This window comes from Heterocephalus glaber, unplaced genomic scaffold, assembly GCF_053883595.1.
Source record: "Heterocephalus glaber isolate CG9 unplaced genomic scaffold, H.glaber_assembly_v1.0 deba00001442, whole genome shotgun sequence".
NCBI lineage: Eukaryota > Metazoa > Chordata > Mammalia > Rodentia > Bathyergidae > Heterocephalus > Heterocephalus glaber.
In genome coordinates, this window is record NW_028258296.1 from 10201973 (window position 1) to 11355405 (window position 1153433).

At 36.6% G+C, this 1153433-nt stretch overlaps 7 protein-coding genes, 2 long non-coding RNA genes and 2 pseudogenes across 28 annotated transcripts; 4 read left to right on the forward strand and 7 right to left on the reverse strand.

Annotated features, from left to right (window-relative positions):
- Positions 1-136682: 136682 nt before the first annotated feature.
- On the reverse strand, positions 136683-136850 carry LOC147827589 (U2 spliceosomal RNA; annotated as a pseudogene).
- Positions 136851-227309: 90459 nt separating this feature from the next.
- On the reverse strand, positions 227310-367047 carry Lrriq3 (leucine rich repeats and IQ motif containing 3). The gene is given in 11 exon segments (XM_087212910.1): positions 227310-227846; positions 235997-236190; positions 236193-236716; positions 277387-277431; positions 277434-277510; positions 315480-315484; positions 322948-323090; positions 340349-340499; positions 358652-358975; positions 359510-362704; positions 366873-367047. Coding segments are annotated over 10 exon segments (1857 nt in total). The 5' UTR covers positions 359759-362704; positions 366873-367047; the 3' UTR covers positions 227310-227701.
- Positions 367048-367073: 26 nt separating this feature from the next.
- On the forward strand, positions 367074-697098 carry Tnni3k (TNNI3 interacting kinase). Its single transcript, XM_087212909.1, is given in 30 exon segments — positions 367074-367238; positions 368537-368704; positions 370066-370158; positions 404195-404303; positions 421250-421335; positions 422460-422557; positions 438556-438666; positions 508806-508904; positions 513211-513349; positions 519361-519505; positions 519582-519686; positions 523367-523461; positions 524134-524283; positions 536979-537063; positions 537637-537695; positions 538630-538722; positions 538802-538859; positions 538985-539185; positions 539909-540013; positions 597623-597675; positions 597957-598009; positions 602088-602100; positions 602103-602216; positions 613264-613376; positions 642963-643022; positions 645485-645572; positions 645575-645653; positions 692885-692964; positions 695061-695117; positions 696282-697098. Coding segments are annotated over 30 exon segments (2868 nt in total). The 5' UTR covers positions 367074-367156; the 3' UTR covers positions 696359-697098.
- On the reverse strand, positions 455126-456364 carry LOC106009129 (la-related protein 1B-like; annotated as a pseudogene).
- On the reverse strand, positions 618259-637024 carry Lrrc53 (leucine rich repeat containing 53). Its single transcript, XM_013071055.2, is given in 6 exon segments — positions 618259-618763; positions 618766-620928; positions 623528-624040; positions 632827-633639; positions 635901-636014; positions 637000-637024. Coding segments are annotated over 6 exon segments (3813 nt in total). The 3' UTR covers positions 618259-618578.
- A 5028-nt stretch (positions 697099-702126) lies between the features above and the next one.
- Positions 702127-710967, forward strand: LOC147827590 (uncharacterized). Its single transcript, XR_015451920.1, has 3 exons — positions 702127-702605; positions 704081-704139; positions 704756-710967. It is a non-coding gene; the product is annotated as an uncharacterized LOC147827590 (long non-coding RNA).
- Positions 710968-713979: 3012 nt separating this feature from the next.
- Erich3 (glutamate rich 3) lies at positions 713980-819964 on the reverse strand. Of its 8 annotated transcripts, XM_087212907.1 has the most exons (16): positions 800790-806397; positions 800317-800502; positions 798619-798712; positions 796108-796233; positions 791493-791564; positions 789726-789854; positions 779224-779382; positions 774190-774408; positions 764085-764265; positions 756011-756197; positions 749066-749349; positions 744401-744637; positions 735926-736375; positions 722042-722167; positions 716321-718688; positions 713980-715592 (listed from the first exon to the last, which is right to left on the reverse strand). In XM_087212907.1, the coding sequence occupies exons 4-15, from the start codon at positions 796180-796182 to the stop codon at positions 716356-716358; spliced, it is 4452 nt and encodes a 1483-aa protein (XP_087069033.1). In that variant the 5' UTR covers positions 796183-796233; positions 798619-798712; positions 800317-800502; positions 800790-806397; the 3' UTR covers positions 713980-715592; positions 716321-716355. The 8 variants fall into 8 exon arrangements, with proteins under 8 accessions (XP_087069033.1, XP_004841632.4, XP_012926412.2 ...); XM_004841575.4 differs by lacking the exons at positions 800317-800502; positions 800790-806397 and adding an exon at positions 819588-819932; XM_013070958.3 differs by lacking the exons at positions 800317-800502; positions 800790-806397 and adding an exon at positions 819145-819379.
- LOC147827591 (uncharacterized) lies at positions 814824-819473 on the forward strand. The gene is made up of 3 exons (XR_015451921.1): positions 814824-815030; positions 819025-819104; positions 819349-819473. It is a non-coding gene; the product is annotated as an uncharacterized LOC147827591 (long non-coding RNA).
- Positions 819965-853012: 33048 nt separating the features above from the next.
- Positions 853013-875765, reverse strand: Cryz (crystallin zeta). Of its 2 annotated transcripts, none has more exons than XM_004841435.3 (9): positions 875578-875765; positions 870883-871006; positions 869448-869600; positions 866421-866584; positions 863145-863196; positions 858264-858413; positions 854706-854807; positions 854517-854612; positions 853013-854098 (listed from the first exon to the last, which is right to left on the reverse strand). In XM_004841435.3, exons 2-9 carry the CDS (start codon positions 870991-870993, stop codon positions 853937-853939), a joined length of 990 nt encoding a protein of 329 aa, XP_004841492.1. In that variant the 5' UTR covers positions 870994-871006; positions 875578-875765; the 3' UTR covers positions 853013-853936. The 2 variants fall into 2 exon arrangements, with proteins under 2 accessions (XP_004841492.1, XP_087069038.1); XM_087212912.1 differs by lacking the exon at positions 875578-875765 and adding an exon at positions 874314-874449.
- On the forward strand, positions 875001-893513 carry Tyw3 (tRNA-yW synthesizing protein 3 homolog). 2 transcript variants are annotated; one of them, XM_004841437.3, is made up of 6 exons: positions 875001-875958; positions 878795-878875; positions 881610-881708; positions 882963-883034; positions 885165-885298; positions 893036-893513. In XM_004841437.3, the coding sequence occupies exons 1-6, from the start codon at positions 875272-875274 to the stop codon at positions 893253-893255; spliced, it is 1293 nt and encodes a 430-aa protein (XP_004841494.2). In that variant the 5' UTR covers positions 875001-875271; the 3' UTR covers positions 893256-893513. The 2 variants fall into 2 exon arrangements, with proteins under 2 accessions (XP_004841494.2, XP_004841495.2); XM_004841438.3 differs by lacking the exon at positions 881610-881708.
- Positions 893514-986951: 93438 nt separating this feature from the next.
- LOC147827592 (uncharacterized) lies at positions 986952-1135363 on the reverse strand. 11 transcript variants are annotated; one of them, XM_087212914.1, is made up of 5 exons: positions 1134973-1135363; positions 1069110-1069248; positions 1049334-1049440; positions 1047143-1047224; positions 1035617-1040757 (listed from the first exon to the last, which is right to left on the reverse strand). In XM_087212914.1, the coding sequence occupies exons 1-5, from the start codon at positions 1135007-1135009 to the stop codon at positions 1040754-1040756; spliced, it is 369 nt and encodes a 122-aa protein (XP_087069040.1). In that variant the 5' UTR covers positions 1135010-1135363; the 3' UTR covers positions 1035617-1040753. The 11 variants fall into 11 exon arrangements, 4 of the variants coding, with proteins under 4 accessions (XP_087069040.1, XP_087069039.1, XP_087069042.1 ...); XM_087212913.1 differs by having other exon boundaries at positions 1035617-1040776; XR_015451924.1 differs by having other exon boundaries at positions 1035620-1040776; positions 1049334-1049471.
- Positions 1135364-1153433: the final 18070 nt, after the last annotated feature.

Consider the following 1153433-nt stretch of genomic DNA (forward strand, 5'->3'; position numbering starts at 1 on the left):
AGATTGAAGAAAGATGTATGGTAGTTACAGAATAATACTAATTTAAATGAAACTACAAGTGTTTTTTTCCAACTTTGAAAACTAATAGGTATGGAAACACCTGCATATCAGTATATCATTATTTTAATTATCAAAGAGTACAAAAACAAAAAAATGACATGAATGTAAGGGGACATAGCTTGCTTATGTTTTCTAATTCCCCCGGAATATGATCAATGTACCCATAGTGAGCGAGAAACCTCATTAGGAGGTTAAGAAGCCTAAGCCTAAATCCAGAAATCAGCTGCTTTTTATGTCATTAAATTTATGACTAGCCGAGTCAGTGCTTGGAACTGACTTGCTACTGCGTAAGAGATTGATTGGGGGTCACACTTATGTATATCCCTGTTATAATTTTATTTCAAGTTTACAATGAGTTTGCCCATCTCTTACAACAAATATAAATAGAATTAGAAAACAGAATTTGAATCTCTAAGGAAATAGAAATAACATAGATGATTATAACATACCAGATTCCACTCAAGAAGAAATCAAGTAGCTCCATCACTTATTAAAATTTACCACACCCAAGAAGTTTTATATGCGACTGTACCAAACATTCAAGGAATTGACAAATTGGGGGGGGGGGGGTACTGGAGACAGAACTTGGGACCTTGCACCTTGTGAGCCAGGTACCAGAACCACTGAGCTAAATCCCCAGCCCTGGAATTGACAATTTTGATCTTTACAAATTGTTCCAAAGAAAAGAAGAAATAATTTTTCCCACTTTGTAATGATATTGCGATATTGTTATCATATTCAGAATACACATAAAGGGAAATATTACTGACCAATTTCACTCATGAATATAGATACTAAATTCTAAGTATAATGTGAAATAATAAAGCAAATATAAAACTTAGCAATATAAAGATTCTTTTCATGATACCTAACAATTAGTCACTAAGGAATAAAGATAATATAGATTATATAAGATCATTTTAGGGAAAATTAAATTAAATGAAAATTTTAAAAGAAAATCCAATTAAATGAGTATCTATGACACCCTCATGGATTAGATGAGTCAATATTATAGGTATCTGACTCATTCAAAAATATAAGACCAGTCAACCTGTTATAATGTCAATGTTCCAACAGAAGGTTTGGGCAAATTGTAATGTGAATTTGAATAATTATATAAAAAATAAGTGTTAAGACACTGTTAAAAAAGAACAATGTAATGACTTTTACATGGTTTGACATTTTATTTTGAAGCTATTATAAATTGTGCTATTAGAAAAGTAGTAATCTACTAGATAAAAAGAGCTAATAGAGAAACATATCCATATACATATGGCATCTTAACAAATGAAGTTGAAAAAGATAAAAAAAAGAAAGCTAAATACTTTGAGATCAGAATTCCAAAAATTCATGTGAGTGGTAAAAGAGTAATTAGACATAAACAAATATATGACAGCTAAGAAATGAATGGAGTTGATTACAATAAGCACATTTAGGATGTGAATTGTCTTTTGGAGGTATGAACGTAATTCAGTAAACCAGGCAACCCAAATCTCCACTTGACTTTTTGCTGTGTAAACGAAGTCAGAAAGACATTTTAGAGAAAGAGGGATGTTAGGCGTCATTGACCTTTTCTCAGGGAAGGAAGTAGTGATATTTTCAAGAACTATTGTAACATCAAACAGGTCACTTCGAAGGAAGGTCACATTTCTTATTGAAAAGGAAGAAATAAAAACACCACTGAGAAGTTAATATTTTGTCTAGATAATTTAAAATCTTACACAGAAAACAAAAGCCACAAAGCTATTAAGGAGCCATTATCCTTTTTATCCCCCAAGCTGCAGTACTATATCACATCATATTAGCATAGCATTATGTGGAAAAATGCATCTATCATCATTGATATTTTGGGCTAAGAGCTCCCTACCATAATAAAAGGTCACCTGAACTTCCAGGAGAGAGTCTCTTGGATCAAGCTCAGCCACACCCTGTCAATTATAAGTATTATGAGCTCATCATTAGTTTTTAAAGGTAAAGCTGTATGCTCTAGTCTGTAATAACAAAGAATGATTTTTCTGAATCTCTTAAGCATGGCCTTGTCAAGGAATGAACATGCAAAACTGACCTTATCAGAGAGGTGAAATACAACTCCAATTAAAATTACACTGGGGAGGGAGTATGGGGGGATCTCAAACTGAACACGTATGCCTCCCAGATAAGAAATGCTGCCATATGCTACAGCATCTTTATTCTCATTCCACTATTGCAGGGATCAACAAAACATCCTTAGAAATCACTTCAGTTAGCATGGATGCCACTATTGAGGTTAGATTAATTAAACTGATAAATCCCAAGCATGGATCAAAAACATCTAGTAACATGAAAGAAGTCAAAATATGAGTCATGCAGTGTTGTCAAGGAGTTCCTCAAAGCTCCCACCAGCCCAATATGATTACAAAATCTACAATTTTGAAGAAGAAAAAGACTGAATGCTACACAAGTATAAATTGTTGATCTGGCACTCTTGAGAAATGTGGCTGAATCTTTTGTATTCAAAGAAGAGTGTATCCTGTCCAAGGCACAATGGACAGTGTATCTAGGTGAATTGGATGATTTCCCTTTACTATCCAAATTAGTAACAAACGACATTAGGTTTTAATGACAAGGGCTCAGAGCTTTCTTCCTTGAGTGTCATATCAGTAAATTAGCATGTCTAGGAGCAATGACCAAAGGATCTGGAGACAAGGAGGTTTTAAATTAGGTCTGCACTGAGGAATTAATTCATGTTCTCTTGGAGCAAAATTCACTTGGAAAGTAAAATGGAAATCTCAAGATCTATTCTTCTAAACTATGAGTCAAAAGAAAAAATACAGAATGACAGCTGCTGGTTGGAGTTGATGGGAAAGGGGAAAGATGAAACGAAAAGGTAAGGGAATTGCAATGGGAGAGAGAAGGAGCAGCTGAATGTTCCATAAGGTCCTGCCTGGGGGAGAAATGTCTGTTCCACAGCCCACAAAGCAGAAATGTAACTGCAAGGGGAGCCGTCAACTGCATGAAAATCAATATGGGCTCAAAGACTGGCTCGTTTCATTTCCATAGCCTAACCTCTTTTCAAAGGTCTACTGGACAATTGTTTTCTCAAAGTTTCCCTGGGAGGTTTATCTGGCAGTAACTTGTGTACTTGGAGAGTGAGCAGAGAATCAGTTTTCCCGAGCCAAGAGCAACCTTCAAAGCCACTTAGCCCAGGCCCAGGATTCTGTCAAGGTCACAGACCATGGAAATGCTGTTCATTCCTGAGCTAACAAGTTACACACATTTTGTTTACAGAATTATTTCAAAAGACTAGAGAATTATCACAAAAGTAGAGAAATGGCCTTGTATATGATACAACCACCTCTCCAGAAATCACTATATTTATAGCTGATTTTTACTTTGGGAAAGGCTTCCTATTATCCTTCCATCCCTGCTTAAAATGAGATACTTGGGATCTAGGAAAAAAAAAAAACCCACTAGCAATGCTCTGGCTCCAGGAATAAATGATATCCAGGATGTAATTAGCACAAATCTGCACCCAGGAGATGGCAAGACTGAGAGAAGAGAAAAAAGTACCCATGTTCAAATGATGACTTTTAGAACAATTTTCTTTTCCAGCCACATTTTACTCTAATGACCATGCTAATCTTGTCTTGATTAGTGTGACCATGAAAATAATTATCATTTATATGTAATTTTAAATCTTAAAAGCCTGTGTTAAAATGTTCTTTCCTGTTACAGGATATGCAATATTGACTAGAATAATGATCTCATTATGGTGCTTCTGATTTTTTTTTCTGAAGATTATAAATGTAGACCTTATAACATACTCAAGCACTAATATTAGCACATGGACTATGGATTCAATCTTTAATGTGTCTTTCTGATAATTCACATAAAAAGTTTAATTTATATATATTTTGGTGTGATATATGGGAGATATTTCTATAAGATATGTGTATCAGAAAAAATTTACATTTATTCTAATCTCAGAATTTCTTTTCGTATATTACTTTCTGGAGTCAAAAATACAAAAGGCAATTATACTTGAGTACTTGTTAACTCTTTTGCCTTGAGGATATTTTTAAAATGTGCTTGTTCTCACAAAATAATTATGTGAATAGATTTGCTTCTATTTTCTAACCAAATATATTTATGAGTGTTAAAGCCTTAGAATTACATTACCAATAGATTCTTTTGAAACACTGAAACTATTGACAGATATTAATGTCACAAAATACATGCAATGAAAAATAGGACAATAGACATTTCAGTGAGAATTAGTTTGTATGGATTTTAGAATGTTATATTCCAAAAAAGTTATGGCTTTGTGAAATCCTGAAAATAAAAGTATACAAAATTTCAGCCGGGAAGCCAACTGACAAACATTCTTGAGTCTTAATGAAGAAGATCTAAACTAACTTTTACATCTGAAAACAAAACACTTTTGGAGACTATAATAACTGAGAAATTTATGAGAGGTTACCCATTCCCATGATAAGAATGTGTCTCAGAGATGTTTTGTTGGGGTTGAAGAGAAGGATACCTAAAAAATATGTCATGTTTTAGGCTGCTGAGTAATTTGATCTAAAGGAAATTCAGAAGTCTTCAAAGAATGCTCAGAATAAATCCTTCTGACCTTGTCTTATTTATCTCCATCTTACTGGGGAAAGGTTTTTTTTTTTTAGTTAATGTTCCCTTAATAACCTGACTAAATTTTTTAAAATAACACAGTGGTCTTTTTTCTGCTTCTGTCTGAATTTTCATTCAGCAGAGAAAACCAAAAAATATGTCACAGCGAGAAAGGCTAAAGTGAGTCAACATACCTGGATAGACTTTTGTCCCACATTATTGTCTTCTATTTCAGTCCAACAGAGAATCTTTTGCAAACCACTGTTCTTTGGGCCAAGTAGCCTTTGGCTCAGGCCCCTGTGTGTTCTCCAAGCCCATTGAGCTTCCCTACAAATAACTGCAAACAAAAACTGCATTCCACATTCTCCATCTCTTATAAAACAAAGATACGGAGGTTTCTGAATCTTGCTGGGCTGTTGGGTGATTACACCATGTAGGCAATAAGTTTATATATCTTGTCTCTAGTTAATATTTTTTTTGTTTTTTTTCATTAAGTTTATTGGTACATTTTAGATATACAATACAGTTACGTTCATCATTGGGATCTTGTACTTCTACATGATATATCTTGGTTTTTATTTTTCCCCATTCCCCTGTCCTCCCTTCACCACCTCTACCCTTCTCTATAGACAAAGACTTTGTTTCCATTTCTTCCTTTTCTCATATTTTTTCTTTTCCCTTCTTTCCTTTCCCCTCCCTCTCCCACTTCCCCTGCTCCTTTAGACCTTATCTTCCTATTTCACAATATCAGTTATACATTTTGATCCTTATTTACCCTTTTAGTTTTTCACACCAGAGAAACTATTTGGTATTTACATGTGTGTGTCCTATTTATTTCACTTAAGAGTATGGCCTCAATGTGCATCCACTTAGGTATAAATGTCTCTAGTTTCTCATTCTTAATGGCTGAGTAGTATCCCATTTTATAAAATTAATATTTTTGTGTGAATCTTCAGAGAGTGAAGGGGGATATTTTCCTTCATCCTTATGGTACTCAGATGCTTCTGTCCAAATAATACATCTTTATGAAATTATAAGAGAACTGATATACAAAATAACTAAGTTTCTAGGTGTTCTGAAAACACTTTTGTCAATTTATATTTTCTAAAATGAGGTTTAGGGCACAACAAAATGCTTCTCTCTTGTGAAAAAGTAGTGTGCGGATGCTAAGAATACCAGATGTCTCTTCCAGTTATAAAGAGACAGATTACTTTTATGGCTGAGGACAGACAGGTTGAGTTGTGGTTTCCAAAATGGAAAGACTCATTTGAGGCCCATCAGATATATTGTTTCTAGGAGCCCATAATGGAGGGTTATTTGTTTAATTGTTTTGGATATAGAGTCTGGGAAGATATTTTTATCAAGTTGTCTAGTTACTTTATTGTAAGAGATAAAGATGATTTCTAGTAGGTCATAAAGTGCAGCTGAAAATGGTGAAAGTCAAAGTCAGAGGTAAGCCTTCATTCTGCTGTCTCCTATCTACGTTTATGTATGGATATTACTGTGACCTTACAAACCTCATTTTCCTCGTCTATAATATAAGTAATCTTTGAGAATCAAGTGAGATGCAGAAAATACAAAGTAACAGTAAGTAGAAATTCATGAAATACTAATTCTGATTGAATATCTACCTAGCATATAGGAGATTAAAATTATTAAATACATATGATAATATAGATGTTAAGTTAGATATGTCAGCAAAATCATTCATGCCTTCACTTATTTACTGATCTTTTAGGGAAAGAGTATAGTATTTGATTAAAAATTCAATCTCTAGTCTCAAACACATTAGGTTCATAGAAGAGCCTGCCAGTTCCTATTTTATAGTATTGGAAGAATTGCACGATCTCTCTGTAATTTAATTTCTCTATCTATAGAATTAGGAAGCTAATAACATCTTACTCTTTAAGATTAGCATGAAGATATATTAAGGTAGAATATGTAAAATATTTATTACAGTATGTGAAGTACATGATAAGTAATCTATTATTATTTTGTATCAAGTACTATGAAGGATGATGGCAAACAAAAACATATTTTATGTATACCTATGGTCAGGTAATCTTACATTTACAGAGTTACAATTTCAATAGTGCCATTATGAAAAGCTACAGACAGTTTCGAGACTCCACAAAAGGCATAACTGACCTACTCTCTGTCCCGCATGGAGCACAAGGAAGGAAGTTCTGTGAGGCTCTGATATTTTAAAAAAGAAAGAACAGAGGTAAGTGGAACAAAAGAATGTTACAAGAGAGAGAAGGCAATAGATAGAAAATCCATGAGCAGCTATAGACACTGGTGATTCTTCACTGTATAATAAAATTCATATGATTACACAATGGAAGGTTGATGTAGTGTAAAACTGAATAACTCTAGAGCACAAAGCATGAGCTCTTGAGGCCTTTAGAGGGTGTGTAAAATCATTTTTATAATGCAAAGGAAGCAGAAGTGGCTTCATTGGATTCAAATTATAATAGATTATGTAGATTAGAATTAATAATTCAAATTATTTTATCAAACAAGAATTATAACAAATTACATATGGAAAATATATGTGAGAATTAGCGATAAAAGTAAAAGATTAAGAATTATAAATTGGTATATATATACAACAAATATAAAGCAAATTGTGCAAAAATGTCAAAATTTGAAAGAAAAGTAGACTGCTAGCGTAATGTACTTCTCACAAACATGAAAAAATCAGGTGTACAGAAGCAGCTAGCAAACTTAATCTGACATATAAAAATGTACATAAAATTTAAAAATATTTTCAAGTGTATACAAAACATTAACAAAACTTAATGTATGTGACATAAGAAATCCTTAATAAAATTAAAAGGATTCTCTGTAGTCAGACAGGTGTCCATAAACAAAGGATAACTAGAAAGTAATATAATTTTAAATAATAAATGAATCAAAGTCATAAAAACATTTAATAGTGTTGTAATTAAAAAATAGCAAAACATACAAAACTATGATATAATAAACCTATGTATATGAGAACCTCTGTATTCTAAAATGCATATGTTTTAGAAAAAAAGGCTTATAACTAATGATATAATACTCATTTATTGATATAAGAAAAAAGCTAACTAAACCCAAATAATGTAGAATAACAAATATAATAAGAACAAGAGCAAAAATTAATAAAATTAAAAATAAATTGTAAAATAGGAAGATCAATTGAAAGTTGTTTGACTTCAGAATACTATGGCACAAAACTCAGAAGATTAATCAAATGAAAAGAGACAAGTGACATATTACCTATTTCAAAAATTAAAAATAATATTATTACAGGTTTTAACAAATACTAAAAATAAGATACCATGATCCAATGTGCAAACTTCTTGAAATGTACATTAATCAGCTTCTTATCACTGGCACACAATACCTGACACCCACAATTTAAAGGAGGAGAGGTTTAGTTTGGTTCATGGTTTCAGTGGATTCAGTCCATGGTTGACTTTTTCCAAGGCAAGAACAGCATTGCGAAAGGGTATGGTGGACCAATGCTACCCACTTTTTTACAGCCAGGAACCAGAGTCCAAGGGAATAGCACAAGACAGAAGAGGCCAAGGGGCAAATATAGACCCCAAGCTCACTGAGCAGTGACTGAGCCAGACACACCCACAGATATGCTTTAGTAATCTCCAGGTCTCAAGCCAATCAAATGAACAATTGAGCTTAACCGTCTAAAAACCTTTATCAGATGGAGTGATTGCATGGAAAACACAAACTTTCATACCTGAAATAAGAAATCAAAAATAAGAATACTCATACATTTATGAGAGAGGGGGATAGTCTCAAATTAAAAAGAAAAATAATGTCAAAGTTTAGAGGAAAAGTGGAGGAATTCTCATACACTGCTGGGGAAAGGACAGCCATTTTTAACCACGTGGGAAAAGTGGCAATATTTAGTGAAATTTGACACACACATACTCTGTGATGTGTCAGTTCACCCTTGTGTTTATACACAAACACTACATCAATTAATATAACATAAGACATGTATGTAGCAGTATGTAACAACCTGAAACTAAAAATAACTCATGATATCATTCTACAGAATGGATGCTCCCCTCGACTGACTTTTCTCAGCTTAAAGCAGCTAGATTCAATCTTAACCCATTGTCCCCTAAGGGCAGTTATGGATATCCCTTCAGATGGAGGAATATTACAGATAGCTAAGTTAGATAGAAATTAATATACAGTCAGAGAGAGACTGGGCCCTCAAGGAAGTCAGCACAAAAATGAAGACATCAAAGTTATAGCTGGAGGCAAATCTGAAGAAAACCAGGCCTCAGGACAGAGATCCAATAGCCAGACTGCATCCCTCCCTAGAGATACAGGGCAATTTGAGATTATGCTGTGATTAGCATCACCTGGCCCAGTTGGCCCTGCAGGCATCAGACACATAGACAGATAATCAGAACACTGAGACCGATACTACTCTCCCTTTCCACAACTGCCTTTGTCCTTTCCATATATGCTTGCTACATGACTTGTTTCCCCAATGGATTAATACTAGCTAAAGAGCTATGCTTCTAATCCTACTGGTTGATTACAGTTTGACCCACATTGTACATACACTGTGATTTCCTTGTATCAATTACCCTTGACAAAGGTCATCAGTGGCCACCCACTCAGGACTCCTCCTGGAAATCTGAGAGCTATTTGTTTTTTCCTCATTTCCAATAAAACACTCCTAACTTCCTCCTTTGGTGTTCAACTTCATTCCTCAATGTTGTGAGGCCACGAACTCGGTATATCTGATATGTAACAGCCTGAGCATTATTATGGTACTGAATTGTTATATTACTAGCTAAATATGAACAAAAGCAAGGTCAATGACATAACAAGCATTCTCAAATACAAAAATAAATATATAAACTCATTGTAAGATATGTGTGCAAGTGCAAGTATATGCAAAAGAATTTCATACTACCATTTAACATCTCCAAACTGGAAATAAAGATAGGTCCATTAATGATGGAATCAATAAATATACTCTAGTACATTCATGCAGTGAAACATTATACAGCAACACGTATAAAAACTATCATTATAGGCAATATTATGAATAGATTCTGAAAATGCAGTGGCCACAATGGAATCTAGACTTCTGGTTTCATGTGTATACAAAGACATGTATATTCAAAGGAATGTATGATTTTAGGAAACAAAACAGTGTTCCTTTGAGGTGGCATCACACCCTATAAGAAGCTGAAAATGTTCTATTTCTTAACCTGGATCCTATTTACATGGCTAAGTTTACTCTCTGAAAATCTGTTCAACTTATAATTCCTGCACTTTTCTGTACATAAGGAGAGAGAGAGGAGGGTGCTGAAATCCCTATGACAGAGCATGTCAGCTGCAGAAAACTGAAGTGATCATCTCTCTGTCTCTGTGTGTTACGTCCTAGGATAATCTAGATCAAGCAGATTCAGCAATAAAAGGACATGATGTTTCTTGAAGAAAGTTTTATTAAGCCGGTGAATAGATTTATTTCATTGTTGTATCAGTGGAGGTCTATGCAGAAAAATAAATCCCTCATGATCTTTCAAGAGAAATTTAAATGGAGTACTACCCAGCCATAAAGAACGAGAAACTAGAGACATTTATAGCAAAATGGATGCACGTGGACATTATACTCTTAAGGGAAATAAATAGGACACAAGTGTGTAAATAGCGAATAGTTTCTCTGGTGTGAGAAGCTGAAAGTGTAAATGAGGATCAAAATATATAATATATTGAGTTACAGAAAGTAAAGGTCCAAAGGGGAAGGGGAAGTAGGAGGAGTAGGGGAAAGGAAAGAAAGGAAAGGAATAAATATGAGGAAAGGAAAACAAGGAAACAAAGTCTTTGTAAATAGGGAGGGTGGAGGGGTGGAAGGGTGGGCAAGAGAATGGGGAATAAAATAAGAACCAAGATACATCATGTAAAGGTACAAATTCCCAATGATGAATGTAACTGTATTGTATACCTAAAATGTACCAATAACCTTAATGAATTTAAAAAAGAGAGAGAGATCGGTTTCACAAATGATAGAACAGTATGAGAACCACAGCGGTGAAGAACTCCCACCATAAGAACAAGACAGGACAAGGAACTAGATACGTGATTTCTCTGCTCATCAACACTCCTCTATCAATCTTAGGCCATAGCCTCAGTGAAAACCAAAAGGAACGTAAGAATTGCAAATGGAGTCTCTTTTAATCTAACAGAATGCAGTAGAAGAGAGAGATATGACTCTGAAAACACACAAGGAATTAATTAACATCCACAACCCAATCTAATTTGATTTTTATGATTAAAGACATAGAGCAACAATGGAGTAAAGTCTGAAAGTCAGTTTACTCTAAACATGCCTACCTCTGGTGGGATTCCAGGCAGGAGAGGACAAGAAGGAAGTCTTTAAAATCCTTAGTGATTTGATGGAGACATAGTAGAGCAACAGCACAACTGTGGAGTTTCCAATCTGGCTCTTCAGCTCCCAAGTCATAAACATTTTCCAAGCCTTAATTTTTTAATTCACAAATTCCAGCTAATATTCACCTTACAGAACATATACAAATAATAAAGCAGATAATAAATATAAAGATTAGCACAATATCTCAAATAAAGGAAATAATATTGATGGTGTATATCATTGTTATAAATGTTATCAAACAATAAATAGTAGTTCAAAAAATGATCTCAATTAAATCTTAATCTTTCTCTTCCATATTTGACAGTACAGTACTTACCATAATTTATTAAACCTAGACACCATCTAATGAAAGACATAACATTATTTTAAGAACCTCTAAGAAAGAAAAATACTCAAGTAATGGCAAAACAATATCTCTTTTTTCCTCATTTGAATTGTGTTTCACTCCATACAGTCAGCAGGACATTTCAAAGAAATTGTCATTTGATACCTTACATCGTCCTATACAGTGCATGAAGTGGTCATCTAACCTCTTGCTCTTTTGGAATTTTTCATTGTCAATTTCTCCTGCTCCCTTTCGTTTTATTATTGTGCTCGGCAATCTTCATGGGTGTATCCCAGTCAAGACGTGTAATACAACCTCATCTGTTTATCCGTCTCCCTTTCTTGAGCACTATAAAGCAGTCATATGTTGCTTTGAAAAAATGTATAATCATGGTCATTTCTCTAAGACAAATATTTCAACCATATCAACTTACTGTCACTGAGCTGTTCCTAAAATGTTTGGTATACAATATTAAATTTTGTTAAAATGCTGAATCACTGTGGAAACTTCTGAAGATTATTTTAATTTAAAACTAAATTCCAAATAATTTGTGATTTAAAAATGAGTAAATTCAACATATTTGATAACAATATGAATAAACATATCCAAGCTCATGCTCCATTCATAGCTGCTATTGGATCTGCAGCAAGTACAGTATGAGGGAGATTATCAAATGCTTCCCAATTTTACCTATAAGTCTCAGCATCTATAAAATACAGTTACGTTTATGTAGGCACTGAGAGCAAGTCTGAAGATATAAGACAATGAGAAATTAAAGAAAAGCATCAGGAATATAATTTTCCATAAAAAAAGGTCTGTTTTTCATAGATAGTAATTGATGGTATACATCCAAGAGTTTATCAGAACCTAGAACCTACTTTTAGTGCCGGGGATTTAGCTCAGCGGTTCTGCCACCTGCCTCGCAAGCGCAAGGTCCCGAGTTCGATCCCTGGTACCAAAAAACAAAACAAAACAAAACAAAATCCAGTGTCCTCAATATAAGCTAGAACCTATTTTCAATATTATCTACTGTACATTTATAATTACACTGAATCAGAGAACTAACAAATAGAACTTTTATAGATCATTTTGTTCAGAATAGCAATTTATTGGTGTCAAAATTTTGGTTGAAAAGCTGTGTTACAGCACAGCTGAGATTGATAATTGTTTAAATGCCCTCTTTTAAGGGCATAGTCTTTGTCTTTAAAAATTAAAGAAAAAGGAACACAGCACTTCATCACTATTTGCTCAGTAGCAGTGAACAGACATAACAATTCCAAAATTAAACATAATGTGTGCATAAAAAATATCATTATCAAGGCAAAGAACATCTAAGATGTGTGGAGAAATGTGATGACTCTTGGAATTAGTAATATGTTGCTAATAACACTTAATATAGCATTACAATACATTTTTTTCATTTCCTTTATAGTCCTAGTTAAGCCATTCAATACCCCTGATAGATGAATCAGTGCATTTATCTTGGGCTTATGCAGGAAGGAAAAATCTCAGTAATTAGCTATTTTGAGGAGACCACAGATATACACTGGTAGAGATAAAATTTAAAAAGAAGCATGTGGCCTATATCTGAGTTTGATTCACCCTGACCCAGGGTGACATTAACCTGAAGTTCTTGCAGTCCCACTGTAGCCAGTTGTAGCCACTGCCTGACAGATACTAATTGAGGAAGATATAATAATAAATCAACCTGAAGCAAAGAATGAACTTTTATGATTCACAATGGAAAGTGAATCAGTGGGGGTTGGTGTTAGCAAAGGCCAGAATGTTGTATCTAAAGCCAGAAGCACAGTGATAAGGAAACACAATAGCATTTAGGAGCATAAGAATCTAATGAGGATGGAAATTTAATGCCTTGGGAATTTCTAGACATATCTAAAAAGTTATTAAGTATCTAACAACTAAGAAGGTTGAATGAGGCTTGTTGAATATGTCTAATAAGAGTGGCCTTATGCAATAGTGTTCTTATTCACATTAGAAATGATTTGTTTAGTGGAAAACCACACTCCTGCTTAGACAAGACTCCTGCTTAGACCTGACTGCTCTCTGTTTTTCAAAAATTTCTGTTTGGTTCATTCTGTCCATTTGTCTACTTCATTCACACGCATCACACTTAAATTGCAGGTAGAACTACTAGCTAATGCATAAAATATGTATATTTCACTTAACACAAAATCATCTGCATTTCAATTACTAGTATGGCGATTAATAAGATAGTCTGTCATAATCAAAACCCTGTGAAAAAACAAAAATGAATACAGGTAAGGTATCCATCTCCAAAGGGGCATACAGACTAGTAAGGAAATTGCATCTATAAATATCTAATCATAATAAAGGCAGAATAAAGTCAGCGCTAAGTAGAAGTTAAAATACTGTACTGTAGCAATCAGAGAGGGGATGATTAATTGCAATTGGAGAGATCAGTGTCAGTGACAGCCTCGCTCCAGAGATGGCATTTAAGTCTTTTTTGAAGGATTTCAATAAATAATGTAGGGAAGATGATTTCAAGCTGAGAGCCTGCATGGGTAAAGGCAAGGAACCTTGAAAGTGTGTGTTATTTTTGGAAAAGGAGGAGGAGTAAGTTACAAGGAAGAATAATATGTTTCTACTTGTTTGAGCTTCTGATGTGTTGGCTGGTTATTTTCAATTGGCTTCATGTTTTTTATTCTACTTATGTGTGTTTAAATGTAAATTGTGATTATTTGTCCCTTTTGCTAAAGTCTATTCTCTTTTTGCAGTGTTTTTTTCTAATGATAGTCATGCAATATGTTCCATTCCACATTTTCCTCTACAATGTGATGTTGCCATACCTTGAACAAGTGGTGGAATCTGTTTTCCCTCTTTTTCTCCCCAGGTGAACTCAAGTCTTGTTGGAACCCATACAATGCGAGAGAAGCAACGCTGAATGACTGCTGGGAATAAGTCAGAAGAGATCATACACTTTCTGACTGGTTGGCTCAAAGAGTCCCATAACAGCCCTCTTGGAACCCTGCAGACAGGCGATAAGAATCACAGGAGATGTGGAAGATACATGTAGGTACTCAGGTGACAATGCCATGAGATCCTAGCCTGAGTGACCCCAGCCCAGGTACCAGACACGAGGCTGGAAAAGCCACTGTGGAACTCAATCTTCCAGTTTAAGCTGCTTCAGCCTTCCCCTCCTCAGTCTTCCCCGCTAAGACATTGTGTAGCAGAAGGTAGCTTTTTTAAAAAATTCTTTTATTGGTACATTTTTGTTATACAATACGTTTTCATTTATCATTGAGTGCTTGTACCTAAACATGATGTATCTTAGTTCATATTTTTCCCCCTTTACATGTGTAGCTTTTCTTGCTGTATTCTTTTTTGTGTTAGTGTACACTGTGAGCACACTAAAATTGCTATTGTGTCTTTATGTCCCCAAATTGGGAGTGCTTAGTTATGAAACAATAATAACTGAAACACTTTTCCTTCCTAAGGAAATTCCATCTAAGACATTGTTGTCCATTACTCTAAGAATTCCACAGCTTCCCTTCTAGATAGGGGCATAAGACAAAGTTCTAACCAAAGAAATGTGAGCTCAGATGATGTGTGACTTTTAAAGTCCATCTGGTAACATCTTTCAGCTGACTGCTACATACTCATGGTTGCTCCTAAACCAAACTAAAACCATGAAATAAAAATAATGTCCTTCGGGGCAAAAGAGAAACAAAATAACAAAAGCTTGTGACAGTGACTATTCCTCTATTGTTAAGTAAAAAAATACATTGTTTGAGAGCTCTTTGTTATAACATCCTAAGATTACATTGTAAAGGTTACTTCATTTTCACTTTCAAAATAGAGACTGAAACGCAATAAAAGCTACAACATGAAAATGTGAGATAACTGGTTTAATCAGCTTGTTGTGAACATTGTATCTCTGCATTATATGGAAAGACATCAAAAGGGCAAAAGGTTTGTAGAGTTTATGTTTGACCGTCTATTCTCTTAAGCAGAGCCTTGATCTGACCCCAAACCATTTTGAAAATTAGTTCAGTCAGAAGATAGACAAAGGAGTTTTATTTCCAGTGACATTAAGAACTTGCTACCCATTTTCAATTTTAAGATAATAATGTAGAAATTATTCTCTTTCCTCTTTCCACATAAGGTGAAGACAAACAGAACCAAAAGTTACATTAATAAAAACAGGAACATTTGTAAAATATGAAACAACATTTATTGAGGCTGAAAAGAATGATTATAAAATAGATAGCAAAGAAAAGTCAACTCTGTGGACAGCTCATTTGTGATCCCAGTGATGTGAAGAGTAGAATTGGCTTCAATAAGAAGGAAGACAACTGGAAATCATGACATATTTGGGAAGTTGGAGAAACAGTATTACAGGAATGCAGATGATATAAGAACTGGAAACTCGAGAATAATCTGAAAATTGTTTGTGGAACATCAACTCTTTGTTCTCTACCCCAATCTCCAGGAATTAAGGCACCACCCAACCCTAAGATATACCAGATGCATTAAGCCACAGCTATCTGGACTCTTGCTACTTCAGAATCAGCCCTCACTGCTACCTTTATTAGTTGTACTGTTTTATTGGTAGAATTTTTTGAATTTTCCATGTAAAGGAACACATCTTCTGTGAATAAGGATAGTTTGGTTTCTTCCTTTGCTATATCCCTTTTATACTATTCTCTACCTGATTGCTCTGTCTGAAGTTTCAAGTATAGTACTGTGTTGATCAGGAGGGGTGAGAGTAGGCATCCTTTTTTTGTGTGATTTTGGAGGAAATTATTGTTTTCAATATTTTAATATGACATTGGTAATAGCTTTGTCCTAAAGGATTTTATCAGATTGACATAGTTCTTCCTTTATCTGTTTTCTTCAGAGTTTTCATCACCAGTGGATGTTGGATTTTTTTCAAAGATGTTTTCTCCAGTTATTGAAATGATCATGTTATTTTTGTTCTTGCTTCTGTTTTTCTGATGTATTACATTTATTGATTTGCATATGTTGAACCATACTTGCATCCCTGGGATGAAGCCTACTTGGTCGTAATGTATAATATTGTCAATGATTTGTTACACTCTGTTTGCCAGGATTTTGTTGAGGATGTTTATATCAATGTTCATGAAAGAGGTTGGTCTGTTGTTTTCTTTTTCAGTTGAGTCTTTGTCTGGCTTTAGATTCAGAGTACTGCTAGCTTCCAGGAATGAGTTAGAAGTACTCTTTCACTTTTAATTTCATTAAAGAGTGTGAGAAATATTGGTGTTAGATATACCCCAAAATTCTTGTAGAACTCAGTTGTAAATTAAACAAAATTTTGAGAGTAAAATATTTTAAATTAATGTTTCTTATGCAGACACAAGAATATAACACATTTACAAAAAGAGAATGTGAGAAAATACAATTAGAAGCCTGGGGATTTAGCTCAGTGGTTCCACTGCCGGCCTTCCAAGCACAAGGTCCCAAGTTTGATCCCTGGTACCCGCGCCCCCAGAAAAGAAGAAAGAACTTTCAAAAGTTAGAAATATGCTAGTTAATCTTTTAATTTTTTTTTAGTTTTAAAATTTTAAGTGATTTTTTCCCAAAAGAAATAATTACAAAATAAAACTAATTGTAACACAAGGCAGAAAAAAGAAAAAAGAGACAAAAGAAAGAAACATAATGAATCAACGTAGTATAGTCAGTGATTGACTGTGTACTTCATTATGAGTTATCACCAAAAACCACAGAGAAGAAATTGCCGAGAATCAGCACACAAGTATTTATGTTAAAATATGAGGGCCCTATATAGAAAAGAACTCTCAATATCCAACGCAATAAATTTTGGATGACCTATAAAAAGGTGAACCATCATGGATGCCATAACACCAAGTAAAAGAAGAATCTATAGCTTCTTATGAGAAAAAAATAATTACATATAAAGGAATAAGAATCACAATGACTTTGTACCTCCCAAAAGAAACTAGAAAATTTATTTTCAAGATAACACTGCATAACAATGTAAATAAGCAATGATATTTCAGAGTGAAATAAAAACAAATTTAGATGTTCAAAGCCTCAAAAAGTTATTTTCCATGTAGCCTTTATTAGGAAACTAGTAGGACAGAAGAAAGAATTCAAGCATAGAAGAAATTAGGTCAAGTTGGAAAAGGAAATAGAGGTGCTAACAGACAACAGCTGAGAAGAAAATTCTCAGGACACAAGCAGAGGGAAGTTTTATACACTAGTACTGATAAAGGACCTTTCCTGATTGCAATAGGCCAGAGAACTGCAGGAGGGAGGGCTCTAAGGCAAAAATACTAACCAATCAGTATGTAACTGTCTTGACTGTACTATAGGAGGTAATTCATGGAAATGAGAATGAATAAAGGAAGTTTTGCTCAGATGTTTAAGGACCAACAAGCAACTAAATATAATACAATTACTAAACCTTGGAAAACAAAAATTTCTGCTAGAAAGAAATATAGTTAAATTATATGATATGGCTTGTATGTAGATGTTTCCCCAAAGCTTCATGCAGTCAAAGGTGGGGCCTTGTGGAGGTGGCTGGATCTGGGGTGTGTGATGCTGGGATCAAAGATGTGATGTTGGGATTGATTCATGGTGCAATGCTAGGATTAAGGGTGTCCCAGCCTGGGTATGAGAGCTATCCACCCTAAGGATGGTAGCCTGGATAGGATACAAGGGATGGAAAAAGGGTCTCTGTTTGTCGCTTATTGTTTGCTGTTTGCTGTCTCACTGCCTGTCATGAACTGTTTCTCTTCTTCAATTCCCTACTGCCGTGTCTTCCTGTGTTGTAGCCAGCCAAATTTGTACTGAAATCAGAAATAAACTTTTATTTCTTTAATTTGGGGTGTTGGGTATTTTGTCTCAGCATGGAGAAAGCACATATTTTTGTTTTTTTGTTTGTTTGTTTGTTTGTTTGAGGTAGGGTCTCATTATGCAGTTCAGGCTGGCCTTGAATTCACGGTGTAACCCAGGCTGGCCTCAAACTCTTGGGATCATCGTTCCTCAGCCTCCCACGTGCTGGCATTACAGTTGTGTGTCAGAAGCCATTCTACGTAATTTTGGGAAAAAATTATTTCATAATTAAATTATGATTAGGGCTGTATGAGACCTAGTCTTCTTGCTTGTCGGTGAGCTATGGCATGCTGAAACATAACTCCATTTGCCTTCAGTCACAGCTGAGGCTTCAATAGTCTTGTGATGGCTTTGATGCTCAAGGCCAAGGTTACATCAGCTGAAGACATCCTGGTTCTTTCAGAACCAAGTAGTAATACAAAAAGAGAAAGGTTTCACCTGGGGAGAGACAAACTCCTCATCAGTATAACTCATTATACCTATGTTGTAAGAATATTTTTGCTCATCTTACTGTCCTAATCAACATAAACTCCTTATCAACCTAAGATCCTCAACATCATAGGATTGCCACCACCCTCATCTGATACTTCCTCTCATTATAAGATCCTAATCAATTTAGGATTATCGCTGCCCACTGAGTCATCTGATTCTCCCTATGAAGTCAATAAATAGCAGCAAGCTCAAAGTGCCTTTCTTTGCAGTCTGGAGCAGCACTGATCAAGCTGAAGACCAAGCCTTTTCTCCAAGTCTCATTTCCTGTCTTTATTCCCTAATTTACCTTGTGCTATCCTGGCTCATAGGAGGCCAGGACCTACTGCAGGGGTTCTGGCAACTTCCACTTTCCCATTCCCTATAGGTGTGCAGCACTATGCCCATCTCAAAACCTGTATCTCAATCCAGTATGTTTATTAGTACATGTTTGCAGTACATAAGGGTGACATTCATTGTAGGGAGTTAGTACATGTACATTATACATCTTAATATTTTAAAAATTATTTAGCATAGAAATTATTTATAGTTAAAGGTTTAATTGAAAATTTGAAAATTAAAATTTGTTTTGTAAAATAGCTAACTAAAACATCCCATGAAAGGAAGTGTATATTTGTCAAATCTGTTCCAGCCCCAAATTCAAATCTTCATTGAATTTATGTATCTGTCATATACACACATGTGCGTGCACACACACACACACACACACACACAATGGAGAATGGAATAACTGATAATTAAGAGGAAGACTGGATCACTGAGAAGCACCTGGAAGTTTTAATGTATATAGATTTAACAGTAGTGGCAACTGGCTTCTAATCTTTGGAACTCTTTTTTTCAACAGTTGGTATCTCCTTCCTCACCTCTTGATTTAGATCTAGTCTTACAACTTGCAATTGCAGATCAAATCTGTGGGAAAAATGCTATTTCAGGGAAAAAAAGGTGGGAAGGGAAGGAAGGAGTGAAAGAATTAGAATAAAGAATAGAAAAAGACAAGAAATAGAACTGGGCATGATGGCATATGCCTGTAATCCCAGCACTCAGGAGGCTGAGGCAGGCAGATCGCTGAGAGATAGAGGTCAGCCTGGGATACTTAGTGAGTTAAGAGCCAGCCTGAACTACAAAGGGAGACCTTCCCTCAAAAAAAAAAAAAAAAAAAATATATATATATATATATATATATATAAAAGAGAGACAGGAAATGCAAGTATAGATGGCCATTAATTAGAAATGTTCCAAGAAAGATCTGTAACATGTAACAGAATATCCAGATCTGATTCCAAGTTTAAAAAGTAATTTACAAAGTTATTAATAGGCAAACAGAATATATTTAATAGTAATTTAATTCAATTAAAAATAACCTTAAATTTTACATACATAGATCTCTAATTTCTTGAAGCCAAATTCAAGGATTAATGACTTAATAGGTATTACTAGCAGGAAGAAAAAAACACATTAAAGTGCAATATTTTATTAATTGAAATATCTATTTAAACATACAATTAGGCATTGTTTACTTTTTCAATATTATGATACAGTCAGGCTTTTGAATCTAATTAAGTTTCCACTCCTATGTGATTCACCTTGAGCCATCTGAAATTACATGTAGAAGCATGTAAATTTTTCATAACTTCTGCTCACAAAGTAACTTTTTTGCAAATTTAAATTAATATAATTTCAAAGTCTATTAAGAAAAAATAGTGCTTACTTAAAACAACACTTGGAATTATATTTATAGGTTTTAAACATCATATATTTTATGTGCTGGAAATTTAAACCCCTACTCTTAAAATTCACTTCTTAAGTCTAAGTGAATAGAAAACAGTTGGAGAAATACATACCTAATTATTAACAGTAGCTACCTTGAAAGAATAAAAGTGGAGTAGATCTAGGGGTTGACTAGGTTTTCATTCTTCTTTTATAATTTTTACATTTATATCATTATACACTTTTAGAGTATTATGTGTTTTATATTGTTTAAATATACTTTTATAATACACTTGAAATATTTTACACATAATTTTTTCATGAAGTTAAATTATTAAGGAGAAGGAAATTACACTTCATATATAGAAAGGGAAAATATAATTTGGAATACCTGGTGTTACCATAGACAATAACAGACACACACATTGCTAAGAAATTTAAAAGAGGGGAAAATGTTTGATTTGTTATAGATGGTACCTCTTTAGACCATAAGCAAAAGTACAATTAACTCTTTTATGCTATAAAATAAACAAATTTTAAAACTTTTAAAAGCCTAAAGAGGAAAACAAATCAGTATGTAGAGGTACATTATAATAAATTTAAGAAAGGATACAGACTAACAACAGGCACTATTATTTATCACTCTTCATAGGGTCATGAAATAATAGAGTCAATATGTTGAATATTTTGTAAATTTACCAATTTTCTTTGCCTCCTTTGCTAGAAATATTGAATGACTGGAAGATTTTCCCCAAGGAACTTCTCACACTGTAGATTTTTCCCCTAGCCTGTCCAAGTCTTCTCCCTTCCACCAGCCAAGAATGGGAGGGATGCACTGTAAGCCCTGCCAGGAGCTGTTTCCAATTTAATTGATGGTGCCTCAGTGGTCACAGCATACTGCAAGGGCCTGGGAAAATGAGTTCAGGAAGAGGAGGACACAGCTATGATTAGCACTGAATTATTTTGCCACAATAACCAAATGGAATATGGGCCAGGGATCTGATACAGTGCCCTCCAGGAGAGGAAGCATTTTCCCTCCTGGATTTGCTCTTCCTTCTGTGTTATGATGTGGATGGAAATTAGAGAACTTGCTGAACTGTATGATGAACTCTATTCATTTTACTTTCAGAGCATTACTGTTATCATATCTATCATAAAGTTTTTAATGTTTGGGTTTATAAGCCAAGTTCTAAGTAACATACAAATGTAGTTATAAGACTTTGCTATGAAGAGTTTCTTTAATGACTACATAATTATGCTAGAGAGAAGACTATCCCCTATGCATATCGAGATTTACAAAGTACCTTTCTTAACATAAGGCAAGACAGATGATCTCATTCTCATGTGGTATCAGTATAAAGTCTTTGACAATAAGCAGACACATGTATTATAAAGAAATCAAATTTTAGTACATATCATTTAATACATTATTTTGATCGTATTTGGCTTAAAATGAGGTTATAGAATAGATTTAAAAGAATAATAAAAATAGGAAGGGATATTCCCAGGTGAGGTTTAGATAATCAGGCTTTTCCTACAATATTTTGAATGTTTTTCTTTCCAAAACTAGCACACAGATGTGTGTGTGTGAGAGAGAGAGAGAGAGAATATACCTGGATGTAGGAGCATATGGATGACAATGGTCTTTATGGGAATGATAATGCTATAGCCCAAGCTGTTGTCTAGATCTATTCATTGAAGAGATTTGGGGGAAAGATGGCTTTGGCTGTGCTTCCCCTTGGAAAGCCCAGTAGGTCTGTGTCTCTATCCAAGCCTGGAAGAGGGTATATCTAAGCAAATCAAGCAGAGCATCATGACTCAGCAGACAAGTGGGTCTGAACTGAGTGTACTTTTCCTGGTTCCTGTGCAGAATAAACAGAATACAGACTTTCATGTATATACCAAACCTCCACTGCTGGTGGGAGTGTAGACTGGTGCAACCACTATGGAAATCAGTATGGAGATATGTCAAAGAACTAGAATTGGAGGTCCCATCTGACCCAGCTATTCCCTTTCTGTGTAACTTCCCAAAAGAATTAAAAGAATCATACCACAGTGATATATGTGCACCCATGTTCATAGTGGCCCAGTTTGTAATAGCTAAAACTGTAAATAGCCCAATTGCTCATCAACCGGAGACTGGATAAAGGAAATGTTTTTTTTTTTTTTATAAAACGGAGTACTACTCAGCCATAAAGAATGAGAAATTAGAGGCATTTATACCTAAATGGATGCACATTGAGGTGATACTCTTAAGTGAAATAAATAGGACACACACGTGTAAATACCATATAGTTTCTCTGATGTGAGAAACTGAAAGTGTAAATAAGGACTAAAAGGTATAATAGATAATGTGAAATAGGAAGAAAAGGGACAAAGGGGAAGGGGAAGTAGGAGGGGTAGGGGAAAGGAAAGAAGGGAATGGATCTAATATGAGAAAATAAAAAAATGGAAACAAAGTCTTTATAAATAAAAAGTGGTGGAGGGGTTGAAAGGAGGGAAGGGGAATGGGGAAAAATAAGAACACAGATATGTAAAGGTGCAAATTTCCAATGATGAATGTCATTATTTTGTATACCTAAAATATATCAATAAAATTACTTTTAAAAAAAAGAAAGAAAGCATGAAGTTTTACGTGTGGCTGAAAGCTCACAGAAGGGCCTATACTGAGGGCCTAGTGAGGACAGAAGTGAAGGTCACCACAGACATTCTGCATCAGAAACATACACATGCTACATCCAGAGTTTTGGAAGGATCCAAACACTAGCCAAACATTCAGGAGGGACTGCCATTTTAAAAGTTCTCCAAGAGATTGTAATGGACAGTCTAACATGAGAATCACCGAGAGGGAAAACTTGATAGCAGTTAGGAAAAGTTTCCAAATTGAAGAGCTTTGGGCATTGTGCTTTCATATGCAATACAATTAATTTTCATGCTAATGTCTAGGGCAGATTATTATTATTTCACTGATGATATGATCAAACCTTAAATAACTTGACACCTTGGACAGAAAGATGGGGTTCAAAATGATCCTCATTGAATATTCAACATTTTTTCATTTAATGTGCTCTATTATAGCTATTATTTTCTGTACTTTTTATTCTTGTATAGCCTACATAATTTATGGAATGCTTCTTTTAGCTAGTAATTCTGAGAGAAGCCTTACAGAACGTCATCTATCCATTCTAGTGCCGCATCCCCCTCCAGAATTATAAGTGGTTATGCAGCTGAGGAAACGATATAACATTAGAGGTACTTGAGGTTACATGTCCCAAACCTCCACTGGTTTGAAAGAGAATCATAAAACACAACGTTACCATTATTCTTAAGGAACTTCCTGGGCAAAGGATTTCCGTGGTTTAACAGGAGATTTTTCTTCTGGCAGATTAGTTTAAAAACATTTTACCACTACCTTTACCTAAAGGATAATACAATCTGGATTGAGTGAGACATAATTAAGTTAAGCCAAGATTTATGGAGATACCACCAATGTACAAAGTGTCATTACTGAAGTCAAGAAGTGCATAGTCTTTTGGAGAAAAGCTAAACATAACAATGATCATTAATCATTATGTGTCAGATACTCATCCAGGCACTTTGCATATAAAGTTTAATTGTTACTCAGAGAAACATTACAAATAAGGAAACTGAGGAAACAGACGTTAAATCACTTGCCTATAATCACACAGATAATAAATCGCAAAGCCTGGATATAATATGATTCATATCAAGAAAGAAGCCATAGAGCTGAACATGTTTATCTCTTATTTAAAGCAAAGGACAGAGAAAGCTTTAAAAAGAAGAAATCAACACATGAGAACATGCCATTTGAAGCTTAAATGAGAATTCGTCAGACAAATCAAAGAGCAAACAAAATCTGACATAATATACAATGTGTCTTGCATATCTGATACAACTTATTCTATATAATTAGTAATTCACCCTCAAGATCAATTATTTAATCATTAAGATGTCACGATAAAATCAAACACATACTTGGCACTTGACTATATCATTTTAAAGGGTACATTTGGTTTTGAGTGAGTTGGGGAGTGGTAGGAAAATTTCTGGATTAGGCACAACCATGTTTTTCAATAAACATTACCTTAGTAATGGACCAAAGGTACCAGGGAGGAGTTTGAGAGCAACTGCAAGTCTACAGACCCATTAGGGTTCTAATTTGCAGGAAAGATTTTCAGTTTTTGTTCCTGGCAAAGAAAAAGTGTGGTGAGTCCAACCTAAGACATAATCTGGATTTTAAACATATTGTCCTGCTCGCACTATCTGTCTACCTCATATATAGCATTTAGCAAATGACATTGCACTCATTTATTTGTTTAATGCTTTTGCCCACCAAACTGCAAACTACTACAGAGCAAAGAATCCCATTCCACAGCTTTGTATACTATTTCAGCCACCTAATAGGCCCTCACTATATGGTGGTTAAACTAAGAAAGAATCTACTTACTAATAGCAAACACCATCCCAAACTGAAATGACAGCCTATTAACCTAGCTCAAAACACCAAATCACTCTCATTTCTGGGACCTGTTCGCATTTCTATAGTGACTTGAATCAGGATGTGGTGGTAGATGCCAAAAGAGCCAGATGTACTTCTCTATCTGTTTTCCTTAGGCTCTTTAGGCATATGGCTCTTACCATTCCTATAATGAGACTTTAGGTTTAAGAGTCGTAAGTCCCTCATTCCCAGAATGCATAGCCCAGACACAGAGCCCAGGCTATTGTTTTCCAAAGATGATTTGGCTCTGGATCATGGTGCGATGAATTTATTATGTACAGCAGCAGACACGGTGCTTTTTAAAAAGCATAGTGCTAGAAACAGAAGTCCATTTATTTTTTTAAAAAGTCAAAACTTTGACAATTAACTCTAAATACCATCAGAGTAAATTATCATCAAGTATAAGTCATTTTACCTTTAAATAACAGCACAGAGCAAATCTACTCTAGAGAACAGTTTTTTACTCTTTGACAATACTAAAAATAACCTGAGAAAACTGATCTAATTTTCTTGCTGAAATATAATAACATATGAATGTTGGAAGACAGCATTGACTAATTGAATGGCTAAGCCTAAGTAAAATTTCCAAGAGTAGATGAGCTAATAATGATGGCATTAAAATGTACTAATCTTTGCAGTATATTTTGAAGTTCACATAGCATTGAAAATGACAAGCTTATTGTGTTGTCCAGAGAAATAGTCCAGCATAGGGAAACTTTGCCCCTGAGCTTTTTATAACAATGCACTCTAAACTCACAGGACCTTCTTCTATTTTTATGTGGAAACTCAGGTTTGCTTAATTTTATGACATTAAATTATTCATTAGTATAGAAATTTCTCCACCATCTATCATACTCTAGTAAGTCTAATTACATTAACATTTTCTAATTTACAATGAAAGCACTAAAAGTGAAGAACTTCTTTTACTTACAGCACTGTTATACATAAAAATACAGGTAGTAAATATGTATAATACCATGAAAAAGAAATGCTATATGTGAAACAAAAGTAAAAAGCGTTGTAACTAAGCTCTTACTTCCTTTGAAAGAGTCTATTAAATTTACATTACTAAGGCATGATGTGCCAACACTGATGAAGTTGGGGCACTGACCAATTATATCCAGGAAACTAAGAATAAAATCAAAACACATCAGTGAATGCAAAGCCTCGAGAATAAACACAAAATCTCTATCACGGTATGAAATTGAATCTTTTGATATGTCACTGAATTTCTTACTGGCTGGCTTTTCTTTCCCGCAGTCAAATATATTTAAATACTTCATTGAATGGAAAGTACTATTTACTACATTTTAGAGAAAGAAAACTAAAACTTCCATGTCAAAAGCACTTCTCTGTACTTTACCTCTCTTTGTCTAATTTTTCTAAATAATTTAGAAAACCCCTCCTTCATTGAGAACATGCACCATCTTTAATTATTAAATTCAAAGAGGTCAAAAATTGATTATGTGTTGTGTTATGGCTTGTGTTTAAATGTTCCTCCAAAGCCTCATTCAGTCATAGATGAGGCTTTTTGTTTTCAGAGTGGCTGAATCTAAAGTGTGTGATGCTGGAATTGATTCATGGTGCAATCCCAAATCCGGGGGCACTAGTTCTAGTCTGCAGGTAAAGTAAGATATTCATGAGGTAGAGAAAATCTGAAGAAAGTAAAGAGATTAATTTTTTTAAATGCCACAAAATTCATACCAATTTTGACTGTGTAATAATTTTAGCCAACAGTAATTTGAAAGATGAAATTACCTTGGTTAAAATCAGGTAAATTTTCATACAAACAGAAGTTCAAACCAGGGGAATGTCTTAAACCATATGTATATATGTACATAAGTATTTTGAGGGCATGACCATTATAAATTAATAATATAATATAAGTGATGATTCTTTGATATCCTTAGTTTGAATGAATACTTTCTAAGAATGTCATCAAAATAATAATAAATTGGCAATTAAATATAAATATATATGATTATTTTTATGCATTATTAAATACAGAAAAACAGAAACCATCTAAATATCTTGGAACAACTAAAATTGCTTTTAAACTTAACAAGAAAATTCACAGCTAATGGTAAGAGAAATGTAAGTTTTTAAATGAATCATATAAAAGAAAGTTTGGTAAGTTAGCAGAAGTTATGATTGAATAATAATAATATAAATAATTTAATTTTGCTTTTTGTAGCTTTACATACTTTCTATATATTCTAAAGTTATTTTGTAATAAAATTTACAAAGGTCTAAATTTTCACAGGTCTGCCATGACCCCCAAAGAAATAGTTTTCTTCCCATAAGAAAGTATCATTTTATCTAAAATTCTCTAATTTAGGTACATGCATATCTTTCTCTGTGGGAAGGCATTCTAGAGTTTTCTATATTTTCCAACTATTTTAGACAGAATCATTTCAGTTTCCACTAATTAAGAAATTAAAATTAATTTATGAGTATTATGGGATTATGAATGTTATCCTAGTCTTTAGGGGTGAACTTTGAACATTAAGGAGAAGACGTAGAGAAAAGAAATAATTGGGACATCTTATGTTTGTTGCGATTTTACTCTTCAAGAAACATATTAGCAAAAGAATAGGGACAAATGATAAATAGCTTCGATATAATGAAAAATAGTCATTGTTGAGTTTGACTAGATGATAAAGCTGTGCCACACTCCATCTTTTAGAAGAGACAATGAGAAGGGCTTATAAGTGAGCCACTTATATCCTTCAGTTCCAAAAAAAGTCAAGCTACAGCTAACAAGCTCCAACAATGTGTCTGATGTGGGCACAGGGGGAAAACATCATTCACTGGCTTAAAATTATCAGAAATAAATATGTTGTAATTGTAATTATGTAAATGCAACTGTGAGAATTAAGGGCTAAAGGAGCAATTCACAAAATTAAACACGAATAAGCAATTTTTTGAATCCCCTTTAGTTTGACAATGAACAATCCAGTGGAATTTAAAATGTAGATATCATCCCATCCCCAGGGAAGGTTTCTGTCATTCTAAAAGACCTAAAGTCTTATGAATCTGTTTGTTTCTGTCCAATTTTGGTTCAATTAGTCTGGAGCTGTTACTAATCCAATTGTGTATGTGACCTGGCTAGAGTGGACAGCATAATAGAGCTGTAGCTGTTTTGACAATGCCATTTTCTCTGATACGTTCCAGTTATGCAGTTATTCATAGTTCACGTATGATTATATGCAGAGTTCTCCTTGGTTTGGTAATAATTCATCCTGTTTATGAATCCAGGGAAATAAAAGTCACCTTGTGATCCTTTTGTTGCCATAGTCACACTTTATGTACTTTTTAGCACTCTCAAACACATCACATTCCACTTCATGAACATCTAAACTAAGAATGTTTTTTGAGGAATAAAAAATTTTAACTCATAAAACCAAAGGGTGACCCACAGGAGATAGGTTTTGAAGAATCTACTTCAATGTAATCTTCTAGTAACAGGCACAATACCAGTGTGAGTTTTAATCAAAGCTGGTGAAGCTGATATAAAGTACTTTTGTGCTCTAGCCTTTCCTAATCTACAATCAGATATCATTCACATTTCACCTCCCAGCTATGCTCCAGACACACTAAGCTTCTTGCAATTCTTCATGTCCATATGCTGTCTTTGGCACATTGTTATTTTTGCTTTTTCTCTCAATAGTCATGATCTTTTCCTCTTTGTTTCCCCCCACTTAACCCTAAACTTCCTCTGAGTGAATCTACCTAGCTACTAATACTGTGCTTAGGTTGTAGAATGAATAGGTGCCCCATTCAAATGTAAAATTTGAACATACACAGAGATCTTTGGCATTACACTTTCTTAGAAAATTTAGTTGGTTCAGTGATGTTTCTCTATGTAAATAATGCAATATTCTTATCCAGTACTGACCAGGGACAACCTACCCTGGAATAGTCACTGATAGAATTGGAAAAGTCAGACAATTTGATACATGGTAAAATTACAGAAACTCTGGAAAACAGAAAAAGAATTTTTTAAACTTTCTGTTTTCTGTTAAGCTTGTTGAGCATAAATTTTTCAGAACAATTTAAAATCGCTGTTACTAGTCACTTCCTTAACATTAAAACTATGAGACACTCTGTAGATCAGCTATCCAGGGAAACAAACATAACTGGGAAAAAATTGTTTTTTAAAAAAACAAAGTCTCTGAAAAATTTCCTAATGACATGTAGCAAATTAAGACACATGATCAAGAAAATCTGCTAAATCTCAATGAGAATAGCAGTAAAAATCTGCTATACTTCAACCATTACCTGCTCCCTCCTTTCTTTTCTCATTTTGCTGCTCATATTACAGAGTTCTTATCCTGGGGTACAAATTTTCAAGATCCTCAGCTTGAAGTAGTGAGTCAGATATTTTAACTGGAGAAAGAGTCTTGCCCTAAGAAGTAAGAGCACTTGAGTTTTCCCCAAAGGAACTGACTTCATTTGGAATGGAGTGTGGGAAATATAAAGACAAAGGGTACACTCAAAAACAATCTTGATTTTGGTGTCAAGTGACTAAGAGGGGGCTCTCGGCCCCTATTTAGCCATGAGGCAGCTAGTTTACCAGAATGAGCCAAGAGAAAAAGATAACTAAGGAGCATTTTCTAGAGTCATAGCTGACCTCAAATGGTGGCCTTAAAAACTAACATAGCAAGGAAGCCAGAACTTAATTAATCAGATCAGACTGTGGAGAAATGTATGCCTCAAGGCACTGTCAAAAATTTAAAACATGAACACAGATAATCAGATGGTAACTAAAGCCTAATGATGAGTACAATGCCGGTGGAGACATTCATCTAAACAAATGAGGGAAAGAACTATGATCCAAATGCACAAGGGTCCCCCTTTACAAAGTGATGTCAGAGGCCTCACACTGTGAAAAATGGATTTCACCAAAATAATCTAGAACTGTAAGCAAATAACAACTACAAGGAAGATAACAGCAAGGAAGGTAAATAAACAATGTTTCCTAACAGGTATAATTAATTAAAATATAGAAATCCAAAGACAAAGACAGTCTGAAAAGCTGCAGTAAAGTACTTGTTATATACAAAGGAACTCCAATGAAATTAATGCCTAATGGCTCGCAGACCCCAGCCAAAGGCCCAAGAAGACACCAGCAGCTCAGTACCATATTCCCCAGCCAGAAGCCCACCCAGACAACAGTGAGCCAGGTATGCGGGGCCCAGCCAGGGCCATGCTCAGACACCAGTGGCTTGGGCATGCAGGCCCCAGCCAAAGGCCTGCCTAGAAAACACCTGCAGAGGCATGCAGGCCCCAGCCAGAGGCCTACCCAGGTACCATCAATAAGGGTAAGCAGACACCAGCCAGAAGCCCACCTGGACAACAGCCCATGCAGGGGATCCAGAAGGCAATCATTTTGAACCCAGGTAGTGGTGCAGTGGTAAGCAGCAGAGAGAAGGCCTCTCTGAGGCTTTTTGAGAATTGAAGCCCACTAGGAGTGCAAATAGTCACCTCAATAAAGGCACAGCAGACTACATTGGTTGAAATGAGAAGGCACCTAAACAAGTCTCAAAACCAGACTTCCAGATCACCAAAGGCAACCCCAAGGGGGCAATGAGATGGAACAATCTGAAGCTCAACCACATGGACTCCCTGAACTGCCAACAAAAGAGAATCTGGGGAAAAAAAATCAGAAATAATTTCTCAGATAACAACAGAGACTGTGACCATAGCAAAAGACATGATTAATAACTCTAGAGCAGACACAGATTTAAAAAAAAAATAGAGGATCTGAGGAACATGATGGAATCTCTGCATATGAAACAAATGGAATCCATAAAACAGATGCAAACAGATATCTAGCAGATTAAAAACTCTATTGAAAGTTTACACAGTAGAATGAGCCAAAGTGAGGACAGAATATCTGATATAGAAGACAGGATTGCAATTAGTGACCAGAAAAAGAAAGATTTCTTAAAAATAGCAAGGGACCATGAGAAATCAATCCAGCAGCTGCTAGATGATGCAAAGAAGAATAAAATAAGACTGATCAGAGTCAATGAAGAAACAGGAGATAGTGTAAACAACATAAAAAACTTTTGACAGAAGTAATGGCAGAAAACTTCCCAAGCAGGGGAAAAGAATTGACATATAAATAAGTGAGGCATATAGAACTCCAACTAACTGTGATAAAAAAAAAAAAATCTACACCAAGCATATAATAGTCAACATTCCAGAAACCCAACAGAACAAAATAACAAAAGCAGTTAAAGAAACATCACATACAAAGGAAAACCCACCAGAATCACAGTAGACTTCTCAAAACAAACCCTCAAGTCAGGGCTGGAGACTTAGCTCAGTGGCACCACACCTGCCTGGTAAGTGCAAGGTCCTGAGTTCAACCCCAGTACCAAAAAAAAAAAAAAAATGCCCTGAAGTCAAGAAGACTCCGGAGTGAAGTATTTAAAGCCCTAAAAGAAAACAACCTCCAACCTTGATGTACCCTGCAAAACTATCTTTCAAAATCAAAGGAGAAATAAGATATTTTTATGACAAAGAACAACTGAACTTCATCGATACCAAACCAGCACTCCAAAAAATTTTAAATATCCTAGGAAAAGACAATAAGGGTCACAAACCCACAAAGCCCAGCAGAAAGAATCCTTCAGGCAAGACAAGAAATTAAATGCAAAGGGAGAGAATCCAGCTACAGAAAAAGGTCATGGCAAGGATAAGTCAATACACATCAGTTATAACCATAAATATTAATGGTTTCAATTCACCAATCAAATAGACTGACAGAATGGGTCAAAAGCAAGATCCAACAATATACTGCATATGAGAAACACATTTAATTCAAAAAGAAACTTATACACTGAAAGTTAAAGGGTGTAAAACAATACTCCATGAGACAAGAAACTGAAAAAAAGCAGGAGTAGCTATCTTATTTCCAGATACAATGGTTCTCAAACCAACACTGATAAGGAGAGACAAAAAAGATCACTATATCCTTGTAAAGGCAACAATCCAAGAGGAAGAGATGACAATCATAAATATATATGCACCAAATACAAGTAGACCCAACTATATAAAACAAATATTAACTGACAAAAGTCAAGTAAGAACTAATACAATATCCCTTTGTCATAAATAGATAGATCAAATAGACAAAAAATAAACAACAAAATACTAGAACTCAAACTCTTGAACAAATGAATGTAACAGATGTTTACAGAGTGTTCCATCCCACAAAATCAGAATACATATTCTTTTCAGATGCATATGGATCATTCTTCAAAATAGATCACATATTTGCTTATAGAATATGTTTAAGTAAATGCAAAGGATTTGAAGTTATCTCCTGTATATTATCAGATCATAGTGTGATGAAAATGGAGATCAATAACAAAAGAAACCACAAGAATTTCACAAACACATGGAAATTGAACAACATGCTCCAGAACAATTAAGGGGTAACAGAGGAAATTAAAGAAGAAATCAGACAATTTCTACAATTAAATGACAATCTTGATACAACACATCAGAATTTATGGGACACAATGAAAACAGTTTAACAAAGGAAATTCATAGCAGTAAATACTCGCATTAGGAAAATAGAGTGAGCTCAAATAAACAACCTAATACTGAACCTCAAGAGTCTAGAAAAAGAAGAGCAGGATAAACCCAAAGTTCATAGAAGGGAGGAAATTATAAAGATCAGAGCAGAAATTAGTGCAATGGAGACTAAGAGAATGATACAAAAAAGTCAATGAAGAAAGTGTTGGTTCTTTGAAAGAATAAGTAAAATTGACAAAATCCTTAGCCAACCTTATCAAAAAAAAAAGAAAGAAAATGTCTAAACCCATGCAATTAGAAATAAAAAATGTGAAATTATAGTAGCCCCAGTAGAAATCCAGAAGATCATCAATACCTACTTTGAAAACCTATATGTCAATAAGATGGAAAACACAGAAGAAATGGACAGATTTCTAGATACATGTGAATTACTAAAGTTGAAGGAAAAAGATACAAAAATTCTAAACAACTGAATATCAATCAATGAAATTGAAAATATAATTAAAAACTGATCAACTAAGACAAGCCTGGGTCCTGGTGGCTTCACTGTTGAATTCTATAAGACATTTAGAGTAGAACTATTGCCACTACTGTTTAAACACTTCAATGAATTTGAAAGGGAAGCAATACTCCCAAATTTATTCCTGGAAGCAAGCCTCACCTTGATTCCAAAAACTGAGAAAGACCCAATTGAAAAAGAGAACTATAGGCCAATCTTTCTAATGAACATAAATGCCAAAATCCACAATAAGTTACTGGCAAACAGAATGCAGAAGATCATCAAGAAGGTCATACACCCTGACCAAGTGGGATTTATGCCAGGGAAGCAGGGATGGTTTGACATATGAAAACAATAAATGTAATACACTATATTAACAGACCCAAGGACAAAAACCATATAATCATCTCAATAGATGCAGAAAAAACATGTGACAAAATCCAACACCGATTTATAATAAGAACTATATTGAAAATTTGAATAGACAGTTTCTACCTCAACCTGATAAAAGCCATCTATTAAAAATCAACAGCCAATATCATACTAATTGGTCAAAAACTGAAATCCTTCATGCTAAAATCAGGAACAAGACAAGGATGCCCACTCTCACCACTCCTCTTCAGTATAGTTCTGGAAACATTAGCCATTGCAATTAGACAAGAGAAAGAAATAAAAGAATAAAGATAGGAAATAAAGAAGTTAAATTGTCACTATTTGCAGATGACATGAAACTCTATACAGAGTTTCAAGAACTCCAAGAACTCCAAAAAAGGCCTTGTAGACTTAATAACCACATTCAGTACAGTAGCTGGATATAAGGTCAACACTCAAAAATCAATAGCCTTCTTGTACACAAACAACAGACTCACTGAGAGAGGAACTGGGAAAAGAACTCCTTTCACAATAGCATCCAAAAAATGAAATACTTAGAAATCAACCTGACAAAAGAAATCAAAGACCTCTACTCTGAAAACTATAGCACTTTGTAAAAAAGAGATCAAACAGGATATCAGACAATGGAAAAACACCCTTGGTCCTGGATAGGAAGAGCCAATATAGTGAAAATGGTCATACTTCCAAAACTTCTATACAGATTCAATGCAATCCCAATTGAAATTCCAACAGCACACCTCACAGAGCTTGAGAAAACTATCCAAAAATTCAGTTGGAATAAGGAGAGACCTAGAATAGCAAAAGTAAGTCTAGGCAACAAAGACAAGGTAGGGGATATCACAATCCCGAACTTGAAACTACTACAAATCTACTGTGATAAAAACAGCATGGTACTGGAAAAGAAACAGACCTGAGGATCTGTGGAATAGATTAGAAGATGCAGAAACAACTCCAGAAATACTCAGCCACCTCATCTATGACAAAGGAGCTCAACACACTCACTAGAAAAAAGATAGCCTCTTTAATAAATGGTGCTGGAAACATTGGGTTTCAACTTTCAAAAGATTAAAACTAGATCTGTAGCTCTCACCATGCGCTAAACTAAAATTGAAATGGATCAAAGATCTAAATATCAAAATAGAAACATTAAACTAGCTGGAAGAGAGCTTAGGTAGAACTCTTGAAGTCAATGGTGTGGGTGAAGATTTCATGAACAAAACCTCAGTCACACGTGAACTAGCACAAAGTATCAACAACTGGGATTTCATCTTAATAAAAAGTTTATGCACAGCAAGAGAAACCACCAACAACAGAGCTAAGAGACAACCCACAATGTGGAAAGAAATTTTTTACCAGCTGTTCCTCAGACAAAGGTCTACTATCTAGAATCTATAAAGAACTTTAAAAAAAAGTCAGACCTCCCAAATTTAAAGACCCAATCCAAAAATGGACATCTGAAATGATCAGAAATTTCTGAAAGAAGTAGAAATAGCAAATAAACATATAAAAAATGTCCAACATCACTGGTCATTCAAGACATACAAATGAAAACAATGCTGAGATTCCACTTCACTCCAGAAACAATGGCTGCTATCAAGAAATAAATGAATAACAAATGCTGGTGGGGATATGGGGAAAAGGAAATCTTCTTCACTGTTGGTGGGAGTGTAGACTGGTGCAACCACTGTGCATATCAGTATGGAGATACCTCAAAAATCTAGGATTAGAGGTCCCATTAGACCCAGCTGTTCCCCTGTTGGGTATCTTCCCAAAAGAATTAAAGGAATCATGCTGCAGATACATATATATATCCATGTTTATAGCGGCTCAGTTTGTAATAGCTAAAACTTGGAAACAGCCTAATTGCCTAGACTGGAGAAAGAAGATGTGGGTTTTTCCTTTTTATAAAATGAAGTACTACTCGGACACAAAGAATGAGAAATTAGAGGCATTTATACCTAAATGGATGCACATTGAAGCGATACTCTTAAGTAAAATAAGTAGGACACACGTGTAAATATCAAATAGTTTCTCTGGTGTGTGAAACTGAAAGTGTAAATAAGGATCAAAATGTATAATAGATAATGTGAAATAGGAAGAAAAGGTCCAAAGTGGAGGTGGGAGGAGTTGGGAAAAGGAAAGAAGGGAAAGGAATAAAAATAAGAAAAGGAAAAAATTGAAACCAATTCTTTGCAAATAGAGAGGGATGGAGGAGTTGAAGGGAGGGCAGGGAATGGGGGAAAAAAATAAGAACCAACATACATCATGTAAAGGTACAAATTCTCAGTGATGAATGTCATCATATTGTATACCTAAAATGTACCAATAAATTTAATTTTAAAAAATTTAAAAAAATTTTTAAATTAATGCCTAATTTCTAATCAAAAACACTGGAAGCCAGAAGACAAAGGGATAGAATTTTCAAAGTACTGGATAAAATTAACACAGAATATCACATTCATCAAAAACTGCTTTAAAAGATAAAGACAGAAATAACTTTCTTAAGTAAATAAAAATTGCAAGAATTCACCTCTAGAAGTCATGCCTTAAAATAAATATTTAAGAAAAATTTTAAGGTTGAAAACCAATAAACTAAGAAATAATTACACATATACATAAATACAGAGAGTACAAATATAAACATGTGCCTATTGGTAACTTTTTCTCTTAAATTATTTAGTAATTTTATAATAACTTGTATATAATGATCTTGTATATTGATATGGGATAATAGTATGTAGAAATTTGGAATTAGTATAATGAGGAAATAGATTCTTGGGCTGGGGATGTAGCTCAGTGGTGCTCCACCTGCCTAGCAAGCACAAGGTCCTGAGTTTGATCCCCGGTACTAGAAAAAAAAAAAGGTCCTGACAAGCAAACTATATATACTGAACACTAAAGTATGCTGAAAAAATAACACAGAGTATAAAGAATAACATTGCAAGTAAGTTAAAGTGTTATTCATTAGAAAGTGTTCACTTAATAAATAAGAAAAAAGATAAAACTTTTTAAAAAGCATGAGACATTAGCAGCAAAAGTAAAATGGCAGATGAAAATCTAACTATATGGACAAAGCATTAAATGAAAATGTCTTTCAAAAGCCACCCTAAAGGCAGATTATAATATTGAATAACAAAGAAGACTCAATTTATTTATAGTCCACACTTTGCATTCAAAAATAGAAATAGGTTGAAAGTAAAGAAATTGAAAAGATATATCATGTAAAGAACAATAAAAAAAACTGGTGTGCCTCTTCTAATATATGAAAAAATAGACTAAAATTTTAATAGACCTAATGAGGAACATACAAAGTGATAAATGTTTCAATTCATAAAGAAGGTATAGTATAATTATAAAAACACATACAAATAATAATAATCATGCCCCAAGATACCAGAGGAAAAATTCGACAAAAGCAGAAAGAAAGTAGATCATTTATAATAATTGGACATAACTATTCTCAGTTTAAATGAACTATATAACACCCAGGCGGAAGATGAAAATAAAAACCACGAACAACACCCTAAACCAAATATATCTAAAAACTACAGAAAACTCTACTTAATACAATACAAATTTTTTCTCAAGTGACACAAAATATTTTTCATATTCTTCAGGATTGATTGTTTAGTGGTCATAAAACAAATCTCAATAGTGACTTTTATCCTTATTCAAAATGGATCAAAAATATAAATGGAAGTGGGCTGATGATTTAGCTCAGTGGTTTCACTGCCTGCTGTGCAAGAGCAAGGATCCGAGTTTGATCCTTGGTACAAAAAAAAAAAAAAAAAAAAAAAAAATTGAAAAATATAAATGGAAGAGCTAAAACTGTAAAACTCTTAGAAGAAAATATAAGTGTAAACTTAATGTCTTCAGATTAGATGGGTGCAAGTTTCTTTACACAAATTTGTAAAGAAAAAACTTAATTCAAGTTCAAATTTGAAATAGTTCCTTTTAGGACATTATTAAGACAGTTAAAAGACAATCACAAAAAAGGAAAAATATTTGTATATGATATATATATATACACAATATACAATATTTTATATGATATATATAATTACATATGTATTTATTAAGTAATTATATATGAACTAGGTAAAGAATTTTCAAAATAAAATGGTGAAAAAAAACTAACCAAATGAAAAATTTAGGAAGGATCTAAATAGACATTTCTCCAAAGAAGATAAACAAATGGCCAGAAAAGACATTAATATAATCTTGCCTCATGCAAACACAAATGAAATAGCACTCCACACTTATGAGAATGGCTATGTAAGAAAAGACAGACACACACAAAAAGGAGACAATAGCAAATTTTGGTAAAATTCTTGAGAAACAGGAATCCTCATGCATTTCCATTGAAGTTGATTTGAAATATTTAATTTGGTAGTTTGTCAAATTTTAAGCATAGTTCTTCTTTTAACCAGTTCCATTCATAGATATATACCTAAAAGAATTGAAAGTTTTATCTACCCAAAAACTTGCACAAAATGTCCAACAACATAGCATTATTCATAATGGTCAAAGTGTAGAAATAACTTAAATACCTATCAAATGATGAATGAATAAAGTGTGTTATATCTTATCAATTAAATAACTCTTCATTAGTGAGAGTAATGAAATAGTGTACTGCTTCACAGAAAAGGAAACAATAAAACTTATAGAATAAAAGAAGATAAACCTTGTGGAATGGGAGAAAATATTTTCAACCCCAATGATAAGGGGCTAACAATATTCAAAATAACTCAATAATAAGAAAACAAGTAGCCCAAATTTTTTTAAAAAGGGCAAAGGATCTTAATAAACATTGTTTGAAAAAAAAGGATATGAATAGCTAATAGGTATATGAAAGAATGGTCAATGTCACTGACTTAAGGAAAATGCAAACTAAAACCATATCACTTCACATCTGTTAGGCTCTATCAAAGGATAACATGGTGTTAATGAGGATGTGGAGAAAAGGGAAGCCCTCTCCCCTGTCAGTGGAGATGTAAGTTTTGTCAGTCATTATAGACAAAAGCATAGAAGTACTTCAAAAATTAAAAAAAGAACTATTATGTAAATCAGCCTCCTACTTTACTTCAAGCTACAAAGTAGCCCTTCCTTCTCCTCGGGTAGTATATTCCAAGATTCAGAGTGGATGCCTAAAACCATGGATAGGACTGAATCTTAAAATTTAATGTCTTTTCTACCTTAACTAAATGTTTACATACTGTGGTCATAACTTTTACAATTTGAAGTGCAACAGCAAATCTAACATAATTTTCTTTTTTGTACTTCACAATTTCATACCTAAAAGATTTGTTCTTATCATAGATCTTAGCAATGTTAGCATGATGTTTTCTTTCCTTATTAAGAACTTTCATCTTTTCACTGAAAGGAAGCATTTTATAGCTTCTCTTTGACACTTTTGATATACCCATATTGCAAGTATCACTATTCTTGAGCTTGAGCACTATTTCATATTTTCAAAATGTGTTTGACTCCTGTAATTGGCACTGAAAAGTAAACTTACAGATGAAGGAGGGCCACTGTATATTCAAAGGAAATGAAACCTGTTTGTTCAAGAGATATTGGCCCTCTTATATCCACTGCAGCATTGTACACAATAGCCAAGATGAGAAGTAAACCTATGCATTCATCCATAAGATGTATGGATAAAAAAATAGGTAAATGAATAAAGAAATACAGACTTAAAAAGAAAAAAATTTATCATTTGAATAACATGGATGAACCTGGAAAATATCATGCTAAATGAAGTAAGCCAGAGAAAGACAAATACTGCATGCTGTAATTTATGTATGGATATGAAAACATCAAATCCATACAGCCAGAGTGGAATGATGGTTACCAAGGGCAGGATGGACAGCACAGGTGGACAGAGGAGAGATGCAAAGATGCTGGGTAAAAGGCACAAAGCCTCAGAAAGGATGAATAGATTTTGGAGATCTACTATTTGAATAGTGACTATAATCAATAACAATAATGCATTGTACACTTGAAACATTTTTAATCCTTCAAATATAGTATCAGTTGTGCTGCATATGTTCATTAGCTTCATTTATTATCTCACAGTACATACTTATATCAAAATACAACATCATATGCTGTAAATATGTAAATTATTAATTGTCCATTTTTATGAATGAAACTGGGAAGATGGAAACAAACTAAATGTACAATGGGAGACTAGATTTTAAAAAAATATGGTACAGTACTTCTGTACAATGGAACACTATTTAACAATAAACAGAAATGGACTACTAATAATGTAACCATTTGAGTGAATCTGAAAAAAATATTATGTTCAGAGAAAGAATTCAAAACAAAAGATTCCACATTCTACTGGTGACCTCTGCAGTAGGCTCTAGTCTCCTGCTCAGTGTACAAAGCAGGCCTGAAAAAAACCCTAAAAGACAGAACTAAGAGAGATAGAAAGTGGGGCACCAGGATGACAAATGCTGGTGCAACCAACAAAGGAACTGGTCTGTCCAACCCTCTGATTTTTATTGGTAATCAATTGGAGTAAATGTGAGCTATGTGCAAGGGCAACACTACATGAGAAAATGAGCATTTGTGCAGTTTCTATGGAAATTAATGTAAATAAGGCTCCTGAAGGACAAGACAAAGCATTATCAAATTAGGAACAGAATAGACAAAAATATGTGGTTGTAATTAGAACATTGTCCTTCTAGCAATAAGGTTTTAGTTGTGGGAATGGAAATTGGGTGCAAGTTACACGGACCTCAGCACATAGGCTTTGGCTGGACTTGTTTCTCAAAAGCCAATTGTGGGATCAACTCTTCACAGCCTGCACTGCTTAGAGCCTGCTTTAAGGATAATCAATATTGCAGTCCCCTGTACATTCTATAATCCCATTTTTGTGAAGTACAAGAGTGACTGAAAGTACATAATAGAAAAAATTTTAAGTGTTGTCTCTAGTGAGGAAAGGCAAAGAATGAAAAGGGACACTAGGTGACATTCTAAAATGAAAATGCTCTACGTTGAAAATGGTGTATTGGTTCATGTGTACATACTTTGTCAAAACTCATTGAGCTTTACGTGTAAGATCTTTGGATTTTACTATATAATTACATGAAAATATATTTTAATGAAGATAAAATTATGTAAGTAGACAAAGTAAGCAAAATAGACTAACAAAAGGAAGAAAGTATTGAGACATGCTACAGTAAAGTTGAATCGTGAAAACTTGCAGGGAGAGTTGGGAGTCCCAAGCACCTACACATTGCATGACTCCATTTTATATGAAATATCCAAAATAGGTAAATATAACTAGATGGAAAATAAATTAGTGGTAGTTTAGAGGTGAGAGTAGGAAATTGAGGGGATTAATGTGATTGCCAAAGTATCTTTCTGAGTTGATAAACATCTTAAGTTTGATTGTGATGAGAGCTGGACAATATGTGAATATACCAGAAACCATTGAATTGTACACTTTAAGTGATGAATTTTGTGATATGTGAATTATATCTCAATAAAGATATTGTACTTTTTAAAATAACTATTTACTCATAGACATATGTGCAATAGCAGAATTATCTCCCAGCATATTAATAGCAAAACCACAGAGATAACTGTGATTACTGAAGAGATGGAATTTGACATTGTTATCAGTGTGTACAGAGACACCACCGTGTACTTTTTAACAAGCAACTTGGCATGTTCTCAATTTGCACTGGATATTTTGACAGAATGTACAAGAATCACTGTGTGAAGCACTGGATGATTGGGGGGAAGTTTTTCTTTTTCAAGGTAACTTCATTACTATTTATTAGCTAGAGGTCTGAGAGACTGGTTCTAGCAGCTTCCACAGATATCCTTTCATAACCATTGTTTTGTGTTTGTTGAATGACCTTCTGTTTTACCTACTCATTCGCCAAGCTGACTCTGTATTCATAAAATTAATTTAAGACTGGAAAGAAAGTTTTCAGGAAAAGTAGGTGCTCAACAGAATTCATAAATCATGAAAATTTGTTTACTCACAAATACTGTTTCTAAGTGAAAACTAATTTATTTAATTAACTATTAGAGTAGTATTTTGGAAATGTAAGAAAACCAAAAATGATTAAATAATCTGTATGAAAGTTGGATACTATATTTTTAATATACATAAGAAGGCTGGGGATTTAGCTCAGTGGTTCCGCCACCTGCCTCACAAGCGAGGTACCAAGTTCAATTCCTCATACCAAAAAAAAAAAAAAAAGTACCTAAGAAACAGTTTATTGAAAAGATTTAATTTTAATTACATAAACTATTCAGGTTAAATAATATCCCTGTAAAATAATGAAAACCAGATGGAAATAATATTTTACTTTATATCACTTTGTGTCATTTAACTAAAAAAAAATTCTACGAATATGAGTTTTTTAGTATCTCTGAGGGACACTTTTGAACAAATAAGTATTATAAATTATTTGAAAATGCAATCCTTCCATATATATTTACTGTAAGTATATAAGTGATTTTTGTTTATAAATCACCAAATGTGAGTAATTACTTTGAGGAGTGAAATTACCTACTTTTCTTAAACATTTTACCTCAAATTTATATATTTAATATATTGAGTTTTATTTTGTGCTTACATAATTCTTATAAATATAAAATTTAAATTTATGATATAATCAATCACTAGTTTTCTTTAAAAATGCTAATATTTTTATATAAATTTAGGAAAATGTTGCCCCATTATAAAATATAAAATTAGATTGGTCAACAACAGATTTTAAATTGAAATGATTATTCTAACCTATTCTAAACTTTATTTTTAATTTTCATATTTGTTTCATTTCTTGTTATTATTAAAAGATACTGAGATAATTCCTTGCATCCATACATCATGCATTGATCATATGGCTATCTTTCTTCCACATTTTTGCTCGCCTTTTCTCTCCCCTGTTCCCTTTCCACTCCCTGTAATCCTCTCCTATGTTCAGGATGAATTATTTTCCTTTTGTTGTTTTTATATTGTTGTTTTGTTTCTTTTTGTCATCTATAGTATAGTTATTCTTATATTGTGATTTTATTTGCTTTGAATATCATTTTATGACCTTTCAATTTTAGTCTGTGTGTGGTTTACTGGTAACTTTTTGTAGGAAAGTTGGGTATTGTTTTGTAATTTCTTTATCCAATCTGTACCTTTTAATTAGAGAATTAAGATAATTTGCATTCATAGTTATTAATAAAAGATATGGACTTGTGTCCATTACTTTCTTGATTTTCTTCTAGTTGCTTTGAATATTTTCTGTTCAATTCTTCATCTCTTATTCATCTTGTGGTTTTGATGGTTTATTACATTGATAATGTATGAAAAATTTACCATATTTCCCCTGTGTACCTGTGCTTCCGGTGGAATTTATACTTTCACATGTTACATTATCATGATGGTATTTATCTCTTTTCCACTTTAGAATATAGGGCTCCTTTAAGTATCTTTAGTAAAGCTAATTTAGTGGTTATAAATTCCCTTAATATTTAGCTATTTAGGAAGGTCTTTATTTCTCTTTCAATTCTGAAGGATAGCCTTGTTAGTATGTCAATTTTTGTTGGGAGTTACTTACTTTTAGGAGTTCAAATACATCATTGTGTGTCCTCCTGGCCCTCCTAACCTATCTGATGTGATATTTTCTGTTACTCCAATGAAGTTTCCCTTAAATATGATGTTGTAATTTTCTCTTGCAGATTTTAAATTTCTTTGTCTTTGTCTTTACTTTTGAAAGATTGACACTGCGTAATATGTCAAGGTGATGATCATTTCTCACGATATCTATTTGGAGTTCTACAGATCTTCTCCTCTACAATGTTCATGTGTTTCTCCCTCCACCAAAAAAAGGACAGCTTTCTGCTGTTATATCATTCAGTGGGATTTTATTCCCTTAATCTTTTTTTTATCCTCTTTGAGGATGCTGAATATGCAGAGTTTTATTCTTTTAATGATGTCCCAAATATCTTCTATTTTCTCTTTTCTCATTATTTTTATGTTTGTCTGAATGTGATAACTTGAAACATCTGCCTTCAAGCTCCAGTAGTTTTTCATATTCTTAGGCTAGTCTGTACTTGAAATTTACTGAATTTTAAATATAAACAATGGATTTCTTGTTTCCAAGATTTCTGATTGGTTCTGTTTTGAAAATCTCTTTTTTATGAATTTTTCATTCCTATGCTGGATTGCCTTCCAAATTTCATTGAACTCTTAATCTATATTCTCTTGAATCTTATTGAGCCTTTCAAAAATCATTCTTTTGACTTTTTTATCAGATACTTCATTCACTTTGGTATCTTGGAAGCTATTACTAAAGAATTATGATCTTTAAGAAGTGTCATATTGACTTGTATCATATTTCTTGTATTTTAATGTTGAGATTTGTACATCTTTTGGAAAGTGTATCTTTACTAGTTTTACAGATGATCTTCTTAGTAAGCAGCTTTCTTCTGAAGATGTACCTTGGATTATTCATTTGTAATGTTGAGTTTATTTCTAGCTGGGCACTATAGGGTAATCTCCCTATAGCTTCAGCTGTAATTATACTGTGCTGTACAAAGATGGGAAAATTCTGGTTGTTCATGTGGGTATTTTATAGACCCCAGACTATGGAAGGTATACCCTGTATAGTTATCCTTACAATAGGAATGATGGTCCCTATTGATTGAAGAGTCTTTTCTCAATCACTGTTAATACTGGCTCTTTTAAAGGTTTTTTGGTGGCTGTTAAGCAGTGGTGAGGGGCTTGAAACTCATCTCCTCTGATTAGAAACCAGTGCACATCTAGGTTTTCAAAAGGAGAGGCAGCAGCAGGAATAACAGCATCCGCTCTGACACTCACAGCCTCATCAGTGGTGCATTTTCAGACATGGTACAGTGGCAGCTAATGCAGTGGACTTGCATAGCTGGTCACAGTAAAAGTTGTGTTGCTCCTCTCTGCTGCTATTTGCTGCACTCCCACTTATGAATAAGATCTTAGTCTCCCCCTAGCTTCACATGAAGCAACAGCCATGAGCTTTTCTCCCTCCAGTTCTTTCAGTGGTAATGAGCCAGGTATTAAACAGGAGTGGGCCATGACTGGATCTAGGTGAAATTCTTTTCATCTCTGATGCTCTTAGAAGCAAACAAGAGCAGAATGTGGCCACTGCTAGGCAAAGTTCTGCTCCAGACTCTTTTAGGCTGTGTTCTGGAGGCAGGCCTACCACCCCAACTCATAAGTATTGCTGAAGCCTGCCCCAGTGTGCTTCTCTGACTGGGGAGCCATGGGACCTTCAAAGGTTTTTGTTTTTTTATGTCTTCTTAGACAGAAGCATGTATGCCACACTGGGAGAGGGTTGGCAGTGACCTGGTGGCAACTACCCTCAGTACTCATGCCTGTAGGAAACCACATACAACTAGGCATGACCCTAGACTCAGAGACCAGGCTCCTCAATCCTCTGGTTCTCAGGGTGGGGCTGTCCACTCCCCTTTGCATCTCTACACCCATTCCCACAGCATAGCACTCTCAGTATGTTTGCGTCAACCCACTGAGCCAAGTCTGACTCATAGGAAGCTACCTGTGGAGAAGTCCAATGGAATATCTATGGGATCCCAGACATGGGACTGTCCAGAGACTTGTAAACACTAGAATAGTCAAAATTCTGATGATACATACCTTCTCGAGAGGGTTTTAGCTGCATCATTCTGGAGGTTCACTGGGAGATGAAGCGAATTCTTTTCCACAGCTAGACTAATGTAAAGATTTTAGAGCTGGCGATTTAGCTCAGTGGTTTTGCCGCCTGCTGCACAAGTGCAAGGACCCGAGTTCAATCCCCAGTACCAAAAAAAAAAAAAAAAAAAAAAGATTTCAGCCCTCTTATCCATTTAGGCTAAAAACTTGCATGGATCATAAAACTTTTCAGTAGCTAGGGTTGCCACTATCTGCATTGATAGAGTTTTCTGAGACTCTGTTATCTTTAAAACCCCATAGGAAAGAGAGTCCACTTGCCCAAGCTAAGTAGTTGAAGTGGCAATTGCTGGAGTACTTTGTTTCTTTTGTTCTGCTGCTGTTCCAGTTCTCTGGTGCTTTCAAGGTCTCTGCTTTTCTACTGTTGAATTCCAGTACCGCTTCACAGTAACTCCCCTCACTGTGGAGCTATACAACAACTGCTTTGGTAGTTCTTTATGAAGGATCAGGGAAGTGCTGGATGCCTTTATCCACTCTCTTGCTGCCCTTTGTTAATGTCTCTAAATTGTCCAGTTATACTCTTGTTTTTCATTAAGTTTATTGGTACATTTTAAGTATACAACACAGTCACCTTCATCATTGGGATCTTGTACCTGTACATGATATAACTTGGTTCTTAATTTTTCCCCATTCCCCGGCCCTCCCTTCAACCCCTCCACTCTTCCCTATTTACAAAGACTTTGCTTCCATTTTTTTGCTTTTCTCATAATTTTTTCCTTTCCCTTCATTCCTTTCCCCTACCCCTCCCACTTCCCCTACCTCTTTAGACCTTTAAGGATCAAAATGTCCAGTTATACTCTTACAATGCCAAAGCTTTATAATGTTACATGTAATCAAAATACAAAATATGCATGTATTATTTCCAAATAAAACATAAATACTATGACTTTATTTTACCATTCAAAATTTAATTTGAAATCTTCTCAAGAGTATGTATAATCATTCCCCAAAGACACAGTTATGTGTCTCTTAGCATCGGTGGTTAAATCATACAATTTATGGGTTTGTACCTTAACATATTTGAAGTTCTCTTCTCCATAAGCTGAAACCTCATGTCAATCAGAGATTTAGACTTGGAGATATTAGTTGGTACAGAAATTCAAGGCTATATTTTTTACTACAGTAACAGATAAATAGGATCATATTCTAGCCTCAGTATGCCATTATGTCCTTCAATAGGATGGTGTCACAATCCACATCAGTGAAACAAAACATATATATTATCTAATTCTCAAGCATGATTTAAATACTTAATCCACTTCACAGTTCCATTCCTTGACTGGATCCAAAAATAATCTAATTGCTGTTTGATCTCTTACTGAATTATTTTTATAAACTTCTGCCAAGGAAAAGCAAGATATTTAAATAATACCCCATGTGATTCTGAATGTCTTTTGTGGCTCATTTATCTTTACAATTTTAGTATTAAAAGATGTCATAACTATGGGTTTTTCCTGTATTTTCTACATTATTACAATCCATTTTTCATTCATTCAACAAATCTGCAAGAAACATCTAACTCCCAAATGATTATCATACTGTGCTCTAATTATATATTCACATGTTGACTCCTAGTGTAGTCATTAGTTTTGGTCAATTTGCAACATGCATGATCACAGACACTGAATGTGTGGAAAAATTAATATTAATCATCACATGTTATATATGGTAAGTACTTTGCTTCCCTTACTCTTTTAGAATCTTTCCCTTTCATGAAACAGAAACAGTAACCTCAGTGACAACACAACTATATTTGTTTTATTAATAAATCTCTAATTTTTAAATAAACATTCTAGAAATTTTTTGGTCTTTTTTTTTTTTGGTCACTGCTTTTTATTACATGGTGATAAAATACATGCAACTTTTACCATCTTAATCACTTCTAAGTGTACATTCCAGTAGAATTAAATATATTCCTGATATGCAACCATCACTATCATCCATCTCCAAATACTTTTCATCTTGCAAAACTCAAAATATATACCCAAGAAAAAATAAAGAACCATGCCTCCAATCTACTTGCAACCCTGGAAACAACCATTCTACTTTCTACCTTTACGGTTTTGGCTACTCTTCATATAGCTTTTGAGCAAAATTATTTAGTATTTGTCTTTTAATGATTGGTTCTTTTACTTAATATAATGCCTAAAGTATGAGTTCAAAGGTGAGTTATGACTTTTATTTCAAGGGATATCCATTCTTCTCTGCTCAGAAATCTTCATTGACTCCTCAATGCCTACAGCTTATTTCAAATTTTGAAATGTAAGGTAAGCAAACAAGACGGAACAGTTGTTTACAAGTTGATGTTTCAAAAGTCTTACCAACAAAACCTTCCCTTGCTGCCTAAATTGGTCCTCTGGTTATTAACTTATGAATGTTCATGCTACTTCTCTGCCTTGAATGGTGCTCCATCTCCACCAATTTAAATTGTGATTCAAGTATAAAATACACCATAAGATGTTATCTCTTCCTAATTTACCATATTCTTTCCTCTCTGAGAATCCCCGTTGGCACTGTACACCTTAATAGCATTCTTCCTAATTTGTCTTATACCTATGTGCTTTCCTGTGGATGATCTCTACTGTTCCACATTTGTTTATGTTTTATTAATTTCTGGAGATTTCAGGAGACCTCTTCCCCAGAGTGCCTTGAATGCCATGATACTCAATAAGTATTTTTAAATAAATAATCTGAATTTCCCTCTTGGAACAACAATTTTGGCATGTACTTCAAATCTATCCATCAACTTAATGAAAAATAGTTATAGCAAAACCAATTAGTCTAATGTACTCTATGTTGGCCTCTCAATATAGGTTGAATCCCATCAGTATGGAACTAACCAAGTGACATGAGGAAGGAAAGAAAGATAGAGAATTAAGTTTATATAAGCACAGACTGTATTCCATGCAGAATGCTCTCCTTTTTACTCATGAACTAACTTGGTTTATAGATTAAAAGATAAATAAAAGAGAGGTTAAGTAAGCTGGTTAAGTAAGCTAGTTTTTCATAGCTAGTAAATAAGTCAACATAAGACACTGGCATATGTCACTCAAAGGCCATGAGTTTTATTCTTTGCTTTGTTTTATTTCTTTCTCTTTTTCCTCCTTATCCTCTTTTTCCTTTATCCTTTATCACAAATACCACCTACAAGAGTTTTCATGTGGATATTTAAAGTAAAACACAATACAAAAAATATCAGAGCTTTTAAAAAGGTAAGGATTAGTAAACATTATTGGTAATTCTCCATTAAAAACTGGCGTGACCAAAGTTGTGGTTTACTTCTATTAAAGTGCTTTGATTATTTTCAATTCCATGCATTTGACACAATTCACTAGAAATAGGAAAAAATATCAATGTAGAGGGTAAATACCTTTCCCAAGGCTGTTATTGGCTTACTTAATGTCAGCATGAATATGAGTAGTGATTGTCTCTGCTTTGTTATCCTAATGAAAATAAATTTCACCAAAATAACTAACAAAGGACAAGGTAATAAAATTCTGAATATTACCTAGCTTATAAGTACTTGAAAGTCAGGAGAAAGTATGCTGAGTACTGTGCTGCACCTCATTTAAAAAATGCACACAAATCCTCTCTTCCACAAAATACTCAAGTAGTTGAGCTCATGTACTGTGACCATAACAGAAGAAAAACACTTGCTCTATTCTCTTAAGTGGCATGGCATCTAGCAACTACTTGGAATGTAAATGCAAGTATCTCACAAGCATAGCTCAGTGCATTGGAAGTGGATCCACTTCCTGAGTTTTCATTTGGAGTTATGGTACACTCTCTTCCACACTTTGCTTCCTGAGTCAGTGAAGCAGGAGGCTAACTTAAAACTATAGTGAGAAATATTTTAGCTGTGATAGAAACAATGTCTGTCCTTCTGCTCCATGCTTGCTCCAGAAATCCCTTAGAGCTCAATGTGTTTTAAATGTAATAGAGATTCAGCAAGCAGCTGGTATATACCACTCAATACATGACACAAACTTCCTGTGCCTTCCAGTGAGGCAGCTGTTTTCTGACTCCACAAGAATTCTAAAATAAATTGAAGGAAAACAAAAATGTTGAGGATTATTATATAGAATGAATATGTGAAGCAATAAAATTCAAAGAAGTGTAGAGACTACAGAAAGTATCCTCAAAACATTAAGAGAGAGACAAGAAAACAGCATTAAAAAACAGAAACATAGAGTAAGCATATGACTTGTATATATATTTGTTTATGAGGTATATGTTATTAGATATATTTGTACATCTTTTAAAAAAAGATTTTGTGCCCAGTGCCTAGCCTTATGCCAGATATTTAACAAATACTCAGTAAACACTGAGTAACTATTCCACCATGCAGTATCCTAAGCATTACTTCTGTGCTTGTATCAAATTTGTGTAACCAAGTTATATAAAGGTGATCCAGTCTAATACATTTTCATACCTTTCAATGAGATTTTGAGTATAACCTACTTGAAATCTATGTGAGAGTATAATTATACCTTGGAAAATTTTTCTTTTTTCATAGACTCATTCAAAAAGAAGTGTTCTTCAAAAAACTCATTTCTAAATGAAAACAGAAAACATGACAAATAACTCTGTACTCTATTTTTATATGTATATTTTGTTTAACCAATCCTTTCTTTTGCTAGATACTACTATTCACCCCACAAGGAGAGAACTGAGGCTTAGAAAAATTAAATAATTTACTGAAGTTAAAAAAAAATGAGCTTTAAAATCCATTTTTTTTTCTGGTTCCAAAACCCATGCTCTTACCATTACATCATACACTGTAGAGATGACATCTTATAAAATGAGATGCAGCGACTCTAAGTCATGAGAAACTGCCCCTAGTAGCCGAGTCTTAACAGAATATTAATTTTCCTTGATGTCTTCCCTATTTTAAAGTGTCAATACTCATAGAGCGATTTATAAAATGTTACAAAAAATTGGTGCAAGAAATTTGCAGCATACTCTCTAGCCAGTATAAATTATATCTTATCTAGCTTTCATTTAAGGGTATGCAACACAGTGAATTTTTCAAAAATAACTACACAAAGATATAGATAAGTACTCGATAAGTAAACTAAAGATATATCCCTTTCAACATGCCAGATGTTGATATATCTGCATTAAGATGGGGACCTATTTTCTTCTCCTTAAACCTTAAACCTGGGTGGAATTTTCTAACTTTCTCAATCAAGAGAATGTGGTATAAATAATGCTATCCAACTTCCAAGCTCAAATTTAAAATGGCAATAATAGTCATCTTGCTTTAGCAGAATGTTTAGCATAAAATCTTCCCAATTTTTCGGAGGAAATCCAGTCATATAGAGAAGTATGCTGAACAGCACTTCAATCCATGTCATCAACCAACATCAACGACCAAGCCTGTAGGAGAGAACAACCCTCGGAGGACTGTAACCCTCGGCATATAGTTCTTCTGGCTGACTCTCCATATCACACGTGAGGGACAAGCTATTCTTACTAGGCTGTGCCAAAATTTCTGACCCATACCATCCATTACAGAAAAGTGACTGTCATGGTTTTAAACAACTAATATTCGGGTATAATTTGTTATAGAAAAATTTAGAAGAAAAATAAAATTTATTTCAAAATATATTTTTTACAAATAGAATCTGATCATGAGCTAGTACATATTCAGACGCCTCTCAAATGTTTCTTGATACATCAACCGAACTTACATTTTCACCTGGGTAATCAAAGTGTGCTCTATAACCAAACTATGGAAATGGGAAGCATTTCATAGAACATTGGCTCTTTGGTCAGACTATCTAGATTCAAAGCATAGCTTCACCACTAATGAGCTGGGTGACCTTGAAAAGTTTGATTCACTTCTATATGCATCACATTTCTTCATCTATAAAGTGGGAATGGTAGTGATACCTCCAGTTACTACTGCAGTTCAAAACCTCTATTATAGCCACAAATTACTTCCATCTGAGAAAGTATAATTTTTAAAGTACTACACAGTTCTACAGAGTAAAGTAAATAATTGGAGAAAATATAATTTGAAAATGTCTGTATTCTCTTTTATTTCCACACAATGACTTTTCATGGCTAGAAAGCTAACAATTTATTAAAACTGGTTTTGTAAAGTTTAGATAGTAAAGTGCAAAAGCAATTAGCACCAAATGCCTGTTAAAATGGGGTAGAACACATACCTTTGTTTACAATCTATTGAAAGTCCACCGAAAGGACAGTAAAATCACTTGCGCACTCACTGCATAAGAACAGAGAGAATGGGAGACAACAGCATGGTGGCCAAGAAACCCCCCTCTCTGGTCGCCTACAGTGCATAGATAGCCTACAGAGCGCCAGCGCAATGGCCTCACCCTGAAATCCACCACTGCTCTCATCTGCAAGCCACATTTCCCACAAGCTGCTAAGTTGCTCCTGGCCAAAGAGTGATCTTTCCAGCTCACTGAGGTTCATAAGGCCATGAGAGATGCAATAAGATGACTGAAGGATAACTTTGGCTAGATCATTGCCAACAAATTTGCAGAATAGTTTTGCGTTGCAGGGTTAAGATTCTTTCATTTGATTTTCCTTTCCTTTCTCTTTTGAAACTATGAGGCCAGCATTAACGGTCTCCTAGCTCTCCCAGCCTCCTTCATATCCCTGCTCATTTTCCTCATAGTCATTTCTGATGAGGGACAATGCATTGCTGACATGTCTAAACCCATTTCTGTGTCTTCTGCTCAGATGATTTCACACTCACACCAGCAGCAACAAAGTTCCAAAGCTTTGAAAGAAAAAGGGCTATGGAGTGTTATCTCACTGAGTGAAGTTAGGAAGTCTAAAGCACCAAGGCCTGCACGGGAATGGAAAAGAAACAGGACTGATCAAGGCACATGCCATGGTATGTGCACCAACGGGGACAGACCTGTGGGGAGACAGTGTTTAGGGACTGTCTGAAGCAGGGGTACAGGTGGAGAGAGAGACTAAGAGGACTTTGGAACCCATGTCCCATCTCTCCTACTTGTAGCCAGAGAAATACCTCCTCTTCCCAGAGGAGAGAATGTGTGTGAGGCACTGAATTAAAAATGAAGGGGTGAAGATATTTTAGCAGTCATCTTTGTTTACTATTTTGAAATGGAATAATAGCATTGTTATGGACTTAGTGTTTGCAGCATCCCCTCTCCAAATCCGTATGTTCAAACCCTAACCACCAAGGTGACAGTGGGAGGAGCTACAGCCTTCCTGAGGTCATGGCCCTCAGTGTGTGGCCCTTACAGGAAGAGACTGGAGAGCTCACTCTCTCTCACCTTCCCTCTCACTACCACCAGGAGGTCGGGTGAGGATACTATGCCTTCTGTAGCTCAGGAGGAGAGACCTCACTAGACGAAAGCAGGCTGTTAGCACCTTGACCTGGGACTTTCAGTATCCAGAACAGTAAGAAATAAATATCTATTGTTTAAATCACTAGCTCTATTATATTCTGTTAAAGCAGCTTGTACCTAAGACTAGGGAAAGGTTTTCCAGCTAGAAGAGAGAAGGGGAGGGAGAAAGGAGGAAAAGAGAGGGGAAGAAAAGAAAGGTAAGAAGGAAAGGAGGGAGAGAGGGAGAAAGGCAGGCAGGCAGGAAGGAGGGAAGGAAGGAAGGAAGGAAGGAAGGAAGGAAGGAAGGAAGAAAGAAAGGAGAAGAGGGAGGAACGGAGAGAAAGAGGAAAGACCCTGTTGAAATACTAAGAATGGCAGATTTAACACATAAAAATACAAGACATTCAGTAAAATCTGAATTTCAAATAAACAGCAATCTTTTCATTTAATAATTTCCATGTAGTATTTGGGGTATACTTCAACTAAAAAGAGTTGTCATTTATCTGAAATTCAAATTTAACTCAGAATTCTATAATGTATCCGCAATCCTATGAGAGAATACCACTGAAAATTTTCACAGCATGAAAATTAAAGAGAAGATCTTAAAATTTTCCAGGATGAAATTTGAAAGAATTGAGGATAGGAAAACATTTTCAAAAAGCAACCACAAAAGAAACACAAAACTTGAGCAATATCTTTAAAATTGTGTGGAAAAAATTGTCACCCTAGGATTCTATGCTCTCACAGGTTGAGTTAGGACAGATATTTGTAGACGTATGGAATCTCACAAGTTTACCTCTTGTAGCCATAATGATATAATCTGAACGATGATCTAAAAAATTATGGGATAATTCACTTCTTATTGAAGTGAGAAAGCAAAATTGAAATTGGCAGGAAGCTCCGGGACAGAGTCTGGTACAGTGTCATATTCAGCCCCTCAGGGCTCCAGTGCCCTTTTTACTGGCACTCCAGTAAAACTTTTCTGCACAACCAATAGGATTTTGTAGAAATGATCAAATATCATATAAAAAATTAGGATATCTGAAGTCACATTGCTTTTTATAATCCCATATCACCATGTGCATGCTGTGGGGCTGGCCAGCTGTTGTGCCTTGAGGACACAGAATGTCTGTGTGGCACAAAATTGAAGAGCCTCATAAGTGAGAGTTATAAGTGAAGGCAAAAAGGGAACCTGTAATGGGATCATCAGCCTCAGCCAAAGCTTCAAATGGCACAGGTCCAATTTGACTCCAACTTCCTGAGAGACCTCAAGCCCAAACCCATGGGCCATATGCTCTAAACAGCCTAATGCTCAGAAATTGTGGGATAATAAATGACTGTTCTCTTAAGCCACTAACTTTTGGGGTAATCTTTTACAAAGTAATAGTTAACAAATATATGAGATAACAGGGAAAAATCTTAGTCTTCTATACTGGAAAGTCAAAATAAGTAAAATAGACCTTATTTTTTAATTAAAAATTTAGTGTAAATACAGAAACATCTATAATATTACAAAGTAATTTTATTTGTAGAGCAGTACTCTAAATTTGGGGAAGGTGACAACTATTGGTTTTATTACAATTCTTTTTATAATCTACTTGTTAAACAAATTCTATATATGTAGCACAATAGTAAATATTTAAATTAATTTACTGTGTGTTTAAAATTTAATTTTGTTAAATTTATTGGTTCTCACTAGTGTAAAAGCTAACAAGAAATCACAGAAAACAATGAAGTGATAATGATCAAATCATTTTTCAAGCTATGTATCTGACCCAAAGTGCATATTCATACTTGCTAAATATTATGACTCTCTTTCCTTTAACATTATTATGCATTTTTCATTATCCAATTTAAAGGGAGAGGAAGAAAGAGTTGAATTCAGAAAGATCTGAGTTGGACAATCTTTAAAATTTGTTTTAAAACACTCTATATTATCAAGTGGTCCATTTGTTTTCCAGTTTGGGATCTCTGAGGTCACTTTCCCCTCCACCAGTATAGATAATTTAGTGGACTTCAAGTCTGGTGGACCGAAGCAGTAGAAACCTAACAGAATGAAGTATTATCTCTGTCTCTGGATCCTGGCCAAACCATGAGCAGGTCCCATGCCTTCCTACTGAGCAGGAAGGCTTACAGGCTGGTGTAGATAACGAAATAAAAATTCCATCATTCATTTGCAAAGTGACTCCCCTACTACTATTTTAATATTAATAATAATAATATGACTTTCAAGGCCCATAGTTGGAACATTGCACTCCCAAGGCAGTTTATAGACTGATCTCAGAGGTAAACAGTGTACTCTTTGGCATGCAGTGTAATTTAAGAATACTGAATCAATACTTCTGTTCATCAATACTTCTGTCCTCTCCTATCTAACAATATCTCCAATATTTCATTATTAAAAGGTGTATTAATGAGGAAGATTGTTCAAAGCTTTTTTTAATAAATTGTGTATAATACTTGGAGGGTTAGTACTTTACGACAAGAGCCTTCAAACTTCAAAATTGCATGACCACTGCTGAAGAGAGAAGAAACTAATGGTAAAGTACTGACTGGCACAGTGGAAGAGATTTTAAAATAACTGTTTTGGAAATATGAAGGGTGGTGGAGAGAGCTTTTCAAAAACACAGAAAATCAACCATTACTCCATGTTGAATTTTAAATAAATCTTTGGTATGAGTGCAATCATTTCCCATCCTCCAAGACAAGTTTCCCAGTTAATTTAACTATATAATCAGGTTTAGATATTGTGAAAAAATGTTCAGTATTAGTTGGAAGATCAGAAACTGATTGAAAACCTAGGAAACACACACATAGAACATTGATGTCATGCCATGGTTAAGAACCATCTCCCAGTACCATTCATAGCTGCCCACTGATCAATCCTACTTTTTAAAAAATGCTTCACAGCTCTGGAAGGTAAAGCAAATAATCTAAGAAAATTTCATAATTTGAGAATACCTGTGTTTGCTCTCTTCCTTCATTGACTCTTCTCACTTGGAAGTTAACAACAGTGCTGGGACTCCAGCTCTCTTAAAATGCTACAGGTGCCCCTTGCATGAGACAGTCTGAGCTGGTTTACCTGTTCTGGCTCCAGTGCTCAAATAATATGATCTCTCAGGGTCACAACTGTCATTGTTTATCTCCTGGGGATCTTTCTCTCTTGCCCCTGCAGAATACCAGTCTAAGAATTCTCCTGAATAGTATATTTGAGGTGATGAATGCTACCACCAAGTTTCATATTTACCTTCAAATTCCTTAAAGGTTCATTTTTATTCTCCTGACCCAAGAATCACCCAAACAAGAAGATGGGGATTAGGGCTTTTCTCACTTAGATACTTTTCTCCACCCTCTCCCTTATTCCTCTACTCCCCAACACTTCTTTCTATTTGTTCTGTTTTGTTTTGAGACAGGGTCTTGTTATGCAGCCCGGACTAGCCTCAAACTTGTGGCAATCTTTCTGCCTCAGTCTCCCAAGAGCTGTGATTATAGGTGTGAGAAAACACACCATGCCCTACAATTCTTTAAATACTTAAGAGGGTAGAGTGTTGGAAGAGAAGAGAGGCACATTCTCTTAAAATGAACCCACTGTTAAGTCACTAGGATATTAGTTCATATCTTCTTGAGAAAGAACTTACAGAAGGATGCTTAGAGTATAGAGTCTAACTAATAGATTGATTGTGAACAAATAAACTTTTCCAAAGCTTAGTTTTTGTATCAGTAAGGGTCATAAGCTTAATGATCTCAAACAACTCTCTTAACTCCTTAAATATTTTTGTTCCAGGATTTTGTCCCAAAATTGAACCAAATGTCTGGCTATGTCCTATCTCTGTTGTACCTTTCTGGGACATATTTTGGAAAGTTGAACCCTAAGGAATTACAGTGCAATGGGTCAATATGGGTTGTTGCCCCCCAGAAAGTTGGTTACCAGTAGAAAATTCAGCCCCCAGGCTGTCAACTTTCAGTAAGTCTTATTGAACATTATGAATTTATACTTACATTATTATTCTTACAACAATCTATGTACCTACTTAGAAACGTATCTTTCTTTTGGTCATTATTATCTCTCCATTTTCTTGCCTCCATATTTCTTTCATTCTTTGTTCTTATTTTTGTGTATGGGATGTCCACATATGATGCTTTTGATGTTTCCTAGTTAGTACACTCAATAACATAGCAATAAGCATTCATTTTTACTCAAGACACTACAGCTTGGCTTTGTAGTTCTTCTGGTCATAGATGGGCTAACTCGTTGGTCAGCTGAGGATGAAGAAATGTTTCTGGTATGTGACCTGGGCTCCCTGGTGTGTTTGAGCCAAGCTAGGTTGTTTTCAGTGTGGTGGTAAGAATTGAAAAAGCAAGTAGAGTCATGCCAGCTCTCTGAAGGGCTGGTGCAAGAACTGGCATATCATCACTTCCTTGCCTTTTATTGTCAGAGCAAGTCTCAAGGACAGCACAGATACTGCATGTAGGCAAATAAAGACTTTCACTTCTAATAGGAGCTTTAGGATCACTGACAGGGGAGTAGATTCAGGGAGATAACAAATTGAGTCTATATATCTCATCAATCTGTAATATTTATTTAGTTACCTTTAAAAAAAAATAAATACATAAGAGTCCACCAATGAAAGAAAACCTTGGACTTTGTCAACAACTGAGCCCTGCAAACATTATTTCCCCATCACCCCATCACCCAACTTCCCCTCTCCCCAGTCTAAACTAACCTTGGCTACCTTGCTCATCATTCTCTTGCTTTTATTTTCACATGTTCTTATCACATATGTAAATTTACTTTTAGATTGCTCTTAATTTCTTCAGCTGTGTCATGCAATGTTTAATCTTCCAGAATTTTTTCACTTATTATTATGTTGATATATATATACATATGTAGGTATACATTTATATGTTTGAATGTCACTGTAACACATTCATTTCAATTGCTACATAATAATCCAATGCATGACTTCATTTCACTTTTTTTTTGTTTTTGGAAGTTTCCCATAAAATAATAATTAATTTCTGTAAATAACCCATTATCATCAGTGTTCTTCTGTAAAATATGACCTTGCATAAAGTCTTTCAACCAAATAGTATCTGATTTTCTCAACAATTGGTGTATAATACTCTTTTACTCTCTCCAGAAACACTGACAAAATCTCAGATGCAAAGAGGCTGCTATTGCATCACTCTCTCTTACTAAAACAACAACAATAAAAGGTAAAACAAATTTCTAAGCTATTTAGTCATTTTAACACTGGGTTTTCTTTTGTTAGAAAACATTGAGGCTACTTTTGTAATTTCTGTTTCCTAATCTGTGGTTTCTGGCTTAACTAGCTGGGTCTTTTTAATGAACCCCACTCTATGGAAACCTTATAGTTTATAGGTTCTGTATTTGCATACAACTATGAGCTGCTGTTTCTGAAACAGCAGGCATTAAAGAACAGTTCTAATCTTCTGATAATTTGGAACAGATCTGGAATGGCAATGGACCTTGCGCCTTAGTTGTCTGAATGTACAGGATTCGCAGTCTCCTCTACTAAGCAAGTGCTCTGCCACTGAGCTACAATCCCAGCCCATGGTCTTCACCACTAAAGCGCTCATCTTACTAATTTTGGTTGTGCAATAAGGTCCTGCCAGGCTTTTAGATCAAATTGATTAGCATTTCTCTCAGACTCATTATGTTAAGTGAGACCTTGCAGGCTGTCATATTGGCTATCATAGTAGAAAGTAGGATCTATCCTGCTTTGCTTTGTCCTTTTTACTCCTCCCAAATTACTGTATTTATAGAAACAAAACATGCTATATTCATGGGACACCACTCTTTACCTACTTTTTACTGAGCCTGTTGTGTTCCACCTTCCTGGAGGAACATGCTACTTTTCTAATTACAATTTTACACTGATGATAGTCCGTATACAGTTAGGAGGGAGGGAAGAAAAGAGATTTGTTGAGATTCAAGGAGCACCTCTAGGTAGACTGTATAGAAATGGGCAAGTTCACAGCTGTGTCAGTCAGGACTCTCCAGAGAAATGAAACCAGTGGAATATATGTAGATACATTGAGAAGGAAACATATTTCAGGATTTGGGAACATGATTATGGAATCTATCACAGGTAATCTGCAAGCTAGAGAACAGGAAATAGGGTAAAATAATTGAGTCAGAATTCAGAGGGGTGAAAACCAAGAGTTTTGTTGTCCAAGGACAGAACATTAACTCTCAGATTAAAAAAGATGGGGAGAATTAAAGAGATGAAAAGAACTAAACCTTTTTTGTTCATTTGGAAGGAACCACAATGAGTTGAATGATGCCTGCCCAATTTGTGGAAGATGGATGGTCTAGTGATTCGAATACCAATCTCTTTTAGAAATACCCTCATGGGCACAAACAGAAATAAAGTTTAAATAGTAATTTGGGCATCCTTTTCCCAGTCAAGATGAGCCATAAAATTAACCATCACAGGGGCATAGAGCTGAAAATTCCAGGCCGTGGCCTATTCAGGCAGTGTCCAGATATATGAATTCCAGCAAGACACTTACCACTAGATTTTGCAGGTAATCTGCATTAAATGAGATGAGGTTGAACATGATGACATCTTCTTCCCTGTTTTAAAAGATACTGTGGCTACTACAGTCTAGCTAGCCTTCCTCTGACATGTGAACATGAAATGCTCAAGACCCAGTAGGAAATTCTTTTAATTATTTTGCTTTATTTAATTTATGCTTCTCACCCACAGCCTTTATTTCACATAGCCCTTCTCCTAGCTAATTCTTACTCATCTACGAGAACTCAGTTCAAAGCCACTTTCTCAGGAGTAATTTCTCTTCTCACTTCACCCATGTGCCCACATAGTGCCTCACACTTTACCACCATTGTATGCATTATACTCGTGGTTAAATAATCTCTTGTTTTATGTCAGTCTCCTCTGCTAAAATTTAAGCTGAAAACAGTGAACACATCTATCCATATTAATTTTGGGGCTTTGTGCATAATAAATATGAGATACATGCTCATAGAATTAAGTATAAGAAATACATATAATAAAAAACTTCATTTAAAACTTAAGGAGGTTTACAGAGTTCCAAGTGTCTGTACTCTTTTCAATATGAATCTCTGGTGATCATTAAATTCTGTTTCAATTGAAAAGAAATGGTCATGTATTGCACTGAAAACTTTAAAAAGTGTTAAGAAAAGATCAAAGAACAGGAAAGTGTAAAAGACAAAGGGATATAAAAGATCTAAAGGAAGCCCTTGGAAAATCACTAAAAGTTGAATGCTTATGCCAATGCAGACTTCAATTGCTCTCAGCAAAGAGAAGATACTAATTAGTAGAATAATCTTTGTATCCCAGTTTGAAATACTACTGATTGCTTTCCTCCAGTGCTATGCCAAGCCTCAGTGGTTTGAAAGATTAATTGACAGCCTGTGAAAGCCAACTAGCCAATTAACAGTTGCATGTCACCTAAGTGGCCTGTAACATGTATGTTCATATTGTTTAGGTAGTTAGGTCTGATGCCTAGGTAGCTAGTTTATACTTGTTCTGCTTATTTCTGGGTCTCCCACATATATTTTTTCTATTGTGTAGACTGTTAAGTGTGTGTCAATAGCATCTCATAGCTAATTTGTAAAGAATAATATATTTACTTTTGATGTTTAATACTGAAATCCTTACCTATACCAATCAAAATTGCTACACTTCAATAAGTACTTTATCATTTTCTTACAAATAACATACATTTTCTACATAATTTCGTGTCTAAATTTTATTTTTTGGTGAGCTTAAAAGGAAGATTAATTTGTAACACTTACTTATCAGAGAGTTCTATGAAATGGAACAAAACAAGAGATCTCAAAGTACTTCCTTTAAAGGAACAAAATCATAGATCATTCTAGCTGAAGGATCAGAAAAAGTTAAAGATTTGTTTTGAGTTTAGAACAATTTTCTTGTCATAGACACAATTAATCTCTGACTGATCTAATATCTTTTTTTTCATAGTTACCAGGAGCTGAAAAACAAAATTACATTTCAAATCTACTAAATTCAAAATAATTACTAGTAAATATTTTGGAGATTGACTTCTCCCCTCTTTATTTTGCCATCTGCATTTTTGTTTGTGGCCCTAATTCATTATCTTACTTATATTCTTTTAATAAATTTATCACTGAGTTTGCCCTAAAATCCTTTGGAGGAAAATAAATAGGTAAATAAATAAGTAAGTTGCAAATGCAAAATTGTTTTCTACAAGTAAATGCCCTCATTCTACATTAAAAAGCACTAAAGCACAGGGCAAACTCATCTGTTTCACAAATCCTATTTCCTCTGCTTTCCAATTTTAGGCAAAAGAAATATTCTGAGCTTTTAAAAGGTCCCAGGACATGAAATAGTCATATGCAAATAACCATTGTAGTTGTTACTTTCAATATGTCAAAATATTAGATTTACATCTCTCTGTGGATATCAGCATTTTAAAAAGAGGAATGACATTCCTGATTTCATTCTGTCAAGGCGTTTAAAGTCAGCAGTCCCACATTGCTCTCTAATCACTCAGCAGAGAAGAGGGCTTAGCTATGCAGGCACAGACTGCAATCCCTTGTTTCTCTTCCTGAAATTCACTGCATATAGAAATACCGGGGAGGCATAGCATTGCCAACCATGACAAGCTTCTCTGAGAGATTTATTGTCTTCATGCAATTAAAGGAGCTGGGTATCAACCTCCATATCCATAGTGGTTTTACCTGGCAGCCACCATGTTTACCTTAAATCTTTCTGTTGCATACTGTTTGCCCTTGCAGCTCTTTCCCTCTGGAGCAATGTGCCTTAGCTGATTGGAATAGCAGAACTCTATCTTCTGTTTCTAAGAATTAATTTGTCTCTCTATTGCCACTCTAATCACTGCCATGTACAATAACTTCTGAAACGTGTCCAAGGATCACAGCAGAGGGAAAGGGCACACCCACAGCCTTGTGGGTGGGTATAAAGGAAAGCACATCTGGGACCTACCTGCCTCTACCTCTGGCCAGGAGGTTCAGTCTCAGGTTTAAATCCTGTGGGTCTTGGTTTTCTCACTTGTTAAAGTAAAAGAGTTGGTGTGCAGTAGGAGCCAATTTTACTGTGCCTATCTATTCAATAGGAATCTTGTTAACATGCAGTTCTTGATTCCATAGATCTGGGGATGGGGTCCAAAGATTCTACATTTGTAAAATCTGATGGTGCTGACCCAAGAAGCATGTTTAAAGAACAAGGGAAAAAAATCATAAAAATTATTTAAATTCAATAACTGACCTAATTTAAAGAAAACACAAATACATAAAATAACTTCTAATATCACTATTGAAAGAAATCTACTTTTTAATTCATGTTATATTTTGGGGGATATTTAACTGAATTTGGTCTTAAACCTTTCCTCTTTTTTATAACTCCTTTGTGCTGAGGAAAGAATAGAACTGGTGTGAAATTAATATCATGCACTATATGTTTATCTCTGGTATGTCCTGCAGATGATGAAATTGGGTATCAGAGTGACCATGTGCAAAAAGCTGGCTTCAAATTCAAATCTTCTAAAAGTGAAATTTCTTAAGTCCTCTGTCTAAAAACTGATACACTAGAGCACTTTGTCCTTGAAGGGCCATGGAACCACCTATGATGCTGCTTTTATCTGAAGCACTGTGCATCCTTGCTGTTGTGAACAATCAGAACAGCTATCATATTCAGAAATGAGGTTTTGAAAACCCATGTACAGGAAAATCTAGGGAGGCAAAAATGCTCTGGTGAGCTATGGACTTTCAAAACTGCCCTCCCCAGAAATGCCTCTGGGAAATAAAGATGCAAGGCCCTCCAAGGGCTCATCTCAGATACATTTGAGACTAGGAAAATATTCCAGAAGCAATTATGGGGGCAGACTTGAGGCCAGCTCTTTATAGCATCTACGCTTTTAGCTCTTATCTATCTTAAGTAGATAACATAGTACAACTAGGACTATGAGACCATTCTGCCTCTACTCACCTGAATCTGAGCAATACCCTAGGGCAAGCCCCCTTGACTTTGTTCTAAGGACCACTACCTACCCAAATGCAGATATAAAAATAACAAAGACCCCTGGAAATTTCTAAAATTCCATGCCAGCCCACCAAGTGCATGTTGGGCCTGCTGGCATGAGCTACAGTGACCTTCCTTCACTTGGAACCTTTTAAAGGTTCACATGCATGGACTGTATCTCCTGCCTCCAATTATAACCAAGTGAAATATGGGAAAGGACACACATAGTCCATACAACTGAGATGACTCAGCATCCTGTCAATCATGTTGTTAATCATGCTCTGAAAGACCCAATGGGAGGTGCACTATAGGGGAACACACATTTTAGATCTTTAAGTTCAGTTTATTCCCTGTTCATGCCATTCTCCTCCCTGTCCATGACATTTTTGTTTCCACTCATGTGATTTTACTTTTATGCAGGCATGAACCCTTGTGCTTTGAATGTACTTTCCTCCATTAATTTCTTTAAACTTAGCTGCTTTGGAATTACCCTTGTGTGTAGCATCCAATTCTTTGTTCTTTGGACAAAAGAACCTGAAAACCTGTCTGAGCCCCATCATCCACGGTACCAATCATACAACCACTTCTACATATGAGTGAAAACTTATTTCTATAAATATTACTTGGAAAAAATTAAAATCATTATTCATTATTTGATGAACTATTCTTTAGGAAAAAATTAAAATCATTATTCATTGTTTGATGAACTATTCTTTATTTTAAGATCATATATAAAGATAAGCAACTAAATTTCTTCTGGTTAATAACAGATGAAGCTATAAAACCATGTGATAAATTGTTCATATGATATGTTCAGTGTAAGGTTGTTATCGGATGTAAAACTCCACTATTCCAGCACTATTCTTGTGGTAACCCCTACTTGTTCTTCTAGATATCAGTCTCACGCTATTTCATCAGCCTTATCAAATAAACTGATGTCTCACAACTTCTGAAGTCATAAAACCTGTGTGAATTTATGTAAAATGCAAGAAATGAAATCTTCTTTTTCTACTCTTTCAATTATTCATTTAACAAAAAACTTAATGAGCATAGCTATGCATCAGACAATGTACTAGGTAGTAGAAAAATGAGTCTTGCATTTATTGCTTACAAAGTGCTATGGCATATATCTCATTTAATCCTCATGATAAAGATTAATCAATACTCATGATAAGGATGCTAATATACTCTTTTGACAGATGACATATCAGTTTATTGAGGAAAGTGGTTTATTAAAAGATTGATTGCTCCATACTGGCATAATATAAAGTCTAATCATATCTTCTAAACCAGATCTTTGCTCTTAGTCTGTATATTATTTCTGCTTCTCATATTTTATTTGGTAAAATTATGACATCTAATGACACTTTTGCCAACCACACTTTTCTCTGTAACTTCTGAGTTATATAGAAACTTGTCTTAAAAAAAGAAGTGGTACTAGCAGTCTGGACCAGTCCACTTTTTCTTGGAGCTATGAAACCTGAGCCAAGTCCAGGGCCTCCATATTCTCTTCATTTTATGTGCCTCATACCATATAAGAATACATTCCAGAAAAGACAGTGTGTTCTTTGGGTGGCATATTAACTTCTTTGCTAGCAAAGCCTGCTCAAGCTTGTGATTCTTCCCTGACTATTATGGGTACTCTGTATTAAATGGTGCAGAGCAGTGCAAATCAGTACAAGTAGCCTAGACCACTCATGGGCATTTTCAGAAAATATTATGTAAATTTCTAGTAAGATAATTTATACAGCTTTAAAAACTGTAGAGCTAGCTTTACCAATCTAGTTCTCCTATTGCTTTTCCCAGAAAAGCTGAGCACAGAAAGTCCTATTGGAAACCAACAACATTCATCGTAGCATCATCCTGGCACAATCAGCTGCATAAAAGGTGGAAGGTAGTATCTTCAAGGGAACATGACCTTCCCCATTGAGTATGAAGCCCCAGTTACATTGATTTAATATCACAGAGGGCAAGCACAGTCAATATTTAATGGAATTTTCTGCTGTCCAAGACATTACCTTGGCATAATACCTCTTCTATGTCTCAGTAATTTAAAACCTGAATAGGTATTTATTGAATGCCTACTAAGTGTCAGGAAATATGCTATGCTTCAGTAAGAACAGGGAAAGTAATAGCCATAAAAGAAGATAAAATAGTAACTAAATGAATCAGAATATGTGAAAATACTTGGTGAATGAGAAAGTCATGAAAACATAAGAAACTATGTCTTCCAAAGCTTTATTTTCTTAAGCCCAGAAGGAAATATAATTTAGCATATTAACATATACCTTATTAAAGAAAAAATATTTCAAGTCATATGAGCCAAAGGCATATTATCTACACTTCCACCTACCTGGAGTCTCTATAGTTTTAGATATTATCTTGAAGAACATCTCATCTGATATATGCTACAATATTTTTGTAGAATGTGATCTATTTAATGAATCTTTGAATGCAAGGTAGTTTTCAGGAGTAGCACTCAATATGACAAAGCAAATGCAAACTGGATCTAATAGCTAAAGACTTTTTGACTTCTTAAGATGTTCAATTGAACATTTAAAAGGTTTAGTCTCATATCAGTTCTAGAAAGCCCCCCTGGGGCAGGCTTAAGTAACTATGCCATTAGGCACTCAACTGCAAATTGCCTATTAAGTCTGACTGAAACTGTAAAATTGCTTTTCACAATGCAAATTAATGTAAATAAGAACAATTGGTTACACATATCACAGGCTATCAAATTGTCCACAGATGATGCATATCTCTCCTCCACCCTCTGAATTAGCATTACTTTAAAGTCATATTTAGCACATCTTTAACAGGCTTGGTGTCCCTGTGATAAATTTCACAAATTTATTATAAGCAATACATGTGTCCTATGTATGTTATCTATTATATAGAATATAAACCTCTTTTATTTATGTTTGGGGGTGTTTATTTTCAGGTCCACTGGATATACTAAAACAAATCCATTTAGCTTCAGCTCTTAGGTTAGACTAGTGTCACTGAGTTCCTAAACATTATTAAAACATTTATCTTTTTTAATGAATGCACTAGAAGTATAATAACCATTTTTATAAGATTATAAAAATGGTATGGCTCCTTTCATATTCTGCATAAAGGAACCTTATTACTATCATATTTATTATTTTGGAAATTTGAAAATTACTTAAACTTTTAAAACTGTAGCTTTCATATCTATTAAATGAAATGTACTGATACATGAGTACAAGGAATCTAAGGGATTAAACATAACACTGAGTATTGAGGTTTTAAGGTACTTATGAACAATTCTCCTTTATTCCCAGACTAAATTTAAGACAAATTAAGATTCAGACAAAGAGAAATAAAAATACTATTATTAAAAGACTACCTTAAAACAAATCTAGTCTTGCAGCTCCTGATTGGCTTTAATCATGATTTTAGAATCAATCAGAAGCTTGGTCCAAATATGGTTTGGGATACTCCAATGTGCATCCTTGGAAACAAGCTTTTATATCAAGTAAAGACAAACGAACTATAAATTATTGCCTTAGAGGAGAAAGATTCTATGTTAATTCCTTCATGGTTTCTGATTGGTATGGCACTGTGAGACCATAATATTAAGTGAAATAAATCACACACATGAGCTTAAATATCACATGGTTTCTGCTATACGAGAAATCCAAAATAAAATAAGGAGTAAAATAGAGATAATAGTAAGTAAGGAGATAGATTTTTCTCAAATGGGGAAGCTATAAAGAAGTAGAGAGGGGGTGGATGGGAAGGGATAAAGAAAGAATTAAGATGTGTTATATACATGTAACCACTCTGCTCAAGAAATGTGATCATTATGTTCTCCAAAAACACTCTAATAGAAAAGAAAAATTTGAAAAATAAAATAAATAACTAAATAGTCAGAACCACAACAGTCTAATGGCCTCCTGGTTGGGAGTTTTTAACTGTATTTTTTATTTCTGATAAAGTTATAGTTATAGTCTCTTTAATAAGTGGTGCTGGGAAAACTAGTTATCACATGCAGAAGATTGAATATAGGGGGGGCCTGTCTCTCACTATGTACTAAATTAAAATCAAAATGGATCAAAGTTCTAAATATTAAAAGAGAAACAATCTACTGGAATATAAAATAGGTAGAAACTCTTAAAAACATAATCATAGGCAGTGTTTTCTAAACAGAAACCCAGTAGTATAGGAAATAGAATGAAGAACAAACAAAGGGAATCATATCAAATTAAAAAGCTTCTGCAGAGTAAAAGAAACAACCAATAATGTGAAGAAAAGATATACAGAATGGAAAAACATTTTGCCAGCTTTTCCTTAGACAGAAATATAATATCTAAATATATAAAGAACTCAAAAAAAATTAGACTGTTGTGGGATTTTGAGAGATGGAGAGACCAATGGGTGAAACAGGAGAATTTATTTTTTAGGTGTTCACTGGCTCAGTGGACCCCTATCCGAAGGTTGAGCCCCAAACAAAGGAAGGGCTGTTGTTCCTTCAGGCTTCAGCCATGCATAGACTAGTCAGCTTCTGGGGTGTCACATAGGATCAGCTGGTTTGGATGATCTGGATCCTAATGACTGATCCACTTGTCTTGACCACCCAGTTTTAGCCAGCTGTGCTGGATCTAAAGCACAGTTTATGCAACTTTCACAGCAGTGGGAGTGGACAGGATTACAGAATGGGGCCCATCCATGTGGGTTCCAAGGTGGTTGGTTTCCATTTTTTAAAAAATTTTCATTAAGTTTATTGGTACATTTTAGGTATAAAATACAGTTATATTCCTCATTGGGATCTTGTACCTTTACGTAGTGTATCTTAGTTCTTATTTTTTTCCACATTTCCCTGGCCTCCCTTCACCCCCTCCACTCTTCCCTATTTACAAAGACTTTGTTTCAATTTTTCCCTTTTCTCATGTTTTTTTAATTTCCCTTCTTTACTTTTCCCTACCCCTCCCACTTCCCCTACTCCTTTAGACATTTACTTCCTATTTCACGTTATCAATTGTACCATTTGAACCTTATTTACATTTTTACTTTTTTGCACTAGAGAAACTATTTGATATTTACGCATGTGATTTCTATTTACTTCACTTAAGAGTATCGCCTCAATGCTCATCCATTTATCTATAAATTTCTCTAGCTTCCCATTCTTTATGACTGAGTAGTACTCCATTCTATAAAAAAAAAACCCATATCTTCTTTATCCAATCACCAGTTGATGGGCATTTGGGTTGTTTCCAAGTTTTAGATGTAACAAACTGTGCTGCTATTAACATGGGTGTGCATATGTTGCTGTGGTATGATTTGTTTAAATCTTTTGGAAAGATACCCAGCAGAGGGATAGCTGAGTCAAATGGGACCTGTAATTCTAGATTTTTAAGGTATCTCCATATTGATTTCCACAGTGGTTGCACCAGTCTGCACTCCCACCAACAAAGGAGAAGGGTTCCTTTCTCCCTACAGCCCCACCAACATTTGTTATTGGTTGATTTCTTGATAGCAGCCATTCTTTCTGGGGTGAGGTGGGATCTCTGTATTGTTTTCATTTGCATCTCTCGAATGACCAGTGATGTTGAACATTTTTTCATGTTTATTTGCTGCTTTTAATTGTTTGTCTGAGAAATGTCTGTTCATTTCGGACACTCATTTGTAAATCAGGTCTTTATATTTGGGGGGCCTGATTTTTTTGAGTTCTTTATATATGCGAGATAGTAGACCTTTGTCTGAGGAACAGCTTCAAAAATTTTTTTCCACATTGTATGTTGTCTCTTAGCTCTTTTCATGGTTTCTCTTGCAGTGCAGAAGCTTTTTAATAAGATGAGATCCCAGTTGTTGATTATTTGTGCTAGTTCCTGTGCTACTGAGGATTTGTTAATAAAATATTTTCCTATGCCAATGTCTTCAAGAGTTCTACCTAACTTATCTTCCAGAAAGTTCAGTGTTTCTGTTTTAATATTTAGATCTTTAATCCACTTCAATTTTAGTTTAGTGGTTGGTTAAAGGTAGGGGTCTAGTTTTAATCTTTGGCAAGTTGAAATCCAGTTTTTCCAACACCATTTATTAAAGAAGCTATCTTTCCTCCAATGAAGATGGTTGGCTCCTTTGTCAAAGACAAGGTAGCTGAGTATGTCTAGAGTTGTTTCTGTATCTTGTAATCTATTCCACTGGTCCTCAGGTCTGTTTCTTTGCCAGTACCTTGTTGTTTTTATCACAGTGGCTTTGTAGTATAGCTTCAAGTTGGGGATTGTGATACCCTCTGTCATGTCTCTGTTGCCTAGAATTCCTTTTTCTACTATAGGTGGCTTTTGGTTCCAAATAAATTTTTGGATTGTTTTCTCTAGTTCTATTAAATATATTGTTGGCATTTCAATTGGCATTGCATTAAATCTATATAGCAATTTTGGAAATATGGCCATTTTCACTATATTGGTTTTTCCTACCCAGGGACAAAGGATGGCCTTCCATTTTCATATATCCTCTTTGATCTCTCTTTTCAGAGTGCTATAGTTTTCAGTGTAGAGGTCTTTTGTCTCTGTTAGATTGATTCCTAGATATTTCATTTTTTGGATGCTACTTTGAAAGGAATTGTTTCCTTAATTTCTCTCTCAGTGAGTCTGTTATTTGTGTACAAGAAGGGTATTGATTTTTGAATGTTTCTCTTGTGCCCAGCTACCCTACTGAATCTTTCAATTAAGTCTAGAAGTCTTTTGGCAGAAATTTTTCTGTCTTCTATGTAGAGTATCATATCATCAGCAAATAATGACAGTTTAAATTCTTCCTTTCCTATCTTTATTCATTTTCTTTCTTTCTCTTTTCTAATTGCTGTGGCTAATGTTTCCAGAACTATATTGAACAGGAGTGGTGATAATGGACATACTTATCTTATTCCTGATTTTAGCATGAAAGTTTTCAGGTTTTGACCATTTAGTATGATGTTGGCTGTTGGTTTTTCATTGATAGCCTTAATCAGGTTGAGATAAAGACCTTCTATTCCAATTTTCTGCAGGGTTTTTATCATGAATGGGTGTTGGATTTTGTCAAATGATTTTTCTGCATCTATTGAGATGATCATATGGTTTTTGTCCTTGGCTCTGTTAATATAGTGTATTACATTTATTGATTACATATGTTGAACTATCCTTGCATCCTTGGGATAAATCTGACTTGGTCAGGTTGTATGATCTTCTTGATGACCCTCTGTATTCTGTTTGCCAGTATCTTGTTGAGGATTTTTGCATGTGTGTTCATTAGGGAAATTGGCCTGTAGTTGGGTCTTTCCCTGGTTTTGGAATCAAAGTCACACTTGCTTCCAGGAATGAATTTGGAAGTATTGCTTCCTTTTCAATTTCACTGATGAGTTTAAAGAGTAATGACGATAGTTCTTCTTTAAATATCTTGTAGAAATTAGCAGTGAAGCCATCAGGACCTGGGCTTTTTTTGTTGGTCAACTTTTTACTACACTTTCAATTTCACTCACTGTAATTGGGGTGTTTAGAATTTTTATATCTTCTTCATTTAACCTTGGCAATTTGTATGTATCTAGGAATCTGTCGATTTCTTCTGTGTTTTCCATTTTATTAGAGTACAGGTTCTCAAAGTAGGTATTGATGATCCTCTGGATTTCTGCTGGATCTGTGACTTCCCCTTTTTCTTTCTTAAGTGCATGTGTTTGAGCCTTTTCTTTCCTGTTTTTGATCAGGTTGGCTAACGGTTTATTGAATTTATTTATTCTTTCAAAAAACCAACTCTGATTTGTTGATTTTTTTGTATCATTCTCTTAGTCTCCATTGTATTGATTTCTCCTCTTATCTTTATAATTTCCTCCCTTTTATGAAATTTGGGTTTGTCTTGCTCTTCTCTTTCTAGGAGTTTAAGATTTAGCATTAGATTGTTTAATTGATCTCGCTCTGTTTTCCAAATATGGGCCTTTACTGCTATGAATTTCGCTCATAGAACTGGTTTCATTGTGTCTCATAGATTCCTGGATGTTGTATTGGCATTATCATTTATTTGTAGAAACTGTCTAAATGCTCCTTTAATTTACTCTGTGAACCATTGGTTGTTTAGAAGAGTTTATTTCAATTTCCATGTGTTTGTGAAGTTCTTGCAGTTTCTTATGCTATTGATCTCCCATTTAATTGCACTATGGTCTGCTAATATACAGGGGAAAACTTCAATTCTTTTGCATTTACTTAAACTTGTTCTATGAACTAGCATGTGGTCTATTTTGGAGAATAACCCCTGTGCAGCTGAAAAGAATGTGTATTTTGATTTTGTGGAGTGGAACACTCTGTAGACATCTATTAAATCCATTTCTTCAAAAGCTTGGTTCAGTTCTATTATTTTGTTGTTGATTTTTTGTCTAGATGTTCTGTCTATTTTTCACAGTGGGATATTGAAGTCCCCCACTATAATTTTATTAGTGCTTATTTGGTTTTTCATGTCCATTAATATTTGCTTTGTGTAGTTGGGGGCATTTGTATTTGGTGCATATATATTTATAATAGTCATCCCTTCCTCTTGGATTGTTCCCTTTACAAAGATGCAGTGGCCTTCTTTGTCTCTCTTAATTAGTTTTTGTTTGAAATCTACTTTGTCCACAAATAAGATGGAAACCCCTGCTTTTTTCTGGGCTCCTTTCACATGGAGAACTGTTTTCCATCCTTTTACTTTCAGTCTATGAATTTCTTTGTGAAGCATGTGGGTTTCTTGTATGTAGCATATTATTGGATTTTCCTTTTTAATCTATTCTGCCAGTCTATTTCTTTTGATTGGTGAGTTGAGGCCATTAACATTGATGTTTATAACTGATATATATTGGCTTATCCTTCTCATGTTATTCTCTTATTGTTGGCTCCCCCCCCCCCTTTCCCTTTAGTTTCGTGCCTTGCCTGGTGGCTTCCCTCTGTTGGGCTTCATGGAGTTGTGATCTTTATTGTCTTTTTTCCAGGATATTGTTTAGAATTGTTTGGATTGCTGGTTTCGTATTCATGAAATTTCTCAGGTGTTCTTTGTCCTGGAAGTATCTTATTTCCCCATCAATTTTGAAAGATAGTTTTGCAGGATACATCACTCTAGGTTGGAGGTTTTTTTCTTTAGTGCTTGAAATACCTCACTCCAGGCTCTTCTGGACTTGAGGATTTGTGTTGAAAAGTCTTCTGTGATTCTGATGGGCTTCCCTTTGTATGTGATTTGTTTCTTTTCTCTAACTGCTTGTAGGATTTTGTTCTTCTGTTGGGTTTCAGGGATCTTGATTATTATATGTCTAGGTGTAGATTTTTTTGATCATGGCTAGTTGGAGTCCTATATGCCTCACTCATCTGTATGTCAAATTCTTTTACTCTGTTTGGGAAGTTTTCTGTCATTAATTCTGTGAGCAGTTTTTTTTTTTTTATGTCATTTGTACTTTCTCCTGATTTTCCGTGGATTCCTACCAGTCTTATATTATTCTTCTTTGCGTCATCAAGGAGCTGCTGGATCGATTTCCCATGGTCCCTTACTCTTTTTAAGAGATCTCTCTTTTCATGGTCACTGACTGCAATTCTGACTTGTATACCTGATATTCTGTCTTCACATTTGCTCATTCTGCTGCAAATGCTTTCAATAGAGTTTTTAATCTCCTGGATATCTGTTTGAATCTGTTTCATGGATTCCATTTCTTTCCTATGTTGAGTGTTTGTGGTTTCCATTTCTTTCCTATGATGGGCATTCATGGTTTTCATCATGGTCCTGAGCTTATCTTTTTTTAAAAAATCTGTTTCTGTTCTAGAGTCTCTAAACATGTCTATCATTCTGCTCACCACCTCTGTGGTTATCTGGGAAATTATTTCTGTTTTGAATTTTTCTAGAGCTTCATTCATCTCTTTTGTTATTTCCTGTGCCATCAGTGCAGGGTGTCCAGATAATTGATTATCAGAATTTTTCACCTCGTTTTCCCCAGCATTTCCCTTTGGTGAGCTGGTAGCCTGATTTTGTGCCTTGCTTAGGTGTCTTCTCATTTCTATTTTTGGTGTTGGTACTGTTTTTGGTTCACTTCCTTGGTTGATACTTCAATATTGCTTATTGTAAGTATCTTTGTTGCTTGTATTTGGAACCTTTATGGAATGATTGTTTCTCAGAAGTGTCTTTCAGTTAGATCTGGAATTTGGGTTTTGAGTCTCTAGTGACTTTTAGGCTATCTCGTTTTCAGTATAACAGGAAAGACAACTGATTAGATCAATCACAACACCTAAGCCCAAGTGATACAACCAGCAACAACAATAACATCAGCACAGTTTAGAAAATGACAATTTGTAGTAGTTATCAATGTATCAATTTTAAACCTGTGAACTAAATCAAAGTCATGGACCAGCCTAAAATATGTCTATAGTGAATAAACTCTTCAATATAACAACTTTACCCTTTGGAATGGGAGCTTAGAAGGAGTTGGGGAAGGAAGGATGGATAGGTATGATAGGGAAAGATTAGAAGTATGGCCAGAGGGCACAGAAATATCACAGAAACTCTAGGAAGGTGTTGAAGAGAAGACAGAATGAAAGAACAAACACAAGAACAGAAAAACCTAGTAGCTATAGGGAGGCTAGAAATTGTATTCACTTTTAAAACTAATGACAATCAAGAGTAGGAAAAAGAGAAGAAAAAGTATGGAAAAAAAAGAAATTTGAATTAGGATAGGAACAGGAATAAAAATTGAGAGAAATGTAGAACAAGGTGGGAGGGAGAGAGTGAGAGAGAAAGAAAAGAAAAAAAAGGAAAATAATTTGAAATGAGAAAAGAAAAGAATAGACAAAAATTAGAAAAAATATTAAAAATAAGAGAAAAAGTTACTTTGAAAATAAAACTTAAAAAATAAAAATAAAGGGCCTCCTTCAGGGTTTCTCTCTGCTGTCACTATAGTTGCTATAGACTATAGACAGCATGATCAGGAATGTGCAGATGTAAGTCAGTTAGTGTCAGCAAGCCACCAGCTGTCCCCTGAGGTTCAGGCTGATTTCTGCCTGCAAGGCCCAAGTTGAGATCTCTGACCTCCTGCTGGATTGAACTCTGCAAGTTTCTACTTCAGGTTCCCCTGAAGATAGTCCAGGTTCTGATGGGAGGTGGTGATCCCTCCAACTTACCAAGTACGGTGGTCTGGTGTGCCTTTATTGCAGAGATTCTCTTCACTTTTCCAGTGGGCTTCAATTTTCATCTTTCTCTTGTTCACTTCTGTTTTTTCTTCTGGAGCTCAGATCAATGTCCTTTCTGATCCACTGCCTCTCTGTGGTGTGGATCCAAGTTCTGGCTTGGCCCAGTGGCCTGAGGTAGGCTGGGGTGCTGAGCTGGTGCCCAAGTGGCTCTGTTGGTCTGCACCAAAGGGGCAGGGCCACCTTTTTGCCCACTCACTACACAGGACCTTTGCTCTGGATTCCAGTTTTTGACAAGTCCCTGAGATTGAAGGGGTATATTGGGTCTATCAAACTTATGGGAATTTTTTTCTTGTATTTCTAGCTATGAATATCTTCATGGCTATTCTCAAAGCCTGGCTATTCTCAAAGTCTTTTTTAGGGTCAATTTCCCTAGTTCACAGAGATTACCCTTGATTTGACCTATGATTGAGGGTGGTCAGCTAAACAAGATCTCACAAGGGGAATATCCAATTTGTTTGGTGGTTGTGCACTGGACTCAAAGTAAGATCATGGGTAGGACTTGATTCCATCTTAATTTTTTCTTTTAGGCAATATTTTTTAGCAGTTGTTTGTGTCTGATTTATGTGCTCTATCTTTCCTGAGCTCTGTGGCTCACAGGCTGTGTGTAATTTCTATTTTATCTTTGCCATTTGCATGAGTCCCTGAACTATCTCTGCTATGACTGCTGGTCTGTTATCTGACCCTAAGATTGAGGCAGTCCAAATCTTGGAACAATGTCTCTTAACAATACCCTTGTCACTTTTTGTGCTTTTTCTGTTGAAGTGTGGTAGGCCTCAACCCATCCTGAAAAGACAAACACGAGTATATACCAATAGCCTCTCAGGCAAGGCTGTTCAGTGAAGTCAAAATCAAGTTTTCACAAGAGGCAGTTCCCATTTCTTAGATTCCTGCAGGCCAAGTAGGCCCTTGTCATGGGGGTATTTTGAAGACAAGTTAGGCATTATTCACAAATAGTTTGTGTGATGACAGTGAGAACATAGAAATGAAAGTATACCAATATCTCTAGTGCCGTTTTCACATGTGAGATCCTTGGTGGACTTGTTTTATAAACTTGGGGCTCAATTCTTTGGGAATGGCCAGTCTCCCATCAGAAAACTTTTACTATTCACCCTTTATATATTTCCTAGGTTTCTAGGTAAACCAAGAGTTTTTACCTGAGGAGTAGCTCGGAGTCTCAGAGGTGGTTCTGGGATGAGGAGCATGACACAAGTCCCTCTTTTGGGTTGTGGGGTTATCATAGGAGACTGTTTTGCTTCTCTGTTTGCCTTTAGGTTTCCTCAGGTTTCTAACATTCCAGTCCATTGATGTCCCCTGTACTGTATAACAGCCACCTTTTTCCAGGCCTGTACAGCATCCAGGATTTGTAAAATTTCTGTTTTGCACTTTATCTCTTTTCTCTCAGGCATTAATGCCCTTTCTCCTTATACATAATTCCATGTACATGCAGCATAACAAAGGCATATTTGGAATCAGTGTAGCCATTGGCCTTTTCATCTTCTGCTAGCAAAAAGGCCCTTGTTAAAACTATTAACTCTATCTTTTGGGCTGAGGTCCCAGAAGGCAGAGGCTGAGCTTCCACCAGAGTCTAGCATCATCACTACATACCCTGGCCAGTGGACCCCTTCTAATATGAAATTGCTTTCATCTGTGAAGTATTCTACATATCATCTCCAAGGGGGCAGTATGTGAGATCTCCCCGGGTTGAGAACACTTTGTCCTCCATTTCTACACAGTCATGAAGGAAGGTTCCTGGTTCAACTGGGAGCCAAGTAGCTAGGTTAAGAGTGTTTATTGACTGTAGAGTTATGCAGGGATTTTTGCATAGGAGCTCCTTGAGTTTAATAACCAATGGTGCATTCTCTTGTCTGTTAAAGTTATAACTGAATGTGGACTCAAATGGTCAGTTGTTGTCCCAAATTTAGTTTATCATCCTCTTGCATCAGCAGGGCAGTGGGGCAGTGGCAGCAGTTCCTAAAGCATGGAGGCCATCTCAGTGCCACAGAGTCTAATTGTTTTGAAAAGTATGTCACTGGGTGATATCAGGATCCTATGACTTGAGTTAGGATTCCTATGGCCATTCTCTTTGGTTTGTGGACACACATGAAGAAAGGCTTGGTTATATCTGGCATTCTTAAGACAGGGGCCTGAGTCAGGGCTTCTTTGATTTGTTTAAATGCCCTTTCTTGGTCAGTTTCCCAGAGGAGAAGCTCTCTATCCCTGCTTTAGAAGCTTCATTTAAGGGCTTAGGTATAAGTGAAAAATTTGAGATTCAGAAATGACAGAATCCTGCTGCTCACCCCCCCCCCAACTATCTTATTTGGCATCAGTAGATTGGAATTGGGAGGGAACAGAAAGCTTGTTTCTGTTCAATACCCAGCTGGTGTTCCCCTTGTGTCACTACAAAGGCTAAAGATCCGACTTTTGGTTGGCAGATCTGAGCCTTTTCTTGGACACTTTATATCCAGCCTTTTAAAATATATGAAGAAGGTCTTTAGTTCCTTGATAGCAGTTCACACAAGTTGAAACTGCCAGAAGGAGATCATCTACATAATGTAGCAAGGTGTGATTTTCCTCTGGTGTGGTGAAGGCTTTGAGGTTGGTGGCCAGCACCTCTCTAAAGATCATAGGAGAGTTCTTAAATCCTTGGGGAAGACTAGTCCTGTTCTTTTATGCCCATGACAGGATCCACCCATTGAAATGTAAAGATGGGCTGACTGATTGGTGCAAGACAGAGACAGAAAAAGACATCTTCTAAGTCCAACCAAATAAACCAGACAGCACTTGCCAAATGAGTCACATTGATGTGTACAGATTTGGTACTGTTGGGTGAATGATCTCAGTGACCTGATTCACAGAATGCAAGTCCTGTACTGGTTTATATTTATTAGTTCCTAGGTTGCATGCTAGAAAAAGTGGGTATTCCAAGATGACAGGCATCAAGCCAAGATTCCATGTTCTAGGAGCCATTGTAAATGTCTTTGAATGCTTCCTATGGCTTTCTCAGTGAGGGGATACTGGTGGACTTGTACTGGAGTTGTTCCTAGCTTTAGTTCTAATATCACTGACATCAGATTTAAAGCTAGCACTGGTTAGTTATCTTTGGCCTATACCTCAGGAATCTCATGTGCCAGCCCATGTAGCTCATCTGTTCCCAGCTTTTTTGACCCATCTGAATACAGTCTCTATTCTTTAGCTTGAGGGAGGGTAAGGGTTAACATGATGGCCTCTGAATGAATCAGACTTAGAGTCATATTTTGCTGCATCTCAAAGGCAATTTGTTCCTTTATTTTCTGGAAAAAGACTTCCTAGCAAGTGAACCAGGCAATTTGGAAGATTCAGAAATTCATATCTTGCCTAGTCTTCATAATTTTCAGTTCCTTCCAGTCTGATGAGGATGGTGCCTGGCTTCTTTTGGTGGTTGTAGCCTTTAGCAAGTGTTTTCCCTGATTTGCAATTGTCATTTCCTCCTTTATCATTTTCTGGGCATTTGTTTTTCCAATGCCCTCTTTTGTTGCACCAGGCACATTGATCCCGTGCTAGCTTTGGTTGATATTTGGCTCCTGGCCCTGTCTGGCTCTTTCCCTGAATGTGTCCACACCCCCACACTTTTGAGACTTTTGTTTTTCCCATGAGTCCTGCTACCAACAGGTCTGCCTTCTTTTTGAGGCTCTGTTCAGCTTTCCATTTGGCCTCCTGGTCAAGATTTTCATACACTTTGGTAGCCACCTCTAAAAGCTAGGTCATATTCATGCTGACAAAGCCCTCTATTTCTGTAGATTTTACCAGATGTCTCCCTGAGTGTGTCCCACAAAAGCTGCATTTATCATATAGTGATTTTCAGGACCCTCGGACTAAATGGGATGTAGAGCTGGAATGCCTCACAGAGCTTCTCATAAAATTGGCTGGGACTTTCACCAGTTCCCTGGAGTATTTCTGAGATCTTTCCCATATTTATTGCTGTTTTTTTTAACCCTCCTTTAAAACTTGTAAGAGAGTTTCTCTGTACCTCTGCAAGTGCTATAATTAAGCTACATGGTTTGGATCTCATTGAGGGTCTACTTCAGAGAATTGGTCCCGAGTATAGGTTTGAACATTCTGTATACCTCCTGGGGCATTGTTTTCCAACCAGTGGAGAGCTGCTTGAGTCACTCTTCAGCACTCCTCAGTGTTAAACAGCATCGGGAGAAGCTGTCTGCAATCTGGCCAGGACAGATTATGGATCTGGATGATAGATTGCATCAAATCTATAAGGGCCGGGGCTTCTCTGTGTAGGAGGGAGTATAGGATTTCCAGTTATGGAGGTCAATGGTTGAGAAAGGCTTACAGATAAAGCTCCATTGTCCTTCTTGGATTTGACCATCCATATCATAATAAATGGGCCACCTAGTTTCTGTAAGGGACATCTCTAAAGCCCTCACATGGCCTGATCAGTAGTAGCTCCTTTGGATCACTTGGGGTTTCCCCAGTTTCATCCTGGGGTTATGGTTCCTACTTTTCTTTCTGGAGTAGTATTTGGGACTCACTGTCATTTGACCCTATTTTCCTGTAGGCTGCCCTTGGCAAGGAGAGGTAGATTGAAGTCTGGGGGGAAGGCCTCTACCTCTTCTGATGACTTTTGTAGAACCAGTTTTTTTCTGCCTTTCCTTTGCTCCTAAGGCTGATTTCTCTTTTCCTTTCACCTTAGGCTCAGTTTGGGCCACAAGTGTTTTGCAGTATGCCACCAGACCAGTCTGTAACCATGTAGGTTGAGGGGTTGAGTCTGGACTATATTCAACCATAAGTAAATGTAGGGAAATTAGTGTGAGTATCCTGGCTGTTCTCCATTCCCATTCATCACTTGGTGTGCATGCCTGATTGTTTTTCTATCTATTGAGACTTTGGCTGGCTATCTAACATCAAAAGAGGGCCATTCAACTTTACAAAGAGTTCTTAACCTCTGCAGGGACAGCTTTATCCCATATAAGTATATCTCATCTATGTAATAACAAAATGTTTATTTAATGTGAAACCAATAGATGATTATATTTTTCCTTGGGTGTTAAAGGCCAAGTAACATTGATGGAGTGGGAAATTGAGATCTCGGAAGGAGTAACTGATAGAGTCAGGGCCATAACTCCCCTAGTACTTTTGAATAACAAGGAGTTTTTAGAAGGAACAGCCAGGACTCCATCAATCCAATAAGCAAACGTGTATAATTTTTTTGATAAATTACTCCACAAACTTTTCTTTGACATATGTGAGCTTTCTAGTTTTGCCATTAACTCTCCTTTTTATCTTTTTATCAGGGCAAATTTCTATCATAAAAATCACATCATATCAAAAGTATATATCTTATATTTATAGCCTTTTTAATTTATATTTTTTCCATCCCAATTCTTATAAACCTCATAACAAACTTGGCTGCAGCTGTTGAATTTTAAATTGACCTTCTCTCCCTTTTTTTTCTTTTGGTCTCAGAGTGTTACATTTTGAATTTGACTGGCTGTCAACAGACTCTTAACTAACCTTGAATCAGTGCTCTTATCTTAAACCAGCAGAGAACAGAGAAAAGAGCAAGTTAACCCTGTAATGGTGGTTGAAGAATTTACAATGTACAAGAAATGTTTCAAGCATATCAATTAAACAATAATACAAACTCTAATTGGAAGCCAATATAAATTTAGCAGTTAGCCATGATTTGTAACCTGGTCCCTCCCTTGTCCAGGAGAACTTTCCTCAAGGAAAAGAGTGATCGAGATCTCTTTGGTCCTTTTTTTATTTTTTTTGGTCTTTGGGGAAATGGAAGATTTTTTAACATCTTTTGGTACCTTTTAATTAATTTTTGAATTGAGGATAGCATAAAGCTGGTCTTTAACATGCATTTAATGGAGTGGGTTTCAATGCTTTCTCTCCCATTTCCTCCCATTATGGTGGAAATCACTTTCTCAATTCCTTTTGCTTCATATTGATTAAAGCATCCTTCTGGTAGGAGTTTTCAGGCACTGCTTAGTAGTTGGATGATTTGTATAAGCCTGAACTTAGACCCCACAACATACCTACTGTTTGCGGGTTGCCTCCATAAACTTTATATGGATTGCCCCTGTTCTGTTCAGCCCCATACTTTCTTGGAGTGTAAAGTCTATGCTAAGAGACCTGTGGCTCCACACACATCACTCTGCTAATTTACACACAATTGTACACCTCCCCTGCACCCTTTAAGAGCCACTCTTACTATGGGTCACTCCCACATTCCCAGCTTGGGGTTGTGTACTTGGTGCAAGTGGACTATTCAAGGCATCCTTTGTGAGACACTTTCACTGTGGGCCACTCCTGCATCCCCAGCTTAGAGCTGTAGGTTTTGTCTAACTAAATCAAAGTCAAATTAATCACTACACCCTAGGAGGTGATCAAGCTTTTCTTCCACCTTTGTGGAATGGGTCTTTCCTCTTCCTGGGCATCAGAACCTTACCATGGTCCTGTGTACACTGTTCCAGAACCGTCCTACAGCCCCTCAGGTTCCATTGTACTGACAAGAGAGCATACCAGGCTGCAAGACAATCAATTGTTTCTTCCAGTGTAGTCTCATCTGGTGGGCCCAGGGGTTTTAGGGTCTTCCCCAGGTAAGGTTCTGGAGCCTTCAGGGTCCAGGGAGATTGGGGTGTTCCCCAGCTAAGATCCTGGAGCCTGCAGGCAAAGGAGATAGCAAGCTTATCATCTCCAGTCCCATGGTGGTCATCAGGAAATGTTGCAGAATTTTAAGAGACAAGAGAGACCAATGGGTGAAAGAGAAGGATTTATTTTTTAGGTATACACCAGCTCATCAGACACCTATCCAAAGTCTGAGCCCTGAATGAAGGAAGGGCTCTAATTTTACACATTTTGTGAAGGAGGGTTTGACCTACCTAATGGCATGAAACTTGTAGGCAGGCAAATTTATAGGAGCTGAACAAGGCAATTAATCAAACAGTGATATTTTGCAGCTTAGCACATCTTGATGGTCTTGACTGGGTGAAAAGAAACAGGTTCTTGCTAAACAATAGGATGTTATGAGAACAGGAGATTATTAAACTTTACTTATAGGGACAAAGTTACTAATTTCATGTGTAATAGAACAAAAAATAACAGCCACAGGTAGGAGAAAAACTAAAAGGGAATTGCTTAGGTTGGGAAACCTTGTTTTTCCTTCTCTTTAGTTTTGTTTCAAGACCTCCCCAAACAAAAAAGCTAATCAAAAAAATGTGCAAGTGAAATGAAGAGATACTTCTCAGAAGTGCAAATAGCCAATAAATACATGAAAAAATGTTCAACATTGCTGTTTATTAGAGAAAGGCAAATTAAAACAACAGTGAGATTCTATCTTACCCCAGAAAGAATGGTCATCATCAAAAAATCAAACAATTACAAATCATTTTAAGGGTGCAGGGGAAAAAGGAACCCTTCTACATTGTTGGGAATCTAAACTAGTACAAAACCACTAAGGAAATCAATATGGAGATTTCTCAAAAAACTAAAAATAGAAATCCCATTTGATTCAGCTATTGTCCTCCTAGATATCAATCTTCCTGAAAGATTCAAAGACATCATATCACAGTGATACATACATATCCATGTTTATAACAGCACAATTCATAAGAAATAAATCTTGGAAGCAGTCTATATATCCATCAACAGATGAATGGATAAGGAAAATGTAGTATTTAGACACAACGGAGTACTAGTCTGCCTTTAAAAAACAATAAACTTGAGTCATTTGTAGGAAAATAGATGTACCTTGAGACCATGTTAAATGAAATAAATCAGACACAAAAGCATTTGTTAAGTACATGTACCCATTCCTCACAAGGAATACAATCATTATGTACTGAAAACATCTACTAATTTAAAAAAAGTTTTAGTCCATGTTGGCTGACTGGAAGGGAGAGATGCCACAGTGGAAGTGCCTGCCATAGAGAAAGCTGCTCACGTCATGGTGGCCAGAAAGCACAGACAGAAGGAAAGAGCTAGGTGACACCTGAATGGCCCACCTTTAAGCAAGCCCCTATATCAGTAAAAGCACAGTCAGACATTGAATTCACTCATTACTGGATGAATCCAAGATTCAGTAGAGGACCATCATGATCCAGTCATCTTCCAAAGGCCCAGCCTTTCTGTAAGAGTTTCACAGGACATTCTAAACCATAACATTCTGCCCCTGGCCCCTGGAAGATTCATACATATATTCATTCAAAATGTATTTAATCTCTCTTTAAGAGTCACCAAACTTTTACCAGTTCCAGCACTGCTGAAAAGTCCAAGTTCAAAGTCTTGTTTGAGACTCAGGGCAAACTCTTAGTTGTGAACCATTGAAATATTAAAAAGAAAATTAAATACTTCCAACATGGAATGGTTCAGGGTAAATATTCCAATTCCAAAAGAACACAAACAAACAAAAAGGAATGGGACCAATGCAAGACTGAAATTCAGAAGGGCAAACATTAAATTCTCTAGTTCCATATGCTGCACCTGGAGCAAGTTGTGAGCTCCAAAAGATTGGGTAGTCTGGTACCTACAGCACTGTCAGTGATGGCTCTCATGATCTTCCTCCTGGGGTCACAGGACATGGGCACAATGTTGACAAATTTTTGGTTAAATCATATATAATCTTGCATTCAATTGTCAATGATGTCTTTGTTTCTAGCTAAAACCTCCTCAGTCTGTCTTTTACCATCTGCATTTCTGTCCATATTCTGATCTTCTAAACTCCAACTAGAATCTCCCATGAAGCTCTACAACATTCTATGGTTTTTTCTAGCTTCCATCTCCAAGTCTTTCTAAACTTCTCCCATAAATCACTTCTGGAGAATTCAAAACCCAATGGTTAGTTACAGGAAAAACAATACCACTACTCTGGTATAAATATCTGTCTTAGTCACATTCTCATTCCTGAGACTTGACACCCAAATCTTGGAGGACAAGTTTATTTTGGTTCACACTCTCAGCACTTTCAGTCCAAAGGAAAAATGGCATGGTGGAAGAACATGCTGCAGTGGAAGGCTGCTAACATCATGGTGGTCAGGAAACAGAGAGTGAAGGGAGCGGTTGGGGAGGAAAGGTTATACCCTTCCAGATCACCCCCAAGTGACCTGTGTCTCACCAGGCTCCTCCACTTCTAAAGGCATACATACTCTGTTATTGAACACATAAGTGAATGACTCCTGTACTGTGTTGAGCTTTCATGATCCAATCGTGTTTCAAAACCTCCACCTCTGAGTACATGAAAATTTTGGTGGACATTCTGGGTCTAAACCATAACAGTTCAATACAATATGATATTGAATGGGAATGGGAAATTTACATTTGCATAACATTTCATATGGTAGTTTGTCATTCTATTTACTTTTGTTTATTGTTGTCAGTCTCTTACAGTGGCTATTTTATAAATTAGACTTTACCATAGATTTGTATGTATGGAAAAATATGCAGGATCTGATACTATTCCTTATTTTAGCCATCTACTTGGGATCTTGAAAAATTTCTCTTGCAGATAGACCACCAAGATATTGTAGTCTTAGTATGGAATGTGATTTGCTTTTCATTCTCTATTCTGTGTCTCTATTCAGATCCAGAACTGTATTGCTGGATTTGTTAGATTCTTCACACAACTGCCTTACATAATGCTGAATAACTAATTTGAAAATGCTTTTCATTTTTAAGCCAAATATTTTCTATCATATGCAAAACTAACAGTGCCTTCAGCTGTTTCTCATGATATGTAATTCTCATTACACATTTAATCTTATTTTCCTTCCCTCTGACATTTTAATATTAAACATATATTCTATTACTTTCTATGTTGTTTATAGGAATCATTTAATTTCAGTTCTAGAGATTTTAAACTAGACTCCTTTTATTAAAAGAGATTTTCTTTTTCCTTCATAAATCTATTTTTATAAAAATATAAATTGTAGGGCTGAGGATTTATCTTAGTGGCACTGTGTCTGCCTGGCAAGAGCAAGGTCCTAAGTTCAATTCCCAGTACTCCCCCCCAAAAAATATATGTATATATATATACATATATATATGTGTGTGTATATATATATGTATATATATATGCATATATATAAATTGTACAGATATAATAATGGCAAATCTAAGTAACTTCTTCATTCACCCCTCCTGTAGGGGAAAACAAATAATTTTCCATCTATCCTTCTAAGTTCTGAGGTAGAATCCCTGTAAATAAAAGCCAAATTAACAAGTGAAAAATAATTAGAAGTTTATAAACATGTACATCTATATAGGCATGGAACATAACTCAAGGAAAGTACAACTCTGACTTACATAGGATCTTCAACAAAGAACAATGGATTTGTAGAGAAATGTGATAATGAAAAAGGCCCATTAGACTGTGGAAGGAGCAAATTGTGGTAAGGTAAATATATGGGAAACTAACAGTAGAGAGTAGTTAGTACAACTTGTTATGTAGATTCACATGGTGTTTTCTCTAGATTAGTAAATGGTTAAAGTCATCTCTATTGATCAGCTTTTCTTCTAATAAAGAGGAGGAGGGAGACCTTTGTAAATGTCTTGCTTCTAGACAAGCAGAGGAAGGACAGAGAGATATTCTTGAATTTGCTTCTTAACTGCCTTCAGCTCAAAATGATGCATATGCTGAAGAAGGATGTTTTGGAGTTGCATACCCTGCCACCCTTCAATTTCATTTATTTATTTGTTTGTTTATTTATTTATATTTCAGGGTGGCCTTGAGCTCACAGTGAACCTCCTGCCTCAGCCTCCCAAGTGCTGGGATGACCACCATGCCTGGCTCACTCTTCAATCTTAAAAGACTCTAGAAATCTGCATTTAATCATAAGAGTGAAAAATATAATTGCTTTCAGCAAGTCAGAAGTTAGTGTCAAAGCCTAGGGCAGTTTACCAATAGATGAACACAAGATTATTTTAATCATAAAAAGTAAATCCATAAAAAAGTCTGAATCAGTCTTAATATAAAAATAGAAAGTGGTAATGTACCTTTTAATATTTGATTTTTAGAGAATTTTTTTAAAAATCATGAAATTTCTGAAAATTCTATATATCCTTCTGGATTATGTGTTCTTTGTCAGCAAGAAAGAGTAGCAAATATTATTACTCCTCCCTTCCACCATTTAGAGTGTTAGTAGGAGATTTTCAGCATATGCACGTCTGCCCCTAAAACAATTATTGGGAAACTAATGGTAGAGAGTAGTTAGTATAGCTTGTTGTGTGGATTTACCCACTGTTTTCTTCTTTCTCTCTCTTTTTTCGTCTTTCTTTTTTCATTCTTTAATTTTAAAATATTGTGCTGTTCAACGTTCATAACTCTGTCTTTTGTCTCAAGAAACCATAAGCTACTCAATAACCTGCCTTTAGCCAAGATAAAAGGAATTCAATGTTCACATGAGTTAAACCAGGTGGATAAATCTCATTAGTTCTTTTATGAAAAGTGCCCTACAGTCCTTGAGATGCACATTTCAAAGAGCAGTTTTCTGCACAGAAGCTTGTGATGTGTCAATGCCAGGTTATTTATTTACCATCATATTTCCTTGCTAAGGTAAAAGGTAAGCAAGGAAGGAAAGCAATTATCACAGTTTTTTTCCACTGGGGCCATCAATGCAGTGTGCCTCTGTGACACAGCCTGACATTTTTAATGAATTTCCAGGATTATGGACAACATTACTCATGCCCACATCTGTCACTCAAAGATAGGGATTTTCCTTCCCTTCTTGAGCAGAGATGCTAACATGCTGTGTACCAGTTAATGAGGATCTGATTTTTTAGTCTGGAATAGGACACTTTTATAATGTGTTTCCATGGAGCACATTGAGCAGACACTGAAGTATGATTCAGCCAGAGGTTGTTCCACATACAAGTGTAATAAAATTCAGTGGTTCATGCTTAGAGAGTTTCTTATTTGTCTGTAGATAAACCTGCATATATTGAGGAGTCAAAAGGATCGTAGTCAAATTTACCACTTTCTCCTTACAACTGCACTGCTTTGTCATGGATCCATTCATATTTGTCTGCTTCTCCATTTCTCTACTGACAGGAATTTCTGAAATATTGGTTTTGTTGAACTCTGGCTAAAATGCATAGCTGCCTAGGGTTGTTTATCAGTCTGTGCTGGTAGAATCAAGCTGGCCTCTAGAAGTCATACGTTGTTGGTGCCCTACTCAAAACTGACTTCAAGGAGTCTCCACTCACTGGGTTCTGTTATGAAAGACACAACAAAGATCCTAATGGGAAGGATACAAAGTGTAAGGAAACAGGAATGCAGGGTCTTCCGGGACTAGTCATTAGTGTAAATACTTGATATGGACTCAAGAATGAGTTATTCTAGAACTTCAGCCATTTAGGAAAACAACACAAGCTAAGGAAGAGCCATTCCTACAAGGATGCTCCTGGAGAAGCAGGTGGATGCAGCTTAGTTGGGAAATGAGCAGTTCGTAAGATTCATTGCAGTAGGTGAGCTGTGTCTGGGAAAATCCAAGCAATGGATAACATTAGCATCAGATGTGCAGCCCTGGCCAGTTTTGAAGCTCAGCCCATTCATAACAGGAGAATAGCCAAGTGCTGGAGCAATCACAGAAAATAAGATAGGGCTAGAAAAAGCCACGGAGGGTGTCCAATGTCAGTAAGTTGTCTGAGAGCAAGAAAGGGGCTTTAGTTTCAGTGGAAAATTTGAGTACTACATTCCAGAGTCAAGGCAGAAGTCTTAGTGAAGTCTTAGTGAAGTCTTCAAGAGTAAGACAGGAAAGGTTAAGGGGAGATTAGAAAAATGGGTTACATTTTAAATAAACTTCACCTTAAGCAAGATGATCAGTAAGCAAACAGATGTGAGGTTAAATGACTTTGGCAATGTGCGCTCTGCCCAGGTGCAGAAAGAGACAAACAGCAGGCTGTAATTTGAAGAGTCTACAGGTTCCTGAGACAGAATCAGGTCAAAGGCAGCCAAATTAGTGCCACATCCCTGCAGGTTGAGATGCCAATGATGTTAACATGTAGTCTACCATGATCAGTGCTGTTCAGAAGCTAAGAAAAGCTCGGTGTACAGGGGGAAGACATTAGCAGAACCAGTGGAGAATGAGTGAAAGAAGACGGGCTGATGGGAAATGAAGTCATCACATGACGCTTAGAAATAAATTCTAGTAAATTAGATCAACTCCAGTACCTCAAACATACACACTGTGCTACAACTGCTTTGAGAACAACAGAGATAAGAATGTGAAGTTTGATATATACTTGAAATTATATATGTATATATGTGTGTATGATTTCTAATACTCATTTTTAACATTTTTCTCAACAAAAATTTATGGACAGAAAATTTTGTGACTTTCTAAAGATCCTATAGCAGAACGATGATTTTATGTATTAGATGTCTTAAATTCTGGAGGGAAGCTACAAACTTCTACTTTCTAAAAAAGTACAAGCAAATAGAATATATGATGATAAAGCCACATATCAAACATAATAAAAAAGCTGCAGTTGTGCTTTCCACTACCATTTCAAACCCCAAACCTCCAGGTTCCAGCATATTTAAATGAAATGTCCTATAGACCTTTTATGTTGTAGGTTCTATTAAGGACCTTTTTTCCCAGAAGGTCCCTGGGGTGGTAATGGTGATTCAAAAAACCAGGAAGAAATTAGCCTAGTAGCCAGCATAAGATTGAAAATGTGATAATTTGTACTTGTAAGGTATTGAAGCATGGCTATAAGACCTGTTCTGGCACCAACAGTATCATAATAACTACTGTATGATGGCAGAATCTTGTCGTTGAAAGTCTGCAGCCTTGGAATGGACAAGCCCAGGCTGGTATGCTGGGCCTACTTCTTCTTAAGAACATCACATGTACTCTTAAGACTTACTTTTTCCACCCTTGTGATACATGTAAATTAGACCAGCTCAAAGTACTACTAGGAGGATTGAGATATTGTAAAGTATCAACCATCTAGTTGCTAGCTAGTAGTTATTTCATAAACATAATTCTTTTTCATTTTGTGAGCCTTTCATGAACATTACTTGAGGTTTTAAGTAGTGTATATATAGCAGGGATGTTCTGCAAGACCTGGAGCTCCGTTTAAAAGACTTCCAGGCTAGGATCTCCACCTAAAGGGTGAATTTTCTGGGAAAAGTTTTCTTGCACTCAGGGCTACCCCATATGGTTGTACAGTTGGTGCCCTGCAGACAATAGCACATTTGAAAGGGAGGCATTCGCATCATAGACCTCTTCCGTGTGTTTATTTATGACAATAATTTCCTGGCAGATGGCTGTGTTTTATTCCAGAAAAGTCGGTGTATCACAACAATTTTACAACAGATGGAAGTGAAGTGTCTTGAGGAATAGGTGTCTGTGATGTCCAAAGGTGCTTTATGTGTTAGCAAAGGCCTTACACCCTGCTTTGCCTGTTTTATTTTCTTTTCCATATTGGCTAAAATTAACAAAGCAGGGATTCATTTGGTTTGAACTATATAATCACTCTCTCTAAAAATATAAATATATAGATATACACATTTATTTTATGTTACACATACATTTATGTACACACATTTTAAATGTCTATTAAAATTATTAATTGAAACAATTTATTTAAAAGTATTTACTCTAAGTCACTCATATCTGCTGTTCTTATACTTCATGAAAGCTCTCTCAGGAGGCATGTCTCTGAGTCTCTGGAGATATATACTGTCTGTAGCTACCAAAACTGCTGCATATTCTAACAGATGGGAGGAAATGTAAGATGCTCTCGGGGGAATTGTCTTTCGGGTTTATTTGCCATAAAATCATACAGTGTGATAATTCTATTATAAGAGAGTAAAGGGTTCGGATCAATAATTCAACAAACCACATAGTACACAGTACCTTCATTAGAAATAGATTGGCATGATTAAGCTATAATTCAAAGATATATGCTAATTTTAGACTTTAAGAATACAATGTGTATTAGTTTACCACTTATCAAAATTATTTTGTATCTATTCTCATCAAAATACCATGAAACTCTTATCCATGAAACTACATGGTTGTTATTACAGTCAAATTATTATAGTCAACATCATAAATTATTATAGTCAAATTATTAAAGCCATAATTAAATATATGTTCCTAAACTACCATGGAGCATATAGTGTTACTTAAAAGTAGAATTAGATTAGTTAAGAATATATAAAGTGAACTTTAGGGAAATGATGAAAATGTTTTAAAAAGAAGTATCATGAATATGAATATGCCAACAGATGAGAGAAAATGAAATCTGAAATCATACAAAATGCTAACTTAAAACCCAAGAAGGCAAACAGCGGGAAGATTAAACAAGGAACAAATAATTCAGATGAAATACAATTATAAATAAGGTACTTTATTAACTACATCAGCAATCATTTTAAATGTGGATGGTGTAATTATACCAATTAAAAGATTAACTATAAAAATGAATAAAATATAATTACCTAAAAAACTATTGCCTATAAGAAACCCATTACACACACACACACACACACACACACACACATATTTGATGAAAAACCTGTATCACACACATCCAAACTATCCCAAATATTCTTACAACTCAGTAATGAGAAAACAAGCAGGCTCCCCCAAATGGGCAAAAGATCTGAATAGACATAGAAAATATATATGAAAAAGGCAACATAAAATAAACATATGAAAAGATGTTCAACATCACATGTCAGCAGAAAAGTGCAAATTAAAACCACAATGTGATTCAGGTAACATGTATTGAGTGGCAACAATCCAAAATATGGGCAGTGGCAAAGGCCAATGAGGAGGTGGAGTAACAGGACTTCTCATTCTTTGCTGCAGGAATGCAAATTGGCACAATCCTTTTGGAGGATAGTTTGACAATATCTTATAAAGCCAAACAGGATTAGCACATGACAGCAATAGTGCTCCTAGGTATTTATCCAAATCCATGGAAAATCTATGACCACACAAAAATCTGCACATGAAGTTTATTTCAGCTATATTTATAATCATCAAAAATCAAAAACAAGCATGATGTACTTAAAGAGGTGAAGGGACACTCAAACCGTGGTTCATGCAGACAACAGTATTTTTATTCAGCACTATAAAGAAATGAGCTACTGAGCCATGAAAAGACATGGATGAGCCTTAAATACACACCACTAAGTGCAATAAGCACCTGGAAAGGCAAGATTCCTATTATAAGATGCTCTGGAAAAATAGCATCATAGACACAATAAAAAGATTGTTGATTGCCAGTGTTTGGGAAGTTAGAAGGAGAAATGATAAATAGCCAGCAATACAACATTTTTTAATAGTGAAATTATTCTACACAAAACTGTAATATTGAAAATATAATGTTATATATTTGTCAAAATGGATGAAAATGTACTCTACAGTATAAACTCTAATGTGAACTACAGGCTTTAGTTAATAACAATGTATCAACATTGGCTTATTAACTGTAAACAGTGTACCACACTAATACAGGTTGTTAGTAGTAGGGGAAATTCTGAGAGGGAGGAGAAAACATATATGGAAACTCTGTACTTTCTGCAAAACTTTTCTATAATTATTTTAGTAAACCTAAAATGGTCCTGAGAAGCAAATTCCATTAAAAATTATAGTAGTTTTTATTTCAAAAATTATTTAATGTGTCTTTCACCTAGACTGTAGCATCATAAGGATATGAAGCTCAATAGGATATTCAGAGCTCAATAGTTTCTAAATTACTATCTTCTGAGTAGTGAAAATCCAAAATAGAATAGCGATATATTTTACCCTATCCAAGAAACACTAAATAAGAGTTCACTGATTCTATGATCTGAATATTTGTGACCCCCCCCCATCAAATGGTTATATCTACTCTGATTGGCAATAGTATAAAGAGGTGGGAAATAAGGCAGTTGATGAGATCCTAAGGGTTGTACCCTCATCAGTGGGACTAATGCACTTATAAAAGAGGGTAGAGAAGCTAAGCATGATGACACCCACCTGTCACCCCAGCACTCTTGTGGGCTGAATCAGGAGGGTTGCAAGTTCTAGGCTAGAGGGGACAATTTAGCAACTTAGCTAGAACCTGTCTCAAAAATGGGGGTGGAATGCACACTGTGCATACAGTTCAGTGAGAAAGCCTGGGTTTGACCTCCAGTACTGTAAAGATGGATGGATAGATAGATGGATAGATAGATAGATAGACAGACAGATAGATCAGAAAGACAGACAGATAAAAATAAAAGAGAGTGGAGGAACGTTTTTGGCTCTTTTCCCACATGAAGACTCGGCTAGAAGTCACATTGCCTTCTTCGCTGCAGAGCGACACCCTTCTCCAGACATTCCATCTGCTGGTCCCTTGACCTTGGACTCACCGGTCTCCAGAACTGGGGTCAATACATTTCTGTTGTTTATAAATTACTCAGTGTGAACTATTTTATTATTGTAGACTGGACAGACTTAGAGAACTGGGATACTCACGCTTACTATTTTTGAGGCCTCTTGGGAATATTTGAAATGCAGAATAGTATATTCTCCCCCAAATATTTACTAAATCTTACCTCAAGGTACTCACAAAGATGTTTATCAAAAATCATCCATGAAATCCATTCAGTTAGTGCTGTATGGAAGCTGAACATTGAATAAACTATATGAAGCTCAAATTCTTTGCATGTTATTTTTGATAGCTAAAGAGATGGTGGCTCTCATAGTCTAACCTTCCTGCTGAGATCCTTCTATCATTTTCTCTCTCACATCTCAGACCTATATCTGTCCTCAAAATTTCCTCAAAATCTTTATTTCACACCATCTTGAGATAATCATAAATTGGGCTTAGTGCCACATAATATCATAATTCCACTACTCTTTCATGCATCTTCTAATGAAAAGGAAAAAGTTGAAAAACTAGATTTTCTCCTACTTTTGCTTTCTTTCTACCTCTATAAATACCATCTCTTTCCCTGAATGGTTGTTGAATTATTTATTTTGTTATTGCTATTTTTTGTCACTCTTGAGGATGTGTTGCCTCACTGTGCTAGTCACTTTTCTGTTACTGGGACAGAATGCTTGTCATACACAATGTAAAGGCATAGAGGTTCATCTTGGCCCATGGCTTCATCTGTGGTGGCTGGCACCGAGGCAGAAGTATCGTGGTGCTAGGGCGTGGTGAAGGAAGGCTTCTCAATTCCTGGCCTTCAGGAAGCAAAGTAGGGGAAGATCCCAGAGAGGAAGGGACCAGGCTCCACATACAGGCTCCAAGACTATCTTCCTTGACCCATCCAGACACACCTAGAAATGAGTTTACTAATCTACACATGTCTTTATCCAGTCAAATTGAAAATGAAGATTAAATGTCACACTCATTCATGAAAAGCTTGTCCCTTCCCTCATTCTATGGCCACCTGTATCTCATACAGCATTTTACCCTCAGTGTGTGAGAGCAGTCAAGCTACAGTAATCTCCAGTTGTTTTGTACACACTTCAATATGTGTTACATTTATGTGTTTAACATGAATAACTACATGCAAATGGGAAAAATTCTGATTCTGTGCTGAAATGAAATCCTGACATTCACTAATTCTATCTTTTCCAAAAGTAAATCTGACTAAAATCATGTGAACTGATGATGAGAGGTCCTGTATTGTAGTCATGGATTTTTTCATTACTAATCTAATGGTCTCTCTCCAAACCACTCTGAAAATAGACTCTATCCCCTTACTTGGTGTAAGCATTACGTACCCTGGATGGAAACCAAGATTACTTTCATTGCCATTTTGCCTAAGGAGTTTCAGATGGAAGTGGGTCCTTTGAATCTTTCAATATCTTGTACTCACACTTAGTAACAATTGGAAATTGTGCTCTGGCATGATGCCGCTTCCTGGACAGGGGCAAGCTAGCTCCCACACTGGTGCAGTTTGCATTTTAGTGTATTTTGTAAATAAATTCTTAACAGATGGACACAGCAGCAGGAAGCCAACACCAGGGAGTCAGCAGGTGGACAGGAAAGCCAAAAATGGACTGGCACTGATGAGATTAACAAAACTAAAATATCTTGGGATTCACACATGCTGCCCACAGAATAAGTTGGCACTGATCAGATAGGCAAATTCAAATCAACCCTAAGCATGGAAAATTTCTATTACTCTCTCTATGAGGTACCAAGCCCCCCCACCCCCATGGTGACACCAAAGCTATCAATCCTTCGGAAGATATATTTTGTGCTTTTTCTTCCTTCGAAGTTGGTGTGCAGTGAGAAGGGGAGATATATTATAATTAGAAGGGATATCAAACTGTTCTTTATATAATTGCACTTGCCACAAAAGTAAGGAGGAAGGGAAAGAGAGACTATCAGTGAACTGTATAAATTATTGGCACAACTCCCAAAGGAGAGAAAGATTTCATTTCCACTGTAGGCACATCCCTTTCTGCTCGCCCACGTTGGCACTGTTCCCACAAAGGACAACGCTAACAGGTGATTTTGAATGTCGGCTGCTCTGCTCACACAAAGACGTTACTCTTATATTAACTACTTCCTCCCTGCACTAAAATGTGTCTCCCCTGTGGTCTCTAACCTCTGTCTTGGATTATACCATAGGTGTTATCTGGGGAGATAATACCTGGCAACATAAGCCTGATTCTGGCACAACATAGAGGACTAGGGAGCTGGCTGGGCACCTGTCCTGGTCAGACCCAGGGGTCTTTTAATGTGTCAAGCTTTCCCAAATCTCCATGAACTCATAGCTTCATTTGCAGATTCTTAACTACTTAATCGCATTGCTTAAATTTTTATGAGTTTTATAATAGGTGTAGCAAATCCTTGGAGTCAAGAGGGACTCTGATTTAAATTCTGACTTGGCTGTTACCTACCTATGAGATCATTGGAAAATTGCCTGGTATCTCAGGGCCTAACCTCACACACTTCTGAAATCAAGATTTTGAGAATTAACTGAGAACATGTAAGTAAAGAATATGGCTGAGCAATTGGCACACATTACTGAATGCCAGTATCCTTTAGTATCTTTCATCATTATCTTTATCAATTTCATTTTTATACTTAAAATTGAAGTAGGGTTAGTGTGAAGGCTCTGACTTTAAAATATTTCTTAAAGATCAGTGATATACCTGGGATATGAGATTTTAAAACCAGTCATAATGTAGTGAGGCTTCAAGGATGAGAAAGTGTAAAATAAGATTAATTAAAATTAGATTTGGAAGCTCATTAGATCTTGAAATCAAAAACAAAATCTATGAGGTTACAAGAAAGGAGGTGAACTCAAATTTAATCCAAATTGGTAATGACAATCAATTTAAATATAGTAGTATCCCAAGTTTACAACAAAGTGGGCTCAGAAATTCTCCATTTAAGATGATAAGTCCTGTTAAGAACCCAGACAGTGACCAGGATGATAGAAACAACAACCTACCTGGTCCCCGATTTCCACAATAAAAGCTGACAGACTGTAAGACCTCAAAGTTCATGGGCTTTCTTGATACCTTGGAGCCTCCAGGGCCTGAAGTTCTAACCATGAGCTCCTGCTCTCCCAGATGTAGCCCTAACAGAGTGGCAGAGGTCCCAGAACCCAGCCAGTTTCCATGTCAGCTGGATCAGCTGCATTTCACTGATCTTCTATCTAACCGATTTCACTTCCTAAACAGCCCATGAATTTGTAAAAACAAATCAGAACAATATCATGCCCCAACATGAACAAGGGATCACCCCAACCTCCTATTACCCTCTAGCCCATCTCTCACAACCTGTGCTTGCTCACCGTGTGGTACAGTTTAGCCCCTATGTGGCCCTGCATTGTGTGGTCCCTGCCTCCTAAACAGTGGGTGTCTGGCTAATTAGCCTCTGGAAAACTCAAGTGTCCAGTACTAGTGTTGTGTCTTGGGCCATTCACATAATCTTAGGATGAGGAAATCCCCTTCATCAATGAGATAAACAGAAGTTAGGTAGATTATCTACATAGTCAAGCAAATTGAATATTATCTTTTCTGTATGGAAATAAGAAGGTGAACAGAAAACTAAGTCCAGTTGACATAATTCACAGTAAAGGTTTGAAAAGAAAGGAGTGATATGTATTAGATTTGAGATACAAACACTTAGGAAAATACCAGACACAGTTTTCCTGGGTTGATCATCCTTTTGACATTTTGGTAGAAGTCTACATGAGAATGAGCAGCCCTCAATATCCACTTTGTACCTACCCATCCAAAATTGGACTCTCAGAGCTAAGGGTTACCTTTCAAGCCAGTGTTGCACCTATATATCACTCAGGAGGGAGAAGAAAATCTAGTTTTATTTCACATTTACTCCTATAAAAAGAAAAAAATATGTTAAAGGGAGAAATTTTAATTTTGTTATTTTCCTCTGGGTTCCCCAAAGCCTTAACCTCCCAGCTGAGCTATGACAGAATAGTGTTTGTGGTGGCCCAGTGGAAAGGTCTCCTTCTAGCTTTTCATAACTTTCATGTAACTACGGAAGTACAGAAATAAAGAGTGGCAGTGGAGGCTACATGTGGACCTTTAGGTGTGTTATGCACTGGTAATTTCAATATGTCCCATTTCTAAATGACCTCTTGAGTTGTAAATAGCACTAGATATACAAAGAATGATCTAAAAGTACAGTGGATGTTCATGTTTTAAAAATTATTATACTAAGACTAAGAGATCCATTGCCATTAATCACCTTCAAAATAGTCTGCCTCACCTTGAACACACTTATCACAGCCTTCGGAAGCAGTTCTGAAAGTCCTCCCTGTGAGTCTTTTTTTTTCCCCTTAAATTCTTTTATTGGTACATTTTAGGTATACAATACATTTACATTCATCATTGGGTGCTTGTACCTGTACATGCTGTATCTTGGTTCTTATTTTTTTCCCCATTACCTGTGCACCCTTCACCCCCTCCACCCTTCCCTATTTACATAGACTTTGTTTCCTTTTTTTTTTTCTTTTCTCATACTTTTTCCTTTCCCTTCTTTCCTTTCCCCTTCCCCTCCCACCATTCCTACCCCTGTGGACCTTTTTTTCCTATTTCAAATTTCTCAGACAAAGAAGTAAAAGCAGCAAATAAATATATGAAAAAATGTTAAACATCACTGGTCATTCAAGAGATCCAGATGAAAACAACACTGAGATTCCATCTCACCCCAGAAAGAATGGCTGCTATCAAGAGATCAACCAATGACAAATGCTGGTGGGGCTGTGGGGAGAAAGGAACCCTTCTCCATTATTGGTGGGAGTGCAGACTGATGCAACCACTGTGGAAATCAGTATGGAGATACCTCAAAGAACTAGGCCTAGAGGTCCCATTTGACCCAGCTATTTCCCTGATGGATATCTTCCCAAAAGAATTAAAAGAATCATACCACAGTGATATATGTGCACCCATGTTTAAAGCAGCATGGTTGGTAATAGGGAAAGCTTGGAAACAGCCCAAGTGCCCATCAACTGGAAACTGGATAAAGAAGATGTGTTTTTTTCATAAAACTGAGTACTACTCAGCCATAAAGAATGAGAAACTAGAGACATTTATAGCTAAATGGATGCATATTGAGGCCTTGTGAGTCTTTTTGCAAAGTATGATAAAAAAAATGTGGTGAATGCTACTATGGGTGCTGTCCAACAGAAAGGCAGGCTCATAAACCCATTTCCTTTGTCTTCATCCATTTTCTTAGCCAGATTTGGCACTGCATGATTCTGGATCTTCTCCAAACCCAAAGTGATCGATCATGAGAGGTAAAAATTTCTGTCAATTCAGGACATCAAAGCAGCCAGGACAGCATAACTAAAGACATTCAGACAGGAAGACTTCAGAACTGCTTCAGAAAGTGGCCAAATGATGGGTTAAATATGTTTGAAGCCAGGGGGAATATTTTGAAGGGGATTAAAAAAAATGCATCTTTTACTATGACTGTTTTTAAATTTTAGCTTACTGTATTTTTTGATCACACCACATGTGTTAATCTTAATTAAGGTAAATAACTTGACTTTTTACACCTCTGTACTCATTACTTAAAACACAGCTGTAAAAGATTTAGCTGAGGTGATTTTTTTCCCCCAATCTGTATTTATCAACATTCATGAAAAATCAGAGTATGATGAGACTTACAACACTTTTGACAAACATAGTAAAATTTTCCCTTAAAAGCTTTTCAGCATCCTAGGAATATTGTAGGATATGGGTTCTGGTTATTCCTAAGTGAAATATCTACATTATAGAGATAGCTAAGATGCATAATTATTGATTTGGATACTTCTGTCATGATTACAAAAGTTAAACAATAGGCAAACCAAGAATCAGAAACAGCAGTAGTAATTCAAACTATTTTACATGAAAGACATTTTGGCAATTGGTTTTTAGAAACAATATTCCAATCAAGAGATTCAGTTTTTTTAATATTAATTTAAACAATCTAAAGTTTTCCTTATTGAACTGATAAGTTTTTCCTATATTAAGGACCTTGAGAAAGGTATATTAAATTCATTCCCCTGAAGTGCCCGATGAAATGAGGATGGGAGTACCAGTGCTTCATTTAGGGGCTGATCCCAGAAAATATCGGTATGGTGCAGAAAATAAAACAAGGAAGAAAGGGAACCTAATAAAGGAGGCTATAGACTCAAATAAGTTACTACAGTGGGTAACAGGACTCCAGAGACTGAACTTTTGACTCAGAAATGGCAGAGAAAAGGTAGAGAATTACTTTCTCCAGTGATTTCAAGCCAGCCCAAACTGTTATGGGAGAGTGAACCCTATCCCTACCCGTCCTCTCAAGGTCTGAAATCTTGTGATTATATGATTGCTCATTATTAAAAATTGGCTGGTAATTGGTTTAACTCAGAGAGGTCAGTATGTGAAGGGGACTGTACACCCTCTGGATTTTATAGTAAAGAACAGTAGAGTTTTCCCAGTTAAGTCTTAGAAGGATATTTTCAAAAAATGTATAAATATTCTATGATAATTTTCATGATTGCTAATTAAGAGCTATCACCTGGCAGTATTCTGAAAGCTTGACAGGTATGGAGGTTTGGTAATGCTGGAAATGGGAAGCTCCCATGATGGATCCTGAATACCACACAAGCATGGATGGTACAGGGTTTCGTTATCCATTTTTAAACTCTGTGTTTTTGATACATAATCAGATATGGTTTTAGAAATGACTTAAAAGGAAAAAAATCATGCTTCATTTTAACAGCTTTTAATTGGAAAAAAATCATCCTATTACAAACAAATGGGCATCTGATTTAAATTGTGTGACTTTTTGAACATAATTTTACAAGAAATTAGTCACCAAGAATGCATATTTTAAATGGACTAGCTATAGCTAATTAGCCAACAGTGAAATTTTCTAAGTGATCAGTCTAATTACTGTCTTCCAAGATACAAAGATCAAACAGGTTTTTTTTTAATACTCCTAAGGTTTTTGAAAGAAGGGAATTTTCATCTTCAGAATAATTTATTTTTATAGTTAATTTAATGAAATAAAGCTTCTATTTTAACTGGGATGAGGAAAAGTACACAAAGAAGTAATCTGAATTAATAGAATCTCTCTCTCTCTCTCTCTCTCTCTCTCTCTCTCTCTCTCTTTATCTATCTGTCTTTGTATGCATGCATGTGCAGGATAGTCTAGAATTAAAACATGCACCAGCATATTGCAAAACAGCTTACAAAGATCTTCATTACTATTTTAGTTCAATCTTTTCATTTTGTAGAAGACGTTACCAAGGCTGAAGAGGTTCAGTGCTATAATCAATTTTGTATTGCTAAATATTCTGAGTTAGAATTTATTTACTTTTTATTGTATATACTTAAGTTGTACAATATGCTTTGATAAATATAGTGAAATCATTACCACAGTCAAGTAAATCAATATACCTATCATTTTGAATAGTTAGCTCTTTTGTGGTAAGAGCACCTAAAATCAATTGTTTTAGCAAATTTCCACTACCAAATATAATATTATTACCATAACATTCCTCTTATATTTAAAATCTCAAGATGTATTCAACCTACATATCTTCAACCTGGTATCCTTTTGTCTATATCTCCCTATTTTGTCTCCTATACCTGGTCAGTGGTAACCCCTGTTTTTATTCTCTATTTGACCTTTTAGAATGTGAAATCAGGTGTCCCATCTGTTATGCTAGGTAATTTTTTTCCTCAGTGCTTACCAGGGAAAGAAAACTATATGTTAAACTATTTTGGAAACATGTCAAACCTATCTCAATTGAAAAATAAGAGTGTGCAGTAAGAAAAAAAAAAAAAGAATGTGCAGTAAGATTGAAAATTAACATTTTCATCTTATTCCAACTCTGCCTTTACCTATAACCATTATCCTGTGAATCTATTGCAGAATAGCTTCAAGGAAGAAAATATCAAGGACAGGATGCTCATTGTTAAACCAAAGAGCTGTTCTTCAAGTTTCACACTAAACCAATATCTTTTCTAGGAATCCTACTCACGATCACCTTAGAAATAGGTCACAATATTAATATTTCAACTAAGGAAAATGAAATATTTGCAATACTAATGGTGTGAATAGTTTTTTCCATTATCTAGGAAATTTCCTGGCATCTTGTCTGAATAGAGGCCTATAACTATTTAAATTTGCTTTAAACTTAGGGCTGGGGATTTAGCTCAGTGGTTCCCTCGCTTGCCTTGCAAGCACAAGGACCCGAGTTTGATCCCTGGTACCAAAAAAAAAAAATTGCTTTAAAAAGAAATGATTGGGGGGGGGGGGAAGAAAACCTGGAGAACAATCCACAAAAAGCACTAATTTGCCTTGCGTGGAAAACTGCTTCTTCTCACTGTCTCCAGGAAAGAGTAAAGAACTGTAATCTATGATTGTGTTTTTATTTTCCTTGTAATTGTTTAAGTACTTCAACTTCACTTTTATGAGGCTGTGAGCTGTTCAGAATGTCTACTGTATCTTATTAATCTTTATATCTTTAGTGTCTAGCTTAATACCTCCTATGTAAAAGACAGTAAATGTTGGATAAGCCAATGAGTGAGAATCTGAGGGAGCTAGCAGTTGCAATAAAAACCTTAGCTGTGGAAATAGGAGTTAAAAAGGATAGACTCAGGCACTAAAGGAGATGGGAGAGAAACGGTGCACCAGAAGTAAAGGCTGAGAGAAGACATTGCAAATGAGAGGGGGAAAAAAGCCCAAAACCCTGTGAGAGCCAAAATAAAACAATAGTTCAACAGGTAATACAGTCTCACCATTTATATAGAGGGAAATGGTGGCTGTGAAAATTTTAAACTTTTATTGTACACTTTAAAAAATAAAATTCAGCAAATATCTATTAAGCACTTGTAAGGAAAAGAGGGGATATGCAGAGATGAAGAAAATAGAGATATCAGCCTTATAAAAGCCATCTAATGGATGACACAGAAAAAAAAAACACATACTCAGACAGTGTAGAAGAAGGGAACAGCATGATGGCAGGGCTCATGGTGGTGTCCTTACAGGAAGTTTTGTTTAAGTTGGGTCCTTACAGGTAGGCTTTTGAGAGTTCAGACATGGGAGTAAAGAAAGCTTTTCAGACATAAGGGCAACATGTACAAAAACACCCAGTTAAGAGAGAATGTTTCATGCTTCCAGGGAAATGAGCAGTCCTTGTAATACAAGTTGAGCTCTAACAAAGGCTTCTTGTCAGGAAGTAATAAGAGATAAAACTGAATTAGTGCTTGTGATACTAGTAGAAATCCAGTACCTCCTGAAGAGAAGTAATTTCACACGAATCAAATTCAGCATCCTTATCTTGATTCAAAGCCCATCTTTCATTTCCACTGAGGTTTGAATCCTTTGGCATATCTAATTTTAATAATTAAAAGACTCTTTGGACCACACGGCATCTAGTGTTCGTTTATAATTCATGAACTTGGAAAAGTTTTAATATTGTATGGATATGAATGAACCTACTAAAACAGGCTAACAAGCCATCTGCTTCATGACACGCACTTCCATAAATGTCATGAAACTTTATGTTACCATAAAATGTTGCAACAATGAAGGACCTTTCTGTGGAAGGAAAGTTCGCTAACAGGCATTTGCAGGATACTCTAGGCTTTGCTTGATCTTCCACATTACAGCTATAACAATAAATGCCCCTAATAGAGACAGAAAAACACTGGCCATAAACTTTCATAAGAGAAAACCTGATGCTTTGACCACAGTTTTGCTATTCCTTTTCCAACAAAAATGTGCTATTACCATCCAAGTGCCTATGTGATTTAGAGGGTCCCACCGGTCTTAAATCTCTTGTGTAGGAGAATAAGATAGTAAGCCACAGAAGGGGCTTATCTGTTTTCTGAGTAATGGATAAACACTGGATGTTTATTACTGTATTTGGGGGGTAATCTTAACTTTATTTATTTATTGATAACATTTTAATACTCTCTTTTGGCTGTGTAAATCTGATTAAGCTACATCCTGAAAGATTCCCCAAGGATGGAATATTTTATTTCCTACTTACAGGAAGGAGGATGTCAATGAACTCGCCTCACAATACAGCTGTGTGTTCAAAACCAATGAATGAGGCTGCAGCCTACTCTAGTTCCTGGTGTCAACCGTGTCTTTAGAGTGAATTAGGATTCTGTAGGTGCCAAGATTTTGCCTCAGCCTCTTTCCCATTATACGTGGCTTACATGGTCTAAAAAAACATTTCCAAACTTCACAAGTCTACGAATTCAGTTCCATGCGGTTTCAATGTCTTTCCTATTTACACATACACACAAGAGAGAAGTAACCAGTAAACAACAAATATGCCATGGAAAAGCAATTCTGCCATGGTTCAGGTTTTATGATCTAATAACGCTCAAATCCCAGCTTCCAGGATTCAGTGTACTGTATCAGCAATAATGAGTAAAACTACTGAAACTCATTAAAGAACTTACTAATCAGTACATTAATTGAGGCTATCTACTTCCCATTAGATGGAGACAAATTAAACAGGTTACAATGGCTCCCAGAAAACATCTGTGGAATGATGTCAAAATTAATGATAAATAAAATAGATCTCCCTTTGTGGTTGGTTTTTCACCCAGCTGCATCTAAAAACATGCTATCAAAGAAAACAGTTTATTATTTGTCAAATCAGAAGGAAATCCCCAAACCACTAATAGAATTTTTTCTTATAACCTTTTAATTAGAGGTAATCAGACCTTAAAATAGCTTCCTACTTCCACCACATGGAGAGAATTGGAAAAAATAATGATCCAAAGGGAAGAAATAAGACAAATCTATATGAAATTTATAAAGACAGCTAATAACCTTCAGAGTATTCTGTCTTCTGGCATAGATCAATATTGTCCTTACAAGGAAGCATTAGCTGTGTTTGTCAGGAACATTGCTTTCATCAAGGTTCTACTCTGGTGAAGCAGGTAACCCATGAAGGGCAACATAATGGAAAGCAGAGGAATAACATAACCACAGAGTGAGAGGGAACTCAAGTTATTCAATCATATTGGGGGGGCAGAGAGATTGCATGTGTGTATAAAAATGAAGCCATGAAATCAAACACCATCCATTGTGTGCATACCATATGACATGCTACTAAATCTGTCACCTTACTATTTAGAATCCATTGGTAGCTTTCCTTTGTTCTTAAAATAGTGTGTAAAAACCTTGATAGAAGACACAAGAGCCTGAATGAATTAACGTTGACTTTCTCTAGAAGCTTCGTTTTCTCTATTTGGTCCTTACCTTCAAATTTATATTTGGTTTTCTGCTTCTTAAGTATGTGTTGGTCCTCCTAGACTTCATGTTCTTTGCATATCATCCTATTCTTTCCTCCAAGGGTGCTCTTCATCCCATTGCTACTTTTACTGGATGATCCTTGTCACTAAACATTAACTTATAAGCCATTCCCCTATATGAATTCTAGACTGTAAATTAGATTTCCCCACCAAACACTCTTGCTGAAGTATGTAACTTTTGTAAATTTTCACATAATTCTGAATGGATTTCATGGATAAATATTGAGTAGTAAAATTCTTAAGATTAACAGCTCTGTATGAAGATTGATGGAAGTAGAACACAATATGCAAGTTTCTAGATTGGGTAACTGGCAGAGGGATGGTGCCACTCTTCAGGATAAGAAAGAGAAGACTGAGAAGAAAATTAAAGAGAAGGGAGGCAGAGTTCAAATTCTGTGCAACTTTGACTTAGTCTCATGGCCACTAGATTTCTGGCGGGTGGTGGTACATAAGGTAGGAAACAAAAGTCTCAGATGTAGATTGATATAGCTTTGGGAATCTTCACTTTTACATGGCAAATAACTCATGGAAAATATTAGTATTTCTAAAGAAGTCTGTGTAAAGGGAGAAGTAAAGAGAGGCTAGAATATAACACTAAAACTTGAATTTAAGGGAGAATATAGGGAAAGAAATGAAACTGAGAAGCAGGAGCCACAATAGTAAGAGAAAACCCAGGAAAGTTGGTGTCAAAAAAGGCGAAGAAATACTCTGCAAGAACAGGGAGTCAACAGTGCCAGACATGGCTCAAAGGTCCAGGACTTTTGGTGGACTAAAACTGGTATTTATTAACAGTGATAACCTTAGCAACAACAGTAAGATTAAAGTGCTAGGAGGAATGAATGACAGGAAAATAGGGAACGTGGTCGTCTCTGTCAAGAAATTTGTGAATAGAACACATTACATATAAACAGTATATGAGATGGAGATTTTGTTTGGTTTTGTGTGTGTGTTTGTGTGTGTGTGTGCATTTTATTGTGTAGCAATGAACGAATATTCTACTATTATATATTATGAAAAGGAACCCAGAAGGAAGCAAAGATGAAGCTATGTGAGAGAGAAGAAAAATTAGCAAAACGAGTCTTTTGAGAGGTATAAAGTGAGAGAGAAAAATTAGAAACCATATTTAGAAAAGGATGGAAAGATTTAAAAGCAGTTTAAAATGCACAGAGGAACTAGAGTGTAAAATTCTATGAATTCTTCAGCTGTATTAGGCACCTCAAATGTAAAGCCAAGATTATTTGGTTAATCAAGGTGTTTTTATTTGCAATGCATCAGCAAAATGCATTAAGAGTATTGAAAATATTGCTTGTACAGTCATAAAAGTAATGGCAAATTTAGGTCCAATTTAAATAAGAAAGGAAATAAAAATAGCAGTGGGGTGAGGAGAGTGGCAGGGAAAGAGGATTGAGACCAAAGGACTGAAAACTAAACAAGGAAGATGATCAGCAGTAACTTTTCTCCACTACTTGGAGGTTGGAAATTCAAGCAGTGAGTGGGGCATCTAAATTTAGGACTTTAAAAGGATGCTATTTCCAGATGCTGAGAAGCCTCCAAGTGTGAACCTGTGAATGAATGGATGGCAGGGTGTGGACATAATCATGCCTAAAAATGAGGAGCCCAAGAGCCCGAGAGCCCGATGTTCAAGATTCTCACTGAATGTTTCCAAATCTCCCAAGGTGATCACAAGACTATGGATTGGAGAATAGGTGACAAATAACTGAAAACTTCAGTAAATGTTTAAATTTTTTAAGAAGTTCAGTAAAATGACACACTGTCATTAATTTCCCACAAAACACTCCCCTATTTTCTCATACACTTTGGACTGTTCTGGCTGCTTTGATGCCTGAGTCAATTCAAAACATTTACCTCTCCTGGACATTTTGACTTTGGGGAAGAACCAGATGTCAGAAGGAGCTAGATCTGGTGGATAAGGCAGGTGATGCACCGTGATGCTTTTACAAGCCTGCCTTTCCTGTGGCTGGCACTCAGCAGCAGCAGTTAGTAGCGGTATTTTTCATCACACAGCATGAAGATAATCAAGAAAGAGAATTTCCAGAACTGCTTCAGAAAGTGGCAAGGCAATGGGACGAGTGTTGGGGAGGGGTGAGGGCAATGTGTCTTTTACTGTGATTGTTTTAAATTGGAATATTCACCATGTATCTCCATCGCACAGATGGACTAGCTGACTGTGTCTTGCTTAATGAACTGGTACAGTTCCGTAGTCAATACATCACAGTGAAACAGAGAGGCAGACTGTAGAAGAGACAACTTAAACTTCAAAGATATCTGAGAGTAATGGTCTCAATTTACCATTACTGAAGAAGAGACAACTGATCGTCAGCCTTGAAGTAAAAAGAATAAGAAGCCATAGTGCCTGTCCCATCCATCTTCCTCCACGCCGAAGTCACATACCAAATTCATGAAAGGAGTAAATAAACTGCCAACAATATTGAGATCAGTGGGTTTAAATACACAGCCTACAAGATAAATATGGCTCATAAATGCTTTTTGTTTTGTTTGCAAAATAGGATCTGATAATCTAATAAAAACTCTTGCACTTTTTCTTCTATCCTGGCAGTGAACAATCCCTATTTTATTACAGTGGACTTTCTTTCCACATGCGCATTGCATGTTTCCTCTGATAGGCATTTGAATATTAAGCCCCTGCTCCAGGGCCTTTGTTTATTTTTTCAAGAAGAAAAAGGGGAAAGTTTTCTGTTTGCTTCCATTCTCAGTTCTCCAAGGAGCTCTGAATATGGTGTTTTGTAGGCAACAAATCTTGCATGGGATGGCCAGTAACTTCTGTGTTAGTTAGGGATGGGACTAAGGTCATATAGTGCTCTGAGTTGAAAGCAAATTGGATATTCACCCATATGAAATAAGGAATAGGCTAAATAATTGCTTAGATAACAGGCAGATTCATGGCTTTCCTTGTAATTTTTAACTATTAGTACCAGGATACATTATATACTAAGAAGAAGAGGGAAAAGTACAGTTATAGTGAGACATTCTTAGAACGAAGAGAGGAGCACTAAGTTTTCATTGCTAGATGATATTCCAAACCAAAAATAAGGATAAATGTTTGATGCCTTAATTATGACACACACCCACACATACGCACGCACCAGGAATGGAAATAAAGTTAGCATCTGTAGAGATATCAGAAAATATCATGTCTTCCTCAAACACATCTACATTGAATGTGGTTTGTAAATAGAAAGAAAAAGCTTTCTTTTTTTAAGTAAAAATAATAATGCTAAAGCCAAAGAACGGGTTAAAGAGCAAAAGAATAGCAGACAGTACAGCCAACTCTGATAAATGATTACAAAGAAGAAATCTATAGCATTTATTTATTTATTCATTCAATAAATATTTACTCAGCATTATGCTAAGTAATGAAGCCTGGAAGCAAACAGAAGAAGCTAATATTCATATGGAGCTCATGGTCTTCCCTGAACTTTGTGTCATATTTCCAGCAACTTCATTCTTTATCATCTAAGAGTTAGATTGTAGAAATAGTTAAGTAACAGAAAAATAATACAGTGTGCACAGGCGCGCACACACACACACACACAAACACACAAAGAACATACAGAATAGAAACATCAACATACTATGTGGTTCATGGTCCAAAGACCTAACTAAGCCACCAAGCAAAAGCAAAAATGTGCATTCTGTTGAATAAATAGATAAATAAATTGATCCAAATTTGAAAGAGATGCAGAAGTGAGAAAACAGAATTGCATTTATTGTAATTTACCACATTTTATAACTATTACTCCATGAGTGCAGTAATAAAAATTGTGATTTAATATCATAATAAACAGACAAATTTGAGCTTTCAAAAGAATTCAGCAAAAAACTTTAGAATTAAAATGGGCTGTTTCATGTCTAAGATTAGAGGATACGTTTAAATAAGAAGGCTTTACTGCAGTTCATGAAACCTGAAAGAGGACTCAGGGAAATAATCTCTTTGGGTTTCCCATATAGTCCCTCAAAAATTCTTAGTGAAAAATGACCTTGTGTCAGGCCTGGTGGTGATCAGCCTTTCAAGAAAACAGAAAGGTCCTTCCAACATCAGAGAGCAGACTGTTTCCTCCACTTCCTCCCTGTGATCTGCTTAGATAGATGGAACATGGCGAAAGGCCCAGTCTATTCAAGTGCTTGATGGCCTACTAAATTGTTCACTAATATTTTTGACGCTGGTTCTATGAGCCTGTCACAGCAGTCATTTTTGTTACAGATTCCCTTCTGGCACTGCTCTCCCTTTGACAGTGAGTAGTATAAAAGGGCATTGAAATCAAGATTCGAAAACCCCTTTGGCTGAGGATAAAGGAACTTCCTGGGGGTTCTTGAGCACTCCCTTACGCAGCTGAATGAGAGGAAAGGAAGCAAATCCTGTTGATGGTCATTCAGAAGCAGCTAGATTGCTCTGCTGTGTGCCTTCCCTGTAGATCGCCAATTTACCATTATTGTTTAATTTTCACAGAGTACGACACCACGCAGTGTGGTGTACAGGGCCCCCTGAGCAGTTCAAGCCTTTGTGAGGAGATGATATGAAGGAGAGATATGTGACAGCGGAGGCTTCCTGGGCAGTAGTTTCACATTTGCCCAGCGATTTCTTTTGTTTATTGGTTAGCTTTATTTTATTTGGAAAGAAATATGGGGAAAGCAATTATTGCCACTAGAGGATGACTAGCATCCTAGGAGACAGTACTCTTCATTCTGAAAGGAGCAGGACCAGTTAAGAAGCTCTTCAAATAACACTTGAGAGCTAAACCAAGTGTTTCTTTCACTTGCTTGCATACATGCTTATTAGCTGTAGTGGTCTGTCTGGTGCCTTTTTGATTTGTGATTATTGACAGATTTCAAGCCCTGCAAATCCTTTCCCTTCTTGCCCACAACCACCCACATCGATAAGTCAGTTGTTCCTTCAGTTAGCACTGGCTGGAATTTGAAATCCCGAAAGCCCTACCTTATGAGAGGAAACCCTAATTGGGTCCACCTCTGGATGACCATAGAAACTCAAGTTGGTTGCTGGCCTCTGTTCTATGGAGCCATTTGTGAATCTGCTTAGGGGTCTCTCCTGCTTTCCCTAGAAAGCATCATAATGTCCTTATACCATGCTGCATATGGCATCGCTGGTATCCAACTCAACCAGATTTTCAGTGGAGAGTCCGTATCAATCTTGCAGTGACCACAATACTATGATAGGGGAATTACATTGATTCTAATATGGTAGCTGACAACCAAAAGTTAGAGCTGGCCTCTAAGGTCTTTCTTTCTAATAGCTTAAGGTACATGAGGAACAAAGAAGGGGCTAGAATAAGGCCCACATATTTCTACAGGTTCATGGGAGCTTTGAAACCTTGTTGCAAATCATAAGTAAACTTTCCTTTGGGAAATTACTGCTTCCATTTCTCCTTTGAATTTTCACAGAAAGAGAAAAGTTTTCAAAAACAAACAAAAACAAAACTATCAATGAAGCAAACACATTCTTCGCCTTCAGAGAGAGAATTCCATAAACATCTGAAGAAACAACATAGGGACAGTGGCAAAATATAAGTGAAATTCTCCTCAGTTTCGTGGGGTGATTATTTCTTGCCCTTTCTGTATTTAAACAAAAAATGGTTGATCTAGCTAGAATCTAAAAATATGTGGTGCTCCAGATTTCCAGAACACAAACTGCAGCATATAGTAAGGAGAGTGACTCCAAATACAGAGTAAGAAGCCAGAAGTTTCAGTTTCAGCTTTGCCAGTGACCATTCTCTGACTGACTTGGGGTTATTTACTTAACTAAACGTCAGTTTTTAGTGCGGTAAAAGGCAGGTAACACCACTATCCTAGCTGCCTCACCACTTTTTAAAAAATACACAATATATGCAGAAGTTCCTTGTAAAGTGTCCCCAGGCAGACAAATGGCCCATTATGGGAGGCCATTGTTTGATCCTGTTCAGAGTGCTGTAAGAAGACACTGTACTATTAATGAGGTATCTTAAAATCACAGGAATCTTTCACAGTCTGAAGACTGGGAAATCCAAGACACTGACAAGTTTACTGTCTGGTGAGGATCTGGCTTCCAGATTTCTGGCTCCCAGATGGTGCCTTTCAGCTACATTCTCACAGGAGAGGAGAGGCATGGGAGCTCTATGGGACCCCTTTTATTAGGCCCTCATCCCATTCTTGAGGGCTCTGCCTTCATGATCTAATCCCATCCCAAAGCCCCACCTCCTCCCCACCACATGGCTACTAGGCTTCCCTTATAAGAATTTGACACGAACCCAGAAGTTCAGACCAGGGAAGCCAAACTTCCAGCCCCAGAGAATCACTCAGGGTGCTGTGGATACTTTTGCAGAGAACATTGATTTCCATTGTAAGAAATTATAACCAACTTACTCTTCTGATTTTTAAATCTTTTGCACTTTAAAACAAATTGGAATGAGGGAAAGCTCTTTTGCTTCCTGTTATTCACATATGCTAGCACTTACTCCCCACTCACTATGTGCTTTGAGTGGTGCTTCATCTTGAACAAGCACAGGGACAATAAGGCAGAGCAGCAGTTGATAGCCTGATAGCGGAGGGAGAGAACGACTGTAATCACCAGTCACAAGAATTCAGAAATCTAGAGGGCTGTGAAATAAACTCTATATGCTTTGATTGGCCGTGGTTCATCCCAGTATGACATAAATGATCCTAGACAAACAGTGAAAATGTTTTAGAGGTCCAGTATATTTATTTAAATAGGCAAAAACATAGTATAACTTTGATTTTGGAAATTTGCCATTTAAAGTGTTGAATGTTTTGGTCCTAAACAGTTTAAAAATTAAACAACCCTTCTACTAATATCAGAAAAAGGATATTTATTAGATGGGCTTGATAACATAAAATGCTTAACTGTTAACTTTAAACTGCTTGTACTTATTTTATTGAGTTTACAGAGAGACACTCTAGTAATTCTATAGTGAGCAATTAAGTAATTTTATATTACCTACACATATATCTGTGCAAACTCTTACATATGCTTCTCTTATTTATGACAACCAGTAGGGAATGAACAAAATAAAGAATATTAAAGTAGTTGTGAAATGATAGCACAATATTTCAAGTAGCCATCATAATATTGTTCATATCATCTCCCATTCACTGCTCTCGCTACCTTCATACAATACTGCCATCTCCATAACTCCTAATAACCTTACTCTCTCGCTGCCTCCTCATTCTCTTCCCACCCGTTCCTTTCTCCACATCTATTCCTAAGGACAGAAATATGTACTCTTCCTATGTAAAGTTAATCTTGTTGCAGGTGCTCTTTGAAACTCCCTCATTTTGATGAATATGAGCTAGTCAGCCAGGCTGATGCAATAGAACAATCACTAGGTATTATTCACACATGCCCAGTGATCATTTTATTAATTGCCTGCAGGTGACTGGCTGGTCTTCACAGTAAGGCAAACCTTGGCTTGGCTATTTGAAATTGCAACGTCAGTTTGCCCAGCTAGTGCACATCAGCCAAAGGAGGGTGCAAGGGAAAAATGTATAGCTGCCTTTTATCCAAAGCTAGGGCATATGTATTATTACTGCTGTGATCCCTCAGATTCAGGACCATTTCTCTAGTTCCAAAAGCAGAGTGGCTATGCCATCTGTTTTGTCCCTGGAGTATTTTAATCCATGATCTTGGTCTCCCCTGCCTGGGAGTTAGGATCACTCCAGTGTGAACAGCATTTTGATGTCTCTGGGAAGACTCAGTCTTCTTGTGCCTCTCTTTGCCCATATGATTTGAGAATATTAACCCCTTCACACTGCAGCCGTGTGTGTGTGGTCTGAGGCTTCCTCTTGCTGACATCCTCTTCTCCGGGCAGTTGCTGCACTTTCAGGGACTTTGCTTAGGTGAGTAGGGAGAGAGGAGACCCCTTCCTCTTGGTAAGTGTACAGCTTCTGGAGGTCGCCCTGGCTCTGTGAAGTTGGAATCTTTCTGAACCAGATGAACAAGACATCACAGGGAAAGTGAAGCCAGGATCTGGAGAAAAACTGATTCCGGACTTTAAGTGTCACCCCTCTCCAAAGACAAATTTGGACTATTTTATGGATAAACTTATTTCCGTTGAATTTTGAAGCCTATTTGAGTTGGGCCATGGCCACTGGAAGCCAAAAGATTCCTGTTGGAGGTTTTTGTTTTCATGTCTCCTTATCCCTCTAGATGATGACATTTCAAAGCCAAAATCTGTGTCTTTAAAAGACTTCTATGTTTTATATCCAATACAGGCGGAATTAGAGGGCGATGCAGACAAGTACAGAGAACCTTGATGTTATTGAAAAGCTATGTAGCAGCAAAAAATATATTTAACACTAACTTTTCAAACTTTGGACTTGAAAATTCTCCGATGTAATATTGTTATGGCATTGAATAGACACGATTAGCGAATCCTGGAATATGAAGCTATCTAAATTTCTCCTTTTCTTCTCTTTTCTTTCCTTTCTTCCACTCTTCTCTGTTTCATCCCCCGGATGATTTTTTCTTTCTCTTTTCTTTCTTCCTTCCTTCCATCCTTCCTTCCTTGTCTTTGGAATGTGTACAGAAATGTTTTAATTATTACATTTCTTTTCTAAAACATAAAATTTAATGTGAAATCAATAAGAATAAATGTATAAGACAAATCAAAGGTAACTAGTTAGAGTATTACCAATTCACTTAGAGACTATCATCTACAGGGAATAAAGTATACACAAAATTCAAAACTAAAGAAATTGTTCAGCTATATTTAATAAAATATCATTACCAGGGTTTACTTGTTTCCAGGTTTATTTTTCAAAACCAGCCAGATTTTACAAAGGGTATCAAGCTACATTGGAAGCTCAGTTTCATATCCAAACAATGAAAATAACCACAGTTTTAGCAGATGTCACCGCTAGTTCAACAAAACAACTACAAATATATTGATAAAATGTGAAAATGAGTTAAATAATATGTTTATATATGTTCATATGTTTATATACAATATGTTCATATATTCCTGTGTATGTTTTTCAATTGTGTTTTTCTTTGATTATTTTTACATTAACATACAATTCCCTTTCATAAGTCTGTGAGGCTAGATCATTTAGAGAATTTAATTCTGGAGATTTCTGGGGACTGATACGTACCTATTGGAGATCTTTTTAGTGCAGGGAATTATGTGCCATAACAAAATCTACCATGTTGTTTCCCTGTAAATTTTCGGAGTCCAGGGAGTGAGAGAGTATGACTGCTTGCTTGTTTGTTTGGTTTTGTGGTACTGGGGGCTGAAGCCTGGGCCTTCCCAGTGAGCTACATTCCCAGTCTTTTTCATTTTTTATTTTGAGACCAAGTGTTCCTAAATCGCTAAGCTTCTCAGGCTGGGCCCAAACTGGTGATCCTCTTGCCTCAGGCTTCCAGAGTACTGAGAATACAGGTATACACCACCACAGCAAGACAGGTAACTGTTGTTAAATCTTTTGTCCCATGACAGTACAAAATATATGGCCCTCAACATTGCTGTGGCATTCTTCTGCTGTCTCTCAGCTGAGAGAGAAATAAATACATCCATTATCACAAGAATGAGGTCAAGGAACTTCTTGTGAGAAATAATGTTATAACTTATTTTATGGGAAAGTACAATTACCATGTTAAGAAATTCAAAAGGTTATGGAGATTGAACTCTTATGAGTAGACATTAAATGATGTTTATTCATTGAAATGCCAGGAAGTTTTGCAATTTTTAAAATAATTAAACACTGAAAGTTTAATACATTAAATTCACATAAGTAACTCTGAAATTAAAGCCAAGAGCACAAGAATGATTCATATGCCTTTTCTTTTTCTTCCTCACTTTTCTTTTTCCTGTTTTTTTTTTCAAAAGAGCGTAATTGGAAATTACCATCTACTCTTGAAAGTCATTTTGTGAATTCTTGTACACAAAATTTTATTTACGATCTTTGTCTCACCTTTTTCACTCCTCATGAGTTAGTGAAATTAAGAATTATAGAGAAAATCACAGTGTAAAAAAGGAGCTAACAATGACAAAGTTGTGAAACTTTCCATGCTGTATAAAATAATGAAATGTCTTAGACAATGCCCTCTCTTCCTGTTTTCCTGAGACTTTCCAGCCAATAAGGAAGCAAACTGTTGGCCTCTGTCAGACACCAGAAACTGTCTGAGACATTTCTACTTATTCCACTGAATGTGCCCAGCGACTTCAGAAAACAGCATTTTCTTCTCTTTATACAAAAAAGAGTGAGGCTTAATAAAAAAGTAAACAACATTCCCAAGGTCACAATGATAGGAAGTGACTGACCAGGGACTTAAACTCAGTTGTGCCTAGCTCAAAACCTGTTACTTAAAGGATTTGGCTCTTGGTTGACTGGGTTTTCAAGTAAGTATTGAAAATTGTACATCTACTGGCAGAAACTTGAAATCTGCTGTCGGAAACCACTTCCCAATGCAAAACTGTATCATTCTTCCCTTTCCTTGCTTAACAGACTATTTGATCTAATGATACATAGGTAGATATTTAAATGCATTACAATGTTAATACAGATGCAAAGTAAAAATGTTTCTGTGACTCTGGTATTCTCTTAAGTATTCCTGCAATAATGATAATAGTAAATGTTACTCTCTGGAGTTCTCTTTCAGTCAGACAAATAACAAACAGTTTGGGTTGGGAGTCATTAAGTATTATTTAAGCACTCGTCAAGACTCAGGAAGAAATCCAAACACTCTAGGGAATTGGTGAATGCCTCTGAATCAGGCCTTGTTTTAAGAATCAGAACATGAATGTGCAATGTAAATCAAGGGATAAATCTGTGCTAGGAATTATAAAACTATCAGCATATACAGGTAAAAAGGTGGGACATTGCTGTTTGATCTGACAGTCTGGATATATATGCTGTGAAAAGTTATTCTATTCCCGAATTCTTATTTAAAGTGAATCAACATTCGCAACAGGGCTATAATTAGAAAGAAGAGGTGGTATGGGGATGACCCAATTAAGATAAGTGGGAAGTCATAAATTGAAGTATAGAAACCACCAGTTTCCTTTATTAGAATCTGGAAAACAAAAACAGAAAGCAATATCTCTGCTAGTCTCCTGTGCTCGCACTGGATCAGATCTAGCAGGAGCACCGTATGAAAAATGGCCACAGCATACTTCATCACCTTCCTTAATTACTCTGAGATCTGCAGCAGCAAGAGCATCTCACATGGGTCCGTTTCATTTCTTCTTCACAATCCAGTGTGCAACCAGGTCTCTGTTAGTTAGAAAACAAATGAGCAGAACTGTAAACAAAAGTCACTAACAAGCAACGAAGGAAGTTACTTTGCCCCCGAGCCTTGCATCCAGAAGGACTCCTCTTTTCAAAAAATGAGCTCTAGACTTTTACATTCACAAGAAGGTTTCCCCCAGGTTCCCTGCATTAATGGCATGTGTAGGTTATAAGGGACTAGGGTGTCTCTTCTCTACTCGTATAATTAAAACACAGATCAGGCAAAGAGCCATGTGCCATGTGACCCCAATTGCTGTAACTAGATGGTACCACGGAAAAGTTAATTACAGTCCCTAAAACAATGTGGCATTTCATTTTGCATCCATGAATCATTCTCTGTCTTGTCTAGTCTCCTGAGATTCATTTTCATAGCAAACTAATCTTTAGAGTGTCAGACTGTGATTAGCGACACTGACACATTTTACAGATTGGGTCCTCGGTGTGGTGCTTACCCTATTGCTATAGAAAGTTTGGTAGAAATCTTGGCGATTATAATCTTGACATTAGGAAAATTGGCAGAAAATTTAAATATAGATCTTACAAAAAAGATTTGACCGAGATTTCATATCTAGAAGAGCTGAATTGTTATGAACAACCTATATAATTGAATAGAATATAACAGATGGGATGATGGCTCTTGAGGAAAAGACGGCCTTTACCTAGCACATTAACTTATATTTGCGTGTTTGTCAATTAATCACTTTTACATTTCAACATAGTATTTGAAAGGTCACAATGTAAGAAGAGGTTCTTGTCCTATTAGGTTTAAATATCAAATGCTCTGAATAATTTTAAAACATCCTTATCCTTAAAACAGGCAACATATTTTCTAAAGACACCTTAACCAAGAAGTATTATACACAAAAGGAGATTGTGAGAAAGAATCTGACGATTCAAGATGTCACAAAGGATACAGAGTAAGTAACAAAAATAGTGTTATAAATCTCTTTGCATCTCTTAGGAACGTTTGTGGTTTATATGACTGACTGTGCATTCAGGGACCCCCACCTCAAGCCCCTGTAATTTCTCTTAAGATTTTACTCTGCTAGCATGAACAACAAGCTAACAAAGAAACAATTGCCTTGGGTCTTCCTTTAGTCATCAGTTTTGTTCATCAGGCCCAGAAGATGACTTTTACATTTCAGCAAATAAAATGAGACCAGGCAGGAACACTTCAAGAAGTTCTTTCTTATTCCCTCTTTTCTCAAAAAGAAACTTGTAGCTATGGGAAGGAGTTTATGCTCAAGGCTACAATCAGGATGATGAGTTTCATGAGTTTGTGGAGAAAAGGGTAAAAGGGTGGTGTGGTTGTACTAACTTGAATTTTCAAATTGTGTCTTATTAGGAAGAAGCCTATATAGGTCACCATTGTTTATGACATCTTTGTATTAAAACATAAACTCCTAAAGAGCCTTTCCTATTTATCTTTGTGCACAAAAGTTACAGGCAATTAGCTGATCACAATAAAGACACAGATCTGGAATCTGTGGGCTAATCACCTAAGTCTCTTGCTAGGCATTAACATTGAAAAATTTTTTTAAAAAGGAATATTAACACATGATCATTGAAAGAAAACTGTCCCATTGGAAGGAAGCTGTACCCTTATGTACCAGTGCCTAAATTATGTGCAAAAGAAGTCAAGTCTCATGATGCTAACACCAATCCTCAGTAAAATCTACAGATATAAAAGTTGAGGAGTAAATTACAGGACTAATAAAGTTAACCTGGTAGAGTCCAAAATGGCATATGCAGCAGAGGAGAAAAGCAAACAGAAACAGTTCATGCTGTTATAATTGCTACAATTTCATTGGCAATTTAAATAAAATAATTCAAATTGCAGCAATTAACACACACACAGAATTCAAAGGATGGTGGGTGACCTCGCACAAAACACACCAAGGAATCAGCCCTCCTCCAAAGAATTAACCTTCATAAATCATTTGCATCCAGAGGACACCTGGCTTTATACTCTGCAAAGATTATCAGCACAGGAAAACCAAGGCCCCTGAACAAGAATGCCCATCAACAGCAAGCCCTGTCTCTGGGTTTATTTCATCCATATTAATGCACAGAGGTTGTCTGTGTTACATTCACAGACTCCCTGGCTGAAGGTGGGATTTTGCTTTTTCTACATGGGTGCATCTGTGGGGCTTAGGAGGAGCCCATCAGCAGGGGTGGTGGCTGCTGTGTTGCTGAGAAGTGAGTCTGGTTTACATTGGCAGAGAGTCCACTTTTACTTGACTGCAGGGTACAAGAGCATCTTGTCTGAGATTTAGGCCTGGATCAAGTGCTTTCTTTTCCAACACAGGAGAACACCGAAGCCACAAACTGTTATTTGTGATGTGGGGGAAATATGTTCAGTGTTTCTCCATTCACCTGAATTCAAATTTTAGACTTATTATGTGGGGCGCATTGAAAACCTTTTCTTTTATTAGGTCAGCTTTATGTAAGCATAGAACTGACAGAATCGAGAATGATGATTTGTGGTCAAAAAGTTTAAAAGTAACAGTTGGATGAGCCTAATGTGAGCAAGAGAGGACCTCTATTGTAACTTGTCTGAGGTCAGGATCCAGGGAGAAGGGAAACATTTAAACAAGTGCCCAAGACAAAGCATATTTACATTTAGAATATAAGCCCTTTTTAACTCCTTAAAAATAATCTTGGCTCTGGATACCACTATTTCAAGGTCATAATGCTCTTCTCTTTGCCTTTTCTGAGTTCACCTATAGATGTTTTACAATACAAAGGCACAGGAAATATTGAATTACAACTTGCCACTCATGTTTGCCCTAAAAGAACATTTTCCTACCGGTTCTGGGTTTGTGCATTATATGAGTAATTTACATTAGGTTGTTGTTTATTCAAAATCATATTTAAAATAAATTTCATGCTATGTTGAATTTGTGTGTGATGGTTATTATATCGCTGGCAATGGGAGAATGCAAGAATAGTTAATAATAATAATTGAGAAAGTATAACTGCATCAGCTGTGGAAATGATATTTGTGAGTTGGGATGAAACTATCCTTTTTTGCAATTTATTCATATAAGTAATGTACTCTCGAACAGGGACACTAATAAGCAAAATCATCTATTTTCACTATCATCTCCTCTCCTCTCCTCTCGGAAGACTATGGGAAGTACCAAGGGAAATACTATGAATGGCCATGGCTATACCCAGAAGGCTATGGCAGGATAAAATGGTGGGAGGTATAAAATAAAAATCAGAGAAGCCAGAAAAAGCATATATGCCTCACTTGTGAATAGTTTTTTAAAATGTAATTCAGCAAAAATAACAAAGTATTAGGAAACTGAAAAGGAAAAAAATTCAAAACTAAGAAACAAAATCAGAATTCTTGAATACAAAACATTTGTATGCAAATCAGTACAAATTAAAGCAAGTTCATTTTGAAAGAAGTATTCCTTAAAATGCTGCCAAAATCAGATTCTTAAATGGTTATCTGAACATTAGTTGAAACAGCTTAAATAGTGCATGCTCAGAAATAACAAATTTTAGTAACTTATTCCCAGAGTGACCTTTTTCAGGCCATAATAAATCATCCATCCATAGTGTCTTTTTCCATGAACCTTCTATTTTAAAAAGGCAAAAATGAAAGTACTGCAGAGAGGTGAGGCAGGCAGACTCCAATACAAAAACTAAAATTGGAACATGTAAGCAAAACTCTAACTCCATGTCCTGAAATTCATCTTTGGAGAAAGTGAGTGTCTTGTTGCCTCAACCACTACTTCCTCATGCACCTTGCTTCTTTCACCTCTGTAGCTAGGTGGAAATAGAAGAGCAGTCATTGTCCTTGCTGTTTGCATTCAAATGTTAGATAAGAGAAGAGAGTTTAAAGAAATGAACAAGATGATTACTAATGATTGTGTCCATCCCCTTGAAACAGTCGCTCAAGGTACTAATCTAGAATTGGAGTGTTCAGACTAAAAATATTCTGTAATAGTCTTATCTGAAAGTTCACTGTTGAAATACAAGTTATTATTATTAATGATAATAGTGACTTTATATCCTACCTCTTTTTAACCATAATTTGAATGTTACAGTCTCAAATTCTGTCTAAATTTTAAAGAAAAACAACTTTGGGAAAACCTAGAGCTTCGTTATAGTATTTCCTGCAGTTTATTCTAGCTTATTGTACATGTTGTTTACAAATTATGTGATCTTTATTTACGAGATTAAGTCATTTGCTTTTTAATCAAGAACAAAGATGGACCTGAGAAAGTTAAATACTTGATATGAATTTATATGAGAAATTTAGCTCATATGTATATATATATTTATATATATATATATAAAATCACAACACACAGTGTTGTAGTCAGCAGGATTTGACAAGAGAATACATTAAATACAAGACACATAGTTTATGAGATTATTTTATGATAATTACCCAAAGAGTCAAATGCAAAGGAGTGCAAGAGATTAACCACACACTAGAAGCCCAAAGGATTCAGCTGAGGGCCTAGATCCCAGCAGTTTCCCACAAGAGTGCAAGGGAATGTCCTTCTCGAGTCCAGCCAGTGGTCTGGAGCCCATGCTTGTCTGTATTGAGGATCTGCACCTGGAAGGCCCAAAGCCCAGTGGTGGAAGCCAGAAAACCTACGTCAGTGAGGCGAAGGATCTGTGCCACCAAGCTGAGGGATCCACATTGGAGCTAGGAAGTGATGCTCATGGTAAAGATCAGAGCTCTGCTGAAGAAAACAGCCACCATTCCCAGTAACAGTGAGGCCCTGAGCTCCTCCTCCGATTAGAACAGCCAAGTTCGCATCAGGAAAACCATCCGCAGCAAGCTTCTCCTAGAAAATCAACAGGCCCAGATCTTTCCCTCCAGTTCTCTTTTTATGGCTTTTGACAACAATCCTCAGGTGGATCCTCCATGCCCAGACCATGGTGATTCAGTTCAGCTGGGCATTACAAGTTGACCATTAGTCAGTCCACCACACACACATGGTTACAGTAATAAAGAAGAAAGGAAGCAAAAATAAAACAGAAATACAACAATATTCATACCTAATATGGATCTTACACAAAAAATAAAACCAAATTTCACATTTTTTATGAATGAGTAAATTTTAAAAGAAAGTAAATGATTCTTAAAATTACCAGGATGGAAATGGCCACCCTCTACTATCATTCTAAAATTAAAAAAATAAATGATGCCAAAAAGAAAATGAGGCAAATTTTATAGAGTTCTATAGCCTTACAATTTGATGTTATTCTTTGTTTTAAAAAATACAGAGTTCACCAAAAAATGTATACCTAATTCAGGAAAAGAAAACCTTGTATAAATATTTTAATACTAAATTTATTGAGACATCACAAGGTTAATACAAGTTATCTTTGGTCTCTACAATGACAAGAGGAGCTCAAAGTGGTGGCCATGGGCTTCCAGACATTTATTAGTACAGTTAACTGCTGCTTGGGTAACCTTGGTCACTGAGATTGCTGCACATGAATTTTCAATTTCTTCTCTAAGGGCTGGTGGTGTAGTGGGTTTTTTGCAACATATAACATCCTCTAGGGTCCCTTGTACAAGGGTAACAACGTCTGTTGAAAAAACATCACACTGTTTTTCTTTTCCTGAAGTCTGTATACATTTTTTGTTGGACTCTGTATATAGGTATATTGGAGTCTAAACAGAATTTAAACAAGCTTGAATGTAATGTTCAGCTTTCAAGAGTGCTTTTGTTGAAGGAATAATGAACACCAAACACTCCAAAGATAATGGAAGATCAGTAAATATCCAATACGAACAGTAAAAGGTCTTAAACTGAAATACTAATCTGCATCAACTTTACAAAACACTGCGGATGTTAAACTGCCATGTGAGAATTACCACGTAGACCACAAAAGACCACATAACCAAAGGAAGCTAATAATAAGTGATTCCTTGATATGTAGTTTTCTGATAGTATGCAGCACTGGAAAAGAATGAATGAGTTATATTCCAAGGCTTTTACTAGAAGCAAGTCTTTGCCTTGATCAGTCGTACTGTACGCCTTCAATGAAAGCAGAACAATATTTCTTAAAATGCATTTATGACAACCTGAACATTGAGGTGGGTGGGAAAGCCAAGCAAGGTTCTACATGAACTAGTTGCACTAGGAGAAATAGAGAGCGAAGAGGGCATTTTTCAATTTGACCAAAAAATCTACTACTGCTCAGAGAATAGTTAAGAAAACTAGACTAAAGAAGGTGTCAAAGTGGTAAAAGTAATCTTTAAGTAGCTGTGGGGAGAAATATCAGAGGACTTATAATAAAAATGTTCAGTAACTCACTGTATTTCTTGTTAAGATTTTATTTTTTTAAGGAATATACTTTAGAAACCCTCACATGAAATGAAAAAGTAGCTCTATTTCTTTTGAACAATGCATCTCTCAAAGCCTTACTTATGCATTATTTAACCTTGCCTTACTTGTTCATATAGTGAATAATGATTAGAGAATAACTTAAAAGGAAGAGTTAGAGTTCAATAAATTGTTCAGTACTTCATATATTAAAGTAAATCTAAAGAACAAATAGCTAACTTCAATTAAAAAAATAATATGAGATGTGTATATCAAATCAGCAGGATTTTGTTCCTATTTGAGCAGTATGTTTACAATGTTAAATTACCTTAATCTAACTACTTTAATCTGATTCCTTTTTCTATAGGCAACAAATAAAAGCGTTTTTTAATGCAAATGGTCAGGAGAATATTGTGCTTAAAAGCCAACAGTTAGGCGTTAGAATCCAGTAAAACTTTTACTGACTTGAGTTTAGCTGGCTAATGAATTCAAGTGAAATTGCTATGCATTATATTTTTTCCATTTTTATGGATGTCATGAGTCTCCGGATATCCAGGAATTATAATAACCAAGTTGTATGACTATGGAGCATTTAGATTGCATAATATGTCCAACATTTTAACAATCTTGCATGACGTATTATCACTTTATGATGTAGATGAAGGAAGAGTAAAAATTGGGTCAAAGGGAAGAGGAATGGATCATTCCAGTTCTACTGAACAAGAGAATTGTATTATTCAAAGAAGAATATAAATTAGTCGATTCCTAGTCAACTACTGAGCTCACTGAGATACAAAAGTAGTAAATTTACAAATAAAATTCCAGTAGATAAAGAGGAAGTGGGACTGATTATTGTGCTATACAAACAGCAATTGATTAAGTTAACTCTTGTATATTAAGCACTAGGAACGGATGTCTTAGTGACTTAGGATAGAAATGCAAGAGTGGTGGGAGTCAGAAACCAATGTTCAAGGTTATATACATTTTAATGATTGTAAGTCATGTAGCAAAAAGTGTCTACTGATAAGACATTGGTTTGTTGGATATAGGCTAAGAAGCAGAGCTGCTTTGTTCTATTTTGAACCAAACAGCAGGGATGTGTACATATATTTTTGTAACCACACACTGCTTTGTGGCTTGGGAATCTAACTGAAGGCATCGGGCATGCTACACAAGCACTGCTCTACCACTGAGATACACTCTGGCCCAGTGGTGGCGAACCTATGACATGCATGCCACAGTGGACATGCAGAGCCCTCTCTGTTGGCACATGAGCCAAGTTGCATCAGCCAAGGTTTGACAAATTATTGGCATGCATACAACAGCGAATTCCACATTAATTGTGCAAAAACATGCCAAATGCAAACTTTTACTTTTCAAAACAGTTGTTTGTATTATTGAAAGCTCTGTTAGTGTGTTTTTCTTCTTAAGATGAAATATGTTAATGTATGAGTTGTTTTTTCCTAAACTAAAATCTCAGTGTTCAGGTTTAATTGCAATGTTGGCATTCTGTGACAAGTAAGTGGGTTTTGGGTTGTAGTTTGGGCACTTGGCCTCTAAAAGATTCACCAACTAGGCCCTAGTCCTACTGTTTCTTCTTAATGATGAAAATGCAACTGGGTATTAACAATATGGTTATTATATTCTTCACTGAAGCACATGATTTTTTGAAAAATAATGGATTTAGCTATTTGTATTATACACCAGGCATTATTTTGCCAATAAAACAACCTTTGAGTAACGTGTGTGTGTATCCATGTTATTGGGGATTGAATTTCAGGGCCATCACACTGAGATATATCACCAGCCCCTTTTTATTTCTTTCTGAAATAAGGTCTTACCCAATCATTAACTCGCTCAAAAGTCTCATGTTATCTATTCACTTCTCACCTTCTTTATTGCTTCTATCATGGGCCAATATTTCACCTAAACTTATTTAAAAACTTACTCACTGGGCTCCTGGAATATGCTCTATGGTCTTTCCATTCATTCTCCATGATGCAACCAGAGTTCAGTTTTCCAAATTCAAATCTTATTGTGTCACCCCTCCTCCCATCACTGAGATCTTCCAATAGCTACCTGATGCATATAGCACTATCCTGGCCTGTAAGCCTCTCCATATTCTGCTCTGGCCTTCAGGCCCCAACTTGCATCATTGTTGTAGTTTGTGCTCCAGGCACACTGAGCATCACTGAATTTCTTGACCTCATCTGCTCTCTAGCTGGACAGGTCCTACTCTGTCTGGAATGCTCTTTCTGTTGTCCCCACTCTCTATTTGCATACTAATTTCCTCTTCTCTTTTTACAGTTCAATCGGAGCTTTACTTCCTCTAGTTATTAAATTCTGTCACAGATTGACATTCTTTTCTCCTAAAGCATCAATGTCAAAGTATCTTTACATGTGTTTTGAGTTTTAAGTTTTTGTTCATAAAATATAAAACACCACAGAAAAGAACACACACACACACAATGGACAGCTCAATAATTTATCACCAAGAGATCACTCATGTACCTACTAAACATCAGGTCAAATTTTATAAGAAGCAACTCATGCCTGTTCCCAAGCACTGCATATTTTTCATACATTTTAGAAGATTCTTAGCCATTCTCTCTTGTTTCCCTTGATAAATGATAAGCCTCATGGGACCAGGAGGAACATTGTTCTTCTAGTCATCATTGTATACCTGCACATAAAGTATTCCATAAATATATATTGATTTATCAACAGTTTTTCTGGGAAGCCTTCTCACTATGTCTTTTGTTAATCCTTCCCACTCTGGTTTTAATATTTTTCAACTTTGACTCTCTCTCTTCAGTCCTTTAAATACATTGTAGTTCTTAAAGCCCTGAAACCAGTTCTAATCCAAACCATGTGTCTGTGAGTGTATTCACAGGGTAGACATTTCAAAAGTATAGTAAAGTAATCAAACTAAATATTTGAAATGTTTTATACATACACATAGGTAGAATAGAGCAACGGTTTTCAAGGTGTTCTCAGGGAGCCCCTGGCTGCCATTTCTGGAGGGACTGAGGGTGCATACATGCCTGTATTTTGTGTTTCAACTGTCAGCTTGAGATCACAATTTCTTTAAAATGTATTGGGATAGAACTGCATTGTTTTTAAAATTTAAAACTTAAAAAATATCCAGTATTTGGGCTATGTTCCCAGGTCTCCATTCTCTTTTCAGTAGAACTGTTTCAGAAAGTTTGTGTGTACTCTGATCCAGAATTTGTACATCTCTAAGATTCTAGACTTTGATTGGAATAACCTCAGCTGTTTATAACCCAACAGACTAGCACAGTTAAAAAGTGTAAGAGGTGCATGAATGACAAAATGATTTTATGCATTACAGTCATTTTATGTCTTCTGGAATCACTTCTTCAAGGAAAAGGAACCATTAGCTGCAGCACATATGGTAGAGAGGCCTCCAAAAGCTGTTACAGAATAAATGAACAAACTCAACAAAAGAATATAAACCCTTGATCCACAAAAGTAAACACTTCAATGCTGCTTCACCAGTTTTAGTAAAGATAAGGTAAAATGACTGACATCTATATAATCATGTGAGTTAACATATTCACTCTAGCATATTTTACATCTATTTGTTTATCTCTGCATCAACAGCACTGAAAAATCTACCATTTGCTATCTGCTTAACTTTTGTGAGTGTAGGATAATTATAAGTGAATTAGGAAGTAATGAAAACATTAAGTGTTGTATAAAGATTACGACTCCAGTGCCTAGTAGGGCAATTAAATTTGATGTTTGTTACTCTGTCTCACAGTGAATAATGATATGGTTTCCTGCGTGATTATGTAAATAGCTGATTGATAACAATAGAGAAATGGTTATGAAGGAAAATTCTACTCATTATTAAATATGTGACTAAGCCATTCATTTTACAATTAAGGTGATTGGTAACAAATGCTATAATATGGTTCAGATGAGATCAATGTTGGATTCTAATAAGTGCGTCATACTAACTACTACTTTTATAATTCATTGAACTGTGAGAGGAATAAGAAATGAACATCATGAAGCACTAGTGATTGTAAGTTATAACATGATATCCAATGTATTTGCCTAAGACAATAAAATAAAATAAATCTTTCCAGAAAATAAAAATATACAAAGACCAGTACATTGTACAAATGCAGTCTAGAATCAAATAATACATATTATTAAGTTGATTTGTTTTGTTTTTTGTTTAGTTGTCCTGTTCTTAACTTTCTTTGCAGTAATAAATATTTTGGTAGATGAATAGTCCCTTTAAAACTTTAAACTTTATCAGATGTTTTATAATCAAAGGTCTGCTTTCATTTTTGCATTTGACTCAAGAGGGACAAAATGCCAATTGATGAAAGAGCCAAGAATGAAGCCTGTAAACAATGACAAATCAGTCTCTGAATCACATCTGGATCACTCAATAGGCTGGACAGATTATCTAGTAAGGGAATGAGCAAAGCAGAACACCAAATTTACTTTTTAAATATTTTTATGTTTTATACAGTTTGACTAGATGTAACAAGAAATATCAGACCTGTGTTAGACTGTTCTAAACTAATGACTTTATATTTTAATTACATCAGGTGGTGTGGAAGTCAGGGGGCAATGTAAGTGATTGATTGCCTTAAAAGTCTTAATAAAGTTCTGCCTCTAGGTGAAGATAAAAAGATGTCTTGGATTTGGAGGAATACAATAAACTCCACATGTGATAATGATGGAATAATACCTGAATTTTATAGTCTTTTAGAACAAGGTTGATGATAGCACAAATTATTTATTAGGATTGTACATACATACACAATCTCCATCTTAGAGCCTGGAGCTTTATTAAGAGGCAGGATTAGAAAACACAGTGGGAAGATATCTGATGGGTCATATATTACCCTGTTCCTTGGAATAAAATTTGGTACAATATTGTAAAGAAAAATATATTTCATTAAACTTCATTAGCTATTTTCTTAGTCTGTGATTTTTTGAATCATCATCCTTTTTCCATAGCTTTAGAATAGATTTCCTAAAGTCAGAAATAATCAGGTTCCCAAAGTTGGAAATTAAAAAGTATCATACTAAAATATCAGTCTGTAACTCTGGAAAATGTTTTACTATCAAAAGGCAAGATCTATAACAACTGCAAATCTTTTAAAAATTTTTTTCTTGCCACAATTATCCATCTGGCAAATGAGCTATAATTAGGTCATCATTTGGCAATGTGATTTCAATAGACAGAAATACTAATAACACAATGAGCCAAATTCTATAATCTAATATAATTCATTATCATTTCTCTTGCACTTCACTTGTGTTTTAAATGAGTCTCTTTGTTAATCCTTCAACATCTCTTTGGTGAAGATGAATAATACTGCATATTCCAAGTTGATAGACATGGTAACTGAAAATAAGTGCCAAGTAATTTATCCTGGGTCATACTGCCAATTTCTAAAAAGACCATATTATTTATATACTCTCTGATACCTTCTGACACAATTTATTCAACAAACATTTACTGGATAACTACCATGTATCATCACTGTATTGGCCATTATCAGCCATGAAGAAAATGAATAAGCACTTAAATGAGTTTCAAGAAAGTGAGAAAAATTTTTAAATAATTTTTAAAATAAAGTTCAAAAATTACCAAATTTTCTGGAGAGTAGGTATAGGCCGGAAACTCTTCATATGTTTCAAGAATATTGCTAAGTGACCGATTAGCTATGGGAATTCAAGAAGAAATAAGAGTCTAAAGCAATTTTCTTTTTAATTGAACTGACAATATAAGTGGTAGCCTTAACCAGTATGAGCGACTTATAAGAGTTATCAGGATAATTCCCATGATCCTCTGTTTTGTCTTATATCTAGATGTCCATTCAGAGCCTGATATGCTCATAAATGAGGCTTTCAGGATGACAGGGTCATGTATTTGCAATACCGAATTGATTTAGCAAGTTTTGGGTATGGGTGATAGATTTACTGAAGAAGAAAGACTCACCCTGGGTGTGGGTGGCTCCAACAAATAGCCTTGTAACCTGGATGCAATGAAAGGGAAAGCAAAAGGAAAGCTTTTGGCTCCTTTCTGCCATGCCATGAATTGTGTCTTCTCTGGGATGCCCCTCTGCCATGCCACCTGGCCTTGGACCCAGCCAACCAAAAACTGAAAACTCTACAAACTGTAAGCTAAAATAAACCTTTCCTTTCCTTGTGAGTGTTGGTTTTACTTTGTCCCAGCAACTAGAAAGTAACTAAGAAACCATCCCACACACCCAGACATGTGCTTTACTGATTCCCTAAGTGGCTCCCAAACCAATAAATTTAACAATTAAGCATACCATCAAATGCAAACCCTTGTCAACTTGACAGCCAAATAAATCTCCTTCAACGTGCATAGTCCGTCTTCAAATAAACACAATGATGAGATAATAATTCTGCCAGACATGATATAACTATCCCAAACACAACCCAATTTATAATTCCTTTCCCCAAGTCTCAACAATTCCAGCACATTTTCAAAAGTCCAAGGCAAAATCTCCTCTGAGACTGAAGGCAAACCCTTTTAGCTGTGCAACTTTGTGAATAAAAACCACTTTATATAATAATTGCAAGGTATAATGGTTATCATATTGCAAAAGGGAGGAATTAATAGATAGAAATAAATAGGACCAAAGAAAAACCAAAATCCAGAATAAAAAACAATTAGACTTACAGCTCTCTGTCCAGCATCCAGGACACACAATGGTGAGATACAAATTCCATGGGGCAGGCCAGGGATTTAGCTCAGTGGTTCTGCCGCCTGCCTCACAAATGCAAGGACCAGAGTTTGATCCCTGGTACAAAAAAAAAAAAAAAAAAAAAAAATTCCACTGGGCTCAGGCAGCCCTACCACTATGGCCTTGTTGGTTGCAGCCCACATGGCTTCTCTGGTAGTTTAGCTTTGCTCAAAGTTGACAGCTTTACTCTGCAAATATTCCATCTTCCTGGCATCTCCACCATTCTGGGTTCCCCACCTTTGGCATCATTTTCATAGTTTCATAAACTCTCTTCTCAGGGGCACATGGCCCATGCCTTCTTCTGAATTCTGGATGGAAGTTTCCATGATCCCACAACTACTACATTCTTCTTGTTGGTAAACATGGTTAACACCAGAGTGCTGTCAGCAGGTCATGGTCCAATAACTACAGTGGCCTCTGTCCCCCTAGCATGGTGATAAGAGTCCCAGGACAATAATTTCTTATGTAGTCCTTCTCCACCAGGGTTCCACAGGCTTTTACAAATAAAATATTTGGTATACTACAGCCTATGATGGCTTGGGTTTTGCTGATTCCTATGATATCCTTAAGGCATCTTTCTTTTTACCTTGTATAAATCACTTGGTTTCTTTTTAATGGCATCAATTTCTTCAGCAACCACACTTACCTTTGCCTCAACTTTATCAATGATTCCCTTAGGGTGACAATGCAAGTTTTTCAAAATTCTATTTATGAATTTTTTCCTTGATTCTCATTATAATTCTGACTTATAGTAGCCAGCAGCACACAAATCACATGTGAATATGAGGCTGCTTTGAAATTTCTTCAATCAGATCAATAGTCCACCACCCTTACTCTCAGCATTTCACAAATATCAGAACATGAGAAATATGTAGACAAATTTTTTGCCACAATTTAACATGTATGAACTGCTATCCATTTCCTAGTAGAATTCTCCTTCCCAACTGAAACCTCATGAGCCTGGCCTTTACTGTCCACATTCCTATTGGTATTCTGGTCTTCTGAGTTCCAACTACAATTACCCATCAATGTTTGCCTACAGCATTTTAGAGGTTGACTAGCCTATATCATTCATCCTTTCCAAAGCCTTCCCATAAATGAATCCCAAGGGCTTTAGATCTGCATGATCAAGTAGAGTCATAGCAATCACCTGACTCTCAGTACCAACTTTTTGTGTCTTTGTCAGCTTTCTTGTTGCTGGGAGAAAATACCTGACACCCATGGTTTAAAGGAGAGAGTTTTATTTGGTTAATGCTTTTAGAAGATTTAGTCTATGGTTAGCTTTCTCCAAGGCAGAAGCATCATGGTGAAAGGACATGACAGAGCAAAAATTCTTAGTTCTTGTCAACCAGGACACAGAGCAAAGAACACTGACAGAGTAGACAGTTTCAGGGGCCACATAGAGTACCCAAGCTCACATCTCTATTGCCAGGGATTTAGCTCAGTGGTTCTGTCTCCTGACTAGCAAGTGCAAGGTCCTGAGTTCGATCCCCGGTACCAAAACCAAAACAAACAAACAAACAAACATCTCTATTATCCACCTACACACACCCAAAACTGTGCTTTATTAATCTCCTGAGTGGCTCCCAAACCAAGCAAGTGGATAATTAAGATTAACTGTCACAAGATGTAGAAGAAAAATATGATTAATTCAATGTTATTCTATATTATAGTTCTGATTGTATGTCTGTAAGTGTATGTATGGAGATGTGTATCACATCCATATTCATACAGAAAAAGGAAGAGATTTGGACTCCCATGTATTGGGCATTTTTGAGTATTGGATTATATGCTTTTTACTTTACTATTTGAGCTTTCTTGTGTTTTCTGAATTTTCTGCAGTGGATTTTACTATTTCTAAAGTCTGAGATAATAAGCAATCATTATCACATAGAAATTATGACTAAAGCTGATGCCCAGTGTGGAAACTTCAAAGTACTGGAGATTCACAAATGTAGATAAAGTACCTTTCCAGAAGGAGGTGAAAATTATGTATTTAGGAAACTTTAAAAAAAATAAAATTTGAGTCTACTATTTTCAAAGGGTGATCAGCATATTTTAAAGGATCATGATATGGTCTAAAAATGTAGTCATATACTTTTCTTTGAATCTAAATTATTTCAACTAGAATTTTGTCAGAAGAGTCTGACAATACTGTGAAATATCAGGTGAAAATAAGATTGAGAATAAGTTAGTGACAGTTCAGTGTCCAATAGGCATTCATCTCCTCTGCTTTTCATGAAACTTGATATGTTAAAATTGATCTTTTTATACTATGAAATGTGATAATTCTTCGTCTTAGTTTGATCTTATCAGGCATCCTATATTTCTCCACTTGAAGACAAAAATAAAATATTCTCCCCCAATGGAAAAAAATAAAGAAAACTTGAGTAAAATAGAGAATAGGGAAAAGTAGCAACTGCTAAGTTTGGACATATAAATATGCAAATGTAATATATCCCAGGCTTTAACTCAGTTGATTTATTGGCCCTTCACAAAGATATTGCCAAATTTATGGCCCATTTTTCCCTGTCTTTCTAAAAAATTATTTTGTTTCTAATCACTGAAAGAAGACTATCTGCATCCTTGTAAATAAATGTGCCTGTGGTTTGCGAGATCTAGGCACATATGTTTCAAGCATAAATGTTTTCTACTGGGAACTCTATAGAAAACCTATTATCGAGAATTAGATGATTTCATGCCTCATAAGTTTAATACTAACTGGCAGAAGTCAAAAGGAATTAACTTTTTTGCAACTGTGTCACAACTCCAAATATTGTGCCAAACATTCTAGTTTTTCAAAATTGTCTGGGCAAGATAGTCTGTGTGAAGTCAATATGTGTACTGAACTCTTGATAATCCCTGTCACTGCTTTTATTTCTACTGTATCATTCTTAATGGAGGGCAGGGGAATGAGGAAAAAATAAGAACCAAGATATATCATGTAAAGGCACAAATTCCCAATGATGAATGTCATCGTATTGTATACATAAAAGGTACCAGTAAACTTAATGAATAAAAAACAATGTTAACCAAACATGTAGCCTTTTGTCTACAAAAGGTAAGCTACACTTCTAAAATTTCTCTCGTGCTTTTACATATATCCATTGTCTCAAAAATGACTTCACTGATACTGTCCTACACTTACCTCCATAAAAATACACATTTACCAAAGAAATAGAAATGTTATAGCTACAAAGACACAATCAGTTAAAGATATTTTTGAAAAATGTATTTCATTCATCAGAAATTGAGTGTTTGCAGTTAATTAAGCAAAGTTCAATGGCTAGTCTAATCATGTTAATGATAGAAATTAAATATAATAGGAATCCTCAGCCCCACATTCTAATTGTGTAACTGCATTCTGTATCTTTCCTTTATCTATAGGCAAGATTCAGGAAGTCCAGCCACATGGAATCCCCCCATGATACCCCTTAAGGTCATTGTTTAGTAGAGGTAATGACCTTTCCCTTATGTATAACTAAATGACCTGAAGACACCCTGTGACCAAACTGAAGTTTAAGTTCTGTTCTTAGAGGTCTTCAACCACTATAAACCTCGGCAGAGAGAACTATAGCAAATGCACTCAGCATGCAGCAATCCTTCACTCGTCATGAAGCAGGAGAAATAACCCTTCTCTCAGTTGAAAACTCAAAGGGAAGCCAAGATCTTTTTATGTTAGTGCAGTGATAGGAAAAGTATACAGTACCACTGTTCACTGAATGAGGAGTAATAAAGTTTTCCTGACCCCAGGAACATAGGAACTTGGTTCCTTCTCACTCTTAAGGAACAATAAACTTAAGAGTTTTCTCTTTCACATAGAGGAATTCATCTACCATTTCTTTAAATTAGTGCCACCTGCTGATCCTTACTATTTTTACTCAAGGCACAAAGTTACTATTAGATTTTACTTTCTAGAAAAACAGTAAACAACAGAGATCAGTGATCAGATTTAGAATAAGAGTAGTGTCTGTGTGTTTTGTTAAAATATGAAGTAAAACAGAAAATTTCATGTATCCAAATATAATTTCAAACAATGGAACTACTTTGCCCCTTATGGTGCCCATGGGAACTGCTTTTGCTCATTAACCATACTGGGAAAGATCAATTGCAACCTGTCACTTTGATAGAAGAAGGAACTGTGCATTGCACTGAAGGAAGTCCTCTCTTTAAAAAACATTCTAAATAGAAAATGCCACACACATGTATTGCACTTAAAATATTGTATTTTTAGTGGATGGATTTTGAGAATGGCTATATAATGATATCTAATGAATTGTAATCATTATCATAGATATACTCTTATAAAATAGAAGCTGTTTGGGGCTTTGGAGTAGTAGGAAGTGTTTGTGAAAACATTTTTTTTCTTGTAATTGGAATGTTATTTAGCTCTTTCTTACAGAGCAAGCTATCTGTGTGGAATGGTATTTAAAGGTAATGTTGGGTCTGCTCTGTTCTGGCTGTGCATATTTCCTGATGCCCTCTTCTTTTTTCTTAGATGTCATAAAAGGGCAAACTAAATATCCAGTGTTTTCATATTAAATGTCATTCATCGCATAGCTATATCTATGTGTTTAGTGTAAATCATTATTGGAAGAGGTCTTAGAAAGAAAATCTGGGAAGTCACTTATATGTGTTACTAAGACCAGAAGAAACCTAACATGTAATCCACACAGAGGGGAGCAAAGCTTGTACAAAGCATGATTTATGATATTTTACTCATTTTCTCTTTCCCTAAATTTGTGCTTAGATTTTTAAATGAGTTAGAACATTTACTTTTAAAAATCTATTCTTTTAAATTTCCTTCGTGAAAAACTATTGACAGCTCTCCATGAGGCAATGGATAATATTTGGAAAGACCAATTTGATGCTGGCCCTTTGATCTCTGAGTGGCGCATATTCCAGAAGGAGAGTTAATTATACATCTGACTCCCACTCACCCATTTGGCAGAATTTCATTTGATTTTTATTAAACATAAGACCTGAAAACATGAAATATAGCTTTATCTTTCATTCTTTTTTATCCACCAAGAAAGGAGAGTTTGGAAGCTAAAGTTGAAATTCTCAACTTCTTGTTCCTTCCTGCTTTAGAACCAATTTCTTCATTCGTAAAGGTAAATCATTTTTCTTCTGAATACTCTGAAGAAAGTAACCTTACTGGTATCTCCTCTTTCGCATTCTGCATCCCAGGTTATAGAGTGAAAACTATACCTGACAAAGGATTCTTATTACAAAGAACTCTCCCCAAACTGACATCAAGTGCATCACTTTATTATATTCTTGGGAAGTGGTAACCTTGGGTACAGTGATACCTGTGAGAAAAATCATAGTTCACAGTTAAAGTTCTTTCCTACTCTGAGAATTGAGTCACTCATTCAACAAATATTTAAAGGCAGCAAAATGGTTAAGAAATTCTTTAAATTTTCTGAAATACTTGAAACCTAGTATTGGTTTTGTTACCCTGTTTGTGTGTGACATTGGACAAGCCACTCAAAATCATTATGCTGTAGTTTCCTTATCTTTTAAAATGCTCGTGATAATAACAGCATTTTCTTTTTTTGATCTTTTTGCTTAAATTTTTTATTGGTACATTTTAGGTATACAATACGTTTACATTTATCATTGGGTGCTTGTACCTGTACTTGATGTATCTTGGTTCTTATTTTTTCCCCATTACCTGTGCTCCCTTCACCCCCTCCACCCTTCCCTATTTACATAGACTTTGTTTCCATTTTTTCCTTTTCTCATATTTTTTCCTTTCCCTTCTTTCCTTTCCTCCTCCCCATCCCTTTTGGACCTTTTGTTCCTATTTCAAATTATCAATTATTCATTTTAATCATTTAAATCCTTGTTTACACTATCAGTTTCTCACACTAGAGAAACTATTCGGTATTTACACATGTGTCCTACTTATTTTACTTAAGAGTATGGCCTCAATATGCATCTATTTAGCTATAAATGACTCTAGTTTTTCATTCTTTATGGCTGAGTAGTATTCCATTATATAAAAAAAACACATCTTCTTTATCCAGTTTCCAGTTGATGGGCACTTGGGCTGTTTCCAAGCTTTAGCTGTTACAAATTGTGCCACTATAAACATAGGTGCACATGTATCACTTTAGTGTGATTCTTTTAATTCTTTTGGGAAGATACCCAGCAGGGGATAGCTGGGTTAAATGGGACCTCTAGTTGTAGTTCTTTGAGGTATATCCATACTGATTTCCACAGTGGTTGCACCAGTCTACACTCCCACCAGCAATGGAGAAGGGTTCCTTTCTCCCCACAACCCTGCCAGCATTTGTTATTGGTTGATTTCTTGATAGTAGCCATTCTTTCTGGGGTGAGGTGGAATCTCAGCATTGTTTTCATCTGCATCTCTGGAATGACCAGTGATGTTGAACATTTTTTCATGCGTTTATTTGCTGCTTTTACTTCTTTGTCTGAGAAATGTCTGTTCATTTCAGATACCCATTTTTGAAGTAGGTCTTTGAATTTGGGAGGTCTGATTTTTTTTCAGTTCTTTATATATTCTAGACAGTAGTTCTTTGTCTGAGGTACTGCTGCTAAAATTTTTTTCCCACGTTGTAGGTTGTCTCCTAGCTCTGTTAAGTGGCTTCTTTTGCAGTGCAGAAGCTTTTTAATAAGATGAGATCCCAGGTGTTGATTTTTTGTGGTAGTTCCCATGCTACTGAGGTTTTGTTCATAAAGTCTTTTCTTATGCCAATGTCTTTATGAGTTCTACCTAACTTATCTTCCAGCAAGTTTAGTGTTTCTGTTTTAATATTTAGATCTTTAATCCACTTTGATCTTAGTTTAGTGCATGGTGATAGATATGGGTCTAGTTTTAATATTTGGCAGGTTGAAATCCAGTTTTTCCAACACATTTATTTAATAAGCTATCTTTCCTACAATTAAGGTGTTTGGCTCCTCTGTCAAAGATGAAGTGGCTGAGTATGTCTGGAGTTGTTTCTGCATCTTCTAATCTATTCCACTGATCCTTGGGTCTGTTTCTTTGCCAGTACCATGTGTTTTTATCACAGTAGCTTTGTAGTATAGTTTCAAGTTGGAAATTGTAATATCCCCTGCCGTATCTCTGTTGCCTAGAATTGCTTTTGCTATTCTAGGTCACTCTGGTTCCAAATGAATTTTTGGATTGTTTTCTCTAGTTCTGTGAAATATATTGTTGGAATTTCAATCGGCATTGCATTAAATATATATAGCAGTTTTGGAAGTATGGCCATTTTTACTATATTGGTTTTTCCTACCCAGGAACAAGGGATGTCTTTCCATTTTCTTATATCCTCTTCGATCTCTTTTCAGAGTGCTGTAGTTTTCATTGTAGAGGCCTTTTGGTTCCCTTGTTAGATTGGTTCCTAGATATTCCAGTTTTTTGGATGCTATTGTAAAAGGAATTGTTTCCTTAATTTCTCTCTCAATGAGTCTGCTATTTGTTTATAAGAAGGCTATTGTTTTTTGAGTGCTGATCATGTATCCAGCTACTCTACTGAATCTGTCAATTAAGTCTACAAGTCTTTTGGCGGAGTTTTTTGAGTCTTCTATGTAAAGTATCATATCATCAATAAATAATGAAACAAATGAAAAATAAAAATGAAAGGCCTCCTTCAGGGTATGTCCCTGCTGTCACAATAGACAACGTGGGCAGCAGTGTGCAGATATAAGTCAATAAGTCTAGGCAAGCCAGTAGCAGACCCCTGAGGTTCAGGCAGATTTCTGGCTGTAAGTCCCAAGTTGAGCTCCCTGTCCTCCTGTAGGGTTGAACTCTGCAAGGTTCTATTGCAGGTTCCAGCTGCCCTTCCCCTGAAGATAGTCCAGGTTCCAATGGGAAGTGATAATCCCTGGAGTTTACCAAGTATGGTGGTATGGTGTGTGTTTATTGCAGAGATTCTCTTCACTTTTCCAGTGGGCTTCAGTTTTCATCAGGGAGCGTGACAGAGACCCTCTCTCTGTTGTTCAGTTCTGCTCTATCTTCTGGAGCTCAGGACAATGGCCTTTATGACCCTCTTTGCCTCTGTAGTGTGGAACCAGGTAGCGGCACAGCCAGGAGGCCAGAGGTGTGTGTGGGGCGGGGGGGGGCTGCAGGCGCCCACGAAGTAAGCTGGTCGCCATGGGTGTGGCATGTAACAGCATTTTCTTAAGATTATCGGGAAGATCAAGTAAAATAATGCATGGAAAGCATTTACTCTGGTGCCAGGGACACAGGGAAAGAAGGGTAAATGTTTTCTCTGCACTGATTGGGTCACTGTGTCTTCCTCTATGAGTCCATAAGTACACAAGCTCCTGCTTCTAGAACAGTGGTGGTGAACCTTAGGGACAAATGCCCTAATTGCAGCCCAAAATCACTGATTCATTGTAAAGTGACAATGCTCCAATTAAACCTGAATATTGAAGTTTTAGTTTAGAAAAAACAACTCATACATTAGCATCTTTTGACTTAAAAGAAAAGCAAATAACACATGTGTCATAGGGTCACCACCATTGTTCTAGGAATTCATACTTTGGGGAGATTTGGACAAGAAACATGGAGAATAAAGTCATGGTGGACGAGCAGGCTGCTGTGGGAGCACAGAGAAGGCATGGAATTCTGGTCCAGAAAACTGAATAGTAACAGAGGATACATAAACAGAAATAGGAGGAAATCAGGTTAGATTTTTCAAAGGAGAAAGGCAGTAAGAGCTAATAGAAATGTCATAGTCATGTGCTCCCATTTACTGCAAGGATTTCTATCTATTCTTACAGTCTTGCAAGCTACAGTCCAGACCAGCCGTGGTGAACTTACCGCACAAGTGCCGCGGTCTCTGTCAGCACGTGAGCCAAGTCACCCCAGTGTCCACCAGCAGCTGAGCGCTGGGTAACAGCACACATGGGGCAGGGGTGGCACTTGCAATAAAGGTGTGTGCTTTAGGTTGCAGTTTGGGCACTGAGTCTCCAAAAGGTTCGTCGTCACTGGTCTACACATTAGCAATCATCCTTACCTACTCCTTCCTTTAAGAAAAGAGGGCAAGGCCTGGAGGTGGAGCTCAGGGGGAGAGCGCTTGGCTCACATGTAAGAGGCCAGTCCTGGATTCCATCCCCAGAGCCAAACTCAAAAAACAAAATGATACAAAAAATAAAAAACAAACAATAAACTCAGAGAACACATTTGACCCTTCCTCCTGGACCAAGCACAAAGATTTCTTAAAGACTGTCAGATCTGAGGATTAGGTGACAATTTTCTTCTCCTTGTATAATAATGACAGGATTGTTTTCAATTATATTATTAGTTATTGTCAATGAGGAAATTATAACAAATTTATTCACAAAACTATTAGTGTAGAGCTGTGAAAATATTCCTAAATATCCATAGCATCCTAAATATAACTCATCATTAAGGGTCTGTACTACTTGTTCTGTATGAAGCTCTCTATTTTGTTTTTCACAATTCCTCAGTCCTCATAGGCCTACTTATCTTTTCGGTTAACTTTCGCATGGTCTTAAAACATCTTTATTTTGATGTTCTATTTGTGCTTCATCTCTCTTCCATCAATGACACGTTTTTAATAGATATTTATTCTTATAGCCTGGATAATATTGAACACATCTATCTCTTGTTTTATGAATATATCCATTTTCTTATTACTCATTTAGATCCAGGCCAGGTAGTGCATGTTCTATTAGAAATTATGATTCAGATCCTAGACATTTCTCTTTTAATTCTCACTTTTGCTTCTAAAAAAAGTGTACATTTAAAGCTAAATTACCCAATACCCTTTGCCCTTGCCATACCTATACATATATATATATATATGCATATAATAAGATAAAACATGTTAAAATAATTATACTAATGCTAAGTTAAATATAAATCTGTTGTACACACTGTATTTATATTTGTATGTAGCCTTTGTAACCACACATTGTATACATACAAATCAGAATTAAATTGCATACAGAGTTATTTAGAACAGTTTTAGAAATTTTGAGGTAAAAACAGACCCATAGAAATTGCTCCTTAATACATTTCACTTGATCTTAGCCAAAAGGCCGAGAAGCGATCCTTAATACATTTCATAGCCAAGTACACTCCCATTTATACAGTGCATTGAAGTCTTCCTTTATCCTATTGTCTTGCACAGAAACTGGGAATTTTTTTCAAATCCCTCCATTCTGAACACCCCGGGTATTACAACTAACAATATTTGGTAATGTTAATACCTTAACAATTGAACAGTTTCCATCACTCTGCAGAATTACCAATGACCTTCCAAAACAAGTTTATCAGTACAAAATGCTGTAATTTTCCAGTCTACATTGAATAAAAGTAGTTATGTATAACAGGGACCTGGAACAGAATCTTATTCTGCCACCAGTTTCAGGTTTATATCTATCTCATTTGTTCATCAAACGCTTACATAGGTGCTGAACTGAAAATCAGTCCTTGAAAAAACTAATATCCTGCCCACTTAGTCCTTTAAGTTCTAGAGGAAAACATTATAATAAATGATATAAATATGTAAATGTGTTGGATAAGAAGGAGAATGTAAGAAATGTGGAGTGAGCTGGCTCATTGCTGAGGTGATATACAAGTAAGGAGGTGAAGGAGCAGAGAAGCTGAAACACGTGGGTACATAGGGAAAGAGCCTTCCGAGTTGAGGGAACAGCAAATGTAGAGGAGAAGAATTAGAGAGGGGTAGAAGGAAGCAGAAAGAGGGCTGAGGACTAGACAGACAGTAACAGAAGCCTCTTAGGGATATTTACTCAGAGTGAAATGGGAAGTTATTATGGTTTGAAGGTTTGTCCCCTCCAAAAATCTGTTGAAGTTTATTTGTTATTATAACCATATTAAGCAGTGTGATTTTTAAGATTTCATCCCTAGTAGCAGGCGAGTGGGTATGTTACCTCTGGAATAGGTTCACATTCATATTCTCTCTCTCTCTCTCCCTCCCTCCCTCTCCCTCTCTCTGGTTCTCGCCATATTAGTGCCTTTGATCTTGGACTTCACCACCTCCTGAACTGTGGGCCAATACATTTTTGCTATTCATAAAATAGTCAATCTGATATTTTGTTACAGCAGCACAAAATAAACTAACACTGAAGCCAAGTAGAGTGTTTTGGGTAGAGAAGCAACTCAGTCTTTCAGTTTGATAGAACCACTCTCCCTGTTCTGAATATGACAAATTTTGACAAGAACTCATCATGACCTATCATTACACACCCTATAATGTATTGACACTCAGAAACATGATGTTATCAAGACAGTATAAATAAGTAAAAGATTCAAATATTAAATATTTCAATATGAAAAACAAGGAAGTGAAATATAGATACCAAAAAGACTAAGAATTAATTACAAAACAACAACAAAAAAAGAGGGACAACTACTAGTGTGTGTTTGTGATCCTAGAAGCCATGAGTTTAATGAAGGGAGTATTTAGCCAATACTGCTAATGTGTCAGGTGAGATGCAGACTGAGAATTGAATACTGGATTTAGCAATTTAAACAGCATCCATGACTTCGTTTCAGTGGAGAAGCACAAGTAAAAAGCTTACATCATAGGTTCAAGGGGTAATGTGGGGGAAGTTGTATAAACAACTCCTAAGAACCATTATTATGTAAAGGGAAGATGAGAAGAAATGAGGAAGAAGTTGAGATTAAAATGGAGTTGAAAGAGTTTTTAATGTTGGAGGAATAACACATTCCATGCACATAGGAAAGATCCAACAGGGTATCAGGGAGAGGTGAAAAGAAATTAATACTCAAAAGAGAGAGGAAAACATGTGAGCAATTCCCTTAACTCAGGCAAGGGGATAAGAGGAATCTTCTCTGTAAGTGAAGGGGTGGCCTTTTCTCAGAGAACAGGTAGTTCAAGCACCATAATAGTAGGTTTATACAGATGGGAGGTTGGATGAAATGGTACAAGCTTGCTGAAACTCTCTTCTGGTTGAATAATTTTCACATTGAAATGGGAAGCAAGATCTTAAACTGATGCTGAGGATGCCGAAGTGTACATTAAGCCTGAGAAAAGTAAAAATTATATGAATAATTATCCAAGAGAGTTAAAGGGTGAATGAAGGAGGAAAGCCTAAGGTAACTATTAGGTGCATTAAAGGCTCACTTTAGAGTTGTGATTCTGAATTTAAAGTGAAAGCATTCAGTGAGGTTGTATGTTTTTCTACAGCAATATGGTGTTGTAGGGTAGCAATTTTCAATTAAGGAAGGTTGTAATTTTGATAAATGAATAGAATAAAGCAAGGAGTGGTAGGAGATTTGGGATTATATGAAAGAGAATGGTTATAGTGAGTTCATGATATTTAAACTTGAAACAGTATAGTCTGGATATGAGGAGAAAGGGGACAGGAAAAAATAATAAAATCAATGAGTTTAAGTCTCAATAATATAAAATGATTCCTGGAGTTGGAACACTAGAAAGAATTAACTTAAAATGTAAAAGATGATACACGGAGAGTGGAATCCTTGAAATTAAAGCCATGTTTTGATAAGGTCTAGGTTCTGCTCATGAGAGCAAGTAGCTGAGATAGGTGGAAAGTAGGATATGAAGGGAAAAATTCAAAGAAATGAAAGTCCAAAGTACTGAAAAGATAATGTGCATGGATAATTATATAATATATTAATATGTAATATAATATATATGCAATATATGTACATATAATATACATACAATAATATAAATATATAATTATATAAATATAATATATAATAAATAAAATAAATACAATATAAATTGTATATATGATATTATATATATGTATATATTCCAAATTATGGCAGAAGTAGTGTGAAAGAAAGTAATTAGTGAGCCTATGGGAATGTATTTGAGAAAGATGATTTAATGGAGGTATTGCAGTTGGTATAATTTATGGTATTTAACAGGGGAGGAATAAAACAGAAGCAGCTAAGAGAAAAAGGAGCAACTATACCCTCCAGCATGCCCCCAGTCCATGGGGTACAAGATTACTGGAGAAGAAAACTGGTCCTACTTGAACTGGCTTCAAGGGAAAAAATGTGTTCAGGTGAGAGATAAATTTCATGAAAAGAGAGTGAGAACAGAAATGATTTCTCTAATTATGCCGTGATTTGTAGAAGGCACAGAACACTGGCTTTGGGAGTTGAAAAGAACAGACATCAGAAATAGGTATGATCATTTCTTTGTGGACTGAGCTCTTGAGGAAGATGGAGAATGTCAGTTTTAGCTCATTAAAATTAAAATACCTTATAAACTGGATGTATGATAAACAAATTTCTGAAGGACAAGGTTTCAACAGTTCAGGCATCAGACTCTGTGAAGGGAACTTGACCTTTAGGTTGTGGGATTTTTAAGTTTTATAACAGGATAAACTAATTTTCCATTTTGTCATAATCAGGAGCATGAATCTAAACCTTATAGTAGGCAGAATTCTGACTTTCCACTTGTCTCTTGTACCTCCATTAACTTTTGATGAGTAGGTCCTCTCCCCTGATTGTACCAATGGATTTAGGAGATTCCCCTTTAGTAACAGAAAAACCATTTGGTATATCAGAGGCTTCCAAGTTTACTTATACACTTCTATACAAAAGAGAATTACTAGCTTTATGCGTTGGATATTCAGAAACCCAACTCTCTTATAGAAAGAAAACCAAGAAGATAGATTTTTGTATGCAATTAACCTCTCAGGCTGCACTTATAATTCAAAAATATAGGCTCTATATATTATACCCTGCCTTGGCCACTGATAAAATTTTTGGCTATGAGATCTATGACTATTTTATTGATGAACATTCTGTTGCTGGGACAAAATAACTGACACAAGCAACTTAAAAGAGGATAGAATTTTTTTGCCTCATTTCACAAGTTTCAATCCTTGGTTAACTGCAGCCAGGAAATAGAGCAGAGAGGATGAGCCAAGACAGCAAGATGCCAAAGACCAGATATAGTGACCAATGTCATGTACCCATTACCCATCCAAAAAGCGTGCATTACTAATGTCCTAGGCATCTCTTAAGTGACTCTAGATGATAACCATGATTAATCATCACTTTCCACAATGGTCAATTTGACACCCAAATACAACTCCTTAAACCCTACTTTTATCCAAGTGAAGACAATAGCAAGGTCATAATTGTGCCTACTGTGATGAAACTAAAGTACGTGACCTGAAAAGGAACTGGTTCCTCCCTAAAATCTCAGAAGAACCCAAATTGTTCAAAATTCTAAGTTTAAAATCTCCTCTGAGACTAGTAAAAATCAAAAACAAGTTGCAACTCCTGAGATATAATGTTACAAGGTCCAACCCAAAAAAGAGGAATATGGAGAGAGAAAAGAACTGATCAAAGCAAGGCTGAAACCTAGAACGGTAAACGTTAAATCTGATAGCTCTCTGGCCAGTATTCCAGGACATACACTAGTATAGTATAGGTTACAAAAGGCTCAAGCAACCTTTCCCCCAAGGGCTGGATGCAGCTCATAGGCTCTGAACACTACATGGAGCTTCCCTTAGGAGATGTTTCAAATTTCTGGCATCGCCATCTTCTTGAGGCCTCTCAGGGGTTCTGTGCAGGAAATTTAACCCTGTTACAAATGACCTGGTCTCTCAGGCTTTCCTTTGAAATCTGGGTGGAAGCATCTGTGACCCCATAACTCTTATATTCTTCATGCTTAGAAAATCAACATCACTTGGACAACACCAAGATCTGGGGCCTACAGGAGTAGTAACTGAGTTCCCTGGGACAAAAGCTGCAGTGACCTTGGAGTGTCTGGATAGCTCAATTTTTGGAAAAATTCTTTAGGCAGCCCCAAGTGAAGAGGGCATTCTTGGGTTCTCTTCTCTAACAAAAAGCTTTCAAAGGAGTTTACACTTTTACGTTCTTGGGTCTGTGATGGGTGGAATCTTTGTGATTTCTGAGATGCCTTTAAGGTATTTGTTATGTTTTAGATCCAAATTGTTCCCTCAAAGTCTCATATGTTTGGAAGATTAAGGATTATGGGGATGCTGTACTCATCAGTGGATTTATCCACTGGTGAGTTCAGAGGCCGAGTGTGCTGTTGCAATTTGAGGCCTTGCCAGAAGAGGCAGGTCATGGGAAGTGTGACCTGGAAGTATTTCCCTTTCTCCCTAGCCCCTCCATTCACTCTCTGCTTCCTGGCCACCATGATATGAGAAGCTTTCCTCAATCCAGGCCCTTCTACCATGCATGGGCTTCTGCCTCAGAGCCAGCTCATCAAGGACTGTAACTACAACCCAAAATAAATCTCTCCTTTAAATTGTGGATAATGGGTATATTGCCCTGCAAAAATAACGTGGCCAAGATAATATTTTCTTGTCTCAGTGCAATGTACTTAGTATCGTTTTACTGGTGCTAATCTTATCAGCAGCCATGATATCCGTAGCACAAAATTTATACACACTTCTCTTCCAGCCAAACTAAGGTTTTCCAATTCTTCTTTCTGTTTTTTGGTCCCAATTCTCAATATAGTTCTGCATAAAAGCAGCCAGCAGTACCCATACTACAGCCTGGATGTTGGGTTATCTTGAAATTTTCTCTGCAAGATCAACTAGCCTGTTGCTTGTAAACACAGCTTCATGGATAACTTCAGGACACAGATAAAATATAAACAAATTATTTGTCAGAATGTAATATGCATGACCTCTAGACTAATTCCCAATAGAGTCTTCATTCACATCTGAGACTGCATGAACACAATCCTTACTGTCCATATTCTTCACAACATTCTGATTTTTTGAGGATAAACCAGAATTACTCATTATGCTCTGCCTAAAACACCATAAATCTTCTATTATCTACATCTCCAAACTTTTTCAAACTCCTTGGGTTTGTCAGCTTTCCATAACTGGGACAAAATATCTGAAACACACAACTTAAAAGAGGTTTATTATGCTCACAGTCTCAGTCCATGTTTAGCTGGCTTCAGGCCAGAAACATCGTGGTGCAAGGCCATGGTGAAGGAAAGTTTCTCACACCACAGCAGCCAGGATGCAGAAAATGAGCCCAGAGCAATGGTCCCCAAGGTCATGCCCCCATGACTCACCCAGACACCCAGAAGGGTGCCTTCCTAATCTCCTAAGTGTCTCTCAAGCCAATTAAACTGAAAATTAAGCTAAATCATCACACCTTTATTCACTAATCTTGTTTGTAAGATCCTTGAGGATAATTAAGTAACAATAAAGCACATTTTGAGTAGTAGTTCTCTACTAGTCAAGAAGACAAAAGAGTACAAATTCAATAGGAGAAGAAATCCCTGGCACTTTTAATGAATGAATCTGTTACCTATGGGAGAAAAACTGATCTTTCTTATCATTGATTTTGATCTTTCTATAGGGTGACCATAAAGTTGTTCAAACCATCATATTTAAGAGTTAAAGAAAATGTTAGCGTGAAATACACTCTTGTTCAATGTGTGTAAAAGGAAACTATGAATGTGTAGTTACTCTACCCACATGTAATAAGTTTTCTTAACATATTTTTCCTTAGCTGGCCTTGAGATGACTGAGATGATTCTCAATGAGATGAGAAAAAAATTAACCATCTAAAACTATCCTGGCAAGCAATCCAGGCTCATCTGCTAACTCAAATTCAGATGGTCTCTTTGGGTATTTGGTCTGGGACAAATAGTGATTTTCTATTGTCACTGAAAATAGTTACATTCTACCCATGAATGAAACCAAGTGCAATACCATGGATTTCTGTTACTCCTGTACACACTCTGCAATCCAGAGATTAGACATGGGTCCCATGGAAAGGAGCTCTAGACAACTTTGAAAATCTGGGGTAATTGCTCTCAGGGTTCAGCACTTATGGATCTGATGCTGTCAGTGGAACCTATTAATACATATTAGAAAAGCAGTCTGTGAGAGATTTATTATAAATGGGTCAACCAGACAGAAGTTGTGGTTTCCATAGGTATTCCAGGTAGTTGACCAAGCTGATATTTGCAGGTGCAATGAAGTATAGAATGTGTTCTGAGTGAAGAATACATAAAAAATGTGTGTGGGGAAAGGGGGTACCTATCAAATTCCAAGGAGCTGAAGGCACTAAAAAAGATCTTAAAGGATAAGTTGAAAATTTATGAACACATGTGTTAAAGTAGGATGGCACTGTAGGTAGAAGGGATAAAATGAACAAGATACTTAAGAAGTACATGGAAATTCATAGAATAGCACAAATGCAATATGACTATCAATAATAGTGGTTATTACCCTTTATCAAGAGCCTCCTTTATGAGAATGACTATTAAAGTTTTCTAATATTCAACATGGACCAGACTCTGCACATTTTCTTTTTTGAAGAAATATGTGTTTGACTCCAGAATTCAGAAGAATTCTGCAGTTCTTTCTTTAAAGGAGTAGCATAAGACTTTTACATGGTACTTTACAAAGGGCATCTTTTATGAACCCTTTCAGGTGGTTCTCTGTCTCCTCAAAGTTTCCTAAACTAGGAAGCTACTATAATCCTTCTTGTTATTTATTGGCCGCTGTCTCATAATCATGATGCCCTGCATTCCAGACACAGGATGTCTTGAGTGAAGGTATCCATGTGACTCCTTCATGGTCTTGTCTGCTGATCCAGACTTCCAAAAACACTTCAGGACATTATGATTCCACTGTCCCCGAAGTGAAACACTTTCTCTTGGTGAGACAATAAAATGAATCTTGGAAATGTGGTTTTCATCTCTTACACTGTTCACCTGAGAGAAATGGTCCTTTATCTAAATTCTGAAGAGCAAGAATGAGTTCGTGAGTGTATAAAATATACAGAAGACCTGTTGTTTTAAAGGTTGAGTAAGGATAGGAGCAGGGTAGAAACATTATAATTGTCTATACTTTTATTCCTGTAATTAAGTGATGATGATAGATTACACCTATTGAACACTATGTGGTGGCCATTCTTTGTAGTTTCATTTCTTTTAATTTATTTAGTATTAAAAACAATTCCATGAGTTATATCCTACCCATTTTTACATGTGGAACAACTGAATTAAGATGGAGATAAGAAACTTTCCCAATACTGTACAGCTCATATGTGGTGGAGCTAGAAAAAGACTGATGCAGCCTTGGTCAGAGTCCTTCCTCTTAAGTATTTGGCTATCTCACTTCATCCTCAGAAGAATCCCAGGCAGTTAATACTGCCATCCCCGTTTTCATTTTTAGTCATGAGAAAAGTGAGCATGTTGAGATTCATTAACACGGGAAACATAGATATGAATGAGAGGGAGGATTCAAGGTCACTGTCTTCATTTCCAAAGCCTCTATGTTGTCGACTATATGTTTGTGTCTGACCAAAATTCATAGGTTGAATTCTAATTCCCAGGTGTGATATTTGGGATTCAATTAGGTCTGGAGGTTAGAGCCCTCCTGAATGGGTTTATTGCCCTTAGAAAAAAGAAATCCAATAACTGGCTTGCTGTCTTTTTGAGGTTGCAAGAGGTGAGCAGTCTGCCACTCAGAAGAGAGCCTTCACTAGAATTCAACTTTTCAGGAATCCTAATCTTGGATTTCCAGCTTTCAGAAATGTGAGAAATAAATTTCTTGTGTTTTTAAGCTGCCTAGCCTAGGATACTTTGTTATAGCACCTCGAACTAAGACATCAAATATCTCTGATCAGTCTGATGCTATGAACTAATGATCTGTGAACTATGCTCAGTTTAGGCTCCATGAGGAGAGGCATCTCTATTATCAATGTTTTCCAGGCATCGTGGAGACAAAGTAAGAATCACAATGCCCTCAACAGAGGGAAAGTGAAAAGAGTGAAGGGGAAAGGGATGAAAAAAGAATTAAGATGTGCTATTTATGTGTACCAACTCCTCACAATGCATATATTGCAAATGTGCTGATTAAGAAAAGATCAAAAAATAAATCTTCAAAATTGATAAAATGAAAAATACTCTTCAAGACTAAGTAGACCAGTATGGGGAAGGTGTATGAAGAAAGGCAGACTTCACATGTGCAAGCGCATTTTCATAGAGTTTTAGTTTAATCTAAATCTGAGGGCCATTAAAATATTTAATCAGAGAAATAAAATAATCAAGCTATGTTTCATAAAATTCTACACAAATAGGAAAAAGTATTAGTGTTGGTTCATGCTGATTTTTTGCATCCATGAATGAGACACTTGCTGTAATCTAATTTATGCAGCCTCAATGATTCTTGACCTGAAATAATTTGGAATTTTTCTGAAGCATGAATTTGAATCCCATGCTATATGAAGCCAGAATGTAAGAAACCTAGAGAAAGCCTGCAGTCTTTTGGGAAATATGGTCCAATTGTGTATCTCATAACAAGTTTCTATGATCTCAAAATTAGCACCTGCTCAAAAGCATCATAAGATTTTCATTGATTTTTTTCTTGGTTCTGATAGCTCTTAGAGATCCTTTTATATACCACAATTTAATCAGTCTTCTTATAATTATATATCTCAGAATAATAAAGGCATTTATTATTTGGATTGTACCTCATAATTTTCACATAATTTATACTTCCATTGTGCAATTTTTCCCTCATAATAATTTTGGATTAGGCAACTGTGGTACATGGTTTACTAAAGTAACATATGGAAAAGATAGGTGATCGATGTGAAATCAATGCCTAACTCAGAGCAAGCATTCAGTTTACCTTGGGATCATGGGGGTGTAAGACAAATGTATATCTTTACAGTGATGGTAGTTTTCAGTGTCCTTTTTTCAAAATTCATCAACTTGTACAATTTAAATGTACTCTACCCAATTTAAAGTTCAATGAATTTTGTTTTAGAAGGAATTCTATGATTCTTAAACTTAATCTGAAGATACTTGGTTTAAAATCTAATCTATTCTAACAGACACAGGTTCTATTCTAGGAACCCAGTTTTGGACTTTACCACAACTGAAGCAAAATAAGTAAAAAATGATTTTTCAAAATTCATCATTTTTAGCATATTAAATTAAATTTAAAAATTCTTCACAATAGTCCCATATTAGTTTTTCAGGGTAAACCTGACTCTGTTATCCATTTTCATTTCTTATTTCTACCTCCATTACTCAGGTACATAAACTTTCTTCTACTAAATATCTTCTGAATCAAGAGAGGGTCCTTGAACTTTGACTCATACCAGATTCTTCCTGGGGGAGCATCCTTCACTATCCATGTACATCCAAATTCTTTATACCCTCCTTTATCATTTGCATCTTTCTTATTACTATTTTAAAGACATTTCTGGTTACTTTGCTGTAGTGATCATTCCTTTTCTTAAATTGTACATTATGCATTAGTTTTTGTTAGTTGGGCACTTAGTTCTTTCCCTTAATTTCGTATCTATTGAGAGCTACCTATGTGCCAAGAATTTTGTAAATATATATATATATTTATATATCTTTTTATTGTTAAACTGTTTACATCATAAATCATTGTCTTATGAATAATGATATTTTAGTATGCCATTATACATGAAATAATGGACACCTACTATAGACTGCATATGACTCAAAGATTCTGAAAAGGGAACCAGAAACATGTAGGAGAGAGTTGAGGTGTAGCCAACTTTTTTAAACTTGATTTTCCACATCTGTAAATTGGAAATGTGCATTAATTATGATGTTCAGTTTTGAGAACCCAGTGAAGCAGTGTATTTGTAAATGCATTATAAATCATTGTGGACTTTCTGTAGCTATGGAATCCTGTGTAAATATTTCCTCAACTATTATTGCCTTCTTAGACGATCAGCATTTAATATTGTATTAAACATAACCACCCATGCACCAATATACTGATTCGTATATAATTGCCCTAGGTCAAAGCTGATACTCTATTATTCACAGAAAATTCATTCAATTTATATAGTAAATTTCTGATGCCACTAATCCCACTGATTCCAGACCCACTTGCAGGAATAGCTTAGCTAAAAAATATTAAAGGGGCTAGAACAAATTTTGACAACTGAGCACCTTCATTTTCCAGAAGTAAAGTTGAAATCTTGATCAAAGATTTTACCCCAGGCTGGCTACATATTCAACAACACTGCCATCTATTCACAAGTAATCAAAATGTTGACAGAGTGTGTGGAATGCTTTTGTGGTTCTTTTAAATCTACTTTTATAGATTATTAATAGATTATGAAGCAAATATATCACATTAATGATTTTGTTAAAGATAGTAACCTATAAGTAAAAACCTTCTTTTCTAATGTAATTTTATAAATATGTTTATCATAGATTTGCCTAATGTGTTCTCCTCTCGGGATACTTCAGAAGCTTGGCTATATATATATATATATATATATATATATATATACTGGGGATCGAACTCAGGACCTTGCACTTGCAAGGCAGGTGGCAGCACTGCTGAGCTAAATCCCCGCCCCATGCATGGTATTTTTTAAAGCAGCTTTCTGCTTTTAACCTATTTGATAATTTTCTCTTTTAAAATAAAATGGTCATATTTGAATTCACTAAGTGTTTACTTAGCTGTGGTCCTGTTCACCAGATACTTTCTTTAACGCTAATTCGAGCTTAGCATGTTGTTCAACTAATTCTCCTTTCACTCAGGCCAGTTTACTCAAAAACTGGGACAATAAAGAGAAGGAATGGGGCAACCTTGGATGCAAGAAGGGAATATGGTGGTAAATTCAGTAAATTGAGGCAAAATTACAATCTCCTAAATACTATTTTTTTTTGGTGTGCACCTAATAATCAGCCTAGCAAAATGCTAATACTTGGGTCCAAATAGCTAAACTTTAAGGTCCAATCTTTTCTCCATTAGACCCTGTTGATCAAACTTTACAATTGAAAAGGTCTGGTGCTGTCTGGCATCTTTCCATTTCCTAGAAAATGTTCAGCACAAGGCATCCAAATTAGATATTACTTTGATCAAACTGCCATTGAGCTCAATAAAAGGTTTCCTTCATGCTCTGTCATCCAGCAAAACAAAATAAGTATCAACAAAAAAAGGACTTGTGAAGAGAATATTAAGGAAGTGAAGTTGAAAATATTTTCTAAAAGCCTATTGCCTAAGATCCATGGAATGGTTCCTTAGAAATTTTCTGAGAGGGCAGGTGTCTATAGACTTGTGATTGAATTCATGTGCAAGCTGAAGTTATAGAACGAGGACATGCAGCTGAAATGGAAAACTGCAATACTTACTTTCAATATGAAATTGTTTCAGAGAGTCTTTCCCCTTTACACTGATGGAAAAAGCAACTTCAAGTCCCTCCTAGTAACCAATTTCTTCCAAGCTTCTAAAGCTAAAAATGACTGAATGAATTCCATTATACTTACACCTGGTGCCATTTTTACTAAAATGTTGTTATTTAACCAGGCCTCCATTATAATGAATTGAAACTTAAATTGTTTAGAACAAACATCTCATTTCCATACAAAATCTTGCAGTATCAGTTAGGACAACCTATGCTGCAATAAGTACCAACCCTCAAGTTGCAGTGGTTAAAGCAGCAAATGCTCACTTTGCACTCCCACCTAGTACATAAATGCCAAAAATCAGCTGCACCTCTGTTCCACGTTGCTGTTACTCTCGGACCTAGGCCAACAGAACGATTGTTATTTGGGCCATGACTCGTCATCATGGAAGACAGAAAGAGACTACAGAGGCTCTTAAATTGAAACTACCTTACATTGTTGGATTAAGGCTAATTTAAGGTTGTTTATTTTATCAACTTTCTCACCAACTTCTATTAATAAAAACACTTTCAGATTTTTAACTTACTCATATTAAATAATTTCTTCCCCAAACTGTACTTGTAAATACTTCTAGGACTATGTTTATCTCTAATAAGTCTTTTCTTGCTCTTTTACTTTTGCATTAGTGGTTTTTGCCTATGAAATATCTATCCACATTTACAGATTTGGGTCAAGTTCTCAGTTTTAATTTCTATGCAAGGAACAGATTTATGAAAACCTAGTAGTAAATATTTTTTCCTGAGACCAATCAGTTCAAAGTTCTTTCAATCTTCAAAACCAGTATGTCAGTCTCTTTAATACCAGTTCTAACCTGTGCCCTCCTCTCTGCCGTGATCAGCCTCAAGATGTCAAGATTTCCTAAAACTTCTAAATACACAAGTGAGACTTGAACTTTCTTCCTAATAATATTATGATTAAAAGATTAATATAGTTTTGAATCCTTTGAGATTAAAACAAGCATGGTTATAGAATTGATATGGTAGCAAAAAACAGTAGTAAAGTCAGAAATTCCATAATAGTGAGCTGAGCTTCTGAGCAGAATATGATTGGTAGGAAGTTAAAAGCCAAGTTCATCTGAAAATATATTTTTTATTCCAATATGTTCAAATTTTAAAAAAGTATTAAGTATCTTTTTTATCACATTTTTGGATAAAGAAAACAGCATAAGGCCACTGCTTCAAGGTAGCATGACCTCAGGTGGCCTCCATTCATTACTCAAAGCAACATCTACCAAGCTAGAGTAACTGATCCTAAGGAGATGACCGAGAGTTGGAAAGTCATAATATGGAGCCTAAAATCACACAGAAGAGAAGGGTCATGCCAGAAAGGCTGAATCAGTCAGCAAGGCTGCAGGGCAGCCTAGGCTCAAAAACAATAGACTAGGAAAACTTTAAGTTGCCAGTGTAATTAGAAAGACATAGCAGCAACATTAAGAACATTTTAGACAGCCTTCAATGGAACTAACATGTCATTACAATTGTGCTTAATGTTAAATAATACAGTGAACTAGTTAAAGGTTAGAGAATTTGGTAAGACAACATTCCACATTCTATAATTTTCTAAAAATAAGCTGACACAATGAAAAGAAGTGCTCAATAACTAAGACTAAGGATAAGAGGAAGTAGACAGGTTCAGAGATCAGGATGGCAAGGATTCATGATCCATTTTTCTAGAATATTACATTTCCTTGACACAGCTCCCTGGGTTAAGTGGCTTCCCCTGGATCAATAAACTGTGGTCAGTAACCCAAGCCCATGTAATCAAGAGGTAGAATCAGTTTGGGCTACATAATCCAAGAAGTGTCTACTATATTTTTAATGGCTAATGATTAAATACAAAAGTGAAAGTAAAAGCTCAAAACTGAAGCAGATAGTGTCAATTATATTAGCTCAGAACTTCTTAGATGACTGATGTGAAACTAGTGAATTTCCCTTATCTCCTTGGCATTTTTGGCATCTTGTTTTCTTTTATTACTTTGTGAATAAAGACAGACTACTGCACACATTTAAACTATTTGTTGTTGCATTGTCAGGTAGGACAATAATGATATCTGGATTCTCTGGATTACAACTCCTACAATACTAATGCATACAGAGGACTTAATAATTATTTGTTGGGTAATTTAATAAAAATAAATAAATGCTTTCTCTGGAAACTCATATTTACTAGAGATTTCTAGAATACAGTAGCCTTTCCCACTGTACATTTTAGGTCTAAATACAACCACCTCGAGACAACCTTGTGATAGCTGGCACAAAACAGAATAAAGGTTATTCTGTTAGATTCCCATTAGAGACTGGGATCTTTGTGTTTATGGATGAGAAAGCATATTGACTGGAGGAAAGTCAGGGTACCTTCCAAGATCCAATAGGTCTCCTGAGTCAGAGGCTGAGATGCTGATCTGTAGAGCAAATAGTCATTGGAAAGTCAATTGCATAACAGTTTTATCCCTTATTACTATATTTTCTTCAGCCTTGGGCTTTATTCTACAATGAATTCTGATAGAAAATCCAATAAGATTATTAGTTCTTTTTACTTTCTTTACATGGTGGTAGAGTATATTAGACTCTGTTCCTGTATTTTATCAGCAGCTGGCCCTCAGGCACAAAAACTTTTGCAGCACAACACAATAAACAGAGACCAGAGTAAACAAGGGCCTGTAGAGCACTTCCAGTACAAACTTAAAACCTCATAGCAAATTTATTAAGGATGCAAGGATCCTAAAGAAATTAAGCCACTTTTTGGCGGATTGAGGATAGCAGAGTTGAAATCAGATGGAACCGGAGCTGAGAGCCTGGGAAATTATCAATGGCTCGTAAACCTTGTCCTGACTAAAGGTCAAGGTTTTCCATCTGGAAGAATCCCTTCTTGTTAAATTTCTTACAAAAACTTGCTTAAATAACAGATTGTGACTCTAGGGATATACTTAAATTATTGAATGCATAGTGCTCATCTACAGTGAAGACAGTAATCAGCTACCTAAGTTGCTTCTATTGACCTTAGTATTGGTTTATTTGAGTGTCCTCAAAGTTAGTTCTCTCATAAGAGACAGAAGGTAGATATTTGTAGAACATAGAAGAATAGAATATTTCCCACTGGAGATAGTTTTAAAGGAGTTTCATGGTCATCTTTCATATGAGAATCTTAGAAACTTGGAAATGAACTGTGTTAGCTTATTAAAATCTTTGGAAATTTACACAATAAAGAAATTCAATTCATCTAGCATCATGCAAAAACACTTATTATGGAATCCTTTCCCATACAGGATACCTGGAGAAACATACTACATGGCTTGGATAACATCATTGTAGAGAATTAATAATGCAGATGTGATATTTCTGGAAGATACAATTGTCAAATAATCAGTGAGACACATTTTTAAGGCTAACAAATTTCAGGTGATACTCCTCCACCATCACTAAATCACCTTAGCAGTCTACTCATCCCTGTTTTGCTTAACCCCATCATCAGTCAGAGGACCAAAATCCCAATTGACCCTGTAGGGGTAGAAGTGAAGATAAGCAGTTTCAATAGCTTGTCTCAGAGCCTGAGAGAAAGAGAACGTATATGTTAACAGCAGCTCCATTGTAGCCTAGAAACACATGCTTTGCTCTTTAGGAAAGGAAAAGTGAAGTCCAAAAGGATGTGTGGTCCTATAAAGTACACTTGAAGTGCACAGCTGGTTCATCCAGCACATAACATAGAGAAAAATCTACAGTGAATAGAAAGAAGAAGAAGTATAGAAAAAGGAATGGAAGAAGAAGATGAGGAGGAGGAAGACACAAAGAAGTGGTTAGGAAAAGACAAAAAGATAACTCAGGCCCTCTGAGAAAACTTAAATCATCTTGACCTTAGAAGTAAGTGCAGATGATTTGGTTATTGAACATATGGAACATTAAAAAATATAATTTTCATTTGCTAGCATTGTTATGGGTCTGTTCACCCTAGGAGAGTTCAGTCCTGAAATTCATTAAGACTATGGAGGTTTTGGAATACTATCGAGGCTGAAAAAAGCACTTCCACCCTGTAGTGATAATGAGCCAGTAAGAAGGTTAATTTATAAGTGGGATCCGACTAACAAAAATGGTTCGAAGAAGGGCTTCTAGAGTCGTATATTTCTACCAAGCCATGTACAGATTCTGTGGTTTCCCATCTATAGAGTTAGATGTTCCACATATAGTTGAGTAATACCAAAACATTGCAGCATTATTCTAGATCACTTACAGTCAAACAGAATCTTACTCATTACCACAGATTATGTTCTATGTGGTAAAGAAATGAAAGAATATAGTTGGATTCAAATAATACAGACTATGATCTGAGAAATGATTTCTGCTGTGACCTATGTTCCCCTTCTGACCCTGACTTTAGTCACTTTAAGCAGAATTCAGGGGAGTCAGGGAGTACAAGGCTGCTAGCTGTTAGATTCCTGCATGCTAATTGTGACATTACAAAAATATCTTTTTTACAACCACATTATTGACTATACCATGATTTCTCTCAATTTAATAATTCAATCCATCACAAATTTCTTTTGCTTTATATTTAAAATATGTTATGCATACAGCATACTATTCTCTTGCTATATTTCTAATTCAAGTCATCATCATCTTTCTGGGATTGCTACAATAATTTCCCAAGTATTTTCTCATTCTATGTTTTCTTATCATTTTTATCTTCACAGTCCTTTCTGTGGAAAACAAAACCAAATTTGGTTTTAATATCATCATGTCTTTTCACGTTCTTTCAAAGGTATCTTACTATGATTAGAATATAATAAAATTTATAACCTAGAATTTATCTTGCTCTACCTGACTTCCGCTTATTTGGGTTCAGCTTCTACACTGTCCGACTTGGTCACTATACTCTAGCCACACTGGCCTTCACTTCTCTTCCGGAACACACCAAGTCAGTTCTCTTCCAAATCAGTAATCTTATTGATTCCACTCCCTAGATTGTTCTTATGTGCAGTTCGCTTTGTGGCTACCTTCTCGTCTTTTAGGTCCTAGTTCAAAATTTGTCTTTGCAGAGAGGTTTCCTTTGATCATCATCATCACATTAATTCCTATCACTCTCACTTACATTCCTTATGTATTTGTTTCAGGCTGCTCCATTAGAATGCAAGCTCCAGGACTATAGGGACCTTATCAGTTTGTTTGTCCCTGTATTTTCAGTTTTCAAATAGTTATTTACACAAGTTAGACACTCATAAGATGTTTCATAGATGAATGAATGAATGAAAATGTTATTTGTACTGAAGTCAAGTTCAGCTAAATCTTGCAACGAGAATTCTAAACTCTCCATGACTTTCAAATAGGACTGTGTTCTGATTTCTCTGTTGTCTCGTGCTAGCACGTGAGTGGTAGATACTTAGAAGTATTGAAGCCTCTATAAAGCCTAGGAGTCAGTGATACGCCATTGGATATCAAGAGAAGGAATTGTATCCAGGGGCAAAGAAAGTGTGTACTTACTGAAAGCACTTATCAAAGTGCCTTAAGGACACTTTAGATTATATATAGAATTATATTCTCTATAAGGCACTATTGTGCCAGATTATATTCACATTTCTATTTGCAAGTGGTAAAATTCATCTCAACAACAATTAATACCCTTCTCTGAACATCTGTGTAATCAACTGCTTCTACCACATATTATTTCCTTATTAACTAAAATGCTGCCATGCCAGGGAAATCATGTATAAATTTTCTTTAATACTTATAACCTTATAAGGTAGGTATTAGTGAAGATACATTTTACTGATGAGGAAACTGAGACTCTAAGAGTTATGTGATCTGACTTTAAATAGTTAAGGAATCAAATCCAGGTCTCCTTGACTGTAGAATCTCAGATCTTCATTGCTCTTAGAAGCACTTCCTTCGCAACAAATACAGTGTTCTCAAGGAATCATTTGAATACAGACTAGAACTAAGGTTCTTTCCTTATATCTACTACTTAGCTAGTTGCTAAAGATGAGATGAATTGTCATGGTTCTTTCCTCAGATTACTTATACTCTTAAATGATAAATCAGATTTATATACAAAAAGTGTTTCACAGTATGTACATACTATGATACTGATGAGATGCCTAAACTCCAAATTATAGCAGGCCAGGTGAAAATAGGAGTTTGGCATAATAGATACCTGGGTTAATTTTTCAAGGTGAATTCATCTTAAAACTTGAACCAGTTTCACATTTAAGAGCCAAGGTAAAGGAAGTAAAACACATCTGGATTGTGAGCTGAAGTTCTAGGCACCTAACATCATGAATATCTCAAATGCACATTCAAAATCTTGTGGAAGACCATATGCTCTTCCCAATATCTGTGAACTAATAGGGTCTTCCAAGTTCACACTCAGCTTAGAATTTTTATTTTCCTCCTCTTTCTGGTTTTTTGAAAGTATTTTCTTACCTTAGCTCTGACAGCTGACAAAACCTGAAATGTTTTGTCTTATTCTCATTCTCCTCTTCCACACATCAACACAAAGTAAATAACAGAAATAAAGTCTGCAGTGGACTTTTGCTGACATTTGGCAACTTATGGTGAAGAGGTTACACCATCACACTACCAAGAAAATAAATTTAAATCATATACAATGATTCTTGATATTCACAGTAGTCGTGTTCAGTAAAATCTGCACAAACAATACATTAACAATACTGAACCACTGCTCCTAGGGGAGGATAAAAAAGGTAACGTCCCTGCAAGCCACTAGTCACGACATTCCATAGCTCAAGTAATACATGACCTTGTTGTATGTCTTTTTAATGATACTTTATTTAATATATAGTTGATTCATTAACATTGCACTCAGTGTAACAGCAGTATAGCTAATGACTGACTTACACTTAGCTATGTTACATATTTTCTCTGTAAGTCACATCACAACCTTTTTATGATTCCAAACACAGGGCAGCATCTTAGCAGTATGCTTGGGGGACATTTTGAACAACAAAATTACAAGCAAACAGCAACAAAAAAGATAGGACCCTACCTATTTACCACACTTACATATTTACAGTGTAAAGGCTGAAGTAAGAAGGCAAAGAATCATCTTGTTCATTGACCTCAAAGTGAGACCATGATGCTCAAGGACTCATTTTGTTGCTGTTATTGTTGTTGTTTTGCTGTACTGCACATGTTTACATGTGCAAACATGAACACAAGCATTAATTGGGGGTTTACAAAGAAGTCCTAGTATGTGGGTAAATTCACAAATGTAAAATGCTCCCTCATTTAAGCATCATCTGTGTTAGACACCCCTTTAAGTAAAACTGCAAACAGCACATTCTTGCTGGCTTCTCCTAGCCTCAACCCCAACCATTTTACAAGCTTGCCGGTATATTTCACTTCCTTCAATTTCCCATCTATTTTCTGGCCTCATTTTCTCTGATTGCCATCTGTGATCTAAATTCTTATCAGCCTACTATGCGAAGCAATATGTCCAAAACCATCCTTCAAGATACACATCTAACAAATGATTACAAGAGCCAGCACTGACTGTAAGATTATGGTCTTTCCCACAACATATTGCTTCCTTTTGCTAGTGCTGCAGGAACAAAGTGCCACAAACTTAGTGGATTAGAACAAGACAAGCCGATCGTCTCATAGGTCTAGCTTCTAGAAGCCAGACTAGAGTTGGTAGAATTATGCTCCCTCCAAAAACTGCAGAAGAGAACTCTCCTTGTTTCTTCCTAGTTTGGGTGGCTTTCTGGTAATCCTTGTCATTGGATGATTTGTAGCTGCAGTACTTCAATTTCTGTACCTATTGTCACAAGGCATTTTCTCCAGGTGTATTCATGTGTGTGTGACACCAGTTTTATTAGCTTAAGGGGCCAACTACTCTAGTATGATTTAATCATAAATAATTTTATCTGTAACAACTGTTTTCCAAATAAAGTTAAATCTCGAGGGACTGGGGATTGGTACTTCAATATATCCTTTGAGGCAGGCAAAATTCAACCTATAACTTATATTACATTATAAGTTCAGCAGCAGTAGGGAGCATTATAATAGTACAAATTATACAAACATTCCTAACACCTGAATTCCAGATATGGCTTTAAATATCCCTCTTTCTCTCTCTAATACAATTATAATCATCACAACATTGCAATGTGACTCTTGGTACCTTGCTCAGTCTGTATAAACTGTAATCACTGTATCTTGAAAAGTGGCTTTAAAGATCACATGAGATAATATATATATGCTGCTTGGAATAATACTAGTATTTAGTAAGGACATAATGAATAGTATCTATTGGTCTTTAATAGCATAACATAAATATACACACATAATTCCATTTGTGTCTATGTATCTGCACATTTATATTTGTACATGTACTTATGAATTTGGCTAGAGTTTGCTCAAATTTCTGAGCAAATAATAAGCAGAATGTGAGACTAAAAGGTGAAACATTCTTTATCAATAAAAGAAGATTGCCGATGTTGCATCATTTGTGTTTAACATTGTTTTTCAAATTTGTTTTTAAATGTTTCAAGAGAATCAAGAATTTCCACCTTTACACCAACATGTGTCACAAATCAAGAAAGAATCTCTTGCCCCTTCCAAATGAGAAGCCAAAGGAATGGCTTTGAAGGGCATGGAATTAGTGCCCAAAGTCTTCCCCTAAAAGAAAGACAAAATTGTTCATTACCCACCTTCTAGTGGCCCAAGACACTGCAAGCTCTAGAGGCAACCAAAGCATTCTCAGAAAATCTACAGCGTCCCCAACTGACACACTTGACTACTATGCCTTTGATTTCCGTTGATCATTCAGTCAGCCTTGGAGAAGGCAGAAGATTACAACAAATATTCCTAGGGAAGCTAAAGGAAAAAAAATTCAGTAAAGTTGGAAGGGGAAGTGGAGATGAGAAGGTATGAACTTGTTCAAAGAAAAGAAAAAGAAATAGTTCAAGATAATAGCTATCTTGAAGCTGCCAATTTATTCTCCTTCCTTCCAGAGTCTCAGGTGTCTCTTCCTGCTTTTGGTCCCATAGAACAAACCTGTGTCTAGATTAACATCCCCCCACCTCGTACCTTCTTACACGAATTTCTGCTTTTGCAATTAGCGAGAGTTCACTGAGGTGAAACTTATACAGTACTTCCCACCTTTTTCTAGTCCCTTGGACAAGAGAGAAGAGTTATTGCCATGAGCCTGGAGAGAATCTTGCTGACCTCTGATAAAAGTTAACTGATGGGCTGCAGTGCTGCCTAGCATGTGTCAAGCCCTGGGTTCAATACCAAAGACTAAAAAAATGATCTGTTCAGCAGGGTTGATATATACATGACTGAACTACAATATTTTAGCATGTTAAGTATATGATTACTTCCGACCAAAAATGATTGAACTGACTTTGGCATTTTGTTTCCTCTCAAGTTTTAATAAAATATATACTCTCTTTAAAACAGCATTAATAAGCTGAGGTCAACCTTTATTTCAGTACAACACAAATGAAACTGCTTCCTGTGTGTCTATGATACATTTCTTTCTTCTTTCCTACAGTCTACTTGTTCAGTTCTCCTTCCTGCCAGAGGCTAAAATATCTTTAAAACTTGATCAAAGAACTATCCCAAGTTCTGGCATTTCACAATGACATCCACTCTAATGAGTTTCAGGTGTCGTATTTTTGTTAAAGTACAAATCTTATGTTCTGTTTATCACTGCTTTTTTTTTCAGTGACATTTAAGGTTTTCTAAAATTTTATGTCAGATTTGACACACTTTCCCTGGACCATTTAATCTTCATAGCACTCAGGAGCTGGTGTCTAAAGTGCTAAGAGCATATTCCATAGCAGATATGCCCATTCATTCATTCATATTTCAGTGTTTTGTCGAAAATTCTCTGAAGCCAATGTGTTGGAGAAGCACTGACCCTGCCTTCAAGAGGCTTACAATTTAGTAGAAAAACTAAGACATATACACCAATCAGTGCAGTTATCCTAGAAAACACAAGAATCTTAAGAGAGAGCACATAGAGGAGGAAGATATTCTCACTTCTTCATAAGCAGATGAGGCATTTTGAGAAAGGAAGAATTGGAACATGCTAAGGTAAAGGTGAAAACAGGGAAATACAGAAGATTTTCTTGGCTCTTAAAAAATAAAATAATAAATATTTTCTTTTAACTCCAGCTGAAAAATAAATCCCTTTTGTTTTCACCAATTGTGTTGGTTCTTTCAGTAACCCTGCATTGGTCAGTATAATCCATGTTAATTTTCCTTTGTTACTGGCCTTTCCCATCTTAATAAAAAAAACTTTCCACAGTCAGTGGCAAGGCATTGAGGTAACATAGCTCACCGCTTTACCAGAACTTGATCTGTTTTAAGGCATTTTAATTACTTGATAAACTTTCACAGTAAACAACGGTCTAATCTTCATATATCCTGACAATGAGTGTGTCCCAGTGAACAGAACCAATTGTGATCAAAATGTTTTCAGCAGAAGGGGTCACAAACCAAAAGAATGTCTTCCACCAAAGGAGATTTGTTTATACTCATAGTCTTGGGGGAAAATCTTTTAAGCACAGTAAGAACTCATCTCATCTGTTATTTCAGTTGTATATTGTTTCCAACTAATAAAATGTTACTGATATTTGATAAATTTGCATTGAATATCACCAGTAAGAAATCCAAGGAGGAGAAAGTTTCATTCTCAAAGTTTAATTTATATGAAACTAAATGCTGTTTCCTCATAAAATTTGTGACATTTGAAAGCAACCAAATGAATGAGCAGTTCCCTCCAAACTGAAGCAAATTCTGCCTTGGTTTATATGTAAACTCATGCAACTGCGAGTGTAGGATGAAGCTATTCAGTTCTCCATCCAACTAGGAAAAATATGGGAAACTGATATTTACTTCACATTTTCTTTGCTTTTGCCATCCTGTTTGAAAGAGAAGAATCATACATATGGATATACTCTTTATGTTAGCTAGTGAGTCTTTCCTTATAAATGCTTAATCCCTATCCCTTTTATCTGAGGCAGAAATAGAAAACAACCTCTTCACCGTTATGCTCTTCCAATTGATGTACTTACTGATGGAAGTCCATAAACTAGAAATGCAGAAATGAAAACGAGACAAGATTTGATCTTATGAAGGAAGCCAGGACTCCCTCCACTCCTAGAATTAGGAGAGGCTACTTATGACTTCAGCGGGTCAGTTCATAAATTCTGCAAGGTGAATGTTTTCATTTCAGCACACAGGGATGGTGATCCAGGAATGTAAAGTTTTACATGTGATTTACTACACAAAGTCACTCAGATAAAAGTACAAAAAGAGTAAACAGCCAGGCTTCAAGCCAGATGGAAACACTGTTTCTGGAATAAATAATTTTTTCCTAGTTCATGCAAAAGCATAGTCCTCTCATAAATTATGGTCCTCAAAAACTACATCTTCTGAAGTGAGCTGTCATTGCTAATTTCCACAGAGTATGGACAAGTATCAACTTAGAAATACCAAAGAAAATTATTTAACTTATTCTCCTAGGGGTAAATAGTACTGAATAGGGATTGAAAATAATATATGCATTTAAATTTTACTATGCACTCTGTTTACTAGGCACTTTGTTGGTTGCTTTCATGTAATTTCATTAAATCTTTTCATACACTTTAAAGAAGAGATGCAATTACAAAGAATCCTCTTGAACATCTTTTACCTAAAGGACACAGTAGATTAATTGACATAATCCACCCTTTGTGGAAACTGAATGAGTAACACTCATCACACAATGAGCACTTACAACCTTTGGGCTGCTCTTCAATACTAGAGTATTAAGAGTGTTAATTTCTCCAACTGAGGTTTAAGTTTAATAATACCAAGAATTAGCTAAGTTAGCTCTTCGTCTTAAAGTTTAGGGCTGAGTGTTTGGAAATTATGTAATTTATTTAAATATCTTAAAAATAAGAAAGAAATTCCTAAGGAAATTAAGTTGCTCTCTATAAACAGTAAGGAGACTATTTGGGGAGTCTAATGTGCATGCAAACTAAATTTAATTTATTTTTCATTATAAGTTTATGCAGTCACAATGTCTGCCTGATACCAAAACATATTACTATATATCCATTTTCTGGGTTTTAAAGACTTGCCACGTTTCTATATCAATTGATGCTTACTGTCTTAAAAATCTATTTTTATTACCAGTGATTATTAAAATTTTAAGAGAAGTATGCTGGAAAGTAGACTACAACTTTCAGAGAATAATGAATAACTTTCCGAGAAGCTCTAGGAATCATTGTAAAAAATTGGGAAATGTTGCAGAGAGAGATTATTTTACAAATGTCTAAGTTTTTAGTCATTGCTAAGATGGAACAATCACAGATAATAGATAATGAGTGTGGTTTATGAAAGGCCACGAGGAACTCCAGTCAGCAGAGTTAAATAAAATGAAATTTTTAAAAGTTTTATCAAAATATTGGAAAATTAATATATGTTTAAGTTATTGTTAGTTAAAATACATCACTTTTATGATTACCCACTTAAAATTATAAGACAACTTTCTACTGATAATTATTAGCATTATAGCGATGATAATTTTACTTTGCAGTTTGTTATGTAAGCTGCAAAAATTCTTAGTCAACAGATGACAGAATCAGGATTAGAACCTTTATCCCCACATTTATTTACTACCTATACCACCCTGAGCTACGCCTTAGGATCTTGACCATTTGACCTCTGCTCAGAATCCTGGTCTCGTCTATTGCCAGTCCATCACTCATGTTATGGTGTAGCTGCAATAACCTGCCTCGAGTTTCCCAAATGTTCGAATTTGTCCTCTTCTGGCTTCCAAGCCTTTGAGTTGTGAAATGGTCAATAATATTCTTTGGCTTTTATATTTTCTAGGAAACATCATTTATTCTCTAGCTTTCATATCCTAAAGCAGATGTTATTTCTTTTAGAAAAATATCTAAGCCTTCCCTTCCCTCAAGTTAGAAGGCCCTTTCAGAGCACCCTTAGTTGGGCTTTATGTAGCCTTCCTAAGAGCAGTTATTGCCTCTTTATTCATCCTCCTGGCTCAGCTCAGGCATGTGTTTTTCAAACTCAGAGACTGTGTGGTTCATTACTGTCTATACAGCATCACACGCAGTACATGGCCCATTATTGGTGATCAATACATATTTGATGAAAGATTTCAGGAAGGAAGATACTCTTGGAGGATTTTAGTCTTTGCTAGAGATAGCAGTATTACTATTTCACCAACATGAATTTTTAAAATGCCTGGCTGATACTGAAATATATGACTATATATCCATTTTTCTGGATTTTAAAGATTGTTCTATGTGTGTATATCTGTTGATGCTCACTTTCTTAAAAATCTACTTGTATCACCCATGATTAATGTATTAATATCTTAAAAGAAGTATGCTAGAAAATAGACTACAACTCTCAGAGAATAATTTTTATATAGCAAGTGTTTTCCAATTTTAGTTTCAGTACATGAATCACATTATTTCAAACTCTACTAATTAAAAGTGTAAAAAAAAATGTATAATTGCTCAGTCATAGACTAGGGTGAAATTTGCCTTGTGAATTTCAAATATAAAAAGTCAAGTTTTAAAGCCAAAGAACAGTATAATAAAAGGATTGCAGAGGAAATATTTATCTGATTTAAAAGAATTAGTTACAGCTCTTAGAATCATCTTTCTACATAAAAAATAATCAATAGTATAATTGTAATTCGTTGTCTTCTGTTTCTTAAAGCAAATTCCTCCATGTAATGCTTTTCTAACCTAAATTAGGTTACTTGAAAGTAATGAAGTTCATTTCTGGAGGTGTGATTTTAAATTTTAATTATTTAAAGTTGTTCTTTCATATATTTCAAGTAGTTCTCAGTCTTTTCTTTGCAACATACATGAAGAAATATAATTCATGTGGTCATTCATTTATTAATTCAATGAACACTTATTAAGAATCTACTATTTTCCAAGTCCTGATCTAAGCACTATAAATATAGCAAAGGACAAACTTGATCCACCTTGTCATGGAGCTTACATTCTAATGTAGACACCAAAAATAAATGAATAGTGAAAATCGAAGAAGTGACATTGCTATGATAAAAACAAGAGTGAGAAAAACCATGGAGTTATTTCAGGTAGAATCATCAAAAGTCATTTTCTGAGGAAGATATATTTAAAAGAAGACTGAGAATTAAGGCAGGCCCCACCATTTAAAGATCTGGGAAAAGCATTTCAGGAAAAAATAATAACTCCTCCAAGGTGGTTGGTAGTGGTAGTGAGTGCAGGGGAAGATAAGATGAGAAGTTAGAGAAAATGAGGATTGACTGATCACACAGAGCTGTGAAGATGAGAGTTTGAATTATATTCTAATAAAACTTGTGTGACTGGAGATTTTGAAGGACATGAGAGAATGTGATTTCAAAATTTCCTGTTTATACACTGTATGGGGAATGATTTATAAGGGACACAAGTAGAGAGGGAGAAACAAAATGGAAACACTGAAATCAGCAGAGAAACCATTTGAGATGTTACGACGAAACCAGAGAGAAGTGCTGGGGGTGAAAAGAGTGGACAGTTATAGGCATTTTGAAAGAAAAGTCTAGAACTTAGTGACTTTTTATATGTGATGTTGGACATGAAGAAAAGAGAGAAACAGAGACTGACTCTAGTGGTTTTCCGTTGCGCTACTAAGTGGTAATGACATTCACCTAGATAGGAGCAAGTAAGTTGGAATGGAGGGTCAAGAACTGTTTTGTTGTTTTTCTCAATCCTGTTGATTGAGATATTCCAAATAGATAAGCCACAGAGTTGGATCTGAGAGCACAATTGAGAGAGAAAATTGAGAAGAAAATACTAATAAGAGATTATAATAATCACCATCAGAGAGATTAAATTTACAGACACATAACTAGATGAAATTGTTTAATGGAAAAGAAGAAATTAAAAAAATAGCAAAGATTTTCAAAAATACACTGCAGATAACACTAATATTTAGAGGTTTAGCAAAGGCATTGCAGAGGGCAAAGGTGAAGCAGATGTAAATGGCTGGAGAAATTAAAAGCCCAAAGAATTTAGCATCATAGAAGCCACAAGAAGAAAAACTTTCTAAGGGAGAGTCATCTACTCTATTGAATGTTGAAATCAAGTAAAATGAGGAGAGAGATGGTCATGGACTTTTCCAAAACACAAGTTAATGGAGATCATGCTCTAAACTATTTCAGTAGAGCAGTAGCCACTGAAGCATGCTGAAGGCAACTTGAGATAAGCATGAAAAGCAAAGGATCAGAGAGTCCCTGAGTTACTCTGCCTACAAAATTTGTTGTAAAACATAAGAAGTAAAATGAGGATATAAATGAAAGGGGCATGACTTGAAAGAAGAAGTGGAAGGCTAGTGACATTGACATGTTTGAAAGTCGACAGTAGTGCACGGGTACTGGCAAAACAGGAGGACGGGGTTAATTTAAAAACTGGAATTCCTGAAAAAATGAGTGGCAACAGGGATCTGGGCACAGAGGAAGGGATAGCTTGTGAGCAGAGCCTGGCCATTGCAAGCATCATAACAGAAGAGAGGGTAAGAGTGTAAACAGATACAGAGGAACTGGTAGGACTGGTACTGAAAACAAGAACTATTCCCTTCTGATTGCGTCTATTTATTTTTTTCCATGAAGTATAAGGCAGTGTCATTCCTTAAGACTAAGGGTGGCAGAAGGGAGCAGGATATTTGAAGTAAGGGTAAAGTCATGAAAAAAGTAGTCACTCCCTACAGATGAAAAGAGATTGTGTTTTCCTACTAAGCAATATCAAGGATATATTTGAATCTTGTGAACATGAACTTAAAGTGCTGCACCTGTGACTTTTTCTTTTTCAAGAAAGTTCAGTTCCTTGAGACAGAAGTGGGCTTTGGCTGTACCAGTGTAACAGGGCCAAAGAACATGAAGATCTTCATAAGGGAGAAAATTTCTTGGAATGTGAAGGTATGATACAAAGAATCTTCATTAACAAGAGAGTATATACAGCTGTAATTTCTAGACTTTTGGGGTTTAGAGGCAAACTTTACTTTTTCTTTCTTTCTTTCTTTTCTTTCTTTCTTTCTCTTTCTTTTTTCTTTCTCATTTTGAAGAAAGATTTTTGCCCTTTCTCTTTCCAAGTAAAAACGCTTAAAAATAAACAAAACTTTCCATTTATTATCATCATCATCATTTTATAACTCAAAATAAAAGCTGAAGAATCATAACCTCAGAATAAAAATAAAAAATAAGAATGGAAGGACATAACCTCAGGATAAAAGACATCCTTTCAAATTGGATTTAATTAGATAAATTTAGTTTTCTGGAAATTTCAAAATATTGTTCTCACTTTCTTGTTTTATTATTGATGAGTCAAAATTTATTGCTGGACCAGCACAGGATCACTGACAAGCATTTGGAGTTCACTGGTACACTTGGATGTAGTCAAAAAGACACAATTCAGAGTCTTGGTTCCAACAGCTGTCAATCCTGCAATCTAGGAAAAGTGCATAGTTTTTGTGAACCTCTGCAGAATGAGATACTCATGTATACATTTCAATTATAACAACAACTTCAGAGAGTTTCTATGAATATCAAATTTGATCACATATCTAAAGCATCTTATATAATGCTTAGAATATATTAAGCATAGTTTTATTATAATATTTATTCCATTGTCCTCTGTACCCTCTCTGAAACTGTTATTAGTGGGTTTTTTTATAAGGTTTGTTGTCTTTAATTTAAAACAAAATCATCTTAAGTCAGGCATGGTACTGCACACCTTTCATCTCAGCACTCTGGGAGGCTGAGACAGGATGACCACAAGTTTGGGCCCCACGTGGGCAATTTAATGACTTAGCAAGACCATGTCTCAAAATTTTAAAAAAACAAAAAAGACTGGGGATGTAGCTCAGTGTGAAGATCCTGGGTTCAATCCCCAATAACAGAAAAAATATCATCTTAAATATTCCATTATGACATTTATCAATTTTGATGAAATAAGACAAGCTTCTATTGTTAAGACAAAAACTAGTAGTAAATAACATAGTATGCTTAGCTATTTTACATTTATATAATTAATATAAAGACTCAAAGTTAAATCTGAAAATGTTATCAATAACATGGCTCCCTTGTCTCGCAACCTTTCAGGACTCGCCCGTCCAATCTATTTAAGAAGTTTAGGGAGAGTTCTGAGAAATTGATTCAAAGAGAAGTTACTCTCTTTTAAGAAAGGAAAGGTTGCTTCTACACATAACCCAGGGAACACTCCCACAGAACCCACTCACAGAGGCTGGAGTTGCCTGCATGTGTGGCTTTTCTGAACACCAACAGCAACCAATGTATTTTCCAACAGCAACCAATTCTTCGATCCTCCAACACCAACTGAGTATCCACAACTCAGTTCAATCCTGATGCTAACCAGAGTTTGCAAAGACAAGACTCCTCCTTCTTCAGATGGCTACTTTAATATGGTGCCTAGATTACCCAGATTTCTGTCCAGCCAACTGGAAATTAGGGGCTTCCATCACCTCTTCTTCAAATTCAATAACTCACTAGATCAATGTAGAGAACTGAAGAAAACACTTTATGATCATTGATTTATTAAAATGGGTACAATTCAGAAGCAGCCATGTGGAAGAAAGGGACAGGACAAGGTACAGAGGAAGGAGCACAAAGCTTCATGCCCTCTCTGGACACACATCAACGTTTTCATCAACACTGGAAGCTCTCTGATCCCACTATTAATGGCAGATGTAGGTTACACATTACTTAATCATGATTAATTAGATCATGGGTCATTGGTGATTAACTCAATCTCCATCCCTCTCCTATCCCCAGAGATGGAGAAGGAGCAGAATGTTCTAACCATTTAATCATGTGTCTGAATTCCTGAAGACTCACGCCCTTGCTGAAGCTACTTGGCCACTCCCAAAAGTCACTTCATGAGCACAAAAGAGGCAGTAAATGGCAAGGATCATAGAAGCTTTGTGCCAGGAATGGGGTCAGAGGCCAAATAGTTATGATATCACATTTTAAGAAAGGGAAATTGGTACCTTACTCCAGTAAATACCCTAGTGATCTGCTCTCAGGCCACTTCCAGAAAGAAACAGATTTCTGGAAAACAGGCAAAAGCACTATGGTATGTTTTGTAACATTTACAAGATACTTTCTTAAGGAAAGGAGAGTGAGAATCAACACAGGTCATTTGATCACAGAAAATAGAGTTTATTCTTCAATGAGTATGATTCAATACACCATTTTTAGATGCCTATGAAGACAAATACTATGCTAGTAATGTTAGATACTTCAAAGAGAACCAAATTGCTGCTCTATTCAGGAATGTGCATTGTAATGGGGAGACAGCAAATGAGCAAATGGATATGTCACAGTTTCAGAGGTAAGTACTAAAACACACACACACAGAATAAAGAGATAAGTTGTTGAGGTTACAGGAAGGCTTCTTTTATAGAAGCCCTCACTGCGGAGCTGATATTTGAGTAGTTTTCAGGGGAATGTGGACCTAAACCAGAGGAAAATTGAGGGGACCTATTTTATTAGTTCTCAAAATAAGAATATTGATACATACAAATAACTAAAGAAAAAGTCAGGTTAGAATAATGATAGTCAAAAACAGTAGAAAGGTGTAAAGCAGAAAAAATTGGACAGTCTAATTATCTGATGAAGCATGACTTTTTTATATTTTACCCACAACCCTTAGTGTAGCAATCCAAACAAAAATGAAGCAAGCTCATCCAATTTTCTGATTTTCACACAGACTAATGGTTTACAAGAAGTTATTTTTTTATAAGATGCAGACTATATATCGTTTTTGAATCAATATGTGGAAATCAATGATCCAATGATGTCTAATGAAATTTGAGGGATGTAATGCTTCTCCCAGTTCTTTAAATGAGAAAGTTTGAATTATATGGATCAATAGACAACGATCCAAATTGCCCTTTCTGGCATGCAGTCTTTCTAGGCAGGAAGACATATCCAGCTACAGAACTAGGTTATTCAGGCACTTGGTAGAATCACTTTCTCATTTAAAAACCACAGAATGGTTTGCTTATCCATTTGTTATGACATTTCTCCTTTTTGACTTGTATTCAATTTTTGACTATTACTGTACAGCCTGCTACTTTAGAACAAAAGATTTACTCCTCACTCAGCGGGTAGTAGTAGGTACACATAATGATTTGCCTCATTTAAGCCTTCTCAAATTCAAATTTTAATAGAATATTAAAAAATAAAACAGTAAACATTGAGAGCTTTTACTTCAACATCTTCTTCCCCCTCCCGTTGCCTACCTGGGCCTCTAAAATCCTCAACAGTTATCTATCTGTTTGAATATCCTTTCAGTGTTTCTTTATGTAAATATAATGAAGTAAATAACTTTAAGCCCTTATTTTATCCAAGTTTTACACGAAGATAAATAGCCTGTATATTATTATGCTCTTAGATTTTTTTGGTTTTATTTAGTATGTTTTTTTTTATCAACAACTAAAGGAAACAACTTTATATTTCTATATAAATATACAGACATTCCATTGTGTGGCTATATGTCAGTTATTTTAACCTGAATTCAGTTAATAATTTTTCACTTAGGGACTGGGATGTAGCTCAGTGGTAGAACACTTGTCCAGCTTGTTCAAGGCCCCAGATAGGATACACAGCATCACAAGAGTAAGAAAATAAGTGTTAATAATTACTTTGTGCTTTGTGGTAGATAGAATTCTAAGATGACTACCAGTGAGGCATAACTTAGGCAACTCCCTGGGCTTTGAGAATGGGAGAAACCTGTGGTTTTTGACAGAAGAGAGGAAAGAAAGGCCAGGAACTCAGATATTTCACTGTAAGTTCTCTTGGAGCACTAATAATGAAGCTCACCCCTGCTGCAAATGTTACGAGATCCGCCCCTGGTGTTGTTGGACTGAGCAGAACCTCTGGCACACATGAGAAGCCAGTGCCATAGTTTTAGAAGGAGGATGGCAGATTATCTTACTGGACCCAAGTTGCCTGGGGCATTGGATTAGCTTCCCAGGTTTCCTAACAAAGTCCCACCAACTGGGTAATTTAAACAACAAAATGTTACTACCAGGGCAGAAGTCTAGCTCAGTGGTGCCAGCGCCTGCCTGGCAAGAACAAGGTCCTGAGTTCAATCCCCAGTTCTGCAAAAAAAAATAAATAAATAAAAGTCACTCCCTCACAGTTCCTGAGACTGGATGTTTAAAATTAAGGGGCAGCAGGGTTGGTGTCTTTTGAGGGCTGTGAGGGCGAATCTGCTCCATGTCTCTATCATGTCTCTTGGTCATCTCAGGAAAGGAGTTACTTGTTTTGCAGATGGTGTTCTCCCTGTCTACCCTCATTCCATGTCTATCTCTGGGTCCAAACTTCCCTTTATATAACCCCATGGGAATATGGAACAGGGCACACTCTAATTACCTCATCTTAACCTAATCATGTGGAAAGATCCTATTTGGACACAAGGTCACATTCACAGGTATTGGTAAGGACCTCAGTATTTTGGTGGCACCCAGTCCAACCCAAACTGGTCCTCTTCAGGGGCTTTTAAATAAACAACCATTGCCAGGTCTAATAAAAATGTAAAGGGATTTTAAAAAATCTTTTCTAACTTGACTATCTTAAAACTAAGATGAGAAAAGAAGGAAAAACAGAAACAAAGCTTTTGTAAATAAGGAAGGGTGGAAGGGAGGGAAGAGGAATGCAGAAAAAACAAGAACTAAGATATATCATGTACAGGTACAAATTCCCAATGATGAATGTGATCATAATGTACACCTAAAATGTACCAATAAAGCTAATTTTAAAAAACTAAGTCTTGTTTGATTTTTTAAAAAATACATTAAAAACACTACAAAGCTAAACTTTCCTAAGCCTCAGGCTCTTCACAATTCTTAAATAATAGCTTCAGCTTAAAAATGTACAGAGCCAAGTTTTCTCAAAAACAAAAGAAAACAAAACAAAATGAAAAACAAAAAACAAAAGCCTTTGACTCATCAAATTATTGTTGGAGAGAAAAATTAAACTAATTCAACTGCCAACCTGTCAACCACCAAGATACTAGAAAATAAAAAAGCTTAATTTTATTTCCTTTCCATTAGTTGAAATTTAGTTAGAATTTCAGAATGAAAGTAGACATGAAATCTTATGAGTCCTTTAGAGTTTAATGAGTTTTATTTCTTAAGTAAATCTTTAATGGAGGAAGCTAAGATCTTACAAGATTTTAAATGGAACAAAAAACAAAATCAAAAGCTAGTGATGGCCAGGTTGTAACCTTAGACATTAGTATGTCATCAGTTGTTACCATATGGCAGTGATTCATTTATTCCCCTGGTTGCAACTTTTGAGAACAGGCTTATATGGTGTGAAAAAATTAATGATTTATATGCTCTGGAATTAAATGTTTATCTGAGCCAACCTCATGAGTAAATTACTGTATTCTATATTCTCTTATGCCTTGCCATTTTTAATTTAACCTAATTTTGCCTTTTATTTTCCTTTTTGCAGGCTGATAGTGCCTTTCATAAAGATGAACATTGTAATTCAGACTTGAGGAGAAGAGTGGAAAAAGGAATGAGCTTGATCCAAATTCTGCTTTCTCTCTCTCGGTAACTATGATTCTACTCTTCTGTGCACCTGCAAAATATCTTTGCCTTTTTGTCTCTGTTTGTGAAAACAACAATTGATTTAAAGTCTAAAGCACCTTCTCATTCTCCTTTTCTTTCCTGCTTTCTCCCTGGGTTTCCCATTTCCACCCTTGTGTCTATGACCTCGGCACAGGAGCTAACAGTCAGCTGTGAAAACCAGGCTTATGGGATTGACTTTCATATTTAAAAATACTGTCCCAAGTTCCACTTTCATCTTTGAAAATGGAGTACCCTTAGGACTGCAAAAATTATCCCCATTTACCCAGCTCAGAAAAGGTATCCTATTGTTTTAGTCATTCACATTAATTTATTTCTTTTAACTTAAGCATGTTTATGGAGTATTGAAACAAAACAAGAAGAAAAATCAGATGGTTAGAATAAGCAATTGCCCAGATGGGACAAACAGAAGGTGAGATAACTGCTCACACATGTTATGCAGAGCATCAGCAGGGACCATGGACCTCATTTTATTCTTACTATATCCTTACTGTAGCCATAATATCAGATCACAGGAAAAGGAATTATGAACAGCCCCTTTTGGGGTCAGACTCTTCCAGGTGAGTAGCCTGAAGCCAAAGTTTTAGAAGGAGTGGCTGCTGTACTATCGCCCTAATTACCCCAGTATACATTCCCTCCAACTTCCTTTTAGTAATAAAACTGTGACAATGATTTGATGTCTAGAGACTACATTTCAAAATTTCCTTAATTAGGTCTCTATTGATGCCAATAAATTACCACAAATATATTAACTTAAAATAATGATCATTTTGTTTTCTCAGTTCTATTAATAAGGAAGTCCAAGAAGAGTAAGTAGTATCTCACAAAGCCACAACTGAGAGGATATCTGAGCTGAGCTCCTACCTGGATGCTGGAGAATACACTTCCTGTATTATTCAGGAAGTTGGCAAAATTTAGTTCCTTATGGTTGCTAAAATTGAGGTCTCTATTTTCTTGATACCTGACCATCTCATGTTCAAGCCAACTATGGCATGAATTGCCAACTTCTGTTTCTGCTGCTATCAGTGAAAGAGGTCTGCTTTGAAGAGCTCCTGTGATTACATTAGGCTCACCCAGCTACTCTAGGATAATTCTGTAGCTATGGACAAACCCAGGTAGAGTTTCAAAAGGCACTGTTAGCTTGATAATAATGTGAGTAGGGGTCTTGGTGGTGATTTCATGAGGGTGGCTTGTATAATATCTCAGTCTCTTTTATGTAAGAAGTCTAAAGGTAGAAAATGTGTATCATTAATATAAGTTCCTGAAAAGTGATGGATAACTATAGCACAATCAAAAGGTATCATAATAAAAAAGGATTTGTTCTAATACATTACAAAAATTGTCAAACTTACTCATTTCACATACAACATCAGTCCAAAAAGTTACTAAACAATTTACAGAAAAAGTATATACAACTGTGCATTCATAAAATAAGTAAAAATTTATTGACAATGTCCAATCAAGTAATAAATAGCTGTTGTCTATATTCAATAGCTACATTTTTCTCCAGCTTCTTCATTAGAAGCCATTCAATTACTATCATATTCCAATTGTTATTACCAATTGCTTTATGGCTCTGACTCCCATGAAATGTTAACTGATGTGTTTTCATATTTTAAAAATTTTAGTAAGTTACTTTAAAATTAACCTTCATAAACTACAGATGTTCTCAGAGTACCAACAAAATAAACTTAAATAGTATAATGTTTTAAGTCAATTGGAAATACAAATGATGGTTAGGAAATCACCTTTAATCCTGAAAGTCATTTTACATTACATTTTACTTTCATAATGGAAGTGGTTTGAACCACTAAAGTATGACTAATAATATGTTCCCCCATCCTGCAAAAATTAATAAATCAATAAATAAAATTTAGGGATTTAAAATTGTATAATTATATAATTTATTCTAATATGTTAATAAAACTGCTACTTTGTCACTTAATTCTCAAAAACTATAAAATAACTGTGGATAAATTAGGTTAGCGGTTTATTTTCCACAGACAAGCTATTTGTTATTTGTTCAATGGAGAAAGAAAACAATAAATATTAGCAGCACCATAGGAGATGAGCCCTTTGCCACCTGCATTGCTTTGCAAAGATTATTTAATATCTCTAAGCTTTTTGCCTCATCTAAGACATGGGGATGCAAGTACCTACTTCCCTGTTGATCTTTGAGGTTAAAGAGAAAATAATATATTTCATAAATCTTGAAATAGTAGCTACCCAGTCATCGTTTCTTCCCACTCTCTCCACACACTTGACCTTCAGAATGGAGAAGGTGGAAAGGGAAAGAAAAGACTTAGAAAGTGGAATTTTGTCAGAGTACAAGTTCATTGCCAGCTCCAACTATCGGAAACTGTGAAAGCTGGAATAGAACTCATATCTCTGGCCAAGCTTCATCCTGGTAATTGTCTTTCCTAAAGGAGAATATTATACCTAAGTTTGCCCATATCTTAGTTGTTTCTGTTATGTAACAAAAAAATACAAATGTAGTAATTTAAAACAACCTGAATTTATTATCTGATATGTGATATGATTATGTTAACATTTTTGTACTTGTATATATTCCCAGGATTTTTTTTTTCGGTACTTAAAAATAATATCCAAGTCACACTTTTACATTATGGTTAAAAATACAGTCTCCCTAAGTCAATTTGGTCAAATCCTAATTATTCAACTTTTGACAAATTATTATAAAGTTAAGAATTATTTTTATTTTAAAAATTCCATATATACAGTACATTCATATACATTGACATGTAGAATTATAGAAATGATAAGTAAGGTTCTTATCAGATTCAGATAAGGATTTCCACACAAAATATTTAGCCTAATGTTGAAATATATGAAGCATTATGTAAATATATTTTCACATAAATAATACTCTGGCATGTATATTTATTTCCTATTAGTATGGAAACATATTAGCATTTTTTGGCCATAAATTATACAAGTGAATTCTCTTTCAGTTCTGGAGGTCAGAAGTCCAAACTCAGTCTCAGTGGGCCAAAGACGGGCAGGAATGTTCCTTCTGGAAGTTCTCAGGGGAGAAACTGATTCCCTGCCTCTTTGAGTTTTTAGATACTGCCCTTATATCTTGACTTTTGGTTGCTTTCTTCCTCTCTAAACTGTAGAGTCTCCAAATTTCCCCTTTCTAACATCATTTTTGTTTCTACAAGCATATATACTTCTATATAGAGCAAGAAAAAAACAGTTGCACTTTCAATACTTTGTCTGAAAGACTTCTCAGCTAAATATTCAAGTTCACGTCTTACTAATTCCTAGAGAATAAGTTAGCTTCTTCCAAAATATAAAGGCATAATATAAAAGTTATAAAAATTCTCCTTCAAAATGGGGAAAATAGGAAAAATAAAGAAGTCACAGTTCTCAAGCACCTTTAAATCCAGGAAGCCCAACTCTGTTATATTTTAAACTGTTCTGAAGAACTAGCCAAACATCACCCGGGTGAGCCCTTGGCTTGTCTTCCAAGCACACATTTCTGATAGTGCGTCTCCTAATTCTGATATCCTTCACAATCTGGGTAAGTTGAGAATTTTCAAAATCATCAAGTACAAATTCCTTTTGCTCTTTACAGTTGTTGCCTCAAGTAGGCGCTTCCTCTCACACTTTACTAAAGCAGCAGGAAGAAATCAAGATTCACCTTAACACTTGGAAATCTCAACTATATATCTAAGTTTGTCGCTTATAAGTGTAAAATACCATGCAGGAAGCTTTCTGCCATACATACAGATGATTCCCTTTGCTCTAGTTTCTAATAATGTCATTTTATGAGATTTGAGGATTCTTTTGATTGTAAGATATACTGATACTGACATAGAGTACCAGAACTTTGTTATTTATATCTCCTAACAACAGAAGGCTGAAGGTAGACCCACCTGGAGGATGGTACTAAGGACAAGTAGTAGTAGCCTGGAGCTTTAAGGAGAAATATTTACATAGCAAGGGAGGTAAAGTTTACTAGGTTTCATGAGCTCTCTGTGGATTGGCTAACTGGATTCATTTCTCAAGCTGTCTGATATCTGGCTGGAAGGCAATTAGGACTGATGCATAGTGACCCAGAATGCAAGAGCTGTCAAGGGAAGTGCAGCTGGAGTGTGGACTTAATCAGCTCTTCAAAGGGGGAGAATTGGCCGGGCCTCAAAACTACATCAACACAGAAAGGGGGGGAAGGAGGTGGTAAAAGATGAGGTGGAGAGACCTGCCTATGTCACATATGTTGTCCTTGTCCCTTGGAGCCCTCATCAGCAATCTTTAACATCCAAATTTTTGCCAAACGTGTATTGAAGACAATCTAGATTTTTTAAAAAATTTTGCTTCTCAGAATTCTTCCACCTTCTACACATTATCTAATTGCAAATCTACATTTTTATGCAAGTTCATCCTAAAACTGTTTTGATTTTTTTCATTTAATGTACAGTAGACACCTCACCATAGTGGTGATATACATATATCTCCTTATTTTTTATATTCCATTATATGGCTTTGTCCTCATTTATTTCTAAATTCTTACTGATGGGCACCTTAGGTATTTCTTAGTGGTTTACTGCTTGAATATTTGTATAGCTATCATTTTTTTAAAAATTAGAGATCAGATGTCACCTAGGTTGGCCTCCAACTCCTGGGCTCAAGTGAAGCTCCTGCCCCAGCCTCCTCAGAAGCTGGGTCTACAGGTACAAGCCACCATGTGCAGGTGCCATGGTACCAGTTACTTACAGTCCTAAAACCTTTCAGGTTATTGAATACATCACAGCACTCAAGAATATCCTTTTTCTAGGTATTCTTTTCTATTCTTTAATAAGGTTTCAAATTTTGTCCCAAATTGTGAATATAATTTCTCAGATTTGTTTAGAAATACGTCAGTATTTTTGTTACTCACTGAAAATAGTATCTTTATTTCCATTTATTTTTACTGTTTCTCATCAGTCTAGAACACTCATTCCTGTGACAGCGTTACACCCAGTAACCTTGAGAACCCTCTTCTGTGTTTCAATAGATTGTTGAATTCTCCCTTTCCTTACAAATTGTATTATATTATTTACTTATTTTTATTAGTACATATTTGACATACTGATCTCACTCATCATCATAGAAAATTTGCACCTGTACATAATGCCTTAATTATTCCTTTTTCCCCACTCACTGCCCCTCCCTTCAATCCTTCTTGCTCATTAATCAAAGCTGTTTCCATTTTTCCCTTCCAGTCTTCTAAAATCCCTTTTCCCTTCCTTCCCTTCCTCCTCCCTCTTGTCCTCCCCATTTGAACATGTTCTTTCTACTTCCCAATATCTATCTTCTGTTTTGGTCCTTACTTACCCTGTGGGTTTCCTACACAAGAGAAACAATTTGATATCTAAACTTCTATGTCTGACTCATGTCACTTGAAGTTAAAGTCTCATGGAGCATTTATTTACCTAAAAATGATTCAAGGTTATCCTCCTTTATAGCAGAGTAGTACTCCACTCTATATAAATACCACATTCTCTTTTTTTTCCCCATTAAGTTTATCGGTACATTTTCAGTATACAAAACAGTTACACTCATCATTGGGATCTTGTACCATTACATGAGTATCTTGGTTCTTTTTTTTTTTCCTTCCCCTGCCCTCCCTTCACCCCCTCTACTCTTCCCTATTTGCAAAGACTTTGTTTCCATTTTTTTCCTTTTCTCATATTTTTTCTTTTCCCTTTTTTCCTTTCCCCTACCCCTCCCACTTCCCCTGCTCCTTTAGGCCTTTTCTTCCTGTTACACAATATCAATTATACATTTTTAAAATTACAATATTAAGATCTAGGAGACATTACCACAGATTTTACAGAATTTAAAAGGATATAGAAATCATATTACAAAAATCTTTTTTGAAATAAATTTGACAACTTCTAAGAAGTACCTTGGAAGACAAATTAATGAAACTAACTCTGGAGGAAATATAAAATTTGAATAGCACCTATTAAAGAAAGTATATTCCTAGCTTGAAAACCTACCTATATGACAATAGCAGGCTCATAAACATTTTAACTGATAAATTATATCAAACATTTAAAGCAGAAAAAAGAAGGAACGCTTCTCCCCTCATTTTAGGAACTCAACATTGTGCTAATACTAAAACTGGATAAAGATAATAGAAGAAATAAGTATGAACATAGATAGAAATTTGTTTAACAAAACAAACTATTAGAAGTCAGATCTGGCAGCATGTAGAAAGTGGTTTTGTTATAGGGATGGCAGTGTTGGTTCAGCATTGGAAGATCCACCCCCAAAAGCCATCATTTTAACAGAGGAAAGGAAAAAGCCATATGATCCTGTCCTTTTCTGTTGGAGAAAAATTATTGGACCAAATTCTACAGCTGTTCATGGTAAAAGCTATCAGGAGACTAGAAGTAGAACAGAACCTTCTCAACAGATTAAAGACATATACTCCATACCTCCAGCGAAAACGCCTTATATGAATGGAGAAGATACAATGCTTTCTCCTTAAGGTGGGGAACAAGGGCAGATATGCTTACTCTTCATCTGTCCATTAAACATTGAAACATAGCCCTAAACCAAATAGTGTGGCAATAAAATGACACAATTAGGATAGGATTGGCAAGGTAGATGCAAAATCTTTATGTGTAGACAAAATGATCATCTACAGAGAAAATACTAAGAAATCTCTAGGAGCCCCAAGAAATTGTATTTGAATTTAGCAAGATTAGAAAACACAAGTTATATTTAAAAATTCAGGTCTGTGTATAGTTGCTATAAATGAAGAATTGGATATTGAAATTTAAAAGTTATGTAGGAGTACAAAGGACCTACAAAAGTTAAAACAACAACAACAACAACAACAAAAAAAACAGTGTTGGAAGACATTTAGTACCTAATTTTAAGACTTCTTCTAAAGCTACACCAATCAAGGCAATGTTGGTGTAAGGAAATACATACAGATCATTGGAATAAAACAGAGAATCTAGAAATAGAACCACACATATATGGTCCACTGAGTTTTGAAAGATTATTTAACATTAACATTTTATAGAATATAAACTCAACTCAAGAGCCAAGGAAGAAATAGTGTTTTCAGCAAATGGCACTAGAACACTTGTTATCCGTATATAAAAAATTAACCTCAACCCTTTATTTCCATACATGAAAATAACTTGAAGGGATCTATGAACCTAAATATGAAAGCCTAAAAGTATAAAACTTTAAGAAGAAATTATAAGGGATAATATTTATGAATTCAGGGTAAGCAAGAACTACCTAGGATACAAAAGACATGATGTATAAAAGAAAAAAATTGATAAATGAGATTCCATCAAAATTTAGAACTTTAAATGACATCATTAAAATGAAAAGTAGTCCTTAAACAGACCATATTTACAATGCATATAACCTATTACAAGAATATATAAAGAACTCTTAGAACTCATTAATGGACAACCCAATTAAAAAGTAGACATAAGAAGATGATAAATAGCCAGTATAGCACAAGGAAAGGTGTGCAACTGTAGAATCACAAAAATACTAATCAGTACAATAACAAGATTGAATTATACACTCATTGGGGAGATGAAGTTAAAAGTTTTAAAAACCTTGTCATGACTTTTTCTTTTTGTTGGATTCTCTCCCTTTGTGTTTAATTTGTCAGGCCCAATGGATTCATTCTGCTGGGCTTCCTGGGGTTGTGATCCTCATTGTCTTTTCCTAGGGTATTGTCTAAAATTTTTTGGAGTGCTGGTTTGATATTCATGAAGTTCCTGAGGTGCTCTTTATCTTGAAAGTATCTTATTTCTCCATCAATTTTGAAAGATAGGGGTTTTTTTCCTTTTTTTAAAATTAATTTTATTGGTACATTTTATTGGTACACTTTAGGTATACAATTCATTTATATTTATCATTGGGTGTTTGTACCTATACATGATATATCTTGGTTCTTATATTTTTCCCCATTACCTGTGCACCCTTCACCCCCTCCACCCTTCCCTATTTACATAGATTTCATTTCCATATTTTTTTCTTTTCTCATAGTTTTTCCTTTCTCTCTTTTCCTTTCCCCTTCCCCTCCCTTCACTGCTTCGGGTCCCATTTGACCCAGCTATTCCTCTGCTAGGTATCTTCCCAAGAGAATTAAAAGAATCATACCACAGTAATATGTGTGCACCCATGTTCATAGTGGCACAGTTTGTAATAGCTAAAGCTTGGAAACAGCCCAAATGCCCATTAACTGGAAACTGGATAAAGAAAATGTGTTTGGTTTGTGTTTTGTGGGGTTTTTTATAAAATGGAGTACTACTCAGCCATAAAGAATGAAAAACTAGAGTCATTTATAGCCAAATGGATGCATATCAAGGCCATACTCTTAAGTGAAATAAATAGGACACACATGTGTAAATACCAAATAGTTTCACTAGTGTGAGAAAGTGATAGTGTGAGCAAGAGTTAAAATGATTAAAATTAATAATTGATAATTTGAAATAGGAAAAAACATTCAAAGTTGGAAGATAGTTTTGCAGGGTACATCAATCTAGGTTGGAGGCTGTTTTCCTTTAGGGCTTGAAATACATCACTCCAAGCTCTTCTTGCCTTGAGGGTTTGCATTGAGAAGTCTTCTGTGATTCTGATGGGTTTTCCTTTGTATGTGATTTGTTTCTTTTCTCTCACTGCTTGTAGAATTTTATTCGTCTGTTGGATTTCTGGAATCCTAACTATTATAAGCCAATGTGTAGATTTTTTTTGATCAAGGCTAGCTGGATTCCTATATGCCTCACTTATCTGTATGTCAAGTTCTTTTCCCCTCCTTGGGAAGTTTTCTGCCATCACTTCTGTGAACAGTTTTTTATGTCATCTCCACTCTCTCCTCTTTTTTCATTGACTCCAATGAGTCTTATGTTATTCTTCTTTGCATCGTCTAGCAGCTGCTGGATTGATTTCTTGTGTTCCTTTACAATTTTAAAGCAATTTTTCTCTTCCTGGTCACTAATTGCAATCTTATCTTCTATATGTGAAATTCTATCCTCACATTGGTTCATTTTGCTGCACAGACTTTCGATGAAGTTTTTAATCTCCTGGAAATCTGTTTGCATCTGTTTTATGGATTCCATTTGTTTCCTATGTTGGGATTCCATCATGTTCCTCAGATCCTCTAATTTTTTATCTGTGTCCTCTCTAAATTTATTAATCATGTCTTGCACCATGAGCACAATCTTTGCTGTTATCTGAGTAATTATTTCTGATTTCATTTTTCCCAGATCCTCTTTTGTTGCCAGTTCGGAGAGTCCAGGTGGTTGAGTATTAGATTGTTCCATCTTGTTTCCCTTTGGGGTTGCTGTAGGTGATCTGGAAGTCTGTTTTTGAGGCTTGTTTACGTGTCTTCTCATTTCCATGGTGGGGGGCGGGGGGATGCTTCTGGCACCCATGCAGATCACCTTCTCTGCCCTAGGAGCATGGGATGGTGGGGGGGGAGCTTCCTTCCAGGTTCTGGGACTGGCTCACCTTCTCTGCCTTAGGAGCTTGGGATGGCAGCAAGGGAGCTTCCTTCCAGGTGCTGGGACCGGCTGAGCTTCTCTGCCCTAGGAGCTTGGGATGGGAGTGGGGGAGCTTCCTTCTGGGTTCTGGGACCGGCTCACCTTCTCTGCCTTAGGAGCTTGGGATGGAGGCCGGGAAGCTCCCCACATTCTCTTTATCCATTCATTTGTTGACGGGCATATGAGCTGTTTCTATGACTTAATTATTTTAAATTGTGCTGCTATAAACATGGGTATACATATATCACTGCAGTATGACACTTTAGCTTTTTTGGGAAGACACCTAGAAGAGGCACAGCATGGTTAAATTAAACCTCTAGTTTTAAATTTTTTGATGAATCTTCATTCTGATTTCCAAAGTAGTTGTACCAATTTATGCTCCTACTAAGAATGGAGAAGGGTTACATTTCCCCCATAGGCTTGCCAGCATTTCTTATTTTTTGATTTCTTGATGAAATCCATGCTTTCTGGAGAGAGATGTAATCTCAGCAGGGTTTTAATTTTCCTCTCACAAATGACCAGTGATGCTGAACATTTTTCATATATTTATTTGCTGTCTGTACTTCTACTGAAGTGTCTATTCATTTCAGAAGCCCACTTTTGGGTTAGGTCTTTAGATGTGGAGGGGTCTGAGTTTTTAAAAATTATTTATATATTTTAGGTGTTAGTTCTTGGAGGAGTAGCTGATAAACTTTTTCCTCATTCTGTGGGTTAACTCTTCACTCTTTCTTTGGCTGTGCAAAAGCTTTTAAATTTGATATGACTCCAGTGTTGACTCTTTGTAGTATTTACGGTATGATTATGGTTTTGTTCATAAAGTCTTTGCCTACGCCCATCTTTTCTAGAGTTTCACCTATTCTATCTTCTGGCAGTTTAAGTGTTTCTGTTGTAGATCTTTGATCCATTTCAATTTTAGTTTAGTGCATGTGAGAGATATGGGTTTAGGTTCAATCCTTGGCATGTGGATAGCTAATTTTCTGAGCACCATTTATTAAAGAGGCTATCTTTCTTCCAGTGAAGATGTTTGGCCCCTTTGTCAAAGATAAGGTAGCTGAGTGTCCTTGGAGATGTTTCTAAATCTTCTATTCTGTTCCACTGATCCTCAGGTCTAGTTCTTTGCCAGCACCACACTGGTATTGTCACAGTAGCTTTGTAGTATAACTAACTTCAAATTGGGGATTGTGATGTCCCCTGCCTTGCCCTTGTTGCCCAGAATTATTTATGCTATTCTAGGTCTCTTCTAGTTCCATATGAATTTGAGGATTGTCTACTCTAATTCTGTGAGGAATGCTATTGGTATTTTGATTGGAATTACATTAAATCTGTATAATAGTTTTGGAGTATGGCCATTTTTATTATATTTGTTCTGCCTACCCAAGAACAGGGGAGGTCTTTCCATTTTCTGATATCCTCTTTTTTAATCTCCTCCACCCACAGTAGAAGCTATTGAATGTGCCTATCCCTCAGTTGTATGAATGCCAGTGGCTGACACAGCCTGTCCTCAGGGTTGGTCTTCAGTGACAGGAATTACCAAGAAGTGCCATTGAATTTTGCCTTTTCCCTCCAAGGGTGATCCATATCCAAGAGTTGATAAGACTCCCATGCATAAAGACAGAGAAAACTTTAATGCACTGTATACTGTGGAGTGCTTTCCAAGATCAGGTTGTAACTAAACTTAATAAAAATAGCATTTCTCAGTCATTTTTCCATTGTTGTTACCCTAAAGTTTCCCTTCTAATCATCTACCAGCATGAAATTTTTATAGCACATGCAGACCATCTTTCTGTTTATTTATATAATGAGACATTTGGAAGGATAAAAACAATTGTAATGTCATTTCATCTCCCTCAACAACTAATTTTCACCCCTTTGAGGTGATATTGCCCCATTGAAAATACACACAGTAAACTACTGTACATCTTTGCCTAATTTCTTTCTTTTCTCTGTTCTTCTCTCCCTCCCTGGCTTATAGTTTTCTCCTGAGATGGCTCTTCCTAAATAATTTGCACATAAATGCTCATCAGATGCTTTGCCTCTAGAGAACCCAACCTAAGCCACCTTTCAGTTTTGTCTAGCTACATGCTGTCTAGTTATTGTTACATAAATTTCATTTTAAAAAATTTTTAATTGTCTTTGTTGATTATTTCTGAGTATGGTTGTAAAAGATTTTTAAATAGATTTATCAAGGTTAAAATATGAATTGGAATGTGATGTTAGTTTCACTAAGCCTACAATAGAAGTTTAGACGAATGGACATTTTAACAACATTCAGCCTTCTCAAACAGATATATGTTACATTGTTTCATTTACTCAATTGTTCTTATTCTTTTATGTCCCTCAGTAAAGTATCATATGCATTTCTAACTACAGTTACTCCTAAATGTAATTCCTAAATTACTATTTTATTTTCTGATTGTTTATTGTTTCAAAGGAAGTATTGAGCATTTATACCTAATTTAAAGGATGTAATTAGGGAGAAAAACTCTGCATTTCATATCATCCCAAGACAAAGAGAATTGCTAACATTTTACAAGGAGCTAAAAACTTCAAAGTTAGTACAAAGCAGATTGAAATAAAATCAGTCAAAACATGAGTGTTCACTTAATGATTTTTATTTAACACAGGAGAGTACAAAGAAAAGCAAAAGACAATAAGGAATGAGATCACAGTAGTTCCTCATAGCAGTTCATAAGCTAAGCACATGTATAAGGTGTATAATGTTGTCTACCAACGAACAATGAGCAGGGCACAAAATTGCATTAAAAAAGAAATGCTCAAGGAAGGACCTGTAAATAATCATCTTTATGCAGCCTTAAGTGGGCCTTGTTAAATATAATACTGACTTTTGGAAGCCACTGTTTCTATCAATAATAATTTTATAGCGTCTTATTTTCTTTTATTAAATTTTTTAGAATCATCAAATCATAAAACTGTTGGAGCTGACAACTTAGAGACTTCCTAGTTTGCCTTCTTCATTACAATAATAAAGATGTTAAGCTGCAACTAGGTAAAATTAATTTCCCTGATTATTTCTCCTTTTCAGTTAGAGACAGGAGAATTCTATCAACCCAAGAAACCTAAGCCATTTTATAACAACTTTTTATTCCATGTCCAGTCAATGATTCCTAAAGTCTCACCAACCCACAGACAATGAGATAGTTCTGCTCATCACTTCCTGTATCACACCCTCTTTCCATCATTATTCCAGTGTACTTTCTGTCAGCCACTAATGGCACCAACTGCAGCAGAAAATACAGGCGTAAAACTGTTTGTGTCTGCACTGGGTTTCCAGTTATTTTTTATTTTGATCTATCTTCCATACATTTACTGGAGACTGTTTCACAAAACACAAATCTTCTGATTTCCCTTGCCTAAGAGTCCTCGGTAGCTTCCCATGGGATTAACATCAAGCCCATTAGCTTCACATGGCTTTTCCCTCCTCCATTTCAGGCCCATTTCTTGCTCATGGACCTGTTGGGTCCACCACCACTCAGACCTTGTTCGACAGGGGCACAGATGTACTAACTTTTGCCTAGGTATAATAGTATTGTTCATCCTGTAAACATTGAAAATGAGTCTTCCTTCTCTAGCACAGTTGGAGGAAGTGTGTGTCCTATGTCTGATCCTGAGTCACCCCTTAGGTTGTGGCTGCTATGTGAAATAGGATCCTCCCTATTGCTTTCAGCTGTAATTATGTCCTCATTCACTCTGTGGCTAGACATAACCTGATACTCCAGGATGCTTGGCTCCTCAATACAGCAATGCTACTGCAGGACTGGCTGCAGTGTAAGGTGATTCCTTTATGAACCCATCCCTTAAGTCTCCATAAGAATCCCAGAAAAGTATGTCAGTACAGACATTAGTGCAGTCCTGATAATTAGAATTGAAATAAATGTAAAGTAAATCTACATACTATGCCCAGTGGTTCTTAGTGTTAAGAAAAAAGAATTCTATTTTTTGTGCTTGTAAAAAGTTTTTATTAGTACATCTTGGCAGTAGATAACGATTATATTCATCATTTAAATTGGTGCATGTATAGAACACATTTCAATTCTTTTTCCCTGACTCTCCACTCCCTTAAAAAGTTTTTTGCCAATGTCAGATTCATTTATTTTATAAGTCTTTATCACATTATTTATTATAAATATAGAGTACCAGCTAGACTAACAGGCCAAAAAACATAAAAATCTTATAAGATAATTATATTAAATCAAGGTATTCTTTTAAATATCATACATGTTGGATTACAGTAACATTTTTCTCTTTTCCCATTGTCTATCTTTTATTTTATACTTTTTTTATATATTTGGCTTTTCATATAAGAAAATCCATGCAATATTACAGCCTTTGTGTCTGATTTATTTCACTTAACATTCAAGATGCATCCATTTTCCCTCATATGACTTGAGAAGGAAGCATTCCTTACTGCTTGGCTTTGAGATCTGCTTTCCCAACCTGAAGGATTCATCAGTCCCTTCCCTCTCTTTCCCCCACTCTACTTTCCAGGGTGAGCACCCCCACAGCGTTCACCTCCCAGTCCAGAAGAGATTAACGCATCCTTCACTGCGAGAGAGGTTCTAGCTTTATAACCATCACTAGGGCTTTGAGCAGTAGAACCTAGGCTGTGAGTACATCAGAAAACTCCAGGAAATACTTTAGCACATCATGTCTATTCTTTAAGATCTCCATGACAGTGTGAGGCACCGATGTCGCTCCCAAATCTTCCTATAGTTTTGGGGAAAATAACTATGAGAACACATATATACACACAAACACACATAAGCCCCTTAGGAAGACATCAGGAATTAATACTCTATAAAGTAAAACCGCTTTAAGGCACCTTTTTTTTTCTATAAGCAAAAAAGCCTGCTGTGTTTTTCCCTCGTCATAGTGTGTTTACAACTGAATATTTTAATGAAGAGCAAATTTGCCTTTTCTGTCTTTAGCCCCGTATAATGCCCAAAGGATTGTTGGATTTTTACTAAGGGAGGCATTAACACATCCTCGCAAAGCTCAGAACTACCCATATCTTGCTCCTATCTAGACATTAAAAACCCATGACTTGGACATATGAATGTTAGTCAGATTGCCCTTTTATTTACTTATTTTAGTTTTTGTTTTTTTTGAGACAGGGTCTCATTATGCAGCCCAGGCTGGCCTTGAACTCAAGGTGATCCTCCTGCCTCAGCCTCCCAAGAGCAGGGATTACAGCCATGTGCCATCACATCCAGCTTGTCCTTTCATTGAGATATTCTCACACATTTTCATGTGTTCTTTCTCTTGCTACTTCTAGTAAACTGAACTTCCTGCTCTGGGATGTCTTCTTTTATCCAATTGCACAGCCTTCTGTCCTCACCTGTGCACTTCCCACAATCGCCTCCGCTCACCTCTACTATAATTCATCACACATATTTCAGCTGTCTGTCTCTCCACCCTGTGCGGGCAGGGATTTTACTGTACTTATCTTTGACTTCTAATAAGTAGTCCTAGGAAGTGCTCAATATATGACTTCTAAATAAGTGAAAGAAGGATTAAATTCCCAAAGTGACACAAATTAATGCCAAATTAATGAAAAAACACAGAATTTATGACTTCTATCTAGTATTTCCACAATCACTATATAATTCAGCGTCCAAGCAGTGGTTAATTTAAAATTGGAGGTTTGACTTTAGCAATGTAATGAATTTTTCAAGTTTATCCCAACAATGTCAGAAATGTCACTATTTTACTCAAATGTGCTATAGCAATGAGCTGAAGCTTTCACGAGTCTAAAACAATGATCGGTTGCTCTGGCTACACCAGCTTCCCACTGTAGAAGTGGTGACTCAAGCATCTGGAGAACACCTTGCCCATTGAAAATTAGCTGCTATCCCTGTCTACTTTCCCTGTGTGCAGAATGTTATCATGGGAATTACAGCAAGAAGGTCTTTAGGGAGGAAACATTCACAGGCAGAAACCCTTTGATTTCAGTACCTCTGAGCACATAGCTGCGATCTAGGAACATAAAGCTAAATGAACATAAGGCCCTCCTTACAACTTTTGTGTTTTATTTCACAGGTGTCTGTACTTGGGAAACCATCTTAATCTGTAAGAGCCTCATGGCACCTACCTTGTAAAATGTTGGGGCCATTTAATAAAAGTTGACTTCCTGTACCTGAAACCACAGCCCTCCATAAGCAGTATAGAAGGAAAGCTTCTTTGAAATCCTAATATTAACAATGGGAGTTGAACTATTTCTTCATTCCCTCAGTTTAGTCCATAAACATTTTTCTCAAAGTTAGAAATTTCAAGTCATCACAGAAAGCTGAAATAATCAACTTTGTAAACTTTGAAAAACATACCTAAATGCATACTGAAAAGCAATGCTTAGAATTTAAAGAAAACACTGGAGGAGGTTTTGTCCATAAAAAGCAATAAAGAATTTGGGGAAATTAAACTCTTAAAGCAGGTATTATTTTTTCTAGACCAAATACAGTAGTCCTCCTGCCCATTATCTGCCATTTCACTTTCTGAAGTTTCAGTTTCCCACACTCTACTCTGATCCAAAAATAATATCTGTGTTGATTCAGGAGAGAGACCACAATCATGTAACTTTTATTATATTAGTGTTATAATTTATTATTGTTGTTAATATGTTCCTGTGCTCAATTTTTAAATTGAATTTTATCATAGGTATAGGAAGAGATCTTAGTACCTATTGGATTTGGTACTGCCCATGATTCAGACAGACTTCCATAGAGAATCTTGAAACCTCTCATATGGAGATAAGAGACTATTGTATGTAAACACCTAACAGTATTTTTAATATTCAACATATATTTAGTGATTTGTTCAACAAGCATTTATTAAGCATCCACTTTGGTTTATTACCTAAATTATTTAGATCAGAACCAAATCAATTTATCAAATTACTTCAGTAATTATAGAATGCTCTGCATTGGCTTTGCAGGAAGCCATTCGGCAGCGTTTCTTTTTACCTGTAACAGGTAGACTCTTTAAAGACCAGATCCTATTCATACCCATTGCTTGAATTCCCAGAAATATTTATGGAATAAATATAATAATCACTATAATGATAATCTTCCATCTCTTATATAAGATTTGCTTTTTTAAAGATCTAGGATGATGTTGAATTTTACCACAACTCAGTGATCTTGGAAAATAGTGATGTTAAAGAAATTCCCCATCGTTTGCATCCCAGAAAGTAGGTTACTACCAAGAAAAACTTTCCCCATATAACTTTCTTAAAACTCAGGAAGACTTTCCTTGCTTACCTATGACAAGGACAGACAAGATCCTTCAAATTCCCCGTCTGTGCCTCATTCATAACTAACTACTTTGCCTGCCCCCACTGACGACGGAGAACAAAATATTTATTAAGCAAACTTCGGTTCAATTTCTTTCTTTTTCCTAAGGCCTTGAACTTTGGACTACCAAGAGTTGGTGTACCATCCCTTAACACGAAAGGCTGAGAATTGGCTAGTCTCGGAGTTGAATTGTCCACATTTTCATCCCACTTCTTCATGCCTGCATTTTTCTAGCCTTGTTTACCTCTATTTACAAAAGAAAGAAACTCTTTTTTCAAATCTCTGAATATTTCAGGTCTCATGGTCTATTGCAATAGTCTCCTTTCCCCTACTACTATGGTGCTTTCCTCCCTTCACAAAGATCCTTTCTAATAATCTTTACCTAATCATGAATTTTTATTTTATAGTCACGTTAATAAAATTGATCCTCTGTCATACATACATAACATACAAATGTAAACAAAATCTCAAATATACTCAAACTGCGAATTTGTCATTTTGACTTCATTGAATGTGGTTTTCTGATTCACTGAAACAAAAATATTTAGTAACATTGAAGCTGAATAAAAGGAGATTTTAGAACTGATACCAAGCACTGATCCTTTGCAAATGAGAGTCCCGTGACTCTCTAGGGATTTGGGGAGTACTTCAGAAATATGCCTGCCCGAATGTTTAGGGGCTACTGTTTTAATTACACAAAGCCCCTTCGATACATCGAATATGTACTGCCATCTACTGGTGGATACTGCAAACTCAAATTAAAACAAATTGCACTTTCTTCTATGCAATATGTAAACAAATTTGTTGAAAAGATGGTCTTGTCAAATAACAGACCTAACAACAAATGTTTATGCTCTATATACATAATTTATTTATTAAGCTACCACGTTTAAATCCACTTTTGTCTCATATTTTCACAAAAACATTTTTAGACACTAAAATATTTTTAACTGACTTGGGGTTAAATATGTTAAAAAATTTGAACAAATCTAACTAGTGTATAATGTTGTATAAGACAGTATATCTTATAGTACTACACACATCCATATTAAATTTGTATTATAGTACCATATAATATAGAGTTTTCATGCACAAAGTGTAGGCTGCCAGCCAGTCGTACTTGTAGTATCTGAAAACTTAAGAGAAATGCAGAATTTCAGGGCTCATTCCAGATCTATTTAAAAATAATCTACATTTTGACAGGATCATAAATGATATATATTTACATTATATTAGAAGCACTGGTACAAAGTGTTCCATAGCATTCCATAGGTAAGAAAGAAAGCATTTGTCATGAGACCAAAAAAAAATAAAGAATAAAAAAAAGGAAAGTTCTCAATATTGCTATCATTTTTGTATATCAGTCTTTGTAAATAAGGAAGGGAGGAGGGATTGAAGGGAGGGCAGGGGAATGGGGAAAAAATAAGACCCAAGATACATCATGTAAAGGTACAAGATCCCAATGATGAATGTAACTGTATTTATTGTATACCTAAAATGTACCAATAAACTTAATGAAAAAAAATTTTAAAAATATTGCTCTCATTATCCCAGAATCACTTTTCACTTTTAAGTCTTTAAATGGACTTTATCATGCAATTAAAATATTTTGAATCACTGCAAGATAAACTGAAATGGTTATGAAACAAATTCTATCTCTGTAAAAGAAAGATAATTAAGAACAGTACCCTCTAGCTATATGTTAATATTATACATTTGTTCATATCAGGATTCATTTTTCTGTTTGACATCACAGATGAGACATTCCTAAGATTAATGACTAAGGCAGCTATGCCAGCAGCCTCTCTAGGAAGTCAAGGGATCATCTAGGGGAAGAGACACTGCAGAGTGGGAGCTGGGAGTGAGGTCGGTCTGGGTAGTGACTCACATGCACACACTCACATAGACGTATGTACACACCCAGAGAGAGACGACCCCCAACAGTAAGCTGACTGGCCACAGGAGCCAGACTTTAATACCCACTTGACCTTCTACACATTCGGGGACCATCTGTATGAGAAGGGGGTGTCACTGCCTGAAGAATTTGGCATATGCTCCAGATGGTTCAAACATGAAATGGAATGTAAATACAAGTATATATTCTACACAACAGAAAACACCATATCACTTTTTCACAAATTGCACATAACCCCATTTTCTTTGAAATTTACTAAAAGGTCCCTTCATTATAAATAGCACATAGCCAACTTTGCAATGTTACATGTGTGTTTAGGAATGTGCATTTCCTAGGTATTTGGTGCTCAGTAGAGAAATAAATGAAACTTACTAATTGTTAACTCTGTTACACATACCTTCATCTATATCATTATTGTGTATTTCTTTGCCTGAAAAATCTATTACTAAAAACACATTAATAGCTTCACTATAACAATGAATTAAATTTTTTCTTGTATCGGATTTCACTTCCTTTATTTTAAAACAATTTTACTAGACTGTTTATATTTCCTGAGAAATTTATTATTCTATAATTGTATTATTGTCATCATTCTTTTTTGTTAATAGATTTTATTTTATTTTATCCCATTCCCCCATCAAGCCCCCTCCCCTCCCTATGTACGGAAGCTTTGTTTCCAATTTTCCTTCTATTTTCACTTTTCTTGTCCCTTCCTTTCTTTCTTCCTTCCTCCTCCCTTGTTCCCCTTCCCATTTGAACACTTTCTTCCCATTTCCCAACATCTATTATATATTTCAGTCCTTATTTCCACTTTCAGTTTCTCACACCAGAGAAATAATGTAGTATTTAAATGTGTGTGTCTGATTTATTTCACTTAACGTTCATCCATTTAGCTATAAATGTCTCAAGTTTATCCTTCTCTATGGCTGAGTAGTCCTCCATTGAATAAAAAATCCAGTCACCAGTTGATGGGCACTTGGGCTGCTTCCAAGTTTTAGCTATTATGAACTGTGCCACTAGAAACATGGGTGCACATATATCGCTGTGGTAGGATTTTTTTAATTCTTTCAGGAAGATACCCAGCAGGGGAATAGCGGGGTCAAATGGGACTTCTAATCCTAGTTTCTTGAGAAATTCCCACACTGATTTCCATAGTTGTTGCTCCAGTCTGCACTCCCACCAGCAGTGGAGAAGGGTTCCTTTTTCCCCAAAGCCCCGCCAGCATTTGTTATTGGTTGATTTCTTGATAGCAGCCATTCTTTCTGGAGTGAGATGGACTCTCAGCGTTGTTTTAATTTGCATTTCACGAATGACCAGTGATGCTGAACATTTTTTCATATGTTTATTTGCCATTTCTAATTCTTCATCTAAGAAGTAAATTTTTATTTCAAATGCCCATTTTTGGATTGGGTTGGATTCATTTTAAATTGTATATGATTTAATACTAGGGTCACGGTAGCTTACGCCTGTATTCCCAGCATTCAGGAGGCTGAGGCAGGAGGATTGGCACAAGTTTGAGGCCAGCCTGGGCTACACAGTGAGTTCAAGACTAGCCCAAATTGTATAGCAAGACCCTGTCTCAAAACACATATATACACACACATATATATATGATATATATATATCATATATATCAACCAAATCAGGCTAAAACTTTATAGGTGAAGGGCCGAGATTTTCCAGGGCTACTATTTCTTCTGAGTAGTTGGCTATAAACTCAAAAGTTCCTACAACCACTCTTTAAGTTCCGTAATTCACCAGAACAAATCATAGGACTCACTGAACAAAACATTTCTATATTTACATCTACATTTACAGTTTTATTATGGCTAAAGGATACAAATTAGACGTGATACATTCAGTGAAAAAATGCTTAGGTTTCAAAAGCTTTGTATTTGTAACCCTTCCAGACTTTATCAGCCCCAAACTTTTACCATCTTTCTGGGATTATAGTACAATATTCAGATTGTTGCTGGCCACAGAAACTTCAGAGCTCAAAGTATTTATAAGGATTCAATCATATAAAAATGATTAGTTGAATCAGAGTGTACCTGATTCAATATTCAGCTGCTCCTCCCCTCTAGAGGAACCAAATTGGTATCAAAATTGATGATGGGCCTTTTCAGAGGGGTCAGACCCAACCTTAGACAACTCACTAGCATAAACTCTCTGCTCCCTGCCCCATCTCCTCATTAGCATGACCATCAGCTATAGGCTAACAGATCAACCATGCCAAAGACATTCAAAATTACTTGGAAAATTCAAAGGTTTAGAGATTACCTTCTAAAAGCTAGGATGAATGTTAGAATTTTGTTTAGATAAAGTTAATTCTTCACTACACAAATATTAACATTGAAACCCTAACTCTCGTCTGATTATGCTTTCCCCACAAAACATAAAATCAGATGGGAGAAATATCCAAATATTTAAATAATCCCATTAAATGTAAATGAATAAAACAGCAATAAATACAATTTCTCACATTGATATAAAATAATTCAGGTAATTTCTATTTATAAGAGACCTCAATTATATCAATATGTCAGTGATAAATACAAATTAAAGTTATAATGACATATCACTAGACAAATACCAGAAAAGGCAAAAGACCAATAATATCTAGAGTGTAATTTGTGGCACAACTTGAACTATCATACATTGCTAATGGGAGTGTAAATTTATTCGTTAACTTCTGATAAATGACAGCAATATGTACCTAAACTACATGTATGTATGAATTATACATACATGTATACAAATTATACAAATTCTACTTGTATTATACAAATTATACTTATAGCTATTTACAAAATAATCACATTTAACCAAAAACATGTACATGAATATTCACAACTCCTTTATTCCTAACAAGAAAAAAACTGGGAAAACCCCTACATCTATCAAAAGTTCAAATAGGTATTTTCACTGCAGTGATAATTACAAACTGAGATACAACAGCATGGCTGATTGAAATGATTCTGAAGGAAAAAGTCAGACACAAAATAGAAACCTTATATGAAACAAGAGGTTTAGAAGTTCAAGACCAGCCTGGGTAACTTAGTAACTTCTGAGACCTTGTCTCTGACTCTAAAAACAAAACAAAAAAAAAAATATTAAGAAATAGGGTTGGGGATGTAACTCAGTGCAAATGACCTGGTCCAGGTTCAATCTCTAGTACTGAAAAAAAAAAAAAAGATAAATTATACTGACAGTAATAAAAGCTTAATATGTAGAGCATGAGGAAGTTCTCTGGAATACTGGTCATCATGATCCTGGCTATAGTTACATGAATAATCATTTATATGCAATATAAATGCAGGGACATGAATTATTATCAGGCTGTGTACTTATGATATGTGCATTTCTGTACCTGTCCAACTTCAATGAAATTATTAAACCATAGGATGTAGAAAGAAATTTGTTTCTCAAAGAATGTCATTTCCAGCTTTCCTCGCCAGTCTGCTTTCAAGTCATTGACAGAAGTAGAACTACTAGTCAGGGTATTTGGGATTGGTGTGGGGGTGGTAAATGAACCCAGAACAAACTTGAGATCTTAACAAAAGTTAATGTAGGTGAACAAAGACAAATCAGTGCTCAGATTGAGAAAGAAGGGTGTAAAGGGATAAGGCATAGAAAGAGGAAATACATTTGAATATAAGAATCCTAAGAAAGAAAATTTAAAAACCCATCAAACCACTGCTCTGCTTTAGAATTCTGGGCACACTAAAATTTTAATAAAGCTTTATTCCCACAAGTCAATGAATATGAGAAAGACATGCTGAATACTGATTAAAAGTGAACTCATCTCGCATGATTAGACCAGAGCAATTACTGGGAAATAGTGACTGAGGAACACCAGTGTGACCTTCTTCTTCTGAAGTTCTCCAGCATCTATGTCCAACTGGAATTCTATGAGCATTGTTTTTGTGTCCAAAAATTTTTTAAGAACATAGTCATAGCTTAAGTTAATAATCTATAAAGACCCTATTTATAGTTAAGGTTATATTCACAGATATAGGAGGAGAGATTTCATCATTTGGAAAAACATATTTTAACCCAAAACACTAGTTCTCTACTAGTATTTTAATACTAATACTGTAATGTCCTTGAACTTTTGTATAAGAGTTCAAGACCAAACTCCTCTTCCTAACATTACCTTTGTCCTACCTTAATTGTTCAGATTGAGTACACATCATTCTTATACACAAATAACCACTTGTTCATTCTCTACTTTAGGCAGTTAGTAGTTATGTATTAGTCAACTTTCCTATTGCTGGAACCCACATCCAATACTACAATTTAAAGCAAGAAATGATTTATTTGGCTCCTGATTTGAGAGGTTTTAGTCCACTCTCAGCCAGCCCAAAGGCAGAAACATCATGGATGAATGACATTGCACAAGAAAAGGGTTCAGTTCATTGCACTTGAGAAGCAGAGGAAAGAGAAGAACGCTGGAGAGAAAAAAAGCCAGGGATAAGATATTGCCTCAAAGTCACACCTCCTTGATTGAACAACCAAGACATACACAGAAGTGTTCTTTACCAATTTCCTAGGTGGCTTCCAAGATAATGTAGTTGACAATTAAGCTTATCCATCACATTCCACCCCTTGTCAACTTGCCACTGAAAAATATATCCTTAAATCATACTTCATCACCAAACATAGACAATAACAAATTTGCAAGTTTGCCTAACATGATATAATTATCCTACTTACAATAAAAAATGCAATAATCTCTTCCCCTAAACTCTCAATAGTTCCAGCATTACTCAAAAATCTAAGTCCAAAGACTCTCAGATACTTAAGGTAAGCTATAAGTTATGAGCCTCTATAAAATTAAAAAAGCAATTTATATATTCCAGAAATACAGTGGTACAGGTTAAACATTTCCATCCCAAAGATAGAAATATGGTGATAGAAAAGAATTGGACTATAGCAAGACTAAAATCCATCAGGGTACACGTTAAGTTCTCTAGCTCTATGTCTGTGGCATTTGGGGAACATGACAGTTAGATATGAGTTCCAAAGAGCATGGTCAGTCCCACCTCTATGGCCTCCCTGGTTGCAGCCTACATGGCTAATTTTTTAGAATGGCTTTGCTCATGGCCTATGGCTATCCTTGGCAGATGTTCCACATTCGTGGGATCTCCAACTTCTGGGTCTTCATTGTACCTTTCACTTCATCCCTGCAGCTTCATGCCCCTACCTCCCAGGGTCACATTGCCTGACCTCCCAGATTTTACTTTGAAACTTAAATGGAATCTTCCATGAACCAACAACTCTTTCATTCTTCGTGGTTGTAAAACCAGCATCTCATGAATGACACCAAGATCTGCCATCAGCTCAAGGAGTAGCCAGGCCCCTTTGGATCAGGCCTGTAATGGCTTCTGAGAGTCTCTCTGGTTAATTACAGTGAAATGGAATCAATGCCCAAGGCAATCTTCACTAGTAGGATACCCACAGATTCTCTTCTCAAAAGAAAAGTACTCAGTTTTATACCTTTGAATCTGTGTTGGGTAGAGTCTTGTTGCCTCCTAAATTCTCCTTAAAGTATCTTTTTCACTTGTTTTTGTTCAGAGTACTTGGTATCTTTTTAATGGTGCCAATCTCCTTAGGAACCACTCTTCCATTGGCTCCAATTTTACATAGTGTTCTTTTGGGGCCGAAAATTATAAGTTTTTCAAAATTTTTACTCTACTTTTTGTTTCTGATTTCCATAAATTTGGTTAAAAATCACTTAGCAGTACCCATACTACAGCCTGAACACTGAGTTGCCTTGAAATTTCCTCCAACAAATCAATTACTCAACCAATTTAAATCCAACCTCCCATAAAGTCTCAAAACATGATTAAAATGAGGACAAATTCTTTTCCAGAATTTAACCTAAATGGCCTCCATTCTACATTCTCATAGTTATTCAAATCTGAAACTTCCTAAATATTGCCTTTGCAGTTTTAATTCCTATCAGCGTTCCTGTCTTCTGAGGTTCTGTCAGGATCTACTTATAGCATTCTAGGATTTCTCCAACGTCCAACTCTAAATATTTCCAAACTGCTTCCACAAACCTGTTTCAAATGTTTCTGAGCCATACGACCTGATATAGTCACAGCAATGATCACCTTTCTCTGGTACAAATTTTCTATACTAGTCAGTTTTCCTGCTGCTTTGAACAAATAGCAGACACTCACAGATTTCAAGGGAAATGGTTTATTTTTCTCATCTTTTCAGCCCACAATAAGCTGGCTCCAAGTCAAAAACATTGTGGTGGTAAGACATGGCATAACAATGGTGCTCTGTTCATCAACTGTTAAGCAGAGCACATGAAAAGAGCAACAGAAAAGGGGTTCAGAACCAGATATCAACCCCAATATTATATCTTCATGACTGAGACACATCCAGTAGTCAGTTTTACTAATCCCTAAGTGGCTCTCAAATTATTCAAGTTTACAATTAAGCTTAACCCTTACAAGTTGTTTCAATAGTTATTCATAAAATTTCTAGAAAAGCTTCACTTTCTAACATCAAAGATACCAAGAAATCCAAGTGTCCAGGTGTTCTGTGAAAGTACAGTTGTACACAAAAATCTCTGGATAAATATACACTACACAAAGTGGATGAGAGGTCCAAATTGGAAACTGGAATGTTAATGTCTCTTAAACTGTTGACCTCCTTCATCTCCACTTCATTACCTAAATTTAAACCTCACTATCTTCTTCCTGGATCATTTTAATAATTTCCTAATGCATTTCCTGTCTCTAATCTTACTTCTTTCAATCCATTCTCCACATTAGAGTCAGAATGATCTAAGTCAACCACTCTCCTCCTCAAAAACCCTAAATTATCTTTCAACTGCTCTCAAGATAATGTGCCATAGTTTGATAGTGCCTTTCAATCTTTATTTAAACGAATTCCAATTCTTTGAATTCACTTCGCTTTCTCTGTCCTTCAGGAAATCACTGCTGCTTTTGCTACTGCCTGGAATCTGCTTTCTACATCATCCCTAATTTCAAGTGGTTAATTCAGTTATGCCTTTAATTCTTTCACAAACTTTTCCAGAATCTCTAGCACCTAATTTATGTGCCACCAACCACAACCATCAAGCACTCCTGTAGTAATCAATACTTAACTTTTATTACAGCTTTTATCACTCTATTATAATTACATACATACTCTTTTTTCCTTTCAAAATTCCTTCAAGGCCAGTATCATGTGTTGTTTGGTTTACTGTTCTATTCTTAATGCTTAACACAGTTCCTTTCATATACTATTTAGTAAAGTTTTCTAAATGGATAAATTAATAAAATAATTTATTCAGAAAAAGATATATTTCGGTTGCTGAAAAATATTTTTTCCTTTATAGAATTGTCTTCAAAGTCATTTTAAAATATTGTTCCACTACTTTTAATACAATATGTTGCACGACAGTTATCAAATCTGAAGTAGTATTTTATGTAGGAAAATTCATGTTTGATTCCATCCAAATATGGTTAGTTGCTAATGTCCCCAAAGCACTTCGTTATACTGTGCCTAGAGTTAAAAGGCTTAGATGTCAAATGGGTATGACTAAAATAGATGTCTCTCTCAGGGGTATGCTTTTCCAGAACAAGAAATTCTTCTGTGATTTATTTAAGAACACAGAAATGCATGACACACAAGGAAAATGTGTGAAATACAACAGGTATTTGTGATATTAAAATATAGAAGTGAGGCTTTTGCTCACAAAATAGAGATCTTTTACTTTGCAAATATACACATTCACACACAAGTGTCCTCTCTTACTGCACAGAAAGGTGTAAAATTATATATTAAAAATACTATTTTTAAAGGATGTTATTCCCCTACCTTGCAAAACTGAATCATGCAACTGTATAGCTCTTCAGAATAATTTATGTCAGCTTTCAAGATTGAGCAAAATCAAACAAAAGCTAGCATTGTTTTGTAAAATAAAGAAGCACAAAGATGGTAATTTGGTGTCTTCCTGCAAATGAAGTGCCTATTTTGAAAGCTTCAGAGAAATAAAACATTATTATGAGCTATGCTTCTCCTTGTAACTATCCTCCAGGACAACTATCAAAACCATGTCCAGTCAAGGGGCTGACATAGTCTCAAATGGAAACTATAAATCTGGTGCCTGCACTCCATTAAGCTACCTCTGCAAATCACCATGTTGGAAGAGTGAACTATTGGAGGGAGAGAGGGGCCCTTGTTTACAGTCATTATTGACTAATTACAACATGATTGCTTAAGGACAAGCCAATTGTTTGCCGTATGCAGAAAAATATCAACAACAACAACAACAACAAACTCCTTTTTGGAAGAACTCAGCTTTCTTAGGGGATGAATTTCTCTTACTGCCTCTTCTCAGTAAATACGGTAAAAAAGATCCTGTTCTTCCATTGTTGGTGGAGGGAGAAAAGATTTAATTGAACACAACGTAATTACTATACCAGGTTTTAATTCTGTAATATATATATTTATGTATATATATGTATATATTAGTACAATTCAGAATAACTTATTCTGTACACAGCTAAAGTAAAATATTGGCCAATCAAAAATAAAGTTTCTTAGATTTGGGGTATGACTTTACAGTTGTGAAAACAGACATAAAAAATTAAGTCATTCAAATATCTCTTCTGGTTGCACTTACCAACTTTTTAATTTAATCTGAGTTTGTCATTGGGAAAGTTTAGGAGATTTAATGGCAATTGTTCTCTGGGATGTATACTCAATGCTTGATTAAACAAGTGAGTAGAGTATAAGATATAACAAAGAGAAGCAAACCTCCAAAGCATCCCCTTGCCTAAACCTCTCCAAACTAATTTTCCAAAGCAACTTCGCCATGAGTTGATGTGTTAATGAAGAAGAAAATGACCAAAATGTGAGTACTAATAATAAAAAACAAAAATCAGAAATCAAAACTCCACTATGTTTCCTGTGTTACTGAGTCTCAGAATAATCCTTTATGAGGGAGATTGGAGCTAGAAGGGAGAGGTGGGAAGATTACTGCAGAGTAAAATGAAAGCTAAAGTCTGTCCTTCCTGGGTATATGTTGTATATACACAAAGGTTTAATATATTATGAGGTGTACGCACAAAATAAATTAACAGACTTTAAAGAATAAAGGAAACAATTAGTGTCTGTAAATGTGAGAAGAAGCAGTAATTGATCAATCATTTTTAGCTCTTTGTAAAATATCCATGCCTGCAGATACAATACTAGCTACACAAATAGTGGTAAGACAGGAAATACTGTTACTACTTTCAAGAAACTATTCAGAGAAGAAATATTAAGTAAATTATTGCAACTAATTAGTTAACACTATGAAAAGTCTTTGAGGAAATAAAAAAATGCTATGAAAACACAAATCAAGAAAATGAGGGGGAAATGTTTAAATGGGAAGGATGCTTTGGGGAAGTACAATTTGAAGGTCACCAGGGGATAATTCAACCCACTACATCTTTCTCCAGTATGTTATATGCCATACATATGATATGTAAAGTCCTTGTGGTATGTGTACAGTATGATATTTTTTGATAATCAGATGGTTTATACAATGAAGGTTTGTTAAGTCATTCACAATTAACTATCATGGGAAATAGAAAGTGTTGCCATCTAAGAGAAGTCCTGAGAAGTTTTAGTAATAACAGAAGAGGAAACTGTTATTGCATCATTTTCTTGATAAGATTATTTAAAATAAATTAAAAATTGACACCATCATGTCAACTGAATACGAATGGTAAAAGGCTTAGCTCTAAATGACTTCCTAGTACTGTACAAGGATGGTAAAGATTGTATGGCAAGTTTATATCCTGTACAAATAAAACAGAGGGAGGGAGGGACAGAGACCTCACAATACTTGTTTTGGGATAAGATCTTACAACGAAATGCAAAAAGTGTTGGTTACAGATGATTATGGGATTACTAATTCGAGGACATGAAATCTCTGTTCCATAGTTTCCATTCTATGACTGCTATAGGCTAAACTAATGTCATCCTTTCATTAACTTTTATATCAATAAAAATCCTGAGCTGTATAAATCTAGTAGTATCATATGTATAGAGTATGTTAGTGAGTGGAATCAACTGGTAAAAAGTATCCATATAAAGCGCTATTTGTAACTGGGCAAGTGACTCGATGAGCAAGTTTATGTTTGGCCTTTTAGGAAGAAATCTAGGTGTCTTCCTAGGAAGTTGATGGTGACCATTGTTTCCATTGCAACAATAACAACTATCACTTATTAAATGCTATGTACTAAGGATTTTTTTATTCCTTAAGTTTATTGGTACATTTTAGGTAGATATTATGAGCACATTCATCATAGGGAATTTGTACTGGTACGTGATGTATCTTGGTTCTTATTTTTTCCCATTCCTCTTCCCTCCCTTCAATCCCTCCACCTCTTCCTATTTACAAAAGCTTAGTTTCCATTTTTCCTTCTTTTCTCATTTTTTGCTCTCCCTTCTCTTCCACTTCCCCTTCCCCTGTGAACGTTTTCTTCCTATTTCATAATATCTATTACACATTTCAGTCCTCATTTAAACTTTCAGTTTCTCATACCAGAGAAAAAAATTTGTATTTATATATTTGGCCTACTTATTCACTTAAGATTATGGTCTCAAGGTGCATCCACTGGCTATAAATGTCTGTAGAGTATCTTTCTTTACAACAGAGTAGTATTCCATTTAATAAAATAAAAACTTCTTTATCTAATCACCAGTTGATGGGCATTTGGGGCTGTTTTCAAGATTTAGCGATTACAAACTGTATATATGTGTGCATATATCATTGTGGTATGATGCTTTTAATTCTTTTAGGAAGATACCAAGAAGGGGAATAGCTGGGTCAAATGGAACCTCTAGTTTTAGTTTTTAGAGGAATCTCCACTCTGATTTCCACAGAGGTTTCACGAGTCTACACTCCCACCAACAGTGGAGAAGGGTTCCTTTTTCCCCACAGCCCCGCCGGCGTTTGTTATTGGTTGATTTCTTGACAGCAGCATTCTTTATAGAGTGAGATGGAATCTCAGCATTGTTTTCATTTGCTTCTCACATAAGACCAGTGATGCTGAATATTTTTCACATGTTTATTTGCTGCCTCTACTTCTTCGTCTGAGAAATGTCTGTTCATTTCAGACACCCATTTTGGATTGAGACTTTAAATTTGGAGGGTCTGATTTTTTTTGAGTTCTAAGGCAACTTTACCTTAGTATTAAAGCAATTTTACCTTCGTGAAATATTTAATGTACATTATCTCACTTAAATCATCCAACAATCTATAAGGAATGCAATAGTCAACTTATAAATGTGCAAAGATGTTCACTTACTGGCATTAAAACAACAGACCTTAAATCAGGCATGTCTTCCACACTCTGATCATGCACTTCAGAGAGACTGTCAGCAAATGCTGGATGTTATATTCAGCAAGTAGTGGACCAGGAATTGAACCCATCTTTCTATCTACTGTGCTACTATTGTCCAGCAGTTAATGGTGGTTATTCTTTAAAGTTCAGAGATCAAGAGAGGAAAGAAACCTGTGGAGGAAGAATCTGTATGTTGCTTTTCAAATCCCTAACAGCTGCAGAGCAACTTACCTGGTGCTTCTATCCATCACCTGCTTTGGAGAGATCCCCTGAAAGCTATGATCTGCAGGAGCTGATTTATCTTATCCCACACTGGATTTGAAAGTGGTTAAATATTAAAAGTCAAACTAAGAAGAAGCCTGAAAATATAATTTTTAGTCATTCATTGGATTCTATGGACATTTTAAAATATTTGCATGTTTTATTTCTCTTGTAAAGAGATACTATTCCACCAGTTCAATGATGATATACAGAGGTTGAAATAAATAAAATATAACTCAAGACACCAGATAGGTACAAAACTGAATCTTTCATGTATGTGTATATTTATTGAGGAGAAAAAAATATGTAATGAATGATGTAATACATTGTATTAGTACATAATCTTGGATTTAGTCACTCACGTTTGCTACCTCCAGATTTCTATTTTTCCTATTTTGCACAATTTTCAAAAAATTTAATTATTTATTCATAGAAAATATTTTGTATGTCATTAAAATTGAGAAAAATCTTAAATCTATATAGCATTGTGATGTTAGTTTTCCATTAGATACATACTTTCACATTTTATTCAGAAATCACTTGGAATTCTAAGTTAATACCTCTGCGGATATTTGGCTAATTATGACAAACACTTAAGACAAATGATACCTCTTCTAAATGATCTCATTGTGTACACAATGGAGAGAGAGCAATTGATCAGAAACACACCATTATTCAAGTTTCATAGAATTAGTGATTAGATTGTTGTTTTTTAAAAACTGTATAAAAATGTACTGTTGTGACTTTATAAAAATGAAAATTTCTATAGATATTTTGATAAATTTATGTAGAATAAAGTCATCTGAAAAATATTTCTGTGATAATTTCTAGCCTAGCTGTTTAGTTAAGATTAAAAGCAAATAATACAAATTATTTTTATGTTATTCAAGTGCTGCGTTTTCACACTTGAATTGATACAATTTACTTCATATTGTCCATCTGTTTTAGCTATTTTTCATAGTTGATCAACTCATTTCCAGTACAGAAAATACTTTTATCTCTTTTATTTTCCTCATTTCCAGCTTTGGAAACTTATAGCTTGTATGAGACAGAAATTGGAACAGCTGTGGCTGTTAACATTCAACAATTGTCAATTGTGTATACAGTATCAGCAGTGTGCACCGTGGAAAGATATAAGGAGATGGACACTTTGCTTTCGGTCTTAAAGGATATGCACTCATTAGACTCCACATAACATATATTTACTGAAGTATAATATGCCTTAGAGAACACATTACACATATTTGAGCTCAACTGCCAAATTAATTACTGGAATAAAATGTTCAAAAATACTCATTAAAATACCATTGTTAATAATGTTAGGAACAATAGATTTCACAAATGCCATAGAAGACCCAAGCATCCATAAAAATAACATGATAGTTAATTGTATATCTAGAATAGAATATCTAATAGTTCCAAGTCCTGGTGTTTTACGTGTATTTTTGCTTATTCCTCATGCAACTGTGCCTACAGGATTTATCCTCATTTTGCACTTTAACCAGGCTGGAGGAAACTGGGAGTTTATTCAGGTTATATAGCTAATAATATCAGAAGAATGATTGAAATAAAATCGTTTTTACTCCTAAGTCCAAGCTTTTCTCATTTCCCAGGGAGTCTCCCAAATTATCTAAAGGCATTTTCCTCTCTACTGAAAGTGCAGGCATTTACTAACTCAAAAAGCAAGTTTAGGGCCAGGGATTTAACTCACTGGTGCCACACCTGCCTTTAGCTCAGTGGATTTAGCTCAGTGGTGCCTTGCCAGTGAAAGGTCTTGAGTTCAATCCCTGGTACCACACATACGCGCATGCGCGCACACACACACACACACACACACACACACACAAAGCAAGTTTATTAGGTGCTTATTATACATCAGGTACTGTGGCATTTTGATCAGAAAATGGTAAGAGGACAGGTCTCTTCCCTCAAGGACATTATACTCTACGGAAAAAAGTTAATGGACAAATATGTCACTATGTGATAAAAATAATAATCCTTTGGTAGACACATAGTTTGAATATAATTTATCCCATTCTGTAGGTTGCCTCTTAACTCTGGATTGTCTCCTTTGATGTGCACAAGCTTGCTTTTATTTATTTATTTATTTATTTATTTATTTATTTATTTTTAATTTTTGTAATCTCATTTGTCTATTTTGGCTTTTTTCCTGAACTTTTGAAGTCTTATTAAAAATCACTGCCCATTCCAATGTCCAAAATCATTTCCTTATGTTTTCTTGTAGTAGTTTCATGGTTTCAGGTCTTACCTAAAGCCTAAGCCATGTTGAGTTGATTTTTGAAGCTGTTAAGAGACCGTGGTCTATTTTCATTCTTCTATATATGGATATTTAATTTTCCCAGTGTATTTACTGAAAGGATTGTTCTTTCTCCAGTGTATGCTTTTAGTGCTTTTCTGTTACATTTGTATTTGTGCCTCTTTTTATGCCAATATAATGCTATTTTTATTACTATGGCTTTGTAGTATATTTAGAAATCAAGTAGTATAATGTTTTCTACTTTGTTCATTTTACACAAGACAGTTTTGACTATTTGAGTTCTTTTTATTTATGTTGTTCTTCCATATAAGTTTTAGGATTTCCCTCTAAGTATTTGAAGAACATTATTGGTATTTGATATGGAGTTACATTGACTCTGTAGATTGCTTTGGATCATATAAACACTCTAACAATATTGATTCAGTTTATGAATACAAATGTTTTCCATTTCCTTTTCCTTCTTTTTAATTTCTTTCCACTTCTTTGGTTACATTTATTCCTAAGTACTTTAAAATCTTTCATAGGTATTGTATATGCATTTACTTCTTTGCTTTCTACATCAGAAAATTCACTTTGGCATATAGAAATGCTATTAATTTTTCTGTAACCCACAACTGTGATGAATTCATTTATTAGTTGTAATTTTTTTTGTGGAGTCTTTGGGGTTTTCTACATGTAAGGTCAAGTCATCTTTAAACAGTGACAATTTTGACCTCTTCCTTCCCAAGTTGAATGTCTTTCATTTCTTTCTTTTGCCTGATTTCTGAACCTAGGACTTTTAGCACTGTGTTAAATAAAAGTGATGGAAGTGAGCATCCTTTTCCTATTCTAGGTCTTATACAGAAAGCTTCAGCTTTTCTCCATGAGTATAGTCTTAGGTATGGACTTGTTATTTATTTGTTTAGATGAAGGGCAATGGAGGAGATGCATGTACATTTTATTAGTCCTTGATGTACCTAGCAAACCTTTAAGTGGAAATCCCTAGGAGATATTTCTGTATGATTCATTTGGGATGTATAAGATATTCTCTCTTACTGTCAATTCCGACTTCGTATATGTTTTTTAATATGGCCAAATTTATTTTTTAAATCCTTGAAAAGAAGAAGGATGTGGCCTTATAATCTCTTGAGTTCACTGCAGGGCAAGTACAATATATCACTTACAGTGTTTGCTCAGTAAGGATTTGTGTCTTGACAAATGAATTGATTGATTGCAATAGATTGGCATTGATAAACTCACTGAGGAAAGCTGGATAGTGTTCAACTGAGTTGACTTCACAACAGTTCAGTCTGGTAACAGTAGAAGGCCAGTAGTACACTGCACTTCCAAAAAACCTCTGCAGCAAAAATTTTTGATGTATATATACTAAATATTTAGCATCAGAGACACTATTACTTATGTATTTTTATGAACAAAGATTATGCCTTATTTTATCCCATGCATCTTTCATGGCACATTGTAGCTTAGTAGGTATTCAAAACATGTGTGTTGAGTAATGGTATGAATCACAATCATTTCATTAGGTCACAGTTCATATAATAAATTAAATTGTGAAAATCAATATTTAATAAGAGCAACATGAAAAATAGATAAAGTTTGTGTAATTTCTACTGTCCAATAATCACAGAGTTGCTTTGTTTGCTATCTTTCTGAGATATCTGAAGTTGGAGTCTGTTTCTTTACAACTGAGCAGTTCTGCTTCCATCTGGTAGTGATGCCAGATGGAGGAAAAGCAGAGAGACCAAGAGAGTAATGAAGCAACTCATCAAGTTGTTTGAAAGGCAAAAATATGTAGGAAAATCAAATCTGTTGAAATGTTCTTTCTAAAGAGCAACAGTTGTATGTTGTATCAGTAAAAAGTTTCTGGGAATAATAATAATTAAAAGAAAAAAATAAAAGAATAAGAAAAGCTGAGCAAAAAGCCTTAGTGATATGTAGGACATCCATTTTGGAGAACATCTTCTCTCCAGTATCTATGTGAACACCCTGGCAGCAAAGGGTATTCACACTTTGGGACCACAAGGGTGACATTAACTGCAATGGGAAGTACAGACTCCATTAGTGGAAACAGTTCCCCAAGGTTCTTATCTGGTGATGGGTCTGACACCATGAAATAAGGGGATAAGCAAATCTTTTTGAAGAAAAACCAGTATTAGAGAAGAATATTGGTTTCAATTTATAGGAGGAAAGGAAAAGTAAAATTAGATGAATTCTGCTAGATTTGCAGTTATTTAGAAAATAACATAGAAACAGAGGGATAAAAATGCATGGACATTTTATGACAGTGCTTGACTTCAGCCAGTGAGAATTTAGACAAAAATTCTTTCAGACAGTATTTTAATAAAATAAGCCATATTAAACAATTTACCATTAAAATATATTCTAGTAGCTGTGGATTTAGCTCAGTGGTTCTGCTACCCGCCTTGCAGGCGCAAGGTCCTGAGTTCGATCCCAGTACCAAAAAAACCAATTCTAGTAAAAGTAATTTTATTTAAATGTTAACTCATAAAGTTGCACACCAAAGATATAATATTGATAATTTTACAAATCAAGAAATATAGCAAAGGAAAATATATTTGAGAAACAACCAAAGCAGTGACTAAATCTATATATCATTCAAAACTAACAAATAAAATAGCAATGTGACAGTTAAATGATTGTGTCAACTTGAGTAAGAAATAGGCAAATAAATTGGATTAGCATAGCTCTGGGTATGAATTTGCCTTCTGTCTAAACTACCATCTATGGACTTCCAGACTGCCCTATCCACCATCATGGAATTCCATGCAGTATTGCCTCTGTCCAAGGAACATATTTTAGTGAGGCCATGGGCTCATACTCATGGAATTCACTGGCCTTACCATGTTCCTCACCATCTAGAAGCAGCTGAGTTGATAGAAAGGTGGAATGGCCTTTTGAAGATGGAGTCAGAGTGCCACCTAGGCAGAGCTGAAGCAAGGTTCTTCAGAAGGCTATAGATGCTTTGAAACATGATCCACTATACAGCACTGTGTCTCCTGTACCTAGGATTCATCAATCCAGAAATCAAGGAGTGGAAATGGGAATGATACCACTGGCCATTACCTTTAATGATCCACTAGCTAAATTTTTGCTTCCTGTTCCTATAAACTTATAGTCTACTGGCCTAGTACTCTTAGTTCCAGAGAGGGGAAGATTTATTCCAGGAAACACAGCAATGATTCTATTGAACTGGAAGTTAAGACTTTGCTCTGGTCATTTTGGTCTCCTCATGCCCCTGAGTAAAGAAGCTAAAAAGGGTGTTACCATGTTGCCAGGGGTGACTGACCCAGATTGTCAAGGGAAACTGGACTATTACTCCACAATGGAAAAAAGGAAAAATATACTTAGAGTTCAGGAGATCCCTTAGGGATCTTTCTATTACCATGCCCTATTACTAAGGTCAATGGGAAATTACAACAATCCAATCCAGCCAGGATGACAAATGGCCAGGAACTTTCAAGAATGAAGGTATAGATCATTTCACTAGGGAAAGAATCAAGACCTGTTGAGGTGCTTGCTGAAGGCCAAGGGAATGCAGAATCAGTAGTAGAAAAAGGTAGTTCTACATACCAGCCATAACCTTGTGATCAGTTATAGAAATGAGGACTGTAATTGTAACAGTTCTCTCCTAATATGGTTCTTGTGTAATATAATGTTGATAAACTTAATATTGTTTCTTAAGCATTGTTAAACCTATATTATAATGTTCAAGTTGTGAAATGTTAGAAGTAAGTATCACCCAAAGAAAATATGCCTTCCATTCTCAGGAGGGAATTAGTGTGTTTCCATTTGTATGCAGTGTAGTTCTAACATGGTAGGTGTAATTATGAACTTGTCTTTGTGTATGGAGACTAAGTATGGTTTAAGGAAATGTGTCTGGTTGTCAAGTTGATGGGTGGATTGTGATAGTTAATGGATTGTGTCAACTTGAACAAGAAACTCTCAATTAAATTGGATTAGCATAGTTCTGGGTGTGGTAGAAAGGATTTACTGAAGACAGAAGACCCACTCTGGGTGTGTCACCGACAAATAGGCTTGTCCCTTGAATAGAATAAAAGGGAAATGAAGAAAGAAGGCTCACTTCTGTTCTGTCAGAGGAGCTTCAGTCTTCACCTTCACTTTGAATGTCATCTCTTGGCTTCCAGTACAGATTCTTCACCCTTCCAGCACAGACCGTTCAGCCTTCCAATGCCAACCAATTAGCCTACTGATGTGGACTCGCATGGGACACTACAATGACCACTAGGGCTTCAACCTTTAACTATATCCTTCAATCTCCAGTGCACTTTCATTTGAGGAGACAGCTCCTGAGTGCCCTGCTCAAGAAGGGCATTGGATCCAAGAGATTCTTTTCCCCATGCTCAGTAATCCAGGAACTCAGAGGGCACTGAAGCCTTGATCTAAGGGCATCTGGCTACTGTTTGAGCTGGGGAAGACCTTTGTGTTGGTTTTACAGGCATGCCAGATGACAGAGCTACAGGTTACTGGAGTGTTCCACCCAGATTTCAGGAGAAGGCCTGGGAGACCAGGCAGTGTACCCCTAAAGGGCAGTGCATGAAGCTGCAGGAGTGCTCTGGAGGCCCCAGGAAGTTGGAGTTGTAGAAAACATGGAATCGCTGATGAGAAAATTATCAGGCAATGAGCAGAGCTACCCTAAGTGAGAAGCCATAAGGGATGCAACCAGTAATGTTATAGGGGCAGAACATCCCAAATCCTTTGCAGCTCACTTCTTGCCACAATCAGTCCTGAGTACTGGACATGGAACTACAGGACTTAATGTTTGCCATGCTGGGTTTTGGTCTTGCTTCAGTACCATCTCTTTTTGTTTCATTTATTCCTTTTGGAATGGGAATGTTTACCCTCTACTATTGTTTTCAAGGGATTCACAGCTGAGAGCTTGGCATGAGTCTCACAGGAGAAATCGGACTTGGACGTTTTAGCAATGCTAGAATTGTTCAGACTTCTGTGACTCTTAGGAAGACATAAACACATTTTGCATAATGAAATAGACATGCATTTTGGGGGGCCCTAAAAGTTTCACATTCAGAGATGGGGTCTGCTTGGAAGTGGCCAGTCACTGGGAGCATGACTGAAAAATGTATTCTTGTCACTGGCTCCTCCCTTCTTTGTCTATCTCAACTACCATGGGTTGAATAGTTTTGGGGTATTTTTTGTTTTTTGTTTTTTGGTACCAGGGATCGAACATGGGACCTTGAGCTTGCGAGTCAGGTGGTGGAACCACTGAGCTAAATACCCGGCCCAGGTTGAACAGTTTTTATCGGGCATGTCCTTCTGTCTTCTTGTTTCTACCTTGGTGCCATCTGGCTATAAAATGAAACTATAAACCAAGTAAATGTCTTCTCCTTCAAATTGTGGGTGTTGAGTATTTTGTTCCAGGAATTTAAAAGTGGGCTACTGAGCCACCTCCTTTCTATTATGTCTTCTTTCCTTTCGACAGCAACACTATATGCCACCTGGAGCAGACACTGAAGCCATAAAACACTGATGCCTTTCTCCATCTCTTTGGATGTGCAGTATCAGTAAGAAATAAAGTATCTTGGGCTAAGATAAACTTGACAATTTCAAGCTTTTAAGCCTTACGCGATCATTGTGAAAGAATGGAGGAAATGTTGGTATGAAATGTAGGAGCTTATAATACATCACTTTAAACATTCTTCACTGGATGTTTATTCTGTTTCTATGTTTATTAACATAGAAATTCTGTTTATTCTATAGATGCTATGTTTATTACTATAAAACATCAGATATTATACAAATACAACCATCCTGTTTGGGCCTGGCTAGTGACTTCCTTTACGCATAAGATGAAAAAATGATCTGCAACTCTTACAAATGATCTTCTTATGAGATTTTTCTTTTCTTTCTAAGAGACATCCAGCTTTTGTCTTTATAGTCATATTTACAGTAACAATAATGAGGCTTAAACTTCAATACTCTTCATTCCTTAACTTCATATTTGCAATTTCATATAATTTTTCTAAAAAAGGATCCTCCTGTTGAACAAGATTCAGGTCCCAAAAAAACCTTGATTCAGCCCTAACTTCTCTTATATAACTACATCTCATCCAGAACTATGTCTTAATTTTCTGTTTTTATCAGTTATCTTTCTTGTTCTCCAAAAATTAAACTCTGAAAATCTCTCTCTTTGTGGAATGGGAAATGATTGTGCATATCCCCCCCCGCCTTTAGGTTATTAGACCCAAGAGATACATCATTTCCTCGAATGGCTAAGCCACTGCTTTTGTTATTTTCAGTAGCTCTAATTTACACATGCAGACCAGCACCTGCATATTTATGTACACATGAAAACATATGTATACACATAGATTTATGAGCACATACAGATGGCACATTTTATGGTGTAGTTACTTTTCAGGTGCTAAGATAACCTAATAATAGAGCACTTTACCACATATGAAGTGGGCAATCACAGGTTTGTCTGGCTCAGGAAGTCTGGTTTATCTGAAAGGCTACATATTGTGCTTCAGGCAAGTTAGCTGAACAACTTTAGCCTTTACTGATGGCTCTTTTGAGACTAGAATTCTCTTGCCCTTCAAATGAAGGAAACCAACCTCTGAATGGTTACCAGGGAGCTTTGCTCTTTTCCAAAGTACTTCACTTCATGAGTCATGAGGCTGAAGTGGCAGAGGGATCCTGACACATTCTGCATTTTGCTGGGAGGAGGAAGTGGGAAGGGAGAGAGGAAACCAGGGAGAGTATGGTTAACAATTATGCATGCAGGTAGTGTGTTAGGAACTCTTTCCAAAGCGATGATAAAGTACTCCATTCTTTATTTAACTCTCATAATCACTCTTCTTCTTTATCTAAGGAGCCACATTTTTAGAAGAAGCAAAATTCTAAAATAAGTCAGCTTTCAAGTTTCATTTTTCCCCTTCTAAATGTTGAAAAGAAGGGAGAGTAGGAGGTTTTTAAAATTACTATAAATGGTGCTTTTAACCTAAAAGTTGATTTCTCAGCATTTGAGGAATAGTTGAGGTAGTTTATTCAAAAGAATTGGGCAGGGGAGCTTTTTTTTTGAAATTTCAGTGGCATTGAATGCTTACGGTTCAGTTTTATCAACCTATAAATATATTCATCAATCTATTGGCTCTTCACAGGACATAAAGTTTTAGTAAAAGTGAATATACATTTAAAGGGCAATACTTTGCTCCTGAAACCATTTCAGGGGGCAGCTAATATTTACAGGAAATTAAAAATATTCCTATTTCCTGACTTATTAATTGCTAGATATCTAATAATAAATAAAACACATGAAATACACATTCAAATGAGAAGAAAAAGTATAATCATATTTTTGCAATGTTATGTAATAAATATTATACTGGGAACATAAATAGAAGCAGTGTGAGAAAGCACAGAGCATACCCTTGGATTCTAGAAGATCAATCAAAAGTTCTTCAACAAGACTAGGGGATAATGGATCTCTACAGAGAGGAATTTGAGGGTTCTGATAGCCTGACAGCTGGAATATTAGGCCTGGGATCTCTGAGGGCAAGAGGATCCAGAAAGACAGAAAGTGGGCACAATCAGTATTTTTTTCTATTCAGTAATAAGGGTTTTTAACTTTATCTTATAATAGTGGAGACAAAACCAAAGTGTGGATTTGCATTTTAGAAAGATATGCAGCAGGGTAGATTTGAGGAAAGAAATAACAAAAGCTAAACTAGATATCGTCATCAGAGATTCATAGTAGAAGAGAATCAGAATTTTCAGCAATGAGATAAGAAGCTGGACAAAATATAGTTATTTAAGGAATGAAGCAGAGAAAGATGCCAGGGACTATATGCAAGATACATTGTGAAAGGAAAAAACGTGATAATAGTTCCAAGCATATTTTGTTTGAGTGCCATGTGGAACAAGCAAGTGAACATGTGCAGTGAATGGTTAGAAACACATCTGAAACTGAGGAGGGATTTTGTTATGTCTATTGCAAAACACCTGATGCCAAAGTCTACCCTTACATGGTAGGCTCTATATGAAGAATTGCATTTTAGCCTGCATAGACTGTTATAACAAAAACACCACTAAAAACAATAGAAACAATGTAAACAATGTAAACAATAGAAGTTTATATCTCATGCTTCTTGAGGCTAAATCCAATATCAAGGTGCTGGCAGATTTCCTGTCTTGTAATGCTCTGCTTCCGGGCTTATTGTGGGTGTTTCTGCTGTGTCCTCAAGTGGTAGGAAGACTGAAAAAACTCCCTAGGGTTTCTATTATAAAGGCACTAATGTCATTCCCAAGGGCTCCTCCCTCATGACCTATTGACCTCTCAAAGACACCATCTCTGGAAGCCATAACACTGGGGATTAATTTTCAGCATATGAATTTGAATGTGGTCACAAATATTTATTCTATAAACAGGACAACACCAACATTTAAGAAAAAAAGACAGGAGTAAATAAAAAAAGGTTAGGAAGGTTAAGGAAGGATTTGAAGAGCAATATCAAATGTTATTGAAATCAGGGTTGTAATATTTTGTCAGAGGGGAAAATTAATAATATCAAATGTTTCCAAAAATTCCAGAAATATAAGAGCAAAAGATGTTGTCGATTTAACAAGAGGAGGTTATTAGTGATTCTTTTGAAGGTCTTTTCACTGCATTGCCATAAGAGGGTATAGAAATCAGATTTTATAAGATTAATGAGTAAAATACAAGAACAATGTTCATGCATTTTAAAGATTTGAATAGACTGAGGAAGTATGGTTTAGAAGAGTGGGAATCAATGAAGGTAACACATAGGCAGGTAGAAAAACACACCAAAGAGGTAATAATCGTACAATCATTTCCATATACATATTTATTTTAAGGATGAAAAAACTACATACATATAGCTTTTGTGTTCTTTTTGGATGTACATTCTAAAAAAAGTCTCCTGATTCAGATCTTGCTGACTAGATTGCAGCCAAGTAACACATCACATCCTGGAAGACCACTGTGCAGTGCAGTACATCACCAGAGAGGGCCACAAAGAGAAAGATGGTGATACACATTTCTTGACCATAAGGACTCTATAACATAAATAAAGTGATTAAGCAGATAGAAAGATGTCTAGATATGAGACCTAAGGTAAGGTGAGTGCCATAGGACTCTATAGGTACAGTATCATGACTGACCTTCAATTTAACATGCCTTTAGATCAGGAGTATATGATGCATTCCCTTCCAATTTCCCATACAGTGGAAAAATCACAGCAGAGAAAATTATTAATAATAATAGCAAACACTTGTCTATGTCATACTATTGTGCCACCACTGTGATGGGGGCATCTTAGAGACTTACATTTAAAACCCTCATTATAGGTACAAATTCTTATACTCAAAGGGCAGATGATAAAGTAATGGGGACCTCTCCAACATTACCAGAAACTCCTGGAGTAGGCTCTAGTCTCCTGCTCAGTGTATGACACAAGCCTGAGAAAAAATCCCTAAATGACAGAACTAAGAGAGACAGAAATCAGGGAGCCAGGATGGCCAATGCCAGTGCAATCGACAAAGGCACTGGCCAGTTCAAGCCACTGATTTTTATTGGTAATCAACTGGGGTAAAGACGAGCTATGTGCAAGGGTGAAACTACATGCAAGGATGGGCAGTCATGTGGTTTCTATGGAAATTAATGTAAGCAAACTTCATAAAGACAAGACAAAGCATTCTCAAATTAGGAATAGAATAGACAAAATATATGGTTGTAATTAGAACACAAAAAAGTTTTAATTGTGGGAACAGAATTTGAGTGCAAGTTACTCTGACCTTGGCATGTAGGCTTTGGCTGGACTAACTTCTATAAACAAGCCACTTGTGGGGTTGTCTCTCCACAGCCTTCACTGCTTTAGGCATAAACAATATTGCAGTCTCCAGCAATAAAAATCAAACGTTTAGTGTGAACTTCAAGAAAATCAGCCAGTGATTTGGCTCAGTGGTTTCACTGCTTGCTGTGAAAGCACAAGGACCTGAGTTCGATCCCCACTACCAAAAAAAAAAGAAAATCATTTACAGAAAAGCCATAAGACTTATTGAGATGAATAAAATATATCACAATGCTTATTGTTACATGTAAGTTAGACACTACCACTGAGAGCAATGAAGACATGGTGCTCTCCTCCAGGCTGTATCTGTAAGAATTTTGTTCCAAGGCCCCCTCTGGATGCCAGAAACCAAGATCTGAATCCTATGTATATTAAAATTTTACCAATATATAAATACCTGTGAGAAAGTATAATTTATAAATTAAACACACTGAGAGATTAACAATAACCAAGAGTATAGAATGATTATAACAAAACACTGTAATAAAATTTATGTGAATATAGTATCTTTTTCAATATAACTTATTGTGCTTGTACCTTTTATTTTAAAAGGAGAACTTTATAGTTTCTCTCTCTGAATTGCCAGCATCACTACACTAATGCGTTAAGGCCATTCTTATGTAAAGTAAAGGTTTCTTGAATGCAAACATAATAATACTACAATTCCATGACAGCTGATCTGATAATTGAAATAGCTGCTAGGTGACTAATGGCCACATAGTGTATAGAGCAGGGATACTTTGGAAAAAGTGATGACTCACACGCCTGGCAGGACCCAAAAGATAAGCACAAGACTTTATTATGCTGCTCAGAATGATATGCAATTTAAATATTATACATTGTTTATTTTTGGTATTTTACATTTAATATTTTGGACTATGGTTGACTATGGTTAACTAAAATCCCCAAAAGCAAAATCATGAGTTAAAACATTTCCTATCCTCAATAGAAAGGTTGTTGGTAACTATATTTATCAGTGTTTATTAGAGAAGCACATTAACACAAGATATACAAATATATAGAATTTACAAGACTGACTCATAATGGCTGCTCACAGAGTCAAGTGTGGAAAAGTGCCAAAGGGCTATCTGTGCACTGGAGATCTGAAGGATCCAGGTGAAGGCCTGGAGCTCACTGTGAAGTCCCGTGTGAATCCATATCGGGAGGCCAGGAGGCCAAAAGGTCTGCAAAGGATGTCTGAAGCCTCTGTGCTGGAAGCCAGCAGAGGACGTCCAAGATGAAGGTGAAGACTGGAGCTCCTCTGCAGAAACAGAAGTGCGCCTTCCTTCTTGGTTTTCCTTTTATTCCATTCAGCTGGCAAGCCTATTGGTTGGTGTCGCTCACACTCACAGTGGGTCTTCTGTCTTCGATAAATCCTTTCAGCCTCATCCAGAACTGTGCTGATTCAATTTAGTTGGGCATTTCTTACTCAAATTGATACAATCAGTTAATTATCACAGTAACCCATGAGTCAAAAGAAACATATCCAGGGTCCAAGCTTGAAGCACAAACAGATAAAAAATTTAAAAATTAAAAAGGCAGCTATACAGCAGGAATTCAGGCTGAACAATTCCACAGTAATGCAAGTCTTTTGAGTTATTATCACTGGAAATTTGCTGCCATCACTATTGAACTCAACACCATAGTAAATGACCTCAAGTGTTAACAATGGTTACCTATGGGCCATGGAATTTTCATTACTACTAATTCCACTTGAAAATTTCAATATCTATTCTACTTTTTATAGTGATGTCACTTTTATAAATGAAATATAATATTTTAAACACTACACAGGGCCAGAAGTTGTAGACTACATCTAATAGGAAGGATGAGTCAAACTTTCATGAGGTATAGGCAAAACAGAATACATAATTTCATGATTTAATTTTAATGAGAGACAGGTAAAATAGGATACAAGTATAAAGCTTATTCAAAGAAATAATAACAGAAAACTTCCCAAATATAGAGAAGAGAAGAATAAAAATATTCAAGGGCAGGAAGATCAAAAGTTAGATTATCTAAGATTAATTTCAACCAAGTCTACCCCCAAAACACAGTGAAAACAAATTTTCAAAAGATGTCCATCAACAGGTGAATGGATAAGGAAAATGTGGCATTTATATACAATAAAGTACTATTCTGCCATAAAGAAGGATAAACTTAAGTCATTTGTAGGAAAATGGATGCACCTTGAGACCAAAATGTTAAATGAAACAATCAAACAGCTTAAGCATCACACGGTTCTCTAACACAAGAAACCCAAAATATAAATAAAGATCAAAATAAAATTTTAAAAAGGTAATAGAAAATAGGGAGATATATCTTGTATTAGTTACTTTCTCATTGCTGGGACAAAATATCCGACACCCACAAGTTAAAAGAGGAAAGGTTTATTTTAGTTCACAGTTTGTAGAGGTTTCAGTCCATGGTCACTTGGCTTCAAGGCAGGGCAGAGGGCATCACAGGGACGAAACAGTTCCAATAGTTGATGCTGTGGCAGGCAGGAGGCAGGGAGCAGCAAAGCCACAGCAATGAGCCTCACTTTCCCTTTTATTCCATCCAGGATATAAAATCCTTGGGTGGTGCAGCCACACCCAGGTGCGGCTTCCCATCATCCACTCCCAGGACTATGCTAAGCCAATCAGTGGGCTAATTTAATCCCCATACCCTAGATCCATATCCACACACCCTTAGTCCATATTCCCATGCCCTAGTTCCAGCCAGCTCTGCAAAGCCCCAGCTATGAGCACATGAGGCTTTAGGGGGACATCCAGACACAACCCATGACAGATCTTTTGCAAAGGGGAATGGGCTAAGAGATAGAGGGAAGGGGAAGGAAGAGGAGAGAAAGGGGATGAAAACGGATTTGGGATGTGTTATGTACAAGTACCAACTCCCCCCAAGGAGTGTGATCGTTATGTACTGCAAACAGGTACCAATAACAAAATTTTAAAAGAAGAAAGATGAGAATATTTCCAAGGCAACAAAACCTGCAAAGGTTAAAAAATAAATGATTACCTCAATAGACACAGAAATCATTTGATATAATTCATCATCTCCTTAGGACACAAACACTGAACAAATCTGATACGAAAGACATATTCCCCAACATAATAAAAGCAGTGTATAACAATCCCAAAACATCACACTGAATGATAAAAAATAAAGAGCTTAAAGCTTTCTCTATAAGTTTGGGAACAAAACAAGGTTATCTATCTTTCCACTCTTATTCAATATAGTACTGGAAGTACTAGCCAGAACAATCAAGTGGGAGAAAAAAATAAAGGCCATCCAAATTAGAAAGGAGAAAGTCAAATCATCACTGCTTGCAGATGTTATGATACTATATATTTAAAAAAACCCAAATTCCACCAAAAACAAATAGAATAAATGCAGAACTGCAGGATACAAACTCAACAGTTTCACTGTATCCTAAGTGTATATTATTTGAAATAGAAATCAAGAAAGCAATCTCACTTACAATAACCACAAAAGTAAATCAAAATACCTATGAATAAGTTTAACTAAAGGAGTAAAAATCTCTACAATGAAAATTATGAAACATTTATAAAATAACAAGGATAGAAGGAAAAGATGTTTCATATTCTTTGATTAGAAGAATCAACAGTGTTTATGTTCACACTACCTAAAACTATCTATGGATTCAATATAATCCCTACCAAAAATACTAATTTCATTTTTCACACAAATAAAAAAGAAACTCCTAAAAGTTATACAGAACCAAAACAAACAAACAACAAACCCAACTATAAAATGCAAAACTAAATAAAATGAATAAAACAAAAAATTGTTATATTACAAACTTCAAAATATTCTACAATGCTGTAGTTATAAAGACAGCATGGACTGTCATAAAAAGTAGGCACGTAGATTAATGAAACAGAATAGAAAGCTGGAGGAGAACTAATGCATCTATAGTCAACTGATACTTAACAAGGGTGATAAAATCACACATTACAGAAAGAATAGACTTTTCAATAAATGATGCTGGGAAAACTGTATATTTGCATGTAGAGAATGAAAGTAGATCCGTATTTCTTATCATCTATAAATCTCAACTCAAAATAGACTGACAACTTAAATGTAAGACCTGTCAATATGAAACTACAAGAAGACAACATGAGTGAATACTTTACATTATTGTAACGGGCAAAGATTTTTTGGAGAAGTCTTCAAAAACACAGGAAACAAAAGCAAAAATGATTAAGATTATGTCAAACGAAAGCTTCTGTGCAGCAAAGGAAACAATCATCAGAGTGAAGAGTCAGCTTACAGCACAAGAGAAAATATTTGCAAATGATACATTGTAAAGTGTTAACATCCTAAAAATACAAAGAGCTCAGCTCAATAGAAATGCATCCAATTTAAGAATGGGAGAGGAATTTAAATGGATATTTCTCAGAAGATGTACAAAGAGATATATGAAAAATGCTATATATAACTAATCATCAAAGAAATGTAAATCAAAACCACAAGGAGATACCACCTTATCCCAGTAAGGTGGGATTTTAGGTATGTATTGTTATCTTCTGCAATTCCAAGACCATTCCTCTTGACAGATAAATAAGAAACTTTAGAAAACATTTACTTCGAATAGAGTAGAAGGTCAAAGGTATCAATAAAGCACCAGGTGACTTTCAGGAGAAAGAGTCATTTCTCCAGAATTTGTGAAATCTCTTTTGTTCCTGTACCTAAGCAACATACTATGAATTAAGTGATAACCATGACATAGTAAGGTCCTCAGTGCTTTTCATAATTATCTCATTTGCAAATAAAGGAGCTGAAATTTATGTAGAGTGTAATAACTTTTTGTGTCACACATTAGTGAAACAGCAAAGGATTCAAACTCAGGTGCTTCTGAACTAAAGCCTATGCTTTTCATCATTGCTTTCTATTACTCCACAATCTCAGAGTCTGAGCTACTAGAGTGATGACTGGATTCACTCTTAGTTCAAAGGAAGGAAAACGCGAGGGACAGTTGATGACCTGTTTTAGGAGCTGCTGTTGCCGAAACACCTGGTGGTCTCCTGAGGACTGCACTCCTAAGTTGCAGTGACCAGTGAAACTCCAAAGGATACCCTAGGAAGAACCGAAAGAAACAGAAGTTTCTCTAGTAAAAATTTTTCGCTTCAGAGACAGAGTCACAGTATTTTATCTTTTTTATCTATTCAGAAGTCACAATATTTTATCTCTATGGCTTCAATCTAATTTTCCAAGCACTTCCTTTTTTAGTGTAATGAGTCACTGTATCTTTCTGTTAACTTCGACTGTAGGATGGCAGTTTCTTTTGTAAATCAATTTCATCTGGATATTATATACATATTGTTTTCGTGGTAACATTTTATAATACTTCAATATCATTAGTATGTTAAATGAAAGCATAGTAATCTACAACAAAATTCTTCAAGGTAGGTTTTTTAGCACAAAGAATGTTATAGTAGAAATTTATTCAATAAATTTGCTCCTTAAGATTTATATTGGAAGAGAGAAGGTTGTAAGATAGAACCTAGAACACTTTTATTAATAACATATAATAAATTGTAAGCCCAACCTTATACAAAAGGTTGGAAAACTATGAGTATGGGTCAAATATAGGTGGTAATCTGCTTCGAAAATATAATTTTATTACAACATAGCCACACTCATTTGTTTACATTGTATCTGTGGCTGCATTTGTCCTACAATAGCATACAGTAATTGAGTATTTCAATAGAGGCTGTATGGTCCACCAAGCCTAAAATATTTACTATCTAGTCCTCAGAGAAAAAGTTTGCCTGTCCTTGGACTGTACTACTGTGGACCTGCTTGTTCTTATTTTCATCTTCAATACTGGTTTCCTCTGTAAGCAGGAATGCCAACATCACACATGTTGAGTTTTTGTGATAGCATGATATATATTTCTGGTAACAAGATCTCCATTGATTCAATCACTGTTAACTGCTAGTCTAATGTAACTGTTGGAGTTGCAATGACCTTAATATAATTGGATTTTACTTTGTATTATGTAAAACATAAATCAAGTGTACTTGATCATACTCTGATCCACGAGTCCAGGTTCTTTCCTTCTACTGGCTACTGGCTTGGTGGTCTTTAAGACATTTCCCACAATGGCCAGAGTAAATGAAAGACCCTAGAGGACAGGACACAGAACACACCTGGAAGGGCTGCCATTACTTTTCCCAGAATCCGTCATTTAGAACTCAATGGTAGGCTTCAATTAATTGCAAGGGAAGGTGGTACATACAATCTGTGCCCTGAAGAAAGAGAAATTGGTGAAAAGCTAGCCAGACTCCATCAGAGATCTTCTGATAGAATTGATGGGGTGTAATATTTATTACGATGGTATGAGGTAGTTGAAAGGAGTAAAACATACTAAGATTTTAATACCAGAAACCTCGTAGATGGTTACACATCTATGAATGTTACAGAATACAGAAGAGGAAGCAAGATATGGGAGGATAGGAAAATAATAAGAATGTACAAATTAATTCTATTTTAAAATATGATTTTAAAAATATTTCAGACCTTTAAACCAGTGATTTCTAGCATGAATTTTGGAAATACAGGAGATATATTAGGACTGAAGATATAACCTAGAGATACAGAATTTGGATTATTAAAACATGAATAGTAAGTGGTAATAAATGACATGAGAATGACTTAGAACTGTACATAAATAAGAGATTAAAAACAGGAAAAAAGCATAAAGTGTAACACCTGCTTTAGTACAAAGTAATAGAGACACAAAGATGAGAAAAATATTCTTTGCTTTCAAGAAGCTCACTGTTGGGTCAAAAGTCAAGGAAATTTCTATTGAAACTTCTTGTGTGATAAAATCTATAGAAGATTTACAGAATGGAATCAGAATAGAGAAAGGCCAAGATACACGGAGTAAATGCACTGACTGAATGACTTATTTCAAATATATCATACCAATAAGCTTAGCATTCCTTGAGGTTCCTCTCAAATCTCACGTAAATAACGAATCAATTCTCTTAGAAGGAAACAGAAAAGTTGATTTCTGCCTCCACTACGGCATACTTACTTTTAATAAATGATTAATCTGTGGAAAACACTGTGCTGCTTTATTTATATGTTTTTTCTTATGTAAGCTTCATAACATCATCTGACATGGATTTTCATTTTCATGAAATTTCCAAAACATATGCGTTATTTCCAAAAACAGAATAGTAAACTGGAGTAACAGAGAGATTAGCTAACTCACTATGGCAAACTGAGGTCTGTCATGCTTTGTGTCACTGCACAGTATCCCCATTTGTATGTTTTTACAGGATAATCAGAAACACCAATATGACTTCCTCATTACTTAACAACTAATTAATAGAAAAGTGAGAGCTAGTGGCATGTATTTAAGTAGACACTGTTATTTACAGAAAATTGGGAAAATGACATGAACATCTGATTTTAGTCCAGCATAGAATCGCAAATGAATAATCAAAGTTGTGAAATATTCACTTTTTGGAAATTTATCATAAACTGATAAAACTAAAAAAAAATTAAAGTAAAAACAACATTAAATTATAAGTAATGATATTAAAGATAATTTTTGAATGGTATTAACTGTATTTTATGAATGAATGATATCACAACTATATGAAAGTGTATGTTCAAAAATTCAATGGATATTTAAATATTAAAAATGATTATAGTAAAAACACCTTGGCACTAATCTCCCCACAAAATACTAGCCCCTTACTTCAATCACACTTGTTCCATAACTCTTGCTACTTCCTGAAGGAGTTCTGGAAGTCCTCCTTCATGCTTTACATTGCACTATGCAGGCTTTCTCAATTCTTTATCATGAATTGATCCAAAACACTTAATTTCATGGTCATTGATTTTGTAGAAGAGTCAGAAGTTGCAGTGTCAGATTGAATGAAGTGGATGGTGTTTTTCCAAGTCTATGCTTCTGTTGGATGGCTCTTTTTTAAAAATTAATTTTATTTTATAGGCACCTTTTAGGTATAGAATATAATGACACTCATCATTGGAAATTTGCACCTTCATATCTTGGTTCTTATTTTTTCGCTTGCCCTGCCCTCCCTTCAACCCCTCCATCCCTCCCTATTTACAAAGACTGTCTTTCCATTTGTTTTCACTTTCTCATGTTAATTCCATTCCCTTCTTTCCTTTCCCCTACCCCTCCCATTCCCCTTCCCCTTTGCCCCTTTTCTTCCTATTTCACATTAGGTATTGTGCCTTATAGTGCTTATTTACACTTTCAGTTTCTCACACTAGAGAAACTACTCGGTATTTATACACGTGTGTCCTATTTATTTCACTTGACTATCACTTCAATGTGCATCCATTTAGCTATAAATGTCCTAGTTTCTCATTTTTTATGGCTGAGTAGTACTCCATTTTGTTAAAAAACACATTTTCTTTATCCAGTCTCCATTTGATGGGCATTTGGGCTGTTTCCAAGTTTTAGCTATTACAAACTGCGCTGCTATGAACATGGGTGCACATATATCGCTGTGGTATGATTCTTTTAATTCTTTGGGGAAGATCCCCAGCAGGGGAATAGCAGAGTCAAATGGGACTTCCAGTCCTAGTTCTTTGAGGTATCTCCATATTGATTTCCACAGTGGTTGCAACAGTCGACACTCCCACCAGTAGTGGGGCAGGGTTCCTCTTTCCCTACAGCCCTGCCAGCATTTGTTATTGGTTGATTTCATGATGGCAGCCATTCTTTCTGAAGTGAGGTGGAAATCTCAGGTTGTTTTATTTTTTTCTTAAGTTCTTTTATTGGTACATTTTAGGTATATAATTCATTTACATTTATCATTGGGTGTTTGTACCTGTACATGATGTGTCTTGATTCTTATTTTTTCCCCATTACCTGTGAGCCCTTCACCCTCTCCACCCATTCCTATTTACATAGACATCATTTCCATTTTTTTTCTTTCCTCATTATTTTTCCTTTTCAGAGTTGTATTCATTTTCATCTCAAATGATCAGTGATGTTGAACATTTTTTTCATATGTTCATATGTCCACTTGTCTGAGAAATATCTGTTCATTTCAGAGGCCCATTTTTGGATTGGGTCTTTAAATTTGGGAGGTCTGATCTTTTTAAATTCTTTATAGATTTCAGATAGTAGACTTTGTCTGAGGAAAAGCAGGTAAAGATGTTTTCCCACATTGTGGGTTGTCTCTTCACACTGCTGGTGGTTTCTCTTGCTGTGCAGAAGCCTTTTAATAAGAATAGATCCCACTTGTTGATTGTTTGTGCTAGTTCATGGGCAACTGAGGTTTTGTTCATAAAATATTTTCCTAAACCAATGTCTTCAAGAGTTCTACTAACCTCTGTTCCAACTGGTTCAGTGTTTCTGTTTTAATATTTAGATCTTTAATCCATTTCGATTTTAGTTTAGTGCATGGTGAGAGATATAGGTCTAGTTTTAATCTTTGGCAAGTTGAAACCCAGTTTTTCCAGGATCATTTATTAAAGAGGCTATCTTTCCTCCCAGTGAGGGAGTTTGGCTCTTTGTGAAAACTGAGGTGGCTGAGTATGTCTAGTTGATTTCTGGATCTTCTGTTTCTTTGCCAGTACCATGCTGTTTTTATCACAGTAGCTTTGTAATACAGTTGCAAGTTGGTACTTGTGATACCCTGTGCCATGGCTCTGTTACCTAGTATTGCTCTTGCTATTCTGGGTCTCTTCTTGTTCCAAATGAATTTTTGGATTGTTTTCTCAAGGTCCTTGAAGTATGCTTCTGGGATTTCAATTGGAATTGCACTGAATCTATATAGCAGTTTTGGAAGTAAGGTCATTTTCACTATGTTGATCCTTTCTACCCAGGAGCAGGGGATGTTTTTCCATTTTCTGGTATCATCTTCAATCTCCCTTTTCAGAGTGCTAAAATTTTCAGAAAAGAGGACTTTGATTTCTTTTGTTAGGTTGATTCCTAGGAATTTCAGTATTTTGGATGCTATTGTGAAAGAAATTGTTTGCCCTATTTCTGTCTCAGTGAGTCTGTTGTTCATGTAGAGGAAAGCTATTGATTTTTGTGTGTTGACATTGTATCCAGCTACTTTACTGAATTTGGTTATTAAGTTTGGAAGACTTTTCTTGGCATTCTCAGGGTCTTCTATATATATCATGTCATCTGCAAATAACGACAGTTTGACTTCTTCATTTCCTATCTTTATTCCTTTTATTTCTTTCTCTTGTCTAATTGCCCTGGCTAATGTTTCCAAAACTATATCGATCAAGAGTGGTGATAGTGGACATCCTAGTCTTGTTCCCAATTTTAATGTGAAGGATTTCAGTTTTTGACCATTTAGTATGATATTGGCTGTTGGTTTTTCATAGATGGCTTTTATCAGATTGAAGTAGAGACCATCTATTCCAATTTTTTGTAGAATTTTTATCATAAATGTGTGTTGGATTTTGTCAAATGCTTTTTCTGCATCTATTGAGATGATCATATGGTATTTGTCCTTGGCTCTATTGATATAGTGTATTACACTGATTGATTTGCATATGTTGAACCATCCCTGCATGCTTGGGATGAATCCTAGTTGGTAAGGGTGTATGATCTTCTTCATTCTATTCACCAGCATCTTATTAAGGATTTTTGCATCTATGTTCACTAGTGAGATTGGCTTACAGTTATCTTTTTCAGTTGGGTATTTCTCTGCTTTGAGGATCAAGGTTATGCTCTGGGAATAAGTTCGGGAATATTGGTTCTCTTTCAATTTCATTGAAGAATTTAAAGAGTAGTGGCAGTAGTTCCTCTCTAAATGTCTTGTAGAATTCAGCAGTGAAGTCATTAGGACCCAAGCTTTTCTTAGTAAGGTTTTAATTATGTTTTCAATTTCATTGATTGATATTGGGTCATTTAGAATTTTTAGGTCTTCTTTGTTCAACTTTGTTAATTCATACTTATCTAGGAATCTGTCCATTTCTTCTGTGTTTTCCATATTATTCGCCTATAGGTTCTTGAAGTAGGTATTGATGGTCCTCTGGATTTCTGCTGGGCCTGTTGTAATTTCACCCTTTTCATTCCTAATTGCATGGATTTGGGCCTTTTCTTTCCTTTTTCTGATAAGGTTAGCTAAGGGTTTGTCAATTTTGTTTATTATTTTGTTTTTGTTTTTGTTTTTGTTTTTTGTTTTTTGGTACCAGGGATCAAACTTGGGTCCTTGTGCTTGCGCAGCAGGTGGTGAAACCACTGAGCTAAATCCCCAGCCCCATTTTTGTTTATTCTTTTGAAGAACCAACCCTTGGCTTCACTAATTTTTGTGTTGTTCCCTTAGTCTCCATTGCATTGATTTATGCTCTGATCTTTATAATTTCCTCCCTTGTATGAGCTTTGGGTTTGTCCTGCTCTTCTTTTTCTAGAAGCTTGAGGTTCAGCATCAGGTTGTTTAATTGGGCTTGCTCTGTTTTTCTAATATGAGCATTCACTGCTATGAATTTCCCTTGTAAGATTGCTTTCATTGTGTCCCATAGATTCCAATATATTGTATTGTCATTGTCATTTAATTGTAGGAACTGTCTGATTTCTTCTTTAATTTCTTCTGTGACTCACTGGTTATTCAGAAGCATGTTGTACGATTTTCATGTGTGTATGAAATTCTTGTGGTTTCTTTTGCTATTGATCTCCAATTTCATCACACTAAGGTCTGATAATATACAGGGATAACATCAATTCCTTTGCACTTACTTAAACATGTTCTATGGGCAAGTATGTGGTCTATTTTGGAGAATGACCTGTGTGTGCAGCTAAAAAGAATGTGTATTCTGATTTGGTAGGGTGGAACACTCTGTAAACATCTGTTAAATTCATTTGTTCAAGAGTTTGATTGAGTTCTAGTATTTTGTTGCTTATTTTTTGTCTAGTTGATTTATCTATTTGTGACAGGTGGGTATTGAGGTCCCCCACTACTATTGTATTAGTGCTTATCTGATTTTTCATGTCCATTAATATTTGTTTTATATAGTTGGGTGCACTAGTGTTTGGTGCAAAAATATTTGTGATTGCTATGTCTTCCTCTTGGATTGTTCCCTTTACAAGGATGTAGTGTCCTTCTGTGTCTCTCTTAATCAGAGTTGGTTTGAAATCCACTTGATCTGCAAAGAGAATAGCTACTCCTGCTTCTTTCTGGGTTCCTGTCACATGGAATATTGTTTTCCACCCTTTAACTTTCAGTCTATGAGTTTCTTTTTGAATTGTGTTTCTGGTATGAATCATATTTTTGGATCTTGCTTCTTGACCCACTCTGCCAGTCTATTTCTTTTGAGTTGTGAATTGAGACCATTAACATTGAGGGTTATCACTGATACGTATTGACTCATCATTGTCATGACTTTTTTCTTTTTGTTGGATTCTCCCCCTTTGCATTTAATTTCTTGTTGCTCCCAATGGATTCATTCTGCTGAGTTTCCTGGGGTTGTGATCCTCATTGTCTTTTCCTAGGATATTGTCTAAAATTTTTTGGAGTGCTGGTTTGGTATTCATGAAGTTCCTAAGATGCTCTTTGTCATGAAAGTATCTTATTTCTCCATCAATTTTGAAAGATAGTTTTGCAGGGTACATCAGTCTGGTTTGGAGGCTGTTTTCCATTAGGACTTGGAATACATCACTCCAAACTCTTTTTGCCTTGACGGTTTGTATTGAGATATCCACTGTGATTCTGATGGGCTTTCCTTTGTATGTGATTTGTTTCTTTTCTCTGACTGCTTGTAGAACTTTGATCTTCTGTTGGATTTCTGGAATCTTAACAATTATGTCCCCATGTGTAGAGTTTTTTTGATCAAGGCTAGTTTGAGTCCTATATGCCTCACTTATCTGTATGTCAAGTTCTTTTCCCATGCTTGGAAAGTTTTCTGCCATTACTTCTGTGAACAGTTTTTTTTTTTTATGTCATCTGCACTCTCTCCTGTTTCATGGTTGACTCCAATCAGTCTTATGTTACTCTTCTTTGCATTGTCTAGCAGCTGCTGGATTGATTTCTCGTGGTCCCTTTGAAATTTTGAAGCAATTTTTCTTTTCCTCATCACTAATTGCAATCTTATTTTCTGTATCTGAAATTCTGTCCTCACATTGGGTCATTCTGCTGTGTCGACTTTCAATGGCATTTTTAGTCTCCTGGAAGTCTGTTTGCATCTGTTTTATGGATTCCATTTGTTTCCTACATTGGTATTCCATCATGTTCATCAGCTCCTCTTTAGATTTATTAGTCATGTCTTGCACTATGAGCACAATTGCTGCTGTTATCTGAGAAATTATTTCTGATTTCATTTTTTCCAGATCCTCTTTTGTTGGCAGTTCAGGGAGTCCAGGTGGTTGAGTATCAGAGTGTTCCATCTTATTTCCCTTTGGGGTTGCTGTAGGAGATCTGGAAGTCTGGTTCTGAGATGTGTTTATGTGTCTTCTCATTTTGACAGGGTTGGGGGGAGTGGGAGGGGTGCATGTGCTGCTGGCACACTTTCCTGGGAGCAGTGGTACAGCAGCCCAGATGCCTCCTCTGCACTGGGACAGGTGGTAAGGAGGCCCAGAAGCCTCCTCTGTGCTGGAAGCAGTGCTCCCTGGATGGCTCTTGTCAGAGATAGTCACTGTATTTTTTATCACACATGGTAATGACACTTACTAATGAGGACTTCCAGAACTGCTTCAGAAAGTGACAAGAATGATAGGATAAGTGTGTTCCAAGCAAGGAAAAGTATTTTGAAAGAGATTGGTGGTAGTATGTATTTTACTGTAATAAATTATTAAAATTTATATATTTGCTGTATACTTTGATCATACTGCCTATAAGAACAACTATTGAAAATTGACACAAATTCTATGTCATTTTAATAGTTCTGTAATTTTTCAAGTTCTCTACTGTCAGTATTAACTAAATCATTTCTGTGCGCTCTATGGTCACAATTACAAATTATATGGATTCTCATTTGTTTGTCTCATCTCTTCCTCCACATAGCTACAGTAAAAAGGCAAACACATCAAAGTCAATATACACAAATCTTACAATGTACAAAGGAGGTACTAAGACTGTTTACATAGTTTGGATTGTCTATATTTTTATAAAATCCTGAATCATTGATACAATGTTTAGATCTTTATTTTGAAAAAAATTGGAAATTATTTCAATAAAATAAACAAAATATAATTAAATATATGAGAGGCAATAAAAAGAATCCAAATACAAAGTGTCTCAAAAGTCAGAAATAGTGACAGATATTATTGTGTTACAGTTACCAGAAAAACTGAAAACAACTTACAAGTTGCTACATTGAGAGAAAATGAAAGAGAATATTAGCAGTATCTTTACAATACTGCCTGCAACAAATGAAATCAGTTTTACTTGATCTTTAGGAATCTGGATATATAAGTAATCTTTGGGGGACACTAAGTCAACAGGATTTAAGTTAAATTATGATCAACATAAGACATAATTATTCTTTATTTTTAGATTTAAACATAAATTCATATTGTCATGTAGAATATTTCCTGTAGAGTATTAATTTCTAGCCCTTCATTTAAAATAATTGCCAAAATTATAATTATATTGGTTCATTTTGTCATTCCATCAGGAATTTAAAGGCATTTGCTCTCACAGTTGCAACTTTTGTTTCAACATCTTGAAGTCTTTCACAGGTTTTTTGAAAAGCAATTATATCAAGAACAAACTTTTCTTCACAGTGTCTTTTATGTATTTCTTGAGTCCTGCAGGGGAAAAAGAAAGACAATGTGGTAATTTTAGAACACTGAAATCATGACAACTAAACTGTTAGTAATGACAATTGGATTTCATCAAAACACATATATAAATTATAAAATGAAATCCATTTATATTATCATATCTTTAAATAATATTCATATTGGACTAATATTTGTTAAGATTTCCATTGGCTAAAACTGAAAATTCTTACAAACCATCTGTTAGACTCCCCAAAAGCCATCTAACAGCCCATGTCATAATTTGTAGAACTTCTACTTAACCATCTCCAAATCCAAGCTTCTTCTAGGACACTGTTATGGAAAGAATGCACCTCCCCAAAATTCATGTTAAAACCATAGCCCCAGGACCTTAGATCACAACTGCATTTGGAGCTAGGGCTTCTCAGAGATTAGTAAGGTTAAACGAAATCCCATGGACAGGTTCTGATACAATATAATGTTTTCAGAAGTGTACCAGAGATCAGTGATGCACACTCACAGAAGAAAGGCCCTATGAGAACATAGCTAGAAGGCAGCTGCCTGCAACCCATGGGGACAAGACTCAAATCTTAGGGTTTAGTATAGGACTAAATGAGTTAATACTTTAAAAATTCTTAGAGGAATATTTAGCAATTCCTTTTATTGGGTGGATAACAATGATATTCATCAGAACAGGAAATGAAGGAAGGACAACCAGATGGGAGAAAAATTATAAGTCTCTTTGAGTAATGTTGATTTTCAAGAGTCTGGCTATCCATTCTTATGCCTAGGGAGCTTCACATAGGGAGCTTAACATAGCATAACATCTGTTAAGAGGTAAGAGTTAAGAGTTAAGAGTTAGTATAGCCATTCTTCTTATTTAAAATTCAGCTCTGAAGCTCACGGTATTTCAGATGATTCATATAAGCTCTCTCTGCCCATTTTCATCTTTAGGCAAAGGCAATCCAACTCACAAGGTTTAGTAAGAAGCTACTGAACTAACACTGTGAAAGACTAATACTCTGAAAACTAATACTCTTAAAGAATTGCCTAACATTTAATAATCATTCAATGAAAGATAGCTACTACTCTTACAAGTCTGGAGATCAATAATTTAGTCATCTCTGAACCTTTACTAAATTAGAAATCATGGCAAAAAAGAAGACACATACAATAAAGGGTATTAGTTAAGTATGGAGAGTTTATTTAATTAACCATCTCCACAAATAAAGATTATAAATTATGGATAAAATATAAAGAAAAAAACCTTAAAGGAATTTAAAAGTGAGACATACCCAGTAGTCAATTGTATTTCTACATACCAACAACAAACAGTTGGAAAAATGAAATCATATTACATTTTGAATATGAACAGAGAACCGTAAAATACTTCGAAATGAATTTAATAGAAGAAAAAATAAAGATATCCAAGGCCTGTACCTGAAGATAAGAAAATATTGCTGATGAAAATTTAAAAGACCTTAATCAGTGGACAATTATAGCATGCCAATATTATTAAGCTTTCAATTCTCCCCAAAGTGACACTTAGATTCAAAATAATGCCTATTTGTATGGCAAGAATGTTTTGGCAGAAATTAACATTTACATTTGTTTTAAATATATATATTACATTTTAAACTTATTTAATTTAGACCAATTCAGAATGCATTAAATTTAAGTGTTATGAATTTATTAAGTTGTAATTTGATATGGAAATGCAATGGAATTGCAAACCAAAGCAACCTAGCAACAACCAAAGCAAACTTGAATAAAGAAGGACAAAATTGAAATCTCCATTTTCCATGCATTTGTGTGACAAATTATCATAAATATGCTTGCTTACAACAACCCTATGTTATCTCATAGTTTCCATGGGTCAGGAGTCTGGGCATGGCATGCTCAGTTGAATTACATGCATAGCTCTCATAAGGTTAAAATCCAGCTGTTATCCATGGCTGTGGCTCCCAATCAGGTCTTGAGGCTCTCTTCCATGATCTCTGTCTTCAAAATTCATTTTCTTCTCATACATTTATGTGCACCTTCCATTTTCACATCAGTAAGTAATGTCAAATGCTTCTCAGACTTTGAATCTATCTGACTTTCTCTTTTGCTTCTGCATTTAAAGTGTAATATGATTACACACTGCCTACTTTGATAATCTAATAATCTCCCTATTTTAATGAGGCTTTACTGAAATCCTTCATTACATATGTAGAGTTCCCTTTTACCAGGACATTCACAGGTGTGGTGTCTCAACATATTAATAGTCCTAGAGATTAGAGTATGGTATCCACCTTCTTAGGAACCATTATTTTGACTAATACAGGTATCTCATATTATTTGATTATAAGGGCTACTAAGAGTACATAGAATATTACCTTTAATAATGGAAACCTAATCTTGAGATAGCAGTAAAGGAAGTTGTGATAAATTCATGAATTTATAGAATTTTATAGACATTGATATGGTAAATCCAGTGAATTCAAAATTGAAGGCCTAGAATTTCTTTGGGAAATGAAGTAGTATGCTGAGAATTAGAGGCCATATGTGCATTTTCATAGGAAGCTCTAGAGTTGGAGAAAGTTTGAAATTGCTCTTGTAGGTAGTGGGGACAAGTAGAAGTGACTAAGGGAACAGATAAAGTTGTAGGTCATAAAATTAATACCGGCATAAATCTACAAGTCAGTGATTTTTTTCTTGCCATTTTTAATCTGAATGAAGTGAAGACAGATAACTGGATTGTTCTAAGGTTAGAATTTGTGATGGAGGGGAGTTAGCATTGGAGATACAATGAGAAAAAGGACTGTAGTCACTGGACAGAATGGACAAAGCAATGTTTAAAGAATCCTGGAGCCTACACTAGAGACGAGAAGAAAATAAATGTATAACAGAGATTATTTAAGCAATGAATGTGATCACATATTTGAAGACTTTGTGGGTGAAAGTAAAGGAAGAAAATAGTTGAAAAGATAGATTTTAATCACAAATAAGTGTACAATTATTTAAGATTTGAGAAGTAGGGTGGTTCCATTTAATGAGAGGGTCTTTATGTGTTTATGTGAATGAGTTTGTTAATGTTAGATATGATAAAGATTGTAGAAATTCAATAAAGTGTCTGTGAGGCAATTGGGAGTGTAGTTCTCAAGCATCTGGAAGTTAACGATGATTATGGTGAAGGTTGGTTGCAGGAAAGCTTTATAAATAAGAATACAAAGGCCACAGTGAATAACGAAGGTAATATGAGATCAACTGGGACCAAACAAGTAGAAAATAATAAAACTGCATAACCACCTTATTTGCTAGACTTTTGTGTTAGCTAATTCACTACTTCAAAATGGAAACCCTGCTGTCCTGCCCTGAGTTGTGTCATCACTTTCTGGGGTGTGGCCAAGAACAGAATTGGGAAGCCCATGGCCAGTTTTTATCAGGTATAGAGACGCTTTCATTTCAGCCTCTTTAATTCATGCTTAAATAAGTCTGTGAATCATTTATCCACTTCCTAAATTAGACCTCTTTTTTTACCTTTCTCCTTTTTTTTCCCCTCCCTCATTCCACAGAGGGAGCAATATTTTCAGTGATGACTTCAGGAATTACTGAGATTCATCAAAATGCTCTCAGGTCAAGTGACTGATATATTAAGTGAAGACCAACAGCCTAAAAAAGTATCAGAACTGAATAAAAATGTTGAAGTTGATTTTTTTTTTGAGTCACAGTTCCTTTCTGCTTGTTAATATTCAATCTTTATTTAGAAACATTTAGAATAAAACTCAATAATATCTTTTGGGACATACTACTGATATAAGCAACACATTGTCTTATTCCTGTATGCTTTCAAGGATTGTATCTTTGCAGAAACTTACAAGAAAAGATAGTTAAGTTAGGTACACTGGGAAGATCATGTGACTGTATCTGGTTCAAATTAATTGCCAGTCATTCAATTTGCTGTCATAAAAATGAAACTGATTAAATAGACTTGTATTTTGATATACTAGACTAGCCTTCATTGCCTCTTCCAAAATAAATTTTTAATAAAATATAGAAAATTATTTCCAAAAGTTGCATATGCATGCATAAAGCATTTACTGAGAAAAATAACTGTAAATTTGTGGCAGAATAATATATTTTTCATACTTAAGAAAATACTTCTTATAACTATCAAAAGGCAAATGTGTTTTTCTTACTTAAAATTTTCCTAGCTGAGCATGTTGGTACAGGTCTGTAACAAGAGGCTGATACAGGAGCAAAGCAAGTTCAAGGCCAGCCTGGGCAACCTAGTGAGACCTTCTGTCAAACTGAAAAATGAAAACGTCCAGGAGTACTGTTCAGTGGTAGAGCATTTGCCTAGCGTGTCATAACCCCCAATTCAGTCTCCAGTCTCTCTCTCTCTCTCTCTCTCTCTCTCTCTCTCATACACACACACACATACACAAAAAAATTTATATATGTTAATCACAGTAATTAAGTTTTTAGAGAAATAGGAGGCCATAAAAGTCTCTAAGTATTTTAATATAAATCCTAAAAAATTATATACATGTATATTATAAAATATATACATATGCAATATGTGTAATAATATTATACCTATATAATTAGAAAGATGATGGACAGATGGGGCACTTAAAATATCACTATTGCAAAACTGTTGTTGATTAGCTTCAAAATATGAAGACGTGTGAAAGATTTTGAAAAAGTAAAAAGAAATTACTTGGTGTTCTGTCTAGCATATCATTCAGAACTCCCTATGCCTTTCAATCTCTTTCAGCTATTCTACTACCCTATACACTGAACAAACTGTGAATAATGTGATTCATTTTTAATAGAAATGTAAATACATCTTTTCTAGTGAGTATACAATTGATTATTTCCCAGTAGATATTGACTAGTTCTGCATATACTTCTAAATTTATTTTGGTATTCCTTATTTTCTACATATAGACATTTCTAAATTCTCATTTGGAGCAGTTGTGACATATTATGTTATTTTTCATTACTGGATTAAGCAAAAGTTTTGGGTGTGCACATATTATATTTGTATGTGTCACATATTTTATGTTCCTAAGTATATTCTTTTTTTAAAATTCTTTTATTGGTACATCTGAGGTATACAATATGTTTACATTTATCAACTGGTACTTGTACCTGTACATGGTGTATCTTGGTTCTTATTTTTTTTCCCCATTACCTGTGTGTCCTTCGCCCCCTCCACCCTTCCCTAAATATATTCTTTGACAACTAATGAAATTTAACTACATATAGATTGAGATATTTTGAGTCAATCATCTTTGAGTGTCTATCTCACTAAGTTTAGTTTAAATCAAAAAGTCTTCATCATAAAAAAGTAAGTTTTTTTGCATGTGTCTCAGACAAATTGTTCAGTTTGTTCTAGGGATTGTTTTCCCATCTGTTTATTGAAAAGAAGACTTCACGGTAGAATACATATTTAAAATTCACCATTTCTTTCTACAGGATTCCTAGTGGTCTTTACTCATGTGAAGTCCACTGAGACTTAGTGACTTTTTCTAATTGAGTTCAATTTGTTTCTCAAGGAATTACACTTTCAACTACTCTCCTGTATAATTCTTCTGCTACAGGTACAAAGATACTCATTACCTCCTTCTTCTCCTCACATTTTACCTATTCTAAACTTTCTAAATTTGCTCATTCTCTTCTCCCTGCCTGTAATAGTCTCTCAACATCCTGTACTTTCCCTAAATTTAATATATAATTGTACTTTTTCTTCTACTTTTTGTGAGAATTCTAATGTGTGCTCATGTTTGTCACTGACTGTGAGTTTTTAGAGGAGCAAGAATGTCATCCATCTTTGTATGGAGGGCAGGGGAGAAGTTAAGTCAATTTGCACTTGGATATTAAGTTAAGCTAGCTTTGTAGAAGTTTTGATGGAGTGCAGGAAATGCTATCCAAAAATATGGCACCTTAGCATATTGAGATTTTTAAGTTGAAGCAAACTGTGAAAACTATAGAAGCAAAAGATTTCTCTAAAGTTCTCCTGTCCCCTTCCTTCTAAAGACAATAATGTGATCGATTTCCTGTTCTGTACCTGGAGGGAAGTGAATGTTACACAAAGAGGGCAGAAAAAACATGAAAAACAAACCTTGCTAAGTTCTGCCCAGTCTATTACCATTTAGATCATCCATCTTCCTTGTCCAACCATATTTCAATTCAACAGTTCATTTATCATCAAAATTCTAGGCATAGTTTTCCCTAAACATCTGGCTCTTCATTTCTGAAGGTTTTCATGCTTTATAAAATTTTTGATTAAATAAATTTGTTATGTTTTTCTCTAGTGAATCTGTCTTTTGTTAAAGCAGTCTCAACCATGAACCTTGTGACAGGTGAGGAAGCAAATATTTTTTCCTTTCAGTTTTGTGTTACTTGCACTTATTATCTACGAGAAATTTTAATTCTCTCTTGATAATTTTTGTGTTATTGCTTGTATGATTATTTAACTCTGGTGGTCCTATTGCCTTATGCCTTACATTCTAGATTTTCCAATTCTGGGCCAAATGATCTCTATGGCGCCCTATTACATGTGATAGGAATCTTTAAAAGCTAAAAGGGAATCACTGCTCTAATTTAAGTAATCTGTGAACTGAAAATAAGTGCCCCTTGAGCAAAAGGCCAATTACCAGTAAGAGAAAGAAAAAAAAATATGAACAAGTTTATTGTCATGAAATACGCCATTGTGCCAAAATAGATAACTATTCCAATTACTAGTGAAGCTAGTTTCATAGCTTGGTTAATTATATTTTTATATAATTCATTTAATAATCTTAGCTGGGGATGTAGCTCAGTGGTAAAGGTGCTTGCTTAGTATTCACAAGGCCCTGGGTTTAATTCTCAGCACACACACACACACACACACACACACACACACACACACACAATCTTCATTATACAAACTCTGGAAAAATATGCACTGTTTCATTCTAGTAGCTAACATATGGAGAATAAATAAGAGAAAACACTCAAACTTCTCAGAGACTATAGTATGATTTAAATTAAGTTATACTTCACTATTACTAATTGGAATTTATATTTATTTTCCTTGATAAATATTTACTGAATTCATTAATTAAACACAGTGCTAGGCTCTGAAGTGGAAAGATGGACCAAATTATAAAGGACTTCACAAGCTAATTAACTATGATATACACTTTTTACTGACAGTTGTTAGACTTGAGATGATGAACATAAGGGTGAAATATAGCTGCCCGCAGCCAAGTATTGGCCAGTTGTAATGTGCTTCTTTCAAGGAAAGAATGCCTTTTCCTTCACATTTAATCACTGCTTACTCACTAATTTGAATACCCCAAAGCATTCTGATTTGCATAATATGTAAAATATAGACAACTTTAACGTGGTTGTCTAGTGTCCTAGCAGAGCACACATGTGAGGGAAAAGCCTTAGCAAATACAGAGATAAGAAAGCTGAAAGATGGATGGAGTGGAGACTCATTCTGTCTAGAGCAGAGTGCTGTTAGGTGAAGAGGGCAGAAACTGTACAGTAGAAAATTTAGAGTAAGATGATAGTAGAGTAGAGCATATTTTCTGAAATGCCACTTGGAGGAGATTAAATTTCATTCTTTTGGGAATTGCAAGCTATCAACATAGTTAAATAGGAAATGACACAATCAGAACTTTATTTAAAAACAGTTGAGGTCCATAGGTTAGCAAACAGATGTGTGATGAAGATTTGAGAATAGAGATAGGAATCTCACTTGGAAGGATAATGTGAACTCTTATATTAGGAGAGTTTGAATTGGAAGAAAAGAGATAATATTTTAAAAAGACCTATTTGAAACACTCCTTCTAGAAGGAATAAGATAGGAAAACACATTCGATTTCGGCACTGAGGGAGCCTGAATTGTAAAGGACCCAGGTTTCTGGCACTGATCAGAAGGCTAATGGTAATGCTAGGACGAGAACATCTAAATTAAGCTGGTTTTGAGCAGTGAGACTAAGAAGTGGAAGGAAGGAAGAATTACTGCCTAAGCTTTCATAATAAATTTGTGCGTTATTTCTCCTGTTTGTTTACATTGCCAAAGTAGAATGTAGCAGGCTACAACCAAAATACCGTTTATTAAAATTCAGTATTTGGTATGCAATATTCACATGTAATTGATGTAAAAGATTCTATCATATATAAACTGTGCTTACCTATATTCCTTCACCTGGTGACGTAAAATCTTTTGATATTTTTCTTCTTTAAGTTTTTCCTGAATCAGTTTTTTCTTTTTTAGGACAGTCTCATTCTGGTTCAATCTGTCGATTTTAACCATTCCTTTGAGCAAGAGGGTATGCTCATTATTTAAGTTTTGAATTAATAAGTGGTCTGCAGCCTTCTGGGTTTTTTTTGTTCTAGAAAAAGCATTCTTCTCTCTTTAACTTTTGCAAGATAGTTTAATCTTTCCTGCAAAACTTGCTGTAAACCTCTCTGAATTGTCTTGTTATGTCTTTCACTCATCTTCTGTGCAATACATTTTTTCTTGTTTAAATTTTCATCAGCAGTTAGGATAATTCTTTCTTGGGCAGCTTGTGCCCTGGCTACAGCTTTTACTTTTTCTTTATGGAGGTCCAGCTTCTTTTGTTCTACGTAATATTTATCTACATCATTAAGCATTTGGAATTTTATGCCAGGTCCCTGTGTAGAAAATATCTCTCTTCTCTTCCTCTCTGATACTGTGTGTTTTTTAATTAGTGGTTTTGGATGAATGATAGAAAATGGTTGGGTGAGGGCAGGAAAATAAACTTCTTGCTTCTCTTTCAATGCTTCAGCGTACTTCAGTGGACTTGAAGTGCATATGGGTAGTTTGAGTGCTGATATATTAAAACTGGTGTCCAATTCTTCATCCTCAATTTCATCTTTAGATTCCTGACCTACATAAGACAGCAGATAAACATAAAACATGAGCTACGCTTATTTTCTGCCCAAATTAGTTTGAAAGCTATATTAATAAAACTGATGAGAACCTGTTATTTACTTTACTAAACACCATTTTCCCCAAGTTCTTTTTCAACTTGAGACTTTGCAGAGGAAAATTACCATTAGAATTTTTTAAACACATAAATGCATTGAATCAGATTTCTATATTTTCTATATTATCTCTAATAATTATTTAATTTGCACTGACTCAATATTAGCATCTTCTCTTATACACAGTACTTACACATATTTTTCATATAGTTTGCTAAAATACGAACTAGGCAAATTCAACTGAGCAGAGTGTAACTCAGCCAAAAGCAATTCATTAATCAGCACCATCCCGAACCGAGGGAAGTTCAAGAGCTCCTGCTTCCTAGCAGAAAGTGCTTCTAGCAGAAAGCAGAAGTGATGTGTACAGAAGCAGCTTGATTGGTTATAGCTCTTTGTTTGCCTCACTTGGACATAGTCTGATCCAACTGAATGCCCCTGATTGAGTGAAGCTTGGTTGCTCTGATTGGAATGTGGCTTGGCTGTGTGTTACAAAAACACTACCCTTAAATAAGGCTTTAAGTTTGTTTACATACAAGTAAGATTGGCCGGTTATGTAAGAGATCAAGATATGACGCAGCTGGAGGCCACATTTGATTTAACAATCTAGTAATGTTTAACAAGAACATTGTAATTATAATCAATTTTATGTTATTTTCTTAACTCTTGTAGAAAATGATAGTTGCCATCAAATTGTTTTTTTGTCTTTGTTGAATAGACAAAGAAACTAGGAAAGGAAGGGAAAAGAGTTAAAAAGAGAACTGAAGGAAAAATGGAAATAGAGCTTTTGGAAATGGAAAAGCGAAGAGAGTTGGAGAGAGAAGGAAAAGATGGGAGGGGAAGGAGACAAAAACGAGTTAAGATATGTTATGTAAATGTACAAACTCCCCACAATAAATGTAATTATTACGTACGACAAACAAGTACTAATAAAAAAAGAAAAATCAAAAAATTGCACACTAGAAAGGACAAATTTTGTTTATAAACTACATCACCTTATAAAAGGGGATAAAAATAATTGCTTAAATTTGGCAGCAATATACTTTTTTATGATTTCTATCCATTGATTCAAGGTCTACCCTCATAGCACATGTGTGCCATTTTCTTCATAACAGCATTTGAAACAGCTCTCTGGTAACCTGGTTCAGTTCTCAGGGTGCCTAAGATTTTTTTAGGAGATCTACAAAGTTATTTTTATAGTTATACTGTCTTTATTTGCCCTTATCACTTTGTTGACATTTACACTGATGGTACAAAATAATTGTGATAAAACTCTTGGCATATTAGCATAAATAAAGGCAGTGGGGTGCCAATATTTATATCCTTCACCTCCATGCAAAGTTTAAAATAAAAAATTTCTAGTTTTACTTAAATAAAAAATAAAAAGAAGAAAAAAGGCAACCAAAAAAAAAAAAAAAAAAGAAAGAAAGAAACTAAATCTCTCACCCTACTCTAGGATTTTTTGTCCACTTTCCAGTAGAGTGTTAACAGAGTCACAGTGTATCATTTTCTTTTGTGGCAATTATGTTTGAGGTGAGATATATTTTGGGGTCTATTTCTTACCCTAGCCAGCATAAATAATACAGAAACTAAAATAATATTGTTATTCGTGTATTTATTTTTTGACAAACCAACTTACGAATTCAGGATTGGTTAGTAAATACAGATATAAAAAGACATAATCTTAGGAAAAATATTTCCCTTTGCTTTACCTACTAAAATTACCTCCCTGCCAACTCTAGTCTGTAAGGATTTTATCTTCTTTAATAGTAAATTCACTTATTGTCTTTATATGTCAAAATGGCAAATCATATGTTTGTGATTTTATGGAATTGTGTTGTAAACTGGCATTAGGAAGGAAGGAAATAGTCAAGAATTTTACTGAAAGCCAAAGTAGCTTCCACATCAGAAAAGTAAGCAAAGTCTGCAACAAAGCAGGAAAGAAAGCCAACAAAACAAAACAAAACAAAACAAAAAGCAATCCATTTGGTTACAAAGGCAAACCGTCAGAAATAAATACTGAAAGTTTGGGTCCAAGACAAGATGCTGGAAACCTTTATGTCAATTGAATATCATCTCACTAGTACTTCTGAAAGTCTTCAAATTTCCTTCTCTGCTTCAAGAACTTCTGGGTCAAGAAATTACTAGGTGCTGTAATATTTATCTCATTAAAATGTGATTCTAATTGTGTCACATCTTCTTTCTTTCTTTCTTTCTTGGTACTGGGGATTGAACTCGGGTCCTTGTGCTTGCGCAGCAGGCAGCGAAACCACTGAGCTAAATCCCCGGCCCTGTGTCACATCTTATATGTAAACAAAAGGAAACAAAACTTTCATGGTTCTTCATTTACAAGATGACTGATGGTTTCAACTTTTAGACTAGGGTTATATATTATTGGAAAAAAAGCTTTGTTTTCCCCTTATCCATAGATTACATCTTCTCATCATTCGGCCTTTGCATAGCTTCTGTTATGTTTTGTTCACTATATGTTTCCTTATTTATATCTTATCAAATTCTATCAATTCTGAAGGACTATTCATATGTCATTTTTTACATTAAGCAAGAACTGATTTTAAAATTTATACTGATTACTTCCCTGTTTAAATCTCTTTAGAGTTCACATTCCACTTATATTAAAGATGTAGTAGTTCTTAGCTATAGTATTAAGCTAGATATAAAGCTCCTTAAGACTTAGGACCTTCTTTGATCCTATACTGCTAGTCTCTGGCTTAGTATTTTACAAAGCATTTGCTTTATGGGGAAATACAGTTCAATAAAGAATGTATGCCCAGTGAGTATATTTGTTAGATGGATGCGTAGATAAATGGACAAGTAAATCTGGTAGTTAAGAATAATATTGCCTGAAGTATGTAAGAGCCACAATGGAGTCAACTTGACTGGGTCCAAAGACTATTTCTATCACCACGTGTTCTAGGGAAGTGATGTAATTATCTGGGCCTCAGTTTCCTGTAATTCATATAATAATATCTAACTTATAGAGTTCTTACTGTATTAAATGAGATAATAAAATGTAAAATGCCAGTGAAGTATGCTACATGAGTATTAAAACAGGGTCTGACAAAGAGTAAAATATACTGTAGTTACTTTTTCATTATATTCAATATGCAAAACAAGAGACTTCTCTCTTTAATTCCATCAAAAACACAGTGTTCAATGAGCCACATGATTTGATAAAGAGGAAAATACATTTTGTCACCTTCAACATTCACTGGAAATTAAAAAGCAAAATGTACAGGAGAAAATTCTCCATATGCATATTTTGTTTGAAGACTAGATAACATTTCTCCTTTTTTTGTTCAAAGAGGAGCCAACTGTTGAAAATGCTCTCCTCTTTCTATGACCAAATTTACAAACTTGCCTGTATGTTCATAAATCCCTTTCTAACCTGGTGAATAAAGGGAGCATTCTTTCTTTCAACAGAGATAAAATTCACCCTTTAAGTTTGGTCCTCTCCCCTCTTAACCTCCATATCCAGCAATGCTCCCATCACATCCACAGCCATACTCCTTCAGCTCGCTGCCCAGATACCATTCAAAGATTTTGTTCAATCTTAGATAAAACCATGGAGGGCATTATCTCTTTGCATGATCATAGTCCTTTTCTTCACCCTCTATGAACTTTTCAAATCAGAAATATATGTTACCTCTATTCTTCCCACTATACTATTTAAATGGTTCCATTAAAGGGTTTTGCCTTAGTGACTTTCTTATCGCTGAAACAAAATCCCCAACCCATGAGATTAAAAGGAGGTGAAATTTATTTTGGCTCACAGGTTCAGAAGTTTCAGTCTGAGTTCTGCAGTCTTAAACACAGACACAGCATTGTGGAAGGGCCTGGGCAGAGGACAGCTGCCCCTGTCATAATGGTCAGGAAGCAGAGAGAAGCATGTAACCAGCTAGGAGACCCTTCCAGGTCACCCCCAACAGCCTGCGGGTTCAAACCAGACCTCAGCCTGTGAGAGTTGTGGGTGCATCACCCCCATGATTCCATCACCTTCCAAAAAACTGCCAACAGGTGCATGAGGCCTTTGGGATACATTCTTGATCTAAACCATAACAGCTTTTATGATATTAAATACAAATGGAACTTTTTAATGTTTTAATATTGCTGAAAATCTCAGTGGCATTTTACTTCCTTGAGCATCTATCCTTCTTGGAACCCCCTTTTTACAGACTCTGTAATACCAACCTGTACTACTTTTTCTTCTACCTTTCAGATTGTTCCTTCCTACTTTTGTTTACAGTCACTCGTTTTCTACCAAATCTCTTCATGTTGGACTCCCTGAGGACTTGATACTAGGCCCCCTTTCGTCTCTCTCTGCTTTGTAAGTGAATATTGCTCACAGATATAAATGCTAATGTCTACACTGATAACCCTCAAATTTTTCATTTCTGTTTGCAAATCTTTTAGGTGTATTTTAAGCTTGGCACCTTACCAAGCTCTTTGCTGCCAAAAATCTATTCCCTCTAAATAAGCCCTTATTTCAGTAAATATTACTTAATTGTTTAGAGTCTCACTTAACCTTTATCAATATGCATTATAGATTTTACCTCCAATTGTAGATCAAATTAATTGATCTTTCTTCATCTCCTATTCTTGACTTCACCTCTTATTTTAACTGTATCACCTGCTTCTTAAGCAGTGTCTACATTTAACAACACATAAACAATTCATTGTTTACTTATAAAATGAAACCTTCCAAATCCTCATAACTGCATGTTTATATCCAAGATATGCATGAATTGTGGGGTAATTATCCAGAAAATTATTGACTGTCAGAATGACAAATGACAAAAATAAGGCCAACTCATTTGACTGCAGTTTTACAAATGAAAGTTGGATTTGACTTGGTTGAAAAAAATACTGGGTACTGTCTTGAACCATGGTCTTAAAAAATGAAAACTGTCCTCTCTCTCAACAGTTACATTCTAGTAAAGGAGGCAAAGTTAAAAAATTCAAAGTACTGTGGCAAATATTAAGATATATACAAGGAGCCATGAAGACACACACACACACACACACACACACACACACACACAAATTTATCCTAGCTTTGCCAGGATAGATTAATTATTCCGGCAGAGCTAGGAAGAAATGTTCTAGAAAAAGTGAACCAAGATGCTCTTTATCAAAGTTGAACTAGACTTTTCTGAGTTCTTTTTCTGCCAAGACCCTTGCCTTGGGCTCTATCCTTGGATCTATTTATTCCAATTTTAGCAAGAATTCTGCTAAAATCAGTTCAGTAAAAAATTGCTAGTCTTGCCATTTGATCAAATTCCTCACCTCCCAATCTCTACATCTTATCACCCTGGACAGTCTCACAACCATTTTGTAGAGTCATTCTTGCAAGAATCTCCCTTCTGTATAACGCTATTATCAAGTGGTGGTGGTTATTCAGTAGAGGAGAGTTTAGGCTCACCTCTAAATACAATAAAAATAAATGGTGATTTATAGCCAAGGGGCAGGGTGGGGGATCAGTGGATGAAAACTTACTGAGAGGAGTCCTCTCATCTAGGGTGATTCTTGATAGGTTGATTCCACTAAATTCTTGCTGAAGACAGGGGCAATAAGAAAGAGGGGGGTGCTGGGTGGATACAAGACAGCGAAGGAGGAAAACTGTGGGTAGTTTCATGTCTAATGTATACATAATAAATAGGCAAAACAAAAAAATTGGGGGTCATAGTTTCTGATCAATAAGTTCCTAGAGCAATCACTATTTGCAAAGGGAAGTGGTACATGTCCTTACTCAAGTTACCACAGGAAGTCCCAATCTACACCTGAGGTCCTAATGAAATTATTTACAGAGACTTCTTTCACTCTTAGAAGTGACATACTTCAGAAGACAAATTGTATTGTCACCTTGGCTACAGGCACATTGACCAACAGAGTACAAATAAGAGAATAACACTATTATTTTCATTGTTTTAAGGTAAGGATTCTAGTAGAATGTACAAGACTTGGTTGTTACATAATAAATGTTTTGGTAAAAACTTGGGTTGAGTTCTACAGCTCTATGGAAGTTGAGATCATGTCTGTTCTATTTATCACTCTATGCCAAACACTTGGAAGAATACCTAGTGCATGGTAGCCTTTCAATAAATACATGTCTAATGAACATTTTCTCTAAAGAAAGCTAGAACAGTTCAGGGGTATTCTTCAGTTTGGGTATTGAGAAACTGATAATAAACTTATACTTTCTTCTCAACTCCTTTCAATTTCCTTTCTATATTGTTAATATTTTCCACAATTCTTTTTGATAATCCTGCACTTCAAATAAAACAGTCATTACTTCTGAATAGTACTTAGGTACTTCTTATCTTTGGCTCCTGTTATCTCACTTGTTCAAGAGAGTCCAGTTTGCGTTACTATATAAAATAAGGCTATCCATCTTAAGATAAATGCTTTTACCATGAGCTAGAGATAACAAATGAAATTCTTTGTGTAAATGTCAATATTTATTTTAACATTGATAAATTATAAGTGAGATATTATTGACCCCTTTTCAGAAAAAATATCTAGACTTAAAGAAGTCAAGTCACTGGGATGTTGGAGTAAGCTTCAACTATCTGGACAAAATTAAACAAACTAACACGTGAGAACACCTAAGGATGAACAAAAGCAACTAGAGTTTAATGCTAAAATAAAAATATCAATACTCTTATAATACAATCCAAAGAATCACAACTTAACATTTGAGGGGCCCACACCCAAAAAATGTAATGTGGATGAATATTATACCACAAAGGGTGGTAAGATTAAGTGAATTACATGGTATTTAATTTCTACAGTTTATGTGAAGGGGTATGATAATAAGAATATGTAGACTGAGGACAGTTAAGGACTTATATAGTATGTCCTAGAGAAACAATATAATGCAAGGTGATTTAATTAAAACTCCAACAGATAAGTCAATCAAGATGGAGTATAAATAAAAATTTTAAATAACCTTTAAAAAGACAGAGAAAGAAACAGGAAGAAAACACCTGACATATAACAAAAGAGAACAGAAATCAAATAATACAATAGGAGACATGTAAAAATAATCAAAATAATCAATAATTAAGTGTTAATGCCATAAATATTCAATTAAAAGGAAAAGATTATGGAATAGATTGATTATTTATTTATTTATTTATTTTGGGGGATTGAACTTGGGACCTTGTGCTTTCGAGGCAGGCGGCGACATTGAGGTAAATCCCCAGTCCCTGGAATAGATTTTTTAAAAATCAAGATCCACTGAAGATTGCTGGTAGAGATATAATTTTAATTTAAAGACACAGAAACGTGGAAAGCAAGTTATGGGGAAAAAGTCCATGTAAACATTAAGCACACAATTCTGATAATAATATTTAATTGAAAATGTCTGAGAAAGAAGAAAATTCAATAAAGGATAAATTCATCAGGAAGAAATAACAATCATAATGTTCATGTGCCTTATAATGGAGACCACCTACGCATCAAATAAAATTGTCAGAATTAAAGAGAATTCTATAATTGGAGTAGACGATATTAATACTCACTTCTTAATAATTGATAGAAACAGTAAAAAAAAATAGTGGCATTGATTATCTCAGAAATACTAGTACATTCCTTAGTCTAATTGATATTTATAGAATCTAACACTATATAATGAAGAATGTGTAGTATTTTCAAATCTGTCATAATAAACTGATTTTTTTTATAATTAGGCCACATTCTAGAGTATAAAACAGATCTTAATAAAAGTGATAGAATTAAAATCATACTCATATGTTGTCAGATCAGAAATCAATAACAGCAAGATGTCTAAGAAAACTTCAAATATTTAAAAATTAAATAACATAATTCTAAATAATCTATGTAAGACAAATCACAAAGGGAATTTAAAACAAAAATTAAAGAATAATGAAAATACAATACATTAATACTGAAGGATTGTAGCAAAACAATACTCATAGTTTTAAATGCTTACTAAAACTAAATTGCTCAGATTCTTATAGGAAGTAGAAGCCAAAAGCTATGATTCACATTCAGCCTCATTTGGCCATACTATTAACTGTATCTTGTTCTGACTTTATAGTCCTAAATTTAAAATTTTTTCTTTTCACAAACTTCCTATTATCACTTAAGAGTAGTGTAATGGGCTGAATGTTTGTATCTTTCCCCAATTCATACGTTGCAATCTTAAGTGCATGATGATGATGTCAGGAAGGAGGGCCTTTGAGAAGTGATTAGGTAATGAAGATGGAGCCCTCATAAATGAGATTAGTCTCCTTATTAAAGAACCCTGAGAGGGAACTTGTGTCCCTACCACCATGGGATCAACACCAAAAGCTTAGACTATGAAAGTGAGTTCACCACAGATACCAAATTTTAAATTGCCTTGATCTTGAGCATTTACTACTGTAAGAAATAAATTTCTGTTGTATATAAGATATTCATTCATGGTGTTGTGTTACAGCACCCTAAATGAACTAAACATCTAGACACTTTTTATTTTCTGCTACAGCTAGCATAACATTCTACATTTAGATTTAAAATATTAACGTGAATACCTATACTCAAGCTATAATTTTATTGATATTTAAGGTATACAATATGATGTTTTGATATACATATACTATCACTCAATCTCTTTCTTACAAGACGGCTTTCTGCCCTGCCTGCACCAACCTAAATTCTGGATAAACTAATGGCCTAATCATTCTCCTCACTTATAGGTTTTGCAGTAAAAATTTGATGGAAATCTGTAAAATCCTGGAGCATATATTTAGGCTTCCTAGAGTTTCTGTCTCGCAAGCTGCCACTTTGATCAGCACAAATTCTCTTTTTTCTTACTTTTTCCTAGGTTTGTCTTGAGGGTAACCTTAACCTACATCACGACAGACCCATTTTCCCCTCTCCTTGGCCTCCATAACCACCATGGTACTCTTAGTTTCTATATATTTGATTTTTCTTAAAAAATACATAAATCATGCAATACATTTTTTTGTGTCTGGCTTATTTCACTGAGCACTTGGTCCTCCAGTTTCATTCATATCATCACAAAAGCCAGAACATCCTCCCTTTTTAAGGATGAATAATAAATTTAGTGTGTGCATGTGCACATTTGTCACAAATTTTTATCCATTCATCTATGACATGGGTCGTTCTTATTCTTAGCTATTTTGAATAACTTCAATGAACTTGAAAGTGTGGAAAGTATGAGGTGCAGTTTTCATTTACTTTGCATATAAAATACCTAGATGAGGAATTACTAAGTCACGATTCTATTTTTCGTTTCTGAGGACCCTACATACTGTTGTCCACATTCCCACTAAATGTGTACAAGGGTTCTATTTTCTCCATACCCTCACTTACATTTGCTATCTCTTATCTTTTTTATAATAATGGTTCTATAGGCATGAGGTGATTACATTTTCATTTACACTTTCCTGACACCAATTGTTATTTAATATATTTTCATATACATGTCATTTGTATACCTCTTTTGGAAAAATGTTTCTATCTTGGATCTTTGTCCATTTTTACTTGGGTTATTTGTATTTCTATGATCGAACTGTATTAGTCCCTATTTTTTAAAATTTTTGTTTTTATTAGTACATGTTTGCAGTACATAATGATCACATTCACTGTGAGAAGTTGGAATATGTACATAATGCATCTTAATTGTCTTTGCATCCCCTTCCTCATCTCCCTCTCCCTTCTCTCCTTTTTGTATAAGCAGTTTACAAATATTTCCCCCCATTATATAGGTTGCCTTTTCATTTTGTTGGTAATCTCCTTCGCATTACAGAAACTTTTAGTTTCATGTAGTTTCACCTGTTTAATTTTGCTTCTGTGGCCTGTGTTTTGTTGTCAAATAAAAAAAAATCATTGCTAAGATCAATGTCAAGATGCTTTCCCTTATGCTTTCTCTAAGAGCTTTATGGTTTCAGGTATAAGTCTTTTCTGTTTTGAGATGATAGTGATGGAATGTGAAAGGCAGGTGCTCTACCATTAAGCTGCATCCACAGCTCTATTTCTAAGTCTTTGATACACTTTGACTTGATTTTTGTGCATGCTATAAGGTAGAAGTCCAATTATTTTTTGCATGTGTACGAGTTATAGCCAGTATTCTGACTTCATTTACTAAACAACCTATTCTCTCTCCATTATTTACCTTTGGTGTCTTTGTCATTAGTTGCATATATATGTGGGGTTTTTTAGGGCTCTGTAATTTCCTGTTGGTTTATTTATATTTTATGGAAATAGAGCTTTAAAAATGTATTTTGTACTTTGAGATACTTTATCTCAAAGAAAATTTGTATTTAACATGGAAGGCCAAAAGTCCTACTACAAGATTGAGGCATAGAAGAGGGATTTACGTGAAAAATAATACAAAAGTAACACATACCTAAGAATAAATTGAATAAATAAGATAAAAGATCTCTTCAAAGAAAATTTAAAGCATTGATGAAAGCAGTTTGAAATATGTGATATGTAGGTCTTCTTCATCTAATTTATTTATTCTTCTATTTTACTCCTTTTTCTGAACAATTTTCATCTCTTTATTTTTCCCATGGCCTTTTGTTTTGTCTTTCCTATATTTTAGTCCATCAATAGCATCCAGTGTCTTTATTAGATCCCATTGGGAACATTATTGGCTAAAATAGTGATTGCATTAGTCTAGGAGATTGCAAAATAAACTTTCAATACTATTACAAAGTCTACATAGTTACCAGGTTTGTATTGGTGATGTCTTGTGCTTGCACCAGCAGCACATATACTAAATTGTATTGGCAATATTCTCCACAACACTTCTACATTAGAAACAAGACAAGAATAATAATCACACACGCCATGCATATACAAGCTCAAATCTGCAAAGTAGACTGGTGATATTATATATAAGCAACTTCTCTATGATTTGGAATGACCAATAACCAGCAAAGATTGTTCAATAACAAAAGGTCCCCCAATGGTATTTATATATTTGAATTAGGGAACTGACAACAAATATAGCTCCTGTGAAATGGGCTAAAGGTCACCTGTCCATATATACAAGGCAAGAAATACTATCGATGGCATCACCTTAGGATATGAAGGGCACTGACATAAAATAATGCAAACTGTCATGTCATGGTGCAAATAGAAAAGGAAAAAAGTGACATGGGGTCACTTGGTATTGCATCTCTGACCCAAACTTACAATGGGAAATTGTCTAGAAATACAGTGAGCATTATTTTCTAAACACTGCTTGACACTGCTGTGGAAATAGATTTTCACCTAACTCACTGAGTTTTATGAGAAAATAACATATACAATTCTATTCAACACTCTTCATTCATATAGTACCTTTTGGGATTTTTAAAAATTCACTACTGGAATTGTCAGCTTAGAAATAACAATTACTTGTCCATTTATTTAAACAGTAGTCCTAATATTGTAAGAAAATGAGATATTAAAGTAGCTTCTAATTGCATATGCAGGGTGAAAGAAGAGTAGGATGAAAAATCAAGTACACCTAGGTATACTCAAAAGCCCTTGATGAAATCCTTTACTGACCAGGAATCCTCTAACACTGACCATAAAAGCAATGATCCTTCCTATTTTTTAGCTTAAAAAATTAATACATTATAACTATTAAGCAAAAATCATAAAAATATGAAACCTCCCCATGTAAAAATCTCACTTGCTTTTTAATGTTTCTAACAAAAATAAAAAGGGAAAAGGGATCTGCCCATTAAACTTTCCTCAAGCAAAGTAACAAAGCCGTGAATTTTTATCATGACTACCAAAGAATTCTATCCAAAATCTGTTACAAGAAAACCTCAAGTCCCCCCTGCTTAGAAAGAGATACTCTGTTGCAAGAAACCCAATTGTATCTAACACATGCTCCTGCCTCTAAAAATTATATAGCGTTCAAACACACTCGGAAGATTTTCTGTCTCGTTCTTTCTTTTTTTCTCTTATTTTAATAAGGGGGTATAAAAGAATATATGTAAAATGATGAAATATTATTTAGTACTGTTTTGATAGATAGAAAAAGAATATCAAATAACCTTTTGATAAGTGTCTATGTTCAGCGTCAACTTTTTAACTGAACTCTTACTTTAAAAGTTCTAAATTGGGCTTATCTCACGAAACTGATCCTTCCTCTTAAATTGAGTTAACATCTAGAATGCAAATGATGAGAAAGGTTTCTGTATTTTCACCTCAACTTTCCTATTTTTAATAGTTCAGTTGAAATGTGCAGAAAACAAAAGAGATTGCAAAGCTTCATTTCAGCAACTTCAGTGCCCAGAGCAGTTACATGCTAAGTATTTCTAAAGAAATCCCTTTAAGTAATATTTACAAAATCAACGTCTAAAAGGTCCAGTTTATGACAAGTTTCAATGATATAAACTTCAACGTAAAAATAAAGAGAAGTCTCAGAAGCTTCACAGCACCTTCGGAGTATATATATAGTCAATTTTTTAATTTTTCATTTTTTGGTATCGGGGATCGAACTCGGGTCCTTGCTCTTGTGCAGCAGGCAGCGAAACCACTGAGCTAAATCCCCGGCTATACAGTCAATTTTAAAATACACATTTAGGTTCATAACTGTCACTGATAGTCATATTAGAGTTCACTTTCTCTTTTCTATCCCTAAATTATTTATTTTTATTTCATTTCAACTGTAACTCAGACTGATGCATTAATGACTTTTATTTTAATTTATTTTTAGATAATGTTCCTACTATATTTGAAACTACATGAGTATATATCCAGATTCAGGTCTCAAATTTCAATTTCAGTGTTTTATTAATGTAACAGATACTAATTACACCCAATGGCGGCTACTTAAAATTACATATGATCTCACTGATGAGCTAAATACCATCCAATTGCCTAAAATCAGTTTGATTCACTTATTAATCTATTAATTTATCTATGCTCCTCTCATCCATTCATGTTCTTAGTAGTTTGAAAAAATGTATGATTGATACTCAAGAGTAAAAAATTCAACACTTTTTATTCAAACTCTTTCCTAGTTTTCTTCTTCCTGTAAACTTTTTGTTTTTCTGATTTGAGAATCATTTGGTTTTTATGCATATAACTAATCCTACTTTAATAAAAATGTTCTCTTTGTTACAAATAGTAATTAGATTATAACAAATATATGGGAAGCATATATATATAATTAAATATAATTAAAAGAAATATAAATATCATGAAATATTTGCCATGTGTACTTCATTTTTCTAGGCAAATAACTCAAGGTAGTTGTGAAGAGATGCGTGGTCCCAGATTTCACTAAATTTCTAGTGGGAAAAAACAGATAATAAACTCATAAACAAGAAAATATCAAATAGTGCTGAGACCTCTGATGAGCATTAGTCAAGTTAAAATGTCACAAGAGCTTCTAATGATTAGACTGGATGAGCAGGGAAGACTTTTAAAGGGACATTTGAAGTCTGGATCAGAAAGACAAGAAGGAACTGGTGAGGACACAAGGAGGATGAATGTTCTATGAGGAGAGACAAGCTACTGTAAGGAGAAAAGGCAGCACCACTTTCAGCCTGCTAAGGAAGGATAAAGAGAAAGCAGTGAGGAACCCTAATCGAGACAAGAGAGCTGTTAGGTGCATTCAGGTCGGGACTGCAAGGCCCAAATTGTACAAAGAACTGTAGGTGACAGAAAAGAGTTGAGATCTCATTGTGAGATCCGGATCCATTTAAGTAGGGAAGTTATATGTTATGTGATTTTACCATGAAAAGAATAGATTTGAATGTGGACCATGAGAGTAGAAGAAGGGAGGCTGTGGTTCTTATACGCAATGGAGTACTACTCTGCCATAAAGAAAGATAAACTTGAGTCAATTGTGAGAAAATGGATGCACCTTGAAATCTTAATGTTAAGTGAAATAAATCAGATCCAAATTAAATACAGCATGGTTTCTCTTTTATGAGAAACCCACATTACAAACAGAGAGCCAAATAAAAGATAATAGGAAGTAGGAAGATAGATCTTTCTCAAAGGGGAAAGAGGATCAAGAGACAGGGGGAGGGAGAGGGAGGGGAGGGAACGGCACGATGAAATGAACTGACGTGTGTTAGGCGCATCCACAACGGCACACAAGGACTGTGGGTATCATGTACTGCAAACGTGTGCTGATAAAACTAAAACATTACACATGAATAAATTAGAATGAAGGGAGGCCATTTAAAAACTACTACAGAAGTTCAGATAAAATATGATGTCCAGTATAAAAGTGCTGAAATTGCAAAGATCTAGAAAGCTTTTGGATACATTTTACAGATAAAGTCATTAGAGCTTGCTAATAATAGATGACATAACTGATAAAAATAACACTCAAAATGGATGGTGGCCATTTGGTTGATGAACCAGTTGGACAATAATCCGATTTGCTAAGAAAAGAAAAACAGGATGAAAACAAGATTTGGTCAATAAGATTAAGTATTTTACATGCATTGCTGTTTTTCCAGTACTTAAGTTTCACATTCAAACACATAAATTAGTATTTCACTAATTCAATGTCATATGTCAATTCCTTATGGTTTAAAATTTTCATTAATAAAATATTGTTTTAAAATATTTTATTCCTAAAATGTCCTTTTGACTCAATAGTATTTATTTCCTTTTACATGATTACTAATACTTCTCAGGTAAAAAACTGAAGAAATTGTCACCACTGTATGTGTTTTATTAATAATGCCAGATGAAATTTAAAGGGAAAATCCTTATATTTCACCTATAATTTCTACAAACTGAACACAAGATAACACAATGATTTATTTTGAATATAATTTACCTATAAAAACAAATCTTTTTTTGTACCAGGTATTGAACTCGGATCCTTGGGCTTGCAAGGCAGGCGACAGAACCACTGAGCTAAATCCCCGGCCCTATAAAAACAAATCTTGGCTAAAATGCAATTCTCTTTTTTTTACACTCTTTATATCCTTATCTATTTAAAGAACAACACAACTGGATCATATAATAGTCCATTTATTTTCAGCTGTCTCAGCAGTTTTAACTGCCACATAAATCTTTTAGAAATCCAGAAACTATTCCCCTTTGCAGTCAACACTGCTCATTTGGTTTTTATAAATGTATTACAGATTCATGAACCATCTCCAAACAACGAATGGTCTAAACCTGTTTAAAATCAGGGCAGCTACAACCTGAATTTCAGAAAGAGTTGTGAAGCAGTTGCTGTCTTCAGAACACCTGCCTTTGGAACATCTTAGCACAGGCACATGGCCTTGTGGGGTATGCAGATTTTAAGGCAGCCTGGAGTTTGATGGAGCAGAGAATGGGGATGGGAAGCAGGAACAAAAGGAAATGTAAGGAAGAAAGCGGTGTCATCAATTTCTATCATGTTACCTGAGTTTGCTTGTTAGATATAAAAATGTCACTGACAATAGTGACATAGTTGCCACTTTCATCCTATTTCATTAGTAATAAGAAAAAGGGGATTGAGTGAAGCTCCCCAACCCCATTACACATGCACTCATACTGTGTAATAAATGTATTTAAATTATGACTCAAGATAGTAAAGAACAAAATTTACCAAAAATCTCACATTTCACATGGGACACAGTGATATCGGGAAATAATTACTGTAGTATACAAAGTTACAGAGCTGCAGAGAAATGATCTCTACCATTCAATATCATTAATCCATTTCTAAAAATTAGACATACTGTGAAAAAATTCTATTTTGGAGTTTGTCTACATTATACATGGCAAAACTGTAATGCAATACACATTAACCCCAAGCCCCATCCAATTTTCAAAATTAAAAATAAAGCCTCATAAACAGCAAAACAAAAACACAAATTTTAAGCACCTTTTATATTATTATGTAAATTTCTTTAACATTTGCTTTCTGATTATCAAATGATAAGGTTGCTTACAAACAGATGTTTCCATAGCAGTGATTTGTTCCTGTTGTTGGCAGCCACATCTCAGATAAACATCTCCATTTTTGCCATCTATCATGCTTTAAAACTGTTTACATGAGATTTTTTCAACATATTTATTGAGATATGCTTACTCTACAATAAAATTTACCATTAAATCATTACAGTGTTTTTCTTTACATAATGCAATGCTTCTTGTGTATAAACAAGGTTTTCCACCATAAGCATCGCCACAAACTAGATTTAGAACATTTTCATAACTTCTAAAAGAAATCTCCTACTCTAGAACTATATACCATCCTCTGTTTATCACCAGTTCCCCAACCTGACACAACTACTAACCTATTTCTGTCTCTATAGATTTGCATATTCTGGACAGTTCTTATTGGAATAATACAATATGTGAGTTTCATTATTCTAGGAAGCTAACTGCAGTTTTATCATTTCTGCCTTCTTTTGACTCTGCCTTTTATGTAGTAACCCTTTACCTACTCCATCCTGAATTTTATTTGTCTCATAATTTTAGATAGAAAAATATATTCAAACCAGTGCCATGTCTGTCCATACTCAGTATTTTAAAAAAATAAATACCATTTGAGCAAATGTTAGCTCACTTTTAAGATTAAACTTTGTACAGGTTCCTAAACTAACATGAATCATTCTCTTAATAATTATACTGTCTCCCTTTTATCAAGTTCATCTTCTTAGAATCATTATACATCAGTTCACTAATTTAAAGATCTGCATATCTCCATCCGATCTCTTGGGGCCAAGTTCATATATTTCACTGGGCCACTTTGACTACTCAGATATTAGTAGTCCAATGTCCACCAAAATCTTGCTGTGGGTCTGCTATTATGTTGTTTTTGAGCCATCAGGATGGACACCTATTGGGACCATTGGCTAATGGTTAGGTTTGAAAAACCAGGAGCAAAGTCACTTGGATTTCTGAAATGCCACATCTCAGCACATCAAAATATCATCTGAAGGTACAAATTGCCAATGATGAATGTCATCATATTGTATACCTAAAGTGTACTAATAAACTTAATGAATAAAAAAAGTAACTGTAAGCAAGTTAGTTAACACAATAGCCCACGTTATAGATTTGCAATTAAGTTACAGTAAAACAATTTTGGCCAGTAGGACAAATTTTTAAATTTAGGTTTCTTTTCAGTTACCAGTTTCACTCTGAGATATATAAATTCTCATTTCCCTGATATGGTAGACACTTCCAGTTTTCCAAAAGCCTTTCTCAACCTCACAAATTTTGTCTCAGAATCAAAGCACATTGCTGCAGGGAGAGATGCTATTAGAGTAGACTTGAACCAATATATATTTCCTATATTTATTTGATATAATATCCTTTATTTTTATTACACATTAATGATAGATACTTTCTTGATCTTTTCCATCTGAAATATACTTGATCTGCCCTTCTTTTTTGCTTCATAGTATCTATTACATCTGAGTGCTCTAAGATACGATAATTTCTAAATTGTAGAAATTTTACAGTTGATAATAATTCATCCCTTCAATTAATTTTTGGATTAAAGGAGATTCTTTAACAATTTATTTGTTGATTATTATTTTTGAATTTTTAAAATGGCATCTTTATTGCTATCTAATTCACATGCCTATATATGTATATATACAATGGTACCTCGGTTCACAAACTTTATTTGTTCTGCTGTTTTGGAAAAGATGGTCATGTTTGTGTTTGTGTGGGAAAGATGGCTGCAGTCTTGTTTGTTACCAGAGGCAGAGACTGAAAACAAAAACAAAATTTTGCCAAATGCTTCTGTTTGTGAACCAAACTGTTTTCAAACAAAGCGTTCATGAACCTAGGTACTACTGTACATATATATATGACAATAATATATATATATATATATATATAAAGAGTCCATAATCAAGACTCTTTTTTCCTCTTTTAATTGTCTAGGTACTATGTTAAAAAAAAAACATTGCATTGATCTAAATGTCTATCCTCATGCCAATTTCACATTGCCCTAATAATTACTGTAACTTTATAGTAAGTTTATACATCAGGAAGTGTTCTCAAACGTGATTTCTTTTTACCAAGACTGTTTTGGTCATTTGGAATCCATTGAATTCTATACATGGATTTTTTTATCAATAATTGTAACTTTTTTATTAGTACATGTTTTCAGTCTATGTAGTTTACAATCTCTTAGGAAGTACTTGCACATAACACAGTTTCTTTTTCTAACTCCCTTCCCCTTCCCTCCTGTCTCCCTCCTTCCTCTTCTAAATCCTCTTCCCCATTTTTCCTTCTTGTTGAATTCTATATGTGGATTTTAGGATTAATGTTTCCATTTCTGAAAAAAAAAATAATTTTTAGGCTTTTGATAGGAATCGCTTATCTCTAAGTTGCTGAGTAGCACTGCTGTTAATACTTTTAAGACAACCAGTTCAAGTACATGAGTATTTTCCATTTGTTTAGAAATCTCTTTAATTTCTTTCAGCAATTTTTTATTGTTGTTGCTAATTCTCAATGTAGAACTTTTGTACTTCTTTTGTTAAATTTATTCCTAAGTATTTTATCTTTTTGGTGTCACTATATATGAAATTATATCCTTAATTTCTTTTTGTTCATTCCTATCCTGTTATATAGCAATACAATGGATTTTAAGTATTGATCTTAAAATTTGCTGAATTTATTAGTTCTAAGAGCTTTCAGTGGATTGCCAAGATTTTCCATGTACGTCATTATATCTGCAAATAGAATTTTCATTCTTCCATAGCAATTAGGATATATTTTCTTGCTTAAGTGCAAAAGCAGAAGCTCCAATATAATGTTTAATAGAAGTAGCATAAATGAGTACCCCTGTTGAGTAAATAAGCATAGAAAGCATTTGGTCTCTCAATATCAAGCATAATGTTAGCTGAAGTTTTTTTGGTAGATGCTTTCTCTCAGAATAAAATATTTTCTTCTACTTTGAGTCTGTGGATCATGAAAAGATACTTGGATTTATCATTACCAGTGAATTTTCTCTACATCTACTGAGATGTTCATGTATTTCCCCATTCATTAAATGCGGTTTGTTACATTAATTTTTAGTAGTAAGTTGAGCTCGCATTTCTAGGACAAATTCAACTTAATCATAACTTATAATTCTTTGATTTATTGCAGGATTCAGATCACCAGTAGCGTCTTGAGGATTTTTGTGTGGATGTTCACAAGGGACATTAGACTTCAGACTCTTTCGTTGTCTGATTTTAGCATTAGGGTAATATTGTTGTCATAGAATGAGTTTCCAAGTGTTCCCTCATTCTCAGTCTCTTCCTCCTCTTTTTGAGCGTTTATAAAAAGTAGGTAAAATTCTTTAAGTGTTTGGTATAATTCACCAGTGCTATAGTTAATTAAATGATGGCCTCCAAAACATGTGGTTCTAATCACTGGAATCTATAAATGTTATTTTCTTTGGGAATACTATCTTTGCAAGTGTGATTAAGATCCTTAAAATTTCAGTGGTTTCGCCGCCTGCTGCGCAAGCGCAAGGACCCGAGTTCGATCCCAGGTACCAAAAAAAAAAAAAAAAAAAAAGATTCTTAAAATAACATACTCCTGAATTACCTGGAACTACACTAAAATCTGTCTTAAGTGTTCCTATTTTTGTAAAAGTTAGAAGGAGTTTATAAGCACACATAAAAGAAAAGGTAGTGTAAAGATGTAGGTAAACAGGTGATTCAGTCTCAAGCACGGGTAGGAACGTTGGGATCTATCAAAAACTCAAAGCAGCAATGAACAGACTCTTACTGATCTTCTGTAGGATGTGGTCATGTGGATGTCTTTATATCAGACCACTGGGAATGATTTTGAATTAATGGTTTCCAGAAAGCTGAGAGAATAATTTTCTGATGTCGTAAACTACCATGGTTTGTGGTAATTTTTATAGCAGTTACAGGAAACTAATACCACATGAGCCTGGGCATATTTTTGGTGAAAAAAAAAATCCAAATTATTAATTTATTTTGTTTGTTAATATGGTTGTTCGGATTTTCTATTTCTACTCAAATCAGTTTGGGTAGTTTGTTTATTTCGATGCATCTTTTTCATTTCATCTAACATTTAATTTGTTGGCATATTGTTCATTGTCTCCCACTATAGTCTATTTAAGTAGAGTTAGTAGTAATGCCCCTCTTTTCTCATTCTAGTAATTTGAATTCTCTCTCTCATACACACAATCTAAAGATCATCAATTTTATCAATCTCTCAAAGAAGAAGCTTGGTCCTGTTATTTCCTATATACAGTAATACTCAATGTACTCTTTCATTCATTTCTTCTGTGGCCTTCATTATCCATTCTATGCTTGTACTATGTTTAAATTTCTCCGCTTTTACTAGTCCTTAAATCTGAAGATTAGGTTATCTATTTTATATGCTTCTTCACTTTAAATATAGATGTTTACAGATACTAAAAATTCCTTTTTAGCATTGCTTTAGTGGAGCCCAATTTTTTTTTCTTTTGTTTCTATCTCATTATACTTTCCTTTTTATTGGTATATGTTTGTGATAAATAATATTTACATTTTCTTTGAGAAATCTATTTATCTTGATTATTTTCAATTCTTTTCAGCCCTACCCTCCTTTCTCCTTCCATACCACAATCCCCACTCTCATAACTGAAAAGTTTGTATCCTGTCATTTCTTCTTCTTCTTTTTTTTTTTTTTTTTTTTGGTGCCGGGGATGGAACTTAGATCCCTCCACTTGCGCAGCAGGCGGCGAAACCACTGAGCCAAATCCCCGGCCCATTTCTTCTTTATTTTACACTTCAGTTGGTTTATATTTCTGGCTTTTCATATGAGAAAAACAAGGAAGGATTTATCTTTCCATGTCTGACTTATTTCTTTTACCAATATGGTTTCAAGATCCACTCATTTTCCTACAAAGTAATCAATTTATTGGATTTTTAAATTGTTGTGGTTTATTTTGCTGCTGATTTCTAGTTTTATTCCACTATGACCCAATAGTATAAAATATTTTTAAATGTAACATGTTTACTTATTGGATATTTTAGTTGTTGTTAGTTCATTTCCAGATACTTCTAAATTTCAAAACTTCCTTCGCTTGCTGATTTCTATTTTAATTGCATTGTCCTAAGAGAAAATGCTTTGGATGTTTCCAGCCTTTTAAACATTGAGCCTTATTTCACACTTGTTCTGTGGTCTGTTTTACAAAACAGTTTATATACACTTAAGAAGAATGTGCATTCTGCTGTGGGGTAATTCACTATGTTCAGCTTTTCTTTTTAAGTGTTGGACAAGCCTTCTAGTTGCTGATAGATCTTCTGCCCAATTATTCTACATTTTATTAAAGAGATGGAGTAATAGAAATATTTAATTATTATGGTTGTATTTTTTATTTATGCCATCAGTTCTGTGATATTTTGCTTTTTGTCATTCCGTCTACCTCTAAGTGAACAGATGTTTACAGTTGTTATATAAACCTAAAATGGTGACTCTTTTATTATCAGAAAGTGTCCCCCCTATTTCTAGCAACATTTTTATTTTAAAGCCTATTAGACTGATATTAATATAATTGCTCCAGTTTTCTCATGATTACCGTTTGCCTGGTATTTTTTCTGTCATTTTACTTTCAATTTATAAAGAATTTTACATCTTAATTATATTTACTTTAGAAAATATTCATACGGGTGTTGCATTTTTAAAATACAATCTGTTAGCCTTTGCATTTTGATTAAACTGTATATTAATTCATATTTAATTTTATTTTGATATAATTGAATTTAATCTGCAATATTTTTGTTTCCTATATTTTTTATGTCTCTTCCCTTATAATCTCCTTTATTGCTTTTCATTTATATTAAGTAAATATTTAATATGGTATCATTTAAATTCTTTCAGTGTCTAACTACAGGTTGGTATTTTCTCAGCAGTTACTCAAGAGTTGGAAAAACTGCACATATTAATCTCATAAATTGTCTTCAGATTTATACTGATATAATTCTAGTAAAAAATAGAAACTAGGCTATTATCTACTTTTCTGCATCTACAAACATATATACAGTAATATAATGCATGTATGCATCATATATGTTATGTTAAACACCATGTTTTATGTAATGTATACATAAAATATTATATATAATTATAAAATATCTATAAAACTGTATAATGTATACATGTATATGTTAACCAAACAAAGAATATACTTTTATAGCCACTATTCTATAAAATCTGATGAAAGGAAAACAAATACATATTCATAGGGTTTATATATTAGCCTTCTTACTATTTCTGATTCTATTTCTTTCTGTGGATATGAATTATCATTTCATATCATTACCTTCTTCTAATATACACATATTCTACCTTTAACCCTGTGAGGTTTACTATTAAGTAAATTTCACTGTTACATTACAGGGTCAATAATATGATTATGTGTAAAGTTTCATTTAGTTCTTTTAAAGTTAGTATAAAGAAGAAAGGAGAGAGCCAGGGATTTAGCGCAGTGGTTTCGTCGCCCGCTGCGCAAGCGCAAGGACCCAAGTTCGATCCCCTGTACCAAAAAAAAAAAAAAAAAGGAGAAGGTCCAGGGGTTTAGCTCAGTGGCACCGCGCCTGCTTCGCAAGTGGAAGGTCCTGAGTTCAATCTCTGGTAGCGGGGGAAAAAAAATCGGGAAGAAGAAAGGAGAATATGTAATTCCGCTATCTTTTATAATTGCAATCTTCATTTCCTTACTGGTATTTCTTTTTTTCTTTTTTTTTTTTTGGCAGATTTGAAATACAGTTTCCTGTCGCTTGCTTTCAGCCTATGGAACTTCATTTCATATTGATTTAAAGCAAATCTTTTAGCTCTGACATCTTTTTGCTTTCATTATCTGGAACTACTGTTATTCGTTTCTGAAAGATAATTTTGCTGGGTTTAGTATTCTTCATTTTCAGTTTTCTTCTCTCTTTCAGTAATTTAAATATGTTATTCCAATACCTTCTAGGCTTACTTCTGATGAGCAGTGAGTTTCTAATCACATTGAGCTTCTCCTGTTTATGACCAGTGATTTTTCTCTTATTGATTTCAATATTGTTATTTTGTTTTAAATGTATTTATATTTGGAGGTAGAAATATATTTTTTGTATGAATATGGATGAAAGTTTCATATTTTAGGAAATTATCAATATGTATGAATGAAAAGGAGCAGAACAGCGTAGGCTTAGCTTGTGATATGTAGATTACTTTGGGTTACAAGTTTCTTCCTGTTTATTAAAACGTGTCATTTTCTGCTCACTGTATTCCAGGCTCTTGTTCCCAAGTTGTGACTTCTTTTGTTTCCTTTGCCTGGGTTACTCTTCCCTATAATGGATCTATTCATTTCACCATAGAATCAATGTTATTTCTTCATAGAAGGTCTTGCCTATAGCCATCTATAGAGAAAGCTTTGTTAGCTATTATACCCCATTATCCTTCCCTATGTTCTCTATCACATTTCTATGGTTGATTCAGGGCACTTGCCACCATTTAATATTACTCTGGTTGTTTATTTTCTGTTTTGAAATGTAAATCCCATGAAAGCAGAATTCATTCTGTATTCAGAATAGCTTGGCCAGCAGTTCTCAACTTTTTAACCCTAGGACCTATTTATAACCGTTGAAAACTGTTGAGAGAATTTTTGTGTGAATCATTTCTATCAATATATACTATATTATAAATTAAAATTATTTTAAACTGTTCATTTGGTACTAATAAACTCAATACATGTTAATATCAAAGTGATGACATCGTCATACATTATGCAGCCTCTGGGAAACTTTGCTTGTATATCTGAGAAAATGAGAGGGAAATTGACCACGGCTCAGAAGTGACACATTTATTTCAAGTCACAATCTACAACGCAGAAGTAAATCATACTGACCCAACCATATTTATGCTAGGAAATGGAAAGAAACAAAGCAAAACACTTATAATCAAAATCAGTGCTACAGATCACCAAAGATCCTTTGATTCCTTTTTCCTAAAATAAAATATTCTTGGAAAGAATACAAGTGAAACCCTATCAAGAGCAGAATCTCTAGATGTGTATATTCTCACTTAGTTTTGAATAAGTTTTTTATGCAGAGACATAAATGAAAAGACAAGCTACCTGCTGTCTACTCCACACATCCACATACATGCTGAATGCATAAAATTGGAATCAGGAAAGCCCAACTTCTAATGAGAATACAGGCTACATACATAGGGTATGAAGTTCCCCTAGAGTCAAGTATAAGTGCTTCCTAAATTAGTTTCTGATTCTGCCCTCCACGAGTAGTTTTTCTGTCTAATGCAGGTTTTCTTTTTTTTAAATTATTACCTTCCTTGGCTATATCCCAGGTGGAAGATTGGCAAATTGCCTGCCTTGAAAGCTTCAAAGGCTTCCTCTTTGTACTTCTTAGTGCTGAAGGTAAGAAACTCAAGCATGTACTCAAGTCTTGAATGGTCAAAAGTAATTTAGACTAAGATTCTCCAGTAATATGATTCCCTTAAAACTGTAGATATGGAACCACACACATTTAAGGAAAGCTGGGGAATGTAGAGAAACAAATAAAATAAAACAAGTAAAATATCTTGTAGGTACAAAATCATTGTCATAGTTCACCGGAGATTCTTTGATCCCTTTTCCTGATCATAGAACATTTGATCTAGTTTCTTCTGTCAGGTCCATGTACCAGTCATTGTTGTTGTTATTAGCTATTATTGTTAATTTTGGTTTTTGAGGCAGAATCTTGCTATGTAGTTCAGGCTGGCCTTAAACTCACTGTGTAGTCCTGGCTGGCCTCCCATTTGCAGCGATCCTCCTTCCTCAGCCTCCCAAGTGCTGCCCCAGGTCCCAAGTGCCAGTAATCGCACCCAAAATTCTTGGGGAATAGATGTAATAATCTAGTCTTTTATTTTTTTCTTTTCTTATTTTCTTTCCATAACTAACTCTAGAAATTTACTGCAAGTTACTCTGAAGCTACCAAGAATATGTGGGAAGTCCTCACACTTAATTTAAACTTAATGTTTTACTATTTGCAATTTTGAAGCAGCCAGCTTTTTCAAATGTGCAAGTCCTTGATTTTGGAACCCTCTGTTTTTCTTTATTTTGCCTTGCAAACTAGTTACTTTCTGAAGCTCTTCTTTTTTTCATAAAGTAACTTGTCAAACACAGTCAAATATAACCAACACAGGAAATCAATATTCTTTCTTCAACCTTCTTCCCTTAGAGCCATAAATTAGTAGGCTCATATTTGCCTGCCAAGTAATCCCAGGAAAATACTTCACGATTAAAGTACATTGAATTGGCAGCTTTTCAGCTTCTGATCCTACTTAATCATTTCCTACGACTGATTACATAGATGTGACCATATTGTAGGGGTCTTTTTTTGTTGATGTTATGGTACTAATTTTTTGTTAATGTTATGGTACTAATTTTTGTCAGCATAATGAGTCCTAACTTCCATCACGAATAAACCCTGAAATCTAAACAGCTTAGCCCAGGAAAGATGTATCTATTTTTCATCTAAGAACAATATGGGTCATGAGGACCCTGTGGCTATGTTAATGGAACATGTTTCCTTCCAGATAAGTACAAAGCAGAGAAAGAGAAAGATTCTTGTAATTGCTTTCACTGTGCAGTGGTTAAGTTTCACTTTCGCCTAAAGTCCAGTGGACTGACTGCGTTCGTAATTCCTAATTGAACAGGAAGCTGGGCATTGCAGGGGAGCACATGGAACACAGGCACTCGTGTTCAGAGTTTAAAAATGCATCCAAATTTTTCTAATTTGAATTTTACCTTTTTCCTCTTTGTTCTCGCCAGTAAAAATATTAAAATTAAAGCAGTCTGAACAATTATGTGCATATATATATATATATATATATATATATGTTTATTTGGTTTTTAAAATCTTGCAGCAAAGACTGCTAAGTTTAGATGCATGCGGAAGCTCTAATTGCTCAATTTAAGTAATTTAGTTGGTACTGTTTTATAACCTAGACTAAAATTCACTCATTCCAGCAAACGATTTAGGAGAATAGAGAAGGAAAAAGAACTGTTAAAATTCCGTAAAGACAAATGAGTTGAAAACAGCAAGATATGATAAACTGGATGAATTCAGAAGAATGTTGGAGGCAGAAAATATAATGTGTTTCAGTGGAAACCATAAAATCTCCTTTAGCTTCATTTCAGACTCCTAAGTGGACTTGGAGCGAGACAAAGTATGTAATGGAGGAAAATGACTGAAGATTGTATAAATCTGATCACAGGCACTTTGATATAATGACCCTCAAGTAATTAACCCTATGACCTTATATTCTGAATAGGAAATGTTCTCAGAAATGTCATTTATGTAACAGCTGGCACTTTCTGTAAAAGATTGAATTTACTTCTTGAAGACTGTATTTGAAACACAAGTGGTGTTTTGAAATAACCGTAGAGTTTTGATCCATCCTCCAACTATACTTATGACAGAATATTGAAAGCATTAACACAATATATATTTTTAAGGTCTTGTAAAATTTGTAGGTTTAATTTCTACCACTAAAAACACTTGCTTATGAAATAGAATAGCCATTCATGAAGCATATTACTTTTAAACTTCTGATCTAAAATTATTTATCATTATCACAAAGAAAAACTAAATTGCTTGCTTGGGCAAAGTCAAATAAAAACCAAAAGGAGTAACAGCTTTAGTATAAAGATGATTAATGTATCTTGTATTGCTAGATTACTAATTAATAAAACAAGCATTTTGGATACTATCTATAACAAAATCAATAGCATCTAAGCTATCATATATAATTGAACTAACAGATTTATTCAGCAATATAAATAAAATGACACCTATCCTTATTTAGAAGTTATAAGTAGGCACAAGAGGATTTCTTTTCATTTTATACTTTTACAATAATTCTGCTTAAATGTGCAATATCATCCTTACACAAAGAGATGAGCACGATGAAGGTAGAAGTTTTTAGCCCTTGTTTTACTGATGGACTCTGAATGCTTAAAAGTAATAAAATACTTCTGCAGTAATAAATTAGAATTTAGTAAAAAGACAACTAAGTGTACCAAAATACTCTCTAAATTTAAAAGTATATTGGAAGAACAGGAGGAAGGGGTTAAAGTAGCTGGAAAGTGATCTATTCATTTTATTTGTAAGGTAGAAGCCCCTTGGGAAAGGAAGAAAGGCGGGTGATCTGATCTAATTGCCATGTCAACTGAAAATGACAAATAATAGACAAATGATATTTTCTAGGAAGAAAAGACCTTATCTATTAAATACCTTTAGCAGCCTGGTCCCTGGCTAAAAGGTTGCTTATATTGAATAAACCCAGAGTCTATGAGGTTCACTCCCTGAAGAATTCCATAAGAATTAAACAGCTTTCTTTAGTCTTTTTAGTATAGCCTTTGAGTTATTAGTAAACTCTGACGCTGAGGTTACAAGCTCGGATTTATGTGAGTCTAATTTGACAATTCGATCTTGTGAAACTCATGCATGGATGAGAGATGATGAGATCGGCTCACAACTTATGTTACCATATAATCTACTGTTCAAGTAGGGACGTGTTCAAGGTACAAAGGCACTGTTACATACCAGGGCATCAGGCACTGACACATTACAGGTTAAAACGGGGACACGGAGTGGGGGCACACATCGCCATGAGTCCTCAATTCAATAATAGACTTGTCTATCTGGTGAGATTTTAAAGATTTCTGCCAACTTTAGATGTCTGGGTGAGAAAATGTTTGAAAAATATGATTCTATATAGAAGTTGAAATATTCATCGCTGAAAAACAATAAAAAATAAAAATAAAAAAATAAAATAAAATAAAAAGAAATATTCATCGGTGTATGAAGTAGTGAAATGGATCTTTCTCAAATGGGAAGAGGATCAAGAGATGAAGGGAGAGGGAGAGAGGGGAAGGAAAGGGGTGCAAAGAGCAGTTACACTGTGTCAGGTGTGTGTGCCAAGTCTTCGCAAGGAGTGCAAACACTATGTGCTGGAACCTGTACTGATCAAAATTAAGAACAAAAAAATCATTAAATTGCAATGGTATGAGTAGATGATATGAGCACCACCCAGTCCCCTTATACTCATTTGGAACCACTGAGCATGTTATATGTCTCATACAATGTCTATTGTTTAGAAGTTCCTCATGGTAAGCAGATATAAAAATCACAAACTGTACAACTGATAATATCAGAAATATTACACACTGGGCAAGACTTTGTTGGAAATTAAGAGGAAGCATAAAATCTTGCATAAGAGCTGAATTATGCAACTCCTTTTATATCATCTAACATAAGGACCTCAGATAAGGCTTTGAAGGGTCCATACACCCCTTAAAATTATAAAGAAAACTAGTTTATGTTCATGTGTGCATTTTTAGAAATGGGGTAAAGCTGATATTTGTATAAGATTCTGAATTTTTTTCAGTTTGGGATTTGTTACCAAAGAAGAAAAAAATATTAAGAATCAGTACTCAAGAGAAATAGTGTCTAGAGGATAGCTCCTATGAGACATGACCCATATTGTTAGGCAATAATTGCTCACATCCATGCTCTGATTAATGGAGATAATTTTGGCCTACTTGGAATAAGGTGCCTATTATCAGACAGTGCCATTTTGAGACATATTAACCCATAACTGCCCACTCCAATTCCCTTTAACTTAGAGTAAGGAAGGGGGGTAATTTCCTGATCAACTACCTGTACCAGACTACTTCCCCCTCATTTACAGATCTACATATTACAAACTTCAGTAGGTCCAGGATTCACTCTTCAAAAATGCTGATAAAAACGTTATTTTATAATCTTCATATAATACATTTTTGAAGTATAAATATAATAGTTATAGCACTAAAATGTCTTTGGATGACAATTTAGAATTTCTGCTGCTCAGGACGTTGATTTCCTTCCTTCAGTGTCCAGAAATTATTGTGAACATGAATTTTGTATACTTTAATACTCCTCAAAGAGTTAATATTGGCAATACTTCCACCTCTTTACTTGAACTTGCTCTTAATCTTCTCCAGCATGGTTCTTGTCTCTGTCACTATTAAATATGTTCTTGTAAAGGTCTCTATTGACTTCCATGTTCAAAACTCAACAAATACTGTTTTGTCCTCATATTCTAATACTTCTCAGTTGCTATTAAACAGAGTTAAATAGTCACATTTTTTAAAAATTCAGTTAGTTGGAGCTGGGGATTTAGCTCAGTGGTGCCACCGCCTGCCTTGCAAGTGCAAGGTCCCAAATTCGATCCCCGGTACCAAAAAAAAAAAAAAAAAAAAAAAATTCAGTTAGTTGTATCAAATTAATACATGTATACACTTTTATAATTCAAGCAGCATTATAAATCACAAAATAACATATAAATAGTTTTCAAGATAAAGACAAGACATCAACAACAACAAGTCTTGATTCAAAATGGTATATAGGTTTTTATAACGGAATCTGATTGAAGGCATGAAGATGAAGTTCAGTGGTATAGTCCATAATTAGCTTGGCACTTGGGTTTGACCCCCAGCATGACAAAAAGTAAATAAAAAATCACTGGCTGAGGATGTAGCTCAGTGGTAGAGCTCTGCCTTGCATATGTGAGGTCCTGGGTTTGAATCTCAGTACTGCCAAAACAAAGTTAAAAAGTGACATAAAAATCTTGACGTGGACATTCACATTGATTGAATAAAACTCCAGCTGGCTGTTATAAATGTTGGAAAAATCTTACATGGACAAATATACATCCATATGTAAGTAGGGATGTGTATATATGTGTTTGTGCATATGAGTATTTCCACACATAGATATTTCATAATATACTAAATTTTCTTTATCAAAATCTATGTAAAAATGTAAATATTTTTACCAGTCTCTCTAAAGTCATTCAGTTTACCTTCCTGTGCCATACAGATTTTATTATTATCAATATGTGTCAGAACTTGAGAAATGTTAAGAAACACTTCACTATAAACTTGCTGAACAAGTATCTGACTTGTATAAGACTGTATTCCTAGCACACAAAGGATACTCAAAATATACTTATTGGAAAAAGCTAATTAATAAAACCATGAAAGTTTTTTTCAAATGAACAATAAAAAATTATCACTAACCATATTGCTCATTTCTTGCCATGTGACCTATTTTCTTTACGTACAATGCAGAATTCATTTATTCAAGATCCTTTAAAAATACCTTGCATACAATGCACTATCAGATATCATGAGAGAGAAGAGAAAAACAACTTGATCATTTTTCAAAGTTTTCATATTTTGGCAAAGAGAAATTTGCCCCCCAAAAACACACATGAAGTATTATGAGATGCATAAAGCCAAGACATCCAGTTTAATTACTGAGGAAACAAAGTTAAATGTACAAAATATAATTATGGCATAAAATAAGTTTCAGCAGAGAAATTAGTGTCCAAATGTGAGAATATGTAAAAATTGTCTCTGGAATAAAGATTAAAGAACATTTTCTGATATAGCTTTACATTAAAAATATGTTTGAAGGAATGTACTAAAATATATAAGATGTAGCAAATGATATGAAAGGTAAGACTGATGAGGTTTGATAAGGTTTGTTTTTGATTAAATATTTAAAGTAATACCTTACAAGTAGAACATAATGTGTATTCTGTTTATTGTGTATATATGTGTGTATGAATGTATATCCTAAGAATGGGGAGGAAGAAAACAGATTGCAAAACTAAAAATCTCCATACCAAATTTTGCTAAGAACAGTGGCAGTTACTCATATATCACAAGCAGAACACTGGAGTATTGTTGTGGAAATAAAACTAATATTTCTGGAAATAGAATAAAAGCCTGAACACTACCTACCTATCATACAGTAAACATCATCATTCCAGAGAAATCATATATATACAAATAAAGCTATATAGAGAGAACGTTTATATATATATATATATATATATATATATATATATATATATATATATGTATATAGTTTCCAAAAATATTTCGGAATCCCGTTTCTTTATTTTAAAAAACTTTACTAGTACATCTTTGAGTGACATAATGATCACATTCATTGTGGGAAGTCAGTATATATACATAACACACTTTAATTCCTTTTTCATCCTCTTCCCCTCCCTTCCCTCTTCCATCCCTTCACCTCTTTCTTTTTTCATCCCTTTCTTTTTCAAAAGATCCATCTCCTTGTTTCCCATTATGTAACTTTTATTTTGCTCTTTAATTTGTTTATATTTTGGTTTTCTCATATAAGAGAAATCGTGCAATATTCAAGCTTGTGTGTCTCATTTATTTCACTTAATGTTATACTCTCAAGGCATACTCATTCTCCAACAAGTGACTCAAAGTTTTCTTTCTTTATGTCAGAGTCAAAGTAAAGAGCCAAGAGTGAAGAGAAAATCTAAAGAATGAGGAAAAGTATTGCCACTTATTCCTTTGGCAGAGGACTGATATCTAGAACATAAAAAGAACTCAAAATTAGACCCAAATAAAATACCCAATGAAAAATTAGCAACTGAAATGAAAAGACACTCCTCAGAAGAAAAAATACAAATGGCCAATAAATACATGAACAGATGGTCGGTATCTTTGGCCATTAGAGAAATGCAAATTAAAACAACACTAACATTCCATTTTACTCTGGAAAAAATGGTTATCATCAGGAAATCAAACAATAACAAATGCTGGCGAGGCTGTGGGGGAAAAAGTGAACCTTTCAACATTGTTGGGAGGGATTTTCACTATGGAAATCAGTGTGTGTCAGGAGAAATTCTACATAATTTTGAGGGAAAAAATCATTTCACAATTAAATATAGGCCAGCTATGGCATGTCAAGACATAACTCCATTTTCACCTCTGGTCACACCTAAAACCTCAATGGTCTGGGTATACTGTGATGTTCCAGGGCAAGATTACACCACCTGAAGACATCCTGGGAGGAACAAAATCTTCACCTGCTTAGTTGCTCATTGTTCTAGGATTTTTCAGCACCCTCTGCTTCCCTCTGAGTCATCTGTTACATCTGTTTCTCCTGATGTACATAATAAAGTTGTGGCAAGCTCAGTTTGGGCCCAGAGCAGCACTGATGAGGCCCAAAGCTTAGCTTCCTCTCTAAGTCTCATCTGTTCTCTCTTTTCTGGCTAATTAATTAATTCACCTTGTGCTGTCGTGGCTGGCATGAGATTAGGACTTACTGCAGAGGTCCTAGTAACGTCCCCTTTCCCTGTTCCCTACAAGTATGGAGATTCCTCAACAAAATAAAAGTAGAAATTCCTTTTCACCAAGCTATTCTTCTTTTAGATATCTTCCCAACAGGGCCAACTACATCATATCACAGTGATACCTGCATGCCAATATTTATAGTAGAAACTTATTTTTAAATAACAGTGAACAAAGATTATTAGCATTATTAGAAATAACTAATAAAAAGGAATGTGTTTAGAGAATACAATATGTAGAAAAATAATCCATAAAAATGAAACATATTTTCATAGTATTAATATTTATACAGATAGAGAAAAGATTTTGCATCCATGAACCAAGAACAGTGATGTGTGTGTGTGTGTGTGTGTGTGTGTGTGTGTGTGTGTGTGTGGAATATCAAGAAACATCTTTGGATTTTAGGAAGATAAAATAAGACTCAAAATGAAACACATTATAATGAGACATTATAATCAAATCATCAAAAGTCAAATGTAGTACTATTGGACTGAGTCTTGAAAACAGCAAGAGAAGAATGAATTCTAATATACAAAAGAGCGCCAATAAAACTATCAGTAACTATGAGGCAAGAAGGTAATCACATGCTTTATTCAGAGTGCTACAAGAGAAACAAATGTTGATCAAGAATCTTACGTATTTGGCAAAAATCTCTGTGATAGTAAAACTTATTTAACTTGGACAGCCATGTTACTAAGATATTTGATCATACACTATTCAAAATATTTCTTTGAAGTATTTTTAGATGAAATTCACACTTAAAACTAGTTGACTGTGTGAAGAGACAAAGAAAGACATTTATAATGAGAAAACTATCAGTTCACCAAGAATACACACACACACACACACACACACACACATAGAAAGAGAGAGAGAGAGAGAGAGAGAGAGAGAGAGAGAGAGAGGTGCAAAAATAACTGAAGCAAACATTGAAATAATTAAAGGCAGAAATAACACTGACATAATTTGTATGTGTTTTGGAACTTCTATCTACCAGAAGCATGATCTAAATAAACATTTTATTTATACAGTACTTGACCCCAGGTATTTTGATAGACAACATGAAATTGATTAATATACCTGCTAACAAAAACTCCAAGACCAAGTGACTTCACCAGTGAAGTCTACCAAATATTAAAAAAGAAATAACACCAATGACTCTAAAATTCTTCCAAACAGTTGAAGAAGAGCAAATATTTGCTAACTCTTTCTATGAAGTCATATTACCCGGATACCAAAGTGAAACACTCTACAAGAAAATTACACACTGATATTCTTTATGAATATTGGTGCAAAATACAAAACAAAATACTAACAAGCTGAATTTAACAGCATATTAAAAGGATTACACAGCATAATCAAGTGGGATTTACTTTTAGAAAGCAAAGATGTTGCACCATATGGAAATCAATCAATGTAATACACCATTTTAACAGAATGAAAGCTCAAAAAGTGTATGTTCATCTCGATGGACAAAGAAAATCATTTAATAAAATTCAATACCCTTTTAAGATAAAAATCACTCTGCACAATAGAAACAGAAGGAAACTACCTCTTAATAAAGGCCAATAAGCAAAGATCTACAGACAAGATCATTTTCAATTATAAGAGACTAATTTTTTAAAATTTGAATAGGAATAGAAGGAATAAAGAATAAGGAACAGAAGATTATTTTTTTACCATTTTCATTTAATATGGTACAGTATGTCCTAGCCTAAGTAATAAAGTAAGAAGGTAAGAAAAAGAAAGTCACATGCAAAGTGAAAAATTAAATTTATCTGTTCACAGGAAAAATGATCTTGGTAGAAAACTAATGATTTCATAAACTCTCTCACACACACAGAATAAAGTAGCTCAGCAAGGTTTCAGGATATTAATCCAACACATAAATATAAATTATATTTTTATATATTCACAATGAATAATCCAAAAAGGAAATTAAGGCACTCTGCATTCCTAATAAAATACTTAGAAGTAAATTTAACCAAAGAGGTGAAAGACAGGTACACTAAAAACTGCAATACTTTGTTGAAAGAAACTACAAAGAACACAAATAAATGGAAAAACACTGATGTTCATGTATTAGAAAATAATATTAAGATACCACCTAATGTACCCTACAAAATGGAAACTGTGCAAGGGGTACAGGGAAAAGGGAAAAAATTGATAGAAAGAGAAAAAATGGAAACAAAGCTTTTGTAAATGGGCGAAAGGGGAAGTTAAAGGGAAGGAAGTGGAATGAGAGATAAAGAGGAATCAAGGTATATCATGTACAGGTACAAACTCACTTTGATGAATATGATCGCTATGTACATTTAAATTGTACCAATAAAATTAATCTTTTTAAAGTCGCATTGATGTATTTGTTGGAAGTAGACAAATGCTAAAATTTAAATAGAATTTTAAATAAACCCAAAGAGAAAAAATTGTGGAAAATTTGATCAAAGATAGAAGTCATATACAACCTACTTCAAAACAATGGTAATTGAAACAGTTTATGGTACAGGCCAAAAAAAAATGGTGGCAGAATAATACCTTCTTTTTTTTTTTTTTTTTTTTTTTTGGGTATCAGGGATCAAACTCAGGTCCTTCCACTTGCAGGACAGGCAGTGGAACCACCTAGCTAACTCCCCAGCCCAGTATAATACCTTCTTGTGATACCCTCTCACAGGCACATCAAGCTCAACAAGTTATTCATGGACCAAACTCACTTTTAAGAGTTGAGAAAATCAAGCTGTAGACCATAGAGTCTGCTTTTAGTACAATAAAAGAGGTACTGAAGAAAGCAGAAGGAAAAGAGTTGACTATGTCACCACCTCCACCACCTCCAACCAGACCATTATGGAAAGACACACATCTCTGCTTGAAGAAGAGAGAGAGAATGAAGTCCAGGCACCAGATTTAAAACCGAGTACCAGGCCCATCACAGTGAAACATAACATGGGGCAAAACTCTATAGCCCCTAGTACTTACTTGGCCAATAATCAAGGATTGAGCTGGAACAACCACAGGCCAACTGAATCACTGCCTCTACTTCCTTTAACCTCAGGTGGCAAGGCAGGGATCAACACTCCATCTACTGATGGATAGGGTACAAAGGTTAGCACAAAGCTTTGCTTGCCATTCAATCAGGCTACCCATGATAAGACCCTGCATCCAAATATAAACTGAAGGCCCTATATTCATGGTAGAGATCATAGTCAGAGCCTTAACATAATCACAGCAACACATGGAGATCTTTGCACCAGAAAGAAACACTCAGGTTTGACTTTGCTTTATTGCCAGTCTTGGAGTGGGCCACGTATGTCTCCCCTCTTTCCAAGACTGTGAATATTTGTATGGCTATGAGGTTTAGGAGTAATCTAGCTTAGCTTGAGCCCACTTGAGGGAAAACAGTATGATGCAATATCTCATTCACTTTGAGTCAAGATTGGGTGGAAAGCAGAAAATTTTGCCATAAAATTTAGAGTTGGACTGATGAAACCTAACACTGGACAAATACTAATGGCCTCCATTCTCAGGTTCATCTGGAACAAGTTCATTGTTAGAGGAAGATGCAAGGCATGGATTTGAATTACAAAAGGCTTGGACTTGAATTCCAGCCAGCATCACTGTGGCTTGTTGCAGTGGTTTGGCAGCACATAAAAGTCTACCTCAGAAATAGATGGCCCATAGCCATGGGGTCCTTGATTGTACAGTTTGGTTCTGTGTTCTGAGTATATAACTCAGCCTGGTGGCATTGATGGATTCACCTGGAGCTGGTACAGCCATGGTGATTGCCCAGAGGTAGGCAGAATTCCTCAGTAACCTAAGTTACCAAGCACAGAGTCCTACTCTAGCTCCAGAATCCACAAATTTATTGTAATCCCTGAATGGTCAAAACCATTTTGAGCAAAAACAATATAAAAAAATAGAAGGCATTATACTTCCAGAATTTAAAACATACAAAAAAACTGTAGACATCAAAACAGCATGTTATTTTAAAAAATATTCGGAGACCAATAGAATAGAAAACATAGAAGTAAATGGATCCATCTTAGGCAATGAATTTCTGACAAAGATGCTAGAAGCATACATTGGAGAATAAAAAATCTTTTCAAAAAGTGGTTCAAAAAATTGGTTATTGACATGTATATGAATAAATCCAGACACCTCTCTCTCTTATTTTAAATTTAAATCAAAATGGATTAAATACTTAAATGGAAGGTCTAAAACTACAAAACCATCAGAAGAAAAATAAGAAAATTCCTTAGGACCCATAGCCCACAGAAAACAAAAATTGAAAAGAAGACATAAACGAGGTTATAATTAAATAAAAATCATCTGCCACACAGAGAAACCAATATTCAATCTACATCATGAGAAAATTAAGGCAAATTATACATCTGACAAGGGACTGACATTCAGGTAAGGATGCCAAAAACTCAACAACAAACAAAACAAAAACCTGATTTAAAAATAGGCAATAGACACTTCTCAAAAAACAAAACAAAACACGCATACAGTCAGCAGGTATACAAAAAATGCTCAGGATTGTTAATCATCAGAGAAATGCAAATCAAGGTCATGATGAGACATAGCCTCATTTCAGTAAGAATTGTCCAAAAAAAAGATAACAAGTACTATACTGTACATGGACAAAAGAAAACCTTTCATAATGCCAATGGAAATGTACATTAGTACAGGCATTATGTAAAACAGAATAGAGGTTCTTGAAAAATTAAAAATAGAACTATCATATGATACAGCAACTCCATTTTTGGGTACATATCTAAGGAAAATGAAATCAGTATTTCAAGGGGATATCTTGCATCCTCTATTGCATCACCACTATCAATATCGAAGAAATGTAAACAATTTAAGTGACTAGCAAGTGATGAATGGATACATAAAATGCACATATTCAAAGTAGAATACTATTCATCATAAAAAATGATTAAATCCTATTATTTGTGACAATATGGATGGAACTGGAAATCATATGTTACTCAAAATAAGCCTTGTTACAGAAATACAAGTACCACACAATCACATTAATATGTGGACTCTAAAAATTCTATGAAGCTGAGTATAGAAAGATAACTAGAAGACAACATGCATAGTGAGGCAGGATGGAGGATGCAGAAAATTTGATCAATGGACACTTAGTTATAGTTAAATAAGAGCAAGAAGTTGCCCTGTGCTACTGCATGAGAGAGTGACTAGAACACAATAATATACTGTATATTTCAAAAAGCTATAGGAAAGCACTTTGAAACCTTTCACCATAAAGAAATAATAAATGTTTGAAGATATAGATGTGTTTAAACCAGTTTAAATATTACACAATGCATATTTTTTATGTTTTTATATGTCAAAATAAGTTTTTAAAGGTATCATAATAGACAAGTAGGTCAATATAAAAATAGAGGCTCTAGATATATACTATCTCATATATTGTCAAATGAATTTCAGAAAGGATTCTAAGGCATCATTGAGTAAGTAGCAACTCATCAACAAACAGTTCTGGGAAAACTGGGTATCAATATGAAAAAAACTAATTTAGGGTCTTACTATACATATATTCAAAAATTAACCCCAAATAAATCAAAGACCAAAACATAAGGACTAAAAATGCCAAACTCCTAGAAGAAAATATTGTGGAAGAGCTGTATGGCATTGATGTTCTTTGTGATTTCTTGGTATCTCATACACACACACACACACACACACACACACACACACACACGCCAAAAACAAAAAACTCGTTGGACTAAAAAAGAATGAATAATCAAAATCTAAAAGAAGAAAGACACTATCAACAAAAGGGAAAGAGAATGCACAAAGTGAGATGAGACATTTGCAAGTCATTTATTTAATAAGTGACTGATGTCCACAACACAAAGAAATCTCACAACTCAACAACATGAGAACCAACAATCAAGTTATATAATGGTTAAGGCATCAGTGTGTACATTTCTCCAAATAACATTTACAAAAAGCTAAGGAAGTACATGAAAAGATAAGGATGCCTGATATACCTAATAATTAGGGAAATGCAAATTGAAACCACCAAGAAGACCACCTTACACTCATTAGAACAGTTATTACTAAAAAAATAAATAAAAGAGAAAATTATGAACATTGCCCACTATGTAAAACAATTAATACCTTTGTGTACTGTTGGTGGGAGTATAAAATTCTATAGCTGCTGTAGCCTGGGCAACAAAATAAGACTCTGTCTCAACAAACAAAGCAAAACCAAAAGAATCATCATGTGATCCAAGAGTTCTAATTTTACTTAAATATGTACCAAGAATGATTGGAAGAAAAGTGTCAAGAGATATTATTACCTTCATGTTCGTAGAAATAGTATTTATGGAAGCAACCCAAATGTCGATTAAAGAATGAATGGATAAGAAATGAATAGTATATACAACAGGATATTATTCATACTTACAAAGGAAGAAAACTCAGATACGTGTTATAATATAAACAAACCTTTAAGATATAGTAATAAGTGAAATAAATAAATCATAGGAGGACCAGGGTTACTTGATCCCTCTTATAGGAGATCTATAGAATAATCAAATTCTAGCAATAGACAATGCAGTGTTGGCTGCCAGGAGGTGGGTTTAGGGGAAGTTGGGAATTAGGGTTTAATGGCTACAATGTGACAACCATGGATAATATAAGCAGTTCTGGAGACGGTGATGGCTGCACAACAGCCTGGAGGTGTTTGATAGAACTATAGGGCTCAAATGCTTTAAATGATTAAAAAATTACATTGTGTATGTTCAACACCAAAATAATATAAGAAAAATATCCAGAGTTGAAGAATAAAAATTTTCACTTTCAAAATGCACGTGAAATTGAATAGAGAAAACTGAACCAATCAAACAAGATCTGTGAGAAAAGTCTCATTGCAATTAGGGAACACTTGAAAACTATGGTTTCAACACAGTAGTGAGAAAGATAGATTCTCAGTACTGCAGTGGAAAAATAAGGCCAAGACCATGGCTGTGCGAGGAAGCAGAATAGTTAAATGTAATCGTGCAATAAAAGGCTCCAACTGGATTGTATTCTTTAAAAAGGTGGATACTTGACATCAGTGGTTTGAATATGAGAGATTTTCAAACAACTTTCCAACAAAAAATAGGTGTAAGAAAGTAAATATATTCTGAATATATTGTGTGGCTAAGCTGTGAGCAGTATTTAAAACATTAAATGTTAATTAGCCTTCAAGTAGTGGTAATGTAGTTCTATGGGGATTATAAATGTGGGAATATGTAAGAGTATGTGTTAGGGAAGATTTATAAGATAATTAAATCTCCATCTTTCACCATAGTAACTTGTAGATAATATACAAATTTGAATAATAAATTTTAACAGAGTAGACATAAAGTTAGGAAATATAAAATTATTGCAAGAGTCAGTTAAATTATTGAATTAAATTGTCTCAAGTAGCAAGAAGAGCAAGTGGGGTGATATGGAGTATAGAGCTACTATTTTTCCTTTCATTCCACTCTGTTTATAAGGCTATGAATTTAAAAGTTTTATAAAAATCAAATTACATTTAATAAAAGATACAAAGCTTTGTGGAATACACAAAATACATGGAAAAAAGAACTGATGAATAAATAGTGACTGGCAAATGAGTAACAGAATTTGGGCAGTTTCCATACAAGAAGAAAAAATAAAAAAGAGATAAGAACAATCCAGGCACATTATGTACAGCTACAAATTCTACTAACAAATGTGATCATTTTGTATATCAAAAGTGTACCAATAAAATTAATTTAAAACAGGGATAAGGTTACCACCATGAGTTTGTAAAAAGAGAAGTATCTGACTATTTAAGATTTAAGAGAATCTCTTGAGAAGATTGATGACTTTCAAGTTATTTTACAAAAATAACTACAATTATATGTAGAAGACAGATATAGAGAAAAATATGTTTTATCTTGTAGCATAAAAGTTGATTAGAAAAAACTGTAAAAAGCAAAAGATAAATCAGTGATATTGATGACCAAAACAATTAAGATAAATGTTATGCACTTTGTAACAATACTATATTCAACATTGATTAATCTGATAACTTCACACATTTGCTAAAGAAAGTATATAGTTACACAGTAACAAAACTATTAAGTCAATAGAATTTCTTCTAGCTAGTTTTTTCTAATTCTCAACTTCTACCCCAAATCAGGCTATCAGATTGTTGATATTGATCCATCTTCTGAAAACATATGACATATATACATACACATGACATATATACATATAATATATATAACCTCTGTATGACATATTTTAGAAAGTACTGAATGAGACAAATATTTTGTCTAAAGTGTCAACATATATTTCATAGTCTCTTGCATTTATAGTTCAACATCCTGAAATTCTAATTGATTTATTGTTTCATTAAGATATATTATTTAAATATAATTTAAATTTTATATAACTAACCTTTTTGGATGAGATGTCTTGATTTTTTTGATTTCCTGCTGTACCTTTTGTTTTTGATTCACATAAAATAGGGGAAACGTCTTTTCTATGTTCAATAGACAGTTTTGCATCAACGGGATACATTCTGTAAAAAGAAACATAAAAGCATTAATAGCATTGTGTAAGTTTTAGAGTTTTTGAAAAGCAGTCACATGCATTTTACAGTTATTATTTATGTTTATTTTTAAAAAACTTTGACATAGAAAAAAATGAAAAGAGCTCCATTGTTTATTATTTTAATGAATTGTCTTTCTGCTAACAGTTAGTGATATGACTTGGACAATGCCATATAGAAGATAGAGGGAGAAGTAGGTCTATAAGTTGGGTCCCATAAGTAGTAAACAAACTGATAAGTCAGTGAGCCCTAGGAAGCCAGAAGGGAGGTTCAGAGCAAAGGCAGAGACAAAATTATTTCCAGAACACTGAAAGGAAGTGAATGAAAGGAGAAGAAAATTGGAACAGATTAATAAGTCTAAAAGTGGATCAGACATGAGAGGAATAATACGTGGAAAATTGAAGAGGAGCTTCAAGGGGGCACTCTCAAATGTAAATTTAATAGTGTCTCTACAGGTATATTTTAATAGCATTGTATTCTTTTTTCTGTTCACATTTCATCCAGACTGTTTCGGAGGTTTTACGAGGTCACCAGGGACTCCAATCCTTTCAAAATTCCCATGTAAACTCTATCTTACTGCGTCTGTATAACTTCCATCTGCAAATTTTTTCTAATGAATCAAGACAGGTACTAGACTTCTAAATGCCTTGCTTACATTTTCTTCACGAAGATAAAGGTAGGGGAAATTACAAAGGGGCACATATCATGTGTCTTAAGGAGATTTCCTAGAAGTTCTAATGTTTCTAGTAAAATCCCCTTGGTAACCGAGAACTACAAAGGAGAAGGTAAAGAACGTACCCCTTTGCTAGGAAAAAATAGGGGGTACTGAAGTATAATGGTAAATTGGGGACTTGTTTCCATAAAAGAAAAAATGAGCAGATATTGGCGGGTAATAAATAAATATTTTACTCATCAACACTTGTAAGACAATTTCTTTTCAATATTTATGGGATAATTTTTCTGTTAGAAATACAATTTACATACTTTGAGCTCATATATTCTCTGTATGTTTAGAATATTTTAAGTTTGTGAAGAATAATTATAATAATTCATAATAAAACACATCAAAATATGACACATTTGAAGTATAATTGCTTCTATTTTCTTTTAAATCCAATTCTTTCCATTAAACAAATAGGATAAGATTAATGTATACTACTTGTATTATGCGATTAAATCTGTGACAATCAACTGCTATTGCTTTTTAAACTGCAAATTCTTCTATAAATCCTCTTCAAAATATAGCATCATTCTTATATCTTCCTACTTCCCAATTGTTATGTTCATTACTACTCTGCCTCTCCTTCAATGCAATTCAAATGTACCCTTTTTTAATTTTGGTTACCACATTTTTATCCTACCTATGAAAACAGCGAGTGTTTTCAAATATACTATTTTTGCTAACATTTATTCCTTTATATTCTCCTGAAAGAATATGAAAACAAAAAAATATGCTTATCAAATCTAAAAATCCAATTTCTATTGCAAAGAAGGGTAATTTATAAAATAATGAAATTTAAAAGAAATTAAATGGGGAGTTAGTCACTTCATTTCGAAAATGTTTCCTTTACTTCACCCATTTATCCTTTTTCATGTATCCACTGTCATTACTCATCATCATTTATAAAAATTTTTATTTCCTTGCTTTTATAAAAGAAAAATTCATCACAAAGGATTCAAAAGTTACAGTAGAACAGATGTAGAAGGAGATGATCAGATATCCTAAATCTTTAAATAAACTAAGGCTTAAGGAAACTACTCAGGTAAGGAAAACAAGTCTTTTGTCATATATATAATTCAAGCAGGAAAAGAAAGTGTGTGAACACTTATTGTTTGGTCTATGAGATCACAGAGAGGGAAAGGTTAACAGAAGATTCCGAATGACCTAATAAAGACTTTGCTTTCAATAATAAATGTATATGCTATTACCTATAGCACCTTAAACCTAACACTGGTCTTCAATAATTTTAGGGAATATTTTGAGGACATTTGATAACATTTAACCAAGGAATATTATAAGCTGAAACCAAATCAGCTACCTCAGATATTATTTTGTTTGTAACTGGATAAAAGAAAATTCAGATTCACATATCCATGGTATGATAAACCTGCAATTATCAATATATCTGATATTTCATTACTTGTGAAGTGTCAGTATTATTCTGTGGAGATCAGAGAGCTTAAGTGACCACGTGAATAATAAAATGCTGCTGCCCAGAGAAACATCTCTAATGTCATGATAAGTGGATTTGTTCTCAGCCCAAACTCGATCAATATTATTACATATAATTTGAATGACAACTTGTGAGAAATATCTATCAATTTCCTGATGAGACGGTAAAGGAACAGATTCACTTCACACCAAATATAAACCTACAATATTAGTCACAATAAAATACTGGAGCAGTAAATTAAATTAAGTAGATAAAATTAAATAGGCATAAATATTGCAGTAGGGTAAAATATATGTAGTCACTTGAATACATTGTTTGATCTAAAACATAAGTGAGAAGAGGACAAAGTCTCTCATTTGAGATTAAATTAACATGGAATTCATCAAATGCTGAGATCCTAAATTATATTAGCCTTTCATTCAGAATGAGGGAAATGATAGACTTGTCATATTCATTTCTGACCAGAACCATAATTAAAGCATTATGTCAAGTCAAGGAAACATTTTCAGATGGAACATGAACAGAGAGCAAGCTATCTATATACCCACATAAGTAGCCATGTATAAGTCTAAGTAAAGAAAGGTTAAGTAAGAGAGCTTCAGGCTCCCACTATCTCACTTTTTCCAATAGCCATCTTCCTTATATTGGAAACTATAAATCTATTGTTTAAATGGGAAAAACAGAGTATGTTGTCTAACCCTTCTTCTGAAAATTTTGTTTAAGCCATTTGCAAATCCTGGCAATTCTGGCTCCAAAATAGATTTCAAATTGATTCATTTCTTTCCATTTTCAGTATTATGTAGGGAAGGTTGTAATCATCTCTATTTAATCATAAATACATCCTAATGAAATTTATAAAACAATGTTATTTTACAAAATACATATACACTGGTCAAGGTATAAATCTGATCGTTTCTTTTTAATTTTAAATTCTCTGACACCTACCCAACATTTTAAGTCTTTACAATGAGCTACAAAAACTCAGCAACATATGACATTCCGCTGATCCTATAGCCAAACATCTCATGTTACTCTCAACTTTATTATACCCCTGCATGGCAGATTTCATTCAGTTCCTTGAATGCTTTCCAAACAAATCAAGCTCAAATCCTTGTGCGATTTCTTTCTTCGTCTTAGAGCATTATCCTTCCCATACTTTGCCTGGTTTGCTCCTTTTCCTTCAGGTTTTAAATATTATCTCTTCCAAAAAACATTCTGGACCAACCCTATGAGAACTAATCTCCATTTTCTTATTCTTTACTCAAGACACTACTTGTTTTATTTATAATGTTTATCGCAAAGTTTGTTTACTTAGGTTACATTTTACCCCTAGAATCCAGCCACAAAGGCAAGGACTTCACTTGGGGTATTTACTCAGAGCTGTGAATTATCTCTGGCACTCAGTACTTATAGTAATTTATCAAATGTTAAATGAATACCAGTGCCAAACAGACAAACAATAAGGAATGGGTGGAGTTTTACGAACTTTGGTTCAATATAATATAAAGTGGAGCTGCATTCTTTGGAGATAGCCCAATAACAATAAATAATTGTAGAAGAAAATCATAGATTGTGTTTTTATCATATACTATCCCCATGCACTTTCAGCGTTTATTTCTGAATTTGTTCATACTTTACAGTTACTCCAAAGCTTTTTACCCAGCAAATCTTAGTAATTCTTACACTGACTTCTCCTAAGCTATTTATCATGTACATTCACTTGGACCCTAAAATTTCTAGGATTTCTTCTGGCTTACCAGTGCCTGAATTTATTATATGCACAGAATAATAGATAGGAATAATTATATCTTTACATGAATACATATCTCTATCTGTTCCATTGATTCTTCATCATAATAAAGAACCAAAATAGTAATGAAGCCCTTCTTACATGAAAGAGCTCTTCTCGAGAATAGAGAAACAATGAAAATATTCTATAAAAGGCATGAAAGTGGAAGATACATACATATATTAATAAATTTCACCCAATCATCATAAAAATATCTCATGGGGTTACTAAAAATTGAAATAGATTAGCTGAGGATGGATAGAGTTTCTTGTCACTGCCAAAATAGGGAGACAACTGAAAAAGTAGTTTCTTGCAACTGCAAAAATCTGGTTGTTGAAAAATAGGTGAGTGACTATACTAGATATTTATTTCTCTAAAATGATTTTTATTTAAAAATTGAAGAGCGAGTGAAAATTATAACATTTCCCTCTTTTAGATCACGAGTAAATATTCTATACTGAATTCTTTTATCACTGAAACCTAAAGTGCATTTAAAAACTTTCATTGTTTTTTCTGAACTTACATGAGTTAATGTTCATTAAGCTTGTAATTTGGGCTTCAATTTGGTGTTATGCAAACGAAAGCGCTTCCACTTTAAAGAAAATTACAAGTTTTTGATCAAAGAAGTCTGCTAACACAAAGCCACTCTACATCGCTGTACTCTCTATACCACATCTGAACAACCACATGCTCTGCTGACATTTCATACTGTCCGTTGTAAAAGGCTCTTTACAATAACAGAAAAATCACCATCCACGTGGTTTCCCCTTCTCTTGTTTTGTTTTCTCTTTCCTATTTACATTCATGACATTGTTTTTTTGTTTGTTTCCTTTTTTACTAGTATGTGTTTTTGACACATCATAATTTCATTCACCTAGGGAAAATGGAACGTATACATGTGGTATCTTAATCATTTTTACTTCCACTTTCTCCCTGCCTTCCTAACCTCTCCCATCCCTAGATCCCCTTCCTATCTCCACAAGGTCTGCCTCTGTTTCCTTTTATCTATCTTTCATTTTGCTCTTTAAATCACTTATATTTTGGGTTTCACATAAAAGAACAATCACGCAATATTTAACCTTCCGTGTCGGATTTATTTCACTTAGCATTATATGCTCATGGTTTATCATCTTCCTATGAAGGATTCAAATGTATCCTTCTTTATGGCTGAGTAGTACTTCATTATATAACACATTTTCTTTATCCATTCATCTGTTGATGGACCTGTAGGACATTATTTTTAACAGTGTTAATCCAACCTAAAGTTTTCAAGATAATACAAGGGAGAATTTTAGGATTAGACTAAACACAAGTGACAACTATTTCTTGTTTGTCTGAAAATTGTTAGATTTCTTGCTTGGTTGTATAGTTTCTCATTAAATTAGTACACATAGCTTTCAACATAAGGGAGGTTAATATATAGTGATCTATCTGTGGCTAGTAAGTATAATTGTCCTCAAAGTGTGTAAGCTGTAGCATCCCACCTGTATACTACTTTTGATAGTAAGTGCACGGTATCAGAAAAAAATACAGAAATGAACATGGTTTAAAAAATCTATGAGAAATAACTGCTTTCAATGATAGTACGCTTTAATTAACTGAAAGTTTTAACTGCTCCTTGAAAAATTGCTACTAGTTAGCATTTGATCCCAATCTTACTTTATCTTAACAAATAGGAAAAGAAAACTTAATACTGAAAACATGAGGAAGAAAATTCACAAAAGATGACCTAGATAAAGAACCACAGGCAACATGGTAAATACAGTAAAAAATGTAGCACTTCTCTTCTACATGAAAAGTAGCCAAGGGAGAGGGGATGGTCAAATATTGTTTTCTGCCGATGTCCAGTTAAAGAACACATGGGAAGAAATGGATCATAAAAGCTTATGTTTCTTCATTGCAAAAATGTTTAAAGTCCAGGGCCAGGGATTTAGCTCAGTAGTTTCACTGCCTGCCTTGCAAGTGCAAGGACCCGAGTCCGATCCCCGGTACCAAAAAAAAAAAAAAGAATGTTTAAAGACTATGGTCCAACATTATCAAGTGTAGCAGCACCCCAGAGGGAATTACTGAGGCTAACTCTGCTCTGCCCCAGTATATACTTAGTATTCCAGTTGTAGAATGCAGCACAAAGTTGCTGAAAACTTCTATGAGATTTTAGAGTGTAATTTTAAGTTGAGAAAAATCAGTGCTAGTCTATGAATAGTAATAACTGATATGAGGTAGAATAAAGTAAAGGAATAGGTGTGAGGAATTTCAGACTGTATACATTTCATTTTTAAAATCTGTCCAGAAGTGTATTTGACTAATTTTTATAGAGCAGTGCAATTCCATTCACAATCCTATCCTAATTTTCCTAATACATTTATTGTATTGTTTAATACCTAACATTATATACAGGATGAGAGTACCTTATGTGAAATGCTTGGGACCAGAAAAGTTTCAAATTTAGGATTTTTTCAAATGGTGGAATATTTGCATATATATAATGATATGCTGGGGCTAGGATCCAAGTCTAAACACAAAACTTATTTATGCTTCACATATGTCTTAATAACTACACCGAATTTCTATTATTCAGCTTTCCTGTTGCTAGGACAAACTACCTGGCATTGGCACCTTAAAGCAAGAGAGATTTAATTTGGCTCAAGGTTTCAGAGGTCTCAATTCATGGTGAACTGGCTGCAAGGCAGGAACATCATAGCAGAAAGCTGTGGTGCATCAAAAATGCTCACTTTGTGGAGGCCAGGAAGACCCATATAACATTGATGAGTGTAACACCATATATACCATATAACACCACATGTATCATGTAACACTTATGAGTGTAAACCATATATATCATGTAACTCTTATGAATGCAACAACCTGTACACCATGGTAAATGTATTTACCACTGGTAAATGTAACACCGTATCTACTAGAGGTGGTGAACCTATGGCATACATGCTGCAGCAGGCTGTTTGTCTGGATTTTGGCTTCGCTGATATATACCATATAACACTGACGAGTATAACATCCATCGCCTCTCCAGGAATCTCTTAGTACAGTCAACATAACAAGATTAACTTGCATGCAATGTCAACAGTTTTTTAAGCGAGTCTACACTTTGAGTACAAGCCATCACACAAGGTCACTCACTTTTGGCCTCATGCAGATGTTCAAAAATTTTGAAATTTAGACCATTTTGAGTTTTAGATTTTCATATTAAGGATGTTCAACCTGTAGTAAAAACAGAATAATTTTGCATGTGGTTTCCTAAAGATCACATTTTAAACAGGAATATCTCTTCTTCCTTTGCATAATCAATATAATTTTGTTTATAACTTTCAAAATATGTATTTGTTTGTTTGGAAACTGTGATCTGATTAGCTGAGCTCCTCTATGCAATGGAAGGACATATACGGAGGCAGATCTTGGCAGCAAGCAACTCACGGATCTGCCACACATTCAAGAGATGCACTCTGTAACTCTCAGCAGCTAGCCAGTGGATGGGCTTCTTCACCAGCCCCTGTGAAGTTATTCTTCCTTATATCATGGTTATGTATATTTCTTACCCCTAGTAAGAATAATTCTAAGGCCTGGGACAGTGGTTTACTTATTTCAGTATCCATACACCACTCTGATTGGATTATTTAACCTCTGTTGTAGCATTAACTCATAAATAGAAAGAATGAGAAATCTGATTAGTTTTTTCAACAAACATGTATCAAGTGCCAACTATATCAATAAACTTTTTTTTATTCAAACTGGAGATTAAATAAGAGGAGGGGTTTATATTTTCCATAGGAAAACATCTCAGATTAACATCATGACAACATACATAATCATGTTTCTAGAGTAAGTCATAAATACAAAGTCATTATTTACATTCATCAATATTTTAACCTATTCTACACAAACATTTCATAATTTACTATTTAGTTTTCTACACAGATGTAGAAATCATGACAATCAAGGCACTGAGAGTGAGGAAAACATAGATTAAATGCTAAGAAATCTATGGAAAACAAAGCTGCATTTTCTTAAAATTCATGTTTTAGTAAATAGGTTAGAATAATATTTTTCAATTGGTACATCTAATAATTTTGAAATTAAGTAGAAATACTGTGTATAACAAATATGAATTACTTCTACTTATATACTCTTCAAATGGGTAAGCTCATAAAACAATGTAAAATTTAATGATATACAATAAAACAATTTTCATGTGGAGGAAAAACTTTTTTTCCTTAGTAACAAAACCTAGAGCCCAATAGTCTATATTTGAGGTTTGTTTGAATAATATCTCTATTTATAAACATAGCAGAAAAGAAGAGATTAAGAACTGACAAATTTTGCTGATGGGTAAAATACTCTTTAAAATTTAAACACCTGAAACAAGCCCAATATCTTAGAGCTTATATATTTAAACTAAAATTTGAATAAGAGGAGGGGTTTATATTTTCCATATGGAAAATATCTCAAATTTATATAATGGCTCTGTATATAATTATGTTTCTAAAGCAAAGCAACCTACTTGAATGTGCTTTGTAAGTGCATACTGGTAAAATATCAAATTCACTCAGTTACTTAGGTAATATTTTCTAAAATCAAACTTTTAAACTCTTGCAATTAGGAATAATATACACATTGTGGTAGTTTAGTCTATTTGTAAAAGTTGCTTCATACAGCTTTATTATAATACTAATGCCTAAAGAAACAGTTTCAAAAAGACTGTTTCAAATGGAGTGTAATTATATACTTCTTCCCTCTAAATGCCACAAATATACAAGGAACTTCAGGGACTTTTTTGACCAAAATGTAGATTATACAAAAAGTGAAAGCTATATATACAAACTATATGTACATAGGTACAAACACACACACACACACACACACACACACACATCCCTACCACTGACCCCACACATCCAGCTTGCAAATTTTGCAACCTCTGCACAAATCTCAGTCTGTCCAATATCACAGTGATTCATTGCAGCTTCCTTAAAAACTTCAGCTCTAGTCTTTTTTTCTTTTTTTGGAGAATCCAACTTTGACTTTTTTTTGAGAATCCAGCTTGGACTTTTACTTTTTGAGATCTAATCTTTCTTATTAGAAATATTTCAGTCAATGTCCAAATGCTAATTATTTATGTGAAATCCAATATTTCTACAATTGAGTATGACTCAAAACTGTGTTTTGGGGGAAGGTGATGTTTGGTGTTATATGTCAACTTCACTTGAGTAAGAACTGCATAGCAGGTTAGTAAAGCTCTGAGTGTGTCTGGGGATGATTGACACATAGTGCACAAACTGAGGTGGGGAAGAACCATCCTGGATGTTGGTGGCACCATCAAATAGGCCAACAACTTAACCAGGAAAAGAAGAATGGAGCCTTCCCCTTCTCTTCTTTGGAGAGGCTCTAATTTTTGCCATTGTCATTGGATGTTTGTCTCCAATTTCTTCAGCCTATCAGAGCAATCAGTGCAGACTCCAGCCTTCCAATGAAGAATCTTCTGCTTTCCCACAAGGACTCACAGCAGACTCTGCAGTGAGAGTCAAGCCTTCAGCCTCTGACTGGAGATGGCCCTCCAGCAGAGAGACAGCCATTTTGAAGCGGGAGACAGCCATTTTGCATTCTTCCACTCCTGATTTGGCAGGTAGCCATTGTAACCCTACTTACTAGTAAATCCTTACTACATATTCATAGTCCAATAAGCCACGCATAACAAAACAAGTACCACATGATCCCATTCATACGTGGAATCTAAAAGAGTTGATTGTATAGAAGTTGAAAATGAAGTGATTATTACCAAATACTGAGGTGGAAGGAGTGATCAGAAGAGATTAATGGCTTCTCAACAGGAGTTAGGAACAAGAAGCTATGGTGTGCTGTTGAACACTTCGATTACTATAGATAACTATAGGTACCAATAATAACAATAAGTTGCTATTTTCAAAAAACAAGAAAGTGTTTTAAATATTTTCACAAGAAAGAAATAACAATTTTTTGCGGAGATAGATAGGTTTAACCAGACTTAAATATCACACAATGTATGCAAGTATTAAAAATCATATGTTCCTCATTGATATGTGCATTTTTGATATTAGGTATCTGTTAAAATGAATTTAATTATTAAACTTTAGTTGCCAAAATTTCCAAAGATATAAACAGGTCTACTTTAGCTTCTTAAGCTACTGAAATCATCTTAGTTAGAGTCATATATATTTGGTTGATCAGAGGCTTAAATATAAAAAATTTCCTGCTAGTTGCTGAGTCTTTCCAGACTTTCTAGGTTAATACTATAAGCAAAACCCATGCTTAAGTATAATATCTTGAAAATTATCTTAACTACAGAGCAGTGGAAGTGTGATTCAATAGTTAATGTTTTCCTTCTCAGCCACACAGCTTATATTTGTTTTGCAAAATTCAGTGATGGTAATGAACAGATGAGCCATAAAGCAGAAATCTCAACATTCAAGGCTTATCCCAATATTTTCTTTGAACAGATAAAAATCCATTCTGAGTCAGTGGTAAAGAATGGTCCTTTTATTGATTTTATTACCTTTTTATTAGAATAGTATGGATAGCTTACAAAGTTTTGTGCTAGTAGTTTTTGCAAAACAGTATTTTTGTGATGGTACTTTTCATTCAATTGGAAAATGGTAATATTACTTTTATTGTATGAGGGAGTAAGTAGTTTCATGAACACTTTAATGCAAGTTTCAATGTGTTACACTGTACTGGCTTAGATGAATTAGGAAGTGTGTTTTTCTTTTCAACTTTACACTTACCTTGTGTACAGCTGATCTCCCTAGTGTCCTGAGACAGGCATTCATCCTGTTGTCCAGGGAATGATGTGTACAATTCCTTTTGACGTTGTTGAAAGGTGAATACACACAGCCAGCCTACTTCAGTGAAAACTGACCCATAATTTTGTTTTACCCTGAAGAAAAATACAGTAATAAAGTTTAAAGTTGGATTTTTAAAAGTTCACCTCTGCAGGTATAACATTAGTTAACAATAGCCTACAAACTTTACGTCTTTGCTTTAAAGAGAGTGAGCTCAATAATTGTTTTTAAGTAGCCATGAATCCTAATTATTGTGCCTCTCTAAATGATAGCATGAAATATATACTGTGAATTTTAATAATTCACTGTGATCAAAAGTTAAAATTCAAAAGGAAAGAAATTGTAAAAATTATTTTTTTCATTTCTAAAGTCCACTAAAATTTTTACTGTGAAATGAGCATGCACATTTCCTATAGATATTTAGTAGATAAAAAATATACTTATTTCTCAAATAAAGAGTATGCACCAATTTCAAAATGTTGTGTCTTATATAAAATTTCAATGTTTTATCTGAACTAGAATTTTCAAGATTATATCAGTGTCCTAAAAAATAGGAAGAAAATCACTTGGCATACTCAATCACACCAATTGCTTCAATGCCAATATCTTACCTTTAAACTTAGTAAAAAGTAACATAATATGAAAAGTTAATTCTATCAACCAAAACATTTTCATGTTCTAGTAACACCTAAGGATCTGTTAGTCATTAACTACACAATTTATTTTGTTTGTTAATATAAACAGCCTATAGAATTTCTTGAAAATATGTTGTGTTATAAGTGTATTTTAAGTTCTAATATAGTAGAACAGGTAATAAAATGATTTTATTTATACAGTTCAACATACTATGTTTTATTTTTTGACTTTCATTTTATAATTTTAATCTACCTTCAATGATGCCCTTTGATTTTCCTACTCATATATAAAGATCTCAATTATAAGGAGTTTCTGTTAGATATTATTTTATAGTAGTAGCACAGTAGATTAATATTTTCTGAAATATACTAAAATGGCTGGATTGGAGTAATAATCAAAAATAATATACTCAAGTTTAGATTATACTTCTTTTAAATGCAACAAACACTACTTTAAGTAAATAAATCTTGAGTGCCTCCTATGTGCATATCACTGTGACAGATACAAGGTGGCAAAGACAAAAATATAGCTAAATGGATGCATATTGAGGCCATACTCTTAGGTGAAATAAATAGGACACACGTGTAAATACCGAATAGTTTCTCTAGTGTGAGATACTGAAAGTGTAAATAAGGATTAAAATGATTAAAATGAATAATTGATAATTTGAAATAGAAAGAAAAGGTCCAAAGGGGTAGGGGAAATGGGAGGGAAGGGGAAAAGGAAAGAAGGGAAAGGAAAAATTATGAGAAAAGAAAAAAATGGAAACAAAGTATATGTAAATATGGAAGGGTGGAGGGGGTGAAGGGTACACAGGTAATGGGGAAAAAATAAGAACCAAGATACACCATGTACAGGTACAAGCACCCAATGATAAATGTAAATGTATTGTATACCTAAAATGTACCAATAAAAGAATTTAAGCAACAACAACAACAACAACAAAAATAACATCCCTTAAAGTGGCTTATAATCTCAGCAACATTCACATAGGAGTCACTTTAAAAGGACACAGTGAATAAATAAATTTTAAAATACACAGGTAGGCTAAATCTGATGACACATTCCAATTTATTCAAAGATACTAATTTCTCCTAATTGTAAAAGAGGGCTTTATTAAAAAGAAGCAAGTATTTGTTCTGGATCACATCAGGTACATTTTCCTTTTTTCAGTACTGCAAGCTAAAGCAAAGAGTGAAACAGATTAAGAGGTACAATCTGAAAGCATTAATATTCTTAAATAAATGAAAGTAAAGAATAGGTGTCGGGAAGGAGGTTTTGACCCTGGAGCAAATAACAACATAAGGCGAACAAACAAAGGTGTTTTGGTGCTTACTTTGATATGGAGACTGTTTGGTAATCATAATTGGAGGGAAAGGGAATATCCAGAAAGGAAATGCATTGGAAGAGGACACAGTGATGCTTTTCTACATTAGGCCTATTATGAAAGAGAAGAGACCCTGTTTCAAAAGTTGGCCAACTAATTCATAGAAGCTAAGGGCAAATATTATTAGGTAATTCTAACTTAATTCTAATACTGGGATTTCATGATGTTCATCTCTGGTTCTGTTTTGAAGGAAAAGGTTATGACAGAAAATATGTTGCCTTTTTATATCATCTTCCTATTTCTTTGGAGTTACTAAATCCCCAATTAGAGAGCCCAGTTTCCTAATTCCATGACCTAATACAGGAGACAACTAAACCTTTCTTGAGCAATGATACTTAGAACTCCATATTAATTTACCTTTGTGCATAGCCTGACAAATAATGTTGGTAACTGTATTTTTCTCTAAATGTGAGCATTCATCATTCTTTTCTGTCTTGCTTTTGATGTCTGTCTGCCTTGGGCCTATACCTTCTAAACCTTCATTCTAGCAAAAGATTTTATTCCCACTTTTCTTAAAATAGGGCATGCAAATACCTGAGCTTTGATACCTGATGATAAACTTCAGTAGTACTAGCTTCTTATCTTAACCCGATCCAGTTTCAATGTTGTTATACTGTTTGCACCAGTCATCTACCTGGTCTAGCTGCATGGACAATAAATAGAATGCACAGTACGCAGGGGATATGAAACCGCCTGAAAGACCAACTCTCTTTTGGTAATGCCTAGTGTTTTAATCATTCTCTTATTGGTTTTTTATTGCTGTTTCTTTCTTTCTTTCTTTTTTTTTTTTTTTGGTACCATCCAGGTAGCACAAATTCTTTCATCATCTAACATATCTGGCTTTAATACAGCCATTACCTATGAAAAACAAGATAAAGTATTTCTGTTCCAAATTGAGTGACATGTTAAAAGTTCTAAAAACTATCAGAAGCTTGAGTTCATTAGAAAACATCATAAAAATAACTTGGAACTTGTGTTAGGCAGGTATAAAAAGATAGATACTGGTTAATTTACTTAAAGAAAAAGATGAAGCAGATAGGTAAGAATGAGGAAGTGACTTGAAGGGAATGGTGAGGAGACTGAACTGCTATAGCATCCTGTTTATAATAGGAGAGTGAACGAACACCATTAAAATGTTAAAGTACACAGCACTCAGAAGCTCACTGAGTACTGAAACCCAGAGCCTCCATTTTGTTCTTTCATCTAGGCTTTTGGAATGCCCTACATTTCACCCCTACATTTACTTGTCATCTGATACTTCACTACCTAGAAAACTTCAGATTAAGAGAAGTGTGACTGCTCTGTTTAGCCTTTACTTTATATCATAATTAAGATCATTAAGAATTCTAACATTTGGTTGCCTAGGCAAAAGTTTGACTAACAAATATAACTTGTTAATTCTATGTATTTTGTTAAGTATCATGTCTATAACAGAACATATGGCAATAACATATAGAGAGATACCTTTTATTGCCAATTAATGATTTGAGCACTTACACAAAAATAAAAATGTTCATGAATGACTCTATTCAACTGTTTTTCCTCATTTGGTTTCCTACCTCACTTACTGTAATTGCCATAGTTTCCTCTCCATTCACACATTTGTCAAGCTAATTCTCACCTCTCTGTGTTTGTACACTGTTTTCTTAGTTAGCACACCCCTCCTTCTGTTCTCTGTGCAGTTTTTATTTGTTTTCCTCATGAACTTTCCTGTTTTGGTCTCATGTTTTTCAGTGGTGCAGCATATATTCATTGCTTCTTTGTTGATATGTCTTAGTCCCTATTACATGTGTGTTATTCTATTACCTCATCTAAAACATTATTATTTAAATAAAAACCTACTTAATCTTCCCATAGTGCACTAAGCTTTTAAAAAAGCACTGAAATTTCTATATAGAATTGGAAATACTAAACTAAGTTTTAATAATCATATAAAATATCTATATCAATATTAACTTATGTTTATAAACCTGTGTGACCATATATCTACTCACCTTAAAATACGTGAGAAAAACTGATCTTTTTTATAATGACCATGATATTCACACTATACTGTGTGGGCTATCAGTGAAATAAGTAAATATTTCTATAAATGGGAAATTTATCAATCATCACTTAGGCATTGAGTACTCTTTCAATTTGTCAACTCTCCAAAATATTCTCTCCTTAAGATATTATTTAACCATGCAAATCTCTGAAAATTGAAAACATTTCTTATAATTTTTCCAAGAAAATGACATACCATTCATACACATGGGTTTTCTTTGTATGTTAAAATTTCTGAATTTAAGTAAAATGGTATAAAATACTTGAATTTTAGGAAAATAGGTTTAAATGTTACATAGAAAATAATAGTCAAACAATATTACTGAAAATTCTTAGGTTTTTCCTTCAGCAGCATATTTTAATAATAAATTCTACATTGCCAAAATTATTTTAAAAATTGATTCAAATTAATAGAATAGAGTTCAGAAATAAATCCTTACAAATGGTCAACTGAACTTTTACAAATGATCAAGATAATTCAATAAAGGAAGAAGGTTTTTTCTTTTCAACAAATGAGGCTGGAACAATTGGATATCCACATAGAAAAAATAAAATCAAACTCCTAACACAAGACATATAAAAATAGCTCAAAATGTAGAGGACTAAATATAAGAAATAAAACTGTGAGAAGAAAACCCAGAAAATACAATGGAAGAAACATAGAAATAAATATATGTGACTTTGATTGAATGATTTCTTATACACGACGTGACAAATGTAACTGACATGAAGAAAAGATGTTTGATTTCCAAAGATTAAAAAGACACGTGCTTCAAAAAATATCACTTATAAAGGAAAAAAAAATCCACATAATGGGAAAACTAATTTGCAAATCATATATGTGGTAAAATATTTGTATCAAGAAGGTATAAAGAATCCTTACAGTGATGAAACAAAATATTATAAAATGATCAAAGAATTTGAATATGGATCTCCAAAGAACATATAAAAATGGTCAATACTTGAAAAGTTCATCACTAGTCACTTGGGAAATGCAAATCAAAACCACAATGATATACTACTTCATACACATTAGAATGGATGTAATGAAAAGTCAATAACAAGCTTGGGTGGAAATCTCATGCACTGATGGTATAAATGTAAAACGGTGCAGCCTCTGTGGATAGTATTTTGACATATCCTCCAAGTTAAATCTAGAGTTGCCATATCATCTACTAATTCCATTCCAAGGAAACAGAAAACATATGGTCCACATGGAAATTTGCACATGGAAGTTTAGAACAGCATTATTAATAGGTAGATATTGTTATAAGCCCAAATAATGAATGTATAAAACAAATGTAGCATATTTATAAGAGATATGAATATTCAATAATAAAATGTAGTACTGATACGCATTACAAAATGGATGACTTTGAAAACACTATACTAAAAGAAAGAAGCCAAATGCAAAAGGCCATATATTTTCTTATAAAATCATATTAAATGTCAACAATAGACAAATTTGTAAAGATTGAAAGTAGATAATTCCAGGGACAGTAAGAGTATTGCTGATGGATATGAGGCTTTTTTATGGAATGATAAAAATATTTGAGTATTAATATTGGGTATCAGCTATGGTAATGGCTTCACAAATTTATTAATACTCTAAAAACTGCTAACCTATACACTTTAAAGTGGTGGATTTTGTGATATGCCTGTGGAGCTCTGTAGAATTGCTTTTAAAGCTGCATAATCAACAATATAGCTTAAGTTTGTGAAACTTATGAAGGATCATAAGTCTCAATCTCACAAAAATGTGAGATACTAAAATGATTAGAATATTAGAAAAATAATAGAAAGACATTGGAGAAAGTCATTAAAAACTTTCAAGTAATCCAGGATATAATTTTTCAAAAACTGTAAGATTCATTAGTATTCTTCATAATAATTCATCAAACAAAAAGTCAAATGGATACTTATTTTACTGAACTTTATTTCGCCATTTGATAAAACTGAAGAAAATAACTAAAATGAAGAAAACAACATATTTATCATTATTAATTATAGCACTTCTATTACTTTCATTTTAACTTAATAGGATTTTTGTAAGATATTTTTCTCTTTTTGAATCCAGATATAAATGATTTAGTAGCATCTATGGAGTCACAATGAGTCAGGTTTCAAGCACAATTATTTAGAAGCAATTACATTTAAAAGTAAAACTAAGATAAAATCCTTTCAGAATTTACCTGTAATAAAAGAGCACAGACAATTAGTAGTTTAAATTTCCCAAGATTACAGATTAGTTAGTTCTGCAATTCTCAAGAAACAATGTACAATATAAAGACTATTAATGTTAATGGTAGGAAGGACAGGCAACCAAGGGGTAATATTAAAACTTTAAAATGCTATAAAATCACCAAAAAATAAATCAGATTTGGTATTTTGGGGTATTTAAAATGTACTATGTCTGTTATCAGGTAAAAAGAAATCTATGCCACAGTTACTTAGTAAGAAAAAAAAAGAGACTAGAGACATCCTCATCTAGCATTGACAAAATAAAAATTTGGAGAAATTCTAAAGTTTTTTTAAAAAACTGGCTAAAATGCTTTTTAAAAATCCTTTGAGAATCTGGAAATAACTCTCAAGAATGTTTGGACTTACCAAGTCATAATTTAAGAGGAAGCACTATCTCAGAGAGATAAGCATTCAGACACTTTGGTTCTGTGAAGATTTGCAGAGGATGAAAGAAAGAAAAGAAGCCTGCACATTGGTGGTGTAGGAGTCAGGAGTCACATTTTGGTTGGGTGCATGGCTGCCTCAAATGAAAAACACATATCTTCAGCCTTCCTTGAAGCTGAATGTGACAAGTGACTCAGTTCTATCTAAAGGTAAATTCTGTGGCATCGTTTAGGAATCCCACTTAACAACTGCAAGAGTCCTCAATCTCTTCTTTAATCTCTTCCTATTTTCTAATGGCTGGAGTGTACATTAAGTGCAGTCATGAGGTTACCTCTGAGTGGAAGCAATGCACAGAGGAGTGTGAAATAAAAAGAATGTTAGTTCAGCCTTTAAAGGAGGAGTACCTTAATATCAGTTTTAGGCTGAATGTTTCTGTAACTTTACATGAAATATGAATGAAAATGTACCTCCCTGAAGTTAATATCATTATAGATTTTTATTACTCATAGGTTAACATAATTTCAACTGACACCAATATGGTAACTGAAATTAGTATATTACAAAGGAAATACTGTAACATACATGGCCCTGCTTTAGTACAACAGAGACAGGTGATAGACAAGGAGTCATAATATTGTAGGCTGAAGAGCCAGTGATCTTTATTAATTTAGGCACAAGACATTTTCACTTTGGAAGGCCAACTATAAGCTGTCTGGGGCTACTGTTTTAGAGAAGTTATTTCAAAATTCAAATGTGAGTGCATGGTTGATGTTACCTGACACTTTTAAGTTTACCGAGAGAAATAAATCTGAGCTATACCTAGCCAGCCTAAAAGAAGAGGTGGAAATGGAATACAATTTTGATAAGATAGGTGCTCTCTGTCATCTGCAACAAAACTATAATGAATTTTAGTAATTTGGAGCTGCCCATGGATGAAAAGCTAACACCTTTTTCTCCAAATTGAAATAAGTAGTGACAATGGGAGACTTTAAAGTAGATATAAAACTGATATCCTAAGGTAGAAATGTCCAGAGGAAAGACAAGATTGAGAATTTTGTCTTGGTTTCAAAGATCGTTGTTTCAGAATTTATCTCTAATGTTATTATTAATGTGAAAGATAGAGAAATGGATCAAGAAAGAAGCCAGTAAGTAAAAGACCAGAATCTTCAGGATTATAAACCCTGTCTAGACAAGATCTTTGTAGTTACTTAGCCATAGAACCTACCGAAATCAAATCAGGAGGATATTAGGGTGTTTTAAAATCTTTTTTAAATTGTAATTTTATTGGTATAATTTAGAAATACATAATGATCACATTCATCATAGGGAATTTGTACCTGTACATGATGTATCTTGATTTCCCATTTCCCTCCAGTCCCCTCAACCCCTCTTCTTCTCCCTATTTATAAAAGCCCTATTTCCATTTTTTTCCCTCTTTTCTCATTTTTTTCTTTTTCCTTTCATCCTTACCCCCTCCACCCTTGCTAGGTTTTTTAAGGAAAAATACTGACAAATAAATAAAGTCTGTCCTGAAAACAGCTATCATTCTCCCACTTCTAAAGCAATCCACAGGACACTGAATCTATTAATTCTGTGAAACTGAGCAAGACCCAGTAAGAACAAGTTTGCTAAGATCTACTTCTGATGTGTCCATAAATAGTAATACACAGGTAAAATGTTCCACAGGACAGACGTCCTTACTCAGGATTTGGTAATTACTACTGGAGCAGTTACAACTGTTTTTCCCACTCTTCCATTTCTAAAATGGAAGTTTTTACTATGGTTACCCAGTTCTTCTGTCACCATACATTCTGGGAGCGTAGAAGGTAAATACCTTATATTTTAGTTTATAGGTTGTTAGATTGTAAGGTATTACATCTCACCTAAGTGAAGAAGACTATGCATCTATTAGTACATGAATCAGAACTGTTTGATTTTAAGTATTGACTTGTTCAAGATAGTCATTTATTTCCATTTCACATGAATATCCAACAATGAGAAGTCTAGGGACTATAAGAACAACCCTACAATTTTCTGTAATGAAAGTACTTGTAGCTTTCTCCTCTGTCAACCTTCCTGTGACTTTCATTTTTACAGTCTAAAATAGACTTCCCATTCCAAAATATCAGCAATAGGATAGAGGAAGGCAGAAAGAAGAGAGAAAAGGCATTATCATCTATCTTTTGGGGGAAATTTCCAAGACTACCAAATGTTACTTCCACTTATAACATAGTTTGTTATGCTTAATAAAGTCTACAATGATGTTTACATCCAAAAACACAGAACCACTTTCTTTACTAGCTAGTTTGCGTTCCCATAAGTTACCATAGACTGAGTGGCTTAGGAAACAAGTATTTATTTTCTCACTGATATGGATGCTGAAATATTAATGTTCTGATGATTCAGATTCTGGAAAGGGCCATATTACTGCCTTGCAGGAGGCTACTTCTCACTGTGTCCTCAGATGCTCTTCTTCTTAGGGTGTGTTGCATGGTCAGGGTAGAGAAGACCCCTCCTGTCTCTCTTTGTAAGGATTTTAAACTTATCAGATCAGGGATTCATTCTTATAATATCATTTAACCTTAAATACTTCCTCGATCCCTTATTTTAAAATATAGTCACTCTAGGAGGGTAGGGTTTCAAAATATAAATTTTGAGAAGAAACAAATATTCATTCCATAACATCTTACATGGCAATGCGATGAGGATGTACTAAGTTTTTGAAGGAAATGTATTGCCAAAGAAATTAATTAAAGTCTATCCTGAAAACACTTGTAGTCCTTGAAATGAGCTGAGTATTCAGGTGGGTCTGATAAAGGAATCCTTGTAGAAGGGAGACAGGACCCTAGAGAGGAAATAGGAGATGTAATGATGCAAGCAAGAGATTGAATTTGTGTAAGAGAGGAATCATATGTAATAGAAGGCAGGAAGGTTCCAGAAGCTAGAACAGGCAAGGAATCGGGTTCTATTTTGGCATCTCTAGAAAGAAAAACTCCTTTCCATACCTGAATTCGGCAGGATAAAGATTCTGAGAACATTATCATGCACAGTTGCTATATCATCTATGCATTATTTATCTCCTGACTTATGACACAGAAAAATTTTTGTTTCATTCAAGCCAATGCTATTTAGGGTGATACTTTCTAGCCCAAATGATTCACTTCATTTTTCTCTTTTTTTATTTCTCTTAAAGAAAGACTCACTTTTAATTTTCACTGATGTCTCTAGAGGCATATCTATGACATGTATGATAAAATTCTGTCTTTAAAATGTAACATTGGTGCAGTCAAAGGTACACAGATTAAGAACTATTATCGCTAAGGTACCAAGAAGAAACTATGTCAGATACATGATACCCATCTAAGTCTCACCAGCAACTGATATTAAGCACAGATAGTCTAGATAATAAGTAGCAAAGTTTCTTTTTGGAGACAGTATCTTCAATAGTGAATAATTTATACTCAAAAATTGTATCAATGCATAACTATATTTGGGCCACATGAGATGCATAAATAAAAAAATATAGAAATACATTTATACCATTCTCATGGACAGATTTATACAAAGCATTTTTAAATTGTTATTTTATTATTATGGGGCTATATTTAAAATGAAATGATAAAATTTTACCTAATGAAGTGCAGATTTAATAAAAGTTATCAATATATTTGGTCACAGGAGTCCTCTGTACCCTTAAAATTTATAAATTCTCTAAACACTTTTAGTTTATGTGTTTCATACTTTTAAATATTTACCACATTAGAATGTAAAAGAATAAAATTTTTCAAATACTTATTCATTTATTTTAAAATAATAGTGTCCACTCCATATATTCAAAAATAGTGAGAAGAATTTTCTACATGTTTGAGCATCTATTTAGTATCTGGGTCAGTAGAAAAGATTTTTTCACATCTCCTTATACACTTTCACCTTTCATTATGTATGTTATGTAGCTTGTCAAAAACTTCAGATACACTGATAAAAGACTGAGATTTAAGAAAATGATCCCTTAGTATTACAATTAAAGCTATTTTGGCATTGTGGATCACTAAGGTTTTTGAGAACACTTAGTGTATGCTTCAGCTATGTTTTAAGAATCACTGTTACTTAGAATAGTAATAGAAATGAATCACATACAATTGGATGAATTATAAGAAAGTCAATCAAAGTGCATGAAAAGTTTCAAAGTTGTAGAAAGGAAATTTGGAGCCTATATTGAGGTGACAAAGTAGATTTTAAGAATACCTTTTGCGGGGGGGGGGGGGGGGGGTTGGCTGAGTGGTTCCACTGCCTGCCTGGCAAGTGCATGGACCCGAGTTTGATCCCTGGTACCAAAAAACATAAAAAAGAATACTTTTCTTCACAATTCTTCTTGAATTCAAGAGAGGAAAATGAATGCTTAGAAAATAATGAAAATGAAATGGTTACTCTCAAAATCTCTAGCTACAATATTAACTGCACTGGCAGGTAAATAGAGGCATAATGGTAAATATGTTCATTTAGTTTTGATTTTAAAATGAGTTAAAAACTTGAAAACACACTTCTCCAAAGAAAACATGCAAATTGTCAAAAACTACATGAAAAATGATCAATGTCAGTACCTATCATGGAAATGTAATTCAAACCACAATAAAATATCATCTCCCACCCTTCAAGATGGTTGTAAAAATAAATGAAAGACAACACCTGTTGGCAAGGATGTGAAACACTTGGAATCCTGGGCACTATTGGTAGGAATTCCAAAGAGTACAGCTTCTATGGAAAATAATGTACAAGTTACCTCCAAAATTAAACTAAAATTTAGTTAAAAATTTAACAATTAAATTAACCCCATTTTTGTGTATTTATCCAAAACAATCAGAATCTCAAACAGATAGGACTCATATGCTCCCTGCAGGACTAGTCACTACAGTCAAAATATGGAAACAACCTAAATTTTCATTGTGAGAAGAACTGATTAAAAAAAAAAGTGTGGGATATTTGTCCAGTGGAATGCCATCTAGTCTTTAAGGAACATGAAAAGTCTGCAATTTGTAATGACATCGATAAACTTTGAGGAAGTATTCTAATGAAATAACATATAAGTATTGCATGCTTCCACTTTATTGATGTGTATAAAATGGTCCATCACAGAACAGAAAAGGGCAATGATGGCTACTGAGGGCTGGAGGAAGTGGGGAATTACTATTATGCATAAAATTTTAGTCAAGCAAGATGAATACACTCTAAAGATATTATATCAATACACTCTAAAGATATTAGATCAACAGCCAATTATAATGGATTAAACAGTTAAAATGTGTTAACTGCTCTTAGTACAATAAAGTAAATTTGACAAATAAATAATTGTGAAAAAACATGCATACAAATAAGTGTGGGAAAGTATCCAAGATGGCTGAGAGGTGCCCTGCAAGTAATTCTCCCACAAAGCTGAATCAGGACAGCGAAGGAGAAGCTATATTTTGAGGAGAGAGTGAGGGAGAACTGGAACAATGAGCAAAATACCAGTTTCATTTGCCACTGTCCACTGAAAGCTGGGAGGGATCCTAGTCAATTCCCACAAGAAGTTCCTAGAAGACAGCTGTTAATGGTCCCAACCCCTGCCAACCCTGCATTCACCCAGCAGGAACCATGGAACACCCTCCTAGACCACAGCTTCAGGACGGCAGCTGCTTGTGCAAAAAGGATCAGCATCAATCAAGCATGTTCCTGAGGAGCAGTGGAAAGGCCTCTCTTCTTCAACTCCAGGACCACGTACCAACAACAAAAGACATCTCTCCCTCAAACTGCCCCACATGACTTCCACCCATGCACTGCAGCTCCAAAGTCAAAAAACAAAGCAACATGGGGCTGGGGATTTAGCTCAGTGGTTTTGCCACCTGCTGTGCAAGTGCAAGGACCTGAGTTCGATTCCCGGTACCAAAAAAAGACAAAAAACAAAAAACAAAGCAACAACCAAAACCAAACCAAAGCACCTAGGGTAGGCCTCTGCCATGCCCTACACCCATAGTAGCATGGATGCCAGCACTGTAAGCCTGGCTATTGTCAGAATATCCACTAGAAGACACAGAAAGTATCTCCACAGCCCATGGAATTCAGATCACAGCTGCTGGTGTCTATAATCCAAGTGCCACATGTACCTGTCATCTAGGAGCTCAAGAAGATATCATCTCTGTCTATAGCTAATGAAAGTTGCTTACAGCACTAAAAAAAAGCTAGCACCAATTGTAAAGTACCCCCACAATCTAAAGAAGGCCCCTCACATGTCCCAAAACCTTGAGGCTGTGGTCATTAGCTCCACAGACCTGAGCAGTATCTGTGCTTGTCCCACAGGACCTGTGAAAGGCACTTTGCCATCTGGTGCCTGCAGAGCACAGGTATGGGCATAGGCCCCGGTATCTCCCATGTTCATCCTGAGAATACGGAAGACCTTGCATCCTGTGGTTCATGAACCATGGCTGCTGGGGCCACTCTTACTGGAATCATTTGACAGACCTGGGCGCAGTCTGCTTGTTCCACATCACTGCCGCTGCAGAGGCTCTGCCACAAGCCTCAGCACCAGCAGGCCTCAGCTTTGTGAAGCCTTGAGACCCAGAGCTTTTGGAAGCCTCACCTCCACGGAGAAACCATACAACTACCTTCAGGAAATGCTGCAAGTGTTGCGGCACTGCTGAAAGCAATCAAAGATGAAGTCACATAGAGACGATGCTTTTGAGTTCCCCTATGACCTACCCAAACTATCTATTCAACTGACTTCTGCAGCCTATCTCGATGAAAAGCTCTTTTCTACAAAAGTTACTTATAAAATAACTTTTATAAAAAGAAATGAACACACCAGATTTTGCATATTTCTTGGGTTCTGTGCTCTGATTTGCACACCTAGTACTTTGGAGGGTGACTTTCTTAGTAAGCACCTTGCTCCCGAAGATGTGTCCTGGAGTACCAAGCTGTTGTGTGATGTTGACTTCATTTCCATTTGGGCACCATAGTATAATGTCCCTTAGCCTCTGGGTTGTGACTAGTGAGTCTGGACACTAGTGTCTCTGCAGGGCTCACTAGAGTGGGGCCCCCTTACAATTCGGCCAGGTGTGGTGCAGAGAGCAGAGTGTGTGGGGAGCTCTCTGTGGTTATTTCTACAATGAGTCAGGTCATGAGGAGTTTCTATGGGGACTGCTGGCATTGGCTGTGATCCTTGAAAGGATTTCTGTTACTGGCTGCTCCAGTTACAGTGAAGGGCCTGAAGCACTTGCCCTCTGATTATACACTGGTGTGGGTCCAGGTACTTCATAGGCAGAGGCCAGGACCGGAATCACAACCCCCATCCCCTAGTGGCACTCACTCCAGTAGTCAGCAAATCATGATCAGCAGGTGCAACTGATGCAGAGGACCCATTTATGCATGGTGTTAGGAAAAACTGTGCTTTTCCTCTGTGCTGCTTATGTTCGTGGGTCTGCCCCAGATGCCTGAGGCAGGTGAGGTCCACCTGAGTTAGGACCTCATACTCCCTGTGGCTGTGTACACCTGTGAATAGATAAACATCTGGAGGCTGAAGTGTTGCCATGAGTTCGAGAGGGAGTGGTCAGTGCTGAAGCTTTGCGAAATCCCCCCAAGTGGGTGGGCATAGTGGCGCAGAGGGACAGCACTCATCCTATGCATGTGGGGTCCCAAGTTCCACACCCAGCATCACAGGGGAATAAACAAGCAAACAAACAAAGCAGAGAAGCCCAATACAACAAAGAAGCAAAAACACCCACAAAACCAACAGCAGCAGCTAAAATCCCTCTTAGCTGCAGCACATCTGCGGGCTAAGTCTTTGGCTGTGCACCCTGATAGCAGGGCATTAGTAAGGAGCTTTTCTCCCTTGCCTGATTCTATCATAAGACCCACCAGGTATCGAGCAGTAGTTAGTACAGCTGAAATTCCTCTCCGCTGAGGAGCTGGTAGGAGAAAGCTACTGTGGAATACAGCCCTGGACAGGGACAATTTCTCTACAAAGCTTCTTAGACTGTGTGCTTTGGGGGCAGGGCAAAGCTCAGAGTCAGGGTGGCTTATACAAGTTCACCCCTGGAGACTGCCATCCCTCCCTCCCTCCCTCCCCTTCTCTTTTTCCTCTCTCTTTATTTGTCTAACTGGGCTGATTTAAAAGACCCAGCCTCCAGTTCAGAATTCTTCTGCTTGTTCTACTTTGTTATGAAACCTAGCATCTTTTTCATTTCATTAGGTTTATATCTCGACATTCCTAATTGGTTCCCTTTTATCATTTCTTTTTCTTTAAAAGTGAATTTTTTAATAATATCATATATTCCTTTCCTTATTTCTTTGTATTATTTGTATTCTTTTCCATTTCATAGTTTCCTTAGAATTAATATTTTTAATTATTTTTAGACATTTCATAGATTTCCTTTAAATAGACATGTTTCTAGAAAATTATTTCCCTTCTTTGGAGATGGTATGATTCCTTTTATGTTTCTTATCTCTTTATGTTGAAGCCTGCGCATTTGGGCATGATGTTCATTTCCTCCAATTTATGAAGTAGTTTTGTAGGACTTTTTCATTGAGATAAAATATAGCAGTCAGTTGAATAGATGGTTTGAGTTTGGTGATAGGGGAGCTCAAAAGCACAGTTAGTCTCGGTGTGATTTCTTCATCACTGATGATGTCGGCAATACCTAAGAATACCTCAGTGGTCTGTATTGCAGCATTTCATGAAGACAATTGTATGCCTTTCTGGTGGAGGCTAGGCTTCTGAAGGTTTTGTGTCTTGAGGCTCCACAGAGTGAAGCCTAATGGTACTGAGGCTCGTGGCAGGAGCGACCACAGTGGTAGTGCTGTCAGGGCTAGCACAGGGGACACCAGGAAGGGTGGAGCCAACAGTCATGGTTCATGAACAATAGGATATGAAGGATGTTTCTCAGAAAACTAAAAAGAGAACTAGTGTATGATCCTGCAAGTCAACTAATGGTATATATTCAAAGGATATGAAATCATTCCATCAAGAGATATCTATACTCCCATGTTTAATACTACTTATGATAGCTAAACATGCAATCAATGCAGAGGCCTCTCAGTGGAATAATAAATAAAGGTGTGAAAAAAGACATACAATAGGATGTCATTCAATCATAAAACATGAAATCCTGTCACTTGCAATAACATAGGTAGTCATTATATTAAGTGAAATACACACAGAAAAACAAATACCATTATGTTCTCCCTCAATTTTGGAAATTATAAGTCACTCTTGTAGAAGACAGAATAGAGTAGTGTTCACTGGAAACAGGTAAAGGTTATAAATAGAGAGAATGGAAAGGATTTCAGTAAAGTCTATCAAAGCACTGAGATTTAAGGGATTACAGTGGACCCTCAAGTGGACCCTCAGCCTGACATGTAAACAACTTAGGTTATGACCAGAATTTTAGTTTCAACTTATGAACAAAGTCTTGAGTTACAACCTGAATACTGGCCACTCATGCTTGCAGATGGTCTCAGATACAGATTTAACCCTTGGAGAGCTCTGGAAGGAACATGACAACATCCTTTCCTGTGTGGGGTTCATTGAGAAATCCTGGGCCAGTGTCTCTCTAAGGACACTGAGATCTGCCTGTGTATAGGAGAGAGACTTTGAAGGCTGTGTAGAGGAAACTGAGTCTTCAATTGATCAACTTGAGTTACAACCAGTCTTCAGGAACGGATTGAGTTCATACGTTAAAGGTTCAGTGTATTTCTGGTTCTTTAGTACAGTAGGGTAACTATAAAGTAAAATAATCTATATTGTATTTCAGAGTGACTACAAGAGTATGAAATTTGAAAAATGTAAAAATGATTAATGTCTAAAAGGATGAAAATGTGTATTACCCTGATGTGATCGTTGTACATTGTGTACATACCTTGAATTATCTCACTGTGTGCCATAAGAATGTATAATATTATGTCTCAATAACAAATAAAAGTAGGGTGCCCTGGTGTACATCGGTAATCCTAGCTACTTGGGATGCTGACACAGGAAGAACACAAGTTTGAGACCAGCCTGGGCAACTTAAAGAGACTCTTGTCTATACAGTAAATAAAGCTGAAAAGGTCTGAGGATGTAGCTCAGGGACAGACTGCTCGCCTACCATGCAGGAGGCCCTGAGTTCAATCTTGTGTGCTATCAAATACATAAAGAGATGAATAGATAAAATAATACATCAGAAATTCATGGAAAATACTGTAAACATGTTTAAAGAGAGCTGGAAAACTACACATACTCTACTCTGTTTCATCTCTACTAGTAGTTTTTCTTAATTTGTTGGAAATGTAGTTTTGTATTCTGTTTCCTCTCTGTAAGAACTGTTTGGTTCTATGTCTTGCTCTCCAACTACTTTGACAATGATAATACAGAGTGCTTTAACTATTGTTCTCTTATTATTTTGTTGTGATATTTCTTTTTATTTTTTCATAAACTAAACAGGAAAATGGTAGTTTTAAAAAATCTATTTGAAATGGACAATTTCAGTTAATATATTCAACATTTGTTTGCTAAAATGGCTCAAGAACTGTTAAAACCTAATTTGTTTTACAGTAGTGACAAAAAGATGTGTAATATTTACATTCTAAATAGTCACAGGAACTTTTCAGTCATATGGGCAACACTTATTAAAAAGTAATCACTGAAGTGCAAGGTCCTGACTTTGACACCTGCCTGGTACCACAAAAAAAAAAAAAAAATCATCCCAGGATACTTAATTTCTATATTAGTAAATTGTTCCAAGGAACAGGAAAAAGAGCAAACTGTTGTAAGATGAGCCATTATCCTGAAATCATTATCTCAGAAAACAGTCACAAAAGAAATGAAACAATCTCATTTAAAGTTGCAGAAGAACAAATGTTTAGCATACTCAAATTAGTATTTATCATTCAAACAAAAACACAATGGGTTGGGCTTGCTTAAAGAATGCAAACATAACTGAAAGTAAGAAAATACATGATTTAACTCACTTCCTTAATATATGATTAATATAAGATTAAAATAGAACTCTAATAGTTTTGAAAAGGCAAGGAATAATCCTCAAACAATATTTATGCTTTGTACTTAAAATAGTATTTTTAATATAACTTTAAGAAATTACTAAGATAACTTTCTTACTGTGATGAAGATTATCTATTAGAAATTATTAAAACATATTTAAAGATGAATAATTTCATAAGGATATCAAAATCAAAGTCAGATAAGGGAAAAATGCCCATTTACCACCAACGTCATTCTACCACTTTGAAGCAACAAAACAAAACAATAATCACATTAGAAAATATGATTTTGAGAAAAAGAAAAATGATCATTTCCTAATACATTATTTGAAAGTCTAACAAAATGAATTGAAAAATAATTTTAATTTGTAAGATAACTAAAAAATCTATGTAATCATTCATAAAATCACTAGTCCGAAATTATGACTTAAAACATTTTCAAGCCGCGACAAAAATAAAAATTGTTTCTATTAATCATATACATATTATCTATCGGAAATAAGTGAATAAAACTAAACAGCTTAATGAAAGCAAAAGAAGAGATACAAAGATGTATAGTTTTTCTTAATTGAATGACTCACTATTATCACAACTATTTTCATGTAGTTTTTACAAATAATACTACAAAGATCTTTCATTGTACAAAGTTATTTTCAATTGTATTTGAAGAAAATAAAGCATAATGAGAACCAATAATAATGAAGACCAGCTTGCATAAAATCAACATCATAAAACTATTTTTAAATAAACAGATATAAAAAAATCATATATTATAAAGGTATTCTTTAAAATATATGGTAGAAAAGCAGCAGATGATGTTAATATAATTTAATTAATGTAAATAACAATAATTTTATCCTTACCACCCTCTAAAGCTAATGGAAAAAGGATTCAAAGTAAATGGTAAAAACAGTAAAGTGTTAGAATGAAAGTGTTCGTTGTTTTGTAACCTTAGGGCTTAGAAGGACAATTTCAAAGCTTTATCAAAGGAATGGGCACCCCAAATGCTCACTGATTTGATAATGTTAGACATAAAACTTTCTGAAAAAGCACATACGATACGGGCTAACTTTACTGAAATGTTCCTTTTCAAACTGAATGTAGTAAAACTCTAACAGCTCCACATCAACAGAACAATAAACGAAGTTTACGAATGAACAAACAAAATTTACAAAGGCAAGTCTCAAAGTAAGAAATAAAAAATAGTCATTATTTAATAAAAATTTACCTTAAATAATGTTAAGTACGCTGAAGTTAAATCTCCATTATTTTTAGTAAAGATCTTTTGATTTATTAGTTTAGGCATGCCCACAGGAAGTAAATATTTCCTCAAAATTAAGTTTCACAGATATTTTTAAATGAACTATCAAACTATAGCAAGAAGGAAAACTAAGTGACCCATGAGATATTTTGAAGCAAGAATTAACTGTGCGGAGTATAATGAAAGCAGACACTCTAGTAATAGGAAAGGGCTTATTAGAAAAGGAGCCTATAACAAATTTAGTTCACTTCTTGTACGCAGAAAGAAAACCAAAATAGGAAATATATGAAAATGTGCAATAGGAATATGGCTTTAGAAGTACAGAATGAAGACCAAAATAATGCCAGGAAATCTGTCTTTAAATAAGAAAGAGTGGGTTTAATGCTTGAGGTCTGGAAAATGGGACAGATAAGAATAAAAGGACATATACGTGAGCCAGTTTTCTGCTTGGTATAAAATTAGGCCTTCCTTCCCATTTAGTTTCCAAAAGCAGAAAGAAGCTCTGAGTAATGAAGAAAACTAAGCTGAAGGATACCCGTATTTTTCTAGCGTCTTCATAAATTAAAGAAGAAGACTACTTATGGTTAGTGGGAGTGTAGACAAATGCCTTTGCAAACAGGACAAAAAGAGCACTTTCAAATGGTATATTGGGCAAATGAAGGTCTATGAATACACGGTCAGCTGCCCCTTAACTGGTTTAAGAAGTAGGTGAATGTTCTTTGTGAATAGCTGAAAAGAAGCTACGATTATGAAAAATCTTAATATTTTTAATAAGGTCAAATACAGACATCTTATTAAGAATAAAGGGATTTTTATTTACATCTCTATATACATTCATCTTGTGGCTCCTGGGAGAGAGATGATACATTATACATTTTTGATATTTAAAGTTCATAGAAAACAACTGACTTTTAGATAGACTTTTCATAAGGTAGATGTTAAGAGAAGACTATAAAATTACCATGGGACATAATTTATGAGTATCTTCCTTCTAACTAGTAATTTATCTATAATCTCACTAATTTTTCTCTGTATGAAGTTTAAGTTGCTTAACTTTCCATCATTGACTTCAATGCACAAAATATTTGTTAACCAATACTATAAATATTTTCAGGTTCCTTTCCCTTCCTTTTTCCCGGATGTGTGAAGACATTAAGCACATTCTCTGTTCATTTCATTCATTTCTCTAGTATCTGTCAATAAACCTTGGCAAACCCCACTGCTGCATTAATCTAGCATCAACTTGCTGCTTTTCAGAACTACTTCTATAATCATTTGGTTTCAAATTTTTCTTATTCATATCTGTGCAGCAAGACATACTAAATAGTACCACGGGTTGATTTTTTTCCCAGAAAACAGATACCAAGGCAAAATTAACATGCAAACAATTTATTGGGAAGTAACACTTATCAAAGAAAATTGGGGTAAGAGGAGCGAGCCACGAGAGCCAAAGTCTCTACTCAGCCAACAGGGAAGTCTGGAGCAAACTGTCTGTTTGAAAGGTCTAGCCCCACACTGGGCAGAAATGATAAGGTCCTTGTAAAGCTGCCTAGCTTTACTAGCAGTTCTTTGGAGACTACCTAGAGAACAGTATGACCTTGTCTTGAAAATAGAGGTGGGATTTAGAAAACTAGCAGGTGGAGCTATAAGCTAACCACACTCCTTGCACCTGGGCAGCAATAAATGATGTCTAATGTTATCTATCTGTTGTCTGCATTGCATACCTCTATACTAATCTTTTCCAGCTAGCTATAAACTCTTCTCCCTGCAGAGTTAGTAAAGTTTTTGAGTAAAGGATATGTGTCTTATTTATTTTCTTTTCACTACCAGAGACTAGCAGAATGACAATAATGCATGTGATAAATAGCTGCAAATCTTTATTAAATTGTTGAATTAATCCCTTATGTGCTTATAGACTCATTAAGCTACAGCTTCGCTTCTAAGGCATCATTGTTGGTTCTCTGACAGCAAAAGAAAGCTGAATTAAATTAAGTTGCTCAGCCTCTATTAGCCTTAAAGAATCTTCTGATAAATGGCACATACTAGCTGACATGAAAAAGCATTACTTCTCAAAAGCCTTAATACTCAAGACAACCGCAGCTCCTTAAGTGAGACCCATTAGATGTAAGTGATGGACTGACTAAACTGGGCTTGAACTTGTATAACTTTCTCAATTTTACACTTTTAAAAAATCTGGTCCTACCCAGCAAGTTTTTCATTGCTCTCCCTCAGCCTTTACAATTCTAGCATAGACTTTGCTTGATTCCAATTCTAAACCTTGAAGTTCACTACAATGCTAAATACATTCAAAGTATCCAATAAATACCCATTTCAAGTAAACTGTACTTTATAGGGCCTCAAAATAACTGCTAAAAAATAATAAAAGTCAATTTTTAAGAGCCTTAAGAATACAATTGCAATCTTATTTCTTAACCTTATAAAATCTACTACAATATTCCAGCTACTTATTATTTTCCAGTGTAAGGAAACATAGTTCACCAACCAATAAAACAATCGATCAAAAAATAAAAATAAACATAAGGTTTATTAATATCCCACATATTAAAATGGGGCGACCAATTCCACATCTTTTAAATCTGATATAGTATCAGTCCCATCAATACTTTCTTAAGTATCACTAATATTAAACATGACAAAGAAGAAAGCGAGAAGACAATTTGATATTTCTTGGCCTATAATATTATGCAACTAATTATTCTCTCCCTCTTCTCTCTGTAGTTGCCTCAATTTAAAATATACGGAAAATAATCAAAACAATCAATTGTACTGAGTTTTCAGATAGGTAATATAATAACACCTCACCCTGACTTGGCAACTGCATTCTCCACAACCCAAAAAAATGCTGTCTGGGTATTTTGTGATATAAATTCAACCCTGAACTGTCCATTGCAATAGTCCTGAGTAACATGAATCCTTTCTTTCCTCGCTTAATCCATAGGCCATGTAACAAATCATCACATTTTTCTAATAGTAAAAAGAGGACTACACTTCACCAAAGAAGATGTACAGATGGCAAATAAGGATATAAAAAGATCTTCAACTTTATTTTTCAGTAAGCAAATTATAAGTGAAAACAATAAGAGATATCACTCCATACCTACTAAACAGCCAAGCTTCAAAGCTCTAATACCAAAAGCTGTTGAGAATATGTGGCAAAAGGAACCGGTATCCATTGCTAGTAGAATACAAAATGGTGCAGCCACTTTGGAAACCTGTTTGTTAGATTTTTTACAAAACTAAATATACTCTTAACACAGAATTCCACAATCATGTTTCTTGGAACTGATCTACTTGGAAACTTATATAAAAATACATATGGATTTTTTTAGCGGCTTTATTTGTACTTGCCAACACTTGGAACCAACCAAGATGTATTTCAGAAGGGATAAACCTGTAGACAAGAGAATATTATTCAGAGTTTTAAAAATGGGTTATCAAGCCAATACCTGACATGGAAGAAACTTAAATGCGTATTGCTCAGTGAAAGAAATCAATGTTAAAAGGTTTTGTACTGTGTGGTCCCAACTATAGGACATTCTGGAAAAGGCAGAAGTGTGGTAACAGCAAAAAGATCAGTTTTTGCCAGGGTTTAAGTGGAGAGGAAAGATGAAAATGCAGAGCACAAATGATTTGGGGGCACAGAAAAACTTCTGCATAATACTACAATGCAGATGTGTGTTAGTGAACTAAGAATTTCAGATGATAACTATGTGTTACTATAAGCTAATTATTTGTAACAAATTTACCACTTCCAAAGTGCAAGGTGAATACTAGGGGAAGTTATGTGTGTAGGAAAAATGGGTATTTTAGAACTTTCTGTGTTTCCCTTTTAATTTTGCCATGAACCTAAAACTGTATTAAAAATAAGATGTACTAATTAAAAACAAGAAAACTGGTATGATGTAAGATATAATATGATATGATACAAAACAGAAGTCCTTAAAGGCATTATTTCTACATTTATGTCACAAAAAGTAGGTAAAATATTTTACTCATTACAAAAAAAAATTTTTACTTTGCAAATAAAATGTGGCATTTAAAAAAATATATGGAAACTCTTAGAAAGAAATCAGTAATCATCTAAAATTTACCACATTAATAATTACTGTTAAGATCTTGATGACTATGCTTTAATCTATTTTCATGAATATGGGGCATAATTAAAATAATTTGTTTATATTTTTAGTCTTTTTTTTACTTTTTGGTACCTGGGATTGAACTCAGGACCTTGTGCTTGTGAGGCAGGCGGCGGCTTCACTGAGCTAAATCCCCAGCCCAGTATTTTCAGTCTTTATGAAAACATGAGTATATCCTCTGGTTTATAAAAGCAAATATAAATATATAAACATTTGGTAGAAGATATTTAACGATAATTAATGGAACAAGTTCACAGGACAGTTTACATTTCAGAACATTTTATTTTATTAACAAAAATGCCATTCAATATGGCATGTATATAGTTCCATCAGTCTTAATTATGGGAAAAATAATCTTTGAGGGCTGGGGATTTACCTCAGTGGTTTCATCGCCTGCTGCACAAGTGCAAGGACCCAAGTTCGATCCCTGGTACCGAAAAAATTAATAAATAATAATAATAATCTTTGAAAACAAAGCAAAAAAATTAATAAAATTGTTCTATGGTAAAACCACATCAGCAATTCTTAAGCATAACTTTAGTATAGTTGAATGGCACATTAGATTATGTCAGATGTTTTCTGGACCTCTTCAATGCCATGAAGGAGTACAAGATATGAGCATTCAGTTCAAAGTGATTCTGAGTAAGAGATTCCTTCCAAAATGTTGTAATGAGTTATCCTACAGATAACTTTTCTGGTTTTGTTCATAACCAGGTAGAACCAAACACCTGCTCCAGAAAATAAATCATGACAATGAGTGGGAAATGTTCTCAAAATGGAGAGTATTTTGTTAAGTACTAAAAAAAGATTAGACCATGATTCTAGGACACAGACTGCCAAAAGAGAAATCTACAACTTTGACTTCTTCCTTCTTCCCTTTCTTTTCTATTCCCTTCCTTCCCCCCTTCCTTCTCTCATTCTTTTCAAAAGAGGTTTAACTAGTAAAGGTTCCTGACCATCACTTTCTTACCTCACTGATCCTTTCTCTCCTTTTAACAAGACTCAATTATCTTAAGCAGGTCTCCAATTTGGAGAGAGGGGCAGGGAAAAAGAGGAAGCAGTATCAGTACCATGATAAAGTGCTTCCACCTCATTCCCCAATGAATCCTTCTCCTTTTAGTCACAATGAATTCAACTATTTCTCACACTATATCTCTTCTATAATTCATGTTCGAAATATAGGGAAGAAGTGAAATAAGGCCATTCATTTACACAAAGTACAAGGAATACAGAAATTATCTCATGATCAAGCTTATGTTACTGTAATTTTATAAGGAACTTGAAGTTAAGGCCCCAGTAAGGAACTGCTATGTTTGCTATTATTCCCTGTATATATGTTTACCTAAGTAACCTCTGAAGTCTGTGGCAAAACAGATTTTAAATATTCTTAGGTGTTGTAGAAAACTTCATAGCAATAGTATTCAGATTTCCCTAAAATATATCATAACAGTATCCAAATTTCCCTAAAACTTGTTTTAGCTGAGCCACAACAATCCTGTATATATACTTGTCCAACTTAATCCACACAACCAAGAACCATCCCTCTGACTAATACCTATAAGGGATGGATAGATAATTCCCAAATCATTCCACATCCTCAATTTATTCTATTCTGATCCATTTTCTTTTATCACATATATTCCTCACAGCTGGAGTCTTTTGGTTCTGTATGACATTTAACATTGATTCCTCTTTCATAAACTCTGGGCATTTATTTTGACTTTTGGTTTATAAACATATTTCTGAAGTGAACATAACTTCACTCCTCTGGCTAATTTCACTTTCAGTTCCTAAAGATATGGGAAGTTTTGAGCCCTTTAGATCTTTTTATTCCCAAACACAGATTCAGACATTGATTACTTCATCTAAATACTGAACTCTGAATAAATTCCTGCCTAATCATTTGTATTGCTTTCCTTATGCATTTTATGAAATCCTCATTATAAATGCTTATCTATTTCCACTCCTCCTCCTTTTCATAGTCCATAACCTTTCCAACATTTCTTGGGTCCCAGGTTCTCTTAGGCACTGTATGGTGTTCTTGCTATAGTTTCTCATAAACTCAAAGGCACAAGAAACTAGATAGGTAAGTAGTAAAAATAGTAAAAGAATACTATATTAAGTAAGTGAGTCAAACAGGAGACTCCAAATGAATTCAGAAGAAGGCTGAAGGCCAATTCTATATAGAAGAAAAATAATTCATTAAAAAATAAATCTTACACTTAAAAATAATTTCCATTACTTTAAGAAACTGAGCTGAACAGTGGTTTTGTTGCCTGCTGCACAAGTGCAAGGACCCGAGTTTGATCCCTGGTACCAAAAATAAATAATCCCTGATAGATTTAAAAAAATAAATAAATAAAGTTGAACCTGGAAAAAAAAAAAGAAAGAAACTGAGCTGAAGACAATGTTTACAATATTATGTGAATGGTGGCTGTAAACAATGAAAACACATATGATAATATGAAAGAAGAGTTATTACAAAGTGAAAGTAATAGTGAGGTATTTAATAGAATTATTAATAATATGAGATAAATCTAACCCATTAGAATAACTGCAGATTTTTGTGCATAAAATTTAAAAGCCAGGAAGACAAGCAACAATGTAATTCAATACCACAAGGAAAATAACTGTCAAGCTAAATTATAATACATACCTATCCTTCAGACTTTATGAAGAAACAAAGACCTTCCAAGAGAAGCATAAAAAAATTAATGACCACCATGCAGAAGATACTTTAAGAAACTCTGCATAGAGAAGAGGTAATTTAGACACGCAAATGAGAATGAAGACTCAAAGTTTAGAAAAACAATGACAAGAGTTAATACATACCTTTCTATGATAACTCCAAATATAAGTGATCTTAATTCTCCAATTAAAAGACATATCTGTTATACATTTTGATCCTTATTTACACTTTCAGTTTCTCACACCAATGAAACTATCCGGTATTTACACGTATGTCATATTTATTTCACTTAAGAGTATGGCCTCAATGTGCATCCATTTAGCTTTAAATGTGTCTATTTTCTCATTCTTCATGGTTGAGTAGTACTTCATTTTATAAAATGAAACATAGCTTTCTTTATCCATTCTCCAGTTGATGGGCAATTGGGCTGTAGGTGTGAAATAGGAAGAAAAGGTCTAAAGGGGAAAGGGACTAGGAGGAGTAAGGGAAAGGAAAGAAGGGAATAAATATGAGAAAAGGAGAAAATGTAAACAAAGCTTTTTTGAAAAGGGAGGGGTGGAGGGCTTGAAGGGAGGGCAGGGGAACAGGGAAAAAATAAGAACCAAGATATATCATGTAAAGGTACAAATTCCCAATGATGAATGTCATTGTATTATATACCTAAAATGTACCAATAAACTTAAGAAAAAAACACATATAGAGAAAATAAAATTAATAGTAAAAAAGAAGGAAAAAATAGTAAAAAAGAAAAGAAAAAAGACACATCTGACAAACTGGATTAAAAAACAATAAAATTTCATCATTGGGAATGTACCAATAAATTTAACAAAAAAAGAAAACAAAACAGTGGCTACTAAAAATAAAACTCTCTTCTTAAAAAAAAAAAAAAAAAAGTCTTTGTTGCCTGCATGATATACACATGACCAGAACAGATATGCATAGATGGAAAATGAAAGTATGGAAAATGATAATCTGTGTGAATAGAATCCAAAAGCAAAGAGGAGCAGCTGTACTCATATCCACCAAAGCAATCTCCAAAGCGAATTTTGTCAGAAGTGACAACAAAGACAGAATAATGATGAACAATCTATCAAAAAGTTATAACAATTGTGAATGCATATCCACTGAACCTTGACATGACCAATTTCACAAAACAAACACTACTAAATAGGCCCCAATATAATAATAGTGAGTGACTTCAATATTCCACTCTCAACAACAAAGACATCATCAAGAGAAAAAATGAACAACAACACAAAGAGAGAGCTAAACTATACCACAGATCAAAGGCATTTATAGTCCTCTGTAGAACATTCCATCTTAAGAACTGTGAAACACATATTCTTTTCAGGAGGTTATAGATCATTCTCCTAAATAAATCATTCTCCTTAAAGTAAGTTTTAAGAAATACAAATAATTAAAATAATTTATTGTATCTTCTCAGACCATCATGGAAGGAAACTCAAAATCAGAGAGATAAACTACAGAAACTATACATATGTGTGGAAGATTGTGGTTTTGAACTATAAGTGTGGTTTTGAAGAAATCAAGAAAAACTTTAAACACTCCTAGAATGAAAAGAAAGGGGAAATACTACACACCAGAATCTCTGGGATACAAAGAAAGCAGTTTTAAGAGGAAAGTTTATAGCTATTGGTACCCATACAAAAGAATCAGATTTCAAATAAATAACTTAATGATGCATCAAAAGGTCTTAGCAAAAAAAAGAAAAAAACAAACCTAACTCAACAGAGAGGAAGAAATCATAAATATTAGAGCTAAAATTAATGAAATAGAGAATAAAAATACAAGACAAAAGACCAATGAAACGAAGAGCTGATCTTTTAAAATGTTGAAGAAGACTGACAAACCCTTAGCCAAATGGATCAAAGGTGAGAGAAACTTAAATCAATACAATAGAGATGAAAAAGGGGGTGTTACAACAGATAACACTTAGGACTATTTTGAAAATATATATTCTAATAAAGCAGAGAGTCTCAAAGAAATGGATACATTTCCAGACCTATATGACCTACCAAAATTAAACCAAGAAAATATTAAAAACAAATAAAAATCAATGAGATTGAAGCAATAATAAAATGTCTCACAACAAAGAAAAGCCCAGGCCCACAAAGATTCACTGCTGGATTTCACCAGATCTTTAAAAAAGAACCAATACTCTTCAAACTAGTTCATGAAATAGAAATAGAAGAAACAATTCTAAATGCCCTCTATAAGACCAGTATCACTCTGATTTTAAAAAATGACGAGGATACACACACACACACACACACACAATGAACACAGATGAAAAATTTCTTAATGAAAAACTTGAAAACCAAATCCAGCCACACATTGAAAGACTCATACACCATCACAATGGTCATGCTTGCTTGTGTACATGATTGGCCCGAGATTATGAAAGCACACATCCATTGTGTCCTCCTAGGTAATGGGACAATGACTTGTCCTCTGGGACTAGTTCTGGTCCCTGGCTCCTTTCTGTATGGTGCTCTTCTTTGATCTGCTTCCCAGCTACCATGAAGTAAGCAACTTTCCTGTATGCTGTGCTTAGGACCTGGAAAGCCCCTCTCAACTCTCATGAGCTCACAGGGAGGGCTTTTTGAGAGTGACTGGGTCAAGAGGGCACTGTCCTCATGGGTGGATTCATCCACTGCTAAGTTCACTAACTGATGTGCTGTTGGGAGTTAGAGCCTACTTGTAAAAGGCAGCTCACTGGACAGGTGAACTGGAAGGGTACATTTCCTTCCTCAGGTCCTGACTTTCCTCTATGTTTCCTGTCCACCATAATGAAAGCAATTTTTCTCCATGCCAGGCCCTTCTACTACACAGTTTCTGCCTTGAAGCCAGCTGACCATGGCCTGTAATTGTAATCCAAAATGAATTTCTCCTCCTTTAAGTTGTGGGTGTCAGGTACATTGTTTTAGCAATGAGGTAATTAAAACAAATTTTGGTACCAGAGAATTGGATAATTCCTGTGACCCAACCTGACCACATTATTTAGAAGTCTTCAGAACTATTTCACCAAAGGATTTTGGAAAATTTTGGAGATGCTTACTAGAGAATCCCTAAACTGCAGTAAGCAAAGAGTGATAGGAGATTCTGGTCAGATTTCAGAAGATGAGAATGCTGATAGGAATGTAGAGAGTAAAGATCAGGATGAGGAGGTTACAGTCTCCACTGGCAGTCAAACTACAGGACATGCATGTATAATATGCTGTGGGAAAAAAATTGTCTACATTTTCCCCATGTCCTGAGAACTTGCAAGAGACTGAGATTGGGCCAGAGATTTAGTTCAATGGTTCCGGTGCCTGCCTTGCAAGCAAAAGGTTCCAAGTTCAACACCCGGTACCAAAAAAAAAAAAAAAAAGAGAGAGAGAGAGAAACTGAGATTAATGATGGTGAACTAATTAATCTGGTGGAGAAAATTCTAGGCAACCTAAAGTTAAGGCTGTGACGTGGCTATAGGCAGGTTTAAAGTGAGAATCAGGAGTAAAATCCTATTTTAAAAGTTTGGAATTTTACCAGAAAGTAAGATCCTTCAAAGTTTGGGCAAAGGAGATAATGGTTTTTAAAAAGATAAACATTCACAAAAAGCCAAGTGCTTTGCATCCAGACAAGAGCCTTGAGAGTATCTCAGGAATCAGCAAGACCCCACACTTCACACTCTCAAGGGTGAAAAAGGATAAAGGTAAATGTCTTTGAATGATTTTGCTTTGAAGACAGAGCTCCTGAGTATCCTGCTGGAAAAAGCTGCCCAGGTAATTGCTTTTCTGGTATTCTTTTGTCAATACTCATCTATGCAGACACTTGGAGGCCTCTGCAGCCATTGTTCAAGGGGGCCCAGCTACTGATCAATATAGTGGCAGGCCTCAGAATTATCTATGTGGTGCTGATTTTATAGGAATGCTGAATCAAGTTTTGGGGATCAGTGAAGTGATTTCAGAAGGTGGTCTGGAAAACCGGGCAGTTCACCTCTGTGTCAGCAGTGAGGGAAGTTATGAGAGTGAAGTCAAACATTTAATATAGACCCCAGGAGAGTGAAGAAGCCAGGAACACAGAATGTCTGAAAAAAGTCACAGGCAGTAAACAGAGCCAACCCAAGAGAAAGACCATAAAGGTTACAATCTGCAATGCCACAGTGGAAGGGCCACCTAAGCCTTTTGGAGTTCCCATCTCATCATAATTTGCCCCAGGTTCTGGACACAGAGATAGATAATTTAACATGTACTCTGCTGGGTTTTGGTCCTATTCCTTTTTTTCTTACATTTATTTCTTCCTTTTGGAAAGGCAATGTTTACCTTTTATTATTATATGGTACCACTGTTTAATCTTCTTTTTGATTTTTAGGGTGGTTCAGTCTAAGAGCTTGTATCACAGAATTTGGACTTGGACATTTCTGCAATGCTAGCATGGTTAGAACTTTAGAAACCCTCAGAGATAGGCTAAATGTATATTACATAAAGAGATGTGGATGAATATTTGGGGGCCAGGGTTAAAATGTAGTTTGGATCTAGAACATCCCTCAAAACTTTCATGGTAGGGATTTTGGAGGGTGGTTAAATCATGGGGGGACCATACTCATTTGGAGATTAATATACTGGGGAGTTCAGCAGTTGAGTGTGATGTTGGGGGCTGGGGCTTGGTAAAAAGAGATGGGTGTCGGGGGCATGACCTGGAAGGGTATATCTCTCTCCCAAGTACTCCCTTTTCTCTTTGCTTCCTGGTCATGATGTGAGGAGTTTTCAGTCTTCCTACTTACCAGGCCTTTCCACTGTTCTCCTTCTGCCTTGGATCTAGTTAAGCAGGAACTGTAACTGTAACTCAAAATACTTCACAATGTCCTCTCCATGTTGCTTCTGCTTTGGGAAAAGGTAATGATGGACTGAAACTTCTGAACCTGTGTGGAAAATTAAATCTTTCCTCCTTTAAGTTCTGGGTGTCAGGTATTTATCTCAGAAATGGGAAAGCTGACCAACATAAACATAATCAAGTTGGTTTCATTCCAGGGATGCCAGGATGGTTCGTTATATGCAAATCAATAAATGCAATACACCACATAAATAAAATCAAAGAACGAAAACTAGATGTTCATCTCAATTGACTCAGAAAAAGTCTTTGGCAAAATTCAACATCATTTTCTGGTAAAAATCCTGAAAAATTAGGTATTAGAGGATCATGCCTCTATATAATAAAGGCTATATACAACAAACCCAGAGCAACATCATACTGAATAGGGAAAAACTAGAAGTATTTACTCTAAAATCAGGAATGAGACAGAATATCCATTCTCATCAGTCCTATTCAAAATGATACTTGAATTTTTAGCCACAGCAATTAGGCAAGAGAAAAAAATAAAAGGGATATAAATAGAAAAGGCAGAAGTCAAATTATTATTCTTTATACACAATATAATTCTTTATGTAAAGTTCCTAAAGACTGCACTCAAGGACATTTAGAACTTTTAAACAAATTCAGCAAAGTATCAGAATACAAAATCAACATTTAAAAATCAATAGCCATTCTATATGCAAATGATGAGAAAGAAATCCGAAAAATTCCATTTACAATAGTTTCAAAAAACTAAGTAGAAATCAACCTAACCAATAATGTCAAATACCTCTACAATGAAAACTACTGAATACTGAAGAAAGAAATTGAAGACATTAGAAGTTAGAAAGACCACGCACATTTATGAATTGGCAGGATTCATATTATTAAAATGTCCATATTACCAAAAGTGATCTGAAGATTCAATACAATCCCCATCAAAATTCCAATAACCTTCTTCACAGAACTAGAAAAATATTCCTAAAATTCATAGGGAAACACAAAAGATCCAGAATATCCAAAGAAATCCAAAACAAAAAGCAATGCTGGAAGCATCACAATACTACAATACTTGATTTGAAATTATATTACAAAGCCAAAGGAACAACAGCAGCATGGTACTGGCACAAAAATAGGCATTAGAGCAACAGGGTGGAAGTCACAAAAGAAACCTGCACAACTACAGCCATCTGGTTCTTGACAAAGGAGCCCAAAGCATACAATGGAGAAAAGACAGCCTCTTTAACAAATAGTCCTGGAATAAGTGGATATCCATACTTAGAAGATTCAAACCAGACCCTATTTCTCACCCTGTATAAAAAAAATCAATTCAAAATGGAACAAAAAATTAGGTATAAGACTTAAAACTTTGTAAGCGCTAGAAAAAAGCACAGGAGAACACAAGAAGTCATGGGCATCGGCTGAGTAAGATTCCAGTAGCACAGTGCATAATAGCAAGAATCAACAACTGGAACTACATCCAATTAACTAGATTCTATACAACAAATGAAGCAACAGAGTGAAGAGATAGCCTGAAGAATTGAAGAAAATCTTTGACAGCTACTCTCCCAACTAAGGACTAATATGTAGAATTCATGGTTTGTAATGGGTGAAGGATATGACCAAAATATATTAGACATGTTGAACCAAGTATTTTAAAAATTAATAGGCACTAAGAATAATAGTAAAAAACTCAAAAATTTTAAAGTTCTCCTCCCCCAAATTGCCCAATCAATAAATAGGCAAATGAATTGAACTGATACTTCTCAAAAGGAGTACAAATAGCCAAAAAGTATATGAACAGATATTCAGCATTTTTAGCCACTGGGAAAATGCTAATCAAAACTACCTTGAGATTCTGTAACCCCAGTCAGAATGGTGATTATCAAGAATAAAAAAATAATCAATATTAGCAAGAATGTGAAAAAAGGAAACCCTTCTACCCTGTTGGTAGGTATGCAAATTAGTACACTCACTATGCAAATAACTTTGGAATTAAAAAAAAAAACTTAAAATAGACCTGCCCTATGACTGAGGTATACCACTCCTTGTTATATATCCAAAGGAATTCCAGTTGGTATAGTATAAGGACACATCAATACCCACATTTATTGTGGTACAATCACAATAGTGAGGATGTAATCAATGTACAAAATGGAGTATTATTCTGCTAAAAAGAATGAAATTATGTCATTTGTGGAAGAAATGGATGGAAATAGAGATTGCTGTGTTAAGCAGAATAAGCCAGAACCAAAAAGGCACATATTGTAAGTTTTTTCTACTATACAGTACCTAATAAAAAAAAAAGAGGAACATACAAGGGGAAGTATTACTAGACAATAGAAAGCAAATAAAGGGGAAGGGAGAGGGGATATAAATCAAGGTAAAGGTGAATGATATGATTACATGTCATATATGAAAATGCCACATGGAAATAAAATACCTTGTAAAATTAATTTGCACTAATATAAATGTATTTGAAAAAGAAATATAATCATGAAGGAAAATAGAAATGGAAAACTTCATAATAAATATATCTAACCAAAATTCATAATATTAAAAATACATGTAAAGGCTTAAAAATACATTCTATGCAGCTTTATAAATATTAGATAAAATAATCTTAGAAAAATGTCATTTCTATTCATGCATGTGATAGTCACTTCCCAAACTTTACATATATAATATATCCTTAAATTATATATTATATATTGGCACATATATATTTAAAACACATATATTGACTATAAATATATCCACATATATATAAATTAGTTATCAGTCTAAAAAAATTAGTTATCAAGATATAACATTTACAGAAAACTTCTTCTGTTTTAAAGTATATACAGAAGAGGTTGGCATGCTATAAGGTAAATGAGTTTATATTCTACACATTGAGTCAAAAGAAACTTCACATGAACTTTATAATTTGATGAGTTTACTCTCATGTGGAGCAAGTTAATATAGTTGACTGAGTAGTGGTGAGGAAGAAGTTTTGAGTCGGATCCATTTGCCTTGTAAACCTATATTTTATTCAAAGGGTAACTTTGATTTGAAGACTCGGGGAAGATCTTGTCCTACCCAGGGTGCAGGTTTTCATTTACACAGAGATCAGACTAATGACAGATGAGACCTTTCCTAGTTCCTTTTAATCACGCTTATATAACTGAAACATTTATAGTTCAGGGTGCTCAGGAACAGGCTTACATATGAAGTTTATTTATCACAAATATGATGCTTTAAAAATTATATAAAGTTTACCATCATTAATTCCACTGTAATCCTGATTCTTCATTTCTATCATTACCTAATATCCAAAGCAAAACAAAACCCCGAAGGTTAAAAAAAGCACACTCTAACATCAGATAACCTGAAGTCAAAAGCTTATGTGGTTTTTTGAAAAATTAACCACTGCTGAGTCCTAGTTTCCCCATTTATAAAAAGTAGATAAAATACCTGTCTTATGGTGTCAGGCAGAATAAACTCCATACTACATTCAGAATACTGAGCACAGTGTCTAGTGCATGGTAGGCACTCAGTTGATGTAAGTAGATTTCTTTCTTTTTCCATTTTATCGTTAAAGAAATTTACTTTATCATAAAACACTGAATGTTATACTGCGCACAGAATTATTAGTCCTTAATAGACTAAATATTCACTTTCAATCACCAATAAGTTTTCTATCAGTATTACAACTTGCAATAACTGAGAGAAAAATGTACAAAGTACTAATTATAAAATCGTTGGGATAAGTCAGTGTATTATGTAATAGTGTATTAATTACATTATTTTCACCAAGAGAATGCAAAGCAAAAGATTAACAATATAATGGAAGATATCTAAATACATAAGTTACAACTTTAGTATCATAAATAAAATTATTTCATGGTAATTATTTATACTAATTATAATTAATATGCTACTAATTACACTTAATATGCTACTAATTACTTACATGTTTCCAACGTGCAAGTTTTCCTTTTATGTTAGTTTCAAGCTTAGAAAAGATATCCTTAAAGACTTTGTCTTCATTTTCTTTGGTTATGTAAACCCATTTGGTTTCATAGTCTCTAATAATTTTCTCCTGATGCTTTTTACACAAAAACGAATGGCTGAATATAAGGGGAGGGGAACTATCCATTAGATTTTTGGCAAAAAGTCAAAACTACTGATGAATTTACAACATCTTAGAAATGATGATGATAAATACAATGTAACATTTTTTACCTATACATTATAATACTATGTAAAGACTAAAATTTATTCATCAATACTCATGAAGGAATAAAGGAGTGCTGAGAAATTTCTTCAGCTACAAACCCATTAAACAATTCATTACTGATACCTGTTATGTATTTTAAAATATAAAGGCAGAAAGAACATTACTAAATTATCAATATAAATATAAGATAATCAGTGGGCCTTTTTCCTTGTCAGTAAAGAAGTAACATGTAATTTCTGGCCTACAAAAATTATATTTGTATTACATTACAAAAACACTGAGAATGGAAGTCTTGAACAGAAATGTTCAACAGAATATTGTACAAGCCACTAAATAATTTTCACTTTTCTATTAGTCACACCGAAAAAGGTAAAAATGAATAGGTAAGATTAATTTAATACTATACTTTATTTAATGCAATATATCCAAAATATTAACAGATCTACAAACTAACACCATACCTAAAGGTAAAATGCTAAATGCCTTTCCTTCTAAGATCAAATACAAAAAACGGTATGTCCCCTCCCACCAAAACTATTCAACACTGCAACACCATAATAGAACTTCTTCTTCTATCAATGGAAAAAGCTCGGCACTATAAGCAAAGAATAATAAGATTATATTCATGTCATCATATCAACAAATAATTGGAGGAAAAAATGTATTATCATACAAATAAATGCAGAAAAGGCATTAGAAAAAACTGAGCAGCCCATCTTTTTTTCAACAATCTTTGTAAGGGAAGATCAAATTAAAGAACACCAACATCACGGAAATGACTCACCAAAAATGGATCTGAATTTTTTTTTCTTTGTACCAGGGATGGAACTCAGGACCCTGCACTTGCAAGGCAGGGGTGGTGCTTCTGAGCTAAATCCCCAGCTACTCACCAAAAATGGATAGCACTCATTTTATATGACAAAATAGTAAAATCATTTGAATTAAAATAATGAACTAGATGAAAAGTTTATAGTTACAGCACTTATTTAAGAGCAGAAGTAAAACAAAATAATGCAAGAAAACAATATTCCTATTTCTCATCTGCCTCAAGTGGGTTCTATTTACTCTTTAATTCAAAATATTTTTATTGGTGACCTATATGTTAGTTCAGGTAAGACATGGTAAGAGAATAAAATGTATAACAGTGTCAGTTTACCTCTCATGCTGAGCATGGGCCAGAATACATTCATAACATGGGTTGAATGATGACATCCCATGGGAAAGGGAATACATGAAAACAAGGGCACACAATAACCACAAAAACATGTGTTAGGTTTCTACCTAGAAGTCCCCCCAAAGCCTCATGCATTCATAGGTGGGACTTCAGGGAGGTGACTGGATCATGGTGCCTGATACTCATCAGTGGACTGGTCCACTGAGTGAGTTTACAGCTCACCTCCTTGTCTGAGGTGAATCCTGGCCAAAGAAGATGGTCCACTAGGGATGTGGCCTGGAAGGGTCCACATTCCTTCTCGCTTTGCAGGCAGTCAGACATGAGCAGTGGGTGGTTATCTAGAGCTGTAGATCCTTTACTGGCTATTCTACCTTCTATGGGTGGTCAAGGGCAGCTGAACTGTGCCAACTGTTTTTTTCTGATAAGAAGTGGGCCAAGGCGTGAGAGGGCCTCAACCGAAAAGAGCCCCTAAGTGGAGAGGTGAACACAAACTAAACATGAAGTAGAACTAGGGATGTTCCACCTAATGCGTCACGCATGCTGACTGACATGGGTGTCCTTGAGTTGACCTATCATTGTTGTATGCTTAAGGCCAATCCACATACACAGGTAATTGATTTCTGGGGAATGATGGGAAAACCCATGTGCAATTCAAAATTAAAAGTAGGGAAAGAATAAATCATAAATATGCAGGAGTGGGGCATGGAACACCCTAAAACAGGACACATGGTAAAGTAAAAGAATCTAGAACAAAAGAACTGTCAACCTTCACACTCTGGTGACATCCTGGCTTTTTTGTTATCAGTATCCTACTTTGCAGTAACTCTTTGGTTTTGAAACCACTTCCTTGCATGCTTTAATCTAATCTTTATAGATTACACAGGGAATATTGTGATATCTATAGATATATCTGATTCTTAAAGGAGTCTGTGATCTCACCAAAATAAATAAATAAGAAACCTGGGAATATACATTAAAATAAGGATGTTCTAAAAATGCAGAAGCATAAAAATAAAAGTTAAATGGACAAAAAAATCAAGTCTTAAACATCTGAAATGCGTAAAGTAAAACAAACTCAATGAATATAAATCCAGATATCATTCAACTAAAATAAGCCTAAAATATGAGTTTTAACTTCTTTTAAAACAAAAATAAACTGACAATAAACCAAAAACTATGCTATGAATAAGACAGATGAATTCCTCAAGACAGAAGTTTGTTCCACACAGGAAGTACTCAGTGTTAGGGAAATTCTGTGGTACAAAGACTCCTGGCCAAGAAATTAGTACATTAGCCCCTACATGGAGCTAATGCTTTTGCCCCACTGAATTAAGGCAGCATTATTTTGTTCTGTCTTTGTGTGGAAATGTGGGATGATATATTAAATAAAAATAATATACTTGAAATTTGAAGACTAGAAAGACAGTATAAAGTCCCATAAATAGTTCTCAAAAATGAGGACATATATTCATCAGTTCCAATGATTCTCCCCACTAAGGTTGTCAGAGGGCCAGGCAGTAACTTCAGCAAATTAAAAAAAAAAATTCTCTTTTGGGAATTAAATAACACAATAAATTTTTAGATTAATCATTAGTTAAAAATTCAGTATATAATACTAACAAGATATTTCATTATTTTTAACATTTGAGTTTTAAAAGTTTGAAATTAATTATCTAAATTTAATAGAAAAATACAGGGAAGTGAACATCAAAACTCATGAAATGTGGATCAGAGCAATTTTTCATAATAACATAGATACATTTTGCATATTTCTAAAAATTTACAAAATATGATATGCAGAGCTTTAATTTAGATATTAATAAAAATTTGAAGTAGTATGGTTTTTTGGCAATACATAACGTACATTAATAAATTATAAAGTATATAAGCATGAAAGACAAAAAGGACCTATAATTAAAATAATTATTAATTTGAAAATACAGCTGTCTTGTTTATACTTGGTAGTCTTTAGCTCTATTTTCCCAAAAGAAAATTATTGGTTACAATGAAGTGCCATCTTTCAGTTCTTTTTTTACTGTAAAATAAAAGCAGCTCAAATTGTTGAAAAATAATTATTGTGTACAGCAAAATAAAAATTATCATCTTTACAACATTTGTGACTGCCGGGGATTTAGCTCAGTGATTTCGCCGCCTGCTGCGCAAGAGCAAGGACCAGAGTTTGATCCCGGGTACAAAAAAAAAACAAACAAAAAAAATTTGTGACTAAAAATATTTTAAACAGAAATTAACTGAGAAGTAATGTAAAAGACTGTAGTTTTCCACTTTGACAGTGACTGAAAGTAAAACATAAAGGCAGATGTAAAAATGTGTATATTTTAATACAATTAGAAATGTTAGCTTTCTATGTACCCTCTAAATGCTACTTTCAAATTCATTTACCAATATGTCTCATTCCATTAAAAACTTAATAAATGTCTCATATAAAATGTACAAAAAAGGTAAACAAATTCTCATAAGATCTTAGTTATTAATGTGTTTATAATAATACTATTATAAATATCGGAAGAGCATATATCGTATTCATAATATTAATAATGAACAGTATAGTTACTAGTATCAGTAATACAATAATAAAAAATAATTTATATGCTTATTGGCCTGAGAATTCAAATTCTATAAATGGTTTTTAAAGATATAATAATACATAATATATAAATTTAAGGGGTTTTCCATTTTTTTTAATTTTGGAGAAAACAGAAACAGGATCCAAACATCCAAAGGGAAGAAAAAAGCTTACCTAAGTAGAATACACCCATTCAAAAGAATGCAGGCAGCTACTGAACATCATAATGTGAAATAATGTTCAGTAGTATAGAAAATAGAAGCACATCTATCAGAAAATCTTTTTGTAAAACAAACACGCACATATATACCCATATGAATGCATTTACTTTAAAAATTTACACATACACAACTACTAATCATTACTATTCCCTCTTTTTATAGAACATTTCACAACTGCCTAGTCATACATTCAGTTGCATTTTCCCTTGCACATGTGTACATAAACTTTTGCCTTCCTCATATAAACACTGAACCTTGTGAAATTTATTTCTTTATACTTTACTGTTCTAATACACATTATTGAAATCCCTTAAGTTAAACAGATGTATTACTACTGTGGTTGGTGGTGATGGTATTTGGGCATTGAAGCCAGGGTAGAGCTTATTATTTTAATAGCATATTTCATACTATCCTTTTGTATCAAATTTTTAATTATTCACATGTTTCTCCAAGTTTCCATCACTAAAAATAACAAAATATGTCTTAATGTCTCTGTCTCTTTTTCATACACATGCACACTCACACACACATTTTATTTTGGAATATAAATTTCAAGAAGTGTTATTGGTGTATGAATATGTATATATACACACACACACACACACACACACGCACACACACATATATATATGAAAGCGAGATGAGAAAGACAGACTTATTTTATAGAATTAGGTCACACAATTATGGAAGCTGGCAGGTCTGAAATCCACAAAACAGGCCAGTAGGAAAGAATTAATTCACAGTCTTGAGTCAAAATCTGCAGTTTAAAAACTCAGATGGATTTTCTATGTTGCCTTGTTGAGGCAGAAATGTTTCTTCAAAATAAGTCTTAGTACTTCTTATTGACTAGTTGGATGATTCCATTCACACAATGGAATGTAGTCTGTTTCATTAAAAATCTATATATTTCAATTTTAATAAAACTCAAAACATACTTTTACAGGAACATTTACACAAGGAAGCTAAAGTGCCTTACATATATATATATATATATATATATATATATATATATATATAAAAATATATATATTTTTTTAAAGGAACAAATGATATTAGAAGCCAAGGAAAAGATTATATTGATGAAAGGGTCAATTTACTCATTATACATAACAATGCTAATCATGTGTGCACCTAGCAACAATGCACCAAAACAGATGATGTAAAAACTAACATAAATGAAGGGAAAAATAGACAATTCCATAATAAGAGTTATAGACTTCTTTATCACACCCTAAGCAGTAAGTAGAGTGATTTCAGAGTAAATAAATATATTGAAGAATATAAAAATTCTACCCACCAACTCTGCTTAACTGATTTTTATAAAACATTCCACCCAAAATAGAATTTCTTCCCAACAACATGAGACAATTCTCCACAATATATGATTCAAGCAAAGCTATAAAATAAGTCTCAATTTTTAAAAATTAATATAAAATAATTATGTCCTCTGACCATGGAAAAATTAAATTAAAAACAAAAGTTCGGTTAGTAAAATGTAATACATTTGGAAATTAAATACTTATTTTTAAGGAATCTAAGAATCAAGGAGAAAATGGCAAATGTAGCTAGAAAATACTTATGTTGAATTAAAACAACACTTCAAAATTTATGAGATAAAATTAAAACAGTGCCTATAAGGAAATTTATAGAAATGCCTATATTAGAAAAGATTAAATATCTCAAATCAATTATCTAAACTTCTTTTTGAGAAACTTGTCAAAAACAAAACCATAGCAATCAGAATCAAAGCAATAAAGACTGGAGAAGAAATTGATTAAATGGGTAACTAGAGAAACAGAGAAAACCAATGAAAAATAGTTGACTCCTTGGAAATATAAACAATATTGTCAAAGATTTAGGTAGGCTGAATGAGATAAAGTCATAAATTACTAAAGTCAAAATAAAAGAGACAATATTATTAATGATGTGACCAAAATTAAAAGTTATAATGAGAAAAAAATTTAAACCCCACAGTATTATGCTAACAAATGAGAAAATACAGATGAGATGGGCAAACTCTTCAAAAGACACAAATTATTAAAGCTAACTTAAGAAGATACAGAAAATTTAAATAGATCTACAACAAGAGAGGAAATGGAATTTATAATTTAAAGTATTCCTATAAAGGAAAGATCCAGCCAAGATAGCTTCACTACACAGGTTTTACCAAATACATAAAAAAGAAAAAAAATACCAATTCTTCATAACCTCTTTCAGGAAAGAACATTTCCCAATTCATTTTGTAAGATTTGTTCAGCCTATAAGATGGTGGCCTTGCTGTGTTCCCGTTGCTCAACAGTGGGCACCTTTCCAGGGGAACATTTTGGGACCCTAATGGCCAGAATACCAGTAATTTCAAAAATAAATAATCCTAAAAAAATCAGTGATTTAATATAATACATATTAATAATGACAAAACTGCCTCAAGATTTTGGGTCATGTATTTGGCATTACTTCTTATTTTGAGCAGTGAAGAGTGGACTGTCCTTACTCAATTTTTATTTTACTTAGTTAATTCAGTCAGTGTCTAGGAAGTGTGTTGGAAAGACTGTTCTTAATCATTATTTTTTCCTAATTGTAAATAAAAAATTCCCTTAACCTTCTTCAGTATTTTTTCTCTCTTCATTACCATTCAGCAGATATTGCCAAAGCTGAGGGAAAAAACAAGATGAGGTCATTTTCACTCTGTAACTCAAACCAAAACCAGCTGGAATGTGAAATACAGTTCTATTTTTATCTTAAATCTTATTCTTCAATTACCTTCTTTTCAAGGTTAATAATAAAAATAATTTTTATTTTTTGTATCACCTGTTAAAAATCTTAAGCATTTTTAAAATGTTGTGATATTTATGTCTATTTCATTAATGATTGCTTTGGCTTTCAGTTCACAGCTCCCAAAACGTAGGAGATAGCTCTTTACATTCAGCTACATAAAAATCACATATACTTAATAGGGGAAAATCATTTAAATTTTTTGACTATTCTTTGTAACATTTCCTTTTAGTTAGATAATCAATATAGCAAATTCAATAGTTTGTTTACTAAATTGGTTCTCCAGATTTCATATAATTAGCAACTTCGCATGCATTATAAAAATGTATATGCAAAATCTTAACCTGTTAATTATAGAATTATGATTGCTTTGGGAAAAATAGAATATGACTTCAGAATTTTGAGGAAAATGAAAGAAGAAAGAAAAGGAGGGAGGGAGAGAGGCAGGAAGCAAATGATGGAAGGAGAGAAGGATTAAAGAGAAAAGAAGTGATGACAGCCACTATTGAAGCAATCTTACCAATTTGTAGTCACTCACTATGTGGTTCTTTTTTCCTACCACAAGCACCGCTACTGAATTGCTTATCAAATTCTCTATCATGTACCTATAAGTACTTTCTCTTCGACCTCTACAGCTATATTTTTAACCAGGCCCTTTGGCAGATCTACACACTTTAGTATATTAAATTTGTTACCTGTAGTTTTCCTCTTATAATTTTGACTCCAATAACTTGGAGAGTGATATTTGATGATTTTTATCCTATATTTAAATACTTAGAATGGTTTGTACTATCTATAGTAAACTAATATTTCTTGATATGAATACTGACTATATAGAAATATTATTGATAGGTTTCAGAGATCAAATTAAAATGCACATTGCTATAATTTGGATCTTGATGTCTACAAAAGCCTCCCTTATTAAATATGTAATCCCCAGAAGGAAGGCGGTGGAAACTTTAATAGGTAAGTCATACAGGTAGGTAGGCCTTCCAGCCAATAGAGGAATGTCCTTAAAGGGAACTCTCATCACTTCCTCACTTTCTTTTGCATCCAGTCATGAAGTGACCATTTTCGCTTTGCCACATTCTCTTGGCATGATATACTACACCCCCACCAAAAACCTAAAAGCAAGGAAGCCACTGACTGCATCATTGACTGCAACCTCCAAAACTGTAAGCCACAATAAACCTTATTTCTTTGTAAGTTGATATAGTTATGAAAGCTTACACAGAAAATTGTTTCTAAGAACAAGAGTCATCACTGTATATAATTATGTCAGAGAGTTTTTGAAATTGGTTTGCAAGAGGAATTTGCAAAAGTTTGATGGAGTGAGCTAGAGAAAGCCTACAATACTGTAATTAGAGCTTAATGGGTGGTTCTGGTGAGGATTCGGAAGATGCTGGTGAGTATATGGACTATAAAGGTGATTCTGATGAGGTTTCAGATAAAAATGAAGCAATTGTGTTAACAGCCACACTGTTTATATGATGTCAATAAATGTCAATAAATTTTATCCATGCTCTGAGGCTTTGGGGAAGGTTAGGCTTAAAGGTGACAGACTACTTCATCTGGAAAAGAAAATTTCAAGGCAGCATAGCATTCAGGCCCCAGCGGAGGTATTATTGATTGGTTTTAGCCAAATGTATGTTGAAAATTAGGAACAAAAAGGAACAGAGCAGAAGGATTTGAAAAAAAATACAGTTGTGCCTGAAAGGGAACATATTTAAAAGTGCTTTTCAAGGACAGTGCAGCGATAGGTGCCAACAGAAAGAAGCCAAGTCCTTTGTATTGAACAACAGAAAAGATTCCTAGAGGAAACCTCAAAATCATCAAGTCCTCAGGTATCAGGGGCCCAGAAATTAGAAATAAAAATCTGTTTCATAGTCTTTTCAGAGCAGATACTTCTCAAAAGAGCATACCAGGCACCATGCTTGACCAGGATTGTCTAAGCCAGCCAGCACTCACCTCCTACACAGCTGAAGCTCAAGTGGGTCCAGGTTACAGCTCATAATTGCAATAGACACTGGGCATCTTTTCCAGGATACTGTTTTTTGGGGGCATGTGTTATGCAAGAGTTATATGGTGACAGAGGCTTACAGCAAGATTTCAAAGGAAAGCTTCAGAAGCCAGAGAGTATGCTGGAGAATTGAAGGCCCTGTAAGTAGCCCCTGACAGGTTGATGTGTGAAGCTGAAGCTGGGGTGGAGAACTAAGGAAGGAAGAGATGACAGGGACATGGATTTCCTCCCCAAGGAATTGCAGGAAGCCTGCAAAAATCTGCTCATGTGAAGCCAGGAAGGCCACAAGGGTGGGACTGCAGAAACCTTTGGGATTCTGCCTGCCACGATGTGACCTGGATGCTGCACAGAAATCTGTAGGATTTAATGTTTGCCCTAATGGGCTTCAGTCTTGCTCTGGTCTGATGCTTCTTATCTCTCTGTTACTCTCCTTTGAAATGACAATGTTCATCCTGTGCTATTGTATATTTTAAGTACATAATTCTTTTGATTTTTACAGGATCTGAAAAACATGTCTTGAGTCTCAGATGAGACTTTGAACTTGGAATTTTGAACAATGCTGTAACAGTTATACTTCAGTGTCTCTTAAAAGATGTACTGCACTATGCATGGAAAAGCATAGCTGTAATCCCAGCACTCAGAAGCTGAGGCAGGAGCATCACCACAAGTTCAAGGCTAGCCTAGGCGATTTAGTAAATTCAAGGATTGTCTGAACTACAAAGTGAGACCCTTTCTTAAAAAACAAAATAAAAAATGATGTACTGAGTGCATGTTCATTGTGAGATGGACATGAGTCTTTGAGAGCCAGGAGCAAAATACTCTAACCTGGACTTTAAATGCCTCCCCGCAAAGGCCTATGTGTTAAACACTAGTTCCCAACTTGGTGTTATGTGGAGGTGGTAGAAGCTTTAATAGGTCGGAGGTAATGGGAGGTCTTCCAGTCACTGCATGCCCTTGACACAGCCTCTGGTCTCTTCCTCTCACAAAGTTGCATTCTAGCCATGAGATGAATGGTTTTGGCCTACCACTCACACCTGCAAAACTGAGAGCCAATGTAAAATTTTCCTCTTTTTAGTTACTTTTTATGAAAACTTACAGGTACCACTTAAATTAAAACTTTATTACTATGAATATTTAATTGCCAGAGTAACCATTTAAAGAATGAAAACAGACTGTATCTTTCAAATAGTAGAGGAGGAACATAAAAATTCAATCTCAGGAAAAATTAGAGGGAAAATGTTAGACTGAGGGACAAATGTAAAACACAAAACAGTACAAAGCATTTAATTTCCAATGCATCATGATGGGCATTCAAGGTAAATAACCCAAATATAATCACTATAAATAATAATATAAAGATTATCCAATTGGGTTGAAAATTTATGTATGTAAAATAGAGAAACAGAAAACTTATAACAAACAAAAATGAATAACAGCAAATATTAAACCAAAAACAAACTAGGGTCAATATATCTCATAAACTTTAGTGAATAAAAATAAAGATTATTAGAGTATCATTTTATAAAAATAAAAGGTTTAATTAAAAGATTGATATAATTTTAAAACTGTCATGAAACTAAAAACATAGCTCAAAACATATAAATATTTGCCATAATTCTAATAAAAAAATAACAATATAACAACATAATATTTAAATATAAAATATATATAATATGTAAATATCAATATATAATAACAATATCAACAGTAAGAAATATTAAAATATTTCCCTCAGAAAATGATAAAACAAGCAATCAAAACAAGGAGTAGAATATTTAAATAACACTTAACAAATTACCTAATAAAAAATATACAGAATATCCTAGTGAAAATCAACAAAGCTCAGATTCTTTTTCAAACATATGTGAAGAGCAAATCCCAATAAATGTCAAAGGACTTAAATCATGCATAGGATGTTATCATACTAGAATTAAGTGTATTTCCCCTGCCTTAAGATACTTTCACACCAAATACAGTAGTCCTCAGTTATCCATAGTTTCACTTTATGTAGTTTCAGTTAGCAGGTTTCAACCAGTCTGAAAATACTACATAAAAAATTCCATCAATACAACTCATAAGAGTTAAACTGCATGCCATTCAGAGTAGCATGATGAAATGTTGTGCCATTCAACTTCATACCATTCCATGTGAATCCTTCCTTTGTACAATATATTCACACCGTACACCACCAGCCCTCTGTATTCACTGGTTCCCCATCAACAGACTGAGCCAGGACAGATTGAAAACATAATTTAACTGCTGTGTACTGAACACATATGGACTTTGTCTTGTCTTTATTCTATAAATACAATGTAACAACATATATATAGCATCTACATTGTATTAGATATTGTGAGTAATTCAGACATGATTTAAAATATAGAGGAGAATGCACATAATAAGTTGTATCCCAATGCCACACTATTTTAATATGCACAGCCATGGATTTTAGTGTTTACAAGTGTCCTGGAATCAATGTCCTAATCAAACTGAGATATGATTGTGTGTAATCCTCCCCTTGGTCACTTGAGACAGTAAGCTGGTAATTCCTACTTCTTTCTCTAAAAAAAAAAAAAATCTTTAAAAAAAATTTTAAACATCTTAATATTTTATGAGACTGAATAATATTACTTTATATGTATACATGTGTACATCACAAAATTGCTTTATGTATTTATCCATCAATGGATATTTGGGGTGTTTTCTGCCTTAACTACCATTAATAATGCTGCAACAAACATAGATGAACAGATATTTTTATTGGGGGCTTATCATCTTTACTTTGGTTATATACCCAGATAAGGGATTGCTAGGTTAAATGGCAGTTTTATTTTTAATTCTTAGGAAACTTCATGTTGTTTTCCACAATGGCTGTATTCTACTAATTCCTCCCAACAGTGTTGTTAAACTGCTATTGTACTAAAAATTAATACTTCTAAAGATCTTAGTCATCTTATCAAATGAGATAATGAAAATTACATATTACAAAGAAATTATTAAAGCTTAAGCTTAAAATGATCTACTAAGTGTTTACCTACTTTCCATAACCAAAACTGAGTTCATCCACAGCCAGTCCATGCCAAGCAAGGAAATATTAAATTGTAGTGTGACCTTCAGACTTTGTAAAGTAGGTAGCAGAACCGCCCTTAAATTAGGTTACCAAAGATCATTTGTAGGTCATGGATACAAAGCTGACTGTTAAAGCACTCAAGTTTCAGTGTCATACATTGTAGGAAATTTGACTTGAATTACATATTTTTCAAAAGATATATGTTTCTGGGATAACCACTGATGCTTGTTTAAAAAGGTCAGACTGTCCTCACCTGGATCTATAAGAAGCAACAGACAAAGTTGATTCTGTTATGACAGCTTGAATCATTAGGGCATGCACCAAGGCCAGGCATTAGTAATTATCTCCCAAAACCTGCTGACAGATGAGCTGTTCACACCCTAAGTGCAGGAATATCCAGAGGATGTTGGAGTGAATCCACCCACCATTCTATGCCATCAGTCTACCACTGAGTTTAATTAGCCCAAAAAGATACTGATAAAATCTGCTTATTTGTTTATTTATGCAAAAAATACATTTATTTTGATAGAAAGGAAACAAATATTTCGTGTCTAGTACCTCTTCTAAAATACAAACCTAGTTTTTTAAAAGTCTAATATAGAAGTCTATTTTTAATTTCTAAGTTTCAATGGAATCAAAACATCTTAAAATTCTTAATACAATTAAATTTACTTAGGGTAAATTTGAAATAAAATGAAGGAATAATTCACTCTAATTCTAATGACTTAAGTAGAGAAATTCAGCTTGGAAAGATGAATGCTAAATCAAGTAAAATTTATTTAATTGATGATATTAAATTATTTAAAATTATATATCCTATGATAAAATTCTATTGATCTTTTGGTAACACTTAAATAAAGATGACTTTTGGTTAGCAAACACCAAAAGAAAGCATATTTGTGTTCCAAGATAATATTCAACTATATTGAAAAGTTGCAAATTTTGGACAATATTGGCTTAAAATCAATATCTTTTCTTTACAGATTATGATTAATAATCCCTTCCATATGTAAAGCTAGAAATTATTTTGAATCTTTGTCCATGTTTGTCATATATAATTTACAAAAATTTTCATAGCAATGTTAATATAAATTTATTCAATTATTCTTAAACTGATAACATTGAATTTCAGAAATTATGCTACAGTTATTTTCAACATACTTAAGTTTTAAAGTAGGAATTAACTTAATCTTCATAAGTACACATAAGTAATTCATAAGTACTACATGAGTAATCATTTCAAGAGTCATACAAGTTGTGATATTAGTTTGTTCTAATTATTACTATTATCTAACAAGTTATATCACTTTACAACTTAGTGAAGTATTAATGATACACCCAAATGGAATGTAGTAATAGATGTTTCCATTTTGGCTATGTGAATTAATATGTAGCTATCTCCAGTACATCCATGACTTAAAGGAGGAAAAATCCTTTCTCCGTTTTCCTAAAATCGAAGGCTTTTTTTTCATATAAATAAATTTCAGTCCATTCAATGCTTTCTGTCTGGTTTTTACTCTTTCTGGAGAACAAACCAAAGGTACAAGGACAACAAGAGAGTACTCAATGCACCCTCAGCAGGATGACAGAGGAACGAGTAACCAATAGTAACAAACACAAAGGAGGCCTGAGCATGCTGTTTCTCTGGCAGAGTCCTGGCTCTCTTGCTCATTTTCCAAATGCAATTATCACCACTTGCTGTATTTTCTGTGAGATTCTTAGATAAATCTTCAACAAATTACTCATACCCTAAGTCTTTTAAAATTATTTTCTTCAATTTTCAAGAAAGAACTTTAGATACTTCTTCATCTTATTCCATTTTATGTTGCTATAACAGAATACCACAGATTGAGTAATTTGTAAAAAGCAGAGGTATATTTTTTACAGCTGTACAGGTTGGAAAAAAAAAAAAACTGAGAGGCTGCATGTGGTGAAGGCCTGCTTGCTACATCATAACGTGGTAGAGAGCATTACACGACAAGAAAGAGCAAGTGGTGGAATTTGCATTGGCATTAAACCAGACATGAGATTGGAGCTCTAATAACCTCAGTATCTCCCACGAGGCTCCACCTCTCAGTACATGCTTTTATGGGGAAATAAAACTACAGAAGTATTGCATAATCTAATCTTACAAAATTTTATGTAGGATGGATAAAAGTACTTTAGTAATTTTGTGAGAGAAAATACTTATGAAATATTCATCAACAAAATTTAAAAATCACCAGAAGCATGTTCTATTGCTAAGTGTGATGCTACTTACTAGAACAGTTGCATCAATTTTAAAAGAATTCTTAGATATTCCAGTACCAAAATACAATAAATTAGTTTTTTTCTCAATTATATTTGTATTGAATATTTAAGTGCAGCACTTTTTCTTCTTCCTTGTTAAGATTATTTTTGGTTCTAGGGATTGAACCCAGCGCACTGTAGATGCTAGGCAAGTGCTCTACCACTGAACTACAGCCCCAACCCCTATTTTTCAAGTCTGTTTTTATTTGTGAATCCTAATTTTTCCATGATAACAGTATCTACAAAGTAATTATAGTATCTGTCTCACAAAGGTGCTATGAGGGTTGAATGAGCTAATGAATAATAAATTTAATTTTTTAGACAAAATAAGTGTATGTCAGTAAGAATAATATATTAAGAATAAAAATTATTTTATATTATAAATAATACACATTCCACTCCATGCTGATGTATATGTGAAGTTAATCATTTCATTAAATGTAAACTTTGTGAGTGCAGTGACTTCAAATGATTTGTTCACTGCTGTATATTCAGGACCTAGAAAATTTCTAGCACATAATATGTATTAAGTAAGTGCTTGTAGAATGAATTACTGAAAATTATTAATTGCATATCCTACTTTATATTATCCATTCGAGAACAGGTAGAGCATCTTTGTGTAATATCATAGCTTTGCAATAAAAATTTCATAAAGGAGTACTATTTGCCCAGGTTCTAGCCAAGCAGTAGCAGAAAAAGAAAAAGTTTTATTTGGCCACATTACATAATATGTGAACCTAAATTCTGCATCCATAAATTACAACCGCTGTAACCTTAGAACATTTACGGTTTCTTCTCAGATCAATTGAGGTGGATTGAATAAAAGAAATGTCATATAATACCAAGCCAGAACTTGAATATAAGTTTGTTGATTCTAATCCACCACAAACTTTGGATAACTCAAAAAATTCACAAAAGAATATTTAATTGAGCTATGTTTTATATTACATACTTCCTAATAAATGAAAAAGAAAGTGACAAGGAGTCTTTATAGGAATTACTTACAATTAATAAAAAATTTAAGCCAAATTTTATTTGGTACATTTTCTCTCTAAAGATTTCTGTTTCTCATTATACAGATAGAAAATTCTAAAAGAAATCTACAGTTGAGAAGAGTCTTTCTTTTTTGATTTATTCATTTTCTTCGATAAACCATCAAATATTCTAAAGTCACTGATAATACATAAAAATTTTAAGGTATTACTCAAACCCAGATAATTTGATAATTCATAGTAACATCAGATGCACCATGATGATCACAATAGAAAATAATTTCAGAATGCTAATCACTTCAGGAAAGTTTTCACATATCGGAACAGAATCCAGAAAATAAAAGTGTTGAAAATCTTTAAAAATTTAAAATACATGCAGTACTAATAAAAATCAAATATATTGGACACAATATTAACAAAGTAAGTATTTTACCCCTAACTGAACTACAAAAATGACTTTCCCAAAACAAACTTACTCACAATTAAGCAATAGTAGTTAATTTCTCTTCATTTTTAATGTATCATTAATTTCAGTACAGTAAGTCCTTGACTTACAAACATTCAAGATGAAAACTTTCAAAGATCCAAACAGACCTCACATTATGAACATTGTAAATGCAAATAAATTGTGGAAGTAGCTCGAGTGTCTGCTGGCATTGTCACGGTTGTGCTGCTGTGTGCTTGCTGTACAGCGTGATAGTACACAGTAAGTAGTACAGCGCTCAGTTAGAGCTCAGGTTGTCCAGAAACAAGAGCAAAAGCAGTGGTGATGTGGAGGCGACTTCCAGGAAGCACAAAGCAATATACACTGTATAATTGTGTCAAAGGTGTATAAGACTCACTTGTTCAGACATAAGAATGAACCTGACTATTGAAAATATGGCATCAGATGTAATCATTAGTTAAACTGTTGCATAAGCAGCAATTATTTGTCATATAGTCATTAAAAATAAATAGAAACATAATGAAATTCTCTACAAAAGGGTGTATTTCAAACATTTTGTTAGTTTTACTATAGCCATAGTTAAATTAAGCTACTGCAGGTAATTTTTATGCTATTTAATAATTCAACAAATATATTTTTTATAAACTCACTTTTCAATGAGTAACTTTTGGTTGTAAGAGAGTCCTCAATTTTAGATGGCTTAAAAACAGAAGAAAGTTTATTGTTTCCCAAGACTGAAAAAACCAGTCTAAGACATTTTGCTCTCTGTTCAGAATGAACAGAGATAAACTGAAATTCCAACATAACGTTATTGCTTAAGTAGTACAGGTTGAAAAACTCCTACAGCTTTGATTAGGAATATATTGTTGATACGGATCAATTTGGGAGGAACTGACGTCTTTAATCCATTGATTCATCTAACATGAAAATATTTTATTTATTGTGGTCTTGCTCTTTTAGCAGTATTTGCTAGTTTTCTGTTTAGAGCAATTGACATGCTTACTAGCATGTATCTGAAATCTGTACTACACGACAACCATGGAAGTGTGCTGTTCAAATATCTTCCCACAAACTATTAGGAATGGCACAGTTGACTACATGTTCCAGAAATTGTCTCTCTGGTACCACTACTATGTTTGCAACAAGGCTTTTCCCAACCAGTGACTGAGAATATCAAAGATAACAGTGTTGTCCTCATTTCTGCCTGATGCAAGATTCCTCTAATGTACAACTTTGTGCAGGGATACATAACTGGCCACGTGAAGATTTCTTCAAGTTGTGTTGCTGTCTGAGGCCTTTCCTGCCCAATCCTTTTCTCTCTCAAGTGTAAGATTCCTATGACAGTTTGGAGGATTTCCTTGCCCATTTTTTTCCTTTACAGCATCAAATTTTGATTATGCTAAATATTACGTATATATATATAATATATCACTATAATTTCTGTGGTCTTTTTCTTAAAATTAAATAGCTTATAAAATATCATTTTGAAGATGCAGAATACAAAAAAGTCAAATTATTGGAGAACTAATATTTTATCACTGATTTTCTTGTTTCATTTTTTAAGTAGTAAAAAACCAAACATGCCTGAAATGTTTTCTAACTAAGAAACCATGTATCCATCTTTGAATGATCAAAACTGGTGAGTTATGAGCAAGAATTACATTAATTCTTGAAATAATATATGTAATATTATTAATTTCATCCTCATAGCTTTTTCCCTGTATAAAGAAAATATATTCAATGATGTTTCTCTTTCACAAAAATATTTCTAAAATTCATTATAAACTTGGCAATGTAATGATATAAAGAAATTAGTAAAATATTCATAGGCATCTTATAGATAATAGTTAAGTAATCAGTACATTTCATAGCAATTTTATTAAAGTAAAATATCAAGAATCAGTATCATCAAGTAATTTCAATTCTCTACACAAAATACAAGACTATTGGTAACAGTCTGAATTCAAGATTCTTATGAAAATTTGGTAACATATATGTAACATTTTGACCATAATCATTCTGATCTCTCAAAGTAGTGGCATGGACTGGTGGCCAATGAAATTTTAACAGTAAGCTGTGGATCACCATAAAACTGATATGTGTTGAATTCATAAAGTTACAGTAGTTTAAAATGTTGTAGCTAACTAGAATGTTAGACGCTTTTATTTGAACATATGCATTCCCATGGGAAAGAAATTACCTTTAAGAAAGATCTCCTTTCTTGCAAATCTTTAGATTTGAGATCATAAACTCATTATACCTCATGGATCATTGATCATTGATCTAAATACTCATTGATTGAGTGGATATAAGGTCACTACTATTTGTGTTTTCAGTGTAGGATAATACATATAAAGATGTCATTTGCATTATTCTAAGGCACCTAACTGAAGATTACTATCCCTGTAATGTTCAAAACAGACACCTCTCCCCCCTGTATACATGATTAGCTATGTACTGCTGCAAATCACAAAGCATTGTAAAAAATGTGCTGCTTCAGATTTATACTTTCAAACATGACATCAAAATTAATTCCTATTTGTTCACCGCTTCAAAACCATAATATGTATTATAGCTGGAGTTAATATTCCAAAATTCAAGTCTGATCACTGGGCAGGCTTGCTTAATGTATTTACTTGGTGGCACCAGAAGATCAGTTAAATGTCTTGACTTGGCACAGAATGTCCTTCATGTTCTCCTTCTTTCCTACTTACTCAGATCTCCCTTCTTCACCCTGCACAGTGCCTTACGCTACGGCAATATCCAACCTCTGAAACTCTTGAGAAGTGCCTGTCAAGCACACCTCAATGCTCTCTACACTTGCCATTCCACTTTCTCAACTGCCCTCTCAATGGACTTTCGGAAACCCTGTTCTCACCCATCAGATCTGACAGTGTTATACTGACCTGGGCCCTGGAATCCTGGAAAGAAGCAAAAGTTAAGAAATCTCCTCGTCTCTGTTTTAGGAAATGGCTCACTGTAAAGCTGCACTCTTCCTCTTGTGACTGACACACATAAATGCATAAAGTCCCTCTTGTTTCTCTAAAAGGCCTGACACAGATATATCTACTAATAATTAGCTGAACTATATAGTCCCCACTGTTCTATCAAAATAAAATGAAAACTTTGGTTAAGATTTTTCCTTCCCCTCAGTCTGATCCACCTTCAGCCTGAGCCAACAAGCAGCATCTCCTTACAGGCCCACCTGAGAATAGAGTCACAGAATCAAGCATACTCTGATCTACTGTCAGGTCATGACACTCCATTTATCTCACCTTCTTACACCAGAATCTTTCTAGTCTTATTTGTTCCTTTCTAAAATCAAAAAACGTTTTGCCTAACCTTTCAGACCTTTGCATATCTTGTACTATTAAGGTCACAGCCTTGTCTCTATTACAAAAGCCCCCTTGCCTGTCTTTGTCAATAGTCCTTTCTCTGACATGAAATAAGCCTTTCAAATGAAGCCATCTACTTACTAAATCCTGATTTTTAAAAAAAATCTGGCATTTCTACCACGATACAATTATTGACCTATTTTTGCCACATATGCTCACCAAGTTTAACAACTTGTTATCACTCCTTCTAGGATTAAGTTTCCTGGTTAATAATTGGCATTTAATTATCAGTTTACTATCAAATCACACTTCTGATTTTTCTACTTTTTAATTTTGATTTTTGAGTCTTTATTTTTGGTTCTTCTTCTGAAAGACATTTAAATATTTGGGTAACTCATGATTTTATTTATTTATTTATTTATTTGTTTGTTTGTTTGTTTATTTATTTTTGAAAGAAGACCTTGCTATGTAGTTCAGATTGGCCTCAAATTCACTATGTACCCCAGGCTAGCCTCGAACTCACTATGTAGCCCAGGCTGGCCTTGAACTCTCAGAGATTCTCCTACCATAATCTCACAAGTGCTGGAATTACAGGTGTCGCCACCATGCCCAGCTAATTTTTTAATCTCTAGTACCTAATTTAAATTTTCTTTTAAGCCTCTGTTTACTAAAGTAGGTTTTTTCTTTCTTAAATTTCTTTTTTTTCCCCCGTTAAGTTTATTGGTACATTTTAGGTATAAAATACATTTACATACATCATTGGGATCTTGTACCATTACATGAGTATTTTGGTTTTTAATTTTTTCCCTTCCCCCGCCCTCCCTTCACCTCCTCCACCCTTCCCTATTTGCAAAGATTTTGTTTCCATTTTTCTCCTTTTCTCATATTTTTTTCTTTTCCCTTCTTTCCTTTCCCCTACCTCTCCCACTTCCCCTGCTCCTTTAGACCTTTACTTCCTATTACACAATATCAATTATACATTTTTTAAATTAAAATATCAAGACCTAGGAGACATTACCACAGATTTTACATAACTTAAAAGGATATAGAAAGCATATTTCAAAAATCTGTTTTGAAAGAAATTTGACAACTTCTAAGAAGTACCTTGGAAGACAAATGAATGAAACTAACTCTGGAGAAAATAAAAAATTTGAATAGCATCTATTAAAAGAAGTATATTCCTAGCTTGAAAACCTACCTATATGACAACAACAGACTCATATACATTTTAGCTGATAAATTATATCAAACATTTAAAGCAGGAAAAAAAAAAGGAACGCCTCTCCCCTCGTTTTAGGAAATCAACATTGTGCTAATCCTAAAACTGGATAAAGATAATAGAAGAAAAAAGTATGAACATAGATAGGAATTTGTTTAACAAAACAAACTATTAGAAGTCAGATCTGGCAGTATGTAGAAAGTGGTTTTATTATAGGGATGGCAGTGTTGGCTCAGCATTGGAAGATCCACCCCCAAAAGTCATCATTTTAACAGAGGAAAGGAAAAAGCCATATGATACTGTCACTAGTTGGAGAAAAAGTATTGGACTAAATTCCACAGCTGTTCATGGTAAAAGCTATCAGGAGACTAGAAGTAGAACAGAACCTTCTCAACAGATTAAAGACATGTACTCCATACTTCCAGTGAGAATGCCTTGTATGAATGGAGAAGATACAGTGCTTTGTCCTTAAGGTGGGGAACAAGGGCAGATATGCTTACTCTTCACCTGTCCATTAAACTTTGAAACACAGGCCCAAACCAAAATAGTCTGGCAATAAAATGACACAGGATAGGATTGGCAAGGCAGAAGCAAAATATGTAGATGAAATGATCATCTACAGAGAAAATACTAAGATATCTCTAGGAGTCCCGAGAACTTCTATTTGAATTTAGCAGGATTAGAAAACACAAGGTATATATAAAAATTCAGGTCTATGTATACTGCTATAAATGAAGAATTGGATATTGAAATTTAAAAGTTATGTAGGAGTACAAAGGACCTAGAAAAGTAAAAAGAAAAAGAGAAAAAAAAAACAGTGTTGGAAAACGTTTAGTACCTAATTTTAAGACTTCTTCTAATTCTACAGTAATCAAGGCAATGTTGGTGTAGGAAAGACATACAGATCATTGGAATAAAACAGAGAATCTAGAAATAGAAACACACATATATGGTCCACTGAGTTTTGAAAGAGTATTTAACATTAACATTTTATAGAATATAAACTCAATTCAAGAGCAGAGCAAAAGATAGTGTTTTCAGCAAATGGCACTAGAACACCTGGTATCTGTATATAAAAAATAACCTCAACATTTTATTTCCATACATAAAAATAACTTGAAAGGATCTATGCACCTAAATATGAAAGCCTAAAAGTATAAAACTTTAAGAAGAAATGATAAGGGAAAATGTTTATGAATTTAGGGTAGGCAAGAACTACCTAGGATACAAAAAACATGATGTATAAAAAAAATTGATAAATGAGATTCCATCAATATTTAGAACTTTAAATGACATCATTAAAATGAAAAGTAGTCCTTAAACAGATCATATTTACAATGCATATAACCTATGAGCAGAATATATAAAGAATTCTTAAAACTCATTAATAGACAACGCAATTAAAAAGTAGACACAAGAAGATGATAGCTAGTACAACACAAGGAAAGGTGTGCAACTCTAGAATCAGAAAAATACTAATCCTGAGCAATAACAAGATTGAATTATACACTCATTGGGGAGATGAAGTTAAAAGTTTTAAAAGCCTTGTCATGACTTTTTCTTCTTGTTGGATTCTCCCCCTTTGCATTTAATTTGTCACACCCAATGCATTCATTCTGCTGGATTTCCTGGGGTTGTGATCCTCATTGTCTTATCCTAGGATATTGTCTAAAATTTTCTGGAGTGCTGGTTTGGTATTCATGAAGTTCCTAAGGTGCTCTTTGTCATGAAAGTATCTTGTCTCTATCAATTTTGAAAGATAGTTTTGCAGGGTACATCAATGTGGGTTGGAGGCTGTTCTCCTTTAGGGCTTGAAATACATCACTCCAAGCTCTTCTTGCCTTGAGGGTTTGCACTGAGAAGTCTGTTGTGATTCTGATGGGCTTTCCTTTGTATGTGATTTGTTTCTTTTCTCTCACTGCTTGTAGAATTTTGTTCTTCTGTTGGATTTCTGGAATCCTAACTATTATATGCCTATGTGTAGATTTTTTTTTTATTAAGGCTAGCTGGAGTCCTATATGCCTCACTTGTCTGTATGTCAAGTTCTTTTCCCCTCCTTGGGAAGTTTTCTGCCATCACTTCTGTGAACAGTTTTTTTTATGTCATCTGCACTCTCTCCTCTTTCTTCATTGACTCCAATCAGTCTTATGTTATTCTTCTTTGCATCGTCTAGCAGCTGCTGGATTGATTTCTCATGTTCCCTTACAATTTTAAAAGAATTTTTCTTTTCCTCCTCACTAATTGCAATCTTATCTTTTATATGTGAAATTCTATCTTCACATTGGTTCATTCTGCTGCGCAGTCTTTCGATGGAGTTTTTAATCTCTTAGAAATCTGTGTGTATCTGTTTTATGGATTCCATTTGTTTCCTATGTTGAGATTCCATCATGTTCCTCAGATCCTCTATTTTTTTATCTGTCCTCTCTAGATTTATTAATCATGTCTTGCACCATGAGCAAAATCTTTGCTGTTATCTGAGTAATTATTTCTGATTTCATTTTTCCCAGATCCTCTTTTGTTGCCAGTTCAGAGAGTCCAGGTGGTTGAGTATCAGATTGTTCCATATTTCCCTTTGGGGTTGCTGTAGGTGATCTAGAAGTCTGTTTTTGAGGCTTGTTTACGTGTCTTCTCATTTCCACAGAGGGTGGGCACTTCTGGTGTCCACACGGCTCACCTTCTCTGCCCTAGGAGTGTGGAATGGTGGTGGGGGAGCCTCCTCCCGGGTGCTGGGACTGGCTCACCTCTCTCTTAAATTTCTATTTGCTAAGTTTCCTCAGATGATCACCTTCCTTATGACATCTTACTCTTTTAGATATGTAGATTATCTACACAGCTCTATTACTTGTCAGGAATCATCTTTTAAATTACAGACTCAGAATGAACTTTTAATTCCATTTCTATACTTGCATATAAAAAACTGAAATAATTATTTCCTCCATTTATAACAATGCACACTTCATACTGCATTACCTATATAGTAATTAAGACTAACTTCATCTTGTCATTCTAGTTAATAAAACCACATTACTCTCTCATTCTTTTCCATCCAATAAATCATTTAATTCTATCAAATAAATATCTTTTCAATTTGTTACCTATAATCTATATGCCCTCTAGCAACTTGTTAAATCAGCCCTTTTAAGACTCAAATGTCTAATAGACTTCAAGCACTTTGATAAAATGAACTCGGAGAGGACTTTTAGACTAGGACAGGTCTGGCACTCCATGTTCCTTTGTGAATAAACCAAAGTCCTTTGTAAACAGTAAGTCAAAGAAGCTACCAACCAACATCTTACTAGGAATTTTGCTTGCTAATTAATCAAAATTGTTTTTGGTCTTCTTCCCTGCCTGCCCTTGTTTGAAAAGTTTCTCCTCCTTTTGACCTCTAGGTGAAGGGCTAGCTGTTTGTACCCTGGTTCCAGAATATGCATATAAACTCTTCAAAATTTAAATGCACTTATGTTTTTCTTTTATCAGTTCAATTTCCCCTCTGCTCCAAAATAGCAGAATACAGTATCATTTTTCTAGAATACAAATGGGGTCCTGTAAAAAGCTTAAATATTTTCCCAAGATCTTGCAGGAAAAGGTCCTGTCTCCCTGGTAATACTATGTTTACTATTAAAAGCCTATTTCTGTTTCCAACATCATTGACACTCTTGGATGCATTTTCTAAACTCCATGAGCACTAAATCACTTGTCACTTGGATATGCCAGCCTCAGTCTACCCCATACCTTCGCAAATGCTTCCAGTTCTCCCTCCCCACTCACACTTGTGCAACACCTCTATGTGCTGAGACTCCTTACATTCAAAACTAATCTGAACTATACTGACTATGCTTTCTTTTCTCTTTCATTTTTGTCCCACTAGAGAGCTGAACTTTGGAGATTTTTGAAGAAAATACATGGAGTTCTTTTATTATAGATTGATGAGCTAGGTGGAAATATTATAGCCGTCAGTTAGGCCTTGGTCCTTGAGAGGGCTGGGACAAAGCTGTAAAACCCACCACAGCTGCACTGAAGACATGTCAGCTGAAAACCAGGCCTCTGGATGAAGACCAGATGACCAGACCTGCACCTTTCTCAAAGAACACTGGGCCTACTGAACTCTACATAGACATCAACCCAGTGGGTGAGCAAACACCACTCCCTAGGAGAATCTTTCTTCTTTTCATCCATGCTTGTTATGTGACTTTTTTTCCAATTGGACCACCATTACCTAAGTGACTTATGCTTGTAACCTTATTGGGTGATCATGGCTGTGGCCCACTTTGTACCCACATGGGTTTCAACATATAAAACTCCTCTGTCAAGTGGGGTTCCCCGGGCTACCCACTCTGGACCCCTCCTGCCCCTCAGGAGCTTTCCTATCAATAAATATCTTTCTACTCTTACCCTCTGTTGTTCCTAGGACTCATTCTTTGATTTCTAGAGAAGAAGAACTCGCTGTATCATACTGTTAACAGGTTCGGAGATATATTTCATATTTCATCTCCAGTACTATTTCCTGCAATACTTTAATGGATTCCTCAGATGAATTTTATATATATATTTGGTACCAGGGATCGAACTTGGGACCTTGCACTTGCGAGGCAGGTGGCTGAACCACTGACCTAAATCCCCGGCCTGCTCTACTATAATTTCTATTCATGTATATTGGATATCCTGGATCTGGACTCTATGGCTTATTATTGTTTTCTCAGTATTTTCACCTATTTCTTCTCAATTTGGGGAAGCCATTCTGTCTAAGGCCAGCTTTCTCAAACTATGTGCTCTATTTAACTTCTCAACTCTTCTAGTTACATGGCTGAATCTAAGTTTGTTCTTGTTTTAATTTCCTAGTTGCCTTATCACAGATGAGTCCTTCCACATATCCATTTGCTACTTATTATAACCCAACCTATATTTGGGCCTCTCTATGAAACTTATTCTGTAATTTATATCAATTGATCTCAATAACCACTTGGTGCACCATTACTCTCAACATAGGCAGAATTTCCTCCAGTGCTTGGTATTTTACTATGTTTATTAGGAAAAATAATACAAAGTCAGGCTGCCTTAGTTTCTGCATTTGATATAATATTCTTTTAGTCCATCTGGGCTACTATAAAGAAAAAAACACTGTGTGGTTATAACAGAAATTTATTTCTGACAGTTATGGAGGCTGGGGGGTCCAACATAAATCACCAGTAGATTCTGTGTATGTCTGATAAAGGTTCACCTCTCCTTTATAGATGACCCCTTCCTACTCTATTCTCATAAGCAGTGGATGAAGGGCTCTTTTCGAGGCATCTTTTGTAAGGGCACTAACCCCACCTTCTTGGACTAATCACCTCCCAGAGTCCTTACCTCCAAATATCATCATATTGGGAATTAACTTTCAACACAGGAATTTTAGGGGAAGCATAAACATTCAGACCAAAACAAGTCTCATTTTTAATATTTAAAAGAGAAAAAATCATTATATTGCATCTATAAGATACTTTTTAAAATAATCATTTTGTAAAATACAGATTAATATTTAATTATTTCAAGTAAAAATATGATTTCCCAAATCTACATGTATTTTTGTTTACTCCACTTGGGCTCATGATATTTAGATATGGCTCAGCAATGAGAGTGTTCTTAGTATACAAGAGTACATAAGAAAGAAAGAGGGAGAAATTAGGGAAAGAATACAGGTGGCAATTTAGACAACTAAGACTTAAGTTGTCCTCATCAGATTCAGTTCTTACTAGCAAAGAATCATTAAGCTCACACTGCAGTTTATAGAAGAGTCCTAATTCCCACTGAGTTATAAATAGTGCCTTGTCTTTAAGGGGATATGCAGAATAATCATCAGCTATGGCCAGTGTTCATGTCTCTTGCAGAAGAAAAAAAAAAATAACTTCCAGATATACTTAAGCTTTCTGGTATCCTAAAACAATTATTTCCCAAAATGCCAATAAAGATATCCCTGCAAATTTGTATAAATGCTATAAACCATTTAGTATCTCAAGGTAAATGGAAGTTTTCTCTTTCAAAGGAAAACAATGCATTTATTCCATTACAGGAGCAATGGCTCTGAATAAAAACTACTGCAGTTAAATCCTAGTGTGCACTGTGTGATGGGGATTAAATAACCCATCTATCCCTTTTTTCATCATCTACAAAATGGAGATAAAAATGGTATTATCTCATTGGGTTGTTGTGATGTAATATTTATAAAGCAGTCAAAATAGTAGCTGGAACATGTCAAGCACCTAAACAATTTTACCTACAAATATTTTCACAGTATTCCTTAAAATGATATAGTGTTTTAGATTTTTCAAAAACCTTTCAGATGCCTTGTCATTTTTGGAGTCCCCAAAATTAAAGTAGAGAAAGCTATATGATATCAATTTATCCAAACTAAAAACATAATGCAAAATTATAAAACCAATAAATTAAATATGAAAAACAATTACTATGAAATTTTTCAATCCAACAGGAAGAATTATAGCAAAAACTGGGGAGGGAAAACATACATTTAGGCTGAAGAAATCAATAATCAATAAAATAGGTGGTAAAATAATGAAATACCTATGCTCTATTCAGTACACAGAATGAAACTGGTTATTGTAAATGCCGGTATAAACTATAAGGAGGCATTTGAAAAGATTAGTAAGGACTTTTGTAATGACTCATGTAGTAGAGAATATTTTACATGCTGATAGTAAGAATATATTTTAAAAATTATTTCTAAAACAATTCTATTCAGATTAAACAAAGCTCTACAAATTATTAATTTAATACTGTAAATATTTTGTACTGATTTTATTTTTCTTTCTTTTCTATTTCCATGCTTTTAATTCTACATGTATATGACCCATAAGTTTTTTTTATTCCATCTGTGAAGTTTTCATCAGAGTTCCCTAATTTGGCACAATTTTCTCAGCAACTGGAAAAGTACTACATACCAACAGTTCACATGAAAACTTCTATTACCCGTACACACACACACACACACACACACACACACACTCCCAGACACACACATGCTCCCAGACAAACACATTTATCCATAATAACGTTGTAACATCAGTGTAACAAAATACCCGAGGCAGGCAACTTATGGAGATAATCTGTTTATTTAGCTTATGATTCTGCTGATTAAAGGGTATGGTGTTAAAATCTGTTCAGCTTATTTGAAAATCTCATGGATAGTAGTCATTGGGTGGGAGCAAAAATCACATGCCATTGCAAGAAGCACAGAGAGTTGGATGAGGCCAGGATTAGGTTTTTCTAATAATCTTCTCAGGAGGACTATTCTAATCCATTCTGACACCAGTGCCTCTGAGCCTTTAAGGATCTTGCACTAGGCCTCCATCTCAAAGGTGCCATGTGACACTGGCCTCCAGTTTCTAATGCAGCAGGAAACACTCACCAATGTTGGCACCATGTTTTTGAACTTCCTAGTTTTCAGAGCTGTAAGAGCTATGGTTTGGATGTGGTTGTGGTGCGCCCCACAAAGTTTCTTATGCTGGGAGTTTGGTCTCCAGTGTGACAGTCTTAAGAAGTGGTGGAACTCAAGAGATAGAGCCTCATGGGAAGTGACTAGGTCACTGTCTGTGCCACACTCAGGAGGGATTCATGTAGTTCCTTGTGGAGCCCTGGCTGGTTCCTGTCAGAGAAACTTTTTATAAAAAGAATCACTGAAATTTCATATCTCATGATGTAATTTATTCAGTACATGCTCCTACCATTGTAATGCCATCTGCCATGAGGAGCTCACCAGAAGCTGAACCACTGGGAACACTCAATTTGAGATTTTCATCCTCTGAAACTCTGAGTTAAATAAACCTCTATTCTTATACAGTACCTAACTTCAGGAACTTTGTAATACCAAGAGAAAATGGGTTTAACAGACCAAGAGACAAGTTTCTTTTCATCATTGTCTCAGATATTCAGTAGTAACAAGAAGAACCGACAACAAAGAAAATGATGCCAGAAGTGGGGTTGTCACTAACAACAAATACCTCAAAATACTATAGCATTCTAATATAATTTTAAATCAGGAAATGTGATGCTTCCAACTTTCTGTTCTCAAAATTACTTCGGATAGTTGGGATATTTTGTGGTTCCATATGATTTTAGGATTTTTTTCTATTTTTGTGCAGAATGCCATTCATATTTTGATAGGGATGTTGCCTTAAAACTATGTACAGGATCTTCTGTTCCATGAACATGAAATATATTTCAATTTATTTGCAAATTTTACCATCATTGCCTTAGAGTTTTCCAAAAATAGGTTTGTAATCTCATCGGTTAACTTTATTACTAAATATTCTAATTTTTGAGGCTAACATAAATGGGATTGTTTCGAATTCTTTTTCAGCTAAGTCATTATCTGTGTATAGCAATGCTATGATTTTTAATTTTGATTTTGTATCCAGAAACATTACTGAATTCATTTATTAATTCTAACAGCTTTTTGGTTGAGTCTTTGGGGGTTTTCTATGTATAAGACCAGGTCAACTGTAAGCAGATACTACTTGACTCTGGCCTGTCCAATTGTATGGCTTTTCTTTCTCCTGCCTTATTGTTCTGGCCAGAATGGTCACTATATCGAATAAAAATGGTAAAATCAAATGGAATACTTGCCTTGATCTTAGAAGAATAGCTTTGTTTCTTTGTATTCAGTAAGAAAGTAGCCGTGGGGTTTTCCTTAATCTCCTTTATCATGTTTACATACTGTCCTTCTATACGTAAGCTGTTGAGGTTTTGTCAGGTATGAATGGCAAACTTTGTTGAATGCTTTTTCTGTGTCAATTCAGCTGATCATGTAGTTTTATCTTTTGATAATTTGATAATGTAAGGCATCACACTGATTGATTCTCATTTATTAAAGGATCCTTGCTTACTGGGGTAAATCCTACCTGATAATGATGTTTCCTGGGGTAAAGTATCAATGTGATGTTGGCCTCCTAAAATGTGTTAGAAGATATTGTTTTTAGCTCTAATTTTTGGAAAAGTGTAAAAGGTATTGCATTAATATTACTTTGAAGATTCGGCAGACGTAAGTTACAGTCTCAGACTTTTCTTTATTACAAAGTTTCCCAATACTTCTCACTTTTTTTCTTGTGTTATTGGTAGGTTCAGGTTTTCTATTTTTTTCTGAATTAATCTTTCAGGTTTTTTCACTCAGTACTTTGCATGTATTATTCCATTCTCTCTGGTCTGTAACATTTCTACTGAGAAATCTGCTAACAGTTTTATGAGAATTCACTTGTATTTGCTGAGTAGTTTTCCTCTTGTGGCTTTCAAATTTCTTTTTGCACTTCTCTTTGCACAATTATAACTGGCCTTGGAATAGATCTCTTTGGTTTCATTTGGTTTTCATTCTTTCGTTTTCATTTCTTTGTGAACATTTAGGCATTGTAAATCTGGATATCCACTTTCTGCCCCAGATTTGGAAAATTTTCAGCCATTTATTTTTTAAAATAAACTGCCCCCCTTCTCTCTCTTGATATTCTATGAAACCCATAAGAAGTGTGTTATTTTGCTTGATAGTGTTTCACAAGTCTCAATATTTTTCATTCTTGTTATCTTTTTGCTTCTTGGCAATTTCAAAGAACATATTTGATTTCATGAATTCTTTCCTTTATTTGATCAAATCAGCTGTTGAAGCTCTTTAATGAATTTCCATGTCAGTCACTATATTGTTCAGTTTTGCTGTTTCTGTTTATTACTGCTTTATGGTTTCTATTTCTTTAACTTCTCTTTTTGCATGTACTGTTTTCTGATATATTTAGTTGTCCTTCTATGTTCTTTTTAATTTACTTAGTTTCCTTATGATTGTGTTGAAATTTTTGTCAGGAAATTTATGGATTTCCATTTCTTTGGACTTGGTTACTCAAGCTACATTAGCTTCCTTTGAATGATTCTTCATATTTATGTGATTGCATTGGTGACTAAACATTTGAAGAAGCACTCATGCCTTCCAGAATTTAGAGCTTTGCTTCAACATTGAAAGACTTTTCGTAAGCCATCCTATATGAGATAGTGAATGGACATTATGGTGGGTCTTATGGTTATCAGAGCCTACTGTGAGGTTGCGTTAGGTACAAAGGCAGATGGGGCCTAACGAGTCCGAGGTCAGGTTAAGCCAGTTTCTGACCTCAGTTAGGTGGGATCAACTCGACAGCTTTAGGTTTGGGTGAGACCACTGGCAAGGGCAGTGGGACTATAGCCATTATCTATGCTTTGCAGCCACCAAGAGCCTCTCTCATTTTTCTTTCTTTCTAGATGTTTCCTACTGATGTACCTATGCAAATTCCCCAAGTGTTCTTCATGAGGTGAGGCAGAAATGGGGCTCTGAAGCAATGCCTCTGAATATTAAGGAATCAGGATAAATTCCATTGGATAAATCATAGGTCAATGGGCTCTTCTTCACTGCTCTGCTGTGCTAATTTGAGGGAAATAATGAAAAATAATATAAGAATTTTTTTATTTTATCAAAATATTTTCCCACAGACTTTGTACTCTATCATGGCATTTTAACCTAATCCCCAGGATTTCTAGAATTTTCATAAAGGCATTTTTCACCAAGGAATGGTTGCTAAATTGATGCTTCTGTGGAAACCTAAAGCTAGATATCTTCTATTCTTCTGTTCAGCTAGTTTCACTATTAAGAGTGTTTGTTATATCCCTTTGTAAGGTATTTTTAGTTTTTGTTCCAGATATACATATCATAATGAACTAATGTCACAGTTTAAAATTGTCAGGATTTTACCAATTTCGCTTCAATTGAATTATAGAAAATTTATCACCTTTAGCATCTCTTTACTCATCTCAGTTTATAATTTTTAAAAAATATTTCTTCTACATATATTTAATAACATATCAGATCATGTGGTGATTTTCTGCATCAAACATAAAACATAATTGGAAAGGCACAAGAGGAGGAAAGTGTATTTAATTTACCCATATTTTTGCTGTTTTTTCTTCCTTTCTGATGTGCCAAAAGCTTCTTACACAATTTCTTTCTATGCAGAAAATTTCCTGTATTACTTTAGCCATTTACTTTTGGATCAGACTTCTAGTGACAAGTTATTTTAGTTTTCTTTCATGTGAAAATATTCCTTCTTCATTTCTGGAGGACATTTCATTGCCTATACCATGACATGAATGTTATTTTTTTCTTAAGAAAAAAGATGTTAATGTATGAGTTGTTTTTTCTAAACTGAAACCCCAGTATTTGGGTTTAATTGCAGTGTTGGCACTTTGGGATAAATAAATGGGTTTGAGGTTGTAGTTTGGACACTGGTCTCTAAAAGGTTCACCATCACTGGCCTATATGTTTCTGGATTAATGGTTTACTTTCAGAACTTGAAAAATATTTTGTCACTTGATTCAATCCTCTATAGTTTCTGATGAGAAACTACTGTCCACTTAACAGTAAAGAAAATATTATCCACATGAAAAAGAGAGCAGTGGCCAGATATAGTCTCCCAAGTCACATGCCCATGATTTTCTCCCTTGAATGAGACCTCATCTTCTATTTCTGACACCTCCCAATAATGTCATTAAATTGTGATGTTGTCAAGGAGGTAATAAACTTGAAATTATAGTTCTCATAATCCAGTCACTTTTCCGAGCCTATCAACTGGCAACCAAGCTTTACCATGAGTTCTATGGCAAGGGGGTATTTCAAATACCAACTATAAACCAGCAGGGTAACATATGCCTGTAATTCCAGCACTTGGGGGACTGAGGGAGGAGCATCGTAGTGAATTCAAGGCAGCCAACCCGGGCTACACAGTGAGTTCAAGGCCATCCTGAACTACATAGTGAGACTCTGTCTCAAACAAACAAACAAACAAACCAACAACAAATACCATCTATAACAATTACTTAATAATTTGAATTTTGAATTCTACATTGTGACTGTCTTGCTTTTTGTTTTATTTTACTTAATATATATTTGCTTAGCATTTTACATTTACTTGCATGCATTAATTTTGTTGTTGGAATCAATCTTGTTAATAACCATGTTGATTTCAGCTTCTACATTATAATGAATGTATAATTTATTTACTGTTTTATAATTCAAGTTACATCAATAAATTTTAAAAATGTATTTTTATAAACACATCATTTTAAAATTTTTTCTTGTTTTATATGTATTTCATGTAGCTTATATTTTATTTTTTATCTTTTCTAGTTTTAGAAAGAAAAAACATGTCAGAGCGGCATGTGTAGCAAAGCTGCTCACTTCATGGAGGCTGCAAAGCAGAGCACAGAGAAAGAGTGCCAGTGAGATCTGTACCTTCCGAAAGCATCCCCCCAAACCCGCCTCCTCCCACTGAGCTCAACCTCCTAGCAGCACATTCCACTATGAATATTAGTAATTATCGCTGAAGATTATAACACTCCCATGATCCAATCACCACTGCAGGAGTCTCTGAATACAGTCAAGTTAACAATTAAGATTAACTATTAAGTCAACTAGGAATGCACAATACATATTTCTTTGATATAGATAAGCAGTTTAATATTTTTTGACATCTACATGGAAAGTAAAAACAAATGGATGTCAACTTCTTGAACTGGAAATCTCTATTTTAAATTACTATTGCTGCACTACATTATCAATATCACTTTCACTCTATGACAGAGTGTTACCTGCCATCCCAGAATCTATCTTATTTTATTTTCTATTTTTTTATTTTTTTTATTTTTGCAGGCCTGGTGGTTGAAATCAGGGATGATGCATCACTAAGTTACATCCTCAGCCTTATCTATCTATCATCTATCCATCTATCTATCTATCCATCCACTCATTTATTTATGAAAAGGTCTTGCTAAATTGTCCAGGCTGACTTCAAACTTGTGATCCATCCACTTTGGTTTCCAACCTGGCTAGGATTATGGGATTGCAGGACCAACACCATCTTACCCTTTCTTCCTTGTTAACAGAATACAGTTTTTTTAAGAAGTAAATGTGTCCACTTAAAAATACTCATCATAATGGATTCCCTCATATGTAATGGTAGGAATATAAGCAGATTAAGATATTCATAGGGAAAATTATTTTCCCAATACAAATCGACAGACTTAGCTAACATGTACTTTTTTATCTGTATCTTTTATCTCATCAATCCCCGTATTTGCATCCTATGAAAACTGTCCAGGTTCAAAATATTACAGGTGCATTTCTTATTCTTCTCCTCTTACATTCAATCAATGAAAAATGTCCCACCCATTTTAAAGGGAAAGGGGATCAAGAGATGGGGAGAAGGGAATGAAAAAAGAATTCAGATGTGCTCTGCACGTGTACGGACTTCCCACAAAGAACACAGTCTTTCTGTACTGCAAACATGTACTGACAAAACCAAACAGTGAAAAAACTTATCAGCTCTCTCCACTGTCATTTGTGACGCAATGTAGCTTGAAGGACTACGCGAGAACAGAAATACCATCTTCTTCGTATTGGATGCCTCATCTTCTTTTGTGAAATAAAGAGTAATATCCTTTCATATCAAAGGAAATGATGAACAGTAAATAATATATTTTTCAGAAAACCCTTTTCCATCTAACTAAGCTAAAATAGCCCACATCTCCACCCCTTTCATCCTGTGTTGATGCTTTCTTTTCTTTTCTAAATAACATTATCCAACATTCCATGGTTATTTTGTTTTAGGTTTATTTCAGCTTATATGATTATTTCCTATGATTTTCCACTGAATATAAGTGAAAGTGAGAAATTTGTTAAGTAGTGTCTACTAGTGAATATTCAAGACCTAGAACTCTCTATCTCATTTATAACCTGACAGTTTCATATTTGGCAAAGGAGTGAAAAAATAAAATATTTAAAGTGCCTACCACAATGACTTTCACTGAGTGTCTGTCTTCTATTTTCTTCATCACTAGTTTAACATTGCTGTCTGCCTTTATAAACTCTAGTTACATCATTTATAATCTAGAGTAATTAATCACCCTACCTTCATTTCACCTACATACTCTAATCTTCCAGCAAAATAATGGATTTGACAATACTTATCTATTTATTTATAGAGGATATACTATGAGATAACAATTCTATTTTCCTATTTGTATAATTTAATTGATATTCATGATATTCACTAAGAAATCTATATTCAATGTGTCCCTCAAGTTGGCTCCTAACAATTTATCCTCCTCAAATATTTTATTATTTCCTTAAATGAACCTCAGTCCATCAATCCTTTTGATTTTCCTTAAAGGGGTCAGTGTGGTCCCACCTTTGATTATACTGTAACATACAACTGGAATATCCAAATGAAATTCTTCGTTGAGGTCCAGGTTTAAGATACTAGACTTAAATACTGCCTTATCTTTAAATTTTTAACCACTTATAGAATTATTATGAAAACACAAAGGTTTTAAAATTAATATTACAAAATCATTAATATACTCATAATTGTTAAAGAATCATATGCAGTAATATGAAGAGCTTACAACGAGTTCATATACCCTTTCAGTTGTATCACTATTCAAAGTAATTTTCTATACTTCAAGATTTTATACATATATACTCTTGTTCCAAATAATGACATTTTCTGATATGTTTATACATAGTGGTATCATAAGATTTTATCACCTAGTTATGGCTTCCTATCTTTGGTTTAGTACACTGTATGATGTTTTGAGAAGGATGAAATCATCTAACAATACATTTCTGAAAACATATTCCTAGATAAAGACAGATTACATCAAAAACACTGTCCTATTATATCCTGTTTTCTTACTATATCTTATAGCTAATTTTCTACTAATACCTGCAGAATTAATCCTCTTCTTTGAATTTTTATTTATTTGTACTAACATTCATATGCTGTTTGTCTTATTTTTATCAATCCAGTATTCTCTAACCTATTACAAAATAGTATTCTGCAATTTCTCAATTATTTATCTCAATATTTTATAAATCAACAATTGATCACGACAATGCCACCAAATTGTGTAAAAAACTGAATATTTGATCCTTTTCCAACAACAGTATAAATTGTTCCTTATAGCATTCCAAAAATATCAAATATTTTCCCATGGAATTATTTATATAAAAATCTAAATAAATTAGAGATCTGCTTTCAATATTTTAAAAGCATAATGATTTTAAGCTCTACATTTTAATGCAACAGGTATAGAAGCCTTTAAAATTTTAGATATAAACTATTATAATATATTCACTGATTTGTTATACTTTATACAAATGATTCAAAACTATGAAATAATTATATAATATAGGTTTAGAATTTAGAAGCTAAAATTTTACTTTTCTAAATTTATTTAAAATGAAATCAATGAACCCAATTACCTTTCTCAAAGCAGGGCAGAAGTTAAAGAAAAGTCAGCTATTACATGTTTTGAATCTTTCAGGAAGATGCCAGTTCTGAATTATTTCTTCATCAGAAACCACATGATGATCCAGTGCTTTGAGAGTCCATATACTGTTAACAAGAACATGTCTGTATCCTTTTTTAAGGCTTACTGGACAATCAAACATGGTGAGAGCAATGAGTGTTGGACAGGCAGATAATGCACATAAATTCTTCAGCTTTGCAAACCCATTGTCATGAAGATAGAGGAGTTTTAGATTCTTTAATCCACTCCAAAATTCAATACCTGGTAGATTCTTTATCTGAAATATTATTTTAAAATATTTTTGCTCAAATATTACTTTTCTACACATTACATGGAAAATGGTAAAACATTAAACATCTAAAATTCAATTTCTTCTGAATGGCAAGACTCTAATTTATTACTGAAAAGAATGTTTCCCATTATCTAAATTATGACTATAAAATAATATAATACATTGGACATTTGGAATAAACTATCACACTAGTATGATTAAAATATACAAGCTGACTCTTCAAACTTTTCTAATATACTCCTGAAATGAAGAATTGAGTCAAAATGTATTTTTATACAGACTGTAGATTTAAGAAATAAAATATACCAAATCATATACTGTTGTTCATGCATTTTTATTTTAAAATTTTTTATATTTTTAATTTCATGTCCATATACATGGTGTTTTAAATTTTTATTTAAAAATTATTGTTTATAGTTTAAGTAAAAGACTACCTGGAAAATAGTGTGGTTAGATAACCTGTGTTTATTATATATAAACTTTATTTAGATACAAATATCCTAAATGACTATTGCTTACCTGATTTCCATGGAGATCAAGTTTGATTAATTTTGTGCAACTTTGAAGTGGATGTATATCTGTAATAAAATTATTTGAGAAAATGCATACTCTAAGAGAGACGCAAGATTGCAAAATTTCCATAGATTTTAAATGAAGGCCACTGAACTTCATAAAAACAAAATCTTTTTGATCTTCTACTATATTTTCATTATAGTGACTCCATTCTTCATGATTGGTTAGTTCTTCTATGATCGTTCCATGAAACATCTGGGATAAATGGATAATTGCTTAAAATTTGTCCAACATTTAAAACTCTACTTGAAAAAAGAGTAGATTATTTGTTGGAGATGGAATAAAAATAAGCAGAAAACAAAATTAAAAATAATAATTCCCATACACAGTCTATTTCAAAGTATCCAAAATGTGTAACATTTATGGCCAGCACTGAAAAAGGTATCACTGCATTCAGCAATGAGCTAATCAGTAAAAAAAAAAAAAAAATGCTTTTGCATAGACTAAAGAGCATGGAATTCATATCACTTCCATAGAAGAAATGGAAAAATTGACAAATAAAGCTATACTTTAACATAGCTAGTAAAATAATTTTTGCTTTAGGTATTGTTAAAGGAAAAAATATACAACAAACAATTAACGAGTCAGGAAAATATTAAAATTTATGGGAAAGGGTGAAAATGCAGCCAGATGAAATTAAGTTGCAACATAGATTTTCAAATGTTATCAACAATATTTATTTCAGAGACAATTTTTCATCACATTATGTATTTATATGTTCAGTTCCATTAGGCAATTAGAATACACAATTCTAAATGCAAAAGTTTGACTAAATTTCTCTAAAACTTTTGGCTCAATGCTTTATTACCCAATTGTATATGATATCCCTGATATATGTAATTTTGATGTTATTATGTATGGGTAATTTCAGCTTTCATGAAAGAAAGTAATGATAGTTTAGAATAGAATAAGCTCAAGTGGTCTGTCTGGGAGTTCCTTGAAAGATTAACTATTTTGCCCATTGGAAGAATAAATTTCTACCATGTGCATATAAACTAAATCATCATGATTCAAATGACCGCGTCTTCCGGGAGTCCACCTCAGCGACTGCTGGGCCACTGACCACCAAGGCTCAGAAAACACCAGATGTCCCTGTACATGTAGCTAACTATACAGTGCTTTATGTTTCTTAATGAAGAACAAGACAATTTTAAAAAAATAAAATGAAAATAAATGAGAAAATCCATATAAACTCATACTGTATCAAGATAGAAGTTATCCATTATTGATATCTTGTATTTATATATGTTACAACTGATGAATTAATATTAGTTTATTATTAACTAAAGTAGTTCATATTTTACAATAGGGTTCACTCTGTGTTTTATCTCCCAGAGGTTGCTGTTAATGTAGAATGGCATGTCTCTATTATTATTGCATCGTACAGGATCATCATTATATCATGCCTAAGTCTCCTGTGTTTCACTTTCTTCCCTCTCCCGAAACCCTGGCAACCATTTATGTTTTTACTCACTCTATAGTTTTGCTTTTTCCAGGATGTCACATAGTCAGAGATAGACACTTGCAGGAATACAACATGTAGCCTTTTCTTTGGCTTCTTTCACTTACTAATATGCATCTAAGATTCCTGAATATATTTGTAATAGCTCATTTTTAAACCACTGAACAATACTGAATTTTATGGGTATACCGTGGTGAATCTACTCATCTACTGAAGACATCTTGGCTGGTTTCAAGTTTGGACAATTAGAAATAAAGCCAAATGCTATAAGCATTTCTGTAAAAGTTGCCATATAGACATTAATTTTCAATTCATTTGAGTAAATATCAAGGAGCTCACCAGCTTAATAGTATTTTTTTTGTGAGAAACTAACATTGTCTTCCAAGTGGTTGTACAATTTTACATTTCTATATGCAATAAAGTAGAAAAATTACTGCTTCATATCTTCACCAGTATTTGGAGGTATATTTTGTATTCTGGACATTCTAATAGATGTAGTAATATTACATTGTTTTAATTTTAATTTCCTAATAACATATGAGTTTGAGTATCCTTTATGTGCTTATTTACTATGTATATATCTTCTTTTATGAGATATCTGTTCAGATCCTTTGTGTATTTTTGATTGAGTTTTCTTCTTGTTGAGTTTCAGTGTCTTATATTATTTTGGAAGCCAATGCTTTATCAAATGTGTATTTTCCAAGTATTTTCTCCCAGACTGTGGACTTTTCATTTTTTTATTTCCTCCTTTTTTTCAGATTATAAATTCATAATAAAACCTTTGAACTATCAACAGCTATCAATATGGAATATGAGAGATCCCATTTCTTCCATAAAATTAAAAGTGACATTACACTTTTTTCATTGTATCACTAAACTATATATATATATATATATATATATTCACATACATATATAACTACATATAGCCTGTAAATTATATAATAAATATTTTACTCCAAAGCATTTATTTTCTCATATGATTATTTTTATCTCTAATAGTTTATCTGAAAAATTCTTTGTAGAAGATACAGTCTTTTTCCTGGCACTTATTTCCAAGCATTCTCAACAGGGCTATTAACTAAGTATTATTGTCTATTAATACTAATGTCTATATACTCACCAATCAATATTATTTTAAATCTCCCACCAAAATTTTTTGTATTAGAAATATTATGCTACAGAAATTAATATAATTTTCATTAATTAAATTCACTAAATTGTCTAGATTAATGATAATCTGAATAGGCCAATGATTTATCACTACTATTACTCAAAAGCACTTTCTTCTTTCCTTTATTAATAGATATACTAGATAATTTTGAAAAATGAGAGGTTTTTCACTAATGTAAACATCTAAATACAGCTGCTAGATGAATAAATTTGTTAGTTTTATGAAGTTAGCTGATGCTCTTATAGCCCATCTCATAATGTTCCACCCTTCCCCTAAACATTAATTATATTCATATTTTTGTACAAAAGATGGATAATGTATGGTGACTTAATTTGACTGGCATTCTTACCTCACTTGAAAACTTCTGGGCAGTAAGTTATATTCTGAGGAAGAAAGGAAGAATGGAAAATCCAAATTTCAGATAATCTCCATAATATTACTTAATTTGGTGTCTTTATTTGCATTGTGCAGAAACGTCTGTAAGCTTTAATCAAAAAGATGCCAACTATAAGCAAAAAAGGAATTTGTAAGAATGAAAAACCAGTGTGATTAAGGGGATATTAAATCTAAATGTGAAATAATCATAACACTATCTAATTTAATCCCTCTTCTTTCCATTTTGTACAATGTGTACTTTTAGCTTTAAAAAAAATGTCTCAGCAAAAAAAGTGTAAGAATTAAATACTATGGTGTTTAAGCAGACAGGTTTCATGAGTTAAGAAATTCTTTAAAAAGAATGAAAATTTAGCTTAGTGGTTTCGCTGCCTGCTGCGCAAGCTCAAGGACCCGAGTTCGATACCCGGTAACAAAAAAAAATAAAGAATGAAAATCTTCAAGTTTCCTAATTCTTAAACGTGTATTAAAGGTCCAAAACTTAGATTTACATAAACAAATCAAGAGAAAAGGAATAATGAAGCTAAAATTAGAAGCTCTTATTTTTGTTATTATTAATATATCTAATAAGAACTAGACATAATTGACATCTATACTTAATCTGACAGTAGATAAAACATTCTTCTCAAGTTTACACAGAAAATTCATTCACCAAGATAGACTACATATGTGTCATAAAAATTAAACAAATTTAAAAGAATGTGAATCCTACAATATCATTTTTAGTCACATTATATAAATCATACCTATAAAATAAAAAGTACATTAATTAGAAGTCTGATCTTTATTCCCAAATTTTCTGTGTAAAAAAGTGATAAACATAAGAAGTGAAAACTATATAAGGTTCTAATTAACAAATATCTAAAAAAGATACCGACAAATTTTAAAATGTATTCTGTATATTCATGACCTTTCAAACAACATATAATTAATATTGAGAAGAAAGTTTCAAGTAAATGTCTATCACTTTATACTTAAATGTTCATGCACTGGAATTTTAACACGCTAGGAACACAAGTATATTACTTTAAGTAAACAGTATATAAACTATTTGATAATATATCCAGAAATAATTTATTTTATAAAGACTCATATTATTAAATAACTGAAATTCTGCATATTAGACATTAGAATATCAAAGTAGCTACTAATATTTGCATGTAAAATGGAATCATGAAAAAGATGAAGTTATGAATTTAGAATGTCTACAACATATATAATAACCTCATGTATATTAGCAAAATAAGCAATTGTATTTTTAAAATACATTTTGACAACAGATGTATTGAGTCTATCTTGTTTTGATAAATTGCCATGACTGCATATCAAAGAAAAAACTGCTGGGGTACATGTGTATGAATATGGTTTTATGACAAGACATTTTTGAATATCTTTGGCAAGTGGGAAGTTGACTATGCCACTGAGGGAAGAGAAAGGACAGAGAGGGAGGGGACATCAAAAGAAATAAAATGTGTCATGTACATGTCCCAACTATCCAGAATGAATGTACTGAAAGTATGTACAGTACTAACAAAATAAAATAAATTAAATTAAATTAAATTAAATAATTTTTAAAAAACCTTTAGGTTTCCTGATTCTCAAAATTCTTTTAAAGCAAACCAGAGGGGGAAAATTGAATTATTTACATGGTAAAGAAAACAAGCAGTATTGAAACATTAATTTTTATTTAATTTAACAATTAAAATTCTAAACAACATTAATTTTTAGTAAATAAGATGTGATAAACTCTGCTATCTCGGGATGCATACTTCCTTTTTTGGTGTAATCCTCTTGCAGACCAAGAAATCATAAACAATGATCTCTTTTTTTAATATAAAAAGAGACCAACTAGCAATCCACTGAAAATAAACATGCTTGCGGTAGTATCAAGTCTAGTGTTTGAAAGTTGATGGAAATAAGGTTAGTTGTATATTTTTTAAGTCCATTGGGATGTCCAAGTCAAGAGGCAAACTGGCCAATGTGACATTTCTCAAACCTTGCTATTGTTAGACTCAGAAAAATGTCCCCCCCGGAGGATTCCATTCCTGATGAGATGTCTATGCAGTGCTCTATCCCTGTCAGTAAAATTTTCTCAATGTGCTTTTACAAATGTACAATCTAACACTAACACTGTTTCCTGTGTATCTCATTTATGCAGAATAAATGGGCTTACTAATTAGCTGGACTGGTGTATTTTACTCTTGTAAAACAGTACCCTGGCAGACATCTGGTAAAGTCTCTGCGGTAACATGCTCTGCCAAAATATTACTCTGGTAGCTTAAAACTGTTTAAACAATAATATCACAGTTTTATGACATGAAAATAAACTTAAAAGTTCCTAATTTCCTATAATAACTTCCTATAATAATTGCCAAGGATATTTACTCCTTAGGGTTCAGTATTTTTAAAAATTATTATGTAAAACTTAATGAAAAATTGAGGGGAAAAATGAGGTAAAATAAAAACCATAGCTAATAATGTTTTAAAAGTACTTACTAAATAAAAAAGTATTTACTTTCAGCATGAGCAACGTAGTCATACTGCTGTAAAATAATACGTATTTCTATAGCTATCCTTCCTGGATCCAAGAAATGATCTATTAAATACTCTATATAATGCTCTACCATTTCATCCCTACTGTTCTTTTCTAATTATTTTTAGTTACATACTTTCTCATTGTTCTCTTCACCTTAGAATGTACGGTATGCAAACACAGACACTACTGACCTGTATTCCACTGGGATCTCAACATAGTTCCATAGTGAAAAATTAGTTCCATCCATATGCTGACAACTCACAAAATTATCTTTAGCCCAGACCCCTTTGGCGAAGTACAGTCATGCATAATTCAAAGTCACATACACACACAAGCTTCCACTATATATGTATGCAAGTCTATTCTCTATGTCTCAAACCAAATCAGGGCCTGTCCTTTCCACCCCAACAACCTCCCCCCATTCTCCACCTCAGTTGATGGCCACTCCACCCTCAGGCAGACATCTTTGATTCCTCTTCTTCTCTCCCTCCACATGCACTCTATCAACCTATACTTTTGCCTTTAAAATATCTAGAATCTATTAATTTCCCATCAATCCCACTGTTTCCATTTGGGCCAAGTCTTCACCAGTTCTCACAGTATGTATTATTCCAACAGCCTCTAACAAGTCTACTTGCGTCTCTCCTTGCCCTACCTAACCTCACTACATTCTATTCTCATATTTCTGAGTCATCTTTTAAAAATAAGGCAAGTCACATTAAAACTCTAGAATGGCTTTCATTCAAAAGTAAAAACCAAAATTTTTTCTATGTCCCGTTGTTACCTTTCTGAACTTCTATCTTGTAACTTTCTCTTCTGCTCAATCTTACCTCATTCACATTTTCTAAATGTTCTTCAAGGACAATGAATTGTTTTTATTGACAAAAAGTTTAAATGATAAAACCCTGAAATATTGTCTTTTTACCCAGAGCTTTCACTGAAAGATAATTAAATACCAAGGTCAATCTTTTACTGTATAAGAAAAACTAAGTTCCCTTACAAACTAAGAAAGACTTGACTAAATTCCTGAAAAAGACTAATGAAGAGGTTTCTCAATTAAATCAAACTTCGTGTAGTAATTTTGAGGCTGGAATTGAATAGTGTATCTTCTTTAAATCTGTGACTCATTAATTGTGATGCCTCGATGAAATATTCTTTGATTTACTTTTCTGATACCTAAAGTTGGAGATTAACCTGTGGAACTCATTATCGTCGTCGTTTTGCCCTACAAAATAAATTTCTACGTCTAGCTAACAGCAATGCGTGTAACGCTTCTAACCAAGAATGTTTATTGAGTGTTCTCCATGAAGCTGAACATACAAAACATGACAGAGAAGCTACCAAAATAACGCCAAAGTTTGGGGCCTGGGTGGTGACTGAATTTACACAGCTTCCAGACACTCTGGCAGCTGGCATGTGTACCTGTGAAGCGACCTAAAAGACAGGGTGGTGTGGCTCCATCTCTAGTGAGCTGGACAGGCTCCAAAAAGCCGCAGAGCTAAACTTCCTAAAAGAACACAGAGCTTAGATATTCAGACTGTGTATCTCGACCCTGGGCGGGGGACGGATGACTCCAGAGGACCCAGGGTTAGAATCAGCTGACAAAACCTTCTTGGGAATGGCTGCCACTGCTCCCGACTGAAACAAACCAGTTAGGAGGGACAAGAGGAACCTGGGTTCTGCTTCCATCTTCTCCTTGTTAGGTCGTTTCCAACAAAGGTGTCCCCCAGCCTGAACCACTCACCAGGCCTACCGGGCTGCAAGGTCTTAAGAGCTGGGAAAGAGTGGCCCAGACCCGGCACCGCCCCACAAATCGCTAGGTGGTCATCCACTCGCCAGACTGTTGCCAAGGCAATGCAGCGGGGCCAGGGCGCCCTAAAGCAGGGCTTTCCCCGAAGGAGGGAGGCGGTCCGTGACGTGCTTACGTGACCGACGCACAAAAAGGGCGGGGAAGAGGTGTCCAGGACCTGGCTGCCTAACGACCCACGCGCATGCGTGCTGTGCGGCTCCGACTCCGAAGCGGAGACTATGGCGGCCTCTAGGGTCCCATTAGATTTGTCCCTCCGAGAAGCCACTCAAAGAAAATTACGGAAGTTTGCAGAACTGAGAGGTACCAAAGAAGAAACCGAGTTCTCCTGGGCGGCAAAGAGGGAGGGTGCCGTAACGACCAGGAGATTTGCCCGACTGTCACTTTATCTCCTGAAGTACTGGGACGCTGACCCAAGAATAGCTAACATTCCTTTTGAGTTTTTTTATTCTGTCATTGCCCCCTTCTTCACTTTCGGTTTGTTGCCTTAACTTTATTTATGATCGTATAGATATTAAAATAAAGGAGGGAGAAGGAGAAGAAAATTATTAGCCTCATTCATGAAGCTATAAAAATGAATCCATTGGTTAGTTCATAGAAGTTACTTTAAATAAATCTAAAAGGTCTGAAATACAGTAATTAGACCCGTCCGTGCAGATCTGTTTTTACTCTTTGTTCTGACCCCTACCTACCTCACTAATTTGTTCCTTAGCAATGTAAACACTAAGGGGAGAGGGAACAAAAGGTGGAGTTTATGGCTTAAGAATTTGTTTAAAAGAACAGACTGTCCCTCTTGGCATTGCCTGTACAATTGTCTAGTAAAATTTGTTGTATTTTATATGTTAGTGACTGTTGAAAAATACAGGGACTAACATTTGGATGGCACTCCAATGTTCATAGCTGTTGGATTCTAGCCAACAAGTCTCATGTGAAATGATAGAAACACCTTTTTCGTCTTGTTTAAGGATAAAGAAGAGATTCCAGCTGTTTACCAAAAGTGCACCCTTTTAATGAGTTCTCAGGGACTTATAACCTTTTCTGTTAAACAGAATTTTAGGTCGTATTCTAATAGACTAGGTAAGCTTACATAGCTCATGTTAAGGAAATATAAATGAAGTACTCACATAAGTAAGTAGCACTGAAGGGATGAATGCTTGTGTCTAATCTTTCTTAGCTAAAGAACATTAAGTGGGCTTAATATATGAAAACTTATTTTTAAAACTGGAGATTCAGTTGTTTGTTTGTATCCTCGTTCTATTTAAGAATTGAAATGATAGTCTGTGGCAAGTTAAAAGAACCTCACTTAGTGCAGAAACATTACATTAAATCTTTCAGAATTTCTAAATAAATGGGATTGTAGGCCTTAAAACGAGGGATTTATCTAAAAGAGGAGGAAAAAAGTAACTTATAAGCAATCCTCATTACAACTATTTTGAGAAGTACTAGTAAGCCAATAATCATTCCATAAGTTTCAAAAGTAGAAGGTACAGTTTTGAAAATGGTAATAAGTATTATCTTTTACCCCTTTATTTGAAATAAACCTACAATAGGTAGATTATTATGATCATATTTGTTAACATTTTCTTGCTTTTTCCAAATAGGCAAACCTGTGGGAGCTGGGGAATTCTGGGACATAGTTGTACTAACAGCTGCTGATGAAAAGCAGGAACTTGCTTATAGGCAACAGCTATCAGAAAAACTGAAGAGAAAGGAATTACCCCTTGGAGTTCAATATCATGTTTTCGTTGATCCTGCTGGAGCCAAAATTGGTATGCATTTTATGCACAGGTTTATACATAGATTCTGGGCAGAATAATCATTGGAAAAAAGCTGTTCTGTGGTTGACAGTTTATAAGTTGCACATCTCCACCCATGGCCTTGACAAACATTGAAATATAAATGTAAATTGACTCTCAGAAAGATGAAGAGTAGAGCAGCTGCTCTTGGTCATTGTGGCTGAACAGTGAAAAACTTCCAGAATGTAATTTTAAAAAGAATTGTATTACTTCTAATAAAACTTATTCGGATGGTGACTATTCCTTTGGATCTTATTTGTTGAGCTCTTAAAGTCTCAACTCCAACCCCACAGTTTCTATAGAAATTTACATAAAGCAAATTAGAAAAAAAATTATATATAGTTTCTTCAGAAATTTATGTGAAGTGAGCAATATGTCTGTGTAGATATGTAACACATTATATGTACTGATTTGCTTCTTATGTATATATGGTCTCACTTGGGACCACCACAATGTAGAATGAAAAGAGCAGTCTAATGGTGTAAGTACTGCAGAATATTTATTTGAAAACCTTGCTCGGGATCAAATTTGTCCTTTCACTTTCATTGCAAATTTTTTTAAAATGCTATTTTGCTGACGGCCGTTTTCCATGTGACACTTAATACTGAAGTCCCTTGATATCATAAATAGTATTTGTGTATATGACATCACCATTTTCTTGTTAAACGGTGTTTTTTTTAATCCTGGCAACATTGAAGCCCATACTTGTATTATTTCTGTACTATAAATTAAAATCTAAATTACAGAAAGTTAAATACCTTGTCTTTGCTGGTAGTAATAAGTAATGATGGGCTGGGGATGTAGCTCAGTGGTTCCGCTGCCTGCTTCACAAGCTCAAGGTCCTGAATTTGATCCCAGTACAAAAAAAAAAATATATATATATATATATATTGAGTTTGTTATATAAGGTATTTTTTTGGAAACCAAGTTCTAAAAAATGTTTTAAAAAGAAAAGCTAACTTATGTATTTGATTATGTCATAAGGAAGAATTATTTAAATTGATTTTACGATTTATAATTGCCTGTGAATGTTTATACATAACAGTCCTAGTATGTAACAGATCATATAATTTATCTTTCTTTTTGTATTACAATTTGGGTGAAAATTTTACCTAATGATTTATTACTAAAGACTGTTCTCTGAGTTTGTTTAATAGTTACTGATTTCTTTTTTTCTACTATAAGATGTATTAATTTAATTCTTTGCCAATATTTTTGCTGTTTACCTTGTTAATTATAGTGAAAACTGTATCTTTAAAGTCATAAATTTACCAGCATCATAAACTTTTAGTAGACTTCTATGAAATAAATGTGCTTTTTAAATTATTTTTAAGGTAATGGAGGATCAACACTTTGTGCTCTTCGATGTTTGGAAAAGCTATATGAAGATAAATGGAATTCTTTTACTATACTATTAATTCACTCTGGTAAAATTATACTTAATTTATAATTAATTTATATTTTCTTTTGAATATTCTACCTTTGAGATTTTAAGGACTTTTTGCTCTCATGAACATAACTTTTCTCTACTTTTATTTATGTATTTTTATTCTTTGAAGTTATTTTTCTTTGAAAACAAACATTTCATGCTTTTCTTGCTATTTATAGGTTCTAAATAGTATAAAGTTTTTCAGAAATTTATCCTTAGAATTGTAGATCTCATACATCATCAGCATTTTGTAGATACTGTTTTATCTTTGATATGTATATAGAAAATTCTTTTTCCTGATACAGAACTCATCAAAATGTGATGCTTTAGAGGGGATTTTGCTCTGGAGAAGAGGCTAGTTTAACACACTTGCCACTAGACTTTTGCCAATACCTACTCTCTTTCATTTTTGTCTGATTTTTGATAGTCAAAGACTACAGTCCTTAGCAGACTTGTAAATAGTACATGAAGAAGAAACACAACACACAAGGAGGGATATTTTTAAAGCAGAATACATTGAAAAAAATACTCTTAGAATAAAACATTTATTTATTTATTCTAATGTTCTCTTTTTGAACAGCCCACACAGTTCTACATAATCAAAAGTACTTTTTAAAATTAATTTTATTGGTACATTTTTGACATACATAATGATCATTCATCATAGGGAATTTGTACCTGTACACATATATGTTAATTCTTTTTTCCCATTCCCTGCCCTTCCCTTCAATACTTTTCCCCCCTCTCCATTTACAAAACTTTGTTTCTATTGTTTTCCTTCTATTCTTTTTAATTTCTATTCCCTAATGTTTAGATATATGAAAATTTTGGTTACATAAAGCCTGTTTTATTTCTCTGTAAGCTAGAGGACTGATGAAAGCTTAGTTCTTGACCAATATTAGTCTGGGAACACGTAGTTTAGCCCCACCTACATGCCTATTAAAGCCCTTTCTGGTTTTTATGATTCATATATATAAAACCATGATTCTGTATGGAAATGATGTAAATACAGGGCATTTAAGTTCTGGTTTGAAGACTGAAACTATAAAACAAATGAGTTTATAATTTTATTTCTTAAAAAAGCTATTATTAATAATTTAATAAAAAATAAATTAGACACCAGAAACTGCGTGGTTAAAAATATAGTTGTTCCTCTGTATCTGTGGATTCCACATTTGTGGACTTAACTAACCATAGATACAGCAAATATTTGAGGGGAAAGAAATGGATGGGTCTGTACCAAACATGTCATTGTTCCCTAAATAATATATAACATTTATAAAGCACTACATTTACTTTGTATTAGTTAGAGGTAGGTAATCTGGAGATGATTTAAAGTATAGAAGAGGATAGATTTAGGCTATTTGCATACACTGTCATTTTCTGTAAGAGATTTGAGCATCTACATAGTTTGGTATCCATCTAGTATCCTGAAACAGTGTGGATATTGAAAGGCAACTGTAGCCAATTTTCTTAATGTTCAGATTTACTATTGGCTAGTCTCTGGAAAAGGGAAAAATAGAAAGTTATTATTAACTCTGTCTTGTTCGATGATATACTATGTGCCAAGTGCTTTATATGTTACTGATTTCATAAAATGTAATATGGCAAGTACTATCCCTCCTTTGCTGACTTGCAGTAACTTGGAGTAAAAGTAAATGACTAAAAAGTGGTGAACCAAATTTGAGCTCTTTTTTTAATCTGATGTTCTGTGGTAGGCTGCCTCTCATTATAGTTACATAAAAAAATGATACAACATACTTAACATACTTAGGAGAACACACTTTTCGAGAAATTAACTTATACTCATCTTAGAAGGAAAAGCTTGTCTAAATGAAAAACAAGTATAAAATGTTTAAATGTTATTGAATAAATTACCTTTTCTTTATGTAATAATTTAAAGAAAGATATTACATCTTGAAATAAGTATTTAATAGAGAATTATGTTATATATAATTATATTTTGGAGTTATATCTTAGAATTATTATACTGTATTAACTTTTTGTAACTTCTTTCCTGTGAAGTAGTTTCTTAATGTATGAGTTTAAACATTCTTAAAATTTAAAGATTAAAATGTAGATACATGATCTTTACTTATTATTGATTCAGAACAATTCATAGGCTCTGTAGTATATTCAAATTTTTTCCAAACCTAGAATCTTTAAGAGTGCACCTTGTGACCATTATGTTAAGTGAAACAAATCAGACATGTAAACTTAAATATTGCATGGTTTCTTTTATATGAGAAACCCAAATTATAAGTAAAAAGCAAAATAAAGGCTAGATAATAGGAGGTAGGGAGATCTTTGGGAGGGGGATCCAGAGATAGAGAGGGTGGGGGGCTGGCAGGAAGGGAAAGGGATATAAAAAGGAGCTAAGATCTGTTAATGTACCACCTCCACACAAGGAATGTAAATATTATGTACTGCAAATATATACTAATAAAAGATTAAAACAATAATAAAACAGGTTGATGTTAATTTACTATAATAAGGACAGTCCATCTTGGAAAAAAACCTGCATTATAACAAATGGCTACAAAATTTCTCTTTGAATTTTTAATCTTGGTTACATTGTTTTTTTCTGAGTTACAGTACCACATGGTACATATTAAATACATGTGGAGATAGTTTGAATTGTAACTGATGCCTCTGGATTTTCAAAATCTTATAAACAGCAACACATTTTTAAATGGTATTTTGTTTTGTTTTTTACTTTTATAGGTGGCTACAGTCAGCGCCTTCCAAATGCAAGTGCTCTGGGGAAAATTTTTACTGCTTTACCATTTGGTAACCCAATTTATCAGATGTTAGAATTAAAACTAGCCATGTACATTGATTTCCCCTCACATATGAATCCTGGAATTGTGGTTACCTGTGCGGATGATATTGAACTATATAGTATTGGAGAATTTGATTATATTAGATTTGACAAACCTGGCTTCACTGCATTAGCTCATCCTTCTAGTTTGACTGTAGGTACCACACATGGAGTATTCATCTTAGATCCTTTTAACGAGTCAAAACATAGAGATCTTGAATATAGGTGTTGCCACCGTTTCCTTCATAAGCCCAGTGTAGAAAATATGCATCAACTTTGTGCTGTGTGTAGACCTAGAAATTTGTGTCCACAGGACTTTGCAAGAGGAGATGCTGCCTATCCTCACTTAGATTCTGAATATGTCTACACTGATAGCCTATTTTACATGGATCATAAATCTGCAAAAAAGTTACTTGATTTTTATGAAGAAATAGGCACACTGAACTGTGAAGTAGATGCCTATGGTGACTTTCTGCAGGCACTGGGACCCGGAGCAACTGTGGAGTACACCAGGAACACGTCAAATGTCACTAAAGAAGAATCAGAGTTGCTAGATATAAGGGAGAGAATATTTCATCTTCTTAAAGGAACATCACTAAATGTTGTTGTTCTTAATAACTCCAAGTTTTATCACATCGGGACAACTGAAGAGTATTTGTTCCATTTTACTTCAGATAGCAGTTTAAAGTTAGAGCTCAGTTTACAGTCAGTAGCTTTTAGTATCCTTTCATATACTCCAAAATGTTCTGGTAGGACATCCTGTATCATTCACAGTATACTGGGTTCAGGATGTTGTGTGGCACCTGGCTCAGTTGTAGAGTACACCAGATTGGGGCCAGATGTGTCCATTGGAGAAAACTGCATTATTAGCAATTCTCACATCATTTCCAATGCTGTCGTGCCTGCATATTCTTTTCTGTGTTCCTTAAGTTTGAAGATAAATGGACACTTGAAGTATTCAACTATGGCATTTGGAGTCCAAGACAACTTAAAAAACAAAATTAAGACATTATTACATACAAAGTTACTTCAGTTCCTTGGAGTCAGTCTTCGATCATGCCTAGATATTTGGAATCTCAAAGTTACAGAGGAGCTGTTCTCAGGAAGCAAGGCACAATTCAGTTTGTGGACTGCTCGCATTTTCCCAGTTTGTTCTTCTCTGAGTGAATCAGTTACAACATCTCTGAAGATGTTAAATGCTATAAAGAGCAATTCATCATTCAATCTGAGTAGCTACCAGCTGGTATCCATTGAAGAAATGATCATCTACAAAGATGTAGAAGACATGATAGCTTTTAGGGAGAAAATTTTTCTAGAAATTAGTTTAATTAAAAATAAATCTCATTTAGCAATATCTTAAATATTGTATATATTATAGATGCCTTAAATATTATATATTTTGTATACTTACAAGATTCCAAAAACAGCATTTCCTGTAGATCTTATTTCAGTAAAGCAAATAATGACTTAATATAATTACTGCAGTGTAATATTAACAAAAAATTACAAATAAATTGCCTTTTGATGGAAGTCTTTCAAGACAAAGAAAAGGGATACTCCTCAATGTGTTTCACTATTTTAATTTTCTGTTTAATAAGGATGAATTTGTGGAGCACTGTTTTGTTCATCTAATAAATGTTAGACTTTCTAAATGTAGTCCTATTATTTATACTAATAAAATGTTTAGGGTCTTTCAGGTAGTTTAAGAATACTTTTTTTCAGAGACAAATCCATAGATGACAAATCAGATTAAATTAATGTCCAATATATTTTTATTTTTATGGTTTAGTAGATACAGAGAGCTCTAAAACTGGTAATTATTTGCATCTCATTTAATCATCTTATCAAAATGAAACACAATATATGTATTTTATCTGTACACTTTAACATGTTCATGTATCTTACCAATTTTCTTAAATGTTCCATTTCACAATAAAAGATCTGTGTGTGTGTGTGTGCATGTGTGTGTGTGTGTTTCTGTGTATACACAAAATGCAGTTATCTTGTAGGAAAATGATAGAAATAATATTAATCATGTAATTTCACTGTGGACATTACTTTCATCCTCTCAATAATCCTTTTCACAGAATTAAGTTACCAGATGGACTGATTTTACTTTCCGTTTATTTTCTGTCCACATACTGATGTTGATGCTGAGAAGTAATAATTGTCCGAAAGGTACACAGCAGGAAGGAGGGAGAAGAATAGGAAAACTTAGATATTACACAGATGTAAACAACTCCAAGGTAATAAAAATGGGCTGTAATCCCACACTATGTGTTCCTATTTTGGTATAAACATGTAAGTGAAATGTCTTCATAGCAAAGTCAAGCAGTCAGAATTTGTCAGAGTTTTGTATTTTAAATTAACAAATCAGCATAAAAATTGGTCTTTGCTACTTTTATTTATATATTAATGTCAATATAAAATAATTGGTAAACTAGAAGTGACTTGTCTGAAATCCTCAATTACATTATTTATAGGTAATATATATTTTTCCAAAGGAGAAAATAAAATATGTAGTAGTTACTGTCAGAACTTTCCCAGGATATATTTGTTGCTCATTAAATATTCAAGATTAATTTTACCTAAAGTGCTATCAGTTATAAGGATCATTATTTTGTGTTCTACGAGAAAGAAAAAAATACTATCAATAAAGTATGACAATTGTTTCTTGTTACTTGAAACATATTTATTGGAGCTACATTTTAAGTGAATTTATACATAATTTTATTCAACCTTTAGTATACGTACAATGGAACAAAAAATAAAATATGGAGATACTTCTAAGATATTGCAGATTTAGATTAACATTCTTTGGAATCAGGTTCCATCGCTTGCCTTGCAAGCACAAGGACCCGAGTTTGATTCTTAGTACCAAAAGAAAAAAAAAAAAAATTCTTTGGAACCACTGTCAACTCAGAATTGCTCCCTGTCGGTCCTCTCAGTACTGTCTTCCATGCCATCAAAGTTATTAGTAAAGCTGCCATTTTTTAAAAAAACTAAGGAACATTACTTTCTTAGACATTTATTTTACTTTAATTGAAAGAATTGGATTTAAACCTGCCAAAGATTAAAACTAGACCCATATCTATCACCATGCAATAAACTAAGATCAAAGTGGATTAAAGATCTAAATATTAAAACAGAAACACTAAACTTGCTGGAAGATAGGGAGAACTCTTGAAGACACTGACACAGAAAAAGACTTTATGAACAAAACCTCAGTATCACAGGAACTAGCACAAACAATCAACAACTGGGATCTCATCTTATTAAAAAGCTTCTTCACTGCAAGAGAAACCACAAACAGAGCTAAGAGACAACCTACAATGTGGGAAAAATATTTTAGCAATACCTCAGACAAAGGATTACTATCTAGAATATACAAAGAACTTTAAAAAAAATCAGACCCCTCAAATTTAAAGACCCAGTTCAAAAATGGGCATCTGAAATGAACAGACATTTCTCCAACAAGGAAGTAAAAGCAGCAAATAAACATATGAAAAAATGTTCAACATCACTGGTTATTCAAGAGATGCAGATGAAAACAACACTGAGATTCCACCTCACCCCAGAAAGAATGGCTACTATAAGGAAATCAACCAGCCACAAATGTTGGCAGGGTTGTGAGGAGAAAGGAACCCTTCTTCATTGTTGGTGGGAGTGCAAACTGGTGCAACCACTGTGGAAATCAGTATGGAGATATCTCAAAGAACTAGGAATAAAGGTCCCATTTGACCCAGTTATTCCTCTACTGGGTATCTTCCCAAAAGAATTAAAAGAATCATACCACAGTGATATATGTGCACCCATGTTTATAGTGGCACAGTTTGTAATAGCAAAAGCTTGGAAACAGCCCAAGTGCCCATCACCTGGAGACTGGATAAAGAAGATGTGTTTTGTGGGGGTTTTTTAATATAAAATGGAGTACTACTCAGCCATAATGAATGAGAAGCTACAGACATTTATAGATAAATGGATGCATATTGAGGACATACTCATAAGTGAAATAAATAGGACACAGGTGTAAATACCAAATAGTATCTCTGGTATGAGAAACTGAAAGTGTAATTAATGATTAAAATGAATAATTGATAATGGGAAATAGGAAGAAAAGGTCCAAAGGGGTAGGAGAAGTGGGAGGGGTAGTGGAAAGAAGGGAAAGTAAAAATTATGAGAAAAGAAGAAAATGGAAACAAAGTCTTTGTAAATAAGGAAGGATGTGGAGCTACAGAGCTTTTGGCTGTGTAGCTACCTGCTTCCACACTACAGAGGCACAGGGGGACATGAAGGCCATTTTTCTTAATTGCAGAAGTGAACAACACAGAGAGGGCCCCTTACAGGATCCGTGATGAAGACTGAAGCCCACTGGAAAGGTGAAGAGTATCTCTGCAATAAAGGCACACCAGACCACCATACTTGGTAAGTTGGAGGGATCATCACCTCCCATTTGAACCTGGACTATCGTCAGGGGAAAGGCAGCTGGAATCTGTAATAGAACCTTGCAGAATTCAACCCTGCAGGAGGATAGGGAGCTCAACTTGGGACTTGCACCCAGAGATCTGCCTGAATCTCACAGGTCTGTGAATGGCTTACTGAGACTTGTTGATTTATAACTGCACACTGATGCCCACGTTGTTTATTGTGACAGCAGAGACATACCCTGAAGAAGGCCCTTCATTTTAATTTTTTATTTGTTATTTTCAAAATTACCACTATTTTTTGGCTCTTTTTCTTTTCCTGCTCTTTTAAAATTTTTCTTTTTCTTTTTTTTCTTTTTCTCTTTTCTTCTCTCATTCTCTCTCTCCCTCCCTGTCCCACTTTGTTCTTCATCTCCCTTTGTGTTCCTGTTCTGACCCTAATTCGTATTTCTAATTTATTTTTCTTTTCTTCTCTCTCCTCTCACCTGTGCCCTCTGACCTCACTGCTAACCCTCCCCTATGCCTTTACCTACCTATTCCTCCCCCAACTCCTTCTAACTCCCCATCTGGAAGGGTAAAGTTACTATAGTGAAGAGTTTAATCACTATAAACATATGTTGGATTGGTACTTGATCTTGATTTAATTCATATGGTTAATATTGTCATTTTCTAAGAGGTACTTGATGATATTGTGTTGCTAATTGTATCACTTGGGCTAAGGAGTTGTAAGGGATCTAATCAGCTGTCCTTCCTGGTATAATGAAAATGACATAGCCTCAGAGCTATTAGAGACTCAAAACCTAAAGACCAGGTATAACTAGAAGACACCTCTGAGAAGCAATCATTCCATAAGGGTTCTTAATACATCAGCAAAGATACTTAAAACAAGCAACTTCAAACTTGCAACCCAGGAACTAAATGAAGGACTGTACCAAAAACAAAAATGAGAGGACATTTAAGCAAGACACAAACTCAGACTTTCACCCCACAAAAAGAAAATTCTGGAGAAAATGAGTTGGTAAAGTCTGAAAATCAACCACCTGGACACCCTGAACTGATAGCACAGGAAGTAACAAAACAGATGAATGAGGCTCTAGAAAAATTTGAAGCAGAAATAATCTTCCAGATAACTACAGAGATGGTGAGCAGAGTGAAAGACATGATTAGAGGCTCTAGAACAGAAACAGATAAAAAAAAAAAATAGATGTGCTCAGAATCATGGTGGAAATCATGAAGGCCCAGCATAAGAAAGAAATGGAAACCATGAACTCCCAATACAAGAAAGAAATGAAATTAATGAAACAGATTAAAATAGATATTCAGGAGATTAAAAACTCCATTAAAATCATGCATAGCAGATTAAGGGAATGTGAAGATAGAATACCAGATAAAGAAAATGGGATTGTGGTTAAGGACCATGGAAACAGAGATTTCTTAAAAATAGTAAGGGACCATGAGAAATAAATCCAGCAGCTGCTAGTTGATGCAAAGAAGAATAACACAAGACTGATAGGAATCCACAAAAAAGCAGGAGAAAGTACAATTGACATAAAAAAAAAAAAAACTATTCACAGAAGTAATGCTAGAAAACTTCCCAGCCAGAGTTAGAGAATTGGACATACAGATAAGTGAGCCATATAGAACTCCAACTAGCCATGATCAAAGAAAATCTATGCCTAGACATATCATAGTCAAGATCCCAGAAACCCAACAGAAGAACAAAATCATACATGCAGTTAGAGAAAAGGAACAAATCACCTACAAAGGAAAGCCCATCAGAATCACGGCAGATTTTTCAACACAAACCATCAAATCAAGGAGACCCTGGAGTAAAGTATTTCAAGCCCAAAAAGAACTTCAAACCTAGACTGTTGTATCCTGCAAAATTATCTTTCAAAATTGATGGGAAAATTCGATACTTCCATGACAAAGAACATCTGAGAAATTTCATGAACAACAAAGCAGCACTCCAAACAATCCTAAGCAATATCCTGGAAAAAGACAGTGAAGGTCACAACTCCATGAGGGCCAACAGAGGGAAGCTACCAGGCAAGGTAAGAAACTAAAGGGAAAGGGAGAAAAATATAAGAAATAAAAGAGCCAACAATAGTAAAACATCATGATGAGTATAAGTCAATATCTATCAATTATAGCTATCAATGTTAATGGTCTCAGTTCACCAATGAAAAGTAATAGATTGACACAATGAATTAAGAAGCAAAATCCAACAATATGCTGTATGCAAGAAACACACCTAACTCAAAAATAAACACATCAACTGAAAGTAAAAGGATGGAAAACAGTTCTACATACCACAGGAACCCAGAAAAAGCAGGGGTGGAAATTTTATTTGCAGACAAAGTAGATTTCAAAACAAAACTAATTAAGAGAGACAAAGAGACAAAGATGGTCACCACATCCTTGTGAAGGAAACAGTCCAAGAGGAAAAGATGACAAGCATAAATATATATGCGCCAAATACAAATGCACTCAAATACACAAAACAAATATTAATGGGCATGAAAAACCCAATAAGCACTAATACAATTGTACTGGGGGACTTTAATACTCCACTATCACAAATAGACAAATCATCTAGACAAAAAAATGACAACAAAATCCTAGAACTGAACCAAGCTATTGAACAAATGGACTTAATAGATGTTTACAGAGTGTCCCACCTCACAAATTCAGAATACACATTCTTTTCAGTGGCACATGGGTCATTCTCCAAAATAGACCACATACCAGCTCATAGGAGATGTCGAAGTAAATATAACAGAATTGAAGTTAGCCCCTGTATATTATCAGACCATAGGACAATAAAATTGGAGATCAATGACATAAGAAACTGCAAAACTCCCACAAACACATGGAAATTGAATAACACCCTCCTGAACAACCATGGGTCACAGAGGAAATTAAAGAAGAAATTAAAGAGTTTCTACAAGTAAATGATAATGCCAGTACAACATACAGGAATCTATGGGACACAATGAAAGCAGTCCTACATGGGAAATTCAAGGCAGTCAATGCCCATACTAGGAAAACAGAGAACTCAAATAAATAACCGAATGCAGAACCTCAAGCTCCTAGAAAAAGAAGAGCATAACAAACCCAAAGCTCATACAAGAGAGGAAATTACAAAGATCAGAGCAGAAATCAATGCAATGGAGACTAAGAGAATGATACAAAAAAATCAGTGAATCAAAGAGTTGGTTTTTCAAAAGAATAAAGAAAATTGATAAACGCTTAGCCAAACTTATCATAAAAAGGAAAGAAAAAGCTCAAATCCATGCAATTAAGAATGGAAAAGGAGAAGTCACAACAAACCCTGTAGAAATCCAGTGGATCATCAGTACCTACTTAGAGAACCTGTACTCTAATAAAATTGCAAACACAGAAGATATGGATGGATTCCCAGATACATACAAATTTCCAAAGTTAAATAAAGAAGATATAGAAATTATAAACACCCAAATTACAGTGAGTGAAATTCAAAATTAATTAAAAATTTACCAACAAAGAACTGCCCAAGTCCTGATGGCTTCACTGCTATATTCTAAAAGACATTTAAAGAAGAACTATTGCCGTTACTCTTTAAGGAAATTGAACAGGAAGCAAGTCTTCCAAATTCATTCCTGGAAGCAAGTATTACTTTGATTCCAAAACCAGAGAAAGACCCAACCCAAAAAGAGAACTACAGGCCAATCTCCCTAATGAACATAGATGCAAAAATCCTCAACAAGATACTGGCAAACAGCATACAGAGGGTCATCAAGAAGATCATACATCCTGGCCAAGTTGGATTTTTCCCAGGTATGCAAGGATGGTTCAACATTCATAAGTCAATAAATGTAATACACTATATTAACAGAGTCAAGGACAAAAACCATATGATCATCTCAATGGATGCAGAAAAGGCATTTGATGAAATCCAACACCCATTCATGATAAAAATCCTACAGAAAATTGGAATAGAAGTTCTTTTTCTCAACTTGATTAAGGCTATCTATGAAAAGCCAACAGCCAACATCATACTAAATGGTCAAAAACTGAAAACTTTCATGCTAAAATCAGGAATAAGACAAGGATGCCCAGTATCACCACTCCTGTTTAATGTTGTTCTCAAAACATTAGCCACAGCAATTAGAAAAGAGAAAGAAATAAGCGAAATAAAAATAGGAAAGGAAGAAGTTAAACTGTCATTATTTGCTGATGATATGATACTTTACATAGAAGATCCAAAATCCTCTGCCAAAAGACTTCTAGACTGAATTGACAGATTCAGTAGAGTAGCTGGATATAAGGTCAACACTCAGAAAACAATAGCCTTTTTATATACAAATAATAGACTCACTGAGAGAGCAATTAGGGAAACAATTCCTTTCACAATACCATCCAAAAAAATGAAATATCTTGGAATCAGCCTAACGAAGGAAGCAAAAGACGTCTACACTGAAAACTAAAGCACTCTGAAAAGGAGATTGAGGAGGATATAAGAAAATGGAAAGACATCCCTTGTTCCTGGGTGGGAAGAACCAATATAGTGAAAATGGCCATACTTCCACAACTTCTTAAATAGGTTTAATGCAATGCCGATTGAAATTCTAACAATATACTTCACAGAACTAGAGAAAATAATCCAAAAATTCATTTGGAACCAGAAGAGACCTAGAATAGCAAAAGAAATTCCAGGCAACGGAGATATTGCTGGGGGTATTACAATCCCCAACTTGAAACTATGCTACAAAGCTACTGTGATAAAAACAGTGTGGTACTGGCAAAGAAACAGACCTGAGGATCAGTGGAATAGACTACAAGATGCAAAAACAACTGCAAACATATTCAGCCACCTCATGTTTGACAAAGGAGCCATCCATCCTCATTGGAGGAAAGATAGCCTATTTAATAAATGTTGTTGGAAAAACTGGATTTCAACCTGCCAAAGATTGAAACTAGACCCATACCTATCACCATGCTGGACTAAAGACCTAAATATTAAGACAGAAATATTAAATTTGCTGGAAGTTAGGTAGAACTCTTGAAGACATTGGCATAGGAAAAGACTTTATGAACAAAACCTCAGTAGCACGAGTACTAGCACAAAGAATCAACAACTGGGATCTCATCTTATTAAAAAGCTTCTGCATTGCAAGAGAAACCACCAACAGAGCTAAGAGACAACCTACAATGTGGGAAAAAATTTTCAGCAGCTGTACCTCAGACAAAGGACTACTATCTAGAATGTATAAACAACTGAAAAAAATTACACCCCCCAAATTCAAAGATCCAATTCAAAAATGGGCATCTGAAATGAACAGACATTTCTCAGACAAAGAAGTAAAAGCAGCAAATAAATATATGAAAAAATGTTCAACATCACTAGTTATTCTAGAGATGCAGATGAAAACAACACTGAGATTCCACCTCACCCCAAAAAGAATGGCTTTTATAAAAAATTCATCCAATAGCAAGTGCTGGCATGGTTTGGGGGAGAAAGGAACGCTTTTCCATTGTTGGTGGGAGTGCAAACTGGTGCAACCACTATGGAAATCAGTATGGAGATATGCAAAGAACTAGGCTTAGAGGTCCCATTTGACCCAGCTATCCCCTGCTGGGTATCTTCCCAAAAGAATTAAAAGAATCACACTACAGTGATACATGTGCACCTATGTTTATAGCGGCACAGTTTGTAATAGGTAAAGCTTGGAAACAGCCCAAGGGCCCATCAACTGGAGGCTGGATAAAGAAGATGTGTTTTGTGTTTTTTTTATATAAAATGGAGTACTACTCAGCCATAATGAATGAGAAACTACAGACATTTATAGATAAATGGATGCATATTGAGGCCATCCTCTTAAGTGAAATAAATAGGACACACGTGTAAATAGTGAATAGTTTTTCTAGTGTGAGAAACTGAAAGTTTAATTAAGGATTAAAATGGTTAAAATGAATAATGGATAATTTGAAATATGAAGAAAAGGCTGAAGGCGTGGCAGGAGGGGAAGGGGAGAGATCAGAGTTACAGGCTGGAATCTGGAAAGAATCCATATATAGATTGTGTTTAAAACTCTCGGAAGAGATGTAGACAGAGACTAGGCTAGAGCTCATCAGTGGGATGGGAAGAAAGACTCACTGAGATCAAAGGAGAGGAGGGTATGTTTCCAGAAGAAGCACATACAACTATGTACAGTATACAGTACTTGATAGTGTGATAAATGACTGTTACTGTTTTAGGTACTTATCGTAATATGCTGTGCTTTTCATCCTTTAGTGTATAATCCTACTTATATAAAAGAGTTTACTGTAAAACAGTTTGCTGGTATCCCAGTGGTAGCCTCATGTATCTCGTGTTTAACTCCATATTTGTGTAATATCAAGGGGCCATTACAGATGATTGACGTATACCTTTTCAATTTGCAGTTAGAAGTTGGCACTCTGTGTGGTACCTTGCGATACACACGGATGAAATTGCCTAATAACATATTTCTCAGATTATATTTCCATTTCGTGTCATATGACTGTATTGAAATTTGAATTTAAAAAAATCTGGCCTACATGGAGTCTACTAGCTAATTAGAATTTTTTTCCAGACCACTATTTGTTCAATATTAGTTTTGAAAATCTTTCTAAAACAAATCACATCCTCTGATGTCTTGTTAATGCTTGAGATGTTTTTAAAATTATATGGAAAAATGTTTAAATAATTTTCAGTTTTGCTTTGGTTGAGTTCTACTACATTTGAATATTATTATAGTTTTTTTTCCCTTGCATTGTTTTTCTTTGAATAATTTTAATTTTTTTATATGTGTGCGTTTGATAATAAAGTTATACAAAAAAATAATAATAAGGAAGGGTGGAGAGGGTGAAGGGAGGACAGGAAATGGGGAAAAAATAAGAACCAAGATATATCATGTAAAGGTATAGGTACCCAATTATAAATGTAAATGTATTGTATATCTAAAATGTACCAATAAAAAAATCTAAGGAAAAAAAAAAGAAAAAGCTCTTTTAGACTTAAATAAGCTGCATTTTCTAAGAGTGCCTACTACACTATTATCTGGACTTCCTACCAGGCTACAGATACCCAACACTTGTTCTGATGGTTCTGATACCGATGCTTTAGTATTTGAAAAAATCAGTTTCATCTTTGCCTTAGTCATGTCCCTGGAAAATAAGTGACTTCAATTCAAGGTCAAGGGGAGGTTTCTGACAAAGTGATTTCATACGAATGTCACTGTGAAAATAATTGGTAAGCCATATATAGTTTGTTGGATTTAATTGTTTGTGTGTTGTTGCTTTTTCAAAGTTCTTCCTAGGGAGAAAATAAAAATACATTATAGCTGTTGCTTAGCATTTATTGATATACTTGCAAAGCTTTCAGGAAATATGTGTTTATCATTCATTAAGTGTTCAATATTGTATTTCACCTAATCTTGATTTTTATCATAATTCCTGCACAATATATGGATTCTAGTTGAAATTATATTTTTTCAAAAGGGTTTTCAGTGTCCCTTGCCTTGAGATCTATTATTTGGTGTTTAGTATCAGTGTACATATATATCATACTCAATGAAGAGACAGTCACAAGCACAACTATGATCAAGTTCACATAGAAGCAAGTTATGATTTCATGACTTGCCATACTCATAGTTTTCTAAAGCACTATGAATTCCAAGACACATTCTACTTTCAGGGATGTTGAAATACAAAGGAAAAAAGTATTAGGAAATGATTTTATCCTAAATGTGTATTTCATTAAAAGCCCTAGGGGAAAAAAATGTCAAGTCACTCTTACATTCAATCCCTGAGTATAGTGTATCTTATAGGGCACATTATAAAGGGAGAAATATTTTTGATAAGAAATGACTAAATTTTATGACAGTGCAATTTTTCAGACTTTCATGTAGCTCATCAATATAAAAGAATATACTTTTTCCTTCTCTGAATTTTACCATCAGTAAAAGGCCTAGATGTATAAACATGTAATTAAATGGTTCTTCTTGAGTTACAATTTTTATTTCATAAAGGCACAGCATTTAAACAGTATACTCAAGTTTATGAAGGACTGCTATTCCTTATAACTAATTGTACTCTGTATACTTATTGATGAGCTAAAGATTAACAATGACTGAAGCACATGTAAAATATCTTGCATTTGGTATTATAACTTTGACATTTCTTATCTAAACGAAAGAAAAAGATCTTTAAAATTCCAAGTGATAAAGTGGCAAAATTTGATGGCATTAATCCAAAATAAATCCTAAAATTGATGGTAATCAATTCATCTTCTATAGCTCGTACTTTCCATGTTATATAAAGATTACCAAGTTCAATAATGGATCCTAACCTAAAATTTACCTACCAAAAATATATGTACATGGCTGTCTTGTGTACAAGTATTAAGTATATTACACAAAATCAGAGATTTCCTTCATGTATATCGTAACACTATCTTGACTTGAAAAAAGTATAGCTTCAGAATTATGTCATCTCAATCTAATCTAGCAAAATTAAGATGGAGAGAAAAAATTAGTATGCTCAAAACTATTCAATTTTAGGTGTTCTTTTGTTGTTCAGTTCATTAAAAGCAAGTTCTCGTCTATACCAACAACTAAAGAAAAAAATCATTGAATTTATCTCATGTAAGAACTCAGTGGAGACTATTAACTACTTAATTGCATTTTTTTTTACCTCTAAAATTTTGCTTAAGCAAAGCTAATTGCTATTAAGGTTGAAGAAAACTGCTAGTGCTTGTACTTAGTAAAGTTGTGTTAATATTCTTTTAACTTCATCCGTGATTATTTCCCATTCCTTCCAATTTCAGTGTGCTACACTGTTTAATAATAGTGTTTTTTATATTCCCATTTATTTATATACACGGGAATTTCTTGTTAGATTTTCAACTCTATATGATTAAAGGCAAGTTAAAACAGTATGGTTGGAAAGCTCCAGTCCTGTTCCTTGCAGACTTACCTATTTGAGATGCAATAAACCAGATCTTCCAGTTGCATCAAACTTTCCAATTTGGCTGTGTGTAAAAGACCACCATTTTAAGTTAGGTTAAAATTTGGAGTAAAGGAATAATAAAAGCATCTGACTCGTTACTGTCTAGGTATTGGGGCCTGTGGGGTAAAGAGGGGAGTTACCTGTGGCAAGTAACTATTATCACCCCCCTATAAAGACCCTTGATTGTTGACATTTGTGTCAATGTGGTTCATCCCACAGGTATTGTTGCCGTAGCGAATAAGCGATTGAAACTAACAGTCAATGTTTCTTTTGGGGTGGGTTGTACAAGTAGTCTCTTTTTGAAGCCTCTGGCTGCAAGGATTCCTTAGCCATCACATGTATAATTTTCAAGCATTCGAACAGCAATTCATTTCTGATTGCTGCACACTCATGTAACCCATCTGCTAGCATCATTTCTCAGCTATCTATCTGCCATAATTATGTCCTTCAGTGGTACTTCAATTCATTGCTGAAACAATCTAAACTCTAATATCTATATTCTTTGGGCACTATTTTATGATGTTTGGCTAATAAGATTCTTGAATTCCCAGCCTCCTTAAAAGCTTTAAAAATCTTTACTACAGCCAACACTGTGTGGCTAAGTAATCTGCACATGTGAATTTTTGTTTTTGTTTTATTCACCAGTGTCCCATCTTTTCTCCCTACAGAACGTTCATGTGGTTCAAGTTACTTTTAATTTAGCACCTCCTTGCTAAATTGCACTGCCCAGGAAAGAATTAAAGCATTTGCATCTTGAAGCAAGAATCTTTTAAAACAATTCTTTTGAAATCGAGTAAGTGTTCATTTCATTTCCAGGTTGAAAGTGTTGTACTCCTCAATGAAGTTTTTACATAATTGGTTTCTTTCCTATTCCTTTTAGCCTTGGGGTTTGAGAAAGTAAATTATATCCACCAATATGCTGTTCTTCAGAAAAGTTTCAAACATTTTTAGTGAAACCTACATCTAGAAAACTGACAACACCAAAAAATAATGACCATAATAAGGGATCGAAGTGCCAAGTTTTGAATATACAGGTACATTAACTTATTAAGTCACTAATTATATATCACTAGAATCCATTTTCAACAAAATGTAATAAGAAAAATAATCACTTATTGTAATAGATTAAAGTTAAGAGTTCTTCTAGTTATCCAGTTAAATTAAGAGCTGTTTTGGAAAATAGCCTGTTTATAGGCAGAGAGGGAGAAAGCAGCATTTTAGCAAAATTCCTTTTTACTTATTACAACTGCTGATATTTAAATACAGAAGAAATATTTGCCACGAATTCTATAACCAAAGTAGTAATTGGTGAAGTTATCTGTGTTTCTTGTATCTTCATTCTATGTATCTTTAGATGACAAGCATGCCATAATTTCCCATGACAGAAATAAATAAGCAAAAAAGTATCTTTAGCCATATTACTTCCTAGGCAAAAAGTCTATTTTATATATTTCATTGATACTATTTTTGAAGTTGTCTTTCCTAACCATTGTAATATATGCAACATTGAATGGTAAATTTAGGTACACATTTGCCCCTCACTAAAGAAGTTTAAATAGGTATTTTCATTTAAAGGACTTGTATCTTCCCTTTATCAATCCTGATGATCTTTTTAGTCTAGAGAAATAACCAGATCATCTACAAGTTGCTCAAGTCAAAAACTTAGAAATCAGACATGACTCTTCACATTCTTCCTTCTGTTTCATCCAGTTCTTCAGCAAATATGGTCTATACATTGAAATCATAACCAAAATCTAAATACTTTCTAATTCCCACTGAACTGTTCCAATTAGCAAAAATAATGAAATATCCTTTTCAAAGCATATAATTTCTTCTTATATGCAGTAATAACAAACTCTCTGACTTTATAATTCTGTATGAAGGCAAAGTTGCAGAGAAACTACAAAGGAAAGATATTTTACAAGATTGGTATTGAGTTATACTTGGCATTGAGAGGAAATGAATATTGTGGCCATCTCACCCTCGCTTCCTTGCCTGGCTCTGTTTTTACAGCTCATATTTCTCTAGGGAAGACTGTCTTTTGATGATTCAGTCTACTATTCTATTTTTTGCCTGGTGAAGTTTTGTGTAGTGATAGTTTGCAATCTCTTTTTCACATTTGTTTTTCAGCCATTTCCATATTTATTCTGTGATGATATGTTACGTAGCATTTTGCTTCCCTTTTAAATACAGACAACATTACCTCAACTTCTAAACTAAATTCACAGATGTCAAAAACTTCTCCAAAACACCTGTGAAATTCTAGGAGACCTTGTATCTTCATACCCATCTTTAGCTGTGAGCTTCCATTTCTGGTGTGCTCTTTGGGGTCTTGCATATCATCTTGCAATTCTGAGTTAAGTGGCAGTTTTTTCACTATGTGAGTCTTAAATTTTTCATCTTTCTTAAAACTACTGCATTATTTCACTGTCTTCAGAGAAAAAATACCTAACATAAATTATGCGCACTATATACCAAATGTCTCTGAATAATTGGGGCTACCCAGAGCTGGTAAGAGAGAAAAGAATGAATATCAGAGCAACAAAAACACAGTTTTGAATAATAGATGTTTTCAGAAGATCTTCATCACTTAGAATGTCTTCAGTGCCTAGTTTATTGTGCTCCAAACTATCCCCGACAACTCTGTTTTCCACTGACCAGTCAGTTGCCCACCTTAGTATATGTGCACATATTGTGGGATTATCTATTTCTCGGTGCCTGAATAGTTTTCATTCTAATAGATTGCCCAGTTCTGCAGTCTCAATATCCTGGTCCAAACACTAGAATTATCACACATCTAGACACATCAGGGATTCAGAATAACCAAAGGATTTTTCATTGTCAAGATCCACTTCCATTAGAAGGTTTTAGTCTCAAGTTCTACAACTACTTTCTTTAACTTTGAAAAGTTGAGTATAAATGAGCTGGATACAATGAAAAACTATTCCTGTCATTAATGTTTGACTGGGGACATCTCACACTTACAACCCTTTTCTGGATAATAACATCTGCTGCTTATCATTGGATAGTAATTCATGTGGAGTTTGGAAGGCCTTAAGTTAAGTTGAACCTCAGGGATACTATGAATGGTAACATGTGAAGAGAATGTTAGTCTATAACAGCTCTAAAAGTTATCAGCAGAGTTTGAGGCAATTTTTTTTTGCCTATGCTGTGATGTAAGAACATACCATATGGCTCTGTAATCTTTGTCTTTGCTGCTGTAATCCACTGCCTTCAGGGAGGCAACAGCTTCTGAAGTGAGTTCTAGAAATACATTTGGTATTTCCTGAGTTTGCCTATCCTCAAATGTGAGGTACATATTTATATTTTTTCAAAGCACCATAATTTAACAGTAGTACTATATCAAATTAAATATGGCAATTTCTTTGTAATATTACATTCTCATGAACAAGGACATAACTGTAAATTCTTTCTCTTGTATTATTAACCCTCTTTACCAGATAATTCTCATTAGTACACAGATATTCTGGTATTTTTCTAATTAAGCAATGACAACAATAAAAATTCTCTTTCTCAACTTCATTTTCTTCAATTATTACTTAATTTCTATGCTGGCTTTACACTAAAATCCGTGGACTAAATTGCCTATCCTTACATTCACTGTTCAGCCCAATTCAGCCATTTAGTCTCTCTTCCAACCCACAGCTCTACTAAATTTGTTCTGAAGAGCCCAAGTGTTCTGCATTTTGGTAAATACAGCGCTTATTTTCATTCACATTGTCCTCCCCATTCTTCAACCTTTATCTTAATTGGTTACTCCTTATTTGACAAAAGTTCTTTAGTTGGCTTCAGGGTGCACTGCACTGCTGGTTCTATAAAGTAATAGTCACCTTTTTAAAAGTTTCTTTAACTTATTCCTCATCATGATCCTTATGTTATATTATTGAAAAGCAGAAAGTGTTTGTGTTTGTATTTCTGTTTGTATATTCATTCTTTAAGATAATCATCCATTCCCAAATCATCTATATGCTATCACTTCTCAAATATTTATTTCTAGTTATAAAAGTGTATCTCTCAAAAAATTTAAAAAGAGCTCTATAAATTGTGAGCACTGAGAATTGAAATGTTATTTAATTCACTAGTAAGGAAACCAGTAGAATGAATTTGATTTTTATATTGTTCCAGATCTTACAAGGAAGAAAATTTTTATCTATTACAAAAACTTTCCTAATAATACAGTGGATTGCCTTATGAGACTGTAAACTCCTTAATACCGAGAGTTTAACAGTAACTGGAAGGCAATTGGCCAAGAATTTTCCTAAGAAGTTCTTGTTTCAGTTAAGAAGTAGGATTAGATAATGACTTCAGATCATATTTCCTGGATAGTGGAATCTGGACTGGATTTCAGAAAGGTAGAATGCAGCCTAGTTTTCAAGGAATGCCTTGAGCACTACACAAGGAAGTCCTTGAGCAAGGATTGAGCAGAAGTGACACCGGAATGCAAACCCCAGGACAGATTTCACTGGCTGGTTTCCAGGCCACTGTGGTGCTAGAATGACACCAGGTTGGACCTGAGTGGCCAGGATGTATGTGATACCTCATTATTTGCTCTAGGTCCCTAGGGAAGGAATACCTGGGGCAAGATGACTCTTTGAGACTGGAACAGGCTAGGAATGTGGCTGACAGCTGAAGGCTATTTCCTGACAACACTCCCAGTAGCTGAGAAAACAAATCCTTCACAGAAGAAGGATCTGGTTGCTTCATTGCACTCTACACAAAAATTACTTCTAACATTTCACCCAATGTTAAGATTCTCTATACATGATACTATCTTAATAAAACATGCATGTTCTAATGCAAGATGAATTAGGATGACTTTCAAACTAATCATGTAATATTGTACATATTGTAAGTGGACTCAATCCATAATGAAAGAAACTATACTTTAGTAGATGTGTCAATCAGTAATTTACAGAAACATTTTTAATGCTGTCACAAAACTACATGATAATCCTTACTGCCAGATTTTACTTTTAACTAGCTAAACAAGCTAAAATATTCATAAATTCACATGAAGCCAGATGGCTTTCCACTGAGTATGCATTTGAATGATTTCTGTACATTATTTATTTCAAGAAGTGCACAAAATATACCATCCTCATAACAGACTCCTAATTCGTTTAAGAAAGGAATCAAGAAATAACAGATGTCTAGTGTTAAATACATTTTGCATTGAACCTTGATTCCATGTGTTTTTGAGAATTACAGCAAAATCAATACTACTGTTTTTATTAGTCTCTAAAACATCAAAAATCTGAAACAAAGAGCTTTCAGGAATAAAAGTTGGTGTTTGGGGAAGAAGAGGGCTTGGCTTTATAAACATCATTTATTAATTTGCTTGGATCTCCAAAGCTTCAAATGTATAACACTGAAGCTCTTAACCATTTTTATTAAATTGAACAGTATTTTTGAGGCTGTACTTTTTTCTTTTCAGTAGAAATAATATATGTAAATTTCAAATGAAAACACAATTTAATCACTGAAAATATTTTATGAGCAGATTTTGGAAAATGTGGAATGATAATTTATGATTTTTAAATTTTTTTTAATTCATAGAATTTTCCTTTTATTCATATCTGCTATGTCCCTTTGAGAATTTGTCATTCTCTGGAAATACATTTGTCATTGACATCTATCTTTTTTTTTCTCCCTTGTTGTTGGTAAACAGAATTATTTTATAAACCACATCTAAAATTTGCACTATCAGAAGTCAGTATGGGTCAGCTTCTGATGCTTGTTTTTCCTCTCCTGTTGGCATGCTTTCTTGAATATCTGATTAACTTTGGTAGTTTCTTGGTCACTGTCCTTAATAAAACATCCTCCTCAGGTTCCCCATGGCCTAAGATGAATGTACCCTCCTGCACGGGCCTTGTACTTGTTTCTGTCAGGTAAACAAGAGACACTGCCTCTGGGAACGACTCAGACTAAGTTCCTCTGAGGTTCCCTGGCCCTCCTGACTCTGCAGACCCAGCAGGTAAATCCACAACAAACAAATTAATGGCCATATTTTTTCAGGAACCTTATTTGACTTTCTTTTTTGTTTCTTCTGCTCTGCTTAGCACCTACTTTGCAATTCCTATAGTTTGGAATAAAGGATGGCAGGTTTACTTCTAGTTGATCCCTACCTGAAGGCGTATATTTAGAGTTCCAGATGAATGTGTGAAAGTTCCTGAGAATTGCCAAATGGAGAAAGCCCTGGGTAACCCTCTGATTCCTCAGAATCTAGGTCCATATATGTGCTTTTGGTAAATCTTTTAGTGCCTAAACTTACTCCACATTCTACTTAATGTTCCTGGATCCAAGCTTTTCCTAAAATGGTCTGTATATGTAACTTTCTTATTTTTAGTTCTTCAGTGTTTTATGATTATAATTTTTACAATTTAGCATTTAAAATCATTTTCTCATTTACATGAAACATCAAGTACAATTATGCATTATTTTATTGACTTATTATTCAACATTTTCCCTACTGATGGTATGTTTTATTAGTAGAAGAGATACTAGTGAAGGGATAGTGCTGCTAAAATTTATCTTTTTACAATGGTTATTAAGGTTATGGAATCTAATAATCATAAAAACACTAAACTTATTAAGGGAAAAAAGAAAAGGAGGAGATAACATAAACATATGGAAGATCCCCAAACCTTTTAATCAGTGTCAAATAAATAACATGATATCCCAGCACCTAGTATAGAGGTGCCTATTTTAGAAGTGATAAACCACATTAAGTATTCTGCAGAAGAAGTTAGAGTAAATATAAGCAGACAGAATGTATGCTCAACATATATTATTTGAAATAGGAGATAAATATGAAAGATTCCTTCAAAGGTCCTCATTTAGAATAGATAAATCAGATAGACCACTGTTATCCCCTCCTGACTTCAAATGACCAAATATATATTGCATATAAATTATATATCCATGTCTTTGATAGGTACTAAGGTTATTTCAAAATTTTTCCAGTTTAATCAATATTAAGACAGGAAAATAAATTGCAATAAATTGTGACTAAATCTACAATAAAAGTATATAGGTTATCATTGGAGCAGTAAGCAGAGTCAGGAACGATCCCTTGGGGAAATGACATTTACACTAAGACCTGATGTTAAAGTAATATTGAACTATTTTTATTTGTTTTTGTGAAAGGTCGAAGAGAAGAGGGTAAAGGATTATATTTTGGTAGCAGGAATAGCATTCATGAAGATTGGTAGGAGAAAATGCCTGATACAGAGTATAAAAGAACCCCAAACTGAGGAGTAGTACATGAAAGTGAGAGTGGATTGAGAAAATGTCTAAATTTTAGGTTAATTTATAGTCTTTAAAAAATGATTAGGTAACTTCTTAGAAATTAAAACCTTGACTAAATTAAGATCAATAATTTCTTTGAGAGGAGAAGAGAGGAGAGACGAAGTAGTGCGTAAATTTGTGTGTATGCGTGTGTGTGTGTGTGTGTGTGTGTGTGATGGGAGTAATAGTCTCAGTATTTCACTACCAAATGACAAAATTGACTTTGATCTTTGGTGAACAATAAAAACTAGAGAATCAAAAACAAAGTATCTCCCTATAGATCATTTCTTAGTTCCTTTTGAATAAATAAAAATTCAACTAGAATCCATGCATTGTGCAGGGTTATGATAAAAATTAAGATTGAGTGAAGTATAATTTTGACTCATGTGACAGCTTTGCTTAAGCATAAGCCATGTATATATTGAACTCTCTAGAACTGAATCAAGAGAAAACTGAAAAATAGAAACTTCCCAAATTAATTAATATAGTGTAAATACTGCCCAGAGGCTTATTTTCTTTGAACCCGAAAATAAAATTTGTTAAATTTCAAAGCTTTAGTGTTTAGTATTTTATGTTCTCTTTTGAAACATTATACCTGGGAAAATCTTTGTTTACTTACCTTTTGTCTTTAGAGGAATTTTATCACTATCAATACTGAAATAAAAATTCAGTATTCAGGTTGCTTTTTTAATGTAGAGAAAAGACACCACATGTGATATTGTATTAATCTGATTTGAAAAGCTAAAGAATGTGTTTATGTAGTTAGCTACACTATATAAACCTTTTCTCTCAAGGCATGGTACACAAGTAATGCCATCAACTACCAAAATACAAATATAAATGCATATTTTATAGCCCATAATCAGACATTAGCTAAGACAATAAAACAATCTCTAGTTTTTCAGTGAATAAAAACAGTAAGTTTTTAGCTAAGTATAAGTGCAATGAAGTGAAAAGTATAAAAATTGGACAAAATTTTTACTTTGTTACAAGTTTACTTTGTTTACAAGTTTCACCACTGACTTGGTATGATCTATGGTAAACAAAGTCAAAATATACAATCACTGGGGCACAGAGCAATGTAAGTTTGAAACATTTTAATAAAAGCAATTAGAAATCCTTTTGAAATTACAGCAAACAAACCAATGATGAATACATGCTGTCCATTATGGAAAATTTAATGGAATTATTAAAGGAGCATTTGGAGGATATATACAATACTCTTTTTTAACTAAGGCAAATATAGTTTGTCATCCATTCCTTCATTTCCAAGAAAACTTTTCTTTCTTTGATTCTCCTTTCATGATAAGATAGGTATTTAGCATTTGTCTTAGTTACTTTCTCATTGCTGAGACACAATATCCAACATCCACAGCTTTAAGGAGGAAAGGTTTACTTTGGCTCAGAGTTTGTAGAGGTTTCAGTCCATTGTTGGCAGGCTCCGAGGCAGGGTGGCATGGCACAGGGGCATGGTAGAAGAGAGTTGCTCATGACATGGTGGCTGGAAGTAAGGAGATGACAAGAGATGAGGCCACTTCTGGGCCACACCTCCATTGATCTACCTCCTCTGACCAGGCTTCCCCTCCCCAATCACACTTAATTATAAACTCCTCAGTGGTCCAATCCACTGTTAAGTATGACACCTCCATAATTGAATCACCTCCTCAAACCCCCACCCGTGAGTGCATGAGGCTTTGGGGTGACATCTAATACTGTAACAATATTGCAATATTGTTGTAATACAATAATACAGTAATACAATAACAGTATTGTACATTACATCTCATATGTGATCTCAAGGACTTGGAACAAGCAACATTGTTAGGTTCTTTTTAAAGTGGTGCACCTGTTTAAACCATTCACTTTCCTCAGTATACCAAGCATTTACATATAATTTGCATAACCCTCACACTCCTACAACAGTCTTATGCTACTCCACAGGACCTGTTTCCTCTCATAATTATGGTTTTCTTAGCTTTTCTAAGCTTTCTTGGTTCTACTATATTATTCTTTTTGGAAAGTTTTATCTTTCCTGTTCATATTTTCCACCGTTGCTACCACTTTATGTATAATTTCTCTGTCATTTGGTATTTATGACTTTCCCTAACTTAGCCTCATCAATTTTTAGTCTCAAAAAAAAATCCAAGATAAAATTTAAATTACTTTGGTCCCATCAGTTTTGTTTAATTTGTTTTACTGTGTAGAGCAATAATAGAGATTTTAATGAACATCATCTTAATAATTTCTCTGAATCCTCTGAAGTGATATAATGATCAAAATTGTGTCCAGGCTCTCAATTTATCATATGCTGGAGATTAAATAGTTTTTTTCCCTTTAAGATTTTTAAAACTCCAGAAGTAGCAAGACCTATTTAAAGTCATACCATGTTTAAAAATCCTTTTGTAGTCAGCCCAATTTAACCCTTTCTTTTTCTTAACTTACATAGCACAATTTTTGGAACCAGTCATTGAGACCCATGAAAAATTATTTTGTAGAATAAGATTCTGGAATATCAAATTAGGCTGTAGGTATGGACCCTTTATATTTCTACTATGCACAACCTGTGTCCAAATCATCCTTTAAATATATTTGCTTTGTTTATTCCAAATGCAAGAGTCTCTAAAAAGTGAATGGTAAATTCTGATTTAGTTGCTCATATGTAGGTCCTGGTAATTGTTTTTAAAAGTTCTCTGGAATGTCTGACTTATAAATGATTTCCAGGGCTTCAAATACTTTGTGCAAACAACTAATGCAAGTGATTCTAAATTGCAAAAAGTTAATAAAAGATAGGTAAATGTTTGAAGTAGAGATGAAGAAAATGGAGATTAAAATTGTTTGGAATTTGAAAATGCTATGATATTTAGTCTGCAGAGCTGACAATGATTTCATCTCTATTCACTTCACCTCTTTTCCAGACCCTAGCAATATTTCTCTTACCGAAGGGATTGATTCGACTCAATTCAATTGGTTCAGTTCAATTCAGTTTGGTTCAGTTTGGTTCAATTCAATTCAATCCAAAACAATTAAATTTATATCTATAACTGTCAGGCACTGTGCTGGCTTGTTTTGAATGCAAAGATCTTATCTTTCAGGTAGCTCCCAACCTAGAGGGGAGAAAAAAAGCATTAATTTTATCTTTGGTAATAAATAATTCAATAGAAGTAAGTGTTGCCTTCGGAGATTTAGAACAGACTTTAGGAATGCTTTATTTTCTTCCTGCTTTTGAAATGTGTGTGTATGTGTAATCTATATATAATGCATATACACATATTTCATGCACTAAATATACCATGTGTGGAAGATCCCCTCAGAAAATTCCACAACCTTTACTGTCTGATATGAAACAATAAGCAAACTTTCTGTCTTCTGCTTGCTTAGGCCACTGCTTTTAATATGAAAGTGAGTTCTGTATATTTCTTAGTCAAACAATAAAATATCAAGACACTTGTACTATTCTGTCTTCTGTGTTTGGAAGCTGATGGAGAAATACCTAATTTCTCTTAAACCAATACAAAGAAGAGTCATGACTCCAATAGAAAAATATACATATTTGCACATTTTCCTAAAAGTAAATCCATGTATTTATTTTCTGGATAAATAGTAATAAATACCCTTCCTCTCTGAAGCTCTTGCCCTGCTCCGCTTCCTGGCTGCCATGAACTGAAGACTTTTTCTCCATCACACCATTTTGCCGTAATGTTTCTCCCTTGGGGCCAGTTGACCATGGACTAACTCAACTGAAACTGGGGTCCATATTAAACCTTTCCTCCCTTAGGTTGTGGATGTCAGTGTTGGATATTATGTCCCAACAACAGAAAAGCTGACTAGTCCGAAACCTAACAGCATTATGTGATCTTCTTTTACTCCTTTAAACTTCTGTCCAGATTATAAGTGAAATATAAAGTGTGAAGCGAGCCAGCTTAAGTTTAAAATGTATGGAACAATGCACAATTGAATCAAAATCAATTCTTGGTAGAGTTCTGAGTTAGACAATGTGGGTAGAAGGGAAATCTCCACCTTTGAGCACATATGAAATACCTGTCCCATTTCTGCTACTGATTATGTAGAATGATGGGGAGGGGACACACAAAACATATGGCATGACGACTATGATTATCAATCTGGCATTGAGAAGATTTAGGAGAAGATATGACAAAAATAATGGTAACCATGTTTGAACAGACTGCTTATTGGCTCTGTTGGGAAGGATGAAGCAAAGAACTGGTCATTTGGAAACACTTGGCAGGCTAACCCAGGGGTCACCTAGAAACATGGTGCTTTCATAAGGCTCTTCTGTATCAGAACATTCAACTCGTGAGAAAAGCAGCCATGAGATTTCTCCCAAAGTTACATGAGTGATTTCTCAATGGTTTAGGACAACAGGACACTTAAGCAGATCCAGCAGCTTATGATTTTCTCTAGGATGAGAGGCTGCCTCATCAAGCAACCAGGAAACAGTCACTAAATAAACAAGGAGTGGGTCCCCCCCAAAATCTGCTCATCAAAATTAGCTACAGAATAGCCACAGGTCTATGAATTCTCCAACAGCCACATATTATATAGTCCACTTTTTGAAACTTAACATGATTTGTCCCTCCTACAGCAAATTAATACTTATTTTTACTTTGAGGGACAACCATGGATGGATAATTGTTAATTGAAAAGGAAACTAGCTCAGTTTAAGCAGAGCTGATTATTTTTGTTTCTCTCCACAAGGTTTGTTTACTTGTTTGTCTTATGAATGAGGAATTCCAGGGATGGAAATGTTATTTTCCCAAAACAATAATTAGTAATTCATTGACCTGTAATTATAGCACAGTGTCATTTTCTTAAGAAAACCAGTCCTTAGGAAGGGAAAAGGATGATTGACATAAGGAATGAATGCACGTCATCCAACTCATGAAGTTTATATTCCTCTAAAGTTTTAATGTCTCAAAGAGACTTTTTCTGACTGGAGTCCAGGCTCATTATATGCACCTTGTTGTTACCAGTGATGTACTTCAACATCATAGGATAAATGCTGTACTGCAGTTGCCTTTTGGTCTACCCCTGGCCCTCATGAACTCTTTAAAATAATTGGTACAATACATGCTTCTTGAGTGAATAAATGAATTAATCAATGAAGAACTGATAGCTGAAAGAAGTCTTATCAATTTGGAAAAGAAAATTTTAGCCAACGGCAGAGATATTATTTTATCCCCATCAAAATCATTGTGTTTAAAAAACTTTACTACATGCTCACCCCAACCAAGGAAGGTACTGGAAGGATTAAATTTTTATTTTTGCCACTGTGCTATATTGAAAACAAAAAAAGAAATATTGCATTTTCATATGCCTGCTTAACTTACTGTAATAGTCATTTCTTCACATTTATGTTCATTACAATATATTCTCAAGTCCTTTCTGCAGAAAAATCTGAATATTACATCAACAGTGTTCAGATTCACAATGATAATTTATAATTCCTACATGGTATACCTATTGTAGTGGAAAAGAAAATGAAGTTGTTTCACAAATAAGAATCTTATAAATTACACTTAGAGAAATATATTGTTTAAAAGAAAATAATCAAATAATTTTCTAAACTTGAATAATTATAGATATTATCAGAAATGATATTTCTCTTTTAAATGACATTTTATGTAAGTAATGCTTTTTAAGAAGGAAAATGAAATATAAACCTATTAGAAATTCTTGTTTCTTTGTTTAAAGCAATGGTTTTCTTAGTTGTTTGTCAACCAAATGGAGATGCTTCAAAAACCTAGGCTTCTGTAATACTAGGGAATATATTAACAAGTCATACAATGAAATAATGATCTAGATTTTAAGTATGGATGAACTTCTGCTTCTACATGTAATAAGAATTATTCCTGGTGTATAGGTCTGATTTCATCAAATGCATGTTCTTTATAATTTCTTTATTGTAACTATAAAGGTAGAAGAGGTGTCAAGTTAATTTTCATCTTTTCATCTTGAAAGCATTCTTTTAAATTTTTATGAAGAAACCAGTATAAAATATGAATAGATGCATAAAGGTAGACTGGGATAAATAAATCATATGATCTCAAAATAAAGAAGTTCAGAAAGAATGTAAATAAGCACATTGAAGGAGAGTTACAACAAATCCATTTCTGTGTGGAACAGCCAGATTAATCAGTTGAGAAGATGGAGTCATTAAGGCTGAATTCAGACAGTGCAACAGAACATAAAGCTTAGTCATCAGGAATTTTGAAGGAATGCCTTTACAAAGTCCACTCTGGCATTTTTTGAATGAAAAAAAAAACAAGTATAAAAAAAAATACCATTAATCATATATTCTTTACAGCAGCCCTTTCCTTCTAATTTACAAACTTTCTTTGAAACACTGATCTTGATCAAGGATTACTATTCTGGGGACCTCACTTGTTTGTTTCATGTTTTCCCTTAATTCTTAAAATTAACAACATTCTTTTTATTGTAGTTTTAAGTTTAGAGAAAAATTGAGCAGCAAGGACAGGTTCTTATATATTTCATCCCCGTGAAATATTTCCTTTTTTTAAAAAAACATTTTACACTGGTGCAGCATATTTGCTACCATTAATGAACCAATACTAGTAAAGTACAGTACATTAAAGTCTACAGTTCATGTTAATGTTGCAGCTTCTACCACTAGAGTATCATAATGTTCATCCATTTCCCTGGTGCTAGCAGCCTCTGATCTCTGTAGTTTTGTCTTTTCCAGGATCGTATAGTGAGTAGTGAGTAGTGAGTAGTGAGTGCAGCATGCATTAAAATTTCTCCATGAATCCATGGATTAATCATTCCTTTCTTTTACCATTGGATAATATTCTGTTTTCTGGAAAGTCATTTGCTTACTCGCTCACTTCTGAAAGGACATCTTGGTTGTTTCAATTTTTTGTGTGTGAATCACCTTTAGAATATAAGGATACACAGGCACAGGCAAATCATCTAATGACCCAGGCAGTACCACAGGAAAAAGCTGTTGTGAATCTGAAACAGTCATTTTTCTCTTTGTTCTATTCATCGCTTTACTTTTCCAAGGAATTGAAAGCCCAAAAAAGCTTTCAGGTAAGTAAGCATCTCACTATTAGGAACCTTAAGATAGTACTTTGTGAAGAGTGCTCCAAGTAACTTCTATACAGAATCATTAGGAGTGTTTGTTAAATTCAGATTCCTCAGTCTTGCTCTTGATCTGTTGAATCAGAATTTCTGAGGATGAAGCATAAGTCTCTTTCTTTCTTCTTTCTTTTTTTCTTTAGTACAAAGTTCCAAATGTAGTGTTGACTCTCACTAAAGTTTGATAGCCACTTTTTTTGGGGGGGGGGGTACTGGGGATTGAACTCGGGTCCTTGCACTTGTGCAGCAGGCGGCGAAACCACTGAACTAAATCCCCAGCCCCTTGATTGATAGCCACTTTTGTAGTTACATTTTTTAAAATGAATGACTTAGCATGTGTTCTGCACTTCTGAAAATCTAGAGTTCAGTCTGAAGTATGTGGGCAAGCCACACTGGAAAAATCTAATTTTATAGACATATGCTGAATGTAGAGGAAAATATTTCCTGATTCTACATTTTTTCCTCCAGCATCTTTGTAAAAGAAAAGCAGGGTGTCATCCTGGATGTTCACTTGTTCTAGTCCTTTTGTTCTCCTCTGAACTTGCCCAGAATTACTTCATTATCCTCATCTCCTGACCTAGGCTTGCACGCTTAACGGGGGCTTATAGAGATTATTTCATTAGAACTAGAAAATTGTTGCAGTTTAATAATGGTTAATATTTCAGGTAATTATTGAAGTTATCATTTTCTGAAATTCCTATGTTTCTATCCAACTACTTTTTACAGTAAACTTTGTTGCCTTACAGTATAGGAGAAATCATATGAGTTGCTGATTGGATCTTCAAATTCATTGCAGAAATAATAGCTTTGAAAGCCTAAAGTAGGGCATCAAATTTGTGCCCCACGCAAAAAGTTGGCAACAATGGTAGTAAAAGGTAGCTTTTCTTTTGTAAGTAGAGAAGATAAATACACTGAAACATACATCCTAGTGAAAGATCTGGGATGGTTGAAAAAATAGATCAAGAAAAATCAGTTTAGATGTTCTCAGGAAGGTTTGGAGCCCCTTTCTTAACTCGGTTCCTCTGGAGTTATGGTATAGAAAGCCTGGGTTGCATTGGGGAAATCTGAGAGTAGAGAACTATCACATTATTTTGCAAGATGTAGCACTGTGAAACTGTAACCCTCTTAGAAAACAATATCCAGTTCAGTCTTTAAAACAGCGAAACATTAAGGAAGTTAGATTCTTGGGTTTATGGACCAGAAGCCAGCACGTTTAAGGAATGCAGTAACTTTCCGAACTGAGGGAATGGAGCATCATCATACAGTGCTGAGAGAAAGCAGATAGAATAGAAAATATCTGGCTTTCATAAAAAGAGAATGAACATTGTATAGACTGAGGTGTCCAGAGGCTCCCGCAGCAAAGCAGCTATTGACAGCCGTGTCAGGCAAATACTGCTGAGGACTGATAAGGAGGCTAAAAGCAGGTGAGGACAGAGTTGCCTATGAAGACACATACCTGTTCTCTATATTGTGTCAGTATGGAATCCTGTTCCTTAAGAACTTTGATTTCTTTTGCTGAGAAAAATGTGTGAAGAGTCATCAATTTTTCTAGGCATTTGCATTCAAATCAGAGTTGTTGTAACATTCAACTGTAGTAAATATAAAATCTATACCTGTTAAAACTATATCCTCCTGAAGTGAATGTCAAGATAGAAATTTATATCCTCTAGGTATTATAAGATTATCTAGGAAAAATATCTGACAAACTTCCTTTCTGGATTCATTTATTCTGTATCATACTTAGGATATATATATATATATATATATATAGAGAGAGAGAGAGAGAGAGAGAGAGAGAGAGAGAGAGATGGGATAAATGAAAGGTGAATAAAAGAGGAATATGAGACATATCAATAACAATGTATAGGTTGAATGCTAGAGGCAAACACTCTCAGAACTGATTTCAGACTTCACTACCCATTACCACCTGTGGATTTTCTCATCCGTACTATCTGAATAATATCTACCTTTAGGGAATGTACAAGGTAATACTGACAAAATGTGTAAGGCAATAGCTCTTGGACCACTGTCAAGCATTTGACAAACATCCAGTCTTTTTAGCCTTAATTGTATTGTTATTATTCCATGAATTCCTAGTGATAAAAGTGTCTTATATTCTTATCTATGATTTTTAGGGTCAGAATAATCAACTAGTGTAAATTAATCATGATCTCTGTCTAAAATTTCTTCCTAATTTTAATTTTCCTAAAATTTAATTTTGTAGGCAAAACCTACATTCATTTCTATTTGTTACATGCCTTAGCATATGCGTTTCTATTATTTATTTTTATAGACAAATTCTATCATCAATCACTATTTTCCAACGACCATTATTTTGGCTGAGGAGAAAAAGGATCCTGAAAGAAGATATAGGATGTTTCAATAGCTTTTTAGGGAAGCTCAGATGTCACTGAACCAATTTCTAGATTAATCTGTTAAATAAATGGCCCATGAACGTATGTATGGGTAGATAATCAATTGATGAAAGCAAATAATTGTTTTGAAACATTTTCTGTTTATTTTATATAGCTCTTTTAAACAGACTGATTAGTTCCCTTTATGATTTCACTCTTGAAAGCATACACTATTTTGTTCTTTGCCGTTGTTGCATGACATTCCTTTTGGCAGTTGGCTTATTTTTAGCCAGACTATCAAAGTATTTTTCAACTGAATTGTCATTGCACTTGAACTTGGAATCTTGTAACCCTGAAGAACTGCTCTGAAGAGAAGTAAAAACTTCTAACAAATGGGAAATTATAAATCTAGACCAACACAAACTTGTACTGGTAATTATTCTTGCTACTTTAAATGTAATATTGTTCAATTATAGTTATAGATAAGAATTAACTAATTGGAAAATGTGTTAATTTGTACATAGAGGATATCATATGAAAGTGTTGGGCAGAGTATCTGAACTCATTTTTCTCTGAAAGATCTTTACATAAGTCAGAAAACGTCTTATAAAAATATTAGATTAGTACATTGATATGTTATAAAAAATTTATAATACTGTATTATAATACTATAATATCTCAGAATTATAGCTTAGATTTCTAATATTTAAAGCCTAAAAATTAGTGACAAGGACTACTATAATTAAAATGTAATAAAATAAAATGAAATAAATCAATGTATATTTCTAACTAAATATACTATCCTATATCAAATGGATTCTTAACTAGTACAATTCAGTACGATTGTATTTTAATATAAACATCTTCATTTTAAACTCTTAATCAGTAATTCAAATTAAATATTGTAGAATCCAGAATAGAAAAGAGTTTTGATTACTTGTACATTATAAACTATGTTTTATAAAATACAAATCAATATAATCTGTTTTTCTTTGCTAGATGAGTGGAAGAAGAAAGTCAATGAATCTTATGTTATTACAATAGAAAGATCAGAAGATGACCCGAGGATCAAGGAAAAAGAATTTACAGAGATGAGACATATTTTTGGGTAAAGTTTTCAGAGTTACTATTTATTCATATAACTATCTTTATCATTAATCTTGTTTTAGATGTGTCCATATTTGAGTGTGTATGTGTGTGTGTGTTTGAATGTATATACATAAAGCCTTGTATACAGCAAATCATGTTCTAAGTCTCAAAATATCAGGTCATCTCTTTTGACCACACCTACAGTGCAAATATCTCACTTCCTTAACTGCAAACATTGCACCTTAAAATATGACAGCATTCTTTCGCTACTAAAGTTTAAGAGAGATTAAACTTCAAAGAGATTAAGCTTGTTTTTAAATATAAGCTGTTATGGATCTGAATAATCTTCTCTGGAACTAGATCATTCTTATAACCAATGCCGGCATCAAGCACCAGGACTTCTCTCCCCCATGTGGCAGCATACTAGCTGTATTGTTCTTTAGACTACTACTTTAAGTCCAGCTTAGCAAACCTTCGGTCTCTTGATATTGAAAGTGTGGAATTGAATGTTATCCTGCACCTGAGTAATCATATAATGACATGCAACACTAGCTTCAGGCTTTCGGTAGGTTTTGTTCCATAATGAGATAAAAAATAATCTGAGAGCACGACACAACCTTGGAAGACAAAAAAAAAAAATATTCAGAAAAGAGGAGCAATAGCTTCATGTACACAGACAACCTTAGGGAGAAACTAGATGCACCTTGGTGTATTTAGCTAGCTGTCTATGCCAATTTCGCATGTTCCCCTTCAGCTATATTGTTTGTGTCATTTACTCATGGCTAAGAACTCCCTAGTTTTAATTAGAAAACAACTGTAAAGCAACAAGCAAATGGCATTATGCTTTTGAAAAAAAATTCAGATATAGTAAATATGTAAATATTATATAACTGGCAAATAAAATCATCCATGCATCCTAAGGTTTATATGAAATATGGCGGTAGAATTATTAAGGCCTTTATGGGTATTCAATTTATAGTTTAGCAAATGATTGGTTCTCTGATTTGGTCCAAAATGATGAACTCAACACTTTTACTTTGATAAGATTCAACTGGAATACTACTTTTGCATCACATTCAGGTACAGTAGGAAAACATTTGAAACTCCTGTAGAGATGTGACTAGCATTTATATAAGATATGTATAAGATATATATTGGAAAATATAAATATAGAACTGAATCATAAGCCTTCTAGCACTTATTGATTCAAATAACTTTGCTGAAGAAAATGGGAGTAAGTTGAAGAGATTTTTCTCAACTTTACAAAAGTCCAAACCTCATTTTTTTGTTATTTTTTAATGTAGGAAGTACTGTTAAATATGGCAAGGCTAGCTTAAACTAGGAAATCCATTTTGGTATTAGGCTCAATAATAGACTTTAGATGGACAGGTTTGTTGTTTTTTTTTCTCATACCATAAGTGCCAGCTATTTTAAGCTTACCTCTGCTAAATTCAGCAGCAAAGGTGACCTTTTTGCTGATTAGTGCTGGAAGATAAAGGCAGAGATCAGTGTCAGGGAATTTAAAATCCAAAATTTGTTGAGTGACAGCTATGCTTGGGGTAGTGTCCCAGAAACATTGTATACAAGACATTATTTAGTCCCTACCATAATGTTGTTTGGTGTATGATGTTAATTTTGGTGGATAACAAAGCTAAGGATAACATATTGTGATTCGTGCAGATTATATAGCCAGAAAATACTAGATTGTGATTCATAAGATATGTCTCCATAAATAGAGCTCTTCTTACTACACCCTGCTGCTTGCTGCACGAATTCACAATTTGGTTGAGGGGAGACTTACATATATAAATAACCCTCACAGACAACAGGCTGTAACAAATGCTAACTGGAAGAAAAAGTGAGTGGGTTTTCAAACATAGAAGAGTCAAGCCTTGATTTATCAATTTTGTTTGGTTGGGTTTTGAGGCATGGCTTTGTTATGTAGTGCAGACTTCCCTTCAACTCACTATGTAGCCCAGGCTGGCCTCTATCTCACAGTGATGCTTCTGCCTCAGCCTCCTGAGTGCTGGGATTACACCATCATGCTTGAGTGATTTATCAGTTTTAAATGCAAGAATAGATGAGTGCAATGGAAATTTTATGAGACATGAAAATTAAAGTCTTGTCCAGATTATGTTAAGAAAGCTCTGCCAGTCAGTGTAAGGCTTTTGGAGTCATGCAAACATAAAATTAAGTCCAAGTTCTTTTATAAACTGTATATGCTTACCTATGTTTCGTAATGTTCTTGAGCCTCATTTGCATTTGTAAAATGAGGTAAATAATACCAGTCCCCCAGTATATTTGAAAATGATTTAAAGTAAGTTCTAAGTATGGAGGCCAACATACAGTAAGCATTGAATAGCTGGAGACTTGTTTTATGCTGATTGATTGGCTTAATAAGGACAGCATGGAATAAAGGAGACTTACTGTGGAGTAGGAATGACATATACTAGTTTATTAAAAGTTAGGAAATGAGAGAGTTTACAATGTTTACATATGAAGAGAATATTTTAAAACACTTAAAATATAAAATGCTGTAACAATTCATTATGATTCCAAAATCTCAAATATAGCTGTTCAGTATCATAGATGGAATTTGAAGAATTCTTAGACCAGAGTATTAGGAGGCTCAGCACAATGGATTTCAAATTTCCAGAAGATGATCCTTGCAGACTTTGCAGAGAGGAAGACTAGTGGCTAGTGCTGTTGCTGACAAAGCTGGGGGGAGGTCTTCTCACACGCCAGGCATGTCTCTCAGGTGCCCAGCACCTCCTAGGCTGGTGTATCCTGCAGCATTTGCTAAAAGTCATAGGTTCCATAGTGCTAGCTCATATCAAATGAGTCAGTATCTGTGGTCCTAACTTGGAAGAATCTGAATTGTTGACTTATACACGCCTTGAGAGAGCAAACAAACAAACCAAAATAGAGTGCTGTGCTTTGACTCCATCAGGGCAGATAACATCATCTGGAAAGAAAGTCAATTGCTTCTAGGGCGGAATTCTAAGAATTTCCTTTTCTTTGGAATAAAATGATGAGTGACCAGGAGAAAAAAGAATAGCATACTGAGAATATCTGTTATCTTATTCACTGGCTGGTCCACCAAAATTTTAAGGGCAGTTGGGAAATGAAGCATAATTTTATATGAAATAATATTTAATATCTAAGTACTAAATAAATATTAGAATCTCTTTACTTTTTATTCTTAATCATAGCTTATCTACTGTAAAGGGACTACCTATGATAACATTATGTTAACTAAGTAGAGCCTTTCTCTAAATCTGTAGATAGCAGGAAAAATTGTACACAGTGCTCAAAAGTGTACATCAAACATAGGAATCACAAGTGGAAGATCTCTTCTGTAAACCCAAATTGTTTGCTTTTGCTAACAAATTTATTTTTTCTTAGTAGATACTAATTTAATTCATTAAAAGAGATTTTCTACTATGTAATGCACCATTGCTTTGTCAGAGCAAATAAGCAGCATTCATGACATAGATTTTGCCAGCACTATAATAAAGGGGAAATAGTACTTAATTTAATTCAGTCATAAAGAGCTCCATCATTATCTTTCCTATGCAATTTACAGCAATTTGGGAATGAGAGGGGAAAGGAATGAAATGGAAATGGAATGTGGTTTCACCTTCTACAACAAAGTTACTTTCACTCATATCTTTGGACATTTATTGAAATAACAAATGAGAGATGGGAAGAGATGAAAAAAGAGAAGGCAAAAGGAGAAGGAAAGACAAAAGTGATATGTTAGGACATAACTGACTGAGTCTACTGCCTCTGATCTTTATGTCTAGTGGTATAATGACACTGATGATGTTGTCTGTATCCATTTACAGGTCTGTCTCCTCACTAGTATATGTGCTTACTAAAGGTGCTTCTTCCTCTTCTTTAGCCTTGTTTATCTTTATGTTTATGTATAGTAACTATTTATATAGCACTTGAAAGGAAGTCCCACTAATAGCTTACTGCCTACCATATACTAGGCATGTTGCTAAGAATGTTTATGTGACTTTACCTCATATAATACTGATGATATATATGCAAAGGGCTCTAAAACAGTGTTTGGCCGATGGTAAATACTGAAATCTGTTAGTTAGAAACTAACCGTTATTGTTTATACTAACATCACTCAAATAGATATTGTAATTGCTATTTTATTGCAAAAAAATGAGGCTAATGAAAGTAAACTTATTGAAACTAGGTTATGCAGTTTGTATAAATGAGCGGGAATTGCATCTATCATTGTTTGACTTCAAAATATATGATCTTCCTGATCTTGGTTCTCAACCTAGGAGGGGAAAATAGAAGTGGATGAGAATTATCTTTGAAAAAAATTTCACTTTTAATATGCCACTATACAATTTTTATGTATGTTGTGTATGAGAATTTTCTATGGGTGGTGGGAGAATACACATTTAAAAAGCAACTACTCAGGCAATATCAGTTAACTTCCCATAATTTTTGAAAACCATTCACATAGTTCTACATACATAACTTTTAAAAGGCTTCCAATTAAATTATTTTGCTTCAATATATTTTAAGGCATAAAAAAGTTTCAGAACTATTTTGCCAATTCTTTGTCAAGTGTACTTTTACCTGCTTAATCTTAATATGAAATTTTAAAATATAAGGAGATTTCAGAGGGCTTACAATTTTCCAGTGCCATGACTTATCAACATAGTCTAAAAACAATCTATTTTTCTCAATTTTAATCTATTTTGGATTGAATAGATACATCTTGGTCAATAATGATATCACATTTTGAAATTAAGTTTATTAAGTGCACAAAAATGGTCAAAAGAATATTACCTTCCATGTGAAAGCAGTCACAGTAGTTAGAGGAAATGAAAACAGAGAAGAAGAAAAAATAATGGAGCCTTTCTGATGAATACCTTTCTATTTATTTTCCCTTGAAAATTTCCTGTAAGCCCACCTGGATCACATCACACTCATCCTCCAAATGAAACCTCTTTTAAAGATCTCTTTCAGAGCTATAGCTAACTATGCAATTTAGCAATTACAAAGTGAATAGCTTCAAAAACATTGGAGTTGACCTTATTTAAGAAGAGTAGAAATTGTCTATCAAGATAATAAGTACAATATTGAGTAGAGAAATATCATCTTGTAATTATTTTTTCCTTAAATTCTTTTATTGGTACATTTTAGGTATATAATACGTTTACATTTATCATTGGGTGCTTGTATCTGTACATAATGTATCTTAGTTCTTATTTTTTTCACCTTTACCTGTGCACCCTTCTCTATTTACACAGATTTCATTTCTTTTTTTTTCTTTTCTCATAATTTTTCCTTTCCCTTCTTTCCTTTCCCCTTCCCCTCCCACCACCCCTACAACTTTGGACCTTTTCTTCCTATTTCAAATTGTCAATTATTTATTTTAAACATTTTAATCCTTATATACACTTTCAGTTTTTCACACTAGAGAAACTATTAGGTATTTACACATGTGTGTCCTATTTATTTCACTTAAGAGTATGGCCTTAATATGCATCCATTTAGCTATAAATGTCTCTAATTTCTCATTTTTTATGGCCGAGTAGTATTCCATTTTATTTTTTAAAAAACCCCACATTTTCTTTATCCAGTCTCCAGTTGATGGGCATGTGGGCTATTTCCACGTTTTAGCTATTACAAATTTTGCTGCTCTGAACATGGGTGCACATATATCACTGTGGTATGATTCTTTTAATTCTTTGGGGAAGATACCCAGCAGGGGAATAGCTGGGTCAAATGGGACCCTTAGTCCTAGTTCTTTGAGGTATCTCCATACTAATTTCCACAGTGGCTGCACCAGTACGGACTCCCACCAAAAATGGAGAAGGGTTCCTTTCTCCCCACAACCCCGCCAGCACTTGTTATTGGTTGATTTCTTGATAGCAGCCATTCTTTCTGGGGTGAGGTGGAATCTCAGTGTTGTTTTCATCTGCATCTCTCAAATGACCAGTGATGTTGAGCATCTTTTCACATGTTTATTTGCTGCTTTTACTTCTTTGTCTGAGAAATGTCTGTTCATTTCAGATGCCCATTTTTGAATTGGGTCTTTGAATTTGGGGGGTCTGATTTTTTTAAGTTCTTTATATATTCTAGATATTAGTCCTTTGTCTAAGGTACAGCTGCTAAAAATTTTTTCCCGCATTGTAGGTTGTCTCTTAGCTCTGTTTGTGGTTTCTTTTGCAGTGAGGAAGCTTTTTAATAAGATGAGATCCCAGTTGTTGATCCTTTATGCTAGTACCCATGATACTGAGGTTTTATTCATAAAATCTTTTCCTATGGCAATATCTTTAAGAGTTCTACCTAGCTTATCTTCCAGCAAATTTATTGTTTCTGTCTTAATATTTTCATCTTTAATCCACTACGATCTAAGTTTAGTGGATGGTGATAGGTATGGGTCTAGTTTTAATCTTTGGCAGGTTGAAATCCAGTTTTTCCAACACCATTTATTAAATAGGCTGTCTTTCCTCCAATGAGGATGGATGACTCCTTTGTCAAAGATGAGGTGGCTGAGTATGTCTGAACTTGTTTCTGCACCTTCTAATCTATTCCACTGATCTTTGGGTCTGTTTCTTTGCCAGTGCTATGCTGTTTTTATCACAGTAGCTTTTAGTATAGTTTCAAGTTTGGGATTGTGACACTGCCAGCCATGTCTCCATTGCCTAGAATTGCTTTTGCTATTCTAGGTCTCTTCTGGTTCCAAAGGAAGTTTTGGATTATTTTCTCTAGTTCTGTGAAGTATACTGTTGAAAATTTAATTGACATTGCATTAAATTTATATAGTAGTTTTGGAAGTATGGCCATTTTCACTATATTCGTTCTTCCTACCCAGGAACAAGGGATGTCTTTCCATTTTCTTATATCGTCCTCAATCTCCTTTTTCAGAATGCTTTAGTTTTCAGTGTAGAGGTCTTTTGCTTCCTTTGTTAGGTTGATTCCTAGATATTTCATTTTTTTGAATGCTACTGTAAAAGGAATTGTTTCCCGAATTTCTCTCTCAATGAGTCTGCTATTTGTGTATAAGAAGGCTATTGTTTTTTGAGTGTTAACCTTATATCTAGCTACTCTACTGAATCTGTCAGTTATGTCTAGAAGACTTTTGGTTGACTTTTTTTGGGACTTCTATGTAAAGTATCATATCATCAGCAAATAACGACAGTTTAACTTCTTCCTTTCCTATCTTTATTCCTTTTATTTCTTTCTCTTTTCTAATTGCTGTGGCTAATGTTTCGAGAACAACATTAAACAGGAGTGGTGATAGTGGGCATCCTTGTCTTGTTCCTGATTTTAGCATGAAAGTTTTCAGTTTTTGACCATTTAGTATGATGTTGGCTATTGGTTTTTCATAGATAGCCTTAATCAGGTTGAGATAAAGACTTTCTATTCCAATTTTCTGTAGCATTTTTATCATGAATGGGTGTTGGATTTTGTCAAATCCCTTTTCTGCATCTATTGAGATGATCATATGGGTTTTATCCTTGACTCTGTTAATATAATGTATTATGTTTATTGATTTATGAATGTTAAACCGTCCTTGCATCCCTGGGATATATCCGATTTGGTCAGGATGTATGATCTTCTTGATGACCCTCTGTATTCTGTTTGCCAGTATCTTCTTGAGGATTTTTGCATCTATGTTCATTAGGGAGATTGGCCTGTAGTTCTCTTTTTGGGTTGGGTCTTTCTCTGGTTTTGGAATCAAAGTAATACTTGCTTCCAGGAATAAGTTCAGAAGCCTTGCTTCCCTTTCAATTTCCTTGATGAGTTTAAAGAGTAATGGCCATAGTTCTCCTTTAAATATCTTTTAGAATTCAGCAGTGAACCCATCAGGACCTGGGCTTTTCTTTGTTGGTAAATTTTTTATTATGTTTTCAATGTCACTCATTTTAATTGGGGTGTTTAGAATTCATTTAACTTTGGCAATTCATATGTATCTAGGAATCTGTCCATTTCTTCTGTGTTTCCATTTTATTAAAGTACAGGTTCTCAAAGTAAGTATTGATGAGCCTCTGGATTTCTGCTGAGTCTGTTGTGACTTCACTTTTTTTGTTCTTAATTGCATGGATTTGAGCCTTTTCTTTCCTTTTTTTTTTTTTTTTTGTTGGTACCGGGGATCAAACTCGGGTCCTTGCACTTCCGGAGCAGGTGGTGGAACCACTGAGCTAAATCCCCAGCCCCTTCTTTCCTTTTTTTGATAAGGTTGGCTAAAGGTTTATTGATTTTATTTATCCTTTTGAAAAACCAACTCTTTGATTCATTAATTTTTTGTATCCTTCTTTTAGTCTCAATTGCACTGATTTCTGCTCTGATCTTTTTAATTTCCTTTTTTTTTGTATGAGCTTTGGGTTTGTTATACTCTTCTTTTTCTTGGAGCTTGAGGTTCTGCTTTAGGTTATTTATCTGAGTTCTCTCTGTTTTCCTAATATGGGTTCACTGCTATGAATTTCCCACATAGAACTGCTTTTATTGTGTCCCATAGATTCCTATATGTTGTACTGGCATTATCATTTACTTGTAGAAACTGTCTAATTTCTTCTTTAATTTCCTCTGTGACCTATTGGTTGTTCAGGAGGGTGTTTTCAATTTCCATGTGTTTGTGGGGGTTTTACGGTTTCTTATTTTATTGGTCTCCAATTTTATTGCACTATGGTCTGATAATATACAGGGGGTAACTTCCATTCTGTTACATTTACTTAGACATATCCTATGAGCTAGCATGTGGTCTATTTTGAAGAATGACCTGTGTGCTGCCAAAATGAATGTATATTCTGATTTTGTAGGGTGGAACACTCTGTAAACATCTATTAAGTCCATTTGTTCAATAGCTTCATTCATTTCTAGAATTCCATTGTTAATTTTTTGTCTAGATGATCTATTTGTGATAGTGGGGTATTGAGGTCCCCCACTACAACTGTATTAGTGGTTATTTGGTTTTTCTTGTCCATTAGTATTTGTTTTGTGTAATTGGGGGCATTTGTATTTGATGCATACATATTTAGGATTGTCATCTCCTCTTGGATTGTTCCCTTCACAAGGATGTAGTGACCATTTTTGTGTCTCTTAATTAGATTTGGTTTGAAATCTACTTTGTCTGCAATAAGATTGCTACACCTGCTTTTTTCTCAGTTCCTGTCACGTGGAGAACTGTTTTCCATCCTTTTACATTCAATCTGTCAATTTCCTTTTGAGTTAGGTGTGTTTCTTGTATACCACATTTTGTTGGATTTTGTTTCTTAATCCATTTTGTCAGTCTGTTTCTTTTGATTGTTGAATTGAGACCATTAACTTTGATAGTTATAATTGGTAGGTATTGACTCATCCTTGTCATGATGTTTTTCTGTTGTTGGCTTTTTTATTTCTTATATTACCCCCTTTCTCTTTAGTTTCTTACCTTGTCTTGTGGCTTCCCTCTGTTGGCCCTCATGGAGTTGTGACCTTCATTGTCTTTTTCTAGGATATTGCTTAGAATTGTTTGGAGTGCTGCTTTGGTGTTCATGAAATTTCTCAGATGTTCTTTGTTTTGGAAGTATCTAATTTCCCTATCTATTTTGAAAGATAATTTTGCAGTATACAACAGTCTAGGTTGGAAGTTATTTTCTCTTAGGGCTTGAAATACTTCACTCCAGGCTCTCCTTGATTTGAGGGTTTGTGTTGAGAAGTCTGCCATGATTCTGATGGGCTTTCCTTTGTAGATGATTTGTTTCTTTTCTCTAACTACCTATAGGATTTTGTTCTTCTGTTGGGTTTCTGGGATCTTGACTATTATATGTCTAGGTGTAGATTTTTTTTGATCATGGCTAGTTGGAGTTCTATATGCCTCACTTACGTGTATGTCCAATTCTCCACCTTTGTCTGGGAAGTTTTCTACTATTACTTCTGCCAACAGTTTCTTTATGTCAATTGTACTTTCTCCTGTTTTTTCGTGGATTCCTATCAGTCTTATGTTATTCTTTGCATCATCTAGCAGCTGCTGGATTTATTTCTTGTGGTCCCTTACTATTTTTAAGAAATCTCTGTTTTCATGGTCCTTAACCACAATCCTGTCTTCTATATCTGATATTCTATCTTCAGATTCCCTTAATCTGCTATGCATGCTTTCAATGAAGTTTTAATCTCCTGAATATCTGTTTTAATCTGTTTCATGGATTTCATTTCTTTCTTATGTTGGGTGAACACAGTTTCCATTTGTTTCTTATGCTGGGCATTCATGGCTTCCAGCATATTTCTGAGCTCATCTATTTTTTTTTATCTGTTTCTCTTCCAGAGCCTCTAGTCATGCCTTTCACTCTGCTCACAATCTCTGTAGTTATCTGAGAGATCATTTCTGCTTCAAATTTTTCTAGACCCTCATTCATCTGTTTTGTTACTTCCTGTGCTATCTGTTCAGGGTGTCCAGGTGGTTGATTATCAGACTTTTCCACTTCGTTTTCCCCAGAATTAGCCTTTTGTGGGGTGGAAGTCTGAGTTTGTGCCTTGCTTAAATGTATTCTCGTTTTTGTTTTTGGTACTGTCCTTGGTTCAGTTCCTGGGTTGATACTTTGAAGTTGCTTATTGTAAGTATCTTTGTTGATGTATTAAGAACCCTTATGGAATGATTGCTTCTCAGAGGTGTCTTCCAGTTATACCTGGTCTTTAGGTTTTGAGTCTCTAATAGCTCTGAGGCTATGTCATTTTCATTATACCAGGAAGGACAACTGATTAGATCTCTCACAACTCCTTAGCCCAAGTGATACAATTAGCAATACAATATCATCAAGTACCTCTTAGAAAATAACAATTTGTGGTAATTATTAATCTATCACCTTTAACTGTGTGAATTAAATCAAAATCAAGGACCAACCCAACATATATTTATATTGAATAAACTCTTCAATCTAGCAACTTTACCCTTCAGGATTGGGAATTAGAAGGAGTTGGGGAGGGAGGGATAGGTAGAAGGATGGGGGAACGTTAACAGTGAGGCCAGAGGATACAGGTGAGAGAAAGAAAGAGAAGAAAAGAAAAATAATGAAGAAATATGAACTAGGGCTAGAACAGGAACACAAAGGGAGATGAAGAACAATGTGGGACAGCAAGGGACTGAGGAAGAGAGAGAGAGAAAGAAAAGAGAAAAGAAAGACAAAAGAAAAAAAATTTTACACGAATAGAAAAAGAAGAAAAAAATTAAAAATAAGAGCAAAAAAATAGTGGTAATTTTGAAAATAACAAATAAAAGGTAAAAATGAAGGGACTCCTTCAGGGTATGTCTCTGCTGTCACAACAGACAACATGGGCAACAGTGTGCGGTTATAAGTCAATGAATCTCAGTAAGCCAGTCACAGACTTGTAAGATTCAGGCAGATTTCTGGCTGCCAGTCCCAAGTTGAACTCCCTGTCTTCCTTCAGGGTTGAACTGTGCAAGGTTCTATTGCAGATTCCAGCTGCCTTTCCCCTGAAGATAGTCCAGGTTCTGATGGGAGGTGATGATCCCTCTTGCTTACCAAGTACGATGGTGTGGTATGCCTTTACTGCAGAGATTCTCTTCACTTTTCCAGTGGGCTTCAGTTTTCATCTGGGAGCCCTAAAGAGGCCCTCTCTGTGTCGTTCACTTCTGCAGCTCAGGACAATGGCCTTTATATCCCCCTGTGCCTCTGCAGTGTGGAACCAGGTAGCTGCACAGCCAAGTGGCCCAAGGGCAGGGTGATGAGGGACACCTCTGTTGTTGCAGGTGCCCTGGAGGCTCAGTGAGCTGCTGGTGGGTGTGCCTGGGGGTCCTTACCCTCATCTTGTAATGAAAATATTATTTGTCATGTTAAATACTGTGTTGTGCTAATTAGCCATAAAACAGAATAAAACAAAAATAAATCTTTGTTCACAAGAAAAAGACCTCAAACCAAGTTCTCAAGAACCTAATTCTGTTTCTCTACTTCTTTTCACAGTTGTTCAGGGAAAATTTCCCACCCCTTTTATCTTACCGCTTCTCATTCTGTTTCTCTCCTCTGCCCTCCCTTTCCTCTCTCTCCCATTCAACACAAGCTCCAGCATTCCTTTCTCTATCTCTATTCTGGAAAGTGAATGACACAAAAGTGAAAATAATTAATAGCAATACCTTAATAAAGGTTCTTATCATAGCAGCTAACATTTGTAAAAGTCTTATGAGTTCTAGCATATTTAAACCTCACAAAAATCTTATGATAAAGGTGAATTTTATAATATTTAGATATCCTTGCTTTGTCTGCCACTATATCTCAATAGTTGCCTATTGTATGCTGAATAAATGAATATACTGCAAATTGAAAATTTGCAAACTTGATCTGGTATATATTGAACAAATATGTTTCTGGATATTTCTTGTAGAAGGGATATTAATTGTTCTTTCTATTGTTCTGTGGAGAAAACCTACAAAGAACTTCACAAGAAATTACAACCACTATTTGAAATCTAAGTAATCTAAAAAACCAGACTACCTACAATAAATCTCTTTTCTTTCTACCTTCTTAGCTTTTCCCTTAATTTAACCCCATATATTAATTTTTAAAAAGTGGCTTTTTCTCTGAATATTTTCTACAGCAATGAGTTATCTTTTGACCAACTGTTAAAATGATATATTTTAATAGCTCCTACTATGGTCATGTCAGATGTCTTCTTGAAAGGATGAGGTCATGAGAAAGAAGTTTAATTGGATCACAAAACTGCACATTTTTCTGGGTAAAAGGTAAAGGCTAGGAAAAAGACTTCATTATACCACAAGAAAGAAAGTAACCTTCAGGTATAGAACTACCATTTTTAATCATTAAGGACAGACTTTACTATTAGAAATATATTCATAATAGTGACTTCACTTTAATTAGGAATTTCATCCATGCCCCAGCAAGTGCTGTGAACTCATTAGGATATGTTAAATTAGTATATGGCATGGCAAGTGATGAAAAATGTAAAAGGAAATTAAAAAATAAATTGAGCTTTGGGTATTAAAATACATAAGTGACGCTCAATGGGCAGTGAATTTGACACATGCTGTTACCCTAGAAGAGGTAAAAGAAGAGAAAATGAAATTTCTCTCAGCAATGATTTCTTTAAAGTCTTGAATATTTTAATTTCATATATCAAAACAGAAACATTTGATTAGAACTTAATGGGAAGTAAGGATTCAAATTTAGGAAGTAGCTTTTATTAAAAAAATCTACATTCTAGTTATTAAAGTTAAGCTAAAAATATTGTGCTATTAAAATCGCACTGGACTCCCAAATATAGCAAAAGTCTATTCTTTGCTGATTCATTTTGTTGAAACCAGTAGAACTTGCATGAGTCCAGGAAGGAAAGAATTCAAGAGTGGAACAAAAGCAATAAGCATTAGCTCAGTTTTGAACAGGGGGTTCAGGACAACAGTATGCTGAGTCGCTTATGGGTAATCAGGTCTAGTTCAGGATGCAGTGAATTGAGAAATAATTGTTGAATAAAACATCACTAATTATGTCCTTGATTTTATTTGTGTTACAATTGGTGTTCATTTAGTGTTGTTATTTTTTTAATAAAGAAGTTTCCTTTAGTATTTTGCATGTCTGTTTATTGAGCATTTACTTTCTTTTTCTTTCTTTCTTTTTTGTAAAGCTGATAGAGCATCAGAGATCATGACTAATGCCACGGACAGTGGCAATGCTTTGTGTACCATTTCTATCCCTAGGACTAATGCTTTTAAAGATTCGAGAGGTAGTGAGTATTTTATTTGAAGCAGATTGCTAAAAGCAACTTGGAGTGAGCATGGAGAGCAGAATTGGGCCACTTAGTAGGTGCTTAGTAGGTGATGTGCCAGACCTATTGAATGAATCATCATTGTTAGGTCACGGAATAAGAGATAATTGAGTCTCCCTTCTTAAGTAAAGTTATTTTTATTTCAACCTCCTCCTTTGGAGTTTTTGATTTCTGGTTTATTTATAGCTCCAGTGTTGAAAATAATTTCTCATTTTAATGGTGTTTCTGGACTTGTATTACAACACTGTGATTCCGATTACTGATCCTGAGTTATTGACAAATGCCAAGTCAATAATTGATCTAGGTATCTGTATTTTAATTTTTTTAATTTTTTAATTCATTAATAAATGCTTAGATTTCATGGATTTTATAATCATCTGTGGAGTGGTTACATACACATACTATAGCTTGTTGCTTTTTTAAAAAAAATCCCTTTCCCCTCCCTTCCTTCCCTCCCTCTGCCTCCTTCCTCCTCCAGTTCTCCTATCCCACTTTTCATTCTTATGGATATTATTAATCTTAGCTTATGTTATGGCACATAACATTTACATTCATTGAGGTTATTAGGTTCCTGTATATGGCATATCTTTATTCTACTTATTTCCTCTTTCCCTCTTCCTCACCCCTTGCACATTTTCCTTTGGACCACTTCTTTATTGCAAGAGATCCACCTCCTTGTCCCCTTCTATTCATCCTTTATTAGTCCCTTTGTTGCATCTGTTTTTTAAACACATGTGAAGTCAAAGGTAGATATTTTTAGGAGCCTAAGAGTCATTGTGAGCATAGAATATTTGTATCTATTGAGCTAATTGTGAAAATCAGAAAATTTACAAGCTGTCAAATAAGGAAGTTCAAATAGGTACGAAAAATTGTGCTGAAATTCTCCCCAAGATTTATCCTTCAAAAAGAATGTTCTGGATTCTCAGTAAAGTTGGCAACAGTAGTAATAACAGTATAATAATAATTTTGCGTCACTTATATGCCAAGTACTGTAGTAAGCACTTAATTTATTTCTCAGAAGAGTGCAATGTCATTATATATAATTTTAATCACTTTATAATCGAAGAAATTGAGACTTAAATAACTTGCCCAACTTGGAAAAAATGGGGGAAAAATGACTTAAAAGGAAGAATTACAATAGAATTTGAATCTCAGTGTAACTATAGGGACAAGAAATTATTTTTTCTACTTTGAAAACACCAAAACATGGCAGATATTGCTATATAATATTGGAAATAAACATTAAAAAGCTAATTTATTCTAGAATGTTTTGCTATACAGATGCTCCAAAGCTTTCTCTCCTGCTAGTATTTGCCATTAAATTAATTGTGCTTAGCTCAGAAGAAAGAACATCCTTCCCTGCTTTATTTTTAGGCTGCAGATTATATAGATTTTTTTATGTTACTGGAGACCTCTCTTTACTCCCCATAGCAACTCTTTTTTATTTTAGTGTGTGTTTCAATTAAGGAATAATGGAAGAACCAAGAAATTAGTGTCAAAGCAGCCCAGAGCTTCTGCATCATTGTCCATTAACATCTTCAGTTGCAAGTTTTCTTTCCCCTTGGATTTATGAACACTGCTTGCCTACAAACATTAAGAAGAAAATCTAGTCTACCTAGCTTGAGGAGTACAGTTCAGATCTGCAGAAAATCTATACTATTCAAAGTCATAACCACAGGCCTCTATGAATTGCATGCTTTTCCCTTGTGGGAACTCAAGTGCCCTTTGGTAAGTACTACCTAGATTAATTTCATCCAAAACATCTACATTACAGTTAGTTCAGAGGGTTTAGAAATCTGGTTTGGGCAAAGATCACATGTGACCAAGAACCATGTTATTTTGTGATGTGACTGTACAAACCATAAAATACAGTAGCTGTATCATTTACAGTTAGGCTATTTCTAAGGAGACATTTTAAATAATTTGTTGGAATCATTCCTGGAGGTAGAGAAAATGATGATAGAAGTGATAAGAGTTCATGGATATCCTACTTTGTTGTAACATGTTCTCAACATTTATAAACACCCTTCCAAAACAAGCTGGTGTGTGTTTTTCACTGTGAGCAAGCATCTCTATGAACTTTGCTGTTGGGAAGTTGAATATGGAAGCAAGAAACATAGGAGAAGTATTCCCATGTCTATGAAAATAACCACTGGACTTCCCATTGCTAATTAAAAAAATTTTACTGAGATCTTTCTATGTCTCTAGATTTAGAGAATTTCTCTTTTTAGCAGTGCCCTGGAGAATAGCCCTCTTTTCTCCTTTTCTATTTTCAAATTCCAATAGCTTTTGATATTCTTGACGGGGTGCCTTGATGATAATGTTCTGAATTTATAGTACCTTTCAAGTGTCAGTACTTTACAAATGATATGAGTCCTTGGCTCACTCACCAAAGATCATGCTATCTCTGTAAAGCTGCTGGAGATTTAAATAGGTAGGAGGCAGCTTGAAATTGACCTGGGAGGCCAAGGATATGATCTCATTTCTACTAAAAATGCCCTGGGAGTACCAAGGACCTGAAGAGGTTGTAAATGTTAGCTGTACATTCTTTTTGAAAGGCTACCTGTAGCTCTCCAGGGCCCTCCTGGGGCAATGGTCTTTGTTCAGACAAAGGCAAGGAATTCATTAATTCAATCTCTCCTCTTCTCACCTGGGACTATATCACAGTACCTTACCTGAGTTTAGACCTTCTTTATCTGTGAAATCTGACCCAGGCAGAGTACAAGAAAATTTTGCTCCAGGCAGAAGTTGTAATACATCTGGGTAATATGCCTTTCTCCAGTCTCTTATCAAACACATACAGTACTACTCTTTCTTTCTCTCTCTATTTCTTCCACTTTCATTTAAAATTTTTCACAAATATATTGTAAAAAATTTGAGTGTGAGAGAAATGAGCTTATTTTTACATGTCTGTGTTTTCTAATTACATATAATTTTTATTCATGGAGTTACCCTGAAAAATTCAAATTATACATAGAAAATAGAAACTATGCATGTGAATCTTTAAACTCAATCTTTTGAACTTTTAACATCATTTTCTCTCCATTTTAATTGTTAATAGAGAGGGTTCAGAATTCTTTAGGTACAAAAGAATTCTACAAAAAATATATTTCTGGGTTTATAGTAACCAAGTCCCTTAAATAATTTTCAAATGAAAGACAATTATACTAAGAAATGAATTTTGTGATCATCTGTAACGTATTTTTGCAGCTCTGATGAAGCCTTCAGTAAAGTCAACCTAAATTACCGCACTGAAAGTGGACTATCTCTACTGCATTTATGTTGCATTTGTGGAGGTGAATAATTGAAACTTTATACTTTTTTAATTGAATACATATGTATATATGTATGTATATGTATATGACCAGTGATTGAGCTGCTTAATGGTTTATAAGGGAATTCTGTTCATACCCAGTTTTCTCTTTGGCTTTGCCTTCTTCATCCCTGATAACCTTCACTTGACACAGTAACTAGCAAGCAAATATTCCCGTTAATATTGCTCTGAATTTGTTTCACTGGGCTCCTGTTTTAAACCCAGTAGGTAGTTTGTTTGAAAACCAATAACCCTTTTCAATATTAGATTTTCCAGTCAGGGAATGGGTAAAATCAAGAAGCATTTAATTAAAGAACCCTCCAAAATGTCATTAAGTAGTTGCTAAACATAGGCAATGAGAGTATATGGAAACTAATAAATGCCAAAGTAAAAATGTATAAGTAAACATTGGTCAGAGTGACAAGAGTTTAATTTGGTTTCTATCTTTACTTTGTTTTTTAATGTATCCTATGCATATAAAATGGTGTCTGGTATATAATAGCCCTTCAATAAATATATTGAACTGACAAATGAATGCTAAATATTTATTTGAGTAATTTGAACCAAATTCATCGAACTCATCTTTAAAAAAACTAGGACAGCAATGTATAGGTATCTACTATAACTGTATCCCTGAACCATTCCTCAGAAACAAATTAAACAGATTCTATTAAATAAATGACCTCTCCCTGATTTAAACATGTCTACCCAACCTTGGTCAAACTTTCCATATTTCTTTGATCTGATAAGATCTACTGCTAGTGTTCTGAGGAATCCTCTACAACTGTATTTTGATCTAAAAATTTTCAATAATATTTTATTAAGATGAATTCATTAATGATTTTATATTTTAAAACCTTCTGATGATGAGAGAACGAAATAAAAACCGTAACCTAAGTGCACTGAAATACATAGCATTATCACAAAGTTTTACAAATGTAATAGAAATGGTCATTTGTAAAGTGAAACTGTCAATTAATAGAAAGCTTTACAAGTGGCCTATGAACAACAGCCTGACATTTTTGAACATCTGTTCAGTATTTCAGTCAGAAACACTATAGTCATTTAGTCCACTGCCACAGCTTAGCCTTTATTTTTCTCTGTAAGGCAACCAGTCTCATATTCGAGCCCTTATGTTGAAAGGACTCTGCCCATCTCTACTGACAAGAAATGGATTCACAGCGTTGCACCTAGCAGTTTATAAGGTATGACACTGTATTCCCATAAGCACCATAGGGGAATTAAGGATGGTGTGTATCTTTGCACTTTCTTTTGGTGGATGCTGGAGACAAATAAGTGATCATGGAAAACTTCTGTATACCAGACACATACTATTTATAAAGCCTTCTGTGTTGTTTAACTCTCGCAAGAACTCTTCAAGTAAACGTGATTATCGACAGGGTTACATGGTTGACCAGTGGTCAACCAAGATTTAGGCCCAAGCCATCTATCTCTCAGCCCGAAGCGCATCCCCAGGACTCCAACTCGCCGTGTGTAGAGAGGGGTAAGGCTCTCTTTGAGGATGACCGAAGCTACATTCCTTCCCTGGAAGTTTTTCTTAAAATATTCCTGGATCTCTCTTCAGATTTCTTCTTTTATTTCTACCTTTGCTTCAGTTGTTTCCTTTCACTGGGCTGTAGTTCTAACCAAATCTCAATTCTGGGTAAAGGAATAAACATAAAAAGTAGATCGGACAAACTAGGATATTCTGTGCTGTAACTGATCAGTGACATTGTCATAAATATGAATTTGTATAGTTTATAATTTACTTATACGCTATTATATTTTATATTTATAATTTATTTATAGTGTATAAATTATATCATATAAATCACTATTCTCTAATCATAACAGAGTATTCTTATTCTGTACTTATTATGAGCTAAATATTGGACTAAATTTAATATATACTATTTCTTTTAGTTACTAAAATAACTACAAAATGAATATTAAAATTTACTTTACAGAAAAAGAAACAAGAATAAATGTAGATATCTAGTAATATTAGAATACGGATTAGAATTTAATACAGTTGATTCATAATTCCCAGACTGTCATCTCATTGTTATATTGTATACTTGGCTGTTCCTTAATTTCATGTGAGTCTGTTACAGAATATTTTTTCATTTTTGTGTGTGCAGGTGTGTCAGGGGAGATAGCTGGTTGCCTGGGTCAGGATCCCTCTCTACTACATTCCTCCCCCAGCCTGTTGAGTTTATCATTGTAGGGAAGGAGGACCACATTTTCCCATCATTCAGATTCACAAATTCCTGTAATTCATAGTGAAAATACTTCAAAGCCAATCTCTTTTCATACTCAATCAATGCTGCACAATTCTGATTCCTTCTGAGAGAGAGCCAGTTAAGTGGTAAATTGTCTTTAATATCTGCTAATCATTCTGCTAAACTCAGATGGAGGCTGAGTTCCGCTTGTAGGAAATAGCATCTGATGCTGCTTTTCTCCTGAAAGTACAAAAGCTCCCAGGCACAGGAAGCTGGTGATGGATAGCCCAGGCATTATGTGAACCTGTGAATTTTGAGTCTGACTGTCAGAGACAGAGGTTCTTTCTGTATTAGTTCATTTTGGTAAAATTTAGGAGGACAGGGCACACAAATGCATTCTGAATGATTTAGTGCCACAATCTTTAAAGGATTTATTTCTTCCACCACTGTTTATCAAAATGAAATTTCCATGTTTAGAGCTCTCTTTGCTGTTTCTTATATTCTCTTGTATTTTACAGAAGGGTTCATGCCCTATATCTTTTCATAGCAAATTGAAATGAATTTAGATTGTGACAAAACAAAGCAGGGAAAAACTCTCAAAAGCTATGACAGAATGCCTGATTACTTTGCCTTTTTTTTTAAATATAAAAAAAAATAAATTCACCATTTCACTTCAAATGCAAAACTACTATAAAGTACCTGTTCATACTACTAGTGCATTGAAAATAGTTCTAATTATTCTTTGGCTGAAAAACTGCAATGAGTAGCTAATTCATTTTGGACTCTAGTTCCCCTACCCTGTAATTTTCTAATAAATGTTTATTTTAATCTTGTTTTGAACTTTTAAAAATTGCAAGACTTCTATAGGAAAGTGTTACATATCTTTAATCTAGGTTATCTAATTGTTTACATGTTGTCTCATTTTCATTCTTTTTCTTTTTTTTTGCTGAGCCATTTGAACATAAATTGAAGGCAACATGCCCTGTTGCTGCTAAGTACTTTAATTCCTAAGACCAAGGAAATTCACTTGTATAACACCAATGTAATTATAAAAACAAAAAAATTTAAACCTATATGATACTACTATAATCTAAAGTCTAAATTCAAATTTGATCAATTATATGATTGATAGATTATTTTCTAATCTTGCATCCGATTCAGAATCATCCAAAATGTTCTTATTTCTTTTATCTCCTTTAACTTAAAAGTTTCTCAGCTTATTATTTTGCTTTCTAGATTTTAATATGTTTGATGGTTACAAAGCAGTTACTTAAACATCTGTTTTGGATTTTTAAAATTATTGCAGTTGAACTTTATTTTGTTCATAATAGTCAAAATGAATAATGTAAATCTGATTTTTTTGTTGGCCATATCAATAGCTCCTTAAATTGTACATCCTATCATGCTAGGCCTGCCTCATATGACTGGCTACTTTTCAGTAATTGCATTATCTTTGCTTAACATTACTTGGATTTTAGTCCTAAAGTTTTTTGTTTTCTTTTTGCTCATTGGACTTCTTACAGAGTTTTAATTTATTGTAGTATAATAAATACATGATAAAATTCACAATTTTAAGTGGACAGTTGATAACTTTTGAAAATGTGTATAGTCATTTAACCATCATGCCAATCATGCTGTGGTATTTCTATCACTGTTAGAAGTTTCCTCCTGCTATGTCACAGTCAGTTCCCTCCACTCTTCTTCCATCTTTTCCTTTATTTTTGATACTATTATTAGGGACTACTTTAAATGCCCTACATGTTGTTTTTAACACCTCAATAAGCTCAGCATTTGTTTCTTTTGAATGCTTTTTAGGTCAGCTTCAAATCAAATTGTCCTGTTGCTTCTTCATCTATTGTTTTTTAGCACATTAGACATATGGACTGTGTCATTTTTCTTCAAATGGTATTTGTTTAGTTATTTCTGTTTTGGTTTTGGTGTGCATGTATATTTTTGGTGTATACATTTGATTTAGTCAATCTTGATTGGATTTTTTTATTAGAATGAGTCTATTTCAGATCTGAACTTAGCCTTTTGCGATATTTCTTATTCCAGGATATGGTCTTTACTACTCCTAAGACATGGCTTTGTAGTGCTTCATCTGAATGGCCAAACTACTTGAAGTCTCTCCATTCTGGTTAGTTGGAACCTCCAAATCTCCCAGTGGTGCATATCATCACACACCTTTGAACCATAGATAAGTTGAGCTTTCCTAGATTTTGTAGTCTTTTTCTGAGCCACAAGGAGCTGTGGTCAATCTCCATGGAGATGCCTGGCGTCCTCTACGAAACTTCATTTCTTTCTCAGTTAACCTGGACTGCAAATTATAGCCATTTCGTGATATCAGAATGATGATTGCACTCTTACGCAGTGAGACTACCCTTGCTTACATCTTTTGCTCTGTGATAGAGAAGAGTTTCAGGTAGGGATTCATGGCGGTCGTACTGTGGAACCACTTGGTATCTTTCCCTTCTCCCAAAGATCACAGTTCTTCTTTCATGTTCTGCAGTGCAAAGGAAAGTTACATCATATACTTTGTTCCGTTTTGTGGTTTACTTGCCAGTAAAAAAGTCCATACAAGATGTTCTGCCATACCCCTATTTTTACATTGCTTCTAAAATGATCTGTGTAAGACACAAATCTATTATGTGAATGCTTCTGTTTAAAATGTTCTATTGCCTCTTTATTAAAATTCGAATTCTTAATAAGAGATTCAAGATTTCTTAATTCCTAATTTTTCTGAAAACACTCTCAGACTCTTTTTGTGCAACTTCCCCACCCTAATAATTTTCAATTTAATGTACATGAGAATTGGATGGTAACTAAATATTTAAAATAGATATTTTCCTCTTTTATGGTGTTCTACGAACCTAAATTTCTAACAGAATTTGGGCTAATTTGATGCAAGCGGTCTAAGACTATATACTAAGGATCACTACTGAGGTCTTATAACTCAAGTCAGGATCAGAGGGTCAACTGGAAGATGTATGTTGGCAGAAGATAGATGTACCAGCTCAAATAGAAGCAAATCCACACTTCCTGTGAGCCCAGTGTCTCTCACCTCAGTCAAATTGACACATGAAATTAGCCATCACAAGCAGAGTGCACTTTTCTTTAAAGCTAGCTTGAGTGCTTATAGGCTACCATTTGAGGAGTAATTTTAGATTACTCCATTCTTTAAGCCAAACAGTTTTACACTTCTCTGTTTTTGTTTTTATAATGCCTTTGGCTAAAATATTTTTGCTTCTTTTTCTCATACAAAATTATTACTTATTTGAAGCCAAAATAAATTGAAACATCTTAAGTCTTCTTGAATTCCCAAAAATATTTCACTGGGCTCAATTTTGGTTTCCAAAAAATACAAGTTTACTTTATCTTTTATTACAGTACTTATAATTATTTGTTTATGTGCATATTTCACATGCTGATCTGTGAACTTTCAGTGTTATGAATAAGTGTTTTTCCTTGATTCCTCAAATACAGGATCTTTAATGAGCACTCTTGGAAATTAAATAAGATCCACAAATAAGTGCAAATAATACTTCAAATTTATTGATATTGTGTATCTATAAAAAGACTGTCTCCTTAGAAATTAACTATTTACATTCATATTTCTGTTCTGAGACTTACTAGTTGTGCATCTTTAGGTAGATTAAATTTTCCCTCAACCTCTCAATTGTCTCATCTATAAAATAGAATAAATCAAATTATTTTGTTGGGTGGTTTAGAGTTTTAAAAAGAATAAACATTTGCAATACTTAGCAAAATAAATAGCACATAGCAAATAAAAATTTAAATAAAAATTAACTATTATTGTTAAACTTTAATTTTAAAAAACATTGATTGGAAAGTAATTATATCAGTCACTATTACAGAAAAACAAAACGAAATGTGTGATTTCTTCTGGATTATTGCAGTGTGAAGGGACAAGGAGAAGTGGTCTCTATATAGTGGCCTCTATACTTAGGTCAACTGACTCCTGGAACTGTCTTGTATATTATAAAATTAGCACCAAAATACATGTATTTGCTTAGAAATAATACATTTGAGCAAAAAATATCATTAATAAATAGCTCAAGACAAGATATACTTTTTGTAAATAAATCTATATTTCAAATAATTTTTTATAAGACTCAAATGTTTTACCAATTTATTTCATATACAATTAGATTGCAAATTTGGCTTACAAAAAAGCAGAGAATAGGAGAAAAAAAGCACCTGCTCTGCCTTTATATTTGCTTCTTCTTAAATTAGTATGTGTGTTTTCATCACAGGAATTCTTTAAAGATTCCTGCCAGTTTTTTAAGAGTCAGTATATTTTAAATCAGGTATTTAAATATATAAATCCAGTGAATTTTGTTGGCATAAACTATCACATATTTCCATGTACTGAAATCAGAAAATAATTTTTTACAAAAGAGCAAATGGTTACTCTCAGCCCTTCTCTCTTTAGAATTCCAGATATTTATTTGTTACAGTTTGAGTACTGTGAACTCCCAAAGTGGCACACAAGAGTTTAAGAGGAAAAATTGAGACTCCGAATATAGCTTGGAAGATCTTAGATGAGAATGCTAATGAACAAAAAGCCTATTAGATCAACCAATTTAACCTCACACATACCTCTCACCCAATGCATAGCTAAACCACTTAATGGAATTTCTTTTGTGAATTAAAAGCAGCATTGTGATTTGTCAACCTTTTCTTTAGCACTTCAGTGCTAAATGCATGTATGAAAGGAGATGGCCATTTATTTCATTATATAGACTCCTAGCAAAATCTCATTCCTATCATTCAGAAGAAGAAGTCATTTTATGTATTTATTACAAATGGCAGAGGCATGGTATGGCAACAATCTAATTCAAATCTATATCTTGCTGGCTCTGTACATCTAAGTTGTTTCTCTACAGAGCCCTGCCTCTCACTGTATTTTTCTTGATTTCTTTTCTCCTCTTTAGCACATGTATTTGATTGAAAAGTTGAGATAATTATTTTCCCCTACAAGACCTAAATACAAGACCGAAAACAAGTGTTTCACAGTTTCTAACTGCCTGGTTATTTTTACCAAGGTTCTTCAGCCTTGGGATTACTGATATTTTGGATGGGAAGATTTTTATTCTTGTTGTGGGTGGCTATCCTGTGCATTATAAAATGTTTAGCAGCATCTCTGACCTCTTTTCCATAAATAGCAGTAGCCACTACCCTTATTCCCAAATATGAAAACCAAAAATGCCTCTAGATATTGCCTCTGGGAAGTAAAATTACCTTTGGTTGGGAACCATTGATTTGGAGAAAAGATTAAAAGATTCATTAACTTAAATTGATTTTTAAAAATCCAACTTGCTTTTTAAATATTTATACAAATATAATTTCTTGATTAAAAACTGCATTTTTCCCAAATGAGAATTTGTCAAGAGAGTAATAGGATAGTCTATAAAGAAGAAAAACAAAACTTCCAATAAGAAAATCTCATTTTGTGCATACTTAAATATCCTCTTCAGTTAATGGTAATTTTAAAATACTGTTTAATACTACGTCTCTGCTTTAAGAAAGTACAGAATATTTATGCCCACAAATTAAAACAATTATTAAGATGATATATATCTCACATTTCTCCTTAGTAAGTAAATCTTCTATAATTTCTTTCAAAATTAGCATGTTCTCAATGCAAATCTAATAAGATGTTAAGTGAAAATACTAACTTATGCTTCAATTTTTACATTACATAGCACTGTTTTCTGAATAAAACTTCTGTAACCTTCCTGAGTTTGGGTTTGGTGTTTCTCTAAGGCACTATTTTACTGCTTAAGTATCCTCTATTTACATTATAAGTAAGTATACGATACTTATACTATACTTTCTTTCCTGGTTAAATATCTTCCTCTAGATTAGCATGACAATCTCACATGTCTTCAGACAAAAAAAAAACAACAACAACAACAGGTAACAGAAAGAAAAGAAAGAAAGAAAGAAAGAAAGAAAGAGAGAGAGAGAAAGGGAAGAAAGTGTTAGACAATATGTCATACAACAGTGGAGAATAATACTCAGAGTTAATATTTTTGAAATACAAGAGGACATACTGGAGTCTGCAGTAATTTAGAGAACGTAATGCATCACATGAAGAGAGCAATCTGTTCAGCTCCAGATAATCATTTTTATGTAAGACTGTAGGTTAGTATTGCCTCAAATTTCAGAGAATCATAAATTATGTGACACTTCTGATATTAAATGTTTGTCATTAATTTAATTTTTTATTAAAAATACTATATAAGATAAACCATATACATCCATCCCCCGGTGGCCTATTCATCAACTCTGATTGTAATAATAAGCACCATAAATTCAGAATCTGACTTAAATTACATATTTTCTTATTCTGGACACTTAAAACAATCCTGGTCCACATACATTAATAAATACATGTTGCACAAAAGAATGCATGCAGTTAGGATTCTATGGTAACTAGGAAGCAGAAAACTAAGCATAAGTAAAGTCATGCTGACATTAGGTAAGATAATAGCCTATTTTAGTCATTAGATTGAAAATTAGAAAACTATTAGGCTCTTTAAGATATATTTTACTGAATTTGGGGGAGTAAAAGGTACAAAAATAGGTAACAAATAAATGGAAGTAGGAAAGTGGAGGCAATGAATACTAATTAGTTTCCTAAAATAGCAAAGAATTGAGCAGTATCATGAAGGGGCAGCATCATAGGCAGGTTTCTCCAGCAGCATTGTTCAGACTTCTTAAACATTTGCCCTTTTGGCTAACATAAAAATTTACAGCCTGTGTAGATTTTTTCATATCTTAAATAATATGTTGCAAGTCAAAACAAATTAAAGACATTGCAATAGTCAAGATTTTTTTCAAACACCATGCATTTGCATTCTTCCCATATCCCAGAGACTTCTCCCTGAGTAATCATTATTGAATGAAAAGATTTAAGTATATTCAAGGGTCAATTGGAACTGCCCACTGGGAGCAAGAGATTATAGAAAACTGGGAAATAAAATGATGGTCAGCAGAAGTATGGAGAAAAAGTAGGTCAAAAGCAAATTTGGAGTCATTACCCTGAAAAGAATGTAGGTACTCAGACAAAGATGTGTTCCCTCTCTTTTTTTCTTTCTGTTTCAAAATTTCAAGCAAGCAATTTTTTATCACTATGAAACCCTGAAAAATTGATATCTTTTGTGAAAATAAATTCAGAATGACTTCAATGAGAGTTGTGTAGGTGTGCACCTTCCCCATTTTTTTTTTAACTCAAGAATAGATCCTTTCATTGAGGATATCTATGCTGTATGAAGCAGCTCTTGTCCATTAAATTTTAATGCCAGGAACTAAATACAATCCATTTTCTGCTAAATCCTTGCATAGTTTCCTTGTCCTAGAAGAAACCACAATATTCTTCAAAAACTACAAAAATGCTTTTTTTTCTCAATGAAAATAGACTATAATAATTGTTATTAGGTAAATTGGGTTTACAAAGAAAAAAACACTTTGAGTAATACAGTATTAGGTACATGTTTATCTGTCTCCACTTTCACATCCAGAAACTCAATCTTTCCACATCAAGTTTATTTCTGCTTTAAATCTGCTTTGGAGCTTGATGTAAGGAACATCAAGCTTCAAGGAACTTTCGAAGTAGATAGGTTGTTTCACAATACAATTTATCCCAACTCTGAAGTCTTAAAGATAAGGAAATTGAGGTATTTCAGATTCAATATTTCTTCAGCAGAATGGACTGAGACACAAGGTGAATATTCTTACAGAAGTAGGTCAATCTTAGGAGTGATATACCCAATAAAAGTATAAACATATCCTGCAAGACTCTTGTGTTTACAGTTATTTGCACACATAATATATTATTTGATCTCCCTTACAACTTTATAGAACAGATGTCTCAGGTATTAGACACTCCCCTTTTATAAGTGTGGAGTACGAGTTCAAAGCTTAAGCATGAAAGGCAAATAAAAGTCATGTTGGGATAAGACAGTGTATTAAGAAAAGCACGGTACTCAAAGTCAGTAGAACTATGTGCAAATCCCAGTTCGGGTTCAATTTAAACTTCATTAATTTCACATTTTATAATATGGAATGCCATTTGACACTGAGAAGAATTTAAAAGTACAAGGGAATTATTTGGAAGTGACACCTTTGACAGACAAAAAGAAAAAGCAACATTGATATGAGGGCCTGTCAGACCACACTGCAGACCTGATAAGAGGCCATCTCTGTTGGTCCACTGGGGAGTTACACAGTAAAACCTGCCTTCTAAAGGAGTGGTACCTCGGTCTTTTCTTACCTCACTTGTTCATTGACTGGCAACAACTCTTAAGAAGAGGGTGACCATGACTATCATGCTCAGTGGCTCTTGAAATAGCTTGCTGAGGAGGCTGCCAGCTAACCCAAGATCCCAGTGGCATGTCTCTGTGTCTTCCACACCTGGAGAAATGCGCCTCATTTTATAACAAATGAAAAATGGGATTACTTTACTGTAGATAGAATGTGATAGAGTATACATACTAAATGATCTTAAAAGTTATGTGTCGAGCACTGGGCTCAATAAATTGAAGCACTATTTGATTTCATCTTCACAACAGTCCCATGAGATTGATCCTATTAGCTTCATTTTATAGAAACGAACCCACAGCTCAAATGGTCAAGAAACATTTCCCAATTGTAGGAAGTGGTCATCAGTGTGTAAAAAAAGGTTTGGTTTGCTTTGCTGTCCCTATACTGTGCTGTCCCCAGTTGCATGAATACATATATATTCCTGGAGGCTTCACTTGATGGTGCTTGGGCTGAGATGACAATTAAGTGTGGGCTTATCTAGGCCAGGTGATTGGAAAGCCTTTCTGTCACAGACACCCTCCCCAAGTATCCTGGGTGTCTTACATGGTGGCTCAGGTCTTTGAGGGCAAGTCTTCAACAAACAAAAAGTAGCTCTGTAGATTTCTGTGACCCAGCTTTGGAAGAAACTGTTCACTTGGCTATATTCTGTTGATAACAATCTACTGGGATTCAAAAAGGGACACAGAACTCACATCTCAAGGAAAGAATGGATGTGGTGCTTGCCATGCTTTGAAACCACCGGAAAATATACTGTTTCCACAGACAAAACAAAATGAATTTTTAGACAATAAAAAGGCCCACTTTACTTTTTATTCTGATAAATACAATTTACACAGTCTTTTTTTTTTAAGTGTAATTTAGTGCCTGGGGATCTGAGATCTCTGATTCGGAGGATATCTCCTGTGGCTTTCTTCACCACAATAGTCACAAAGCTAACAACAGGCAGGCTATTAAATACTGTTTAAAGATTGATGAGTAGTACAGGTTTGGAGTTGCTACTACTATGCTACGGTTTAGATCTAAAATGTCCCCCGAAGCCTCATGTGTTCAGTGGTGAGGCTTTTGGAAAGTGATTGGATCATGGGGCCGCTCTGTTCATTAGTGGATTAATCTATGGTTGAGCTCACACCTGAATGTTATTTGAGGAGGTGGCCCTAGTTGAAGAGATAGGTCACTGGGTCCATGACTTGGAAGGATATATCGTTGTCCCTGGCCCCTTCTTCTTGCTCAGCTTCCTGTCTGCCATAGATTTCCTCTGCCCACCCATTCTACCATACTATTTCTGCCCTGGAGTCAGCCAGTCATGAGCTAAAACCTTTGAAACTGTGAGCCAAATAAACCTCTCCTCCTTTACATTGCAAGTGTCAGGTATTTTGTCCCAGAAGCAAGAATTGAGTAATTCACACTACCAAACGTTTTTATCCACTTAAGTGCATTTCACAGGTCTATTTTACCATAAATCGTATTTCTAGAAGCACATAGACTACTTTTTTTGTATAAGCCTTATTCTCCATACGTGGATGTTCTGTTTAAAAATTATAAATATTGTATACATAAATACATTAAAGAAGGCTTATGTATCCTACGCTTCCAAATGCTTCTGGGTCCTACTGAATAATAATGCTGCAAATGTAGCTAGAGAGTGCATAGAGGAAAACCTTCCAGGTTTCCCAGAAGAGGATTCCCTATGCAAGTTGTAAGGCCCATCTTTTCTTTAAGTGTCATTAGGTAATTGTTAATTATCATAAATAACAAGAACAAATGAAAGCTTTATAATATTCATTATTCTCCTAGTGTCTGTATTTTTTATTAAAGTCCTTTTCAGTGGGTATGAGCTATATTGTTGACTTTAAAAATTTCTCCCCATTAAAACAAGATATTCCTGTAGAATAGAAGAGAAATATTTGGAGGATTATTTAAATATATAAAAAGTGCATTATCTGGAGTTTGGCCTTTGAGACTAGAATAAAAAATCAGTGAAATTACTGTACAGAGTCAGAAGAGAAGTATGGATTTAGCGTCTACTAGGCCTGGATGTGTCTGTAGCTCCAACACAAACCATGCAAGGTACAAGACATACTTTAAATTCTTAAAACCTGAATTTCCTCTTCCATAAAATATAATTGACAATATTTTTTCCTTATAGATAAAACATTTTGTGTGGCACTTGGCCCATAATAGCACTTTATCAGTTGTAATAATTGTTTTGTTGTTATTCTCTTTCAGCACAGCTTGGAAAAGTAACTCTTCTGGGTCAGTACTATTTGGTAATATGGTACTGATATCAATCGAAGGTCAAAACAGAAATTCAGTCAAAGTGTGTAATGACAATTATAACTTTTAACTAAACAGCTTATGCTTTTTCTTGAATTCACAAACGTAGACTAAATAGGATAACATATAGGGACACTTGAGAAAGGATGAATGTGTGTTGACTATAGTCGTCTGGATAAATAAATATTTCACAATGTTCCTGATTTACATATTATTTATTTTCATTTAGCCTAACACAATGCTTTTTGTAAGTAGATTATTCATTGGTAAGTGTTTAGTGAAACAATATCCATCGTTCTACTGATTTATGTGAGTGTTTTATATGTTAAAAATATAAACCACTTGTTACTTCTATATGTTGTGACTATTTCTATAATTTGTCATTTGTAATATCATTTGTTCAACACTTCAATTTGCTCAAATATATCATATTTTCCTGTACTTAAAAAATGACTTTATGTGCCAGGTATGGTGGCACATGCTTATAATCCCAGTTACTCAGAAGGCTGAGGCAGGATGATTGCAAGCATAAGACCAGCTTGGGAAGCTCATTAACACGGTCTCAAATTTCAAAAAGAAAAGAAAAGGAAAGGAAGAAAGAAAAGGAAAGAAAGGGAGAAAATAAATAATTAAAAGGACAAAAATAGACTAGGGATATAGTTCAGAGCTCAGTGGTAGAGCCCTCCTGATTTAACTTCCAGTAAATATCAGGAAAAAATAACTTTATGATTAAAAAACATTTATCAATTTTCTGTATTTAAAGTCCTGCACATCTGCATTACTTAGATTTGCATTGCTGGAACAAGATACCTGACATACATAACATGAAGGAAGAAGGATCTTTTCTTGTTCTTGTAGAGATTTCAGCCCATGGTAAATTGAATACAAAGCACAGAAGCATCATGGTAGTGGGACATGGCAGAGGGTTCAACTCATGGTTGGGAGAAGCTGAGAGAGAAAGAAAGACATCAGAAAGGAAGGGGCCAGAGATCCGATATAATCTTCAAGGCCATGACACCCTGGCCCACCAAGCTTACCTGGAAATGTGCTTTCCTACCCTCCTAGGTGGCTCACAGGCCAATAAAGTTGACAAGATTAACCGTCACACCATCTATGGGGAAAATATTTTAAGGCAATAACCATTATATCAGTCAATACTCATGGGTGTAGTCTCCGGAACCCAAAATTAAAGGTTACTGGTGAGGTTAGAGTTAAGTCCTGTAATTTGTTTTCTCTGAAGGAGGAATTCATCACTAGAAGCCTATCACTAGTTAAATAAGTAGGCACTGCCTAATTTCCGGCATGGGTGCTGCTCTGTTTTAAGGCTTTGATTGTTTTAGTGGGTAACTAATGAAGCAAAAGGAGTAAAATTGTGGAAAGGAGTTAAAAGGAGAAAGAGAGCCAGATGCTGAAATCAAATTACTCTCTTATTTTGAAGTTTCCATTGAAGACTATACTGAGCCCCAGACTCCCATGGCCAGTAGTTGAGTTCTGTTTAATATTGTGCCATTAACCTTTTCAGTGCTTTCTGAGTATTATCACATGTTGTCATATGGATGCAGTTACCGTCCTCTTTTCATATAAACAAAGAAATTAGTGAAAAGAGGTTATAAATCTTGCATTGGGCCACACAGCCATCAGCAGAGCTAGAATGCCAACTAGGGAGTTTAATCCTAATACTGGTAATCATACCTCACATCTCAAGTTGAACATGTGAAAACAAAATATTTTACTTCTTCCTGATTTTCCCCTTATCTCATTTCACTTCCTTGTTATTTATTGCACTTGGAAAAATTCTAAATCGTCTATAGTATAGCTCACAAGGTCATATGACTGCAAACATCTTTGATCATATTGTACATTACTCTTCCCTTCTTGTTTTTTACTACCTATTAGACACTGGTCTTTTTTTCTGGTCTTCAAACACACCAACCTTATTTCCATCTTAGAATTTCTGCACTAGCTGCTAAGTCTGTCCTTGAAATTGTGGCCAAGATTTCTTCTTTTTGGTATTTTCAACTTACTTCAAAAGTCACACTTTCTCAGTGAAACTTTCCCCTAATTATTCAGTTTGAAGTGGTCACCAGTCATTCACCTATTTTGTTTTACAGCCATTGGTAAACTTATGTTATTGTATAGTATTTTCTAATTCATTTATTTTCCATCTCTCCATTCACTTATAATCAGTAAAATAAGAGTTCCACAAGGGCAAGGATTTGACTGTCTTACTGCACTGCCCTTGTTGCTGAGAACAATGTTGAACATAGCATATGTACTCAGTAAATTTGTTTAGTGTTAGAAAATGGTTATTGCCTCAGGTGATGACATAATCAAAACTGGGCATAGGAAATTTAGCAGATAACCCTGTGGAGGATGGACTACACTAGTCAAGAAGACTAGCCAGGAAGCTTTAAATATAAAAGATAATGTTAAAAATATGAAAAAGCATAAATAAGTTATAAGAAGAAAAATTCAGAAGTAGTTTGAGTTAGAAGGACTCTAATCATGATTTAGCACATGGAAATGTCAATATAAATAAGAAATATTAGAAAATGACAGATAACACTGATAAAATTATAAATGATACAAAAGCAATTTGAAGTTTGAAATGTCATTAATAGGTAAAACATTTGAGACCCAGGCTTAGTAGAGAAATCAGGAGCAAAGATCAAGTTTTCAGAAGTTACCAAGGGAAATAATTAGAGTGAAAAGGTGGCTTGGGACTAAACTCCCAAACATACACTTTTAGGAGACAGACAGAAAAACAGAAAAGAGAGAACAAAAAGGAAACCACAAGCAGTCATGATCATGTCTCCTGATAATTCAAGAGAAGGAAGGAAAGAGAAAACAAGCAAGGAAGGAAAAGAAAAGGGAAGGGAGCAAAGGAAAGAAAGAAAGAGAAAGAAAAAAGAAAGAAAGAAAGAAAGAAAGAAAGAAAGAAAGAAAGAAAGAAAGAAAGAAAGAAAGAAAGAAAGAGGGAAAGAAGAAAGAGAAAGAAAGAAAAGAGGAAGGAGAGAGAAGAAAGAAAGATGATAAAGGGAAGGAAAGAAAAAAGGAAGAAAGTAAGGAAGGAAATAAAACTGACTTACAAGGAGTAGCATAAGAAAAGCAAGGTCCAACATATGAGGATTGTGGTGGACTCAGTTGAGTGAGACTGGGTATAAACCTAACTGAAATGAGACTTGAGTAGACCTGACTAAAGATTACGCCAAAGATGTGATCAGAATGTGATCTATAACTTTTCCAGGAGGTTAGAAAATGAAGGCAAAGATAAATATAATATTAAATTATCATCAATGGGGGAAAGGGTTTTTTTTGTAATGGAGAAAACATAAATTTTTTAGACTGAGCTGAAAGAGCCAATGGAATAGTAAAGTTGAAAAGACAATATTTATTTAACTTTTGTGATAGAGCAGATAGGTTGAAGGAAAATTTAGAAGCTATGCTTTAATTTTCTATTCAAAGTTCTTTATTAAGGTTTTTAAAAGGTTTTTTTTAACAACTTCTCTAGATTTTTATCTGTGACAAGTTACACTTCTAAATAATATGTACATAATTCATTATGTACAGCAAACAACACAAAAAGAGCCAAAATATTGTATTTAATTCATAAATATAGTGGAATCTTCTCTGGAGATTTTAAATTTTGCCATTTGGTGTATTGATGAACTAAGAACTACAGAAATTGCAGTTGAATTCTTACTTGATGGGGAAAATTACACCTGACATCTGTGCATTTCCTTCCAAGTCTAGGGGTTTTCTTAAACACATTACCTACGTGTCACATTTTTGAGTGTGAGAGTTCTGACTTGTTAAAATGAGTCAAATTAAGAAAAACACTTCGCTCCTTATGCTTAGGTGCCATGATGGTAATATGAGAAGCACCTTACTAAACTGCATGGAATCGTCAAGTTCATTCAATACTTGACTTATATTCTCTACTCAGAAGGAATGTTTCATCTTTATATCTTAAAAAAAAAACCTTCATACTGCTTCTGTAAATTCTTAACCTCTTTTGCAGCTAAGTTTAGTTGCTGGAGAAAACATGTATTAGATCAATCCACATGTAAGACTGACTTTCGTTGGCAAGAATCTCATCAAAGGTAAATGTCCTTTCTACCTTTAGCCGTCAGGTGGTAGGGGATTGATTGGCCCTGCACAGCTGCATCATTTGGTCCTGCAGTTCAGCCATCTAGAGGTCCTCTCCACTCTCCAAGGTGTTCTTTTGCCAGAAATCACACTTAGGTTTTCTCTGAGCTTCTAAACTGGCTGACAGTCAGGAATCGATACATCCTGCTGCACAGCCTTCCTACCTACCGTTAAGGGAAAAGCAACACTAAAAGTGTGTTTCCTTACAGGACAGTGCAGAACTGATCACTTCCTTCCTCCACAGTGGGGGTGATGTGCAGCAGGTGGGGTTCGGTGGCCTCACTGCACTCCACATTGCTGTCATCGCTGGTCACCTGGAGGTAAGTCATGCTCTTGTCACTTGTGAAGACAAAGGTCTCCCGCCTCCGAGTTCCTCTCAATTCTTTCTAAATGCTGACTTTTGAGATTTGATGTGTTGGTTTACTTTTGTAGCCACTAAACACAGTAATTCTTTTTGGCAATAAAATTTAGCTATATCAGTGTGCTTTGGATACCTCAGTTCACGTTATAAAAATATAGTCAAAGATCAATTAATATAAAAATAGCTGGATATGAGGCTTTGTAGCAGTAATTGAAGTGTAGGTTTTGAAATCGAGCAGCTCAGTTTCCAAACTTTGCTCTATTAACTTTGAATCTGATAACATTTCTGTTTTCTTCATTTGGAAAATACCAGTAGTGGTTGGGGGATGTGTCTCAGTTGTAGAATACTTGCTGTCATGTGGGAGCCCGTGGGTTGAATCCCTAGAAAACACTTGTAGGCCTATTTGAATGAGTAATTTAAATCGTCTATATAAAGCACTCTGAAAATTGCTTCACACCTAGTACGGAGTGCATGAAAGATCATTTATTCATCCCCTTATGTATTAGTTCAGTAAACGTTTATTAAGCAGCAGTTCTGCACCACATGCTCTTCTAGCGCTAGTACAACAGGCAACACCTCTGTTTTTGTGGAATTTAGTTAGAAAGAGCAAGACAGGCATTAAAAAGGAAAATAACATATAACGTTAGGTAGGAAAGAGCACTATTAAAGCTCTTTACCAAGAATTTTAAAAAGTTTTATTAAATAAAATGCAGTACAATGAAAACAGTATGATTGAGAAGTACCATTTTAAGTAAGCTATGTCGTGAAGCCCTCTGAAAGAAGGTGGTATTAGAGCAGAGACCTGAGTGAAATGAAAATGCTAGCCCTGCAAAAGGACAGAAGATTATTTTAGGCTTAAGTAACAGCACATGCAAAGGCTCTGAGGCGTGACAGTGTCTGGTGCACTGAGGCGTACAACTGAGCGGTTGGTACAATGCAGTGAGCTAGGGTTAGAGTGGTGGCGGGGCTGAAGTCAGGGCGAGGTTATGAAGCAGATCACAGAGTGCTTCAAAGGCCATGGGCCAGGTCTCGTGAAATTCTCCTAACTGCCATTATCGAGGTGTTAATTCGACATACACTACTGGACAATTGTCAGTCTCACACATCCTAATAAAGCAGCTTTTAGTGTTACCTACTATGATAAATATAAAATCAATGCTCTTGTACCATAATTGTCTTTCAAAAAGAGCTTTTCAGGAAAAAGAACTACATCTGGATCCTAGTCATTTTACTCTAAATTCCATCATTTTCACACTTTATCAATTGTGGTAACAATGGATAGCTCAGTAATGTAATAAACAAGAAGTCTTAGATCCTCATTATTAGTGTGTTTTGAAAATTGTCGCATTGTAAATTGCATTTTACCTATTTTACTAACATAAACCACACACCAACTGTGAACAAATAGGGTTTCTTATAAAATCATAAATAAAATCTATAAAATATGCGATCCATCTCTCTTAAGAGTGTCATTTCAAAGGGCGCTTACATTCAAAAAATGTTAAATATTGCAATGAGAGAAAAATAGTTTCTTTTGTGTTGATATTTTTGCTTTTAACTGTATCACTTTATTTCCCAAAAAGTAAATCTTTTTGGTGAGATTCATTGGGAATATAAGTATTAACTCAGGAGAAAAGGGAAAATACCACTAGACTTACTTAAATTCAGTAGTTTTTCCACAAAAAAAGCAACCATCTGAGGGCAGCAATAAAGTGGACAGAGTACTAAACATTAAGAAATCCACATGAAAGAATTGGCTGAGTAGACATTAAGTTTCAGTGAAACATGCTTTTAATGTCAGAAAAAAAATACAGAATTTTTTTCCAAACAAAGCCCCTGTGTTTGTATAATGCTGAGCTGATTGCATTTGTAAATCATAGGATGACAGTGGGGTGAAACGTGAGGTGGTTAAGATGTTTCTGTCTTCCTCTACTTTTTAAATAGCTCTGTTTTCTTGCTGCATAAACCATAGTGCAGCATGAAGTATCATACTGATTCCAGCAGTCTAAGGGCAAATTTTACCAGAATAATGTCAAGTAGGTATCTACTTCTGCATTCCTTCATAGGTTCTCTGACTTTCTCCATTTACCAATTTATAACATTTAGTAACTTTATAGTGAATATCTAACACTATGTAAAACGGGTTTAGAAGCACTAGGGTTTGTTCTCTTTTTACATAATGTGCTAAGGTTCTAATCAGGTAACAAAGGAAACAGTATCCAAAACAACTATTTCATCATGTTCAAAATGAAAATTGTCTTTCAAAGCTATTAATTATAATACTTATTCAATATATTAAGTCTTTGAGTCCACATTAGGAAAATTCAGTTAGCTTCAAAATATATATTTTTCAGATAACATGCATATTTTCATGTGGAAATAACTGTTTATTAATCAGGCAGTAGTCGCCTCTTATCTGTGGTTTCTCTTCCTGGTTTCAGTTACCCACTGTCAACTTTGGTATGAAAATATTAAATGGAAAGTCCTAGAAGTAAATAATTTATAAGTTTTAAATAACTTTTATTAAAATATATTATGATTTTTCTATTTTGTTATTTTTTCTTATTAATCTCCTACTGTGCTTAATTTATAAATTAAATTTAATCATACATATATTATATATAGGAACAGTACATATTCATGGTTTCAGGTGTCTCCTGTGGATCTTGAAGCTTCTCTGTGAACATGGGGGTATACTATATAGAACTACTATTTAGTGGAGAAGTTTGGGCCTAATGTAAGTTTGGGGAAATTTTATGTATAGAGATAGAATTTGAAACCATAGGAATAGTTGAAAAGTTGCATTATGGATACTGCCCAAGGATTGGGCCTAAAAATATTCACAGGAACTTGTAGTATTGCTGACCAGATATGGAATGAGACAAGGATGGCCTAGTCAGAAGGGTAAGAGGAAAACTACGATATTGTAATATCTCCAAAATTAGGAGAGTTTTGAGAGTCAAAGGGTTCTAACAAATGTGGCTGGAAAGCTGAGGACAATGTGATTCAATGTATAGATAGCATTTCCTTACTAAACCAAAAATCTAGGCGCTAATTCCATTGCCTTCCCTTCCTGTCTTGGTTAGGAGGGACAGTGGTGGGGGTGAGTGAGAGTCCCCTTTCACCAGCACGCCTTCTCTTTTATTGCCCACATTTCTCTGTGAAACAATAGATGACTCTAAGTCTGACAGGCTTCTTTGTCTCCACATATCAAACTCAGACCCTCCATTAGTGTCTTGAATGTGTTTGTCCTCCCATTATTGTGAATTGTATTAAACAATTTTATAATGAAATTTACATTGACTAGGCAGCTGTCTCCTTCAATAATAGAAGAGAACATGTGCTGCAGATTCCGAGACATGCTGACTACAATTTTGAGACTCAGATTTAAATTTACTATGCTTTAAAATGGAGGAAAATACTGTTTGTCTGAGGCCTTAGTACTTTTCTCTGATTTATAGATCAATAAATGTGTGCTCACTGTTTTATATAAAGTCTAAGATTCATTCATTAATCAATGAACATGCAATAAACCCTCTTCTCACTGGGTCTTGGGATGGGCATGAGCCATGCTCACTCTGGCATGAAAAATGTTTAAAAAGTTGAAATTTGGTAGTGTTTTATTGATATACATTTGTCATTTGTTTCTCCTGTGAAATCGTTACTGCTAAACTCAGTGGGTCAGTGAGGAGAATAAAGATTGAAAAGCTAAATGACAGTAAGTGAGCTAGATGAAACTCAACCCTGTTCCCCACACTTCTGCTCCTCAGTTTTATAAATAAAAGAACATTTCCTGCCCAGTGGCTCTTGTTTTTTCTTTCTAAAACAGGCCTTTATACTCCTAAGACATACCCGCAAAAAGTATTCAGAAAGCCAAAACTAAACTGGATACGTTACTCTCTAAATTCAGGCATTACTACATGTACAATTCAAACATTAACTGATTCAAAAATAACTTTACTTGGTACTTACTAAATGGTACCAGAACCTGAGGAGATATACTAAATACATGAGTATAAACATCATACAAACACAAATGTACATACACACACCCACACACACATGAAGAGTGTAAAATACTTTATACTTTATCATGAAACTCTAAAAACTTGTCAGGCTGATGTTTTATGCAATAGTTTCTACAGTTATTAAGAGACAAATCAATTATCTGCATCCATAGAAAACTATTTCAGCAGCAGACAAAAAGAGTGTAGCAGTCAGATAACACAGTATATAATGTGTAAATGTTGTAGGGGGGTTCATTTTTCACAGAAAGGCATAGTTTCATATTCACCTTGTACAGGTGAGAGTATTATTTTCATAGGTAAATTTATTCTATTCTATGTTATCCTATTTTAGATTGTAAACATTTATCTAAGCACTACCTCAGAAATGCTTCCCAGTTATTTTGGAATTTATTTCTGATTTCAAGGAAGTGCTATTGATGTTGTTCTAGTTCATTCTTAACTAAATCTTCTAAATATTTCAGAGAGTTTTGTTTACCAAGAAGTTTCTGTCTCTCAACATTATTTCTTTTATAATGGCTTTAGTTTTTTCCCCCAGAGGCCTAAATAAGTGAAGGCTTAGAATTATAAAATGTAATTTCTCTCTTTTTTCTTGTAGAGGTAGGGTACTCGTGAGTTTTATGACAAAAGAATACCATGTCTGCCTCCTCTCTTGTGGACAGACAATAGTCCCTTGTTAACTTCATTTGAAATCAGAATAGTAAACATCAGTAACCCTTAACACCTAAAGGGATAATGTTTTCTCAAACATGTTAATTGACTTGGGCCTCATTCAAGATTTTCATATATTTCTCAGATGAGAAAAACTGAAGCAGAGAGAAATTAAGTAACTTGTCTAAGATGACAGAGCTAATAATCAATCAGTATAGCTTGGATTCACATGCTGCCTATCATCAGAGCCACCTCTTGCTTCCACTGTCCAATCCCCCCAATCAAAACAATAACTTCTCAAGCCAGCCTGAAGGAATCTAAGCTTTGGATATGGAAAGAGGGAAAATATTCTGTGTGTTTAGATCACAATTGTGTCACAAGCCAAGGCCATTAAGATATTCTATTGCCCTTATATGGACCCTGTTCCTTTGGGCTCTATTCCTTATCTCTAATATTTCTCTGTTATGTTTTTAAAAATTTTATTGGTACATTTTAGGTATACAATGTGATAACACTCATCATTGGGAATTTGTGCCTTTACATGATACATCTTAGTTCTTATTTTTCCCCCTTCCCCTGCCCTCCCTTCAACCCCTCATCCCTCCCTATTTACAAAGACTTTGTTTCTAGTTTTCCATTTTCTCGTATTAATTTCATTCCCTTCTTTCCTTTCTCCTACTCCTCCCACTTCCCCTTCCGCTTTGCCCCATTTCTTCCTAATTCACATGATCTATTATACCTTTTCATCTTTATTTATACTTTCAGTTTCTTACACTAGAGAAACCATTCGATATTTTCACGTGTGCCCTATTTATTTCACTTAAGAGTATCACTTCAATGCACATACATTTAGCTATAAATGTCTGTAATTTCTCATTCTTTATGACTAATACTCCATTTTATTTTTTTAGAAAACCACATTTTCTTTATCCAGTTTCCACTTGATAGGCAATTGGGCTGTATCTAAGTTTTAGCTATTATAAACTGTGGTGCTATGAACATGGATGCACATATATCGCTGTGGTATGATTCTTTTAATTCTTTTGGGAAAATACCCACCAGGGGAATAGCTGGGTCAAATGGGACCTCTAGTCCTAGTTCTTTGAGGTATCTCCATACTGATTTCCACACTGGTTGCACCAGTTTGCACTCCCACCAACAGTGGAGAAGGGTTCCTTTTCCCCATATCCCCTCCAGCATTTGTTATTGGTTGATTTCACGATAGCAGCCTTTCTTTCTGGGGTGAGGTGGAATCTCAGTGTTTTCATTTGCATCTCTCGAATGACCAGTGATGTTGAACATTTTTTCATCTGTTTATTTGCTATTTCTACTTCTTTGTCTGAGAAATGTTTATTCATTTCGGATGCACATTTTTGGATTTGGTCTTTAAATTTGGTCTCTTAATTTTTTAAGTTCTTTACAGATTCTAGATAGTAGACCATTATCTAAGGAACAGCTGGTAAAAATTTTTTCCCACATTGTGGTTTGACATTTTTAACAGCTGTGTTGAAAGAAAACTTAGCACAATATTCATTCCTTTAAAGTGGAATTCAGTGGCTTTAGTATAGTCACATAGCTGGATAATCACTACTACAATCTAATTTTAGAAAATTTTTGTCACTCAGAAATTGCGTACCTGTTAATAGTCAATCCCACTTGCCCTTACTGCTCTGACCTAGGCAACTATTAATGTACTTGCCATGTCTATACATGTGGAGATTCCAGACATTTCATTTTGTGAAAGGCTTCTCTTATTATGTAACGTTCCAAGGTTCACCCATGTTCAATAGGTTTAGTTTATATTACATATAATATAATTACATATTACAATATAATTATAATATAATTATATATTATTTTAATTACATATTACTTTATGTTTCAAAGTAATGATATGTATATGCTTAACTGCAAATGTAATTAATTGATGTTCTTTTTCAACTAGTCCTCTATTTTCATTATAAACTGATGTTGGAAGGATACCTTGACATCTTCAAATGGCATCTGTAGTCACAAGTATGTGCCTATTCAGTTGTCAGGCTAGAAATACCTCTGCTCAAGAAAGTAGCTAAGTAGGGCCTCTTCCTTAATGAACATGCTGTCTTGTACTTGGATACTGGGCAAGGCACCTGCTACAGGTAATTAATTTCTCTGCCCAGCTCACTCTTTGGAATTCTTAAACATACCTTTGTGGAAACTTCCTAAGACTTGGGGATAGCTTTTTGTATTTAAAAGCCAAGTTATCAGTTCATACTCTTAACTTTGCTAATTGAAGTATGATCCATTGACCAGCACATGAGGTCACCAGTGTACTCTTTAGAAAAATCTCTTTAGAAAGAATCTCAGGTCCTACCTCAGACCTACCTAAAAATCATCATTTTAACATAATTCCCAAGTGATTCATATACATATTCTAAAGTCCAAGGAACTGCCCTAAATGGTATTAGGAAAAATTAGATTCCATTAGATTTATAGAGATACTTAAGGGGAAGGTAGCTAAGATTGTATATATCAATGATTAGAAAGAAAGAGGTACCTTTCATATGCTGTACAATTTTACTTTTGTCTGACATCGATTTGTGTGCATTAGTAACTATTAAGGCAATATTCAGGGTTCATTCTACAACCAAGGACCATAATCACTTGCCCAACATAGTACACGCCTCATGCTTGACACTGTGTGCATGTTATCTTTTTTTCTGAAGTGTAAAATTTCATAGGAGTTGTTTTAAAATAAGAAAAATTTCTCATCACTTCTTGGCCTTTTGGCTAACATCAAGTGTAAAATAAGAAGAAATTTTAAAATATAATAGAACTACAGTAAGTATGAGGTCAATAATCAAAAATTGTCTAAGGATTAAATTAACATTACTCCAAAGAAGACATACAATGGACACGTGAAAAAATATTCATTAGTTATTAAGGAAATGGAAATCAAAACCACATGAGATACCACTTCACATCCAGTAGAAAATAATTAAAAAGACAGCAATAACAAGAGTTGATGAGAATTTGGAGAACTCAGAATCCACATAAATTACCAGAGGGAAAGTAAAATGATATGACTGGTTTTGGAAAAGAGCATATAGTTCCTCAAATGTTAAACCGAAGTACTACAGTTCCCTGCATTTCCACTCCTTGGTGTATACCTGTAACACATAAAAACTTGTAGAAGAATGTTCTTAGCAGCATTACTCATAATAACCAAAAAGAGGAAACACATATTTGCCAACTGATTGTTGAATAAATAAAATTTGGTATAGTTATACTATGGTATATTACGGTATATTACTCAACAATAAAAAGGTACTGATATATGTTACAATGTGAACGAACCTTTAAAATGACATTGGATACAGGGTGCTTCTGGGTAAGAGGAAAAAACAATGGGATCATCTGTCTTTAAACAACCATTAGTACTCATGCTTCTATGTATAACTGGGTAAAAAGCTATGTGGATTTTACATTTTGATAATTATGAGAAAAAAATTCTGCCAACAAGTGGATTTTATACTTTTACAGTATGTGTGCCTATTTCCTTTTACATAAAATATCAATTTTATTAACATTATTAAATTAATCTTGTATATAGGGAAATTGAGCCTTTTTGAAGCATTTGATCTATTATTGATCTTTTGTATTCCTTATCCTGTGAACTATTTTTATGTTTGATTTTCTTTTTTTTTTTTATTTAGTTTTTTTCCTAGCTTGAAAACCTACCTATATGACAACAACAGGCTCGTATACATTTTAACTGGCAGATTATATAAAATATTTAAAGCAGGAAAAAAAAGGAACATTTATCCCCTCATATTAGGAAATCAACATTGTGCAAATCCTAAAAATGGACAAAGATAATAGAAGAAAAAAGTATGAAAGTAGATAGAAATTTATTTAACAAAACAAACTATTAGAAGTCAGATCTGGCAGTATGTAGAAAGAGGTTTTGTTATAGGGATGGCAGTGTTGGTTCAGCATTGGAAGATCCACCCCCAAAAGTCATCATTTTAACAGAGGAAAGGAAAAAGCCATATGATCCTGCCACTAGTTGGAGAAAAAGTATTGGACTAAATTCCACAGCTGTTCATGGTAAAAGTTATCAGGAGACTAGAAGTAGAACAGAACCTTCTCAACAGATTAAAGACATGTACTCCATACTTCCAGTGAGAATGCCTTGTATGAATGGAGAAGATACAATGCTTTCTCCTTAAGGTGGAGAACAAGGGCAGATATGTTTACTCTTCATCTGTCCATTAAACTTTCAAACCTAGTCCCCACAAAAATAGTCTGGCAATAAAATGACACAATTAGGATAGGATTGGCAAGGTAGAAGCAAAATCTTTATATGTAGATGAAATGATCATCTTCAGAGAAAATACTAAGAAATCTAGGAGCCCCTAGAACTTGTATTTGAATTTAGCAGGATTAGAAAACACAAGTATATATAAAAATTCAGGACTGTGTATAGTTACTAAAAATGAAGAATTGAATATTGAAATTTAAAAGTTATGTAGGAGTACAAAGGACCTATAAAAGTTAAAAACAAAACAAAACAAAACAGTGTTGGAAGACGTTTAGTACCTCAATTTAAGACTTCTAAAGCTACGGTAATCAAGGCAGTGTTGCTGTAAGGAAAGACATATAGATCAGTGCAATAAGACAGAGAATCTAGAAATAAAACTACACATATATGGTCCACTGACTTTTGAAAGATTATTTAACATTAGCATTTTATAGAATATAAACTCAGTTCAAGAGCTGAGGAAAAGATAGTGTTTTCAGCAAATGGCACTAGAACACCTGGTATCCGTATATAAAAAATTAACCTCAACCCTTTATTTCCATACATGAAAATAACTTGAAGGGATCTATGAACCTAAATGTGAAAGCCTAAAACTATAAAACTTTAAGAAGAAATTATAAGGGAAAATGTTTATGAATTTGGGGTAGGCAAGAACTACCTAGGATACAAAAAACATCATGTATAAGAGAAAAAAATTGATAAATGAGATTCCATCAAAATTTAGAACTTTAAATGACATCATTAAAATGAAAAGTAGTCCTTAAACAGACCATATTTACAATGCATATAACCTATGACCAGAATATATAAAGAATTCTTAGAGCTCATTAATAGACAGCCCAATTAAAATGTAGACATAAGAAGATGATAGATAGCCAGTACAACACAAGGAAAGATGTGCAACTCAAGAATCAGAAAAATCCTAATCCGGAGCAATAACAAGATTGAATTATACACTCATTAGGGAGATGAAGTTAAAAGTCTTCAAAGCCTTGTCATGACTTTTTCTTTTTGTTGGATTCTCCCCCTTTGCATTTAACATGTCACACCCAATGGATTCATTCTGCTGGGTTTCCTGGGGTTGTGATCCACATTGTCTTTTCCTAGGATACTGTCTAAAATTTTTTGGAGTTCAGGTTTGGTATTCATGAAGTTCCTAAGGTGCTCTTTGTCATGAAAATATCTTATTTCTCCATCAATTTTGAAAGATAGTTTTGCAGGGTACATCAATGTGGGTTGGAGGCTGTTTTCCTTTAGGGCTTGAAATACATCACTCCAAGCTCTTCTTGCCTTGAGGGTTTGCATTGAGAAGTCTGCTGTTATTCTGATGGGCTTTCCTTTGTATGTGATTTGTTTCTTTTCTCTCACTGTGTCCCGGCCCGCGGGTAAGTCAACGGAGACCCTAGAGGGGGAGCGAGGATGAGAGGGGACAGGGGACACGAGAGATGGAGACAAGACAGGTTTCTGATCAAGTCTCGTTTATTGCGGAAGCTGCTACAACATATATACCGTAGGGCGAGAGGGGAGGAGCAAGAGGAGTGTACTGGGGCTACTTCCTTGTTGCTGGGTAGATCTGCAACAAGCCCGGGCATGTCCATAATAGGCACTCAAGAATTCCAGCGGGGGGGGGGGCAAGGCCCCCCACATCACTGCTTGTAGAATTTTGTTCTTCTGTTGGATTTCTGGAATCCTATTATATGCCTATGTGTAGATATTTTTTTGATCAAGGCTATTTGGAGTCCTATATGCCTCACTTATCTGTATGTCAAGTTCTTTTCCCCTCCTTGGGAAGTTTTCTGCCATCACTTCTGTGAACATGTTTTTATGTCATCTGCACTCTCTCCTCTTTCTTCATTATCTTTGATCAGTCTTACGTTATTCTTCTTTGCATCATCTAGCAGCTGCTGGATTGATTTCTCATGTTCCCTTACAGTTTTAAAGCAATTTTTCTTTTCCTCCTCACTAATTGCAATCTTATCTTCTATATCTGAAATTCTACCCTCACATTTGTTCATTCTGCTGCACAGACTTTCGAAGGAGTTTTTAATCTTCTGGAAATCTGTTTGTATCTGTTTTATGGATTCCATTTGTTTCCTATGTTGGCATTCCATCATGTTCCTCAGATCCTCTTTTTTTTTTTAATCTGTGTCCTCTCTAGATTTATTAATCATGTCTTGCACCATGAACACAATCTTTGCTGTTATCTGAGTAATTATTTCTGATTTCATTTTTCCCAGATCCTCTTTTGTTGCCAGTTCAGAGAGTCCAGGTGGTTGAGTATCAGATTGTTCCATATTTCCCTTTGGAGTTGCTGTAGATGATCCAGAAGTCTGTTTTTGAGGCTTGTTTACATGTCTTCTCAATTCCGCCGGGGTGGGGGGTGCTTCTGGCCCCTGTGCGGCTCACCTTCTCTGCCCTAGTAGCGTGGAATGGTGACACAGGAGCTTCCTTCCTGGTGCTGGGACCAGCTCAACTTCTCTGCCCTAGGAGTGTGGAATGGCAGTGGGGAAGCTTCCTTCTGGGTGCTGAGACCAGCTCACCTTCTCTGCCCTAGCAGCATGGAATGGAATCAGGGAAGCTTCCTTCCGGGTGCTGGGACCGGCTCACCTTCCCTGCCCTAGGAGTGTGGAATGGTGGCAGCAGCATTATTCAATTAATTTCATGGGCATCAAAAGACCCAAGTCTTCTGGCTTAGTCACCAGGCTAAAATCAAGATATCAGCAAGGCCAATTCCTACTAGAGGCTCTCTTGAAAAATCAATTCCTTGTTCCTTTGTGTTTCTACCTCAAGGCCACATCACTTCAGTCTCTGTGTCCACTTTGTCATGCTTTTATGTTCGATTTTCTTAATGATTTCTAGAAATGTTTTTATATTGCCTAATTAGGCTTTGCCATATCTATTGCACTTTATTAGTTTTCTTTCTTTTTAGAAATGATTTTAATATACATTTTCATTAGGCCAGATTTGTCAAATTTTACTCTGTGATCTATGCTTTGAAAGATCTGCTTCAATACTGTATCAAAAGAAACCATAAATATTCACTTCAAGTACTTTAATTTGTTTTATTTTTATAATGTATCTTTTGATACAAGATATGAAATATCTTTTGGTATAATTGTAGGTAAGAATCCAGTTTTAACTTTTCTTCCCAGAAGATTATCAAGTTCAAACGATATTCAATGAAGACTACATATTTTCCCCAGCGTACTCTATTTAGGTCTATCTATGTAACTCTACGTTGATACCAAACTCCATCATTATTTAGTAAAGATTTAGGTCATGCATTTCCTAAGGTCAAGCACACTTTGGTGACTGATTTTTCCCCTAGAATTTACCTGGCTGTTTTCTCATTTTCTTTGTAAACTTTATTGCATAAAGAGGTTCTAAAGTTGCATAATAAGAAAATATAGACTGTGAAGATAGAATCTGTACTTAATTTCTATAAATATCTATCATTTACTGGTTATGTGCCTTTGGGAAATCACTTTTCTTCCCTGACCCTTAGTTTTCTAATTGTAGATATTAGATTATATTATTTCCCATCTTATTGTTTATGTGTGTACATGTATATATATTCAATGCCTTCGTATATATCAAGTATTTAAACATTATTTAAAACAATAATGCCAAGAAAGTAGCTGACATTATTTTTATTGTTTACTTTTAGAAAAAGTGTGATATTCTGAGTAGGACTAACCTTAACTTATAAATTGATTTAAGGACACTATCCCCTAAATGAGTATTTCTATTTAAGAGCAAGATATTTTTCTCAATTTATTCAGATTTATTTTTTAAAGATCATTCAATAAAACAGACTACTCATTGATTAAAATTTATTGCTAAGTATTATTCTTTTGTTGTGAATGTGAATGGCATTATATTTTCTAATTTGTAATAGTTTCAATAGGAAATTATGAGTCTAAAATTTTAATAGAATAAACCATTCAACCTACTAATTTATTGTTTTTAAATGTTTTAGGTAAGTATTTTGGATATTTCTTATTTACAATTAAATTGTCTGTAGGTTGTCATAACTTTTCCTCCTTTCCAATAATTAAACATATCATTCTCCTCTTTCCTAATTACATTAGCTAATACTTCTAGGACAATTTCCATTCTTCAGATTAATCATCACTGCACTGTTGGAAAGAAATACAACTGACAATAATATTTTTTCTCTTAGCTTATTGCTGCATATTTTGGGTGTAATATTCATGAGTTAGTTGTTATTATTACTACTATTATTATTGTATTAGTTTACTAAGGCTGCCATAATAAAATCAGACTTGGTATTTTAAACAATAAAAATATATATTTGCACACTTCTAGAGAGTGAAGATCAAGGTGGTGGCTAGTTTTCTTTCTTCATAGGCCTCTGACCTTGCCTTGTAGATGGCAAGTATGTTGGAGAATCTAGGTTGTCAACTTGATTGAATTGAGAAACATGGAAAATTAGTAAAGCACACTAATGGGTGTGTCAAAAATGGTGCTTACATACAAGATTGGCATGTAGGACAGTAAATGGAAGCAACACCCTTGACCGGAGGGTTGGTCACACCACCCACATGGCTGTGGGGCAGCATGGAATAACATCAGGAGGGAGCCCATGAGCCCATGTTCTGGCTCTCTGGATGCTCCTGCCTGGTTGCCATAAAGTAAGTAGCTGTCCTTGCTACCCTTCCCCCAGGATGTTTCTGCCTTGCCACAGGCTTAAAAGCCATGGAACCAGCTCACAGTGGACTGAAACCTCTGAAATTGGGAGCCAGAACAGAATTTTCTTCTTTTAAGTGATTTTTCTCAGGTATTTTGTCACAGGGATGGAAAGATAACCCAGAGACCATCTCACTGTGTGTTCACAGGCTCATATTTCTGTACCTCTACAGCTAGTATCTGTCTCCATGTCAGTATCTGGATCTCTTACAAGGGTATTGGTCATAATAAATTGTGGTCCACTCCAATGACACCATTTTAATTTTATTTTCTCTTTAGAGACACAATCACATTGTAGGGTTTTTGGAATTACAGTTTCAACAAATAGAGGGAACAAAGTTTTGAACATAGCAATTACTTTTATCATATTTTGAAGTAAATGTTATACTGGACATGTAAAAGATTTTTTTTTTTCATTTAGTTTATCGGTACATTTTAGGTATACAATACAGTTACATTCATCGTTGGAATCTTGTACCTTTCCATGATGTATCTTCATTCTTATTTTTTCCCCATTGCCCTGCCCTCCCTTCACTCCCCACCCTTCCCTATTTACAAAGATTTTGTTTCCATGTTTTTCCTTTTCTCATATTTTTTCTTTTCCCTTCTTTCTTTTCCCTTCCCCTCCCACTTCCCTTACTCCTTTAGATGTTTTCTTCCTATTTCACAATATCAATTATACATTTTGATTCTTATTTACACTTCTAGTTTTTTACATGAGAGAAACTTTGGTATTTATACATGTATGTCCTATTTATTTCACTTAAGAGTATGGCCTCAATGTGCATCCACTTAGCTATAAATGTCCCTGGTTTCTCATTCTTTATGGCTGAGTAGTGCTCCATTTTATTCAAAAAAAAAACAAAAACCCACATCTTCTTTATCCAGTTGGCAGTTAACGGGCAATTGGGCTGTTTCCAAGTTTTAGCTATTGCAAATTGTGCCGCTATAAACATAGATGCACATATATTACTGTGGTATGATTCTTTTAATTCCTTGGGGAAGATACCCAGTAAAGGAATAACTGGGTCAAATGAGACTTAATCCTAGTTGTTTGAGGTATCTCCATGTTGATTTCCACAGTGGTTGCACCACTCTGCACTCCCACCAACAATGAAGAAGGCTTCCTTTCTCCCCATGACCCCGCCAGCACTTGTTATTGGTTGACTTCATGATAGCAGCCATTCTTTCTGGGGTGAGGTGGAATCTCTGCATTGTTTTCATTTGCATCTCTTGAATGATCAGTGATGTTGAGCATTTTTTCGTAAGTTTATTTGCTGCTTTTACTTCTTTGAGAAATTTCTGTTCATTTCAGATGCCCATTTTTGAATTGGGTCTTTATATTTAGGGGGTCTGATTTTTGTTTTAGTTCTTTATATATTCTAGATAGTAGTCCTTTGTCTGAGGAACAGGTGATAAAAATTTTTTGCCACATTGTAGGTTGTCTCTTAGCTCTGTTGGTCTCTCTTGCGGTACAGAAGGTTTTTAGTATATGTGCTGCTGAAGCAAGCACAGCAGAAGCTTTTTAATAAGATGAGTTCCCAGTTATTGATTCTTTGTGCTAGTTCCTGTGATACTGAGAATTTGTTCATAAAGTCTTTTCCTATGCCAATGTCTTTGAGAGTTGTACCTACCTTGTCTTCCAGCAAGTTTAGTGTTTCTGTTCTAATATTTAGATCTTTAATACACTTCGAATTTAGTTTAGTGCATGGTGAAAAATAGGGGTCTAGTTTTAATTTTAGGCAAGTTGAAATCCAGTTTTTCCACACCATTTATTAAAGAGGATATCTTTCCTCCACTGAGGATGATTGGCTTCTTTGTGAAAGATGAGGTAGCTGAGTATGTCTGGAGTTGTGTCTGTATCTTCTAATCTATTCCAATAATCCTCACATCTGTTTCTTTTATATCTTATTGTAATTTTATTAATAAGACGTAAATGGTTAATGGACAGGCATCACCAACTTGACTGACTTAACTAGCCCGTGGAAAAAAATATTTTCTGCTATCCAACTTACCAGTGATTGTTCATATGATGGTTAAAAATGTCAAGTTGGACCCCATGTTTATACAATAAATAATTCTAACTTATACAATTAGCCATTACATATTTTTAAGAAGCTAAAATCAAAACTAAAACAGTATCACTTTTCTTCAACTTTTAAAACACTTGTTCAAGTTTCTTACTGGAGAGTTGACAAAAAAAATGAGATGGTAACATAAGATAAAAATATCTGTGAGATTGTATATCATTAATGTTTTATCAATGGGCAGTTCTCTCATATTGATGTATCAAAAATACATTTCCAACAGTAAAGTAAAAAATTCCCTTTTTCATTTCTTAAATTTCTTTGCCCTTAGTTGTCCACATCAATAAATCCTATAGTCCATGTGAAACACCATGACAATATGTATTATGTAAGATATGCTATACTAAAATCAAATACCAAAAGACCTAATAATTTGGAAATGCTTCTCAGTCCTCTCTTTTCCTGTTTTTTATTGATCTGGACATAATTACAAATGCCTGGAAATGAAAAAATCTTGTAGTATTTCCACAATGATAAAAATTAACTTTCCCACCATGAAGAAAAGTAGCCTATGCAGCCCAGGCTGGTTACATAGAATTGGACAGCTCCTGTGATAACAGCAGTCCTCGAGTCTGTCTCACATCATCATCGCAAAGGTGATTATCTCCATTGTAGTGTTGGCCCAGTCTCCTCCACAGAGGATTGAGAGTAGACACCGTTGTACAGGAGACAGTTTGGTTGCTTTCATTTCCACAGCATGATTTTTTCCAATATTTACAATGGCACTTCAGTGAGTCACCTATTCCACTGCATATTCTGATCAAATGGATTCCAAGAGCATCAGTAGATCACCCCCCTGACTGAAAAAAGTTTAAGCACATATTTTTTTCCCCTCAAGAGTGAACATCTGATTGTGAGCAAAAGGCTTGGCCTGGTACAAACTCTGGACAATCAATCAGTTGAGACAAATCTGTTAGTGGCACAGTCAGTGGAGGAGGGCCTGGGATTGGCCATTTTTCTGGTTCTACCCTTTTTCTCATTTTCTCATCCACAATTACAACTTCTGTGCTATCCTTCCGTGCCTCTAAGGTGAGATTAAGGTTTGTGGTGAGAGCCTGAACATGGTGAAAACCAGAAATCAGAGAAATAGGCAAGAAACCTCATTCATCCATCTTTCTCCAAAGAAAGAAGTCTCGTTCCAAGTTTTCTATACTAAAGTAATATTCAATTTGATGTTTAATATATTCTTGAAGCAACGTTTCCTCCACAGGAAGCACCTGTACGCCTGTCCCATCATCACAGTAACGCATCATACTGGCAGTAAATCCCCTTTGAGATGGCTGATCAGTCCTTGCACCGTGTTCTCCATAAACATATGCATACTCAGAGTTCAGTCGAGGATTTCCTCTGCCTTGTCCTCTTCCCCATCCTCAGCCTCTTCCTTGGCCTCTAAAGGAACCTCGGATAGTGCCACCCTCACTTCTCACACTGGAGACTTCATCTTGATCATCTCTTTTTTCTCTATCTTGCCTCCAGCTTTGTGTATCATTTCTCCTATTATTATGTGCTGACTTATTTGCTTCAACTTGACATCTTGAGTTATTCTGGGATCCAGGTCTTTCTTGGCTGTCTGGCCTAAGCTCATCTAAGTGGAGTGGTACCCACTTGTGCTTATTAGTTCTCTTTCACTAATTACTTGATTGAGCCTCATCCTTACGTTTTCACCAGGACCGTTGAATTTTGTTTCCTCGTTTTCTTTGCTCTCACTGTTACTTCTCTTTTCAACCTTCTCTTCTTTTTCTTTTCTAATTTGTGGCTTCTTACTTCCTTGGCTTAGGATACTCTGAAATCCAGTGTTCACTAATTCACCTTGTGTTGGCCAAAGAGCCATATCGCTGAAATTGCTGGCCTTGGATTTCTTTGTCTTGAACTTTTATAGGTTTTGGGCACTGAGCTCAAGCCACCAAGTTCTTGCTAGGTACCCCAATCCAGTCTAGAATTCGCCATCCTTCTGTTTTAGCCTCTCCAGAAGCTGGAATTACAGCCCTGTGCTACCACACTCCCCACTCCTACCCAGGATATCTCCTTGCATCTGTTTCTTTGCCAGTACCATGCTGTTTATATCACAGTGACTTTATAGTACAGTTTCAAGTTGGGAATTGTGATACCTCTGCCATTACTCTGTTGCCTAGTATTGCTTTTGCTATTCTAGGTCTCTTCTGGTTCCAGATGAACTTTTGGATTGTTTCCACTAGTTCTGTGATATATGTTGCTGGGATTTCAATCGGTATTCTGTTGGATCTGTACAGCAGTTTTGGAAGTATGACCATTTTCACTATATTGGTTCTTCCTACCCAGTAACAGGGGATGTCTTTCCATTTTCTTATATTCTCTTCTATCTCTTTATTCAGAGTGCTGTATTTCCCAATGTAGAGGTCTTTTGCTTCCTTCATTAGATTAATTCCTAAATACTTTATATTTTTGGATGCTATTGTAAAAGAGATTGTTTGCCTAATTTCTCCTTCAGTGAGTCTATTTGTGTACAAGAAGGGTATTGATTTTTGAGTGTTGGCCTTGTATCCAGCTACTCTACTGAATCTGTCAATTAAGTCTAGAAGTCTTTTGGCAGAGTTTTCTGGGTCTTCTATGTGGAGTATCATATCATCAGCAAATAGTGAGATCAACTTCTTCCTTTCCTATCTTTATTCCTTTTTCTTTCTCTTGTCTAATTGTTGTGGCTAATGTTTCCAAAACTGTATTGAACAGGAGCGGTGATAGTGGATATCCTTGTCTTCTTCCTGATTTTAGCATGAAGGATTTCAGTTTTTGACCATTTAGTATGATTCTGGCTGTTGGTTTTTCATAGATAGCCTTTATGAAATTGAGATAAAAACCCTCTATTCCAATTTTCTGCAGGGTTTTTATCATGAATGGGAGTTGAATTTTATCTAATGCTTTTTCTCTATCTATTGAGATGATCATATGGTTTTTGTTCTTGACTCTGTTAATATAGTGTATTACATTTATTGATTTATGTATGTTGAACCATCTTGCATCCCTGGGATAAATCCAACTTGAGCAGGGTGCATGATCTTGATGACCCTCTGTATTCTATTTGCCACTATCTTATTGAAGATTTTTGCATCTATGTTCATTAGGGAGATTGGCCCGTAGTTCTCTTTTTTGGTTGGGTATTTCCTTGTTTTTGGAATCAAAGTAATACTTGCTTTCAGGAAAGAATTTAGAAGTATTGCTTTCCTTTCCATTTCATTGAAAAGTTTAAAGAGTAATGGCAATAGTTCTTCTCTAAATGTTTTGTAGAATTCATCAGTGAAGCCATCAGGACCTGGGTTTTTCTTTGTTGGTAGATTTTTAATTATGTTTTGAATTTCATTGATTATAATTGAGATGTTTAGAATTTTTATATCTTCTTCATTCAACTTTGGTAATTCATATGTATCTAGAAATCTGTCCATTTATTTTCTGTTTTCCATTTTATTAGAGTACAGGTTCTTGAAGTAGGTATTGATGACCCTCTGGATTTTTGCTGGATCTGTTGTGACTTCACCTTTTTCATTCCTAATTGCATATATTTGAGCATTTTCTTTCCTTTTTTCATAAGATTGGCTAAGGGTTTATTGATTTTATTTATTCTTTTGAAAAACCAACTCTTCGATTCATTGATTTTTTTGTATCATTCCCTTACTCTCCATTGCATTGATTTCTTCTCTGATCTTTATAATTTCCTGCCTTGTAGGAGCTTTGGGTTTGTCTTGCTCTTCTTCTTCTAGGAGCTTAAGTTTCAGAATTAGGTTGTTTATTTGAGCTCGCTCTGTTTTCCTAGTGTGGACATTCACTGCTATGAATTTCCCTTGTAGAACTGCTTTCATTGTGTCCCATAGATTCCTGTATGTTTTATTGGCATTATCATTTATTTGTAAAAACTGTCTAATTTCTTCTTTAATATCCTCTGTGTCCCGTTGGTTGTTCAGGAGAGTGTTATTCAATTTCCATGTGTTTGTCAAGTTCTTGAGGTTTCTTATGCTATTGATCTCCAGTTTAATTGCACTACAGTCTGATAATATACACAGGATAACTTCAGTTCCTTTGCATGTACTTAAATATGTTCTATGAGCTAGTATGTGGTATATTTTGGAGAATGACCCATGTGCAGTTGAAAAGAATGCATATTCTGATGTTGTGGGGTAGAACACTCTGTAGACATCTATTAAGTCCATTTGTTCAAAAGCTTGGTTCAGTTCTAGTTTCATTGTTGAATTTTTGTCTAGATGATCTATTTGTGACACTGGGGTATTGAGGTCCCCTACTACAATTGTATTAGTGCTTATTTGGTTTTTCATGTCCCCTAGTACTTGTTTTGTACAGTTGGGGGCATTAGTATTTGGTGCAAATATATTTAGGATTGTCATCTCTTCCTCTTGGATTGTTCCCTTTACAAGGATGTAGTAACCTTCTTTGTCTCTCTTAATTAGTTTTGGTTTGAAATCTACTTTGTCTGCAAATAAAATGGCTACCCCTGCATTTTTCTGGGCTCCTGTGATATGGAGAACTGTGTTCCATCCTTTAACTTTCAGTCTATGAATTTCTTTGTGAACTTCATGGGCTTCTTGTATACAGCATATTGTTGGATTTTGCTTCTTAATCCTTTCTGCCAGTCTATTTCTTTTGATTGGTGAGTTGAGCCCATTAACATTGATGGTTATAACTGATATGTATTGGCTTATCCTTGTCATGTCATTTTCATGTTGTTGGCTCTTTTATTTTTTATTTTTCACCCTCTCCCTTTAATTTCTTGCCTTGCCCAGTGGATTTGCTCTGTTGGGTCTTAAGGAGTTGTGACTTTCATTTTATTTTTCCAGGATATTGTTTAGAATTGGAGTGCTTGTTTAGTATTCATGAAATTTCTCAGGTGATCTTTGTCATGGGAGTATCTTATTTCCCCATCAATTTTGAAAGACAGTTTTGTAGGATACATCAGTCTAGGTTGGAGGTTGTTTTCTTTTAGGGCTTGAAATACCTCACTCCAGACTCTCCTTGACTTGAGGGTTTGTGTTGAAAAGTCTGCTGTGATTCTGATGGGGTTTCCTTTACAAGTGATTTGTTTCTTCTCTCTAACTGCTTGTTGTATTTTGTTCTTCTGTTGGGTTTCCAGGATCTTGGTTATTATATGTCTAGGTGTAGATTTTATTGATCATGGCTAGTTGGAGTCCTATATGCCTCATTTTCTGTATGTCAAATTCTTTTGCTCTGTTTGGGAAGTTTTCTGTCATTAATTCTGTGAACAGATTTTTTATGTCATTTGTACTTTCTCCTGCATTTTCATGGACTCCTATCAGTCTTATATTATTAGTCTTTGTGTTATCTAGGAGATGATGATTTGCTTCCTCATAGTTCCTTATTAGATTTAAGAGATCTCTCTTTTCATGGTCACTGACCGCCATCCTGTCTTCTATATCTGATATTCTGTCTTCAGATTTCCTCAGTCTGCTGTGTATGCTTTCAGTAGTTTTTAATCTCCTTGATATCTGTTTGAATCTGTTTCATGGATTCCATTTCTTTTCTATGTTGGGCATTCATGGTTTCCATCATGGTCCTGAACTCATCTATTTTTTTTATCTGTTTCTGTTCTAGAGTCTAATCATGTCTTTCATTCTGCTCAGCATTTCTGTAGTTATCTTATTTCTGTTTTAAATTTTTCTAGATCCTCATTCATCTGTTTTGTTGCTTCCTGTGCTATCAGTTCAGAGTGTCCAGGTGGTTAATTATTAGACTTTTCCACCTTGTTTCCCCCCCAAATTTGCCTTTGGTGGGCTGGAAGTCTGGGTTTGTGCCTTGCTTAAATGTCTTTTCATTTCCCTTTTTGTTGTTGGGACTAGTCTTTATTTAATTCCTGGGTTGATACTTCAATATTGCTTATTGCAAGTATCTTTGTTGCTTGTATTTAGAACCCTTACAGAATGATTGCTACTCAGAGGTGTCTTCCGGATATGGCTGGTCTTTAGGTTTTGAGTCTCTAATGACTCTAAAGCTATCTCATTTTCATTATACCTGGAAGGACCACTGATTAGATCAATCACAACATCTTAGCCCAAATGATACAATCAGCAACACAATAGCATCAAGCACAGCTTAGAAAATAACAATTTGTGATAGTTACTAATCTATCACCTTTAACTGTGTGAATTAAATCAAAATCAAGGACCAGCACAAAATATGTTTATAGTGAATAAACTCTTGAATATAGCAACTTCACCCTTCAGGATGGGAACTTAGATGGAGTTCGGGAAGGAAGGCTGGATAGGTAGAAGGATAGGGAAAGGTTAGTAGTGAGGCCAGAGGACAGAGGAAGATCACTCAAACTCTAGGAAACTGTTGAAGACAAGAGGAAAAGATAGAATGAAGGAACAAAGATGAGAACAGAACAACCTAACAGCAATAGGGAGGCTAGAAACTGTATTTACTTTCCTTTAAAACTAATGACAATCCAGAGAAGCAATAAGAGAAGAAAAGAAGAAGAAAGAAGAAATCCAAATTAGGGCCAGAACAGGAACAAAAAGGGAGATGAAGAACAATGTGGGAGAAGGAGAGGGCAAGAGAGAGAGAAAAAAAGAAGAAAAACAGGAAAAAGAAAAAGAAGAGAAAAAAAGAAAAATTTGAAAAGAGTATAAAAATAAAGTTTAAAAAATTAAAATTTTAAAAATTAAAAATAAGAAAAATATAATAATTTTGAGAATAACAAATACGGAATAAAAATGAAAAGCCTTCTTCAGGGTATGTCTCTGCTGTCACAATAGAGAACATGGGCAGCAGTGTGCAGATACAAGTCAATTAGTCTCAGTAAACCAGCAGTAGACCCGTGAGATTCAGGCTGATTTCTGGCGGCTAGTCCCATGTTGAGCTCCCTGCCCTCCTGCAGGGTTGAACTCTGCAAGGTTCTACTGCAGGTTCCTGCTACCCTTCCCCTTAAGATAGTCCAGGTTCCAATGGGAGGCGATGTTCCCTCCAACTTACCCACTGTGCTGTTCTGGTGTGCCTTTATTGAAGAGATTTTCTTCACTTTTCTAGTGGGGTTCAATTTTCATCAAGGAGCCTGACAAAGGCCCTCTTTCTGTTGTTCACTTCTGCTCTATCTTCTGGAGCTCAGGACAATGGCCTTTATGACCCCCTGTGTCTCTGCAGTGTGGAACCAGGTACCAACGCAGCCAGGAGGCCAGAGGCAGAGGCGGGGGGAGTGGGGGAGGTGTTGTTGCTCTGAGGCTGGGTGAGGGCCGGGGGCGGGAGCCCCAGCTTCACATGGCTGAAATCCTCACTTTCCACTCGCTGCTAGTAGCTCCCATGTAAAAGATTTTTAACCTCCCTCCCTCCCTCTCTCTCTCTCTCTCTCTCCCCTCTGTCTCCCTGTTGTATAACTTGTCATTTCAGAGCACGCAACATTATTTATATCTGATGCGTGTCCTGAAATTTTGCAAGCAAAGAAACACATCCTGATTTGTGAAAGGTCCCCCCAAAAATGGACATTTTAGGCTTCTATAATTCAGTTATAGAAGATATACCAAGAACCAAATAACCTAGGGAATGTACATCATTAAACATTTTTATTTAAATATCACCCTAGTTAATATCATTAATGATCAATAAATATTCTAATCACTCATTAACATTAACTTTATAAATTTCTATACTTGGTTTGAATAATCATTCATAGTTCTATAATGGTGAAGTTTGATATACCATCATGTCAAATGGCTAAGTTTCTGAAATTAAATATTTATTTTTTCCAATTTTTTGCTTTTTTAGTACACATCTGCAGAACATAACTCTCACATTCCTCATGGGGAGTTGGTACATGGACATAATACATCTCAATTCTTTTTTCAACCCTCTCTCTTCTATCTCTTGGTCCCATTTGCAAAAGATTTGTCTCCCTATATTCTATCATCTATCTTATTTTGCTCATTATTTATGGTTTGAGTTTCTCATATAAGAGAACCATGTGCTATTTAAGCTTGTGTGTCTGATTTACTTCACTTAATATTATGCTCTCAAGGTCTTTATAACAAAGAAGTACTCCATTGATTATAAATACCACATTTTCTTTATCCATTCATCTGTTGATGGACATGTGCCACTTCCAAGATTTAACTATTATGAACTGTGTTGCTATAAACATAGGCATGCATGCATAATATGATATGATATATTTAACTCTTCTTAGAAGATTCCTAGAAAGGGGATAGGTGGGTCAAATGGAATTTCTATTTTTAGTATTTTATGAATCTCTGTACCGTTCGTACTCATTTACATTCCCACTAACAATGTAGATGAGTTACTTACCCTCAAAGCCTCACTAGAAGTTGTTATTTGATTTCTTCATGAAAGCCATTCTTTCTGGAGTAAGATGGAATGTCATTTTTATTTTAATATGCATTTCCCTAATGGCCAGAGATGGTGCACATTTTTTCATGTATTTATTGGCCATTTGTATTTCTTCTTCTGAGAACTGTTTGTTCATTCCAATTGCCTCATTTTTGATTAGATCTTTTACTTTGAGAGCTCTAATTTTTTTGAGTTTTTCATATATTCTAGATATTAGTCCTTTGTCCAAGAAAGAGTTGGCGAAATTCTTTTCCATTCTGTAAGTTGTATCTTCGCTGTCTTAGTCTCTTCACCTTTGTTGTGCTGGTGTTTAATTTGATATAATCCCATTTATTGATTCTTGATGTTATTTCCTATGTTATATGGGTTCTGTTCAGAAAATTCTTCACTATGCCTATGTTTTACCTATTTTATCTTCCATCAGATTATTTCTGTTTAAACATTTAGATCTTTGATCAATTTTTATTTTAGTGTAGTATAAGGTGAGACATATGTATCTTGGGTCAATCTTCTGCATATGGATAGCAGGTTCCCAGCACCATTTCTAAAGAAGCTGTCTTTATTCCAGTGTATGTTTTTTAACCCTTTGTCAATGATCAGAAAGCTGAATGGGCCTAGGGTTGTTTCTGCATCCTTTATTCCATTCTATTGAAATAAATGTCTGTTTTGTGCTACAGCCATATTAGTTTTTGTTTGTTTGTTTTGTTCTGATTTTTAGCATTATAGATTTACAACATAACTTGAAATCTGGGGTTGTGATGCTTCCTGCTTTGGTCTTGTTCCCTGGGATTGTTTTTGCTCTTCTGTTATGTTCTTGTTCCATATGAATTTTAAGATTGTTTTCTATAATTCTGTGAGGAATGCTGTTCATATTTTGATTGCAATTATATTAAATCTATATTGGTTAAGTTAGTTTTGGAAATATGGCCGTTTTTGCTATATAAATTCTGTCTATCCAGGATGAAGTTATATCTTTCCATTTTCTGATGTCTTCTTTAATCTCCTTTCTCAGAGTCCTGTAGTTTTCATTGTAAAGGTCTTGGTTATGTTAATTCTGAAGTATTTAATTTTTCTTGATGTTATTATGAATGGTATTGTTTTCCTTATTTCTTTCTCAGCTAGTTCATTATGGGTGGGGAGGAATGCTATTGAATTTTTTATGTTGATTTTGTATCCTGGTACATTGTTGAATTTTGTTATTACTTCCAGGAGTGTTTTGGTAGAATTTTGGGGGTCTTCTGTGTAGAAGATCATATCATCTACAAATTATGATAACTTGAGTTCTTCTTTTTCTATACATATCGCATTTATTTTTTTCTCTTCCCTGGTTGCTCTGTCTAATATTTTAGTACTGTATTGAACAGGAGTGTTGATAGTGGACATCCTTTTCTGTCTCTCATTTTACAGGAAAAGCTTTCAGTTTTCCCTGTTTAATATGATGTTGGCAATAGGTTTACCACAAATGGCTTTTATCAGATTGCAATAAAGACCTTTTATACTTAAGTTCTTTGGAGTTTTTATCATGAATGTATGTTAGATTTTTTCAAAAGTCTTTTCAGCATCTATGGAGATGATCATATGATTTGTTTTCTGGCTTATATTTATGTGATATATTATGTTTATTGATTTGCACATGTTGAATTATACCATTATCCATGCATTAGTGGAATAAAGCCTATTTGATCATGATGTATAATCCTTTTGGTGATTTGTTGCATTCTGTTTGCTGGTACCTACTTGAGGAAATTTGTGTCTTAAGTTCATTAAGAAGATTGATCTGTACTTCACCTTTTTGATTGGATACTTGTCTGGTTCTGAAGTTAGGGTAACGCTAGCTTTCAGGAATGACTTTAGAGGTACTCCTTTGCTTTCACTTTGAATAAAGAGTTTTAGGGATATTGGCATTAGATATTCCATGAAGTTCTTGGAAAATTCAATGGTGAATCCATTGGGCCCTGGACTTTTCTTAAGTGGTAGGTTTTTTATTACTGCTTCAATTTCATTACCTCTTACTAGATTATACAGGGTTTTAGATCTTGGTTCAGTTGTTGTAGTTCATATGTATCTAGGAATCTATCCATTTCTTGTGATTTCTCCATATTATTGGATTATGGGTTTTCCAAGTGGTTTCTAGCAATCTTCTGGATTTCAGTGTTGTCCATTTTGATTTCACCTTTTGAATTCTTAATTGCATTGATTTTGGTTTTTCCTTTTTTTCATAAGATTTGCTTATTTGATTTGCTTATAAGATTTGTTTATTCTTTTAAAAAACAGCTCTTTAATTCATTGTATTTTTTAGTGCCGATTTCATTAATTTCTGTTCTTATCTTTATAATTTCCTCCTGTGTACTAGCTTTGGACTTGGATTTTTCTTGTTTTTCTAGAGTCATCAGGTGCATCATTTCTTTGGGCCTCCTCTGTTTTTCTGATGTGGGCATTCCCAGCTATCAACTTTGTCCCATAAGTTCTGGTCTGTTGTACTGGCATTATCATTTGATTCTGGGAACTGTCTCACTTCTTCCTTGATTTTTTTTCTATGACCTATTGATTATTCAAGAGTGTTTTGTTTAATTTCACTGCAATTGGCTAATTTCTGTAGTACCTTTTGCTGTTGATTTCTAGTGAAGCTAAGCTTCTATTGTACAGTCTTAAATAACTAAGACTCAATTTAGGATCACTACATCTTCTCTGACTTTCAGAAGTGGTTTTCTCATAAGTAGAAACACGAACTCTATGCCCTCAATTACTGAATATGCCCCGTGTTGAGGAATACTTTTATTAAAGGTAAAGAGGCAGTCTTTTATTGTCTATGCTTTTGGTCTCAAGATTGGAACAACATAATAGACTGTGCCTGGTAGTCAATGGTCTTATAGTCTCAAAGGCACTGTTCTAAGCACATATCAGTTGTAAGGAGTGGTGTAAAAGCATCAGCTTGAGTGCTATTTTTTTTTCACTCAGGCCTTTGCTATAGACTGTATTAGCTATTGTTAAACATTAAGTATTTCTCGTGGGGTAAGGTAGAAATACATAAGCAAGAAAAGCATTATATGCTAATAAAAATGTAAATGAGATGTTCACTAACTTGTTGCCCTGGAAAATGATAAAAGAAACATTACCTGAAAAATTAGATTCAAAGATTATTGCTAATCAAATTAACCTGAAATCAGAAATCTCTTTCCAACCATTGAATGGTGTTAATGTGCCTGTCTGTATCAACCCATCTCTGTAAAGAGTTGGATACCAGTATCCTGGGTCATATGTATATAGGTAGACAGACAGACAGACAGACAGATAGATATGATATGATATGATATTATGCAGTAAGCCTACTAAGCAGAAATAATTTGTATTATATACTTATAGCTGTTGATAAGAATCAGTTATATTCTTAATGCATCTACACTTAACCTCATTTTTTTCATGTCATATTTTCTAGTAGGAACTTGACAGTTGAGTTATGAATCAAGGTTTCTATAGCTTGCTCAAGTCACATCCCCAGAGTTGCAGGACCTCCAAGCTCCATGTTTCATAGAACAAGAAATTCTCTTTCTTCTTTCTCTCAATTAGGAAGACACTGGAAGTTCAGTATTATCTGCCTGATCATTGAATACAGTAGTCAAATAGATAGTGGGAGCTATTTTATCTCAGGGATGATCATTCTAGAACGGCATTTAGAGAGTTAATCATCAAGTACTTTTAATGTTTGATCTTTCCTATGATCGTTGTATGAATTATTCTTCTTGATAGCTCCCTTTAATAGATCCCCAAAGACCATTTAGCAACTTCCTGAGGTTGGTGTCGAGGGAGACAGAGTCTAAAGCCCCATGATTGCTCTCAGCAGCTGTTCTCTTGTCCTCTCACGGTATCTCTTCTGAGATGTTCCTCAAAGGCGTTTGGCACCTCTGCCTCTTATTTTTCTTGTACAACTGTATATCAGACCAATACAGTTAGTATAAATCAAGGAACTTTTAAGAGAAACACACAAAGCCTTTCAGAGTTATTCTGAGAAGCAATTCAGTGTAACCCCTTGTGACATCTTTAACCTTTCTGTCCTTCCCTTTTTTGTTTTGTATCCTGAAGCAGATTATAGGCTACTAACTCTCTTAGCTCTAGGCTAAGCTGTCAAATAATCACTTTAGGCCTCCAGACCTGAGCAAGTTCTTCTAGGATTTGGAGAACTGTTCACATAATTCCTTCTTGAAAGGTATATGTTGAGCTATCTAGAAGACTTGCGAAAAATTTCAAATTAAAGGGTATAAATGGTAATAAATGCCAAACTTTTGTCCAGAATTATCAAAGATATTAATTTTCTTTGCATTACTATAATTATCCACCTGGAATTCATGACTCCTAAGGCTTATGTATCAATCATTTACTGTGTACTTCCTTCTAATAATTCCTAAAGGTGTATTAGGCTTGATAAACCTAAAATACATCTACCAAGGGATTCACAAGTAATGATCCAGCTTTCCTATGTTTGCAGCCACAACCCCTGATAGGCTTTACTTTGCAAAGCATACTCTTATTTACCTGCTCCGCACTTAAGCACTCCATGTTTTCATCACAGTATAATCTCTTTATTGCTTGTTTCTCGCACCCATCTTCAAAGCCAAACTGAGGGGGAACCTTTATCAAACTTCTCAATTTTCTAACCAGAAATGTTTCCATGCTGTAAACAACCTGACCATTTCACATACCTTTCAAGTGGCATGTAACATTGCCTATTTTATAAGCGTGGCTTTATTTGATCATTTTATTATACCTGTTTTTTGAATATAAGAACTGTATGTTAAAAATCTTCATAGTCTTCATAGGTTCCAGGAATGTGTCTTTGAACATTACATTTTTAATAAATGTTTTCTGAGTAACTAAATCTATGATTATTCAAGTGTTTTAGAAATTATACAGGATGAGGAAGAAATTATTTCTCATTTCCACAAAGGCAGAAGACATTATAATGATACCTTTCTTGAAGACAGTGGTTTACAAAATCACAAGCAATTTTCATGAATAGCTTCATACAAATTAGTCTTATAAAACCTATAAAATGAAAAGAAATATCACAGTCTATACAAAAAAATGTAATGGCACTCAAGATGGCAGAATAGCAGTTTTCAGTGCATTTTCTCTCATAGAAATAACAGTGTAAGCAATGACACACACACACACACACACACACACACACACACTCCTTCACAAGACCTAAGGATTCCAAAAGAGAGGTGACGGCAATGAAGCCAAACACGGAAATAAGAAAAATCACATTGAAGAAGTTAGGAAGGGCAGTTTTACACTGGGGGTGTATGTGACAGTTATCCCTCTCATAACCCCAACCAATGCAGTGCTCAGAGAGGTAGCCTACCAGATGAGAAAGACAGTGAAGAGAGTCCCCAAATTCTCCATGGCCCTAGCACCTAGCCTGCTCAGGAACTACAAGAAACAGGTTAGATATTGTGGCCATGGGTTTCATTGCTTTCCCCACCAGGCTTCCCCTTTACGGCCTTGTGGCTAGAGGTCCACCCCAACACCAGGCCAGCCCTCACAGAATGAAGCTTCAGACCAATTCCAGTCCAATCTCCAAGCCTACCCCTACTCTAACCCCATCCCGCTTCCGGAATATTCCCCTATGAGACTAAGTTTCGTGCTGGCCTCACCCATTCAACTCTTAGACTAAACCCACAGCTAGACTAGCTGATGGGGTCTCAAACTCCAAGTCAGCCCCTGCAGATACTAGTACTAGACCATCCCCTGTGCACTTAGGCACCAAGGCTCCTTATGTGGACCATAGGTCTAAGCCAACACCAGTGGACCAAGCTTCAGGCCTAGCCCAAGAACTAGAAACTAGGCTGGCCCCAGGTACCAAGTCCATTCACCCACTGATTTAAGAAATAGGCCAAGAAGTGTGCCTATGACCTCACCCAGTGACCCTTCCAGAATCTCTGGACATGTTGACTGGTAAAGGACTTTCCTTTCTAAAGCCAACCCAGAAAGAATAAAAATGGCACTGTTTTTTAAATGCACAAGTGCCAATATAAGTCTGCAGGGATCACAAATGATCAGGGAAACACAACACTATCAAAGCAACAAAATAAAACTCCAATAACTGACACTACAGAATTGAAGAATTACAGACTGCCTGGTATAAAATTCAAAATAATCACCCTAAAGAAGTTCTGTGAGCTACATGAGAGGACAAATACACAACTTTAAAAATCATGGAAATAATAAATGGCTGTAATTAATAATCCAGCAAAGCTCAAAAACCATTAACAAGAACCAAATAGAAATACTAGAGGTGAAGAACACATGACTGAAGTAAAAAATTTCACTAAAAGCTTCAACAGCAGACATCGTCAAGTACGGAAGGAAGAACTGTCATGCTCTAAGATAGATCATTTAGAATTACCCAGCTGGTGGCAGGGGGAGGAGTGGAGAAATTCTGTGGGATTTTGGTGCACCATCAAAGAAACCAATATATGCATTATGGAAGTTCAAGAAGAAGCAAAGAAAAAGAAGGGAGAATAAAGATCATTTAAAGGAGTAATGACAGAGAACTCTAAATCTAAACAGAGAAATGAGCATCCAGTATACACAAAGCACACTGAACCCCAAATTGATTGCATATGAAGAGATAGTGACCATGACGTAACCAAATTCTCAAAAGTCAAGGAGAAAGGATTTTGAAAGTAGCAACAGAAAAACAACTTATTATGTACAAAGAAAGTCTCATAAGATAGTTTTCCTTTTACAAAGGTGCCAAGAACACACATCAGGGCAAAGACAGTCTCTTCAGCACAATATTGAGAAAATTGGTATTTACATGCAAAAAGATGAAATTGAATCCTTACCTCACACCAAATGAAATTTTCAAGTCAAAATGGATTAAAAGCTTAAATGTTAATATCTGAATCTATAAATTTACTACAAGAAAAATAGGCAAACACCTTCTTAACATTGCTCTGGGCAGTGATTTTTTGGACATGACTCTCAAAGTATAAGAAACAAAAGCAAAAATAAATAGAATTGCATCAAATTAAAAAGCTGCTACACAGCAAAGGAAACAAGAAACAGGGTGAAATGATAGCCTTCAGAGTAGGAGAAGATATTTATAAGCCATATATCTGGTAAGAGGTCAATATTCAAAATATATAAAGAACTGAAGCAACTCAACAAATAGACAATAAATAACCCAATTTAAAAATCAACAAGGGACCTATATAGACATTATTTTGAAATTATACATAAATAGAAATTTGGTTCAAGAAAAATGCTTAACATCACTAATAAGAAAATGCAAATCAAATCTAAAAATTGTAATATTACCTCATAATTGTTAGAATGGATATTACCAAAAAGATAAAAGATAAAAGATAACAAGTGTTGACAAAGATGTTGAGAAAAGTGAAACTTTCATACTCTGCTCATGGGAATGTTAATTGACATAGCTGAAACAGTATGAAATTCCACCCAAAAAATAAAAAAATAGGACTTCCATCTGAGTTAGCAATCCCACTTCTAGATATATTTATATATATATATATATATATGGATGTATATAGATATATCCAAAGGAAATGAAATAAGTATGTCAAAGAAACACCTGCACCACTATGTTAATTGATGCATCATTCACAATAGCCAAGATATGTAATCAAACTAAGTGTATTTCCATGGATTAATGGACAAAGAAAATAATATCTATATATGTACAATAAAATATAAAGCTAAAGGGGAGAGTGGGTCAAGGAAGGGGATGGGGAGGAAATGATTAAAGTAAGTTATATGCATGTAAAATCTGACAAAATATTAATAACTTGTATAATCAATCTTCATAATCAATATGTACTAAAAAGTGAGGGGAGAAAACGTTATCATGGGAGGAAAGAAAAGGGCATTTACTTGGACAGTTTTTATTAAGTTTTAAAGGTTTGGTTATTGCTTCTCTATATTATATTACTCTGCATGACAACATCCAAACTCTTTTCTCTTAATATTCAAGTTTTTATGGTCTTCTTCTAGGAAATATATGCCTAACTTTGCTTCCAAATTTAGCAATATGTTTAAAGTCATTCCTGGGCTTTGGAACAAACCTGAATTGACATCCCAGCTTCACTGTCTACCCGCCAAGTGACCACAGCCTCTTGCATTAGGTCTCTAAGCTTTAATGTTCACATTCATGCAGTGTATCCTCTCTCACCTCATAGTTCAGCAACCTGGGTGATAAAGAGTTGGTGAAGATGTTGAACATTTTTTCATATATTTATTTGTTGTTTTTACTTCTTTGTCTGAGAAATGTCTGTTCATTTCGGATGCCCTTTTTGAATTGGGTCTTTGAATTTGGGGGGTCTGAGTTTTTTCAGTTCTTTATATATTCCCAATAGTAGACCTTTGTCTGGGGTACAACTGCTAAAACTTTCTTCCACATTGTAGGTTGTCTCTTAGCTCTTTTGGTAGTTTCTCTTGCAGTGGCAGTGCAGAAGCTTTATAATACAATGAGATCCCAGTTGTTGATTCTTTGTGCTAGCTCCCATGCTACTGAAGATTTGTTGTTCGAGAGATGCAGATGAAAACAACACTGAGATTCCACCTCACCCCAGAAAGAATGCCTGCTATCAAGAAATCAACAAATAACAAATGCTGGTGGGGGTGTGGAGAGAAAGGAACCCTTCTCCATTGTTGGTGGGAATGTAGATTGGAGTAACCGCTGTGGAAGTCAGTATGGAGATACCTCAAAGAACTAGGACTACAGGTCCCATTTGACCCAGCTATTCCCTTACTGGGAATCTTCCCCAGAGAATTAAAAGAATCATACCACAGCAATATTTGTGCACTTATGTGTATAGCAGCACAGTTTGTAATAGCTAAAGCTTGGAAACAGCCCAAGTTCCCATCGACTGGAAACTGGATAAAGAAGATGTGAGGTTTTTTTTATAAAATGGAGTACTACTCAGCCATAAAGAATGAGAAACTAGAGACATTTATAGCCAAATGGATGCATATTGAGGCCATACTCTTAAGTGAAATAAATAGGACACACATGTGTAAATACTGAATAGTTTCTCTAGTGTGAGAAATTGAAAGTGTAAATAAGGATGAAAATGATTAAAATGAATAATTGATAATTTGAAATAGGAAAAGGTCCAAGAGTTTGGGGATGGTGGGAGGGGAAGTGGAAAGGGAAGAAGGGAAAAGAAATATTATGAGAAAGAAAAAAAAATGGAATCAAAGTCTTTTTAATTAGGGAAGGATGGAGGGGGTGAAGGGTGCACAGGTAATGGGAGAAAAAATAAGAACTAAGATACATCATGTTCTGGTACAAACGCCCAATGATAAATGTAAATGTATACCTAAAATGTACATATATATATATAAAGTTGGTGAAGATTAAATGAGCTGATGTATGTGAAGCAGTGCATTGTCTGGCACAGATCAACTGTCCATTAACTATTGACCATTGTAATTTAAAACATCTACATTTAAAAAATGAGTTTTACAATAACACAAATGCACCTGGTGCTTTTATGTCAAATACAATTAGCCAGGTACAGGGGCAGGGGATTTAGCTCAGTGGTTCCGCCGCCTGCCCCACAAGCACAAGGACTCAAGTTCGATCCCCAGTACAAAAAAAAAAAAAAAATTAACCAGGTTCAGAAAGATAAATATTGCATGGTATTACCTATATGTGGAATCTAAAAAAAGTTAAAATCATAGAAGCAGAAAATAGAATAGTAGTTGGCAGGGATTTAGGTAGAAAAATGGGGAATTTTATTAAAAAGATACAAAGTTTCAGTTATGCAGGATGCATAAATTATGGAGAACTTATGTACAAAATACTATATTACATAGTTGAAATTTGCTGAAAGAATAGATCTTGAATGTTCTTACCATAAAAAGAAAGTTAACTGTGTGAGATGATGAATATGATAATTATCTGGATTGCGATAATCATTGTACAATTTGTGAGTATACATCACTTTGTACACAATATATAGATACATTTTATTTGTCAATTATGTCTCATAAAATGGAAAAAATAATTTTTAAAAAACTAAATGTACAGCAAATTAAAATTATATATGAGATTATGGGAAAAAATACATGTGCTGGAAGATAAGGGATAAAGTAAGATTGCCTTTTCGTCTTCTCTCTATATATATGGTATTCAAGCAAAAATGAATATACATTTAAATAATTTATTTTGTTATTATGGATATAAATTTTTTAAAAGCAGCCAAAGTAAAGTTATTTTTGGTTAAAGGAATATAAAGAAAAGTTAACTAGAAAGCTATTTTTTACAATTGACCTTGTAAAGCCATTTAAATTGTTCAAATTATGGCTCTCTGCTGCTTTGGTAAAATTTTTAAAATTGAAAAATGATGATCAAGTTTTTCTTTAAAATTTTCTGTTGAAAATCTGCCTCTTTGTCTTTCCTCATTTCTATACCTTTGACACACTTGAAATATAAAGGGGGCATTTGAACTTAGTCTAATGATAAAATTTGACCCTAATAAAAGAAAGCAACAAGGTTTAAATTTATCCTAGTCCACAAAATAAGAAGTTCCACACACCCATAGGGAGCATCATCAATCTTTTAGGTCTGCATGTATCTCCCAATGACTTGGCTGAACTTTTCTAATCTCCATTCTAATCAATAACGTTGTCTCCACTCTAACACCAGCATTGTGCTTTCTGGCATAAAATCAGTTCCTAAGCAGTCACAGAGCCTCTGCATCGATAGCTTGTGATCCATTTGCAAACTGTCAAGATAAATAAAGATCTTCAGATTATTTATACCTGTCCCCCAACCTCATACTCAGAGAATTACTTTAAGTCTAGTCCTTTTCCAACTTGATTTTATGTCTTGCAGCCTAATAGGTTGCCAAACTGAATCCACAAGTTTCATAGCAATAATAATAAAAAGGATTTAGATGTACTATTCTGAAGGGACTGTCACTTGGTTAACAAGGGGTACTCCATAAGCAATTGTGATAACACGGTTCCTTCAAACTCTAGTCAGACAGCTCTGAAATTAAAACAATTTGAAGTAAAAGTCTGGATTTCTGTAACTTGATTCTTACTTTTTCTATTAACTGCTTAAAGCTTTTCTAGGAATCCCATGAAAAGTAGAAATGTCCTGTGAAACATCAAGCCAATTTAGTAATCTTAAACTAAGCAAGTACTCTGTATCTGTCATACGTGAAGAAATACATTAGGCATATATACATTATATATATATGCATTAGGCAGGAATAGGGTGCATTTTTTGTTAACTTATTTTTGCCATTTTACATTTCATTTTGCAAATCATCCAGTCCGAACCCTCAATGGACCTTATAGAATAGTAGGAATTTTTGTTTATTTTATTAGTTTACTGAGTCTTTTAAAATCTCTCTGAACTCACATAATATTTTTAATTGAACAAAAGTCAGTAAAGATATATGAAAAATAAATTTAGCTTTAAAGTATTGCTTTCAAAATTGTGATGAATACTTTCTGGACTTTAGATCTTAAATATTTGCATCTCTTTTTAGCCAGCAACTACAATTCCTTGTGATTTATTTTATGGAAATAAGAGATTTGCTTACAGGGGTGGTCGTGAACAATAAATAAACAATCTAAATGTTCTACATGTAATATTGATTAAATTTAAAGAACACAAAGATGCAATAGGATTCAATGAGATCATTAAACATAACATTGTTTTGCCATCAGAAACAACCTATAAGGAATTGTGAAGCAGATAAAATGTTAAGCCTTATTGTTACACTAAAGTTTATTTCTCTTTATAGTTTGTCTTATTACCAGAATGAATACATTTTCTTAAATATTCAGATTTAATAAATGGCTAAAAGTGACACCCACTTACTCTTTCCTAAAGGCAACTACTATTTTGTTTAATACTTTTAGCTTTTTATACGTACCTTTTTCAAAAGTGGGATCACAAGTAATGATTCAATAACATCCCTTTCTTATGCAGTAATATTTTACACAGTTTTCATGTGTGTAGCACATTCTTTTTAAAGATTGTTTTATTCAAAAAGTCTCATGCATACAAAAGATACACATATTTTATTGCTGTATCTCACAGAGAACTTTAAAAAATAACTGTAGCGGACACACACATGGCTACTACCCGGTTCCTTTGAGGAACTTCATGTGCTGTAGGTTTATATCTCTCTTCTTCCCTGAAAGTGATCCTGTCTCAATATCCATTTTCCTGTCTGTCTCTCCTTTATCTTGATTATTCCTTTACTTTCCCAGATATTACATGTGTGTATGTTTCCCTCTCTATATATATGTATATATTAATTTTTTCTGTTCTTGAGCATTACCCCTGAAATCAAACATGTATTTTTGACTTGTTTGCTATTGTTTATTGTGACTGTTTATGAAGCTGATAATTTTCTATGTGAATATAAGTATTGGAGTTTCTCCTTTTCATTGTCTTCTCAATTTCCCAGTTGAGTTTTTCTACTGAATTAGTTAATATTAATTGATTATAGGACTTACTTTAATAAATTATGAGAAATAATAATCCATATGTACTTATACAGTGTTTTTTAAGTTCCAGAATAGGTTCTAGCCACCTTTTACAAACTATCTTGTCTTACCAAAGAAGTAGGCTGAGGCATTACTGTTAGTCGCATTTTACAAATTTGGAACATTTTCTGAGTCTCAGAAAGGTTAATTGCTTGATGTAGTTCAAAGAGGTGGTAAGTAGTGTAGATAGAATGGTTTTGGCATCATAGAAACTCGAACCTCTTAGAACAAAATGGAAACTTTTATTTTTTCTATTATCTGGAAAATTTGGCGAAGATTAATGTTATTTCCTCTCTAAATATATAGTGACATTTACTGGTGAATTTATCTAATATATGTGTTTTCTTCGTGGAAAAGTTTATATTATGGGTTTAGTTTCTTCAATACATATGGGTAGTGAGTTCTTTGGGGGATGGACACAAGTGACAGTGGGTCATGGACTCAAGTTGCACACCTCATCCCGTCTTACCTCTCTGATGTCCTTCTGCTACCTAGGAATTCTCTCTGGTGAAAGTATTTACAGGACAACGAACAGGGGGAAAAGCCATTTTGTAAAGGCACTTGTTTATTTCACCCAAATCTTCAAACATATTGAAATAAATTTGTTTAGTTTTATTCTCTTTACTGTCTATCAGTTCCGTAATAATGCTGTCTTTCATTTTTTGTTACCAATGTTGGCTTCTTGATATTTTTTGTTAGTACTCTTGCCAAAAGTTTGGCAATTTTATTTAGAAATATTTTTCTTTCTATTATGTATGTTTCAACTTCATTGTTTTCTGCTATTTACTGTATGTTTTTACTTTAGGTAAGGAGGATATAATTTGTCATTTTTTCCAAATTTTGGAAAGTGAATAAGTGGATCATTGATTTTTCAGCCTTTTAAAATCTAATATATGCATGTAATCCTACAGTTTTTCTCTCCAAACATAGTGTTAATATTATACCTGAAGTTTTCATATATGTTCACACTCTTTCACTTCATAATATTTTCTAATTTCCATCTTGATTTCTTTTTCTTTTTTTTTTTTTTTTTTTGGTACCGGAGATCGAACTCAGGTCCTTGCACTTGCAAGGCAGGCAGCAGAACCACTGAGCTAAATCCCCGGCCCTCCATCATGATTTCTTCATGTCTCATAGATCATTTACTTTGCACTGCTTGATTTTCAAATACCTTGGGAGTTACCAGTAATTTTTTCTACATCAATTTCTAGTATCATACCACTGTGGTCAGAAATTACCATTTATATTATTGCAATCTTTTGAACTTCACTGACGCTTGCCTTACGGCTTAGCGTATGGTCAATTTTGGCAAATGTCCTCTGCACACTTGAAGAAATATGTGCATTCCTCTATTGCTGCTATGCTTCTCAATTAGGTAATTTTTGTCAATCACATTCTTTAAACTGTCTCTGTACTTATGGTTTTGTGTATTTGTTCTGTCAGTTAATAAAGGAGTTGCTTAGTTTAAGCACTGTAGCCTGCCTATTGATGGATTTCTTTTCTGTTTGTCAATATTTTATTTATATATTTTGAGACTATCTTAATGAGGTAAAGTTGCTTAAAACTGCTATATCTTTCAGATGAAATGGCTTCTTAAAAAATGAATATTCCTCTATCTTTAGTGATTCTCCTTGCATGAAGCTTAGCAGTGTCATTATGTCAACCTTCTTTTTCTTTTGAACCTTTTATTTTCAGTATTTGGGGTGTTTGCATAAATTATTTATTTTGTAAACAGTAGTTGGTTGGGCTGGGGATTTAGCTCAGTGGTTTTGCCACCTGCTGCATAAGCGCAAGGACATGAGTTCCATCCCCAGTACCAAGAAAGCAAAATAAAACAAAACAACAACAACAAAACAGTAGTTGGTTGTATTTTTCATGCAGATTAATAATACTTAATCTGTTTATACTTGATTTAATGGATATATTTGTGTTTAAATATAATGTTTTATAATTTGATTTTAATTCCACCTATTCAGTTTCTTTCTTTTTTTTTTTCATCATCTTCTGGACGAAGTAATTTCATTATCCCCTGAGTGGTCACTTTCACTTAACTTGACATTCTTTATTCATTATAAGTCTGATATAAATTATTAAAATATAATTAAATTTGCCACTTTCCAAACAATAAGAGCTTTCAAACATTTTACTAGATCTCTCTCACTCTTTTATTTTTGTCGTAATTTAATTCTTGATACATTATTACAAAATCTTTTTATTAAAAAGCTACACTCATTATTACTATCTTTGAGGCTATCAATACTTATTTGGCTTTAAATGTATATTTAGCCTTTTTATTTTATCTTGTGTATCTGTGAATCTCTCTAGTATCATTTTACTTTTGTGTGAGAAATTTTCTTTAGTATATTCTTCAGTGTTTCCTTTAGTCTACATATGCTGGAGATACATTCTCTTTCTTTGATTGCTAGAAAAATTAATATTTTTCACTAATTTTGAAGGATATTTTTCCTAGTTATTCAATGCTAGTTGAACAGGGGCTTTTTATGTTTTCAAACTTTTAAGACACTATTTCATTATCTTTTAGCTTCTGTTGTTTATGTCAAGCAATAAATCAACAATTTTATTCCTCCTTTGATAATAGTATATCTTTAAAACAGTATTAGTACTTTAAATTTTTTCTTCTTTTGTTGGTTTTATCAGTTTTATTATGATGTGCCTACAGAAGATTTTCTTTATGTTTGGAATACTTCAAGCTTGTGCATATTCGTTGAATGTGTCTTCATGTATTTCATCAGTTTATAAGAACACTCAAGCACTATCATTTCAAATACTGTCTTCTGTTCCATTCTCTCTCTTCTTCCAAGACTTGAATTACAAAAGTGCTAGAACACTGTTGTGCTAATATCTGTTTTGGCATTTTCTCTCTGTGTATTTCAGTGTATATCAACATTGTCCAATAGAAATTTCTGAGATGATGGGAACTGCATGTTCAGTCTGTAGAGTCTTCTTAGTCTCTATGAATGCACACATTAAGCTCATCAAATGTAGCCAGTGTGCTGTGAACTAAATGCTCTGAGCCCTAGCAGTACTTAAAGTGAAACCCCAACCTCCAATGTGACAGTATTTGGAGATGGGATATATAGGAGTTAATTCTACCCTCTTCGTGGGATTTGTACCCTTGAAGAAGAGAGAAAAGGGAGCTTACTCCCCCGCCTCTATGCCATGTGAGAAAACCATGAAAAAGGCCCTCACTAGAATCTGACCTTACTGCCACCTTGACCTTGGACTCCCTAGCCTCCAATGAGTGTATCAATCATATTTCCTGTATCTATTCATCTGTGCATGAACACTTACATTTCTATACATTAGATATTGTGAATAATTTTGCCATAAACATGGTGGAAAAGTTATTGTTTTCAGCATATTACTTCTATTTGCTTTGTCTTGGATTTTCTCTTAGCATATCAGGATAGCCATATATCTTGTAATGTGCCTCAGGGCTACAAGTGTTTGTGTTTTAATAAGTAAGTTAGAAGCTCCATGGACTTTTATGACCTAGCTTTAAAAATCATATAACATCACTTCCACTGAATTCTGTTAGTCAAAACAATCATAAACCCACCATTTTCATTAACTCTACTCCTTAATGAGTGAGCATCAGAGAAATCACTACTGTATTTTAAGCTTCCATAGACTGTTTGAGAATATGTTATATTGATCTATACACAGAATACATTGATTCCTCACAGTTTCTCTCCAAAGGCCTCATTCTATTACCATATCATGCATAAACTTCAGAATCTTATCCAATAAATCCGGTCCAAGTGAGGATGAGGTTCCTTTGTCCTCCATTATGACTTATTTCAGTCTGATTCTCTGTGAACCAAAGGCCCAAGTTATCTGCCTCCTATACTCCTAGCATATCTGGTGGAAAAGGCGTGGGTAATGAGAATAGGCATTCTTTTTCCAAAAGTTGAAAATAGAGTCATACAAGTAAGCTCATAACTGCATTTACAAAGTCTCAAACACCCCATGTCGTCAGATAGTACAAGTAGTGATCAATGACTGCAATGAGGTGTCGGATCTCTCAGTCACTTTTACAAGTTTTGCTATGAATTCTGAAGTAATACATTATATATGTGTGTAACTATTTGTGTCTGTGTAAGTACATATGTTTGTACAACTGAAAATCAAAAAAAACAAAAATGGGGGATATAGATCAATGATAAGGTCTTGGGTTGAATCCCCAGTGTACGACCCTCTCAAATTATCATGCTATACTTGTGTTAATTTTTAGATCATTCAACTTTGGAAGTTAAATCATCTGAATTTTATAGGTAGCATAAATCAAGAATAAATCAGGTTTCCAAGGGATCTGGTTAAATCATCATATATTGCAAATTATTCTCCTTGTAATGCTCAAGGCAAAAGGGATTTAGAGATGGAGAGAGGAAAGTGGGTGGGAAGAGGATTTTCAAAAGGAGCAAGCAGTGTTTTGTACATGTACCTGATCTGCAAGATGAATCTAAACTTCACGTACTGAAAACATGTACTAATAAAAAAATCTCAGTCATATCATAATTTTATACTTATCAATTTAGGATACAAAAACTGAGGACTAGCTTTTATGTATTGTACAGAACATGTTTCCCTGCACCTTATGTGGGACCGCATCAGAAAACAATACCTAAGATCATTAAATAATAGACACCTCATGGCTAATTAGTGCCCATTAAATATTTTAGTTGCTTTAATTCTGAAGGAATCAGAAACTGTCTCTCTTGGTTTATCAAAGAGCATCAGTGTCTCTAACAGTGCCATAAATAACATAGCAATTGACAGATTTATTGTTGATCTATGTTTAATTTAAACTTGTTTTGGAATATAGGAAAAGTGGTGAAAGGAAACTGACAGCTTTGAAGAGATATATGGTCTGCAACACTGTGCTGCATCACTCACTTTGAATTAAGACTTGATATTATTCTTCCTGAATTATATCAGAGGTGGAAACAGGCAGAGTGAGGTCCTGTACTTCAGAAAGGGAAAGACAGAAATAAAAAGCCTCATGATTCATTGATTTCATGAAACATGTCAAATTATTTGCTGCTGTAAAAGAAGCAGTCTCTCACCTGAAGGGGGCCTGACTGATGAGGACTATGTGTTTGGCTGCCTGTGCTTACTTACTAGCCTTTGCATCTTTATGACAAAATGCTGAGGTTTATTTTTATTTAGATAATTGATATATATATATATATATCAGTTTAATCCTCTTCATCTTGCTACTTTGGTGTCAGCTCAATATTTTGCAAACTTATGTATCAAAGAAATAGACTTTACTGATCTGTAAGTACATTTTTTTGTTTGAGTAGATTTCCACACTAACAATACATCATTGGATAAACTATTGTGAAGTAAAATATAAAACTGATTAAGCTCCTATCTATGATAACTTCTATTGATTGTTTTATTGGTTGTTGTCAATATAGGAGGTATTTTCTAAGAACTTTACATTGATTATCTCTTTATTTTCTCAAAATAAATACACAAGATTGGTGGTATTATTATCCTCATTCTATAGTTGAGGAAACAAATTCATCCTATTTGAGGTGAAGAAAATGACCTAAATTCACAGAGGCAAGACACATCATGGCATAGATGGAGATATACAAGCAACTTTTTGTGACTGGACTTTGAGATTTAATTTAAGAGGTTTGAAGAAATGATCCTGGAGAGGTAGATGGTATTTTTTTCTATAAAGAGACTGCTGTTTTCTCAGAGTAGGAAGTCAATGTTCGTTTAGAGTATTTTAACTGAAAATTGAATTATTCAGTATTACAAATATCTTCAGTTAAATAAATGGAATACAAATTAAAATTTTAGTCCTTTTCTTTCACATTCAAAATGATGTACACATTTTCTAGTTCATTTTGCAGCTTAAAATTCTCTATATTTATTTCCACTTTCCATTTTCTCTTTCCATTGTAAAACTACTTTGCCTTATCAGAAGTAAATGTCATAATTTTCAAGAAGCAGAACTCTAAGCAACATATTGAGCATCTAGGGACATAGTAAGAAACATAAATACTACTAAAAAGATTTTTACTTGACCAGAGATGTATAAGGTCTAGGTTATGGGTCACAAGACTTGTTTTTGTGCGAGAGATTGACTTTACCAAAACTAAATAAATATCTCACAGAGGCATATAATTCAGAGTATTTAAATTACTATATCACAATCTCAGCTTTCTAAGGATACTTTAAACACAACACATGTCATTCATGTCAGTGTTAGTTACTCTTCCTGATGGAAACTCTCTGAGTGGAATTATGGAACTCTCCTTTTAGTATTGGAGTTGAAATTAGAAGCACGCAGATCTTTCCCCAGAGGTCAAAGTGGAAGTCAGGTCAAAGTGGAAGTCAGGACAAAGTGTGAAGAAGAACATAGAGTACTCATATCTCATGTCCAATGCTGTAGTGCTGTAAGCTGAGTAAAGATCATTCTCACACGAAAAAACTGGAATATGACTGAACATTATTATTTACCTTCCTGACCCAGTTTGTAGGTAGCATATCTGTGATGGTATTTGTATTTGGTTCAGTCATGATGTAGTATAATCTACTGGTGAAAAGTGTAGCTATGCTGTGGAGATAAACAAATGTAGGTCTAAATCTCAGGTTTTTGTTTGCTATCAGCCGACTTGGCATGGAGATAAGGTAGTTGCTTTATCTCTAACTCTAATTTTTTTCTCTCTCATATGAATATACTAACAAGATTTACTTTTTATATTTTGTGCAGAATAAATGCGTTTTGTTTCGTTTTGTTGTTTTGTTGAGATGGGGTCTCACTATGTAGTTTAGGCTGGTCTTGAACTCTGATTCCCAAACTGGCCTTGAGATCATAGCAATCTTCTGCTTCAACCTCTGAAGTGCTGGGATTATGGGTGTGCCTCACCATGCCTGGCTGTGAAAAATCAAATGTAACTAAGGAGCTTGGCACTATGACTGACATTGTTCTACAGGGTTCTGTTTCCTTTATTAAGCATAAACATGCCAAAAATGTGGTTATCTATTTCCATTGAGATATATATAAGAATATGAATATGACCATCTATATACTACACATGCATATTTCTCTCTGATTTGTATTAGTAAAAAGACAGAATATAAAAAATTAGAAGGAAACCAGATAATTCTAGAAAAGGTAAGAAAAGAAAAGAGATTGGTAGCAGCTTTCATATTAACAACTCACATAGAGGACATAATAGCAGGGAGATTGAAATTCATAGATAAGTCAAATGTCCACCCAAGAGACTCAAGTGGAAAGAACTGTGTCCTAGGAAATGCAGCCTGTGGATGACCATAGGGTGGTAAAGCAGCTCCCCCAAAATTTGTATTCTTTTCTTTTTCCTGGACATTCACAAAAAGTGTATTTCCTTGTCTCACAGTATGGTATGGCCTTACAACTGGTATTTCCAGATATGGCCTCCAAAAATCTCTATATTTGTTCTCCATACATTTTTCCCATGTGTAATACTGGAATAAAACCAATTCTCTAAGAAACCTTGAAAATAATTTGGTGAATATACCTGAGGACAGCTATAGAACAAACCTGTCTACCTACTGATTATTGGTAAATGAGCAAGAAATACTATTTCTCCTGGGTTGAAAACAACAAATTCATAAGTCTGCTTATTATAGCAACTAGTGCTATCCTAACCAAGTTACTAATTATAATGATGTGGTAATGAAATACAATAAAGTAAGAGTAAACTGTAGTCAGACAGTAGTCTGATATACATTCTTGTAGGTCTTATAGGAAGAGGAGACATGGAAAGAGGAATTGCAAATGGGAAGGAAGAAATGGAAAAAAGGTGGGGAATATCACTGTCTTGTATTTAAGTCAGGTTATCACCTTGGATATTGCTTCTCAGGCAGGATAACAATAGGTACTCTCCAAGAGCAGGTTAAAGTGAAAGCACCCTAGAAGCTCAACTCACATAGATATTAAGGATCAGAGGCTTTTTAGAACATACTTTGAGAGTCAACACCTGTGAGGGATGAAGAGAAAGCAGGACTGAGCTGGGAAGAAGTTGCATCATGATGCAGTCTGGACAAAAGATCAGTTAATCCCGTGGAGATCTCTGAATTTGGAATGACCTTGGAGACTTTTTCAAGTTGCAATAAGGGCACTGCAAAAAATCCTAGTCATTAGCTCTTGTCTTTTCCCTGGAAAAGGCTTTGGGTAAGGCAGTACTCTTCAGCCAAGAGAAATCCCCTGAGAGGGCAGGCAGTTGAGGGCTTTGCTGGCTGCTGCTAGTCCAGCAGTATTTCTAACACCTTAGGAAATACACTCTTCAGATACTGCAAAGCCCCCTTCTCTAAGGTAATAAGGTCCCAGATTTAGTTGGTTGTTTGAAAGGGGGAAAAAAAGTAAAAGTAAGAACTCAGGAAAAAATACACACCATAGCTCACTATTTATATTAATTTAGCATAAATTTTTTTAAATGCAAATCCTCAGATGGGTGGGTATTCTTTTGCTGCTTACACACTTGTAATGGATTTAGCTACAATATATTGTTTTAGTTTAGTTTCTCTTTTTAATAAAGTGAAAACCATGCAAAACAATCTCACTATACAATCTTGGTACATATTTTCTAAATTTATCTTCTTTTAGAGTTATCTCTTTAAACATAATTTAGAGAAAGTACTGCTTTGTTTTAAACCTACATTTCATTAGTTTTCATTGACACTCATATACATTACATAAATAAACTAGTACGCCTAACTAATGTTATCAAAAAACATTTGGGAGAAAATATGACTAATCTTTGGAAACCATAGGGCCCAAATCAGCAGAAGAATTCTAGAAAGCTGCCTGCTCATTGCAAATACGGGTGTATGTGATCCATAAACTGGCCTGTGTTGTGCTATACAAGCAGCGTACCGTTTCTGGGTTAGATAAGGGAGCTCCCACTGCTGCATGTACTGTGGTGATCCCAGCTTGCTTCTAAGGAGCTTGCCAAAGGCTTGTAACCTCATGAGAAGTCACTTCCTTCCTGACTGGCCTATGAGGATCTGCATGCCTCTTTGTTGAATCTCATAACATAGCAGTTCATGTTCACTTCCTTCAGTGAAGGGACAGCTCATTCTTCATGGTGAATAACCATGTGCAGTAACTCCTACCTCCTTCCTGTGTACTCATTCCTCTTGGTGCTGACAGACAGATGGGTCCAATTTTGAGACAACTCTAGGTCATTTGGTCCCAGTTAAATATTATTTCTTTTCAGGACAAAGATTTCAACTTGTAGATTAACTAATTCTCAGATATATTCATTTTTAAATTTTTTCTTACCATTAATCTCCAGGTGAAGGGAACATTGCCTTTGAATTATGTTTAGCTATATGCTAAACTTAGAGCTGTTTAACATTTGAAAATATGACTTTTAATCATTACTCTGCACAAATGTGGAGCAATTTAGGGGTTAAAATGAGTTGTATTATGAACTTTTCCATTTTCATAACCAGGCCAATAAATTCAGAACTTGTAGGCTTTTAGGTGTCAGGGGAAAAAAAAAATCTGTCATACACAATGGAGGTTTTTAAAAATTATTATTGCTTAATTAGTTGCCTCCTTATTGAAAAAAGTCATTAGTCCAATTATAAGTCTCCTTGGTTCTAGTGAGCAGGATTAGATATATTTATACTTTCATTTTGTTTTTCAACACAAATAGCTGTAAAAGAATACAATACCTGAAACATGACCTAAGTCTATGCAAGCCCATCTTTCCACAGGAAAGTCTCAGGGCATATTTTCTAAATGTATCAAGAACAGAACATTGTTTTTAGTGTAATTAGAAAATGTCTGAACAAAATGTGTGGTCTTCTTGCTCCTGAGGACATTTTATCACCTATATCAGAGTGAGTCCTTGCCACAGATCTGAAAATGAACTTTTGTTCTCTTTGCTTGAGCCTCTCCTCTGAATGCTGAAGTTTTTTACACAGAAAAATCCAGTGTTTCTTGCATAAAGATCTTTGCCGAATGACTCACACCATATATTTTACGTAGGTGTCTGTTATGAAGGAATTTGCAAACTTCACAGTATTCTGGCCTAATCACAAGTAATTAAATATAAACTATGAATGTTTGGATTAGACCTCTCTGACTTTATAAAATTACCAGCCTGTAAGTTTGATACACTTTGTGATTTCTGTCATATACTGAATGTATTTAGGCTCTGAGTGCCTTGTTTTCTTGTTCTTTTAAAACGTGGACAGCTTCCTCTGGGATATCTGATCCTCATACTATGTTGTTGAGAATTACTTATGTCCATTCATTTACTTTTTTGAATTGATGAACCCTATGACCGTAGAAAGTCAAGAGAAAACACAAATGGAAGTTGTAGAACCTCTCTCCTGTAGATTATTAAAAATAGTACCAATCCCCTTTGGTTGCCCTTGTGAGAGGCAGTCATCTGCCACAGCCCCCGGAGGCTGGCAGTTCTTCCGGCTTCTCAATGATCCTCTTTTGGAGACACATCCAATAGTGTTCCGCGTGAGCTGGTTTGGGTCCACCATGATGCATTTTTAGAAGATACAGGGCACAGCACAGCAAGTATTCACGGAATGACAACCAAGATAAGAGCAAGTAAAGAAGAAAAAAGGAAGTTTCTTCTGCTGAAGTTGTTTATGGCTGCTCTGGCCTTTGTAGCCCTCCTGGAAGCTAGTGAGGTCTTGCACATTTTCAATCCAAATAAACATGAGAAAAGAATTAAGTTATCTAATGAGGAGAGATTAGCCTAAGAGGTTGATCCTTGATTGTTCTGAGCTATAGTCTAAGTGGCAAAATTTCCAAGCTGACTTTTACAAAATGGTCCATTTGGCTATTCTTTCTCCATCACCACCTGGAGAGAGTGGGACAGAGATCTGCTAGCTGGGCCTTTCACCATTCAGAGATGGAAAATTCCACGTAAAGTAAGGTAGGAATCTTAGAATGGGAGCTGGGGTAATTCGAGCATTACCAAAAACTTTGCTGCATTCTCCTTTATCATAGGCCTGTTTCTCTTACTCCATGTTTTTTTTTTTTTTTAACTTCTGCCCTCCTGCTACCACCCAGTGGACCATTTGACCCTCCTTTGGACCTAAGCAGACAGCAGTAGCCACATCTTACTCGGTCTCTTCCTATGAAATTGAGGACATTTCCCTGTCTTGGATCCTAAACCCTGGAATTCCTTTGGAAATTTTTTTCACTTTCTTTTGAATGGGCCCTAGACATCCTTCCAAGTAAGGTTCAATACAGGTATTAAATGCTTCAGTTCGAGGTATGATCACTTTTGAGACTTGACTCCTCATCCAACTTCCTCTTTACTCCCAAACACAAGGTGTATTTCTGTCATGCTTCTCAAATATTTACTTGTTTCTCCCCCTAAGCACTAAACACATTAAATCTCAGACAAGCCCTCTTTATCTCCTGGATTTGGCAGATTAGGTGTTCTTTAGGAATTAGAATGAGCAGTTTGAAGCCACGCTGGATTTGACTTCTTTTTCTAGTGTATGTTTGCAACACATAATAGTTACATTATTTGTGGAATTGGACATATCTATTATTTCTCTATCATTTCTTTGTCTTTTTCCTCCCTGCCTTCTCTCCCCCTTTCAGTGACCCTGTTTCCCATCTCCAAAAGTTCTACCTCCCTGTTTCCTACAATCTGTCTCTTTTTATTCTTTAATTAATTTATATTTTGGGTTTCTCATCTAGGAGAAATCATGCAGTATTTAACTTTCTGTATATGACTTACTGAGCATTATGTTTTCAAGACCCATCCAATTTCATTCTTCTTTATGGCCAAATAATATTTCATTGTGTATATATACCACATACGTATGGATTTCTGTAGCCATTCATCTTTTGCTGGACATCTAAGTATCATCATACTGTAGTAATACATGCATATACCCCTATTTCTATTATTCTGGACCTTTAATTTTCTCCCACCAATTCCTCCTATTTAAACTCTTCCTTTTCTGTCTTCATTTGGTCACCTTTCTTCTGTAGCCTGGAGTCCTGGCTTCTAGACCCTCACTATGGTCTAACCCATGGTTCAAAGGACAATCATCTGCCTCATGGGTGATTTAGAGCACTCAGGACTCACAAGTATTGAGCTTGGTCTACTCCATCAGAACTGGATTTTGCTTTTAAATATGGCCCTGGGTGGAATCTGAATCCCTTGTCATCTCAGTGCTGCTCTGTCCTGCTGAGAAGCTATTTTTCCTGTAAACTCCCTCTCTCCTTCTCTCCCTTTCTCCCACTCACCTCCCTCCTGTGTTTGTGTTCTTACTCTATAGCTGAGAAATGAACATTTATGAAGGATTTACTTTAATCAAACATTTTATAATTATTATGACATCTCATTTAATCCTGACACGAATTTATTGAGGAGAAAACTAAGTTCAAACAGATCAGCCAATTTGTACCAAATCATACATCTATTAAATTTCTGATTCTACTTCTAAAATGTCTCACTTCAAAGACTCACTTTTTAGTCAGTGTCCTCTGCCATCCAAGAAAGTGGAGCTTTGGAAAGATTATCTCAGAGTAGCTAACAAAGGAAAGTCCGCTACTTGTGTATCTTCTTTTGACCAACTTTCCCTCAGTATCTACAGGACAATGGCTCCAGGATCCTGCATGGATACTGACTCTGTCCAGTCCATTTTGTAAAATGGCATGGTATTTGCATATAAGTAACACTCATTCTCCGAGACTTTAAATTTAGATGCAATTCCTAATACAACATAATGCTGTATAAATAGCTGTACTATTCTCCTTACAGAATAATAACAATGAAAAGGAGTATGCATGCTTGGCAAAAGTGCATGTTTTGTTTAAAAAAATATTTTCTATCCTTCTTTGGTTGAACTTGAAGATGTTGAACTCATAGATACAGAGGTCCAACTTTATTTCCAAGTTTTAAATTTGACTTTTAAAAGATTTATTCCTGGGCCAGGGATTTAGCTCATTAGTTCTGCCACCTGCCTTGTAAGTGCAAGGTCCTGAGTTCAATCCCTGGTACCAAAAAAACAAAAGATTTATTCCTGACTCCCCACTGTTAAATATTTTGAGTATTATATTTTCTGCTATTTTTTTAATCTGCTCTTGATGAAAACCTAGAATGTTAAATTGAGTGTTTTTCCAGGAAACTAGGGAAAAAAACAAAAAACCAAGCCCACACACCCCAAAAAATTTGTTTTTCAAAACTCTTCCGATAAGCGTTTCCTTGATTGATTCTGATTAGCACTGAAAGCATTTTTAAACTCAGCATCAAAGAAAATTTTGCTAAAATGTTTACAACAAAGGAAATGTCTTTCTTTGCAACTTGTTTCTGTCTCTTTTGTTTCTATACCATTTGTCTCAGCTATTGTCTGGGGACCTGAAGATTTATAGCACTAACCACTACTGCTTCCTTGTTCGAAAATTTTATATTATTTTTCTGCTTAAAGGTTGGACAAGTCAATTTACTTCTTATCTGGATGACCCATATAATTTCAAGCAGAACCCCTTGTTAAAAATCAAAAGAGTCTCATAACAGTGACAGCAGGGCATTAAAACAATCACAGGGTCATCCCACACATGAGGTCCTATGCCAATGTCTAAGTTTTGCACCATGATGTTGCATGAATAGTCCTAAACACTTTTTTAGCAGAAAAATTATCAAACTCATAAAGAAAATTGAAAAATGTGTATATATTTTCACATATGTATATAATTCTTATGTGATCATTTTGTTCTTAATTTGATTACAATTTGGGGCAAAAGGTACTTAGTTAAATAAGTGATAAAAATAGTGATAAAACTCCATCATTTTTCTTGCTGTATCTTATGAAAATGATTTGGATTATTCATAGTTTATCCTTGAAAATTAGACAAAGAAAGAAAAACAGTTTGAAATATTTGGTTTAAGTATCTATATAACCTGCTTGTTTCAACATGAAAGATTCACAAATATCTTCTACTAAACCTCCATCGATGGTGACCAAAGTATCAGCATATTGAAGTGTATTACTGAGAAACAGTTACAGTTCATTGGAATCTGTTATCTGAATGATGTGAGGCATTTAGTATTTGATTTGCATATGAGTTGTTCATTGAAAGGAACTAGAATTTGTTTTAATTTAGCAATTAGAATTTGTTACATAGTGAAAGAAAGCTCATATCGTCAATTTTTCAAGTTACAATAGCCACAGGAGTAAAGGTAATCAGAAAACCGTCAAGATTCCAGTATTGGTCTAGCTTAAATACATTTCCTAAGATTGATGTTTAAAAGGGTTTCAGATTTTCATCCCAGTGAAAAGCCACTAGAGAATGATTATTACATTTAATATATTTTAAAACTTATCAAGTGTTGTCAAATAATAAAATGTATGATCATTGGATATTTCAGTCAACCAATTAATTCATTTGCACACTACAATGCCAAAAAGTTATTAACCTGAACTAAAACTCGATTTCGTAAATTCTATAGGTTTGTTTCACTTGTTTATGAAAAATAAAATAAAAATTGAGTTTTTGGGGTCTTTATTCTCTTTTAATTGGATTTGTAAGAAAACGAGCTAGCTTGCCCCATTATTATTGCTTTCCTAGAGGCAATTTTATGGCTATGATTATAAATAAACTTCTATTATCAAGTTTTATTTCCCAAAAGATGGGGAAAAATCCATCACTGATTCTCTTGTGTGAATTTCATAGTTTCTGGCGATATGTAAACCTCAAGAGTTCATGTTCTCTGTTTAGACTTTATAAAGCTTATCTTGGCATTTTAGAAGTTTTCTTTTGTGTTCTACAGATTTTTCTTCAAGGAAATTTAGACTGTAGGAGATATAAAAATTGACTAGGGAATAGGAAATCAAGTCAGCAAACATCTATTGAGCATGTATGCAGAAGGGCATAACAGAGTTGTGGTAGAAATTGAAATAAGTATACAATACAGCTTTAAATGTCACCTAGAAGCTTATAACCCATTAAAGAAATCCAAAGTTGTAATATAATAATATACATTTAGTTTTTCTTTCACTTAATTTTTAAACATATGTCTACAGAACCAACTAAAATCCGTGTTCAATGCTGATAATTTAATGGTGAGTGCAGTTATAGGTGATTCATAGCTTTACAGAGCCTGTGGTCTTATACAAAAGATAGGTACTCAGATAATCACACAAATGAGCAATTCTCCACTGTAACAAAACCTGTGCAGAAGGTCACCATGGCGCTATGTGTAAACGGAGGTGTCTCGGTCTCCCTTCTTCTGCCTTTTCTCCTTTAACTTGTTCTGACCTGGCAGCCAGGGTGAGACTTAATGTCCAGCGCAAAAGTACTCATTTCCTTTCTAATCTTGATTCCCATTCTTTTCTTATTTATTCCTTTTTACTTTAATGTCCTTAAACATGCCAGGCATGCTGCTGCCTCAAGAATGTTTAGGTTGTTCTTCTCATCCTCTAGACTACTTTCTCAGGCAATGATTGCATTTTCTTACCTTTTTAAGGTCATGGTTCACATTTAATTTCTCAATGACATCTTCCAAGATTGTACTATTTTAAACTGAGACATCTAACCTCTTCCCTCCTTATTTTGCTCCATCACTGATCATTATAATGCAGTACACTACCCATTTACTTTGTTTTACTGTCTTTCTTCTTTGCTAAAATAAAAGTTCCAAAAGGACAGACTCTGTATTTCTGTTTCTTTTCCATCACCTCAGTGCTAGCACAGGGCCATCTAGCACATTATAGACACACGATTAGTATTTTTTGAGTGAATATATTTGGAGTCATGGAGATTGGAAGAGAATCTCTAAAGATTTAACAACTTAGTTTAGAACTCAAGAACCTACGTAGCCATTAGTCAAATAAAGAGGAAGAAATAATAGTGATAGTAGCGCTGGTAGTAGAAACAGCTAACTTTAGTGCTTCCTATGTTAAGTGGCTTGCATATAGTGACTCTTACTCCTTAAAACAACCATGCCAAGTACACAGAATTATTATCTCCACTTTACAGAAAAGCTGAGACCCAGACTGGGCTTTCTAGAAGAGGAATTAGTGTATATAAAAACTTTCTCACTAAACAAAATACACTGAGGAGATTTCAAAATGGATCACGTGGCTGGAGCTGAGAGACCTGGAAATGCAGCAGAAAATGAACCTAGAGTAAAAGATTGGGGCCCAGATCACCAGAGGACTTACTGCCAGAGTGATCACATTATTCTGATTCTCCAGGGCACTTCTGGTTTATGCCTGTCATTCAGGAGTAATTACTTAATTCTCCTTTTACTCTCAAAATTTCTGAGTTAGATAACAAAGTTAAGAAGTCCTCCCTCTCTTTCACAAGCAATGTGAGAGTATGAAGAAGTAGTGATGTGATCAAGTTCCCGTCTTAGAGGATATCTCTGTCTGCAGAATTACAAATCAACTGAATAGGTGGGAATGTGTTCAGGGAGCTATATGAGGAGGCAGTAATCTATAGTGTGTTCCTAGCCATAAGCTATAATAATAAAGATGAAGGACAAGAACAGCTTTGCAAAATGTTAAGATGGTCAAATCAAATTGGTGATGGGTGTCACATATAGGGTGTGTTAGAAAGAGATAGTGCCACAATAGTTTCTGATTTTAGCAACGGGATAAAGGATTTCCATTCACTATGAAAGGGAATAATTGAAGAAGACTATGTAAGTATATGTATGTAGAATGGGGTGTGAAAAGTTGAGAATGAATGAATGTGAAAATGTAAAATGTTAATTGTATAATAAATTATCAATCAGATATGTAGTCTGTGAATAGTATTCCAATATTGGATAAGTCATGCGGTTTATCTGTTAACCTATTGATGGACATTTGGCTTATTTCCACTTTTAAGCAACTACAAATAAAGTTGCAATGAAGATTTCTGTGTAAATTCTTGTATTTATTCTTACTTTTATTGCTCTTGAGCAGAAAAGAGTAGAATGGGTAGATAACTGGGTAAGTTTATATGTAATTTACCAAGAAATTGACAAACTATTTTCATAGTGGCTTTACATTCCCATCACTTACTCATTAAGGATCTTGATTTTAACCTTCCCAGTAGGCCTGCAAAGGCATTTGATTATGGTGTTAATTTGTATTTCCCTAATGACCAATGAATTCAGCATCTTTTCATGTGCTTATTTGCTTTTTGTATAACTTCTTTGTTTATCTCTTTTTCTTGGAGTATCTGTTTAAATATTTTGATCACAATATTTTTGATGAAAATATTTCATTCTTGTGTTTAGAAGATATAGTCACTAATTCTTTTTTTTTTTTTTTTTCCGGTACCGGGGATTGAACTGAGGACCTTGCCCTTGCGGGGCAGGCAGTAGAACCACTGAGCTAAATCCCCGGCCCCTGGTCACTAATCCTTAATTAAAGGGCTTTTCTTTTAGCATTTTAAAGCAATTATGCCACTGTCTTCTCCCTTGCATTATAAATGACAAGAATTTTGCTGGCATTATTTCCCCTTAATAATATGTGTAATTTTGAGGGGCTACTTACCAGATTTTGTTTTTATTACCAATTGCTCAAATAAAATTTAATGATGATGTAAAATATTTTTAAATCAATCTCCATCCTCACTCCTACTAAGATACAGTGAATTTTTATGAAAATTATCTCATCCTTTCAGGTCTAGATCTTAAGATTTCTTTGATGAGGCTGAAGCAGCACTCAGTGTAGAGTTAACAACCTACTACTGAAGGAAGTCTCTTGTGAGTACTTCCCCTAGTGCCCCATGAATCATGAAATTTTCTGTTGCTGGTAGTGGGACTATGCATTATCCCTGGACATGTGTGAACACTGGGTATGTTACCATTAATCCATTATGTAGGTTCTTGCCAGTCAGGGGAAGTTTTCTCACATGCACATTCTGACCATTGCTCAGCTGTATCACTCAGGGGGAATCCTCTGCTTATCTCAGAAGTGTGAATCTCTTTTGTCTCTGGTACTGTTCTGTAAGATGATGATAACTTGCTTTCTCCACACTGTCAACTATGACTTCTCAACTGTGGAAACTTCCAGGGTCCGTCTGAGTGTCCCTCTCCAATATCATTGCCTGGAAACTCTCTCATGACAATAAACTTGGGAAATTGTAAGGTTTATCATGTTTGTTTCCATCTCTTGTGACTATTATCTTCCTTGGACTGATGATCAACTTAATTTGTTAAAAATTATTTCATATGGGCCAGGGATTTAGCTCACTGGTTTCTCCACCTGCCTTGCAAGCGCAAGGTCCCGAGTTTGATCTCGGTTACCAAAAAAAAAAATTATTTCATATATTTTGCCCATTTGGGGACAGTTTTAGGTAAGAGTAATCTAGACCTGTTACCCCATATTGGCTGCAAGAGGAAGTGTCAACAGAGCATTTTTAAATGTAGATCTGTGGTTTCTAAAGATTCTGGTTCAGTAATTCTGAGGCAGGGTCTCTGTAATGAATTATTTTAATAATCTTTTGGTGACTATTAGGTTATCAAGAAATTTAATCCCTTGTTATCCTACTGTGTTTTTGTTATAGCTGAACACTGCAGATTGAATAACTTATAAAGCATGGAGGTTTATTTAGCTTGTGGTCCTGGATGCTGGGATGTATAGTATCAAGGGGCTGGCAACTGGCGGGGGACCTCTTTCTGCTCCCTAACAGCTCCCTCCACAAGGAGGGCATCATGTGGTAAGGCAGAGCACACTAGCTTGGCTCTGTCCTCCTATTTTTCTAGAGCCACTATTGCTATTATGGGAGCCCTGCTTTTATGACCTCATTTTACCCTAAATATGTTTCAAAAGTACCACTGCTAATACCATTAGAACTTTAGACAATAAGCTTCCCACATATGAATTACAGGGAAAACACCCAAACCACACTACTTGTATAAATAATTAGTTTAATAATCTAGAGACAGAAAAAGATTTCATAAGAGTGGGCTTTGAACTATATTTTAAGAAACGATAGATTTTGGCAATCTATGTGCTCTGTTTTAGGTACTAATGAACAATCACACACATTTGATTGATATTTCCTTATCTACTTAGGAAACTCCTACTTCAAACCCAGGTTTACACCTCTTCTTTTGCTTTCTCTATCTTCCCAGATGGAATTTAGAACTTACACATTCTTTCATTATGATACCCATACATTATCATGATAAAATCATAAATGCCTTAAATCATGATCATTCTTTGTTTCTTCCACTAACCCATATATTGTGTTTGAACAATTAATTTATCTTTCATCCCCTAACTGGTAATTAGAATACATACCTGCTCAAAAATATCTGTCAATTTGAGCTGGTGTTTCTCTTTAATATTCACAAGTATGAAATAGGCAAGTATTTCAATGTAAATATCAATTCTGATCTAAACATTTTCAATAATGACTTGAGAAGCAAAGTAGTGTATTATCTATCTATTGCAACATTAAAAATTGCACCAAAACTTTGTAGCCTATAAAAAGTTTATTATCTTGCAGTTTTTCTAGGTTAAGAATATCAGGTGTCTCATCTGAGTCCTCTGGCTTAGGGTGTCTCATAAAGCATCAAAGGATCAGGTGGGGCTGTGACCATGTCAGAGAGTGCTAGAGAGAACATGCTTCCGTGGCTACTCAGTGGATGTGGGCCAGCTTGAGCTCCTCTCTGGCTGCTTTCCAGAGATGTCAGTGGTCTCATGTGGTCCTATCCATAGAACAGTTCATGATGAGCGTTGACTTGCTTTAAAGAAAGCAAGGGACAGATCAAGAAAGTGCAAGTAAGATGAAGTCACAATCGTTTTTTAGCCTAATATTGTTAAGTAGCATTCCATAACCTTTGCCACATTTTAGTCATTGAAAAAGAGTCATTATGCCAAGCAGTACTCAAAGGAACTACTTTGCCTCATGGGTAGCCCATACGACTTATATTTCATCAAAAGCACTAAAAACATACACAGATATGGACTGATAGGCATATTGTGCTATGTCTAGAGGATAGGGAATCCCCCTAACCCTGAAAATTTAGTGTGATATCATGCTTTTGACCTCATCTTCTCCTGAGTTCAAGGAGGACTAAGTAAGTAGATATGATACCAATTGTATTCAAAAACTAACAACTCTCTGTGGAACAGTGATTCAGTGTGCATCATCTGGATGTCTAGGATTCAGTGGTTCATTGGAGATAATTTAGGTATACTGGGCTCATGGCTCTACCACCAGTTGCCACCCAAGCCAATTCTGTCACAGTACTTATTCTGAGTTCAGAGTTAATTAAAGTTTTGAAACAGTGTGAAATTTGAAAACCTGGAATCCTAGAAGAATGTATTGGTTTTGGGGTTGTTTTTTTTTTTTTTTACTGTAGCAGTATAACAGCACAGTGCTTAAACACACGGGTTCTGGAGCAAGTTTGCCAATTTGTTTGGATATGCATTCTAGCATTTGTAGCCACGTAAAGGGATTTTGATGTCTGAGGTTGAGTTCTATCCACATCATATGTTGTCCTTTTCTGTTTCTGAAGCCAGAACTACTCAGGCAGATTGATACTGTGCTTCTTTTATTATCATTGAAGTCTTCTATTATGTCCACATGTATTTTACCTTATCATGGTTTAGGACAAACAGTGCAGTGGTTACTACATTTACCACCATCATGCCTGTTGTTTTCAGTCCTGCTGATAGGTCTCTGACTAAATGATGTCAGCTCTTTATTGTAATAAACTCCTTCTCCAGAAAGAAAATGCTCTGTAATTAATTTATATACCTGTGAAATAAGTACATAATCAGTTGACTCATAATCAGTCAAAACATTTTTATAACCATAGATGCACAGCTTCACTGTGTCACATACTCTAAAGCTTTTGCAGACCAACATTTTCAATAAAGAACCTGTAGGATATAAGTGATTTGTTGTCCTGATATGAATTAAGGTAGTATCTTGCAGTTCTTCAAATGGTTTTCTGGTTTTCATTAATGAAGGAAACTCAAAAAGAGGAACCCTAAATATTTCCAACACATGCTTGTAATGGTACTAACCCTCAAGCCTGAGACTTAATTGTTCATGTTTTGTTGGGGGTTTTTTCCTATTTTTAAACTCCAGCTGCTGGAAATTTATTAATCATTGATATAATTTTTAAAAGTCTTCTTACTTAGCCTTGTCTATGAGGCAAAATCTGTATAGGTTCTTTCTTATGTTCTATTAGTTAATAACAATTTACCTTTAGAATGTAATTTTGAAGCTGAATCAAGTGGAGGCAAATCACTTTTGTTTTCAAAATGCTATAGCAAATGAGCTTCTTTTGAGAAAATAGAGGAACAGATGCTTTGGGTTGGGGAAAGAAAGTTCTGAGCAAACTGACTGTTAGGTACTGCTTGAATTCTTCTGTTGTGATGTTAAGGTTGTGTGCAGTGTAGGAAGGAATGTCAGTGGGAGGGAGTCTAACGCGTACTCCAATTTCCAAGTCTCAACAATTGCTACATAGTGAAAAACCAGGGGCCTGTGGTAAGCTATATAAATAAATCTCAAAAGATAAAATTGTGGCTTTAGAAATGCATAGAACATTTTGTGTTCCTAACAGTAAACACTGAAAGCCTGAGTTCTCAGCCAGGGATTTTAAAATAAAACCTTCACATAAGGAAATGGTGAGAAAAGTATACATCTAAGGAATCAAATAACACAGCAAAATGATGATTAACTGAAATGTTCAGGAAAGTTTGCCCTTCTTTTCTTAAAAATATCTCTCTTGTGGGCTGTCTTTATAGGCATTCCTTTGGTCTCTTCTTCCTTCTTAGATGATTCACCTGTTTCCTTTTTTGGTTCCCTTCTTCCCACATTTTAGCTATGAGTACCCTCTCTTACTTTAGTGTAGTTGCATTATGTCCAAGTTTCAATTACTGATACTATAAACTGGTACCACTTGAACTCATCCCTGCTTCATCTCACTGTCCCCTTCCACCAGCTGTTCTTATATTCTCATCACTTCCTGAGAAGTAGTATTAGATTTAAATAATAAATGAAGTTTGTTTAATACACACACACACACACACACACACACACACACACACACACAGAGAGAGAGAGATGTCAGTGTCTCTAAGCTTTATTTCCAAAACTTAAAAATATGGAACTTCTTGTTAATTTCTTTGACAATATTATTTGTGGAGTTATCCTCTGAATAATTTTCAAGACAAATTTAATTTTAACCTGAGATAATGAGAGTGAGATCATATAAGAGCAGCTCATTTCTCTGACAGCCTGATGAAACTATTTTCCAAAGGTTTTTGTACTCAAATACTTAATTAGAACTATGTCAGGTAAAAACAAGTTATTACAAAAACATTCCACCAGTGTTATAAGTGAGAAACTCTGTAACTACATGATATAGAGAGTTCTCACCTAACATAACCATGTCGGTGAATATCACACATATATATATATATATATATATATATATATATGTGAGTATAATTCAAAAGTAGGACTTACTATAAAGCAAATGCTACCTAAAATCCATTCTATGTAATAAAAACTTTAAATACAAATGGTTAAGCCACAGTTGGTTGCTTTAATGGACAAATGACTGGATTTTTGTTCATTACTGTGAAAATGTGAGAATTATCTTGAAATATTGGTGGAGTGGTTGTTCCAGCAGAAATAGCTTGTGCTATTGGATAAGAGCACAATGAACTTCCAAGGAGAACTGTAAGAAACCAGGTATTGCAAGTGATTCAGTGGAGAGACAGACCTGTAGGTGAATTTCATGAAGTAGACACAGTTTTATTGTCATACTTAACTGTCCTTGTGGGCTTCCTCTTTTATGATCATCAAGCCTTGACAATTTCTCCTCATCTTTCACCATCCCAGTCCTCTCATGTACTGTCATAATGCTTCTACTGTCTTCATATTTATAAAATCCATCCTACATCTCCAGGCCACTAAGCACTACCTCAGCTCATTTTATTGTCTTTACATAAGAGTGGCTATAAACTCCAGCCAGGTCCCCATAGGGATCCAGGTATTTGGTCATAGGTGTTAACAATGCTCCTTTCATGCAGTACTTCTTTATCTTGGCAGATAGCTTAGTGCCTAAGTGTCTGACCCATGACCCAGTGTTCCTTTCGCAGGAAACTTGTTCAAAATGCAAGCCTTCCTATGACACCTATCTGACCTACGTCCAGTTTATTTTAACCAAGATAGCTGCTCATTCTGGTAAAAAATAAATATTATCTTCAATTTCTTGGTCTTATGGAACATAGAGGGGACAACTAACAAAGAAACATGCAAAACATTAGAAGCATTGTGCTACTTACAGATTCAAGAGAAGATGGGGCAGTATATCTCACAGGACCGCTGGGAAGTGGGGAGCCATCTGGGATGCACATGCTTAACCAGAAAGTGAGGATTGTGAGCCCAAGCTTTCACTGGGCACCAGGGTGTTACTCCAGTAGTTTCATGGGGAAATTCTCATTGGCGGGTTTAAAGCAAGCAGGCCCTTGTTGTGGAAATATGCTGTTACTGAAAGGTGGTCACTGGTGCACATCTGCTGCTTAGGCCATGTGGGACACTAGCATCAAAAGGACAAGTTCATTTTGTTTTATCTACTTGTTCTGTAGGGAAGGCATCGCCAAGAAGTGGGTATATTTAGGAGGTATATGGATCAACCTCACTGAGGAACTGGGAGGAATCACAGAATTAGAAACTCTGACAGGGTGAATAAACACTGCTTGGTGTGATAAAGTTCAACTTGTATTCCAAACAAACTCGAAGGTAACATAAAATTATAAGTATTCACTACAAGCCAAAGAGCATCCACTGGAATGGATAATTAGAAGGACTTTGGGATTATTGTCCGGGGAAATTTCCTGAGTGGTGTGGTCTGAAGCCACATTGAAGGGGATGAGGAGTGAATTGGAGGTGAGGCAATGTAAGCAAAAGGCTTTCACATCTCCTAAAAAGAGACTGTAAAGTTTGGGAAAGAGAGCAGTAGTTCAAAGGGATGACGACTGGGGACTGAATACTAGATGTTGGAACTGGAGATCAATAGAAAAATATCAAATCAAAATCAACTTTACATTGATACCTTTGGCATCATTTCCAAAGGATGAAGCATAGACTAGAAAACAGTTTTGCTGGGAAGCTTTGTTAATTATAGATTTTCCATTAAATAGAAATGAGTATAATCTCATTACAGGCTCATAATCAATCTCTCTTTCTCTCTCTGTCTCTCTCCTCTGAATAATAAAGTTAGACACAAGACCACCGAAAAGAATATTGTGGCTTTAAACTATACAACTTAGGGAAAGTGTGAATCTAAACAGGACTCCAAGAAGAAATAAGAAATGAAATACCATCTAAGTAAAGAAGCATTTGATTTCAATGTGTATGTATTTATTGAAGGTCAACTGGGTGTAAGACACAATATTTGATTTTCGTAATTTTAACTGAGATTGATTGCCATTGTATTTCCTCTAGAATTTACCTCATTCTACCTTCCCTTCCATGAGACATTTACTTCCTCTCTATATAGTCACTATTTCTGTCTCATTTCTGCCCAAAGACTTCCATGAGATAAAAGATAAAGGGGCAGGGAAGTTAAATGGAGCCAAGTCAAATAAATCAAAAACTGTAGGAAACATTTAGCAAGTACAAACAGTGAGGGCCTTTGTTCCTATAGTCGTTAATTTTAGAATCTTTGTGCTTTTTGAATGACTAGCTATAGGGAATAATTTCTGATGCCTCAGATGAAAATTTCTCTTACCTGAAGTTAAAACTTCTTATGTTTAATAGTGAGACAACTTTAGAACATAAAATACTTTAAAATTGTATATAGTAGTAGTTTTTTTTTCCTTCCATTATAATTAATGGAAGGATTATATTGTGAGGATAATTTGTATAGACATTCAAAAACAAATGATCAATGTAATTAAATATTTGTAGGTTTTCATGAAAAACGTGCTTGGTCACAATACTAAGTATGTAGCAGGCAAGAAAAAAAGAGAAGAATAGCTATTCTAGGAAGAAAAAAGCAGAATGTTAAAAATGGGTATTTACAATGAAGAGATTCAAGGAGATTCACTTAGATATTTTCAGGAGTCAAATGTTAAAAAAAACTATCTGTAAGGGCAATTCATCTAGTGATTGCCTTACTATCAAAATAAAGACTTCTGTTCTATTTTCTGTGCTCTTAAAACATCTATCTAATTGGAAGCACTTCATGGTACTTATCCTTCTGTCAGAAAAGGTATTGTCTCCAGTTATATTTAAATCTATATTCTTTAATAACAATGATGTATATGTCAGTTACATAAATCTATGTGTGATACTGTTCATATCCTTAAAGTATTTAAAGCATATGTGATATCCTTTCTGTGATAAAGACTCTTTCCTACTTTGCAATGTTAGTAGTAGTCTTGTTATTACCTTTTGAGGAAAAATTTGAAACCATGTAATCTCTCAAACATTTTGAAACAACAAAATATATACATGGTAATAAACTTAATGAGATTATGTATTTAAGATTCTAGCCACTATTCCTGCATAGAGAAAGCACCTGGGAATTGCTGAAGGTTAATTTGAAATAAAAATGTTCAATAAATGTTTGTGGAATTGAATTTTTTAGAGTTCCTATCATATAATTGTCTTAATTATTTGTTTAAACTCTTTTATGCCTGATGACAGATGTATCTTTCAGATTTTTACTTCTATTACAAATATAGTCCTTTTGACTTCTTGGATGACTGTGCCTATTATATATCTATATTAGCTGTGAGTAAAGGGGATTCATTGTGAGACTTCTTGGGGCTTCGTGTAGGAGACATAGTGTGAGGTTGATGACACACTTTTTTTCACAGTAGGGAGACATGACTAAAATGACTCAATAGACATGTCTTTCAATCTAAAATGTGATATGTGTACACTTGTCTTAGCTCACAGAGCAGAAGTATTTATACATCAAATATATCATCTTCCCATAAGGGTAATGGGAGATACCATCCCCATACTGACTCCAAAAACAAGGATGAATAAAAGCATTGTATTCATGGAAGTAAAAAAATAATATGCTTCCAATACACATTGCTCTCAATGGTTAAATAGTTCCTTGGATTTTAAAATAAACTTTAAAAGCCTACAGTTCAATAATGATTTGGTGTGGTTTCATTAAAACTTACATTTGACAGTTTCTCAGAAGGCCAACACTTCATAATTAAGGAATGTTCAGCCAAAAGGTTGACCTTCTGAGTGACTGGGTAAGTGCAAACTTAGGAAAAAAATTGCTTTTGACTATTTATCGAAGCCTTAGATTAATTATCTTTTCAGATGAAAGTAAGTTACGGAACCATGCCTAAGAAATTGGCTCTATATGTTAACATTTGAGAATCCTTTTTACAATAAAAATTCATGGTATCTACTTCATTTTGTGCTATATTTAAAATAAGAGAAATTGTAAAAAGCTTCATCTTCCTTGATCATTAGCCACCTCCTCTCAAGGCTCCTCAGATTGAATCCCAAGTTTGTGAAGCTTCAGATACCAGACGATTGATCAAAATGGCTCTGGCATTCATTTCCAAGAGGAATCCACAGAATCACTAGAGACAAGTGGCTTTCTCTTCTCCAATGTTGAGTCACTTGGCTCATAATTTAAAGGTTAGTGTTAATGAGACCCTCCCACAGAAGCAACCGGATGGCACAAACTGAGGTCAGATAGACCTGCATTTGAATTCCAGCTCTCCCACATACTAAATCATTGACCTCAAATATGTTACCTGGCCATCCTGAGATGCAGTTCTTTCACTTTTAAAATGGGAGAATAGTACCTATCTTTCCATGTTTTTTGCACAACACAAGAGTAGACAAGAACCATTGATACATTTCATTCAGAACCTAATACTTAATATTCCTTCAGTAAGTGTTAATTGTGGTTTCAACCTTTATTAGAAAACAAACTCTGCACATTATATACTATGGTTAATCATCATTATTTAAATATAAGCAAAATCATTGTCTTGAGAATGTTCAGAAGCCTATATGCCAGCTTATATTTTTGGGACACACTAACAATTTCAGATGTTACAAAAGAATTCCTGATTCATTTGCTATGACAATTAGTCAATTCTAATGCTATCCTGACTAAATAATTATGAGAATAAACATGTAACATAACAGTGTTAGCCCATATGTGTTCAACTAATATTAAGTAGATGAATAATTGGACAAGAAAGCTATTTAAAACTATGGAGTACTCAAACAAAGCTTGAGGTGACAAACTGCAGATTCACATCCCTGGTGATACTGACTTGCCCTATGGCAGTGAGAAATTGTCTCACACTGCTGATTCTCAATTTCTTCCTCTTTAAAATATAGGAGTGTAATAATGACTATGGTCCTGTTCTAGTTTGGAAGGGCTACCATTCATACAAGTATGGAAACTGATTTAGGAAGCTAATTCCTCATAGGAGCAGAAGCAGTAACAGAACCGAAGTCCCCTGAGCTCTTTTTAAAATTAATTTTATTAGCACATTTTAGGTATACAATATAATGACATTCATCATTGGAAATTTGCACCTTTACATAACCTCTCTTGGTTCTTATTTTTTTCTCCATTTCCCCGTCCTCCCTTCAACCCCTCCATCCCTCCCTATTTACAAAGATTTTGTTTCCATTTTTCATTTTCTCATATTAATTCCATTCCCTTCTGTCCTTTCCCCTACCCCTCCCACTTCCCCTTCCACTTTGGTCCTTTTCTTCCTATTTCACATTATCTATTATACGTTTTAGCCCTTATTTACACTTTCAGTTTCTCACACTGGAGAAACTATTCGGTATTTAAACATGTGAGTCTTATTTATTTCCCTTAAAAGTATGGCCTCAATGTGCATCCATTTAGCTATAAATGTCTCTACTTTCTCATTTTTTATGGCTGAGGAGTACTCCATTTTATTAAAAAAAAAAAAAAACACACATTTTCTTTATCCAGTCTCCAGTTGATGGGCAATTGGGCTGCTTCCAAGTTTTAGCTATTATAAACTGGGCTGCTATAAACATGGGTGCACATGTATCACTGTGGTATGATTCTTTTAATTCTTTGGGGAAGATACCCAGGAGAGGAATAGCTGGGTCAAATGGGACTTCCAGGCCTAGTTTTTTGAGGTATCTCCATACTGATTTCCACAGTGGTTGCATCAGTCTACACCCCCACCAGCAGTGGAGCAGTGTTCCTCTTTCCCCACAGCCTGCAAGCATTTGCTATTGGTTGATTTCATGATAGCAGCCATTCTTTCTGGGGTGAGGTGGAATCTCAGCATTGTTTTCATTTACATCTCTGGAATGACCAGTGATGATGAACATTTTTTCATATGTTTATTTGTTATTTCTACTTCCTTGTCTGAGAAATGTCTGTTCATTCAAATGCCCATTTTTGGATTGGGTCTTTAAATTTGGGAGGTCTGATTTTTTTAAGTTCTTATTAGGTTCTAGATAGTGCACCTTTGTCTGAGGAACAGCAGGTGAAAATTTTTTCCCACACTGTGGGTTGTCTCGTCACACTGTTGATGGTTTCTCTTGCTGTGCAGAAGCTTTATAATAAGAAGAGATGCCACTTGTTGATTGTTTGTGCTAGTTCATGGGCAACTGAGGTTTTGTTCATAAAATCTTTTCCTACACCAGTATCTTCAACAGTTCTACCTAACCTTTGTTCCAGCCTGTTCAGCATTTCTGTTTTAATATTTAGATCTTCAATCCATTTTGATTTTAGTTTAGTGCATGGTGAGAGATATAGGTCTAGTTTTAATCTTTGGCAATTTGAAACCCAATTTTTCTAGCACCATTTATTAAAGAGGCTATCTTTCCTCCAGTGAGGATGGTTGGCTCTTTTGTCAAAGATGAGGTGGCTGAGTGTGTCTGGAGTTGTTTCTGCATCTTCTAATCTGTTCCACTGGTCCTCAGGTCTGTTTCTTTGCCAGTACCATGCTATTTTTATCACAGTAGCTTTGTAGTATAGTTCCAAGTTGGGTGGTGTTATACCCCCACCATGTCTCTGTTACCTAGAATTGATTTTGCTATTCTAGGACTCTTCTTGTTTCAAATGAATTTTTGGATTGTTTTCTCAAGGTCCATGAAGTATGCTGGTGGAATTTCAATTGGGATTGCAATGAATCTACATAGAAGTTTTGGAAGTATGGCCATTTTCACTATGTTGATCCTTCCTACCCAGGAGCAAGGGATGTCTTTCCATTTTCTGATGTTGTCTTCAATCTCTCTTTTCAAAGTGCTATATTTTTCACAGAAGGGGTCTTTGATTTCTTTCATTGGGTTGATTCCTAGGTATTTCAGTTTTTTGAATGCTATTGTGAAAGGAATTGTTTGCCCTATTTCTGTCTCAGTGAGTCTATTGTTTGTGTAGAGGAAACCTATTGATTTTTGTGTGTTGACCTTGTATACAGGTACTTTATTGAATTTGGTTATTAAGTCTAGAAGACTTTTGGTGGAGTTATTGGGGTCTTATGGAGTGTCATGTCATCTGCAAATAATGACAATTTGACTTCTTCATTTCCTATCTTTACTCCTTTTATTTATTTCTCTTGTCTAATTGTTGTGACTAATGTTTCCACAACTATATTGAACAGGAGTGGTGATAGTGGACATCCTTGTCTTGTTCCTGATTTTAGTGTGAAGGATTTCAGTTTTTGACAATTTAGTATGGTATTGGCTGTTAGTTTTTCATAGATGTCTTTTATCAGATTGAGGTAGAGACCATCTATTCCAATTTTTTGTAGGGTTTTTATTCTAAATGCATGTTGGATTTTTTCAAATGCTTTTTCTGCATCTATTGAGATGATCATATGGTTTTTGTCCTTGGATCTATTGATATAGTGTATTACACTGATTGATTTGTGTATGTTGAACTATCCCTGCATCCCTGGGATGAATCCCACTCAGTCAGAGTTTATAATCTTCTTGATGATCTTTTGCATTCTATTTGCCAGTATCTTATTATGGATTTTTGCATCTATGTTCATTAGTGAGACTGGCCTATAGTTCTCTTTTTCGATTGAGTCTTTCTCTGCTTTAGGGATCAAGGTGTTGCTTGCTTGCAGGAATGAATTTGGGAGTAATGCTTCCCTTTCAATTTCATTGAAGAGTTAAAAGAGTAGTGGCAGTAGTTCCTCTCTAAATGTCTTATAGAATTCAGCAGTGAAACCATCAGGACCCGGGCTTTTCTTAGTTGGCAAGTCGTTAATTACATTTTCAATTTCATTGATCGATATTGGGTTGTTTAGAATATTTAGGTCTTCTTTGCTCAACTTTAGTAATTCACACCTATCTAGAATCTGTCCATTTCTTCTGTGTTTTCCATCTTATTGGCATATAGGTTCTTGAAGTAGGTATTGATGATCCTCTGGATTTCTGCTGGGCCTGTTGTAATTTCACCCTTTTCATTCCTAATTGCATGGATTTGGGCCTTTTCTTTCCTTCTTCTGATAAGGTTGGCTAAGGGCTTGTCAATTTTGTTTATTCTTTTGAAGAACCAATTCTTGGCTTCACTGATTTTTTTGTATCATTCTCCTGGTCTCCATTGCATTGATTTATGCTCTGATCTTTATAATTTTCACCCTTGTATGAGATGTGAGCTTGTCCTGCTCTTCTTTTTCTAGAAGCTTGAGATTCAGCATCAGTTTGTTTAATTGGGCTCACTCTGTTTTTCTAATATGAGTATTCACTGCTATGAATTTCTCTCTTAAGACTTTCATTGTGTCCTACAGATTCCGATATGTTGTATTGTCATTGTCATTTAATTGTAGGAACTGTCTGATTTCTTCTTTAATTTCCTCTGTGACCCATTGCTTTTTCAGAAGTGTGTTGTTCAATTTTCATGTGTGTATGAAATTCTTGTGGTTACTTTTGCTATTGATCTCCAATTTCATCACACTATGGTCTGACAGTATATAGGGGTTAACTTCAATTACTTTGCACTTACTTAAACATCTCCTATGAGTGAGTGTGTGGTCTATTTTGGAGAATGTCCCATGTGCAGCTGAAAAGAATATGAATTCTGATTTTGTGGGGTAGAACACTCTGTAAACATCTGTTAAGTTAATTTGTTCAAGAGTTTGATTGAGTTCTAGTATTTCATTTCTTATTTTTTGTCTAGTTGATGTACCTATTTGTGACAGTGGGGTATTGAGGTCCCCCACTACAATTGTATTAGTGCTTATTTGATTTTTAATGTCTGTTAGTACTTGTTTTATATAGTTAGGTGTACTAGCATTGGTGCATATATATTTATGATTGTCATATTTTTCTCTTGGATTGTTCTCTTTACAAGGATGTAGTGTCCTTCTTTGTCTCTCTTAATAAGTGTTGGTTTGAAATCCACTTGTTCTGCAAAGAGGATAGCTACTCCTGCTTTTTTGGGGGGGGGGTCCTGTCACATGAAGTATTGTTTTCCACCCTTTAACTTTCAGTCTATGAGTTTCTTTTTGAATTGTGTTTCTTGTGTTCAGCATATTGTTGGATCTTGCTTCTTGACCCATTCTACCAGTCCATTTCTTTTGAGTGGTGAATTGAGACCATTAACATTGATAGTTGTAACTGATACATATTGACTTATCATTGTCATGACTTCTTCTTTTTGTTGGATTCTCCCCCTTTTCATTTAATTTATTGTTGCTCCCAATGGATTCATTCTGCTGTGTTTCCTGGGGTTGTGATCCTCGTTGTCTTTTCCTAGAATATTGTCTAAAATTTTTTGGAGTGCTGGTTTGGTATTCATGAAGTTCCTAAGGTGTTCTTTGTCATGAAAGTATCTTATTTCTCCATCAATTTTGAAAGATAGTTTTGCAGGGTACATCACTCTGGTTTGGAGGCCGTTTTCCTTTAGGGCTTAGAATACATCACTCCAAGCTCTTCTTGCCTTGAGGGTTTGTGTGGAGAAGTCTGCTGTGACTCTGATGGGCTTTCCTTTGTATGTGATTTGTTTCTTTTCTTTGACTTCTTGTAGAACTTTGTTTTTCTGTTGAGTTTCTGGAGTCTTAACAATTATATGCCTATGTGTGGTACACTGGCCCGGAAGACTCCTTCTTAGTGCCGGGGGTGTCCCTGAGCTCTTATGTCACATCTTCCTCTTTTTTCTAACAGACTTTTGAAAAAATTCTCAAATGTGTAATATCTTACCAACTGAAAAATAGTGCATTAGGAAGGTCCTCAGTGAAAATGAACACACCTGAAGAAAACAACACAATCTTTGTTCAGGAAAAAAGAATTTAAAAATAGGTCTTTTGGTGAAGAAACTTGAAGCATGCTGAATAATTTTTGTTAAACAATATCAGTAAGAAACAGATATGAGAAAATTATCTGACTCGATATTGACCAAGAGAAGGATATGAATTTATAAAAGTATCCTTCCTCCCTTCATTACCAAGAGGTTAATCATGCACCAGAGACAACCAGAGACTCTTACCAACCCAGAGAACCCACCAGAGGAGTTGCATAACAACTTATCTTTCATTAGTTTCCTCCATTTATTCACCTTCTTGCAGTTTGTTCCTTTAGTAGCTCAGAATTCTTTTCTTTCCTCTTATTACTTTTCTACGAAATTCACTGAACTTTTTAAGATATTGCATAAGCACAAGTTTTTAAGATATATAAGTTTTAAGATATTGTATAAGCACATTACTGATATATCCATGTTAATAGAATTATATTTTCTCTTATTCATCTATCTTTTGTTAAGTTAATTCATAGGGCCTAGGCAGTGAACCTAAAATAGGTAGGAGAAAAATATTTTTTCTTCCCTACAATTGCTAGTCTGTGACTTTCCATGAAGACACCTACCCAATAGTTCCTGGTAGTGTTTTACACTTACTTACTCCTTTCTTTGTTCATTAAACAAGTGTTTCTTGATTACTACTTTCATAAAATGTACTACAGTGAAATTATAAAGATTATCTATTATATCCTTTTTCCTTGATTTGCTCTTTAGTAAGGATGATAAATCTATAGATAAATAGATGTTTTAAATGCCACCAATGAAATTATATGAGATCTATGACTAAGCAAGATTTCATTTAATCCAAGTAGATGGCAATAAAGGGAGGGAAATAGGAATTTTGGGAGGAGATGCCATTTTAACAAAAGCTAAAACATTTTTATTTGACCAAAAAAAAATTTCTGCTTGTGGGCATACTGTGTACACTGCCTCAAATGAATAGGAAATTGGACACAGAACTACCTACAGTAATGGGAAATACATTTAAAAGTATACCATCAGATTGAGGGGACTTAAATGTCATACAAAGGGGCTTGGTCTTTATTCTGTAGACAAAAGCAAGATATTGGACGTTTTGGGGAAGGAAGATGGAAGAAATTTGTGTTGTAAGGAAGGACTTCTGATCAAGAGTTATGCATGGTGATATGTAAAATAAATTTTGATGGGTAGAAGGCCCAGATGAGGCTTCTAACCAAGACATTTTTCTTGGCCAGGCCCCTGATGTGTTACTCCAACACGGAGCTAATGTCAATGTTCAAGATGCTGTTTTTTTCACTCCATTGCACATTACAGTGTACTATGGGCATGAGCAGGTAAGTGACAGTACAGCCCCAAAGGCTTAGGGAATGCTCAAGTGTGCCAGGCTTTGTGTTGAACTCTTATCTCCACAAAAGATATTTAAGATATTCTTTGAGTTATTTTGCGATAGTCTCATCAGTCCCATCCTTGGGGAGCTTTGTACACCTATATAAACATTACAATTGCCAGGCTATCATTTGTAGGGACTATCTTAGTGCACCGAGAAGGCAGTAGAGTGCATTGGTAAGTGTACAGCCACAGGAATTAGGCAGCCGGGATCTGAAAAATTCCAACCTAGCTCTATGACCATGTGTAGGTTATCCCTCTGACCTTTATTTCTGCACCTATAAAATGGAAAAAAAAAAAACTGTGGTCGTGTACCTACATTACAGGGGTACTGTTATGAGAAGATATAAATTGAATGTTTGGAAATGCTTAATATATATCATTCTGATGATGCTAATGGCAAATTCAACAAAACAAATCATAAAGGCCCTTCCTGCAGTTCTCTTTCAGAAATTTCATTTTATCTTTGTTACAGTGATGGTATGTTGTAGACCAGTTGCCCTGAAGTGTGTTTACATTCTAATTTCTGGAAGTTGCGAAAGTTACCTTCAAAGGAACTTTGCAAATGTGATCAAGTGAAGGATTTTTGAGATGGGGAGATTATTTGAGAAAATGTGTTAGCCCTGATGATGTGCAACAGTTCTTATATGAGATAGAAGAAAGTCAGAGAAATGGGGAATGAGACAACAGAAAGAAGAGCTTAAAATGATATAAGAAAGGGGCTACAAGTGAAAAAATGCAGGCAGCTTCTACATAAAATAAGGGAATGGAAGCCTCCAGAAGAAACACAATTCTTTATTATTATAATATTATTTTCTAATTTTACCACAACTCTCTGAAAATATCTCTTATATTCCCCTTCTTACCAGTGTTACATATGAAGTTCATGTCAGATAGTGTGCAAGATACAAGTAGAAGAACTGAAATTTGTACTCACATCTGTCTGGTGCTAAAGGCCAGGCCATTCTATGGTACCAAAGCACTCCTTTTGGTTTCTGTTCAGTCAATGAAACAAGTCATAGAATCCAGCCAGTTTGCCTGAAATAGTGAAGTCAGAATCAAAGGCAATGTGTTCTAACTCCAAAATTCATTGATTTTTAACTTTAAAATATTGAAATTTTTCTTCACTACTTTACAGCACTGCCTTTTAGTTATTCTCAATAAAGTGGAAAGAACTAAATAGAACAGAAATACAAATATAGTTGAATAACCAAACATCACCCCCCTTTGACACTCCATTTTCATTCTTCCTCATTTCATCTCCCTTGGCCCATTCAGTTTTGGAGAATTATACCCTTTTAACTTCCTGGAGGTCCTAAGGGTCCCCCTTTCCTTGTGTCCCTGTGCTATTCTCATCAATATGCCTTTATTTCTCTGCTAGTGACCTATGCTTGGGCATCTTGGGCCCAGGAGCATGGTCTACAGCTAGGAGAGGTTGCTTGATTCAGTGATGTGCTGCTCACGATGCACTAGAGAGATGGGCACTGGAAATTGGTTTAAAAGTGTGGAATCCAAAAGTTCAGGTGATGGAAAAATTCTCTACTTTGTCTTCAGGCACAGACCATATACAATGCATGCTGCTTGTAGAATCATCTTCTTTGGTAATTAACCTCATAACCCAGCAAAAAAATATAAGAGCCTCGACGCATGATGAGTGGAAAGCTAAATTTGTTTACTTTCCCTGAAAATACAGTCACAGTCTTACAAAATTATGCCAAAATGCGGATGGCTCTTTTATGATAAGGGCCTCACTTTCTGCGTGTGAAGGCAGCACATAAGTAATTTATGGAGGCTATTGTCACTTGCTAAAATATGCTGACAAGGAGAATGATACATTTGCTATATAAATGTGCCTAATGTGCCATATTCCTTGGCATTTGTTTATTTACTTATTTCTAAGTGGGAGAATGGATATGTGCACCAAGAGCAATATTTTCTAGGTGTATAATAATAGTAGTACATAGTCAATTTTAGGGACAGTTCAAATCCATCCATTATAAAGTTATGCAATCAAATTTTATGAAGTCTGTGTAAGTGGAAATATATGCTTAGGAGAGCAAGGTTCTTGAGGCTAAACTTCCACTGTTCTGATTTCTCCTGAATTAAGTTTTGATCTGCCCATTAGCCGACAAAGGAATAAAATGCACACGCTTCTTGTAGAACCTGAAATTGAGTGCTAAGCACTTCTGAGTGCTTTACATGTAATGACTTACTTGATTCCCACCACGTCTCTATGCATTAGCACTGTTATCATTCCTATCTTGTGAGGCTTCAGAATGTTAAATAATTTGTTCAAGGTGACATACTTAATAAGTAGAAGCCTGGTTCTGTAATCCTTGCTCTTAACTTTCTACATTCAATAGGAAATCAATCATCTTCACCCCAGCCCATCTGTCTAATACTTTGCCTCAAATTTTATAAATATCCGTCATGTTCTTGAAAAGTTTCTAACTGATATATGCTTATTTGCTGCTTTAAGAAAAGTCAACATAGTTCTAGAGCTTGAATTCACTTTTATGTTGACACCTCAGTGGTCAGGACAATTGAGAGGCCTCCTTTACCCATTATTTTAATGACACACACGTCATGATTCACCTCTTAGGATCACTGAGGTGATGTTTGAAATTTGGGGGGCGGGACTGAGGTTTCGAGAAATTATTGAATAAGTGCACAACTACATATGTAAATGACTCAATGAAATCCCATTAATTATATGAAATAACTCTAGAAAAACACTACTGAATGGTTTAACACTTCATCTCCCCCACCCCCCCACCCCGGATCTTTGGGATAGGAGCTCCTAGCTGGTTGGGGGAGACACAGAGCTACTGTGACTGTCTGTCCTTCATCCATGGAAAAGTAGGACACAGATCTGTAGTAGCAAGATGACCCACAGTGGCCTAAGCATGGAGCTACCATGCAAGTCAAGAATCCAATAAACTACTCATGGTTCTGGCTAGGAGGAGAATTTGGAAAAGATTGTTCAGAGAAGATGATGGGTGATTTTAGAGACGATAATTTACATACAACAATGATTTAAATTATAGAATAGGCAAGATTTGGTCTAAAAAAATGGCAAACGTAGGTCTTCAAAGCCAAAAACTATAAACATATTTCTTTTTTTAACTCTTTCAGTATTTCCTCAGATTCAATTTAGTCCTCAGAATAATTCTCGAACAGGAATAATAAACAGTAGTGTCTCAATTCATAAAATTAAAAAAGATAACACTTAGAGAATATGTTCTATATGTTAGTTATTGTGCACTGTACTTTAAAAAAATCATCTCATTTGATAATCACAATATTCCAAGAGTTAAGTCTTATTATCATTCTTGTAGCTATGATGACACTTAGGTTGATATTAATTGACCAATTTTCTCAAGGTCACACAGCTAATACAAATCAGATATTAATTCTGAGCCTCTCTTACTCTGGACCTCAGCTCAATCCTACACCAGGTTGCCTCTCAGCTTAAACTAGATTCCATCCCAAGCATTGAGAAAATAAATTTTCCTTAGGTATAACAAGGCTGGTAGTGGGTGCTGCTGGTTGCTTAGGCAAGACTCTCATCCTAGTACCACTTCATGCCACATATTTTTCCTTGTTTGCAGACTCGTGATTTTAATCCATTGTTCAGCCTTCTAGAGGTTATGTTTAGGAGAGATATTCCTATTCTCCTGACACTGTTTCAGATCTTATTAGACCAAGCCACTAACAATAAACTTTTCCCTTTGAACAGGCATTGATCTAGAAAGTTGTAAATTGCCTGGTGTAGGAATCAGATATTGGAGGATCATTTCTGGGGAGTATTTTAGGAATAAATTCCTAGATTTATAAAAAGGCAATCCCTTATACCACAAGATAGATTTAGCCCCTTAACTCTATTCTGTCGACTTTGGTTTGTAGTTTCTGGAGCTACTGCACTTTCTTGCTTCTATGTGGGAATTTATCCTAATTGCTAAGCATGGCAAAATAGAATGATGGGAAGAACTTAAATTCTCACTATTTTATTAAGGTGTTTAGAATCCACCCTAAAATTGCACCGTTTAGGATTTTTTGTTAGGTGATCTACTAATAATTTTGTTATTTTCATGTCAGTCACACTAGGGCTTTCTATTGTTTTTCAGGTGAAAAGAACCTAAGAGAATGTCTTAATGATATAAGTATTAATGATATATATTCTCTATTGCCAAAAGCTTTGCATTAATCATTGTTTGAGATTTCAGTACTAATTTAAACTAAATGGATCTTTAGGTAACCCATCTCCTTTTGAAATTTGGTGCTGATGTAAATGTAAGTGGTGAAGTTGGGGATAGGCCTCTCCATCTGGCATCTGCAAAGGGATTCTTCAACATTGCAAAACTCCTGATGGAAGATGGGAATAAAGCAGATGGTAAGATTCTATTCTTACAAGAACTTTGCTATCTTTCACGTTATTCCCCTTACTTCTAGAGAATAACCTTGAAGTTGACTAATCCTTCTGTCACGTGCTAATTTGTGCCACAAATCATAATTTATTTTTAAAATATATTTATTAAGCCTACGAGAGAATCTTTCTTTACACATTTCAGCTCAATTCTCTCCATACTAGCTGAGAGGAATATTGCTAGGGGAATTAACTCCATTGTTGTTATCTACTGACCATTTTTAATTGAGGTATAATTTGCATGTAAAATTCTTAAATTTTAAGCATACAGCCTGATAAAGATTTACTTATGTATTCCTCCATACCAAAATCACCTAGATGAAGATATAGAATATTTCATTCTCTGGAATGCTCCCTTATTTCCTTGTAAATAGCCTTCTCCATCAAAGATAATCAATATTATAACTTCTATTGCCATAGAGTACTGTTGTCTGTTCTTCAAGTTCATAAAATTTTGTGACTATTATTTTTTTTGCTCAACAAGTTAATTTTGACACTCATCTATATTATGGTCTCAATCATACTTTGCTTTTTTATATTGCTGAAGATTGCATGGGTAGGCCACAATCTATATACCTGATCTCCTCCTCATATACATGTTAAGGTTTCTAGTGTCACTGGGTGTGGTGACGCATGCCTGTGGTCCTAGAACTCTGGGAGGCTCAGGTAGGATGATCACAAGTTTGAGCTCAGCTATGGAAATTTAGCAACTTACTGAGATCCTGTCTCAAAATTGAAAAAATAAAAATAAAAATGTTTAAAGGAGTTGGAAATGTATCTCAATATGAAGCCCCTGGCTTCAGTGCCCTGTACTTGCAAAAAATAAAAATAAAAGATTCCTAGTACTTTCCTGTTAAAAATACAGTTACCAAGAACATTCATATGCAAGTCCCTTGTAAACATACACACTTATCTCTCCTGAGTACCTATATAAGAATAGAATTGCTGGAGCAAAGGGTAAGCATATGTAGAAGCTGTAGGACATTTCAGATATTGTCCAGAGTCTGTGTTAGTTTTCAGTCTTAAACAGCAGTGTATCTGAGTTACAGTTCCCCCACAGCCTCCGCCATATTTGGTATTACGTTACTGTAATTTTAATGGAGATAATAATTTGAGTGTGGTGAGTTTGGGGGCAAAAAAGCTTCACAACACTTGGAAGAACTTCAGACACAGTTACTAGAATAGATTTTTCTATTGCCTTCTTATTTTAAAAATTATAAAATGAATTTTGAAAAGTTGATTAAAAGTATAATTCTTTAGAATCATTCTTCCTCCAAAACTTTATTTTTTGACACAAATTCACTGAGAGTACGATCTTGCCATTAAATTCTCTCAGGCATATCCAACCTTCTTCCGTCGACCCTCTAGAGACCTCATTAAAAGCCCAGCTTTAAGAGCTGCTGGCCTTTGCAAGAGGGATGATGCACATTTCCAAAAGGACATGGTCTTCAAACTGCCAGCTCCTTGGTCCAAAATTCAGATTGATATTTAGTTAATAAAAATCAGTATATTCATCTACTCATAATAGTAATACAAGCACTGCTAGAGAAGACTGAGGCAAGAGTCTAGAGTGATTTCCAGTTTCCACATTGGGGACAAGAGTCACTTTATTTTATAAAATTTGAGAGGTAAGGTTTGCATTGTTTTTTATAAGCCAGTGTGCAATAACTCAACCATCTACTCCACCATTATTATAAACACTGTGCTCTTAAGACATGAGGAATGCTGCTCCCTGGCCATTATTTAAGCATTCTCTTTGATCCTGTTAGTTTAGGATAGGCAGAGGTACACCTGTGTGAGCCACTGAACACATAATTGTGTTTTTGAAACTGCCTCACTCTTCCAAGGGGTCAAGAGCTGCATCACTTTTTCCTTTTATTATCAATGCCAACCTCAACTTTTTATTCTTCTGCAGAACTCCAAAGCTCAGTAGTGTCAAAATGAGTGTCATTTATGATCAGCATCTCTCCAGGATCAAAGGACTCTTCTGCAAAAGGGATTAAAATATGTACTACACCTGTACTTCCTTCACATACCAGCATCATACAATATCATTTTTAATATTTTCTGACTCACACAAGTACTACATGCCTCCTACTCAATCACTTAAAAAAGCAAGAGACAGCATGAATTCAGACTTTCAAGTATTTTTATTTCTTTCTAATATACACTTGATATTTAAGAGCCTTTTGCACTTCAAACAATAGCAAAAAATAAACCAGAAGATCTATGATGCTGATGGACACACTGCAGGATGTATTATTAGTTAGTTCACTTATTACAAAAATGTAGCTAAGCCTCAAGATGATTTATTTTAAATTTAGATTTTGCCTGTGATAAATGGACATAAGAAGAAGATTAAAAGCATGACCCCCAAAAGGAGCACAATTTGAAATTTGGTATTTACAGTGTGTATCCATGGTAACAGAATGTCACAAATGAGAATAAATTTAGGTTACAAAATTGGCCCAAATGTGATTCTGAAAGCACACTCTTCAGTTCAGCATGTCTAAAAGGCTGACCTATTCAGGAAAGTATGTTTTAAGTCTCGTCTACTTCTTTGTATCTCTCAGGGCAATGAAAAAGGAGAAATGCAATACCTATTAAATGAGGTTAAAAAGACCAAAATATTTCTGGACTTCTTAAAAAATGGTTATATAGTCCTCAAAATTTATCATTTAAATAAAGTTGAAAATAGATAAAAACTTAAATTGAGAATTCATTAATTTTTGTCATCTCAACGTCAAATGCTATAATTTTTTTAGGTATCAGTCCTTTAACGCTGAACCAGCTATTTCAGAAATCCACAAAAGCATTTCTAGAGCATGCTCAGTAGAGGAGTGGTTTTGTGTTACTATTGTTTCAGGGGTTTTTTTCAATCTTGTTGGAGCTTTCAAAGATTTAAAGTTCATTTAAGACACATTTGGGATTTACTTTAAAACCCTCTGGGATTTTCAGACATTTCTGGTTTAATCTGGGAATTTTTATCTTTAAGTTCAATAATCAAAAATAAGAAAAAGCAGCTTTCATCTACCTACCCATTCAAGCAATCTTTCTTTTAAAAGACTTTACTGAACATGTGCTCTCTTCAAAGAGGAAGACAGAAACTAAATACTTCTCTAATGAAGATTCACATATTTCTTTGTTTGAAAGTGTCCTTTATCTAAATCTCTTGATAAGATATTAAGTTGGAACACAGAATATCATTTATACATTCAGTATTCTTAAAATAAAGTATAATGATATTTACATATTTTGCTAATAATAATTTTGCTAATTGGCCCAAGAAAAATATAAATAGATAACTGAAGCAAAAACAGAGGTATATACACATTAACTCCTGCATCGGATCCCTTATTTCTTCAGTTCACAGTTACATTTTCTTTGGTAGGAAGAACGTCTGGGCCACTGGAGGTAATTCACCAAGTAGATAACCTATCTTGAAGTTGATTGATTCTGTTGGAGAATAATAATAATATTAGTGGGACTGGGATGATTAAAGGAAAATTATTAATTAACAGAAGATTGAAGTACATTCTGCTCCACAGTCTCCTTCCTGGTTCTCACAAACTCTTACAAGTCTCCTAAATGCCCTGCACACAGACTGTGCTCAGCCATTGACCCATGCCATTGACTTTCCCTGGCTTGGAACAAAATCCAAACAAAGGAAAGTGTCATAAAAAGTAAGAAAATCAAAAGAACCAGAAACATCCTTCTGAAAGAAAAGTGTCTTTCTGAGCTATTCATTAATAAAAAAGATTCAAAGATTTTTCAATAACAGCCTCAGGAGGAAAAGTTCAGGGTCCTTGTTAAAGATTTCCTTTGGCATAAAATCTTGCAAGACAAAAATAAAAAGAACGAGAGAAAAGTTGCCAGTAAATATAATGGCTACAAGGTCTAAATCAATATTTATCAATCATTGCATGATGATTATACAGTAGTAGTAATAAATTATTGCAATTTTAAGTTATTATTACCCTCTCTTAATTTCCCTTCCTGTTCTTTATTAATTTTGAAAGACAAATGTTTCTTTTTTTCAGTTCTTTAGGTTCAACAAAGGTATCAAATAATAAGTAAATGTGGACAAAGGAATCATATAATCAAACAAATGCCTAGAGCAATAATCCAATTATTTTAGTTTTAAAATATTGACACAAAGCCAGATCCCAAGTTGAACCATTTGATGTTCATTTATTATGACTTCAATCTTGTAATTTTTGACTATTTAACTAAACTAAGTTATTCAATAGTTTGAACTCTATGCGTGTACAGTTTATTGGTCTTGGTTTTAGCACTTAACAAATGTCTTTTTTTTTAAGGCACAGAAAGGAGTGCAGGTGCTCATAGTGAGATGGATTATGCTGTGAGGTTGGGGATTTTTTGCAGTCTTGGGGGTCTCCTAAAAACAGGAGATCAAGAATGCATTTCCCTCTGTTGATCAGGTTACCTATTTTAGTGGGCAACTTTAGAATGCAAACCATTTGCATGTGTTTGAAGTTTAGATATATGCTACCCACATAATAAGCAGTTAGAAAATTACTAAGAGGGAAAATAAGAAATAGGTAACTTTATTAAATGTATAATAAGTGACAGATGCCAGCTGCCTTGCTGTCATGGGGCCCTTAACCCCTTCAGCGTCTCTGCAACAGTGATGTTCCTATATCCTTCATTACTGAAAAGACTTTGCCACCTCTAAAGCCAGCATAGTGGTGACAAATACCAATCATGTGATACTGAGAAATGAGAGTGCACCAGTCATTTGATTCTCAAGAATCAGAAGCTAACTTGTCAATTTAAACAGAGAAAGAATACCCTAATGACTATCAAGTCACACTCAGAATCTTCCCAGAAACAAGGTAGAAACCCAGGCCTAAAATACTCACAGGGAGAAACAACACCAAAAGTCATGACCTCAACAGGTCCTGTGAGGACACAAAGCCAGCCCTGCTAGATGAACACCAACTTTGTACTTCGGAAACCAGCAATGTACGACAGTGACTCTGTGATGGGAATTGCAACCATTGTATATCAAATGGCACTATTGCCACCAGGACCACATTGCTCGGATAGGTTAGGCCCTGGTTTGGATTATTGGTCTTTGGTCACCTGCAAAGGCTAGTGATGCTACAGTGTTTTGATTGAAGGTAATAGAAACCCAAAGCAGGGCACTGCTTTGAGAGCAAAAGAGGTGCTACTAAGAATTATTACAGGGCAACAGGCCCTATGTGGTCACTGTCTCCCATTCTTTTGCCCTAAAGGCAAAGGAGTCTTGGAAAGTAGATTTTCTGTTTCACTGATAGAACATAGTCTTGGCTTCTCATCAGTTCCTGCACTACAAGGTACTTCCCAGATAATATACGATATTATGAAGCTGGCTGGTCCAAATAGAAGGACAAATGCCCACTACCTGTTTAAGGCAACATGATTCATGAAGTCAGCCTCCTCTAAAAGGTTTTTTTTATACCATGCTTTGAGCAGTATATTATGGAAACTCTCATGAGAACCTCCTACATAGTGTTGTAAACATACAGATACTCCCAGATTACACCATGACCTCCCAAACCAAAATCTCAGTTTGGTGCTCTTGTCAGAATCCAAAATGCTTAACATTGCTTCAGATGAAAATAATCAATTTGAAAGGGGATGCTTATGGAAATTAAGCTACAAGTACCTTTGGAATGGCTATTGATTTTTTGAACTACTCCATTGTGCAAGGTAGATTGGATTAGATGCATTCCATCGAATTTATGGGATCTAGAAGAGAGCTTATTTAATGTAGTAATAGGCAGTGGAGTAGAATTGTAACTTTTTAATTGGTTGGACAGTAGTTTCCTCTATTATTACCATTAATTGGCAATTTCCAGGGGTCTTTTAGGTACTTAGGAAAAGTCAAGGACATAAGACCAAGTTTATAAATATGAAGTTTGAAAAACAACAGGTTCTAGATAAATTATCTTTTGCTTTCTTGCTGATAACAGTGAATGCTCAGGATAATGAAGACCATGACCCACTGCATTTCTGTTCTCATTTTGGCCATCACGAGATAATGAAGTATCTGCTCCAAAGTGACTCGGAAGTTCAGCCTCATGTTGTTAATATCTATGAAGACACTCCTTTGCACTTGTGAGTATCACATAGAGCTCCATCAGTCCATTACATCATATGTACCCTCCTAACAAAATATTTTCTTTAAATCTAGGGCATGCTACAATGGCAAATTTGAAGTTGCTAAGGAGATCATTCAAATAACTGGAACAGAAAGTTTGACTAAGGAAAACATCTTTAGTGAGACAGCTTTTCACAGGTAAAAGAATATTTATGTGCACAAGCCTCTAAACTTAGATGACACACTACAGCACCTGAAGTTGTGTACACAGAGCAAGAACAAATAGTGGCAGATGTTGCAATCAGGGAGCAATAGCAGAGTAGAGCAGAGGACAAGGAGCCCATGCTAGCTGCACAGAGGAAAAGGTAGAGGCAGATGCTGCAGTCAGAACAACAGATGGGGCTGCAGCCAGATGCTGTGTTCCTGGCTGCAGCCACAAAGACAGGAACTGACATTGCCAAGGCAACTGGTATATCAACATCTGTGAGCGTGTTGCTTCTATTCCTCTTCACTTTGTGGAAAGCTGCCAAAAGGGGTTGTGCCCATAATCTTCCTGGGACAAGAATCTCATTACCAGAATTCATCAGCATCACATGTGACACATTTTTTCCTTACTACTTAAAACTTCTGTGCAAATGTGTTCACCTATCTAAGACATCCATCTGTCAGCCTATAAATGCCTTGTCAGGATGGCCACTGAGATACCTAAGAAAGTGTGAGCTCTTTTCTAGGGACCTATGAGAGCCCTTTACAGAGTGACCTCAAAAGCACACTGATTGGAAAAGTTGCAACCAAAGGAAAAAAAATAAAATAAAGAAAATATTGCTAATAACTAATACCTCAGAGCCATAGCTCCCTAAAATGTCCAAAAGGAAAGTGACTGATTTATAAAATTTAAAATCTGCATGTTTGTTTAATATTTTATTAGAAAAAGAAAAGCATAGTCATTTTAATTTAGTAAATCTTGAATATAACATCGTTTACTTACATGTTATATATTTCATAACCAGTTTGCAAGATTTGAAAAGTGTTTGGAACTCAATTGTTTATACTATGTTTGTGTTGCAATGGTGAATAAATAGAAATGAGGACACCCTTTCCTTCATACTAAACTAAAATAAGCTTGTGCTTCGACATCAACCATGGACCTGTCAAATTTCACTGGGAGTGACAAGGTTTTTTTTAATCAGCCAAAGAGACATGCCAAAAGGGAAGTTAAGCCACATTATTTATATCTGTTATCTCACTTAATCTTCATGAAAACTATCATCTTGGAAAAAAGAACTGAGTCTTCCTTATGGCTGGAAAATAATGTATAAATGTCTGCCTAATTCCAAGTCATATTCTTTGTGTATATCTTTATGTTGTACTACCAAAATATTTTGTCGGTTTTTTTGCATATTTGGTAACATCACCGAGACAAGAACTCTTCAGATCATACTATCAGTCAAAATGGATCAGTGGGATCTGTCCCTGAAGGAAAGGAAAATTGGCAGAACCCATATGTTCACTTGCTGGTATCCGCTTTCCTGTTAGGTCGTGCCCATTGTGCTGACACCTCAAGCTAGCTTTCAAATCATTTTGCTACCCCATGCACAGGAACTGGAACCAACTGTAAGTCACGGAATGACTGTCACCTCCAGAAGGTTGTCTATATGACATTGTGAAGTGAGTCAAAAGGATAAACCCAGCTATTTTATTTTTTATAGGGCTGTGGCTACTAGAAATAACAGATTAATATTTTCCTGTATATATATATATATATATATATATATATATATATATAAGCACACATGTATGTGTAAACACACACACAGGTATATATTCAGAACTCATCATTTTCTATATGTAATCACTTTGAAAAGAAACAAAGCAATTCAGACAATGGACTATTAAATATGTAGTGTTATGGGTCATTTTTTTTATTAAAATAGTCAATAATTCTATGATATACTGCACTGAGATAGTGGGGTTTTAGTCATTCAGTTGTTCAGGAAAGATCTATTAAGAACCTGCCTTGTGTTAATACTGATAAGAATATTAAGATGACAGGACCCCTTCACTTCTGTTGTAAGGTATGAAGGTAAACTGTGACTCCCTTACCATACACAATATAACAAGGCCATAAGACTGAAGTAACAAGGAAGCAGATCAGAAATGACTTCCGCCTTCGATTCATGAGAAGACTTCAGACAGAGAACAATAGTTCAAGTGTGTGAAGGTTCAGTGGAGGTTCATGAAAGAAAAATGACTTGGTCAAGGTCATCCCAGGAAATAGTAGACCCAGTGAACTATCCCTTCTAGAGTCAAGTCCCTTCCTGTAGCCATGGTCAGGTAGGGCTCTGCAATTGCTACGTCCCTCAGGTCACCCACCAAGTGCCTCATAGCTCTCCAGGGTTTGGAAGTAAAGTATTGGTATTGCACAAGTTATAGCAAAAGCAGAAGTATGAGAGAAACACAAGGAAAAAGAAATTTATAAGAAGTAATAGTCAAAAAAGAAATGTAGTATCCACTAAGAGGTACGATTTATTTATCTTATGCAAAATCATTTTTATCTTTTATTTTCAATAAAAAATAGAAATCAAACTTTTCATTAAATAGCTTCAACAAATCTAGTTTAAAATTTATCTCTAAAAATTGTATGTCTTTGGGTTCAAAAAATATGTTAATTTTTCCTCCCAATTGAAAAGAGCTGAATAATGAACCTCTTCCACAGCTTGTAATGTAACCCCATAAGCATTAATCCATTTGAAACTTCAACAACATTGTGGCAAATGAGGAAGGGATTATCTATCATTATGTTATATAGGTGGTAAAACTAAAATTCCAGAAGTCAAAGAACATCCCCAGGTCCTCTGGCTAGAGTCTGGAAGAGCTCTGGATTTTGAGTCCACAAACAATGCACCCTTAGTGAAAGGACAGCTCTGAGATCCAACTTTCTGCTCAAGAAAGTCTTCAGAGAGACATCAGATGGGTTTTCTGGGGAATAATTTCATACTTTGAGCTGAATTTGAGAAAAGTTCTCAGGAACCTCCTGCATTTATTTGATCATCCTGCAGAGTAATTCCTAGGTTAAAGAAGACCTGATATGACAGGAAATACTTGCTAAAAGTACTAGACATTTGACACAACTCTGTGTTCACATTTTACTTACCCTCTTTTTTGTGGGGGTAGTACTGGTGATGGAACCCAGCACCTGGCCCTGTTTTGTTTATTTATTCATTTTCGATTTTGAGACAGGATCTCAATAAATCACCAAGTTGCCGAGGTGGACTCAAACTTGTGAACTTCCTATGTCAGTCTCCAAAGTGATGGGATTATGGCTGTGCATCTCTATGCTCAGTTTCATTAGACCATGCTTGGTTGTTTTTCGTTACTTCCTTTTCCTCACTACTTTTCTTCTCCTTTCTGTGTCTTTTTGGCTCTTTTGTATAAATATCAGCACCTAGAGTGGCTGGTGTTAAAGCTCTATTGGTTTCCAAGCCTGTAGTAGCAAAATACCAGAGGCTGAGTAGCTTAAATAACAGACATTTATTGTCTTACAGTTCTTGAGGCTACAAAGTCCAAGGCGTGTGAGTAAGCCTGACTTTCTCCAGGATCTTACTCCTTGGCCTGAAGATGGCCACCTTATAGCAAACTTCACAAGGACATCCCTCTTACATGTCAGATGCGTACTAATCTCCTCTACTCACGAAGACAGCAGTCTAATTGAATTAGGACCCACCTTACTGACCCCACTGTAACTTACTCACCTCTTTAAGGATAATGTCCCTGAGAGTAGTCATAGCCTGAGGTTAGAGAAATCCCACCTTCAACATTTGGGAGGAGGCACAATACAGTCCATAACAAGGGTTATTTTTATTTTTATGTTTTTGCAGTGCTTGTACCTATGGCAAGAGCATTGATCTGGTTAAATTTCTTCTTGATCAGAATGTGGTAAACATCAGTCACCAAGGAAGAGATGGGCACACAGGTAAGAGTGTGGTGAGAACATCACTGGTTCCACTTGCTTATCAAAGCTCAAGAGCTCCGAGGCGCCAAGAAAGAAAGGGGCTTCAGGCACCGAGGATTTAGTTCAGTGATGCCGCTGCCTGCTTCGAAAGCACAAAGTCCCGAGTTTGATCCCCGGTACCAGGAAAAAAAAGAAAGGGGCTTCGGAGGAGCGTTCAACCTCCAGGGAAGAGGTACTTTATAAACCGACTTCATTTAGAATTGATGGTGAATGGTGATAATATAGTGCAGGGTTTTTCTTTCAGTTTCAGTGTTGTCTTAAATATTTACAATCAGTGGGCCTTCTTATGACCTAGACCAGAAAGAACTGAACACACCATCCTGCTGTTGGTTTGGTTCTCAAGAAAAATTCTGGTTGGCACCTTCATTCTTTTTCTTATGAAAAAATACTAACATTTGTTCTTAGCAATTACTGTAAATGGTGAAATGCTAGAAATTGTGATGAGCTAAAGATAATTTATATAGAAGATTCATTAAAAAAGAATACTTGTTTTCTTAATAAAAATAATTCATTTTCAAAGATATCAGTCATTGCTTTCTATCTCTGGAAACAACACTAATATGTGGTTATGACTGTCTTTTGAAAATCGAAGTGCAGTTTTTTCTTTCATGCTTTTATTGTGTTCTATTATAGGATTACACTCTGCTTGCTACCATGGTCACATTCACCTGGTTCAGTTCTTACTGGACAATGGGGCTGATATGAATCTAGTTGCTTGTGATCCCAGCAGGTCTAGTGGTGAAAAAAATGAGCAGACATGTTTGATGTGGGCTTATGAAAAAGGTATATTTTTTTCATCATTGCATTTCTATAGTGACACATTGAACTGTGTGCAAAGATTATGTCAGTGCATGAATAATTCCTTTGCTTGTGTGGTTCGTACACTCCCACTTCCTCTGTAGATTGTGTTTGAATCTCTGGGGATTTGGATCAAAGATTCTAGTAGACCATCATTAGGGATAGCAACTCCAGGGCTACAATGGGGCTATAATGAGCAGGAGGCATTCTCAGTATTGGCACATTGAGAAGGGAATGAATGGATTATTGCATTTCTAAGTACTAGAGGACCAGAATCATAGGTGGTGATAGTAGAGAAGACTTAGAGCTAGTCATTATCTCTTTGCAAGGACAATTTTGATATGGATTTAAAATTTTTAAAACATAAAAAATAAAGGAATATTTGTAATCAAACCCTGCTGAAGATGCTTATGCTTTTAAAAAAAGGTAGGGGAGCCAAAGTTAGTACTTAAGTATAGACAAATTTGACACAGAATGGTGAGAGCTCAGGCTGTGGTGTGAGGATGCCTGGGTTTAAATCAGGCATGTTCTTTGACCTTGTGCAAGTTATGGAATCTTGCTGAGTGAGCTCTTGTTTCTTCATCTGACAAGGGCAGATAACAACAATTCCTACTGCACAAGATTGTGAATAAGGTAAGATATTATGTGCAAATTGCTTAAATCAGTGGCTGGCATAAAAACTCCTACCTAATAATTGGTATTTTCATAGTGATAATTAACAGTAGTAGTAGTATTAGGTCAAAAATAAAGATGACGGGGGCTGGAGATTTAGCTCAGTGGTTTCTCCTCCTGTTGCGCAAGCGCAAGGACCTGAGTTTGATCCCCAGTACCAAAAAAAAAAATTAAAAAAAAAAGATGACTGATAACAAATTCATTTCCAGGAAGAGTACTGCAGACATTCATAGGAGAAACAGTGTCTTTGTCACTGGAATTATGATATATTGTGCCTCATAAGTGAGTTCTACATGTGCACATGATCTCCTAAGGATTTCAGATTTTTTTCAGGTGACATGAAATGGTACATATCATCATTGAAATTACAGATTTATAATTGAATATTATAACACATCAAACTTTTCAGAATCATTTTCGTTGTTATTTTAACTTTTGATGACTACTCTACTTTTTAGGAAGTTTATGTGAACAAATATGTTTCTCTTTCTTGATGTTAGAAACAAAAGAGCACACTGAAAAGTACAGCAGATAAACTGTAAGATTTCTCAGGCTACCAAGTTGATCTGAAATGTTTCTACATGAGTTTAATGGATGGAAACAGGGAGCTCATATAATTACAGAGACAGGAGAAGGAAAAACAGTTCGGAAGAGTGCTAATGAAAAGTGATATGGGAGCTCTTTTAATAAAAAGTGAACAGACATGGCATGGCAAGTCAGAGTTAGATATAGGTTTGTGATATATTTTTACTTTTTTGAGTATTATGAAAATGAAAATGCACACACCTTTGCACATATAATATCTATATGGCTCAGTGAATTTTTACAAACGGAACCCACCCAGTACCCAGATGATAAAAATGGACAGGACGAGTACCCTGGAAGCCCTACTTATATTGTCGTCCAGTCTATCACACGAGGATAGTTTAATGCTTTCTGGAACAGTTTTACTTTTTTCTGTACTTTCCATTAGGTGAATACTATGGCATGTATTATTTTGTGGCTGGCTTCTTTTGGTCAGTAATTTGTGAGATCATCCATTTGTATATCATTCATTCTTATTGCTGTATAATACAATGGTTTTTGACTACAGTACATGACAATTTATACATTCTATCTATGGGCATTTGGATAATTTTCAGCTGGACAATGTCAACCTGAAATTTGCATAATTAGGTAATTTTCAAATTGCTAATATTGTATGAACACACACATCCCTGTGTACTGTGCTTATCTTTTGATGAATGTCTGAATGCATTTCTGTTAAATATAATGGTCTACTTTGTATCAAAATAATTCTAAGTAGCTCTATATTTTAATTACCAGTTAGAAGAAAACTTAAGTATTCTGAAGCTTTGGGAGGCCTTATTAAGTTCTACTTACTCAATACATTGCATTTATTCAAGAGATTCTCAGACAGCGTCTCTAAAGAAGTGTGAGTTCCAGAGTAAGTCTGCTTACAAAGCATCAGTCTTCCGGGAGGCAGCTCGGAAATTGCTGCTGCAGCTAGCTCTTCACAGGGGTGGACTTGGTATGTTTTAGTTGATTGAGAGTGATAGTTGAAAGCTGGCTTTACTTTTACTTTCTAGTGGAATTCCACACCTTACGAAATAATGAATCATTGTATAAAGTCCTCGGATTTCCTTCCAAAGAACAACAAAAATCCCTTACTTTATGGAACTTGCCTACTGATCTTTGCAACATACGCTATATTTGTCACCTTTATTTGTTCAACTGCTGTGCCAGGCATTAGTGTTGAATTCCATTATTACTATGAATTTTAACAAATTGAGTATTAGCACTCAAGAGCCAGATGGATGTTCTGCATATGTTCTGGGGCAAAGCAAGTCAAACTGGCAAAATGATTTTCTTGCCATTTTTTCTAGCTAGAGAAATACCATATTGTTTTCGTATGTGAAGAGAGGATTGAAATGGCCTTGTTAGTATGTCAACACCATCAATTTCTGTGTTCTTTGAATTTAAAAAATGCCACCCTTTTCCCGTAGAGAGGACGTTACCAAATTAATTGACATGGCTTACTAAACTTTTCCTCAATAATGAGAAAATGAAGCTGAGGAAGCACTTAAACTCCCCTTAGAGTCCCTCTTTGTAGAATAGAAATGCTCAAGAAGTGGTTCCACTGTGGTTTATCATATACACTAGTCTATCTCAGGAAGAAACTAGAGGGAAGCTGCAGGACCAGGGACTAGTCGAAAAGGAGTACTTTGGGTACGCTCAGTTTGAATAACGCGTCCTCGTCTACCCTCTTCAACAGAAAACTGAGGAGTCTTTCTCAACATGCATCTCCGGGTGAGGCTGAGACAGAGCTTTCACATGACCCAAACTAAATTGTAGCTAACCTTCTTTCTACCATTCTGAGTTAGCACATCCAGGAGTGCTTTGGAGTTCTGGAAAAGTTATCTACTCATTTTTGGAATAATTTCAGAAAAGAGTTCTCTCACTGTTGGTTTCTGTGGAATCAGATATGGTGAACACTTTCTATTTACATAGCCCTTTTAGCCTAAGGCTATCAAAATCAATCTTGGAAATAATTTTCCTAGTGACCTTGATTCTACACAGAAGCCTACTGGTTAAGCATCAATATTTCTCTGCTAGACTTCTTAGTGCTTCAATTTTACAGTATTTAGAGTTTTCCTCCTCCCCAAGTCTCCCCCCGCCCCTCGATTTCTACTACTCCATCTGAAAGTGTGGCAATAGCTGTCTCACTCACTTGGATTTGTTCTGCCCTTTCCCTGGGGTACAAAGGACTTGTATGAATCATTTTAAATTGGCCAGAAGAAATAGCCAGCAGCCTGCTTATGTTCAAATCCTCTGCCCTAATCACCAGTATGGAAAACCCATTGAAAAGACCTACACATAATCTTACATCTATTGCATTAAAGATGAAACTGCCGAATTGAAACGATCTCAGCCAATTAGAATTGAACACATAGCTCAATAGTGTGTCTAGCAGTTAGATTTGAAAAGGCTGCCTTTGACAAAGAAAAGCGCTCCTTTATGTCAGGCTCTTTAGGGTCAGAAAATAACCCAAACTAGAAAGAGAAACTAAAAACTTCTTATTTGCTTCAGTTCTGCCACCAGTTAAAGTAATTTCTAGAAGCTTCTATCCTGATATCTAATTATCCAGAATACAACATTTGTATATAGCAGAAGAGCTCTAATTCACAGTGACAAGGAACTGGAGGTAGAGAATTAGTGAGTAAGTGAGCAAAAACAATAAAAATCAAGTCTCCTGCTCCATGATACGTACTTTGTTCATTCCTTTTGACAAGCGTAGTATGGTGTGAATTATTTATAGTAAATGTACTGTAGTGTATTCTCTAAAAGTAATGAAATCTTAGTCATGAGTTTCTATGGATTTTAACCAGTAAAAATAGTAACTGCTAGATGAAGAGGGAAGAACAAAAAAAGTAGTTTCGTAAAATTATTGATAAACTTTCATCAATAGATTATAAATTTCCAGGCAATTTCTGTGTTTGTTAATCTTTTACCTATTTGAAGTTCAGTTAGGTATAGTGAACCTAGTTAAGTGTGCTAGACTAGACTGGGAATAAGGTATAGGGAGAGTTGAAAACAGATTTAAGTGGTATTTCAAATCCACATGTGATTTTTTTTCATATAATGGATTACGTTTCTATATGTTAAATATAAATGAAAGAATAGAAACTCTCCCTAGAATGGGAAGAATTTTTATTGTTGTTGTGTAGGGAGATAGCTTACAAATTTTTTGAACTGTAATAACTGCAGGAATCTTCATGCATAAATTGAATAGAGGAAGGAAATTTATACTCACTAAGAACTTATTCTATATGTATGTGTACTTTAATTATCAAACTAACCCTCTAACTTGGTATTATCTTTCTACCATAAAGACTTTCAGGTTTAAAACTGTTAGCTCACACTTGCCAAAGCAAGAAAAGGTATAAGAGCTGAAGCTTTCACTACCATACTCTAAAATCAGAGAGGTCTAGGCCCAATTTCCATTCTTATTACTTAACAACTGTGAGCAACTTATTTATCTTCTCTCAGGCTTCCCACCCTCAGTTTTAAAATGAGGAAATGAACAACTATACTGAGAATAAGAGGTAAATGCTTAGAACATAAATTCTCAATGAAAATGGTGATGGCTATTATTGTTAAGTCCAGAACAAAAGTTCATTGATATCTACATAAATCCCAAATCCCATGATCTATCCTAATTTATGCTTTAGTGTACAATAAGAAGTAAGGATACGTTAGGATGATGGGTATTCTCTATAACCTACTAATGAATAGTTTATATTCCTGCCAAATACCACTGGACAAACTTGACATACAGAGAAGCATGTGTTGTTTTGTTATATTGATATTTCTTGCTTATGGCTCAAGTTAACACTATTAATTTTAAAACTGTAGGACTGAAGCAAAATCAAGAAAATTTTGAAAATCACTTTTCAAAATATTATGAAAGTAATTCAGAACCACTATTCTACTATTTGTGGTTTCATGCAAATATGTAAAACTATTTTAAAATTGCAAAGCTCTTTACTACAGCAATTTTACCTCACAAAGTGTTTGTGACTATGTTGTCAGACCACTTCACCAAATAACTCCTAGATTCCTTTACGTAGATAACTAAGAAATGTGGACCTCTAAGAATTGAACTTAACATCATTTTGTCCTGATTAGTTTGTTTCTCCTGTCCCTATTCACCCTATCATGTAATATCATCACCATTCACTTTATCACTTAATTCATAAATCTCAAATGATGCTGGACTACTTTTTCTCCCTCACCCCCCACACCCGTAAACACACCCATACACACACACAAACACAAACGCACACACATACACACATCCGTATACAGTTAGTCAAAAAGTTTATTTTACTCCATGAGTACATTTTGAATCCATCCTTTTTAAATTTATTTTTACTACAACTGTTTCAATTCTCCTGGTCTCTTTTGGGCACCTAATAACTATGGTTTTGTTGATTGGTCAGTTGGCTTTTGTCTTCAGCATCTTTTGGATCTCTTTTTCCATCTGTAGTCTAAGAGATGCATTCAAGGTGCAAAGAAGGCCATGTCATCTGCCATTTTAGACCCTTCAGCCCCACATTATCGCCTGCAAGAAAAAGTGCATCTGGTACAGCACACAAAGGCTCTCCTGCCTTGTGCTGTGCACCTCATGTCTCTCAGACCCCACGCGGAGTCACTGTTCTCACAAGGGTGACTCTACCTGACACAGGCACTGTCACAGTCACTACCTCCCCAGCCTCCACTCAGAGGGTTCTGTATGCTGTGCTTGCTCTAAACATTATCTCACCAGTCTCTGCACATAACTCTGTCAGGCAGTGCCCTGTAGCATGAAGGTAATGGACTGCTTCATCACTGTACAGGTCATGTTATTCCATCTTTTCAAGCCTTTTCTTATACAGTCAGCTCGGTCTGCACATCCTCCTCTTATCCCCACTTCACCCCACTCTTTCATTTTCTGATTTTTACTTAGCCTTCAAGACTATGGATCCTGATCTCTGACATTCCAGCTTAACAAAAACATTTCTTCTGTTTTATTCCATCACATGTACATCTTTGTATCTGTGTTTACCATTTTATCCTGAAACACACCCTTCCCTGTGAAACTGTAAAGTCAATGTGAACAAGCATTTAGCTTATTAATTCTTGTCTTCCAAAACATTAAATTCAGTGGGTGGCTCCCAATAGATGCTCAATATTTGCTTGTTGAAATAAAATAGAAAAAGAGGAGGTAGACATTTTTAGATATAATATTCCATTCCCTATTCTACTTAATGATGTCTAGTGAATTAATGCTGTCAAGAATACTAATTACCACTATTCTATTGTCACTGTAGTCATGTCTATGAATCACATACATTGCTTATTAATTGCACAATACTAACATTCAAAGAAATGGATGGAAGATTTTAAATAATGTTCTAAAGCTCTTCTTTCTATGCATTGGAATGGTATCTCCCTGGCCTTAGGAAGTTCTTATTTCTAGCTGAACAGACAGGACAAAAGTAAAAAGATGAACAGAAAAATATCATAAAATAAAAAGTGCTGTTGATAAAGTTAAAAGGAAATACAGTGATGAGTGAAAAATTCAAGGAGTCCATCTAAACTTCAGTAGTCATGGAAAATGTCAGCGCAGATGCCACTGACAGATGTGTGGTCAATATTTTTAAAGGCAAAGGAAAATTGAATGGGAAGAGGGGAAAAAGAAGAAAGAGAGTGAAATGACTTAGTTGTGTAGTCTTGGCAGAAGCATTTTGCTTGTTAGTGTCTCGAGGTGAAATGCTGGTAGCACTCTTGCTTGGCCTTGGTGATGAGGGGCAGGATAGTGGGTCGGAGGGGATCTGAGCTCCTCCCCGTGACACGTGTACCAAGTCTGAAGTTGGAGTTTCTGTTGCTTCTCCTCTGACTGCTAGAGTGAGGGGCTAGAACTGTCAGGAGGAAGATAAGCCAGAGAGGGTATCAGAAGCCACCTCTGACCTCATTCAGTGGTGCTGGAGAGTGAGCATTTAACACTATGGGAAGGGAAGATTTTAGAATATCAGGGAAAACCTCATATATATCATTGGTATAGAAATTTTATTTCTTCAGTTGGACATAAAGCAAGGCCCAGCCTGCTCCTTCAATGATCCGGGCATGTGGGACACAGGAGGTGAATAAGGATTCCTTGGCTTCTATAATCAAGACCAAATCTCCATAACGTCAGACCCCCTGAAAGTTCTCCCAGTCACACAATCAAGAAGATGATGTCCTCTTCCTTTAGCCTCCAGATCCAAGATCCAGTTCTTGTAAAGGATGAGAATTAGCATTCGTTAATTCTAAGCTGAAATGAAGAGGTTGGAGAGAAACACTCAAAGGGCAAAATTGTACTTCTTAAATAATTATGAAACCTCTGCTGTGTACATGACCATCATGTAGATACTAAACTGTGTTTATTATATCTTTTTGGAGTAACTTGTAACCTTAAAAACTTAGATTTTGAAGTAACTCTAAGTTGAAAGTTAAAAGGTTTGAAGGGGAACTATCACAACAAATGTAAGCAGCGAAGAAACACAAGATGACAAATTAAAGGGAAGGCATAGAATCTGAGGAATGCACGGGGGAGCAAGAAATGAAAGAGACTTCAAGCTGGCAGGGGAATCACATTTGCCAAAACCTTCAGGTGCTCCAGTGAATAAAACTCTGAAAGTGCAGATCATTATTATCACTGCATTAGGCTAATAACATAGCAACCTCCTATTTGGGTAAAATACTTGGATGTAGATAGCAAATCCTTAGATATAGGAAAACATTTTATTTAATTAGTGGAAGCTTGATTATCTCTAGACATGTTCCATTAGTGTGCCTTGGTTATCTGAGTGTATCCCTTATCAGGAGTTTGGCTCAACAAGTCCATTTATTGCACTCCATGAAAGTATCTTCCTGCTTAACTCCTTGTGGCCAACTGCGGGGTCTCTGGGCTTAGTGATTTTCAGGTTGTTTTGTGCTTCCTTAGTGGCTTGTCAGAGCAGCTCCAGTGGGGGAGCATTTCCCATATGTGGGTGCCTGTGCCCACAGTTAGCAGGAGGTGAGAAATCAGGCTGTGATGCCTTCCAGAGCTGAAGGAGCCCCTTGGCATTTCACTGGCAGCCTCATTCCTATCATCAGCCAGAACCCAGGCACTCATTAGGCTCCTGATGAAAAGCATCCCAAAGAAAATGCCAGCAAGCTGTGCCACTGTGCTGGCAGGAAATTAAAACTGCTCAGAGCAAGTGGAGCCAAGAGAGCTGTTGATGTGAAAAGTAACGTCAAGGGTGTGATCGCTGACTCACACAGGCATTCCGGATTCTGGAAGCAGCCTTCTGCCTTAGTGGGGAAAACACAGGTCTCTCTCTTCTGTCAGCCAGAGTTAGTTCAGCAGAGGGGCTGGAATAGGCGGGAAGGTGGGATCTCTGAGATAAACTTCATTGTGCGTGAGTAAATTCTAGGGGTTTGGGTATGTTCTTTGGCCTGAAGAAGTCCCTCCTAGGAAAACCAGAAATAAGACAAAGTTTTCTTTTTCATTTTTTTGTATTTGTGGTTTATTTTTCTGGCTCCAAATTAAATGCACCAAAACTACTATGGAGTGGAAGAGTCAGAGTGGAACAGGGCAGACAAATACTCAGAAACTATGAACCTGGCAAGGGACAGATGAAAGGATACTGTAATTCTAAAGAGATATTTTGTTAATCTTACTACTTTTATTCTGAGGGTAAAATGACCATCAGAGGGGGAAGAGGAGATGCTCAGTAGAAGGCAGCACCAGCACACAATCAAGGCACAAGGAAATCTGCATTAACTGAGTGTAGTAGACAGAGTGATTGTCCTCCCAAGAAAAACGTCCCAGACCTACTCCCTGGCACCTGTGAATTTGCTACCTTACATAGCGAAGATGTATGAGGTGGCTAATTAGCTGACCTTAAGCGAGGTTTTCCTGGATTATCCTGAGATTACTAAAATGACAGAGGTCCCTAATGTGAAGCAGAGGCAGAAGTAGAGGTCACAGTGATATGAAGAGGACTCTTACTTTCAAGCTGTAGGAAGGTGCTACAAGCTGAAGAATATACCCAAGGAATAAAAGTGATCTCTAAAGCTGGAAAAGATAAGGAAACTGAATCTCTCCTCAGGCTCCTAAAAAGGAATGCAGCCTTGCTACCACCTTGATAGAGACAGAGAGTCATACTGGATTTCTGACTTTCAGAACAGTAAGATAATAAACTTTAATTGTTTAAGTCATTAAGTTTGTGGTAATTAACAAAAGCAGCAATGGAAAATGAGTACACTGATATTTAGATGAATTATCTGAAGTTCGAAAAAGGAGATTCCAAGTTCAGTTACAATTCTCAGGGCAAAAATGTAAGATAAGAAAGCAGTGAGAAGATTCAAAAGGTAGATATATATGTTAGACGTATAAGGCATGTTATATACATTATTTTCTACATCATTAATTTTACAAGGATATATCATCATTCTAATGTACAGATGAGGACTTTTTTAGAAAAAGTAAAACAAGCCATGTCTTTTAACTAATTAAAATGCTCCAGTAGTTCCCCATCTGACTTGCAGCAAAATTCAAGCTCTTTATCCTAACCTTTAAGTCTCAACATCACTGGTACCCAAAGTATGGGCAGCTGATCAGCATCCTTAGGGACCTTGTTAGAAAAGGAACACCCAGGCCCTACTAGAGATCTAGCTGTTCAGTCAGACTCTCTGGGGATGAGGCTCTGAAGTCTGTGTTTTTTCTTGTGTTCCCAGTGATTCTTACACAAACTGAAGAGTTTGAGAAGCACCATTCCACATGATGTGTGCTTACCTACATCAGCAGCCACATTGTGCCACTTACCCTTGTTTGCCATCCTCCAGCTGCACTGGCCTTCTGTCCTGGCATGGATGTACCATGGCTACTCCTACCCTGGGACTTTACATTATCTCTGATCTCTGCCCATTCACTTCTCTCCTTAGAAGTCTGTCTGCCATTCAGATCTTGAAGTTTCCCTAATTGTGAGCACATAACAATCGAAAGAAACAGTGCTAATGAGATTGGTCCCTATTATCCCACCATAACCTATGCCAATGCATTGAGAAAAGTAGATATCAATCAGTTATGAATAGAAAACTAAAGTCGATAAGTGGACACCTCATTTAATTATTACTAACTAGGTGAATAGTTGATATGTAAATTTTATCACAAGTTTTATCCATTGTAATCACAGCACTTTTTATTTCTTAAGTAATCTGGTATTGGGATTTTTGACTTACAGGAACCTTTTAGTTGTAGTTAATAGGTTAACTTTCCCATCTCATGACCTTGTCTACACTCTTTATCTGAACTGAGACTTGAAAAGCAAGCACTAAGGCTAGCACATACCCTACACATTAACTCGATCTGTGTTGAAACAATATTAACTGTGCATCCCCTGTGATGAATAAACACTTCTGCTTTTTCAATTCCTAAAGTTTGCTGTTTGTACAATGGGTGCTATTGCTTTTCACATGTTTCTTAGTAAGGTCTTAAAGTTGATCTTTTTTTAATAAATTAACTTCAGTAGCTATTTTTATGGTGAATACATAGGATATTATCAAAGTTTAACTCTATTGAAAATCAATGCTTTACTCGGGAAAATTTAACATTTTTAGGAAAAAAAAAATATCCCTACTGCAATTAGTAAGCCTCAGAATATTGACTATGTTATATGATAGAAATGTACTTCTTTTTTTATAAACGATTGGCTTTTTATGCAGAGATAAATGTACATGTTTCCACACACATCTATATTGGGTCACATTTGTAACTCCGTGGTTAGATAGCATTTCCCATGCTGTCACCCCAGGGCACTCACACACCCCTCCCTGGGCTTGGCAGGGCTGCTGGGCGGGCCTTGGGTGAGGGGTGGACACTGGGCAAGGCACTGTATAAATAAATGCCAAGGTCAAGAGCAGGGGGAAACGTGAGCGTGCATCTTGAATAAGAAATGTGGCAGGGCCGGCAAAAGAAAGTGCCATATTCCGTCCAAGCCCCTCAGCCAGAGCAGGGAGCAGGGCAGAACTGCTCTGAGGCTGAGGCGCACCAGCACCCAGGACCCCTTCTTCCTTCACCCTTCGCTGGCTTTGGAACAGTCCCCAGGGCTCAGCTGGAAAGGGAGGCGGCTCTTTGGGAGTAAGAGCCACTTAGTGCCGTTGTCTCTCAGCAGAGCCAGCCCTGGGCTGGGTGCTGTGTCCTTCTGAGGTCCTGATCTGTCCCCTGGGGCCAGCTCAGTGATGGCGAGACCCTGTCCAGGCAGCGGGGCTTAGAGAGAAAAAAGAGGCCAACTCCTGTTCAAGGCTCCACCAGAGTCAGCGATCTCAGAAGCCCAACGCCCCCTTCCCAAGAGGCAAAGCCAGCTTCACTCCGCAGGACACGCCCAATCCCTGGCAGGTCCTGAGCGTCCACTGACCCAAAGAGTCCTCTGCATCTCTAGCCAGGGTCTCATGCGCATCCGAATGGCTTTGCAGCAGGGGCGATCCACCGGCAGTGCCAAGGGTCCCAGCAGAAGGCAGAGGATGCCCGGGCCCTGGACCTCAGCCGTGCTCCAATTCCTCTGGCCTTGGTGTGAATGGGCTCTCCCTGCGCGAAGGACTGGTGCACTTGGAAATGCACTTCTTAGTCATGTAACATTCCGGGATAGACATTTCTGGTCAGTGGATGGCTACTTGTAACCCCTAGCAGTGTGGGAAACCTATGGCACGCGTGCCGCAAAGGGCTGTTTGTATCTGAAATCTCTAAAAGGCTCGCCGCCATCACTGCCCTGGGGCCTCAGATGATTTCGCTTTCACCCAGCAGATGGGGAGACTGTAGCCCAGAGTTGGAAGTGACATCACCTGCGTTCATATTCTCTTTTGAAAATGTGTTAGATGCAAGGGAGATAGCGAAACGTGGTTCATGGGTGGGCAGCCTTTCTCGGTGATCAAATCGCTCCATGAAAGGAGAGTACAGCAGGACCCTGTGTAATTTACCCTAGCGCTGTGTCCCAGTGCGATTGCTAACCGCATGTAATCCTCAATGGCAGCCAACGTGTCTCTCTTTCTTGGTTACCATATGTGCTTTTCGCCCTTTTAACTATGCCTCTGCTATATATACTCTATACCACTTGATATTTTTTCATTTAGAAATTCTCATTGCTCATAATTATTTGTTCACCCCTGTTGCAAGCTTCTGGAGCACAAGACCATTTCCTGCGTAGGACTTTGTTCATTGTATTACCAGTACCTACCGTGGTGGCTGAACTAGTACTTCACATACAGATCAAATCTTAACAATTTTGAATAAATGAATGAAAGTACTAAATTTCTGTTGCAGCATATGATCTCTTAAGATATGCCCTCCACTATAAGCTACTTACAATGACTTTTTGTATTGTGGACCACTGAATAAATCAAGCCAAAATTAAGGTATTTTGTTGTTTTGTCTTTTCATAAAGGACAGGATGCCATTGTCACACTTCTGAAGCATTATAAGAGACCCCAGGATGAACTGCCCTGTAATGAATATTCTCGTCCTGGAGGAGGTGCCCACTTTTGCATTCACTTTTCATTGTTGTGATGCATGGCACCTAAAGGTAAATCTGTGTTTCTGGGATTATCATTCTGGGGCTAGGGAGGAGGACATAGCTATGCCACATTAGCCTTATTTTCAGAAAATTTATATCTGGATGAGTCTGAATATAAAGAAGCCTCCACTTAGGCTATTTTCTAATTCACCAATCCACAGTTCCCCCATGTTTAACATCGCCTAGGCAGGTAGTGTATAGGGCTACGCAAGGCCTGGGTAGGCTAAGAACAGTCATTTTCCATTTCAGTAATCTATTAAGTAATCTGGCAAGGCAGGGCAGAAAATACTCCAATCTAGATACAAATTAAATCTGATAGAGATGGCTACCACTTGGATTTTCCTTTTTAATCATTTTACGCAGTTTTTAAATAAATACTTGTACAGTTTCAGTATCCTGAGAAAGATTTGGGCCTTAAGCTACAGGTTTCCTTGGTCTCATCAACTGTTTTTTTTTTTTAATAATATTGAATATTTAAGTAAAAAATAAATGATTGCTATATTCAACTCTTTTGTATAATTTGATTTCTGGATGGCTCCTATGTGTCTGTTCCATCCCCTTTGGGGAAGATTAAAAACATAACAAAAGGTACTTATTAGTGGAAGAATTGTTATATTTTCTTGTTAAGATAATTTTGCCTAAATGTGATAACTTTCTGGGTTGTTTTATATATTACAAATGATGACTATTTTATGATCATAAGTAGTATTACCCACTATGCTGTTAATTAACTGTATCTTTTATGCCCTTTTGGTTCATGAAGATATAGCAGTGACAATTTCAAATGAGAAAGATCAAATTTTTATAGCTATTTAGAGATTTGTATTTTATTAGAATATAAATTAGAAATATTAATATTTTGGAAGAATTGAGAATGATTTTGCTTAATAAAGTATTTGAAGAAAGTTATTTTTCAAAACACATTTCAAGTAAGTAATACATTGTGAATTTTTAAAAATGTAATGCTGTATATTGAAATTAAATACCATTGAACCAGGAAAGTACAAACTAGGATTTTACTATAAGTTTTATTTCACTATTTTGAATTTGAAATCTTTTAAAACGTGTGTGTGTGTGTGTGTGTATGTGTGTGTTCCCTCAGAATGACTTAAATAATTATTTTGTGGCATTTCATTGGCATCCCATAGAGGTTTAGTTTGTCAATATTTGACTTATTCTATTGATATAGATTGAGGAGACTGACCTGATAAGAACCGTTATCATCTTGTCTGTAACTGTACTCCAGGTTTTCCATGTCAGGCAGGATGGTTAATGATCAGATCAGATCTAAAAGCATAGCCCTGATAACAAAGCCTGTGCAACTGAGACAGAAAACGAACATGCTTTTAATGCAGGGGCACAAGGATCATGTGTGATAAAGTTTTAGTATCTCCAAGTAGTCAATTACAGTTAGAAAATTAAATGTCACCAGGGAATCATCATTTTGGCTGTGTATGTGCGTGTGTATCCATCCAATTGTGCTCTTTATCTTAAGAAATAAAATGACAATTCCTGTTTGTAGAGAAGGTGGATGTTCTCCTCCTGAGGGCCAGATTGCCTTCACATTTCCATCTTCAGCTCTCGGAAATTGAGTTCCATGAGATTATCGGCTCAGGTAACCTAAAACACCACAGGTCTGCTTTAGTTTCATGAACCCGAGATAATCTGTGTTTATTTATTTTAAACAATTTCAGGTTCTTTGGGGAAAGTATACAAAGGACGATGCAGAAATAAAATAGTGGCTATAAAACAGTGAGCAAGCACATGAAAAACATTTGCACCCAGGTGGAGTTATGACCTTTGCAAAGCATATGCATGGCTAAGCCCTTGCTTGGAACCATCTGTTGACTGGAGCTTCCTGTTGCTGCCATTTCCAGCTGTTGAGCCAACACCTATTGCTCCAAATCAGATATGGATATGTTTTGCCGAGAGGTGTCCATTCTCTGCCAGCTCAATCATCCCTGTGTCATTCAGTTTGTGGGCACTTGCTTAAATGATCCCAGCCAGTTTGCCATTGTCACCCAGTACATCTCAGGAGGTTCTCTGTTCTCCCTCCTTCATGAGCAGAAAAGATATGCGCTCTCCCACTCACTTATCCTTGGAATTGCCTTGGCAACTCCTTTGAGGCCTTCTGATTGGATGAACCTTGACCTTCTTAAGCCTCTGAGAGTTAGTGAATGTGGCGTTTTAAATATGGCCAATAATGGATGCCTTATTATTTTATTTGAAGCAATAGAAGTACTCTCTTGATTTTGTAACAGCAAGTCAGTTGAAGATAACAGATCTAGTAATTTGAAATTGGCAACTAAAGCTTATAATATTTAGGCTAAATTGGACATAACAATAGGACAGATATACATGGGCTCAGAATAAAACATTTATTGAGTCACAGTATTTATAAAATATTAAAAAAGAATAGTCTTGTACAAGTCTAATTTGAGTTTATTTCCTGCATCTATGTATACAATAATTAGAATGTGGTTTCATTCAGTGATTAAATAGATTCTATTTTACACTATTAAAGAGAACTTAAATGTAATATTACAAATAAATTTAAAAAGCAAGTACAATATTTTAAGCAAAAGGTGTTATAAATCTAAGTTGACCTATAATTAAACATTTTCTGATGTAGAAAATCTGCATTCTCAGATTTTTGAATTTTTACCTTAACTTCCATAAATAGAACTCAGGATGAAATTACACAAAATAAAAAAAAAAAATCACATGCACCCTTTGATTGCTTTTAAAATATATATTAGTTTTAGCCATTTCATCTCATTAAATCTATTTTTACTTTCTAGGGCCCTTGATTTGGAGTCTAAGTTAATTATTGCAGTAGATATTGCCAAAGGCATGGAGTACCTTCACCACCTGACCCAGCCAATTATACACCGTGACTTGAACAGGTATTTTTTTCTAAACAATAAACTTAAAATTATATAACTAACTGGGAATCTAAGACAGACTCAGTGAAGAAACATTTAGATTTATTGCACATCAGGGTTTTCTACCTACTCTGTAGGTAACAGAACAGGCTACCATAGGCCTAAGCAATAGAAAGTTGTAAGATTTTACAGAAATACAAATCTATATAACCATTTCCAATAGATCTTCCAAACCTATGGAAAAATCATGAAGGAAAGATATCTCTAAGATGCACTAGCTAAGTACATTGAATATTTCTACCAACAATGGGCAAGTGGTCCCATAAGATTATAATGAGCTAAAAATTCCTATGTTTTAGTGAAATTGTGGCCTCTGTAAAGTAGAGCAACATATTACTCACATGCTTATAGTGATACTGATGTAAACAACCCTACTGTAATGATCTGTGGTTGCTTATTTCATGTCACATTATTCTAGATCAATAACTTGCATTTTCATGATGGTCAATAAGGTTCATAGAGATCCTATATGTAAACTTCAGAATTCTGTAACAGGACATGAATAGATTTACTCTATTCAGTCATTTGCTCAATAGCTATTTGGACATTTTCTGTGTTTAAACCTTTACACTTGACACTGCAGAGCTTGCAAAGTGTAGCTGCCTTAGATTCTACTTTCCAGGAGCTTTAACATCCTACTAGCAGAGAAAAATACTTGCCAAAATATTTGTAATATATAAAATAACAGGTTTTGTCAAAGAAATAGTGAATTTTTAAGTAAATTTTAGAAACAATATTAATTAGTTCTGAAAAGTTTAGAGACAACTTCACGGAAGAGGTGATACATAAGCTTGATCCTGAAGGAGGAGTAGAATTTGGAAGAGCATCCCAGACTTCAGGATTATCTTAATAAAATCAAGAGATTAGAAAGTTAAAAGTATATGTGGGAAACAGCATTTTAGTGCACAAAATACTACATGAATACATTTGGTGACTCAGATGATTAGGAAAGAAATGTAGAAAAATGGAATAACACAAAAAGCAGTGCATGCTGCACTAAGGTAGTTTAGACACTGTAAGCAAGGAGGAGGCACTGAGGAGGTTTGAACTGGGAATCACAGATCTGAAGCTGCCTTATGGGAAGATTAATCCAGCATCTCATAAAAGATCAGCTTGAAAGGAAGAATCAAGAACCTGGTGAGGCAGCTGTTGCAGGAGTCTGGATGGGAAGTAATTAAAAGCCGAATTTCACTAGTGGCAAGTATAAATGAAAGAAAGAGACCAATACAACAGATAAGAGAGATAAAATGGACTAAATCAGACACAAGAGAGGTGGAATTTTAAATATTGGATAAATAATAAGGGGTGCAGTCTACTTATAATGTTAGTAGTTTTCAAGTAAAAGCCATTTCTTCAATTTTAGCTATTAATTTTTCCATTAGTTCTCTTTTCAAAACAGATATTTATGTTAAATATATTTTTCTTTGAGTTTTAATAACAATATATAGGAAACAGATTTAGATGATAAATTAGCATAATGCAAGCTCATAATTTTGAATTTGAGAGTTATTGCTTTGCCATCCCAGCCAACTTTGCGTGTCACATTGAAACAAATGAGTGATTGCTGCATGTTTTCTCTACCTGTCCTTTATTTGTGGTGTAATCAAATGCATATTCTGTTGTCTTCTAAGTTAAGTTGTTAACATCATTCATGCAGCAGGACCAAAAATATAAATGTGGATTAAAAGTGAAAATAGGATATTTATTATGAAACATGTATGTTTACAGTTTTTTCTGCCTCTACTCTAATCTGAATGCTAAAATTGCACCAAAAATTCTTCAAACATAGGTACTGTCAATACAGAGTCTGAACTGTCACATCTGTGTATTATGTGTGGACTATTTTCTACCAATCTTTAATCAAGTAACAACGCTAATACATTCAGTTTTTCAGTACAGCAATATGTATTGCTCAAAAAGCATGGGTCCTATCCCTCAGAGAGCTTACTATAATATAGTTGGGTATACAGGTTATATTCCCAGGGAACAACTAAATTTCCACTTTAGGTAGAAAATGATTAAAGGCCAAAATGATTAAATAGCAACTTTCAAAGGATTTCAAGTAAGTAAGAGATCAAAGTGGAGTGGACTCCTTCCTGGAGGATATGGAGCTGAATCTAGACTTTGAAAACTGGGCATGAATCTCTCCTCATTCTTTTCACAACATATTAACCCTAGCTTTTCCACACTACTTAGTCCCACTGAAAGAGGCAGAGGGAAGGATACACGTTAGAGTGTCAGGATCTCAGACACTTATCTGTCTTTGCATTGACACCACCTCTTGACATTTTTGGTTCTCCCATGTTCCAGGGTAGGGCAGGGCTTCAAGATCAGAGACTCTTCTCTCCTCCCTCCTTTCCATAGCTGAGCATAATGTCCAGAGGTGATGCTTCAACCATGTATTTTTATCAGAACCAAATTATTGGGAAGCTCCTAGGAATGTCATTCTAGGAAACACTGGCCTGGTTGATACAAGAATGGCTTATTGTGTATTGAATCTAACTAACCAGTGCCTTTGGTAATTCTAAAGGAAAGGGGTTATTTTGAGCGTATTGATCGGCCCACAGAAAGGGGACACTTCTGGATTTGGATTTGGAGTTGTTATTATATGAGCAAAAGGAAAGAGCCCTAATTTTCCTCCTGGCAAGCAAGGCTTCTCTGGGCTTTTTACCACATAATTCTGAAGGTTAATTTTCATCTTTAGTATATACTAAGGAGAAGTTCAAGGAATGAATAAGGAATGGTTCCTTCAATGATAGTGAGAATAATAATACCAACCAACTACTTAGCACTTGCAATGCAAAAGGACTTCTGCTCAGATTTGTCCTGCTCTCATTTGATCTAACTACAACTTCATGCTATAGTTATTATCTCCATTTTACCGCAAAGAATACAGACTAGAAAAACTCATTCTTACAGAGCTTTTAACACTATATTTTGCTGTAACAACAGCAAAACTTTGGCCAAAGAGAGAGACAGAAGGAGGCTGTTCATCTTGGATGGGCACCAGTGATATTTACCAAACTTGATCTCTGTTCTTCAGTCTTTTAGTAAGTTCAATTCCTGTGACCCAAGCCTTTCTCATCTGATCTCCTCATCCCTCTGTGTCTTGCTTCATTTCTCCTTCCAAACCCCATGTTGTGCTGGTGTGGTGCAGAGCACTCACATATGACTTCTTTGACCCACAGAGTTGAAATGTTTTTAAAATTTAGCTTCAAACAGAAATGCACTGATTTGCTGTGAACTTCATCACCTACCAACTTGCACCTAGCCGGTTTTATGCATTCATTTTGTGACATTGGAACTTACAAGTCATGGTTTAAAGCTATGGACTTTACAGCTTTTTAACTTAATATCAGAAGTTGCCTGTCTTTTCTTGGGAAAGTGTATTTTCCAAACTGTTTGACATTGAACAGAATCATCACTGCAAGTATATATGGATCAAGTGGATGATCTTCTCTCTGGATATGTCTGCAGTGTCCCCTAACATATCTGTCTCCAGTAAGAGATAGATATGAAAACACTACATAGGGCCAGAGATTTAGCTCAATGGTTCCGCCTCCTGCCTCGCAAGCACAAGGACCTGAGTTCGATCCCTGGTACCAAAAAAAAAAAAAAAAAATGAAAACACTATATAAAGTGTGAAGCATTATGCAAATGTCATTTTTACTACTCTGAATCCCTCATTTGTTTTCTTATATGGAAATGGATTTTAAAAATCCACAATATCCTCATGCACATAGATACTTGCTTTTATAAAACACAACTAATTAGATCTGAGAAGGGTTCACTGCTAATTTTTGAATGTGAGTGTATTCTGGTCAGTCTAAAGAAAACTAATTAGTGATAATGTAAAAGCAACAAACGTTCCAATGATGAATGACAGATAACTGAAAAAGCAAATCTTATCAGGGCTAACAGAATCTTAATTTTTAAGATTATTTTCAACTAAATTAGTGAATATTTTAAGAAATAACAAAGCTAAAATACTGACAAAATCTTAATAGTTGTTTTTAGGTTGACATACCCGTTTGCCAATTGAATATAAAATATAAAACACGTGCACTTAGAAAAACACAAAAATCAAGTAAAATAAAGTACTTATTGTTTTTATAATTACTTACTAGGTACAATTGTAGTCCTCAGTTTGCATAAGATTATAATTTTTTGCTCTCAGCTATTCCTTCCACTTGTGATTTTTCTAATAAATGGTTATACAGAAAGAACTTGGCACTTACTGGCAAAAAACATTTTGAAAAGACTTCAGATACCCACATGCAGGCCCATGGACTGATTACATTACAATATTTACTGACATCCTACAAGAGAACCCACTGAAACTTTTGTGAAGTCCTTGACAATACAGTTTTTGTGATTCTCTAGTGTAAAAGCCAGTCATCACAGGTGGCATTTACAATTTTGCAATTATTTTTGTTCATTTCTATTTTAAATGTAAATAAATTGATATAAAGTAGTTATTGCATGCTTGGTAAGCTCCAGAGTCTGTTCTATGCTCTGAGATACAGCTCAGAATGACAGACCATGTTTTCCTGATCAAATGATTATATGGGGGTTGTTCTTTTAAGAAAGAATAGACTCAAAAACTTCATTCTTTGAATGGCTTGATTCAGAATGTCTTAGGTTGGAATTGAGAATCTATAGTTTTTAGCAAGACTACTGTTTAATGCTTATCACTAAGCAAAACAAAGATATAATGGGCAGTGGTTCTCAGCTGACTGCACAGCCTCTAAGGGAACTTTAAGAAAATCTTCATGGTGATTAGATTAGAATTGGTAGGCATGGGGCCTGGACATCATATTTTGAGAGAGCACTCGAGGTAATTCCATTATGCAAGCAAGACTGAAAGCACTTTCTAGTTTGAGCCAATTGCTCCTTTAAACCACTTTCTATAGAATTTTAGCCTTCTCTGCTGGCAGACTGGAGTGAGATTATTAGAGCATCAAATAACAGTGTAATTCCAAATGTCTTGAAAACCGTTGTCCAAAATGAAATATAGTCATTCATTCATTCATCAATGCCGAAGTGAGGGATCCGTGGCCCATGGTATATATGACACAGAGTAGCCCCCATTATCATTGGTTTCCCTGGGAGTTGTGGCATGCATATTAGGCCACTCTGAAACATCTAACTTATAATTCATGAGTTATACTAGAATGTCTCCAGGAGTGTAGCTTCTTCACATGCAGGAAACACAAAAATAAACCTTTCAATATGATAGTTTTCAGGGCACAACCATTTATGTGGGGATTCAAGGCTATAAACTCTAGGAGAATACAGAATTACATGAACAAGTCTTGAGCATTCTGTACCTAAAATGCTTGAAGCCAAAAGTGTTTAGATTTCAGAGTTTTCTAGATTTTTGAATCAATTTGGATAGATTTTACCAGTTGAGAATACTCAACCTCAAAATCTGAAATCCAGAATGGTCCAAAATTCAAAACTTTTTGACCTCAGAACCATCATTGTGGTGTTCAAAAAGTTCTGGATTTTGGAGCATTTCAGATTTAGGATTTCTGGATTAGAGATGCTCAACTTATAATAAATAGATATACATATCCAGAGAAAGAATCATATAAATGCATATATGTGTATTATATAGCAACACACATACATATAAACATTCCATACACATTTCCATATTTTTGTTGTGCTTCTAGTTTTTTTGTAACTGAAGTTCGAAAGGAATTAAACCCCATAGAAAGCAGGCTGGGGGACAGTTTTCAATTTTCTCCAAAAATGAGCAAAACTAGTGCCACTTGGGATGTATAGAAGTTAATTCATTACATGCAATGGGTTGTCTTAGAAACTAATACCTCAGAGCTTAAGCACTGCCTATGGTTCTGGAGTATTTATGTCCACAATTATAATCCTACTTCACACTTTCAAATTAGTATTTTTACAAGTAATCAGTTGCAATCACGGTCAATTTCATTACTGCTTTGAGTAATGTTGTTGGGGGTAGTCCCTATATGTGAGGTGACAGAGGATGAATCATTAACATATGACTTCAAGGGAGCATAAATGAGACAAAAATAAATATGCTGTGTGTGCTGTGTTTTATGGGCCAGGCATGAGATTGGCACCCATCTGTTGTAGTCACAGCCCTTGGCTAGAGCTCAGTCACAGGGATCCCTGACTTTGTGAGACACTGGGAACCATAAGCTAGCTATATACTCAGAAGGGTAAGAAATGAGTTTTGGTGGGCAGCCAGCAGCATATGCTGTATGGGCCCTTTCTACACTGCAGATAACAGGTAGTAGTTTGGGGATAATGGCAATAATCAAGAAGGCTGGTCTGGTTTTCCATGAATCAGTTGCACAAAAGCAATGTTACTTGCATACCAAATAGTTTTTAGTTTATAAACACATATTCACAATTTATAAACTAATATCATTAATTGGGAAATGTAGTGAAAACTACTTAATGAGGCATATTATACATATGAATTACTATCAAAATAAGTCTTCTCATTTACTTTTGTTTGTTAAGTTAAAAATACAAAAATAGTTTTAAGAGTGTGGGGATAATGTCCCTGAATCAAAATATGGCTCAAGAATAAAAACCATGTAACTGTATATAGTATGATACTAGTATTAATGTGCTGTATAAATTCCAAAGCATAAGTCACATACTGGTATGTATTCTTTCAATGACAACACCCACTCACAGTTTTCTTGTATTAAAACACAGAAAGACTATGATCATTGTGTTCAGGAAGCCTTGTTATACCGCATCCAGAAAAAGGGGATTTCCTAATTATTTAGTGCTGAAAATTATTTATTCCTATATATGAGGTTTACTCAGGTGTTAATAGTCAATCATAATTTCCATCCCCAAGTCTGACATGCTCTGGGCCTATTGGAAATCAGTCTGTTTGTTCTTAGCTCTAGGAACATACACAAGAAGAAGTGAGTTTCCTCTCATTCTCAAAACCCTACCAATTATTTAAACAAAAATTTACCATCAAACTCATCCCAATTTTCTCTCACTTGATTCACTACTGCCCCCTCACTTAATTCTCCATTTCCAGAGGACCACCTATGTTCCAAACTTTCTTATCACTTTCTGTTTGGTTAAGTTTCCCCACCTGAGCCAAATTTGTTGGACTCTCCCACTTTCCTACACTCCACTACTATATATTCTATGGTTCTGAGTTGTTCTCTTTGCACCCTGGCAGAAATAGCTAAAATTTCCTCCCAGGGCCAGTTAAAATGTTCTTCCTTTATCAACTGCATCCATTAGAGTGTCTCATTTAATTTTGGCTACATTCACTAATTCTAAAATTAGTGTTCATACTTAACACCCCATTAAGTAAATTTCCTTAGACACATACTCCCTTTAAATTAAAATAGGTATGTTGAAGTCAGAGGAAAACTCTTTCATTTCTCCCACATTATATCGCTTGCCCAAACCTGGTCAAATCTGTTTTCTTTGGTGGAGACTTACATTAGAATCCTTCCCTAGGTCAGGAAGATCCCTGAATCTCAGCTCATAGAGGTGAGTTCCAAGCAACCATGTGATATTAGAAACACCAAATAAGATTCTGTGTGTGTTCAAATAAATATGTCTGTGTGCACAGCAGAACCCAGAGCACAGGAAATCAGGGGCACTTTGGCCAAACATAGAAATTCTGTGCTACCAAGATCCATTTTCACTTGATATAAAAATCCAGTACTTTTTATAGTGACATGCTCATTCCGCTGCTTCTTTCCTTAATATAACACAGACACACCCTGAGAATGTCCAAGCCCGGGTGCAGGAGTGCTTTCTCTCTCACTGTGTTCCTTCCCTCACACAGGGCTGAGTGCAGAGGAGTAGAAGTGATGTCCCTGATGAGGCTCTAACACCTTTCCTGTGTTTCACTTTGACTGGTGATGAACTTACTGGCCTATGATTTTCTGGAATTATCGGCTCCTTCCATTACCACTTTCCATTCTTTGGAGATATGGCCTGTATAAACCCGGCTTCTGAAAATGTCAACAAAAGGTCTCCTCTGTTTGGCCTGATTTCTTTCTGCTCTCATTTCTTGGGAGGCACCATGATTGCTCTCTTGGCACCTTGTTGATTTCCTGAGCAGCTCACCTTCCGATAATAATATTAATGCAACTTTTAATATCTCTGAATTCTTTCTTCTTCATTTTCAACCCTAGCTCACTGAGATTAATTTATGTTGTGTGTTCCCAAGGTCCTAAAGTTTCAATGCAACTTGAGTAGGGACCCAGGGTCAGAATTACTAGCTAATAAATAAGGAACAGGAACGATCCTTATTAGGTTGTTATGTCTTTCCCACTGATAAAATCTCTAATAGCTAGCTATATTTCGAATTTGGCCCAGAAAAACACAGTCTTGCCTCGTTGAATATTTTCTATTTATAAATTCTCCCTATCAGCTGTAAGAGGAAGCAACTTTACAAAAACTGTTTCCTTTTCTGGCTTGAATTGCAGCATGGGTATGGCTGGGGATCTGTGGTGGTGGAATTCCACGCTATTGAAAGGCCAGAGAATAAATGAGTCAAAATCACAGATCTGAAGCCACAGCGTACACACTTGAATCACAACTCTGCCATCTTACCTGTTTTCTTTGGAAATTTATTTAACATATCACTTATGGTAATAATCACACCTACCTTATTGGATTTAGATGAGAAAGTACTTCACCATTGTTTTTCTTTATTTTCCTGAAACAGTATTCTACTGCTTAATACTTTCGGATATCCAAGTTCATTTACTGAATTAAACCCTTCTAGGCCCTGTCTTTTCTTTTGATTCTGTTTTCACAGCTTTGCTTATAATATCTCACCGAGATGACTTCTTATCAGAAACATCTGGGAGATAACTGCATTGTTTGATGGTAGATTTTTTTCTCTGATGTAGGGCAGGAGGATTCAAAACATAAAACTGCCTTCATGGAGACCTCTGGATCCCTCATAGTTTGAACTTGTACCAGAGACTCAGTATTCCACAGGTAGAATCAGAGCTGAGACAGAAATTGAATAAAATGCAGCCAAGAGTTGGCAAAGTTATTTGATTATTCAGCATCCTTCTCAGTGATTCTTCTGCTAAGGGTTCATTCATAAAACTTAAGCATGCAATATAAACATCAGTTCTTCAGTTATTTGGCAATCACTTGGTGACAAACATAATGGTAAAGAAGGGGAACTATGTACAGAAACACATTCTGAAGTCAAAAATCCAAGAAGGAGAGACCCTAACAGTTACTGAGGGTGTGTGGGGCATCTCTATGGCTAGCAGCTCTCCTTCCCTCTGCTTACCTGGCTCACTCAGCAACTCAACCACCGCTAGAAGGGGCAGAGGAGAACGTTTTCAAAATTAACACTCAGAAGGCTGCTTCCTGACCTTCCTTCCAAAGTAAGAGAAAAGGAAAAATTTCTCCCATTCTACCTTCTTGACTGCCAACTGATGATCATTTTCATCTCATTGCTATCCCCATTCTTTCTTTGTCACTCTTGTTATGTCACTCTACTCTTATTTCCTGACTCAGATTTCTTATTTGCTAAATGGAGGTAATGATGACCATGTCTGCTTGTTTGTGGTGGTACCTTTGTGATCAATAGTGGTCCCAAGTCAACCATAAATAAAGGACTTCAGAAGAAGATTTGACAAAAGAAATTTGTATAAAATTAATGTTAATTGTATTCAGCAGAGTGGCCAGAAAGCCTCAGACTGCGAATAATTTTGTATCCAGCTGCAGAGTCAGTAGTATTTATAGAATTATTTGGATTATCTCCTTCCAACTGACAGTGAAAGGTTTTGTAGTGACTAAATGGTGTGGGGAACAACATAAGCCTTCTCTGAAAAGTTTACTCTTGCCTTGACCAGCATGAAGAAAAGAGGGTGTATGCCTCGCGAATGATTAGAACTCTAATCCTGAGGGATGATCTTTGTGTTCATCACGTTTCAAGCCTTGAACATGAAACACAATATTCTCAGACACTAAGCCCTCATCTAGTGGTTTTAACAACCTACAAAAGTTAGTGAAAAGCGTGCAGAAGCTGCCTTATGTGAAACAGCATCTGCACACTGATGATTCTGCCTTCCTTTCTCCTGGGAGGGAAAGCCCCTTTCTAAATTCTTAAAAATATCAAGTGGCTTTCATTAAATCTATTCAGAGTTAAGGGTCAAGGATCTTGAGTGAACCTTTTCTTTGGGAATGAAACACATTTTGATAGGCTTTCTCTTGTCTGTGGTCTAGAAAGATTTAGCCTCAGGCAGACCTCTTGAATTGCTGGGATTTATAAAGGAAGGGATAGATTATAGGCTTCTTTTAATTCTTTCTCTTTAATTTCTTTTTTCTCACTTCATACACAGAAAGAGAAAGATATTCCACATCATCGTCTTCCAAGACAAGGGTGGCCTTACAGGCAGACATTGAGCTCTGAATGTTCCTTAATTACCTCTAGGCCTCACAAAGTTTGTTTGCCTGCTTCCTAAATATGAGGGGAACAAAGCTCTTATTTGCCAAACTTGTTCTTCAGCAGTGAAAGCAGTAGAGAGAAAACAAGAATTTTGTTGTTTTAATATTTGACTTTCTAACTTGAACTGCAGCTAGAGCCTCTACCTGAAAACATATATTTAGTGTACTTTTGTTGACGGTACTGGCTATTTTTTATCAGCACACATTTTAGTATATAATGCTTACCTTCTCTGTGTGGAGTTGCTGCATGTACATGTACGTAGCTCGTCTTAACTCCTTTTTACATCCCCTTTTCATCTCCTCTCTCCCCTTCCCTCCCACTCTTGGTCTCCTTCCCATTTGAGAAACATCTGTCACCCTACTTCCTATTATCTAGCTTTTATTTTGCACTTTATTTATAATTTGGGGTTTCTCAAATAAGAGAAGCCAGGCAATATCTCAGCTTGTGTCTGATTTATTTCACTTAACATTATGGTCTCAACGTGCATTCTTTTCCCATGCTATTCTAACTCCTGTTTACCCCTAATGCACCCTCCAGGAAGCCCTCCCCCATGTTCTCACAGCTCTGTGTCCTTTCTTATCTCAGAAAACCGTATTAAAATTGCCCCTGGACTTGAGCTTACTCCTTGCTACATACTAAGCTAATCAGTACAAGGGAGCTGTGAATTTCATTTAATTCTCAATGCTTAGCACAGTGGCTGGGCCCTAAAAGAAAAAAAAAATTAAGGAATGTAAGAACAATATATATCAGTGTGTCTTTGTGCTGGACAATGAATCTCATGTTTTACAGGTCTTATCTAATTAAATCCTCATAACTCTATGTAATAGCATTTTTAAATAGGCAATGACAAAAAGGCTTAAAAAGACAAATCACTAAGATGACTCAGTGTGTAATGACACATGTGTAAGTTTGTTGTTATGCATATTGTCATAGAGTGTGAAGCTGAGGGATATATAGTCATTTAGACCCAGGAAACAAACTGAATAACAGCACCACCTATGAGGCTGCCTTACCGAGGGACCCTCATCTTACTGCATTCGTAGCAAAAATCAGAAGGTAGCCCTCACTTCACATTGATTAACTCTGCCTCATTTAATAGACAAAAGCCAGTCTTTTGCTCAGTTAACACTAATATTCCCAAGTCACTAGCCTGGTTATTTTACGTATAGATAATTATTGCATGCAAATTACTAAAGCCTATCAAAAAATGAGAACAGAAAAACAATCAGTCCTTGGATCTGATTTTGTAATTTAGGTGAGAAGTTAAGCAAACTGATTTTGTAATATAGACATGGCACAAGACTGTCTGATGATGCTCAAGAAAAATACAAATCCTTGAAATTCTAGCGATTTTTAGTCAGTACTGACCATGTAGATTTGAACCAATGCTTGCTTTTTCTAAATCAATTGATTTCCCTTCTCACAGGCAACATTTTTATTTTCTAACCTGCAGCATTTCTATGCCTGACTGGAATATTTTTGCATTTGATTAATGTTTTCATTTGACTTTCAATGAGGTCTCAGAACAGTTTGGCTTGTCACAGTCAAATTATTTAAATATTACTCTGAAAAGAGTATGTGGAAACTAAAATCAGATTCATGTGAACCTGAAAAAACAGTGGCAATGTTTCCTGAACTTGTTATATTTTTATGTCTAAATTAATCATTTCAAAATTTTATTTTATGTTGATGCTCAATGTCTTAAATGCAGTAATTGTTGAATGCCTTAATGGAAGAGTTTTAATATTTTCGTAACCAGGAAGTTACACCCTTCTCAACTAAGGTCTGTATTCCTCTTTTAAATATTCCTTGTGCTTTCAACACACAAATATATTATGCCTTCTACTTATAGTAATGCAAATTTGCTTTGGTTTCTTTAACACAAATACCTAAGCTGTCATTTTTATTTCTTGCTTACTCTTTAGAATTGATCAGAATTAGCCCAATTATTGATTCATATATGGTCAGCATTTTCTGTCTTCTTTCAACTTATGTCATTTGAAAGAAAGCACATGTAAATGGATATATACTATATTATTCCTTTAATATCCTTTTCTTCAGTGCTGGGGATAGAACCCAGGGCCATATGCATGATGCATGTTAAGCAATTCCTCTACTACTAAGCTATGACTACAATATATACATACATATGTATGTATGTATGTATATATTAGCATATGCAAACTAACTTATATGAAAAGAGTTAATATTTTCCTGCCACACAGGGCTAAGAGGGGAGAGAACTGCAACAGGTATAAGGATCCCTTCTTTATGACAGACCTTCTTCATGTTGTGTTTCTTGAGATCATAGTTGCATTGCAGTATATATCTTATAAAATTTATCCAATTATAGCCTTTTAAATGCATGAAGTGCTTCCTTCTCATGTAAAAGTAAATTGTCTAATATAGCTGGAAAAATGCAAAAATGTAAAATTCTTAAAAAGAGATATTCAAAGTAAAATGAATTTGCACCTTTCTAATCATGAACAAAAGTATTTGTCCTTAATAAAACCTTAAGGAAAAACAAGCATTTGCAAAATAATCTCACTGAGGATATCAAAACCAATTCCAGCTAAAGTAGAAGAATCAACACAACTGAATTGGAAGAAGATAAGTTTGCTCAGATGCCATCAATGAATACAAATCTATATCACACTAAGGTCAAGACAGTTCCCTGAAAATGTAAGCATTCAGTCAAAAGATTGTAGACATTGACAGGAAGGGAGATGAGAGATCTTCTCAGAGATATATGTTTACCTTCTATCCATGCCTATGGATTCTGGTCTGATGGAAAGGATATTCAGTACCAGCTTCTACTTCTTAGCCAAATATGAAAGACATTGAACAACAAAGCAAAGTCTCAGAGTATTTACATATCATCCAAACAACAACTGATTAAATATATCATTTCACTTTTGTATATCTGAAAAGTGATGCACCCAGAAGCATTCAGTTCATTAAAAGCAATGTGCTGGTAGATATGCAGCATTAAAATGTGGATCATAGAGAAGCTACTAGAAGAGCTCTTTCCTTTTATAAAATGTCAATTATGAGAGAGAACATCTATGAGAGCTAAAAACTATAATGTTATAATGCAGAAAATATTAATTTATAATCAAGATCATGAAAGTGAGATTATAGAAATAATATAACACACAAAGATAAAATCAGACTTTCCTAAAAATTACAACTGTGAGGACCTCTGTATAATCTCAACAGGTGAAAATATATACATCAAATTATTAATTAGTGAAAAATATTCTTATCTGCACTGTAATGAAAGGTAAATTTAGCCTAGATTCAGATAACTGGATTGAATAATTCAAAATTAGTTAGCAGAAGGAAATTAGTAATGTGAATGTTAAAGCTTCAGAGATAACACAGTGAAGGTAACTGTGATAAACTGAGCTTCCCTTGATGAATATGACTCAGAAAGGTGTAGCTCAGATGGTTCACATTTGGTTAGTGGTTTATTTATTTTGCTAAGCTCAGCTGGCCACTCTGCAAATTTTCTCACTGTCAAGTCAAGTGTTGTGTAGCCATTTCAGAGAACCACATTTTTATTGAAAATGATAAAATTTCGATAGAAAGGCAGCACATGATATATTTTGTGCATACAGCCTCTAATTTGGTCACCACATATGACAGATAATTTTTGCTGCAAAATGACAACTGGAATTATCTAGCTCCATATTTTACTTTTATTTTACATGTCTCAATAATTGGGGATTACAAATACATTATTTTACATGATTTTCTCCATTTTGCTTCATACTTTGCAGGAAATTTTAAGAGAAAGTGTATGGTTTTTAATATGAAAAACATTCTATAGTGAAAAACAAAGTAATGTAAGTCAAAGGAAAAAAATCAAGGAAATAAAACAAGTAAATAAAAAATTCTTATTGTAAGCATCTGATTATGGGAGAGCTATGAAAGACATAGCTTGACCCAATCCTTGTATAACCAGGAGGCTAGGATTTATTTCTGGAATTTGTGGGGGAAAAAAAAAGATTTAGGATTTCTCAAATTGAAATCTTTCTCTTTAAAGCTGCATTTTTCTTGCCTACACAAACTTTTAGTACCACTTTGTTATATAGAAAATTCCTATACTTTTGGCCAATGATACAGGGTTGGAGAACAATGGTAGAAGTGTCAAGCATCGTGGTAGAATAAAAGAAATTCAGTGTAGAATAAAAAATAACCTGTAACCAAAGCATGGCAGAAAGACTGGTGACTTTGAAGTCAGAGAGACTAGAGCACAATTCCAGTTCTGCCACAAACACTGCAATGGTTGGTAAGGTTTTCTCTAAATATCAGTTTCTCTATTTATAAAACAGGGATGATATCTACCTCATAGTGTTGTTTTAAAAAGCCCTCGGTGTCTGGTACATGGTAGATACTCAGTAAATGTTAGTTCTCAGTCTCCTTACCTTTAAATTGTTGCAGAAGTAACTTTATTTCATGTATGTTTATCAGGTTTCAGATCATTTTTTCTTCAAACGAGATTTGTAAAGAACATCAGGAAAGAAGAATACTTAGTAACTCTTTTCTGTCTTCCCCTTGTCCCACTTAACAAATATTCTTCCTCCTGTTGATCATACTATGCTTTATTTAACTCCACTAATTATCCTAAGAGGGAGAAAGGAGCGAGAGTAAAAAGAGGAATGTATACGAGCCATGACAGTGTAGAGAATAAATACAGTAGTCAGTCTCCCTCTCCTCTTTCTCCTCTTCTGCAACCAGAGATATGGTAAGGTAAGATGGAAACATTGGTCTTCGATTCATTGATGGATAATTGAGAATCACACTATTGTACTTTTAATAGTTTTTATCTTTGCTATGGGAAATGGCTCTCATATTTGGATATATTTTAAAGTATTGTATTATTTTAACACCTTGAAAATGTATCTGTCATGGCATGTACCTAGATGTCCCCCCAGTGCCCCATGCAGTCAGAGGTGGGGTGTTTTGGAGGTGGCTGGATCTAGGGTGTGTGAGGCTGAGATCAGGGACGTGATGCTGGGATTGACTGATGATGCAGTGCTAGGATTAATGGTGCTTCACCCTGGGTGTGAGAGCTAGCCACCCCAACAGTGGGTAGTGGGTAAGATGTAAGGGATGGGAAGTGTCACATGTCCCATGCTGCTTGCTTTTTTTGTTGTCTTCTGCCTGCCATGAACTGTTTCTCCTCTGCAATGCCCCTCCGCCGTGCCACCCTGCCTTGGAGCGAGCTGATTATAGGCTGAAACCTCTACAAACTGTGAGCTAAATAAACCTTTCCTCTTCTAACTTTTGGTAACAGATATTTTGTCTGAGCAATGAGAAAAGTTAACTAATAAAAACCACAGTGCAGAAGCCTATTCTAAATGCCCTCACTGTCCTGAGTAACTTCTCTCAGGAAGGTCTATTCACCCTTAGGCTTCAAGTGAGATAATAACTGGGAAGTCCAGAATAGCACAGGAGCTACTGGTCTTGCTAAGAAATTTGTTCACAGCTAATACAAAACTTTATACTCAAAGCACTCATCCCACTGACGATACTTGGTCCAGCAGTGAAAGTATGCCTTTCCACATAATCAGCAAGACAGTGGAACACAGACGACAGTGATTATAAGATAATTCTCAAACACTAAAATTCAGGCAATGCCATAAAGAGTGGCCTGGTATAGGTTCATTTGCCATAGTTTTGGAGAAAGGTAAGGCCAAAGTTAATACAACTTTATATCGAGACAATAGCAATAGGAATGCAAAGAAATATAAGAATTCTTGATTTATGGTAGAGATGAAGTTGACTGGATCTGGTAAGTGATCTACAGTGACAGTGAAAATGAGAAAAAATGAAAAGATGTTAAAATTTCTGCCTAGGAGGCTTAGGAGATGATGATGCACACATTAGGACTTGCATGAAGTTATTGAAATTCATGTCAACAATTTTATAGCTAAAATGTCAGTAAATAATCATCTTTACTTTGCAAAGAATTGTGAGGAGTATGGTATTTAGAAATTGTTGTAATGCTACTTTCCTTTGGAACCATGCTCTGAACCACCAGGCTTGTTAGGGCAGGTTAAGCACATTCCTTCTGTACTTCTATGGTTCTTGCTTCTTTCCTATCTCAGCACTTAATTTCCTTTACTGGAACTGCCCTTTTCATGCTGTCACCTGAATTAGACTGTAGAAATGGCAAGGGCATGGACCATAACCATTGTGCTCACCTTTGTAGCATGACACCAAGCGTAGAGCCTGATAACAATACATGCTCAGAACTGTTTGATGCCTTTGGAAACTTAAGAAGTTGTAAAGGTATAGATGAACATTTTAAAAGAGTATAGCTGTGGCTATGAGATCTATACACTTTACTCTCTTGCAGAATTCACTTAGAAATAGCAATGGAGGTAAGATTTGAAACAGAATTAAAAGTTATTAGAGAAGAAAGATGGGGAAAAGTCATGCAGATAAAGGAAAAGGGAAAAATTTTAGAATGGAAAAGATATCAGGAACCTCAAAAACTCCAGGACACCTGGGGAGAGAACATGACACTAGAGGCCTTTGAAAGATAGTGGACAATAATGGAAAGCTCTGGCAGAACAAACGTAGAGGATGCCCACTATTATTTCAGATGAGATTGGCCGTGTTCAGGGTGGTATGGCCATAGACGGCCCACTATTATGTCAAAAAAGATGAGTTTAAGAAGAATGTATACAAAGGTTTTAAACAATCCGTATAAATCACTGAATTCTTTAATTCAATATTTTCCTAAAGTTTTTCTTTGGAATTCTAGTTAAGTGACATATGCTATGAAAAGGGCTCTCTGATAAAAGGAGCTTGGGTAAGTTTGAGTATTGCGGCACATTTTTTAGTTGAAGGATGCATTTAATAAAAACAATTATAAACTGGATGCCAACAAAGTAAATGCAAAAGGAATACTAAACTAGCAAAGAGATACAACAGCAGGAAACACCTGGCACTGCCGTCCTGAGAGAAAAGGTGGACATGGATAAATCTGTTGAAATTTGAAGGCCTGGGGAAGGTCACATGCAAGACTGAAATTAACTTTGACAAGGCACACAGTGAGGCTACAGCCCAGACATTTGGAGACGAAGAGTGCTGGCCGGGGTGGGTGTCTTGGAGGAGCCATCATGAGGCTGATTCCTGCAAAGCCTGAACAAATTACAAACTGCAACCCCTGCTAGTTCTGGAATGTACCACCGTCTGTGGATGGAGAAACACTGCAGTGCTGGTGCTGATAGGAATAGACCGAAAATGAACCAGAACAAGCCAGAACAAAACCAAACACACAGAAGCGAATTCTTTCCTTCTCTTCAGTCTTCCAGTCTCCTACTAATACCACACATTTTTAAAGATTCAGAAAATACTTCAGAAGTTCTCTAGCGATTACTCAACTTCAATCAAACATTTCACCAACTTTTTGACAGCTTACAACTTACCTACTTGAAAACCAGAGGAAATAATATTCCATGGAATTTATTTTGAGATATACTGCTTTGGTTGTATGACTACAAACAGGTTTTCCTTCTCTAATTATAAAAGGCATACTAGTGGATAATGCCTGTCAATTTTTAACCCTAAAAGCTTCTTGGATTACATACTCTTGGGAAGTGAGACCCTCTTCCAGTTCCATCAGAGTGTGTCTTACAGCAGAGATGACATCATCTGTTGGCATTTCTCTGTTGTAGCTACACTTAATACTGTATACCTGTAGAGAACAGGGAAAGGGGACTTTACTAGAACCTCTCCAGTAAGTCCTAGTCTCCTGCAAGCCACAGCAGCACAAGGCGAATTACAAGGAAGGTAGAAAAATGAGACTGAGAAGAAGCTGAGCTTTGGGTCTGATCAGTGCTGCTCTGGGCAGCAAAGACGAAAGCCCCCAGCTTACCACACCTTTTATTCAGTACATCAGGAGAAACAAAGTGTAACAAATGACTCGGGACAGAGAGTTCAGTACATCATCATAAGCAAGATGTAACAAACAACTTGCAGAGAGTTCAGTACATCGGCTTAAACAAGATGTAACAATCCAAGAACAATGAGGAACTGAGTAGATGAAGATTTTGTTCCCCCCAGGATGTCTTCAGCTGGTGTAATCTTGCCCTGGAGCATCACAGAATCACCAGATCATTGAGGTCTCAGTTGTGACCAGAGGCAAAAATGGAATTATGTCTCGGAATGCCATAGCTGGGCTGTAGACAGGAGAACTAGGCCTAATCAAATGGTTTTTCCCTAAAATTATGTAGCATTGCTCCTGACATATACCAGCCAATGTACTCACTACTCAGGACATGTGATTAAACAAGATGACAAAGATCCCTCCTCTTATGAACCACACAGACCAGAAGTAGGTAGGGGAAGAGGGGTAGGAGGAGACAGACTATGAAATAAATAAAATAATTTCAGATCATTAAAATGCTCTACAATCTGTAGATGTGCTGGGCAGTTAATGGAGCAGAGGGACTAATTTTAATTGTTGGTCATAGAAGGCTTCTCTGAGAATATGATATTTGAACTGAGATCTAAATAATATGAAGAAGGACCAGACTGATAAAGGTGTGAGTAGAAGATGATTCCAAGGACATAATAAATCAACCAGTGAAAAATCCCTAAGTAGGAATGAAAAGTGACAAGGATGATAGATAAAGTATGTTCAAAGAAAGGGAGAGTATTTTGAGGCAGATTAATAGTAATTTCTTTTACTGTAGTAATTTTTTATTTAAACACACAACATATTTTGATCAGTGTGTGTGTGTGTGTGTAAAGAAGATCAGACTAACTGAAGCATATTGGATACTAAAGGAGGGCTGGATAGAACACAAAATGGAAGTTTAGCAAAAGCCAGTTGATGTGTGGGTATATGGGTAATTTTTGAGTAGAAATCTGGCTTTAAACATGATTGTAAGCCACATGGCTATTTAAGGAAGAGGGAAAGATGATCTCCTTTATTCATTCAATAAATATTTATTCAAAATATACTGTAAACCAACTCTTTGGCCACTGGAGAATTGCAATTACCAAATAGATCCTGCCTTTGTAGAAGATATGTTTTTGTATATTGATAGTTTAACAAAGAATGTTCTGAATGTATTGTGGAGAATGGATTCATATTGAAAAATTATGGAGGGCTTGGGAACCTATGTTGGTATCTCTGGTGGGAGATTCAAGTGAACTGGACTAGACTGATGACATTGGAGATGAAGAGAAATCAATATAATATTTTTCAGAGAGAGTCTATCAGGTTGCTGATGGATACAGAAGTAGATGAATGAGAGAGAACTTTTGTAGACACTCGTGGCGTATTTCTGCTATTAATTGGGAGACATAGCTTTGGAAACCAGAACCGGGAGACTTTCTGTGGCCATTTTTAATCTGAGATACCCATGAGACATTTAAGAAGAAGCAGTTGAAAATGCAAATCTAGAGCTTCGAAAGAGATCATTATGTGAGATGTATGTTTGAGAATCTCAGCAAACAGATGATTTTCAAAGGTTCTGGAGTGGCTAAGATCATCTGTGGAGAGAGAAAAGAAGAGGATCGAAGAGAGTCTGTCCTATCAGAGGAGACTGAGAAGGCTTTCCAAAGAGAGAGAAGGGAAGCAGGGGAGAGAGGGTCATGGAGGCTGAGGAGGGTGTTTAATTCAGGAAGGAGTTTTCCATGATACCGAATACCACAGAGAATTCAAGGACAAAGGGGTCAAAAAAGTAACCACTGCACTTGTCAAGATTGTAGTCACCAGGTAGCTAACTTGGCTAGACCAGTTTATATGGAGTGGTAAAGACCTATAACAATAAATGTTACCATTCCATAGTGTTTGTCAGCTTCCAACTAAGTATTTTACATATGTTACATTTAATTATAATTAACTTATGGATTAATTCCAATTATTATTCTATTATACTTCAGAGGAAACTGAGGTACAGAGATATAAAGTGACCTGCTTTAAATTTCCTGACAGTGCTAGGATTTGAATCCAGCCTGGCTGACCGTAGCATCTGAGATTTTACACTGTCACTGTACTTCTTTGCAACCCAATTAAAGTGGCTTGGTAGGTGACACAGAGAAAAGAGCCAACAGAAATTTTTCAAGAAGTTTCAAAGTCATGGGAAACTGAAAAAGTGACTTGTAACTGGAGAGGACCACAGGTGGGCAAGGGATTTTTAAGGATAGGAGCTACTGGAGCACATGTGCACAATGGAATAACATGGTACAGAGGAAAAATGGGTGCTGCAGGATAGAGGGATCTAATTATGTCAGCAAAGCCCTTGCACTCGGTTTGAGCCTGGCAGAGGAAGGGCTGAACCACAATAAATCACTTAAGTCTAGTGAATGACAGAAGCAGGGTTTAATTCCTGATCTGAGATGCCTGGTTTAGTGCTCAGGTTGCTGGACCATGTTTTCTCATAGACCTTATTCTGGTCTACTCCTCTTCTAAAACAACACCCCACCCAGGCTCTGTCAGTAGCCCCGCTGCTGGAAGTTCAGAAGCCCCTGATTCAGTTTCTTGCTGGATGGATTCTTCACGAATATGGATAACCCTCCATTTCCTGTTTACTCACTTGGTTGACTTCCTGTTTTCCACACTTCCCACAACAGGCAGCGCAGTTTCTATTTTCTGAGACAGTTAAATAAATGCGAATTGATATTATGACCGAGTACCTCCTGAAATGCATAATTTTCCCCCTTTCTCATTTTTGAAACAAATGGATGAATTGCAAAGGAGCTACACTAATGAAATGTTTAATTTGAGGTTTCAATTTTGCAAATGTTAGGAAGCATAATTAAGGTTCAGGCAATACATAAGTGTCTTCTGGAATACAAAATAAAGTGGTTTCACATCTGGAGTTTTGGGAACATTTTCTGCTTAAACACAAACATTTTACAGATATTGTCTTGTGTTCTACGTGCACCCTGGTACTTACTGTTAAGAGACAGGACACATAGTCCTTATGGAGGTGACAAATAAATAATGAATATAGCTCTTATTGTGACAATTGGCAGGAAACAATGTGTTAGGGAGTGGGCCCTGGTTTTATGTTTCTTTTATTCTCCTAATGCAGGGCAACTTTCTTCAATTTCATTCGGATGTCTCATATCATTAAAAGAGTGGACGGACAAAGGAATAAGTGAGTTAGATGGGGATATAGGCAGAATGATAAAGGATTCTGGTGTAGAAACTTTATTGTTGATGTACAGAAAGTTGCTAATGTTCTGTATGTTGATGTTTTATGCTACTACTAAACTAAATTCATTTATCAGTTCTAATAGTCTTTAAGTGGAGTCTTTAGGTTTTTCCATGTAGAGAATCATATCATCTACAAATAGGGATCATTTGACTCCCCTTCCTATTTATATGCTTTTATTTTTCTCTTACTTATTTGATCTGGGTAAAACTTCTAGTACCATATTGAGCAAGGTCAATGACTGTGAACATCCTTGTCTCATTCCTGATCTTAGAGGACTTGTGTTTAGCTTTCCTCCATTAGGTATGAAGTTAACTGTGGGTTTGTCACATGCAGCCTTCATTTGTACAGTCTTTATGGTGAACACCATGAAAGTTCCTCAGAAAAACAAAGTAGATCTACCATGTGATTCAGCTGCCCCACTTCTCTATAACCAAAGGAAAAACCAAAGGGAGTGAAATCAGCACACCAGAGAGAAGCCGGTGTGCCTGTCTTTACTGCAGCACTATTCATAGTAGCTAAGCTATGAGAGCCAGCTAAGTGTCCATCTACAGATGGAAGTATTAAAAAATGTGTCATACATACCCAATAGAATATTCTTCAACCATAAGAACAATGAAATCCTGTAATTTGCAGGAAAAAAGAGGTCATTATGTTAAGTGCAACAAACCACCCACAAAAAGACAAGTACTGCATGTTCTCTCCCTCTCCCTCTCTTTCCCTCTCTCTCACCCCTCCTTCTTCCTTGCTCTCCTGTATGGAACATGAAAAAAGTCAACCTAAAGCTAGACAGTGATTACTAGAGATCCAGAAGTGGGTTTTGGGGGGTGTTGAATTTGATCAGTGGACACTGTCTGGATTTATGGAAATATCATCCTGGACTCTGTTAATATGTACAATATATAGGATAACAAAAATTTCCAAAAGAAGTCAATAAATATGTCTCCTGAATATGAATATTCAGGACTGCATAGATGTTCAGAATTGCTGGTGGCAAATATTATGAATATGACAATGTCTCTTGGTATTAAAATGTAACCTGATCCCCATGGAGGCTGTTGTGCTTTTAGAATTCATCTAGTAAGAGAATGTATAACCTAAATTCACTAAGACTTACAAACAACTTTCCTGTATTTTATTCATCAATATAGTATTTACTATATTTGAAAAATAATAGTGTACATATATGTATACAGCTTATTATATTTAATCTCTAAACAAAATCATAGTTAACTTCAGATGGTCAAAGTGTATAGATAATTTTTTTAAAAATTGAAAATGGTAGAAAACTAAGACTTGCTGAAATAAAATACAAAATAATTTTCACTTGTATAACAGAAAACTTCAGAAGGAGAAGTCATTTGAGCATGGCTAGACCAGGGATTTAAAATAATATAATCAAAATATGTTCTCTCCACCTCTAAGCCTTTTTCTTACAGGTTTTATTAGTATTGGATTTATTCTTAATCTCCACCTTGTAGCTATTCTTGCAGTGGAAAGAGGTCTTCTATTACCAACATATGTTCTAGAATTATGTGTCTTTGGATCTGATTCCCATAGCTTTGTCTTCACCCGTGTTCCTATACCAGTCCCTAGAGATAGGAAAGGGCGATGTTCTGATTAGCCAGATGATTCATCAACCACTCCAGGAATCATGGGTCTGCATGAACCTCATGGACTACAAATGAAGGAGGCCCTCTAAGAAAAAATCACTAAGTATGAGTGTATGCTGGATAGAAAAAAGTAACAGTTTGCCAACTGTGAAGTTCTCAATAGTAACTCCAGTGCCAACCAAGTGACCTGGCACATGAGTTGGACATCATTGCTGAATGTAATACAATGGAAAAAAAAGTGTCCTGTCCTTGTTTCTTGGCTTTCATTTGCTTATTCATTTATTTGGCAAGAATTAATTTTGAATATATTCTGTATTATCTTTTATACTAGGGGCTTCCAATTTGATTAAGACATAGTTATTATTCTTAATGAGCTCTAAATCTAGTAAAAAGACAAAATTTCCTAGTAATAAGCCAAATGTTGTGGAAGTACAGAGAAAATGTAACTAATTTCATAGGCAGAATGGGAAAGGCTTCATGGGCGTAGTGATACCTGAGCTAAGGCTTGAAGGAATAAGAATTTCTGGCCAGAATTTTTTAAAAAGGAATATAAATGACGGAAATATGCCAACCTAACTTCATGCTGAATTTGGGTTTTTTTTGTTTTGTTTTGTTTTTGGTTTTGTTTTTGTTTGGTACCGGGGATCAAACTCGGGTCCTTGAGCTTGCACAGCAGGCAGTGAAACCACTGAGCTAAATCCCCAGCCCATTCATGCTGAATTTGGATATTTCACCTCTTACTGCTATTTGAGTTGACATAGGAATGTACATGAGGATTAGAAGGGAAAACTCAGTGCTAAGAAATACCACGGAGAGAAGTACCAGTGAGGTGAAGAAGGTCAAGAGGTTAAAGCAGTAATCTCCAGATTTAGAAGAAAAGTCCTGTACAACATCCCAGATCACTGTTAGATCATGCAACTTTTTTCAGGAGCCAGTTAGCAGGAGATAAGTCAATTAAAGAGGTGGGGCTCACTATCACCTTTTGGTGGAAGAGGGAGGAAAGGGAAGAAAGTCAGTTTACTGAGTGAATTCTGGAAGCAGAGAGCTGAGCCATTTTAATCTCTTGGCTTATGAGGAGAGAAGAAAAGGAAACATCAGAAAGTTTTGAGTGATTTTTTTGTAATCCAAGAGGAACTTGACCTTGCTAGCACTTAGAAATAGAATGTCAAGAATATTGAGAAGTTTTAAAGTCTTAAATTCAAGAGTCACCTTTTCACTCTTTAAAGTTGATGGTAAGTCTACTCCTAAAAGTCAGTGTTCAAGTAGCTATTCTGTACTGGCAAAGTGTTTGAGTAAGTGAGCGCAGCCTCTATAGGAATTTTCCTTCTATATAAATGTAGCTTTAGTAGAGACATAGGTAGATGTCTGTGTTGGTCAACTTTCTGTCTCTGCCACCAAATATTTGACCTGTACACCTTCAAGGAAGAATTGTTTGTTTAGCTCACAGTTACAGAGGTCTCCGTCTACGGTTGACTGGCTCTAAGCCAGGAACATCACAGTGGAAGGGTCTACAGGAGCAAAGATGCAAACCTTCGTAATGCCTTTTTATAAAATCAGTTGAATCCAAATGGATACATATATATGACACGCCTAATGTGTTTGCTCTATTTTTTAAGTAATGTCATTCCTCATATGGTTCTTTATGATGAGCTAAAGAAAAGAAATTTTTAGTGCATTCACAGCAGAAAGAAATACTTTTCAAAACTTTTTGTTTACTGGTTTTAATACTTAACTGTATAATTCAGCCCATTGTTATTCAAAATTGTTATTGAATCTTTAATAACACTATTAGTGAAAGTCACATACCTGTCTACACTTTGTAACAAAAAGGGAAATATATAAATAGCTTACCATTGTTTGGTAACTTTGATTCTTTAGTTACAGAGATGCTAAATAATCCATACACCATGTGAACAGGTTAAAAAAGAACATTTAATGAGTTACAGAGGGAAGTATTTTCAGAGTACTACACTAATTTTCATAAATTTTGCTGGAGAGGCAATTGCTCAAATATAATTCATCCATTAGGAGGCTAAGAGAGATAATAACAGCTTAAAACAGGAAATAACAAAAGAAGAAGATGTCAAATATGATCAGATTTGTCTTTGCTATATAAATTCAAACAAGAAAATTGCTATGCAATTATTCCAAAACTCAGCTTATTTTATTTTTCAATATTAAGTTCTTCAAGCAAGGGTCTGCTCTCACATCCAGGCTTTAGATTACCCATAATATTTTCATCTAGAGAGGAACTCAGTAAGAGGGAAGAACACAGTTTCAGTACTCAGCTTCTTACTGCCATCTTAAATGATAGTCATAGGATTGATACAATGTTTATATTTGTATTATTGAATATTGATCAAATTAAGTTGAAATAATCTGAGAGTTCTCATCATTCATATTTTTACCTTATTTCTTTGATTTTTAATGGCTACAGTTTGTTCCATCATAAAGAATTTCCCAAGTGAAAATATCACTGAGTCAACATATCTAACTTCTATCAACTGTGAACTTTGGTGCCTTCAAATAGAATTTTATTCAACAAAATATTTTATATCATTCCTTCAGAGGGAGATTTTATCTGTAATTACCAAAGGTGGAATTCTCGTGACATATCCTCTTTTCAGTGATTTTCACTTGTCACCATAATTTCGGGTTCAATTAGCGTTACATTTGGTTCTGAATTTTCTTAGATATGAAATAACATTTGTTTCTCTCCTCTTCTGTAGTACCACCAAACCTTGAGTATCTCATTACTAATTAAATTAGACATTGCTGAACATAAAGTGGTATTCAGTAGACATTTGGTCTATAGATTCAAGCCAGTACAAGTTGTCAGAGAGGAATAAGAACACTGTACTGGCTGGAGGTACTAAAATATCAACATGAAAAATGAAAATAAATCAGTGCTTTTGTTTATACAGCCAAATATTTGTATTTGGGAAAACACCTAGATAATTGACTGGATTTTCATTCTTATATGAATCTTTGGCATCATGTATGCAGCCCCATGGAAATTGTGTTCCTTGTTAAGAATTCTTGTACATGGTTAATGAGAAACATTGTTGAAAGACTTGGCTGAAGTCCATGCTAATCACATTACTGTGGATAATGAAGAGTAAGCTGAGTATTTGTTTCTAAAGTTCTGTTTCTCGTGCTTCATTTTGCCTACATTATAGTCTGATTATCACCATTTGAGTGAGGAGCAGAAACTTCAGTTTTCTTTATATGTTATCTGTTTGGTAATATTTGTCAGTTAAGACCCTGGACCCCACCCCTGTAACCTCCTATTTGAGCTAGATTGACTAATTAATACTTATAAGTTAGAAGATTTGGTTGAATGTGGGTTGTAGTAGGACAAATGCATCTCACCTAGCAATTAAAGATAGTGTGTATCTGAACCTCCTGAAAATCTTTCATTAATCTGAATTCTTACTTCACTCTCAGGATCACCAAAAAAACCCATGAGAATCTACATCTCCCCCATATTTGTTCAGACCAACCACCTTAGAATAAGTCAAGTGAGGTAGTATGATTCCCTTTGGATCTTCAAAAAGTCAGTTGAGCACTAATCTGAATTTTTTACATTTAAAGATTGACTTTCTGCTTAAATAATCACCTTCATACTTATATTGTTGCACGAGTATTTTATTGCTTTGCAACAGACTACCACAATTTTAATAGCTTTAAACAATACAAATTAATTATTACTTAGCTCTCTTATAAAAGATCTGGATTAGCTATGCTGATTTATTTCTCTTAGTTTTATAAAAATTAAACTCTGGTCCAACTGAGCTCTAATTGGGAGGTCCCAGGATAAATTAATTTCCAAATTCATTCACATTGGTGGTGAAATCAATTCCTGCCCAGTATTGTGGGACTACAGTACCATTCCATTGATGGACATTGACTATTCCCCAGAGGCTCTGTGTTAAAGAATTACTCTGCAGGATGGAGCAGCTGGGACGTGGACCCTTTAGGAGGTGGTTTCTACTGGGGGGTTCTTAGATCATGGCGACTGTGCTCTAAAGGAATTGAGGGACCCCGCTTCCCCTCTCCCTCTGCACTTGTTGGAGATGTGAGCCCTTTGTTCTGACATACCCCCCCACACTGCTGTCTGCTGCCTTCACCAAAACTAAGGCAATGCAGAGGCAACATCTTTGAATCTCCAGAACTATGAGCTAAATAAAACTTTTCTCTCTGTCAGTTAGCTTCCTTAGGTTATTTTATTATAGTAGCATGGAGCTGACTGATACATCTCTGTTTCCTTGCTGCCTAAGGCCGGGGAGGTACCCTGATTCCCTAGAGCTCTCTTCTGTCCTTGCATGTGGGCTCCTAGATCTCAGAGCCAACAAAGCACTTGACCCCTTCTCATGCTTGCAGGCTTTGACTTCTCTTGCTGCATCCCTTCTGCCATACCTTAGGAAGATTCTGTGTTTTTAAGCACTTTGGTGATTTCATTGAGTCCTCTTAGATAATCCAGAACAATCTCCCAGTTTAAAGTCTATGCCCTTAATGACATCTATGAAGACTTTTATTTTAATCTTTTTATTTAAATTTTTTGTTATATATATTAAAATATTCACAGATTCCAGGGACTAAAGTGTAGATATCACTAGGGGGCCATTCTCCCTTCCCAATTCATCTTAAGGCTTTTGTGTATTAAACAGAAATGACAGCCATTGAAAATGGCTTCTTCCATCTAGCACTGCCATTGAAGAGTTTCTCAGCTTCTGCTCTAACATGGTGCAAAGAATCTCCGGAAACAGCTCACATCAGACTATTTAAAGACTTTCTCTTGGCTTCCTTCTTTTTCTTCCTCTTCTTTCATTCCATTTATCAAAGTTGGAGTCTTTGCTATCTGTGAAAATGCATTGTTGTCAAAGCTTTCCAATAATCATAAATTAGTTGTCAGTATGAGCTCATTTTGAGCTAATGAACACACAAGATTGGAATGCATATTTGAGCCCGTGATGTTCCTTGAAAGACAGTTCGTGGGAAAATCAGTGAAGATTGTACTTCTCTAATTTTTGCCACCCCCCTCCACTGATAGTATCTCATGAAAAATAATTCAAGTACAGATAATGAGGTTAATACATACCAAATTCCTATTTACTCAAAACTCCTTGGAAAATATAATTCTGTAAAATCCCTTATTGCAGTTTTGATGCTTCTCTGCTTTTTATCAGGAATCTCTGTGACAGTAGACATGCAGAATCATAATTCTGGTATCTATTGTGTAAAGGAAATATTATGACAGGAGCAGAATATTTTTTTAAAAATTTTTTGGTACCGGGGATCTAACTTGAGTCCTTGTGCTTGCACAGCAGGTGGTGAAACCACTGAGCTTAATCCCCAGCCCTATTTTAAAAATTTTAAGTTGTATAAAATTTTGTTTAGGGAAGCATTTTTAGGTCTTTTGATTACGGATTTGCATTTGGTACAAACAAATGTTTTACTGTTGTTTTGTTTATCATATATATATATATATATATATATATATATATATATATATATGAGCAGAATTCAGGCTTGAGTTTTTCTGTGTTTTCCAAACTTACACACTTTTTTTTATTTTAAAGTACTTGGATCATCATGTGTTAGTTTCTTTTTGTGTTAGAGAAAAAAATGGAAGGATGGGCCACAATTCACAGTAATTTAGAATAATCCAGCAAGGAAAAATCTCTTCTATTTTTATGGGTCTTTTTGACTTATTTTTGTTTTAATTTTTCAAAAAAAAAAAAAAGAAGACATTTTCTCTGTAAGCCTAGACTCGATGGTGTCAAAGATTGAAAGAATATTGAAGACGTCCAGCTGGTAAAAATCCTATTCCTATAAGAAAATAATGCTCTTTGTATGAACCATCTTGTGACTTAAGTAGAGACCATGCCATTAGATATCTAATAGCTTCTCAGATCTGGCTTTCAGTGCAGTGAAGACACCTGGCCTCTAACCGCCACCCTTTCTGAATTATGAATTGTCCAGCAAGGTACAAAACAGAACCTCTATTTAGGTCCCAGCAGAAAAAGATGATGCAGCTTTTTCTTTCTGCAGATCTCCACAAGATAATGTGAGGACATACTACATGATGTTTAAAATAAAAATAAGGATAGGATTTTAGCGTTATGGCAGCCACCAATTCCTTCTGCATGCCTTGATGTTATGTGTGGATAGTAATCACCAGGTTTTCCACTCTCAGTTTTATGAAGTCACTCATACTCGGAGTTCACATTCTTAAATTTAACCTACTACTGTGGCCACTGCTTATAGCAACATAATAACCCCTATAATAATCACCTTTCTCTTAGAAATCCCTGGTCTCCTAGAAAACTCTCCTAACCCATGTGATAAATGAGATGGTTTTCTCTAAATGCCATCGCATGTATAACTGATAGATATGAGAGCCTCCTAAAATTTGCTCAACCTTGCTTCCTTCTACAACATTCTTCAGGTTGTGTGTGGAAACTTGAATACTAATTTTCAAGTAGGTGATAATTTTCAAGTAGGAATAGGCTTCTTTCTGAAGCTTTAGAATGGCCCTTAGCGATCACTATGACTCCTTTACCTACACTACTGGACTAGGCCAGGTCATTCTATTATATTCATTTTTTCTTTTTCTAGAATGCAAATTAATATTTCTGCCTTCCCAGTCTTCCTATGAATAAGTGAAGATATGTTTCTAAATCACCTTCTAAATTGCCCAACATAAAACAAATATTAGTTTTCTTCCTTCTATTCTTTCTTGATCTTTTTCATGTTTGCATCCTATTTTTCCACCCTTTCTCTCTCTGTAAACAATCTAAGTGTATGTGACTCATTTCATCCTTCCATAAATCAAGTTCCAAAAAGATAGACACCTTACTTCTGGTTCCCTATTGATCATCAATTACCCAAGTTAGTCACAAGTCATAGGCTCAGAATGTTAAATTCCTTTTCAGTGTGTAATGTGCATACATAAAAAAAAAAGTCTCTGCTTCCAATCTAAATACAATATGCTGTTGTATTTTTAAGTCCTTTGAGATAAATTTATAGTTTGACCTTCAGTGTGATGGTTTGATAACCAGGGTTTATATGAGACCTTTATGGTACTGTACCTCTTTTTAAAAATCTATTTAAACTCATCACATGTACCTGTGTAGATTTCATTCAAGAGAAATGACACTCATCAAATGCCTCAGGTAGCCAGAAAGACAAAGGGTCTTTTTAGTACCTAAATTAGCTACTCCAGCAAATAAAATTACATTGGCATTGCAACTTGAAATTTATAAATACTTTACCCATTACTCATTTAATCTTCTTAGCAGCCCTTTAAGACAGCTGGGAAAGAGACATTCATTCTTAATTTGCACAAGAGGAAATTGAGGCCAAAAGAAGTGAGGTGGATTCTCTGAGGTCAGGTAGGTAGGAGGAAGTCTATGAATCAGTATTCAAGCTTGACTAAAGGTAGGGCCCAAGCTCTTTGCTGCTATGACAAGGAGCCACCCAAATCCCCTCACACAGTGTGCAGCCCTCTTTGCTGTAATCTACGTTGCCACTTTTTTGTTATTATTCCTGAATATGAAGAAGGGCTCTTTACTGCTTTGCTTTCGCTTGAGGTTCAAAATGTAGTACTTTGAACTCAATTCTGCAACATGCAAACTATCTTCTTTCACATTCCTGATTGTATTTGCACATATCTCAAATTAGAGCGCAAATTTTCATGGAGTTTACATTTTCTAAATTGTTATTCTATTAGCATTTTGACAGCTTACCAACTTCTCTGTGAAAGCCAATGGCAGAGATTGTACGAAGATTCCAACTAATTTAATGACCACTAGAAAGACTAAGAAACAAAATCTAAGGAAACACTTAACCTTGACCTGTAAATATGCTACAAAGGTAGTTGAAAGAGAATCAACTAAAATATAAATTAGAAAACAATTTTTCTGAATGGGATTATACATGATTAATTCATTTGGATAAAATATATAATTCCCAGGCCCCTAATCACATCCGTTAAGCCAGTTCTACTTTTCAGTTTCATATTTCTATTACAGAATCTCAGTTCAAAAAACTAGAAACTTTCAATTTCTTATTTTAAAAATATGGAACTTAAATCTTCCCAGAGAGGTTGTATTAATTTCCCTAAAATCACACTGCTAGTTAATGCTAAACTGATATGAGCACTTGTGTAACCTGTCTCTGACCTTTAACTCAGTGCTTTCTTCATGACTGCAGGATGTTTTATCATGTATCCCAAAACTATCATGAGAAAAACAAATGTGCATCTCACAGGAAATAGAAAACTATACTTACTTTTTAACAGAATAAGAAAGTTCTAGTTTTCTTTGCATTTCACCATTTATTTGAAGTTATACTGCCACTCTTTTACCAACTTGGTTTCAAACCTTGTCTAGTATTTCCTTAAGTGCTCACCAGCTGCAAAATTAGCAATGAAAAACCAGACACAAACTTAGTGTCTAAGAAGTGTATTTCAAAAAAAAAAAAGCCTGTCATTCCTTCTCAAATATAGTAGTATAATAGCCAAGATGATGAGATAACTATCAGAAGCCAGTAGGGATCTTAAACTGAGATTTATTCTGTGAAGTCCTAACTATGCTCTTGTAATGCTCTCAAAATCGGTAGTGTCTTATGAGTGCTCACAGTCTGAGACTGGCTTTGAATGATCTCACCAAAAATTTCAAACAGACTGATTTCTTTTAGTGCTCACTCATGTCCTGTGGCGATTAAGAGATTGTTGAAAAGAAAAGGTTTCTCTCCTTGACAGATGGTGGGTTATTGTGCAAGATATTTTTTGTCTTTGTATAGTTGTACCTTAACTTGTACATCGCATGCTAAGTTTCATGACTGGAAAAGCACTAATGGCCTTCCATGTTTCAATTTCATACCATAAAATTGAAGTTGCTGGAAAAATGCATAGCATCACTAACTATCAGCTTCTGGGCTTTTACAATCTCTGTATACCTTAGGTTTTTATATTTGAAGATTTTTCAATAAAAGATAATGTGACCATGTGACCATTCCATTAGATAATAAGCATAGCCATGAGGCTTCTGAACAGGTGAGTTTCTATTTAAATGCTAATTATTATCATTATAAACCATTTTGGAAGCAACTAAGTGTGAATTTCCTGAGATAAAACCTTTCTATCTAAAAGAGGAGATAATAATTCTGGGTAAAATTCATTGACTCATGTAGGTATGGACCTAGGAGAATCCTCAATTAGAAAATTTCTTGGTATAAATATAATTAAGAGGGGTCTAATGAGTAGGTCAAATAGGTAACAAACTGTATGATATGTCCTAAAAAAGACATCCCCTAACGCAATCACACGCTCACCTCTTGTGCAGAAATGATAGCCTTACAAACATTGACTGCTATGGAAAGTTCTGCTAACTCAGTTTTTCACTAAACCTTCCTTGATTGAATTTTTATTTTTTGCACTGAGTAAATAGAAATGCAGATAAAAATAATTACTTCTGTGTAAAAGTGGATAGATAAACAATGAAAGCATATAATTATTCAAATAAAGAAGAGAAGAGCATAAGGGATAACAATAAAGTAAAGAAGGTTTAACAATGAAATGCCAGGGAAGTAAGCATTAGAGAAGAAGAAATAGAGAATGTGGATTTGGATCTCTCCTTGAAAGGTAGACAAAATTTGGACACATACAAAACTTAGAGGAAAGGAGAAATGGCATTCCAAGCTGAGAGAGGAAAATTAAAAAGCTCTTTCTTGATCATGTCCAAGTACTCCTTGAATGTACTTTTATTAATGGATGGCAACTCACTTGGTTAATTTACCAAATTCAACAATAAAACAGGTAGGTGAGCAAGGGGGGCTGGTGTCATGTACATCTTTAATTTTCTGTCCGTGAGCATTTAGATGTTCAATTTTCCTTGTCTTTAAAGAATAAATTCAAAAGTATATGAATTCTTTTTTCCTCCACTTATCCCAATAAGCCAAAATCTCTCTCTCTCTCTCCCTTTCTCTCTCTCTTTGCATCTGTCTCTCTCACTCTCTAACACATCTGAGAGAAGTTGAAAACATTGTTCTGTCACTGTTTTCTTCCCCTGATCCTCATGCTGTGCTCACCGATCAGAATTTCTACCTTGTTTATCCATTACAATGGCTTTTGCAAGGCAATCTCATTACTTTTTGACCTCAAATCTTTATGGTTGGCACGGTCCTCAGTTCTAAGATCTAGGTCTACATATTTATTTGACCTTTTGTTTCAAATGTGTAAAAGGCATCTTCAACTCAAAATACCCAGCACCAAACTTGTTATCACAGCATTGTTTTGAGGGGTCTGCCTTCTCAGAAATAGTAAAGCACTCACCTGATGAGTACACCAGATATCCTAGTCATCCTGCATAACATGTCCTTCTTTCTTACTCTCATATTCGATACTACCAAGGCCTTGATTTTAACTCACAAATAGCCTTTAAATTTGCCTGGCTACCCTCTACCCCATTGCCACTTTCTTGCTCAAGTGATCAGTGCCTCTTCCTCTTCCTCGGTGGCTAACATGATCTCTAAATCATCCCCTCCAAATTTTGTCTCCCTCATATGTAATCATTTCTCTACTCTGCATCCAGTGTAACTCTTCCAAAATCTATAACTGACTGCATTACACTGCAGACAGGTGTACGAATCCTCACCCTCACCCCAGTGAATCATGCCTCGCGGATATCCATTCCTTTATGTTGTTTGCAGTTAGTCTAACTCAGGACAGGCAACTAAATTTGACCAAAGGGATATCAGCAAATATGACACAAACTAAGATTTGATAACTACTTGTTCATTAGGATTTGCTCCCGGGAATTCTGTTGCGTATGAAGAAACCCAAGCCAGGATGAAGAAGGAGATGATAGATGCAGACAGTGTAGGAAGTTGCTAAACATTTGTGCCGCTCAAAATTCCTAGTAGATATGGTCTGACCTCCACTCAATAATAGCAGAGCACATAGTTTATACTCTTTTTGGTCACACCCAACCTCTATCTTCTGTTCTCCAAAAATGTAAGTTCTCATAGACCTGCTAAGAAAATGTAGACAACTCAGAAAAAAAAAATGGTCATGAAAGATAGAACAACAATTCAGTACAGGTGTTAAAACAGTGATGTCAGACCAACAATGTCACCCTGATGAGCTGACAGGTCAGTAACACATTCATCCATCTGTCTATGTATTCATTCTTTCATATGGCAACCATTCACTTAAACACTTAACAGATGTTTAACCTGTGCCAGGCCCTATGCAGGCAGAGAAAGAAATAAGACAGGCTCTTCTAAAAGTCATCTAAATAGCTGGTGAGTATATTGTTTACATTCACAATTGTCTGAAATCCAGGGCGAATCCTGGATTTCAAAATGAAATAGTCACTAGAATGAACATAAGACTTTTTTTTAACTTTTCCAGTCTTTTCACATATAGTCACCCAGTTACATTTTCACTACATAAAATATATTTCATATCTCATCTTAAATAATTCTAAGCCATAATTTGCTTATAATTATAATGAAATGGTTATAGTAGAGTCACATTTTCTGTAAATTTCAAGAATATTATAAATTCTGATTTGTTAGTGTTCAAGAAATTAACTGACATCCTCTGATGAAATGTCTTTAATGCTAAGTATATGTCATTACCTTTAATGAAACTGGAAAAAAAACTTTTAAAAATTTTAATTGTAGTCTCTCCAAATTCTATATAAAAACATTGAAAATTTTGTCTAATTTGAATGCAAACAAGCCACCAAAAATTATATTTATATATTAAGAGCCTGTATTCCACATGGCTTTTTATTGTGCATCCAGTAATTGTACTATTCAGTGTTGCTTCCTGAAAATGCTCAAGATGTCTTCAAAAGGCATAGAAAAAAGGGTCAAGTTAGAATAATATATAGATTTCAGTGAAACCACTTAAAATCAATAAAAGATGTGATTGCATTTGATTTAAATTTGGTATATTTAGTCTGCTTTAAGATACATAACATGCATTGGGTTTCTTAACAACGAGCATATCTTGTTGATTGGCTATTTGCTATGTGATTGTGAGATGGGAATATTTTATAACTTTATGCCTCATCAAAATCCACTAAAAAATTAATGGGTCATCAAGTGCATAGAGAGTAATGATTTTATAATTGAGCTGTTGTGCTTATTAGTGTTGTACTTGTAGCAACTGAATTAATCACATTTTTTAAGTCTTTTGAAATTTGTACTTGAAAATATTTTGACCACATATAATACTCTATGGTGGTTATTTTATAATCTTAATTACACAACAAGAAATATATTCTACATTTCCTCTAAAATTTTTATTTTGGCATTGTGGTGAAAAACTCTAATAGCATTTCACTGAACAATAAGATATACCTGGAATTTTATAAGAAAAAATCATGATAATAAAATAAACATAGGACTCTTTGTCTCACATGCTAATCTTAGCTTTTTTCCCCAGTTGTATTTGGATTGTTAGTCTGCTTATGAAATGGCACCAAATAGTGGGCTGATAGCTTTTGAGTGGTGTGGTGGTTACGGTGGAGTGTCAGTTGAAGATTGGATTGGGAATCTGCCCAGGGAATTGGTGGAACACACTTCTGTGCATATCTGTGTGGATCATGGCGGTGAGGCCTTGGATGTTTTCTGTTCCCTCAGTCCAGTCTCTGGGACCGTTTCCTCCTCTGTTTCCCTGCTGCCATGAACTAGCGGCTTGCTCTACCACTCCCTTCCTCCATGAGCTTTCTGCCTGGGAGCCACTGCGCCATGGGCTGAATTCCCTTAGAATATGAGCCTCATTTAAGCTGTAGATGTTGAGTATGAGAGAAAGCTGACCTTCACAAGTGGTAAATGCACTTTTTATTGCTTTGTTTCTATTACCATCCTGCAGTGTCCATTTTAACATACCTGCATGTTAGCATATAGATGTTAAACTTAGTTAAATTTATTGTTTGCAAAAAATTATTGTTTGCTTGTTATAGGGCAAATGTTATGCTGATACAAAGGATATAAGCTAAATAATATGCATTTAGTTGTGTTGTCACACTGTATATAAATACTCTGCTTACAGAGATATGTATTTTGTTGACTGCTAAAGTAATGGCTTGAAACACTTGTGTATTTTGTTTTTAGCATGCCTGATTTCATTGTTTTTAATTGTTACATTTATCTGGTAAATATCTGCTTACATTTAAAAATATTTCAGTGAAAATCTTTCTCTTTCAATATTGGTCTGTAAGATAGTCACTAATGTCATAACTATTGGGTCTTACTAAATTTGGGCTATTATACTTCTTTTTGTTATTTATGATCTACTTTTTAAAAATTTCTTTTGCAGTACTATTTATTGAACATGGGCTCTTCCCACTAAACTATATCCCCATCCTTTTTAAAATCATTTTATTTTGAGATAGGGTTTCACCAAATTGCCCACATAGAACTCAAACTTACTTACATTCCCCCTGCCTCAGCCTCCAGGTGCTGGAATGATCTTTTTATATGTCCTTGCTATTTCCTTTTTTGGTCTTTTGAATACAGATGAAATGTTTTTCTTTTCCCAGAGATTTGAGCAATGTACCTTATATTCTTGGTTCTATCAGCGGCCGTGTTTATATTTTTATAGACCACTATTGAACACAGGATTTTCTAGTTGGCATGAGGGAAATGGGAGTCCAGCTTTCAGCCAGATAATGGCCACTGCCGCTATGGAGCTGTTGTAGTTTGCCTTCCTGAAAAAAAAATATGCTTTAATTGATTTGCAGGAGGAATTGGACAGAAGAAAATAATAATAATGAGGAAAGGAGAGGTCCTTCTGCAGGCCAGCCTGGTCTCAGATTGGTCTCATGCTTCCCTCAGAGCTCCAGGCCTGAGATCTCTAGAGGAAGCCATCATACATGGGGGTCAGACCTTTTCACAACAGTATTTCTGGATTTTGAGGTTCAAGTAAAGTAAAGGAGAGGAATTCTTCTTGCTTTGACGTGAAATCCAAAGACCAAAGGAATTTTTTAAAACTTTCAATATTTCAGCCAATGAATTTTCAAGGTGGTGATCACCACCTGAATGTCATGGTGGTCCTAGCAAAAGAGGTGCTGCTGTGTGTTCTCAAAGGGTTCACTAATAATAGACCATAACGAGCAAGCTGAGGCAGGGACAGTGGAGTTGGCACCAAACAAGTGCAAAGAAGTATTTGTTAGTACATGCAACATAGTTTGGGGTGCCTAGAAATGATTAGTGTAGATGTTTCTGAGAAACCATGCCCTTACCTTAGTAGGTGTGATTTGGAAAGATAGCTGATAGTCAAACCTAAAAGCCATCTTACATCTTTGCTCTCCTCTGCTTGAAAGCAAGGATTTTAATGTTTTTATTTCCTCTGCCTATCCCACTCCTTAATATTTTCTAGTAGATTGAAATTAAGTAGGTAGTTTTAATTAATAATATTTTATCATTTTACATTAAGTATCCTCTCTTCCAAGAATAACTTCTGGTTTTACAAATTTATTATGTTTTATTCATCATAATCATTGGGAAAAATATTTGGCTGGTAGAAATATTCTGTAGAATTCTCTTATACTACACTATCTCCCTTTCTGTCTTATTCCTTTCTAGTTATTGCTTTCAGAGTATATCATTTTATAAACCCCTATGATTTGTATAGTTCAAGCTTTGGAATACCTGAAAATTTTCTTCCATCACTTTTAATAAACAAAGACCTGACCGGTATGTCTCCAATCTTTATCCTCCCTAAAATAGAGACTTACACCTCAGTACTTAAAGGTCACTGCTACTTGAGTTTTTAAAAGATTTCTCCAAGTGTATTATTCAATATTTTTGTGCCAAAGGGAAATTTCACAGACATCATAATGGTATTGTGGTTGTGTAGAGAATATTCTTGTTCTTAGGATGTGCATGACAAAGTATTACGTGTTGCAGATGAAATGTTCAGATCGTTGGAGAGGAGCAAAATTGTGCTTGTTGCTGCTCTTGTTGATCTCCGTTCAAGCCAGGAACACACTTCCGCATGTTGCTCTGGGTCACTGTCTGTGCACGGTAGATGTACCCGTGCAGACCCCAGCCTACAAGAGGTAAGACTCCATGAAAAGGTGACTTGGGTTCAAGATCTTCCCACAGGCTTTGCCAAAACCTCATTAGAATTGTGCTGCCTTCTGATATTCTTCTACTCCATGCCTTTTCCATTCTCCTTTTCCACAGGAATCTCAAGTATCTTTCTGTCTTCTGCTCTCCAGTGTTAGTCACCTTCTATTGCTATAACAAATTTCTGAGATAAATAAAAGTATACAGAGAAACTTCATTCTGGTCCACAATTTTGGAGATTCACAGCAGGCCAGCCACGTACTTTTAGGCCTGTGGTGGCACAGAAACATGTCATGGTGGCAGTGGATGGCAGAGCAAAGCCGTAGACCTCATGGAAAGGACAAGAAAGAGAGAGAGAGACCTCTGACCTCTACATACTACCAGTAACAATAAAAGGAGACACGTTACATAGGGCTTGTGAGAGCCTTTGGATCTTTTTTTTCTGGATCTTCCTCACAGTGACCATGATTCCTAGATCCCAGCAGCATTTTAGACCATGAAACAAAGCATAAAGAGAACCAAGCAACAAGAAAGGAGTCTGAGTTCGGTGTGCAGGTACCATATTAACCCTAAACTCTCCTCCAGGCCCTCTGGAACATAGGAGAGAAATAAATTCTTTTTTAGTTTAAGACATCATTATTTGATGCAAATAACGTTATTTAGACAGAAAAAATATTTTTTTCTTTGTGGCAATATATTTTAAAGTTTTCAGTTCTGACATAAATCTTCAATAGGTTATTTGAAGTGATACTGGATTCCAAAAGTATTTTCAGAAAAATTTTATCATAGTCCAATGTGAATTATCTATTTTTATTTGAATGTTAAATGCTATAAAAACAATTTTTCAAGCAAAGAACATTTCTTATAGTTTAAAATTTTAAGGAAAATTGTTGGCACTCACAACTCAACTTATCTTACACTAAAATGAAAGATTTGATTTCCAACTCTTTCCTTCCAAAACAAATTCTCCCTTGTCTATTCTTTTTGGAGCTTAAATTTTACAGAAAATTACCATAAAGTCCCTTTTGTTTAACATGATTTCTTTCTTGGATGCATATAGACTTTCTTTTATCTTCAGAATGTTTTACAGCTGATTATTGCTATTTAGTATGGGGGTGTTCATCATGAAAGAGCATTTATATCCCTTCTTCTAATTTGTCTTTGTTTCTTTTCTTGCTCTTTTTCAAAGTTTTGGACTAAGTTACCGGGAGATTATTTTTCTATCCAGCCTGTCCACATTAGATTCCCGTGGCTACCATAATAAATTACCACAAACCTGATGGCTTGAAACAACAGTAATTTATTCTCTCACAATGCTAGCAGCCAGATCCAAAGTTGAAGGTGTCAGCAGAGTTGCTTTCTTTCCAAGTCTCCAAGAGAAACCCTGCCCCATCTTCCCTTCAGCATCTGGCAGCTCTCAGGCCCATCACTCCAGTCTGTGTCCATCTTCAGATCACCTTCTGGGTCTTCTCTTCCATCCCTTGTAGGAATACTTGTCATTGGACTTAGAAACCAATTGTGCATGATCATATCTTGTGAGTTAACTTAATTATATATATAAAGAACTTTCATCAAAATAATATAGTATTCATAGGAACTAGTAATTAAGAGACAGACTTGATTTGGGGCTGACACTCAACACAATACCCTTTCACACTTCAATCAGGGTGTTTCTTTTATTTTTGTTTTTGTGGGGGTTTTTTTAGGGGATGGAGTATGCGGGAATGGACCTCAGGACCTTGTGGATGCCAGGCAGGTGCAAGGCCACTGAGCTAAATACCTGGCCCCAGGGTGTTTCTTTTAAAAGATCACCAACTTGTGCTCTTATATAGTGTGTGTGTTTCACAGTGCTACTGTGAATTTGTGAGTATATGTATTTGTGATGTGTGTGCCCATGTGTGTGTTTGCATTTAGTATTTTAAAAGGAAGTATGTGGAAGCTTAATAAATTGTGTTTACAGCCTAGATATTCAGTATATATCTGAGGTTATGTAATCCATTGGTTTTTAGCCAGTTTTCTGCTCTCATGCAAAAAACTTTAATAAGCTACATAGGATATTATTAAAGTTGCACAACATGAAAATAGACAACAAAAATAAATATTCTTTAATTTATTCTCATTGCTGAAATGAATTTTATGGGGCCAAGTGTCATAATATGTATAAAATAATTAAGGCGCATACATTATTCACAAAGTCTTCATATCTTAGGAATGGATAACATAATGTAAATGAATCAAAATAAAAAATAATAAGTATCCAAAGAGATAATGAAATCAGTTGCCATGCAGGTCGGGAGGAGAGATAAAAGAAAAAAGTGAGGGAGTTTTGCACTTTGATCCTTTAAAGTGGAAAGAGAAAGAAATGAATACATAAGTGTGTATGTGTTTTGTATATGCATAACTACCAGAGAGGTAGAAATCTGTGTAGGTATATTCAGAAATCATGCAGAAGAAATTCTAGTATATTGGGAGGCATAAAACTGCAAATAAATCACTTGGTGTGTTTAAAGGTATATATTTTAAAAGTGTTTGAAAGTAGACATTTTAAATTTCACATAATCTATCTTGTGCACGACATTGCTCAAATCAAAGTAGGAAAAGAATAGGGAAGGATTCTAGAAAGACTGGGAGGAAGATGCTGGAAGTTGCTTCCATGTAGATTTTTTTCTTGACATTTGCTTTACCTTTGAGGATGAACACAGGGCCTAAAAAACACTTCAAAGAGGTTTTCCGGCCGGTTATGTTTTGCCAAGTTCTCATAACTTTCTGAAAGCTTTCAAAATTATCAAAAACAAACATACATCTCCCTTACTTTATCAGGAAAGATGCTGCAAACAGGATCACACCCTTCAGAATTCTTTATCACATCACAAAACAGCTGTATTCGAACCGCAGTGCCTCCACTCAAGCCACCACAAGCAACATGGGCATTAAAATAAAATGTTCCACAGATGCGCTGTGTTAACAAGAGCTGTAGTAAGTGTCAGAGAGAACATTATCACATGGTAGCTCCTTCCAGTTTGGAATTCGCTTTTTATCAGTCTTCAAAAGTGAATTTGTTTGACTTCAGATTTACATGCCACCTTAAAAGGAAAAAAAAGTGGTTTGTTCTTACCTATACTGTGAGGAATTTTAATTCGTTTTGCTTTTTCTCATCTTGAACAAATTTTATTTCTATTCAGAGTCAGCATCAGGTACCTCTTTGCTTCTAGGTGGAGAAGCAGTTGCAGAGATTTTCCTAAGCATTTTTATGAAGTTGAAGGTCTCTTCCTGATATCTGACACCTCCCACAAAAGTGTCAGCATGGAAAATATTTACTGGATGACCAGTGCACAAAGAACACAACAGAAACTTTGCCAACAGGACCCCTGACATTTACAGACATAAGAAAGATAATTCATGCTATTACAGTGCTTAGAGCCAAGTGCTGGAAGTGAGGCAGGGAGGAAGTCCACAGAAGTGATGAGTGATTTCCTTTATGCCGTGCTTTGCCAGTTTCCAAGTTCTCACAGACTTGTTGTTCAATGCCCACAATAAGCTGACAAGATAGCTCCTAGAGGTAGGAAAACTGAACCTACATATTGAGAGAAAAGCAATCTAAGATAAAAATATTTTTTACTGTGAAAGCTAGACTACAGTCTAAATCTGCTTTTTAATCCATTGTCCTTTATAGAACACTGTAGCATGAATAAGAGCCATAATTGCTTAAGCTAGAGAGAAAAATGATTGTAAAATGAAGAAATCGGTAGACTTCACAAAGAGAAGTGGCTTGGTCATATTGCTAAGGACAAGAGGACTGATCTCACCTGGAAAGCTGGCAGGAGTAAGGCCGCAGGGTGTGTGTCCTCGAAGAGACACTGCTGCCCTTTCTCAGGCATCTCTCCACCTTCAGCGCTTGTACATGGAAGCCCCTCCTCATCCCCAACCCCGGTTATCGGTGTTCAGAAAGTTTCTTTCCAAGTTGCCCACAATCTGAACAATTCAGATTTAAATGAACATCAGGGAAGAAACAAAGATCTCCACTGCTTCGCTTTTATTTATTCAGTGTAATCCCTTCTGCTTAGTATCTTACAATTTAATGCCTTAAGATTATTACCTAAGATTATCTATTCTTTGGCTATTTAAGTTTGTTGCATCTACCCACTTCGCATGTCATACAGTGAAGGTATATATGTATTGCTTGTCATTCCATGAGTAATGTGTTATGTGTTTGTCTGACTTGCAATCCTCGGTCTCTCTTAGGAGAAACCAACTAATTAATTTTCTAATTCTGGCATTTCCTTTCCATTATTTATTTCTTTATTGAGAGAATACCATGTGTCAGGCTTTTGCTAGATGGATTTTTATAGGTATTACTTTATTTACTCTTTAGTATAAACTCATAAATGCTAAGGAAGAGAAATTTGAAATGCATTAAATTAATTTCTTACCCCAATCACTGTTAGCTAACAGGTAGAGTTGACATTTGAACCCAGATGCTCCAATTCCCAATCTCAAGTCCATTTTGTATTCCACAAGAGCTCTCACTAAACCGACTGCTTGAGTTTTGGGCTCTTCAACTCATCATTTCCTGGACACCAGGCACTCTAATTGAGGTCTTCTTTTGTCTCCTTAACCATACAGTGTATGTGGGTAATCCTTATAGTCTACTGTTTCTGTTGCCACAGAGTTAAACAGAAGTGTTATACACATGTTAAAACTAAAACTGAAATCATAAAAAAGAAAGAAAGAAAAAACCCACCCAATTCTTTAGGAACAACATACTCTGTAGTGCTGATAAGTGCCGAATACCAAGTATCCACAACATGCGGGATAACCTGTGGGCACCTTTAGAATACTAATCATTTACTGCTTTCATGATGCATGCAAAACATAACAGTTGGTAAACAATTAAAATCACTGCACATAGTATGGTTTTGTTTCAGCTGGTAGATTCCTGAGTACCCTGGCACTATAAAGGAATGAAAGATGCACATGGGCCCACTGTTCAGTCACGTATCATCTTTTCTATTACCACTCCCTCATTAGATTCTCTAAACGCTACCAAGGCAATTAATCCTTCCCTGCCACAGCTTGGCTCCCCCTTCAGATCCCACAGGGACCCTCTCCCAGCACTATCTCTGCTCTCACCTTCTCTCTCCCTCCTGTGCACCCCTCAACGTTGTCCTTCCTTTGAGGGAAAAGAAAAATCAATCCTCCATGCCTTTTCTCCTTAGGCAACATTTTAAATGTCCCTTCTTGGACTTCCTTTATTTAACTTACAGGCTTCACTATTTTAACACCCTCCTTGCTTCCATTAAAAACAATGTTCAAAACAAATATTCCAAATTAATGCAACTATTAGAAATATGGGCTGCACTTTCTAATTTAACATTACTGAAACCATTCTTCATGACCCTGTCAAAGCATGTGTGAAGAAAAATAAATGAATTTGGAAGCCAACTAAATGTGGATTCTAATCATAATTCTAACACTTTTACCAAATGTGTGGTATTAAGAAAATTATTTTAGGCTTTTCACCCTCAATTCTTCAGCTGTCAGGATGAAATATTAGACCACTATATAAGGCTACTGTGGAGTCCAAATGAGTTGAAGAATTCAAAGTGCCTCACTATGTTACCTTGAAGATGTTAGTTCACCTCTCTGTGATTCAGTTTCTACATGTTTAAAATGGTATAATTATGCATGGTTGGTTATGTAACAAATTAGTTAACATCTCTGGTTTACAACTATTCATGGCATAGTTGTGTATGTATGTGGTATACGTGTTATTATTGTTGTTGTTGTTGTTGCTTCTGCTGCTGTTGTTGTTACTTAATATCTAAAACCATGTCTATCACTGGAAGACAATCTCTTTCAAGTAGCTTTTTCAACTAATGAGATACTAATAAATAAATCTTAGATTATTGACTAATAAAGAGAGAATAAGTTCTTGCTAATGAATTTAATAATATCTAGAAAGCATAATGGGCAGATTAGAACATATTAAATAAATAGAATTTAGAAAAATATTACATAAATAGAATTTAGTCCCCATCACTGTGACTAAATACCCTGAATAAAAAAGTAAAGGCTTATTCTAGATCACTATTTCAGAGGATTCAGTCCATGGTCACTTGGCCTGGTTGGTTTTGGTCCTGTGGTTAGAGATGGGGAACCATGTGAGAGGGAAAATCTGGTCACCTCATTGTGCCCAGAAAGCAAAGAGAATAAAAGGGGCCCGTGTCAAAATAAACCTTCAAGGGCATGCCTTCTATGACCTATTTCTACCAACCAGGCCTGCTTCTCAATAGCGCCATCAGCTGGGGACCACTCCTGCAATACATGAGCCTTTGGAGCATGCAAGGTCCCCACCATAATGGAGAAGGTGACATCTTATGAGGAAGTTTGAGAAGAGGAAGAAATCAAGCATATCCCCCTGTTTTTATTTGAGTAACTTGTTTCATGATGATGTCCTACACTAGAAAAAGAAACAAGCTTTGGCCAAGAAGGAAGGCTCAGCAGGATTCCACAACACAAAGAATAATCCCCATGGGATTTAGCAACAGATAGTTCAATGTCAGAAAAGTTTATTGGGTGACTGGAAAAATAAGACTGCAGTGAGTCAAAGAGCAAATGGTCAGGAAAACAAAACAATCCCTTTAAAAATACTGATTGTAGGGCCAGGGATTTAGTTCAGTGGTTCTGGAACCTGCCTTGTAAGCTCAAGGCCCTGAGTTCGATCCCCGGTAACAAAAAAAAAAATACTGATTGTAAAGAGAAAGAGAGAATAAATAGACTGTTGATCAGAGGGTTACTTTGAAAAAAGGCAAGATATTATGCCAGTAGCTATATTGATTATTCACAGCCATAACGTTTCTTGAACTGCTTTAATTTGCTAAGTTCTAGGAGGTGAAGGATACAAAGTGGCTTAGGAATGATTGTATGAGGAGATAGGATCTGTGTATACAAAGAAAACGCTTATAAGAAAAGAGAACATATAGTGAGTAATGCATACATAGAACTGAAAATTGTGTCTTGGAGCTGTTGACGGAGGCTAGAATATTTGGGTAAAATTTCAAAAAGCAGGCTGCCCTGGAGCTTGTTCTTGAACCAGGGTGAAGAGTTAGCCAGGAAGGACATGAGAGAAACGGTGGGCACTGGGCTCCAGGCAGAATGACCCGGCGTGGGGCAGCGTCCCTGAGTACCATTGCAGCGGCGCGGGAGTGCTCACTTCACCCCTCCTTCATCTTCACTGCAGAGGTGAGTCCCTTGGAAAGCTGTGTCCTGCGCAGGAGCCGGCCACTCAGCAGAAGCCAATGAAATATTCTTCAAGAATTTGTTGGAGAAATAGAACAAATGCAGATACGAATTTGCCTGGAATATAATGTAAAGGGCAAAATTTAAGGTTTAAGTTGCAGAGAGTTTAAGTCACGTATTTGATATTTATAGAAAATATGAAACAGTTTGGTCTGAGTAACTATCGATTCTGATTTGTTTTTAAGGAAAAGTTGCTGCTGTATACAACTCATCTATAAAATCCCCCCGGCTATCTAATTCTGCCTCGCTCTTTATTCCTCAAGTGTCAAGAATAATTTTAATTCAATGAGAGTTTATGGCTTACCAATAATTTTCCTAGCTCATGGCTCTTGCTTCCGGGCACTTAGATCTTATTGGAAACTAGTGGCATGAATGCCAACATGAAAAAAGCACTGAGCAGGATCCTAAAAAACGGGGATATTTACTTACAGGAGGAGTTGGAAGTGAATTCAAACTTGGAGAAGACGGCGTGAACAAAAGGCAGGAGGGAAGTGAGAAGGAGCCAGGGGTACTCTGAGAACAATCGTACAACACTGACAAGAAGCTAGAGCTAAAGCAGCCCCAAACCATCACAGTTGATAACTCATTCCTGGGACTAATACTCCTTCCTCCCCATGGGGGTAGACTGTCTAGTGTCTGGGAAAAACCCAACAGCTCCTCTTCTCAGCAACTGGAGACACAGAGTGCTTCAGTGAGTTTTTAAAAAATAGAGGTGTTCATCTATTTTGAATTTTCAAAGTGTCCTTGATGGAAAGCATGAGAGACTAAGGACATTTTCGGCCTGCACTTTTGCAGGGACATGGGCATTCAGTGTCTGTTGGCTGAAGAGAGGACAGAGATGCCATAGTCAAAGCCATAGGTTCAGATTAATCCAGTAGCTAAGCAGTTTTCTTTCCTAAAGTACCTACTAATCCCTGCCTCCCAAAGAGTCACATGCAAATTCTCCCAAGCCATGCTTTGAAAAACACTTATCTGTGGCTCTGCAGAGAGGTTAGAAAGAGACACTCCATAGGTCAAGCTCTGTAGGAGCAGAGCCTCTGCTTGTCCGAGATAGAGCCGCCTGCTCTCGCCTGCATTCTTAGGGTTTGTTGCCCAAGTCCAAGGCTGCTCTGCTTAATACAGAAAACCCTATTTGTTGGTAAAGCCCAGTTCTTCTCCCAGCTGTTATTTTGAGCTCATCCCTCCCCTGCTCAACATTAGCCCACATACTTCAGAATCTTTAAACAGGGTGCTTGGAACACCAAAGGCCAATGGTGCCTTGCATGGAAAAGTCCTACGATTCTCTTCCTCTTCACTTGTCTTGCATGTATTTCTTCTATCATTCTCCCTTCTCTTTGGACTTTTTCTCCCCTCCCCTCCTCACTTTCCTATCAAGTCTTGGAACCAATTTTAATATGCAGAGGTAGAGAGCCGGAATATATCTTTTATACTTGAGTGTTAAATAGATGTTTGGGAGATCCCCGGCAAATTGTCAAGGAGTTAGTTTCAGGTCTGGGTTCTTAAATGTAGGGAAAAAGACTTTGAGGACACATGGATACCCCGCAGTTGGATGCTCTAGCATCTGTGTCTCCACATGCAGCATGGGCTGGAGACCTGCTTGCATCCCCACAGGGACAGGAAATATGTAGTGCAGGCAAAGAGCAGTTACTACTTAAGAGACCATTAGGTGGCCTTGGAAAAATGAAGCTCTCCAAATTTTTCCTCTATAGAGTCAGAAATCATTTTTCTCTAATATCCTTTTCAACTCTAAAATATTGCTTGCTATGTCTTCTGTTTGTCTAAGTCTGCCAAATTTCTGCTGTGTAGACTTTGATAGTACTTCTCTATGTTTTTTCTGAACAGTTGTGCCCTCCTCTCACCTATAAATGTCTAATGCATTGCCAGGCTTACATGGGGAGGGATTTGCATGGGACCATTATTATATTCAGTATTTTCATAACTGAGTATTCATAAATGTGGTGAGGGAGCTGTACTTAATAGGGAAAGTGTAAAACTTGGAAATTTCTTTGATTCTCTTGGTATGATAACTTTATTTTGGTAATCAGGTAATTATTACTTTATATGGATAACAGATCTTTGGACATTTTCTTAATTTTCAAAGTTTTGCATATGTGCTTTATGGTAAGATTTCTCTCCCATAGCGTTTTCCTTTAACCTCCAAATCTAAGTTTCATAGTCGTCTCAAGTCATTCATGGTCCCAGTGCATTAGAAAAAGTGAACAAAATAAGAATCTATTTGATGTTCTCCAATATCCTTCCTCCTTTTCTCAATTTTAAGTTAAAATAATCCACATATAATGAATATACAGCTGTCATCTTCTCTGATATTACCTTGATTGTCACTTCAGCATGCAAAACTGTTCCATTTTGTCTTTTGCATACCTAAGATTCCTCATAAATTTATACCTTATTATGATGAATGAGAAATAACTGTAGTCATACATGAAAATGGAAATGATACTTGCATGTTGATTCTTAGGTGCTTACTCATAGAAACTTCACAATAGCATATGTTTTTCCTTAGATTTATTCAGTCATTACCACTTTCCCACTTGCATCTCATGTGCTGAGCAAATATGAAGTGAAGAGGTTGAGCTTTTTCACATTACCCTCAGTAAGTGGGTTTAAGCACAACACAAATCTTATAATCTACCTCTTCAATCCCACTGGCAAGGGGACAAATCCAGTAGCTTTAGAAGTAAGCTTTCGAATATACTTCTCCTGACAGACTGAAGTTTATTTTAGAAAAAGTCAGAGGTCTGCAATCCTTTGCATTTATTGGAGTTCTCTGTTTCCATGGTTTCTGAGAGTTCACAGAAATTAGGCTTTGGTGTGTAGAAGTCTACGATATGAGCTTCAGTAAACTTCTCCTCTCTTACCTAGATTATGTTCAGATAGGTATTTTGCCATTCCTGGATGCATTTGGGGGCTGTAATACTGTCAACAGGACTCTGGTCTTGCCAGGCTTTTCTCAAAATCAAAGGGTAGACAGGAGATTTCCCCCAGTCAGGCAGTAGGAAGCCAAACTGCGGTCAGTTTTTGACATCACAACAAAACAAAGCCACAGCTTTAATTTTTATTAAGGATCTGACCTTAATAGGGAGCACAGAGCTGGTGTTTGCTGGCCTTTGACAAGGAGGGGCACCCTGGTGAAATCAAATCTAAACAACAGACTTCCAAAGGCTGCGATCATCTTGCAAAAGAGCAACAACAAAAACAGTTTTCTGGACATGGTAGGAGTGCTGGAGTAGTTTATCTTGAGCCCCAAGCAACATACAAGGAAGTTTCCAGAACGTAAGAAGAGGTTTAATTTGGCTATGAAGCAAAGTGTATGATTTCTGATACTATCATATAATTCTTACCAGGTTTCTGTGAGCAGCTCAGATGGTGAGGGAGCTCCCCGTAGCTTCAAAGGCTCAGGCACTACATACTGTGCATGAATAGAAGCCATCAGTTACGTCCCTGCACAAATGCGCTTCCCCACTGCACTTGGGCTCAAATCCAGAACCTCCAGCAATGACCCCTCCTGAAGTAGCAACTTCCAGGGCAATAATTATTACCTATATATGCAAGAAGCAGGGAATAAGGAATGGGGGGGGGGAGACAGAGGATCAAAGGCAGAAAGGGACCAAAAAGAGAATATGTAATAACATATCTTTGACTACCAGAAGCTGACCTAGATGATCATGAAATATTTTATGTTTACTAGGGAAGAGTACAAAGCTCCAAAGTAAGTAGCTGTGGATTGTACCCACTCTTATGGTCTAGTCAACACCCCGCATTACATTTAAGACACTGGCAGCAGCTCAGGGTATAGCGATCCCATACTAGGGACCCCACTGAGTTCAATGGCAAAGATTCAGGAGGGGACAGAGTAACTGGCCATGTTGAAGGTCACCAAGGTGGAATTCCTCAGGGAGAGGTCTACAAAGCCAGAGTCCTGAGCCATCACAAAGCTCTGCAGGCAAAATGTGGCAGCCGGAAGATCAGGACCCCTCAGTGCAGGTCTGAGTGATTGCTTGTCAGGCAGATGTGTTTGTAAACTAATGACTTTCACAGTGTGATGAGATTGAAAATGAAGCCTAATTGCTTCCACTGATTTAACCCTTGGAATGCTCCCAGGCATGCCGATAGCCATGTGTCTTTAATCATGTGAGTTAATCACCTTCAGGGATACATCAGAAAACAGTGGCTTATAGCAAGTCTAGGAACCATTGCCATCGTGTTACTATGTGTACACTTCTGGAGCTGTCATCTCTTCCAGTAAGGACACCGAGAGGTTGGCCATGGTGCCCTTAAACTAGTGTTTGTTAGTAGCAACTGACAAAGGCAATTACGTGGCTCTGTAATTCTGGAAAAAAAAAAAAAAGAATTAATATTTATACATTTTAATGACTTAAAAATTCCTAATGGTAGCAGAGTGAGAGTAGCAAGTCACCTTGCTTCTTCTAAGGCCGTCATGAACTCCAGTCCATCCAGCTCTGGAAGAAAACCAGAATTGGAAAATGGTCTAATAATCAGGCCAGTCTGATTAATAGTGACAATTAGTGTTGGACTACAGTGCATAACCAACTGATTATGAATCATTTGAGCACTTTAGGTAAATTTTCAATACAGGCAATTAAAATGAAAAGACTCATGATCCTTACATAATGACTTCATTAAATTAATTCAGTTCTGAGGTTGGAAAAATCTCTTTTATAGAAAGGAAACAGAAGAATTTAACTTCCATTCACTTTTGCTTAAGAGAAAACTCAAGAAAACATTTGAACAACTTAACATGGACACACACACATCACATTGCAAAGAGATTATTCTTTTCTGAAATTGAGCTATGTTGCTAAGAAAGAAAGAACTGAAGGTCAGAGCATGGATTCCATTTGCCTGGCTTATTTGTATGAAGTAAATCGTGCCCTGAGTTATATTCTGTATTCTGCTAAGTATGTGTGTTTTAAGGTTAAAAGAACTTTATTGTGGAGTAATCTGTGAGGAACAGACACTTCAAAGAGATAAATGTTTCTGTTACATAAACAATTGACTCAATCAAAGCATCATTCGTTTTGCAAAATTAGACAGTTGGAATGGAAGGGGAAGAAACTCTCTAGGGCTAAGAGAGACTTAAAATAGTCCCTGGTAAAATCAGTTTCTATTATAAGTTTTGAGAGAGGAAGTCACTTTGCTTACAAGACTTATCACTCAATACCTACCACATATTCAGCCTTATAGTTTACAAAGTGCATTTGTAGTTAAGTTCTACAAATACTCTGTAAACTAGGTCTTATGTGCATTAACAATAGCCAGAATTTATTTAGCAGTTAAGAATTTACAAAATTCCATCTATTACCACTCAGTTTCTTTTATTCCTCTCAGAATTTTAAAGATAGAAAAGAAATCTTAGAAAGTTAAAATACTATAATTTGTCCCCAAATCACAGGACTAATAACAGCTAGCTAAGACCAGACATTGAGCCCTGTGCTCAGACTCTATGTTCTTGTTCTACATACTTGTCCATCTGCTTTCTTACAACCATTTCTTCTACTTGATTCATGATCTTTTTCATAGTTCTTACACTCACTGTATTCTTTCCTTGATCTCTCAAAGAGAAAGTCACTTTAAATTCTAGATTATGTATGGTTATATTTCTTCCTTTTAGTGTACATTTTCTTCCTAATCAGACTGCAGTCTCTGAAGACATGCACTGCAAGTCCTAGGGCAGAACTTACCTCCACAGAAGAGAGCATAATTGTGCCAGCAATTGAGCTCACACTTGAACCCAAGTCCTGCCATCTGGGGCCAAGGAATCAAGGAGAATAGGAGACAAGAGAAGAGTTAAATGACAGTAAAACACAGGGATGTGTTCAAACCCTCACCTTGGTAAACACCCATCCCACATATTATTTCTCCTAGAAAACGTGACCACCAAATGCAGCATAGGGCACTCTGAGTTTTTGAGGCTGCAAGATTGACCTAGCACATGCTTGGTAACCAAGCAGACTGCTTCCGTGCTTATGCCCCACTTGACAAAACAAAATTACAAGTTAGCTAACAGGATAGACTATTGGCATCCACTCAAATGAAATATAAAAGTTGAATCCAGAAATGTAAAATATGTTACTTGAAGAAGAAAGGAGGTGTTGACCTTTATCTACCAAACTTGCTTCTGTCTGGAGAGCATTCCTCAGTAACACTTCATCTTAAAGATGCTTCTCTTCAGAATGCACGTGTGCATGTGTATGTGTGTTTGCACAGCTTATGTGTACATGTCTGTGGATCACAGTGTATGTTCATCATATCTTCCTTCCTTTAAATGAAACTTATCTTTTCCTATCTTTTGCCTCTTATTTCTTTTTGATTCTTTGCTTGCAGATAGGATTTGGGCTGAAGTGCTCCTCAGCCAATTACTGGCAGGTCTACTTATCTGTCAAATTCCAATCCAAAGGGCTCACAGGAATGTTCCTACCAAATGACACCATGTGCACAAAAGTCCTCTGTCATGTCTTATGTAACTATGGACTGCCTCTCCCCAGATTTTATAGAAAAGGAAGCAGATAAAATTGAACTTCAGGTGGTCTTTTGGCAGAAAGGAAGTTTCAGAACTCCCGTAATCCTACTTTTATTTCTCTTCTGATGCTTGTAACCATCTCCCCGGCCCTAATACTTGTGTGCTTGGCTCACTCTCAAGCTCAGATCCATAAGTTTCCAGATTTCAGTGACTGTGCTTCATTCCCCTACTGTTCTCTGTGGAACCTGAACCACATCAACAGGCTCTAAATGGGACCAAGTTTAGGCTTTGCCTTCTGTGTCTTCATGGTGCCCAAATATATTCGATTCATTTCTATTTAGCTTTCTGATTTCAGTCCCTTTACCTAAAATTGAAGCATTAAAAATGGGTCATTTTGGCTCTAGCTGATAGACTTTCATTCATCCCATCAGAATCTTGGGGCTTTTTGTCATTTTATGGTAGCACTAGTGGCTCCTTCTGGGGATCTGATTGATGTGGGAGTCAGCTTTTCCTAAAAACAGAATATTCTGTAGACTCAAATTTGCATGCAGGTTCCAATCAAAAGTTACCAACTATACCACTGGCCATCTGCTGTAACTTCTGAGCCCCAGTTATCTGCATGTAAAACAGGCATGCTAATACTGACCACATAGGCACTCCGTGAGGATAAGAAAAGTGTTGAGAGCACCAGCCCCAGCTCATAACAGTATCTTAGTCAAAATTTACCTCCTTCTTTCTGTATTGCCAATCCTCTCCATAAGTGCCTCTCGTTCCCGCAATTTTCACTCTGCTCAAAACATGCAGTCTATGACATCATTCAGGAATAAGCCCTTGAGCCCATCACTAATAGTAATAGCACTCTGTTGTCCTGGCTGGCTCAGCTCTGAGCTTATCTCCTACCAGCAAGCCCTGAAATATTACTGGAAACCTCTGCAGTAGGCTCCAGTCCCCTGCCCAGTACATGATGCAGGCCTGAGCAAAAAATCTAAAAGACAAAACTAAGAGAGACAGAAAGTGAGGCACCAGGGTGACCAATGCCAGTGCAACTGACAAAGGCACTGGTCTGGCCAAGCCACTCATTTTTATTAGTAATCAATTGAGGTAAAGGTGAGCTACATGCAAGGGTGGTACTACAGGTGAGGCTGCACAGTTGTGTAGCTTCTATGGAAATTAATGCAAGCAAGGCTCTTAAAAGACAAGACAAAGCATTCTCTAATTAGGAACAGAATAGACAAAATATATGGTTGTAGTTAGAACATTGTCCTTCTAGTTAAGAGGGTTTTAGTTGTGGGAACAGAATTTGGGTGTGAGTTACTCTGACCTCGGCACATAGGCTTCAGCAGGACTCACTTATATAAACAAGCCAGTTGTGGGGTTAACTCTTCACAGCCTGCTTTGGGCATAATCAGTATTACAGTCTCCTGCAATCTCCAGCCTCAAGAATTCTCAATCCTGGTATTGACTTTGCTGACCTTTGCAGGGCCTCTCTGGCTCCAGAGACTGACTCAGAATGTGATGTCTCTGTACAACCCCCTCCCCCGCCCCGATTAACACAGGTTCTGGCAGCTTCACGCCTGCCTGTCCCCTTCCCTTTACTTCATACCAGGTAGAGAGTATGGCTCTGCACTAACTAAAACAACAAATGACTTTTGGAGGAATTTCTAGCAGTTAGTGTTTATGATTCATGAGTAGGTAGCAAAAAGCTGGGAGAATCCTAATGGCTATCTTGAAGTGGATAGGAAATTTCATTTTTTTTCTCATACTTCCTATTGTGTTTGCATTCTGCATGTCATTTCCATAGCATCCTTGTTGACTAGGAACCTACACTGTCCTTTATTTCTAAATTTTTCACCTTCAAAGTACTCCCAATATGATAAATTGTACAGATATTTATCTGCTGAGTCTCACCTTGCCAAGCATAATTTTGACTTTAGTCAAGTTCTATAGTCTCTCAAGCCAGTCATAATCCTTTTCATAAGAATTCCCAGGCTTTCTGGTAAGGTAGCTCTTTCTAATTAAATGTATAGTATATTATTGCTTTGGAGTAAAAAATCCAAAACTAGAATTTTGAAGATTATCTGTAGGGTTTTTTGTCCATTTTTATGCTCTGTAAAACTTTTGCCAGAATTTCTTTCCCAAATTTTGATGGGTTCATTTTGTTTTTATTTTCTTCTCTAACATTCTCCTTTAGCTCTGGGGTGCCTAGACTCTAAAGTAATTCTTGCACATCAGTCTCTCTGCTTTTGCAGCACTAAATTCTATGCATAAATACCTATATCAGCACCTTGTTACCTCCTACATCAAGACCAGAATTCATCTGTGGCTTTCAAATTCTTTCACATTCCAATATCACTTCTGTTAAAATATTACCCTGTTACTTTCAGCTTGTGTTGTCCAATGTAGTAAGTAGAAACTTATACTGCCTCTTAAACACACACACACACACACACACACACACACACACACACACACACACACTCTTGCCCTTTCCCACCTGGAATTCTTTTCTCCTTTGTCTCTTTCTGCTTCATGTCCCCCTTGATGGAACCTAAGCCCAGTCTGCCTATCTCATGCACCACTATATCCCACAGAACAGGAAATTTCCTCACATATGACAAACTTTCAGCATATATTTATAGACTTAATAACTGACTGCCCTTCAAAGCCCACTTGAAAGCTAATCCCTTTCTTCACCCATGCTATTTTCTTTGAAAACATTCATCTCTGTTTTCACTAGCAGATTATAAATTTCTTGAAGATGGAATCCATAACTTCTATGAGTTTGCATCTCCCTGAGTGGTGTGATAACATGAGGAAAGTAAATATCATGCTTTGGGGGAAAGTACATAGTTGTGATTCATAAAATATGTGTTCATTGATCATCTAGTATTTGTCAGGGACTGTTCTAACATTTGAGATGATAACCTAGGTGAACTGAACTCCAAGTCCACACTGCCACTACCTACATACCTTGTGCTGATACACCTAAATTCTCTGAGAGTTGGACTGCCTGGGAACAAAGAGGGTTAAATTGGGCTAGCCCTAATGTCTTTTTCAGTTTAGTATTCTCTAAATTTTAAACATTTATATATAGATGTTCATTAAGTACTTAATGATGCAATAATATAATCTTTACTCTTCCAAACACTGATTATTGCTTAAAATAGTAGGGTCTATTTTCAGTTTGTATTTATGTATTTATTTGTTCAAATGTTTATTGAATATTCCAGGATGAAGAAGAATATAATAAGAATGCTAGTGACACAACAATGAACAAAGCACAGTGCCTGCACTCTGAGATACCCTGCCTTTAAGACCATAATGTGCTCCCTGTCCCAGAGACCAAATATACCTACATTTCCTTTATAGAATAATAAATTTTTGCTGAACACCCCAACTGTAGCTAACTGGTAAAATCAATCTTAGCAATGTATGTATTACTTGTATTAGAAAAAGTTTAAGCAAACAAATGAGTAAACAAGTATACCCTGGGAGTACAATTTACTCAGTGTCTTTCTAGATCTATGGTTTTGAGGCATTGCCTCAATGATCATTATATTAGAAAAGGACCTTCTAAACAGAGGTTAATTTTTTAACTAGAGCAGCTCCATTTGAAAAACTATTTTATGCTGCTCAAGATATTTTGATGGCTTCTTTTCTAGACAACTGATTAAAATTAACAGTAAAATAATAGACATGATTTACATAAAATTTTAATGTAATTAGTGAAGTTATTCTTTGAATATCTTTTAATGCTATATGTTAAATGTAACAATCATTAAGCCCTAATAGGCCAAAGTATTGTGGTATTGAACTCCTCCCTTCAAGTTCTTCAAAGAACGTAATGGTACAGGATTTAGATCCTTTTTTTTTGCATTTGGACTTCCAGAGAGCTCCTGGTGCAATAGATTTCTTGACAATGACAGTTTCATTCTCATCACACTTCTTCATTTGTGATTTGTGGTTTAAGATAGCATCTTAGAGACTCCTGTTTTGACATCCTCAAATACTCATACACTGTGCTATTCCACAAAAAGTGACCGAGCACATTTAAAATTTTCAATGTTGTTGAAAAGCAGTTAATTCCATAGTCTGAAGATAAAGTTAATTAACAATACAAGATAACTTTGAAAGTAACATTCTTATAAACCTCAAGTCAATGCCAGAAAACATTATATAAATCATTCAATATTGTCTTGGATTTACAGAGTACTAAAAAAGAACAGTATTTTCCAAATTTAGTAATGAAGCAAAATAATTGAGGATAGAAGAATTCCATGCAATTTATATAAATGAATAAAGGGTATCCTGGAAGAAATCTAGTGCTGCTTTCCTGCTAGTCAAATGACTCATTTACAAGCCAAATGCGAAAAGGACATCAAAGTTATCAGTAAGAAGTATCCCAAGATGACTGTTTATTACCAAAGGCTTGTCTGTAAGATTTCCCACAACTCATTCCATTAATGTGGCCATGTATTTCTTGAAAAGGACATTTTTGTCTTCCAACATTATATAGATATAATTGACAAAATATTATACAAATGAATAGTATAGAACATGGTTTTATGATAAATCAAAAAGATTTATGTATGTCAAAAGGGTGCTCACAGTCAAGCTAATTAATGAATCCATACACTTCACATAGTTACCTTTTGTCATGTGATGAGAATATTTAAGATGTACTGTGACACTCTTCCTAATCTTACTGACTCCTGGGTTGGAAGGAAGGCGTTGATGATCTTTATGTATTTTGTTTCTCAAAAGCTTAAAATGTGGTTTAACTGACATCATCTCACAGGTCTGACAGTTCAGTTGTCCTGAAATTGTAGCTAGAATGCTATGCCCACGATATTCTTCATGAACTGCCCTTCCTTGAGGGATCCTGTCTGTGACTAGGGCTCCAGGGACCTAGTTCTCACCTCTAACTCTGATCTGCTTGTGATGTTCTTACTCTTTGTCTAAAGCCCCAGTTGTATCAGCCAACTCCTCAAGGAGCTGCATCTTTCTCAAATGAGAGGGGAAGCAAGAGATGCAGGGAGTGGGGAAGGGAAGGGGATGAGAAAAGGAATTGAGACGTGTTATGTACATGGACCAACTCCCCACAAGGAATGTAAACATCATGTACTGCAAATATGGACTAATAAAAACTGAATAAAAGAAAAGATGATCTTCGGTTAATGGATCATTTTGACAAGTTTGGATGGTTTATTACAGCAGGGATTCTGTATACTTTCAGCATTAGATGAAACATGATCACATTTTGTATGTATCTTTTTTGAATTAGCAAAACTAAAAATCAGAGTTGATCTTTTGGGAAGATTTAGCTTCTAGGAAGACAAATGATGACTATGATACATTCAGGAGTCAACTGAATTAAGAAATAGTAAAACTTACTCCAAATATATTTGTTTTTTCCAGTCACAATATTCTTCTCTATGAGGACGGGCATGCTGTGGTGGCCGATTTTGGAGGTGAGATGTCTAGCAATAATATCCCAGATGATGTCAGTTTCTGTCTTCATTCTACTAGATGCCTGGTGTTACAAAACTTTGAAAATGGATTTCACACTGCACTTTGAAAACCTATCATTTGTTTTTAGTTTTTCCTGTTTAATATCCTTAGCCAAAAGAAATTGAGAATTTGAATAAGACAAAGGCTTCATGAAGTTATAAAATTTTGCCTGTGATTTTTTTACCTTGGTTTTGAGATGTTTCTTTTGACATGAATATGTTTTTTTTTCCTTGTCTTTCAGAATCAAGATTTCTACAATCTCTGGATGAAGACAACATGACAAAGCAACCTGGGGTTTGCTGCTGCTTTGTTCCTATAATTATAAGACAATTAGAATGTGCAAACTCAGCATGAAAGGGAGCTTGAGGAAAGCTGCTTGAACTGGCAGAAATGTCTTTGTCTCAGTAGCATGATAATGCTTTATGGTTTTATTTTCAATAAACCTCCAAAATAACTCTTTCAAGGTTCTGCTAGAGAAAGTGATAAGATATATTTGGAAAAAGTTGGAGATAAAATAATACAGAAAATGTTTCAGATGTAACTAAAAATCACATGGCAGGCACACAGACAATTGTCTTTCATATTTATATAACTACATTGCATAGTAGAGTTAACATTTAATGGGTAACTAACTCTAAAATTAGTGGCTTACCACCGTCTATTAACTATTCATAGTTTTCTATTTTAACATTATAAGGTAATAGGTGGTATAGCCAAGCGTTAATGTTTAAGCAAAATATAAATTAGAACATCTAAGGAAAGGATAATTGTTCTCAAAATGCTTGCAATTACATCCATTATCTGCCCTCTCCTTCATTCCCCTCAACCTCTCTCCTCAAAATAAGTATACTTCTCTTTAGAAACTACCTGTGATGTCTAATTAGCCACACTTGGAATAATTTTTCATTCTTCCCTTTACTGCTTCCACTTACACATTACTTAATCATGTTTTTCTGGTATTATTTTGTTCCCCTCAGCTTCAAGGTTCTCCCTCCCTCCCTCCCCTACCTCTCTCCACTCCTCATTTCCCAGCACCTTAGCATAACTTCCTATCTTCATCATTTCTTTTCTGAACGATTGCAGGAGGCCCCTAACCCCAGTTCTCTCTTCCAGATCATTCTGGGCCATGTTCATTAAATGTTGCTGTTCTGACAATTCCCCTCCTACTAGCAACCAGCAATGATGCCCAACTGCCAACAGGCTGAAATTCAAGTTCTTTTGCCTAGCAATTTTCTGCCACTCCGCATCTGGTCTTAGGGCCCCTCTGTGATCTCTTTTTCCACCACAACTTGTTTCAAGCCTCCTGTGTCCTAACACAAAGCCACACCCACACCCCTTCCCCACACATGCCATTCCCAGTGTGGGTCCTCTGCCTGGATAGCTTCCTTGGGCACCCCTGGATAAAGACTGTTCATCATGTAAGGCTCAGACAGATTTTACCCAGGTTAAACACATTCCTTTCTACAAACTGCCCCCTGTCTTTTCTCTCTGCTTTCTGTACCTTCCTTCCACTTTGCCCTGTTAGTTTGTACTTCCATTCACTCCACAGACACTTATGGAGGGCCTACCATATGTCAGAAATTGTCCAGAGGGCTGGAAATGCAAAATTTTTTTAAAATCTAGTTTTTGATCTCAAGAAACTCATTTTCCAATGAGAAAAAAATAGTAAGAAGCAGATAGATTTAAAGCAGTGTGGCAGTTTAGTGATAAAAGTATCCTACATCCTGAACTGAGGTGGGATGAAGTGGAGTTCATCAGAGGATGCAAAGGGTGGGAGGGCGTGAGCAAGGACAGAGGGCTCCCAGAGCAGAGACAAAGGGGAGGGTGAGAAATCAGAGTTTAGCAGAGAACTTCAAATAGCTTGGCATTGTTAGCATATCCAGGAGAGACAGAGTCAGAGAGAGAGGAGTTAGGAGCCATGCTGTAACATAAGAACAGTTACCTCTAGTGCAGTAGTCAGTTTTCCATTGCTACAGCAAAATATGTGAGTCTGGGCATTCTATAAAGAAAAGTGGTTTATTTGGCTCCCGTTTTTGAAGACTGAGAGAACTGCCTGGTGCCAGTTCCCGCAAGGGTTCTGCTGGTTGTGTCACACAGGCTGGGTGGCATCATGGTGGGATCATGTGCATGAAGGAGGCAAGACAGGAAGCCAGAGAAGGAAGGGGCCAGTCTTGGTTTTTATATAGCAACCCCTCTCCTAGGAGTGAAGGGATCCCATGAGAAGTGCACTAATCCTTTCAGTTAGGTAGGCAGCAGCCCAGTGACCTCACTGTGCACCAAGTTCTGCCTCTTCAAGATTCACCACATCCCAACATCATCATGTTGGCCACGAGACTTCTAATGTGGGACCCCTTGGGGGACAAACCAAACCCAAACCTGATGCTCCAATAGATCTCTTTCATCTGGTCAAATAATATGTATGGACCATCTACTAGATGCCAAATATTCTTCTCAAAGCTGGAGGTCCCTTCCTCTGGAGCTAATTTACACCAGAAGGAAACTGATGCTGTGCCAATTAACAAAATAAATATTAAGTGGTAATGAGTGCTATCAAGCATGAGGGAGCACAGAGTACATGAGTGGAGAGTGATGGAGATGCCATTTAGGTGGGAGAGAGAAAGCTAGCATGTCATGGGACCTGGCCATTGACCTGGAGAAAAGTGTCACACACAGGGAGAGCTGTAGGTACAAGGACTCTGAAGCAGGAGGATTCTGTGTGTCTGCAGCTAGAGGGGCTGCAGTGGGTGGAGCCAGGCGGAAAGGAGTGGGATGGAAGGTCAGAAAAGTGGCAGAACCCACAAACCTAGGACCGGGGATGCTGAGGGCCCTAAGTGGGGGCTCCACCCTGGCTATGCATTAAAATCAGTGTGGGCACAATTCCTGAATCCAACCCCAGAATTTATTATTTCATTGGCCCAAGGCTTATCTGTATTTTTTTCAAGATTCCACCCAAGTGATTCTAAAATGCAGCCCTCAGAGACTCCTTGACTAAATAAACTTTTGTGGAGCAGAATTAAATTGAATTTCACCAACAACAAGTTCCATTAATCCTTTTATCCTAGCAACATAGTCTTTAAGCACAGCACTCCTCTGGATTTGTTTTGGAGACTGTTTTATTCCTTACTAGTTATGTGACCTAATTTAAGTTCTCTAATCATTCTATGGCCCCCTCCATGGGAAAAAAAATGGGCTCACTCTCTGCCTACTCCCACTGACGCAATGTTGTGACACAAGGCATAATCTGCTGTATAAATGGAGGCTATTTGGAATGTGAAAGCTCATGTGGGAGAATTGCATGAGAGCAACATAATCAGAATAAAGATATTCTTGGAAAGCTGTAATTATGCATGATTTCAAAATAAGGTAGACATTTCAAAAGAATTAACAGCAGCCAGCACTATACCCAGGATTTCAGTAAAAGTAATAATAGAATACTGGTTTCCTTCGGTAGACATACAGAGGAATTTAGCAAAGTGAATTGATATAATATGGAGTCGTACAATTCTAGAGCTGGAAGAGCCTGACTCATCTGTTTTGCCCTTGAGGAATATGAGGTTGAGGAAAAATGAGAGGTGAACAGAGCTGCCCAGTCAATGGTACCACCAAACCTAGAATTTTCATCTCCTAACTCAGACTGTAGTGTCTGTCCCCGAAACTACAAATAAACCAAATGCATGCATTTGCATCCCAGGATGGAAGCTTTATTTTTTAAACTGAAAAATATGCATTGCAAATTAAAAGAATTTAAATAATGTCATTAAACAGATGAGGCTATAATATTGATGGAGAAATTTGTAGCATCTTATAGGCTTATTTTCTGGAATATTGTACAAGAAGAATTCAAAGAAAATACCTCTGGGAAAACAAAGGACATATGATAAACTTGTCCTGCCAATAAGAAATCTACTTCATAGGAAAATTCTGGGCGCTCCCCTATGGCCCTTTCTCTTCTCAGCTGTGAATACTCTGTTTCTAGGATAATGACTTCCCAAATTACAACCGGAAGACCTAAAAGCGACAGGTGCCTCTTTGGGGGCCTGACTCACTCTCAGGGAGTCATGGGGTTCCTGAATGGATCTGTGGTTCACTGTGGTGAAGCCCGAATGGCTTCCGGGAGAAAGGAGCTCACAGACTAAAAGGATGGAAAAAGGAAAATAAGGAAATGTTGCTGTTGTGGAAATCACTTTATGAGACAGTAGCGTAATGATTAATATTGGTGAATGTCGGAAGAATTATGAGTTTTATGATCTTATAATGGTTAGAAAAAAGTGCCAGAGAGCATCAGGGACCCCTAAGGAGTCTGTGCCGAGGAGAGAACCGCTCTAGGTGAGCTCGCAACCCTGACGGTAGCTCTGCGACTGCCCCGGAGCAGAACCTGCGCTGGATGGCCCGGGGGTGTTCACGCAGTGCGCCCGCTACACCACTAAGGCCGAAGTCTTCAGCTGCTCGCTGTGTCTGGGGGAGCTGCTGACTGGTGAGATTCCCTTCGCTCATCTCAAGCAGGTAAGGCCTGCTGCACCCAAAGGCCTGTTTCCCCAAAAATGCTTTTCTCTTTTCCCAGTGGGACGAGAAGAGAGGAGCTAAGGAAACACTCTCAAACCGTTTTGAATATGTGTGCTCCAGAAAACTAGACACCGGCCCTCAGAAGTGTAGGGATGATTTATTAAATTGCACGAATTTCTATGTTTTTAGGAAAGCAAGCAGGTCACTGTAGTCACATGGCATGTCGGGACAAATAATGCGGACAATGCTAAATTTTTTGAAGTTAGATTTTAGAAATATTTTAATGTTTATATAGGGATGGAAAAGTAGCAACACAAAAGAAACCTAAATTAGGGCTACAATTGCTTTTCCTAATAATTTCAGATTATGTGGACACATTTAAAAAATTGGTCTTTTTGAATGAGCTTAATTTCATCGATGTTATACCTTATACTTTGTGTAGATGTAGAAATTAGAGATAATCACAGGAAGGAGGTTCAGATAATTTAGGGTCCAGATAAACTTTATTTGCATCTGCCTATTGATTTTATTTGTGGTATTTTCACATCTTGTCACACTAAACTGGAAACTCCATAAGAACTTGGCATCCCTAGAACCTAGCATGCTTAGAAAGCAGCCTCCAAATGAAATTATAAATAAGCTTGTTATGAATTATATTGTAAGCTCTTAAGGGTCACTTTATAACAATAAATCAGAAGAATACAGTCAAAATGGAAAATAGTTAAACATTCCTTTAAAAAGTTAAAAAAAAAAAAACTTAGCCAGAATATTAATTGGTTCTCATGTACAGAGCAAAAGCTCACATCTCTTACTCTTTTCTCAATGTATTTTTCCCCACAGTCTAACAGGGTGCTTTTCATGAATTAGATGCTTTGTGCAGAGTTTAGTGATATAATTGTCCTAATCTTTCTCTGTATGCTTTTCACTGTCTTAAATGATGAAACTTAACACTTGTCAGAGTGTGGAGGTGAGGACTTTCCTTACTTACCAACATTGCCATTCGTAAGATGTGGTTCTGATGTGCTTGTTGTCTGCTTGTTGTCTCTCTACCTCTTAGAGTTTACATTCTGATAAGATTGCTGAATAGATAGCAAACCAATTATAATTGTAAATGCACTGTGGCATCTTTTTATGGGAGATACATCTCCTTTCCTCTTAGCCCTGTGTCATTCTACTCAACCTGGTCCATTGATTTTATTTCCTAGTGTAACTTGGAATTATCTACGGTTACCACACCCACCATCTTCCTAGCTCAAGTCACCATCTTTCATTTAAACTACTGCAAGGTCTTTTAAAAATGTTTGATTTATTAAAGTATAACTTATACATAGGAAAATTTACCCTTATAGGTCAATAGTTCAATGAGTTGTTGTAAATATATATACTTACAGAACCAAAACTGGAATCAAGATATAGAATATTTCCATCACTCTAAAATGTTCTCCAGTGATTCTCAAGTCAGTCCACTTCTCCCACCTTATTTTCTTATTTTCAGTTTTCTTTTCCTCATATCTCAGATCCATATATCTCAAATGCATCTCTTACGTTCAACTTCAGTGTTTCTTCTTTATTTGACATAAAAAATACTGCACAATATCTCCCAATAGTCTCATCTTTAGTTTTGCTCCCCATCTTTTTTCCATCAATCCAGCTTTCTCAAAATTATAATTTAATCATGTGGCCCCCCTAACTTATTGTATACAGCAGCCACCCTAAATCGGAGGGAAATCTGTCATAATCTATAAGCCTTTCATAGCTGGATTCCTGCTTTCCTCCCTAGGTCTGCCTCTTGTCACATGCAGCGTGACACTCAGCCTCCCACCCCAGGGATGATTTCACTTCCCTTACTTGCTTCCTCTGACCTCCATGCCCTGCACACACTAGTCTCTTGGTTGGAAACACTCTTCTGCTTTTTATATAGTAACTCCAATTTACTTTTAGCTCTTAGCTAAAATAGGATTTCTTCTTTAAAAAATTCTTCCTCAATTGTCTAAAATCAAGTTAGGAACAGTTTCCTATGTATTCCAAGTCATCATTTATCATAATTTTTATCATATTTTGCTCACACAGTTTTATAATTTTCTCTACTCCATTATGCTTTGTTAATTCTAAAATGATTATCTCAAAGAGATAAAGATACCCTTCTCTTCATGCACCTCCCCCTCCTGAAATACTTACTCTTTTTAGAGAGAGGATATTATTTAATAGAAAGTTAGAGGTCTTGCCTAAGAATAACTTGGTTTCAGAATTCCAGATATTAAAATTTATAGTACTTTATTGGAAAGAAAATTTGTTTATGATAGATGCTGGATTTGTAAACGTTGGACAGTGACCATGCATCAAGAAATGAGACTGCTAATATCATTGTGGTGGTTAGGCAATCTAGCATATGTTCAGCAATAAATTATGTGAAGCATCAGATTTAATATAAGCTACATATTAGCCATTTACAATGAGCAACAAATCCATGACGACAGAGTGGGACAGCATTATCAATTATGGTAGTAGCAGCATTATACAGGGCTCATCCTTCTGGATTTAGCAGCATGCTACCCACTGGGAGAAAGATAAAAATAGAACGCCAATATTAGCATAGACTCCTACACAAGTGCAGGTATACACTCAGGAGAACTTGAAGTTAGAGTATCTTTTCAATAGATTCATATTCAAATTAACCTTTTAATCTCCAGTTTAGAAAGGATGAAAAAAATCCTCACATCCCCCACCACAAGGGTCACAAGATAAAGGGCCCACAGGGCCAGCACAAGCACACAAATGCTCAAAGCACAAAATATGATGAATAGGAAGTCAGCTGGCCTGGCTCAAGGGAACAGCTGCTACCCAGCTGCAGCCAGATGGTACTGAATGGGGATATAGGTATGCCTGCTTATTCTTACCTTACAACTAATTTCTGTTTGCTTCTTTGGAAACTTAAAGATTTTTAAATGTTGACAATTAATTTAATTTCCTAAAAGTAAACATTTTTCAGGTTAACACTGTGTTTGGCATAATGTGTAAGAGCATGAGTCTTGTGACTTGGTGCAAGTCCCTTAACTATACCTGAGCTTATTTTTAAAATAGGCTTAAAGATAGATATACCTCAAAGAGTTGGAAGACTGGTGACAGTAGTAAGCATTCAACAAATGTTAAGTGCAAAGTCTTTGTAAATAGGGAGGGATGGAGGGGTTAAAGGGAGGGCAAGGGAATGGGGAAAAAATAAGAACCAAGAGAGATCATGTAAAGGTGCAAATTTCCAATGATGAATATCATTACATTGTATACCTAAAATGTACCAATAAAATTAATTTTTTAAAATGTAAAGTGTAGTTATTATTTTTGAGCACTTCTCGCAGCCAGAAACCATGCTAGAGTAAGAGCAAAAGAAAGAGAAATAAAAAATTTCTCAGGTCCTCAAACCACCCAGTGCAGCAGAGAAAGAAAAGTACCAGCAGTAAAGTAAGCTTGACTAGAGGGGGATGTGCAGAAGGTCAAGAGTGCTGACTGGTTCAACCTCCTGCCCAGACTGAAGCAGGGAAAAAAATACATCAGGGAAAGGTTCTCAGAGCAGATGATACCTGAACTGGATCTTAAAAAATGACTATTTATTAAATAAGTAAACAGTGGGGAGGTGGGGGAGTGTTCTACTAAAAGCAGTATCAGCAAGGTCCAGAGACATAGGAAATTCATAAATAATTCAGGAGGGACAAATCAGAACATACAAAGGCATGAGTTGCAAGACACCTGCTGTAAATGTCAAAATGAAGCCAGATGGTGAAGATCCTTGTTTAAGCCAGGGTACTCCACAGAAACAGAACTGTGATGGTTAGCCTTCATTGTGTCAGCTTGCCTGGTTTAAGAACCTTCAGGGTATTACTAAGCCACAATTCTGGATGTGTCTGGATGCGTCACGGAGCTCTGAAATTTTGCTCTCTGGCATTTTTCCCCTCCTGTGCTTCCTGACTGCCATGAACTAAGCAGCTTTGCTTGCCATGCTCTTCTGCAATAGTGTCTGCCTTGGAGTTGTTTACCATGTACTGAATCCCTGAAACCATGAGCCAAATTAAACTTTTCTTTTAAATTGTCAGTGTTGGGTATTGTGGTCCAGCAGAGGGAAAGCTGACTAATTGACTAATACTCGCTCCAATAAGATGCCAACATTCATGTGCAAATACACACACACAAACACACACATATATGCTTTATTATGGAAATTGTCTTATATGATTATGAAGTCCAAGTACCACAAAAGTCTCACAATATGCCATCTACAAAATGGAGAACCAGGAAGGCCAGTGGTGTAATTCAGTCTGAGACCAAAGGGTAAGACCCTGGAGGGCTTGATGTATGTTCCAGAATATGAAGGCCCAAGAACTCCAAGTTCTGGTTCTAAGGGCAGGAGAAATGAATGCCCTAGCTTCACAAGAAAAAGATAATTCATTTGCCTTTACACAGATTTTTCACTCTATTGGTGCCCTCAATAAATTGAGTGATGTCTGCCCAAATTGATGATAGCAGATATTCTTTACTCAGTTTACTTATTCAAACATTAGTTCCTTAAGAAATACTCTAATAAATATACCAAGAAATAATCTTTTACCAGCTATCTGGTTATCACATGAGCCAATCAAATTAACACATAAATTAAACATAATAGGCCTGTGTGTATCAATAATGGAAGTCATTGCAGAATTTTAAGAGGAGATATAATGCAACTCTATTACTATTTTAAAATGTTTTCTCTTGTTACACAGCACAGCCAGGATTGGAGGATTTCAAAACCAGGAGAAAGGAGACCAGGTCTTGTAGAAGGAATGTCTAAGACTTTATATGGAGTAGTAGCTTTGGAAGAGAAAGTAGAGTTTGGTTTGGAGAGATTTGAATAGGATTTCTCAGTAGATTGAGATGGAAACACCATGGAGAATAAGGAGTCAGGGGTGAATTCCAGGCTTCTGACTTAGCCAAGAGCATGACGATGAATACAGGAAAAGGAACAGATTTGTGAGAGTAATAAAAACACTGGGAAGAACAGGAGCCAAAGTGGAAAGCCAACCAGAGAGAGAAGAACCAGGCAAGATGAAAAAAGAGCTGGTGCAAGCTGGCAAGCAAGATCTGTCCTGGATACATTTCAGAGAAACAAATCAACACCTGCTTCCCAGATTCTGCTTCTCTCCTGGGCTTGTCTCCTCTGATATAGCATGAGAAACTAAAGAAGAAAGCTGGGGTAAATTAATCTGTCAGTATGTATTGTGTCCAGTCCCATTCCCTTATGACCAGGTACCCCATTTTGTGGCTCACTTTCAGATCATAGTTTGAGGCCAAAGAGAAAAGCATCTTGTTTTCCTGTGTGATGCCAGCTGGTTCACAAGGAGACTCAACTTGGTGTTCTGGGATTCCTTAATGCCAAGCTTTAACTAAGTCTGGGATGTGGCAGAAAATTGAGAGCATCTGCCAATTTATTATAGCCAGGTTTTGGTGAGACTTCACATTGAGACTTTAATTCGAAGTTGTGAACTGAAAGTTCAGGAGCCAAACATGGCTTGCAGACTTCTTCGGTCTCACACATAATTTTTAAATATAAATTTTTAAATTATAAGACATAGTTACTCCATAGGGATGGAGTATTTGAAGCCATCTCCATTTTCTATACCTTTTCATGTATTTCTCCATATATGATTAGGATCCAAAAGCATCCTGAATATATAATGACTTCAGAATGTACAAACACATTGATGATGTGGACAAGTGGGAGGAAAGTAGGAATAAAGTAAATCTCATCTGTATTATGTTAATCCATATCAGTTTATCACTGAAAAGAGAAGCCAACCAGTGGAAAGATTAAATATATTCAATAGATGGTGATATTTCTGTGAATACAGCTGATACTAACATCCCGATACTTCATTACACTGACAAAGATTGCAATGGGGATAGACAATGGTGCAAATTAATCTATTTTTCTGACAGTATGTAATGAGAATGGGATGTGGTTTAAAAAATTAGGCAATTCTTAGTACAATCTCAAGATTGCAATCTCATAGTCTCTCTCAGATGCTGTACACTGTGGTGATACATCATTGAAAAGTGTCAGTTTAACAAAGAATGTGTCTTAGTTCTTGCTGGGATGGTAGAACACATTTGCTTTGTTTCACCACAGCCTGGCTGGTTAAAAACAATGGAGTTAAATCAATTGTATTTTTAAACCGCATACATACAATCAACATTGCAAAAAGCAGTCAGGCAATTCTGTCCTGGTCAATACTTACTAATACAATGGAAAAATATTTTACTTTATCCTTCTTCTTTCTTTCTTTTTAATATGAGTGCCTACATTTAATTTTAGAAAATAGAAAAGTTACTTTAGGAATTTTGAGTCTAGTACCAATGTACCCATACTGAGGGGATAGACAACTGCGTTTACCATGGCCAATTCCATATTTATGCTCCCCACTGTACTCGCAATGTGCTGTTACATTATAAGCTGTCCCTGATGACAGATGAGATAGGTAGTAGTCTCCAAATTTACAGTAACTCAATGTAAAATTGTACTTGATATTCACTCCCTAATATTCATACCCCAAGAAAAACCCCAAAGAATTTAATATCTGTGGCCTAAATAGAACAGAAAGCATACTATCATCTTTTTTACATCTCATTTTCTAGATTCAAACTGAGAGTATAGTACAGCTTCAGATTTGCAGATTCAAATAACAGCTACAAAGACACAGAAGCCATAACAATTGTTGGGAGCCAACAGCAGGCCAAGTGCACGCTCTCTATTCGGGTTAGTCCTAATCACAACCTGTGGTTTAGGGACTTTTCAGGCATACTCAGTGTCCCATGCTGATGGACTCGAGGCTTAAATGTGTGGCTCCCTGTTCCAGAAGCTCAAGCTTGTCACAGAGAGGCTGTGGTTTCCCTAGTGCATGTTATATCCATGAACTTCTCACAGAAGCAAGTAGGCTTAATTAGAATCCTCAGAAAGTTTAGAGCAGTCAGAATGGGAATTGGGTCTGAAGCTTTCCTATTGGGAGACTTTCCTAATGTGAGATACTGCTTCCATTTATGAAGGCTCCTCCCCAAATGTTTTGAACAAAAGGTATTGTTGGCTAAATTCACCAGTATGTCTCAGTAATTTACCTGATTATGTTGTAATTTAATATTAAACGAAACGTTGTATTTATCCTACAAAGATTCTCGATGGCCAGCCATTGTGTTCTGTTCTAAAAACAAAAATGGGTAAGATTCTTATTGGTATTAACCCATCATTTTCATTCATTCAATGAATATAGCAGTATCTTTATTATTTCCCAGTGAGGTAATATTTCAAATGATCACACTTATTTATTCATTCAGTGCAACTCTTGGATATCTATTAACTGCAGTTACTTTGCTAAGCCCAGGAGAAACAATCATGAAGAGATACAGCCCATGACCACAATGAGCTTATGATCTACGTGCAGAGGCAAAAAAGTAAATGAGGAATTATGTATGATATAGTAGATGCTGTTAAAGTATAAGGTGCTGTGGGAGGGCACATCCAGAGAAGTCGATCTGAGAAAAGACCAAGAATAGGGGTGGTGAACCTTGGCACGCGTGCCTCAGTGGGAATGCAGAACCCACTTTGCTATGATGTCACAAGTCCTGTGAGTTGTCTTATCTAAAGCAAATCCCCAGTATTCAAGTTTAATTGCAGTGTTGCCACTTCGCAATAAATAAGTGGGTTTTGGGTTGCAGTTTAAGCGCTCGGTCTCTAAAAGTTTGGCCATCACTGACCTAGAGGGTAACAGATGTCATAAAGGAAAAGAGAGTAGGGAAAAGAATGCCAGGCAAATGGAATCATATTTCAGGATTTACATTTGTACCATAAAAAGAAAGTGACAAATCAGACATTCATTTATTAATTATCCTTTCATTTACAAAATTGTACAGAAAAGTTTAATGCCAAATGTTTCCTTAGCCTGTTATCATTTACACAGAATGTTCAATACATTTTGATATGTGAGTAAATGGACAAAAGTCATTGCATATTATGTCGGATGCTCATTCTGTAACTCACTGGGGTATTTCTTTTGAGAGGCAACACTGATAATTTTCATTCACATATCTTCTTCCTTTGATAAAGTATTGATAAATAAGGAATAAGTTGAATCCACAAATTGTTCCCATGGTTATATAGATCCTCAGGTCTGACTCACGAAGTTATATTTAACTGTAGCCTCATCATTCAGGATGAGAGAGAAAAAGTTATTCCCTGGAATTGTGGAGCCACTAACCATGGTTATTTAAATGTATATTTATATTGTTGAAATTAAACAAACTAAATTGTTTCTCAGTGATACCATGGCATTTTCAGGGCTGAAATCTTTATGCCAGTATACTGAAAAATGTGGGTCACTTTCTTCAATGCAAAATGTTCTGCCACACAGTTTTACTCTAGAAGTTATTGCGTTTTAATAAATTATAATTAGCAGGGTAGTGTTGAAAAAAATAACAATTGCCTAATAAATAGCAGGTATTTTAAAGTAATTTTATTTTCTTTTAATGACAAAAGTTTGCTTTGTGTAAGAAGCAACTGATATTTACGTAAATTATTTAACATATTTTAAAACAATCAAGCTAGTAACTTGATGAATGGGCTGACAGTCCCTTCCCTGAATCTGTGGTACCAGAAGATTTCTCATCTGTTAGTGTAGCATAGCCACCTAAGCAAGATTGACAGATCTAGAGGTGAGACATCTCTGTCCCACAGCCCCTCACTGTATCGTCCACTCTGGTGGAGACAATAAAGAGTAGTATCCCGGCCAAGAATGAGCAAAGCAAATGGGAGAAGGAGGTGTCAGAGCTTTGCAGAATCTATTCTGAATAGTGAAGAATTAAATATCATTTCTCTTAAACTAATTTTCCAGACACAATGCCAAGAAGTAAACGAGTAAACTGTACACTTGATATGAAAATCTAAGCATTTCAAAGAGAGATGACTGGGATCTGCGTCTGAGTTTAACTCATTTTAAGAACAGTCTCTCTCCACACATTAAGAGACCTATAATGAGTTTAAATCTGTTTACTACGTGGGTTTACATGCACCAGCTCAATATTATCTAAATGGTCATAACAAAGTAAATTAGAGGGAGAAGATCAGTGGTCACTAAGCATTCATTTACTTGTTTGCTTATTGATTTACCTAACTCTGGAAGCAATTAAAAGTACTCAAAAGTCACCAATGAAAGGAGTGCAATGTGACTAATTTTCACGACACAAAAGTCACATTGATAAGTAAAAACATGATCAAAACAACAATGAATGGGTACATTTGCCTCTCAAGTTAATAAAATATTTTTCTGATGCAGATGCCACGTTAACGTCTCACAATTGCTGCTGAGAGTATACATTAACACAACTATTTGGAAAATAACTTATCAATATAGATAAAGTGTATAAAGTAGATATGCTCTTCAACTTTCTCCTCTCAATATATCACAAATGTATTATTTCTGAAATAGGAAAATTCATACTGAATAACATATTCTTTGAAGTATTTGGAACAACTTAAAATTGAGAAGTGATTAAGTAAATCACGTAAATGCAGTCATTAAAATATGTTAACAGTTTTAATAACATGAGAAAATGCTTAATTACTTAAATTTATGCTTTAATTTAGAAAAAAGGAATTACATAATTGTATGTCAACATAAGCTCAATTTTATAAAAATATAACAAATTCCCAAATATTTAAACAACTGTTTCTTCTAAATAAGATTTTATTCATTCTAGTTTGCTTAATTTCTCAACTTCTACAAAGAAAGTTAATTTCACAGTTGGAAAAATGAGATAGTAATTCAGAATAATCTATAAACCAAGATGTGTTGTTTTAAGTTATATTACATGTAATTTCCCCAGATCTACGGGAAGTAGATGGATAAACAGAATTGAGTGGGAGTGAATTTTGATAGGGGAGAAGTAGTGGGTTATATCTCAGAACTCACTAGGATGTAGACAGATGCTTACAACACCGCAGTGTAGGAGACAGAAAGCAGAAATAGCTTGCAATGCAATCCTTCCATTGGTGCACAATAATTTTTTCTGAGGAATAAACAGAGCATCATGGGCTGTTTATGAAATATTTTCAGGTGATATGTGCTGAAGAAGCATGAACTTTGAAACAAAAGGCTACACCAATTACTAGCTACATTTAAAATGCCTATAAATAAAAGACTAGGCATGCATGCATAATAATACCTACTTTGCATAGTTGTTAAGAGGATTCCATTATGATACCTGATACAGAACATATTCCATAAAAGCAACTATAAGCTTGGTTTTCAAAAGGCATAGAAATCATTGGCTGCAGAACAGAATAATACTGATCAAACAGAAAACTAAAATGCAGTCCAAAGAATCACAAAGTAGTGATGCGGAGTTTGAGAAGAGCAATATTCAGAAATCCCTGGGTGCAAGCAGTATTAGGGAATTCAGTCAATAACTAAGTATTCGCTGAAGTAATGGACTTGAAGTTGTCTTAACAATTTAACAAAAACCAGGTAACAAATGCTAAAATTTCAATATCTTTGTGCCATTAATAAAATTTAAGCTTAAAATAAAATCAGTTTTTCTACAGTGATACAAGTGCCTTCAGAAGTATGAACTCAGTGGTATCCCATGTCCTGGTTGGCATAATACAAGCTCTTCACCCTTGGATTTACTACATTGTAGTTTTACCCAGTCGGTCTTTCAATTTTGACTTCCCATAACATTATGCATGCACTCTATACCTCAGACGCCCTAAACGACTTGCTCCTAGTATTCTTCTTTTCTCCATTATAAATTGCCTCTGCTCATTATTGAATCAACAGCCAAATGAATGAATAATTATAAAGTTAACCTTTAAGTATGAGACTATCTGCTATTTTGGTTAAGCCATCGAGAGAAACAACAGCCTAGAGTTCTTTGGAATCTTAGTCGATATTATACAAATTTATTTTGATGACTATTTTTATTGTTCATGTTTCTTGAAATAAATATACAAACTGACATGACAATTTGGTTTGCAGTGGCAGCGGCAGCAGACATGGCCTCCCACCACATCAGGCATCCCATTGGATATTCCATTCCCAAGCCCATATCCTCTCTGCTGATGTGAGGTTGGAATGCGTGTCCTGAAGTGAGTAATTTTTATTTCCTCTTTAAAATGTGCTGTGGTGAAAATCTGTCACAAGTAATATAACTCTGAAGTCTACTTCCAGTATGAATTTTAAGACCGCCAAGGCAGCAAGACTGATTTGCCTTCTGCTCTTTAGTCTCCAATTGCCTTAAGAAGTCCAAATATCTCATATTTCTTTGCTACTGCTCTCTGATTTTGAAATGTTTCTCACCACTGATTCATGAAAAAGAAACCAGGGTATGACAGTGACTCACAGTCTCATCTCAGCTGTAATTTTATTAACTACAATTAAGCCACACTTAGTCATTTTCTAAAGGAAGAAATTTGGCATAAAATGGATTTGTATTGGGTTTTAACAAGAGGCAGGCCTTCACTCAGAGATGCCAGTGGTCTTCAGTGGCACTGGCTGAAGAAGGAATCAGAAGACCTGTGTCCTAGTCCCCTTCTAAGCCTTTGTGTGACTATGTGATGATGTGGCTAACAGCATAGGCTTTAAGTACAAATGGAGAGATCATGTTATGGGAGAAATAAATACAAATAAAATAGGATATGTAAACAGCAGAAAGAACATTGGAAGTATTGTATTAGATCTGAAAGAGTAGAAGAGCAGTCATATAATACCATATTGAAATCTCAGTCCATCTGTCTCTGGGAAATTCTTTTCACATGTATCAGACCAGTTGATGTCTACCGTGTTCTCCAAGAGTGGCAGAGGAGACTCCACAACTTTGCTTGGTATCACAGTCTTGGTATCTCTCTGTCTTGTTGGTTGACATCCTTGTGTTTTGAAATCCATTCCTCCATTCTTCTCCTCTGAGTGGAGCACATGACTTTGCCTTCTTCACACTGGAGATCCTCATATGTAAAGCAAGGCCTAATGGTCCACAGGAGCCCAGCCTAGGCCTTCCTAATGATTGCTGCCCCTTTCTTGTATATCCATGATTCTTGTCCTTCCTAGATACTTTATCTCTCTTCAACAAGACAGCAGATAAAGTGAGTGTATTATTATTTCAAATAATATCTCCATAAGGAAAAACCAAATAAACCCTGGTCCAGATATTTGAAAAGAGAAAGCACATTTCTCATTCTTTCTCTAAAGGCAAAGTCCAGACCGACCCCGCTGGTGTACACAGAAACTCTTATGAAGAAAAATGAAGATTCTTATGGGATATGGATGGAGTATCTCAAAAGATAACTTCTTCTAACCATTCAGTCTGAAATGTTATGTTTACTTGTTTAAGATCTTGTCATTACCAGAACATTAGCTCCATAAAAGCAGAATTTTTGCTTTTGTTTTATTCATTGCTGTAACCCCACTGTTTACAGCTATACCTATTAGATGCTAAAAAGTATTTGTTAAGTAAATAAATGAATACCACTGCTGCTTATTAATGCCTTGAATCCCACATCTTTATTTGGATGTATAGAAAATTTTATCTTGAAAGTTACATGACTTAAAAAAATTTAGGAAACCATTTCCTTATGTTTCACAATGAACCTCAGGCATATTTTTGGAGGGTAAATATGCCAATTACCTACTGCAGAATTTCCTTCTCTCTGTAGGAAGTGAGTTGTGCAAAAGTTTAACATCAAATAACAATCAAGAAAATCTCTTTTGCTTTTATTAACTGATGATAGGTAAGGCACATGAGGAAATGTTAATATGGAGATAAAAGCAAATAACTGACAGGTTCTAAGAGCATTTGGAGGGTACAATGTATGCCTCAAGCAAAATATCAAGAATGAGAATGAAAACTAGACTAGGGACAAAGGATGGCACTATTCAATATATATGATATGTATTATATATGATGCAAAATCAATTACTTATATATGATTCAAAATCAGTTACTTAGTGAAAAAGTTGTACTGCTAAGCACTGAATTTTAGCAGCAGAGTCTAGGCTCTAGCAATGAGATTTAGGAAGGAAGATGGAGAAAAAGCTTACGAAGAGAGCAGTCTTCAGCTGACTGACGATATCTGGGCTTCTCAGTCAGTTGAGTCAGCTTGGCCTTCATATCCATTCTAGGATTAGGAAGTTGAGCTGCTTCTGTGGTCATCACATTGCTCAGAATGTTCTTATCATGTTAGTAGGCTAAATGATGACAAAAATGGAACGATGAACTATTCGTTCTTTTCCTTCAACAAATAATTTATTGAAGTCCTACCATATGCTGTCCAAGGATAGAGACTGGAGATTCGATGGAGATGTGTTCTTCATGGAGCTCCAAGCTTCATAGTCATATAGAGATTAATTGAATAAGCATCTTACTGATTCTATAGCTAGAAGCCAGGATTAAGGGAAACAAGGTTTGAGGAGAATGTATACTAAAGGGTACCAGGAAGTTGGAAGAAAAGAGATAGTGTAGGTTAGAAAAGTCTTCACGGAAGTGATCTGAGATCAAAAGCCATAAAGAGGAGGTTGCTGAATGAAAGACGTGTGCGTGTAAAATTCTTCAAGTGAAAAAAATATGTGCAAATTCATTGGGAGAAAAGAAAAGGGAGCTTAGTAGTAGCTGAACATTGTGGTCACTGGTGGTTCAATCTCTATGCTAGGCCTCATTTGAAATAAGTCCATCTTTAGATCTAAGACACTAACATCATGCTTTGCTGTTCATTACTATGTAGGTTGTCAACCTAACTAATCATTTTTTCATATCTATCTTTTCTTATTGCTTGCATTTGAAGCACAGTATATTCTCCTATGAGTGTCTTCTTAGTTGAGACTCAAACATGTAATATGGGGAATAAACATGATCAAAAGTTAAATGCATGTATGAACTTGCCACATAGAAACCCAATATTTTGAAACATAAATAGGCTCTAATAAAATATTTTTAGACTTGAACATAGCACATAGAGGATGGTAAGAATCTCAGTGTATTGCAGATGAGAAAAAGTTGGGAAACAGTGGGAGGTGGGAAAGAGTCCTGATAGTATCGGATATTGGAAAATCTTGGGAAACAGAATAGAGAATTTGGACATGAAATTATACAAAATTTCATGTTTGTCTCTAAAGCAGTGGAAAAACTATGATAAAAATAATGTCTGGAAAATTTATTTGAGGTGGGTATGGAGAATTTATTTACTTAAACAATTACATGTAGGTACTATAAAGAAACAAGTGCTGAATTATCTTCTAATTTTCTTTATAATAGCTAAGCATTGTTTCTTAATGTGTGGGCTGCCAACTACCTGCTCTAGATTACCCTGGAGTGTGTGTTAAAGCAATAAGTCTGGGGCCCTACCCTGAATCTACTGAATGTAAATCTCTAGGATGGGCCTGGAGATTATGCATTTCAACAGGAACTTTATTAATATGTGCACAATAAAGACAGAGAACTAGTGGGCTCGAACTGGAGCAAAGGATACTGAAGCCAGATCAGCCAGCTGGGCTACTGTTACAGTAATCCACTTGTGTACACCAGGACTACAGTGGCTGCCATGGAGACCCAGGGGCAAGGGTAAACCTGGAACTGTTTCAGAAGGAGCATTAGAAGGAGGTAAAGCACTGGATTTCAGAAATGAAAACAAGGGAGGTGCCCAGGAGAACTGTCATTGCTGCATTCTGAGAGTCAGCCAGTGACCTTTACGTTCCAGGGATACTGTTGGCAGTGAGGAGGAAGAACAGAGCTAAGGACTCTGCAGTGAAGAGCCAGCACTTTAAAGATAAAACTGGGAAAAGGAGAAGGAAAGATAGCTACAGGGTGGAAAGTAACCTGATCTGCAGAGCGGAGGGAGCTGTCAATTAGAATAAAATTATCATGCCAGAAGTTGGCATAGTCACTCCACTCTCCATAAAGGTGCTTATCAGGAGGAAGTGGGAGCCAGAGAGGCAGGCAGATGGCAGAAGAAGTAAGCTCAGGCAGAGAGGCCGAATAAAAATAGTAGGGGCAGGAGCAGAAGTGAAAAGTCACAGAATTCGAAATCTTAGTAAGAAAGAGAAAGAAGATTAAAGACTTTCAAAATGAGAATGTTACATCCTTCACTGGCAACTCTGAATAGGAAGGGGGAAAGGAAACTAGGTGGGGTGTGTAAGCAATATTTTGCTTGTACATTACTCTAGTAATTTTTTATGCATTATAATACCAAATGTAGATATAAATAGAGAGACAAATAGGAGAAGAGAAAGTTTGTTTTCTCTTTGCCCTTTCCCCTCTACTAGGAAACTATACTGTAAATGTATGTTTTAAACATTATACTATGGTATCAATGATAAAATTGCTCAAGTATACTTATATTTTTCAAATAAATATAACTTTGAATGAAAAATGTTTATTGTCCTATTGCTTTTAAATCAAATATTTATAAGCATATTTAATTCCTGTGGACAAGAGGACTACTCACATTAAACAACAGTGGCATGCTAAACTTGAGAAATCAAACTTTGAAAGCTACATGCTAGTGGGTTATTTAGTTTTTGAAACTCTTAAATTAATAACAATTGGCAGTGAAGCTCTTTAAAATTCCTTTTGTTTGAGATCTATTGTGTTGATCCTGAAACCCTGTTTTGTCTAAAATGAATGAAGCTGAGATCTCCACCTAGAGGATTTATAGGATTTTGCAGATTTTATAAAAATAACTTGCATCCCTGTAAATTTCCTTCTCTCCCTCTCTCTCTCCCCCTGTTTCTCTGTTTCTCTCTCTCTCTCTCAGAAAAATGAAAGGTTTTAAAGATTTCTACTTAAGATCTAGGGTAATTATCAACATAATACTTACAAATGGATGAATATACCAATATGCATACTAGCTAAACTAGAATTAACAAACAAGGCTGAATTTTTATTTTCATACAATAATTTAGGAAAACAGATGAGGTATAAATACAAATATATAATCATTTGTATAAAACAGCAATATTGTAATACTACTAATTGAAATATGTATAGCAATTTCTATAAAATAAACATTCCATGTAAATCTACTTAAATCCTTTTTTCATATTTAATCCTTTATTTCTTTGAGCACTGCCTTCCCTCTTTTTAAATGTTTCTAGCACTAGATACTACTTCTTTCTCATTTTTTTATGTCTTCAAGAAGTATGTTCAGTTAGTTGTATCAAATATATCCTGTGCCCCCATCTTTGATTTTTGTGAATTTCTTTTTTATTGATGATGAAGAGCTACCGAAGATTTGTTCTCCAAAATAATGGATTAAAAATATATGTAAAGGCTATGTAGTATCTGTCCTTTTTGAAGGGAGCTAAAGTAGAAAATTATTATTTGAGTTATTTTGTTCCCTAAGTTCTGCTTCTAAAGGTGTTGTATTAGCATATTCAGCAGATGGTGGATAGAGTACAGGTTTTGGGGGAGAGTTTTCAGCTTCATTTATTTTATTAGGAATTAGAGATACCTCATTTTCTGCCATAAAATGAATATCTTTTAATCGTCATCTGTCTCCACTCTCATTGTGCCATCTCTGTGTCCTCTGTTATCTTTATCTGGTTGAAAATTTTGAATTTCTTTCAAATCATACATATTACTGTTACTCTCAGGATCTGTTTCATTAGAAGGTATTCCATTTCTGGTTTCATGGGAACTTGTAATACTCAAATCCTTAACTGTAATGGCCTCCTTGACAGAGCTTGAATCATGTAATACAGGTTTCACACTTCTTCCATTTTCCTGAGTTTCCTGCTTTTCTTTTGTGGTGCCTTTCAAGGTCATTTGAGTAGTCCAAATCAACATACTAGAATTTGTCTCGCTTTCAGTGAGTATATTTTCTTCTTCTCTTTCTACTATTTTTGTCTCTAGGTCTTCAGTGCCATCCTTTCTCGGCAATGTATTTGTTCTGTCAATTCCTTTTGTGCTACTGTTGGTTAGATGCCAGATGGCTTGGCCACCGAGAGGAGAAGTACTGATTTCCTTGGGAAGCTCCATTGTATTTTGGTGTGGAATAGGATCTGTCATCATAAATGGTAGGTTGTTCTTGGACTGTGTCCAGGGAATGAGCAAGGAATCATGAGTCTCTGTGTTAGGAAGATTTGTTCCTACTTTATTTCCTTCATGATCCATAATGTAACTTTCCAAAAGTGGATGTGACATTTTGGACATTGTCATTAATAGTTTTGTTTTGTTTCCAAGTTGTTCATGACAAGAGTTTTGTTCTTTATGTTGTAAAACTTGATTTTGATCTAAAAGGTGTTCCTTGTTGTAGGTGTCAGTCTTGTGGACATCTAATATTTGTGTTTGGCTTCTTAGGGACAGAGAAAAATGGTTTAGTTCACTGGTCTTTGATTCGTTTTGCTCCATGTGCTCAGTGGGCCCTGTTGCCTTGAGGTCAATCCCACTGGAAGGTTGAGATGGTGAAATGTAACTTCTTGCATTTTCCAAAGTATCTGGTAAATAATGAGGAGCGTCCACTTGGAGCTGAGTTGCACCTTTCTGTGGCTCAGCTGAGAAATGAGAGTGTGAGGGGTTGTCTTCAGCGTCTCCGAGTATAGGCTGGGGTGACGTGGTTGAGTCTGCATTAGGAAAAAGACCAGGTGGGTAGGGGTAGTCCTTCACAGAGCTCTGGCTGCCTGCAGACAATGTCTTAGCCCTGACGGGAGGAGCACTTTTACTGTTCCTTTTGTGAAACCTGGTCTGCTTTGAGGGATGTTGGAGAAGCAGCCTTTTTGAAGTGAGTTTAACACCGTTGTTACTCTCTGTCTGTAGAGGGAAATCTGCAGAAGACACAAGGTTTATTTTGGTTTTTTTCTCAGAAGTTTTAGATAATATTTTAGGAGGTACTAATACTTGTTTATGTTTCCTTGGGAGCTCTGGTAAGGACTTTTCTGGATGGACTCTGACTTTTCTAAAAGGGTGTAAATTTAATTTCAACCTTAAATTTTGTCCTTTAATTTTCCCTTTGAGATCAGGTTCCTTGATTCTCTTCTTTTTCAGAATCTTTGGATTAGTAAACCATTTTCCTCCTTTGTTTTTGTCCCCATGTTTGCTACATTTTTTGAGATCCAAGTTGATGAGTTGCTTACCATGACTTTCTTGCTGTTTCCAGTAGGTTGATGTTTTGGGTGATATAACCAATCTCTTTTTTCCTATTACATCAGGATCATAGAAATTAGCCTTCTTTGGGGAATATGTTTTCTTGATTTTCGTTGATAGCCTTGAAAAATCTATATTATCTTCATTCTTAAGGAATTTTTCTATTGCACTATTAATTTGAATTTGTTCTTCCTCAGACTTCGAAGGTTTGCTACGATTTAGCTTTATTTCTTTTACATAATCTTGCAATTGATCACAGAGCACATATTTACAAGAAAGGGCATTGTTTGGCTGAAAATATCTAGTCTTGTTCCATTTTAACAGTCCACGAGAATCATCATATTTTGATCTATGTTTGTATAAGATCTTTTGTACATAGTGTTCCTCGGGCTCACAAGGCTTGGCTTTTGAGCTTGTAATAAAATGTCTCTGCCTGTGAGGTTGTACACCATTGTCTTCTTTTTCTATTGGAGGCTGCCATGATTCATTTGTTAAATGCTTTTCAAGATTTTCTCTTGCCAAAGCTGAAGCGGATGTTGCATATCTTCTAAATGTGTTACTGCTGATATCTGCTGAAGAATAAATGCAGGAATTTAGCACTGGGCAGGATTTTATTACACCAACCAACAGATGCTTAGGAACCTTATGAAAAATATAAAAATGGCTCCTCTGATTATGGCAATTCTTGAATATTTGCTAATTTTTCGCCAATTCATGAAAGAGACTTGGCAGTTTGGTATGTTTACAATGGCACACTCTATGACCACATTTCAGTCAGCTGCCATGCTGACTTAAAAGTTATAGAATTAGAAATATAAATGTTGTTCATAGCTGTACATCTTTAGCTTAGCTGTTGGGTAGGATGACCTTAAAGATAAACACTATCTGAGTCTTTTTCAAATGACATAGTAAGTCTTTGCATTCTTTTCCTATTTGGAGCTCAAATACTGGCAAGAACATGGGGACAATATTTAATAATGTTCAAGTTTCAAATAGAAATAACAATAAAAGAAAAATACTTACTGATTCAGTGAAAACATGTGTCTTTTTTATTTCCTATAACTTAATACAATGTTCATTAAGTATTTGTTAAATGCATAGGTTTAGAATATGGGCTGATTTGTGTTGCACCAATTTCTGCTTGGGACTATGAAATAGCATAAGTAAATGTAAGATTAAAGGTATATGTTAAATAATGCAAATAACAAGGTAACAATAATATTCATACACCACATACTAAGAGCTAAGCATTACACTAAATCTTAAATATCCATCATCTTATTTGATTTATAAGACCCATAATCCATTGGAAAAGCCTTATTATGGTAATTTTTACAGATGAAGAAATAAGTGTAGAGAGGTTCCTGTTTTCTTCTAATTGTATATCCACTGAATAATATGGCCAGGGCTTCAACCCAGGTCTGTCTGACTTTCAATTCTGTCCTCTTAACCAGAATGAATACTAAGATGAAAATTACATCTTATCATTGTACTCTCTCCTGTTTCATAAAATTGTTTTATTCAGAAGACAATGGAAGTATTTCAATTCTGTGAGAAAAATATGTAATCTAAGATCTTTCTACCAACTTTCTGGGTGACCCTCAAGAAACTACTTACTCTCTGGGTAGTAGAAGGTCAGACTAAATGGAAACTTTATTCAAGTGTGCAAATCATACTGAGGAATGAGAGCCCTTTATCTGATTCTCAGAGTTCTGGAAATCAAAGATAAATAATAAGAACTATTAAAATAGATCACCTTTAAAGCCCCCTCTACCTTGCAAGTCTATAATTCTGTACTTCCAAGTTATAAGGCATAAGCATACTGACATCACTTCCTATTGACTTCTGTTCAAGACAGAAGCGTGCCCTTGGCTGTTTTCTTCTCAAATACATGCCCTTTCAAGCTCCAGTGCAATCCTCAACATATAGCAGAATTTCAGGTGTTTTGAACAGTAATTGTATCACTCTGACAAACCACTGGCATCTGCATGAAACAAAAGACTGGTTTTGAAATAGTTAAGAGATCACATTCTCTTTGGGGTATAAGTTTCATATGAGAACTTAAAGCATTGAACAGAGCTAAAAGCTATAATGAAATATCTGCCTAAGATAGGATTCTTGTGAAAGGCTAAGTGCTTATTTCTTTATAAGATAAAACCAGTCCTTTCTGAGTTTATGGCAGATGTTTCTTTCTTTGACCATCTCTCTCTTTAGTCGAATTGTCAGCCCCCAGAACTGGCAAGTACTGGAGCATGAGGAATACAATTAAACAAATTCACATCCTGCCTTATGCCACATACAAAATAACAGTTTCATTCCTATCCAGGTACCCCCCAATCCATCCTTAGGGCCAGATCCCCCATGGTAAGAATTCCTTGATACAGCACCCTTGTCATTCCTATTCTGAGAGAAAGCACTGTGTGTTGTAAACCAATTCAAATAAGTGACAGGGACCTCTTTACAGAGCAGCTGTCAAAGTTTTCCCTGCTGAACCTGAGAGCATTGGCTTACTAAGCAGGAAGAGAAAGGAAGACATTTAATTCATTGCTTCCACCTAAATATTGACATCGCCCATGTACAGTGGGTAGATGTCACGGCCAGATTCACTTGGCTCCCAACATGAGACAATGAATTAAGTCTTGACTTTCCCTGAACCGGGAAGTTATCATCCTTGACAGCTCAGCAAGCAAAGAATGTTTCTTGACATCATTCTTGAAATGAATCACGAGCACTAGAAGGCCCATTCTTCTAACGTGTCATGCTCTGGGAAGGTTGCTTACTGCAGAATTGGCATTAGTGCTAGAAGGATGTTGGAATGAAAGCTGATACTCACCTTCCCATAAATCTTCACAGCAATATTGCTATTTAAAAGGCTTCGTTTTTCTTTTTTTTAACACTGTTAGGTGTTGGGCCTCAAAATTCTCTTTCAGTAGACAGGAGATGTACTTTCAACTCCTGAGGGTAGGGACACACCATCTATACCTCAACACAGACACACGCACATGCACACGCACACACACACACACACAATCTTTAGATCTTCAGAAGAGGAACAGAGTGGAGCTTTCATGATTTTTTGCAGCACTTCTTTGTTGAGGAAATTAAAGAGGTTCCCTCCTTCAGAAGGAATTAAAAAGAGCAGGCTTTTCTGAACCAAGAGAGACTCACCTGTTGTTCTTGTTACAAGTTGTGACAGGGCTTGAGATTGGGCTTCTTCAAGCTTAAGACTCCTTAACTTTTCAACACTCTTTGGACAATATTTTGTAAGTGAAGCTACATCGTTACAAGCTTCCCTTTTCCCAGGAGGCTCTGAGCAGCCTGACTGCAGGAGTCTACGATCCAGGCAGAAGAAAGCACTGTCTACACTGTCTTTTCCTTTCAGGTTTCTAAATGATGCATCAGGGGCTGTGGACTCAGAGGCCAGTGTTGCTTGATGGCTGTTTTCCTGTAAAAGTGGCATTTCCTTTCCGGGCCCCACAGTGGACATGACCTTTATCTCGTTTTCCTGAGTTAAGTGGCAGTTACAGTATCCTTTAGCGAGGTAATTTCTTGCCTCATGAGCACACAGGGATTCATTGAAGGTTCTGCAACAAAGGTTTTCTGATGTGTGTTCATTTGGTTTGCCTTGTCGGAGTTTCCAGTTAAATACAACTAACCCTAGGCAAGTGAGACCAACAGCTCCTGTGACAAATAGAGAAACCATTAAAAGATAAATAACATCATAGGAAAAGACATATAAATCACCAAACTGAAACCCACAAGTATATAGGTTCCTGGCTTAAAGGGCATCGAATGGGTAGGAAGTCTGTCACCATCTGGAAAAGTAGTGGGCCATACAAGGTCATTTTAATTGACATTATTCTGCTTTCCAATTATCTATCTATCTATCACCATCTGGAATCTCTTTAGTAGAAAAAAAGAGCTTTTCATAGACTGAAATTCATTCAAGAACAAATAATTACTGCATTAAAATTATTTTTCTGTCTATGGAAAACCAGTTTAATTCCAAATTTCCTATTCCTTAATGTCATAGTCAATAAAAAAAAAGAGTGAAAATCTCATATACCCTAACCTTCTCCCCTTAAAGGATCAATTGACCCTACATGCTATTGCCATATTTTAATCATTCCCTGAAGATTACCATTAACCCAGCTCATTGGCTTCCCATTATTTAAAAGGCCAAAGTCTTTAGCATTCAAGATTCAATACAATCTGGCTATTAGCTCCTTACCTAGCTTTATTTTTCATTATTCCCTGCATTCAAACACTATATCTCAAAGTATTTAATCCATTATTAGTCTTAAAATATATTTCTTAGCTCTTGTGGATGCTCTTAGTAACGCTTGAAATACCTTCTCCTGTCTCTGCTTATTTCAATTTTATTTATTCTTTAAAATTTCAATCAGTACCTCCAAATTCCTTGATGCTTTTGCTGTTTTTCCCCTCCTGCAAAGATCTTGTGAGCTGCCATGAGACAGTGAACAGCATCTAATCTCAGACGGCCTGCTACTGTCATTTCAAGTGCTATGTTAGCATAGCTTGTCATCTGAGTAAAATTGTAAGGGACAGTGTTTCTCAAGACCAGCTGTAGACTCTCCTCTTTTCCTGCCTCACTCCTTCCCACCTAGAAGTTCAGGCCAAACTCTGCAAGTCATATCTCCACTGCCTATCACAGTGATTTTGTTTCTCAGCATTTGTAGTGGGATAATGCTGTGTTCATTCATTAACTTGCTAGTTCACCATCTGCCCTCCCTGCTAGAATTAAGCACTATCAGGAAGTAAACTTTTCCAGTCTGGTTCAACATTCTATTCCCAGTGCCCGCAACTCTTTCACAAAGAAAGTGCCCTGGAAATGTTTGTTGGTTATTCTTGAAGAATAGAAGGAATTATGCTTATAAATTCTGATAGTGAAAACAGGTGCTGTGATTTTAGAAGTCCCCAGAATTGTGATCATGAAGACAGAAAGTCAGCGCAGATTGAATAGGAGATTTGAGGTTGAGGCTCAGGTCTGCCTAACACTCTAGGTGAGACTGGACAAGTTGGCTCCCTCCTCTGGAAGTAAGGACAGTGGAAGAGAGGATCCCAGCATTCCAGGCACATCAACTGGGTGCAGTACGTCTGTTTCTCTCCACTGGTGACAATATTCATGAAAATATGAGATTTTGAGCTTGAAGGAAAAGGGAAGGTGTCGGCATGATTGTTTCAGTTTTTCAATTAAAGGTAAAGTGAAAAGAATACCAGTTTCTGGTAAAATATTCCAAACATTTTCAAGAATACCAGAGGTTGAAATATCATAAACTCAATGTATTTGACAGTGCCCTCTAAGAAAGTACTATAACGTATTCAAATAGTTTAATCTCTGTTAATGACACAATATTTTCTTAAAGTTGTAGCAAAAATTATATCATACCATTTTATTGTCAAATCCTAGTAGTATATGGGCTATTGCAAACAAAGATTTGGATTTGTTTTTGTTGTTTTGTTTTCAGGAGAAGGCAGGAACTAGTGAGATACTTTCCACTCATAGCTCTTCTTTATTCTTACTATAATTATTAGCGTATGTTAATTGCAATAATGAATGGCTTTCCTGATGACATCTGCATATATGCATATAATGTGCTTTGATCCTGTCCACCCTCCCTACTAGGGACTTGGGTTTAATACATTAAGAATGTATGAGAAAAATAAATTCTAAACATTCCTCATCTCTTACATGAAAAAAGAAAATTCAGGACTCACGGTCCTATTCTGAGTTTCTCTTTGGATGTTTTTAATATCTCTAAGCCTTATTTTTCCTCTTCTCTCAAGTGGTGATAATACTGCCCAGAGATTAAGTGAGATAATATATGTGATTTGTTGAATGCAATGCTTTGTTATACATGGTAAAATTCAATGAATGGCCATCATGGTGAATATGACTACTGTTTGTGTTAGCTTGCTGTCACTGTGACAAAATCCTGGAAAAAATCAATATACAAGAAGAAAAGATGTATTTAGGCTTATGATTTCAGAAGTTTCCATCCATGATCAACTGGTTCCATTATTTTGGGGCCTGAAGCAAGACAGAACATCATAGCAGTAAGCACATGATAGAGCAAAGGGGCTCACCTCCTGGCAGCAGGGAAGCAGTGAACAAGAAGGAGCCAGGGATTCAGAATCTCCCGCAAAGGCATGTCCCTCCCCAGGGACTTTGCTTCCACTGACCCTGAAGGTTGCACAAACTCCCAATAGCACCATAAGCTGGTAACCAGCCATTCAGCACATGAGCCCTTAGGGGACCTTAAAGATGGAACTCATAACCCTTTAGGTGATGCGTTCCCTTAGGTCTTGTATGGCTCAATTAGGTCTTGGGAAACTCAACTATTAGGGGAAAAGTCTCAAAAAGCAAATCATGGAGAGAATATTTTTATGACTAATGAATTACTAAAGAAAAGAATAGAGGAAAAAAAGAACTGTGTGTTCTTAAAGCCACTCATCAGCCAGTGATGTGAGAGTAAGCATCGCCTAATGAAAGGACACTTTCTCCTCTGATTGTGTCTGCTGAGTAAAGACCAGCGCAGTCTCCTACTACTGATGAGGATACGAAGCTGCGTCCCATACACTTGGCGTAGTCCCTGGCTGTTAAAGCAGAGTTCAAAAGCAGCAAATGGAGCTTGTAGGCAGACTGGACACGCTCTTAGGGTGTTTAAACTTTCATTGCTGTGGGCACTGTTTCCGTTTTAAAAAGTGTTCTAATAATCTTTCTGAGTTGGCCAAAAAAAAAAAGAAGAAGGCAAAATGAGTGATAACTTCTCTCAGAAGCACTGAAAACAGCTGAAAACATTTTCTCCACCAGGTCACAGAATAAGAAGTGTCAAGATCTGGTGTGAAATATCTACTGATTAGTTTTAAATACTGTACATTTGGTTATTAATATTCCTTTTAATTGTGATGGCTTAGTTATAGTTGCAGAACTAAGTGTATCTTAGGCAAAATTATAGTTCTTTTCCCTACAATCTAGAGGTACACATAATTCACCATACTTATTCAGAAGGAGGCAAATCTCCCCCTGCCCATTAACTTTATTGGTACATTTCAGGTATAAAATACAGGTACATTAATCATTGGACCTTGTACCATTACATGAGTATCTTGGTTCTTATTTTTATTTCCCCTTCCCCTGCCCTCCCTTCACCCCCTAGACCCTTCCCTATTTGCAAAGACTTTGTTTCCATTTTTTTCCTCTTCTCATATTTTTTCCTTTCCCTTTTTTCCCTTCCCCTACCCCTCCCAATTCCCCTGCTCTTTTAGACCTTTTCTTCCTGTTACACAATATCAGTTATACATTTTTAAAATTACAATGTTAAGATCTAGGAGACATTACCACAGATTTTACAGAATTTAAAAGGATATAAAAAGCATATTGCAAAAATCTTTTTTGAAATAAATTTGACAACTTATAAGAAGTAACTTGGAAGACAAATTAATGAAACTAACTCTGGAGGAAATATAAAATTTGAATAGCACCTATTAAAGAAAGTATATTCCTAGCTTGAAAACCTACCTATATGACAACAGCAGGCTCATAAACATTTTAACTGATAAATTATATCAAACAATTAAAGCAGAAAAAAGAAGGAACACTTCTCCCCTCATTTTAGGAATTCAACATTGTGCAAATCCTAAAGCTGGATAAAGATAATAGAAGAATAAAGTATGAACATAGATAGAAATTTGTTTAACAAAACAAACTATTAGAAGTCAGATCTGGCAGGATGTAGAAAGTGGTTTTGTTATAGGGATGGTAGTGTTGGTTCAGCATTGGAAGATCCACCCCCAAAAGTCATCATTTAAACAGAGGAAAGGAAAAAGCCATATGATCCTGTGACTAGTTGGAGAAAAAGCATTGGACTAAATTCTACAGCTGTTCATCATAAAAGCTATCAGGAGACTAGAAGTAGAACAGAACCTTCTCAACAGATCAAAGACATGTACTCCATACTTCCAACAAAAAATGACTTTTATGAATGGAGTAGATACAATGGTTTCTCCCTAAGGTGGGGAGCAAGGGCATATATGCCTACTCTTCATCTGTCCATTAAACTTTGAAACCTAGTCCCCACCAAAATAGTCTGGCAATAAAATGATGCAACTAGGATAGGATTGGCATGGCAGAAGCAAAATCTTTATATGTAGATGAAATGATCATCTACAGAGAAAATACTAAGAAATCTCTAGGAGCCCCTAGAACTTGTACTTGAATTTAGCAGGATTAGAAAACACAAGGTATATATAAAAATTCAGGTCTGTGTATAGTTTCTATAAATGAAGAATTGGATATTGAAATTTAAAAGTTATGTAGGAGTACAAAGGACCTAGAAAAGTTAAAAACAAAAACAAAAACAGTGTTGGAAGACATTTAGTACCTAATTTTAAGACTTTTCTAAAGCTACAGTAATCAAGGCAGTGTTGGTGTAAGGAAAGACATATAGATCATTGGAATAAAACAAAGAATCTAGAAATAGAACCACACATATATGGTCCACTGAGTTTTGAAAGATTATTTAACATTAGCATTTTATAGAATATAAACTCAATTCAAGAGCCGAGGAAGGGATAGTGTTTTCAGCAAATGGCACTAGAACACCTGGTATCCATATATAAAAAATTAACCTCAACCCTTTTTTTCCATACATGAAAATAACTTGAAGGGATCTATGAACCTAAATAAGAAAGCCTAAAAGTATAAAACTTTGAGAAGAAATTATAAGGGAAAATATTTGTGAATTCAGGGTAGGCAAGAACTACCTAGGATACAAAAAACATGATGTATAAAAGAAAAAAATTGATAAATGAGATTCCATCAAAATTTAGAACTTTAAATGACATCACTAAAATGAAAAGTAGTCCTTAAACAGACCATATTTAAAATGCATATAACCTATGACCAGAATATATAAAGAATTCTTAGAGCTCATTAATAGACAACCCAATTAAAATGTAGACATAAGAAGATGATAAATAGCCAGTATAGCACAAGGAATGGTGTGCAACTCTAGAATCAGAAAAATACTAATCAGTACAATAATAAGATTGAATTATTCACTCATTAGGGAGATGAAGTTCAAAGTTTTAAAAGCCTTGTCATGACTTTTTCTTTTTGTTGGATTCTCCCACTTTGCGTTTCATTTGTCATGCCCAATGGATTCATTCTGCTGGATTTCCTGGGGTTGTGATCCTCATTGTCTTTTCCTAGGGTATTGTCTGAAATTTTTTGGAGTTCAGGTTTGCTATTCATGAAGTTCCTGAGGTGCTCTTTATCACCAAAGTATCTTATTTCTCCATCAATTTTGAAAGATAGTTTTTCAGGGTACATCAATCTGTGTTGGAGGCTATTTTCCTTTAGGGCTTGAAATATATCACTCCAAGCTCTTCTTCCCTTGAGGGTTTGCATTGAGAAGTCCGCTGTGATTCTGGTGGGCTTTCCTTTGTATGTGATTTGTTTCTTTTCTCTCACTGCTTGTAGAATTTTGTTCTGTTGGATTTCTGGAATCCTAACTATTATATGCCTATGTGTAGATTTTTTTTTTTTTTTTGATTAAGGCTAGCTGGAGTCCTATATGCCTCACTTATCTGTATGTCAAGTTCTTTTCCCCTCCTTGGGAAGTTTTCTGCCATCATTTCTGTGAAGAGATTTTTATGTCATCTGCACTCTCTCCTCTTTCTTCATTGACTCCAGTCAGTCTTATGTTATTCTTCTTTGCATCGTCTAGCAGCTGCTGGATTGATTTCTCATGTTCCCTTACAATTTTAAAGCAATTTTTCTTTTCCTCCTCACTAATTGCAATCTTATCTTCTATATGTGAAATTCTATCCTCACATTGGTTCATTCTGCTGTGCAGACTTTCGATGGAGTTTTTAATCTCTTGGAAATCTGTTTGTATCTGTTTTATGGATTCCATTTGTTTCCTATATTGGGATTCCATCATGTTCCTCAGATCCTCTATTTTTTAATCTGTGTCCTCTCTAGATTTATTAATCATGTCTTGCACCATGAGCAAAATCTTTACTGTTATTTGAGTAATTATTTCTGATTTCATTTTTCCCAGATCCTCTTTTGTTGTCAGTTCAGAGAGTCCAGGTGGTTGAGTATCAGATAGTTCCATCTCATTTCCCTTTAGGGTTGCTATAAGTGATCTGGAACTCTGTTTTTGAGGCTTGTTTATGTGTATTCTCATTTCCACGGGGTGGGGGGGTGCTTCTGTTGCCCACATGGCTCACCTTCTCTGCCCTAGGACCTTGGGATGGCAGCGGGGGAGCTTCCCTCTGGGTTCTGGGACTGGCTCAGCTTCTCTGCCCTAGGAGCTTGGGATGGAAGCGGGGGAGCTTCCTTCCAGGTGCTGGGACCAGCTGAGCTTCTCTGCCCTAGGAGCCTGGGATGGAGGTGGGGAGCTTCCTTCTGGGTGCTGGGACTGGCTCACCTTCTCTGCCCTAGGAGTCTGGGATGGCAGCAGGGGAGCTTCTTTCCGGGTGCTGGGACCGGCTGAGCTTCTCTGCCCTAGGAGCCTGGGATGGAGGTGGGGAGCTAAGGAGGTGAATCTTAAAGGAACAAGTCAGTATAAAATCAGAGTCTTTTTGAAGAAGAATGTCCTTTAAAACAATATATTTAATAATTAGCCAATGAAAAATATTTGGTATGATAATTTTATACACTAACACTCAATATACCTATAATTATATTTATAATTTATCAGATATTATCCACATATATTCAGCTTTCTAAAACCTTTGGAATCTTCCAGAATTTGTATTCATCTCTAAGGCAATGATAACTATTACCTTAGAAAAATATACTTCTGAATATATATTTCTAAAAATGTAAAAGATACTAAAAATTATCCCACTGTAATATTTCCAACATGGTGTCCTGAGGAACACTAATTCAATGAAATCCTCTATGAACAAAAGGATTCATGATCAAATAAGTTGGAGAAATGCTCCACGTTATATCTTCCTAAAGATTCATAATATGTGCTTATTAGAATATGAAAGCCTAGGTGAAGTTCTGCAAACAATAAGCCTGTTTTATGTTGTTTGACCTAGTATTTTCCAAAGCCCACTGATGGCCATTGGCTATCATTTAAGTATGTGTGTGTCTCTCTGTGTTTTTGTTAGAATATCTATTAATTATCCCCTAGAACAGTATTCTAAGAAGCACGTTTAAGGATAAACTGCTGCTCTATCATTTCTGTCATTTATGGTAAATTATTTCTTAGCACATATAATTACTAACATGGTTACATGGCTTTTAAAACAATTTATCTTACTGAGATAAACTGACATTCTCTTTCAAGTTAGTTTGATTACTGCTAGTGGTAGTTCTATTGTCTAGAACAGATGGTGATCTCTATCCTGATTAAAAATATAGTTGTCAGGAGTCAAAAACCTGATGTTCATGTGATTCACCAGTAACTTGTTATTGAGTAATTTAACTAATTTGTCAGTATCTTGAAATTGAGTAATGACTTATAGCATATATTCAAAATGCATCACTTCAGTCCTGGATGCCATTTGTGGGTATCTGGCCTTCCAAATTTGGAGTCATACACACACACACACACACACACACACACACAACATCATCATCATCATCATCATCATCATCATCATCATCAGAATCATCACAGGTGGGTTCCATCATGCACTAAGAGCTACATAATTCAAGAATTCTCTTGCATATTTGGTCTTCAACTAATGGCATCACTTGATATATTTCATCTAGTGAGATTTAATCATAGCAAAACCATAGTTTCTAAGTTATCATTAAAAAATATTTAAGGATTGACTAATTATCCTCCCCTTAGATGATCTGCAGGACTAATTTTTGAAAAAGTTAAATAAATGAATGTTCTAGAAGAGTTAGAAACCCTCAAACAGGAGAAAAACTAAGGCACACAAAGGTTAAATGACTTGCAGCAGGTTAGACAGCTTGTGAGAGCAGAGCCAGAATTCATAGAAGGACAATTCAACTCCATAGCTCAAGGACTTTGCTATTGAGCTGTACAACCACAGTGGATTAGGGGAATCTGTGTCTGATCAACTTTTAATATTTATGTCCTAAAGTCATAATAAATGCTGCAGCGCTCTTTGGTAAATGGATGGTTGATCAAATATAGATACTATTCCTTCATTACCAACAAGAAAACTGAAGTCTAAATAACAAGTTAAGTGATTCAAGGTTGTAATGTTAGTTATATCAGGACTGGAGCTCTTGAATTCCATGGCCCTTCCATCATGTTAAACAGCTTCCCTGGAGCAGAACTTCTTGTGATTTGTGCTGACTGGGCAAACATCCTCCTATATGAACCATCAACCTCTCCCATCCTCTCCCATCAGATCCCCCCAGTTTCCTGAGAAAAGCACTATTTAGCGAGCTCACAGACATAGACACAGCGAGGGAGAGGAGGGCAAACTTCTCCCGAACATACCTGCAAAGCCCAGCATGGTCAGCAGGGCCACATCCTGCCCTGGGAGGCGGGAACGTCCATCCTTTAGAACCAGAGTGAGATTGGGGGCTTTGGAATCACAGTTGGTCTCAGACAGCCTGAGCACACTTTGTGTGGCCACAGATGGAGTGGACGGCCGGCAGGTTATGTCCATGGTGTTTCTCAGAGTGTGAGCAGAAGACTTAATGTAGTTTCTTAAAAAGCGAGCCAAGGGGTGCAGGTCACAAGTGCAGCTCCATTGATTACTATCTAAGCTCAGAAGGCTTAACTGCTTCAGTGGAGTAAAAACATCCGGCATGTGGGCCAACCTATTACGAGAAAGGTCCACTTCCTGTAGTTGAGACAGAGACCGGAAAGCATCTTTCTCAATGTAGGATATGAAATTGTTAGATAAATCCAGATGCCTGAGGCGGTGGAGATTCGTGCCTGCAAAAGAACTGTCTGTGAGATTAGTAATCTGATTGCCATCCAGCTGGAGCCGGGTCAGGGCCCTAGTGTTTCGGAACCAGGCCCCTCGCAAGCTGCGCAGAGTGTTGCTGCTGAGCACCAGCACCTGCAGGTGGCGGAGCTTGCCGAAGGTGTGGTCAGCCAGAGAAGAGCTGGATATGCGGTTGTGGCCCAGCAGCAGTGTGCGCAACTTAGTCGGGCCGTACAGGGCATCTTCCTCAACCTCCTTGATGCCATTTCTGCTCAGGGAGAGCAAGGCAAGGTTAAACAAGAGAGACAGATTTGTGCTGTCTACAGAGGAGAGGTGTCCATCGGTGATGACTAAGACCCTCGTGGTCTCAGGTGCTGCTGTGGAGGAGAAAAGCACAGACTAGAAGCGGACACACAGGAGCGGGAGGGAGCATGGTGCAGAATGGAGGGAACGAAAGCCCTCAAAGCAATCATCACCTGGCTGAGAAAAACAAACCCAGTGAAAATGATTCTCTGATTTCTAAATTTCAGGGGAAGCTGCTATCTATTAGAATGATGAATTTTTATATTCTTTGTTACTGTGACATACTCGTTTGAGATGTCACAGTTAATTCATTGTTGGGGATTCCCCTCCTTGATGTTATTACAAAACTGGCTGAGGTCTCCCCCTCCGAGGCTGTGTAGCGGCCTGATTCTGCTCTGCTGTTCCCCCACAGATTCGTGAGGAGCAGAGCCAGATCGGAGCTTCCTACCCAGTTCTCCACTAGTAATGTATAGTTATTTATGCGGGAAAGTCAATCATCTCGCCTCTCAAACATAAAGGAGGGGTGCGTGAGAAGGAGCGTTGGTTTCTGCTTTTTAGCTCCAGGCTAAAAGTTGGCAGCTTGCTAAGGATCTATATTCTCTGCAGACAACCGGAGGGCCTGTCAGTGGGGTTCTCATTACAGTGAGCGCCATCTTGCCCTCCTGTTGTATATCTGTTCCCTCCCATGAAGGCCATCGTGTGATGACAGGTGGTACTCAGCGCTTCCAACTGTTAAATCCCTTCACCATAATCACCTCAGAGCTATGACTGCTCTGTCATTAGAAATCAAAGCGTTTTAACTCAATAAAGATGTAGTGTAATCAGGAGTTATTGTAACATGTCTTTATCATGCTAAAATTGTTTTGACTGCAAATGACAGTGTCATAAGGATGGAGGAATCCATTGTCCCTGGGAGGTCTACAGGTGATATTAGAACAGTCAGCCATGGGAGAAACAACTCACTATTCCCTTAGGAAATTCAGACTGCGTAGCTGAGACAAAGAGCTTTAAAAAAATGTAAAACACAAAAGAGTCTCAGAGTGCCTTCTTTTGGAAGAATTGCTTCTATCCCTGCAGCACAAGAAAGCTTAAATCAGGGTTATTTTGTTTTGGCTTTTGCTTTTTTTTCTTAGCATTTTTTATTGATCATTTGAATTCTATTAATTCTGGCTAGTTTGGCATTTTGTTCCTCTCATCATTGTTTTTGATATGAGATGAAGGAGTTTTGTTTTTATGGGTCCCCAGTCCTGTAGGGATTTGTTGGCTCTGAATGAGCAAGCTATTATTTCTGTCAGTTACTCCTCATCTAAAACTAACAGAAATGCTACTCACAAGTCATGCATTTACTTTTCTGTGTTTATGAAATATAACTTCACACATGGAATTCTGTGAATGAGGAGTTTATAGAGGTGCAGGGATGTAGTTGAGAAATATTTGTTTCTTACATCTCTCTCTGATCACACATATCCACAAAATTTAGTGAAGTAAGGAAATCCATGTTAGAGGATAGGAGTTTAGAGTTAAAATGTTCTCAATATTATGGGGAATAGCATATACATCAACTAGCCTTGAAATCTTTTTGCTCTCAGGAATGATGCTATCTACCCCCAAATTCTCATAGAGTCTTGGGATTTTAGAAATAAAAGAAATTATCTTCTCCTCCTTTATCTTAACTCAGTTTTGTTTCTGAAAATTTTCCATTGGCAGAGCTTATAGCTTGTTTATCTCTTCCTGAATATCAGGATGTAAATCACATTCTCCTCAAATTTGTTAATAAGGTGTCTTATTAAATTGTTGACTTAAGCAAGCAATATGTAATGAATACAGGCAGTGTATCTTGTTAGCATTTCTACAGCTCATTTACCACCAATAAAAAAAGACCAGACTTTCAAAATGAGATGCAGTTTGATAATAATCTGTTTCACTGTTGCATCACTTAATCTTACTAATGCTGAACAATTGTCGTTCAGGTCTCTGATTCATTTGTATTTCTTCCAGCGAGTAGTAGGGTTCAAAGCTGTGCAAAGTATGCACAAAAATAGAGTGAATCTATTTTTTTTTCTTTTTTAAAATTATGTGCCTGCATGAAATGGTCATATTTTTGACAACAACTGTCCCTCAATTACCTCCGAAGGTCTTAAAATCATTTAAGAGTCCACCAGGAACAGAAAAGCAAAATAATGTTGGCAGTCTCCTCAGTCAGTGTGAAAGGCCTGGTTTTTAAAAGGTGACCTCTTCAGGCTGAGCCCAAAGAGCAGTCCACACAATGAAAGGTGTAGCAGTGACTTTGCCAGCTACATTGAACAGTGACTTTTAGGCTTATGAGTTTTATTACCTAAGACATAGGTTAGCTGATGACAGAGGGTTACGTCTCTGGCGCACACCACACAAGACGGAGGGCAAGCTGCCACCAGCCTCAGCGTGATGGCAAAGAGGATGAGCCATCCACCTGAAAAGAAAGGAGAGGGCAATGCACATCATCACGCTGACATTCATTATTCATGACTTCAGCGTATACAGCTCCTGAGGCATTTTGATGACTTCTGCCTTTTAATGAGCGCGTCAGTGTTCTCACCAGATGCCAGGTAAATGACTAACATCCTTACTTTGCACAGAGTTTGACATGAAATGTTAAAGCATACGATCAAAACCTTGGTGAGTTCACATCCAAGGCATAGCCATTAGTGCAGATTACTACCCAAATTAAGTTACTTTGTAAAACACTTTACAGTTTGTGATGTTTTCCAACAAATATCGTCTTATTTAGTTCTCTAAATTCTGCTATCCAGTTTAAGGCTAAGTAAACTTATGCTCAGGATGGTTAATAAAGCAGCCAAAGTTGCATAGCTAGTAGGAATTTAACTGAGTCTTTCACTTTGCATCCTATATTCTTTCTCAAATGCACAAGCTAATCTCAGGCACTGATTTTCACATAATTGCAACTGAATTATTTTATTCCTAAAAGATTTAGATGTCACACTTGGGGAGAAAGTATGAAAGAAGATTAAAATCACAGGTTCTGCTTAGCTTTGAATTAGCTCTGTTATTTACTGATTATAATGTCTTCAAAAATATTTTATTTTTCATATTTTCTGCTTTTTCATGTGTGAAATAGAAATAATAATAAATTCCTCCAGGACATAGCACTGTGAGAGTTAAATGAGATGCTCTAAGTGTCCAGTAAATGTTGAATTTTACCATTATTTTTATGCTTTTTCAATCTCACAATGAAATGGAAACATGATTTACATTTTAGTTCAAAAATGACCATTCATTTTTAATGTATTCCTTGGCTGATTTTAAAATGTAAGGAACAGACTGTAATAAAGCCTTCTATCCATACAATATGGTAGTTTGCAAACAAAACAAAGTGTAAAGAAAATATAACATTGTCAATTCTCTCATTGGTTCAACAAGTATTTTTATGCAGGTACCTTCTGTATGTGAGGCACTGCCCATGGTACAGAGGATAGACGTCAAGCCCCTGCCTGCATGAGTGTACATTCTATGAATGGATATAAACAATTAAAAAACAATAATAAGTATTAAGACATTTAGTGATACGTGATGCCATGGGATGAATAAATATAACAGAGAAAGGAGATAGCATTAGTGTGGGGGAAACACTCTTTGATAAAGTATCACTTAACATAGACCTGCAGAAGGGAAAGATGCCATGAGCTCTGGAGGGGAGAACACAAGTGTAGAGTCTCCAGCACATGGTAGGCTTGGTGTGTGGAAGTTGTTGCGGCCACAGGAGAAAGAGTGGGTCAGAGAGTAACAGAGGCAGATGGATGTTCACTGTTAAGATGAATGCAAGGTCTTCGGTTCTTTATCCAAGTAAGATGGGAAGTGACTGTGGGCTTTGCGAGTGGCATTCCTTGATCTGAAGAACATGCTTAAATGATCCTGTTGACTACTGTGCTAGGAACACACACTTCTAAAGAAACAAATGGAAAAACATGGAAGGCAGTTGTAGTATTACAAGCAAGAGATGATGTGTCTCAAACAAGGATGACAGGTAGGCAGATTCTGGATGAATTTTATTATCATGATGCAATTTATTTAGCAAATCTGAGCTCGAATAAGCAATCTGGGTTTACAAGAGTAAATACCCAATGCTTATCCTTAAACTACTTTTTAGTTAGTGGGATAGTTATATAAATACCTCATTATAATCCAAGGAAGAATGAAATCGATCTAACTAAAGATGAAAAATTATTTTGTGGACTCAAGAAAGACATGGCTAGGGAATTGGACCTAGCAAAATACAGTGGATTTCCATAGGCTGTGAATAATTGTTAGGCAAATCAGTCTGAGAAAATAGTAAGAACCCCGTGGGCAGCAAAGCCAGTCTCCGCTCATTCCCTTTAGTCCTCCTACCTGGGCTACTTAGAATCTGCCCCACATGTGTGAACAAGGGCTAACGAAACAAGGTGATATATGTTTAAATTTTTAAAAAAATAATTACTGTAAAGGACATATGGCCATTAACCCCCTCAAAATACTCTCTCTTGCTTCAGACACAGTTATGCCATCCCATCATTTTTGTCACCTTCTGAAGCAGTTCTGGAATTCTTCTTTCCTGTGATCAAAAAGTATGGTGAATGCTGCTGCTGTATGCCATTGAAAGGAAAGGCAGGCTTGTAAAAGCATTACAGTGTGTCCTCATCCACTTTCTTGGCCAGATGTAGCTCCTTATGAATTGTGTCTCTTCTCCAAAGTCAAAATAACCGTGGAAGGTAAACATTTTGAATGAATTTGGAAAATTGAGTTGGCCATAACTGCATATCTAAGAACATACATTAAAAAGGGCTTCCAGTTCAGGGGATGGGCCAGAGATTTAGGCAGAGTTATACCCAAATTCTAGGCCTTCTTTCTTCAGCGCTTTCTACTGCCTGTATGTGAAAAGCAGGACTCTAAGATGGCTCCTAAGATTCTCATCTTCCAGAGTTCATGCATGTGTAGTTACCTCCCCTTGAGTGTTAGCAAAACCTGTGGATTTCATGACATATTACTCCCATGATTACATTTCATCATAGGGCAAGTGAAGATTGTCCTGCTTCGGTCTAACCTAATCAGGTGAGCCCGTTAAAGGCAAGGAATGTTCTCTGGCAGTCAGAGGAAGCAGTCAGAGACCCATGCTCATGCTGGCCTGGAGAAAAGCAAATGGCCACTTTGTGAACTTCCTGTTGGGGTCACGTGGCAGGTAACTGCAAATATGCTCTGAAAGCTGAGGGTCGTTCTCAGGCAATAGTTGGCAACACTTGTGTCACACAAGCACCTGGAAATAAGGTCTGCTAACAACCAGTGATCTTGAAAGAGACCTCTGAATCTCAAATCTAAATCACAATGCCAGTGACACCTTAATTTCAGTGTGATGAGACTGAACCAAAGAAGTGAATCTGTACTGAACTCCTGACCCATAGAAACTGTAAGACAAAACATGGGCATTGTTTTAAACCACTAGATTTGGGGAAATTTGTTATAGAACAATACCAGCGAAATTCTGGTTGCCATGAATCCTGCCCTATGGATCTTCAGGCAAGCAAGCTATCAGAATTTGAAGAACTTCTTAATATATAGACAGGGTCTACTCGTGTGTGTGTGTGTGTGTGTGTGTGTGTGTGTGTATGTAATATAGGATATTGCATTTATTATATAATAAATATTTATATTTTAAAAGATGAAAAACATATTCCATGTCCTTCTTTTCTCCTGAATGACTCCTTTCCAGGATCTAGCTAATTTTATTAAGTCTCCAGTGCCTTCAGGTAGTTGTCTCATATATTTTGTCCAGAGTTTATAGTTGCTGTCTGTGGGAGGATACTTTCAGGTTCTACGCATGTTTCAAAGGTAGGATCAATCTGATTTGCTGGAGGGTTGGCTGCAGAAATGATAAAGACTAAAGTCAAAGATCATTGGATGGCTTTTGGCCAGTGTAAGTAGAAGGATGGAGTTGCTATTTACTGAAACAAAAAAAGACTATAAACATAGGAATTGTTTTTTAAAAGTGTAACACTGAGTTAACTCATCAACAAGTTAAGCAGAGAAGTAAAGAGACTCTGAAACTGAGTTCTAGGGTAATTCAAAATTTAGAGGTAAGGAGGACATAGAACCACAAGAGGAAATTACACAGCTGCTGAGAAAAGTGAAAAACAATGAGAAAATGATGACTTTAGAGCCAACTGATAAATGCTCCAGATTGCTTCCTGAATACTGTGCCAAGTGAGATGAGCATTGAAATTTAGCATTGAATTTAGCAATGGGGAGGTCTTTGCCCCCTTACCAAGAACAATTTCAGCAGGGTATTGTAAGAGAAAGGTTTATTAGGATGGTGGGAAAATAGGAAGAAGGAAGTGAGAGAGCAAATTGAGATTGCTCTTTACAGCCCTTTGTGGGTGAAGGTGAACAGAGAAGTGGAGCGTATTCTGAAGAAGAGTCCCTGAGAAGGAGTTTAGTTTGTTGTTTGTGTTTAAAATGGGGCAGCATAGAGTATGTCTGTGTGCTAGTAGGGATTAAATAATAGAGAGGGGAATTGGCTATGCAAAAACCAGAAGGAATGATTGCTGGAACTGGCCTCAGTAGAGATAGGAAAAGCTCATCCATATGAAGAAAAGGAAGGCAGATTGTGTGTGGTTAGACAGGGTGAGTGGGTAGAAGCTGGAGGTTTGAGAAGAAATGGGTAGGCACACAGTAGCCCTCTCTCTGGTCTGTGGGATTCTGAGCAGGCTAGAAATATGTAATATGTTCTCTGGCCAGTAGCAAAGATGTGCTCAGAGTGCGAGACTCATGTCTGCTTCTGTGTATGTCTTTGTATGATCTACACTCCCAGACCTTTTTTTTTTTAAAGACAGGATCTCATTAAGTTACTAATTGCCTAGACTGGGCTTGAACTCATGCTTTGCCTGCCTCAGCCTCCCAAAGTGCTGCGATTACAGGAGTGTGCCATCCTGCCCACTGGGTGTCATGAATTTTTTATTAGTATATGTTTGTAGTACATAATGATTATGGTCGTTGTGGGTCATTGTGGGGAGTAAGTGCATATCCATAATGTATCTTAGTTCTTTTTATTTTTCTTCCTCTTTCCTGCTTCTCCTTCAATCTCAAGATCCCCTTCCTATGTATCAAAGATCTATCTCTCTATTTCTTATCATTTATCTTTCTTTTGCTCTTTAGATCATTTATACTTTGGGTTTTTCATATAAGGAACTTATGCTATATTTAAGCTTGTGGGGGTTTTTTGTTTTGTTTTTTGGTACCAGGGATAGAACTCAGGACCTTGCACTTGAAAGACAGGCGGCGGAACCACTGAGCTAAATTTCCAGCCCCAAGCTTGTGTGTTTAATTTATTATACTTAACATTATAGTCTCAAGATGCATCCATTTTTCAACAAATGACAAATTGATCCTTCTTTATGGCAAGCTAGTACTCCACTATGCATAAATTCCTCATTGTCTTTATCCAGTCATCTATTAATGGATGTCTTGGCTGCTTCCAAGATTCAGCTATTGTGAGCTGTGCTGTCATAAACATGAGTGTGCATGGATCACTGTAATATGATGTCTTTAACTCTTTCAGGAAGATACCTAGAAGGGGAGTGCTTGGGTCGTGATTTTGAAGTAGGACCAATCAGGATGAATCTAATCAATGTTGGGAGTTTTTCAATGGTGTATAAAATACAAATAGAGCAAAGAAGCCAAGTGTGTAGAAGAGACTGATAAAGGGAAGTAATTGCCAATGAAATCTAAGGTGGGTAAGGGAGAAGTAAGAAAATGAGATGACAATAAAGTATTGATGAGATAAGCAAAAACTAATATAAGAAATCATAGATCTGGCAGAGAATATAAGTATCTAGTTTAGGACGTATCTGAAAATGTTCACAATTAAAAGGTTTTGCTCTTTCTAAGTGGTAAAATGAAGTGCCCATGTGGCCCAATATTGTCAGAATCTGGAGTCCAGAAGTGAGTTACAAGGAAGGAGACAGAGCACAGCGTGGTTTGATGAAGATGGAGCAGGGGAGCACAGAGGGCTCTACAGGCCTCGGCAGGGACAGGGCCTCAGGGTGCCGCTCGAGCTGACTGACCAGGCAGAGAGGAAGGACAGGGTGGTGGGAAAGAGGAAGCTAAGGAACCCAGAAACCGGGCTGTGGCAGCGACTGTGTACACGGATGTTGAAAGCCGGGAGGACGCAACCTCAGGGACTGTCACAGCGAGCCAGCTCTCAGGACGTTCCAAGCGCCGAGGACGGCGGGCTCCATGGTCTAGCTGGCGAGCCGGCGGCTTCTGAGGAAAAGCCATTTGGAAACAGCAGAGCTAAGAAGGAAGGCACTGCCCCCTGCTCACACTCGCCGCCACCGCCACCAACCCAGAGGGCCAAGGAATGTGCTGGGGAGGCAGCGCCCACCTAAGAGGGCTCTGGGCAAGCAAGTCCTCAGGGGAGGGCTGGGTAGTAAGGGAGAAACTGCTCTGCTAAGATTCTAAAGTAGCTGGTAACTGCCTCTGAATGTGAAACTGGGCTCTCTACCTCCTGGCAGTGAAAATTTCATAAAGGGAGAAATGATAGAATGTATAGTCCTTAGGATCTGACAAAGGGAGGCATATAATGTTTTTCAAGAGAGGAACATTTTCTAAAATTTCAAGAATTTTCCCTGTAGATTCATAATTATTCTTATATCCTTTGCAATTGGAACAACACTTGTATAATCAGAATACAATAAATGTTTAACCAAACTTATCTGACAAGGAGGTTTATAATGGACAGTACCTTTAATAACAAGTTTTTGTTTTTTGGGTTTCTTGGGGGGGCTACCAGGGATCAAACTCAGGTCCTTGTGCTTGCAAGGCAGGCGGCAAAACCACTGAGGTAAATCCCTGGACCCAGTAACAGTTTCTTAAGATTAAAAAAAACCTTGTCGTAAACCCTAAAATAGGGCATAGTCATGAAGTCTCTCTCTGGATCTTAGCTTTCAATCTGAGATGTCTTTTTGGTAGTGAAGCTACATAATTATAAAATTACCTTTAGCAATTCTTTGCCCACAGACACATGTGCAGTATAAGGCACTGAGATAGTTAATAGTTCTTAGTATTTGCTTTTATTCTTTCATTTTGAAGAAGAAAATATGCCATTTAAAAGCATGCAAAGCTAATTAAAGCTTTTCCACTATTTCATTATCTGAATGTAGTTGCGAATTCTGACTTAAAACTCTTTATCAGAAGAAGACTCAACATCCCTCCCGAACAGCAAATGAACATTCAATTAACACTTCAATACAAGTGTATTTTAAATAAAAAGTATACTTTATTGTTAATCTCAGCCTTTGCAAATACAAATACTCAAAACCCATAGACAGCTTTCTACTTTTTATTCTTATGGGAAAATCTCCTCTATTTTCAGGGAAGACCTGAGTTTTCCAAAGTTGTTACCAAGTTAGAAGAATGTCTCTGCAACATTGAGGTAAGAACCCTACCTTCAGAAATACGTCCATAAAAAATCCTGACTATCCAATAGTGTCAAGGAATGTAGGTGAGGTGGCATTTATGGAAAGTGACTATAATGCCCACAAGTCCATTCAGTCCTATCCTAGTCGTTAAACCCCTGGGGTAGAGCAGAATCAGCTGCTTCTACAAATTTGGAGTGAATTTGGGCTGTTCAAACAAATAATTGGACAAGCAAATGGTTACAGTCATGCTCAACTTAAAAAAAAATCTGTAAGTACAATTTTGAAAGAATGACAGATAGATTCAAAGGCAGTTATTTAAATCAACTTTTCTATACAAAATCCCTACATACAGTGAGAAGAAAGCTAAATTATTAAGTTGTTGTCCTTTAAGTTCAATGAGAATAAGAAAATCATCACAAAAATAAGGCATAAATTAATTGGAAGGCATTGTTTTCAAACCACACATATGCTGTTAAGTGCTATACACTGAAAATCAGGTTAATGGAATTTTCTTCCCTTAATTTCAAGGAGCTGTTTACTTTAATTTTCTCAATAATTGCCTTAATTTGCTACATACCTGGTCAAGAGACAGCATTTGAAAATAGGCAAAGGAACTTGAACAGGAACACTCATTCACAAACAATATATTCCTAAATGCACAGGGATGCTGCTGACAGAGGAGGAAGGATAGCATACCTATAAGTTCATGTGTCCATCTGCATAACAGTGGAAGGGGCAGAATGGGGGGAGACAGCATCAAGCTGAGATTGTACAACTGAATGTCACAGTAGGGCCATCCACAGTAGAGCCATTCCCTTCGTTCAAATAAATCTTAACTGAGAGTTACCGGAACCTGTTCTGCGAGTTGCCAGTTGCAGTCTGCAGTGAGTGGTTCTGTCCTCTGACTCTTCCCTGAATCTTCAGCAAGGAAGCCTTTCCCCTAGAAGGAGGCTTCAGTGTTTAAACATAAATGCCCACCTTCTCTTCTCTTTGCTAAACTTCTCTGATGTTTATAGCAAATGGAGAGAGTAGTAACATATTGGGTGAGGATTCAGGAGTAGCCATGGACAAGAGCATTGGCCAAAAACCTGGACTCAAGAGTTACTTTCAGGGCCTGAGCTACAAGTATCTTTTCACCGTGAATTTTTGTGTTCTCCTGGGCAAACTGGCTCTCAGCCTGGGGATATATCCCATTAGGGGGACTGAGGAAGGCTGGAGTTCCAGAGAAAGGGACAATGGTAGGATCTGCTAAACTAGCTTGTCTTGTTAAGCTGACCACATTGCTCAGTATCCTGTGTCTCAGAAAAGATGAAGGATCTTTGTGCAAAAAGAGTTTGCTGGCCCGAGTGACACTAATTCATGGGCCAGAGTCAGCTTAACGGAGCTGGAGTTGCAAAGTCCCATCTCTCTATGCCTTCTGCTCTTCAGCCTTTCAGTCAGTGGCTTAGACCAAAGTCAAGATAGAGCTCCTCAGCACATCTGAAGATACAATAAAGTCAAGAGGATAAAAAATACCTGAAAGCAAGATTCGAGGATACTCTGGAGGGTAAAGTAACAGGATATGTCAAACAAGAATGAATTTAAGAAGAATAACCAAGGAAATAATAATGAAAGTATGCAAGACTAGAGACACAGTTTAGGAGCACCATGGATGTTAGTGGGTGAGATGTTCACTGGCAGTTAGAAGGTGAAGTGCTTGTCTTGCTGCGGAATGAAAGATGTGATCATTCCTATTTGAGATGCCCAACAATATGGTACCCAGTTACATCACTGGCCCTTTTAAAGACTGTTGAAAACTGGGACACATTTTTTAGTTAAGAGTTTAGAACAGTGAAGGAGTTGAAAATCATGTAATTTGAGAATGAACTGAAGGAGCCAGGGATGCTTATAACAGAGAAAGAAAATTAGGGTGAGCCCAACAACTAATTTTAAACATCTGAAGAACTGTGGTGTAACAAAAGAATTGCCTTGTTCTCTATGGGAAAACACTTGCCAGACATAAAAGTGTGCTTCATCTTGTAAAATAGATGTATTTTTGGAAAAATGTTTAAGTCCATTTTATGTCAAGGGAATGATTTCATGTGAAGAGAATAATTTTAGGTACAATTTAAAGGAACTCTTTCACAAATCTTATTGCCCTAGGGAAAAATGGGGGAAATCTTTTGATCATCGATGAATAACTTCTAAATATCTGTTTTATGAACCTGACTTGGACCTACTGTGTTTTTGGAAAGCTGAAGCCAAGTTTAACAAGCCTAACTCTCAACATAGAACTGGGTCAAAAAGTAAATTTAGCTAGCCAGGTGTTGCTATCGGAGGCTGAAAGGAAAAGCTAGAAACAAGCTGAGAATAGAAATTAAAATACAATAAATCCTGGAATACAAAGTTAAAGTGCATATACTGTTCTATGCCTTATGCCTGTTGGAGTTATAAAAGTGACTTATGAAACAGTTTATTGAATGCTTCCTTCACTCAGCTGATGTCTCCGGCATCGAGTAACAGCAGTGGGTCTCTTTCACCTTCCTCTTCTTCTGATTGCCTGGCAAGCCAGGGAGCCCCTGGCCAGAGCACGTGGCAGCTTTACGGAGCCGTTTTGAGTTGGAGTGTGCTCTCAACGCAAGGTCCTATGCTGCCTGGCCCCAAAGGTGAGTGTCACACGCAGGCAAGAGTTGCACCACAAAACCAGATGTATGCTGCTCACGTGACCTGACCTATTAAGAGCAGGGACCCGCCCTCTGGAAGACATGGAAAGAGGAGTTTTGCATTCATCTTTCTTAAAATATCATGAATATTTTCTTCCCATTTCCAATGTCTATTGTACATTTTAGTCCTTATTTCCACTTGGGGAACAAGTTGGGGGGACAAGAAAAAAAGAGAAAATTCGAGAAGAAAATGGAAACAAAACTTTTGAACATAAGGGAGGGGGGAATGGGGAAAAAATAGAAGCAGCAAGATATATCATGTAATGGTACAAATTCCACATGATGAATGTGATCAATATGTATATCTAAAATGTACCAGTTAATGTTTTACTAAAAAAAAAATCATGAGCAAATATTAGAAATTTTATTCTTTGCTAGTATAGCTTCTCTAAGTTATAAGTAACAGGAGTTAATTCTAGCGTAAAAAGAAATAGCAATTCTAAAGCAACAAAAGGAATTTATTGTACAGTTTCTAGTTATCTTAGGGAATCCAAGCAAGAATTCCTATGCAGGAGCAGGGAAACAGCTTTGAGGATCTTGGCACTAAAAGTTCAGAGTAACAAGAATTACCATAATCCAGCAATTTCTCTCCTATGAATAAACCTGCAATAATTAGAAATAAATAAACAAATACTTGTACCCAAATGTTTACAGCAACATTACTCACCATCACCAAAAAGTAGAAACAACCTCAATGTCCATCACAGGAGAACAGATAAGCAAAATGTGTTATCCATACAATTCAGCTCTCCAAAGAAATAAAGTACTGGTACATTTGACAACACAAGTGAACCTTCAAACATGCTAAGTGAAGCCAGACATGAAAGTCACACACTGTATGGCCCTTTAGCTAAGAGTATCCAGAATACAATAGGTGCCTTCATCAGATCCTGCTGCCATAACAAAATGCTGTACACCGGGTGGCTGAAACCTCAGAAATTTATTTTCTCACAGTTCTGGGGACTGAAAGTCTTCGATTAGAGCACCAGAGTGGTTGGGTTCAGGTAGGGCCCCTCTTCCTGGTTTCTCTCTGTGTCCTCACATGGTAGGAGAGATCTCTGCTATAAGTTCATCTTTGTATATGTGCTGCTGAAGCGAGCACATAAGTTCATCTTTGTACAAAGAGATTAGTTCCGTTGAGTCAAGGAAGGCCCTACCCTTATGCTCTCATTGAACTTTAGTTACTTATTTAAAGGCTCTGTCTCCACTAGAGTCACATGAGAGGTTAGGGCTGCAGCCTGAAACCTTGAATGAAAACACTCCAGTTCACAGCAATAGGTAAGTCTATAAAAACAAAACCAAAAAATCGATATTGCCAGGGGCTGAGGGGAGGAAAAAATGGAAGGGTCTTCTTAATGGGGTACTGGATTTTATTTTGAGGTGATGGACATATTTAGGAATTGGAGGTAGTAGTTGTACTAAAACACTGTAAGTGTACTAACTGCTACTGAATTTCTTCCTTTAAAATGCTTAGTTTTATATTATATGAACTTTACCTCAATGAAAATGAAAGAAAAAAAAGCAAAAGATATCAGAAAAAGAGAAAAAATATGCTTCCACAGTGAGTCCCAGTACCTAAGACAGTTTTTCTATATTATTGTAAAGGTTAGAGAAGAAATATCAATCATCTCTTGCCATGATAATTCTGTGTAATAGCCATACTAGAATTCCAGGGTATTCAGCCATGAGCATTCATTTCCAGCTCATGTATCCAATTCTGAGCCAGCTTCACTGAGAGCTACTGGTTGTGCCCAGGTCTGTTCCATGTACCCCTTGGCCTCCTCAGATGAGCACACAGAAGAACTTGCTACTGCACCGTGTTCTCACAAAGGCCACAAACTTCACATGCACGTTTGAAGCCTTTGCTCAAATTTCGTCCTTTGACTTCCCACTGGCAAGTCAAATGGCAGAGCCTAGCTGTCAACAGAGATCTCTAAAGGAAAGAACTGTAAAGTCACACACATATTGAAGGGCACAGATGGATGAAGAACAGAATAATTGATAGATACAAGAAAAATACTGTAATTCACAGTGAGTTAGCAATAACAATCTAGTCTACCAAGAGAGAATATGTGATTGGCCTTTTGGGTATTAAATAGCCATGGTAGAATTACATAGTTGGAGTAGGGGTGGTGTCATATTTCCTTAATATACACAAGGCTGTCAGGGTCCGTCTTCTAGATGAGGATCTGAGAAGTAGCTGTGAGCTTGATGGAGACCCTGGAAAGTACTGTGGACCCTCAAGTTATGACTGGCCTAACATATGAACAACTTGGGTTATGACCAGAATTTTAGTTTTAACTTACCAACAAAATCTTGAGTAATGACCTAAATGCCAGTCTCTTGTGCTTCCAAATGGTCTCAGATACAGATTGAACCCTTAAAGAGTTCTGGAAGGAGCATGACAAATCCTTTCCCATGTGAGGTTAATTTAAAAATCCTGGGCCAATGTCTAAGGACACTGATATCTGCCTGTCTACAGGAGAGAGACTTTGAAGGCTGTGTAGAGGACTCTGAACCTTCAATTGACCAACCTGAGTTACAACCAGCCCTCTCAAATGAATTGAGTTCATAAGTCAAGGGTCCACTGTCCATACTGCAACCCATGGAAAATCAGAAATGATACAAAATCTGTCTCTTTACACAGGATCCCCAGAGGATTTTTCTGTGGGCCCAGTTACACATGCACACACACACATGCAGCTACACAGATACCTATACTGTTCATCACCAGGGTAGAAGTACTTACTGTGTAGACAGTGGAGAAAGACTATCTGGAGTAGCAAGGGTCTTACACAATTTACAAATTGCTACTGTTACTTTTTTTTAAGTCAGTTATTATATTCCTGGTCTTGAAAAAGAATTGCAGCTGCAGCTATGAAGAGATGGAAGTCTGAATCGCAAGAGCATCAATCTATAGAATGTCATGAAATTAAGTATCAGCAGTTTGATTGATAAGCAGGCAAACTGGACACATCCTTTATTAGGTTTCAGTCTCCTCCGACATAATCTCATAAGAGACCCATAGGCCAATATTAGATTAGGTTTAGGCACATCATCATCTTGTAGTTCCATCTGCTCTTCTTATGCTCTATGTGTGATTCTTAAAATCAATTGTCTAAACAGTCACATTTTGATATTTCCAAAGCTAAAGTACAGTCACCCAAGGTTTGTGCATTTGAGACAGAATTAAGGGAATGAGCTTGGAATTAGACAGAGGCTCAACCTTGGCTTTGCTTTTACCAGCTCAATGACCTTGCTCAAGTTATTTATTTCTCATTTGTAAAATACATACAATAATACCAGCTCTTGGGGTTGTTATAAGAAGAGGCCTCTTCACCCAGTAATGACAATGAGTGATGGAAAGATGCCTGGAACGCTAAACAGAGAATGCGGTTCTAGTAATGTAGATGAGTCACAGAATGTGTGATAGAGCTAGAAAGTGCAAAGAAGCACAGCCAGGGGTCAAGTTGGGGATGGAGGGACCACAGCTTCCCTGGCCTTCAAGAACCTACAGAGGCAATCTGCTTCGATTACATGCACCTCCACTGGTGGAAAAACTTCAAGAATTTTAGACTTCTTCTTTTGATATTCTCATAAAACATTGTATAGCCTTCTGGCCTTTCATGACTGTTGTCAAACTCTGATAAGTGTTTTTCTACCATGTGCAGGTTTCTCTAAACAGCCTAGCACATCTCTAGGCATTCACTACAAGGGTGAAGTGAAGGTTAGTCTGATAGTTATACCATCTCTCAAGCATGCTCAGTCTTTGGATTGTTTGAAATCAATGTCAAGAACAGGAAAAGAATTTATTAAACTGTAAAATGGACCAAGAAAGGAATCATGTCTTTCTTATTCATTACTATATCCACATACCTAGCAGTGTGATTGGTATAAGATCAGTAAGTAATAAATACATGTGTAGTAGATAAAAAATAAATAATTGTTCAAATTGGCTCAATGTATGGTAATTATTCATTAGGAAAATAATCAGTGAACAGGATTTAACTGTCTTCTCAATTCTTTCCATTTAAAAAACTATCACTATTGAACATTTACTCTAAATGCTGGCACTATTTTAAACACTTTCAATAGCCATTAATTAAGCCTTAGGAGATAGTTATTCCAATTTTTAAATTAATTTTATTGGTACATTTTAGGTACACAATATAATGACATTCATCATTGGAAATTTACACCTTTACATAATCTCTCTTGTTTCTTATTTTTTCCCCATTCCCCTGCCCTCCCTTCAACCCGTCCATCCCTCCCTCTTTAAATACTTGATTTTTTTTTTTTTTTTGGTACCAGGGATTGAACTTGGGTCCTTGTGCTTAGCGAGGCAGGCGCCGGAACCACTGAGCTAAATCCCCGGTGATCCCTCCCTCTTTACAAAGACTATGTTTCCATTTTTTCATTTTCTCATATCAATTACATTCTCTTCTTTCCTTTCCTGCCCCTCCCACTTCGCCTTCCCCTTTGCCCCTTTTCTTCCTATTTCATATTATCTATTATACCTTTTAGTCCTTATTTACACTTTCAGTTTCTCACATTAGAGAAACTATTTGGTATTTACACATGTGTGTCCTATTTATTTCACTTAAGAGTATCGCCTCAATGTCCATCCATTTAGCTATAAAAGTCTCTAATTTCTCATTTTTTATGGCTGAGTAGTACTCCATTTTATTTTTTAAAACCCCACATTTTCTTTATCCAGCCTCCAGTTGATGGGCAATTGGGCTGCTTCCAAGTTTTAGCCATTACAGATTGTACTGCTATGAACATGGGTGCACATGTATCACTGTGGTATGATTCTTGTAATTCTTTGGAGAAGATACCCAGCAGGGGAATAGCTGGGTCAAATGGGACTTCCAGTCCTAGTTCTTTGAGGTATCTCCATACTGATTTCCACAGTGGTTGCACCGGTCTACACTCCCACCAGCAGTGGAGCAGTGTTCCTCTTTCCCTACAGCCTGCAAGCATTTGTTATTGGTTGATTTCATGATAGCAGCCATTCTTTCTCAGGTGAGGTGGAATCTCAGTGTTGTTTTCATTTGCATCTCTCAATTGACCAGTGATGTTGAACACTTTTTCATCTGTTTATTTGCCATTTCTACTTCTTTGTCTGAGAAATGTCTGTTCATTTCAGATGCCCATTTTTGGATTGGGTCTTTAAATTTGGGAGGTCTGATTTTGTTAAGTTCTTTATAAATTGTAGATAGTAGACCTTTGAGGGGCAGCAGGTGAAAATTTTTTCCCACATTGTGGGTTATCTCTTCACACTGTTGGTGGTTTCTCTTGCTGTGCAGAAGCTTTTTAGTAAGAAAAGATTCCACTTGTTGATTGTGCTAGTTTAAGAGCAACTGAGGATTTGTTCAAAAAATCTTTTCCTATACAAATGTCTTCAAGAATTCTACCTAACCTGTCTTCCCGCTGGTTCAGTGTTTCTGTTTTAATATTTAGATCTTTAATACATTTTGATTTTAGTTTAGTGCATGGTGAGAGACATAGGTCTAGTTTTAATCCTTGGCGAGTTAAAACCTAATTTTTCCAGCACCATTTATTAAAGAGGCCACCTTTCCTCCAGTGAGGATGGTTGGCTCCTTTTTTGAAGAGGAGGTGGCTGAGTGTGTCTGGAGTTGTTTCTGCATCTTCTAATCTGTCCCACTGGTCCTCAGGTCTGTTTCTTTGCCAGTACCATGCTGTTTTTGTCACAGTAGCTTTGTAGTATAGGAATTCCAATTTTTATAGTTGACAAATGCAAGGCTCAGGATGGGTAAGCAACTTCTCCAAGTTAATAGACAGCAAGTAGAAAGCAGAGCTGGAATTCTGAACCAGTAGTCTCCTCCACTGTCTGAGTTCTCTATGGCATAGGAGGTGGAACATTCCAGAAACTTGATATATTTTGCTAATAATTGTATTTGCTGGACTTCTTCCAGTTTCTTCTAGCAGCTGATGAAGGAATGAATTCATCCACTTTTTCCATGACTGCCTTTTAAGCTTGAGTATATGAAGACAGAGGAAGTGAGACCAGGCCTCAGTAGGTTCTTAAAGTCAGAGAGCCCAAGGATGTAGGAATTGATAGACTACATGCAGCAGGGCCATGAGTCTAATGGCCTGTAGGACAGTGGTTATCAGCTTTGACTGCACACTGGAATCAGCTAGAGCTTTTACAAGTACCAATGTCCAGAGCCAATGAAAGCAGAGTCCACCGTGGTGACACCTGGGTTTCGGAATGTTTTAAAGTTCCCAAGATTATTCCAGTATACAACGGAGTACCAGAAGCGTGCTTAAAAACAGCCCTACCATACTGTCAGCCACTCTGCCAGTGACGGGATGACAGTTGAGGGGACAGACACACGGAAGAGGGAAATGAGAGCAGAAGTGAAAGGGCAGCTACAGCCAAAGAGGACCTTTTGAGAGCTTGTTACCTGCTTGATCTCCCCAGCAAGTCCTGGTAGTGTCTTAAGTAACTCTGACCCTTGGGCTCCCCAACTAACTCATTCAAATTACACAGTAACATAGTTTTTGGTAGAGCATTATGGTTTTGAAAAATAGATGTAAGACTTGGCCCCTCCACAATGTCTGCAAATGGCACATTTATTTTTTCAATTTCTGGCTATGAAGTTACAGGCTGTTGATCAGAATTTTGTAATGCTTGACTTAATGGGGGTTTGAGTTGAAGCTATTTGCATATTTGTTTGCTAATGATTATTTTCCTTCACAAAACAAATTTCAAGATAGGAAATTGTGTCAGATATTTTCTTCATACCTAATAGGGATTCATTAATTCCAGCTGAAACTGCAGAGTGATAAAATCTGAGCTTGAGGAAGGCACTCTGAAGTTCTGGCTCTTTTGAAATACTTCATGTTTCTAGATATATTTGGAAAACTAAGCATGTGGCACTTGCTCCTCCCACAGGGTATGAAATCTCCCATCTTATACATGGGTTACATCATGTAAATTTAGAAGTGACAAAGTGATATATAACCTTTCAGAGGCAAAAACCAATTAGTGTTTGTGTGGAGCTGGGCTCTGGGAACAGAATGCGGTGACCTAGTTATCTGTCCAGGAGAAGAAAACTGGGACCCAGGGTTTGGAGCTGTAAAACAGATACATATGGAACTAATCCTTCACACTACCAAAGAGTTCATCAAAGGGTTCCTTTAAATAGAAACCTTGCCTAGTGTACTTTGAAAGCATTTCAATCTCTAAAAATTAAATATAACATAAAATTTCAATGCACACATAGTTTTTCTGGAATAGAACAATTGAGTAAGATGATAGCTCCATGAAACTTGTGTACCTAGGAGGACTGAAGAAGGGAGAGAAGTAAGGGCTCAGGACCAGCTGTTGGTGTGGAGCAGGATGTTTGGACACACACACACACACAAATTCAGCCCTGTTCATATACCAACCTTGACTTCAGCTTCTTAGCCTTTGTAACATCTTTAATTTCACTCCTGTTCCACCTTCTCCATGCTCTACCCTACTTGTCTGGAGGCAAAATAATTTTCCTTACATAAAACCCAATATTATCTCCATTCAAACCTCAAATAATTCCACATTGCCACTAAAATTGAGTGAAGTTATTTTATCCTGGAGTCTAAACTCATCCACAATACACATTTCCATCCCATGTTCAGGGATTCAGAACAGAAAGTGTGATACTGTCATTCTCCCTCTTCTCCAAAGCATTCTAGTTTTGAGGAACTGTGTGGAACAATTTTTGGAAGACCCTCTGACTGAAAAATTACTACTGGTATTTTATGTGCTAGGCCCAGAATGTTGAACTTCCTACTGTGATTTTTGTCAATCTTACAAAGTACAGAATTATCTTGCACACAATATCCACAGTATCCCTGGTGACGCACACTACAGTCAAACAAGAAGTTCCATTGTTCCTGTAGACACACCATGGTTAACCTACAGACAACCTGTCACCTGGGCCTAACTATTCTTAACTTTGGCTACTCATTCAATCTTGTCAAGATATTTATCTGCCTTCTGCAGTTATTTCAGTCAGCCTAATCACTATATGGTGATGAAGGCTTTTCTGAATCTTTTCCATTCCAACCCATACTTTGCCAAAAGTCAAAATCATTTTTGTTATGTTATGCATTTACATTACTTACTCTTATAATTATGTCTTATTCCATTATCTCATAAATAACTTGAAGACAGAATTTTTCTTTTCTTTTGCTTATTTCAAGTAATTACAACATTTAATTTACAATTTTACTGTATGGGTTTAATATTAACCACATTTTATTTATAATAAATTAGAGAAATCATTAATGGGCCTATGAATACTATGCTTTATATTTATGCAATTTAAATGAATTAAAATGCTAGCATTCACATTTTTTGATGCCTACCCTTCCTGTCATGTTTAAATCTACTCTCATCAAAAAATGATGGATGACTATTCAAACCTTTTCCACCCGCTACCCTCCTGTTATGGCATTAAAAACCCACTTATTTCTTTTTAATAAACAAAAGAATGGAATGTATGTACATGAGACACATGAGGAGAAAAGTCACCGCTGTGTACATTCCGTGTGTGTGTGTGTGTGTGTGTGTGTGTGTGTGTGTGTGTTTTAAAGAATTAGTTTGAGAAGGGAAAGAAAAAAATATGAGAAAAGAAGGAATGAATGGGAACAAAGCTTTTTGCAAATAGGGAGGGGTAGAGGGGTGGAATGAAAGGAAGGGGAATGGGGAAGAAAAGAACCAAGATATATCACGTACAGTTACAAATTCCCAATGATGAATGTGATCATAGTGTGCACATAAAATGTACCGGTAATGTTAATTTTTTTAAAAAGAATTGGTTTGAGTTGAGGTAATTAGTAATGGTTTCATTAAAGAAACGGGATGATGGAGATTAGTCCAAGGATAAAAATAACAGAATGAATAAGCATGGAATAATGATTGTGAGCTTACTTATCTTTTTTCCTACTTTCTTTCCTTCCTAAAAAGAATAGTTACCACTTCCAAAATAATCTGTGTTAGTAGTTCTTCCATACACTAAGGACATTTAGATAGACCTGTTTTTGTTTTCTTCTATTCTCTTGGGATATTTGTTTATCCTTGTGTCAACAGTCAATAATTATAATCTTCAATTTTCCTGACACACTTCCAAGATGCTGGTCCATGCTATTCTAACTTCTGGTGTCCCTGTTAAAATATCATCTATCAATCTCTTGTCATTTCTTTTTGTTTTTAAACTACCCTTTCTTACCAGTTTTAGAACTTCTCTTTATCTTTGATATTGTACAGTTGAATTATATTGTCTATAGGTATGAGTTTATTTTGATTTATCTTGTTTGAAATTTGATGAGTTTCCACAATTTGTGTATTTGCATCTTTCACAAATTCTGGATAACCTCAGACATTATTTCTTCTAATACTCCCTTTCCTCACCTACTTAATATCTCTTTATACAGTCTAATTAGATGTCTTTTTAAAGTTAAACTTTTCAGTCTAGTTTCCTTTTTTCTCAATCATGCACACATACACACACATTTTTGTTTTTTATCAATCCACCCTTTATTTATGCTGATTTCTGAATAATTATTTTTCAGCTCTATATTCTAATTCACTTATTCTCTCAGTATCTGAATCTATATGCTGTTGATCCATCACTGCATTCATAATCTGTTTCATTTCTAATTTCTCGTCCATTCTAGAAATTCTATGTTTTTAACAATTTGACTGGGCAGTGTTGAAAAATCTCTTTATTCTACATATTCTATTTGTTTTTATTGTTTAGACACATATTCTATATTCTAATCTCTCTGGTTTTTACATTTATAATGCGTTGTATCTGCTAATTCTTGCTTTCAGTGCCTGGCTTTGTAATGCATTTTGAATTTTTGTTTCTCTTGTGAACTCATGTTCCTTGGTCCTTTATCTCTGTTAATTTTTTGTGTCTTGTATTTGGTGTAGGTTTTTTCACAGAGGGGCTTGTTTTTGCTCTTGCTGGTAATACAGGGACACTAACGCCTCAGAAGCACAATAAAACTTCAATTTGCAGTTTTTCATAAAACGTGTACAAATAATTCTGTTTCAAAACTCGCTTGTGTATAGGCTTTTAGATTGCACTTCTTAGAGGCATATTTCATTTCTATTTCTTTTCCTGGTGCTCGTTATGAAATGGGTCAGTAAGCCTTTCCACTTCCCTGTATAGAGTGGCTGTTGTTTTACCTGGTTCACCTAATCCTAGTGTTCTCTCTTGAAGATTTTGGCTTTCTACATGTCTTTTTTATCTGATCCCCCACCTTGCTTGGGCCCATGTTGTGTCTCTCCCGTGTGGCCATTAAAATTCAGGCTTTAGGCCCACAAGAGTCAGTAGGAGAGCTTCACTGCACTAACATCCACCAGGAAAGACCATCTTAACTGATCATTTACCTTTTGTTGGCATCTACATGAGATTGTAAACATTCCACATGCATAAACAACACCTCTCCTTTAAGCTGCTTATCTATAAGAATAAGAACAGTGTCTACTCCATGGCAAGTGCTAAATACATATTGGTAAAGTGAATAGATGAACACAAAAGCTTTCCATAAACATGATGACATTTAATTCCCACAACAGTCTTGTCAAGTGGGCCTCATAGTTTTTTTTATGTTTCAACAAACACTGAAACCCAAATAATTTTGAATAATTTGTGTAGAGAAATATAGTAAGAAAATAAGTTAATAATTGAATCTTGGCCTATCTGGTAGGGTTTGCTCTATATCATGATGTCTCTGAAGACTGAGTTTGGCCAACATATTTGAACTAGCTTAAAGAACCAGGAAGAACCTAAGATTGGGAGTTTAAGGGTACTGAGCAGGGAGCTGCCCGGGGTATTGACAACTTCACACTAAAACTTGGCCAAATCCAGGTGAGTATTGGGCATCTCAGTCTATGGCCAATACAGCCTTTGATTGCTGGGGGAATTTCTTTTCTCACTCTAATTTTGATACTAGCCACTTTTCTTCCTTTTATTCTTCCTCATGATATTGTAATCAGTTCCCTGCACTGATACAGACCCAGCCTGAACACAACAACTCCACATAGCACTCTCACTGACCAGCATGTCACGGGCTAACCCCTCCCTCTGGGTCCTCTTCAATCACATCTCTCAAAAACAGCCCCATTCTTTAACCGTATTTCTAAAAGTAGCAATGGAAAATCAGAACACATGAAAGGATGAACTCCCTCCTTCTAGAAATTTGCCAGTGTAGGGACACTTGAGGGCCAGTTTTGAGGATAATTCTAGTTTAGTTTGATTTCTTTACTACATTAAGGATATTATAAAACTAGGCCTTTTGAAATTTATTCAATAAATGTACTGCCCACTACACTAATCAATTTATAGCTCTTATGCACATTCATTATACATAAGAAAAAATTAAAAACTCTTTTTACTGAAATTTGGGGACCACAAATATCCTGACTTTCTAGTGGTGAGTTTCACAAGTTCTTCACACTGGAAATGAAAAGATACTCTACAGTTTCTAATTCATAAACACAATCTGGAATCAGAATCTTTAACTACTGTTACATGGAGATTAATATTTACAAAGTCAAGAAAACAAAAGATTATTCAAACAGTTTATTTAAGTTGTAACTGACATAGTTTTCAACAAAGCTCAGTGCTTATTGGGGCATCATGTGGTTGTCTGACCCTCACTTCGGCCATGTCTTGTCTTCTAACACAGTGATTCTGATCTTGTCATGTAAGTTCTGTGCCTCTGCTCATATTGGAAAATGTGGAAAGTCAAGTGTTGTTGGCCTAAACTTAAGGGTAGGACAATTTTCTCAGAATATTTATCATCTCTGGGATATGTAACTTTTAATAATACTTGCTGAAAGTCAGCTATCAGACTCATTGAGGATCTGTGCCAGAAAAATGTAAAATCCAAAAGAAGAAGCTATGATCTAAGCTGATGCCATGATGCCTATCAGCTGACTCTGTCTCTTTGATTTAAGCCCATGCCTTCTTGAGGAAGCTATAATTTTTTTTCTAATTAACAAAAGAAGAAAGATACCCTAATGTCATGGAATGTGGAGCTGAAATGGAAATATATAGCTGTGTACTTTGAGGTAAGAATGTGAAAGTACTCATACACCTCATTATGTCCCTGAATGTCATGGAATAGAGAGGGGAAATCAGAGAAGGCTGGGAAGGGTCTTGCAGGAAGTTAAAACTATTTCTACGAAGGTCCCCAAAGACATAACCACCTATAACATTAACACAGCCATTTACATTTTTCTATGAACTCTTTTCCACTCCTTTGGGTGTCATAAAGCACAATAGTACCAGAAAGCACTATGGTGAAATATCCCAACAACTCCCATGCACCCATGTGCACTCAAAAAGTGAAAGGAAGGTTATACATTGGCTACTAATGCCCTGTGTATCTCAGTCTTCTGCTGTCTTACAAACCATCAGAACTGGACATCGTGCTGAAGTGTGGGAGGATTCGAATCTCCCTTCTGCTGGTGTAGACCTCTAGCGACCTTTCCCGTTCATCTTTTCGAGTTGCCTTGCCCTCTAGCACCACCTAGCAGTCTGTTGACTCACCGAGGTGGGGCCTCAGCCTTCCCGGCTGCTGTTCTCTCTGGGTAGAGGCTTGGAGATATCTCCTGGAACAGCCAGGCGTTCAGTCTCCAAGTTGAGGAAGGAGCACACAAAGAAATGTCAGTCCTTTCCTTGACTTTTAAAACCACCCTTAGTTTGAAACAACCTTTCTCCATGAAAAATGTCAAAGAAAGAACATCAGACAAAATATTCTGTTCCAAAGAGTGATAAAAAATGAGAAACTAATGAAAGTGAAGACAGAAGAAGAGCCCGGTGTGTGTAAAATTGCCACCTTTAAAAAAAATTAGGTTTAAGGACCCGAATTTATTGTCACACATAAAAGATTTGCATGAAGAGTGAGCAAGTGACATATTTAGGTTACAACGTAGCCGCATGAGAGGCAGAGTCAGACACAGCCCGCACGGCGGCTATTCTGATGCTGTAATTTCGGTTTCTTTTCTGTCCTTCCCAGTGCTTGTTAGCAACCTAAAAGGGGCTCCTTCCAACCCAAAGGGCAAGGCACAGTGCTTTCTCTTCTCCGTGCATCCTGTAATACTAATTAACTAATTCCCAGCCACACCAATGGAACCTGCAGAGGTTTGCCAGAGGCAAACTGCTAAATAAACGGTGACAGATTCCTCAGCTTTCCACGAGATGAAATGACATATTGGGACAACCAGCGGCCTGACTTTCTAATGATGAGCATTTTATGAGTTTTTCATTCTTGGAAATGAAGAGACACCCTGGCCGTGTCTCCACTCAGGCTCAAAAGGAAGACCAAAACCCACTCTTGGGTACATCAAAGCAAGATTCTGCCTTTGGTGGTTATGTTGGAGCACAGCTGAAAATAAGACTTGGTCCAAAAAATGCTGCTTTGGAGACTGTTTCTGCTCTGGAGAAATGTCTGACAGGACACAGCACAGGGACCAAAGAGAACAACCCATCTAATTAAATCTACACAGATGGCCCCGTGCTCTGCCCACAGCCCCGACTCCCGAGCCCAGCCCTCCCTCCCGACTCCAGTGTTTGTGTTGCCAGTCTCTTGCTAGCATGGCAACTGTTGCTACGTTTGCAGTAATAAGAAGTGGGTGATGCTGGTGTCTCAGTAATGACTCAGATACCAGAGAGTTGATTTCTAAATAGATTTCTGAAGCAGCTCTTACAATTGCACTGCACAGTTTAACAGGTTTAATTTCTTGTATTTTTTTCTCTTCCTTTTAGCATCAGCACATTCCATATTGACTAAATCTAACCCTCCCTCATATAATGTAAAAGTGGCAACATTCTTCCTTTGGCTTGTTAGCATTTGAAACAGGGTATTTGTTATTTAAAAAGATCGCATTTCACAAGTCATTACTTCTTATTATCTCCTTAGAACCTATGAGATTTAATTTTTTTCTTGGTATTTTGGTAATGGCAACTAAGACAACCAGAAAAAAATTGTGGATCCAGGAAGAAAACCAAAGTAGAATGAACAACAGAAATGTCCAACATTAATATTCGTGGTATTAGCTGAGCATTTTCTCTTAACAAATAGATGTTTTAAATGCCTCAATTGCAAACAAGTATGAAAATCTCAGTAGTGGAGATATGTTTACCAACCTACACATCCTTACTCAAGGAGACGGTGGGAAAAAAAAAGGAATCCCTTTTGTTTTTCTGGCCAAAACTTACACATATTTGTCAGTCCATGTTAAACCCGACCCTGTTATGGATGCTAACACAGCCTAGGACCTGTGGGGAAGGCGATGTGAATATCACCGTGCACGCTGACACCAATGTTCACCTGCCCAGAGACTGAAAGAAGATGTATTGTGTGCTTTAATCATTTACTGTGTTCTGGACATTACAGTGTGTGTTTTTGTGTGCCAGTCATAACACTGACTTATCACAACTCTTCTACAAGCTAAGAGTTATTTATCAGTATTCTGCAAATGAGAGAGCTGAAGCACAGAAAGGATAAATGACTTGCCCGAGGCTTTGCACCTAGTAAACAGCAGGGCCAAGACTTGAGCCTGGATCAGCCTGATTCCAAAGCCTATGATCTTTCTACCACTTGCCGAGCTGTGATAGTGAAAGAGAAGAGAGTTGCTGTCATACTAATCAGCAGTGTGGCATGAGCAAATCCCTTCCTGCCCTGAGCTCCAGGAGCCCCGTCTGTAATGAAGCAGGTCACCTGGCATTGCCTGGGAGCTCCTCAGAAAAGCAGAGTCTCAGGCCCCACACAAGACCTGCAGAATCACAGTCTGCATTTTAACATGATTTGAACAGGTGGCTTGTGATTGTGTGTGAAAATTTAAGTAGCATGGAAACTGCCAGTAGCTGTGTACCCTTTAGCTATAGTTAGGACGTCCCCCATCTCATCGGTTTGTGCATCCGTCTCCTCTGTTTCTGCTTCTGACCCCTTCTCCAGGGTTATCATACCTCTCTCTACCAAATTTCCTTATCGCATCCTGATGCATGACAAAACATTCTGTCTTCCAGAAAAGCTGTATCTATCTTAATTCACTTATCACTTTTTACTTAGTATATCTTCTGTGCTGCTGAAGTTCCTTGAGGCATAGACCCATCCCTGTGAACTTAGTCTGTATCTGCAATACCAACTGAAATAGTATGGTAGACTAAAGAAAATACATTGGAAGGAATGCTGAACAAATCTTTAACTTTTGTACAGAAACCATATTGTGTTCTGAGTACACAATCCCCATATTATCAACTGTGAGTATTTCAAGCCAAACTCTGAGTGTTTTTGTAAATACAGGCCCAAAGAAGCTTGCAAATAGCCCACACTTATAAGAACAGTTTTCAAATTTATTTACCCCTCCACCTTTTTAGCACACAGATATATGAAGGTTTTAATTAAGGCCAAGCTCAGCCCCAAAGCCTCCCCCTGTAAGAAGAGTTGCTGACTACCCTTAGCTGGTTAGATACTCATCATTTTCGTTGGTATGATGTCTTGTGCACTAATCTATGTCAGAGCATAGAGACTATATTGTAATCATCAGTGTATGTGTATTTCAACTGCACACACACACACACACACACACTCCTTGAGGTCAGGAACTATGTCTTCATTTTTGTATACTTAATTGTTATCACAGTGCTCAGCACATAGTGTGGTAGATGTACTTATATTGAAGGAAGAAATGATTAACTGGATATTTGAGTGAATGAAATCTTCCATTGATGTACATCTTTCTGATCTCAATGTCTCTTTAGTGCTTTAATGAATTCATTTCTTGTCCTCCACATTAGGGTGGTTCATTGACATCAAGAACATGGAGAAGCACAGTTTTACTGGCGTTCTCTACCAATCCTGTGCAGGATTGTGGCAGGAGCCAGTCATCCAGGAATGTGTACTCTGAGATGGAGCCTCCTCTTCCTTTGGGATTAACCAGGTTGAAAATTGCAGCAAAGTTTATTTTCTGTGCTCAATCAGTCATGTACTTGTGCCACAAACATTTACAGAAAGCCTATATTTTGCCAGATGTTTGCTGGGGACTGGAGATGTTAAGAACAGAACATAACATAATCATCTTTTTGCTGTGTGAATCCTTACTATGAAAAATGGACCCCAGATCCATCCACAGTACAATGTACAGTAATGGGCACATGACTGGAGGTCATGTGGACACTGAGGATGGCAGGCAGCACTGACAGGTGAGCACAGGGTCTGTGGACTTCTTGCAAGAGGGCGTCTTGGCACAGATGTAAAGATGGAGCTAATAACTACAATAACCTACCCATACTGAGTTCTTATTTGGTACCAAGATAACATTTTAAATGTTATCTCATGTAAACCCATAACAATGAGAAAGGTAGCATTATCACTTTCACTATGTTGCAGATGAGAAGGAAATGAGTGCCAAGAAAATAGGGGTTGCATCTGCCTAAGGCATCACTTGAACCTAGCCACTACGGTCCTAGCAGTGGTGAGTCTAGTGCTAAACTCTACAAAAGGACATCAAAAAGGAAAAGCAAAGCAAAGGGAGATCACCAGCAGGCCAGAAGGAAGGCAGACTGCAGCCCAAGGGTAGCTAGCGACTCAGTCTGACAGAGCAGTGGAGTAGCATGTTGAGAGTGAGCTGGGCTGAGACCTGGGTGGGGCAGGTGTGTGGGGAGGCCGGCTTTGCTGCTAACAGAAGTGGCTGCCATCCTGGAAAAGAGCGTGCGTCTTGGAAACAGAGGTGCCTGTTCCAATCTCACTTCTGCCTGCTGAGAATACTGTCGACTTGGGTTTGGTTTCCTAAAATAGGGATCAAGATAACACTGTGCCTGTTTGGTTTTGTTTGTTTGTTTGTTTGTTTTCAAGGACTGAAGGAACACTTAATACCACTTTTGTGTGTCAGTTTGTTTTAAACTAAGGATAAATGTCTCCTAAGTCATAGTTTTTTGTTTGGTTTGGTTTTTTTTTTCCAAAATGAATAAATGCCTCTCTGAAGCTGAGGAAAGAAAGCCTGTGCCTACCGGAAATGCACTCTCGTCCTGAGACTCTCTTCTCCTTGTTATCACTTACTCTCTTTGAAATATAAGACACTCCCTTTTCCTCATTAAGTAGCAGTTTTACCCGTGAATTTCTCACTGCCTGATTGTCACCCTCCACGCTTGATGAGCATTCCTCAGGCAGGTTGCCATTTGGCTTAGTGTAAGGGTTTCTGGATGTTTTGATGGAGCCAAAGAACAGAGTGACAGCAATTGGGGGAAATGACTTTTGAGGATTTCAACTTTTCTCTATTATCTCGGAAAAGAAAACTTGCAGTTAATTGTGAATGTGCTTGCTAAAAGCTAGGCTACTGCTTAAAAATGCAAGTGCTTAAAAGGCTTGAGATAACAAATCTGATGTTACCCAAATGAACATTTTTAATTCTACTTCTAATTCTAAAAATGCTCTTTATTGCTTAGGGCAAGTCTTATGCTCTTTTCTTCAATAATATTTTATCAGGTCAATGTAGAGGAAAATAAATTCTAGGATACTATAATATGTAAAAGTTGATGACAAAACATTGGTAAGATGTGCATTGCTATTTTTGGCATAGCACATTTGCTAAGAAATAAAATGGTTTTGACTCAGAAAAATAAGTTTTCTGGTATTAAGTGATCTGAATTTCAATTTGTAAACAAGTTTTCTGTTGCTTGAGTACTCTGGCTAATTTTTTTAAAGGGTAAACAGTTTTGAAGTTAAAGATTGCTTTAGCACAATGACAATCAATTTCATCTTCAATTTTAAAATCTGGACGGAAGGAGAAAAATTCAGATTATCAAGTTTCTTGAATTTTTTTTTTCAGATATATACATACACATGAACTTGAAGAGTATACAAAATTTAAATATGGCTAGAGTTGGAAAATTCGTAGAATTGATCAACTAACACAAATAGGCATTGGGCGACTGTGTTTGGCCCCATCCAGAGAGTGCTAGTGTTCTGATGGCTAATCTTGTGTAAACATTTTTGGCAAATGAAGTGCATTATCTTTTTAAAATCATTCTTGGTATTGTTCATATTTTCTTGAAGAATTAACAATAAAAGATGAGGAAAACAAAATGTGTCATTTCTCCTTAATAATCTAACCCCTTTATTTACTCTTCCATTATTCCTCCATTAGGGTATTCATTCCCCTGGACAACATTTATTAAGCATCTACTGTGTGCCATCTCCTGTAGTTGAGATTAGAAACACAGTGGTGGATTGGACATCTCCACAGACCTAGGGGAATTCATAGTTTAGAGGTCAGAGAAGCAAGCAGGAAGAGAAGGACTGAATCAGGTGTATGGTCCCCTGAAAGCTTGGGAAGGGCCGGGGGAGGCTTCTGAAAGCAATGCTATTTAACCCGAGTCTGGAAAAATGACCAAACCCGCAAAGGAGATAGAAGGAAGAGAGCAGCAAGGATGATGGCAGGGAGCTGGGAATCCACGTTATATAACTGGGGAACAGCAAAGAGTTGGGTGTGACTAGAGCAGAAGAAGGAGATGGAGACTTAAAATGAACAGAAATAGAAATAACTGAAGAACATGGAGACCAGTGAGTTCAGTATCCAAGGAAAATGAAAAGGAACCTCTTTCTTTGCAGTCACTGTGACCCCAAACTCCGCCCAGGCAGTTGGTATGCAGTGACCTGGGTGGGCCTGGATACAGCAACCAGGAGTCCTCCCCAAAATGGCACTGGGGCATGACAGAACTCAGAGTGACCCTGAATATGTGTGGTCTCTACAGCTGGGTTGATTAGAAGGCATCAGCATAAGGACTCGGGTAGATGTGAGGGTAGAAAACCATGTGGCAGTCCGCATGAAACATGAGTGACAGAGATGCTGTGGAGGGAGCTCAGCCTAGAGCCCAGGACTGGCCCTTGATTCTGCCAACCAGGCCACCCTGGGCAGCTGCTCTGGGTACTCAGCTCATCTTGTATTGGTGACCCCACATATAGGATCACGTATTTATGAGTCTGTCTCTTTGCACGGTGAAGAAAGGGAAATAAAAGACCCAGCCCAGTGATAAAAGCAAAAGAAAATAAATTAACTTACTCAAAGATTTCACAGCTTGCAATTTGTTAATCTCTACAGTAAAAGATGGATGATGAATCTGAGATCTACTGAATTAACTGCCTGGCGCCTCAGCCATATGCCTTTGCTTTCCTATCTGCATGGACTCCCACACCGCCCCCATCTGCCTGAGTGCCCAGAATAACGCCCGTCACATGGTGGTTACTCATGAAAAGTGCACTGAATGAAAGAAGGAACGCTTGCCACTGACGGGGTGTTATTGTGCTATTTATACTGCTCTGTCTTCACCGCTGAGAGGTTCACACTATGCTCTTTATAGCCACTGCCTGAAGCACCCCTCCCTTTGCACGGAAAGCTTTCCTCAGGGAGACTCAAAAGTCTGTTGCTCACCCTACATCTCACTTAGATAAACTACTCACCATGGAAAACAATGGATACCTCTTTTCATCTCACCAGTATTTCCCATGACAAGATGCTTGAAGAAGAAAACAAACTCTTAGCTCTCTAAGGTTGTTGCTAGTTTTAGAGTTCTGCCAAAGCCTTTGTTAAAAAATCTAGTTGTTCGAGTCAGCTGAGCAGTAGGTACTGTTTGACGTGAGGTCACAGCAGAGGTGCCTGAGATGAGCAATTGCTTGCAGATGGATACTTTTCCAGTTCATTCACTCAGCCAACACATATTAAGATTTCTAAACTGGGATTGGAAATGCACTGAATCCACACCCCTTTGCTTAATGGAAAACAATTTTAAGAGTACCAAGTGCTCTCATCAGAGTAAGTCCGGGAGAAAGTGGAGACCCAGGGGCTGGGTAGGAGCTGAGACCCGGATGGTGAGGATCTTTGCAGTGGTCCTTTGGTGCACAGGTTTGCACAGTAGGTGTGTCATGTTCAGAGTCCTCCACACTTCCAGAGAATTCTGCATTCTCACGGGAAGTGTAGCTGCTTGTCTTTTCTTCTTTCTTCTTTCTCCTCCTTTCCCTGTTCTAAGCCAAACTTAAGCAAATCTGCATTATCCAGAAGCAGCCAGAGCTCCAATGTGGGAGAGTTACATGTTTAACATCTTGTCACTTGCATAACTGATGGAGTCATCCTTTTTGTTTCAGAATTTCATGTTTAGGGGTTGAAAAGCTAAATTGATGAGCATTACCAGAGAGAAATATTTTTTGAAAAGTAAGTGAAGCTGATGACACATTACTTTACAGCTTAGTGAAATTCAGCAAATCTAATTCTATTATCCTGTCAAAGTTTCACAAAAGGAGACCTGAACACATATTTTAGATGAATCTTTATAGATTTCAGAAGCCACAGCCACATCTGCAAAAATCAGATGCATCTGGCTCTGACAGACCGCTGTTTTACTAAGGGGAGTAAATAATCTTACAACAACTAATTAAGTGAAGTTCTGTTTGGTGACACAGTGCCTGCCTCTCTCTCTCCCTTGGAAAGATTGTCAGGCAGTAAATGACAACCATGGTTTTCATCTCAAAGGCTTTTCAAAGTTTACATACCCAGATTTACCCAAGCACACCAACACAGAAGCTTTTCTTTAGGAATTGTAGAACACAGTCCTGAAGTGCAGATTTTATAGAACATTTAAGGGCAGGTCATTCATGCCCTTGTTTATTTTTATGATCAAGTATGAGATACAGTCTAATAAATGCATTCTGACAAAAATCCCTGGAGCAATTGTTTTAAAGCATTTCCTTGCAACTGTATGTGTTGGTCAGAGGTTCACAAGCTGACAAACTGAAGGGCTTCATGATGTCTTCAGCAATTGGTGTGACTGTATATTTATGCTGAAATAGTCATTTTTTTGTTTGTTTGTTTTTTGGTACCAGGGATCAAACTCAGGACCTTGTGCTTGTGAGGCAGGCGCTGGAACCACTGAGCTAAATCCCGGGCCCTGAAATAGTCATTATTAAGAGGAAGAGTTTAAATATGAGAGGAGTATTGATGGAAAGATTCATTTTAATAGAAATTGCTACTGTTTTTTCTGTTATCAATCATTCACTGAAGGAAGAAATTCTCAATAGAATTTAGAATTTCCTGTATGCTGAGACAGATAGATAGATAGAATCTTACTATATGCTGTATTTTATATATAGCAAGGTACATAGATGTCCATTTTGAAGGTGGGAAAAGGTATATAGATCTCCATTTTGAAGGTAGGAAAAGGTACATAGATCTCCATTTTGAAGGTGGGAAAAAGGTACATAGATCTCCATTTTGAAGGTGGGAAAACTGGCCAAAGCTGTTAGGAAATATGGAAATGTGCCTTTAGGTGAGGAGCAGCAAGCTGAGTTCTGAGCTGACTCCAGTCCACCTAAACCCAAAGCCCATAAGGAATTTCAGGGCAGCATAAGAAATCTAGTTTAGAACTCATGATGAGAACAAGGTTATGGTAAAAATAGGAAATCATGTCTTGAGTTGAACTGTGTCCTCCTAAAACATATGTTGAGGTCCAAAACCTCAGTACTTCAAAATGTGACTATTTAGAAACACAGTTGTTGCAGGTGTAGGAAGTGAACTGGAGCGAATACTGGAGGAGACTGGGCCTTTAATTCAATGTTGCCCATGTCCTTGTGAGAAGAGAGACATCCAGCCGACCACAAGAAGGCAGGGATGGAAGTGATACATCTGTAAACCAAGGACGGTCAAGGATCACCAGCCATTACCAGGAACTAGGAGATGAGGACGCATCAGACGCTTCCTCATGGCCTTCAGAAGGAGCCAAACCTGCTGAGAACCTTAATTTGAAACTTCTGTCCCCTCCCCCCGAACTGTGAGAAAATACATTTCTGTTATTTATAGTTGTCCAGTTCCTAAAACTTTGTTATAGGAGCCCCAGGAAACTGAGTGCTAGAGCTTTGTAGAGCCCAGGAAGCAGGCTTGAGACCAAAGGTGAGGCTGCCACCTTCCATGAACATGGCAGTGAGCTTATATTTTCTTCATCATCTGAGATTTTACAGAACATTCACACCTAACCCAGAATGAGACTTGAATAATTTTTTGTTGGTGCCTCTCAAAAAACAATACCCAATCAAGTAAAGTAATGGTGAAATTTTAACATTTTATAATGCCCCTACCCATTGAAAGACACTGGGAGAAGCTATGATGTTTAAGCGAAGTTTCTCTCATACTTTTGATAGGCCACTGCTCCTACTAAAGGCACAAGCCTAATCAGAGCAGAAGTCAAGAATAAATTGCACATAGTTGAGGTCAGACACAACTCAGGTTGGGCAGGTGGCTGATACAGGATGTAGTCAAACAAAGGGGATTGTGGTTTGAAGGGACAGACACAACACCTGGAGACTAAACAGTGATGGAATAACTAAATGCTAGGTCAAAAAGAAAATGCAAGTAGGTCAAATAATAGGCTTGCTAGAATATAAGGGAAGTCTGAGGTTTTGTCTTCAGAATCCTTGTCCTCCTCTATTGGATCTTTCTTTAGATTGGAGACCATCAGGTGCTAAAAGGCCCACACTTACCCATCTCCACCTAATGACCCCTGGGGCCATTTTCCTGTCCCTTCTTCCCTTGAGAGTCTGACATCTGACTTAGGAGGAGGAACTTGGCCTCCTGGAGAATGTGAATGGAGAGTGTCGGACTGACGACTTTAGGCCTGCTCTAAGTTAAGGAGAGACAGCCCACTTGCTGGTAAAACCATCCTCTGTGGATCTTTGAAATGCACCTGAGGCAAGAATGTGGGTCTGAGAGCAAATCATCCATATATTTGTTGATAATAGCATTCATACATTAATTTTTAAAATCTAGCCATTTATTTTTGTTCTAAAATTTCCATAAACCCGAAAAACACGTTGACTTTTGTTGGGGACCAGTTAGTTCGTGTTGCTGTTCATTCCTTTATACTCTTCTAGTCAGGGGATGAGGAGGGATTTTCTAATTTCCAGACACTTTGCTAAATTCTGAAAATAAAGGTAAATACAAGACATGGTGTTTGACTTAAGATATTTAAGATGATTGTTCAGTCAAAAAGGCATGATCAAATCCACATAATACCATACATTCAGTATTGTAATTAAGAGAGCAAGTCCTCCTACTGTCAGGCTTAATATGTGAGGGAGATGGAGAATGTTTTACTTTTACGAGGCAGAAAGTAACAGGTGATGAGGCTGGTGATGACCCAGACTTGCTGCTGCAGAATGAGGCCGTAGGTTCACACTCCTGTGGGCTTTGGGACCTCAGCAGTAGGTGAAATCATCAACCTTGTTTCACAGGCAGATCATTTCCTAACTTCTGAGAATGGCCTGGCGAGGGGAAGGAGGTGCTGGTGGCAGAAACAATCAGTCATAATATTGTCTGAATCAGATTTTTGTCTCACTATGTTTAAAAGAGGAGTAATGAGTCATGGGGAGTATTACAATGGATTACATAGTATCTACTTCCTATTCAAAGGTGGTGTTTCAATTTCCCTAATCACCAACTCAAACAGTTTATTTCTCCAGTAGTAGTTAATGGATACACCTTTATACAGTCATGCTTTTTCTCCAACTCTTATTATGACAAGTTAAGGTGGCTTGCTGCTAAAACTGCTCAGTGTCAGAATAGTCTGCAGAGATACAATGTTCTCTATTGCCAGGTCCCCAAAATTACCAGCAACTGTTAAGCACACATCAGACAATATTTTCTTGAGCAAGTCCTTCCACTGTCAGGCTCTCCAGATGTGACAGAAGTGTAAAAGAAATATTTACAGCATGTGTTCCCATGAGCACAATTACAAGGAAACACTGATGACATTTCAAAGCAAAACAAAACCATCATTGTCTGCAGCTCTGTTAATGGAGATTATTTACAGCTTGCCCCCTCTTTTGGCAGGTGCTATTCATTATGTGTCACGGGACTCATTCTCAACACCTGTGGGCACTTCCTGTGTCCAATATATCTGTGGGGGTAATTCTTTTAAAGAAGGTTAATAACATTAATCCCATTTTACAGATGGGAATAAATGACAATTGGTTTATCATATTTTCTCAGGTCAGGTAGTAAATCAATGACTCGTTAACATTCATTAGAATTTTACCTTTATCCAATTTCTTACTATATCCCTTCCCTAGAGCACTTAATTAGCAACCAACATTTTCTGGCATTCACTCCTTAGTGATGTGTATGACAAACTGATGAACCCATACATAGCAAGGCACTGAGCAATCGGCACAAGGCCTCCACATGAAGTGGTTAGTGGATATATCAGTTAATATCAAATATCAAATACACACATAATATATATATATATATATATATATATATATATATATATATATATATATAAAGAGATGTATGAAGGAATTACTAAGTAGGCGCCTAATGGCTGCCTGTGCAGGCAGGGGTGGGAGAATCCAAAATGGCCGTCTGTGCACTAGAAAGATGGAGGATCCAGTTGAAAGTCAAGTCCTTTAACTCACTGCAGATCTGAGTGCAATTCTGTGTCAGAAAGCTGGAAGGTCTACATTGGAAGGCTGAAGGGTCTGCCCCAGAAGCTTGAAGGACCTGGAGATGAATGTCCAAAGACAGTAGCACAGGCTGGAGTTCCTCCAAAGAAGCAAAAAAGGACTTTCTTCTTCTTTCCCTTCTTATTCCATCCAGGCTACAAGCCTATTGGTTGGTACCATGGAGGTCCATCCAAGGTGAGTCTTCCCTTCTCAGTTTGTGGCCCACATGTCAATCACCCACACACCCACATACACTCAAAACTATGTTCCACTAATGTGCTAGGCATTTCTTAATTCATTCAAGTTAACACATCACAGTTAGATATCATTGTGGGTCAGCTGAGCCAGGCTGTACAAAGTAGTTTAGAGGTAATCATTCACAACAGCCATTAGGAAAAATTGAAAGTTCTATGAGTAGGCCCTGTGGTGATTGATATGTATGATTGGCCTGCTAGGGACAGCTCACAGTGGCAAACTCAATAGGCCTCATTTCAAAGATAAGGAAACAGGCTTAAAAAGTGGCTCAGAAAGGAATACAGCTACCAAAACAAGCAGAAAATGATTAACAACTAGGTCATCTAAAGCCAGATTTCATGGTTTCAATCACAAAGCCAGTGGTTCTCAAAATTTAGAAGTCATCCTAATCATACAAAAAGCCTCTTAAAGAATGAATTGCTGGACACATCAAGAGTTTCTAACATGGTAGGCGTGATGTAAGGTGGAAATTCTGCATTTCCAATGAGCTTCTAAGAGATGCTGAGGCTGGCTTAGGCACCACATGGACCAGGCAACTGGTTACTTAGTGTAATCCTCTGTGGCTAGTTGCCACAGCTTTTGAGCAAGTGAGGATCTGGCCTTTGAAGAGAAGAATCTTGCAGCTCTGTTTATGGTACAGAGTACAGAGCACTCGTGGCAGATTAGGAAGTGCTGAGCAAGTGGAACTAGAGAGATGATAATAGATCTTGGGAAATATGGGCCCAGCAGAGTAGCCAGAGAGCCCAATGATGCATTGAGGTAAGAGGTGCGGTCAGATGTGGCAGTCTGCTCTTTGTCCTGGGTAGCATTATTAGGCCATTAAGAGAAAATTTAGATGAATTTTACCTTCTTGCGTATTTCCATTTCTTGTTCCCATACAGCCTCCTACCTTTCTCTCCCTTTATTTATTGTTGATTTAGGAGATTTCTGTAGCATTTTCCTTCATCCTCTTTTCCTATAGGGACTAATACATCTAATAGGCAACTAGAGAATTGCTTTGGGGGGTACTGTTCTTATCTCACGGAACTCTGATTCTCCCACTGCCCCAAAACACCTTCTAGTTAGGTCAACTGCACAGCTTACTCTCTGCACAAGGGTCTTGGTGGATTCAAGTATTCCCAAGTTTCTGGTTTCTGTGTTTTACCTGACATCTATCCCAGGAACATGTTGTCAATGGCAGAGGCTTTGTCATCTTCCATAATAACTGGTTTCTAAAATAATAATATCAGTATTTTTAAGTTTAAAATTATTGTATCAGTGTTTTGGTCTTAGACTTTGCCTCATGACATTTCTTTTCCATATGTAAAGAGTTCATTTTAAATTTAAAAGAGTTCATTATTTACAAATATACACCCTTGGTGAATATATAGTCTTCAATGTTAAACTAATTGTAAGTACAATTTTTAAAAGTGTTTAAATTATTTTTAATAATATGAAAGCTAGGGTAATAGGCAAGAAAATGTCTAAGAATCTCTTTACAAAGTAAATATTTACAAAATAATCCCATACAATATATCTTTAAAAGAAAATTACATTTTGTACATGGGATTTTCCTAATGTGAGATTTCTATAATGAGAATATGTCATGGCATGGCTAAGTTAAATCAAAGGTTAATGTTTATATTGTTTATCATTTTGTCTTGATATATGAAATTTTTATTTGTGCCTTGATTACAAATGATCCTTCATTTTAAAAAAGTGACTGAACTAGAATCTTTGATGGGAGATTTTAAATGTATAACCTTTAAATATACTTACAGAATTTAAGTGACCTTGCTTTCTACTTTTCTGAAAATTTGAGGCTATCTCTCATCCTTCATAATCTCTCTATAATTTATGAATCCTCATCTCTTTACCTTTAGATAAAGTATGCTTCTCCTTTCTCCCAGAAAGGGTTACATTTGCTCTATTCATGCATCCATCCATCCATGTCTTTATCACCTCCACCTCTTGCTCTTCCTACCTAAGACTTTTCCTTTTCTCTTTGACCTCCACTCTTGCCCCTTTCCTCTGGCCCTGAAACTTAAGTCTCATGACTTCAAGACATGAAAAACAAAAGTCGTCTTTAAATAGCAACTTTGTTATTCTGTTTCCATTTAAGACACTAGTATCAAGGAGAAGGAAAAAGGAAGGGAGGTGTGGGGCATATGATGAAGTACCTGAGTCTTGCTCCACTTGGCAGCAATAAAGAAGGCAGTCCCCTCTGAGTTGTAACATGTCTATGTAGCTGGAGTTGGGGATACTTGGAGACAGGCTAAGAGCAGGCAGAGAAGCCCCTTACTAAACTTTGACCTGGACATTGCAAGTGGAGCTGATCCACCTTGGAGTGGTCTCCTTTGGGCTTTTGTCTGTTCAGTGGTGAGCGATAGTAACAAAAGAGCAGAGGTAAAGAGAAGATCAAAGAGTCTCAGGCGTTCCATAGCAGTGCATGGGTCCTACGCTTGGAAGCACAGATCTATCTTCTCTGTGTTCTGCCTTCCCTGACCCAACAGACTGTCCTGACAGATATCTCCCTTTGGGCTACCAGTTCAACCCTGAGCTCCAGTGGCAGACAGTGTTAGATGATGTCCTCTCTCCATCCTCTGAAGGGTTTGCAGAGGTGAAGTTTGGATATGCATTGAGATTGTGTAGAGTAACAGCTAAGAGTCAGCTATCATAGTCGGACTGGCTGGATCACATTCTGGCACTGCCTTTTCATTTTTCCAAGCTAATTTACCCCTTTCTATTCATTTCCTCATCTATAAAATGAGGAATAGGTAAGAAAAATTATGCTTTTTTCATGATTATTGCAAGAATTGATTGAATCTATGTCATTCACTTAAAACAATATCTGGCACATGGTTACTACTCAATACATGTTAGCTATATTCTAGTACAATAAATCCTTATCATATATACACACATGTATATATGTGTGTGTGTATATATATATCCTAAATTAAATTAAATATTGCTATTTCCATAAATCCATTTCATTTCCTTTCTTTCTTCCTATGTCTAGCAAATGATCACTAAAAATTCACTGTATTCCCGACACAGGGACATAGTAATCAGCAAGATGGACCTAGTCCCTGTCTTCTGAGTTAGTGAACAGACCATTTCAGCAAAGCATGATAAATTTTATGACAAGAGAGGCAGAGACTCTGATGAATGATTATATGTTAAATAAATGGGTGAGTGAATATTTCTAGTTATTTCTACTTAACTGTTAAGTGTTTGATCCCTGAGAGTAACTTGAAATTTCTCTAAAACCTATGCTAGTCTACTCATAATGCCATTTCTACTGTGAAGTGTAAATTCTCCAAGGCCTGGAGTAATTCTGAGTCCACATCCAACTGTTGTTAATCTTCTAAGCAGGTCGCTGAGCTCCAGATAGAGCAACAGAAATCCAAACAAAGGAGATGTGTATATCAAGTCCCTCCAATGACTGCTAGTAGGAAATGATTATTACAGGCCGTATTTCTTACTCACCTCACTTTCCCAAAACCTCATTCTGAGATTCACTGGCTAGATACTGTTCATTTGTAAAAAATGTGGTTTGGGCTTTACTGGAAACTGCACAAGCCAGATGCAGTATTCAGGCCCATGGTGAATCAGGGCTATAAATAGAAGGCTGCAGACTCAGGGGCTTCAAACAGAGACATTTAGGGCAGCTTTGCTCTTGGAGCTGCAGCCCACAATTGCTAAGAGTCAGATCCCAAGGAGGCAGCTGCTGCAAATGTGCATAAATAGAGGAAGCAGAGGGGAATGCCTAGCATTCCTATGGGAACCTGTGGCAGCTCGGATGACCCAAGTCCGCTGATACAACCTCCTTTCAGCTCAGCGTCTCACATTGAAAGGTAGACCAAGAGGTAGACTTCCAGAGTAGAGCTGGGGGAACATTTGTAGTATGAGTTGCATAATTAAGTTCCTCCTACACAATATAGCAGACTGAATCTTGAGAGGTTTTTACACTTTTTAAAACAAAGGAAATTTGTCTTTTTTCCCATATATTCCAGACTGGTTGTTTTTGCTAGTATCTAAAATGTATGTGTGTACGCATGCGTGTGTGCACACATACATGTGTATAATATTCAAGGAAGGAATTCCAGGCAATGTTATTCTTTTTCTGAATGGAATATTGATTGTGTGACTCAAATCTAGATTAAAATTAATGGTTTTTCTTAGGTTCAAAATTTGTTGTCTTTTTACCTTAGCCCCTGGCTTTAGTGGAAACTTTGCACAGGGAATTGAAGACTAGACTGTGAACACAGAAAATCCAGCACTGCATGATCCAAAGTTTCTATAGGTTCATGACCAGAGGCCTGAATTTCTAACTGCAAGCCCAATTATCCACTAGAAATTGAAAATCCAAATTGCTAATGAGAGGGAAGAACTGCATGTATTCAGTGCAGTTTTCTGTAATATGGTGACACCATTGAGCAGTAAAACAGTGAGCCACAGTACGGTCCCTGTCTGATCTTTCTCTTCCTTCTTAAGAACCAGATGACTTTAGGTAAATTGCCTGACCTGTCTGCCCTTCAGTTTCCTCCTGGAAAAAGAAGATGACACGAAACTTACATGCCTTGGGGAAGATTAAATAAGGAATTGTATGCAAAATGTCATCCTTAATGGTTTCAAAAATGGTTTTATAGACATCATCCCAATTGATATTTTTATGAATCTTATCAAGGAGCAAAGGCATTTATCATCAAATTGTGGGTGTGATATTTGTGGGGTTTTGATATGGTAAAAGTCACATATTGAGGAGAATGGGGCAATTAGACTAAGCCACAATTCCAAAGGCATGGTTGTATGTGTAGTTCTTGTTTTACTAAACAGAGAAGTGCTTTCACAAGGAACTGGCCTTTGACGACAAGGTACCTGGGGCCAGCCACTGTCAAGTAGTTTTGGTGGCAGTGCCCACAAAGGCTGTAGTAAATTAATCTAGACTATAAGTTTTCAAAACACTCTGACTGTTGGATCTTCTAACAGTCTGATCTTTGCCCCTTCATCTGCTTATGCAAACATTCAGAGGGCTGCTTCTGGGAGAGTGCCCTGGACTTGGCTCTTTCTACAGCAATGTACAGCCCTGACATTGCATGGGCTGCAGGGCTCTTCGTAGTCCCACTGGCTGTAGCTAGGCCTGGGTAGGGCCAGTAGTGACTCACTGTGGGAAATCCACACAACCCTTTCTTATTCAGAAATTGGTAGGAAAATGATTTTGCAAAAGCCCGCATAATTAATCTTCTAGTATGAAAATCATGAAAGATTTTCCATCTCAGTTCTGGGGTTTGGAGCATTCTTTATTCCTTTATTGAGCAAATATTCATCTGAGGCATCCACTTCTGGGCCCTGCAGATACAGCAGCAAATAAAACAAAATGATTGCTTTCCTTGTGGAGCTTTTATTCTAGTATGGGAAAGGAGTGTTGTAAATTTTTTAATAAATTATACAGCACTGGGGAGGTAGTTCAGTGGTAGAATGCTTGCCTTACAAGCTTAAGACCTGGTTTTGATATGCAGTACTATTGGAAAAGTGGATAGATAGATAGATAGATAAATAGAGAGATGAGATGAAATGAGATGAGATAGCATGGGTTGAGGTTAAAGAGTACAAAACAAGATGTGATTTGTAATGTAAGTAAGATGGTCCAGAAGGCCTCACTCAGAGGGTACAATAGATAATGTGAAATAGAAAGAAAACATTCAAAGGGGAAGGGGAAATGGGAGGGGTAAGGGGGAAAAAAAGAAGATAACGTTTGAGCAAACATGTGAACAAGAGAACCACAGGCCTCTGGGGGAGAGTGAGCCACATTGTAGGAACAGAAGTACAAATTCCCTGAGGTGGAATCATGTCTGTGGATTCAGAGAATACAGCTAAGACCAAGATGGAATGAGAAGATCATGGGGGAAGAGGAGATGGAGTAGAGAAGAGAAAGAGCCCAATCATGAAGGAAGCAGGGCTCTGGGCAGGGCATGGGTGTCCAGACCCCGACATGCTTGCCCCTACCCAAGTGACTTGAGCAGGCTCCTTTTTAGAAGGATCACTCTGGCTCCTCCGCACCTGTGAGGATAGGCAAGCAATTAATTTGCTCTTTTAAACCTACTTTCTATGCATTCGATTTTCTAGCCAGTATGTTATTTAGCACAGACTATGAGCTAAATGCTAGGTGAGGCAAAGACATAGAGAAGCGATGATAAAACCATATGATTTGAAAAAAAAAGAAAACAAAATGAAAGAGGGCACCTAACCAAGTATTGTGGAGGAGAGAAATCAAGTCCTGAATGATGAGTAGATTATCCAGTGGAGAAGAAGGAATCAATACTACACATAGAAATAATAATTATAATGAGAACAATAAAAACAACAATAATAAACTGGCTGACATTTATTGAGTACCTATGTGTTATGAATTTTTAGGTACTTGGCATGTATATCATCCCATAAAATCCACACAGAAAGAGGTACTCATGATGTCCCCTGGTACAGAAGAGGAACATGGATCCTGGGTAGGCAAGGCAAGCATCTCAAAGGCAACAGGTAGAGCATGGAGGCCTTATGACTGGAAACTTGGCTCTGTGTGAGCAAGTCCCCGTATTCCCAACCTTCCCAGAGCACTGGAGCTGAGAAATCAGGCTGGAGAAATGAGCAGGAGCTCAACCTAAGCAAGTATGTAAGTGCTATGCCAGGCCCAAATGGCAGGGCTACAGCACAGATAAATAACACAACAAGGCTGCTGTTGTGCAAGAGTGTCCTCCTGTATGTCACATGCAAGGCTGAATAAATACCAATATAGAAGGATCTCGGAGGTCTAGCTGTACAGAAACCAACAGAGCACATCTTAGCATCCACCCACACTCCTGCCACATGGACTGCAGGAGCAGTGGTCTGCTCAGCAGGAAACATTAAGCTCTGGGTTGTCCTGGTGTCCAAAGATGCATCAGAGCAAACATTCACAGTACAGCAGGCTGGGAGGCCCTGGTACCCACAGGACAGGAGCTTTCTGCAGAACAAGGTGCCCTAGCAACGTAATTCTGTTTTGTTATTCAGAGTCTGACAGCAAAGAATACACAGCGGAGGGAAGGAAAGCTTTGGTGCTGTGGGATGAAGCAAAGGTCCCAGAGGTTTGGTACACATTCGCTTAAAACAAAAACTAAAAACAAAAACAAACAACCAAAAATATGCTTGTAATTTTGTAGCTTCCTTAGGGTGTTTCAAAAGGTTTCTGAAGATCAATGTTCTGCATGTTCAAAGAGTTTAGGGAGTTTTAAAACCTTCCCATTCAGACTGGCCTGTCGTAAAGAACAAAGGAACATGGAATTTCTTGCAGGGATCTAAACTCACACAAAAGAGCCCAGAGATCTAAAGTCAACAAAGATGGCTTTTGAATGTTCCTCAATCCGAAAGGGGGAAAGAATATGTATTGCTCCGTAGGCTTCTATCTAGTTGCTGGTTTTATCTTCTGTCAATAAAATTGGTTTTTTGATATTTGTTTATGCAACCACCCAGTGGCAGTAAGTATAGAGAAGAGGTTAAGAGCTTGGGCTTACATGGAATTGAGTTCAAGTTCCAGATTTACTCCTTATAAACTATGTAACATTGGGCAAGCTAGTTGAGCTCTCCAGATATTAAATTTCTCATGTATCAGATGAAAATGAAAGTCTTGCCATCTTCAAAGGGTTGTAAAGAGAGTTAAATGTGAATACAACTTGTACACATCAATTATTTGGTAAATAATAAAGAAACTGTCTTTCTTCGGGGGCCAGGGATGTAGCTCAGTGGCACCGCACCTGGCTCGCAAGCACAAGGTCCTGAGTTTGATGCCTGGTACACCAAAAAAAAAAAGAAAAAAAGAAAGAAACTGTATTTTTAGCCAATATCTCACACACTTTAGTCTTTAACATTCTGTTTTGTTGAGAAACCATGAAAATGAAAGATAAGTATATATCCTTCTTTGACTGAAATTGCATTGTTTAGCCCAAAAGTGGAAGGCAGCTTAGAAGAGCAACGTGTATAGGATTTATCTGCGTCTCTAAATAACACATTGGTAAACTACGGTCCATGGCCCAAATTCACCTCGCCACCTGTTTTTATAAAGTTTTATTGGAACACGGCCACACTCCTTTGTTTACATATGGCCTGTGTGTGCTTTTACATATGGCCTGTGTGCACTACAATGCAGAGGTTGCAGCAGAGACCATATGCTTCAAAAGCCTAAAATATGTCCTGTTTGGCCCTTTATAGGAAAAGTTTGCTGATCTGTGTTCTAGAAGCCTAGAAGCCCACTTTTTTCCCAGTAGCATGACCCTGGAACTTTATGGATTAGCAAGTCCAATTCCCCTGGGGAAATACAAAGACCGCCTTCAGGTGTGCGTACTGACTTCAGCTGGTGCCAGGTGCTGTGGCGGGCACCAGGCACACAGACTGCGGCAGGCCTCTGCTCATGAAGAGTCCCCAGGTCAGTGGCAGAGATAGATGCTCACAGTTCACTGCCTCATGAGGAGGGTTCTGTGGCTGATTCAGAGAGAACTCAGCTGGGCGCAGTGTTTCCCTTTTCTCCACATAGCCCCATCCATCACAGAAGAGGTGACTCTGAACTGAGGCTCTCCCTGGCCCTTCCTGTGAGCCTTCTCAGAGAAGCACTGGATGGGTAAGGGTGCTCTCATGAGGATCCTTCTCAGATTGCCCTGGCAGTATGCACAGGACAAGATGGAGTGGGACAGGCCAGGAAGAGGAACAGGAAGCCCTCTGCAGAGATCACTGCTGTAACACGTGCCATAGCATCATTACCAACGTTATTATTCCCCGCATGAGGATACAGTTCTGTCTTAAGTGGTGACTGAAGAGATGGAAAGAGGTTGACCAATGATCATGAACTTTACTAGAATGAATCAGAGGTAGATTAACAAAGATAAACATTCATAAATTCGCAACAGAAAACTCACCATTAATGCATGCAATTAATCGCTCATTTGATGTCTGTTTATTGGGTACCTAGCACAGGACAATTAGTTTAAGGCATTAAGGATCGTGACACCATAGTAAATAAGAAAGGCATGTGTAGTTTGTAATAGCTAAGGTTTGGAAACAGCCCAAGTGCCCATCAACTGGAAACTGGATAAAGAAGATGTGTTTTTTTATAAAATGGAGTACTACTCAGCCATAAAGAACGAGAAACTAGAGTCATTTATAGCTAAATGGATGCATATTGAGGCCATACTCTTAAGTGAAATAAATAGGACACACATGTGTAAATACTGAATAGTTTCTCTAGTGTGAGAAACTGAAAGTGTAAATAAGGATGAAAATGATTAAAATGAATAACTGATAATTTAAAATAGGAAAAGGTCCAAAGGTGGAGGGGTGGTGGGAGAGGAAGGGGAAAGGAAAGAAGGGAAAGGAAAAATTATGAGAAAGAAAAAAAATGGAAACAAAGTTTATGTAAATAGGGAAGGATGGAGGGGTGAAGGGTGCATAGGTAATGGGGAAAAAATAAGAACCAAGATACATCATGTTCTGGTACAAGCACCCAGCAAGAAGTGTAAATGCATTGTTTACCTAAAATGTACCAATTAATATATAAATAAAAAAAAGAAAGGCATGTGTATCCCAGCTCTCACGCTGCGTATCTTCCAGGCAGATGAGGCAGCGCACCTTAGTTTGAGTTCTCTCTGAAACACACCCTAAGGCAAGAATCGGAGTGTAAGTGTCTCCTCTGGGATGCAATCTTAGGAAGCGCAGGAGGGTAATGAAGGAAGGAGTGTAAACGTGAGATGTGTGTTGAAACACCTCTGTGGCCAACCGAGTCTTAACCTCACTTTTGTGCTCTCAAGTACAGAATGTGCCTGAGAATTTTTCCAGTGTGGAACAGGAAATGGGCGCATTTATCCGCCACGCATCATTTCTGATTGACCAAGAGTCATTCGGTAGGGCAAGAGGGACTGTTAGATTCCGTCTCCTCTTGTGGAGAGACACAGAAGAGCATGAGATTGTACTGAAACCTCTGCAGATGACTTCCCAAGTAGTTCAGGATACACAGGCACCACAATAGATATCTGCTTACATAGGAGACAAGTGATGACTAAATATTCAAGAATCCGAGAAGGTGATGTGTGCTATGCACATAATGAAAACAAGTTGACTGGATAGGGAGTGAAAGGCTGGTACGAACAGCGAACAGCGGGTGAGTGAGGAAAGCAAATCTATAGGACAACCCTGTGGAACACATTCATCCATCGGGGCTGAAAAACAAGCCCAAAGTTCCTTCAGCAGGAACGAAATAGAAGCCCTGGGGTGCACAGGGCGTCAGAGACAGGGCAGTGGCACAGCATGAAGTCTTAGGTGAAGCGAGATAAGGGTCCGAGCGGGCCTTGGAGGATAGGATGGTGGGAGTGGCGGGTGGCACTGCTTCCGTTGGAACCAGAGTGAGAGGAGGAGGGGCTTCCAAGGCAGGTTGGGGCTGCTCTGTAAAGTGCTGGAGCCCAGGTATGGTGAGGAAGAGACTTCTGGGGGGAAGCAACCTGGCATGGAAGCCCTCAGGCCAACCCTGGGAAGAAAAGCATCCATGGAGGGGGAGGTTGAGAGCAGTGGCCCCACAGAGGTCATCAGAGCCACCACCATGGTGATCGTGTGGCCATGCAGAGCAGGGGACCCTGTGGATCCATGTGGGCTGAGGACATCTGCTCAAGAAGGTGCCCGATTCAGGGAAGCTTGAGCATAAGGGTTCTAGAGAGGCCATATGTGAGGTACACAGCCCAGGGCAAAAGCCTGGAGCCTGAACAGGCTGCCCTGCCGAGGGTCACACAGGGGCACAGCTCAGTGCTTAGTGCTGGATCTCAGGGAGGTGAGGACTGCATCCACCTGGAGCTGACTGGGGGGAATAGGCCCAGGGAATCAGAATGCGAGAGGGCAAGGAAGGCATCCTCGTGGGTGTGGGATGTTGGATCCCAATGAAAGGTGTGTATGTGATGTGTGTGTGTGAGATTTGTATATTAATGGGCATCGATAAAATAACTAAACATATTAATGACAATGGGACTTGGTTTACCACTGTCAAACATGAAAAGGGAGAAAATTTGAATGAACCTGATGGTGCTGGGCTTCAATTGGAGATGGGGGTATGGACTCACGATTTGGCAGAGAGAAAAGTCCACAGTGTTATACACGTAGACACACCATGTTCTCTAGCTTTGCTACTCCGTGAAAGGACCTGGAGGCAGCAGCACTTCAACAGCAAGGAGCACATCAAGCTCCCAGATCTTCATTTCTGAATACTACCTTCCACCAAAAGGAAGTCAGGTAGCTGAAGGAACTGCAGAATTCAGGAATGGGACAAGGAATGTACAGAATAGGAAAATAAGCCTGGAATATCTTGTGTCAGGAGGTAAAGAGGTTTGAAGGAAAATGGTCACACATCAAAGGGACAGCTTGAAGGTATTCCAGCCAGCCACCTTGAGATATTTTGAACATCAAAATAAATGAGTAATGTTATAATCCCTTGGACAAAATAGCAAATGTAAGTCCATGTAGATACAAATAAATGAAGAAACTAAAATTTTATTAAGGTACAGGATATTTATATAGTCTTCAAGTACCTCTACACAAAATACTTATTAATTATATGGAGGAAAATGAGTTATTTTATAGTGGAGAAGCCTGTCAGACACCACCTTAATCAAGTAATCAAATTAACAGCACAGTAGTGGTACAAATCAAAATGTAATGGGATACAATGAAAAGAATACAATATCACTTCTGGGATGCTTTCCACCAAGGATGCATACTTTGAATCTTATCGCTAGGAAACTTCAGATAACACCAAATTGAAGGGAATTCTGCAAAATTACTGGCTTGTCAGCTTTAAAGATGTCAAGGTTATGAAATTCTAGTAGAGAGTGAGAAATTGTTCCAGATTGAAAGAGACTGAAGAAACATGACAACTAAATACAATGTGTGATTCTGAATTGGATCATTTTGCTTTAAGGAATATTATTAAGATAATTGGCAAAATTTGAATGAAGCTTGAGGATAGATGGTAAAGTCAAATTCATGTGTCAGATCATGTTGGAGAATGTCTTTGTTTTAGGAATACTATACACTAAAGTACTTTGAAGACGATGAGCATTCAATTGACAACTTATTCTCAAATGGTTCTGGGAAATGAAAAGCTGCATCATTGTTATATAATTTTGTTTCTGCTTGAAATTGTTTCAAAACAAAATTTTTTTTAAAATTGTACTTATACTCTGGCCTTTTAATTTTTTAGGTCTTCCCACGTGCCCTGTCATGTCCTACCCACGGTGTTTTCACTCTTTATTGGCTTTCATTTTCTCTGCACAGCAAGAGAACATCCCTTCTCCTGTGTTGAAATTTCCCGGTGCATGCGCGATACATCTCCATTCATCCCAGATGCTAGGTCCATATGGATCACATGCCTATCCATATCCCTAGTATAGAGCATGGCCCCTGGCAATGAGCTTGGTAACAATCATGAAAGGAGGGAGACAGATAGGCCATAGGAATGCATTTGGAAATCCTGCCTACAGCCAACAGCATCAAGTGGAACAACAGATTTAGATAATGCCTGGCTGGGGTTTGAATTATAGTTGTAAGATCTTAGATAAGACTCAGACTCTCTGAGCTGGGCTTTCTTCATGTAGAAAATGGGTTGTTAGGTAAAACCAATGGAATAACATTTGTAAGGCCTCGGGGTGGGCGGGGAGGGGGGTCTGGCATCTAACAGATGTTTGATAAATTGCAGTTTCCCTTTGCCCCTCAAATAGTCAAAAACATCAAAGAGGACTGGAAGTTTAAAATTCCTGGTTACATTAGTGTCTTTGCCATAACTTTGATATATGAACCTGGATCAATTCATATATCACTTTTCATTCTACTTTTCAAGACCTCAGTTTTTCCTTCTCGGTAAAATGAGAGGGAATAAAATGGGAAAGAGAGGAGTGGGTTTTAGGCATGTCATGCTACCATGGTCTTGTAATTCTAAAATTTAAAGTTTTTTTTTTCTTTCTGTGGATGATAATGAGTACAGAAGGTGAAGGGTATGAAAGAATTCCCTGAATTTAAAGTATACTCCTCTGTTTTAGCAGTCAAGGCATGCAAAACCTACCACCTACTGGTTTGTACCACTGGCTCATTTAGACCTGCTGAAATTAGTGGGTAAATTGAGAGGAGGTGTTGTCAGGCCACTGTCAAGCATATTAATAATTTATGAGCCTCAAGGAATTAGCACACACTTTAAGTTCTCTCTGCATTTTTCCTTATTCATAATTCTTTGTTTAATTGCTTTTTCCTTTAAAAATGGGGAGCCGAGACCTTGGATTTTCGCCTAATGGCTCAAACAGAGCCATGACCCTGTTGCCAAGTCTTTCAGTCCTTTTATGGCATGGGGACGTTTGCCATTGAAAGAAAATTGATGGGTTTGATTTTCCTAAGAGATATTTTGCACTGACCTCTGGCCCCATTAAATGCTTTGGCCATCGCCCATTCACTATAATGAAAGCAATAAATTTGTCTTAATTTAGGACTTCGTCAAGTAGGGAATACTGACAAAAACAAAATAATATTTTGAAATGAGCAAGGATGAAGTCATGAATAAATAAATATGTTGAAGTTAACTGATAAATTAACAAATGCTTATTCATAAGCATAAGACTGGACTGTTTCAAAGTTTGGCTAGGGATGTTCCCTTCATTAGGCCAGAGGAAAGGCAATCCACATAGAAAGACATTGCAAAGCATGGAATGGCATTGATCCCTCATGATATATCTGTTTTAAATATATTTGCTTTCAGCTAAGTGCTCCAAAGATCATCCAAACGACTGAAGTAAGCTTTTCTATGCTAAAGCATTTATTTTCAGTGTAAACACCTTTCTTAGGTGTTTTAAGAGGGCTGAGTTGCTGCCTTTTCTTTGTATTAGTTCTTTAGATTGGAGTCAAAGAATTGAAATTCTTGTTAGCAGTTATCTGTTTGGGTTTCTTTTTGATTGAAAAAAATTACTCCTACTTTGTTTATATTCCTCTTGATGACACAAAAAAGGGTGCATATGCCATTGATCCTTATGTTAATATTCTTTCATAGGGAGCATCATTATGACAGATAGCAAAATGATCCCAAAGCCACAAAACATATTTGCAAAGCCATGAGGCCTTAGATGGTGGAACCTTTTGCTAAGTCCAGTGGCTAAATTTTCCAGAATATAGGTAGCCTAAGGGCCTTGTTAGTTGCATGAAAACTAACTGGACCAATTTGAATGGAACAAAATTTTGCCTGAAGGCTTTAATTACACTAGTAACCTAATGGATTTTTGTTTAACATAGCCAAGGCTGTGTTTAGAAAGATAAATCCATGCATGCAGCTCAGAAAACCTTACATAAGGTCAGAGGGTTGAGGGGGATCATAAATATCTCATTTTAAAAGGTTAGTATGTGTATATCCTGTTTTAGGAATCACTGGATGGAGACAGACAAGCCAATTTTTTAAAAGAAAGTATACTTTTCAAAAGATAAAACAAAGCAAAGCATCAGTTTTGTTATAAGGGATGTTTCTTATGAGAATTTAGTGTCCATCTTTATTTACAAAGCATCTAAAGCTCTGTAATTAGTGACTAATTCAATGAGTTCCCCAAATGATAACATAACAGTATTTTGACGTGTTCTGCTATTAAACATCGTGTGTTTTCATAGAGAGAGCCTAGACTGAAATGCTGAAGACCTGTTCAAGTTCTGGTTCTGCCTCTTCCTGACTCTGAGAGCTTACACGAGTCTCTCAAACTTTCCAAGCTTGGCTTTCCATCTCCATAGAGCGGTAGGGCAATTAATGTCTCTCCAATACCTCCAGATACCTCATTTTGTAAAAAAAAAAAAAAAAAAAGTAATCAATAGAAAAGTATGCGCAAGCTATAAAGCCCTCTCTATGTATGAGACATTATTGTTGTCATATCATTGTGGTGGAACTTAAATGTTCTAGGTCCCTTTATTTTTTTTTTAGGTTTTCAATTTTACTCTTACTTTCAGTCCGTGTAGAAAATGTACATCTACTATAATTCACCAAGTCAGAGTTCTCAGATCTGCAAAACCCACACTCCAAAGAATGTGATTCAGGACAAAATAGGTTTCTTTTACACTATACAGTACTCCTGTCTGAAGAGCTTTGTAATGTGATATAGTCAGAAGCTACTATGACACCATGAAATATTCTAGAATTCATGAAATTCCACAGCCAAAACTAGGATTCATTGCTCCAGCACCAAAAGCATTTGGCAAGTTGGAGTTTGGAAGCCAAAACACTGTCTGCTTTCAAGGTTTAAATGGGGCCATTTGGATTCATTTTGGCCCTGGCTGGCCCCACTGCTCTGCAGCAATAGCTGCACAGTCCCCATGTCTTCAGACAGCATTTTCCTCATTTCTTCTTGCACCTTGCCTAACAATACACCTTTCTGGGTAAAGAAATATCATTGAGTTCATTTTAGGGACTTATACCACTTCTCAAACATTATAATGTGAATATTCTACACATTTATCTTAAATAGAAACCTTTTTGTATTAGCTCTGGATTTCCAAGTACCAGCCTTATAAAACCTGTCATTCGAGTTTTTAATGATGGATTTCTCTGACAGAGCTTTCCCTACATTTTGCTCTGCTTCGTCTTTGATGGCAGTAGGGTTCTTTTTTGAAATAGAGCACTAAAAGAGATGGTTCCTTCAGGCAAATACACAGTTCAGTTACAACTTCACATGAAATGTATCCAGACAAAAAGCTACAAACACCACCCTTAGTTGTGGCGGTGATGTGTAGCCAGGTATGCTGTGGGCCAGTGTGTGGAAATCCAGCATTCAGCCCTGGCCAAATGTCACACTTCAGATAAGGAAGATAAAGATCTCCTGCCTAAGTGAGAACTGTATAATTTCACTCAGCCTTTCCAACTTGCCAAAGCAAAATCTCAAAGTTCACATGACTGACAGATGCCGTCTAAAGAATCATAGAAGGTAAGAAAAGAAGAACCTGGGACCACGCGATATCTAGGTAGATGCTTGGATCTGCCTCATTATACCTGCACCAACTTCAACTTAAACATTTCCAGGAATGGCAATAGCTCGGTCATTTTCAGATAACCCTGACCTTATGAAAAGCAGTATTTTGTTTTAATTATTCCCAGTGTCTAAGACTCAACATAGCCGGCAGAGATTGTCACCTATATGGATTGATACAGACCGAAAGTCTTTTCTGGATGTTCAGAAAAGCCTCTATTTTAACCATTACTTTGCCTATACATTAACCCACTAGTTTAATTTGTCGATTCTGCGTTACTTCTACTGTGGGTAGTTGAAGCTGTATAGGGATGTCTTCTGCTTTCTTGTTTTCTTCCAGTTCTTCATGGTTCTGTAATCTTACATACATCTTGATTTATCTCTCAATAGATAGTATTTTTGCCTAATGTACTTGTCATGAGTGTCATTATCTCTGTATTCCTTCCAGGCAGCATAACCTCGTATTACCATTAGTTCTGAATATCTTAGTTGCTGTCTTGACAACACTATGACCATTTGTAAACAGGTTAATTTGCTCTCACATGTCACAACCTGAATGACATTCACACACAAACATACACATCACACATTATAGATTTGAGTGTGAACTGCGCTAATTAGCAGGTAGTCTCCTAGGAAATCTATACCTCAAAGCATGGACTTAGGAGCAAGAAAAATTTTTGAATTTTGAGTCTACTCTTCATTTTGGATAAATTATTCATTTCCTAGCACACTTTTGTAAGAGACAATAGCTGATGATTATATTTATCTTTACATAAACATTACAGAACTAATCTGAATTGTGTAGCCTAAAGTGAAAAACTTTTCAGCACTAAAATAAGACATACCCATATAATGTGGCCATATGCAAAAGCAAGCCTAAGGACTATCTCATTCCCTTTTCATGAAGAAAATTGCATTCCATACTTACAAAATATATTCATGAAATTATATCATTTGTACATATGCATATCTATGACATATACATCCTTTTAGCAGAAAGAAGGCTGTTTGACCAGCAATTGAAATACCATAAAATCAAGTGCTTTGCTTACCTGCCATTAGTTCACATTTACTTTCTTTAAATTCGTGGGGCAGCTGCATCCCACTGAAAGAAGCTTATTTTCTCAGTCCACAACTTCAGCGAACAGAGGTCTTGGTGTATCTCTGAAACTCTGGTTTTCCATGGAACCCGGGTCTAAGCCTGGGTACGCGTGGGTTGAGAACATCTATTTCCGCTCTCAGGGTCTGGTTTCTTCTGTTTTGTTTGACCTGAGTATGTTTAGCTTCCATCTATTTGTCATACTGGACCAGAGTCCAGGGCCTGGGTGTGTGGCATCTCCTGCAGCGAATTGCATTCAGCAGGTGAACATGTAGGGCAGTGTGGAGATGGGCTTTTATTCATAGGAAACCAGATAGCCATTTTGGTGATCAAATATTTATTCCCTATTATCTCCTTGTTGCCAAGACTACTGTGTACAGCACACTTCTTAAAAGGGACCAGAATGCTGAAGAGTTTACATTATCACTAGGAGACATTTTATTTTGCAAAAGCATATTGAGTGACATTCTCTTGACCAGAAATGAATATGGTTTGCTATTTAATGCTGATTGAGATCATTCCATGTCTTGCTTGAAGCCAGTATTTTTTCATCTTTTTAAACTTTGCTTTCCTCTAAGAATTAGCATTCTTCTTTACAGCTTAAGGCAGTAAGGCCAAAGATCCAGTCATCTTGAAGGCAGCTACGTGAATTAATCAGTGTGAACTGATGTTAGCTTTCAGGAAAATCTGACTTCTCTAAATGATCATTTTTGAAGAATTTTATTTAATTTAACACATTTGTATTTTAACTATTTATAAAGTACTGGCAAAGCCCTATGAAAGAGCTAAAGTTAGCTAGCAAATCTGATCTGCAGGAGCTCTCTGTGTATGGGACTCACTAGCACACAAATACAGATTATTGTAGGATCTACTCCAAGGCAGACTGGGATTTACAGTAGGATAGGATGAGAACAAAATCCTGGAGGTGGATGGAGTAGGAACAGGTCAATTCTGAGTGGGGAACTGTTCAAGACGGCTTGAGAGAAAATGCTGACTTTGAGTTAATCTTGAAAGATAATAAATGCAAGTAACCCTTGTTAAGTTGTTTGGATGCCAGCACTGTTCGAAGTGCTTTAAGCTTATTGACTCTTTTAGTTCTTATAATTAACCTTACAATCCTTAAGTCCTGTTACATTTCCTTTTTTAATAGTTGCATAACTGAGACATAGAACAGCTGATAATTTTTCAGAGGTCAGAAAGTAGTAAGCAGTGGACGACCCAGCATGCTAACTCCAGGAGTCTGGCACTACAATGCTTATCCTTAACCATAACACTAAGTTACTTCCTGCCCTGATTAAGTAAGCGCACTGAAGCAGTGCCAGTAGCTCAGTCACATGCATGGAGAAAAGAACGTTCAAGGATTTCTGGAAAATCCAAAGTTGATTACTGTGGCTTGAATTTGAGAGAAAAAATATAGAGAAATATATAGATATATCTATATACACTATATATATATATATACACACATATATATTTATCTGTATAATATATACATATATATGATATAGATGTATGCATATATTATAGATATATAAACATATATAGACATAATATATGAACACACAAACACAAACATATATGGAGAAAAAGAGGAATTATATATATATGGAGAAAAAGAGGAATTGTAGAAGACCAGGTATTCATGGAACACAAACAGAGTAGATGGCCCAGGATTTGGAATGTTGACCTGAGGCTTTGCAGGAGAAAACAAGGAAGAGGTGTGGTAAGATTATTTTTACAGTGGTAGCTTGTGGACAGGAGGGTGAGTGATTGAGGGAGGGTATCATTTAGGGACCTGTTAATTAATTTCTTGAACACAGTGCCCTGAGCTTCCTCTATGTACTAAGAACTGTTCTGCATGCTAAGAATATAGCAGGGAATAAGGGAGACAAACTCAACACACACTTAACTTTGAAAAAATAATACAGATGGAGTAGAAGTGAAGAGAAAATTAAGCAAGGCAGTCATCTTCACGTAGTTGTGAAAGGAGAACTAGAATGATGCAATGTGATACAGAGGGGACATGGGCAGAGGAGTGACCCTTTCAGGATGGTGGTCAGCCAAAGCCTCCAGGAAAAAGTGACATGTGAATTGAGACCTGAAGAATGACACAGGAGCCACCCCTGTTTGAAGGCAGGTCAAGGGTTCAGCAGGATCAGATTTAGGTTCATTAAGAAGAACGTTCCAGGCAGGGTTGACAAATACAAAGTTTCTTAGTTGGGAAAGACCTTAGTGGGCTTAAGGGACAGGGAGGATGCTAGAAAGGAGTGCTTTGTAAAAATGCGGAGAAGGGCATGAGTTGAGGTTGGAGAGATAGAGCCAGGAACTCACAGTGAGGGCACAGCATTTGCATTTTACTCCAAATGACCTCAAAAGCCATTGGAGGGCTTAAAGCAGGTAAATGACTTATCCCACTTATCCCATTTTTTGAAAAAGATTACTCAGAATAATATGGAGGATAATATATGGAGGGTTATATGGGGGAAGAATGAAAGCAGGAAGATCAATTAGAAGACAAATGGCACAGTCCAGACAAGAAAGAGATTAGGTGGCTTAGATCTTGAAGGAGAAGCTGGCCAGATAGAGTAAGATTATATTTTGTTGGCAGAGCTAGAAGAATTGAACATACAAAGAATTGAAAAAATTCTGACCTCCCCCAAATTTAAAGACCCAATCTAATAATGGGCATCTAATGTGAATAGACACTTCTGAGATGAAAAAGTACAGATGACAAGTAAATATATGAAAAAAATGTTCAACATCACTGGTCATTGGAGAGATGAAAATTAAAACAATGCTGAGATTCCACCTCATTCCAGAAAGAATGGCTGCTACCATGAAATCAATGACAAATGCTGGCAGGGCTGTGGGGAGAAAGGAACCCTTTTCCACTGGGAGTGTAGACTGGTGCAACCACTGTGGAAATCAGTGTGGAGTTTTCTCAAAAAACTAAGATAGAGGTCTCATATGATCCAGCTATTCTTCTTCCGATATCTTCCTGAAAGAATTAAAAGCATCATAACTTAGTGACATATGCACACCCATGTTTATATCAGTAGTTTGTAATAGCTAAATCCTGGAAACAGCCCAAATGCCCAGCAACTGATGAATGGGTAAAGGAGATGTAGTTTTTTTATACAGTGGAGTACTAAGCCATAAAGAAAGATAAACTTGAGACATTTATAGCTAAATAGATGGACCTTAAGACCATACTCTTAAGTGAAATAAATTAGACACACATGTGTAAATAACACATTGTCTCTCTGGTGTGGCAAACTGAAAGGGTAAATATGAATCAAAATGTATAATTGATATTGTGAAATAGGAAGAAATTGTTCAAAAAGAAAGGGTATTAGGGAGGGGGAAGAGAAAAGAAGGAAGGAAAAAGAAAAGAAGTGAAAAGAAGGAAAAAATGGAAACAAAGCTTTTGTAAATAAGGAGGGAAACAGGAGTTGAGGGAGGGGAGGGGAGTGGGGAACAAAGAGGAATCCAGATACATTGTGCACAGGTATGGATTCTCTATGATGAGTGTGGTCAGCATGTATATCTAAACTGTACCGATAAAATTAATAAGAACGAAAATAAAAGAATCGAATGAGTAGTATGAGAGAATTGAAGATGCCAAGCATGAGCTCACTAATTCTGGCTTAAGTAATAGATGATGCAGTGCCAGTAACTGAAATCGAGGGAACGGGCTCAGAGCATGGGGTATCAAGAGTTCTGCCGTGGACATAGTGATGGCAGAGCTGGGATGAGGACAGCATCTACTTTGAGGATGACAAGGGATGAAGGGATACAAGAAAAACTGTGGCTGCAGATTGCCATGAATTCCTCTCAAGATACTCCCTCTCCCCTTAAGCACACTTATCCCATCATTCTTGCCACTTTCTGAAGCAGTTCTGGAAGTTCTCTTCTGTGAGTGTCTTTAGGAGGTATGATCAAAATACAGTGATATCTCTGCCATGTGCCGTCCAACAGAGAACCAGGCTGGTAAAAGCATGATGGTGTGTCCTCATCCACCTTAGCTACCAGACCTGGCTCTGTGCAACTTCTGGCTCTTCCCCAAAGTCAAAAGGACCGTGAAAGGTAAATGTTTTGGATCCTTTTAGGACATCAAGGCAGCCACAACAGCACAACTAGAGGCACTCAGTTTCAGAAAGTGGCAAGAACGACGGGATAAGTGTGTTCAAAATGAGAGTGAGTATTTTGAGATGTTAATGACAATAGGTCTTTAACTGCAATAATTTTTAAATTTTAAATATTCATCCATTTTTTATCCCAACTCATATAATTAATGGACAGATGTGATTAGATTTTAATGGAAGTATTTTGATAACTTCAGATTTTGAGTCTGATGAACTATAAAGGAAGTAACCCCACTGACTGAATTGGTAAAAGAGCAGGAGGAGCTTAAAAAAGAGCAGGATCAATGAAGAGCAGGAAGAAATACATATTTGAGTAGTGAATGAGTACATAAAGTTTAAAATTTTAAAAAGTCTTAGGTTTGAATCCTAGACAAGACATGTACCAAATTTTTATAGCAAGTTATTTAATTGTCTTAGCCTCCATTTTCTTATCTGGAAAATAGAGAACTGATATAGTAATAAGAATTAAGTGAGATAATTACATGTAAATGTTGTACACAAAAGAACCATGTAGTAACTATCACCTATATCTTATCATTTGCATTGTAGTAATAGCAAAATAATAATGATACTTTTCATGGGATGTGTTTCATTTCTGCTGATTATTCTGAAAAGATAATGTTCTTAGTTTCCCTTAAGTATGGAGAGAGGGAGCAGAGAGGGGAAAGGAGGAGATTAAAAAAATTAGATGTGCTAGGTGCACGTACCAACTGCACACAATGAATGTGACCTTTATGAACTGCAACTACGCACTAATAAAGAAAAAAATAATGGATTGCAAGCATATTACCTCAGCCTTAGATTCAATGTTTTTGTTACTAATGTTGAATCATTAAAACAAACTGGAAACTTTATATTTTTCCCATTGTGTGGACATTCTGGAGCTCAGCCTGGGTCACAAGCCCAAGGGTCCGCTGTTAGAAAGAGAAGACAGGACTCCCTCTTAGATCTCACTCTCTCCAAATAAGCTTGAACTTTTCCCCAACTCCGCACTCCTAAGACAAAAACACCTTTGTTTCATTTCGGCATTTCTTTGCGGGGGCGGGACTGTGCTGCGTGGATAAATTCTGTTCTCCAGACATCGGGTCAGCAAGTCACCCCCGTGTGACACTGTGCTTAATTTTCCAGCACTGGACCAAGTTCTCCTCAGGGGCTGTCTTTGGAGGAGATGTGCAGGAGTCTCCAGTGTTCCACCATCGACAAATACGGTGAGTAGACAGAGTCCAGATTCACCAAGGAAACCGCCTGAGAAAGGTGGTATCCGGTCCTATAATAACAAGGGAGAAAACACTGCGTTTTGAAATATCTAGAAATAAAAGATGCTTTTAAATATTATACAAATTCTCACTCTGGTCTTTAAGTCTTTTGTAACTAACTTCAGTTACCTTTAAGCCTAACAAAGTAAGTGTAAGTGCACACGAGTGTGTGTAAGTACTCCTAAAAAGTGCAACTGTCTCCATGAAAATAATCTCTGCCTCTTGTGCCATTTCAAACACTTCGTCATCACGTTATGAGCCTACTGCCATTCAGTCTCATGTGGGGGAGTGTGGGGAGGAGAAGAAAAACAAGGGATGAATTTTCACGATTGCATTCTAAGTGTGGGGAGCTCTTTCCCTTTAGCCAAACACCCAAGAGTGAAATGTAATTCCACCCTTCTCCCAAACAGCTGGAGAGGAGGCGGGGGGAGCTGGTGGGGTCCATTTCACACAGGATTGCTTCAGAGCAAATGAACACAGGGCTTTGAAATAATTAACAGAGTTCTGTAGGAGCCTCTGGAAGCTGGAGGATGGACAATCACCTTATCAGCAGCTGCTGTATTCATGTCCTCTTTCCAACCTTGAAGCCTCAGAGGCTTTATATTTAATTGGGATTTTAGGACAATGAGCCCATTTATTTCTGGTAACTTCTTCTGACTACGTGCGGGACTGAAAAAATAATATGTCAGTTAAAAAGATCAGATTTATTACAAGAGCTGGGTTTGCAAAAGAGTACGTTGGGTACAGGGTGCCTGGCTCTCTGATATGTACCCTGGAGACTGTGGCTTTGGGGCCTTCACCACTGCACTCCATCTGCAGGGTGTCATTACCCAAGCAGTGAGAAAGCTTTTAAGAAACAAAGGGGAAAAATGGTTTGAATAGATGCAGACGAGCTACTTGAGTACATTCAAGAAAAGAAATGTGTGCTGCTCACTCTGCATACACGTGGAGAATGGAGGGGGTGTTTTTATCATCGGGTTTAAGACATGATCAGCTGGTCCAGGAACAGATCCTCTAGAGGGGAAAATGTGCACCAAGTGTCACAGCATTGCATTTTTAATAGAGAGCCTACCGTTTCCTCAAAACTTTACAGACACAGGTGCAACTGCACAACCACGAAGTACAGGGCACCTTCCAAAATATGCACTTGGACCAGAAGTCTTTCTTTCCCGGTGGGGTTTCCAGAGGAAGCATCTCTTTAAGTTAGAGGTCTGTTCTCAAAGACAAAGCTCTAACACTCCTCCAAGATGGAGAAGGCAAAAGGGTTTTAATAGTGCAAATTTGAGCTCTCCTATACTTATCTGTACCAGGGGCAGGAGGAAACATCAGGGTACATATTTGTATGCAGTGAGAGTCCCTACAGGCCAAGTGGATGTATTTAATATCTCCCACTAGCAATATCACAACATAGAAGAATGAACTCTTCAATCGCCCTCCCTTTTCTTCTCATAAACCAAGTGTGGTTCAATGGAAGCTTTATAGAACATTTCTTTTAACTCCAAAGAGCAGAGATAAAGAATGAGGATAAAATTAAAGATACAGATGTTCTCTCTCTACTTGAGAACTATCTCCCTAAAATAACAAAACATGTAGATAAACCTTAGTCTTCACAAGCCCATGCACAAGTTGAGACCCTCATGAGCCAAGTGGCAACCCAAGCCTTACAAATGCCCCTTCATCCTCTGGCAGTAACAGCATCTGTAATAAAGGCCAACCTCAGCCCCCTGCTGATTTTGTCATCCATCCCTGAAGGAGAGCAGGCTCACACTGGTGGGACAGTGTTTACAATCAGATTTCCACCTGAGTCCTGTGGGGCAAGAACATCACAGGCCAGTCAAATTGTATGTGCTACAGGAGAAGGTTGATTATAGTAAAAAGGATTACCAGCATATTAAAGCATCAATCTATGCCTGGAGTGAAGTTGCACTTTCAGGCTGGACAAAGGAAATATTTGTGCTCTAGTATGTAGATTTTTGGTCCACCCAGATTTGAGAATCAGTGATGTGTACTGGTTCCTCCAAAGCATGACCTTCCTCTTACCTGAACAGGGCCAGCCCCACGGGACATGAGGGCAGAGGATCCACAGCAGCAGCATTTCCTCACTGGTGAGTTTGAGTTTGTGTGTTTGCCTAAGAGTTTCTGACAGAGACCTTTCTCAGGAAAACAAATATGCCCATCCAGCTGCAGACTGCTGGGTGGCCTAATGAAAATGGAGATGGCTGGGTTGGTCCCGGAAACTTAGCTATCAAAGGGGAGCAAAAGCAGCAATGGCTGTTGACAAATGTGCCCATTTTCACAGAAGCGCTAAATGGATTCCTCCCTTCAGAGGGGAAAGGCAGCTTCTTCCTCGCATGCACCCCTGTGTTCTCCTGCACAGTGGCCTGGCGCTGAGCCACTAGGTCCATTTTCTGGACACAGCCATGGCTATTGCTTCAAAGGGAATCTAATGTCACTGCTATTTCAATCTTTACATATTAATACACACTTAAAACTCGTGCTACCAAGGGAAAAAAACAATAAAATAAAAAAAAGAAAACAGGGCCCATCCTGCTGCAGAGAAAGGCTCTGTCTTTTTCTCCAAATTTTTGGCCATCATGTGTTTGGCACACACTGGTGCCAGACTGCTCACTGTCTTGCATCCAGTACCAGCTTTGTGAATCAGCACTGTCAGCTCTCCCACGTACAGAGAATGACACTGCCACTTAGGAAGATTAGGGTGACAAGTCACGGAGCCAGCGAGCAGTGGAGCTGGATGTAAGCACAGGGGTGCCTGACATGAAAGTCTGTGCTCTGCGGCTACCCTGATTTACCACCTTCCTGGATCGTCCCTTCCTTTTCTTTGTGCTACCCTCAAACTTTTAAAATATATTTTTTTTATTTTGAAGTAAGGTCTCACTGAGTCCCTAAGTTGCCCAGACTGGGCTCAAACTTGCTTTTGTCCTGCCTCAGCCTCACAGAGTGCTGGGATTAAAGCCCTGTGCCACCACCCCTGGCTCTGAACTGGTTCCCTCTCACCCTGCACTCAGCACGCTGCCTGTCAGAGCAGCTCCACATCAGACACCCATGATTTATGTCATCTGCTCTCACCTCCCTTTGCCTTTTCTACTTTGGTATTGCTTTCCAGCGCCCCCCCCCAAGTCCAGACTCCGTTCATAGGACCCTGGAGAGCTGCCCAGCAGCTTCATAGTGCACTGGGCAGGCTGGACAGGCAAAAGACGAAGATGTCCTGCGTGGCAGATCAGTAACAGCTGAACTTTTTTCTGATGCAGGCTACATGTCTGATCCCCTGAGCCCCATGCATTTTCCTTCTTGCCGGGATAGTGGCAGCTTCAAGGACAGCAGCTGACAACATTTGGCATACACCTAAGGAGAATTTTCCCCAAAACTGACAGCAAGGATTCCAACCATGGCAGGCTTGCTTCCAATTATAATATTTTACCCTCCAAGGTCTCCTTAAATTGGGTTGTTTATACTAGTCGGACTTAATTTTCTACTACAAGTTGGGCTTTGGATTTGTGGCTACAAAATGAAATCCAAAAGAACCAAGATGGAATGTATGCATATAAAATTGTTTTTAGTTTTGTAAGTGAAAAACAAATGTATCTTATTATTTGGGGATCCTACATCTGTGGTATGCACTTAATGATTATGTTTTCCTAATCTGAATTCTGTAGACTTGTGTTTGAGAACCATTGGCTCAATTTCTTAGAATATTGTTCATATTCTTAACTCATTATGTTACTTTTGGTGTTCAGCTCTGTGATTAAAGTTTCTTTGGTTATGTGGAAAATTGATTCCGAAGTGTATTTTATTCCAGCAAGACTTCCACTGAGGATACCTTCTTTCAGACATATTGGTAAAGAGTAATGACCTTTATATCAAGAAGTTTGCAAAAATATAGCACTTAATTATTTAGCTTCCTTTCCATGTCATACTAAGTGCTCTGTGCTCTACTTAGGCAGCTTGTTGCTGTCAATACTAATGTCATAAATGCTATTGGGTCGTTTATGCCCCACTAATGCCAAGTGACCACTTATACCAGAATCTGGCACAGATCAAAGGTGCTTTTGGTTTTCAAGAAATAAGAATTTTGTCCTCTGTGTTGGTTCCAGCCAAGAATGCACAAAGAATTTCACCAGATGAAATAGTTTTGCCATTGAGAGACAGATTGGAAAAAAATTGACATGAAATCATGAGAACTCAGTGATAATTACTGCACTTGATGTCAGAAAGAGAAATAAAATTAAGAAACAAGATTTGACACGCTCTACATGAAGGTTTCTCAACCTTGGCATTATAGACAATTTTAGACAGGATAATTCTTTGTTGTCAGAGGCTGTCCTGTGTAATGTAGAATGTTTAACAGCTTTCTGGCCTTTATTCCCCAAAGGCCAATAACACCCCTCTGATAGTTAAAGCTATTTGTCAATGTGACCAGATCACATGATGCTCAACATCTGGTTAAACATTAATTCTGGGTGTGTCTATCAAAGTGTTTCCAGGAAAAAACAGCACAGGAACCAGTGTACTGAGAAAGGTGAGTCACCTTCTCCAACATGAGTGGGCCTTCTCCAACCATTGAAGACCTGCATCAAACAAAAAGATGCAGGGGGGATTCCCTCACTTTTCCTCACTGCTTGAGCTGGAATACTGATCTCTCTTGTCCTTGGCACAGCTGCTTCTCAAGCTTTTACACTCACTGGAATCTGCATTGTAATCTCTCCTGTTGTCAGGCCTTTGAACTTTACTATCAGCTATTTAGGAAGTCAGCTTGCAGGCAGTGGACAATGGTATAGGACACACACACATAAATATATATATATATATAAAATATATGCACACACATATACATGCGTACCACTGTACATATATACATATATATATGTACATATTTATCGTTTGCTGTCTGTGTTCATGGATAACACATTGGAGAATTCAACCAACTACAGATAAAAAAAACATTCAAAAACTACTTCTGCACTGGTTATTTTTCTTTTTATAATTCCCTAGAAAATGCAGTGTAACAACTATATATATTTTATTAGATATTATAAGTAATCTAGAGATGATTTGAAGTATACTGGAGGATATACACAGCTTATATGCAAATACCACACCATTTTATATGAGGGACTTGACCATCCATGGACATTGGCTTCTACAGGGATCCTGGAACCAGCTCCCTGTCAATATTAAGGGAGTTCTATCTATCTGTCTCCTATTGGTTATGCTTCTCTGGACAACACCAACTAACACAATTCCTCTCCAAATTATGACAATCAAAAGTGTCTAGACATTTCTAAACATGCCCTGCAGAACACAATTGATCATGGTTGAAAGCTACTGCTCTGAACCCAGAGAAGACAATGAGGGGTCATAGAGATTTCTGACTGGCAGCATTCAGTCACATTTGCTTTCTCTTCCTCCTGGAGTAGTGTGGGCTCCTACAAGTGGAACTGGGTGGTAGAACTGCTGACTGCCCCTTGGATGTCCATGCAAGCTCATCTCTCCTCCTGCCAATTAAAAAATTCTGGGGTTTTTTTTGGGGGGGGAGCAAATGAAAACATTTTATTTCAGCTTACAAAATAATGATTACAAAACCATTTAACCCTCCCCCCAAATTATTCCTTTTTAGTTGAATATAAGCAAAGATTAAAGGAAAGTGCTAGCCTTTTTTAAAAACTTAATTTTATTGGTAAATTTTAGGTATACATTATAATGACATTCATCATTGGAGATTTGCACCTTTACATAATCTCTCTTGGTTCTTATTTTTCCCCTTCCCCTTCCCTCCCTTCAACCCCTCCATCCCTCCCTATTTACAAAGACTTTGTTTCCATTTTTACATTTTCTCATATTAATTCCATTCCCTTCTTTCCTTTCCCCTATCCCTCCCACTTCCCCTTCCCCTTTGCCCCTTTTCTTCCTATTTCACATTATCTATTATACCTTTTAGTCCTTATTTACACTTTCAGTTACTCACACTAGAGAAACTATTAGGTATTTACACGTGTGTCCTGTTTATTTCACTTCAGAGTATTGCCTCAATGTGCATCCATTTAGCTATAAATGTCTCTAATTTCTCATTTTTTATGGTGGACTAGTACTTCATTTTATTTAAAAAAAAAAAAAACTCCACATTTTCTTTATCCAGTCTCCATTTGACGGGCAATTGGGTTGCTTCCAAGTTTTAGCTATTACAAACTGTGCTGCTATGAACATGGGTGCATTTATATTACTGTTTTTGAGGTCTATTTCTATTAGGAGAACAGAAACTCAGACTCCAAAATCTCTTTGAGCCTCCTCTGATGACCTATGGTTGAAAAGTTGCAGCCCCTGCATGTTCTGATTAGCTTATGGATAGCCCAGTGTGAATCTACAGGCAAAAATTAAAACCATGGTACTTCCAATTAGATTTATTCTTTTTAAGCCTCCAGCTTTTTCATTTCCCTACCCAATTATTCTGAGTCACAGATACTCTATCCCACCAAGCAAGTTCCCAAAGGGCTTTATAATAAGCAGGGCCAAGGAACCTGAGGGGAGTGCTCAGGCATAAAACCTTCTGGCAAAACATAGAAAGAGAAAATGGAGTTAGTTAAAGAATACTAGTCTCTATTACTCCCTTCCTGTAGCTTTTTTCCGTCTACTCAAGGGAATGGGCCAATACTAGCCTAAGGCAGTTGGGAGCTTAATCCGTTAGAGTTGAAAGAAGATATTACTTTAGCAAGTAAAGATTACTTTAGCAAGTAAAGGAACACTTGAGCAAGGAGAGAGAGAGAGAGAGAGAGAGAGAGAGAGAGAGAGAGAGAGAGAGAGAGAGAGAATATGTCTGGAGGAGATGTAACAGTCACAACATACGTAAAGTCAAATGTGTGTATAATCAGGACCATGGACAGTGCTGGGGTGAGCCCGGTATCCTCCAGGTTCTCGTGGTAGGAGCTCATATTATTCAGAGAAAGAACTGTTTGCTTCTGAAATGCCCTTCTTTTAGAAGGGGATTTTCTAGAACAGATTTGTCAAACTCTCTTTGTTTCCTCTAATTAGCCACCTCCTCTCTCCACGCTGCATTTCCTTATGTTGCTGCTTCCCTCTGGCTCTTGTCTTGTCAAGTATCTGCAAATAATGAGACTAATGTGTCTTGATTCATGAGAAGGGGAACGTTTTCAGAGATGCCAACCTGTAGCTCCCCAAACCCTTTTCATTACTGCTCCACTAATGGGCCCAGGGATCATCTTAGAACTTGTCTCAAAACCATGGGATTTTTAGATTGTTTTTTTCTTCCTCGCTGAAAAAAATGTCTCTAATTGTTTTCTTTTTCTGCTGGTAAAAACGAACTTCTAAGATCATGTTTTTGCATGCTTAGCACATTAAATTTTTTTCCACGTGCATGCAGCTCTGAGCTCACTCTGAAGATGTTCAATTAACTATAATTGTAAGCCAAATTACAGCAGCACCAGGAGAGAGTTATTCCAACAGCATGATTATTTGGTTTAAATAATTTCCAAAGCTGACATTTCTCTAGGAAAGAGAAAAAGTGAGTGCTTGTAGTAGGAGAAAAGGTTAATGTTAGACAGTCCATCTAAAAATGAAGCCTAATTTCTCTTTGTTTCTCTTTCCTTAATTACTTCCCTTGCTTCCTCCCTCCCTCCTCCCCTCCTTCTTGCCTTTCTGCTCTCCCTCCACTATTCCCTCTCTTCCTCCCTTCCTTCCTTCTTCCTCTCTGTCTTACACAGACATTGGCTTTGGGGTCACTCTGACCTTCCATGGTAGTTGCGTGACCTTGGACAAGTAGTTTAGCCTCTCTGAGCTCCAGTTTATTATCTGTAAGACAATGATAATAAAATTTATCTTGTCGAGTTGCTGTGAGGATTTCAAATGATATGACATGTGTCCTGGAGTTCCTGGCACATGATAGTAGAAGCTGTTCTTTGTTGTTACTGGAATATAACCATCCATCCAAGGAGCTATGTACTATAAAAGGGCAGGTATAAGAAAGGCAGAGATTTTCAACCCACTGTACAAATAGCCACCAATGTCCTGAAAACTCCATCATCACCAGCAGCAAACTTCTGAGCTTATGTGTCAAAGGGAGATTGAGCCATGGTCTAGCAGACTTTAGGTAGCAATGTTGGTCAAACACAAGAACCAGAAATAATTCCCCCTAGCAAGGAAGATGCTAAGTAAAATCGAGATAACACATTTATTGAGCTGCTGTTATATTCCAGGAATAGTATTTGATTATTTTAAATGGATTATCTGGCCTAATTTTCTGCATTTTAAATGGGGAATTCATGCTCAGACAAGCAAGGTGACAAAACCAAGCTGGTAGATTATAAGGCCAGTTTTCCAAGCTAGTTTGTCTTGCACTGGTACCATGACTTGTTCACTATTCACCACTGTCTTCACTTTGAAGGAGAAGAAAGTAGCACAAAGCACACATACATAGTTCAGGATTTTGTTGAAAGTGAACACATCTGCAGTTCCCTAACCCAAGTTTCAGAAACCAGAAAAACAAACCCCTCCTGATTACTATGGCTTATTAATGTAGAGCAAGACTTAAAAATAATCATTTTCTCTGTTGTAATTATGAAATAGAAGGGGCTGGAATAATCTTAGGACTAAAAAAAAAAGATGCATTGTTATTTTCTAGGCAGAAAGACCCAAAAAATTGACAGAAGCAAGACTCTCATGAGGACAACCAAGAACAAAAAAGTTATAAGGGCAGAGCACAGCAATCAGGAAAGCCAAGGAGTCTCACATTTTCCTCTCCTCATTAGCACTCTGGGTAAGGAAAGTGAGGCAGGGTGGTGCAGCCTTTCCCAGTAAGATCTGAGCACCATATTCCCTCCTAGTTTGGTGTTGGTTGCAGTTATTCAAGCATGTAGACCCAAGAGCTCCCCTTCATCAATTTCCTTCCATATTTCAAGAACCACAAGGGCAAGGATGCGCCATTTGGCATTTGCAATCCTTTCAAGTATCAGCTCAAGAATCAGCTGCAGCAATAAGAGACTGTGGTCCAAGACTGCCATCTCGATTAGCACTGTACGCCGAGCACGATGGAGAAGCTAAGTTCCTCTCTCTCCTTGGATGTCCTACCTTTCATGAGGTTAACTGGAAATATAAAGAGCAGGTGTTGCACATTTCTCCTGGTCAAGAGATCCAAGGCAGCACAGCAGCTGACACAGTGGCAGAGTGCCAATTAAATTAGGTTCCTTGAATTAAAACCCTGCCATGGGTGTTGGGCCTTGTGGATGAGGGTACATCTCTGAAGCACTCTCAGCTCAGCTTTATGTGTAATTAGTGGGATAAGAAGAACATTATCTCAACTGTGTGTCTTGTAAGCAATGGGCTCACACACAGAAGAAAGGTATCTTCACTGTTTTTAAAGGAAGTGTTTAAGCTCACTAATTTCACTGACCTCTCTTCTGTTGTTCCAACTGATGAGGGAAGGGTAAAGTTGAAACAAGCCCATGAAATGTGATAAAAATGATTTTGACATTGTTTTATCCTTCAGATCTTCACTCATAATAAGCCATGGTCTACTTAACACCACTTCAAAAATTAGACCACAGTGAAGAATATCAAGTTTCAAGGTAATTTGTTTTTCATTTCCTGAAGCTCAAATCAGTGCAAGGGTAAAGAATCAATGTCAGTATGAGGATACCTTGAGAGCATCAAAATAAAAATAAAATTTGACTGAATTATTGATATATATATATGACCATTAACCCCCCTCAAAATATTTCCCTCCTTTTAAACACACTTATGCCATTGTTCTTGGCATTTTCTGAAGCACCTCTGGAAGTCCTCTTTTGCGTCTTTAGCTGTGTTGTCATGGCTCCTTTATTTCCTGAATTGATTAAAAATCTTTATTTTTCATTTTGAATTTGAGGAAGAGCCAGAAGTCACATGGTGGAAGATCCAGTGGACAAGGTAGATGAGGACACACTGTGATGCTTTTCTGAGACTGCCTTTCTATTGGATGCCTCTTGGCAGCAGGGATCACTGTATTTTGATCACATCTTGCAAAGACATGAAAAAGGACTTCCAGAACTGCCTCTGAAAGTGGCAACAATGAGGGGACAAGTGTGTTTGAAGCAAGGGGAGTATCCGGTGGGCGATTAGTGGCAACTTGTCTTTTACTATAATATAATTTTTATTTAAACTTTAACTATATATTTCAATCACACTTCACAAGGCATGAAACTGAAAGAGGCAAAATAGCTTAGAAGAGTTATTAAACTTTCACCTGCACCACAATAATTGTTGGTGAGACTGACAGTCATTTGCCCTGGATCTCAAATAGCATCCAGCTCAGTGACACACTGTAGGACTTGCACTTCCTCCTCTCCCTTCTCATGAGACTGACTTTCAGTATCTCATCCTCCATGGCTTTGCTGTCCTTGGAGAAGTAGGAGCCTAAGAGGATTGGCCTCAGGCTCTGCTTCCCTGGCAAGACTAAACTAGGAGAGACAACATGAAAATGAATTGAATTTTGACTATTAACTACTTCTTACTAAAGTTTGGTTTGTGGAATTAAAGAAGAAATCAGTCAATACTGCAATGACAGAAGGAATGAATTGGCAAATGGGCAGGTTTAATGGGCAGCTAGGTTAAAATAGTAATGCAGCCTTGTTTCTGTCAGCCCTTTCTAATCTTTCATTTTCTGTTGTCACTGCTTCACAGTCTCTGAAAATGTTGTGAGGCAGGAGATTAGGGTATGGCAAACTGGCTGAGTGAGTGGGTGTGATATCAATAACAGAGATCCAGGAAATGTGCAGAAAAACTGTTCCCAAAGCCCTGGAACCAATCAGAGAATGCTATCTTCAATTGTTCTCATGAGAACTCAAGCAGGGTTTTGGTAGGGCAGCCTAGACCTGAGACGGCCACAAAGCTCTTGGCCCCTGTACCCTCCCTTGTAGGGATCCATTCTCATGCCTAGAGTGTGCTTCTTTTCCTACCTTTCATACCCCACACTTGCTCTCCACAGCATGTTTCTTTTCCTACCTTTAATAAATGTAAACACCTTGGTACATATTTCACTTGTCCAATCATTTCTTCCGGACAGGACAAAAAGAACCAACCTAGAAAGCACCTCTAGAAGGAGTCTCCAGCACCCAGAACCTGGTAAGAGTTGTACTCAGCGCTAGTATATTGGTCATGTCCTTTGCAAGCACCGACATCGCCAGCTAAACCAGAGTGTGTTACTACGGATTCGCTACCTTGGCTCTGTATTTCTCTAAACTAATCTATCTTTCCCAGTTTTTGTTAAATTTCTCACTCTACTATCTGCTTACTGCTTTTTCTACTTTATTAGAATATTAATCTCTAGCCTGTACCTCATTGCTGGTAACCTGTTCCCTCTCTGGTTGCTTATTTAGAGTCTCTCTGCAAGGTGGAAAAGACTTTTACTTACCCTTCAGGAAGTTCTGTCATTTGCATGAAAATAAGCATCTTCCTGGGCTGCCAGGGAACAATCCCCTCAGTCAAACTCTGCCTCTGTGCTACTTCTTGTTCCTTTGTTTTAAGCATCCCTCACCCCCTTGGTGGGCTAACGAAGGAAATGCTCTTTTATTACTTTTGCTCTTAACTCTTTAATAAATTAAGCATTGGAAACCACACCTGGTTTAAAAACTTGTTCCAGAAGAATAAGGAAGCACTCACTAAGTTTTGCCATAGTAGGTCCCCATCTACCACAGCACGGTTCCTCCTCAGTGACATGATTGCCTGCCTATCTTTGAAGCTATAGAGCTCCACAGAGAGGACAAGGAAGCTGAATAAAAGCCAAGAAGCAAAGACTGCTGGATCAGAAAGGCACCAAAGTAAAGGTAAATAATGCAATGAGAAATAATAAAATAGCTGCAGGGTATTGTTAGTCTACTTCTCTCCAGAACTCAAAATGTCCAAAAGTTTTGTTGGCATCCACATACTCACTAAAATCCTTCCATCTCTTGGAATGCAAAGTCAATGCATTCTTTGGGCAAGTACGGCTGGTCAAATATATGCAAACCAAGCACATTTGTAAAAATTCTAGTAATTAAAATAATTGGCTAGCTAAGAAAAGACTGTCCCAGTTAATTGGTCTTCAGTGAAGAAACATTAAGCTTTAGGGGAAAATGCATGTTTGATAGAAGTAATAAGTTATTAATACAAATGGAAATTCTGTAAAATGTAGAATAGTGAGTAGTGAAGACTGTTCAAGTTACTTGTGGAAGCTAAATTAGTATGTTACTTTTCACCACTCTATCCATTAAGCTGTTAATTGATTTAAAATATTAATAAAGCACAAGAATCATAGAGGGATTCCTCTTTATTTGCATCTTTCTGTCAAATGTTGCTACTGTATGGAAAATGATTAATCATAATATAAACATACATTGCAATTAATCAAAGCCACATCCCACAAGAGACAGAAGTGCTTACAAACATGCTTATAAAAAAGTGTTCTCACCTAGTTATAACACAGATTCTTCTTCATCCTGTTATAATCTTAAGTGATCTACCGTAAAAGTCATGTTTCCTGTTGTTTTTGTAGACACCATAGAGTTACTTATCCTGTGGTGCTAATTTATGGTGCTTGTATATAAAACATGGCCTTAATAACTATCAAAATAACACGATACACTTAAAAGTAGCTATTAGTGGTGCCTCCAAGGAGAAGATGACTGGTTCTCTGCACAGTTATACAGCTGCCTATCACCCTGCTCGGTCACTTGGGGATTTCATTACAGAGTTCGCGGCAGGGGCCAGAATGTTTGCTGTCACTGGTGAGGGCTTTAGAACAAACCATGCATAGGCTGACAAGACTCCTGGTCCCTCATTCTTGTAAAGCCTTCTCAGGGACAGGTGCAGTGGAAACCCTTCACTCCTCCTTTCTTCCCCACCTTTCCCTAGTTTCCACACTGACTTACTAAAAACCTTTTATTTAAAATAATGCTCAGTTCACAGGAATTTGCAGAATTGTGTCCAGAGAGGTCCTGGGAGTTGTCACTCAGTTTTCCTCAATAAAACATCTTGCATGTCTATAATATAGTATCAAAATCAGGAAATGGACATTGGCACGTGCTATGATTTCAGTGCATTCATTCCTCCAGAATTCACACTTTGGGACTTAACCCCAGAAGTTTAGAGCTAGGTCCCTTGGGAGGTGATGAGCCCATAAGAACTCCATCCTTACTGATCAGATTAAGTCTTTTATAAAAGAGTCATCAGTCACCACGTTGCAGAGATCCATGCACACCCATGTTTTTAGCAGCACAACTAACAATAGCTACATTTTGGAAGTGGCCCGCATGTCCATCAACAGATGAGGGGATAAAGAAAGTGTGGCATTTATATACAACAGGGACCTACTTTTCTATAAAGAAGGGTAAATTTGAGTCATTGGTAGGAAAAGGGTTGCACCTTGAGACCATAATGTTAAGTGGAAAAAAAAAAAAAGACACAAAAGCTTAAATATCACATGGTTTCTTGTAATGAGAAATCAAGAGTAGAAATAAATCAAAGAGCAAAAAGAAAAGATAGATAATAGGAAACAGGGAGATAGATCTTAGGTGGGCTTAGGTGACAGGAAGGGGACTAGAGAGAATTAAGATGTGTTGAACACATGTGCCAACCCTCCATGATGTGATCATTCCATACCATAAACATGTACTAATAAAACAGAAGTTAAACAAATTCTTCAGAGAGCTGCCACCCCTCTTCGACTTTTCCATCAAGAAAGGACCCCCAGTCAGCACCCCCATGAGGAAGAGGCCTTCAGGGACACCAGACTGGCTGGTGACACCTCAATCTCAGACTCCAGTCTACAGAGCTGCGAGAAATGAATGTGCGTTTATAAATTGACAAGTCCCACCTGGGCCCAGTGGACTATGCCTGTAATCTCAGCATCCTGGGGATGGAGGCAGGAGGATCATAAATTCTAGCCTAGCCTGGGAAACATACTGACTTAGTGAGAACCTGCCTCAAAATAAAAATGTACAAGGTCTGGGGATGTCGCTCAGTGCGATGGCCCTGGATTGGATCCCCAGTACTATAAAAAACAGATGAATAAATTCAAGTCTCTGGCATTTTGTTACAAAAGCACAAAGACAGCCCAGTCTCCTAGTTAAAAGGACTTGTTACAGATGTTTTGAATTCCATCTCATTTCATGAGCTGCAATAGACACGTTTCAATACAGAGAGGGAAAAAAGAAAAAGAAGAGTGAGTACTCCGAGGCTAGAATACTGAACTCCTTTGATCTCTGAAGTCTCACACAACCTACTTGTTTCCTTGACCCATCTATGAACTCTTCCTTGGTGTTGAAATAAGGGAAGAAATACCACTAACAAGAGCATTACAATTTTAAATGCCACGAAAAAGAGTATTACAGTGTTAAACGCCAATAACTAGAGCATTGCGATTATAAAATCTCTTCACAACCATTTTAAGACAATTGTGTGAAACTGTCATTTAAGAAGTTTCAATTTTAGAAAAAATGTAGTCTCAATTGCTAGAAACTTCACCTTTAATCCAAACCCTAGTCCAGGCTGAAAATCACGAAGAAAAGTAGCTCTCAAATATGACTACGCCTCATCAGCATCACCTGGTGGGCTTTGCGGAACACAGTTTGGACTCTAGCTTCTCTATGTTTGATTCATTTCCAGAAACGTCAACATCACATGGGAATTTATTAGAATGAACATTTTTCAGGTGCTTTTTGGCCCACGTGAATCCAAAACTCAAAGTGTGGAGCCAGCAAATTCTATTTTATAATCCTTCTAGTGTCATGGAGACTACATACTGAGAACTTCTGCTATAGATGGGTCCCTCTTAGCTGGGCTGACTCCCAGCTATGACACTTCTAGCTCTCTGTCTTCCATGAGCTACTTCACCGTTCTGTGCTTCAGTTTGAGCATCTGTAAAATGGGCTAATAGTATGTTCCTTGCAGCATTATGAGAAGAATAAAAGAATAAGTGGAAAATAATGAGTAAAAGAATAAGACCAGTAAAAGAGTAAAAGCACAGTATGTTAAGCTTTACTATACCAATTTAAATTGGATTATGAAAACACATTTACAGTCTACCTTTTAATCACAGTAGTTAACCAGACTTGAAATCACTGGTGTGAAACCTTGACTTCAAAAAGCATTCACCTGAGGAGATTTTATTTCAAGTTCTGATGCCCAACTCCCGTCTCTGGAGATTGAAAAAAAAAAAAAAAAACCCAGGAGATTTCTATTGCAGAGATATAGTTGAGATTCAGTGATTTAGATTTGAGTTTGTTAAGCCAATTTATGTATGCTTAGATAGACTTGGGACTTGTTCAGTTCTATCAGAATTCTGGGCTTACCTTGGTGGTGAGAGTTTCCATTTGTTCTCAGAGATTCTGTTCTTTAATCAATGCCAGGTGTCTGTGTGTGTGTGTGTGTGTGTGTGTGTGTGTGTGAGAGAGAGAGAGAGAGAGAGAGAGAGAGAGAGAGAGAGAGAGAGAGAGAGAGAGAGAGAGAGGGATTTCTGCTGTCTGTAACTATGAATTTGTGGTCTCACTGGGAATTTAAAAAAAGGGTAATGGCAAACCTCAGGGACTTCTACAGTATGGAAAACCAAAACCAAAATGTTTCAGCTTACACTTCATTTAAAAGCTTGTATTTCTCTGTTTGTAAGGCAAGAACTAAAATAGCTGTTTTTTTTAAAGTGAGTTTTGCCAGGTGAATTTGATTACAAATTAGGATTCTGCGTCTCTGAAAAGAAAATCTGACTAATGAAAAACAGCATTGCAAAGTCAAATAAGCTCTTGACTAAAGATAGAAATTTTAATCATGTTTTTGTCCCTACTTGATGTGTAACTCTGTCCTCAGCCTCTCTGGACCTGTACTGTCTCCATCTGAAATGTAAAGAGGGACAAATGGAATTTGTGATGTCCAGTATCCCTACTGACTCTAATGTTTTATACAAATGATTATGATTTTCTCTTCTGATATCTCCTGTATCCTCTCAACATCAATTAGGTTCAGGCTTAAAGTTGTTCAGAACAACAGATAACAATGCTACCCCAACATGTATCTTAATTCATGTGTTCATTCTTTTACTGTTTATTTATTGAGTGCGTGTCACATGCCAGACCCTGTCCTGGGCACAAGGAACTTCATAGAGCCAGAAGAGGTCACATCTCTTCTCACATGGAGCTAATAATGTTTCCCTGAAGAGCCAGGCAGCCTGATTTACATGCAATGTACTTGTCAGAATTCTACAGTTCTTTTTCCTTCTTCGCACCATCTCGCATTTTCATTCTAACAGCTGTAACAGGGAAGATGGGGAACGAGTGGAAGAAAAGATTGGAAACCTGACTGAGATGAAGCCCCTTTAATCATAGTCTTAAAAAGAGAGGAAGATTCTAATAAGTCATCCATTCCACTATGTGGCTAAAAGCCAATTGTTTCCTTATGGTAGCTTTTTCCAGACTTTTGCACGTAAGGCACATTTTTGGATACTAAAATTTATATGGCATATTGAGGAGTGGGATTAGTCTACACAGTTACAGAAGTATTTACTCGATAAGCCTTTTCCAGAAGTCAACAAATTACAGTATTCAAGCCGAACCTAGCACATCCATCTTAACTTTTTTAAATAAAGTTTTATAGGACCATCAGTTCATTCAAATATCATCTATGGATACTTTAACTAAAATGCCAGGGCTGAAGAGTTGAAACCATGCATTCTACAAACTCTTTTGTATTCATAACCTGGTCCTTGCTCTTCAGCTTAGGGTTGCTGTTTGAGAACAAGAACTGACTGCTCTCCATGGACACCCCAGAGGGCCACCCCTCCTTTCCTAGAAACAGCCAGACATTATCCTAGGACTCCTCTTCCTTGCAGAAAAACCTATCCAAATGACCCATTCATGTATTTGGTGACAGACACCACTTAGCAGTATGTAGGCTTTAAAAAATTACATATGATTCAACATTTTAGCAACTCCCTTTTGATGACTTGCTGGGTCAGCTAGCTTGAGAAATACAGCCCTGCAGTATCCACTTCATCCTTCACACCAGTGCTCTTCAGTTATTTCTGTTCCCACACCCCAAAAGAGTTTCCATAGCTCGTAGGCACTCCCTCCCACATTTCCTTCATTGACATCTATAGCTGTTCTTCAGTTTAAGTAGTCGTCACAGATATAATTTCTAGCCTGTTATGAGGTAGGACATTTTAAGATAAAATGGTTACATCTCTACTTGGATCCAATGCAATAGAAATTGGATGTCACCCTCCTCTATGCAGTGGGTGCTGTGGGATGTCCCCCGATACCCTTCGCAGTGAGCGCGTCTGTCCCCCAGCTGCCTGGAGAGTGGGGCCACACTGAAGTTTCTCCACAGGAACAGCTTTTGAAGAAGGCATCACCCTTGACTGAAGGCTGTGCTCTCCCCTGAGAATGCAGCCTATATCCAGTGGCTGTGTGTTGTGGAACCTAAGAGGCCTGGCCCTTCCCTGCTTTGGGCCCTCCCAGGCCTCCTTGGCCCATCTTTTCCTTCAGCCCAACTCTGCTTCTTCAGAGCCCCAGTGTCATCCCCGGGGCACGTCTAGGTGAGCTTCCTGCATACTCACCTCTGTTCTGGAGCATTTCCTGGGGAGCCTGGCCTCAGAGCTCCACCTTCAAAAGTACGTGACTAAAACTCTTCTTCAGCAGTAGAAAATCTCATGCTACTTTTTTTCTTAAACTTAGATTTCCATTCCACTCTACCCACAGAATATTTTGCTACTATAGTGCTTTTTAATAGTTCAAAGTCTTTTATTAATCACCTTGTCATACCTCCTTGCCACTCAATTACTATATATATTAAAATTTAATTTTAAAAGATTTCCTATGACTGTAAGGTTTTATGTGTTAAAATGTCTTCTGGACTGAGCTATCTTTACAATTATTAGCAACACACAGTTGATCATGACAACATAAATACATTATACATTTTGATAAATATTACACATAAAAAGTAAAAGTAGAAATGCATTTCTGAAGATAGTGATTTCTATTTTTAATTAGTTTGTATATGTGTTAGGGAATATTTACTCCGAGAATAAAAGTGTTCAGCATCAGTTCTGTTCCATTTTGAGGGTTTTTTAATAGATGTAAAAATACAATGCCCATGGAAGTCATGTAAATAAGTAGATGGGAATGGAAGTACTTTGTTGTCTAGTGTAGCAATTCTCTTTGAACTTTTATTTTACTAAAAATCATAGACTGATAAACTGCCAAAAATATTTTAACAACTGATGAGCTGACAATATAGTCAGATCCTCATTTAGTTTTATTGAAAACAAGGCACTGTAGACATCTTGGATTCCAGAAGGATTTGTCAATCAGTAATTAAAGTTATTCCCTTTCTCAATCCCTATAACCTATTTTCTCTCATTGGTGCCATCTAAGGGACCACAGAAACAGTAAAACTGGCAAGTGAATGCAGACTTGGCATCTATCATGAACACAGGGTGGAGTATTTATTGGCAATAGGGGAGACCTTGACTACCAGATAGTCCTGAAGCCCACTTCCAAACAAAGCGATCTGGAGGTGAGTATCTCCAAACTAGCCTTGCCAGAGAATCCCACAAAAAGCCAAATCTTCTCTTGTGACTACACTCACATCAGTTGGAATCCCTTTGTGTCACATTAGTGCTGAGCTTTGAACATCTGAGATATTTCTCCCATAATTTTTAAGTCTTTGGAATAAGCTTTAATTATAAGTAGATATTTAATAAAGACCAGGAAATACTTGCAAGGGATTCAGACAGTGGCACCAGCTTATCTGTCCTGGGAATCCTCCTTCTATCTCATTTCCCTAATAAACAGTGGGGCCCTTGCAACACTCCTGAACAGTCTGGGTCTTCTGGAAGGAATCACAAAAGGCTCGTGTACTCTCAAATACCAGCCTTATATCTCACAGAGTGATTTTCCAGTTATTTCAAAGAGCACAGTTTTCCTATCACTATGCATGATATTACAAGAAAGAATGAAAAAAATAATGAACAAAGGAAAAAATAAAGAAGGGTGTGTTTGAGAGTGACTTTTGAAGAATTTCAGCCATATTTATTCCTTGTTCTCTTGTACCTCTTCTGCTAGCCATGGTGACAGCAATTTTTTTTTAAATGACACAATTGAGTGGTAGAGAAGCCGAGGAGGAAATATTACCCAAGGTCAGAAGCGGCCTCTTCTGGGCTGTCCTTGAGCCCAGTGGAATATTTCACTCACTAGATAAATCTTCCTTGAGATTTTCTTTTCTTCATGCAAACAATCATTTTCCAAGGGCAATAATTGTGGCAAAATTATTGATCACAGAAAGGTTAAGGAATTCAACTATACTTTAAATTTACAACACAGGAGTTTGTAAGGCCATAGAAAAGTCTTCCCCCAAGAAATTCATGTAGAAAGCCTAATTCTTCCTCCATTTCCTTTGGTTGTCTACTTTTCTCTTGAATTGTTTAAATAATCTGTTTCTTTGTTCCCTTCTCATGAGTAAAGATATTAATGAGATTTTTCCTTTCTACTAGTAAACAAAAGAATCATGTGGTGTTTCACATGTAGTGTCTTAATATATGATACCTCTTCCTAAAAGTAGTATATGTGATTATTTTAAAGAAGTCTCAATTTAGAATAAGAAGACCTGAGATTGACCATTTAGCTATATTGAACATTTGTTTAATTATCTATTAAATACTGGGAACAACTTTTCTGACATTATCCTGTGTATGTGAAAGATGTATATAATGTAACCAGTGTAAGTACATACAATCAAAATACAGACCAATAAAATTAATTCTCATTTTTTCCTGCTTTTATAATGTAACTTTGTAATAAAAGAACACAAAAGATTTTACAAGCTTAGTCTTACAAAAAAAGGAATTTGCATGTCATATCTGTAAACATATTATTTATTTATGTATTTAATAATGAAGAAAATAGAAAAAAACAGCTTGGTAGAACACACTAATAATTTTATAAACATAGAATTTGTAGAGAAAGAATCAAAACATCACAACACTGAATTTCACAGTTAAACCCACATGCAGATTGTAGAATTATGTTACAGAATGTTTTGATGTAATGTGTTAAATATAAAAATAATCCACTGCAATTTCCATTTAGCACATTGTACAAAACTCATTTTTAATGTGATTAACAAGTTTACAGTCTTTCTCTTATGGTGCTATATATTCAAAGTGCTCTGTAACATTGAGGTTGAAGCCAAGGAACAAATACTATAGAGCTCTATAGTAATAGAGCCCCAAAATAAATGAAATTAAATGTAAAGTACATGAAATGCACTCATAACAAAAGACAAATGAAGAAGATCCATGATGTGGAGTAATACTTTAAGCCAGAGTGGGCAGAAGTACTTCTGCATACACACTCCAATACAAGCACAACATAAACGAGCATAAGGTTGAATTTACCCCTTTATAATGATTACCATTTCCTAGAGAAAATAAAAGAGCCATGGAGGAAGAAAAAAGACAGAGACACCAGAAAAAGAAATGAGATGGAGAGAGGCAAATAAAGTTCACAATTCTCCAACAATTCATTTTTTCAAATGAGACTAATCCTCAGTATCACCAATAGTCCATGAGAGCCGTTTTCAGACTTTGGTATACAATCAGAATTACCTCGAGGTCTTATGAAATCACTGGGTGTTAGGATCTACCACCATTTATAATTTAACAGATATGAGAAGAAGCCAGAAACAATTTCTAGGTGATCTTGATCTTCATAATTAAATGACCAATCCATTATCTGGTCCACCATGCCTAGTCCTGTATATTTTTTGAATACTGAATGGCGCCATCATTGGTTAAGACGAAAAACACATACAACAATGATATGCCTGGATCTCACCTACAAAGGAATGTGGATAAGAATATTAAAGAGCCAGCATGGATTGTATGATGACTGAGGAAGTGGTTCTCAACTTTGGGTATCTTGCAGAATGAAGTAAAAAGTGTGTGTGTGTGTGTGTGTGTGTGTGTGTGTGTGTGTGTGAGAGAGAGAGAGAGAGAGAGAGAGAGAGAGAGAGAGAGAGAGAGAAGACAGAGAGTGAAACAAAACATAAGGCAAATATTTTAAAAATTTATTACAGTAAAAGACACATTGCTGTTAATCCCCCTCGGAATACTCCCCATCACTTCAAACACACTCACCCTGTCATTCTTGCCACTTTCTGAAGCATGTCTGGAGTCCTCTTTTGTGACTGTATTTAGTTGTGCTGTCTTGGTTGCCCAGGTCCTGAACAGATTCAAAATGGTAATCTTTCATGGTCATTTTGACTTTGGAGAAGAACCAGAAGTTGCATGGTACCAGATCCAATGAACAAGGTGGGTGAGGACACACAGTAATGTTTTACAAGCCAGCCTTTCAGTTGGATGGCACTCTGCAGCAACCTTCACCATATTTTTTATCATATCACATAAAAACAAACAAACAAAAAGACTTCCAGAACTGCTTCCAAAAGTAGCAAGAATGATGGGTAACTATTTTCAAAGCAATGGGGAGTACTTTTAGGGGAATTAATGGCAATGTGTCCTTTACTGACACATGGATTCATCTAAAACTAATGAAATCTGAAGTTTTTGGGTGGAGTCCAGGGTTGAGTCATTTACGAAAGTGCCCTGTGAAAGACTAGTGTGGAGACTGACTGGAGAACTGCTACTTTTTCACAATTCTTTTCACCTCTCATCTGGAGAAAAGGTGAGTCTTAGAGGAACAGTTATGTGGATAACGTCAAGGAAATCCAAACCCCTAGTGCCATGCTGATCCTCAACTAGAAAACAATAACAGGGGTAATGTAGAAAGCAGCTGTGCCTGTTGATTTATGGTGGGCTACAAAGTTAGCTCACAAGTGTGAAATGACTGAACTTGGGAAGGCACGTTGCACGCTCATTCACCCAAGTTTCTTTTCCACTCAGTGACATCAACTAGAGTCCCCCAAATGTTAGCATGTGTGCTTAGGGGCTACATCCAACTGATATAATTATTATATTCATTCCACTTAGCTACATTATTTACTACTTTCATTTAGATATGAGTGGCCCCATAAATAAGGCCCGCAGGGACAAAACACTGCAAGCTGCCATTTCACTAGTCTCCCTGAGAAAGGAGAATTTCAGAAACACATACAAAACAAAGGGCATTTTAAAATAAGGTTTCCACTTTAAATTACTGCTCTGGCATACATAGAACGAAGAGTTCCATGTTTCAGTAAATATACATCCAATGGGATCCTTTCTGGAAGGACCTAGAGGTTTGAGCAGTCTTTTCTTTTAATTTTTCAATTTTTATTAGTAAAGTTAAGATGCATAGTAACTACTTTCATCTTGGGAAAGTGCTACATATACATAGTGTATCTTGAGCCTTTTTCATTTTAAATTTATTTTTTTCTTAATTTTTAATTACTGTATATTTTGTGATACATACTAAATACATCCATCATGGGAACCATCTCAGAAAAGCAGTGACTTAAAAAAGAAACAAATATTCAATCTAACATCCTAGTGAGATGCTTGAGTGACAGTTTCTCCAGGCTTTATGTCTTCCAGAAGACACTTTTAGAAGATCCTGAAAAATAATAAAAAGAATAGCAGTGCTATGGATATAATCATTCAAAATAGCAGAATACTGAGCACTTTCTGTTTTCTAGAAGGTAGATTGTGATCGGATCAAGGAAATGAGGCTGTAAGGGAATCGTTGAAAGGCTAGGTATGCAAAGATAAATGGTGGTCTTTAGCTCTACTTTCAATATTTACCTATTTCAGCAGTATATATTACATGAATAAATATTTATACCTTTGATGTAAAACTTACACATACATATGTTGAACTTTATAATACTATAAAAATAAATGCATGGAGCCCATTTAAAGGCCAGGGATCACTAACAGCCATTGTTCCTTCCTTTGAAATGCTAAAGAATTCTAGAATCCCAGAAGAGAGTTTGATTCTTTATTTCTGCGGTCTATACCTTGCGGCACATTCTCTGGGTTTCATTTTTGAGACCTGGACAGAGACACATGGATCTCACTACTTCGGGGAGCTGTATTTGCAAAGACAGGGCGTGATTTTAGAGTCAGGAAGGAATCTACATGGGTTCCTGTGTGTGCTGTGGTCCCTCCTCCATCTCCTGAGCCCTTCTCTTCAAAAGCTGGGACCAAGTGGCACAGAACTGAAGCCCATGTGTGCAAGCAAGCAGAGCAGACACCGACAGAAGAGACATCCCCGCCCCAAGGAGAGGAGACTCATGCTAGGGCTTTTATTCCATCCTGCGAACAGATCAGACTCCAACTCACCATCTGCTGTGAAAGCTCGTAGTCCTTCCTGCTGTTCAGGGAACATCCGCATTCTCACTTTGCCTTTGCACCATACGCTCTTGCTTCTCTTGGGTTCCAGAGAAGTCACCGGAAGTAATTCTTCTGGACTTCCCCGGAAGCATGGCCACCGCCTCTAGGCTCCCTTTGCTGGGCTCTGACTCTCCCTCTTGTGATGATTCTTCACCTGTCCCTGCAACCTGCCCGGGGTCCCTACTCCCTGGTCCTGCCTCCCCCGCTTGTGCTGAGCCTGCAGGCAGAGTCACCCCTGCTTCTCCGCCTTCTCCATCCTGTCCTAGCCTCAGGGCCTCCCCTTCCCCCCTGGAAGGTCCTGGAAGCACTCCCGCCTCAGCCTGTGCTATGGGAGCCACTGTCACCTCTCCCCTGCTCGACACCATCTCCTCTGCCACCACCCTCTCTGAAGCTGCTGTTTTCCCTGGTGCCTTGTCCCCCTGGAGCCTGGCTTCCTCCCCAGCAACACCTGAGTAGGAAGCAGCTGAATTTGCTACTGCTTTCCCCTCCGCTGTCCTCAAATCTGCCAACACCTCCTTCCTCTCTGCTTCTGTCCCCTCCACTCCTCCTTCTTGCAGATCCTCCCCAGCCATCTCCGTTTCTCCTCCTGTGGCTCCTTCCCTCTCTGTGCTGCTGTGCTTCATCACTTCTGTCTCCAGTGTGGACTTTGGAGCCCCCTCCTCCTCAGGGTCCTCAGGCTCTGCTTCTTCACTGAACTTTTTCGCCCTCCGGGGATCTCCCTCAGGCACAGCCTCCGGGGTCACCGTCATGGCCTGTACTCCTTCTGGCCCCTGTGGAGCCCCTTCCTCACGCCTGCCCTCTGGCCCAGCAAGGCCATCTTGGCGGAGCGCCGCACACTCCTCAGCCTGTGCCGTGTCTGGGACAGTGAGGTCGGGGACCCTCCTCTCGCTCGGGGGCTCACTGCCAGGCCCCTCTGATGGCCCCTCTCTTCCGTACCCAGGCCCTTTCTCCCGCTTTGAAGGGACCCTGGTCGCCTGCCCTTCCCACTCCGCCCAGCCTTTGTGCTCTGTGTCTCCGGCTTCACTCAGTCCTTCTCCTCCTTTCCCTCTCCTCAGTGCTGTGACCTTTTCAGGTGACTTTTCAAATTCAAGTGTTGCTTCCAGCAAATTAACAACCCTTTCTCTCTGGGAATCTTCCGGAAGCCTTGTACCTTCAGTCAAGCCAGTTGCTTCTGTGGGGTCTACAGCCTCACCATCAGATTCCGTTTCATTTCTGGGTGCTTTCGCCTGCTCCTCAGATCTTATTTCCTTTGTTTTTTTCCTCTCTTCCACTTTACGTTTTTGCTCTTCCTCTCCCGTGTCTTCTGCCTTCGGGGCATCTGCCCACGTCACCACTTTCTTCTCAGATCCAGCTTCCCTCAGAGATGCGGGGGGGCTCCCGGGTTTTCCCCTCTCTCTTGCTACACCTAAGAGCTCCCGTAACGTTTCTTTCCTGCCTTCTTTCCCATCAGGCCCCAGCTCAGGCACAGTCTCCTCCCTCACGGTGGCTTCCTGGGGAAGATCTTCAAGGCTGCCATTAGCAGTTCCCATGCAGCTTGCCTCAGCCGCAGGCCCCGCTGTTGAGGAGCTTGAAGGTGTTTCCGCTTCCAGAGCTTCCGTCGCCTCTTTGTCTGCCTTCTGTCCCCCGGTGGTTGCCTCTTCCAGCCCATCCTCTTTCAAGGATGGTGCGTCTTCCACAGCCCCCACGTCCTCTAGCTCTGTGGGTGCCTCTTCTTCACCTCCGTCCGCATCTGGCCTTTGGGACGCTGCCTCCCTGACAGCCTCCTGGTTCTCCGCCTCCCCCATTCCTGGAGTAGCAGCCCCTCTCAAGGTGACCACCTCCTGACGGTGCCGGAAGCTGTTGGGAAGCACTGGCTCCCCTGAGCCCTGCTCCCCTGTGGGAGAAGCTGCCTTTTCTGTCTGCCTCAGGGCCCGTTCTTCAGGTGCCGCCTCTCCACTCAGGCTCATGGACTCCCTTGCTGCTGCTTTTCCCGTGAGGTCTAACTCCTCTCTCCCCAGCCTGCCATTCTCATCCTCTTCTGCCTCTGCCCCACTTGCTAGCCCCACAGGGGTCTCTCTTGGCTCTGTTAATTGTTCGGCTAATGCTGGCTGCTCTGCTGTGGGCTTCCACTCCCCTGAGGGAAACTCTGCAACCCCTGCCTCCTCCAGCTGGGCTGCATCTCTTCTGTCTTCCATTAGCTCAGCATCCTGATGTTGGGGACCTTCGCCACCTTCTGGTGCTTCTTTGTCCAGATAATGTGTTTCTTGTGTAATTTGGTTGGGTTTCTTGTTTGAGTTCAGTGCTGCCCTTTTCTCCATCACCAAATTCCTATTTGGTGCTATAAAAATAAGATTAAAAGATAAGATTACTTCAATCAAAACAGACAAAGGAGAAGATATTACATATGACCTTATGTGATACTTATTTGTCTCATAAGAGATTTACTTGTTGTCAAGGAGCCGTGCATGTTATGTATGAAACATCAGCTAGGTTAGTTCTATGGTGCTATTGACTATAATATACACCATGGTTTAATTAGGGCCTTTCATTCTGTAAAGAAATGCTTTCCGATTTAATGGATATACAGTTACTATACATTGATATTAAGTTAGGCATCAGAAATGATGGAAATACGTAAACAAAAACCCCTCAATTCCTGATGCTTTGAAAACAATAAATTCTCTCTCTCTTTCTCCCCATATATGTGTACACACACATGCCTACATCCTAACATTCTGCTTTCCCTTGAAATAGAATACTTGCAGAAAATCCAATAAAAATAACATTCAATTTTCTTTAAAGCCATCATTTCCTATAGCACCATAATATGACTGTTTTCTAACTATGTTCTGCTGCTACTCATGTGGGCGTACAGCAACACAATCATAATACAGAGATGGTAATTGAATCAACTATCACACCCATATTTTAAAGCTACTATATCTAGATTTAGTCATCAAAAAACTTTTCAGCTCAAAGTAAGACTTCACTAAAGACTCCAATTTGTATTACAGGTCAGGATACCTACCATCGACATTCAGAAATGGATTTGCCTTTGGCAAAATAGGATCACAGGGTAAGACAGACTTTGTAGTCTAGGACAATTTTCAACTTAAATGACCTTCATGAAATATTTCATAATTCTCACCAATGATTCTCTGGCAAATCTGGGGATACTATTGCCAGTATAGGTTTACCACATTTTTTAAAAGGTTTGGAATGAATTCCTTATTATTTAACAAAGCCATATGTTCTTGAGTGATCCATGCAAACTAAGGAAATGTGTGTCATGTCTAATTATCCAGTTTTCCAACCAAAGAATAATAGGGAGATAAAAGCTTCAGAAATCCTCATCCTAATAATTTCTATTACTCTGTTCTTTTTCTTTTATGAAAGACACTGGGCTATATACTATAGGTCAATTATCATACCAAGGTGTTAACCTTTAAATTATGTAAACTTGCAAAGTAAGTAAATGTGTCTTCCTCATCTTTTCTTACCTGCTTATTTTGTTGGTTATCTTACCTGCAATAGCTTCACTGACAATCTAAGAGACATCTAAAATCCAGTTCTTCCCTAGTCTTAACACTCCATCCAGGACTGTTACCATTCCATTTTTTCTAATATAAAACATGGCTATCTTTAGTGGGATTCCCCAAGTCTCTTGCCAATCAGTATGATATACCATTTTTTGGTAAGACAATAATAGCTAATATGAGATTTCACTTTAAAAATGTATTTGGAAGGTAACTTTTGTTATCTTCTTTCAAAGGAGTAAAACAGAAATGTCAGATCTATCATCAGGGCTGAGGTTGACTTTTGTAGGTAGTCCTCTGTGTATGTCACAGAGATTATTTCCTAAAGTGTATCTAAAAGCTCCCAGAAGGAAGTGTAGAACCAAGCTGTTCAGAGAACATCTAGGAAATTCATGTTGACTGTTTTATTTCATTACAGATCATTGCTGAATTTAGACCAAATTATATTGAAGCAAGAAACAATATGTTCTCTCTAATAATATATCTGTTGCTATCCAAATTCCTGCATGAAAGTTTTATTAAAAAGTCAGTTATGAAAAACATTTAAATAAAATCCTCTGCCTTTCTAAGATGTCCTCCAAACGTATGGATTAATTAAAGAATATTCAGAAATACAAGGGCGTAAAATAGCCTAGTGACCATGTAATAATATACTATGCCTAAATTCTAGGAAAGAAAGTTATAATGGCTACCAGCTGAGCTATTATATGAACACACAACACAGCACAACACAACAGAGAAGTTGGACAGGACATTCCTGAAACAAGGGATTAGGAGTAATTGAAGCTTTTCTTAGAAATACCAGTGCAAAAACACGGCATATGACTTTGATAGTAACCTCATAAGAGTTTTTCCAAACCTTGAGAAAAAAAAATATTTGTGAGCAAGCAGCCTTCACAAATGGGCAATCTGATTCAGTGGGAAAAGTGTGTACTTGGAAGTCAGACCTCTTGAGGATGCTAGCTCTGCCACTTGCTCATTGTACGCCCTTGGGAAGTCACACCTGTCCAATCTTTCATTTCCTGAACCCTAAAATGGGATAGCCATCCTTAATTCACAAAATAGTGAATGAGAGAGTTCATGTGAAGTGCTTAGTACATTGCCTAGCCTGCAGCAAACTATCAAATCTTCCTTGCCCACTCTTATCCCATAGCTTGCTAGCATCTAGACTTTCCTGTTTGAATTAGATTTGATCAATCACAACTACTCCAGCTGCTTTTCAAGATAAATGTTTGGGGAGCTACACTAGAACTCCTTGGGTGAAATGTCCCCACCAGATCCCTCTCTTGTAATTCACCCCACTCCTTCCTTAAGTGTCATCTGGCCCTCATGATGCACAGTAAGAAATGGAACTTGTCTTGTGGTTTCTACCATTGTCCATGAAGCCATGGCTGGCTAAGCTGTTCACTTAAAAATAGGATGAAATCTCAAATGCCTCGTGGCTCTTGACTACAATCATTAAACATTGGAAGTGGCAGTAATACAGTCATATAATGCATGTATTTATTCATTAGTGTAGTCAGGGAATGAAAAAATGGCCACACATATACACATACATATATTCACATCAGAAAATTCACTACATTCACTACATTCACTACAGATGAGAAGACCTGATTTCAAAGACATAAGAAGTTTGCCAGATAATGCATGAGTCATGGTCTGTGGAATCAATCTCTAAGTGGCAATCTTGCAGATGGAATACTCATCACCGAAAGCCAAGTCACGTAGTGATGGCAATGAATTCTTTCCTAATTAAGAGAAGAATGAGAGGTTTAAATGAATCATTGTGAAATATGATGTGTCTTGGCTCTTGACGTCTCCAACTGGGTCAGGTACGGCAAATCCACCTACCTGGCCCACTAACTGGGAGGCAAGCTATGAATCCAGGCAGACCTGAAAATCTCCGCCAGAAATTAAGAATCCAGAGTCCTTTTTTTCATCATAGGCAACAAGGTAATAAAAAAAAAATACTATTCATAGCTAAAGTCAATTTCCAAGTTCCCTTTAGGTTTCTCAGCCATCTCCTGCCATTGTGTTCATTAGATGAAAAGAAAGAAAAAAAATAGATGCCAGGAAGAAGACCTGAGACGGAAATGGGCTGTCTTTTGCAGAGGATTTCTGAAGGTCTTTTCTCGGGATAAGGCGCCCTTACCTCCACACATGTCGATCTCCAGCTTCCTCCCAGGCGTCCCCCAGTCATCTGAGCTGCCATCACCAGGCTGGGCCTCATAGTGGCTGTGGCAGCCAGGTACCAAGGTTTCGCTTATTATCTGTCCAACTGATTAGAGATCATATAAAGTATCAAAAGGTACAAAAACAGGTCATGGGAATGTTGCTGAGCTATTTCATATCATTTAAGCAAGTGGGGTCCATTTAAATGCACTCACATTAAAATGACCTTGTTTCAAAATCTGTGAAGATTAAACAGCTCCCATGCTATGATTTCAAAAAGAAAACCATGTACCAAAGAAGAGCATGAAGTAAAGAGATACATGCAAAGGAATGCTTGCATTAAAAAGATGACAGCCAGAAGCGGTGACAGTTTGCCAAATGCACATGCAATGAAATGATTGGAAAAGCAGTCTTAGTTGCCTTTTACTTTGTAGGAATGGGTGTTACGGCTTTTATGACACTAATCACCACTGCTCTTTTAAATTGCTGAAATGACCACAGCTGACTACACTGTGCTCATTTCATCCATTAGTAGATCTTAGTGATTTGACCCCCTATCTCACTGCATTTGGACAGAAGCAAAAAAAAGCTATTACATGATTCCTGTAAATTCGATGGTAAAAGCTGATGTAAAATTCCTGTTATCTGCAGCTGATTACTTGCATGGACTTCAGGATCACAAAGGCCTCAGTTCAAGTCCCAAATTCCCATACTGTGTCACCTTGGATAAGGTTTTTTTGTTTGCTTTCTTTTCAGTACCGGGGATCAAACTCAAGACCTTGTGCTTGCAAGGCAGGTGTGGTGCCACTGAGCTAAATCCCCCCACAGCTGGATCAGGTTTTTTACTTAAATCTAAGCCTGAGTTTACCTATCTGTCAAAAAGAGAGATAAACTCAATGGTTACTGAGAGGATTAAGTAATGTATCGTCTAGAGGAATGATAGTAAACCTTTTAGAGACCAGATGCCCAAACTGCAACCCAAAACTCACTTATTTATTGCAAAGTGGCAATTCTGCAATTAAGCCTGAAGACTCGACACCCCAGCTGCTGGGGAGCTGCTGGGCTCATGTACCGATGAGGGGCTCTGCGTGCCATATGTTCACCGTCCCTGGTATAGAGCATTGCTCCCACTTGTTAGCAAATTCCTGGGCACTTAATTAATGGTACTGATGATGATGGGCACTTTTATTATCAGTGTTACCATCCAGTGTGCTACGATCTAGGCCAAACTGTCAAGTCAGTTAAGTTTGTTTTTAGTTTCTCACCATCTCCCGCCGAAGCTTGCTTTTCATCTGAGGACCTGGGATGCTGCTTCCTAGTTAACAAAAGCTGTCTCCATAATACTACACCTAGTTCTACCTTCTGAGGTAAAAACACGCCATCTCCGAAACTTCCTCCCTTCTCCCTGCATTTCTTCCTCCCTTGCTGCGCTGCTCCCTTCTTCCATTTCTTCCTTCTGTCTTCCTTCCTTTGTCCTCCCTTGGCATTCTGATACAGCTAATCTATCAGAGCTCAAAAAATGCCTCTTGCTTAGAGTTCGTTGTTAAGGGGTAATCACTGGTTGCTTGCACTGTGCTTGGAAACAAGCAGCGAGATACCTGCCTCCAGTGGGTTGTAGCAGGAAAATGGTAGCTTAAGTATATTCATCTCAACAAGAAAAACATGGAGATGAAAGAGGAGCATCATATAGCTCAAATGTATTCTCTTTAAAAAGTATTCCTCATTCAGGCAACACATCAAATAAAAAACTTTCTTACAGTGCAATAATTTGGAGGCGTAGTTAATAAACATTATATATACATGTAAATACTATGCAAAGAATTTAATTAAGCAGTGCTTTTATCTTTGCATACACATTTGTTTGGCTGACTGAGTGGTGGAAATCACAAGGATGGTAGGACCAGGGGATGGGAGCATGACTTAATAGCAACTACATAAAGTTTTGTTTCATCAGTGGCAATAAGATATTTAGTTTGTTCAAGCAGTCTATAGCCTATAAAGAAATGTGGCTTACAATAATAATAACAACAGCAATAATAAACAATAATGAAACAATTAGTAGCTATTGAACCAAAAGACTATTCTAAGAAGCCAAACAATATTAGCATAAGTTGAAAATTACAACTCACTCGAACTGATAGTGAAGCCTGTCCTCTCTGACATGGGACTGCTCACCCCCTGCAGGGAAGGTGGATGACACATCTGGACGTGGATGACAGCCTGTGTAGCTAGGTGTTGCCTAATCAGGTTCCTCAAGAGTGGGACACTGGTCTACGCAACAAGGACTTCCGAAGTGTGAGACCAGCAGAGCCCTCACTTGGACATTATTTCTCAGATGCTCTTCTGAAACTAAAACTTCTGGCATGAGAAACTGAAAGTGTAAATAAGGATCAAAATGTATAATAGATAATGTAAAATAGGAAGAAAAGGTCCAAAGGGGAAGGTGAAGTGGGAGGGTAGGGGAAAGGAAAGAAGGGAAAGGAATAAATGTGAGAAAAGGAAAAAACGGAAACAAAGTCTTTGTAAATAGGGAGGGCAGGGGAAGGGGGAAAGAATAAGAATCAAGATACATCGTGTACAGGTACAAGTTCCCAACGATGACTGTAACTGTATTGTATACCTAAAATGTACCAATAAACTTAATGAATTTTAAAAAAAGGCAAGAACTTGGCCAGCATCTAACACCAACTTTTTTCCACCAATAGTAAAAGAGGAGGACTCCGCTTGCTGAGATGCCTGTGTGAGCAATGTGATCTGTCACTTTGTTTCCCACCTATTTAGCCCTTCATCCTGTAAGGCTCAGTCCTCTACTTCTCATAAAGGTGTCAGATAAAAACAAAGGTGACTTCTCACAGCATTAACAGCAAACCAGAACAGTGCCTATAAAGAATTTCTTAGAAAAACAAAACATTTTTCCATTTAAATTATATAGGATACTTTAAGGTGCTAGCCAAAGCAGCAAAGTATTTTACATTACAACATTAACTTTTTATCCTGAAAATCAATATATTTTAAAATAATATATATTGTACTTTCTCTAAGCATGAAAATAGTATATATTCATCCATCTACACTTGAAAAGAAAAAATCATACAAAGGAGCAAAAAAGATTATCCATAGTTTTGCCGGAGAGAACTATTAGTTAACATTTTGATGGATTTCCAAATATTTTCTTTGTTCTTACTATTAATAGCATCTCACATCTCCTTTTACTCATTTAGCAATATAGTTCCTCAAATCATTAAATTTAAAAATTCTTCAATAAACATATAATGTTCTATTAAAGCCTATTAAAACAATTTAGCCAAGTATCTATTGTTAGAGATTATTGCCATTGTTTTATAATTATAAAACTATTTAATATATTTAATAATTATAAAACTATTTAAATCATTTTTCATACATATTTATACCTTAGGAATAATTCCTGAAATTGGAATTGCTGGGTCAAAATGCATATACTTTTTAGAAGCTCTTGATATTTGTTTCTCAATCTCCCAAACAGAAAGTACCAATTGCCAATTTCACCAATAATGATCGAAAGGCCTATGTCGCTGCATTACTGCCAACACCACCAAAATTTTCCACCCTTCTTTCTGTCTTGATAGTTTAGCAATTGACAGGTGATGGCAAATACAGGCCTTTCTGTCTTAGTAGACGTGCTTTCCTTCTGTGAATTTCCTGCTATACACTCCATATTCTTCTACTGGCATGGTGGTTACCTCTTACTGATTTGTAAAAACTCTTTATGTACACAAGTACCAATCCTTTGTCCTGTACATGTTGCAGAATTTTCTCCAGAGTTCCAGTTTTTCTTTGCTATAGTGTTTATTGTTTTGTTGTTGTTGCTGCTGCTGTAAATATTTCCATGTTACTTGGTGTATTTCTTAAAAAATTAATTTAAATTTTTTTTCAAATCCTAAAATATTAACTCTAGGATTTGGAGACATTCTACATTAAGCTTATAATTTAATCTGTCAAAAAGCATCAGCATCTTTATATTTAATCTTCTGCTCAAATATTTGCACTGATTTTACACTTATCAGTTTTTTATTCAGTCCATACATATTATGCTTTCCCTTCTGATACATCCCTGGAAGGATGGTTAGCTATTGCTCACTTTTTGTTTATTCCTAAGTAATTTCTTTTGCTCTAGTTTCAGAGGAGTTGTTTGAGGCTACACTTTGAAACTGGTACTTACAAAAACTGCTGTTGGTTCTAATAAACACACAATTAGTAATCTAGAGAGTTGACTTTCTTTCTTAGACTTAGGAATTATCTATAGAGTACTGCTTTCAAATTTCCAAAATTTTTGGTGGGATGATTTTTTTATATTTTGTGAATAATTTCTACTTTTTATTGCACTATATCACAGAATGTGGACTCAAAACTTCTGTGTGCCTGGGGAATAAAAGCACATAGCACATGATAGGTATCTGATAAATCAACCTTCTAAATTATATTAATCCTTTTTATGTCCTTAATATGAAAATGACTGATATTTTTGTTTATATAAACATGAGAGTTGTTATTTTGCTATTTTCCTTTAGAAGGGTGTGGTGAGCTGCTTGAATGCTTTTAATCTCCAGCTGGATGCACATTCTTCTCAGAAGCATTAAACTGGAGTAGTTACCAATTGAGCAAGAGCGGTAGAGGAAAGGAAAGAAGGTGAGCTTTCTGTGTTTTCTCTCAGAAATGTAATTGCACGTGTCAATGCGCCCATGGCTGCCGAAGCTGCCAGGCTTGGTCAGACCCTCACGCTTGGCACCACCATCTTTACCAGGAAGGAAACCCACCCGGGTGGCAGGCATAGTCCTTGTACCCCTGCAGCTGCCCTTCTCTTTGGTGCTGCCAGGGTCCTTCTTAGAGCTAAAGGGCTGTGAGCTGTCACAGGCCCATTCTTCTGCTTTCTCTTCAGCTCACCCATGCTTCTAACTCTTCCAACCCTGAAAATCTAAAGTAATCTCTTAATTTCCATCAGGCCATTCCTTTTTTCATGGCAAATACACTCAGAAAACTCCTGATGACTTTCGCTAATATAGCCCCACATAGCAAATTCTTTGAATTTTGTGATCTGGATGGTATCCTTCCCTAGATTTAGGAACAAACTTTCAAAACATTTGTTAACTTTTAAACTGCATTATTTTTAAACTTTCTTCCTCATTCAAATAGGAAGACCTTAGATACCTGAGCTCATCTCACCAGTTGAACCAGTATTGTATCTTACAGAATTTTTCTACTGTTTCTATTAAATGTTGACTGATATCCTTCATATAACTGGTCACTATCAATACAGAAACTTGGAAACTTACTGCAATAATGTAAATGCTTTGATGAAAACAAGACAAATCACTATACCCTATAGTTCAGACTCTCATAAATGAGATATAAACACTGGCTTTTTAGTATCTACTAGCCAAGATGCAAACAGAATTAGTAGTCATAAATATTTAATAAATTTAAAAACAACACTCCAATTATATTTGAAGCACTATTTAGGTAGTTTAAATGGGTAATTGGAAGACTTCAAAAATTCTTTACCATAAGCTTCGACTTTAAAAAAAAATGTGTAGAATGATGATGGCAAAGGTTATAATTTTCTAGGCTAGAAATAGCTCCAGGGTGGTATTTATTTATTTATTCAGTTAGTTAGTTAGTTTTGTAATTCCTCTTGTGCTCATTTTGTTCCATTTTCTTTTTTTTTTTTCATAGTTCTATACATCCCCTAGGCATTTTTCTCCATTAAAATAATGCAAAAAGGGACAAAGCAAAGCCACAGTATTTCTCTCGTGCAGTTGCCTGTTTTCTTTGATAGGCTTCCGGTGTCTTTATTGCACAGTTTAGATGAAAATTGTGCAGGGGAGGAAGAAGACAAGTCCGAGGAATTATCTGAGAATCTTAGCCTACTGTGTATGATGGGAATTTTAGAGATTTTGTTTCTTTTCCTAAGCACCAAATATTTTCTACCCAATTGTGTCTGTGGAGGAGTTTGGGCAGAAAAAATATGAGGGGGCATAAAACCACTAGTATATGTAATTTTAAAAATTAATGAAGCCATGAAGCAAACAATGTCTATTCAATTTATTCTATTAGGTACTTAATCTAATTTTCATTATCATTTCTCTTTTCCAGGTTCCCAGATGTCAAAACACAAGTGTCTTAACTTGGAAAACATTATATCTTTCATATTCTGTAGCCTGTGTTCTCAATGACTCTGATTCATTCACTCTACTCTGCTTGATTTGAAACAAACCAAGCTCATCTTGTCTTAAAACATGCTAAGAATCCTGCGAAACTCTATCTCAGAAGAAACAGAATTTTGTACCTCAATTTTAAGAATGTGAGAGAGCCATAAAAGCCAAATACAGATATACGTAAGTTTATTCCAAGTTGGGGTCACCTTGAAAAATATCCCTGTGTTTGATCATTCTTTGTATAGACACTTATCTTCCCAACAACTTCCCATGACAAAACTCATGACTAACATCTACCTACACAGTAAAGATGTTCTTGTGCTATCTTTGACATTGAAACATGGACCACAAGATCTCAGGATTAATTATAAACTCAAGGCCACAGCTGTTCAAAGTCAAATTCTCTCCTCTACACAGCAGCTAGGATAATCTCTCCAAAACTTTTAGACCTTGCTATTTGTTCGCTTAAATCCTTCCAGTGGAAAGGTTTCCTATATCAGAATAACTCCTCCTGATGACCTCTAACTTGGTCCTGTGACCTCATATTGTACTACTCCATCTCCTATTCGCTCCACTTCTGTCTTACTGGCCTCCTATTCAAAATTCTTTGTTCAGTAACTGTGCCCCCAACTTAAGGTTTTTGCCCTTGCTGGACTCTGCAATTCATTTCGATCTCTGCTCAGATTAGCTACCAGTATGGAGGCCATCCCTCAAATACTACACCTTCTTCAAGCCATTATTCCATCTCCCTATCCTGCTTTCTCCTTCTTCTAGTACATGTCCCAAATACCCCATCACATATTTACTTTTCACTTGTTAGGAATAATCCTTCCTTGAATGTAAATTCTGTGAGGACAGGGACTTCATTATGTTCACACCAAGAGCAGTGTGTGACATAAAGCAGATGCCCAACACATATTTATTGGCAGAAAAGTAATCTACTGAAACAAACTACTATAGTTCCACAGTTCATTCAGAAATTTTATGTAGACCTCAACTCACATCATGTGATTTCTTTGTTTATTCTGTCTATACAATGACAAAATGCCTTTTACTTTAGTCATAACATTATTTAGGTTTAAATTACCTCGGCCAAACAATATGATCATTCTTGATCTACATATGAAATATAAAAGGCTTACTTTCATATACATTTAACACCTTATGAATTTATATTATTTATGTTCATAATGTATACATTATATTAAATTGGCATGTCGATGCACCTGAATTGTTCCACCTTTAGAATATATTACAAACTTGGTGTCACAATTCATTAGGAGAGCTTCAACAGGAAAAAGGCATTAAAATCAAACCATGCCCTATAATACTGACCTAACTGAAGAACACTGTCTCATTGTAGTCTTTTACAATTACAATCTTTTACTTTTTCAATTTCACTGTATAAAGTGCACCTTTTAATCAATTGACCTGATTTGTTGATTTCTAGGACAAAGCTAAATTAAGTAAGACATCTTAAAATAGTAAAAAGGAATATATTTTATGATATCAACCTAAAAGTTATGAAGGCAGTGACTATATGTCATTTATCTATTGCTGTAATCTCAAGTAAAACAATTCAGATTAAAATATATTACCTCACTATTAATGTCTATTAGTTTGGATACTATAAAACATCTTTACCATCACTAGCTGTAACCTGTATATTTATTCTTAACATAATCATAGTTTTCATTTTAAGTCTAAATTGAAATACATACCACACAAATTGTTTTATATATTATCTCAGCCTTTATTTCATTTTGACCTAAGGTTCTAATTAAAGATCTAAGTAAAATATACATATTTCAACCTTATGACTTCACCAGCTTTCTGGCCTAATGTACATAAACTGTGTTTCGCAGAGTAGTCATCTAAATGAGCCCATATTTTGTAGGTCAGTGTCTCTACTCCTAAGCCATCTAACTGAAGATTCGGTTAAGAAGCAGAAACTTTCCATAACTTTTTTGTTTGGTGTGAGGGTTAAACTTGTCAACTTAACTGGCTTGTGATCCACTTGGGTATTTTGTAAAACACACTTCTGGGCATGTGTGGGGTCCATGGAGGGTCGCCTTGCCATGGACTAAGCCACCTTGTCCCATTATGCCTTTCCATTATGAAGTTTCTCTCTTAAAACCAGCTGATAATGGACTGAATCCACTGAAACCATGAATCAAATAACCGTCTCCTGTAAGTTGTGAATGTCAGGTATTTTCTCCCAGTTGACCAATGTATTTGGCATCAATATGGATGTTGTGAACTATGCAGTCAGGACCTTGATGGTTTTACCTAAAATTTTCTTAGAAACTTTTTTTCATACGAAAGTACTTGAGAATATTTATGACTTCTTTCAATTCCATTACTGAAGTGTTTAGAGATGCACTGCATCATTTTCTTGATTATTGCATTTATAAAACATTAGAACCCAAATGTTACAATCTACTCATTCTTATGTTCTTGGTAGCATTAATACTTTACATTCTGAATATTTTCCATGGTCTTAATTTTGTTTTACTTATTCATGTCTTACTTTCCAATGTGCTTTATATTTCCTGACTCTGGGAAGTTTTGCTGTTTTAGGGAGAATGACCCATAGAACAAAACTATGAGTTCTTGCACTGAAGGTAACATGTTTTAAATAAAGTTTGCTTTTATGAAATACTACACAATACAGTATAATATATCAGGTGAATAATATAAAATAGAAATGTGTGCTGATGAAAAGGGACATCTAAGATATAATGTTAGGTGAAAAAAAGCAAACTGCAGAATACAAATAATTTTTTTTTCATGTGTATATAAAAACAATATAGGTGTATGTATATATTAATATATCTATATCATATGTGATATAATTAATATATATCAATGTCTTTAAAATTTCTAGTCTCATACACAAAAACTATCTACAGTTATTGTTGAGAAAGATTAGAAGTTTAGCAAAGAAGACTTTCACTTTATTCTTCTTTCCATAGTATTTAAACCATTAAACCAATTATTTATGAAGAAAAAGTATTTATTAAAATCCTTAAAATATCTATAACTTTTGAACCTAAAATTGCTCTTTTTGTAACCTATTCTAAGGAAATAAATATAAGTTTGAAATAGCATGGGTTAAAAAATACTAATTTAAGTACTAATAATAATAATGAAAGTAGGAAAAATATCAATATCCTACAATAGCCAAATGGTTAATATATAAGAGAACCACAGAATGAAATACCTAGACATTAAACATGTTCATAAAAATTGCATAACAACAGGGAAAATGATAATGGCATGACACTAACATATAAACCAGAATACATTTTATAAAAATGCAACAATGGAGCTAGGTTTAGAACTAAAAACTCTGGCCAAATATTGAAAGTTATTTTTGTGTGTCTGCTAAGCCTATGAGTAATTATTCAATCTATCTCTTTCTATTTTATAAATGATATTTCATGTCTATGCATTACATGGTTATGAGAACTAAACATTGATAAAGAGAATTAGCACATATATTAGAGCTTAACAAAGATAAACAGTCTCAGAAGGGACCCAGAATACCAAATGCAACCCTGGGTAACAAAAGCAAAGCAGGAAGCAGATTGGAATCCCAGATTTGAAATTATATTACAAAGCTACTATGATTAAAAACAACACAATACTGGCACAAAAACAGACATATGAACCAATGGAACAGAATAAATGAAGCAGAAACAATCCCAGGCACATTCAGCTATTTGATCTTTGACAAAGGGGCCAAAAACATACATGGATGAAAGAGAATTTAATATTTAATAAATGGTGCTTAGAAAATTAAATACCTACATGCAAATATTTAATCTATACCTATATATCTTATGGGTACTAAACTAAAATCAGAATGGATCAAAGATTTAACTGTTGAAACAAAAACAGTTAACTGTGTGGAAGATACAGGTGTAGGCAAGGACTTTCTGAAGAGAATCTCAACGATAAAAAAAATAATACCAAGAAACAAAGGACATATGGGATCATATCAAATTAAAAAGCTTCTGGGATTCAATCTTACCCCAGAAGGACTGGCCATCATCAAGAAAGCAAATAATAACAAATGTTGGTGAGGTCGCAGGGAAAAAGGAACCCTTCTAAATTGTTGGTAGGAATGTAAACTAGTACAACTACTGTGGAAATCAATATGGAGATTCCTAAAAATACTAAAACTAGAAATTCCATTTGACCCAGTTATTCCCCTTCTGGGTATCTTACAAAAGATTTAAAGACATCATACCACGGTGACATATGCATTTCCATCTTTAGAGCAGCACAATTCATTATAGCCAAATCTTGGAAGTGGCTTTTATGTCCATCAATAGATAAATGGACAAAACTTGTGGTATTTAAACACAGTGGAGTATGAATCTGCTGTAAAGAAAGATGAACTTAAGTCATTTGTAGCAAAATGGATGCACTTTGAGATAGTAATATTAAGTAAAATGAATCAACCACACAAGCTTAAGTTTCTCGTATATGAGAAACCCAAAATATACATAAAGAACAAAATAAACTATATGGGATAGGAAGTAGGGAGATCTTATTCAAATGAGAAGGGGAACAAAAGAAGAAGAGGGGAGAGAGAAAGAGGAGGGAAAGGGGGTTAAAAAAAGAATTGAAAAAAATGGAGATAGAACTTGTGCAAATAGGAAAAGAGCCAAGAGACGCGGTGGGGAAGGAACAAAAAGAGAAAAAGAAAATCTGGAAGCAAAGTCTTTGTAGATAGTGAGGGGGGAGGGGCTGAAGGGAGGGCAGGGGAAGGGGGAAAAATAAGCACCCAGATGGATTAGGTAAAGGTGCAAATTTCCAACGATGAATGTCAGTACATTGTATACCTTAAATGTACCAATATCATCAATTTAAAAAAAGAATTAAGATGTGTTATGGACATGTACTAACTTCCCATGGTAACTGTAATCATTATGCACTGCAAACATATACTAATAAAAACAGAAATTTAAAAACAAGATAAACAGTCCCACACTTTCCCATTGAGTTTGAACCCACCTGAGGAAAAAAAAAATGAAATGTTTTAAAATTATAGATGTTATCAAGTCAAATATACAGGTTTCCCAATGTATTTGAGAAAAATAATAAACTGAAATGCTCATCATTTTCCTAGCTCAAGGGAAAAAATTACTTTCAGCTAAGTGACAGGATCATGATACAACCTCTCCACTATTGTTATTCTAGCCAACAACTAAGTACAACTGACATATTTTGCGTCCTTCTTTATAAAAAGGTGTTTACTTACATGAGTCTGGCTAAGCAATTTAGTTTTTCAGTATAAATTTTAAAATGATAATGTCACTACTAATATGGAATGTTAACTCCCCTATCTTTGTGTTTTCTATGATGTGGATTAAACTCTGGCCTCACACGTGGTAGGTAGATACTCTACTACTGAGCTATACCCCCGTGCACCTTCACCTTTTTAATGAGCAGGTTGCCAAATTATGTAAATTGTCCATATTATATAGTATAACCTACCATAATTTAACAGTGAAATTTAAGATCAAAGATTAGAATTATTTTATAAAAGGGTTTCAAATATATCTTAATAAGAATTTTGAATCATACATGGCAAAGCCCTTTTGAAATTGTTCAGAGTCTGTTATAATTCTAGAGAAGAAGTTGACACACTTTTCAGGAAAGGCCTAGATAACGAATTTCTAGGGCCTTGTGGGCCATTTGAGAACATACAACACAAAGTCATTCTCATACATATCCTTCATGGAAACTTGCCAGGAGTCCTTAACCAACTGGAACTTCTCTTCCTTCAGCATTTTGTACATTCCCTGATTTTATGCATGGGTAGATACTGATCTCTGCCTAGTCACTGGTGGGTTAAGGCTTCTTCTCAATATTTTATGGGAAGAACTTGCCCTTATACATTTCTTAGTGACGATGGTGCCTCACGCATAGTATAAGGTTAATATCAACAGTTGACTAGAAAGCTATTCATACTCCCCATTCTTTGATGTAGACTCCAGTGGTTTAGCAGTAACTGTTAAGGGTCTAAAATAACTATAGACATTAAAAGAATTCATAAATTTTTAAAATATGGTAGAGTTTCATAATACAAAATTTTGAAAACATATTTTTCTCAGAATTAAGAAGGGTGACCAATGTGGAAATCCGTATGGAGATAACCTCAAAGAACTAGGACTGGAAGTCCCATTTGACCCAGCTATTCCCCTGCTGGGTATTTTCCCCAAAGAATTAAAAGAATCATACCACAGTGATATATATGCACCCATGTTCATAGCAGCACAATTTGTAATAGCTAAAATTTGGAAGCAGCCCAATTGCCCATCAACTGGAGACTGGATAAAGAAAATGTATTTTTTTCTATAAAATGGAGTACTACTCCACCATAAAAAATGAGAAATTTATAGCTAAATGGATGTACATTGAGCTGGTACTCTTAAATGAGATAAATACGACACACATATGTAAATACCAAATAGTTTCTCTAGTGTGAGAAACTGAAAGTGTAAATAAGGACTAAAAGGTACAATAGATAATGTGAAATAGGAAGAAAGTGGGCAAAGGGGAAGGGGAAGTGGAAGGGGTAGGGGAAAGGAAAGACGGGGATGGAATTAATATGAGAAAAGGAAAAAACGGAAATAAAGTCTTTGTAAATAGGGAAGGGTGGAGGGGTTGAAGGGAGGGCAGGGGAAGGGGGAAAAATAAGAACCAAGAGAGATTATGTAAAGGTGCCAATTTCCAATGATGAATGTCATTATACTGTATTCCTAAAATGTACCAGTAAAATAATATTAAAAAAAAAAGGGTGACCACTGCATTTGAACTTGGTTCTCTCACTGTCCTCTCAAAGGTAAGAAAAGCATGCAGCCTTCCATGGGCCAGAGATCCTGGGGCCTGTTTGCATACTCTTTAGACTTCCCATGTCCGATGGGACCATCTTGTACATGCAGGATCCCCAGGTGTCATGAAATAATGCAATTTCAGAGAAGAACACAAAGTGAAGTTTGGAATTCGGCAATTTTTATATTTTTATCTAAATCTAAATTTCGATTATATGGGTACAGTAGGAAATCTTTAGAAACTCTGGAGCTACTCAGCCTGAATTCAAATCCTCAGAAGTCCTGTCATTAGGTACTTGACAACTAACCTAACTTCTTCAAGCCATATTTATTTTCATCTGTAGAAAAAAAAGTGATGATACTAAAACCTACCTCAAGAGGAGCCTGGCCTGTTATAGGAAGCAAAGAGTTAATATATGTATTTAGAACCCCCTAGGACATAGTAAGCTATGGATACATAAACACACAGATAGCTAATAACAAGTAGCCTTGCTAGTATTCACCTCTAAAAAGCCACACACACCCTTGCATTCAGACATGCATTTCATTTTATTTGATTCTGGAGATGGAATCACCAGGAGGAATTCACAGAAAAATAGGACACAGAATGTATGAATTATCAAGTAATTTTTAAAATGCAACAGAAGGAAAACAGCAAGCTGAACATACAAGTATGATTGTGTGACAAAGGGAGAAATGGAAAACATTGAATCCCCAGGTACCATCATCCTGGTTGTGTTTCCCAAGCTTCAGCAGTGCAATGGCCACAGTCAGCTTCCATGCATGAACACAATGGCAAGTCAACTCAGCGGCCTTACTTACCACCTCTGTCCCCCCCGGGGAGGCCAGCCTGTCTGTCTTCCACCTTAGCAGTGCTTCCTTCCCAAAGCTCGCTCTTATCCTTTTGCTTTTCTTCCTCACAAGCATGCTTCCTGGACTTCTCAGATAAATTCTCTGCCATTCCGTGGGTTCCTCTCTCCATTTCTTCATCAAGAATGTTCCTGCGACTTTCCTCTGTTGGCAGAGGTTTGATCTCCACGTCTGCTTTTCTTATTTCTTGGTCTTCTGGTTCAGTTTCAAAGGATTCCTCAATGGGAAGGTGGGGTTTGCTCGGCTCATCATTTTCACTCAGCTCCACAGAAGATAAACTTCTGGACCCTTCGTCTGTACTGGGTTCAGCACGGGCTTCCCGGCCCCGATCCCCAGAGTCATCCTCACTGTCACTTGAATATGGGTGACTTCTGGAGGAGGCTGATGAAGCACTTCTAGTATCTATAAAACATAAAAATGGTGGCATCATTGTTGTTCTAAAGTAACAGGTTTAATGGTGGAAAATATGCTAGTATGTAATCATGCCAAAATTTTTAAAAATATAGTTTAACTTGATCTGACCCCTTTTCCCAATGTATTCCACATAATTGTCATGACAAAGGAAAATATAATCTCTGAACCATGGAAGTCTTTAACAATTGATCACATTTAACTCAAAAAAGCCCTATTGTTTTGATTTGCTCTTTGAAAGTCAGTTTATTGGAAAACCTTTGTGAATATCTGGTATGATACAGAAAACTTAATAAGCAACCCTTTGCTTTTACATTTCAGCAAGAGTGTGTATTTATGTGTGCTCTTGTATAGCATGAAACTTAATTTTTATCTGCTGTGATATTCACCATGTAATACACCCTAGGATCTGGTATGGTAAGATCTAAGATGGACACAGTATACACATTTAATAAATATTTTAAGTGATGCAAATGTGTGTGTATAAAAGGAGATGTTGTTTTACCTCAGGGTCCCCAGAAGCAAGGCATGGGATGCAGCTTCACGTGCAAGTGATATACTGAGGTCATGTTTCAGGAGAAACACTTCAGAGAGCAGGGCAAGCCAGGCAGGAAAGGAAAACAGTCAAGGAGCTATCTCAAGCAAGGATTCAACCTCAGTCTCATACTACAGAGATCTCTGATGTGTAAGTTATATTAGAAGGACATAAGTAAGTTAAGATGGAGCTGGGTTTTCATACTTTGAATCAGTAAGATACTGACTATGGGGCACCCCAAGGGGATGTAAATATCCCTACACTTCCTGGCTCCTTGTCCCTGAGGGTGAACTCTAGTAATCCAGGGCAGTCCTCTGAAGGGTATAGAAGCTAGGAACTGGGCACACAATGCCAGGTAAGAAATTGGAGTCATACATTGAGGTAGTGCTAAAGATACGCAGTCCAGAAACTTACAGTAATCAAAAGAGGTTCAGGTACTACATAAAAACTTTAAAAAGTCTCCAAGAATGTAACATACACATTACACTGAGTCTCTATAAGGAAGACACACAGCGCAGAAGTCACTGCATCCGTGGCTGTGGACCATAGAAGCAGAAACTTGCTTTTGCTTTTTTAAGCAATTGAGTTGTGTCTATAACTGTTTCTTATAGAATATATGTTCAGATAAAATAGCCTATATCTAAATGCTACCTACCTCCTTTGTTTTCTCTGTGTTCTTTACCACCCATTTTTCTGTTTCTTTGATTTCTGCATGACAGCTACACAGATGGCTGTAGCATTTACAGTAGAGTTTATGAAAAGAAATGCCTGTCTTTACCTTTAACCTTCTCCCTCTCTCTCTCTCTCGCTCTCTCTCTCTGACAGGTCTTGCCATTTTAAGTATGGTCACAGAGACATATCAGAGTTCCCACCAAGATTTGAGAGATACTAAACACAAGCAAAAATATACTTAAAAAAAAGCTACTGAGCAACAGACCCCCTTAAGCACAATTCCTAATACCTTGACAAGCACCAGGTGACCACTACTCTTCAAAGAAATCACACACTTTAGCTACACATTTTTTATTTTCCATTTTATAAAACCTAGATAGGCTGTTTTTGCAAGGATCATGGCAGATGAAGGAGAAGTATTCTCTATCTTATTTGTATCTGTTGAGAAAACTTAACAGTTCATGGTCTTGCCCTTTTGTAAGCATTTTATATTTACCTTTTAAATAAAGAAAAGCAACCTTTGTTTATTACTGGTTTAATCAATAGCTTTCATTAATGGCACAGTTGGCTAAGACAAAATGTTATGCTTGTTCTGAGCTACTGAAAATATATATACTACCAGAAGCTCCTTCATGCCTCCCACTTTTGGCTCTTGAGAGTTGTTCACATAATAAAAAATGAGCAGTCCTTTATCTTTCTTCCGTAGCTTTTATTAATTGTATTATTTTATTTCAAAAGGCTGACATGTGCTCTGGTTCAATTTTGAATCAGTCCTTCAGCCAGAAAAGATCAGAATGAATGGCCTTGAAGTGTTGAGGGCACCTGACCTCCCCATCAACTCATTTCAGTTTTCCAATTTCTCTCTCACCTCATGGTGTAATTTACTTTCAGTCTCATTTCTTTCTCTCATTTTCATACAGACAATGGAGTAAGATTTTGCTTACAAAAAAAGCTCTAAAAGCTTCAGGGCCCTATAATGGGATTTTCAAAATGACTTTTATTTATTCGCTTAGAAATGAAACAAATTTTCTATAAAAATATTCATATAAATGAACTTTTCTGGCGCATATGTAAATTTTGTCATTAGAGGGGAAACACTATCTTGGACATTTTTAGTAAACATCTCAGCTTCCTACCCAATTTCATTTGTCTCTCCAGTGTCCCTCCTGGTGCTGATGCTGAAAGAATTTGCTTCTTTCATTCTTTATTCATATTTTTTTGGCAAAACAAGACCTGCACTCAGCACCCAAGGCTTTCACCCAAAGCAGCAGGTTCAAAACCACTTTCTACGGCCTGAGGGGTATCTCTGACCTTTCTCTCTCCACATTCAGCCAGTCCCCATATCCTTCCCTTCTCATGTCATTAATAGCTGCTCATTGCTGACTGTTCCTTTTTTACATCACAGCAATCAAAATCTGATTTCACAGAACATGAAACTGACAAACAATAACATGTTCTTCTGAAACATAAACCTAGATGTGAGATTGGTTTTGCTATTTAAATTCTCCAAGCCTCTGTTTTCTGGGTAAAATGGAGATGATTCTACTTGCTCGCCACAAATCAGTGTAAAAAAATTACATGAGAAAAAGGTTAACCTAATCAAATTAAATGATCATTTCTTTATAGCTTGCAGTCTTCTATATTATACATATAGAACATGCTCATAAATTTACTTGTTATTCCATCCAGTATACATTATATTAAGAAGGATGTCACAGTTTCCACTTAATTAAGAAAAAATAATATGTGCTCACCTACTGTGTACCAAGCAGTGAAGTAAGTGTTTTACAACATCTCAGCCTATGGAACAGTTGTTGCCTTGTTTTCCAGATTAGGAAAATGAGGTCCAAAGATATCAAACATACTCAGAATCTATTAACTACGCAGCAGAAAGTTCAAATTCACTGTTTTGTCAATTAGCATCCTGTTCTTAACTTTATGTTTTGCTTTATTAGCCAGAAACCTATATAGACATCTCAATTTAACTGCAAAAAATCAAAAGGTAGATTAATTAAAATTTAGATCATCCCAATGATATATCACGAATCCCTACCCAATAAGCCCAATAGTCTTCTGAACACTAATAATAATCGAATCTCTCTTCTTAGTCTAAATGTTCTCTGCAAAATCTGAATAAGTAATGCTTCTACTTTCTTCAAATTAGCCATGGCACACAAATTTATATGCCCTCTACTTGTACACATATTTCTGTCTTGTTTATACTCGTAAGTTCATGAAAATCTGTTTATATTTTATATCAGATACTGGGGTTGAATCAATATCTTCACGTACAACAATACTTAGAGAAGTGCATCATACTCGATAAATATTGCAGAATGACAGTGTGCTTAATGAAAACAGAAATCATTAAATTTCAGGTGAGAATAGTAACTCGTCATTGATCATAGGAGAGAGCAGATGTCCCCACACAGATAATTATCACAAACTGAAATGCCTCAAGCCATCAATAAGAAAAATATACGCATTACTTTGTAAGGATACATATTCACAGGTAAATGCATATACAGCAGGAAGAAAAGAAAACATAAAGAAAGTGGAAAGTTTCCTTCATCGTTACTTTTAATTGTACTTTATAAACATTACAATGAAGTTCCAGTGTTGAGAACATATCCGATCATGTATCTATTGTGCCACATAAGCCTCCACACATTTGTTTACTCACACATCCAATCAGCCCTTCAATCCACAAGATTTCTCTGAGTGTCTAGGTGGTGCCATGATACATGTAAGACAGACTCAAAACTGTAGAGGAACGGTTCTTATAAAAGTATTTTATGTAAACTGAAGGATGGGGCTGCATTTACATATTCACTGTTGAGCTATGATTTCCCACTTTAATACTCAAAAATGACTGTAGATTGAGGAGTTCTTACTATTAAGAAAAAAAAATCTAACCACACAAACAATCACAGATAAATTTCTGCCCAAGAGCAGCCTATAGTCTTCCCATATTCCTCTCTGATCCAAGAAGCGGGCATGTTACACTAGAGTCCAGAGGTGGGTTCACAGCACATAGAATTTCAACATAAAAAAGAACATGTTACCAGGTGGTTCTTTTCAAACCCATAGTTGGGCAAGATTCTTGATTCAGTCAGTGAGATTCTTGATGTCAGTAAGTCAAATAGCGTTTTTGTGATTCTGGGATTTTAAGGTTATGAGATATATTTCTAACCAACTGAAAAACAGCACAAATGAAATTAACATCTTTCTTACTCGAAAAAATTGGCTTCAGGTTTTGCCTTCTTAATTTTCTGAGGAAAAAAGGATTCATTTCTCTCTCCTCTCTCTCCTCTCTCCTCTCTCTCTCTCCTATGGAGTGCTTACCTCTTACTCATAGACACTATCATCCAAACTGTCCAGAAAAGTAAAGCAGTATATTCCCAGTGACATGATACTTTTCCCCTCAATCTTATTCCATTCATCTACAACAATATATTTTCAACTGGGAAATTAGTGCCTGGGGTTGCCAACACAAATGCAGAGAAAGGAAGCTGTCATTCCTTTTAAATGACAGGAAGTCTCACACATCATTCTTAAACCAGAGTCCTCTGTCCTCCGCCAGCTTCCAGTCTGCAGCCTTCCATCAGTCAGGGCTGCTGAGCACAGTGTGCTCATCAAGGCGGGCCCAGCAACTGTGAGGTGGCAGTTTAAATGGGGCCGACTTGTCAGGAGAATGACAGTCTGGGCAATTGTTTGCCCTCTGGGAACAGGTACAGTCAGGTTCAAATGAAACACATCCAAATACTAACAGCAAGATCCTTAATCATGTCAATAAAAAGGATGTACTAGTGTCTGGGATTCAGCGGTCACAATATGCTTCCTACACTTTTGAGGATGAAATGCTGTCTTGCTTTTCAAAAGAGTGGTTCCGGGAACTTATCGTGCCATTATCATTTTTAATACAGGCTACTTATGTGATGGATGAAACCTCTATTTCTGATACTTTGACTGGTAAACAAGTATTTTTTTAAATAACTCCAAAGCGGATTACAAAATGAAAGGGTAGAGAACAAGAGAGCCTAGAGGTGAGGGGGAAAAAGTCGTAATAATAACTACTGTAATCAGATTTTGTTTCAGATTAATAGCAATGTTATAATGTAAACATCCAGGATACAAAAGGGCCCTTTAAAAGGATAGCTTGATAGTATTACTGAAATGATGAAGAAAATAGCTAGTCAATTTCATTTCTGGATCTTAAATTTCTCAGCATTTGGGGACTGGCTATGTTTCTCACTAGTTTTCATAACATATCTATTTAAAACATTATGTATTCTATATTTCAATGGTGCTACTAACATTATATCATTTTTTTCATGAAGATCCCAATAATCAAGTAGCGTAAGTGTATCTGGAAGTCATAGCGCTCACCAAAGCACCTTACAATTCTTGGTGTTAACAGTCAAATAATTTTTAAATTATTTACCAAATATACTTTAGGAAGCTGGCTGGGTGAGGAATAACAAGAATATCAACACAGTCTTAGCTTTCATAGCATAATAAAGTTGTGTATTATTAGCTTGGGAAATTGACTGGAGGGGCAAAATCTAACACGTGAAACAACGCAGGCGAAACAAACGAGAGGAGTTTGTAAAACAGAGAGCTCAGCAAAGGCTGCTAAAGAAGGGTGGAGTCATGGACGAGGACAGAGATGAGCTAGACCTGAACAAAAGGCCTGCAAGCTCAGTTCACCCAGGGAGAGGGAAGGTCACCATGGGTAAAGTTGGAAACTGTACATTTTATTTTCTCTTTTTCAAAGCAAAATAAGACAAAAAGCAGAAGCTACACAGTAACATCAGATAAAGAGTCCAGCCTGTGAAGTGCATAACCTTGAGGAAACAAAATCATTTTATTGGGGAAAAGTAATTTTAGTCAAGAGGACCTTTTCTGATTTTGAAGAAAATTTATGATTTTCTCTAAATGCAGGCTCTAAGGTTTACCTCTTACTATGAGTTAGTAATTAGATAAGGAAAGTCCAAGTACTGCCCACATCCTTCTCTGTTTGAACATAAACTATTCTGTTTTAGATCCCTAAAATGCAAAGTGGTTATGTAGCACAAAAGTAATACCCAGATACTAACTAAATATCTAGGGTATACTGAAGCGTTATGAAATCAACCACGTGATAATTTCTCACCATTACTGTACAAATAAAAATTAAGAGTCTTTTGTGTTTTGAACCAGTTATGTTTATATACAAGCATGTTTTTAATCCTTCTCCAGGCTCAAGTCATTTGGATAATTTCTTTAAAATTATTGACTCAGGTGATACCAATTTTCCATTCAATAATTTTCTCTGTGTCAGAAAAAACATATAAACATAATTCCAGTATTCACATTCAAGTTGAGAAAAGAGCTTATATATTAGGCACATCTAATCTAGGAAACATAAAATGTAAGAATTAAGATAAAGTATAGAAAAGGACTGCTTTAACCATTAAAAATATTTGACTGGCTGATGATTAATCTTAAGTAGTTCTTTCAACTATACCAAAATACTAAAATAAAAAATAAATAATATAATAAAAATGAATGCAAATCTTGTTTTAAAATTTACTGATAATTAACTTCATTCTAATTTTTCAAATTATGCTTCACTTTTTACCTTGGCTGTCAGGAAACCAGGATTAAATTTTTAGTTCAGACACAGTAATGATCCCAAATTATTTTCTTCTTTTACTTTAAATAATTTATTTTTATGGCCTTGTATATGGATGCATGAAATTTTAAATAGGTTTGGATTCCTTTTTGAAGAGCAGGGAACTACAGTACAAGCTAAACGTATTTGCTCTTGATATAATGATTTGATGACTTCATTCCCTTTTATATATCCTAATATACTTTCCAAATTCAAAATTTTGCAATTTTATACAAAAAAAATTTGAGAGGCGAAAAGAATTTTTAAAAAGGCAGCAACTGAAAAAATCACCCAAATGTCGCAGTGTTCTCTAGTTAGAAGCAAATTATAAAAACTATACATACTCAAACATAAGAGAAGTTTATTATTAATATGGCACACCCCCAAGATATATCAAGAGAGATTTGATTAACTAAAATCCATAGAAGCTTGGCCAAATTCTCCTCTAAGACAAAGAAGAAATAGTATTCCTTCTTTCACTGGAAAGAATTTAAGTGAATTAAAATCTTTACAAAGCTCTCAAAAGTTGAAATACTGTATGTCTCAAATGGAGGTTTCTTTCTCTACCTGAAAGCTCTAAATTTTCTTTGTGAACATTTTAAGTCATTTTGGGCTTAAAGATTATAAGGAAGCCACAAAATCCAGCATGAATCTAGTATGATACCATCCTTTGTTCAAGGTAAGTTAGAAAAAAAAAAAGACAGCTAAAAAGCGAAAAGAATAAAAAAGGAAGAAAATAGAACCAAGGCACAAATCTTCAATTTTTTTAAAGTGAAAACCAGCTAATTTTCATTTTTCCAAACTCAAAAAAAAATGGTATGTGTGTGTATGTGTGCACATGTGTGTATGTGTACATGAAAGGGAATTTGGGATAAAAATAAAACAACTTTGTAACTACACAGAAGATATGTCACTACACAATTTACCCAACACCCTGCTGAAAAACCTCATCAAACTAAGGAAAGAGAAAGGCTTACAGGCTGATTCTATAATGTGGATGTGTGTAGCAAGCTGACAGACAGTACCTGTGCTTAGGCAACCATGCTGCAAACATTCCCTTAAAAGATTATCTTATTAAAATATACAAGACAGGAAGTGCACTGATGAAGGACCCCACGTCTATGCCTATTCCATGAGAAGCTAAACAACTTGCCTTGTTTATCCTCTTCCAATTCACTGTCAGAGGATCCACCATCCTCATCTTTCTCATTGGCATCAGCATCCGGTGCCTTCTGTGCTGAGATTTCACTCTCCCTTTCAGGGCCTAAATTATCTTTTTCATCTTCTGAGGGTGACTTTGATATTCCATTCATTTGATCATCAGCCTGTCCTTCTTCATTAGTTTTCTCATCTTGTTTCTCCTCATCTACTTCAAAATCTTCTTCGTACTCTGGAAAAAGAAAATCTCCACTATAAAAATGAAAATAGAATCCTTGATACTTAACCCACTTCACTTTAATGAGAAGTTTGACTCTATTATCCTCTCTTCTCTGGTCCTTTCTTTGCTGCTTCTTTTTCTCACAATTAGCGAGCATGGAAGACTAAGAGTAAGTGATCAAAGATTGCAATCAGCTACATATATGAGAACATAAAAGAAATGAACTTCCAAATGACAAGGCCAAAGCCCAAAAAGAATTAGTTTACAAATGGCCAACATCATCTACAATGACCACAATGGAAAAAGAAGAACTTGCCACCAGACAATAAATTAGAAGTAAATTAAAAATGAAGAGAACAGGATTATAATAATGAAAGTTAATTTGGAGACCCAGTGAGGTCATATTTCATATGAAGAATGTTCAAAATATTTGAATATCAAGTTAATGAATAGTGAAGTGGAAAAATTCAATTAATCAAGTCCAAAGGCCCTGAGAAGTAACACTTGAATAGCACATTCATTGAGAAGGAAATGGACATTACAAAGGCATAATGAAGGATTCTATACCCAAGCCAGAAACTGCACTCATATAATTATTCATTCCTACAATGAATGAAATAATTACATACCAAGTGTAAAAATTCCTACAAAATAGAATATTCCTGTCACAGCCACAAATTTACTTCATTCCCTACAGGGGTGCAACAAACCTGTAGCAGGAAAAGAAAACTGTCACATCAGATAAACTCCAGCTGTCCCTTGTGGTTATAATTTTTCACCTTTCATATTTAATTGTTCCCCTTTTTCCTCCACCAAAAACTAAAAATCTTGAAGTGACAACATGCCAACGAGGGAGAGAAAAAATATCTCATGTAGAACCAATTAAGCAAATAAACAATTATCCTTAAAATAAAAATTACAAGTAAAATATAGGTTCCCAATTTTTTGGGTTTTAGTTATTAAATATCCTGGCTTTTCTTCCAGTAGTGGGGCCTTTTGGGTATTTATCTGAAAGCAGTCCACCTTGCTGCAATAAAAGAAAGTTAATTTAGAAATGTGTGTCCTGGGCATTAATGAAGGTCCAGTTGATGCAGAGAACAAATGAGAAAGATCTAAGAGGAACAGGGAAATCAACACTATAATGAAGAAGGCAAAAAAGAAGAATTCACAAAAATGTTGTCTCTAAAGAGATTTAATATGTGTAAATAAGGAATGTGAACATCAGCAAAACAAAAATGTAAAAAACAAGCAAGAAGATGAAGAATTTGGTTCATGTGACACAAACAGGAAAAACTAAGAGAAACAAAAGAATATTTTGATCTAAGTGCTACTGGCCAGGCACAGTATAGTCTCCCAGTTGGTCCAGTTAACCATCCATCCTTAAGCCTTTCCCCAGAAGCTTCTATGTAAAAGAGAATAAAAAAAAATACTATAAGACAGGGCCAGGAATTTAACTCAGTGGTGCTAGTGGTGCCACTGCCTGCTTCGCGAGTACAAGGTCCTGAGTTCGATCCCCAGTATCAAAAAAAAAAAACAAAAAACAAAACAAATTACAAGACAACATCTGCCATCAAGAAAACTCCAGTTTTTGCTAAGGAAATAAGGTGCAACTGCAAAGGTGTGATGTGCTCATTTTGTTGTAGTTTTCCTACAGGGTCCTCAGTAATGTTAGTGTTAACACTACAGCTCACTTGCTGTGGATTTTTACACAGGACTCATGATTAATTATGTGAAGTAGTATCGAGTACATTACAGCCCCCCCCCAAGCCTGTGATTTCAGTCATCTGTGATCAACTACAGTATGAAAACATTACATAAAAAATTCCAGCAATTAAATAATTCATAAGTTTTGAATAACTTTTGTTGGAATATATGGTTATACCTCTTCTATTTTAGAATTATTGTTGTTAATCTCCTACTGTGCCTACTTTATAAATTAAACTTTATCATAGGTATGCATGTATAGGAAGAAACACATAATACCGTCTAGACAGGGCTCAGTACTACCTTGCTTCAGCATCTGCAGAACGTCTTAGAACACACTCCTTCAGAAAAACTGGGGCTACTGTAAGTGGAACAGAATCAAAGAAAGGCAGAAATTCATTTGGGGCACTGTAGAAGACTTCGTATGAGAAGAGGCTGAGGTTATTAGCAGAATACTTGCAAATGTATCATTTCACAGTGTTTTCTCTTGATCACCAGATAAGGAACCACACAGAACTCGCGGATTGCTGCAGTTCTACTGGGCATAGACTATTACACATTAGTGAAAGATGGAATTTGGAGTCTGGTTGTCATGTGTCCAACACTCAGTTAAAATATTTCCTGGCTATGTGACCTTGGGCAACATATTGAATATCTTTAAGCTTCCATCTCTTCATCCATAACCCAGTTAGTACAACGCTGTGATAATATGAAAAGCAATGACCCTTAACACAGTGCTAGGAACTGCAAGTGTCTAATAACTACCAGCTGTAACAGTGGTTGTGATTGGGTGGTGGAAGGAAGTGGTCACAAAACAAGAGAAATCACCTGCAGTATGTGCCCCTTTGACAGCAGCCCACTCTCCTTGAGGCACCTGATTAAAATCGGGCAGGAGAAGTGTCCGCCATTAGGACACAGTTGCAGTTTTATTAGTAAAATAGAGCATAAAATTGAAAGAACACGTAGTGAACACCACAGGAAAAATGTGTTTTCATTCTAAATAGGACATTCAAAGCTACTGACTTTGTCTACCTTTCCAACCATCACAAACCTCAGGCCTCCAGCAGCCTCAGGCCCTCCACTGTCATGGTAGCACAAGGCATTTCCCTGTGGGTCGCCTACTCAAGCTCTCAGTGTGCACAAACCTGTGCCGTGCTTTCTGGCATCCTTCCTTTTTGTGATTTATTCTGGCCCCACATCCCGTTTCTCTCCTAGAGACTAAATTTCCTTGTTTTCCATGCCCACTCATGAGACCCAAGGCAACACCAGTGGACATCAGTGCAGCCTCCACCTTCCTCCCCAACCTCCACTCTGGCTCCCTGCAGCCTGTACACCGTGGCTCCCCTGCAAACAGCAAAGCGGGGAGGCGCTGCTGCTTTGAGGAGTTGGAATAGAAAGGGTATTTAAAGTTCATTAGCAGCCAACACTGAAGAAAGACCTCAGGAAATGCTGTATCATCAGCACAAAGACTATCCCTTGTAAGGCTCACCATGTTGGTTTCAGGAAGAGGAATGAAGAAAATCAAAGACCGGTATTTGGCATGGCTTTAATAAATCTCATGTCTTAAAAGTTAAAACACAGAAAAAAAACATAGAAAAACACCCCCTGTGTTAATCTCTTTGCAATTGCTGTTGTTACCGTTATTTTTAAATTCTCAGTCCAAGATAAGAATAAAACTAGGAGAGATCATGGAGAGAGGGAAACTGGACAAAAAAGAGAGAAAGCTTTTTTAAGATAGCCACATTACTTTGGAAATCAACAAACACATGAAGTCCAGGGCTCTGAGAGTCCAGTAATCATTCTCTCTGATTTCTGAAATGTTTGGGCCGCAAGAAGAGGAGGTGAGGAAGAAGATACCAGAAACCACTTGTTCCACGGGTCACCAGCCTGTGGGATGTTGTTCCTGTAATCCAGGCTTTGTCTCCTGGGCAGAAGAGGGATAATCAGGCTACTATCCCTCTATGATTCTTTGGGCACATCACCCACAACTATGTGGCATCTGAGAACAGAAGATTGTACAGTGTTTGAAAGCCTGAGATTTGCAAGTGCCTGAACTTCGGTATAAATCTGAGTAGTTGCTTTCTCTGAGCCTCAGTTTCTCAGACTGTAAGACAGAAGGAGTCATAATATCTACGACATCAAATGGTAACAATATACTGAGACAGTGTGGAAAGTGTGCGTGTGTGTGTGTTTGTGTGTGTGTAGACAGAGTGAGAGAAGAAAGAAAAAGAGAGGACAGAAATTAAAGAAGAAAGCCAAAGAAAAATCCACATAGGTTCCAGGATCCCAAGCCTGCGTCTACTGCTTTTAGTTATGGAATACTGTATCACCATATAATCATATAGATGATACCTGCCTAATCCCAAAGCTATTCATCAACTTCAACAAAGCAGGGGCATAAAAAAAACTAAAACAATAGGCAGGATTCTATTTGGTCAAAATGGTCACTTTGGAAGTCAACAGGACCTCTCTGGCTCACAGAGATAAGTCTCTGTCCTCCCACATCCCAGCAGCAACTGCCCTGCTCTAAGGTAGGCGACCTAGGCAGACTCCATTCAGATCAGCAGACAAAGCCCATCAGGGTTTTCTCCCACTGAGCAGAGCTCTCTAAAGACCTCACTGACTAACAACATATAATAGATAGCTTTGAAAACTTTTGATTAGTGACAGTCTAAATACTCAACAGCAGCAACATCCAAGAGCCCTGTTATTGATCACTGTATTTAAAAGTGTTACCCTGGTTGTCTTCCCAAACATCTTGTCCTGGTTTTCCTTTACGTTCCATTTCTTCCATAGCAGTTCTCACTTCTCTGACCTCTGGTTTTATTTCTTCCACTGAAAAAATGGCCGAGGCAGAGATTTTCTTCCCCTCAGTCTCAGTTCTTCTTGGTATCCAGTTCGCTCGCTCCTGCCTCAGCTTCCGTTCACCCTTCCTCGGGTCCTCTCTGTCATCAGGGCTGTTTTCTTTCCTGGGTTTCACTGAAGATGGTTTTTTGTCAAGGCCCATTGCAATAATGCACCTTTGGGAAAAAGCAGAACAAAGTGTGTATCAGCCTTCACTGTGTTACAACACAGTGGACCTCACAGCTTTTTTAAATATTTATCTCTTATCCTAAAGAGACATGTTGTGAGAAATGTTGTATCACTGGTATACATGTTGATTAAAATAAATCATCTTATTGATACTAAAAACGTATAAACACAGTGTAGTAATAATTTTACTCCAATAATTATAAAAACAAATCATCAACCAAGAACTACATCAAATCAAAATTTGGGCCTTAAAGTGTATTTTTAGTCTTCTCACAGTCATTTATAGATATAAGAGGTATGAATGAAAAATGCAGTGAATATTTAAATTTTAAAAGTTCATGTAGTAAAAGAAACCCAGCCATCAGTCCCCCTCAAATATTCCCTCTTGCTTCAAACACACTTATCTCATCATACTTTTCACCTTCTGAAACTGTTTACAGTTTACATTTACCGTTGCTTCTGTCCAATAAAAACATTATGTTGTTTCCTAATCCACCTTATTCTCCAGATCTGGCACCGTGTGACTTCTGGCTCTTCTCTAAAGTCCAAATGACCATAAAAGTAAATGTTTTGAATCGATTCAGGATATCAAGGCAGCCTCAACACAACTAAAGATGCTCACAGAAGAGGACTTCCAGAACTGCATCAAAAAGTGTCAAGAATGAGGGGAGAAGTGTATTTGAAGCAAAGGGAATATTTGAGGGGAATTAATGACAATGTGTCTTTCACTGTAATTACTTTTTATACTTAAACGCTATTTTTATCACATCTTGTACATATATAAATATAGATGCATAATGGTAGATACATGGATAGACAGACTGATAGATAATCGTGTAAGTTCTTAAATGGGAATTATATAATAAAAGAGAATTCAGGCTTAAAAACATAAAAATTATCAGAAGAGGGCTGAGGATGGAGTCCAGTGGTGGAACGCTTGCCTGGTATGTGCCAAGTCTTGGGTTTGATCACCTCTACTGACAAAAAAAAAAAAAAATTAGAAGACAGATGCCATTCAATCTATGAAAATTTATTGTTGTAAAGGACTTAAATACAAGGTTGACTCTAGATAAACATGATTGATATTTTTAAGAAATATACAGTTAAATGTTGCGGTGCCCTGTAAGTAAATAACTCAGGAGTCTTCACTCTTATTTTAATAGAACTGCCATTACTGCTTTTAGAATGGCCTTTTAAAGACTGTACTGCAATCTTCTTGTGATTTTTCCTAGCAATAAGCTTTTGTTTCCCGAAGATGGCAACAATTTGTACAAGTCATAGCGTGATTCCGAGTCAAAACTGGTGAACCGGCCAGATGATCTCTGGGTATCATGACATTTAAAAACTTTTCATCAGTCATAACAAGACGAAAGTAAACAAATTGTCTTCTATAGCTGTCATTTCTCTCAAGTTAATATCAAAATGAGAATTCCAGTAGTGATAACGTAGACATTGATGTAAGTGATTATGATAATGACTGATTGTGGAGCATTCCTTCCATTCCAATCTCTTTGCTGAGTACTGTATATGCAATATCTTAAGGGCTTCATTACCCCACAAGCCAATAAATTAATAAGGATCACCACTGCACAGAGGAAGAAGCTGAGGGAAAAGCTTCCATGGCCTGGTAAACATTTCCACTGAGGCCGGCAGACAATCCCTGACTTGCAAAAGGTATACAGCACATTTCAGTCTCCCCACTTCTCCCTCCTCCCGGAATCATCGTGCCGCCCTCTCTCCATGCTAGACAACTATGGGGAGCGGAATCATTTAGGGTGGGCAGGTGAAAGGGGGTCATAGTGCAATCAATACTCATCAGTCCAGGAAATAGAAATAACACTAAAATCTGAAAATTACGTCGACCTGAATCAAATCCAGTGGCAATTTCTTAAGCTGAAGATTTCACTAAATTTCAGTCTTGAAATAGCCCAGGAATTGATTCTAGTAAATTCTCCCAACAAGCAAATACAACAACTGAGTTATATCACTTAACATTTCAGTATCTCCTCATAAAATAAAGCTAAAAGGATTTGCACTCAACCTACCAGGCTATAAAGCACAAGATAATAAAAATCTACTCACCTCACCCATATTAAGCATGATAAATACTTCTAGACAGTAATTGTGAGGTGCTTAGCACATAGCTTTCTTTGGAATGAAGGTGTCACACATCTTCACGGAATGTGATTACTAGTGTCGCCCTCTATTCAAGCCGCTCTCCTCCTTGCAGTGGCAACCCCAATACACTGATTTGGAGCCTCTGCTATGCTGTTACTTTTAGTTTATGTTGTGACTATGGAAAGGCTTTGATGCCTCCCTGTTGCATGCACAGACGTTTTATTGCCCATCTGCTGATGGGAATTGGATGAACAAAGTGACTAACATCTGTGCTCGCCTCGTCACTGACTACCTATTTGACTTCTGAGCATAATCTGAGGTGTTGATTCTGATTACTGAAGCTGACAGCAGTCCATGTTCTCCTTGTTTGGGTGATTCTTCTTCCCATATTCCCCTCTGGTAATGGAAAATAGATCCAAGACTTGAGGGATGAGGGCAGCTGTGGTACCTTCACATTTTGGAAGTGACCAACTGTTCTTTTTTCTTGTTTTCTGAGGACCTTAAGCAGGCAATTCTTACTCATTTTTAGAAATAGATCTCCCAAATGTTTCATTTTACCATAGCCTCCTTCTTCTCATTGGAAAAAGTTTCAGGGATTAGCATTTTTTAATGAATTAAAATTTCATTTTGAAGAAGCTAGAGGAGTTATTGTGCACTCCTTACAATAACAAAAAGCAGCATTCTGGATTGAGCAAAAACAAATGATATACAACATAAATGATCCTGGTCCTCTTAGCGGTAGTTCTCAGCTCCCACTGGAATTTTGCAGTGTTGGTGGCTCCACAATAACCAGGATAGTCTCAGCTGGGGCTGGGCCACCCATGCCTACCCATTTCAACCACCCTGAACTGGCTTTGACCTGCTCTGTAACAGAGACACCCAATGACATAACTTACAGATTTCACTGGAAGAAATGGTTTTGAAGCCAACCAAAGAACTGAAAACCATTCTCCTTGAAGAACTATATATTTTAATTGAGAGTAATAGGACCTATTCTTTTTTTTGGTATATCCTTTTATTGTTACATTTTAGGTGTACAACATAAGGACATTCATCATTGGAGATATGCACTTTTACATACTCTCTTGATTCTAATTTTTCCCCCTTCCCCTACCCTCCCTTCAACCCCTTCATCCCTCCTTCTTTACAAAGACTTTGTTTCCATTTTTTCATTTTCTCATATTAATTCCATTCCCTTCTTTCCTTTCCCCTACCCTTCCCACTTCCCCCTCCCCTTTGCCCCTTTTCTTCCTAGTTCACGTTATCTATTATGCCTTTTAGTCCTTATTTACACTTTCAGTTTCTCGCACTAGAGAAACTATTCGGTATTTACACATGTGTGTCTTGTTTATTTCACTCAAGAGTATCATCTCAATGTGCATCCATTTAGCAATAAATGTCTCTAATTTCTCATTTTTGATGGTTGAGTAGTGCTCCATTCTATAAAAAAAAACACACATTTTCTTGATCCAGTCTCCAGTTGATGGGCATTTGGGCTGTTTCAAGTTTTAGCTATTACAAACTGTGCTGCTATGAACATGGGTGCGCATATATCACTGTGGTATGATTCTTTTAATTCTTTGGGGAAGATCTCCAGCAGAGGAATAGCTGGGTCAAATGGGACTTTCAGTCCTAGTTCTTTGAGGTATCTCCACACTGATTTCTGCAGTGGTTGCACCAATCTACACTTCCACCAGCAGTGGAGAAGGGTTCCTCTTTCCCCACAGCCCCGCCAGCATTTGTTGTTGGTTGATTTCATGATAGCAGCCATTCTTTCTGGAGTGAGGTAGAGTCTCAGCATTGTTTTCATTAATAGGACCTATTCTTGAACATCAATACCATTTTGATATTAATGGGAAAGTGACAGAAAGAAGCTAGAGGGGACCACGTGTTGAAATCAGAGAAAAAAAACTGTAGAGCAGCTAAGAGGTGTGGAATAGGAGAGCAGATGTCATCAGTCAGATTTGGGTACTGATGACTAAACCACAGAAAGTGCTCAGGGCTAAAAATGGACATCTTTGATTTGTCCACAACTTCCAAAGAATGCAGTGTGTTTCCACACGGATGATCATATGTAAGCGCATAAGTTTTCCTGGGAGTTAAATAGAAATGGTTAAATGCCTTGCCCACAAATAAGGAGATAGCAAGTATGAATTGGAGCTGAAAGGAATTTGGGACCCTAAATACAGCTGGATACAGAAGTACAGCCCTAGGCCCTTCATTCTTCCTCTTGGGATGATTCTTTCACACCTGTTCTCTTTTCTAAAACTTCCAACCCCTCCTCTTAACCTCAGCTGATAAATGTATTCATTTTTTTAGAAAAGAGAAACCATCTGCAGAGAATGTCTGGTTGGTCCTAGCACATCCACCATCTCACTTCTCTCTCTCCCCTACATGGCATCCCACCACCCACTGTTACCACAGAAGAGTATTTGTCCTCCAGGTAAGACTATACCTCTGCTTAGGCCCATCTTCTCCAGCCTACCTAAGCATAACCTCTATAGCAGTTTCCCTCTTTATGTCACACTTCATCAGTCTTTTTTTCCTGTAGGGTACAATTCCTATCTATTAACATAAAAATGTGCTAGAATATTCTACTAGAAAAAGTAAAAAGCCTTTTGACCCTATTATAGTATTCTCTCCTGGATTATTGCCCATTTACTATTATTTAAAGCAAAACTCCTTTAAAAAGTTGTCTCCATTCTCTGCCTTTAGTTATTTTCTTTTCCAACTATCCCTTAAACCCACACAATCAAGTTAACTTCACTATGATAACTTGTCTCAAGATCACAATAACTAACACACCACCAAATCAATGCTCAATCTCCAGTCTTCATCCTACTCAACCTCTTCACACATTTGACCAGTTAATCAACCCTTTATTCTTCAAATGTGTTGTTCATTTCCAAAATATCACTCTCTTTCTAATCGGTGTCTTTCCTTCTCAGGCTGGCTTCTCCTGACTTCCTTCACCTCCAAAATGGAATGATACACAGCTCATTGCTCAAACATGTTCTGTGTCTGTATATACTTTTTAAACTCTCATTTGACTCTACAACTTTAAATGCCATCTAAGTACAAATCAGTCTCAATTTCATATCTTCATCCAAGACTCCTCTCCTGACCTCAGATTCATACTCCCAACTGCCTACTCAACATGACTACTCAGATATTTCATAGATGTCTCAACCTCATGAATCCCAGACCCATGCCCCTTCATTCCCACATCTGCTTCTTCCACAATCCCATTTTAAGTACATGTTAACTGGATCTCCAGCCAGTACTTCAGGTAAGAAAACATTTGAGTCCATCTCATGCCCTGCCTCATCCACCAGTAGACCCCATGGGCTTTACCTTCAAAATCCACATTGAACTCAATCACTTCTAACTCCTACCCCATGTCTTCTCTGGATTAAGGCAGTTTCCACTCCCCCATTCCACACTTTATTTTTTCCCGTAGAAACCACTGTTGGATCATGATCAACACTGCCATCCTTTTCAGAATAAAAGTCAAAGTCCTTGCAGTGACCTCAGGACTTCCGCACAGTATGGTTCCACTGCCTCTTTGACCTCATCTCCTGTTGCTGCCCCACGCCTGATTCTAGCTCTTGCCAGAGGACTAAGGCACACAAAGTGTGCTCCTTGCTCTTGCCCCTGGATGTGCTTTTCTCTCCTGGAAAAGCTATTTGGAGGAAAAGACTTTTTTATTTCTGGGTCCTGTGCAGATGTCTTCTCTGAAAGGTGTTTCTTCACTGCCCTATGTAAAACAACACCCCTTCTGGGGTTTGTCCCCCTCAGTCCCTATAACTCCTTCAATTACTTTATCAGTATGTTGTCTTCCCTTTCCCTATTAGAATAAGTTCCAGGATCACATGTACTTCAGTTGGTTTATTCTTGTGTTTTAGCTTGGTGTCTAGTCAATTTCCCAGGAATACTTGCAGAAAAAAACATGTCAGAAGGCCTGCAGGCAAAACTCCTGATGTCAAACAGGATGCCCAACATGAACGCTGAGGAACAGCATTCAAACCTAACCTCTGTTTCGGCTGAGGCTGAGATGAAGGGGATGAGAGTGAAAACTGTGCCATCCCACGCTGCAGGCACAACTCTCATATCCACAAGCTGTGTAGCTGCCAATCACACAAGACGAGTGCTTGGCACATGGCAAGGTTGGGGGTCTAGTTCCAAACCAGTTAGAGCAATGATTATAAAAACCCAAAGAGAAAAACTCTGCTCATTTCCTTCAGAGACAAATCTTAAAATAGCACAATAAGAAGGAGAGAAAGTGAGACAATTTAAAAGGCCATGAACATTTATTTATTTCTATTATAGAATAACTCTGAAAAATCTGAGTTCTAGCTTATAATTTTAAATGGAAACACTCAGGGTTGTACTGAATAGTACTTATCCTAGATAGCCTAGGCTCAAATATACAGATTTTTCTTAACAAATTGCACTGATACATGCATTAGTGAGAGAATAACAAAAGTGCAGGCAAACTTGCCCTCTACCAAAGGACAAGTATTTCCTTACTTGTAGCAAGGAGATGCTCTCTCCACACACACAAACCCAAAGTAGCCTCGTTTGCCTCCCAGTCTGGAGCCTTTCCGGTGCTTATATTCGCAGCAGGAGCTCAACCTATTCACCTGCATCCCGTTCAGAAAGAAGGTGAGGCTGAAGGGAAAACCATGGTGCCTTTTGGAAATGAACTGAAAAGTCTCTGGAATTACAAAAAATGGTCAGTGAAAACTATTGACTGTGGACTAACATCTTCTACATTACATTTTTCTTTTAGATAAATATGATATTAGGCACTAAATCATCTTTGGAAGACAACTTTAAGCATCAAGAACCATCCTATAAGGGAACAGGGATTAAAAAAAGAACAGAAGGAAAACAATGGAAACAAAGTTTTGTAAATGGGAGGGGAATAAGGGTAGAAGGGAGGGGAGGGGAATGGGAAAATAATAATTAAGATATATTACATACAAGGACAAATTCCCCACAATGAATGTGATCATTATGTATGGAAAAACATACCAATAAAAATTAATTTTAAAGACCATTCTATTATTTTGAATTATAATAAGTACTCCAAGTCTTTATAAAACTCTGATTTGTTATAAAACAATGATTTCTGACATTATATGAGCACATGTTACTTCCAGGCACTATGCCTGATTACCTTAGGTGTGCTATTCCTCAACAATCACATGAAATAGAAATATCTCTGTTGATAATTTCTAAATGAAGAAATTAAGAATTAGAGGAGTCCAGTAATTTACTCACTATTATACAGTAAGTGGGAGAGTTAGTATTGGAATACAAACATCTCTTTAAATCCCATACCTTTATCTTAATATCCCATCTATATTGACAAAGTACATAATGACAAAAACTTGTTATGAAATTAGTATGCTTTTTAAAGTTTTCTGTTTGCAGTGGTGACTTTAAACATCCTAATATACATGTGAATGAGGCAGAGGTATACCATCTCTAAGCCACATTCAATTATTTGGATTTGAGACCTCTTTTTCTCCTTCTCCACCCACCCAAGCATCCTAAGAATAAATTAAGAACAATGGTTGCAATTGATTTTAGTTATTCCAAATCTTTATAATTCTCTAAACAAAATCCAACCCAAGAGACCCTGTTCTCTACAGAACGGCTCAGAATCCGGCTACTTATGAATTCCTCTAACAGTCTGTACTGCTTCTACCAATAATATAGTAAACAATTTTCACCTCTGTATTATGTGCACATTTATTTCTAATCTTGCATGTATTGCAATATATTAAAATATGGCTACACTTGGAGTTTCAAACTTTAATATGCACCAGGATCACCTGAGGACTTGTTAAAATGTGTATTGCTAAGCCTCACTCCAGAGTTTCTGACTCAGCAGGGCTGGGGTAGAGCTCCAAAGCTTATTTACCTAACAAGCTGCCGGATAACCCTGCTGCTACTGGTCCTAGGAGCCTACTTTGAAAATCTTAATCTAGATATTTTCCCTGCTGTATGTTTTTGAAATCTATGAGAGCTGAAGATGAACTTAACTCATCTTGGTTTCCCCAGAACCCAGAACAATGAGAAAGGAAGTCTTCCCAAATAGTAAATGGTTCATTATTTTAATCTGTTTATTTCACCATCATCTAGAAATACCATGAGTACCTCACATTATACCCCTAGAGATGTCTAAATGAGATATGTCACTCTAAAGACTCAGACCTATTGAAAAGGAAATCATTTACACTTTAGTATTTATGACATGACATCAAACAAACCAGGAAAAAAATTTAAGTTAGTATCTTACAATAGGTTTTGAAGTCCACTTGTTTTAATGATAAAGCAATTTCCCAAGTGGTGACTAGAAATCAAGTTTCATTGCTTTCACTGTAGAAACTTCAACTCCACATTCATATAATAGAGCCCATTCCAGTGAAGCATGAGTCTGACAATCCCCTAAGCACTCAGCCAGGAAGAAACTGCACTTAAGGCAACGTTGAGCACAGGCACAGAAAATCAACTCCTAATTGTGACTGCTTTTCTATCTGACGCGAGTATTGCTTGAGAACATACCCAGCTATTACTCCAGTTTGTTCACTTTTTGAAACGTATTAAACAAGAATTGACGCCCTCTGTCTTTACTCCTTTTTAAATTTATTCTGTAATACTGCATTTTAAAGTACAGTAACATCTCTTAATCCTGACTCCATGGCTTTTCCATGGAGTATAGAGAGAAGGTAGACCAGAAATGTCTCCGGCTGGTGATTTAGCTCAGTGGTTTAGCCGCCTGCTGCGCAAGTACAAGAACCTGAGTTCAGTCCCCGGTACCAAAAAAATAAATGTTTAGTCCATTGTGCAGTTCCTCACCTAATGGGGTATGTCATGGTAAGTCACTCAAATGTGTTTCATTTCAAAATTCTCATGTATAAAGCGGGGATGGTTGGGGTGGAGCCACAGTCTACCCACTTCACAGAGCAGTTTTAAGGATTATGTTATCTACAATATTAGCAACCACTTTATAATATTTTAAAACATAGTTACTAATTATTCCTCGGCAGTGGGTGGCACTGTTTCAGGACCAAAGACTTAAAACAAACTAAGCAGCACTTATTCATGAAAAATTACTGAACTTTAGATAAAAATTGAGAATCTGCAGCATTCTTTTTCCCGGGACTACTCTCCGCCCCACACCTGCCACTATTTCATCACAGCGGTTCTGGTTGGGTAGTGCCAGACATAAATAACCAGCAGCTTCCCTGTCAGTGGGGCTGACTTGGTTGAGAGGAAAAGACATAAAACCCCAGGCCTGTGGTATCACCCATAGTAAGTAGCAATCTGGGAGGCAACCTAACAAGGAAGGGCAGAGGTTCTCTGAGACTGTAGGTCTAATTAGAGCTGGCAGCAGGCCAGTGGACTAATCAGAATTTTAACAGGGAGATACAAGGAATAGGGCAGCCACAGTGGCTTTGCATATGCTCTCTACCCCTCGCCAGCTCAGTGGACACTGGACAGATGTAGGGAGTCTGCTCAGCTCTTATACTCCCAGGCTGCCCAGAGCTCCGCTTCTGCCCAAAGAAGACACAAGAGAATCCGGTGGAAAATCGAAGTGGAACAGACTTGAAAACCACCTGAACTTTGCATGTACCCTGAAAGCACTGAAATTCCAAGCTACTCAGAAGCTCAGATGTAACCTTATTCAGAGACAGGGTCTTTGGGGATGGAATTAGAGAGGGATCGAGACGAGATCATCCTAGATTTCAGTTTTACCCTAAATCCAATAACTGCTGTTCTTAGGGGAAGACAGGAGAATATCATAACTAAAATAATCTTCCATGCTCTACTACTCAATGTCACTAAGATAACTAAATAAAAATTTTACCACTATATCATCTTATACTTTTATGTTTCTAAACGTATATTATATAAATACATATGTATTTATTTATCTAAAATTCACCTTTATAAAATAATTGATATCAGTTTTTAAATGTATATTTCCTTCAAACCTTTTGTTATTACTGTCTAGAATTACATCTTTATCAAATAAAAATATTCATATGTTCACAATTTTTAGGATTTTTCTAAATTCCATTTTTTCTGTTTTGTTCCTGACTAAACTATATTTTGTCTTATTTACTTCCATTTTTTATTATTAAATGTCTGTGATACATAACAAGTGGATTAAGTGGAGAATTGGTACCTATACATATTACATCTTGATTCTCACTTCCTCTTCCCTTTTCTCTGTCTCATCTCCAAAAGTCAAGGAAAGAATGACCCTTAGAGTTTTTCAAAGAGTATGGTCCTGTCAACACCTTCATTTTGGATTTCTGGCCCCCAAACCTGTGAGAAAATAAATTTTTGTTGCTTAAGCAACAACTGGATGGGGGAGATTTGTTATGTCAGCCTAAGAAACTAATATCCCACAAACAGATGCAGGGCACAAGAGGGAGGCCTTCCTGCCTCAAGACGTTTAACAAATCACTGATGATCACCAAACAGAAATCATAGAGTCTAGCCTAAAACATATGAATACAACTTTTTAAAAATCTAAGCAAAATTTCAATAGCTTTGTACTGGAGTGATGGGGGTTTAATTTCACAAATTTACTCAAAAAGTGAACAAGAACAAGAAATCCTCCCTCAAAAAGAAAAGAAAAAGAGGAAGAAAAATAAAACTTTCAAAAGTAAAAATTCAGAAGTTGTAATCCATAGTATCTATAATACATTCTATAATACATTACCTAGAATCTTTCCTTCAACAAAATATCAAAAGAGATACTTAATATGGGAAAGTGTGATCCATACTCCAAAAAATAATCCAAAAAATAATCAAAACCAGTCTTAGGAACCTAGTCAAGAGAAATGACAACATATGTATATGCAAAACTTTATATGTATGCAAAACTTTGTATGTAATGTATAACAGCATTATTTTTAATAGTTCTAAACAAGAAACAAAAATATGTCCACCAACTGAGAAATGGTTAAAATATGTCATGGCATATATTCAGCCATGTAAGGAGAGTGACAAACAATATATCCAGGTTGATAATCTTTATGTGAAATGCATAAGCCAACAAGTATTTCAGATTTCAGATTTTAATCCTGGAATATTTACATAGACTTTAAATCGCCGAGCACTCCTAATCCAAAAATCTGAAATCCAAAGTCCTAAACTTCTTGACCATTGTATCAGTGTACTACAAATATGTAACTTTCAAAAATACTATGCCAGATGAAAGAACCAAGACATAAAATACCACCCATTGTATGACTGCATTTATAGGAAGTGTCCAGAAGCCATGTTCAAAAAATAATCTTGTAAGGACAGAGAGCAGATCAGTGGGTGCCTGGGTCTGGATACAAGAGCAAGGACTGCCTGCCAGTGAGCACATAGAAACCTCTGGATATGCAGGAGATGTCCTAACACCGGTGTGTAATACAGGCTGCAAAACGTATACAGTTCTCAAAAATCAATGAACTGCAGTACTCCATTGTGCATAAATACAACATACTACTCACCCATGAACTTGAGTGATTTGTAGGAAAATGGACGCACTATAAAAACACAATGTTAAGTGAAATGAATGAAGTTATATACCACATGGTTTCTGTTATATGAGAAACCCAAAATATCAATAAATTAAAGGGCAAAATAAAAGATAGCAAGAAACAGGGAGATAAATCTTTTGCAAAGGTAAGGTGATAAGAAACGGAGGAAGGAGCCGGGGATTTAGCTCAGTGGTTTCGCCGCCTGCTGCGCAAGCGCAAGGACCGGAGTTTGATCCCCAGTACCAAAAAAAAAAAAAAGAAAAAAAGAAATGGAGGAAGGTGGGACAGAGATGAGGGAAGAGGAGGTAAAAAGAATTAAGATGTTTTATGTACGTGTACCAACTCCCCGTGATGAATGCAATCATTTAACATGAAGCAATAAAAAAAAAGAAAGAAAAGAGACAGTCATACAATATATTTAAGAAAGATGTATGTCCATATGTAAACATTTTGACACAGGGGAATAAATTTTGTTTTCATTAAAAATGGTAAATAAATAAATAAATACCACCATCAAAAATTCAAGGAATTACACACAAGGGACTCATTTTATGGCACTTAATTTGCATCTCAATAAAACTATTTTTTAGAAACTAAAATATTCAACGTACCCTAACAAGTAAAGAAAAACAGCAAGTATAAGGGAGACTATAAGGAAACGCTCCAGTTTTGAGGACAAAGAGCCATGTGCTACTGGAATAAAGTGGACAGAAGTCATCTGAGGAAGCTGTGAAGCCTTAATCTCAGTGTTAAAGATGGGTAAAATTTGAATTTACAAGGGAAGAAAGAGAGCACTGCAGACAAAGAAGTGAACAGTGCAAAGACGTGTGCAGGGGCGGGACAGTGAAGGAACTCATTAGCCAAGGAGTAATGAGGAATGCACAAATAGTGCAACAGGGTCTCTTTATGGAAATGTGAAAAATGGCCGCAAAAGGAAGCAGGGCCAGAAAAAAAAGATACTTCATTCATTGCTTTACATGAACCCAAGAGGCCAAAGTTTGTTTCCTTCAAAAGCATAAACATGGTAAATAAGAATACCTGGGAAGAAACCATACTCTTTACAAGCAGCAAAACGATTCAGTGACTTCACAGGTGCATATAGTAGGCAATCAGTTTTGCTCAGAATCTCCAAGCTCGCTACAAGACCCATGATGAATTCCTTTGGGAATGAAAGATACACTTGCTGCACTGTTAAATAATTTTATTGTTATTTTTTTAAATAAAAGAGGAAGATCAATTAACAACTGCCACATTTTAATGAGTTTACTCTTCCAAGAGTATGATAAAGGTCCTTTTCTTAAAACTGAAATCTTCTAAAAGCCTATTCACATTTCACTGAATCATGCACAGCTTTGATTTGTAAAAAAGGGAGATTCTTTTCAGCTCAGCTAAGATGATAAGATTGCTGAACCTCAGGACAGCTCCGAGCCACCCAACTTTTCAATTTTGAACAATTACTTTCCTGGCCATCAAGGGCAAGCTGAGACAAAATTACTGTATGGACAAGATTCAATTATTTAAGTCTCCATTGCATGTTATTATTCAAGACTGTCTAAAGGCATAACAAAAAGTCCTGGATGGATGTGCATGCAAAATAACACGGAGCCAAGTCCCACGCCTCCTTGCATCAGGTTTGGTTTTGCACTCTCATTGCAGAGTGTGTGTCCTCTACCAAAAAGTCCTTCAGCTACAACTTACTCTTCTTTTCATCTGCATCTGCCACATTTTCCAGCAGTCAAATATATACTATGGATACATCTTGTTGAACGCAGCGTGATCTAAGACCCAGGACATTTTTCACTGTGTTGATTCTAATTGTAGATTATAACTAATGCCAGGAATTCCCCTAAATTAAGAGCTGAATATAATACTTTAAAAAAATAAGTGTATGTTATTATCTTGGCCAAACACCTCTCACATTATGAAAATGCAGAAAACTCTCTGCACTGACAGGAGCTAACTGAGGCTGCACATCGGCTGTCCCTGCTCCGGTCATGTGACCTCAGGGACCTACCCCAACCCAGGAGTCCTCCCATCTTCCTCATTTACAAAACTGAAGGAAGAAGCTCAGCAAAGTAAATCATGTTTCCACGAAATATTGGTGGAAAATTGGAAAAAAAAATAGTTTCTGGTATAATTGGGCATACTTTTTTACTTTAAGTTAAAACTGACATTCTAATGTTTACTCACATATGTAGGGAAGTTTAAAATATGGAATTCCTGTGCATGTAGTTATCTTTTTATTTTTAGGGTGTGAAATATTTTTCATTAAGAGTCATTCTTTTTCCATGTTGGTTCTGATCACCTTCCTTCATGCCTATGTCTATGTCAAGATTTCTCAAATATTACTTGTAATTACTTAAAATACTATCACTTTCTAAACAGAGTTTCTTAAGCAAGGAAATAACAAATAAAATCCTGCAAATATGTTCCCTAGTCATTAGTGCTCCACTGAATGAAATATTGAAGAAAAATGCAAGAGTAAATATGTGAAAACCTATATTGGATATAAAAATGATCTCATGCTGACAAACACAGATTTGTGATCAAACGAAAGAAGAAATCTACTAAAGGGCCATTTAGGCAAATTTTGCACCAACTTGTTTAGGTGTGATTCACCCTGGAGTTTATTGGATTTGTGATTTTATTTCAACATACCGCTTAACAACAAATTGCCAATCTGTTATTTTTCTCTTAGAATAATATATGATATAATTCACTATTGCAAGCCGAATAGTTAACTTGTAATTTGGGGGACAGCCTATTTGTGCAACATTTTAATGATCATATATCTCTATCCCAAAATTAATCTGTTACCCTGTTAAATCACTCCAAATTCCTTCTTCCACAATCTGCAAAAGTAATTGCAGCTTCAGTTTCAATCATGGAGCAGTAAATCTAGATTTACTTTTAGGCAGCTGGTTTATAAGCCCCTGGATATGCATAATTTAATAAAGTGATTGAAGTCATTTTGATATTATATCAGGAACAGTTTATCTATAACATTGACCCCAAACAATTAAAAGAAATCCAACTTTTATGTGTACCTTTTTCAAGTAGTTTGCCTTTGTACACACAAAGGTTTTCTCCACCACAGTGCTGCTGATAAACTCTTATTTCATCTCGGAAGTCCGGGCCATCATAAGATAGGTGCACATTTTTCCCCAAATAGATCATTGTAATAGCCGCATTACTGTGCAGTGATGTTTTGTAAATCTTTCCTGAGTCCTAGAAAAAACAAAAAAGAGGCTTATTAGCTAATTTCCTTATAATCAGAGTTTTGATTTTCATATGGCATAGTAGTAAGAATATAAAGGGAAAGAAAAAAGTATGAGAAATGGAAAAAATGGAAACAAAGACTTTGTACAGGGAAGGGTGGGGGGTGAAGGGAGGGCAGGGAATGGGGAAAAAAATAAGAACCAAGATGCATCATGTAAAGGTACAAGATCCCAATGAGAAATGTAAATGTATTGTATATCTAAAATGTACCAATAAAAGAATTTAAGGAAAAAGAAAAAGAATAGAAAGGGCTGCTTTTACATAAGCAGTTTTCAAACATCTTTACAAAGTGTCTATTTACATGGAGCACAAAAAGTCAACCCCTTTACAAAATAAATACTTCTAAACAATTCGAACATGTATTTGGGCTTTATATTTTTAAATGCTTGAGATTTAGAGAAAGTTCGTCATTTGTTAAGTTTGTATATTTGCCTTTTACACAGAGTGAAAATGTCAATGATACTAGGAGGAAACTACTTTTGGCTATTTTAGTTAGGGCACAAATAAAAATTTAAACAAATGATTTTTTTCAATGTTGATACATCATTTTGTTCCAATCTGAATCAACACTGTCTGTCATATGGCAGTAGTTTTGGGACTTCATCTTTACAGTTGAACATTGACAACATATCCTCCCTTGGATTTATTCTACCTGACAAGGACATGTACAGGATCTTTCTTTCTGGGCTCATTCTGAGGATCAAGGATCACATATGTCATTTGCTTGCAGTGATCTATGTTCACAAGAAGCATATAGTTTAATGAAAAAATAAAAAGTAAAATAATATTACAGCTGGGCTCCGTGGTGCACAACTGTAATCCCAAGTTCTGGGAGGCAGGAGGATCACAAGTTTCAGTCCAGCTGGGAAACACAGTGAGACACTGTCTCAAAATTTTAAAAAATAACTAAAAAGTGAATGGGAATATAAAGGCCATGGGTCCCCCAGTACCACAAAACAAACAAAAAATCAATATCACTAATGTGATTTTAATATCAAAAACATATACCTAACAGACTTTTTAAACTTATCTGATGAACCTACATGATATTGTTACTGACAACGAACGAAATGTCCAAAACATTCTCTCCTAATTTCTATTCTTAGGTGTTTTTGTAACAGTGAATGAGCACATTGTTCACTCACCTCTGCTACCAACGCGACCCATAAGATTGTAAACTTTTAACACTACTCTTTTTAGCTTTAGTTCTTTTTTTAATTTTTGATTTTTATTAGTACATAATGATAACATTCATTGCAGAGAATGAGTGCGTGTACATAACACATCTCAATTCTTTTATTTTGTTCCCCCTTCCCTCCACCCTCCTTTTATTTTGCTGGCATTAGATGCATTTATCTTTGCTCAAGGTGACAAGACAGCTCTGTGTGGGGGAGGGATGGCAGGTCCTCTTTACTCCTTGTATCCCAGGCAAGAGAGCCAAAGCCTGGACACCCGTGATCTAAAGGAGGAGCAGAAATAAGAGAAAGAAAGGAGGAGAGAAATAGAAGTGGAGGAGAGGGCTGCTGCTGCATTTCAGAGGCCCAGTGAAAATACTATAAGTTTCTACAATTGTGCATAGGCCTGGCTTTGCTTTTAATCTACTTTACTTTTCTAAAAATAATTTAAGTGAAGAATGTAGAGAGACAAACTTTCAGTGGAGCCAAGGAAATTATTTGAGTTTGACTTCATTGAATTATGAATGTAGGAGAAATAAATGCTGCAGCAACAACAACAACAAACAAAATTCTAAAGTAATTACTGAAGTATTTCCATCCCCAAACCCATCCCTTCTACTTCAGAGGATTATTTTTTTAATCCAGTTCTATTTTTCTGCAGCAAAAACCTGAGAACATAAATGTGGTGAAATGAAATTCTGTGCACAACAATCTGAAAAATATAAACGGTGGGGGGAAAAGTCCAAGATTTAAAATTATTGAAGCAAACCATCTTGCCTGTGGATTTACAACAGCTCCCAAGTAGAGAGATAATCAGCAGAAATATTTCAGGGACGGCAAGAGTCACAAAGGCAAATCAGCAAACTGGGTAATGCTTTGCAGATTAGAAATATCTTTCTGAATCACAGTTGAAAGCAAAACCATGAAGGCAGGCCTGGCTCTTACTTGAAAAATCATAATCCCATGGTTCCTCTTGCCATGGGGCTGTGACCTGCATGTGTACGGCCTGCCACACCAGCCACAGACCTAAGGCAATTCCAGTTCCCGTGAACACTTAATGAAGTGGCTGATTAAATAAAAGCATCTCCTTTTGGTTAGGCAATACTTTCTGAAGCAGCATGGATTTAGAGGAAGCCCTCTGAGCTCCTGGGAGATAAGCACTCTATAAATACAAGGTTATACTGGAATTAGAGTTGGGGAGATGCTTGCCTCATGTGTGAAATGAGAAACTGGAGGTAGAAACTTTTCAAAATAAACTAAATGGCAGCCTTTTACCTTTTTCATTTCTTCTTATTCAATTTTCTTTCTGCTGAAGCATATTTTTGATAGTGACATCTCTCGGGTCTATATTTACTTCATCATTCTCTGTTTTTAAAATATTCTCCAATTATTGCCACTGAGTAAACTTTTCTAGGTTCTAACAGGTGGCCCAAGGGACAGCTCAAGGTTAAATACATGTACTAGGAAACAACCCATTGTTCCTTTCAACTGACTAAACAGCTTCTATATTTATGATTAATCTTCCAAGTCCGTAATGACCTCAGGTTGATGAAACTTTTACAAGGGTTCATGACCCATTCTGCAGTATCAAAATTCCCCATGAAATTTCAGGCCTTGCACAAAAACAGGCTTACCTTTCTTTCTTCCTTCCTTCACTAGTTGCTTATGACTTCCTTTCTATTCCCCTCCAGATTTCTAAGGCAACTACAATGAGACAAATGAACAACAGGCCCAAACAGTGGCTCACCATTCAGCCATTATATATGTGCAATATTTACCATTTAATTGATGGTCAAAGTTTTCACTGGGATCTCTATGATCCTCACCCAGGCCTGTGTGTGGAGGGGATCCTAGAGATTCTGTAGGTGTTAAGTACTGGTTTTCATTGATAGTGCTGGGTGGCCATTCCTCTCCTTTCACTTAACCAAACCATGGTAAACTGAAACCATGATAGAGTCTTACCTAGACCATTGTCGGACTCTTAGTAGGGTCCATAGAATTTATTATCCACACTGGAACGCATTGCTAATTACTATGCACAAGAAAAAATAAAGAAGAAATTTGAAGTGTTCTGGGAATGCTGGTATATATGGTGACCCTACCAATAATTTCCCCGCTCCAGTCTGTTGTCCCTCAAAATCTCCCCACTCCTGGATATAACAGGCATCTATTATCACTAAGTAGATCAGGCAACTCTTCCTGTTTAAAATCATTTACCAACTATCAATGTCTATTCAACAGTCCTCAAATATGAAATATCTTATATTCTCAGATTCTTACTATTTCTTTATGATTGGAATTTTGGGGGTTACATTTAAAGTTCTAGCAATTGAACACAATTGCCTCAAACACAATAACCTGTTTTAAATCTCCAAACCTCAATAGTTATATGAATCACAAGATACTGAAACTATTTCTTTGCATTCCTCTCTCCTTATGGCCCCAAAATCTTGCCAGTGCTGAGAAGTAGAAGGGACCTGACAACAGACGTGGAATAAAAAATTCCACATTTTGTCCTTTGGTGATTCAAAAGTTGCAATGGACTGACTCCATCCGAAATCCTAAGCTTTTTCCATTGAAGTGAAGTCAGTAGGGATCAGAACATGAAAATTGATTCACAGCATCCTATTAAAACAAACACTACCTTCAGTGATTAGTCTTTTTAAAAAATTGATCCTAACACCTGGCTATAGAAAGGCAGTTTCCATGCTAACACTACTGGTTGAGAAAGAGAAAATTCTGACTCAAACTGGAGGAAAAGTGTTCCACTCAAAAGGCTCAGAAAGCAGCTGGTTGGTTGATAAAGGAAACTTCCTCCTCACTCCATTCCCTTGGTTCCCTCCTTTCTCTTCTTGCCCTTGGTTTCACTGTGCTCAGTCTTCTTCCTGCTACCTCTCTCCTCCTCCCCATTTTTTCTTAATAACCCATACTTCCTACTTACTCCTGACTTGCCAGAACTGCTCCAACCCTTCTGGAGGCAGCGTTGCTCTAGATTTTGAGACTCCACATTGACACATGAGATGCTCCTTCTTCACTGGTTCTTGCTTTGGGCGAGAAGGCTGAGAATTTGACCCTCCCAGTGAAGAATCTACCCTTGAATCCACCCACTGCAGTGACCCCAGAAGCATCCTGGGTCACTCCTTATTTACAAAATGCCAGGCACTAATAAGAGTTTGATGAGTTGGCTCTTTAATTGCTTTTCAAGTCCCAGATGGTTGTGTAGTTATTAGTTATGATAATTTTAAGCAAAAACATCATTTAAAAGAAAATGTCTGAAATAAATCAAGCCTATTATAAGATATGTTGAATTACTGTACATTGAAACCATGTTATTTTTCTTTTACATTCTCAAATCTGGGTCCACTAGAAAGAAAAACCAAGAGTGGAAAATACCAAGATAATGAACTGACTATAATGAAAACTGCAAGATTTTTATTATGCTATTTTTGTAGCAAAACTAATATTTTTAGTCTTTATTTGACATTGGAGGAAAGGGATCTATATAGGAAAAAGCATCATTGATTTCCACAATATTTACCTGAGGATAAAAAGAATAAGGATTTAATTTTTTATATGAGCAATATCTGTTTATGAATAAAATGTCAGTGAAGACACTTGATGAAATTTAAGCTAAATCGGGTATATATCCTCACATAATGCAGGAATACAAGTAAAGAATAAGAAAAGTTCACACGTATCTGTACTAGCAAAATATAATAGGGACATGAGTGAAGTAACAGCATCTTTTTGAAGGCAGGAAAAAAATGGAATTCTCTGACAATGGATGAATAGATATACACTGGAGAGCAGGAGCCTTATGATTACACACCCTTATCTCTCCAGTGTTCACAGGCAATTTGAGAGAATGAATATTTGCCTTCCTAATACAAATACCAGCTAAGGTTGAACTGGACCTTGTGCTGAAGAAACACCTGACCAATTACAATTAATATCTTCAGAGACTCCAGGAAAACAGTCTCCCAGTAAGTTCCATATAATTTGGATATGAGGATTACAGATATAAGCCCAAAATGTCAACTTTCTGAGTGGTACATTTAATTCGCTGCTAATTAACTCTGTGATCTTGGGAAGGTTATTCCACCTGTCTCGTATCAGGTGCCTCATTTGTAAAATGAAAAATTTATTATGTCTCTTTCAGAAGTTTATTGCGGACATCAGATAATAAAATGTATGTTAAATACTGAGCAAAATCACCATCATATACTAAAATCCCACTAAATATTAGTTGTAACAATTTGGTCATTATTGAACATAACTTTCCACATTTTTATGAAAAGTTAACAAAAGGCAAACATATGACAGCAGGCAATTGAAGGACAAAAAAAATGAGGTGATTTGAAAATTGGCGAATTTCTAATGGAAAGTAAAAGCATGTTGCAGGAAAAGGTAAATAGACCAAATGAAAGCAGGAGTAATTCAGGCTGGCGTGGGTGGGAGTGGAAAGTCAGAATCTGAGAGACCCCAAAAGCCAGATTATGAAGCAAAGCTTCATATTCTGACACCGTGGGACCTGGGGCCTCAGTGACCTTGGGCTAAGCAATTCTTTGATATCTCTAAAGGACTGGGCTGACAGAACACTTTTCATTTGCAAACTAACAATCTCATCTCCTCTATCAGGCCACATACTGGAGCCAACATTCCCCTGCCATCAGCATCCCAGGACCAGATAACAGACAAAGCAGGGTGGTCCCTGCACCTCAGAGCCCACTGAAATTACACATCCAATCCCAAATCTGCCTCATCCATTCTTTCTCATGGAAACCACATCTCCCTCTTCACTCCCTCTGCCCCCTGACTTATGCTAGTCCTTCCTTGTGTGCCTTGGCACCAGGTGGTGGTGGTTAATTTTATCTGTCAACTTACTGTGGAAACGGTGCACAGGCAGAGGCCAAATGTTATTCTGGACAGAACCCTGACTGATGCACCTGCTGTCATATCCCCTCCTCTTGGGAACTGGGAATATTCAGCTATCTTTTTATCTTGTTTTTTTGTTGTTGTTTTTTGGGTCTTTTTTTGGTACCAGGGATCGAACTCGGGTCCTTGCGCTTGTGGGGTAGGCGGCAGAACCACTGAGCTAAATCCCTGGCCCCTCAGCTGTCTTTTTAATTGTCTCCTGATCTACATGGTGCACCATACCTGAATTTAACAAAAGGAAATCAAAAGAAAAAGGGAAATATCCATATTTTAAAATACCCAGGTGAAAAAATACAGCTACTTACATTAGGAATGGGCCAGGTAGTAGAAATTTTAAGCAGAGGAGGAATGTGTTGAGAATTAGTCTATAAAGTTTAATTTAATACCATTATGTAGAATCTACTAAAACCGAGATAAATTTTGTTTACTTTTCTTTCCCCTTCCTGACCTTCACTCTTTTCCCTCTGAGTCTAACTTTCTAATCACCATGTGAAGCCCACTTCAAGTACTCTCGTGGAGGCATTTTCCAATCTCCTCAGTCAGAGTGTTTCCTTCCTCTGTGTTCCCATTATGCCTTACTTGCACCACAGTGATGGTACTCACCACAGTTCATCATGGCTAATTGTATACATTTCCATCTCCCTTGCTAAATCCGACTAAATCTTGTTTCTGAGAACAGGACTCAGTCTTAACCACCTTGGTAAGGTCAGCACCTAGCCCAGTGTTCATAATTGTCAATAAAAGCTCAATTGAGCTACTCATGGGCGTAGAGGCAGGGTGTAAGCATAGAAGTGATCGCAATAACCAGCCCCTGAGATGTAGCAATGAAAATTTATCTGATACACAAGATACTGTCAAGGAACTAGAACTGTGCTAAGATGGCAAGACATTTGTCCTATTTGGTTGTTGGGGATTTGAAAGGTACCTCATTCAAATGAGATGTGCTGTAAATATAAAATAATCTTTGAGTTTCAAAGGCATGGTATAAAAATGTACAATACCTCTTTAAAATATTTCACATTGATTCATGTTACAATGATCATCTTTTGGATGCACCTGATTAAATAAAATATATTATTAAAAATTATTTTCCATGTTTCTCTACTTTTTCTAATGTAGCTATCAGAAAACTTAAAACTGCAAACATGGCTTCTATTTCTTTTGGGTGTCTCTGATCTGGAGAACTTAGCAATTAACTGGACATGTAGTGCAGAGGGGAGAAGGAATTCTAATTTTGAGACCAAATTACTAAAGAAAAGGCTGTGCGACAATTAAATAGAGACCTTGGCTTAAGATGTAACTATGTTGAACTTGAGAGCCAGGAGGACCTATCAATCGGACATCTGTAATTGCACAGGTCTCATTTGAAAAGCTCTCAGCAATAAAACAGAAGGAAAAGCAGTAGAAAGTAAGAATGAGATGCTAAGACTATCAGAGCATCAGTCTAGTAGTTCTAACATTACCACAATAGGAATTCTAAAAGGAGAAAACAGCCAGGGTGAGGGGGAAGAAAAAGAAAGAAGGAAAAAGAAACAAACAGGCAAGACTGTAGCCCATGGCTGGAGAGGCAGACTGGCTGCCAGAGCCCACATGCCTGCCGGCCTCACACTGCGGCTCCAACCTGAAAGCTGTCTCCCAGAGGCACCTGGCCCAGGTGCTGGTTTATTCATTTTTCATGACCAGAGGATGAAGAAGTTGGTCCTCTTTCTCCTGTGTTCAGCTCCAGAAGCCCATTTCCCTGGCCAAATCCCTGATGGCCAGCCAGTGTCTGGCTGCAGACCTCACCAGATACAAGATTCTGGCAAATATCAAGTTTCCTTTCTGACTTCCCCAGGGAAGGCTCTTAAAACTGTCAAGGAATCAAACCCAGAGTCTCTCCAAAGATCTTGTTTTCTCCTAGAAATACTGTCCTTCCATTACAGTGACAGATGAGTGTATTTCTGAAGTGTAACGCACATACTTGATAGAACTCTAAAGAAAGACAGGGATACAATTAACACAGAATCAAGACAGTGGTTTGTCTGGGACAGAGCAGAGAGCTGAAGAAGCATAAAATAGGGAATTGCATGCATGGACTAGGAAGATAAGGTTCGATATCATTAAGTAGTATAAATGTGAGTATTTACTTGATTACTGTTTAACTTGTACTCATAGAGTTAGTACATCTTATGAGACATAAACTTTTTAAGAGTATAACCAGCTAAAGTTGATCCCAGTGATATGATTCAACATTAGAAAATTAAATGCTGCCACTCAGTTATTTGAAAATGATGGGAAACTCACTGTTTTTGTTAGATAGGGGCCAAACTCCAAGGAGCACGTTCACTGTTCTGGTGGAAATGGGTGCCAAAATGCAGAGTTCCTAAGGGCTGGTGATGTTGCTCAGTGGTAGAGCATTTGCCTAGCATTTATGAGGCCCTGGGTTCAGTTCCCAGTAATATAAAGAAGAAAAAATAGAATTAAAATGTAAGATATTGGATATGGTAGATTCTATTATTGTTCCAAATATTCATTGTCCATCTCTATGAGAGGATAACGCTTTCCATTCCATGGTTGTCAGGCTTGGCCAGAACTTGCTTTGGCAGTGGAATTCAAGAGTGAGAGGCGTGGGCCACTTTTGAACATAACCATAAAATCACGTGATGGCTCTGTTGGTCATGAGGTCGACACAACCCAACTCGTCAGACTGCTGCTCCTCCAATCTGGGGCCCAGAATTGCAGCTGACCAACAAAGATGATCAAGGGAGTAAGAAATAAAACTTCCTTACTGTATGTAGACTGTGGTTGTTTATTAGACGAAGCTACAAAATATGTTACAGCTCAGTGAAGTTTCCAGTGAAGGAAAGGAGAAACCAGAGGTCCAAGAGCAAGTGGGAGAAAGACAGTCCCAGTCTTTTGAGAAGGTCAGAGGTCAGAAGAGCTACTGGTCATGAGAGGTGGTCATGAGGTGAAGAAGTCACTTCAGAGTTAGATTGGCCTTGAAAAGCTAGAAGTCAGAGTTGACTTGCATGGTGGTATTTCCTTCCTGGATGGATGCTCATTGGAACCGTGTACCCAGCTGTCTCTAATAACCACAAATGTTACATATAAATAACATTGGTTTTATATTTACATAATGGAATTGAAGAGACCTCTGGGTTTTTCAGCATCCTGAGTTTGTATAAAGTTCATCTGGCCTTAGAATTACGTTTTGCAACAATATTTTCAGGAAATATTCTCAAAAAGCACTGAAAGTATTTTTCTAGGTAATACGCACTAATTTGTCATGAATCGTTAAAAAAAATCAGAGTTAGTAAGATGTGTGACACTTTCAGGTATATTTAATTCCCTGGATTTTCACAAATTAAATGATAAGATACTTTGTATGAGTAATTTCAAGGAAATAAGTTGCTTGGAAATTGATGTAGTTTAAACTAGATTTGATCACAAGTTTTAGAGGTTTCTGTCAATTGCACTAAATTAGTGACTCAACTGAACTATTCAGATCTTGAGTTTCAGATTCGTTTAAGCTTACACATATACTTAGATTACTATTTTGCTTTGTGCAAAGCATTTTGCATGTTATTTCCTCCCCAAATTCTTCTACAAATCTAAAATTCTAATAATGCAGCATCATCTATGTTAAATTAATAAAAGAAAAATTTTGTTCCATAATCACCCTGGTATGTTGGGGATGTAAGCTCAGTGGCACAGCGCCTGCCTGGCAAGCATGAGGTCCTGAGTTTGATCCCCAATACCAAAACAAACAAATAAGCATAATCACCCCAGTAAAGAGAGGTTCTAAGCCATTTGGGGCTGTGGTTGGACGAAGTCTCCTCCTTCTCCATGTTTCCAATTTGCTTTGCCTTATGATCTTTCCATTTGGGGGAGGAAGTGGTGGAGGAATAGGCATCATGTAGCTGTCAATGTTCTGAAGTTGATATGGATTTATTTTCTGTGATTTTTCCGTGGAGCTCCTGAACTTCTTCATTGCCTTCATGCCCTGTAATCACATTTTGTAGTGTAAGAACCACTGAAGCTGTGGCAGGAACCCAATGTAACCCGATAGTTAATAAAACAAGCTTGTATGATTGATACTGCAAACATGAACAACTGATATTACTAAACAACTCCGCCTGCTGAAAAATGGCATAGAAAATTGAATATTCATATATTTTTAACTTATGTAGCATAGTTTCAGCCTACATACAGTGATGATAGTTTTATAGCACTTTTAGGATTTTTCCCATAGAAATTCATCAAATTTCTGGGGAATAGAGTACAAGTAAATGATTTAAAATCAAGAAGTATGTAATGGGGCCGGGGATTTAGTTCAGTGGTTTTGCCACCTGCTGCACAAGCACAAGGACCCAAGTTCAATCCCCAGTTCCAAAAAAAAAAAGAAGTATGTAATGTTGTAAGATTAGATAGAACACTCAGCAACATGTAGTTAGTACTGTTTTTTACATACTGATTATACATATCCAGAAATAAAAATACTAGTGTTAGCAAGGCAGTGAACAAATGGCAATCTCATGCACTATTTGAGTAAATTACTTCAATCTTTGTGGAGGAGAAATGGGGATATATATAAAAATTTTAAGGTGCCTATATTTTGAGCTAGAAAGTCTACTGGTAGGTAGAAATCCTACACACATAACTACCCAAGTACACTAATATAAATGTGATCAATAGGAAGATATTTAATTAAGTTTTGGTTTGTTTGTTTGTATAAAAGATTCACACCAGGCTATAAAGAGAAAGATGGGAACCTCTTTATCCTAGCATAAAATAATAAACATGGCCTGGTCATACATTTCTTTTAAGTAACTTATATTTGGATTTTGATTTAATACAATATAACCAGAAGAACTTGACTATGGAGTTGCCAATGGGGATATACCTCATGTTTCTTTATTTAGCATTTATTACCTTAACCAATTCCTATAATTAATAACTGTATTATGTTTATCAGATAAACATGATTCTATAAATTTTCACAAACTGATAACTTTTGTGTATCTGAGGTAGTTTTTCAAACTTTAAGGATTATTTAAGGATTTTTGACCGTTTTTTACCAATTTATTTGTTTTTATATTTATTTTTCTATAATATAAATTTATATCATATTTACTTTTTTTATAATTTAAGTCAAGTTTGACCTTCCTTTGAGATGTTTGATCATGAAAAGTTATTTTTAAGACAGGAAAGTTATAATCCAAACATTTTAATTACTAATTAAGTAAATAGGCTAAATAAGTAAAAATAGTTTAAATTTATAGCCCAAATTATGATAGAAAACATTTATGTGAATGGAAGGGGATTTAAATAGATTAGTCACCAAGAAGTTTACTATTGTGAAAACTGTTGACATTGCATGGTGTTATGTCCTTATTTTTCATTTCTTACATTTTCTATAATAGGCTGCATCTATGTTGGAATTAAGTAAAACAATAGGAACAATAAAGTCATTGAATTTAGATCTCTTGTGGCTTGGAGATTTTCTAAATGTATTTCTGACTAGGTATTAGTGAATTTCTGACTAGCTATTATAGAATTGCATGGCTTGTTTGGAAATGACTTGATAATTTTTTAAAAATTAATATGCTTTTCTTTGCTTATTAAGCTCATGGCATCTTGGATACCATTCCATGCTATTACTGATAATTCTACAATATTTTTTAAATGTACTTTAGTGTTCTATAATGTTTTCAAATAATATTCTTACATACTGAAGATTCTTCCAATTGTTCACTATGGCAAATAGGACAGTACAAAATACTCTTGAATCTATTTTTGTATATATGTGTGGATTCCTTAAATAAACTCCTATATGTCAAAATGCTGGAGCACATCTATTTATATTGATAGATATTCTCGATATTTCCTTTACAAATAGCTGTACTAATTTCTACCGATACCAACACTGTAAGAGAAATTCTCATTCTGAGGTTATTCATGTTTAGTCATGTGACTATTTTTACTTGCATCTGAACCAATCTGGTTTTTACCAAGTCATTTTCACCTAGAAACCCTTACTCTTGCTACTAAGCAATAGTCAGCCTGTTTTTATCTATTGCACCTACAAATACTTCCTTTAAAAAGGAATAAGAATGTGCTAGGTACTCATGACATACTTAGCAATCATTCAGATATTTATTATACTTCAATTTCTAGTCTGATTTTATATCAAAACATTTTCATCATCAATGCCACAGGAAAAGAATAGCAAGTCTTTTCTCACAGTACCTTTTGCTTATGTGCATTACATTATAAACTCCAGTAAGTTACTTATGTCTGCCTTGATAACTGATATATCACCAATTGCTAGATCAGTACCTAACCCATAGTAAGAGCCCAAAAAATACATACTGAATGAAAAGTGAGTTTAGCTACTTCAAACTAACATGGAATTGATCTCAATTTTGTCAGTACTTACGAGGCACCATTAAATGCTAATCATTCAATAACCCTCACTCCAAAACTTGGAAACAAGAAAATAAATCCCTATGTAGATTTAGTAGCAAATCTATACAGTGGCTTAGAGTAGATTTAGAAAATCAACTGAAAAGAAAACACAAATCACTCCCTACCCAAGAGATCTCGGTTATTATTATTAAGTTGATAATACTGACATATCCAAAAACAAAATGTACCACTCGAAGTAAAATTAATAATTATTGGAGCTTAGAAAAAAATATAATCACCTTGGCAAATGTGGAAAGCACTCATCCGAGTACTAGCTAAGGAAAAGGAAATTCTACCCATTGGACTTTGAGTATTTCTAGTCCTAATGGCAAAGTTATCCCTGGAAGACACAGGATGTCTTTGAGTTTTCTGGTCCTTTAGGCAAGCCCATTCCCAAGAGGAGACGGGTGCCTCCAAAGACATCCAAGCCTGGTCCTGTTAACATTCCGGTCATTACACCACATCTCCTCATTCTGATTCCATGTTCACCAGGCAACCTTCTCACTGTGACCCAGCCTCCCATGTAGCTCGGCGTACAAGGGAGGCACTTAGATGAGCTTAACTGTTTGATAGCTCTTGAATCAGTGGTCCCTATTTTGATTTTCTAGAGACAGAAAAATGACCTTGTTGTTAGTTATTTTACAGAGCTTGAGACAACCTTCTTGGACCAGACCATTCTTGAACACTGGCTGAAATGGTAAATCTGTGTCGAGGCCTTTGATTGAAGACTCGATGCTAGAAAGTGCCAAACTAATTAACTTATGACTCAAAAAATTCCTGTGTAGCTCTAAGCAGTCTTCTACAGGCAAAGAGCCACCACTTTTGGATTAATTTTTCTTGCTTTCTAAATTTATGGTTTATGAAAAGTGTTACACAAGCTAAAAAGCATATGAAATGAATTAAAGTATTAGTTATTCTTTTTAGAGTTATATTTAGACTTTTACAAGCACAATCATTTATTTACAAGCACAATCTTTTTTTTATCTGAATTAATGTCCTAGTGTTAAGGTTATCTGTGAACTAAAGATTAAAATATTGTATCCTTAATTTCACATGTCTAATGTTTCCTAATAAGGAATAGACCATAATTCATCCCTTTCCAAATAATGACAATTATACTTATGACACAGGTTCCTTCTGTAGCAGGCAAATGTTTCTTCTTCATGTTAGAAACACAAACAAAATCTGCCCTAGTTAGTGATGTCCTAATTATTCCTCCCTGCTTAAGTAACTTATATTTCACAGTTACCGTACCTTCTTCTGGTGCTGTATTTAAATAAGTGAGAATTGCCTGGGACATAACCTTGAAAGGGAAGCAGAGTTGAGCTTCTGGATGTGATCAACTCAGCATTTTTTAAAGATGGACATTCTTCTCCTTCTATATTCAACCAGAGTCAAACTTGAAGCAATTTCATACACTGATGGAAAAGTAAGTCAGCATGCAAATGCAAACCTATTCTTAGACATTTTCATTTTCTAGATTTCATGCATTTAAAATCTGGAGAGTTAACACTGGGTCATTTCTGATAGAAGTCATGTATGGCTATAAGATCTTTCCTCTTTGTTTTTTTTTTGCTTAAATTCTTTTATTGGTACATTTTAGGTATACAATACGTTTACCTTTATCATTGGGTGCTTGTATCTGTACATGATGATTCTTGGTTCTTATTTTTTTCCCGTTACCTGTGCGCCCTTCACCCCCTCCACCCTTCCCTATTTACATAGATTTCATATCCACTTTTTTTCTTTTCTCGTAATTTTTCCTTTCTCTTCTTTCCTTTCCCCTTCCCCTCCCACCACCCTTACTCCTTTGGACTTTTTCCTGTTTCAAATTATCAATTATTTATTTTAATCATTTTAATCCTTATTTACACTTTCAGCTTCTCACACTAGAGAAACTATTTGGTATCTACATATGTGTGTCCTATTTATTTCACTTAAGAGTATGGCCTCAATATGCATCCATTTAGCTGTAAATGTCTCTAGTTTCTCGTTCTTTATGGCTGAATAGTACTCCATTTTATAAAAAAAAAAAAACACCACATCTTCTTTATCCAGTTTCCAGTTGTTGAGCACTTGGTCCTCTTTGTTTTTTTAATCAGCCTTTCAACTTAATAATAAATCACCATAAATTATTACAAATCAATTCTTTATGCTTTCTACTCAATAACAGATTATCTAGGTCTTCCTGTTAGAGTAAGACATAATTCATCAGAAGTACACAGTAAATTCTTAATAAACACACAGCATAAAATTCAACAAGTGGATAAATTGAACAGAACATCTTAGACTGTGATGAACCTAATACTCTGATCAAGAATAAAAGTGCTTCTTAAAAAATAAGATTTACCCTAATAGAAAATGGAGCTTCATTTTCCAGCAGTGAAGTTTTTGATCTGGATCCCAAGGTTAGCTTTGGAATAATCCCCACTGCAGGATTACTGGGAAGAGGCTGTAATCTAACTGGAGGCTGCATATTTCCTGGGGCGGTGTATGGTCGAAGGGCTGTCTAGACAATTAGGGGAAAAAATTCCATTTAAATTAGTATCTTGACATGTTTCCAGAACCAATTAATAACGTAACAAATTGCCTAGAGTAATTAATGGTGCCTTTTTACTGAACAGATTAAACTATAATTATGTCCTTCCATTATACATACCCTCATGACCCAAAGTATTTGCTAAAACATATGGTGTTGAAGTCCTCTACATAACTAAATGCCACAATTATAGAATCTTGTAGACAAAGGAGATGTCCTCTATTACATTCCTGTATTTTTATTCATACTGTGAACTCACTGACAATACTTAATTTATACTGTGCATAGAATGGCTTTGCTCATTAAATGTTAAGTTGAATAATGTTCCTGTTTTAGACATCTAAAAGGATATTGTAATGGACTCATTTCTGTTTCAATGTTTTCAATATAAATTCTACTCTGAATCCTTTAAGCCTTAAGATTGGTGCTGAAGTAAAAGCAGACAATAGGGAAGGCAGATGCTTAACTAAAATGTATTACCATTTATTCAACTGCTTCCTTGATATATTAAGAAAAAAATAAAAAATTGTAACTAGCAACTATTTTCCATTTGTCCCTGTAGGCCTCCTGTTCACCTTCCTGGCCTTGCTTTGGGAGTCATCCCTTTAGGAATTTACCAGCTAACCTCAAAATTGCAGTTGGATTCTACCAAAGAGGACAGGATGACAATGAAATCAAACCCCTCCCTGTGGGCTATACGAGTCCCTTTACCTAAGTCCACTGTTGCTATTGGGAAGCCTTCTCCCAGTCACAGGAGATATCTACTGATTGGAGAATCCAATCCCTGTCCTTCCCTCTTAACCCTAGGGGCTGTGGATTTTCACTGTCCTGACCCCAGCATGCTTAACACCCCTGGTTAGTTTTCCTTAACCCAGCCTGCATCTTTGTAAATAGTTTCTTCATTGAACACTTTCTAATTACTCTATTTGTGTGACCCATCTGTTTTCTGCTGAGCCCCCAACTGAGACATTTTCCAATCAAGGATGCATTGCAGTGAATACCAAAAGTGCCAGCATCAGAAGTGTCTTTTGGGGGCATCAACAAAATATTGTAAGTTTAGTACAAAGATTAGCAATGTGTCAAAAGTGAGGAAAGAAATGAGGCTTTTGACCTAGTTGTTCTATTACAATAAGATAATAGAAAACTTGCCAAAAATATGACATGCGTATTTGGCTAAGAGGGCATGAGAAGGATGATATATAAGTCATTCATGAACAAAGCATTGTATATCAACTCAAAAGAATGATAAGCAACAAATATTCAATTCTGGAAAAGTGTGTAAATACACTTTAAAATGTTGATAAAGTAGCTTGTACTCTCAAATATTAGTACCATCTTGAGAAACATGTTATCCATTGTTAAATCTTGATTTTTTAATTCAACATCTACTGAATTCCCACCATAGAACTGGTAAGGAGATAAAAAGAAATTAAAACTGAATACAAGAAAGTTAAGGTCAAATGAACCATGCAAATACCACCAAAAAGACAACAAAACTCAGAATTTGATGACAAAACTCAGAATTAAATTCCTTAGAATATTAGTACTTTAGTAAGCCAGTTCAGGTAACAAAAATTTAAGCTTCACAAACACAGATTTTATCCAAGTGGTTAAGCATGAGAAGACAATGGACAATCAGAGAAGAACGGTAAATTTGAACACCAAAGGACAGCCATTTGTAAGCAGCAAAGATAATACCACATTATTGATTTTTCTTCTTCACTAGTAATAGAATTTTTTGTCTGGGATTATGGCTATCTTAAATAAGGATTGTATTTCTCAGAATGCCTTCCAACTTGTGCAGGATGTTAGCCTCTGTGTTGACCAATGAGAGATGAGGAGTGATACATGAAACTTCTCATCCAGGAGACCTTGAGGACATCCGGTCCCTGCCACGCTGCCTCTGGGCTCTTGGCTGTGCAGCTACCTACTTCTACACTACAGAGGCATAGGAGGACCTAAAGGCCATTGTCCTGAGTTGCAGAAGTGAACAACAGAGAGAGGGTCTCTCTCAGGCACCCTGATGAAAACTGAAGCCCACTGGAAAAGTGAAGAGAATCTCTGCAATATAGGCATGCCAGAACACCGTACTTGGTAAGTTGGAGGGTTCATCACCTCCCATTTGAACCTGGACTGTTTTCAGGGGAGGGACAGCTGGAACCTATAGTGGAACTTTGTGTAGTTCAGCCCTGCAGGAGGACAGGTAGCTCATTTGGGGACTTGCAGCCAGAGGTCTGTCTGGGTCTTGCGGGTCTTTGGCTGGCTTACTGAGACTCATTGGCTTTTAACTGACAGTACCAAAAACAAAAATGAAAAGATGTTTAATCAAGTCACAAACCCAGACTTCTACCCCACAAAAGGCAATTTCTGGGGAAAACGAGGTGGAAAAGCCTGATAATCAACCACCTGGACACCCTGAACTGATAGCACAGGAAGTAACAAAACAGATGAATGAGGCTCTAGAAAAATTCAAAGCAGAAATAATCTCCCACATAACTACAGAGATGGTGAGCAGAATGAAAGACATGATTAGAGGCTCTAGAACAGGAAGTGATTAAAAAAAAATAGTTGAGCTTAGAATCATGCTGGAAACCATGAATGCCCAGCATAAGAAAGAAATAGAAACCATGATTGCTCAACATAAGAAAGAAATGGTATCCATGAAACAGATTCAAACAGATATTCAGAAGACTAAAAACTCCATTGAAACCATGGACAGCAGATTAAGGGAATCTGAAGATAGAATATCAGATATAGAAGACAGGATTGCAGTTAAGGACCAGGAAAACAGGGATTTCTTAAAAATAGTAAGGCACCATGAGAAATCAATCCAGCAGCTGCTAGATGATGCAAAGAAGAATAACATAAGACTGATAGGAGTCCATGAAAAAACAGGAGAAAATATAATTGACATAAAAAAAACTGTTCACAGAAGTAATAGTAGAAAACTTCCCAGACAGAGGTGGAGAACTGAACATACAGATAAGTGAGGCATATAGAACTCCAATTAGCCATTATCCAAAAAAATCTATGCCTAGACACATAATAATCAAGATCCCAGAAACCCAACAGAAGAACAAAATCCTGCAGGCAGTTAGAGAAAAGAAACAAATCACCTATAAAGGAAAGCCTATCAGAATCACAGCAGATTTTTCAACACAAACCCTTAAGTCAGAGAGCCTGGAGTCAAGTATTTCAAGCCCTAAAAGAAAATAAATTCCAACCTAGACTGTTGTATCCTGCAAAATTATCTTTCAAAATCGATGGGGAAATTAGATACTTTCCCAACAAAGAACACCTGAGAAATTTCATGAATACCAAACCAGCACACCAAAAAATCCTAAGCAATATCCTAGAAAAAGACAATGAAGATCACAAAGCCACCAGGCAAGGTAAAAAAATAAAGGGAAAGGGGGAAAAAAAAGAAATAAAAGAGCCACCAATAGCAAAACATCACAAAAAGGATGAGTCAATATCTACAATTATAACTATCAATGTTAATGGTCTCAATTCATCAATCAAAAGAAATAGACTGACAGAATGAATTAAGAAGCAAAATCCAACAATATGCTATATTCAAGAAACACACCTAACTCAAAAAAAAAAATACATAGACTGAAAGTAAAAGGATGGAAAACAGTTCTCCAACCCACAGGAACCCAGAAAAAAGCAGGGGTAGCAATTTTATTTGCAGACAAAATAGATTTCAAACCAAAAGTAATTAAGAGAGCCAAAGATGGTCACTACATCCTTGTGAAGAGAACAATCCAAGAGGAAGAGATGACAATCCTAAATATATATGCACCAAATACGAATACCCCCAACTACACAAAACAAATATTAATGGACATGAAAAACCAAATAAGCGCTAATACAGTTGTAGTGGGGGACCTCAATACCCCACTATCACAAGTAGACAGACCATCTAGACAGAAAATTAACAACAAAATTCTAGAACTGAACCAAGCTATTGAACAAACGGACTTAATAGATGTTTACAGAGTGTTCCACCCCACAAAATCAGAATACACATTCTTTTTGGCTGCACATGGGTCATTCTCCAAAATAGACCACATGCTAGCTCACAGGACATGTCTAAGTTAATGTAAAAGATTTGAAGTTACCCCTGTATATTATCAGACCATAGTGCAATAAAATTGGAGATCAATAACATAAGAAAGTGGAAAACTGCCACAAACACATGGAAATTAAATAACACACTTCTGAACAACCAATGAGTCACAGAGGAGATTAAAAAAGAAATTAGACAGTTTCTACAAGTAAATGAAAATGCCAGTACAACATACAGGAATCGATGGGACACAATGAAAGCAGTTCTACATGGGAAATACATAGCAGTGAATGCCCATATTAGGAAAACAGAGAGAACTCAAATAAATAACCGAATGAAGAGCCTCAAGCTCCTAGAAAAAGAAGAGCATAACAAACCCAAAGCTCACACAAGAAAAGAAATTATAAAGATGTAAGCAGAAATCAATGCAATGGAGACTAAGAGAATGATACCAAAAATTATTGAATCAAATAGTTGGTTTTTTGAAAGAATAAATAAAATGGATAAACCCTTAGCCAACCTTATCAAAAAAAGGAACAAAAAGGCTCAAATCCATGCACTCAAGAATGAAAAAGGTGAAGTCACAACAGATCCAGTAGAAATCCAACGCATCATCAATACCTACTTTGAGAACCTGTACTCTAATAAAACGAAAAACACAGAAGAAATGGACAGATTCCTAGATATATACGAATTACCAAAGTTAAATGAAGAAGAAATAGAAATTCTAAACACTCCAATTACAATGAGTGAAATTGAAAATGCAATAAAAAATTTACCAAACAAAGAAAAGCCCAGGTCCTGATGGCTACACTGCTGAATTCTACAAGACATTTAAAGAAGAACTATTACCATTACTCTTTAAACTCATCAAGGAAATTGAAAGGGAAGCAAAGCTTCCAAATTCATTCCTGGAAGCAAGTATTACTTTGATTCCAAAACCAGGGAAAGACCCAACCCAAAAAGAGAACTACAGGCCAATCTCCCTAATGAATATTGATGCAAAAATCCACAACAAGATACTGGCAAACAGAATACAAAGGGTCATCAAGAAGATCATACACCCTGACCAAGTTGGATTTATCCTAGGAATGCAAGGATAGTTCAACATTTGAAAATCAATAAATATAATACACTATATTAACAGAGTCAAGGACAAAAACCATATGATCATCTCAATAGATGCAGAAAAGGCATTTGACAAAATCCAACACCCATTCATGATAAAAACCTTACAGAAAATTGGAATACAAGGTCTTTATCTCAACTTGATTAAGGCTATCTATGAAAAACCAACAGCCAACATCATACTAAATGGTCAAAAACTGAAAACTTTCACGCTAAAATCAGGAACAAGACTAGGATGCCCACTATCACCATTCCTGTTTAGTATTGTTCTTGAAACGTTAGCCACAGCAATTAGAAAAAAGAAAGAAATAAAAGGAATAAAAATAGGAAAGGAAGAAGTTAAACTGTCATTATTTGCTGATGATATGATACTTTACATAGAAGACCCAAAAGACTCTGCCAAAAGACTTCTAGTCTTAATTGACAGATTCAGTAGAGTAGCTGGATATAAGGTCAACACTCAAAAAACAATAGCCTTTTTATATACAAATAGCAGACCCATTGAGAGAGAAATTCAGGAAACAGTTGCCTTTACAATAGCATCCAAAAAAATGAAATATCTAGGAGTCAATCTAACAAAGGAAGCAAAAGATCTCTACACTGAAAACTATAGCACTTTGAAAAAGGAGAGTGAGGAAGATATAAGAAAATGGAAAGACATCCCTTGTTCCTTGATAGGAAGAACCAATATAGTGAAAATGGCCATACTTCCAAAACTATTATATAGGTTTAATTCAATGCCAATTGAAATTCCAACTATCTATCTTGCAGAACTAGAGAAAACAATCCAAAAATTCATTTGGAACAAGAAGAGACCTAGAATACCAAAAGCAATTCTAGGCAACAGAGATAGCTGGGGGTATTACAATCTCCAACTTGAAACTATACTACAAAGCTACTGTGATAAAAACAGCATGGTACTGGCAAAGAAACAGACCTGAGGATCAGTGGAATAGATTAGAAGATGCAGAAAGGACTACAGATACGCTCAGCCACCTCATCTTTGACAAAGGAGCCAACCACCCTCATTGAGGAAAGATAGCCTATTTAATAAATGGTGTTGGAAAAACTGGATTTCAACCTGCCAAAGATTAAAGCTAGACCCATACCTATCACCATGCACTAAATTAAGATCAAAGTGGATTAAAGATTTAAATATTAAGACAGAAACACTAAATTTGCTGGAAGATATGTTAGGTAGAACCCTTGAAGACATTGGTATAGGAAAAGATTTTATGAAAAAAACCTCAGTAGCATGGGAACTAGCAAAAAGAATCAATAACTGGGATCTCATCTTATTAAAAAGCTTCTGCACTGCAAGAGAAACCACCAACAGAGCTAAGAGACATCCTACAATCTGGGAAAAAAATTTTAGCAGCTGTACCTCAGACAAAGGATTGCTATCTAGAATATATAAAGAACTGAAAAAATCAGACCCCCCCAAATTCAAAAATGGTCATCTGAAATGAACAGACATTTCTCAGACAAAGAAGTAAAAGCAGAAAATAAATATATGAAAAAATGTTGAACATCACTGGTTATTCGAGAGATGTGGATGAAAACAGCACTGAGATTCCACCTCACCCCAGAAAGAATGACTGTTATTAAGAAATCATCCAATAACAAATACTGGTGGGGCTGTGGAGAGAAAGGAACACTTCTCCAGTGTTGGTGGGAGTGCAGACTGGTGCAACCACTGTGGAAATCAGTATGGAGATACCTTGAAGAATTAGGCTTACAGGTCCCATTGGACCCAGCTACCCCCCTGCTGGGTATCTTCCCAAAAGAATTACAAGAATCATCCCACAGTGATATATGTGCACCCATGTTTAAAGCAGCACAGTTCATAATAGGTAAAGCTTGGAAACAGCCCAAGTGCCCATCAACTGGAAACTGGATAAAGAAGGTGTGGTTTTTTTAATAAAATGCAATACTACTCAGCCATAAAGAATGAGAAACTAGAGACATTTATAGCTAAACCGATGCATATTGAGCCCATCTTCTTAAGTGAAATAAATAGGACACATGTGTAAATACTGAATAGTTTCTCTAGTGTGAGAAACTGGAAGTGTAAATAAGGATACACACGGATGAAATTGCCTAATAACATATTTCTCAGATTGTGTCTCCATCACGTGTCAGATGACTGTATTGAAATTTAAATTAGGGAGAAGCTTGGCTTATGTGGAGTCTGCCAGCTAACTGGAGTTTTTTTTCCAGACCACTATTTGTTCTATGTTGGTTTGGGGGATCTTTCTGGAATAAATCACATCCTCTGGTGTCTTGTTGGTGCTTGAGATGCTTTTTTAAGTTATATGGAAAAATGTTGAAGTGCTTTTCAGTTTCGTTTTGGTTGGGTTCTACTGTATTTGAATATTATTATAGTTTTTTTTCTCCTTGCATTGTTCTTCTTTGAATGGTTTTAATTTTTGTATCTGTGTGTGTTTGATAATAAAGTTTTTTTAAAAAAATAAGAAATTTCTACTTTATGCCCTTTGAGAAGTGTGTCCTTATTTTCCTTTTACCCCTTCCCTCAGATTGAAGTACTCATATGGTGATAAACCATCTTGGCTTATGTGATGAAAGCAACACCCTAACTTTGGTAGATGAATAATACAAATGGAATCTGCATTTGTTAACGTCGTAGAATAAAAGTGGCACACCAGCTGAGTCATGGGTTGTGCTGGTGCACCAAGGAGGGGTCCTTATTTTTAAGGAGCCTCTGCTTACAAACCTATGTCACAACCAATACAAGTGGACTCACAACAGTAGCACATGATTTAAAGTAACAAGATATAAGCCTTACGGACCAAAAGGTAAAAGGTTCAAAATCCTCAAATTAAACTAGAAGGTTTAATTAAACTAGAGGTTTCTGAACAAGGGAATCAGACCACCCAAAAGAATTCTCTTGGACTCTAAAACAAACATGCCTTAAGACTCCCCCTTTTCACATAATCTAGTTGAACACAAAAATATGAAAAATCCAGTGTGGGAATTCAAGAAAGCAGGTTAGTGCAAACTAGAACATGATCTATTGGCTGTTATGCTCTAAATTTTACTTCACTGCATTTGCATACAAATATCATTCAGTTAGATGAATGTGGCAGTCAAATGTTTAACTGATTACATTTGTCTCTAAAAACAAATCTGCACCATTAACTAACAGCTGTGAGTTACAAACTGTTGTAGTTCACATCAGAAACTACCTTAAATTTGCTATATTTTAAATTGTTTGGAATATATTTTCCTGAAATAAATATGGCACTGGAGCTGTACCAGAAAGGGAATTAATACTGACTACCTGCTGATTACTCACCCAACCTGAGCATTTCTAATTCTTTGAAGACACCAAGGGGTGAATTTTCCTAGAATGCACAGAATTAGTTGAAATGACTCTCCCCAGTTTTAATGACAGTGGTGCAGCTAAAACCCTGCATGCTATTTTGAAGGTTTAGGTGCCATTAGTGGCCAGGCACACTAATGTTGTGTTGGTTGCTTTCTTTATTCACTTGAGAATTTTTTTTTTAATGGCAGGAAGGATTTTTATCTTCATCTCAGTGGCACTTGGGGTCAGGAGTGACATTTAAAGGATCAGTATTCAGGTTGAGAAAACAAAAAGAAGAGTGCCTTGATTTTCTGTAAAATGGAAGTACAATCCCAAGACCAAAATAGACACCCCTTCAGGCGCAAGAGCCCCACGGGGGGTGGCCAAGTGAAGAATCCTGGCTCATCACAGGGAAAGACTTGAGAAGTCCTGGTGTCAGTGTTTCCTGTAATTTTTAAATTACTTTCTCACTCCTTCCACATTAAGATCTCCTGGATGTATCATAAACTATTTATTGAGGGTGTTCAGCTGGAAAATTGAAAAGAAGGCTTTTAAAGGGATTTTTCCTCTCTGAAGCAGGTGGTAAGACAGAAAACAGTACTTAATTGTTTCTCTTGTTTCACCTGTGTTAAGCTTTTGAGAATCTAGTGAATTGTCAGCCAATAAAAAATTATTTGTTCATATATACATACAAATCAAACCTGGAAGTAGAGTAACAACAAAGGAAGAAGGATTGCTTTTCATCACTTGGCTGTTCATCAGGAAATGTCAAAATATATTTACCATTTGAGAATGTCAAAGCTTAACACTACATATGATGAACCTACTTCAACATTCTATGAAAAGCATTGTAATTCTCTATAAATATTATGCAATGCAAAAAAGGTTCATGTTAACAAGGAAATATATTAGTTTACACAAAACAAGAATAAAGATGCAATCAGGCAATTCAATTGTAACTTAAACCACCTTCCTCCAAGAAATATTTTGCAAATCCTTTCCTATAACTATTGATTCAAAAGACCTTACCCTCTTTTGAGTAAATATCACCTATCTCTAGGTTATAGATGAATCAAATTGGAATACCAGTCTCCAATTTCTTCAAATAGAATTTCTATACATTTGATTATACTTTTGATAAAAGAGGTGCAAACCTTAGTATCTAGCCAACATGCAATATGGTACTAAGAAATTTTCACTGATAAAACGGTAGTAGAGGCAAGGCAAGAACGAAATTTAGCGGTCAAAAATATAGAATATGTATGAAACAACTCATGGTTCAACTTTGCTACCCTGTAAGAGGCTAAAGAGACAAATAGAAAGGGGCACTGGCATAGCTTATCTTGAGGTCGTATGGTTTAGGACAGTGGTGGTGAACCTGCGGCATGCCTGCCACAGTGGCTGTTTGCACAACTGAAAGCTCTAAAAGGTTCCTTCACCATCACTGGTTTAGTATTTGAAATGTTACATAAGGGAGTCTGAACTTTTCTTTAGGTAATACATAGCCAGAGAAGGTATCTGGGCCTGCAAGTAACATAAGTAATCTCAAGAAAACTAAACCAACAGTAGCAAGAAAAATAGATTTGGCAGGAATGATTTTGATTGGAGAGGAGACATTCAGTAGAGACAGTTGAACAGATATAAATCCGTGGTTTTTGTTTATTCTTAAGACTACGTTTTCATTCAGCAGGACTTATATGATTATGCAGGCACACTTTCAAAGAGAACTATTTCTAAGATTCATAAGAAATCATAAATTAATTGGCTGGGAGTGGTAATATGACTCACCAGTGTTAATGGACTGGAATGTCCTTCGTTAACCAGAATATTATGACCACGGTTCGCCCTTGAGCCAAGTGGAGGGTGAGGAGACAGGATTGGCATCTTATTTTCAACAGATTGTCTTGTGTTCTCCCCCTGGAATAAGAGAGATTTAGTGGCTATATGCATACAGTAGGCTAGGTTAGTATACGACATGGCTTCAGGATTGGCTATGAGAGCAAAGGCATCCACTCTCATTCCTTCAAGAATGCTACTCCTGAGGTCTATCTTGGTATTAAGAAAAAGTTTCCACAATCATCAGGGATCTGGGAGTGTGTTTCAGGGAGGAAAGTAAATCTGCTTTAACTGTACAGAAAGATACTGACCAAAGCACTGTTTCCTCCATTTCACCGAGAGTTTATTAATCTGCTTTAAACTGATCACTATCAAAAAGCACAAGGCTTTTTGATCAGTGGAGACTGCCAGAAAGTAGTACTTTTTCTGTTTCAGAAATAATTTAATCATGCTACTAAGCAAAGAGGGTTGCATATTAAATAAATGGGACCTAAAACTTTTTTTGCTAATTGCAGTTATGAGGTGAAAATTATGACAAAAACCATATGGGGAGGAACTAGACTACTATGGCGAGTCTCTGCCAAGGCTACAGTCTTTGTGTACCCAGGTTACTACACCTGGCCACCTGGGAGGAGTGAATGGAACATGGATCCACCACAACCTAGCTTCAAGTACTGCTACTCACTGTTTTTGTCCAGTAACTATTTTTCCGTGTCAACATTTCAGCAGATAAATTATATCACCGGTAACTCAGTCCTTGATATAGGACAACATGAGCAAAGCTGAATTAATCTTAAATCTTTACAGCCCAACTCTTCAGAGCTTTAAAAAACTGACCTACCTTCTGTCACTCAACAACATTTTTGTAACAAGATTATCTTTTGACCCTGATGAAATAGAGTTGAGTCTATCAGGCAAGAGGGAAAAATTATGGTTTTAAATGGCAAGTTATTCTACAGAAGCTTTACAAATGCTCATCAGTTTGTGAAACATGCTTTAGTCCCGCATCTGTAATACTACACTGAAAATTAAAGTCAACATGTGATTTTGAAGGGCTCAAAAAATCAAATAAAACTGCCAAACTAACCTGCAATCGTTCAAACATGCCTAATTGAATCTCTCATTGCTTGCTTCAATTTTATATTTCTCATAAGTTCACTGCAAGGAAGGGATATCATATACAAAAATAGAAAACGAGCAAGAGATTTTAAAATGCTCAGGTCAAAACATCTTAAATCTTATTTTGCTTGCTTTTTCTAAAGAGGATCATTTCCACCATAATTTTCAAGGGTGATAGTCACATGAAAATGTACCACTGTATAATTCTCACGATACCCTATTTGTCATCACATTCAGAACATTACCATCTATTTTTAATTGGGCAGGCAAAAATCCTTTGGACACTACTGTTACAAGAAAACACTAAAGCAAAATTTTAAACTTGGAATTTTTTTGTCTTAGAAGGATTGGTGCCTTATTAAAATTGTTTTTCACACAAACAGCTTCTAGTTTTTCACAATCATTGATAATGATGATGGTCAAGATTTAGCTCAGTAGAACCATTTTTTTTTTACCTCAGCTCTCTGTTACTCAAATGTAAAGACCTTTAGGAAACTTCAAGAATAACACCAATGATTTTTGAAACCATAAAATAATATTATGAAAAAATGAGAATATATATATATATATATATATATATATATATATATATAGCCTTACCTTAAATCTCTGAAACCGCTCCTTCCTAGCTAAGGTCTCCAGTTTCCTTTTTATTTCAAGCTGATGGTAACGCTAAGCATACAAGAAGGAATGGAGGAGAGAATCCTATCAATAATAGCAAAGAATCTTTAAGAAGAAAATAATCCCAATAGCTAACTATGTTCTCAATTATCCCTTTTGTCATTGAAATGGTGAAGAATCACCTGCAAAAGTCTGCAGGTGGGCGTATAAATTGGTACTACTCTTTGAAAAGCCAACTACAAATATATATCAGGCAGCCAAAAGTATTCATACCCTTTAACCTGTACATTTCACTCCTACACCTTGGGGGAAAACTGAATAACAATTTTTAAATATTTTATGAATAAAAATGCTATCAGAAGCCATTGTTTTTCTTTTTTTCCAAACAAAAAAGCAGAAGTAAAATAAGTTTTGAAGAGAATGGTTAAATTTTTGGCACATCCATATAATGGGGTAGGATATAATCACTGACATGGGGATTATAAGGATTTTGTTCTAAAAATGGCAAATGCATGTAATGAAAGAAAAAGCAGGATTCAAAGTTGCATAGAAATACAACTTAATCGATGAAAACCCTTATCATGTAGCTGTCCTTGTGCTAGGAAATTACTTTGCATATGAGATGATAACCATTTTTTCATGTACTCATTGGTCATTTATACTTCATCCTTCAAGAATTGTCTCTTCAGGTCATTTGCACATTTTTGATTGAGTCATTTAGATTTCTTTATATATTCTAGATATCAGTACTCTACAAAAGAATGGCTGGGGAAAAGGTTCCCATTCTGTAGGTTGTCTCTTCGTTTTGTTGTTTCCTTTGCTGTGCAGAAGTTTTTTAGTTTGTCATAATTCCATTTGTTGGTTCTTTGTGTTGGTTATTTCTTGTGCTATTGGGATTCTGTCCAAGAAGACAGGTTAGGGATCCTCTGTGTTTGATTATCAACCAGTCTCCTTTTACAAATAGAGACACTGAGGTGGAATATCATAAACTTCAGGTCAGACATTCAGTCACCTATAGAGCTGCAATTTGAATCTTGCTCTCTCTGACATTAACTTTTCGTTTTTTGTTTTTGTTTTTCATAAAATCATGTCCCTCTCACAACATAGCATGATTTTATTAATCCATAAACATGAGAAGAAAAACTTAAAAATGTACAATGACAATAATCTCTGTGAATAGGAACTATTTATGATTATTTTCCTTTATTGTGTTATTTATATTTTCCAAAGTTTCCAAAGCTCAGTATAATATATTGAGCTATGGAAAAAATGGAAACAAACTCTTTGTAAATAGGGAGGGGGTGAGGTTGAAGGGAGGGCAGGGGAAGGGGGAAAAAAGAAGAACTAAGATTATGTAAAGGTGCAAATTCCCAATAATGAATGTCAGCATATTGGATACCTAAAATGGACCAATACAATTAGTGCAAAAAAAAAAAGAAAAAGAACCTGCTCACAATTCAATTGAAGTCATTGAGATGCATTCGAGGGCATTTTATTTATTGCCCCTGTGTGGGGGAAAAGGTTGGATTTTCTGATTTTGATCTGTTTCTGCCATCTGGGGCACCCTGCGGACTCAATCATTCAGGGCCTAAGCATCATCAAGCCTCTTCCTGATGCTTCCCTTTCCTTTCCTTCTTTCTTGGATCCCTCACCTGCTCATTACCAAACTCTATTACATTCCCTGTCAACCACTTTCCCTCTTCCACTTATTCCCAGCACTCTGGGCAGCCCATCATCTTCACCACCCTGATGGCATTTTCCCCAAGGCCACCAATGACTTTGTGTCTGGGCTTAACCCCCATTGCTCTTTTTCCAGGGACCCATCTTTTGTAATTATTCTGCAGCGGGTAAGAGCCTCCTGGCTTCCCGGACAGCATCCTCTCGGGCATGTGCTCTTCCACTTGAAGGCTCTTTCCTGTCTTGCTATGGTTCCTGGGCTCCTAAGGCCCACCTACCCCAACCCAGGCCGGAGATCTCAAAGCCACTCTGCCCTGCTCATTCTCCCTCACTCCTCCTTGTTCTGTTGCTTTAAAGCTTTCTTTGTCTTCTGTGTCTCTGCAGACAGCTGCATCTCCCTCACATTACCACTACTGCTGTTACCCCACACCCTTTGGCAACAGCTTCCTAATTGACCTCCCACCTCCAATCTTTTCCAGCTCATTAATCCATCTTCCACATTTTTAGCAACATCATCTTTCTAAAACAGTTCTGCTCATTTATTTCACTCCCCTGCTGAAAAACATTTCATCGCCTCATCACCTACACTTCAAACTGAGTTGAGAGTTTAAAGCTCCCCGGAAATGGAACCCAGCTTGTTGGATACTGTCACTTCCTGCCATTGCTCCCAGCCAACCCCACTGAGGAGTCTGGCCTCAGTGAGCTTGCCTTTCCATTCACAACGTACTATAACTTCATACCTGCGGTCTTCACTGTCCTGAATGCCTGTCCCAAGTTTTGGTGGGAATTTTCGTTCCTTTCTAAACATTCATTTCAAATAGCAGGATTTCTGTTCTGCTTCCTCTGACCCCATGGAAGAAATCCTCCTGCCCTTCTTTTCTGAGCTACTTTGTTTGTGCCTCCCCTCTAACACTGGATCATTTCCTATAGTATTTTTTAAAGTTTTATGTACAGCTGCAATATATAGCTTTATTCTGGCATGTGGTAAACCTGAAATTAATATGAAGACTGGGATTCCCCAGCCCATTTTTTACTTTTTATTCTGAGACAAAGTCTTACTGAGATGCTCAGGCTGGGCTGGAAATTATGATTCCCCCCTGCCTCAGCCTACCAAAGTACTGGGATTACGGGTGTGTGCCATGATGCCAGGCTGGTGGTTAATCTTGGTTGTCATCTTGATTGGCTTGAGTGACCTAGGACATTAGTAAAACACACTTCTGGTGCATCTGGGTGGGTCAAGGAAGCATGGGAACTAGATCTGGTCCCTGGTGAAGTCTCCTTTGTTTCTTCCCCAGCTCTCTTCCTCTCTGCCTTTCCACCATGATGTTTCTGCCTTGCCACAGGATTAAAAGCAAGGGAACCAGATGACTACAGACTGGAACATCCAAAACCGTGAGCCAAAATCAACCATTTTCTCCTTTGTGTATGTTAGGCATTATGTCCTAGTAACAGAAAGAGGACTATTCCAAGTAGTGATGCAACAATTTTCACAAGTTGAATCACCATAAACCAGAAGGGAGACAAATGTGACAATTTATAGAAAAATAATATTTGTTCTAAAATATTAATATATTATACAGGTTAAGTATCTCTTATCCAAAGTGGTTAGGAAATTGGAAATATGAAATATATCTAAATCCACAACTTTATAAGTTCATGTAGGTGTTCAAGAAGTTTTGGATTTTGGAATATTTTTGATTTCATATTTTCAGATTAGGAATCTCCAACCTGTATATTATCAAATATGTCTATTTCAAAATGTTAGACTTATGAAGACCCTTAAATGATGCTTTGTCTAAATAGCTCTGATGTGTCATAATGCGTCAGTTATGTGAGACTTCTGAAAACTAAATTGCAAAGATAAAGCTAATATGGAACTCAGTGCCTATTGAGTAAATTTGAAACTAGGTATAGATTAATTTTGTGCTGTACTATTTTTTTTAACAAAGTTGTACAATTCCAATGAATACTCTTATAAGCAAGTGAATTTGGGGCCATAAACAGTGATTTTATATTATTCATGCATATGATATAAAGCAAAAAATAAATTCCTAAATTAATTGATTTTATATACATACATATACACATCTTAAGCAGATACTCCACTTGATCAGTATTATGGCAGCTATATAAGAAATATTTTCAGTGGTAACAATCTTAGTATTGGTTTACTGATGATTCTACACTTGTTCATAAATGTTTACTGCACCCACAGGTCAGTGGTTTTACAAGCCATGTTTTTTGATTCATGGCTGTATGGTCAAGCCAAGAAGTGACATGCTTTTTCACAGAGATTAAAACGGTGTTGATGCTTGAAACTACAAGTTTCATGGACCAAGGCTGAAATAATTTATCAAGTTAGCTGGATATCCCACTAAAAATGCCATGTCTGATAAAAAAACATTGTTGATGCTTGGGTTGTAAATCTATGTGACCAATGTGGCCTGAAGTAGGAGGGACAGCAGATGTTTCAATGCCTATTCCTTGAAACTTAACATACGGCTGGGCTTCGAAGCCTTAAAAGAATAACAGATCTGAAATAATTCATGACAGTGGAATTACTGATATTTAAGCAGATGTCACCTTTTTTTAGCAAATGGAAATTAAGGTACAGATGGTGAGGGCTGGTATGTTTCAGAGTAGCCATTGTAGATTAAAAATCTACATTTAGAAAATTAAATATCACAAAATACATTATGATGTCCATATTTTTTCCCAACTGAAACGGAGCAAAGCTTACACTAGTCTCTTGGCTCCTGTCTACCTGGAGAGATACAGAGTGTTACTTAAGTCGCTGGGCTCTCTTTACTTTTTCATGAAATATAGAAAGAATTCCCTGCTTCTGGGTACAGAAGAATTATTAATTAGCATATCATAAACCAGCAATTATAAGGAAGATAGTAATAAATAGCTGTACCTCCATATCAAGAACCTTATGGAAAATAGCCTGGGCCAAGCATTCCCGAATATATTTTTGATGATCCCGCTTCATTATGTTTAGTCTATATTCTTTCTCCGAAAGTATTCTTCCACTTCTTGTGATCTGTAATGAATAAATAAAGCGAACATAGAAATGCAAAGTAGAAAATAAATTGTTAGTCATCAAAGGGGAAGCAGGGAGAGAAGGACTGGGGGGGGGGGGTAGCAGAGAGTGGCGGTGTCTTGAAAGCCTGGAGGATTACGCGGCTGTGGGCGATAAGGTTCCACTTTTAATGAATACTTCATAAGGCAAAAAGGAGAAAGGAAGCCTCGGGTACCCACCATTGGGAAAATACACACAGGTGGTGCAGCTGACGCTTGAAACAAGGCTTGCGTTAGGCGAACAATCTTCCCCGGATGGAAACCAGGTGTTCTTATCATGGCTCTTTCTGAGCACACTCTGGGAAGGCGAGGGCGCAGCTACCCTGAGCTGGAGCCCTGAGCACAGGACCCGACCGATGAGCTCCCGAAAGTGCTCTGAAGAGCAGAACAGGCCAGCTACACAGGAGCTCATCGGTTTGTTTTAAAATAAAATTTGGTTTCATTACTTTGTTGTCCTTCTGCTTTTTCTTCTACTCTCCAGCCCACGGTGTAATTTAATTTGTTGGGATTCACAATTTTACAGATGATACAGTACTTTAGATAGAAAGTATTCAATACTAGTCTCAGTTCTTATCATCGCATGTCCCAGGAGTGGCAGTTTGTTTTTGTGTATTTTTCTTTGACTCTTTCCTATGGGAATATTTGTGTACTTTTCTGTATCTCCTGTAAACAAGGGGCGTTATTCTTTCTGATCAGGGACCTTTCCCACTTGCATAAGCCCCACTCTTCTTTTATAGTTAATGGAAGCCACATATTTATTCTTTATTCTGCTAACAGTAGTTTAAGCTTTTGCAAAATAGTAGTGTTGAGGTCAACCAGAGCTGTGTTACAATTGGCTATTGATAACCCAGACATCATATACTATCAACAGCATGTATATATGCCTATATATATTATACAGTATGTGCACGTACATTTTTTTCCAATGAAAGAAAGGTATATGTTATAAAAAGCATGCCTAAAATTACAAATAACCCTGTTGCAGTCTTTAGAATCCTGACTGCCATTCCCTTGCCAGTTAACGCGCGTCCTTGTCATATCTTCTCCAGACTCTGCCTGATCTCCCCAGTTAGATTAGAAGCTCCTACAGGGCAGAGGCTTTTAAGCTTGAACCTGGATCAGAATCACTCGGAGCCCTTGAGAAAGAGTGATGGGACCGACTCAGCACTTCTGATTCAGTAGGTCTAGGGTAGCACTCTCGTATTTGCATTCCCTAACAAGTTCCCAGGTGAGGCTGAACTCTGCTGCTGAGGGTTATGTTTATACCACAGCTCTAGAGAAGTGGCCAAATCTTCCCGATCTGAGACGCCGTGCATGGGACTCAGTAAGTGCTTGGTAATGATGGTAGGTAAATACAAAGCCTTTCCCATTTGCACATAAAACGCATGGATTCTTACGCCCCAAAAGCAATGTTAATAATAACTACAAAGCATTTGTTGCACATCTCTAGTTGTCATAACAATTCTAAGGGCTGAGCATCACAATCTTCATTTCATAATTGAGGAAGTTGGGGCTCAGAAAGTTAAGTGGTTTGCTCATGATTCTCTGTCTTGTTAAAGGCAAGCCAGGTTTCAGCCAGCTTTGTCTGATAACAAAGCCCCCCGGGAGACAGGAAGCCAGCGCTCTGAGATCCCTCCAGGTGCAGTGCCAAGCACATAACAATTAAAAACCCAAGGCGTGTTCTTTCAACACCAAGGCGACAACCCTTAAGAAAATCTGTTTTTTATTTAAGAAAGTCAGTAAATAGCTGACACTTTCTATAACCACACCCCTTTCTTTCAGTGGAAATCCATAGTATTTTTAAAGATTTCCATATCGTATACATTTAGAGGAATGGAAATTTTGTGGAAAGGACAGATGTGAAGCTAATGAAAGATGCTAATGTATCAATAAACCATCACAGGAAATGAGAGTTTAAAAAAATTCAAGGGAAAATGTTGAACTGTTCATATTTTCCACAACATATTCTGTGATTATTAAAACTAATATTCTTTTCCAAAGACAATAAAGTGTTCTTTGTCCTCATTCTCTAACAGTTTCAGGCTCGTAGAATGTGTTCAATAAATATGTGTTGAATACATGAATGAATAAACAAATGAACTATGCTGTGGAAAGCTAATGGAGACAGTGCCTCAATAATTTATGTTTCCTTAGTTGTCACTGTGACCTCTCTGCTCATCTTTTGAAATAGCTTCAAATAAATAAATCAGAACTTTGGAAAGGAAGTAATTTTTCTGAAATGAGTAGGAAGAAAGATGTCACCGAGTAGCTAAAAGAGGAAATCTGGAAAGGTTGGAAATTACTCAGCTTAAACAAGAAGGTGAGTAGAAAGTAAAACAAGTCTTACCAGCCCTGATCTTAAGAGATGCCTCCTTATCCTGGTATTGTTAAAATATCCCACCAGATGTTTATCGGTCAGGCTATTATACGCAGCAAGTAATCTGAAACGGAAAAATGAAACCATTAAGGTTTTATGAACTGTTGCTTGATAACCAAGCCAATGTGTGACTCTCTCATCCCCAAGCTGTCTGTACCCCAGCACTAATCCAGCCCGCTAGTCATCAGTGAGTGTGTTTAGTAAACATTTACTGAGCACCTGCTATTTTCTAGGTTTTATGGCAGATCGTCCTGACTTTGGTTATCTTGCAGACAAGTATGGAATTCAAGAATGAGCAACTGAATGAGGGTGAAAAATCCAGTACTAGAAATGCACAGAAATCATAGGAAAGCAGAGAGGGGGAAGCCAGCTGCAATTATCAGGAAAGCCTTCAAGATGGAAAAGGCAGGATGGAGAAGCACCGGCTCTTTCAGAGGGCTTTTCAGCCTCTCCTTACATACCCCAAACTCTGATCCCTCATGCCTCCCGGCTTTCCCTGGGCATCTTTTCTCTGGTCCTCAGGACAAATGCAGTCCCTGGACTGCCAAGACCCATTCTGCAGCCCTCAGTGACAGGTGACTCAGGGACACAAGCCTCTCTCCTTGCAGGAATCTCCCCTGCTGTGCACCCCTACTTCTGCATCACTTCCCCTTCCATTCCCTCTCCAGCCTGGAGCCACATCTCACATCCCACAGCACAGAATTCCTATTTCCTGCTCTCCTGTGTTAGCTTGCAAGGCCTGCAGAGCTCTTGATGTCCCTGTTACTGTTATCCACTATGTTCCTAAATAATAATGTGCTTAGTAAATGAAGGCACAATTTTGGGACTCACTCTTTCGGGCATAAGTTTCAAATTAAGTTTAAACTCGGCATTTTTGAAGTATTAGCTTCCTCATGTATAGCTAGACATTCCCATTAATTCTACATCTAGCACCAAAGCATTTTTAAAGGTATGGATTACCTTGAATTTAGGGTCCTTAAGAGATAAAAAAGAGCCTGGTGCTGTGGTACATGCCTATCATCCCAGCACTCCTGCTGATATGGGAGTATCACAAGTTTGAGCCCAGCTTGAGCAATTTGGCAACTTAGTGAGACCTTTTCTACAGATAAAAACTAAAACAGGGGGATGGGGGGGGGGGGCTTGGGATGTAGTTCAGTGTAAAGGCCCCGTGTTCAATCTCCAGTACCAAAAAAAAAGCTTTTTAAAGAGTTAACAAGGGGCAATCTAGCTCCTTGATTACGTACTGTCCTTTAGTAGGTGATCAATCACAGCCTATAAATCAAAGTTGGAAGCTCTTTTTCCTTTTACCCTAGCATATATTAAATATTCTGTACCTTAATTCTGTGCACATGGCTGCAGTTTCGCTCAGTGGTACAGCTCTTGCCTAGTATGTGTGGAGCCCTGACTTCAATCCCTAGCACCACCAAAAGCAAAACGAACAAACAAAACTACTTATATGTATGTGTACATGTATTCTTATCCATATTCATATATGGATGTGTACATTAATTTTAATTGTATATGTATATACAATGAATGTGTATATATATATATATATAGAGAGAGAGAGAGAGAGAGAGGAAACAAGCAAGCCTAAACACAACCCTAAAGTAAGCCAGTAAACCTATCTTTATAATATATACAACATTACTTGCAACCAAGATTTACCATCTCTACATTTTATGAGCAGCTGATCCTTCACTTTTCCAGACCAGAGAAGGGACTCATGTTATAGAATCAAGTCAATGTCATTAGCAATAATATTGTTTCGCTGTTTGCACTGCCTAAAGGATGGTCTGGTGACTTTTTCCTGTCTCTTTTCTCCTTAGCAGCCCATCTCAGGAAAGCTCCATGCTGTCAAATGAGAAGGAAATTTTAACTTTGCCCACAAAAGAGACTTTGAAAAGCAGTTACAAAGCCCAGAAACCAAGATGTCACATGAGGATTGCCGACATATGAACAACTGCAGAAACCATTATTTCCTGGGTTTATGTAAAAAGACAGCCCAAGAGCCTCACTGAGGCACATACAAAACCGGCCCCAGATAATGCTTTGAAACCATCTTTTAAATGAACTGTCCTGATGTCCGCTAGTTCATTAAAGGTTTCCTGTCTCGGAAAGGTCAACATTGTATCCCTTACCCTTTCTGAATCTCAAAATATCTTTTCAGCTCCTCATTTCAGAAAGGTGAGCAGGTATCTCTCAGTTGTAACAATCCTGGTTCCACAGTTCACAGATTCTTAAGATAAATCATGAGACTGATATCTTATATCGTCTTTTGTCTGTTTGCCAGTCTCCTGATAAGAAAGAGTCAATAGTTTTAGAACAGCTAGGAGTGTTAAAACCCTGATTTAATAAAGTGGGGGCCAAAAGTTAGGATAACATGGGCCTACCTCAATTTCCCTACTGACAGATTAAATATCCTTTCTTTTAATTCAAGCTTTGCAACTTGGCCCTAATAATTTTTAGCCAGCTTTGGCACTAAGTAATCTGAATTGTCTCCTACTCTCTCTGGCTCCAACTAAATGATTACGTGTGCATAGTGGCTCCTCCCCCTGCCCAGTCTCATTGAAAGGTGGAGGAAGTCTAAGTGGAATCCTCTGTAAATCTCGGTTTTCTCACCTTTTCATATTTAGGAATGAATGTGGGTCCCTGCCTGAGAAGCCATTTGTAAAGCAGCCCTTTCCACAAGTACCATCACACAACTGGCCTTGGCAGCTCAGTCTTAGTTATTTCTTTTTCAGACAATATTTTTTAGCAGCCTCTTTAGATTAATACATTGATAAAAAAATGTAGATGATAGATAGATAGGTAGATAGATAGATAGATAGATGATAGATTGATTTGGCAACATAGTCAATGCAGACATTTCCACTGTATGCATACAAATGTCAGTTTCATGTGGCCCATCAAGCCACGTTTGTTAGGGAGATGGTTCAATCTCTATCTCGTGTAACCACAACTGCGGCCAGTTTTCATATGGGCTTGTAGCCTCTCTTTGTATTCACTCCGTTCCAAGAGTTTTACTCACCAACCATAAAAATAGGTTTTTAGAGCTTTTTCTGATATTTCTGCCTTTGTCCTCTGCAGTCACTGCCATCTCCACCCCTATTTTTCTTTTTCTTTATTGTGCCTGGCATAACACTGGGCCAGATAAGGCCACCTGGCTCTGGGCTTGGAGATTGTGCACATTCTGAAGTCTCCTTTCCCTCTTATGTTACTTTCTGCATCTGTGGTCAAAGCTGGCCTTCCTGGTCACACTGCCTGTGACCTAACCTACTCCATGTCCATCAGTGAGACAACTGGTCACAGTGACCACAGACCATTGTGACCGTATTACTCACAGGCCATATTATTCACACTCAGCCCTACAATTTACTGGCCAGACTGGTCTAGTGTGCTTGCTATATATGTGACAAGCCTATATTTACCCATGTCAGGTCTCTGGGTGGGGAAAGACCCATTCTCTGGCTCTGTGCACTGGGGAAACCAGTCCCCAAGGAAACAAAGGAATATTCTTTATGCTGGTTCCTGCCTCTGCCACTTCCAACCTCCCACCTGTCACCAAGGCCTTTTGATGAGTCACTAGACCTGCTGCCTTCCCAGCTGCAGCTTTTCAGCCCTCAATCCTAGAATGGCTGCCTCCCACCATGCAGAATACATAAACAGTGCTCTACAGAAATAAAAGTCAACAGTTCCTATCAGTTCCTCCATCTGGCCCCAAAGAGAGAGTCTGCCCCATAAAAACCTCAAGTAAAAGGAGAGGCACTATAGCTGTTATTAATCACAAACATTTATCGAGTACTGGTATTTTTAGATCATTTTGCATAGCACTGAAGATCCAGGGGTGGCACAGATACTACATTTACAAAGCTGCCAATCTAATGGGCATATGCACTGTGTGTGTGTGTGTGTGTGTGTGTGTGTGTGGTGTGGTGTGTACATGCCCATGTTTGATTTATTCTCGTATCAGAGGCTAATTCATTCTGAGGACCTCCAGGTTGGACACTGTGCCCGAGCACAGTGGGGACACAGTATAATCTCCACATCCCACTCTGCAGATTACAAAGCATATCCGCATACATATTGTAATTTGATGCCTTTCAGGTCCTTGGAAGATGAGCAGTATCTAACTATCACAGCTTTCTACTTTCCTAAAATGCAAACACTCACATAAGGTTACTACACATTGTGGGTCAGTCATAGGGATCTCCAGGCAAGGTAAATCTGTTCAGGGACCATGCCTGATAGAGGGATTTTTTCCTGGCTGGCAGTGTCCCTTAACCCCAACCTTCTCCCCTAAACTGCTTGTGTCCACACTGTCTACTCTTGTGGAGGGAAAGGGATATAGCTGTTCAGATGACAGCTCCGGTCCAGTCCATCCCACCATCTCTGGCTCCATGACCACATGCGAGTGGTTGGCCTCCTTCTGCCTCCATTGTTCTACTTTCCACAAAACATGAGGACACAGATGCAATTCAGCCAAGTTTTGTGCCAGTGTACAAGAATTCCCTTTCTTCCAGTTTCAGATAATATTAACAAGTTCTTTATTTCTATTTGAGGTCTCTTCAAAATGGGCTGACTCTTCATATTTCCACTAACATCTTATTCATGATTGTTTATATATATTCTCTGTGAAAATGAAAATTGTCTTCGCAGCTCCTCTCTTTCCTTTACCAGAATCACTGTTAAAATTCTCTTCATGGCAATATTAACTTATTTTCTAGCATGAACTCAAAATTTCTTCACTCTCTATCCACGCCCCAGTTCCAAAGCTACATACACATTTTTAGGTATTAATTATAGCAGCACTACTTTTCAATACCAATTCTGTCTTAGTCTACTCAGGCTGCTATAATATGATACCATGGCCTCAGTGGCTAAAAGAGCAAACATATATTTCCCAGAATTCTGAAGGCTGGAAGTCTGAGATCAAGATGGCAGCATGATCAGGGTTTTGATGAAGACCCTCATCCTGGCCATTTTCTCCAATGCAGAGAATAGACAAAGAGGTAAACTCTTTAAACTCTTTGCTATGTTATAAGGCCATTATTCTGTCATGACTTTCATAGCTCCCAAGGGCTGGAGATGAGGGTGTGATCATGAATTTGGGAATGGGGGCACATATTCAGTCCACTATCGAAGGTATAAGAAACTAAACTTTAGTTTAAGTTACTTATCAAAGATCATATAACCTAAAACTTCCTCCTGATAACATACACCCTACAAGGATAAACACTGCTCACCAGCTCTTGCTGGTGAAAGTGAAGACTAAAGTGAAGACTGGATGATGCTAAATGAAATAAGATGAATCAGGACATATTCACAGGACATGTTATTCCACCAATTCTCCAGTACAGAGATAGAAAACTTTTCAACAAAAACTCATAAAATAAATTGACAAATGCATAGCTTCCATTTAAAATTAGACATATCTTTAGCATAAAAACAATGTGCTGAAAGCTTTCGATCAATTTCTTAAATATATAGTCCTGCAATCTGCTTCATACTACAAATTTCCCTAAGAAACTTTTTTAGAGAGAACATGAAGTCAAAACTTTGACACAACCAGGGTATTTTTATTTAACCCAAATTGTCACTCAGCCCATCTGTATTAATGCCATTCGTAGTAGTTTCCTGTTACTCCTATAACAAAGTACCACAAACTTGTACCTGAAAACAACACAAATTCACTGTCTTATCATTCCTGGCAGTCAGAAGTGCAAAGATGGGTCTTACTGGACTGATATCAGGGTGTCAGGAGGGCTCCATTCTTCCCGGAGGCTCTACCTGAGCATCCTTTTTCTTTCCCCTCTTCTGAGGCTGCCCACACTCTGGGATTGTTGCCCCCTTCCATTGCCAAAGCTACCAAATGGCTCTTCTGCTTCCCTTTTGCTCATCTAGGGATGCTTGTCCTTTTACAGGGCCCACTCAGATGAACCTAGGATACCCCTGCCATGGTCAGCTAATTAGCTGACCTTAATTCCATCTACAACATTTATTCTCTCTTGGCACATGAAGTAATATTTTCACCTATTCTGAGAATTAGGAACTGGACGCCACTCAGGGGCCGTTCTTTCGCCTACCATAAGGAACTGAACTACTGGACTCTAAAGTGAGAGCAATGGGACTGTAACGCACGTTGTTCAGTGTGAGTCATGCCACTCATCTCCATTTCAAACAGACTTCGCAGGGCAGGAAGCCAGTTCTCGGTAACAGGCCTCATGTGCGAAAGAAGTTAGAGCCGACCTTGCTGATCTAATTTTGATATGTCAGGTGTAAGCACTAAGACAAAGGAATATGAGGTACACGAAAGAGCATTTCAAGCAATTTGCATTTGTTCTTATATGGATAACACCACAGAGGTAACTTGCTTTAGGTGAATCTAATAGCTGAAAAGACAGATTAATCCATAGGAAGTAATTATACCCGCATCAAATACTATTTACTCAGCACTTAAAATATTTCATTTTATTCAGATAATTAAATCTTTACATAAAACACTAAAAAAAGAGGAAAGTTTACTAGTTACACTATGACCTTGCCTATAAGCTGAAAATTATTTTAGTGATATTAATTATGAGTATGATTGATGACTGTTCCTTCGCATGCTTAGGACTACACATGTACGGATAAATCTGAGGAAGAGGAAAAAGAAGCCACGTCTCAGGACATGGCAGGGCCCCTCCCATTAAGAACTTCAGAATGAAGTAAGATAGAAGGATTTTATGCATAAAACAAATAGAAAACACACAAAAGTATATTTAAACATTACAAAGAGGTTGTGCTGGCTCTCATGAGACAATTGTTAAATTTTTCAGGGATTTTGCAAGGCACTGGTAGCTTGAAATTGAACACCATGGGAGTATTTATACCACAGAATTTGGCAAACACTTCATATAAGAGCTCTTTTCTCTTTCCTGTAAAGCCAATTTACCAGTATACCACTGATTAAATTTTAAAAGTAAGTGGCAAGATGTAGCACAGGGGGTAAATAATATGATTCATCATATGAGTAAATATACAGAGGTATGGATTTCATAGCGTTTGTCTGAAAATTCATCTTCTTTGTGCAATATTTTGCCAAAGGCCTCATGTACCTGTTTACCTATCCCTCCTCGAAAGAACATACGGATTCTAGCAAAAACAGTCATTTTTCAGCTGGATTTCAATCAAGAAATTTTATGCAATTTTACATTTCCATAAATGGAAAAGTTTGACTCAGTTACCAACCTGGAAAAACTGATTACACCACTTTATGCTCAACAGAATCAAGTGAGACTTATGGGAAGGAGTACAGTTTTATTATTAAAGATGAAAAGCCTATTTGAGAGATGCTTTGCATTTCAACAGCCACTAAATTTGCAATTTATAGATTGATAGTGTTCAAGGAGGGTCTCCATCAAACTTCTACTACCAAGGCAGGCTTCTAATAAAAACCAGGTAAAATGTTTCTGTAACTCATAAATCAAGTGCTTTTATTGGAAGGCAAGTTAAACAGATCACAGAATGTTATGGTTTGATTGCCTATATGGAAGTTCTCAGTTCCCAAGCAATGGAGCTCTGCGCCTTGACCCAAATGCTGTTCTCATTGTCCAGTAGGAAAATATGCAAGAATACACTGAATTCCAGCTCCAAGAACAAACAAACTTATCACATTGAAGCCACACAACCAAGTCTAAGACTTTGAATCTTAGCAAGATTCTCAGTAAAGAAGTTTTAAAAATCTAAATTGAAATTAACTTCTCCAAATAAAGTTTCTCAATATAGTATCACTAATCAGAAGACCAAAAAATAAAAATAAAGAAGTTAAACTGTAGCTCTAATCTAGAGAATTTAGTTTTCTATCACTAAAAACTTCATGTCTATTATTTAAAGGTTAGAAAATTTAAGAAATATGGAACCAGATATTTTACCTCTAAACAGGTACAGTAATATTTCTATAATTATGTAAAGCAGAGAAATCTGTATTAACCACCTCCTGCCTGATATAAAATTTGATGAAATAAAAAAGGGTACGTTTTGGAGCTAGAAGACTTGCATTCAAATTCTAATTACACCCTTTACATGCTGCATGACCCTGGAGAATCCAGTCTTCTTCCCTTTCCGGCTATCATCGTGAAGTACAATGTTGACATTACTTCCTGAAGTGGATTATCTAAGTGGTCTGGAAATATATTTGCTTAGAGCTACTGTGGCACTGAATTATAGAAATTGATATTTGGAAATGACCACCTAAGGTCTGGCCAACTCCATGTTATATTCAGGAAACTGAGGTTGTAAAAGTGGGTATAGTTCATCAACAAACTCAAAGCAAAGATTCAAAAAGAACATGCCAGAATGTTCCAGAAGTTTCCATCAAAAAAGGGACCCATCCCTTTTCCACGGTTCTTATCTCACTACTTTCTACCAAAATTACTTTCATCTGTCTTTAATCTTTTCCTTCAGATTCACCATAACATTCCTCCCCAACTCCCTTCACCAAGGTATAGATTATGGAGCCCTGTATACACAGTAAACACTTTCCCGATATTTGTCGACTAAATGAATAAATCAATTAGTGTAATATATTGGTCCAATTTTTTGATACATATATTTTTTAAAATCTGCACGTGAGGATCATAACCTTTCATTTCTTCTTTAAGAACAATAACTACAAGCAGTCTGACCAAAAAGGATCAAAAGCATGCTTATTGTCTTCTGGCTTTTTAACAATGCAGAATGCTCCATGTGGATGATCATACTAACAATGTCAGTTTTGTTGTGTTGTCAAATAAGTGCTTTGCAATGTGCTACACAATTGCATTAGAAACAACAAAGTTCCCAGAGATATAGGAAAAAATATCCTTTTGAGAAAATTTGAAGAAAGGCAAATACAGAAGAAAATTGACATAAGGGTCAATTATTTTTCATTCCTTTCTAAGAAGCTCCTTGCCAACTAAAATTAGACCACAAGCCTCAGCAGCCTGCCACTTTATAGGGGGTGATTGAACTGATATCATATAAACCATCTTATATTACATTCCTCATTCTTTTTTATTTGCATCCAATCCTGCCAGATCTCAACAATTATGCTAAATATTGATTTACAATTTCTCCCAGCTTATTCTAACAATGCAGCCAGATGAAAATCATAATATTATTTTATTTATAGCCTTAATATGATGGATTGAAGTGACTAGTAAAAACAAAACTGGTCTCCAACTGTGCTGACTGCTGGCAGGAGGGTTTCAGGTTGCTAAGAAGGGAGGCAATGGGAAAACCTTGCACAGGTCAGGGGGAGGTCGGGGGCACCTAGATCCTTGTAAGATAGACTGTGCACCTCCAATTCCTTTCCTTTCAAATTCTACGTCTTTGAACAGAAAAAAACTTTATAGGCATTTAAAAAAAACATGCATTAACAAAAAACAGTATGCAAATGAAGAAAACATAATGAGGCAGTTAAAGTCAGGTGAGCAAGGAAGAAAGATTTAAAAACCAATCATTTTCATCACAAACACTTATTGAGCACTTAATTTTGTAATGCATACAGCAAGCACTCTTTATAACACGTACTATATATTTTAATTCTCACAACAACCCCGTAAAGTGCTGTTACCCTCCCTCTTCATAGTTGAGTTAATGAAGGTAGAGTGGTTAGATAACTAGCTCTCATCTTGTTAAAGGTGGGACCAGAGTCAAATCAGAGACCATTCTGTTACAGCCACTGAACTGAACGGTGTTTTGTGATGTAGAGTTCAGTCTGGAGAAGGAAAAGCCTGGGTGGGTAGAGAAGCACATAGCCGCCGACCTGTAGATGATACTAAGAGAGCAGGTAAAAGGCAAGCTATTCAAAAATCAAAGAGGTGGCCTGTAAGCTGCTGTGTCACACAGTTCTAGATTTGGAGGGCTTGGTGGCAGCAGTGCAGGGTTTTAAGCAGGGAAATGGCATGGCCAGATTATTCTGTCTTTTTAAATCCAAATCTGACTGCAGTGTCTTGGTAGCAGATATGGTAGCTGAGTTTCAGCTTCTCAAGTCAGTTTCTGAGCTTGATTCTTGATTACTTAGTGGAAGCAAGCTATTTAACATCCCTGTGCCTCCTGACTTCAGCTAACACTGGGCATGATAACAGGGCTTCCCCAAAAAGGTCACTTAGAGCATTAAACGAGTCAATATGTACACAGCACGGAGCAATTTACCAGCACATAGTAAATGCTCAGTGAAGGTTAGAAGTTAGCACTGGATATACAGTTGTGTCTGAAATAATGCTATATGGGAGAAACTACTGTTTAAAACTTCCACGGTGAATAGCCATTTCCCATATTTAACTTCTGCTATTCTCAGGAAAATCTTCCTTGGAAAAGGCTACAAATATAATTTTTCTCCCTATTTGATCCTGAAAGGCTAGATAGTTGACCATCTTCCTCTTAGTCAGAGGCTAACGTAAGTCCAACTACTGTCTCCTTGAAGTTAGAGAGCCAGGCTTCTTATTATGTTTTCTCTAGCTTAGAAACTTTATGAATTAGACCTCTTTACTACTGCCTAGAATGTACATTTTTAATATAAAAATAAATAAATATTGTCCCTTTTGAAGATCTTCAAATTCTTTCTACTTGCCAATAGCCATATGGAGTTAACAGATTAGAAAGCTGCTATTTTTTAGAGAGAATCTGAAAAATCTCCATATTATTCTACTTACATATTCTGACATCCAGAGAAGGCGCAAGCAAAATTAGTAAGTAGGTAATGTTTCCCTTGTATACACTCGGTCTTCCTTTCCCGTGTCCCTGCTTTTTCCTAAAGAAATATTCCCTTGAACCATCTGCCACTGTCAGATTCTTCCTCTTCCTTTCCCTTTTTATTCTCCTTGTCCTGGAGGATGTTTCCTCGTCCTCTTCTTCCATCTGAGTTATTCTCTGGAGAGCAGTCCTCAAGGTTGTTAAGAATGCAGTACATGCTGAAATGCACCTTGGGTATAGGTGTTATTAGAGACCTATGAAAAGCAAAAGGCCTGGGCCGGGGATTTAGCTCAGTGGTTTCGCCACCTGTTGCACAAGCTCAAGGATCTGAGTTCAATTCCCGGTACCAAAAAAAGAAAAAAGCAAAAGGACCAAACAGGATAGAGCAGAGAGAGAAATCGAGCTGCACATGGACCAACCTAGCCAGGGCTGCCCAGAAAGGACTGTGGACAAGAAGCTACTCTGGGACTGAGCAGAACCTGAAGATGTTGACACTGGAGGATCAACAGACCTCATCTCCACAGAGAGGCAGCAAGGGACCCTGCATGGTGCACCCCTGTGCCTACCACGGCAACACCATCCCTCTTGCAGAGATACTTGTATTTTGACAGCATCAAGGGCTTAGGTCTAGAGCACAAACTCTGATCACGAAATATCAAGAATCAGAAAGTCAAACAGGTGACTGGGGGAAAGAAATGTTTTCTGAAGTCCAATATGCAGGTAATAATCTCTGTTTCACAAAGATCCTGATTGTCTTAATCTAACCACATTATTCTCAGCTGCGAAGACCTAATGGTTGGTCTTACGAGCAATGGTACACTTGGCAGAAAATAGTAACAAATATTAACACGTGTTATAAAACCTTACCCTTTGATATCATGGCTGATTTGCACTTGGGAATTCTTTATTTCTTTTCCTTCCTTCTTTCCTTCATTCCTTCCTTCCTGCCTGCCTGTCTGCCTGCCTTTCTCATAATTCAACTTGAAATTTTCTTTGGTAATGCATTTGATTTGCTTCTAAAGTCCAAATTTACTAAAAAATTTTTCAAATTTGATTGTATATGTTTCAGGATGTCCACAATGCCCATCTCTAATTTTTTCTCCACAATTAACAGTCCACTCTTCTGCAGGTTCAGGTCAAGGTGATCATGGTAAAAACTCGAGGCATGAGTCTGACCTGTAAATAAACAACAGCAAATGCCTAATGGGGAGGCTCTACCAACCACAGTGCATTTGTCAAAAAATGATGCAGTGTAGGCCATATTTCATAAATGATAGACATTATCACTAAGGAAAAAACTTGAAATTGTCTTAAAGAGTGTCATTCAAATGCTGGTCCCTTTCTCCACCAAAGTTTAAACTGGTTTCACAGGAGCTGGGTTTTTAAGTCACAGTATTTCTAATTTCTTTTGAGACCATGTAACCAGTATGTTGTTAGTGATCCTCACATTGTAGATTCCAAAAGAACTAGTACAAATCTTCTGCCACTTCTCTCTGTAATGGTCACCAAGTTATCAATACCCTCAGCTCCTCATCTGTAAATAGGGGCAAATAATAGAGCCTTATGCTCATTGAGATTCTGTTAAAGATTAAATAGGATATGGAAGGAAACATCTAATTACCATGGGAAGTACCAATGTTGCTATAGTATTGATAGCAGTGTTTTATTCTTAAATGAACCATGTGTATATTTGCCTGTGTTCTGCAAGGGATAAATACACCATATTTCAGAGTCATAGAGGGGGTCCATCAAGGAAACTGGGGAGTAGAGGATGACTTAAATAATCAGGAGTGAAATAAAACCAGATAAATGTCAGGCCATACGCAGAGGGGCATAGGCCCAGGGGTGAAAGAACACCACGGTGCCTACCTTTCCCTGTCCTCCCCTTAGGACAGATGGTGCTCCTGTCTCACCTGTGTCATCCACACAGAGTTCAGAGAGCCCACAGGAAGCTTAGAGGACCACTACTACCAGAAGAGTGTGGTCAGTCAGCATGCCTGCTGCCAGGTAGAAAGAAGATTACTTGTACAGTTTCTTGAAGCAACTAATTCAGAGTCCCAGTGAGTGCCTGACCTGTGCTGTCTTGTGTAAGAAGCTTGTGCAAGGTTGTGTGAGTCCTTGCCCTCAATGTACTGACAATCCCACCAAGAGGTGTCTGACATGCTACAATCATAGCAACTGCTGTTTATTGAACCTGACAGCCACAGTCTCCTCTAATCTTCAAAACACTCCATGTATCAGGTTATTATCCCATTTTATGAACAAGTGAACTATGCCTAGGTAGGGAAGATACCCGAGAAGAACTGATATTAAAGCAGTCCTGAAGAAGAAAGTAGAAGGGAAGAAATAGAACATATCAAGCTGCCAAAGTGGACAACACCGATAACATTACTGTGTGTTGAGAAGAGAAACATAATCACCACTCTTAAAACCTTCTTGTTTCCCTAAAATGTAATTTCTATGCTCAATAGCAAGACGGTAATAGCGTCTGATCAAAGGTTAAAGAGCTTGACTAAATTTTAAATGCTCAACCACTAGAAAATATACATACCTGTAGGATTTTCACCAGTCTTTCTACAGTCTGTCAATGTCTAAGTACAGATGCAGCTTTGTAAGTCTGTCTGGAAGTCTCAACTTTGACAGTAAGACTAAATATCCTGGAGAAATACAAACTCTTTAGGTCATAGTTTCCATTTGCATTAAATTTCTTGGTTCTCCAGAGCATAGTTTTCTTTGAAGGAAAAAAAATCACATTTGGGGGGGTCATGAATTGGTATGTCAATGTTAATTTTCTTTGCAAAAAATCATGAATTTAAAAATAGGTTGTCATTTAAAACAAATTAGTTTAATTGAGCAAGAAAGTGATTTATGAACTGGAAATACCTTCCCCATCCACTTTCCTTTTAGGCTGGGACATCTCTGTTGATTTTGAACTGTATGTTTTATTTACTTTTAGTTGCCATACCTAAAGAATTAAATCGTAAAGACTTAAGCAATATATACTTTACACAAAGATCAAAAGAAATGCAAAATAGCTGCCATACATCAAATTCCTATTATGTGTCAATATTCCTGTAGAGGAAGTATTTATAAGCCCTATTTTTAGGAAAAAGAAAGTGAGACACAGAGAAATTAAGTTTCTTATGATTCCAAAAGGCATAACTGAGATTCAAACCTATGTCTTTCAGACTCCGTAAACAATCCTGTAGCTATTATAGAAAAATAAGAAAGAGGGATAAAATTTTTAAAGTTCCTATTTGGCCCAACTTTTTCTTTTCTCTTTGTGATGGTTTTATAAGAATATAATGCCTAGATCTAATGTTGACATTTTATTACTATTAAAAAAAAAAAAAAAAAAGCCCAAGAAAACTTCAGAGATAAAGACCCAAGTCCTGAGAGCTGACTTTGGGTTCAATCTGAAGTGCTGCAAAAAAAAAAAAAAAAAGATCTAAGTTCTAATATTAATAAAAATTTAATCACCTACCATCAACTACTGATAAAATAAATAATAAATGTTGTCACAACTTAGGCCATATTAGTCTTATTTTCTCTTACTTGTAGCTGAACAGTTTCCTAATTGATGCAATCACTGTGCTGCCCAAAGATAGCAAAGCTCAAGTTCACTAATTTCTGGAACCTATTTCATAACTCACTCTTTGGGCTTTTTCAAATGAATTCCTGTGAGATAAATTTCTGGAAGGTGTAAGTGCTCAATATGGTAGCTCAGTAACTAGCACATAGCAGACACTTGAAAAATATTAATTGAATGAATGAGAAACAATACTCTAGAGATTTATCTAAAAGGTCACTAAGATAGGAGAAATGTTTTAGTAATCCAGCAGTTATTTACAGCTGTCTTTTCTTTTCTTTTTTTTCCCCTGGTACTGGGAATAGCACCCAGGGCCTTGGGCATGCTAGGGAAATATTCTACCACTGAGCTTCATCTCCAGCCCATTAGCAATTATTAAGCCAAGTCTAAGGTATAGTTCTAGGGACTCAAAGATGTGGAGATATAGTCCCCACCTTAAATAGCTTGCAATTTGTATGGGACATACAAAGATAATGCAAACACTGTGACAGAAAAGTCTATGTACACTTATTGGTGTAACTTTAAAAATAGCTTTTCAAATTGTTTAGATTTGTCAACCTATCTTTAAAAACTGAAACTAGAAACAGAGTAGAAAGCTAACTATATTTATAGATAGTAGGATTTCAAGCAATTTTGATTTTCTTCTTTGTACTTCTCTGATCAATTTCAAAATACAGATAGAAGAAAATATAAAACCATTTGTATCCCTGGAACCTAGAGATTTGACATTCCTTCTAACTCTACCACACTCATTTATAGCAGATTATTTTTATTTGAATCAAAACAATAGAAACAATAATATCATAAATATCTTAGAGCAAGCTATGAAAAAAGCTAAGGATATGAGAGCCACATAATATTCACAAATATGAAAAATTACGATCCATCTCACATAGAGAATGCCAAATTAACTGCTACTATAAAACACTATGATTCAACTCAATTTAAAATCCTTCATTTTTAATGCTATTTCATAACTACTATGTGCAATTTATATTGTCTGCTTAGTTCTCTGCTGTTTACCCCTTGCTTCAATATTTTGCCATAAGAATTTTCACTAATTTACAAATGTTTATGACTATTATAGAAAAATAATAACAGTCACAGAAAAATGGATCACCAGCTTAAAATGTTCAATTTTATATCCCAATCAGCATCAGGCACTGAGAAGTGGGGAGTAATTTGATTGCTAATCAGACTTAACAAAAGTCCAACACTTACCTGTAGAGATCACTGAGTTATTATCTTAATTACATCTTCTCACTGGGACTTTACTAGGTTTTTTTTTATTATTGTTGTTAGCTTTGGCTTGTATCTCTCATTTGAAATCTTGTTTTCAAATATCCACTCCTTATGTTGTGGACTTACTGTTGTTCTCCTACCCCACATTTACATATTGTAATCCTGGTTCTCAGTGAGACAGTGTTAGGAATTGAGGCATTTGGAAGGTCATTAGATGAGGGTAGGGGCCTCATGAGTGGTCTTAGTGCCCTCAAAAAAGAGACCCTGAGAGCCTTGACACTTCGCCACGGCTGGAAGACACCTGCAAGCCATCCGCAAGCCAGGAAAGGGGACTTCACCAGACAGTGCACTCACCAGCACCTTGACCTTGAACTTCCCAGGCTCTGCAGCTGTATGAATGAATTTCTGTTTGTACATCACACAGTCAACGGCATTTTAACAGCCTGGTTGGCCTAAGACATCTATGATTCCCAAGTTATTATAAATAAACAAACCATTGATTTTCCATGGCCCTGCATTTCTCTTAAAGACCATCTTAAGCTTTTGCAGGGCCAAGTAACAGGTGGCATTAGTTTTGCAGGGTTACCATGATGAGGCAGCACATAGCTTAAACCACAGAAATTTCTGTTGTCTAGTTATGGAAAACAGAAACCTGATCCTGCCGGAAGTGGGGCCTGGCTGGAAGAGGCAGGTCACTCGGAATGTGACATTCTTTGTCCCTGGCTTCTCCCCTCTCTTTCTTCTTCCTGCCTGCATGAGATGAGCAGCTTTCCTCTACCATGTGCATTCACCGTGCCCTTTCTGCCTTGGAGCCAGCCAACCACCTGAAACTGTGAGCCAGAATAAACCTCTCCTCCTTTATGTGAAGTGTTCGTCCGAAAATGATATTTCTAAAAATGCAAAGTCTCAAAAATTTACAGCCTTTAGCACAGTTTCAGATTATCTGGGGCTGGCTTTAGAACTGAGTCACAGTAGTTGTGTTTTCCCATCTCCCTGAAAAACTATAGTGCAGTTCTTAATAATCTAAGCAACTTGGGAAGTCTCCACTTCTCCTCCTAGTTGACAATGTTTTTCCTCAGTAAAGAATCACAGAAAGAAACTGGAATGCTGCAGAAGACCTCATCTGATGGCTCCTTGTTCTCTAAATTAGAAGTCTAGAAAACCAGGATATTTACACCACTGGGGATACCCAAAGACTCCTAGGGAAACTCAGGAAAGGATAATTTTTAATAGAATTAATTCTACTCCTCAAGTTTCCTCTATATTCTTTCAAAACTGATCTTCCTGAAAATACATTTCTGGTCATGCTGATTTCTCCTCACTCAATTCCCTCTTCCCCTTCTACAGTTTGATTCTTCCAGTAGGAGGATTAAACCCAAGGCCTTGGCACTGAGCCACCTCTCCTACATTAGGGTGTAGTATATAGGCAAGGAGTTAATTTGTCCTTTTTAGTTCTTTTTTTTTTCCAGTACTAGAGATTGAACCCAGGGCTTTTGCATTGAGCTTTCTGGGTTTTGTTTTGAGATAGGATCTTGCCAGGTCACTAAATCGCACAGGCCGGGCTCTGTCCTGCCTTGTTACCCCCGAGTTCTGGGGTCACAGGCACGTGCCAGTGCACCATTTTATAATTATCTTTCTGATTTTGCAGAACAAAGACACACCTTTTGCATCTGATATTTTATTAGGGTGCACTGAACTCGGAAAAACGTCTGAGAAGCAAAGGGTCAATTTGAAGCATTATCTAGATATTGATGCAGTCATTGGCTTTGGTGACTGGACAAAGAATCTGGTTGCAAGTCAGATAGTTCCCAGTCCTTTGCTTTGAACATTACTGTGGAAGGAACTAATTAAATTATCAAAAGTTCATTGAAAACTCTTTGGTGACAGATCACTATGTGATTTTTAATACGTATCTCAGAAGGAGTGTAAAGAATTGTGTCACTGCTGGAACAAAATCCTCACCATCCCCATCTACATATAAAAATAAGCGTGTTAAGTCAAAGATAGACATGGCATCTACCTTAAAAAGAGCAGAATCTATAATATAAAATAATCAGAGAAAAGGCCATGACAAATGAGGTATTGAATGCACATTATTTAACTAGAATGAATTTACCCTTACAGTTAATTGGCTAATATTAAACAGGGGGATACAGAGAAAGCACCCAATTTGAATTCCAATATTTAATATTTTCATGTCTTAAATTCTGTGGTAAAGAGATAAATTTGGTAGGACTAGGGTAGAGGAAGTGACAAAGGTGTGCTCATTCTTTCCTTACCGCACTCCAGTGTTCTCTGCCACTACAGAAACCCTTCTTTACATTAAAAAAGTGTATACCAATATGTCTAAACAAGAAAGCTCCTAAACCTTTGAACAATCCTTCAAAACATACACTTCCCTTTTTTTTTTCTTGTCATGAACGATAATGCTCTCATTCTCCATTCCTCAAAGGAAATTCACAGCTGAGTGTGACTATCTCTCCTCTGAGTCCTTCAGAGGCAGCCAACTTCACACGGCTTCACTGATGCTCCTTAGAAGGAGCCCGAGAGCCGTGTCATTTCATCCTCATGCATGACTGAGGGGAATAAAATCCTCATTCCGCCTCTAGAACTGGTGCACATGCAAACAGCACGGCGGGTGCAATTCAGCAAACTGGAGGGACTCTCAATTGAAATTTTCCACTTTAAAACAATTTCATTAGAGATGGGAGTGCTGGAAACTGTATTTTATAGTTGACTTCCCCAAATTACAATGCAGCTCGGTTTCAAAGTCTCTATTATCTTTGGCAGAAGTTTTTTAAGACCATTTTTATTTACTCCGAAATCTGAACAAAGCCAGCACCAGTCCTTTGCAGTTTTACATCCAGTGCTTCCTGATGTAATTAAATAAGCAAAGGAACTTAGAGGAAACACTGAGAGAAACCGTCAGAACATGACTTATCGATTGGTAGAATTTCAGGGATCTAAAATTTGTTTTATTGTACAACTGCACTTTATTACCATTTTATTCTTAAAATGTAGTAAGTACAAACGGTTTCAGTAATGATGGAAAAGCCTCAGCTTTAATGAAACCTTTTATTTGCTACTGAAACGTTTATTATTTCCAAATGGTAACACAGGCAAGAAAAATAATCACTACTTTTATTTGGGGGAAAACTTTAGCAATTTGAATCATTTTGTTCTGGGTGAATTTGAAGGCATTTAGATTTATTACATTTATGCTTCTTATTTTCATTTATTTTTGATGAGTGAAACAAAAAGCACAGCCATATATACACTACTACAAAATTATTCTCTGATTATATCATGATAGGTTAGGTAGTTACATACAGATATGCATCATCACATGATGTAGTTAAGAATGTACATGTACTTGGGGTCCCACACATGTATCCCCAGCTATTGACCATGAGGTATGATTCAGTGGGCACCAGATCTGAAGCTGCATGGCCTGGCTCTGTGTCCCAGCCTGACTCTGCCTAGCTGGGCCTCGTTTTGAAACTTTACAGTCCTCAGCTTCCTCATCTGTGAAAATGAGGGCAGCTAGACCCTGCTTTATGCAGTGCATGGGAGGAGTCAATGAAATATTTCATGTAGAATGTTAGCATGGAGCCTGGCACATGATAAGCAATTAATAAGTGCTAAGCTCAAACATGGTTTTCAAATGTGAATGAAGCTGAAAACACCACCAGATGGTATTCATTCAACAATTGCTGAGTTTTACCATCTTCTGCACACTGTCGCAGGTGCAAGGGAAACAAGGATGACTAGGACATAGTGCTCACTCTACAGGAATTTAGCATTGTAGTGCAAAATATTTGTTGCCATCTTCACATCTTACTCGAAGAGTATCCCAAAGCATACACTTTCATTAACTCACAAATTTTCCTTTTCCCCATGTGTTTGGAACTAATAGAACTTCAGAAAAATTTGACTTCAGTATCTGAAATCTTAATCATGCCCAATTTAATAAGCAGCTTCAGGTTTTTCCACATTTTAAAATAGATGATTAAATGGTCTAATCAGATTCCAACTTAGCCAAAAACTTGAAAAACAGGAAGACAACCATGACTGACACGTTCATTTTCCTAAATGCAGACATCCTGCAAACAGCAGCTGCAGAAAAAAATAGTTCTATTTACATCTCATATGACCCATGGCCAACTAAAATTGCACATGAATTCAGCTTCAAAACACTGATGTGCCTAACCTAAATTCAGTTTAAGATAAAATATGAAGCTTACTTAGCCATCACTTCATCATTTTCCAAAAAGTTCTGAAACTGACTTCCAACATGGCACTTGCTAGGGCCTTAGCTTTTTCAAACATTTTCATTTATGTCATTGCATTGGGAGAACTCATTAGAAAGCAAAATCTTCAAGTTTGACTATATAGCTCAAGAACGACTAATGTAGTAATTCAGACATCACAAACTCCAAATGATCTTAAATATGTTGTCCTCTGCTAATTTGCTGCTTTCGAAAATGTGCAATAAATGCAATTAAAAAGGAAAGCATTTTCAAATGAGTTGTAAGATCAACTAGGACATTTATCTGCTTACTAGATGTATCATAATAAAAACCTATCTCATATGCATCACACTGCTTAATTTGGAAGGAAATTCGATATTCTTCTTTGCAATAAAAGAATAGAGAGGTTTTTTTAATTGGGAGGGGGCAATAGCCAATAACGGCTGTGTTAACTTTGTAGAATATGCTGACTACTGCCAAAACAGGTGTTCGGAGGTATCCCCTTCCCAAGAGAGGTCGGAGGGGAGATCATGAGTAAACGCGGACACTCAGCCCTGTCCTCCCCCTTCTTTCTAGTGTCATGTGACTCTGCTGGTCAAAATCCTTCTACAAGACCCCCGTGGGCCTTTTGATATTGGGAAGATAAAAGTTCTGAGGTAAGGGGCCTCCCTCCCAACCTCCCGGCCTCCCTCCTACCTGAATCAATCCTCCGCCCCTTCCTGCACAAGCTGCTATGGTGGGAATTTATCCAGCCCACTCTGCCAAGGAATTGGTATTTTGGTAACCTCCAGCTTCGCAGTGAAACACATATGTTCCCCACCATAGGATCTTCTTCGTGACTGGCTAATGTCTCTGCTTAATGTATGCGTTTTTCACATCCATCTTTTTTTGTCCCCCCAGGCTGAGAATTTCAGAAGGGACGAACAAGGGTGGAAGAAGCAGGGTTGGGTAAGGAGGAGGCACGATGCCCAGGATCCCTACCATCCTCGCTGCGACCCGGAATCCGCTTGATTTCTTGATCTGAGTCCCCGTCCCCAGCCCGCCCCCTGCTCCCCGCTCGCCCTGGCCCTGCGCCCCCGGGGAGGGGGGGAGCTGGAGTCGCCACCTGCCGCCGCGGAAGAGCTCCAGTTGTCACTTACCCAGCGGGGTGAGAAAGGCTCATTTTTGCAGGATCCCTTTTGGGATCGCGGCAGGTGCGGCGGGTGGCTTCGCGCTGCGGCCGGGCCCCGGGATCCACCGCCGCTGGTTGCCAAGGGAGGAGCTGAGGCTGAGCCGGGGTGCGGGCGGGCGCAGAGGCGCGGCTGGAGCTGAGCCCCGGGAAGCCGTAAAACGAAGCCAACTTCCACCTGGATTTCTGGGCCGCAGTGTGGGAGGAGACCCAGCCCTGGCCCCTCTGTGTTGCTCTGGGACGCGGGTTCCCCAGGCACCGTAATCTGCAAACACAAACACGCGAACACACACACACACACACACACACACACACACACACAAACACACGCATGCACACAGCTGTGGCCTGCGTGCTTCCTGCTGGGCCCCGGGGAAGGAAACACTGATGGTGACTGCAGGTGAGGAACAGGGACAGCTACAGCGAAATGCCATGGTTCCCAGTCCTAAAACAGCCGCTGCTAGCAAGTCAGAGGACAGAAAAAGGCCTCCTATCTCAATATGGCTCCTGATTTGTTTCTGCATCTGAGGGCCTGGCCATGGACGCCCTTCCTCCTTGGGAAAGCCCAATCTTTGGTCCTAGCCAAGGCCTCCCTCTAGCAGGCCCTGACTTCAGAGATGGAAGATCTTCAGTTGCCCAATAAAGGGCACCAGGGAAGCGCTAATTGGGACCTAAGTGGGACCCAAGACCATCCGGGAGGAAGCAGCCTGGATGTAGTAAGAAGGCCTGGGTAGGGGCGCCCTTGGCGCTGGGTCCACATGACCCCTTCTTGCTCAGTCAGGCCTTGTGCTGGGGGCCATGATCACGCAGGCACCACAGGGTGACTGTGCTCTCTGGGGCTCTGCTCTGGTTGGCCCAGCAGCACAGTGCTCCCTCTTTAATGGCGTTCTGCTTTGCCCCTTATCATGGGGGCCAGCTGGGCATGGCAGAGCCCAATTTCCTTAGCATGACGTGCAAGGCACTTACTTCATCATTTGCCTCCAGGGTCCGGCGTCACTATCTCTAGGACCGCTCTTCCCCTCTTACCTGAGACACCAGCCAAACCGAGCTCTTGGGATAAGCTCCCTCCACTGGGAATACAATTCCACCCTCGACTATCAGGGAAATGTCTGTCTATTCTTTAACACTCAGCTTGGACCCTGCCCGCTTTGGCATCTTCTGGTCAGCTTGAGATCCTTGCCAGGGATGGCCTGGCTTGTGTGCCCACCGGCTTGAACACACATCTGTCTTATACTCCCCCATCTGCACTGCACCTGCCGGTGTAGGGAGGGCCTGCCTTTTCCACTCAGACGTGAGCTTCTCTATTTTCTCAATGGGATGTGTTCGCCTGTGTTTTCAGAAGTGAGCAGCAATTCAACAAATGTTTGGAGCAAAAGAATGAAGGCAAAGAAATGTCTTGTAAGTGGTAGGATTTTTATTGAGTACTTAGTAAGTGCTCCTATCACACTTTTATGGAGCACTTCCCCACTGTCCATTATCTCATTTAATCCTCATCTCTACTCCCTGAAATGGGATTTCTCCTCCATTTCATAGCCATTCAAACTCAGACACAAAAGAGTTCATTATATTACCTGAAGTCTCTAAGTGGAAAATTTAGGATTCAAACCCAGATCTGTCTGAGTCCAAAAACTATGTAGTTTTAACAGTTGTAATAAGATTTCTTTCCCCCGCTACTCCTGTAAGTTGCTACAGAAGTCAAATTTCCTATACCAAGAGACACCACTGGAGGCGGGAGGGAATGGAAAAAGAATGCAATGCTAGTTCAGTATCTCAGAGCATGAGACTGAAGAATTCAAAGCTGCCATGGGAACCAGATGGCTGGGGCTAGGGAGAGGCAGGATCGGTCCTTTCCCCATATGTTTACTCTCCCACCCCGGACTGTGGGTCCCTTTTGAGGTTGCCCTTAATGCTCACAATAATTAGATTTCACCTGGATAAAAATTGGAGGGAGGGGAAAGACTGAGAAAGAGACATACTTTGCCCCAGGTGCGGTCAGTCCCTCAGGATGATGTAAATAATGTCATCCTATAGAAGCGCTACTTGTTCCATATTAATTCATTTTTTTTCAAATAGAAAGTGGTATCCTCTCACTGGTAGAATGAGAAAGCAAATTCAGGTACACTGTTTAGATGCTTAGGATTCTGTACAAACAGTTCCCTGCCACTGTACAGAGAGTGTGATACCCTCACCAGCGTGTGTTCATTCATAAATGGGGTGGGTTCTCCACCCCTGTGAGATGTACAATGTCACATCCCTGATAAAAAGGGCCAGGAAGCTACTAATTTTCACTTCAGAAAATTCTCACTGTGAAAATGCATTGGGAATTTAGCCAGGAGGAATTTTTATGTTAATGTCTAATATGGAGAAAGGAAAAGAGAATAAAGAAAATAATACACCCAATTAAACTGTTTCAAGACCACATAGTCACTGGAGTCACTTGCATTTGCTCTCAGGAAAATAAGCACCCAGATGTCCCCAGCAGTACCATAAACTCAGAGAAAGATTTCTATTTCGTAGAAAGACCTTTGGAGCGAGAGCTGGGGTCAGGAGGTGGAGAGAAGTAGAAGAAGAGGACAGGCCGAATTACACTTCTCCTGTTGGCTGGCTCTCCTCTTAGGGTGAACAAGAGCTGTACTGGGGAAGTCCCCATCTAAACTATCCGTGATTATGTTTTCTATCAGGGCTGGTAACCTATGGCTCCCGCTCACTGCAGCCCACTTTTTTTACAGCCTGCAAGCAAGAATGGTTGCCCCATTCACAAATACTTTGGGAAAAATAAACAAAAGAAGAGTGGTATCACACAATACATGAAAATTATTTGAAGTTCACATTTCAACATCTAGGAACAAAACTTTACTGGAATGAGACCACACTCAGCTGTGTGCAGATCACGAATCTGTGTTGCAATCATCTGCACTGCTCTTGCCCAGCAGCAAAGTGGAGGAGCAGCAACAGTGATCCTCTGGCCCCAAAACATAAAATATTTACTACTTGTCCCTTTACAGAAAACGTTTGATGACCGTCAGCCTATATCATGTCCAGAATCAGGGATGTGATTTATCCTCAGGGACTTGAAGAATGGGTGCCACAGTCTTCACCCTTGGATCCCCAGCACCTATCACAGTACCGCTCACTGGTGAAGGAATGGATGAAGAGGTTGGAGAAATATGTTCATCTTCCTTGTGAAGGAAAAAGAGGAGGTGGCAAAGACTTCCTCTCATGTAGAACCTAAGATGTTTGAGTGGAGGTTTTGAGAAAACTGCTACTCCCATCACAGCTCAAAGAACCAGGGCCTTGGGGGGATATATATTACTTTGATGTGTCCCAGGCTTACCTTCTTTTATCCATAGATATAAAACCCCAGTGGGGGTTGGCTAACACAGGCATTTCCTCAGGACATGCTCAGTCGCGTTGATGGTTAAGTCTACAAGACAGCTTCCTAATACCTTACTCCTAGTTTTGATCACTCAAAGATGCAGCATGGAGCAGCTGGAGTCAAGGTACAAGGATTTAACTGCAAACCACTGAAAGAATGAACTTACTGCTCTGAAATTATTTCCCAGCTGTTCTAGTCTGAATTCCTCAGAATGTATATGTTGAAACTTTTAATCACTAATATGATAGTGTTATGAGGTAGGGCCTTCAGGACGTGATTAAGTCATGGAGGTAGAACCTCATGGATGGGCTCAAGGAATGGGTTCCCTCCCTCCCCTGGCTCTGTGGTGTGAGGACACAGTGTTCTGCTCCTCTGGAGGATTCAGCAACATGGTACCATTTTGGAAGCAGAAAGCAGCCCACATGACACACCAAGTCTGTCCAAACCTTGATCTTGCACTTCCCTCCCTCTGGAATTGCTTCTAAAAAGTCCACTTCCAGTGGGCCATCCAGCTAAGCTCGGCATTAGATATAGGAAAGGCCACAAGGGCTTATGCAATGGATAGAGTGACAAACTCAAAGGACGTTCCTAATTTAGAGTTCTGAGTATACTGAATATTCAAGGTGTTTAGAGCCTTCCATCCCTATTTCTTAGTTGGCTCAAATCTGCAAACAAATCACCTGGAAATCTTATAGTCTGTGGACTCATTTAGCGGCCATGTGAAATCAATGGTACTTGCTAGACCTGTGATCTCAGAGATTATCACAATTCCTCTCTCCCCTCAAACTTGAAGTCTATTGTCTATAAGGACATACAGGCAATGAATGACAAAGCAAAATGCTAAATGTTGTGATGAAAGTATGTATAAATACAATACAGGAATGTCTCGCTGTCTCTCCTACCCCCACCATTCCCAACTAAGTACCCAACTATGTACCCACTGCTTGTGATAGTAAACATCACTTCTCACTCATCACATTATTATTATTTCTGGCCTTGTGTGATGGTTAACTTCTGGTGTCTGTGTGACTGAGTTAAGGGATATCTAGATGGCAGGTGAAACACTCTTTCTGGGTACTTCTGTGTTTCCAGGCAATGTTAGCATGTGAATCAGTGGAGAAGACTGTCTTCTAATGGATGGGCACCTTCATGTAGGCTGGGGGCCCAGGTGGAAAGTGAAAACACAGAAGAAGGGAGCTCCCATGCTCTTTCTTTACTGGAGTGGGATGCTCTTATCCTGCACTTGGACTGCAGAGCTCCTTGGCCTTTGGATTATGGGACTTGCAGCAGGGGTCCTCGGGCCTTGAGCCTCAGCAAAGGGAACTGCATGTCAGTTTCTCTGGTTCAGATGCCTCTCAATTGGAACTGAGCCCCGTTACCAGCTTATCTGATTATTCAGCCCACAGCCTGTTCTGGGACTTCCTCCATAATCCTATGAATCAATTATTCTAATAAGCCTCTTTCCTTTATAAATTTCTCAGTTGCAGGTACTCTGTTGTAACAACAGAAAATATATTAAGACATTTTGGAATCCTGATTATTTCTAACTATCTTGTCTCAGGATTCTATACCAGGAAAGGGAAGAGATAGAAAAAACAAGAATAAGAGAGAAACAGAGCCTGCTAGAGAGGCATAACTACTAAGAAATCTGTAAGAAATATAATAAACACACCTTGTTATGGTGTAGATCAAGAATGACCCCTAAGAATGGAATTAATATAAGAAAATGAAAAAAAGGAAACAAAGTCTTTGTAAATAGGGAGGGATGGAGGGGTTGAAGGGAGGGTAGGGGAAGGGGGAAAAAATACGAACCAAGAGAGATTATGTAAAGGTGCATATCTCCAGTGATGGATGTCATTATATTGTAGACCTAAAATGTACCAATAAAAGGATATACAAAAGAAAGAATGATGAATGACCCCTAAAACTCTCACACACCAGAAGCGCGGCTCTTGGAAGGTGCCTGAAACATGGGAGGCTGTAGCTCATGTGCTCCTAGGAGGTAAGGCCTCGTTAGAGGCAAGTCACAAGGTGGGATGGTGGCCTAGAGAGGCGTCTCTCCCTTCCCCACCCCTCTGTTCTCTCTCTGCTTCCTGGCTGCCATGATGAGAGCAGCTTTCCCCTGCCTCGTGCTGTTTCTGCCCTTCCACCCTTCTGCCATGTTGTCTCTGTCTCAGAGCCAGGTGACCATGGGTTGTAACCACCAGTCAAAATAAACCTCTCCTCCTTTAAGCTGTGGGTGTCAGGCATTGTGTCTCAGAGACAAGGAAAGTGACTATGACACATGGAGGTGCCCCAAACCCAGAAACTGATCTAGAGAAATTCAAAAGTTCAGAAAAAAAAACCCTCAGATACTAGGCTGTGGAAAGATAAGCCGTAAAGGCTGTGTGGAAGTTGGCTGAGAAGATGAGACTAGGAATAAGAGGCAAGGGTTCCCCAAGCTGAGAGCCTCTTATGTAAGTCTTTCCAGCTGATATTGGCCTCAGCTGCTGGGTGTAGGCCTTGTTCTGACTAATGTAGTCCAAATGTTATTGGAGGTTGTGATCTGGACAGAAAAAAAGGAGAGGGATAAAAAGGAGAAGTAGGAGAAGATGGCTTGATCGAGAGAATGAGATTCAGGGCCACCTCCTCCTCTAATGTGTATTATTTGTATGGCTCATACCAGCTATTCAGATTCTCTATCATTTCTGTGCATATCCCATTCATTTCCTCCTACCCCCGAACAAGTTCCTACTCTTCAGAGCCAAACAACTCTCCAGAAATTTAGGAAGCATTTAATAAGCATTTGGTGAATATATAATAGGAGTGTAGTCCATATTTCCCTTGCCACACCAGTTGGAGGCGAAAACATGACATACAATATCATTTAGATATTAGATGGAATGTGAGGTATAAGTCATGAATAAATATTTCTCCAGCTCTGGCCCCGCCCACCCATGAGTGCATTTGTTAGATGTTAAGGAGCTCACTGGGTAGATAATTGTCCACCATTAGGCAGAACGCCTTCGAAGCCACAAACACTGACTTTTAGGGAGAGGATCCAAGTAGAGCTGTGACAATGGCAGGCTGCAGTGAAAGACTAGGTTTGCTTACTCAGTCAGTGTCTCAGGAGCAGCCAGACAGCTGACGCTGCAGTTCACCATTGGAGAGCATCCTTGGAGGCCACAGAACTAAGGTTCTACTTGGCCTATGACAGGGGTTTACTAGGAATCAGGCACTCTGCCCAGTGCTTCATTCCTGAATCCTCACAGCTGGGGAGTGGGTATCATTTTTCTCTTTATTTTAGACATGAGGAAGCTGAGGCTCGCGTCAGTTGTATACCAGCTAGTAAGTGGCACAAGTGAGGTTCAAATTCTGAGTTCGCTGTCATTCCAGGACTCATGCTCTTCAACACTTTGCTGCATCCTCTTCCCCCTCCCAGACATAGGAAAAGCATAAGGACCCAAGGAGGGGGCAGTAATCCTACGGTCACTGGCTTTAACTGTGCTCTCACCCACACCCACGATTCTTCTCCAAGGTCGCCTCTCACAGTGGCTCAACAATGTCTCTGGGAAAAAGACTAAACAGCAGGAATTTCTTCCCTTTAAAAAACATGTATTGGTTTTCTGATGGGGAAATAGAATATTCCACACACTCTCACCTCAAGAGCAGCCATCTCTATTTTTTAATGGGCTCCTTCGGTTTAAGAGATACTGGATGTGGCTCTTCCATGAAAGCAAACTGGTGATGGTGTCCCAGAATTCTGGTGTCATAAACTCCCAGCTGTTATCTTGTTCAGGAAGCAAAGGAAGAGCTGTGAGCTCTTGAACTATGCGGTGGAGAGAAGATCATTTCCATTTCTTAAATTTAAATTAGGACACTCACGGCCTGGAGCAGAAGACTGACTGGGACTGACCTCCATCTGAAGGTGGATAATGCTCAAGCTTGGAAAACACCCCCTGGAGTTGAATATTTAAAAAACTAAAACATAGCTTATTACTTCCCCATTCATATGTAACTCAAGCTAGATTAAGGAAGTTCTACCTTGTAGGTACCTTGAGAAATAATTATTGATTTGATAAAAATACTTTTTTGATAATTAGAATCTTAGTTTCATATAAACATGCCCCTCTAATGGAGTTTGTAGAGTTCTCATAGGGCTTAAATATTCTGCTAACAGGGATGCTTTCAATAGTAATTATTTAGCCAATGTTACCCTAATTGCACAAAAGGTTAAAAAGTGTTGTGATTATTGAAGTGATTACAAAATCTGAATTATGAGACTTTGTTGTTATAATAAAAGACAAGGATCTAATAGAAGTTGTGGACTAGGAGTCAAAGAAAACAAAAGGGGGAAGGTAGAATTGCTGACTTGGAGTTCAAGAGCTTGTGTTAGCCAATCTTACATCAATAAAACAAATACCTGAGATAATCAACTTACAAAGAGATAGGTTTATTTTAAATCACAGTTTGGCAAATCAGCCCATGATCAGTTGGTCCCATTGTATTTAGGCCTGTGATAAGCAGCACATCATGGAGGGCAACACACGGTTGAGAAAAGCACTTATCTTCTGGCTGGAAGTGTAAGAAAGGAAGAGAAAGGGATGAGGATTCCCTGTGTCCTTCTGGGACTTATCTCCGTTGACCCAAGGACCTCCAACTAGTCCTGACCTCTTAGAGTTCCCGAACCTCCAAATCCAGCCAAGCTGGGAGCCAAACCTGGGGACATTCCAGAACCAAACTACAGCAGCAACTACCCACTGGTCGACTGCAGTAAAACCCAAAGCAGTGATGTCTGTCGCAAGATAAGCAGATTAAAGCAGCAAGTCCACAGTCCTGGAGCTGTGGCAATTCACTTGGAAACAAAAGTCTGGGGGTCCCTTGAGATACGAACAGTTAACCCAAGATCAGAATCCTGAGAGTTCAGGCTGGAGGTGTGGCTCAGTGGTAGAGCACTTGCCTGCTGGGAGGCTCTGAGTTCTATCCCCACCACAGAAGAGAAAAATAATAATGTAACATTTCTCCCTTCCTCCAAGCTTCCTTTTTAGTGTTTTTATGTTACTTAATAAAGGACACACCAGATTCCACGTTCTTGTTGAGGAAGAGGAATCATGATTACAAGGTTTATTCTCTGCACCTGTGTGAGGCTATCACTATAGAGAGCTCTTATCCCCAGAAAAGGGCCAGGAAGACAGGGCTGTGGGAGAAATGCTCTGACAAGTCCAGTTTCCACAACATTGAAAACCACAGCACAGAAATTTCATTGCAGTCCTTGCTCCGATGTGTTCTATAGTCACACACAGAGACCGAGGCTATTTCCTAAGCTGTAAGCCAAAGAGGAAGAAGCAAAGTGGTTAACACTGGAGTGTGCTATGGTCTGGAAAAATATTTAAAAAGCAGAAAAAGGAGTATAGAGGCAAATGCACAACTACATCAATTTAAAAGGCAAATAAATAAAAAAGAGGCAAGGTCTCTCAAAGGGCATAGCTTTAATTATCCATAATCCCAAAAAAAAGAAGTCCCATGCACACCTCCATTTTGCTTGGCATCATTCTTCCACACTTAAGACTTGATATGCAAATGATATTATATATTCTAAAATTCATTTTTCACATCTACCAAAGACTCCATATTGTAAAGAATTGATTTAAGACTAGGTGAGAGGTTATGGGTCCTCTGTTCCTCCACTTGCAAACCAGATACCTGGGTTTGTGTCGAATTCTGTCACTGTGAAGACGGAACTACTTTGGGTCATAGGAGAGGCTTGCATGAATCCCCTCCCTTGGTGTTAGGCATCGCCATGTGACTTGTTATGGTCAATGAAATAAAAGAAGGGAATGGAATTAATATGAGAAAAAGAAAAAATGGAAATAAAGTCTTTGTGGATAGGGGTGGAGGGGTTGAAGGGAGGACAGTTGAAGGGGGAAAAAATAAGAACCAAGATGGATTACGTAAAGATGCAAATTTCCAATGATGAATGTCATTATATTGCATACCTTAAATGTACCAATAAAATTAATTTAAAAAGTGATATGTGATACTTCCGGGTAAAATATTTTGAGAGTTCCTGCAGGATTCTCCAGTTTTCTTTTCCATGCGCAACAACCATTCCAGATAGCGATGTTTCCCTAGCTCGCCCTCCTACGTGGGCACAACAGGAGGCAGAGTCACCCACCCCCAACCAAACCCACGGTGGACAAGAGTGAGTGTGTACAGGAACAAGCTTTTGCTGGTTCAGGCCACCGAGATCTGGGGATTGTTGCTGATCACAGCAAAACTGGTCTATGGTGATGAACATAGCCGTGTTTTAGTTTCCTGACTTTGACAAAGCTACCCACATTCTCCAACCCTCAGTTCTCTTGTCAGAAAAGGAGGAAGTCTTGGCGTATAGTAACATTCAAAACATGTAGTTTTCTCACTCTCATAATATTAGCTGCACTTTATTAGATACTCATACTGTTCTAGTCACTATTTACATAGAGTATCTCTCGTCCTAACATCAACCTGAGGAGGTAGGCATTATAATCCTTTTTTATTGGTGAAACCCATCCTCAGATAGGTTTACCACATTAATGAAGGTCAATCGTCTTGTAGGTAGAAGAAACAAATATTTCTGGTTCAAAACTCTTGCTTTTTCTGCCACACTTCTCCTCCCTAAAAAGAAAGTAGCTAATTCACCACTAAGTAAGTGAGAAATTACTAAGGATATATTAGTAATCAAAACAAATATCTTGACATTGAAGAAACAAATGAAGTAAGCCATTATATAATAAATCATCACATTCTTCAATATGGGATCTCTCTCATTAGCGGATCTGGTTTCAATGATTCTGGCTAAAGTCATACCCAGCAATGATCAATGATCAATGATCAATCATTGAAACCAGATCTGAGGTTGCCAACTCCTAGGGCTTATTAAGACAATAATAAAAGTTTTCAAACAATTCTTAGGTTTTCTATGCATCTAGAAAAAAGTAATATATTTATAAAGAGCAAAATGACTAAAGCTAAATAAAAACAAATTTTCTTTTTCTCTCACAAAGGGTCATCTCATTGTAGCTTTCTCATAGCAAAATATTATTTTGTTACCATTCTTAAATAAAGTGCAAACTTTTTCAAAACATCATATTAAGGATAATTTTAAAAATATAGTATGTACATCCCAAATCTTAAATTTTGGCCAGGACAAGCCTAAAGTTACATTTCTCCATTTTTTGGGGAACTTAGCTCCTGATAACCTAGTTGGTCTCTAGAGTCCAGAGAGGCACCAGGAAGCAGCAAGGAAACAAGGATGGTGACCAAGGAAGGAGGGTGACTAAAACAGGGTGAGCAAAGTTTCCTCAGGAGAGGGAATTTAGAGAACTTCGCCTCTTGAGCTCTTTAGAGAAAAGGATGAAATGGGAGTGATAGAATCAGAGTAACCTAGCTGTTTAGGAGGACATAGACAAGACACCTAGGATTTGGAGGAGGATATATCTCAGGAGAACCGGCAAGAAGTTGTGGGAAAGGTGGGTTGAAAAGAATGATACCCTTAACACGGTGTTCAGTGTCCATCTCCTCCCTCTCCCTCCTCCTGTTGGAAACACGATTTATTTTCAGACTAAACCAAAGGCTCTTCAGTGATCACCAGAACAAGAACACAGTTAAGTGTATTTCAAAGACACGCTGTGTCCAGATTTCTGCAGGACAGCTGTAGGCCTTGTCATCAAAGCAAATACGCTCTACTCTAGCTGCAGTACCTGGAACAGTAGTAATGACAATTGTTTTTAAATGCCGAATACATGCTGTGTGCCAGGCTGCGTGCCAGCTGTTTTAAATGTCATGTCTTACCGTATACTCAAATACTATTATTTCCACCTTTGTACAGAAAAAGGTTCTGAGAAGCAGGGAATTAAAGTAATTTGCCTGAAGTCACACACCTGTAAGTGGCAACACCTCCTCAGCAATGTCTGTCAGTGCCTGTGTCACACTGTCCCCTGCAGGGCAGTTGGGGTTGAGCAAGTCACAGACTGTGAGTGTCCTCCAAGAAGGCGGAAGTGAATCTGTATGTATCTAGTGCTGCCAATGTGCGACTACCTACAGACACTATTTCATTTAATTCTCAATTCCTGGGGGAGGCATTATTATCTTCATGATACAGATAAGAAAAATGAGGCTCAGAAAGATTAATGGTGGACCGAGTCGGTAGACACCAGCCAAGGCATTATAAATCTGGTGATGCTGCCTCCGAATCAAGTTGCTTCTAATTTAGCATCCGAAAAAATATTTGCCCATATAAAATATCAAGATGCCTGGCCACATTTCAGTTCATTTGAGAAATACCTAGATGTTTTAGTTGCTTAGAAACTCAATATAAAATAATCTTGCAATATGGCACCTAAAAACATCAATGCAATATGGCTTATACTCCCAGACACACAATGTCCTCCATGGCTGTGTTGATCTTATCACATCTGTATCACTGTACAAATAAGACAATTATATCTCCAGGCACATAGCAGTCACTGTCGTCTCCAAATTCATAGGCAAAGGCTGTGTTCTCTAAGCTGTATTCTGAAAGTCTCCTCATTTGGTTTAAGGTGAGGGGGGAAACATTCCCTCTCATACCTGGAAGATGGGTATGAGAACAAGGAGAAACTGACACATCAATTGCTTTCTCCACAGAAATTCTCACCACTGGCTTCTTGGTCCTGGCAATAAACTTCTTTCCTTCTTGCAATTCCCTGACAGAATGTGATGAACCAACACATGGCTTGCATCTGCACCCAGCCCTTCTCTCCAGGGTGTGTCAGGAGCTTCAGGCTGTGCCCCACATACATGATTCCAGGGTTCGCTCTTCACTTGCACCATGACTCATGAGTGGCTGTGCTTAGGACCATGGATTCAGCAACCCTATTTGCACATGTTTTATCTCTATGACCTCTGCTGAAATTAAATAGAAAAAATCTGTTTCACTTACACCTAGGTATGACTTTCAGTACTCCAAAGAGCTACCTCTAAGCATGGAATAACAAGTACTGTGTATATTTATTAAAATGGTGAACGCTGGAGAGAAACGATGTCATAGGAGAAACCAATGAAATAGCTGGTGATGTTTAAGTCAAACATGATAAGACTATGGAAAGTATCAAGGTCATTAAACATCTGAACAGTTTGTATTAAAAAAAGGGATGGATCGGAGTAGCTCCATGGGAGATAATTAGAAGTTATGAGATATTGTTTGGCTTAATGAAAGTACACCCTTTCCAGATGCAAACAACTAAAAACCCTATCTTAACAACCCTGAGAGATCAGACACATTTTCTATCCATTTTACAGAGGGAATGTCCAAAACTGGAATGGACAATGAATATTCATGGTAGGAAGGTTCTTTACCTAGAAGTGATCAAGAAAGGGAATCAGAAATTCTCTATAGGAAATGTTTACAAAGTTGTAGGAAAGCAAGTGGATTATAAGACTCCTAGAAAACTTTGTTTGAGTGATGGACCTGAAACTATGCCAACCCCTTGTGAACCTCAAGCAATCCTGGAAGAAGGAATTCCCATCATCTCCTTCCTAAGAGGGGGTTTTAAAAGGTGTTTGGTCCAGCTCTTACCTCTACACATCTCAAAGCTTCTTTCAAGTCTTACATAAGTAGCCAAAAGCCAGAGTCTATATTTCAGTCAATGGCTATGGTTACTTCAGCAAAGAATCACAATGTGAAAAGTGAGTGGGGCTAAAAATAAAGACCTTAATACTACTGTGCATATGAATGAGTTCCATGACCTCCAGTATGAAAAAGAAGTCTGACCCAGAATGTTCTTCTTCTTTGTTATGGTCTTCAACCAGGAGTCAAAAAATGAAAGAAGGAAGAAAAGCATGAAACACTAAGGAGAGCCAAGCCAGTCCCATGGTACCACCCATCTAAAAACCAGCTTTTCCTGGGTTCAGGGGTTTGCTGCCATCCAGAAATCTCTTCTAAGATTAACACATCTTCTGATTTTTCCAACAAAGCTGAAAAGAGAGATGTTTTGGGCGAAATGTCCAATGTTTGATAACGCTATTGAGGGCAAGCAAAATGTACCTGTGATCAGAACATTGCCCAGTGGCTTCCAGTTTATGACTAAAGGTTTGGACTCTGCAAATCTGGAAAGCTTGGCCCTCAGAGAAGAGTGGCGAGGGCAGGAAGCCCACGCAGGCATCTCTGTCTCCCTGTGGAGGAGCAGGTCACTCTTAGCAACCAGAGATGAAGACAAGCAGGAAGTGTTCTGGAAAGAGCCTGAAGAAGGCTGGGCTGAAAGCCCAGAGGCCTCTCCCTTGTCCTGCTGGAGCGCTTGCCTGAGAGGTCCTCTCAAATGAAAACCAAGGCTTGGAAGGCGCTGCATCCGAGGCCACCCTAGCCCTTATATGTGAGGAACACATTTCCCCCACCGGGGCCATGAAAACCCTCCCGGGTCTGAAGTCAAAGCGATTCTTAGGAAGTAGAGTGAGAACGTGTGGATGTTTGCAATCCTTGGATTTTTTTCTCAGACCGGGGAAAAAATCATATTCACTACATAATTTCAACTGTCTTTCCCCGAAGAAGATATAATGCTTCAGTACATAGCACATCTGATGTCAACCCTGTTTTTAGATGTAATTGCTGACAGCTTGTTTGTAGGGGCTTTAATTTTAATACAAGTTTAATTACTCAATGACGCACTAGAGGCACCCCGCCCAAAAAAATAACAGGCACATTTGTGTTGAGGATGTGTTTAGGAAGAATAGAAAAAGAAAAGTTTGACATGTATTTGAGATTTTAGAGGTAAAGGATGTAATATGTAGATATAATCATCTATTTTATAGTCATGTATGTCTCTTAAAATTATAGACAAGCTACAGAGACTGTCGTTATGGTTTTCTAAAATGAGAAGAAATGTGATCAGCAGCACCAGGGTTCATACATTGCTTTTTACTTAGCTAATGCATGACACACGCAGCTATTCAAAGAAATCCATCAACATGGAGCAACAGCCACATGATGCATGGGCAGCCAAGGCAGGACAGATGGCGTCCAGCCTGCACCTCCTCCCACACAAATGGGTGTCAAACAAGGTTGTCAGCAGTCCCCTCGCCGTCCAGCTTCCTCTATGCAGAGATTGTCAGTGAGCCGGCAAGAGCTGTGAACCCCTGGGTGACAGAGTGCCGCCGCTCTCCCCAGAGCTGTTTGCACTCAGCAGATTGCCGGCCACCACAAACATCTCGGGGCCAGGCCAGTCCAAGTAACTGCATGCTAATGACTACGATCTGGAGTTGCAGACACCTGAGGATACTTAGCTGATTGTCAATCATGTCTGAAATCTGGGACCACTGCACGGGCTGACAATTAGCCTGAATAAAACTCAGGTGATGTTTTTAGTTGCCCCAGGCAAATCAGGCAAGAAACCAAAAATTACCATCAGTGGCACGGAGTTAAAAGCCCTATCCAACTCCCACTGCCTATGTAGCGTGCTCTCTAGTGACAGGTCCTCTGCTTTGCGTTTCTGTGGTTCTTTGAGCAACCACCAGTAGAGGAGCTCATTACTGGAACATGGAGTAACAAACTGTATTCATAAATCCAGCCTATTTGGGGGAACTTGACAGACAGGATTTGTGGTGATAAACCACGTGATTACACATAAAGACCGAAATGCAAGACTGACCTGCTGTCCGGTCTGCTTTATTAATGTAGGGCTCGGCTCATTTCCATTACCTCCTGGAACAACATTAACTCCACACTGGATGAGACATCAGAGGGCAGCTTGGTAACCTTGTCGAGGAATAGAGCTACTAATCAGCAAATTGACATAGTATGTGACCAGCTTTTTTGCCAACTGAAGTGTCAGTTCAACAGCCAGGGAAGTAATGAAGTTTTGCAGAAGTGTGTAAGAAAGTCTATAGACCTAGGGCCGGGGATTTAGCTCAGTGGTTCCTTCACCTGCCTTGCAAGTGTAAGGACCCAAGTTCGATCCCTGGTACCAAAAAAAAAAAAAAAAGAAAGTCTATAGAAGTTGTAATCCGTTGCATAGATTGCAAATATTCTGACAGTGTTTGTACAACTGATCCAAATGTCTGCAAATTTAGGAGAATGAAAAGTTTAATTTCTTGCACTATTTGGTTTCTTTTAGCACCAGATACTTCAAGTATAATCTGTATAAAAGCCAAAGATGATTAAAAGGAAAAAATGTTAGGATGGAATTAAAGGTATACACTGCTGGTAGGTTTGCTTTCTGAAACACAGAAACTGAATAAAATCTTGGAGTTTCTTTTCTCTCTTTCACTATTTTATTTTTTCACTATTCTTGTCAACTAAACTATGTTCATTAGAATAACAACAAGCTCAACTCCAATGCACCCCAAACCACATATATGCAAAATAATATATTTTGCTGGTCCAATTATTTCTTGAATAGAAATCACAGAGTATAAAATAACATGATTCTGTGCATACACTGAAATCAATAACCTTAGAAATATAGATTTGTAATATTGTCTGGTATAGGGCCTAATCTTTTTAATTCATGCAGTAAACATTTACTGAGTTTATCTAGGGTAAGGCTAGTATTTTCATCACAGTGTCACCTTGCAAAACTGCTTTTGTCCTGCAATCAAAGAGACCTTTGAATTAAAAATAGAAATTCTCATTTAATTACCTGAAAATGGTAATATAAGGTATACAGAACCTCGTTCTGATGATCAATGGTTTTACATCTTCAAGAGAAAATTTCCACCAGGAATTTTTTGGCAAACATATCCACAGCTTGGTTAGAAGTATTAATTCTAACTCACCACTTCCACAAGGCAACTGAAAACTGAAAACTACCAGTGCAGGTAAAGTTTGCCCTTCATCAAGACTCTGGAGTGTTTATGGCTGGGCAATAATACCTATCATTTCTAGGTCTCAGAGATATCTATTGGACATGGTTAGCAGGCTGAAGAAAGAAAGAGGGTGCAGGGAAGAGGGGGCTGGGGGTGCAGTTGTTTGAGCAGAAAACTTTGGAGAGAATTTGGCCCACTGGAAAATAATTGTATGTAGTAGTGTTCATGCAAAGTAATTGGCACTGAGTTTGACACAGGACAGGCATGCATTCAATGGGATCTCCACTTTTCTCCACTGTGAAATAAATGTGAAAGCTATCAGAATCAAAATGGAGTCATTTTTATCAACCCAACCCCCCCAAAGTAAAACAACAGTAAAGGAATCCAGGAGGCTATGAAGAAAGGGTTCTTTCTCATGATTGCTGGTAGGAACTATGACAACAGACATCCAGAACCACAAACTTACAGAGATCACCAAAACCTCATACCAAAAGTACCTCTGCTGTATCTGTCCAGGAACTGTTAGCCCTGGATCAGCAGCATTCTTATTATTAGCTATTGCAGTCAGAAACTACTGCTTCAACTATCTGTTGCAATCATTCTGATTTTAAAAGCATCCCCACGTTTGAACCTCTTTGAATATGCCCACAGTTTACCATGACACTTGTTTTCCTATTGCAGTGCCAACTCCCCACTCCAATCAGTATTCATCGGAGAAACTCTATTTTTATTTAGGTTGACACCTCTAATACTAATTTATGCTAATATTGCATTTTGAAGAATATGAAGTACATTTACACACATTAACTTACTTGATCTTTATGACACCCTTTGCAGATGGATGGACAACTTCAAGGTTTTGTTTGGAAATATACAGTCCTAGTGCTTAGTTGCATATAATCTTAGGTCTAGTGCACTGTAGAACACATATCCCGGATCTTCGGATTCCATGATTCTTTTTCCTTTTATATTCTGAGCTGCAAGTGTTCAATAATGTGTACCTAATCATTACCTATGTCATTTAAAGAAATTACCTTCACTGTCTATCTTCATACTTTCAATGAGTAATTATCATCTCCGGGTGGTTTCCTTTCAGGTTTGTGCCTCTATTTTCCCTGGTTCTCATTTTGTAGAAGTGTTACATATCTAATGTTCAAAAAGCTATGATTAAAAGTTCTCTACATCAGATTTGAGCTTTTTAAAGTTAAAGACACCCTTCTTAAATGAGATACTTTGTTCTGGGCCTTGCTTTCCTTCAGGTGGCCTGGCTCAAATGCCAAACACGATTTGCATTGCGCTTGTGCGAAGGAAAGGGGCAGTTGTGTGGCAGTAGCTATTACTGTGCTATTGCCTTTCAGAGGTGTTGATTTTATGCTCTACATCTTTCCTGTATTCTTAACTTGATGCCCTATCTTGAATTTTTATTTCACTTTAATTGTCTGAATTTGAAGTCTTCCTCTTACTTTGGCAATTTCAGTTGGAACACTGTACTTGGGAAAAAATGTTCATAGAAAAACTGAAGGTTAAATCAGCTTTATTCTGTAAACAGTGCCTAAATTATCATCTCTTCCTCATAACAGCCCAATTAATGTTACAGCAAAGCTGAAAAGCCAAAAAGCAAGATAAAAAGATAGAGCTAGTGCGACATCTGCTGGTAAGAAACAAACTGCATTTCATCAGCCTCGGCAAAAACAAATTTCAAACAATAGCTCTCTTGAATAGATTTTATTCTTTCAAACCCATCTTTTGTGAATACCTGCTGTGTCTCAGGCCTTGTGACAGATACTGAAATGACAGGTAGTGGAAGATATGATCTTTACATTCAATAATCTTATACACTCCTAGAGAAGAAAGTTATCTACATACCCACCGGTAGACACCTATAGCCAAGAATGCCAGGCTGGGATGGTTAGGTCTAAGGTACTCCACTGCCCCGGGGGAGGACTACGTCTCCTGGGTCACAGAGGAGGTGATGCTGAAGTCTTGAAGAATGAGGAGATTTTTATGAGGCCACAAGGTAAGAAGTGGGGGTGGACCCAGAGGAAGGCGCCCATATTGGAAACAAAAGGAACAACATGAGGCAGACGCCGTGTTTACCAACCGGAAGTGACTTCGGGTTCTATGTAGTAGGCTACAGGGACCCGTTAGAGAGTATCAGCAGGACATTAAATAATGTGATTAGATTAGCTGGTTAGAAAAATCACCCTGACTGGGAAGAGAGGGAGGGAGGCTAGCTAAGGTCAGGAGGTACACAGGAAGCTCTCGAGAAAGCGCTGGAGAGCGACCTGTGGCTGGGTTAGGGCAGGGGATTTGGAGTACAAAACAGACCTTCTTTTGGGGGAAGAGGACAGATAGTATTAGAGCATGTGCAGATGGAGAATCTGAGAAAGATAACGCATTTTTAAAAGATACTTTAAGCTTATATGGTTACAAATAGAACATTACTTTAAACAAAGAGAAAGTCCAGCTTTTTACTGTAGAGATCTTTCTTGTCTTTGGCTGTGACTTTAGGAACGAGTTGGAACATTGCTCATCATAATTGATCCACAAATTCAAGCACACAATTTTATAAGCCAAATTTGGAGACTTTCAAAATACATTGATTAAAAAAACACAACTGAAATGACATTTGCTAAGTGCAGTTTAGAAACGAGGGCCCAGAGACAACCATTTGTATCCAAAGTACATAGTGTGTCAGTTAAAAATCACGTCCAAGGTCCTTGGAAAATTTGGATCACTGGGGCCGGGGATTTAGCTCAGTGGTTCCGCCGCCTGCCCCGCAAGCCCAGGGAGGCCAAGTTCGATCCCTGGTACCAAAAAAAAAAAGAAGAAGAAATTTGGATCACTGTAAATATTTTTTTTTCTAAACAAAGTCTTAACATGTTTAAACGAACACCTATAATTATAGGTTGAGACATTAAATATAAAAATATTAAAAATAATATAAATCCCTTTCCTTCCAGAAAGTCCCATTTATTAAAGATATGTGTGTGTACCTCACATATATGGACACAAAATATATACCTATGAATATATATATGCATGCATGTATGTATGTATGCATCACATCCACTTTTTCTTTTTCTTGAAACAGGGCCTCACTATGTAGCCCAAGCTGGCCTCGAACTCAGGATGGCCTGTGTCACAGTTCTGTGTTCCATGTATAACCCACGTAGGGTCACAGAGAGGCACCACTATACCAGGCTGGATGACTGCATCCTCTTCAACAGCGTGCTCCACCCCTGAAGTGTGAGGGTATATTCTACCCTTAACTTAAAACTATCTTCTTTAGTACCCATATTTGTCCTGTAACAGTGTAATAGTAAGAACAGATTACTTAATTCAAGTCATTTGTATATAAGGTTGCAGATTTAAAGGGTAATCTTATGCCTTTACCCATCTATATCAAACTACCTAGTGATATAATATCACTTCTTTAACCAAGCACAGTAAAATACAGACGTCCATTTTTGAAGGACCAAATTCCATTCCTGCAACTGGGTTGTTAAGTGAATTGGTCACTAAATGAGGAGCTGTATATATATTGTACATTACAATATTCAGAACAAAGAAATGCTCCAAGGAGACTCCAACTTGGTCACTGTGTATTTATATAACTGTTACATGCAGTACTTCATTGTATAAGAGAACATAAAACTACAGGACTGTCCTGTACAATACAATCGGCAGAAAGTACAGTACTGTACTATAGAAGAAGCCACACTACAATGTACTATAAGGCTGCACGGCCGCTCATGTTCCTGTGACCCAATGTGCTCGTGAACAGTCCTTACATGGACAGAGAATATCTGTATAACTTATAAAACTTACAGAAGAGATCAGGTTATTGTTAAATTAACAACCCAAAATCATGAACACACACACAAAAATATATATAAATAAACACTCACTTCATTTTAAACACACATATAAAATATATATTATACATACGGTATGTTGAAGAATATGGTGAACTTTGAAAAAATTTATTAAATTAAAAAACATTGCCATTAATGTCCCTCAAAATACTCTCCCCAACCCCACCCCACCTGCTTCACATACACTGATCCCATCCTTCTTGCCACTTTCTGAAGCAGTTAGTCCTCTTTCATTAGAGGCTTTAACTGTGCTATCCTGGCTGCCTCAATGTCCTTGGTATATTCAAAACGTTTAGCTCTAATGGTCATTTTGACTTGCGGAAGAACCAGAATCATACGGTGCCAGATGCAGTGAACAACTGGAGAAAGAGCCCGTATGTTTTTCCACATTTGCTTCTCCGTGGCTGGCACTGAGCAGCAGCATTTGCTGTATTTTTTATCATACTTTGTAAAGACACTCATGACAAACGGAGTTCCAGACCTGGTTCAGAAAGTGAAAAGAACAGTGAGATAAATGTGTTGGAAATGAGGAGAGTATTTTGAGGGGAATTAATGGCAATGTGTCTTTTTCTGTAATAATGTTTAAAATTTAAATATTTACTGTATATTTTGATTACTTCTTGTATATTCACACATACAATCTTAAAACTGTTTCCATTAACACAATAGTCCACAAAAGCAATCATAGACAGCATTCTTTAAAAGAAAAAAGTATGTATTTATGTTATCATAATATATTAAAAAGGACACAAAATAATAAAAATTCAAACATAAAATGACTTAATGTGTTAAAACTACCACCTGGAGCTACATATCCTGTAATAAGAAGCAAGCTGACTTATTCTTGCTTACAAATATATTTGGTAAAAAAATAAAATTATATTTATTCTGAAGTCTATTTTTGAGTCATCTGCTTAATGCCTACACATGTATTTCAGAGGCAAATTTAAATGCCATCAGGTGGCATTTATTTTTGGAGTATGACACCAATCTAAATGAATTTTAAGAAATGAGGAAAAGGAAACCATGTAAAATTATATTTTATGTAAGAATCTGCTTTGGCTGGATAATCTTGATTTCTTCATCAGAGTGCTGGCACATCCTCGTGTACAAAACAATGAACCTCCATGAGCGACATATAAATAAGTAATAAGCGATACTGCCAAACGTGCAAGGTGTTTTGATCCCCTATCAAGTCTGCAAAGGGGTAACTGTCTGAAACTGGCATTCCCACAAGCTTTGACAAGCTGTTCCGGCAACCAACTGGATTAAAACACAGATAACGCTAATTTCTCTTTTGATGTTAAAAAATAAAACTACTCTAAATGCATTTGAATCTTTTGATGTAGGTACTATCTCTGGGAAGATGGTTTAACATTAAGCTTTGATTCTTATAGCCATACAAATGTCACCATTAGTTTAACAGAAATGTTTACTCAGTTTTGAATAAGACCACACAGATATATTTGCTCCAGCATTTGAGATGTGGTGTATTACAACAATACATAAACCTTTGGGTGGATGAATTAGTTCAATGCAATGAATGAGCTCCACTAGATTACAACATTTCTTCTCAACACAAATTCTGCCAAAACACTTCCATCTCTCACTGGATGATCTGAGTGGCCTCCTAAGTGGTCTTCTATTGTCTGTTCTCTACACAACAGCCAGTGGTCTTGATACAATCCCACTGAGGTCATGTATTTCCTTGACACCCTCCTATGGCTGCCAGTGGTGAACAGTGTGGGGATTGCTAGTGACTGATGTCATGGTCTAAGGGAGCATCCTTCCACTCTACTTCCTTTATAGCAAAAGCTGGAAAGCCAAGTTTTACAGTAAAATTTACTTCTCCCACTTCCAAGCCCCCAAGTAAGATTTTAAAGACAAAAGTTAAACCAAACATCTTCCTGCCATTTGGCCACTGCTGCCAGCATGCAGAGTAATGAGGACACTGGATTCTTGTGCAATGCCACTCTGATGTCCAGTAATGGATTCTAGGGTGGCAGGGAGTGGGTATAGTTGCTGGTGGTTTGCTGATCCTGAACGGCAGCTAGCATACCCCCTAACTCACCACTTTCTAGATAAGATCAGATAGCAACTGCCCTTGGGAATGTACTGTAAAGAGCTGTTCTAAGAGTCACTCATTCCTCTACGCTTTGTAGTGATGTTCAAACACCCACTCTGTATAATGTTCTGTTAGAAATACCCTAGTGTTTTTATTTCCATTTCAAATGAGAATAAGTACACTTTCTGTCTAACTCAGAGTAAAATTCTAGATATTCCCCTTGGTGAAGAAGGCTCCTTGCTATCTTGCTGACATCATCGTCTACTACCCCCCATCTCCTTCTTCAAACCACCCAGGCATAACAGCTCGTTGCTCTTCCTGAAACACAAGGCACATTCTCCTTCCTTCTGGCCTATGCACTTTCCTTTTTGTCCACCTAGAAAACTCTGTGTCCAAGTGTCTAGCCACACGACTGACTCCTTCATTTCCCCTCCATCTCCTATTCAAATATCACCCACCCACAAGAGGAGGAAGGAGCTTCCCCAAACATGGCTGCATAAAAGAGCAACTGCTAGTAACACTCACTTCCTTCCTCTTCTCTAACCTTCTGTGTAGCTCTTATTGCCACTATTTAACAGGTACTTACTTGTTTGTGTGCTTATAATCAGTCTCTCCATTGACATGGAAATTCTATGAAACAGAAACTTTGGCACAGATTTATAGCCTACCTGCAGAACAATGCCTGGCTCAGAGCAGGTGTTTAAGAAATATTTGTTAAATGAGTAATATTTATTTGAGGTATTTATGAAAATTTTCAGTTAGATTAGGAAGCCAGAGACTGTCACAATTTACCAGCCACTTACTATGTCATAAGAACTATTCTCTTCCATAAGAACTATCCACAGGCCCATCCTGAATAAACAGAACAAAAGGAGCCAGGCAAGGCAATAGATAGTTGTAATCCATTCATTCAATCAACTTTTACCTATTCACATTTAATAAAAGGAAGCAAATTTTTTCACATTTTCTACGTGTGAAGCATTGTGGAAAGTCATAAATTTTTAATAAAAATGGAATAAATATCTGTTATCAACCAGGAAACCTGAGTTTCTCCAAAGTTAAACTGTTGGAGCCCAACCTTACCTCAGTTAAGAAATTAAAATGAGGGCCGAGGATTTAGCTCAGTGGTTCCCCTGCCTGCCTCAAAAGTGCAAGGTCCTGAGTTCAATCCCTGGTACCAAAAAAAAAAAAGAAAGATAAAGATGATACCCTAGTTCTATCTGATATTCTTATGATATTTAAAGGAAAATAAGGAAAAGCCATCTCTATTCATTAATAAGATCAGAGAAGCCTTCCCAGCAAAGTAACACTTAAGGTAAAATTCAAAAGGAATATGGTGGAATTTGCTAAAGAATGGAAGCTGAGGCCTGCAGGCCCGAGCTAGTGGCACATGTGAAGCATTGTGGAATTATCGTTTCCATAAAAATAAAACACTGGTCTTTTGTGCCTTTGTCTTTTATTAAACAGATAAAATTTGGCTTTCTCGATTCATTACTGAAATATAACAAAAATACATATGTGCGTGCATGCACACACACACAAACACTACATTATAAACAATGACAGATCAGTCAAGATGTTATGACTCAGCATGTGAAGTAAATAATCAGCATGAAAGATTTAGATGTAAACACAAGATTGAGGAAGATAGAGCATTCTGAATTTTAACAAAAGAGATATGATTGCCTATAAACAACATTTTCCATTTATAGTATATAATTAAATAACTTATGTGGCAATTAAATTACATGCCAATTAAATAGAATTGCAAGCTTTAATGTAACAAGTTAAAACAAGTGGAAGTTATTATTGAACCACATCAATTTCTTTTTTTCTACTAAGTTGAATTGACATTTTAAAAAAAATACTGACTTATGTTATATACTTAGTATTTAGAATATAACTTTGAATTAGGCTGTTAAAAGTTTTGAAGGTAAAAAATTAAATAGGGTTAAGAAAAGTAGATTCTTATTTCACCCGAACAAAGTAATAAATGTACATAAATGTTCTAATGAATTGGCTTCCTTTTTTTCTAATTCCACTTTTTTCTCTTGACCATTGAAAGTGAAGGTCTCTTGGAAGCAAAATGCCAGATACCCAAAGGTGAGATTCAGTAATGCATAAAGCCAAATTTTTCACACTTGATCCAAAATCAAATGTCAAATTTCTAGTCTACTGTTAATGTGCAAACCCATGTACATAACTCTATAGGTTCTGTGACACAATTTAAATTTCAAATTAAATATACACATTTATATATATAGATATACATACTAAAATTGAGAGAAAATTTTGGAAGTAGGACAATCTCACCCAACTTCATAATCTTTCACTCAACACATCTGAGTGCCTGGTTTCCACCAGCAACATTCTAGTTCTTATCCCATACATCAAGCTGCTTTCAGCACCGCTGCAAAAATGTTAAGGCTGAGGAGTGTGCCTCGGCTGTAGGGAACATGGAAGTACAATGTGGTAGGTGTGAGGCCCAGGGTTCAGTGCCTGGTACAAGACACGCACACAAAAGTTAAATGGAAAGGTGAAAATATTCTTCACTTCTCCTGGTTAGCAATTGCTTGTCATAGTACATTTCTCTCCTCCATTTTGTTTCCTTCTGAATGGTGTAGAGCAATTTGCTTTCACTCACAGTTTGATTGACATCTGATGAATAGCTACTCCCACGTTTCACTTACCTTCCCAGGGGAACAACGTCTTGCTCATCTTCTGAATATTGCAACAAAGAGATATGCAGGTCATCCTAAAGCTAATCAAGTGATCGATTGTCAGACTTACTTGAAGAACAGGTAATAAATGGGGAGTGAAAGTCATGAGCAGCAGAAGCGGCAGGGAAATGCTGACGCAGAAAGGCAAATCAGGAGAAGGCTGGACAGAATATGCTGTGTTTTATTATTCACAAGGGTTTGAGTATGCGAAGTGAAACAGTGAAAACGCTGCAAGTTGGATATACACGATGAGTTTCATTCAGGATAAGGTTTCAATGAGTGACTTTTGTAGAAAGATGGTGATTCAAGACAATTGAGGGTATTCTAGTGACTGACCTGGGCTTAGTGGAAGGAATGTGGGCACCCAGTAAGCCATTGGCCTGAGGGTGATAAGGGATGCAAGAAACAGAGGGCCTGAATTTGGAAAAAAAAGATCAGCTATAATTAAAATGAGGAAAAATGACTGTTCTGGTCCGACTGTTTGCACCTCTCCAAATTCATATATTAAAATCCTAACTCCCAAGGTAATGATGCTAGGATGTGGAGCCCTTGGGAGGTACTCAAGTCATGAGTCCCCAAAGGAGTAGCCTCCCCTTCTACCCTGTGAAGCAGGAAGGCACCATCTGTGGGCCAGAAGCGACGTCCTCACTGAACACAGAGTCTGCTGACACCTGGACTATAAAATTCCAGAAAGATGAGAAACAAATTTCTCTTTATAAAGCTGACTAGTCTAAAGTATTCTGATTTGGACCAAGGCAATGAGTTGAAGTGTTTTCTTCTCTAAAAGCTGCTTTCCCTATCTCTGGTCACCTCAGAAAAATGTTCAGTACAACTTACATTTTCCCAGCCCTCACCTCTCAGGGCTTGGGACTAGGGCAAGTGAGGTCACCGCACTGCAAATGCTGCCATTTCAGTGACAAGTATCCTTAAAATTCTTCCCCAAGTACTTCTGGGGAGCAGACTGTCTAGAGCAAGTCAACTTTCCTTGGTCTTGCAGCTGCTAAGCCTTGCCAAGAACCTGAATGTGCTGCTGTTCCTATTGTCCACTCCAGTCTGGGCCTGAGGATAAGGAAGAAAGAGGAAGTGGGAATGGCTTCCAGATGTGGCTAACTACATACACGTTGTCTTCATTTCCCAAGATAGAAAATATGGGAAAAGGAACAGGTTTCTTGTTGGTCAGACTTCAATTTTAGACATATTGATTTTGAGAAGTTTGTGGAGTATTCAAGTGATGGCAAGTGGTCAGTGTAATAGATGGATCTTATGACCCAGAGCAGGCTGGCAGTAAAGGTTTGAGGGCCATCAACACATAGGTGCTCTGAGACCTGGGCTCAGGTATCAGCCAGGGTCCTGTACAGAGAGGAATGAATTGGAAATTAAAGGACACCAACATTTAAGAGGTGCCCGGAAGAAAATGTTTGCAAAAGAAACTAAGAAGGGTTCATGGCACCAGAAGAATGATATTCAAGAAGTCAAGATTTTTATATTTTTAAGGAGAGAATGAAGATACAGAACTCTGTGATAACCTAAAAGACAAAGTTCATGAAGAACCCAGAACAATGGGATTTGGAGAAATGGTGCATAGCAAAGGGGAGTGTCTCTTCGAAAGAAACAAGAGAATAGGGCGAAAGCAGGCAAATAAATTTGTAAATGTAAACAGGGTTATTATTTTCTTCACTGTAAGAAAAAAAATCCAGACAAATTACCTAACATTGGGTAGAACAAAACTCAGGAAAATAGTGTTTCTCATTCTATTAACCAGCAGGCTGACAATAAAAAGGCAAAGAATTCCAGCAACTTAAGAGATTTTGTTTATGTGGAAATGTAGTTTGATAGGCATAAAAGGCAACATTATCTTGGAGGCACTTAGAAGCTATAGTAATAGGCCTATAAACAAGACTAAGTGGAACCAGCTAATAAACTCAAAACCTACTCTAGGATGAAAAGAACTGCAAGACATGTAAAACTCAAATTACATGGATGCACTGTGAAACAGAATTAGTGTTAATTCTTAAGAAAAATAATATTTCACCAAATAATACATGGATTCAATTTTGTTAAAAAGCATTGGTCACACCTACTGAAATTGTTTTGATTAGAAATGATGCTTACAATTGGATTTCAAATGTGAAGTTGCAATCAAAATAAACACCAAAACAAATTGAAAAGCCCAAGCTCATCTTGGATTTTATATCAAGCAGGAGTTCAGTCTGATAGGTCATTTTTAGAAATGTAAATACAAATTTCTCCCCAGGATCAGATAGTTCTCTTCATCAAAAGAATACTTTGTCTTTCTCAAATAAAATGGAGTATTGTCAAAGGATTATTATTTCAAAATCACAAGTATAAATAATCATGATCTGCTTAGTGTAAATTTAATACATATACACTACAATTTTTTGCAGAGCATGTCTGAAGAATAAAAAATACATTATATAGCACAAGTAAGAATTAGTTCTGAATTTACAGACATCCAATTAAAAGGACTCAAGGAAAGATAAATACAAGTATTCTGAGACTTAGAGTTACTTTAGGGTTTTGATTTTTGCTAATATCATTTAAGAAAGTGTTTCTCTTAAATAGAAGTTGCCTATTAATTTATCAGGAATAACTTTTCATTGAAAATATTTTTAAATATTTAAAAAATAGGTGTTGGGGAAAAATATTTATAGTCCCTACACCAAGACACAACATTTTGATAAATATCTACCAGGCATCTCTTAGCAATACATAAGCAAACACAATTATGCAGTAGTGGAAATATGCTACACACATTCCATATCTGCTTCTTAAACCTAATATTTGAAATAATAGGCCTTGAATGTCTTCTCCAAGTTAGAAACTAAGGATCTACTTTATCATTATAATAGCTACCTGTTGTTGGATTATATGAATGTATTAGCATTTTAATGATTCAATTGATGAAAATTTAGGTTGTTCCCAATGTTTTACTATGATAAGCAATGCTACAATGAAAATAATTGTGACATGTGCCCTTATAGACATGTCAAGCTCTTTAGAATAAATTGCTATAGTGGAACTAATAGGTTAAAGGAAATCTACATTTTTCATTATAAATTACATTGCATATCTATCTTTCAGGACAGAAACAACTTCATATTCCCCTCAATAGTACAAGTGGCAATCCCTCCTGTTAATGAGGCTGAACACCCTTTCCTTAACGTCATATGAATTATCACTCGTGTCCACTTTTCTTGTGGGATGTTCTTCATTTGCTAATTAAGTTAAAGATTTTTTATGGTTAATAATCTTTACCTATTGTTGGAGATCTTTATCTACTTTACTAACTTTGTTCTTTCATCGTTCAGCCTTTTGAGTAATTGTACAAGTGGCTTTTCACCTTTCAAGATTACAGATGATATTCTACCTTGTCTTTGTTTTATATAGTTTTATTATATTTAAATTTTGGAACTATTTAAACATTTTTACATTAAAAGTGATGTCATATTTTCACTGAAAAGGTAGCTAGTTTGCTTATTTAATGATCTTTTTTTCCTACTGATTTTTATGACCCACAAAATAAGAAGCACTTTGACTTTATTTTGTTCCAGTGATCCATTCTCGCTTGGGGCAAGATGACCACTATGACTCTGGTAACTAACTTCTCAGAAAAATTTTGTATTTGCTGGAACTGGCTCTACCTTATTTCCTTTTCTGAATGTTATGGCAATTTGCCTTTATTCTCCCTAAAAATTCTTTAGAAATACTTTGTCAAGGTTGCTTTGAACTTTTAGAGAATGAACAGAGACTCTTTGTATGAGTCTGACCAAGAATCTTTGAGTATTCCTTTATGTACCCTGGGAGAGTGTTGTAATTTTCTTTCTAAAAGTCCGGTATGTTTCTTATAATTTTGGTTGCTTATATTTCACTGCTTTTTAATTAGTAGTAATAGTAGTGTTTCAATTGTGAATATTTTTCATTAATTTAATTTTTATACATTTATTATATAATCAGCCACCTTTCTGAATTCATTAATTTTTTTACATTTGTCCTCTTGCCTTTTCCAGGTTTTTAATAATGCCAATGCAAATAATGATTCTTCTGTATGTTCCTTTCCAAATCAAATTATGTGAAATTTTAAAACCTTAAAGGATATGCTATATTATCCGTAATATTACAAAACCGATATAATCAGTGAAAAATAGCTCTTTTGTTTAGCTCAGAGAAGTTTTCTTTATTACTGCTTTCATTTGCGGGGGGGGGGGTGCGGATACAGGGGATCGAACTCAGGACCTTGCGCTTACAAGACAGGCGGCGTGCCACTGAGCTAAATCCCTGGCCCTGCTGCTTTCATTTTTCTGGGATAGTTTTCAAATACACCTATAATCCCAAGGTTGCATTTTCATTTGTTTGTCCTATTGTATTTTTTCTGTGTTTCTTTCTCCTGTGTAGTTTTGGAGAGTTACCAAGTTTATGCACATGGCCAAGTCCATTTTCTGTTATTCTCACTTGCACCTCCTTTGGGAATTTGCATTTGGGCTTCCCATTTGTTGCATATTTCAGGATGCTCCTTTTTATTCCCCCCTTTTCTCTCCATTCACTCTTTCTTTAGGACTAATAAAAATATATAGTTAAAAACTTCATTGTGTAAGGTGGTACACTAAGTACACAGCCATTATCTTACTTAATTCATTTATTTCATACCTACCACCCCGTGTTGATTAGGAAATTAAGGCTCCAAATGATTAAATAATTATTTTAGGATCTCATGGCTGGTCAGTAACAGAGGTAGGATTTAAAGCCAAGTCTTTTGCCTCTCTAACCCATGCTCTTAAGAACTATATCAGAGAATTTCACGTCTCTGGTCCGCTCATCTGTCCCTAAGGGAGCTCCGCTCCTTCCCCATCTATTCCTATAGGGAGGCAATAAAAATACCTTAAATCAGGACGACAGTGTAAGCATCTTCTGGTCCCATTCTTGGATGATCTGGCTTTGCTCCAGTCAGACCACTGTTCTCTGTAGTGTTGAATTCTCTCCAGCATTTCCATCCATATGCAATGTGCTCTGTGGTGACTGCACACCTGTTAGAATTTCATTACTTTAATAAGTTTCTGGGATAATCAGCTCATAAAAAGAAAAGGCTTATTTTGGTTGACAGCTTTGGAAGTTTCAGTCCACAATGAGTAGGGCTGGTTGCTTTTGGGCTTGTAATGAGGCAGTATAACATGGAAGCCCCTTTGTCTCACTGTGGGGAAGTGAAAAAGGAAGAAACTGGTGTACAAAAACACCACTGGAGGACACACCCTCAATGACCTAAGACCTCCCACTAAGCCCTACCTCCTTTAGATTCCACCACCTCTAGGGAAAGTCTAACACTTGGGCTTTGGGGACTATTTCATATCTAAATATAGCAAGACCTAAGGTGTAAAGTTCTTTCTGTTTTCATCTGCAGCTTCTCTGAAAATTGAAACCTACAATTTCTAAAAAGCATATGAAAGCAAAGTTGAAAGAAACCATGACGTGGGCATAGATGTCAACTCCAAAATACTCAGATGATTTCTGAGCAATGAGGAATGTGGTTTTCCATGCAGCATAGCTCCTGTGTCCTGAGTTAAAGACAATGACTAAGTTGAGACTTCTTCCTATTTGCTCTGCAGCTCATTTGGTTCAGTGAATCCAGTGATTAATACTGGAATTAGAAATTTCCAATGGATTTTGGCCGAGGGTCTCCTTTTCATTAAAATTTATTTTTGTACCGGGAATGGAACTCAGGCCCTCTCACTTGGCAGGCAGGTGCTGTGCCACTGAGCTATATCCCCGGCCTACTTTATTGTATTATTGCAGTCTTCATGGGTATTTTCACATGAAGTTGAGAATGAATAAATCAGGGACTGCTGATTGGTGGGCATGTTCAGCCGTATCACACAATAGTTTTGGGATCAGGATTAGACTGACTCTTTTTTTTTTTTGGTACCGGGGATTGAACTCGGGTCCTTGCGCTTTTGAGGCAGGCGCTGGAACGACTGAGCTAAATCCCTGGCCCTAGACTGACTCTTAAATATACATGGACTGTCCTCATATGATGTACAGGTCACACCTAGGTTTCTGGCATATATTTCCCGGTCCCTTTCCTTGGAGATAGGAAGTTCTCATAATGAGCCCTATGGGATAGTATATTTGTCATAGGACAATTTTAAAATGACACTTTTTAAAAACACAGTACTAAAAATCATTAACATTAGAAAGAGATACTAAGGATTGAGCTGAGGTGTTTTCTTGTCTGTAAAATGTGGCTGAGGAGGCTGAGAGAGCCAGGTCGAAGTGACCGGATAGGTTATGCTGTTCTTGGGAGTTATTTTGCTCAGAAAAGTCTTTGTGAATTTTGGAAGCCTCCTGCCACACATATAATCTGTGCTTTAGTAATGCAGTTAAGACATTATAAAATACTGTCTGATTTGCCCCCTTCCAAAAACACCCCACGCATTTGTTACCTCTGTGGCCAAAGCTATTATGCAATAGAGAGCTAAAAACACATTTGAAATATTAAATGTATAACTGGAAATTCCAGTTAGTAGTTAAGTATCTGCCTTCTGTGTCCCTGTCGCTCCTAATAATGGCAGGTGATATGTTTCAATATAAAGTCATCATGTTTTATTTATATGTTTACATAAAATTATGTTCAATGTAAGGAAATTTCTCTCAATGCTACACATAGGCCTCATCCAATTAGTTGAAAACTTTGAGTTAAAACTAAGGTTTCCCAGAGACATGGAAATCCTGTCCTTAATTTGCCACAACTGCATGAGTGAATGTCTTCAAATAAATCTCCTAATATATATATATATATATATATATATATAATATATATATATATATATATATGTTTCTCTGCAGAACTCTAATATACTCCAAAAAGGTTTGAGTTTATCCTTACTCAATGGTAAACTAAAGATATAGACCATGTCCTATGTTAGTTAACATTCCCAAATTCTAGTAGGGTGCCTTCAGAGACTCCAAGTACTCAATAAGTAATCCTTGAGCTAATGGATAAATAGAATAAGGCCTTTATAAAAGACTGCCAAATCAGGAGACAGGGGTAACTGAGGCAAGGATGATGAATGAGGTCAGAAACTAGGAATCCAGGCAAAATGAACCTGGCAGGCAGGCAGCTTAACTCCTATGGAAGCCAAAGGTACAGTGAGCTAGGAAAGCCAAAGACCTAGAAATTAAAGTTTGGGAAAGTTCAGGAGTTTGTGGTTTTACACCAACAGCCTATATAAAAAAATTTTTTTTAAATCAGCTGAATTTGAAGCTCCTAGTCACATGACCTTTGGCATATTGTTTCATCTTTGAGGGCTCAAGATGGCTGATCAATTTGGTCTCTAACACATTGTATAAATCTAGGTCACAGAATTCAAAGCAAACAGGAACAGAAATCCAAAAGGTTTAGAGGTGAAATTACCAGTGATTGCTGCAGTGGATCCTGATTTCCTGCTTGGTGCCACAATGCATGGTGAGAAAAAGGACTTAACAACAGAATTAAACAGATATGGGGAGCCAGGATGACCAGTGCTTGAGCAATAAGAGGCTCCAACAAGGAAACGCCCTGAACAGCCAGAGCCATCAATATTTATTGGTGACATCATAGTTAGATTGGGCTAAAGGGGCTACATGGAGTTGCTATGGATACATTGTTGATGCAGTCAAGGATTGAAAGGGAAAAGACAAAGCATTCTTGAATCAGGAACAAAAGGTTTTAACTCTGGGAATAGAGTTTGGGTAAGTCACTCTGACCTTGGCACGTAGGCTTTGGACAGACTCACTTCTATAAACAAGCTGATTGTGGGGTTAACTCTTTACAATCTGCGCTGCTTACAGCCTGCTTTGGGCATAATCTATGGGGAAGTCCCCTAGATGAAGTAATGCTTGTTTCATACTACTTTACATCAGGGACAGGCACTGGTAACTACATAGTAGCCCTAAGCCCTAATCAGTGAATGTAGCTGCCTATAAGCTGGGACAAGGCTAGAGCTAGAATTACAAGATATTCGTGTGGAAAATATGGCCAGTGCTACATATCATTAATGTGGCAGTTCATTCATACTGTTTGGCTGGTTTTGTCTTCAAAATTAACTGAACTGCATCAATGAATTGTGTAGTGTTGAGATGGATATTATGCTTAGGTCACTGTATGGCTGAGGATAAAGAATAATTACTCGTTTATTTTTGTACATGGAAAAGAATCTTCCACTTTAAGAAGCACATACAGAGCTATTCCATAGATGAATAACTTTGCTTTCTGATACTTTTCCCCAAAATGTTATTTTACAGGATAGTTAACCTGTACAAGAGACAGTGAATGAATGAGGAAAATGCTTGTAGCAAAAACCACATCAGCCACAGCACAGAGCTAGAAGCCAATGATACTTTGTAAGTACAGAAATCAGCAGGACTTTCTGTTACCTGTTCAGTATAAATGCAGGATTCTATGTTCAAGATAGAAACTGTCATTCTACAGTACAAATCAGGTAAGGACATCAACCACAAAATATAGCAAGAAACAGGAAGATGTGCTCTTATGAAGAAAAATAAAAGCAAAAATAAACAACCAAAATTTATTTCTTTGGACATAACAATGATGGCAAGATTTCTGAAAGTTTATTCCTCTATTTAGTTTAGGTAGCACCACTAGTAAGTAACCATTAGTAGCTACGCCAAAGTAATGTGAGGCAAGTACTACATGAAGGCCAACTGGGTAACACAGGATTTAATTTTCTGTAGAATTTATTATTAAATATTGTGTTAAGAAAACAAAAGCAGATCATCTTAATATAGGAAATTTGTCAACTTGTTAAACAAAAATTTTTGACCCATGCCACACAAAAAGATAACTTCATCTACTCTGAAAATCTAACAGATCACGAAATCCCTACTTGGTGACTGTACCATAGACCCAAGAAGGCTGCTGTCCTCAAAGAACATACAGGTCACTGACAATCACCCAGTGATACTGTGAATTATCTACTATTTATGGAAATAATGGAAAAATCAACAAATTTCTCCCTTCTAAGTAACAAGCAATGAGATTATCTTGGAGAAGGGATTTTTTTTTTTAGTCCAAATAGTCTGTGGGGTCCCATTTGGCTATGGGCTCATCAGAGGTGATTAATGAACCTTTAATAAGATTAGTAGACTTGGCAATCAGTCTGACTTAGAATTAACATGCCTTAATCAATAGCATGGAGTTAAGCAAGTATCAGTTAAGAATTTCTGAAACGTACACCGATACCAAGTGACCACTACCACGTTCTTTCCTACTATAACTCCTTGATTTAAGATAGAAGGCATTAAAAAACAATTGCCAGCTATAAAATAAACTTTACTCCACTGTCTCTACTCCCTAAAGAAAAAATCTTGTTTTTGTAAGACAAATCCACTGAATCATATAAATGTAATTAATGACAACGTAAATAAGGTAGAAGAAAGAAAACCTCCCAATTAGACTGGAAGCCCATGAAAGAATCATCATATCAGAAGAACCATTTTTCCAACAGTTCCGCTGCCATGAATGATATTTTCATGAGCCTGGGCGACCTTCTCCAGTGGATACTGAGAACCTATCACAGGTTTCAGCCAACCAATTTCCATTCCTGCTTGAAGAGCTGATGCAAATTGCTGAAATTCCTCCTAAGGGAAAGAAAAAAAAAAAATTTTTGTAGTGGACCAGATGGCTTAAGTTTTAGAAGCATTGAAAAAGCTTCAGAATTAAGAAATATATCACAAAGAGCCTCTTCCAAATTTGTGGTTTTTGTCAATTTGTCCAGAACTACATAAAACATAGGGTAACCCTCTAAAGGGTAACCCTAAGTCCTATTTGCCTGGAAGAGCATTAGTTTACAAAAATCCTACTGTCTTAACTACTAACACTATTCCCTTTCTCTCTCAAAAGTGCCTTGACTTGGGTAATAAATTATACTGTTGTCCTCACTGTCTGGTGACTAATCCTTACCTCCTCTTCTAGTCAGATAAGTCAGCATCATATGGACTTTATCTTTCAGTCTGCTGATATTTAAATTACCACAATCAAAACTACTTCTTTTCTGACCTTGGTTGATGAAAACAGAGAAATTCCGGTTATGCTAGACTCCTTTGCCATGGTGTCCCGTGGGTTTATTTCAATAGAACCTCTGCTGCCAACAACCTATTATGCAAACAACACATCCGCAGTTAAAGATTCCTGCAAAATAGTGTTAAATTGTGGTAAAACTTTAAAGTGGTAAAGAAAACTACTTACTATTACTCGTCCTCCATATGACAGAAGTTTCAAATCATTACTAAGATTTACATTAGCTAACATTTCAATAATCACATCAATTCCTTTTTCACCAACAGATTTCTATATAATAAAAAAGAATGTAAAGTCAGATAACAAGTGAAAAACACTATAAAACAGCTATTAAAGTGCATATTTTATGGAAACTTTTTCAAAATGACACATAAAGTGTTATCTTTTAAAGACTAGCAATGCAAATTTTTAAATGATATATAAAGATGATCTGATTTTAAGGTACCAGCCACAACCCTAAAATGGTAAAGATCTGTACCACATAAATTGCTGTAATGAAATAAAATTTGCCTGGAATTTTGAGGTGCTGCACTCAACTGCAACAGAAAATATTTTTTCCCTGGCTATCTCCAAGTCTTCTATCCCCAAAATGAACTTTTGCAGAGAAATAAACAACAAATAAAAAATTCAAGACTTTCAAGGAGCTCCTATTTTTATTTTTTAAAAAGAGCAAAAGAAACACAGCATTAGACTGTTGGGATTGCAGAGTGTGTGTGTGTGGGCACATGCATGTGAGTGTTTGGCTGTGTTCTAAATGATTTACAATCCACTTGTCACACTAATTCTCTTCTGTTGGTTCCCAACATCTAAAACTAGAACCTAAGAAAAGCTAATATATATCTGTTATATTTATTTTAACAAAAAATGAGTACCTGCGCCAGGTATTATGCTAGAAGGCAGAGAATCAGCATATGGAGATCAAAAACAAAGCTAGGAAGCAAGATGGAAAATACAATTCCCTACATGCTACCTTAGCAGAAATAAGCCAAAGTTATGGAAGAAAAAGTTAGTCTGATTGCCTGCAATAGTCAGAGGAAGTTCCACAGACAATGACCTGGATCCTGAGGCATGAAAAGAAGTTTAAGCAGAAAGGGAGGAGGAGCAAGGGGAAGCCAGACAAGAGGCAATCTCAATATGAGAATCTAAAAAGCAAGGGTTACAAGGAGAGCTTTTGAAGGAGGAGCAGCAGAAAACGGTGTGTGTCCTCAGCTTCCTGTTAATATAACAAAATACCTGAGGCAATCACTTTATGGAAGGGTTTACTCTGACCCACAATCTTGGACGTTGCAGTCTACAGCCCTGCTACTTTTGAGCCCACAGCAAGGCCGTGGGGGGCCCATGGGCGAACAAGCTGCTCACCTCATGGTGGCCAAGCAGCAGATGGCAATGTCCTAGTCACTTTGTCACTGGACACAATACCTGACACCCACGATTTAAGGAAGAAGAGCTTATTTTGCCTCACGGTTTGTAGAGGTTTCAGTCCGGCCAGCTAGCTGCAAGGCAGGGTGGCAGGCCAGAGGAGGCTTACACATAGCATGGTGGCAGGAAGCAGAGAGAGAGATCAAGGGAGGAGGATGGAGAAAGATCATTCCAGGCCACATCCCCACTGACCACCTCCTCCAACCAGGCTTTGCCTCCCAACATCACACTTAGCCTTAAATTCAGGTTGAATCCACTGCTGAGTATCACACATCCATGATCCAAAAGCCCCCTCTATGAGCCCATGAGGCTTTGGAGGGACATCTAGATATAAACCATAACAAAAGAGAAAGGAAGGCCCAAGGTCCCAATATGCCCTGAAGGGCATGCTTCTGTATGACTGGAAGACTTCCAACTCGGCTCCACCTCTTAAAGGTTCCACTCCCTCCCAATAATGCCATGGACTAGAGGACAGATTTTTAACACAGGGACCTCTGTGGGATGCTCATCCAAACCACTATGGGAGAGAAGAGACTGTAAATTGGTACAGACTGTGAAAATACACCACATGCCATGTTAAGGAATTTGGAAAAATATTTTTAAAGTAGGTGTTCATTAATCCATGTGCCCGGCACTGTGTTAGGCACTGCAAGAGCAAGAGAATACAAAAGAATGAAAACTCCCTCTAGTGATAAGAGATACTATTGAGTTATTTGTTTTCATTTGTTTTTTTTAAAGGATAGTAGAAAATATAAAAGAAGATAGTAGCTCAAATATGAGTAATAGCCAAGGATGGATAAATTGAGACCTAAGCTAAGTCCTGGGAGAATGAAAGAGGTCCATATTAAAGACACATCAGAGACAACACTGATAGAATGAGGTGAACAGCCTGACGGGTGGGAAGAGAATGGTGATTAGAAGGCATAGAAAAATGACAGGAGGGCTTCTGTCTTGGGTGATCAGATGAGTGGCAACCTCCAGCAGGCTGACAGCATGAAGGAATGGAACTTGGGACAGAGACAGTTTTAGAAATTCAGAGGATATGGGTAATAACTGACACCATGTGAATAATGAGACTGATCAGGATGGAAGTCTAGCATATGGAAGGCAAGAGCAATGGAAAAAACCCTAGAGACACTAATAGTTAAGTAATACGGAAAGAAAGTGGATTGAAAGTGAATTGTCAGAGAAGCACGAAGAGAATCAGCCTCTAGGCGATAGGATCAGGGTCACAAGCTCCAGAAAAATCAAACAGAATGAGGACTTCGACAAGCCCAGCAGCCTGGTGACCAAGCCTATCAGTGACCCCCGGCTACCAGTTTAAGTAGTTGGGATGCAGGTGAAACTGGAATGGAGGAAAGGGAGAAAAAGCAGATAAGTTCTCATTACTTTTTTAAGAAGTCTGATGGAAAAAGGGAGGAGAGAAAAGGGGTGAGCTGAGAGGATAGAGGAATGGTATCTACAGAGAAGGGGAGAAAGCTAGGCAGAGAGAATCAGTGAAAAGACCATGGTCTTTAGATTACTGCTACACAAAAGACACATTCACAAAGCAATCCATCATTTCTCATTGTTGTAAAGGTTCTTGGAGAATGGTATTAGCACTATGTACTGGATCCTAGGTTCCCTGGACATACACCTTTGCTGAGTTTCTTAGCAAAAGGGTTTTGTGATGATTAACTTTCACTTGTGTTTTTTCTCAGTTTGTAATGACCTAGTTTGCACAGTTGTCACAACTTGGGAAATTCTAATTCTTCCTAGGGGTTTGAAGATTAGCAAAGTAATCCATTTAGTAAACTGGTAGTAGAGTATAAATGAGGTACTTCAGAATCTGCTTGAACTCTCATGTAACAGCTAAATGTGACCACTCTGAATAAGATAGTAATCATTCCTCCAAAACACACAAGTAACAAATAAAACTTTATTTCCTGCCTAGACAGATCCATGGAATACTGGTATCCTGTGGATATCTTGTCTTCCATGGAAATTTCACATCTGTAAGAACAAAGCTGTAGCTTTACCTTAAAATGTGATTTGCATTAAAGAACATCAATTTTTATAGCTACAAGACTCTAGAAAGGTTATATTTAACACACATGCAATACAGAAAGCATAAAAGGTTATAAAGTGAACATCTCTGTTTTTAAAATTATTTAAAACTTTAAAACATGCATAGGCAGAAAAATACATATAGGCATAAGAGAGGAAGCAAACAACTTTAGGAGACTATTTGGTGAAAAAGTTTATAAAAAACCATGTAAGTGTCCAATAAACAATGTGTGACTTCTGTAAAACCATAGAAACTTTTACCTTGATTTTATCAATATAATTAGCTTCTCTGTGATCAAATACTTCATGGGCTCCATTTTGCAAAACAATCTTTCGTCCTTCCTCACTACTGGCTGTACCCAAAACCTTTAAGCCATAAGCTCTAGCAATTTGGCACGTGGCTAGTCCAACCTGAAAAAGAAAATATAAGCCAGTTATACATTCTCTGCATTCCTGCAAACACTTATTAAGTATCTATATACAATGAACTTCAGATTCTTTTAGGATTTAACCTACCCTGGGGGAACTTACAGCATACATGAAGAAATAGGAAAAATGACTTTTGGATTACAATTCTCTGGGTATAATATTAAATATACATATTGCTTTACTTCATCGTCATGATGATTCCATGAAGTAGGTATTATTTTTGTCTATATACTACAGATGAAGAAGCTCTAACTTCAAAATACAAGTACCTTGCCCAAGTCACCTACAGAGAAGGAACGGGAGCCGCACCAAGCGACTCTGCAGAACCAGCGTCGTTAACCACATCGCCACAATGTTCTGCTGTGTGCACAGGAACGGGCTTTAAATACGACCTGAACATGCTTTTACACTGCAACTAATTAAATAACAGAGCTAAGGCATTTATTAGTTAAGCAAAAGAGAAAGTTGGATGGGCAAATTCAGCTGTATGCTTATTAGGGTTTAAATATGAACTCGCCCCCAAAGACTCATGTATTGAGGACTTGATTGCCCGTGCAATAATGTTCAGAGGCAGGGCTTACAGAGGTGACTGGATCACCACTGCACTAATCTCATCCCCTGATGGATGAGTTTAGAGCTGAACGGGCCCTTGGAAAGGAAACCGCTGCAGGAAGTAGGTCACTGTGCTCAGGGGTGCCTTTGAAGGGTGTATTTTCCTCCCAGCTTCTCCCTGTCTCTGGCTCTCCCCCTCTGCTTTCTGGCAGTCATGTGAGCAGCTTCCCTCTGCCACACCCCTCTGCCATGATGTAATTGCCTTGCCACTGGCCTAAGAGCAGCAGAGCCAGTGCACCACAGGCTGAACCCTCTGAAGGCATAAGCCAAAATAACCTTCCCTCCTTAGAGCTGTTTATGTTAGCTCTTATGTCACAGCAAGAAAAGCTGACAAAATCCTGCACCATTTTTGAGTGCTTATTATGTGCAAGCCATGGTACTTAACGAAAAAAGCCTACATTCTAAGGGAGGGAGAGGTCATAAACACAGGTATAAATAAATGCATAAAATAAATCCATAAAATGGTAAGTGCTAAGAAAAAAGTAAAACTGGCTCTTGGGTTAGAAAGAGTTAGGAAAAGGGGTCTTTAGGGCCTCAGGGCTGCCACAGCAGAAACAAGGCCGAGAGGAAATGAACACCAAGCCATGGGAGAAGCCGAGCAGCCACAGAGGGGCTACTGTGCACAGAAGATGTGGACCCAGCGAACCAGGTGGAATGGAAATGCGCTGGAGGGTTCAGAGGACAGAGAGAGGGTCAATAAGGCTCAGACACAGAGCACATGAGGGAGAGGCACAAAGAGAGGAAGGGAGTAACACAGGAGCGTGGAGGTGAAGGTGAATGTTCCACATTAAGAACTATGCAGATTCATTAAGAGCCTACCCAGGGGAAATGCAGCATGACTTCAGGCTTTAGGAAAGGTCACTGCAATCATGCGGGAGGCTCAGAGACAGGAAGGAACAGTGGGGAAGGAAGGTCAGCTCGTGCCTGATATGGACACGTTATCGTGTCCAGATACAAGGAGAGGCTGGCTTGGAGTAAGCAGGTGGCACAGGAAAGAATAAAAACAAATTTAGACTCGGGTTAGAGGTAAGTGACTTCCTCATAGAGTAAATGTAGAAGGTGAAGATAAAAAGTCAAGGATACCTCCTAGGGCTTTGTCCAAATTCATGGGTTTCATTAACTGAGCAGCCAGTTTGTTGAAGCATGGAGAAATTCACTCAGAACATGCTGAGCTGCATGGTTCTCAGCAAAGTGGAGATGTTGTATAATCAGATGAATGTGGGTGTACCTTGGTTCACAAACTTAATTTGTTCTACAGTTCTGGAAAAGATGGCCACATTAGTGTTTGTGTGGGAAAGATCCCAGAGGTCATGTTTGTCACCTGATGCAGTTTGCAAACAAAAACAGTTTCCTCAAACACTTCTGTTTGTGAACCAAATTGTTTGCAAATGAAAGTGTTCATGAACCCAGGTACCACTGTATGACTTCGATTCAGAGCTGGAGGCAAAAATTGACGCCGATTATCTCTGAGGTGGTATTTAAAGCCAAAAGATTGGATGAAATCACTAGAACACCAGATAAGCATGCTTAGTATAAAACAAATAAAAGTAAAATTTAGGAATATAGGTACAAGAGCAGTTAGTCAAACAGTAATGCTGGGAAATATGTTTGATTCTAGGCCAAATGAATGGCACGGATAAGTGTCACACTGTTAGAGCAGAGTTTCTTGATCTTTGTACTGGTGACATTTTTTTGGCTGATACTTTCAGGTAACTTTCTTGGGGGGACTCTCCTGAACTTGGAAGAGAGGTCTGACAACATTCCCGGATTCTCCCCACTAGATGCCAGAATCTTATTCCTCAGGGTGACAACCAAAAAATGCCTCTAGACATTGACAAATGTCCCTGAGAGGAAGAGGGGAAAGATGCAAAATCGCCCCCTATTGATAACCGCAGGAAGGAATGGGTTGGGTAAGGTAGAAAATAATTAAAATGAAAAATGATGAAAGGAATCTGCTAAAAGTCCAGCAGTCACAAATTCCCAAAGCTGAAATGCACCTTAAAGACTGTGAGGCATATACGGTTGATGAGCCTGAACTCAGCCGGGTTACAGCAGAGATGTTTGATCTAACAAATACATGGAACTTTCTGTGTAAGGTGAAGAGAGATATCCAGTTGTACGAGATGCGAGACACCATGGGGTCAGCACAGTTGACTTCTACTCTTAATTTTCAATTAAAAAAATAGACCTCTAATCAAACCACATTTTAAAGATTTAATATAAATATATATCCTTATCCTCTATTTTTAAAAGAGTTCCCAATAGTTTTTTAAAGTGCAGTGTTTATTCTTGTCAACAGTTACAGTACAACACTTTCAATAGATTATGCACCATTATTATCAACTATTTTTCATTTACTTATTTTGCTAACACTGAAGTAGGGCACTCCTACCAATTCATGGGGATAACAGCTGTGTTCAAAAATCCCACACTGTTTCAAACATAGGACATCAGCCCAAAGGGATCTGACTTAAATGAAGACAGAAAGTACAAACAGAAACAAGCAAAACCCAGCCCTGTCTCCCTAGATAGGGAAGGAGGATCAGAAGAGCTTCACGTGCCAGGATGCCAGCCCTTCCCCACCAGCCAAGGATCTAACAAACTCAGCCGGCCCCCGGAACAGTGTGGATTTTACCTTTAAAACAATTCATAGTGAAGCGTCTGGGCTTTCTGCAAGAAGGTAAAGGGAATAAAGAGAGATTTTCTTTAAACTCTTCACTCTGGTTTCTACCGCAATTTTTCCCTTCTTACAGAACACAGGGTCAACTCTCAGAAAGCCAGCACAATTTAAATAAATGCATGTGTTTGACAGACCTTCAGTTATTTAGCATTAAATTTAATTTAACCCAAATATAGCCTCTTTGGTAAAGCTAAAAATATAGGCATTTTTAGGGCCAGGGATATTGCCGTGCCTGCCTGGCAAGTGCAAGGTCCTGAGTTCAATCCCCAGTACATTAAAAAAAAAAAAGAAGTTTTTGATAGGGTCTGTCATGTTTTCTCAAGCCTCATAAGGACAATCTTGGTGTTTTTTAGTAAATAGTCTGGTCTGTGAAATCATTCAGAATTGATCTATTTGGGGTTTATAGGTAGATAGGAAATTTTACGACTCATTTCTCTAAAGATGTAGAAAGGTGAAAAAGGACTGAATTCTCTATTCACGTTTAGAGGTGAATTCACATTTTCAGGGTACCACTCATTATTCGGGGCATAATCTGCCATGTAATTGGTCACCTCTTGCAATCTACTCCTTAGAATACAACGCGCTCTCAAAGGGTTCAGCCAGCTTCCTTCCACAAGGTGAGCTAGGCCCTGTATGTTTCAAAATGTGAAATCTTCTCTCCCAAATTTCTAAAGCCTCCACATGCAGGATAGGGGTCATGTGGATTTCTTGTTAAATTCCAACCTCCGAGCTCTCACTTTTGCTCTAAGCTCCTCAGAGCCAGATTGGCAGACCATTTCTTGAAGAGGTTTCTGACAGGCCTGCGCCGGGTGATTTCCAAGAAGGGCTGTTTTCTACCTTCCGAGTCCTCTCCCCGCAGCATTAGCATTTTAAGCCCTGGGTTGTAGTGTTAAGCACATAGCTGTACGCTGTGCACTCCATGAATGTCATCAAAGCGCAGCAGGCAAGCAGCGGAGGGAGAGAGAAAAGACGAATAACTCACAGTGTGGCTTTGCCATGCTGTCTGGGGCAACACAGGTAAAGCTTTAATGAGCCTTATTTCCTTATCTGAAGGAATATGGAATTGATATTAACCTTTAGAGCTGTTTAAAATTCTAAATAAATATTCTTGCAACATACGCTACTTGAAGGCAAAAACAAGGCCAGTTTATCTTGGTCCACACCCACTGTAGATGGAAAACCTAACACATACATCTTTGATGAGGTGATGTGTTGAATTCATTAGCCAAGAAATGCTAAACTAATGACAGAGAATCACCTTCAGAAGACTGAATTTTAAAAAGCTTCACTAAGGAGAGAACAGATTAAAAAAAGGCACTTGGGACTGCGGACGTTTAGGTTTTAAAAATGACTTCTTGTAGTGTGAAAACCACAAACCCAACCTCATCTAAACTTAAACTTAAAAAAAAAAAAATACTTACTCCTCCACTAGCTCCATGAACCAGAACACTTTCTCCAGCTTTCACGCGGGCCCTGCATACAAAAAAAAAAGCACAGGTTCTATCACCTCATCTTTTGAAGTTAATTAAGTTCAAGCAGTTCACATTATCTTGAAGGACTCTACCGTATTCCAGCTAGGAAGAGCAAACGCACCCTCACGGCTTGGCTGGAGACACTCTCTAGGCTGTGCAGGATCAAACAACAGCTCTTCAGAGCTGCAGACAAAGAGCCCCTCCCACTCATTTATCCCTTCAGCAGATGCCTCCAGGGAGCCTTGCCAGGACCTGCGCTGGGTGCTGCTGCCAGGACTCGGTGCTCCCTGAGAGTGCTGCTGCAGTGCTCATGGGCTTGTTGAGTGCTGCTGCCACGCTCAGAGAAACTAGACTTTGTCATTCCCACAAGTGCCCACTGAACACATCCCTGGGCAGCTCCTCCAGCCCAGTTCCTATTCTGCGGTCCAGAGCCATGCGCCAGTACACAGAGCAATGAGACAATTTGCGGCTAGGGGTAGGAGAGAATTTTGACTTCTGCATGGCTTTGAGCATCAGGTTGCACCTGCCTTCACACTGTCATTCCAGAAAGCAGGGTTAAGTCAGCAAAGGACACATAATGAACCCTGCACAAAGGTTCCCGGGTCACCCCCCGCCCCATGACCAGATCCTCTCGGGAAAGGACGTAGTCTTTCACTTCTAGTTCCCATGAAACATTTCTGTTGTGCAGGGAAAGCCAGGAACCAGCGCCCAGACAGTCAGGGGATGCGTTGTGCTTCCAGACGGGCAAGTGCTACTGTCACAGCCAGCAGCTGCTGCGTGGCCCAGATCTGACTCCTGGGGAGAACCCCTGGCTTCCTAGGACTGTGGGGTGGCTGCTCGCCCCAAATGCTGTGCTCATCTAGGAGCCAAGTGCAGCGGCCCGGAGTCCTGCCCGTAGCCCTGTGCCAACCGCTGTGAGCCAAGGAAGCTTTCTGCCACTCCTGCTGGGGACAAAGGGGACTGAGGACAGTGAATTAAACTGAGGGTGTGAGTGAAAACCTGACCTAATCAGCGCCAAAAGCTTTGACTCTTCAGAGTGTTGGATCAGCAATACCACACTAGAGGACATGGATACTACACAATGACGGTTCTGAAAACGGACACACAACCCTTCGAACACTATGAACCTATTCTTCCAAGTCCCAAATCAGGAGTGAGGAGGAACATAGTCACACCCCTCCTGCACCCTCATCTGTCCTACGATCGTTGTATGCCTGCCTAGTCACTACGATGGTTAATTTTATGCCTCAACTTCACTGGGCCACGATGCCTCACATTTGTTCACTCACCATACCGGGAGCTTGTAGGAAGGCGTTTAGGGGGTGAGACTAACATTTAAACTGGTGGAGCCTGAGGACAGCAGGTCACCTCTGCAGTTGGGTGGGCCTCATCCAATCAGTGGCAAGTCTGCATAAAACGAAGACTGACCTCGTCCAAGAAAGAGAATTCTGCCAGCAGGCCAGCAGTGGACTTAAACTACAGCTGCTCCTGCGGCGCCAGCCTATCCCAGCAGATTTTAGATTTGCCAGACCTCTGCAATATCCTGAGCCATCACTGCTAAGTCCAACCACGGCTGCTTCTGCAGAGACCTCGATGCTGTGCTTGACACTCAGCCTCCCTCCCAAGCAGCCCTGTCAACTGCTGCTCCTGACACTGCCCACAGGTGCTGCCCTGAGAGCTTTTCCTGTTCATCACACTCCGGGAGCAGCTGCTGTTGTTACCCATGTTCATCCAATCAGTCAACTACACCTGCGACGCAGAAGTAACCTGACCCACGGCTATAAACTTACTACTGGGTGAAGACAGTACGCTAGCCCAGGATTTTTATTTTTCAAAGTCCATGTGCTTACGGAATGCTACATGAATATCAGGACCTCTGCTCTCTCGTGGCCTTGGCATCCACTCCCTTCTGGTCCCTGAGGATGCGGTTCCCTTTCTGTGACCACATTCTTCAACAGTGACATTCACTAGGGTCCTATTCTCACTCCGCCAGGCACATCCATCACTTTGCATCTTGCCTACCCTCCCTTCCACGCCGACAGTCCTGAACTTCTCTCTCCAGCCATCGCCTCCAGACTCATTTAGACTTCTCCACTGAGGTGTCTGTCTCACACTTTCAAGTCCAAAACTGAACATAATTTACCTTCAAGACTCTCTTCTCTTTTTCTTTGTCGCAGTTATGCATTACCCAAGATAGAAAGCTACCTGTGTCCCTAAGCCCCTCCCCTTGGAGTATTCTCCACTTGCAAACAATTACCAAACACTTCTGCTTCTACCCACACTAAATAGCAGCTCTTTCCTCTCCCCGTCTTCTAGCATAACCTTTGCTCCACTCATAATTATTTTGTCCAGAAGAGGCTCCTACAAGACTCTCCTCTCTTCCCCATCCTTGTCTTCAAATCCATCCCTCACACAGCAGATGAGTGAACTCAATGAAACACAAATATAAAACACTCTCCTGAATCAGACATTTCATGAGCCTTAGTCCCTCACAGAACAATGTGTGAGCGCCATAGCCTAGATTTCTACAGTCTTAAACCTGTTTATTTTATGGTAACAGCTAATAGTTTTTGAGAGATTAAGTTCCAACCTTAATCTTTGCTGTTCTTTGCTTTGCAATCTTCTATTCAACAAAACCAAATTGCTACAGCTCTTCTCAGACACCATGCTGTTTTCCCCACACACCACGCTGTTACCATTGTTGAAAATATCCTTACCCCCGCACCACTCCTCCTCGAGATCTGATCAAAACATAGATTCTCGAGTCTCAGTGGGTCTCGGGTAGGGCCTATAATGTACTTTTAAATTGCTGCCCAGATGGTTCTACCAGATAACAGAATTTTATGAACCACAGCTTTAAAATAATCCAAGCCTTATGCTTCTCCAGGAAACTGTGCCTCTCCATGAAACACACATCCCGTGTGATCCTCTAAATCCCTTCATACGTCTCCTCCTGTATTTTCCACACTTAGGTGAATATTATTACTCCACGTCTGCCTCTCTCACTGGACTCTGAGTATCTTTAAGATGGCCTTTGCTCTGCTCTGCTTTGTTGCCCTGGGATCACGACAGTCTCCCAAATTAACAGTTTCCAGACCATGAGTGCTGCATGGTAAATAACTAGTAACCAAAAGTAACAGAGAAATACATGGGTGAGTGGCAAGGAGGAGAGCAGCTGACACCACTCTCCTATGGGACTGGCTTTAAAATTCAGTGTGCCTTTACCTGTGCAGCAGAGCTCGACAGGCAGTGAAGTACGGGATCCCGATGGCAGCTCCCTGCCTGAAGTCCAGGTTCGTGGGCAGCATGTACACCGTGTGCTCTGTGGCCAGAGCGTACTCTGCATAGCCCCCCGAGATGGTGCTCGTGGTGAAGACTCTGTCACCTTTCTGGGGAAGAGATCAAAGTAATACACGCATCAGGGCTTCTAAGCTGTGCAGGATGGGCAGAATCCTTTATAAGAAACCGTCACCATCATAAATAAATATTTACACATTATCTCCTACATCTTCGAATCTCATAAAAATAATTTTAGAATACGGACCACTATAATATGCTTGATTAATGGAAAAGAAAAATGAAGGGAAATGGGAAAATTAAAAGGAGAACCTCTTAAAGGGCATAATGATGAGAGTGAAGGTAAATCACCTTTACTGAGGTCTTACTAAGGCAAGCGCTGCTTTCAGTCTTATGAGCATTATCCCACTTGATCTTCACAATACTGTAACATGGGCACTTTAGTTACCTGCACTTTAAATCCCACTACATTGACAAGGAAATTGAAGTACAAAAAAGTTGTAGTTTCCTCCTATCAAGCAGTTAGCAAATGGCAGTCAATACAAATAGTTACTTCTGTGCCCAATACTTTAGGGCAAAGTTTCTTCCACGTACCAAGTGCTTTTCATTGATGTCCTTACCCTCGCAGTCCCATCATTTTCCGTGCATACACATAAAAGCAGGAAACCACAACGGGATCCATAAAGCAGGACGGGCCGGGGCAGGCTTTTTCACTTGTCCCCAGAATCACAGTAAGCTCTCAGCAAATGTCTTCTGAGCCCTCACCATAGAAAAGTATGCATGGCTTTATGGCTCCAATACAATCTGTGCCCTAGGGAAAATCAGACTGCCCACTATAACTGTCTACTCTAATGCTTCTTTCTTGCAAAAATACAAAGTAAATATTCTTTTCTTTTTTGTTTTTCTGGTACCGGGGATCATTGAACTCAGGACCTTGCGCTTGCTACAAGGCAGGAGCCAGCACCACTGAGCTAAATCCCTGGCCCCTAAAGTAAATAGTCTTTAGAGAAAACATCAGGCTGCTCGGTATACTTTAATTAGTCCAATAATAAAGAAATTGAATTGTAATAGCATCACGTAGAAGGATAAGAAAGATTCAAACAGCAAACAAGAGTTAAAGAAAAGCATCATCACTCAGTGCCATCCCCTGCAAATTCTCAAATATGATTAGATTAAGATTAGTCCCATTTCTGCAATTTAAATACACAAAAAACTCATGTCAATGTGTTATAGTGTAGATCTAAAATGTTCCGCAAGTCTCATGTGTTTCGGAGGTAATTAGATCATGGAGGTGCCACATGTATAAGCGGTTTAACTCTTGATTAGTTCAGCAGATAACTAGCTGTTAGGAGGTGGGGCCTGGTTGGGGGTGGGTCACTGGGCCTGTGACCCAGAAGGGCATATTCTTGTCCTTCCTGTCTCTCTCTGATAGGATAACGTGAATTAAACCACAGGCAGTGAGTATGCAAAGAGGAGGGAGAGCAGTTCTAGTAAGGGAGAGCTGAGTGAGGGAGAGTGAGATGCAACACAAAACCCAGAAGTCACCAATGCAGTCACACAAGAAAGGAATGGATCTGCAGTGAGGAAAGATGTGCTGTTTTAGTCACGCTGAGTAACAGGTTCCTGATTCTGACCATGTGGGGCCAGCGCTGTCCTACAGAACTTTCTGTGATGATGGAAGTGTTCTACATCTGCACTGTCTAGTAGGATACAGGCTAGATATGTGGGATGATAAAGCATGTGACACGTTGCCAGTGTGACTGAGGAGCTGGATTTTCAAACTGAATTTAAGTTAGCTTGATTTGAATTTTTTAATTGCCATGTGGAGCCAGTGGCCACCATTTTGGACACCACAGTTCCACAGGTTGGCTGAAAACCCTAAGCTAAAGATACCTCATGTGAGAACAGAAATAAAGGGAGTGCATGGAGTCATCACGATAAAGTACCCAACACAAATGCAAAAAGCAGAGATCTAAATAGGGACAGAGTCCTGGGTAGGACCAACATCTGAGAAGCATCTAGAGTTAAAGAGGCCTGAAAAAGGAATGCCCAGTGAGGAGGAGGGGTGATGAGGATAGGAGAAAAGGATGTCACAGAAGCTGAAGCTTTTGTTTTTGTTTTTAAGAAAAATTTAAGTGGTTGAGAGTGTCAAATGTCACAGAGAAGTCAAGAAAGATAATGACATAAAAGGGCCCATTAACTCCAGCAATACAGAGCCCATTAGTGACATTAGCAAGAATCTTCAGAGGAGCAACTGGGGCAGAAGCCAGATTGCCACCAGCTGAGAGGTGGAAAAGCAGTAGAAATGTGAAGTCTTCCTAGGCAGAGGCACGTTTTCTCTGCTCACTTTCAGCCCAGTCTTGGTAAATGCGCTGCCAAAGTTGAGCAGTTCAAGATATTCTGAGGAAGGATCCTAAACATGAGTAAGCTATGAGTGCACTACCTATGCTGTGCATTCCGTTGGTATACAAACTGCAAAAGCCCTGATCATAACACTTTTACTGACCCTGGTCTGATGCAGAGCCCCGAACTGTAAAGTGACCTTGCATGTTTTCATGCTTTACTTATTCTTCCAAAGAATGAATTTTCCCTTTATTTCATGCAACTAAATTTATAAAATAATTTTAAAATATGTTGGCTTGACAACTACTAAGTGTTAGGAAATAGTAGTATTTTTCTTTATTTACAAATTGGTATTAAATCAAAAGGATCACAGTTTATTCTGTGGAAATGTAAAGAGACAGAAATTATCTGGCACTGATTCCCACCAGTGCAAACAAACAAGGCCTCTGGATCAGGAATCATTTCTTTTTTGACGAGAGGAGTCCCCCAAGTGGCAGAAACTATGTAATGGGGCCTTTGAAAGCCTTAAATACAGATATATTTTAAAGCTGTGTTAAAGTAGTGTAAGAAAAAAATATTAAGCCAAATAGAAATAATTAAAAAATGCAATACCTGGAAAGCAGACACATTATTGCCAATGGATTCTATTACCCCAGCCACATCGGTGCCAGGAGTATATGGTAAGGGTGGTATCCTACTGTACGTCCCGGAACGGATATATGTCTCCACTGGGTTGACACCACATGCATGGACTTTGATTAGAACCTGCAATGACAAAGTATTTTAATTCACACAGAGCATTCAGGCATTCATTCAGGATTATGGGAACCGTAAACATAAAGAAAACAAAACAAATCAGTCCTCGCTTTCAACAAGCTCATATTCTAATTTTGCAAACCAACATGTAAATGAAAAGAAGGCAATATAAAAAACACTGCCATCCATATAAAAAAAATTGGGAAAACAGTAGAAGAAATAGTTAAAGGAGATGTGGCAGAGACCTCTATATGTTCATCGAATAGTTCCTCCTCTTTCTAGGTACAGAGGAAGGACATTACTTTCTGGCCTCCTTGATAATTATCAACATAGAAACCTTCCTAGGCAGCCTTTTAACCCTTCACAGAAACCTGAAAGTCAGGTGCTGACATTGGCAGAGTCCAAGTCACTGTGGGAAGAGCGCTACCCACCAACAGTTTAGAATTTGGGAAATAATTTTCTACTTTTGAATCATTAAGATTTTGTGGTTATATCTATTAGAGTAGCTAATTTTACCATTAATACAAAATAATTTTCTGATATAAGAGTGGGAGAAGGCTTACAGAAGAAGAAGTAGCATTTGATTTAGGCCTTAAAAGATGAGCAGAGGTTCTGCAGGAATGGAAGAAAAATGGGTATTTCAGGTAAAAAGAATGGTATGTACACTGACAGAAAGAATCTAAGGCCCTCTTGGGAAAAATGGATAGTTTGATGATGTTCAGCACAGTCGACTGAGGAAGTGATAAGAAACCATCTGTAAAGATAAGTTATAGTCAAACTGTAAAAATTCTCATAAGGCTTGCTGAGGAAATTAGAACTGGGAGCTATGGAAGGTCTGGTAATAAAAGTGCATAATTTTGAATCAAAAGGATATTGTTAACATCACTGGAGATGATTAAACTCTACAATTAAATTATCTTAAATCATATGTGAAAAAGCATGAATGAAGAAGCAAATTGTTTTCCCACCATGTGCAAAATAAAAATCACGGAAGTTTGCAATAGAAAAACTTACTCAAAACTACTTATGACTCCACTTAGGAAAATCCAATTATTACACTCCATAGTGGATTCTCGGCTTCAAACATTTTCTCTGTAACCATTTTCTATGTCTACTTCACTAATCAGATTTATGATAATTTTGTCAGGTTCAAAATATAAACAGTGCAAATTCTAAACAAATCCATTGTCTTCAGAAATCATTGTGAGTTCACCTCTTCTGAACCCTAACTTAATGTACTACAGTTTCACAGCTGGGATAATCACCGCCAGGGCAAAGTGATTATTTCTACCTGACGGTCTTTTGGAACTGGGACTACAACATCCGACAGGAGTTTCAGCACTTCTGGTCCACCAAATTCAAATACTCGAATCGCTCTCATCAACTTCTGTCCAGTTGCCATGGTGATCTAGATACTAAGAAAAAAATCAATATATTGTCATAACATATCTTGGCTATCACTGTGTGGTTTTTTCCCCTTGAGGGGGGCAGATCAAACAACTTTTCAAAAAAACAATTTAAATCATGAGGTTACCACTGATCTCATTTCATGTTTAAGGACCTTTCATCTTAGAAATCCTTCAGCTACAAAGCAAAATACTTCATAGGACTTCCTGTGGGGATTCAGCGCCTTCAACAAGGGATTAAACATGCAAACAGAAACATCTGGACAGACATAGCATGATACTGGTTTTTTTTCTCTTTCTTTCTTCTGTGTAAGCTTTGGGCCTCAACTTCTCAGAAATTTCAGGGGCTAATCTAAGATCTATGGACATTAAATAAATAAGACCCCTTTTGCTACATTGTGGAATATTTCAAACATACTGAGAAACACAAAGAATGTAATAAACACATTTATACTTAGCTTTAACAAATCTTAACATTGTAAAAACCTAAAATATTATTAAAGCCTATTGGACCCATCACTACAACCCTCTTCTGGCCCACCCTTTTAAGAGGTTATTATTACCATAATCTCTGTGCTAACACTCCCAAGCATATTATACCACTCCTACATGTGTTAGTGAGCAATATACGCTATTGTTTTGCATGCTTTCCAACTTTAGATTGTACTGTACTTAATTCTGCATTTTGCCTTTTTGCTTCAGCATTGAGTTGTTGAGATTTACCAATGTTGAAACATTTGACTTTAAGCAATTCGGTTTAAAAGGGAAAAATACTAAAAACTAAAAACACTGCTCTGTGTGCAATCTTTTGTGAATTACAAGTGCTCAGCTAATCTTTTTATGCTACCTCTGTTAATATTAAAATGAAAAGAAAACTCAAGAGTTCAACTCTACGAAAAGGCAAAGAGCATTTGTATACAAAATAATATAGTTTCAGAAAATCTTCCGTAACTATGAAGATGTAATGAGTTTTGACTACACCTCCAAATCAAATATTTTTAGATTCTTTTACCACCTACCATCTCTGCTAACTTCTGGAATAATCACATCCCTCAAACAGAAGCAGTTTAAATGTCAGAAAGAGTTGTAGGAACGAGGACCTGTGAGGAAGGAATTCGGACTTGGTGTAGGAGCTTAGCCTAGGACTCATCAGAACAGGCACTAGGCTGCTTTTTAAATGGTATTCCACAGGGTGGCAGGGGTGCCAAAATTATTTTGGTGGCATTACTAATGTAAAGATCTTGATACAATTAATCAAAAATGTATCATTTAAAAATCCTTCTGTTACAGTGATACAAAACAGTGCCTAGTACACAGAAGGATGTGAGATTTCCAGGTGATTCAGTGATGGCTTGTCGTGAAAGGCATCCTGGAAGGCAGAGCAGACATGGGCAGACAGGAGGACGCCAACTGTACCAGGGCATCTATCCGGGCAAGGCTGGGTGGGAAGATCAGGCAGACCTAGGCCCAGCTATTTCGCTACTGCACATTTCAGGTCTTCACTCCTGCTGGGACTTTCTTCAACAAGAAAGTGAAAACAGAAAAAAAATGAAAGAGAAAAAGCAAAGGTGGTCCAGATCAGTTTTCCACGGTGGAAAAAACAGAGCTTTTCCTTTCCTCTTTTTCTTCTGTTTTCAACACGGTGGTACGGAGGAGTATGGGTTTTAGAGTCCACCGGCTCTAGGTTTTGAGTCTTTGCTTTATCATTTACCAGCCACTGCACCTTGGGGAGCTGTCAGCCTTTTGAGCCCCAGTTTCTTCCCTGGAAAACTGGGCTCCCGCTCAGAATGACTGCGCTGGACACAGTGCACACCAAGCACAGCACTGTATACAGTGCGTCTCAGTCATCCTTTCCCACCTATTCTGCTTTCCAGTGTCTTAGCCATACACACATAGGCCATTCTTCAATGCAGTAATCACCCTTACTGTAACATAACAATGGTACAGGACCTGCTTGTGAAAACAACCTGGTGCCCGCAAAGAATGCAGTCTACATCATGTAAACGAAACATTAACACTAAAGATTGGTCATTTTTCATTCAAAATGTCCTTTTTAGTAATATAAAATGTGTTCAGATATTATGCTAAACCCAGCAAACAAAGGTCGCAGGGAAAATGCCATATACCCCCAGCTCCTGTGTGCTGCAGGCGCACACACACGCGCACAAACACACAAACACACACACACACACACACAGTGTAGCAACTATATTTTTTTCCATCAGTAGACATCACTATTGTCTCAGAAAGGGCCGGGGATTTAGCTCAGTGGTTCTGGCTCGCAAGTGCAAGGTCCTGAGTTCGATCCCTGATGCCAAAAAAACAAAAACAAAACTATTATCTCAAAAAAAGTAAAAATAGAATCAAAACTACTCTGAAATAGGATCTCTTGCTTGTATCTAACACTTTCACTTCCTCTACATTTTGGCATGGGCTACCCTAGGAGAAAGGAAGGGAAGAAGGCAGAAACTCGCCCTTAGCAGGTTGAGGGTACGAGGGCTTGGCCCAGGTCCTCCCTGGCCTAGGGAGCTGTGAAGGGCGGGCCTGACCCGGACAGCACCCCCTTCCACTTCACTTCTCTGGATCTTACTTCCCACTGGGCCTTCCCCATTCTGATTGATGGGTCTCCAGTCTACACTCACCGCCTTTGAACCCAACTACAAAATCATCACCTGTTTCATAATACAGGACCTATATCAAAGGGAAGTCTAAAAAGAATAAAATAATGTGGCCTACTAATAGCAATTATGGTAATTCTGAAATTCCCATAACACCTGACTTGTTCTGAAAAGCAAGTCCTTCACCATCATTGATATAACTATTTTCACAAACACTAGAGGAACAAGTTGTTAAACCTGTTATATAAAAATAAAATCGCCATTCATTTTATGAAAGAGCAAGAGGTTAAGAGATTTGGGTGGAGTCACAAAGAAACTGAGCTAGAACCCAAGTCTTACACCTTAAATGTTAGCTAATTTTACTCTTACTGTACAATCCTTTAAACGTTATCTTTTTTTATCTTTTTTTTTTTGGTACCAAGGATCGAACTCGGGACCTTGAGCTTGCAAGGCAGGCAGAGGAATAAACGTTATCTTTTGAAATACTAGCATAATTTCTTAGAAATAATTTTATAATTATGACATTGTGAGACTGAACTAGAGATGAAATTTATCCTATAGGTAGGATCACATACATTATGATCAAGTTCAAAATTTCTCAAAGGTTCATAAATCAAGAAACCCCACAGAAATAGAGGGCATAATTCTATTAGGAAAATTAATAATTTCTTTACCTGTAAAATGGGGATAGTGCCTACCTTAAGAGCTCTGTGAAGATAAACTTGAAAAATACAGGGAGAGTTTTTCACAGCACCCCAAGCAAATACTAAATCATTTGTGGACTCATAAAGGACAGGGAAGGACACTCCACTGCTTGTGGTTATAAATTAAACTGTGCCAAGAGGGTTTTCTATTTATCAGGCTTTTGTATTGATCAGATACATACTTTCAAATAAATTTTAATTTATTTTGGACTATTTAAAGTTTAATTTTTTTGGTTTTACTTTTTACTTCTGAAAGTTTGCCAACCATACTTCACAAGTCCGGGGGACCCACAAAATTTGTAATTCTTCTTCTAACAGTGATCATACCAGGCTATGCTTGAGTCCATGTGGTTTAAATGAAAATTAAAGGGATAGGGAAAAATGTTAGAATTTCATTTTAACATAGAATGAATAAGTCAGTTCACGAAGCCAGTTTAAAGGCACATTATGAGACAAGAGTAAAATTAAGTGAGAATTTCCGGCAAAAAAAATTTTTTTTAACTGAAAACTTGGAAAGAAAAGCAACTATTACAAAATGTGCTGCTGTTGATCAAAAATGACTCATGTCATTTTGAGCATATCGCTTATCATTATTTTTTAAAGGTGATTCAGAGCAATTCTCTGTTAGATCTTCCCACTAGGCCGAATCTCACGGTCCGAGTCGGCTAGGGGTGGGGTAGGAGCGGGCTGATAGGTAATTCTGAAACCCTACAGGATGTCAATGGCGACTTGGGGTGGAAAGGGGCAGGCTGCTCTGCCAAGCTGGGAGTCAGCAGGGCGAGAGGAGCTGCTGAACTCGCGGGCCTGCGACCAAACACCCAGAGCCGGGTGTCTGTGGCCACGAAGTGCAAACCTCAGCCCCAGGACCCTCGGTCATTGACGCGCCCTCCCAGTCCCCGATGTAAGCCTCCTCTGGAAACTTTGCAAACAGGTCTTCACAGGGCATTTCGTCATGTTTTTTCTTTTGAAGATTCTTCTGGTGGGGAGCGACAGGATCAATGATCTATACGTTTTTCTCCAAAAAGAAGACACCGCGTGGGCACCCGGAGGAGGGGCAGCGCCTGACCCGCGGGCGCGGGAACCGGGCCCCCAGGTGGCTCTGCAGGGACCCCATGCCCGCAGGGGAGGAGGAACGGCTGCAGCCTCCAGGCCCCTTGGACCCTGGTCCTCGGGAGGACACACAGACGCTGCGGGAAAGAGGCGCAGACGAAATCAACGCGGCAACCTGAACTCAGGGGTCTTTTTTAAAACCACTTACCCGCCTCCAGAGTGGGGGTCAAAATCTGCTATGGCTCCACAGCAGGGAGAGGGCGGGCTGTTTCCAACTTTTGGAGACCCCACCTTCCTGCTCGCTTCGCGGAATGCGGAGGAAGTTTGGACCTGGACGGCCGCCACTCGCTCCAAGATGGCCGCCCCCAGGGATGAACGTGGAAGTGGAGAGTTGCGGCCTCTACCACCCTCTCTCATGGATCGCAGTGCGGAGTTCAGGAGGTGGAAGGCGCAGTGTCTGAGCAGAGCGGACCTCAGCAGGAAGGGCAGTGTGGACGAGGATGTAGCACACGTTGTGCAGCTCCTGAACACGCGGGAACAGTTTTTCACCACCAGTTCCTGCGCGGGCCGCATCCTCCTCATAGACGGGGTGAGGTCCCCCGTTCCCTCCCATGCCTGCCCCTAGTGCCAACTTTAGGAGCCGTGCGACCACCTAACGCTACATTCCGGCCAGCCTGTCTTCCCTCTGCAGGGTGGTCTCGGCTTCTCTGCGTAAGAAACGTAGGGATGAATTAGACCAGTGCTTCTAAAACAATTGTTTATTAATCTCCTAGAGGGTCGTTTAATAGATTCTGACTCCGTTGGTCAAAGGTGGGGTCGGTATTGTGCATATACAACCATCCCCCAAATGATGGCCCTATTGCCAGCCTGAGAAGTATCTTAAGTGGCCACAGTGTTCATTTGATTTTCTGAATACTTAAGGAATTAAAAGAATTTTTAGTGTGGCGAAGTTCATGCCAAAGACCGCATTTCAACCGTTTTACGGAATCCTTTGTCCAGTATTGAAATCACCAGGGTCAAGGTATTCATTGCCTCCTCGTGGCTAACTCCATTAGTACAGGTTCGGTAATTTTTCCGTCACAATTAAATAGTAGTATTATAGGCAGCTAAGTTAAATAGAAATTAATATACAGTCAGAGAGGGACTGAGCCCTCAAAGAAGTCAGCACAAAAAAATGAAGACATCAGAATCGTGGCTGGAGGAGCATCTGAAGAAGGCCGGGCCTCAAGATAAGAGATGCAGTGCCTCCTAAGAGATAAACAGGAATTATACTATACTTGGAATTATACTATAATTAGTACCACCTGGTCCAGGAAGTCCACCTATGCATCAGTCACCCAGGTGGGTGACCAGAACACCTGGACCCGTCCATTCCCTAAAATGGTTTTGTTCTTTACATGTACGCTTGCTATGTGACTTGTTACTTTTTTGGATTAATATTATTTTAGCAGCTATACTTGTAATCTTACAGGTTGATTGTAGTGTGATTCACATTGTACCCACGTTTTGACTTCGCTGTATAAATTACCCCTGACAAAGAGCCTGGCTGGCCATGCACTCAAGACCCTTCCTGGAAATGCAGGGGCTATTCTTTCCTTAATTCCAATAAAACTTTCCTAACTTCTTCCTTTGGTTCGTGACTTCATTCTTTGATGTTGTGAGACCACGGACTCTGCACATTTGACATCTTCACAGGTTGGGAGTTATATATGAGTAGTAGGAGATGGTGAGTGGTAAAGTCCTCGGGCTTTGAAGTGATGCTACTTAGAATCTAAACCAGTTATGGGAACTATATAAAGAGAATATGCTCCAAAGGAATTTTGTGTGGAGATAATGGGGTCATTTATTTTAAACCCTTTACTATCATGCCTGGCTCATGTTAAATGTGGTTTAAAGTTGGCTCTGTGTTCATTTTATTACCTGTATTCAGAGTATTGAAGATAGCACATTTATAAGTTTATTCTTTTGGTCCAGCATTGACTAGTCATTTGCATGTTTCATAAGTTAGCAAGGCCTGCTCTTTTTATATTGCTTCCATTTCATCCCAAGCATTGACACTCTTGCAGTAGTTTCAAAATGAGTCACTGAGCCACTGTTCTCTTTCTTGCAAGCCATGATATATGCTTACAGATCTGCTTTTTTCATGCAGAATTCTGTTAATCACGCACACATTTTTTACATTGGAAAATCCAATCCTCTACCTCTCACCCCCACTTTCTGCTATTCATATTTAACTAGTTGCTGTAACTGAACTATTTTCTATCTTGTATTTACCTGCTTTTACCCTTATACGTGTTTTAACCCTGAAATATTTTACCTACCTTTGTATTTCTGAGTCATGATTCCCAAAACACATGTCTCTTGAGTACATACCCCACTTGGAAGTAATGACTCCTTCTGAACTGGCTCAGGACTTTATCTAAACCTCTTTTCATTTTATTTATTATCTTATACCTTGTGATATATTTTCAGTCTGCCTTATTTCAGACAGGATTTGGAGCAGCTTACAAAGAAGAAACAAAAAAATAAAAAGTGGAAAATCTGGATAAAGAAAATATGTGTAACATAACCCAGACATGACATTAGTTTCCAAATCATGCCATTAGATCCTGTAAACTTGGTAAAGGTGGACTGATATTTGACTCTGAGGTTTACAGGAGCCAGTGGAAAGTCAGATACATAGGTTATTAAAATCTTTATTCAGGACATACACAGCTCTTGCTGGCTCCGAGGCCAGACAGCAGCCTCCTGCAGGCCCACTGTATAAATAGTTACTTTGTAGAAGTATAGTGATTTCTGTGCATGTGGTTTCCTGCACCCTCTTTCTAGTGTCTTAAGGGTAGGATCTGTGTGTATGTCATAGAACTTTGCAAATAAACATTTGTCTGGCTTCAGTCACTGTTAAAATCTTTGCCTTCCTCGAACTTTGAACTTTCAGTCCTAGTTCCTGATGGAATTACATATAAAGTATAATATGAAATCTCAAATGTATGCCCATAGAAGACAGGAAGCTTTAAAAAACTGAACAGCACAGATGTCTATAAAGAGTAGTATGCCTTGTGTGGAACTGGAGCAGTGCTGTCCTACAAAAGGAACTCAGATTCTTGTGTATGTGATTTAATACTGCACTAGCCAAATAAAACAGCTAGAATACAACTCAGATGCTGCTAGTGTAAAATCCCTTGTAATTCTTTTCTCTTTACAAAAACATGACCATATTTCAGAAAATATTAAATACTTTTATCTTTCAAATCATTTCAAGTTATTTTGATTCTTTTTTGGTTTGTGCAAACTTTACCCAAAAACATATTGAATTATTTTCATTAACACTTAAGTTTATTGATTTAGGAAGTCTGTAATATGCTATGCATTGTACCTATTTTTATAAGTATTATATGATTAAATTATTTTATTTGTTATTTTAGGGTATAAATGGTTTTGAAGTTCAGAAACAAAACTGTTGCTGGCTGCTGGTTACACACAAACCTTGTGTAAAAGAGGATGTGGTGAGTTTTTATATATATAAATTCAGAAATAAACTTAAATTCACAGTTACTTTAAATATGCATGAAAAGAATAGGACATTCAAGGTAATTTATGTGCATAATTATAATGAATGAAGATGATAAAGCCTAGAAAGTTTTCATTACAGTGTCTTTTTGGGGCTGGAGGAGATGAAAGTGTGGATGTATAGATATTTATGCACGCATTACTTACTGTGGCCCAACAAAAACATCCTTTTGGGCATAGCAGAAAGTTCATGGATGTTGGACATATTGGATCCAAATTTCGAATTTCATTTCTGCCATTTAATAACTAGCCTGGGACAGGTAATTGAAGGAGAAGGGGATTAGCCTTGCCTATGCCTTACTAGCTTTACTGATGTAAATAAATTGTACATTACTTACTTGGATTGCTTCTGGGAAATTTTCATATATGTGCTTGGTTATTTACTTTCCTAAATTGAAGTGTTTAGATGAGTTCATACAAGTTTGTGTTAACCAGGCACTTTTCAATCCTGGCCAACTTAGAAATTCAGTTCCATTTTATACAGATAGAAAGGACGGGGTGGGGGATGGAATCAGGCATTGCTGGCTCGGGTACTCAAAATGCTCTCTTCAGAGTGCTCCATCTTCCTCTTTGGGTACTGGCCTCTGTATTCTCCTCTGCTGCAGATGATTATTTTTGTAGCAGGAATTACAGCTGTTGGCAACTCTGACAAAAAGTGACTTGCCTTGCCTGAGATTCATGTATCATTCACAGAGAGGGATTCTGAGTTGTCCTGCACAGATTCACTGCTCTCCCTTTTAGATCAGTGCTTTTGGCTAGTGAGCTGATACATTGTCCTTGGTCAGACATAGGCACATGGCGCCTTGTATATGCCCGGGTGAGTGACTGAGTATGATTGATAGTTCCACCAGACTCAAAGGGTGTAAGGGAGGGAAGGTGCCACTCAGGAGTGCTGGGAAGACAGAAACAATAACCGTCTTGTATAAGTTCTAGCTCAGACTTAATATTACATGTTTCACCAGGTGACCCAGCTGTGCCACAGGATAGACTGTAACACGAGTGCAGCCAGGGTTAGACACAGCTAAATGCCGTGCAGGGGAGACGAGTACATGACTCAGAGTTGCTAGGAACTGACCAGACACACGTACCAGGCTCAAGTGGTGTCACGTTGACTTACAGCAGGAGGTTAGAGACAGAACAAGATCCAGCCTCTGACCATGTGTCAGGACCCATAACACATCCAAAAAGGGTGTCGTGACTGCAGGTACCCCACTTGGTGCTGCAGTGGAAGGACCCTGACCCCTGTTCCATGGGACCTGAAATCCAGAATGTTGGGGACATGCCCAAGGGCCATTAGTTTGCTTAATTTCAAATGATGCACATGTAACTAAGCAATTCCGAGGAAAGTTCACTTGTGCCCCATACACAGGGAACGGAAATGTACTGCCTGTGTTCTGTGGTTTTTGGGTCCAATATGATTAGGAGTTTACTAGTGTTCCTGTATAGAGCACAGTTGGGAGCAGAGCAGAAGCATCAGACTGCTTGGGCCTTCTCTCACAATATACATGTCTCTATTCAGTCTAGCAACAAATTTAAACAAGGTCCTAGTGTAATGGGATCCTGGGACAGGCCTTCAGGTTCTTGTGTATGATGAACAAAGCCTTTTCAATGTTGCATGCATCAGAAAGGAAAAAGCTAAGTTTCATGAAGTCTAAAGGTGAAAGGTACACTCAGAGCAAGCTGACTCATGCCAGCAGCAAGGAAAATGGCGCAAGCACAGAATATGTTGGGCTAATGGATTTAAAACATGTGCCTGGCATAGGACACTTCTCCTTGGGTTTTTGAGAGTATGACTGACAAAATGATTGACAGCGTGCTGAGTCACATCAGCTGTGTTTGCTGCAATGCCCCTTTTCCCTAATTCATTTGATTATAATTGGATGCATGAGGTGCTGTCCAGATGCATGAACCTTTAACAAGCTCCGGGTGAAGAAAGGTCATTCATTGTAGGTCATGCGGGCAGTCTGGCACACGTCCATTTTGGTTTGGAAATTCAGGCATTTCCAGGGGTCTTTGTTATTTCTATCTCTGCTTCTTCATAGTAGGCCTTAGAACTAAAGTCAAGGGTGTAGACCTGGGGCCCTCCCAGGTTCCAGTGAGTAGAGGGGAGTGGTCCCATAGCCCCTGATTGTACTATCTATACTAAGTGGACTCTCAAATTATGACCGGCCCAACATGTGAACAACTTGGGTTAATTAGGTTAATGGAAGATTCATCTGCCTCTTGTTATCTATAGCGTGTACCCAACATCCAGATCTTAGCTGTATTGACTTATGACCAACTTGAGTTACAACCAGCCTTCGGCAACTGATCAGGTTCATAAGTCAGAGGTCCACTGTACTAGGACAGTTTTCATATACCATATTCCTTGATGAAAAGTCTGTTAGAATTAAGTGAATGGTAGTTTTCTTAGTGTATAGTAATAGTTGGGAAAAAATGGTACAGAAGGGTTATAGGAGAATTGGAAATCAGGGCTTTTAAGAAAATAAGCAAATTAAAAAGTATCTTTGTGAGAGGATGAAGAAAGCAGAGGGAAAAGCTATTGCAGAAAAAAATATGCTGAGTGAGTCTGGAGCTCTAGGAAAAGCTGAAGTGGTAGCTGAGGTAAAGTGTCACCAAAGGGCAGGGTCACATCCTCGTGTCTCATGTCCTCACCCTTTGTCTGTTTAGATGGTAGCACTGAAGAAAGCCAGGGGCAATGCCGTTTTGAAATTTGAGCCACTTGTCCTTCACGTGCAGTGTCAGCAGCTGCAGGACGCGCAGCTTCTGGTAAAGTCTTTGTACTGGAACTTATAGGCCTGCAAACTGACTTCATTCTAAGCTTTAAATCTTGAAAAATGTATATGTTTATGGAGCTAGTTTTTCTTTATTTATTAGACTGTATGATCTATTTGTGACTTTTACTATTAGGCAAAAAGAGTTCCCTAATAATCAATAGTGAGATTCAACATCCAAATTATGGTTCCTATGTTCTTCCTTAACCTTTCCTGTTTGTATATTTTGTATATTTTGTAATCCCAGCCAACTGGAAGGCTGAGAGGGGAAAATCACAAATGCAAGGGCAGCCTGGCCAAGATGGCAAGACCCTGGCTTAAAAATAATTATATAAGTTCATTTTGTCCTCATTGAAGTATTAGATAAACATCTGGTTAGTTGTGATTCTGTTTCATTGCCCTGTTCATTTTTATAGCTTTTATATGTTTATGTAGAAAGTTAAATTGCATCACAAGCATTTGCTTCGCAAGAATGCATGGAGTCCCAGTGTGTCAGGCCCCAGGGCGCAGTGACTAGCAAGATCAGAGACTGTCTCGGTTCCTCTGTGGAGGAGACAGCAAAAACAAGCAACAGCAAATAAGAGGAAAAATGTTCACAAAGGAATAAAATGAGCCAGTGATGGAGAATACCGTGAAGGGTGGTCTTTAGCACGGGGTTCACTGAAGAGGGTTCTTTAAGACAAGACTTAAAAGGAACAGAGAAAGCCAAGCCTGAAACCGGAAAATAAACATTCCAGGGGGATGAGATCTGGAGAAAAGAAGAGGCCACATCTGGTCCCATGACTCCCATTTAGAGACATGCAGATGTTCAGAGACTGATAAAGTAACCTGTAAAGTCAGAATTTTTACGCTTTTCTCCTATTATTTCAACAAACTTTACTTTAGAATTAGAAAAGACACGCTGAGATAAACTCTGTCTTTACTTGGAGAAAATACTGCACTCATTCAAAAGAGAAATGTTTTGTTTACTTTTATACAGCTTGGTTATGTGAATGATTTGTTTTTTGGTTATCTTCTGCTTTATGGACACAATCACTAGCCAGATGTCCCTATTGAATGCTAGTTTTACTCTTTCTTAATGACACTTCTAAAGTTGGTATTCTCTTATCTCTAATAGGACTTTTAAGCGTACCTAAGCCAAAAGAGCTTACTAGGTTTTGGGGTTATATATGTTTCTGCCACTTATAGAACTGAACAGATGATCTTATTAGCTGAGAATCTGAATTTAACAAATTTTCTTTTCTTACAGCATTCAGTGGCAGTTGATTCTGGTTTCAGGAACTCTGGCATCACAGTGGGAAAGAAAGGAAAGACTATGTTGGTAAGATAACTTTTGGCAAAAAGTAGTTCTTTGAGTGTGATTATTGAATGATCCAGATTATTGAATAACCTAATTAGACTCTTGCTTTTATTCTCTCCTCTCTCAAATTTTCTTTTCCGGAACCCTTCAGGGACATGCTCTTTCCTACAGGCAAAGTCCAGAGTTAGACTTCCAATTGAGTTCTTATTGCATGATACTGTTCTCTACTTACTTTCAACCAGGTTCTTGACTTTGTCCTCGACAGCCTGAGTAGTCTGGCCCCAGTTTAATGAGTAACAGGATGTAGAAGTGAGAGCTACAGAGGAGAAGTCTTGTGTGTTGATTCCACCGCCCCACAGCTACGCCACATGAACTTATGCAAGCTCCCTAGTCCCCGAGATCTGGACTTTGCATTTCTGTCACAGGCCCAGCAGACCACTGTCCCGCCCATAGGGAGCCAGGTCTCACTATACCCACTGGTGAATGATTGGCTAAAGTTGCTTTTGTGTCACAATGGCAAAAATCATGTAGTTGTGATCAATATCATGTAGTGAACAAGATCAAAAGTATTTGCTCTCTGTCCTTTCACAGAAAAAATTTGCTAGATGATCTGTAAGTCGCTAAGTCCTACATTCTTTGGTCCTTGCCTGGCCAAGCCAACCCCTGTTGTGATCTCCTGTGATACTCTTTGGCCTAGCATGTGTTCTTTGTTTTTGAACTGTTTCAGATTACCCTGTATTCTGCCCCCTAGACTTTTTCTGTCTATTTTTAACAAATAGACTATTTCCAAAATAGGAATGGCTTACAAAGCAGCACGCCTGTATAAAGCATGACGAAAAGAAAATCAAGGTCTTCAGCGCCCTGCGCACACGCACGCGCGCACAAACACACACACACACACACTCTGCATCTGGTGGCCAAGCAAGAGCAGAGCTGTTTTTACCTTCTTCTCCTTTGTCCTCTGAATCCAGTTGCGTACAGCTCCTATCTGTTGTGCCTCTCGTTTCTCACACCAGAACCCACCCCAGGGTCTCCAGATATTCTCCCTGATACGCAAAGCCTCACCCAGAATATTTTATGTCGACTCATTTATGTTCATCTCTCTCTAGCACACTTACGCTCCAGCCATGTAGAACTGTTAGCTGTTTCCCAAATGCATCCTGCTGTTCCATGTCTCTGTGCCCACAGACACCTCGCTTCTCTGGCTCAAATTCCCCTCTTCTCATTTATGTCTGGTGAAAGTTCACTTAGCCTTTGAAATCCCAACTCAACTTTCCCATAAAGTTTGAGTCCTCAGGCTTGATTAGCTGCTCCTGTTCCACATTTCATTCGCTCTGTGTGTGTGTGTGTGTGTGTGTGTGTGTGTGTGTGTGTGTGTGTGTGTGTGCGCATTCTGTCATAACACCTTATGTGTTCCCATTCTTTGCCCATCTCTTTATTTTCTGTTCTAAAGTGGACTCTTAAGCACCAGGACTAACTTATATTCCTCTCACATCCTTACACCTTGTAGGGGGCTTAGAATATTTCAGAAGCTCAGTAAAATATCATTAAATGAATTTTATTGTTCATAGTAGCTGTGGTAGAGTGTTTGTTTGTTTGTTTGTTTGTTTTTCTGCTGTCTTTCTTAACTTCTATCCCTTGTTTGGAGTTTGTTGACTGTTTCAACAGCAGGGTTACTAAGATGGGAACCCCAAAACAAAGCAAGCAGCCACTTTGTGAGATAGAAGTGGCATGGTTTAATCTTATAACTGTATTCAGTTCAAGCAGCATTAAGAGACTGGCATCCAACCCTTTTGCTCTTCCCTTAAAGCTTTGTTATGGTTTCATTTCTTTCTTTAAATTGGGTATTAAAGCTTTCTAAGCCATAGTGAGATTGAAACTGTTAAAAGTTACTGGGTCCTTTGATATTATGTGTCTTTGAAAGACAATGTATGGAATGCCTTTCTTTGGAAATGACTGCCTATGATGGGAACAACTATTTAGTCCTTTTCGATTCACCTGTGTTCAGCTAAATTATATCAAAGCACAGATTTCCATGCTGTGATGGAGCCAAATCATGCTCAAACCCAACCATGGCTGGGCCTTTCCTTTAGTCATCTTCAGTGAGTCTGGTCTGTGAGTCTTCACATCTACACTGTGTTTTCTTTGTAGGCTGTCCGGAGTACACATGGCTTAGAAGTTCCATTAAGCAATCAGGGAAAATTGATGGTGACGGAGGAGTATATTGACTTCCTGTTAAATATAGCAAATCAAAAAATGGAGGAAAACAAGAAAAGAATTGAAAGGTATGAAAATTGGATATTTCTGTGCTACTCTTATATGCCTGGGTTTCCTTTAAAAATATTAATATATACTATCTTTAGTTTATAATCCCAGCTGCTCCTCTACTTGTAGTTTTGTTATGAACAATGGAAAGATGATCGAGATGATAGATGACAGTAAATCAGATTGTGATGGGCCCCGAGTGGGTCCTAAAGGGGAGGCTTCCTCAGAGATGGTTGGACATGTGGCCACTAATAAAGGGCATCAGTGTCATCACTCCGGAAAGAGCCCAGCAGTGGTAAGTTGAAGGCAGCCAGAACAGGTGTGCACACTGCCCCCTGGGTCTTGATCCTTGTGGAGTGAGAACAGCACGGTTAATTGAAATCTAATAAATATTTCACACCTCTGCTTCCTCGGTACCCAACTCTTGTCATAGATTAGCTCTAGAATTGCAAAAACTGGCCAACGAGGAAGGGTATAGCTATTGGTTCACATATTTATCCGTCTGTTGTTCCTGTATTCCACCCCCTGGCAAATGAAACTTAGCGTCACTTTCTTTTTCAACATTTTCCTAAGAAGAGAGTTTCTATATAAAGAATTAAGTCTCATGCTGCCTTTCATACATGAAGATAATGCCGCTGAACTGCCATCTCCGGCTTGTGCATTTCTGAGTTACTCAGGAGGGATGGCCAATTGGATGTCACTTATAATTTTCTGGTTTTGTTCTCCCCACTCTTGTGGCCCCGCACATCCCATCAGTTAGCACTTCTCTTTAGCCATTACCCTCTCCATCCTTACCGCAACTTTCTGCACTCAGGACACCTGCAGGAGCTTCATTAGCTGTTCTCACAATGGGATGTTTCTCTTAATGTATAATTTTCCACATCACACAAAATATGAATCACGTCTGTAGAGTGCAAAGGAATCTATTGCTTGGCTTGTCCACTTAAAACTCTTCAGAACCTGGCACTTTTTTGAGTCAGCCAAGACCAGAAGTACCAATGGTAGCAGCGTAGTGTGGTGAAAGAAAACTAGTCTTCAGAGGCTGAATTGGGTTCAAATCGTGGTTCTACCAAGTTGCTTTCTCGGCTTCATTTTTCTTATGTCTTATTTCTGGAAAATGCGTATCTTGAAGAATAATTTTTAGTATTGATTAGGTTGCATGTGCTCATGAGTGCTCCTCTGTGTCATGCCAAGGACTCTCAGAATAGGAGCACCCTATTCCTCCACTGGCTCATGGAGAATAAACCTATAACCACAGGAATACCATTATCCAGGCTTTCTCAGCCAAGTTTCCTCATTTGAACCATAGAATTCACAAAAGTAATAGCCTATTCTCTCAGTTCTCCCAGGGATGGTATATAACATGTACCATTTTAGATCCATTGGAGAGAAGTTAGTTCGTTATATCCATGGATGTCTTAAGAGAATGAGGGCCTAATTTCTAGCTGAACCCCAGTTGAAAAAAATGGACCATGAAAACCAGGCCACAAAGTACAAACATTGGAACCACAGTGATGATTTTAGGTAAGCCACTGGAGAGTACCTAGCCAGTCCACTAGATTTGAACGATACACGAGCACTTACTGGTGCCAGTCCAAAAGTTTATTGCATTTGTTAGGTAGTAATCCAGTGAAACTGTGTGCTAAAACAGAAGGTAGCAAATCAGTTTTCTCTATTTCTTTACTTGAATTTCAACAAGATTGTAAATATAGCCCAAGAGCAACTAACTATACACCTGGTGAAGTTAATTGAGCCACGTTCACCAACTATGAAATCAAATTATGCTTTAAATCCATTGACTCAAAAATATGTTTTGAGATTATAGTATGCATGCTGCTATCAAGAGAGCCATGCTCATCATATAAAATCAAGGAAAAATTAAAGAAGGCTAAAAGTGTCTTAAGATACTGATTACAAGATTACATGTGGATCCAGAAAGTGTGAACAAATTAGCAGCTCCTTTGGGAACAGCTGTATATTCTGCCAAATGCAGAGAAAGAGTTACTCTTCTGATGTAGAAAAGGGAAAAAAATCAAACACAGGGGATGATGACTTATGCAATCAGACAGGGATACTAAAATTGTCTTCTCATAAGACCAGTTTTGTAATTCAAATATCTACAGGAAAATTTTAAAAATTCCAAAAACCTAATGTATAACATTTCAGCACCAATAAATATTCTGGAAATATGGAAATCTTCAGAGGTAGAACATTTCTTTAAAAAAAAACCAAAAAAAAAAAAACAGGCCTTGTTTTTGAAAAACAAGATAGTTCTTAAGCCCACTTCCTTTTTCCAGGAATAGCCGAGTTCCTGTGGTGTCTGGTGCTGGCAGGACAAGGCCTGTGAGTAACAGCCTGCTTTATAAACAGCTAATTTGGAGACTCGAAGAGACAGGGCCTGACACCAAGCACAGTAAAATCACTTTATACATAATGATTTCCAGGTGAAAAATAAAAAGTTTGAATTATTTACTAACTACAAGAGGAAGGATTTCTTTGTGTCTATTAATAAGAAGTCAGGACATAAATCAGATGAAACCATTTGACTGTGAGTAGAATGAAATTAAGCATGTTCTTCTTTTCATCAGCTATGTAATAAGAAAATGTTAAATAAAACAGAGTAAAGGAGTTGAATCTATTGGCATATAATATTGTTAAGAATAAAGAACTTTGAAAGGCAAAGTAATTGAATCTATGTTTAGTGGTTGAGTTTTTAAAAAATTCCTTTTTCTGTGGTAAAATATGGATAATATGCAATTTACCATTTTAACCAGAGGCATTAAGGATATTCACACGCTTATATGACTGTCACCACCATCCATCTCCAGAACTTTCTCATCGTCCTGAACAGAAACTGTACCCATTAAACCATACTTCCAGCCCCTGGTCAACACAACCCCACTTTATGTCTCTGTGAGTTTGACTATTGTAGCTATTTGTTATGGTTCGGATCTTAAAGATTCCCCAAAAATTTCCTGTGTTGAAAGTTTAGTCACTGCAATAGTGTTCAGAAATAGGGGCTTTGGAGGGTGATTAGATCAAGAGAACTCTGTCCTCATGAATGGATTCATCCATTATGGATTCACAGCTTGCTGGGTTTGTGGAGAGAGACTGTCATAAAAACACTGTCTCCTCCTCCACTTCCTGGCTGCCATAAAGTGAGCAGCTTGTTCTACACAGGCTCCCCACCATTATATTCTGCCTCACCTCGGGCCCACAGTGACTGAGCCAACTGATCATAGATTGAAACTTCTGAATTCATTAGCCCAAAGAAGTTTCCATTTCAGTTGCTTATTTTGGGTGGTTTTCATGGTAATGGAAAGCTAACCAACATCGTAGTTCCCCTAAGTGAGATCATATATTTGTCCTTTTATACCTGGCTTATTTTCATGATTCATCCGTGCCATAGCATATATCGAAATTTCATTTTTGTTGAAGGCTGGAAAATACTACGTTGGATTTATATCCATTCACCCGTCAGTGGACATTTGGACTGTTTCCACCTTTGAGCTACTATAGATAATGCAAGCAGTAGTGTCAAGTGTCTCTTCAATATTCCTGTGCTCAGTTCTTTTGGGTATATACCCAGAAGTAGAACTGCTTCATTGTATGGTAATTCTGTATTTAATTTTTTGAGATGTACAATACTGTTTTCCACAACAGCACCACCAACAGTGATAAATCAGAACCATATTCTTGTCAATACTTAGTATTATCTGACTTTTTGACAATAACCAACCTAGTAGGGTATGCAGTTCCCTAGCTATTAGTGAGATTCAACATTGTTTCATGTTTGTCAGCCGTCTGCATTTTTTGGGAAAGTATCTATTCAAGTCCTTTGCCCATTTTTAATTGGATTGTTTGGGTTTTGGTGTGACTGTAAAAGTTCTTTATATATTCTGAATATTAACCGTTTATCAGATACATGATTTATAGGTGTTTTCTCCATTCTGAAGGTTGCTTTTTTACTTTGTAGTGTCGTTTGGTGCCTAAAAGCTTTAAATTTTTACGAAGTTCAGTTCATCTCTGTTTTCTTTTGTTGCTTGTGTTTTTTGATGTCTTACCCAAGAAATCATTGCCAAATTCAGTGTCAAGAAGCTTTCTCCTTATTTTTTTCCTAAGTTTTATAGTTTCAGTTCATGGCCTTTAGGTCTTTGAGTTACTTAGAGTTATCCAATGGCTGATTTTTAATACTGCTAAGTAAATGACTCAGTGGAGGCCGTAGGAAAGCTTTGTTGGCCATCCTCTTTCCACTAAACTGCTCTGCAAGTCATCTACAGAGTCATGTGACACCCAGGCCAGTTCTATTCTCAGTCTCTCTCAGCTTAGAATGAGTAGCCTTTACTCCCTCATAAAGGTGATAGGATGGATGAAGATGAACAAGTATTAATTGTTCTTTCAGCAAACGCAGAGAAAGCTGTAAGATGTGAGCGACTGCTGGGCACTGCGATTCGGAGATGAATTCAAACAGAACCTGCTCGGACAGCTTGATAGTAGCTTAATGGGGCCAGACTGGCACTGGCACAGACATAACTACTTCAGCCTGGGAAATGGCACGTGTCCTGAAAAAGCACAGAGTACTTTCAGATTTCAAAAAGAAGAAGCTGTGAAATTCAGTTGTGCAGGACAAGTGTAACCAAAGGGTGCTTCATGGAAGAAGGCAGTGAGCCATGCGGAAGGGCAGGCAGGATCCCTGGAGGAGGGAGTTGCGTGGCAAGGAGAAGGAGCAGCAGTAGCAGAGAAAGGGGTGGCAGTGCTTAGGCCCCAGCTAGGCTTGATGCACACGGTAGAAGAAGAGAGAATTCTGTTCCGGTACTGCTGTTTTCCACCCTTCTTAGCTTCTTTTGTGGATTTCTGCTTTGACTCTACCTCTTCTCCAAGATTCTGTTGCTGGGCATGGGTTCAGCTACTTCTCCCCTACTGATAAGTCTTCCACATCTCAACAGAAGCAGTACGCCTCTGATGCGCTTGCTCCTGTGGAAGTATGTTCTTCATGGCCTGCCTATGCAATATGGCTTTGCAGTTCTGCAGCTCCTGTTAAGCCGTGAGCTTCTTGAGGGCAAGACCACACCTCTTACCTGTGTTTCTGGTACCAGGCACAGGCCTGTCACTCGCATGTCCTTGTATGAATTAGAACACCAGCACTTAATCACCTAAAATCCAAATACACGCATAGCAGAAGAGTCATCTTTGATATTTATAAATGATGTCAGCCTAAATAGATATGAAATTGGACCTAGATTTCCTCCAGTTTCTGTTCTTGTTTCAGAAGCTAAAGGATTCCCAGCTTTTCATGCAGGCAGTTCTCTGACCCTGAAAACCAAGGATATATTTTTTCAGGGCTGCCTAGAGTTCTCTCTCATGTAGAGAGTTAAATAGAAGTTGTCTTATGGCATGAGAACCTGGACTAGAGAAGTAGAAAAACTGAAGACAATTTGATTTTCTTTTGTTTTGGGGGGTGCATCCGTGCCTGAGTATACTTTTCTATTTATTAGGGGCCCTTTCTCTTGCCTTGAAGAGCTAAGAAAATTATACTTCGAGAAATGTTTTTCAGAATGCTGTGTAAATGGTCTCAGTATGAGGAGCAGATGAAGCAGTTTAGCCTGGCAAAGCCTTGAGCCTGTCGAATTCTGACCTTGACTCTCAACTCTGTGGTAGGTGCAGTATGGACAGAAAAAGCAGCCTCCACTGAGGGATGAGAGGAAATGATGTCTGTGAGTAGCCAGGTTTAGTCAAGGACATAAAGAGCACATTAAATGAAAAAGTTGTTGCCATGGAACAAGGCTCAAAATGTTACTTGGCAGTGTTTCTTAGTCTTTTTCCTTTTATTATACCTCCATCTTTGAGATTGATGTGTTCATTGAGATATTTTTTGAGCACCTACTGGATATCAAGGTATACCTTGATGAGTGCTTAAGTTCTTAAAATGTAGGCAAGATATGTAGTGGTCTTGTTGTATATATATTAGAGTTGTGTGGGCTGTTTGGGAGCCAGTGGATATTTGAGGTTTTAGAGTTTTAGAGCCATTCCAAGTAGAACCCAGCCTGTTCATTGAATTAGTGGTAACACGAGCCTGTAATCCAAACTAGTTAAGAGGCCGAAGCAGGATGGCAAATTTGAGGTCAGCCTGTAATTTAGCAAGACCTTGTGTCAAAATTTAAAATAAGTGAAGAAATAATGTTGGCCGTGTAGCACAGTGGTAGAGTAGCCCTGGGTCCAATCTCGAGGAAAGGAGGGAGGGAGGGAAGGATGGAGATTCAGAGCTGCCTTTTTTGTTCGGTGTTTATTCATTTATTCTGCACATCTTTACTGAGTGTTCCAGCTCTGTCCTGCATACTAAATATAGCAGAAAGCAAGTAGACACGTCCTTGGCCTCATCAAGTCTGTACTCCTTACATAAGGATAGTCATTATCAGGAAGTCCAGCCAGATGCTGCACTTGGTACTTACCTATCTCCCGTGCAATCCTCCGACACCTCTAATAGGCACCCAATAATAATACCCTGTTTTATAAACAGGGAAATCAAAGCACAGTGAAGTTAACTGGAACTCAGAGACCTCAGCTTTCCCACCAGAGCACTGGGTCTAACACATGCAGAATATCTGCTGCCTGGCCACAAGGAAAAAGCCTCCTGTGTCAGCAGAGTCACAGGGTGACATTGGCGTAGAGAAGCAGGGGAACCCGTTTTCAGGGAGCTTACAGATGATTGCAGCACAAACTTCATATTAAAGTCCAGTGAAAAAATGAATGAAGGAAAAGAATAATTGACATTTAAAAAGTCAGGTAGCTAATAAGTGAAAAGTTCAATTCCACTTTCAAAGAAATGAAAATTAATGAGATCCCATGTTCACCTGTCAAAGGAGGGCATGTTTTATTATCAGTCTATGAGGGAAGTGGTACTACTATTAGAAGCATATTTTTTGAACATTATTCTGGAAAACAGGCAATATTTATTGATTGTCTTAAAACATCTATAACAGTGATGGCGAGCCTTTTAGAACTTTCAGTGATAGAGCCTGCAGCAGCACGCATACTGTTTGTTCGCCTCCACTGCTCTATATCCTTTAACCATGCAATTGCATTTTTAGGTGTCTATTTTAAAGAAATGGCCAGAAATTCAGATCACATCATTTTCAAAAGTGTTTATCACACTGTTGTTTGTAATTAGGGAAAGGCCAATCTTGATGACTTAATATTATTATTAAAAGTATTACTTTGTAGTTTCTTTGATAATTTGAAAAATGTTTTCAATAAATATTAAATTTGAAAAAAGAATGTAAAACTTTATGATCTAATTGTGTAAAAATAGCTATATGTGTATTAATAAATACATTAATTCAGACTACATTAATAAGCTAGAAAGAAAATATTGGAAGTGTTTATTTCTAGGTAGAGGTAACCTATATTTGTAATTTCATTTTTCAGATTCTCTAAAGTGAGCCTTTTATTATGATTTTTAAAATAAAATAATAATTTCCATTTTTTTTAGCCCTCTTAGCTTAACCCCTACATTTGGAATGGAAATTGAGATTACATAGGCAGTGTCAAGAACCCAATTTTCAGGAGTTAATGAAGAACTGAAAAGACATTTATTTTCCTAATCCAACAGTGATAAGGCCGCAAAATATAGCTCTCTGATTATTTTGTATTTATAAGGCTAATAGAGGAAATTGTCAAATTTATGTAAGTTCCGGGTGTGTTTCAGCCATTCAGTTTGCAAATACACAGATAAAACAGTAGTACTTAATTCCTTACAGGTTTTACAACTGCCTACAGCACGCTTTGGAAAGAGAAACAATCACTAACTCACATCCCAAGATCAAAGAGAAAAACAACCCATCCTGTTCTCCTAAGAAAGAAAGAAACCCAGCAAAAGCACATGGCAAATGCACCCTTGAGGAAAATGATAAAGAAATTGAAAATGATGACGATGACGACCCAGGACTCGGTGTTGCTGTCTTCCCTGAAGACTACTAAGATTTGGTTCTGAAGTGTTTTGGTAAAATATTGTTTGTAATAGATTTTGTAAAGCTGCTCTTTATAAGAGTATTTTAGTTGCTTCTGAGTGTATTAGCTGTCAGAAGCAAGATCTGATTTCTCTGTTTTAGAGAAGCCCATCTTACGATCACAGGTGGCTTTTTAAAAATACCCTTGTGTACTGTTTACTCATTAAGTATTGCCTTTTTTAGGCATATAACATCATTACAAAAATAAAATTATGATTTTTAGTGCCTCCTTTAGTTTCAGTTTTCACTTCTATGAAATAGGAAAACTAAATATAATCTCCTTTCAAGACAACCTTAACATTTTGGGCATTTAAGTAAAAATGTGAATAATATTTCATACTTTTAATTTTGAAGCTTCCAGCTTTTAGAGGAAGGTCGGAATTTGCTTCCTTTGCTGTGGAGTCTGACAAGTTTTTCCCTCCTTTTCAACTTTTTGGATAAGATAATGTTATTATGTTTATGTTATTTCTCCCAGGTCAGAGCTTACCCCTGGCCCTATATCTGCACACCGTGTGCCCACTTTTCCACTGATCCTGATCAGAAATGGTCAGTCACACACAGGCTTCCTAATGGACGGAACAAATGTGCTGTGGAGAATTACAGGGATCAGAAGCTGTGGGTTTGAATTCTGAAGGCTGCACAGAAGTAAGAGGTCTTTGAGCAAATTTCTTGATTCCCAAGGGCTTCGCTCTTGTACGTAGTAGTAATTCTACTACCTGCCTGACTGACACTGTCAGAGCATTGGCAGGATCATGTTCAAAGTGAGAAAGTATTTGCTATTAGCCCACGATGCATATACATTACTATTTATTTTCATTATAGAATGAAAATGCTTTCATACTGTGTTTTCAGAGTGTACCAGGTCATAATTTATATTTGAAAGGAAATTCCTAGACATAGAATTAATAAATTATAAGATCAGAATGTCAAATGCAAAAAATTACATAAGGTAGTAAACACTAAAGTATGATTGTAGCATTTCCTAATATCTTTATAATTTGCCAAAGTGCTAACACTTTATAAATTATGTTTAGTTCAGCGGCTCGGCTGCTTGCCTTCAGGCAGCATTTTGTACTCTCAGTTTTAAAATCGGCTGATTTCATAGCCGTCTGCCAACCAGTCAGTAAATCAGCAGGGATGGTGTCCAGACAGTTCTAAAGTCACTGTCATTTTTCTTTATTCTGTTTCATCATTCCTCTGAAGTGCTCATCTTGGGAATATAAAATAAGAATACGTTACTTACTGACCTAATTTCTCATAACATTTTGGGAGTCTTCAAACCCAGTGCCTGGCCCTAGTGTGTTCTTATTTCATAGTTCTGGGGAACTTCCTCTGCATCCTCAGCCTGTGCTCTCCAGGGATATTCATGGGTTTCCTGAATTGTATCTTCTGGGTCGTTTCTTGATTTATGGAGAATCCTTTTTGTCTTCTTAATCCTTTCATTTTCTTAATAGGTTAATAGTAAACACATTAATAATTTTCTTTAACACTTATCCCACCTTAGAATCATTTTTAAGACTTTGACAAAATAAAAAAAGTACCCAAGAATTTCCAGGGAGGGTCATGAGGCCTTGCATATATGAAGTATGATAAAAAAAAAAAAAAACGTGAATTTTTACATTTTTAAAATATATCAGTAAAATCCACATTATCATTAATCTCCCTCAAAATACTCCCATCCTAATCCCATCAATTATCCCATAATTCTTGCCGCTTTCTGAAGCAGTTCTGGAAGTCCTCTTTTTCCTCTTTCATTGCACTGTCATGGCTGCCTCACTGTCCTAAGTCCATTCAAAACATTTACCTTTCATGGCCCTTTTGACTCCAGGAAAGAGCCAGAAGTTGAATGATGCCAGATCCAGTGAATAAAGTGTGTGGGTCACACTGATGTTTTTATGAGCCTGCTTTTCTGCTGGGTGGCGCTTGGCAGAGTCACCTGAATTTTAATCATACCTCATAGAGACACAAAAGAGGAGCTGCAGAACTGCTTCAGAAAGTGACGGGATAAGCATGTTCAAAGAGAGGGTGTGGGATACCACTTCCAATTAGACGCAAAGCCTGGGAAACATAAGAGCATTGAGGACACTTCAGGTCACAACCCGGCTCTCAGGGACGTGTGCATAGCTGGCCACAGTTATGTAAGAGTGACTTAACATACTTAACCACGCAGTGCAGCATGGCCAGGTCACTGGGCTGTGTTTTGTCTCACCGTGTCCCAGTAAGCTGATAAGGCACCATAACTGTTGTGAACTAAAGAGCACTGTAGCTGTTTTGTTGCTGTTTTTGCTGAAGGAATGGATGAGCTCTGCAGCGCTGGAGCTCTGGCTCACCTGCTGCTGCTTTCACAGATCTCTCTGCATCTTGTTCTTCATGGGGGAATGAATTAACTCAATCGTGGTTCTAAGGACTATATGGATGGAATAGACCCTCTCCAGGTGCCCCAGGGGAGGCTGGGCCTTCACAGAGGGCCAGTGGGAGTGTTTTGAGGGGGATTCATGGCAATATATCTTTTACTGTAATACATTTTTTTAAAAACTTAAACATTCACTGTATTCTTCAATCACCACTTGTATATTTTTAAGATTCCCAAGTTCTCATCAAAAGTAAGGGGTGATAAATAACTAGGCATTCGCACGGGACTGTCCTTGGCCTCCCTTCTGCACCCATCTCTTCGCCCCCACCTCCTGCTCCATTCTCCCGGATTGGCTCATCAGACAGTACTTCCCACCTGCCTGGCCCTTCCCTGGCCTGTAAGCTCTGGCTAACTGGTAGACCTCCACAGCAACGCTGTTACTTTCTAACTTTTTTCTTTCTCTTGTTAAACTTCAATTTACAGGAAGTAGGTTTTCGTTGGGATTTTTTGTTGTTGTCTGAGCCAATAAGCATGTTTTCGTTGCTGGCTCTTCCAGGGACTGGTGTGGAATATGTAAGGTAAGAAAATCAAACACACAAACAGGTTCTCACCCTAGTGTCGTTTTTCAGATCCTGAAATCTTGAGTTGGTCGGCTCACCTCTCTGCCTTTCAGAGTCACATGCTTGCTGTCTGTATAATAGCCAGAGTTTTTAATTGCACCTAATGGAAAGAATAGGGAAAGATAAGTCTAATCCACCTTCCAGAAGCAGAAGGTGAATGTATTTTTAAAGTTATGTACAACCTCAAATTGTTGGGGCATTGTTGAGGACTCTTGAAACCCTGCCAGCATCCATGGATCCTTTATTTTTATGCTGTGCTCTACCTCCCAGCTTTTAGGCCTTGGTCACTGTCCCTTTAGGTTACTGGCATCTCTCCATCCTAAGGAAGTGAAGGTAAAGCACCGGATGTGTCCCCCTCCCCCAGCCATTGTCTCCTGGCCAATCATGGCAACTCCCTTGCCTGGGAGTCAGAAAGACATGAATGTGTCATTGACCTCTAAACTCCCAGCAGAATCAGGCTGACACTGTGACTTCACCTGAAACTTTATCATGTTGTCACCACCCCTTTCCATTGCTGAGTAAATCACATACACTGAAATGGTGTCTTCTGTAAGAACCTGACCCAAGATGCCATTTAGATTATTTTGAATACATCATTAAAAAGTGATGGTATAAACCTATTTGGGGGGGGGGGGTACCAGGGATCGAACTTGGATCCTTCCACTTGCAAGGCAGGCGGCAGAACCACTGAGCTAAATCCCCGGCCCCCGGTATAAACCTATTTTAAATAAATATTTATATTAAATAACAGTTGATACTTTGATGCTGGAAATTAGCATGATAGTTGTTACACGAGAAATGATACTGGCATTGATTTAAGTTTATGACACAAACGATGTGTACTAAATTTAGGATGGAAATTACATAGATTTAAAAATTCTCTTAAGAGTATATCCCTAACAATTTTAGATCTTCACTTGTATAATACATACTGTCACAAGGAATGAGAGGCGCAGTTGTTGATTCAAGACTAGGGAGAACAAGGCAGTTGAACAAGGTAAGGGACTTCCTGTAGAAATCCAATTTGGGGAAATATCATTTTGTTTAGGTCTTAAAGGTAAGATACAAGTTCACTCAATGGAAAAATGCAAGAAAAGCTCTCACAGAGGAAATGTGGAAAGGAACTGAGGCACCCACTGAGGAGCATGGCACATCCAGTCATACAAACATTTTAGAAACGCTGAGACACAGGACGTGTATGACAGGGGTTCCGCTTTCTAAAACACACTAGGTGTCCAGAACCAAAATCTTCAGATGAGTTGACTTGAACAACTCATCTGAGTGAATCATAAAATCAGCCTAGAACCTTTAGAACCCATTAGTAACAGTCTTGTCCTGAAGACAGCATTAAAATATATATATTCAGAGGTTGCAGTGTATCTATGCCCTGCGTTTCAGGTGTGCACATTTTAGGACAGATAAGTAGGAGCTTCCAATATATTAATTAGTTGATTTTCTGTCCTTACACTTGGGTCTAGGGTAGTTGCCCAAAGAGCCTGGCAATGTGTACAACTGAGCAAGTTGAACTCTGTACCACTCAGGAAGGGTCATTCCTCTAAATGACTCCTTGAAGTTGTGCAGTGCCCATTCTTAACTATGAACTTGCAGAGCAATCTTGCCAGGAAGGAACTCTGGACAGGAAAGAAAACTCAGTGACGGAATGTCTGGAACATTTCATCTCATTTAATGAATGGACTCTGAAAATGTCCACCAGACAGGTAAATGAAAAGAGAAACAAATACAAATAATCCCTAAATAAGGACAGTAGGAAACAGGTGGGGGAAGGGTATCCTGTGATGAAATGACAATGTACTTTGCAGTTTTAAAATATTTCTGAGACTCGTAATCTATTGACTTTTCTTCACTCAGTTAAACCAACCCCCGAGAGAACTGTGCATTCCAAGGATTCCGTAAATGGAGGATATGGATGGGAGCCTCCCATTCCCTTTATCTGAAGTAACAGAACTGCTCTGTTTCTCTCTGGTTAGTAGAGAGGAAAGACCAGGCTCTGGTTATAAATGCACGAAGACAGATTTTCATTCACTCTTTAACATCCCTTAACATATTATATTATTATGTTTATATATACAGTCCATAGGCCTAGTTGCTAATATTAATAACTGCAGTATAGCAATTTAATAATAACAATATACAAGATTGCCAATTGAGAATTACCTTGGGGCTTCCTTTCATTGTAACTGAACCATCTACAGTAACAGGAATGTTTTCCTTAGAGGCAGACATTTATTCCCATGGTCTGAATTCTCCATATCATTTACAAGTTAATTGCTTTTGCTTTTGTATTCTAAAAGAGAATGAGAGAAGGAAGAGAGAGAGAGAGAGACAGAGAGAGAAAGAGAGAGAGATTTAATGAGAAACAGGGAGGGAAACTAAGAAACATGCTTCTGTTTTTGAAGTTCTAGGCCAGAGGTCATGAATTACTGGCCACATTACCTCCAAGTAGATATGGGGTTTTTTTGGCCCACCCAAAGGATATTTTTTCCTAATTGGGTCAAGATTTTAAAATATGATGATGATTTCACATTTGAAAATAAAAAGTGAGTCCCTAGTTTTTGTTTTTATTGGGAGATCGAACTACATGGGAACCCCACTGACACAAGATACATAGTCCTATCCCGACTGCTCCTTCTACAAAAGGTTTGTTTTCTGGTTGGCTGCAGCCACATCCCCCTCCTGACTCCAGTCCTGACCACCTGCTCAGTCCCGACACTCTGTTTCTTGCTCCTTGTGGACCCCAAGGTTCATATCTCATGGTTAGACTTTGGGGAAATTAAACCACTATATTAGCATGTTACTGTACCGACGACCCTCCTGGTTTAACCAGTTAGTTACGTTGCAACGAGATCAATAAGTGAATTGATCGATCGCTAAATGACGAGTTGTATTTAGTATTACATTACAATATTCAGAAAAAAGAAATAGTCTGAGGAAACTCCAATTTGATGTTTTTATTTGCATAGCTTTCATACATACATGCTATACTGTAATGTATAACAACATAAAACTGCAGCACTTACTATAAGTACAATCAACAAAAATTACAGCATATAAACAAGATGTACTGTACAGAAAAAAGACACCGAGGCTTTGTACACAAGAGGGCCAGAACTGTACAAAAAGAAAACACGGTCGTAAGTATGAGCAGTGGATTTTTGGATCTGAATAGCGTGCCTCAGTCGTAAGTCTGAACAGCCATTAAACAGGTAGGTTGTTAAACAAGAAATATCCATATCACACAATAAATAACAGGTTAGAGTGGGACCCGGTGTACCATCTACAAAGAAGAGAGCAAAGAGAAAATGTCGGGCCCTTTGTTAAGAAAATGTTTAAGAATCACAAGGTGGCGACGGGAGAGTGTGACCTCAAGAACCGTCTGGTTCTGGCACCCAGGAGCCAGCCCCGGACGAGGCAGAGACGGGCCTTCTCCCTCGTGGAGGTGTGGACTCTCATGGTCCACGAACAAAGAGGCAGAGCGGTTAAGGGTTGGAGAACTCTGAGAAAGGACTCCTCCTGTCCTTATGAAGCACCCTGGAGCTGACTTCCTTGGGCTGGGAGGGTGGGAGGTCTAGGGCCTTTAGGAATTGGCTTTGATTTGCTTCTCCTTTCTTTGCTCTACCATGCTTTACATGTGGGCTTCTTTTAATGCAATCGGATTTTAATAACCATAAATGCTAATGCTGTAAAGCTCATAAATAGTTCAATGTTTTGGATTTTTATGCATTTGATTCTTGCTAAGTGTGTTTCTCAGGCCTCTTTTATTTTTGCCCTTAATATGGTTCAATTTGAACTCTAATTTCACTCACTGGGCATTTCATTCATGCATGCATGCATGCATTCATTCATTGTAGTTGACTTTATTTTTTCAGAGCCATTTGAAGTTTACAGAAAAATTGAGAGGAAAAGAGTACAGTCTCCATATATTCCTGTGTCTCTGCTCACATTTCCCCGAATATCTTACAATTCAAATCAGAGACAGATTATTTAAATATTCCAAAACATTCTTTCCTTGCTATTATACGTTTCCCAGATAGTTCTGTAAATTTTATTCACATACACTTTCCATGCATCTGTGTCACAGACAAGACCTTCTATTCCAAGAATAAGTGGAGAGACAGTTCCTGTCCCCAGCACACATAACCCGTATGAGAGGAAGATAAAATCTCAGTGGCCAACTTGTTCACTTGCCATTTATATAGTTATGAAACAATTGTAGTTTTATTTTTTTTATTTACTTCACAAATATTTACTGAGTAACTGCTATGTGTCAGTCACATGGATGAGGACAAAGTTCTTATCAGACCCTTTCTTGTAGGACCTTTACTAAAGCCTTTGTGTTGTGGACACTTGAGTAGGATGAGGCACTTGCCCAAGGTGTTTGGTGCCCTTTAAATTCTGTCCATCACTCAAATTCCATCCACTCCACTCAAACATTACCTCTTCTGAGCTTCCCTAAGAGCCATTTTGGAATTAACTTCCTCCATTTCCAGTTCCCTCAGCTCTTTCCCATCACTACGTACATAGCATTTTGTTTATATTGTTATGACCATAGAAACCAGGAAGCAGTTGGGTGTTTATTAATTACATATGGGCACATATGTCACCACTGTCCTATTAAACTGTGACTAAGGGAGGGAGTAAGGTGTATTTTGTCACTTTTGTATCTCTGGGCTCTTGCACATTGTTGATTTTCAGCAAGTCTTTTAAATTACTTTGATTTATAAATGTGTTGTGTGGATGAGAATATGACAGCATTACGTAATTTATTGTTTTATAGTCATATGAGGAAATCCCTGATAGAATTCTATTAATTTTGTTTCTTGAAAGCATCTTGATAATATGATTAATAAAATTAAGAGACCAGAGTAAAGTAATAAGCTTCAAAGTCACTCACTAGTCGTGTGGTATTATGTAATGTTTCTGACACAATATCCCAATTTTTGGAATCCAGTGTTCCAAGATACACTTGGTGACAAAAGATGATAGGGCCTCTGTGTTTTTTACAACAAAACTTCTAAAAACTTTTTTTATCTTGCAATAATTTCTACTCAACAGAAAAGTTATAATCAAAGAACTCTTACAAAGATTTTATCCAGACTGACATTCAACCTCTTTTATACACACACGCACACGCACACACACACATACATATATATATAATTGCACATAAAATATATTAATTTTGAGAGTATCTTACAGATGTCATGCCTTTTTACTCTTGAGTATTTCGGAGTGGTAGTCACCCCTCCTTATCTGTGGAGGATTTGGGGAGAAGCCCTGTGACTACCAAGGCCTGTGGATGTGCAAGTCTCATAGGAAACCACGTAGCACTGCATAAAACCTATGCATCTCCTCCTGGATATTCAGACATCTCTACATCACTTACAAAACCAACACAACATAAATGCCAGGTAAATAGTTGTTGTTCTGTATTGCTCAGAAAATAATGAAAAGAATAGATTTCAGTGTCAGTGCAGATGCTAATTCTGTCAGATGTTCGCAATCCATAGTTGGTCGAATCTGCAGATGTGGAAGCCCACCAACAAATGTGCCCGACTGTATTTTCTTAGAACAAAGACAATCTCATAGAATCTCAGCATAACTATAAAAATTAGGAAATGTGACAATTATACACATGATTATGTGTTCTGTAAACCCTAGTCAAATGTCAATTAACCCACCATTATTCTTTGCTGTATAACTTGAATTATATTTTGATTCATCTTTATCATAAATAATCATTAAAAGCTTTTGTCTCTGAACAATTTTGAAGGATAAAGAATGACTTTTTATAGCTATCAATTTATATTTTTATATTCATTCATAAATAGACTCAGGTTATGCATATTGGCAAATAATATTACGTAAGTGATGTGTCTTGTCCATGTATCACTTAAGGAGATACATGGCTGTCTTTTATCCCCTTATTGATAATGTTAACTTTGATCCCTTGGTTAATGTGGTGTTGACCATATTTCTCTCCTCTGTTATGGCTTTTCTTTTGAAAATTAATAAAATTTAGGGATGCTATGGTTTGGTAATATGTACATAATCTATTCCTTGTCAAGCTTTTACACACATTTTAACATCTATTTATAATTCTTATTTGCATCATAATTGCTAAATGATGATTTACTATCTCCCCTATCCTTCAACATTTATTAGCTGGCATCTACTTTAAAAGAAAGCTTCCCCTTATCTTACCAATACATGCATACCCACATCATGTGGATTTTTATTATATTCAATAAATTTTAATCCATTGCTACTATCATTTATTTTAATGCATATTTTGTCCCAGATTTGGACAATAGAAATCCCTGCAAATTGTCCCTTGTGCACTTTTGACCTGTCTCCATCAGTTTTTTTTTAACATTTCCTTATTATCTTGCATAAGAAGATATTCTAGGATTGTCTTGTACATTTATTCCCTCAAGCCAAGAACTCCATTCCTTTGGATGGGGTTTGGCATTTAGAAACTACGTTCTGAACACTGGGTGTGTTCATTACAGCGCATTAAAAAAAATAATTATGAGTGATTCATCGGTGTAAAATAATTAGTCAGTAAATGATCACTATTCAAAGGTTGTATCTTATAGTTTACATCGTCCATGAGATGTGTCTGCAGAAACCACATCTCCTAAGTTCGTTTCCCTGTGATGTAGGGCAGGGGTGTCGCTATTAATCCACGGAAATGCTGTCTCCTTATAGTCATTCAATGAATTCCTTGTTCCTCGGCTTTTTATCCTTGATACCTGCTCCATCAGCTCCCATCTGTTTTGTGAAACACATTGGGACTCAAAGGAACTGTTTTTAACTCTTCAGAGAAGAGTGCCGTGCAGAGATGGATACATTTGTCTAATTTCAGTGTACATAACAATAACTTCTTCAAACTCCATCTTACTAATTTGTGTCAATGCTTTGAAACGAAGCAAAATCAAATGAGTAGTCACATTAACTAGCCAACCCCCCCCCACCTCCAAAAGAGGCAGATTGTCAAACTGAAGTTTAATCAGTTTATAAAAGGGAGGAGTAAATAAAGAACAGACCGCGCAATAATCACGCTGATTTTCCACAAGCGGCCACCAGGTGGCAGAGTACTACACAGCAGAGCAGTCTGAGCGTCGACGGAGACTCAGGTGGCGGGTGCCAGTTTTCGTTTTGTTTTTTATAAAACCAATCCTAGAGGATTTTGATGAGTTCTTTAAAAAAACAGTGTTAGGAAAACAACTTCCACTTGCTCTTCTAATAAATGAAATCATCTCATGTCAAATGATATTTTAGTCATTTCGTATTTTAATATCAAAAGCTATTTATCCGGATTTACCACCTTTGTTTTCCCAGAATTACAGTATATAAACTGTGAAATGAAAGAAATACCGGGAACAAAAATGACATAAACTTTTCATCTGCTTGAGCCTAAAATCTGTATATGGTTATAACTGTGAGATCCTTTTCATATCTTTGGGCACACTGCAGACATCATGTGTAGGTAAGGAATTCATAATTACTACCATTTGTACAAATGCAAAAGATGAATCTATATTTTTATTCATATAGGCCTCTCAAAAAACTGCTCTCTTGGTATATTTGTATGAAATCCACGGGAGTTCTAGAAGAAAAGAGTTGGTAATCATAGTTAAATTTATCGGGATTACAGATTTCCAAGTCAAATTGTTTTCTTGTGTACTCTTAATGTTCCTACTCGTGCAGTCTTCTTTGTTCTTTGTGTTGTTAACTGTAATGTTCAATACACAGACAATAAAGACTTCACAAAATTTAAATACCTACATTCAATCACCAAGTCTGCGAGTAATCCATTGTTATCCATTTTCAAACATCATTCTGAGTTTATTGTCCATTGATTCCTATTGACGTCACACTCTGGATTTTATCTCAACATGGATAGACAATTTTTGACCTCTTCATTTTGAGGGGGCTCTGTGACACTGGCTTCCTCCTTAACTCTACAGGTAAAATGTAAATGGCACATTTTCAACCCTTAAGTTTCAAGATAAGGGGTTTCAAGATGCAGCGCGGCTGTGTTTTGAATTTAGGATGACCATTTGGGGCTTGGTGGGATAAAAGGGGAAATAAATTAAGAAAAACTGTAAGGAAAGGCTGGCAAGAAATATCGTTCTTAATTAAAATATAAACATAACAAGTATTGAGAAATCTTTAGCCACTTGTTTCCTCACTACTGTTACTAGGTGTTAGATGTCATTGCTGTATCTTCATTTACCTTTATAACCTCTGGTTTACACTTTTCATTTGAAAAACAAAAGAGCGATTTTCTTAAATATCACATTTGTGTTTTCACTTACAAACTTGGGGAGGTATTTGGCAGGTGTTCCTCACTGAACTTGAAGTTTTTGTTTTCTGGCTTGGATCCTAAACCTAACTGATTCCCCAGACTTTCCTATACTGCACTCTCAGTGCCTCAGTCCTTTAAATAGCGAAAATACTATTTGGGGGGACAGTCTTTCACTCACCGATGAATAATAGCTCTTTTAAAGGGTAACATTTCATCAGTCATCTCTTTAGTCACTTCCTGTTTTTCTGCCTTTACATATTTTTAAAATTAAAAAGCTACATACACTCCTTGAAGTCAGCTGCTTGGTCAGGGGCTGCTGCTGCCCTGTTGACAGAGAGCAGTCTAAACATAGAAATGAGCACACAGCTCGCATCAGTTCCAGTATCATGGCTTCTTTCTATGGAAAGGACACGATTCTATTTAATTACATAATCTGTCGTCCTCTAAGACCAGGCTTCCAACAGGGCCAAACAATTCTGGAGCGGGTTCATCTCTGTTTTTAAGAGGGCTAATCAGAAGGGATTTGTGATACTGAAATCACTAAGAGGTAATTAGGAATGATTTTGTGCAATTCAGAAATGAAAAATTCTTTCCCAGAGCCCCAAATTTTTGAATCTACTTTGTTTTAAAATAGTGGAAGTTTGTTGCTTCACTTATATATCACACTAATGTTGTGCTAGGATTTTTCATGTGCCAAAAATGAAAATATGTTTCCACAAAGATAGATGAATGGATTCCAAGTGACAGTAAGATATGACACAAAATATAATTTTGGGAGCAGAAGTTTGCAGAACAATAAGACATGAAGGAATCTATTCCACAAAAATGATATTAATAATGGGTTTCAACACTGAGATCTTTCATTGTTTCTTTACTGTCAATGAAGAAAAACATTCTCCAAAAATCTTTCCGTAGTCTGTTGACATGAACATCAATTTTTTTCTACTAAAATAGAAACTAGTAATTACATTTTTTAAAAATGACACTTTGGTAATTATATATTTAAAATATGAGTCCTGATGTTTAATTAGGTCATATGACTGTAATATCAGCTTGCATTAGCAGCAGATTATCAAATCCTAGCAATTCACCCCATAGAAAAATACAAGTAGAAAAAGCTGCTATAATTGTAAGATTTAAATAGAATAAACCATAATACAGTACAGTATTCTTTAAATATTTTAATGTTTACTAATATTATTGAGTAATGAAGTTTATCATCATGGCATATTCTTCTTAGCTAATTACTATCGTAGTAATAAGCACATAGGAAGCTTCGTGTGTTGTTCCTCCAGGAAAGCTTCCAAATTAAGCTCAGAGCAAGAGTCACAAATATATTTTGTGTATTTTAAATATGTAATACACATAATTTTTTTCTGAAATTAATTACATTGTGCTTGGAGGTAGATACTTTTTATTTAGGTAAATACTTTTTATTTTTAACCAGTATCATGAATCTGTATTTTACTAGTTCTTCTTTCCAGTTCTTTTTATTTTTATTTGTAAATAATGAAAATCTTTTATTTTTTAACCTAAGTATCTATCCCTTTAATGCTTGATAGTTTCTAAAAAGCTTAAACATATGTCTGTATTCTAATGTTTCATTTTGTATTAATTATAATCAGTGGAGGTTATTTTGTTAATTTTTATTTCAACTCTCCTTTCTTGTCTAAACCATATTGACTGATATTTATTAGCTTTATTTGCCACAAATACAAAACATAGTATAGTATAATTATTGGTGATTTTTACTGAGACTTTCTTTGAATAGTGTGTTTCTTAGAGATCCCTTTACAAAGTATGTATTGCCCTTCGATGCCCTGTGAGAACTGTGTGTCCTAATACTAGATTTTGCTCCCAAATATGTTCTATAAGGTATAAAAATTGCTGATGTGACTGCCACCGAGTTCATTTGTGCAGATTTAATATACAAGTACTTTTAAATACACAACTTTGCGTCACTTTATAAGGTATCTAATGATTTACATAGCTAAAACAACTTGAGAACTTTTCCACTTAGTCCATAAAAGCTAAGATTTCCCTATATATAGGTAACTTCACTACTCAAGAAATTTGCCTTGAAATTCTTCCACAAATTGACCTTGACAATGCTACCAGAATTTTTATGAAGAAGAGCTTTTTTTTCTCCTTGTAACTACATCTGCCATAACTTGTGGCTATAAATAAATATTGTGTAATGATTTTAAAAAGTCATTTCTGGATGACAAAAAACTAAAATTGCTTGAGTAGCTTGGAGAATTATATCTTCTTTTATTTAATGGGCAAGAGAAAAGAGATTTTCCTTATCATAAACTTTGTGTCTTTTTCTGTTGACTAAAGCAGCTAATTGAATTACACACTGACAAAGCGTGTATGGCAACATTACTGTAGTTATAAAGGATATCTGGTGCCTCTGATTCTGCAAAAAAAAAAAAAAAAAAAAAAAAAGAGAGAGAGAAAGAAAGAAAGATACCTACTTCCTAACACTAGGGGTCATTTTAGCTTATGGTAACAGTGTGATATTTAGCTTTAATAAAAAGGAAAGTTAAAATATGACATTTCCTAGAAAAGTGCTATCCTAGAAAAACATCTTCCTATAATACTTGGATCTTTAATGTTTTCCCCTTGTTGAACTGTGAATAGATTCTGTTACTTTTTCTAATTTTAAAAATGTGTAACAGACAACTAGACATGTGTGCTAAGTTTCTTCTTCAAAGTTCATTTTTGTGGATTTTACTAAAATACTCAGCCTTTGCTTTTGAGGGCATGGTGATTCATTTCATGGCTTGCCTGTGTTGCTACTTAATATTTTGTCAGCTTTTTTTCTTCAAGCCTTTCTTCGCCTTCTATCCTCCTGAACCACCGTGAAAGTCTGACTTATTTCTGTCTAATTTTCACACTGCTGAAGGCTAATTACTATGTCTGTTAGAATAGAGCTTTGTTCTTTCCATAACGGAACGAATATTTTTCATCACAATATCTCAGATTTTCTACACTTAAAAGATTTTAAAATTTCAGGCTCCTTCCTGGAGCTACTTTTTGTTTTTCTTCCCTGGAGCTTAATATTATAAAGTACTTATTTCTTTTTAAAAATTCACTTTAAGGTTGTGATGCTGAACATGAGAGATGATAGAAGGAAAATATTTATTTTCAGAATAGCAGTATATATTTTCAAATGCATTCTAGATTATGTAATATGAATTATGGTCCTGTTTATATTGAATGAAGTAGGTAATTGCAAGCTATAAATCATTTCTGGGTATCTGAAAAACTTAACCTTCTTGCTCTAGTTACACACATAAATAACGATAGTTATATTTGTTTTTTTAATCCAATTTTTAAAATCTGCTTAAAGTCTGTTGTGCTTCAGAAAGCATAGCATATTATGTTGAACATTTTCAACCTAAAATCAAAATATTTCTTTGGATTCAAAAAACTAGATACATTTCTTATATCTGGTATTTGTTAAACATCAATATCAAAAGAAAGTTTGGTAGACTAAGATATTTTGTCTGCTAAAAATCAGTAAATGATAAAAATATTCATTAAGCTAACACTGATGTAAATGAGAGGGACTTCCTCTTTTGCTAACTTATAATTATGGCGTGATTTTCCAGACATGTCAATTACTGTTTAGCTGGGGCTACAGGGACCTGTATTCTTCCTCCAAAATTCTGTTGTTGGTCGGCCACCTAAAAAAGAGAAACGAAAGAACAATTCCTCATCATCTATTCTAAATAACTGATTTTAATTTGGGAAATAAAGAATAATGAATTATAGTTTCGGTAGGTGACATTTTAATGTCCTTAAACCTAATGGAAAAAAGGGTTCTAAACTACACAAAAGTTTTGTTGTACAGACAATGGAAGGTGGCAAAATGGGCAGAAACACCATTATTATCACACTGTCAGCTTAAAGGTGGATGCTGACATGGATCCTATCCTATCAGTGAAAATTATTGCTATCTGCACTATTTGAAAGTAATGTGTCATATTCCTAAAAATGCATGATTTAAAGCCATTTGGAAGAATGATGCAGAAGGATGTAAAGGTGTGGTATTTAGAGTGAGGTCACCCAAGTTTTAATTTAATCTCTGTCATTTGTTAGCTCTATGACCTTTAGGAAATTGCTACCCTTTCCCGGCCTCTATTCCCTAATTTGTCTAGCATTTCAGAGGCTGAATAGGGTGTTCTCCATGATCTTTACTGAGTCTGTGATTCAGTATGTTGCCCTGTGCTCTATTCTTTTAGCCAGTTTCTCTCTCAGGAAACAGCATGGTCTTAATTTCTTTCACACAATATTGCATTTGATATACACCCTTAACAGCTTTGTGAAGACAATATTTTATACATATATGTATTACTGTCTTGCTCAATGGAAAGCAATTACATTAATCCCCCAAACAGAACTTATGGAAAAGGAACCTTAATGTTATGGTATATTTTTTCAGGTGGTCAAATCCTCAGAAGGGCCAATATCCTTTCAAAAATATTGATATCCAAGGACAAATGTCCAAATTTACTTAAGACAACTCTAAGTCAGTGAGTACAAAATAATTCATGGCTTCACATCCTCCTTTATTCTATGTAAACCCATAACTTTGACCATACTAAAACACTGGGATGCCGCATAGACATCTCTCTGTCTGTCATCTGTCTGACTGTCTGTCTCTCTGTTTCTCTCTCTCTCTCTCCTCTCTCTCTGTCCCTCCACCCTTTCTAGCACCTAATCACTGCTGTTCTAGCCTGGCACTGGTGGGATTTGATGTCATGGAAATGGTAGTCCACAAGAGAAACACGTTACAAAAGCAACTCCTTCGCCCCCCTCCCCCCTAAATAATAACAATTTGCTAAATTGTTGGGAAGTTGTTATAATTCCTTTTCCAAATTATTACTCGCCCTTTAGATTAGAAATGAGGCCAGGGTTAGCAATCAGCTATAAATGGTAGGATTTTTCAAGCAAGAAGCACTTGTCTGATTGTGAAGTGGAGACCATTACTGCCTTGATTGGGCCTTTTTTTTTTCCGACTCGCTTGATTTGTGGTTGAGAGCGCATATTCACTCCTGTGCTGTGAGCAATCAGAGCCTCCCCCTCTCATTTTTGCTCAGCGATTTAGGGTCCACTACTTTGGCACAGCTGCCACCTTTTAGCCTCCATCATGCAGAATATGTCTTTAAGAATAAAGTGTGGGGGATGGGAGCAGGTACCCCTTGTCCCTCTGGCTTCTTAATGTGCCTATTTTATATTTTTCAAAGGGAAGTTTTTAACTTGAACTAACAACAGTGTTGGAACTTGGACTTCTACACTCAGTAAATAAGTTTGGAAAGAGACTTGAAGCATGTCAGAGTATATTTTCCATTTCTCTATCCCTTCTGCAAAAACAGGTGTGGGGTACAAAGCTGGACTGGGACATCCAAAAGCACGTTCCGCTCTCCCACTAGCGTGGTCTTTGTTCTGGGAAATAACACAGAAACCAGGGCTTTTGGTTTGTTTTCTAGCTTTTTGTGGGTGATACTTTTGTTAGGAGTGAAGTTCAGCCCATCTTATTACTTGGGACTCATTAGAAAACCCGCAAAGAAACTTAAATCTTAACGTCGGAATTAGCTGGCCATTCTGGGCCCTTCCTGGGTCCCATGGGCTGCTATACAACACTAATTTACACGTGGGAATGGATACTTTCCACTGCTACTGCTCCTGTGCTACCAAACATAAGCCCAAGGGACTTCCATGAAACAGATTTTTCTAAGGACACTGCCCAAGTCTGGGTTATAATAAACCTGTGGGACAAAATTAATGATACCAACTGGCACATAGTGGTTCTCTCAAGATCTGAGTCTGAGCTCATAATAATAATAATAATAATAATAATTCTGTTTACGCCAGCTTTATTAAGATACAACGTATCATCCATAGAATCCACCCATTTGATGTGAGATTGAATGAACTACACTATTTTTATCAAGTTGTAAACTATCCTTCCAGTCTACTTACAGGATATTTCCATCATCCTAAATGAAACTTTGCATCCATTTGCAATTATTATCTATTCCCATCCCCAGGCTCATGCCATATTAATCTATTTTCTGTTTTGGTGAGTTTGTAGTTTTTGGACATTTCATATAAATGTAATAATACAGTATATATTCATTTATGTCAGGCTCTTTCATTGAGATGTCTTTGAGGTTTGGTGTTTCACTCTAGTTGTAGCATGCATATAGTGTTTTGTTTCTTCTTAATGATACACAGAATTCTATTATGTGGATGTATCACATTCTACCTATTTATCTGATGACAGACTTTTGAATATGATACTGTCTTCATGGTTATACAGTATATCTATACTGTTACCAATATTCCTTACAAGTCTATGTGTGGATATACCTTCTTTGTGTGTGTGGGTACATATCTAGGAGTAGAGAGGCTGAGTCGTATGATAAACTATGTTTAACTTCTTAGGAAATTGCCAAACTCTTTGGCCAAATGGCTACATCATTATACAGTCCCATCAGCAATGTAATGTGTAAGAGTTCCAACTTCACCACATCCTTGTCAACACTTGATGTTGTCTGCCCTTTTTACCATAGCCATTTTGTGGCTGAAAAACTGAACTTGTGGTCTTGCTCTGTATTTCCCTAATGATTGATGATGACGAATATCTTTTTATGTTCTTATTGACAGCTTGTATATTTCATTGGGAAATGTCTAGCTAAATCTTTTGCCCACTCTTTAGTTATGTTGTATATATATATACTGGATACAAGTCCCATATCTGACAGATGATTTACAAGTATTTTCCCCCAGTTCGTAGGTAGACTTTTGCTGTCTTGACGGAATCTCTGAAGCACCAACTTCTCAGTTTTAAGCAAATCTTTTGAACTCTTAATAAAGTACAGTATCCCATAAGTTCTGAATATAATTGTTTAAAAACAGAGAGGAAGTAAAAGATTTAAAGCAAAATCAACAATTATGTTTGGATCAGTGTGAGAAATGGGTGGACTGGCTCTGTGGTTCCATCTTCCTTTAAAGTTTTCACTAGCAGAATAGGTTGTCATTGATGATGGCGCTGTTTGGTTTTTTAACCCTTCATTTCAAACTTCATATGCATCATTTCAATTTTTTCTTAACTAGGGTACCGGAAGCTCAAACTTCACCCTTGCCCCATTTATAGATGGAACCAGAGGCAGCAAAATGCTCGCCTTTATGCTGCTACCTCTGAGGAGCAATATATGGCCAAAGAAAAATGAATGCAAAGAAACTCAGGCATGGCCCTCCAAGGCCCACTGCAGAATGTTATTTATAAAGTGTCTTCTTCTAAGAAAAAGTACTTTCAAAAGCCAAGCTATGAGACAAATCTTGTAGAACTGTGGAGAAAACTGTTGGTAATAAATGCATCTTTTAAGATGTTCCTTTCGGGGGGGTAACACCTATAAGGAAGATGCAAGCTTATCCATAGCTAACCTGTTTTGTGTTTTGTGGCAGTGGTTGGGCCAATGGGCCTTGCTTTTAGCGACATGACTGGCAAGCATTTCAAAACTTCTTGGAGCCTACAATTTTAAAGCACCCAGCAGTGAATCTTTCTGACAATTTAAGCATCTACTCCTAATGGGTTTACTTTGCAAGTCCAGATTTTCATTTGGCCTTTGTTGTATATCATAAAGAGGATAGATACATAATGCAATCTGATTGCCCAAGACGCTTTTCACTTCTCACCTTTGTGCTCTTTTTTTTTTTTGGTACCGGGAATCGAACTCAGGACCTTCCGCTTGCAAAGCAGGCGGCAGAACCACGAAGCTAAATCCCCGGCTCTCATTTCCCACCTTTGTACCATTATGAATTCAGCCACCAAGACCCCAAAGACCCCTAAAATTGCATTGATCATTAAGAAATACTCCTATTTGACTTAGTAAACTTCAGGTTTGTTTGGTTTTTTTACAAAAACTATGGATACAACTACAAGTTCAGTAATTATCATTGTGATATTTTATCTTATAGATGGGACTCTTGTTACAAATACATTGTTAAAAATGCAAGTACTGTGTGACCTGAATGTTTCCCTCAAATTCTGTTGTACATAATTAGAAGTCATTAGCTATATTATTTTTACACTTGACTTATTATCAAGATTGCTTTTTAAAAAATGACTTTCAATTGAGGCCCAGCTAAGAATATAAAAGGACACAGCTAAGCTCTTTTTGTCAGAGTTGCAAAAATCTGTTCTAATTAATACATGGAAACTTAAACTGAAGATGGTGAAGTTAAAGTTGTTCATTACAATTAACTTAGTGAAGCTGAAATGCAATGCTAATAAGTAACTGATTAAAACAGAAAGTCCTATTGAGTAGACTCAAGTTTCACCAGAAACAAAACCAGGTGAATCGGCAACAAGACATTGTCTAGATAAATGTCAGATAACTAAAATGATTTTTATAAAATGAAAATAGAAAAGCATAGCCCTATACAATATGCTGTGTTTTGGGAAGAAAAGAGTATCAAATTGAAGGAGAAAAAGACCTTTGATTTCTCTCAGGAACAAACAGAACCAGTAATAGCACACCACCTGCGGTTTGGATCAGTAAGCCTTCTTCTAAAACAAGGTGAATATTCTTTGATTTCTTAGGTGACTGTGCTATATCAGCTGGGCAACTTTATAGATAAGAAAGAAATAAGCCACTTTCCTCCATCATAAAAATTCTGCAAGAAGGGAAACAGATCTAAATTATCAAAACCTAGGTTGAAGCAGGTCTCATCAGCAAATTTCATAGCTGGAATAATATTAACAGCAATAACTCGTATGTCACTCGTTTTCACCCCTACAAACTATGCAAGACATCAGAGCCCTGCGAAGTCCTCTGGACGAGTTCCCGGGAGGCACCGGAAGAGACCGTCAAAGGAGGGAGCTTCCGGAGTTTTGGTGGTGCTTCTGCTCCCATTGGGCGCCAGCAGCTTGGCTGACTTCACTGCCGCCTGGCTCCGGAAGTGGAGTGTGTACCGAACATCCTGGTTCCTACCAAAAGTTACCACTGCCTCTTCTCAGGAACCTGATATGTTCTCCTCCTGACCCACTGCGCTGCCTGGCCCTGGCCTCTCCAGCACTGAGATCCTCGAGGCCTTCCGTGCAGCCCTTTGTGCTCCGCTGTTTCAGGCATGTGCAGATCTGCCCCAGGGCATTGCAGAGCTGTAAGGAAAACAGTGCTTTCTTCTCATGGTTTTTTGTCCTCAGCCTCTTCTTCCTCTTCCCGCTTCTCTGACCTCTGCCCCTTTCTCTGCTTATTCTTCAGCTTGTCGTCCTCTCTCCATGAAGATGGTCTGGGTAAAGACCTAAGCGCAAACAGCGCAGCACACAGGACTCAGCTGAGCTCCTCCATCCAAGGCTGGCTCAGTTTCATAGTTTCCATGCCTTCGCCTCAATCTCTCATCTCTTCACGAATGTTTTCCCCTTCTCCCTTACACCCTGGATTTGTATTGTTGTAACTTTAAGGTCTTGATGTATTAGGTCCAACAATTGGGTCACCTCTGAGTCCTCTTCTGCTGACATCTTCCTTCTTAAGCATGTTTCTTGCTTCTGTTCATGCCTTTTAATCTTTTATTGCATTCCAGACATTTCTAAATAAAAGAAAAATGACAAAACACAAACTCCTCTTTCCTGGTCTGTTTGCTACTTTCCCTGGGGAGGTGGTGCTGAGTGAATCTGGCTCGTCGTGGTGACTTGATGTTTTTTGAAGCACTAGTTTGAGTTCACTGCTGGCTTTAAATGTTGTGGGGATGGAACCAGATTTGTGCAGTAGGCTCTAAGTGCTGAGGAGAGTCCTGAGGTCACTTTGTGCTTTACTGTCCTGCTTCCAGTTTTCTGAACCGTGGGAAATGAAAACCTCTCTCTCTCTGTCTCCCCTGCCCCACCCCACTGTGGCAGCTGAATGCTTTGAATGGGTGTCTTCAGTGCCCCTGACTTTGGGTGACTCCCTGTGCTTTTTAAGCCCTCCTGTTCTACCTTTTGACTTTGGTACCCCGGGCCCCCAGCCCCAGCAACTCAATGAGAGCCTTACAAAAAGTTAGTGAGTGGGGGCTGACTTGTCTATGGCAGAGGCTCCTTGGGAGTCAAATCTCTCAAAGCCTGCTTATTTGAGGCCATTAACAGTTATTTAAAATTTTGGCTGATTTTTCCTTTTCCTTTTTTTTTTTTCTAGTGAATTTCTCCTCCTGTTGCTGTTCCAATAGAGACAAGAAAACCCATGTGTCTCTTTTCCTCTAGGAAATGCATGTTTTGTTCTGGAATATGGTTACTTTCGTTTTTCTTATTTTCTCACCTCTGCAGTGATCTTAAATCTTATCTTGCTTGTTTTGGTAATTAGGTTGACATCAATAGATTCTTAAGACATTCTACATCCTAAGAAGAATTCTTCCCAAGTTGGTTTAGAGGAAAAATAATCTTTTCATTTTCATATTTTATAAGCTTATATGATATTCAACTGAGGTGATTACCACAACTGTATAACTGACAAGATCAGTTTGGGAAGAACAAGCTTGAATCTGGGTAAACACAGTACTTAACTGGTAAAAAAGGAGTGCAAAGATTATAGCAGCCTTAAATGTTTATGACAAAGGCATCAGTAAAAAACAGGGTTCAAATTGAGTTTAGAGAACTTCGAAACACTAAGTAAACAATTAGATTCAACTGCATCACCTGTGACAAATTTGGCCTTTATAACAGGCTACTTCCATGGCTTGGCCATTCTGAATTGCACTGGAATAAACATGGCTATGCAGATATCTCTACAGTATGTGACTTTCATTTTTTCAGGCATAGACCAGGAAGAGCGTACCTGGGTCAAATGATACCTCTATTTTTAGATTTTTGAGGAACATTCATCTTAATTTCCAGAATGGCTCATACTAGTTTACATCCCCAGCAGCAGTGTAGAAGAGGTCCTTTTTCCATGCATCCTTGCCAACATTTTTTTTTAATTAGTGATGATAGCCTTTCTGACCAGAGTGAGATGAAGTCATAATGTCGTTCTTTTCATTTACTTAATTGCTAAAGAGATTGAGTATGTTGTTATATACTTACTGGCCTTCTGTATTTCTTTTGAGAAGTATCTGTTCAATTCATTTGCCCATTTATCGATTGGGTTCTTTTGTTTTGTGGTATGAAGTTTTTTGTGTTCTCTGTATATTCTGTATACTTACACTCTGTCGGGGATAACTGGCAAAGCTTTTGCCTCATTCTGTAGACTGTCTCTTCACTGATTTTTCCTTTTCTTGTGCCCAAGCATTGTAATTTGATTTAGTCCTATTTGTTGATTCTTGCTATTATTTTCTGTGCTACTGGATTTCCATACAGGAAGTTTTTGTACCTATGGCTTCAAGTGTTTCCCTTTTTTTTCCTTTGGCAGTTTCAAAGCATCATGCCTCATACCTAAATATTTGATCCATTTCGAATTTTGTACAGGGTAAAAGATAGGAATCTAGTGTCAGTCTTAGATAGGAATGTTCAGTTTTCCAAGTACCATTTGTTAAAAAAGCTGTCTTTTTCCCAACATTTTTGGCCCCTTTGTCAAGCATCAGATGGCTGCAATTGTGTGTGTTTCTCTACCCCCTCTTCTCTGTTGTTCTATGTGTCAATTTTTATGCCAGGACCATGCTGTTTTGTTACGGTGGCTTTGTAGTATATTTTAAAATTGGGAGTTGTGATGCTTCCAGCATTGATCTTTCTGTTCAAGATTGTTTTAGCTATTCTATGTCTTTGTGCTTTTGTGTGAATTATAAGATTATTTTTTCTAATTTTGTTAAGAATGGCATTGGTATTTTGATGGGGATTGTGTTGAATCTATAGATGGCTTTTGATAATATGGACATTTTAACAATTCTGCCAATCTATGAGCACCAGAAAGATTTTTCCGTTTTTTAGTCTCTCCTTTAATTTCTTTCTTCAGTGCTCTGTAATTTTTATTGTAGAGATCTTTCACCTCATTGGTTAGGCTTAAGTATTTATTTATTTAAAGTTATTGTGAATGGAATAAGCTTCTTGATTTCTGTCTCAGCAGGCTTATTATTAGTGTTTAGAAAATCTAATGTTTCTTTTCTTTTTTTTTTTTTGGTACTGGGGATTGAACTCAGGACCTTGCGCTTGTGAGGCAGGTGTGGCGCCACTGAGCTACATCCCAGGCCCAATTTTTATATGGTGATATTGTATCCTACTTTGATGAATTTGGTTATCAGATTTAAAGGTTTTTTTGATGAAGTTTTTTGAGGTCTTTTAAGTAAAAAATTATATCCTCTCCATAAGGCATAATTTGATTTCTTCCTTTCTTGCTTGTATCCCTTTTATTTCTTTCTCTTGCCTAATTACTCTGGCTAAAAACTTCAGTTACTGTATTGAGCAGAAATGGTGAGACTGGACACCTTTGACTCATTCCTGATTTTTAGAGGAAATGTTGAATTTTTAAAGTTTATTGGTCATTTTTTGTGTTTAGTTATTGGAGTAGCTAACTTTTTTTTTCCTCAAGGGACACATTTCTCTGCTATTTTAAACCAGGAATCTACATATGCTGAGTACTTACATGAGTTACCCTTTGAACTATCACAAAAATCTTGTAAAATACATCATATTATTCTCTTTTAAAAACAAGACAGAATCAGAGAAATCACATAGCAAGTTATCAGTAGACCCAGGACTCAAAATTAGTTCTTTGGACTCTAAACAAAAGGGTTTTTTTCCCCTCTCTTTTACCATTTCCCCACCCTGCATGTCCAAATCATCATTTAAAGACGCAGCTGTCTTGAGTGTAATAAGATACCCGACACCCACCCAAGTACTGATCCCATGATCCTTTGTTGGATACATAGGGAACAGTATGTCCCTCCAAGGGGGGAAAAAATCTACAAAAGCAAAAAACGTGACTCTTTTGATCATGTTAGGAACTGGGTTCAGATGAAGGGTGAGGCTGGGAGGGGATCAACATTTCAGTATAATATCTCATCATTCCTAAGGAAGAAAAAAAGTGGCATGTTAGAAATACGGAGAACAGGAAATGTGGTATTGCATGAAATCAGTGGTATAAATTACAAGCCATCATTTCAAGTTGAAAATGGTGGGTTGAACATATACATTTGCATTTAATTCTTCTCTGAGACTCATTTTTTTTCCTACCAGACATAAATAACAAAGAGATAGGAGAGGAAGCAGTAGCAGCAAATTTGAAGCTGGAAAACACATGGATGATTGGTCACTGACTTTGTAGATGTGAGAAAATGACATTCTGAGCTGCCAGTGGGAAAAGCTGGGAGGCAACACTGTCTACATCCAGGAATCCCAAGGAGTCTCTGGCTTCTTCCAGAAGTGGAAAAGAGGTGTCACTGAATCAAAGAGGTCACCGAAGGCAGATAGTTCTTTGGAATCGGTCCTCCACTCCACCCAGCTGAAAGACTAGAGGTTAATTCTCTTAACCAGGGGAAAACTGGTGTGGTTGGGGGATTAAGTGAACATTGCCTCACTTAATTTTGAGTTTTGTACACTTCTCACACCTCTCAGCTCCCCATATTCTGACAGCCAGGCATGATTATACGTCTTTTCTAGTGGAAGTGAGCAACGCAAGAGAACACACCCTAAAATGCCGGCAATGGATGGTTCATGAAGAGGCCCAGTAAGATCACATTTTAGAGAAGAACCCAGGAGACAAACCCCACCCACACTCATAGAGGCACCATTTAGACTTTTAATTTCATATTTTTAAATGCAAGGACATAGCAATCTCCAGATTTTTGAAGAAAGCACATAATATGAAAGACCGAGACCTAAATAGACAAAAAGATAAAGTAGCTGCAAAGCTATGCAAAAAAGATAAATATTTAAAAATATAATTATTGTTGAAATTCTCCGAGAAAATACATCCATAAGGTTCTACATAAAAGAGACATTAAACAAAATAAAAAGTCTTTGTAAATTAAAAAAATATGATTGCATGAAAGCCAGCCCCAGACACTAGTTTTGGTATTTTTTAATACAAAATAGAAAACTAGTAAAGCCATGGAATATTACTCAGCCATAAAGAAGGATAAATTTGAGTCATTTATAGGAAAATAGATGGATCTTGAGAGTATGGTGTTAGGTGAAACAAATCAGACACAGAAGGTTAAATATAGTTCCTCTTATATTAGAAATTCGTAATGTAAATAACCTAAAGAACAAAATGAAGGGGAGATGGTAGAAAACAGAAAGGTGGACTTTTTAGACATGGAGGTGGGGATCTGGGTAAGAGGGAGAAGGGAGGATAGGGAGTAAAGGGGGATTAAAACTGATCAAGAGGGCCGGGGATTTAGCTCAGTGGTTTCGCCACCTGCTGCGCAAATGCAAGGACCCAAGTTCGATCCCTGGTACCAAAAAAGAAAAAAAGATCAAGATGCCATATGTGTGTACTAAGTACCCAAAATGAATATAGTTGTTATGTATCATAAATATATTCTACAGAATTTTAAAAAGAAAATAAAACATGAGAACACCTTGTGGCATTGCCTCTTTTGTTAAGATATGGACTTGGGACAACTGCCTGGCTTGGAACTTCAGTTCCGCTCCTTACATGGAATAAGCTACTTAAACTTCTTGTTCCTCCATTTGGTCAGGTATGAAAGGATGACAGTAATGTACTCACTTCAGTGCACAACTGTGCAAATTAAATGAGTTAATCTACATCACTAGACTCGTGCCTGGCATATGGTAAGAACTATGAGTTTGCTATTATAATAATTACATAGAGAAACCAAAATAATATAAACTAACAATACAAAATAAAATGATAGTGAACATGATAAAATACTCAGGATAGATAATATAATAATGTGTCAACGTCATTGTATCAATCAAGAGAGACTAGATTATGCTGCAGTAACAGAACTCGCAGTGCCTCAGTGCCGGTAGGCGCAGATACTTTCTGCCCGTCCGTGTTCAGCATCCACTGCGGGCAGCAGCAGGTCTGGCCCCGGGCTCATGGAGCAGAGCCGCCGTCACTGTGGTAGAGCGAAAGGAATCAAGTTCGGGCGGATCTCGCTGAGCGCTCTGGCCGGGCAGTGGCACATCATTCATTGTCTCCTCCACCCAAAGACAAGGAAACCAAAGCCATACATCCTACCGTGCACTCAAAAAGGCAGAACCAGAAATATGTGGTAACATGACTCCAAGCTGCATCTCTCCTTATTGTTAGTGTCAGTGCTTGATTCTTTAATTGATGCACATGTGTTGAGAAAATATAAAGCCTAAATTTGGCAAAGAACAAAAGCATCTTTTAGAGTTAGAAGGATCAATCTATATTTTTCCTGTTTTAGGCTAAACTTTTATCTAAATCTCATTTGGAAGAAAATTATTGAAAACCAAATCGCTAGTTTTTCAATATACTTCAGATAACCAAGAGAACTTTATCTCTGAACACTGCAGATATTTTATTCAAATGATGTATTCTTTTAAAAATGTGAACGATTGCAGACCTGTGCATTCTGCCACACCCCAAAGAGCACCGCTTTTTATTTTATGAAGATGGACGTCATAAAGGGAAAAACCTGGGAGGGCCATCATGTGAGAAGCTTCAGTTTGTCAGGTGGAGCCTTCGAGTTGTAGAGTCAGACCCGGGTTCTATAACTAGACAACTGTTCTTCCGCCTGTGCCAAGGAACCAGGTTCATAAGCAAGGCTGACAAGACCTCAGAGCCCAGCTCGGGTGGGGCTAACTGAGCACAGTGCATTGTGCGTAATATTTTATAAGGCTCACAATGGATCTTCACATTTGCTGTTTTTTGGGAAGAAGTTATATCATTGTTTCCTACTGTACACTTAAATAATTCCAGAATGACTCATTAAAAACAATTACAATATAACAGTAGTTAAATATCTATCTGATTTTCAAGTGGTAAATGTTTTCTTTAACTTGACTCTAAATAAAATTTACAATGAAAACATTAAAAGATAGAGGCTTGGGATTTAGCTCAGTAGTTCCGCCGCCTGCCTCACAAGCGCAAGGTCCTGAGTGCAATCCCCAGTACCAAAAAAAATTAAAAGATAAATCACAACTTGGAAGATTTTTGCTTCCTAGAAATAAAGAAAACAGAAACACTATTATAAATAAAGAAATCTATTATACATATATACACACATATATCTATGTAAGAGAAAAAGGGTTAATATCCTATAAAAAGAAAATGGAATGAATCAATAAAAGCATATTGTAACAACAAATTAGCTAAAAAAGGTAATTTCCAAAGCAAAAATACAAATATCTACAAGATATAATCTATTTGACAATATAAAATGGAAATTAAAATATTTTCTTTTGACTATTTGCCAAAGACAAAGCTATTTATAATAACTATCATTGTGAACTTGTAGAAAATGGACATTAATATTTGACAACTTAACATTTAAATAAATGAGAAAATAATCATACTACAATAGGTAAAAAGGAATATATATATATATATATATAATATTAAGAGGGCTGTGGAAAAACTCAGAAAAAAAGCTCAGTGGAAAAACAAGAATGAACAAGGTCCTGGGTTTGAAATCCAGCACTGAAAAATAAATAAAATACTAAGAATGGTATGATTAAATTCACTAAAATAAATAAAACAACATTTCAAAATATATACCCAGAAAGAAAAATAGGAAAGCTATAAACCTAATTTATCATAGGTTACCTATCTTTTGATAAGAAACTCAAAAGTGACTCTTGTTTCCTTCCTTTAATTTAAAAAAAGGACTTCTTTAAAATTTTAAAATAGCCTCAAATTTACAGAAAGCTTATAAGTAGACTACAAAGAACTTTTACTTCTTGAACCATTTGAAATTCAAGTACCAACAGGTTGCCCCAATACTCTGAATACTTGTAGTCTTTATTTTCTATAAATGAGTGTGTTGTTATGCATAACCACAATAAAACAATAAAAATCATGAAAGTAACATGGATACATTATCACCATCTAATCCTTAATCCTACTCCATTTCTATTAAATGGCCCCTAAATGCTTGTTATTTTTGATAAACTCAGTTGACACATTGCATTTTTCTCCTCAGGCCCCTTTAGTCTCCTTTATTCTGAAATAGTTCCCATAGTTCCTCAGGCTTTCTTTGATTTTGAGACCTTGACAGTTTTGGGGATTACAAACAAGTAATTTTATAGAGTGTCTGCTGTCTCCTCGTGATTCCACTGTGGTCATGCGCCTGTGTGTGGAATATCACAAGAAGTGGTGATGTGTTCTTCTGCTGTCTTCTGTTTTAACGTTATGGAGGATGTTCACTTTGATTACTTAATTAAAGATGTATCTACCAGCTTTCCTAATTATGAAGTTACTCTCCTTATTTGTAACTAAGAAGTAGGTTTGCAGGGAATTACTTGGCACTATCCAAATATCTTCATCAAACTTCAATTTATCAATTCATATTACTGTGAACACATGGTTTCTTATTATTTTAACCCATTACTAACATTGTTTTGATGTTTAGTTTGTCCACTATTTTGACCAGTGAAATCTTTTTCCAAGCTAGTTTCTGTATGTTTCTAACATGCCTCTATCAATCATTAAGTACTTCTGCATGTCACAAGATACTATGAGCACATCTTGTATTTTCTTAGTCCCAGTTCTAGAAGGAGTCATTTCTCCAAGGAGTTCTGACTTCTTTTAATGCAGGGTGGTATCTGCAAACCAAGATTTTGAAGACAGATGTAGTAATTGTTTCTGGCATATCACTGTTCTGAGACCCTCTCAGTGAGCAGACCTGGGGAATTTCTGTATGGAATTCATACTTACATTTGTATTTATTCATACATCCACCTATAGTTACTAAAGCCTATAGGACCACATGAATGCTTTGAATTCCAAGCAAGCATCACAGGTTATTTTCATTTTTTCCATGTTTCTCCCTTTTAATATCTGTGAATTCCTTTCCTGCAGTGAAAATATTGGGTCCTATTATTCTTAATGCGCATATACATGTACGAGTACTTATTTGACCAATGCTCCTGTACATGACCACTCTCCTATCCTGGTCTGGCTCTGACCTCCCACACCACAGCAGTCCCTGTCCCCCACCCTGACGTTGCTGCCCTCCTCACTCACTGCACCTCTGTTCAGTGACGGGGTGCCCTTCCCCTGCTCCCCCTGCAGGGCTGTCCTCTCAAGAGGGCCCTCCTGGTCCCACAGGACTCCCAGAGGGTAGGGGAAGAGCAGCCCTGCTCTGGCCTTTGCAAGTCCCCATGAGGTCCACCTCAGGGCTGTAAAGTCCAGCTGTCCAGGGAGAGAAAAGGAAGGAGGACCAGGATAAGCTTTAGAACTTACTGATATTTTGCAGTTCTTACAATAAGCATCTATTGCTTTTATAATTCTTTAAGGATGATTTTTTTGGCTCTTTTATTTTAACTTTAAAGATCAATTCTATTACATTAAGCCAAGGGTTAGCAAACTTTTTCTGTAATAATTATCTTCAGCTTTGTGAGCTACACAGGGTTTGTTACAATTATTCAACTTGGTCCCTCTCTATATAAAATTATATATATGTATATATGTGTGTGTATATATATAATTATCCATAATTATGTTCAACAAAACTTTATTTATAAACACAGGCAGCTGGACATATTTAGCGCCTGGACTGCAATTTGCCAACTCTGTACCTAAAATTTGGATGTACCAGGCAAGGTTCAAGGGTAAGCACTCTCTTTCCAGGCTAGTAAGACCTTGGGCAAGTAACGTTACCGAGCTGAGGTTCATTGGCTGATGCTGCCCATGGACTCCTAGATGTGAAGGTGCATTGGAAGCAAGGGAGTTCCATAATGTGCTTATCTTTTTTTTTGTATTAAATTCTTTTATTGGTACATTGTAGGTATACAACACAATTACATTTCTCATTGGGAATTGTACCTTTACATAATGCATCTTGGTTCTTATTTTTTCCCCATTCCTAGCCCTCCCTTCATGCCCTCCACCCTTCCCTATTTACAAAGACTTTATTTCCATTTTTTCCATTTCTCATTAGTTTTCCTTTCCCTTCTTTCCTTTCCCCTGCCCCTCCCACTACCCCTACCCCTTTGGACCTTTTCTTCCTATTTTGCATTATCGATTATTCATTCTAATCATTGGTACATTTTAGGGATACAATATAATGACATTCATCATTGGAAATTTGCACCTTTACATAGTCTCTCTTGGTTCTTATTTTATGTACTTACTCAGAAAAGGAGTTTGAAATTGTAAATAGCTAGTGAATATTTACTAACATGAAAATGGAAGATGAGATTAATCTGGCAGTGGTTTCCAAAAAAACTAGTGAAGAGCTAAGTAAGGAGTGTTTGGGAGGACCTCGACATCATAAAGAGCCAATAGATCCAGGCCAGACTAAAGGAGGGAGAGCAGTGGGTCTTCACGTCCAATATGCCAAGGAAGGAAAATACTGAGGGAGGAAAGGAGTAGAAGAGTGAGTGAGGGAAACAGAGAATGAGGCAGAGAGGGATACAGGGAGGGAGGGAAGGAGAGACAGAGAGGGAGAGAGAGAGAGAGACAGAGAGACAGAGGAGGAGGGGAAGGGAAGGGAGGAAGGGAGAGGAGGGAGGAGAAGAAGAGAAGGAAGAAAAAGAGGAAGAAGAAAAGGAAGACGAGAGAACTTGTTAGATTTACTTACACAAATCACCAAAACCATTCTTTCTGTTTTTGTTTGTTTGCTTGTTTGCTTGAGGCAGAGTCTCCCTATGTAGCCCAAAATGGCCTTGAATTCATCGTGATCCTCCTGCCTCAGCCTCTGGAGGGCTGGGATTACATGTGTGTGCCACCACACCTGACTCACCAAAACAATTCTGATTCCGCCAAGCGAGTATAATTACTCACACTGAAATTTTATTGTATCAAGTAAATTAACCAAGAAAGAGTTAATTCAAAAACAAAAGAAGGGAACACCTACAGACTTAATTAAGAAATGTACTGCCAAGAAAGAAAATATATTTAATCTGGTGCTAATAGAAAAATGAGGAAGTTTCTCACATTCTTTGGCTGGATTACTTGCTAGAAATCTAGGAAAAATAGCTAGTCCTGGAGCATCTTGGCGATACACAACTTTCCTAGCTGTATGTCCAATTTCCACATTCATGATTCTTCATAGTACCTTACCATCATTGGTCCATGATTCGTTCTTGTTAGAATGCTGCTTTATCGTTAGTCTTTCCATAGCTCTTTGAAGATGGCCACAAAGTTCCAACAGGGCCTAAAAAGGGGCTAGAAATTTTTGGTTTATCTCGAAGAACCTCATTTTGGCAATGACATGATTTGAATGGTGAGCAGATGCCCACTGTGGACCTCAGGCAAACATAGTCCTCGTAATGTGAAGGAATAATAATTTGATAAAATGAATTCGCATTCTCCTCCTCCATGGTCCTTGCCTATCCCAACTGGAGAAGTGTGGGTACAATTTGACCTGTGAGGTTGATTCTCAAAGTAAAACTGAATCACAAGAGAAAGTTCTTATCTTCAAAAGCAATAGATCTAAGTACAAGGAAAAAAAATATTAAGAAATAAGAGGAGAAGCAAGTCTTCCTGCCCTAACTTTCTAGTCTTGGCTCCATTATTTGTTTGGGTTTTTTTATAAAGACAGGTGATTTTATCTTATTCCCACTTTACTATAATCATCAATTACATTGCCTCACAAAGTAGGTGCTCAATAAATGAATAAATAAATATAATGACTTAGGTAAGTCATTTAGCCTAACTAGATCTATTTTTAATTTTCTAAGTATCAGCTTTAATTTCATATGAAGAGATAAAATGTGCTCTGTTGATACTGTAATATTGTAAAATTATAATATTATAAAATTGTTTATAATGCAGCTTTGAGGATATTGATGGTAAACAGAAAGTAGTATGGTTATGTCCCTAGATTTCCCTGCAAATTTTTTTTAACCCAAGGAAATCTGAACCCTTTGATATCCAGAGGGAGCAAAATTTAAATGCATCAAAATGTGGAAGAACATCTTTTTCTCTAATCTAGAAAAAGAATGATGTATGGGTCCCAAGATAATCCTCAATATTCTTCTAAATGGAGGAAAGATGATGGTTATATGGGGAGAAAGTTTGACATGTTCATCTTCATGTGACAGAAGAGATCAGTTACAGAAGTTCAGGAGATGTAGGAGTGAGAATACTAGGGGATCAACTCAGGTGCCTGCTTTGATGCTTGGCCATAACAAGGAAGAGAGCCCCAGTTAGTTACCTGATTCCCAGCCTGGTGACCCGGGGCTTGTCATTTGTTATACATACTTCCTCTTTAATAAAGTTCTAATTCAAGGGCCTATGTCAGATGGGGATGGTTTGGAAACATTTTAGAAACCTAAGGCTTATCAAAGCACTTAAATGGCCATGGAATGATTAAAAGGAATGTGTGTGTTCAAATACAAATGAAGAATGATTTGAAGGTTGGGTACAAGGAATAGCAGATGGTAGCCATTAATTATTAGCCTATTACCACAGCTTAGCCCAGTACCAAAAAAAGGTATTCCATGCCTGACTCAACAGCATCTAACCCTTGTAGTGCTTTGATTTCTCATAAAAATACCAACAGAAGAAATTTCCTCCCTCCCTTGGCATGTTCAAGAGAGGATTCTGTGGCTATTGACAGAATGAAACCACATTCAATTCCTGAACATGCACGTCAGGGCATTAATAGACAAAAAAAGACCAGAAACATTAGTACTAATGAACAGTTCTTGAGAAATTACTCTAAATCTGCTCTTCTTAATTAATATAGCTCTACAAGACTGAGTCAGGCACATGGGGACCCGATACCCCTCCCAGCCTTGTCTGCATTTAGGTAGCACATAATAAGCGTGTAGTCAGTTTGTGCCCCAGTCAAACGGTTTTAATAAATCCCTACAAGCATTTCAGGTCTGAAGCTGGCAGGGGTGTGTGTGGGGTAATGCTAGAAGAGCGTTGCGCCCAAATTTATGAATGAAGTGCCTACATGTCATTAATGTTTCAATAGGTCCCTTAACAAGGGTAATTGGGCCTCCGGGGATCTTCCCCAAGGCTCCAGGTTGAATCTGCCTGCAGTGAGAATGCTGAGGCCCTGAAGGTAAACGGAACCATTCCCGTTTTACCTTGAACCCGAGGGTCACACAGGCCTAAGGGAAATAGTTGGGAGCTGTCATTTGCCATTACCATCGACATGTACTGTATTTCCAGGCAGCATGCAAAGGGAGCCAGAGGCATGCGAGCATGGCCCTGAGCGGCAGGGTGGTAGCATGTCACATGTCTGGTAATAGAAGGGGATCAGCAACCCAGTACAAACTTGACATATATAAATTGATTACATAAGTGGGCAGTGGTGGTCCTTTCAAGTACACTCCTTTTGCTTAAGCTTTACAGTAAAATTACCAGCAGCAGTTTACAATTAAGGGGAATAATAATAACCGAATATGCTTTCATCTGCACACACAATTACAATGAACTGCATGCCTTAATAGGATTGTGAAAAATCTGTGTTTGACCCATACAAAAAAGTAAACATTCATGTTCGGGGGACTATATCATTATCACAACAAAGAGAAACTCCTGAAATCTGATGATTTAAACATCTGGAGAATGTTAATCACTTCAAAATGACGGATGTTTTTTATTTCAGCTTTTGACAGACACACTCCTTTCATAGATAGATGATTATTTACATAAATTACATCATCAATGTGAAAAAAATCAGAATAACTTCAAAGGATAAAATGCTTAATTAAAAAGACTTGTATTTTTATTTTTCTCTGTTTCTTTGTGTTTTTTCTTTAAAGGAAGAGTAAAATGCCAAACCCAGGAGTTCCACCAAAGGTGAATATGAAATTGAAGAAGTTGTCTTTTGTAACTTTTTCTTATAAAGATAATCACCTTTAAGGTAATTACACTGTTTTTAGTGAAAACAGCAATTGTTAAAACCTAACTATTGCTTTGAGTCCATTTCTAATATCAAAGTTTCCTTCTTGGGAAAAAATGGTAATTTGAAGTTCACCCCACCATTCTAGTGGGTGAAATCCAACAGATTCAAGCTCCAGTTGAGCCTGAGACTCTCCCTCCCTTTCCATTCAGACTTGCAAATTATCCTTAATGGATGGAGGGAAAAAAATAAACTTTTAAAACAGTGCACCAAGAGTTTAGTAGAACTCCCTTCATTGCTGATGGAGGAGCTTGGGGAACATGCTAAAACCAAATCCAAGAGCAGCCTGAAGGGGAAGACTTGCAAACTCTGCTCTTCCAGGGAGAGGCCCAGGCCTCTTTGCCTCCACTTCCTCGGCGGTCCCTGCCTGGCTGCCTGCTGCCTGCTGCCTGATGCTGGTTGGTAGAGCCAGTGCAATTTGGCTGATCCACTACAATTTCCTCCTACACTCGGAGCTGATCTGCAGGCTGACCTTAGACAATTTGTCTTCTTTCAGGGAGAAATGTCATCCAAAAGGAAGCTATTAAGTCAAGAAGGTAATTCTCTCAGAACAGTCCACTGTATAAACAGAGCTTGACCTCAGGTAATTTATTGCTGGGCCCTCTAACAAAGAGACTTAAAATATAGGCCTTATAGACTTGAGATCTGAATCTATCAATAAAAAGGGCAAGCGGAAAACTCATAAGGTTTCTTTTGAATGTCAATATTTATAGTAGAATCCAGATTGATATATTCTTCAAACAAGAAGAGAAGCATTTGATCAATCAGAATAAAAAGTTAATTTCATTAATAAATTGTTTATATTTATAATTAAACCACTAATTGTCTTGTTTTTTAATAGATCCAAATGAATTTTTTTATGGTAACAACTAAACATGCTGTAAAAACTATATTTCCTCAGAAACAATGGGTTGGACTCCATCCTCAAGAGCCAGGTACATTCCTAACGGTAAGAGGCTTGCTTTCTGTTTCACAGAGTAGAAAGTGAGAAGTTCCACTTTTTAATTACAGGAGAGCATCCTGGGGCTCCAGATCAGAGAGGGTCAAACTACTCAGATATCTTTTCTCCAGACAATGGCCTATGGCCCATCTTTGATAGTTATTGGAGAGGCTTAGAAAAAAAGAGGAAAGAAAGAGAGATGGTAAGAAGGCAGGAAGGAAGGGTAAAATGTATATTAGAGGAATGGATTAACTCACATATAGACCTCTTGTTATATGGCGACTAAGGTGTAATTCCCCAGTGTCTTATGCACAAATGAGGATGTCTCTGCTTTTCTATTACAACTCAAAATATTGGTCTCCATAATTGATGCTGGCTTGTCTCATGCTTGTCATTTTGAGAAGCGGGTTTGCCCCTACTGTCTAGCTTCATTGGGAAGCTCTTCCTGCCTCTAACTCCCTATCTACAGCTCTCTCTCCCATGACCTCCCTCCTCCTCTCGTCCGGTCCAGTTCATGAGTCGACTCTACCAGGGTCCATAGCTTGGAGACCACCCACATCTGGCATGAAGAAAAGCGTTGAAAACCTGTCAGCCACTGCTGACACAGAGTCCGTCGACTTTGATTTAAATGCTGTGAACATTTTCCCGTAATATTTTTCTGAAATATTTTCCCACGGAGCACTGCCCGGTGTTAACATTTTATGTCTTAAAGTAACAACCTAGGAACAAAGCAACATCCTTTTCTTCTTGACTGGCCCTAACTTTCAAAGTAATATTTGAAAAGTTCTAGAACTTCCTGAAATCTCCACTTGTCCAGTCTATAAAATGGGGCTAAGAACACAGCCAAATCCCCTGGATGAACCACACTGCCTCCCTTGGGTAGACCGAGTGCTTTGAGATCCTCATAGGAAAAATCTGAAGGGGGAATTGGAAAGTATAATAATGCTTTTCTAAATTGAAAGCGACAACTAGCATTTAGTAAAGGAATCAGAAGACAGACTTGAGAGCAGGAAGCCATATATTCATTACAACAGATGGTTTAGTTTTCACTGAATGAAGAGGAAGGAGCTAAGTAAATGAGCAGAGTATGTCTTGAAAAGACTGAGCAGCCATCCAATTACCCAGGAACAATCTAGCAGTTCCTAAAGAATTGCAGTGATCTGTATTACACAAAATAAAGCCTCCCTGCTGGGTTTGACTTCAGTGGGTTGAAGTCATATTGCATAGTGTTCCACTATTAAACAACACTGGCAAAGCTTAAAAATAGGATTTTGCTCAAATTCTTAATACAAAGATAGGTCGTATAGAAAATCTGTGATAAATGCCTGTTGAAAAACTTATTGATTGATTTTCAAGTCAAGGAAAATACTTTCTTCCACCGCTTGGCTTTTGCCTCATCTTTTGCCCATCTCTGCTTTTCTTTCTTTTAGAAGAAAAATGATGAACATTTCATTTGAAATATGAAACATGCAGAAAAGTGCAGGATGTAATATAATAGATATCCACTTTCCACCAAGACGAAGCAGATGTTAAATTTGTTCAATAAATGCTTGATATCTCCATCTCACAGACAAAGTGCAGGCTCACCCCATCATCCTCTTCCTCTTTGCCCATTTCCAGGAGAAAAAGTCATCTGAAGTTGTTTTTAGCATCTTTGTGCACAGATGTCTACTTCTACTACCTCAGAATACATTCCCGAGCACTGTGCGCTATCATTTCATTTAACAATTTTCATACATGACATTATACTGTTTATACCATTTTATACTTGTGCAACTTCCTAATTAGCTTGGTTTTAACATTTATGCACATTGACATATGTGGATTGAATAGCAGCATAGCATTCCTTTAACTTTTTATGTTAACACATTTTCCTTTTAAAGGACCATTCAAGTCCTTCATAAGTGCTAGACTGAGGCTATTTAACAGCATGAAAATTTTTTGTTTGTTACCATTACAAACAATAATGAAATGAGTATTTTCATGCATATGAAATTATGCTCATATAAACAGTTTTTCTAGAGAAATTCAATCTAGGAATCAAATTTCTAGATCCTACAGAATGATGACTTTCCTCCTTATTGTTTTGCCAAATGCCTTTCTGAAAAGGTTATGCCAAATTACAGCTATCAGCAATATACAAGAATGGCTATTTTCTGATATTATCACCAACACTTTGTGGACTCTCACTAATTAATTTTAGTCAGTTTAATATTTGTGATACATAAGACCCAGGGCCTTTGCGTTGAGCTTCTTCCCCAGCCTTTTTTTTATTTTGAATTTCACTAATTTGACCATGCTGGGTTGAAACTTGCAGTCCTACTGGGGCCTCCCAAAGTGCTGGGATTACAGGCGTGTGCAACCATGCTCAGCTGTAATACTATTATTATTATTATTTTTTTTTTTTGGTACAGGGGATCCAACTCGGGTCCTTGCGCTTGTGCAGCAGACGGCAAAACCACTGAGCCAAATCCCAGGCCCTCTAATACTATTATTTTGTTGAAGTTTTAACTGGAATTTCCTTGACTACTAGTGATATTGAGCATTTTTTAAAATCTATTTTATTAACCATTTACATTTCTTCTGTAAATTGCTTGTTCATATTCTCTGCTCATTTCTCTTTCGGCATATGTTTTCTTCTTATTATTGGCTCTCAAACTTTATGATGTCTTTTTTTTGTGAAATTGCTTTCACTTTAATGTGGTCAAACTTATTTATCTTTTCCCTTATGATTTTTGCTTTTTTGTATCTTGTTAAAGGAATTCTTCCTTAAATAATGCCATAAAGTCATTCTCAAGCATTTTTTTCTTTTATTTAAGGCTTCTTTTATATATTATTTTTAAATTTATTTTTGTACACCCCCAATATAGGCTTTATCTCACCCTGTGACAAAGATTGAATAGTTCATCCTTCAATTTATTGTTTTTAAGTATCTTCTTGAATTAAGCTCCCAAATGCATCCGATTTTCTTTCTAGCTCTGTCTTTGTAATCTAACTTGATAACATACTGGTATTTTGAGCATGCATTTAAGTTTTCTAAGCTGTGTGGCAGGCAGAAAGGGGCTCCCCAAAGGTGTCCACATCCTCATCCCTGGAGCCTGTCAGTCTGTGACCTTGCACAACAGTAGGAACTTTACAGATGTGACTAAAGTTATTGAGGTAGGATTATCCTGAATCATCCAGGTGGACCCAACCAAACTCATGCATCATTAGAAAGTTTTCATGGCTGAGAAGAGAAACAGTCCGTGGCAAAGCAGGCAGGAAGCAGCAAGCAGCAACAAGCCTACCTTTCCCTTTTATCCCATCCAGGCTACAAGATTTTTAGGTGATGCCATCTATACTCAGGGTGGGGCTTGTTTTCAATAAATCCATTCACCCACACCCAGAACTATGATAATTCCAATTGATGGATTAATTTAACGTCACACCCCTCAAATCCTTAGATCCAGCCAGCTCCAGAAAAACCCCACCTATGAACACATGAGGCTTTGGGGGGACCTCTAGATAAAGGCATAGAACAGATGAATAGAAAGAACTGAATAGAACAGATTAAGAAAGAATTCCTTCCTCCATACTGTCTTTGAACTGGAATATTGGGGTTTTTCCCTGTCTTTCAACTCAAACTGAAACATTGGCTCTTTTGGGTCTCAAATTGGCCTTTGGATTGGAATGAGGCCATCAGCTTTCTTGGTTGTCAGGCCTCTGGACTTAGACTGAAATGAGACTCTCAGTTTTTGTGGGTCTCAGCTTGTCAACTCACCCTGCAGATGAACCTTGGGATTCATTTGCCTCCTTAAATCCCTTATAATATATCCCATTAAATATTTTTTAAGTCATATTTTCTAATTTTCTCCATATATGTCTCACATTTTTAATTAGACTCATTCTTGAGTATTATATAGGTTTTATTGATACTATAAATAGTACCTTTTATAATTTCATAATTTGAATCTTGAGTATAGATATTAAATAAATTCTGAATATTGATCTTGTTTCTAGAAAAAACTAAACTTTGCTATTTTTTTCTAATAGTTTGTTCTTTTGGATAGTGTAGATAGAGTCTCATACCAGCAATTATTAACTATTTTGTTTCTACTTCCTAATCCTTATATATTCACCTCTTAAAGCATTGATAGCATATATATTTCTGAAAATTCTGTAACAAACAAATGAAACATTTCAGTGGCTTAATGACATTGAAATTTTAATCATGTAGTTCGAGGTGGGTTGACAGGGAAATTCTGCTTCTTGTGGTTAGTCTCAGACCTAAGCACCTTCCTTTGTGTGTCTCAGATATTAGACCTTCTCCTTCAGTCACATGGGGAGTGAAACAGCTAGAGGGATGCATAAGGGGCTCCTTCCTGGCCCAAATCATATAGCGATGTATCACACCCACATTTCACCAGCAAGGCCTTAGGCATCTGACTCTGCCTAATTAACTGCAAAGGAGACTGATAGATACAAACCATGTGCCTAGAAAGAAAGAAATAGGATTGGTGAACACTTAATATTCATTAGTTGTATCTCAGTTTTCTACGGATAGCTATTTGGAATCCAAAGTACTGGAGCAAGAGCATATGCATGTTTAAGATGTGATGTTTTTTAAAATTTTACTTTGCATACTATAATATGGGGATATTTCAAATTGTCCTCAGAAACTGTAACAATGTACAATTAGGATTCGTTTTTTTTAAAAAATTAACCTAGCTCTGGCCAAAACTGCTATCATAAAGTTATAGCAACAAGCTAGCATTTCTTCTATCTAAAAACAGACTTTTAACAAAGTACGTTGCTCAGGGAGTTTTAAGTAAGGACATTTCTGGGAGAAAAGAACTGCATGAGCTGCCCCATCCCAATGCAAGCCTGTGTGTCTTCACTAAATCTGGCAACAACAGGAATGTCAGGAAGAAAATTCAAGAAAGGACCCGAGTTCGATCCCCGGTACCAAAAGAATGAAAGAAAGAAAGAAAGAAAGAAAGAAAGAAAGAAAGAAAGAAAGAAAGAAAGAAAGAAAAAGAAAGAACATCCTGAAGCTTTGAGGAAGAGGTGAGAAGAAGGAGGGATGATTTGTTGGTCTTGGAGGTGATAAAAAGAAAAGGTTGTGATGATCAGCCGGTGCATCTCTTGCTGAAGGAAATTTCTTTTTCTCCACCATCAGAACCCTCTCTGAATCTCACCCAGTTCCATCAATGGTCATCACGCCACTACACAGTTACATTTACACATAATGTTACTTCCTGAAAGAGCAAGTTCTCCACACAGTTTTACTTCTATATTTCAGATCTGCATCTAGGAATCTCTGAGAAGTTCTCCATACCATGGGTCAGGTGGGTACCGAGTTCAGTGTGACAGGCATCAAGCACTGTTAAACTTCCTACCTCACACAGGAATGCTGTGCTCATAGTAATGAAGGGTTTCAGTTTCAACTTATTTGTACAGGAATAAAAACAAGATACGATGATGTGTCTCGGGATCTAGCATCCGATAAGATAGGGTTAGTTGATTAGTTACCTAGGTAACAGGTGATTTTCAGCAAGAAAAGTACTGACCTGGCGATTTTTGTGTGACCAAAGGTTAGGTTACCAAACATAATAACTGTCTGCAGCCTCCATCTCAGATTTTTTTCCGGTCTTCCCTACTCATTGAGCTGCAAGGGTAATCAGAATAAGGAATATCTAGCAGAGCCAGCTCGGAGTGCAATTTTGCCATATTCTTTGTCAAAGTACCACAGGGAGGGCGGAAAAAAACTTCTGTCCTAGGACTAGTGTGGGTAGCCAACATATTGCTGGCTGAAATTCCCATTGGGAAAAAGAACCAAATTTGCTCATCAGAATTGCAGAGTGGGAACTATGTGATAATTTACTCCAAACCCTAAAAAAGAGCTAAGTATGCTACTACTAACTCCCAAATCTTAGTCCTCTCACACATTTACTTAATCTGTGAATATCTGTTCCTGTGTAACTGTATACCTTTTTTCCTTTATTGTTTTCAGTTCTTTCTTCCTTGTGCCTTACTCATTCTGTCTCCAATATTTTCATTTTGTTACCTTTTTTCCCCTCCTTTAAAAAAATTATCTTGTTACCCTCCAAATGTTTTGTTCCTTTCCCCCAAGCCATTACTAGGAGGCTTCATCATAAAATCAAATATATATTGATCATTAGTACTACAGACCATTTTAAAATTCATTGGCCTTAATATAAAAATCAGATTAATGGAATGCTTCATGTACAAATCCAAGTTACTGAACTCATGAGAACACAGAATGTACAGCTCCAAATTCCCTCAACTCAGTTGATTAAAAAAAAAGTCTGAACAAGAAGGCTCCTAAACAGGTTACCATCTTGTCTACCCTCTCCTTTCCTACATTTTCATGGGAGAGTGGGACTGAAACTCCCCGTTTTACTAAATAGCCCCAGGTGATTCTGATGTGGGTATTGAGTGACATCAGGCGTGGTGAAATCCTGCTTGAACTCATCCTTAATTGTTCGCTTACACTTTCTCCCAACTGCAAAACATTTTCGTTTCTCCTAGAACTCCAGCAGCTGACCTCGACTATTGCTTTACAGAGACCCAGGTAACTAAGGAGAATTTCTTCAGCTTCCATTTTTTGACAACCACTAAAATGTCCATTCTTTTCCAAGCCTACACCTATTTCATTTGGACCTACCTTTATTTTCTCCTGAAGATTCCCACATACATTGGGAATTGGCTTTGAGCACACGGTTGAATGGGACACAGTTTAGCTAGCGCACAGCACCACCTAAAGATAACTGCCTTTAAATATCTGTCCTACCATTGCTATGTTTGCACAGAGAACTGTCCGAATGATCTCTATAATGTTAACTTTAGTGATTTCTGACTGGCAAATAATTGTTTTGTTTTTCTGTCTTCATTTTATTTGTCAGCCTATGGTTGATGTTCTTATCAAAGTACTTTAAAAATTATAAATGAAAAGGACCCTCAACAGTACCTGTGCTTGCTACCACGTTGAAACCAAAGTGAGGAAAGCATTTTCCTCACCCAGAGGACTTGCGTCTCTAACTCACCTAGTGCTTCTCAAATACCCTCACCAATGTTCCTGCTCACACAACAAGATAGAAGAACAGGAGGCAGTAAGAGGAATTTCTAGGAGTAAAGCAGGCGTGTCTTATATCAAGTATAATTTCCTTGAAGTCTTATATTATAATATTTAAATTGGCCTGATTTTTCCATTTTTCTTTATAATAGGTCTCTGTTTCTCAATAAAAATGATATTTAAAAATTACGCTTGAGCAAAATTTATGTTCAAGGAAAATGGATCCTTAGTTACCCTGGGGCTTTTAGTGCTCCTTGATTTTATCAGCTTATATCTAGGGGCACTCATAATCCCATCTGAAAAGCACAGGCCTAATTTCATTATTAAAACTATCATTTGCCTAGACTTCTACAAATTGCAAAATACTTCCCATGTAAATTATCTCATTGGGCCTCTCAGCATCCTCTTTTTCAGGTTTAGCATGTTTCACCTAGTCTTTTAACAGTGGAATCTCTCCAAATTAAGTCCCAGCCTCTATCTCAATTTATAATTTTATATTCACTGCATAGATGATTTTTAAAGGATGGTTTCAGTTGCCTCGTATGTGCCTGTGACATCCATATCTGTATTTCCAGACTCTCCTCTGCAACAGCCAGCCTGACCCCACATCTCGAGGGTCTAATAAGCATTTTAAATTGTAAATGTCCAGTTCCAGTTTAGGACCTGCCACCAAATCTTCCCCATTTCCATTCAGATGCACCACCATCTACCTAGCTGTCCAGTCCCCAAACCAGTTTAATCTCTGATATCTCAACATGCCCCACCCTTGCATCCAACAAATTGTCAAGGTTTATCAAGTTTTAAAAATGCTTCCGGTCGGATCATTTCTCACAAGTTCACCAGTGCTGCCCGCACCATCATTCTGGGCTGAACTATCGTAATCTTTCCCTGACTATTACAGTAGATATTGCATTTCTACCCTACTGTCTAGTAGGCATCTTAAAATAAGGATTCCCATTTACACTGTGTGGTTTAAAAAATGAAAATAAAAACAAAGTAAGATAAATACATGTGTGTGTATATATATATATATACACATATATATATATGATGCCTAAATGGAACTCTTGATTATTCATTCTATTTAGTTTTCCAGTTTCTTCATAAATTAAGATACCAAGAAAACCCCAGTTTCTGAGGTTATAAAATAAATAGATAATTCTAGATTCCCTACTTTCTCTCCCACTATATATAGGACAGCACACAATTATAGAATGTGTCCATTGTTATAGAAAATTCTATTTAAAAGTGCAGTAGCATCTTGAAATGAGACAGAATTTTGTTCTTTTTTAATGATTTGGTTATACTAGGTTCTTTGTAAATTTTTGTATAAATTTCAAAATCAGACAGCCAATTTCTACAAAAAGGCTGCAAGAATTTTTGACTGGTGTAGCATTTAAACTATAGGTCAATTTGGAGAGAAGTGATAACATTATTAAGGTCTTTAGCTGAAAACTCACTCTTTCCATTGATATAGGTCTTTTTACATTTCACTGGTGTTTGCTGGTTTTCAGTTTGTAGGACTTTTACTATTCATTGAATATATATATATATAATTATAAATAACACATTTTGCATTTTTAAATTTTAACTTCCAGTTGCTTGATACTTGCATATAGGTTTACAACTAGTTTCTTTTGGGGGGGCAGGGTTACTGGGGATCAAACTCGGGTCCTTCTGCTTTCAAGGCAGGTGGCAGAGCCACTGAGCTAAATCCCCAGCCCTTGCAACTGGTTTCTGTATAGTGACTTTGTACCTTTGCTAAACCCATAAGTTCTAGTATCTTTTCATTAGTTTTCTTGGGATTTTCTATTTACCCAAGTGTGGGGTATCTACAAATCAAAATAGTTTTATTTCATTCTTGCCAACATGTGTTTCCTTTCTCTTACTTGCCTTACTTATTAACTAGGACCTCAGACACTGTTGAATAGTATCTTCAGGTAAAATTATTCTTTCACCCTTCAGTAAGTTTTATGTAATTTTGTCTATATGCCTTGTCAATTGAGGAAATTTTTTTCTGGTCTTAGTTTAAAGAGAGCTTTTTTTGCAAATGCTTATTCTACATCTATTTAAACAATTGATATATTTTCTTTTTTCCAGTAATGGGAATCGAACTCAGGACCTTACACTTGCCAGGCAGGTGAGGTGCCACTGAGCTAAATCCCTGGTGATATCTTTTCTTTTTGAACTTAGTTAATATGATAACTTATGTGGGTTGATTTTCAAATGTTAGATTATTTCACATAATTGAGATAAATCCTACTCAATCATAATATAGTATCTTTTTATGTGTTGTTTATTTAATTTGCTACCATTTTGTTTTGGATTTTCCAGACTTTGCTATAGTTTGGATATCTTTTCTTCACCAAAGTTTCCCATTAGGAAGCTGTGTCTGTAGTGTGATGCTGGAAACCTCAAAGGGTGGGACATAATGGGAGGGGACCAAGCATTTGAGATGGACTAGTGCTTTTCTGGCACAGCTGTGCTTTTGCTGCAGTGGAAAGTCCCACAAAGGGAAGTTGTTAGAGTCACCGCTGCACCTCACCTGAACCTCTCTTGCTTCCTTCTCTCCATATGATTGCTCTGTCCCTTCCATCTGGCCATTCCCCTTTCTACTTCTTTGCCACCTTGTGACACAGCCAGAGGCGCCCTCGCCAGGAGGCCAATGCCATGCTGTTTGGACCTTCCAGCTACCAGAATCATGAACCAAGTAAACTTCTTTACTTTGTAAAGTATACGGCCTCAGGTGTTTTGTTTTGAAAACACAAAATGGACTAAGATACTTTTCATAAAGGATACAAGCTTTATGGTTCTCCTAATGTATTTGCTTGTTTTTGGAACTAGAGGAATGTGAGATTCATGAGTTGGGAAATACTCCCTTCTCTTTGATTGCCTGAAAGATTTTGTGTAGAGATGATATTATCTGATCTTTCTTAAATAGCTTTCTTAAGTATCTAATAGTGAGGCGTTATTTTAATAGGTATCAGGCATCAATGTAAGAAACATACTACATCATACAAATGAAAAATAATGTTCCAATCATATAATATATGATATGCATTTTATATTCTTATCAGATATTTTCTTTGACTAGCATGTAACTTACTCTTGTTTTTTAGATCTGAGGGGAGGAGAGTCTATTAATGATAAACACTCTCAGAAACCTACTGAGAGGAATAAAAAGAAAATTAATGGATTTTTCATTTAGTATTTTGTTATCCTATATACATAAGTGATCATTTCTATGTGTAATTTTCATCATCCATTTCAGGTCTGAGAGGAAAGAATGATAAAATGAAATTGTCAATCCACCTACTTGTTATGTTTCCATTTTAAATATTTCAAACCTGCATAAATTGAAAGACTGTCAATATTAATAAGGAATCAGAACCAGGAATAAAAGATGGAATAACATTACAATTGTATTTCTTTTAAGTGATATTTTAATGTTTTATGCAGGAAATAAAGGAGTATATAAAAGTTATATATTTTGAATCATTACTCAAAAATAAAAATTATAATCTGTTTATTATATGTCATATGTTATGAAACATTTTATAATTTATATTTTATTCCTTTTTTCCAGTTAAACATTAAATCTCCAACAGATTATATCCAAATAGTTAAAGTTTCCATTAATGGGAAATGATAATGTGTACTTGAAGAATATTTTAAAGTTTCAAACAAAATAATACTGAAATTATTATCAGTTTTATTTTCTTCCCTTCCTAATAATTTAAAATGTTTCTTGAATTTTTTTTGTAAAAATCAAATAACGAAGTAATTTTTATTAAAAAAAAAAAAAGGACGGGAATAATATACTTCAAAGTTTCCTGTCAATCTTGTTTTCCAGTGGACTTCAGAAAGTTGGCTAAATAAGAACTGCAAATTGCTGGTTTTCAGAAATCGGGGGTGAACAACTCCATTGGATAGCAAGCGTCCTCACGGGAAATCCCCAGGGGATTTATACCCCGTGTCGCTTTCCTGTCTGTGCTCTGGGGCTATACCCCACTAATCGCAAGTTGCATACAAATAGGAAGGCAGTGTCTCTAGGAAGCAAACGCTGCATTATAAAACAGCACACCCCCAGTGCTTATTTTCTGTTTTGATTGGTTTCCCTTCATTAACAGGGTTTCCAGTGAGAATGACGTTTCTCGCTGATGCAGAGCTGAGAGCAGATCCGGCGTGAAATCCCGTCCGGAGCTGCACCTGTGGCCCCTCCCTCCCCCCTCCCTGGCCCCTTCTCTGCGAAGCCCCGGGCCTGGTTCCTGTCACTCGCCGGGCTACAGTTTCAAATCCCAAGCCGGGGTTCTGGTTTCGCTCTGGGCCTTGTGGGAGGTTTATGGACAAAACGCAGACTCCTCGTAATCTGTTGGAAAAGCCCACGGCGTTCAACCGGAAGATGTGATCATCCTGCGGAGGTGAGCACCATGCTGTTACCGCAGCGGAGAACCTCCTCTGTTAAGAAAGCAACCTCCCTGCAGAAGCCTGACTCCCCATCTTTTGGGAGCTCTCTGTCCAGGTTTGACTTTGGAAACCATCCGCTCTCTCCGTGAGCACCTGAGAAATCCTGGCCTCTCAGAGCCTTGGCCTCACGACCAAAGAAACTCCACATTCCAGCCAAGCCAAAACTTGGGTTGTCCTTCCAGCGAACATTTTTGTGGATCCAGTTCTTTGCACGTGTTTATCCTGAAAGCAAAAAAAGAAAAAAAAAATTATACAGAAATACTGCTAAGAATAATTATGCAAATAAGCATCACACATTCTCCTTTAGTAAGAAAGTGATCATCATCTAGTGTAAACAGAATCTGAATTTCTATTTCAATTCTACCAATTAGCCACTATGTGACCTTGGACAAGCTGTGTCTGAAAACTGGACATTGGGTGGGATGAACTCAGAGTATACAAGCAGGGAAAACAGACACAAAAACAGTAACAACAAAAATTATAGATATCTTTTACTACAGCTACTCTGTGAGCTATGTCTTCCTCACTAAGATGAAGAAGTCTTGGAAGTTGTCAGTCTTTCCACTATGTTCAGATAATAAAAGTTATGTATAACTATGTCATAGTCATTGATCCTTTTTCTTCCCACCTTGGTATTCCTTTAAGCCTGGAAATCCAAAATAAAAGGTCACACTTGGCTTGTGTTTACTTCTCTATCTTATTCTCCTCACTCTCCTCTCCCTTTTCTTCGAAATTCTCTGGGTCCAGCAGCCTTGTTAGGCAGGGAGTGAAAGAAGACAGGTAAACAACAGGAAAGATCTTAGTTCAGTGTCATGGGTGTTGGCCATGATGTGCCCTCTCAGTGTGGCAGTGTCTCAAAGCCAAGCTCGGGATGCCTGTGAGAATTCCTCAATGACATCCCTGCTGAATCTTATCCATTCATAACTTCCTTGATGCTTGGGTATCTGCTTAGCCTCTGCAGCATCAACTCTTATTGGAGTCCTACTCCACATCATATCCCGGCAGTTTCTTGGAATAGGAGTGCAATTCAAAGTACTTCTGTATCACCTCTCTTCTACATGTATGTATCTACTTTTTGAGAAAAACTTCAATATTCTTGTCTCATTTGATGGGACAGCTTTTCTCTCCTAAGGTAACTCCATTCTCTCGGCTTTGTTGCTGATAGAACAGATCTATCTCCCCCTTCTCTTATCTTTTGCTGCCAGACCCCAGGAAAACAGGATAAACCCTGCAAGTTATTCCCTTGAAGTTCTCTTATGTCTTTAGCTCAACAGAGGTAGCAGCACCCCTTGTATTTTGTAGGAGTGGAAATGCTTTCCCTAAAATAATTCTTTCTCCCAACATTTCAGCTTCAACTTCAAAGAGGATGATGGGGGCTGGGGATTTAGCTCAGTGGCACCTCGCCTGCCTGCCTTGCAAGCACAAGGTCCTGAGTTTGATGCCCTGTACACCCCCCCCCCCTGCAAAAAAACCCAAAAGGCAAAAAACAAAGAGGATGCTGGTTCAAGATCTCAAAGCTGGGTCCATAAAACTCCAAGTTCTGTACTTTGAATCAGTAGGTAATATATGCTACATCATGATTGATAGGACTTGATAGCTCTCAGAAAGGAAATTGGCAACTGATGGAGGAAAAAAGCCCTAAATGAAAAGAATAAACCTAGACCAAACTAGAATGTGCTCACTAAATCTGGACATTTACATCTTTCTTCAGTTCTATAAAATTCTTCTTCACTATCCCTATTCTGATATCCTCTGGATACATTGGCACCTCTTACTATTTTCAGAGTCTCTAAAGTTCTTAAGCAAATTTTTTCATCCTTTCATCTCTATGCTACCTTTGGTTCTGGAAATTACCGAAAAACCTTCTGGAAATACCAACTGCTGGTAAAAAAATATACAAAGACACAGCTGATTTCTCAAAAAAGCATGAGAAATCACCAAGGTCAGATGTGATATGGTAATAAACGGGATCTATGGTCACTCTCCTTCAGATGATGATGTAAGAGGAGGGGACCCCATATTGTCAGTTTCAGACAGTGCTTTTGATATCCACATACACATTTCTGATGCTTAGGCTCATGCGTGGAAGAGGGTGAGAGGGAATGGGAACTGTGCTATCCACATAAAACTGAAACATGTCCAAGGTCTATGGCACCAGTGACTGACAGGAGAAAGAAACTCTGGCAAGAAGATAACAAGGAAGTTTGTCAGTGAGTGGGGAGGAAGTCTCCTCTAAGACTTTGGAACCACAGAGCTAAAATTCATGTGCATTTTGGTCTCAAATTATTACCACTTTTGTGGCTTGGGAAACTCTAAGCCAAAAGAAAAACAACGACTTCAAAATTGGTCTCAGGCCAAAGTTATCCTTATATTGCCTAAAAGAAGCCAACACAAAATATTCAATCCAGGTATGGCAGAGTCTCATGGTTAAAGCTCCACTTAACATCAGTTGCATCCCAAATCCTGTCACCAAACGAGTTGCACAATGTTTACATAAGCATTAAACCTGTCACATGTATATGCATTTTTTCCTGAATAATTTGAAAGTTATAGACATATTGCTCATTAACTGCTAAATACTACAACGTATGCTTAATAGATAAGGATATTCTCTTATATAACTATGGTTTAATTATAATATCAGAAAGTAAATATTGTAAAATTATGCTGTCTAATCTAGAGACCTTGTAAACAATTTCTTTTGTATATCCTTTTATTGGTACATTTTAGGTCTACAATATAATGATATATATCATTGAAGATATGCACCTTTACGTACTCTCTTGGTTCTTAGTTTTTCTCCCTTCCCCTGTCCTCCCTTCAACCCCTTCATCCCTCCCTATTTACAAAGACTTTGTTTCCATTTTTTCATTTTCTCATATTAATTCCATTCCCTTCTTTCTTTTCCTCTACTCCTCCCACTTCCCCCTCCCCTTTGCCTCTCTTCTTCCTATTTCACATTATCTATTGTACCTTTTAGTCTTTACGTACACTTTCAGTTTCTCACACTAGAGAAACTATTTAGTATTTATACACGTGTGTCCTGTTTATTTCACTTAAGAGTATCATCTCAATATGCATACATTTAGCAATAAATGTCTCTAATTTCTCATTTTGATGGCTGAGTAGTACTCCATTTTATTAAAAAACCACATTTTCTTGATACAGTCTCCAGTTGATGGGCATTTGGGCTGTTTCCAAATTTTAGCTATTACAAAGTGTGCTGTGATGAACATAGGTGCACATATATCACTGTGGTATGATTCTTTTAATTCTTTAGGGAAAATACTCAGCAGGGGAATAGCTGCGTCAAATGGGACTTCCAGTCCTAGTTCTTTGAGGTATTTCCATACTGATTTCCACAGTACTTGCACCAGTCTACACTCTCACCAGCAGTGGAGCAGTGTTCCTCTTTCCCCACACCCATGCCAGCATTTGTTTTTGGTTGATTTCATGATAGCAGCCAGTCTTTCTGGAGTGGGGTGGAATCTCAGTGTTATTTTCGTTTGCATCTCTCGAATGACCAGTGATGTTAAACATTTTTTCAGATGTTTATTTGCCATGGCTACTTCTTTGTCTGAGAAACGTCTGTTCATTTCAGATGCCCATTTGTGGATTGGGTCTTTAAATTTGGGAAGTCTGATTTTTTTTTTAAGTTCTTTATAGATACAAGATAGTAGACCTTTGTCTAAGGGACCACTGGTGAAAATTTTTTCCCACATTGTGAGTTGTCTCTTCACACTGCTGGTGGTTTCTCCTGCTGTGCAGAAGCTTTTGAGTAAAAAGAGATCCCACTTGTTGATTGTTTGTGCTAGTTCCTGGGCAACTGAGGTTTTGTACATAAAGTCTTTTCCTACTCCAATGTCTTGAAGAATTCTACCTAACCTCTGTTCCAGCAGGTTCAGTGTTTCTGCTTTTATATTTAGATCTTTAATCCATTTTGATTTTAGATTAGTGCATGGTGAGAGATATAGGTCTAGTTTTAGTCTTTGGCAAGTTGAAACCCAATTTCCCCAGTACCATTTATTAAAGAGACTATCTTTCCTCCAGCGAGGGTGTTTGACTCCTTTGTCAAAGATGAGGTGGCTGAGTGTGTCTGGAGTTGTTTCTGCATCTTGTAATCTGTTCCACTGGTCTTCAGGTCTGTTTCTTTGCCAGTACCATGCTGGGTTTTTTTGTTTGTTTGTTTGTTTTTGGTACCAGGGATCAAACTTGGGTCTTTGCGCTTGCGCAGCAGGCGGCAAAACCACTGAGCTAAATCCCCAGCCCAACCATGCTGTTTTTATCACAGTAGCTTTGTAGTATAGTTTCAAGTTGGAGGTTGTAATATCCCCTGCCATGTCTCTGTTACCTAGAATGGCTTTTGCTATTCTGGGGCTCTTCTTGTTCCAAATGAATTTTTGGATTTTTTTCTCAAGGTCTATGAAGTATGCTGCTGGCATTTCAATTGGGATTGCATTGAATCTATATAGCAATTTTGGAACCATAGTCATTTTCACTATGTTGGTCCTTCCTACCCAGGAGCAAGGGATGTCTGTCCATTTTCTGATATCCCCTTCAATATCTTTTTTCAAAGGGCTATAATTTTCAGAGAAGAGGTCTTTGATTTCTTTTGTTAGGTAGATTCCTAGGTATTTCAGTTTTTTGGATGCTGTTGTGAAAGGAATTGTTTGCCCTATTTTTCTCTCAGTGAGACTGTTGTTTGTGTAGAGGAAAGCTATTGATTTTTGTATGTTGACCTTGTAGTTGTAAACAATTTTTGACAATTTTCCAAGAAATAAAATTTCTCTAGTTTAAGATCTAATTCAGGAGTACGTAGATATTGAGTGCATTTACTTAGGTTTCTTTTGTCTCCTTTGATCTAAAACCTCTCTTCAGTCTTTTTTATGCTCTTGATATTTTTGAAAAGTAGAAGGAAGTTGTTTTATACAATATTTCTTAAATTTTAAATTTGATCTCTCACATCTCATTATTAGATTCAAGCTGGACATCCCCCACCCCCAGGGCTTGGGACCAAACCCATGACTTCACACATGCTAGGCAAACACTCTACCTACATCCTCAGCCCTTTTCGAAACTTTCATTTTGAGATAGGATCTGACTAAATTTCAGAATCTGGCCTTGATTTATGATCCTCTTGCCTCAGCCTCCCAAGTAACTGGGGTTATAAGTATGCATCACCATACCAGGTCCAACTTAGGCAATTTTTGAGAACTATTACAGAAGTAATATTTTGTCTTCTCAGTGCACCGTATAACAAGTCAAGCAATATCTATTTGTCCTACTTATAGTGAAGACTGGATCTTAACATTTAAGATTAAGTAATGTGTGCCAGATTTCTTTTGTATAAAGTCACCACTTCTTTGTAAGTAGGATACTTCCTGTGAAGAGATATTGTAAGGCCTTAAATAACTTCTTTCTTATCAAACTTTCACTCACTGGTTTTAGGAAAAAATGATGATTCTTGCCTGAAACAAGTTGCCAAATTATGGTAAATTCTTATCTCCTAAGCACTTTTATTCCAATTTATTTTTGAACTGATATATAAGAACATAAAATTATCCATATTTATGGGATATACCATGTGATACTTGGATACATAGATAATTGTGTAAACTTGAGTCAGAGTAAACAGATCCCTCCTGTCAAGCAGCTATCATTTGTTTTTGGCAACCAATTTGCAAAATCTTTGCTTCTAGCTTTGTGACATGTGCAGCACATCTTGGTTACCTATTGGAACCCTACTGTGCAGTAGCACACCACAGCCTCTTACGCCTACCTAACTATAACTTATTACCACAAGCAACCTTTCCCAGACCTGCCTACCCTGTTCTCCTCAGCTTCGATAGTCACCATCCTACTTTCAATTTCCATGGGATCACTGCTTTCAGATTTACACATGAGTAACATTGCGTGTACCTATTTTGTGTGTCTGACTTATTTCACTTAACATGAGGGCCTCCCATTCTGTGCATGTTGCTTCAAATGACTGGATTTCATTCTTTTGAAGGCCATATAGCATTCTGTTGTTGTTTTAGTAAATTAAGTCTAAAATAAAGAAATCGCATAAAAAGAAAAAAACACCAGATTTGAAAAAGAACTGAAGAAAACTTCTAGAAATGAAAGAAAATGTCAGCAAAATTAAGTCAGTGGATGAATTAAAAACATACATAAGCACAACTGAAAAGGGAACTGATATATTGAAATGTGGATCTGTGAAATTCTTCAGAATCTAGCTCACTGTGATAAAGAGGTAGAGATGTTAAAAGCCACGGAGGATTGAATGACAAAGCAGAATATAGATGCTTCAGAAGGAAAATGGGAAGAGAAATAATTTTCAAATAAATAATGGCTGATAATTTTGCAAAACTGACAAGACATGAATTGTAAGACTGAAGAATATAATAAGCAGAATAAATAAAACTAAATCCAATATATATATATATCATTAAAAATATAGGTCACCAAAAACAACAAAAAATTAAACTAAAATAAACTGGAAAAAAAGACATACTTGTTACAGAGATTGAAAATCAAACTTTCAGCAGTCTTATAGGAAACAACAGCAATAAAAATATCACAAATATTTCCAAGCTGAGGCAAAATTACTGTCAATATAGCTTTTTCTGTCCAGCTAGGCATCCATTTGAGAATGCAGCTATATAAAAATTTAAAGACAAGAAAATACTGAGAAAATTTACTATTAATAGTTTCTCATTTTAAGATGACTTAAAAATTTTCTGTGGTGGGTATAATCTTACATTAACTCCCATGAGGAGGTCCCGAGTCTCACGGAAGAAGCTGAATCAGCCCACTGCAGACAGGCAGGTCTGCGCATGCCCTGCCAAGGTCCTGAGTCGCATGGAAGACACCGAATCAGCCCACGCCCCAGCGACAATCCACTGGACCCCCCAATCCTCTGTACAGCCACCTGGGTCCACACTACAAAGACGCAAAGGACACCGGACCACCAGACCATGGTACTGAATCCCGCTGATCCCGGCCCAGGGGTAGGAGCTTCTGAGCCACCGTCCCACTGCTCCTGGCCCAGAGGAAGGGGCTTCCGGGCCACCATCCCTCCCACTACACCCAGCCCAGAGGAAAGGGCTTTTGGGCCACCTTCTGTCCTGCCGCTCCTGGCACAGAGGAAGAGGCTTCCAGGCCACCATCCCTCCCACCGCTCCTGGCCCAGAGGTAGGGGCTTCTGAGCCACCATCCCACTGATCCTGGACCAGAGGAAGGGGCTTCCTGGCCACCATCCCTCCCGCTGCTCCCAGCCCACAGGAAAGGGCTTTTGGGCCACCATCCCTACCGCTGCTCCTGGCCCATGTCCCACCTCTCCCAGCTCAGAGGACGTAATCCGTGCAGGTGCCAACAGACCCCACCCACTGTTGAAATGAGGAAACACATAAATAAGTCTCAAAGCCAGACTCCCAGATCACCTACAGCAACCCCAAAGGGAAATGAGATAGAAAACTCTGATACTCAACCACCTGGACCCACTGAACTGGCAACAAAAGGGGATCTGGAAAAAATGAAATCAGAAATAATTTCTCAGATAACAGGAGAAATTGTGCCCCTAGTGCAAGACATGATTAATAAATCTAGAGAGGAGCTCAGGAACATGATGGAATCCCAACATAACAAACAAATGGAATCCATAAAACAGATGCAAATAGATTTCCAGGACATGAAAAACTCCATTGAAAGACTACACAGCAGAATGAGCCAATGTGAGGACAGAATTTCAGATATAGAAGATAAGATTGCAATTAGTGACCAGGAAAAGAAAAATTGCTTCAAAATTATAAGGGAACGTGAGAAATCAATCCAGCAGTTGCTAGATGATGTAAAGAAGAACAACATAAGACTAATTGGAGTCAATGAAGAAACAGGAGAGAGTGCAGAAGACATAAAAGATCTCTTCACAGAAATAATGGCAGAAAACTCCACAAGAGCTTGACATACAGATAAGTGAGGCATATAGGACTCCAAATAGCCTTGATCAAAAAAAATCTACACATAGGCATATAATAGTTAAGATTCCAGAAACTCAACAGAAGAACAAAGTTCTCCAAGCAGTCAGAGAAAAGAAACAAATCACATACAAAGGAAAGCCCATCAGAATCACAGCAGACTTCTCAACACAAACCATCAAGGCAAGAAGAGCTTGGAGTGAAATATTCCAAGCCCTAAAAGAAAACAGCCTCCAACTCAGATTGATGTACCCTGCAAAACTATCTTTCAAAATGGATGGAGAAATAAGATACTTTCATGACAAAGAGCACCTTGGGAACTTCGTGAATACCAAACCAGCACTCCAAAGAATTTTACACAATATCCTAGGAACAGACATTGAGGATCACAGCCCCAGGAAGCAAAGCAGAATGAACCCATCTGGCATGAGAAGAAATTAAATGTAAAGGAGGAGAGCCCCCCAAAAAGAAAAAGTCATGGCAATGACAAGTCAATACGTTTCAGTTATAACCATCAATGTTAATGTTCTCAATTCACCAATCAAAAGAAATAGACTGGCAGAATGGGTCAAGAAGCAAAATCCAACAATATGCTGCATACAAGAAGCACACTTAATTCAAAAGGAAACTCATCGACTGAAAGTTAAAGGGTGGAAAACAATACTCCATGTGACAGGAACCCAAAAAAAAGCAGGAGTAACTATCCTCTTGGCAGACCAAGTAGATTTCAAACCAACACTGATGAAGAGAGATGAAGAAGGATATTACATCCTTGTAAAGGGAAGAATCCAAGAGGAAGAGATGACAATCATGAATATCTATGCACCAAACACTAGTGCACCCAACTATATAAAACAAATACTAATGGACATGAAAAGTCATATATGCACTAATACAATTGTAGTGGGGGACCTCAACACCCCACTATCACAAATAGATAGATCAACTAGACAAAAAATAAGTAATGAAATACTAGAACTCAATTGAATTCTTGAACAAATTAATTTAACAGATGTTTACAGAGTCTTCCACCCCACAAAATCAGAATACACATTCTTCTCAGCTGCACATGGGCCATTCTCCAAAATAGACCACATACTCACACATAGAACATGTTTAAGTAAGTGCAAAGGAATTGAAGTTATCCCCTGTATATTATCAGACCATAGTGCGATGAAATTGGAGATCCATAACAAAAGAAACTGGAAAAATTTCATAAACACATGGAAATTGAACAACACACTTCTGAATAACCAATGGGTCACAGAGGAAATTAAAGAAGAAATCAGACAGTTCCTTCAATTAAATGACAATGACAATACAACATATTGGAATCTATGGGACACAATGAAAGCAGTCTTACGAGGGAAATTCATAGCAGTGAATACTCATATTAGGAAAACAGAACGAGCCCAATTAAACAACCTGATGCTGCACCTCAAGCTTCTAGAAAAAGAAGAACAGGACAACCCCAGATCTCATACAAGGGAGGAAATTATAAAGCTCACAGGAGAAATCAATGCAATGGAGATTAAGAGAACGATACAAAAAATCAATGAAGTCAAGAGTTGGTTCTTTGAAAGAATCAACAAAATTGATAAACCTTTAATCAACCTTGTCAGAAAAAGGAAAGAAAAGGCCCAAATCTATGCAATTAGGAATGAAAAGGGTGAAACTACAACAGACCCAGCAGAAATCCAGAGGATCATCAATACCTACTTCCAGAACCTATACGCCAATAAGATGGACAACACACAAGAAATGGAAAGATTCCTAGATACATATGAATTACCAAAGTTGAATGAAGAAGACCTAAAAATTCTGAACAACCCAATATCAACCAATGAAATTGAAAATGTAATTAAAAACTTATCAACTAAGAAAAACCCGGGCCCTGATGGATTCACTGCTGAATTCTACAAGACATTTAGAGAAGAACTGCTGCCACTACTGTTTAAACTCTTCAATGAAATTGAAAGGGAAGCAATACTTCCAAATTCATTCCTGAAAGCAAGCATCACCTTGATCCCCAAAGCAGAGAAAGGCCCAACTGAAAAGGAGAACTATAGGCCAATCTCACTAATGAACATAGATGCAAAAATCCTTAATAAGATAATAACAAACAATGCAGAAGATCATCAAGAACATCATACACCCTGATCAAGTGGGATTCATCCCAGGGATGCAGGGATGGTTCAATATATGCAAATCAATCAATATAATACACTATATCAATTGAGCCAAGGACAAAAACCATATGATTATCTCCATAGACACAGAAAAAGCATTTGACAAAATCCAACATGCACTTATGATAAAAACCCTACAAAAAATTGGAATAGATGGTCTCTACCTCAAACTGATAGAAGCCATCTATGAAAAAGCAACAGCCAATATCATACTAAATGGTCAAAAACTGAAATCCTTTACACTAAAATCAGGAACAAGACAAGGATGTCCACTATCACCACTCTTGTTCAATATAGTTCTGGAAACATTAGCCACGGCAATTATACAAGAGAAAGAAATAAAAAGAATAAAGATAGGAAATGAAGAAGTCAAATTGCCATTATTTGCAGATGACATGATACTCTATATAGAAGACCCCAAGAAGTCCACCAAAAGTCTTCTAGACTTAATAACCAAATTCAGTCAAGTAGCTGGTTACAAGGTCAACACACAAAAATCAATAGCTTTCCTCTACACAAATGACAGACTCACTGAGAGAGAAATAGGGCAAATAATTCCTTTCACAATAGCATCAAAAAACCTGAAATACCTAAGAATCAACCTAACGAAAGAAATCAAAGGCCTCTTCTCTGAAAACTATGGCACTCTGAAAAGAGAGATTGAAGACAATATCAGAAAATTGAAAGACATCCCCTGATCCTGGGTAGGAAGGATTAATACAGTGAAAATGGCCATACTTCCAAAACTGCTATATAGATTTAATGCAATTCCAGTTGAGATCCCAGCAGCATACTTCATGGACCTTGAGAAAACAATCCACAAATTCATTTGGAACAAGAAGAGACCCAGAATAGCAAATACAATTCTAGGTAATAGAGACATGGGAGGGGGTATCACAATCCCCAATCTGCAAGTATACTACAAAGCTACTGTGATAAAAACAACATGGTACTGGCAAAGAAACAGATCTGAGGACCAGTGGAACAGATTAGAAGATGCAGAAACAACGCTAGACACACTCATCCACCTCATCTTTGATAAAGGAGCCAAACACCCTCACCGGAGGAAAGATAGCCTCTTTAATAAATGGTGCTGGAAAAATTGGGCTTCAACTTACCAAAGATTAAAACTAGACCTATGTCTCTCACCATGCACTAAACTAAACTCAAAATGGATTAAAGATCTAAATATTAAAATAGAAACTCTGAACCAGTTGGAACAGAGGTTAGGTAGAACCCTTGAAGACATCGGTGTAGGAAAAGATTTTATGAACAAAACCTCAGTTGCCCGTGAACTAGCACAAACAATCAACAAGTGGGATCTCTTCTTATTAAAAGGCTTCTGCACAGCAAGAGAAACCACCAGCAGTGTGAGAGACAACCCACAATGTGGGAAAAAATCTTCACCTGCTCTTCTTCACACAAAGGTCTACTATCTCGAATCTATAAAGAACTTAAAAAGATCAGACCTCCCAAATTTAAAGACCAATCTGAAAATGGGCATCTGAAATGAATAGACATTTCTCACACAAAGAAGTAGAAATAGCAAATAAATACATGAAAAAATGTTCAACATCACTGGTCATTTGAGAGATGCAAATGAAAACAATGCTGAGATTCCACTTCACTCCAGAAAGAATGGCTGCTATCATGAATCAACCAATAACAAACGCTGGTGGGGCTGTGGGGAAAGAGGAACCCTGCTCCACTGCTTGTGGGAGTGTAGACTGGTGCAAGCACTGTGGGAATCAGTATGAAGATACCTCAAAGAACTAGGACTGGAAGTCCCATTTGACCCTGCTATTCCACTGCTGGGGATCTTCCCCAAAGAATTAAAGGAATCATACCACAGTGATATATGTGCGCCCATGTTCATAGCAGCACAGTTTGTAATAGCTAAAACTTGGAAACAGCCCAAATGCCCATCAACTGGAGACTGTATCAAGAAAATGTGGTTTTTTAATAAAATGGAGTACTACTCAGCCATAAAAAATGAGAAATTAGAGACATTTATAGCTAGGTGGATGCACATTTAGGTGATACTCTTAAGTGAAATAAATAGGACACACATGTATAAATATCGAATAGTTCCTCTGGTGTGAGAAACTGAAAGTGTAAATATGGACTAAATGTATAATAGGTAATGTGAAGTAGAAAGAAAAGGGGCAAAAGGGAAGTAAGTGGGAGGACTAGGGGAAAGGATAGAAGGGAATGGGATTAATATGAGAAAATGAAAAAATAGGAACAAAATCTTTGCAAATAGGAATGGAGGGGTTGAATGGAGGGCTGGGCAAGGGTGAAAAATAAGAACCAAGAGAGACTATGTAAAGGTGCCAATTTCCAGTGATAAATGTCATTATATTGTATACCTAAAATGTACCAATGATAAGAATGAATAATCGATAACCCAAAATAGGAAGAAAAGGTCCGAAGAGGTAGCGGTAGTGGGAGGGGCAGGGGAAAGGAAAGAGGGGAAAGGAAAAATGCTGAGAAATATTAGCTCCCATGATACTCTAGCTTTAGCTAATTATTCCATCAAGCATAAACCTAGGTGCCCTTGTGAAGGGATTCTGCTGATTATTTTCATGGTCCCATATCAGTTGTTTTTTATTCATTAAGTTTATTGGTACATTTTATGTATACAGCATGATGACATTCATCATTGGGAATTTGTACATTTACATGATGTGTCTTGGTTCTTATCTTTTCCCCATTCCCCTGCTCTCCCTTCAACCTCTCTGCCCCTCCCTATTTACAAAGACTTTGTTTTCATTTTTTCCTTTTCTCATGTTTTTCCTTCCCTTCTTTTCTTTCTCCTACACCCTCCCCCACTTCCCCTTCCCCTTCCCCTTTGCCCCTTTTCTTCCTATTTCACATTATCTATTATTCATTTTGGCCCTCATTTACATTTTCAGTTTCTTACACCAGAGAAACTCAGTTGATTTCAAGACAAGAAATTTGTCTTGGACTGAGGGTGAGAAACATAGGATTTCTGAGATGTTCAAAATGTGTGGGATATAAAAGAGGGCCACACAGCAAGGAAATGTGGACAGCTCCTCGGAGCTGCGTGTGAATCATGACCACAGTCATCAACGGAATGGGAACCAGGGTTCTATAATCGCAGAAACTCTTCTGTCAGTACAGTGAATGACCTTGGAAGCATATTCATTTCCAGAGCCTCCAGAAAGCCATGGAGCTTGGCTAACTTTTTGCTCGATTGAGAACTTTAAGACTCCTTATCCACAGAAACAGAGATAACATGTACAAGTTGTGATCCAAGAATACAGTGAATGTTTTGATTAAAAATTTATTACAGTACAAGATATATTGCTGCTAATACTGCTCCAAATATGTTTCCCACTTTGAATACATTTGTCCCCCATTTTTGCCACTTTTTGAAGCAGTTCTAGAAATGCTCCTTGGTGTCATTTTGTGGCTGCCTGGAAATCCTGAATCAATTCGAATGTGTACGGTGATTTCTGTCAAATAGAAGCTTAGCTCACCTTACTCACTGGATCAGGCACTGTGTGACTCCTGGCTCTTCCCCAAAGTGAAAATGACCATGAAAATTTTGAATTGATTTCAGACACTGAGGCAGTCAAAGCACCATAACTTAAAAGTCCACAAAAAAGGAGTTCAAAAACTGCTTCAGAAAGTGGCAAAATAAGAAAGAAAGAAAGAAAGAAAGAAAGAAAGAAAGAAAGAAAGAAAGAAAAGAAAAGGAACTGAATCAAGGAGGAGTATTTTGAGGAAGATTAATGACAATGTGTCTTTCACTGTAACAGTTTCTTTCAGTTGAACATTTTTGATCATACCCTATACATTGTTTTAAATCACTAAATGTGTGATAATTTGTTATTTTGTCATGGGATGCTATCACAGTGTAATTTAAGAAATTGAACAATGGAGTTATAAAAACCACTGAGTAAATCTAAATAAATATCATTTATATAAGACCATATAAATAATAAAATTTGGAGCATGCAAAGAAGTTGGAATCACAATACTAGCAAAGATACACTTCAAACAAAAATATGTTCAGAGTGAAAAATTAAAACACTCTGTTGCTTGAGGCTAATTATATTAACTAGATATGTAAAATCAACTAAGTATATTAAAATTATAAGATTAGCAACTAAAAATTTTAAGTAGAAATGCATAAATTTTTCTTCTGCATTCTGGGTAATTTTTTAGATCATTTTTGGATATAAGACATTCTCTCTTTATGAGTCTAATTTGCTTTCTATCCTCTTCATTAAGTCTTATTTCATAAAGACCTTATTTTCTTACTTTATCTCTTTAGCCACTTGAAATATATTTGCATATATAATTTTGGAGGTAGTTCTGCCTTTTCAGGTTTTGGGGTTGTAAATATTCCTTTTGGTTATACTATTTCTCTACCTTTCATGAATTATTCTTTCCTGTGGCTCACTCTACTTCTCTGTAGATTTTAGATCCTCCATCTAAAAGCTATATCTTCCTAATCCATGGTTTCATGAGCTGGTCTGATTATTTTCATGACTGGTATTGACTCGGTTCCAGCACATTTAGTTACTCTCTCTCTCTCTCTCTTTCTCTCTCTGCTTGGCTGAGTATTTAAATTATTTTATCCAGCATTTCTCATGTCATCAACACTGCAGGAATTTATCTCCATTAGTAAACTTTTAGACATGGCTATGAAATGTGGGGGAAATTTTACAGTGGACACTTTGCTCTTCAGCTACTCAGATAATGTGTGAGAACCACTGCTTCTAGCAAAGCGAAAATCTGGTCTTGATTCATAAACATGCTCAGTTATCAGCTTCCTCTTCTAAATCCAAAGCACCCATGGTACTGTACTCCTGCAGCAATGCATCCTCACCAGACTATGTGAGCTACAGAAAGGATAAGGGATAAAGGATGGCCTCAAAAAATCTGTGGAGAACAGGACAGAAAGCATAGCACTGACTACTGTAAAAGTCTCAATTCTGAGTGAAACAAGAACTTAAAGCTACAATGTGCCTTTGCGATCTAACATGTGAGGTTTTTTTCCATCACACTCAGTACTTAAGGAACTGCTAAAAAAAAATTGTTCAAAAGCATCAGAATCAGTTTGGGTCAACATGCAATGACATACTTTCACACTAGAGATTTGTAATAATGCAATGAGTGTTACATTCTCACTAAAAAACATTATAACCATGGACCAATGGCAGGGCTTTCTATACTGCAGAAGCCACAAAACTAAAAAGAAAAAGTAATATAATTCACATGTCCTAGCACCATGGTTTAAATCTGGAATATCCCCCCGAAAGCCTCATGTTCAGAGGACGACTGGATGGTGGGGTGCTATAGCTGACTTGCTATTAAGAGGGGAAGCCTGGTTAGGTGTAGACCACTGAGGCATGACCTGTCCCCCTCCGTCCTTTTCTCTGTTTCCTGACCACCATGATGTGAGCAGTTTTCCTCTGTTGTACATACCTTTCTGCCTTGCAGCCAGCTGATTATGGACTCACATCTCTAAAACCCATGAACCAAAGTAAACCTCTTCTCTTTTAGGGTGTGGGTGCCGAGTATTGTGTCCCAGCAAGGGAAAAGTGACTGTGACAGCGAGATTGCTGTAATATTACGAGAAAGATACATTACTAAAATATCTTGAATCGTGGATCCAACAATTATATTGCATTCTAAAGACACTTCAGATTTACTCTGAGCCTAAAATAGTTCCAAACGGTAATAACGTCTTATGCTTCAGTTTGCAAACATAGATAATAGCATCATGAAAGCCCACACATTTCATGTTAGGAGCCCTTATCTGAAGCATGAAAATTACACTACAAACCTTAACAAAACCCAGACATCACAGAAAGACCTCCTCTTAAGCAACATTAATGTGACAGGTAACTGCATAGAATATGATTTATTTTCCAGAAAGATTGGGAAATGAGTTGGCTTGGTCAAGGTTTTGGCTGTTATCAGATATACTACACTTGGTTTTATTCTCCCATAGGGCTGTAAAGGGAGGTCAAATAGTAACAAGTACCTTTTTTTTTACCATTATGCTAAGAGATAATTTTTCTGTCCTCTTGGTCTGCCAAAATTCAAATCCCAACCTTCACTGATATATCACTTTATCATGTCATGGCTGCTTCCTCATCTAAAACTGGGAAAACTATTGCCTATTTCTCCTACTAAGAGGAGGATTAAGTGAGCCAAACCATAGTTGCTATTATTGTTATACTATAATGTTATCCCTTTTATCTTTTTAGAGCCTCTGGAAAAAAATTTAAATGATAATATAAAGTTACTTTATGAGAAAATTTCTATACACTGCATCTACTGAATATTTACATTATACCATTAATTTCTATTCATTAGATTTTGTTTTCCTAACAACGTTCCAAAGTAAGCTTTTATCCTCCTTCTACAGATGATGTGAACATGATTCACAGAAGTTAACTAACTTCACTATGAGCACACAGATGGAAAATTCATGAGAAAAGACCGAAGCCCTCCCCACTATTTCTACTGATACAAGCACAATCTGATAGTTAAAGCGATTCCAGCCACTCCAGTTCCTTGAATGAAGAACAATTCTGGTTGTTACAGGACAGGGCACAGGCACAGCCAATTACTGGAAGGCAGGCTGGGAAAGTCTCGGTGCTCCCACTCACGGGATCTATGACTGTCTAAGTCACCTCTCCCCTCTTTCCTCATTTTCCTTTTTTTTTTTCACTGAAAAGAAATTTATTTATTTATTTTTTCTTAAATTCTTTTATTGGTACATTTTAGGTATACAATACATTTACATTTATCACTGGGTGTTTGTACCTGTACATGATGTATCTTGGTTCTTATTTTTCCCCCTTCCCCTGACCTCCCTTCACCCCCTCCATCCTTCCCTATCTACAAATACTTTGTTTCCATTTTTTCATATTAATCCCATTCCTTTCTTTTCTTTCCCCTACCCCTCCCACTTCTCCCTCCCCTTTGCCCCTTTTCTTCCTATTTCTCATTACCTATTATACATTTTAGTCCTTATTTACACTTTCAGTTTCTCACACTAGAGAAACTATTTAGTATTTATACATGTGTGTCCTATTTATTTCACTTAAGAGTATCGCCTCAATGTGCATCCATTTAGCTATAAATGTCTTTAATTTCTCATTTTTTAGGGCTGAGTAGTACTCCATTTTATTAAAAAAAAAACCCACATTTTCTTGATCCAGTCTCCAGTTGATGGGCATTTGGGCTGTTTCCAAGTTTTAGCTATTACAAACTGTGCTGCCATAAACATGGGTGTGCATATATCACTGTGATATGATTCTTTTAATTCTTTGGGGAAGATACTCAGCAGGGGAATAGCTGGATCAAATGGGACTTCCGGTCCTAGGTCTCTGAGGTATCTCCATTCTGATTTCGACAGTGGTTGCACCAGTCTACACTCCCAACAGCAGGGGAGCAAGGTTCCTCTTTTCCCACAGCCCCACCAGCATTTATTATTGGTTGATTCATGATAGTAGCCATTCTTTCTGGAGTGAGGCGGAATCTCAGCATTGTTTTCATTTGCAGCTCTCAAATGAGCAGTGATGTTGAATATTTTTTCATGTATTTAGTTGCTATTTCTACTTCTTTGTGTGAGAAATGTCTGTTCATTTCAGATGCCCATTTTCAGATTGGGTCTTTAAATTTGGGAGGTCTGATCTTTTTAAGTTCTTTATAGATTCGAGATAGTAGACCTTTGTCTGAGGAACAACAGGTGAATATTTTTTCCCACATTGTGGGTTGTCTCTTCACACTGCTGGTGGTTTCTCTAGCTGTGCAGAAGCTTTTTAGTAAAAAGAGATCCCATTTGTTGATTGTTTGTGCTAGTTCATGGGCAACTGATGTTTTCTTCATAAAATATTTTCCTACACCCATGTCTTCAAGAGTTCTACCCAACTCCAGCCAGTTCAGCATTCCTATTTTAATATTTAGATCTTTAATACATTTCAATTTGATTTTAGTGCATGGAGATGTAGGTCTAGTTTTAATCTTTGGCAAGTTAAAACCCAATTTTTCCAGCACCATTTATTAAAGAGACTATCTTTCCTCCAGTGAGGGTATTTGGCTCCTTTGTCGAAGATGAGATGGCTGAGTGTGTCTGGAGTTGTTTCTGCATCTTCTAATCTGTTCCACTGGACCTCAGGTCTGTTTCTTTGCCAGTACCATGTTGTTTTTATCACAGTAGCTTTGTAGTATAGTTTCAGGTTGGGATTGTGATACCCCCTGCCATGTCTCTGTTACCTAGAATTGCTTTTGCTATTCTAGGTCTCTTCTTGTTCCAAATGAATTTTTGGATTGTTTTCTCAAGGTCTGTGAAGTATGTTGCTGGGATTTCAATTGGGATTGCATTGAATCTATATAGCAGTTTTGGGAGTCTGGCCACTTTCACTATATTGATCCTTCCTACCCAGGATCAGGGGATGTCTTTCAATTTTCTGATATTGTCTTCAATCTCTCTTTTCAGAGTGCTGTAGTTTTCAGAGAAGAGGTCCTTGATTTTTTTTAGTTAGGTTGATTCCCAGGTATTTTAGCTTTTTGGATGCTATTGTGAAAGGAATTGTTTGCCCTATTTCTGTCTCAGTGAGTCTGTTGTTCATGTAGAGGAAAGCTATTGATTTATGTGTGTTGACCTTGTATCCAGCTACTCTGCTGAATTTTATTATTAAGTCTAGAAGACTTTTGGTCTTGGGGTCTTCTATATAGAGTATCATGTCATCTGCATCTGTGAAAAACCAACAGCCGGTATTATACTAAATGGTCAAAAACTGAAATCCTTCATACTAAAATCAGGAACAAGACAAGGATGTCCTCTATCACCACTCTTGTTCAATGTAGTTTTGGGAACATTAGCCATGGCAATTAGACAAGAGAAAGAAATAAAAGGAATAAAGATAGGAAATGTCCACACTGGTGGACAGAGGAACTTGGAGAATCTGATGGACCTATCCATTTAATTCCTCTAAATCTTTGCTTCCTTATCCATGAAATAGGGATATGAGTTTGCCTTCTCAGTTTTGAGGATGAAAGAAAATTCCAATAACTGATTTATTTTTATAATGAATCAGGGTTTTGATGTAACTCAGCTAGGCAGGTTTCACTCTAGGTCCCTCACGGAGTTGGACAGTGCTAGGGTTGCCTCTGAAGCTTCCCTACTAACCCATCTAGTGCTTCAGCTGGAAGGACTGGAACATCGGGGGCCTGGAGGAGCTGCAGCTGTTTTTCTCTCTCCACGTTTCTTCGCCCTGTGGAGGCTGTCTAGAAGGCAGACTTGCAATAGCCAAATTTCAGGCATTCTGGCTAAGGCACAAACAATTAGTATCCTAAGACTTCTAAGAGAAGATGCAGAGACTTTAATAACTTCTCCTCTAGAGTCACACAGCAACACTCCATCTCATTATACGGGGGTGATCAAAATATATGGTGTTGAAGTTTCATGAATTTATTACAGTAAAAGACACATTGCCATCAATCCCCCTCAAAATACTCCCCTCACTTTGAGAGCACAAATGCCATAATTCTTGCCTCTTTCTGAAGCAGTTCTGGAAGTTCTCTTCCTTGAGGATCTTTATGAGGCATGATCAAAAATATGGTGAATACTGCTGCCAAGTGCCACCCAATGGAAAGGCCGGTTTGTGAAAACATTAAGGTGTGTCCTCGTTCACCTTATTCACTGGAATTGGCAATGTGTAACTTCTAGATCTTCCCCCAAATCAAAACGACCATACAAGCTAAATATCTGGAATTGATTCAGGACATCAAGGCAGGGACAACAGTGCAACGAGACACAAAAGAGAACTTCTGTATCAGTTCAGAAAGTGGCAAGAAGATGGGAGAAGTGTGTTCAAAGCAAGGGTAGGTACTTTTAGGGAGATTAATGGGAATGTGTCTTTACAGTAATACTTTTTAAAAATAATCTTCATCGTAGTTTTCAATCACACTTCATATTCAAAAAAGTCACCAAGTCCAGCTCAGATCCAATAGGAAAGAGTCCAGACCCCATTTCTTGATAGGAAAATATCAAAGAATTGAACACATTCTTTAAAAACATCTTTTAAATCCACCAAATGTTGCTCCAAAACATAGATATTGTTATTATCATATTTTATCCAGCTGTGGATCATTCCCTCTGGAGATTAATAACAGCATATGTAAAACATCTCATAGTGTCAATTCTAAGGCTGCCTCCTTCAAATGTGTAATTGTTACACTCTCAAGAAATATCCCTTAACTTTTATTTTTGCCAAAATTCAATATAGTCTGGAAAGAAAATGCTCATAAAAATAGTATTAAACGTGAGGTTATCTCAAGCCCAGTACATTTTTAAAAGCTCATCCACTTAAAAAAATTGTTCTCCACTTTGTCTTCTACATATTGATATGGATAATCACGAAGGGACTCTAATAAGTATGTTGGGGTCTTTGGTCACTTTTACAAATATCAGTGCTACTTCTCATGATGTAGGCCTTGTAGCTATGAGGTGGGCAGCCTGGAAAGCAAGAAAGGTGAGAAGCATGGTTTCTCCTATCCGGCTACCATTAATCCCCCTCAAAATATTTCCTCTCCCTTCGAATATACTGATCCCATCCTTCTTGCTACTTTCTGAAGCAGTTCTGGCAGTCCTCTTTCATGAATGTCTTTAGTTGTGCTGCTGTAGCTGCCTCCATGTCCTCAGCTGATTCAAAGCGTTCACCTTTCATGGTTATTTTGATTTGGCAGAAGAAGTTGCTAAAGTGTAGGGGCTCCACCACTGCCAGCAGACCACGTTCTGCTGAAGAAGTCTAAATGACATCTGCTTAGCCAAGACTGGCTTCCAGGTCTTTTGATTTTTCAGTGATTATTCAATTATTGTAGTACACAGTTTCTCAAGATTGCTGCAAAGCTTACATGAGTTTTCTACTTGAGAATAAAATGCATTAAAATATGTCTCTGAATAGTTATTTCATAGTAAATGTCATGTTATTAAGCCCACTCCTGTGAAATTGACAGTGGCAAGAACAAACCTTTTTAGGAATGATAAATTCTTTTATTATCTCAGAACTGAATCAGGAAATATGCTCAGTTTCTTTGAATCATCACTACCAATCCACAATTCATAAATTTATGTAATCTCTTGTGAATTTATTTATTTTTAAAGCTTGAAAATAATCACTAATTCTAGAACTGTATATTGTTTTAAAAGACGAACTCTTTAACATTGCAAGAGTACCTATAAATTTGTTGAAGGTTTATCAACTGACTCAGCTTTTTTCTCTAATGAAAAGGTACAAATTTTTAAATTCCATATCTACCTTGAACATTTTAGGTGTTATTTTCTCAATTGATTCAGCTTTAACTTTTCTTTTTACGTATATTCTTGATAGAAACCTCTACTTTGTACTCCCGTTTAGTAGACATCATTGCACATGCAGGGACAGTGACGGTACCTTCTAAGGAACACTTCTGTCTCCTCTTTGCTGTCATCCAGCCAGGTCATGTCTTAGAATTCTTCTCAACGTGATGTCCTGAGAATTTAACTATGACAGGCTCAGAATATGAAGCCGATCTGCCACTTCTTGACTAATACAGTGAGCACATACTAGTATCCTCATTTTTGAGGTCCTAATAAAATAACATCAAAGCAATATTTTTCTTAAAAAAGAAAAACAGTATAACCCTAGAAAGCTAGAGGAATGGGAAAAGGCATTAACAGATAAAATTTTTCAATAAAATTTTCAGAAAACAGAAAATATGGAAGTGGTGTTTGTGAAGACATAGCCTAGAGTACACAGAAACAGGAAGCAAATCCGTGTTCCTCATTCCCTGCAGAGCTCTGGAGGGCTCAGGATTTAATTAGGATGGTCCATGACCACAGGGATTCCTCATTCAATAGCCTACCTGCTTAATGAATGTTCAGACTTACCACCAGCACTTGGACCCACAACACAGGAATGTAAGTGACAGCGCAGCCTTATGGTGGCTTCTTCTACAGTACTGGACGGTCCCATACTATACTGTAGTTTTCGGGGGGATTTTTTTTTGGTACCGGGGATCGAACTTGAGACCTTGCACTGCTTTCGAAGTAGGCACTGGAACCACTGAGCTAAATCCCCAGCCCCACTATACTGTAGTTTTATGCTCTGTTCCACATTACAGTACAGCACTATATGTAAGAGTTATGCAAAAAAAAGCAAGGTCATCAAGATGGAGTTTCCTTTAACCATTTCTTTGTTCTGAATATTGTACACACTATACATAGTTCCTCATTTCACAACCGATTCTTTTACTGACCTCCTCTCAGGACTGTGAATTGGTCGTTAAACAAAGAAGATGTGTATTAGCATTAGAAACACTGTGATACACATGCTATATCTAACCTAGGGCTCACTACTTTACAACATAAATATATCATCCTTATTTTATGGAAAATGAACAAAAAATGAATGCAATTTATCTCAGGTGGTACATCAAATAAGCGAGATTTCCAGATTTTAACCTATGATTCTATTTTATATTTTACCAATTTACACAGGAATAACAACTGAGGGTAAACAGATTAACAAAAGGCCATTTCTACCCTCAAGAAATAGATGTTAGAGTACATACAAGGGAAGCTAGTTACCTTCCTTACAATATAGTAAAACACGGGCCCGGGATTTAGTTCAGTGGTTTCCCTGCCTGCTGCGCAAGCTCAAGGACCCGAGTTCAATCCCTGGTACAAAAAAAAAAAAAAAAAAAAAAAAAAAAAATATATATATATATATATATATATATATATATATATATATATATATACAAGAAACATTTTTCAAAATACTTTCATTAAAGATTTACTAACTGCCTACACATGCTAAGCATCATGCAAGACAGCATAGAAACATTTAGTCAGAACAATTTTCCAAAGGAGTAATTTATTTTTTCATTTATTTCTATTAACACATACAAATGAATGGGATTCAGTGTGGTATTTCCATAAATACACACATCACGCATTGCTCATGTCTATCCTGCTTTCATCTGCTCTCATTCTTACCCTTTCCATTTCCCATTCTCTATCATGATAGTCTTCTTTTTCTCCACTTCTGGGTGTAGGCCTTCCTTAAGCGTCTTTTGTAAGGCTGGTCTGGTGGTCATGAATTACCCTAGTTTTTCCTTTTCTTGGAAGGTCTTGATTTCTCCTCTGATTCTGAAAGATAGCCTTGCTCATTATAGTAATCTTGGTTGGTGGTTATTTTCTTTCAAGATTCAAAACACATCATTCCATACCTTCCCAGCCTATAGTGTGTCAGCTAAGAAATCTGCTTAGTCTCATGGGATTGATCTTAAATATGATTTCATACTTTCATCTTGCAAATTTTAGAGTTCTTTCTTTGTCCTGTATGTTTGACAGTTTCACTATAGTATGGTGAAGATTGTTTTTTTCTGCTCATATCTATTCGGGGTTCTACAGACCTCCTACACCTGGATATTCATTTCTTTCCCATGATCAGGAAAGTTTTCTGCTACTATGTCACTGAATTGGTTTTCTATGCCCTACCTTAATCTATATTTCTTCCTCTTCAAGTGTGCTGGTGATATGAGTGTTTCATCTGTTAAAAGTGTCCAGGGCCAGGGATTTAGCTCAGTTGCGCCATACCTGCCTCATAAGCACAAGGTCCTGAGTTTGATCCGCCGGACCAAAAAAAAAAAAGTATCCAAAGATCTTTTATGCATTCTTCACTTTATCTGTCTGAGTGGGATATTTTGAAAGATCTATCTTCATGCTCTGATATTCATTCTTTTATCTGATCTAGTCTGTTGTTGATAGTTTTACTGAATATTTTATCTGATTTATTGAGTTCTTCATCTCTAAGATTTATGATTCTTTTTCAAGTCCTATCTCTTTGCTGAATTTCTTGTTTGTATCCCGCATTGTCTTCCTAGTTTCATTAACTGTTTATCTGTACTGCCTTGGTTCTCATTGAGCATTTTTTAAAAATCATTCTTTTGAATTTTTTATCCGGCATTTCACGTACCTTGATATCTTTGGAATCTGTTATTAGAGAGTTACATACTTTAGAATATCTTGGTATATTGGTTTGTTATGCAATATTGAATTTATTTTCAGCTGGCTACCTTAGTGTATCTCCATGTAGCATCTTTGTGATTAGGTATCTTGTGCACCGCGTTACCTTACTGAAGTTGAAAAGCTCCACTGTCTTTCTGAGTCTTGGAAGAATAGGGACACTGCTATGCAGGTATGGTACAGACAGCAGAGTGTGTGAGGTGAACTCTGGTTACTCCTACATTAGACAGTGACCCCTGTTGGGGGACAGGAGTTTCCTCGGGCACAGCTGCTACTGGTTCTGTCACGTGAACAGGTCTCTGTACAGTACTTGCTGCTCCAGTCGTGGTGAAAGCCTGAACCACATGCTCTTTGATCAGACACCAGTACAGGTCCATGTGCTTCAACAGAAGAGGTGGAAGCAGTAGCCACAGTACCTCTTTCATAGCATGCACACACAGTCCTGTCAGCAGTGCGCTATCAGACAAGGCACAAGAGTGACCGATGCGGAGGACTCATGTAGGTGCAGTGGCAGTAAAGTTTGCTACCCCTCTCTTCCGCCACCCTGGCCATGCTCAGGAGGGGCATACTCACACTTCCCCAGCTGTGCATAGCTGGGCCTGCTTTTATCCCCCAAGTCCTTTCCTTTGCTGTGCCCCACAGGGATCTATTGGGAGTGGGTCTTGGCTACAATTGGGTAAAATTCCTCTCCATAGAGGTACGTGGAGGAACATGGCCAGCACCAGGCAAGTTTTCTCTCTAGACTTAGGCTGTGCATCTCAGGGCCAGAGCAATAGCCAGAGACACAGCGGATGTCAAAACTTCATAGGCTGCACAGCCATAGCTCAAAACTGCCCTGGGCTACCTTGGCTCTGCAGGTGGGGAGCAACGGAACCTCAGCGTTTCTTGTCTGCCTGGTTAATGACAGTGCCTCTGGTAAAGAGGTAGCAAGAACTGTGCAGCTGGGCCATGAAGCACAATGACTGGCCACACCCCCAGTCTCAGAGGGAAGGCTCCCCGACCCCCCACCCCAGTTCCTGTGTTCAGGAACTCATTCCCCACAGCAGAGTGCTTTCAGTGGGCTTGTGTTAAAGCCTGGTTCAAGAGGCAGCTACCTGCTGAGCCAGTGAGGCAGAATGTCCTGGGTCCCCGAGACCGGAAGAGGCAGGGCTTTCTGACCCCGAGGGAAGTCCAAATTCAGACCATTTGTCCTTTCTCAAGATGGTTCCTGGCTACAGCATTCTGGGGGACCCCTGGGAGATGAAGTGAAAGGGGAGACTTCACTTCCTGAAGCTATATAGTGGGGCCTGAAGGTGCTGGAATTTTTTTTCTCTTATGCCAGTCCCAGGTATATGGGTTTTAAAAGGCTTCCATTTTCTACTGTTGGGTTCCAGTGTTCTGCCCCTGACCCTCAACTCCACATGCCACTCTCCACCTGTTGCTTTGGTTCTTCATGGAGAAGCAGATGAGTGCCGGATACCTCTATTAGGCATCTTGCTAATTCAATCATTGATTATTTTATTTTATATTTACAAGGATCATATATTAATCTTCCCAGACTAGTTTCCAAAGAGTTCTGTTCTCTAGAAGAGTCCAATGTAATTATTTTAATTGATGACATTTTGTTTTTATTCTATGCAGTATTAACAGTTGAGTCTAGCAAAAATAATAATGCATACTTGTGGTTATTCTTTGTTCACATGGCTAATTATTGAATAAGTATAAATTTTTTCAATATGTGCTGTGTTAAGGATGCTTACACAGAACGATTAAATAAACTACTAGCTAAATAAAATTAATGCCAAAGTAAGGACACTGTACTCCTAATGACTATTGTTGGTTATTAGAACATATCTGAGCTTTAGCCAAAACACTTAGGGGACTAACAGCCTGGGTACCCAAGACCCCAAACCCTCTGGCATCCTTATGTGATGACTTATGCTTTTCATGGCAATGCATGTTCTAATTAGATTATGACCATTATTTGGACAGTATGCTGAAGTCACGGTACCCTTCTTCTAAATTTGTGGTGCTTATTTACATAGAAAAAAAGGAAAGAGTGTCTACAAATTCTTTGCTCAGAGCCCTTTGCCTCTGAATTCTGTTTTCTTGTTTTATATGCTCTTCCTTAGTCAGATCAGGCTGCTATCACAGAATTGCATAAACTGAGTGGCTTAAAAACACACGTTACTGTTCACAACTTCAGAAGCAGAAAGCCTGAAACCACAGTGGCAGCATGATTGGGTTCTGGCAAGCATCCTCCTCGACGATACAGACAGCAACCTATCTTTGTATCCTCACATGAGGGGAAGAAAGGAGAGAGGAACTGAGGTCCCTCTCATGAGGACACGGACCCCCTTTGTGTGGGCTCCAGCTGCATGATCTAATTCCCTCCTAAAGGCCCACCTCCCAGTGCCAGTGTCATGAGAGTTAGAATTTCAACAGACAAATTTCAAGGGAACATAAACGTTCTGTCTATAACATGTTCTTAGCTACACAGAGAGGAGAACAAAATGCTGTCCTTCATCCAAATAAGGCAAAAGGAAGTTGTCATCAAATTTCTTCACAGCCTCTCACCATTTTTCCTCAGGAAAAATAAAGTGATTAGAACAACTCACTTCTTTTTGTACAGATCACCTGCCCAGCACCTTCTGTAGGAGTCTGGCTGTCAAAAGACACCTGAAGAACTTTTGTCTCCATCTTTAGCATCAGCAACACGGAACTCTAAATTATCCCAGTAGTGGAGGATTTCCACATTTCTGCAGAGAACTAAGAAAAATGTGGATTAGATCTGGGTATTGCAGGGGATTAAATTTGATAGAGAAGAAAAAGTAATAAACACTTGGACGGGCCTGTTTCTTAATATCCTGACATTTCTATCGGATTGTAATCAAAGAATCAAAATGGGATCTGTCCCAGCAGAGTAACTCCCTAAGTTTGGCAAATTCCACAACATACAATGAAGTAGAGAAATGAAAAGTAAAAAAAATCATCCATAAAACCCAAGAAAACCACCGAGCAACTTTTATCGAGCATGGGAGGCCTTTGGCCCTCTATTGATCCAGACTCTCTTGTTTCAATTATGAAGCTTCTCAGGTTATTTTTCATTTAAGTTTGTATACGTAATACGTAATGGGTGAGATGTAACTTGAGTGCCAAAGGCTGAATTCCAGCTTTACAGAACTCTGATATTTTTTGTGGAAATAGCTCAGCAGACCATGCTCTGTTCTCTTCAGTGGGGCAGGGGAATCTGTGGCCTCCTTTCCTCTTCATGGGCTGAAAGCTGAAATTACTCACTTCTCAGATACACAAAGCCTGTCAGGCACTCAGACAGCCTGCCCTGTATGTACATGTGCTTAGTAAATATTTCTGGATGAGGCTTAAAACTCTTAAAATAAAGTGCTAAATAACAACAATCACAGACTTTGGCGGTGCACCTTATTCGCACATCTTCAACGGTTGTATGAGCAGCCCTAGGTGAAAATTAGCCCATTGGGCCCTTCCTAAATACCCTGCTAAAAATAAGCTTCACCATCTCTCATTTCAGTGTTCGTGAGGTCAGAAGCATCTCGAATACTCCAAGTCCCTGTCATGTCTGTACTCATGAGCTCTGGAGGATGATATTTTAGAAAAGTCAATATTTAAATCCTAGTGGATTCAAGGAAATGGAGTATCCTCTTCAGGACTGGGAAACACATGGAGTTTCCAGACGACTGATTGTGAAAAATTCAGGTATAAATTGATATAATACGAAGTGTTTAGCTAAGATTTTCTCCTCTCATTTTTAATTATCTGCCTGACACCTGTCCAGGCACTTGGGATGGAGCTTTGCTTCCCACAGAGGCATCTTTACCATTATTCCTATAAAGGCAGAACAGAGTTCATAACAAAATATCAGAAAGGAGCTAAGACATGTTTATCTAATAACACAGTCTTGATATTTAAATTAGTAAATAAGTGGAGCGCAAAGCATAGGACAAAATGTTAGTAACTAGTGCTACTGTTCTTTTTTTTGAAGCAAAACATTTATGGTACATTTTAGATATACATAATGATAACATTCATCATAGGGAATTTGTACCTGTACATGATACATCTTGCTTCTTCTTTTTTTTCCCATCCCTCCCTTCAACCCTTCTTCCCCTCCTTATATACAGAAGCTTTGTTTTATCTGCCTAAAATACTCATTTCTTGATGATCTTCTTATAGTAGTTTTGTTTCTCAAAGTCTGTGGATTTCTTTTAGCTGTATGTCATAAAACCTTCTCTAAGGAGAACATTTTAGCTCTCTCCAGTCTAAATGACTCTGAGTGTTTTAAACTTTCTTTCCTTTTATTTTTAGAATATGCCTCCAGCACTGGGACAGCTTGCAACTTTTGTCCTCTCCTCTGGTCCTAAATGACCTGTGGAAAAAGCTAAGCAGACCCTTCGGATGGTAAGTAGACACAATTGATACATCAGTACTCATGCATCAGCTGAGTCAGCATCAAGTTCAGCAGTCCAATGCCAAAGACTCCGCAAAAGAGGGAGGAAGAGTGCTGCATCTTACTTGTTCCAAATATGTCACTTGCTTTCACTAAAATGTCTTCCTATGTAGTAAGTACTCTCTTCTCCATTATGAATGACCCATGATTCATCAGTCCCCAAGATCTCTTATTAAATTAATTTGAATGGAGCCCAATGCCCTTATTTAACAGATCCCACAAGTCCAGAGCTAGTTGGAGAAAGAGTAAAATATCAATTCCACATTCTTATAAATATTCAAGCTCACATATTTTCATCCACAGTTCATCTTGTTAATGTCAGCCTCCATAATTTATTGACCAAGTAAAAATATTTTAGCATGGAAAGTGGAGAAAATGAGTGAGAATAAATCATCCAGTGCTCTTCCAAGGACCACAGTGCAGTCCAGAAGACCTTCATTTGTAATTTCGCATTCAAGTGCCAGTTGAGACAAATTGGTTAGCCATTCTTCATGGGAGCAATTCCAGAACTCATTCATTTAGACATGAAGGCCTTTTCAGTGTCATAAAAGACAGCTAGCCCATTCTCGGTGACCTTGGAAAAAACACAATATTTGGTAGTTTAGAAAAACTACAATGTATGCTTCAGTCCTTAAAATTCATCATCTAATTTCTTCTATCTCCTCTACACTGGGTAAGAAACCTCTGTCAACACATGTGCCATTCTTCCCAGTATGGTTATTGAGCTTGACTCCCTGTACCCTGACAGAGGAGAGATCTTCTGGCACATATGAAGGCACCACGGGAAATAGAAAACACACGAGGGCTAAAATTGCTACCCCTCACCCCCATCCCTGTGAATCTACCTAGGGGAGAACTATACATGGGTTTAAACAACATAACTCTTCCCCATAATCCTATATATTAGGAATTTACATCGTAAAAAGCCCCCTTTATTATTTATTTATCTTTCAACCAGAACAACATATGTTATGCTTGCATTTGAAAGCAATCTCAGAAAAAGGGTCTGCATGTGAATGCAGTTGGCTGGAAGTTCACATTTCCCTCAGACACAGTTGTGAACAAAACACATGTTTTTCCATCCTTCAAAGTTAGAAGATGGAAAATCAGGCATTATTTTTTAGGCTTTTGTGGCATGCCATTTAGGATGAGTGCATATTTCTTCCTGCACATTTCCACAAATGTCAGAGTGGATACATCCATCAGATCTGATGGGTTTGATTCCTTCAGCACCTGGGGAACTTGTACCCTTGAAAATATTTTTCTCTGAACTCTTCAATTTGCTCCTGAGAATTGTAGTCTTTTTGACTAGTGATAAGTGAGAAGCAGAGCCCTCCATCTTCATTTCCTGCTGAAGGAATAGGAGGGTTTTTATATGTTTACTCTTAATTTCGGGAAGATCAAAGAATGGCTGTTCTATTCACTGCTACACCACCACGATAATCTCCTCTATCAAAACTCAAGAAGGAAAGAGAAACAATCAGCCACTAAGATGCTACAAGTGACATAAACTAATCCAATACAAGTTGACAGTGTTAAATGCAGCAACTACTTAATCACAAATATGCTGCAAATAAACCAGGAGATATCATTATTAGGTCAGAAAAATACTCATTTCTTTTTGCATTTAAGGGGAAAAATTAAAACTTTTCCAAAATTTTTCTAAATAAAATTTGTCTAAAAGTGTTTGGAAATTTAGGCTTTTATTTTAGCTCTGCTCATTCAAGAATAAGATTACCAAGAAGCCAATCAGACATAGATTAGAAAGGAGAGAGAAAAGCACATGCCGCAAGAGTAATGTATGCAATATCAGGAATGACAGGACGCTGATAATGTATGTAAAAGGAGAGGGGCTTCATTCAACTTATGAAGAGGGGGTAGAGGTAAGCATATTATGTGCTATGTATTTGGTATAGGTACACGGAGAGATGCATGCAGTTTTATCTTTATTTCTTTCAAGTATGTGATTGATTTTCAAGGAGGTGGGAAGAAAAACTATCCACTGAGCAGAGAAAATTAATACTTGACAGCTGAGTAATTTAAGAAGTAGTAGTTTTTTGGTTTTTTGGTTTCTTTGTTTGTTTTTGGTACCGGGGTTCAAACTCGGGAATTTGCACTTGCAAGGCAGGTAGTGGAACCACTGAGCTAAATCCCTGGCCCTAGTAGTAGTTTTTTAATAAATTTTATTTTATCTCATCTTCCCCCAAAACCCCTTCTCTATGTACAAGAGCTTTATTTCCATTTTTCCTTCTATTTTCACTTTTTTCTTATTGCTTCCTCCCTCTCTCCCTCCCTCCTCCTTTATTCCCCTTCACATTTGAACACTTTCTTTCCATTTCCCAAAATCCATTATACATCTCAGTCCTTATTTCCACATCCAGTTTCTCGCTCCAGAGAAACAATGTGGTTGTATTTTAGCATGTGTGTCTGATTTATTTCACTTAAGATTATGGTCTCAAGGTCCATCTATTTAGCTATAAATGTCTGAAGCTCATCCTTCTTTATGGCAGAGTAGTACTCCATTGTATAAAAAAACTACATCTTCTTTACTCACTCATCAGTTTGATGGGCACTTGGGCTGTTTCCAAGCTTTAGCTATTACAAACTGTGCTGCTATAAACATGGGTGCACATATATCACTGTGGTATGATGTTTTTAATTCTTTAGGGAAGATACCACGAAGAGATATAGCTGGGTCAAAAGGAACCTATAGTTTTAGTTCTTTGAGAAATCTCCACACTGATTTCCACAGTGGTTGCACCAGTCTACACTCCCACCAGCACTGGAGCAGCGTTCCTCTTTCCCCACAGCCCCGCCAGCATTTATTATTGGTTGATTTCTTGATAGCAGCCATTCTTTCTGGGGTGATGTGGAACCTCAGCATTGTTTTCATTTGCATCTCTCCAATGACCAGTGATGTTGAACATTTTTTTTCATATATTTATTTGCTGTTTCTAATTCTTCATCTGAGAAGTGTCTTTTTATTTCAGATGCCCATTTTTGCATTGGGTCTTTAAATTTGGAGGGTTTGATATTTTTGAGTTCTTTATATATTCTAGATAATATCCCTTTATCTGAATAGCTGTTAAAAAATTTTCCCACATTGTAGGTTGTCTCTTAGCTCTGTTGGTTGTTTCTCTTGCAGTGCAGAAGTTTTTTAATAAGATGCAGTCCCAGTTGTTGATTCTTTGTAGTATTTCTCTTGTGGTCTGGGTTTTGTTCATAAAGTCTTTGCCTACTCCTATGTCCTCAAGCGTTCTACCAATTCTCTCTTCCAGCAGATTTAGTTTTTCTGTTTTAATATTTAGATCTTTGATCCATTTCAATTTTACATTAGTGCATGGTGAAAGATATGGGCCTAGGTTCAATCTTCAGCATGTGGAAAGCCAGTTTTTTCCAGCACCATTTATTAAAGAGTTTATCTTTCTTCTAGTGAAGGTGTTTGGCTCCTTTGTCAAAGATAACATGGCTGAATATGTCTGGAGTTGTTTCTGCATCCTCTAGTCTGTTCAGCTGATCATCAGGTGCGTCTGTTCTTTTGCCAGTGCCATGCTGCTTTTATCACCATAGCTTTGTAGTATAATTTAAAGTCAGGGATTGTGAAACCCTCTGCTTTGCCTTTGTTGTCTAGAATTGCCTTTGCTATTCTATGTCTCTTCTGGTTCCAAATGAATTTTAGGATTGTTTTTTCTAGATATGCTGTTGGGATTTTGGTAGGGATTCCATTGAATCTGTGTAACAGTTTTGAAAGTATGGCCATTTTCACTGGCTTTTTTCTACCCAAGAACAAGGGATATCTTTCCATTTTCTGATATCCTAGAAGTAGTATTTTTTAAAACCAAGAGCAAATTTTTTTTTTCTGATGTACTGTCAGGATCAATGTGCCTTTATTCTGCTTTTTCTGCCGATTATGTCTCATGCCTTTGGCTAGCACCAAATGTGACATCTCTGAGTTAAATGTCTTTATACATCTCTGTGGCAAATTACTTTACTTAGAGATGTATTATCTCTGGGATATAGTACTGGGGTAAATCCTCTTTACCCATAAAATATGTCAATATTTATTGTTCTCTACTTCAAATTAGACAATTTGTGCATGATGCAGGTAAATAAATCAAACTTTATTCTCAAATCTTTTACAACTGAAGGAGACATTCAAAGAATTAAATCTCAATGGTGAAAAGATGTAAGTAGTTTGCATAAATATTTATGAGCAACTTGGTCACCAGAATTTACCCCAGAGTCTTCAAAGCACAGAGAAAACTGAAGTTGTTGATAAACCAGCATTTCAAACTGTAAAATCAATTTTAATTTTTGGGAGGGCACAAAGATAAAGAGTACAAATGTTAAGTAGGCACAAACACTTCTCTTTTTTTGAAAGGGGTTCTTTTAACTTGAAAATGTAGACTAACAAAAAGATTAATTGAAATGGCTTGAATCTTGGCTATGGAATGAGTGTTACATAGTTAATTGACAGTTAATTAAACTGTAAACAACCAGCAAATTTTGAGTCACACACAGAAATACATGCAGTGTGACTATTGAAATATCTCCCCTATTCTGAGTTGGAACATTACACTTACTTGACAGCTGCGGGTGATCTATGTTCCAAGTTTGTGCCTGGGAATGTTTTATTACAATATTGCCCCTTTTCATTCTCAAAAGTGTCCTGGTTGGGATAATAAATTTTATGCCCACAGTATTAAAACCCCAAGTAGCTGATATGGTGTCTCAACACAAATCATTTTATTTTCTTCTTTTTCCTGTGTTGTATCTCTCAATGCATTCAATAAATTAAAGAGCTTTATAAGTTTCTCTATCTGTATTTACTTAAAGCTTCATCCTTCATAAATTCTTTATTCTTCTTCTGCAGAAAAATCACCAAGTGCATGTCCAGTGCTCATACTCCGTATTTTCTACTAATTGCTGTCACTTAGATGTGCATAGCTCAAGATCTTCCAGGTATGAAATTGTTCAGTGCACTCTAAGCCTGTGATTTGGGCTATAGAGCCCTGAAGACTCTCCATCATCCTCAAGACAACTTTTCTTTATGTTACCCTTCATTCACAATTGTCCCCAAACCCAGAGCATGGAGAGCTATAGAACCAAATGTAATTAAACTAGAACTACAGGGTAAAACACAAAGCACCTGCACCTGTGATGAGCTGATGGCTTGATGAGACTTTGCTATTTGCTTCCACATGCCACATACTTAGAGATGGAACATATTTAGAGACTGAATTGGTCCCCAAACTGATGCTGGATAAAGATGTTTTAGTAGAAGGAAGCTGAATTTGAAGATGCTCGATTCCAGGACACCAGCTGGTTCAGGGACACTAAATGTGTTTAAAATACAGTCTGGGGTGGTGAATGCATCTCTTTTATAATCATCAGCCCAGCCATTGAAAGCTTGTGTCTCAAGTTCCTTTGCAGAGCCCTAAAACCTAGATCTAGGCTCAACCCAGAAGGAGAGCAGCTTGCCTGCTTATAAGATCCCGGTGGTGGGAATGCCGGGAGGCATCTCCATAAAGGCAGCATGAAGTGAGAAAAGTGATGACAAACACCATCAGCAAAGGTGACAGGCACAGCGCCTGGTGCTCTGGGCTGGGCATTTGTGACAGGGTCTGACAGCAGTCACAGCTGTTGCCGAACACAGTAGCCAGGTGTGGACAGAATGGAGGACACACCAGCAGAAGCAGGCAGAAATCAGCCTTCCAAGTAGTGGGGAGGTGGCAGAGGATGAAGATTGAGGAGAATAGAGTTTGTCATGAAAGCTACTGTGCAATCGCCACTAACACTGGTGCAAGCTGTAGAAATAAGGATGTCTGAGATAAAGACCAGTTGTCTATTTCACCTACAGCTCTCAGACAGGCACGGCTTTCGGACACTTCCAGGAGCAAGCAAGCCATGCCCAGAGAGTTGCATGTGTCTTTCTCATGAGGGTTGAACAACAATTGAAAAGGAACATAGGTGAAATTCCTTCCATAATTATTTAATTTCATCCTTCCATCAACGTTGCAAATCCTGAATTCACAAAACCCATTTTATAGACTAAAATGGATCTTGGAATGATTTCAGTAATTTACTCAAGTACACACAAGATAAACAACATTGCTGAGATGTGAACACCCATCTGACTAACTCCAAAGCCAGTGTTCTTTGCATGAGACTCTGCTGCCGTCCAGGAGCCCAGGACAAGCAGTGGAAATAGTCACCACAAACACCAAAGATCGCTCCTTGTCTATCTCATGCCCCCTGCCGTGGGAAGCAGATGTTGAGCAAAACATCCCCAGCTCTGGGCTCAGAAACCCTCCGTGTCTGAAACTGAAATGCAACAACTGAGAAGCTGCTGACACAGCGGTTGAGCCCTGCCAAGTCCCCTGCTCCGAGGGCAGTTTGGTGTAAAGAATGTTGATAATCACTGCAAATGGAGGAGCGAGACTCAGCCTGGGGAATGCAGCCAGGGCCTAAGTTGTTCTGGCAGCAGCATCTATGCTGTGGTCCTGGGAGGTACATGCTTTTCACATAGAAAATAAAAAATAAAAATAAACAGATTGTCTGGAACTACTCCAGCTCCCCCCACCCCAGCTCCAAGGCTTCTGCCCCGATGCTCTCAGTCCCACATGTGGTTTTCCCTGTTAAATGCTTGCAGAAACCAGGTGAGGTGTTTGTTACAGGGGAAGATGGTGCCTGCGCCTGCAGAGAACTAGTAAAGCACCAAGAAGTGATGGACGCTGGGACTGCAGGGCCAGAGGCAGGATGCAGTTCCTTCTGAGGCTGAGAGCCAGAAGCTTCTAAAGCATGCACATGGAGTAGGAGGTCAAGGTCACTATTTAGTTGGTAGGTAATTCTTAGCTGTTTCAATTGACATCAGAGTGATTTTCTTTAACATCGACATGAGTAGAGAGTGACTTGTCCTTAAAATGCTGTTACACCAAAACTACAAGGAATCCTTCTCCAAAGCAGGATTCCATTTCATATGTTTTCATAGCTAAGTCCGTGGAAAAAGAAGATAATTCCCAGTTGGTGCTAATATTTATTGATCAACTATTCAGTTCTGTCCTCTATGCTGAGCTTTAGATGGGCTGTTTCCATTATCTACAAAATATTTGCAAAGTATTTTATAAATAATAGTTGGCATTTGTTGGGTACCTACTCTGCACCATATAAAAACATATATCATTTAACTTGAACTTCCATAAAGCCCCTACTATTTTCTCCATTTTAAATAGAAATAATAATGACTAATGATAATAACAGCTGTCACATTATTGCAAACTTGCTCTGTGATAGGCATTGTCCTAAATATTTTTCATGCATTAAACCACTCTATGAAACAAGAACTATTATCATATCCAGTTCACACATAAAACATTTGGGTAAAAGAGCTTAAGTAATTTACCAAAGTTACACAGTGAATGCAGATTAAAATCCAGTCAGTTGGCTTTAAGTGTCCACCATTTTAACTGTTACATCATATTTCCTCAAAACTTAGGAATGTTAAGCTTCAGAAAAGTTTAAGAACCCATCTAAGGTCACCGAGTTTTGAAGAATAGACTTAAAATGAGAAATTAAGTAATTCATTCCTGGGTTTTATCTGCTTGTTTGTTTTGGTTTTTTCTTCAGTGTTTTTTGTTTGTTTCATCTTCATCACCAGACTAGCTTCCTGTGGACAGTTTCTTTAGCAATAGGATTCTACCTTAAGGCAGACAATGCAAACTCCTACTGTGGACACCCAGTCCCTCTTGCATCTATGCCTGGAAAGGAGATGTTGCTGACCTTGTAGACTTGGCTTTCCAGGCACTGAAAGGCTGAGAACAGTGTTCTAAAATAAAACAAGATTTTGAAAGTTGCTGTGAATAGTGAAAATAAAATTGACACTTTTGGCTGAGGGAAAAGTAATACAGTACAGCTTGAAATGTATTTTAAATTTAAATTCCACTGACAGAACATGAAAATGAATACTTGCGTTCTTCAAGAAATACCATTTTCTAAGTCAGCTAAACCAAGTGGCTATCATAGTTGATTCTTCCCGTAGTGAATTTCCACATGGTTTATTACAGGTAAACAGGCATAAATTCATAGTGATGGCAAAAAAAGATTTCTGTTCTTGGATGTATTATCATGCTCATATTCATCAGTTTCTTGTTCTGAAATCGATCCAGAACAATAAACCCATTTGTATTTCTTTAAAGACATTCATAAATGGGATTTTTAAACCTAGGTCGGCAACACGCTGTATCACTTAGACATTTTGTTTTGGCATGAATCCATAAATAAGTCAGCTTTTGTTAGTGGAAGATTATTCTGAAATGTTATTGATTATTTACATTTCTTAAAATACTGATGACTTTGTATTCAATATAATTTGTATTCCTTTGTCAACTGCCCTTCAATCCTTTCATATTATTATCTCTGGTGAGTTGAAGCCAAATATAAAGAGTAATTCCACAATGAATACATAAGCCACATTCCCACACTTTCAGGAAATAAGAACACCAAACCCTCAAGGGGTACGTTTTGATTTAAACACATAAAGCCTGACTAAATCCCAGTTGCATCTAGGCTACAGTTAAATATGAAATGTTATTGTATAGATGCATGTTATCAGAACCCTACCTTCCTGTCGTGTGTGTGTGCACGCGTGTGCACTCACAGAAAGACAGAACGAGTTCCATCCTTCTTACAAATGCTCCACTACTTAGGACGGGATAAGTTGAAAATACCACAAGTTGAAAATGCACTGAATACACGTAATGTGTTAAACTTTGTGGCAGTGCAGAGCACTGTAGAGTGATGGGCGGTCACCCTCGAGATCTCATGCTTCCCTGGAGGTGGCATCTAGCTGCACCACTCAGCATCATAAGAGAGTAGTGGATCTCACGTCTCCAGCCTGGCACAGGGTCACAATGCAAAATGTGAGGTGGGAGTCTTACTGAATGTTCGATATTTGCACTATCATAAGTTGAAAAATTGTAAATCAAACCATCATAGGTTGGGGACCACCTGTGTCTAAGTATTCTGTATGCGTCTTCCTCGCTCTATCCACTCGTAATACATTTCCCGTGTACTTGTGGGCAACCACTTTTACCGGATGATCTACAGCAAACTCAAAATATTTGAATCATACATGCGACCAGTACAAGCTTCATTCTACTGTGACTATTGTGCATATACTTGCATTCCTTACTAACCGATGACACCCAGAGGGGCAGAGGTCAACACCCTAAAGGACTGTATCCTGTGGGGCCTCCCATATTGCTTTGTACCTGGTACGTTTTGAAATATACATTTAATAACTGGACAATAGTTTGTTACTTGAAATTGGATTTGGCTGTATATCGTAGAAAATGTCCAAGCAATTGTGGCTTATACAAAATAGATGTATGTATCTTTCCCATGTTAAAAAGATTACGTAGGGCAATTACTAGGTGTTAACTAAATTCTTTTTAAATTGTTGAGGAAATGGATACATTAGCTACCCTGCTTTTCACATTATGTATTGCATATGTGTATCAAGTTATCATGCTGTCCCCTATAAAATTGTACAAATGAAATAATAATTCTACAAAAACACTATGAAATCAGACAATCTAAAACTGATACAGCGACCCCATAATGTATTTCTTCCTCTGTTTGGTTATCTTTAGTACACTGTCTCAAGGTCCAAAGTGGTCTGTGAACTACAGCCACCATATGTGAATTCCAGGAAGAAAAAAAACCCAAATAAATAAGGAAAAAATACTATAATGACCCTTCCTTTTAAGGTGGCTTTCAGGAAAGCCTGCAGCACACCTCTGTTTAGATTTTACCAAACAGAATGTAGTCACATTGCCACATCTGACTGCAAGGGAAGCCAGTAAATAAAATCTTATAGCTAGACATATTGGGGTCTCAAATAAAATGTAAGTGATAAATCAATAGAGTTATTAAGCAGGTTTATTAGGGAAAGCATATTTCAGTCTGTTGCAGATGCTCGTTAAAGTGAAAAAACTATTAGCTATTTTAATGGAATATCTATTAATATATTACAAATGCTAATTTTAACTTCTAAGTTTTTTCAGTATTTTGCATTTCAGCCTCAACTTACTAACTCATTGGGCACATCAGCCACTCTACTAGGCCCTAGAGATGTTTCTTTTGAGGTATTTATATTTTCAATAGCCTGGACACCTTCTATTGACAGTGACAAAATTCTATTCAAACTAATATTTGTTGCTTATAATCGATGCACTTCGGCACATAAATTGGTACCGCTTTCCTTTCTTTGCATCAGAAATTGATTGATCAATTGATAAACATATTTTAAAATATGATTCTAATATATTAGGCACTGTTCTAAGTGCTTCATATGCATTACCTCATTGAGAGTCACAACAACCCTATGAATTAGATCCTGCTCTTCTCATTTTACAGTTAAGGAAATAAGCATGAATAAGTAAGCTGGGACCAACTGCAGATATTCTGGCTCTTGATTTCTTTGTAACCATGGTGCTGTCTTGTTCTTGGAATGAGTGCTTTCTAGGCAACATGCAGAAGAAAAATCAAAGACTCATTTATAAAGATGACTTTACATACTGCGCTAAAATAAAATTTAAACAAAGAGCTACATTCTTTTATAGTTATCATTTTTACACATTTCTTATTACCTGGAGTCTTTTTAGTATCACCATGAATGCTTGCCTAAGGCTCTATTTATTTCAGTTAATCATGATTACCATTCTTCTTTCGATGCTAAGATTCACCAGTGGGAAGCCCCCTGCCCCGACTCCCTTGTGTTTTTAACACTGTCTCTAAAATCCTTAGACAAACACTTACTTTTGACAGGAGGATCTTCCAGATCCATCTAAGTTTCCCTACCCATCTCCGGGAGAATGAGCTCCCTTTAGTGGTGGTTAAGGTGTAGACATACATCTTATAAGTACATGTGAGAGTTGGTGGTAGGAAAAATTGTAGTTGCTGCTGTTGACATTTTGATAGTGACAGAGTAACCAATATGTCCTCTTTCAGGGGTATGAATTTACACTGATTTTCCAATTGGACAGGTTATATTTTGTGCCTATTCTTATGAGATTTTATCAATTCTTTAAACTTTGACATTATGACAACAGGAAATCTAATTCAAACATAATGCAAAACACAAAAAAATACTATTTTTCCCCTAATATATTCTTAAAGACAAAAGCTTGATAGCACACTGTGTAAGTGAGGGTGAGGGAAATCTTACAATGTTACTGATTTATTTGGTTTAACACTGGTAAAACACAGATAGTAATCTGATAAAAGTTTTTAAAATGCACACATCTTTTTTAAAATAACTTTATTATCAAACACACACATACAAAAATTAAAACCATTCAAAAAAGAACAATGCAAGGGAACAAAACTACAATAATATTCAAATATAGTAGAACTCAACCAAAACAAAACTGAAAAACACTTAAACATTTTTCCATATAACTTAAAAAAGCACCTCAAGCACCAACAAGACACCAGAGGATGTGATTTGTTTCAGAAAGATCCCCAAAACCAACATAGAACAAATAGTGGTCTGGAAAAAAACCTCCAGTTAGCTAGCAAACTCCACATAAGCCAAGCTTCTCCCTAATTTAAATTTCGATACAGTCATATGACACGCAATGGAAACACAATCCAAGAAATATGTTATTAGGCAATTTCATCCATGTGTATCCTTAATTACACTCTCAGTCTCTCACACTAGAGAAACTATTCGGTATTTACACATGTGTGTCCTATTTATTTCACTTAAGAGGATGGCCTCAATATGCATCCATTTAGCTATAAATGTCTCTAGTTTCTGGTTCTTTATGGCTGAGTCGTATTCCATTTTATAAAACACCCACATCTTCTTTATCCAGTTTCCAGTTGATGAGCACTTGGGCTGTTTCCAAGCTTTAGCTATTACGAACTGTGCCGCTATGACCATGGGTGCACATATATCACTGTGGTATGATTCTTTTAATTCTTTTGGGAAGATACCCAGCAGGGGAATAGCTGGGTCAAATGGGACCTCTAAGCCTAGTTCTTTGAGGTATCTCCACACTGATTTCCATAGTGGTTGCACCAGTCTGCACTTCCACCAACAATGGAGAAGGGTTCCTTTCTCCCCACAGCCCCGCCAGCATTTGTTTTTAGATGATTTCTTAATAACAGCCATTCTTTGTGGGGTGAGGTGGAATCTCAGTGTTGTTTTCATTTGCATCTCTTGAATAACCAACCAGTGGTGTTGAACATTTTTTCATATATTTATTTGCTGCTTTTACTTCTTTGTCTAAGAAATGCCTGTTCATTTCAGATGTCCAATTTTGAATTGGATCTTTGAATAAAATGCACACATCTTTTGAGTCAGCAATTTCACATATGAGAATTTATCCTACCAATATGTTCAAATTGGTGCAAAATGATGGATATACACATTTACTGGTGTCAGTGATGTTTGGAAAAGCAAAAACTTAGACTCAATCTACATGGAACAGCAAGCTAGTGTTCATTAACAAAAGGAATACCATACACACATTAAAAAATACTGACACAGCTTTTAATGCAATGACATGGAAGACTATTCATGATATATTGTCTGATGAAAATAAAAAGAGCTAAAGGCTATATCAAATAAACTATAAGAACACTTTAAAATATTTTAATATATATGGTTATGCTACATACATGTGAAGTGTTCATATATCTATATGTGCATATGCAAATGTATCATCTTTATATTTTATATAAATAGAGTATCAGTAGGAGGATTAAAAACTAATGAATGGTTATCTTCAGGGTACAGGTTGAGATACTTGACTTCTACTCAGTACTTTTGTCCATGTGAACATTTTTTTTACTATTCTCTGCTTCCTTCAAATTAAATTAAAGAATGGAAGGCATATGTTGTAGTCTATTCATTACATAAAATAGAAATATTCTTTACAAAGATGCATGTACTGTGGTTGAGGGAAGAGCCAACGCCTGGTGTGAAGTGCTTTGCACAATTTTTTTTTTGTACCGGGGATCGAACTCTTGTGGCACCTTGCGCTTTCAAGGCAAGCGGAGGAACCACTGAGCTAAATCCCTGGTGTGCTTTGCACATTTGCCGAGTAGTGATGTGAACAGTGTGCCTGGGCAGCGCGAACAAATGGGAAATGAGAGGAAATGGGGTGAGGAAGGCAAACGGTGGTCATCTTGTGCAGGTCATTGCAGGTTTGGGCTTTTACTCTGAAGACGGAAGTCAGTAAAATATTTTCAGAAAAGGACTGACACACTCTGAGTTTTAAACTCATCATCTGGCTGCTGTCTATGAATAAAGTAGGCATTGTATAAGAAATCCTAGACTAGTTAATGAGGGACAGAGGTGATATGGCTTGGCCCAGAGTGATAAAATTGGAAATAGTGAAGTGCAGTCAAATCCTTGACATATTATGGCAGTGCTGCTGACAGAATTTGCTCCAAGGGACTGGGTGTGACATTTGAAGAAAAGACGAAAATCACAGATGTGTTCAAGGATTTTGATGATTGTTGATAAGTGGAATGACTGTAAGAGTGATGATGTTATTTACTGAGATGTCAAAGGCTATATAAGAGACCTTTGGTAAAAGACCTCAGATTCTGGAGAATCTATACATTCTGAAATCGCCTTTGGATATTCTGTTTTCTCTCTAAGGTCAAGAGTCAAACAGACCACTTGGGACCCCTGCTCTGTGCCATGCACTTTAGAGAGCCCTTCCTCAAATGTGTTCCTCCTTAAATGGCAAAGTTTCCATGGAAACAAGAGGGTATGTCACTGAGCCTCCGCTTCTCTATCATCCTTCATGTGGGACCATTGAATTCCTTGTCAAATACCCCAATCCACTTCTCAGGCCCAAGTAAGTGTCCTTTACCCACATATGAGCAAGACCAGTGGGACTTGCGTCCCTAGGCTAAATGTACGGCTGAAGGATGGCTGGATAAAGGGCAAGAAGGGCTGTGGGTGGAGCTTGGGGTCAGGCACTTGCACACACGTGTGCTAGGCCCTTTGTAGAAACAGACCGAGTGTGGTAGGACAGACTTTCTCCACTCTGCCACGTTTTGGCACGGAACTCAACTCAGAATTCTAAGTTCAATTCCAGCCTCACAGTCATCATAAAGGTACATTTATCAAGGTAGATAATCCATATTTTATTCAACACTTGTGAGCTTGACATAAATATTTAGATATATGGTATACAGACCTCCATGCATACTCTACTCCCAGGCCCTGAAAATTATAGATTTTCCCCTACATCATGAACAAGTTGCCATAGGTGTCAGAGAAATAATTACTTTTTTAGATGAGACCCTGAATGGAGACAGGTCTACCTTGCTGAACATATTACCACAACTTTCTTCTGTGATAATAAACATGGACTTACTTTTTTTTGGATACAATCCTAAGAAGAATCTTCCCTGCATGTGTTTGCACAGCCCTGAGCTCTCTTGAAAACCTGTGCTGAGTGTTGGAGAAAAACTGCTCTTCTCTTATTCTGGGTTCCTTCTCAGTATGACTGTTGCAAAAACTGCTAATCCTTTCTACTGTCAGTTTTCACACCAGTAAAGACCAAACTCATACCACAAAGACAGTTGTTAGAATGGGTAAATAAGTAAAATGTAAAATAAGTAAGTCAAATGCTTATCATACTTCCTCATACATAATAAGTATTCAAATTATTATTATCTTATTCTCATTACACAATAGCTTACATTTTTACCCTTTCTTAATTTTAGAAAAACATAAATAACTGCTGCAGCAATGGAAGAATTTGTGTGTTTTTCTATAGTTCACTGAATTCTTTTTCTCTTCCAGACCTGGGAGCACATTTTCTATCCAGGAGATCAATACTCCTGTGCTCTGGGGAGCTGGTGCTGAGCTTGCTGCGTGGCCACATTCCCATTAGTGTTGATGGTAATTACGCCTTCAGAACAAAGCCTGCCACGTGGAGCCCCTGCTGAGGAATTACTTTAATGACTTTGAACTTTAGGAAATAAACGTAATGAAGCTACACAGGATGAGGACTCACTCTTTCACTCCTGTAGCCTCCTTAACTATGATTTCCAGTTGGCAGTTCGAAACAGGTCACTACTAGGGCCATGATATTACTTTTGACCAAATGGGAAGCAGCATATGCCAGAGAACACACCTCTCAACGGAGGCAACTAACTCAATCCTGGATTGTCTGCAGTGGTGTGGGCGCTGCCTAACATAAAATGCCCCAGGTTTCCACTCAAAATCCAATCTGTATTCTAGAATACTGACAACTGTACAGATTATTGTAAATGTAACAATAGCATCGACCTAGATTATGATTATAAAACTCCTGATCACCAGTGTAAACAGAGGCCTCACTTCCACCCAACATTTTTAGTGTGGTCTTGCTAAGTTCTTGTTGTGTCTTTGTTCTCCTACTCATCATAAAACTATTTATAATCTTCACTCATCTTCATAGCTGTCAATGAGCCACAATGAGCAACAAACCATACAGGCATGGAAAGATGCTGTACTTTGAGCACATTAAGGTAAATTATACCAAATAAGTGTTTTTGTTAAAATTAAAAATAGAACTGCCATATGAGCCAGCAATTATGCTTCTGAGTATGTACTCAAAAGAATTGAAAGCAGAGACTCGGAGATTATTTGTACATGCACGTGCATATCGTGGAGTTGATAGCTCTACTCTGAAGGTAGAAGCAACCCAAGTGTCTCTCACAGCTAAAGATCAATAAAATGGAGCACATACGTAATCAAACACACTTCAGTCTTAAAAGAGGAGGTTATACTGACCATAGTGAAATTAGCCAATCACAAGCAGGCAGGTACTTGTGATTCCATCTATGTGAAGTGTCTAAAACAACTGAACTCATAGAAACAGGAAGTAGAATATTGGTTATCGGGAGCTGTACTGAGGAGGGAAAGGAGAGTCACCGTTTAATGGCTATAGACAACACTGATACACATTTTTAAATGGTTAAGATTATAAAATTTATGTTATGTGGGGTTTTTTTTTACCACAGTAAAGCAAAAAAAAAGAAACAAAAAAAAAAACCAGCCCCAATTTTTTGTTTTAAATTATGTTTGCAACAAATATACTTGTGTATTTACTTCATATCATACCATGTGTGGGCTCCATTTGGCAACAGTAACATTAGGAAGTTGTGAGTGTACACTATACTAAACTTTAGAAAAAAATACTGAGAATTGGTTGATTTTAGATACAGATAGCCTTAGAAAATTCTGTGAAGAAAGGAATCCTCTCTATTTCTGGAGAAATTCTTCTTCTTCTCCTGATGAACACCCTCACTTTAAACACCTTTTTTGACCTTCTATGGCCAAAGTGCCCACAAAAGCATCCAAGAGCAGATGTGTACCCAAGAAAGTGCTGTAAGTGCAAAATTCTGAACAGCAAAGCTATTTTCTCACTTATATTAAAGAGCTGGAGGATTGCTCTTATGGAAAACATTTTCATCTAGAGACATAAGCGGTGTGCTAATTAGATCTACAAAGGCAGTTTTTCAAGAATGCATCTACTCCCTTGGCAGAGTCCTTGGCGAAAACACACACACACTATTGACAAAGTTGTTGAAGTAACCATAAGATGGCTAACCCAACCCTGGAACACCTAGAGTTACCAGTGAAGCCAACAGACATTTGAAATTCCTGAACTTGTACTTCAACTATCTTACTAAACTCGGGGAAGAGGTTAAGTTATTCTTTTCCTTTCTTTTTTCTCTCTTTGCTCCCTCCTTTCCTTCCTTCCTTCCTTCTTTTTTTCTTTTCTTCCTTCCCTCTTCCTTCCTTCCTTCCTTTTTTTCTTTCTTTCTGTTTTTCTTCATTTCAAAATGTCATATCAGAAGTTGGCAAATACTTCTCTAATAAGTCAGATAATAAATACTTTAAGCTTTGCAAAACACAGTCTCTATTGCAGCTCCTCAATTCTGCCATTGTACATGAAATCACCCATTAAATAATAAGTAAATAAATGGACATAGGCATTCTGATAAAACTTTATTTATAAAAGCAGTCACTTTTTAGTGACTGGCTTTGCCTGATCCCTGATTTAGGTCAGGACCAGGATTTTGGATTTCAGTCTAACAGCAGTGAAACCATAGGATAGTTTTAAAATAGAGAACAAATATGATTACATTTAGACTTTAAAAAAATCTCTTTGACCACTCCATGGACAATGAAAGTGCAATAGTCTAGATAAGCTCTGAAGGTGGCCTGCACTACAGAAATGATTGTGAAGGTGAAATGTAGTTGAATCCAGGGAGAGGCCAGATTTAATTATAACATAGATTTGACAAACTTTCACAGTCAACTAAGCAAATACTATTAACCAGTTTTGTGACCCAAAGTTTCTGATGTAGCAATTCAACTTTCCTAATCTTTAAATGTATTTCATTTTCTGGTTCTTTTAAGATCATTGCTGTTTGACCAACTCTGATTTTACTATTTAGCACTTACAGGACACAATCAGTTAATGTCATTTAAGTTTCCTAAAAAAATGTCAGTCTGTCATCCACCTATGATGGCACTTATAAAGCAGAATAATGAGATTATTAGAGTTGCAAGGGTCATTGGAAATCAATTCTTCTTCTGTATCTTATAGGTGAGGATGCTGAGGTGGTCCAATGAGTGGAGTTGTACATCCAACATCATACAGATGGAACCAAGACTAGAATTAAAAGTTTTCTGAATCTAATGCGTGCTTTTTCCATGTTTCTATGCTACCAGTGATGTCATTTAGTTCTAGTGTCTTGTAAAGCTTGAAATATATCTCTGTAATAATTTGATATTTCCTAGAGAGGAGAACCTGCTTTCAGCACAAAGCAATTTTGCAAAACAAATACAGCCAGCAAGAACACAAAAATGTGACCATTCACGGCATCACACTGGCCTATTGTCTCTAAAGAACACAACAGACAAGAACATTCATCAATAGTGTTACATATCAACTCTGGAGCACAGTGGATTAACTCATGCAAAAACAGCCAGTGGGTTTTGAGAACCTGTTTCTGGCTGCTGTTCTCTTACCAACAATCTTTCTTCTCACAGATTCCTTGGAGTGGATTCAAAAAAATTGAGCCATGTTTAACCTCATCTCAGTAAAGAGAGACATTATAAACAATTGGGGATATTTCCCCAGAAACTCAGAGCAAGAAATTCACCTCATGCTTTATTAAGAACTCTGTGAACCTCCACGGTTTGCCAACTCTGCTACTTGTCGTATCTGCCCCATTCTTGTGTTTTGCATTTTTAAATAGTTCTGCCAGTACTGCTCAACTTTGTAAGAAAGTGGGAAAATCACTACTGAGAAAAGGTGGTCTCCACCTTCAAGTCCATGTCGCCTCACCAATAAAGTATCTTCTCTAACAGAAATGGTGGGTGCGTAAAGAAAGCTACTGAAATTTGTAACGTAACTGAATATACACATGTTTATCCTGAAAGTTCCCTATGTAGATATAAAATTTTTGAATTTTCCAAATGCTTCCTCAATCTCTTATTTCTACCTCACCTTAATCCCATGGAGGAGGTAGCTAAGTGTTATCCACCCCAATTTACAGCTGGAGAACCAAACTCAAAGACTGAGAGTGATTTATCCAAGTAGCTGAGTCAGATCTTGAACACGGGTCTCCTGGCTTCAAGTTCATTTACCCTTTCAATACAAGCATCCATGGCCACTGACTGTGAAAGAAAGAAATAGTAGTAATATCGTGGTGGTGATGATGGAGGCCAAAGCACAGGTGAATTGAGTGTTTTAAAAGTCAGTTCAGAGTTTGTTCATTCTACAAACTGAGTGTTACTCTTGGACCTCAACTGAACTCTGCTTGCCTCTTCTTTGGTCTTCCTTGTGAACACACTACATAACTTTAATCTGTGTTTTCAAATTTTACTTAACATTTAACTTCCTGTAGTCTGTGTCCTCTTCTGATTGAGAACTAGGAGTGAGCTGAAAACTGGCAGAAAATAATGTGGATGATAATGATAAAAACAACCCAAGGCCAGTCTTCTCTAGGATTAGTGTTTCTTTTCAAACTGAGGAAGAACAGCATGAAAAAAATTTGAAGACAAATGTTAAATATCTGCCAGGAGATGAAAGAATTTCTTGTTCAGTGATTGATATGATCCTGAGGAACTAACTCCACGTGTTGAAACAGAACAGAAAACATGAGTACAAAGGTATTACACAAACAAAGAACAGTATTTCCATATGTATGAGTTTAACAGGGTCTGGCACAAGTCAGCTCTGGGGCACCTTCCCTAACACAGACATCCGAATCTGGGATGTGTATCTAAAATATTCTCTACCACGGTTAGATCACTGTTTACATAAATGTAGGGTAGTAGTTTCTGGTGGAGTATCCTGAGTGAGAATTTGCTAGGCAAGACAACATGAACACGAATTTTAAATGAATAAAAGGCATATATAAATAAACACAATAGTAACACAGGGCTGGCATAGCATGAGCTTATGCCAAGCAAAACAGGTGACATCTCTGTGGAAGGTTCTTCTGCCTACAAGTTTGCCACCATTTTGGAAGGACTAGACCATCAGAGAACACCAGGGATCAAATCTTGAGAAAGAATTTAACTTCTAAATTTAAACTGAAAAAGTTTATTCATATGGCTCCTAGGTCCATCCTAAAAGACTGACTGTGGAATTTTAATTTAAATGGAAAACTGCTCACTAAAAATGTTCATTCCCACACACACCTCTAGTCCTTGACTATGGAGTGAGTGTGTATTTTGTGCTTTTTGTAAAGTGACTACTACTTTGAATAAGGTCAATTATTATAATAATCATTAAGAAAAACAGTAACGTCAAAAGAAAAAAATACCAAGGTAATGTCTCCTCCCATCCATTGCATTTCTCCTGTCTCTGGATTCTCTTCCAAAGTCAGAAAGATCTCCGAGATTCAGGGGCTGGCTTCCCAATTACAGTAGTAGATATGACCAGGGCACTTACGTAATCCCTTTGAAGGCCATTTTCTCCATTTGCAAACAGAATACTTCCTTGCAGTTCAGAGGGCTGCTGAATTGAAATAAAAAGGTATTTTTCAATTTACTCTATTAAGCACCCTATAAAGGACCCCTTCTTTCTTTGTCTTTCCCCTTTTCTCCTCTCTTTCTTTATTTCCTCCTTTTCTTCCTTCCTTCTTTTCCCCCTTCCTTTCTTCCACTGGTCTCTCCCTCCCTCTTTTTCCCTCTTTTGTATTTGTCACTTCTTTTCTTCTAATTAACGCTCCTAATAGATGAAAGGCTTCTATTGTTTGCAGAGCTGAAAACCCTCTTGGCCCTGAGAGCTTGCTCCCTCTCAAGGGCACAGGGAGCACTGTGGCCAGCCCAGCGTCAGGCCTCTGCTCTCCAGGCGGTGAGCCTGTCTGCCTGCATGTGGCCAGGATGGGCAGGTAAGGGTAGATGGAGTCTTAAGTCTCCTTCTCTTCTGGATTTGATTGATACCAAAAGTCAACAGTTTCCAGTTCTATTTAAGGAATGGTTAAACCTGGGGGGAGGGGGATTGAAATAATTATGATTTTCATGGGGTCACTTTAAAAATACAAGGATCTTTTCTATTATGTTGCTTTTCCTTCAAATAACCCCAGAAGAAATGAGACTTCCAGGGATTAACTTGTCCATCCGACCAAATCTGGTCAACATCCTGACAAAGTCTGGTTAAAAGATGTGACCACCACAAGCTCAGCTCTCATCCCCTCCACCATGTTTTACTCATTACCTGGCAAAGGTACAAACCCAAATTCTTGTAAACCTCCTGATTTTCTGTTCATAGTTTGGGGAAGTAAACCATGGCTGAGAAACCACATAAAACTCCATTAAATGAGTCCAAATAAATGATAACTCTGCACATGAATCACCGCTTACCCAAATTCCATGCTCTGCAGAAAGACAGAACTAGTCAATAAATACCAGACTCCAATAACCAGAGTGCACAGACTTCCTCATCTCAGGGACAGCCCCCACTCAACAGAAAGGGAAAGCAATGTTCACTACTCCTGCTCACAGACAGAAAAGTGCACCTTAAACAATCGCGTCATGTGTTTGTGTGCAGGATAAATAAGGGAAAATGAGTAGGACCATAAACATGGATACCAAATTTAGATAGCAACAAAGAAAAACAAGATTTTAAGGACAGAGATTTTGAAAAAATGTACACAAAGTAACTTTGAAGTTATACAACATTTTTTCTGATCACAGTAAAGCTGTTTTCTTGACCAGGTTTGCTAGAATGTCCTTGAAATTCATTAAACAAATGTTTGTGGAATTCTTACTGTGTTTCAGAGAATGTGCTATGTGACTAGTACATAATTTTATATATCTATATCTAGATATAGATATAGATATAGATATCTCCTGAGGCAAATCCAGTCCACTGCCTGTTTTTAATAAATCAAGTTTATCAGACCACAGTCCATTGGTCGTGTATTATCTGTGGTTGCTTTCATTCTACAATGACAGAGCTGAGTAGCTGTTGCAGAGAGTGTGTGGCCTGCAAAGCGTGAACTTTTTTTACCACCTGGCCCTTAAAGAGGTTTGCTGATCCCTAATTTAGAGGGAGAAATAGATAAGTATAGGAGAAATTATAATACTGTTTAAGAAGAACTATGATTGGTGATTTTTTCAGTGTTTGGGGCAACAGGGAAGTGTACTGCTATGGTGCGTCTTCATCAAAACTCATGTTGAAATTTAATCCCCACTGGGAAATATTAAGAAGTGGGGGTAGGTGAGACTGTAGGGGTAGGGATAATTAGGTCTTGGGGTCTCTACTCTCATGAAGAGATTTATCCATTCAAGAATTACTGTAGATTCATTGTTTGTTTCAGGAATGGCTTGTTATAAAAGCGATGCCTCTGCCATGCACACTTTGGCTTGCCATGTGATACCTTTCACCATGCAGAGATACAGCAGGGAGACCCTCACCAGAAGCCAGGTAGAAGCCACCAGCATGCTCATGGATTTCTAGACCCATGAACTAAATATACTCTTTTCTTTGTAAATTACTCAGTCTGTGGTATTCAGTTATAAAAACAGAAAACAGACTACGACAGGCATTCAATCTGGATTTGGAAGCTCAAGGGAGATTCAAGAAACATTTAAACTAAGACTTAAAAATTGACCAGCGGCTAACCAGTTGATAGGTAGAGAAAGTATTCCAAGGGAAGGTCACATGCAGAGGTCTGGTGGCATTCAAGACTAAAAGTTAAGTATGACAACTTCAATAGAGCAAGGTGACTGGGGCAACTAGGAATGAGAGGTAATGGCAGAGAGAAAAATCAGATTTCAGTTCACAATTATCACTCAATTCATCCTAAGAAGTTTTGAAATTATTCTAAAGGTTTAAGCTATGGGGTGAAATAATCAAACTGTAGAATCTATAATTTCGTGTTTAAAATTTATGATAAGGCTTGTTTCTGACATTGATACTAGGAACATAAAAGTAATGAGCTTTGAAATTGAGATTCATCATGAAATGCAAAATTCAAATTAATCCATTGCACCAAACTCCTACAACCCATGGCTGGGGAAATTAAGTATCTGGAACAGCATGACACTAAAATTTCCCTGTGTCTCTAGGCCAATGCTTCAGCTGCAGCAGGCAGCACAACCACACACCTCAAAAGATGGTCAATGATGAATGCTGAAAAGGGAGGCAATGGGTCCTAGGTGGAAACTGAAGCAATTTAGGTTTGACTTTGCCTTCCCCGTACTGGGTCTACTTCTCCCATGCTTTTCTTCCATGTGATTGACAGTTTATGTTCAGCTTTACTCTTGTGACCTCTTCTACCTCTTCCAGAACTCTTAACATTGGAACTTCCCAACATCCAATCCTTAAAGTCATTGTCTATCTACACTAACTCCCTTGTTGAGCATGGAAATGCATTAACCACCAGCCATAAGCCAATGACTCCCAATTGTTTAACCCTGGCTTTCTTCCTGAATTCCAGTTCTTGTGTTTCCTCTTCTTTATCAGACATCTCCATTTGTATATGTACTAAACACCAGTAACTCAGTATTTCCCTTACTGAATTTCTTCCTCTCAAAATACTCCATTTGTATTTTTCCATTTTATTTCATGACAATGACACTGTTTCTCTCTTCAGGCCAAACATATTGAAGCCATCCTTGACTCCTGTCTTTTTCCCACACTTCTCGTCTAATCTGTCATGAAAGTCTCTTAGTTCTGATGTCAGAATATACACAGAATCTAACCCTTCCATCTGCACTGCTGCCACTGACCACCAGTATCTTTCATGTGAACTTTTGAAATAGCTTCCTAACAGTTCTCCCTGATTCCATCCTTGTCCTTTCAAGTTTATTTTTGTACTCTGTTTTTCATTTTTCTTCCCTTTTATGAATATATGTTTGTAATACACAATAAACATATTCATCATGAGGAATCAATACCTGTACCTATCACATCTTGATCCTTTTTAATTCCCCACCCTAACCCTGTCTCATCTTCCCCAACAACCAGATCCTCTTCCCATCTCTACGAAATCTTATCTCCCTGTTTCCTATTTTTAACACAGGATTTGGAGTGATTCACTTAAAATAGGTCAAAATGGCTGAAAACACTGTATTGATTTCCCATCTCACTGCAATGGCTCAGCTCACCCTAGAGTTGGCTCCATTATTTCTCCAATCTTATCTTCTTTTATCCACTCCTTCACTCACTGCCTTCTACACTACTAATCTCTGATTTGCAAATATACCAGGGATCCTCCTGCTTTAAGGTTTTGGTACTCGTTGTACACTCCACCTTGGATTCTTTGCCCCAGATAATCAAATGGGCCATTGCTTCACTTACTGCAGTAAATGAATTTTGTACCTCAATTCTTCATTCCTCCATTATATCTATGCCCTTGCTATGACTTCATTATGGGGATGGTAAATTCCTATAGCCATTTGACTTACTTTAACTAAAAGTAAGTAGAAAGAAGTCACAGAGGGATAGTTTTTAGCTTATCCCTGAGGAGGCTCTCTCTTGATTTTCTGTCACCATGAACATCTTCCCTCTACAGAACTGCCCTACATATTTGGCCTATGCTTTAGTGTGAACATACACGGAACAGAACTGCCTCAGCCAACCTATAAATCACTGAGCAAGAACACATGATTTTTATTTTAAAACAAGGATTAGCAAACTTTTCCTACAAGGGACAGATGTTAAATACTTAGGTTTTGAGGGTCATATAGTCTCTATTGAAACTATTTTGCCACTGTGGTAGCTTAAAGCAACCACGTATAATATACAAATGAACACAATGGAAGTTTAGCTTTGGGACTCCCTCATATGGACAGGCAGTGAGCCTGGTTTGGGCCACTGGCCATAGTTAGCTAATAGTGTCTTAAGTCATTGAGTTACAGCAGAGTTTTTTAGGCACAAGAGCTAAGTAATGTATCCGTTCCAACACATGCATGTCTCTCTCATCTTCTCAATTAGACCCCTGATTATAAAAGACTTTATTGAGATATAATTCACTTTCCATTAAATTCACCAATTTTAAAATATATAGCTCAGTACCTTTTTAGTTTCACAGTGTCATTTTTTTATTACTGCTGTAACAAATTACCACATATTTTGTGATTTAAATGATACAAATTTATTATCTCCAAGTTCTGGAGCTCCAAAGACCAAAGTGTGCCCCATTCCACTAGAACTCATGCATCGGCCGGTCTGAGTTCCTTTCTGAATGCTGGAGGAGACAGCCATTTCCTTAACTGTCCTACATCTTAGAGGCCACCCTGACACTGGACAAAGGACCTCCTTGCTTCACCTTCATGGCCAGCAGCGGAGGATAGAGTCTAACCTGGGCCAACTCTCTGGTTCTGAGTCCTCTGCATGCCTTGCCCCATTTAAGGACTCATGATTGCACTGGACCACTCCAGGTACCTCTTTGTTTCAATCAACTGATTAGCAAATTTCATTCCATCTGGAGCCTTCAGTCCTCCTTGCCATTTACCATGCTGTAGTTATAGCTTCTAGAGATAAGAAAGTAGACATTTCATGGTAGGAAGAGTGGCTTTAGCCTATCACACACAAGGGTGCATAATCACCATCATAATCTAATCTGAGAACATTTTCATTAGAGCTACCGTATTTCAAACTACAACTGCCCTTTCCTCTCAGCAATCCTGATTTCCTTAGCATGCGTCTTTTCTCCCATCACTTATGACCTTCTGAAAATACCACCTACTCCCTTATTCTGTTAGTTTAAAATTGTTTCCTTCCTCTCATTAGAATGTAAACTCCATAAAGCCAAGGGTTTTGTTTTTTTGTTCACTGATATATTCCAAACACGAATACCCTGTGTGTGATGCTGAAGCAGGTACTCAAATACTTGTTAATTATATGAATTACTTAACTGTCAATCTTGTACCAGGAAAACACTCTTTAAAAAACAGTATTTGATCTGAAAACCTAAGACCGACATTCTATAGAATATACTAGAAAACAACAAAGTTTGTTGTAACAAGTGGTATATGATGGTTCTATAGAAAAAATAGAGACTCCATCTCTTATCATTACAGATCACAATGAGAAAATCCTATACCCAGCTCTGGATACCTGGTCAGCGCTGCATACTGAATTTGTACTCTTAAGGGAGAAAGCAAATGTGGTTTAAGACTCGGGGGATGGAAGATAGACTTCTGATTCAGACACGGTCCCTTCGGCAACATGATACCATTTGGATAATGCAGCTGTGGCTACTGCAGAGAATAATCCTCATAGTTACTACTTCTTCACTAGCTAATAAGAGTGAAGTACCAACCTAGTGCTCTACTCTGTTATTTATCATATTCAACATAGTTCTGCAAGGTGAATACTATTATTTTTATTTTTTAAGTGAACCTCTGAGAGGTCTAGTGACTCTCTTTACAGTGACTTATTATTAAAAGGTGAACTAGGATTCAAACTGGATCTGACTTCAAAGCCTCTTCATTGACCACTATACCACTCTACTATCATTTCATCCCATGAAGACTAGAGAGCACTATATTTTGTTTAAAGATAACAGCATCAATAATCCATAAATATTGTTGATAAAATACACATCTAGCCAGTTCAACTTCTGCTTTGTCACTTTTGGGGGCAACTTTCAATTCTTAGTACATGACTGCTAATTTTACCAACTTTTCTAATTGAATACGGACTTTGTAACCTGCTTCACAACCATGTTCCTGGCTCAGTGTATACTTTCTTTGAAGCTACCAGATCAAGCATCCTACAGGGAACCCAACATCTGTTAGTCCTGGTTGGAACTTGAGTTGTCTTGCTCTGTCTCTGCGTTTAACTGTTTTTGGATCACGTCAACAAGAACTGACCACTGACAAGACTCAAGAGCCACATTTGTGGTCCAGCCTCAGACCATGCAGGATGAGCCCTCAGCCTCTCAACATTTTGCGAGTTTTCACTGCCACAAGTTAGCATTATTAACATTGCTGATCAATATCTGTCTCCATACCCTTTCCTTAGTCAGCAAACTTAAGCCTCAGTTTCTGCAAACAGAATCCCAGGACCACATTTCTTCTCTGTAGAAGAGTTCAGATGGACCCCAGAGAGGCCTGTTCATGCAGTTCATGATGGGAACGCTTCACTACTTTTCACTGACAGCCTGTTTCTTGAAATCTGACAGATCTCCTTTTGAGACTGGTTTTGTTACATAGGTATATATACTATCTGGCTAAATAATTTAAACTCCTCAATTTCCTTCTCTGTAAAAAAAAAAATTACATGATACTAAGTTCATAGTGCTTGTTTCAAAGGTTAAATGAGATACTGGGAGCTTAGATAACATTTACTATAAATAAATTTATACATATATATTTTTTCCTCTCAAAATTTTCTCCTTTACATTCAGAAAAGTTGACAACTGCCACTGTTTCAGTTACTGCAGGAAAGTTATGTGTGCAGGGAGAAAAGAATGATTCTATTAGGATTATTGCCTTTTATTTTAAAAGAAAAAGCTTTTAGGGGAAGGTATTCATGATTCAGGAGCATAGAAGCACAGGCAAAATATCTTGAAGATGTGTATAAGCAAAATGTTTTTCAGCATGGAATAAAAAGCTTCCCATGTTCTAGGGAAACCAAGCACTGTAGGTTTCAAAAGCAAAGGGGTTCTATACCCTGCTCTGGCAGTGACACTGGGGTTGGTAAGATCTTAAGAAATATTTCCCTAATGTGTGAGGATCCTGAAAGAATACAATGAGAGAAAAAAATCTAGGCAGGTATCTTGAATTCAGATTTGTGCCACTTTATAGAGTATGATTAAGAGAAAGCAAAAAATAAAATAAACCAAGGTAAGACTTTGGGTGCTACTGTAGGAAGATTTCTGTGAGGGCAATCAAAATTGGAGAGAAACGCCAATGGCAGAGAGAAATTAGAGGGGAAAAAGAGAGAGATGTGGATTTATTGTCATAGCCAGGGCCTGAGTGATAAAAATCTCAAACTTGTATGGTATGAACTTCCAAAATCAGGGACTTTAATGGGTAGGTGAAGAAAGCTCTTTGACCAAGAGTTCAAGAAACTCTGTGGCCCTGCCAGGCGGAATTACAGTCACCTGTGAGCTAAACCAGAGCTTGAAAAGCTCAGGTGTTAGGAATGCTATTTAACCTGGCCTCGGCATGTGAGGCATATAATGGGATGGACCTTTTGTCGTCTCCTCAGCAATTCACTTAAGATAACTTCAGGAATAAGAGGTAGAAAATTGGAGGCTACTGAAAAGGGCAGGCTGAGTGGGGCTTGAGTAGCTCACTGATTGTAATGGCTTCAAATCAGGCTGGCTGTACTCTCACAGGCAAAAGGGTGTGTGCAGTGTTTTCTCTTACATAGCACTCCAGAATCTTTTTACCTGTTTTAGCGATCATTACTGCCATTAAAATACAAACTGAGCTCTCACTAAACAGTTCACATCACAAAGGTTTGATGGGTCCTGGTCAGGCTGAGGGAAGGTTTTTCGCTGCTTTTCTTCACAGATAAGAAAATCAGAATTCCCTTGGTGACCAGAAAGTGCTGACAAAAGATATTAATGACTCTGCCGCAAACTTTGGTCACTGTGCATCAAATGTAGAAATAAATGCCATCCAGCCAATTATCCAGGTAATTCTGGTAGGATTACTTCCCAGCCTCCACTTTACTTTGCAAATAAAATATAGAGAGGATTATGGTTTAACTAATTTTTACTTAAGGAAGATAAGACTCAAATATTTTGAGAGCCTGTTATTTCACAGGTCCTTTGGGCAGTGTTTGATATGCATTATTTCATTCAAACTTTACAATAGCCCGACAAGCTAAATGCTACCCTAAATGAGGAAATAGAGCCACAGAGAGTAAGATCACACAACAGAAATAAAATATGTAAAAATATATTGAAGCTGGGATTTATGTTTTTCTTTCAAATTTTACAAGAGATAACATAGGAAATATGCAGATAATGGCCAAATGGAACAACTACTGATAGAGTATTAAAAGAAAGAAAATCATCCCGCTGTCATAGATATGCAAATTAAATGAACTCTGTCTTTCTCACCACTAAACTCCAGCTGTCTTTCATTGCATAGAATCATGGCATGCTAGACTATAAAGGTACTTTCATTCACTGAACGTCTTCATTTAGCAGATGGGAGGGTGGAAGTTAAGTGACTCCTCCAAAGACAAGCAAGTTGTCAATAATCAAGGGTTCTTTTGTCTACTCCTGGGGTTCTTAATAACACACCTGAGTCCACTGGTCTATTAAATTGTGAGAACTCCCACTTTAAGGTCTATCTCTGTTGCGCTTTCTCTAAGAGTTCTATCATCTACAATTGTTCCTTCATCACCCAAATGTCTGTTTTTCATTAGTCTTTCCTCCCCAACTCCCTAGAGCAATGACTCCTAACTCTGAACTTCTAATGTTCAGTTCTCTTCAATCTGCTCCTGCTCATTTTCCACTCTGTACATGGTTCCTCTACCCACGTGGTTGCTCATGATGACAAATAGCACCATTCCCGATAAATCATTCATCCAAGCTGCTCATAGTCAGTTTACACTTCCTCCGTAACACCCGGTCACTTCATCCTGTCTCCGCTGCCTGCCAGCAATCTGGTCCAATGGTGAATTGGAAGAGAAGGTGGTGAACCTTCTCTCACCTGGCCAGTCATAGTGACCTCTTAAGAGCTAGCCTCCTCTGAACCCTTCATCTCGCTCTAACTTTTTCTCCTCCACTCTATCTTCCACACAACTAGCAGAGAACCTTTTAAAAATATTAATCTTCTTTTTAAAATCTCTTTAAAATGTCTTTTATTAATATGCATTTGTGATATATGATTACATTCCCTTAGGGGATTGGTACATATACAAATGACTTCCAATCCACTTAAAATCAAACTTTAAAATCACATCACATCACATGCTCGTATAATCTAGGTTCACTATGTCCCGTGGTTCCACCTTGTACACCTCTCCTTTCCTCACTGTATTGCAGAACACATTGGCCATTCTTTACTCCTCTGCACCTTCAACTCATCCTCTCAGTATTCTACCAGCTTTACTGTAATTTCTAGAGATGCTTCGCCTGCTAGCTCAGTCTGAATTGTGCGTTCCTTTCATGATCAGGCATAGAAACTTTTGTTTTTCTTTTGTTGCCTGTTTTGGTAGTCGTTCACTGTTTGTCTCCCTCCCCAAACTATAAAAGCTATAAGGGGAGGGACTAGGTTTATTTTGTTTTCTGATAAATTCTATGCTTTATCAAACTGCCTTATACATTGTTGAAACCCAGGCTTTTTGGGTGAAAAGATGGATAAATAAAAACAATCAGTAATAGTCCATTATTTTAAGGTTGAGGATGAAATTCTCTCAAAACAGAATTTATCTAAATTTAATTTGCTTTAATTTAAAAACTTGACAGTTTTTATACAACTCTTGATAATGGTAAAAAGAGAATAAAAGAAGCATCAAGGAGATGCTGTGCAGATTGGGATTAACATGTTATATATACCTTTGATGTTGGGGAATTGACTTTCAAATGTTCTATTTTCTGAAAAGTGTTTGATAAACAGCCATTGTCTCTGTGTCTTCACATTCAGTTTCTTTTCAATTGCTGAAAAGCAAGAAAGGTCTGGTCTAAACTATTTTACCATTTTTTTCTCTGGCAAACCTGGTCATGGAGCTGGCAAAATGTCCAAAAAGCAATAAATGATTCTGGTCTTACACGAATAACGTAACGAAGAGTAACTAATCCACAAAATGTGAGATCAAACTTGTCTTGAACACAAACCAGGATGCAAGGATTCACCAAAAGACACCTGCTTAAGAAGTGCATGAAAATAAGGAAAATACAAGTTATGGCCAAGACTTTACTGACAAACCCAATTATTCAATTGTGTGTGGATGAATTGCCTGATAGATACTTCAAACTGCTCATACTGAGCAAACCAAACAGGATAACTAGAAAGTTCAAGAAATTCAAGTAAAATTATATATGTGTGTATACATACATATACATATACACACACATATATATATGCACAATTCACGCACATTTATAAATCAATACTCTAAAGCCAAAGGAATTTTCCTTAGCATCTTGAGTTACACACAAAATCTTTACTTAATTTTCTCTTTATGTTACACAGGCAACATAAAGTTACATCTCCTTATATAAATTCCACTTGAAGAACACAATTAAATTAACATAGAGCTAAGTTCACTATAATTCCAACAGCTTTTTAAGTAATCAACTAGATCTCATTCGACTCTTACTTAACTTTTTCCAATCATTTGTAGAATGAGACAGAGTAGAAATATTCAAAAGAAATAAAGTAACTTACTAGCTTTATCTTGCCTTATGAATGTTATAAATGCGGTCTTCACAAAAATGCATAAATCATTCTCCCTTGTGAGCCCTAACTGGGCTTCTGTTTACCAGATGGAAGTAAAAGTAACACGTGTAACATGTGCACCAAATCCAGCTGTCAAGACTTTCATAAAACCATGCACTTCTAAACATTCCACCATAGTCCAGATGTGTTGGGCCTGGTCTTAAAAAATAATAATAATAATTTAAAATAATAATAATAATAATATTAATAAAAGCTGACTATACATACAAGTAGGAATCTGTCCTAGCTTCTTCATGAAGGCTGTAATAATAGTTGCAATTTTTAAAGTGTAAAAATAATAAAACCCAAAGCACAGAGCTAGAACACATCAGGATCTGCCCTAGACTTGAAAAGGACAGGTTACTTCTAAGCTTCACTCACTGAGTCTGAAAGTTAGGTTACAGAAATTACCCATATTGGATTATAGGACTCTTCTGCCCAGCAGAGGCCAGATGGAGAAAACCAGGCAGAACTTCCTTCACGCTAATCATTTACAAACTACAGTACTTCCACCATCCTTTTCTTTAAAACTCACTGCAACCCTGTGGGAAAATGAGACCTTAAAATACTTGTCCTCCTGTCATCATTGCTGCTCAGTGACAGTGAGCACCCAGTTCTTCGTACCCCAAATCTAGTGCTTTCCCAAAAATGTCTCCAGTATCTTCTATCTACCAAGCTGATGCTTCTACTGAGAATATGACTCTTATCTTTCCTCACACATTTCTCAGGCCAGATCAAGATCAACATTCTTATCAAGAAAGATTTTAGAGTGGTAGGAGTGAGTACTGGGCTGCCTGGTACCGGATAAGTAATTGGGCCATCCTTTGCAACATCTCCAGCCTGAGACACCCTGCAGGACGGGAATATCCCTTTATTGAGTGAATGTTACCTCCCGAACTCTTTCAGGCAGGTGTGAGTTTAATTTTACTTTGTTGAATTCTCTTTAAAGAATCTATGATGAAAAAGTATTGAAGAATCTTTGACTCTCGTGACTCTTTTCTCTTTCAGCTGTTTTCTTTATAAAAATCTATTATCTTAAGTGATAGAGCAATAAAACTAAAACACACATGCTTTATTCCAACATCATACCCTTTATATTTATCTGTCCTTTGGAAGTCAGATGCAATGTTGTATTTTTCACAAAATGTTTTTCCATAACTCTGATATTTTAAAAATTATGCAGAAAAGGCCCGTCCATATGTGAAAAGTATCGATCTTAGTAACAAGTTAGCAAAATAATGTTGCATGAAAATTTCTTTCGTCATTACAACTTCTATAATATTTTAAATTATATACTATTATGCTTATGTTATTAATCAGATTATCTAAAGCTTTAAAATAAAGCAAAAAGAAGATGACTTGCTCTTCCAATGTCTTACTAGAACATTTCAGGGCAGACTCACCAAGGATTATTTGACTATCTGTGGTGATATTCCATTTCTAGACTTCTAGTCAAGAGGCCAAAGGCTGTATAGTTATGTGTTATCATGTAGCTTTGTGCCCAATGAAATTCAAATGATTTCTTTCTAGGACAAGAAGTAAATGAAAGCTAATGGGTATGCTCTGTAGGATATTAACCAGTTGTAGATATAAACTGAAAGTCTTATTCCAGCATTTTTTCAATGTTTATAAATACTAACTCTTTGAATTGGTTTTATCACACTTACAAATGAATTAACTGACATGCACCTATTCTATATTTATATGAGAATCATGTTTTTTAACTTTATTGAAAATTACATGGAAACTTACAATTCCTGCATGTGCCTTTTATTATTAATTCTAATTTAATTTCCCAAATATCCTATAAAGTAGTATTATCAGTTCTACTGCAGGAGTGTTCCTGATTTACACTGCTAGAAAGTCTAGAAAGTGGCAGAGATGGACTTGAAACCCAGTAATCTCTGATGTGGAGCCTGAGTCACAGTGGCAAGGACCCTTTTACTGGAAATTTAAGGGATGTGCTGTGCTCTGAAAGTGGGTCAGAGACCAGCAGAACACAAATGACCATCCATGAGCAAGGTATGATTTGTTACAGCAGCTTCATACACAAATTAGTTTAATATTATTCATTCACATATTCTTCCAATACATATATACTGAGCACTTAATATTTGCCAAGTCCTGTGTTTGTTGAGTGGAGGAATGTAGGCAGTTGGTGGGAAAAAGATAAATCAGGCAAAGATTTTATTCCTAAGAAACTTGGAGCCATGACAAAAATTCGCTAAAAAGTAAATGAGAAGCACAAAATATTACTGGTCATCTGGGCTAATTCCTTCAATGAATTTTAAATATTAAACAGTGCATGTTAGGCACTGTGCTGTACACTGGAGGTATAACAACAAATAAAACTGTAATGGTCTTTACCTTCAAGGTGTTTTTGCTACACAAAATACAGAAACAATAAACTAGTCATTATAGGAGTGCTGAGTGTCTTAAAGATATTAATATTATTTTCTGCAAACATGTACCTGGTAATTCTAGTCATTGATATTTTATTTTCTTTGTACCCTTCTGAATTTTCAAAATGCCAATAGTTGTGTAAACATTACTTTTCTAATTAGATAAATATAGGTTAATATTTCTTGAAACAGTCCAAGTTTAAAGGAGGCTTGAGATTTCAGAGGAAGGAGGAATAGCTTCCAACAAGGGCATTAAGGGGAAACTATATGATTCAATGGCATTTGAAATGAGCAATGATAACAGAATTGTGCTGTAAATCTCTTTCAGCGTGAGAGAATTTTCAGTTATATGGTCTGCCAATTTAAACCTGCTTCCCAACTGGAGGAGGCCACTTTCCCAACATACTCCTCCTTCTTCCAACTTTCAAGAAAGCAATACTGCACTGTAGAATGGCTGACCCCAAACCCAGTCCTAGCCCTTGCTATCTTCTAGATGCTTCTCAGCCCCCCTGTCAGGGAGGGTGGCCACGTGACACACTTCCATCCACTTCAGATGCAGCTGAAGTTCTACGGGAGTGGGAATGCACTCTAGGGAAGCTCTTCACTGCTAAAACAAGCGAAGACCACTCTTCCTCCTTTCTTCCTCCTGTGAAAGGATACATAGTATATGGGAATGGAGGATGGCCAAAAGTTGCCAGCCATCCTTCCACCATGAAAAAGATGCCAAGAGTATCACAGAAAAGGGGACACTAACATGGCTGAGTAGATACCGATGTCTGTCACTGCCGTGTCCTCACATTTTACAGTATAAGCAGGAAAGAACTTGTTTCTTTACATCCCTATAAATGAGCTGCTCCCTGTCAATAGGGGCATCTTTACAGGAACCAATTAGTTTTCCAGGAAAGAACAGAAAGAAAATGATTCAGAGTGAGAAAAAGAGATCGGCATGCATAGTAAGAAGCTGATGAATATATAATTCAACACAGAAGATAACTGTGGGAACACTTTATGCCTCGAGAGATATACAACTGGCAGCAGACTCTCTCTTCAGGGTAAATCCAGACCTACTGGGAGCAATTGGTCTCAAAATAAAAATTGCCACTATTAAAAATTCTAAGAACAAAAGAGAGACATGAAAAAATTATGTAGCTGTGTAAGAATTTTCCGACATAGATTTTTAATAATTGGGCACATTAAAGAAATATATAACAGCGTTAAGAAAAGTGAGGCATATAAACTGTGCATTAAAATGATTGCAACGACTTCCAGTTATACAACCAGGTGGAAATACAACCCTATCAACTGTCTTGCTGAACACAGTCTAAAATACTAGCTAAAACATAAAAACTTCTTAAAATCATGAACAAACCATACAGAATTAAAAGACCAAATTCTAAGTAAGGGCAAGAACTCAAACAGTGCTTAGTAGATCACCAAAGAGGCTTGCATTCTGATATTCCCAGCACTGCGGGAGCCCACAGATCTGCCCTTTCTGTTAAATGGTGACTCACAAATAGAGCCCGTCCAGTTCACACCGGAAGTGTGTGCAAGACAGGTTTCTCTGTCACTCTGCATAGCAGTGAGGGAAAATTTTTAAACTTCTGAGAAACAGAAACTTTACATCAGGGTTCATATTTTTAAATGTTTTATTCTGTTTTTTAAATTTTAATTTATTAGTACTTGTATAGTACTTAATGTTTACATTTCTTGCAGAAAGTTGATGCATGTACATAACTACACCTTAATTTCCTCTTTATCCTCCCCTCCCTCCCCCCTCCATCCATCCCTTGAGTTCCTTCTCATTTTGTACCTGTTTGCAATACATGTTCACATTCCCTGTGTGGAGTGATGCAAACTAGCCCAAGGGAATAAGACCAAGTACATGAAAGAAAAGGAAAATATATTTGGAGAGCAGAGCACACATCCAATCAGATTTCCAAAGGAAAAGGAGAGGATTAACCAGGCAGAAGCAGTATTTGAAATGGGTGAGAGTTTTCTATAAGTGAAAGACACCAACCAATGGGTTCAGAAAGTCTAATCCCTGCTAGAAAAGACAAAAATTAATTCTGTGTCTGAACATATGACTGTGAAGCTACGTAACACCAAAGCCACAGAGAAAGCCATAAAGGCATCCCGAGAAAAATGTTATTTCTCAAGGAGCAAGAGTTAAAATGACAGCTAAGTTTTCAATAGTGACAGGCAAAGCCCAAAGATAGTGCAAAGACAAATTCATATGCTAAGTGAAAATTAAAAATCTGCATGGGCCAGGGATTTAGCTCAGTGGTTTCACTTGCTGCGCAAGCTCAAGGACCCGAGTTCAATCCTGGGTACCAAAAAAAAATCTGCAAAGTCATAATTCCTTACTAAATAAAAATATCTTTCAAAGATAATGATAAATACAACTTCAGAGACATGGCGGGGGGTATCACAATTCCAAACTTGAAATTATACTACAAAGATGCTGTGATAAAAATAGCATGGTACTGGCAAAGGAACAGACCTGAGGATCAGTGCAATAGATTAGAAAATGCAGAAACAACTCCAGACATACTCAGCCACCTCATCTTTGACAAAGGAGCCAACCACCCTCATTGGAGGAAAGATAGCCTCTTTAACAAATGGTGTTGGAAAAACTGGATTTCAACCTGCCAAAGATTAAAACTAGACCCATATCTATCACCATGCACTAAACTAAGATTGAAGTGGATTAAAGATCTAAATATTAAAACAGAAACACTAATCTTGCTGGAAGATAAGTTAGGAAGAACTCTTGAAGATATTGGCATAGGAAAAGATTTTATGTACAAAAGCTCAGCAGCACGGGAACTAGCACAACGAACCAACAACTGGGATCTCATCTTATTAAAAAGCTTCTGAACTGCAAGAGAAACCACCAACAGAGCTAAGAGACAACCTACAATGTTGGATAAAATTTTTAGCAGCTGTACCTCAGACAAAGGACTACTATCTAGAATATATAAAGAACTGAAAAGAAATCAGACCCCCCAAATTCAAAGACCCAATTCAAAAATGGTCATCTGAAATGAATAGACATTTCTCAGACAAAGAAGTAAAAGCAGCAAGTAAACATATGAAAAAGTGTTCAACATCACTGGTCATTCAAGAGATGCAGATGAAAACAACATTGAGATTCCACCTCACCCCAGAAAGAATGGCTGCTATCAAGAAGTCAACCAATAACAAATGCTGGCAGGGCTGTGGGGATAAAGGAACCCTTCTCCATTGTTGGTGGGAGTGCAGACTGGTGCAACCACTGTGGAAATCAGTATGGAGATACCTTAAAGAACTAGGACTAGAGGTCCCATTTGACCCAGCTATTCCCCTGCTGGGTATCTTCCCCAAAGAATTAAAAGAATCATACCACAGCGATATATGTGCACCCATGTTTATAGCGGCATAGTTTGTAATAGCTAAAGCTTGGAAGCAGCCCAATTGCCCATCAGCTGGAGACTGGATCAAAAAAATGTGGTTTTTTAATAAAATGGAGTACTACTCAGCCATAAAGAATGAGAAACTAGAGACATTTATAGCTAAATGGATGCATATTGAGGCCATACTTTTAAATGAAATAAATAGGACACACATGTGTAAATACCAAATAGTTTCTCTGGTGTGAGAAACTGAAAGTGTAAAAAAGGATTAAAATGATTAAAATGAATAATTGAAAATTTGAAATAGGAAGAAAAGGTCTAAAGGGGTAGGGAAAATGGGAGAGAAAAGGGAAAGGATAGAAGGAAAGGAAAAGTTATGAGAAAAGGAAAAAATGGAGACAAAGTCTTTGTAAATAGGGAAGGGTGGAGGGATGAAGGGAGCACAGGTAATGGGGGAAAAATAAGAACCAAGATACATCATGTATAGGTACAAGCACCCAATGATAAATGTAAATGTATTGTATACCTAAAATGTACCAATAAAAGAATTTAATAAAAAATATACAGCTTCAAAGTGTGCAACAGACAAACTTTCACTCTAATAGATTTTCATTAAAGCAAATTTCACAGACTCTTCTATGAGAAATTATTCCAGATAGAAAGTGAGATATGCAGAGAATGATTAGTAAAGAAAGTGTCAAACACGAACGTAAATATAAACAACTTTGACTACGTAGGACAATAATAGTATAATGCTATGAGGGATATTGTTAAAATTAAAAATTCACAGCACCAATAAGTTACAGTGAGATACTGAAGTTAAAGTATTCTAAGGTATTCTAACTGCCTGGGAGGAAGATAAAAAAACTTACTTTAAACTTTGATTTAAAAATTCATGTTTCAACTGCTATGGTAACCACAGAAAGACTGGAAACATTATTTATAGCTTCTAAACTAGCCAAAGGGAAGATAGACTGATTTTTTAGAAGTCAGCTGACAGTAAAAACGAGGGGGGGGGGGAGAGAGAGACAGACAGACAGACAATTTAAAAAGTCTGGTAAATACAAAACCAAAATTAAAGCTAGTGTTTAAAAACCCAAATATGACAATCATAACATTAAATGACATGGACTACATGGTTCAAGTAAATGACAAAAGTGTCAGACTGGATTTCTTAAATGCCCATAAGTGCTGTTTACAAAATATTTCTTAAAATATGAAGATACAGAAAAAATGGAAATAAAAACACAAAGGTAAGTATGCCAAGAAATACTCATGAGTAGAAAGCTAGTGGAGCTATATTACAGTCAAACAAAGCAGAAATTAATTCAGTAGCTTTTCTCAATTCTGACATATATAACATAGCCTAAGAACTAATTAATTAATAAGATATTTAATATCTGTTGATTAGTCACAGTTTTTTGCATTTCATGGTGTTTTCTCATTTGATTGCCATATGATAAAGGAAAATTATGATACAACTAAAGAAATAAACAAATTTCTAATCATAGTGAAATATGTCTAAACAATTCTCTCAGTTACTGGAATATTAAGCAGATAAAAAAATTAGTAAAGATATACATGAATAGCCAGAGGTATAGCTCAGTGGTGGAGCATTTAGTCTAGCATGTGTGAGGCCCTGGGTTTGATCACCAGCATTAGAGAGAGAGAGAGAGACAGAGACACAGAGACAAAGACAGAGAGAGACAGAGAGAGAGACAGAGAGAGGGGTGAGAAGGAAAGAAAGAAAGATAATTTCAACAAATTAAGAAAAACTGAACTAGCAGACATATATTTGATATTACACCAAAGACCTGTAGAATATACATTCACTTTAAATGTTTTTAAGCATCTATTCTACATTTGTAGAAATCAAATTTGTATATTTTAGATATCTGACACGAGTATATCATCGGGACATATAACACATCACAACACTTTTCAAAGAAATGAAGTTATAGAGATTATTTTATCTGAAATTAAGCTAAAATTCAAATTTAAAGAGAGCTAAATAGAAAAAATATGAAATTAAGATATATATCCCAAGTAATACAATTTTAAAAGAAAGAATTAAAGAAGGCTGGCAAAAAGGAAGAAAGGATAAATGAAGGAAGTGGAATGGGAGGGAGAAAGGGAAGAAGGGAGAAAAATATTTTGAATTAAGTAGAAACAAAAGTATTGGATTTGGCATGTAAGATACAGCTTAAATTAATTATAATAAATAGTTAAATTATAATTAGAAGAAATTATAGCCTTAAATTAATATACTAAATAAGATGAAATATTGAAAATTAATAAACTAACAAACACATGCAGTGTTTTAAGAAGGTCTAAAGGTTCATTTGTATTTTGAGTAGGCCTTAACTAGTCTGATTGTCACATGATGGTACATTATTTGAATGTACCAAAATGTACTTATCTATTCTGTTTCAAGAATGATTTAAGTTTTTCCAAGTTTTTGTTATTGTAATATTGCTATACACTATTACACGTATCTCCTGTGGTGGAAGCTCAAGTTTCTTTTGGAAAAATATCTAAAAATAGAATTGATGAGCTGTATGGTTTGTGAATATTCAGATTACAAGATAATGCTGAATTATTTTCCAAAGTAGTTATACTAATTAATGTTCAAACAATAATTAACAAATACTCTACATCTTTTCCAATACTTGAGATCTTAAACTTCTTAATATTTGCTATTGAAAATGTGAAATTCAAATGTTCAGTGGCATCTCAGTGTAGTTTTTAATTGCATTCCCCTATTACAAATGAGATTTAATGTCTCTTCAGGTGTTGATTAGCCACACTCTTTTTCCAGCTTGTTACTTTTAGAGTTCATTTTATTACGGAGTTGTTTATGCTTTTTTGTAGTTCCTTTTATGCTCTTGATTGTAATCCTTGGAGGTTTAAAACATGTAGTTTTTTGTAAACCATATATCAAGTGATATTTTCTATTTAAAGTGTACAATTTAGTGACATTAAGTATATTCAGAGTGTTGTGCCAACTATCACTGCTATTGATCTCTAGAATTTTTAAACAATTTTTATTACTACATCTCTGTGATAAATAATGAATATATTCATGGGAAATTGGTACCTAGACATATCACATCTTAATCCCTTTTACTTCCACGTTCTTTCCCCTCCAGAACTTTTTATAAACCCAAACTGAAAATCTGTACCCATTAAACAGTAACTCCTCCTACCCTCAACTCAAAACCTCTGTTACCTACAGTTCTCCTTTCTCTCACTATAGTTTTGTTCACCCTCAGAACCTCACACAGGTGGAATCACACAGCATTTGTCTTTTTGTGTCTGGCGTATTTCACTTAGTATAACGTTTTCAAGATTCATCCATGTTGTACAATAATATTCACCTCATGCATATGCCACATTCTATTTATCCATTCATCTGTCCATGGACAGCTGGGTCATCTCCAACCTTAGCCATTGTGAATAATGCCTCTATTCACATTGGCATACAAATGTCTGTTTGAGTCCCTGCTTTTCATAAATGTAATTTTTACTTCATTTAAGCTTTGTTATGAACAGTTATTAATCATTAAAAAAGAATTTACTATCAAAGATCAAGAAGACATTACCCCCACCTTCTTCATGAAGAAATACAAAAAGTGCAATAGTGGTTATGAATGCTAAGATTTTATATCCTGTACTTTTATACGGTTAAAAACAATCAAAATGTCCTTTTAAATGGATAAATACATGTGAGTAAACAATAGTTTAAAACATTAAATAATTAAAAATAAAATTCAAGATAGTGGTAGCCTGAGAGTTACAGGGCTAAGAGATGGGTTTGGGTAGAATGAAATAGAAAGATGGATGTTAGAAGGATTTGAAAAGAAGAAACAAAATTGCCATTATTCACAGATGGCATAATCTTATGTGTAGATAATTTTTAAATTACTATAATTAGACTTTTTCAAAGCTAATGGACGCGAAATCTTTAAGCAAAAAACAACTAGGTTTCTATGTATCAGCAATAAAGGGAGAAATTGATATCTCAAAAAACATATCATTTAACAGTACAGAAATATGACATTCACAAGAAGGTGTTCAAGACATCTATTGAAAAATTGTAAACTTTACTGAAAGACCATACAGAGACTATAAATGAACTAAAAGATACACTATATGCAGAAGTTGGAAAAAAACAGTATTTTAAAGATGTCAGTTCTCAAAACAATCCCATTCAAAATCCTAAACAAAATTACCGGCTGTGCATGTGTGTGTGTGCGCGCACACACTCACTCAGAGCTTCAATATCCTAATCAATAGTGTATGGAAATTCACAGCGTCAGGCATAGACAAGATCTACCAGACACGAAAATGGTTTGGAAACCTATAACAGCTGGAGAATTAAGTACTTAATTATATGCAAAGACATGCCCGCGGAGAACACAGACTACTCAAATTCTGTTTTTATGTGCTGCTTAATAGTTTTTGATTTTTAATGTGATATTATGCTGTTTCCTATTCATCAAAAATGATGAACCAGAAAGTATTCATAGAAGTCAACTTGAAAGAGAGTTTTGCTATGGTATTCTGTCCTTGTGTTTTATATATGTAGTATTCCTAATAAATAGTAAGAATTAATAAAAATCATCTTGGCATTATTTTCTTTCAATTTAATAATTATTTTCTTTGACAATTTTGACAAGTTTTTTTCTTTAAACTTGGATGTACAATGTCTTTTATAAAACATTGCATTTATTGAGTCTTCACAAAATACCTGTGAAATAAGAGGAGGATGTAATTTCGGGTGGGGTAAGTTGGAATCTGTTATTGCCTGAAGCCAACACAATGCAATGGCCTGAATTAGGTTTTAAAAATTAATTATACAAATACAGATGTAAAGGATCTAGTTTACTAGCAAGTTCTAGATGGAATTCAAAATAGCCTTAATGTGGAAAGGAATGATGTTAAATCAAATTAACAAAACAGTTTGGGCCTGCTAAGTAGCAGCAAAGTGTGCTTTTTAAGGGAAATGATGGTAAACTGCACTCCATTTGGGGAAGTCACATCAGGAGTGCCCTGTTCACTCCTAAGTACCAGAGCTTCAGGGACATTAATAATCTAAAGAACACATCCAGTTGGAAGACTAAGATGGTTAAAAAATTAATACTGTCATGAAAGGAATGGTTGAGATTAGCCTAGAGCATGAAAGCTCTCATCAAATAGTTTGTAAAACACAATGGAATAAGAGAAACAGAAATACTGAATGTTGGCTGAGCGGATAGGTGTATGGCCAAAAAAAATCACAGGAGTGTGAATTTCTATTCAGTAAAAGAACTTTTCTAATAATGCAAAGCATTCAACTTAATTTCATGGTTTGGTATTATGCAGCTTAGATATCAAGACAAGACGAGGGTTATTTTTTCCTATTTATTGAGGTATAACATGCTAGAATAAAGTGCATGAATCTCAGGTGAACAGCTCAGCAAAATTTTATGTATGCAAAGCACTACACAGAGAGAAAGCACACCTTCCATCATCCCAAGAATGGGGGCTGTGTGCTTGTGGAGATCGCAGTGGAGACAGGACAGTGTTAGGGAAGCACAGCCAAGTGCAGCAATGGGGCAGCTCTTACTATATGTAGGCACTCATGGGGGAAGGTTAGCTTGATCAAGGAGTCAGTCAACATATCCCAAGGAGGACACATTTCAGCAGAGACTTGGGAGATGAGGAGCTTTTTTCCCAGATGGGTACAGCAAAGTCTCACCTTTCAAAAGGTAAGAGAGTGTGGAATGTTCTGTTCAAGCAGAAACAACTATGAAGGGAGATGTGAATGAAAATTTATAAATCAGCATGAAACAGCTTCCCTTTAGCTGACCCTGAGTAGCTTCACGTAATACTGATGAAGAACAAACTTGGTGATTGGAACAGAAACACAGTGGGTGGTAATTCTTCCCCTGTGCCCACAGCCTTTGCTCTAAGTCAGAAGCCCCTGCATAACCCCGGGCCCACAGCTCCTGGCCAGGCTCCCTGCACCTTCTTACATCTTGTGATGCCTGGGCTTCCCAGGTGCTCGGTGCACAAGTATTTCTCTTGGGATTTCATATGTTTTAGGGAAAAAGACTTCCTTAGGAATGAGAAGAAAGAAAGAAAAGAGCTTTATGGAATAACAATTACTAAATTAGATCGCAGTCTAGGAAAAACAGCTCATGAAATTACTATTAATTATAACTATTAAAATAATGTCATTATTAAGAACAATAATTACGGTGAAAAAGAAGTTCAGAGTCATTTCTGTGTTCTTATGGAGCAGACACCTCTGCCCAATGTTAGCAGGCTATAGTGTCACAAGTTTCTTGTGCCTCCAGGATTCAGCTGTGTTACATTGGAAGTAGTCCAGTGGGATGAGTTCATTTCCAGCCAAGGTCAATTGACTCCAGCTAAATCCTTCCCCTCTGAATTAACCATTTGTTCTCTTCAGCAAAGATATGCTTGTGCGCTCATACTACACTCCTGCCTGCGCGATACTTGTTATCAACAGATGTTCCAAGACATGCCCAGCTTCCCCCTCCCACACTTGTAATGAATAAACACTTGATGTCCTGGGAGTTCTTTGTCTTTGCTGCCCAGAGCAGCTTAGATCAGCCCAAGACTCGGTTTCTCTCAAGTCTCTGTCTCTGTGCCTTTGTTTCCCACTTTCCTATCTCATGAATGTTGTACTGGCTCATAGGAGACCCATGGCCAGGTTTTCAATAACATCTCTTAATGCCCCCTTTCCTAGGAAGAAGTTAAACTGTCATTATTTAGTGACGATATGATACTCTACATTGAAGACCCAAAAAACTCTGCCAAAAGATTTCTAGACTTAAATGATAGATTCAGTAGAGTAGCTGGATACAAGGTCAACACTCAAAAAACAAGACCCTTCTTATACACAAATAACAGACTCACTGAGAGAGAAATTAGGGAAACAATTCCTTTCACAATAGCACCCCCAAAAAATGAAATATCTAGGAATCAATCTAACAAAGGAAGCAAAAGACCTCTGCACTAAAAACTACATCACTCTGAAAAAAGAGATCAAAAAGGATATAAGAAAATGGAAAGACATCCCTTGTTCCTGGTTAGGAAGAACCAATATATTGAAAATGGTCATACTTCCAGTGCAATCTCAATTAATAAATTCAGTGCAATCTCAATTAAAATCCCAACAGTATATTTCACAGATCTAGAAAAAACAATCCAAAAATTCATTTGGAACCAAAAGAGACCCAGAATAGCAAAAGCAATTCTAGGCAACAGAGACATGGCAGGGGTATCACAATCCCCAACTTGAAATTATATTACAAAGCCACTGTGATAAAAACAGCATGGTACTGGCAAAGAAACAGACCCGAGGATCAGTGGAATAGATTAGAAGATGCAGAAACAACTCCAGACATACTCAGCCACCTCATCTTTGACAAAGGACCCAACCACCCTCACTGGAGGAAAGATAGCCTCTTTAATAAATGGTGTTGGAACTGTTTTGGGGGGTTTTTTGTTTGTTTGTTTTTTTTTACTTTTCTAGGTCCTTTGTACTTCTTCATAACTTCTAAATTTCAATATCCAATTCTTCATTTATAGCAAGTATACATGGATCTGAATTTTTATATATACCTTGTGTTTTCTAATCCTGCTAAATTCAAATACAAGTTCTAGGGGCTCCTAGAGGTTTCTTAATATTTTCTCTGTAGATGATCATTTCATCTACATATAAAGATTTTGCTTCTACCTTGCCAATCCTAACCTAATTGTGCAATTTTATTGCCAGACTATTTTGGTTTGGGCCTAGGTTTCAAAGTTTAATGGACAGATGAAGAGTAAGCATATCTGCCCTTGTTCCCCACCTTAAGGAGAAAGCATATCTCCTCCATTCATATAAGGCATTCTCACTGGAAGTATGCAGTACATGTCTTTAATCTGTTGAGAAGGCTCTGTTCTACTTCTACTCTCCTGATATCTTTCACCATGAACAGCTGTGGAATTTAGTCCAATACTTTTTCTCCAACTAGTGACAGGATCATATGGCTTTTTCCTTTCCTCTGTTAAAATGATGACTTTTGGGGGTGGATCTTCCAATGCTAAACCAACACTGCCATCCCTATAATAAAACCACTTTCTACATACTGCCAGATCTGACTTCTAATAGTTTGTTTTGTTAAACAAATTTCTATCTATATTCATACTTTTTTTTCTATTATCTTTATCCAGTTTTAGTATTAGCACAATGTCGATTTCCTAAAATGAGGGGAGTTCCTTCTTTTTTCTGCTTTAATTGTTTGATATAATTTATCAGTTAAAATATATATGAGCCTGTTGTTGTCATATAGGTAGGTTTTCAAGCTAGGAATATACTTTCTTTAATAGGTGATATTCAGATTTTATATTTCCTCCAGAGTTAGTTTCATTCATTTGTCCTCCAAGGTATTTCTTAGAAGTTATCAAATTTATTTCAAAACAGATTTTTTAAATATGCTTTCTATATCCTTTTAAATTCTGTAAAATCTGTGGTAATATCTCCTAGGTCTTGATATTTTAATTTTTAAAATGTATAGTTGATATTGTGTGATAGGAAGTAAAGGTCTAAAGGAGCAGGGGAAGTGGGAGGAGTAGGGGAAAGGAAAGAAGAGAAAAGAAAAATATGAGAAAAGGAAAAAAATGTAAACAAGGTCTTTGCAAATAGAGAAGGGTGGAGGGGGTGAAGGGAGGGCAGGGGAAGGGGAAAAAATAAGAACCAAGATATTCATGTAATGGTACAAGATCCCAATGGTGTATGTAAATGTATTTTATACCTAAAATGTACCAATAAACTTAATGGGGAAAAAATAAATAAATAAATAAATAAATAAATAAATAGTTATGGAAAAACTGGATTTCAATCTGCCAAAGATTAAAATTAGACCCATATCTATCACCATGCACTAAACTAAGATCAAAATGGATTAAAGATATAAATATTAAGACAGAAACATTAAACTTGCTGGAAGATAAGTTAGGTAGAACTCTTGAAGACACTGGTACAGGAAAAGACTTTATAAACAAAAGCTCAGTAGCATGGGAACTAGCACAAAGAATCAACAACTGGGATCTCATCTTATTAAAAAGCTTCTGAACTGCAAGAGAAACCACCAACAGAGCTAAGAGACATCCTACAATGTGCAAAAAATTTTTTAGCAGCTGTACCTCAGACAAAGGACTACTATCTAGAATATATAAAGAACTGAAAAGAAATCAGACCCCCCAAATTCAGAGACCCAATTCAAAAATGGTGATCTGAAATGAACAGATATTTCTCAGACAAAGAAGTAAAAGCAGCAAATAAACATATGAAAAAATGTTCAACATCACTGATCATTTGAGAGGTGCAAATGAAAACAACACTGAGATTCCACCTCACCCCAGAAAGAATGGCTGCTGTCAAGAAACTAACCAATAACAAATGCTGGCAGGGGTGTGGGGAGAAAGGAACCCTTCTCCGTTGCTGGTGGGAGTGCAGACTGGTGCAACCACTGTGGAAATCATTATGGAGATAGCTCAAAGAACTAGGACTAGAGATCCCATTTGACCCAGCTATTCCCCTGCTGGGTATCTTCCCAAAAGAATTTTAAAACTCACACCATAGCAATATATGTGCACCCATGTTTATAGCGGCACAGTTTGTAATAGCGAAAGCTTGGAACCAGCCCAATTGCCCATTGACTGGAAACTAGATAAAGAAGATGTGGGGTTTTTTTTTATAAAATGGAGTACTATTCAGCCATAAAGAATGAGAAACTAGAGACATTTATAGCTAAAAGGATGCATATTGAGTCCATACTTTTAAGTGAAATAAATAGGACACACTTATGTAAATACTGAATAATTTCTCTGGTGTGAGAAACTCAAAGTGTAAATAAGGATTAAAATGATTAAAATGAATAACTGATAATGTGAAAGAGGAAGAAAAGATACAAAAGGGTAGGGGAAGTGGGAGGGGAAGGGGAAAGGATAGAAGGGAAAGGAAAAATTATGAGAAAAGGAAAAAATGGAAACAAAGTCTTTGTAAATAGGGAAAGGTGGAGGCAGTGAAGGGAGGACAGGAAATGGAAAAAAAATAAGAACCAAGCTACATCATGTACAGGTACAAGCACCCGATGATAAATGCAAATGTATTGTATACCTAAAATGTACCAATAAAAGAATTTAAGGGAAAAAGTCCCCTTTCTTGTTCCCTATATTCTCTTCCATTATATCTACACTTTTGGTGCCACACTCTAATTATAAATTTTGGTTAATTCCTAAAATTCATTGAAAGTTTATTCTGAACAAAGTATTATTCTAAAATTTTTATATTTATTTAGTTATGTAATTGTTACAGCAACCTAGAGGTAAATGCTATTATAACTATTTTACAGATGCGAAAACTAAGGCACAGACAGAATCACAAATTGCCAAGGGTCACAGATCTATTAAGATCCAAATATGTGGCTTCAAATGCTCAAGCCCTGAAAGTGTATTTATCAATGAATAGAATACAAAAAACCTTACAGCTCAGGGAAATATCTAGTTGCAGAGTTTCTTATATGCATCATTGAGGCCATTCATGGAGTACTTATGGAGTGCCATGTGTCTGTGGGTTTTTTGTTGCATGTTTTTGCCTAAATAAGGCCCATGAAAGTTTCTATAAAATGCAGAAGTCTAAATCCCCTTTTTCAATTTATTTCTCAAAATGGAAGAAGGAGCTAATTGTATATTTCAAAACATCTAGTTGAGAGGATTTTGAAGTTCTGACCACAAATAAATGTTTCAGATGATGAATATGCTGATTACACTGATCTGGTCATTACAAATACATGTATTAAAATATAACATCTTATCACTTTGGCAAGATGAGAAATATTTATTCATCCAATACTGGGAGCAATCTTAAAGAGTGAGGTTGGCCACAGGGTTTCTAACTTTGCCTTTGTCTTCTTGATTCCTTTTGTCATCTTGATTGCTAACCTCAATCATACACCTCACCCAATCCCACGTACTCAGTGTTCTTGATTTCCTCTCTCTTTGCTCCAACCTAAAAGCATCTTTCCAACCCCTACCCAACACTGACGCACTTCTTCCAGGACATGACAACTAATCTGCTAAACTGTTCTGCATATGAACTAATGAGCTAGTAGTTTCTTATATCATTGTTGTAATATAATAAAACACTAGTTTTGGTGTCAGAAGCTGCCATCTGCTGCTAGCTCTTTGGCCCTGATCAAATAACATAACTTCTCTGACCTTCAGTACTCATGGCTAATAGGGAAACAATAGTGACCCTCAGAATTATAAGGAATTTTACAAATTACAGAGTGCTGGGGAAATATATAAAATTTTTGACATGTTAGTCAAGAACTCTTTAGGGCAGTCTTATATCTGGAGATAATTCCTGAACTCATACAATGGCTTTTTATGATAAAAAGTAGGTAATATAGGTAACTGATACAGGAGTTAAAGGCTGAGGTGATCTTTCTGTGTCCTTTGAAACACACAACAAAGTTATGTGTTCCTTACTCCTGTACAGTGGACCCTCAAGTTACAACCAGCCTTACATACAAACAACTTGGCTTATGGAAGGAATTTTAGTTTTAACTATGAACAAAGTCTTGAGTTATGACCAGAATGCCAGCTCTTTGTGCAGTTGTAAATGAAGACTCAAATGCCAGAAAACAATATGTAAGCATATGTGTTGGTTTGAGCCCAGATGCACGTTTGTGGATGTGATTTCAGTCAGTACTTTATATAATGTCTATGATTACTGCTATCAAAATGACCCCCAAAAAGCTAGAAAAGAAGCTAAGGAAAGAAAGGAAGGCAAAGAAAGCAATTACAATTGAAAAGAAGAAGGAAACTATGGAGAAATATGAGAGTGATTTTTGTGTGATGGACTAATATGTACAGCATGTTGAAATCCCCCATCTTGACAATCTTACAGAGAAAAGATTTGTATAAGAACACTAGTGTTGCTAAAGGTATTACTCAAATTAGTAAGTTACCATCAACAGTGTTAGATGAGGTAGAAAAGCTATTATTAGTGTGGATAAATGAAAGGCAGATGGCAGGTTACAGCATGAATCTATAATCTGTGAAAAAGCTAGGGCTATAAATGCAGATCCATCAATGTGACAATGTTGAAATATTTCACACCAGCAAGGGGTAGTTTCACAATTTTAAAGCAAGAACTGGGGTTCATAAAGTAACTAGGCATGATGAAGCAGCCAGTGCTGATAAAAGGGCCGCTGAAAATTACATACACCACTTTGAAACAATGACACAGAAAAATGGCTTTTGCTCTCATCAAGTTATCAACTGTGATGAAATTGGCCTTTTCTGGAAAAAAATACCCAGGAGAACATACATGATCCAGGAAGAGAAGAAAATGACAGGACACAAGCCTATGAAGGATAGGCTAACCTCATTGCTATGTGCCAATGTGAGTGGCAGCCTCAAGATAAAGCCTCTCTTCATTTATCACTCTGAGATGCCTAGAGTGTTCAGAAAACATAAAGTTATGAGGAATAGGCTAGAGGTCATGTGGACATCTAATGCAAAAGCCTGGTTAATAAGGGCATTTTTCCTTGAGTGGATCAGGGAGGCTTTCTCTCTTACTGTTAAGAAATATTTAGAGGACAAAGGGTCCTCTAAAGGCTCTCCTCATCATGGATAATGCTCCTGCTCACACACAAGATTTGGAATAATTGGCTGAAGAATTTCCATGTCTCTCAGTAAAGTCCCCCCCACCTAACACAACACCTCTACCATAGCCTATGGACCTGCAGGTTATAGCTAAATTTAAGAAGCTATACACTAAGGAACTGTTACTCATGTGGTTCCAGATGGTCTCAGAAACAGATTTAACCCTCAAAGAGTTCTGGAAGGAACATTACAACATGCTTCCCTGGGTAGGGTTAATTGAGAAATCCTGGGCCAACATTTTTCTAAGGACACTGGCCTAAAATTATAGGAGAGCCTGAGACTTCAATTGATCCTGTGGTTGATGACACTGTCACTATAGCAGAGTCTATAGGCTTGCAGGTAGACAACAGTGATGTTGAGGAACTGGAGGAGGAACACTCAACAACTTCTGGCTGAGCAACAGAGAATGGCACCTCAGGAGCTTTCTGAAGAGGAAGAGGAGTATCAACAATCAATGTAGCAAACTTCTTCTGAAATACAGTAAAGGAAATCCTGAAAAAAATGGACAGAGCTAAACATTTGTAGAGCCAATTGTTACATTCACTTGCTTAATGACAATGTCATGTCATACTACAGAACAGTGTTAAAGAAAAGACAGAAACAGACAATCTTAGACCAGTTTTTAGTTCTGAAAAGGTTGAGACCTAGTGAACCAGAAGCAAGTACTAGTGGGCTACCTATTTTCCCAAGGACAGAAAGGATACTAGACAGCCAGATTCCTGATGTGCTTGTGGAAGAAGAGTATGCTTCTAAACAATAATCACTTTCCATTTCATCCTCCTTTCCTGAAAGCCAAAGATAAACTTGAATGGTGAGTACAGTATGAAATTGTTTCTGGTAAACTAGGCACATTTTATAACTTTTTGGTCAATACACTAGGAAAATTATTGGTGTTTCTGTTAACTTACACACTTTTTTTTTGTACTGGGCATCAAACTCAGGACCTTGGGCTTGCGAGGCAGGCACAGCACCACTGAGCTAAATACCCGGCACTCTGGTAAATTACACACTTTATACAAGACTTTTTTATTTTGGGAGGTTTGGAATACATTATAGTACTTTCATATTTCTTATGGGAAAAATGGAAAAATAGTCTTGACTTACAAACAACCAGTTACAACCAGACCTCATGATCGAATTAAATTCGTAAGTCAAGGGTTCAAAGGGTTCACTTTATGACCCTACCTAGTACGCTGGTACACATTGGTATATTGTGTACATTTACCCTCCAATCCATTAGCAAACATAGAGTTGAAATTCTGAGATGAATCAGAGACTAGATATCAGTGATTGTTTTGGTTTTTTACTCAGCCCTCAAAAGAGTAAACTGTTCTATATACAAATCCTTATGAACACCAAACCTCAATTAGGGCTACAGACATATAAGCAAGATGTCTTAATTTGGTACAAACCTCAGGTTATTGCTGGAAGGCTGCTCATGTTTTTGAATGGCTGGAAAATATACTACCTTTTAAAACTATAATTAACTATTGTTTTCTTAAGCATGAGTCATTACATTTGGTCATATGCCATCTCTGAATTTATTGATATAAATTTATAGTTTGGAATATTAATTGTATAATATAATCAGCAATTATTGTCCACACAAATTAAAGCAAATTACACTTTACACTTTACAAAATTGCTGTATGAAGGGGAAAACAAAAATGAATGATCATAGATTTCATAAAACAAACACAATATTCCTAAAATAATTATAGACTTATCACCTTAAAAATATCCATTTGTTTCTCAAAAGTGATCAGTATTAAGTAAAGATATTTTCATCTCATATATGGAACACCAACTTTATAGTTAACAAATCCCTTTTGATATTTTTTATACTATTTTAGAAAAGTTGGCTTTTATTTCCTCTTCTGACAAAAGTATGTAATGTATGAAAAGGAGTACTAAAGTACATATGGATACATGAATTTAATTTTTAGAGAATTATATGCCACTATTATGTGAGTTATTATTTAATGGTTATAGACTTGTGATTTATCATTAACAAGTAACACAACTCATTTACCAAAGAGAATTTTTGATGGATTTTAAACTTGTAGGAAAGGTATTCTATTTTATTTTGCTTTTGAAGTAAAATTCAAACAAGCTAGTAATTAGGACAGACATTTGGAGTAAGCGTCCACCATACTGTACAAGCTGTAGTTTTAAATTAATCACTATATACATATATAAGCATTAACACAAAATACAATGTTTACTATACATTAGTTTATATCAGAAAAGACAGTGAATATACTCATATCTGAGCATATACTTAAAAAAAGAAAAATCTCTTCTTAGTCCTAAATGAACAACTTTGAAAAAGAGATTACCAATAATATCTTCCTGGAATCCATCAGGTTTGCTAAAATGGAAATAAAGAATTGTCCTGTGAAATAAAATTGTAACCAAAATGCTTATCAGTAAGGCTTAAAGTCTATATTTGATGACTCTCGGAATTAACTAGAAATTATCCAAGTTTGATTCCAAACATCTTACCTATCACCATTATACAGCCAAATTAAAAGTTCACCAAAAGCTGATGAATGCTAGTTTATTTGTTTTGTATAATCTCAACTTATAAAGAAAAAGTCACAAGGAGTTGGTTTTAAATGTTAATTTCGATTTCTAATGCTTGTAATAAATTAAGTCAACTGCTTTCTTGGTCCTGAACTGCCTACACATGATCTAAACTGCTCTATGGGGATAAAACACTTTAGAAGCTTATAATTCTTACAGAGTGCTTTGATTATTTTATACAAACTAAACTCAAATAGCAAAAAAAATTTCACAAGGAAAATTGCTGTGTGGTTTCAGACCACATAATCTGGTTTCAACCCTTTCTTTGCCTTGAATTAAAGGCATAGTCATTAATTTGAAACAATAAACTCAAACCTTAACATTTCTGGAGAGAATTCAATTCAGGATTTTGGCAGTATCAACAGTAAATGTTACATACAAACTACCTGTGATCTTATACAGATATACAGGGCATGTAGGTAACCAAGGCAGTGCCAAACTTTTACCACATATCATTGCTTTATATATATGGATTGCTTCCTTGCATGTACACAAACACATACACACACACACACACACACACACACACACAATTTTCCTAGTTTTAACCATTTTCTGGCTTTCTCAGTGCTGAATTAGAAGTGTAGTATAACAAACATTTATTTGACTAGAAACATAAAATAGAACTGGAATGGTATCAATTAAACACCACATTAAGAAAAATGGAGCCATGTAAACATACATTTAAAGAATAACTATACATCTGGGGTTCATAGTCAAAGAGGAACCATACAGGTTAAATAAGAAACCTCTTAACACTTCAGCCAGATGAGATGGAATTAGATAAGGTATTAACACAGAAAGAAGAAAAATATGAAATCTATTAAATTATTTTCATGCATCCACTATTTTTAAAGGTCAGACTTCCATAACAAAAGAAAGATATGATCATAGAAAATTCTATTTAATTAAAAATGGGTTTGCCAAACAGAAACCTCTCATTCCACATTAAGCTTCTCACAGAGAGGCTGCTCCCCAAACCTTATGAATTGTAAACAAAACACTCACTGCTGTCTTGATTCACTCATGCTAGCTCCAAACTCTGAGCTGTGTGTGTCTGAGAACGTTGCTTCTTCAACCCAAACTCTGTCTATGCTGTCAGAACCTCACAAATAATCACCATGTGTGCCAGATGAGAGCATAGACCCCTTTTCATATCTCCTGCTTTATTATCCTATCAGTCAATATTAAATACAATTTGTTTACTTTTATTTCAGGTTCCCAAACGTAATCTAGCATACACTACATATGCACGATATATGTGCTATCAGTACAAAGCCACTTATCTACTACTTTTCTACTGCAGTCTATTTACTCATTCACTTATTTGACCTGTAGTTATTAACTTCCTGTTAAGTGCCAAGCATTGGCACTATTTTCTTGCTGTAAGGAGCCTAGAGCCTTGCCAGTGTACTGGAAAATATCAATATATTATGGCAAATATTAGAATATAAGAAGAATAGACTATATGGGAACATCTAAGAAGAACACCTAACTAATGGGGTGTAAGTGGAGGAGCCAGTGTAGGTTTCCTAGAGGATAAGACTTAGAAGATCTTAGTATTTTAGGAAAAAAGTGAAAATAAACTTTTAAATTATCTCTTATATCCTTGAAAATATTATCAGTTACTAACTCTTTAGTCTTGCTATTCTATTCATTTTTTTCCAATGTTGTTTTTACAACTAAAAGAGCTCACCATTATCTTTTACTTTTTTAAATTAATAACTCATATTTATCAAGTTCTTACTGAAAGTTTGTTACTTATGTCATGTATTTTACTTGCTCTGTCCCAGTAATCCTCCTGACAACTTTATCAGGCAGGAAAGAAAAAAAGAAAGAAAGAAGGAAAGAAAGAAAGAAGGAAAGAAAGAAAGAAAGAAAGAAAGAAAGAAAGAAAGAAAGAAAGAAAGAAAGAAAGAAAGAAAGGAAGGAAGGAAGGAAGGAAGGAAGGAAGGAAGGAAGGAAGGAAGAAAGGGAAGCAAGGGAATACCTATTAGGAAGGAAGGAATAGAACTTTCTATGTTTGCAGAGAACATAATTTTGTATGTAAATACATGCCAATAATTTAAAAAGCAGGAGAGAAACCCTGCTAATAATTGATTGTAATAAGGTAAGGTGGCAGAATCTAAGGTTAACATACAAAAGTCAATCACTTTCTTACATATCAGAAAAAAACAATTGTAATCTGAAATGTAAAACCTGATACCATTTAAATTAGCATCCCCCAAATGAAACATTTAGTTAAAAATCTAACAAAATGAGTTCAGGATCTATATGAGAAAAAATAAATTGAATTCAATAAATGGAGAGATAGTTGATATTCACTAATAAGAAAGCTCAGTATTGTCAAGATGTCCATTCTTCCCAAGCTGATCTACATATTAAACACAATTCCAATTAAAATCCCAGCAGATTCTTTAGTGAATATTGGCAACTGATTCTAAAGTTTATAAGGAGAGGGAAAAATGCAGAATATCCAGCAGAAAACTGAAGGAGAAAACAGGACTGAACCTTCCAACTTCAAGACTTGTTATAATGCAATAGTAATCAAGATAAACTGGGTACAGTGGTTGACACCTGGAATTCCAGAACTGTGGGAGGCAGAAGCAGGAGGATCAAACCAACCTAAGCAATTTAGCAACTTAGCATGACCCTATCTCAAAATAAAAAGAACTAGGGCTGCAGCTCAATAGAAAGGCCCTGCTTCAATCCCCAGTAATGCAATAAATTAAAAAGACACCATAGCATTGGCAAAAATATAGACTAATCAATGGAACATAATAGAGAGCTCAGAAATAGACCCAAAAAAATGGAGTCAATGATAGTTCGAAAAGAGGCAAAGGCCATACAATGGATCAAAGACATTCTTTTAAAAAAATGTTGGACAACTAAATATTCATGCCCCCCCAAAAAAAATGAATGTACACCTAGATTCATTTGCACTCTTTGCAAAAACTAACTAAAAAAAAAAATCACAGATACAAATGAAAGATTCAAAACTTGAAAACTACTAAAAGGTAACCTAGAAGAAAATCTAGATGACCAGTGAGTTTTATTATAACTTTTTAGATACAATAACAAAAACACAATCTATAAAATAAATAATTTGTGAACCGGATTTTATTAAAATTTAAAACTTCTGCTCCACGAAAGACAGTTAAGTGAATCTGAGAAAAAGTAAAAGTGATAGATTGAGAGAAAATGTTTCTAAAACACATATCTGATGAAGGACAAGTATCCACAACACAAAAAATGGGCAAAAGTTCTGAACAGACACCTCATGAAGAGATGCAGATGGGAAATAAGCATGCGAAAGATGCCAAAATCATAAAACTTTAGAGAATGGAAACAATGAAATATCATTACAGGTCTATTCACGAATAACCCAACTCCAAAATACTGACAAAACCAAAGGCTGATGAAAATGTAGAACAAGAAGAACTCTTCTTCACTGTTAGTAAGAATGCTAAGTGGTACAGACACTCACCAGTTCAGGATTAAATAGTTCATTTTTTTCCCCACAGTGTTCTGCATGTAATAGATGCTCAATAAAATATAACCTACATTTGAGTTGATTCAGGCCTAAGTTGTTTGAAATAAGTAATGAGCTTAAAGTTACATTCCCGTTTTCTTAAATCTAAGGAATGGATTCAATAGGCTCCCTATATGCTTGTTTGAAAAAAAGATCAAATTTGGACTGTTTGAATACAAAGCAAAGATTCAGTCAAAGTGAAGCCATTTAGCAGCTTTAGAGTTTCTTAACTTCCAGATCACTGTTAAAGAAATAAATGTGTTGCTTGTGTCTTAATCTTATTTTTTCCTAAATGTTTATTAATTATCATCTACCACCTGGAAATACTTTCTGGGCAAGAAACTACACGCAATTAATATCGCTAGCTGTTTAAAAAGACTTTTCTCATGGAAAAGTCAAGGCTCTCTTGGCCCTTACCCTCTCGGGGGTCTTGAGAATCCAGTGCTGTAAGGGACGTGTAGTTTATGGGTTTGACATGTGACATTTTCACTTAAAGAAAATGCATCCTAATGTACTAGGCAATGTTGCCAACATTATTTCATAAGACTCCTATCAGGAGTTAACACTGTGTTATAGCTCAAAAAAATTAAGTAGAAAACTTTTGTACCATCCATTAGAGGACTTTTAAAACATTATCCAATGTTCTTATGGTTACTATTTCAATTAATTACTTAGTTTAAAGATAATACTTAATTAAGCTGCTCTTGATAGTCTAACTTTTTATGTTCCAGCTCCTCCAATTTTACTCATCTGAGGTCTTTCATTCTTGATAATCTTTTGCAAGAGTTCCAGGTATATGATCTCCCTTCCTTAATTTTAATTACTTCTTTGACAATTGTTCTCATTCTGCTTTCCATTACTCATTAAAACGTTTTGTGTATACAGACCTCAGAAAAATTTAAATTATCTATTTCAGGGACCATTTGTTCATAATTCACAATTATAAAATAACAAAACTTTGCTTTTAAACAAGCCTTCAAAAATGTAATATTTTCAAATGGATGTTATTCTCTTCAAAGTAGTCACTTCGGGATTCAGATCTTGTTCATCTTGCTGTCATTTTTAATAACGTGGTATGAACTGTTCAGTGCATTCTTCAGTATCACGTCAGTTACACTGAATTTTCTTCATTTGAAGATGAAGTTTATTTTGCAAAAGAATCAATAGTTATGTGTCACCAAATCTAGGACCTAGTTATATGAGTAAGCAAAAAAGACCGTCATGTAGTCTCCAATAATTGTGAATATGATCCTGAAAGGGCAGCTTCCCACATTTATTACACATAGAAACTTTCAGCCTCCTATTGTTTTGACACCATGTAGATTATACTTATTTTTGTGTTATTTTAGGAATGTCTGATTGTTTGTGTTTAGTCTCATATCTCCCCCTGCACTTCTCAGTGCTATGTAAAATGAATACATATGATGGGCATTCAACCAATGTCTCGAGCAGTGAAACCTCTATCCTTTCTGTAGGGGGCAACAGGCAATCAGCAGGAAATGTAATAAAAACCACCTGGGCAATTCCTACCAACTCAGAGCCCTGGACTGAAATTAGTGATTTAGTTTTCATCAGAAATAGCAGTTGCTGTTTTTTTTTTTGTTTTTTTTTTGTCTTCCACTTTTAGAATGAAAGACACCCATTCTGATACCTAGTTTTTTAAAAAAATTCTAGACAGGTCTGGTTTTCAAATTTTAGAAAAATAAGATAGAGCTGCTGGAACCCTATGCCCAGATTCTCTTGGCTTTTCCTCCTACCGTAAACACATCCTTTGCCGTGCTTGGCCTGACGACAGAAATAGCTGTCTCCCGACAGGCCCGCAGGGAGGCGAAAACTAGCTGGCACAGGCCGTGGAGCTGAAGGGCTCCGTAAAGGGGGCTCACCATTGCGACACTGTGACGTGCAGGGCTCGCTGGGCTGGCAGGAAGAGGTGAGGAGAAGGCAAGGGGAGTTAAACTCACTGACCTTTGCTTAAGCTCTGCTTCCAGCTGTCCTCAACTTCTGGAATTTGATTAGTTGTTCCACTCGTTCCCTGCGTAGTCCCATGGGAATGGCAGAGCTCCTGAACCACAGCCCTTCAAACCGAGGATGTAACAGAGACCTGAGGAACCCAGACGTGGGAAGGAGAAAGAGGCAAGAGGAGAAAAGAGGTGGGGAAAGCTGAAAAGAAACAAATTGTAAAAGAAGAGAGATAGGGAGAATGACAACACAAAAGAGAACTGTGAAGAGAGGGTTGCAAAAAGGAATCAAAGCAGAAATAGAAGAGAAATTTAAAGGGAAAAGAAACCATAATGCTAAGTGAAATAAGTCAGACACCGAAGGTTAGATATCATATGGCTTCTTTTATACGCGAAACTCAAGGTTGAAATAATGTAAAGAAAGAAAAGGTATACAACAGGAAACAGGGAGACGGCAACAGGGAAGTGGGGAGAGACACACCACACAGGAAGGGGAAAGGAAAGGGAAGTAAAAGGATCAGGATGGGATTCGTGCATATACTGATTCCCACAATGCACGTATTTGTGATGTACTGCAAACATATACTAATACACAGGGCAAAAATAATATAAGAAGGACCCTCCTGTGTGACGTATTGACAATTGACAGGGGAAATTGGGGTGCTAGTACCCCAATGTCTGTTACTTACATAATACCAGGGAAAAGCCTGTAGAAATTTTGCCTTCTTTTTCCTTAGTTATGAAATAGACATAACGTGTTATTATAATATTGAAAGCCTTACCCTTTGAACAAAAATGTTGTTAAATCTCATTAGTAGAATGACTTGGCTAGAAATGTTGCCCAAGGAAAATTAATGTCAACATCTACAGTTATTTTCATTATTCTCAGGTTTTCTGGTATGTTCGAATTTTGCACTACCATTTTATATTATTCTTTTCAAATTCTCATATTCTTCGTATATTCTCACAACTTTATGTCTGACTTCCCCACCTTCCCCCTTCAGTTAGTCCTGCTCGCCACTGACAGATGAAATTTGTACAAGAGTCCCTCAGCATGGTACCCTGTGTTCAAAACCCTTCTGTGTGGTTCCATTGCTTGTTGGAAACTCCAGCGTCCCATCGTGCCATTTAAGACCCTTCCAGACTTAATCCCGACATACTTTATAGTTGCACACCCCGCCTCACTTCTCTCTTAAACTCTTCTATTTCCACCCAAGTGGTAGAGAGACATACAACTTTTGCCACTTACTCCCCAAAAAGTGCTATTTGCTCTCCAATAAACAGAATACAGCTTTGAAAGAGGGAGAGAACGAAAAGGCCCTATAGACATAACCCAAAAATGTAGAGAGAGGCATACCACCCCGACAGGGACCGCCACCAGAGCTTGAACAACATAAACATTCAGAGACGGGGACTCTACAGAAAGAAAAGCTCTCATTCAATCATTCATTCAACAAATATCTATGAAGCACCAACCACATGTTAGATACATAAGACTAAAAAGATAAAAACAGAATCCTTTTTGGCAAGAAGTATACTAATCTGTGTTTGGGGAAAGTTAAATTGCTACAGGAAGGCTGTAAAATGGTACCAAAGGGAAGTACAGTGTACCTTCTGTTTGTGAACAATTCAGTTTGCAAACCGAAGTGTTTGGCAAAATTTTGCTTCAGTTCACGAACATCACACTGGGTGAGGAACAGGACTGCAGCCGTCTTCCCCAGAATCATGGAACAAAGGAAATTCATGAACCGAGGTACCACTGTACTAGATAAGAAACCTGAACAGCAGCATAGGGGCTAAAACCTGAGGGTCCTTAAATACCACGCAAACAACTTTGATTTTCTTTTCTGTAAGCATTAAGGAACAATTAAAAATTTTGAGTGGAAGAGTAATAAGAGCATATTTTTAGAGAAGAAATTGAATTTCTGTAGAAGTGAAGATAATGAAGATGAGGACAAGGAGCGGAATGAGGAAGTTAAAATAATAACAATATAGAGAGGAGAGAAATCTGAATCAAATCGAGCAGACAGATGAGAATGAAAAGAAGGGAAGGGATTCAGCAGTGCAGTAGTATGTATATATGTGTAAAGGAGACTAGGGAAAGAGAAACAAAAAACTTCTGTTGTTAGGGCTTGAACTGCTGATGCTGGGAGGCCATTCACCAAAGTATAAAATTTTAATGAAAGAATAAGTTTCAGGGAAGAAGATAATGAATAAGTTTAATTTTCAATACACTGTCTTTATATCTTTTGTGATAACTGAGAAGAAAGGACTTATAATGCAGTCTATGATGAAGGGAATCTAGAACCCCCTGCATGATATGGAAAAAGGTAGAAATTAAAGAGAATTGTCAAATGAAATACAAAGAATTAAAAGTAGGATAGAAATGGGTTTAGATGTTTGGGATAGAATTTTTAAGATGCAAATTAAAAAAATACTGAGAGTCCATCTCACTCCAGAAAGAATGGTTGTTATCAAGAAATCAACCAATAACAAACGCTGATGGGGCTGTGGGAAAAAAAGAACACTTCTCCATCATTGGTGGGAGTGTAGACTGGTGCAACCACTGTGGAAATCAGTGTGGAAATTCTTCAAAAACCTAGGACTAGGGGTCTCATTTGACTCAGCTATTCCCTTTCTGGATATATTTCCAAATGAATTAAAAGCATCATGCCACAGCGATGTATGCACACCCGTGTTTATAGTGGCCCAGTTTGTAATAGCTAAATGTTAGAAACAACTCAAATGCCCATCAACCAATGAATGGATAAAAAAGATGTGGGTTTTTTTTTAATATAATGAAGTACTATTTGGCCCTAAAGAAGGATAAACTTGAGCCATTTCTAGGTAAATTGATGCACCTTGAAACCATACTCTTAAGTGAAAGAAATGAGAGACACGTGTGTAAATATCGCCCTGTCTCTGGTGTGAGAAACTGAAAGCAGAAGTAAAGACCAAAATGTATAATAGATATTGAGAAATAGGAAGAAATTGTTCAAAATTATACTGTATGAGATATTTTGTTAATAATTAAAATGTTTTCTAAAAAAGGGATAGCATTATTAGGAAATGAGTTGAGAGATAGATTAGCAAATAAAAATGTTCTTTTGAGATCATGATACACAATGTATTTACCATTTTTTATGAAAAATAATTTTTTCATAGAATAGCTTTTATATTTTCTTTATTAATATCTACTTGAATTATATTAAAATAAAAATTAAATAAAGTGGTGCAAAACAAAACTGAAATTCATTAGAATATATTAATTAGGTATAGTGGAAAGAGTAGGAGTTAATATAGGATATTAGGTGAAGGATACTCAAGGATAAGGAACATTTCCACCAAATGTTGTCACCAAACTCCCCTAACACCAAGAATAAACCTAACACCAAACTCCCCTAACTTTATGCCACCAGGGATACACTTTCATCATTGCTACCAGTGCCTAAAACACAACCTCGCAAATACTGGGAAATTATTGCCACTGCTGTTCTTCCCACCTTGTCATGGCTTATATCTAAATGTCCCCCCTCCCCCACAAAGTCTCATGTGCTCATAGGTGGGGCTTTTGGGAGTGACTGGATCATGGGTGTGTGATACTGGATCAAGAAGCGGTGATACTAGATTAGTCCTATGATTGGTTTAGCATGATTGTGGGTGATGAACTTACTGAAGAGAGAAGATTCACCTTGGATATGAATGACGCTTACAGCTTGGATGAAATAAAGAGCAAAAGTAAGAGGAAGTCTCTTTTCTTCCTGCTTGCCATACCATGGACTGTTTCTCCACTAGCAGTCCTCTCTGCCATGCCGCCCTGCTTTGGAGCTAACTGGTTATGAACTAAAACCTCTACAAACTGTGAGCTGAAATAAACCTTTTCCCCTTTAACTTGTGTTGGTTATTTTGTCTCAGCAATGAGAAAGTAATTAAGACACACCTGCACCCCAATGGAGGCACCACTGGGAGCATCTAACTAAAAGGCATAAGTCAAACTTACCCTAAGCGAAAAGGAAACTTGGAGTTTGTGTCCTGAATTATCCTTTGAGAAAGCACAGTAAGCACCAAAGTAAGCCATAAAATAAACAGATGAGAGAGGATAAAGGTGTCTAGAGCTCTGACCTATTAAGACTACAAAGAAATTCTTTTAACTTGATGGAGAGGAATTGTCAAATACGGTAACAAATAAACATGATAAAACCTATCATTAACTTAGCAACAATTATATGCCAAGCACTGTATACATACTACTTCTAAACTTCTTAATAACTCTATATGGAAGGTATTACTATGTCCACATTACACATGAAAAACCCAGAGTCAGAGAGGTGAGATTACTTGTATCACACAGCTACCAAGTGGCTATGCCAACGTTTGAGTGTGAATTGGTCTAACTCTTCACTTTTCATGTTCTTCTTCCAGAATGGCACTGACACTGTTTGGGAAACATTTCTACATGAAAGGTGTAGCAAAATTTATCTGTACTTAAACTATACATTTTAAGTTTTCCTTGAATAATTACCTTGATTCTAAAAATCTCAGTCAGTGATATCTGCCCTAGCTATTATAGAAGTTCTCAAGCCTGGGTAGGTACTATCAATTAAGAAATCTGGAAGTGCTCACAGAGTATAGAATGTTCCACAAATGACTTTAGACTTGGAGGATCAGGAGGTTCCATCTGGCCTCAGAAACACAAGGAATTTTCACTTTCCTGAGTATGAGAAGATTTGATCGTGCATTTACCCTCCCATTATGTTCTTCTACATAGAAGTCTTCTCTGGATTAAGGAAGGTCCTGCTGATGGCACACATAAAACAGTCCTGCTGTTTAAAAAATTTCCAGCAAATTTATCACCAAGACATATTTCTACCTTGTGAACTCCCATTCCTTTTTTCTGCCAAAGAGTTAAAATATATGCCTCTATGCTCTGGCTGAAATGCTATTTGGAAGGTTATAAAAGTTCCTCATAGTAAATCCATATGTAGGAAAATAAGAACGTGGCAAGATAAGGTCTTTTCTAGAGCTATATTTAAGTTTCTTTTTCTAATCATCCTTGAAGATTTCATAATGCCAACCACAATTCTATCAGATAATTGGAGCTTTTAAAGAAAAAAAACTCAAATGTGATAAAGAAAAACCCAAATTAAACTATGGAAAGAGAGAGAGAGAGAGAGAAATTATCTTATGTTTGTACATTTATGCATATATTTAAAGGTGTATAGTGATCTTATTTTTCATATGGTATAGACTTAGTTTCAAAATAATTTTAAATGCACTTCTAGTTGAAGGGACAAATGTTCGATAAATGATCCTTTTGTGCCAAAGCACATGCTGAATAAGTGTTCAATATCTTATTCAACACTTCATTTCTTGTCATACACTTTCTTTATGAAATTTACTAAAAGAATTTGAAGTACTTTCTCATCATGGCTAAGAGTGATTTTAAAAGTTTTGGACAACTAAAATCTCTGTTCTCCAAACAAACTCAGTGATTTTAGTATTAATCTATATAGCAAACACTAAAAGTAAAAAAGTACATGCTCTTTCAAAACGTAAAATCTTCACTTTCATTTAAATATGTTGGTAGTGGCTCACAAATGTTGCATAATGTAGCACATGTCCCTTGTCACGACCTTCAGTTCTGTCAGAACAAAATATCCCAGTCTTTTGTCTGACTCCCATAAAACTCAGCAACATGTACCTAGTCCAAAATCTGCAATGTCTTTAAGATTTTTTGTTCCACAGTTTGCATACATTTCCAACCATTTACTGAACTCTTAATCTTTCAAGAGCAGCTACAATTCACATGTGCACTGAATGGTGTGTGCATGTGTGTGTGTGTGTGTGTGTGTGTGTGTTTACTGTCTGGCTACACGATAATGAACTAAGCTTAATTATATCTTTAGGCAGGAAGTCACACAACTCCTCCTACCTTCACTGACTGATTGGAATTTTAAAATTTATTTTTTACTTAGTGAAATCTAAATAAAATAAATAAATTCTGTCAAAAAATATACTGTGGTACAAGACTACTTTGGTTGGTCTTGTTCATACACAATTATCTTCAATGGTCAGATATCCAAAGGGTATTTTAGTTACATTCTGAAAAACACATAATTTTACCATTTAAAATATGATACAGCTCTTCTATGTACAAGAATATACTTATTTTTTAAGCATCACTTTATAACACCTCTTATATATTTCTGTACTTTATCCTGTCTCTCCCAAGTTGTTGGTTAATGTAAATCATTACCACACTATGAATGGACTTAGTTTTGTTTACATGTTTATATATTTATCCATTTCAGGGTGACATTTATAACTACACTCAGCCAATCATTACAATCTGAGGCAAGTAGGGAGCTAAGTTACTCTGCACCAAGTTATTCTCAGCAGAGCCCTGAGAAGAAAGAGACGAGAACTTACAAATTTGGTTTCTGGTCCTGAAGAGACAAAATCCTAAGTCCCCTTAAGACTCCCATACAGTCAAACACTTTCTTGTTCATGTAAGCAAGGTTAAAAAATTGACTCTACTCTTCATAATTAAAGACCTGAACATGAACACATGAATTTTAGTTACTTAGAGAGTCAGGGTTTTCGGCATCACAGGCCACCCAGGGAAAACCAGCTGCATCACATTTAGTGTTGTCCTATCATAGTGTGGAAAAAATGCTCCCATCTTAAAAATATGTCTAGACCACTTTATTTTACTCCTATGTGATTCTTAGGTGGGAGAGGATTCTTAGGGAGAGAGGAGGTGGACGGGTAAGACACAGACAGGAAGTGAGTGTTCTACATGGAAATTCCTTCTTAAAAAGAGCCATCCATCTGTAAGGAAGCTGCTAAGCAGCTGGTGCTGACCTGACACATTGCGTGCATAACCACCTTCATCAGCCTGTGGCAGGGCAGCTACACGTAGAGCTTGCTGGATGTGTTTCATCTCCTGGACTCAGAAGCGACACCAGCCATGATTCTGAGAAACACAGGGTGTCTTTACAACACTCTCCTGATCGCCTATGTGAGCTCACTCCTTCCCCTTCCCGGGGTTCCAGGTTCTACTGTGCAACAGTTTGCCTGGGTCTGTTGTCCCCAGCAAAACCGCCACGGGATCCATCCATTCCTCATGATCAAAAATAACTGAAACTTGCTGGTGACTCTAATTCCATTAGGGAGTGAGAGTCCTGGCCAAAACTACCTTCAGAACTTACGACCATAGAATCTTGGATTATTTAAAAATGGGACTTCAAAGATATATCACAGATAAGTAAACTGATTGCTATAGAGAAATAGCCTCATTTCCTCCAGGTTGGACAATTATTTAATAATCTAGCTGAGACACCTCTGCTTTTCATTTCCTCCTTTGTTATTTTTATCTATAGTACCTTCAAGTTTTAGTCTTCTAAGGAAATATTATTTGGCATAGACTCTCCAAGCCCTTAACCCAAGTGAATAAGATGCGGAACTTAGATTCACACACACTTAAGATGAAGTCTACCCAGTCCACTGGGAATTGTTTCTCTAAAACAAACCTTTAAATTTCACAGCTTGAGTTACTGAACTGATTTTCATGCCTGTTCATTTCTGTCTGCATCTCAGTAGAGGATGGACTGTGAGATTTGCTTCTAGAAACCCTGACAATGACTATCATCCTGAAAGTCAAGAGAGTGATTGGGGTATTCAGATATGTGTGTTCTTTAGAGGAGGAAACAGGGACAGCCCTGATATGCCCTATGCTGTCCTATTAAAACAGGGGAGTGCATTCATCCAAGAAACTGTCACTAGGGTACTCGAACAAGGCTCAGGGATTAATATGCTAACACCGCTCCCGGCTGATAACAAAGAAGGTGATCTCAGATCTCAACCTGCTAAACAGCCCACCACCTGGGCAGTTGAACTGCCCACCATCACTGAGATTGGCATGGTACCAAGAATGAGATTTAAGAGAGTGTAAATAAGGACTAAAAAGTATAATAGATCATGTGAAATAGGAAGAAAAGGGGCAAAGGGGAAGGGGAAGTGGGAGGAGTAGGGGAAAGGAAAAAAGGGAGTGGAATTAAAATGAGAAAATGAAAAAAAGGAAACAAAGTCTTTGTAAATAGGGAGGGATGGAGGGGTTGAAGGGAGGGCAGGGGAAGGGGGAAAAATAAGAACCAAGATAGATTACATAAAGGTACAAATTGCCATGATGAATGTCATTATATTGTATACCTGAAATGTATCAATAAAATTAATTTAAATAAAAGAATGAGATTTAAAAAGCAAAATAGCCACAGAGATATCAGAAAGAAAGGATGCAGAAACCTCTTTAAAAGGATAGATAAAATATTAGGGAACTAAAAAATCACCATGTTAAACTATTGTTCAAAACATAGGAATACTAAGGAGTGATTGATTTGGTCCTAAACAAAGTGCCATTGTGCAGAATTTTGCTTTTTCTAACATCCTTCTCATATGATTTGCTAAAGTCAAGGTCACCTTGCTTAGGAGTGTTAGAGAAGAGTTTTGTTTTTGTTTGTTTTATTTCGTTTTATTTGAGACAGGATCTCACTAAGTCGATTAGGCTAGGTTCAAACTTGTGAATTTCCTGCCTCAGCCCCTCAGAGTGCTGGGATCACAGGCATTCATCACCTATCTATCTTTAAAATAGTTTTTAATGTGTAATCTTTTTCAGAATATTCTCAGTATGGCCACTCTTAGGTTCACATACATAAAACATGCCTGTGACTTCCCAACAAGAGGATATACTAGCACAGGGTACCAGCTCCCTTCCCCAAAATCAATGTTAGAGAATCTACAGACTTGGAAGAGAAATATGAGTCTGAGTAACTAATATAAAAACAAGAAGGAAACTTTAAGGGAGAAAGCATATGGAAGCCAGTGTATATGTTGCTGCATCCTGGGGCAATGAGCCACTAAGGACCAGTTTAAGGAGAGCTCTAACATTTTATTCTTAACCTTCTCCCCAGATTCCTTTGGGATAGTCATTATCTACCCCCTTTCCAAAAATGCACAACAACATTCCAGGCCATCTCCAGCAGGTAACATTAGGGCCGAATAAAAATTCCTATAGAATATATTCCTACAAGCCAATGACATGCTATAAATCAGTACTCCATTTCTTCCTTGTCTAAACTTTCTGACCTTGTAGGATTATAAACAAAAAAATTGCCATAACACCAAAAGCTCATTATTTGAAAGAATCAATAAGTTAAAAAAATCCCAAGTACGACTGATTGCAAAAAAAAAAAAGGATAGGTAAACAAATATAATATAGCATAGAAACAAAAGTAACTATAACACAACACACATTTCTAATAATAAATAGTAGTATGAAAAATAATACTCAATCAAATTTTTAAAAATCTCAATGACATGTCTAAATTTCTGCAAAAAATTAAAAATTCAGCAGTATATATAGAAAGAAATAGAAAATTTGGGTGAACAAATTGGCATTGAAGAACTTAAAAATTCCCAAAAATGTTTCAGGCCAGTATGGCTTTACAGTTAAGTTCTATCAAACTTTCAAAGATAAGTTACTCCTGTTATAGAAAGGGAAGAACTCCTACCAATTCATTTTGTGAGGCTTAATATTTAGTCAAAACTTGGGTAAGGATAATATAAGAAAAGGAAATAATAGAGGCAAAATTTTAAGATAAATGTATTAGCTACATGAATCCTGCTCTTTATGTTTTTAAGTATAGCATTATGAGGTAGGAATTATTACAGGAATGGAATGATGCTTAAAACATGAGCAAAATCTATTGATGATATACAGTACCTTAACAGAACAAAAAGGATAAAGTTCAAAAAATACTACAGAGTAAAACCTTTAATCAAACTAAGAAACCTTTTACAAGAGAAGTGATTGGCTGTCATTATTGGAAGATCTTCTACAGAGGAAAAACAAATGGTCACCATATAAACTCTATGGAGTATCAGACCCACAATCCACATACTCAGAATCAATATCATTTCTCTATAACAGCAATAAACAACTAGAAAATGACATCATCTATAACTAACAAAAAAAGCATAAAATTTCTAGGAATTAAAGAATACCCTAGGTTTTATGGGGAAAAATTGAAAACTTTAATAAAAATCAAAAAAGAATAGCAAAATAGCCTATATTCTAGGAAGAGATGATAGCTTAAAGATCAAGTCCTTCTTCAAATAACTTTACAAATTCTGTGCAATTCCAATCAAAATCCCAAGTTAACTTTTTAAAGTAAAATTTATTCTAAGTTTGCTTTCAGAGAGTAAAATCTATGATTAGGTCAACTTTGAAGAGGAAGAACAAATAATAACAAAAATTAATAAGGAGGAAACAAATATGTAAGAAGAAAAATAGCATAGTATAGTGAGAGACACAGATCACAGGAATACAATAGTGAGTTCAAGACACATGCGAATATGAGAACATTGTATATTCTATATGATAACGGTGGCCATGCAGATTCTGGTAATAATGAAAATGGGTAGCTCAGAGTTCCCACTGGAGATGCCCCACGATGGCCCAGGACTCAGCCCGTCTGCATCTGCTACACAGGTGTGCCAGGCAATCACCGAGAACAGTGGAGACCACCTGTCAGGCCCCTTCCCACAAAGTGTGAACTCTCCTGACAGGTCGCTTTGCTTGGGCAATGACTCATGAGCCTGACCAAAGCTTTATTATTAGTATACTGAAGGGTGAGACTCTTCCCGGCCAATCCTCCTTCACAGGCACTAGTTGTTCTTTTCAGGATCTTCATGGCCCTCTCCTCTGTATCCTTCACAAGTGTTTCCCTAATTAATCTCTTGCACGTCTAAATCTGCCCTGGAATCTACTTCCAGGAGGATCCGAGCCAGCACATCAAAACAACCATGAATGGACTGATTATCGAATTAATGTTATTGCCTGCTACATAAAGAACAATATAATTGCGTCCTCTCTAATACCATGATTGCAAGTGAATCTCTGGTGGATTAAAAATTAAATAAGAAATGTGTAATTAAAAAATGAAAGAAAAAAATGTCATCCAAAGGTAAGGAAAGACTCCTTAAAACTCCAAATGCACAAATAATGTACATATATTAATTTGAAAACATCAGAATTAAAGATTTCTGCTTCATAAAGGATGTATGGTATACAGTATTAGAAATATATTCTCCCTTGTCTCTAACCCTAAAAGAATGTCTGAATTTTAGGTGGGAACATGATCACCTGAATAATGACTGCATAACTTAGCCTCCCTTGTAGCTAGATATGGCCTTGTGTCTGTCTACCTTATAGCCCATGAAATGAAAGGAAACTTCCAAAAGTGTGTGTGCTTTCTATGTCATGCCCTTTTCTCTCTCTTTTTGCTTCCCAATGGCCAGTGAGAGACACTTTGCATCATGTTAAAACAAACAATACCTTAGAAATGGGAAAAAAAGGATAATTTCCTTCCAGAGTTCTGCTTGAAAGAGAAATTTTTGTTTGATCCCTTGTTAATATGGGGCTATGCTACAAATGTCAGCATTACCTCCTAAATAACATAAACACCATGGAAAAAGTTAATGCTCAAGTCACAGATTGGCAGAATTTATTGAAAATCAAGAAGTTATCAAGCTTAAGGTATGTGAAAGTATGATAAAACTTCACACAATCAAATAAACAAGAAAATGGGATTTTTAAGTTGGCAAAAGCTAGTAACATGCAATTCACATAAGAGGAAAACCAAAAAACTAAAAAGCATATAAAGAGGTGCGAAATCTCAGTACTAATTACAGAAAAAATTAAATGATAATGTGTCAGTTACATCCATCAGACTATTTTTGAGCGAAAGCCAAGGACTGGTAGTGACCCCAGGGACTGGTAAGCACATAGGGACAGGATTGAAGTTTTGATAGGAACATAGACACAGCCATTTGGAAAGCAGCCGGGCAGAGGATAGTTATATTAAGTATTCATATACGTTTTAGCCCTGCAATCCTACATTTGGGTAGAAAGAAATCATCATAGAAGTCCAAAAGGGACCCCTCAAAGGCTGTTTCAGGTGGTAAAGAACAGAGGCTCCATAGGTCCCTATCAGAGAAGGAGTGATTTGCCCACAGGACAATTCCTAACTTTGTAGCCTGGGGAACCTCTAGGGGCCTGTATTCTTCTGCAGTGAAAATGATTAAGTTTTCATCGTTCATCTTGAAAAAACGGAAACCGAAAAAAACAGATCCTTGCTTCAGGTGAACAAGCCCTGATGTCCTCACTCTATTAGAGCAAATGGATTTAAGAAAAGTAAACAATAATGGGGAAAAAGGTTTAGGGAAAAACGATCATGGCCATTATGTAACTGCAAAGGCCCAGGGTTTTTTTTAATAAAACAGATCCTACTTCTGCAGCCGGCTTCCTAGGCTTGTGACAAGAGACCTCTCACAGGTGTCGCCGCCTCAGCTGTGTAGACCATCTCAAAATCCTCCCCCTCTGCCTGGGGTAGCTACCCCTTCGACTTCCGTGAAAGAAATCACAGTCCTCTCTCCCAAGCTTCCCGTCTGCCCTCAGCCAGAGACCTGAGTGCCATGAGGTTTCCAGACAGCTGTGCGCCTGCGTCTCGGGCTGGGACAGTAGCGTTGCCTTCGGGGGGGCTCGCTCTGTCAACCCCTTGTGAGCAGCAGGGACTAGGGCCATGTGCAGCAAACTGCACGACAGGCCTGTGGGAAGGGGCCATTGACTCCCAGGTCCCTGGCGCTTTCATTTTGTCCTAGTCCCAGAAACTTGTAGCCAGTTCTATCATCTAAATCCTCCCAGATCAGTACTACAAGGAAACTTACTGAGTAGGAAGAAGCAGTTTACACTTACTATGGCTCCGGCCCCCTGAGTTTGATCTTCTTCCGATTGTCTCAGTCCTAGCGCCACCATCACGCTGGCCTGGGATGTGCTCCTCCCCTACTGCCTTGTAAACTTAACTAGTCCTTTCTAGGCCCTTTGGTTAGTTAGATCGGTCATTCATTCATGGCACCAACGGAACCACGCCAGAAATTTCAGATGGGATTTGTTAAACTAGTAAAGAGAGCAAAGGAAGAATAAATGCAGAATGCACAGGTCCATTTGACAAAGCGAAAGTTGGACCCTAGGGTAGCAAGCTGGTTCTTAAGAAGCATTAGCTCCCCGACTAAACCCCAAAAGCCCACTCTATTCCCTTATCTCCTCCCTACAGACTTCCACTATAAACATTTTTAAATAATTTCAGAGACTCCTAGTTTTCTGAATGACCTATCTCTTCCAGGATGACTCAGACAGAAATTGTCACACTTCAAAGGAATCCCTACCTTCTTTAAAAAAATAAAATAGAAGTAGCTTTAGCATTATAGACTTAGCATAGAAATAACTATATTATAATAAGGTACACACTTATTCATATTTTAGGCAACATATAGTAACAAGAATATCATTTCCTAATAGTGGAAATGTTAGGATTGTTTTGTTTTCATTTCAAATACTCTAGATTTAAACAAATTTTTTCCAGGATCCACTAAATAAATCATAGATGTTAGTGACAATGCAAAGTTGACAGTTCAAGCTTCTCTTCAGAATCCTGACTGTTCTAAAAGCTTTATCCTATTGTTTTAACTACTGATTTATTTTTCTAGTATGACTTCATTGTAAGGGTGTTTGAGGTTTTATCTGTCTTTGGGGTGTTGCAGCTTGTAATTTTTTTCATATTTCTTTTGAACACAATTGGCTGACCTGCAATAATGACAGACTTTTAGGTTGAGTTAGTTACATAACTTTGGGCTTTCTGAGAATGGTAAAAATTTTAAAGTGAAAGTGGGACCCATAAATGGGTTTTTATTTTGTAAAGTGCAACACTGAACACTGAAACATACCGTCTATATTATTTTATAAAATAACATATTTCAATACTAAAGGAAGCCCTTTGAACAAATTAGGCAATGAACTCCCTATATTACCAATTTTATGGGAAACATTCAAAAGAAAGAACACCAAAAATCATCACTAGACAACCTCTTGAATCAGAGGTTGGAAAAAACTTTATTTCTCTCCAAAATTTATTTTAATATTTTTGTAATTGTTACAAACCCTTAGATATGACAGCACATGAGATTCAACACTATGGACTCTGGTTTTACAATAGCATCCTTAATTTGAAAACCTTTGACCTAAGCATCTCACTGTGGTTTGGTTTGGTTTTCGGTACCAAGAATACTGAACAGAAAGCACTGGAAAGTGCTACTTTTCTCTTGAATTCATCCAGAATATTTTTTTTGTCTTGTGCTCTTTGTATTCAAAAGCATAGAATGCCACATTTCAGATACATCATGACCTTACCTTACTTTACATGTTTAATACACAAATTTGACAAAAATAAGCCTACAATTTAACTCTTGATATCAACATAAAATGTCTTCACTCCTTATGAGACTGTCTTGTACATACAAACTCTTCTTGGAAAATACTCTTTCTTCATATACAGACATGCAGATGAGACTGTGATGAGAATTTTTAAAATTCTGATGAAGTTCTTTGATTAATAAATGTTGAGTTCTTATGTGGATTTCAGGATGCCTTTAAGATTTTGTTACCTGCACAGGAAACAGAATACTACAGTGGAATTAATGAGAAGCTCAAACTTGACCCTCACCCTCCACTGCATAATAATCAAGGTAAGATGTTAAAAGAAACTATTTATTATATTAAAACAAAGGATATTACTGTGATAGCTGTTGGGTCTAAAATGTAACATTTGACTTTCAAAGCAGGACTCAACCAACAAAGGATCGTGAAGTTAAGAAGTCTCTGTTAATCAATGATAAATTTAGTACTTGTTGCTACAATTACAAAGATAATAGTTCCTTTATGTCAGTGCCTTTGGTTTTGCAGCTGTAAAATAGCTTTGAAATTCAGCATTTCAGGGAATAGAAATTAATAGGAGGTCATTTCTACCAGAGAAATTTTAGGGGCCCATCCTCTCTAATCATCATTAAAAACTAAATCCGTAGGAGAAGAGGCACTTTACTGATTGTCAAGTGGAAGCTATTATTCATTTGATGAAGCTCTTGGCACTGTGCCATTGATTCTGTGCTCCAGCCTGCTGCTTGGTCCCCTTCATCTCTGCAATCAGGCTTGTTTCTGCCTCCCAGGAGCTATTTATAGAGCAAGGGGGGAGAAAAGCTGATATGTTCGCCTCAGAAAACAACTTCCAAACTTTGTAAGTACAAATCTGCTTTTCTCATCAGCAGACTGCGTGTGCTTATTTCATTGATGTAGAAGATAAGGACGCTGACTTCCAGGCGACTGCCCTACCTATAGTGACGGTGGATTTGGTAGAGTCACGGGCTGCCATCCTGCCCCCCACCTCTGATTCCTCAGCACTGCACACACGGTTTATCTATTCATAATATAATTCTGTCATCTTTACATGTCTGTGTCATTTCCAACAAACACTCCCTCCTTTCGAATGCATATTAAAAACAAACATATTTGACAGAAAAAAACGCCTCAAAATATGAATGTAAACCAATATTGGAGGCCTAGGGTTTTTAAGGATTCGTTCAAACTGGTTTGTCAGGTGTGGGTGAAACTGTTCTTCCCACAGTTGCAAAACAGTTTAGATTTCCATGAATTTACTTAGGTCTCAAGATGTTATAAATCTCTATTATTTATATTTTGTCCACATGATATGGACGCGGTAATTCCAAATTTCTGCAAGCATTTTCATTGTCGCTAGTTGTGGTTCTGAAAAAACATTAAAACCTGCACTCTTCAGGATCTGCAGTACATTTTTCTGCCTCTATTCTCAGTAGTTGTAAAAACTATTTACACTGTTTTAGCCTTTAATATACAAAGTAAAATCAAATAATACATGCATTTAAAATATTTATTATAGACAGTAACAATACTAATTACTAAAATTTAGTTTATTTGAGATGATTTGCACTTTTCACAATGGAAAAAAACCCAGTAACTTTAAAAAAGCACAAAATCTCAAAATCAGAGAGCTAAGAATTGCCTGATTGAGATTCTCTTGGAAAATTTAGTTGATGAAACTAACAATTGTTTTTACAAAGTGCTTTTTTTAAAGTAGCCATTATAGGTCTCTAGTAAAAGTCTGGTTACAAACAGAACATTGAGGACCACTTAATCATTTAAAAATACAGCAGAGCGTCCGCCAGAGGAGTCGCTCTGCAGAATAACTCAAGTTAGCAGGCTGGGACAAAGATCAAGGGTTTTGTGGGGTAGCATTATAGGAGGCCTACACATCAGCACCCTCTTGGGATGAGACTTTTCCAGCGAGTGGATTTGCAGTGGGGACCAGAGTGGTGTGTTTACTAGTGAGTCAGGAGTACCTTTTCTCCTGAACCTACCTGCCTACCACTGCAGCCAAGAGTAAGATTCCATGGGAGGTTGGATTTTGGACTAAAGCTACAGAATACAAATGGAATTCTCTTCTGTGCATCCAGCTATTTTAGGGAATCATTTGAAATAATAAGAAAATATAGAGTCCACCTGATTCTTCATCATCAAAAGTAATCCTGCATGACCTGCAGTTCTAGAAAATCTCTAGCCACCCCCTCTTCACTTTTAGTTTTCAAAATCCCCTGCATTCTTGATGAGAAAATTGAGACAGATTTATGAGTTTTATCACTGGGGGACAGAAGGTAAGTCTGGTGGAGATAATGGCTTTGTCAAGCTTTTAATAATTTACTTAACAAATATTTATTGAACATCTATTAGGTACCCAGCAGTTTCTCTAATGGTTGAGATTCCATGAAGAAAGAAAAATTTGCAAAATTCCTATTCTTGTTGACTTACACTCAAAGAAGTTTCAGCTAAAACAACAGAAAGGTCATGAACAACATGAAAAAAACTTTCGTGTCTTTTGTGTTACCCAACGTTGCTGCAAATACACTACACTAAACTGAGGACCAACTTCTGAACAGTTACTGTCTCTTGAGCTGTCACCATGTATGCTAAGTAGTGTGTCCAACATCTTTTCACACATTTTCCAGCTTAATCTCATCTTTTTTGCTCAGTTTTTATTTTTTATTACTACATGTTTACAATACAAAACCTCATATACCTTGTGGGAATTTGGTACGTGTACACTACATATCTCAACTCTTTTTTTTCATTCCTTTCCTTTCCCCTTCCTCCCCTTACTCTCTCTCTTGATCCCCTTCTTATTTTAAAATGTCTGTCTCCCTACTTCCTAAGATCTCTTTTATTTTGACCTTCATTTATATTTTGGGTTTCTCATATAAGACAAACCATGTGATATTTAAGCTTGTGTGTCTCATTTATTTCACTTAACACTATAATCTCAAAGTGGACCTATTTCCTACAAATGACTCAAGTGTATCCTTCTTTATGGCTGAGTAGTACTCTATTGTGTATAAATGCCACATTCTCTTTATCTATTCTTCTGTTAATGGACAAATAGGCCGCTTCCAAGATTAGCTATTATAAACTGTGCTGCTATTAACATGAGTATGCATGGATCACTGTAATATGATGTCTTTAACTCATATGAGAAGATACCTAGAAGGGGAATAGTTGGGTCAAATGGAAATTTCTAATTTGAGTTTTCTGAGGATTAATCTTCATCTTCAAAAATCCCCACTCTATTGATAAAGAAGTAGAAATTTGAAACTTAAGATAAAACATTTGCAGAGTTACAGAGATGGCAGATTTAACAAAGGTCTCTCCCCGCTGTAAGAATACCAAGCAACTCTCCACTGAGAGCTTAGTAGCATTTGTTCAGCATTTATCCAGCAAATAGTAAATGAGTGTCTTATATGTGCCACTCATTTAGTATTTGCACGATTTTAAACACTTAAGATACATCCATGAATAGAAAAAAGTAAAGATCCCTTCTTTGGTGGAGCTTATAATCCCAGTTGGAGCACACAGGTACTGTAAATAAACAAACAAATAAGTAAATGCCTATTGTTAGAAGACTAACATTAGTTCACTGGGAAAAATGAAGCCTAAATTTTTTTCTAAGCAATTTGAGTTTTTAAGTGAGAAAGAAAAGTTTCTACTTCTTCAGTTATAATTTAATAAAGGGGATTCGAGGACCTGTGAGTTAGCAAAACACCTCGGAGGAATTGATGGAGCAGAATAGAGTGAAAGAACTGACTTCTTATTAAAGTCAACTGACACCTGTCTGCCACCTCCATGAGAGGCAGACTTCTGGTAAAAGATTTGTGAGTTTGATGGTGAGGAGCTCGCAAATAAAGGACAGAGCAGGTATTGGTAATGGCCCAGCTGGAGTGCAATAAACACACAAAAAATCACATGCAATTTGATGACATTTATCCACTTTGGCTTCCACTGAGAAGCACGCCAAACCCCAGACATCAAAATGAGTAAGGTTGGTGAATAAATACCCATCATTAAATTTCCAGTGTTTTAATAATTGTCCCTCTTCCTGGAGACACGATTAAGCCTCCCACAACAGCAACACGTCAACAAAGTTACTGGGCATCAAAGTAAAGGAAAGTAAATTTGAAAAAGAGAAAGAGAAAGTAACAAAGGAAATCAAAGAAGAGAGAGAAGGAAAGGTAGAGATAGCACAGACTGGAGGGACTCTCTTTGGTGGTCATTCTCAACCACTTTCCAACTTCTGATGATCACTCGCAGGTACTAGACGAAGTAGTAAGCAGAACTTTGGGTGAGCAGGCCATCCTCCTCATTCCTGGGAAGAGACAAGCTCAGTCCAGCAGAGAAAAACTGCACTAACAGGAAACATAATTCCACCCTTGCACCTAGCTTGCTTCCTAGAGCGGGAGGAGTACATCTTCATCTCACAAAATACGGTGAACATCATCTCTCCCTGGGGAACTGACTACCTTTGGTCCATATTGCTTTTGCAAGAGAAAAAAAACTCAAGCCTTTCTTTTAACAGTACATTAAAGGGTCCCGGAGTTATAATGGGCCTCCTCCTCCGTCCGAGTTTCTTAGAACAGTTGAAAAACTCAGAATACCTTTATATCTGTGGAGCTTCAGGGCATAGCCCAAGAAACAAATTCTTAATTATTGGCTGAGACAAAGAGAAATGACTTGGCCACACAATGGTGAGATCAAAGTCTATGATTCAGACACAGATTCCTTCTTCATTTTTCCTGTTTATAAATTGAAAGTATACTTCCACCTGCCTTGCAAGCGCAAGAACCTGAGTTTGATCCCTGGTACCAAAAAAAAAAAAAAGAAAGTATACTAGAAGGCTAATTCCAGAATTATGTCTATATTCCCTACCATGGTATCTCTAAGACCGACACACCTAAAAAATAATAGCACTTAAGAAGTATTTGACCAAAGAAATACAAGTAAATGAATTTATTAATATCATTTTGCAGCCAAGCATAGTAGCACTTGCCTGTAATCCCAACACTCTGGGAGGCTGAAGCAGGGTGATTACAAGCTCTAGCCCACCCAGGGTAACTTAGCATCTTAACAAGACCCTGTCTTAAGATTAAAATATATATATATATGAAGTACTGTATATGACAGCATTTTATGTATATCTATGTTTTCCTGAGTTAATTATATGTCCTATAAAGGTAATGTGACTCAAATTGATCACACTGCATGCCTTATTATTTACTTTTATATTACTTCATCTTATTAAACAAAAATATCAGTTGCTCTCTGGCCAACATAAAACAAATAAAAGTAATATTAATTGAAGATGCACTAGAAGTAGCATATGCCATAGGCCGTCATCTACAGCATCTCATTTTTTCCAGAGAACTTTGATAAAGGAGCTATATTATAAATTCCCTTTTTACAAAAGAGAAAACATAAGTTTAGAGAGATTATCAACTTGCCTTACATTATGAGATTATATAGCCAGTAGGCAGCAGAGTACAGTTCTAAATCCACTTTGAAGTTCATATTCTCTCTTTACTATGTCAAATTGTCAAAGGGAAATATAATCAAACTGCAAAACCAAAGATTTCTCTGTCAGACAAAGAAACTTCTCTCCAGTGCTTGTGTGGCTGAGCAAGCACCCATATGTTTACACTGCAAGAATTCTAGCAAAGGAGAAAAATGCTGAAGCAAAAACCCCAAAACATTTTTCATTAAAGATTTTATTCTATAGTAATACGTTAAGAAATTGTTCTTTCTAAGAGATCATTTCATTGTCAATGCTGATTTCCTCCTTGTGCTTTGGCTTGGTTTACCTTTGTCAGATTAATCAGAAGAAAAAAACGCAATTCAAAGAAACTCACAAACGGAAGCAGATAATACAGAGAAGAGAACTAGAGAGATCCTGAGCCACATCCTGATAAATCCACTGACATCCACCAGGGAAGACATGAAAAGAAAAGCTTTCTTGATGAATACCAGTTTCCTGGAAAGGGCCAATTATGCTCTTGTCTTCCAGAAAGTTACTTAGAAAAGCCAGCATGACCCCTGCTTGAGTCTCCTGTGAACAAACTCTGGAAGACGTCCTTGGAAGTGTAATTCTATATGAAATTGAACAATCCTACAGCAATTAGACTGATTGTGAATTTAAGTCTTAGGGAAAATGTCCAACACTGGTAAGAAAAGTTAACATTATTGGTGTTTAAACCACTCGTTTCACTTGCACATAGATGTTAGGCACACAATTAGATTAACTATCAGAGATCAAAGCGAAATGCTTCTGTCTGTGTATGTCTGTGTGTCTCTCTCAAAGAAAAAAAAACCCTCACCAAAAAAAATGCCTTGTTTTTCAACAGGTCTAATGTAGAAAATTCCTTAGGATAAATATGCGCTGAGTTGAAGAGGAAATTTTTCAGCAAAAATTATTGTGAGAAACCTTCAGATACAAAGTGCTTTGATTATCTGATCAAAGTATTCACATTGGTATGGAAATTCTCTATAAATAAGATCCTACCAAAAGTAGATATTAAGACAGGAACACTGATAATATAACTTACTAATTGATAATATAACTTACTATTGAGAATCATAACTTACTTAAAAGTGGTGCATGCTTTCATTACCAATCTGTACCGTGTGGCAGTCTCCTTCCCTAAAAAGACTGTAATAAATAATTTCTCTGTAAAAGAAGATATTTTAAAGCACCATGAATTTCATAAATAGGCAAATGACTATTTAGTTGGAGAGATATTGAAAGATTATATGTCTCAAAATATATTATCCTTTCTTCTCATGCACATACAATTCTCAAACTAAGAAATTCATCAGGAATGGCACTTTTTTGGTCTAAGATATAATATATATTAATTGTCCATGCAACTTCACACCTCTTTTCCTAAAAGCAGAACTGAAGATAATGGTCAGAAATTGGATCTATTTTAGTATGAGAAAGAATAATATTTTGGAATATATCCACAGGAAATAAATCAGATTGCTACATCAGTCAGATGACAGAAAATATGACAAAAGAAATTTGGAGTAAAGGTAAATATTTCTAATATAATAACACAATTCATCTATATTATTTAGCAAATGAAATAATGCCTGCAAAGCTCTCTGAATGCCTTGAAAAAAAAGCATAAAATATAGTTAGTAATGATAGCTATATTGTCTAGTGCCTAAACACATCGTGCCAGAAAGTCCCATTAGGTCATTCAGATCACCCTTTCTCTCCTAGTAAACCCACAAAAAGCTACCACGTGCCAGGCAAGGAGCCAGAGCAGCCTGCAAGGACTGTATCCAAGCAGAATTCAACTTGGGCAGTGCAACAATCTGGTTTACATGTTTTTAACAGTCATTTTTCAGACACTTACAGGAGAAATAAATTTAACAATTATCTCTAACTCCTGTTCCTGAACAGTAGGGAATGAAAAGACTGCCACCTGCCTAGGATTTGAGTTTCATAAGCATAGTCCTTACATCAAAGCTTCAAGGGACAGGCTTTGAGGGAAGGCACACAAGATCAAGAGACTGAACATTTAAAATATGACGCAAAACCTACAACGTAAAAAGGGATCAAGTGCCCTCTTTATTCATTTACAATTCTGAAAGACCTTAGTAAGTTAGGCTTAAATTTACTGTATATCTAGGAGATGCAGACATACCTTGTCTAAAAGGGAAACAAATGTATTTCATGGGTTTTCTTATATTAATAAAAGTATTCTGCAAGGTGCTTTGAGATGTAGAGGTTAAAGATGACTGTAAAGCTGTTTAAAATATTCACATTCCCTAATATTGTGAGAATATGAGTGACTTTGTTGGCTGTTGTCAAACAATTTTTCCTTATTTATTCTTTCCTGGTGCTATCAATATGAAAAAGAGCTATGACACTTTGTTGTTAAGCTGTAAAGATCAAAGGAACATGCATGCTATCTTTTTTTATTCTTTCTATTCTAGAGGCAGTTATTTTTATCTTAGCACAGATCAGGCAGCTGAGATAAAAAATTGTTTTAGTGATTTGCTCAAGGTTACACAATAAGCAAATAGAAGAAATAAACATCAGATCCATGCCTCTGGACTCCCACTCAGCGGCAGTTTGCCTTACAACCCAGAATTGCTTATCAAGTAAAGATATAGACAACCCGTGTTTGCATATTTCCTAAATGTACTTGATTTTATTATTAAGCTAAATTGCAATAATTTTCATTGAGGAGAGCAGAATAAAGATGCAGAGTACGACTTTTACGAGGTCCACACTAAGCAAAGTGATGAGAGGATTGAAATTGTCCCTAGGTGTCGCTAAGAGTGACCGTTTTGCTTGTTCAAAGTGATTTCTTTAGTCTGGACCCAAACCTGTGAAACTGAGTCTTCGCAAATTTCAGGACGTGTTGATGCAATCCACATGCTGTGTGCATAAAAGTCTGCCTAATCCACAGCCCCAGGGGCAGGTGGCTCCTTTGATCTTTCCAGTTGTAAAGGAAACATTTGGTAATCAGAGTGAAAAGAGACTCTGGCCCAAAACAGGAAGGCATTTATACAATGACACGAAACTCTTCTTTTTCTGTCTAAATCTCTTTCCAGAATGAGGAGAGTCTGCAAGAGAATCCTTGGAGAACAGAAAGCTTCAGAGACAAGTGGATCTTTCAACACCAATAAAAATAAAAGCTAAAAAATTAAAAGTAGCTCTTTCCATGACAACTTGTGACAGAAGGTCCATGCTAGTGTACTTCAGTTAGACTTTGCTGAGTAACAACTACCCACAAGTTAACGTCTTCAAAGCATGTATTACCTTTCATTCTCTGAGGCCTTGTCTGGGAGGTGCCTCTGGTACCCTCACCTATGCTTGCTCTTGCTGCTGCATTAACCTGGAGACTCTTCTGGGGGTCTGTCAACTCCCTGGTGATGAGAGAAGTCACATCACAAAAGTCTGTAGACACAAAGAAATATAAATCTTTGGAGGTCATTTTGGAATAATCTGTCACATTGGGGTTTTCAAGATCATCTGGGAAACTTTTGAACAAAACCCTAACAACTGGTTATGATGCCTAAAGACCTTGATTTAAGTGGTCTGGGGTAAAACCTAATCATTGACATGTTTTGAAAACTCTCCAGGTGATTAAAATCAAGCCAGATTTAAGAAGCACTGCTTTATATCGTAGTGATTGAATTTCAGCGGTTCCAGAATGAGTGAGGATACTTTGCAATAAGTATTCTATATGAATATAAGCGATGGAAAATACATTAAAATAGAAGCCAGAAAAGGAAGATAACACATGTGGCCCCACTGCCTCCCATGGCCCTGTAGGGTACCTGGGCAGCCTACCTTGAGTGTCTAAGACTTGCTCATGTGTTCTATGTCCCTGAAGGTAGTCACGCAGCCTGCCCTGCCTGGCACTGTCCAGTAAGTTGTTTCTGAAAACACCCAGACACGCCTGCCTACTCCCTCATAGCACCAGGAAGAAACCAGTCAGCTTGCTCTAAGGAGCTTGGTCCACTCAGGCCCAAGAAGCAGAGGAGCAGCTCCACACACCCGTGCTCCTCCAGGTAAAGCAGCTGGACCACCTGCTCTGAGGGAGTCGGCCTTTGCAGGGCCACAGAGGCATCTGCACAGTCCTTAACACTGACAGAGGACCCACCTGGGTCCACTCCTCGTGTGGTCCAGCCCTCACACGGCTTCCTGGCACCCCACCCCCGATGAGGCATTCTCTACCACACCTGTGTGGAGCCATCTACGAGGTTTCCACACCAAACCTGTGACGGCCCATGGGTGATCCACGTGTACAGCTGGATGTAACATACTCAGCAATGCCGGGGAAACCACCTCACCTAAGGGCATGGCAGCCACGCTTGCAGGGCAGCTCCCAACCCCTGTGGCCTAGGCCACTGACAGACATCAGACACTGCTCATACATCATTCATGTGGACTACAGCCAAAGAAGCTTGATGGATGCTACACAAAAGTGCCCATTTGGAACCAAATCCAACACAGCCTAGCCAAATGACACCCTAGAACATACTGCCAAGAGAAATTCTTTTACAACCAAAGTCACCCTATAAAATTGGTAGAGGCAACTGGTCTTCTGGATGCACACGTGCCTAAATTGGGACAGAAGCATTGAAAGAAGAAGATAATATAGTATCTCCAAAGGAACAAAATCTTCTAGCAAGAGATCCCAAACAAAAGAAAACTGATGAATTCCTGGCAAGTACTTCAAAATAATGTTTTTACAAATACTTACTAAAATGTAGGGCAATATAGACAATCTAACAGAATTTAGCAGAAAATTCCTGATCTGAATGAGAAATTCAGCAAAGAGATAGAGATCATAAAGGAAGAACCGAAGAGAAATTTTGGAGATAAAGAACTCAATAAATGAAATAAAAATACAGTTGAGAGCCTCAGCAGCACAGTTGATTAGGCAAAAGAAAAAAATCTGAGGTCAATTACAGGATTTTTAAATAACCCAATTCACGAGGATGGGGTGGGGGGGTGGGGGGGTGCAAAGAGGGAGAGAGGGTAAGGAGTGAAAGAGAGAGGGAGGAAGGAAGGGAGGGAGGAAGGAAGGAAGGAAAAATTAAAAGAATAATGAAAACCTTCAAGACTTGTAAGACACCATCTAAAAAACAAAACTTGCCAGGCATAGTGGCCCATGCCAATAGTCCCAGTAATAAGAAGGTAGTGCATACCAATAAGGGCCTTTATCAAAAATAGAAAAATATCAAACAACCTGATGATACAACTAAAAAATACAAAGACAAGAACAACCTAGATCTAAGCTTTCTATAGAGGAAAATATAACAAAGATCAGAACAGAAATAAGAAAACAATAAAGACTGAAAAATAAGAAAAAGAGAAGACACAAAGGAGGCATTATAATGATAGCTCAAAAAGACAAAAGATCATTAGGGACTATTATGAACACAGGCATGTTTAGAAATTGGAAATCTAGAAGATGTGGATACATTTCTAGACATACATGACCTACAAAAATGGAATCATGAGGGCATAGAATACCTGAACAGACCCATAACAAGTAATGGGATTGATTCAGTGTATTAGTCATGTTTCCAATATTGGAACAATATACCGGAAAAACACAAAAGAGAAAAGATTTAGTTTGGCTCATGATTTCAGAGGTTCGAGTCTAGGATCAACAGACACCAAAGTAGAAACATGGTGAAGGGGCATGGTGGAGAAAGCTGCTCACCTTGTGGCATCCAAGAAACAGAGAGCAAGGAAGTGCCTTCAAAATGATGTGACTTTTAAAGATATGGCTCCAGCGACCTACTTCCTCCAACCAGGTCCTATTAGCTCTGGACTCAATAATGGATTAATCCACTGATGACCTTACCATCCCCAATACAAGAGTCTCTGGCAGACTTCATACTCAAACCCTAAGAATCAGTAATAAATTCTCCCCAAAAGGAAACCCAGGACCAGATGGTTTGACTGCTGCATATGAGTAAGTGTCTAAAAAGCCTAAAACCAATTCTATCGGGAGGGTGTGGTAGAGCAGAGCTGCTTACTTCACCGTGATCAGGAGGCACAGCGGGTAACAGCGCCAAGGAGCCAGGGACCAGGGAAGACCAGCTATAGCACCCAAGGCCCCTCCTCCCCAACCCACCCAGGTGTACGCAGAAGTGTGCCTTACGAATCTCCTGGGAGGACCCTAAAGCCCATAAATTGACACTGGACCTTCTCAGCCCACCTTTTATCAACCTGAAACCAAAGCCATCTCCTTATGCCATATTTCACCTCCAGATAAACAATAACTCCACTAACATGCTGTGAGTATGTGTACACAGCTGGAAACACTATAATCCCTTTGCTGAAGTCTTAACAGTTTCAGCATTTTTCGAAAGTCAAAGTCAAAGTATTTTCTGATACAAAGAAAACTCTTTGCTGTAAACCTCTGTAAAAATCAAAAACAAGTTACATAATCTTGAAGTACAAGAGCACAGGAAAAGCATTCTCATTCCAAAGGCAGGAATAAGGAGATAGAGAAGAACAAGACGAAGGCAAAACCAAAACCCAGTATGGAAAACATCCAGCCCTATATAGCTTCATATTTGGCATCTGGGCACACAACAGTGAGATGTGAGTTCCATGGGGCTTGGGTGGCCCCACTCCTATGGGTTTGGTGGTTGCAGCTCATGTGACCTCTGTCTTGGGCTGGTTCTATTCATGGGCCTCATCTTACTTAGCAGACATTCCACAGTCCTGGTATCTCTAACTTCCTCGGGTACCTACTGTACCTGCAGTTTCATTCCTGCAACTTCATATACTGCTCCCACGGGGGTTTCTGGTCTAGCCTCCCTGGCATTCCTTTGAAATCTAGGTGTAAGCCTCCTTAACCTCCAGCTTGCATTCTGCATTCCAGTAAAACTAGCACCACATCAACAACCAAGGTCTCATGCCAGCAGGAGCAGTAGTCTGGCCCCCTGATACGGCTGCAGCAGCCTGTGAGTGCCTTGATGGCTACAACAGACAGTGAAATGAATCCTGGAAAACCAACTCCCCAGAAGGCCCTTCTGGAGCAGAGGACTCAGGGACTCTCTTCTCACGTAAGAGATTCACACTTTCACACTCTTGTGCCTGCAGTGAGTGGGATCTTGCTGATTTGTGAGAGACCTTCAAGGCATCTTTCTTTTTGTCTCTCTGCAAAGTACTTGGTTTTTTTTTTTTAATGGGCTAATCTTCTCAGTAACCACACCTTATTTGGCCCCAAATTTACACATGGTTGCTTTTGAATCAAAATTTAAGTTTTTCAAATTGTTCTGCTCTGTTTTTTGCTCACAATTCTCACTGTAAATGTGGCTTAAAGTATCCAGCAGTACCCAATGCCACAGCCTGAATGTTGAGCTGCTTTGAAACTTCCTTTGACAGGTCAATTAGCCCACTGCCCTTAATCTCAGCCTACTACAAAGTCTCAGGACTTCAGGAAAATGTAGATAAATTTTCTGCCAGAGTGGAACTCATAGAGCCTCTATTCTGACTGCCAACTTTCTCTTTCCAACTGAAACCTCTTGTACCTGGCCTTTATGGTCTGCATTCTTATCAGCATTCTGGTCTTCTGAGTTATTACCAGACTCACACATCAGATCTACATACAGTATTCTAGAGCTCCTCCAGCCAGCATTTCCAAACCTTTCCAAACTCCTCTCACAAACTACTTTCAAAAGCTTGAAACCACATGGTCCTGTATAGTCACAGGAATGGTCCCAGTTCTCCAGTATTAATTTTCTATATTAGTCAGCTTTCCCATCCGTGGGACAAACTACCTGACACCCACAACTTAAAGGGAAAAAGATTTATTTGGCTCACATTTTCAAGGGATTCATTTCATGGCTGGCTGGCTCCAAAGTAGAAACATTGTGATGGAAGTGCATAGTGGAATAAAGTTACTTGGTTCATCATGTTTGTATAATTTCTGTGGTTTCTTCTGCTGGTAACTTTTAGTTTATTTCCATGTGATATAATAAGACACTAGAAATCATTTAATTTTTTATACTTATTAAGACTTGCTTTATGGCCTAAAATATCTATTTTGGGAAAAAATTTATGAATGGCTCAAAAGAAAATATATTCTAGAGTTGTTGGGTAGAATATTCAGTGGACATCTGTTAAATTCAAGTCCCTCTGCTACACAGTGTAATTTAATTCTGATATTTCTTTGTTGATTTTTTTTTTTGCCCAGATGACCTATTTATTGTTGAGAGCAGGGTACTAAAGTTACTCACTATTATTGTACTAGAACCTATCTGTCCCTTTATGTCCAGCAACGTTTGTTTTATGGAATTGAGAGCACTAAAATTTACCATTGTTATATTTCTTGGTAGATCATTTCCTTTAGCAGTAAGTAATGACCTTCTTTGTCTCTTTTGGCTTGAATTATAATGCAAAAATATTAATCAATTAATTAATGTATTTAATTTGGTAAGACTTACTATGTTTTCTTCCCTGTATCCCTCTTCAAAAATATTTATTTTAAATTAAGTGGCCCTGAAACATGCAGCTGCAATAGCATATTTTTCCACTCCCCAACTCTAGAAGGCTCCACTAATATTGTAATCTGAAAACAGTTTTGTAGCCCTGGAGTTTTATTTCAGCTTTCCTTCTAGTAAATTCAAATAAGACAATATCAAATGATCTCCTTTATGGGAACATGGAATTCACAATCAATGTATTCATAAAATTATTTTGACATGAATAGCTATCCTTTTGTCAATAAATATGCGGTGATAGTATTTTTCAATATTTAAAGATTATTTAAAAGTGAATGAATGTAGCTACTTAATAATAATTAACTTAATCATGTACAGATATGTTCTATTTGGTAGGGAGGAGAAAATATGCTAGGTCCCAGGTCTGGACATATTCTTTACTTTGATCAATCTGATTATTCATCCATCACCCATTTTATCCTTTCTAACATTCCACTCTGTCTGGATCCTAGGGACCAACACAGCCTAGGAAACATCATTTTGTCCCACACACTTAATGCCTTTTTCTTGGTTTAGATTTCTTCCTGGAGAGCCTAAAGGAAATATTTAGCAATATGACTTCATCACCACAGCCTCAGCTTATTAGACAAGGATGGACACCAGGTCCAAGGCTAGTTCTTTTCCACCCATGGAGTAATGCTTATCTGAGGCAAGAAGAAATAGGGACTATAGTAATTGGTGATAGAGCTTCAATTGGACAATCATGCCCCATGTTGAGGCATGTGAAGGATGGAGAAAATGAAAGTAGGTTGCTACAGAAAAGAAAGAATTAGACACCTTCAGAGAAACATAAAGAAATTAATCTTGAAAAATATGTGGGCACAGAGATAAAACATAAAAAGAATGTATTTTCCAATGCTGAGAAATACGAATGAAAGCTTTTTCTCATTCCCTATCATTAGATGTCCATAAGATTATTAACTATATCCTCATAATAGCTTTCTTTTTCTTGAGCTAGCTTTAATGGACTTCCCTTTTTATTCACAAAGGAGCTGTCGTTGGATAAGTACAATATCAGTCTAGGGCCAGGGATTTAGCTTAGTGGTTCCAGCACCTGCCTCGCAAGCGGAAGGTCCCGAGTTCCATCCCTGGTACCAAAAAAAAAAATATATATATATATATATATCAATCTAGATAACCTGTGGTGTTATTTGGGTTCTAAAAGTGCCTGTTATGATTAAAATTACTACTAAAGGCAGTAAGGAATAGGAAGAACAGAATCATGAACTCAAGCCAAAAACCTTATGAAGTGTGACGATCAAACCATAAGTACCCCGTACTCAAGTTCATGGGTATGGCAAAATATGCAATAAAATCAGAATTATGACTGAGTAGGACTGATTTACACTTACGTCAATGGGTAACTAGGCTGTTTAGGTCAATCTTACTAATAACAACCAGGAGAGAGGGAAACAAACAATGGTTTCTTTGGGAATTTTTTTGTTTGTTTTGTTTTTCCTTTTTTCAGTGCCATGGATTGAACCATGAACAACTTGGGCGGGTATTCTACCTCTGATTTAACCCCAAGTCCCTAGGGAAACAATTTTAAAATATCAATTAGACCATTTTATAAAAGATGGCAATGAGAATTTGTGAAGCCAAAATCAAGATGAGGAGCCAGGAGAAGGGATTCCAGAATTCAGGGGCACTTTGTCTTGGGTGATGGCTAATTCCAAATGACAGCATAGTGACTGACAGGCTAAGAGCTTGAGAAGCTAAGGAAAGCTCCCAGGAGCCTCATGATTCAAGAGGATAAAATGCAAGAGTTCAAATATATCCAAGGAGGGCTATTGAAACCTCCAGTGCTTACTTGGGAAAATGAAGGATTACACGCCAATGTGTAAGAAGTAGAAACACTTCAACAGAACCAATACTCAGCTTTGGATCGTGTTGAACTTTGCTAGAATAAGGTGATCTTCCTTTAATTTGACCACCTGTCAGAAGTAAAAGTAAACCCTCTCTGGAGGATAAAAAACATCATTTAGACCTTAAGGCACAATACTCAACACTTAAGTCAAAACAACAATGCATAACCAAACAAACCAACGAAAACAGACTTGAATAAAATGGGGGAAAAACAAAAAGAAAATACAAGCAAATCTACATGATATATAAATATTGTAGTTTTGAATACAAGGTATAAATCACTGATTAATGTGATTATGTAATTTAAAGGCAAAGAATTCTAGAACAAAACATTAAAATGAATGAGTTTAAATACTCATTGATAGACTTAATATACAGACTAGATATAAGTGAAGAAAGCATTTGCGTAAGACAATGTGATATAAGAATATATCCAGTCTGAAATATAAAGGGGAAAGATATGAGCTAGAGAATAAACGTTTAATATACATGTAACTGGAGTCAGGATGGGGGGTGTGAATCAATAAAAGCAATAACAAAGAAGCAATATGGGGTGAGGAGCAGAGCTGCCTGAAGCCTTCCGGCTGCACCACCCCCTTTCGGGCCTTCCAGCCAGGAGTGCTCTGGTGAGGAGCGGATCCGTGCAGGCACCTGCAGCACCAGCCCAGCCCCCTGCTACCTCTGGCCTCCTGTTTGCACCTATACCTAGATCTACACCCCAGAGGCACAGGGGTTCATAAAGGCCATTGTCCTGAGCTCCAGAAGATAGAGCAGAAGTGAACAACAGAAAGAGGGCCTCCCTCAGGCTCCTTGATGAAAATTGAAGCCCACTGGAAAAGGGAAGAGAATTTTTGCAATAAAGGCACACCAGACCACCATGTGTGGTAACTTGGAGGTATCATCAGCTCCCATCAGAACCTGGACTATCTTCAGAGGAAAGGCGCCTGGAACCTGTAATAGAACCTTGCAGAGTTCAACCCTACAGGAGGACAGGGAGCTCAACTTGGGACTTGCAGCCAGAAATCTGTCTGAATCTCACAGGTCTGATGCTGGCTTGCTGAGACTCATTGAATTATATCTGCACACTGCTGCCCACGTTGTCTATTGTGACAGTGGAGACATACCCTAAAGGAGGCCCTTCATTTTTATTTTTTATTTTCAAAATTATTTTTTTCTCTTATTTTTAGGTTTTAATTTTTAGTTATTTCTTTCTATTCTTTTCAATTTTTTCTTTCTTTTTTTTTCTTTTCTTTCTCTCTTTCTCTCACTCTCTTGCTCTCCCACAATGTTCTTCATCTCCTTTTTTGTTCCATTCCTTCCTTAATTTGGATTTCTTCTTTCTTCTTCTTTTCTTCTTTTTCCTCTCCAGATTGTCATTAGTTTCAAAGGAAAGTGAATACAGTTTCTAGCTTTCTTATTGCTGATAGGTTGTTCTGTCCTTGTCTTTGTTCTTTCATTCTGTCTTTTCCTCTTTTCTTCAACAGTTTCCTAGAGTTTGTGTGATCTTCCTGTGTCCTCCAGTCTCACTTCTAACCTTTCCCTATCCTTCTACCTACCTATCCCTCCCTCCTCAACTTCTTCTAAGTCCCCAACCTGAATGGTAAAGTTGCTATATTGAAGAGTTTATTCGCTATAAACATATTTTGGGCTGGTCCTCGATTTTGATTTAATTCACACAGTTAAAAGTGATAGATTAATAACTACCACAAATTGTCTTTTCCTAAGCTGTACTTTATACTATTGTTATTGCTGATTGTAACACTTGGGCTATGGTGTTGTGATTGATCTAATCGGTTATCTTTCCTAGTATAATGAAAATGAGATAGCCCCAGAGTCATTAGAGACTCAAAACCTTAAGACCAGCTATATACACTTCTGAGAGGGAATCATTCCATAAGGGTTCTAAATACAAGCAACAAAGATACCTACAATAAGCAATACTGAAGTATCAACCCAGGAACTCAACCAAGGACAGTACCAACAACAAAAATAGAAATGAGAAGACATTTAAGCAAGGCACTATTGCAGACTTCCAGCTCACCAAAGGCAAACTCTGGAGGAAACGAGGTGGAAAAGTCTGATAATCAACCTGGACCCCCTGAACTGATAGCACAGGAAGTAACAAAACAGATGAATGAGGTTCTAGAAAAATTCAAAACAGAAATAATTTCCCAGATAACTACAGAGATGCTGAACAGAATAAAAGACATGATTAGAGACTCTAGAAAAGAAACAGATAAAAAAAAAATAGATGAGTTCAGGACCATGATGGAAGCCATGAATGCCCAGTATACAAAAGAAATGGAAATCATGAACACCCAACAGAGGAAAGAAATGAATTCATGAAACAGATTCAAACAGATATCCAGGAAATTAAAAACTTTATTGAAAGTATGCACAGCAGACTGAGCCAATCTGAAGACAGAATATCAGATGTACACGACAGGATGGCGGTCAGTGACCATGAATAGAGAGATCTTTTAAAACTAGTAAGGGACCATGAGACATCAATCCAACAGCTCCTATATGATGAAAAGAAGAATAATATAAGGCTGATAGGAGTCCACAAAAAAGCAGGAGAAAGTACAAATGACATTAAAAAAAAAACTGTTAACAGAATTAATGACAGAAAACTTCCCAAACAGAGCAAAAGAATTTGACATACAGATAAGTGGGGCACATTAGGACTCCAACTAGCCATGATCAAAAAAAAATCTACACCTAGACATATAATAATCAAGATCCCAAAACCCAACAGAAGAACAAAATACTACAAGCAGTCAGAGGAAAAAAAAAATCACATGCCGAGGAAAGCCCATCAGAATCACAGCAGATTTTTCAACACAAACCCTCAAATCAAGGAAAGACTGGGTATTTCAAGACCTAAAAGAAAACAACTTCCAACCTAGACTGATGTATCTTGCAAAACTACCTTTCAAAATTGATGGGGAAATAAGATACTTCCATTGACAAAGAACAACTGAGAAACTTCATGAATACCAAACCAGCACTCCAAACAATTCTAAAAAGTATCCTAGAAAAATGCAATGAAGGTCACAACTCCATGAGGCCCAACAGAGCAAATCCATCAAGCAAGGCAAGAAATTAATGGGAGAGGGAGAAAAAAATAAAAAAGAGCCAACAACAGGAAAATAACATGACAATGATAAGTCAATGCATATCCATTATAACCATAAATTTTAATGGCCTCAACTCACCAATCAAAAGAAACAGACTGGCAGAAAGGATTAAGAAGCAAAATACAAAATATGCTATATACAGGAAATGCACCTAGTTCTAAAAGAAACTATTAGACTGAAAGTAAAAGGATGGAAAACACTTTTCCAAGTGACAAGAACCCAGAAAAAACCAGGGGTAGCTATTTTATTTGTAGACAAAGTAAATTTCAAATCAAAACTAATTAAGAGAGACAAAGAAGGTCACTACATCCTTGTAAAGGGAACAATCCAAGAGGAAGAGATGACAATCATAAATATATATGCACCAAATACTAATGCCCTCAACTGTACAAAACAAGTATTAGAGGACATGAAAAACCAAATAAGCACTAATACAATTGTAGTGGGGGACCTCAATACCTCACTGTCACAAATAGATGGATTATCTAGACAAAAAATCAGAAACAAAATACTAGAACTGAACCAGGCTTTTGAACAAATGGACTTAATAGAAGTCTACAGAGTGTCCACCCCATAAAATCAGAATATACATTTTTTTCATCTGCACATGGGTCATTCTCTAAAATAGACAACATACTAGTTCATAGAAGTAAATGCAAAAGAATTGAAGTTACCCGCTATATATTATCAGACTGTAGTGCAATAAAATTGGAGGTCAATAGCATAAGAAACTGCAAAACCCCCACAAATGGAAATTGAATAACACTCTCCTGAACAACCAATGGGTCACAGAGGAAATTAAAGAAGAAATTAGACAGTTTTTTCAATTAAATGATAATGCCAGTACAAATGAAAGCAATTCCATGAGGGAAATTCATAGCAGTGAATGCCCATATTAGGAAAACAGAGAAAACTCAGATAAATAACCTAATGTAGAACCTCAAGGTCCTTGAAAAAGAAGAGCATAACAAACCCAAAGCTCATACAAGGGAGGAAATTACGAAGATCAGAGCAGAAATCAATGCAATGGACACTAAGAGAACAATACAAAAATTCAACAAATCGAAGAGTTGGTTTTTGGAAAGAATAAATTAACTTGATAAACCCATAGCCAACCTTATCAAAAGAAGGAAAGAGAAGACTCAAATCCATGCAATTAAGGATGAAAAAGGTGAAGTCATAACACATGCAACAGAAATCCTGAGGATCATCAATACCTACTTCGAGAACCTGTACTCTAATAAAATGAAAAACACAGAAGAAATGGACAGATTTCTAGATACATATGAATTACCAAAGTTGAACAAAGAAGATATAAAAATTCTAAACACCCCAATTACAATCAGTGAAATTGAAAATCTAATTAAAAATTTACCAACAAAGAAAAGTCCAGGTCCTGATGTCTTCACTGCTGAATTGTACAAGACATTTAGAGAAGAATTATTGCCACTACTCTTTAAAATTTTCAATGAAATTGAAAGGTAAGGAAGGGGCTGGAGATTTAGCTCAGTGGTTTCGCCAACTGCTGTGCAAGAGTAAAGACACGAGTTCGATCCCCAGAACCAAAAAGAAAAAAAGAAAAAGAAAATCAAAAGGAAAGGTAAGCAATACTTCCAAATTCATTCCTGGAAGCAAGTGTTACTTTGATTCCAAAACCAGGGAAAGACCCAACCAAAAAAGAGAACTACAGACCAATCTCCCTAATGAACATAGATGCAAAAATCCTCAATAAGATACTGGCAAACAGAATACAGAGGGTCATCAAGAAGATCATACACCCTGACCAAGTCGGATTTATCCCAGGGATGCAAGGATGGTTCAACACCTGTAAATCAATAAGTGTAATACACTATATTAACAGAGTCAAGGACAAAAACCATATGATCATCTCAATAGATGCAGAAAATGCATTTGATAAAATTCAACACCCATTCATGATAAAAACCCTGCAGAAAATTGGAATACAGGGTCTTTATGTCAACTTGATAAAGGCTATCTATGAAAAACCAAAAGCCAGCATCATACTAAATGGTAATAAACTGAAAACCTTCACATTAAAATCAGGAACAAGACAAGGATGTCCACTATCACCACTCCTGTTTAATATAGTTTTGGAAACATTAGCCACAGCAATTAGGCAAAAGAAAGAAATAAAATGAATAGAGATAGGAAAGGAAGAAGTTAAACACTCAATATTTGCTGATGATATGATACTCTACATTGAAGACCCAAAAAACTCCACCAAAAGACTTCTAGATTTAATTGACAGATACAGTAGAGTAGCTGGATACAAGGTAAACACCCAAAAATCAGTAGCCTTCTTGTATATAAATAACAGTCTCACTGAGAGAGAAATTAGGGAAACAATTCCTTTCACAATAGCATCCAAAAATGAAATATCTAGGAATCAATCTAACAAAGAAAGCAAAAGACCTCTACACTGAAAACTACAGCACTCTGAAAAAAGAGATCAAAGAGGATTAAGAAAATGGAAAGACATCCCTTGCTCCTGGTTAGAAAGAACCGATATATTGAAAATGGTCATACTTCCAAAGCTGCTATAAGGATTCAATGCAATCCCAATTGAAATCCCAACATCATATTTCACAGATTAAGAGAAAATAATGCAAAAATTCATTTGGAACCAGGAGAGACCTAGAATAGAAAAAGCAATTCTAGGCATTAGAGACATGGCAGAGGTATTACAATCCCCAACTTGAAATTATACTACAAAGCCACTGTGATAAAAACACCATGGTACTGGCAAAGAAACAGATCTGAGGATCAGTGGAACAGATTAGAAGATGCAGAAACAACTCCAGACATACTCAGCCACCTCATCTTTGACAAAGGACCCAACCACCCTCACTGAAGGAAAGATAGCCTCTTTAACAAATGGTGTTGGAAAAACTGGATTTCAACTTGCCAAAGATTAAAACTAGACCCCTATCTTTCACCATGTACAAAACTAAAATCAAAGTGGATTAAAGATCTAAATATTTAAAAAGAAACACTAAACTTGCTGGAAGATAAGTTAGGTAGAACTCTTGAAGATATTGGCATAGGAAAAAACTTTATGATCAAATCCTCATTAGCACAGGAACTAACACAAAGAATCAACAACTGGGATCTCATCTTATTAAAAAGCTTCTGCACTGTAAGAGAAACCAGCATCAGAGCTAAGAGACAACCTACAATGTGGGAAAAAAATTTTACCAGCTGTTCCTGAGACAAAGGTCTACTACCTAGAAAGTATAAAGAACTAAAAATAAATCAGAACCCCTGAATATAAAGACCCAATCCAAAAATGGGCATGTGAAATAAACAAAGAAGAAAAAGCAAGAAATAAACATATGAAAAAATGTTCAACATCACTGGTCATTTGAGAGATGCAAATGAAAACAAAGCTGAGATTCCACTTCACCCCAGAAAGAATGGCTGCTATCAAGAAATCAACCAATAACAAATGCTGGTGGGGTTGTAGGGAAAAAGGAACCCTTCTTCATTGTTGGTGGGAGTGCAGACTGGTGAAACCACTGTGGAAATCAGTATGGAGATACCTCAGACAATTAGTATTAGAGGTCCCGTTTGACCCAGCTATTCCTCTGCTGGTATCTTCCCTAAAGAATTAAAAGAATCATACCACAGTGACATATGTTCACCCATGTTTATAGTGGCACAGTTTGTAATAGCCAAAATTTGGAAACAGCCCAAATCCCCATCAACTGAAGATTGGATAAAGAATATGTGGTTTTTCTATAAAATGGAGTACTACTCAGTCATAAAGAATGAGAAACTAGAGACATTTATAGCTAAGTGGATGCACATTGAGGCCATACTCTTAATGAAATAAACAGGACACATGTGTAAATACCAAATAGTTTCCCTGGTGTGAAAAACTAACAGTATAAATAAGGATCAAAATGTATAATTGATATTGTGAAATCGGAAGAAAAGGTCTAAAGGAGTACGGGAAGTGGGAGGAGTAGGGGAAAGAAAAGAAGGGAAAAGAAAAAATATGAGAAAAGAAAAAAAATGGAAACTAAGTCTTTGTAAATAGGGAAGGGAGGAGGGGGTGAAGGGAGGGCAGGGGAATGGGGAAAAAATAAGAACCAAGATATATCATGTAAAGGTACAAGATTCCAATGATGAATGTAACTGTATTGTATACCTAAAATGTACCAGTAATCTTAATTTTTAAAAAAAGCAATATGAACTCCATCCAGAATAAAGAAAACTATATGCAACCTTAATTTACTATAACTACTAAAAACCAACTATAATGAAAAAATCTGAAAGGCAAACAGGATAAACTTTACTTCTTTTAATTGAACAATGAGAAGACTTAGAAGAGAATTATTTTAATAGAAGTAATAGAAGCTAGGAGTTCATGTGATAATATCTTCAAAGTAGTGGGGAGAAACATCACTAAAACAAGATGGAATATGGTAATATAGCAGAAGTGAAACAGTAAATCATAACAATTAGTTAATTCAAAGAAAGGCAAGAGAAAAAAGAAAAATGAATACAAAATAAATAGACAAAAATAAAATTTATAGATTTTTTCAATACAAATATATAATTGTAATTACATTAAATGTAAATGAGTACAAAATTAAAAGATAAAGATCATCAGACCTGAAAAAAATGTAACAGCTATATGCTGCTTACAAGAGACATAATCCTGAATACAAGAAAGACAATTAAATTAAATGCAAGCATATGGAAAGGTGGGAAGTGCAAGTGTGAGAAATGCGCTTTGCAAACATTAAGCAAGATAAAGCTGGTAAACATATTGACACTAGAAAAAATATATGTTCAGGCCTGGGATTAGCTCAGGATCACCGTGCCTGCCTCGCAAGTGCAATGTCCTGAGTTCGATGCCTGGTACCAAAAAAAAAAAAAGGAAGGAAAGAAAGAGAGAGAGAGAGAAAGAAAGAAAGAAGGAAAGAAAGAGACAAAGAAAGAAGGAAAGAAAGAGACAAAGAAAGATTATATGTTAAGAAAGTTTTAGAAAAACAGAATATTGTACAATGATAAAACAGACAATCTACCTTGCTAGAAGTTAAAAATCTTAAATGTATATGCATCTACTAACAGGTTCAAATATATATGTATTGCAGAATAGACCAAAAAAATACAGAGAAATATATGAGTCTGTATCTGAGAGAGAATGAAATTCTTCAGTGACGTTTTCCTGGGTCAGGCCTGGAAGTAGTGTGCATCAATTCTACCCACATTCTGATAATGTTAATATTTCTAAGCAACAGTGCTTCTCTTATGAAGTAGAGGATTAAAATCTAAATGAGAGGATTAAATAATTTAAGGGAAAATAGGACTCAGTTCTAGAGAAAGTGGCTAGCTGAAACCTAGTGAGAAGATCAGAATCCTTAGCCTCTTAACTGGAATTCAAGATTATATTATATTATATTCTGTGGGAGAAGCAAGAGGAAAATAGGTAGACTATCCTGATACCACAACCTGAGGAGAAGCCGGTTAAGCAGCCTGGTCACATGTGGTGGAGGTTAAGTAGGGAACAATCACCGCTAGCACTGGAGTCACTGTCTAGAACCTTAGACAGCGAGGAGAGACTGGAGTAGTCTTTCTTCAGTCCCTATTTGTAAATACAGAAAGACTAAATCTCACTGGCCTCTGATGGACTGTGTGAGACCAGCAAAAGAGATGCATAATTATAGACCAGGAATGGAAATGGGACAGGCAGATCCTGATAAAAGTAGTGTTTCTTCTGAACTAAGTGCTACCTGAAAGACTCTCTCCCCACGACTAAAAATTCTTCTTTTCCAAGGGGATTTCATTTCTCTTATTTTCAAAGGATTTTCTGAAGCACATCATCTCCAACGCTTTCAGTGGTAGCTTAGGTCTTTTCTCTTTATCCACTTTATTTCTAGTACATGTAGGCTGTCTAATTCATATTAAGGTTAAGAAAGAGAAAAAAGAGATCTAAGTAGACTCTAAGCAGAATACAGAGCTCCAAAGAAAAACAAAAGTCATCAGCTGTCAAAATAAAGTAGAAAGAGAAATAGCAAGTGATCATGGAGTGATCAGGTCCTGAAAACCTTAATCACAGCAAGGTGACAAATACCTGAGATATAAGTGCATGTCATAAGCTCTAGGAATTTAGCGACTCGTGGTTTATTTTGACAGAATGAACAGGAAAAAAACAAATGTGAAATTGGCTGGACTTACACCAGGAAGCCTAGAATCAAGAACTTTCACATAATGTTTCACATAGAATTTAGAAATCCACGGTTATGTGGTCAGACAAATCTTAAAATGCTACATATCCGTCATGTGAAATCTTGGAGAGACTTCTCTTATGTGTAGGGAATTTAAGTTCAAGCTAAACTTTCATGAAGAGAAATTGGCTAGAATTCTGAACCCTGAAGCCAAGAGAGGAACTTCAGATGTGCTAGTCACCGATGTATTTGTCAAAAATAGGAATCGAAAGGATTTTAGCCTGTTTTCATATTCAAAAGGCAGACAGGGTTTAGCTTGAGCAAAAAGGTAAGCTGAAAAGTTCACATTTTATAATCCCCCAAATCTCCTTATATGTCTACATGTATCTCCCACTACCTTTCTTTGGAGACCTGCAGAGGTCTCAGGCAAAGCTGAGCCCCAGAAAGACCCACATTCCTTCAAATTGTCCTGTCTACCTCATTCCTTACCTCTCCTTTCCAGAGAAACAGGAGGCTCAGAGTGCCTACGCAACTAGCTCAAGATAACATAGATTAAATGTGGTAGAGCTCATCTACTTACTTCCCTTGTTTATCCATTAATTTATTAACTGATTTCTTTAATAATTGTATACAAAGATCACGCCATGCACAAAGCATCTAACTTTTACATAGAATCTTATAAGTGTTTCATATGTATTTTTCATTTAATCCCCACAGTAACTCTCCAAAGCATACATGTTATTAACCTCATTTAACAGATGAAGTTATTAAGGTTCAAGGAAGTCAAATAATTACTCTTAGGTTACCGGGTTTGCTGAGTGTCAGGGCTGAGACTTGAACATGGGCCCTCTGATGAAAACTTCAAGAGAACTTCCCATTAAACAGGGCTAAGGATGCAAAGCAGATAAGAACACACTCTTCCAACCTTCACACATTTTTTTCTAGTTGAAAACCAAATACAGATTAAATAACAACATAAAGCTAAATAGGCACCATCAGAACATGGTGCCAATTGAGTTACAAAGACACTAGGTGCCCTGGACTCTGAGAGGAGAAGGGTTGCTGGAAACTGAGGGATCATAGAAAGGGGCAAAGATTCAGACCGCCTCAAAAGATTAAAAGGACTTAGGTAGAAGAAGAGGAAAGACTTTACTGGCATAATGTATTATTTCCATAGTAACAAGGAATAGATATTGTACTAAGTACATTATATTATTTTAATTAATTTTCATTATCCATTCAGATATGTAATATTATCCCCATGTTACTGGTGAGAACTAAAGAGAGCTAAATTTCCTAAGATCTCACAACTGGTTATTTGAAAAGCTAGGTTCAAATACAGACACAAAACCTGTACTCTTAATCACTAAGCCATACTCTGAGAATAGAAATCAGTGGGGAAATAACAAAAAATGGGTGGACCTTGAAATCATCAGGTTAAAGCAAAACATACTACAGACAGTGAGAAGGCATTGAAGGCTTCTGGGCAGTGAAGTGCTTTAGAGAGATTTATCTTTCCACAGAAGTCTAGGTGGATCAGACAGCTCTGAGCCAAATGAGTATCAAGTAGACACAAATATCTCCCAAGTGAACTTTCAGAAAGTAGGCCAATGTTTTTGTACTTTAAATTGACTAAAGATGTATCCATCTCTGTGGCCCCAACATCAAATACCAACAGAAAGGTTGAGGCTTCTATTGGCTGATTCCTAAATCCATTCAAACCAAACTATAATGTAACATTCTACTGCCTAAATGTAGATGGAGACATTCACATACAACCATATTCTTCTTGTGATCTACAATTGAAAGGTACAAACAACATGAACTAGAATATGTGTGTTAATTCTTCTTGACTTAATGGAAGATTAAGTCCTTTCCTCCCCCTGATGTTGTGCCCAATTACAAAGTATTGCTAGAAAAATCCATACAACCATGGTTGCTACTACTCTAAATTCATGATCTTCAATCTCAGCTGGGCCTGACAACATTTCTTGGTAGTTCTAGCCATATATGGCCCCTATTCCCTTCAGTGACTATTCCAAACTTTTTACCACTCAAGCCTTCTCCACCTCTTCTCCAGTCTACCGTCTTTAATATCTTCTACTCTACCTACCTTGCTCAACAGATGACCTTTTCTGAGTTTTGCTGCAAAATAAATTTAAATGCAATCATATAGATATCCCCCAGCTCCTCACTTGCCACCATTATGTATTAACGAGTAAGCCTAATTATTTGTATATCTTTTCCTCCTGGATCAGTGAAAATGTATCTTTCCCTATATCGAAAACTAATCTTTTCATCTGTAGTCTAGATTCCCTTCCAACTCCACATCACTACGATAACTATTCCTCTTCCTTCTAAACACTGAAACTTCCCTCTTTTCTGGCTTTCTCTTCAGTATATTTCCACAAAAATCCCGAGTGTTTAAAATTCTCTTTTGATCTTGTCTTCCATCATCTACTTCTTCTCTTTTTCCTTTCAAAGTCAAGCTGCTTGAGAAAACCTAATATTCTTTGTGGCCCTTCACCTCTCCATCATTTCTTTTGATTTTCCTTGTCCACAGCATTGAGTTAATCATAACTTTTGGTTCATGACCACTCATTGATTCATGCACTAGCCACTTTTAATTACCTAGTTAGTCAGTCAGTGACCGCCTGCTCTCTTCCCTTCTCCCCTACTTCCCTGACAGATCTTTTCCTACAAAGCTCCCTTATTGAATCTTACAGTCTGCATTCCTAACTCAAACTCAGCTTCTAAGAAACCCAACCAAAGGCACTAATAGTGGTAGAGCAGAGAGATATTTTGGAAAGCCTGAAATACTGGTGAAAATGTGGAACTACTTCATCAGTCCTGCACTGTCTCACTCTGGACTTGCTGTTACTTTAACAAAAAATAACTTTTTTAGTTTGGTTAAGACCCTTTAGCTGGTTTTTCTGGACTTGCATTTGACCATAGTCCCTAAATCCCACACCCATCTTTTCCAATCTAGATCACTTTTAAATTCTAGCTACACATTTATCAGTACTTTGATAACATCTCCACTTAGTGTTTTAAACCCTATTTGCCCAAAACTGAGCTCATCGGTCTGCATCTTGAACAATGATGAATATCACCCTGTTTGCTTACCCAGAAAAAAATTCTGAATTACAAGCAGAACCCTCTATCCCTTAGTGGTCCCTTCCACATCTCTCTGTAGTACATTCTTCTGGGCCACCACCTCAGGGTTATTTAATTACTAATGCTGTGGGTTTAATTTCATAAATATGCCTCAGATCTATTTTCTTTCCATTCATACTGCCATTTCTGCCCCCTTAGCACTCTGCTCTTAGATAATAGCCTTCTGCTTCATCTACTTACTTATCTTGATCCTCTTCAATCCATTCCTTACCCACACTTTCACTGGGGGCTTCTGTTTCAGCAAAAGACAAAAAGTTTTCTTCCCTTTTCCACAAGTATTCTGCATGGTAAAATAAGATCAACTTCAGGTGGTTGTTTCCTGGAAGAGGAGAGAAACAAGAAGAAAGGAGTTGAATTCTACATCTTATTTCACAGGTTGAAGATTAAGGACACGCTCAAGATAAGGAGAGGACCCATACATACATCAAGTAGTTCAGCAGGAGTAGAAGCTTCAAGGCAGAAATGCCAGGAGATTCCACGACCTTCTTCTCTTCCCTCCTTCCCTACCAAACGCCCAGGGAAACTGAAAGGGGCACAGGACTTCCTCCACTTGTGGCTTGAACTTGTAGTAAACTTCTTTTGACTTTGAGATATCTTCGTATTGCTCTGAGTACAGCTGATTATAACCCAAATCTGATAATATCAATCCCTCTACTTTGAATTTTTCAATGATTTTCTACCACCATCAGGAAAAATGTCAAGCATCTTGGCCTAGCCCTCTGATCCATCTATAGCAAATCACCTCCCTGGTGAATTTGGGGGTGGCCACCTCCCGACACCCCCATATTCATATGTCCAAACCCAGTACCCAGTGTAATAGTATTTATAGGTGGACCCTTAGGGAAAAAATACACTTGATCTTAGCCAAAAGGCCGAGAAGCGATAGGGAAAAAAGTAAATCACAAGGGCAGAGCTGTCATTGATGAGATTACTGCCCTTATAAAGAGACTCCTGGGAGCTATGTTGTCCCTTCTGCCATGTAAGGACACTGTGCGAAGGTGTCATCTATGAGTTGGGAAGTAGATGAATCTCTAGGACCTTGGTCTTGACTTCCCAGCCTCCAGCACTGTGAGAAATAAATTTCTGTTCTTTATGAGCCACTCAGTCTGTGGTGGTTTATTACAACAACCAGAAGGGATTCAAAAAAGTACAGTGCCCAGGTCACAATGCCTCCTGCTTCCCACATCCTTCTACACACTCTTCCCTGACCGGCACACTGCCTTGTTCTACCCTTTCTTTTCTCCTGGTAAGTTCTATTTTCCCAAAATGATCCAGTTGAGGCCTTTTTTGACCTATCACTTCAAAATGTCCTTCAATATGGTTTAAAAATCACTCTAGGTGAACTGTCCAGGCATTTCTAAAACTACATAGCAATAGCTGTGAACCTTTTGGAGGAAAAGAATACAAATCTGTTTCCAGAATAGCTCTATGTCTCATCTATGGTAAGTATCCCTCCTCCAAAGTTTATTTAATAATTTTTATCCCTATTTACTATTTACTATTTGCCATGATCTGTAATAAGAACTTTGTGTGTACTTTTTTCAATCCTTAATAAAGCCTTATGATTGCGTACTATTATTAATCTCCATTTTACAAATGAGGAAAACAGGGCACATAGAGGTTTAGCAACACATCTAAGTTCACATGGCTAGTAAGTGACTAAGAATGTGTCAACAATCTACATCCAGGTTAACAATAATAAACGTTTGTAAATGCTTTGAAGGAGAAATGGCTATGTGAGAATACATACACATACCGTAAAACAACACAAAAACTCATTCAAAAAATGTTACTGAGGGCCAACTAAATGTTAGATCCTTTTCCAGGTGTTTGGAACAAAACAATGAGCAGAAAGGACACCTGCTTTTATGAAAGTTACATCCTAGTTTACAGAAAAGAAACAGAAGTATAAAATGAGAGAAGGGGAGGAGGAGGAGGAGGAGGAGGAGAGAAGATGGCAGAAAAAGGAGAAGAGAACAGAAGAGAAGAGGTAAGTGGGTGAAGTTCTATGTTTTCAGAAGGCTTTTCTGACAAAATATATTTTCAGCAAAGATCTAAAACATGAAGGAGCTTGGAGATAGCTAGGAGATAAGTATTTCGATAAGTATTTTTGGACTCTGAGCAGGTGCGCCCTGTGTGTGTTTGGAGGAACAACATAAAAAGCAAGGAAAGAGTGGGCATGTTTGTATACTCTCGTTTTTCTAAGCAAGTGTTTTTGCTCTTTAAAACAAGTTCACAAAATGAGTTAAAATAATTAAATTCCATAATGAATTCTCTTGATTATTTTGCTGCAAGGTATGTTGACTAATTTCCTATAGGTCCACCATGATTTTATCCTTCCGCAGGCATGCAGGTGAGATGCAATGTTCACAATTCAATTGAAGTACTGCATAGCTTTACTGGAGATAAATTACTTTTCATTTATTTAAGGCAAATATCAGAAAATTGGTGAAGAAAAAGAAGAAAAAAATAACCACATAAAGTTCCTCATGCATGAAATATCTGGAAAAAAATAAGTAGTTATGTTAGTTTACTGATAGATAAGCTCAAATGAATTTAAAATAATTGTACTAAAGTAAAAACCAGGTAACTTCCAATCTTCAAAACCCCAAATCTACCACTCAAAACAACCCAATATTAAATACAATAGATGTTCTTTCCAAAGATATAGCAAAAAGTAAGAGCATTCAAATAGCATTTAGTCTAAAGTTAAGTGCTGATTTGCCAAGCAGACAGGCTATTAAAAACCTGTGGTTTGGGTTGTTTTCAACTGAACCTGAATTTTTAGATGTGTAAATTAGTTTACCTCCCTGGAAAGACATTATTTCCTGTTTTGAAGAGAAATGCAGAGTTCTAAAAGATTATTTAAAAGGTTCAAAAGCCGACTTGGGCATCAAATAACTATTAAAAACAATATTTTGACTATTTAAGTGTAAATGAATCAGAAACATATGGATTAAATTTTCCTTAAATTGCACATGCTCTAAACTTAAGGGTAAAAGCATGGATACAACCTGTTTTGGATTTCAGAGAGCCCAGAACTTTGAAAAATCATCTGAGATGTTCAGTGAGCTCAAAAGTAGGGCTGGATCTTCCCTTCCCTATCACCCCTATCCTTGGCTTCTGGTCTTAATACAAAGAAGGGTGTAAGGACACAAATAGCTTCAAGGTAAAATGTCCAGACCTACATTTAGAGGAGATATTTCAAAGAGAAGAAATTTTAAAGCTCTTTTGTAAACTTATCTTTATAAAGAAAGATCTTCCATTTTTAAAGAAAATCAAAACTATTCTTTGAACTTTTTATATCATTTTTCAGGTTCTTTGTTAAAGATTGAATCATTCTATGATGAAAGGGAAAGTAAATTAAAATGTTTTGATCTTCTATTATGTTGCAGGCACTATACTTGGCACTTTTCGATCTTTTTTTCCTTTTTTCATTCATTCTCACCCAAAACCAGGTTGAGGTCTCCATTACACACAAAGAAGGTAAAGCATTTGTATTTTACTCAGTTCTCTTCTCTTTACTTTGCACTCTTGGCCTGTTTTTAATAGGTGAACTAAAAAGTATACTAACTTTTCTTCATCAAATTAAACTCACAGTGTTAAAAATTGAAGACCATAGCCACTTATACAACTGGGAAGACAGCATAAAAAGTAATCAAGAGAACATTTTTGAATAGCAAGTTATTTAGTCTTTTTCTGCCTGTCTTTTATATTTTGTCTGCATAATTGAAGTAATTACACTTAACCTTGTGAGATGATTATGAATATAAAATGATGAGTTGTATGTTATTTGGTTAAGAATAGCTACTCAAAAAATAAAAACTACTAAACATGGGGCTGGGGATTTAGCTCAGTGGTTTCGCCGCCTGCTATGCAAGCACAAGGACCCAAGTTTGATCCCCAGTACCAAAAAACAAAAACAAAAACTACTAAACAGGAAATATATATGTACATTGATATGCTCAATACTTTTATACAACAATCATGCAGAGAGAGACTGTAGTACATCTTGTGACAATTCCCAGTGTGAGTTACTGCTATGGCTTCCATCCAAAATGTTCCTCAAAAGTCTTATATATTTAGATCTGAGGCTTTTAGATGATTGGATCAAGGGGGAGCTCTACTTATGAACAGATTCATCCATTGGTGAATTCATAGCTGAATTTGCTCTTAGGAGATGGGAGCTGGTTGGGATGGGTCACTGAGGGTGTAACCTGGCCAGAACACCATGGTGTGTTCTTTCTTTTTCTACTTCCTGGCTGCTATGGATTAAGCAACTTTTCTCTGCCACACCTTTCCACCATGCCATCTCTGCCTTGGAGCCAGCCACCCATTGACTAAACCCTTTGAAAACCATGAACCAAAATAAACCTCTCCTTCATTAATTTGCTGGAGTCAAGTATTTTGTTCTAGAATGGAAAGGTGACTAACACAGCCACTCTCTTCTCTCTCTAGATTCTTTATGGTGAACTAATACCAGCAAAGTACACAATGAATTGTTTCCACACATCCTGAAGAGATGGTTTGGAAACCCCTTCACTACAGTCTATGACTAACTACCTCTTGTTGTGTGCACCATGCTGGCTATCTAGTAACTGAGTCTACGCCAGCATATGTCAAGTCCAAAGTTACCTATACCAAACAGGAGGACCTGCAGTGACCCATCTTTTGCAAACTGAGATAGAGCACAAGGTTATAGGTGCTTGCCTTTTCCAATCAAAATGCACCTGGACTCCTCTACTGCCAGTTTTAGGGGGGTTCTAGACTCAAAGAAGTTATAGTTCTTTCTCACATATACCCAAGATTCTTCATTCTGCTCATCCACTCCACCATGGCCAGTGGAGATAGAACATTCCAATGTGCAACCATATTCAGTCTGGCTCCAAACCAGACACATTAGCTCCGAAAGAGATAAGGAACCGTTTCCCTCCGTACCCAAGTGTTCATATCCAGGGGCCATTCCTCTCACTCTCCATAACCACAAACTTTTGATCAAGAAGGGAAAAGGAAATGGAGTGTGTGGAAAGAGTTCCCAGTACCGTAGAATTATACGCCAAAAAATGACCCCAGGATATTTTTCCTTGACTCCCCCTTCTTCCCAAAATACCTACCCAGTCTATCCTTTCTCTTGGGAAAAGCTCTGATTCCCCAGAGCAATAGCCGTGAGGCTTTCATAAAGTCCCCATGCAGTCTTTAGACTCTGGACTATACCCAGCCTTGTCAGATGTGCTGGTTTGTCAAACTTTCCATTGCCAGTTAACTGTGAAAACCTGACCAGATGAGGTGTTATGACCAGCAGGGATCTGTGAATTCCTTACTTCCGTGGGACTTTAATGAGCCACATTAACTCAAGCACTCTGACAAATCCATACATAAGATAATTAGTTATAAATGCCTAGTGAGAGGCTGCATGTGGAGTGAAGGTGTTGAATGTTGTCTACTCTCCACAGGTAAGAATTTTAAGAGGCAACCTAATGGTTTGAGAGCCATCTAATTATCATTAGGTTGCTCTTCGGTTGGGTTGCTCTTCGTTTTAAGTTCACAGGACCAGGAACTAGCTTCAAATCATAGCTTAAGATGGAGAGAATGCATGGCTCTTAACAGAGGGCCCACTCCTCAGCTAGGTGCTCTCTGGAAGAAGGAGGAAGGGAAATAATGGGGCCCTATGCCCTTCCAACAGCGAAAGAAGTATTCAATCTTACTTCATTCATCAATGGCAGAGTTAAAGCTAGCAAAGTATAACTCTGGTTCCTACTTAATCTTCCATACTCCACCAAATACACAGTATTAGCATTCTGGCCAATCTGGGACATGCTGCCAGTTTGGTTAATGATGAAAGGAGAAAAGTCATTGTTGGAACTGCTTGGATGGTAATAGAAGGGAAAATGAATGAAGTCATCACTCAAAGTAATAGCAGAAGTCAGAGCAATCTCAGGCATTGTGCAATGGCCAGTGCCATAAGTAGATTTGTTAGACCAAGCACTGAAGAGTGAAATTTAAATAAGAATCTACGTGGGGTGTTCTAGTGTGCTGTAACTGAGATCCAAAGAATCCCATCCAAGTCTGAGAGATGGCCAACCATTGGTGGTAACTGTCGGTCCTGGAGCCCTCAAGGCAGCAAATGAGACATCAGGATCTTGCAGGAGCCTGAGTTCAGGGCAGACACTAGTTCTGCAGGATCAGTAGAGAACTGGAAGATTAGGAAGGGTAACCAACCAAGCTGCCAAGTAGGAAGTGCAAGTGCACTGGTCAGCTTTTCACTGCTATGACCAAATACATGATGTGCACAATTTAAAGGAGGACAGGTTTATTTTGGCTCATGGTTTCAGTCCACGGTCACTTGGACGGTGCTCCTTCTTTCTTCTGGGGTTTGCACATCTTTTCTTGGCTACATCTTACTCCTTCACATCCTCAAAGACAAGTTGAAATACAAAAACAAGTTTAAATAAAGCAATAACTGTACATGATAATTTGAGAAACAAAGCAAAGATCCTTAGTTCACAGAAATGTTGCATTTGAAATCGGTCAGACTTCCTAATCCTGTGTCCATTACTTAATCAAAATACTTTCTATTGATGTAATTGATACTTTCTCATGTACTGAGATTTGTCAAAATCTTCTATTCCTGGCCTATGCACATGTACCTGGAAAAAGCTGGGTTACTATTCTGTTGATTGGGAAGGTTGTTCACCATCTAAAGATGACTAAACAACTACTGGGGGTAGAAATCCAGGCTGCACACTGCTCAACAAGCTTTATGTCACCCAGTGGAGAGGACACCTTTATCTAATCCACACAAAGGTAGTATAGGTCCTGTCAGAAAGGATTAAGCTCAGACACTGTCATAGTTCTAGGTGATCCTAGAAAATCAGGCTTCTGAATTACATGTTCCAGAGATCCCACAGTGTCTCACCAATGTGAGAATACACCATCCTGCCTTATAGCCATCATTACTTTGAGCCTGAACCATCAAATGGACCTACTCAGCCCTTGACTATGACAATTGGTGCTTACATGGGAAAGAGCCAGACTTTATACCAGATAAAACAAATAATAAAGGTTATGCAAGTTTGCTTGAGGCTAGGGAGGAAATAAAAACTCAGCCTCTGTAGACTTGCTTGGTTCCAAATTCTTTGACTGCACTTGGCTGGTAGTACCATAACTCAACTTTTGAAGAGCACAGCTTTCCCAGAACGTGGCCGGCCTCTTAAATATCAACTGTTAGACAAACTTCCTGCATCTGGTTTCAGTCTCATGACTCAATCTTTTCTGTCTTATTTTATAAAGAGGTTGACCACTCTTTTCAACTCTAGTGAATGCGATCCCAGGACCTACACAGGGCCCACTAGAGGAAAAGGTCTGATAGAGCCCAAATGATGAGGTGGACAACATGGTAAATTTTATGGGGTCTAAATGATAAACTCCACAAAAGTATTTTTCTAGTTAAATATTATTGCCATCTCTTCTCTAACTACCTGTTGTTAATATTTTATCCAGTGAGAACAAAAAGATTCATTATAGTGTTAATAACCACAAAAGCAATAAAAAACAACGAACACACTATTTAAGACTGTGGACCTGATTTCTAGAGACCAATTACATTGTTGATGGGAATGTAAATTAATAGAGCCAGTATGGAAATCAGTACGGAGGTTCCTCATAAAACTAGGACTAGAAATTCTATTTGACCCAGTATTCCCATTCTAAGTATCTTCCTGAAAGAGTTAAAGACATCATTGGGCTGGTGATTTAGCTCAGTGTTTCCACCACTTGCGTCGCAAGCGCAAGGTCCCAAGTTCGATCCCCAGTACCAAAAAAAAGACATCATATTACAGTGATCCATGCATACACATGTTTATAGCAGCACAATTCATAATAACTAAATCTTGGAAGCAACCTATAAGCCCATCAACAGATGACTGGATAAAGAAAATGTTGTATTTACACATCATGGAGTATTATTCTCCCATAAAAAAAAACTTGAGTCATTGTAGAAAGATGGATACACCTTGAGACCATAATGATAAGTGAAATAAGTAACACAAGCTTAAATGTCACATGGTTTCTCTTATATGAGAAACCCAAACTATGAAGAGCAAAATAGAAGAGATGATAGGAAGTAGGGAGATAGATCTTTCTCAAATGAGAAGGATGTCAAGAGATGGAAAGGAGGGCGGAGGGAAAAGGAATGGAAAAAGGAATTAAGACATGTTATGTATGTGTACCAACTCTACACAAGGAATGTAACCATTATGTACCACAAACATGTAGTAATATAAGTAAATAATATAGAATATAACTGGCATTGGCTACCTCTTTGGAAAGGCCATCAAGGTGTGAATGTTTCTGTTGTGTTGGGTTAAAGAGTATTAATGGCAATGTTGGTGGTCTCATCCTGGGTAAGACAAATATGTGATAAGCTTTTGCTTTGGGTGCCATGTGGCTAAGTTCAGAGACTGCAAGTTTGCTGTTGCCGTGCTGATGGGCTGAGAGCTACACATGCAAGTCATATTCATATGTTTGGTATGAAATTATTAATTAATTAATTAAACATTAATGCAAATATTACAATCCCAGGCACCAAGCCAGAAGAAACTGGGTAACTGTGGTAATGAGACCACAGTTTTTATTCTGATGTCATAATAAAAATCACATGTATTTCTATTTGAGTCTCAAAGCAAGTAAGCTCATTTGAAATTACTTTGTAAACTCTACAGATAAAAATATTGTACTTTCTTTTTATACCTCAAACAGTAAAACAAAATCCAGGTCCTACCCCTGGAAGTTGCCCTATAACACTGTACCATTTCTCAGGATAAGTCTCATTGTGGAAGGTCTTGGGCACAACCCGGATGTGAGAGGAATCCCAGGATGGCAAGAAGATGCAAAAGGCAGGAGAAGGCATGAAGGCATGTGAACGGAATGGGGTAGACTAATTTGTGTATGTGTGTGTGTGTGTGTGTGCGCGTGTGCGTGCGTGTGTGTTACCGGGGATTGAAACCAAAGCCTTCACACTAAGATACATACCAAGCCCCTTTCTCATTTTTTATTTTGAGACAAAATCTTCCTAAGTCACTAAGGTGCCCAGCCAGTCCTGAATTTGTGACCCTCCTGACTCAGCTTACCAAAGTACTAGGAGTAGACTAGTTCTGTGATGCACTGTTTTCTTAAGGCTCAAACTGTTGCTGCATCCTCTTCCTCCCTTGTAGACTCCTTCAAATATGAACCTAAACCATTTGTGATGTGTTCGGCTCTTTTGTTACCCTCAGATTCTCTCCTTTTCTCTCTTAAAGGACACACTTAGTTTCTGTGTCTACCTTTTCAATTGAGATTGTTTCTTACTTTATTCAGGATCAGCTCTAAAATCTCTTCAATCTAGTTTCTTCAGCACTCTCCAATGAAGAGAATATTCCTTCCCCACTGAATGGACTCATGTTCTTTTCAAAAATCAACTGGCAATAGACCTATGGGTTTACTTTTAGAATCTCAATTCCATTCCATTGGTCTCTGTGTCTTTCCTTATGTCCTTGATGAATTTTCCAGTTATTGCATTAAGAAAGCCTGACAGCCCCTGGGTTTCTAACCTATTGCTACCATCTGTAACAAATTAATATAAACTTGGTGGCTTAAATTAAATAAATTTGTTATCAGAGTTCTGGAGGTCAGAGGTTCAGAACAGGTTTCTCTGAGGTAAAGGCACGATGACAGTGGAGCTATGTTTCTTTCTGGCAGGTCTAGGAGAAAATCTTTTTCTTTAATCTTTTCCAGATTCTAGAGGCCAACCATAGTCCTTGGCTCATGGCCTCCTCCATCTTCAAAGCCAGAAAAGGATAACTTGAGTCCTCTTCACACTGAATTTCGCTGACTTTCCCTCCATCATCACATCCCCTTCTCGAATTCTGAGTCTTCTTCTGCTTCTTCCTTCAACTTCGAAAGACTCTTGTGAGTAGGTTAGCCACCAAGGTAATCCAGGACAATCGCTCCATTTTAACCTCAGCTGGTTCAATACCTCAATTCCATCCACAATGCTAATCACCCTTTTGCATGTAACATAACATCTTCATAGATTTTCCTCTATCATCCAATATTTATGCTCTGCATTGAAAGGAGGATCTTCAGAACCCTATTTATACTCACAATTCATACTTCCTCTCCTCCATTCTCTAGTGAAGCTGCCCTAATGAGGTTTTCTTCCCAACATCTCTTTGAAAACTGCTTTTGTCAAGATCATCATCAACCTCCTATTGCCACATTCAATCCTCTTCTTCCTTGTCCTGCCACAGCATTTGACCCGGTTGACCATCCTTTCCTTTTTCAATTGTTTTCTTCAACGTGACATTTCTTTCTTCATTGGAAGTATTTTTTTTCCTTTTCTCTCATTCCTAACATAGGCCCCTGAAACCATCCAATTTCCTGACTAACAGAATGACCATCTTTGCTCTAATAGTTGGTCTCTGTCTCTCATTCTGACACAGGTTGTAAACTTGTTGGAATTTCTTGAGGTCAGAAGAGTCTTGTGTGCTAAGATGGCAACTTCTGGATGAGTGTTGTCACCAGAAAGACCACGGTGTGATTAGAGGAACTTTCATCCGTACTCTGGACCTCCAGGAAGCAGAGAGGTCCTGAAGGTTGAGTTATCCACCAAGACCCAGTGATAGTTGTGTCTTCATAATGAACTAGTAAATGTAGGTAAGAGGCACTGCTGGTTCTGTAAGCCCCTATAGCAAACTATCAAGTCTGAGGAGATGGTCTTTGGAACTTCTGGTTTATAGCCGGTCACTTAGAAGTATGGGAGGCCCAGGACTTGTGGCTGACACCTGAAGTGTGCGGATCAGTGCTTTCTTGTGAGACTGCATCGTTAGCCTAGGAGGTCTGAGCCAACTCTGGCCAGGTAGTGTCAGAACTGAACCAAACAACTGGACACCCAGTTGGTGTCCAAAGAGTTGGCAATTTGGTTGGAGATAAAACACCCTCACATTTGGTGTCATAAGTACTGAGAGTAAAAACTACTCACTGCAGGCATTACAGCGGTTGGTCCCTTCCTCAGCACACTTAGTTCTCCTGCACAGTCTTCTCTACTGGCTCCTATTCAACTTGCTGAACCCCTTTCCTAGGATGCCCCACGATGTACAGCTCTCTGTCCTTTAGTTGAATTTACTCTTGAGATGATCTCATCAAACTCCTGCTGTAAATACTATGCACAGACTGACAGCTCCTCACCATGTAGCTCTGACTCTGTGTTCTTCCTTGCATTCCAGAGTTGTATGTCAAGATTTGTTTAGTGGATTTCTCCATTTGGAACCCAAATAGTTATCTCAAATATAATATTTCCCAAACTAAAGTCCTATATTCCAATTTCTATTTCCACCTGTATTTCTACTATTCCTAATCTCTATAAATGACAATTCCAACTGTTTAGGGTGATTGTCCTCTTCCCATCCTTTCCATCCCCACTTCAAAGCCGTATGCAAGTTTTATGCAACCTACTTCAAATTGGTTTCAGTCTAGTCATTTATCCAAGAATGCAGCAAGCAGACAGAGTGTTCCTCTTTTTTTTTTTTTTGTACCGGGGATCGAACTCGGGACCTTGTGCTTGCAAAACAGGTGGGTCATTTTTAAACTTGTATCAGATAGTGTCATGCTTTTGCTTAAAAATCCTAAAATAACTTCCCTTCTCTTTTAGATGAACACCCTCATCACTCTACTCTAACAAATCAGAGCTCCCTAGTGTTTCTTGAACGCTCCAAGGATTTGCACTCATTTATTTTTCTGCTTGAAATAGTCTTCCTACTTTTTTCAATGAAGCATTCTCCTTCATTTTATTCAGATGTCTATTTAAATGTCACCTTAACAGAGCACCTGAAAGAGTTATCCAATGTCCATCACTCTCATCACTCTCTATTCTTTACGCTACTTCATATTTCTTTATAGCAGTCATCACTCTCCTGTAGTATATTTTTTCACTGTTTTCCTCATTGTAATATAAGTTTCACAAGTATACAGAATTTGTCTTTTTAATTTTGTTATTGCTGTAGCCTACATGCATAGAACAATACATGCCACATACTAGAAGACTTCATAAATATTTGTTCAATTGATAAATAATCTTAATCCCCTACTATATAATCATTATCTTGGTCAACCTTACAACCATTTGGTGATAAATGCTTGGGCACTGATGTCAGGATGGTATGGGTCTGATGCTAATTATTTCACTAGGTGTATCAAGTTAGACAAGTTTCTTAACCTCTCTAACCCTCAGTTTTGTTATCTATATAATAGAAAATAATATCCATTTTGTAGTATTATTGTGAAAATTAAAAGGGATGAGGTATGAAGAGCTTTGCACAATACCTCAAAGTTGCTTAGTATTTTGTAAAGTGGGGGGCGGGGGGGGGCACCCACTTTCCGGTCCCTCTTCTGTCTGTCTTAGACAGAAGCTATCTTTCTCTCAATAAATTTTCCTACTCTTAAAAAAAGTAGCTTAGTATTAATACAGATAAGAAAAAGTTAAAAAATGTGTAAACCCTAAAGTCAGACATATAAGTTATAAAAATAGAGACTTGGAGGGGGTAGAATACAGAGCTCTAATCCTGGAAAGTTTATTTACTTGTGTTTCATTACTCTTGAATCTAAAGCTACATGAATAGATTTACCACCATTTGTTCCTGCACCTAAAAAGGAAAAGAAAGCTTTTGTTTTCTAATTTTTTTGAGAGCCTATTAAAGTATCCTGTTCACTGGAATGGGTATTATTTTTCATTTTTAATTATCCCCATAACAGTCATTTGACTAAAACTTTATAATCTACTCAGAAACAAAAACCATGTATTTTAATGACAAAAAAGGATGGAACTGAGATTGCTGAGGAAATCCAGGGGACCGTCATAGGGTCTGTTCATCAGTGAGAACACCTTCCTGTTCTTCCTCCAGTCCCACCTCAGCAGCACTGTCTTCATAAAGTCCTCACCTGCAGGCACAAATACGTGAGGGTGACTGACATCCACGAACTCTCCTTCTATATGTTAAGTGAAGCTTAAGTTCCTCACTTCTCTTTCTCAGAACAAAAATGCACAGATAATCTTTTGGGAAGCAGACCAGAGAGCTCACTGCCCCCTCATCGGGCTCTCAGGCTGTTAAAGGTGCCTCTGGGTACATCATGAAGAGCTTTAATGAAGAGCAAACACACTTGAGTTTTACTTATCCTGGGTTCAATAACCAGACTAACGAGTTCATGAAGGGAGGAAAATGCAGATAATTTTTTCAAAGCTTTTTGTCTACTTTTGCAGTTTAAAAAAAACAAAGCTACATCCATTTTGTAAGATTATTTACGACCTCTGGAGAGAATGAACACGAAGCAGTAGTGTACATGGATACTGTCATGTGTTAAAAGAAACACACTCACAGTAGGGCTGTAAGGACAGCGTTCTGAGGTTGACTTTCAGGGTTTATTGGGGTAAGGGAGTGATTCATAGGGGTGTTGATATTTTCTATCCAACATGGGAATTCAGGGATTATCCTAGGAAAAGTGCAGGGAGGGGAAAGTTACATGTCTCAACTTTTGATTTTAATGAAGGTAAATTTTGCAGGGATGTCAAGAATTGGATGGTCCATTTGCCAAATCTCTGTTTTACATATGCACTTTTGTTTCCATCTTATTCTGCTCAAAAAGGTTTTCCCAAGAGTCATCTCTGCCACGGTGACAATGCCAGCGCTGTCCAAATAAGAAGTGGTTCACTGTTAGAAAGAGCTAGTTGCAGACCCATACATGCTGCATAGCTGTTGGAAGCCCTTCTATTTGAAAGCCTCTCTGAGTCACATGAATGTCACTGTATGACATTCTCCACCCCTTAACCCAAAGACCCCCCTTCCTCCTATTTATGGTAACTTCAATATGTTGTTTAAAACTACATCTGGTCTGCAAATTTTTTTTTAATGCATCAGTTATAAGCAGAGTTGTGACAATGAGATAAAATCCTTGCCTTTACTGCTTGCACTCAAAGGCTTGGAATTCTCACTTGGGATTCTGTCTCCCAAAGTGAAAACCCTGGGCAAAATTCTCTCAGCCTCAGCCTCCACATTAGAAAACCAGGAATTATAACATCTACCACAAAGCAATGTTCTCAAGATGTAAAACTCTAACCCTCATGTACTTTTAACACACACAGCACAGGGGACAGAAACACTCAGTAAATGTGGATTGAGGGAGGGGAGAGTACAGAGGTTTACAAGCAAACATTCCTATTTTCTACTCTGCCCTCCACTCATAAACTCTCTTACTTTGGCCACCTGAGTGTTTTAGTTTCTATGTCTTAAAATGGAAATGACATGCTATCTGTCTCACACATGTGTGATAAATATAATACAGCCAATGTGCTTACCACAGTGCCTGACCCATTGTGAACGTTCTATACATTTGGCCTTTGTTTCTAACTCTTTACTCCTTAAACACTTGCAAAAACAAAATAACATCTTTCAGAAAAAATCTTCTGTGAGAAAAGCTCCTTGTCCAATAAGGTTGAAGACTGACCGGGGACCCTGTCTATGGAGAGAACTACAGAGGTCTAAATTAGATGGCCTGCATGCCCAAACTGATGAGGCGTTTAGGATCTCCCAGTCTGAGCACATCAGTCCTGCCGCGAATGTCCACACAATGACTCCGACCTGTTGCGGACCCCACAGGTGCTTTGCAGTTGCAGTCACAGACACCTCTGGAGCAGGTTAGGTGTGCAAAACAGTTTGACCCCTTGTTTTGCCTTCAATGGGTTCTGCTCCAGCTAAGCTGGCTCCTACAGCCACTTTGTTTGGCTTCCTTCATTTGTTTGTTTTCCTTTGGCTTCTTACTCAACAGCTCACTAAATCCCAACTTCCATGAACTCATGATGGCTTCTGCCAGAGGTTGGCTCTTGATCTCTAGTCTTGCTGGAATCCAGAGTCATTTTATCTTGTAGGCATTGTTTGTTTCCTATTTCCAGCTAATTCTAGATAAAAATTATGGCTTTGCACATACCAAGCCCCAAATCAGTCACCAAGCATAGGAAGCACCCAGCGAGAGCCCTGATGCAGCAGTTGGAGCAGAGACAGAAGTCACAGTGAAGATGCAGTCCAATTGCAAACCTTTCTATCCCCCAGAATTTCTGGTTGTTCCTGCACTCAGGGAAGGATATGGCCTTTTGAAAAGCAAAAAAACCATCTACTTTGTGATAGACTGATATGTGACAATCAATACGAAATTATTTAACTCATAAGGAACTCACTTCATCCATCCATTTTTTACAACAAATGTGTACAGGGGGAAGGATAACAATGTCTGACACCTCTGGAACACTTTCCATATTTCACTGTTTTAAGCACAGAAAAATAATCGTCATAAAAGGAAAATAAAGTTCTTTCTACAAAAGTAATAAGATCTACTCCATCCCTTCACAATGTTTACATTCCCATGGAAAAAATCAGTCAAAAAAAGCAAGCAAATAGTTTCACTAAGATCTGTGAAAAGGATAGAAAATGAAATTTAAACTATTGGAGAAACTAGTTTTGGTACAGTGATTGTTATCGGCTAAATTGTATCCCCTCAAGATTCTTATGTTGAAGGCCTACCCTCTACTGCCTTGGAATGTGACTGCATTTGAAGGCATCCTCCTAAGAAGAAAGCAGAACACAAACATTGAGTCTTCTGAAGAAGATGACTATCTATAAGCTGAGGAGACAGGACCTCAAAAGAAACCAAACCCCTGATACCTTGGCCTCAAATCTCTACCCTCTAGAACTGGGAGAAAATCAACTTCTGCTGTCTGAACTACCCAATATGTGATGTTTTGTTAGAGTAACCCTAGAAAACCAATGTCGGGGGGAGGGAGGACTTTGTTGGAGGTAAGGATGATTAAAATTAGGTCACGGAGATTAAAAAGAGTAGAAGAGTGTTCCAGCAGAGAAAAACGAAAGAACAGAGGTCTTGAGGTGAGAAGTAAAGGCTTTAAGCGTTCATCTGGTTTCAAGAGTCTTTCTAGCTCCCTCTTTAAGTGATTATTCACAAAGCACTTTATAACTTGTGAAGCATCATTCTCCATTATTCATGGTAACAACCACATGAGGAGGAAACTAACTCTTCATTGCATAGCTGAAAAGTAAGGCACCAGTGATGTTAAGTGTTCAGTATAAGTTCACACAGTAACTCCAGAGCCAGAAATGGCATCTAATTCCTCCAATGCTGAGGCAATCCTTTTTTCTCTTACACCAAACCTTCCTCCTAACCAAAAATGTAGTGTATAAAGGACTCTAGGAATGTTTGATATCTCATTATAAAAATTGTGTTGTAAGGAGGTATATCCTAAGGAAAATCTAATATCATTAGCTTGAGCCATAGACGGAATCTTAAGGCATATCTACAGCAGCAGAATGCAAATTAAGAATTGAGAAATTAAAATTGGAGCAGTCTTCTGAATACTCAGTTTCCATTTCTTTACACACTTCACATTTCTAGCCCTATACCCTCTTCTTGTCCAAAGTAATGATGGCATTATCTTCTGGGTTATATTTTTTTAAATGTGTTCTCATGAATAAGGTGCTTTAATGGTTGTAATTCCCCCCTCACTTTGACTGGGAGACTCATGAATTTGACTGGAGAAACCTATGAATTGTCTTCAAAATAGTTTTGAGTTTAACTGTAGCCTTTACAAAATGGAATCCTAACAATTACCTACAGTGCTTACCAAGAGGGCACGGAAAGTAATGTAGGCAAAAGAGAGCTCCATGTAACACATGTGCTCTAAGTGCAAAATTATAATAATTAGAGATGGCCAAGACTGAGCTGTCTATCTCCAGGAAGGTCAGTGAAAGATTATAAAATGTTTAGTCTAGGCTTGGGCCCATTCTCCTAATGCCACATAAAGTGAACTAAACCATATATGCTTTCTCTTGTAGATAATTACATGATCTAACCAAATGCTGTTCTCACATTTTTGTACAATGTCATGACCCATAACTCTATCACATTTCCAGTCAGTTCTTCCCCTCTTGGGGATTTGGGAATCCAAATACTGATTATCACTTAAATTATTCAATAGATATATTTGAAGTTCTCTTATGGAGAAAGCACTCTTTAGTACTGTGAAATTTATAAAAATAAAGACAAATGATAGTGCTCAAAATGAACAGCATAAAACTGTAGCATAAAAATGTCATCAAAAGTTATACCTATACTTCAAGGAAGAATTTGGTGAATTATGGAGAAAGAATTGAGGAGTGAAAGAGGAAATTCTCCTCACATTGTGAATACCAGGGAACTTTTCACATTAGAGAAATTACCTAAGTTGGCCCTTAAATGGTTTCAGCTGTAGGGCTGAAACTGGTAGAGATGGTAAAGTGAAGACTTTCGCTTAAGGAAAAAAATGCAAGAGCAAAAATGAGAAAGAGTGAAGCATTTTCAGGGAACAATTTGATAAGAACTTGCATGTCAGGCTGGGAAGCAACTAACTTATTTTGTAAGCAATACAGAGCCAGTAGAGGTGTTTAAGTAGGGAGAACCCTAACAGGCAAGCCTACTCACACCAGGCAGCATGTTTGGCCTAGTACATGTGAGTTTATATTGTAATCTCCACAATCCATCTATTCAAAATACTCGAAGATAAGGAAAATGAAGCTTAAGAAATTTAAATACAGGGCCGGGGATTTAGCTCAGTGGTTCTGGCACCTGCCTCGCAAGTGCAAGGTCCCAAGATCGATCCCTGGTACCAAAAAAAAAAAAAAGAAAAGAAAAGAAAAGAAATTTAAATACAAAACCAGCAAAATTATGCCATGATCAGAATCATGATCCAAGAAATGAGTCTAATAGCCCTGTAATAAAAAGCTCTTGTTTATTAACACAAACAAGGAAGTGAGGAAAAGATTATTTAGGATCAGAATCATGACATGCTGAGTTTGAAGTGAGTAAAGGCCGTGAAGTGGAGATTTCCAAACAGCAAGTTTAAAGATGAGAATGGAATTGGCATAAGTGGTCACAGCTAGATGTAGGTTTGACTGTCACGCCTACAGAGGAGACAGAGCAAATCTTGGGGAACACAGAATGAAGAAGAGCAAGCTAAGAGAAGATAGTGAAGTACCACCATTTAGGAGGGGAGGGTAGGAAGACTTGTCCATGAAGAAGAGAAAAATGGAAGAATGGAAAAAATATTAAGGTGGGGAATAGTAAGATTCAAATTCCCGTTATACAATAACCTTATAGCAATCCACAGAGTTGAAAGCAGCAGAAGAAGGAAATGAAATAATGCAAGGGTAGAGTAAGAAACTTGAGATAAGTACAAAATATTTGGGAAAACTGTGGGTAAATGCAACCTGAGTGGGATGAAAATATTATCCAGCAATAAGGTCCAGCTAACGGAAAAGCAAGGATTTGTGGTGGAATGAGAGATACTGTGACTTTCACCAGCAACACTGTAAGCCTGTAAACATAGCTAGACAAATAGCAAAATAGCAAGAAGTCAAGGAGAAAAGGGAACAGAGAGTTTTGGAACCAAAACTGAGAAGAAAGACAGTGAACTCCATTTTTCCCATTATCCTTCACAATCCTAATTGTGGCTGAATGATTTTTTTTAAAAACAAAAGATCAATAGTAATTGCATGTTGCAAATTCAAAATAAATATCCAAGCTTTCCCTGGGAAAGTAGGCAGATTAGACATGACTAATAATATAAAACATGTATGGTATTTAAGAACATTAGATTTAGCCAAATTTTGCCCTGTGATAACCAAGTTATAAACCAAATTCTTACTTCATGTAAGTCCTACTGGCCTTCTCATTATTTGTGTGGAAGGTAGCTGTAAAGAACTCATTTAGAAACAGAAAGACACAAAGTAGAACAACGCTAATATTTATTAGCAGTGTGATACAAAGAATTTGTTTCCACTATGAGTTTGTCTTCTTAGAGATAGTAATATTACATACATTCAGCAAGATGACATATGTAAACCAACAAATATTTGTTTCAACAATATTTATTACGCCTATCATATGTCAGGATCTATGTGAGGAACTGGAATTTAGTGACAAATAAAACTACAGCTCCATCCTCAGAGAACTACAGGTCCAGTAGAGGTGACAGTTACACCAATAAGAACAATGCAAAAAGTAGAAGAATGCAGAAGATGCAGATGGAACGTAAAGAAGAAATAAGTAACTATTTTAAAAGGTGTGCAAGAGGTAGGTGTACAGGAACTCTTTCTGGAGAAAGTGACTTCAATAACTGTAAGTACTTGATATATTTGCCCGCTTCTTTGCACGCACACTTACACATAGGACCTGGAAAACCTAAACAGCACTATTTTTGAAAGATTATTCAGGGGGATGGGGGGATAGAATTGCTCAAATGCTGGCTTTGATCCCTATGTAGTTTCCCCCTCTTTATTCTTTTCTAGAATTCTAGAATTTTAAAGCTAGAAAGGGCCCTAATGATCTCAATCAAAATCATTAATTTTATACTTGAGAAAATCAAAGTCCAGAGAACCTCAGTGATATTTGTCCATGATTAACAGCTAGCAGACCAGGGGCAAAACTAAGACTTCTGGTATTTTCGTTTCATAGACCGAGAAACAGGTGAGCCTGTGCGCGCGTACACACACACACACACACACACACACACACACACACACACGGAAGCCCTCTAGAAATGTTTTGGGCAGAGAATGACCTTCAGCTTGGGAAGCTTCACTACTCCTCTCCCTCCTAATGACAGCTGAGCCATTGGGCCTCTCCCCTCTATCATTTGTCCTTTAGTTTCCTGAAAATTAGATTAAACAATACTAATAGAAAATGATAACTTTTCAATCATTGTTAATGTTTCTGACTATTGCCTTGAGGTTATTTTGCATTTTTTGTATACCCTAAACATATTCCGGGTAGCTTAGCAGTGGCATAAGCAAAGCCTGGGTCCGTAACTGACATAACACAATAAGCAATGAAAAGATTTTTCGTGCAAAGTTCCTACATCCTTAAACTACAGACAAGCACAGAGCTACTTGGATCTTGATGCCTGACACATGGGAAAAGCAGGCTGGTTCTGTCGATTATTTCATGTCTGAGATACCTATCTCATTAAAATCCAGGCTTCTTTGATGATCATATTGGCTGAGTGAAAACATACCCATGGTGCTCTTAAGGAATAATTGTGAGACAACAATGTTCCTTATTTTGTCTTTAAACCTCCCTTTGTCGGGTAGGGATAGTGGGAGGGGCAGGGGAAAGGAAAGAAGGGAAAGGAAAAATGATGAGAAATGGAAAAAATGGAAATAAAGTCTTTGTAAATAGGGAAGGGTGGAGGGGATGAAGCGAGGGCTAGGAATGAGGAAAAAATAAGAGCCAAGATGCATCATGTAAAGGTACAAGTTCCCGATGAGAAATGTAAATGTGCTGTATACCTAAAATGTACCAATAAAAGAATTTAAGTAATAAAATAAATAAATAAATAAACCTCCCTTTGTGACTGCAAAATATTTTTCCTAAAATTTTCCTACTTTCAATGATTTTAAGCATCCTTTTAAATGAGATTTTTAAAATATTTATCTTGATTCTGCAATGAGAACTGAAAATAACAGGTAAAAGAACTATAGAATTTTAAGTCAGTTAAGACTAAATTAAGTTTGTGCTTTTTAAAAAATTGTTTGGCTAAATGGTCGTTTGTGTTTTTGATCTTGACCTACACTGATCATAGTTGTGTAGAAATACACTAGATACTTGTGAACTCCAAAATTCGCTCTATCTCAGAAATAATTCCCTAAAAACAAACATAAAGCTTTTGATTTTTAATGATACATTTTTTATGCACAGTGTAGAAGAAAAAAGGAGAAAACTTTTGCTCAAGCTGCTCAGTAGCTCTCCTTCTGTCTTTCTGTAAAGAAGTCTTGAAAACATGGGCATGTATTTTTATCTCAAGTTATAAAATCCTACAAGATCCCCAGTATATGGAATATAGAAATTTGTGTATTTCCAAAAGTTACATAAGAGATCCAAAAATATTTTTGCTCTCCTCCTGCATGTTTGTGAATGTTTTTTCACAATTGCACAGGTCAAACAGTATTTGAGAGTTTTTAAAAAGTGCCCCTGGTTTATTTTATAGAGAAGGAAAGATGCTTCTCATATTCCAGTTGACACCACGCATCCCATCATGTTTCTCAGTTATTCACAGAAAGGAATGAATTGAAGGGAGAAATAATCTGGTATTTAATTATGCAAAATAGAAGTCACATTATCAAGCCTGAAGAAAGATACCTCAGAGAAACCAAAGCATACATATTTTTTTTATTAGTACAAAGGAGAAAAATGCATATTTCCTCAAAATAAAGGGGATACTCAGCTACACCCAGTGCTGTCTAATTCAGGGCTGTTTGAACTTTTTGGGGTTTTTTTCACTCCCATCCCACTTCTGGAAAAGAATTTATTCATAGTAGAGGATAAAGGTTACTGAATAAGACTATTATAGAAGGTATATAATTTACAGTCATTATAACCTACATCTATATAATTTCTATAACTGTTTAGTATAAATAACAGAAAACACTTCAGTATGTTGGCTCTGTGTGTCTCCCCATTATACCATTTGTAAGTTACAATCATTCATTTTTAGCCTAAACTTTTCCTTGTACATGGTATTAAAAGCCACAGTTACATTGGAATATACTTTGTGCAAGGGTCATCTAGAAGCTTAAGTATATAAAACCAACCATCCTCAGAAGCTCGCTCCTGTAATTATTTCTCTCACAACTTCCATAACTTGTTACTAGCATACTATTTCTTATATGAAAACATCACATTTCTAGGGACAAGAAAATCTAACAAACATGCTGTGGTCTGCCAGTGTATTTTTCACATTCCCACTTCTCAAAAAGAGGACAAAGTTTGAGTGTGTTGTAAAAAGTCTACCCATACGAAATGTTATTTTTCAACATCGCATCCCACATAGCAGGCAAGTGGACATCATTATGAATTCTGAATCAGCCAAATAAAAGACTGAGAGAACACTTGAAGTTCTTAAGGTCTACCGCAAATGTATGTGTTTATCAGGCATCTTCTCAATGGAGCTTAACTCACGATATGACATAAGCATTTACCTTTGTTGGGCTGGGTTGTTTAATACAAAGAAAGCTAGACCTGCAGCTAAAATCATGAGGTTTGAGTCCTTATCCACTGGTTTATGTGGTCGAAATCAAGTGTCTTACCTCCTCTCAACCCCCATTTCCCATTTTTCCCATGATTAAATGAAACTTCAAGAGCACTTGGAAAATTTAGAAGCTCCATACAAGCAAGTAATTATTGTTCTTAACAGGCATTTTAAAAAAGGATTCTTGGGCTGGGGATTTAGCTCAGTGGTTCCGGCACCTGCCTTGCAAGTGCAAGGTCCCGAGTTCGATCCCCAGTACCAAAAAAGTAAGTAAATAAATAAATAAAGGATCCTTGGCTGGGAGTATAGCCGTTTATTGTGTACCTAGAGACAATTAAATAGTCTGCTCAACTTGAGGCTAGAGTCCAGAATCATGTGGGCCGTTCTAGATCTTGTCTCTTCTAAGAGCAGGCCACACACCACAAACAGGGTGGAGCGGCATTTGTACATGGGAGTCTTTAGATGGCCAAACTGAAACGAGGCTTGACAGCTTCACTGTCAATTCACAGTCCAGAAATTTGTTTCCTGAGTATTGCTTCCAATTTCTCACTGGCTTAGAAAATCCGGTCATTAGTTTGATAATTGTCACTTTAAATTGTTCATTACTGAAAAGCTTGGCTATTATATTCGTCACCTTTCCATTGCTGAGACAAAAACCTAACATATACAAGGTAAGGAAGAAAGGTTTGCTTTGGTTCACAGTTTCAGTCCACCAGTCAGCTGGCTCTAAGGCAGAAACATCATGGTAGAGGGCAGGCCAGAGGGAAGCTGCTCACCTCATAGCAGCCAGGGAGCAGAGAGAGAGCAAGAGAGCCAGACAGAAGGGCCTGGGGACAGGATATGCCTCTCTAAGTCACCTCACCCCCTGCCAGCCTGCCGGTGAGCTCAGTCCTCACAGCCCATTTCACTGGGTTAACCCACTGATGAAGTTAGCGCCTAATGATCCACTCAGCTCTCCAAGACCCAGCTCGGAACCTTGCTGCATTCAGAATCAAGCTCTCAATGCATACGCCTTTGGGGGACCCTTCACACTTAAACCATTACAGCTATCATCTTCCAACTACACTGCAGTTAGAACAAAAATATACTGAAAGTCAAAATTTATGAAAATTAAGTAACTTCTCAGAACAGGAGAAATATCTAAAGACATTCTCTCTTCTCCTTCCTGTTCCTACATTATGCACTAACCAACTTTTGGAAAAATTGGGCTGGGGATGTAGCTCAGTGGAAGAGCACTTGTCTAGCATATGTGAGGTCTAGGTTTGGTTGCTAACATCAGGGGAGAAAAATTGTGTTTGATCATATGCCATCATCAAACCTACCCAACAGCAAAAATGCCTGTTACAGGTTTAAAACAACTAGGAAGGAAAATGAAAAGCTTGTCATGAGCCAGAATGTCTTAATAGAAACGGCAGATAGTTTTGATAGCCCAGAAAATAGTGTGGTGCTTTTCACTGCAGAACAAACAAAAGTGATGTAATTAGACACATTTGAAGTTATTGGTAGAGGCTCAATGGAACTTCTCTAAATGATTAAGATCCCAGAAGACATATGTGCATCAAGCCCAGTATAATACGAAAGTGTTGTTCTAAATTCAGAGAGAATAATTGGCTCTTTATACAAAACTATGAAGAGATTTCAACTGCTAGGGCAAGGACAAAGCTGTGTGCCTCCTGACCCCTAATTTGAACATACATTAAGAATTTATGAAATGGTTGTTATGTGAATAAAAGGCGCTGTACGCAAGACTTCTGATGTTACAACTTATGCGTTGGAATTAATGTCATCTGAAATGAAATATATACATCCTACATAATTAGTACTATTGGTTAAATTATTAGAAAATGTTATATTTCCCAGAACTAAGTTGGATTTTTTTTTGCATATTTCAGAAAAACCATTATGATACCAAAGACCCTTAAAATTAATAAAATGCTGGGGCTGGGGATTTAGCTCAGTGGTTTTGTTGCCTGCTGCTCAAGCTCAAGGACCCGAGTACGATCCCCGGTTCAAAAAAAAAAAAAATGCTGTTTTACAAATATTTCGTCAAACTTTTTAACGTACTAACTAGTTTAAACACTTTCACAGCCTATGAGAAAGGTATCATGACCATTTTATAGAAGGAAACAACAGTCACCCAGTTCAGAAATGTTGAAATCGGAATTCAAATCCAAATTGACTTAACTCCAAACTTAGTAGTCCTAACCATTTTGCCATGACTACACCCTCCCTCCTCTTGAGCCCATACCTCTGCATAACAATTATTAAAATGTGCAGCAGAACAACTTGTGCAGATGGGTGAATTCTTCCAAAGCCCACGCCTCCAGGTTCAAAGGCTGGCAGGAAGCCCAGAGGAAAAGTCCGTGGTTAAATCTGGCTCAGTGAGGTACAGCCTGAACCACATGGCAAGTCAGAAAATGTTGATCCAATAACCTGCCTGTCCACAGCCGCTAATCCTCTGGCAGGGTTAGTTGACTGCAACTCTGATGGAAGGCAGCTGTTCAGGGTTGCTTCTGGGTAGCCTAATTTCGATTATTTCTCTTTGACGAAGGGACAGTTACTGCCCCCATGCTCTAAGGTCAGCCCCTCCTAGGCCAAATGGCTGGGGACACACGGCAAAAGGAGCAGGCTAAGCAAACTGAACATTGCCCTAAGAGCTGGAGTTTGTTATCTAAGGAAAATCACATCCACCTGACTTGCAAAACGTACAGTATATGTGAACGCACAGCCAGCCAACCCCCATGGCGCCATTCCCGGTGTGTGGGGGTCAGGCAGAAGGGTGTGCTGCCAGCGACAGGTCAGCTCGCACAGGTAGAATGTGCAGCAAAGCTAATCTACAGGAACAGCTCAGAATCTTCATTTCATTCTTCGGTCCTTTCCACTGACTTGCTTAGAAGTTCTTAGCAAAACTTCAACAAATGTCTTTAAAAACTGTTAGTGTTTTCATCCACCATAACCTGAAAATGACCTTTAAACTCTGTAAACTGAATGCTATTTTTTTCTTCGAGTGAAAAGAAATGAAGAGCAAAGGTAGGAGGAAAAAATTCAGATTGCCACTGATTTAAATGGAACGTATCTCCACATGACACCAATGTGTTCATTAATAAAGGAAATATGTTGGGTTTTAAGTCATATCAGTGTGTGTATATTACATAATTAGAAATGAAATGTGAATGTATGTCTTTTACTTTCTTGAGCTAGGCAAAAGTTTTTGGCTCATAGTTTCTCTGAGCTCCATAAATTAGCTTTATTTCTTTAAAGTGAATGAAAAAGAGATCATATATACACAAATGTTTTATATGACTGCTAGAATGCAGCATGTGCCTCAGAAACTTTAAATTGTTGCATTTAACACAATAATTCCTAGATGAGACATTTGAGATTATAAACATCACTAAGAAAATCATAATTTTCTTAGAGAACATCAACTATTTATCATTGTATTACAAAATTTTTTTAAATACTTAAGCTAGGAATGGTACAGCACATCTTTAATCCCAGCACTCTGGGAGGCAGAGGCAGGAGGATCACACATTTAGACCCAGCCTGAGCAACTGGGTGATATATAGCAAGACCGTGTCTCAAACTAACAAAAGGGATGTGGTTCAGTACAAAGGCTCTGGGTTCAATCTCCAGTAACAAGAAAGAAAGAGAGAGAGAAAGAGAAAGAGAGAGGGAAGGAGGGAGAGAAGAAAGAAATGAAGAGAGTGATAGAAAGAGAGAGAGGTAGGGAGGGAAGGAGAGAGAGAAAAAGAAAGAGACGAAAAGAGGGAGAGAAAAACATACTTACCTTACTTTTTTAATTGCTTATAATAATTTCCTATGTTTCTCATTAATTTATCTAACCTACTATTATGTAAAGGCATAAAATTAGAATTTTAATTTTCTTTATCCAATCATATTAATCTTCCCAATCGAAATACTGTAAGTTACAATACCCTCTTCTTTCTTCATATCTTGAATCACAAAATAATTAATCTTTGATATTTGAGTCTGTGATTCCATGTCTATTATTTCCTTCTGTAACTGATCAAAGTATCTACAAACATTTCCCATATCAGTACTAAAGAAAAAATCCACACAAATGAAAGACAGTATATATTTATCGTGACAAGAATTTCTCCATGCGAAGATCCTTTTGAGCTTCTTCCACATTCAAGGCTCTGCTGTTTCCCACACCCCTGTAAGGCAGAGATCAACAGAACGCAGCCACTGCACGTGTTTGCTCTGCAGTGAGACTTTCAGGGTTTGAATTCCAGCTACTTACTAGCTAGGTGACCTTAGACAAGTTATGGGGTGACCTTTCCAACCTCAGTTTCCTTTGCTGTAAAACTGAGCTGATAAATATATCAACCTTATAAAGTTATTGTGAAGATGAAATGAATATTGTATGCGAAGCTCTTAATAAAATGTTTGACAAGTAGTGATTGTTACATTTACATTTCATTATTATCTCTGTAAGATGACATAACACAGTAAGGTTAAAGAAGGCATATTTACATGAGGGAGAAATAGAGCAGATGGGAAATAATAGGAACCAGGATCCAGGTCTAATATTGTTTCTAATGATAGACATTAATTACCCTTGCACAATGCCATAAAGAATGAATTCAAAATCAAATTCTCTACTCCACAGGCTTCAACAGTGTTGCTGAAAAAAACTTATGTGAAGCAAACAGGGCTAGGTATTTGGGGCCCAGGGAAGGAATGCATTTTTGATTGGTCTTGGAGAGAGGAAAGAAAAATAATGCAAGAAGAAGCTCTTCCAGAATGACAACATAAATACCTCAGGAAATGATGAAGACCTCAGAAAATTCAGTCCTCCGAAAAAGTAAAATCAACATTTTCCAGAACATTCAAATTAACAAGGGTTGCAGCAGTCTAAGAAGTGTGCATGAAAAAAATAAAATAAGCACTGAATCTCACTGACCTTTAAGTCAACTGACCAGAGATTTGAGTAGCCATGCACAACAATGAAAAACAGACATTTCAGAATTAACCCCCAAAATCACCTAACAGAAACAAAAACAACATATCTTGGAGGGGATAGAGTCTGAAATTAAAACTTATCAATTATATAGTATTTTTTAAACATAAGGTTTGTAACAAAAATTATAAGACTTGGAAAGAAATAGGAAAGTACAATTCATAGAGGAGTATAAATCAATCAATACAAACTAGGACTGAGGATATTCAGATATATTTATTGAACAAGGACTGCAGATATGCAAAGACATGAAACATAAATGTGTTTGAAGTTATAGCATCTTAAAAGTAAAAGAAAAATATAAGAAGGAAATAATATTAGCAAAAAGGTAGAAATTACAAAGAAGCTAATACAAATTGTGGGGTTAAAAAGTACAACTGAAATTTTAGAATCCACTAAAAGATCTCAACAGAATAATGAGATTAGCAAAAGAAAATGTCAGCAAACTTGAAAGATCATTTGAAATTATCCAGACTGAGGAACAGAAAGACAAAGGAATGAAGAAAAATGAACAGAGCCACAGAGACTGATAAGGCACCCACTATCAAATGTACCAAGACATGGGTGCGGTAAGGGTAAGAGGCTGAAAGAACATTGCAAGAAAAATTTCCAAAACTTCCAAATTTGATGAAAAACATTAATCTACGCACCTAAGAAGCTCAAAGTAAGAAAAACTTGGGGAGATACAGAGATACACATTTAGGCACATCATAGTCAAAATGTCAAAAACCAAAGACAAAAAAAAAAAAAAGAAGAACCAATCCCTCATGAAGACATAACAACTGTAAATACATATGTTCTTAAGAAACACAAACTCACAGAATGAAGAGAAGAAATGAACACAGATTAATACACAGCTGGGAACTTCAATATCCCTATTTCAATAATGGATAGAACAAGTAGAAAGAAGACATGCAAGTAAAAAGAAAATTTGAATAATAATATAAACCAATTAGACCTAAAATACATCTGTAGAACAAAGCACTAAGCAAGAGGAGAATACCCACTCTTGCCAAGTAACATGGAAATTCTCAAGCATAAACCATATGCTAAGCAATAAAACAAGTTTTAATAAATTTCACATTATTAAATTCATACAAAATATGCTCTCTGACTACAGTAGAATGAAATTAGAAAACAATAAACAAAGGAAATGTGAGACATTCAAAATTCATAGAGTATAAATTCACAATGATAAATATTCAATGGGTCAAAGGAGAAATCAGAAAGGAAATTAAAGGATATTGTATGATAAATTAAAAACAAAAACTCATTATACCAAAACTTACAGGGTGCAGGTAAAGCAGTAATTAGAGAAAGATTTAGAATTAGAAACCTCTTATCAAGTAAAAAACAAAACTATACACTATAAACAGTCGATACAAATGAAATGGAGACTAGAAAAAGAAATAAAGAAAATTAGCAAAACCAGAAGTTGATCTTTTAAAGGGTTAACATTTATTAACAAGTTTTTAGCTAGACTGACCGATGCAAAAAGAAAACAGTAAAATTAGGAATGTAGAAAAGAAGGCCAGGATTTAGCTCAGTGGTTCTGCCGCCTGCCTCGAAAGCACAAGGTCCTTGTGTACCAAAAAAAAAAAAAAAAAAAAGAGAAAGGAACAATACTACAAACTTTACAGAAATAAAAAGGATTAAATTAGAATCCTAGGAACAAACATATACCAAAATCTAAAAAACCTACATAAAATAGAAAAATGTCTAGAAAGACAAATTACTAAAACTGATTCAGGAAGAAATAGAAAGTCTGAACAAACCTATAGTAAGGAAGGGGAGTGAATTCATAATTTTAAACTTTCCTACAAAATAAAGTACAGGTTTGTCTGGCTTTCCCTGACAAATCCTACTGAACATTTCCAAAATACTTAAGGCTAATCCTTCAAAAATTGTTTTTAAAAAGCAGAAGCAGAGCGAACACTTTCCAAGTCATTTTATATGATCAGTGTTATCTGAATAATACAAAACTAAGAACATCATAAGAAAACAAGATTGGAGCAAGATGGTGGCTGAGTAAGATGATTGTCTCCTCACTGACAAACCAGTTTAAGCAGCTATTAAGCCTTCCAAGATACCCTCGCAAGAGCTAAGGAAGCCAAGTGAGAGACACAGTGCCTGTTTAGTATAATGGTAAGAAAAGATGTCAAGAAGGCAGGAAGAGAAGGATCGTCTATATCATCCCTCCCCCAACGCCAAGTGTCCACTCTAGAGAGAAATGCTGTTTGCTTGGGGCAGCGTTAACTCCAGGTGTTAGACTTGAAAACAGGTACGAGGACCACCCCCAGAGAAGCCCAGGGCCAGACAAACCTCAGCCCTTCAGCCCAACATCCACAGACGAAGCCATTGGACTTTTCTTTGCCAGGTGGCAAAGGGGCTGGCTTTACTACCTTTTCCCCGACCACAGGCAACAGAACAAGGAACCAGAGTCCTCCCACTGGGGGAGTAGACAGGAAAGTGAACACAAGGCTATGTCTTGGAACTCAGTCTGGTGAAACCTAAGGCTTAGCTGTTCCTGACAGTCCCTGTCCTGGGGCCAGCACTCAGAGATGAACCCTCCAAGCCGTCCCCAGTGCGCAGTGGCACTATAGAATCCCTTTACTCATATTCACATTCATTCATTCATTTTGATTCCAGTCAGCACTATCTGCAGCTGGTTGGAGCATCTCAGGCCATGAGTTCTCCTGAGCAGTAGGCAGCTCATAGCAGCATGAGCCTTGGTCCTTCCCCAGGGTTATGCTGGTCTCTGTGGACTATGGGCTTTGGGTGTGATCCATTCATAGCATCAGTGGCCACAGGCCTGCTGCCCACCCCATTCCTTCCCTAACATTAGGCAGTACAACATGTACAGAGTAATTATCTGCTAAGGGGAAGAAAAGATTAGGTAGGTATCAAGTCAGAGCATAGTATGCAGACTGGGGTCTTCATGGCAAGGTCCAGAGCTGGGCAGATTTCTGTAGTGCTTGAATATGGGCTGACGACAGTAGAGGTCATCAGGGCCTATGCCAGCCCCAGATGGAGGCTTGTATGGGTGGACTACCCTTCTTAGGCACTCCCACAGTTCATTCTGAACAATACACCAACTGGAGATCTGGGGGAAAACTCAGTTCAGAGTGCCCTCTAATGTTGAAACGGAGACAACACAACAACAGTTAGTGTGCCACACACCTGAGTCTATGGTGTTATTTAGTGATGAAATAATGGAAGTATCCACAGGCTAAGGAAAAAAATGAGCAGACTCCATAGCATTTCTGGAGGGACAAGAATAAACAAAGCCAGATCACAAAGACTGGAATTAATTCCTAGTCCTTCAACATGCAGGGAATCAAGACCTCACATAATGGAAAAATAAGGCACCAGAAACGGATCATATGGCCAGTAATATCTGTAAACTCTCAGGTAGAGAATTTAAGCTAGCTGTTTTAAAGAAAACTCAAGGAGCTTCAAGAAAATACAGAGAAACAACTGGAAATGCTGCTAGATAAACATAACCAAGAGACAGAAGTAATTTTTAAAACCAAACAGAAATCTGCATACTGAAAAGTACCATAAGAAAAATTTAAAACATGATACAGAGTATCAATAACAAAAGAAACTGAACCAAGGAAAGAATTAGTGAGCTTACAGAAATGTTTTTGAAAATAAACAGGTGAAGAAAAAGAAAAAAATAAGTTTATTAAAATAGCAGATATTCAACTTATTTGAGTATAAAAGGGGCTTGGGAATGAAAAGATGTAGAAAGTTATCAAAAAGATAACAGAAAACATTTCAAGTCTAGAGAAAGATGAAAATATCTGGGTAGAGAAGGTCAAAGGCCACCATTCAAATTTGACTTAACCGAGTCTACTTCAAGGTATAAAATCAAGCTCTTAAAGGTTAAAGATAAAGAGAAGATTCTCAACGTGGCAAGAGAAAGTAACAACAAAGAAGGGTGTGCTAATTTTCCTGACAGTAGACTCTCAGCAAAAATCTTACAGGTCTGGAGATGAGTTTCACAGTACTTAAAGGGAAAAACAGTCAACCAAAAATACTCAGCAAAGAGGCCTATAAATATAGAAGAGAAAGATAATCCTTGTTATGGTTTGGATCAAAAATGCACCCTAAGAGGGTTATAGGTTCAGAAGTGGAACTTTGGGAAGGCAATTGGATCATGAAGATACAAATCTCATTAATGAATTTACCGTAAAAGCTAGGAATGGTGGCATACACCTGTAAGGAGGCTGAGGCAGGAGGATGGCCATGAGTTCAAGGAAGCCTGGGCTACATAGTGAGTTCAAGGCCAGCCTGAACTGAGCAGTGACACCCTGTCTAAAAACAAACAAACAAAAATGAATTTACCCATTGTTGAGCTCAGAGCCAAAGGGACTATTAGAAAGAGGAGGCTCATTGGAGAAGGGAAGTCGTTGGGGAGATGCCTTCGAATGGTCTATCTTATCCCCAACCCCTCAGCCCCTCCCTCTCTTTCTGGCTCTCCCTTTCTCTGTTCTCCGGTGGCCACAAAATAAGAAGCTTTTCTCCATCATGATGTTTTCTGCCTGGCTACACGACTGAAGTAATGGAGTCCGCTTACCACAGACTGAACCCTCCAAAACTGTAAGCCAAAGTAGGTCTTTTCTCCTTTAAGTTATTTATCTCAGGCATTTTGTTTCAGCAATGAAAAACTGACTGATACAATCTCAGACCAAAAAAAGCTGACAGAATTTCTGACCCTAAAATGTATGATATGAATCAAGATACATCATGTACAGGTACAAATTCCATATGATGAATGTGATCATAATGTGTATCTAACTTGTACCAATAAACTTAAGCAATGATAAAAAATATTTATCCTACAAGAAATTATAAAAGAAGGTCTTTATAATGAACCAAAAAGAGATGCTAACAAATAAGAAGAAAATATCAGAAAATATTAGACTTACTGGTAATAGTAACTATACAGACAAATTCAGAATATCAAATGTTGTAAATGTGGCACTTAATTCATTCCTATCACTGATATGAAAACTAAAAAGCAAAACAATTAAAATTCATAACTGCACTAATATAAGATAGGGGTTATATAAACATGTAAAATGGGACATCAAAAACACAAACTGTGAGCAGGAATGGAGTGCAGTGCAGAGAGTTTTTTAGTTTTTAATCTTTTTGGTTTATTTTCCTAAGTTATAATCAACCCTAAATTGCTATCATTTCAAGAAAGTTTGTCATAATCAAAATAAATTTTTCATAAGATTCATGGTAACCACAAAGTCAAATCTGTAATAGACACACTAAAAGGAATAAGGAAAAGTAAAAACGACTATTAAAGAAAATCACTTAACCACAGAAGAAAACTGTAAGAGACAAAGAAGAACTGATAACTTAGAAATTAAGTATTAAAATGGTAGTACTCACACTTTATCTGTTATTTCCTTAAATATAAATGGATTAAATTCTTCTTCAACTGAAAGACATAGAGTGCCACAAGAATAAAGAAAAAGAACAATCATTCATTGCCAAAAAGAAACTTACTTCACCTCTAAAAATAGGCATAGAGTGAAAATGAAGAGATGGAATAAGGTATCCCATGCAAATAGCATCCAAAAGAGAGCAGGAATAGCCATACATTGGTCAGAAAAAATAGACATTAAATCAAAGATAGTTAAAAGAGACAAAGAAGGATACTATATAATGATATAGCAGCCAATTAATATTATTAATATATTATACTATATTGATATATAACATAATAGATATAAAGATAATTAATATAGTAATATATGTAATGTATTGATATATTACATACTCAATACTATTAATACATTGCTATACTAATATATTAATAATTGATGTTTATATGTCAATATATTAACCAAATTTTAGAGTAACTAAATATATAAAGTAAATATCAGTAGGCCTAAACAGAGGAATAGACTTCAATAATTGTAGGAGACATTAAAAATTCCACTTTTACTAATGAATAAATCGTCCAGACACCCTCCTCCCTACAAAAAAAGGAAGACAAACCAGAGTTAAAGTATATTCTAGACCTAACAGACATTTACAGATTATTCCCTCCAATACCTGCAGAATGCATATTCTTTTCAACAGCACACAGTATAGCCTCCTGAATAAATCATATCATTGCCACAAAACAAGTCTCAAAACTTTTTAAAATTAAAATCGTATCAAATATTTTTACAACCACAATGCAATAAAATAGATATCAAAAACAAAAATTTTCAGAAACTATAACTATGCATGGAAATTAAACAACTTGCACTGATACAAATGGATGAAAGAAGAAATTAAGATGGAAATTTAAAATTTTCTTTGAAACAAATGAAAATGAAACACCATATGCAAAAACCTAAGGAATACAGCAAAGCAGTAATAAGAAAAAATTTTATAGCAAGTGATATCTACAACAGAAAATCAAAAAAGCTCAAAAAATAAACCTACCACTGCCACTTAATCAAATACAAAAATAAGAATAATTAAACCTAAAATTAATAGAATAAAAGAAATTGTGAAGATCAGAGCAGAAATGAATATTATATCAGTGAAATGAAGAACGTGGTCTTCAAAAAGATTTTTAAAAATAGCAAACCCTAGCTCAGTGGTTCCGCTGCCTACCTCACAAGTACAAGGACCCAAGTTCAATCCCTGGTACCAAAATAAATAAATAAATAATTCATTCATTCATTCATTAAAATAGCAAAAACTAGACTAAGAAAAAAACCGCAAAAACTCAAATACATAAAATCAAAAATCAAAAGTAAATATTAGAACTGACATTATTGTAGATAGGTAAGATAATTAGATATCTTGTAAGCAGGTAGACAGGGCCACCCCCAAGGAGCCAACACAGGGAGGAGCCAACATGGAGAACAATTGAAGCACATTCACTGGTTTGCATTATAAAAAGAAGAGGCACTACTTCCCCTAGAGATAGATAGCAGTGATTGATATTCTAAATGGGAAATTCCATGTATGTGGCTTGTCTTCCCATTTGATCCCCATTTAATCAATGTTACCTGGGTAACTGTACTTGTAATCTTATAGGTTGGTCGTGGTTTTGGCCCACCTCATGCCCACCTTGTAAATATCCATTGGGTCTTATAGTTTTGTCCCACTTTGTACCCACCTCACCACATGGCTTTGCTGTATAAAACATCTTTGAAAAGTGGGGTGGGTGGGCAACCCACTTTCCAGTCCCCTTCTGTCTCTTGTAGACAGTAGCTTTCTTTCTCCCAAAAAATTTTCCTACTCTTAACCTCTGTTGTTTCTAGAATTCATTCTTCGATTTTAGAGAACATGAATTTGAGTTTCAGAAATCTAGCAGGTTTAGGGATTACATCTCTTTCCCTTATATCAACATCACAGAAATACAAAATATTATTAAGGATTATTATGAACTGCTATGTACCAATAATTTTGAAACTTTAAAAACATCACCAAATTCCTACTCCATACACCTCATCAAGATTGAAACATGAAGAAATAGAAAACCTGTATATTAGTAGTAATATTAAATCAGTAACAAAAATACCCCATTAAAGGAAAACTCAGGATAAGATCCGTCACTACTGAATTCTATGAAATATTTAAAAGACTAATACTAATCTTTACATTATTCCACAAATTAAGAGGAGGAAACTCTTCTAAATGTATTCAGTATTATCTGATACTAAACCTGGACAAAAACACAGACAAAGAAACTACAGGCCCATATCATTTAAAAATATACATATAAAAACCCTCAAAAAAATACTAGCAAACAAAATCTGAAGTACATCACAAATATTATTCATTGTGATCAAGTTCAATTCATCCAAGATATGCAAGGATGGGTCAACATCTGTAAATCAATAAATGTGGTATATCTCGCTAAAAAAATGAAGGGCAAAATAAAGGATGTATAAAAGGCATTTGATACAATCCAACATCTCATCATAATAAAAACTCTAAACAAATTAGGTACAAAAGGCACTTATCTCAAAATAATAGAGGTCATATATAACAAACCAATAGCTATTGAATGGGGAAAATCTAAAGGCTTTCTTTTTAAAACACAGAACATGGAAAGGATGTCCACTTTCCCCAATTTTATTCAATATTGTACTGAGAGTCATACAAGAGTGTATCAGTCAGTGCTTATTAGATAAATAGATATCATACAAGATATACAAATATATAAGAATATACAAGGTATACAAATATATAAGAATTTACAAGATTGGCTTACAATGGCGACCCACAAAATCAGATGTGGAAGAGTTCAGAGAGTCTGTCTGCACCCTGGAGACCGAAGGATCCGATCAAAGGCCTGGAGCTCACTGCAGTGCCCTGTGTGAGTCCATATGGGAGGTCAATGGGTCTGTGATGAAAGGTTGAAGAGTTTACACCAGAAAGCTGAAGGATCTGTACCAGAAGCTGAAGAGTCTGTGCTGGAACCCAGGAGATGACATCAAAGGTGAAGGCAAAGACTGGAGCTCATCCAAAGAACCAGAAGCAGATCTGTCCTTCTTCATTTCCCCTTCATAACATCCACATAACAAGCCACCCTAGGGTGGGCCTTCCACACCCTATGGTATGAAATTGTTGAGTCAATTAGACTGAGCTTCTCTTACCTTGACACAATCAATTAACCATCACAAAGAGCAAGCAGGCAACCAAAAGCTATAAAGAATATCTAAATTGAAAGGGTGGTAATAAAACTGTCACTCATTGGGATAACATAATCTTATGAGAACAAATCAATAAGTTTGGTAAAGTTGCAGGATACAAATCAACATAAAAAATCAGCAGCATCACTATATACCAAGGCAAATTACCTTTAAAAGAAATCAAGAAGGCAATCTTCTTTCCAATAACAACAAAAAAAATACTCAGGAATATATTTAACCAAAAAGGTAACAGATATGTACAATTAAAACTGTAAAACTTTGATGAAAGAAACCGAAGAGGACAGGAAGTAATGGAAAAATATCCTATGTTCATGGATTGGAAGAATCACTGTTGTTTAAAATGTCCATCCTATGCAAAGCAATATACAGACTCAATTCAATCTCTATCAAAATAATAATGATGTCAGCTGGGGGTGTACTTCAGTAGTAGAGCTCTTGTTCAGCATGTATGATGTCCTGGGTTTGATCCCCAGAACTGGAATTTTTAAAAGATTTTTCTTCATTGATACAACAATCCTAAAACTCACATGGAATCACCAAAAAACAAAATACCCAAAGCAGTCTTGAGCAAGAACAAAACAAGAGGCATCACACTACTTGACTTCAAATTATATAATACAAAGCTATAATTAAAATAGCATGGTATTAGCAGTAAATAGACACATACATCACTGAAACAATATAAGGAACCAACTTTAAACCTGTGCATTTATAGTCAACTGATCTTCAATAAAAATTCTAAGAATATGTGTAGGAAAAAAACAGTCTTTTCAATAAGTGATTCTGGTAAAATGGATATCCACATGCAAAAACAATGAAACCAGATCTCTATCTCTAACTATATAAAAAAAAATCAATTCAAATGGATTAAAGCCCTAAATGTAAGACCTGAAACTATGATACTACTAGAAGAAAACTCAGGAAAATGCTTCAGTATATTGGAGTTGCCTAAGATTGCCTAAGATTTTGGAAATAATGACAAAAATAAACAAATGGGATTACGACAAACTAAAGTGCTTCTGCACAGTAAAGGAAAAAATCAACAGAGTGAAGAAATGTCCATCAACAGATGAATGGATAAAGAAAATGCAGAACATACACACAAAGTAATACTGCAGTATTTGACCATAGAAGAATTAAATCCTGTCATTTGTAACAGGAACGCAACTTGAGGTCATTATGTTAAGTGAAATAAAGGTACAGAAGGACAAATATTGTGTTATTTCACTCATGTGAAATTTAAAATAGCTGATCTCTTGGAAGTAAAAGAGTAGGTTGTGATTATCAGACGCTGAAGACAGTAGAAGGGAGAGAGGGAGGGAGAAACTTTGGTTAATGAATTCTATTAGAGAATTTGATTAATAAGCAGTTAGGAGAAGGAAGTTCTGGTACTCTGTTGTACAGTAGGATGGTTATAAATAATAATGACATACTGTGTTTTTCTTTGGGTTTTTTTTTTTTTTTTTGGTACCAGGAATCAAACTCAGGAATCAAACTCAGGACCTTGAGCTTGTGAGGCAGGCGGCGGAACCCCTGAGCTAAATCCCCGGCACCTGTACTGTGTTTCTTAAAAGCTAGAAGAAAATAATTTTCAATATTTTTACTATAAAGAAATAATAAATGTTTTAGGAGATATGTTTAACTCGATTTGAATGTTACACAATGTATTAAAACATTACATAGTGCCATAGAAATACATAAAAATTTCACGTATCAGCTAAAAATTAAAAATTTTAAAAAGAAAACTATAGGCCACATTCCTTGTAAATGAAAAGGCAAAAATCTTTAACAAAATACTGTCAGATCAAATCCAACAAGTTATCAAAAATATTATATACTATGACCAAGTGGGATTCATTTGAGGAATGTGAATTGATTTCACACCTGAAAAATCAGTCAAGGTAGTGCACCGTACTAATAGAATAAAGGAAAAAGAATTGACGATCATTTCACCATACACGGAACAATTTTTTGGAAAAAATCCAGCACTTTTTCATGGTGAAAATACCCACAAATTGGGAATAGATAGGAATGTTCTCAACGAAAAGCCTACAGCTAGCATCACACTTAATGATAAAAGTTACCTTCCACCTAAGATCAGAAATAAAACAGAGGTGTCTGCTGCTGTCTCCACAAGGATTGCTAATATTTTTAAAAGCATATATAGTAATAACAAATGCTTAGAATGACTGCAGAGATATTGGAACACCTGTGCATTGCTGATGGAATTGTAAAGTAGTGTCCAGCCTCCTTAGAAAACTGTCTGGCAACTCTTCCAAATGTTAAACATATAGTTACCATAACATAGCAGTTCCATTTTTAGGTATATATCCATGAGAAATAAAAATATGCCCACAGAAAACTTCTACACATGTTCATCATATCCCAACAATGGAAACAACCTAAATGTCTATCAACTGATGAGTTGATAAACAATGTGGAAAACCCACACAATGGAGTATTACTTAGTAATACAAAGAAGTGAGTACATGCTTCAGGACATGCCACAACATACATGACACCACATAAAATACACATACTGAAAAATGGAAAAACTTTGAAGACATTATATTAAGTTAAAGAGGCTAGGCACAAGTGACCACATATTGTATGATTCCATTTATTTTTTTTTCTGTTTATTTAGCATTACTGGGTATTGAACCCAGGGCCTCACACATACTAGGCAAATACATTACCGCTGAGCAACATCCCCTGCCCATACGCTTCCATTTATATAAAATGTTTGTAACAGGTAAATCCCTAAATAACAACTAAATGAATAGTTGCCAGGGCTGGGGGAGGGGTATCGGAAGTGACTGCTACAGGATTCTGAATTTTCTTTAGTGGCGATAAAAATGCTCCGCAATTAGATAGTGGGGATGGCTGCACAACTCTGAATATACTAAATAACCACTCTTCAATTTAGGATGATGAACTTGAACTTAACAGGACCCTGTTTCAAAATTAAAAATATAAAGATGTAATGGACATAGTACAAAATTTACCCTCGTTTGTGTGTGTGTGTGTGTGTGTGTGTGTGTGTGTGTGTGTGTGTGTGATACTGGGGATTGAATGAGCACTTTCACACTGAGCTACCTCTCCAGATCTTTTATTATTTTTTTTATTTTGAGACAGAGTCCCATGCTGGGCTTGAACTTGCAATTGTTCCACCTCAGTTTCCCAGAGTGCTGGGAGTGTGTGGCACCACAGCTAGCCAATGTGTGCATTATATCTTAATAAGGTTATAATAGAAATGATAATTCAGCAAAGAATGCAGCTACAATATCACAAAATACCCCTGAATAACCATAGCAATCCTGAGAAAATGGAATAAAGCTGAAAGCATCACACTATTTGATTTCAAAATATACTACAAAAGTGTAGTAATCAAAATAGCAGGTACTGGAAGAAAAAAACTGACATAGACCAACAGAACAGAAAATGCTCTAGAAATAAATCCACACATTTAGTCAATAGACCTTTGGCAAAGGGGCAAAGAACACATACTTAGGAAATGTCTTTAATAAAAGGTGTTGGGAAAACTAAAAACTACATGCAGAAGAATGAATTTGGACTCTTATCTCTCACTATATACACAAATCAACTCAAACTGGATTAGTCTTGAATGTAAGACCTGAAACTGTAAAACTATTTAAAGAAAACATAACATACATTGTGCAATGTTTTTTAAATATGACCTCAAAAAGCATAGGCAACAAAAACAAAAATAAGTTGTAGCACATCACACTAAAAAACTTTTTCACAACAAAGTGAAAAGGCAACCCATGAAACAGAAGAAAGTACTTGCTCATAAGTGCTTAACGTCTGAACTATATAAAGAGCTCAAATGGTTCACTAGCAAAAACAATTAAAACAAGGGTGAAAGACTTCAGTACACATTCTTAAAAGTAGCCTTAGAAATGGCCAATGAACCTGTGAAAAAACTCTCAACATCATTAATGAAAGAAATACAGATCAAAACCACAGTGAGATATCACACCTCACAGCCTGTTAGAATGGATTTTATTAAAAAGGAATAAAAGGGCAAGAGCAGGAGAAAAGGGAACCCTCATGTCCTGCTGGTGGAAATGTTCTTGGTATAGCCACTGTGGAAAATAATATGGAGCCTCCTCAAAAAATTGAAAGTAGAATCACTATATGATCCAAAAATCCTACTTCTGTGCATTTATTCCAAGGAAATGGACTTGGTATCTCCAAGAGCTGTCTGTACTTGTATGTTTATTGCAGTATTATCACAACAGCCAACATACAAAATCAACTTAAGTGCTCATCAATGGAGGAATGGATAAAAAAATACGATATATATTTTAATGAAATATTATTCAGCCTTAAAGAAAGAAGCCTGCCATCCATTAACAACACAATGAATAGCCCTAGAGCATATTATGCTGAGTGAAATAGGCCAAGCACAGGAAAATAAATGTCATGATCTCACTTCTATGAGAACCTAAAGATGTCAAACTCAGATTGAGAGAATAGAATGGTAGCTGCCAGGGAGATGGGGGTAATGAGGGAATATTGGTCAACGAACAAGGTTTCGGTTATCCAAGTTAAGCACGTTCTGAAGAGCAAAAGTGTGGAGCCACTGCTGTTAATAACACTGCATCACACATGTAAAATTTTCTGTAAGTATAGAACCTGAGTGTTTCACCATACCCAAAGTGGTAATGGATACACTAGTCAGTTTCATTGTTGTAACCATTCAGAACATGTATGTACAGTCACTCAGTGGGTAATGGTGCTCTGGACAACTACAAACGTCCTGTGCAATGCTGCTCTCCCAACATTATAATGGAGCTAAACATTTTTTATTACCTGGTGATATCATATCCATCACAACTTCTTAGATAAGTGTATTAGTCACATACTTGGGGTGATGCTGGTAATAAACCTACTGCTGCCAGTCATAAAAATAGAGCACGTAGTATTATGCACAGTATATAACACTTGATAATGCTGACAAATGACTATGTCATTGTATATATGTTAACTATGAATAATTTTAGAGCATACCCCTTCCTTTTATTAAAAAAAAAAGGTTACTGGAAATGAGTATCCCATGTTCCACAGGAAGCAGCCTCAAATATTGCATATTCTCCACTTTTTGAGGCCTTGACGAGGCTTGACCTATATCCACTGGGTCCGTGTACGTTCTCTCTGTGATACTTCTGTAGCAACAAGATCACCTAACACTCCTCAGAGTGTATTCCATCATTAAGCGATGCGTGATTATATATCAAAACATCCTCCTGTGCAATTTACATATATACAATCTTTATCGATTGTTCCTCCCAAAAGCTTGGGGGCATAGGGTAGGGTTTGCCTCGGAGAATGGAGAGAGATGCCCCTTTCTGTTTCCACTCTTGGCCTTCCTCAGCTGAGAGGCCTCTGTAAGTGGGGCCCTAACTTGTCAAAAACAGGCAGAGGGAAGGAAAGTAAGAGGGCTACACTTGGACTGCCAAGAGGTTTCAGCCAAACCCTCATCACTGGGAGCAGTTGACTGATTTAAAAAAAAAAATTTTCTTTATCCACCCAAAAACCTGGAGCTGTCTTAAAAATAACTTACCCCCTCTACCTTACCTAAGAGAAGTTGTGAACACAAGTAAAGAAAATCAGATTGTGCTGTAACAGGAAAGGCAAACAGATTGTGCTGAAAAGCAAGATTGAAGAGAACTCTCAAAACAGATCCAAGTTATCCTGCCAGGTTTCAGTGCTGCTGAAACTACAGAACCCACCTCAGCACCCACTTTCCATCCTACACCTACTGGACCCTCTTCTCTCAGTTCTACTGAAGGTTCACCCATCCTTTTTTAGTGGAAAAAGCCAGAAAAGCTGCTGGGCTTAAAACCCGGACCCACCACATCTACCTCTATGACTAGGTAAGTCTTTCAACTTCTCTAGACCTCAGTTGCTTCATTCCTGAAACAAGAATAAATAAGATTTGGTTTGCTACCAAATAGCATGGTGTGAAAATCAATAGACATAGCACATGTGAAAGAGTTCTACAGATTGCAAAATTCTACTTGAGATGCTTAGCTTGATTAATATGAGCACTAAAATTAGGTCATATCTACTGTATTCTACTTGCTCTAGTAAATACAAGGAGGAAGAGAAAGGGGCTTTTCCTCATTCTGGAGGGAGTGGTAGTTAGTAGAGGAGAGAAAGAAGAGCAAAAGGAAAGTTCTCTTGTGGTTGTTTGTTACCATGGACCCTGCTACGAAAATTTCCCCCACAAAGATTCAAAAGCCCGATTCTTCAATCCCAAGAGCCAATATATTTAATCATACATCTCTTAACTTCTTCACAGCAATAGGGGAATATAAATCTGAATTATTAATACTTTTTTAATTTAGAGTTTCTAAATGGAGACTTTCATTTATCTGGCCAGCCAGCGTGGACTGTACTCCCTCCTGAACATATCAGGCCCCATTTACTGACTTATGTCTCATTTTACAAAGAGATAACCTGAGAAGCAGAATATGACAGTTGAAGGACCATTGGCCTCGATCATAAGGAGACTCAGAGCTCTGATCATAACTTGCTGTCTGCCTTTGAATAAATCACTTCCCCTTGAGCTTCAGTAATTATATCTACTTTATGTGCCTCCAAGAGTAAGGGTGAAAGTATGTGAAAATACATGCGAAGGCAAAGTCTTTAAAAGAGACGAAGTAACTGTAGTTCCCTGCAAAGGGCTGGTAATAATAGTGGGTTTTTTTAAGTATCAAATATCTTTTCCCATGAAAGTTCTAACCACACATTCTATATCTCCTTTCAAAGAAATATAAGACATCCTCTACATAGCAGTTATTTATTTACTGTTCAAACATTTATTAAACATTTATCAAACAAACATTATATGCAAGACATTCTTTTATGGGAAAGGGAAAGCCTACATTTTGGGTAAGTTGCTTGCAAGGTGCCAGTGCATGACTTTGAATGAATTATGGTCTATCCCTCCCCGTCAGTTACTTCCAGTGCAAAACAGAAGTGATACTATCATTTTGTCAAGGTTATAGTGGCATCTTAAAAAGTATATTATACATGAATTTACCTAGCAGAACACTGATCAATGCAATTGTTCAAAACTGTACCTCCTATATTATTACTTAAGGTATATTTTTCCCATAGCCTCCAATCCAGGAATTCTTAACTACATTCCATGATCTCTTTGCAGATGTATGCAAAATTTTATGTGTATGTACACATGTGCATTCTTCTGGGAGAAAGTACATAACTTCCATCAAATTCTAAAACCAGTAGTAAAAAAATCACGTCAGTATAACATTTGTTTGTGTTACCCAGCATGGGACACAATATTCCAGAAGTCTGACCAGCTAGTCAAAAAGGTTGAAGCCATTTTCTCCCATGACACTGCTCCCTTCTACATTAAGCAATTTATGGTCTCTGTACTCCAAACCCATTCTTCACTAGCTGCTCTACAGTGATGTAGGAGAACTTTAATGTTGTCAGCAGAGGCCATGCAGAGATACTAGGGGGGAAAGGGATTTTTTTATGTAGTTCCATTATATTCCACTTGGAAGGCTCCTGCAGTGTGGGCAGCTTCTGTAACACCAAGACACCAGTAGAATGTGCCACATCCCTTTGAATGGTTTCCCTTGGTGCCTTTCAAGATGATTTCTTCAGTGTCCAGCTCCTGAAGCACATAAGGTTCAGCAGTGCCAAATGGATAACAGCATCTGGCACCACTCATGAATGGCCTTACAATGATTTGCAAAGAATGGCACTTCCCCTTAACATCCTCCACGAGACATCCTTAGGGAAGTTTTGTACCCAGTTCTGAGGTGGATCTGTGGACCACATTCACCAGTGCCCATACTATGTATTTCCAGTAGGTCCTCTAGACACAGGACCTCAGAAAACTCTTCTACTTTGGAGTGAACTACATCTGCTCCAAAAAGATCTATATCTCATCCCAGAGTGGTAGAGGGGCTCTTCTTTGAACTCTATTTCTCAGCCCTCAGGAGAGTAGCTGCTCCCTATATCTGTGATTCTAGTACCCTTCAGAGTTCTCTTTACCTTCTTCTAGGCAATTCTCCATAATTCCAATCCCCAGTTACAGCTAATAACTCATAATATTAAACTTCTTCTTGTTCAAATTACCATGTGGTTTTGGTCTCCTGATTGGACTCTGCCTGAAATAAAACTGTAATCACAACTGATCCATGAGCTATACCCACAAGGAAGGCATTTTAGGATTGATTTGGTCAATCCCTTGAGCTTCAGCGAGGCACTGACTTCCTTGCCAAAGGAAAACAGGATGCTAGTAATCCTGACATGTAGTGGTATCACATTAATCAGCTATCACCTGTGGCTGACTGTAATAAAAAACCAACTGAAGCATAAAGATTGAAATCCCAAGTGACTCATACTCTTGAACATCATGTCAATATTGATAACACTGAGGGTGAAATGGGACGGAGAATGGTAAGTGACTTGAGCGCCAATTTCTTCAAAAAACTAAGTTCAAGTTCTTTAACTCTCAGCATAAGTCACAGCCTGAGAGCCATAAAGCTTTCCTGACAGCCTTCAAAGAATTACTTATTCCTTGTAGCCAAGTGGCTGATATTGTTGAAAATAAAACAGAAAAGTTAATTGTGTGGCTGTGGAAATGATGATTTTTCAAAGCTTGTTACATGAAAGCACTGATTAGGATAGAATGAATTCAGAAACTTGCAATGGGATATTCCATTGGACCCAGATGCCACTGACAGTCTTGAAAACTTCACCCATAACACATATCACTCTGAGTCTGTTACCAGTGGAAATCATTCATTCTCTGATATCTGCAGATTCAGTCTTCCTTTGCTTCTAAATCTAATGATAATGCTAAAGGAATACCAAAAGTATAAACCGAAGGAAGTTACCTTGAGAAAAAAAATGATTATTTTCCTTAAGGCCAATTATAAATAATCCCAGCTTCTACTATATCCAGAAATAGTATCCTTCAAGAGTGAGATATACACTATAACCCAGGAAGAAACTGCTGACATACCAAAACCCTGTGAAACTTTGCTAATCTAAATTTGCAGAAACTATAGAAACATGTCTGCGTCTCAGGCATACGACTAGGCCCCTGGGAGAAGCAAAGGCTAAACCAACATTGAGAGTACACCCAAAACAAAGGCAACATAGGATGCTCTGAAAATTAAAAAGCCACCATGGACTAGTTCAACTTCTTCGTGATTAAACAAACATAAAATCACAACCGTAGGTAAGAATTGGGAGATATCAAAAAGGCAGAATTAAAACTATAAGCTTACGATTCTAAAATAAATTACAGAATAAGTACCTTTAAACAATATGAAAGAAAATCCTAGCACTAAAGGGCTGCAAAAACCGAACATTAGAAAAAGAAGCAAACAGCACTTTAAGACATAAAAAATATTGTCAATTAAAAATTTTCAAACTTAATTAGATATAACTAAAGAGAGAATTTATGAGATGGAAAGTAGCTCTGAAAAAATTACTCATGATGCCTGTGTCAGTCAGTTTTCTATCTCTGTGACAAAATATATAAGGTGAACACTTAGAGAGAATGTTTCTTCTGGATCACAGCTTCAGAGCTTTCAATACGTGATCATTTGGCTCTGTTGCCTTGGGCTATGTGGTGGATGAAGGCTGTTCCCCTCACGGTAGATCAGAAGTAAAGAAAGAGAGAAGGGCTGGGGCTGGGGCTCAGTGGTACAGTGCTTGCCTAGAATGCACAAAGCCCTGAGTTAACTCCCAGGACAGAGAGAGAGAGAGAGAGAGAGAGAGAGAGAGAGGCTGCTGACTGGGGTCCTAATATCCCCTCCTATGGCATTTCCCCAGGATCTAACTTTCTTCTGCTTGGCTCCACCTCCTGAAGTTTCTGTCACCTCCCAGTAATGTTCCAGGCTGGCAACCAAGATAGGATGTGGAACTTTAGGGGACATTTAAGATTTAAAGCATAACAATGCCTCATGAAGATTTTTTTATTGAAAAGCACCAAAGAGTGATTAATGGCCATGAAAGACGCATTGAGAAGGTTCAAGGTAATTCTCATTGAATAGGGAAAAGGTAACATTCAAAGGCATGCTCAAAAATTTCCAGTGTTAATGAAATACTTATAGCCTTAGATTTAGAAAACTTAAGACATCTTGAGTAGGACATAATAAATAATAAAAAGATACATATACTGTAGTAAATCTGAATAATATCAAAGGAAAAGATAATATCTTAAAGAATGGAAGATTATACAAAGTGGAATATAACTTAGTAGTTTTCTTAATAGCAGCAATACATATCAGGAAACAATGAAAAATAACTTCAAAATGCAGAAGAAATATAATTTCTCATCTACAATTTGATTTTTTTTTAAAAAATCACTTAGGTGGATAATAAAAGATATTTCAGACAAAAATCAAGAGATTTAATAGCACCTCATTGAAAGAATTGCTTGATAATAAACATCAGTGAGAAATTATGTAAATGTAGAAAGAAGGAGTGAATCAAAGAAGCTACAATATTAAAAGTAGTGGTAAAAGTGTGTATAACTCTAAAGGAGTCCTGATGATATACAAATTTTAAAAATTAGATTGTGACATACAAATTAAGAGGCAATCAAACTGGCTCCCAAGCCATGAAAAGACATGGAAGAACTTGAAATGCATATTGCTAAATGAAAGAAGCCCATCTGAAAAGGGTACATACGATATGAATACAAACATACGAGATTCTAGACAAGACAAGGCTATGGAGGAAGTATGATGAGCAGTGATTGCCAGGAGTCCAGGGAAGGAAGGGAGGAATGAAGAGGACAAGCACAAGGGTCTTCAATGCAATGAAACTCTTTCGTGTGGTGACATAATGGTGACTACGAGCCACTATACACTTGTGGAAACCCACAGACACAATGCGAAGAATCAACCCTAGTATTAACTATGGATTTTAGTTTAAAAGTTTTATTTTATTTTTATTTTTTTTGGTACCGGGGGATCAAACTTGGGTCCTTGTGCTTGCACAGCGGGTGGCGAAACCACTGAGCTACATCCCTGGCCCCTGAAAGTTTTATATCAATATATACACATCAGTAAATTGCAACAAATGTACCAAAATAATGCAAGATATTAATGATAGTGGAAGTAAGGTGGATAAGGTGGTGTGTGGTGGAAAAAGTATGTGTAATTCTCTGTTCAATTTTTCTGTGAACCTAAAATTGCTCTAAAAAGATTCTATTAATTTAAAAGTTGAGAGGGAGCAATATGTAACATTCTTATATAGGAGGTCTGAAACAGTGTAATTTTTTCTAATTTGATCTATAAATTAAATTTACTAAAATCAAAAATCAATTTTTTTTTAATTTGGCACATTTATTCTAAAATTCCCCTGGAAATGTGAGAGCCAAAAATATAGCCAAGATAATTTTGAAGGGAAAGAGGAAATGAGAACTTATTTACCTGTGTAAGATTTTAAGACATACAATAATTTGTTATGACAATAATTCTGACGATGTAGAATCTTTAAGCAGACTCATGAAGCAGAATCAATTAAAGGGCCCACATGAGCAAGCATTTCATATAAGACAGAGGTGACGTTGCAAATCAGTGGAGAAAGGATGGAAAAATAACTATTCATATGATGCTGGCTTTCCATGTGATGTTTAGCACCTTAAGCCTGCAAGGCAGAAAGTTGGGAAGGGAAGTTGAATGTGCACTGGGGACAGCAGCAAGGACAGCCTGGAACTCACACGTGTGAGCTGGAGCCAATGAGGACAGACTAAAATCTGTGTCAGTTCTGGTGCTTCTGACATGGATTATTGAAGCTGGGACCCTTCTTCAGGGTGGTCACACACACACACACACACAGGCACGCACGCACGCACGCACCCAGACCTGGTTCAGGTGTGAAAGGGGAACCTCACGGATGCTCAGATCAGTGAAGTGGTCCAGCAGATTCACAATCAAAGAATAGAAGCTACATAATGCCTGCTGCTTTACTTCAGTCCTCCAAATTGCATGTTCGAATCTCTCTTGTGGCATAACTACCCAGAAATATACACAGAAGGAAATGCTGGGAAATGTAATTTAGTTAGCCAAACTGACACATTATAAAGCCAGCACAATTGAGAAAAGATTTTTATGGCGCCCCCCCCATCAAAAAGGGCACAAGCCTCATACTGATGAAAGATACTTGAAGTATTTATCATCACAAAAGAATTTCTACTCAGAATACTTTAAGAGTTCTCACAAATCAACAAAGAATAAAAGCCAAGCAAATCAATAGATGAGTAGGTAGAAAGGGAAATCTGCAATGAAAAAGATGATCAACCTCACAAATAAATCAAAAGATAAAAATTAGAACTATAGTCCCCAACTTAGTAAAATACAGCAAATTTGAAAACACCAAGTATTAGTGAGGATTCAAGGAAAGGCTAGTTCTTATAGATTGCTGTTAAGTACTGTATAGGTGGTTACAACCACTTTGGAGAGACAATTTAGCAATATGTAAAATATGTGTAGAAGCATACACTATAATCATCAAAACTTTCCCTTTGTAGTTTCCAAAATGGAAAATGTGGTGCATATATACAAAAACATATGAAAAGGGTCGTTTATTGGAATACTTTTGACAATAAAACAGTGACATCAGCTTAAACTTTCCTCCTCTGGGAATAGAAAATGAACTGTCATACAAAGAAATACTTATAACAATTAAAATAAATTATTAACTGCATCTAGTGAATCAGTATGGATACATTTCAAAAAATAACAATAAATGAAAAGTAATGTTAATGAATTAAATTTCAGTAGAATACATAGAGTAGGATAATATAAAATTCTAAGTGGATATTAATAGAATGTAAATGCATTTTATTCTGGATATATATGTAGTAAAAACTACATGCATGAAAATGATAGATTCCAACCTGAGAATGCTACTGTAGTTTGTTCTGGTGCTAGAAAGGGAAGTGCTCTGAGGGGAGAACTTTCACTACTTCGGTAACATTTATTCATTCACTCGTTCATAAGAAAAATCTGCTGTATAACCTGTGGTAAATACATGGATGCTCGTTTTGTTATTTTTCAGACTTCTCTGTGCTTATAATATTTCATAATTTAAAATAAGATATTTTAAGAAAAAATAAAGACATAAGAAATCTCTAGTTTATAATCTTAAGCAGAAGGATTCCACGTTATAGTTGAATACCTAAAAACAACCAGGTATGGGTTGCTTTAATTATTTACAATTAAATCAACATAGAAAAAAAATGAATGGATGAACAAACCATGAGAGCCCAGAGAAGAGTTCAAATCTACACAAAGACTACAAAGGATCAAACAAATACTTTCTACTAACTGGCAGTAAACTTTGTGTCTCACCCTTGTCTGTAATCTTTTTTGAAGGGTACACAAGAAACTGATAAAGTGCAGTTGCCTTATTGAGAGCAACACGTACTAGGAGGAGACTTTTCACTGTTACATTTGTAGTGCCTCAAACTTTTGCCATTTAAACTTTTACAAAGTAAGCAATTTTATGTATGCAAAAAAAACCCCAGAAAATTAAATATGTTTTCTTCCATGATATTTTTCTTCTTTTCAGGTATAAGTGCTTCTGGGAGGAAATGAGCCCATGATTAGTTTATAAACAGTCATTCCTCTATAATAATGAGTGACACGTGACGACCACAAATGTCTCTTTTCACCACACCAACGTCAGTGGCAGTTGGTAATCTGAGTAATCTGGTAATCCACTGCTAATCTGAGTGGCATCCTTTCCTGTTGAACCTAAAAACTCCTCAGCAGAATGTTCCAGGAACTTATTAGAGGTGATACTCACCATACCTATCTTGATACTTGCTGTATGCTATGAGTAAATATATAGGAAAAGAATGAAAAAAAATGCGGAAGAAATGTTGACTGTCAATGGAAAACCACTGTCTAGGAGACACTACTCCGAGTTATTTGATTTTAGTCTTTCGTTATCTTTGAGCTATGTTACAACATTGTGAAATATAAGCAACTGATGAAGAAATAAAGTCTGTCCTTTCAGGTAGAGATTTAAAAGACCTAGCTCCCCATTCTGTGGAAAAAACAAGTTTTTCTCTCCTTTATTTCCCTTCCCTCATTTGTTTCAATATTCCTCACCTACAAATCTGTCTGTCTAATAGATTCTCTTTTAACCGGTTATAACTTCTACCTGGTTCCCTCATTGGATGAGTTAAATAAAATCTTTAATAGGTGTCCCTTTTTATGTGTATAAAATGAGATGTGATTTTGTTTGTTTTTAATTGTCTTTTAGCAAGTTTTAAGGTATATGAACAAGAGGAGACAGGTTAAAAGGGCAGGAGAGAAACCTTTAGGGCAGCAGTAGTGTGCACGCGAGGTAATAATTTACAGGAAAATGTGCTGCCCTGCTATTCAGAGGACTATTCTAGCAGTGGAGAAAGCTCAGGTGCATAGATTCAAGGCTTTTCTTCTTAAAGCACATCAACATGGATAAAGGAGGAAGATATCTAAGCAGCCATCTGGAGAATGATTAAAATAAGAGTCAAAATCTTTACTTCTCCCCTTGTCCACAGGGGAACTGGCCCAATTTATCCAAATACTTACTAGTCTCTATAATGTTCACAGACATAGTTGAAAAGTGATTCCCCTAAAGTTATTTGTTTTAAGATTTCTGACAAGTTGGCTTATTCCCAGCAGGTTCCTTCCAGATCAGCTTTAGCTGTGCAGCTTTAAGTGCATTCACAGGGATTCTGCAGGCGGGCTGCAAATCCCAGACTTTCCAACTGGGAAAGTTGAAGCTTGCCGCCCGTCTCGCCACCCAGGCCACCCCTATCCAATTCAAGAGGCTCCTTTCTACACCGAGGGAATAGCAAAGCCACACAGTGTTTCTTTGGTTTCATACCAGTATGGCAATACGAGAAAGAACTCCAGTTTCTATAAACAACATTAATTAAGCTACAATTTTGCTAAACACTGATCTAGCTGCTTAAGGGAAGAGACAAAAGGTATGTCAAATAATTTTCTGAAGACATCCACAAACAATGCTAGTGCCTGGTTTTCACAAAGTAGAACCTAATGAAAGGTTTCTGAGACTCTATTCCCACCTCCCATCCCAAACCTGCTTCCTAGAGTTGCTGTCAACAGCAGTGCTTTCTGAGCAAATGGAAAAAAGAGAAGGTTTGTAAATACAGGGCCACAAAGGACTGAGCTCATCCTCAGTGACTCTGGGAGAGAGGCTGGGCCAATTAAGGTGATTGTGGAGGTCATAATCATTGCGTGCTTGCTGTGAGGTTCGTGTGAATATTTGAATATCAATGCATGTAATATATGCAGAATGAATTTTCAGAAGCCAAGCTACATTGTTTACATAGCACTGGAAACCTCACTGCCTAGCTTGTGTGGTACTGAATACAGAAACAAAAGAAACAGTTAAGACCATGCTTAATGGGCCCTAAAAACAAATTTTCAAGGGGGAGTAGACATGATTAAAAAGAAAGCAATTTTACTTTTGTTATAAATGATCTTTTTTTTTAATCTCAATTGTATTCTTTCTTGATCCATTTTCAATGATTGTTTCGTTGTTGCTAAAGTTGTTTGTTTTTCTTTTTTAAAACTAAGCAAAAATGTCTTGGTACCAAGAGTATTAGGTGCTTTCACATTTTATTAACTTCACTTTTTTTTTCAAATGAGAAAATTGACCCAGACTGGGCAAAAAACTGGTTGGCCCAAGGTCACAAGTGATAGGGTTAAAGTCTGAACTCACATATCCTGACTGTGTCTTGTTTGTCAGTCAGACCTCTGGAGTCGTTCTGTTGATACATCTCTGTGTTTTCTTTGCAGAGGTATTTGTCTTTGGAGAGTTTTACCCATAGCAATTTGGCATCTCTCTGTATTTCAGTATAAGCAGCTGTGTAACACCACAAAACACACCTCAACTAGAGATACTGTTTTTCCTTTCCATTACGATCACCCTAGTAATCGTTCAGAACTATCTCATCTGAACTACTGTAACAGATTGCTAACTACTGTTCCTGTTTCTACTCTTGTCTTCCCTACATCCTTTTTCCTCTAGTTTAAATTGCATCTTTCAATGACATCCTATGGCACTGAAAATAAAATTCAAATTCCTCACCATGAGTCATAAGACCCGATTCTTGGTGTGTTCCTCCAGCGTCACAGTTTCCTCCTCAGGGAAGCCTTTCCTTCTCCCTGGTTTATTTATTGTGCTTATTACTCTGAAATCTCACTCATTTGGATGTTGCTTTTTTATATTTGCCGTTTCCTTTAAGAAATCTGACTTTTCTTCACCACAGTATCCCTTGTCTATGAAAAGTTCAACAAATGTGTGTTGAACATACAAAGGTGTGAATAATTGAAGTTGTTCAGATCTAATTGATAGCATTTCACACATAATTAATGTGTATTACATGAGGATAGACATCCAGGAGATTTTTGTTCTTACCAAGGGGAGTGGCTTGTGGGAACTCTTTGAGACTCTGTTTATGAATATAATATTTAGTAGCATTTTGTTAAAGCTTATCCATGACTTCCTATAATACCACAGACCCTGAATTAAGACCCCCTGTTTGGTATATAGTCCAAATTCATTATCTTGTGTTCTGTGATGAGAAGTATAGTAATCTGTTTCTTCTTTAGTTCTCTTACCTCACTTTTCCAGATCTTTGTGGTCTAAGTTTAAATCACACTGGATTATTGTCACTTCTAAACTATCACTAGGATGTCATTTGCTTCTAGTCTTTTCCCCATACTTGGAAGCCTCTCATAGCTCCCAACCCTGAGTTTCATCTAACCCTCACTCACACATCTTTTAGATCACTCCTTATACCTCATTCCTCCAGGACATCCTCCTTGATAAGTATGAGTTTGGAATCCTAAAAAGGAGCCCAAAGTTTATTCTGTACTTCTATCAATACCTTTCCAGAAGCTAGGAAGAGTGGCACAGGCCTGTAATCGTCGTTTGTCAGGAGGCTGAGGGAGGAGGATCGTAAGTTCAAGTCCAGCCCTGGCAACTTAGTGAGATGCTGTCTCAAAATAAAATTAAAAAGAGCTAGGGAAATATCTCAGTGTTAGAGCATTTGTCTAGCGTGCCCAAGGCCCTAGGACTGATTCAACCTCCAGTACCATCAAAATAAAATCCCAGAAACAACTGTGATTACCAGTTTATATTATTTATACTATTTATACCTACTTCAGCAAATATGTCTGATTTATTTGTAATGGTATCCATACTGCCTAGGATAGTATGTCATGCAAAGAATGGTTTAGTTAGTATTGAGAGATTAAAATAAATTCATTTTCCTTGAGCTCTTATTTATTTCTTATAAATAGTGGTTATTTCATAGCAGAAGATAGATTTTAATTACGATCATATTTTACAGGACCTTCTTAGTGGTTCCAATTTTAGTCACAATTTTATTTCTGATTTTAAAGGAAAGCTTTTCAGAGATTAATATAGGTTATGCCAAGGTTTAAATTATCTTCCAAATGTTTTTGAAATAGTAACATAAAGACAATAAAATAAGTAAAATGTGAATTTACAGTTAAAAAGAAGTTTCTAAACCATCACATTTACATTAATACTGAATTTTCTTCCTGTCAGTGAGATTCTTCTTTCTATTTAATAAAAACCTGAGAAACTGTTAAAGGCACTCAATTTGCTTCTAAACCAAACCAGTTTAAAGACTTTTATGGGAAATACAGCTTAGTTTAGAAGCAAATTGAGTGACATACAAGTGGTGGGGGGGACTTGGGAGAACTAACAAATCTGAGGAATTAACAGTGTGATTGGGAAATGGAACTACTGAGGAATTCAAGGTAGTAATAAAGGTCGGTACTAACCTCTTTGGGATGGCTTCCTCTGTGTTTTATAGCAGAAAAAATACTTTTAAAAGCAAAGGCTTTTAATACTAAGTAAAACACCTATTGATACTATACTCTTCCAGCCCCATTTGTCTCTAGAGCGCCTTAAATATACTCCCTTAACATTTCACATATGCAAGGGAATCCCAACCAAAGAGTGGCTCTGTATTTGAGATGGTTCTACTCTTGTGGAAGAAAGCTATCATTGGGAAGAAACATGTGTGCTTCTTTAAGCACACTCATTTTCAGTTTACATGAGAACCAGAGATGAAATATGAATATGATCAAAATTACAATTCATAAAAAAAGCTTAGAAAAACAAAATAAATGAATGTGTTTACATAAATTATAACCACTCCAGGGCTGGGATATTATTCTTTCTCCACTGTCAGCCATTTATATAGTATTGTGTACACTTGTGGCAATACAGAATGAATAATAATAATTAATACAGCATGGTTTTTTTAAATCCCACAGACTTCTTATCAGGTTCCTGCAACCTAGTTCTTTTTGTCAGTTCATAATTGACCATATGGATTTCTCCATCTTTTCCTGTTCAGTACCTTTCTCTCTTGCAACCCAACTAGTGATTATTTTGGACTAATATCTGATATATTATTAATAGCAAGGCACGGACTTCAAAGAGTTCCAGTTGGATAGTGTTGAAATGACTGGAATCCTGGCCAAGAGCTTTAACCTCAAAGGGGTGTGATTTTAGTCATTTCTGGTTTCAGATAGCTCAGAAATGGAGAAGAAAAGGGAACTGGGTGGAGGAATAAGAAGAAAGAGGAAATAGAGAAATTAACCATGAAGCCTACCGGTGTCATTTAAAACACTAAGCCATCAAAATTTAAACCTATCCCTTTTCTTTTTTTACCTTCTAAGGTATTTCTTTGTTGAAGGAATTGGTAAATGAGTATGGAGATTGTCTATTAAAACAATTTTCTAACTGGCTTTCTGATGAATGGTTTTTCCCTCTTCAACTTATCCTATATATCTTCTTCCAAAATAATCTTCCATAAGTATATTTCCACCAATAACTTTCCTTTAATAAAAATCAAGCCACCCACTGCCTGTACAATAATAACTCATTAGCCCGGCTCCAGGGTCCCTGGAACCCACCTTGTCTGGCTTTCTCACCCAACCTCCATCCACTGCCTCCACACATTTCAAATGCCCACAGTGCTGATCTTCCACCAACTCCCTGCAACATCCTTGACTTCTCCATATATCCTGGGGTCTTTGTCTTTGTTACACATTCCATAGCATGCTTCCTTACTTCGTAAACCTAGAAAGCATCCTCATCACCCAAGATTCAGACAGAACACCACCTCCACCACACTCTTTCCTGACTCTCCCCTTTGCTAAGTAAGTTAGATGCCTCATGTCCTTGTCACTTCTTGGTCCACACTGTAAGCCAGTCTCTTTCAACAGACCATGTTCAAGGGCAGAGATGATCTCCTCGAGCCCTGAGTGTGAATGATCTTCAGCCTTCAGGCAAGCATGGTGTCTGACTGAGAGTTGGTACTCAGGACATATTTAATAAAATGACAAATGGCTACTGCTTTAAAACACTGAAGTAAAACCTGCAAATTACATTTTCTTAGCAAGTAATATAATGAAGCCCTAGCAATGCTAATCTCTCCACTGACCTTAGCATATGCTTCCAAACAGAATAAAAAGAACAGTAAATGTCAGATAGAAACATTTTAGACCATAAAGCAGGCACAGGCTTAATCCCTCAACACATTCTATATAGAGGATACATTCTGGGTCTCATTTAGCTCATGAAACTCAGAAAGGGCACCCCCACCCCAACCCAGCACTGAGCATTAACAATACCCAGAGCTAAGCCCAGCAACCTCTAAGTGCACTTAAACCCCATTCAAAGTCAAGGGAAATTATGCATACATGAGAAATAGAAAGGGAGGGAAGACAAGAAAGATGGCTTGCTGTTTCTTGGAAAACAGTCGAGGGCAAAAGACCACAAAGGTACAGTTCCGAAGAAAATTGTCACCCATTTGCTGTCACTTTTTCATCTTCATAGGAATTTATTGGATTAGGAAAGACCTTTGCTCCTCCACGTTATCCCAAGCTCCCAGTTGCCTTTGCATTAGTTAATGTCTGTGCTTCCTGGTTAATTGTAGCAGGCTAGCAGCAGGCTGCACAGATGTCAGATGTCATGCTCTATCAGATGAAGAGGTTCCTGCCTCAGGCTGTTTATATATGACCTACCAGGATTTCCTGCTGCATGATGGAATAATTAGGGGGCCGCCATGCAGGGAGTAATGTTGCAAGTAAGTTGTAACAGCATTACATTAGAAAAGAAAAAAAATGAAACACTGGGCCGTATCTGTACTAGAATCTTCCTTAGGTTTATTGTGAACATTCTGTTCCTCGTTTTTATAATTTTCACATGGGTGCTAATTTTAATGTTCACTGAAGAATGCAAAAACCTCTTGCTTTAATGCTTGGGCTGCAAACCTAGTCAAGAGTAAACAGAGTGGGGAGAGGTTTTTTTCCTGTGTGTTGAATTTTGTAAGTAAAGTTTGTCTTTTGCCTCTTATACCACACCAATTTTGTAGACTCAACATCTGGATGTCGCAAAAAAATTAGGAATATTTTCTAAATCATTTAATTTATAACTGTTACAGAATTCTAACTTCTTTCTGACCCAGAAAGTAAGTACGTATCATGTTTATAGGGTTGTAATATTTTTACCCAATATGTTCTTATACTCTTGTAGCCTTTTATCCACATACAATTTCTATGATTTGAAGGAATTATCCCATACACAGACATGATCCAAAAATTCTAAGCAAATGTAATCACTAAAATTAAAAGGTTAGGAATGATCTGTGTATTCTAGCAACACAACTAAACTGGACAATTCAGACCAAGTTTCATTATTATGTTTTCCCCTATCATCCTATGCATATTTCTGCCTTAGTATCTTTTCTTTTTTCTTTCCTTTTTTTTTCCCCCTGTCTTTTCTTTTCAAGGTGCCAGGGGTAGATATCAAGGGCTCCTGCATATTGCTAGCAGGTACTTTGCCACTAAGATGCATCATTACTTCTCAACACCTGGCCAAATTGTCTATTAGTATTTATTTTCCCTAACAAGATTGCAAACTCTATCAGGGCTGTCTGATTTTTTGATATTTTTTTCTTTTTGCATTTTGGCATCTTCTATTCCTAGCACAGTACTTAGCTCAAGTACTCAATACATTTTTGTTAAACCGAATTATATTGTGCAGTATGATGGGAGAATGAGAAACTAAGAAAAATGTAATGATCAGGTTAAATTCCTCAATTCTCCATATCTTTTCTCTGTAGGCACATGATAATTTTTCTTTTAATACCACCCTACTATCATTCTTCTAAAAAAAAGTTAATTATTCCCAACTCCTTCATCTGAATCAAGGACTTAATATTATTTTTAATATCTGAATACACTCATAATTCCAGCCATAAAGAAAAGGAATATCCATCTGAACTTCATTGTTTTACAATCATCCACACATAAAAAAAAAAGCCAGGTGGATTCCTGGAAAACCAGGGGAACACAGCTTCAGAGGAGAAGGGAGATGTCATAGTGTAAATTCTAGGATGAGTTTAAGAGAAGAAAAAGATCCTGGGATATACAAGAACTGCAAAGGGTTTTCATCCCAACTGTCAGCCCCAATCTATCAACAATAGCTACCATAGAAAGAAAAGAAAGAGAAAGAAAGAAAGGAGAGAGAGAGAAGGAAAGAAGGAAAGAAGGAAGGAAGGAAAGAAGGAAGAAAGAAAGAAAGAAAGAAAGAAAGAAAGAAAGAAAGAAAGAAAGAAAGAAAGAAAGAAAAAGAAAGAGAGAAACCAGCACCCAGGTTCTGTGAGGAAGCACAGTAACTGATTAGCGGGGTGTTTGCTTTGGTCTTGGTGGAAGTGACAAAGGACATTAGTACCAACTACCAGTGTCCCATCAGCTCCTTCTAGTGGCCCAGAAGGCTGCAGTTATTTTAGGAGAGAAAAGACACAAACAAGGATCTTTGAGGCAACACACGCGTCCATTTGGGTATCTTTATGCCAGGGTGTTGGCCTCCCACTACCTAAATTTATTTAAATAAATATTTACTGAGCACTGACCTGTCAAATAATGCTCTCCAGCCTTAAGTAAATAATGATCCCCTCCAGATGGGACAGAAATGTAGACATCTTTAATGTTATGTGATTAATAATGTTAAAGTATCTAAAGAATGTTAAAGGACTAAGCTGGCTGGGGTGAGAGTGAAGGGAACGATGTCGGGGAACATTTCCTAGGGAAAGATCATTTGAACAAGGGTTAAGAATGATTAAAAACCCTGCTCCCAAAAAGCAGAAACAGGACAGTCACTTTGAGTAGCACACATAGCAGCCTTCAAGAAAACATCCTCAGTTCAATTGCACTGCCAAGTTCAAGTGCTTGTGGAAGACGATTAGAGATAAAACTAGAGAGGCAGATAAGAGTCAGAACTCAAGGCACTTTGGATACCAAGCTAGAGACTGGAGAATTTTAAGCAGATAGTGGCTTGAATCTTTTGTGCCCTGTTTTAACTGTTCTTTCTCTATATTTTCCCCTCAATAAATCAACTCATCAGAGTCTCTTCTTTGAGTGGTCTTTTTGATCCTACAATCTCACTGCCTGTATTTTCTCAACCAACTAGCCAAGCTCCTGAAAATAATCATTTAGTTTCAATCTCCACTGCACATGTACTGCTGAACCTACTGTGAAAGCCTTCTGTCCACTGCCCTCTTGACTCCATGAGTAATCACCCAATAGTCTCCAGCTAACTCTGCTGCGGGCTCTAGGCAGTGAGTGATATCAGACATACAGATGAAGCCTCTTTCTTAGCATCTGGAAGGTGGTCCCTCTTGCTTTTCCTCTTACCCCTCTGGCCTCACAGAGTCTCCATTGTGAGCTTCTCTTCTTCTATAGAAATCTTAGACATTGATATCTCCCAGAATTCCACCCTCCCCTCTCTCTTAGTACATTCTGCTCTTAAATAAGATCCAAACAAAACACCACCTCTGTGGGTAAAGCCTGCTCCTTGAAGTGCTTCATTACACTCCTCCCATCACACTGTACATCAGCTTCCCCCAGTAAACAGCAAGCCCTTGGAGGACAAAGGCCATGGATTATCCATCTTCATAGTTGTGGCAACAACTGTCACATGGTACTCACACAAGTGGTGACTTCTGAGTAGAATTTTCAGGTCTTGGAGCTCTAATGGATAATATACCCTCTTATTCCACATGAAGAAATTGACACTCAGAATGACAAAGTGCTTGACCCCAAATCCCCAAAACATATCAAAGACATATTTCCAAAATTCCCCTTTCCTGCTCTTTCATAGCCTGCCTGCTTTATTTTAGGTAAAACATTCATATAAACAGTATGAAAATCAGGAAAGAGTATGGACTCTATCACTGAGGAAATGAAAACAATTACTTTGTGTAAACGTAGGTATCTTCTGTGTATCAGGAGTCTGAATGCTAGGCAATATCCTGCCCTGTGGAAAATGAGGTAGATTTCTAGAAGGAACATTCCAGTGAGCTGTGAACCCTGGGTGAAATGTGTTTAATTCAGTCAGGAGATCCTCAGAAATGCAAATTATCCCCTTGAAATAAGAAGGCACCTATTGTTCAGCCTTGATTGCCTCTGCAGGTCTCCAGGCAAAGAAAAAAAAAAGTCCTTGAAGGAAACTCGAGTCTAAGCAAATGGCACACATAGAGAAAAATAAAAATGAATCCAAACTCTGACAGGGCTTCCATTTGTCATCTGCAAAGCATGCAGGGATTATAGATCAGGAGCCATTTATAGTTTTCAATCCTTATAACATCACTATCTCTGTCACTTTTTGTTGTCCTTTATTCTCTCATAGACACTGATAAATCTGAATACATATTATTATAGTATATTTGTCCTGTGGCAACATATGGCACTATCGATGGATACACAGGGTGAGAATAATCAGTGGCATCCTTTATTAACACATGGTAGTTTGTACCAAGAGCATACACTTGTGGCAATAGTAGAAATATTAGCTTTTACTTTTTTCCTTCATTTAGATGTGTCTTTCATTTAGATTTCTATTCCTATCTTATTCTACAAATTTTGCTCTTTTGCTGGAGAAGAAAACAGGCTAATTTTTATTTTATTTCTATCTCTATTTCTCTTTGCCAGAAAAGACTTAGGGATTTTTTTTTAAAGTATTAAACTTTCAAAGTCTGAGTTTAGAACATAATGAATCCTTCAGAAGAAAATAAACAAAGTGCCATATTTTTTTTTCGTAAAATAATTCTCATCTAACCAGTTTACCCACTGAGAAATAGACTTGGTATTTAAACTTAAAACTTTTTTCAACTCTTTACCCCATCTCCTTTTCATCTTTATAAACAGAAGAAAAATCTATAATTACTATACTAACAAAGAATACAGCTAAACTATACCAAGCTTAAACCATTCTAAATAAAGTTGAGAATAATAAATAATAGAATCGGCAAGGAAGTTAGCATAATAAACACATGAAGAGTAACACGACATCTTACAACAGAAGATGCCTCCCGTGTCCAAGTATTTTAAACTTCTTCAATGGAAAGAGAGCTTTAGAACCAAAATCTAACTTTCTATTTTCATAGAAACTGGAGAGATCATTAGTCCAGCTTCTCTGATAATTCTGAAATCCTCATTAATTATAATGAAGTAGTAGTACCAACAATTAACCCTTTATCACTATTTGCAATACATCGTGCACTATCCTGCCGCGCACACAATATTTCATTTAATCCTCCTATCCATTGGGTTGGATAATTATCATCTGCCTTCTGTGAATGCATGTACAGTTCACTCCTCATTCCTGGTGAGCTAGCTTCTTCTGAAACATTTTTGGAGTTGGAAAGCACATCACTTCATAAGGCATCACTTCCTATTTTAAAGTAGTTGTGGTTGAAAATTTTTGCCTCATCTGAACTCCAAATTGCTTTTCTGAAAATTCCACTCATTCATCTTAGTTCTCTTTTAGAAATAAAACAAGTCCAATATTTATTCCAAGTGGAAATACTCCGGATCTTTAAAGACTGCCATCATGAGGCCATTTAGGCTAACCTGATTCTGTCTCACCAGTGCTAGATCCATCACCAAAGTTGAGCCAATCAATTTAGTTCTCAGCTGAAATCTCAGCTTTGGACCAAAATCTGAGACAAAACAACTATGGAGAATCCTGCAGCCCACACCCATGTCCTTGGCAAGTTAGCCCTAACACTGGCTTTTTTCCAGTGAATCACTCGAATTCCTAAGACAAATCTCCTGCCTTGATTCCTTATTTTTGCTGTCCCTTGAAGGATTTCTTGATCCCTGAATGATTTCTCTTCTTTTTTCATTGGCAGTGCTAGGGATAGAACCTAAGACCTAGCACATGCTAGGCAAGCATTCTACCACTAAGCTATATCCCCAGCCACTTCAGTGATTTCCAATAAGAAATATGTCATTAGAAAACTCTACAGCGAAAATAATTTGAGGTATTACTCTTACCCTTTATATGATATCTTTCCAGGGATGCTCATTGTGTTTTAAAAGAATTAGAACAGAAGAGATCAATAATTAACACTTTTTAATGATTACTGGGCGCTTGGCATTATTCTAAGTATTCTGCATATATTAATCCACTTTATCCTGACAACAGTCCTTTTGAGACCAGTACTATTATTTTACCATGTTATGCTTTGAATTTTACATGTTACCCAAAGCTTCATATGCTAAAAGCTTGGTCTCTGTGGCATTACTGGGAGGGGGTGGAACCCTAACGAGATGAGCCGCGTAGCCTTGGTGAGCCCTGGTTAGGTCACTGAGGAAATGTCCTTGAAGGGTATATTAGGACATAGCCCCTTTCTCTTCTCTTCTTGGCTACCATATGGTGAGCAAAATCCTCCATCATGTGTTCCCTGCTATGATGTTCTGCCTTGCCACAGGCACAAAGCAAAGGAGCTGGGTGATCATGGACTGAAACCTCTGAAACCACAAGCCAAATAAACCTTTCCTCCTTCAAGATGATTTTCTCAGGTGTTTTGTCACATTGATGGAAAGCTAACACATAACCATTTTAATACCAGTAATAACAAACATGAAACAGAGAAAAAAGGTGACTAACTTATCCAAAGTCTTACCATCTTATGACAGCTGGAGTGCAAATCCAGGAAATCTGAATTCAGAACTCTTAATCACTATAATATTATGCTTTCCAATAGACAAACTCCTCCTAAGTGAAGATCTGGAAATTTTTTCCAGTAGGATGGAATGATTCAACTATTTTTCAGAGCAAAAAGCTGTCTGAATCCATGAAATGCTTTTCCTGGGCTGTACCACTTCTTTTTCATGACTTAATACATCTTTCTCTGTATAAGGGTGGCCGTGCAATAGCCATGGAGTGCAAGGAGATTTTGACTCAGGAATCAGGGATCAGGAATGCAGGATGATCAACAGAAGACTCAGTAGGACTCAGACCTTCTTGAGAATTAGAGAAGGAAGGGGCACTGCTTCAAGTGGTACTGAAGACACGGTTTGTAAAATGCACTAATGTGGTCACCAAGCTGCAGATACGCTGTAAAATGAAGACCCATTGGGCAATCATACTGATATTTAATGTAATCTGTGTCTTTTCAGATGTGTCTGCTGTCAGTTATAAAGAGGAAGTTGGATCTACTTTGCAAACTTATTATCTTAGATCTCTAAATCTAAAAAGTCAACGTTATGCTTGGAATGGAGCTCACATGCGTTATACAGTCACATTCTGGGCTCACAACTAGTGCCAATATGGTTGCGCAAAATAGACATTTAACCTTCTGGACTTTAGAAATCTAAACTGTGAGGATACTACATAAGAAGATAAAATCTGCCCTTCATATTGAACACTGTTGTGGAAATTAACAAAAAGAAAAATAATTCTTTATAGGGATTTTTAAGGTCCATTTTAAGAAAAAAAGAAAAAAAAGAAATTGAAAAATAAGGCTAGTTTTTCAGTTAGCTCACCTTCTGTTCAAGTGCATTACTTTACCACACTCAACTGTCCACATCATGTAATAATAAGATCTACGTTAGACTTTTAAAAAAACTTATCTATCTTGACCAACTTAATTCTGAGTGAGAGTGACTCAGCCCTCTTAGGAGCATGTTTTTAATGAAATATCCCACATACAGGCAGTCTTAACATAAACCATTCCCTCAACATTACTAAGCAGTGGAAATGCTTATTTTAGGAATGAATCTTCCAGATATTGGCTCGTTGTCTCTCTTTCTTGGCTCCCTCCTAACTATTGGCAGCCAGTTCTTGGTTACTTTTCCCCCTTCACATCCTTTCTCCCACTCCCACTCAACCCCAACCCCTAAAAATACAAATCTTTCTTACACAGCAGCCTCCTTTTGGCACGACAGATAACAAATCAGGCATTTTTCTGCTGATTTAAAACATCACTTATCAGCTATTTTTCTGTCTCTAAATCTCTATGCTATGATAGGGAAATATGAGGAAACTTTAATCTCTCATTATCTTTTTAAAGTAAAACATGTCTGTTTAGCACATGTATACATACACATGGCCCAAATCCCACAACTTTCTCTACTTTCAGTGATAATAATTTGTCTTTTGAAACAATACAACTATACCTTCCCTTTTAGAAGAGACCTAAAAAGTGCATCCCAATGTATTTTTGCTGCCGGTGAAAAGAACACAAAGTATACTGAGAATTCACGAACTTTCTCCATCCTTGTTATATGAGAATTTCGAGGCGTCCCAAAAGAGTAGCATTTTCTCCCATGAACATCTGGGTTGTAGTTCTAGATATGTGTGTTCTTGTGCTGTGTTTTTTCACTCAACATATCATCTTTCCAAATAGTTTCTCACAGCCTATTAGCACCTCTCCACAAATTTAACAGCCCATATTTCACAAAATATCCCCAAGCATCACAATAGTTGGGTTTCTTACCCATGTATAAAAAGCTCATTCTTCAGCATTCTATCTTCTGTAAAATATGAGTTAGAACAAATTTTCTTATTTGGAGGGTGAGAATTAAATTAATGGAAATCTGTCTAGATAAACTTACTAGCTTCTATGGACAAAAGCAAGCAAAAACAGCACAAAGTAGCAATATTCACCTTCTTGTTTTCTGTAGTCTCCGGTGTACACAACCTTATTTGCAAATGAGCCTGATCTATTCAGTAACCCAGAAACAATGTTTCTGCCATTTTCAAGTAAAAAATGCTGGAAGTAATGAGAAAGAAAGGCGCCTGCTGTGGCTACACAATCACTCTTTTTCTCAGTATTGGAGATGAATCCAGGTCATTTGCACTAAGCTGCATCCCTAGTCCATTTTCATTTTTTACTTAAGAGACAGGTTCTCATTAAATTGCCCAGCCTGGGCTCAAACTTGCAACCTTGCTGCCTCAGCCTCACAATAAGTTTCGCAAGACAATGTAGGCTTCTGCCAAGGAGTAAACAAGGCTTAAATCCAGGCTTTACCTAACCTGACAACCTCATGCTCTTAGGCTGTGACTGCTGAAAGAGATACGTTTTACCAATTTGGGCAAAAACACTGATGTACTCCTTGTGCTAGTTGTGATCCTGGAGAAAGCACTAAATCTGTCTATCTGTGGCCATAGTCTCAACATTTTCAGCAGTCCATGACACACAATAGTCATTTAACAAACATTTGAGGAATGAAGGGAGAGAAAGGAAAGAAAGATTCTCTACTCAAAGTATCAATATGTGCAAAACGAGACACAAGATCAGAGTCACATTGTCAGATGACACTCTCTCCAGAGCCCCTGGGGAAGAGAGAATCTCTTCCTTGACTTGTGGCTGCGTCTCTACCTGCTCTGCCCTCACACTGCCTTGTTTTCAGTACATCCACACCTCTGTATGTCTAACTGTTCTGTGCATCCCTTGTATAAGAACATACGACTGCATTCCAGGCCCTGCTGAAAATTTACCACAAGCTCCTCCTCCTGAGATCCTTAACTTCACACCTTTCTCCATATGGTTCTCAGGATTGGGAAACCAGTACACCTTTCGTTGACATTTTTCTGCCTATTGCACTCATGTATTTTATCCCACTGGTATCATATTATCTGAATTAAGTGTTCATATTCTTTTTTGTTTTCATGGTTCTAAAAATAGATTACAACTGATTTAGGCACTCTCTTTAAGTTGCAAATATTCTTAATTAAGATGCCAGAGTTTTTTATTCAAAACCTGAGAGTCCAGATTTGATCCTAATTTTTATGGAACATGTTTAACCTATGTATAGTGAATCTCCTACGTAAGTTCTGAACTAGATAATTTTGTGCGATTCTAAAATATTTTCTTTACAAATGTTATGTTAAATTTCGTTACATACCTATTGTTGAACTGGTGTGCCAGAATACTAAACAAATACATCTCACAATTCAAACTTTATTCATTTTTCAAATTCAGCTCGTTGCTCAGAAAGCTTAAAGAGCCTAGTCAATTGGTAGGTGGCATGTTGCCAAAATTGTGTGTCCAAATTAGAATTTTATCACACAGTGTCGATGGTGACATCTCCCAGTGTACCATGAGCTGTACAGTATAGTGCTCTAAAATGCTTACAATAGACTTAAAAGATTAGGAGTAAAATACAAGGTTTGATGTTAGTTGTTCAGATAGATTTTAACAGGCTGGGATTATAACAGCTATATCTTTATGCCCGGAGAGATTATTTATTATTTTCAGTGCATCCCAAATTGAATTTGTGCCTGAAGACCAATTTAGGGTCACTCAACCCATAAAAGGCAAATTCATGAAGCAACATGTTTGCTTACAATGAGGAGTGTTTTTTCCAGTAGCATGAATAGATCTATATATTATTCCAAACATCTACAGATCAAAATTTTGGGAAGGCTGACTAATTAGAAAGCAGGCTTTAAGCAAGGAATTTGAGCAAACTGATTTTCAGAGGATATTTTACCTGAGCTATGGAGAACTTTATGCACACATAACTTTTCTATAGGTGGTTAATTGCATCTAAAATATGATTCTCATTTGCCTTACATTGAGAAATTAGTCTTATTTCCACATTTTAGAGGTCCCTCAATTTGTTCCAACATACAGACTATACCTTGGTTAATTGGATTGCAACCAAATAATCGAGTTAGGGCTTTCTAATGCCAGTATTTTGGCAGGTTTAATAGTAAGTATTGAATGACTACAGCAAGTAAGTAGATTCCACTTAAGGTTGACATGACAGCTAAGATCACCCCAGCTAATTAGTAAACAGCTTCAAAGTAAAGTAAATCTCTTACCTTTGACATTGATTCTGTCAGTCACTATGAGCTTCATAAAATATGGCTAAGTCTCTACTTACAACAAACAGCTATAATAAAGCCCAAGCACTGTACAGATGATGCAATGAGTCTTCATTCTGAAGCAGATCTAAATCCAATGATCCCCACGTGGAAGGAAAAGTGGGCTTTTGCTCTTTTGTTTTATTGGTTTTCTCAAAAGGAACTATAAAATCCTATGAAAAACTTTATAAGAATTAGGAGGCTGTCCTTGTGATGGGGTCTTTTTTCAACTTACAGAATTATTCTTTCTCCTTTTCCACTGGAGGTAATATGCTCCTCCTTTTCATGCTTTAAGAAAAATGTCCAAGGGCATTAAGGTAATGCTAGTCCAATAAAAGGCAGACATTACTCAGTGAATGATTCACTAATTGATCACAAAATGTTTTGAAATGTTAGGGTCAACTTTAAAAAGTGCAAAGTATCACTTTCCACTGATAATGTAATCGTGAAAATTTAAGAAAGAAAGTATGTAGGCTCTAGCAAAAAGATATGTACACTACAGTGGACCATATTCATGCATCCATTTATACAACAAATATTTACTAGGTGCTAGGCATTTTTGTAGGTACTAGAAATACAATGCTGAGTAAAAATATAAAATCCCCACTCTTGTGAAAGTTACAGCTTAGTGAAGTATTCAACTTCCATCAGATCGAGGGCTGGGAATGTAGCACCTGCCTGGCAAGTGAGAGGACCTGGGTTCAATTCCTGGTACCAAAAAAGAAAAAATAAATTCCACCAGATTGAGATATATATACATTTCCTAGTTATATGTCGGACTCCTTTTATATTAGGACAGTAGACAAAATGAAGTCATAAAAGAGGAGACAGTGAATACTATCTGTGGATATCCTGTGCCTTCTATATGACCTAGTGACAGCAAAATGAAGGTAGCTCTTTGAAGGACTGTTTTGTAGAAGCAGGAGTAGACTATATGCTACTCTAAAGACAGAAATATATGAATCAGAAATTGTTACACTTTGACTCTACATTAGAAAAAATATGATTCTAGAATCACACAATGGATATATCCAAGAAAAACATTTAACTAGACAACATTTAACTTATCACAAAGACCACAGAAAGAATTACTGTACTGAATGGAAGATCCCCTCACTAAATGCCAAAGTATCCTCCAGTTTTAACACATGAGGATTTCATAAATCTATTTGAGTTCAGTGGATAAATCCACAAAGGAAAGCAGTTAATAAGAAAAATAACAGTTTGGGTAATACATCTTCCAGATTGACAAGGTTATAAACCAATTTCAACCATCAGAAAATAACTCATTTTGTGTAGACTCATACTACATGCTCTAATGTAATGTTAAAACTCTTTCTAATGGTTTCAGGTTGCTTTCACACTGTTTTCTACATAAATTAATCTTAAACAAAGAACTTTTTACCTCAAAGGTGGAAAATTTTTCTTAATATATTATTCCATTAATGTACTAAAGTCTAAATTATTTTCTTCATATGTCACTAACCTGTTCTTCACTATTTTCAGTTTTTAGTGAAACATAGACATTTTTCTTCCAAATAAAATGTATAAATCTTGTTTTTTACTGCTCTTGTGTCTCAAGTCCTAAAGTTCTATTTCAATGAAACAATTCTCCCTTTTGGTGGTTTGGATTCAGTATCCTGTCAAGTTCCATTATTGTCAACATATTCCTAATGATTATCTCTGCTGTTGTACATTTCAGCAAAGGTGATTTTTATCACTGAGCTGGGCTGACCAGGATGACCAGCATAGTACTGCAGAAGTGACAGGATGTCATGTCTGAAGCTAAAAGGAAGAACAGCTTCTACTTCAGGTCATCAGATCACCTGCTTGGGGGACGCTAGCTTGAATGTCATCAGAACACTCAGCCAGCCCTTCAGAGAGGCACAAGATGCACCTAGGGGGACTAACCTGCCAGTCTATTGACTGAATATGACAATCCTGGTAAAGCCATGAAATGATATCTTGGCGACAACCTCATGCCAGAGCCCAAGCTGGAACCACCAAGTTAAGCCACTCTTGAATTACTGTCCAAGTGAAACTATGAGATACAATAACTCTTTGTGGTTGTGCTCAGCCACTAGTTCTAGTGTGATTTGTTTTGTGGCAGTAGATACCTTATACACAGCAAAGCACGAATCTCACACATATTTGTGCTATTCTTAATATAAAGAGAAACATATATGGCTCACATTTTAAAATCTACTTTACGATTTTTTTTGTTAATTTTATTTTACATTTGTCAGTTTTTCTTATGTAATCTAAGTATTTTTGAAGATTAATTACATGAGAAAGTATTCGTGATAAAAGGTTTAATAAAAAAGCAAATTAAAAATCTCCAGGGCCACGGATTTAGCTCAGTGGTGCCGCCAAGCACAAAGTCCTGAGTTCAATCCCCAGTACCAAAAGAAAACAAAACAAATCTCTATACAATGTGAATCCCTCCATACAATATGAATCACTCATTGGACAAAATGTCAATTTATGTCTAAGTGATGGGGTTACACCTTTTTTATGCATAAAGTAACAGTTTACTACTGTCACCTAACAAACTATCCCCAAATTTAGTGTTTAAAACAATATAACCATTTATTTGCTAACAATTCTACAATATGGATGAGGTCCAATTGAGCAGCTTCTCTCTGCTTCATGTGGTATTAAGTGAGTTAATGTGTGCATTTGAAGTCAGCTTATAGCTTTACTGAGACAGAAGAGTCCAGATGATTTCATCTACATGTCAAGTTTGCAAGCTGGTATGGCTGAAATCAAATTGCTGGGATCTGGTTGAATCTCCCTGTCCTTAGTAGCCTTTCAACAACAAAGCCAGTCATTCCCTAAGAGACTGCTCATTGGGGAAAAGACTTGTTTTAAAAATCAATTAAATTTTATTTTAAAATGTATTATATACAAGACCCTACATTAGGCACCATGTGGAATGCAAAACAATAAAAGACAGATCTTTGACTTTAATAAACATTAAAAGTCAATAATTAGACCAATGATAAATCGTAAGATTGCTATGGATAGCTTTGAGAAACATTTTAGTGATATAAAAAACATAAATATAATAACCAAATTTGGCTACCACTTTTCTTTCATAAATTCTATTCCTTAAACTTATTCAATAAAATACATTTGCCTGTAGTATAAAGAACTTTTTTAAAAAAGACTTATTTGAATCTAATAAATCATTATGGACTGAGAATTTCAAGTGTTTGGGGATCAGATATATTTAAGAGTCCTACAAGTTTAAAAGATTCTGAAAAAAGATAAAAAGTAGACATACAAATCCCTGGAATATGCAATTTATAAATACTTGAAAATAAGCTTCAAAAATCTTGAAAGACCTGAAAAAAATCATCTAGGATCTTGCTAGAACTTGTTAATTCTTTTGATACCTTTTAATTAAAGTAGTTATTATAATAATTAGTATGTATCAAGTATAAGGGCTGAAGATAGAATTTATGTGCTCATTCAATAAGTTTTAATCGAATCCTTGTCACTTGATAATAACTCTATTCCCATCTGCCTTCTTAGCAAAAGCTGACCTGGCTATAAGCCCAAAACATGGTAAGTGACAAATCACTACCAGATGAAGCTATGAGTTTACATAGAGCATTTGCTCCAGGCTCAGAACAGTTTGAGGCCCAATGAAATCACTGGAGTGATTCAGAATAACAGGGAGATCGTGTGTGTGTGTGTGTGTGTGTGTGCGTGTGCATGTATGTGTGTGTGTGTGTGTGTGTGTGTAAATCCTTAGTTTCTGCTAGATGGTACAGTACTAATGAAGAGTCCCATTAAATTTCAAAATCAGAAATTAGGAAATAAGTTGCAAAGGGCTAGGAATAGTTATAATGGTAACTAGAAAGTTATTAAAAATTATAACATGATAAATTGTTTTAAAAGTATTTCCCTAGCAGTTTGTTTTTAATTTTAAAATTTATCATAAAATTATGCATAATTTTTATCAAAACATTATAAATCAGACTCCTCAACAACAACAAAATATACACTCAATCTCGCTACAAAAATGTATGACCATTTCTTTTATAAAAAAGTTGTTACTTTTAGTTTTAAGTGTTTGTGACCACGTAGTGTTAAATATGATATCCATCAACAAATGATAAACCTCCATTTCTAAAACTTATTATAGGTCTATAGATGACTTTTTAAGTGTATGTGTGCAAAAAAATTTAAAATTTTAAAAATTTAAAAATGAATAGAAAGAGAAAACTCAGTTCTATGACTGCATCCACAAGGAAAGCAGTTCTACCCATTTGAATCACAGAGAAAATTATTCCAGTAACTTTTCCCAATATTTATAATGTGTAACTTTTCACTTCCTAGAAATCTTAAGGACCTACCTTTCTCAGTTCTCAACTGTAAATACCACATTTTTTAAAATCTTACTTAATCTTATATTCTACATAACTTGATTTGAAAAGTGGTTGGAAAGTCACCTCTTAAGTAAATGTGATATAACTTTGGGTGAATGTTTACAATATACTGAATGGTTATATATGCAAGTAGAAAATGTATAGCATCTATCCATCAAAGCTGGACATCTATAAAATACTGCGTAAAAGAAGGTAAAAAAGCTATAAATCAATGCATAGGTGTTTAAAACGATACATATTTGGATTCAATTTATTCTCAGGCTTAATGATGCTTACATATCTTTAGCCTTTGACAAGTCCCAAGGAATCAGATTTTTTCCATAATTCCCTTCCCATCAAGGTATCGCCATTAAATTTATGGGTAGTGGTCAGATCTTAGCATCATAAGATCTATATTTTAATCTTTTCCCCTTACTAACCATGCAAATGAAGGCACATTACTGAGCATAATCCTCAAGTTCCATACCTTGAGAAATTATAAATGATGATGGCAGTTTGAGAAGAGTTACTTTTAAGACCAAAATATGTGTGAGATTATATATAGGTAAAATGCCTTTTTAAACCGTGGAGCACCCCGTAAGACGAGGAGGTGTCATTCCTAACACTGTTCTCTCCGGCCTGGCAGCGTTTAGGCCTCACTCTCTTAAAGGGGGTTCATCCTCACTTCCTTTGATACGAGTCAGTCCAAAACATTAGCCCCTAAATCTTAGGGATCAATTCCATGACGATTACAAGAGACCTAGAGCAGTCCCTGAGAAGCGCAAATGCGTGTCCTGGGCCCCCTGAGAGCCCTGCCCCCTCACGTAGTCACCCTGGCAGTCCGCTTGCCCAGGGGAGCGAAGACTTTGAGAGAGAGATGCTGAGGCTCTGCTTCCAAAGCTTTTGTCAAACTGATTTCCACATTTCCAATCAGGCGGGATAGGGGTGACACCAGAGTGAAGAAACCCTTTTCCTGCAATGGAAAACACATCCAGGGGAGTTGCTGACATTAGAAGGGAGAGGGTATAATGGGAAGTGTAACACTGAAGTGTACCCTTTCATTAATCAGAGGAAAAAACACCTAGATTCCTGTACAGTCCCCAGGCCACCTCCTTCCCCAGCTCCTCAGTAGAGTACCGATTCACCGTGAGACTGACTTCTACCAATTGGTTTGTTTCTTCCTAGGTAAAAGTCTGAAGAAACTTTGGGGTTTATAAAGGTTATTATTCCTTTAATGTCCTCATAATGAACAGGCCAAGGACTCTACTGAAGACAGAAATATCAATCAAGCATCTTCACTCTACTGTACCCATTGAAGTGAGGGGGCTACATTGCAGGAGATGAGCATTTTATCCAAAGGCACAAATCTTCCCTCTTTGATAGCAGTGTCAGGAGAATTTAACTATATTGCTTTATGGGGCGGGGGGGGATGTAAAAAGAATGCAATAAAAGCCTACAAACTTTTAAAATTGTTTTTTAAAATGGCTGGAACATCATTCTTTACTGTCACTGTTGATCGTGACCCATTTTAAAATACAAATTTCCAATGCTCTGTTCCTCAAACAAAACAGAGTTGCTAATGCATGACTGAGATAGATAAATTCCCTCGATGTGGGCCATCCCAGTTTCAAGGTCCTCGTCCGAGCTTCTCCTTGTCTTTCCCTCTGGCTTGAAGCCACTGTCTGAGTAAGGGCCACCCAAGTCTGACACTGAATGAATTCCAGGCGGATTCCATCGCCCGCCTGACTTCTCCTCCTCCAGGATAGAGCGCTACAGTCAATGTTTATAATAACTGAGCATCATCTCCAGGCTCTGAGAGCTTCAGGTTGATGACCCCCCAAAGTGAAGTCTCTATGAGCTGAAGATGGAAGCCACAGAGGCTTCAAAGGGGCCCGTCTGGAGGACATCTTTCTGTCCCTGCCAGCTTTACTCAGATGCACAGAGGAGAAGGGGAGCCCGTCAAAGCTCATTGGCTATAGGTAATGATGCAGGGTAATTTCTTCTGATAATGTCACCAAAAAGGAAATCCTACAGACTAAACCGATTAAGACCTCCAGGGAAATATCATATGAACAAAATTGGCTGTTCTTTTTTTTCCTTTGGGAAGGTCATGGGGATGAGAAGGGGTTGTGGATAGGATTTTTAAATTGATTCAGGCTTTTATTAGTGAAGAAAAAGAAAATGGTAATAAATATGAGAAAAAATGTGCTATGTAACAATAGCTATGTCTTTTCCCTATGAGATACTTACGAACTCTTAATTCTTGGCTTCCCCACAGTCAGAAACCACATGCTTTTCAAAAGCAACACTGGTATTTCTTTTAAAAGAAAAAAAGTTGATTTGGGTAACTTGAGTATTTTGTATCTTACTGTATGTTTCTGAGATAGGAAAATATGGTTTATGATTAGCTGGCCTGATTTTATGTGAATATCTATTTAGTGTGAACATACATGTTTTTAACACATATTTATTCATCTATAAACATTGTGACTAAGAAAAAATAAGGAGTTTAATCCCTGTAATTTCACATTAAGATGCCTTATGTGAGTAATGTCTTGTGCTTACTATAGTTCTCTATTTACATTTTTCTTTGAAAAGAATTTTTTTAAATGCAGATAGATTTCAGTTTATATTTTAAATTATTTTCTTCTCCCCTTTTGCTTAAATTTCCCTCTTAACTTGCCTTATAGAAAGCAGGAGTGCGGCAGTTCTTTATAATGACCGCTGAACTGGTGGTCTGATTTACTCTGAAGTACATATGCTTATTAATGGAGAGTGCTTGACATTCCAAGATAGGTAGCCGATGATTCTGAGCCAGGTGAACATGACAGACTGCAACAGGCTGGTGTTCCCAGCCATCCCAGGGTGAGTTTTTATGGGTGGGAATCTCTGTTCTTTGTGAAAAACATGAACACTTCATGGTAGCTCCTCAGGTGAGTCTATGGACCTATTTACGGGGGGGGGGGGTGTCACACAATCTCCTTGTGTTGCTTTATTGGCTTATTTGACACCAGAGTTGGTGCCCTTGATATGTCCGCGTGTCACCCTGGGATAGCAGATAGCTCCGTGTGTCACCCTGGGATCGTAAAGAGCCACCTTCTACACATTCTCTGTAACTCCAAAGCCTGCCTGTCTGGACCCTCCTGCAAAATAAGACTTAGCTGCGATTGGCATGACTATTTTTAACAGTTGTCCATGATATTCCAGCAGTCTGGTTTAATGAGAAGAGTGAAATTATACTGCCAGCCCCATTTGCCCGCCTTCTTGATTTGCCTCTGCTACTGAATGATGTGACTCAGGCAGGTATCAACATTCCATTAATCATCGTTTATTTATCACTAATGAAATTACATGCGTCTACAAGAAAACTTCCCTGACTTAGATTAAGTGTGGAAAGTAACCTCCACTGGCAAAAGTCTGATTTGAAACTTAAAAGCTGATACTTTTTAAGTTCATATTTTTCAAGTTATTAAATTGTAAATAATACATGTAGTATTTATTATCTAAGTTATTATCTTTAAGATTAATGAATTTTGCCCCAGAGATACCTTTAGAAAACCCACTTATTAAAAATTCCATCCTTTATATTTCTCTGATTATAAAAGTAACTAGGTAGGTATTGTGAAAAATTTGAAAAAATGTGAAAACATTTAAGGAAGAAAATAGAAATAACCAACATTTGATACATTTCATTCTATTCGTGTTTTCTCTTTTCATGTAAAATTGTACCTACAATTGAGATCTTACTTTATATTTGACTTTTATATTTACTTTTTAATTTAATTATATCAGAATTCTCCCAACTGAAAATTTCTTCAGGAAAATAATTTTAATAACTACATAACACAATATATTGTATCTTAATGTTTCATCTCTTTTGAATTAGTGTGCTTGTTCCAAATAACATGCTATTAACAACAAAAGAAAGTTGTACTTTTTACTCAAACTTTGAGGTAACAAGCACAAATTGTGTTTAAGTTCCCTCCTCTGATTTCGAAATAAGGTAACGTGCTTTTTCTTGTTTTATTTTTATTGGTACTAGGGTACTAATGAAAAGATAGCAGAAAAAAATACCTGTAAATTCTCTCTTTGGACAACTACATTCTTTGCATTTCTTTCCAGTCTTTTTCCTTTCATTTTAATATATTTGAAATTATTTCATATACATAATTTTGTACCCAGCTTTTCTCATCTAACATATAATAATCATTTTAATATGGAATTAAGATTATTTATACTAATTATTTTTAATGACTTCCAAATAATTATTTAGGACTGCATTATTTCATCATCAGACTGAAGCACAATTTACCTAATCACAATCCTTGAGTGTTTAAGTGGTTTACCATTTTTCCTTGTTATAAATAAGGCTGTGCCAAACATCATTGAATGAAATCCTTAGTAAGAATTTTACGGTATTTCCTTTGCATAGAATATTTTTAAGAGAAATACTGCATCACAAACATTGTAAAGCTTCTTTGCAATATTGTTAAGAGCTATACTAATTTTTAGTCAGGCATGGTACCCCAATCCTGTAATTCCAGCTCTCTCGGAGGCTGGGGCAGGAGGATCACAAATTCAAGACCAGCCTGGACAACCTAGATAGTGAGACGCTGTCTCAAAAAAGGGAGAGAGGTGTGGCTCAGAGCAAAGGCTCTGGTTCTATCTCCAGCATTAAAAAGAAAGAGAGGCAGAGAGAGAGAAAGAGAGAGAGAGAAGCATTACACGTCTTTTAGGCATTGCTAATCTGATTTATTAAACAGTATCATTACTCTGTTATTTGTATTGTATTGTTTCAGGTACTATTGAGGTCAGTAACTTCAATCTAGGACACTTCGTGGTTTCTTCATATGAGATTAGAAAACTTCCACATTTTTCCTCAAAAATATGTCCCATATTAATGTTTTACTGTCAGAAAACAGGACTATTTTATTCTTGTTAACAGTAAAATCAACAGTATATATTTTAAGGATTTACATTTTTCACATGGAATCCAACAAAGTGAAGAAATAATTTTTATCATTTAAAGTGCAACCCATTTGGTAGGTGAAATTTTGGATAGTTTTTATTCATATATTCAATATTTTAACTTTAAAATGAACACATCTAACATATTCATGGTTAGACGATATTTATGGGTAGAGAAGGAGAAACAAAATAATTTGTAATTGGTAAACAAGGATCTTTTTCTAATTTTCTTTCACGGAAATAAAACTTTGCTTAACACAACACTACATTTCTATTTAGGGGAAATACTAGTGGTCCTAAAATGAAGCCATGAAGTCATCGTATCTTCTGTTATAATTAATCAAATAAATAGGTTACATATACCAAATATTTCTGGCTTAAAATTATGCAATTTTTAAAACAACTGCAATAACAAGTGATCAATGTATGGCTTTAACGTAACTCTGGACCATCTAAGTATCTTGTGACCATTTCCGTTCTTCTTTCTGTTTAAAGTAAGTAAAACATAAGCCTACCTTGATTCACATACATGGGCTTTGTATCTCATGGTTTGGATACCCCATGAAACTGCTGGCAGCATGCCTTAGATGAATCAGATAGAACGCAGCTAAGAAAATAAAAGTAAAACCTCCAGCTCAGAATGCACTGTTACTTGGGCTAAACATAACTTGTTATTTTAAATCATGAAATATATCTAGTGTTGACATACCTTATAACATGCAAAAGAAAACCTAAGTGTCTTTGTAGTTTGAACACATCAACTATTGCAAAAATGCTTTTCACAAGTGTTTAATTTGTGTTGTTTTTGCTTTAACTTTGACTCTAAGCACTTTGTAACATATTCTTTCTCTTATTTGTGATAACAGAAAAAGTCATACAAAATTAATGCCTAAATTATATGCTAATTTTTTGAGACAGGGTCTGAGTCCATAGTTTAGGCTAGTACTGAACTCACTATGTAACTGAAGCAGGAGGCGGAACCACTGAGCTAAATCCCTCTGCCCAAAATCACACTCTTGATGAGACTTTTGGCTTGGTGTTAACTTAAAAGGAAACAAACAACAACAACAACAAAAACTGTCCCTTTTAACAAAGAATAGTAAGGCAGCCAAAATGAGTTATCCTTGACTATCGAGGCCACTTTTACTTTATCCCTCCCCCTTCATCAGACGTCAAGAAATCCTTTCCAAAGGTGGAATGCTGATTAAATTACATCCCAGGTATCGCTAACAGCAGATCTGTTATTTGACTGAAGAACAAATAATGATTGGCATTAACCCATTACATTGTTAGTGAACTTTAAAGATATAGTTACCTATGAAAATTTTAAATATGTTCAATGTACTTACTCATAAACTGATTTGAAATAAAGCATTTTTCTAAACTTAAAGTGTCACTAGGAGAATGAAAAAAGATACTAGAGTCCCAGCTTAGAAATATCAGCTGTGAGTGTGTTTTAAAACTGCATGTACTGGCCAGTAAAAGCTTACTTTTAAAACCACCATATTCTAGAAGGTCTCTAGAAGTACTGGTTCATATATGCTTTGGGTCAATTGTTTATTTCTACAACAACTGCTGGCCATCAGAGAGCCCTGCCAGCTGGTGAGTCTTAGGTGGGCAGGTTGTGCATCAGAATGTGGGAGGGAGGGAAGAAGTTATTTTAAGTCCAGGAAAGCCCTCCATCCTAACTGTATGACCTCTCCACTGAAGACTTTCAAAACTAAAGAGAAATAATAAAGAGAAATACTTGAAGATAGGAGATGTTTGCTATGAAACTTTTTGGTTTTCGTTTTTTCTATAAAGTTTTAAAAATGTGCCCAACCACCAGTAGAGCTGGAGCATAACGACTTTTTAATTTTGGGCTGGTGATAATAGAGTTCCTCTCTGGTTTTCATAATTTTTTTTAAAAATCTCAAATTGGAGTTTTTACTTTCCTCTCAGTACTGCTACAACAGATGAACATTTTGAGTCTTCAAAACTAAAAGATAACTAGGCTTACTTTAAAACACAAATTTCCATTATTTTGCTATCTTTTATAACTTTTATTTTATTTTATTTTATTGTACTGGGGAATTAACCCATGGCCTCAAGCTTACTAGGCAAGAGCTCTACCATGGAATTACATCTCTAGTCCTAAAATATTCATTTCTTTAAAATCAGGCATGCTGTGGCATACTTGTAATTCCAATTACTCAGAAGGCTGAGGCAGGAGGATCACAAGTTTAAAGTCAGCCTGGACAGTTTAGTGAGACCCTGTCTCAAAATAAAAAACAAAAGGACTAGGGATATAGCTCAGCAGGAAAGCACTCCTGGGTTTGATAACCAAGAAGGAAAAACAGGAAAAAAATGAGGAGTATTTGTCCCATGTAAAACTACAAAGCAGAAAGTATCATAAACAAAACAAGTGATCAGTACTCAAAATAGAGAAAAAGGGCAACAGTCAAAAAAAAAAAAAAGTCTTAACATTTAGGAGACAGTTTAAAGTTTAGCAGAAAAAGAACAAAATTCAGACACTCTGAATTAATGACCCAGTTACATGCCTAATGTATTTTGAAAAGTAAAAAATAATAGAATTAGTGATTTGATGGTTACTTAGAAGCACAAAATATTTTCCTAAAAATTGAAACTTCACCTATATCATAACAAGCAAGCCAGTTTGATTATTGAGTTTTCTCTGACCAAAACTACCAGATAGCTAGTAGCTTGAAATAAATGAGAGGTGCAAAAAACGGCTATGTAAAACAGTTTTGTAAACTGTCCTAAGTCCCCTCTTTTCCACGGTTCTGCTTTCTGAGGCTTTAGTTACAGCAACTGATGTCGGAAAATATTTAGTGGGAAATCGTAGGAATAAAGAATTCATAAGTTTTAGATAGCTTTTAGTATACTGATATCATTGTTCCATCTTTAGCTGTTAATCTCTTAATGTGCCTAATTTATCATGGTTAGTTTAACATAGGTATGGATACATTAGGGAAAAAAAAAAAACCTAGAGGAGGGTTTGTTACCACTGAGATTTCAGCACACACTGGGGTCTTGGCCCTTATTCCCAGCCAACAAGGGGTGCTCCTGCAGCAAATTCATGCTAAAGGTGAGATGGACAACAAACCTTAGAGATTACTCAACCGACTGGGAAAATAGCATCTCTTAAATTATGTTTACTGGCCTTTGAGATTGTTTTTCTTTCTTCTTTAATTCCTCTGTTCTGTAATGGACCTTTAGGTTTTTGATGTTAATCATTTTTCAAATTAAAACTATATCCATCTATGGGGCCGGGGATTTAGCTCAATGGTTTCGCTGCCTGCTGAGCAAGCGCAAGGACCCGAGTTCAATCCCCAGTACCTTAAAAAAAAAAAAAAAACTATATCCATCTGCTCCACAAAAATCATAGCCTATAGTAGGTCAGTAAAATCTATTTCCCCTCCCTCTTACTCTATTTTCAAGTCCTTCAGGATCTAGCTTTGAGTTTCTTCAGTTATATGAAAAGCATTTATTGAGCTCTAAGACAAATGGAATAAGAATAATCAAATGAGATAGGTTTTAATAGTCTTTTCATCTAATTAACAAAATCACTCAGATTTACTTAAATTAAAAGTATTGGGGGCCCAGGATTTAGCTCAGTGGTTTCACCACCTGCTCCTCAAGCACAAGGACCCGAGTTCAATCCCTGGTACCAAAAAATAAAATAAAAGTATTGTAAGATGATGTATAGTTAAGTTCTTTATTGTACCTTGTCTTTGTTCTTTCTTTTGCTTTTTAATTATATGCATGATATACCTTGAGATTTTGGCAAATGAACTTGTTTACTTTCAAAGTTAAATTCTGCATCCTGAAACAATCAGACTCAGTAGTACTCTTAAAGATCAGATGCAAAGAAGTACTTTTTTAAGAGAGTGTGAGAATCACTTCAGAGAGAAATGATTAAAAATAAGTGTTATTCTACATTAGAAAATTCATTCATAAATATTTTTATATTACTATCTATTTTCATCTGTGGAAAAAATTAACTGTAGAATAACTTATTTAAAGTCTATCTCAAAAAAAACCAAAAAACAAAAGAAAGCCTATCTCAGGCCACCTACTTGCCAGCATGCAGAGATGAGAGACAACTGTGTGTGTTCTGCTCATAGGGCTTTTCCAAGGCCCCTCATGTGGCTGGCACATAGTAAGTGCTCAATAAATATGTGGTAAATGAATACCCATAGGGCCACTGGTGTCTTGCTGTCAGAAGAGAACATGCTTTTAAAAATCTGTTCTGTCTACGTACTCCCTTTCTTTGAGGAAGAACTTTAATGCTACTGGATTTTCCTTCTCCATAGAAGGGCTTTGGACTTCTTTCTCCTAAACCTAAAGGCTTACCTGCCAAAGATTAGCTTCAGCACAAATCTGTGGTGAAAATCACAGTCAACCTTGGAAAGTCAGTGAACCTCCTAGTTCTCCAGCCCTGTCTAGCCCTTTGCCATTCCACCAAGACTTCTCAATGTGTTTTCTCTGTATAAGTCTTTTGGAATCTCATCTCAGTCTTTAGAAAGTTCCAAAGAGCTCTAATCCCTGGGTCTGCACTGAAATCACAGGGAGAAAGTGCAACAGAAACCCGAAGAAGGAGCCCTTATCACTGCGGGCATTAGGCTGTTTCCTTTGTTCTTCGTTTGCATTTAGGAAGTTGCTGCTAGGGCTGGGTGTGGCTCAGAGGCAGAAACAGTGCCTAGGGGGTGTGGGGCCCCATTTAAGCACCATCACTGAAAATAATCCAAAAAAATTCACAACTTACCTAACATGTGTTTGTTTCTCTGCTTCTTAAAAAAACCTTTGTACATTATCTCATCTGACCCTCAAAATAATCCTACAAGTTTAAAGAAGTTACCCCCATCTTTCAAATAAAAAACAGGCACATATTGTTATCTCCATTTTCAAAACAAAAACAATGTCACCAGCCCAATAAGCAGCAGAGCTGTCCTTTATCTCTTAAGTATAGATTGTTTTTTAAAAGGTGACCTGGGCTGGGAATTTAGCTCAGTGGTTCTGCCGCCTGCCTTGCAAGTGCAAGGTCCCAAGTTTGATCCAGGGTACCAAAAAAACAAAAAATAAAAGGTGACCTAATGCAATGGTCACAAATTAGAAAAATTCTCAAGTGTCTGGACACTCAGATTTTAAAACCAAAATTAATTTAAATTTGCAGAATCCAGCTGTGTCCCAGGCTCCACTCCGTTGTGTTTGACTGAGCCCACCATCTGAGACACTAAGCATGTCAAGTTTCATAAGACTTTCCTGCTCTCAAAAAGTGTTTCAACTGGTACATACCTGTAATCCCAGCTACTCAGGAGGCTGAGGCAGGAGGCTTCCAAGTTCAAGGCCAGCCTAAGCCATTTAATGAGACTCTTCTCTCAAAATAAAAGTTTTAAAAGAGCTGAGGATATAGCTCCATGTGGCAGAGTGCTTGCCTAGCAACCACGACAACCTGGGTTTAATCCCCAGTACAAAAAGAAAAAAGTGTAAACTAGTAGGAAAATCAATAATCCCATCCCAACAACAGGTAGAGGAAAACAAAGTACCAGTCAAGCCCACAGGATGGTGTTTAAGTCAGACACAGGGATCGGGCCTTCTGGTCTTCATCCTCTCACTTTGGTTCTCAGATGACGTTCCAGAATCCAGCTGTCAAAGATTAAATCTGAGCCCTTATTAACACTCTGCCATGTGCAGTGATAACTACAGATTTAGCTTCAGGTTGGGCTCCATTCATTATAGATTCATACAAAAACTGGTGACTGTTTTGGACGAGTGTGCGAGAGTATAATTCTGCCATAGGCTTAAGAACTTTTAAGACAGATCTTCATTATGTAACAAAAGGTAGGGGGGGCCGGGGGATTTAGCTCAGTGGTTTTGCCGCCTGTTGTGCAAGCGCAAGGTCCCAAGTTGGATCCCGGTACCAAAAAAAAAAAAAGTAATATAACAAAAGGTAGCTAAAAGAGAGACCTTATTTTGATCAACCGACAAATTTAAACTCCATTTTATAGATAGATTAAAACCGCTTCAAAAGTTTTATTTATCAAACTCAGGAAAGTTTCAAAGCCACGTAAACTGAGATTTCCCTAAAAGGAACATATCAAGCTTTGTTGTTGTTGCTCTTGTTGTTGTTTTTACCGAATACTCACTAAGCTTCTAAATAAAGAAAAAGTGAAGAATGTTTTTAAAACCATTCATTGGTTGTTAAAGGGGTTTTGAGGTTAGCCACAACATGAAAACTGTTTGGACTTCGTTTCTTGGAATTTTCACCTAAAATTCCTAATTCAGTCCGAGATTTTCATGTAGTAGTTTTGTATGCAAGGCTTTAAGCTCTTAGCCTCAAGAATCAGTATGTGTAGGGCTGGGGATTTAGCTCTGTGTTTCCGGCGTCTGCCTTTCAAACACAAGGTCCCAAGTTCGATCCCCAGTACCAAAAAAAAAGAATCAGTATGTCTAGGAAGAGTTAATGAAGGTGCTAAATGTTCTTTGTTACAAACCGTACAGGTTCACAGAGAGGCCTGTTTCTCGAAAGTTTCTCAGTGTTGCCTTCTTTCCTGTTTCATCCTTGGGCATTTCTTTCATGCCCACAAGATGGCTACACTTACTGTATTCTCCCTTGTTTATATCTAGGCTTCTCCAACATCTTGAGGATCAAACTGGGAATCATTCTGGCCATTCAATCTTGCTTCATTCTTTCAACAAATATTTATAGGTCACCTACTGTGTGTCAGATATAATTCTTGGCACTGGGAATACAACCATGAGCAAAACACAGTCCCTGTCATTGAGGAGCGTTCATGCCTGTAACTATCCTGAAATCAGTCACGGTAATGATGAATTACCTCATTAACGGGCCACTCCTTACAGCTGTGGGGGTCCACCCCAGTCAAGCCAGGCAGTTACCACGCAATGGTGCAAGGAATGGAAGAGATCTTGGGAGGCAGCTGCAGTGTTTGTGATTCTCACCTACTAATACTCTGCTGATGGGTACTGGTAATCTGTTTGGTCAACCTGTACACAATTTTATATAAGTTGAATATATATACATATATATCCTACACCTCGGGGAGAATGAAAATAATTTCTTGCAGTCATGAAATGGGTCACAGATCCCAACCACAGACAAGATGACCTAACTTTTGTCTTAGTTTCTACTGAAATGGCAACCCCCTAAAACAAAATTAGCTCTTTCAATGTTTTTGCTACCTTAATTAATATCAAGATATATGTCGGAAAACTTTTTTAAAAACATTTATTTTGGAAAGTAAAATACTATACTTCAGATGAAACCTACAACCTCGTTCCCTTTAGACTCTCACATGGCAACAACTTTCATCGGTGACTTTACTTATTGCCCTGCAAATATCAGCTAAGGAAACCTGAGTGGAGGATGGTCATGTCAGTCCACATCCACTGTGACTACCAAAAAGCAAAAGGCAGACAAACAAAAAAGAACGCACATCATACCCATGATGGGTGAGAAATCTCTTTGAAATAAAGGACATAATAAGATATATTGAGTTTACTGACAAATGTCTTATAGACCCCATTTCCAGTTTCTAAATCTGCTCCATCAGCATCACTAATCAAACTCGAAGGTTGAATTCTAAAAATAAAATCTCAGCTCTGTAGTATTAGGAGAATTATACTCAGCATGCTTATGAAATAAATAACTGAGCAACTTACCGATTCAGTAAGTACTGGTGCTCAAACAAGAGAGAAATCACCTCCCATCTGGGTAAAATGCTCATGGAAAAGGCAGCACTTAAAGTAGACTTTAAAAGTTGACGGAAAAGTAGAAGAGTAGAAAAGTCCTGTTTGAGAATTTGAAAATATTTGGATTGGCTGGAGTAAGTACATTATCAACAGAAGCAATTAGCCAACTGTAACGAGTCTTTGAAAAATTCAGAATTGTAAGATTTAAAACAGAAACACTCTGTAATTTCAATAATTTTGTGGAGTAGTTTTGCTTTGGGAAATAAGTACCATTGAGTTGCTCTTATTTTGCAAGCTCTGAAGAGTAACATGAAATAATTTCTCATTTTGTTAGACCTGAATTCAGACTCTGAGCAGGAGTCAGAATTAACTTAAGACAATTTGATTAGCTTTGAACAAGGGACTCCTGTTAGCCTAGAAATCAGAGTTCAACCTCAACTTCATTTCAGCAAATAAACTATACACGATGGAACTCAAACAACAGAAATATAGGCTGAAGAAAAATCCCTCTGGAGGGCTGTCATAACTTAGATTTCAAAGCTGGTTTAAGAAAAAAATCTTGAAAAATCTGTGAACAGTGATTTACCACTAAAAGTGAGAAAGATTTTCAAAGTGGAATGATACATGTCTTCCTCTAATGACCCTCTATCTCCCAAAAGGATGGGACCACTGGGACTCAGAAAGTTAAGTGACTTTCCTGAGTCATTGTACTTAGAAGGGGACGGAACTGAAGTACACATCAGCAGACTTCAGCGCCATGAGCTTCTACTTTAACACTCTGCCTTTCTAAGAAACAAGGGGTTGGGGAAGATAGAATCAGAAATGAAATGTGTGGCAGCAGTCAGTGAAAATCAACTGATCATATAAACAGATCTATGATTACGGTATGGCCAAATGAGATGCAGGATCCTCTAAAAGGAAAGCCCAATGCAGACCTACACCAAAAAGATGACTACTCAGAAAATGCAGTTAAAACGCAAAGTTTCCTCCAGGGTAAAAGGCATTCAGCTAATTCAATCAGAAGATCACTATTTTTCTCTCCTGCTATTTTCCATCCATGTACAAAAAAAGAAAAACATGCTTTGGTCTCTGAGGTTATTAGACATAGCAATTAAACTTTACTGTACTTATTTATATACACACACTTGAAAAAACTTTACATGTAATTTTTTTACTGTAAAGTCACAAAACTTTCTACAAACAGAAACTAAACTTTAAAGAAAATTTGTTAATCAGTTTATCCCCAATGTGTCTGTGTTAAAAATAATAATGATAATGAAAAACAATAATAATAAACTCAGTCTTATAGTTTGGGAAGAATTAATCCCCAAATCTAATAAATAAACAGTATGAAAACCA

Bases quoted from the DNA above. Each gene is read 5' to 3' on its own strand.
- Cryz (XM_004841435.3), bottom strand. From the start codon at position 870,993: ATGGCAACTGGACAGAAGTTGATGAGAGCGATTCGAGTATTTGAATTT. The intron at 866,585-869,447 runs GTATTGCATTTT...TCTCTTCCCCAG, and splicing joins ATAATGTGTCTGCTTTCCAG to AAAGGTGACAGAGTCTTCAC. The intron at 858,414-863,144 runs GTAAGTATTTTT...TTTCTTTTTCAG, and splicing joins TTCATGGAGCTAGTGGAGGA to GTTGGACTAGCCACGTGCCA.
- LOC147827592 (XM_087212913.1), bottom strand. From the start codon at position 1,135,009: ATGAAGCTCATAGTGACTGACAGAATCAATGTCAAAG. The intron at 1,069,249-1,134,972 runs GTAAGAGATTTA...CTCCTCTTCCAG, and splicing joins TGACAGAATCAATGTCAAAG to GAAACAACCACCTGAAGTTG. The intron at 1,040,777-1,047,142 runs GTAAGTTATGAT...ATTCCACTGTAG, and splicing joins AAAGCATGCACCACTTTTAA to TATTCTGTTTCCTGTGCAGG.
- Erich3 (XM_004841575.4), bottom strand. From the start codon at position 819,610: ATGAGCCTTTCTCACCCCGCTGG. The intron at 798,713-819,587 runs GTAAGTGACAAC...TTTCCGTTTCAG, and splicing joins AGCCTTTCTCACCCCGCTGG to ATTACTTGCTGCGTATAATA. The intron at 736,376-744,400 runs GCAAGTTGTTTA...TATGTTTTATAG, and splicing joins ATTGGAAGAGGATAAACAAG to ATACTAGAAGTGCTTCATCA.
- Tyw3 (XM_004841437.3), top strand. From the start codon at position 875,272: ATGTTTTTTCTTTTGAAGATTCTTCTGGTGGGGAGCGACAGGATCAAT. The intron at 875,959-878,794 runs GTGAGGTCCCCC...TTGTTATTTTAG, and splicing joins GCATCCTCCTCATAGACGGG to GGTATAAATGGTTTTGAAGT. The intron at 881,709-882,962 runs GTAAAGTCTTTG...CTTTTCTTACAG, and splicing joins TGCAGGACGCGCAGCTTCTG to CATTCAGTGGCAGTTGATTC.